The sequence below is a fragment of the Euwallacea similis genome, chromosome 28 (genome assembly GCF_039881205.1).
Source record: "Euwallacea similis isolate ESF13 chromosome 28, ESF131.1, whole genome shotgun sequence".
Classification (NCBI taxonomy): Eukaryota; Metazoa; Arthropoda; class Insecta; order Coleoptera; family Curculionidae; genus Euwallacea; species Euwallacea similis.
The window spans coordinates 18,124-1,056,020 of record NC_089636.1 but is presented as its reverse complement, the minus strand read 5'-3'; the positions used below and the strand labels follow the sequence as shown (position 1 = coordinate 1,056,020).

The 1,037,897-nt window shown below is 35.3% G+C and overlaps 76 protein-coding genes and 7 long non-coding RNA genes across 148 annotated transcripts; 42 read left to right on the top strand and 41 right to left on the bottom strand.

Moving 5' to 3' along the window:
- Nucleotides 1-1,743: 1,743 nt before the first annotated feature.
- On the top strand, nucleotides 1,744-5,125 carry AIF (Apoptosis inducing factor). Its single transcript, XM_066403191.1, has 13 exons — nucleotides 1,744-2,099; nucleotides 2,154-2,221; nucleotides 2,439-2,591; nucleotides 2,650-2,719; nucleotides 2,770-2,894; nucleotides 2,955-3,085; nucleotides 3,205-3,380; nucleotides 3,589-3,780; nucleotides 3,849-3,967; nucleotides 4,100-4,297; nucleotides 4,416-4,527; nucleotides 4,584-4,789; nucleotides 4,847-5,125. The coding sequence occupies exons 1-13, from the start codon at nucleotides 2,006-2,008 to the stop codon at nucleotides 5,108-5,110; spliced, it is 1,908 nt and encodes a 635-aa protein (XP_066259288.1). The 5' UTR covers nucleotides 1,744-2,005; the 3' UTR covers nucleotides 5,111-5,125.
- Nucleotides 5,126-6,282: 1,157 nt separating this feature from the next.
- On the bottom strand, nucleotides 6,283-13,725 carry norpA (no receptor potential A). Of its 2 annotated transcripts, none has more exons than XM_066403178.1 (17): nucleotides 13,494-13,725; nucleotides 13,049-13,246; nucleotides 12,819-12,898; nucleotides 10,191-10,427; nucleotides 9,944-10,138; nucleotides 9,679-9,887; nucleotides 9,381-9,623; nucleotides 9,109-9,296; nucleotides 8,740-8,884; nucleotides 8,527-8,684; nucleotides 8,228-8,467; nucleotides 7,559-7,786; nucleotides 7,314-7,508; nucleotides 7,207-7,261; nucleotides 6,975-7,152; nucleotides 6,631-6,892; nucleotides 6,283-6,576 (listed from the first exon to the last, which is right to left on the bottom strand). In XM_066403178.1, the coding sequence occupies exons 1-17, from the start codon at nucleotides 13,662-13,664 to the stop codon at nucleotides 6,319-6,321; spliced, it is 3,240 nt and encodes a 1,079-aa protein (XP_066259275.1). In that variant the 5' UTR covers nucleotides 13,665-13,725; the 3' UTR covers nucleotides 6,283-6,318. The 2 variants fall into 2 exon arrangements, with proteins under 2 accessions (XP_066259275.1, XP_066259276.1); XM_066403179.1 differs by lacking the exon at nucleotides 12,819-12,898 and adding an exon at nucleotides 10,948-11,027.
- LOC136417506 (proteasome assembly chaperone 4-like) lies at nucleotides 12,659-14,924 on the top strand. Of its 2 annotated transcripts, XM_066403221.1 has the most exons (3): nucleotides 12,659-12,674; nucleotides 13,850-13,963; nucleotides 14,355-14,924. In XM_066403221.1, coding segments are annotated over exons 1-3 (510 nt in total). In that variant the 5' UTR covers nucleotides 12,659-12,673; the 3' UTR covers nucleotides 14,750-14,924. The 2 variants fall into 2 exon arrangements, 1 of the variants encoding a protein (XP_066259318.1); XR_010752817.1 differs by lacking the exons at nucleotides 12,659-12,674; nucleotides 13,850-13,963 and adding an exon at nucleotides 14,148-14,280.
- Nucleotides 14,925-15,926: 1,002 nt separating this feature from the next.
- Nucleotides 15,927-26,333, top strand: tho2 (THO complex subunit 2-like protein). 4 transcript variants are annotated; one of them, XM_066403323.1, is made up of 29 exons: nucleotides 15,927-16,197; nucleotides 17,072-17,222; nucleotides 17,290-17,421; nucleotides 17,478-17,593; nucleotides 17,651-17,784; nucleotides 17,840-18,093; nucleotides 18,159-18,327; nucleotides 18,476-18,626; nucleotides 18,679-18,839; nucleotides 18,891-19,101; nucleotides 19,159-19,479; nucleotides 19,682-19,819; nucleotides 19,946-20,063; nucleotides 20,255-20,599; nucleotides 20,653-20,941; nucleotides 20,994-21,289; nucleotides 21,350-21,516; nucleotides 21,600-21,793; nucleotides 21,850-22,016; nucleotides 22,071-22,143; nucleotides 22,195-22,297; nucleotides 22,352-22,508; nucleotides 22,564-22,732; nucleotides 22,795-22,832; nucleotides 25,157-25,324; nucleotides 25,719-25,779; nucleotides 25,827-25,930; nucleotides 26,018-26,082; nucleotides 26,160-26,333. In XM_066403323.1, the coding sequence occupies exons 1-29, from the start codon at nucleotides 16,136-16,138 to the stop codon at nucleotides 26,188-26,190; spliced, it is 4,545 nt and encodes a 1,514-aa protein (XP_066259420.1). In that variant the 5' UTR covers nucleotides 15,927-16,135; the 3' UTR covers nucleotides 26,191-26,333. The 4 variants fall into 4 exon arrangements, 2 of the variants coding, with proteins under 2 accessions (XP_066259420.1, XP_066259419.1); XM_066403322.1 differs by having other exon boundaries at nucleotides 25,142-25,324; XR_010752826.1 differs by lacking the exons at nucleotides 25,719-25,779; nucleotides 25,827-25,930; nucleotides 26,018-26,082; nucleotides 26,160-26,333 and having other exon boundaries at nucleotides 22,795-23,985; nucleotides 25,157-25,294.
- A 502-nt stretch (nucleotides 26,334-26,835) lies between these two features.
- Nucleotides 26,836-32,248, top strand: LOC136417502 (uncharacterized). Of its 3 annotated transcripts, none has more exons than XM_066403214.1 (6): nucleotides 26,836-26,974; nucleotides 29,918-30,205; nucleotides 30,257-30,468; nucleotides 30,684-30,767; nucleotides 30,949-31,199; nucleotides 31,707-32,248. In XM_066403214.1, exons 2-6 carry the CDS (start codon nucleotides 29,929-29,931, stop codon nucleotides 31,837-31,839), a joined length of 957 nt encoding a protein of 318 aa, XP_066259311.1. In that variant the 5' UTR covers nucleotides 26,836-26,974; nucleotides 29,918-29,928; the 3' UTR covers nucleotides 31,840-32,248. The 3 variants fall into 3 exon arrangements, with proteins under 3 accessions (XP_066259311.1, XP_066259310.1, XP_066259312.1); XM_066403213.1 differs by having other exon boundaries at nucleotides 26,849-26,974; nucleotides 29,902-30,205; XM_066403215.1 differs by lacking the exon at nucleotides 30,684-30,767 and having other exon boundaries at nucleotides 26,849-26,974; nucleotides 29,902-30,205.
- Nucleotides 32,249-34,456: 2,208 nt separating this feature from the next.
- On the bottom strand, nucleotides 34,457-37,994 carry Kr-h2 (Krueppel homolog 2). Of its 2 annotated transcripts, none has more exons than XM_066403067.1 (6): nucleotides 37,757-37,994; nucleotides 37,519-37,692; nucleotides 36,786-36,967; nucleotides 36,378-36,445; nucleotides 35,848-35,981; nucleotides 34,457-35,791 (listed from the first exon to the last, which is right to left on the bottom strand). In XM_066403067.1, exons 2-6 carry the CDS (start codon nucleotides 37,677-37,679, stop codon nucleotides 35,551-35,553), a joined length of 786 nt encoding a protein of 261 aa, XP_066259164.1. In that variant the 5' UTR covers nucleotides 37,680-37,692; nucleotides 37,757-37,994; the 3' UTR covers nucleotides 34,457-35,550. The 2 variants fall into 2 exon arrangements, with proteins under 2 accessions (XP_066259164.1, XP_066259165.1); XM_066403068.1 differs by having other exon boundaries at nucleotides 37,753-37,889.
- A 283-nt stretch (nucleotides 37,995-38,277) lies between these two features.
- l(3)04053 (lethal (3) 04053) lies at nucleotides 38,278-40,494 on the bottom strand. 2 transcript variants are annotated; one of them, XM_066403066.1, is made up of 9 exons: nucleotides 40,263-40,494; nucleotides 40,070-40,202; nucleotides 39,896-40,011; nucleotides 39,749-39,842; nucleotides 39,545-39,692; nucleotides 39,289-39,489; nucleotides 39,170-39,232; nucleotides 38,961-39,119; nucleotides 38,278-38,886 (listed from the first exon to the last, which is right to left on the bottom strand). In XM_066403066.1, the coding sequence occupies exons 1-9, from the start codon at nucleotides 40,426-40,428 to the stop codon at nucleotides 38,863-38,865; spliced, it is 1,104 nt and encodes a 367-aa protein (XP_066259163.1). In that variant the 5' UTR covers nucleotides 40,429-40,494; the 3' UTR covers nucleotides 38,278-38,862. The 2 variants fall into 2 exon arrangements, with proteins under 2 accessions (XP_066259163.1, XP_066259162.1); XM_066403065.1 differs by having other exon boundaries at nucleotides 38,965-39,119.
- A 782-nt stretch (nucleotides 40,495-41,276) lies between these two features.
- LOC136417418 (alpha- and gamma-adaptin-binding protein p34-like) lies at nucleotides 41,277-45,281 on the top strand. Of its 3 annotated transcripts, XR_010752807.1 has the most exons (6): nucleotides 41,279-41,503; nucleotides 41,934-42,109; nucleotides 42,173-42,361; nucleotides 42,417-42,531; nucleotides 42,595-43,072; nucleotides 45,026-45,281. XR_010752807.1 is itself a non-coding variant. In XM_066403096.1 (5 exons), the coding sequence occupies exons 1-5, from the start codon at nucleotides 41,374-41,376 to the stop codon at nucleotides 42,762-42,764; spliced, it is 777 nt and encodes a 258-aa protein (XP_066259193.1). In that variant the 5' UTR covers nucleotides 41,277-41,373; the 3' UTR covers nucleotides 42,765-45,281. The 3 variants fall into 3 exon arrangements, 2 of the variants coding, with proteins under 2 accessions (XP_066259193.1, XP_066259192.1); XM_066403096.1 differs by having other exon boundaries at nucleotides 41,277-41,503; nucleotides 42,598-45,281; XM_066403095.1 differs by having other exon boundaries at nucleotides 42,595-45,281.
- Nucleotides 45,282-45,668: 387 nt separating this feature from the next.
- Nucleotides 45,669-50,503, top strand: lili (LMBR1-like protein). Its single transcript, XM_066403074.1, has 11 exons — nucleotides 45,669-45,754; nucleotides 45,813-46,049; nucleotides 46,481-46,550; nucleotides 46,656-46,850; nucleotides 46,911-47,144; nucleotides 47,200-47,265; nucleotides 47,332-47,484; nucleotides 47,543-47,704; nucleotides 47,761-47,915; nucleotides 47,979-48,210; nucleotides 48,266-50,503. Exons 2-11 carry the CDS (start codon nucleotides 45,957-45,959, stop codon nucleotides 48,472-48,474), a joined length of 1,569 nt encoding a protein of 522 aa, XP_066259171.1. The 5' UTR covers nucleotides 45,669-45,754; nucleotides 45,813-45,956; the 3' UTR covers nucleotides 48,475-50,503.
- LOC136417400 (uncharacterized) lies at nucleotides 50,399-51,626 on the bottom strand. The gene is made up of 3 exons (XM_066403075.1): nucleotides 51,379-51,626; nucleotides 50,805-51,030; nucleotides 50,399-50,728 (listed from the first exon to the last, which is right to left on the bottom strand). Exons 1-2 carry the CDS (start codon nucleotides 51,426-51,428, stop codon nucleotides 50,931-50,933), a joined length of 150 nt encoding a protein of 49 aa, XP_066259172.1. The 5' UTR covers nucleotides 51,429-51,626; the 3' UTR covers nucleotides 50,399-50,728; nucleotides 50,805-50,930.
- Nucleotides 51,627-53,012: 1,386 nt separating this feature from the next.
- LOC136417396 (uncharacterized) lies at nucleotides 53,013-54,381 on the bottom strand. Its single transcript, XM_066403070.1, has 5 exons — nucleotides 54,223-54,381; nucleotides 53,972-54,113; nucleotides 53,590-53,778; nucleotides 53,413-53,536; nucleotides 53,013-53,359 (listed from the first exon to the last, which is right to left on the bottom strand). Exons 1-5 carry the CDS (start codon nucleotides 54,272-54,274, stop codon nucleotides 53,165-53,167), a joined length of 702 nt encoding a protein of 233 aa, XP_066259167.1. The 5' UTR covers nucleotides 54,275-54,381; the 3' UTR covers nucleotides 53,013-53,164.
- A 10,891-nt stretch (nucleotides 54,382-65,272) lies between these two features.
- Nucleotides 65,273-110,553, top strand: LOC136417353 (synaptotagmin-9-like). Its single transcript, XM_066403024.1, has 11 exons — nucleotides 65,273-65,609; nucleotides 81,674-81,694; nucleotides 82,909-83,111; nucleotides 103,738-103,890; nucleotides 104,395-104,529; nucleotides 104,787-104,941; nucleotides 104,996-105,167; nucleotides 106,228-106,348; nucleotides 108,840-109,011; nucleotides 109,065-109,259; nucleotides 109,313-110,553. Exons 1-11 carry the CDS (start codon nucleotides 65,273-65,275, stop codon nucleotides 109,314-109,316), a joined length of 1,668 nt encoding a protein of 555 aa, XP_066259121.1. The 3' UTR covers nucleotides 109,317-110,553.
- On the bottom strand, nucleotides 85,364-93,854 carry LOC136417348 (hormonally up-regulated neu tumor-associated kinase-like). The gene is made up of 11 exons (XM_066403020.1): nucleotides 93,650-93,854; nucleotides 93,113-93,214; nucleotides 92,799-93,021; nucleotides 91,279-91,500; nucleotides 90,975-91,222; nucleotides 90,432-90,602; nucleotides 90,218-90,375; nucleotides 89,949-90,152; nucleotides 89,078-89,366; nucleotides 85,616-85,790; nucleotides 85,364-85,564 (listed from the first exon to the last, which is right to left on the bottom strand). The coding sequence occupies exons 1-11, from the start codon at nucleotides 93,742-93,744 to the stop codon at nucleotides 85,364-85,366; spliced, it is 2,088 nt and encodes a 695-aa protein (XP_066259117.1). The 5' UTR covers nucleotides 93,745-93,854.
- Nucleotides 110,554-112,419: 1,866 nt separating the features above from the next.
- Nucleotides 112,420-134,470, top strand: SPoCk (secretory pathway calcium atpase). The gene is made up of 18 exons (XM_066403180.1): nucleotides 112,420-112,642; nucleotides 125,475-125,614; nucleotides 128,475-128,720; nucleotides 128,770-128,934; nucleotides 128,991-129,087; nucleotides 129,148-129,385; nucleotides 129,439-129,537; nucleotides 130,037-130,230; nucleotides 130,383-130,507; nucleotides 130,581-130,726; nucleotides 130,779-130,877; nucleotides 130,932-131,084; nucleotides 131,145-131,304; nucleotides 131,513-131,668; nucleotides 131,721-131,862; nucleotides 132,094-132,285; nucleotides 132,635-132,872; nucleotides 132,939-134,470. Exons 1-18 carry the CDS (start codon nucleotides 112,553-112,555, stop codon nucleotides 133,058-133,060), a joined length of 2,802 nt encoding a protein of 933 aa, XP_066259277.1. The 5' UTR covers nucleotides 112,420-112,552; the 3' UTR covers nucleotides 133,061-134,470.
- Nucleotides 134,471-135,627: 1,157 nt separating this feature from the next.
- Nucleotides 135,628-148,055, top strand: Agpat2 (1-Acylglycerol-3-phosphate O-acyltransferase 2). 2 transcript variants are annotated; one of them, XM_066403217.1, is made up of 6 exons: nucleotides 135,628-135,878; nucleotides 146,818-147,007; nucleotides 147,069-147,202; nucleotides 147,258-147,436; nucleotides 147,489-147,651; nucleotides 147,708-148,055. In XM_066403217.1, the coding sequence occupies exons 2-6, from the start codon at nucleotides 146,832-146,834 to the stop codon at nucleotides 147,905-147,907; spliced, it is 852 nt and encodes a 283-aa protein (XP_066259314.1). In that variant the 5' UTR covers nucleotides 135,628-135,878; nucleotides 146,818-146,831; the 3' UTR covers nucleotides 147,908-148,055. The 2 variants fall into 2 exon arrangements, with proteins under 2 accessions (XP_066259314.1, XP_066259313.1); XM_066403216.1 differs by having other exon boundaries at nucleotides 135,630-135,878; nucleotides 146,830-147,007; nucleotides 147,708-148,053.
- A 6,785-nt stretch (nucleotides 148,056-154,840) lies between these two features.
- On the bottom strand, nucleotides 154,841-162,001 carry LOC136417375 (dynamin-like). The gene is made up of 15 exons (XM_066403044.1): nucleotides 161,612-162,001; nucleotides 159,012-159,085; nucleotides 158,806-158,955; nucleotides 158,437-158,640; nucleotides 158,194-158,386; nucleotides 157,916-158,125; nucleotides 157,551-157,758; nucleotides 156,971-157,108; nucleotides 156,756-156,913; nucleotides 156,415-156,709; nucleotides 156,247-156,363; nucleotides 155,992-156,195; nucleotides 155,762-155,942; nucleotides 155,450-155,509; nucleotides 154,841-155,236 (listed from the first exon to the last, which is right to left on the bottom strand). The coding sequence occupies exons 1-15, from the start codon at nucleotides 161,773-161,775 to the stop codon at nucleotides 155,172-155,174; spliced, it is 2,421 nt and encodes an 806-aa protein (XP_066259141.1). The 5' UTR covers nucleotides 161,776-162,001; the 3' UTR covers nucleotides 154,841-155,171.
- A 1,068-nt stretch (nucleotides 162,002-163,069) lies between these two features.
- Nucleotides 163,070-248,269, bottom strand: Cad87A (cadherin-87A). Of its 3 annotated transcripts, none has more exons than XM_066403254.1 (23): nucleotides 248,102-248,269; nucleotides 203,111-203,166; nucleotides 175,478-175,686; nucleotides 175,291-175,422; nucleotides 174,977-175,237; nucleotides 172,818-173,010; nucleotides 172,460-172,770; nucleotides 172,185-172,404; nucleotides 171,833-172,119; nucleotides 171,367-171,687; nucleotides 171,190-171,313; nucleotides 170,195-170,782; nucleotides 169,542-170,132; nucleotides 169,254-169,487; nucleotides 167,880-168,100; nucleotides 167,626-167,823; nucleotides 167,397-167,568; nucleotides 166,546-167,338; nucleotides 166,344-166,494; nucleotides 166,079-166,290; nucleotides 165,670-165,769; nucleotides 165,300-165,461; nucleotides 163,070-165,241 (listed from the first exon to the last, which is right to left on the bottom strand). In XM_066403254.1, the coding sequence occupies exons 2-23, from the start codon at nucleotides 203,160-203,162 to the stop codon at nucleotides 165,101-165,103; spliced, it is 5,673 nt and encodes a 1,890-aa protein (XP_066259351.1). In that variant the 5' UTR covers nucleotides 203,163-203,166; nucleotides 248,102-248,269; the 3' UTR covers nucleotides 163,070-165,100. The 3 variants fall into 3 exon arrangements, 2 of the variants coding, with proteins under 2 accessions (XP_066259351.1, XP_066259350.1); XM_066403253.1 differs by lacking the exon at nucleotides 248,102-248,269 and adding an exon at nucleotides 219,908-220,256; XR_010752823.1 differs by lacking the exon at nucleotides 248,102-248,269 and adding an exon at nucleotides 219,908-220,256 and having other exon boundaries at nucleotides 165,100-165,241; nucleotides 165,300-165,481.
- A 41,776-nt stretch (nucleotides 248,270-290,045) lies between these two features.
- Nucleotides 290,046-290,439, bottom strand: LOC136417561 (uncharacterized). The gene is made up of 3 exons (XR_010752824.1): nucleotides 290,312-290,439; nucleotides 290,106-290,258; nucleotides 290,046-290,056 (listed from the first exon to the last, which is right to left on the bottom strand). It is a non-coding gene; the product is annotated as an uncharacterized lncRNA (long non-coding RNA).
- A 3,225-nt stretch (nucleotides 290,440-293,664) lies between these two features.
- LOC136417387 (venom serine protease 34-like) lies at nucleotides 293,665-295,199 on the top strand. Its single transcript, XM_066403057.1, has 7 exons — nucleotides 293,665-293,848; nucleotides 293,920-294,062; nucleotides 294,116-294,317; nucleotides 294,381-294,581; nucleotides 294,638-294,778; nucleotides 294,830-295,000; nucleotides 295,056-295,199. Exons 1-7 carry the CDS (start codon nucleotides 293,845-293,847, stop codon nucleotides 295,076-295,078), a joined length of 885 nt encoding a protein of 294 aa, XP_066259154.1. The 5' UTR covers nucleotides 293,665-293,844; the 3' UTR covers nucleotides 295,079-295,199.
- A 15,459-nt stretch (nucleotides 295,200-310,658) lies between these two features.
- On the bottom strand, nucleotides 310,659-315,931 carry Sclp (leucine rich repeat containing protein 20 sclp). 2 transcript variants are annotated; one of them, XM_066403298.1, is made up of 5 exons: nucleotides 315,741-315,931; nucleotides 315,310-315,478; nucleotides 311,661-311,804; nucleotides 311,441-311,608; nucleotides 310,659-311,384 (listed from the first exon to the last, which is right to left on the bottom strand). In XM_066403298.1, exons 2-5 carry the CDS (start codon nucleotides 315,476-315,478, stop codon nucleotides 311,221-311,223), a joined length of 645 nt encoding a protein of 214 aa, XP_066259395.1. In that variant the 5' UTR covers nucleotides 315,741-315,931; the 3' UTR covers nucleotides 310,659-311,220. The 2 variants fall into 2 exon arrangements, with proteins under 2 accessions (XP_066259395.1, XP_066259396.1); XM_066403299.1 differs by lacking the exons at nucleotides 315,310-315,478; nucleotides 315,741-315,931 and adding an exon at nucleotides 313,831-313,975.
- Nucleotides 315,932-321,111: 5,180 nt separating this feature from the next.
- On the bottom strand, nucleotides 321,112-353,378 carry LOC136417551 (uncharacterized). Of its 2 annotated transcripts, none has more exons than XM_066403302.1 (4): nucleotides 353,375-353,378; nucleotides 322,725-322,781; nucleotides 321,545-321,688; nucleotides 321,112-321,486 (listed from the first exon to the last, which is right to left on the bottom strand). In XM_066403302.1, the coding sequence occupies exons 2-4, from the start codon at nucleotides 322,771-322,773 to the stop codon at nucleotides 321,224-321,226; spliced, it is 456 nt and encodes a 151-aa protein (XP_066259399.1). In that variant the 5' UTR covers nucleotides 322,774-322,781; nucleotides 353,375-353,378; the 3' UTR covers nucleotides 321,112-321,223. The 2 variants fall into 2 exon arrangements, with proteins under 2 accessions (XP_066259399.1, XP_066259400.1); XM_066403303.1 differs by having other exon boundaries at nucleotides 321,112-321,477.
- Nucleotides 324,869-328,979, bottom strand: LOC136417539 (lipid storage droplets surface-binding protein 1-like). Of its 2 annotated transcripts, none has more exons than XM_066403287.1 (9): nucleotides 328,832-328,979; nucleotides 328,599-328,764; nucleotides 328,165-328,286; nucleotides 326,791-326,976; nucleotides 326,519-326,738; nucleotides 326,292-326,467; nucleotides 325,981-326,238; nucleotides 325,287-325,397; nucleotides 324,869-325,232 (listed from the first exon to the last, which is right to left on the bottom strand). In XM_066403287.1, the coding sequence occupies exons 2-9, from the start codon at nucleotides 328,747-328,749 to the stop codon at nucleotides 325,041-325,043; spliced, it is 1,416 nt and encodes a 471-aa protein (XP_066259384.1). In that variant the 5' UTR covers nucleotides 328,750-328,764; nucleotides 328,832-328,979; the 3' UTR covers nucleotides 324,869-325,040. The 2 variants fall into 2 exon arrangements, with proteins under 2 accessions (XP_066259384.1, XP_066259385.1); XM_066403288.1 differs by having other exon boundaries at nucleotides 326,292-326,464.
- LOC136417544 (15-hydroxyprostaglandin dehydrogenase [NAD(+)]-like) lies at nucleotides 345,132-354,910 on the top strand. The gene is made up of 5 exons (XM_066403295.1): nucleotides 345,132-345,345; nucleotides 351,740-351,863; nucleotides 351,963-352,069; nucleotides 353,421-353,755; nucleotides 354,681-354,910. Exons 1-5 carry the CDS (start codon nucleotides 345,244-345,246, stop codon nucleotides 354,811-354,813), a joined length of 801 nt encoding a protein of 266 aa, XP_066259392.1. The 5' UTR covers nucleotides 345,132-345,243; the 3' UTR covers nucleotides 354,814-354,910.
- Nucleotides 354,911-360,292: 5,382 nt separating this feature from the next.
- ec (echinus) lies at nucleotides 360,293-387,995 on the top strand. 4 transcript variants are annotated; one of them, XM_066403255.1, is made up of 7 exons: nucleotides 360,293-360,569; nucleotides 362,702-362,884; nucleotides 374,186-374,278; nucleotides 381,787-381,910; nucleotides 381,973-382,148; nucleotides 383,130-383,261; nucleotides 383,318-387,995. In XM_066403255.1, exons 2-7 carry the CDS (start codon nucleotides 362,732-362,734, stop codon nucleotides 387,530-387,532), a joined length of 4,893 nt encoding a protein of 1,630 aa, XP_066259352.1. In that variant the 5' UTR covers nucleotides 360,293-360,569; nucleotides 362,702-362,731; the 3' UTR covers nucleotides 387,533-387,995. The 4 variants fall into 4 exon arrangements, with proteins under 4 accessions (XP_066259352.1, XP_066259355.1, XP_066259354.1 ...); XM_066403258.1 differs by lacking the exons at nucleotides 360,293-360,569; nucleotides 362,702-362,884 and adding exons at nucleotides 372,440-372,474; nucleotides 372,540-372,650; XM_066403257.1 differs by lacking the exons at nucleotides 360,293-360,569; nucleotides 362,702-362,884 and adding an exon at nucleotides 372,489-372,650.
- Nucleotides 387,996-390,091: 2,096 nt separating this feature from the next.
- On the top strand, nucleotides 390,092-396,262 carry LOC136417534 (nose resistant to fluoxetine protein 6-like). Of its 3 annotated transcripts, none has more exons than XM_066403273.1 (13): nucleotides 390,092-390,249; nucleotides 390,305-390,502; nucleotides 390,878-391,080; nucleotides 391,130-391,335; nucleotides 392,434-392,755; nucleotides 392,816-392,979; nucleotides 393,033-393,198; nucleotides 393,256-393,449; nucleotides 393,501-393,626; nucleotides 394,752-394,957; nucleotides 395,404-395,546; nucleotides 395,605-395,716; nucleotides 396,134-396,262. In XM_066403273.1, the coding sequence occupies exons 1-13, from the start codon at nucleotides 390,114-390,116 to the stop codon at nucleotides 396,205-396,207; spliced, it is 2,250 nt and encodes a 749-aa protein (XP_066259370.1). In that variant the 5' UTR covers nucleotides 390,092-390,113; the 3' UTR covers nucleotides 396,208-396,262. The 3 variants fall into 3 exon arrangements, with proteins under 3 accessions (XP_066259370.1, XP_066259371.1, XP_066259369.1); XM_066403274.1 differs by having other exon boundaries at nucleotides 393,033-393,201; nucleotides 393,268-393,449; XM_066403272.1 differs by having other exon boundaries at nucleotides 393,033-393,201.
- Nucleotides 396,110-399,351, bottom strand: LOC136417545 ((3R)-3-hydroxyacyl-CoA dehydrogenase). Its single transcript, XM_066403296.1, has 5 exons — nucleotides 399,220-399,351; nucleotides 397,212-397,525; nucleotides 396,990-397,128; nucleotides 396,526-396,696; nucleotides 396,110-396,414 (listed from the first exon to the last, which is right to left on the bottom strand). The coding sequence occupies exons 1-5, from the start codon at nucleotides 399,251-399,253 to the stop codon at nucleotides 396,329-396,331; spliced, it is 744 nt and encodes a 247-aa protein (XP_066259393.1). The 5' UTR covers nucleotides 399,254-399,351; the 3' UTR covers nucleotides 396,110-396,328.
- A 1,274-nt stretch (nucleotides 399,352-400,625) lies between these two features.
- On the top strand, nucleotides 400,626-406,443 carry LOC136417530 (YLP motif-containing protein 1-like). Of its 2 annotated transcripts, XM_066403259.1 has the most exons (10): nucleotides 400,626-400,861; nucleotides 400,930-401,189; nucleotides 401,297-402,098; nucleotides 402,199-403,185; nucleotides 403,398-404,104; nucleotides 404,153-404,434; nucleotides 404,486-404,710; nucleotides 405,058-405,109; nucleotides 405,662-405,777; nucleotides 405,867-406,443. In XM_066403259.1, exons 2-10 carry the CDS (start codon nucleotides 400,932-400,934, stop codon nucleotides 406,020-406,022), a joined length of 3,585 nt encoding a protein of 1,194 aa, XP_066259356.1. In that variant the 5' UTR covers nucleotides 400,626-400,861; nucleotides 400,930-400,931; the 3' UTR covers nucleotides 406,023-406,443. The 2 variants fall into 2 exon arrangements, with proteins under 2 accessions (XP_066259356.1, XP_066259357.1); XM_066403260.1 differs by lacking the exon at nucleotides 405,058-405,109.
- Nucleotides 406,444-408,957: 2,514 nt separating this feature from the next.
- Nucleotides 408,958-417,774, top strand: LOC136417553 (uncharacterized). Its single transcript, XM_066403307.1, has 2 exons — nucleotides 408,958-409,167; nucleotides 409,270-417,774. Exons 1-2 carry the CDS (start codon nucleotides 408,996-408,998, stop codon nucleotides 416,739-416,741), a joined length of 7,644 nt encoding a protein of 2,547 aa, XP_066259404.1. The 5' UTR covers nucleotides 408,958-408,995; the 3' UTR covers nucleotides 416,742-417,774.
- Nucleotides 417,775-417,776: 2 nt separating this feature from the next.
- LOC136417546 (glutathione S-transferase 1-like) lies at nucleotides 417,777-428,125 on the bottom strand. Its single transcript, XM_066403297.1, has 5 exons — nucleotides 427,968-428,125; nucleotides 424,178-424,325; nucleotides 420,552-420,752; nucleotides 418,968-419,173; nucleotides 417,777-418,051 (listed from the first exon to the last, which is right to left on the bottom strand). The coding sequence occupies exons 2-5, from the start codon at nucleotides 424,316-424,318 to the stop codon at nucleotides 417,949-417,951; spliced, it is 651 nt and encodes a 216-aa protein (XP_066259394.1). The 5' UTR covers nucleotides 424,319-424,325; nucleotides 427,968-428,125; the 3' UTR covers nucleotides 417,777-417,948.
- A 998-nt stretch (nucleotides 428,126-429,123) lies between these two features.
- Prp18 (pre-mRNA processing factor 18) lies at nucleotides 429,124-435,065 on the top strand. The gene is made up of 6 exons (XM_066403225.1): nucleotides 429,124-429,283; nucleotides 429,344-429,458; nucleotides 430,327-430,490; nucleotides 430,564-430,779; nucleotides 434,498-434,710; nucleotides 434,769-435,065. Exons 1-6 carry the CDS (start codon nucleotides 429,221-429,223, stop codon nucleotides 435,030-435,032), a joined length of 1,035 nt encoding a protein of 344 aa, XP_066259322.1. The 5' UTR covers nucleotides 429,124-429,220; the 3' UTR covers nucleotides 435,033-435,065.
- On the bottom strand, nucleotides 432,364-433,010 carry LOC136417523 (uncharacterized). The gene is made up of 3 exons (XR_010752821.1): nucleotides 432,843-433,010; nucleotides 432,526-432,603; nucleotides 432,364-432,475 (listed from the first exon to the last, which is right to left on the bottom strand). It is a non-coding gene; the product is annotated as an uncharacterized lncRNA (long non-coding RNA).
- LOC136417511 (uncharacterized) lies at nucleotides 433,400-434,347 on the bottom strand. The gene is made up of 3 exons (XR_010752818.1): nucleotides 434,179-434,347; nucleotides 434,031-434,108; nucleotides 433,400-433,504 (listed from the first exon to the last, which is right to left on the bottom strand). It is a non-coding gene; the product is annotated as an uncharacterized lncRNA (long non-coding RNA).
- A 3,050-nt stretch (nucleotides 435,066-438,115) lies between the features above and the next one.
- On the bottom strand, nucleotides 438,116-451,834 carry LOC136417543 (uncharacterized). Of its 2 annotated transcripts, none has more exons than XM_066403293.1 (6): nucleotides 451,553-451,834; nucleotides 440,108-440,229; nucleotides 438,941-439,197; nucleotides 438,670-438,888; nucleotides 438,405-438,616; nucleotides 438,116-438,240 (listed from the first exon to the last, which is right to left on the bottom strand). In XM_066403293.1, the coding sequence occupies exons 1-6, from the start codon at nucleotides 451,594-451,596 to the stop codon at nucleotides 438,168-438,170; spliced, it is 927 nt and encodes a 308-aa protein (XP_066259390.1). In that variant the 5' UTR covers nucleotides 451,597-451,834; the 3' UTR covers nucleotides 438,116-438,167. The 2 variants fall into 2 exon arrangements, with proteins under 2 accessions (XP_066259390.1, XP_066259391.1); XM_066403294.1 differs by having other exon boundaries at nucleotides 451,650-451,834.
- Nucleotides 448,748-450,943, bottom strand: Nrk (Neurospecific receptor kinase). Its single transcript, XM_066403286.1, has one exon. It carries the CDS (start codon nucleotides 450,851-450,853, stop codon nucleotides 448,952-448,954), a length of 1,902 nt encoding a protein of 633 aa, XP_066259383.1. The 5' UTR covers nucleotides 450,854-450,943; the 3' UTR covers nucleotides 448,748-448,951.
- Nucleotides 451,835-452,155: 321 nt separating the features above from the next.
- P5cr (Pyrroline 5-carboyxlate reductase) lies at nucleotides 452,156-453,864 on the bottom strand. The gene is made up of 5 exons (XM_066403053.1): nucleotides 453,666-453,864; nucleotides 452,892-453,145; nucleotides 452,615-452,836; nucleotides 452,354-452,565; nucleotides 452,156-452,294 (listed from the first exon to the last, which is right to left on the bottom strand). Exons 1-5 carry the CDS (start codon nucleotides 453,766-453,768, stop codon nucleotides 452,225-452,227), a joined length of 861 nt encoding a protein of 286 aa, XP_066259150.1. The 5' UTR covers nucleotides 453,769-453,864; the 3' UTR covers nucleotides 452,156-452,224.
- Nucleotides 453,865-454,357: 493 nt separating this feature from the next.
- LOC136417413 (LYR motif-containing protein 2) lies at nucleotides 454,358-454,843 on the top strand. Its single transcript, XM_066403088.1, has 2 exons — nucleotides 454,358-454,493; nucleotides 454,581-454,843. The coding sequence occupies exons 1-2, from the start codon at nucleotides 454,449-454,451 to the stop codon at nucleotides 454,797-454,799; spliced, it is 264 nt and encodes an 87-aa protein (XP_066259185.1). The 5' UTR covers nucleotides 454,358-454,448; the 3' UTR covers nucleotides 454,800-454,843.
- S2P (membrane-bound transcription factor site-2 protease) lies at nucleotides 454,557-456,656 on the bottom strand. The gene is made up of 2 exons (XM_066403087.1): nucleotides 456,415-456,656; nucleotides 454,557-456,360 (listed from the first exon to the last, which is right to left on the bottom strand). Exons 1-2 carry the CDS (start codon nucleotides 456,487-456,489, stop codon nucleotides 454,975-454,977), a joined length of 1,461 nt encoding a protein of 486 aa, XP_066259184.1. The 5' UTR covers nucleotides 456,490-456,656; the 3' UTR covers nucleotides 454,557-454,974.
- Nucleotides 456,657-457,203: 547 nt separating this feature from the next.
- On the top strand, nucleotides 457,204-465,046 carry LOC136417563 (DNA fragmentation factor subunit alpha-like). Its single transcript, XM_066403319.1, has 2 exons — nucleotides 457,204-458,062; nucleotides 463,257-465,046. The coding sequence occupies exon 1, from the start codon at nucleotides 457,429-457,431 to the stop codon at nucleotides 457,996-457,998; it is 570 nt and encodes a 189-aa protein (XP_066259416.1). The 5' UTR covers nucleotides 457,204-457,428; the 3' UTR covers nucleotides 457,999-458,062; nucleotides 463,257-465,046.
- A 1,130-nt stretch (nucleotides 465,047-466,176) lies between these two features.
- LOC136417562 (D-beta-hydroxybutyrate dehydrogenase, mitochondrial) lies at nucleotides 466,177-483,146 on the bottom strand. Its single transcript, XM_066403318.1, has 5 exons — nucleotides 482,715-483,146; nucleotides 473,809-474,135; nucleotides 470,000-470,202; nucleotides 469,755-469,947; nucleotides 466,177-466,581 (listed from the first exon to the last, which is right to left on the bottom strand). The coding sequence occupies exons 1-5, from the start codon at nucleotides 483,027-483,029 to the stop codon at nucleotides 466,426-466,428; spliced, it is 1,194 nt and encodes a 397-aa protein (XP_066259415.1). The 5' UTR covers nucleotides 483,030-483,146; the 3' UTR covers nucleotides 466,177-466,425.
- On the top strand, nucleotides 466,770-467,981 carry LOC136417565 (uncharacterized). The gene is made up of 2 exons (XR_010752825.1): nucleotides 466,770-466,998; nucleotides 467,905-467,981. It is a non-coding gene; the product is annotated as an uncharacterized lncRNA (long non-coding RNA).
- A 24,439-nt stretch (nucleotides 483,147-507,585) lies between the features above and the next one.
- Nucleotides 507,586-561,199, top strand: jeb (jelly belly). Its single transcript, XM_066403301.1, has 3 exons — nucleotides 507,586-508,004; nucleotides 553,409-553,569; nucleotides 559,441-561,199. The coding sequence occupies exons 1-3, from the start codon at nucleotides 507,764-507,766 to the stop codon at nucleotides 559,498-559,500; spliced, it is 462 nt and encodes a 153-aa protein (XP_066259398.1). The 5' UTR covers nucleotides 507,586-507,763; the 3' UTR covers nucleotides 559,501-561,199.
- An 8,353-nt stretch (nucleotides 561,200-569,552) lies between these two features.
- On the bottom strand, nucleotides 569,553-578,464 carry Sobp (Sine oculis-binding protein). The gene is made up of 4 exons (XM_066403045.1): nucleotides 578,164-578,464; nucleotides 573,620-573,770; nucleotides 570,582-570,757; nucleotides 569,553-570,521 (listed from the first exon to the last, which is right to left on the bottom strand). The coding sequence occupies exons 1-4, from the start codon at nucleotides 578,233-578,235 to the stop codon at nucleotides 569,649-569,651; spliced, it is 1,272 nt and encodes a 423-aa protein (XP_066259142.1). The 5' UTR covers nucleotides 578,236-578,464; the 3' UTR covers nucleotides 569,553-569,648.
- Nucleotides 578,465-580,632: 2,168 nt separating this feature from the next.
- On the top strand, nucleotides 580,633-585,456 carry LOC136417533 (endoplasmic reticulum metallopeptidase 1-like). Its single transcript, XM_066403271.1, has 13 exons — nucleotides 580,633-580,764; nucleotides 580,867-581,141; nucleotides 581,604-581,943; nucleotides 581,993-582,161; nucleotides 582,495-582,703; nucleotides 583,009-583,308; nucleotides 583,358-583,575; nucleotides 583,625-583,802; nucleotides 583,853-584,037; nucleotides 584,096-584,248; nucleotides 584,312-584,517; nucleotides 584,578-584,693; nucleotides 584,921-585,456. Exons 2-13 carry the CDS (start codon nucleotides 580,971-580,973, stop codon nucleotides 585,262-585,264), a joined length of 2,589 nt encoding a protein of 862 aa, XP_066259368.1. The 5' UTR covers nucleotides 580,633-580,764; nucleotides 580,867-580,970; the 3' UTR covers nucleotides 585,265-585,456.
- A 112-nt stretch (nucleotides 585,457-585,568) lies between these two features.
- On the bottom strand, nucleotides 585,569-748,121 carry dlg1 (discs large 1). 9 transcript variants are annotated; one of them, XM_066403265.1, is made up of 23 exons: nucleotides 747,823-748,121; nucleotides 741,380-741,511; nucleotides 674,305-674,441; nucleotides 644,755-644,826; nucleotides 634,667-634,861; nucleotides 623,864-623,899; nucleotides 616,010-616,048; nucleotides 608,162-608,437; nucleotides 607,872-608,093; nucleotides 606,662-606,809; nucleotides 606,490-606,604; nucleotides 593,766-593,979; nucleotides 592,964-593,118; nucleotides 591,055-591,301; nucleotides 590,565-590,667; nucleotides 589,588-589,638; nucleotides 589,398-589,439; nucleotides 589,174-589,260; nucleotides 587,356-587,505; nucleotides 586,670-586,842; nucleotides 586,511-586,620; nucleotides 586,227-586,318; nucleotides 585,569-586,169 (listed from the first exon to the last, which is right to left on the bottom strand). In XM_066403265.1, exons 1-23 carry the CDS (start codon nucleotides 747,839-747,841, stop codon nucleotides 586,063-586,065), a joined length of 2,922 nt encoding a protein of 973 aa, XP_066259362.1. In that variant the 5' UTR covers nucleotides 747,842-748,121; the 3' UTR covers nucleotides 585,569-586,062. The 9 variants fall into 9 exon arrangements, with proteins under 9 accessions (XP_066259362.1, XP_066259358.1, XP_066259360.1 ...); XM_066403261.1 differs by lacking the exons at nucleotides 741,380-741,511; nucleotides 747,823-748,121 and adding an exon at nucleotides 686,896-687,160; XM_066403263.1 differs by lacking the exons at nucleotides 589,174-589,260; nucleotides 741,380-741,511; nucleotides 747,823-748,121 and adding an exon at nucleotides 686,896-687,160.
- Nucleotides 661,485-662,502, top strand: LOC136417548 (larval cuticle protein A2B-like). Its single transcript, XM_066403300.1, has 2 exons — nucleotides 661,485-661,538; nucleotides 661,866-662,502. Exons 1-2 carry the CDS (start codon nucleotides 661,527-661,529, stop codon nucleotides 662,394-662,396), a joined length of 543 nt encoding a protein of 180 aa, XP_066259397.1. The 5' UTR covers nucleotides 661,485-661,526; the 3' UTR covers nucleotides 662,397-662,502.
- PCID2 (PCI domain-containing protein 2) lies at nucleotides 730,997-732,371 on the bottom strand. Its single transcript, XM_066403289.1, has one exon. It carries the CDS (start codon nucleotides 732,254-732,256, stop codon nucleotides 731,066-731,068), a length of 1,191 nt encoding a protein of 396 aa, XP_066259386.1. The 5' UTR covers nucleotides 732,257-732,371; the 3' UTR covers nucleotides 730,997-731,065.
- Nucleotides 734,364-737,451, top strand: LOC136417347 (uncharacterized). Its single transcript, XM_066403019.1, has 5 exons — nucleotides 734,364-734,492; nucleotides 735,035-735,245; nucleotides 735,381-735,626; nucleotides 736,759-736,832; nucleotides 736,882-737,451. Exons 1-5 carry the CDS (start codon nucleotides 734,478-734,480, stop codon nucleotides 737,449-737,451), a joined length of 1,116 nt encoding a protein of 371 aa, XP_066259116.1. The 5' UTR covers nucleotides 734,364-734,477.
- On the top strand, nucleotides 739,244-740,351 carry LOC136417346 (tetra-peptide repeat homeobox protein 1-like). Its single transcript, XM_066403018.1, has 2 exons — nucleotides 739,244-739,264; nucleotides 739,321-740,351. Exons 1-2 carry the CDS (start codon nucleotides 739,256-739,258, stop codon nucleotides 740,269-740,271), a joined length of 960 nt encoding a protein of 319 aa, XP_066259115.1. The 5' UTR covers nucleotides 739,244-739,255; the 3' UTR covers nucleotides 740,272-740,351.
- On the top strand, nucleotides 742,890-746,446 carry LOC136417522 (uncharacterized). Its single transcript, XM_066403240.1, has 12 exons — nucleotides 742,890-742,942; nucleotides 743,936-744,039; nucleotides 744,096-744,357; nucleotides 744,412-744,604; nucleotides 744,655-744,798; nucleotides 744,853-744,975; nucleotides 745,023-745,259; nucleotides 745,312-745,510; nucleotides 745,569-745,712; nucleotides 745,771-745,997; nucleotides 746,054-746,155; nucleotides 746,210-746,446. The coding sequence occupies exons 1-12, from the start codon at nucleotides 742,890-742,892 to the stop codon at nucleotides 746,444-746,446; spliced, it is 2,025 nt and encodes a 674-aa protein (XP_066259337.1).
- A 1,405-nt stretch (nucleotides 748,122-749,526) lies between the features above and the next one.
- LOC136417527 (uncharacterized) lies at nucleotides 749,527-768,092 on the top strand. Its single transcript, XR_010752822.1, has 3 exons — nucleotides 749,527-749,969; nucleotides 766,392-766,464; nucleotides 767,989-768,092. It is a non-coding gene; the product is annotated as an uncharacterized lncRNA (long non-coding RNA).
- LOC136417526 (unconventional myosin-IXb-like) lies at nucleotides 751,013-767,982 on the bottom strand. 6 transcript variants are annotated; one of them, XM_066403249.1, is made up of 26 exons: nucleotides 767,416-767,982; nucleotides 765,305-765,401; nucleotides 765,039-765,176; nucleotides 763,619-763,821; nucleotides 763,087-763,560; nucleotides 762,758-763,021; nucleotides 761,886-762,152; nucleotides 761,716-761,832; nucleotides 761,397-761,666; nucleotides 761,206-761,341; nucleotides 760,886-761,154; nucleotides 759,179-759,412; nucleotides 758,710-758,994; nucleotides 758,380-758,558; nucleotides 758,183-758,322; nucleotides 757,907-758,128; nucleotides 757,198-757,325; nucleotides 757,007-757,147; nucleotides 756,513-756,953; nucleotides 756,210-756,408; nucleotides 755,850-756,072; nucleotides 755,101-755,788; nucleotides 754,265-754,781; nucleotides 753,825-754,153; nucleotides 753,421-753,744; nucleotides 751,013-753,325 (listed from the first exon to the last, which is right to left on the bottom strand). In XM_066403249.1, the coding sequence occupies exons 2-26, from the start codon at nucleotides 765,329-765,331 to the stop codon at nucleotides 753,310-753,312; spliced, it is 6,231 nt and encodes a 2,076-aa protein (XP_066259346.1). In that variant the 5' UTR covers nucleotides 765,332-765,401; nucleotides 767,416-767,982; the 3' UTR covers nucleotides 751,013-753,309. The 6 variants fall into 6 exon arrangements, with proteins under 6 accessions (XP_066259346.1, XP_066259347.1, XP_066259343.1 ...); XM_066403250.1 differs by lacking the exon at nucleotides 759,179-759,412 and adding an exon at nucleotides 760,160-760,207 and having other exon boundaries at nucleotides 753,431-753,744; nucleotides 767,416-767,981; XM_066403246.1 differs by having other exon boundaries at nucleotides 753,431-753,744; nucleotides 767,416-767,981.
- A 733-nt stretch (nucleotides 768,093-768,825) lies between the features above and the next one.
- LOC136417409 (putative sodium-coupled neutral amino acid transporter 10) lies at nucleotides 768,826-771,635 on the top strand. The gene has a single exon (XM_066403086.1). It carries the CDS (start codon nucleotides 769,001-769,003, stop codon nucleotides 771,296-771,298), a length of 2,298 nt encoding a protein of 765 aa, XP_066259183.1. The 5' UTR covers nucleotides 768,826-769,000; the 3' UTR covers nucleotides 771,299-771,635.
- A 1,620-nt stretch (nucleotides 771,636-773,255) lies between these two features.
- On the bottom strand, nucleotides 773,256-797,207 carry LOC136417536 (protein groucho-like). Of its 9 annotated transcripts, none has more exons than XM_066403277.1 (16): nucleotides 796,636-797,207; nucleotides 790,716-790,813; nucleotides 790,592-790,655; nucleotides 787,268-787,312; nucleotides 785,810-785,914; nucleotides 783,343-783,375; nucleotides 781,802-782,065; nucleotides 781,060-781,164; nucleotides 776,832-776,897; nucleotides 776,617-776,778; nucleotides 775,008-775,273; nucleotides 774,705-774,954; nucleotides 774,108-774,365; nucleotides 773,833-774,039; nucleotides 773,621-773,779; nucleotides 773,256-773,570 (listed from the first exon to the last, which is right to left on the bottom strand). In XM_066403277.1, exons 1-16 carry the CDS (start codon nucleotides 796,645-796,647, stop codon nucleotides 773,463-773,465), a joined length of 2,202 nt encoding a protein of 733 aa, XP_066259374.1. In that variant the 5' UTR covers nucleotides 796,648-797,207; the 3' UTR covers nucleotides 773,256-773,462. The 9 variants fall into 9 exon arrangements, with proteins under 9 accessions (XP_066259374.1, XP_066259378.1, XP_066259373.1 ...); XM_066403281.1 differs by having other exon boundaries at nucleotides 781,802-782,062; XM_066403276.1 differs by having other exon boundaries at nucleotides 781,802-782,062; nucleotides 785,777-785,914; nucleotides 796,636-797,205.
- A 3,645-nt stretch (nucleotides 797,208-800,852) lies between these two features.
- Nucleotides 800,853-802,190, top strand: Yod1 (Yod1 deubiquitinase). Of its 2 annotated transcripts, XM_066403175.1 has the most exons (4): nucleotides 800,853-801,212; nucleotides 801,270-801,641; nucleotides 801,696-801,814; nucleotides 801,871-802,190. In XM_066403175.1, exons 1-4 carry the CDS (start codon nucleotides 801,014-801,016, stop codon nucleotides 802,081-802,083), a joined length of 903 nt encoding a protein of 300 aa, XP_066259272.1. In that variant the 5' UTR covers nucleotides 800,853-801,013; the 3' UTR covers nucleotides 802,084-802,190. The 2 variants fall into 2 exon arrangements, with proteins under 2 accessions (XP_066259272.1, XP_066259271.1); XM_066403174.1 differs by having other exon boundaries at nucleotides 800,857-801,212; nucleotides 801,270-801,814.
- A 1,247-nt stretch (nucleotides 802,191-803,437) lies between these two features.
- Hibch (3-hydroxyisobutyryl-CoA hydrolase) lies at nucleotides 803,438-804,978 on the top strand. Of its 2 annotated transcripts, XM_066403290.1 has the most exons (4): nucleotides 803,438-803,617; nucleotides 803,679-803,916; nucleotides 803,966-804,718; nucleotides 804,775-804,978. In XM_066403290.1, the coding sequence occupies exons 1-4, from the start codon at nucleotides 803,615-803,617 to the stop codon at nucleotides 804,903-804,905; spliced, it is 1,125 nt and encodes a 374-aa protein (XP_066259387.1). In that variant the 5' UTR covers nucleotides 803,438-803,614; the 3' UTR covers nucleotides 804,906-804,978. The 2 variants fall into 2 exon arrangements, with proteins under 2 accessions (XP_066259387.1, XP_066259388.1); XM_066403291.1 differs by lacking the exon at nucleotides 803,438-803,617 and having other exon boundaries at nucleotides 803,624-803,916.
- On the bottom strand, nucleotides 804,883-805,788 carry LOC136417552 (DNA-binding transcriptional regulator BolA). Of its 2 annotated transcripts, none has more exons than XM_066403305.1 (3): nucleotides 805,498-805,788; nucleotides 805,211-805,412; nucleotides 804,883-805,151 (listed from the first exon to the last, which is right to left on the bottom strand). In XM_066403305.1, exons 1-3 carry the CDS (start codon nucleotides 805,557-805,559, stop codon nucleotides 805,008-805,010), a joined length of 408 nt encoding a protein of 135 aa, XP_066259402.1. In that variant the 5' UTR covers nucleotides 805,560-805,788; the 3' UTR covers nucleotides 804,883-805,007. The 2 variants fall into 2 exon arrangements, with proteins under 2 accessions (XP_066259402.1, XP_066259403.1); XM_066403306.1 differs by having other exon boundaries at nucleotides 805,211-805,402; nucleotides 805,497-805,785.
- A 385-nt stretch (nucleotides 805,789-806,173) lies between these two features.
- l(3)72Ab (U5 small nuclear ribonucleoprotein l(3)72Ab) lies at nucleotides 806,174-816,366 on the top strand. The gene is made up of 18 exons (XM_066403241.1): nucleotides 806,174-806,274; nucleotides 806,341-806,408; nucleotides 806,672-806,835; nucleotides 807,490-807,764; nucleotides 808,169-808,935; nucleotides 809,114-809,657; nucleotides 809,790-810,412; nucleotides 810,747-810,885; nucleotides 810,947-812,246; nucleotides 812,536-813,099; nucleotides 813,331-813,727; nucleotides 813,788-813,977; nucleotides 814,031-814,194; nucleotides 814,251-814,563; nucleotides 814,617-814,845; nucleotides 815,167-815,395; nucleotides 815,660-815,902; nucleotides 816,064-816,366. Exons 2-18 carry the CDS (start codon nucleotides 806,364-806,366, stop codon nucleotides 816,301-816,303), a joined length of 6,426 nt encoding a protein of 2,141 aa, XP_066259338.1. The 5' UTR covers nucleotides 806,174-806,274; nucleotides 806,341-806,363; the 3' UTR covers nucleotides 816,304-816,366.
- On the bottom strand, nucleotides 816,360-821,578 carry ash2 (Set1/Ash2 histone methyltransferase complex subunit ash2). 3 transcript variants are annotated; one of them, XM_066403243.1, is made up of 10 exons: nucleotides 821,406-821,578; nucleotides 820,856-821,023; nucleotides 820,620-820,798; nucleotides 819,823-819,967; nucleotides 819,465-819,661; nucleotides 817,961-818,154; nucleotides 817,383-817,560; nucleotides 817,051-817,331; nucleotides 816,740-816,997; nucleotides 816,360-816,590 (listed from the first exon to the last, which is right to left on the bottom strand). In XM_066403243.1, the coding sequence occupies exons 1-10, from the start codon at nucleotides 821,426-821,428 to the stop codon at nucleotides 816,486-816,488; spliced, it is 1,728 nt and encodes a 575-aa protein (XP_066259340.1). In that variant the 5' UTR covers nucleotides 821,429-821,578; the 3' UTR covers nucleotides 816,360-816,485. The 3 variants fall into 3 exon arrangements, with proteins under 3 accessions (XP_066259340.1, XP_066259341.1, XP_066259342.1); XM_066403244.1 differs by lacking the exons at nucleotides 820,856-821,023; nucleotides 821,406-821,578 and having other exon boundaries at nucleotides 819,823-819,983; nucleotides 820,620-820,739; XM_066403245.1 differs by lacking the exons at nucleotides 819,465-819,661; nucleotides 819,823-819,967; nucleotides 820,620-820,798; nucleotides 820,856-821,023; nucleotides 821,406-821,578 and adding an exon at nucleotides 818,806-819,007.
- An 827-nt stretch (nucleotides 821,579-822,405) lies between these two features.
- LOC136417537 (kinesin-like protein Klp68D) lies at nucleotides 822,406-830,256 on the top strand. The gene is made up of 11 exons (XM_066403285.1): nucleotides 822,406-822,626; nucleotides 822,727-822,920; nucleotides 823,412-823,536; nucleotides 823,591-823,720; nucleotides 823,775-824,133; nucleotides 824,721-825,030; nucleotides 825,645-825,864; nucleotides 826,376-826,599; nucleotides 826,989-827,208; nucleotides 828,034-828,281; nucleotides 828,736-830,256. Exons 1-11 carry the CDS (start codon nucleotides 822,597-822,599, stop codon nucleotides 828,803-828,805), a joined length of 2,130 nt encoding a protein of 709 aa, XP_066259382.1. The 5' UTR covers nucleotides 822,406-822,596; the 3' UTR covers nucleotides 828,806-830,256.
- A 247-nt stretch (nucleotides 830,257-830,503) lies between these two features.
- On the top strand, nucleotides 830,504-838,217 carry LOC136417415 (IQ and AAA domain-containing protein 1-like). Its single transcript, XM_066403091.1, has 15 exons — nucleotides 830,504-830,749; nucleotides 831,755-832,088; nucleotides 832,142-832,276; nucleotides 832,325-832,472; nucleotides 832,526-832,656; nucleotides 832,875-833,049; nucleotides 833,417-833,579; nucleotides 833,634-833,797; nucleotides 833,851-833,959; nucleotides 834,438-834,576; nucleotides 834,974-835,195; nucleotides 835,272-835,398; nucleotides 837,546-837,646; nucleotides 837,784-837,908; nucleotides 838,039-838,217. The coding sequence occupies exons 1-15, from the start codon at nucleotides 830,504-830,506 to the stop codon at nucleotides 838,168-838,170; spliced, it is 2,451 nt and encodes an 816-aa protein (XP_066259188.1). The 3' UTR covers nucleotides 838,171-838,217.
- A 330-nt stretch (nucleotides 838,218-838,547) lies between these two features.
- On the bottom strand, nucleotides 838,548-840,329 carry p24-1 (p24-related-1). The gene is made up of 3 exons (XM_066403090.1): nucleotides 840,021-840,329; nucleotides 839,184-839,429; nucleotides 838,548-839,122 (listed from the first exon to the last, which is right to left on the bottom strand). The coding sequence occupies exons 1-3, from the start codon at nucleotides 840,168-840,170 to the stop codon at nucleotides 838,895-838,897; spliced, it is 624 nt and encodes a 207-aa protein (XP_066259187.1). The 5' UTR covers nucleotides 840,171-840,329; the 3' UTR covers nucleotides 838,548-838,894.
- Nucleotides 840,330-841,658: 1,329 nt separating this feature from the next.
- Nucleotides 841,659-847,541, bottom strand: stck (LIM zinc finger domain containing stck). Of its 3 annotated transcripts, XM_066403314.1 has the most exons (8): nucleotides 847,339-847,540; nucleotides 847,086-847,181; nucleotides 845,128-845,250; nucleotides 844,442-844,569; nucleotides 843,664-843,841; nucleotides 843,257-843,515; nucleotides 842,647-842,788; nucleotides 841,659-842,586 (listed from the first exon to the last, which is right to left on the bottom strand). In XM_066403314.1, the coding sequence occupies exons 2-8, from the start codon at nucleotides 847,112-847,114 to the stop codon at nucleotides 842,366-842,368; spliced, it is 1,080 nt and encodes a 359-aa protein (XP_066259411.1). In that variant the 5' UTR covers nucleotides 847,115-847,181; nucleotides 847,339-847,540; the 3' UTR covers nucleotides 841,659-842,365. The 3 variants fall into 3 exon arrangements, with proteins under 3 accessions (XP_066259411.1, XP_066259412.1, XP_066259410.1); XM_066403315.1 differs by lacking the exon at nucleotides 847,086-847,181 and having other exon boundaries at nucleotides 847,339-847,541; XM_066403313.1 differs by lacking the exons at nucleotides 847,086-847,181; nucleotides 847,339-847,540 and adding an exon at nucleotides 845,382-845,837.
- A 1,437-nt stretch (nucleotides 847,542-848,978) lies between these two features.
- Nucleotides 848,979-851,463, top strand: LOC136417560 (transmembrane protein 138). The gene is made up of 4 exons (XM_066403317.1): nucleotides 848,979-849,299; nucleotides 849,996-850,068; nucleotides 850,639-850,810; nucleotides 851,184-851,463. The coding sequence occupies exons 1-4, from the start codon at nucleotides 849,169-849,171 to the stop codon at nucleotides 851,300-851,302; spliced, it is 495 nt and encodes a 164-aa protein (XP_066259414.1). The 5' UTR covers nucleotides 848,979-849,168; the 3' UTR covers nucleotides 851,303-851,463.
- On the bottom strand, nucleotides 851,295-857,364 carry LOC136417557 (eukaryotic translation initiation factor 4B-like). The gene is made up of 10 exons (XM_066403312.1): nucleotides 857,250-857,364; nucleotides 856,899-857,030; nucleotides 854,413-854,588; nucleotides 854,229-854,351; nucleotides 853,478-853,871; nucleotides 853,243-853,422; nucleotides 852,938-853,188; nucleotides 852,525-852,642; nucleotides 851,957-852,065; nucleotides 851,295-851,630 (listed from the first exon to the last, which is right to left on the bottom strand). Exons 1-10 carry the CDS (start codon nucleotides 857,257-857,259, stop codon nucleotides 851,531-851,533), a joined length of 1,593 nt encoding a protein of 530 aa, XP_066259409.1. The 5' UTR covers nucleotides 857,260-857,364; the 3' UTR covers nucleotides 851,295-851,530.
- A 2,015-nt stretch (nucleotides 857,365-859,379) lies between these two features.
- On the top strand, nucleotides 859,380-873,943 carry LOC136417517 (bridge-like lipid transfer protein family member 3B). 3 transcript variants are annotated; one of them, XM_066403232.1, is made up of 25 exons: nucleotides 859,381-859,595; nucleotides 860,386-860,587; nucleotides 862,359-862,547; nucleotides 862,603-862,828; nucleotides 862,893-863,059; nucleotides 863,123-863,288; nucleotides 864,003-864,101; nucleotides 864,555-864,703; nucleotides 864,757-864,940; nucleotides 865,148-865,180; nucleotides 867,069-867,161; nucleotides 867,215-867,396; nucleotides 867,449-867,575; nucleotides 867,636-867,805; nucleotides 868,387-868,600; nucleotides 868,658-868,797; nucleotides 869,233-869,386; nucleotides 870,062-870,277; nucleotides 871,168-871,335; nucleotides 871,391-871,530; nucleotides 871,583-871,717; nucleotides 872,320-872,598; nucleotides 872,650-872,830; nucleotides 873,323-873,507; nucleotides 873,568-873,943. In XM_066403232.1, the coding sequence occupies exons 1-25, from the start codon at nucleotides 859,552-859,554 to the stop codon at nucleotides 873,670-873,672; spliced, it is 3,948 nt and encodes a 1,315-aa protein (XP_066259329.1). In that variant the 5' UTR covers nucleotides 859,381-859,551; the 3' UTR covers nucleotides 873,673-873,943. The 3 variants fall into 3 exon arrangements, with proteins under 3 accessions (XP_066259331.1, XP_066259329.1, XP_066259330.1); XM_066403234.1 differs by lacking the exons at nucleotides 873,323-873,507; nucleotides 873,568-873,943 and adding an exon at nucleotides 872,948-872,986 and having other exon boundaries at nucleotides 859,380-859,595; nucleotides 872,650-872,874; XM_066403233.1 differs by lacking the exon at nucleotides 865,148-865,180 and having other exon boundaries at nucleotides 859,382-859,595.
- Nucleotides 873,944-876,439: 2,496 nt separating this feature from the next.
- LOC136417518 (uncharacterized) lies at nucleotides 876,440-891,300 on the top strand. Its single transcript, XM_066403236.1, has 5 exons — nucleotides 876,440-876,904; nucleotides 886,499-886,890; nucleotides 888,664-889,312; nucleotides 889,995-890,205; nucleotides 890,864-891,300. Exons 1-5 carry the CDS (start codon nucleotides 876,780-876,782, stop codon nucleotides 891,050-891,052), a joined length of 1,566 nt encoding a protein of 521 aa, XP_066259333.1. The 5' UTR covers nucleotides 876,440-876,779; the 3' UTR covers nucleotides 891,053-891,300.
- A 132-nt stretch (nucleotides 891,301-891,432) lies between these two features.
- Nucleotides 891,433-912,555, bottom strand: Epg5 (ectopic P-granules autophagy protein 5). Its single transcript, XM_066403231.1, has 35 exons — nucleotides 912,367-912,555; nucleotides 911,175-911,889; nucleotides 910,532-910,791; nucleotides 910,192-910,475; nucleotides 909,578-909,737; nucleotides 908,796-908,975; nucleotides 907,630-907,827; nucleotides 907,170-907,574; nucleotides 906,449-906,666; nucleotides 906,025-906,178; nucleotides 905,527-905,632; nucleotides 904,998-905,368; nucleotides 904,762-904,911; nucleotides 903,035-903,268; nucleotides 902,819-902,979; nucleotides 902,084-902,263; nucleotides 901,655-901,781; nucleotides 899,998-900,167; nucleotides 899,800-899,940; nucleotides 899,181-899,352; nucleotides 898,499-898,635; nucleotides 898,259-898,444; nucleotides 897,651-897,810; nucleotides 897,444-897,600; nucleotides 896,629-896,791; nucleotides 896,074-896,300; nucleotides 894,923-895,150; nucleotides 894,675-894,835; nucleotides 893,578-893,921; nucleotides 893,355-893,521; nucleotides 893,038-893,292; nucleotides 892,775-892,988; nucleotides 892,359-892,571; nucleotides 891,881-892,094; nucleotides 891,433-891,675 (listed from the first exon to the last, which is right to left on the bottom strand). The coding sequence occupies exons 1-35, from the start codon at nucleotides 912,394-912,396 to the stop codon at nucleotides 891,574-891,576; spliced, it is 7,344 nt and encodes a 2,447-aa protein (XP_066259328.1). The 5' UTR covers nucleotides 912,397-912,555; the 3' UTR covers nucleotides 891,433-891,573.
- Nucleotides 912,556-914,208: 1,653 nt separating this feature from the next.
- Nucleotides 914,209-923,921, top strand: Cp190 (centrosome-associated zinc finger protein CP190). Of its 4 annotated transcripts, none has more exons than XM_066403334.1 (18): nucleotides 914,209-914,348; nucleotides 916,496-916,799; nucleotides 916,857-917,027; nucleotides 917,090-917,286; nucleotides 917,356-917,494; nucleotides 917,870-918,062; nucleotides 918,115-918,337; nucleotides 918,436-918,628; nucleotides 919,099-919,314; nucleotides 919,365-919,505; nucleotides 921,252-921,517; nucleotides 921,574-921,733; nucleotides 922,177-922,290; nucleotides 922,362-922,540; nucleotides 922,598-922,790; nucleotides 922,838-923,113; nucleotides 923,170-923,679; nucleotides 923,735-923,921. In XM_066403334.1, the coding sequence occupies exons 2-18, from the start codon at nucleotides 916,523-916,525 to the stop codon at nucleotides 923,800-923,802; spliced, it is 3,516 nt and encodes a 1,171-aa protein (XP_066259431.1). In that variant the 5' UTR covers nucleotides 914,209-914,348; nucleotides 916,496-916,522; the 3' UTR covers nucleotides 923,803-923,921. The 4 variants fall into 4 exon arrangements, with proteins under 4 accessions (XP_066259431.1, XP_066259430.1, XP_066259428.1 ...); XM_066403333.1 differs by having other exon boundaries at nucleotides 922,177-922,296; nucleotides 923,173-923,679; XM_066403331.1 differs by having other exon boundaries at nucleotides 922,177-922,296.
- Nucleotides 923,922-925,395: 1,474 nt separating this feature from the next.
- Nucleotides 925,396-926,164, bottom strand: LOC136417575 (uncharacterized). The gene is made up of 2 exons (XR_010752829.1): nucleotides 926,121-926,164; nucleotides 925,396-925,574 (listed from the first exon to the last, which is right to left on the bottom strand). It is a non-coding gene; the product is annotated as an uncharacterized lncRNA (long non-coding RNA).
- A 2,956-nt stretch (nucleotides 926,165-929,120) lies between these two features.
- LOC136417422 (uncharacterized) lies at nucleotides 929,121-930,177 on the bottom strand. The gene is made up of 2 exons (XR_010752809.1): nucleotides 929,748-930,177; nucleotides 929,121-929,297 (listed from the first exon to the last, which is right to left on the bottom strand). It is a non-coding gene; the product is annotated as an uncharacterized lncRNA (long non-coding RNA).
- Nucleotides 930,178-932,859: 2,682 nt separating this feature from the next.
- Nucleotides 932,860-935,752, top strand: LOC136417514 (uncharacterized). Its single transcript, XM_066403228.1, has 4 exons — nucleotides 932,860-933,010; nucleotides 935,033-935,282; nucleotides 935,337-935,436; nucleotides 935,491-935,752. Exons 2-4 carry the CDS (start codon nucleotides 935,085-935,087, stop codon nucleotides 935,547-935,549), a joined length of 357 nt encoding a protein of 118 aa, XP_066259325.1. The 5' UTR covers nucleotides 932,860-933,010; nucleotides 935,033-935,084; the 3' UTR covers nucleotides 935,550-935,752.
- LOC136417515 (uncharacterized) lies at nucleotides 935,598-939,037 on the bottom strand. Of its 2 annotated transcripts, XM_066403229.1 has the most exons (4): nucleotides 938,832-939,037; nucleotides 938,692-938,781; nucleotides 937,480-937,618; nucleotides 935,598-935,875 (listed from the first exon to the last, which is right to left on the bottom strand). In XM_066403229.1, the coding sequence occupies exons 1-3, from the start codon at nucleotides 938,950-938,952 to the stop codon at nucleotides 937,500-937,502; spliced, it is 330 nt and encodes a 109-aa protein (XP_066259326.1). In that variant the 5' UTR covers nucleotides 938,953-939,037; the 3' UTR covers nucleotides 935,598-935,875; nucleotides 937,480-937,499. The 2 variants fall into 2 exon arrangements, with proteins under 2 accessions (XP_066259326.1, XP_066259327.1); XM_066403230.1 differs by lacking the exon at nucleotides 937,480-937,618 and having other exon boundaries at nucleotides 938,832-939,021.
- A 2-nt stretch (nucleotides 939,038-939,039) lies between these two features.
- LOC136417513 (uncharacterized) lies at nucleotides 939,040-939,873 on the bottom strand. The gene is made up of 3 exons (XM_066403227.1): nucleotides 939,554-939,873; nucleotides 939,368-939,504; nucleotides 939,040-939,319 (listed from the first exon to the last, which is right to left on the bottom strand). The coding sequence occupies exons 1-3, from the start codon at nucleotides 939,664-939,666 to the stop codon at nucleotides 939,126-939,128; spliced, it is 444 nt and encodes a 147-aa protein (XP_066259324.1). The 5' UTR covers nucleotides 939,667-939,873; the 3' UTR covers nucleotides 939,040-939,125.
- A 1,734-nt stretch (nucleotides 939,874-941,607) lies between these two features.
- On the top strand, nucleotides 941,608-942,176 carry LOC136417417 (uncharacterized). Its single transcript, XM_066403094.1, has 2 exons — nucleotides 941,608-941,829; nucleotides 941,876-942,176. Exons 1-2 carry the CDS (start codon nucleotides 941,736-941,738, stop codon nucleotides 942,010-942,012), a joined length of 231 nt encoding a protein of 76 aa, XP_066259191.1. The 5' UTR covers nucleotides 941,608-941,735; the 3' UTR covers nucleotides 942,013-942,176.
- A 1,875-nt stretch (nucleotides 942,177-944,051) lies between these two features.
- On the top strand, nucleotides 944,052-957,850 carry LOC136417382 (uncharacterized). Of its 3 annotated transcripts, none has more exons than XM_066403050.1 (2): nucleotides 944,052-944,399; nucleotides 957,170-957,850. In XM_066403050.1, the coding sequence occupies exons 1-2, from the start codon at nucleotides 944,171-944,173 to the stop codon at nucleotides 957,265-957,267; spliced, it is 327 nt and encodes a 108-aa protein (XP_066259147.1). In that variant the 5' UTR covers nucleotides 944,052-944,170; the 3' UTR covers nucleotides 957,268-957,850. The 3 variants fall into 3 exon arrangements, 2 of the variants coding, with proteins under 2 accessions (XP_066259147.1, XP_066259148.1); XM_066403051.1 differs by lacking the exon at nucleotides 944,052-944,399 and adding an exon at nucleotides 947,655-948,211; XR_010752805.1 differs by lacking the exon at nucleotides 944,052-944,399 and adding an exon at nucleotides 954,204-955,183.
- On the bottom strand, nucleotides 957,710-964,888 carry Vps39 (vacuolar protein sorting 39). The gene is made up of 15 exons (XM_066403048.1): nucleotides 964,668-964,888; nucleotides 961,342-961,512; nucleotides 960,843-960,943; nucleotides 960,582-960,785; nucleotides 960,282-960,527; nucleotides 960,032-960,229; nucleotides 959,832-959,980; nucleotides 959,622-959,775; nucleotides 959,350-959,563; nucleotides 959,123-959,289; nucleotides 958,777-959,016; nucleotides 958,528-958,725; nucleotides 958,233-958,478; nucleotides 958,021-958,157; nucleotides 957,710-957,972 (listed from the first exon to the last, which is right to left on the bottom strand). The coding sequence occupies exons 1-15, from the start codon at nucleotides 964,744-964,746 to the stop codon at nucleotides 957,912-957,914; spliced, it is 2,565 nt and encodes an 854-aa protein (XP_066259145.1). The 5' UTR covers nucleotides 964,747-964,888; the 3' UTR covers nucleotides 957,710-957,911.
- On the bottom strand, nucleotides 961,943-963,020 carry LOC136417381 (jerky protein homolog-like). The gene is made up of 3 exons (XM_066403049.1): nucleotides 962,829-963,020; nucleotides 962,291-962,768; nucleotides 961,943-962,227 (listed from the first exon to the last, which is right to left on the bottom strand). The coding sequence occupies exons 1-2, from the start codon at nucleotides 962,882-962,884 to the stop codon at nucleotides 962,291-962,293; spliced, it is 534 nt and encodes a 177-aa protein (XP_066259146.1). The 5' UTR covers nucleotides 962,885-963,020; the 3' UTR covers nucleotides 961,943-962,227.
- Nucleotides 964,889-965,227: 339 nt separating the features above from the next.
- On the top strand, nucleotides 965,228-966,975 carry LOC136417572 (coiled-coil domain-containing protein 97). The gene is made up of 5 exons (XM_066403330.1): nucleotides 965,228-965,834; nucleotides 965,919-966,110; nucleotides 966,190-966,358; nucleotides 966,413-966,561; nucleotides 966,613-966,975. Exons 1-5 carry the CDS (start codon nucleotides 965,476-965,478, stop codon nucleotides 966,812-966,814), a joined length of 1,071 nt encoding a protein of 356 aa, XP_066259427.1. The 5' UTR covers nucleotides 965,228-965,475; the 3' UTR covers nucleotides 966,815-966,975.
- On the bottom strand, nucleotides 966,934-971,891 carry Iswi (Imitation SWI). Its single transcript, XM_066403329.1, has 6 exons — nucleotides 971,663-971,891; nucleotides 970,618-970,990; nucleotides 970,354-970,562; nucleotides 969,531-970,297; nucleotides 967,748-969,291; nucleotides 966,934-967,185 (listed from the first exon to the last, which is right to left on the bottom strand). Exons 1-6 carry the CDS (start codon nucleotides 971,711-971,713, stop codon nucleotides 967,091-967,093), a joined length of 3,039 nt encoding a protein of 1,012 aa, XP_066259426.1. The 5' UTR covers nucleotides 971,714-971,891; the 3' UTR covers nucleotides 966,934-967,090.
- Nucleotides 971,892-972,444: 553 nt separating this feature from the next.
- sws (patatin like phospholipase domain containing sws) lies at nucleotides 972,445-986,085 on the top strand. Of its 6 annotated transcripts, none has more exons than XM_066403325.1 (24): nucleotides 972,445-972,536; nucleotides 972,607-972,784; nucleotides 973,393-973,474; nucleotides 974,186-974,394; nucleotides 977,204-977,390; nucleotides 977,451-977,593; nucleotides 977,644-977,853; nucleotides 978,026-978,161; nucleotides 978,216-978,370; nucleotides 978,425-978,613; nucleotides 978,772-978,977; nucleotides 979,030-979,145; nucleotides 979,200-979,339; nucleotides 979,393-979,549; nucleotides 979,602-979,763; nucleotides 979,823-980,050; nucleotides 980,099-980,283; nucleotides 980,339-980,614; nucleotides 980,813-980,999; nucleotides 982,813-982,929; nucleotides 983,774-983,985; nucleotides 984,270-984,523; nucleotides 984,575-984,674; nucleotides 985,604-986,085. In XM_066403325.1, the coding sequence occupies exons 2-24, from the start codon at nucleotides 972,677-972,679 to the stop codon at nucleotides 985,718-985,720; spliced, it is 3,876 nt and encodes a 1,291-aa protein (XP_066259422.1). In that variant the 5' UTR covers nucleotides 972,445-972,536; nucleotides 972,607-972,676; the 3' UTR covers nucleotides 985,721-986,085. The 6 variants fall into 6 exon arrangements, 5 of the variants coding, with proteins under 5 accessions (XP_066259422.1, XP_066259425.1, XP_066259423.1 ...); XR_010752828.1 differs by lacking the exon at nucleotides 972,445-972,536 and adding an exon at nucleotides 985,273-985,388 and having other exon boundaries at nucleotides 972,589-972,784; XM_066403326.1 differs by lacking the exons at nucleotides 972,445-972,536; nucleotides 982,813-982,929 and adding an exon at nucleotides 983,578-983,694 and having other exon boundaries at nucleotides 972,589-972,784.
- Nucleotides 986,086-986,324: 239 nt separating this feature from the next.
- Nucleotides 986,325-992,042, top strand: CenB1A (Centaurin beta 1A). Its single transcript, XM_066403073.1, has 14 exons — nucleotides 986,325-986,671; nucleotides 988,571-988,687; nucleotides 988,743-988,916; nucleotides 988,969-989,197; nucleotides 989,253-989,348; nucleotides 989,399-989,604; nucleotides 989,659-989,775; nucleotides 989,834-990,034; nucleotides 990,252-990,358; nucleotides 990,472-990,652; nucleotides 990,710-991,095; nucleotides 991,146-991,309; nucleotides 991,386-991,606; nucleotides 991,683-992,042. Exons 1-14 carry the CDS (start codon nucleotides 986,619-986,621, stop codon nucleotides 991,825-991,827), a joined length of 2,397 nt encoding a protein of 798 aa, XP_066259170.1. The 5' UTR covers nucleotides 986,325-986,618; the 3' UTR covers nucleotides 991,828-992,042.
- An 865-nt stretch (nucleotides 992,043-992,907) lies between these two features.
- eca (eclair) lies at nucleotides 992,908-994,933 on the bottom strand. The gene is made up of 3 exons (XM_066403103.1): nucleotides 994,737-994,933; nucleotides 993,165-993,532; nucleotides 992,908-993,110 (listed from the first exon to the last, which is right to left on the bottom strand). The coding sequence occupies exons 1-3, from the start codon at nucleotides 994,867-994,869 to the stop codon at nucleotides 992,961-992,963; spliced, it is 651 nt and encodes a 216-aa protein (XP_066259200.1). The 5' UTR covers nucleotides 994,870-994,933; the 3' UTR covers nucleotides 992,908-992,960.
- Nucleotides 994,934-998,070: 3,137 nt separating this feature from the next.
- LOC136417425 (protein THEM6-like) lies at nucleotides 998,071-1,002,366 on the bottom strand. The gene is made up of 3 exons (XM_066403102.1): nucleotides 1,002,043-1,002,366; nucleotides 998,485-998,699; nucleotides 998,071-998,435 (listed from the first exon to the last, which is right to left on the bottom strand). Exons 1-3 carry the CDS (start codon nucleotides 1,002,200-1,002,202, stop codon nucleotides 998,142-998,144), a joined length of 669 nt encoding a protein of 222 aa, XP_066259199.1. The 5' UTR covers nucleotides 1,002,203-1,002,366; the 3' UTR covers nucleotides 998,071-998,141.
- Nucleotides 1,002,367-1,037,897: the final 35,531 nt, after the last annotated feature.

Sequence of the window (1,037,897 nt, the reverse complement as noted above, 5' to 3'; positions counted from 1 at the left end):
TTATTTCATTTTTGAATTCTATGCGAAATTCTAAGTATAGGTGTACAAATAAGTTTCCGCTGTTTGACAAAACATAGCCCCACCAGAAGATTATCTGTAAATTGTCAGATGTAAAACGTACTATCGCAAGTTTGGTCATCTAGTAACAACATAACTTGAAATATTAGTGACTCTTTATTAGCATAATAATTTGTTTCATTCAATAATGTCAAGTTTTACGTCAAATAAGCGTCATTTGCGGGAAATTTTAATTCATATCTTTAATTTGAAGAAATCTTATATATATATTTTTTTTTCTTGAACACCCTGTATAGCAGAAAAATGAAAATTGATACAGGTGGGTTTTAGGCCAATCTATTTGAGAACCTGTCTTCATTTTTATTGTAAAAAAGTCCCAATATTTAATCTTATAAAAATGCATACAGATGGCTATGATTATGGGTGAAGAGTTATCATACCCACTAGACAAACGCGTATTTTGAATATCTAATTAACAAAAAGAAAAACATCAAAATAGGCTAAGGAATAAAGATTTTGCAAGGGTGGTAAGTTCTTTACCCACACACACACAAATACAAATATACATACATACGGTATATGTATAAATAAATTATCAAAATAATACTGGCATAAACCTAGATTGTTGACATGTCAGAGAATCCATGAGACAACAAGAAAAGTTGCATTTCAGAATTAAAGTAATTCATATGCAAAACATTATAAGTTCTTTAGAGTTTATCCTCTAAGAATAATTTACTTTTTGTTTGAGAAAAATACAATGTGATTTTCATTCAAGTTTTGTATAATTTCGACAACTGTTCATCTCTATTTCTTACACATGCCCATGTTAGTGCCTCACATACTTTAAGTGTATCATCTTCCTCTAAATTCTTATCATGATCATCATCATCATTCCTTTTTAATACACTGTTTGTATTGTGGAGAAATCCTCATATAAAGTGTGACATCAGTTAGTGAGTCCAAAACAACCCTAATTTAAGCAACTTACCTCGATCTATGACATAGTATATGATGTTTAACTCTTTCGCCCTTCAAACAGCAGTTTTACAAATAAATAACGTTAATAGAACAGATTTAATCTCGTAAGTAAAGCGAGTTCTTCCTGAGCTGCAATATCAGTGCAGAGGGTGTAGTTTTTGGGTCTTGTTAAATTCAGCTTTGTCAATGAAAGTAGACCATTCAGGGTGAATTACAGTTGCTCAGAAAATAATGGAATATCACTTAGAAATAAAATGTATACGTAAAACCCTAAAATTTATTAAAATGAGTTAAAACTTGAACTATCACAATTATAATCACAAAATACAAGAAAATCACAAAATAGTCAAAATACAAGAAACAAGAACTGTCAAATTGGCAGGATTTTGAGTCTAGGTTGACAATTAGTTTGGCAACCATCAGTTCGCAGACTGATTGATAGAGCTGGCTGAGTCTAAATCACAAGCAAAATTCTATATTTTTACATTAGTTTATTACTATGGTTAATTAAATGATGATTGTTTATGAAAAGCCTCAAATAGGCGTTGAAGTACTAAAGAAGGCCAAGAAATTTTTTTTTGCTTAGAAACCCTTAACCTAAACTTTATTTACATTGTATACATGCTCGCTCTATTGTGAATTAATTACTATCAACCATCCTTAAAAATAGATGTCACCTACGTCACTATAATTAAACCTAACCCCATTTGGAACAGTGTTTGAAATTTGAAATTTATAATTTTCGAACAATTATACCATTTTTTATTATTAAATACCAAAATAACATCCCAAACACTGAGCGGATTCAAAAGAATAATCCATTGGAGCATATTTCACAGTTTTTCTTTAAGTATTAAATTCACTGCGGATGGTTTCTATGGCACTGGCACTGTCACGGCCATGAAACTTCTGTCTTGTATGATTTCCAGGAGTATTTCCTTTAGAAACTAACTTTCGAACCGACTTCCTAACTAGCCAGCATACATTTCTTACATTACCAGCAGTTATGATTCGTGCCAGGCAAATCTTGAACATAACAAAAGTTATACAAATAGGAAAGGCCCCATTTGTCACTTGCCGAAATGATTATTCTTTTAAAAGTAAGAGCTTTTCATTCACAGCCATTTTAGTAGCTAATTTTTGATAATTTATAGGACCTTTACTGGCCTCAACTTCACTTTTGTCTTCAAGAAGCTGTTTGAGTAGTGATGGAGGCAAAAAGGTAGACAGTGACCCCTGTCAAAATCCCTTCAAACCCCACCCTTGTTCCTCACAATCTAATCAGTCCCAGCAGCCTGTAGATAGTATTAAATTGAGAGCATGCCGTTCTGTCCATCTCAAATTATCTCTCCACTCAATTCCTCCGGTAGTTAAAATCCTTCATATCTCCTTATTGTTTAATAATAAAAAGCTGCAAAAATAATAATTTTTATTGATAGAAACCTTCTTCAAAATCTTGTGGTGAGTCTAATGAATTAGGCAAATTACCCCAATGTGAAGGGTCATGGCAAGAAAACGGAAGAAAACAGAAGCAAAAAATGAGAAGAATGCTATTATTTGGAGTTTTATTTGCAGCAGCCTCAATAGGAGCTGTAGGTATTTAATGCTTGTAGTACATATTGAGCCTAATGAAGCTATGATGATTTGAAGGTATATTATATTGGAATGGAAGATACCCCTGACAAGAAAAAGCAGACTGGCAAAAAGAAAGGGAAAGTTGGTAAGTAATCACATTTTTGTATCATTATATTGTTAACTTTTTGGTTGCAGAAGCATTTAAAGATCCCCAGTCATCTCAAGACATTCCAAAAGATGTGCCCTATCTGCTTATTGGTGGAGGCACAGCCTCCTTCACTGCTTTCAGAGCCATCAAATCCTTAGATCCGACAGCAAAGGTAGAATATAATAAATTAACCAATGTTAAAATTCCATTAAGTGTATTTTGTGTATTTTAGGTATTGATAGTAACCAATGAAGCATATTTCCCTTATATGAGGCCACCACTTTCAAAGGAAATTTGGTTTAGTGATAATAAAACTGTAACTCAAAATTTGACTTTTAAACAGTGGAATGGATCTGAAAGGAGGTACTAATTTTTGGGTAGTACAGTGTATTCTAATTGTATGAGTTGCCTAATTTTTTTTAAATATTTCTTTTTGTTTTCTGATAAAATACATTGTATTGTCTTTTTCTTTTTTTTTTCAGTTTGTTTTATGAGCCAGAAGATTTTTATATTTCATGTAAAGACTTAATGGATAGTGAGCATGGAGGTGTGGCAGTGGCCAGAGGCTGGACAATTAAGCATTTAGATGTTATGGAAAAGTTGGCCTATTTAGAAGATGGAGTTGCAATTAAATACAACAAATGTTTAATAGCAACAGGTAAGTAATCATAAATAGAATTATGTATATAGGCTTTCAAATTTGGGCCAGTTACAGAGACAAAATGCCTCAAAATGTTCAAATATGCATCTACAAAACTAACACCTCTATAACTTTTCAGGTGTGATCCATTATAATTAAGTACACATTGACATTAAAAAAAAATTAACTCCCCATTGAAAATTACATCTTACAACAATTTGTTTAGGTGCCACTCCCAGACTCACCCCAGTATTCCAAGTAGCGACGGCAGATGATAACCTGAAAAATCATATCAAACTTTTTAGAAATATTGACGATTTTAAAGAAATATTTGAAGCCTTTGAGGATGCGAAGTCGATAGCAATAGTGGGTGGGGGATTTTTAGGAAGCGAATTAGCTTGTGCATTTGGTAGAAAAGGTAAGTCACTGTTGAAAATAAATGCTTTAAGTTTAAACCATTTTTAATTATCAAAGTTTTGTTTTCAGATGATAAGAAAACTAAGGAGATATTTCAAATATTTAGAGAAACAGGGAACATGGGCAAAGTCTTGCCAGAATATTTAAGTTTTTGGACATCAGATAAAGTGAGGGCAGAGGGAGTAAAGGTAAGATTGCAACTCTATTGTTCCCCGCACATTCCGGGGACATTGAAATATCATTTTCTAACCTTTAGGATTAAAAAACAAACGTTAAAAACATCGGCATAAAAATTGAGAAATACTTTCTTGTTTATGTAGGTGGTGCCGAAAACAGAAGTGGTAGGAGTAAAATTGAAAGACGGCAAAGTAGAATTAACGTTAAACAGCGGGAAGACCCTTCTAGTCGATTTCGTAGTCGTGACTACCGGAGTCGAACCAAATACGCAGTTGGCAGAAAAATCTGATTTGGAAGTGGATCCAGAACTCGGTGGATATTTAGTAAATACAGAACTACAGGTAATTACTCGATTATCAGAGCTTTAAACAAATACTACATTTTATCCCGGTTAGTTTAAAAATAAAATATCATTTTAAATTCAGGATTATATTATATTTTATCAACAATTCTTAATAGGCTCGAACTGATTTATACGTCGCTGGTGACAGCGCCTGTTTTTATGATTCTCGTCTAGGCAGACGACGAATTGAGCATCATGATCATGCTGTTGTGTCCGGGCGATTAGCTGGTGAATAACTGAGAAATTTTAGCTGTAACGGTGGTATTATAGGTGAGTTTTTCTAGGCGAAAACATGGCAGGGGCACGTAACGCCTATTGGCACCAAAGCATGTTCTGGAGCGATTTAGGACCAGAAGTTGGCTATGAGGCCATCGGCATAGTGGACTCGTCCCTACCCACTGTGGCCGTGTTTGCTAAACAAACCGAGAAAGACACGCCTTTAGCGGTTGTAGAAGAGACTGGAGAAGGCGACAGATCAAAGACTGAAGAAGTTAGTATGGAGACGTTTTAAATACATATTTTACATTTTTACTATTGTTTAATCCAGCTTCCACAAGAATGCGAAAAATATCTCTCAGACGAAGAAAAACAAAAACTTAAAGAATCAAAAAGGCTGCTACCAAATGCCAACAATGGGGAGGATTACGGAAAAGGAGTCATTTTTTACTTGCGCGATGATGTAGTGGTAGGAATTGTCCTCTGGAACGTTTTCAATCGTATGTCGATTGCGCGGCAAGTGCTCAAAGATCAAAAGAAATACGACGACCTTAACGAAGTGGCTAAATTGTTTAACATACACGGAGAGGAATAAATTTTATTAATTGGTTATGGAGTAAAATTATTGTTGTCCAGCAACTTTACAAGAGGTGCGAGATAATTAAGACGGGTTTACATTGATAGCGTTTTGTTTTCTGTTCATACCTGTCAGTGTGCCAAGCTCAAGCAAAAAACTAAATGATTGTATTGAGTGAGTGAAATCCCGCTTCTGCAGACATTACATTAACGCTACTTTTTGCGTATGCTTATTAGCTAGGAAATATGAGTATGTAGGTTAAATCATCTATATTTAATTTGTGATAATGGAGTTGTCGAAAAGGATGTTTATTATAGTGTCAATAAAATTTACGTATAAACATGTGCTTTCTCTATTTGCAGATTTATTTCAGAACAAAATATAATTTCAACTACAGCTAGAGATAAAGGTTCCATGGTCCGACTACTGTTGCCATTGTTAGTTTCCAATGTTATTAATTGATATACTACAAAACTGACCACTACTCATACAATAATCAAAATTACACTTCGATTTTGGTTTTACCATATCATGAGCTGTCATATTATCAGATCATTAAACAAATATTTCAATCTTCTGGATGCTTATTGGATAAAGTCTTAACAATAGTGACAATAGTTAGACTGTTAATCAGATCAACTTTTTATAAAACAAAACAACAAACATTGAATTGACTAGCAAGCGGTATTTCAAAGAAAATTGTCAAGATGATAGTTATCGATATAGCCGATAATGCCAATTCAGTGTTCATTGACAGTGGCATTCTCTCAGCTATCACATTAACTTATCATTTTAACTACTTTAAAATACCCTTTTAATTATATTTTAATAACACTCTATAAAGTTTTTAGACAATCCCAACGGCATAAAAATATTGGTGCAATTACAGGATTAATTACTGGCCAACTCATTTGAATTGAATTAGATCAGCTATGGCTTGGTCTGAATGTAATAAATGCAGTTTAAACCTATTATGTAAAGGGCAAGAATTCAGACCACTAACATAGAGTTTAAGAAAAAAGTGCAGCTTGACAAATCTCGCTTCAATGGGCGTTTGAGCTATTCACATTTAATTACACTTTTTTCAGAAACAGCATTGATATTTCTTTGATAACAGCATCTTAATTCAATTTGAGTGCGGCAAGAAATGTGGAAAACCTGGTATTTGTAAAATGTCTTTTATTATCGGCAAGTGCATTATATACTGTTAAGCATATTGAAGAAATTTAAGCGAAAAATTCGATTTTTGACGACAAATTGTACTCTTTCTCTTCATTTTTATACATATCGATCATTTTCTGTATGTCTTGCGACAACGAACCTAACTGCTTCTCATGAGTTATTTGCAACCTCTCCTTTTCCCTTGATTGCTTAATAATAGCAGTTTTCCGCTCCTCAGTAAACTTCTTGGTGTTGTTCTGCTGCTTTTCCTTCAGCCTGCGTTCTTTGTCTTTTTTTGTTTTAAGCGTTTTGTCATTCGCAATCTAAAAATTCAAGTATATAACTATAATTGGTATTTTATGAAGGAAAACGCGAACCTCTTTGCCCGTTTCCACGGCAATTTTTGCCTGTTGACTATTCATTTCCTTAATTTCCTTCTCGTGTTTCGCTTCCAGCTGTCGCAATTGCTGAGTCTGCAGGAGTTCCATATGTTTGCGTAACAGTTCGCGTTGGTCATTTAATTGGGTGCGTAAAAATTCCCACTCTTGTTTACGGTGTTTCTCCATAAGCAAGCTCCATTCAACAGTCTGTTCGGTGATCAATTTTCTGACTGCTGGGTCGTTTATTACATCCGTCTTGCTAAAATTGTTTTAAAAATGACCGCTTGAAGACACTATTTTGAAATTTGCGGAGCAAAATGAAAATGTTTGTTCTGTTTTACCTTTTTCCCTTGATGATTTTTTCTATTCCAACACACTGAGATTTCTGAACGGCTCCTTTTTCTTTCTGTTGCTTTTTTTTCAAGGTATCGTAATCCTTTAACTGTTTCTTAGTGGTTTTTTGGAAAGCTTTGTCTTGCTTGATGGATTCAATGGTTATGGGCTCGAAAACTAATGGTTCTGGAACAAATTTCCAAACTGCCAGATGGTCTCATGAGTCAAATTTTCACTTACCTATTTTCCGTTCTTCCCTTTTCACTTGCTTCTCAGCTGCTTTTTGATCCGTAACCTACAAAAGGCAAACATTCCTAAAACTCTTGTAGCAACAATTCAAAGCATACCTCAATGCCCATTGACGACATTTGCTCATTCTGTTTCTCCCGGGCATCTCTAAAGGCCCGTGGATCGCTTAGTGCGGCCATAAAGTCTTCAAATCCGTCAGGTACGTATATTTTCAGTTCTATATTGCAGAACAACATTGGAAGAGACATTGGAAAGTTGGCATCGGTTCGCAATGAGATATGACGATATCCCGCCTGTGGAGATAAATAAATATTACCCAGCCTTGTCAAAGACAGGTACGTACTTGTAAGCCATCTAATGGTAAAATCCGCTGTCCAAGTAAGCGTCCGTTTTCGTCGTAGACTCCGAAACGCAGGACTGCTAAATCTGGTAGCACGACTTTGCGAAACAAAAAGGGTTCTTCGTTGTATACTGGGTTAAGACCGTTAGCAGGCACCAAGCGAGTTCTGAATTCTTTCCGTATGGTGTCTGTTGGCAGCCCGTACATGTCAACTTCGACGTATGTGCCAATCTAAGAATATATAAGCAATATTTTTTATTATATACATGATAATTTGACTAAAAGGATGCTCGAGTAAAGGACCAACGCATCCCGACATTAACCAATAATTGTCAAAGGATATATACAAATGCCTTTATTTATTCAATTACCAATATACCAAAACCTTGTTTCAATGACCCTTAAGACACTTTTTGCTTTTCTTCCTGATGCAAACTTTTCTCCTTAAACTCAGTTTTGGCGATTAAATTTATAAATAAACGTGATCATACATGAGGAAAATCAGAATAAATACCCATAAAATTAATAAATTAGCTATTGTTAATCAGTTTGAAATAACTAACCACTAAGACGACCTATACCTCTAACTTTATTACTATTTTGTAACACAAACTTTCCTCTATAAATATGAGATGAATGGTTTCCTTTGACAAAAATTTAAAATTCACTGACCTTCTTATCAGACAAAAACTGCCCGGCAATAACTTGCACCGAACATTGGGCGGCAATGACCCCGTCTACTGGACATTCGGCAAAAGGGTCAAAAGTTCGATCCGGTCGCCGCATAAAGTCCGGCTTCAAAAGATACCCGCAGTTCGCGTTATATTCGAATTTGCCTTGATTCAACTGCATTGGTAAATCTGATGTTTGGAAGTTAAGCGAAACCATTTGGCAGCCGGCATTCCAAAACACCTGAAATTATTACAAAACTAGTGAGTTCTTTGCAAGTTGCTCAGCATTAAAGCTTTTACCTGCGGCATGTAATTAGAGGAATTAGCTCGAGCTCCGCTGGGGTAGATGCGGGACATTTGCCTTTTGTTGTAATTAACGAATTCTATGGCTTGTTGCTTCAGCAAGTTTAGTCCCACCGGCTCAGAGAAACTGGACATGTTATGATGGATTTTCTTTTCTTTAAAGTGAAAATTCTCGATAAGTTATGAATTACAACAGAAGCTTTCACTTACCTTCAGACATATCAAAACTCTGAAACTTGATCGGTTGGGCGTAGTTCACCATAGAACTAAGAAGAGGATGCACGCTTGTTGTAGATCCGGTATAAGTAGTGGCAACTTCTGGTCCCTCTCCAGGAGGGGCATCAGCGGCGGGGGTCTAACATTAGATTGATTGAAATACAGAGAAAGCACCTTTTCATGTGTCTATTTTACGTAATAAAACCTGAAGATCGGCGCACAAGATTTACAAACAAATATTTCAACTTTTATTTAAAATTATCGCAATGGACTTATCGGTATTCTGCAATTTTTCAATAATAATTGTACTGCTTAGATGGATCGTTTAACTTTAGACAGAAATTTCCATTCTAATAATCTTACCTCTACTGAAATGTCTGTCGGTATTAGCCTCTCAGTACTGGCATTCGCGTCCTCCTTTTCTTCATCTTCAATTACCAATTCTCCCCTACGAAACAACTCCAGCTCCTTCCTCTCAACATCCGGCTTGAGCCTCTTATTTTTAATTAAAATTTTTCTTTTCAGACATGATGGTGGTGGTAATGGCGCACCTGATAAAAATTACCATTACTAAAGTCCATTCACGAAATGTCTCCTACAAAAATATACAACGGTTTTTATCACCAGACTCGTACCTTTCACCAGAGGATAATCCTCTAAAGGTTCTTTTAAAAGCAAATCCCCGAAAATTTCCTCGCAATATCTGGCCAGCTTCAACTGTTGGGTTTTACAGCAATGATTTTCGAACGATAAAATTACCGGAAAGTCGGACGTGACAAATGCGGTGTCCCTGATTGCGTAAATAACATCTTTGAATAAAATATCCGTGCACATTGCGCGGCCGTGAGTTATAATCGGCTCCTCATCCTCTCCTCTACCTGTAGGCAAAGCCACAGTTAACTATTTTTCTGGATATAAAAGTTTTGGACGTACCATTCCAACAATCTAATTCTACACACCGACATCCAGCCAATAACACTTGACGGTACATTTCTACGGAGGACCTTCCACCAAACTGCCTACCACTGAGATAAGTGTTATGACTTGAATTGATGTAATAAGCGCATAAAGGTTGATCCATGTCCATGTAGGTGTCTAGACGGTCGAGAAACACTGGAGCGTTTTCGTCCGACATAAGATATCTAGAAAGAGCCATTTATTATAGTGCTCCAGCCTATGAGCTTTTGTTAATATATACCTAATAAGCCCATCTTTGCTAAGTTTGTTAGTTTTCAACAGTTCTTCGTCGGTTTCGTATGTCTGAATAATCTCAATGGCGCGCTTTTCGTCGTACAAGGGATACAAAATCTCATTAAGCCTTGGATCTCTCTGTTTCTCATTTAAAAAATTAATCAGCTGATCCACAGTCATGCAATCACCCTTTCCCTGAGTTCTGTAATGAAACAAGATATAAATATACCGAGTTAGATGAAAAGAAAACTTACATCATCCTAAACAATTCCTCAATATCATTTCTTGGGCAAATTTTATGGTACAGCCCGTAAAACTTTTCGAACGTGAACTGTTCTGGCTCGATGCTGTCGTTTTTCTCACTGGGCAGGCCCAGCTCAGCCAAGAAAGAATAGACAAGTTTCTCGGTTCGACCAGAAGCAAATGTTCTGGCTATTACTTTGACTGGTATTTTGCCTTTTTGATCTACTAGGAAGCCTAATCGCATCCAACTGAAAATTTGAGTTTGCTATAAATTTAATGGTACAGGTTTAATTTTAAGGTAAAGATGTTTCGTACTAACGGAACCAAACCGAACGTACAGAGTCTTTCTATATTTAATGATCAATTATAAATTTTATACATGAACACAGTTCTCAATAAAAGTTTTTTTATACATTCATAAAGAGTGAAAATAATTATCCTGTACATTCAATTTGTGTTTTACAAGTAGGTACCATTGGACTGAATTTTACTCTGTACAAAACAAAGTATGCCAGATGACACAACCACATCACACAGAGACTACCCCAAGCATCAAAATGAATACCTAATTCTTGAATAATAATTGTATCTAGCTTTCGTACTACTTCATTTAAACTGAGATTTAGTTTCTAGTTTTTGCAACTAAATTACTTTTGTATAGATTAAATGATCGATAAATCTAGATAAAATGGCGAATGGCTAATGAACTTTAACGTGATTTGTATTAAAGAGTGCAAATTAAGCCTACTAGTTATTAAATGCACTTACTGTTTCATCAGGGCAGTTCTAGGACAAATATTTGCCATTTTGTTATTGTGAGTGATTTCTCGTAGACTTGCTTGCCAGCTCTATATATTTACACATATGTATATACAATATATTTAACGACACTAGCGATATGAAAGAGTGTATGCTTCCGGGCATTTCCATTTATAGTATACCAAACACGAAGTAAACATAGTAGAAATCAGCTGTCCTACTGCATGCGCTTTGCAATGTTGCTGGTTTGCTTTATTTAAAAAAATTTAACACATATCATTGTCTATATCGTATTTGCAATTTTTTTTAACTTATAGAATTATATTTTATTCAGGACAATCCTTAGAAGGGGTTGTCACTTGTTTTCTAAGAAATTTTGGTAATCAACCCGTTCTTAGTGTTGTATAGTGAGTCATGTCATTTGACGATTGAACGTATTTCGCCCCTGCATCACAAACACCCTCCACGAGACAACAATGAAATTGAAGAGCAGGAAATTATGATTTGTGCAAATGTTGAGGAAAATTCTAACCAGCCCCTCAAGAAAATAGCGGACCAATTAGATGTGTCACGTGCAATCGCTCACAGAGTTTTGAGAAAAAACGGGTATAATTCATACGAGGTGCAAAAAATTAACGAAATTTTTCCTGAAGACCTAGAAAGACGGCTAATTTTTTTGTGAGATAATAATGGAAAGGGCAAATAATGATGAAAATTTCATCAAAAACATCTTTTTTGCGGATGAATCGATGTTTCCATTATTGGGTCACGCTAATCCAGTCGTTACTCGTTACTTAGGGAAAATTTACACAGAATGTATAATGCATGAATACAATATCCTAAAAACTTAATATCTGGGCAGATATTTTAGATGACCATGTAATTAGTCCGTTTTTTATTGAACGTACTTTGAACTACTCCAGACGCAAATTATTCCGGCAATCCAATAATTAGAGTCCAATTAGGAAATGTGTTGTTTCAACAAGATGGTTGTCCTGCCCATAATGTTGCTCTTGTTAAAAAATGTCTTGAGACACATTTTCAAAACAAAGTGATAAGTGGATAGGGCAACATTCTGAGACCAACAAGATTCCCTAATTTAACTCCTGCAGATTTTTTCTTATAGACTTATGTTAAATCTACAATTTACAAATTTGACAATAATAGGATTAATAATTTTAACGAGTTACGAAATGAAATTTGAAATTGCATGCAAACTATTAGCTCCGAAACACATCCAAACGTGCAGCGGAATTTTTACGACCGACTCGGTTACTGTTGTGTACAAGAAGAGGGCCGATTTGAACATTTAATTAAGTTTTGGTTTTTATTTTTAATTTCCATTGATTTTTTGTTTATTTCTAGAATTTTATTTTATTTCATGTTAAGAGTTCTATTTACTTTCTTATTTAATTTGGAAAAGAAAAATTATTTGAAATAATTTTGATAGTAAACTTTAAATAAGAATCAAGCAAAATTGCAGAACTCATGCAGTACGACGGCTGACCTCTACTATGTTTACTTAGTTTTATGTATATTATAAATGGAGATGCGCGGAAGCGTACACTCCTTCATATTGCTAGTGTCGCGAAATAACTGTATGTATATGATCATGCATAAATTCAAATGTGTTACAAAGACAGTAATAACATTAAAATGTTGGATAATTTAACTTTGGAAGTAAAAACAAATAAAAAGTTGAAGAAAACGTTTAACACAATAGTGATAACATTAAAGTGAGTACTCAAAAGATACATTATTTATCCAAAATGAGACATTAGAAACATGAGTATCACAGGTTTTGTCTCATGATAAATTCTACACGCAAACATTGAACATTTTAACAAAAATAGCATGCAGTAGAGGTAATTTTGACTTACTGTTTTTTCAGACAAGTCATTGGGCAAATATTGTTAGCTTTAACGTTGTGAGTAATTTTTCTAAGTCCATCCAACCAATCCTTGAAAAACAACTTTATTCTCAATGTGTTAACAGTCACTGTTAAAAAAATCATTTTCTGTTAACAATAACTAGGTATCCATGCAAATTATTTACTCAATAGTAGGGAGAAGGCCTCAGTGATCTTTTAAAGCTTTGGTAAAATACATACCTTTGCAACTTCTGGGGATGGGCAAATAATATGTTGGTAATTGATGTTAATGTAATCAGTTCCACTGCAAATCGTCAATGATTTCTCTTCTAGATCATTGCCATGCCTTTTTATGAGACTGTTAAGGAGTCGAGCATCTTTGGGCACTCCCCCTGCTCTTATATCACTTACTTGACATAATTCTATAACATCTCCCTCCTAACAATGTAAATATAGTAAGTTTTGCACAAATATTTTACAATACAAGGTATCAAGTTTCATTGAGCCAGTCAAATTCAAGGATACAACATATAAAAATTGGAAATGAATAGCAATTGAACTGATTAATTTTTCAGTATTTTTTACTTTAAAAGTTACATTCAAAAGAGTAGATTTTGAGTTTGAACTTATTTATATTCTCACATAGATATAAAATTTAAGCCAAAAAGCAAAATAACATACTTACACGTCCGTCACTCTTCCAATAAATAAAAAAGCCATAGTCATCCACTTTGAAGGTGGCCCTTTGCTCCAATTCATAATTGTCTCGTTCTTCGGTCCACCTATCTACAACACATCCTGTAAGCAGAGCTTCAGGCACTGCTATCCGCCAGTTGAACTCGAACTTCTTTGTCATGTCTAGGGGACCTTTCCAAGATGCTCAAAATTATAAATAGTCGAAAGTGGATGAGAAGTTTATGTATTTTTACATCTTGTTTATTTTCCTATCATTACTCTTTTAGTTTTTTGTTATGATTGTGACGTTTTAGAATTTTAAGTGTTAAATATAAGGTTATGTTTCACTTTAGATATCCTTCACAGTGGGCGCGTTCTTTACCATTGTGACATACAACAGAAAACTGTCAACCGGAACCAGAACCAGATGCGAAAAGGAGAATGTCAATATTGATGACGAATTAACGCAGGATAGAAAATGTAAGTTTACGTCAAAGAAATTTCGTTTACAGTGATGTCTGGCTCTAACAACTCAACTGTCTCGCCAAACATACAGAAGAATACGTCTCTGACGTCACCGTTTTCCATAAATATCAATTGATGTTGGTTCTGATCGGTTCAGTTAACTCGCATATTTAATGAAACGAAAATGCTTAATTTTACCGGACTCGTTTGGTTAAATATGTTTATATAGTTTGCTGAATCTTATATTTTTTGTTCCATTATTTGGTTTTTGTAATTCCATCTGATCCTCAACAAATATAACAAATTATTTGGAAAAACGCTGCCTACGTCGGGTAAATATAGTTTTATAACAGATAACACATGAATTAACTAATCTCTTTTAACACTATCTCTTGTTATTTAACAGGTAATACATCTAGAATGCCCGATGAAGAGGCCATCGAATTCATCGCTCCCAAATCTAAGGTTCATCAGTTCACAGATATAATTTCTGACAAGACTGTTCTGTTCCAAATAATAAAACTAAAAGAAACCATTATCATCTACATAAACAATATTCAACAACCCTCCTGCAACAACATATCCATGGCAATGAACACTAGGTTTTCAAGCAACCCCAACACAGCACAGCTCCTAGGAAGTGATGAGCACAGTGCTAGCAACATGGCAAGCAGAATTGCGAAGAAAATTAACAAGACAGTGTTTCTTAGTTTGAATTTAGAAGATACAAGGTTTATTATTCCATTAGTGGAAAAAAGACTTAATGAGGAAGTGAGTAAAATATTAGGGCTGTTTGATTGAATTTTTGTATGTGGCACTTAGCAAAACTTTGAGATCTGAGATATCAGCAATGGAAAATTTATAAATCAAATCTCATACTTACTAAAGATACTTCATAAACTCTTCAAAAAAATGGACACAGTCAAAAAAGCTAAATGTGAAATGTGCAAATAAAAACCTTGATTTTTGTCATTTATTCTAAACATAACTAATTAAATTATCCTAATCTAATTTGTATACTAATAAGATTTAAACCTAAAAAGCGGCTTACAGAAAGAACGTAGTTGGGTAAATTAACACCTCATATTTTGAACTCTTTATTTCAATTTATCAGAAATTAACTCAAAAGCATATACTTTTCCCTATGACAAAATTCCATGTGTAAATTCAGAAAAAATGAAATTTAAAACCCATCACTTGTTGCTTTCATTTCCAGTCATTTCCTGCGCTCTATCATTACCCCCTGATTCATGCACAGCCTTATTTTTCAATAAATAGTCGGCCAGGGCGTTAATAGGATCGGCGGGCCGCTCTTTGGCTAGATACGATAATCCACTCATTAGTATTGGCACTACAGTTTGGTCTAGATACTGCCTTGTCGGTAAGCTGCTCAAGTCTGCTCGGCTTTTCTTCACAGAGTTTTCTTGACCCTCCATTCCTGCCAAATTATAACCTTATTTATAATTACAATAAATTATAAATAAGACTGTAATGGTAATCTATATGTATAGTATAACAAGGCCTGAAGCCTTTGATGCTGTAAAAGTAGGTGGTTTAATTTAATTATTTACCTTTTATTCAGTTTCCTTTTCGCTATTAATTGAATAATTGATATTCAATATTTATTTACGTTCTGCTCTTCAGCTGGTCCTCACCTGGTAGTTTGAAAGATTGGGCGCATTCAGACACTCAAAGCTCATCGTACTCCACAGTCGCTGATTTGAACTAACAGAAAATTTAAAACACTGCTCAGTATACACTGGAGCATATGTCTAGACTTGAAACTTCAATAATAAATACAGCGTTTCACGTGGTAGTTCAACAGTACCGTTGACTCATTACTCTATTGTTAACTCTGAACACACTTTGATTTAACAAGACCAGGGCGAGCAAGAGTTATAGCCAGTGTCATGATGTCAAAATTCACTTTTTTTTGTAAGTTGTCACTTGTGTTGTCACTTGTGTTGTCATTTGTCTTCAAGAAGGAAGCTGTAGCTGCGAATTGCAACTGAATTGAAATAGTTTTTGGAATTGTATTTCTATTTTCTTTCTATTATTAAGTTTAAATTTAAAGCTAGTTCCATGAAGTTACACAATATACCAAGAAAACGTATTAATGTACATTTTCTTCACTAAGTCTTTAATTTTTGGGAGAGCAAGAATTTAGACTAAGAAGCACACAGTACAATGGCTGCAGCTTTTTCCAGCGATGTTTGGAAGAATTGGGAGAAGTCTGGCCGCCAGGAATTGTAAGTTTTCTATTGCGAATTCACCTTTTGATTGTCTTATTGTTGCGTATGTTTGTTATCCACATTAAAATCTCCTTAGAGTATAAGTCCTGTTTCTAACCCTAAACCTCGAGCTATCTCCAGAACGTAGAAATCCCTCAACTCTGCATCATGCTTTTCTTACTTATAGGAAACAGTCTGCGTCAGAATTCCAATACATAGTGTTTTTTGAGAAGTTACTAGGATTAGAGTCTTATTCCACTAATATCGAATCCTATTTGGACTTGACATTAACTTCAACTTATTTAAATGGCTGTTGTTAACTTCAAATTACTTAGTTCTATAGGTTTTAAAACATCACATAGGAATACCAGCTTGCATCATTTATGGCATACAAATTCTGCAAGGATGTCATCTAGTATCCAAAGTTGGCACAGATTTTGGCAGAATCTTTATCAGCATCCTATTAGCTACATAAGTTATGTTTTGGCAGTGGTCAGCACGATGACTTTTGTCTTTTGGACATTGAATATGCTAAATTATGATTATTTGGTCTGCTACTTAAGCAAGGGATTTTTCTGCAATTTGCTGATATTTTAATGATTATCAGAACAGTTTGAGGTTTGTTTGCAAACTGGGTAATGCAGACATGCGTTTTGAACATTTTTAAACTGATTGATATCTCAAGCTGCTTGGGCTTTTGCCTGATTTCCGTAGTCTTTAATTATTTTCTATATGCCAGTAATTTGTTTTCTATCTGTTATTAATTTATCAAATATTCATCCCCCCAGTCAGACCTGGATCTTGAAAAATAATGAAGTTCTATTTCCTGAAAATCAGTGAAAACCTCCCAATATTCCCAATTTTCATATAATATTTTTTCAATTTATTGCAGTATACGTTCCTGTACAGCATTACTTAAAACCACTTCACCTACACTGGACATTAACGGGAAACTAGCTAGTAGTATAAACCTATTGATTGATAAAGGAGTTAAGGGCTTGCTAAAAAAAGATGCAGTACTGAGTACCTTACAAGAATTAGTGGTAAATATTAGTTTCTCTTCACTGAGTCATCAACAGGTTTCCCTATTGTTAATTTTTATGTTTTCAGTCTATTCATAGTGATGTTGCCTCAGTGATTTGTGACGTATTAAATGTAGCAGATGGCATTACGTCTCAAGTAGATGCAGAGGACTCTAAGGATAGAGCAAATTTCTGCCTGATAGTTAAGGATTGTGAAAAGGTATATTATATATCAATGTCTTGACAAAATGGTTTTCAATTAAAATATATTTTTAGTTCTTATCAGATAAGTTGCTGAAGGAAAGACTAGAAATTGAAACATTACAAGAGGTCGGAATACTAAAAAACAGAACATTTTACTCAAAGTTTATCAAAATTAAAACGAAATTATAGTAAGCTGTGCGTTTTAAACAAAAATCTGAATTGTACTTAACAACATTGCATTTCAGCTATAAGCAAAGGAAGTTCAATCTGTTTAGGGAAGAATGTGAAGGCTTTGCCAAGTTGCAAACTGAACTAAACAAACAATTTAACGAAAAAACTAATGCAGACAGTCTTATTGACATTGTTCATTCACTTATAGGTGCATCTCAAACCGTTTTAATTAATACTGGCATTGGCATTGAACTCATTTTCAGGCTGTTTCAACTTGGATCCAAACAGAGTGTTGGATATCATTCTTGAAAGTTTCGAGAGCAAAACCCAAGACGCACATATTTTTGTACCTCTAATTAAATCTTACATTAAAGACCCTTACATCATCAGTGAGGTATTATCTACAAAAATAGCGTTCCTTAAGAATGCGGAAGAAGAGATTCCTTCCTCATTTTATGTTTTATTGGCATATTTGTTACAACACAATTTGATATCACTGGATAATATTTATGCGAAAGTAAGTAAATAGGTCTAATATGAAGTTCCTAATCTTTATAAAGTGAAATTATGGCTTTATTTTAGCTTACGCCAGATGATAAAGTTATTCAAAAGGATCATGAAAAGGCTTTAAAGGATGCCTCAGAATATGTACGTAAATTGCAAATAATATCATTGAGTAGCAAAGAGAAGGAGGATGAAAAGGATGACGCAGATGTTGCAGAGGATTTATTCACCAGCAACCAAAAATTACGTAAGTGATTTAAAGTTTTGTTATAAATTGGGCTTTTGAAGCCACAAAAATGCGAATTTATTGTTTGTTTATGGAATTGGTTCATGCATGTGAGAGGCAGAGTTTATGTATGCATTTCGATACATAAGTATTTTTTAATTTATTTCAGGCTTATGTGAGGCTTTACTACTGATCGGGGACTGGACAAATGCAAAAGTCATCATAGACCTTCTACCTGAACACTGTGTAATTGGATTTGAACCAATAGCACTGGCTGTGTGCGATCTCTTACATTCGCTCATTGAACCTTTATATGCAAAGTTAGTTTTCCTTTATTTTTAAACCACTTCAAACTAAAAATGGATATTTTAGACACTGCTTAGCAACTTCTAACCTCAATCGCACCCCTGTACCTGCACACCCCAACCCGTTGGCTCCTCCAGTTGTTCGAACTTTAGAAGGCCTCGAACAACACGTGATTCCTATGTTGAAATATTTGGGATCATCACTTCATTATGACCCAGTTTTAATGAGTATGATTTTTATCTTTGAGCTACATGAAGTTCCATGACACTCGTTTTCAGGCAAATTACTACGATTATTTAAAGCGATCCTGCAGGATATGAATATGGAAACCGGTAAGAACTTCGAACCTATCGATAAAGGTTCATTATATTACAATATAATTTCCGTCCTCGACGCCACCATGTTGCCGTCCCTGTCTTATTTGGAGTGCAATTGCTGTATTGCCGAAGAGATTTGGAACTGCGTAAAACTGTATCCGTATCAGATTAGGTGGGCAACTTCTTCAAAGTGTGAAATTCTTACTTATCTCATTTCGTTCAATTTCAGATATTGCCTATATGCGAGATGGAAAAACGACACTTACTCGGTGTATCCAGAACTAATGAAAAAGAGAGCCGACTCTGAGAAACAGATAAAGAACATCATGAAGCGCGTTAGTAAGGAAAACGTGAAGCCAGTTGGTCGATTAATAGGAAAGCTTACCCATTGCTCTCCGGGGTTTTTGTTCGATTACGTGTTGCTACAAATCCAAGTCTACAACAACCTGATTAATCCTGTGGTGGATTCATTGAAATATTTGACTAACCTTTCCTATGATGTTTTGGGGTATTGTGTTATCGAAAATCTGGCCAATGCTGATAAGAAGAGGTGAGCATCTATTTTCAGAAGACATTGTAAGGCTTTTGATACCTCCACCTTCAGTTTGTGTAGAGTAACACTAATAAACTGAACATTAGTTGAAATGATACACACAATTTTGTGTGATAAGTCATCTCAAAGATTGTCCAAAAATGGGTGTATCGCTTCAATTGATACTCAGGTTATGACACTTTCGTTTCGATGGTTTCAGAGTTAAGCATGACAGTACTTCTATATCTATGTGGCTGCAGAGTTTGTCGATTTTTTCCGGTGCTGTGTACAAAAAATATTCCATTGAGCTCACTGGGCTGTTGCAATTTGTCGCAAATCAATTAAAGGCACAAAAAAGGTAAATAAATACATATACAATTCAAAAAAATAATTGGTAATACCTCACTTGCGGATTTTTGGTTCTGAAAAATGAGGTTTTTTAGGACAAAAAATACTAAATATTAAAAACATAATTAATATATAGCTTAGATTTGCTGATTTTGAAAGAAGTGGTGCAGAAAATGGCGGGCGTTGAACCCAATGAAGATTCTACTGTCGATCAACTGTACGCAATGTCAGGAGGAGAATTGCTCAAGGGCGAGGTAGAAATTTTACTATTATTAATTAAGCCATTAATTCCTCTGTCGCTTCTTAAAAATTTAAGTTACAGAATATCTGTTGAAACCAATAAATTCTATCTGCTAGATTTAAGGGCGCGTTGTCATAAAACTTTGATAAGGGGATGGGAGTGGCCATAATATTTAGCTTTGTAAACACGAAGTTAATTTTTCAGGCCGGCTATTTCAGTCAAATTAGGAACACCAAAAAGTCCTCGTTACGACTCAAAGAAGCCATGAATGACAACGATTTAGCTGTCGCTCTGTGCCTTCTGATGGCCCAACAAAACTACTGCGTTGTCTATAAAGAAACTCAAAAGAGTCACCTGAAATTGGTGGGAAAATTATCCGATCAATGCCAAGACACTCTAGTTCAATTTGGTACTTTTTTGGGCTCCACTCTGACCATCGAGGAATACGTTACTAAATTACCGACCATTCAATTCATGCTTTTGAATTTCCACATTCCCACTGAAGTCGCCTTTTTCCTTGCAAGGCCTATGTTCAATCACTCGATTAATGTAAGTTATTTCATTTAATAAATAAGAATTGTTTTGATTATTTTTCTATTTAGCAACGTTATGACCAAATACGCAAAGCGGACTCTAACTATAAAAAAATGACTACTTCATTGAAACATCAGAAGTATTTTGAGGCTGTTCAGGAAGTAATGCAACCAGTCCATAACTCCCTTTTACCTCTACATTCCCCTAAAACATGGGAAGATGTTACTCCTCAATTTTTAGCGACTTTTTGGTCGTTAACTATGTATGATTTGTGCGTGCCTGAGGACATTTATCAACAGGTTATCAGCAAAGCCAAGCAACAAAGTGCGGCAGCTACCGAAAATGTTGGTACAAAAGGTATGAAATTTATGTCGTTGCTAGACTAGTTTGCATTGTGGAATTTTTTTAGGCAAAAAAGAACAGGAGCGTTGCAACTCTCTAGTAGAAAAACTTTTGGATGAGAAAAAGAAACAGACAGAACATGTGGAGAAGGTTTTGTACAGACTTAAACAGGAGAAAGATAACTGGTTCTTATCAAGGTCTGGGAAGTCGGCGAAAACCGAGTCGATAACTAGATTTCTACAGCTTTGCCTATTTCCTAGATGCACGTTTACCCAGATCGATGCGATTTATTGCGCTAAATTCGTTCACACCATTCATATATTAAAAACGCCAAATTTTTCCACATTGCTTTGCTACGATCGTGTAAGGTTTTTCGGCTCTTTACAGTTTTCAGCTTATTTTAATTTCCCCGTGTCATTTCAGCTGTTCTGCGATATTACTTATTCGATAATATCCTGTACTGAAAACGAGGCTTTACGTTATGGACGATTTTTGTACGCAATGTTGGAAACTGTGATGAAGTGGCATAAATCACAGGAGGTGTTTGAGAAAGAATGTTCGAACTATCCGGGTTTTATGACTAAATACAGGTAAGAGACAAAAACCTTGTGATGATTTGTAATTACAGTTACAGTAAAAGTTACAAGAGTGCACTATTTTTCTTTTACTTTAGGGTGAGCAATCATACAGCAGATAGCCTCGATAACGTAGGTTTCGAAAATTATCGCCACGTGTGTCACAAGTGGCATTACAAACTAGCCAAAGCAGTAGTAACTTGCCTAGAGTCCAAGGATTACGTACAAATCAGAAACGCCCTTATAATTCTAATCAAAATCATACCATTTTTCCCCGTCTTGATTAAATTGGGTAAACTACTTTTTATATTAAAAACCCGCATGTTTCACAGAAGAAACTTTTTATAGCTCAATTCTTAGAAAAAAGGATCGAAAAAGTGCGGGATGAAGAGAAAAACAATCGACAGGATTTATTTACTTTATCAAGCAGTTATTTAGGGCAATTGAAACAGAGGTTAAATGGGGGACATATGATGAAGGAGAGTGATTTCCATATTCCCGTGGAAAAAGATAAGGTTGTAGTTATAGTTAAAAATCTGCGTTTCCTTGTTAATATTATGTGCATTTAGGCAGGGAAAAGTTTTCAAGAACCTGTTGCAGCTAATGGCAAGGACGCTGGCAGGCTCAATGGAGATTCCAAAGGTTAAAAGCAAAAACCATAGGAAATTTCAAAGAATAATCTATTTATTTTAGAGAGAGCAGTCAAAGAACAGCCGGAGAAAAAGCCTACGCCGATACGAGTTGTACATGAGGAAACCAAACTGGCAAAGGCTAATTCTTCAGTCTTAGATTATTCGTAAGTCTGTGTTTACAGTAAAAGTGTAGTATTACATGGCAGAATAATTTACAGGAGTTCCGACAAAAATGAAGAAAAATCTTCTCGTGAAGATAAATACATAAAGAAAGATGAAAAGCGGTTGTCAAATGAACTGGACAGAGAGACCAGAAAGGAACGCAGAGAAGAGAGGCTACTGGATGAAAAATCCAAGAAATCGATTGAGCAAAAAGTGAGCTTATTGCTACTTTGTAGTTATTTTTGTTTATTTTTAATATTTATGTTAGGATGAGAGACACATAGACATCGTTAGCCCTAATGAAGATCGGTACTCCAGTGAACGGCAAGACCGATTCTATGAGGAACGAAGCGCGCATTGTCTCAAAGAAGAACGAGACAGTGGAGGGCCTTCCGGGAACGTCGGAAAACATGGGCAAGATCCAGAACTCCACAGACGTAAGAAATCATCTTCAACTATTATTGTTTTTAGGATTTAATGCAAATTTTCCTTGTTTCAGATTTAAAAAGAAGAAAGCTGGATAGTGCCTCCGCCAAGGTTAGTATCGGAATAAGGTAGCAACGCTACAAGTTTTAGGGTGTCCGCAATCCTCTTTTACAATCCACTACAACAACGGGAGATTGGGCTGAACAGTGTTTTACATAGACTTTATACGAGTACGAACTTTACGTAAATAAAATGCGGGTTTAATGGCGGAAGTCGCTGCGTTTGCATGTTTTGTTTGGGCCGTTACGAGGATAGTTTAATATTCCGAATTCGCTTAAAAGAGGAATTTGTGAAGTACCACTTGAACAAGAATGATTTAACCACAATTAATTAAAAACCAAACCATCACTAGAAGCGGAATAATTTTGGACTAAACAGGAATAGAAGGCGAATTAAAAATTAAAAAATACAAGTGTCAGATCAAACACACAAGTAGCAGAATCAAAAGAACAGTATAATAAACGTCGCGACTTTAAGCTTGAAAAAACTAAATGAGAAAGCAATTCGATACCAGAAGTTATGGAGAGTATTCACTACAACTGAGAAGAGCTAATCCTGTGATCAGAAACAATAGTTGACTAATATTAGTACATCTACATCGAGAGGTGAATCTAATCTCAATAGATATATGAAGATTGTGCAAGCAGAATGGTTTTGAAAATTCGGACAAAAAACAATAATGAATTTTCAAGAAAACGTGGACGCCAAGTCGGATAAAAACAGAGCTTTAAAATTTGATATGAAAGTAAACCTTTTCAATTTGATCCAAATGCAACCCCAAAGCAGCTCGGTCTCCTCTATATCAAGAAATATTAATAGTGATTGTCGTCTCACAAGCTCTAATTTCATTCGCTAAGGATCAGCGTCAGTCTCAGATACACAGAGAGATTGAAGGTCCGAGATGTTGCCAGATGCGTTTCATGGTTTCTTCATTGTGATTATCAGCTGCAAGAAGTAATGGAGAAAATGCGAATTCCTAAGAAGAAATTGAGAGATTTTAACACAAGAAATCCATGACGAAGGACGCAAAATGCAGGTTTTGCGGAAGATGAAGCCGGGACTGTGATGACCCCCCACCCCGTACCTCCTTTTTCCTTTTCGATCGACGATATTTTGCTGGACTTTGTGCGTTTTCTGTATCTGTTCATTCACGAGACAGCCCAATCTTCCTTGACCCGAGATTCGAAATTTGGGATTAGGTAAGGTAAGTACTACGTCAGGTTAGTAAAGTTTAATTAAGAATTTGTTTACGTATAATTTAGTGTGACTAAGCGATTAAACATGGTGGTATCTAAAGTCCTGGGAATATATATCTCAAGTTTAAAGTAATGTTCGAAGCACGTGCCTAGCGCTACGAAAAGAGTGTTCTTAGACAGTCGCCAAGGAAAATTACTGAATCGTTCCAGTTCTCATATAAATAAAATATGTCTGGACTACTGTTTTTGGGGTGACGGAGCCTATGACTGATTGCTTTAATTTTTCCTTCCTAATCAAACATTGTAGCGCTAGATTCATCTTCAAACTATGTTGTGTGAAAATATTACTGCATGAAATCAAAGAGTATTGAAAGATCAGGAAAAAATAAGAAGTTGGTAAGCAGGGTTAGTATACCAGGCAACAACAGAAAGTGGGTAAAAAATACAGGGTGTCCCATTTAAAAATTTAAAGTTACCGTGACGTCTGGTCACTATCAAAATGATCTAGCAAAAATCTTAATGTTTTCTTACAGAAGTGGTCCAAAGCTGAAAAATATTGTTAATTTTTGGATTCTCGTTCTGTACATATTATCAGTATGTTCGAAAATGGCCGCTAGAAAATATCATATTTAAATTTGTACTAGCTGGCTATGGCCAGTCTAAATACCATTTCAGGAAATTCTCATTTTTCTCATAAAGGGGTTTCTTGAAACACCCTGCTACTCAATAACTATAGAGCAATTCTATATCATGAACTATTTTGTGAGAAAATATCGCTGCAAATACTGCAGAGTGATGGACATCTACGACCGTTTTTGCTATTGAACTTTGGCTGCTACCGAAAACTGTTCGGTAATTATTTATTTTTCAGTTGCGAACATGGTGGTTCTCTTTTGTTAGGTGGGCCAATAATTGGAAAAGGGCCACCCTGTATATTTTATTAGTTTACTTAAAATATCTTAAGATTCCCAAATAATTTTGAATACTGTGTGTTTTACTTATTCCCGTCCCTATTAAGGTATAAGAGGATCGGGAACCTTTTGGTCATATCATTCCCCAGTTAATATTTCCCAAAATCAATTTAAGATCACCATATTTAGTAAGCGCCTGATACTGAGAATAAACACACTTTCCATCTAATGGAAATCTTCAAAAATTAGGTAGGTCCGTTATTTTCAGGGTTCCAAATACGATGAGCGCAAACGGGGCATTTCTCAGCCGACGGAAACTTATACAGTCCAAGAAGAGAAAAAGGAGCGATCTTCGAAGTCGAAAGACCGCAGGGACAAATCAGTCGAAAATGTCAACAAAGATTTGAAGAAGGACCGGAGAGTCGGTCGAAAAAGGGTACGTGGTATATATGTGTATGTACATAGTATGTAGAATGTATAGATACATAGTATAATTGTTGTTGGTTTGTAGTTTTGTCTTATTAATGAATTAGCAGATTTTGTAGTTAATCACTACTGATTATGGTAAAAAGTATATTGACTTAAGATATTGGCTTTAAATAAACTTTAAAAAAACTAATTAAGATTAATTGGATACGGTGTAAATGTAGTTCAACGAATATATCGAAGAATTTGCTCAAAGGCAAATTATCTAATACATTAGAAATATCACTAATGCGCACTAGAAATGGAGAAGAAGCAAATCGTTAGATATGAAATGGAATAATAATAAATGTAGCTCCCAATACTTAATTATCCGTGAAATAAGCATTGTTAACATCTCTTTCAAGGATCGCTTAGAAGAGGCAGCACAGCAAGATCTTACGAAGCGCAGGAGAGATGAAGAAAAAGGTGAGTGCGCTTTGGAGGTGACTAAATATCTGAAAATGCATTTTCAGGTAAAATATCGCATCAAAACGGGGACAAAGTAGATCAACCCGTTGTGGTAACGAGAGAGAAACACCACAGGAAAGGGGAGTCTAGAGAAGTCCGGGATTCAAAGGTAATAGGGACTTTTTTACTCGTTTGATACTTTAACTCATTATTCGGAATCAGAGATCTTTTCTCACACAGACCTTTTGTTTTTCAGGAGATATCGCCGCAGTACTCGAGTAGAGACAAATCTCACGAGAGGAGCCAATCCAGGGAGAAACAATATCCTTTTTAAGCATTTTCAAGCTGCTTTACGTCTAATTTCATTGCCGTTGAAGCCTTCCTTAACTTTTGCTTACCAGGTCGAGTTCAGAGAACAAGAGAAGATAGCTGTTGCAGTCAGCCGTTCTGGCGGAAGCCCTAAGAATGATTGCGATACCAGTGAAAAGCCAACCGAGAAAATGATTTTCCAGATATTGATGTAATGATTATTATATGGGATGTGACTAATAATAAAGCATTAGTTTTGATTACGTGTGACTGCTGATGCGCCACCCTAAGCCGTATTGCAGTCGAGTTGATCACTGCTTGGTGAGAAATTTCCCATAATTTGCTTAAGTGATAAGTGGCATAGTGATGGTGCTGTGGTGCCTACGCCTATGTGTGATTAGTTATGCGCGTATAGCTGTATATCAAAACAGCCTTCGTAATAATAATTGTAGTCTCATGAGAATATGTGAATGATGCTACAGAGGTTGATGCAGGCTCAATAGTGTCCATAATTAAGCATCCCTTATGCCGAGGTACTCAACTTGCCCAAATTGCTGAAGACCGAAAGTGCCTTACTTTCGCATCAATTTCATAAAAAATTTTAATTCGTAAATTTTTCCATGTTACTTATCATCCATTAAACGATTATCTAAAAGTTTCCCCGTGGAAAAGCGTAAAATCGTGTGAGCTTTCGGGCAATTTCGCGACGCCAATGATTGCGGTCTAAATAGCTGCGGCAGTTTAAAAACGTCTTCTACCGATTCTGTTAGCCGTCGAAGGTAAGTGGGTCATCATATATAAAGTGAAGTTCAAGGTACTTGAGGAATCATTTGCGCTTGTACGTCTTCGCGTCCATGTCCGCTGGTTCCGCGTGTTAAATCGTGACCGATCGGAATTAAATCAGGTAAGTAGGTAGAGAAGAGCACGAACGGCAGTAAATCTGGATCCTGTTAGTTTTCGTTTAAAAATAAGGTTGATCTGGGAGTTTTGGACGCTCCTGTTAGAGTTCATATCATAAGGTTCTTTATCAACTCAGATAGATACACTTTAATGGGCTTTTTTGGTATGTGATGGTAGTCAATGAAGAGCGAAAATTGGTGGACTGGTGGTTCTGAGAGCGTCTCTGTAAGAAGAAGATGCTATGCCATTTGCTTGAAGCCATGAGGTCTGCATGTTTCAGTTCAAACATCCATTTTAATTTTTTTGGACTGGGAATGCCCAACAAAATATTCGGGCACTAAATCGGCCAGCTCCGGCTTGTGACTAACACGTTACTTTCCATTGGGTACTATCTAAACTTTCTTCCTGGTCGTGAGAAATATGTGCTTACTAGAGCGTAGGGGTGCCTCAGCCCTTACTAGCGGAGGCTATTTTAGCTCCTGAAACAATCCTATATGAAAAATAAAAATAAAATCACTAATAAATACATCTGTAGCATCGACTCGTGCCATATACATATAACAGTATAAGTGAAAACACCCAGTTAGCCGTGATGCCTCTACGTTGATGAGTTATTATAACGGGTTTAAATTTCACTGTGTTTATAGAGAGTTAAATACGTTCTTGCACTTGTGGTTTACTCTTAACACGCAATTTTCGTTACTTGATTGAGTGACGAGTAATGGACCAGAAAGTAAACTGTATTGGTCAGTTTTTGAGATATTAATCTCCAAAAACCATTGAAAATTCTCTAAATGTTGCAAAGTTCCTGAAAACGCCGGTAAATGATAAATTTCCTTAGCTCTCATGGATTTGTCTCGATAATTTCTATGCTTTGAAAGGGTTTTTGATTCCTATAAAGATTTTTGAAAACTTTGGACGTTTCTGAAAACTGATTCCATTACAGTCACTGCCGACTTTTCTTAATGAAAACGTATTCGAAAAACGGAACGTAAAGTCTGAAAATTAATTATTATACAGGGTGTGTCATTTAAAGTAAGAAAATTGGTAGTGGTCGTGTTTTTTTCAACGACTGAGTATGTTCGAATGTGCCCATTTTATAGCTGTTAAGAACTCTTATTACGAAACTTCTACTTTTACATACAAGGTGACTTAGAAATTTTTTTAAAAATCAGCTGCATCAGTGGCGCTTGTACCAGAAATATTTTCTAGAGGCTTTGTCTGGTCCACCACTGATTTTTAAGCAAATTGTAGATACCCGAACTCTGTGTTTAGTTCTGAAGAAAAACTCTTTAGTTTTTTTCCGTATGAGGTACCGTTTTCGACAAGAAAAACGTTTTAATGCACGTAGCTGATTTGACCCAAATAAACGATTTTAATTCAATGTCGTAAATTGACGATTTTACTCAGATTGCACTGGAATTATCGCTATTTTTCAATTAAATTATTTCTTTTTTCTAGGAACAAGGCAAGAAATGGGCATTTTTTGGTTATTAAACGGGATGTTAATGGGCAAAAAATGGGCCTTTTCTTTAGTTTTGCTTATTAGAATTGGTATATTGGAGCTTATTGTCCCACCTCAGGGTAGAAATATTTGTTTTGGTTCACAAAATCGGCAGTTCAAAGACACAGATTGGCAAAAGAAGCATCGCAAATTTTCACTGCGACGCTTTTTCTTCCAGAACGAGGTTTTTCCCGGGGTTCACAGGAAGCAGTAGCTCAATAATAAAAAAATTTACGTTCGGACTTTTTGAATGAAACGTTTAATTTTCTATAAATTGGAGATTAATTAAAAATAAGAACATGCAGCATTTTTTTCACAATTAATCCCAACTCATGCAGGGCAATTGATAGCAGGATAGACCGGATTTCATCAGTTTAGGTTTTGCTCAAGGTTTTATCCAGATTTATTCAACTTTCAAATACAGGTAAATGCAGTCAAAATAAATCTGTTCAAGTCAGTCCAAAGAGTGATTTGACCTAAATCTCACTGTCCTATCGAAATAACCTAGACCGGTTTTATATATAAATTTATAAAATGATCTGGAATGGTCCAAGAAAATGATCTGGAATGGTCCAACAAAATGATCTGGAATGGTCCAAGAAAATGATCTGGAATGGTCCAACAAAATGATCTGGAATGGTCCAACAAAATGATCTGGAATGGTCCAACAAAATGATCTGGAATGGTCCAACAAAATGATCTGGAATGGTCCAACAAAATGACCTAGACCAGTTCAACAAAGTAATTTGGACCGATCTGGAGTTACTACCTCAAGGACCACAATTGCAATGTTGGTCCATGTATTTAATTAGACCAAATGGGCCATTCCCTTATTCGATTTATCACGATAATCAATTAAAGTCGCGCCGTTATTTTCTGAAATTATCAGCAGTCTTCGTATTTTACCTACTTCGCGAAGAATAAATTTAACTCACTTAACAAGAAAAATGGAACAGTGCCTCGGATGTGTAACCGTATTGAGAATGCGATTTTTGAGATAATTAACGTTAATAGGACTAACGGTTTATAAATATTCAGATGGCTGGTGCCGTATTTGCTTTTCAAATCGACATTGTGTTTACACATCTAACATCTGTTTTGATGCTACATTTACCTTATTTTCTCCAATACAAATTCGGCCCAATTTAGTCATGTAGGTACGAATCTGCATGGATTTATTGGGGCCCTGGCTGTTTAGCAAAAAATTAACAAACTTACAATGCTTTCCAAATATTGCTGGCCTCAGTTGCGATTTCAGACTCATTTCCCCGTTGGGTAAATCTCCATGCTTTCTGATTTCAAAAAACAATACCACATGGGGGCGCCCATTACCATTGTTCGAAACACGCGCCCATTGTTCAAATTTAATTATCTTAATTCTATTATTATGACAAATTTTTGAGCAACTGACACGCACTTAACCGCAGGTATTCCTCCATAAAGGTAATACCAAGATGACGAAACAGATCGCAGGATACCACCTTCTCTTCTTGCTGGTGAGCAGTTCGCTCATAAGCACCTTGGCATACCCCAACAGCCAACCACCCCCCGAATATAAGAACGTTCATACAAGCCCGGCGCACCAAACCCCCTCAAGGTCCGAAAGGAAATTTGCTGAGAAGCCTAATGCCATCAAGAAAGTTGCCCTGGACGACTTAGACGATGTCCAGAGTAATGATATATCGCAGGGAAGCGCGGTCGGAGGAGGATTTTCCTGGTCAAACTTGCTAGGTAGGTAGCCCCGGAGATAGAAACGATCATTCTTAAGTCGATTAATCATAGGTGCGATTATGCAAATGATCTTCAACCCTGGGGGAACCAACACTGGACCGAACAAATCGGAGAGTCTCGATGATGGCCCGGTGATACCCGCGTCCCCATGGGCCAACCTCCTTTCTGTTGGATTGAAAATTCTTACGGCAATATTAGGAGGCGGGGCCGCGGCCCAGGGCGATGGTATCGATAAGGTTGATAACGGTGGATCTCCTTTACAGGTCAGTCTTTAGCATGCACGTGTTTATAATACGGTATATGTTGAAAGTCACTTTTGCTACGACGACATTAAGCGCTAATTAGCAATCAATTGTGTATATAAAAAGAAACTTGTTCCTTCTATCTCTTTCTCGAGTAGGCATAGAAATTCTGTTGGCACTATAGTGATCTAAGATAGTATTCCTATGTAGTTAGTTGCTTATTGTAAATTACGCAGGGAGTTCTGGCAGCTGTAGTGTCGACTCTTGTGGGAGGCAGAGATCCGCAACAAGTGAATATGATGGCAAAACAGGCGGGAGAGGTATGTAAATATGGGACGGTGCTGGTGGGGGAATGGGGTAAAATGTTGATTTTTGGCGACCTTTTCACGTCACACATGGAAAGTACGTCATTACGATGGAAAAACATGCAGGGTGTCCGTTTCCGTAGCTTTGCCTTGTTCGCCCGACAAAAATACTAACGAACCAACTTCTTATCTGCAGTTCATCAACATTGTGGTCAACCTCCTTGACGCTTTGAAAACCTCCTTTTCGCACCGTTCTATGGCAGCCAGGAACATAGGCAGGAAAGACTCGATCAGCGACGCAGCTGTAGCTGGTTTAACTATGGCCAAAGGGTATGTCAGGTCGCTGGGCACTGAGGAGGACTCTTGCATGGCTAAGTACATCTGCCAGGCTAACAACGAATGCTCCAGAGATGTCGGACAAAGCTCATTATTCTGTAACATTGGAAGGTAATAAGCTTGTTTAGTATTTGGGTAGTGCAGTGGAAATTATCGATAATTTTTACTGGACAAATTAACGTATTGCGCTGCAATTTACCTGTAAATAATTCTTAACGCACGAGGTATATGTTGCAGCATAGGGATAAACATAAGTGCATTGAAAATTATCGATAATTTTTGTGCAGTACCCATAAATGTAGCGTGGGGCGAAGAACATGAATGCGTTTTTATAATCCAGATTTCATCATTGTACACTGTTCTAAATATTCCTGATAATTCTTGATGTACAAGTTATATTTGGAGGAGAATTTCAGGTACTAAATGATGCGTATTTTTGGCGTCTTTGGAGAATTTTTAGTTCTTAACCACTGGACAAAAATCTCATTGCAACATTGTCAGCAATTTCTGTCAATACGTGTTGCTACGATTACGACTATTACTCAATAATGAAAAAATTAACTTTTAGTGCAGAACATGTGGGGAATAAAATTATCATATTTAAAATTGCCATTTCAGTTACGCTGCCAGCTTTATGCTTGATAAATCGGGTGGCAAAACCGTCTTCGACTTGTTGTATGAGGCCGGAAGACGAGGGAGGTCCGGGGACAACTGCAAAATGGGATATTTAGAGTGTAATGAAGTATATTAGGGAGTTTAGAATTAGTTAGTATTTCTAGGTAGGTTGCTCTAGTAGCAATATCCGGTGAATTAGCCTGAAAAAATTGACTCGAAGTGCGTTTATTAAGCTGAAAGTAACGGGTTTTCAAATTGGAGCACTTCGTCTAAAACTCCGCTACGACTGGAAAATATTGTTTAGAGACCGACGTTACTAATTATGCTTAATAATGTTATTTATTTTCGAATACTAAGGAAGGTCTTAAGGAAGCATGAATGAATGCTTATACATTAGTAAGTTATAACGAGTGAATGCAGAAGATTGATTATTTTAATTAGCACTAAGATTAATTTATTGTTTTTAATTATTTCTTGGGATTCACCTCCAACGTAAGCCTATAATAAATACGTTTTGTTGTTAAAATATAGAATTTTATCTGCAGCGATTTTTTTCTTTTTTTGCCTTTTTCTGACCTTCCAGTGCTGTTTTTTTTAAAGACGTTCCTGCAGCTTTCTCGTTATACGAACCTAATAAATCAGATTTTGTAAAATGGAAGCGCCGGTGCTGTGTGACGTAGAAAACTAAACAAACACCATTAATAGTTTTTTTTAATAATTGTTGGAATGCACGCAAAATTAGTACAAATGGGTCGGCCCTCCCTACCTGGTTTGCACCCCTAAACAAACCATTTTGCTACGTCTCAAACAGTTCGCAAGTTACAATAGTCAGAAAGTGAACCAACGTGTAATATTTCAACAGTCAATATCTCGAAAATTGTTTAAATTCGGAGTAGCATATTCTTAAAGTATTGAAGCCTTAAATCCTCTCAGCCTTTCTCAATCTCGCTAAGTTGGTGAATATTAGCTTGCCTTCGATCTACAGGCATATGAAATAAAACGAGAAGTCACCCGAAGGACACTGCGTTTCCGTCCTATTTTTATTACCATATTTACACAATAAAAACACCCAAAAAACCGGATAACACAAAAACGAATGTAGAAATGTCTCACACACACAACCACCACATATAATAGGGCAATGACAATCCTCATGGCGAATTGATCAGATCACATCAGAATCAATTTGTTATTAACATATAGGATGGTATTGTTAGTGGCTTTTTAATTGGTCAGTTTCTGCTTCGCCTCGGTTAAATGAAAACATCTACCTAAATTTTTGCAGTGTGCTTCGTGAGCTAATAAAAAATGCAAACATTTCCATGGAGATACGGAATAGAATGTGATTCCAACGTGGTGGTGCACCTGCACATTTTGTCCACTATGGGCACCTAAACCTCAAATTTCCTTGACGACGGTTCAGAAAAGAAGAACCTATGAATTGGCCAGCGCTAAGTCCTGATTTAACCCCGTTGGATTTTTATACATTTCATATACCCCTATAACCACCTGCGAGCAACTGTTAGGGAGAATGATGGCAGCCTGTCTTTTCGTGCAGCAAAATCCGCACATGCTACAGAGTGCACGATTCCATGATTCGACGGACAAATTTAAAAAACGAGGTTAACCATTATTATAAATTTATTATTTTTACGACGCTTTTAATAAAAATTACTTAAATATCGATGTCTTTTGGTGTCAACGAGAAAAAATTACACTTTTGGACAATAACTACTTCAGAGTTAAAACGGTTCATTTTCGACTATATGAAGTTTTTTATCGCAATGGCTTCTATAACTTCCTCAAGTTTGGCACCACCTTTTGAAGCATTCTGTATAGAGGGAATGGTATTCAGTGTACCTTACTAGTTATCCATGGTCAAGTAACGGATATTATGAGCTAGTCTCATGACTCAGTTAGTGATCTAACATCCGCGGAGGATTCTCTGATCTCGGATAATAGAAGCAAGACTATCGCTTTTTTACTCCTCATCTCATTCAATCGAGTGAATCATAGAGGACCTTCGGCACTTTTCTGTCCTCTTAAAACCTCTTTGTTCGTCAGCTGTCTCTCTTGTGGGTTGTCGGTTAGGAATAATGAAATTAAAACACCAAAAAGGCAGTCTGGCCTTTTTTTGACTATTCCAGGAAAAGGATACTTTGTAGGGGTTGATGGTAGAAGTGATTAGAACCAGGGCTAGTTCGCTGCGGATAGGTTATGCTCAGATTTTTATGAATAAATTTCATTGACCCGAGGGATTTGTTATTCATCACATACTTCTTCTTCCTGATTGGTCCTGGCTGGATCCATCTCCTGGCCTCTTATGCGGGACGGCATGCTCCGAGTTGTATTCTGCTGCCCTGGTCAGCTTATTTGGAAGTTCTGCCTGCATGGTCCATTGTTGATCTGTAATTGAGATATCTTGTTATTGTGTCGTTGTTGAGATACCAAGAAGCATCCAAAGCCGCTTTTAATAGTATCTTCCACTGTCTGGAACTTCCCTAGAAGCGACTTGGCTGCATAATCCCATGCTATTGATCCATGTCAGCTGCGGTTGGATGATGATTTTCATGAGCATTTGTGGCTGTTGCTGGTTCCTCCCTATCTTGGGGGAACAGTTTCATCCTCGCTGCCTGGTCTTCTCTATGTAGTTCTGCCATGTTAGTGTCTCGTTTATCTTTAAACGAAATTTAAGACAACCTTAGGACGAAGTAGGTTTGCTTAGGAGGTACTTGAATGAATTATTCACGCTATCGATTTTAGTTGATTTATTCATAACTAATAAACTTATTCAAATAATAAATAGTTACCATATAAACTTGTGGAATAAAAAACTAAAGATTAAATAAACAACCACCCCCACTAATCCACAATAAATGGACGTGCTACTTATATAACGAAAAATCAGCTTTCCTAACAAGTGTATCATGTCCCAGATTCGGGCCCTACGTAGAATTTGGAATGGAAACTGTGAGAATCAAGGACGATTTATAAATTTCAAATATTGATAAGAATTATCCTTTCAATTTCTTGAATTTTTTTGCATTAGTCGAAATACTAAATTCTGTGCTTTAAGTCAGTACACATATGGACAGGGCGTTCCAAGAGCAACTGAACACCTTAACCTTATACTTATTTCAAAATAGCTATTTTGTGCACTGATACCTTGCAGATTTTGAAATGAACACGATACACGCATCTAATAAAACAGTAAAAATAAGAATGTTCTGTGGATGTCACTACTCAATTTGGCTCCGTTAAATGTGAAAAAATACAAGGTGACTCAGAAGAAAGGGATATTTAGTCCTTCTCAAAACATCCTGTACATTACTTTGCTCACGTTAAATGGATAATTAAGGCAATCTCTGGGGTTGTGTGTCGATTTTTAACGACTTTTCAGTTTTCTTTTAGTCAAGAACGAACATATTTACAATTTACAAATTTGACGAGTCAATGGAAATGCGTAACTCTGCAGATTTGATATCAGAAATCCAGACTTTCGAATGAGTTTGCGGTATAATTCTGCATTAGAATGCCATAGAACACCAATGGATATAACTAAACATGAATCAACATGAACACCGATAATATAGCAAAGTACTATTCCTAGTGAATAAATTGATACGCTTAGAACTTGAACGCATATTCCTCAAAGGTTCAACTGGCCTCTCAACAATTGCGCTCTCAAATCGGAAAAAATCAAATAAGAGTGCAGTCATATATGTAATTCAAAAATATATCCCAACAATCATCCTTAAAAGTTATTTTATTCTTGTGGTGTAAAATTAATACCTACCGAATCTGTACCTATTACGTAATAATACGTATAAATTTTAAGCTAAAGACTTTATTGTTGAGCTGTTTGGGGCGTTTGGACCACCACCGGGGGTGATAGCTTACAAACGAACTGTATGGTATTGTTAATTAAAGTTTTAATTATCTGAGGTACGCTCGGTTTGTTTGCCAAGCTTTCGAAGAACAACCTTAGTTCGCGGAACATGTTCCTCGTGTAGGGATTTCTCCGGGAGGCGTACCGCTGGGCCAGGAAGTTGTAGTAGATGAAGGGGGTCAAGAGGCCGGCTCTGCCACTAAGTTGGTAATTATCAGACATATATTTGTCGATTTTTAGTTGTAGGATACTTACGTTAAGGCCAATAACACAGTATAGGGCATGAGGAGAATTTCAGTAAGCGAGACGAACCTGAGGATGTTCAAAGATTGAAACTCCACAAAAGATATAAGGAGCCTACATCCCCACCATGAATTTTGGCCCAGAGTCTGTAAACAGTAAAAATATTAAATAAAGTGAAATTTGGGATAAATCCTTTTCTTCTCTCGCTATATAAAATTAGAATTTCTGCATTTAATCCCTTGCCCTATAGAATAAAAATACAGGAGCAAGGGCGAGGACTTCAGACTTTCAAGCTTGTTGAATGGTAAATGCAAATCATTAAATTAGGAGCAGTTCAACAAGCACGTCAAGGCAATTATTTTATTCACCTTTTGGTCTTTCAATAAACCATTTAACAAGCATAAAGAAACCGCTATGTGCAGCTGACCAAACCGTTTAAAATAAAAAATATGTCCACGGTCAAAGATTCTATTAATATACCAATCCTAGATTCTTCCTGACAGATTAACTACCGATATGCTGGATGTCTTGGAAATACTTACGTCTAATAATGTTAGTGAGTAACTGGATGCATGGAGAATGGCGAAGAGAAGTACTGGCAAAACAACCACTAATATCTCATGTTAAGGAATTAATAGAGATTATCTGTGAAATTAAATCTACGAATTCATAACAGAAAAATTTGCTAGTAATTACTGTTTTAATGTTACTCATTATACTCAATATCCGATTTAATACTGCTATATACGACTTAAACCAATAAAATTAAGATGGGCATAAAATTCCATTTTAAAATAAAATGTATCTATTCAAAAATAGCAATTAATTTTTGGACTTGAATATAAATAAACTCACTTTTTAGCTACCTTGAGGCTATTGCTAAAGGTCAAAGTGTGCTAATTATCAAAATAGGCATATTAATTAACACGAAGCAGCTTGAAAAAGGATACAAGTCGCTGGAGCCACAAAAATAAATATCAAGGAATAAAACAGATAGTGTCCGCTGTCCTCCGTTACTAATTGTGACACAAACTGCCTGGAAAACTGCACCCTTCCCAGCCTTTGATGTAACCTTAAGGCGCTGATGGCTGCATTTGCTATAAGGGCTTTGTAGTATGCACTTTGAGATTCTCTGAAAATAAAAAAGATGGCAAAGATATATTAGAATGTTTCTTGAGAAGTTTTAGTGTACTTGCACAAAAAGGCTGAAAAAAAGTTTTGTTGAGAAAATGGTTAAAATATTATGTGTGATCAAAAAGTTAAAAAAAGAAATTTCCAACACATACAAAAATGAAGTATTGAGATCAAGAGAAAAATGTTTATTTATTCACGACATTTCCGTTTTTGTGTCCTCCATCTATGGTTTTTATGCAAAAAGTTGACTAAAATTTATACAGTGCTCAACATAAGGCTTAACATTGAAAATTGCCTTCAAGGTAATATCTATTACTGTTTACCCAGCATATAGACTCCAAAAGTGCAACTTTGCCCCAATTTAACTAACCTCTTATTTTTTAATGTTACCAAGGCCCCCATAATGAAGCTCATGAAATAGACTCCATGTATACATAATATACCAGAGAAAGGTCATATATATCATTAAGTTCCTGTGTAATTCTTTCTCACACATTATGTTATGAACCATATAAACCTAGCTTAACTCAGTCGGGTACATAATCTTACCCAAACAGAGGTATAAAATATCCAAAAGAAAACAAGATAACCAATACCCTCATGAGCCACAAACCACAGTCAATTTTGTGTTCAATAATGTGAGCCTTGAGGGCCTCGAAATTAAGTCCTCGAGCAGGAGGTGGTAGGGTGGCATCTGTTGAATCACTCATAGTTCCTAAATGCCTGTAAAAAGAAGACATTTTACTATACCTATGTGAATAATTACTAATATCCCGCTTTCACCTACGTTGGTTGAAATTTCCTCTGAAAACTACTAATTTATCACTCACAGACTTGTAAGACTGGTGAAAAATAATAAGGGGTCCTGAATACAGGCACAAGTTAAGCTGTGAGTTAGGATCTGAAATGCGTTTAACGGGGGTGCAAAATTATCTGAAAACTGAGATGCAAATTTAGTGCAAACTAGGCACAGACGAATCACGAAACGTGACTAAATTGAGTAGAATAGTGAAATTAAATATGCAAATTTTTTTGAAAGCTGGTTCCTGAATGATGTGGGGTTCCTGACTGACAGTGAGTGAGCGAAATCGGTCAATGACATTAACACTTCCTGAAATTGATAGGTTAATGCTTTATGTACCGTGCCTTGCAGTTAGATGGAACTGGCACCGTCGCATTCGTAACTACGTCACCCGTTGAAGATCTTCATTTCGAGTTTGATCGGTTATACCTACTTGTAAATCGTTTTTCGACTTTTGATGAAGGAGGAGGAGACAAAAAAAACCATAAAGGAAGAAATAGAATTAATTTTGTTTTCATTAATAAATATTTATTTTCCACCGGTTAATTACACTGTGATGTAATTCGTTACATGCAGAGGACTTTTTCATTAGACTTACCACCAGCAAACACTACAATTCACTAACTGGTTTTAGTTACTTACTAACTCACTAATGAAAACAATAGAAACTACAAAACTGACTGATGTCTAGACCTAGAAATGTTATAAATAAGCAGGGCAAAATACACTGATTGGCTTCTCCACAGCAAACAATATAAAAAATTGCAATTTTTGTGAATCTTTAGAATATACAATCTAAACCCTGATTCAAGTAATTGCTGCTTACCAGTGACAAAGTAACAAGTAGTTAAAGCGTATTTTAACGAACGGATTTCACCAGCAAAATAATTGATTTTAAGTTAATCAAAAATACGCCTGTAAATACGTATTTGCGACAACCAGACAACCTAAAAGTGGTTAATACAAAAATGAGTTAGGACAATGGCTACAGGGCAGGTCCGACGCTATCATCATCAAACCGCGAAAACCTATCCGTCGATTTTTCTTCTATTCGATGAAGATTTTCCAAGGTTGACGCCATGATGCGAAGATTATCTACTCCTGTCAGTAAAGATCTGTAAATTCACAAAAAATTGTCAAGTTTAATATTGAATAGAGTGATCCTGTTTGGGTCCCCACGCAACCATACTTGCCTTAAAGAATGTTCAGCCGTGCTGGCTGCAGCTCTAAGTTCTTGTCCAAGTCTTTGTGCTTGCAATTCCAGAGGTGGCTCGCCTGCGCCACCGACTGCGGCACCATATCCTTCTTGCAGGACCTCATTTTCAGCTTGAATCTGTCTCAGCTGGCTCTAAAACATACATCTAAATAAAGCATATACTTTAAAAATAAAAGACTTACTTTTAAACTTTTTAATTCCTGCTTAAGCCTCCCTATTGTGTTTTCAGCTACAGATGCCCTTCGCTACATTAATAAAAAACTATTTAGAAAAATATGACAAAGAAATAAAAATTTCATACATAATTCCTATCCACTTCATCATCAGTCTGACTAAGCCTTTGCCTTAAACTTATTAACTCAGCATTCAATTTTGCACAATGCTGGCATCTAGAATTATCATGAACAGGTTCAGTTGTAGTTGGCGAAGGAACAGTAGCTTCTGTAGTATTTCGCACTGGTCCGTCAGTAAGAAAATCTGGAAGGCTCTTTGAGTTTCCTACCTGGATTTCATTATTTTTGAGTATGTATTGTTTGTACAATTTTGTGTGATTTTACCTCTGCTAAAGGGGCAGTGATGTGAGATTCACTACTTGAAATATTTGCAGATAAGGGCAAATCTAAGGGAAATGCATTCCCTATAGACAAACCTGGGAGATCCAAAGGAATTGGTCCACCAGGAGATTGATCATCTATTGAATTTGATCTAATAAAATTTAAAAGTTACAAAACTGCTAATGCAATGCAATATTTTATAGCCACCTTGAAACATGTTGCTTATTACCACTCTGCTGGTCCCACTGGTTATAGTCTGGTAGATCTAAATTGAAATCTGGTGGCACATCAAATTTATTACCTAAATAAAGGATATTGGAAAAATTGTTGATATTATGGCTATTAGACAATAACCTAGAAAAGACTGTTCAATAACTAGATGATCTTGTACAAAATCAGGTAGTGCTGATGAGAACTCCCCTACAGTCCTGTTATTTGGCCTGCGAGGGCTATCAGGAGGCATATCATGTCTGGAAACATAAAAGATGAAGTTCTATAAGCTTATGTTAGTTATATGATACAAACTACCTATACACTTTAGGCCTAGCCCCCAAAGACCGATAATGCTGATTTGAATTAGTGTTGTCCCTTAAGAAATGTTTAAACGAGAATGGATTGTCTTCCCTTTTTGAGCTTGAATTGGAGACCGATTCTTGAATTTCTGTGGTAGATAGAATAAATAAATTACTATATCTAAATAATAATAAGCAGCTTTATGTACCTGGGGCTGCTGCTGTTGGATGCCCTAATCCTAACCTATTTGCCTCCATATTATAAGCATTATCGTCTCCTAAATCTAGTGCAAGGCTTCTGGCAGGAGGTCGAGAGTTTCTATCATTGTCCGGTTCGGCACTTTTCTCTTTAGGGGGTGAGTTTTCGCCCGACATTTACCCCTTTTTCGATTCTTGAAAAAATTGTTTATTTTTAAATTTTTATTGTATAACTGTCAATAAGACGAGAGAAATTTAGAACTCGGACGGGATATATCCTTCATTACAAGCCATGAAGCAAAAAAGGCAACAGCGCTCCGCTCTACAATCGCCATTTTTTCAGAATTAATATTTAATATAAATTCTCATACTTACATATTTTCGAGTTCCAATTAAAATTTCCAGTTTCAAACTAATATAATCTTGTGTCCTATCGTAAAAGATGGAATGTTGTAGTGATTACAAAACCCTTCCCTCTTACCCCTCTGAAAACGCAATGCCTAGTGAATCTAAGGGACAGGGGGATTACGAATGTGTCATGTAAAAATCACGATTAGAATTTTCAAAAAAACGAAGAAATGCCAAGGACCTTAACGCGATTTGATCTGAAATTTTAAGTTTAAAGAAAGCAGCTCTATTATTTCCGCTCTAAACAACCCACGACACAGCACTTTTATGACATATAACATCTATAAATCATTACTTTCTATGTTATGTGTTAAGTGCTGTATAAATATCGGAAACTTAAAAAGTTCTAATGAAGTTATTCAATATTTGCAAATATCATGGCTAAAATAATTCGCCATTACGTCAAGAAAACATTTTTTTTCTTTTTTTAGGACCATGGAAATTGTAAATTTGTATTAATGCTTAACTAAAGTTGAATTATGACCCAAATTTTGATCTAAAAATGTCAACGGTGCTACTGAAAGACGAAAAATTTCACCTTTTTCCATAAACGCAAAATGCAGTTGATAGCGCAGTGCCCGGACTCTAAACTTACCATATCATCGGCACCATCAGCTGAGGTGTCAACAATTCAAATAACCTCAAAATACAAATTATTGTTTTGGTTAAAATTTGTAATCATACCCAAAAACTACACCTAAATAGTTCATCAAAATGAACGATTTACCAAGTATAGTCGTCGTCAGTTCAAGCAGCACGAAACCCAGATCTATTATAAAGCTAATCACCAAAGAAAATCCTGTGGAACACACTTGTGGACTCATTAAACAACCATGGAAAATCGGTACGTTTTTTATTTAAGAATTACTAAACAACTTCTATAGACTTGTTCCACCAGAGAGAAAAACCTATTCCAGATTGTCAGATATCTGTGCTATACAATGGACAGGATTCCTTGCAGATATATTGAACTGTTTCACAAGGTTCAGATTTGTTTTCCCACCTGTTAGATCATAACTACTCTTTTAATTAGTGATTGTCTTAAAATGTGGAATATTTTTTAAAATTGGTCTTTCATATGATACATGGAACCCCAGCTTACTTTGATGATTTTTTCTTAACGACTTAAGAGAAATGAAGTTTGTATCAAAAGTTTGATTAACCCTGTATATATAAGTAAATTTTTATTGAAAGCAGTTTTACGAAAAATTCAATGTCATATAGGAAAGATTTCACCTTGATTATCAATCCATTGACCATATTTTTGTTTCTAGATACGAAGTACTACTCAGCTTTTGTGACTTTCCTTGGCATGCCTGGAACATATGAGCGAAGTGATGAGTTTAATAGCCAAGTTGAAGCTTTAGTAATACACATGGACTCAAATAAAGAATCAGGATTAGATGACCTAAAGCAGTGGGAGAAATTAGAAACTGAATGTGATCCAGAGGTATTTGTTTGTGCAGATTATTTTATGGCAAACTTACTTTTTTTGTATTCTACTTATACTTAGATTAAATTGCTGATTTCAAATTACTGCAATGACAATACAAAAATTACCAAAAGTGCAGCAACAGATTGGTGCTTAAGCCGAGGTTTTGAACTTATTGAACTGTATCCTTCAGAGATTCCAGCAGCAAATTCTGAAGAAGACATAATTCCTGAAAAATTCGGTGTTAATAGGCTGATTGAAGCTTTGCAGGTAGCTCAGTATTGATACTAACCAGTCTGAATTAACAATTAATAATTCTCTATAGGCACATACTTGGTCAAACCTAGTAATGAAAAAGAGCAAAGCTATGAGTAAACTAAATTCTGAAGCCTTGAAGCCTAGTAGTGATGGTGCTAGTGAAGGAACTCCAGGCCTACCAGGTTAACAATTTCCCACTTCATACCAGCAATGATTTCTAATTGTATTGTTTTCCTATATCATAGAAGATCTTCTTGGAGAGGATGACTTCACAGAGTTGTTTTCCCACCTGCACATGATGAAGGATAGTTTACAGTCATTGCCAGTGGCCCAACGAAAACAATGTGCAGAGCAAATGGTCACAGCTTTTTGGAGAGCTATTGGAGGAGATGAGGAAGAATTGTTAGACCTCTAAATAAGTTATTATAGGGCTAGTCGAGTAAGAGATGAAGTCTCAGGCATCCGAAATCCGCCCTCTGAGAAATTTCATTCATAATTATCTTAAGAACATCGATTTTTAAATTAAAGCAGTTCGTTTGCGTCTAAAACGAGTAAAGGAGAGAAATAATATAAATTTAAGCATAGACGACAATAATAGTGAATGAAAGGCACTGAAAGACTTCAAGTTTATGACTTTTTCCACGGCTTGATAAATGTGATAATGTTCGAAGTCTACCAGGAATGTAATGTTTCAAACACCATAGTCATTTCATTTAAAGTATTGTGCTCACATACAGTGTGACCCACTTAAGAGCGGGACACCCCTGTAAAATTTTTATTTGTGGTTCGATTTTGATCATTTTTTTATATGTTGTAGGGCATCAAAAACTCTATTTTGTGACAAGTTCTTGTTACGCTCGCTTAAAATCTAAGGTCTACTTTGCCCCTTTCTTATGACGAAATTTTAAGAAAAGACATTAGGGAATTTTTTATTTTAAATTTAGCTTCAGTAATAACTTTAGAATTATTCAAAATGGCTGTATTTCAAATTTCGTTAAAAAATGTTTATCCATAAAAAAGTTGTAGAACAATTAAATTTTATTTAATTTAAATTAATTAATGATTCAATGTGAAAAAAAAATTGTAACGAAAAGAGATTTAATTCATTTTAAAAAACACTTGCTTCGATTAAGCTACCGTTCAACTGGATACATTTCTCGTATCTTCTTCTAGTATTACTCATTACTTTTCTGAGAGATAAGGGAGTAATTTCTTCACAGGCGCGTCTCAACCTTATGCATAGTTCTTCTCTATTTCTGGGGCGGTTTTTATATACTTTTTGCCCAAGAGTACCCCACAAAAAGAAATCTAAAGGGGTCAGGTCCGGTGATCTGGGTGGCCATTGTATTAATGGACTATTCCGTCCGATCCATTGATTGGGAAAGTTTGTATTTAGCCACTGCCGAACAATTTTCGCGTTATGTATAGGACTTCCATCAAGTTGAAAGTACATGTTACTTGTGTATAATAGTGGAAGATTGTCAATCGCATTGGATAATTCATTTCTCAATAGTTCTAAAAAACTTGCAGAATTCATATTGCCCTCAAGAAAAAATGGACCGATAAGTTTGTCATAGATTATTCCACACCAAACATTTACTTTTTGGGAATATTGACTTTTGCAGTTGATAATCCAGCGTGGATTTTCATGAGACCAAAATCTACAATTCTGTGAAGAAACTATCCCGTTAGTAGTAAATGTAGCTTCGTCACTAAATAGAATACATTTTAGAAAATTGTTGTTATCTTGATACTCCCCTTGCGCCCACAAACAAAATTCCAATCTTCTGTTCTTGTCTCCTTCCTCCAAAGTATGCAGAAATTTTGGTTTAAATGGCTTAATTTTATTCTTTTTCAGGCATCGACGAATCTTTTCCCTCGGTACATTTAAATCTAAACTTGCTATTCTTAATGTAGCATGTGGGTTATTAGTAAAATAATTTAAAATTGCGATTTCTGTATCAACTTCATTTCTATTTCCAGGACGGTTGTTTTTTAACAAATATCTATCAACGGCTCCAGTTTCATTAAATGTACGATTTATTCGATTCACTGTACTTTTAGTAATCGGACGTCGATTAGGATATCTTGTGTTAAATATTCTAGTCACTTCCCTTACACTTCTGTCATTGTCACCAGAAAGACGCACTATTTCAATTTTTTCCCTTAAAGTTAATTGATTATTCATATCTGAACTTTTTCTTCAATCAAAAACAGTTAAATTTTCTTCTAAACCACCAAGAACTGGTTTATTTATTTACAAAAAGACAATTGCATTGTATTTAATGACAAGGATAAAACAAGTGACTTAACTATGTTTATTGGATCCGTACTCAGCCAACTTGACCAAAAATTATTACATCCAGATGGTTCAATAAATTTAAAATTGGATTGCTCTACAACTTTTTTATGGATAAACATTTTTTAACGAAATTTGAAATACAGCCATTTTGAATAATTCTAAAGTTATTACTGAAGCTAAATTTAAAATAAAAAATTCCCTAATGTCTTTTCTTAAAATTTCGTCATAAGAAAGGGGCAAAGTAGACCTTAGATTTTAAGCGAGCGTAACAAGAACTTGTCACAAAATAGAGTTTTTGATGCCCTACAACATATAAAAAAATGATCAAAATCGAACCACAAATAAAAATTTTACAGGGGTGTCCCGCTCTTAAGTGGGTCACACTGTATAATGAGCATTATTCCCTTAAGAATTCTTCATGGAGCGGATTATCAAGGTAACATTTATCTGTTATGAATTTCACTTCGCTCGAATAGTCCTTACGTTTATTTCCATATTTTTGTTGTGTCCAAAATTGTGAATATTAGATAGATGGGTAGATACATGATTTTGGACTAGATATCACTGGATAAAGTTTATTCATTAGATTAGATGCCAAATGTAAATACAGTATTATATAAATTTGTGAACCAAATGAGTTTTTGTTTATATATGTGCGTTGTTAGTTGTTGAAGTTATATCATAGCATTGGTTTAATTTATAGCTAAATCTTCATATCTGTTTAAAAAGCTTAATCTTTCTACTATGTTTAAAACGAGGTATTGAGATTTTGGGGACAAAAATAAAAAGGATTCATTTTATTAAAAGTATTGTACTCGAATATAGTAGGCAGCATTTATCCAAAAATTCTCCATTAAATATATTGACTATTATTAAATTGTCGATTTCTCAGTGATCATATGGAAGACAAAACAAGTAGGGTGGTTCGACCGTTTAAGAAAATGCGGCATTGCCATTCTGCTTGACAGTTGAGATAAACATTCAATTTGACAGGTGTCACGTTACGTCCATGTCGTAATCAGTGTTTTGTTTTGAGTGCCTACAGTTCCTGCTACAATAATTATTGTAATTTTGCCCTGTTTCATAAACGAGATTTAACCAAGGTAACATATATTTATGAAATATGCTTCAATACATGTTAAATTTAAAACTTTTGCCCAGTTGTTTCAGTCATCAAGGAGTTGCATATTGCATATTTGGTATCCATTCAGCAAAACGTGGCTGTGTCCCGAACTGTGTTCTAAAAATCCAACCAGAAGCAAAATGTCCAGCAGGATTCCTTTTGGAGCTCTTATGTGATATGTGATGCATATAATGGAAGATGAGTTTGGGGGTGAATCCAAATATGAATCCGACTCAAATGAGCAAATCTTTCACAACAATGTTCGAGAGCAAATTGTGAGTTTTTGAAAATCCAGCTATCATAGCCAATGATAGTGCCTTTAGACAAAGTTGAAGGCAATATCCAAAAAATGCATTTCCTAGTAGTTTCTATTTGGTTATGGACTCCTTTGTATTGACTATCTAGTGCAGCTGTTCTTCCACAAGCATACAGCTACATCCTTATTAAAAAAAGAGGGCAAACAAAAGATTATCCACTGCCAAAAATGTGTTGAAGTGAGCTTGATAATAAATAGAATCTTAAAATACTTCTTTCACAACTACAAATTTATAGAAAAATTTATGAATTTGGGAAGGGGTGTAGATTAACCCCAGGCCTTTTGTGCAGTACATTAAAGATCAGAAAAATAGTTTTAATATACTCAACATAGTGCTGTTTGATCATATTGAAATTAAAGCTGTTACTGTAATAGTACTATTTTTTTCAGATATTTCTATTGCTGTTCCTAGGTCTCTATTTGGCAAGTGCAGCCATATTAGGTCGATTTAAAAGAAAAGGTAAATGAAGCGTTAACAAACTGTTACGGCTCCCTTGCAATGAAAATTTTATGTAACACTGTGAAAAATTGAAATAATAAATTTTTTGGTTAAACCTCTTTGCAGGTAAGGATGATTACTATAGTGGTGATGAAGATGAAGTGGCCGTGTACAGAATAAGCACCTGGTTATGCACCTTCTCTTTAGCTGTATCAATAGGTTCATTGCTATTGCTCCCAATTTCAATCATATCCAATGAAGTTCTAGTTAATTATCCAGACTGTTATTATATTAAATGGCTTAACTCTTCCTTAATTCAAGGTTTGTAGTTAAAGACAACTTTCTCGCTTCCTTAAATTTTCATTTGCACTTAAATTGTAGGTTTTTGGAATTGTGTTTTCCTGTTGTCAAATTTATCAATGTTTGTCTTACTACCATTTGCCTATCTCTTTACTGAGTCCGAAGGGTTCTTTGGTCACCGCAAGGGGCTGTGGGCACGAACTTATGAAACATTTGTAGTTCTAGCATTGTTTGCAACTGTAGTGTTAGGAATTACATATGTTTTATCAGCGCTATTCAGTGAGGATCATACGACAAGGATGATTCCTTTTTTGAGTAAGTTTTGTTCTGATAATGTAAAAATTTAGTGGTAGTTTTCTTTTTTGTTTAGATTTGTGGATATACCTGCCTTTTTTGTACTCTTGTATATCGTTTCTTGGAGCACTTGTCCTGCTAGGTACTCATAATCAAAATGATTTATATCAATTACTAAATAATTGCATTTTTTTCTCAACACTTTCAGTGTGTACTCCTTTAGGGTTTGTGCGTCTTTTCGATGTAGTAGGCAAATTCTTAATAAAACCACAAATACTTCTTGATTTAAATGAAGAATACAGCGCTTGCGCGATTGAAGAGGAATGTTTGGTTCGAAGGCTTAAACAGGTGGAATATTATGGTGAGACGGCGGAACTTTGTCAAAAAAATCTGCGGTTTAATGTGCTAATTTTCTAAAGGAAATTGGTATTCATATCCTGCTGCTTTATCTAATGGGAATGCACCAATTCTGTATGATGAACCTAAATTATTTGAAACTGGAATACGAATGCGCAACGGGGAGCTACAGGGCACCCTGAGTGAAAAGTTGAGAGAGGTCGAAAAAAAGAGGAAGATTTTAGGTGAGTTCAAATCTAATGATTTTGATAACAAAATGATTATTTTCACTAATCTACAGACAAACAGAGAAAGGCATCATCTTTTATTAGAAATATCGTTTACCCGCTTGCAATTCTGATATTAATCGGGTTAACAGGGATTGCTGTTTTGTTGGTTATTCAAAACACTTTATCGCTGTTGATAGGCATCAAAGCATTGCCAAGTAGTTCTAAGGTACGTTGCGTCAAGAATTGGTCAATTCAAGAACTTGTAATATTTTTTCTTACGTCTTTCCAGCAATTTACGTTGGGTGTGAGTTCATTGTCCAAATTAGGACCATTCGGAGCGGCCTTGGAAATCGTGATAATAGTGTACTTCATCGCTACATCCTCTATCGGCCTGTACACAACGCCGTTCATGCAAAGAATTAGGCCGACGCCAAAAAAAACCTCGTTTACCATTGTGATAGCAAACTGCGCATTATTGCTGATGATCAGCTCGGCTTTACCGCTGTTATCAAAGACTTTAGGTAGATAATTAATCTTTCATGTATTGGGATATGTTCATATCGATTTATTTTTCAGGAATAACAAATTTTGATCTCTTGGGAGATTTTGGAAGCGTAGAGTGGTTAGGCAACTTCAAAATAGTACTTTTATACAATGTCTTATTTGCCATAGCAGCCTCTCTCTGCATCGTCAATAAGTTTACTGCCAAAGTGAGACGGGAATTATATGCCCGTTTACTAGAGAATTATGTGTATATTAATAACTGTGCGTCTTTTCTCAATTAGGTTTAGGTATTTTTTTCAATTTGGGTCAGTATTTGTGTATACAGGGCGGCCATTATCTCTATCTCGTTGTGTGGGTAACTTTTTTTATTCAAATTCAATTAAATGGTCAAAGTTGAGCAGAATTTTATGCACAGTTCATTACAAATTTCAAACTAGGACGAATCATTATTAAGAACTTGATCCCTTTGGGATGTTCTGTAATTGACAATGGCAGAAGCTGCTATATACTGCACATCCAAGCTGATTTGCAATATTTTTCTGCAAACGGAATGTATAATTTGTATTGTTTTTTACTAATACGCGTATCTACAAAAACAAAACTAATTTACTCATGAGTCTGTTCTTGGTATTCTCGCGGTCGAGCATTTCTGCAAGACAATATGCAAGTAGAAGGGTTTATAATTTAATTACTGAGATTTAATGAAGGATCTATGGTTTCTATCAATCAAAAGTCAATGACATCGTTTTTAGAGTAATTCTAGCCGTACTTATTATTGTCATTGGACACTTTAGAATCATTTTCACCATCGGCACTTAACGTAAACTTTTGTCTTACATGTATTTATGGGACAGTTTTATGTGTAACATTTACACTTATAAACTTTATTCCTTTTGAAAACACAATATTTCAAAATAATCCTTGTTATTCTCATTTTCTACACCAATACTACTATTGGAGCCCTACGGAACTTATTCAACTCTTTTAAAGCTTTTCAACATAACAGTGAACTAAAAGTAGGGACATAACAGCCGAAAAGAGAAGCATACGAGCGGGGTTGAGGTTCGGCTGGTTCTTATGGAAATTTATGCAGATATCTATCAACAACATTTTTAAAGTTTTTTTTGCAATACATATAGTTTGAAAGATATTATTTAACGTTTAATTAATTGTCGATTTTCACTTCCTTCCGGATATTTCAGAGATGACCCATTGAGATGACATTTAGACTTAATTTTTAAATTAAAAATAATGAAACCATACAACGAGGCAGCAGATAAGTAGTCTTTTTGTATACTTGCAGGGTATACACTACATCAAATGTAAGGTGGGTTAGTATCGGGATCTCTTAAAAGGTAATTATTACCCTATTTAATTCCAATTTTACCCTTAACTCAAGTTATAGTTTTTTTTAGCTTAACTGGTTGGTAGAGTTCTTGATAAGTTGGCGAGTGACTTTTTTTTTATTGTCTATTGATGCCAAATTTATGACATCGTGGCCCCAAAGTTTCAAAACTACTAAGTCCCAGTACAAAATTTTAAATCAGTCAAGTTAGAAACAAGACAATTCATTTTGATAATTTTCTACTATTCTGAATATCACTCTACATATGTAATATTTCCATTTATGTGTGGGAACTTTAATGTGCTGCTATCTCTGGCCTGTTCACTTAAATTCAAATGTGTATTTATTACTATTTACAAGATTTCCATACTAGCCCTCCTGCATATATTGGACGCGGTGTATAAACATACAAGGAGTATGGAGAGATTCTGAACTGTTGTCCTATTTATTTTTAGCGTTTATTTAACTGTACCAATGATATTATATGTAGTAAGTTTGTTCTTTATTGCTGAACGAAATTTACAATTTTCTGCTTTTGTCCATAGAATAAAATTCGTTTTTCTCTTTTAATAATCAATACCTTATTGAGATAAAGAACTTTTCAACAGTGCTCAATTATTTTTTTGGATCATATTCTGGTCTGGTCTTACAATACTACACGTTAATTTTTAAGTCTATGTGAATTTTTCAAGTTGTAATTTAGATGAAATTATAGTTCAAAGATCAAAATAGGCAATGAATCAGTTTTTGTGCACACTGCTGCTAATGCTAACACGTCCTGAACTAGCAGTCCTACCTCAAAACTTATGGCAATAAGTGCAAGATAGTACAAAAAGTTCAGCAAAATAAAGAACAAACAATGTTAAGAAGGTAAATATATATTTCATATACCTATTACAGTGTGATTAATACATAGTTTGAAGTATGTTGAGTGTGGCCAATAAAGGAATATTTTATTATTTAAATTTTTCATTTTCCTGACTCTGGATTAATTTTTGTTTTCCAGACTTAAAATAAGTGAATATAATAGATAAATTATTGTTTAGCATGTATGCAGGTCAACAAAATTTTTGTTGTTTTTGAACTTAGCCCCCCATGCACCATATTGAGAACTTATTGTCTTAGGAGAAGATTCGTTTTTGGGCTTATTCTGATATTTCAAGCCCGTTTCTACTATTGTAGCTTTTGTTCTAAAAAAAACAAGATCAGGTATTAAAAATAGTGAGGGATTGTTGTCATCCCTCTGCATGTAACTATTTTGCTTACTTTGCATTGTTTGTCGCAGAAGCTGCTGATCGTATCGAGTCAAACCTGGCTCCAACGTCTTGTACCATTTTGATGTTTGGTTTTTGTGAGTATTTCAGAATTCTAAGCTCGATCAAAGTGAGTTTTTTAGGGAACGTGGTGAATTTGAGTGAGCACTTGCAACTCTTTTCTGTTACCGGAGTTTCCTCGCCTGCTGCCTTTCTTTGTGCGGAGGTTTTTCTCTAAACTGGAATTAAAGATTAAATTTTGCACAGTTGTTCATGGCAAATCAATATTTGTGTGTAGCAAAACAGTCAAGTTGTGGTCACCATATTGTCCACAGTTAGTTTCATTTTTAATTATGTGCATATATAATTATACATATTTTGCATATTTTCTAGCCTACTAATGAAGTGTTTAATATAAAAACTTGTAGATCTCAGAATCTTCCTCCTCAGAGATATACATTTAAAACCATGAATAAGTCTGTATTTCTTTTATATCTCTATTTATATACAACAGAGAAGTAGGTGCAGGTACACGGAACATAAACTGTGAACTTTTATAAGCTAGAATTAAAACTGGGGGTATTTACCTTAAAGTTTGTTGAAACCTTGAAGTAACCAAAAAATCTAACACATTCATGGACACAAAAGTTGTTTTTTATTTGTTAAGAATCATTCCCAGAAGCTAAAAAAGAGTGAATGTTAACTCACTGAAATCGCATGGAACAATGAAAGCAAGTAACTGGTAGTACCGGTATTAATATAGCCAACCTTGTAATTTAAATATTAATTTATGGAAATTGTAAAAATTACTTCGATATCTGGTTTCAATACGTAGACACCCAGTTAAAATTCATATGAAAAGCAACAGAAAAACATTTGTTTAATGAAAATTCTACTTTTGCTTATTTTATATTCAAATAATCTGGAAATTTCCAGATCAACTCTTAGATACTTAGAAATCTTTGGTAAACATGTTTATAAATTACAAAATCCGTGCTTTTTCGCACGTTATTGTTGCCTTATTTGAGAACGGCATTTAGAGAGATGAGATAATAGTATTTTTTTATTTCACGCATTTTAATTTTTTTATTAATATTATAAGATGCAAAATTAGTCTGTTTCATAATGGGAAATTTCAGCCCTCCTTATAAAAGATGAGAAAATGGAAGGACGTTCCACTTATTCTGTTTTATTTGACCACCCACATTTGCTTGCGCCTGTGGTTCAATTGAAAATTAAATTAAAATACAATTTTAAATTAAAAAAATTCAATTTAAATCATTTTTTAAATAGACAGTTAACTTGAGGTTCTAGATTGGTTTACGTGCGGGTTAAACTTAACTTGTGACAGCGATTTAGGTTCGATTTCTAGACTTTTTTTGCATGTGGTCCGTGACCAGGAGAAAATTATGTCCGTAACTCATAAAACACACTTTCGTTTGTTATGTAAATAACTGTTTCCGCACTGAGCGCAGTAACGTTTCTTTTCTGCACTGGTGAAGTAAGTTCGGTTGTAGCAAATGCTTTCGACGCTTTTTTAAATCTGGCATAGTGAAGGCTTTCATAAAATTTGTCCCGACGTTTCAGGGCCATTCGACGAAATTGAGTTTAAGTTTGGAATTTTTAACGCTTACGCAGAAGTTGGTACAATGAATATGAAGTGAGTGATAAAATTACAAAGTGGAAATTTGCAAGGAAATCTGTTTTGCGGCAATTCTATTGGTTGCAATTGATTATTACAGCAATTGTGCAGGCAAATTTCCGTTTTTTAGTTTTATTATTCATTTCATATTCATAGCAACTACTTTTGCATGAATACTAAAAATTCCGAACTATTTCTCGCTGAAAATAAAGTTTCTATTCAGTCGAAATTGAGGCTTAAGTTGAGATGCAATTTGGAATTGAAAAAAGTTTGAGTTGTGCTTAACATAAGATGGTTTAAATTGACGATGAATTGGAGGTTTCAGATAAGTTTAATTTAAATAAGGGACAAATTGATATTTGACTTGCAGTTTAAATAAAGCTGAAGTTGTAGTTTAAATTGAGGTTCTCGTTGAAACTCATGAGCAGATTAAGACGGTGACTTACACATCTAGCGCAAAGTCTAGTAAAAGCGCAATTGTTCATAGCAATAAATTCAAGTGGTTTGATATTAAGGTTCAAGTGGATTTATAAATGCACTTTATGACTCAAATCACTTTAATTTGAAATTGAGAAATAGTTATACATAACAAATCACATAATAAGGGAGATAATTGAAGCAATTAAATAAAAGATAACTTTAAAGTTTCAAGTGATGGTTTAAAATATGGTTCCAGGGTCAAATTTCATTTTTTTTTAAATTCAAAAAGGTGTTTAAGCTCATCTTCCTCTTTACGATGAAGGTCGAGGATTATTGGCACACCAGTCGGTCACCTCATGTATACGTTCAGGATGACCGATCCAAAACTCGTTAAACCTCTGGGTCTTTATAAAATCTCCCACCCCGCTTGGTACGTGATTCATCAGGAAGTAGAAGGCAATCTCGATGAGGTCGTTCGTGAAGATATCGGCTTCTGGAATTGAAGCCTGAAAGCAGATCAGTTGTTTCAAATTGTAGGACCACAAAACACGAAACCTACTTCAACGTCCGTCACACTAACCCCAAGGGTAAAATTCGTCACTTCTGGCTTGATCCCCTGGTCTTCTTGCCCCCCCTTTGTAAGGTTGAAGATCCCAAAGAAGTTTGTATGGTCCAAAACAATGCTAAAATGATTTTTTTTATTATCACCATCACCAGAGGTGATTAGAATGTCTACTTATAGCTACCGCTTCCGTGAATAGACTCAAGCGAATAATTGTAGTTCCCAGTGAAATTGAGCACTGGCCAGTAAATGTCATAGTCGATATTGAGGCCATTGGGGTCCGTGTATGAAGTCACATCCACCTTCTTCAACTCCAAATCCATGAGGTTATAGAGGTAGTTGTTGGTTATTCCCAAGTAAATGCTGGAAATTTACGGTATTTATCAAATTAGACTGAATGTTTCTGCGCTTTATGTCTCATGCGGAAAACAACTTAAAAACTTTAAATGTGTGTTCTGATAAAGTTCCACGTGAAGCTATCAAAGCAAACACTTCACTGGTGCTTAGTGTTACTCAACGGTTCGTGTGTGTTTTCTATATACAATATTTTACATACTCGAATCCTAAAAAAGACGTATTGACTACAATATCTCTGATATGCAGGGGATTATGCACCGGAATCAATCCCTCTATACCATTTTCCGCTGCCCAAAGGGCACAATCCACGTATTCATACACGAGGTCCGTGTCGTTAGTGCCTGAAAGGTCGATAGGGTTAGAGGTATTGCTGTTTTATAAGAATTAAAGCATATATTTTACTGAGCAAATGCGACTGAGAATTGAGTACAATGGGAAGGTTTAACTCACCCTGCGCGATGCTGAAGACAGCTAAAAATACTATAGCAGCCACTGCTTTCATTTTTAATTTAAGTTGATCTAATTTAATTTAATTTGATGTAATTTAATTGAAATTTATGTAAATGTAATGAAACTTAATTGGTTGAAGACGCAGGTATGAGCATTTAACTTTCTTCCGAATAGTTTTTATACACTCATTTTAACCGAAATTATATTTTGGAGATATGGATTAATAACTAGATAAACAAACTATGACCAATCAGAAGAGCTCACTTATTTATGCAAAATTCTCAAGCATCTATATCTCATAAATGTATATTAAATATAATCAAGGAAGTGCCACTCATGATATAGGACACTTTATTTATGATGAGCTGAGATTATGAGTAGAATACTTGTGAGAGTCTGTTTCTTTGTTAAAATTTTCATCCAATCTAAAGGTTCTATGAGCCGCTCTGGTGTTAGAGCTATACACTCTATATTCCCCTTTGTAGATTAGGAATGGAGATTGTTAAGGATGTCTTTTCGGCTTTGTATTGTAATTACCATCTCCCAATAAAAAACCCTCCTTTCAAAGAGATATAATATTCTAATAATAAGCCAGCAAGATTCCACGTCTCGTCTCGAAAACAGAAACCAATTTAGCCCGAAAAAATACCTTCATTATGCAAGGGGCTTTGTGCACCTGTTGGCTGCTATAAACGTGAAAAGCTTTTACTGGGAGTTTCTTAAGGGAGGAGCAATTATTATATTATGTTGAACGCGAGGGTTCGCTAACTGGAAATTAGTTCTTCTATTAAGAGGTTTATTTTCCTGTTAAAAAACATGGAAGGTTCTACCGAGGTCTTCTGAGATCGTTTTCCAATGCCACTAACCTTAAAAGCCTGGATACAAATTCGGAAATCACGTTTCCTCAGGGGAAAGCTTCTCCCAGTGTTGTATTGGAATTTGAAGAATCCCAATATACTTAATAAATTGAATTGCAGGAGAAACCTTCTCAGTCCCCGGATTTAGGTCTTCTGAAGTTAATTTCCAGTGCCACTTTTTTCCTTTATGAACAAAACCTTCTCTTTGAAGTCTGGATAAAAATTATTAAGTCTTCTCTTTATTCTCAGCTTTACTTTGGACAATCCAGGTACTAATTTAATTGAAATAACAAGAGAGTATTCGACGTGCTTGTATTGAGGTTTTTTAAAGTTCATTTGCAGAATTTTCTTATTTCTAGGATCATAGTCGCTCTGAGAAGAAGACCAAAAAATCAGAAACATTCTGTGTTCTTGTAGCTTTTTCCTGGAGAATTCTCTTCTGGAGAAAAAAAAATTAATTAGGGAAGAAATTACGAGGTGCTTGCATTGAAGTTTTTATTAGCTTGAAGAGCATTTTCAGTGCAGTCTTGTGTATACTATGCCGACGTAGAACCTTCGGGCAGAACTCTGGGTAAAAATTCGAAGACTATCTCTCCTACCAGCTTCTCTGTGGAGAACCCAGATATACACTGATGATATGTAAATAAAAGAAAAATCTTTGTAGTGCTTTGTACTGAGGAATTCTGAAGCGAATTTCCAGAATATTCTAGTTTTTAGAGATAAAATTTTCTGTCAGAAGATGGTAGGTGAAAAAATCTCTAATCGTAGTAGGAAAAATACTCTCTGCTCTCCCAACTTGCTGGTGGAGAATCCAGATATTGAGGAAATTGAAATAGGAGGTGAATTTGTGGACTACTTGTATTGATCTATTCTGGGAATCTTCTCTCTTCTCTAACCTTCTGTCTGAAGAATACATGCAGGGTGTGCTACTAAGGTGTTCGCGGAGTATAACTCAATAACTATTAGTCTTAGAGAAAATGTGTAAAGATAATGTGTATTTTTCGAACACCATTAACTAAAAATATTTTTGCTTATACAGGGTACACAATAAAACTTGTACAATGTGAAACTTCGTTATTTTAAATGGAACCCCCTAGTTTTCTTGCCATTTTCGAATTTCTCGTTAAATGTTAAGGTCAGTTTATGTAAGGTGTCTTATGTTTAAAATTTACCACTTTCAAATTATGTCGGAAAATGAGAAAATTTTGATAGCTGCACGCTTCTATGGAAATCGGTGTTATGTCCTAAATGCTGCGAATTTCAGAATTGATTTTCTGGGGCTTCAAGAGGACCTAATAAGCTACGTTTCGATGTCTGAATTTTAGGAAAACTCTACCATAACTCTCGAAATATGCCTTCGAAATTGCATGACTTTAAACCCTCATAACTTCCTTACTTCAAATGAAACCCTCCCAATTTTATTGCTCAGTGTGTTTCCTTTAATGATAACGCGTAAGTTTTATTAAGCATGTTTTAGATATATGTATCTCTAATAGTTTTCGAGATATTTTGACTTTATTGAGATTGCGAGTAAATTCAATTTACTTATGAATGGCAATTTTAAGTTAGCCCTAAAATAAATTACATTTCTTATTAGTAGCAAATGACTATCTCAATTTACCCAAACAAATAGTGAGTCATTTCTGTAATTTTGAATGAATCAGTTGATGTTTTGGCTTAATAAGTTGATTAGAGATTATTTATTGATTAAAAATATGATTTTTCCTAAAAATTAGTTAATTCAAGTGGTCTATGCACGTGGAGCTAGTGACGGAAATAGCGTATTGGCAAGTAGGATATACGTACAAAAATATCCAAATATCAAACAATCACTACCTCAAGTTTAAACTTTTAAGAAGCTCAAAGAATGATTTGAGAGAACCGGAAATGTGGATTATATGGAGGAAAATAAAAGAAAGAAAAACGTTTCAAATGAAAAGAACGAACTTTTAGTCCTTCAAAGTTTAGTTGAGAACCCTCATAATTCATGCCGACGCCTGGAGTTGGAAACTGGTATTTCCAAGTCTACCACAAATGGAATAACAAAAAATATTAAATTTCATCCATACCATATTCAGTTATTTCAAGAACTTAATAATAATAATTTTGTTAGTCGATTAAATGTTTGCAATTGGGCCATAGAAGAGAATCAGCGAAATCCAAACTTTTTTAATGCGGTTTTGTTTACCGACGAAGCAACTTTTCACAGCAACGGATTTGTAAATAAGCATAATTTTCATTATTATAATAATGAAAATCCCCATTTTTTTACCCGTAGATCATTAACCCGTTGACATTGAACGTATGGGCGGGTGTTCTTGGAATTAAAATAATAGGTCCCTGTCTCTTCGAAAATTCTATCAGCGGAAATACATTTTTATCATTTTCGCAAAATGATTTTAAGGACTCTTTAGAAGAACTACCAGTAGAAACTATTAGACTCATGTGACTGCAATTAGATGGTGCTCCGCCACACTTTAGTCGTTCAGTAAGGGAATATTTAAATGGCATTTTTGAATTAAGTGGGTAGGAAGGGGCGGGGCTATTAATTGGCCAGCTAGATCGCCTGACATAACCAAATTGGATTTTTAATGTAATTTATTTCAGGGCTAACTTAAAATTGCCATTCATAGGTAAATTGAATTTACTCGCAATCTCAATAAAGTCAAAATATCTCGAAAACTATTAGAGATACATATATCTAAAACATGCTTAATAAAACTTACGCGTTATCATTAAAGGAAACACACTGAGCAATAAAATTGGGAGGGTTTCATTTGAAGTAAGGAAGTTATGAGGGTTTAAAGTCATGCAATTTCGAAGGCATATTTCGAAGGTTGTGAAAGAGTTTTTCTAAAATTGAGATACGCCAAAACGTAGCTTGTTAGGTTCTCTTGAAGTCCCAGAAAATCAATTCTGAAATTCGCAGCAGTTAGGACACAATACCGATTTCCATAGGAGCGTGCAGCTATCAAAATTTTCTCATTTTCCGACATAACTCGAAAGTGGTAAATTTTAAACATAAGACACCTTATATAAACTGACCTTAACATTTAACGAGAAATTCGAAAATGGCAAGAAAACTAGGGGGTTCCATTTAAAATAACGAAGTTTCACGTTGTACAAGCTTTATGGTGTACCCTGTATAAGTGAAAAAATTTTTAGTTAATAGTGTTCGAAAAATACACATTATCTTTACACATTTTCTCTAAGACTAATAGTTACTGAGTTAGCCTCCGTGAACACCTTAGTGGGACACCCTGTTTATACTGATGGTATTAAAAAAAAAAATCGAAATTCCTCTTTTGTAACAGCGTTCTCTGAAATGAATTTCCAGAAATTCCAGTGTTCCATTAAAAACAGTAGGCCCTACAGAGGGAGAATAAAAAAACTCTAAATTCCAGGCTTGTACAAACAATGTTTTTGATTCTTTTTTGGACAGCAGACCAAATTCAAGTGTTTTACGACCAGTTTAAAGAGTCAACGTAAGTGTCTCAACCTTTTAACTTGTCCAGTTTGTGAAAAATCTTTGCTATCGTTTACATACAGATTAAATGTTAGCAAGTGGAATTCAATGAAACCTTGTTAGGATAAGTCGGGTTCCCACGTACCTATTGGAAAGTGCACGTCGAGATCACGGGGCCTATATGTATAGGGTGCCATATTAATTGTGTGTTTAATCTCAATATCGTTCACCTACTTTCAATTTACTCTGACATCAGCGATGCACGTGTATGGGAACGTGGCCTTTCAGTGGGAAATTCTCTATTTCCAGCCCCAATAACATTTTTTGTGATATTAATAAATTTAATAACATGAACATTCTGAGAAGACATCAATATATAACTGAAGAAAGTTTTGGCAAAGGGAAAGTTTCAATTACTTCAATGTGTATTAAAATAAAGCTGCTTGTATGCAGTCAAATTTTCGTTGTAGGTTCCTGTAAATAGAACATGGGGAAATCGATTGTGCTGATATAAAAAGGCTATTATCTCTTTTTTCGTTTTAACAAGGTCGTCGTTTTTAAACCTATTATAGCCTAAATTGGCCGTCGATAATAATAGAGACATGGAGTTTGGAGAGCCACACGAGCGGCGCAAAAACATCCCAATAATAACAGCCGATAACTTACAAAGAGACGCAACAGTGTCCCCTTCCTTCGTCCCTTTGCCCTTCCCGAAATCCCTTTTTACCGGTGTTGCCAGACCGCAAATTGAATCAACAATTATTTTTATAAAAATCAAGGGAGCTGATATGGAATATAAGTAAGTACGTGGGAACCCTGCCTATATTGATAAGAGAGGAGCGATCTTCAGTTTGAATTTCATTAGCGGCATGCGCGGGAGGGGGGGAAGTAATATTGAAATGTCCTGACTTAGTTGCTCTATTTACAGTAACAAGTTTATCACACTAATAAGTATTCAGTTCAAACGCACTTTGATGGAGAACACTTTCACTATTATTAAATTTGTGATAAAGAACTGTCCGAAACGGTAAGGGTGTTGAATGTAAAAGGAGATAGAGCAAAAGGGAATAGTTAAGCAACAGACTCAGTGATTACATCAAAGAATCTTTGGGAACATGCAGGCACTGACAAGTGTTGCTCCTGGTTGATTCTGTGTGGACACCTTTTTTTTGCAAGATTGCTATATTTCAGCTTCCGAATACCTTACATAGAATCCGCGGTATTGAAGTAAACTTTTGAAAAGGTACGTGGGCACCCGACTTATTTCAACCAGTAGTGAAATTTCAGAGCCTACTTTCAAATTGAAATTTATTTTTTTATTTTCTACGTGTAATATACAGGGTATCTCAACAGTGTCTCATTGCTGGTGACCCAAGACTCCTAATGATCGAATCGGACGCAATAAGAAAAGTTTCGCAACAAGTGGTGAAAGATACTTTCCACATGAGACCCACTGGATATTTTGATGGAATTTTAAAGCATACACAGCACTTTGATCTACACCTTATGTATTTAACTTTATGCTCTAGCTTTAATGCTAAAGGGGATAACTATGCACTGCTGGGACAAGTTGTGTAAGTGACGCTTTCGGGTAGATTTTATTTTAAATGTAATTATAGCTCCATTTATACAGAACATCCCAGCAGTGTACAGCTATCTCCTTTAGCAATAGAGTTAGGGCATAAAAGTAAATACGTGAAGTGTATTCTGTAGTATCTGCACACATTGGATTATTTTGGCATTTTTGCCGAGGGTGGCTCTGAAACGCCATGATTGAAAACAATTGAGCGTTTTTACGGCTTCAAAGCAGTGTGACGTCTCAAACATCTCTCGGCAATGCTGAAAATGATAATCGAGCAAGCAATTCCGAATTGAACGGAAAAATTCCAGTTGCTCGAATCCAGGTCAGGGGCGCAGGTACCGAATTCAATTTTATGACGACGTTGTAAAACGCGCTCATTTCTTTGTGTACAGAAAATAATATTAAAATTCTTCCATTACATAAAGGGAACGGTGCAGTAATAATGGACTGTGTCACCTATTCAGACAGGTAAGTTAAGATGTTGATCCATATTCGGCGTTAGCTGAGTTCGGTCTGCGGTGATACCAAAGATTAGTACAGATTAGTACAGATTGATTAGTACAGAGCATGAAAAATAGTTTATTTTTCTAGTTTTCGTGAATGGTTCCGTTACATGATGACGAACTTCAATTAACCTGAACTAACCTTGGGTTCCTAATGCGTCCACGAATTACTCCTGGAATGAAATTCGCAATTAAGTGCTTCAAGGGTGAGTTATCTGTTACTTTATTGTGCATGTTCGTTTGTTTCACTTTCCTGTTTCCCTTCATTTTAATATTCTTCTCAACGGCGTTGAGTGGTGCATCGACACCATTTCTAAATATCTTAAATCCATTAGTATGAAACACAGACTTTTCTATTAAAGATTTGAGCCATTTTTTAGAACAATTGAGGTTTTGTGTATCGTCTCTAAACGTTGAATTATCTTCGCATTTTTGCCGAATATGGCTGTGGAACGCCATGATGATTGACAACGATTAAAATTCGCGCTTGCGTACCCGTTTCCAAAACGGTATGACGTATTAAACAAATTTGAGCCATGCTAAAAATAATGATCCAGCTGGAATCTCCCAGTCCAACGTGGAAATTCCAGTGGCTCAAATCACTTCAGTGATGTAAAATAATATTAAAATCCTCCCAGTAGATGAAGCTCATGCCACAGTCGTAATGGACTGCGTTACCCATTCAAACACTTAAATTAAGATGTTGATCCATTTTCAGGGTCGTTTGAGCCTGGTTTGCTACGATATCAAAGGACTTTGACTGTTGAAAAATACGAAAAATTCTTAATTTTTTTGGTTTACTTTACAAGTTCCGTTACATGGTCTTGAAGAGTGATTACGTTAAATTTGAATGTCTGAACTAACTTTGAATTCTTGATGCTTACATGAACAACTTCTGGAACTGCCTTTCTAATTAAATACTTTAGGGGCAAGTTATTTGTTTTTTTTTTAGCATTCCCGTTTGTTCCCGGTTTGTTTTCACTTTAATATTCGCCTCAACGGCGTTGAGTGGCCCACCGAGATGCCTCTTTCCAGCAAATTTGCACCGCACTTATGAAATTGTTTTAACTAATTTTGTTATTTCTGTGATGGTGAAATTTCTATGGAGAAACGGAAAATAATTTTAAGTCGGTTGTCGTCTTTCTAGACGCCACTCATTCCGAAGTAAAGCGTAATAAGAAAAAATGAAGTCGACGGTTACCGAAAATCAAAATGGCGGATTGCAATTACACAGGACATCGCTACGTTGTAGAACAGAAAAAGTTTTTGCAAAATATCGTTTTTTTTTCGAATACCTCCGAAAATCATCTGGATTTTGCAAATTTTACAACGGCATATTCTCGAACTTCAAATTGCGCGACTCTGTCTCAATTCAACCGACCTCGTATCTTTTATAGTTGCCGGTATAAACATGGTTGGGAAACAGAAAAGAGCACCCTGTATATATATATACACAGCACCCTGTATAAATAGATAACATATACTTAAAAGCGCCGACAACAGCGCCTCACCTGTTTGCAGGGATCACAACAGGCTGCCGCCGGGGAAACTCCGCGTAAAGTTTGCCCGTGCGAGAGAAAGCCTTTTCCACCAAGGTTGAGGGTCAAGTTCAATCGATGCAGGAGCGCGGAATTTTGCAGGGAACCCTCCTCTAAATAGGTCGAGGCTACGGTTAATTCGCCGTTTGGGAATCGGGAATATTTCGGAATAGATAAACAGTGGATATTGCTGAAAATTTATGAGCTAAATACCCCCATTTAAATTGATATAAACTGAACAAACGGATTGAGGAAATTGGATTCCAATTTGAATATTGCTGTGGGGGAATTTTAAATATCCGTTTTCGTGACGTATTTGTCAACAGCGGCTACATATAGTGTGATATGCCCCGTTAAGTTTATCTTGATATTTTCGTCAAAATAAACATTTTAATTGAAAAAAATCTCTACATTTTCGACCTATTTGAATCTCAAGTCCCAACTGGTCCAAAAGCGAAGTCCCACAGAATCTTAAAAACCGATACCTACATAAGTGTGACGCCATGAAGTAGGTCGACCGTTTCCGGGATCTGGCTCTACGGGATCTGGAATTAGTTCAAGGTTGAGTGGTGGGGGAGTTCCAACTGTTCACGTTTTATCTCGCTCCAGACAATGTGCTCAAATCGACTTGGATCTAGGTTCCAGGAATAATGCCGATGACAACCGAGAACTTGGGGAAAAATTATCGCTTCACGAAACCAATCGTGGCCTAATTATTGCCGCATTCCTTTGTGGCATTATTTCGCCGGAAGTTTGATAACTAGGAAGGACGTAGTTGCAGGAGGAGAATTTGTTAAATTTGCAAAGTTGCTACGTGTATCGTTTAGAGGCCCCGATCCTGGATCAATAATAGTATGAAATTAGCTCAGAAGACAAATGACTGAGTTGTGTTCTCTTAGAAATCGGAATTCAATGAAATTGGACTTTGGGTAGTGCTGCGTAGAACCGAGAGCCAAAGAGCTTAAGCTCAATGGGCGTTAATTAATATCAATAAACGTTAAGTAATGTTGATCGAATTGAAGCTTGCCGGGCTTCCTCGCGTCATCATTAATATTCTTTATATGACGAGATATTTAAATTGATGAAAAATTTCGAATATCAAAGTGTCAACTGATGCAGAAGCTCCATTTTTCACAATTCTCAGATAAATTGCGAAGAGCTTTCGACAAAGAAATGGGTCATACTTTAAAGGCTGCAACACAAAGTACCCACTTAAATCACTTTAAAATTACTACAATTTTTGCAACGATGAGAAGGAACAGCAGAAAACCAGTTCGGGGCTGCGTGCGGAAGCGCACTTACTCCTGAATCCCTTCCTGGCTAATGAATCCTATCTGTAATTTGAAAAGAATGGGAAACGTGCGTTTGAATACCGGGAGGGTAAGTATAGGTCACAATTTCCTTCTAGAAAGAACGAGCCATCAGGCAAATGGAAGGGAAAATTGTTGGGAGTTGGCACGCCAAATATTTTTAGTGCCCTGAAAATCTTGTACTTAAGTGAATATAATAAACATAGAGTCGAACTGAAGGTACTTTAAGCGCTAATCCTAAAATCCTTTTGATTCCGATAATATACGAATAATTGACACACAAATGATAAAAAAAAATGCCCTGAGGATGAATTGAAATATAGGTAGAAACGTCGACAGCAGTAATAAAAGAATTTCTTGTTTTTATTCATTACTGTGTCACGGCAACCGACTAATAAATCAAGAAGGAAATAATTTCGGAAAATTGCTGGGTCTGAAAATACTATGATATGTTCATGATTTATTGTATATTAAACGCCGTAAGGGTTGTATGTGATTTGAAAAATGTGCATTGGAAACTAATTAACACAGGGACGTGCAGAACACAATTTAAAAGTAAAGACCAATAAATGTAGGATCGTATCGACAGGGGTTAAAACAGTGAAAACGCCTAGAAAAAAGCCGTCGTACTTAAAATTGTGGAAATCCATAGAAGCTCTGAGAAGCGACACATCTACGCCACTGATTCTTATGGATAATATTAAAATGTCATATCTAGTTTTCAAAGATTTTCAAAACTTTGAAAACTTAGTTAAAAGTTTTTCAAATTTGTAGAAAATCATAGAAGCCAAGTTATTTATATTCATAAAAATTCAATTAATAATTTTAGATAAAAAAAATTAAGGGGTCAATCAAATTAGGGCCAACAAATTAATAAAATCGAAGGTTACATATATTAAAAGTTGGAGTAAACGATCCTTCATCCTCTGAACAGGTCAAAAGGGAGTGAAAGAAGGGGCAACCTCTTGACTTATATAGGAACTTGTGAACCTTTTCGTAATTCCTCTCTTTAATGTTTTTCTTTTCGACTTCAATACACTTTAATGATTCATCTTTGTTGCTTTCACTTGCCTTTTTATTTGTTGAGGTTTTCTTTATTTCCAATAAATATATCAACACCCCACTTTGTGGTGCCCTTGGAATTTTTCTTGTTAATTAATTAATAATTTTGTTTTTTTATGGTTTTACAATCATCTCCATCATCAATTTACTTCATAGACAGTGAAATAAAGAAGTCTTACCGGGAAATTGCATTACAATTGCATCTAGATAAAAACCGAGCTTCTGGGGCGGATGAAGCCTTTAAAGCTGTTGTTAATGCTGAGGCAGTATTAACAGACATTGAAAAACGAAATTGTGTAACGCTCAAAGCTCTGGAAAAATGATCCATTGAGGATTGAGCTTATTTTAAATTTGTCGTGCAGTTTAGTTCCTGTTAGTTAACAATTCTGTATGTTTCTCACTCATATCATATTCGAAGATGTTCAGTAACTTGAATTTAATTGATTTATTTAATAGAAGACTTTATAAGTTCTTCTAAGATATTTTTGACGTGTTAGTTGTGTACACTCAACAAAAAAAAATGCAGTTCTTATTAAGAGATGTATTGTAGAGACCACAGTGCCTTTTGTGCAACATTTTTTTGTTTGTTAGAATAATCATTCGAATTTCAACGAGTTTTCCCCACATATCTGATGCAAGTTCACTGCAAATTGATTGATTGGACTAAAAAATCTCAAATTAGAGGCTCAATAGCTCGCCAAATCTCGCCAAACAAAACCCATCCTGGAAACAATGCCTCTTCAACAGATTGCAAGGAGGGTATCACGTGCAGGAAACGACCCGGTGCACGTTCCGACGCCAGGCGTTCTAGGGACGCCGCCGACGACCGTGAATCTGGCCAATAGGGAGCCGGCGTCGCGCCTACGTCACTCACGGGCCGACAAGTTCAACTGGCCCTCCGCTGATCCGAACTTGGCACAGTCCGCGATGATCCGTCCAGAAAACGGTGTCGTCGCGACGCCCCAGGAGACGGCGATACGTCGCTCTCACGAGAAGATGCTACATCAGGCCACTTCCTCCAAGGGCAGCTCGGGGGATGAGGGGGACGAGACTAATCCTGAACAGAATAGTAAGTTGAAGCGCTCAGTTTACGTTCAATTTCGTAAAAGATAAATTTTGCTATAATTTAGACAAATTTTATGTTGGGGAAAGTTTTGTAGTATTCAATTTTAGGTCACAAGAAAAGCAGTAAAAGAACTTATTAAAGGTAAAAAAGAGAGTGGAAATTGAAAATTAATGGTATCGTTCGATCCTTAAAAAAAATTGTGTGATTTTCAAAATAAATAAATAGTTTTCAAAACCAGACAAAAACGCCAAAGAGTCAACCATCCAAAAGATCAATCATTTATGACCTAATTCTCAATATTCTCATTTCTCAAAAAAATTCCTGTTAGCTTTCAGTGAAGATCATTTGATAATGTTCCACCCCTGCTTAATGTGTTGCTTTTTTCTTTCCCTTCCGAAAGACATAAATTCCATACATAAACAGAGACCAGCGATAAAAGATTCATAAATTGCGAATCGAAGGCTAAGATCAAGCTATAAAAGCTCGTTAAAAACACAATGTGAGATGTGCCAACAGAAGTTAAGGTATAATTAAATAGAGACGAAAAAATTAGGATTTTTTATTCAATTTTGGTGTATTTTCAGTCAATTATTCAACGCGTGTCAACATTTCAAATAACGTTGTATTCACTGCTGATAAAAAAATTTATTCAGGGATACCACTGGTAGTATATAATAAAACTCATTACATTTTCCAGAATCGAACGTTATAGAAATTTATCACAACATATTCAAAATTGAATAAAATTGTGAATAAAACTCGCGTCTTAAATGTGCTCATTCATTAGTTTTTAAAATTAAAAAATGATATAATTGACATGAAACTTAAATAGAAGAAGTGAGTACGTATGGAATCAGTCACAATAATTATTTAGCATTTTTGAAGGTTTGAATTACGCAATATCATCAGAATTTTGCATAGAGTTTGAAAATATATTCAGGATCTTTCATAACCCAACAGACATAGACTAAGGGTAAATTCCTTATATAGTCAGTTTCAGGTCGAAAATATCTTATACGTATACGTCCACAATTCAATATTAAAGGAATTATCGGCAATTAAAGATTCAAATAAGAAACTAATTTTTAATATTTTTGGAATTAACCTTGTGCTAAAATGAACTAATATTTCAGTTTGTTCACTAAGGCGAAATAAGGATCATATTATATAGCGTTAGCGGGCAGAATGAGAAACTTGCGGGATATAAAGTCTTTATTCCCGTTGGCCATTTAAGTTACCCATGTTTCCGTGGCAACCTGTTCGTTCACTACAGCATACAATATTGTGATTTCTCCCGAGTTTGCGTTCAATATTAGGTTTTTAAGTTTTGGATATATGTATGATATTTTCGACATAAAGTTGACTAAGAAACTCACTACTAGTCGATGTTTGTCTAGTCATGGGATACCCTGTATAAGAAAAAGTAGGTAAGTTATAGTAATTTGTTTTTGAATCACCCTGTGTATGTGACAATTAGTTTTAAAAATGCGCGATTGAAATAAATGTTACGAATTTGAGGGTTTTTAAAAAGACGATGCGTGAGTTTTAAATGAATTTCGATGTGGCCTTTCATATAACAAAAAGTAGGTGTTTTCATTGAAGAAATGAATTTATCATAATGTGTTTTTGTTTCATCCTGAATACGTGAAAATTACTTTCAAAAATGCACGATTAAAATAACAAACATACGAATCTGACCATCTTTTAAGAAGATGATACACACATTTTAAATGAATTTGTTCCTGCCTGATTAAGCTAACTATAAAGTGTGTGTTATGTCCTACAAAATTATGATCTCACTCAAAACTAACCTCAAAAAAATTAAAATTTGATGAGACATCGGAGTTTTGTCTCTAGGGGCATTATCAGATGCAAAATCTAAAATACGAGTACAGTAAACAGTAAAAACACAACCAGATAAAGCAAGTTAAATACAGACTCAGGTTTAGGTTAGTTCAGGTTAGGCACTCACTCTAAACTTCACATGATAAATGGTTCGGTCATTATCTGATGTTGGACAGCTCTTAAAATGTTTATGTTTATTTTTGTTTCGATCTCAGGCAAGGAAAGGGAAAAGGCATGCATGAGCCCAGGTCAAGCCAATTCTCGGCTGATATACACTATTTTGCATTAAATTGAAAGTGGTTTTAGCTTAAAACTGATGGGAGAAGGGAAGCAATTAAGTTAACAAATATTGGTGGGCGAAGGGGGAGGGGGGGTCTGCTTTTCAACAACAATCTCTTCAGGTCAACGCCTCCATCCAGAGAAATATCTAGGGAAAATAGAAAACTTTCAGTTGAAGTTTTTATCCGCCTAAGGTCCTTTGCAAGCAGAATGGATTTTTTTACCCGCTTTCAATCAGAGGTTGGACGCGATTGCGTCTTTTAATGGTTTCTATGGACAAGCGAATTCATGATGCATTTGTGAATAAGTACAAATTACTTTAAAACATGATTTACAACAAACGCTAGACCAACATCCAGAATTTTAGATTTTTGTTTGACTTTTACTTTTCACTCCGTTCTTTAAAAGCTCTAAGGTTGCCGCAGCCTCCAAACAGTTTGAAATACCCTTAAACGGTATATTATTAAGACTAAAGGCGAGACAGGAGGATTATCAAAATCCGGGGTTTATCGTTTGAGTTGCGGTAACTGTTTAACCACATATTATGTGAGGCAGTTTGGATGTAGCATTTCGGTCAGTTAAATTGTTTCAAAAACGACAGTGATTTGGACATGTCTTGTCTATTGGGCTTGACTTCTCAGGTGGTCACAAGGAGAATGCCCTTTGGGAGAAGGACCCTTTGAGAAAATTGGAAAATTCCAGCATCGCACGTGTCAATGAAACCAATTAATTGGGCAGCACAATTACTGATTTGGAACTTGGGCGATTAGAGCGTCTTTGAATGAGTTCGAACCGAAAATAAACATGGGCACTCTCAGTGCTGATCAGCAACTGATAATGATTATGCTAATAACCGAATCAGCCTGTAGTTCAATATATTCCAAACAATATAACCAAAAGCCCAATTGAAAATAATTATTTAGGTAACTTAAGCTTAACTTTAATTTTTACAATCATCGATTAGATTTTGTCCTATTTTGAGCTTAAATTAGTTAAGAAATGTTCCGCCTAATGAATGAGATTCTGAGGAGTGAGGGAAGAAACGTCTCGCCGTATGGCGTTAGTTGCACTAACTAGCATTTCCTAATGCACTTACGGTATGAGTAACTCATTAGGAAATGCTTGTATTTAATTTAGCTGTAATTAAATTAAATTTTAATTGCAGTTAAAACTTGTTAATTTCTTAAAATATTTAACAAACTTTAAATTAAAATATTAACTTAAATTTAAAAGTAAAAAGATTTAATCTGAAAATGAAAACTGTTGATATTAGTTAACTAGTTTTGAAGGGAAATCGATACGGATAGCGAAAACTGTCGCTGTATTTGTTAAAATTAAAAAAATGTTTATTTCCCGCTGAAAAATTGTCCGCATTAATAAACAATTGGAAAATTACCAAATACATACGTAAACAAAAATTTATATTGATGCATTGGGACGTTTTAGGAACAAAAACAAAAAGACTTCACATGCATATAACAAATACATCAAATAATCTCGTTATTTGCTGCCGCATTTCACCATAGGAGTATTAACAAAGATGTCTTTTTCACTTCATTTTAGAGGTAACATAAAATAGAACGAACAATGGGCAATTGTGCAGGCAGATTCTATTGTCCCACTAAAACGGGAGTATTTACTGCTAAACAAGAACCATTGTGTCATTTCATCTATTATTATATTGTATGTTGATATGTAGTACTGATAAAACTGATAACGATGCCATTTTAATATCCTGCAGCCGGTATGATATTTCTATAGTTATGAGCACGCGGGAAATCAATTCCGGATCTGCTCATCTGAAAAATATTAATCGTAGTTGTTTAAGGATTAAGGGAATGTCAAATAAATTATGGTTTGGTTCGACCGAGAATGTCCAATTTAAATTCCTAGAGGTTCATCTTTCACAGCAGTTTCTTGGAAAATTACCAACCTTCATCATCGAATAAAACAAACCAGCTTTGACCAGTGGATTCCTAATCCCCTCTGCAATGGTTAACGATCGATGCCACCTTATAGCCACTAAATAATTAGTAAAGCTCATTCCTTGAAGCCATCTTTTGTCCTGAATCGTCCCTGACACGCCATAGAATCTCTTTATGAATTATTGATGTAACTGTGCTAAATATGTCAAACGTGTCAAACTGTCTTGCCTCTAACACGCTAACCGGAAATATATTTGACAAAATGCACTAACGAGGCCTTAGAAATGAACCGGAGGACGGATGTTTTATGCATGGTTCAGCCATCACTTGTTCCATCTTGGATGGCGATGTGTTCACATGCTCTTGATAAATGTCCTTTGAGAGGTTAAAAATTTCAGACCTTCATCAAAAAATATCTTAAATTTAGGTTTCTATACAATTTAAGATGATTTTCAGGTCGTGCAGGTTTTTCTTGGATCTTGATATCCTGGATATTGCCTTACAATAAAGATGCGAAGCTCCGGAGTTTCCGACCCTTAGGGTGTACTTGAACGTCTGACGTGCGAACAAACAGGAAGCTTCGAGCGTCCCTAAAAGATCGATTGAGTCTAATTCATTCAGCCATCACTTGTTCCGCTATGAATGGCAATGTGTTCACATGCCGTTAATAAATGCCCTCTAAGAGGTGTCAAATTCCAGAGCGCCATCAGAAAATGCTTTAAATTTGGGTTAATATGTAATTTAAGATAATTGTGAGATCATGCAGATTTTTCCTGAATTTTTGCTTGATATTCAGAGAATATTCAGAGATTCAGAAAAAGTTTCCTCATAAGTTAGATTGAGCTTCATTCATTCGGCCATCGCCTGCTCCGCGATGGAGGGCAATGTGTTCACATGCCCTTGATAAATGCTTCTTGAGAGGTTAAAAAATTCACAATCTCATTATCAAATACTTTCAAATTTACCTTATTGCGTAATTTGAGATCATTTTGACATCATGCAGATTTTTCCTGCCTCTTCGTTTAATATTTCCGCACAACAACAATACGAAGCTCCATAGTTTAATGTGTTACTTCAATGCCTGACTTCTGAACACAGAGAAAGCTTCGAGTGCCCTTATAAGCTCGATTGAGTCTCATTTTACGCTGAATGGCATGGCGTTATGAGTCTGGAAATGCCTGAAGGCTCTATCGAAGGCTCTATCGAAGTCAACCTCGACGGTGAACGCACTCTTTGAAAATCGCAAATTGAGCGAAATGCTTGTAAATTATATGACCTGCATTTGATGAGTAAAATATGTCTGTTTCAGACTTTATTGCAAAGCTTTATGCATAGAATTTTCGGTCTAATATACGATTTAATAATCTGTGAAATGAGTGCTTTATTTGCCTTTGGCAATGATTTCAATCGAGCTTTGTTTAATGGTGATATGATATGAAATACATAATCTTGGTATGCCCCCAAAACGATAAATAAAGGTACTTGCTTTCATTACGTAACTAGTTATGAAATGAAATCCGTTTAATCACCGATTTTGATTGAGAAAGTTGTCACTTTTCGACAGTTCTCTTAATCTCATATTATGTTAGTTATTACGTAAAATATTACGCAAGATATTACGTTAGCTATTGTGTATGTTGTACAAGCTATTATGCACCTTTCTGAACTAATCTGAACCAACATATTTTTTTTTGTGAAATTTTTTACGAAAGTGTGTCCACCATGGAACTTGAGAATTTTGGAGCGGTTTTGGAATATGAGTTATATAGCAATATAGCCTTATTTTCACATGTAAAATTCTTGGTTAAAATTTCTCGTAATTATTAGGAATCATTCTGTATAATTTAACCAGTCCGTATCGAAGTTATATCATAACATTGTCACCTCTCAATGGCTCCATTAATGACCTAAAATGAACGAAAACAGCTTTTGGGACCATGCACTGTAAATTTGTAATTTCGAGCGAATTGAAAGAAAATATTATGAACCTGTGGACTGTGGAGAGATTCTTGAAAGTGTTCGATATGATGCGGTTCAATGGAATATGAGATATAAGTAAGAATTTTAAAAACAAATTTTTGGATTGTGGAAACGGAAGATCCTGGTTGGTTTTACAACGTAACGAAGAGTTTATTGTTTTCTGATATTCGTCAAAAATCCGTTTATCCAGCACCGGAGTGACATGATCGAATGATTTAGGGATTTTTGAGAACAAAAGGGTAAAATGCTTTTGCCTACGTTAGTTGGTGGGTTCATATTGTTCCACACTATTAAAAATCTTGAATTGCCACAGTATGAAAACTTTCCCCTGTATAAATTAAGAACAATGAGAGTGGTCGAATTTGACAACTGAGTGAGGTTAGAGTTGGCAAATAACTGACGATATAAACATAGCAAATGTCAAATTTTATTAGGCATGTGTTAAATTTTTGAGTATATGACTGGATGATTAAGGATAGAAACTTAGCACATTCTTAATAAAATTTGACAATAGCTGAATGTCTAACCTCATTCAGTTGTCAAACTGTGCAACTGTCACTGTTCTTAAAATATGCAGGGGGAATAACTTTTAAGTTACAACACACAAAGTTATAAAAGTGATAACAAATTAATAAAGACATTACAGAGGGAAATGTCAAGATTAGAAATAAACTGGAAAAAAGAATGGACGCTACTAACTTTAATACGGTTTAATTTCGTTTGTACAGGGGCATCACTTCCAACTTTCCTATTGTCATTGGAATTAGCTGAAAGAAAGCTATCGAATGAATTCACCCAGCCCTAGAATTTTTCCGTCCCCCCTATATTGAATTAAACATCGATTCGCGAAAATACAGTTTTCAATGAATAGAATACAGCTTTTTTCAACTGGAGATAAAATCAATCCCGTGTTAATAGGCTGAAAGAGAGCCTTAACTTAATACACAAACAAAAAACGAATACAATTCCATCACTTTCTCCAGAAAAAGTAGCGATTTAATTTTTGTACATTTTTACAGGCCTTTTTTGAGTCACCTTGAAGAGAATATTCCATCGATTTTCATCAACTTTTTACGGCCATCCATAGGACAAGCTTTGAGGCTCTGCAAGACATATGAAAATTGTACCTTTGGCGAAAAATTTATGACAGTTTGAATTGGGACTCTAATTTTCAATATCTCTATTTTTTTGGGTGTATTAGGGTTTAAGTGTATTTAGTTGCGGTCTTCATTTCACCGATTTGCTATGTATCATCATCGATATCATATTGAAAATATTTCATATATCGGTAAGCAGCAGACCCTATTACCCAAATTGGTGGAATATTTAGTTGATTTAAAAAGACAAATATGTAACTGGAAAACGGTTGGAGTTACTACGACAAAGTGAGTAGCTAATTACTTCTCTCAACTAAAAGAGGAATGGAAATCTTGAGTAATGAATTATCATTGGCGTACCAGAAAAAGGTTGAGAGTGGTAAAAAGGGGACTCGGGGAAAATATCACCCTGTAGGTTTTTATAATGACTTGACAAGTACAGCCTAGGTAGTGTAACCGCGATGAGGAAACAAAATTTTTTTTTCTTCATAGAGCTCATTTTCCACATCACTTATTCGACATTTAACTTATAAAATTTAACGCTCTGCACCTTGGACAAGACCCTTTTGGACTTATGTTTTTCTCTCATTTTTTGTAAATTGTATATTAAGTTATTGTTCCCTAATACCGGAACACTCTGTATACCTTTGAAAATCTCAATTCCTCCACAAAATCAAAATTTTCGGTTTCTCCTAAGTAGTTATGATCTTTTCGTAATCGTTTTTTTTATCTTAATGGAATATCCACTAAGGTCAATTAGAGGAATATTCACTAAGGTCAATTAATGGAATATCTACTAAGGCCAATTAGTGGAATATCTACTAAGGTCAATTAGTGGAATTTCCACTAAGGTTAATTATAGTGTAATCTGTGGTGTATGGAATTTGAGTAGATCAGAAGTGTGTTAAAGGGGAAAGTGAATACGAGAAAATGAACTGGCCTAATTTTGGTTTAAGGATCGTTCTATTACGCTTGTAATTTCGTTATTGATTAATAATCTGCGATTTCAGGAGGGTTTGACTCTTTGAATTTCAGATATTAGACCTCGCTTAAAACCCAATATGTGTAATAAGATTCAGGACGAAACCGCAAACTTACCAGCAAGTTAAAGAGACATTGCAGCTTAATAAAACAAACCATCCGAAGTCCCCTAATTTTATCCGGCAGCACGTTTTATACTCTTTTTATGGAGTTTACTTTGAGAAAGTTTACTTAGATAAATATTTGGATGGATTATATCCATTTAGAGGAAGAGCGAATAGAAAATTTTATTCAAAAACCTGCCCCTTTTTTCGATTTATATTAGATTAATATTAATGATGTTTGATCACATTCGATTCGAGTTGCTGCAATATGCTTACGACTCAAAATTGGCCTTTGAGAGGTTCTTAGACTTATCCGGGGTTATTCCCTCCATTATCAGCTCGTGTTATGTTGAAAATTCCTCGTGGGCCTTTTCATTGCTTCGCACATTTAATAGAAAGACCGCTAACTAACAAAAATGAAACGCATTAATCACCGTGACATATTCTCCACAGAAAAGGTCCGTCTGAGGGGGCTTTCCCCACAGTAACGATGTTTTTTTCCTTTATTTCCCAGTCTGCATGAAAAGTTGTTTAGTTGGTCAGTGTAAAAAAATCAGAAACAAGTATATTATGTCTGTCGCAAAAATGAACACGCGAAAATTTCACACCCCTAAGGACAATTCTCTAGGGCTCATCCTCATAGTGTCGAGGGCAATCAATCAGAATTCGCACTTTATGGGTGGGAATCCGGCGTTAATTATTTACCAACCACCCTCTCGTCAAACCTCTCTCGCTAATGCCCCGGGGGTTGACAACCTGTTGTGTTTACCCTTAGGCTGATTGCTTTTTGTACGTCGGAGAAATCTTTCAAGAAAAGTTTATGTGGAATACGAAAACTTCTTCCATTTATCCTGTCTTCTCAGTCTCTACTTAATTTCCAGCGTCGTAACTATGAATTTTGGGACGCCCGCAACTTTAAAATTAGGGTCTGTTTACACGAGACGCTTTTTCTGCTACGCTCGAAAAAGCTTTTCTCCGGCTGGCAGAAAAAGCGGCCTTTTAAATTTATGCCAAACTGGTTGTAGAGAGTCACTTTCAATGCCTGGGCTTTTAACCTGAACTAACATTTTAATTCTCAGGCAGTAAAAGTAAAAAAAAAAACCAAAGGTATATAAGAAATATACAAAATCGAAGGAAAAAGGACTTTAATTGGCACAAATTGGAGAAAAAAGTATGTGTTGCCTTGGCTTTCTTGAGAGCTCGTATATTCTCGTCCAAGAAGGCCACTAAGGCAATAAATTTTGTCAAAAACATTGATGGAATAAGGGAAAGCGGTTCCCAGTGATGGCTACCATTCAAAATTTATTCGAACATTTGATCTAACTCTATCTTTTTTCGTGTAAACTTGAATGTGCATTTTATAGATATCAAATATGTAATGGGGTCTACATATGAAAAAAAAGTGGTTCTTTAAAATTCCAAAAATGAATTTCACGAATATGAAACGTCGACTTTGTAAGCGAATACAAAGAAAGATACGAATGGAAGAGTCGTTTAAATATCTTTAAAAACTTCTTTGACCATTGCTCTTTCGAATGATGTATGAAAGACGCATACTTAATGTTGCATAAGGTATTTGATTAAAAAAGAAAAAAATTGCAACAAAAATGCATACAACAACTTAACAAATTGAATAAAAATTAAAAAAATAATTATTATTTATGCATTAATTATACTATTTACTTATGATTAATTATTATACTGGAAATGAGAACCACTGTTTATGATACGACGTCGACATCTTTGTCGCAGCTCTGTGGTGGTCGCATTTCAACCTTCATTACTTCTGCTCCTCCATTAATTCTTTACTTACGGGATCTCCAAATGAAAATGAGGATGGATGTAATCACGAGAGTTTCGATTACTTACTGCTTATTCAAAGTGTTGGTATAGAAAATGTACTTTTGCCATTACACCCCCGTGCAAACACTTGAGGAAAGAGATCCAATTCGAAGAAACGCATTTTTGTGTCGATATTGAAGTTGTATCAGAAACGGTTGTTCTCTTTTCGAGCATGATGATTGATCGTAAGTAAATAGCATAATTAATGCATAAATAATAATCATTTTTTAAATTTTTATTCAATTTGTTAAATTGTTATATGCATTTTTGTTGCAATTTTTTTCTTTTTTAATCAAATATCTTATGCAACGTTAAGTATGCGTCGTTCAATACATCATTCGAACGAGCAATGGTCAAAGAAGAAATTTTCCTTTTTATTCGCTTACAAAATCGACGTTCCATATTTATGAAATGCATTTGTAGAATTTTAAAGGGTCACATTTTTTTCATACGTAGATCCCATTACATGTTTGATATCGATAAGATACATATTCAAATTTATATGAAAAAAGATAGAGTCAGGTCAAACGTTCGATTAAATTTTGATCGTCACTTATATGGAAGTAAACAATGAATTTGGTAAAACCCGGAAAAATGATAATATATCTCGAAATGCGCGACACTTTGTATAACAGCATATATGGTTAAATACGTTGAAAATCATCTTATCTACCACCCTCTTTCGGGAGCGTATCGATAAACCAAACATCCTATACAAGGTGTCTCTGAAAGGTTTGTACGACACTCTATCAGGTAGAGTACAGCTCAAAATAAGTCGATTTAACTAAACTTTCCTAAATCTAAAAGTTAATAATAACCGAGATACAGTGTGTTAAAGGTGAGAAAATAAATCACATTTTCTTTAATATACCTCCACTACTTCGATATATTATTTCCGTTAACTCTAACCCTGTACCCAAGAGGGTCGCTCTCGCACCTTTGGATGCAACCTAGAGCTAAAGTGCCCCTACCCAATCGACCTTTCGGAAACAAAGTATTTAGGAATATGCAAATTCAGGTCGGAAATTCGTCCAATAAGCCAAGCCTAGGACAGTCTCAAAATATTAAACCCCCGTCCGTCAGAAAATCCCGAAACGGAGCTAAGTTGGAACATATTATAATCTACTGAAATCTACCTAAACTCTTGAACAATACGGTTTGCTCTGATACCCAAGTATTTAATACAAAAGTTAGTCTAAAACTCTTACTTAAATTTCTCGTTGTGCTTTTATAAGCTTTACCCAAGAGACCTATCTACAACGTTTTAATTGTTTAATTCGGCACGTGGAAAACTTTTCACGTGCCCCCCAACTTTCCTCCAATCCGTCCTGAAATATGTCGGACGAACTAAACAGTAATAATTGTCTGATAATTTGGAAAGCTCTAAAAACCGCTACAAGCCTTTTGCTGAGTTACGTTGTTAGTTTAGAATGATTGTTTTTGGGCTTTCCGAAAGGCCAAGACTTTAACCGGAAGGTATCGAAACAATTGCCATTTAGGTGACCTTTTTCGTAGAAAAAAAAGGGAAATTCCCCTCGTTAGGGCTCGCCAAGAGCTCCCAAGAGGACACATTTCAGAGTAAACTAACAAGACGGAGTAGGTATTTATGGGTTATAGCACAGCTTTAAGGGCTCCAGTTATTGCTTTTTTGGGATAATTGATTACTTTAAAGCTTTTATCTGTTCCATGTTCTTCAGCGAATTAGGGTCTAGATGTTGATATACTGCAACAAAATCCCGTGAGGAACTCCTCTGGCATGTTTTCGCTCGCTCTGTAAACGTTCTCGGGTTAAACTAAAACGTTTCCCAAAGATTCAAAATGAAGCGTAAATTCTGGATATCGATCAGGGTCTAAGGGTTCAATCAGAAATTTATATGGAAAACTTAATGGCGCTATAAATCACGCGACCTGCAAGAGTCGTCCGTGTTCAATTAGGTGCGGCTCATAGACGAGGAATTCAAATGCATAAAACTTTCACTATTGATACATTAAATCGGCAAAGCGTGTCTCCAATTTCCAGTTATGGAGTTTTTAAGCAATTTCATAAAAATGCAGATTTGCTCGAGGATTTCTTCCCAAGGATAATACACCTAATCCGAAAAACCCCAGCCTGGCTCCTATCCTTTAATGCACCTGCCGCTCCTGACCCGACGTCGTGTTTATGCTGAAATATGATAAAGTTGCATATTCACATCAAAATGTTTGTTCTACCCAAAATAATAAAGCGAAAAATCCGCAAAAACACAATGCGGATCTACGGTTTTATTGTATGGGAGAGCTTAATACTTCGGGGAATTGGAGGCCGCTTTATTGGTAAATCCTTCATTGAAAAGTTTTAGTGCAATTTTAGGAGGATTTATCAAAATTTAGCTAATTAAAGTAAGTTTGCAAGCCCTCAGTTGTTCGAATTGTTGTGTCCTAAGAAAGATATGTAGGACTTGACTAGGGCGATCTTGTGCAATCCCACAAAAATCCCTTACTCCCCCGCCGCCACAAAGAAGCATGTCTCCCACTTGGCGTTTTCGACATTTCCTCGATTTACCTTCAGTTCAAGCATTGTTTGCGTGTTTTCATTCCTGATCTTCGTTCTCTTTGCATCCATTTCCTTCATGATCTCTCTGACCATCCTCATGGCAGTCATCCTCATTCTTCAAATGCAGCTGCTTCGCATTGAGTCTGTCCTATGCAGGTAACTGCGAAATACTTCATGTCCGGTGAGTACTCGTATCGAATAATATTCAACTTCGCCTCACTTTCACTTAATGAATTGTTTCATTGCGACTATATGGTGCATATCTTGGTCCAGTCATTATAAGCTTGCCATCGGTTCCCCATTCAGCATATACAGGATGGGTATTTTTTCATGCATAGTAAAGGGATCTTAAAAACTAAGAGATAGAGAGTCGGTTAAATAGGGAAAAGTTTGCAGTTTTGTGAGCTGAGTTTAAAACCACATTAAAAGTTTCAAAAAAAGTTATGGCTTACGAGATATTTATGAAAATTCAAAATAGCGCAAAAAGCTAAATCGCCTGTAGTCCATTTATCTTCGACGGTATCAAAAGTGTGTAAATACAAAAGTTGTAGATAATTATTCTGCAAATATCATAAAATACATAACTTTTTTTTAAAAATGGTTTTTCCGAGATATGATATAAACTGACATTTTTTAAATGGAAACCATATTAAAAAGTGAGCCTATAAAATAACATTTTTTTTAATGATATAAGAGTTGATATACTTATTTTCAAAAATGCCAAAATTATAGTACTTTTAACCATTTTATTTAAAATAAATGTATCTTAGTTATCAGTAATAAACAACTGAAAACATCTTAAACACCCAAATATTATTTAATGTTCAAGTTAAAAATGTTAATTCAATTACAAAACTAAAGACAACAAAAAATTAGATACAACTAAAATTTCTCTATTTACATAATATGCTAAATCATTTAATAAACAAGAATCTAAGCAAATAATCAATGATCATCATAAATAATGTTCAAAAAGTCCACCATTTTTATTAATACACATTTGACACCTTGTTAAAATAGAGTTTGTGGCTTTCCTAAGAGGTATTTATTAATGTTACGAAATGCCTCATTCACAGCGATTTTCAAGTCATCCGTAGTTTCATAGGCTCTTTTGTATACTTTATTTTTAACAGTTCCCCATATATAAAAGTCAAAAACTGATAAGTCAGGTGAACTCGCAGGCCACGGGATTGGCCCATTTCTCCCAATCCAAGAATTAGGAAAAGTTTGATCCAAAAGGTTTCTTATCATTAAAAGATTGTGAGGAGGTGCCCCATCGTGTTGAAACCAACTTAGCATTCTAAAAACATTTAAATTTAACTCTTCCAACATAGTATTTAAATCATTTTGTAAAAAGTTAAAATATTTTATGCCTGTTAAATTATCATCATAAATATGAGGATCGACTATTGTCGAGCCCATAACACCACACTAAACATTAAAGTCAAGTTTAATTTGTGGTTTTCTTGGTTCAACAATGTAAGGCTTTTCTTTCGATCATACATGTTTGTTATGTCGATCGAACATACCGGCGTTCGTAAATTTTGTTTTATCTGTCCAAAAGATTTTAAATGAAAATTGTGGATCATTCCGACACTTGGTTCTAAACCAGGAGCTAAACTCCATTCGCTTTCTCCAGGATCACCAGGATGAAGTGTTTGGAAAACAGTTAATTTATAAGGGTGAAATTTATGTTTTCTTAACACATTAATAACAGTTCTTTGTGATGCACTTGCAAGTTCGGCAATCTCCCTCGTCGAAGTAGATCGGTTTTGATTTACGCAGGCCAAGACGTTTATTTGGGAAACTTCATCAATTTTATTACGTTCTCGTACTTTAGATTTCACAAAAGAACCGTATTCTCCTAAGCTACCATACAACCTTTTAAATGTAGACAAATTGAACTGCAGACGATGAAAATATCTCTGGAAATACTGTTTTGCAGTCGTAACTGTATTCTTATAACGTTGAATGTAACACTCTACAATATCGCGTTCTTCTAAATTAGAAAAATTCATTTTAAATTAAAGAAACATATAAATTAGACACAATAAATGAGATAAAAACTGCAAGATGTTAAAATGCATGTGCGCTTGTCAAATTATCACTACACTTAATTGCTAATTTTATTGTTCCAAAGTCAATTAGGAAAAAAATTAAAGAAAACAGTTAAAAGAGCTATAATTTTGGCACGTTTGAAAATAGGTATATCAACTCTTATATCATAAAAAAGGAGAAAAAGTATGCTATTTTATAAGCCTACTTTTTAATGTGGTTTCTATTTAAAAAAATGCAAGTTTGTGTCAAATCTCAGAAACGATCACTTTTTAAAAAAAGTTGCCTATTTTATCACATTTGCAGAATAATTATCTACAACTTCTGTATTTATATATTTTTGATACTGCCGATAATAAAGAGACTATAGAAGTTTTAGTTTTTTTTACTTTTTTCGTAAGTAATTAGTAAGTCATGACTTTTGAAACTTCAAATGTGACTTTGAACTCAGTTCACAAAAATGTAAACTCCATTTAAGCGACTCTCTATCTCTTTTAGTTTCGAAGATCCTTCCACTATGCATAAAAAAATTCTTACCCTGGATGTGCGGCAGACTGCTGTATAATACTTTCCAACAATCACCAACAGTAAAATTGATTGGAACAACCCCCGTCACCGTCATCACAGCCTCTGACTAGAAATTTAAAATAACTCGAACTAACCTGAATTAACCCGAACTAACGCGAACTAACTCGAACTAACCCGAACTTGAAAGAAAACAATCATTTCAAGGAATTATCTTAGATTAATAATCTTTCTTAAAAATCTTTGTTAAAGATCCTTTCCATTAGTTCATAGTCCGCAATAATCAATATTAGTTGCTGTCAAGCTTCGTTCCGACCCGTTGTGCTAAAATTTCTTCTTAATCAGCCATCCATTTCATGTTACTACGACGATGATAGATGTATGCCCGTATTACGAAACCCCTTACATAATTAGATGTGATGATTGAGCTTTTGTCCCCGATAAATCTCTATTAGGAAATGAAAAATATCTTCGTAATATTGGTTGATAATTGAGTTTCGAGTGGTTTTTGCTCGAATGATGTGATGTGACGTGTCTGTGAAGAAAACCAGCTCAATATCCATTCTATGTAATATTTTAAAGCGGCTAAATGTAAACCTTCGAAAGGTTTTTAAAATGTTTTTATACATTTTTTGTATTGTGAAAATTTTCAAAATTTTCGTTAAATTTTTTGATTTTTTAAAAATACCGTGAAAACTCTTCTAAAGGTGGTAAAACTATATTTTGTATAATAAAGTAGCAATCACCAGAACAGATCGGTATGAAGGTATGAAGCAGGGGAGCTAAAGAGTGCTCCTTATAAATTGAGAGCATTTTTAAACCTTCGATAGGGATCAGTCGTGCTAAGAACAACTGTTTTACATCTTAATGTTAGAAGTAACTGTTATTTCTTTTTTTGCAGGTGATTCAGTTTGGCTTTCTGGTAAGTAAGTTATAATAAAATATACTCTAAGGAATATGTTTTTTTTTCATTATTATATCGAAAAATCCTGTTGAAGGACTCCTTTTCTCTAACAATAACTTAGCCCTCCTTACCTAAAAATACGAATGAATTCCCTGAAAATTGTCGAAAATGTAGGTGAAATCCGAGATGATTTGAGTCTAATTCTCGGAAATGTTGGGAAGGCCCGAACAGGAATATTTCAAAAACATTCACAAAACACCGCTGATACACTCAGAAATTGTTGATCAAACTTGAGTCGACCTGAGGATAGCCCGACCTGACCTCACTTGGTTTCTTGGAAATTTTAGGAAGATCCACGAACAGGAACTTTTGAAAACGTTCGAAAGATATAAATCCACACTTAAAAAAATTGTCGAAAAATTTGATGAAATCAACTGAAATGAGATTCTTAGTTGTTGAAAAGACCTGAGGGAGGATCTGAGCATAATTTTTCGAACATGCTCAAAAATACCAAAATTATACGCAAAAAATGTTACTGAAACCCAAAATGATCCGAGTGGGGTTGTCGGAATATTGACGAGACCCAATTACGACATGCACAGCAAATATCGAAAATGTTGATGAAGTCCGAACTGACCTGAAATGATTTTTGGGACTCGGAATAATACTGAGTATAATGAGAATTTCTGAGACGTGGATTATCCGAAAAATTGAGCTAACTTGGAGGCACTGTGCCTATTCATGTATGTATGTAGGTTCGTTACAGATTGGCAAAAGATCCCGGTAATGTTAAGGCTGAATTTACCTGAGCGGTTTTTTGGGAATGTTAAAAAACTGACACTGTCCGGAAAATAGACCTGAATTTTGCGAATTATAGGAAATATTAGGGATAATCATTCCGCCAGTCAATTTTAGAAAATATTGAAAAACTTTAGTAATTTTTGAGAGACCACCAGGGGTTTTCCGAAATGTTGAAGTAACCCCGAAAGCGGATGCCTATTATTTCATGGTCGTTACGGGTCAGCGGAACATTCATTAGATATTCAGATTGAATCCCTTATCGATCCTAGTCAGACCTTAACACCACATTCATTGAACTCAGGAACGTAACTCGGTACTTTTCGGGGTATTTTGCTTCCATTTATATTAAATTTGCTTCTCAGTCCTTAATGCACTTCCCTTTAAGAGCACTTTCCTCCTCCCCCCTCCATTTTAATTCTCAGTTCTTTTAGCGACCCTGAGCCAGCACGCAGTCTTCACATGGAAGTGGTTGCGAGAGAGGGCTTGTAGCAGGCCAACCGCCCCAACCAAACCCAGTGAGGAGGAGGTGACCCCTCTGCAAGGCCCCATACAAATCAGCTCATCGATGCCGGATTTAGCTGAGGAAACGAAGCTGAGCTACGTCCAGGAGATCAAGGAAATTGTTACTAAAAAAGTGAGTAAAATGGAAATTCTGCTACGGCATCTCATTAGGACTTCTACTCTTGAGACGAGTACGGCGATTTCAGATCCTCGACGCAATCTTAATGAGGTGGACAAAGTTTGTCCCGGGATTGTTTCGTGTGAGTAACGAACGAATATCGGCTGGAAATCACATTTAATTGGCCTTAATGGTTTAATTAAACTTTTCCTCGAGTCTCGGCAATTACACTGAACATATTTAAATCGACTGCCCTCGGGAACCGAATGCTGAATAGCTCGTCCGCGTTTTAATGGCGAGAGGGTTTCTCCATGTGGAATTCCCTGTTCTATTTCGTACCTGTCAAGACGTGTAGCCGCAAGCGTGACTGCATGGTTCGCATTAAGCTTATGAATGTTGAACAATTTCATTTCCAGACGGATGAGAATCCCGTTTTAGAGGGAGCGAGTGAGGTCGTTTAAAAGGCGTTTAATGAAAGTTTGTTGTTCTGAGTGACTGGGATGCTGATACGAAAAAATAAGTAGTTTCCATGAGACGTTCATTTCCATCAGAAACCTAAAGGAACGTTATTTGTTTTCACCGTTTTTAAGCAACTATAGAGACACTCTAGTATGCTCTAATTGAAAAGCCTTTGCGGGAGAGTCAGCTCCAGATGCACAACAGTAGTTTTGCGTCCTTTTTGTGTGTGTCCGGTTTTGTGCGCGTATTTCAATGAAATTGCCTCCGCGCTTTTTCTTGTGTGTTTGTGCACTATTTTTGTCCTTGTACAGGCGAGGAAAACGGATGCAGTGCGATGACAAACGAATTAATTGTCTTATTTACTGGACGAGAGTTGTTAGCATGTTATTCATTGAGGTAATTCAGATTCACGCTACAAAGCTGGAGGATACTTGGGGGCTTTAAGCGTATTTCGTGGACACTTCAGCCCGCACCAAGAAGGAGTTGGCTAAGAGTTCTTAAGAAAGCTATCGAGGGAAAGCTCTGTCGCTGCTTGCTCAACCCTTCACAACACCCCTACAAGAAAGCACATGAACATGTCCGCATAGGCTCCTCATGATGGCTGGGGCTGGTATGCTTTTCCCATCTCAAACTTATAGACTTAAAGATACTACGCTCTAGTTGTACTATTGAATATACTACGTGCGGGGCGTGGGTATTGACCGTAATCAGGAGAAGCGCATGTTCCTCAGATTTTATCCAGTTTTACAGAGTTTTTCCGTTTCTGGAACACGTTTTTTTTAATAGGCAAATAAAATATATTGCTCATTTCATAATAATGGGAATACACGAAACTCTGAGATTCGATTGCCGGATTTTCTGTACAAATACGCCACAAACGCTTCGGAATTTCAGCAGTAAACACACGTAACGACCCATTTTTTCGTCCATTTAAGAATTCTGCTGGTTCTAAAACGAGAATTCCACACCAGAAACTTCCGAGGAAAGTTTGCAACGCATACAAGATCTGGAAACATTACCCACTACAGTAAAGCCAGTTTCATACCAGGAGTCAAGCGACGTTTCCGCTCACACTCAAATGAGCGCAGAGCCCATTTGAATGCATAAGAGCGTGGCGCTCACATTGGTGTGAACACACTGATTACTTTCCAATGTGTTTAATTTTGAGGTTTGCTTGAAGTAGAACGTGAGTCTCTAATGCCTTAATTGCTGCGAAAACAATGGAATTCCCACCTTCCTCTCGCTACGAAACTCGAATTTTAAGAGCAATTTCCGAGATAATTTGGGAAAAATATGCAGCTTGGAGATTTAATTCATTTAAGAGGATTTCATGTCACTTTATAAAGAAATAAAATTATGGAGAAAATTCGAGATTTCCTGATGGCACTGGGACCATTGCACCAAATTACATGAAAATCGAGTTGGCGCTTGGGGAGGACGCATGAAAGGAATTTTCATTTTTACCGTTAGCCTTAAGAGAGAGACTAATGGTAAGGAAGGAAGGCGGCACATTTCGCTCTAGCTTGAGCCAAACTGCGGCCAAAAGTGCAGAATGGCCTAGTGCTTGTTCGGCCACAAGCCGCAAGTTTAAACTGCGGCCACCGACTGCTGGGCGGCTCTAAGGACTCCCCGATTAGTAACTTCAGTGGTATCATAATGTCCAAATTGGAATCAGATGTAACTCACGAAACTGTCTTTGAAAAACTCAGAAACGTCTTTATTAAACCATGCAATGGTTGAGGATGCAGCACCCACGTCATACATTTTATTTTTCCATCACAGTTGGGGAGACGTGGGTAGGGCACGATTTACTTCTTAACATTGGTCAAGTTGTCTAGCACATTGTTGCAGACGTATGCAACGATGGACCGAGCAATTAAGTCATAAATGACCGGTTTCTTCAGCTTCCTGTGCTTCTTCTGGGTTACATCTTCACGGGACATTGCGCGCCTCTCCACTACTTGACCTGGGGCTGCAGGACGGGTCAGTTTCAGTGATCTTGTGAGCGGCTTACGTAGGAATTATCAAAGCTAATAATAACACTAATTCTTTTCCCTCACCCTACATTGGTCAGTGCCTTTCGGCTTTTCAGAACCGGGCTTAGGATCACTTTGCGACATCGTCAAGAGCCTCCTAGCGAAGGTGGTGACCGGTCTGGGGTTGGACATCTTTTCTGATTTACTGTGTTGGTTATCTTCTGGCGCAGTTCGAGCTCTAGGGGTGGTTTTTTTATTGCTGCGGAAATTAAAAAAATCATTATGGATTTAGTGCATTTTAGCAATTTATTTCATGCTGTGCCGGAGTCAATTCATTACATGATTGATTCCCAGTGAGGCCTGTAAAAACTTTCGACTGATATAATCCTCGTTTAAATATGAATATGCCTGTGCTGATTTATAAATATTTAATGTTTGTAGTTGGAATTGCAAACGAAAATGCCAAGCACGAAATAATCAATTATCTTGGAATGGGGGCAATCAACAATTTCACTCTTCTCTATCTTTTTATTGGTTGTATCAAGGGACACATTAAAGGAGGAAATATAAATTTGTTTTCTCTCCTAATTCCAACTCCTCCAGATCCGACGTTTCTGATGTAAGATTGATGTTCCCGACAAAATGAGAATATTAAAAAATCAGCTTTTTGTCGCTGACACGCACTGATTTGTATTCGAACCAAATCTGCTTTCGAAAGCTCTGGAAAATTAAATTACGGAACGAATATTTTATGAAGTTGCTGCGGTATACGAGTATGAAACTTAAGATTAAGCTGGCTTACGTCATTTATAAAACATGTAATCGGGGGAATTTTGAGCGAGAAAACACCTTGAGACGTATCATGCATGATACTTTATTTGTACACGTGTATCTATGCGTGATATATACCCTTAGCAGCGGAAATCACTGTAGCTTCTATATGCTAACAACCCCAGCGACTCTCTAAGCTCATCGCTGGCTTAATAAATTTGGATAATTTAGGACCAAAAATTGAACTCTCAATGTAAGCATACTTTGTGCACAGGGTTGGTTCGTACATTTAGACAGCGCCTACTTTTTTTTTTTAATAAAAAGAAGAAAAACTTTAAATGCAAAAGTTGCAGGGTTTATCCTTAATCCCCAGAAAATGTTACGTAAGACTACAGATGAATATTGCAAAGTTAAAAAAGGACGCAAAGCCGGTTAATTTATAATGGAACATCCTGTGTATTTTATAAAAATCGAATAAAGCTTTATTTTCTGATTTTGAAAAAATATAACGTGTTGATATTTGGTTTAGCCGTTTTCGTGGTATTTGCAATTAAAACTCGGGATTATATTGTTTTTCTAAATCATACTTGCTTTGAATTAAAAATTCTTCTTTATACAGACGAATAATTTATACATTTTGTTCTTCTGTATAACCCATTTTACAGAAGAAATGAAGAAAATTTGACAGTCGAATCGATAATTTTGTTGTTTATTATTTTTCTATTCCTTTATTTATTGTACCTGTAATTTGGAAAAACAATATAATTCCGATTTTTAAAGGCAAATAGCGCGAAGATGGCCATACCAAATGTCAACCCGTTATACAGGCTGTCTCATAAAAAACGCGCCAATCTATAACTAATTTATTTATGAATGGATTTTGACGAACTAAAAACCAAATAAAATGACATTGTTCTAACTACTAAAAAACGTCAAAGTTTTTGTTTAAACTTAACTTCTTCTGCTTTAGGTGTCACCTTCAGAATTTTAAATAGAACTCCGTATTTTTGTTACATTTTTCCGAATTTTGAGATGCATGACTAGTTAATGTTAAAACAATTTTTAACTGAAAAAATTAAAAAAATTTGAACAATATGAGTTATATGTACCGTCATGGGGCCATTTGCATTATCCCGTGGCCATCTGCAGTTCATCCCTTCTTATCCCGCTGTATTATCCCGTGCAAAGATGCCTGGCGCCATGGAAAAGTGGAACCTATTAAGCCCCAGCGAGAAGGGAGAAGATAAAATTGCCCGCTTGTTCACCGGACTTTTCTAAGCTGGATTTTTGGCCATGGAGTTAACTTCAAGATAAAGTTTTTGCTACCCAGCCAGACAATGTCGATATTTTAAAACAAAGAATTGTAAACGCTTGCCAGGAAATTGCACCAAATGCTATTATGAATGCTACGCATGGTGTAATCAGAACATGTCAATTATGTGTACAACATGGTAGTAGTAAATTCGAGCAATATCTATGGAAATCATATTTTGTGAAAATTACGGAGAAATACGTTGTTCGGTGTAGAAGAAAAGCCCTATTTGCAATACTCAAGAGAATGTATTAGTAATTAAAGAAATAAAATGTTTCAAATTTTATCAATTAAAATTTGTTTTAACATAAATTTGTCATAGATTATCAAATTCAGAAAAATACTTTCTATCAAAAAATATATGAAAGAATACAGTGTTCTGTTCGATATTCTGAACTTGATACCTGAAACTGAAGTTGAGTTCATGAAAATTCCCCTTGACGTTATTAAGTAGGCTGAACAATATCATTTTATTTGGTTTTTAGTTCATCAAAAATCCGTTCATAAATAGTTATTTATGAACTCAGTTGAGTTATAGCTTCGCCAATTTTTTATAAGTCAGCCTGTATATTTCTGAAATCAGAAAATAAAGGTCTGTTCGATTTTTATAAAATATACAGGGTATTCCACTATAAATTTACCAGCTTTGTGTCCTTTTTTAGCTTTCATCCGTTGGGTTACATGACATTTTATGGCGATTTAGGATAAACCCTTCAACTTTTATATTTAAATTTTTTCTTTTTTTTATATAATAAAATAAGTAGGCACTCTCCAAATATAAGACCAACCCTGTATATCGCGCAGCGCTCTCATTTTATGAGTCCTCATATAGTCAGTAACTAAAATTACTAAAGCCCATACACGTTGACAACCCTAACCGGTTTCTGACCTCATCTCTGACTCACCATTTTTCTGCTCTCCCTTAAACTCGTCTATTTGAAGAAACTTCTGAAACTCTGCGAAAACTCGTAAATTTCACCTTTTTGAATAAATTGTATTAGCTTAGGACCCTCGCATATCCACATCCCTCTTCCATTGGATAAAGTATATTTCATCTGAATATATTTGAGCTTGAACCTGTTGCGTGCACACAAAATTATCTTTCGAGACATGCAAACTTATCGGAAATGAAGGGCTTAAAGGGCAAAGTTCATGTTTTGCCTCGTTTTTTGTCCCTAACCTGGGACAACTCGTACACGTTCTTGTCAAGGACAAAGCCTCCACATTGTTTGGTGCCTTTAGAACTGCAAATGTGTTTATCCGCAAAAAACGAATATTTTCAAATCAGTTACTCCGGATCAGTTGTATTTTATGCGTTCAATAGTAGCGAGTGCCAGAAAGGGCGGAAGAATGAATTTCTCGATTTTCGAGTTAGATGTAAAACAGCAGAACTTGAGTGTCGGTTTAGAACCGAAAGCCACGAATTTCGGTATTCACCACATAAAACACCGAAGAGTACTTACCCCTTCTCAATTTTCCTATTAATTCTCGAACCGTTTGCCAGTGAAGTCGGAGGCTTTGTATTTGAATTTGAATACCTCTTTTTCTCTCCATCTTTTTTGTGCAAACCGACCTGGGTGCAGAGTCTTTTAACCCCCTCTTTGCTCATTTTTGTGTGGCTGATTCCAGGCTGTATAACTATGGGAGAGGCTATAGATGAAGGCCTAACGGTTTTTGGTGTAATGCCAGCTACGACAAAAAATAAGTTAAAGGCTTGAGTTCTCATACAACCCAAGTCCAACATATGTAACTCTAAAATGGGTAATAAAGGAATTAAACTAGTTAATGTATCGGATTATAACAGAAATTTAAATTTATGTCGTTTGTTGAAAATGAACGATGTGAAACATGAAATATTAACAAGCTTTAATTGTTTTTTAGATCCCCATATTTAGACATGAATTTGTATGCGAAAAATTGCTGCTTTTGGAGTGCCGTTGGAAATAAATGCGGAAAAAAAGGGGAATACAAAAAGGTGAAGAAAATAAATTGTAGGGAAAAAGTAAAGAAAATAAATTGTACGGAAAAAAGTGAAGGAAAAGAAAGTGAAGGGGAAAAGTGAATGAAAAAAAGCGAAGGGAAAAAAGTGAAGGAAAAAGATTGGAGGAAAGAAAATACGTAGGAACGCAAAGTGAAACAATAAAAATTAAAAAGTAAATGTGGAAAAAAAAGCGAAAAAATGGAGTTGACTGTGCCAAGTAAAAAAAGGGAAACAAAGAACTTAAAAGAATTATGACAGGAAGTTATTTTCATCCGTGTGTTACCGTTGGTTTCATTTAATTTTAATGTTTTATTGTTTTTCATTTTTTCAACTTAAATAGCATTTTCAGTCACCGGAATAAGTTTTTCGAGCAGTAAGAGGTGTCATAACGCCCCCATAATTTATCTTCTTTTCTGAAAATTTGCCCTCCACTTTCCTGGGCCGCGCGTTTGCTGTGGGGCTGCATGATTTCCTGGATTCATTTTTATCCCCGACTGCTATTTGTCGACTCGAAAGTGACCTATTCTCCGGTTGCCCGAGACGTTTCTTATCCTGCACTAAAGAAAATAGAAGAATTCATAGAGCCAAACAAATTTAACTTCAGACATGAACTTATTCGTACCTTTAACAGTAGGAATATCTCCCTGTCTAACTGGAATTTTCTCAGGTAAATCCCTCCGATCATAAGTCCGCTTGGACAAGGTTTCCTGGGTGATGCTGTTCATCTTCGCATTAATTTCCTGCACTCCTTGGACTCCTGTAATCCCATCCCCGCTTAATCTGCAAACATATGCCACTGCGAAATCCCACTATTTATATGAAAGTGCTCATGCTACCTGCTCAAGGCTATCTTGTGCGCTAAAATATTGTACATGCCACCTATTCTGCTCAACGGCTCCTGCTTTAAAATCTGGATTACATCCTGGAAGGACTGACTGGAGAGTTTGCAAAGTTCCGCAATTATCCCGGCTTGATGACGCATATCCAGCTTTTTCATGGGATTCATCCTAAGTAATTATTGCGAAGTAGATTTCACAAGACGGAGAAATATTGCTGAGGGCTTAAATGCATCAAGAGTCGGTCGGGAACATTTAGGGGTCAGTGTACTGAACAGTCGTGGACCCTGGGGCCAAAAGCGTATTTTTTAAAGTTAAATTGCTCCCTTGAAGCACGGAATATTGAAACACAAAAATCACAGGGTGTTACTTGAAAAAATTGATTTTTCGGGTTCTGAATATCAGGGAACCTAGGGCTCCTATGGCATCGGAAGCCCATGGCAATAAATACTCAAATTTCTGGTAAAACGAAGAAAACAGATACAGGACAATACACCGAGAATTATTTCCTTGGGTAGTAGAATATGAAAATTTAGTATTAACCTGATAAGTTTGGTGCCATTTTCGCTAATAAAAGGATGTATCAGCATCTCCCTTATGGTGATTCGCATGCCCATCTCCGGCACTAACATTCGTCCAATCATGTTCCTAAAATCTGCAGTAAAAGCATTTAAAGCCTTCCTATGTGCACTGTTCAGGCCCTTATTAATTTGAGACACCAATTTTCTGCGTCGCTCCAAGGGAGTGAGCTGCTCGTTACGGTTGGTCACAAAGGGTAGCTGTCCAACTACCTAAATTGATCTCATTTTCAACGTTAAGCATGCAAAAACCTCAAAAATTCAAAGACCATTCCATAAAGGATAATCCCTAGGCTCCATAAGTCCACTTCAGGACCATACTTCATGCCGGTGATGAAGAGTTCGGGGGCCGCATATTCGGGGGAGCCGCAATGGGTTTTTAAAGGCTCGTTGGGGCTATATATGTTGCTCAGGCCGAAGTCAATAATCTTTATTTGAGTTTGAGCGGAATTCAGCATTACATTCTCCATTTTTAAATCTCGATGGACTACCTGTACGATGAGGTTTTTATAGAAAGGAAAAGGAGATATGAAGAAGCGATATCCCAGGCCTTTCACTGATTTATTGGATAACAGAGGTAATTCGCAATTGTGGGAGAGAGCTCTACTATATTATGTTGGGAGGGCGTCTCTTGAGGTAGCCTTTTTATGAAAGGTGGGGCACATACCTATAAGATGTGTTAGATAAATTGAAAGCTGTTTATGATGCGTCGATATGATTGATAAAGGCGAGTAGATTTATTCGAGATATTTTGATAAATATGCCCTTCGAAATGGCCCTGCAGGAAGTGCCGTCATCGTTGTTGACCTTAATAAGAGAACCTTGGGCTGTGGTTTAGAAGTGGAAAAAATGGATCTATAATTTAATCTCTCTTCTCGGCTGTTTTAGTGTTTGCATATAAAGCACAATATAATGGAAAATTTAAAAATATTGCTTTGAGCAAAACTTCGGCTTAAATGGAAAAAAACTTTTATGGATAAAATGTTACGTTTGTTGGATAAACCAACCAAAGTTAAAAAAGATAAATTCAAATTATGGAGAAAGTAATAAGTTCCAGTGTTATTGACAAATTACTGAAAATACACAGGGTGTGCGTTTTTGAAGCTGAACTATGGGAATTTCGGTAACCATAAAAGATACGAGGGCTGTTAAATTGGAACAAAGTTGCGTAATTTTCATTTGACATTTACCAAATATTAATGAGTTAGATCCTTATAAATAATAATGCAATGGGGATAGATCTGGTGAAAGTGTCGGTCAACGCATGTCTCCCTTGTTTGAAATTACTATACAGGGAAATATTTCATATGAATTTTAAACCGGCGATATTTATGTATTTCAAGGCTCCATACTCCCTGATGAGATGTGTTAATTTGTTTTGGCATAACCCTTTTCGAAGTAGCAGGATTATATTGAATTTATTGGAAAACTCAATTCATTGCCGTTTATTATTTTGAAGGAGATTTTAACATGTTATTCACTGAACATGATTTTTAAACTTAAAAAATACTTTCAATTGGGCTAAATTTCTGTGAAGGAACAGAAAATAACTTTTACCTGGTCTTCCTGGACATCTCTGAGATATAGGTAACTTGTACATTTGAGAATTCGAGAAGGCGCTTATAAGAAAAACCAAAATTGATTATGATTGCCGAAAGTCAAAAAGTCGGATTTCAAACAGGGCACAGCCACATTATAGAAGAGGAAACGTTACAATGATAATTTCGTACGTTTTATGTTTGTCGAAATCCTTATGTTCCAGAAACGAACGCCCTGTATATAGCCTCACCCCAATATGGTGCATATGCGCCAATGCCGAGACAAATTGCCGGGCGTACATACGGGCAGCTTTTTCATCTAATCTGCCCTCACGTTGTTCCTTGACGAATGTGCACAAATCCCCTCCAGATGCCAATTCCGTAACCAAATAATACACATTTTCTGATACCTGCATCGTCTGATACAGGGCACTTACACAGGGGTGGTTCAGCTTTGCCATTAGCTTCGCTTCCCTGTATATTTGGAAATGCAGAAGTACATGGAGCGAAATGTGGGCGATGCCCTCAGCTTTATTTCAAATTAGGCTTCGTAATGCGCGTTTACCTGCATAAATTCTTGATGATATAGTCCTCCTTAATTTGGGCGACGTCCATGATTTTAACCGCGACCTTAACGTTAAGTATGGTGTGGACCGCTTCCTCGACTCTGAAAATTGCTACATAAATTCGGGGATAAAGCCAATCGACAGCATTTCGTGTAGTTGCTCACGAAGGAGCTATTTACAAATGATTTTAACTTTGTATAAACTAATGAAGCAGGTTGAAATTCATGAGGGTCGGGAGTTTGGACGTAGCCCCCGGGTAAACGACCCTTCTCCTCTCAAAATAGGCTTATGGTTTTCGCGGAATTATGCATTACCTAGGATCTGTTGAATTTTCCTCAAACGTGAGATTCATTCGAATTTGACGTTAATTAGTAGATAATTGAGCAAATATTGAGCGAGTGTCGTGTTTGAATAATAAAAGGGAAGCCGAAGGAAAGCAGAAGCCGACTGGTGCCTTTCGGTGCAGCGCGTCGATCAAATTTCGAAACCTTCATAGTACCTAACTCTAAAGGGACATAAAAGCGAGACGTTATTACCGTGCAAAGTTTCCTTTTCCCAACAGTTTTCCGTTGAAACGATAATTCCCAATAACGTACAACTTCTTGCTCTGCTTAACCTCTTGCGGACTCATTTCGAAAAATGCTTGCTTTGTTCGCCCTTCTCTTCCTTTTCTACAAATTCCCTCGGTGAGGATTCATTCTCCGCTTTCTGCCCTATCGATCGTTTGATTTATCTCCCCAGACTTGAATGGAGAAAGTGTAAAATAACAACGAATATAAATGGTTTAGAATTCGAGAATTTTTCGCTCATTCGTGCGGAATGTGACACTGGATGCTGGCAGTGAATGTTACACCTTGTGACGTCTTTGTCAAGTTTCTGGAAATTACTCAGCTGCTAAGAATTACCAGCTACCTTTGAGCGAACCAGCTTTGTCGGCATTCTTGTGAAGGCATCGATGAGAGACGTTCGATAAAGTTTTATAGAACAAATCACGTAACTTTTTATTCACGTCATAAAATGTAACGATTGAGCGTCGCCTCATGTAAAATTACATGTCATATAAATTTAATATGCTAAAAAAGAATAAAGATATATTTGAATGTCTAAGCGCGACGCTATTTTGTTGCATGATTGACGTCTAATTTGCTGACGTTTCCGGGTCGATCTGACAGCTAATATTCTGAAAGCACAAGTTTTCACTAATTTTTGTGGTTTTTGGTGTTTTAAACCCCGATTTTCTTTGTTCATCAACTTTTGCGGTAAAAATGTGTTCTTTTGAGAACTGAAATAACGCTCCTGGTTATTTGCTATCGGTGTTGTTATCGTTGTTGTTAGTGAAACGCGCAAGTTCTTAAACAGTCGGTGTAAGGAGCTTGTAGCGTCCCTTATTAACTATTTCGAAAGAGAGTTGGAAATACAATGGGAAAATAATGGACCCTTATTACCAATGAACTCAGAAAGGTAAATTGAAATTTAGTATTTTAGAATTGAGTATTATAAACTTTTCTTTTATTTATCGTGTGATGAATGCAGTGAACTTGAGTTTGCCTACTACAAGATATCAGCGGCAACGAAAGGCAATGTGAGCTACATCAAATAAAAATTACCATTACTGCTTTTTTGTTCTTTGGTATGATTGATCTGAATCTAACAATACTGTTAAACACTATTAAACACTGATAGCGTTGCACCAATGCCTGAAAAATTCCTGCAACATGTTAATTTTAAAAAGATGTGGCATCAGCGCTGATATGAAGCCCGTGATGTGAATAAAAAGTTACCCAATTTGACCTATGGTATATGTGTTAACTTTTTAATAATTTCCTCCTTCAGTCTCATTTGAACCTTTTGAAATCATCAATTAGTCCCTTTGATTTTCAGTTAAATATCACGAGCAACTTGCGTATTTAACTGAAAAGTTCCTCACACTTAGACTAGGCGCGCATGAACGATTTTTGCTCGGCTGATTTAAGAGTCGGTCAGCAACGGCAATATATTTATACCTAACCGCGCGCATGACCGATTGAGAAATTAGCCGATTAGGAAATCTGAGTCCAGGGACAGATTTCCGATTGGCCGGTGTACCTGCCTCTATAGTTCTTAATAGAGTCAAGCGCAAGAGCACGATTTTACTCGATTTATAGACTTCTATCGTGAAGTAGGAAAAAAGAAATACTGATATAATGTTTTCTTTTTGTATTGCTTCGTTTCATGTTTATTGTTTTGTAATGTACCCTTAGACTACGCCTATGTATATTACCATTTTTAGCAATATGCCCAATACTTTCTTTGCTTGGATCGTTTTGTCATATTTGATTTTAGTATTGTTTGTTACGAAGGACGAAATCGTTTCGTGCAGGATACCGAAACTTTCGACAGGCGTTCTTGTATAGTCCAAAAATGTTTCCGGATGTTCCATTATGTTGTCAAAAAATTGGTAGAACTAACCCTTTTCTGCCCTTGGGTTGACTATAGGGTGAGTCCAGTATCTCTTTTTCTTTTTTTTACGAAATTTAAGGAGTAGAGCAATAACACGCAGTTTCTGTAAAGTCCATTTCGTTTTCCTCGTTGCTGATGATAAAATCGGACTACTCCGCGGACATCTTGAGCTAACCGATAAAAAACCGGTCGATATTTTAATCGTTCATGCACTCCGAGCATGCATATAATAGCGAGATGGCATGTTGCAGTTATGCCAATTTAGCAAAACAGAGTTGTACTTAAAGTCTACTTCTTAGAAAGAAAAGAGGTAAAAGTTTTATTATACAGAGCCACACGTTTTTGAGAATAATGGATACTAAAATCTTGCTATACCGGGTAAATGACTAAAAAATTATTATGTACATAGTCGTAACATAAAGGTACATTACAGTAAAGCTAGAAAAAGTTGCCCGTGCACGGCGACAAGTTTAAATAAGTGTGTTGTATGTTTCTCGGCCACTGTAGATAACTATTATATTTACTCACTCGTGAAATGAAATATGTTTAAATTTTTTATTTGCTTCAATTAAAAAATCAACCATGTGCGGGACTCTTTTTAAACCCGCATGTGCTATTTCGACAACAAAATAGTTGCCAACAAAATTTCGTTAGCAACAATTTTGTTGCCCTAGTTGCAACTAGTTTGTAAGGGCAACTGCTCTTGCGCGATGGGTCTTGACCTCCGCAGTCATTAATCATCGGTCGGTCATGTGGTTATTAATAATAATAATTAATCCCGTGGCGCCTTACAGATACATGTAGTAAATTATTGTTTTTATTGGAAATATTTATTCAAAGAATCAATAAATTGGGTTTGTTTATATGTTTTTATTAAAATAAATTCACCACATTTATTAACTAAATTAATTCAAAACCTGAAATACAAGATAAAGATAAAAAAATTAATCAGGAATAACGTCATTTTCCATTTTCAGATTCAAGCAGTTGTAGCATATTGTATTTAGCTGCAACTTGAAATATAAATGCACTCTTTGCAATTCTTTTCATTTAAATAGCACGGTTGACATCTTTTTCTTTTTTTCCTTAAGTCTATTGAAGTGCTAGCCTCGAATAAAGCTTCTCTTGCTACCAGAGATGTTTTGGACTGCTTACCACTAATTTTTGATGTTCCTTAGTTGTTGGTGTAACAGTGTTCAACCCAATTTTTGTAGATACTCTCGCCGTGAACAAAATTTGTTTTGATTTCCTAAAAATGTTACTCTAGAATTGATAACTCCAACATTGACCAAAACAGCGTTGTATGTGGCACTTGTCTGCAACATCAAGCCCCAGTTTGTGGAATTGTAAAATTTTATTATTTTAGGTTTATTGTCCGTGTCGTTTGCAACTTCATTGGAACCAACGTGCATACTGGAAAGAAGAACAACAGTTTTTCTTCTCTTTAAAGCAACGAATCTAAAGTTTCGTTTTTCCTGAAGCCAAAAATGCTTTCAAATTGTTAACATCTCCACATACTAAAGCTTTTTCTTTCCTAAGTTCCTTACTAATTGTAAACTTGTGAACCAATTGTTATATTGCAACCGGATACAAAAATTGGCTCAGCCAGCCTCATAACCACATCAGCCGAAGAATTGCTATGTCTAAAAGGCCTCTCTGGTTGTTAACCACAATAAATCTCCATATTTGCAGTATAAAATAGCTTTGCATCGCTTAGACAAAATGTCTTTGTGCAATATTTATTAGGTTTTGAAGTATGTTTGAAAGCCGCATCTTCCACGAAATCCAGGTAGCATTTCGTTTATCATGAGATTCTGTTCGAGATGATAATGAATTTTAGTTTTTAATAAAATTAATAAAGAGATTTCTGATCGCTGCTAATTTATCATTTGCATATCGTTTTTTTAGCTGCTTATTGTCAAGTCTTAGACATCTCAACAAGAAATTGAATCATCTTTCAGACATTGCCATTCTAAAAATATAAATTCCTAGTCCATTAGAAGCCCCAAAATGCGCTAAACGTCGATGTCCTCAAAAGAAACTTCTGCCAGGTATTGTAGCCCCAAAAATGCTTGAATTTCTATAATATCGGTTGGCAAAAAATTTCGAATTCTTTGGTATTTTGTTTTTATATAGGGCGTCCCAACTCAAATTTACACTCCATAAAATCTCCAATTTCGTCCAATTCCACTTTTATGACATCGGGAATTGCATTGTACGTTTCCTTTAAAGCACATGCATCTGTTGGTTCTACACTGCCTTTTAGATGGCTGTCACGAGCATTTTATAAACCCTTGTCCTAGAAATAACGACCCTAAAAACAACTTCTCTAATAGAAAGGAACTTGGTTTTGTTTATTTGGTTGCTTGAAATAAATTTACTATCAGCCATTTTAATATCTAGACTGCTGAGCCAAAGCTTAATGATGCTATTAGCAGTCCCAACCTGATAAATTCCATTTTGTACATCAGTAACAACTGTGAGAAGATTGGGTGGGTCTTCTAGACTTCGATCTACTTGATCTATATTAACCAAAACACCCAGATTTATATCAGGCAACCGTTTTTTGGAAATTGAAATCATTTTTTCTGCTCGACATTTCTGACCCTCATAACTTTTTTCTTGTTCCCATTTTATTATAATTTCCGTCGTGCACAAATTGCACAATCTGTCTTTATTTCCACATGATAGATTGAATAACATTTTTTCTTTTGCATTTTTGCATTTTTCACAGATTTGATATGGACGTGAAACTGTGTTCTCACACATTATACAAATCAGTAACTCGTTTTGTAGTTGAATCTTAGCGATTTCACATTCTACGTTATTTTATTCATCTGATTCGATACGAATATCTGAGGTTGCATCAAGGGCATACTCATTTTCGTCTGGTTCTATACAGGACTCCTTCGCAGCTTCCGCAAATGTTTCTTCATTTTCACCTTCATGTGTATTGATATCTTCACTTTCTTCTATTAGAGCTTCAGTTTCTGTATCAAGTTTGTCTAACTCTTCTTCTGTTGTTACAATTAATGTGAGGCGGTAGAATTCAGATCAACTTTCGGATCCTGACTAAAAACCGCTTTATAGGGAGCCCGACCTATGATTCTGTGCAATAATTTTTTTTCCTGTCATAATAACAGTGACCAGCCTAGTGACCAATTGGTAGATGTGTTGTCTGCTTCTCGAGATGTTCTCTACATCTTGATTAGAACGATCTACGCTTTCCCGACTTTGAGGAAGGCGAGGTCTGCCCTGAACAATGAAAAGTCGTAGCCATAAGATTTTCAACTCTTCAATTATTTTATTGGCGAATTCGCGACCTTCATCGCTTTGCAAAACAGACGGAGCATCAAATTGTAAAAATATTTTGAGAACTTCTTCGGCAACAATAACAGCATGCTTTGAGCGTAAAGGTCTCAGACATACGTATTTAGTGGCACGATCTTGATAGTTTAAAAGCCATTTGAACTCACTGTCGGGTATGGACTGGAAGTCAATTAAATCAAATTGTCCTCTTGTTATAAAATTTCTAGTTGTAATGGGGTTCACCGCGATTTTCGACAGTTTTTTTTTTTTTTGTTTGACACGTTCTACATACCTTTAAGAACGTTTCTCTGCAGGGTCGTGGAATGGCAAATTTCTACTGAATTATACTGATTATTTTATCTTTGGGCCCGTGACCGCAACTAATATGAATGTTTCCTAATCCTTCAAATATTTCTTCTTCTTGGATAATATAAACTATAGGATTATCGTTTTTCTACTTTTCTTATAACTTGTTTCACGTCGTTTACTGTCGCAACATCTTATTTTGTAATAAATAATACTCTCTTATATTTTTCTTATTGTTGTTTTGTTTAGCCCGGATAATTTCCAGTGCAATCTAAAAATACCGGATTTTAACCTAAAAAAAGTGTGAATTTTCGAGTATTTTTTCCAATTGAGCGACGGTGTACGATCGTTTGTTAGGCTTCTCTTTATAATAGTGATTGTAATGCCCTTTGAACAGTTCTTTAAAAAAGTTATCAGTAATGTTTTCCATGATAAGTAAAAATGAGACTGAGACTGTCCAGGCAAAGTAATAGCGGCGCGTTTTAAAAATGTTCAGTCAAGTATTATTTGACATTTATTGACATTGAAAAGAAATTATTTGACATTGATCACGTATGTCTTTGATATGTTCTTTTACGTAATCTCGAACATAAACAAATAAACATAACCTCACTTAAAAATAATTCTATTTACCTTTATCATTATTTGGATTTTATGAAAAATAGTTTTTTTCAAGACTCCACGGACTCGTGCCTGCCATCTAAAGCAGCGTAGAACCAATAGATGCATATGATTTAAAGTACGCGGAATTCCCGATGCCATAAAAGTGGGCCACGGCCATAAGTAACTCAGTTTTATTGCTTTCCTTATTTAAAGTTTATTTTAGTTTGCCGTGCAGCTTTGTATTTTTATAAAAGTAACAAATTCAAGACTTGGTAATAAAGAAAAATTTTATTTGACTCTCAATTAATCAAACGGAAGTCACCATTGTGATGTGCCTGTAAGCGCAAGGCGCTTCATCAAAGTTCAATATCTGTATTGAAGTAAGTGTATGAAGTTTTACTTAAAGATATGCCATCGAAGAGAAGTCGTTCCACGAAAAGCCTGGTCATAACACGTAATCATCAACATTTACACGAAATGTCGAAGTTTCATGAACTGCATAGAATTTTCATGAAATGGCGTATTACGATACGTGACCGCGACATACTAACTCTTAGTTCCGAAATTAGTGAAAATCGATAAAAAGCGACCTGTCGTGGCAAAACGAAGCAATATTTGATATAGGCAAGTTTACCTGCAAAGTCTCATTTTTGGTTAAGGAATTTTTGGTTAAAAGTTGCACAATCATTTCAGGGACACCCTGTATAATGGAGGTTTCAAAGCACAAATTAGGCAAAGCAAAAATTTATATCATAAGTGTGGGATCCCTTAGTCAGATCGCTTTAACCCTTCTGTATGCAGGGTGTCCCAGAAACATTGGTACAAATTGGTAGAGGGTGAAACAGCGTTGAAAAATAATGCGGTTAAGCTGAACATGCCTCATACAAAACTTGCTCCTTTTCGATCTACAGGATGTTAAAACAAATATTTTTTTTTGTAATTTGTCGATAAATCTTCCATTTTGCAAGTTTTTGCGATTAAATCTTGCACAGGAGGGTTTTAGGGTACGATAAATCTAAGATGTCTATTTTTAACTAATGTATAGGTGGCGCCACCTACGTCGTACATGTATTTGGAAAACTAACATAACTTTTTAAGTAAACCTCGTAGATTAATTTTTTGTATAAATTTGGAAAGGTTAGTCTCTTTTCCAAAGGAAAGGCATACTTAAGGAAAGTGCGTATCTGTAACGGTTCTCGAGATACATATTTGCAAGTTTACATTTTAGCGCAAGATTTAATCGCAAAAACTTGCAAAATGGAAGATTTATCGACAAATTACAAAAAAAATATTCGTTTTAACATCCTGTAGATCGAAAAGGAGCAAGTTTTGTATAAGGCATGTTCAGCTTAACCACATTATTTTTCAACGCTGTTTCACCCTCTACCAATTTGTACCAATGTTTATGGGACACCCTGTATATGTAAATAATTTCCCTTTTCACAAGAAAGTCGAGGCACGATCAAGAAGTCGCTAACTTGCACATAATGATAGCATTAATATTATAAGTTAAGTTAACTCCGTTAGATCTAAGGTGGAAAGAGATGTGAGGGGGTTGCTGTACCCCTATAGGACGCCATGTGTGTCGCAACCTGGTTAGAAGTATACTCGTCGATTAAGAGGGTTTGGGATCTTTATGTAATATTGATATTTGATGATTGATGTCTAATCATTCTTTGGCGGCACTCATGAAGAAGTACCGACCAAGTGCCATCAGTACTGCTGTAATGTCGCAGGTGGTGTCATAAATCGATAATTGCTCTCTAGCCAGGGTACCAACTTACTACCCTTAGATTTAGTATTTAAGAGCGCCCCGAACCTGAAAGGTCCTCTTTCTTTCGAGTGGCTCATTTGTACCTATTATCTGTGGAATCAAAATAGAGTATCCATCATTATATCAAACCGTAAACAACAAGATAGAAAAACCTACATAAGTATGAGGCTCACTTGCGGAATCTACCAAAGAAATATTGAGGACGAAAGGTCACAGGTGACCCACAGATGGCTCGGCGGTAGAAGGAGCCGTGGTCATCAGAACATCTAATCGCCATAATCAGCAAGAGAAATTTTAATTTCGACCCTTGTTCTATTTTTTTCTTCTCTCTCGGGAAGGGTACCAGCCACATTAAATTAACTTACCACTGGAAGGCAAAGTATGGGTATGGTGTGCTAAATTTTTTCTAGCTATGCTCGGTCACCTCAATTTCATATTCAGTCTGTCTGCAAGAGAAAGTTGCGACAAATGGATTGGTCTCAAAGCAGAAGTTGCTCGCAAAGGTTTTTTATTTTGTTAGCTCATACTCATTGTATTTACTTCTACGTAAAAGTTAAAAATTATAAATTAAAACTATTTTCGCAGAAAATAAATCTTCTATTCAACTAGCAGTGGTAAGCACATAAAAACTTTAAATATAAATTATAAACAGTTAGAACAGCTTCATATTTTACTGTTATGAGCTACGTTATTGTTATGAGTGAAAACAATGTTGATTCTCTGGAAAAAGCTGACTACCACTTAATGACTAATTTACGTATTTCATAACAAAATTCTTATGATTATCATGTCTAATGTAAAAAGTGCATTTAAAATTATCGACTAGTTTTCGGACAGCGCTCATCAATGCGAATTGAGATGAAAAAAGCATTGGTACGTGTAGTGAACGATTGCTTTTTTTCTAATTCAGACTGCATCCCTGCATACTGGTCTAAAATTATCTAGATTTTTCGATGCATGAGTTAAACTCAGCAAAGAATTTCATAAGCCAAATTCTGCGTGTTCGCGATTCCCAAAATTTTTTATTTGTTTAAACTCGAAATTGTATCGCAGTAAAATTTTCATCATTAACGATTACTCTGGCTGGAATTTTTGCTAAATAATGAGGTGCTTGATTGAATGGAAGATTTATTTTCTCGTAGAAGTAAATCTGAATTTTTTTCGATCCAGACACAGTGGCAGCAGGTCATATTGAGAATTCCGTAGAGAATAAGCGAATAATTGGATCCAAGATTTTTGTAGAGGTTTCGGTGGAAAATACATAAATAAATACAAATGAAAGAATATCTTTGTCAGCTGGAGTGAATATCAGTAATTGTTCAAATATACATAAAAATATTACTTTTATTCCAAGTTTTTAATATTTTTTCCAATATTTTTTTATTTGTAGTCAGTAACCTGGTTATTTTTATATTACTTTTCACTAGAAGTGATGTTATTGAATGTACGCTATTAAAATTAGAGTTGACCATTCCTTCGATCATAAACGTGTGGGTAAAAACATTTTCATCCTCAGTTGCGGAAAATTGTAGTTTTCCCAACAGTATAAAAGGTAGATCGTTTGGGAGCTTCAAAGAGTATTGAAAAGTATCAGTAGCTATTTCCTTAAAGTGATCACAACTAGGATTTTTCTCATTTTTATTGTTCAAAATCATTAATTTAGCTTTTTTCATAACTTTTAGATACTCAAACAGACTACCTTTTCTTCGTTGAAATCAAATTTTGATAACATTAAAAGGACACGCGAACAGCTGCGAGCTCCTAACTTTTTAAGCGTGTGCTACAAGTGGGGGTGCTAGAAGCTCTTCTTAAGGGTGTGCTAGAATAACACACCCCTAAAAAGAACTATTAGTTGTTCTTATAAACTAAGAGCCTTAGGTGTTTCATAGCAGTAATTAGCCCCGCTGTATTGTTTGGAAAATTGGTGTACGAAGTGGTGGGGTGGCGCAATTTAACCAACCGACAGAGTGTAAATGATTAAATTTGCGGTCTTTTTAGACACCATAATTTACAACAAGATCAGGAAAAAACCTTGATATTAACTTTGCGCATTAATTAGTAATTTTCGACTTCAGAGCGATCGAGGCTAGCAGTTTTCTAATTTTATTTCCAAGATAATTTGCTTTATGGGAAGGTTTTAGTGCTTAATTTGGTTATTTGGAAGATAACCAAACCTTTTCTTTAACATTTTAGGTGCTCAGACAGACGACTTTGCCGATTGTATCGGAGCGTCACCAGACCTTCCAAAGGCAGTACTCCCACGTTTTGGACATGCGAAGAGAAATCAAATTCAGCATTTGCAGCTTAGACAGAAATCACAGCAATTCAAAAATAGGAATCATTCAGGTACAAGTCCACGATATTAAATTAAAAAATAAAATCCTGTAATCTTGCCCGTGCCTCGTATCTCATAGTGTATTCGGGCACCTGCACCGCCGCAACAATATGGCTGATTTTGTTTTCACTGTTGTTACTTTATTATAACATATAGGAAAATCTTGGACATGCGCAGATAATATTGAGTGGCCATAATAGCGTATCAATATGCTCTTTTCGGATACGCTCGAATCCGCAATTAAAAGTTTAGTTACCCTAAACTGCAAACGCTCCTGCCCAACTCTTGATTGGTTTACTTCACTACTTTGGTTACTCCTTCTTGGTTTTACTCCAGTCGTTTACGTTCAACTGACATAAAATTTCGTTTAAGTATTCGTTTAAGTATTGTTCGAACAACACTAACGTCGAATCCTTATCGATTTCACCAAAGAAGAAATTTAATATCGAATTCATTTATACGCAAACCAAGCCAAGGTTTAATTGGATTTCCAGTAATAATGTGTTTTTCTCTAGCCCGAGTTGTATCAGAAAGAAATGCTGCAGAGACAACCCTCCATAAAAAGCGAGAGTGAGGTGAAAATGGTTACCAACGGATTCCTACATTTTGCGCTGAAATATGACAAGGAACTAGAGGGTCTTGTGGTCAAGGTTTGTCTATCCAGAAACCCATTATAACCTACTTAACGCAGCTTCTCCTCTAAATTTTAATAAAGTGCGATATTATCTCCGGGGCAAACATCTTTATATTCTTGTCAGCTCGAACCACATTATTAAGACGCTCTGCCCGACAATTTTTACTTAATATTCTTTCTTTGAAAATATTGTTTACATAAATTAGGGCATAAGACGACTGTGATATCATATCTGCTTAAGCAATACGATATTGCATCTCACATTCACTTTAGATGTTCGAGGCCCGGGACCTTCCAGTCAAGGATACGTTTGGAACATGCGATCCTTACGTGAAGTTGCATTTGCTACCCGATCGCAAAAAGAAGTACCAGACCAAAGTCCACAGAAAAAGCTTGAATCCTGTTTTCAATGAGACGTTCATTTTCAGGTGAATACGTTTAGCTGTGACTCAGATCAACACTAACTATTGTTTTGTCGCTAGTGTGACAAGTCAAGAGCTGGAATCCAGGTACTTGCAGCTGTCAGTATTCGACTTTGACAGATTTGCCAGGCACGATCTGATTGGTCACGTCACAGTGGACAATTTAGTCGAGGTGGTCGAGCATGGCCAGCAAGATTTCGAGTACACTATGCCCATACTTTGTCCTCCAGTGGTGAGTTAACCCAAATTCGTTGGCACGTTTCGCGAGAAAGAAGGCAAGAAAATAGTGAAAGTCGAAATTAAAGCCTATTTAGCTGCTGGCAAGGGTTAGATATTGTGATGAGCACATTCCGTTCTATCTCTGCGCCATCTGTGCGTCGTCAGTGAACTCTCGTGCTCCGCATGCGCTGCATCGCTAATGGTCTTAATACTTCTTTGACAGATGTCCATAGAACCCTCAAAAAAATGGTCGATATTTGGGGCTTCTGAGGAGCAAGTTAGCAGGGGGCGCGGCCTATGTTGCATTTAAATCATTTTGGAGATATTTTCGATGGCGTCTAAAAAGATGAAAGTTCCCTGTTTTCGGTTTAAAATTCAAAGGACGTGGCGTGCAAATATACGTATTTTCCTCCTCTTTCCATTGGTGCAGCGTCTGAATTTATAGCCGCTGCCGTTCTCGAAGTGTAAGAAATTCTAGAAAAAAAAGAGAGAAGGTATTTATTCTAGCGGCAGGGTCTTTAAGGTTTTAGGGTCGCGAGATATCGATAATATTTGCTCCCGCCAATAAAACGAAAACAAACCGGTCCCGCTTTGCGTTCGGCAAATGGAATTAACTTTGCGACTTTCCACCTTGATGAATTATCGATCAATCCTCGTGTGCAGGGTAAAAACGAATTGAATTCGGTGTGTTAAATTTACACGGTCGGACGCTTTTGGGGCTTTGATCCGGCGATAATCGGTACTTCAGCCCCCTAAAATGCAATCAGCCGTTATACCATTTTACGACGTATACATGACCATATTGCTATTTCTTTTGTTATTTGAAATGGAATTCTGATACCAAATGAAAATTGAAAGAAAATAAATCACGTTCTCTAATGAAAAATGTAAAAAAGCGAGAATGAGCTCCCTATTGTTGCCATGAGAAGACATGAAGGTTTTTTTCGATACGATGGACTAAAACAATGGCGCTCTTGCGCCAGGAAAGGAGCCATTTCCAACGTTGAATTTTCGGGATTTGCGGAATATGAAATTTTTTTTATATTCACAAATATTTTTTGTTTATTCCACAGGACGAAGTCAATTTAGGGGAGCTTATGGTGTGTCTGTGCTTCCTGCCTAAAGCCGGCAGACTAACCATCACTATTATAAAGGGGCGCAACTTCAAGGCCATGGATATCACCGGGAAATCGGGTATGTACTGGATAGGATTCGTTCCAGAAAAAAGCATAGGCAGCTTGAACAAAATCATCGATTTAACGTCAACTTGTGTCAATATGGAGCTTCATATTCTCAGTAAAAGCTTTGTCTTATAAGTGCATTAACTTCTATGCAAGGCATTGGCTCCATAAATCGCGAATCTATAAATATAAAATTATCATTTACACACGTGTGGGCAGCAGCGGTAAAAAACGGCAGGTATGAAAATTAATTCGCGAGGATTCTGTAAAGTGCATAGAAATATATGAAATTTGCCGAAAATACTGAATTAATTGTATAAAATCACAGGAGCTAATTTCTCATTAAAACGCTCATGTGTTTCCAATTTAAATTATAGGTTTTTATGTAAATTGCATTGGAAGTCTACGCGATGGCCCAAACTCTGGATACCAAACTGTTTTCATTTATTTTCCAATTTTGAGTTTTTGGGTCACCCTCCATTTTACATAAAACCATCGAGCGGCTTTGCGACAAATTAGACCGTGCAATCTTGTCAGATTTATCTGAAACGCAAAGGAAAAATCCTGGAAAAAGTCCTTCTGCCTTCCACACAGTTTCATTCAATACGTATTTTGCTTCGGTATGGAAACGGAAACATGTGTAATGGTTGGTGTTAAAGTTCCTCCAGGTCGAAGATTCGACTTGACAAAAAATTAAACGACAATGATTTACAATACGGACATTGCACTTATTAAGAATCCGATTTCATCTCCATGATTTTCAACCCCTCTTTTGGGGGTTCCTTTGATTACGCCCCTCTTCGGAAGTTTTTACAAAAATTCCGACATTTTTTATATGCCGTTTTGGCACTTTGCTCCATGTATTTCCGAGATCTCAACGTTTAAACCTTGAAAACTAGCAAAAAGTAGGGATTTCTCTCTATAATTTTCAGAAGACTTTAGACTTTTTCAAAGTATTGTTTTTTTGGTTTAACGCAGTGATAAAAATTATAGAGGAGTCCTTGTTACATCACCAAAAATAAATGCAAATGTGACCCTGTGCTCGGAACCCAAAAGGAATTTTTCAAATCCGTTCGCGTAGAGGCGAAGAGCGTATCGCAGCGACTTCTTTGAACTGGTTTTTTAACGCAATTGTTCCACATGTTCTCGAGAATCGGCGTTTAAAAGTTGGTTGGTTTAAAAATTGTTAAAAAGTGAAATTGAAAGTATCGATGCTGCACACCTTAATCGAGGTTTTAGAGCTTCGCAAGAGCTTTTTAAAAGGTTTTCACGTTACAGCGCCCTTAAAATTGCAAAAATTAGCTAAACTACTAATGTGACTCCGTATCTCAGAAGCCAAAAGAGGTTTTACAAATCCGTTTGTGCAGGGTTACAGTCCGCAGGAAGAAATAACGTGGAAATAAAAATACCTGTTTTGTAGGGGATTATGCTGTTTATTGTTTTTGCATTACATAGACGCACTGAAATCTAAAAGGGAGAATAGAAAATTTTCCCCACCTCTAATTGAAGTTGAATTCTCTACCGGAAAGGGCAATATCCAAAATTTACTTCCCACCAGTTGTTTGTCATACAACGATTATAAGGGCGTTTATTTCCCAATATATAGAGGAGTTTTATACAGTTTTATGTACTCTGAAAGAGCACAATTTAAAGCGTGGACATGCCTGCAATTTAGGTAAAAACAATGTCGGCGAGTCAACAACGATTTTTTAAATTATTATCCAATGTAACATGAGAGAGCTTGGAGTTGGAGAGGATGAGTTAATAGGTTTTCTATAACAAATATTTCGTAATTATTAAAACACCGCCAAAACTCGACGTTTCGATTTTCGACAACCATCATCAACTTTATTTTGTCTAATTTGCGCCATCTTGAATTTTAGCCTGTCCCTGCAAAAATGCAGGGTGCTCCAATAAGAATTTACCCCACCCTTCATCTAATTTTTTTATTTTCAATATTAGAAAAATGATTCAAACGGGAGTCCTCCTTCATTTTAGGAGTAGAACGTAAAATTGCCCTTCTCCGTATGATTCGTCCTCGTGCATAAACTTCCTTATTTTAAATAGACCCTGCTCCCCATGTTTTGGCATTTTTTGATTTCTCGTTAGATTGTAAAGTCAATTTATGTTACCTTTTTTTAATTTTCGAGTTATTCAGGAAAATTTCAGAATTTTAACAGCTGCAAGGTTCCACGAAGATCGATATTGTTAAAAATTAGATGGGGGTAAATTGTTAATGGAACACCTTGTATATGAGGACGAATCAAGCCAAGAAATTGCTCCATAGCCGCCGCCTCGCGTCCTGTCAAATTGGGAATTTCAAGAATATTCCTCCTTGGACGGAAGTTATATATAGGGCACATACAGAGCGTGTCTTTCTGAAGCTCAATCGAGATCTCCATATTTGCGCATCAGATACGGACACCCTGTATAGTTCCGTTGATTGTCAAATTGTCCATTAAATTTCAAAAGAAGTGCCATTCAACTATCATGATCACTTCCAGATCCTTATGTGAAAGTGTACCTCATATGGCGAGGCAGAAAAATCAAGAAAAAGAAGACCACAGTACGTCACAACACATTATTCCCTGTCTTCAATGAAGCCCTGGTCTTCGATGTTCCTGAAGAAAACATCGGAGAGGTCTGTCTTTTAGTAAAAATCATTGATTACGACAGGTAAAAACCATGCCCACCCATAATATTTGAGCCCTCTTAAAACCCCATTGCAGAATCGGTCAAAATGAGATTATGGGCTGCTTCACCATCGGTCCTGGCGACCCGGGCAAAGGGCGCGACCATTGGCTGGAAATGCTGGAAAACCCTCGCAAACCCATCGCACAATGGTACCCCCTGCTGGAGACTGTGCCCATAGATCTGCACGACCAAAAAGAGGCTCCCATGTTGCTGAAGTGTTTACAGAGCAGGTAAGTACTGCCTAGAATTATCTATCGACTTCACTTGACTTTATTCTCGACAGGTGAGATACAATTACATAACAGAACCAGGAACATGGATGGTTAAATTGTTGGTGCTGAAATTAGCTATTGGTCATTTGCCATTGAGCACGTTGAGGTTGACGTTAAAGATTGACTGAAAGAGAGTAAGAAAACCTCTGATGTATATTCTAAAAGAAAAGATTCTTAAACCGAAAGATTCTATTATTGACCTGTTACATGTAGATGAAGAGATATTTTCTTATAATTCCGATTACTAACGAGTGATGCATATGTTAAATCTGATAATGTCCTATGTAACGAGATGTTTAGATTCGTGCAGAATTAACAAAATCAGTCAAGCCCTCGGTGTAATGGGTTCATACTGAATTGCCGTATTCCATTCACACTAATTCTGATCTAATTACTCGGTAATTGGCGTACAAGAGAAACGATGGTCATTTTCATTAGGATTATCTCACTGTTAACTGCTTAATATGGCTCAGGAAAGATTGCATTTTCGATATAATAAAAAGTCAGTTGCGATTGTTGTGAAGTAGTTCAAAATCTAAAACTGATGCAAGTAGGTATAACTCTAAATGTTGTAATTTTATACTTAAGTGGAAAACAATTATAAAAACGGTGGTTCCTTGTCTAATTACTTTATAAAGTAGCAACAAACTAGTCGTTAATTTTGGGATTTGTGTAATCGAAAGCTCTACTTAATTTATCCACGATTTGAGTGATATTCAATCAGGATAAACAAACATAGGTACTATAAGAGTTTTACTATTTTTGTAATAAATGTAGTCAATCTCCACGTATCCTCTTGTTAACCATAATGATAATTATGTATTATATAGTAATATAAAAACATATAATAATTGCAAAAAAATGCGGAATTATATAGATTTACTTTTTTAATGAATATAAATGAAATAATGAAGATAACCTATCAAGTGGGGGCATATACATGGTGTCCGCTTCTGGAGCTCAACCATCTCGGTAAGCATACAAGGCCTGCTAAATTGGGGCAAATTTGTGCAGTTTGGAGTTCAAGAGTATGTGGTTTTAAAACTTGAAAAGTTCAGTTGACTTTTTGAGATATACGAAAAAAATTTAAATAAAAAAAAAACGTTTTGTTGTGTCAGCTCAGTTGGAAAGACAATTCAAAATGATTAACACTTCATCAGTGCAATTTTCCTTTTCTACAGCTTGGCGGTGCCACATTTCAAATCCAACGTTTCAATTTTCGGGAACCATCATCAACTTTGTTTTTCTTATAGGTGCCATATTAGATTTCCATATTTTAGAATTCAGCTTTTTTCTGACGGTGTATCATATGTGAAGGTTCATCGTTGTGCCTTAATGGGAATATCAGAAAACCTGTTTTGCACTCTATAAAAACAGGATTTTTGACATTTCCACTTGGTTGTAAGATTGAACCTTAATAAATGATACATCATCGTAATCAGAAAAAAAAACGAATTTAAGATGGCGCCTATAAGAAAAACAAAGTTGATGATGGTTATCCAAAATGAAAATGGCGAATTTCAAATATGTGATAACCGCATTGTGCAAAAGGAAAAATTGCACTAATGAAGTGTTGTCAATTTTTGTTTACGTCGTCAAATGAGCCGAGGAAAAAATTTTAATGTTATTTGGAAATTTCGGAGTTTTTCGGATACATCCGAAAATAATCGGAGATTTCCAAATTTTAAAATGGTTTATTCCTGAACTTCAAATTTCGCAACTTTGCCCCAATTTAACCAACCTCGTATCTTTTATGTTACTGATATCCCCATGGTTTAGATCCAGAACGGACGCAACTTCTCAACATTTTATTACAGTCATAATAACGATTTTTATTATGGCTAAATTGTGTTATTGCCATATCCACCAGAAATCCAAAACAATACACATTTACATATCAATAAAATGTAACGAATATATCGCACAAAAGTTGTAAAAAAATATGTTTTCTTTCTCTATTTACGACAATAAACGTCCTTCTGCAAAAGGTTATATCCATTATTTCAGTTATTTCTCTCGATTTAGTATCCTTAACAATAATATACATTTTTAAAGATTTGACTGCATCTAGTGCTTAAGTAGGTACAGGGTGATTCATTATACTTGATCCAATGAATATTTCCGTTATTATCAGTTGCGCATAATTTTATTTTTCTACGAATTGTCAGAATCTACTGTTAAATTGGACAGATAAGCATGGCAAATCTATAAAAATGACATCACTTTGGTTTTTCCAACGGACCACCATGTATTTATTTTCAGAAAAATCTATTTTTCCTGATTTCAAAAATGTAGTTACTCATATATTTATCTACAGACTATAAATTTTTCAATCACTACATTTACATATACACGACTAAAGTTAAATATATTTAAAAAAATCAGGACACGGACATTTCTCATTTCTGCACGTGTGATTTACTAAAAAAAATCCAAAATGGCGTCATTTTGACAGATTTCCGATACTCATCTCACTCATCAATTTGAGAGTAAATTCTGACGGTTTATCAACATTCAATGTCAACATTGGATAAATAGCATAATAACGAAAACCTTCATTGGATCACCCGGTATTTACTTATTTTATTATATTAATCGAAAAGGAAACTGTACATGTGGGATAATATTTAATTCAACATTAAATATTCAAATTCGTGTAGTTTTTGATTTTATTTTTTGTCAGATAAAATAAAATATTTTCTAAGCTGATATTGGAATGTAGTTTTATTTGGAAGTTCTTATGTTTCTGTGGTATCCATTCTAGCTGTTAGGTGAGGTCAATCAAATTTGTCTACTCAAGTATATTCTAGCTTCTCTCTCTCCTTCACCCCCACTCTCTCCCTCTATATATTTTTCTCTTTTATAAGTTTCCTCCTTATACTAGTTTTTTTCAGTCGTTTATTTCTGATTTTTATAAATTTTCGTTATGACCTGGCAACAGCGCAATTTGCCTGTGGGTGCGACGTGCAACACTTTTCGTTTTCTACGGATCATGGACACAGCACTGAAACGAATCGTGCGGTTTTACGTCTACGCTCAGAACGAATTTGCGAACACGTCTCGTATGTCATATCCTCGAACTATCTGTCACTGTGATCGCCGTTCAGCCGTCAGAACCAGCTGTTTCTGAGTAGCGTTATCGTCTACGTTTAACAAAAAAGCCTGTTTGTGTATATTCTCAATTTTATTGGAAAATATGTGAAGTATCCGTAATAAAACGTTTCGACGCGGTTAATAAGCCATCGGCAACAATGAAAAAGCATTACCCCAATGCAAAATACCATAAATTGTCCTCGTATCCATACAAAGATGTGCCCCATTTAACCATTCATCGGAATTCGGTATGTGTACCTTTCTATCTTTTACTTTAGTAGCTTAAGGTATATTTAGCTAATTTAGCATTTTGAAAACCGTTTATTATGAGGGTTTTAGTGTTTATAACCATAAATTTTCAGTCAATGCCTTTTACAGGATTTGGCCTTCTTAGTTCAGTACTTACAGCTAAAGCAAAGGGATACATACAGTAATCAATAACCTTTAAATTGATCTGTGTCTACATTTCAAATGTGAAAACCAATTACCTTGATTGGTAGAAATTAATTTCATTCCTAGATGAATAATTCAGTAGTTGATCAATAGTTTTAAGTTACTCTTAAAGATTATAATGACCCGAATTTTACATTTTGTGAGCTAAATCGTAAAGCAAATCATGTCAAAATTCTTAACCTTGTTCTGTGTGTTTCTACACCATTAAGGTAAAAAAAACTGTTCATAAAAGCACCCTCATGTAATTGCTTAAACACCCTCATGTTACTATCATCCAAGCTTTAAATTTTGTGACCTGAATCCTAAGACAAATCATAGCCAAAACTCTCAACCACATTCTGTGTATTTCTACATCATTAATGTCAAAAACGAGTTTACAGAAGCACCATCATGTTAATACTTAGCCTGTAAACAGTCAACAAACATCCCAAACAAAATCAGATTTTGGTATCTAAATATTGCTCTGACGCATATATATATATATATATGCGTATGTATGTATACAATCTATCTTAGCTAAGAATGAACAGCATGGGGATCTCATAAACAATAATAGAGAGAACATCGCTTAAATTAGGAAAAAGTTGTGCAATTTAAAGCAAATTCATAATCTTTTTGTTTTTTGCAAATAACTCTTATATAGTTATATTTAGGGAATGAAACTTTTGCATTATTAAGACACTTTTTTGAGAAGTTCTTAACAGTATTACCAGTTTTTCATTAAGTCCTTCCTTTCAGATATAAATTGTTAAACTTTTGATATTCATATAGGCATAATATTAAATATTTACATTTGCAAAATAATCATATAATTTCCTCTTCAGCCATGTATGTATTACATTTGGTAATTCTCAGAAATTATGAACTATAGCCATTAAAACATTTTTTGATAAGTTGACTATGATTTTGACTTATAAGAATGATACACAATAAATAAATAAATGCTTAAATGAAGCATATTTCTTAAAATTAAACACCAGTCCTTTAAATATGGATTTTCCAAGTTACTTTCTTTCTGGGAACTGATTTAAATTTATACATATGTTCAGCGTTTATACAATCTCTGTGACTTATAATAATATGTAGCACGACAATATATCAAATTTCTCTTTATTGGAGAACCAATTTTAAACCATAATTAAACAAAAAAAATTAGTTTTTACAACTTTAAAATGTTCTTAATGTTTCCATAACATTTATTTATTTGATGTGTACCATCACCATAAGTCAAAATTATAACTGACTTAGCAAAAAATGTTTTAGTGGCTGTGACTCATAGAGTTTCTGAGAAAAATACCAAATGTAATACATGGATGAAAAGGAAATTTTATGATGATTTTAAAAATGTAAATATTTAAAATTTACATTATTTGAAAATCAAAAATTTTACAATTTATCTCCAAAAATAAGGACTTAATAAGAAAACTGGTAACACTGCTAAGAAGTTCTCAAAAAAGTGTTTTTGTATAATGTAAAACTTTCATTCTTCTAACTGTAACCGTATAAGTTATTTATAAAAAATGAAAACCCCAAATTCGTTTTTTTCTGGATATTTTCGTAACCACTCAAAATTTAACCGGTATAAAAACAGACTATTAATTTGCTTTAAATTACGCAATTTTTTCCTAATTTAAGCGATTTACTATGTATTTCCGTTTCCGAGATCTCCATACTGTTCATACTGATCTGGGACAGACTGTATATACAGGATGTTCGAAAAAGCAGGTACAAACTTTAAGGAGGTAAAAGTAGAGCCCAAAAAAGTAGTAAAAAAAGTTCTTATAAACATTAGTCATTTGGAGCACCATTACTAAGATATGATCTTCCAAAGGGGTCATATCATTTGGATATTTTTAAAAATAACTTTCTTTCTGATTAAGATAATGCAATGGAAATTTTAGGTAATAATCATACCATAAAGTCTTTAACTACCATAAGTTTCTTATCAAAATTAATTATTATAAGTGAGAGTAGTTTTCTAACTAAGATCATAACTAAAACGTTAAAGAAACGTAAAAGTTTAAATGATAGCAGGCAAAAGTTACAATCTCTACAATGAAATTGTCATCATGAAAGATGATGTGTGAACTATGTGAAAACGTTAAAAAATGTTATTTTTCTGAGACATACAGTATGTAAAAAATTATTGTTTCTGACTAAACTACACAGAGTTCCAAAAAATAAGTAAAGAAATGTTTTTTCTTTAAAAAAGCCTAATTCGTTAAAAAATGTTTGCTTGATAATTCAAACCAATAAAAAAATTGAAAAATTTCTGTTAAAGGTAATTAGAAAACTACTCTTACTTATAATAAAATTTTGATGAAGCTTATGATAGCTAAATACCCTAATGGTATGACTATTACCTACAACTTTCATTCCATTGTATTAGTCGGAAAGAGTTATTTTAAAAATATTCAAATGACAGTATCCCTGTGGACGTTTATAGACTAATGTTGATAGGATTTTTTAAAATATTTTTGGTTCTACTTTCACATTTTTAAGTTTAGTACCAATTTTCCTAACACCTTGCAGGTACCTATACATATAATATTAATCGTAAACTTTTACAAATTAAAATTATGTGGCAAATCACTGATAAACTCGTGGATCAACACATCACCAGTCAATTTAATACAGAAACCAAGTGAATTTACAATTTTTTTTTTGTATTTTGTAGTTGACACCTTGATTATCAGAAAATAAAATATATAAGCTGAGATCTTAAAAAAGATTTGATATTTCTCATAATAAAGGACCTCAACTCGCTCCAAAAGCTTTGAAGTCGCCATGAAGTCAAGTTGTGCTCTTATCTAACGAATTAATTGAATTAAAATTATGATAAGTGGAAATTACGATGTCACAATAACATTCCTGGAAGTCTAGAGCACATGTGGTTCCAAAGTGTTTAATCTCATACATTTCTATACTTTTTCGTGCCAGGTTGAGGAATATCCTAATCATACATGAAACTAATCAAATTTGGAATTTTAATATCAGTTGCCTCGTCAATAATGTGTTTTTTATATGTGGAATTTTCTTCCTTTAGCAAATAAAGTTACAAGAAGTAATTTCTTCCCCTTGAAATTTTTCCAAAATACCAAAACTAATAAAAAAAATTTGTGCAGCTCCCACAGTATATGAAATATATTTCAATGATACGATTATATATTTGAAATAAAGCTGGTTGTTTAGGGCCTACTTAATTAGATGTGCCAACTGATTATGTGAATCTAGTGGGTCTTACTTTTTCAAGGGTTATGCCTCCTTGTTCTCATGCGATTTTTTTTGTGGCAAGCCATTGCTGCTTATTCCTAAAAATATGAATTTCTTGTGTAACTTAGGTATCTTTCTCTTATGTTATCTCCCTCTCTCATCTGTCCCTACAGACTTCGAAAATAATATAGTATACAGTATGCTCCATTATAAAAATCAAAATTTTGTATCATAGTCTTTTTGTTTTGCAACGAAACATCTTTTTGGCACCATTTTTAAATTCTACAGGTAAAAACACACAAAATGTTTTTGTTTTTTTTTTTACTTTTTATAGAAATACGGAGTGGCCCAAATGAAAAGGGTGTTTAGTCGCAGTTCGAACGCTCTGCGTAGATATTTATTGGAAATGTGATTAATTTTGTCAGATTCACCACTAATTCAATATTCAAATGAATCTTTGATGATAAAACGTGATATTTGGTAATAAATAAGTAATTCTCAGATTATAATTGATGTTGCAAGACTTCAATTATATTTCCATAAAAACTAGTTATATTACCATGATGTCATTAATAAATTACAAGAATCATGATTTTGCGAGATATTAATGATTTGATATCTTTAGACAAAATTTATCTGATAAATCATGAGGTTATATTATTTATATCATAAAAAAAACGTACTTTTGTCGGTACCAGCATCGCTTTAATTGATAGTAAATTGAATTAATGATTGCCTGAAATTTCTAGCATGGGTATGTTTGTGAACATCAGTAAAAAAATATCCTTCAAGTGCAGCAGTAGCGCGCGTACCAGCAGACCATTGAGTACTTTTAAAGAAAGAGGGTACGTTACTGGTCTATCCAAAAAAACCAAATTAATTCTCTCTTATTCTGTGCCTTTTAAGTTTTTTGCGCGGCGCAAAATTGTTGTTTCTCTGCATAAATAATTTGCAGTGTCAGTGGAGGAATTTGACAAATGTGTGGTGTCAGAAATTCAACAAATGTCAAATATTAATGGGCACGCGCTAACATTCTAACATCAATCGACAATCTTTACCACTCAGTAACTTGGCATACGTCTAAAAAAGTTAGAAATTTTCTGATCGATCTCTTTTATCTATTTCTAATCATTTGTCAAAATCTGTCAATGTCACTGTCTAATATTAATACAGGGAACAATATCTGCATTCCATTCATGGACAATTCTTCATACTTTTTTCAAATGTTTCATGATTTGGGAACTTAGCTTGAGTTGAGAACGGTAACTCTCCTAATTGTCTTCAGGATATTGACTGACAATTATTTTCGAGATTCACGAAGGAACTCTTATGGCTTTCATTCGTTATTGGTGATAACTTGGGCGATTACCTTTAATTTGAGAATTGATATTTCCTTAGATGTCCCATATACGTTTGCTGATAATTTTTCCTAATTTTAGCACATACGAATATATTCATGGATAAATCCCGATAATTGGTCCGTATACTATATTGCTGATAATTCTTTAGATTATCATGTGTACTGACTGATAATTTTACAAGATATTGATACGTAATAGTTAACTGTTCATATGTTGAAATGAGTTTAAGGGCAAATCCTCGTTCCTTCTCCATGTGCTACATGCTAAATTGGTTAATTAGTGTGGAACATTCGAGAACTGATAATTCTCAATATCTGGCACATTACATTGAATGAAAATTTTTCCAGATATTGACAGAGAACAGAGAATGGTGCGAGGTACCACTGTTGGCTTTATAACTTCATCTGTTAGTTTGATACACTCGAGGACCGATAATTCCCCTAACGCTCTTCTTTGTATTTATTAGGTTGATGCAAAAGAAATTGCGGTTTTTATGTTGTACATTTAATTTGTCGAAATTCTTAGTAAAATCTTAAATAAATATTTACATATTGCATACCATTTTAAAGGTTTGGTTCTATTCTTTACTTTGGTTAAAATAATTTTGTGCTTGTGTTTAATTGAAACTGTATTTTCTTTAATTTCAACATGTTAGAAAAAAAGCAATTTGGAGCTATTTTTTTGTATGAGTTTAAGCTTGGTCGAAAAGCGACTGAAGCGGCTCGCAATATTAACACAGCATTTGGACAGAATACTACTAGTGAACGTACGGTACAATGGTGGTTTGCTCGATTCCGTAGTGGCAATGAAAGCCTCCAAGATGAAGAGCACGGCAGTCGACCATCAGAACTTGATGACGACCAATTAAAGACTTTAATTGAAGCTGACTCGAGCAAAACCACACGAGAAGTTGCAGAAGAACTCCATGTAGACCAGTCAACTGTCGTTCGCCATCTAAAACAAATTGGAAAGGTAAAGAAGCTCGATAAATGGATACCACACAAACTGAATGAAACTCAAGAAAATCGTCGTTTCGACGTATCGTCGGGGCTTCTTCTACGCAACAAGAACGAACCATTTCTCAATCGTATTGTGACGTGTGATGAAAAATGGATCCTATACGACAACCGGAGACGTTCGGCTCAGTGGTTGGATCAAGACGAGGCTCCAAAGCACTTTCCTAAGCGAAACATGCATGTGAAGAAGGTCATGGTTACTGTTTGGTGGTCTATGGAGGGTTTGATCCACCATAGCTTCTTGGATCCGGGAGAAACTATTACAGCTCAGAAATATTGCCAACAAATCGACGAGATGCACCAGAAACTTCGACAAAAACAACCGGCATTGGTCAATCGAAAAGGTCCAATTTTGCTACACGACAATGCTCGACCACATGTATCTTTGATCACGCGACAAAAGCTTCATGAATTGGGTTACGAGACTCTTGACCACCCACCTTATTCTCCCGACCTTTCTCCTACAGATTACCACTTTTTTAAACATCTGGACAATTTCTTGCGGGAGAGATGCTTTAGAAATCAAGGGGATGCAGAAACGGCCTTCAATGAGTTTGTCGATTCCAGAACCACAGACTTCTATGCTAGAGGCATAAATAAACTTTCATCTCGTTGGCAGAGTTGTATTGATGCTAATGGTGCTTATTTTGATTAATAAAATATTTCATAAGAAAAATTATGATCATTTAAAATTAACGGTCAGAAACCGCAATTTCTTTTGCATCAACCTAATACTAATAAGTTCTGGCAAGATCTTGAAAAAATTGTTTTCGAAGTCCTCCATTCTACATTGCGCCCAAGAGTACAAATTTAACATTATGATTATAATTATTTCCAGCATTTATTTTAATTATTTCCTGTTTGTTTTAATTTGTATTCCTTCGTTTTCTGATTCATTTTCTCCGATGATTTCATCAATGAATTTTTTTTCGAGCGGTTAAGGTTTTTTTAGGTGAACCGTAAAACATTTAATTAAATTGATTACCATAATGCATGCACATGATCTCGGGCGTTCTGAGGTCGGGCCGAGCTTAAGATTTAAAAAGTCGGAAAATTCACGTTTTAATTGACCAATTATCTAAAGGCAAATGCAGTTAGGTTGCTTCCAGTTTTTGCGAAGTGTCAATTTTTCACACGGGTTCCTAGGGCAAACAAACCCGTGTGTAAAAAGTAGTTTGTGCAAAAATCCCACAACCTCCAGCGATTTTTGACTGATTGCCCTATTGTTTCTGGCTTAATTAGTTCCTTGCGATCTGCACGTAATTCATTCAGCATTGAGGGATTAGATCTGACGAAAAACAGGTTTTATGGGTTTACTTATCGTTGCCGCTCGTTTTAAGGCCTCCCTGTATAGTGTTTTCAGGCCTTTTCGTCATTTCTTTGATGGGCCTATTATAACTCACTTAGCTTAGCCAAATGGACCAATCGCGGCTGTTTCTTACTGCTGCGGAGCCCCAAGGCTCCCACGGCGGAAGGCCGCTTCATTATCCCATTGAGAAAATTGGATCACAATTAATTGATGACGGTCGTCAATTTTGTCTTACTTAACCTGAACTGTACAGAGTGGTCTCGAAATGATTTTTTCTCGCACTAGTGCTATTGTGCCCCTCCATGGCTGCAGTAAGGAAACCGTTATTCTGATTTTCCCGGCATTAGGATGGTGTTTGCTTACCTAAATCCGTCACAGTCGCAATAGTTCAAAGTCAACAGTGGTAGCGAGATAAAAAAAAGTTGCCGTTGATACTTAAGTACCGGATGGTTTCGCGATTGTAGTCTTAACATTTACCTGATTCGCCAGGTGAAGTTGGCAGGTACCACCAGTACCAGTGAACAATAGCGCGGTCAGTACATATCGCGGGTTGCACAAGCTGCGATTTTGCAGTACTGCTGACGATAGTTTAGCGTTGAGTGGTCGTTGTGAGTTTCGGTTTATAGTTTTTCATATATAACGATGTGCGGTAAAATGTGTTGGCCTTTCAAGAAAAAAGAGAAACAGGTACTTATGTGATGGCGGAGGGCTGTCTATGGGATAATCAATAATTAGTTGTTATTGCTAGTTTGGAAGTCAGCTGCCCTCAGCAGTACTTGCATGTATAGATACCATTCAAAAGTAGTTCAGGTTAATATCTTAACTAAAAAATATAAAAAAAAATTCAAATTTCAGAAGTCCCAATTTGATGCGAATTAGTTTCGACGCGCTAACTTGACTCATAACGTTTTCAGGTTAGTTCAGGTTAGTATTTATTGCTTTAGATTCGTTTTGTTGATAATTCGGGTTAATTTAAAGTTAAACAAGAGGATTTCCAATTTTTGTGTTTAAGATCGAGCTGGAATGGAAGCGAAGATTTAAGAAATACATTTTCTGCGGATGAATTGAGATCGTTTTGGTTTTGGATATTCAATTAAATTACAGAATTGAATTAAAATTAAAAGCGGCTAGTAATCAGTCTGTAAACACAAATAAATAGGTTTTCTTTTTTATATTTTTTTCTGGGTTTTCTGCTTATTTAAATAATTGTAAAATTAATTTGTTGCGATTACGGTTGAGACAGTTAGTAATTTGCTTCTTTTGACCTTTTTTCATTACCTTGCTCAATTATTCACGCAGGGAGAGTGATAATTTACAAAAAGGGCTGTGCGATCTTTGATAAAATGTAAATACATTTTTATAGACTTTAATTAGTAAGCAGATAATCTCATTTTAATATCAAATTTTTCCAGTTTTTCAATGCAGGATCACTTTTTTCCACAGCATTTTCAAGCAGTGGATGGTTTAAATTACCCTAAACTGCATTTCTTATAGTTTGCGAGATCCTCGTGGTGAAGAACGGGACGTTAAAGAACACTCTGCACAACGTAATAAAAGATATGGGAAAAATGTAGATTTTTCTGTTTACGGAGAGCAAACGAAATGACTCAGTGCTCATTAGTCAGAGACAAATTTTGTGGATTTTATTTTTTAAGCTGTGTCTCAAAATAAAGCTTTCGCTTTACGACTTTTTAACGCTACTTATCTCGTTTGGTGTCACAGTTGATTCACATAAATGGACAACTCTGTACAGGGTGCTCAAAAAATCTTGAAGCGCTCAATTATCTGAGACATAATTAGATAATCAGCTTGTAAAAGGGATTTTATGATACTGTTTTACACTTATAAACTGGTTCATTACGGTCTTAGTACAATAATTAAGCGAAATTATAGCCTCTTTAGAGTAACGCGTGGTGTATATATAGATTGACGTAATGTATTGTTAAGAAGGTAAGTTGCATTAACTTTTTGAGCCCAATTTATGGATTTTTCGTATTGCCCATATCGTAAAAAGAAATGGCATTTCACCTCCATCCTCTAATTCTTTCATTGCGTTGCGGAGTTTTCAACTTGTAGAACTTTCTAAGCTTTGCACGTTGTGAGAACTTGCTTTCTCAATTTTCATTGAGAGCTCTACGTAATAAACTTATGTGTGCTCACGCCCAAAAATTAAGCAGTTTTCTCAACGTTACCTTTAACGATGCGTTAGCGATATGTAACGTATGTAAAGCGATAAACGAGACTTAAAACAGACTGCACATCTGTTTACCTGTCGTTACCTGTTGTGTCTGTAGAATTGACTCTATGATGGAATACAAATGTTACAAAAATAGGTTCAAAAGGGGGACCCCGGCCGCCTGGGTCCGAAAGGTGGACCTCGGTCAATGATGTCCAACTTTAACGTTAACTTTAACGATACGTCTTCTAAACTGAAAAAGTCATGTAAATATGTGCGACTGCTTAACGATGCGTTAATGATATGGCATGTGAACCTATAAAGCAGGTGGCATCTATGTTTATTGTGGAACTGATTATCGCTCGTATGATGAGGCACAAATGCTACCCAAACAGATCTGTTTCGGGTTAGTTCTGGTTAGTTAAGTTAGTTGTTCATTTACCATGAGTGTTCACCACAGGGGTGAATGCCGAGCCTTAAAATATCTAAGATATTTTCACTTCAATGTAGTGTAGGAATTTTGCTTATTTTTCGGACTGCAATGTCATTTTCCATTGCGTCTTATTTACTATGTTAATAATCGCACGAAAGCTTCTGAAATAAGCTTATTAGACTTATTAAAATAATTTATATTGCGATTTATTTTCTCAAAATAGGCCTACAGATTGCTATCTGTCGCATTCAGTACAGCAATAAATTTCATAAGTTTTAACATTACATAATAATTGCTGTTATTAGCGATAGAAACGCGTCATCTTGTTTTATAGTGTAAACAACTTGTGAACTGCATGCTCCTGGTGTCCTGGTCATGGTCCACCCTACCAGATACTCAGGCGGCAGGAGGTCTAGATGTTACTTATCAGGTGATCACGTCTAATTTCATCCTGATGATAGAGAAAGAAGTCTATCTATGCGAACCAGATGTCTGATTCTTTTCTCTAAAACTGCGGACTTCTAATGCTCCCTATGAGCACGAGTTTCGTAGCTTTTCCTTTTGGTATTGCCTTCTTTAGGCACATCGCTGGGGTTGGCTTACTTTACGGCTGAGCTTCCTGAATATGGCTCAGCTTCCTTGTAAGCCAAGTAATTGCTCCTGTTGACCAATTTTTAGCTCTTATGTGCAGTTTCGTAGGGATAGTTACCAATGAAAGTAGAATAAACTTGACTGAATATATTGATCTAAATATTTATAATTAAAAAAAAAAAAATCTAAAATAGTAACATGGTTTGAGGCATCGCTAAATTCGATCATATTGAATATTCTCAAAAACAAAATTACATAAATCCCAAATGAGCTCGTTTCCTGCTAATACAAACTACCACTATTATTACCTCTAATAACTATATTGCTATTTTCTTGCCGGAATTATTTATTGTGTAGCTCGTTTAGCTTGTGCTGTACTTCACGTTTTTTCAGTAATTACAAATTAAAGTTTGGAATTTTTAGCGTTTACACAAAAGTAGGTGCAATGAATATGAAGTGAGTAAGAGAATGACGCTGCGGCCATTCCACTGGCCAGTTGAAATCGGTTATTATAGATTGATTGAGAATTAAATTCAGAAATGTTCACGAAATGGAGCAAATAAGTTAGGAAATTATGCTCGATTTTATTATTTTATATCATCTTCCGACAATCAATTGCAACCAGTGGAATGGTGGCAAAGCATATTAAATTGCAAATTTGTCCTTTTTTTCTTCGGGTTCATTGCACCTACCTTCTACTGGCTTAAATTACAACTTCATACATAAATGCTTCAAAAATGGTCATTAGATAAATTAAATATCTTTAAGATAACTTGAGTTCGTCATCTTATCTCGTACGTTATCTCGCCCCACCTTATCCTATTAAAAACTCCACGTTTCAATCATTTCTCGCAAAAAATAAATCTTCCATTAATTACAAAGTGATGTCGCAACTGAGCATAAAACTCACACTGGTGCTAATTTTTTATTCTTTTCTAAGTTGCTTTAGCTAATAGGTAGCAGGTACCAACCAAATTTTTTTTGTGTGAATGATATCGCGGTGAATTGGTGAATATCGTCATGCAGCAGTGATAAAAAGGCTGTGACTAAGATGAATTCGTTGTCATGATTTTGCCTTTTTCGGTTCTTTTAGTAACATTTATACGGATATTTCTAGTCACGTCTATGAACTAATGATGAGTTTGTGTAGCTCTTTTATCCACTTCTCATCTAAACCCACAAAACTATTGTTAAAGGCTGTGTAATGTACCCTTAGGCTACGCCTATGAATTTTTCACTACTTTAGTGGTATGTCCGGGATGGCCATATGTTGGGAACCCATTACCTTCCAATAAGGGTTACCCTTCATAAAAAACTTTCACTCCTTTTCCTCGTCAAGACAAAAGTCTAAAATATCCACATTTTGCAAAAATCTCACTACAGCTGCAACACCCCCGTAAATCATATTTTCTTACCATTATCTTGACGTTACGGGTTAAGGATTTAGAAAGTTACCATCTGTGGATTGTCTCGTTAATTGCCTAAAACCGAAGTACGCCTATGGGTACTGACCCCCAGATTCGGTACTTAAGATATCCCGAAGCTTGTAAAAGGACTATATATATATATATATATATATGTAAAAGCATTATAATAATATAACTCGACGCTCCCGGAATTTTGTCACCTCCCTCATTAACTCTTGGCTCTCTCTATTGAAATGTCAGTTTAATCCCGAGATCTTTAGTTTTGTAAATGATTAAGGGTTGTGTGTATCATAACTAGCGGAATAAAAAATCTACCAAAGTGTTCCCGAGTTTTGTTTCGCGAGTTCCATTACAGCTGTGGAGATTGTTTCTGTGCGTCCGCGGCATCTCGACAGTCTAGCTCCGAGAAGAGGACCCCGGGCCCCCAGTTCGACGAGGGAGACCCCGAACGTCCAGGAACGAAAAAGAGATATCGGCCTTCTAGGTCCGAGAGGTGGACCCGGTCGCTCTGGTCGGAAATGTGGACCACGATCGTTCATGTCTGACTCGGACACCTCCGCCGTCCAGGCTCTGAAGTCGACCGTGCAGGTCTCAAGGTGCGACCCCAGCTGACCCCAATCCGGACTAACTTGCAGCAAAGAACCTTACATCGACATGTTAATGGTCTAATTATCAAAAGCCGGGCAATGAAAATGTTCTGTTGTGTTTAGCGCTTGTATGTATTATGAACCAATTTGCATAGAGATTAAAAATGGTGTCGTGGTATGAATGCTAATTTATTTAAAAAAAATATCGATGTGCTCCCCTGTGCGTAAACGACGCACAACAGACACAAAGGCGAATAATATTACATCTAAATTGTGGGAATCCTCGGCAAAATACGTTTTCACAATTGAAGTCTATTAGTAAATTAGCGGGGCTTCCGGATTGTATTAATCAAGCGGATACCAGGTGATTCGATTCGCCTCGCGATAGCTGAAATCTAACCGCAGTCATATTTTGTTAATAATAACTTAACAGTAAACTGGATTTGATTAATTATGAGGAAAAAACGGTCTTGACCCGTATATTTTTAATAATTCGATTTATTTTTAATCGCAGGACGATACGACTGTGGTAAATTGGGTGGCAGCCAGCGAAGCGAGCAGTTTGTGTTGTGAAGAACTTGCCCAAAGGTTGGAGGTTGATGTTACCAAGGGGTTAACGCCACAGGAGGTGGAGAAGAGACGACCCATCGCAGGGTAAGACAAGAACTAATGAGTAATATTTTTAATGCAATGAAGCGCAAAATAGTGACTTTACGAGGAACGTTACTTACTAGCGTACGGACATGAGCTTTATCGCTGCTTAGTGCTAGCGACGAATGCAACAGCTGCACGTATAGTAATGTTTATTCAACACTATTTAACGTTATCATGTATTTGTGCCATATTTTGGGGTCAGCAAACGTGCCTACTTAAGTTAATCGTGATTCTTGGGGAAAGAATGGGGATATTTCCAGTTACCAAAGTAAAGCGAAAAAGGCAGTGAGATTGAGTTTGTGGCTGTTCCACTAGATAGAAATAGATGTATGGACTGTTCACTGAATCGTCAACGTTCATACGGACTTTCTCGGGTTTGATCGTCCCTCCACACGAAGGTTCCTCAAATTGCATTTTTTAGGTTCCAGAACCTCAATAGATGTATCCATGGTCAATATCTGTCGATTATGGTAGTAAACGTGACCTCAAAAGATTATACGTTTTCCTGGAATATTCCAAAGTGGCGGGTAGTACCAAATTTGAACTTTTACTGTTTTGCAAACCCGCAAAGCAATTTCGTTAAAAACATGCATAAATTAAATTAATCGTCCTGACGCCCTCTTATTAATCTGCGTTAGGCGGGTTATTCTTCTTCCAGTTGCCGAGATATGGGCTCTAATTTTTTTTAATTCTGGTTTTCTCAATTTTGGAAGGGCATCGAAATGAAGAGTCCTCAAATGGGATATTTGGCGATACCAATGAAGCATTCCTGCCGGTTTTGATTAGAAACGTTTTCGCAAAAATTTTCTTTTTTTAAACCGTTTTTCCTTATATGAATTACTCTCAAAGAATAAAGCGAAGCTATCGAGTCGACGGGCGTAATAATAAAAAAATAAAAAATAATAAATAAAAAAATAATGGAAAGTAAAGGGAGTAAACCAAAAAATAGAACTACAAAACAGTTTTTACTCCTAAAAAAAACGAAATTCTAATATTCCGTTTTAACTAATTCTAATGCATAAATTAATTCATTAACCGTGTTTTTTACCTTGTTCTCTAGACCGTAATACCTAAATTTCGTGTATGACTAGGATCGATTTAATTGATTACAACGACTACTACCATAGTTCCCCGATTTGGATTTTTTCGCATATATTTAAGTAGCATTTTAATGCACGTCAGTTCTAGCTCATTAAAATGTGCTACAGCTGGATTGGATTATTTACATATGTAATGTTTAGTTGGGCGACTTTTCTTATTACCTCCATACCTCCTGTGCCTGTTTTACACCTCCAAACACGTTTTTAGATATTTTACATTTTATACATGTAGGTACCTAGTAGGAACCTAGGGCAAGAACATATTGATTATACGAGTTCAAGTATGTATTTGAATATAAAATATGTATATCTAACTCCTTCTCAGATCCATGTTAGATATCTTGTCTTCATTTAAAAGTGTGTGTTAGAAAAGGATGTGCTACGTAGCAGTTAGAGCCACAACTTGATAGGAATAGTACTGGCGTATAATTCTTTAAACAGGCAAAACTAGAGATTTGACTTAATTTTCACACTTCGATATTCAATGAATAACTGTTAAATTGAGAAATACAATTATCAAAAATTGCAGCACTAATTACTCGGCAGCTACCGACAATTGCCTGGCAGGTATCATTGAAATGTATCAAAACCCAAATGAGAACTAAAGTAGTTTTTAAATATTCATAATTTTTAACGTTTCCCTGCTCAATCCAACAGTTTTGCGAATCTATGCAGTGTTTAAAAAACAGGTTTTCATGGCAAAAATTATTGGTAATATTGATACATTACTTTCACGCTATTACTTCCGGAAACTTTTACATTTTTGGAAATGCAATGATTGCAATTTTTTTGCTTCTTAAGCTATAAACTTTCACCTTAAAAATGAACCACACTCTGACAGAATAAAGTTTCGGAGACCTATTGTTGCTGATCCAGCTACTGATACGTTTGTCATGCTTTCGAGCTGATGGAGCATTGCTTTTTATGTTTACCGCAGCTTTCCTTTTACAAATAGGTCTAAATACAAAAATGTCTATAATTATTAAACAAAATTTAATTGATGGTTTTGGAGGTCTTATAACATATTATGACCCAATACTGATACATCTATGGCGCCTTTTTTAATTGGAAAAACATACTTTTTTATACATTTCCTGCGAATTTCATTACTGCAGCGTTCGTGCTTGATTAAGTAGAAATTTTCAATTTCAAAATGACCATAGCGAAAAAGAAATCTGGGATAGGAGGTTTTCAGAGAACTATAAGTTCTAGCTCGATTCTGTTATCTTTACAGCACCTTTTTTAGTCGATAGAGCGTACTTTTTTACACGATTCCTGGAAATGTTATTACTGCAGGTTTCCTATTTTCTAAGTCACAAGTTTTCAATTTCTTTCCTTTTTAAATTCAATCTCCGGCATTCACCTGATCAGTTTGGTAATTCTTTGCTATCCAGGCGCAACTTAAATATCATATTTGTTTCCTACTTTTTGAGGGTCTATTTACTTTTACGCACTGTTAAAAGAACTGTTGAAATATTCTTTTTGGTAGCTTTTTGTAAGAGAGATTTTGTGAGCAAAAAAACGGAGGGATTATGTTTATTTGCTTTTTTGTAGCTCTTTTTTGAGTTACGTTACAGGGAGCATTCTATTGATCTTTTTTCTGCTGAATTCTTCTTCAGTCATCTGTTTTTTACGTCTACCTATTGAAAAAAAAAACATTAAAAGTAACCAAAGCATAAAAAAGATGTGTATTCAGGTGTTCATACACCTGAGTGTATTTGGACATCGCTTTTGTTAACTATACAATTTTCTTTGTTTAGATACAACGAATTTTCCGTGTCAGTGGAAGACCCACCATGGAAGAAATACCTAGAACAATTCAAAAACCCCCTGATCCTGCTCCTGTTGGCCTCGGCTGTAGTTTCAGGAGCGATGCAGCAGTTGGATGACGCCATCAGCATCACCTGCGCCATTATCATCGTGGTGACGGTGGCCTTCGTGCAGGAGTACCGGTCAGAAAAGAGCCTGCAGGAGTTAACGAAGCTTGTTCCCCCATCTTGCCATTGGTGAGCTAGCTTCATTTAATTCAAAACTATGCCTAACCAAAACATTCAGTATGCGTGCAGGGACACCAGAAACTTTTCTTGCCAGAGAACTAGTCCCTGGGGATATAGTCTTACTGAATGTAGGAGATCGAGTTCCTGCAGATTTGAGGCTTTTTGAGGCCACCGATCTGCTTATCGATGAAAGCAGCTTTACTGGGGAGACTGAACCATCAAGGTTTGTTCTGGTAATCCATTTTAAATGCATTCGAAAATTTTTTTTTTTCGTATTAGGAAAAATACAGATTCAGTATTAAGGCCCAATGGAGCCCACTCATCCAACACCAACATTGCATTCATGGGCACCCTTGTGCGAGCCGGCAACGGCAAAGTAAATTTCTCGTCATTCTTATTGTAGATATATTTATACTCGCAGTATACTTAATTCTAGGGTATAGTAGTAAGTACAGGCACAAATAGCGAGTTTGGGTCGGTCTTCAAAATGATGCAAGAAGAAAAAGCTCCAAAAACGCCGCTGCAAAAGTCAATGGATTCGCTGGGGGCGCAGTTGTCTCTATACTCTTTTGCCATCATCGCGGTCATCCTTTTGATCGGTTGGTGGCAAGGCAAGTTGCTGCTAGAAATGTTCCAGATTGGGGTTAGTTTGGCTGTCGCTGCCATTCCAGAAGGTGCGAAGTCTGATACTTTCTAAAGAAAATTGCAAGATTGTTGTTATTTATAGGATTGCCCATTGTGGTAACTGTGACTTTGGCGTTGGGGGTGATGAGAATGGCTAAAAGGAAAGCGATCGTCAAGAAGCTGCCGACTGTGGAAACTCTGGGTGAGTATGCATACTATAACTGATGATTATTAAAAATAAAACCTGGTAGTGAATCATGAACCGGAAACGTATGGCGTTGATTAAGCCATTTGTTATTCATCATCGAACATGTGAGAAATAGATAATATAATAACTGAAAAATTTATCTGACACATGCCTTTGATATTTTGACGCCTCCAACGAAAAAATCTAACGGTGTAAAATCAGGATTTCTTGCCGGCCATTTAATCTCAATTTATTTTTCTGGATATCACTCGGATATTTTAAGGCCTACTTGAATAGTTGAGATGGTTTCGATACGTATTAGTCATAAATAATTCGCACGTCGTAACCACCATCAAAAATAATCATGATATTAAATTTGACGTTTATGTTCGGTGGTTTCTCCTCGGTTTATTTAAGTTTCGTAATAATTTAAATAGTGGTGAAATTTCCTACTTCCTATAGCATTTCCGGAAATTAAAGTCCTGCAAAAGGTAAAATGAAAAATACATTTCAGGATGTGTTAACGTGATATGCAGTGATAAGACTGGTACGATTACAAGAAACGAAATGACAGCTACTGTTCTAGTCACATCTGACGGTTATATTGCGGAATTAAGTGGAGCGGGCTACAACGACCACGGTCAGGTGTTGTTGCACAAGTGCGAAAATCCCGACAAGGCCAGAGATAGCGTTGCCAATTTATTAGAGGTGAGTCATTTTATCACAAGTCACGAGCATGTAATTAGGGCAGTTCGTGCGAATAATTGCGAAATTTACGCATTTTCTCGTAATTAATGAAATGGTGTAAGTGGCTCTTAAGGAAGTCATCATAAAGGGAATTATTAAATAAAACGTTGTAGGTAGGTTCAGTGGCAAATAACGCCTTAATTACTGATGAGACACTAATGGGGCAACCCACAGAGGGTGCTTTATTAGCCGCCGCGATGAAGCATGGAATGTACAACGTTGCCGATAGATACGTGAGGTAATTGAATTCAATCTTTGTTATTGTTATAATTAATTAAAATAAAATAAATTGAGGGTGGTTTATGATGCAGGTTGAAGGAGTATCCGTTTTCCTCCGAACAAAAAATGATGGCGGTCAAGGTAGTCTCAAAATACGACTCTAACAAGGGGGAAATATATTTCGCCAAAGGCGCCTTGGAGAAGATCCTGCCCAAGTGCACAACGTATAGAGTGAACGGTAGATTAAAACACACTCGTAGAAAATCATGATAAACCATTTATTCTTTTAGGGATTGATCAGCCTCTGACGTTGGAAAAGCGCACCGATTTCAATGCCGAATGTACAGAAATAGGGAAGAAAGGTCTACGGGTGATCGCCTTAGCTAGAGGTCCGTAGTTTCAGTCATAATATCTTAAAATAATCTGTTAATTTTCTTTTTCAGGTGAGAATATGAACGAACTAACATACTTAGGCATAGTGGGCATTTGCGATCCTCCTCGGCCGATGGTGCGGGAAGCCATCAATATTTTAACGGAGTCCGGAGTGCAAGTTAAAATGGTTACCGGAGATGCCATGGAAACAGCAGTAGCGATTGGTTAGTAATAAGCAAATGAGTTAGGGTGACAAATTAAGCATGTGCACATTTACAATTTAGCCCAATCGATTGGTCTACAGACTCAAGCCTCAAACGTCCTTTCGGGTGAGCAGCTGGACGCGTTTTCGGAACCGGAACTGGATGGCGCAGTGCCGCACGCAACTGTTTTCTACAGGGTGTCGCCAAAAAACAAATTATCTATTGTTAAATCGCTTCAAAGGTTAGTTTTTGATTAAGGTCGTGTGAGCACTCACTAATTGCAGTATAGCTCATTTGAATAAAATATTCATTTAGTAAAATAGACTATAAAAACGTCGAATTAGTTTATAATCAAGGGATGTTATATATTTGAAATTTCCTGGGCCTTCTTTATGGATATTACTTGGAAATGGTCTTGAATCCATTTTAATATCAATTTTTTTTCTTAGATGTGGCTATATTGTCGGTATGACCGGAGATGGGGTAAATGACGGAGTGGCTTTAAAGAAAGCTGACATAGGTATTGCCATGGGTAAGAACGGGACAGATGTATGCAAAGAAGCGGCTGATATGATCCTCGTGGACGACGATTTTTACACTATTATGTAAGTCAAGTTTCGGATTGTTTCTATTTTATATTTAAATTTGTTGTTACAGTGCTGCCATTGAAGAAGGCAAAAGCATATTCCACAATATCAGGAATTTCGTGGGTTTTCAGTTGTCCACTTCGATAGCAGCGTTAGCTCTTGTAGCCCTGGCTACCATCATGGATATTCCTAATCCGTTAAACGCAATGCAGGTAATTTATATCTAGTTTTATCTTGGAAAGTAAATCAAATATTGCATTTAGAAAAAAGGTCAATAACTGTTACAACTCTGCCATCACATTGCTGGTTTTAGAGAATGGTAATGCTTGTGGATTGAGGTCATTTATATAAGGTGTTAAAACTGAAACGCACATCAGAAGATTTACTTAGCATATTTTGATAATACTTTGTTCAATAAATAATATACGATTTTGGACTTATAGATCCTATGGATCAACATATTGATGGACGGTCCGCCGGCCCAAAGTTTAGGCGTCGAGCCCGTGAGTGACGACGTGGTCAAGCAGAAATCCCGGAATACTAAGGAACCGATGATTACGAAAACATTAATAGTCAACGTATTATTGTCGGCCACCTTTATTGTAGCTGGTACTCTTTGGGTCTTCAACAAAGAGGTATGAAACAAAATTGAATGGAACTGTTGCTCATTGTGATTAGGCCGATGTGCAACTTTTCATTTCAACTTGGTTAATTTAAAGCAACTTGTGAATAGACACAACGTATTTAATGCTTTTTATGCAATTCGAAATTGTTATTGTTCCTTCAAATCTTTTAGAAAAATCTCTAACTTTGTATAATTAATTTGTCTTAGTATGAAAAGTAGACTTCACCAAATTATCCAGGTGCTCATGATAGATGTTGTTTTAACTTATTTAAAGCTTAATTTGATCAACTTCTGTACATTTCGCATAAGTCATATGAAAGACTCCGTAGTAAACTGAAATTATTTGGATTTTTTTTTAGATGACCGCAGACGGTGTAACATCCCGAGACACCACGATGACCTTTACATGTTTCGTGTTTTTCGACATGTGGAACGCTCTTTCGTACCGTTCTCAGACCAAGAGTGTTTTCCAATTAGGGTTTTTCTCGAATACGTTCTTTTTGGTGGCAGTCGGCGCCTGTGTAATCGGCCAGCTTTTAGTGGTTTACGTGCCGCCCCTACAAGGAGTTTTCCAAACTGAAGCTCTGTCAGCACTAGGTAAGAAACTGCTACATTCTATACCAAATTATAGTACCCTTTTAACGATATTTTTTTTACTCGCAGATATAGCTTTTCTGGTAGGTCTGACTTCCTCAGTATGGGTATTCTCTGAATTCAAAAAGCTGTTTGAGAGGCTATTAGAGAAGAAATGCAAAGGAAAGAAGACTCCGCTCGAATACGTATGACAGCAACGACGGAAGCCGCCTAAAGGCTCCAGAACTAGGTACTACTGTTGAGAAAACCGCGAGTAGACCCGGTGTGCACGATTGCATTTCAAAGTAGACGAAACGAAAATTACACAACATTGTTTCTAGTTGTGTAATTTTCTTGAAACACAACAGGTCGGCATGGGAATTTTTAGCGGTTTTCCTGTAGATTTTGGAGGAATATTGTTAAAAAAATCTTTATATTGTCCCCAAATTAATGAACAACCTTATAGATCCAAAAATAATTTTCAATCCATAAATTATAAGTTTATTTTCAAGCAGCTAGAGAAGAACATTTTTTGGCGAAGACGCGGCAGCTAGTAACGTCAGAGTGACATAAACAAGAAACATAATTTTATCTTGTTTCAGTAGCACGTCAGAAATTTTGACTTTATTGGTTTAAATAAATTGCAATAAGCGCAATTTTATCTACGTTGTGTTGACTTGTGGTGCGTATAAATTCTCGTGACCAGATATCCTGCTCATTCGTTTACTCCTCGACTGACAGCCATTATTGCACCTTTTCCTGTGTTATATATAAGTTTAGAGTGAAATAACCCCTCAAAGATATTTTCTCCCTTTTTGCACACTCGCTATTATGGTAGTACCACTTTTGATTTTTGTACATGTTGTCTATATACTCATCTAGGTATTTTAATTAGTTTCAACCAGTTGAAATTATTGTATTTGTACGTATTGTGTCGTAAGTCGAATCGTAGAAGATAGTACTTATTTAAGACATCACTCGGCAATTCCTTGTGTAAGTTATAATATGTATTTATGTATTAAAAATGAACGTTGTGTCAGGAAGAATGAATGTTTTCAGGGGCATATCGTAGATTTTTAAAGTTTATCTTGAGCACTTCTTGCGTATAAAACCGCACAGTCTGTAATAAAGCGTTAGAAAAATACTTGATGTCTCAAATTAGCATTTAATTTACGGATTGTACATGTAATTTTTATCCTCGTCTAACAGGGTTATCTTTCCTTAGTATTCATATTTAGCCATTTAAGTTTGAGAATGCATTTATTCGACTTCATAATCACCGCGTCCACACTCTCCCTTGTACATGTTTGTTTTAAGTTCAATTATGCTCATTTAAATTATTTTAAAAATGTAGATTTTAAGATACGTCATCTAATCATAAAGCACTCATGGCTGTAATATTATTGTAAGGATTTATTGTATATTTCTTTTCTTGCATTTGCCATCGCCATTTTAGCTGTCGAACTGGGTCGAGTCTTGTTTTCGCTTGTTTTTACTTTTACATTTTTATGCGATGTTTTTGATGACTCGGCGGCAGGGAGGCAGGACTTTTTCATTCTTTTAGTCACTAATTTAGTTGAATTTCAATAAATCTATATCAAATAAATGAGTTTTTAATCAAAGAGATATTTATTTACCGAAATTGATAGGAACGTTCCGAGGGAATAATTACAGGGACCGAATGGCGGGTCAGATTTTTTAAACCTGAAATTACCGCAGTACTATGCTTTTCTAATTCTTCCTTAAAGCCATTAAACATTCTTAAAAAATAGATCGTGTGGGATGCAGGAGTCATTTCAGTATCGCTGATGTCAAAAATATTTAAATTGAAGAAAATGTCATTTTTACTACGAATTTTAAATAACTGTTACCTTTGCTGAATGGGGCAGCCTCCTAAACCGTTAGAACCAGAAAGTTCTCATAGTCAATTAAGAATTAATATTAGTGTTTAATCCGAAAATGCTCTCAGGTACGTTAGTTTAACAAAAGTATCATAATAAGTCAATTCTCCTTGATTTTCCTATCAACGCCCGTGCACTTCGCATGTTCGTAGCCGATTAACTAAAGTATAATTAGTTACTTAAAAATATATAATTTTATCTGGACATTTACCGTTTACTCTATGTCTGAATGTATTACAGACTTAACCCAATACCAAGTATATATTCGTATTCTTGCAATTTGCAATTGAACTGATGTTTATCTCCCAGATAGCTGTACCGAATTATTTTTGTTTATTTCGGAGGAATCTCCGCGATCAAAGCGATCTCGACACCGGTACCGATTTAAGCTTAATGTTCGAAAAGTAAGAGTACTCATATTATCGGTTATATCAAATGTTGTTTATTCACTTTCGCGCACACATGAAAGTCGATATCAAAATTTATCGGTCGAGTCCCGTTTAGATCAACGGGCAATATTGACCTGATCGTGACCTCAGGTAATATGAATCGTTTTTAACTTTGAATGTTTGCTGAGAGTAATGTTTGAAAGCAAGAATTTATAACGACGTTTTTCTTATCATCTAGAATGTTTGAATTATTTTTAATGACTAAAGTTAACGTGTGGTGGTAATAACTAGGTGCGTATTTTCGCGTCTTAACTAAATTTTATTGTTATTGTAAACAGCTCGTTAAATGTAAACCATTTCTAATCCTGAGCGACTAAACTTAGATAGTTGACTTAGTAGATAAATGTTTAATTTCGGAATGCATCGCCCTAGCAGCAGTCCTGTGAAGGCAAAAAAACTTATGGTGGGCGCAAAACTGCGAATCGTTAACGGACAATACTTAATAGTAATTTGTCTCCGAAACCAATTAGTAAGTTCGTCCCAGATCGGCTCGTATCTCCTAATACATTTGCGGTACTGTGAATTGCGTGTGGCAGTACTAGTACAGCTTTAGTTGGCACAGCATAGTTTTTATCTCAGATTCGGCGGGATTTTTGGTGGTACTTAACGAGCCTAGTGATATTACGTTCCTAGAGACGAAACATTGAAAAATACTTTTTTAAGAAAATAATCCTTAAAAAGTGAGTAAATGTTGGGAAAACAAGGGAATTTTGTTGGTTTTTAAAGTTTTAAATGCCCGGTTTATTTCAAGTTTGTTTAAATATTGATCTTCTGGCTTCAGATTTTTGAAGTCAATAAGTATTTTGTGGTAACCTTTTTTTTGTAAATATTCAGTACCTTATTCTGTTCTTTATTACTTCTTTATTTAAGCATAGATATTTGTTAAATTGATCACTCTGTATATTTTTATATAAATGAAACGATCTGTTTCGCCTGACACCTTCGTTTCGACGTCATTCCCATAAAACTGTCAAAGTGACACCGCTTTAGTTTTTTATGGATCGCTCTGTGTATATTTTTATAGAAATGAAACAATCTACTTTCCCTGGTTTCAAAATCATTTATAGTTACCTCTCGCCATTTTTCATATATTTAAGGCTTAGCAAACAGTAAATACAGTAATTGGTACTAAAGATCACACTTTTTATTTGTTTCTAGGTTTTTACGTTTAGGTTTAAATATTTAAGAAATTACAAAATTGTATGTTTTTAATCAAGCAAAAGAGGTCGTTTTATTTCTGTAATAATTTATGGGAACCATTAATTTAAAAAAAAAAAACAAACAAAATGGTGTGCGTTAGACAAATCTGCTCAATTTAACAATAGGTTCTAACAATTTGGAAGGAAAATGTGAAACTCTGCCAATTTAAAAATTTCCGAAAGATGATTAATAAAAGAAATATCTCTTGGATCAAATAATATAGTAAATCATCTCGTGTACACAGCGGTCCAATTACCACTGGACCCTCCTTTCATTTGAGCCACCTGGCATATATTTAAAAAATGAAAAATATCATTTACAACAAAGTTCTGATCGATATTGTGTGACACTTTATTATCGGAAAAAGCGCCATTAAAATAAAGTAATTTGATGTGTTCCAGCGATATTCTATTAAATATCCGCAATTCTCGTTTAAAAGGTAGAAGGTGATCCGTTAGTTACATTTATGACAACCGTATATTAACATGGAATAATATCAGCACGAAATGGTTATTTATTTGCCTTTTGGACTGTAATTTCCGTGCGTTTAGAAGCAGTTACAACAACAATAAATGAGAGACATATAACCATCCATTATATTAAGATTGCAGGCGACTTTGTTGGGCGCTATTATAACCTAGGGCGAATACGTACATAGTTATTATTTAAGAATTTTTTGAAACTACCCAGATTACCTAGGTAGTTTTAGGGAAGTCGTAAATCAACCGCAGTAAAATGCCATAATAATTGTTAGTTTTGACAAACTATATACAGGATGTCCGTTTTTGGAACTCAACTGTGGGAATTTCGGTAATCATACACGATAGTAGGTGACTGCAAAAATTGTAAAAAGCAAAAAAAAATTTGATATTGTTGCGTTGTTTGAATTTTTCTAGCATTTCCTATTGTGTTTTACCGTTCAAACGTTACTCCTCTCAGTAGACTGCAGGTGAATTTTTGATCCTGAGGAAGATTGAAATGTAAGTCGAAATATTGGAGTTTTACCAAATTCAAGGATGTTTAGTGCAGGTTAGAGATTTAGTTAAGGTAGATGAGCACCCGAAACGTGGAAGATTGCTGCTGGAGTTGTGTTTAAAAATAAAAACCGCCACACCGAAATATTTCTAAAAAAACACAATGCGCGACTTTTTAATCCAAATATCAATGTATCTATCGACATGTATCCCTGCAAGCATAATTCATTCAAAAATTTGCAAATTATACGCAGTTCACTACAGTTCAAGAATTAAAAAATACTAACATTTATAACAAATCATACATATGGAACATGTGTGTGTGTGTGTGTGTGTGTGTGTGTGTGTGTGTGTGTATATATATACACATATATACAGGGTGACATTTTAAAAACTTGCAATGATTATATCTTAGGGATGAAAAAAGATTCGAAAAATTCCTCGAAACCGTTTCTATAATTAGTAGGGGTAACCATAATTTTGCACTTACTAACTTACCTCCGTCTATCCTCTAACCTCCAGCCACTCCAACTTTGAAATTTTAAATGGGAACCCGCTACTTATAATGGCTCATTTTAAAGCTCTTTAAAAATGCTTTACGATCGTATCAACTAACATCACTTTTGTACAAGCAGTTATCGAATTATTAAATAGGAAAAGGAATAGATTATAATAGTAATATAAACACTAAATGGCACAAAGAACAATTTTTTAGCGTTTTCTGTAAAAATGCGAAGACTCAGCTATGAACACTCTAATATCATTTGATAGGTAACTAAAAATCGCATTTCCTAGTAAGTTAAAAAATATGACGGTGTATTCAAATTAATCAAGTTATAATCAGTTAAAGTTCTTATTTGATTAGCTTCAATGTTTGGACACCCTGTACAAGTAGGCAAGTTTTTTATGATTGGAATATAAAATATGTTCTATTGTTATACTTCACTGTAAATTATGCTTACACAACTTAAATAGTTCTGAAGTATTTAAAACATGAAAATTAGATTAAATTTTGATCAAATTTAAATTATTTAAAATACCTTAAGTTTTATGCATTACAAACCTTATTGAAACGGATACTTATTTTGATCGGAGAATCTAAAAATGTAATAACACACAGGGGGTTCCATTAAAAAAACATAACTTTAATACTTTGAGGGATTTTGGAACACTCTGTATAATATGAAAATAATTTTAAAAAGTAACCATAATAGACCCCCATATAGCTCAAAAATAAAACTTTTTGAAACCCTCGTATTTTGGCCACAATAGTCCGTGCCGTATCGCATGAATAACCCTGTATACATATATAATATCTTTGAACTATAGTGAACTGCGTACCTATTGAAGTTTGAGTCCAATTTTTTGAATATCAACCTTGACGACACCACTTGAATCATCCATTTAAAATTTTAATCTTAAGGATTAAAAGATATGACGACCGATGTGTTATTTGAGGTCAAAATCCACTTTTGTTACATTTTTATGTCTACATGAATTATATTATTGTCTTTCAAGCCGTGTTATTAGATACCTTGATCAGAAATACTCATTTGATATACTGGGTGTTTGGTTAACCGATACGCGCCCAAAAGAGGGTGGTATGTAAGATGATTTGGACGTATTTGGCCATATGTATTATTATAAAAAGTGTCAAGTATTTCGAGATATTATCATTTTTCCCGATTTTTTCCAAATTCGTTGTTTACTTCCATATAAGTTACAATCGAAATTTAGTTGAACATTTGATCCCACTGTATCTTTTTTTGTATAAATTTGAATAGGTATTTTATCGATACCAAACATGTATCGGTATCAATGGGATCTACGTATAGAAGAAAATTCTGGCTCTTTTAAAGTCCAAAAGTGAATTTCTTGAATATAAAACATCGACCTTGTAAGCGAATATAAAGAAAGATGCGAATGCAAGAGTCGTTCAAATATCTTTAAAAACTTCTTTGACCATTGCTTGTTCAAATGATGTATTGCAAGACTCAGGCTTAATGTTGCATAAGATATTTAATTATGTATACAGGGTGTCTGGTTCTCGATAACCATAAAAACTGCACAGTCAGTTGATCATGTTTCAATTTCCGTATTTAAATGGGTTACACAGTCCACTATGACTCTAGTGTTTCACTGGAAGAATTTTAATATTCTTTACTCAAACAATTGAGCGCACTTTACAACCTGGTCATAAAACTTAATTTGTTTCTAGCGCTACTGACCTGGATGGTGGAAACACTGCATTTTCGGTAAAACTGCCAAAATAATCTTCAACGTATAAAGACGATGCACAAAACAGCATTTATTAAATTCGATGGTTTCTTTTCGGACCTCGCAGTGACCTTTAACATTGACTTACAACTGACTCAAGCAGGAGCCTCTATGAATCCTATCTCTAATAAAGTGAATTTCAAGAACACCGGCACAGGCAAAGTAAGAGACCACGTACAGAACTACATACTCTCACAGACACAGCTTATATCGATCGAAAATCGGTAACAACAAATTTCATCGTCCATAGAGGCACTTTCGCCACTACTAAGCAAAACTTTTCACCAGCACTTGCTATTTAAATTTATATTGAGGCTAATCAAACAAAAAAGAGACGTATATAGACTTTGTACACACAAGAGACAACATACTTAGAAGGATATTTAACAACCTCAACAGGAACATATGACAAGGATGCGCTGTATCGACAAGAGAAGTGGTTGGAGGCATGCCAGGAAATTGAAAAGGATAAAAGGGAAAATTCTCACAGAAAATTAAAAAATTATCACGGTACAAAGAAACGTACACAATGGGTACTATTAACGAAGTAGGGACAGAGTTGTAATCAGACAAAGAAAAGCTGATGTCTTCGCTAGACACTTTCAGAGAATTTTTGTAACCGCGACAAACACCAACTTTGACAACTCAAATTGGGATCTGGTGAACTACTGGCATGACAACCACTTTAATAACTCAAGGGACTATGCTCACGAATTAATAACAGATATTGAATGCCATGAAGCATTAGCACACCTCAAAAACTCAGCTTCCGGAAAAGACAAAATAAAGAGTAAAGTACTCGAAAATTTGGTATCTCAAACGCATGGTCTTATTCCGAAGCAACGTAACGACTGTATTACAACCAACATAGTGCCAAAATCATGGAAGGAAGGAATAATAATACTTATTCCAAAAAATAGAACGGACAACTCAAACAAAAAATTAAAGGCCGATCACACTGCTTCCTATACTAAGCAGGTTATTTGAACACACTAAAAAACAGATTACAAAAACTAATTGGCCAACAGATCCCAAAATATCTATTTGGTTTCAAGCCAAAGCATTCTACTATTCACCCATTATTTAATCTGATTAACAGTATACAAACCACACACCTTAAAGGTGGAAGAACAGCTAGTCTATTCTTGGATATTAATAAGGCTTTTGACAGTGTTTAGCACAAGGGACTACTGTACAAACTTCAGATCCCAAAATATCTACTTTACACTATTAAATCCTGACTTAGGACAGACAACTAGAAATGCGAATCGATGATACCTTTTCCTTCCCATTTTCCCGGGAGCAAGACCTTCCGTAGTGTTCACCACTGTCACCTCGCCCAGCCTCGCAACCAGCCCAAGAAAATCCAACTCCTTGCAATTTAAACTAGGGTTCTATCTCTATTAATAACAAAGTTAAAAAAGGTGTGCACTTAATTTAGTACACCCTATATACTGCTACAACATATACAATCACAGCCGGTTAGGCAAAGGACAAATAGACAAAAATGCATACATGTATACTACAGTACGCTGATAACATTGTTATTATTGCACGTGACAAAACTACCAGTAGAGCGATGGGGAGACTTCAAAATCTCACAGGCAGTTCAATTTCATGGTTCTACAAACGGAGACTGACTCCGAACACCACAAAAAACTCACTGCTACTTTTAAATCACCAGATTGAACCAGACTATTCATCCATAACTGTAGACAATCACATAAACAGACCTACAGTAAACGTGAAATTCTTGGGAATAACAATCGATCCAAGGCTGAAATTTACTAAACACTTACAAAACATTAAAATTGAAATTATTAAAAGAAAAAAGCATTTTCGATCACTAACGTATAAGAGCAAGGTAACCGGCATATTAACAACAACAAAAATATGGAAAACTATCTGTCGACCACTATTAGACTATGGGTTCAATACAAAAAAGTATTAGATGCTAGAGAGTAAAAAAATAGGGCGACTTAGCTAAACCTATACAAAAGTTGCTTATGTTTATTCAACAAGGTGTCGGAGTCATTTTTTAATACAAAGTAAATATCTTTGCACAACAAGAATTCTTTTTTTACATTCATGCTTATCAGTCAAGTACTTTTCAGTTTATTTTGATTAAATTTGATAAAATTTTTGTTTAGTTGAATTAAAAAATTGTGGTATGCTATTATTTGGGGCGTTTTATCAAGTGAAACGTTTGTGAGTAGATAAATTAAAAACATTTAAACTCATCAGTATGTGATTTGGGTGTAAATCTGTATTAATTTTTTTTGTTGTTTCTCTATTAGTTGCTTAAGCTGCTTTCATTATTTCTTGTAACAGATTTGTGTCTATTAAAAAGGGATAGGGTACGACGCTTTATATGTCTACTGGAAGTTTGAGTCTAGTATAATTTAGATTCATAGAAATAATCCATATTTCTTAAAGGAATGATAAAAGATTACAATGGGTTAAATATGAATACAATAAAATTCTTGTTTAGTTGTCCTAGGAGGAATCAGACTTCACTGCTCTTCAAGCCATTGCTACCAGAAAAGCAAATTTTTAGATATACTCATACCATAAATACATCTCAAAAAACTTGATCGGTTGCAAAGAACCATGTCAGTCTGTTTCATAGTCAAGAACGACACTGTCTTAGTGCCCTATGAAAGTCATATTAGGAATAACTTCCACAAATCTCTCTCACATGGGGAAACATAGAGTGTAATATTCTACGAATTTGAAGTTTATTAACATTATGGAGAAGGATCTTCGTGGAAAATTCAGGCTTGAATTTTTATTTCAAATGATTGGACCTAAGCGTTGTTTGGCTATTCTCCAAAAATCGGACGTAACACACAAGACCTGAAAGCACTCAGCCTTATCACTTCTGCTGATGCGTTTGGAAAAAATGCTGTATGAGTAAATGAAGGAGGGTGCTTTCAAAGTGCTTCTTTTTAAGGCTAAAGAATATGCTTACCAAACTAGCAACTCTGTAAAACTAGCACGCAACAACCTGGCAAGATCGGTCAATCAGTGGATTCTAAGAGTTTGGGGAATTTTATTTTGATATTCCGGTTCTGGTTCTCGGGGGCTTGCTCGAAAAGAGATGAACGCACTTTAATACTTTAAACACATAGTTATTATCCCCAATCATAATTTACAACTATTTTAACTATATTTCAGTTATAAATAGAACAAAAGCAACGATTTTCTAAGTAAAATCAAAACAATTATTTTTGAGGTTATGATGAAACAAAAGAAAAAGACGTCTGGGAAAATCTGGTATATTATCATCCCGTCTTTCTCTAATCCGTACTACGTGATATCCGAGACAAGGATGACAGGAACGAAGGAATTTCATATTACATATATTGCGTCCTTATCCAGCTTTCGTCTCGATGTTTTCGTTCCCTGTCTTATCTGCGGTGTCCGACTGACCCATATACTTTTGGGGTTTATTAGGTAAATAGCCCCTTAATTGGCGCTAAAATACTTGACAGTGGAATGTTTAGAATATAGGTCAGTGCAGGTATATAGGTCAACACAGGTATATAGGTCAGTACAGATGTACTGGATATATCTGGTTTTTGGGGGCCTGTTTGTTTTCTTTGAGCTGGCGCTGGTAGTAGAATATCTGCGGCACTTTTTTATTACTTTTAGGAGGTTTAGGAAGGGTAGTTAGAGAAGGTTAGGAGTTAGAGAGGGTTAGGAAGGGAGTTTAGAAATAGTTCTGAATTAATTTTTTTTTAAACTAAAAGAGTTAAATACGTAAAACTTTATATCATTGGAATCAGCTTAAAGAGGGGCAGTTGATCAGCATGCACATAAAATACAAGTATTCTATTACATAAACGTAAATTTGGATTTCTGTATTAAAATTGGGGAGTTGTAGGAAAAATTGTAATTATGCATTGAATTTCTCTCAGAAATTTAAATAACTTTCATCGTGATAAGAGTTCAGATCGGAAAACTATATGCTGGCTCAGGTTGACATTTTTCCAGTGAGAAGAGTCATTATTCAATCGGTGATCGATTAATCATTATTATATACACGGTGGTTCATGGAAAACGAAACAGACGAGTTTGTGCCCTGGAAACTTTTTCCTGTAAACGTTGAACCACGTTAATTTTATCTTTAAGGGGACCAACTTTTGCGATATAATTCACTTCCTAATTGTTTCACCCCTTTGTCCTGTGATTACACCTAAAATGTTAATGGAAACGATAAAGCAAGTGATACCTCATTTGAAAGGTTTTGCTTCCCTGCATTTAGTGCGATTTTTTTAAAAGTTTTATCACGTCGTTTGAAAATGATTCATATTTGAAATTGCAAAAACGCATTTCACTAATTTTGATAAGAACTAGTTTCGATTCTCATTTTTTCATAAAACAACTCTTGTTTTTGTTATTTTAAGAAAACAAAGAATAGGTACTATTGGTTCTAAATTGAGAGATAAGGTTTATTTAATTAACTAGATGCTCTAAGTGTTCACTACCAATTTTGATACAGTAGTACTAATCTTGTTCAAAATGAGTCCTAATATTTTGGAACATTTGTGGAGTTATCAGATCGCATTCTTAAACATACGAAGTAGCAGTTCTTCCACAAGCTTCGATTCGGTTGCATAGAATTTGCTTTTCAAATGCCTCATAGAAATAAGTCTAATGGACTTAAATCTGGAGATCTAATCGGTTACTCTCCAGCATCTCTTCGTTCAATCCATTGCTCTTAAAAATATCTGTCAAAAAATTCCATAACACTCTATGTATAATGAGGTGGAGCTGTATGTGGTTGGAACACCTATTTGTTTTCTTGATAGCGGTCTTAATGTTCAATAATATTAACAAGTAAAGGGTAAACAATATCCTTCAATAACTCCAAATACGTCTTCCCCGTCAAATTGCCATCAAGAAAAGATGGTTTAATTAAATGATCCCTAAAAATGCCTGTCCATACATTCAATTTTTGAGAAGCTTGAGCGTGGGCTTCCTGTAAAATTCGTGGATGATTATCTGCCCAATACTGACAACTATGATACTTGACAGAGGAATTACGAAAAGAAAATTTCAATCTTGGTAGCCTTATTCCTGACTTAAAATTTACGTTTAGGATTCTGTTTCTTGTTGCCTATTGACCCAATTTATCGGAATTTTGCAACCAGCTCTAATAGATTGTTATTATTATTATATTATTTTTATCCAGTGTTTGTCTGATTCTGTAATAGAGCTAGAAAAAATGGTTAAATGGGGAAAGTTGAAGGCAATTAAATGACCAGTTCAGTGCCATTTTTAAAAGTACTTTAGGTGTTTCGTTTTTGAGTTATTTTCAAAAGACTAAAAGTGTTTCCCAAAAAAACAAAAAACAATTCCAAAAAAAATTTGAAAAGCGTTTAAATTTTGAAAGAATTTAATTGTTTTTTAATTTTAATGTTTTAATTGATTTTAGTGAATAAAGCATTTTTTAGCTAATTCTTTATTTACTTTTTCATATATTTTCTTCTTTCCTTTCTTTGTACCTCCGTTTCTTTCAGATTTTTTGCGGTAAATAATTTTAAATTTGACGGCTTAACAGAGATCATGGGATTAATCAGCTTGTTGATAGTATTTAAAAAAGCTTCTATTTCCAAAGAATTGATATCTGACAGTTACCGAAATTAAACATTTTTCTCTTTTTTTTTAATAATTCTTAAAAAAAGAAGATAATGTAATTTCCCATCTCAGCGATCCAGCGAAGATTTACCACACCTCTCTCATTTCTTACATTGTTGCTTGTGCCTTTGAATTGACTTTGTTTTATTATATAATAGTTTTAGATTTTTTTATTAGAGTAAAGTTTACTATGTTCGTCTACGCATATAATTCCACAATTTTTTAAATCTAATTATTGACCTATAAACACTCAAATGAATATTATGAAGTTGATATTTTAATTATAGATCGAATAATATTATGCACTTTATAATTTCAGGTCAATGTCTGTGTTTATTTTATTTTTAGCCTTTCAATAATTACTGCATACATACGTGCCTCTGGAAGTAGTTTTTCATTATTAAAACTAATTTACATGTTTTCTATGAAAATTATTAATTAGGTAGTACAGGTAGTGCGTGTTTTGAATGGTCAGGTAAACAGTTTTTCTTTATCTTTATTTTCGAACTTTAATCTTCAGAGGTACAGGTGACATGAGCAAGGTCAATGAGAGAAATCTTAAAGTCGTACCTGAAGTATTTACATCAAGTATCTATTTAGATATAATGTGATATTTTTTGTATGTTTATTAAATGAGTATTAAACAATAAGTATCAAGTAGGTAATTGATTAAGTATTTAGAAACTAATTATTAAAATGCTAATCATTTTCATTAGCTTTATAAACGTTAGAAAATGTATTTATCCGTTAAAATTCAAGATTTTGGGCGTTATACAGTGTGGCCAAATTGAGATTACTTGTCTAGGCATCTTCAAAACTTTAAGCTAAGAGCTGCAAAATTGGTACAACAGGAAAATTGGTCAGAATTTAACGGCCAGCTCGACGCTGTTTTGAAAACGATTTGGAATTATTTAAAACAAAAACAAAAAATTTGCTTTTTCGGAAAACTTTTCGAATCTGGTAAAATACTGTCAGGGCAACTTTTTGAGGCTCATCCACCTCTCCTTTTAGTTTCGACATTTCGGTTCTGAGATCATCCTCAAGTTGATCGTAACTGGAAATTGAATGACGTGTAGACAGCTCGCAACAAGTTTGCAAAAAATATTTTAAATTTGGAAAATTATTACACACAAAGTACAAAATTATATTTTTATAAACGCGAAAATACCCAAAAAACCAAAAAAAAATTAAATCGTTTTCAAATCAGCTTTTCCCAGTTAACCATTTTCCTATTTCTTGCAGTTTTCGGGATACCCATACATGTAGCTCATTGGACCACAGACTTTACATAATGCAAATGCATAAAGTCTCATTTATTGCTCAAAACATGCGACAATTTCTGATTATCATTGAACTTACTGATCCTTTTTAATTGAAATGAGTTTTGTGGTGCTCGTACATGTTGAAAATGTGTGCAATTAACTGACCTCAAGTATGACCTAACACGTGAACCAAATAAGCTTTATCATAATACAAAATATTTACTTTAATAATGATATAATATATTAACAATTATTTGATTTAGCTTATTGCATAGAAATGGGACTTCTGCTGTGGTGCGTTGCAATACTACCTCTCCTAGCCCTTATATGGCACTTCAGTGCTGCAGGAAAATACTTTATAAAATGGGGCCTTTTTGGCATAATATCCGTTCTCATGGCCACACTTCCCATACCTTTAATGCTGCTGAACCCTAGAAGTCCTAAAAACGCTTTGTAAGTACCCCAATTCTTCCTAATTAACACTTTATCATTAAATCTTAACCATCTTTTGAAGAATTCCTGCTGCAGGTCTCAGAGCTTGCTGCAGATTTTTAGGATTGACATTGAAAGTTGAAGGTCAAGAGAATATTGTCAAAAATTCTGGATGTGTAGTTCTCATTAATCATCAAAGCATGTTAGATCTAGTTGGTAAGTACCAATAGACCCAATTTTTTTAAAATTTCTTTTGATTATTGGCATTCAGTACTGGCGTGCCTGTGGCCTGTAATGGATAACTGTACAGTAATATCCAAAAAGGAGATTTTTTACATCCAGCCCTTTGGCTTGGCTTCATGGCTCTGGGGTACCATCTTCATCAATAGAGGCTCTAAAAACGCTCAGGACGCTGTTAACGAGACTGGGGCTATAATTAGGCAGAGGAAGGTTTGTGGATTTACAGGCAAAATCCTAAAGGTGACTTTAACGATGGTTTTAGGCCAGAGTATTAATGTTCCCCGAAGGAACTAGGAATCTAGGGAAGAAAGAACTTTTGCCCTTTAAAAAGGGGGCCTTCCATTTGGCTCTTTCCTCACAAGTTCCCATTCAACCCGTAGCAGTGTGCCGCTACACATTTTTGAAGAACTTCAGTTTTGGGATTGGTATAAGTTCAGTTCATTATTCGACAGCTTACGATGAATAAGTTTTTTGTTCACAGGGCAAATACGAATCAAAATTTTGCCATCCATCCCTACTGAAGGATGTACCAAGGAGGATCTCCCAAAATTGATGGACAAAACGTATGAGGTTTTGTCTAAAAACGTGAACTATCTTTCCGGTGATGAAAAAAACGAAACCAGTAACGGACATAGTAAAAGTAACAATGAAATTCGTAGCAATCGTTACTCAAACCAGTAGCCGAGCAGTCAAAAATCGTATTTGTACTGCCTACTTGTACTTCTCTGTTTCACCTAAGATTAGTGGACTGTTGACTGACTTAAATTTAATTATTTTTTTGTTAGATTATTATTAAAATAGTTGTTATTGAAAATGTAAATTATAAATAGGCGTTACTTTTTTATCCGTTTTTTCCTTTATTTGGTTCAATGGCAAAACGAAAGTCGCAATAAATTAAATATTATTAGATAATATTTAATTTATTATGGATATCATCAGGAAAGAAGGGGCTAAAACTAAGGATGAGTATCGCGTGTATTTTTTTCTGAGAACTACAAAATTTCGCAAATCAATGATATATGTGGGCAAACCAGATTCGACGTTGCCACATTTTCAGATTCGTGGCTTGTCTCGTAACGTGGTTGGTTTAAAGATATAGGTTAAAATGTTAAATGTAAAGAATATACAGGTACGTTCATATTTATAACTTAAAAGAAAGAGTACAGACCTGGGCGTAGCACTTTTTAGGTTCGTTGTTGTTTGAATTCGTTGGTTCGTTCTCTCTTTGTGTACAAACAAGACACTAATCCATAGCGGCGAACTCCGTTAAAGTGATGTTACCATCACTTCTTATGTTTTATAATTAACAACGCAGGCGCATATAAGTATCATTACCGGGTAGTCCATAATAAATATGGACGCTAACCTATGGAGGCTTTACAACAAAAAATGGGGCCATATAGAGAGTGTAATTGTTAAATTGCCAGCAAGCGTTGTTACTCCCGGGTCTTATAAAGGAAGATTATAAAAAAATCTGTAGTAGCCAGATGTTTGGTGGTAAATATAAAAATTTTCGCGCTAGATCTATACATATACAGGGTGCTTCATAATAGCATGTCAGATCAAACATCAGGGGGTCAATCTCTGGATGATTTTAAGTAAAAAAGTTCAATTGAACATAGGTCCGTTTTCATGTTTTATCTGAAATACGTGGTGATAAAAAAAATGTAAAAAAAAAAAATTATAATAAGTTCGTTATGGCTATAAATATGTTTATGGAAATTCGGAAACGTAAAATAAGTGTCGAGACTCACCTTCTAAAGGGAAAATAATGTTTAAAATTTTTCCAGTAGCGTCCCCATTATGCGACCCTGAACATCTTAAACAAAAAATATGTTACGCCACTGGTTTTTTAAAAATAAAAATAATTTCCTGAATGCTCCATATTTCTGTGAAAACAATGTCTCTTGAACATTTTTTATAACATTAACTGTTTTCATGAAAAAAAAACATTATTTTCTTACTACCATAGAACAATTAACTAGTAATGAAATTAAAAACATTGTTTTCCCCTTAAAAAATGTTGCCATACCTATTTTACGCTCTGCAATTTTGATAAAAATATTTAATGCCGAAACAAAGTTCTTAGGAAAAAATTATAAAGATACTTTTTATCATTCTGCATTGCACACAGAAAGCGAAAACGCACCCGTGTTCATATGGACTTTTTTTCTTAAAATCACCCATAAAACCGTCCTCTAAATTTTTAACATACTATTGTGAAACATCCGGTATAGATATACGTATGAACTATACTGATTTTTAACAATATGATACTTGAATTGATTTTTAATGCTATTATGATACTTACGCTTCGCATATTCATGGATGATCGGGTAATTAAGGTATAACTGGTTGCATAACAGATGTTAAATTTCTCGTAAGATTTTGTTCATAATGGGGGTAATACATTAAACTAAGGACGAAAAGTCCATTGCTTAATGTTATTCGCAGAAAAGTGCCGATGCTTGGAGAAGAATTGAAAACGGGCACTTTCAGTCTACAAAGTGAGGTATGTAAATTTAACTTTTGATAATAACGGTTCAAAAATTGAAAAGTGAGGGTAAATTTTTAACCCAAAACGTGAATCTGCATTTAAAGAAAACAAAATTAACAGTAAGTTTGAAAAGTGTGTCAGTTCACAAGTATAAGATAGATGTGTTTTGACCTGAAACAATTTGGAGGTGATAGTGAGGAAGCCAGTACTGGATGTTTAAAAACTATGGGATCAAACTTCTAGAAATTGTTCAGTGCAACAACATAAAACATCTAAACATAAGAACGCGTCTTCACAAATGTTTCCCTAAAGCGCTACGGCCTTATGATGGTTTAAGATAGTTATGCGCAAAAATATTTTTATCGAGTTTTAATACGTTTCATTTTAATTTATTTGTAGAAAATAACACTACAGTAATTGTTTAAAATGTCGTTCTTGAACTTCAATGCACCTATTTCAACGACATACATGCTATCTGCAGATTTGGTTAAAAAGTTAATAATTATTTTGAACGATTTTAAATGCTAGAGTTGTTTGTGCAATCAAGTTTTGTTCTGTTTTCACTGGCGTTTCATAAACCAGAAACTTTATATGTCTCCACAGAAAGAAATCTAAAGGTGTTAGATCGGCTGACCTAGGAGGCCATGGAATTGGACCACTTCTGTCGATCCAATATAATTCGAACCGACGAAGTTCAAAGACGACATTTTAAATAATTACTTTAATGTTATTTTGCACAAACAAATTAAAATAACACGTACTAAAAGTTGGTAAAACATATTAGGTCGTGTAGTGTGAAATGAGTAGATTCTCGAAATGCCACATTCAACTGCGAATAACTTCACTCTAAATCTATATTTGGACTTGACTTTTTTATGTGGAAAAGGCACATTCTTCCTCTTTCGATCAGAGTTTAAAGTGTTAAAAATTATTGAAAACTTTTATTTTTATAAAAATTTTTGTGCAGCCATGCAAAATAGTGAAATTCGTGTGTTAATGAAATATGAGTTTCACCGTGGAACCACAACAGCTCAGACGGCTCGCAATATTAATGATGTGTTTGGTACTGAAGTCACTTCACAGCAAACAGTATCTCGTTGGTTCATGAAATTTCATTCTGGCAATTTTGACCTAACAAATGAACCACGTGGACGACCTGAAACTCAAGTGGATAACGATTATCTGAAAGCCGTGGTGGAAGCGAATCCACGTCAAAGTGCAAGCGAATTATCGTTAATATTCAGTGTAACCAAAAAACAATATTGACTCATTTGGCTGAAATTGGTAAGGTGAAAAAGCTGGACAAGTGGGTACCGCATGAGTTGAGCGACATACAGAAAGAACGACGTTTCGAAGCTTGTGTTTCTTTGTTGTGTCGGTATAACAACCATAAATCCATTTTTGAATCGGATTGTTACTTGTGATGAGAAATGGATCCTACAACAATGGACAATACCAGACGTTCATCGCAGTGGTTGGATCAAGATGAACCACCAAAACATTGTGCGAAAAAAAATCTTCATCAAAAGAAGCTTATGGTGTCCGTTTGGTGGTCCAAAGCAGGTGTCATCCATCACAGCTTCATGAAACCTGGTGAATCGATTACGGCTGATGTCTACTGCCGACAACTGACCGAAATGATGAGGCAACTGACGGTTAAGGAGCCAAGATTAGTCAATCGAAGCGCACCGCTATTGTTGCACGACAACGCTCGGCCACACACCGCACAAGTCACCTTGGCCAAGCTACAGGAGTTGGAATTGGAAACTCTTCGTCATCCACCGTATTCACCCGACTTAGCACCCACTGATTACCACTTCTTTCAAAATTTGGATAACTTCTTGGTAGGGAAAACATTCAACTCCGACGAGGCTGTCAAAGCTGCCTTCCAAGAATTTATCGACTCCCGGTCTGCAGGCTTTTACAGCATGGGAATCAATGAACTTCCCGTTAAATGGCAGAAGTGTATTGATAATGGTGGTGCATATTTTGATTGACAATAAAAACATTTTATATTAAAAAAAATGACTAAAGTTTCAATTCAATTTTACTCATTTCATACTCATACATACACGACCTAATAATTGTGATTACTCTATAAAAATTTTACTTTAGATATAATGTACGAACAGGTTTTTATAAAAAAGAACTTTCTGATAAGTTTTTTTTTATTATAAAATTATAAATGATACATTTTTAATTGTTTGTTCCTTATGCTTCCACTTCACTTCCGTTACTGCAAAAAAACAGTAACAGTTAGTGTTTGGATATGATAATGTAATAAGTGCAAATGCGATCAAACAATTGTGACCTTTTTTTTCACTGTTTTTAAGGCGACAGCAATTTTTCAGTTAAAGTTTTAAAATTCTGCTACAAAACACAAAGCAAATAATTAAAACCATTTCAATTTTTTATACTTCTCATTTGAGCCAGAGTACCTGTGAAAAAAGGGGTTGATAATGCTTTTTACTTTATGGCATTGATGTCCGCACGGAATGTATTCATCTCTTCTGGAGTACGAAAAAGAAATTCCACGGTGCCTGCTCCTCCATTCAGTAATACAGGGTGATTCACGTAACTGTTTCATTAGAAACTTTTGTACTTGTAACTAATCTAAATTTTTGATATTTGGGAGTTAAACTAATATAGATAGACTCTACTTTTTTAAAATATTTTGAAGGTCATATCACTTCCGGTTATACCGGAAGTCAAGGTCAACTTCCTTATTTCAAATGGGACACCCAGTATGTTTTTGCATTTTTGGAATCTAGGGATTAAGCTGATTAAATTCTTATTAGATACTCCTATACCTAAACCTAACCGTTTCAAAGATATTTTGGTTTAAAAGAAAAATCTGTCTAAAACACCATTTCTATAAAATTTAAAATTCTCAGCTATTATTGAAGCTGGCTTTACGAAAATTTTCTGACATGTTAACTAGATATGGTAGATTAGGTTAATGTGAAAAGTTTTTATAAATATCATACAGGGTGTCCAAAAAAATATGTCATATTTAAAGAACTTTGATAGCCAAAAAGTCGCTTATTTCAAATGGAACACCCCATATATTTTTATATGTTTGGAATCTAAATTTAATTCTGAATCGATTACTATTAAGCATCCCTATACCTAAAATGAACGTTTTTGCTATAATTTGCGATTTTTTAATATTGTACACTAATAATTCTAAGTATCATAGTTGGCTTTGAAAAGAACATGGCTGCTTCCGGTAAAATGCGTTAATGTAATTGTCAATTTAATAAGTTCTAAAAAAAAAAAAAAACTTTTTAGTTTCGACTTTTCCATGTCTTAAAAAATTTGATTCCAATATCCTAAATTTGTTCTTTGTGATTTTCGGAAGATGCGGATATCTTTCGTTGAATGTACGGCAAGTTCTCTCCAAAACTTTGTTACACTCTCCATGAATAAAGAATAAATTTAAAATATCACTATTTGAATAAATGTTATTAAAGTTCATGATTCTAAACTGCTGAGCGAACTTATTAAATTGACAATTACATTAACGCATTTTACCGGAAGCAGCCATGTTCTTTTCAAAGCCAACTATGATACTTAGAATTATTAGTGTACAATATTAAAAAATCGCAAATTATAGCAAAAGCGTTCATTTTAGGTATAGGGATGCTTAATAGTAATCGATTCAGAATTAAATTTAGATTCCAAACATATAAAAATATATGGGGTGTTCCATTTGAAATAAGCGACTTTTTGGCTATCAAAGTTCTTTAAATATGACATATTTTTTTGGACACCCTGTATGATATTTATAAAAACTTTTCACATTAACCTAATCTACCATATCTAGTTAACATGTCAGAAAATTTTCGTAAAGCCAGCTTCAATAATAGCTGAGAATTTTAAATTTTATAGAAATGGTGTTTTAGACAGATTTTTCTTTTAAACCAAAATATCTTTGAAACGGTTAGGTTTAGGTATAGGAGTATCTAATAAGAATTTAATCAGCTTAATCCCTAGATTCCAAAAATGCAAAAACATACTGGGTGTCCCATTTGAAATAAGGAAGTTGACCTTGACTTCCGGTATAACCGGAAGTGATATGACCTTCAAAATATTTTAAAAAAGTAGAGTCTATCTATATTAGTTTAACTCCCAAATATCAAAAATTTAGATTAGTTACAAGTACAAAAGTTTCTAATGAAACAGTTACGTGAATCACCCTGTATAGTTAGTCTTGTGTTCGAATGTTCATATGAATCAATTTGTCGAAACGGAATTGCTTTTCCTCTGCTTCCATTATTAAATAGAATAATTATTACTGTATTGTTGTAAACTGCTACTTCGGCTTCCAGCGATCCGCGATTCTTATAATTTACCACTACGTGTCGATATGTGGTTGACATTTTTGTTTTTACTATTCGAGGCTTTCTACAATTAAGTTTAATGCACAAAATTAACAAATCAAATAAAATAAAGGGATAATTAATATTCTCACCTGAAATCAGCTTTGATCGCTTTATTTAACGTGTTCATACTGATTTTGTTAAGCCAGACTACAAGAGAGAAGATAATAAACAACATTTTTTCACAGCTGTTCCCGAGCTCGTTGTTGCACATGCGCTATGCGCATTTCTTATTTCGAAAGAAACCTTGACTATTACAGGTCGCAACGCAAAACACAACATACGTGGTATAGATGGCGCAGGAAATAGGAGTTTTATTAAATTAATTTTTTTAGGAATAAAATTTGTTTGTTGTAAAATTAAAAATTAACTATGAATACAACATTTAAAATTCTTAGTTCGTCCTCTTCTTGTGCATATTTGATGTTTAGTTACGTACAAACACATTTGTGGTTTGGATTTTAAATTTTTAACTGCTTCCTCAACTTGTTTTTTGGTTAAATTTCCATTTTGAGATTTATCATTTAAATTGTATATAAATTTGTCAATTGCCTACATTAGAGTAATAATTTCCTAACAAAAGATGCACCTAAACGTTTTCCTCCAACTCGTCATATGATGTGCAAAGTAACTTTTTTGGGGAAATAAAAAAAAATTCGGAATAAATTTCTTTAATTTTCCCCAGGTAGGTACCTGGGGATTTAGAAAATTTGAGTTGGTAATAGGTGCCAAATATGGTATTTTGGGGCGTGGGGTAAAACAGCCCACCTAGTACTAATATGATTTTTAACAATTTTTATAGAATGTAATTTAACACAAGCACTACATATAAAGTACAGTCGCGAAATTCTGAATATGATGACGAAAATCTATACAAATGAAGCAAAATAAACTTCAACCCAAAAAGGTCGGAAAAAAGCACAATAAAGGAAAATAACACGACAAATAAAATGCGAATTAATCCATATCATAGACAATGGAATGGATGAAGCAGCAGAAGTTTGAATACTCACGAAAACACACCCGCACATATTGTGTGCAAAAAGTGTTCTTGTTTTTGATGTTTCTAAGGTACAGAGAATATGTAAAATTCCGGAATCAAATTCTTCACGCTTTGGTATTTTTGCAGTCCTAAAATAAAAAAGTTTTGTTGTCAAATTGGGTAACTTTAATTTTTTTCTGCAGCTAAATCGTCCAGCCTTCTCTTCATTATCGTAATTTGTTAAATGGAAATATCTAATTAATAGAATATCATTTGTTCCTATCGATTTGAGTATTTTTACTCTTTATTTACATGTAAATGTTTAGGAAATCTCACAATAAATGTTAAAAATTAATAAGTACCTAGAGGGGGAGGAGGGGCAGGTCGAGTTGCAGTTTGAACCGGGGTTGACATCCTGTATCCTAAAAATTGATAATTTTCATTAATGAAATAATCTGCACAGTTTGGCATCGGCGCGTTGCGCTTTTTGTCAAAAAAATACAGGTCAGCTTCACCTTATTGTGAAGAAAATTTACAAATATTTCCCCATTTTTTCATTGAAAATTGTGCAATTTCAAAGATTTCAAAATAATATAAATTAAAATCATTTTTTCTTCGGCATGTCACTTCACTCAATATCGGTCAAGTCTTTGAGTTCATTGACCCCCGCTTACCTCTCTTGGTTTCAGCAGATGGTATCATAGCTCCAAAAACCTCTGTATTATTCATTATTTGTGTAGGAAACGAAACCGAGCACTCTCCGATAATATGAAGGGCCTCCTTGCAGGCATGATACATCTGCATCCTCTCGTTGCGTCTTCGCACTTCCTCCGGGGATTCTTCCATCAAATCGTCCTATGCAGATTTGGTCAATTAAGGTCTAAAAAAAAGGAACCCCCCTTACTTGATTCTCTGTGGAATACACGTGCAGAAGTAGCTCTTCGCTGATAAATTTCTTGGTGGAGTTCAGCACGAAGTGGGTGATGATTTTGGGTACCAAGTCCTTGGTGGACTTTTTGATAATGTTCATGTAGCTATCTACTAAGTTCCTGATAACCTCTACTTGACGCTTCAGCTGAGGGTCTTCGTCCTCTTTAAAGGAATTCAACTAAAAAGGAGTTGCAGCATTTATTGGTTCAGTGATGGTATAAGTCATTACATCGGTGCTATTGTCTTCTTTTAGTCTTTCTGGATAAACTCCAGCTCTGAGCAATGAGGCCTTCCAGGAGTCTTCTTCATCCAGGGAGTTGCAGCTCAGCTCCAGCTGCTTGTTATCCTAAAATCTGATTTCATATAATATGAAGGGATAAACTTGAGGAATTGGCACCTTATAAACGTTTCTTCCGTTAGGGTAAAACAGGCCAAAGGTGTGTCTCTTTGATATGAATTTGTTCTCTAAGTCACGCAGCTTAATCCCATTTAATGGCAAAATGTACTGAATTTCCTTCTCCGTCTCATCTTTGAACCAGGCCAAGTTCTCAGATGTTAAAACGAACCAAAAATCTTTGGCTCCTCTGATTACGCTTTGATTGTGAATGCACATAACTCCTTTTCTAATTACTTGATTGCCTGGGGCGGTACTGGTTCCCGACCTCATACTCTTTTCTGCCTGGTTTTCTGCGCTAAAATTCATATTGCGGTCTCAAAAATTGGGAAATGCCAACTTACTTAGCAAAACCGATGAAGTCTTCATGATTGGTATTCATGTAACTCAGCTGACAATTGATGTAAAGTTGCAACTGATCCTTACATTCCTGCTCAGTTTTACTGATTTGTACAGAAATGATCCGCTTCACGGTTTCACGTAAAACTGGGTACTGTGACATCTAAATTCCAACCTGAGTAATTTAAAGATTTGCTACTTGGACAATATCAAAACTTACTCTTTCGGTGCAAAAATGGGTGATGTTTAATAGTTCTGAGACTACCAAATCTACGCAAATCATGCATGGGTTTTTCAGTCTGGCTATTTGCTTCTTCACTATGGCATCGAAGGCCAAATCGGGGGTGAATAATCCGATCTGCAACAATAAAATTTCAATAATTTTTTTTTGGGTGAGGAGGGGGAGGGGGGTGCATTGGTTCAACATCAGAATTCGGGTTACCTCACCAAATTTCAAATATTCTGTTCATATTGTGAGCGCTTTGGTTTAACGCCGAGATTCAAATTGACTTGGTTTAACGCTGAGATTCAAATTGACTTGGTTTAACGCTGAGATTCAAATTGGCTTGGTTTAACGCCAGAATTCAGGTTGCCTCGTTCAATCTCGAATATTCGGATTATATTGGGAGTGTATTGGTTTAATCTAAAAATTTGGGTTATGTTGGTTTAACGCCGAAATTCTGGTTGCCCCATTTAACTTGGATTTTGTACTAATGAATTCTATGATCGTTTTTGAAAAATTGGTAAATAATTGAAGTTTTTTTGGCAGCTAGTAACCACTGGGGGTATATTGACCTTACCCGAATTCCATGAATATTGCATATGGCTATAGCAATCTCTTTGCGTAGCTCATTTTCGTCAAATTCCATTTTGACGATCTCGAATGGAAATCGTTCGTGGAAGAGGGAGTTTATTTTGGCCCCTCCACACAGCTCGCTTGTGTTGATTTCACTGGATCTAGAACCTTCCAGGGCTTTTTCGAATTCCAAGGAGAAGTTTTGAATCATCCTGAAAATGCAGGCGAGTTTCAGCTACAGGAACGAGCTTGCTGTAGGCCGTTCCTTACTACAGATTTTATAATTTCGGTCTCATTTGATATCTTGCATGAATTTTTTTTTAATTTTGATAATGAACGTGACATATCTAGTGAGAAATTATTACTTACTGCAATAACGCCTTGGTCTTGACAGTCTTATCATCAGGCCTAAAATTCCTGAATTCGCCTAAACTTTTCTCCAAGCCCACCAGCTGTTTCTGTAGCTTTTCTCTGAGAGCGGGCAGAGTGTTCCTAATGTGATTCGTTAACTGAGCATTTAGAGTTTTCTGCAGATATGGGGTGCCCATTTTGTCCACCATGTGCCTGTAGGCTGGATGTCTGAAATTTACCACATTATCAAAGCATCTTTCACAGATTCTAGATTTTGAGGCAGTACTGGTACTAACCTCAAAAAGAACTCTCTTTCAGCTTTAATCTGCAGCTTAATATCCTTCCCACCCTCTAGATCCTTTTGAGATCGGTTGATAACCCCCACGTATCCTCTCCTGAGAGACAGCAATTTATTTTCTAAAACGTCCCTTGCATCAGTACCCTGATCCATGAGATCTAGTTTAGTTATCACCCCTATAGTCCGGAAGCCTGAAAAGCTGATGCTTTAGCACTAGTTCCTGCTAAGCCAGATCTTCTACCTTTAGGATCTACTTCCTTGGAGATCTGCAGAGCGTCCGAGTTAGCCAGGTCAGTATTAGCAGGAGTCACTGCTAGTATAAGACAAGAGTCGCGTTTAATATATTCTAAGATCATTTTTCTGATCTGAAGCTCAATGTCTGGGGGCTGGTCCCCTATGGGGATTTTAGTCATGCCTGGGAGGTCTATCAAGGTCAGGTTGAGTACTAAAAGAATTTTTTTTTAACTCATGATTTAGCAATGCGGCAATAAGGGAAATTTCCTCTGTATGCCTTCAAGAAAGAGAATGTCAGGCAATGAATTTTCTATGACTAAGAAATTTAGTGATGCTTGACTCATGAGTGAGTAATTTGTATGAACGTGCATTTTACCGTTTGGAGAGTAAACTTTCAGGTTTATGGGCATGTTTGATATGCCCTTATTTTTCCCTGTGATTCTATCAGTGTCTGCTTCAATCTCCCGTCTAACTTCATTGAAATCTGAGTACTTCTGGCCTGGCTTATGCAGGAATTCTGCATATTCTGTAAAAGTAAATAATTTTCAAGATGGCATTGGCGATATTATGTGAAATCTCTACCAAATTTTGCATGTATGAGTTGCAGGACCAGTGGTCTTCTAGTCACGATGCCAGATCCTCTAGGGAGAAAATCCCTGGAAACATTTATATTTAATTATTGTAAGATGTGTAGGTGTAATTAGATGTATAAATATAGCTTGTAATTTTGTTATCAGAAATGTGTAATACTAGATATCGGAGATAGGTAAAAATTTTTAATAAGTATGGCGATTCTTAGTATTTACACATTTTGTATCTAAAATTGAAGTTCATTCCTATGATGAAATATTCACTGTATTGCGAAAACGACATTCTGCCACCGCTTTTCAATTCTTGCAGCGACTTTATTTAATGACGATACAAGAAAATCAAATATAATAAACAAAGACAAAATTTTAAAAATCGATAAAATAACAAAAATAAAAAAGGCACTTGAGGCATATTAATATACAGTTTGTTCAATATAAGGATGTCCAGCATGAGAATCTCGAACGGCCTTGGCTTGATTTTATCAATTTTTTTTGTCCAGAATGATCTTAAACTTTTTTTTTAAACAGGGCCTTAGCAGGTTTTTGTCGATTTTAAGATATTTTTTTAATTCTTCCACATGTCTGTCTAATTCATCGATGCGTAGTTAACGTTACTAAAACGTAAGAGCTTATTTTTTTTCAATTATCGTACATTACCTAAATTACCAAATTATTCAAACAAGTGTCCATTATTTGCTAAGCATATAATAACATCTCCTTGTTCTTGTAGCTAAAACTTTAATAACATTTGGTCGATCAAAAGCTTTAAGAACGCTCTTTCGTGGTTATCTGTTGACAAACATGATTTTTGATATAGCCCTAAAGAAAGAAATCTAAACGAGTCATGTCTGGAGAATGGGCTGGCCAAGGATGTTTCGAGTCGGTGCTCATTCATGTTCCAGAAAATTTATGCGATAGAATGCTTAGATCATCCTGTTAGAATTAACAGTTATGTGTTAAAGCGAACAGGATACTATCTAAGGCAATTTTGCAGTGCCAGTGCAAAATACAACTTTTTTGAATAAAGTAAAGACGTAAAAATAGCATAAAATTAACTCTTGAGTTATAGAATATTCTCCTTGCGAATTTCAGGAAATTTTCTTTCAAACCATATATTTTTATTGGTCATAAAGGTCAGGACGATGCGTATTGTGACCTTCATTAACGTGTAAACTACATAGTGTGCGATCATAAACCCAGTGATAATGAATAGTTCTCACAAATTAGCAAATCGAAAAAAAATCGCTAAAACACGCGTTCAATAGTTTTTTTGCTTTTCGGGTACGAGTTTTTCTGATTGTAGCAGTACACAGGGTCGTAATATGCTTAAATTTTCCAAATTAACATCTAACAATATTTTTACATTTTCAGATTATCTGCCTAATTCTGAATATTTTTTAATGCAACAGATTCCATGTTCATCTTCATTTATTCTCGAATTTATACGGATATTCGGTAAAAATGAGACGATTCACCAAGATTCCGTCCCCCAAAGCTCCAAACCAGGGTTACTCGGTCCACTATACAGTTAAATATTGAGAGAATCCTGAATTTGAATGAAAATTGAAAAAAATGAAAATTTGATTTGAACTAAATACAACCAGGGTTCCAGATGTAATATACCCTTATGCTACGCCTATGTGCGTTACAGTTTTTTTGTAATACATTTAACGTAACTAAATTTGGGTGTCCATTATCCTCAGATAAGGGTTAAATTTTGTTAAATTAGCATAACTGCAACATCCCGCTAGCAAATCAATCTGGTCATTTATCTAAGTGTTACGCTTTAGCAAGGTGAATAGTAACTTACCCGATAACATCATTTTAGTTGTATTACGCCTATGAACATTAAGCTTTATTTTATTAGTTAAGAACTCAGCAACTTGTAATCACTGTCTCAGATCTCTTTCAGATTCTTCCACACATTCTTGGTTGAATTGTTGCATCGACTTCGTCAACCTAGTTCCTTTCTTTCGTAAACCTGATTAAGACGGCACTATTTAACAGTACAAGAAACTGCTTCGTGAGTTGTTCCTGAGTTTGCTATTCTGAGATTCGTTGCAAAGACATGAGTTTTTCTGATTAGAGCAATGCACAGGGCATGTCACAAAACAGGGTCGTGATAAGATTTTTAGTACGATATTTTCAGATTCTCTAATCGCTTCTAAACATTTTTGCTCATTGTATGTCCATCCTCGTTTATTTTTACGGCTATAACGATGAAATATCTACTTTTTGCCTCGGCAGGATTCAAAAGACATTTAATTCTTTTGCCGTTTGCTTTGCTGCGACTGAATTCTGCCTTGGCATCAGTTAACGAATCAATAATAATTATTTCCACCAGTGGTTTTTGGATGTTGGTTTAAGTAAAGGAACAAAATGCAGTTTGAGCAGTTGAATTTCACTCAATGGCATTTGCGCAAATGACCCTTAAGATAATTTTGTTGTTATCTAAGTGAAGCGATGTCCGTAAAATTTCAATTACACGTTTCAGAGTCTACATTAACGACTTCACGTGCGATAAAATACATAATAGAAGCCATTTGCTGATTATCGGATGTCTCATATTTTTCTTTAAAAATAGATACGCACCTGCCCACGAAATTCTCCAAGACGGAACTTTTTCCGGCACTTTGACCTCCCACTACCGCGATTTGAGGCAAATCCACAGTCAAATTCACACCTAGTCTTACGAAGGCATCTTGCAACTTATTCACTACGTTTATTAGCTGTTCCATCCCTAAATTCCCAGACATTTTCTACGAATATGACGATGCAGCTCACCTCACGAATCCGGCACCAATACAACACTAAACGACAAATAAACCTTGTTGATGTTTATTCATCACCAGCATGCCTTTAAACTAAAACGAAACTAATCAGAGTTTGCTGTTAGTGAGTCACTGATGCGTTTTTACTTAATTATTGCTAATGGCTGAACTAAGGCGTGCACACTGTATAGAACTGCTACAACAAATAGTGACGAACTGATATCATATGGAATTTAATTTTCCTGTTATCATAAGACGAAATCAGCAGGGTCCTCCCTCTCTGCTTTAGAATGATAAGGATCTGGCTATGTAGGCCATTATGCTTTCTGATCGCATATTCGGAATTTATTTTTCATTCTATTGAAGTCCTTGATGGGTTCAATTACATGCTCGATGCCTATTTGTTTGACTATAAATAATAGTTAATTAATGCCAAACGAGAAACAGACTGAGGCGCATGTATTACTTTTTTGAATCAGGCACTTACTGAGCAATGTTGGTTGCAGAATCACGCGTCAGATTAAAGTCCACGGTATCGATAGCTTACTTTGCGCAAGACTGCACAAATCTTCAAAAGATTGTTAGAATAAAGTGTAATCAGAGATTTTAATTACGTGGTCCCTCGTATGTTTTTCTCCATTATTTCCAGTGTAGCATGCTGCAATTATAAATCATCTGTTGTTCCTCCTCTGACTACTTTGAAACTGCGAAAATCAGAAACAAAACCACTTTTTCAAAAACAAGAATAATGTTCCCAAAAGAGGTCCATGCCCTGGCCCACGATCTAAACTTATGACCGAGGATTCATGCCAAAATGGCGGTCGCCCAAAGGGAAAATTTCTATCTTATACTCAAATTAGGGTCCTACCTACTAATTTTTTTGCAAGCTTTGTGCCTTTTCTGATTTGAGGCATTTTTAACGTATAACTTATTTCTGAAACAATTCAGGCAATTTGGTGAATAATCTAAATAACATTTCTAACGTTGGAGCTGAGTTAAGGGCATATCCATCTGGAAATTACTTTGCACACGAAGAGTAAACTCAGTTTTGGTTGAGACCTGTCTATACAAATGTTAATAATTTTTAATCTATTCATGTTTTAACGGAAAATTTCAATTTCAAATACAAATGAGGGCCGTACCCAGTAACTTTTCCTTGCAGGATGTGACTTATTACTGAAGAAACCTTGACAATATGGTGACAAAACGAAACGAAATTCCTGACGTAGGAACTAAGACAGGACTGCACTCGGCGACAAATGACTCTTTAAAATAGTTATTTTGTTCAATAATTTATTTAAAATTTTCTCTATTATTAAATTATACCTATATATTTATATTTTATTCATTATAGGGTAAACCGAACTGTTTCTTCGCCAATTAAAGACACTGAACAATTATGAAATTACTAATAAAAGAAAAACACACAAATTTGAAAATAGCTTTGAGGCGCCATATTATCAATGCACTGCTCTCTTCATCAGAAGCACATGTGTTCGTGGCTATTGTTCTTGGTAAAATTAGCAGCACATTCATAATTTGGCCCTAAACAAAGCCATTTTTCAGTAAGCCAAAGCCGAAGGTGCTTCAGCATCTTTTAGCTAACGACAAACAGTTTGTTTATGAAACTAAAAGTAAAACTAACGATGACAAATAAATATAGAAAACATTATGGCAAAAAATTACAATAAATCTAATACCTTCGGGAAAATATCATTATACAGTACAAAAATCAAAATTAACGCTATAGTTGCCTCCATTTTATTTTTACTCTTGTAGGTGAAAGTTATCTACAGGGCGTCCAAAAATGCCTTAAGGACGACATCATATGTTACATTTAAATTAATCGAATTTGATTTTTTTTTGGACACTCTGTGTACATTTCATTTTTCACCCGAACTAAAATTTGTACACTAGAATTTTACTCAAACACCCTTTTATTTACTACTGGTTTAGACATTCACTCTGAAATCACTCACAAGGAGGTACTTTTCGTCAAGTGAAAGAACCTACATAGAAATGAAATCACACTGCTCTTTCAACCCGAATATTGTCAGTTTCGAAATTTACAATATGTACTTACTACCTACATATATACAAGGTGAGTGAGTTTGTTTTAGACTCTGGCAATTGATGGAGAACTTTACTTTGAGTCAATTATGACATAAACGTATGTCGGAAAATCCTGTTTTTGAGACCCTGGGTATATATGAAATTTTTATTGTAGGTTACATCCGTTAAGCCCCCTTTTGTCATCACCACTGACTTCTTATTTTGAAACAATTTGGTGCGTTGTTCAAATGAGAAACTTTTTCGGTTTTGGATTTTCTTACTATCTGAAGCCATTTTCTAGGTATTTAAGAGAAAAACTCTCAGTTCATGGAGGTTTTCATATCCACTTCCAAATTTTAGCGAATTAAGAACGAATCATAATATCGATCAGGTCAAATATTTTGAAGTCATTTGGGATTGTCTATTCACATTAGCGAGCAACGTAAAATAATAGAAAATTAATGTTTCACGTAACAATACATGATCTGACCTGATTAGACGTGACCTGATCGAGAATGCAAATCGTCCTTTAAAATAAAGACGGAGTGTTTTTATCTTTTATTCCCAAACATTTCGAAAACTGTTACAGGTTCGAAAAAATGGAGCGTAAAACATTTTTAAATTGAATAGAGAATTCACCATTTTGAAAAGAAATACTCAGTGGATACTAGAAACAGTTCCTGATGGCGAAAGACAACTCAACGCCATCAAAAAATCATCCGGTGTTAAAATCCTTTTGACATGACGGATCATTGAGAACAAGTAAAAATTTGAGTAAATTATCTCCAAAACTGTATGAGGAGAATACTTTAAAAAATCTCAAAATTTGGCACCCTGCATTTAAGAAATCAAGTGTTTTTTGACATGTATATTACATGCGTACATTTATGTAAAATAATGCTCTCCATCCCATGCCAGAGTCCTGCTAGTATAAACTGGTTCACCCCGTATAGCATTTCCTAGTGATACTTTACATATCAAAATGAGTAATTCAATTGAAAAAATTCTACATTTTTGATGAAATTCGAGCAACTCAGTATTCGGACGGTGTCAGATAATTCGAACTAATAAAATGTTCTGTACATGCTCATGACGATTTGCTCTACCAGAGTATTCATGTGCAATGAAACCCACGGAGAAAAATAAACCTTTACGTATCAAACTCTCTTGAACAGCAGTTAAGTCTTCTTGTAAATTATATTCCAATTTTCATATAAATCATTGTCTATTATTCTTCTTTTATCCACGTTTATCACACTTAAATGAGCTCTGTGACATAGTCAGCTTGAGCAACCCTATTCGGATGGCCCCTCAGCGACCCGTACTCGCTCCCAGCGTCACTGAGCTGATCAGGAACCTGGAACGTCGACCCCTGGAAACCCATTGCGGATTCGTAGTACTAAAAAAGGAAAAACTTTTTTAAAATTTTATTTATTTTTTAGATTAGCTCTACTGACATTGGGGGCATTTCGCAGGGAACTATTGTTGCTCCCAGGCTGCTGCTGAGCTATTCTAGATAACGTGGCGTACTCGCCCAGATCATCCCCTGGTCCTGGGGAAGCTAAGTTCGATAACTGTCGCTTATGAGGATGCTGTATGGTCGCATATGTGTTGTCCTCCTGAGAAATATTTGAGAGCTCTTTTGGTGAAAAGAAGACAAGTGTTAGGTGTTAGTTTGAGTTAGTCAAACCCCAGGAATATCCATCTTTAGTTGGTTAATTGCTCCATTCGTGGATATACCCGGGGCGATAAAACATTGAATTGCTAATAAAGCTGGAAAAGTAATTTTAGGAAAATGTGAGGATTTTAAGCAAGGATGAAGCTCACCGGCATGTTGTCCGCACTACTTCGCCTGTTGGTCGGCCCTAATTCAGGTTCGTTGAACACCTGCATCGTGAGCTCTTGTTCCTCGTACAGCTTCAGTTTCCTGTAACAAATTTAACTCTTACCGCTATTAAAATTCATGAAAATGGGCAAACAAGAGCAAGATGAACAAGTGGGGAAGTTTTTGTAGTTCTTTTTTGAGCCACCCTGTAGGGAATATTCCATCGACATTAATAAATTTTCCTCGTTGCCCCTAGGTACGAAGATTGTTCTGGCTATGAAAGGCACATGCAGATTATGTCTTTGTAAAGAGTTTATGACTTTAAATTGAGATCTATCCTCATCCAGGCTTGGCCACATCCCAACCCAACCTCAGCTTGTTATCTTGAAAGTAACCTAAACCAAGACTTACTGCTCGATCCATAGTGGATTCTCCGTTGTAGTTAAATCATCAATGATCGCTTTCTTGATCAACGCATCCTTCTTCTTCAAATCATCGGAGGGCGATATCACCCAATGTCTTAGGCAGCAACAGACTATGATGAACGAAGTCACCCCCACGAAGAGAACGATCATGAGGGCGATGAGGGCTGCCAGGGCTGGATCGAAAGAGTCCTCCTTTTCCTACAATAATAAGGTTTTGTAAAAAATATCCAGATTTTGGGAGTTGCGCTTACTTGAGCAAAAGCTGGTACAACATTTTCAATGGCAAAACCTGCGTAATAATCTTTGAGAAAGTCGTACTCTGAGTCGACGATTTTTAGCACTTCTGGTACTGAGACTATGGAGCTCGTGGCAGGGTCCACTGCCAGGATATACATGTCAGTCCTAATAACACAATTTTATAGCTTCAAAAAATTTTAACCCATTCATACGCACCAATCCTCGTTTTTCCTCCCTCCGTTTCCAACATGAAACCGAATTTCATCGATGATGATTAGGAACTGTGTGGCATTGCTCAACTCCGTAATGATCTCATCCTTCTCTTTCAACACCTCATCTTTAGGCCTAGATAGAATCACCCGGATTAGCTGTTCGGGCTCGAATACCCATACATGGACCTCGGTGTAGGCTTCCCTTTCAGGGGACCCGTTCTCCCTAGCTACGATATCAACCACGAACCGATGTTGATTATTCTCCGCCAGATACGTAGCAGTATAAACCTCCCCTCGTTGACTGATGTTGAATGGAGATGGAATTATCGAGCCAGAGCTTTTGTGGGAACGATATTTGTAGAGATTTGAAGCTTTGATGTAATAAGTGAGAGAGCCATTGATGCCATTATCTGGATCAAAAGCTGTGACGTTGACCACGAATTGGTTAACGTTGGCCATGGCGTTGACTGCCGCATGATAAACTGGACTCCTAAAGTAGGGCTCGTTGTCGTTTAAGTCCAGGATGGTCACCACGGCGTGTGCGATACTTTTGTCTTGCAGCAGCCCCATTTTCTCCATCTCCACCACTTTCTCTTCGGTAGCATAGAAATTCGGGTCATTGTTAGCCACAATCACCAAATCGTACTCATCCCTGCTTTCTCTATCGAACGACTTTAGAGCGTACAAATTTCCAGTGGCTTTATTCATCTTGAAGGCACCATTCTCGTTTCCTGTTAGTATGTAGTAGTAAACTGCTGCATGCTTGCCTTCGTCCCGGTCTAAGGCTTGGACATGTCCTAAATTAATTCCCCATTGGCACAGTGTTTAACTTAATTGGATTAATTTAAAAAAAACCTATTAAAGTCTCCGGTTCGTTGTTTTCAGTCACATAAAAATGATAAGGATTGGCTGCTACAGACCCAGGGAACTCTGGCCGATTATCGTTTTCATCCACCAGCAGAACCGTCAAGTGGCGCTCCTCTTGGTACCATTTAGGACTCCCATGATCGCGGGCCACCAAAGTCAGCTATTTCCACAAAAATCTGATAAACTGAAATTCAAATTGAACTCGAAACGCACTTACCTCATACCTGGATTTCTCCTCTCTGTCCAAATCCCTCTTGAGTTTCAACTCTCCGTTCTTCTCGTCGATGATGAAATTGTCGGTTTCCTGCAGCATCTGATCATCAATCTTCAAATGGTAAGTCACTCGGCCATTTTCACCCTGATCTTTGTCTGTAGCTTTAACGATGAGCACAATCAGCCCCTTTGAAGCTGCGTTCTGAAGTTTGAGCTCAGATTTAAACATATAAAATGCATGAAAACAGGAGATCTAACCTCAAGAACGTCTACTGTAGAGTTTGGCAGGAATGGCATCACAAAAACTGGTTTGTGATCATTAATGTTTATCACGTGCACGGTGACAGAAGTTGTATCACTGAGATCACCATTTCCAGCCCCATCTCTAGCTTCCACTGTGAGATGGAAGGTTTTGGTTTGTCCTAGAAGGGACTTGTGGGCGTATAGAATTCCGGTGTCCAAGCCAATGAGGAAAACGTCTAGAAAAGTTGTTTTTTAATATAATTAATTCATTTTTGTTTTTAAATTATCTTGGAGGTTTGCTGTGCTCATGAAATCATTGATGTATCGTAATATATTATGCATATACAGGATGTCCGTTTTTGGAGTTCAACCATGAAGATCTCGGAAACCATAAAATATAGGGGTTTATTAAATTGAAGTAAATTTGTGAAATTTCAAATTCGAGAGATGCCATTTTAACATTTTAAAAACTCAAATTTCCTTTGAAGATATTCGAAAATAATTGAAATTTTTGAAAAATGATTTTATTTTTTCCTCATTTCGAAAAGTTATTTAAAATTATTGGCACTTCATCAGTGTAACTTTTCCTCTTCTACAACGTGGCGATCTCGTATTTGGGGTCCAACGTTTCGGTTTTCGGCAACCATCATCAACTTCGTTTTTTCTCATGGACGCTATCTCGAATTTTCACATTTTTGAATTCAGCTATTTTTTCTGTTTATAATGATGTACCATATATTACTGTTCATTCTTGAAGATTGATGGAAATATCGAAAACCGTCTGTTACGCGTTGCCTGGAAAACAGGATTTGTACTATTTCCACCGAATTTCAAGACTGAATCCTAATATATGGCACATCAGTGAATCAGAGAAAATAGCTGAATTCAAAAACTTCAAAACTGAAGATGGCGCCCATAAGAAAAAACAAAGTTGATGATGATTGCCAAAAACCGAAACGTCAGATTTAAAATATGAGGTCGCCACGTCATAGAAGAGGTAAAGTTGTACTGATGAAGTGTCAATAATTTTAAATTATCTCTCCAAATAAGCCGAAGAAGAAATAAAAACGTTTTTCCAAAATTTACGTTTTTAATACCTTCGAAAGTTATCGATTTTTTTAAAATTTTGACACAGCATATTCTTGAAGTCCAAATCGCGCATTAATGCCTTAATTTAAACGACCTCATATCTTTTATAGTTGCCGAGATTCCCCATGGTTGAGCTTCAGAAAGGGACACCCTGTATATGCGTGATATAGTGCGATACATTAATGACTTAGTCATTAATGTAAGCCTCCCTAAGCGGACTTTTAATGATCAAAGGGACAAAAGTTATTTTTACAAATTGGTCCCTTGTACTTTGAATATTACAAAGATGGAAACCAGTACCATTGTCATTTCCAGATATAATATCATAATGGACGTTGCCATTGATTCCAGAATCCATATCCGTGGCATTCAATTGAATGAGAGGCACTGGGGGGTTAAGTCTAACATCTTCCATGACGTCGGCTTCGTATGATTGGCTGCTAAATTTAGGGGGATTGTCATTTAAGTCATTGATGGTAATGTATACTGGAACCGACATTGATCTTCTGATATTAGCAGGAGCTTTATCGCGAGCTGAAACGTCAATCCCTGTAGTTACTGTGAGATATCGTGAATTTCAGTACTGACCTACAACCTGCAAGACGCACTCGGTGATTTTCTCATGATCCAAAAAATTAGAATTTGCCACGGTAATCTCTCCACTTTTCGAGTCAATATCGAAATTTTCATTGTGCTCCCCAGTAAGCTCATAAACAACTTCCCCATACTCCCCTGCATCTTTATCCACGGCTCTAACACGTAGCAAAATGGTGCCGTTTGGAGAATTCTCATTAATGGAGACGTTGTAGGTTTTTTCCGTGAATATTGGATCATGGTCGTTGAGGTTGATGACTTTGACTCGAACCAAGGCTGAGACGTTGAGTTGGGGCAAGCCACTGTCGTTGGCCCAAACGGTAAAGTTGAGGCTCTTAGTTTGCTCATAGTCGATCCTCTTCTTGATCTGCACGATCCCAGTCCCCTGATTGATCCTGAAGTACTCACTCTCAGGATCAATGGCGTATCCTGCAATATCAGAATCCTCATCGAAGGCCTTGTAAGTGGCCACTATAGTGTCCACTGGTAATTCCTCTTTAATTTCCAAGTAATACTCTGGGTGATCCAGAGTCCAAGGAGGTACAAAGTTCGGAGGGGAGTCATTGATGTCTTGAATAGTTATAACTAGAATAATAGCGATTATATCAAAAATGTTTTGAAATTGGAAATTAGTTAAATTGACACACCTAAAAGTCCCTGTCCTTGCTGCACCGTAGGTGCAGTGATGTCAGTCACCAAAACTGGAATTCTGACCAAAGCAGCCAAATCGCGCTGCAAATTATTGGCCACAAACACTCTTCCTGAATCCTTATCAACTGAGAAGAATTCTTTGTAAAGATCATTTCCGAAAACTTCATTCCCGTGCTTGTCCAGGGCGGTAATGGGTTCGGTTGCAGCGAAGTTTAAAGCCTCCGAAGTATTTACATCGGGATCCAATGCCAACAATGTATGGATTACAGACCCCACAGCTGCATCTTCCATCACTTCAGCTTTCTGGGTTGTAGGCACAAAATAGGGCAGTTTATCGTTGGTGTTGATAACTTTGATGGTCAAGGATGCAGTGCCTGTCAAGGCAGGCTCTCCATGGTCTATGGCTAAGATTTCAATATTGTACGTGTTTCTTCTATCGAAGTCTAATTTGGAGGCCACGTAAATCACTCCAGTGGTGTTGTCGATTTTAAAATCCCCACTGGCCCCTTTGGAGAGGGAGTATTCAATGTCTGCGTTTTCTCCTGTGTCTGCGTCAGTGGCTTGGACTTCTAGTAAACTAGAACCTATTTTTGGATAAATTAAAATTTAAAATTAATTCTATTTCATGAAAAAAAAGTTTTTTTTGGTATTGTACAGGGTGTCCGCGACGAGTGTATGTCATATAGGATGTCCCAGAAAGAGCCCGTTACATTCAAATCACACATAAGTTAAATTAAATTCGACTTAAGACGGGCGCTAACATAACTTTAACTCCGTTTTTAGATTAATTTTCCAAAAGTCTCAACGGGTCAGTTCAGGTTAGCTCACAGGCCGATTTGAATTAAAATTTAGTATAATTAGTGAAAAGATAAATTACTAACACTCAAAAGTAGAGGAATTACATATGGTATAAAATGTCTAAGTTAGATTTGTTTGTAAGGATTATTTAGCACTGGTTATAACAAGTAAAAGATTATTAGTTAATACTTACCTATCGGAACATCCTCTAAAACAGCTTCTAAGTAGCTTTCCTTTAAAAATGTGGGAGAGTTGTTGTTCACATCCAACACAGTAATGTTAACTAACGCTGTAGCTGTGTACTTTCCGTCAGTTGCCTTAAAACTATCATAATGAACACTTTGCTTGCCCTCAGACAAAAGCAACTTACCAACACAGTCAGAGTAACAACATTATCAGTCTCATTGCTGACATCCAGCCCTTTATTGGCGGTAATCCTCAACTTACCAGTCTCAGAATCGATTTTGAACAGATCGTCATCATTGCCCGCCACAATTGCGTAGGTCACGTGAGACGTCTTATCATCATCCCTCGCTTCGATGATCTGTGCAGGCTCAAACCTGGTGGCACCCTCATTCACGTATATGCGATAAGTAGATTGACCGAAAACCGGAGGATTATCGTTGTTGTCTGTTAGACTTATCTTGAGGGGAACTGAAGAGGTTTGGCCTTTTCCATCATCATCAGTGGCCTTTGGAGAAAAAAGATGAATAGTCTCTAATGACCCAATAAGAGCAGCTGTGTGGGTCAAATCTTGACGAAAGTGATCATTCTTCACTATGTGATCATGAATTTTGGAGAAATTTGTTTTTAAGGTTTCACAATGTCTCACTTACCACAAACTGCAAGTTGTACTCAGACTTGGTTTCATAGTCTAAGCAAGGTGCAACCCCCACAGTATCACAAAAAGCAACAGTCACAGCCCCCGTTCTATTGTTAACTGTAAAAAGGTCTACCCCACTGCCTGACAGTTTATAAATCAGCCCGTTTTCTCCGAATCTGCCAGTATCTCTATCCTTCGCCACTATAGTAGTGACCAAAGTGCCTGATGAAGCTATTTCTGAGACCACTGCTGAGTAGCTGTGCTGATCAAATGATGGCGCATTGTCGTTGACATCCGAGACTAGAAATTGAGAGGAAAATAAAACCCCTATAGTGATAGTGATAGTGATGGTGATAGTGACTCACCAGTTACAGTAATAGTAGAAGTTGAGGAAAGCTTTTTCTCAGTATAAAGTTCCCTAGCGACTGCAAGGATGATGAATTTTCGTTGATTGGGGTCTTCGTAATCCAAGTTATTATTTGTCACCTTTATGCTCACTGGGGTGCTCCCAACAGCTGTTTCGGGTTCTATTGAAAAAGCCCCGGATATATCGTTGAGCTCCAATGAGAAAACTGAGTTATTGCCCTAGAACAAATTTTTAGCAAGTTATACATCTCATCCCTCATCAACAAACAACCACCTCGTCAGGATCAGTCACGCTCATGTCAAGACCAGGCAGAGCTGAACCTTCAGGAATATTCTCAGGGATTTGCACAAAATACTCTCGTTTATTGAAACGAGGAGGTTCATCATTAACATCCAACACCTTCACGGTGGCTTCAATGCTACTGATAGTAGACGGATCATCGCTTTTTAGTCCGTTCACCAACTCACGAGCCCTCACTTGAAACCTCAATACTCCATCGGGATCCTTGATTGCTTCCTTATTCAGAGGCGTAGCAGTATATAAATCTCCGCTCATCGGATCTATTTGGAAATACTCCATGGGGTCTGAAATATGGAGATGTAGAACGTTCTCTTTCAGGATAGATACGTACTGTTAACTAGTTCATATATGATGGGTCTTGGGTTTCCCCGGTCTCCATCTTCAGCCTTAACAGTAAAGACCAGGTAGTTGATTGGTACATCTTCAGGGATTTCTGCAGTGAGATTGTTTAAGAATTGTGGAGGTGTGTCTTGCACATCTCTCACGTTCACAATAACGTCTGCCGTGTTTGTCAGTGATCCATCCTGTTGAGGTAAAAAAATGTGTCTAAGAAGACGAGTCTGGATTTTTTTCGCGGGCAATTCGAGGGTTGGGAAAATTCCGCATTATTTTGAGTTATTTTCCGTCTCGTCAAGTCCTCGTTACTCGAATTATTTCAAATGTAATTCCCTGCAATTTATTTGAAGGGTGTAGGGTGAGAACGGCCAGTGGTAAAAGATTCAAATTCAGTAGGTCAAAAACAAAAAATAAATCACATTCCTGCGTATTAGCGCGTGCCCTTCAATTGATATTGTGCATAAATTTGTTATGGTTATTCATTAATTTTAAATTAGAAAAGCCAAGGCACGCCAATGTACTTTACACACAGACCAAGAATTGCTTTGCAAATCGACAATTTGGAAAATTTGAATTTCAACTAATAGAAAGAACTAGTGGGATTTTCGAGAGCCTTAAAGGTGCTCACGGGGGCATAATCGAGTCACCCCTAAATGTATAAATTTAAAAGTTTTTAACTCGCAAACTCAAGGGCGGCACGAATGGGATTTTACAGATCTAAAAGATATTCACTGCGGGGTTTCAATTTTGACAATTTCTAGGATTTGGCGGTGATCATAAAACATCAGGATACGCCAATGTATTTTGGACATAGTCCGTGAAAAATCAAAACAAATAAATTTTCCATTACGAACTCAGGGGCTGAACAACCGGGTCTCTCGCGTGGCTAAAAGAAATTAGAGGCCTCTCTGAAGGGATCTTTTGAGATGTTATAATGACCATAAAATATCCAGATACACCAATGTACACTTAATTCTCTTTTTACACGAATTTGATTTAACACGAGTTAAAGAGAAAAAATTCTATTTTTACATGAATTGTTTTGCTTTAACTTGATTTTTAATATTCTATGAATTTTTCTTATGAATTTTTACATTCTCACTCCTCAAATATATACATTGTAACTTCATCATTTTGATGGTAATCATTTTAAACAACATGATTCTGATGAGGAACAAACTGCAAAATTTCAACGTGAACTGAAATCATCAATGGTATCTTACAGGGAACTTTATAATGGTTTATCACGAAATCAAATACAATATTTAACGACTAGTGTCCTTCTAAAAACTACTGAATTATCAACACAAGAGACTAGAGGTGATAGCACAGAAATAATTTCACAAGATGATGAATAAGATAATTCTAATGATAACAGTGATATTGTAGTCTTACGCAAACGTATGCGTTTATTGCAAGAAACGCATACGTTTGCGCATGCGTTTATTGCAAGAAACGCATACGTTTGCGTGTGCATAACATTTTGTTATATTTATATTATTTTTTCCCTTTTTATGAACTTTTATGAATTTCAGATTTTTTTAAGTATAATTCATTTTTTTATAATATATTTAATGAATTAAAATGTGTAAGCACGAAATAAATTCTTAAGCGAACTCTAACAAGAATTTTTTAATATTGTTTATTGTACTTTTCAGTTGCTTTTTTAGATCTGGAACCAATCTACTATTTTTCCATTTAGCCAATATCTTTTTTTACGAATTTTTTGGGAACGTGCCCATCGTTTAAAAAGAGAATTAGGCGTATTTTGCGATTAGTTCTAGTGCTAGTGTAAACATTTCAATTTAAGAATAATTTTTTACTTCAAGCTCATGGGCGGAACAGTCGGGGCTTTCAAGAGAGTCGAGGTACCTAAGGTACGATAATTTCCAAATTCCTAGGAATTTTATAATCATTATAAAACACACGATACGTAGATGTATTGTGAAGTACTTAACAGTTGAGGAGTTTTTCTAAAAGTCGCAATTAAATTATTCTTCTGTCAACTCACGGGCGGCACTATTGGGATTCTCGAAGGACGTAAAGAAATTCAAGTTTGCTTTGAAAATAACAATAATACAAAAATTAAGATTTCAATAACGACTCTGCAAACTCAAGAGCGAAATTACTGGATTTTATAAGAACTCTACTTACTGTAGCTTTCAACGTGAACTCGTACTTGTCTTGAATGGTATAATTCAGCTTTCTCTCAAGTACTATCGCCCCTTTATAAGAGTACCCGCTGGAATTAATCGCTTGAATTTTGAATATGTCGCAGGCGTCAACCGAGTTGATGCTGTTAATGCAAGAAACCTCGATATTTTCCCCCACAGTGTCGCTATCCACAACTGATATTGGGGCTAGGATGGAGGTTCCCGGAGCAGTGTCTTCATTCACGTTTATCTCGTAAGGGCTCTAAATGTTGACATGTGTTTATTAATTAATCCAGGTAAATTTGGGTGTCTTACATCGAGGAACTCGGGGGGATTATCATTTTCGTCTAAAATTATAACAGTCACTGTCTGCGTGACTATATTATTCCTCCCTCCTCCCTTCACCTGATCTTCAACGCTCAGCTCCAACTTCAGGGTGGTGTTTGCCTGAAATTAAAAGTTGAATTGACTTTTAAGGGACCCGAGGGAGGAAACGGCTCACCTCATAATCTAAAGGTTTCACTATAGTTACAACCCCGGTCTCATGGTCCACATTAAGCACATCAGTTCCGGTCAGGTCGTACCTCAGGGCGCTCCCCTCCGGATCAGTGCCTTCTAGCTTATAGATTTCCGTCCCCACTGGGGTACTCTCGAGGACCACCAAGTTGTTCATGTCTTTGGTGAAGCTCGGGGGTAAATTCGCTAGACAGTCTGAAACAAAACAGGATCATTAAGCAAAGATACCGACCACACCCACTAGCTGTCGTCAAGCATTATTAATTTCCCATAAGCGAGAAAGTGTTTTGCTCCATTAGCCATTCGTTACAGCGGCTTAGGCGTAACAATGTACACCATAATGTGTCTCGCATTATTAGAGTTTTAATATGAGAGCACTTTGCTAATACATCTTCCCTGTGTCAGCCTTCCTCGTGCCGGGAATTTCCTATCTACTCAAATATTGTGTCAAGTTTGCAGCCTCGCTTGCGATGCTAATGGGTCTACTCCCATAAAATATAAGTGTGCAGGGTTTTCTTTTGTAGTTGCGTTATATGGGCAAAAAAGTTCCAGCACCAGAGACTTCTTAACGCTTAAGACCCAGAGCCATTAAAGCAAAGGGGGAATTTCATTCCAAATTTACCCTCAAAGGCCCTTCTAGTGTAACGACTTGAAGGTGAGGAGATAATTAAGGTAATTAGCCTAATTTTCGAACTTAGCGCAATGCTCATTATCGTCTACTTTTATGTTTCTTTGTCGCAGTTAAATATTAAATTTCAATGGGTTTTTAAGGCCTAATTAGCAGAGGAATCTTGGGAAATCATCAAATATTCAGATTGGCTTTTTCAAAGCCGATTTGAAAAATACTCAAACAAAATGCATATCAAACGGGCATTAAAAAGAAATAAATGAAACTTTAATGTGAACGCTCTTTGAGTCTTTGATAACTGAAAGTTCAATTAATATCCTTTAAGAGTCTCTTCCATATCCTCTAGCAAAAACAGATTAAAATCTTCTGGAGAGCACTTTTTCAAATATTTTCTAACCGAGTTGAAGTAGTTTCTGGAAGTTTAGGAACTTCTCGGGAGCAAAAAGGTTTTTATCCGCTAAAACTATTACGTGTGAAAAGGAGACGTGACAAACACTTATATCAGCTACTCAGGAGGAAAATCGTTATTCCTTCTCTGTTTGAAAGAGTGAAAATTAATTATCATTAGTGGATGTCCTTATTAAGTGGTTTCTTTCATTGGCGATATTCTTCACACCATGGAATCTTGAATTTCCGATCTTGGGAAGTGGGGAAAAAGTTGTAAGCCCGCTCTCGACAATTTTCATTATTTGATTGATATTGTTGAATTGGGCCATGAAAGAGAAAAAAGTCCCTCCTTGGTAGATTGTCTAGTCTATGCTCTTGTCTTTTTCAGATTCTTTAAAGTACGTTCTCCTGTCCCTCAGATTCTCTAATTTATGTTTTAGTCTCTCTCAGATTATCTAATTTATGCTGTCGCCTCTCTCAAATTCTCTAGACTATGTTCTAGTCTCTCTGAGATTCTCCAGATTATGCTTTTGTCTCTTTCAGCTTCGCTAGATCCTGCTCTAGTCTCCTTCAGATTCTCTAATTTATGTTTTAGTCTCTCTCAGATTTTTTAGGGTCTGTTCTAATCTAACTAGTCGGTCAAGAGTATTATCCTGTTGACATCCTTTAGAGAACTACGAAATTACCTGGTTTTAAATTGTTGTACGACCCTAGTGCTGCTAACTTCCGAGTTAAAACTCAGGATGACTTAGTTTGAATTGAAGAAGTTGCTTTCAATTGAAACTAAATCGAAATTATTTTCCTAAATAAAATTCAACAAAGTCTTGAACTATTTCAGTTTCCGTTGGTTTTCATAGCTGCTTAATTTTTTGAGATATTAACTGAAATCAAATATGAAAATTTAATTTTTTCCCCAGATCAACCTTTCGGCGCCCTTAATATTATTTTTTAGGGACTCAGATGTCTGTACAAGGTGTTCTAATTAAAACTGAACACCTGTCTTTGTAGTTACTTTAAAATAATTTAAAAAGTTGAAAATAACTAATTTGTGTATTTTAAAAAAGGGATTCTACCTGCAGTAGAAATTTCGATTTTTCTAACGCAGCACCCTGTAAATTATTTACCGGGTGGTTATTCAAATTAATCATTATAATCAATTAATCATCTCTACGACTCTGCACAAACGGATTTGCAGAAATGTCTTTTATTTTCCCACATTAGAAGATATTTTTTGAGATTTTCAAGGTGTTATAAAAGGGAGTTCCCTATAATGGTTTTCGAAGTTTTCAGAACTTCAATTAGGTATCCAGGATCAATATAGGATCCATATCGCTCTATTAAACTAAAAATGGCACATCATAAATTCCAAAATTTGTTTGAAAATTTCCAAAGGGCCTATTTTTTTGCCCGTTTTCAAATTTCGCACGCTGATATCTCGGGAACACATGGAGCAATCGCCTTAAAAAATAGCTCAAAGGAATCGCTTTGATGCATTCTACTACCCCACATAAACGAAATTGTAAAAGCTCTTTTATATTCCTAGATAAGGGTTACATTAATAACTAGTTCTTTCGTACTGTAAAATGAAGCCTTCTATTAGGTTGTTCGGAAAGTAATTTCGTTTTTTCCCGACAGAGGATTTAATGGTATTTTTTTGCACTTAACCTCACACTTAAGCCATATAATTTTTATATGCTTTGAGAGCTCATATAACAAGGCTTGTGTGTGAAACATTTCAATTAATTCTACGCAGTAGTTTTTGGTTGGTGCCCTTTTAAATATGGAGAGCGATAAGCAGCATTTTCGACATATCCTACTGTTTTACTACAGAAAGGGTAAAAATGCTGTTCAAGCCAGAAAGAAATTGACCGATGTGTATGGAGAAGGTGTGTTGACAGTACGCCAGTGTCAGAACTGGTTCTCTAAATTTCGATCTGGCAATTTTGATGTCGAAGATGCACCACGTTCGGGAAAGCCGGTTGAAGCTGATAAAGACGCCATAAAGGCATTAGTTGATGCGAACCGTCGAATAACAACACGTGAGATCGGATTGAAGTTAAATTTATCGAATTCAACAGTTTATGACCACTTGAAAGGCCTGGGATTATCCTCGAAGCTCGATATATGGGTTCCCCATGTTCTCACAGAGAGAAATCTGTGTCGCCGCATTGACGTCTGCGATTCGCTTCTCAAACGTGACAAAAATGATCCGTTTTTGAAGCGCATCATTACTGGGGACGAAAAATGGGTTGTATACAACAACGTCAAACGCAAGAGGTCATGGAGCAAAAAAGATGAATCGACTCAAACCATTTCCAAAGCCGATATTCACCAAAAAAAGGTGATGCTGTCTGTTTGGTGGGATTTTAAAGGAATCGTTTTTTTTGAGCTTTTACCGGATAACACAACGATTAATTCGGAAGTCTACTGCCAGCAGCTGGACAAACTGAAGGATGCACTTCAACAGAAAAGACCCGAACTAATCAACAGAAAAGGTGTAGTGTTTCACCAAGACAACGCGAGACCTCACACAAGTTTGGTCACTCGCCAAAAGCTTTTACAGCTTGAATGGGACACAATGCCACACCCACCATATTCTCCAGACCTGGCACCATCGGATTATTATTTGTTCCGGTCACTCCAAAATTTTTTAGACGGTAAAACTTTCATCTCAAATGATGAGGTCAAAAACCACCTCGATCAGTTTTTTGCCAGCAAAGACAAAAAATTTTATGAGCGTGGAATTATGCTACTACCAGAAAGATGGCAAAAGGTGTTGGACCAGAACGGCCAATATATAATTTAATAAAGCATTTGTTTATTATACGAAAACTGTCATTCATTTTCACATAAAAAAACGAAATTACTTTCCGAACAACCTGATAGTTGTCTACAGACGTTGTCTTGTTTCATAATTCAGGCCCACTCGTAAATTCGCTTCAGAAGGTACGTGAGGCTGTAAATCTAGGTCTATTAGAGAGAACTCAATTACATGACCCCATTACCGTAAAGTCCGATTGACGCGAAAGCCGATAAGCTATCAGATAATTTAATCCGAAAGTCGACTTTTCAAAGACCTCCGCATTCCCTTTGCTTCACTAAAAGGCGTCTTGTCGAACTAACGAAGGGAATCCTGGCCAAATTCCTCCAGGATTATCAGGGAAATTTCTGGAGAAGTGAGTCATAAGACAGATACAAATTAAACCTAATGGGGAAATCATAAAAAGGAAACCGTCGGGGTATTCGAAAGGAAAGTGACGAATAGCTCGTCTCCCGAAGAGAGCGGAATCTTCGGGGAGGTTTGGTAACTTGAAAAATTGCTTGATTTTATTTTAAAAGAGCGGTATTTTCATTCCGGGATTAAGGACAATCCCTGATGACCTGGATTTTTAAGTCAAGTTCTCGTTGGCAAAGGCTCTCGGGAGAGATGGTTTCCCCAGAATCTCAATTTATGATTTGGTTAAGTACGGAGGCAAATAATTTCTGTTTAAGGGGGAATTTATTTAACTAGAGATCTGCTATAATTCAACTTCAAGCCTCTGCGATTTCAATTAAACAGGAAATCTTTACAGGGCCACTTATCACGAAGAGGTGATCATCAAAGAATTCTGATGCGTTGCGGCAATAAAAATATGCACTACATTTGCATGACTATTAAAATTTTAATTCGTATGCATATTCCATTTAAATAGCACAGAACGCGGTCGCATGAACTAAAACATCTCCATATTTTCCCTCTAGGCCGATTCGAAGGTTCTGGATAAATCTGCTGAAGATCTCTCGAGGAACACTTCTTATTTTGCGTCGCTTTTCCAGGTTTGGGGATATCGGAGGAGGCGACTTTGTACAATTATTTTATTTTTAAATGCATGCAGCGTGGGCCCTGTTTATTCGCCCACCACCTATCGTTTTTGAAGCAGCTCAATCGAACGTTTATTCGCATACTAAGCCCCATTTAATTCAGTTGTGGGTGGAGCAATGGGGCTTAGTTTCTCGGTACATTTTTAACTGGATGATTTTCTCAAAAATTTTAGGAGCCCTATTGAGAATACGTGAAAAACACGTAAGCTTTGGCACTCTATATTTCAAAAACTAGGGGTTGTCCGACGTATTTCACTCAGAGCGAGGCTCTTAGTTAGAGCTCTGCTGGCATAAACTGAACCACCCTGTGTAATCGACCCCGTCACATAAAACAATCACCCGTCTCTAAGCTTAACAATAGTGCACATTAATGCTACCCCTGGTGCCTGTGTAATCTCCTCTTCATTAGCATCCATGTACGCATAATTAATAATTACTATTAGATCCCTAACAATACACATTAAAATATTCTTACAACAGGCAGCAGGTATTCGATATCGGCATAAATGTACCAACATGAAATCCGCAAAATTCACCGTTTTGATGCAATTGTGCAAATTTAAATGTATAATTTAAAGCCCTCGGTTAATTACAATATTCCATTTATAAATCGCATTAGCAAATATAAATTGAAGGCTCAGTGTATGCAAAATAGGGCTATCACCTGGTTATTATTGTCTACGTATTAATGGTTTTCTCATTGAAATATCCACTTTTTGTTTAAATCCATTTGAGAGATTCCCATTCAACAATTTTTCCATAGAATTAGAAGATCTAGCGCACATCTTGGGGCGTGCAGGGGTCAGAGGGGCACAGATTTGCATAGATATTTATCTATTAGTCAAAAGTATCAAAAATTCTCGTCCTCGGAGATGGAGCTCGCAGAGAGAATAAAATGGGTAGGAATCGATTTGAGGGTGACCCGAATATTGAATCTAAGAAAGCTTCTTTTTTCGAGTTAGCACGGGTTAGTTCAGGTTGTCTCGGGGGTCGCTCGAGATTAATGAGAGACGTTATCAGTCCTAATAGTTAAAAAAGAAACTTATCACTTCAGCCGTTAACTTCATTCCGACATATGCAGCACCTATTTAGTTTGAAGTACTATAATGCGAATTCTACAGAAAAAAGCTCGAAAAAATTACTAGATTAATAACAATAAGAATTACTTCAGCTTATAGGACTGTTCCTCCAGAGAGTGTTTCATCAATAACAAATATTACTCCAATAAAATTGAGAATTGAAGAGTGAATAAATTTACATTTATTCGATAGAAATAATACAACAATTAAAGACGTAAAGACGTGGATCTGCAGAAAATGAAGCAACATCGATTACTATACTACGCAAGTGTTAACGGGACATGGCATTTTTACTAAATATTTATACAGAATTGGTAAACAAGATAGCCTAAAATGTTGACTCAGCGGCGAAGAAAAGGATACACCAGAACATGCTATTTTTATCTACAAAAAATGGACCAACAAGGGAACCCTTGCAGAACGCCAAATTACTAAGTAAAGAAAATATTTCCAATTTGTTATTGGTATCGAAAAATCACTGATTAATCCAGATGTTTCGTTTAATTTTAAGAACTAAAGAAACCTATGAATCAATCCTATGAATGTTTAAACATACAGTAAATACAAATCTGAAGTAATGCCCTCGTGTTGACGGTTCCGGATGTTTCTCTGGGAAAAAGGGGTCTATTCAGTCGATTATTTTTGGATTGGAAAATTAACCCGACACAAAGTGAACAATTTAAAGCACTATATGCCAAGTTCACGAAGTCTGGAAAAACAGATTCCCCTAATCCTCGTTAAAAAAAAGGGTCTCTCCTGGCACCAATCCTGTGGAACTCATTCTACAAACGACTACCGCACTTTTTGAATGTCGTTAGTCCAGTGGCGTACGCAGATGAGCCGACCCTGATAATTTGCGTCGAGGTCAAGGGAATCCTGGAACTGGGAACAACGGATGCGATGGTGGATGTTTAAGGAAAAGAGACTCGGCATGGCTACAAAGAAAACGGAGATGGTGATGCTGGTAAGCAGAAAGAGAATTAGAAGCCTAAGAACTTCCTCGGAATATGGTTTGGTAGGGGCATGAGTTTTGCTGAACATATGCGCAAACTACGTAGACAAGTAGCTGGGGCTCTATCTGGAATCATGCCGGAGATGAGTTATAGTAAGATGAGTTTTAGTCTGGCGATTTCCTTTGCCATGCTGCATGCTACACCAATATAGCAGGAAATTCTGGAGAATAAAAAGTGAGACTGGAACGACCAAATCGTCCATTGGCGATAGGGATAATAAGTTGTTATAGGACGATGGAAAAGGACCGTGGGCTGGTGCTAGGCAAGATTCCGCCAATTAGGCTGGAAGTGAATGCGAGAAGATAGTTTGGGAAAAAGGGAACGAGAGTGAGTTGTATGTCAAGAAGAGAATGCTGAAAGAATAGAGAAACTACGGGGCGATGCGAAGGATGGACAAGTGTCGTAGAGCCAAGCATGAATAGATGGTACAAGGTACAAGACAGAATGGGTGCGATTCAATTTTGCACCGACACAAATATTTACTGGACATGAAGTCTTCAGTAAATATCTGTGCGAAATAGGGATGGAAAATGAGAGTCACTGTTGGTTCTGCCAAGAGAGAGTTGGAGACACTCCAGAGCAAACTCTGTTGGTGTGTGCGTGAGAGAGCCTGAATGAAAGAGTAAAATAAGACGCAGAGAACTCATGGAGTGTAAGGTAAAGTGGGTGGCGTTCAAAAACATAATAGAGGAAATCATATATATATCATGTCTCTGACAAAAATATAATCTCTCAACAAATTCCTGCCCTACATTAACGAAGGTTTGTAGATTAATAGATTCGCAAACTTCTGTAATTTGACCTTTTTATTGCACTAAAAAACAATTTTTATTGCACTAAAGAACTAATTTACAATGATCAGACTTGCAACTGCTCACAGAAAATTATGAAGAAGAACGATGTGGTTTCAATAGTTGAGGCCGGTTTTATCTTGTAGTCCTAATGGTCTCCACTGGCTCAACGCAGCAGGCGACTTTACACTGGATAATACAATGGGATAAGATGGGATGAAATGCAGATGACCACAGGATAACGTAGATAGTCCTATGACGATACAAATAGCTCCTTCGACGTTTTACAAAAGTAACCGAAGACTCGGTTGTATTGTACGATATTTATTTTTTCCTATATATGTATAGGTGTTTTTTTTTTAATAGTAATTGATTGATTTTAAATCGCATTACACCGTTAAATGTGGTTTTCAAATACCTTCAATTTGAGGTGTCACTTGACTCACGTTGCAATTTTGAAAAATCGCCCATTTTGCCCTACCGGGGACGTAAACAACATTTAGAAAAATAAACAGACGCCGAAAGATAGCATTTTTTGTCCTACGTAAATGCTGCTTTTGACTGATTTAAAAGTTAAAATGAATTAAAAATTAAGGGGCGGGGGGGTAAAATTTATTTGAGATATGTTTAGATTTGCTTCCAAACTCCATATGCGGCATAAATGCTATTTAAAATAATTAAAACAGTTTGAATATCCAGTTTTTGTGTCGCCCTGTATATCTTTCTCGATCCACTGTATGTTTACTCAATGGCGTCACCTGCCAGATTCAAATGTTCCAGGCCGATTTTAGAGTGAGCGCTCCCCTCCAAATTGCCCAACGGGGGGGAATACGATGCAGTTTCTCATTTCTTCCAGATACATAAAAGCCAGCGATTGTTCTTTGATTACTGGCATTCTCCGTTCCCCAACCGCATAAACTCTCCCTTTCTTGCTAACCAATATCCTTCCGCAAACCATCGAAAACACCAGCACGTAAGTGAAAAATGATTACGAGGTCAATGGTCCATGAGGGCATATTGGACGCCATTGAGCGGGGATTGGAGAATATAATCCGCTAAATTTGGGACGACTAGATGGCAAAAAACAGAGAGCTCGTCTCCGACTCTCTTAAAACCATCCGCTCGGTTCACTGGATAAATTAATATGGCTTTCGTCGATCCAGAACCGAAACACGTCGTTGTCGGACGGAGATTAATGCGGAAACAAGCACCGTTTTCCATATTATTCAACTGGAATTATAATTCGATCCATTTTTCAGCTCAGTCTGAGGATATGCCCGAGTACTTGAGCCGATAATTAATCGTACATTTACGCGCTGAAACTGGAGGTTATCCAGAAAGTGCTCCGACTCACCCTACAACCAGTAAATTAATGAAACGGCACGATGTGTATAAAATGGAGGTAATTTTCTTTTTATTTAGAGGTGCGGAGAATTGTACTGTCGAGAAGCGTTCTCGCGCATTTATTATCCTCGCAAAATAATGTCTGTGCATAGACGGAAGTTTACCAACAATTCCTCAACTTAACGATCACGTCTGAGCGATCCCGAAGGTGGAAGAGGAAAAAAGTCTGGCACCGCCACTAATTTTCTGCGTTTGCAAAAACGAACAACCCCAAAAACGAACAGGGCAATTTGCATTATTACAGGGATGCGGGATGTTCGAGCACAGGCAAATTGCAATGCTTAGACCGTATAATTCGATATACAAATAGGTCGAGTCAACAGGGCCAAATCAAACTCAAACTGTGCGGATTACAACCGAACACAAGCCACACAGGACTGATTGTTAAGACCAGGACTGAAAACTTGAATCGTATTTTCATTGATTAAAACGAACAAGAAACATCCGATTGACCTAACGGTTGGACGAGGAAACTACCTCAATTAATGCTTTTTAAGGGCCAATATTGAAGTGCTGATTTTACCGAGAGTGAAAACGGACCAATGACAAATCTCAGTTTTCGAGTTAGCTAGACCTTTTCTGTGTTTGCGTTAAACTCAGCGACTAATGATCAACGATTTGGCCTGTGGCATCGACAAATCAGTGCACTGACTCCTTCACCAGGAGGACAATATCCATGAAGACCCAGAAATAACTGCAGAGCATTTCCGTTTCTGCGAAAATTAGCGTGTTGTTAAAGTGCACAGCACATTAATAATTTGGCTTTCGGGAGTGTTATGTTCATTTCAAGTAGAATTTAGTAGAATTTAAGTAGAATTTAGAAAGAGAAAGAGAGGGAGGGAGAGAGGGGGGGGAGAGAGGAAGGGAGAGAGGGAGAGAGAGAGGGAAGAAGAGAAAGGGAGAGGGAGAGAGAGAAAGAGAGAAAGGGAGAGAGATGGAGAGAGAGAGAGAGAGAGAAATAGAAAGAAATGGGCCATTATTTTGGGAAATAGTAACATTAGTATATGATGGAATAGAAAAAAAAGAATGGGAATGCGACTAAAAGAAGATATTAGCAAAATTAAAAAAAGAAATTAAAAAAGTGTAAAAAACACAAGTAAAACAAATAAGTAGAAAATAAGGTATAAAGGATGATGTTGGACAGGCAGAGATCAGATTTTAAAATATGTTTGATTAGAAAGACTAAGGCGGAAAAAATGAAAATTATTGCCTTGCAAAGAGAGTCAAAAACGAAGAAGTCAAAATGTAAGAAACCGCGAATGATGCAAAACCAAAGACGGGTAATCAAGTTATTGATCAAAGACTAGAATTGAAGACTGAAATCCTTGAGGATTATTACAAATCAAGGGGGAAAAACGAATGGAATGCAAAAATTCGTAAATTCATGTTGTTTTTTTTAATTCTGATAGCACCGAATCCACATTTTTCCCAGTGTCGCGTACAAACCTCGTGCTGAGCTAGTTTTTCAATAATACAAACGGCTATTTTTACTACAAATTCATTCGAGTTGTGAGATAATACTGGTAATCCTAAAGTATTTTTATCCATGAACGCTCCGAAACAAAATCCTAAAGTGACCCTTTCTCCTTCGATTACTCTGGGTGTCAATACCCAAACTGGACATTGCCCCATTCCCTTGAAGCTCTTTCTACTGGCAATAAATTAGAAGCTCGAGAACGAAACTACACGGAGCTGCGGTCAAGCTCTTATCCTGAACACGTTTTATAAGACATAAATAACCCAAAAGGGAAAATGCTCGTTGCAATTATTCATGCAACCCACAGTGTAAATAATTACGAACTCCATGCTGTGTGGCCCTAGGTGTAACACAGACCGGTTGCCTTGGTTGCTTGCTCATTCCAATGCTTTTTTGCTCTTAAAACTTCGTTTTACGTTCATTTCCGTCCCGCCTAGTTATGGGCCAAAGGTAAATTAAGTACCTTTGACGTTGAATATTTCCTATCAGCAGAATCGTGTTAGGAACTAAATTAAGTACTATGAAATTGCGTTACCCATCTGAGCGATTCGGATTTCGATTAACTGCCAAATGAATAGTTCCTGCTATTATCGAGTGCCGCTAATAGTTTCTAGTTTAGGGCTCTTGCAAGTTTACCCCGTGCGTTTGATCTACAATACTTCAACTGAATTACTTATGAAAAGCATGCGCGCACGCTCCTGCCGAAGGTTGCTGAGCTCTTTAATTCTAGAACGAAGGTCTAATTGAATCAGACATGTGACCAATACTGATAAGGGCGAATGCAGATTGAGCCATTGTGTATTCTACCCTTGCTTTCTGCCACCGATCCCTTTATCAGGTTCTAACGTTTAGGTTAAATCAACCTGAAAGTATGCGACATTATGGAATAGCCCCGCTGTTTTCATCTGATAGCCGAAGGCGAGCGTAGGGCCCAAATGGGGTCTAACGTGGGGCAAATTAGAAGTTTTCAAGTTGAAACGAATTAAAATGGTAGGCCAAAGTGTCCCAGTTTTGTTTTGTCAGATGTGTGGAATTTTAAAGATCGCACGTCAACACGTTGATATGTACAGGGTGTTTCAATTCGGAGTGTTTTGACGGGAAAAATCTACTTCCTGAAGAGACAAAAGAGAACTGATTTGGGCATCGCAGGCTAGATTTTTGAGAAATATTTAATGTCAAAAACTGTTTCCCGACATCGTCACAGCCCACTAAGATATAGAGGATTTTTCGATTTTGAAAATCGCCAACTTTCTTACTTATTGAAATATTGGAACTGCGTGAAAACATCATTATGGCACTTTTTTGAGAGGAATCTAATGGAGAGCTCAAATTTTCCCTGCTATTCACCGTTTTCCTACATGTTAAGGACTTTATGTTGTTGTTTTCGGTGTAATTTGCTTAATTCATTTATTCGTACTTTCATCCCTCAGATTCCGCCCATGTACATCGATACTTATTTAGAGGATTCCATCTGGGTGCCAGACAACCGTACTCATCAGGCCATATCGAAGGGCTCTTTATGGCTGGGAAATACGCTACTTGTCAAAAAAAGCTTTCTAAATTGGATTACTGCCGCGATTTGCAATTCGCCGGGTCTTCAATACTCCAATAAAAACGACTTGTATAGGATTTCACCTGATGGCTGCGATTTATGATATCAGGCACGGCCAGAGCCCGTAAGGGCTCCTGGTGGAGGTGCGCCCCTGATGGGAGCTCTTCAGGTTCAATATTTAAGGGATGATATGGCTCTTTTTGACTAGCGCTCCTTCTAGATGTGTGATCGTAAAGATAGTTCGTAATCTGCCCAACTAAGCAAACTCCCGCTTCACACTCAGACCAACATTTTTGTCATTATTAAAATAAGTGAAAATTAATACGGTCCAGTTTAACTGAATCGCAATGTTGGTTTCGTGGTTTCGTTTATCGAAAGAGCCTTAACACTACGAATTGCTACAAGTTCATTTTTCAAATATAAATAATACGTGGTCATGGCTTAACAAAATGGATCATTTTAAACCTTTTGCAACAATATATATGACTTTAATATTTATTACCGAAAATGGCGGAAATACAACGTATTAATTGTTTTGACATAACTTAGCTTTGAAAATTGCTGTCAAAAGCCATATATAACAATACATATACTAAATATATATAACATTTTAACATGTCATATTTTTCAAAATTCTCAGACATTCCAACTAAGTACCAAATACTAAGAATCAAAATATCGAGAGAAAATTCAACGTAAGCTTTAGAAAAACAGTAGTGATTGTAAACACAAAGATTTGAATAGCTGATTCATTGTTTTGACAGCAATTTTCTTAGGCGACTTATGTCAAAAAAATTAATACATTGTATTTCCGTCATTTTCAATAATGAATATTAAAGTTATATATAGTTGAAATTGTCTATTTCGTTAAGCCACGGCTACGTATGATCTATATTTGAAAAAATGAACTTGTAGCAATTTGTAGGAAAACGGCGAACAACAGAAAACATTTGAGCATTCCATTAGATCCCTCTTGGAAAAGTGCTATAATAATGTTCTTACGTAATTCCAATATTTTAATAAATAAAAAAGTTATTGGCAATTTTCAAAATTATCAAAAGTCGCAAAACCTTCTATATCTTAGCGGACTGTGACGATATTTGACGGTTTTTGACATTTCTCAAAAATCGAACCCGTGACACCCAAATCAGTTTTCTTTCATCTAGTTAGGAAATAGGTTTCTTTTCTATCAAAACAATCCAAATTGAAACGATGCAGGCAACGGACAGCTCACGCGCCAATGATCCAGGAGGGCTGAATGTAGCAAACAATTCCAGCGAAATTAGTTCTTTTAGAGAGCTACCACCCTGTATTAGTACTTTAATTCTTAATGCGTCTCGCTGCGGCGAATGTGCTTATACATGTCTTAAGATGTTATTGTAGCGTCACCTCCACCGTTTTCGCCGCCATGGATTATTGCCGAATTTGCCGGGAAGGGCCGACAAAAACGATGCTACATCCTCGTTTTCTAGATCGGCGACACTCTCAATGAAAATGAATATTTCTTAAGCGTGGAGCCATCTGCGCAAGGAAATTTTGCTTGTTTTCCTGAAGTTCGGCCTCGTTTGATATGCAGATCATTGGTCAGCAATTAACATTTTACCCCGTGCCATTCTGGTCTGAAAAAATAAACAACTGGCAGGACAATAATTATATTTCGAAATGATTTTTGCAACCGGGAACATGCCCTAGTATTCGAATTGCAAACAATGATTTTTTGCCACTGGTCATGATGATATCCGCCAACAATAACGTAGGGGGTTCGTTAGCATTGTTTGTACTGGGCTCAAATCCAACTGTGTTTATTCAATTTCCGCATAAATCTCGGATTCTAGACATATATGGGAAATTAATCCGGTATTAGTTTGTTGGGATAGTATTTGGAATATCTGGATCGTGCAGCACGAAAGTCTTGAACCGTGCTGAATGCATGGAACTCGCCAAAGCTTTGTTTCGCTGCTGATTACTCTAAGCTTATTCTCGCGATTAAATTTAGTTGGCTGATTATCCTTTAGGAGTACGAGAGGACATTCATCTAGCTTTAGAAATATCCTTTAGCGATAATTGAAATTTTGGAAAAAATGCTTGTAATTTGTCTTCAGTTTATTTGGAAAGATAATTCAAATTCATTGATGCTTTATCACTACCACTTTTTCTCTTTTACAATGTGTCGATGTGATATTTGTAATCCGATGTTTCGATTTTCGACAAGAATCATCAACTTTGTTTCATCTACGTGTGATATCTGGGACTTTCTCATTTTTAAATTTAGTTTTTCTTCTGGCTACGGTGATGTATCATATGTTAATCTTAATCTTGCATTTTGGCGCACATATAAAAAATCCTTTTTTGTTTAACAAGATATTTTTCACAGTTAAATTGCTTTCCGCTCATCATCACCTACATTTACAAAGACACAATGAATTTATTAACAAAACACCTTTTTTAATTGAAAAAAAATGAAAAACACAAAAATTAGACATACATTGGCCTGCAAATTCACCAGATCTGTGTCCATTAGATTATCATTCTTGAGAATTTTTAAATTTTCACCAAACTGCAAACTGAACCTTGACATGTGATACGTCATCGAAATAAGAAGGAAAAGCTAAATTCAAGATGGCGTCTATAAGAAAAAACCAAGTTGATGATGATTGCTGTAAATCGAAACGCCGGATTTCAAATATGAGATAGCCATGTTGTTGAAAAGGAAAAATTTCCTTGAAGAAGTGTCAATAATTTTGAATTGCTTTGCGAACTAAGCTGAGGAAAAAATACAAACGTTTTTCAAAATTTCATTTTTTTTTTCAAGTACTTCCGAATAATCGGAATTTTTCAAATTTTAAAACGACACATTCTCGAACTTCAAATCGCACAACTTCGCTCCAACTTAACAGACCTCGTATCTTGTATAGTTTCCGAGATCTCCAAGTTGGGGCTCCAGAAACGGACACCCTGTATGAGACTTATTGGCAACCATTAAAAACTTTTCGCTGATGGCACCAACAATCGAAAAACCTAAAGGAAACGCTAGTCGTAAAATGCGCCGTAAACGTAAAATATATTCGTTACAAAGTGGGTTTTAGAAGCGGACAAAATTTGTATACCCGAGGTCCCGGATAAAAATATGACGTTTTAGGGAGCGATATAACATCAGCATAAGGGAAATGTGGGCAGATTAAAGCCTTTTTCTGCAACGTAAACATAAAGACCAGATTTATGGTTTGCACAATGTGCACAGGACGCCACAAACCGAGCCAGTAATGCCATTATCGGACAGTTGAGAATTAACGACATCTTAAAAGTACACGGATTACTGCACTTAAGTTCCATGCGAGAGCATATATGTTTAAATGAGATTTTGGCTGTTAAATTGCAAGAAAAAAGAACTATACAAATTACCAAACCCTAACAAGGTAACTTAACAGTCTTCAGGACTTCAAAATAAAGAACAGTTCTTGCTAAACCAGAGTTTCCAATGGAGGCATCCAATTTAAATCTCCCACCTAATTCCTCAGTGGTGGGATATAAATCGCCGCGAAGGTTGGAGCCAGCGGTAATTCGAAATCTTTATTCATCACTCGGCGTTAAAAAAATTGCCCTCGAAAGGGTGATCTGCTTAATAAACTGCAATGGAAATACAAGGCGGATCTCCATGCAATTTCCTTTTTGCTTAAAATTCGACCGAATAAAGTTTGGGACCTCCCCAGGGTCAGCCCGTTTTAAAGTGGAGCAGTTACACTGTTTAGAAAGTGGACCGTTTCGAATAAAAAGAGCGAGATTTCTTTTTAGTGTTGTGGTACTTCGGAGGGATTGTTTGCGGTGTCATCGGTTAAAGTCAATAAAAAATAATTCAGGAAAGACCCCAAAAATCATCCAGTAGCGATAAGGTGGCGCAAAAAAATTAACACAATTTTCAGAGATTGTCAGACTTTTTTTTAAAGGGGGCACAAATTCGTCAAAGATAATGGAAAATTCTTAACGCGAACCCTCATTGCGACATTCAGGGAATTGTGCCGGGCTAATTAGCTTCTCTTCAATACTGATAACACTATCACAATAAAGTACGAATTCAAAATGGGTGAAATAATGTCGATACATTTAAGGCTTGACGGGAACGCAAAATTGGACCCGGAGCGATGCACAAGATTTCTTGGTCCGTGACTAGATAGTGACTTGACCTGGATTGAACAGATTGACACTGTATGCTAAAACATATTTTGCATCATCTACAATGAAAGGAATTGTTATATACAATATATCTAACATTTTCTGATACAAAAATTTTAGAATTTTCTAATATACTGAAAATGTTAGATACAAAATATTTTCTAACATCTTCTAATCCACAGAAACTTCGAAAGTTTATAGCACACTGAAAATATTAGATACAAAATATCTAACATTTTTAACATTCAAAACTTCAGCAGGAACCCATCCGTGATATTTTCACTTGTCCTTCCATTGAGTTTTCTTTAATTTAATATAAAATTTATTTTCTGAGAAAATCAGCTTAAGTTTGGGTTTTTAGCGTTTACGCAGAAGTAGGTGCAATGAATATAAAATAAGTAATAAAGCCACAAAATGAAAATTTTCAAACAAATCGGTTTTGCGGTCATTCTACTCGTCGCAATTGATTATTACAGATTGATAGAGAATGAAATTGTGTATAGAAAGCCACAAAATAAAGCATATAATGGAAGTAAATGACCAAAACATTGTTTTTTGTATTTGTGTGTTTAGGTAGTGTCAATATGTGAAAAAAGTGATAAAAAAATATATACATTTTTGGACAGAGGACCTGTAAAATCAATTCTTGCAGGTGCGCATAGCAGGTGAACCTAATATACATATGTCGTGCCGAAGGAATTTTTACCTCTTTTGGAGCATATGAAAAAAAAAATTCTTTCCTCTTATGTTATAAAAAAAACATACCATACTCTATGAAAAAAATCAAGAAAATTGAAATTGAAACGATGAAAATTAAAGTTGTTTTCGCGAACACTCTGTATGTATTTTTGGCTAAATGAGTATTCGTGCCTGCTAAGAGGATCTTACATGAGAATCCATCCTAAAATCATTAAAATCTAACTTAAGCTAAACACTATATTAATTTTTTATGAGGTATCGTAAATGTCTAAAATTTCCTTTAAAACTACACAGCTTTGGGGTAATCTAGGGTAAAAAAAAACTAGGAACTAACACAGGATCAAAAGAAGATTCTATCACGTGACAAAAATGCAAATGGTCCCATTCAGAAAAATGACACTTCATGACACTCTGTACTTTTGGGACACCCTGTAGGGTCGTCAGTAATTTTAAAATTTGCCCTCATTATCCTCATATATATCTCCATACTTGAATTTTTAATGAAATTATAAATAAGCTCATAGGAGTCTGAGGATCTGTTAAATGGACACCCTGTATAGTGTTAGCTTGAGGAAAATCAGTATCGTACTTAATTTCTCAAAGAACCTACATGTTTTCACAATTTAGAGTAGTATGACTCTTATGTTTTCTTGCTGACTCTTACATGAAATTGTGCATTTGGGGTCTGCGAATTTGAAAAATCATTGAGACTTGTAAAAAAAAAACAGAAAGTTTCACAATCGAAAACGGATTTATTTGAGGGATCTGAATCAGACTGGTTCGACTGTCAGAAAGAGATTGCTAAGGAGAGGTTATCAGAGAGGATCAGAAGAACAAGAGAACACAGTTTAGAGCATCAACTGATTTAAGCTCAAATCTTACAAATAACTAAAGAAGCGCAGCAGTTGAACTCAGGTCAGGTCACACCAATCTATGATCTCACAACTGACGATGAGGTCGCATAAATAATAGGGGAAATTTAATAAACCCTAGTTAAGATTCCACCACTCACTGAACAATTCAATAGACTTCAACTAAGATATAATTTTTGAATGAGAAAACGTTCCAAATAGCTGACCTAAACTAAAGAGATGCGGTAGACCCAAAGCTCTAGTACTGACTGAAAAAGCGCGGTTGTTCATGACTCAGATGCCACAAGTGACTCTCTATGGACCAAATGAATCTACCAGACTTCAGCTGAGATCTGGGGGTATCTACTGAGGATGTTTTCTCTACTTGTTCTTTGACTTTCTCGTTCTTTTTTCCTCGTCTTTTTTTTCCTTGTTTTGGGGAAAAATAATCTCCTTTTTACTGCCTCCAAAAACTGTGTTTAAGCTGTGAATGAATTCCTCCAGTTTGAACAAACTTCCTCAGCTTAGCGATCAAACAAGGATGCGATTAATTTAAAATCGGCTTCGATGATCCGAGAACAGTTAAACCATTTCAAAAATAAACCCATTCATTAACCCAGCAGACAATCAGCAACGGTTAGGTGAATAATTTATTCACTCGCGAAGAAGCAATAAAGGAGGGCGCGATAATCAGAGGCGGGATTATGTCTCTTTTCGGGAAAGAGCGATTTAGCTCTAAGCCGCTATAGAACATTTTTTGGTTTCGTCTTCTTGCTACCAACAACGCGCTCTGAAGGTTTATGCTTCGTTAACCCTTATTGAATTCGTGGTTCGGCTTTGCAATACAGGATTTATTTCTCACTGCGACGATTACGGATTTATTTATTAAGTTTATTATTATTAATATTATCGATCATCAATATCGAAATCCTCTTGGTTTAGCCTTTGCCTTCAGGAGGAAAACAAAGCGTTTACTCGAGCGAAAATTAAACCGTCTCGCGATTAGCCGAACGGACCAGATTCGTGCCAGTGGTGGATTTTATCGCTTCGTTCCAACATTTTTGTTTTGACGATCGCGGCTTTTTACGGCCAGCGACAGGTACCATTAAGCCCTGAGATATTCCCTGGGTTTTATCATTTCCCAACTAAAGTGAGGGTAATTATCGCATTTATTTCGAGAAATTATCCTGCAATTAAACAGAACTTGGGTTTTTTTCTAGCTTTTTTCGCGGCTTTGTCTTAGATCTGCGAATGTCATTAAACAAGGGCTTTATTTCACCGAAAAGAAGTAATGCGGTTGAGATGACATCTTAATGGATTTTCTCGAAGTTCCAGATTTAGGGCCAAATTTTTAATGCGCTGTTAGCCTTGACACTGAGCTGGCTTCCAATATCCAGGCTGCGTTTCAACTCCGGAACTCGCAGTTAAAGTTGAAAGGACATTAATAATTGGGCCTCTAAAGCTAGCAAGGTAGCCCTGAAAAGTCATCCGTCAAAGGGCTGAATTTTTTCGCATTAGAAATTCCTGCCTTAAAACAGCCAACTTAATAACGATTACAATAGCTGGAAAACCCAAAAAGCCATCCCGAGATCGTCGAAGCATTAAATCCAGATAATTTTGCCGTAAAGTTGTAAAATCTTACCCAATTATGAAACCGCTCCGGAGCCATATTTCTGCTGCTGCATTATTATATTTCGCCGCAGTAAAGCTCTTCCACTTACTTGGAACTTTCTTGAATACATTTTGAGCCGGAAAAGATTTGCGATTGGACGAGAGTGCATTTTAAAGGGTGCTTGCAACTGGATCATCTTCAGAAATAATCCCTCTAAGTACTTATTCTAAATGTTATTTCGTAATTCTCTGACTGGAGAAGTTTGCAATTAAGACGGGAATGGATAAGGCCAGGGGCGAAACTGTTGGTGTTGATTTTCTTGCTTAAAAACATAACAAAGTTTTTGATGTAGCCCTAAAGAAAAAATCTAATAGGGTCCAATCCAGAGAGTGGGCAGGCCAACAACGTATGGTGTGATATCCTAGTGGGTATCTAGTCATGTTACAAAAAGTCTCTGTAATATGTGGCTATCCCTGCACAACACTTATGTGTGTTACGTTCATTATGTACCTTATGTCCATTGAGTCCATTATGTGCGAGTGCGTCATCCTGTTGGAACCAACAGTTATCTGTTAAAGCAACCTTCGAGATTCAGCAATAATTTTCAAGAAAGATGGTTATAAAAAATAGAATCAGTTATTAGAGTGCCAAATAATCAGATCCACACGTTGAACCGTAGCTATGCTTATGATACTTATGATGCGAATCCTGTGGAAGCGAGGGTTCTCTTTGAATCAGCAATATTTTTGCTGAAAAATCCATTTTGTGCCACTTGGTACACATCTGACCAAATAAATGCAAATTGCTGTTCTAATTCCTAACGGTGCTCATTCAATGAAGGAGTTTTTGTTGCCAAATGTTGCCGTTTGTTTCAAAATTAAGAAACGTGAGGCAGAGGAAGTTTGTGTCTCTACCTCAAAGTACGAAGGCCGTTTGATAAGTCAGTGACTTTTTGAATGAAAGATATTTTTTTCGGCCAAAAAATGTTTTATTTCTCAACAGAGTTTCCTTTTAGCTCGATACATTTAGTCCAGCGTTTTTCCAATTTTTTTATCTTCTTCAAATAATAGGTTTTATCAAGGTCCTCAAAATAGGCATTTGTTTCAATGATGTCCTCTTCATTCGACTCAAATCTCTTACAGCCCAGTCATTTCTTTAGGTTTGGAAACAGGACAGATAGTCGCAGGGGGCTAAATCTGGAGAATATGCTGGGTAGGGTAGCAGTTCGTAGCCTAATTTATGGATTTTTGCCATGGCGACTACACACGTGTGCACCGTGCATTATCTTGATGGAACGGCACTCTTTTTTCGCCAAATGCGGTCGTTTTTGTTTCGATTCAATATCGAATCTGTCCAAAAGCTCTGAATAATATTCACAAGTGATCCTTTTATCCTTTTCAAGGTGATCGATGCGAATGGCACTACGTGCATCCCAAAAAACTGTGGCCATCACCTTGTTATTCGACAGACCCATCTTGGACTTCTTTAGTGCACGTTCACCTGGAGAAACCCATTGTTTCGATTAATCCTTGATCTCTGGTGTGTTGTGATGGATCCACGTTTCGTCAACGGTTACGAAACGGCGCAAAAACTCGTTCGAATTGCGACTGAACATCGTTAAACACTCTTTTGAAATGGTCACACGGGAGCGCGATTGGTCGAGTGTAAGCAATTGCGGCACCCATTGTTCGGATATCTTTTTCATATCCAAATATTCATGTAAAATGTGATGTACACGCTCATTTGAGATGCCTACAGCCTCAGCCACCTTACGCACTTTCATTCTCCGATCATTCAATACCGTTCCATGGATTTTATCGACAATTTTTGGCTTGAGAACCTCTTTAGGACGACCTTAACGTTCTGCGTCACTTGTGCTAGTACAACCACAACGAAACTCAGTAAGCCATTTCTTAACCATTGAAATTGATGGTGCAGAGTCCCCATAGTATTTATCATGCCTTTCCTTGGTTTGGGTGATGGTTTTTTTACGTAAAAAATAATGCTCGATCTGCACACGATTTTTTCCATTTTCGTCGACATTCGCGAGGTCGTCTGCTTTCAATGGCTGTTAAGCACAAACTAAATGACGTAGCTTGCTGAAAATTTGACAGTAATCTACTAACAGATGACAGTTGACAGGAGTAGTATTACATTTAAAATTATTAAGCAGGAAATTCAAAAAGTCACTGACTTATCAAACGGCCCTCGTAACCAAAATTAGTAACATTTGAGCTGAGTTTTAGAAACTCTGCATCCACTGAAAAAACTTAACCAAGGACGATTTACGAAACGTAAAGACGGAACAGCAGTGCCAGGGGGAATAAGCGTCTCCATCACGGCAACAATAAGTCGTAACTTTTATTTATTTCTTTAAGTTCCAGTTTGTTCTTTGATGTTTGCCGCTTCGAATGGAGACACGCAACACAATTGCACATTTGCTTCTTGTTGCAGAAACAAGAAGAAACATTTTGGAACCTGCAGGCACATTTCAATAAATATGGTACAAACATAAAAGTTTGCTTTAAGATGATTTTTAAAGAATAATTTTTTGGGGTTGGTGGGCTACCATAACAAATTGTTACAATACTACACTTACAGGAAAATTCGATGTGTCGTTGTAAATTTCCAATAAAATCGTTTATACGTATTTATTTTGCGTAATAATTTTTGGAAGCAGTCTTGCTGTCCAAAATTTGTTCTAAAAAATGTAAATACTCAGTGGTGTATCGTCAGGAACGCGGAGACGGGCCCAACATCAGTGGCGCAGACCTAAAAAACAGCATTTAACTAGGCATATTTTTATAGATTATTTTCCTATCGATATAGGTCACAGATTTCCTTATTAATGTATCTTGCTTTCTCATGTAAAGACGAAATTACATAATTTTGAATATTCTTAGTGTATAGTTAATAACGGCACAGAATTCAAATGCCCTCTTTCTTAGGTCTTCTACATTTTGAACTGCTGTTTTATAAACTAGTCACTTCAAGTGGCCTCACAAAAAAATAAATCTAAAGGACTCAAATCGGATGATCTGGGAGGTAAATCGAATGGAAATGTGGAGAACGTTGCTCTTCAGAGTTTAGAATAATTCTATAGTATTGGCAATACTTTTAATTTGTTCTTGTAGAATATTGTTTGCAGGACAATTTTAAGAATTCACTCAGGGTGCTAATAATTTATCCACTTGTGAGATGTTTCCGACATAACAGTTAAAAGGGTCGATTTCATGGCTTTAGTGTCCGTCCTTTATGTCTACGATCGCCTTAGTCCTAAGGGCACGTAGAGGCATTTATTTACAGACCAATAGACGTTAGTTTTTTCACTTTTTGGTCCCAAGGGCACTATCATTCCACCTCGCTCTGTTTCTTGGGGCGTAATAAGACGATTAAGATGGCTATTCCGTCAATTGTGAATAATTCATTTTGTACTTAATCTTTAGGGACAGTTTTAATTAAGATCCCAACAGTAGTGTGCAGTGCGTCAATTACAATTTCCCCAAGAAATGCAATGCACTATACGTACATAATTTTGATTGAAATCAAAGTACAAGTCTATTATCAACTGGAGTACCACGTAGCTTCGTTTCGAGTCTTTAATCTCTATTAGTGATAATTCGTCATGTGTTGATAGGAAAATTGTTCACTTGTCTCGAGGGCTTTCGAGTATCTTGTTGGGGTCCACAGTACATAACGGACAGTTTTAGTTTTAGAGATTTTTGAAAAATTCAAAAACAGTAGCAAATGCAGATGAAAATGAATTTTATGTACTTGATGTTGTCATCGAAAAATCCTTATGTTAGCCAAACTGAGATTTCTTAACCGAGATTCAAAATACCAACATAGGTCAGTCGAGTGTATCAAGAAAACTTTGAAAATATAAGTAACATCCATATAAAATACAACTATGCCAAGAACTTTATGGAACTGATTTTCAAAAAAGAATTAGGTTTTGTATGTGGATGATGGATCAAGCAGCGGAAAATGAACATTTTTTTGATTCAGTGCTATTTAGAGATGAATGCACATTTCATAATACTGCTTTAGCGAATAGACATGATTGTTATTATCGTTCGAACAACAATCCTGACCAAATTAGAGTGATAAATAAGCAACAGAGATGGTCCGCAATTTTTCGGGGTGGAATTATGGGAAGAAATGTTATTAGTCCCTACATTTTTGAACATCGCTCAAATGGAAGATCATTTGATCAGGTTTTAAACCAACAATTTAGCAATTTTGTTGGAAGCCGTTCCATTAAATATAAGGAGATCTATGTGATTTCAAATGGACGGTGCTCCTCCACATTTCCATCGTGAGCTTCGAGAATTTCTCAATACGAATTTCCGTAATAGATGGATTGGAAGAGGCGGTCCTTAAAACTGGTTAGCAAGATCACCGGACTTAATTTCGTCAGATTTCTTCTTATGGGGCTACATGAAAGGAATCGTTTAGGATATTCCACTAACAACACCAGAGGAAATTGAAAAATAGAACTAGGGAAGCATTTTAAAGTATATATGTAAATTTCTTTAAGTCGTTCTTTTGATACGCCCTTTCTTTCTTTAGTATTAATCGATAAATAATTAAATTTGACATCTGCAGGAAATATTAAATACAGGATTTCATTTACATTAAACAAGAAATAATCAGAAAATGAACTTTAATTTACTGGCAATAGATGGATAATCGGTATGCAAACAGTAGGAAAATTCATAACTTTTTGTATCAATTGCCAAGATTACCTCTACAATATTAACATACTGATCATTTTTTACTTGTTCTTAGACTTGATTAAATATGAAATTTGTCTTGTAAGTTACGCAAATGGTATTGAAAATATCAAAAATAAAAAATTATTCGAAACAATAAATGACTTTTTATGTTGGCATTTTAGATGTAACCACGGCAACTGATACAAAAAGTAATAAGATTTTCTGCTTTTTTTAATGTTAAATTTCGAAGAAAACTTGTACTTTTAGGTATAGGAAAGTAGGATCATTTTCGATTGGTAATATCTCTGTCTGTTACTCCAAATAATCAAATATAAGGCGTTCCATTTAAATTAAGCAAGTGAATACTGTTCAAAGTAAATACATTTTTTAACTTAGTTTTTAGACACCCTGTATAAGGCATCTAAATTTTCGTGGCTGTAGCATGAAATATGCCTCATATCTGAGGTTTGGTGTGAATTTCAGCTTACCCCAGTTCAAACCTTTTTTAAAACAGAGCTTTTAAATTTGCATTACATTTTTACAAAATCTCAATCATTTGAGAATCTTTAAAGTTTAATGTAGGTAAACCTTAATCAAACTTACGTTTATTTCCCTCAAGGAATCCAAAACGGTACTAATATGTTGGGCGTTTCAATTAAAACACATAACTTTGATATTCTTCACTTATTTACAGTCCCCCGTATAAAAGGAAAATAATTTTTGAATGTACATTTATACAACGCAAAAAAATAAAAATATTAAATACTTTAGTTGCAATATTTCCTGTGGCATGACCTGAATGTCTGTGCATATAGTATAACATGCAGTTGGAAAAAAATGTATATGCAACAAAACCGAATATGCAGCATGCCATAAGGGCGGTGCAGGCCCCTTCATTACTGCAATTTCCTTGGTTACGTAGGTACCCACAGGCCACAGAAGTAACCATACCCGGATTAATTTGAATTCATGGCTACACTGCAATGACCATGATAGGTTTGGACAGCCAAACATGACAGGTATCGTGAAATTTAAACCCGTTTGGAGAGTGCGGTTTTGCCATTATAAGTTCGCAAAACAACCGTTTACCATTAGGCGGCATAGCAGCTGAGCTATAAATTTTCCTAGTGTACGGAACTAGACCCGAATTTGTAATTATCAAAAACTAAATAGAGCCCTAGCTTCTGCGGAAACTCTATTAAAATCCCTATGGCAAATACATTAAAATAGGTAATGAATGTTTGGTTATAGGAGCAATGAAATTAGCATAAAATAATGTCACAGACATTTTGCATTAGCAATCGATTAACAAGTGGTTATTGCACTGATTTGACCGAGTTTATTGGAATTTACGAGCAGCCATGGCAATGTATTATATTAAAACGCACTGAATGGGAGATATGAATTACAAAGGGACCCTACAGAGTCGGCACATAGTGCACAGCTTAATAGTTTTTGGTAGTCTAAAGGAGATTGGATACTGAATTATTGCACTTTTTCATTGTTAATCCGGCGCGAACCTAAAACCCTTGATTGGGTTGCACGGCCACAGTTTCTCGTTTCAACTCGAAATCGCTATTTAGCTTTGACTCCCCATCTTTACCCAATTTAAACCTCGAGATCTTTCACGGACTAATCTCCAGGATCGCGCCGAAGCCAAAGTATCCAGATCTGATATAGACAAAATCTCATTACCGATTTCGCCATTTGCGATCCAAAATAAAACACACGACCAATGAAATGGAATATTCCATTACATGTCGTATTTACGAAGCTGCTGTCACTTCGAATACCTTACCCCATCCAGGCAGATCTCGTTAAATTATACCGAAACCCGTCCTGGAACATGTCAGGAGCGTCGAATTAAAGCGTAAATAGTGTCCCATGGGTCAAATATTCGTAAACAAGTAAACAAGTAAACAAATCGCAAGTCAGTCGCGAAGAAGGGCCGAAACCTTTGAGGGACGCCAAAGGGAGACAGACAGCAATTTATATAGCCCGATTACTGTGAGGAGCGTCGCCATGGGGGTTTAAACCGAGTTGTTCGCTGATTTAATTCTAAATAGATGTTTGAGCGAGTTTCCTTTCCACTTGAGGCCATTTTGACGGACCACAATTGGAGGATTGCACTAATAGTTTGATTCTGTTTGATTTCTATTCCAGCACTACTCGACAATTTATATTCCATTACATGGATATCGCGCTATAAACAGGAAATTGAGATTATCTTAGGCGGTGTGTTGCTCTATTATTCATAAACAACGCCTGAAGTTTACAATTTTAATCTCCTCGTAACCTAAACAAAGAGAGAATAACTGTTTTTGGAAATTTGTTTTGCGGGTAAAGGCTGGAAAACGTTCAAGCGCCGTGGAAATGTGATATGGGGCGCTCCAGTTTCATGGAAAAGTGCAGGAAGTCGATGTCGGGGAGTTAATTAGAAAACAGTGAGTGCTATGTAAGTTCTTTACAACAAAAATGTTTTGCCTTTAAGTAGAGTAAAAACAGGGGCGCGCCTCCTTTCAGCTCAAGCACAAAGAAGAGCATCGACAAACCTCCCTGAATAAGGAACAACTATGAAAGAACACCGCTGGCATGCTGAATTATCAAAAGAACAAAATTTCATATTTCTTAAATCGCTTTAAACAAATCAGCGGACCATACGGAATTCAAAGCCATTCCTGCACGCAAAAAACTATAATTTGTCACTAAAAATTTCGAAAATTTGAGAAAGCTGTGTGAGATCTGATACGACACCGATTCGAACGGAATCCAAGCGGAACATTTGGAAAATTCCCGCATTGAAAAAGCTGTGATTCGCCACTGGTTTAATATGTGCTGAGTGCTGTGAAAGTTTTCTTTGACTCGACAACAAAACCTACGAAGCCAGGGACGTACTGGCGCAGCAGGTTGAAAAGGCCGAAATGTAAGAAGTAGTTTCCAAAAATTTTTTTATAAAACGCTGGAATGCGTCGTCCTTAATGCATTATTAAGAATATTGATTATTATTGATCCGGTAAAAGCAGAGGTGTGCAGACCATAAACTTTCAAGTAAGAACTAGCAAGTAAAAGAAAATGCCACCAAAACCGCTATTAATATTTATCAATTAGAACTTGCTTCCAACGACCATATGAAGGCCTCAAAGAAATACAATCACTGCCAGCTCGACTGAATTAATTCGTGTCGCCCTCGAACGGTCTCCTCCTCAAATTCGAGGAAAGTAAAATGATATATTAGCATTCGTTAATACCAGAAGCAATCAGCGGGTTTCACTTAAAAGCCCTTTAACGAATTCAGCAGGGGTGCAAAATGAAGAAACTTGAGCCCTTTTTGCTTGCATATTACAACCAAATTTGTAGTATAATAAAAGAGTACATACCTGATATATTTAGCAAAGTGATAAGGACGATTTTTAGCAGCAACTGATCCATTTTCCTGAAAAAAAAAACAGAGCTTTAAAATGTCACCATTATCGTTTGTATTTTCGGAAATTCTGTTTTGATTTATTCAAACGAACGTTAAAACAGCCGCATAAACAAACAATAGATAAACAAAATATTCCTTTAATTGCAATCAATCCCTCTGTGTCCTTTCTTTGCCAGGTACCTCCAATAAGTTTATTCTAATTAAAAACGTCGCTAATGAATCATCTTTCTCGTTAAATAGAGGACAATTACGTAAATTCACTCTTGTTCAGTCCCCTTGTTTTTGTCTTAATTAGAATCGTTATACAATGATTTTTGTTGTTATTGCAGGATGAACAACATAAATTGTAGCAGAAAGCACGTTTAGAGTCTTCATTGAGATAGAGCACGATGGATGAATGTTTCTCTTTTAGAGCTTGCTCGTGGGGGTAGTTTCGCTTAGGGGGAACTTCAGAAGTCTTACTAATTAAGACGGAGGAATACACACTATTCAGGCTTTGAAGTGGGAAAGTTATATTCATCTCACAATAGAATTTAATATTTGAGAGTTATTTGATTCCTGAATAGAATTCGGCATATTGCTTTGCCTATAAAAAATGAGAGCTACTTTCCTAAAAAGTGCGGAAAAGTGACACGTTTCGCATTGGCTTAACTACAAAATCTAAATCTTTTTAATCTATATTCCGAAAATCAAGATCGCACCCTTAGTACATCTAAACGCACATCGTGATTTAAAAGTCGGTTCATCTAAAGCAGTGGAGGCAATGGCTAGGAAGTTATTTAACCAAAGCTAATACCACATGTGTACGTTTTGCTATAAGACAACAAACTCCAGACCTCCAAATAACCAAACCTGCAAATAAACATGAACATAAAAGTAACCGCTGTAAAAATACATGCTGTGTGCTAGCGCAGGCGACGTCACATGACGGCTGTTAACCGAGATTCCAGCTAATAGCTGCAATTGAAAAGCATTTGCCGTCTTGCGAAAACTCGCAGCGCTCGTTTAAAAGACGTGAGGTCAATGCGGGCGGCTAGCCGATACCGTGCTACGTGCTTAATCCAACCGTTTAATGGGCTTTAAGACAAGAATTTTAACGTGAATTAAGAAATATGGGTAAATTAATTCTCATTTAGTTTATCTATGAAGTAAAAGATGTAAAACACGTGCAACATTTTACTGCTTAATTTCTGAAGTATTTTTGACCCGACCGGTGCCTGACCCGCCGCAAGAAGCACTGCTATCAATTTAATTTAACTTTTGGCGGCAACACTATTATTCTTGTAAGTTAGTTCAAGCACCAGTAGGATTTAGGTGAACCGGCATTTGAACCATAATTGTATGACTATACTTTAATACTTAAAATATTGCTTAAACCAGTGGCATAGCTTGGAATTAAAATTTATTCTTCAGAAGCAGAGGTTCGTTGGGTAAGTTTTTACCAATAAACATGTTTCTAATTCAACTTGGTACGACCGTAACGGAATAAAAAATTTCGGCTTTTGTAGTTTTATCTTTACAGTTATAAGTCAGTGGAGTAATTATTTAAATTAAGGGCTTAGCCAGCCACTGGCAATTGCAACTTAACAATGCTTTTCATAAGTAGACGTTGACTGTTTTTTTCTTTTCTTTCCTGTTTGGTACAACCCGGACTTTCGCAATATAGAGTAAAAAAATCTCAGATTTTGCACTTGAGAATTATTTTAGATTCAATTCCAATCTAATAAAGAGATATCGTTTTATTAACGCTTCCTTTCATTATATAAATAAATGATTACGTCGGAAGGAGCAACTTTTTTCCTCTTTTGGGAATTAATGATCACTTCAGCCTTTCTACAGAGGGAGTAAAGTAGCGACTTTACTGTTCGAAATGCAAAAAGCCTCTCCACCATTTCTTAACGATAAAGATATTGAGATTTATGGTATTACGAGATTTATTACCGTGCTAGTAAAATAATGCGCTTTACCTCATTGTAGCGCGAATTTATCGATGGCTACCATGGTACAGCTTTCTTTTTGAATAAATAAAAGGTAAATTTCGCACGTTATTAGGAAGTAAACATTAACAAATTAGTAGGACAACATCTGCTAACTGCGAACTGAACAGATTTAAATATGATTCAGATCGGACCTGGTTGATTTTGAACGGCCTACTATCAAGAGCTTCAATTTGTCACTTAAAGGAAATAAATTGCTGGATGCAGCTTTCCAGTCCGGTTTTCGAGTTTTATTGGTAAGGAGGGTCCCGATTTTTCCAGGTGGATGCAGGTGCTCGTTAATTGTATTTAACCCAGTGGTCTAAGTTTTCGTGCATTTGGATTTTTGTACTGGAAATCCGAGAGGAAATCGGAGTACTTATGGAAATTTGCTGGTTTCTTATGAAAATGCAATAGCAGATTTGTAAAAAATCCAACCTTAACCTTCGCAGTTTCAATATCGAAATATTCGAGTCAAACTCAATAATTCAAAGTTTACAGTTTTCCATGCAATCGAACTCGAATTCCACTCAATTTGTCCATATAAACCGGTTGACACTTCGCTTTAAAATTTCGGAAATTGCCGTTTCCAATTTATTTTACATTTATATAACAAATTCAATAAAACGTTGTGTAGGAAAATATATATGATCGGAAAGTTTGCAAAATCCACGTAAACCCGGTGCATACAGATTGGTTGAAATAATTAATAGCCCATACGCTCCAGCCGAACATAGACGCAATGGACCAAATAACAATTTAGTTTTATACATTTTATTGTTGCCGCATTATTAAACAGTTAAATTTGTTTGAAATGTTATTTATTGGCGTATGCAAATTCAATACGGTTTAAACCATCGTGCATGATGCATTAATAAATTTTAGGCGGCCTTTGTCGGCTTCGTTTGACGCCATTTCGCAGTTGACCAGTCGTGATTCGCCATTTTGACGGTTTTTGTTGCAGCCGTGAGTTAAAGAACAATTTTAATTCACTCAACAATTTCGATTACACCGAAAGTGCTCCGTTTGGTTTTTTAGCGAATATTCCAACTTTAGTTAATAAAAGATGTGAAACTCAAAAAGTTCTTGCAAGTAAATTCGGCAAGACTAAGATACACGAGATAAACTATTGCCTGACGAATTTCCAGGAACTTTCCCAAGCCCTGGCATTAATCTGGACCCGGCGTTTGTCTTAAACTTTGATGCTGACAAACTAGAATCGCTTACTGTACAATGTAAACATGTTCTCTTTTCGGTTAAGCAATGGGGTGTTTTAAGGTTCGTCTGGATTTTACCCTTAATTGGTCAAGAAATTAGAGACTAAATCACGTTCATACAGCCAGGTATCAATAGAAACTGTTAGGTTCGATCCGAGTAGTAAATATTGAAGAAGCATATTATAGAGGTGAGTTCATGCATCTATTTCATTAACTATGTACAATTAAGTGGGAGCTAGAACTTTCGGGGATAAATACATGTTCAGTGACTTAAAAATTTTAATGACTCCCAACTCCCAAAAAATTCTTTAGCAATCCATTTTTGTGTGTCCCACCGGTGGGTCACGAACAACGCCCTGAATGCACCGTAGCAAATTGAGCATGTTTTGGCGTTATCTTTTTAAAGTTTATCCACTACTTTATATTTTACATGTTCATTAGTTAATGTCACATGGTACCTGACGAAAAAAACCGTAAAAAAAGGCAGTTTACTGTAATCAGAGTTTACTGGAAGTTTATGCAAAAAATGCATAGCTATACAGCCTGTTATGATTCAAGAAAATCGGCTCTTCATAAAACATGTTGATGGTAAATGCACCAGAAACATTAAGCCGGATTTGTAGATTGACATAACATAACATAATACAAATACAGCAGAGGCTTTTTGTAAAATGCAATTTGTTTGGTCAAAATTGTCTGCCAGTCTTGTTTGGTTACAGAATTTTCGGTGTTTACATATTAAATATTCTTTGTTTAGTGTTTCAGAGTTGCATTATTTAATTTTTTTTCATATAGGGCCATTCACATATGTATTTTCTATAAATTATAATGACCGACTGGTTATGGAAATATGCGGAAAAATATTAAGTAATGTAAACTAGTCGGTCTCGAAAATATCCAGTAAAATTAGAAATTTGCCAATTAGTTTTTGTGTGCATTTCGGATTCTCGGAAATTCGTTTTTTGCTCCATAAAAATTATCTTTTTAAAATTTTAAAAATTAAAAAAACATTTTTTGAAATCTCTTGATCTTCTAAAAAAACGCTGTATGAGGCTGTGCGGTTCTTATCAGAAAACAAAAAAATCATCATAAAAATACTTGACAAAAGAGGAAAATGTTAAGTAGGGGTTACCACATGACTTTGAATAAACTTTTTAATATTTTTTTAATAAAATAAGTTCAAATAGTTCAGGTCAGTAGTTCAATAATTTAAGCATGTAAATTTACCAACTGCGGAACATTCAACAGAATCTAAAAAAAGACACTTCCAAATATTTGGTTGAGTTAACCTAAACTGCTTCTGAAAAAATATGTTCTTAATGTACAGTATTGTATGTATGTACAAGTATACATATGATACTGGATTTTAGCCAGGAGATGAAGAGCTTCCAAAAAATGCAATAAAAATAAGTCCGTATAAAAAAAAATGAAATTGATGATGGTTCCATAAATCCTAAATATAGTATTCAAAATCCCATAACTCTGATCTGTATAGGATAAAGGTGCCAATAAAACGGTGGTAATTACTTTTAATAATCCCTTTAACTAAGTTCAGAACAAAATAAAAGCAAATTGAGCAACATCGGTTTTATTAATTATTTCTGAAAACGGATAGAATTTTGTAATTTTTTTTCTAAAAACTATTCCAAAACGTTCTAAAATAAATTAGGGGCACAACGTCGAACGTCCCAGACCCTTCATTTTTAATGCTCTGAAATGCGGTTAATTGATCTTGCTAACTGTCTACAAATGTTCAATTATATGGCATACAAAAAAGATCATAAATACTAAGGGACAAGAGGTATTTTTATCGAATATTTGAAAGATTTTAGTGAACTTTGTTAATGCACAAATATTGATGTTTTGGGCCTTTTAATGAAGTTTTAGCCGTAAAATTACTAAATTTCACGGGGTAAAAGTTAATATTTTCTCGATGAAGTTGGGTTATTTGCTGACCTCTATGTGGAATAATTTGAATGTTTCAAGATCTTCTATAGTACGAATAATCCGTAGATATACAGGAAACTTAGCGATGATCATTTATGAAACTCGTTCGGAAATAGTACTTTGTGTATCTTGTTTCATATTCCTATAGATTTCCACTCGTTACACAAAACCATGCAGTTTCCAGCTATGTAGTCACATTGCTATACATGCATTAATCATACACGTTCATCTAGAAAAAATATTCTTTCTACATTTTTATTCATCAGATGTTTATACAGGGTGTCCATTAAATATACCGCAAAAATTCAAGAGGTTATTCCCTGGACTGTTCTAAGAGTATTTTATCCTTTGATGATTTTTGAAGTCTCTTTGTTCCGAAGATACAGGGCGAGAGAAATGTTCGACAATAACAACATTATATTACTAAATATTACATGTAAAGTGTCTTAATCTATAAGAACTGTTGAAAATGGCTACCTCTAGCTAAGATACAAGAATCTAATCTTCTCCTCACTGACTGCCGAACTCTTTCAAAAACACCATGGTCGTTTCTTATTGAATTACACCCAGCAATGGTCCGAGTTCTCAAAACTCGCAGATTTTCCACTGGAGTATTATAAACTAATAACTTTAAATGCCCCCATAGGAGATAATCCAGGGGGTTTAAGTCTGGGGATCGAGCTTATGGCCATAAGTGATGTCCACCTCGACGACGATCCTTTTTATCGATGAAGCGAGTTTCTCAAGAAATGGATTGATTGAGGTGGACCTTGCAATGACCACTTCATTCGAGATAGTCATTTTAAACAGTCCTTGTAGATTAACATGTAATATAATATTTAGTTATAAAATGTTGCTATTGTCGAAAATTTCTCTCGTCCTGTATCTTCGGAACAAAGAGGCTTTTCAAAAATCATCAAATGACAAAATATTCTTAGAATAGTATCGGGAATAACCCCCTGAATTTTTGTCGTATGTTTAATGAACACCCTGTATACTAGATTTATGTTTATGAGCTATGATTGATTTGAAATTGAACGTCTTTCATGAATATCTTCGTTCAGCTCTATGCTCCTCTCATTCTCTATCCGTAAGTTGCTGGCTCCTGCCTTTCCTGTAAGTCGTTTTCGGAAATCTAGAACATGATTTCTCTCGTCCCTATCATAAAGTAAGGAGACAAATTCTTAATTAAAGCGTACAACTACATCCTCATTTGGTTTTTGTCATCTACGGTGTTTCATACATTAATATGCCACGTTTTTGCCCAACTGCACACCGAACTTGCAGTGAAGTAGGGCTTTTTGTCTTGTCAACAGATGAACCTCCCATCTTTTTTGCCAGGCACATTCCTCATTGAGATCTACTCGATTATATTTCATTATATTGCTGTTTTAAAGCAAATGTCTGTGTTTGAAGCGAAAGCAATTCTCGTTTTTGTCGGTCCAGAAAGTAATTTTCCAAGAATGGGGCAAAAGTGAGATGAAATTAACTTTGCGTGTTCCAGTTTTTGCCAACGGACAATGGACGCGCCACGAGGAAAATTAAACCCATAAATCCCGGGGCTAATGAAAAAACAGAAACAAATTGAGGGATAGGGACTTTCTTTCCTTAAGAGCTGTTAAGAATGATGGTTTTATTGGATGGTTGGCCTTCAGCTCGATCCAATATCAATCAATTTTGAGGGTATAAAATTGCATTTTGTACCGGGGAATGTGTGATTTAAAGTCAAGTGCTTATAGGCTTTATCGGGTTTCCCATTAATTTTTGAATTGCTAAACAGCGAAACGCCAACTGAAACGCGTTCTTTTTCCGTAATAATCCGAATCCGATTTTCATTCCCTTTGCCTCTGTCCCTAACAATCAACCAACAAAAGCTCTTTAAAACTGATACACAAAACTGCATCATATTTAGTAGAGCGTAGCAGAGGGCAGCGAATATATTACTTTGGTATTCCGGAATTTTCCATCAATATTCAGAGCCCTTATTTATTCAAAATATGAAAATCTTGATCCATATTCATTGAAACCTATCCATATCTATGAGTGACCCATTCCAGGTAATCAATTTCCCATGGTACAACAAGCGATTCATGTTCCGGACAGTGAAGGGTTTAGCTATAGCAGCAGATGGTTCATTAATAGTTAAAGTTACTATTAACGGATACTGTTTTGACCTAATTTATTCCAAAAACATGCATGCGTCGGACATCTGGATCAGGGTTCGATGGATATACAAGGTTAGTCAACGAAGCGGCAGCTTTCGCTCCGGGACATAAATAAGTATATCCTGAGAAAAAAGTTTGATCTGAATGTTTTGTGGTTCGGAAAAGACCGCTTTTTGGTAGAAATTTGAATTCTACAGGGTGGATCAAAATACCCCATCAATCAAGATACCTGCACCAAGTACCTTTGGTATATAGGTTTGGACTAAGAGCAAAGCTTGAACGTGGGAACGCAACAAAATTAATAAAGTCGATTATTAAACTTGGTTGGACAAGTATCGTTGAATACTTCTAAATGTACAGAGTCGCTAATAGAATTCATAAAAAATATTTTTGTATAGACGCACAAAATATATTTAAAACGTTGTGCTGTGCTGCAACGTAGTGCTATGCCTTCGGTAAATCGAACATTACAGTATCTAATATGGATTAGGGACATTAATTAGGGATATCTCGTTTGCAGAATTACAATCGTCAGTTTAATTAATTAATCAATTAATCTAATTAATTCGATTATTAATAATTAAATATTAACCAAATTTTCAATTCAAAAATATGAAATAAAATTAATGATGTCCGTAAGCTTATAGTGTGCCTCTTCATTGCATTCAAATCTTTAAATTTTAAATTAAATCCCCACGAGACTGTCCAGTTCTCGTCAAGGAAATCACGATGGCATGTCTGCGATCATTTTCGATGAAACTAGAATAAAAACACTCTCAGATTAAAACTTATAATCATGCGCCCATGTTTACCAAGAAAGATATCTCTAAATCAGCAAAATAATTTTAAGGAAATTCCATTTGCACGAAATTTATGTAAATACTTCATAAAAATGTAAATTTCCACTGTCGATACCTTTGCCCTCTTCGTCAACAGCATTATTAGTCCCCTTCCATGTTCTGATCTATTTCTGAATTTCATTTTGCCTGAGGTACTGCATGTAAATGGAAAGTGCATTAGTTCTGAAGTCGGTAAGTAACTAATCCAGTGATTTGTTGCTATATTTGCTTTTGCGGTTCCTCACCACTGAAATCTGGATTCAATGGCTTAAATTAATGCACCAAATGGACAGAACCATGTGAGACGTTGGCTCCTCTATGGTTTCTTCAGTTTTCTTGGAGGAGGAATATGGGTATCTATATAGAGAACCTGAAATGTTAGTGGTTTCTCCAGGAATAGCTTCTTCTTTTTTGATACTGATGATATAGTTAGATTTGACTAACCTGAAGTAACCCGTATTTTGTTGAAGGCCCTTAGGCCAGGTTAGCCCAGGAGAAAAGCTTGTTAGTGCCTCAACTATCTATTCTAAATCCATATTTTCTGTGTGTCTGAAGCGTACGTATTAAAGGAAAATAATGTCAAGAAACGTAGGACAAGCTCAACTTTGTACGCAAGAACCGTTGACTAAATCTTTAATTCCAATTCCAGGACACAATTTCGATCCTTTCAAGCAGAAATCCGTCATAAAATATTAACGAAACTTTTCGACATCCCATGGATGGAGGAAGAATATCTGGAACTTCCCGAGACGTGTACACATATCATTCGACGCGTTATTTTCTTGAAAGGAGCTTAGTCAGATGATGGCGCTTCCCTAAGAAATCGCACAAAGTGGATCCGAAAGAAAGCGGGTTTATAGAATTCCTGTTCTTTCATTTCGGGCTAGACATCCTTTTGTTATCCGAGCTTTGACGCTCTCTACTAAAAGCCGAAGATTGCTGGAGTTTTTCTCCTCCAGCCCCCAAAAAAAAAGGATCTAATTGAATGGGATTTATTTCGCTCGAGAACAATAATTAATTTAGAATATGTAATTTACTGCAAATGAACTGCTTTATGCTCATATAACAGTGGCCGATAAAACTAAATTGGTTGGAAAATATCAGGAACGTATTCCAATTTCGAGGGCCGTTGAAATGCGAATCATTGAATGAACCGGAATGGGCTCAATTAGGAAAATTGCAAGGACATAGAATCGTAGCGGATGCAGTAGCCTTGTCCATCAGATCCTCGTTTAATTAAATCCAGCTTTCGAATTCTTTGAAATTCGGGTTTCTAGGTGTGTGGAGAAAATTGATTAATCCGCAAACTTTGACGGCCGAACTAATGATCAAGCGAAGGAGGAACCCTAAATTTCCACCTCTTGTAGAAGGAGATATGTCTTTAAAATCCCTGAAACAACCTTATCTCCCTTTCTTCTTTAAAAATGATTAAGGGCGTCCCAGGAATAATTCATATCTCCTCGCTTAATGGACTCTTTTTCTGAAGGACAAAATTTTAATGGGATATATTTTGTTTCTCGTAAACGCTAATCTGGAAAAATAATTCGCCGGATTCTGGCAAGCGCCCCAGTTTGTGTTCTCTTAATTTCCTGAACTAATAAATCACCCCTCCGGAGCAGAGGGCGTTTTAATTTCACTCTATTTCTAGTCTTATAAATTTTACGCCCTTCTGTCGATCAACGTGAGAGCGAGAGTAGTTCCTGTGCTGAAGCGATTTGAAGGGGAAGGCACCAATAAATCGTAAAACGAAAAAATACGTACTCTGTTGTGAATTTTCTTTTAAAAACCCATTCTCATAAAGCTCCTAGGGAACTATCGTGCGGAACAACAAATATTGTGAAACCTCCAGAGAATCCATTTTTCAAATACACAATCCCTTACCAGGTCGGCATCCGGCAAGAGCAAATGCAGCCCAGAGCCTTTAAATAATAATTGAAGTTGCTTTGGAAAGAATATTCGAAAATCGGACAAACGGGAAGTACGGATGTTCCTCCGTAAGGAGGAACATCAAAGGGAAATAAATCAGAATGTATTGGCCATCTCTTCGTGGACGTGTAGGGAATATAATGCTGTCTTTTATATCGAATATAGAGATACTTATTTGCTGCCGGTCATTCTTTTTATGTATTGTCCGGGATGTGGTTTCGATTGGGCTATTTGTTTTACTTTCCTGGATTTACGAGAGACAATAAAGATCGCATTGTGGAAAGTTTGCTTGTCGTGGTTCTGGGGAAGTCTTTTTATTAGTTTATTCAGGATTTTTTGAAAGCAATGAAAGTAGCAGTCAAGGACCTCAGGCCATAAGCGAATAAACGTGCAAAAATGTTTTTGGGCCTCAGGCAAATTTTAGGGTTGAGGTGATTCTGTAAGAGCGATCATTGGATTATACACCGCATAGCAAGAAGGCTCAGTATCTCGGAAACCAACAGATATAAATTTAAGTAGGCCCGATAGAGCTCCATGGGGCAATTGATTCAATTATTTTTTTAGCTCAATTCGCATATTCTTGAGGCCTCGACAACTGGATTGACTCCTTTGAACATTTCAGTGCTGTTTTTATAAAAAGTGTTTCTGAACATAATGCTATAAATTCAATCACGAATTCTACATCTCAAAATATAACGAAAATTTCATATAAACACATATCGAAAAACGCTTCGTTTCTGATGTACAGGTGTGAAAGTTTGGCTTCTAAAGATGTTTTTTGTTAATATTTTCGAAACGTTTCGAGATAAATTAATCAAAACTTGTACTTTATTACAACTTTTTGTGCTCTTTCTGAATCCCTGTAAAGAATTTTTTACATTATTCCAGGGGCGAGGAATACAGAGGGGTAGTACTTAAAAAGAACCTAAACTTTTTTGTACTTATCTTTATTGAAGATTTTGCAGGAAGAATTTAATAGTACCGGGAAAAGACAAAATAAAAAGCAAAGTTGTCGAAGGTCTAACTTCAGAAACTCAAAAGCTCATTCTATAAAAAAATCAATGAACAATTGTATTATAACCAAAAGAATCCCAGAATTCTGGAATACTGACATAATAACGCCTATTTTGGAAAATGGACTAGACAGTACAGACCAATTACATTACTCCTGGTGCCAAGAAAAATTTTTGAACAATTTTTATAAAATGTTCTTTTTTATAAAAAGATATTTCAACAACTGATCGGGGAGCACATGTAGAGCTATCAATTTGGTTTTAAACCAAAAATCTCAACTATACATTCACTCTTTGTCTTGACGAACAACATACAAACAACACAACTAAACGGTGGGCGAACTGCAAGCTTATTTATAGACTTTACAAAAACAGTGTCTGGCACAGAGGTCTGGTATAAAACTACACAAACTCCAAACACCCAAATACTTACTCTACTTAATTAAAAATCTATTTGAAAACCGACAACTTGAAGCCTGAATTGATACCACTCTCTCTTTTCCTTTCTCTCCTGAATAGGGACTCCCACAGGGTTCATCACCCTCACCCCTCCTTTTTAATATATACTGCCACGACTTATGCAATTATGATCTACAGGATAAAAAACATACGTACAAAACATCATTCATATTACAATAAATTGACGACATTGCACTTATTGTGCATGACAAAAGTATGGAGAAAGTAGTGGAGAAACTTCGGACGTTAACGGATAAAACAATAATATGGCTCGATAAATAGAGACTAACACCAAATACTGTCAAAAACCAACTCCTACTCTTAAACTATTAAATTAAACCTGATTCACCAACAATAATTACAGACGGAACCAAAGAATGACGCGAAGTACCTAGAAAAAACCATCGGCAAAAAATTTAAATTTACTAAACATGTACGAAACATCAGTTTGGAAATCAGCAAATGGACAAAACATTTTCAAATATTAACGTACAAGGAGAAAGGGGTCAGCACTAAAACTGCAACAAAAATATACAAATTCATTTGAACGCCACTGTTAGACTATGAACACATATTAACAACAAATATAATAGAATAATCTAAGGAATATATTCAAACAACAGAACAGATTGTACTAAAACTAATTACAAAAATAAGACACTCCGAAAATCTGTTACACAATCCACCCACTCAATTACTATACAAACGCACACTCATGACAAAAACCACCGAATGATAACTACAACTGAAGGGGAAGTAGAAGAAGAATCCTCACAACTCAACTATACTGAAACCACTTTGCGTAACAAGACAGACAACACAATCTCGCTTCCTCTTTCCATCGACCACCCTGTTGGAACACTTCCAGATGTAATTATACGTTTGGTTGTAATAATATTTAGTCATCTAAAGTTAAGAATTTGCACCATGCGTAGAAGACCAGTTTGGTCGGTATCATTTTTCTAAAGAATTAAAAATTGTTTATATACAGCGTGCCCCATGAAGTATGTGCCATAGATTTAGGGTATACTACCAAAAGAATTTCAAGTGAAAAAAATCTGGTGAACATATGTCGTAAACTCAATCATCACCAACCTACAAGAATTTCAAATCTCGAGGTTTATGAGGATTTATTGTTTGCTCTAACAGTCACCTGCGCTTTTAAATCTAACTAAACATTAGTAAACTCCTAATTAACAATCATGTTAACTGTGATGTGGAATGTGTTATTATGTGTGAATTCCCATGACAGTAAATGTCACTTAAGTTAATGCAGTGTCTTTCCTTTGGCGAAGACTGAAAAGTTTGGTTTATGTCGAGACGCCTGAAAACAGACAACAACTTATAGCTAAGATTATGGATGAAGCTGGAAATATCCGTGCTGATCCAAAAATCATTAGAAGGAGTACATTTTCCGTTTTGAGAAGAGCTAAAACTTGTCTGCAGGAATTGGGTGGACATTTTGAGCAATTACTGCATTAAAAACACAATCTTTTTTGATAATTAGACTTTACTTATTTATACAAGGTAATTTAAATTCGCTGTCCACTATTGGGATCTCAAAAACCATAAGAGATACGAGATTGCTTAAATTAGGGCAAAGTTGCGCATTTTCGAGCTTTGTTAAATGCTGTTTTAAAATTAGGAAAATTCCGATTACTTTCAAAAATAATCGAAAAAAAAATTTGTCCAAATGGCTTTATTGAGTTGTTTGAAAATGTTTTTAAAAATAAATTTCACTTTGTCATGGGCATTTTTGCTCCTTTACAACGTGGAATCATTAGATTTTAAATACAATGTTTCGGAATTTGGGAACCATCATTAACTTCATTTTTTTTAATGCAGACCTGATTTTTTTATTGCGTTTTTGAAAGCCTTTAATTTTCTGAATTAAATGATGTGTCATACTTGTAGTAAAAACAAATGTAATAGTGCAAAATATATATTTTACTAATTGCTCGACCCTGGAAAAATGTGACAATTGCTTCATAGGCATTCAGAAACAGCACAAAAAATTATAATAAAGTACAAAATTGTACGAATTTACCTCGAAACATTTCTAAAATATTAATAAGAAATCATTTTCATGAACCAATCTTTAACACTCTGTATATCGAAAATGAAGCGCCTTTCGATATATGTTTATATGAAGGTTTCGTCATATTTTTGGAACTAGGAAACCTGACTGAATTTATGGTACTATGTTCAGAGACACCTTGTATATTTAAATAGACCTTTTAGAGCTTGATATAACAGCTGATTTGAAGTATCTTTTGAACTCAATTACTGATTTACATATTCTTCAGGCATCTATACGAACAAAGTTTGAACATTTTCCCAAGTTCCCTCGTTGCTCCCACTGTGATGTTTTTTTTATTTAAATCTTAACTATTTGGCGGGGTTAATTTTGACCCGAAAGCAGTATATTCCAGATTTCCGGAAAAACCAGAAAAACTAGAAACACCAGACTTCAGCTATTCTTTTTTACTCGCAATAACACATTTTATTCGCTATTGGGTTTACATTGAAATTACGACCCAAACATACGTTGAGCGTTTTGTGTTTATGTACGTTTATTTTTTTATCGCAAATTTTCGTGTTTTTTCTTTTACTTTATTACTTCTAACGTTTTGAACATGAAACAGTGTTTTATTTTGAGTTTTTACCATTCCTTCATTTTCGGATTATTATTGAATTTCATGTCCAATTCTCCTTTGTATATTTTCTACTGAAATTCTTTCATAATGCCTTTTTTGACATTAAGACATTCATAAAAACGTTCTTTTTCTTAAGTTGCACATTTTTGCAGAAATATATTTGGAATAATAAAATCAAAGGGCCAAATTTGATCTCACCATCCACGTATTTATTTTTCACCATACTAGTTAAGGATTAAAATACAAATTACTTGGATTCTATACCGTGCGGCTCTAAATTGTTCCCTCCTTGTCAACTTTTTTTTTTAATTTAAAAGCAGCACTCAATGGGACAAAAAGTACTATTTTTTCTCGTTTGGTCATTTTTTTAAAACGTTGTTGACGTCACCGATAGTTTAAAACGGCTAATTTTTTTAAAATTGAAACATGTTAATTAAAACTTAAAATTAAAAGTCAATCAAAACTACACTCAATGGTGTATTGTGATTCAAAGTAGTTTTAGAGAAAAACAGGCATAAATTTGATTAAAAAATTGCAATACAAACTCAATTAAATAGCACGTAAACAATGAAAAAACATGTTTGTTGATACGAAATGGGTTTGTTTTCCATTTTGTGCTTACAAACAAGTCTTTGTTAAAAATAAAAATAATCAAAGACTGTTAAGAGGCATGGGGGAAAATTTAGAGTATCGGCTTTGTAAATATGTAAATCGGTTTGGGCAGGGTCACAGAATGTATTGAGAGGATTATTTTGAGCTATTTTTCAAGGCAATTGCTCCACGTGTTCTCGAGATATCAGCGTTCAATATTTGAAAAGTAGAAATAAGCATGTATCTCTAAAAGTTTTTATTTTTTAATTGTTTGGATAGGCGTCTTAACAGGGCTTCAAGTCTCGATTTTCGAAAATAGTAGACGTGAGGAACTAATTTCAAAACATTTCAAAGACGAAAAGCCTAATTTTCAAAAATAGGAAGCGTACATGTAGGGATTTAAATCAACTTCAAAGTGAGGCATCATTCGTCCACTTTTCCCATTGGAGATTTTGCCAGGGGACCGGAGAAAATCAGGGGTAAGTAAAGGCGACATAATTATGGCACTAAAACTTTTCCGCCTTTAGGTAATATTTCTGCCGTTTTTCAACGATTTCTAAAAAAACCGAGGGATAAATCCGCGTAAATCCTACCTATGTAATATGATTTACCTTCGACCCTCAGCAGAAGAAGTATTAACCAGGATTAACAGGTGGAGATTCTTTAGCTGCTATGAATCTAAAGGATTAGTTTTAAAGCTAATCAATTCGTGTTAATTTAATTAAACAAGTTGCAGAAAAAAAACGTTTGGTATCTTTTAGCTTTAGTGTTCCACTCTCTAGGAGCCAACTTAGGACCTCTAAAATAAATCAGTTTAGACTGATATAGCTAATAAAAGTATATTTTATTTCAAGCACACGAGGAAATGGTATTTTCCAATTCGTATTTGAAAAATTTTCCAAGTTAGAAGTTATCTGAGTGCGGGAAAATGTATTTCGAACGTGTAATAAACATAATACGTGCAATACATCGAAAAATCTTGCTGTTTTAATTTATGCTAGTGTTCATATTTATAACAGTCTTTGGCTCTATACAGCAGAAGGATTCATTGAATTAGTTTTGTATCTTTTTGTCACTCAAATCGTTAGTGGTGCTTCTCTTAGTTTACATATTTCCTTCGAACGTTAAGGTAACGGTCCCTGCCCTAAAGCATATCTTTAGGTATTAATTTGCTTAAATTGGAGGCTTTGTTTCGAGACGTGTATTAAACGGCATTATTGGACCCGTAGTGCGATTAAGTGCCCGGAAAACGGAAAGCGCTCAGAAAAATGCCATGTTTCCGTGCGCTGACAGGAAAGATGTATTTTCCCGTGATTCTCTATCACATAACATATATTTTTAGATTTGGAACAAAATACCTATTTGTACAATCATCAACACTTATAGGATATTATCGTACTGTTATGTTAAAAGAGAAATTGCACTTACATAACAAATCTGACTGAACTGTATGGGCTTAAGCTTAGGCTCAAGCAAACCACATAAAAGGCGTGGTCACTTTTTATTATTTAAAAACAAAACAACTGGGTTATTAGATAAGCCTTGCTTCACTTAATTTATCTGCAGCGCTGATTTCTATTACGTCCTCGATTAGGTACGTTAAGACCCGCACCTCCGATTAAAAGCTCGAAATTGACCCTCGAATTGACCTGACCTCGCGTTTGACCCTTAATTGCATTTATTAATATTATTGCAATGCGGTATTTACTAGAAAATGCTTTAATAGTCGACAAATTGATTGACCATGGAACGACCTCGTTCACTATTGCTGAGACCAGGCGGAAAGTAATTCATAAACCTCAGATTTTGCAAGGCGTTATTTATTAGCTTGATAAATATGCATCCTATGAAAACCAGCATCAACACTAAAATGTCATTAAGGCCGCCTCTCCATTGTAGCCCTCAAACAGACTATTCAGTTCAATGGCGGACCTCATTCTCTTTGGAATGAAACACTTACACAAGACTGCGTGCCATTGTTTCCTAAGTTAATCCTCGAGATAATCCGTTGGGAAAGAGTAGCACACATGCCAAACAAAGCACTTTACACACCGCAAGAACCCGACACGTTATAATAATAATAAACAATGCCGATAATGTAACCGTTTTGCGAAACGCTTCTTAGGTATGCAAGGGGATTGTCGCAGGTTAGGTTGACATAACGGTACCGCCTCGCCAAGCCGAAATCAAAGAACTTTCAGACTTGGTACTGCTGCACCTTCATGTCGCTTGCCGGCACCGAACCTTCGGCCTTCGCACTCGGTACCACTCTGCGGATGGCGGTCGATGGTTCCCGATTCACGTTTGAATTCCAAGTACTTACTACTTCAAAGAGAGACAGGAACAGAGTAACAGAGTACGTGGGAGCCTTTCGTACTGCCTTAAGGGTTCCACATCTGAATTATTCTTCATAATGCGAGTTGTTTCTAACGAAAAGCCATTTTCAGTTTGAAAACAGATATGAATTTTGAGATGCGGCAAATTTCACAAGTCTGCCATGTTGAACTATAATGAGAACGTTGATGACGATAATGAGCCATGTGAGAAGTGAAGAACTGGATGTTTTTACGTGTGCAGCACATGAAGTTTGAATATTGAAATTCTCACAGTGTTTGGATGGTTGTGCGCATTCTTTCCCCCTTAAACAGATTTTTTAAACATATGGAATGCACGTTAAAACAGCTAATATTCCTTCAGAACGGTTTCCGAGATATCACAATTTAAAGTTGGCAGTAATGGCAAAAAGTGAATGCCTCTTTGTAAAACAATAAGTGCAACAAAAATGATCGATAATTTCTGAGAAGTTTGCAGGGGTGCAAATTAAGTTGAAAAAGAGCACAAGTGCATATACAACAGCATTTTTTAAAGTGTTAAGATATTTTTAAGGCGACCAGGCAAATTATCGCGATAATTGCACCAGTGCAAACTAATTACACCCGTGCAAATTATCCTGCAACTCGCCCGTGTTTTGTTTATTGTGAGAATGAGCTCCCAGTATTGCTCTGTTGAATATCAAATTTGACAAATGTATAAAACTCTATAGGAGATTTAATAATTTGCACTGCAAATGTTGTTTTTCAGTCAGTTCATCAATCACAATGGATTGAAATTCATGCCATATTTATCGTGGATATCTAGCTGAGGTATTTTCCAAATTGCGATTAAATAAAAATTGGAAACTATAATCCTGAGCCTTGAAAATGAGTTCACCCAACACATCTTCACAGTGTAAACCTAGAATTCGAAGTTTATGTATGTGATCCCAATGGAGATTTTATGTATACAAAATCTCTAGCCTAGGCTGCAGATTTGTTCCGAAAATTCATAACATTTTTTCATTGATAAGGAAACCATAGGCAGTTTTAAAAAAAATTCTACCGTATAAAAGTCCACTCTAAGGTATCTTCCACGTTGCTTTTATTGCGGGTACTACCTCGAGTATTGGTACTCTTAATAGCCGTAGATGAACGAAAGTGGAATTTACGTGAATCCTGCTGGGGCCTTTTGACATTCAGCTTGCAAGGAAAACTGTAAGTAAGACGTTGCTTAACATATTGTTGGGTGCTTCTCCGAGAAAGGTGCATATAAATTATGTCGCCTCCTTTGAATTTTCCTTGAAGAAAGAAAAACAGGCAAGAAAGTCTGTTTAGTCACGTCCTTACTACTCTTCGCAATATGTACATTTCTTTGAAGAATTTGAAGTGTACTTATTTCTTTTTTGGGAATAACCCCAGAACATTAACAGTATTAAATAATGTGGGACACTTAGTTCCGTTCTTTTTTTGGTGAAATTGACTTAACAGTTATACGCCAATTAAGCAATAGAACTAGTAGGTAATATTAACGGTGCTAATGCATAATAGCTCCTTGTGGGAACAGTTTTTCCATAAGATTCCTTATATGTATTACTGTTGATCCATAAATCTAATGTGCAAAAATTGCGTGGTAAACTCTTATTTTTTACTCTCATTTTCGAGATCAGGTTGCGGCTGGGTTGCTGCATCAAATGTAATTCAAGAAAAATGTGTAAAACCACGACGCATAATGAATGATTACTCTTATGTAATGATTTATTAAATGGTTTTATGTTTATTTTACTAATTAATGCTTTCGCGCAAGATAATTCCATTTTCGTTTTTGTTATTGCTGATGTGGGAACTTCTTGAGGAGGTGTGAGAATTTTGTTGCCTGTACAGTCGGGACGAAATTGACTTTTGTGTACAGGGTGTGCATTTCTGTATTGAGTCAAAATTGCGCTATATCGAGTTCAAGAATATGCAGTTTTAAATTTTTTTAAATTCTGATGATTTTCGGACTATTTGACGAAAATGAAAATTTTGGAAAACAGTTTTTACTTTTTTGTCGGCTTATTTGGCGAGGAAATTTAAAATTACCGACACTTTATCAATGCAACTTTCCTCGCCCTCTCACATGCGGGTATAATATTTGAAGCTCGACGTTTCAATTTTCGACCACTACACATCAACTTAATTTTTTATTTTTTTTCTTATGGGCGCCATATTGGATTTTCACACTTTTGAGTTCAATTTCCGCTCCCCATTTCCACTGAGCTCATCCTGTAATTTCAAGCACAGCTTTATGCGTCTTCTTATCCGGTATCCAAAGAAACAACAACCGGGTCAAAATGATTTTCTATTCCTTCATAGGAATGTACCTATCATAGAAACGGCGCAAACTTAATTAACACAATGTCAAGTCCGGTGAAAAGTTGTTGGGAACGGGGGTGTGAGCGGACCGCTCAACACCATTGAGATGAATATTAAAGTGAAACCAAACGGGGAAGTGAAACAAACAGAACTGCATAAAAAAGTGACAAATAACTCATTCTCAGAGTCCTTCATTAGGAGGTGCGTTCCAGAATTTTTCGTTTAGAGTCAAGTAAGGTTAGTTCAGGTTGGTTGGAGGTTAACGCAATCCTCATTCGTGCCCATGTGACAATACTTTTCAGGAAAACCAACAAAATCAAGTGTTTTTCGTGCTTTCCAACGGTCAAATGCCCCTAGTATCATAGCAAACCAGGTTGAATATGGATCAACTTCTCAATTTACGTTTTTGAATAGGTAACATAGTCCATTATGACTGTGGGGATCCCTTTACCTACTGGAAGGATATTAATATTATTTTCTGTCGGCAAAGAATTAAGAGAATTTTACATGGTCATAAAACTTAGTTTTTACCTACGCCAATGACCTGGATTCGAGCCACTGAGACTTTCACACTTGATTCCGAGATCGGAACCCGATAATTTTTAGCGTGGTCCAGATATGGAATGTGATACGTCACACTAATTTGAACCCGCATCATAAACGTGCAATTGTTTTGAACCAACATAGCGTACCATGGCCACCTTCAGCAAAAATGCAAAAATACTCTAATGTGTAGAACCCACACGCAAAACAGCATTCATTAGTGAAATGTTGCGGTTTAGACATAGCCACGAGATGCGTCTCGTTAAACGAATTTTAATGTCTTTTAGCGCATTTGGTAATACACAGAGTGTTCTATTAAAAAAACCGCGAACTTTAGGCAGGTTTAGCAACTACAAGGAATTTTCACTGAAAGTTTTTACCCGCAGATCCGCAACACTGAATATCTGAAATTACATGTGTGTATTAAGGGTTGCCTAACGCGCTGCTAAAGGACCAGTCCAGGATTTTTGCCATGCGGAATGTCATATCTCGAAGACGAGGCGGGGAAATTCCAGTGAAAGTTTTCAGCCACAGATTCCCAACCTGTTGATGCTTCAACATTTAATGTATGATTTAGTAGAATTATATCTATTGTTTCTTTGCACTGAAGGTTTCAATAAATTGTCCTCTTATTTTCCGCTTTTTTAACCTGAAAAAAGGTGGAGTGAGTAGGTACAGGCACATATCTCGGCAAAGGTTAGTGAGGCAATTCGCCAAAATTAGGGCAAATGTGCGCAGTTTCATGTCAAAGCAGACATTCCGAGAGAAGTCAATATTCCATGTTTGACCTTTCTTAAAATACTATTCGGGGAAATTTGTACTTCTTTCCCTTGGACACTGATGCAAATTTAGTGGACTGCTTCCGCGGCTGGTTCTGGATTTGTGATATCGAAGGACCACTCTCGTTTTAGTCAGACTGAGAGAAACTGAATTGAAACTCGCTGTGGTTCCACTTCTTTCAGTATGTATTTTACAAATATGCTTAATCTAAGTTCCTTTCTACGAGAGTATCTACTGATGATTTCAAGAGTAAGCTGACTTGACGACCGAGTGGAAGCCTCAATTGTCAGCTCCCAATCCCCCTTCTCCTGTCCTTCTAGCGACCATAGAGCCACAATTAGTGAGATTGGAGGACCTCTACAGTCTGGGAACCTTTTGTCGGCCTCTAGCTTTTTACCTTTTGAAACCACCAGATGTTGTCTTTAAACTCTGGCCCTTTGAGGCCAGCATTGCACAGATGTATGATTTTTTGGGAAATTCCGGCGGTATGATTTTTATTTTCCTTTACTACTGCTAAAAACTGTTACATATCACTTTGTGATGGTACCTCGGGTTTGGGATAAACCTTTCGGCATGTTTTAACGTCAACCTTCGAAATTCCCAATAAGTCTGTACTGTGTTCAGGCAAATACAGGGCTGGGAGAAAGTCCGAAATAAAATTAATATCTGTTCAACAAGTAACTTAAAAAAATGATTAAACATGTGAACTGATTTTGAATTGTAGATATTTTTTGGCAACAAAGTGAAATAATTTCTTTCAATCCTTTGGCTGCTGCCCTGCCCAACTTTTTTTTATGGAAACATATGTCGTGTGTGGACTCACTGAAAAGCTCCTGAAAAATGGCATTTTACCAAACCATTTTTTTCCTTTTAGTTATGTGATTATTAGGAAATAAAAACTCTTTTTAAAAACGCAAAAATGACAAATTCCTTCTAAGTTCTATTTACAGGTTATTTAACGTAGCTTATGCATGCTGAAAATGTTTTTCGCCCTTTACTTAGCATACTCCCAAGTTCGTTGCCAAGTTACTCGATCTCAAAGTAAGAAGCTAAAAAAAGTATTTTTGCTGTAACTTTCAAACAATTATTATGGTAACAACGAAAGTTAGGCGATTTAAATAACCCACAGTCGTACTTTCACATGTAAACAGACGTTTCATATGTCTTTCTTATACAAGGGAAGTCAAAATTTCTCATTTAAATTCATTTATTTTTTCAGTGAATTAACGAAATCGGTTTTTTTCATAGCATGATGTTTCATGATTTTTCAACAAAAAAGATATATCTTGCTTTAATCGATATCTTGTATCGTTTTTGAGAAATTCACATTTTATTATCAACACGCCAACAATTTGAAATGATATAAAATAGCAGTTTATTTTAAAAAATGGTGTGTATCGCAAGTAAAGTTATCAAGAATATTTAATATGAGCCCTTGGATTGCCACACATTTTCTGAAGTTTTTTAAACATCTTTTTGTTACGCAAAATAATAGATACTGATCATCTTTAATGGAGTCGGCAGCCATAGAATACGATTTAGCAACTCACCTTACTTCCTACTTTGAGAGTTCATAACTTGGTAATGAAGGACGTTAGATTTTTATTTTTATTTTTTATTTTTTATTTTAAATACTTTAAATATTTTAAATGTATAAAAATTAATTTTTTTAAAATTTATTATTATTTTTGTTAAGCACTAGCATTATTTTAGCCTTCTTTATGACCTCTAGAATTTATGACATAACCTTTCCGGACACGCTGTATATTATCTCGCCCTTTTATAGGAAATCTGAATATGTAGATATGAAGGTTTTTCACAATCAGCAAGATGCGAACTTTGGAGACAACGGTTCATTCTGTATTCTGTGAATAGGCCTCATTCCCAAGTGGAATAAAAGAAAAAACAGCAGATTGTTGCATAACAGTATCGGATAACACAGTTGTTTTATAACATCGTCGTAAAACTTAATTTGTTACTACGCCACTGACCTGAATTCGAGCCACTGCACTTGTCATGTTGAATTTGGAAATTTCAGTGCGCTGATCATTTTTAGCTTCACCGAGAGACCTTCGACGCGCAAACGATTCGCAATTGTTTGTTTACAGTCGTTATTGCGTTTCAAAAGCCACCTTTGACAAAAATGCCCAAATAATCGCATATTTAGAAACATACACAAAATGGCATTTATTAATTAAATATGACGGTTTCGGTGTGTGAACATGATATATCCCTTTAAAGGAAATTTAATCACCTTTTAGCACATTTGTTAATATACAGGGCAAATGAGGGAAGTGTACAAGTCAGATCAGTCACAACATGATGAATAGTGTTCAATTGTTTTCATAGCGTTCCACGGCCACTTTCAGCAAAAATGTAGAGACCCTGTACAATGTTTCAATTTTCACGTGGATATTTAGCAAAAATCTAAACGGAGGATGTGTTCAAGACGGAATATTCTTGAGCTAGGAACTTGTACTTGAAAAGGACTTTTAAAAAATGGTAGAAAGTTTTTAGTAGCTACCGCCATTGTTGGAAATGGCATATCGCGTTTCCAGTACCTTTACAGTAATACCATTCAATGCATCTAAATTAGCTATCTATTTTGTCTACTTTTTGCTTCTCCTTAAAAATCTGATTTTTCAATTTTGAAAGCAAATTTCTGCAGTATTTTTATTAGATTCTCACTCTAACTCCAGGTAACCAGTTTAGCCTGCTATTCTTCCTGAAATTTCCCTTATAACTTACTTTGAAGTTGATTTGTTCACTTTCAGCTTAATTGGCTTTCTCCGAGCAACTTTGATTATTCGGCTGTTTGAATGTTAGAGCTGCTGCTTCCCCCTAGTTTACCGGACATTTACGGAAGAATAATTTCTTGAATTTCGCCTTCGCTTTGTTTGAAACAATCATTTTTTTTGCCTTCAAATAATGTGCAAAAAGATCTTTTTTGGTCATAATGTATAACGACTTATTGCCACCACGATGCCCCGTTGTACCTGCGTAATCAAACTCCCTGGCAACTACCTCCAAATTTCACGCGACAAATTCAGATCATCGTTCTAGTTTTTCCAGAAAAAGACCGATAAAAACCGACCCTCCACTGACACCATCTTCCAGATATGTAATTGATTATCCTGTTTTGGGACATTTTTTTGCCGAAACACAGTCTGGAAAATGAAAATTAATTACTGCGGCTCCTTATAGCAGGCGCTGCTGCTGTTTTATTACCCCAAGAGATAATAGTTGAACCAGTCTGGTTTATACTATTATGGGAACTCGTTTCGTGGCTCCCCTCTTCCTTCTTATTAGATGATTAAGGGGAAAACAGATTTTGTTGTGCTTGATTAATGGCTTTCGGGGATCGCCCTTTAATTACCTTCGCATCTCAAAGATGTTTTTCGTTATAGCTGTTTAAAGCCTTATTGAATTTTCTAAAGAGTTATTGCCTTTTTCACGCACACGTTTAGGCTCAAATAGCTAAAGTAAACTAAAATAACGTAAGCCCCATTAATTCAGCTGCGGAATTATAAATTACCCCTAAACCAAACCAGCCTCAAATAATGGGAGGAAACCCAATACAGAATTTGCATTTGTTTGAGAAGGATCACAGACGTGAATGTGGCAAATTTCGTATAGAAATTTAAATTTAATATTCAGCTCTCATGCCTGAAAATATAATACATCCTAAAGTACCGTATTGTTATGGAAATTCCTTCCTAAAAGCTTGAGTTATCCGAGCTGAGAATTTAATTTTCGTTGTTTATTTAAAAAAAAATGCAAAATTTCAAATTAGCTGGAATAATAGTTTCTTGTGAATGTCGCGTTTGTCTACAAAAAGAATCAGGAAATTGCAGAGTGGCCTGGATTCACGAGAATATGCCAGCGATTCCGTTATCACGTTGCATTTTTCCTCCTTTTTAGCTTTGCTTTAAGTTTTTAAAGAGCTTTTAGCGAAGCGAGATTACTCTATCTATATCGAAACTTTATGCTCAGTTTCGTCAAAGTTCCACCTATCTATCAGCAGTAGCAGAGGATTTTTTCCATTATTTTCTATAAGTGGTTTTCCAGCAGGAACAAACAACAATAAAATATCGGCTCTAATATATTCCGTAGAAAAAGTTGAGCTAAAAAAGTGGAGAATTTGATAGGGGTTTTCGGCTCCCCCTCAGGAACAAAAAACATCCTGTTAGTGTGTTTGGCAGGATATAATAAATACCGCAATTTATTTAGGTTTTCGGTCTTAGAAAAGGCGCTAGCTTAGATGATATATCTCTCCAAAATAAAAATATATTGTTTGCTGTTCTGGTTATAAAGGCAGCAGGATTTTTTCCTGTCGTGTTTATGACATGGAGAGCCGGAGAAATTGAATTATGAGTAGACCGTTCACTTTAACGTTTCCACCAAAATTAAACCGTGAAGAAGCCTTCGTGAGTTTCAATTAAAATATTGACTAAAAGCGACAATTAAAAGAAAAATTTAAAAAAAATTCGATTTTCTTTTCTGACACGAGTTAGACAACATGAGGCACGAGTTATGCAAATATGACACGAGTTACACAAAATTGTATTTTCTAGTAAGTTTGATAAATACAAGATTATTTTTAATTTTGCTGCACGATCAAGAAATAGGCAAATGGCATAATTTTTGACAAAGTTTTGCTTGCTGGCTGATGCGTCTTATATCTGTAGGGTACCTTCATGAGTTTCAACTTAAATATTGACTCTACTCGAAAATGCCTTTTAAAAGAAAAAAGAAAAAATAGCTGTTTACGTAATTAGTTAAGAGATTCACAATTTTATGTTACGAGTGTGACTCTGACACGAGTTACACAAAATGTGACACGAGTTGGACAAAACAGCATTTTCTAGTGAACTTGACAGGTACAAAATTATTGCTAATTTTAGTGTACGATGAAGAAATAAACAAATAGAATTATTTTGGATAAATTCGATCTGCGTCCTGTATGGTTTATGTTTGTGACATGGGGAAATTGAATTATGAGTGTTCAGTTAAATTGTGTGCAAAAACCAATAAGGTTACACAGTGGATTAACAGCTTTGTTAAACTGTGAAAAAGGGAATAAATAATGAATGCTTATGCCACTTATGCTCGTCGTCACCGATGTATCTTTCCGCTAAGTTTTCCTTTAATCCCAAGTAGAGTTCACGCTGAATCTCAATAAATTGCGACTTTTCTTTCAATAGCAGCTGACATCTCATATATGCAAAATTGAAGATAAAGCGACTAATTATCACAAAGTATTTCCACCTCGAGAGCTTCTCCGAGGTTTCATTGTGCTGGAAATTGGACTTCCCTCTTATCTTCGCAGGCAAAAAGGTAAAAGAACTAGTGTCAGATACGCTTAAGTGAAATAATATAAGCAAACAAAGAGAATGAATCCTTTCATTGTAAAAAAAGAGTCCTTTCAGTAACAATACTACGTTTGATGAAAGAACAACAATAATTAAGGAACTTGGGCTGTTCCCATCTCTTTTAGGTCTCCAATTATCACTTCGTTTGAATATTGCATCCGGGTTGACATCGTATCTGCACAAAGGGGTTATAAATATTAGGAAGGAAGCACAAAGCAGCCTGATTTGCTTTTAAGCTGATGCGGTAAATTATACAGTCTAGCGCCCTCTTGCCGAAGACAAAGGCCCTTCGTTATATTTATTCGCCCTTTCTCGAAAGAACAACAGAGTCAATTACTCTATCGCCGGGAATGATAACTGAATCATAAATAATTCCACTCTAAAGTAACAACCAAAAATGTAAATTTACCGAGAAACGAGGTCTCCTATTTTTCATCCGGATGAAGTAAACCGGTTGCCTTACGTGCATGTGTCTGGAAATGATCGTTTGCTTAGGCAGATTACTTCGCATTTGTAGGAACTATTTGTTTAGGAGAAGGGAAGTATTTTTTAATACGTCTTTTCCTTTTTCTTAGATCTTATGCATTTTGAGAAAAATAATCTAAAGGATTCATATCGGGTGATCTAGGAGGCCGTGCGTGAGGTTCTGCTCTTGGGGAATATTCGTCGACGAGAAATTAACCCACAATTGAACTAAAGTGTGGTGGTGTGTGGACCATTTCTTTTACTTTGCCAAAGTATTGTCATTTATCTAGTGTCCTGGATACAAGAGGCCAATCCGGATTAGACCTGCTGAACTTCTGTCAGCTCGTGTATACACATACTCTACAAAAGCTGTTGAACTTGTTTTTCCTTACGTCAAAAACTAGTAATGTGTACGGTATGAAAAAACAGTTTTTACGCTAATGCTTATGTGAATCACTTCCTGCACAACTCATACTCTTGCTAGGTGGTGATTACCCTAGCGCTGCACTTTGTATAGTTTAGACCTTGTTCTTTTCTAGTGATCAGCATGTAATGCGAGTTTTTGAGTAATAAATTGTGGGTTGTGTTTAAAATCGTCCAATTTACCAACGCAGAAATGGGGGAATGCATTTTGTATGCGGAATGGCGTACCGTAATGCTCAAGCTACAAGACGAAAGTATTAAGCGCGATTTCCCTACTGAGTGTCTCCACGGGTCCAAATTTTTATTAATATTTACACAAGACTTTGTTAAACTGTCAACTACAACAATTAACTATTCCAGAGAGACAACAGGGCCGCATGCATGGCCATACAGATCGCCCGATATGAGTTCTTTAGATTATTTTGATGGAGTCACTTAATACACGTTCAACAGAATCATCGCTTCGAATTATGATCCTCAGTTAAAATTATTTTTAATCTTCTTTCCTTTTCTCTTCGCTTGTTAGCTGCGCTTACTGGGAACCGCCTACGCAATAATAGATTTTGCTTTCGAATTAAAGAATGAAAGGAGGGACTTCAATTAAAAATCGTTGCTATCTCGAGCGTTAAATTCATTTCTGTTCGTTATTTTTAGTTTAATTATATTTGAGCAATAATTAGGCCAAAATTCTTCGGATAATTGCTACCTAAGTGTACTGAAATTACGAATTTTTGATCAGCTCAATTATAAGAAAAGAGAAATACCTGCTCCATCGTTGTAGCACTATTACCCCTGGCTTAATTTCAAACTGCCAGTTTCTCACTGAAATTCCTCAAATAGGGTAAACTAGAAGAGTCCTCTCCTAAAAACTAATAAACGTTAAAATCGCTGATAGGCTACGCCAACACAATAATATTAAAAGAAAAACATCGGAGAAAAACAAAAATCGGTATCCTCGAAATTAAATGCAGATGTAATAATTCAGACTTTTTTTAGTTTTTTTTGGCGTTTACGTAGAAGTAGGTCCAATGAATACGAAGTGAGTAATGAAGTTCTTGCTTCCACTCAATTGGCTGCACTTCATTATTACAGATAGGTACAGAATGAATTTTAGCATAAATAGTCACAAAATAAAAGAATAATAAAAAAATATGAAAAGATGATTTAAAAGAGTCCGGCGATGCATAAATGCGCCTGCTTCATCAGTGGCCTTTCTCTGACCAATGTTGATTTAAATCCCAATTTTGCCGTTTTTAATTTTCAAATTTAGTGAGAGAAAGGGCATTGGTAAAGCATGCGCGCATGCAGAAAATGATTTTAAAACAGCTCTGTCCAAAAATGGGCAAGTTTCGTTTTTTATCAATAAAAAAACATTATTATTTATCTTTATTTCGTGATTATTCATCTCTGTCCTCAGTCTCTCCCAATTTCACTCCCCGTCCATCCGTAAGAATCAGATCATTAAGGTTCCACCTTAATGAGGAAATGATTTATGCAGATATCTACAGAGCTTATTGGTCTTTTAGAGCGAACCCCGGCTGCTGGTTCAATGCCTAATTATATAACACCGAAATGAAGAACAATGGACAATATTTGCATGTATATTCGCATAGTGTACCTAAAGCGCAATTATGAAGATGAAACATGCTGAAACCTTTACTAATTAAACTTCAGCCAATTACGTGGAGCTTCCATTCACTCCTCAGTTTGTTGCACGCATAGTTTACACTCTCTGTGAACCGTCACATGTCTTAATTAAATCAACGAGATATATCGTAGATTAATTGCCCTCGTCTAATGTTTACGAGCCCTTAGAGCCGAACATACTTATTTACATTGATCCAGCTTTTAGCTGATAAAAGCAAATAAAAGTGAATTTTAGGTCTTTAACATGGAAAATACTCGACGGCAGCGTTAAAATAATCAAGACTATTAGGGAAAATTAACAGGAAGCAATTGCGCGAGAGAATTTAATCATGTTTAGATGGGAAGCCATTAAATCCTTGTCGATAGGGCTTCACATATGAAGCTTTGGATTTTCAGAAATTACGTTCTTCACGCCTTCCAAGTTCTTTATCCACAAGTGATTTTTATGTAGCGTAGGCACAACTAAACGGGTCATTTAAAAACAGTACGAAGTTCTCGTTTTCGCTCGGAACAGCTAGGCATTTCTATTTTCCAATAGCTAAGGAAAGATGTCGGGAAATTGTATCTTTATACAACAAAAGGAAGATTTCTACCCGAAGAATTGTACGGACATCGACCCGCACAACGAGAAAATACACCGAAACCTGCAAGTAAATAATGACTTTCCAGCGAGCGAGTAAGAAAATTGAGAAAAACGTGTCTGTTGTGTATGGCGTTGAGGTTTCTGTTAAAAGAGATGTTTATTCAAAAGAGATCTGCGTTTTGCAGGACGGGTCTATGCAGGCATTATTTTCATGAGAATGAAAAATTATCAGGTCAGAGCTTCTAGAAATTTAAATTCGTTAGAAGCCAGAGTTGTGAAGAGAGAAAAAGGGAAAACTCTGGATGTGACAAAAAAGACCCTCTTTAGTTCGTTAATCTTTAAGTACTATCGTCTATTTTCACCCATGTAGGTGGGATCACATGAAACCCCAATTATTTTGTTGCTAATTTTTTAGAAAAAATGTAAATCGGTTGGAAAACGACGAGGCCGGTTAAACTGAAACAATTTGGAGTTCAAGAATATGCCGTTTTCAAATTTGAAAAATTCCGATCACTTTCGAAGGTACTCGAACAAACTGATATTTTTGAAAAAGGTTTTTATTTTTTTCTCAGCTTATTTGACAAGTTAATTCAAAATGATTAAAATTTTATTGAGACAACGTTTTTCCTTCAACAACGTGGCGATGACATATTTAAAATCCGACGTTTCGAGTTTCGACAACCATCATCACTTTAATTTTTGCTTATAAACATCATCTTGAATTTTCCTATTATTGAATTCAGCTTCTTTTATGATTATTATGTATGTATTACACGTTAAGGTTCCCTGTTGCAATATGGTGCACAAGTCCTGTTTTGTTTAATAAAGATATTTTTTACAGCTCGACTGAATTTTCCTTAACGTTACCTGCAGATACAAAATTAGTATAAAATTATTAATAAAAAGCCTTTTCAAGTGAAGAAAAAAAACATATTAGAAATTTCGCTGGCCGGTATGCTCACCAGATTTATTCCTATCAGATTATTATTTATGAGCATTTTTGATACTTTCACCGAACTGTCAGGTTGATACATCGCTGTAATCAGAAAAAAAGCTGAATTTAAAAATGTCAAAATATAATATAACGCCCACAAGAACAAACGAAGTTAATGACGATTAAAGGAAATCGAATCGTTGAATTTGAAGTATGACACCGCCACGTTGTAAAAGAAGACAAGTTGTACTAATGAAGTGGCAATCATTTTGATTTACCTCGTTCAATAAGTCAAGGAAAAAATAAAGACCTTATCGTTGAATTATCTCTGCCGCTGAGCATAATACGTCAGAAAGACTTTTAAAATAATATTTATCAAATGGTGTGCTAAATTTCGTTAATCGACTATTTTCATTATACAATTGTATCATCTAACATCTACCACTACAATCCAATATGTTCGAATATTTAGACCCTAACAACTTCTATACAATTTCATCCAATGTTGGAATGTAAAAATGCTCCCACTTAACCGCTAAATTGAGTTGTTTTAGGTCAATGTAAATTTTAATGCCATCATTAGTTTTTTTCACGATAACGAGAGCATTTGCTCAGTCTGTTGGCCGGTTGGTTTTCAGAAAAAATTATGTGTTTTATTTGTACATTTACTGCTTTTAAGTTCGTTCATCCCTCGTATTCAACCCCACAGTCACAGCTGCAGGAGTAAATATAATTTTTCGCCTTGATAAGTAAACAACTATCATAGTTTCTTATTTTGAAAGTAAGATAACGGTTTGCTTACCCTGGTGACTAGATTCTTGTTATTTCGTAACTAGTTATGGAATGCAAACAGGTACTGTCATGTCGTGACTCCGTTAACAAATGGTTTTCGTGTCGACAATAGCTGTAGTTACACAGGACCTGTCTGTCGCAAATTGACTTGGGCCAGCTTCACCAGGACCAGGTAGACTGCTTATAAGCGACACGAATAATTTAAAGTTAAGAAAATAACAAATTCTTTATAAAGAAAGTTAATATTCTTGAAGTCAATCTCCCTTGCGACCTTATAAAGTTGAAGAAAGGTGCTGCCGTTAAGTTTAATAAGTTCGGAAGTTTTTAGAATGTTGCGTGTTAGTTTCAGAGCCAGCCACTTGTATTTCTCACCATTTGGGTACATTTTTTAGCAGCTTTTTCATAATTCAGAACCCAGAGAATTAAAGTTTTCAAGGTTCGTCCAACAGCGTCATTGGTGAGAAAGCCGGAACAATTCTCATCTTAATCCGACTGATTTGCCACTTCTCAGTCGAAACCAACGATCTTCTATTGCAATCTTTAATGCCTCTCCCACGCCATTCCATTAGTATTTGCAACGGCTTATAATGGCAAACATTCATATTTCATGTATTCTTGACAAAATTATCATTTCACAAGCAACAGCGGCGGAAAAAGAACATGGGATAACACCCTTTTTATCGTTAAACTCTTCTCCAATATCAGTGCCTCAATATTCGCGACCCGCCATCGCACTGCTGAGCCATTAAAGCGAAAGCCATTTAGGTCGCAAAGGAACGTTGAAAAGATAAACCCTAATGTTGCAGAATTATATGAGGAAAAATCGAATATTCCATTAATGATTATGCTAAACAGCCAGTCGATTCATTTTTTATTTTGTGTTTGATTGCAGGTTTAGGAAAGGCAGTCCTGCTCTCACACATGCTCCCGCGAGGTTAATTAAAGAGGCAGTAATCAAAAATTGGAAGCAGTTAATGAGTCGCGTTTGAAAATTGGGAGTAATTAAAAATTAGGAGTAATTGGAATTAGTAGCAATTAAAAAGAGAAGTAAGTAATTTATTGGAAAATCAACTCCGCATATCTATTTCTGGCGTAGTTAGACCCCGAAATCAAAGAGCAACAATCTCTTAAATACTTTTGGCCCCCCATTAATCTCTGTCACTTGGAAAATATTATTTCATATAACCTAGCTATGGGCCTTGGCACGAACGTTGTAATTTTTTAGAACGCCAGTTCGCGACTTCCGAAAGATATCATTATCTGTAATTTATTTCTTTTTTATTTATCAAATAACGTTATTTAATATTTTACGAAAACCAAGAGATATTCCGTGCAAATTTATTATCAGCCACTAGTCCTGTAGGAATCCTCTTTGTTTATTATTCATAGGTTCCGTATTTGCATTCATATTAATTTCAGCAGGAGTCGCAGGACATGTTCCAGTTCAAAGAAATTCAATATTAAATTATGAATAATTTCCAACATCATGCAACGAAGCAAATTTGATTTTTAAAGCCAAAAACGTGGTTTTTGATATCTATAAATATGTCACAATGTTGAAAACATGAACTAGTGCAAAGGAGCTTCATCTATTTACGAAATTACAAATTTAATTGCCATTACAAATTAATATCACTCTTCTTAAAAATTGAGTCGACACATCGCAATGGTGAAAGGCTAATTGAATATTTAATTGAGGCATGGAAACTTCACTTATTTGAGAAATTACAATTTTAATTACATTACAAATTAAGATCGATTTTCCTAAAATTTGTCCGACTATGTGTAGCGCTTTTTGGGTCCCTAAGGGCAACTTTAATATTTAACTAGGGTATAGAAATTTTATCTACTTATGAAATTATAATTTTAATTACACTTACAAATTAATGCCGATATTCTTAAGAATTGACCCCACTGTATGAAGACCTTTGGTCCGCTGAAGGTTCATTTAATATTTAAAATGGTTTTGTGTGTTACAGAGCGTAGCTCCATTATGAAACCTTTTAATACCGCTGAGGTTTCACGTGTTCTACTTTAACGTCAAATTAAATATCTAATTATTGTCCCTCATTTAAATATTTTCACGTTCTCTTCGAAATTCCTGTAAGAGAATCAATTATAGGATAGAAATAATAGAAATCTTCAGAAATTCGCTTTCAAACAGCATTTTTATTGCAGGAATGAGAATTACTGGGGATTCCAATTTATTTCGCAAAAATCCATGAAAATTGGGGAGATTCAAGTCAAATTGCTAATTAACAATTAGGCAACTTACAATTCCTTTTCCAGTCATTGTCTGCATTTTTTTTAACTTCCAATTGGTAAATTTGAATTGGTAACAATTTGGGAACTATATAGGTTCAAGAACTACAGTTATTCGGTAACGATAAAGCTGTAGAAAATCCTTCTTGAAAAATCGGTGGAACGTTTGAGTGGAAAGAGGCACCTGCTATGGCAAGTGACGAATGGAGGTTCAGGGCTCATTTTCCATTATCTGTTGAACTTGATGAATGACTTCTGGTATACGTTTTAGTGGTCTCCGCTGCCATGTTTTCTTGCTAAAGATCCAGTTTGTCTAAATAGAGCAACAGTTCTGGACAAACACCCGATTCTAATTAAAAAATACACTAAAAACTAGATATGAAACTCCTCCATTGTTGAGGTGATTATGACTCTATTCCTCTGCTTTTCTGGCCATTGTAAACATAAATCCGTAACAAATATCTTTTTTTCAGTGGAAGATGCATTTTTTAGTATGGAAAAACAGTTTTTAAAATAACCCCACGAGTGGGAACTAAGAAAATTAAAACCGTCCAGATATAAAAAATTTATAAAGACAAAGGCGAATTCGGCATGGATACAGTAAATAAATTCGCCTCAAAACACTCTTTATCAGAGATTTTTTGATAGACCCGTCGCTTTGTGATTATTTAATTAAAATTGACGTAAAACCCGTTCAGAAAAAAGAGCAAAAATTGGTAAATTCGACTCACTTCATGCACTTTCAATACGTTCGTTTGATGGATGATTCATAACGGGTGATTGTCACAAAGGTTTAGGATAAATGTCCAACATACCGAATCGTGTGTTTGCGACATGTGAACAAAAGAATAGGGCTTGAAATTGGTGAATGAAGAGACAAATTGCTTTCAATTAAACTATACAATTTTGCTACAGAAAAGTGGAAGTTTGGTCAGGGAAGTCGATCCCCCCTGATATGCCTCGAGATTCATCTTAGTTTTTTAGCATATTTGTTTCAGATATTTAAACAGAGCATTTACTTTACCTTTATATGATTTTTGAGACTACTTAGCTCTAAAATGGTTAAATTGATTTGGGGTCATTTGAACTAAGCCTGTCTACTCTTCCTTAGGAGGACAGGCTAGTTCGAGTTAGTACCAAAATATGCGGGTGAGTGGACCAAACATATATGGCGCAGATTCAGTAATTCAAAGATAAAAACATTATGTATTTTTATTGAAATTTTCTGTGCTAATATTGAATTTCTATGAATAAGATCTCACATCATTAACCTGAACTACTTCTGTCTCTGTGCTATACTGACTTCTTTTGAGGTGAACTAACCTGAACTAACCTGTACTTTAAATAGTGAGGTCGATCATCAGTTTGGTGGAAAACATAAACAAGATGATCGTATCATCAGCTGTACCATTTTTTCTGTTTGTTGTCCCTTTCTTGGTGAATGTAGTATCGTGAGTTCTTCTCATCTCTGCTATGACCAGTAGGCTCTTCGTGATGGCCGTCCTGTATGCTAATATTAGTCTCATAGCTGCTGGTCTGTTTGATCTTTCCAGCAATTTGCTATAGCTATTGCTATAGTATACGATTGCTTCGATCCAGATTGGCTCGGCATACTTCATTACTCGATGAATTTTCGCTTCTTGTTCCTTAGGACGCTGGACTTTTGAAGAAAATTCACTTCTTGAATAATAACGGTAATTTTGTGGAAAACATGAACAAGATCATCTCGTGTCATCAACTGCGCCATTTCTTTTGCTTTACTTCTTCATTTTTCCGATATAGATTGTCGAGTCTCTATATTCTCGGTTATCGCGGTGACCTGAAAATCTGAAGCTCCTGAAAACCGGTTGCATTCTGACTTGATTAGAAATACGAAATAATCGTGAAATGTCGTCTGTTCTGGTAAATCTTGCTCGTGCAAATATAGGGTAATACCGATCCCTTTTGAGGTGAAACTGGAAAATTATGGGATTACACAGATACCATAATTTATTTACAACCTTGTGGATGAGTCTCTCCCTTCGCAGAATTTGTAAGCTCCAAGGAATTCACGTGTTATCCGGTAATATCGTTGGCTTCAATTCGAGTGTTATTTGAATCGAGTTTCCGAAGTTTCAGCGTAAATTAAGGGGTATTCCTACTCAATTATTTAAAATCGGGAGACGGGAACTCTCCAAAAGCGGCACAACTTTTTAAATAAATCTAGCTCTTTAGCGCAAAATCGTATTAAAAGTTTTCCCTTTCAGTCAATACCTTCTTCGATATTGAATATCTGTTAGAGGTAATACAAAATTCAAAACTGCCTAATAACGCAGAAAGTTGTTCTTTTCGCATGTGACCGTGCTCATCTGGATTACCCGGAATTGAGCATGTCTAGTGCTTCGAACAATATTTAATCTGTTAATTTGGACCTTATACTCAGACGAAAATCCAATTCCGTGGACCGCTTTAGTAAATATTTTTATTTCCCTTTTTGAGTCCGACGCAGCCAAAGCGGAGCAACTTTCGTGTCTCATTTATTTTTGTCCAGACGTTCCCATAGTGAAACTTTCGCAAATGACTTTTACGTGGAAACTCCGGCAGGAAACTCTTTATTGAAAAGAAAAATAATATACTTTAATTATAAAGTTTCTGCGCCTGGAGAATCCGACTCCGCATTATTTCAGGGAAAGCCGAAATTTAAACTTCAAGTTTTGAATGGCAACACCGATACGTCTTTGAATGATGTGTTGTTTTGTCCTGATGGGAGCGTTCGATCCACATCGGTTAATACGTTTTAGCTGCATTACTGACAAGTTCAATATCATGTAATGTTGATCTGCGAGTAAATTTGTATTTACTAAATAGTGGGCAATACAATGCAATTGCTGCCAACTTGTTTGCTCAATCCATCGCGTCGGTTCTGGGCGGTGAAGGTCGTTCGATTCATCATTTTGTGGAAGTGTGAGTCCGCATGGTTGTTGCTGTTGCGTTTTGCGATATTTCCGCGTTCAAATCTGCAACAATACTGAGAAAATACCTAACCGAACCCTCAAAACTGCTCGACCTCCTGTATTTTGCTAAGTGAAAGGGATGAAACTTAAATGTTCATTCAGCGTACGATATGCTCCCCTCAACGTTACCGCAACAAGGTACGTTTCGACCGGTAAAAGCTGCTCTGAAACTTTATCTTAATAAACAGATTCCCTTTTAGTGGCAACTTCACTTTGCCTTACTTCTGCTTTAATAATATTAGATTACAGAGGAAAAGCCCTAATTCTAGACCGTCCGTTGCAAAATTTTTATCGTGAATAATGCCAAAAAGGGGTGCAACGCTGGAGCCATCGCCTGAATAAATACATACAGGGTGTCCCGAGTCCCGGGCGCCGAAGGTGAACGACAAAATCTTCAGAAGTTTGCGTATCCGAGAAGTGTTTCGTTAGCAAAACGCCTGAGTTCAAGTTTTATTTTTGAGGGGTCAAGAGTTTTTGCAGCCCCCAAATTTTTTACCCCGCGCTACTGGCTTTCTGTTTTCCGAGGCCTGAAGTCGCTGTTCAATTCCGAAAGGTTTTAGCCCTCTCATTGTTTCCGTATCTGTTTCCGCTTCCGGTTAGGTGGAAAGGTATCTGGGAATGCGCATGATTTTCTTGTAATAAGTGTGCTTCATGTGGCCTCCAGATATGTGCGAAACAATGATAAACGTACGGCAGTTTCGCCAAGTCCATTAGATTATTGACCACATTTTTACCCTAATTTGATTATATACATATATGCGGAAACTCAAATCTGAACCGACGAAAAACTTCCATCTCTTAAGCTTTTAGGAAAAAATCATGTGCTTTTCCTGATAGATTTGCACACAGCTGGAAAAGGTGGCGGAAAACTGCTCAAGCTTGGGAGACCAGGCGGCTAGTGCGACAAAAATTCTGATAATGCCGACCCTCGAACAAGCTCTGCCCAATAGATTTTGACCAGGAATTGTGAATTCTAATCGCGTAGCCTCTAAGGAGTGTTTCGTATGAAAAATAGTTCAATTTGATGTCCGGAAAACTGGAGGAGCGAAACCAGAAACAGAGATCAAGTGAGCCGTGTGTCCCTTCCTGCGGCTCGTGCGGGAATAATGGCTATCATGTAATCTTCGTACAATAATATACTATTACTCCCTCATTTGGTTGCCATCGCAATCGCACAATAGCTACTTATTTATGCATATTAATATCAGAATTAATGCTTCAGCCCATGCGGTAAAAGCGTAGCTAAGCCTCAACAACATAACTGAGTTTTATTTCAAATCAAGGTGGATATCAAAGCAACAAACAGAAACTATAATGTGAAATTTTCTAGTCCATTTTTCCGTTCTCGAATTCTGGCATATTTAGTTGACTATTATCTAAAATCAGAAAGGTATCAGGAGCTTTTCATAGCTCATAGAGAAACCAGCACCCATTTTCAGTAATTTTAGTCCCAACATTTCGTTGCTAAATATCAAATATTCAGTTTTTAAAGCTGTAAAAACAGGGCAGAAATATTGTTGAAACAGTAGGAAAATAAAGTTTATTTCATCCATGAATTTCCAGTTATATCACAAATACCGAATATGCAGCCAACACACCATTTTTCAGGTCCAAATTAATCAATGTGATTGCAATAACGTTCTGACTAAATGTCTAAGGAATTTACGCGTGTTTTTTAAGGATGGTTTAGTATTTTTACAGCGTCGCAGATAATTTTGAGCGATACAGGGTTGCTTCCAATGATTGAACTCTCAATTCAATTAAATTTGCTTAGACATAAATCCCTCATTATTCTATAAAATACTTCAAAGCAAAGCACCTGTACGAAATGCGAAAATGGAGCAGTAAACGTCTCTTAACTCAATTTCCCCAGTTTATTCAAAAATTACCCCAAAGCGTAGTTCTCTGTCCGTTCTTAATTGAATATTCTATATTTAGAATGTCATTTGCTTTAAGCAAAATTAAATTTTCAATCCATTTCGTTTTTTGAACGATTTTATCTTCTCCGAATTGGTTTTGTACCCGTTTTGTGTACGTTTCTACTGCCAATTTCGCCCAAATTCCAATCAAAGAAATGTTTCTTCAACGAAATTTGTTTCAAAAAAGCTTAATTTTCTCATTTCTAGTTCTAATTAGGGCGGATTTATTAAAAATGCATAATCCCTGGTTTAACTTATCGCAAACATTTTCAGAGCTCTGCAAACAATATCCTGAAAATTTAATTCGCCAACAGCAAAGTCTTAATTTTTCAGACAGGCTGGCAATTGAGTTAACAAAAGGGTGGAGGGTAAACATTAGGTTGATTATAAATTAGCTCCGAGAGTTTTAGATGGTGCGAATTTGCTTCTCGACCGGGCGGAAAAGGAGCCTGATAAAGGTGAACCAGTCATATAAATACCAAATTTTTTGTCGGCCAAATTCCACTCTTTCTTCACGGAACTGAATACGTAACGAGCCATGATGGATACGTTTCCGTTTTTAAGTCGTTTTCCATGTCCCGCAACTTTCCATTGAATTCATTCTTTTATTATTCATTCTTTCTAGGCGTAACTTTTGACACCCTGAAAAAAATTCAATAACATACTGCTGGGCGGCCTCGAAGCTTTCGGCTTAAAGGTTCTCTTAGCGTTGAAAACTGACAATCACCAGTGAAGGAAGAGAGAGTAATCTTCACATTATCTACAAGATGCAACTCAATTAAACCCGGCAGCATATTTCATAATTACGGAGCTTAATCAAACCGAATCCCTTTGGATTTATACCGGGAAGTGACCTGAAGCCTGATCCCTTTAAGCCGGAAATAAAACTTCAGCAAAAATATTCGGGTCCGGGTGCGATCGACTTTATCATTTAAAGATCTCTATCATAGCCATAATGAGGGTCTCTAATTGGAACTCAAATGAAGGTAAAGCGAGGGAGAGAGAGAAGAAAGCAGATTTCACATTTCTTTTAATTTTTTTCTATTCATTTTAGTTTCGAAATTAGTTGAAAATCAATCAACGTTCTTTCGTGACAGTGGCGGTGCAAAGCACATTAGTGTGGGGCTGCTTACGAGACCCAATATGCACTAAATACTAATGCAGATCAATGGTGTATCACAATGTCATAGAACACGGCAATCTATCATAATTATGTCTCTTTCGGCATGCCATTGCTTTTGGTCTTTTTTTAAGTTACAGAGAATCTTTTCATGAAAGAGAATTTTTATGAAACCAGTGGCGTAGATTTTTGGTTCCTAGGAGTATCCAAAAATTTTCAAAATTTAGTCACAAATAACAACAAATCTCGATGAATAAAGCTCAAAATTACAATTTTTCAAATAATTCATAAACATTTCAGAATTGAACAAAGTTTTATGCCAAAAAAATCCGAATTTATTAAATTGCCATTCCCTTCTTCGTACAGAACTCATAACAGATATATATTTACAATGACTTTTTTCTTGAAAATTTTCTCATATTAAATGAATAATTATAAAGTTTCAATATTCATGAATTTCTGTCGCATACTCACGCTTCTCGGAGCATCTACGAAGTTGCAAAATAGTTAATGATAGGCGACGACCTCTGATCATTTGAATTTTTCCCTCTTTGGGTGTAACACCGGTTTGTTACATAAATCGGAATAATAAATGTTCAATAACCATGAAAATCAGCGGCGTACTCCATTTTTCAAGGCCTCTAGCGATCTGCTATTATTCAAACTTGCACGAGTACGTTTGACTTTTTTGACCTCTTGAAGTACGACTCTGTTTTTCGGTGTTCCTTACGTGAAAGTTGTGCTTCATACGGCCCTGCGTTTATGGGCTTCAAACGCATAATTTTAAAATTATTTAATGCAGAATAAGTCATTAGCGTATCATAATGGTAGTTGCACTTTTGGTCGTTGTTTTTAAAACGCATCCAGCACCAGCAAAAACGGCGCCTAAATATAAAATTTTCATATTGCAGAGCAGAGCAATCAGCAGCCATACAAGCTTATATTTTTGATATTATTATTATACAATATCTAATAAGCAGTGGCGGATCTAGGGGGTGTGTCCCAAGACACTATCTTGTCACATCGCTTGGTTTTCCTCGGAGAAAATCTAGAGACATATCGCAGGCAAAGTAATTTTGTTGGCAATTTGAGGCACCTGGGAGGAAAAGTCTGGAAAAACTAGGTCGCACAGATGACTGGGGAACTGACGCCTTGTCTCCCTGATATATTATCTATAAGTTACAGGTGTAAGTACCTACACATGATGGAGAATTTATAGCTCTTTGTATCGCTCGTTGTGGACAACTAAACCGAACTTCTGGTAACAATCCGAGGCTGTGTAATTTCAGAGATTAGAAACTCAAAACAATCCCATCTGTAAAATATAACTTTTCTAGCTTGGCCTAGTGCCAGCAATTTGTTATTCTCTGGAAACAAGGGCGCTTTAACAAGACTTTCATTTGCATTATTTAATAATTTCCGGACCGGAGCATTGAAACAACATCCAAATGCTTTAATTAAAAATCGGACACACCTAAAGAAGAAGAACTTGCTGCAGAAAAATTTCTGTTTCTAAATAATAAAAATGCCTGCATTTCATTCACCATTATTTATATAGAGCATTTCAAATTCGACCCTCACCATGGGGATCTAGGAAACTAGAAGAGATACGAAGAAGTTTAAATGGGGCAAAATTGCGTAATTGAGCGCTTGACCAAATGCCGCTTTTAAAATTTGAATTTTCCGAGTACTTCCGGAAATATCCAAAAAAAAAACTAAAAATTTGAGATTTTGTTTTTATTTTTTTAGCGTTATTTGGCAAGGAAGCCCAAAACCACAAGCACATTTTCATTGCCACTTTTTCTCAGTTACCCGATGACGTTTTCAGATTTGTCATTTTACTATTTTTTTGTCGAAAAATCCAATGTGGTGCCCATAAAAAAAATAAAATTAATGATGGAAGTCGAAAGACGAAACGTCGGATGGCAAATCTGAAAACTGTAGCTGAGAAAAAGTTGCAATGAAAATGTGGTGTGGTTTTGGGCTTCCTTATCAAATAACGCTAAAAAAAAATAAAGACGAAATCTGCAATTTTTAGTTTTTTTGGACAATCTTTGGAAGCACCCAGAAAATTCAAATTTTAAAAAGGGCATTTGGTCAAGCTCTAAATAACACAATTTTGCCTACATTTAAACTTCTTCGTACCTCCTCTAGTTTCCAAAATCCCAATGGTGAGGGTCGAATTTGAAATGTTCTGTATATTTTAGGATAACTTCTAGTATTCAGGTTAGTACTCGTCCATGGACACTTACACGGACGTTCCAAAACCTTAAAAGTGAAATTTGAAGAATCTTCAATCCGACGCACTTTCAAAATCGACTAAAGTTAGTGCATATCTCGGGAACTAAAAGAGACAGAGCAAGAAAGAAATCAGATTTATCGCTTCGTTGATTTTTGCATTGGTGGCATTGGCACTGACATTGGCACTGGAATTGGACACTGATACTGGCAAGGTTTATCTTCAAGGTTTCAGAATTTCATTGGTGGCATCCATGGGTAACCGAGGATTATATTTGAAGAGTTTGTCAAGTAAGTTAATTACGAGTCCTAGATCCCACATATTCTTGATTCCTTCTAAAGACAAAATATGATGAATAACAAGGAACATGACTTATAAATTATTGCCTGCAGGGTAAGAGGGATATTCAGCGCACACCAGGAGAGGGTAAGTGCGGAACTTTGGACAAATCGTATTTGAGTTTGTGATTATCAAACAATATTGACTTTAATGATATGTTTCAGGGAGTTTTAGATGCCAAACTTTCACAGGTAATATAGAAAATTCGGATGTATTATATGGCCGGAAAGTTTGCCGCCACGAGGACCTGTAAGTGGCAAAATATACATACGGCGCCGGAAGCTACAAACTTTCAGATCATAAATCGAAATAAGGTGGCATGTAGCTATATTTGGGGCTTTCTCGTTTCGTAAACACCCTTAAACCGTAACATAACTTTAGTAACTAATTTATTAATAAAAGTTATGAAATTGTTGATTTGAATTGAATATTAAAAACACTATTGGTGTGGAACTTGGGAATTTGGATCGCACCATTCAAGACCAAAGAAGAGCTTCGTAAAAGTACCAGAATGGAATTTCTCCTGTTCTGATCCTGAATAATGCAGCTCAACCTTTAACATATTTAGACAATGCGCTCATTCACGACTCATTAATTCTTTCTTAATGCAGCACAACCAAGTAGGAAGGCCTGATTTTATCTACAAAATGTAAGAATTTGTGCTACGGATTAGTAAAGCCAAAGTGATGAGAAAGCAAAAGATTTTGAAGATGATAATGCTTTTCACTGAATCTATTGATATTTTAGGGAAGCTAAATAAGACAAGAAAAGACCACAGAGGTGGTAGAGAGGAGAAGGGAAGTTGAAAAATATTAGGCAGATTGTCTGTAATTTTGGAAGATTTTTTATTAAAATATTCCCGATTTAGAAATTTAGCAATTTTAACAATCAACGAAAGTTTATTAATATTAGTTCAGGCCATAGTGCGGTTTCTCAACGGCGCTACTCTAGTGATGCACGTAAAATTACGCAAAATCTAGGCCTATACCAAGGACCCCCTAGGATTGAGATCAATGCAGACAATAGAGACGGAAAGTGGTGCTGGTGGGTAGAGGAGAATTAGGAGCCTCAAAGTAAAGATGGACGAACACGAACTTGTTACGCAGGAAAAGCTGAAATACCTCGGAGCATGGTTTGGTAGGGGAATTAGTTGTTCTGAACATATAAGCAAAATCACAGAAAAAGGGGGCAAAGTAGTTGAAGTGCTATTTAGAATCATGCCGATAGAAGGTGGATCCGGTTATGATAAGAGAAGAGTGTTAGTGCTGGCAGTTTCCTCTGCCGTACTGCATGCGGCATCAATGTGGCAGAAAATACTAGAGTATAAGAAGAATGAGGCACCATTAAAAAGAGCGAATCGCACACTGACGATAAGAGTAACAAGTGCTTGTAGGATAGTGAGAGAAGACCCTGTAAGTGGATGCGACAAGGTTGATTAGGAAAATGAGAACGAGAGTAGGGTGTGTACCAAAAAGAGTATGCTGAAAGAATGGAGAAACTATGGGAGAAATGCGAAGGATGAACAAGTGCTTTAGAGCCAAGCACACAGGTACAAGGCAGAATGGATGCGATGCAATTACGAAATGATACAGATGTTCACAGGACATAAAGTTTTGGGTGAATTCTCTACGGAATAGGGGTGGAAAGTGAGAGCCATTGCTGGTTCTGCCAGAAGATAGTTGAAAACACTCAAGAGCATACCCTGTTGGTGTGCTCTGAATGGGGAATGATGTGGGAAAGGAGGAGGGTGAGTGGATTAAAGCTGGAGCGTGAGACAATAGAGAGAGAACTCACTGAGTGTGAGATGAAGCGGATGGCGTTTAAAAAGATGGCACAGGAAATTATAGGAAGAAAAACCGTGGAGGAAAGAAGGAAGAAGGAAAGTAGAAGAAGAAGATAAGTGAGTGTGAAGTAATACGGAAAAGAGAGAGTGGGCGATTTTAGTAGCTAGATGTGATTATCCCAAATCCTACACTATCCAGTTGTTATCACTGCTCACCTGCGGAAAACATCAACCAGCCGGGTGTTTTTTGAAGACTTCCGCCTCCTCATGCAAAAGAGGTTAATTCAAGTTAGTATCTTTATTGATCCCAGACAACCATTAAAGTGGCGGAAAACATTCTCTCCCATCCTGAGAAAATGATCAATCATTTCGGATCCATTTTCTTACTTCTTTAACATAAATTTAGCTGCAAATCATCTGCAAACAGGTTGGGATAAAGTTCGATGGTTCCAGCTACTACATTTAAGTTCGGTAACTGCATTTTAAATGTTACGAGCATCAGACCATCACACGCCAATTCGTAAGTATTAAGTGACTATTGAGTTTCTTGCCAGTTAAAGAATATTAAGTATAAGTGAATGTTTAAGGGTGATGTTGAAATATTACGTAAATGTTTAAGTATCTGTTAATCCATGGCTTTATGTACCTTTTATGTGCTTTCCTGTGTTGATATGAGTTTTATGTGAAGAAGGCTTATGGCACCCTAGAAGCTTCATGGAGTTCTCACCTATAGCTAGAGCTTACATCCCCAAAAGCTGGGAAAATGTATTTTTTCTTTTCTTCTCTAGACGCAATTATATTGCAATGTGAAAAAAAGTGTAACAATAAAATTGTTGATTAATTCAAAAATTGTCGTGACTTATCTGAGAGGAAAATCCCAACATTCGTGTAGGCATTACACGTAAGTTGAGCAATTTATCACTCGTTGTCGGAGCATTAAGGGCTTTAAAACCGATAAGAATCTGTTTAGAAACCTCTAAAAAAACCATATTTTAGCAGTTTTGTGCGATATTCGCAATAACGTTTCTTAACATGTTCAGACCTGATTAAGCATTTCAGGTCAGGTCAAGCAAAGTTTTTGATCGGAGAGCTTCTTGAATATCTCAATTTTAAAAACAGTTTTCTGGTGATATTTCTCAACTGTGATGGTTCAAATTTCTTAAGTTTTTGTGGAAAAAAATCTCATATATTGTCGGGCCAAGTGCTTTTTTGTCGATTTATAATAGTAATGTTGCTCATCCAGCTAAGCTCCATCAATTAAAGACGAAATTTTTTGTAAGAAAATTTACTCACCGGAAAATCTAAATTTTTCCTCCGTAAATGGCGACAAGCACCAAAACAGTCGCGACCATAAAACCGTCGAACCCCGAAACTGTCAGAACAAGTTGCAACTTCCGCACGTAACTTCCGAAAATTGTTCGAAACTATTTTTGGACTGGACGGGAGTTGAGTTTGGGCTGAAGTTCGCCGATAACTGATGACGGTGGACGAGTCTCTCAATTCGAAACTCCGGTAACGGAGTCGGGAGTTGGAAGTTGGGCACGGCGACGCGACGGTGCGAAAGTGCCCGGCTCGAATTCGGGATTTCAATAATTGGGCAGGACACTTGTCGAATCGCATCGTTTAATTATAACGTTGATGAATGAACCCTACTTTTTTCAAATTACCCTACAAATTTAGATTCAATTTTAACAGCAGAGAAAAAAATCACCGACTATACAAAAATTGACCCCTAAATTGTGGTTTAATGGAGAGGTATCTATTGTTTATTGATCCCTAATATCTCCACTGAGGTCCTGGGCTTTGAAAAGGGTTTTTTCAGGATTTTCACTTTTCAGTATCTCCAAAATCGCAAAAAATAGGCACAATGTGACCCGGTATCTCAATAACCAAAAGAGATTTTTTGTGCAAGATCACATAACGTATCGAGAAGATTTATTTGATCTATTTCTTACAGCAATTGATCCACAAGTTCCTGAGATGTCAGCGTTCAAATTATGAAAACTGGCAAAAAGTACGTACTTCCCCCCTCCGAAAATTTTTAGAAAAATTTCCAAATTTCTATTGTGCTGTTTTTTGGTTTAATGGAGTGATTAAAAATTAAAAGATACAGACAAAACCGTTTAGCGCAGGCTGACAGAGGCCCTTTAGAGAATTCATTTGAATTTTAATACAATTGTTTTTTGAGTTCCCAAAAGATCGGTGTTAAAAATTTGAAAAATGGTTAAAATTGGGCACATCAAGCATCTTTAGAAATTTTTAGGAAAGCCTAAAATATTTTCAAGTGATTTTTGCTGCTCTAATCGACAGATATAGGGTCCATATGTTGACGCAGGATACTTCCATCGAGACTTTGAAATGGAAACATCTACTTTTCTTTAGGAAATCGAATATCATAGTAAAATTCATCTAACTTTACCTGTTCCCTAGATATTTTACAAACCTGTTACTTGACAACTTCTCCATTTTCCAGATCGACTCACCAAGTTTGCATTCATTTTCAGTTACTTTCTTGTCAAGAAATCTGATTCGAGAAGAATCGAGGCAAAATCCACTTATTGTTTTAACTGTTCTCTGGATATTTTACAAATCTTTTCTCGTTGCTACAGCTTTCTCATTTTTCAAGATAGATTGGCTAGTCAATTAATTTTGATATACAGGGTGTATCAATTTTCTTGCTTCCTTCATAGTTCCTATAGTTTTCTAAATATTAAGTTGAAATTTGGAAAACTTGCAATTCTTCGTCTACATTCGTCTACATATTATACATAGAAAAATTCTCATTTGTTCGCCTAAATCTAGACAAATCAATAGTTGAATTCTCTGTTAAATTTTAAAACTTTTATCCCTTGAGTCTGATCCGTGCCTGTCGTCGTTTTTCAGTCATTCGCAAAAGTATTTGGAAATGCGGATGATTTTCCCCTAAGAAATACTTAATAAATTATGGTAAAAATGGGGCGATTTCGGTAATTTCATTAGATTATGAGGGAATTCGATGAATGCTTCAGGTAATGTCGGACGGGAGAATGAAGTAATTGGATGTAAAATTTAAATTGATCTATTGAAAACTCCGATAAACTCATATTTTGGCACTTCGAGCGAGCAACTTACGGTTGGAACTCAAAATGCTTCATTTGCGGGGCAACATAAACAGCTAAAGGGAAGAAGCACCAGAGTTAACAAATTGGTGATTTAGTGATTTTGCGAATTAGTGATTTTTAGTTGTTTGTTAGTTTTATTCTTGAATGTCTAGTTCGATGTTTGCGTTTTGACTGTGTGTGTTTTTTTAAAATTATTTTGGCGATATTGTAGAGTTTATTCCTCTTAGAACCCTTTTTGAATAATCGTACCACTAAGGGATTGCGGTGGATTCCTTGTTGTTCTTTGCTGGGTCTTAAGGGTAATGTCATCATTATGTATGTAGTTCATAAATCTCTATTATTCTCTTAGGTCAGTCATTGGGGGTCCTATCGAATGCTTTCTTACGATCGTCATAAGAGAAGCGAATGCTTCGCTTCTTTAGATGAGTATACATTAGGGATGCTCGGTTTCTCAGGATATCGTTTAGAACTAGAACAGAACATTTCCGATGGTGAGCAAATCATCCCCTGCAGAGCTCTTCGAGCCACAGCCACATGAATTTTTAAAGGATTCTATTTGATATTAATGTCCAGGGGCTAAAGCTCTCCTTCACCGAGAGTCTTCAAACTACCGTAATTATTATTAACCCAATTCTCGATGCAGTCTCGAACCTTCTCTCGACGAGCTAGTACAGGGATTACCCCCAACAACTCTGACCAAAAACAATTATTGTAGGATTAATGGCAAGCAGAGCCAGTAAAATTGCACTGCTCCGCTAGAAACTAGTTCGCTTTAAATGTTAACAACTTCCGTTAAGGCCATTTTTATCGGCCAGCTATCTGGAAGCTTCTCGCCTGCCGTGGTTGAAAGTGGGCCAGTGAAATTTGTAGTCTCCAATAACAGTATTTCAAGATGACATCCAATCGCCAGGTACGTCGATGAAATTGCACTCCAGCCTTATCTGCAACTCTTCTCCAAGGGAAACGGGCAGAGTTACGAGATATTGAATTATACTCCCTTGGGGAGGAATATGAAACATCTCAAAAGTGCATGACCGGAGGAGAATCGGTGTTTGGTGAAACTGAGTAAACCCGGAAATTGAAGGAATTCAAATTTATTTCATATTTTTTGATATTTTTCGGCTGCTCGTGCTCTCAAAACACATTAATTAATATTGAATATTCCCTTGGTCGTCTCGAAGTCTGGAAATATTAAATCCGTAATTTATATTTCCCAGACAGCGGGGAAAAACCTCTCTCAAAGGCTTTTTCTAGTCCTTTTAAAAGGAGGCAAAGATAATGTTCCTTTACACATTCATCGAGTTCGACCTCAACGTTAAAAATTCAAAACAGCATAAAATAGATTTGTCACTATCTGGGGCCGTTATCAAAACCCGGAACCGGACACATCGGGTCCCGCATATGTTATATTTTATGGCCGGTTTTTTGGGGGCGGCAGCATAATACTTAAACGGCCCTGCCACACGGAACTAGTGGAAATTTCAGCTAATTAGATCCCGTATCCGTAGGAACTTGAGTGTAGCTGATTTTAATTTGACAAATTTGAAATTGGTTCGGCAATAAATGCCTCGACTGGAGAAGGGGGAGTCCCGCATTAACTCAAGAACCCCGCAAGACAGATCGTTTTAATGAGAAAGACTAAACGACTTCTTAATGCCAATTATTTAACTTTAACAAGGCTGTTAAACTTGATAAGATTTATATTTTATATCCTACTGGGGAAATTCGAAACTTGCACAGCAGCGCGCTAAACCTTCAAAATCCTTTAATAGACTTGATAAATATGCGGCCAATCTAAAACGTTTTACGGCAAAGTCATTTAGTAATTTTAATTATTAAAATGTTAGAAACTTCATTAGAGGGTGTCGTAATAACGTGTAATATTGTAACGAAATGGGCGCTCATTAAGAGGCACAAAAGGGAAAAGATTAAATGTGACTTCAAGGGTGTGTAATCATAATAAAGTTATCATACATTATGTTTTGAGCCAATATACTCGATATTACAGGAAAAAGGGAATGAAGGCGAGGAGTTGTGTTAAAAGGCAACATGCTTGCATAGGTGTATTGTCACTTTCCTGGAAAATATGTTTGATATGGTGAGGAATCTGGAAATTTATTTCCCCTCGGTGATGTGTCTCTCTTTTGACATTAGGCTGTAATATATCACATACTCCTTTGTGTTGCCTTATTTGTGTTTCAACAAGAACTCATCTCAGAGAGTTTAAAAAGGAGCATCGATTGGACCAGTAATCACATCTCTCTTTGCCTCGTGTTACTTAGGAATTTGAAGACCTGTCCTTTCCAGCTGTTGCTCTCCCGACGTCAAAATGGTGCTTCAAGTGGACTGGGTTTATCATTGTAGCGCATGTGTAGCGTAGCTAGACTAGAATAACCTTCTAGAATAATTTCAACCATGCTAGTCTATATTCTGACCTCCAGATAAATAGGTGCCCCATATCTCAGAAACCGGAAGAGGCAGCAAAATGGTTTATGTAGGGTCATACAGCACATCCAAACGATTAATTTGAGCAGTTTCTTAAGGCAGTTGCTCCACATGTTTCCGAGATATCGGCGTTCGACTTTTGGAAAGTGGCAAAACATATGCACTTCCCCCTTTTGGATATTTTTTGAAAAGTTTCCGAATTTTCCAAGTGGCGATTTTGGTTTTATGAAGTGATGTGGATCCTGTATTGAGCAGGGATACCTCAATTGAGGTCCTATAAAAGTATTTTTAGGTTAGTTAGCAGCTTCTTCAATATTACAAAAAATAGGTACTTATGTGATCCTCAAAAATCAAAAGAGCTTTTACAAGTTCGTTTGTACGGGAGAATAAAGCGCATCAAAGCAATTACTTTTAAGTATTTTTGAAGCAACTGTTCCACGTATTCACGAGATATCGACCTATAAAATAGTTGGAAATCTGGAAAAAACTATTTATTCATATCCAAAACAATTAAATTAAAAAATGTCAAATTTCAAACATCGCGCTGTATAATGAAAACCAAAAAGGCCGTGGAAAATTTAATTCTACCATTATTGATTTCCCAAATGTCTCTAATACCAAGTGGGCGGGAAAATAGCACTTGATCCTCAAGTGTTACTTGAGTTCCTTTTTCTGCACCCAAATGCGTGCTGTAAACTGCGATTTAAATGAATCGGTAATCAAAAATAGCAATAGTTCGCGAAAACCGCACACATTAATAAGAGAGATATATGTATGGGCAAAACCATCGAAAATGAGACACTGTGTATTTCCAATCTTGAATCCACAAGTAGGTCATTAACTGCTTCAGGCTGATTAATTTCCGAAGTTTCATCAGCATGAGTATTACATTCAATATGGATCAATTGAGGTCCAAGCACTTTACAAATTGCAGCAGTTTGGGACACTTATTTTCGAGGCACTTTCGTAGGCCAAAAAATAGATATTCAAGGAACTCCATATCTCGAAAACAGAAAATTATTGCAAGCCGATCTATGTAGGTTTATACAGGGTAGTCCAATTGCCATGGTTTTCGCATGTGTATTTTCGCAATGCATTTTCCCATTGAGGGCTATTTTCGGGCATAGCGGCTCGCTCCTGAATATTTTTAAATACGGACCTGATGTATTTGTCGTTGCATTTTCGATGCGCTTACTTGAGATGCTTTTTTTACGGTCAAGTCCAGATTTTGGGGTAAATTTTTCGTAAAAATGTGTGTTTAACTTCAGAGAAACCTTATCTGTAGGATCGATGGACTGCAGAAATAAACGTTTCTCCTTGCACTTCAGGATGATATAATTGTATACACCTTTTAACAATAAATATTGGTGATTAAGGGATAGTCGCCGTGTGGTCGAATCGTAGAGAGAGAGGATAAAAAACTGCCCTTTGGAACCTTAAATACTACATTCAGGGATCGGCACCCATAGGCGTACTCCAGGAGAACCCTTGTAGACAAAGAGGGTGCTCTTAATTGCAGCCGTTAGAAACGCGGTGCTATGGCAAAACAAAGCTACTTGAGAGAAGGTTGTCCCTTTCGAGGAACCATCATTATTAGGACAAAGGATTCCCCACATCTGGGCATTCTGAAATGGTGCCAATTTCTTAACGTTCATAGGCGTCGCCTCTGGGTGCGTGATAAAATAGGATAAACTAAATTAAAGCTGCTATGTTGCGATGCAACCAGCAGTACTAATTCGACTTATGCTAAAGTGCTTATCTAATCACTATGTACAAGCTTAAGATCAGTCCTGAACAGTGTGATAAAAAATACTTGCCTGTTCAAATTTTCCCGCAGTCAGGGCTGGAAAACGCTAGTTTCCACGCGCAAAGGCGTGCAGGAAAGTGCCAGTTAAGAAAGGTAGTGGGAAAAGATCATTCGAAATGGTTTTTAGTTATTTTCTTCTGTCAGTTCAGCGTTTCTATTATCTCTCTAAGTTCAGCGACGTTCCCGCAGTGGATTATAGAAGTTCTTACCTCAAAAATGCAATTTCTTTTTAATAGAATTATTTACGTCTAAGTCCAATGTCGTGAAAATTAAATATCCAGTCGCAAAGCCTTGAAGCGGTGTCTTATTTTCATTTGATGCCCCCACACTGCAGCTGATTTCCTCCCAATTGCCGTCATAATATGCGGTCTATCAAGCCGTAAGGATTGCGATATTTTCCAAACGAGCAAGCTCGAAATTTAGAAGCGAACTTTTCTGGCTTATTAAAACGTTCGCAAATACATTTTTCTCGAGAATACAAATAGCAAAAGTTTCTTGGCCGGGCAATGGCACATATAGTTTAAACCGTAAAAAACCGGCAATGTAAACCTACAGAATAAATGAAAATTTGTGAACGCTCGGTTTCATTTTAAAACTTGAAATAAGTTCACGAAGCAGTAAAATTTATCGTCCGACCTCCATTTCGCACCCAGCGGGGGTAATAACATTACATAGACAATTTCATCTTTCACGTAAATCAAATTAGGTCCCAGATAAATGAGCCAGAAATAAAAGATTCTTTTTTGCTATGGAAATTAAGTGTTCTTTCGTTTGAGATGAATTTTTCTTTAAAGCGAAATTCCCGCTGAGTTTCGCTTGAAATCCTCGACGTGATGGAAACCCAAACAATTGTATGTGGAAAAATTCCCGCTACTCTCCATTTATTTTTGTTTTATGTCTGTGGGTTATTGTGCCAAATAGATTCCTGCATCCGCTAAAACTTTGTCGCCTGCAATTTGCACGAACAATTTCCGCACTTTTACTGCAGGAAATAAAGGCATTTTGCTTTGGCCAACATCATCGAGTAAGATCTAGGAAATGGTGGTATATGAGGCGGAACTGTGCTTGATTGAACACAGCTTTAAAAATCCCCCAGTTCGATGAAATAACGCGAGAGCTCCGAGGATCGAAAAGCCTTTTTGTCTCAGCGAAACTTAAGTCTCACGAGTGCATGCTCCTTCTAAATCTATCTTCCTCAGAACTTGTGTTTCGTTTTCTGTATAAAGTAAACTGCATCCCCGAGAAAGCAACAAAATAAAGATGCTTGTTTCGCAGAAATCTTTAATATTTCAGCCTTCTCTAGGACTGATATCCTATTATTTTGCTGCATTTATTGAAAGCACGATAATAAAGGATTTTCCAAACTCTAGATGTTACAGCTGGAAAGTAATGCGTTTCTGGACAATCCCTTAAGACTGAAATCCATATAAAAATAAAATGGGAAGCCGAAGTCTTTTGTTCGATTTACCTGATTGCAAGGAGATTCATTGACGAAACCTCTGCTGCTTCTGCTTACCCATCCGTTGCTTTTAGAGAACATTTTCAATTTGCCGCTGGCATTCTCGTGGCACAGTTTAAGGTCTTAAGGTTATTTCAAACAAGTTAAATAGAGTTTCTTTTATACTTTTAGAGCTTTCAGATTAAATATCTCGTATGACCTGGAAGCAATATGACCGGAACTCAAATGCGAAACTCGAGCGCATATATCCGATGGGCTCGTCTCGATGCGTCGCTGTAATATCTCTCTTAATTCCTAAGATATTGAGCAGTTTTGGTGCCTATTTTTGAGTCTGTCCCAAAAAAGTGCATTTCCAGGACTTCGTGCTCGCAATAGAAATATCAGAGTTCAACGTAGTGTTCATATTAGTTGACCAGAGCGGAAACCAAACTACAAAAGGGGACCAGTAGTGTCCGGCCCCGGATTCCCCCTCCTCCTCGCTGGCCTGGGTAAAAATGACTTTTTAATGAAATTATCGCTGAACGCGGTAGGCGTCATCTGTGCAGCGTGCCCGAACTTTATACCGCATATGGGACTTTGTGTGCTTAATTAATTAATTTGAAAATTCTGTCTTTTGATCGGCTGTTCGACCGCTCCATATTCCTTTAGGGAAATTGGGATAATGAGTCCCTAAACTTCAATCTTCATCGGGTCGTTTCATTGTATTACGTCAACGGTATAACCATACGTCAGTAATATCCGACGTAAATACTTACAGAGTCGACGCATTAGGGTCATTTTCGGGACACGTCATTGTGTCAAAGCGGCAACACTGAATACTTGAAATTACGTGCACGTATTAAGGGTTGCCTAACGCGCTGCCAAAGGACCAGTCCAGGATTTTGCCATGCAGAATGTAATATCTCGAAGATACCTGCAGGAAAATTCCAATAAGAATTTTTATCCACAGATCCGCAGCCTGTTCATGCCTCAACATTTAATGTAACATTTACTAGAATTATATTATTGTTTTTGAATTAAAGGTTTTGATAAATTGTCCTCTAATTTTCTTATTGTTTCACTTAAAAGGATGTGCAGTGAATAGGTACAGGCACATATCTCGACAACGGTTAGTGAAGCAATTCAGGAAAATTAGGGCAAGTGCGCGTGTTTTAATGTGAAAGTAGATATTCCGAGCAAAGTAAATATTCCGTATGCAGCTTTTCTTAAAACCACAAAAGGTGGAGTAAGTAGGTACTGATAGTGTTAGAAGAAGAAAAAAATCCACATGTTCGCATGTGGTCGTGCATAATCTTGTGGAGATCCTGAATTGTGGAGTGGTCTCAGATATCCTATGAAATCTCTTGGATGTACCCCTACAGCTTGATGTACGTGCCTTTTTTGGACTGAAAATTGAATATCCCGTTTTTTTATCTCGTCGCCTTCTCACTCATCCCCAACTATTATGCATACCCAGATAAAAGCTAGATTTCTCGTTGAAAATTGCAGTACCGTCGTTTTTTGCACCAATTCAATCGATTTTACCGATGAAGAACGGCAAGGGGTAGCACAAGATGAGATCGATAAGAAGTCAAGCCAAAACTTCTTATTCAGAGGTAAATGGTTCGTATCTCAATAGGCCATCCATGCTACCGACGAGACGAATCTGTCCCTTAATGCTAAAAGCCTAAGGCGGGGATCTTAGGGTTCTTAGGTCCTTAGACGCCTTCCTGAGCCTCTCTTTCTCTGTGACTGGCTCTTCTCGAACTATAGCCGACAACAACGTACCACGGTATTTAAATTTCGGTTTAACCTAGTGGAGATTTCTTTAAATGATACACCAACCTCTCGTAAGCCCACCATTCGACTTCTTTCAAACTCGCTAAGTTGATAGGAATTTCGTTGCTTTCTTTTACTAGGCATCTTGGCCAAATCAAAGCATCAAGCATGGAAAATTGAACAAATCTTCTTGGAGCTGTGCGCAAATAAATGATACTCTGACCCCATAAGGTTGATTTGTTCTTCCTCTTACAGTAAAAAAAAAAAAAAATCAAAAATTCCTGACAACGCAAAAACGAATGCGAAATTACTTGTGCAATTGAACCACTGATCGCTTTTAGTATTCATGTGAACAAACACATATACCAAAAGTTATTTAAATCAAACCATTTTACGGGGTGTTCTCTTTTCTATGTCACGGAATATATTTAGGAGTGACAGAGTAATTTAAGCATTTAGAAAGAACGAGAGTTTCAGTCTCAAAGAGGTTTTGGTTGGACAGATTTATTACTGTCTTCACAGCTGCATTGTTATTATTATTATTCATTGTTCGTCCGAGTCCTTAATACAGAATAAATCTTATTCTCAGTTAGTTTTAACTGAAAATAGTGCGCTATTCCATTCCTTTTTGTGTGTGATGCCTTATTCCCATGTAATATGCCTTTACTTTGCCCATGGCCATGTACATTACCATTTTTTTAGTAACATACCCGCTATGGCTAGATTTTAGTATCAATTATCTTCAAAAAAGAGTTGCCCTGTATATTAAACTTTTCACCTTTCTTGCAAAAACTAGAGTTTAAATACATTCACGTTTCATTGAATCGGTATAACTGCAACACCCCAATAAAAGATCAATCTTGCTATTCATCTAAGTGTTACGCTTTAAAGAAATATCGACAAGAAGTTAGACGATAATTGCCTCTTAGCCGTAGTACGCCTATGTATATTAGTCTTCGTTTTAGTATTTTAAAACTTTGCTAAACTTGTAAACTCTCTCTTGACCGAACTGTCGCCTTAACGTGTACTTCGTTAACCAAGTTCTTCATTTCTGTAAACTTGATTGAGGCGCATTATTTAACACTCAAATAAATTATTTTGTAAATTGTTCCTGAGTTACTGTTCCAAGATCCGCTACAGCTAAATAGAATAAAAGAAAGAAAGCAGTTTGTTACATTACAATGCTAGATAGCACATTTGTTTTGCAACATTGTCGCAAAACCTAATTTGTTATCTGCGCCACTGGCCTCATTCGAGCCACTGTATTTCCTACTTTCAAATTGGAGATCGCATGGTGTTCTATTGAAAAAAAACACTTTAGGCAGGTTTATTCACTAAGTGTAAAATCATTAATTTTGAAATATAACAGCCTATACAAAGAAGGTCCAATTTTTTCTCATGGGACAAATTTATGGATTTCTCTGAAACCTTCTCGAAAATTTCTGCTTTTTGTGAATTTAAATCGAGTTGGAACAATTGTTTTCCCAGGGTCCTAGTTTGAACAAAAAGAAAGAATATTAATAAATATTTCGAAAACCGCTAAAGATAAATACAGGGGTAATTAAGCAAAAGTGATCAAAAGGAAATAGACAACTAAAAAATAAAATAATATACAGGGCGTTTCGTTTAACATATCGGAATGTATTTTTTTATAAACTTTCATTTCCTGTTGTGTGCTTTCTGTCCTAAAAACTATTCTAACATTAAATTAATTTCCTATTAATTTGATTTGTTCTGATATACCTGCTGTGTATAGTATGAATAACTTTATAATAATCCTGTTTTTAGAAAAAAATTTTAAAAAAACATTAAAAAGTAATTATAAATTTCAAGTTAGTTGAATAGCCGTGAGGAAAAAATATTGACGTTTATGGACGCTATTTTCTTCAATTTGCCATTTAAACTGCACACAGAACACAGAAAAAAATATTGCTGAGTGGTTATTAATATTATTTCCACCAAAAGTGTCAAAGACACCTTTTAAAAGTTTAACTTGACATTATTTTTTAAGTTTAATATTTTTTCTTAATTAATGGTTTGATTTTTCGTATAATAATTATTAATTTATTTAACGGTATCATTTTCTTCCAGTTCTTCCTGAATATATTGACATACTTCTACCATGAGGTGTCTTTTGACACCCTAACAATTTTACAACATTGTTCAATTTTAAATCCTTTCACACTTAATACCAAAATTATTTCAATTCTAATTTAAATTAGATCATCTTCATTTCAGTTTTAAGAGAAAATAGGGAAATCCTCAGTATAATTTTTATATTCGGTCACTGTATGCAATGTTGCATTTTACTGCAGATTATTTAAGCCATTAGTTCTAAGAATAATTGTACAACAAAGTTCAGGAATTTAACAGGAGTTCTGGTAGTTACTTCGCAGTGAATTTAATTCAAATATGCAGCAGTGTAAAAGTTGTGGATATTGCCATTGCAGGTATGTACCTATATGAATAGTAAAAGTGTTTATAATATCGGTACTTATTTTTCTTTTTTAGTTTATTTATTTTAATAAATCTGTAAAAAACAATGATCGACGGCGTGCATCTAAAATCCGCCAATACTGCTAAATACTTCGAAATGAACCTTGATGTAAAGCTTCGCTAGAGTGAACTCCTGAAAAAGAAAGTCGAAGAACTGAACATCAACTACAGAAAAATATACTGGCTTATTGGAAAACATTCCGAGCTCTTAACGTACAATAAGGTACTCCTATATAAACAGGTAGTACTACCAATACGGACCTACGGTGTCCAGGTATGGGGCTGTGCCAAGAAAAACCATATCAATAAAGTTCAAGTTTTCCAGAACAAAGTACTGCGTAATAGAGTCAATGCGCCTAAGTACGTTCGAGAAACCGATCTTCACCGTGACCTCAGTGTCCAAGTGGTTGCTGACATTATTAAAAATCACGCAGCCTCACACGAAAATCGATTCAAACAACACACCAATGAGGAGGCATCAAAACTTATGATGTTCCCCTATAGACGACTGAAACGGACCAAACCGTTTGAGCTTGCAACACCCACAAAGAACTAAGTCCGCTGGAAAACACATAGTCCAACACGTAGATAGTAACTTAAGAGATAGACTAGAATAGATCGTTATCGCCAGATAGTTTATATTAAATTTAATTTTAAAAAAAGTTTATTTATTTTAACACGTATCTAATTTTAAGGAGGCCCAAAATTTCAGGAACTAAGGAAGTATTGCACGAAATAAAAAAGTGAAAAATGCTCATAGACTGACGAAGGCTCACAATTTTATAATGGAAATCAAATTTTTTTGTATGAAGACTAAAAGTTTATTAAGTTACAGCAATATTACAGTTTAAATTATTTAGCTATTTTGTAAATGGAATATAAAAAAATAAAAAAAGAGTGTTTTTTAATAATTATTTCTACAGTTATTTTCACTCAAACGCCAAAGGGTCAAAACACACATTTTGGTCGAAATAGGTTTATACAAAACCGTGATAGAAATAATGTTTATATAGCTGATAGTTAAACTCCTGCACTGCGCTTACGTAGCTATAACTGTAACTGAGAAAAAGCCAAAAATTATTTTCTAATTCGAGATTGAAATCTTCAAAACTCGTTCACGACTCACGCATGTGTGTGTTAACTATCACAACAACCAAACGTGACGTTACTTCGATCGTTCAGTCGTTTTAGTTCATTGTTTAGCAGTGATTAAAATTTAGTAATTTTTTCCTAAAAAGACATTTTTTCCAGCTAAATCCTCGAAACGCGTCATTTTATGTGCATTACGGGCACGACCATTCGTACACATTTTTAATGATCGTGTAGCGAAATTTTTCCCATCCAGGTTTAATGAGCTTAAATTTTTTGAATTTCTTTACATTTTTGCATCTGATATTTTTTTATTCGATATTTGATCGTCAATATCTCGGGCCTTCATGGCGCAATTCTCGACTCTGTAAGATTTTGTAAGCTGCTCAGTACGGACCCGAATAATTTACCCTTTGTAAGGCAATAAAATGATCATATTAAATTACTAGGTCACTTACTAAGTGTTTATTTCCTAAATCGTGGCTGATATTTTATTCCTCAATTTCAAGCCTGTGATTCTCCCACTAGAAACAATGTCCCAAGTGACTTAAGATTATCTCACATGAATGTTACCTGAAGCAGAACGAAATAAGATTTCCTACTCAGGGAAATGAAAGTAGGAGCTCGCCTGGCAACAACACTTGATCTTGGATCTCTGGAAATTATGCTCGAAATAGCATTACATTGCACTTACCCGAAAATGTAACAACTTGAGATATAGCGAAACCAGGAAACATCCCAGGAAGATGAACTGCGCCTTGCGGACGTAATACCTGTGTTTGTAGTTTGTTAATTTGATCATTCGTCATGATATTAAACTGGTTCTGTTAGAACATTTTTGAATTTGGGGATATAATTTGTTATGTTCCGCTGAGGCTGTTTCAGCAGGGAGCATCTTAAGGTACCAGTTTCATAAGGCTTATTGCCGACAGTTTTTCCATTGGCGATATTCACAGCATAACCCTTATACTTCCTTTCCATCTCCATATTTACGAATTTTGAGAATAGTTGATCATAGACCTTCTTTTGATTTCTATACTCTCCTTTTTCCTTTTTTTTTTGAATATCAGGGATTTTCTTCATATCTGTCTTTATTTCTTTGTGTATAACTTGGAGGAGGGTTAAAATTTACTTGGAATGCGATTTCCTGCTCTGTATACTTAATTTCCAAAATGTGTGACTGAACATAATCAACATACGTAAAATATTTTATAGAGCTGTTTTTTGGTTGAATTCAGCGTCATATTGCAATTTTATCACATTGCTCAATTAATTACTCAACAAAGTGTCGTTTTTCCAAGCATCCGAGTAGTCCCAAGGTATACGGTGAGTAGCAACTAAGTGGAACAAATTCCATTACAAATTAGGGGTTTCTCTTTTGGAAAAACGCTTGGACCCGTCGATTTTTATTTTTTCTTGTCGTTTTTTTGATGGTAAATTTTTTATGCATACAGGGTGACCCAAAAAATGTTTACAACAATAAACTCAATTTCTTCAAATGACACTAAATTAAACGCGACTTTACAAGTGATACAAGACCTCCACAGGTCTTTTAAAGAGGTCGCAACACAAAACTTTGTTAGTCAACGATTAGTGTTACGTTCATTAAAAAGTGAAAAGTTTTATCCGTTCAAAATTAAATTGGTGCATGAACTTAATGAAAATGATGCTGACGCTAGAGCACAATTTCGTGAGGTGATGATCGACCTTTGTAACGTAAACCCCCAATTTCATCGCAGTATATTGTTTACCGATGCGGTGACTTTTTGTTTGAATGGTTCAGTGAATCGACAAAACTGCAGGTATTGGAGCGCAACTAATCCACACTGGATGATGAAAACTCACAAACAATCCCCTCAATAACTTAACGTTTGAGCAGGAATACTTGACAACAAAGTATTAGACACTTATTTTTTGATAAAATTCTTACTAGGGAAAGATATTTCGATTTCTTCCAATATGAGTTGGTTCCTGCATTGGCTGCCATGTTTCCTAATGAAAACGAGCCTGATTTAGCTGATAATAGCTTGTGGTTCCGACAAGACGACGCACCGTCTCACTTTGCTCGCCCAGTTAGAAATTACCTAAGCGAGGTTTTTTTTTGATCGATGGATAAGTAAAAAGGGACCATTGGAGTGGCCAGCGAGATCTCCAGATCTCACGCCATTAGACTTTTTTCTTTGGGGACATTTAAAATAAAAAATGTATATTAATAGACCACAAAATGTAGAAGACTTAAAAGCTAGAATTACACAGGAAATGAGACAAATTAGTCAAAGTGTAATTGTAAATGTTTTAGATGCATTTAAAGGCAGGCTAGCCTACTGCCAGGAAGTTAATGGGTTGGAATTTGAGCATTTACTAAAGTAATTCAATAATTATTTATATTAAGTTAGCTTTAACTGTATTTTGCTTATTATATTTTATTACAGTTTAGGTATAGGATAGAATAGAATAGAATTTGAAGGAGAATTAACATAGAATTAAATAAGATGAAGGGCAGGCTGACAGGGCCATCTGAAGACAAAGCACTGTCGAACGAGGTCACTATTGCCACGGCGCGCTTAAGTGGCCATGTGTGCTAATTATTTGGGTGACACTAAACTATTGGTTCCTCCTAGCAGGTACTTTTCCCACGGTTCTGAAGGACTCACCAGAACTGGGAAAGTTAAGACAGCAGGGACAAAGAACTGGCAGTTAATAGATTGATGAGAAGAAGAGCGGTCGTGGAGTAGTGAATTGGTTTGTCTGTCTCTTCTATCTTTCTTTTCTCTGTTAATAAAAAAAGCGATATACCAAATACAAAAAAAATGGAGAATACTTCACAAGTTACTCCGACATATATATGTGGTGCACGTAATTTAGGTCAGGTGCTGTCAGGTGCCGTCAACATCTTTTAACCAAAAGGACATATATATATATATACACACATATATATATAAATGTTGTTTTATGTATCACCTCTAGACGTTGGATTATTATGACATTTTTGCCGAAGTTGGCCGTGGTGGTTGATAATAATCGAATATTCGTGTGCGCATGTACCTCGTATCGAAAGCCCCACCCAAAATGCTATTTGAGCTGTAATCTCCGACTTAAGCATAGGAAGTACAGTGGTTCGAATCCAGGCAGTAGCGCAGATAAAAACTAAATTTTATGACGATGCTATAAAACAAATGCGCTTTCCGACATTGTTATTCCATAATCTGTGTTTTCTTTTATTTTATTTGGGAATAAGGCCTCACATACAAATAGGGTAGTCTTGCACACTTTTCTTAGTTAAAACTAGGTGTCCGAAAAAAAATTCTCTGAGGCTTTCGTTCTTTCTAAAAGCTTAAATTACTTCCAAAAACCCTACATAATATTTCATTTTTAAGTTTGCTGTTTCTTTTTGGTCATTGAGATGATTTGAACGCCAATATATGTTTTTTACAGTCGATATCAATTTTGATTACCCTGTACATCATAACCTTTAATTAATTTCACTTTAATATATTGCAGAAAAAAACAGAGTTAATTCGGTACAAAAATCAAATGCCAACGACTCACAAAAAATTAATTTAAATCAACTTTTTGGCGTGATAACATGACTGATGACATGAAGAAGAGGAATTTCGGAGTGTCCCACACAGTTGAAATGTTCATCTCTCACCGATTTTAATTTTTCGTTTGATTTCGTTTTTTTACGCTTTTTACAAATTTTGGAGATGGGCTGGTGATTTGCCATCGAAACGTTATCAGGGGTCTTTTTCGGAATTTATCTTAGTAGGTCTTTAATAGGTCTTCAGTAAAGGGTTAATGTTATCCTATGTGAATGGGAGATGAAATTCTTAAGAAATCGTACAATATGATTTTTCTCGTTTTACCAAGATCTAGAAATTTCTCTAAAGAGCATGACAGAATTCATCACAAAAGGTCCCAAAATAATAGCTATTTTGATGCTTAAAAGCGCCTCTACAAGGTTCATTAAGATAAATCTAATTTTCAACATTTAAGTGAGAAAGGAAAGTCACTTTATGAGGTAATTTTAGTTGTGTCTTAATTTACAGCACTTTTAACTAGGAACAGAGAATAATACGCAAGTCCACCGTCAAGACAATTATTATGTATTAATATTATTATACCGCCCCTATTACAATGTGAGACGTCATACCCATCGCCCTAAAAAGAAGAACAAAATCAAAAACCAAAAAAGAACATCTCGTTGGCCTTGACTTCTCTAGTCATCTGTTCATCTGTCTTGCGCAGATCGTCAGAAGATCTTTCATCAGTGTCAAAATATGGCTGTTCGGTAGTGACTGTTTTGTAGTGATGAGCAACCTAAAGATCGACATGCGTCTTCGTAATTGATACATTTTTTATTTGCTTATTAATACAATTTTTTATCTAGAGCAGTTCCTTGCTTTCTTTGTACGCTTCTAATGGATATTTAACAACTCCATCGAGCGTCAAAGAGGAAATTACTGGAAGAAATCGCTACAATTCACTGGATAGTAATAGATTAATTCAAATACAATAGTTTTCACGTTGTCTCCGGGTGTCTGTCGGAGATAAAATAAAGGAGCAAACAAGAGGCTCCCGTATTAGAAGTGCATTGTCTGAACTGGATAGCGCATCTGCTATTGACAGTTAAAGTGCCCTCGGTGAAGGATGAGACAACTCCTGCACGAAATTGGAACAGTTTGCGAGAATGGAAACGATTACCGATGTTTTGACGTCAATATCTCGTAACCGATATCATTCATGTGGATTGACTCTAGACGCTAAGTTTAAGGTCGACAATAAGATAAACAACAACTCAGTCATTTCTCATTAACAGTTGCTCACAGGCAGAAACCTCTCTGTGTCGAATAAGTAATGATTACCAACAATAATTTAAATTCTCTATAAGCGATCATTAGAGTGCGAAATATGTTGTCAGTGTTCCTTTTTTTTATTTAGCCACGAAACTGCGATGCACATTTACTCTTTAAATAACCATGAATGTTTAACGATTTGAAATTCGCAATGCAACATCACAAAATTCAATAATAACCGTTGGGAGGAAGATTTTACGAGTGGCTGTAAGCTTGCCGCGCTCCCTCGATATTCCCCGACATAAAAGTCCAATAATTCAACCCTTAAATCATCAAAAGCAGCAGGAAGGAAATCTCAAATCTTTTATAGGTCAATGTCTCAATACAATGCATGTGCAATTTTTGAAACTGCATTGTTCGCATTCGGAAACGTTTTAGTGTTTCTTTTATGTCACGCTGGATGGGATAGTTGTCCGCACGATTTCACCCGAATAGTGCACAATCTTGAAATGGTTATTACATATTTTGCTGTATCTGTGTTTTTGCAAGCGACATCACTGAAAAGAGCAAATGTTATAACATCAATTCATCTGTACTAATGTAAATTGGTTTATGTCCTGCGAGTGGTGTGGAAAGCCTGCAGTGATCATTCGATCAAAGTTCCACCTGCCATGAACGATTGATAAGTTTTTCGATGGTTTTCTGCTCTGAACCTATAAAGAGCTGTCTAAGGACCATTGGTGGTGAAATGTCGGTGGACGTTTGAGGTTGAGGATATGCGATCTTGGGCGTAGTCGCCATGTTCTTTTCCACCAGTGGTTTCTTGCAGTCAAATTCATTTTGATTCAGACTACAAGATTCCTTTGATTAGTGAACATTATCATGTATTGCCAACATTCATACAGCATAATTATTATGCCGCTGACATAATTCTCCGTTAGAATGCGAAAAGAAGACGTTTACCAAGCCTTTTCTCTTTGCTGCATATAAAGTGTAGTTGCATTTCTGCGATTTCCTCGAAAACTATTAAAATGACAACAAAATTGATATACTAGCGATTAAGAATGACATAAGGAATCCATATCTCAAATAAAATACCTGGTGGTTCGTTGAAAAAAAAATCAAGGTTCTGTCAAAGAGAATACTTTCAACCCACCATGTTTGCATAAGCAAATTCTTTCTGAAGACAGTTTTTTAACCATCGACTATTAACACCAATCTTGTTTTTTGAGCATCTACAGGAGCGGTGCCATATAGCATTTGAAAATAATTCGGACACCCTGTATTTGCAACTACAAACGTATATTTTTTGCATAGGGCGGAAGTAATTTCAACTTTCATGCCCGCAGCTGAGAGTTATTGCAGTTTGAGGGCAACAATTTGATCAGGGCGTAAACTGGATTTACTCCAAACAAAGGAGTGAATAATAGTTATTTGCGTAAGAAGAGAGGAAAGTGCTACTTTTGCTCCCGCAAGTAATTTGAGGGAAACACATTCAAGACAGTAAAAGCCACTTTCCCTCAAAGACGTGCATTGATCTGTTTTTCCTATGACCACTGTTTTGTTTTATAAAAAAGAAGTTTTTCAACAGTTATTCACACAAGGAAGGAAAGCTTTGGTCTTTGACATTCCTACATGCCTCCATTTGTTTAAATAACATCTACTTTTTTTTTATATAGCAAAATGTTGATTGTAGAAAATACTAGATGCGCACCTCTGGTGGAAAGTGTCTTTTACTTCCTTGAAAGTTGATGCCTTCCGCTTCGCGTGGCGGCTGAAATTATTCGTGAGAGTAAAAATAGCACTTACTTTCCTTATAGTACAAACAACAATTTAGACGGATTAGCCGGTTTTAATCGGGTCAAAAGCAGTAGGGAACTATGAACCTAAATTAACCTGAACGTTGGAGGTAGACAAAAATGAAATGCACACCTCTGGTGGAAAATCCCTTTTACTTCCTTGAATGATAAAGCCTTCCGCTTCGCATAGGGGTGACATCATTCGCAGGAATAAAAATAGCACTTTCCTCCTTTATTTTACAAATAGCTATTGAGCTAAACTGGGCGGTTTAAGTCAGGTTAAAACCAGTGGTTAAAACCTTATTAGTAAAAAATATATCGCTTCCGTAGGGAACAGAACTTGTTCCCAATGATCCGCATTGGAGTCCTCAGCTTCTGGCAAATGTATGGAGATGAAATTCGAGCCTGAAACTCAGGATTGCCAGTATTCTATGCAAATTTGCGTCGACTTGAAAGGAAAACGGACACAGTTCTTGTTTAGACTGGTAGACAAAGTGAAGCCCCCTTTATATACATGAAAAGCATCGGTTAATTTAGGATAGCTATACGCCGTGTCTGCTCCTCTACTATTGATTGACTACCTATTGAATAATTCCTGTTTTAACCAAAAAACAAGTCAGTCAAAAAACTTTAGCTTTTGAGACTTGAAGATAAATAGTTTGCCAGGCCTCCAGCTCTTGCTGCAGTAATTATCTCTCTCTCGACTAAGCAGGAGACAGTTTGTTAAGCCGAAACGTTGTACGGCTCAAATAAACGAGGGAATGACAAATTCTTGAGGCTTAATTTCAGGGACAAGTTCTAGCAAATATTGTAATCTCAAGGATATTATACGCATACTTAAGTGAAACGAGAACTTCCTGTGTATCACGACGCGCAAAGTTTTAATTAAGGATGCGGTTGACACCAGAGACACACAGCTTTTATAAGCGCCCTTAAACAAAAAAAAAAAAGGTGGATCGTAACAAAGACTTAATGCTAAGCCTTCGCTATAAAAAGCATGAACCAGAACGTGCCAACCTTTATAAAATAAAAGTGAAAGCATTTACCTATAAAACAAAGAAAAGGGATGGCGAATTGGCCTCTGGTCGGCAGTAAAATGGCTATTTTATGTGAATATTGCCCGGCTTTAGGTCTCGACTTCCTGCAATTTATTATTCCACTCGTAATCATTTTCAAAGGGCTCACTTACCTTTATGAATTGGAGGATCTTTATATTCATAAAAAATCGATATATATTCGTGAAGAGCGGAAATGTCAATGGTCTAATGAGCCCTTTAAAATTGATTCAAAGGTTCAAGGTGTCTTCTCAACACGGGCCAGAGAGTTTTCGGTAAAACCTCGTGCTGTTGTGTGTCTCCCAAATGGGGCTTATGCAAAAACCGAGTTACGTAATTATTTTTATTTTACGCTTAGGCACTTTTAGTGGTATCTGGAATAGCGATTTTGCCGAATTGTTGAATATGCCACTCCCAAGTTGCGGCTACCAGATATTCGACAAATATTCCGCAAAGCTGGATAGTAATGGCGTGTGCTTGCGTATCACTCCAAGCTCGTGTGGATTTTATGCACTTGCTGATAATATTCTAATTCCATTCTGGAATATTCTCTCGAGCATCTGGAGCATTACGGAGCATTCTGGACGCTTCCAGACCTACTTATTATATTAATGCAGCAACGTTAATTAATAGCTGTTTACCTAGCAAGTAAGGAAAGTGATATTTTACCACATGCTAAGTGCGGTAAAAGTACTTTCGCACGTGTTAAGTGCAATATTTTTCCTACGAGGGCCTGAAAAAGGGTTGGTTTGGATATTAAAGAAAACGAATAATGTGGTCTTTAGTAACTTTTTCTCCCTTGAAAAACGTCTGGACGTGCTCATAAAATGCACAAGAAATGGTTGTAGTTTAGGTATTTCATCGTTTTTTTAGATGACGCCCTAAAATGCGAGCACGTTTAATTATACAGAATTTATTCCAAGCTGAATATTCTCTTTTTTCTTAAAAAAAAGTTGTTTTTCTTTTCTATGTTGGTACGACCTGAATCATCTTTCTCGAGAACGAATTTTCTTTTTTTTTTTGTTTAAAATAAGAAAAAAAGATTTTTTCTTGAATTTTCCATTCTACAAAATATTCATATAACTAAGAAACATAGTTTTAGTACGTAACTGTCTTCTAAGCGATCATAAATTGTTCCAAGCAATTTTAAAATGTGCCACTAGGAATCAGCCGCAATCCTAAAAAGCGATAAAAGTCCATGTCATAAAGGCTGATTTTAAAATTATGATATCTAGAAATTCATTTATATTAAAATAACCCAATATGAGTTTTTAAAATTCTAAGAATCTTTCTAAATTTTTGTCACAATTTCAGATTTCAAATATTTCAGAAATACTTCTAAAATTTAAGACCAAATTTTGGTTTGGACAATTCCTATATTCTACCAAAATCTAGGAACTTACAGATTTATATTCCAGTCATTCAAAAATTCCTTCTAAGCTTTGTGCAGCAATTTAGACCCCATAACTAAAATTTCCTTCAATTTGAAAATTTTGACATTGAAGAATAATTCTCAAATTCTCAAAATACCCTAGAAATTTACATTTCTGTACGTGGGAGAATTTCTTCTGATTTTGACTGCAGAGGTTATAGCTATTCAAAAAAAATCATATATATCTAGATTTTCATAAAAAACACACCACCTTATTTAAAAAAATGAAGAAAATTGATTGAAAAGGTAAAAAATTAAAGTTGTTAATGTGAACACCCTGTGTGTATTTTTGGTAAAATGAGTATTTCTGTCTACTAAGGTGATCTTAGATGAGAATCCATCTCAAAAATATCAAAATCTATCTTAAGCTAACTTCGACATTAACTTTTTTACGAGATACTGCAAATACCTAAAATTTCTTTTAACAAGTCATAGCTTCGAGTCACTGTACCTCATGGTAAAAAAAATCTAAGAACTAACAGAGGGTCAAGAGAAGGACATTTTATTACGTGAAAAAAATGCAGGTGATTCCATTAAAAAAAATTACTCTTTATGACGCCTCGCTTTTTCGGGACACCCTGTAGGGTTGTTACTAATTTTAAAATTTGCATTCATTAACCTTATATACATGCTCATAATTGATTTTATATTGAAATGGCAAATAAACTCATAGAAGTTCGAGGGGCTATTAAATGGACGACCTGTATACTAAAGGATTCATCCATTCCGAAATAGAATTGGAAAAATTAATTTTTTAACCACTTAATTTTGACCGATTTTGACCAATTTTGGCTATACTCCAGGTCAAAATTAATTTTTCTTCGAGTAGTTTTTGATTACTTAGATATAGTTCATGATCCTAAGAAGCAAAGCTATTTTTAATGATAGAAAAGTATTTTCAGCCCTTTTGTTGGCCTCCTACGCCTCTTGGGAAATCGACACATTCAGCCCAAGCGCCATTGTTAAGAAGTTTCATTTTTACGAGTTTCTCCAATCATATAATCGGGGACCCATAGTGTTACCGATTTCCCATTCTATACAGGTCCGTGTTTCCTTTACGACCTCTTAAACGACCGATACATTTTACGATTTATATATGGAATAATCTCGGAAAGAATTGGCCGAAGAATTACAGCCTACAATATACCACTTAAAGGCGAGACATGAACAGTTTTGTGGAAACCAATTTAAGCATTTAAATTGGCGCTAACGCTGAGTTTTCCCATACACTGGGGAAAACCGCTGGGGAAATTGAGCAAGTAATGCGACGTACTATCGAATGAATACGAATCAAATAACCTGTGTGTGTTGTAAAGTACCTGGAAAACCACTTACAAAGGGACCATTTTAGCATTCGCTTTATGTAATTAGCCATTTGGTCCAATGGGAATTTAATTTAAACGAGTAAGTATTCGGAAGGGCAGCATTTTTGGATTAACATTCTGCATACACTGTCCCATATTAGCTGATCTAATTAGCAGAGCAAAGCTTTGAAGGCGGCTTATTCCGCGGTTTACGACATTCTCATATTTCAAATGCGAGTTTTGCATTGTTTCGGGTAATTTATTTATGAAGCAAGCTCGAAAATGTTAGTTTATAAATCCTATTTCAAATGCATGTTAAAGTTGATGAACTCTTGTCCCTAATCTCTCTATGTTTAGATCCTGCGAACTATGCGAAGCACTTCGCACCGAACATGGGTTTCTAACAGTGATGTTTTTTCTAATCTTGAAAAAAAATTCACGAGAAAATGGCACAATACCCCTTTTGTTCGCTGCCCCATTGTTAAATGAGTTATGAAATTAAAGCACTAGCTTTCATTACGTAACTTGTCGCGAAACCAAAACCGCTTTCTAGCCGGCTCAGCCTACAAAAAGTGTCACTTTACTTGTTAAAATTAGAAAAGTTATTTCATATTTAAAGATTAAAATTGCCTTAAGTGATTTTTCCGTCTTGCTATAACGCTCTTTTTAATAAAAAGACCTTTTCTGGAAGTTTGCTCTTTCATGTTGCCATTAAATACAGAATTTCATAAGAATGCCGCATTATTGCCCAAAAATATAATCCAACAACGAAAGTAAAACTTTAATTTGAACACCCTGTACTACTAGTTGCTGCGGTTCATGAAATTTTCATATCAAAATTCTTCGGAAATTCCCCCTTTCAAGTTTGTTTACATATTTAATTAACACCCTGTGTATTACACACCAAAGTAGAAAATGTTTCATTACTGACGAGAGATTTGATGGCTCACCAAGTTGCAGAGCGGCGAGGTTGTTCGGATTAGTTCAGGTTATTAATCTCGAAGCAGCAAGGAAACTTTCTAAGATAGTTTCCTCACTATTTTATTTAAACACCTAATAGGTATTTATGTATAAATAAATGCCATGTAGGTATCAAAACATTAGTTCCCAAAAATGAAGAATTTGAACTCCAAAAATGGCGTATTAGCGTATTTTAGAGAATAAACCGAAGAGAATAAACCATAAAATCAAAGTCGTAATTAGACATTCCGGCGACGTCAATCCCAGGTCGGCCATTGAATTGACTAACGCTAGTCGGGACGAACATCAATTTAACGTCAGTGGAGGAATTGCGTAACATTAGCTAGGATGAACGTCAATCTGTCGGTGCTCTTTAGTTGTCTTGACGTGCGCTTTGGATTTTTCATTTGAAAAAACTGACGTAATAGCGACATTGCCTGTCAACCATAGCTACCCGACTTTAAATTGCTGAGCAGTCGGCATCACAGATTCTTAGCCATTTTACATGTATGTCTAAAAATGTTTTATAGCCCTATCATCTTTTACAAGTGGATATTTTACAGTTTCGTAGGTACGGAGAAGATACGTTCCATCTGGGTTAAAGCAAGAAGCCCAGAATTCCACCGTTTTAGCATCTGCTTCGTTTTCGGAGCAGCCTCTAAACGGCACCAAGATCAGAATGTGATAAATTCAATTTTTCGTAGTGCCAGCCTTAGAAATAATAACGTAGAGGAATGTAATTGCCTCGTGCTCTGTTCCTGAAAAAACGCCCTTATCAGTACAAGCACGTGTGTGAAATTTGAATTTCTTATAACCGCTTTAATTTTACAAAACACGTCGAAGTCCCCCGCCGAACGAAAGAGAAGGAAACCGATAAATTAAAATACCAGGAGCGTTGCTCGGTTACCAAGTCCGTAACTGTGCCATAAACCCATTGTTCGGAAAATTCCTTATTCCACCTGCTCCAAGTCGCTCTAAATGTGTTTCGGCTTTCAAAAGGGAACTTGCTAATTTAGTTTGCACTGTTCGCAGTCGCTCGACTGAAATTGAGTGCCCGGATTTCAGTCGTAAGTTTTTAGAAAAAGGGCTTCTCGGAAAATTGAGCGATTCTTCTTATGGTAAAACGACTCGATGCCTGAAATTAAACTGGAAGTTTTATTCCTTCAAATTTCTCCTACAAAAACCGCAGACCTAATAAAACGTATATGCCGTTATCTTTGTTTCGGCGCTACTTCTGGCTTCCTGCAGTAAATAAAATCCTAATGAACTCGGAATCTGGCAAAGCGCATCTCGGTGCTATTCCTGGGCAATTTGAAACATTCGTACCAAATGCATCTTGATTCCTCACGTCCGTGGAATTAATAACGATACTACAGCAAAGTAAATTACCAACAGCTCATTTTGCGGAATAACTGCTGTAATTTGGACGCAGTTCTCAAAATTGCTTTTTACTTAATAAACTGCGAGCTTATTAAATTTCCCCGTTCCCCCTCTGGATTCTTTCGCAAAGAATTTTTAACCATCCCCGAGCGGTTAATCTTTCAATTCTTTACCAACCAATTAGTGGGAATATTTTGGGAATTTATCTACCGAGATTCCTCGCTCTGGGAGACGAATTGCTAAGATTTTTTAATACAAAATCTTTATTAAGGTACAATCAAACTTACGTAATTATTTTTCAAAAATTTTCCAACGCTTTACTTGCCTCATCACCTAAGTGGTATCTACTTAAGAAGGAATGATGGGCGCCAGGCTGAGGCCCAGGAATGTGGTAATATGAGGTGATAAAAATGGACATCAAATCTTCAGTTGGAATGGTGTAAAAGCAGAAGTCATTGCCTTCCATCGAATGTGAAAGATCCTGAAAACGTTCATTTGAACCTATTTTGTACAAATCAGGGACCTGTGAAGGGCGATTTGAAAAAGGAATTAAAAAGTATAGAAAAATGTTTGTTACTATGTTCTCTCATTTTAGAAAATTAGTAACAGCATGGATCTATAGGGATTAACGAGAATCGAGATGCTTTGTCCAGGTATTTTGATCGAAGTTTTACGCAAATAAAAATATTTAAGGTTACATTGCAAAAATCAGGTTCTAAGCATGAGGGGAGGGATTGGGGAAAAACCAAACTCCGGAATCCTCTCTAAGTTTGAAAACAACTCTGGGAGGAAAGGAACGCCACTGTCTGCATTCAAATCGAATAATCAAAATTAGGAAAAACATCAGTTGCTAATTTTTCTCACCATAGAGCAAATGCTAATAGCTCGATCGACCGAGGAACGTCATGGCCATTCATAAACTATGAAAACTCATAAATATTTGTAAAACCTCTGTCCATTTTAAGACAATATAGCAATAATCGTGGGCGTACCAAAGGGGGGGGGGGGCGGACTGATAACAAAGCAAAGACAAGAAAGACGGTTTTTTCCTCAAGAGTGAGAATTCCTGAAGACCATGGCACCCCACTATTTTTCATAGACTGTTAAAAGCTCATCCAGATTTCTGGTCTGCGTCATTTCCCGCACTTGTCAGATAAATAACTATTACCGTCTTTAATGTGGTAAACGAACTTTTTCTAATTTTAACAAAAATAAAGTGATAATTTTCATTATCGAGACTTGTGATTTTGCGACGACGGCAGGAAAGTTCAGATACGCTGAGATGCACACTGAATGTTCACATAATGCTCCAGAAGACTCAATTAAAGATTTATGAGTTTGAGGATTTATAAGATGATGAGCAGCTCTAGTTGTAAATTGAAGGATATATCCAGACACAACTTAATGTACCAGATAACCAGATGTTGCCCTTGAATTTAGTTTGGAAGCGTCTGGAAATGAGTATTCAACAAATTGGCTTGGGGGGGTTATTTTGAACAGCCGCGAAACTGAACTTCCAACCGAAAAGCCTTGGAGAGCTTTAAGAGCTGTATCAGAAAACATAACACTCCATTATGGATTTTACTGACTCTTCCGTATTATATGAAATAATGTTGCACTTGTAGTCAAGAGCTCTGGATATTATTTCCGAATGACACCTTAAATGTGATGTTTTCAGCACAGCAAAAATAGAGATGATGTAAAGCGATACTCTTGGTGACGATTTATGTATTGCTTTATTGAAAGCCAGTGAGAAATGCTAAATTGAGTTAATATTTCTTCTCAGCTCGAAGATGGATTGGCTGTGTTCCGTCCTGGAAAGAAAATATAAGAAGCAATACCGCAAAAAGAACCGCAGGGAAGATAAATGGCCGTCTCAGTGGCATCGACAAGTATGGATGAGCATAATAACATCACATCCCCCTGGTCGTTTATTGCCATGTTTATTGTGACTTAATATTCTTTTGACTTAATTAGTGAGCTTTATTCAACTAGGGCTGCTTTGGCAGAGCAGCATGCGAACGACATTACGGTTTGCCCCGCATTCGAGACTCAATTATACTGCATTTTGTACGTTAACCGAGACCCATTTTGTTATTATATTGTTGTTTCGAGTGGGATAAACTAATTCAAATTCGATAGACGGCCCCCGTCTTTGAATCAAACTCAACGGAAATGTTAACGTCCCATATCTAATTCGACTTGGTCCGGGGCTTAAGAACCTTTTGCGTAATGAAGGATGGATTGAGCCAAGTGTCCGCTAATTGTTTTCGCTTTAGAGCTATCAGCAAGACAAAGCAGAGACGAAAGAAAACTCTCGAAAAGCTTTTAAAACCCACACGCAGGCCTAATAAAACCCGGGAGAGTGATAAATTAAAATGCGAAAGCAGTTGAGTGGAAACCGAATTACGGTCTGATTCGACGGAATGGCTTACCTGCCCGGCTTCACTTTTCGCATTTTCTTTCTTTTCTTTCCGATTTAAATAACTCCACTCTATCGAACCTCGGCCCCAATATATTTCTGCACGAGTATAATAAGGAGTAAATACAAAGAGCGGAATAATTCTATTTCGGAATTTGCTACAGCGAAACTGTGCCTGCCAAAAGGAAACCAATGACGATACATTAAGGCCCCGCTAAGAGCTTCGGTCCTTTCACGATGGAGCTCACATCAGCGCAGACCACGCACACGCAACGCGCCGACGCACGAGATCGAAACTGAGCGCGAGGTCATTCGTTCTAGGGCGGTCCAGATTGTTTTCAAGGCGACCGCAATTGGGGAAGCGGTGGTACCATCAGTATCAGAGTACCGACGAGTTCTTACTCCCGATGTTAATGTAAACTCTCAGGGGCACTCTGTTGGACGTCAGTCTTCATTTTCTGTAACTCGAGACTGATTTATAAATTCCCCTTAGCGTGTCTCCGCGTTGATAATCATCCAGTTTTCGACCAGTACCTTCACGCGTTGGAGTTTATTTTCTCTGGATCGTCCGTTGAAACAACTCACTACTTCTGAACTTTCACCCTGCTTACTATACTGTGAGGAGGGAATGTGCGGGGAGAGAATACCTGTCAGGGTGCAAACTAAGGCACCCTGGCCAGGGTATTTGCTTCTCGAAATAATCCCTTCCATGGGTGGATCGATGGAACTTCCAGACGCTTGGAACTCGCTCCACTTGGGAGTCGATTGGGCACTGAGCTCTCTCCAGCAGCGCTTCTTGGCTCATCGATGCTATTCCATACATTGCTCCAAAAAATTGTATAATTCCCATGGGGTTACACATTTCAGCAGCAGTTCGTCACCTCATGGCAGAAGTCCTCCGACGGTTCCTGCCACGGTGCTTCAAGGTGCCGCTCCAAGGTACACAAGCCAACAATATTCTTAAAATGATTAGCTCTTCATACAGTTCAGTCTTTTAACAGGAGGCACTTGGAAAAATTTCAGCTACGCCAGTGAAATGCTCGGATAATACCGCAAATTTTCTTCATGAGTGTCAAATACACGATAACTCGCTTAATACGAAGACTCGAGGGATAGGCAAATTTGCTCGGTATAAATGATCGCTCGTTGTATCGGGTCGATTGTATTTATAAGAAAATATACTTTATGCATGTAGGCATATACGAGTAAGTATGTGTATACGAGTATATTGAATAGAGAGCACATTTTGAATGATATTTTCTTGGTTTATGCAATAAAATGATAGACCAAATTTAACCTTTAATAAAATACTGACGAAGAAAATTAAACACGGCAAGTAAACGTTAATGTGTAAAAAAATCAGAAATTTCTGTTAGTTTCTATTTTCTATTTTCTAAAACATAACATTGAATTTCTGCTTGGACAATGTTTAAAGCTTGAACACGTTCAGTGCCAACGTCATTAAATCAATTCACTTTATCCACTAAATCCAATGCGATCCAAGCTGTGCGAACTGTAGTAAGATCTTCTCCTTGATCATCAATTTCATCACCTTCGGCGCTGCATGCTGAAGAAACGATTTCTAAATCCGAAGGAAAATCAGCAATCACTAAGCCATCATCTACCGACACAAACTTATTTAAATCATCATTTACAAACAAACAGCGTTACTGAGTTCTGCGTTCTCCATCTCTCCATGTCTGTGTTATTTCTTGATTCTCGTAGTTTTTATAACTATCCATTCAACAAGTGGCGATTCGTTTTCATCAAACTCATCGCATAATAAACCTGAATGTCGAAAACAAATTAAAATTGTTATGCTGTCTGCTTGCCCACAGACATTCACCAACATCATCATTGCATCTAACTCTTAGCAGGACACTGTCATCTGCAGCACTAACTAATTTTACAAGAAGTTGTTGTCCGTAATAAACTTAAATACTGTATAACTCCTTGATACATTGGTTGAAATATGGCTGTTACATTCGATGGTAGAACCACCAACTCATTATTCTGCATCCTCAAAGAGCGAGCGGGACAATTATCTATTAAAAGCAACATTTTCCTGGTAGCCTCATGTAGTGTTTTGCCCCAATCTTCCAGGATGTTTTTTTTTTGAAATTTCTGCGGTCATCCACGCTCCACTGTTTGCAAAATAAGCCACAGGAGGATTATTAACATTAGTATTCTTGAAACATCTGGAAGAAGCGGATTTGCCAATAACAATAAGTTTTTTTTCTCACTGACGTCGACGACTTTCCTTAACTTTGATCTTTTATACTGACGGCTCGTTTGATATTTGACTACCAGCTTGCTCGTTATATCCGAATATTTATTTTTTGATATTAGGACTTAAAAATGTGCTGGTTCTAAACGGTACCTCGTTATATGCAAGCTCGTTTTAAATAAGCACAAATACAAGTATTTATATTGAACTTTTGATTAGTCTCATAAATTGGACGTTATGGCTGTCTTGTATTAAGCGTGTTCCTATTAAACGAGTTCTACTGCAGATGATTTTATTTTTTGAATTAAATTATAGGTATTGTATGGGATGTCCCTGAAATGGCTGTACAAAGCTTGACCAAAAATTCCTTAACCGAAAGTAAGATGATTTAAACAAACTTACCTATATCGAAGGAAGCTTCGTTTTGCCGCTACAAGGCGCCAAAGTTCTCAACTTAATATCGCTTTTTCGAAACGATTGCTAAACGCTTTTATCGATTTTTACTAATTTTAAAACTAAAAGTTACTTCATAAATTGGTATGTTTTGACGTTTGCGGGATCTCTTTGCGTGGAAATATTAAACATTACGCGAAGTTTGTAAATGAAAGTTCGTATTTTTGTTACCCACTGTACGAGTAACTTACATTTTTTCTCTGCTATTTACTGACTTTATTTTGAAACTTTTATGTCTCTTGTAAAATTTTCGCCAGGCATACAGTTTCTCTAAAAAAAATTATTTAGAACACCTTGCAATTCATCATTGTTGTTTACGCGGGACGAATAGCTGAAAAAAGTTTTAATTTTAAATAGCTACCAACTTAGTTTAATTCCTATAACAAATGTTTAAAATGTGGCCTGGTTTCCTGATTACATAAATAAATTCGTTTAAAAAAATGAATCTGTACTTTGAGCATCGCGCCGGGCTCTTTCCCTAAAATTGCTTTCACGACAATGATGAATTGCAAAGTATCGTAAATAATTTTTTTGTAGAGAAATTGTATGTCTGGAGAGAATTTCACAAGAGACATAAAAGTTTCAAAATAAAGTTAGTTAGTGGCAGAGAAAAAACTAAAGTCATTCATACAGGGGATAACAAAAATATAAACTTTTATTTACAAATCACTCGCAATATTTAATATTTCCTCTCATTAAAAAGAGATCTCGCTCACGTCAAAAGATATCAATTTATAAACGAATTCTTAATCCAAAATTAAGGAAAATCGATAACAGCGTTTATCAATTATTTCGAAAAAAACGGTATTAATCTGAGAACTTTAGTGCCCTGTAGCGACGAAACGAAGCAACATTAAATGTAGGCAAATTTGCCAAAATTACCTTATTTTTGATTTAGGAATTTTTGGTTCAACGTTGTACAGTCGTTTCAAGGACACCCTGTATACAGGGTGAAACAAATTCGAGTCTATGTGTGCGGATCTCGGAGACGGTGAAAGATACAAAGTCGGTTAAATAGAGATAAAGGTGCGTATTTTGGTGCTCGACAATAATTCATTTGCGAATTTTCAAAAATCCGAATACCTTCGCAAATATCCGATAAAAACCGAAGTTTGGATTTTTGTTTTTCTCAAAAAACGCGAAAATCATTATTGGGAGAAAGTTAACGATGAAACATTACTAGAGCACTTTTTGGCTGGTTCTTAATTCGACGATTGATTTTTGACCTTTTATGAACTACTTTAGCGCCATCTTGGATTTTTACAAAATTAGAATTTACGTGAATTTTCCTATCTAGCGATTTATTATGTTCCAGTATTTTAGTGGATTTTTTATAAACAAAAGAAATAAAACGTTTTTGATCTAAGAAATCTTGAATTGCGTTGTGACATCAAGTCAAAAAACATCAAATTGTACTTTGATAACTTCAATGTTTCATAAAATTAGTAGCTAAATAACAAACAAATTAACAAAACATGATTTTTTGACTTGACATGGCAAAGCGATTCAAGGTTCCTTAGGTGAAAAAGGCTTTTTTGCTTTTATTCATATAAAATCCACCAAAATATTTGAACGTAATACATCACTGGAATGAAGTTTTCGTGTAGATTCCAATTTTGTAAATGCCCAAGATGGCGCTCATAAGGAAATACAAATCAGTTTATGATATATATTTAAAAACCAATTGTCGAGTAAAAATACCGATGACACAATTAGAAAACCAGGAAAAAGTGCTCTAGTCATGTTTCATCGTTAGCTTTCTTCTAATAATGGTGTTCGCGTTTTTTGAGAAAAGCGAAAATCTGAACTTCGGTTTTTATCGGATGTTTCCGAAGGTATTCGAATTTTAAAAAATTCGCAAGTGAATTATTGTTGAGCGCCAAACCACGCATCGTTGCCTCTATTTAACCGACTTTGCATCTTTCACCGTTTCCGAGATCCCCGTGCATAGATTCGAATCTGTTATACCCTGCATAGGAAATCACCTTTCCGTCCATGGATTAGCCCATGCTGTCGGTGTATTTGGAAAACTCCTTCTGAGAGAGGTTAAGCCGGAATTGGCGGACAATTCCGCAATACTAACACAGAAATACCGCATCTACAGCCCGGTTCCCACCGCTCATCTCGACACGAGACAGGCTTAGCTACATCAGACTAACACGCAATGAGAAATAGTCGGTTAGTCCTAATGCACGTTCCACCCGACTGGAGTATTTCAACCACTAGGACCGAGCTCCCTACCAGATTTGTAAATATTCGGAAATAAAGCACTTAAATCTATTCCGGTTGTAGCACGTTGACAATAGGATTAATTATTCACTCCCACCTAAAGACATCCCTCACTGTCAGCGGTTGAAAACCATTCAACGAAAAGGCAAAACTTCAGCCTTGACAAGCAGGAGTCAATCCGACACTGAAACATCATTAACTCGCCCCCAAACTCCACGGCAAAGTTCAGTGACAGAGGGCAAATTGACCCCCGGTCATTTACTGAATTCTTTCGTTTAAAGATCCGAATTGCTGACTGGGTCATTTTGACTGACCGCGGACGGGGATGCAGAGGTGAAAATTAAGGGAAACTCGGCCAATACGCTCTGTCACCGGCCTGAAATATCGATGCCCATAAAGACTTTATGTTTTGGAAATTATTCTTATGCCCCAGTTTCGTATAAAAACGGTCCGATCCTTGGGGTTTGCATGAAGTATTTAACTCTGCAATCCCAACAAAAAGATTATCAACGGTTCTGCTTGCGGAAAAAAATGAACGAATTCTTGAGTGGCATCCGATTAATACTAAACTTCTGCTAAAGCCTCAGGTATTTACCGTCCAAGGAGTTCGAGGAAATTGCTAATCCTGGTTTTAATCACTAAAGTTCATAAACTTTTAATGGGAATGCCAGAACTATATTAAGTGGCGTGTATGCAATATTTTATGGCATTTGTTTGCAGTTTAATTAGTTATCAAGGAAGGACAGTTTCCAATCGCAAATTATCACACTCCGGTTGATAAATTTAAAAAAATCAACAAATTAGATTGGTCTGGAGAACTTTTTAATTGATCCAGGTGTGTACGGCTCGGAAAGTAATCAAGGGAGGGGGGGAAATTTTATCTACGCACCGGTGTTCCCAACGCAATTATTCCTCGGTGAAAAATTTAATTATTTCCATTGAGGTACGTGGATATGAGCCCTATTTACAACAATCATAGTGGCGTGTTATTAGTTTTTTGATGACGCTTCTGAACTCATACATATCGGCCCAAATATCACCAATTGATGGGGAATGCTTTTTTGAGCTCCAATCGAATCCGATGCATATTAAGCCCTGTAAGGGTTTGATTTGTAAACTAACTAAAAAAAAAAAAAAAAACGAGTAGATTTTGTATCGGAGCGATTTGTTCCATTTGATACATGGATGTATTGGGGAAGAAGCGGTAAATTAAGGTCAAATTAATTGAATTCAGTACGGTTCAGGTTTGTTGCGGATTCACCAAATTGGTTTTGCTTAAAATGTCCGATAAAGATGAGAAAAAAAATCTCAGGGATGCCTCACAGATACCGTGAGAAAGCTTCAGAATACACGCTCTTTAGAAGCATAGACTGAACGAGGAACTAGTTTTTAAAAGATCTATAATATCTCTTGGATTGCCAGAAAATATTACTCAATTGACCAACTACAAACGAATACTAAAAAGAAAAGTTAAAGAATATTTCATGAAAGACTCCATACGTTCTTTTTACAATTTTCATTCACAAATTTCTAAAAATATATTGAATATCTTGCATACATCAAAGTGCATGTATTTTAATAATAGAGTTTGCTAAAAAACAAAGGATGCGTATTTTCCTTATTTGCCTGAAAGGCCTTTGTTTCTGCTCTAGTTCTGTTGCAAATTAGGATAAAATCTGACAAACCCTCATCATCAGAACTCAATAAAAAGTAATAGAGGAAATGCAGGTCTTTCATAATAAAGATATAACGACCAGCCTAAGGGGTTAAAAGCGGGCTATTTTTTAACTAATAAATAATTAAAACATTTAATTAAGCAGCTTGACTGCTCATTTTTACTTGATTGCTTAAGGCTTTAAACTTCAGAGCATCTCACTAGACTGTTAGCCTCACCTTACTTAATTGTTTAAGGCATTTAGCTGTAGAGCTTACACGAAGAACTTTTTTCCCAAAAAGGAAAATACCTGTCTGTTAATTTTCTAACTAGAATCTATGGTTACAACGTTTGCATTTTGACCTTAGTTTTTACGGCCCGTAAGTGTAAAACACAAAAGAAATAAATTTTCTTTAGGGTTTTCTGTACCGCATTAGCGGCAAATAATAATTTCTAATCTCCGTATCTCTTAGTATTTCTCCAGAAAAAGAGAAAACCCTCCATAATTCTTCATATTCTCTGGAGGCTCGCACCGAATAACCAGGAGCCATCATAGATTACGGCAATAGTGGCAAGGCTCATGTATTTTCAGTAGATTCTTATAACCTCAGATGGTTTTCTATTACCAAAAATACAGTGCAATTTTCCAAAAAAATCCATTTTGCGTTCACATATTAATATCCAGGCATTTTTGGGCTTTTAGAGAATTTTTCTGGAAGCTATAGAGGTCAAAGAACCAATTTGCAACCCTTTTAGTTTCTTAATCGAATTAGGAGAGAGTTAACTGCATTTCTTGGACATTTTCTGAGATGAGGAATCTCAGCTGACTTTAGATAACCACCGTCATGTATACCGAGAAAGACTGTTGTGCTCTAGAAGCTTCTTCGATATTTTCGAATATTTTCAAGTGATGTTTATTGCTCTATTTCATGGATTTGAATTCTATATTGATCTTTGATAACTCCACTGAAGCTCCAAAATCCTAAAAATCCAACCTTCGTTTCGAGGATCTTTCACAGTCGGGAAAATCCGTATTAATGTTAGTTCATATCTCGGGAACTGAAAGAGACAGAGCAACCCGTCCAGTGCAGGTTGATGGAGTTGGGCCGATGGAGCTCATGTTTTGTTATTTCGTTAAAAATGTCGACTTCCTTGGAAATATTTTTAACAGTAGCGAATGTATAATTCTACGTAAATTTACGTTTTTCACCTATAGGGCGTCCCGGTTTGTTTCGGACAAATTGATTTGGGAAATAAACCTCATTATTTTTAGCAAAAAAGTTCATATGAGCATGGGTCCGATCTCGATCGGTAGCGGAGTTACAGGGTGTTAAGAAAAAAATAGGTTTTTATTTTATTGTCCTGGTCCTACTACAGATAGATTCTTCAAATTTTATGTGCATATTATGTAATAGGCGCTGGTTAAAACGAGAATAAATTTCCTCCAATTACTATACAAGGTGCACTTTCTGAGGTCTTGGTTCATAAAATCCTTTAAACAAATTTTCTCGTACGCCACTGGTGAATTTATATATATTTTTTAACTTCTCCCATCTATTAACTAAATTTTGACTCTCTCAGTTTTTGGTGGAATTCTGTCCCATTTCCTCATAAAATAATTAATTTATAAATTCAGTCAAATCTACAGACGTCGAGAAGCTCATACTATTTGGACATTTCATGTTAGTAGTATTCATAACCCTGTAACTCCGCTTCCGAAGCAAACCGGGACACCCTGTATAGCCGAGAATAACAGGACCGTATCAGGACTTCACGCCTTAATACCATAAAATTGATATCTTGACTTGACACAATATTTCATTCCAAAACACGCAAATCCAAAATCCCAATTTGCGAACATTAATTAAAATTTTCATTCCTCCAAGTACTTCCACATTTCAAGAAGCAATTGCCCCAGAACTCCTCACACATGTGTAATTTTCTGTTTCAGCTCTTGATGCTATTTCAAGATTTAATCATTTTTGCAATAATTACTTCCCCCGCGAATCTCTCAAACGCATGAACATGTTAATACCAGAGCTGATGTTCAGTTATTGAATTTCATTGGAGATTATGCAAATGATTTGAATTTATGTTGCAAATGCGAGTTGAAAATGTGAGCGTGCATGATAGCCGACATTTGCATACTTAACGAAAACTTGAATTATTGGCCCTAGTGAGGAACATCAGGAATGTCAGTTGGTTTAGGATGAGAATATACAGGGTGCCGCAAATTCTTCCGCTACCAGTTTAGTCAATGCAGCCAAATGTGGAGTGCTACATATAATGGGCGATCTGTAAAAGAAACTTCGCAGCAGGCAGTAATCCGTAAACGTAGGTCGTTGATTAAGTTATTAAACATCTAATCGACAAGGGATTAACACAAATTTATCCAAGACTTGCCTCTGGCATTTCAATGCCTACCTAAGATTTTTTAGAATGATCTCCCTTGATTTTTCCATTTCCGAGTTTAATTATGAGCTACATTACTGTACTGCTTCAGTTATTTTTGTTCCTTGCTGTTGGCTACGATTGATGCACGCAATTAAAGTGGCAAATTTAACAAAATGGCGTACAGAAATGTAAACTATTTTTCCGCAGTGCTGGCAATCTAACAATCCTAAAATTACTACATGTTCCAATTTTTTTATTATTTTTAAATTTTTACTGTAACTGTCGAACCATTGGCGCATCATCCGTTGCCAACTCATCGATCTGTTCCTTGTTTCGCAAACTTGGTTTTACGCGCTAATGCGCTGTCTTATGTAACTTGTACCTTAATGCACTATTATTGATGTTGCCTATATACAGGGTGTTTTTTTTTAAGTGTAAATATCTTGAAAATTATGCCAGCAACACAAACATTCAAAAATATGGCTACCATAGTGTGATGGGGGAAGATGATTGAGGTATAATGAACTCATTACATACTACTATATTCATAAATACCGATAAAAAATACCTCATTTTTTACATTTAACATTATTATTAATTATTTAATAACAATGCGAGTCAAGAATGTAAATATCGTTTTTAGGCTCGTGGGAAATGTACCAGACATTTCGAACACTTGTTAAAAAATTATTAACATTTAGTGGCAAATCTTACGGAAATAAAACTTTGAATTAATTATCAGTTCTATTACTTATTCCTGATTGAAAATTATATAGTTCTACTCTTAGATGTTTCACTCGTGTATTTAGAATTTTAGGCATTATCGGATACATTTGAACCGGAATTCCCGAAATTCCGGTACCATTAAAAAGCTTATTGAAAGTGTTTGCCGACGATGCTATTTTAAAAAATGACTTGGGCTATGACTGGGGCGTATTTGATAGAAAATAGTGACTTCATCATACCCTCAATCATCTTCCCTCGTCATATTATAGTACGACATCTTTATTGATTTTTCCATTTCCGGCATCATTTTTAGGATATTGGCATCTAAACTTTTAAAAAACCTACTCTTTATGAATCAAATGTAACTTACGACGTACTGTAAATTAATGCTTTAGACTCAGGAAAAGATTTAGCACTGTAGAAGCATCTAATGGGAATAGAACTATGAGGGCCCCTGGGTCTTACACCAACATGTCTTTGTCTTTACTATGTAATACAATGTAGGAGTATTGTTCTCATTTTCATTTCACGCAGGGACGTGTGAGGGTCCCTGAACGAACTCCCAATTTGCTGTTCCTGAATCTGGCCCCGACCCTTGTCGGTACAGGGTGTCCGCTTATAAACGCTCCCGCTTGGACTTTTTGTAATGTAAATTAATAAAAAAATATGCTGTTAAAAGTACGAGGCTTTATCCGAAAGTGTGAAAGTAGAAAAGGGTGGCAAATCAAATTTGTACTTTTTTAAACGGGACATCCTGTATATTGGAGTTTTGTCGGATTAAGCTCTTCCTTCTGATTTCAAAAATATGGGGTTTGATGATATTGAGTGTCCCGTAAATGGCGATCATTCGTTCGCATGATTAATTAGACAAAGAGCAGGTCCAACATCGGAAATAAAGAGGGTTTGCCTAACTCATTCTGCTTTGGAACAAATATTCATCGTTTGCGAGAAGTTATCGGCACTGATAAGAAAATTGATGCTTTCGTGGTTAGACCCTAAACCTGCCCGAAGTGGGTTTGTTTAAACAGGACACCCGGTATATTAGCAAATATGCCCAAAAACAATTCAGTTTCCCGTAAAACGAGGTATTATGTTCCTCTACCTAAAGCATCATAATTCACGAACAAATATTGTTTGTCGTATAGTCCCTAAACATTTCATTATATTGGCTTTTTTGCCGAAGGTGGCTCTGGAATGGAATGACAATTGCAAATAAACAATTGTGAATCATTTGCACGTCATGCCGAAGGTCGTTCGGCCAATCTAAAAGTGATGAGAGAGCTGATATTTCCGTATCGAAGTGGAAAGTACAGTGGCTCGTCAAGTCAGTGGCGCAGGTAGCAAATTGAATTTTATAAAGACGTAAAACAAATGCGTCAACCAGCATTATTATTCAATAATCTGTTGATATGATCTAGCACACAAATAGAGGTGGAATTGGGCACTATTCTTAGTAAAAACTAAGTGAATATCACTTTTACTAGGAGTTCGGACAAACAACAAATAATAACAACAATCTAGCCGTGAAGACAGCAATAAATCTATCCAGTGAAAACCTCTTTGCGACTGAAATTGTTGTTCTTTCTCAAGAAATTTTTAAGACTAATTTAAGACTAGTCTTAAATTACTCTCCTACTCCCAAATACGTCCCTAAGCTTCGTTTTAGCTACAGAGGCAAGAACTCCAACGTTACCACAAGAACACCAACAACAGCACCTAACCCGTAATAGTTCACTAATAAATGCTGTTTGCGTACCTAAACAGTCGATTATTTGGGCATTTTTGCCAAAGGTGGCTTTGGAATGGTGCGACTGCAAACAAACAATTGTGAAGCACATGCGCGTTAGATCGAAGGTCTTTCGGTGAAGCTAAAAATGATCTTTGAACTGCAATCTCCGAAATCAATATAAAAAATATAGTGGCTCGAATTCAGGGCAGTGGCGTAGTAGCAAAGTAGGTTTTATGATGATATTATAAAGCAAATGAGTTATCCAACACTGTTGTGCAACAATTTACTGTTTTTTTATTCTACTTGGGAATGATGCCTACTTACAAGGGTATAGAATGAATCGCTGTCCTCAACGTTCGCATCTTACAGGTTATGAAAAACCTTCCTACCTACCTAGTTAGATTTCTCACAAAAGGGTGTGATAATATATATTTTAAGAAAAACCACATACCGAATATTCCGAAACAATTTGTCAAAACTTTCAATGCATATATATAGTTACATACCACTTATCATAAAAATCGCAACACAAATAATGCGCGTATTTTAATGACACTTTGTAAATATATTGATAACATTCTGCAAAATAAATGATGTAACTTGCGAGTGATACGAAGTTCAGTAAGTCTTTAAAATGCGAATAATGTGTATAACCATCTTGTGAATTTACTCCCTCAGACACTCATCTGGGCATACTTCTAATCAAATAGTCAATTTCCTCTTGAGGTAGTGTATTTCAGGCAACTTAAATTACATTTCGTAACTCTGTTAAAGTACGTTATGGATTCTCCAGTATAGTAACGATTCTTCCTGCCACGTCTCACACGCGTTCTATAAGGGAAAGATCAGGAGAGCGTGGAGGCTAAGCAAGCACATTAACATTGCGATGTTATAAATAAGCCATAGTTATACAAGCAATATGTGGCCGTGCATTGTCTTGCTGGAAAAGCACGTTTTCTATACGTTAAATATATGTTATAGCTATTGGTTCTAACATTTTCTGTATGTAACGCACAGCGTTATATGTAAAATCTGATCTATTGTACTACTGCTCCAACTACATACGAATACCAATTTTGGCTGCGTTTGATGCACTAATTCTAGGTGTTGCAATTTTCATGATAAGTAGGGTGTAATTCTAAGAAAACTCACATTAAATGTTGATGCATCAACATGCTGAGAAACTATGGCTAGAAATTTTGACTAAAATTCCTCTGTAGGTATTTCCAAGATATTATATTCTAGATTAGTTGACAATAACTTAAATTTGCGTTTGCACGCACAGCTTCAAAGCAACATGATATATCAAACGGATAAGCAAAAAATAATGATCACCGTGCAATTTCAGAATTCAACGTAGAAATTCTAGTGGCTCGAGTCGGATCAGTGGCGCAGATAACAAATGTAACCTTAAGAATAGAAATAATGATGTTCAAGAAGAAAAATTAACACATCGGTAATTAAATATCCACATCAGCGCCATATGCAAGAGGATAATCGAGGGCATTACTCATCTTTCCAAAGTGAGTAATTGGATTCATTGAGTTTCCACGTTCCAATCTATCGTAACGAGCCAGCTTAATTACTAAAGGCAGTTGAATTATTATGTGTTCATTATCCATTGCGCGCACGCAGCCTAGACCGACCATGATTATAAACGGCGTCTTCTATTTGCTGCTGCACTTACAGAGAAGGAGCTGACTAAACAGGTTTAACCATCAGCAATTTTCCTTATCCTCTCCCAAAAAACTTTCCTAAATATTCATTAAAGCAATCGGCAAATAGGCAATATATTTACGTCGCCTCAATAAAGGATTCCACTGAGCCTCAATCGAGCGAACAAGGGAGAAAAACGATCCGGCAGTAAATAGGGCCATTGGGAAGGGTTATTTGTCGGTCTGCCAGATTAGGAATTGACTCTTTTAAGATTGCCATTACGGAAAGGAAATTAGAATATCCATTATGGGTATCTATTGATCCGGCTCGTTTTCCAATCTGGCCACTTTTGTACCGGCTAGAAGAATGTGTTTGGTGACGTGGCTAAAAAATAATTCTACGTAGGGCAGGAACGGCACAAACAACAAGAAAAAGCAAGGAAATTGATTAATCCCGTTTACTTAATTCCTCGTACTGGATAAAGGGATATGCCCTCACAACCTACTTTTGGCCCTCAGCTTTGAAGCATGCGTACAACTTGTTGGACTTCATCCCGTAAGATTTCATCAGTATTTTGAAAAAATAGCCATTTCTAAAATTCATGCGCTCCACGTCTTTGATCTTGCATTCTATGCTGTTTAGCATCCGGTAGATTCCCTAAAAAAGTTTTCCCTTCGGCACTTTTCTGGGCAAAAGATAGTTCTGAATAAACCTTTTTCGTGGGACACGTGTAGGGAGGACTCATATTGTTCAGGTAAGAGAACCAGGGCCCCGGGAGCTTCATCATTTTGCAGAAATTCGGGAAAACAAATTTGTGGAATTCCTCGCAAGTGTCTAGAGCTGCTTTGTCCAGGCATCTCGTTACTGACATTTCCAGCTGAAACTCTCCTCATCGCAGCCTCATACTTAGCAGTCCCAAGACTCACCTTTATGTCCTCGAACGCATCTTCAGTTACGTTAACATCGAACTTGATCAAATATGTGTCGTTCCTCAACTTAAATGATACGTTTGTTACCATCACAGGTAAGCTCTCCTCTAGGCAATCATTGGCCAGCACGTAGATCCGAAATCCCTGTTTCTGCAAGTATCAGGGAGTAAATAACGAACTGCATGGACTATCTGATCCATTACCGAAGTTGACGGTGAAACATGTACTCCATTAAGAGCTGTCAATATCAGCAAAAATAAATATCCCATTTCCATTTTACACAATGTGCGACTGAAATGCTGATTTGAAATCACGCACTACATTTAACGGGATTTGAACAGGTCTAAATTAAATGTGGGGACGTTCAAAGTTAATGGTTTTCGATTCGCTGATGGTGTAGAGCTGATAAAATAAAACTACAGCGAGAAAAATGTTCAGACAAATTGTTGCTTGATTGAATTGCAAATAGTCATATACAGTACGTTCGCGACGGGAGGTAGCAAGGGGAAAAATTTCATTATTTGCCGATTTAACAGTGAAAATTGTTATGCGCAAAAACGGCTGCTAAGGCTGCGATTTGAGACGCCGCACTTGCAATTATTATACAGGGAGCACCAAAAATTGCATTAACAACCAATTTAAGTTTAAATTAGTAACAATCAAAAATGAACTTTTTGATGCTCCCTGTATAAAAATCGCAAACGCGATAGTTCCGCTCCCAATTAACCGTCTCCATGCACACCCTGTATATTTAGTAGATCAAAAGATCATGTTGCATAATTATTAGTGTTTCCAACATCATTGCGAAAACATTTAAAAAATGCTTGAGGAGTCGTCTAGTTCCTCCAACGCATTCAGATCTTATCAGAACGTCAGGTTGGGTTTACAAACGAACTACCGGTACTATTTCCAGACTTTCTCGGCTGACCTGGACTATGACAATAAGTCTCTTTTTGGATCTCGCAAAGGCATTCGACAAGGCACTTTACAAGGCTCTTCTTAGAATATCACCCTCGCATAGAGTAAGGGGTGTTACAGTGGACATCTTTCAGAGCTACTTGAGTGAAAGGTGGCAAATTGTTAACCTTGATGTTGGCAGGGATCCTCTTCTGGGCAGAATAGGTATATTGCAAGGAACTATTCTGGGCCCTGGGCTCTTTAAGTTGCTTTTTGGCGGATTTCTTGGCTGGATGTGAAAGACAGTATGGCTGATGTGATTAAGGACTACTTAGGTACCTGCATCCTAAATGTGATACTTCTTCGATCACAGAAGCTAATGGTTCTCTCGGTTCAAGCGTAATCGTTTTCAATTTAAGTGAAGACGATAACTAAGTGTCCTTGTTAGGTTTATTGATGACTCCTTCCTCTGCAATACTCCAAGTATTTTTTCAATTTCTGTTACATCATTTGTGACCAGAAATGGTGCAACTTATTGCTTATAAATATCTGGTTGAACAGCCTATAAAAAAGTATTTTTTTTAGAATTGGGTACCTTTCAATCCCGCATTCGCAGATGGCCTTTGCTGTGAATTAATGATTTTTAACACATAATTTTTTGAGCCATTGTGTTGATTTTGTCCAAGTTCATTTACCTCGCCTTGCGAAGCCAGGCTTCAGCTTTAATTAATTCCATTTATTGTTGATTCAAAAAATAAAAATAGGCGATTTCATGGGGCTGACGAGGGGGAATTGTGATCTATTTTTCATTTTTGCTTCCATGTAGGAATATGTAGGGCAGTTAGCCCAAGGCCCTCTGACTGACCACTGTCTCATTCAATGGCTTCTCATTTTAATATCCCAATTTCTGCTTGTCAATGTCTTTTTTCACGATAAATCGATAATTAAAGACTTGCGAGTTCCAGAAGGCCGAGAATGGAGAATAAGGAATATTGTTCCGGATTCGATTTAAGGTCCCCTCATTTAGCGTTAATTAAAAAATTAAAAGTGGGCGAGTTTTGGAGGGCTAAAGCGAGGGAGCTTTAGCTTTTTTGAGCTTTCTTGGTCTCCGCGTAGATGCATATCACCTGTACATGCAGTGAAATAATTCCATTAAACAAACGTTTGGTTTAATTTCAGTGTAGCTTCATCAGAAAATCCGAACAGCAAACAAAATAGCATAAAATGCGTTTATAATTGAACACAGAAAAATATTAACTCGCTGATGTGCAATATTAATTATACATTGTTCCCATTTGCATGTGCATCGACTGAAAGCATTAACCGAAACAATTCGCAAATTCATTAGTTTTTTTTCTATTTGTTGTTTGCCCTTTTATTAGGGGAAGATGTTACTGAATTTCCAATCCTGAAGCACGCAAACACACATAAAATATAATTAATATACCGAGCATTAATATTCCAAAACCTGAAAACTTTTCACCCGCGCTTTTATCAAGAAATATTAAGCCTGCGTTATTGTAAAAGTTTTTTAATTTCTTAAAATTAAAATACAGGGATTACGCGGAGTGGCTCGCAATAAGAAAATAGAGAACCGGCATGGAAATAAAACATCTTCAATACAAGGAAAACTTTCCGACTGAGCTCGTTTAATTAAATAAAAAAGTTGAAGGAGTTGTTCATTTAAAAGTTCAAGTCTTTCTATAACAAATAAAATTGCAAACTTCATAGAAAAGTCAGCTGTGCTTCCTTTAGCAATATCCCACAAGGGAGGATTTTGATTCGAATCTCTGCGAATTTCTGAGAACCCCGGAGTGGGGTCAATTTGTTGATGTTCTGAACAACTCTGAATAACCAGGAAGTAAAATATTTTGATGATTTTGAGTAGCTAGGAATAGCCTCGTTTCAGTAACTAAGCTCCTGAGTGAGTATACGACAAGGAGCGGTCAAAATCCAGATCGAAGTTATTTCTGGAGAACATCTCCGAAACATTTCAAGTTAATTTCCGTCAGAAATTTCCCTCATAATTTTTAATAAATTTTATCTACAAGCAAGTCATATTGGCCACAGTGATTTGAGTGCAATACATTGCCGCACAGCGTGTGATAATTTTAATGTAACGCACGCTATGTTGATTTTAAAATAAATATGGTGGCAGCATCAATTCCAATGATTCAATTATTTTAATTTTATTTATGTGGTGGTAAGCTGAGCAACCTAAAAACTCAAACTCGTAAAGGGAATCGCGTCCTTATTCCGTGTTACTTGCCGAGATGGAATCGCTTCCTTTCAGGGATCCACAGCCTCATAAAACTTAACGATCAGAATCAGAATCTTTTATACGTTTGAGACGGATTGCTCATTTTCTTATTTATTTTGTGTATTTTTATTAGGCACTGTCATTCCCCATCGATTGAAAAAAGGAATTTTGGGAATGTTTTATTTAATTTTTTTTTGGCACTTTAATTCTGTATTTTTTTCATTTTATTCGTATTTTTTTTCACATTCGCAGCCATTTACTCATTTAGTGTATTTTTTATCTTTCATATCAGCATATTAACGCACGATTTTCGCGGTAAGGCTATTCACCTTTACTTATCTATTAGACAAATTAAAGTAATATTTCTCATTAGCTGCAGGTAAGCCTAACAACTACTCGCCCATTCTTAGACACCCTTGTGAAACACTTAAAGATATTTTGTTTCGCGCTAATTTCATCAATTTTCCAACTGTGATAAACACATAAGTGAAACGTTTAACCGAAAGATAACCGATCATTATCGCTTGCTACTTCAAGCTAATAAGTACTCAGCACCTTCGCAGCTAACTTATTCACAATATGGGTAAGATAAGCAATATTCATAGATGCATTATGATTTAAAAAAAAACTAAAGTTGCAAAAAACACATTTCAGAAGTCTCCTTACGTGTCTCTGCAGTATTTGTTCTTGTTGGGGTTGGGGCACTTTCAACTCAGAGTGATGATGAAGCCAAATTAGTGAGTGGTGTAGTTCAGTATGCCAATTTAACAGGTTGCGATTGCGGATGGAGAAATTCTGTAAGTAGAAAAATGTGGTTCAGTAACAGATTCAGATCAATGATATTCCGTAGGATCTTCGAATTGTCGGAGGGATGGAAACTGGAATTAACGAGTTCCCAGCAATGGCTGCTTTAATCAATTTAGAGTCTGGTTTGCTCTATTGCGGAGCTCATATCATTTCTGACAGATTCCTCTTAACAGCTGCTCATTGCGTCTATGGAAAGGACCCAGGGACTTTAGGTGTTTTAGTTGGAGATCACAATATAACTGCAGGTAGGGTGTTTCTTGAAACAAGAATGAAGTTTGAAAAAGATACTGAGCACCTGCTTCATTTAGGTGAAGACACCCCATATTCAGCCCTCTACTACGTATATGATTACCTAATACATCCATCATATAGCACCAGCACATACGTCAATGACATAGCTATTATAAAAACAGATTCTCAAATTATTTTCAGTAATTATGTGGGCCCTATATGTCTGCCCTTCAGATATTACCTAGCAGATTTCGCTGCTCAGACCAGTATCATATTGGGTAAGGAAAATAGCAGTTTTGTTAATTTTACTTAAAAGTTGCTTTTAATGGTACAGGGTGGGGCCAAATTGAGTTTTCTGGACCAACATCGGACGTTTTGCTGGGAGCAAACTTACAGATAATTTCAAACGTTCAATGCCAATCAGAAGGGAACGGTGAGGTTATAGTGGACGAGGAGGTGTGCACTTATGCGGATGGTACACGTGATAATTTAATTTTTTAGTTTTAATTTAATGTTTGATAAATAGGAAAAGACTCCTGCCAGTCGGATTCAGGTGGGCCAGTTCTGTGGACTGACGCAACTCGTAATAGGATGCATTTAATTGGGATAATTTCACATGGGACGGGGTGCGCCACGAATTTCCCAGGGATTAATACCAGGGTTACCTCGTTCTTGGATTGGATTGTTAGCAGCACAGGTATAATAAAACGTTTTCCTTAAAAATTGAAAATTTGCTCATTTTTTTTCAACAGATGCTTCTTACTGCTATATGTGAGGTTTGGCTGACTTCTCCGGCGGGAATACATGAATTCATATTGTATTTTTTATTAATTTAGACTCAAACCCCAGAAACCCCAGTTACCCAGAAATAAATTCGGAATTTTTTAGCAATCTGGCAGCATTGTCAAGAAGATGATCGCCTCTTCGGTTCAGCGCCTGACGTCAGCTTGCAGGAACAAATTCTAAGCGCGGCGTTGCCATTTTCATGGTTAAATGGAAATAATATTTTTATGCATGGGGCTGATCTGATGTAGACAAATATGGCCTTTCTGGAAAAGAAGTAGCGTAATTTGTGAGAGAAAGTTTTATATAATCATCGTATCAGAAGTAACGGGGTTAGCCAGTGATGGCCTGTGGCTAGGCTAGCAGTTTAACGTGACACAAAACACTGAAAACACGATTTTACTCATGATTTTCTTTTAATTCTTTGATATTGTGATAATCTGAGAAGATGCTGATATCCTTTCCAAAATGTCGTATGCTTAAAGGAACGCGTAATATGCCGCCTCCCCATTTTCATTTTTCAGGCAAACTCTAAACAATTTAACGAATAATTAGGCAGCTAATAGAAACCCAATGTAAACTGGTAAAAGCCAAAATTCTACCGTAATATCCAATTTATTGCATGTCGCGCTGCCTGGTTAAAGTCTGGCATGGCGCTTTGTGACGTCACACCGCTACGAGAGCGTTCCGCGTGTTCAGGAGATTTTAGATTTTTCTTTCGGTTTTTCCCATGGAACGATCCATTTGATTTGCAGTTACAAAAACTAGTGATGCAAAAGTGGTTTAATTAAATTACGGTCGCAACGCCCTTTTCGTTGGAGCGCGCTTATGTTATCTTCTGCTACGTTACATTTCAGTAAATTAAAGTGTTCGTTGCAGGCAATTTTAGCCTGCTAGGTCGAAATATTACTTTAATGTCAGTGGGAAAATTCTGAAAATTATACATTTTAATCTGCTCTCCGCTGCATTCATTCAAAGAATTAAAGCAAAAGTGCTGGCCCATTAAGCAAATTGAAGATTTGGCGCATCATTGATGCAAATAAACTTTTAGCTCCATCATACGTAGATTTGCTATTCAGTGTTCCGCTCCTAAATCTCGGGCTGGATGTCTTAATAAACAGGCCCTACCATTAATCTCACGTTACTCTTTGCAATTAAACGAAACTTCCAGATTTAATTTCGGTTAACAAATAACGAAACTTAATGCCGTTCGTCTGTTCTCGTGTCAGTTGAGTTTAACTGTTGTGGTTTGGGGGGTTGGTGGAGTAATAAAAGCCCCAGAAACAATTTTCACGACGTGAAAGCCAAAGGGTCGACAACTTAACAACGCTGGGGCAGGTTTGGTTGCTTGTTAGGCGCTGAGTAAATACAATTAGTCAGAATAACGAGGTTTCCGGCAATTAAATGTCGGATTTTAAAACTCAGTGTTGCTGGGCTTGCTAATGGGACTTTCTCATGCTTTCCTGCATAAAGTACCTGCTAGATAATCTTTTGCAGTGAAAAGGAGCGATTAGCATTGAAAATCTGGACTGTAAACGTTGTGGTCAATATTTGCTATGACAGGCATTGTCCTGCTAAAAGCGGGATTTGTAGGAATTAAATCTATCCCCCCTTTCAATTACGTCGATTATAAAAACTGCAAAAGTTTCAACATAAAAGCAGTTGTTTATCAACTTTTGTTTGGTTTAAGATAAACGATATTTATTACTTTTAAGTAGTTGGAATTTTAAAAATTGGGGCCCCAATCCAAAGAGAGGCAGAGAGAGAGATAGAGAGAGAAAGAGAGAGAGAGAACGAGAGCGAGGAAGAGTGAGAAAAGAGACATGTGAAAACGATTTAGAGAGAAAGAGAAGGAGCCTAAACGGTTGAAAACGATGATTTTAAATGTAAGAGGTGTTATTAAGTTGCGTTTAGTTTAATTTAGAGGGTATTTGAATCCTTTAAAAAGGTTTAGTTTAAGAAATTGGGACGAGAACCTAAAGAAAGGGCGACAGAGAGAGACAGAGAGGAAAGGGAAGAAATAAAAATCTTCGATACGGGTCCTCCTCATTAAAAAATATCGCTAATATCACTTTAGCAGAAACCTTTTTTTGGAGCGATCCTGTATTATAAGAAACGGTTATTTCGAAATGTGTCGATAAAAGAGTCTCACTGCTCCTCCGAAAATAGGTGAAAAATTAAAATGGGTTTCCAATTATTCCAGTATCGCATAGGTTGGTTCATCCTGTACATATATTTAGAGCGTATACAAAATGACTCTACAGCACTTTTTTGAGTCTAGTACATACGGTATACTCCATAAAAACATTGCAGAGAAAATTCTATTTTTCGCTTTCCTGCCTCATATTGCTAGAAAGAAAAAGTGGAGTAAAGGTAGAGGAAAAATTGTTAAATTGATCGAGATTTTTAGCGGCTCTTTAAAGTTTCATTTCGAAATTATGTTAAAGCTTTTTACACTTTTTTTGCTGTACTTTGCACAATGGTTCGTAAGTTTCCTTTTCCCCCTTTCCAAGTTATATCGATCCATGCACCGTACCTCCTTCACCATACCTGCCATCGATTAATTGTGATTTGTATGTGATATGTGCAATTGCATTATTTCCCTAAAACGCCTCATGATCACATAGCCGATTTTCTTCATTTCTTCCAAATCTTTATTTCCATAGGTATTGTGACAGAGACAAGATTATTCTGAGAACATCGTGACTGAGATAGTACATTTAACTTACAGGAATAACGATCATGGTGTTCGTTATTCCTGAGAGCAGGTTTACTACCCTGCTAACTCGTTCGCAATTCGAAGGCTTAAGTTTGAAATTTGAATTTCATTTGAGTTGCCTGACGACTGCGATATCAGGCACCATATGCGAGGGATGTAATAAATTCCATGAAACTCCCGAAAAGTTTCAGCTCAGTTTCGTTCGAAAAGCCTGGAATATGCGAGAGCGCACTTTTATCATCGATATGCATAAAAATGTGTTAGTTAGGGTATCGATTTATCACAATCGAATTTCCGAACGCGTATTCTAGTTAGAATAAATGACGTCTATGAATCTGAAATTTTCATTTTCCCCGCTATATATCCTGCCGTATAGAAGCGCGATTACCTTGTCGGATGTTGTGTACTTATTTATATAAGGTGTGAGAAATTCTTCTAAAAGTGTGTCCAAATACGCATCTTCGTGCTTTCCCACTGCCTCAAATCAGTGATTGATGACACGTATCGCACAATGCCTCTTAGGTGATCATCGGCATTATTACCATTTATCACGCACGAATCGATTGAGAAGAAATCAATCTCTGAGTGGTAAATTATCAGAGACAAAAAGGCTTTATGGACTTGAATGAAAGACAGGCCATAAAGTGATTCTTCTCAATTCGGGCAAGGAAAAGCCGACTTTAGGAGCGAGAACCGCAAGCGAACACAACAGCTCTGAGTATAGGAATTATTCCGTAGACCGACGAGGGTTAAGAATTCTTATATTTTAACAGCATTAACGAACTGATCAGGGACAAACTAGAAATAATGGATATTGAAGCCAGTAAAAAACCGCATTGAATTCATCAGAACTGCGTTGATTTTTAAAGTAACGCAGAGCAGGAGTTTTGGAATCTTAGTGTTGAGAAAGTATCTGGCTCTGAGATGCCTATAAGAAAATTAAGGCGGAAGGCATATTTCTAGACAGAACACCTTTTCAAGAACTCGGTAGCATTTAAAATACGACGTTTCGATTTATAAAATCCGTCTCCAACTTTAAACTTTAAGCATAAACCTCTAACCAAAAACACCATTTTGGATATTATTTAGTACCCAAAAGCGCTCTCCTCAAATTGAATGTTGTTTAGATTATTTCATAAGTAGGAAAGCTAATTTTACATAAATTATTAAAAAAATTAAATTTTCCAATAAAATCCGTTTGATTTTTGAATATTTCTAATTCATATACAGGGTTGCTGTAAAAGGTCTTTACAACGCCCTACCACAGATTCTTCAGATTAAAACAAGACGATTTAGCCATATTTACTCTAGTCCAAACGTTGATAATAACAGCTGTAGAGAGCGTCAAAGTTGAAAATGTTCTATCATACATTTACTGCATAGGCATTTAAAAACTCCTACTGTCTACTTATCTATCTACTTTACTTAATTTAGAGCTTATACACTAAAAGCAACAATTTTCAGCCTGTTTTGTTCCATTACAAAGTCACTTTCTTGTTAAATCAGAAAAAAGTGACTACAAAAAAAAAGAATAAACTTTTAAGCATAACCTGGTTAAAGCAGCTACCTGAGACACTGTGGGCAAATTTTCCGCACGAAGTGAATAGAATGCACGCCTCGGGACAAAAAGACGTTTCTAGAAGTTTAAAGTCTAATTTATGTAGCTAATTACCAAACGCCGGAAATTACTCAGAGACTTAACTTTATTGGAAAACTTTTCATATTAACATTTTAAACAATAAGTTCGGAAGCTTGAGGTGCAAAATTGGGGCGGATGTGCTTTTATGTGTGTGCTGGGGCTTTACTGAATTGAATTTTACTGCTCGTTTAATGGAAAATGGAACTATCGTATTATAGGCTCCCCACCCTAATTTACAGGACCGGACATGATTTATTCTCTTTATCTACGACTGCCTTGAAAGTAAACAAAAACACACTAATGACATAGTGGCAAACTCACAAATTGGACTGATTATGTGCGCATGCTCATGATTTGCGCACTCACATGAGTACGAAAAGTTCCCTTTTCGAATGCTACTAAAAAATAATAATATTGCCTATTTCCAGATTTAAATATCCAAAGGAGGAGGTTACAATGCTCTTGCAATCTTCACTCAGGAACTTAGGCAACTTTTAACATAAATATTATCGTAGTTTTAACACAACTTGCTTTAACAATAGTGACTATAAATTGTGCTTTCTCATTTCCTGGTGAAGTTAAAAAAGCTCCGACTTTCCTCGATGAATGGGGTGGCCTTTGATAGTATGGATCACTTTTCTTTGATACAACCGTAAAAATGTCAGGGCCAATTCCCGACGTTTTGAAATTTCGTCGGCATTTTGTTACCTATATTTCCCGCCGACTGGAAAATATATATTTTATGCATAAAGGAACCTATTAGTATTCCCGACCGTTCCCATTTTCCCGACTATATCTATAGCAGAAGAATTTACATTTTACACGAATTTATTTCAACACTTGAAAAATCCGAACACATGACGTGCAATTTTATGAAATTTTTCTTGCAAATTCGTGTTCTAAATTTTTCTTTGTCTTTAGATAAAATTGCTCATTAAGATGTTCAAAGATCCTGCCAAATTCCAATCAAACAGCAAAGTTAATTCACTTCAGCTTGAGACTAGTTTTTGGCAATAAGGAAATTGACAAACGCGGTCCCTTAACGGCAGGATGATTTGCTTTAGCACTTCGATTTCCTAATGGAATTTCTCAGCTAGAGGAGGTGGGTACACAATTTATCTCCATTAGTTCAGACTTTGATGGGAACACTTTGCACCGCACTATAAACTATAGACTCATTGAATTGCATCTTCTGCAACTTTACAATATCGCAAAGCTGTGTGCGACAAACAATAAAGACAAACGTTCGGCTGCACATCTCGTTCTGGCTATGCATTTTCCGTAAAAGGATCGAGAACTAGTGTGACAATGGACTTTTAGCCAGGAATCCGCAGATAATGCTCTAGAATATCTTTTAGGTTAATGGCGTGTTCGGGGAGAAAGTTTTTGGGGTGTGAATATTACGAATAAAGTGCTTGGATGTTCGAAAGTTCAAAGTTTTTAACTTTACCTGGAAGAGGAAGTTTGTATACTCAATACGGCCCACGAAAATATTGAGTCAGTCCGCGTTGACAAAAAAGTTTTGGCAATGAGATTGCAGACTCAAAATTGTCCATTTTGGGCTCAAGAAGATAAAAGTCGTCTGAAGGAATAAGGAGAGCCTAAAAGAGACAAGAAGGATAAAAGTATCGATATCATAGATAGAGATGATCGTATGCCAGTTGAACATACATTTGTATACATTGGTGAAATGAAACTTGGTTGAAAACAATATGAGCTGAAATGCATTATTTTACACAGTGACCTGGAACAAAAGTTTTCAAACTTTAGAATTTAAAATCAAACTTTACGGGAGCCTTGAATATAATTATCACTTAGAGGCCATGAAAATCTATGAAAGCTGCTTTCCTCAATACACTAAGAGCAAACGCCTTCAATTTTCACAGGTATGAACACAGTTATCCGCGAACACCTAAAACAATGGTTTTTAGAAATAATAAAAATCAGCTTCAATTAGTCAAACTAACTTGTATAAAAAAAATTCCAAGGATTTTCAAATTTAAAACAAGAGCAAGTTCAAAAGTAGTCTGAAAATCGTTCTTATTTGAAACCCACGGAAACATGTGAAACTTCTGAGAACTACATTACTCCATACACCCATAAGGGACCAAGACTTGTAAAACTGAATTATTCAGTAGACTGACAAGGGAAAAGCGTTCTTAGATTTTCGGAGATAAAGCAAATTTTGAAGTCATACTTTTATTTGAAACATGTGAAAAATTATCAAACTTACAGCAATTGAATAATTCCATAGACTGACAAAGGACGGGAGTTCTATAAAACTGAATTATTCAATAGACTAACGAGGGACAGGGTTATAGGATTTTAGGAGATAAAACCAAATTTTAAGCGAGATAATGTTTTGTTTGAAATACGTGAAATATTATGAAACTTATGATATATGAATTCTCATATAAACTAATAGGCGGAAAGAATTTTCAGATTTTACAACTAAAACCGGATGTAGACAAGCACACTATAGCTATGCGTCTTCAATGTAGCCATTTGAAGCTAATTGCATAAGTGCTAACTTTGAACCGTGAGACACGTTAAAATCGTGAGAAAACTTTAAATCATGAGACGTGTTTAAATTACGAGAACAACCCTATTTTATATTTGATTAAAGAAATTAGAGTTTTTAAATTTATAAGTGAGAAATCAACTTTGTTATGCAACCTGATTGAATTATTAATTAATTCCAGTCAAGCCACTCCCAGCTACAGCTCTATTCTCTAACACGATGACAATACTCGAACATATAGCTCTTCATATTTAATACCTAAACCTCCAACCAATTAGGACTAAGTTAGCACCACTCAATGAAGCAGTGATAAGCTCCCTTTAGCTTTATCCGCCTTGAATATGGCCATTTCTCAAAAAGGAGGGTTTCCTTTGAAGTGCCCTCGAAAACCATCCTTCACCCTTACAATCGTCAAGTCCCGTTAGCTTAGCCAAATATAAGAAAACATATATATAAAATTTTTATAACTGAGGTATGTGTGGTCAACTGGTCCCCATACATGATGCATTAAGAATAAGCGACCCGGATAACTCCGGACGTTGCTAAAGTTAACGGTATCCGGGGGTCGTTAACTCAGAATCCCATCTCCGGATACGCACCTTTTACGAAACACGTGTTCATGCGCTGTAGAGCGGAAAAATACATTCGGAAGAACTTCTGTCCGTTTTCATATTTTGCCATAAATTACCGTTGCTTTGGAAAATGTTTAAATCCGACTTTGAAGGGTTTATTTTCGGTTAAATCTCCAGCTTGAATAAATTGGCCAAAAACTCTCAACTAAATAAGCGGGTATGCTCGTGCGAACTCAGATTACAAGCAGCAAAAATGAAAATTCAACAATACACGCCTCAAAATTGTATTGTTCATCATATCGTCATTCTTTTGTATCACCGCCAGATTTCCAGGCTGCCAGCTTTAATTTGAGAATGGCTTTGAATTGCTCTTTGTTTTCTGAACGAACATTTACTCAGCTTAACCAAAAATAACATCTTTCACACACTTATCGCTTCATTTCCAACATGACTGTTTGTCCGATGACTTTCAAGTTGTAGTTGCAAAAATAAGCCTCCAAGTGGAAGTCAGTAAATTAGATCAAATTCTGGATTCGACCGAGAGGTATAAGCCATTAGGAATAAAAATGGGTGGATAAAGTTCTTCATTTTTGAAATCGGAATTTATGGCGTCATAAATTGGAGGAATATGCTCCTCTCCTATAACCAAACAATGGCGTCCATTTCGTAAATTATCTGTCTTGTGTTTTCGAGCAAAACTGGCTGTCCCAGGTCATTTTGTTCTTTTGCCTTGCTTTTCGTGTAAGCGACCGGGGTCTAATTTCATAATGGACGAAAATTGCGATGCTCTGCGGCTTTTGTCTTATCGGTAAATGTTTGTATTTCTGTCGCAAGCACAAATACGTCTTCCTGCAGACCTCCGGAACCGATAAGTTTAAAACAGTTTATCTCTTTAGTATTGCGAATTCCCAGCTTTAAATTCAAATTGATTTTACCACCTATCCAGGAAACCTATAATAGGCCCCAAAGGGAAAGAGCGGTATCCGGTTATTGGGTAATATATGAGCATAGGGAAAATCCATAATTCATTGAATTATCGGTATGTGCCGATGACAAAGTATTTCTTTTCACACAAATCAGATTTGCAGCTTTTCGAGTCTCATTGCTCCCTCTGAAAAATCTAATAAATATCAGAAACGTCTATGCCAGTTCAAATTTACTATGAAATTAAGCATTTGTTGCAAATTTCTCATGCCATTCAGAATACTTACCGTAAGAAGGCCTGAAATTTATCATAAAAAGGTAAAATATACCATAACGCACCTGAATGTTACTCAAATTTAAGTATTTTTTATACGTATTTCCTGTCTGGTCCGACGGTCGCCACGTCTTGAGAACTGAACTGGGATGCGCCTAAGAGGCGCACTAAACATACCATCCATGTGATGTTTGGCAATCAAGGAAGTTTTCAAATTATCAAAAAATATTTAGTTTTTTCTTTCTGATACCTCGAGCAATTTGTTCAGACTTTAACCTTTAAGCTTACAACAAAATTTGTTTTCTCCAATTTCCCAAGAGCTCTTAAAAACTCGTAATTTGTTAAAGAAATCCTGATTTTAAAAATTTAAATTGCACAAGATTCAAACATTTATCATCGACTTTGAAAGACCTTTAATATCAACAATACCTGTACTTTTACTAGGTACGAGTAGGTGCAATTTCATGAAAGCAAAATAAATAATAAAAAATTGGTATAGTTTAGTAAAAACAATAACTTTTAAAAAACTGACAAGAATTGAAGATTAATTCAGTGTTTTGATAATTTTTTCGTTTCAGTAGTACAAATAAATATGTACTTTAAAGTGATTTTTCAAGACATGCGGCGAACTTTAAGCTTCAAATATGTCTAGAAAGAATGCTCGTAGAGACTTGTACCAGCATACCTTTCTTTCATAAAACATGTAGGAAAACACAAATTTAGTCATAAATAAGTTTTACACCGGGTGATAAAAAAGTTATGCCCCTTTAAAAAGAGTTCACCCTGCACCGTCTACGCCCTCTACAATTTGCATCGAAAATGTAAACGAATTCTGATTTCTTGCCCCTAAAAATCCCCCGATGCGATATTTTGTTCAAATAGTAACATTAAAAACAAAGTAATTTCTTTCTTTTGTTTTTTAATTTTCACTTTCGGACTAAGTTAAATTAGGTTAAATCGTCATATTTTCACCTCAGAAATCTGTGGTAGAATTTTGTCCAGACCTTTTCGAAAACACCCTGTACGAGCTCAGACATTTCGAAGTTGGATCAAGCATAAAATACAATGTTATGTTTTTTTTTCTTACATTTTAATATTAAACAACCTATAACGATTAGAGAATCAAAACCAAGCATAATTTATTTTGTTATTACCCATTAATACGTTAAGGCTAACTTTTAAAAAATATAAAATTATTTTAAAGTGTAAAAAATGTTTATTCTCCCATTTAAAAAATAGACTTCTGCAATTTCAAAAATATGAATATTAGGAGCTGAATTTTGGACACCCTGTATAATACCAAGCCATATAAATAGCAAAAATGTAAATTTAAGACTATGTACTGATATTCTGTAAAATATGAATGTCATGTTTTTAATAACTGTGGAGATAAGCAATTTTAAAATTGGTGATTACGGAAGCGCGTTTACAATTGAAGATCAAGCATCTCAAAAACGGTAAAAGCTAAGTATAGGATATCATATAGAAAATATTGCGTAGAATCTAAAAATAAAAAATATATACTAATAATGTACTAAGGGTCTCATTTAAAATAAGCAAGTTGACAGCTATTTCCGGTTAAACCGGAAGTGACAGGAAGTTGAAAATATTTTTAAAAAATAGTACACGTCGAAGTTAACTTAACCCTAAATTTTCAAATTTTATATCACCTTTAGTTCCTAGTAAACTTCTAATGAACGAGTTGGATGAATAACCCTGTATACTGTCAAGGCCGAGTGTCTGCCCAACGACCAGTACATTTTTCTATACTTAAATTTTAGTTCTTCATATTCTTTCTTGATGTGTGGCTTCCACCTGAGTTTGGCGTCAAGGATCATGCCAAGATATTTGGCTGTATTCTCGAAAGGAACTACTTGTTGATTCATGTATACTGGTTTGTGCTCGCTTTGTTTGTTCGTGAAGCCAATGTGCGCTAATTTGTTCTCATTCAATTTAATACGCCATTTTACTGTCTAGCGTTGTATTTTAGCAACAACTATTTGTAATTTTTCAGTTTAGATAATATGGCTGTCTCTGGTGGCTGAGATTGCAGTGTCATCTGCAAATGTAGCAGCTACAGCATTTTCGTTGAATGTACACAAATCGCTAGTGTAGAGTAGATAAAGGATTAGTCCCAATACACTTCCCTGCTTCAATTTTCCTCAGATCAGAGTATGTATCTTCTTGCTTAATTCTGAAGTGACATTCTGATATAATTCCAAAATTTTTGAATGTTGAGGAGAGAGTAACATTTTGAGTTTATGGATCAAGCCTTCATGCCAAACTTTATCAAAGGCCTGTACAACATCCAGGAAAATTGCTGAATATACCTTCTTTTCTTCTAACGATTTTTCGATAACGTTAATGATCCTGCGGACTTGATCGATTGTAGAATATTGGTTCCAAAGCTAAATTGGTGATCTGGGATAAATTGTTTTTCTTCCATGATTGGCTTTAGTCTTCTCAGTAAAAGTTTCTCAAGCAATTTAGACATAACCAGCAGTAGTGATATTAACCGTTATGATGTGGTTTCGTGAGGTGGCTTTTCTGGTTCAGGAATCATTATCACTTCAGCCACTTTCCACAGTTGAGGCACATAGTTCAGTCAGAATGAGGCATTGATTAGATAGGTTTTTTTCGAAAACGGATTGAGATGTCGAAATGAACCAAGAACACATAATGAATGGAAAAATAATTGCTCCTTTACATTTTAAATCAAATTTCATATTAGACATACATGATAAAAAGTTAGTAACTGTGAATTCTGAAAAATTGACCATAAGTGGTAGCCCGAGTTAGCAACGCGGAAATTGCAAAACGTATCTTATTTATCACCTAAAAAAACATAACTTTGCACATTTTCAAGAATCTTTCCAAGATATTTTCAGAATAATGAGAAAAAAATGAATAAAAATTTTAACTTTCAACACCCCGTGTATCCGAAACTGTTAACTTTAGGGTAAGGCATATTTTCGCGAATCGTTATCATTTAAGGTGTAGTATCTCAGTAATCCCATTGTTAATTAATCATCCGGTATGTGAAAAATTATTCCCACATCACTTAGTAATCTAACCACTATTCCGTAATCCTCAGAGTTAATGCAGTTCACTTTTGCTGCTACTGAATTTGATTTGGCAATTTTCTTCCTTAACTCTAGGTCAGTATGCCATATAATTCTTCATCTAATTTTACTTCATGTATCATAATAGGCGGAGGGATTCCTCCTTTTTTGGTTATTTTTTTTGAATTTTTAGAGGGTTTTTTTATCAAGCATGGTATTCATCTTACGTTCCTTGTTCTCATGTTTTACCTTAATCCATTCCGTTTCTTTGGAAGCTCTTCTTCATTGGTGCAATATTCCCTTTGAGGAAGTTATTCTTGATGACCTTGATGCAGCTGTCTTTGTTTTTACGCTAGTATGTATTGGCAATTGCATCTGTTATACTAATATTTTATTTATTTTATTATTATATTAATTATTAATATATTCTTTTTAAGTTCATCAATCTGATTTTCTTGGTCTGCAACTATTCTTTCAGGCCGATTGTTTTTACCATTAGCTTCTTGCAGCAGGGGACCCACAGAATTCCATCTACTAACGGCGTACTGCCATTTTGCATGCAGCTGTTGCCCTCTTTGACTTCGTGAATAATTCTCTTAAAAGAATGCTTCATTTTGTTATTTGAGTAAATACTCATCCAGTGTACGTAATATTTTCCGAATTCATGTCGGTTTATATTATATCAGCACATTTTTCTTTTTAATACTTAATTATGATGTTTATCTATGATGTTTACCACAATAGTTCAGTGTTCTCCTCTCCAAAGGTCACCAGACATTACTCTTGTTATGGTATCACTACACACTCGACTCCTTCAAGCCTCATTAGTACGGAGAGCGGCAGTACACGTCTCTGCACTTTAATAGCCAAATGAATACTAATTTTTCACTCGAAAATATTTTTATATAGAACGAGTTTTTAAACAAACAGTAATTGTAAACTTTTAACTCAGATATGTATAACATTATTTCCATGCAAAAATGGTTCGTGGTAAGTCCATTTCACAAAATTTGCGGCAAGCTATCGTTTCGGTCCATAAAAGTGGAATTTCGGGACACCAAATTGCTCAAAATTTAAATGTACCTCAAAGTTCAGTGCGACATATTATTAAATTGTACAAAAAGGAGGACAACTCAAGAGAAGCTGAGAAAAAAACGAATTATAAAAATTACTGAAAGAGACCATCGCAGTCTATAATGTATTATTAAAAAAAAGAGGTGTGCTTCGTCAAAGAAGTTAGCTTCAAAATGGTCCGAAACTATCACAAAAACCATATCTAAAGATACTTGCTTACGCCATGTAAAGAAATTGGGATACGCTTTTTATAAGATAAATGTTATTTTAACACAACGTTACTTGTTAATTAAATCAGTGCTTATGTTTTTAAAGGCTAAATAAAAACCATTATTAACTCAAACACAAATTAAAAGAAGATTGTTTTGGGAGAAAAATCGAATAAACTGAATTGAAGACCAGTGGAATCCGATCATATGAAGTGATCAATTAAAGCTAAATGTGGGTGATCCAGGAAGTAGAATTATTTGGAAATCTGAAGAGGAAAAGCTCAACGATTGTCCCAGAAAAAAGTTAAATTTGCCGCTTCACTGATAGTCTAGGATAGTCAAGGATAGTCTATGTCTATGTCGTCTCGAGGTGTTGGGCGTCTTCGCTTCATTGATGGCATAGTAAATGCTAGTTGGTACCAAAGCATTTTGGAGCAGGAATTGTTGCCATCAATTGAATAGCTATAAACGTCAGGAGAGTTTATATTACATTCAAAATTATTATAACTTGATTTCAAAACCATAATATACCTTTGCTAGAATGGCCTTCTAGTAGCCCAGACCTGTCTCCAATTGAAATACTCTGGCACAGCACGAGAAAAACTTTACGAATTGCTCCCGTCACGTCTTTGTCAGATTAAAAACAAAATTAAGGAAAATATGGAACAGTTTTACACCAGAGTATTGCCAAAATCTTGTACAAACTGTGCCACGTCGCATTAATATAATTTTAAAATAAAAAGAAAGTTACACTCAATAGTAGACAATGCTTTAGTTTTAATTAAAATATGGTCCGAGTTACGTGCGCCAGAATCATTTTTATGTTTTTTTTTTTATTAAAAATAATTGTATATTTTGTCAAAATTAACCTTAACGTTTCAATAAATAATAACAAAAAAAATTATGCTTGGTTTTGTTTCTCTATTTATTACAGTTTGTTTAATATTTAAATCTAAAAAAAACATAATTTTTTAAAATATTTTATGCTTGGTCCAATTTCAATGCCTCTGGGCTCATATATTGAAACAGAGCAGAATGGAGTTGAAAGCTTGTCCTCAAGCCTTCTAAGACTCCTAGCATGCCATCAATATCTTGAAAAATTGGGGATAAATTCAATAACAAATGAAAACATTTCTCAATAATACCTCTGAAGACCTCTTCACATTTCAGTATCTCTGTAAGATCTTTGAATAGGGCTGACCTTTCAGCCGTATCTCTCATAAAAAAGAATCCCAATAAAACGATTTATTTGATGTCTTCCTATCAAGAAATATTTCTCAAATTATCATCAAAAATAAATTGGGCCGATGCGATATTTTGGGAAATAACCTGTAACTTGCTTAAGGAACAAATGTAGTGAAAACGCGATATACAGGGCGACACACGGAACGCTCTGTTAACATCTTTTATGCTCTCAGCAGAGCGTTCGACTGTATCAAGCATAGAGCTCTCTAGGGGAAATCGTAACATGGCGCCAGAGGCGTAATTTTGGAATGGTTAATCTCATTTCCCGCGAACTGGAAAAGTGGTGAGTATTTTACCTTAATAAAATTAGCCTACTTAGGTAATCGCGGAGTTGGGGCTTTGAAGGCGTGGTAATCGCCCTATTGTGGCCTTTTGTGATCTCCGCAGAGCCTTCGACGGTATCTAGCATGGTGCTCTCTTTGAGGAATTTTTGACATGGTAATATAGGCGTGGTTTTAAAATGCGTAATCCCATTGCTCAAGATGCGTAGGCAGTATGTTGAGACAACTTGAAAAGTGCTAGGTGTCTTGCTTAGTTAAATTGGATGACCTTGGTAGTCGAAGAGTGGAAACTAGACCTAATCACCACTGTACTTTTCCGGTTCACTACGACGGTCTTTCAAAGAATGCCAAAATTTCCGTAAGTCACCTTATTTTAATCACTGGTACTTAAAAACTGTTACCACAGGGGAAGAATCGTTTCAGCACTAAATAAACAAGTTTCTGACATGGCCCCATCCATTTAATCCTGCAGTCTACCTTTAACTGTCGGGTTACATAATTCAGGAAACGAATGTTGTCCTAGAACGGGAAACAGAGCACAATTCTCGTGAAACCGAAAGACATGGCACAGACAGATTGTTCAGACGTGCCAGGACGAAAATTAGGATGTTTCGGAATAGCGTGAGATTTAGTTTAATGGACTACAGCAGCTTTGTATCACGGACATAGATCATAATGCAAAGGAAACCTCTTTAGGTTTTGGCTAAGTAGGTCTTTTAATTTCTGCATATGTCGCCATTTCCAGGCGAAAAATTCATTTTTTAAATGAAAATTTAAAACTTGACAAGGAAAAAGGCATAAAAAATGTCCTTGCACTCAGACCTAATTCCCTCTTGGAACTGACTGAAAGGACTACGATTTCCATCATCTTGGATGTTCATAAGTTCCTGATAAGGAGCCAATAATGCGCCTTAAATTCGTGTTTTTCCTGATCTAAATCACTTGATAACCGAGCTAAATAAAAGTCCTGGCCACGAGTTTTTACAGAATCATCCCTTAATAGATTAATCCCGCTCCGCCCTAATGAAAGGTAATAAATGATCGAGTCTCCCTTGTGCTGTCATAAAATTGAATTTATTTTCATCAGCTTTTCAGACATTAATCTAAAAAATTCAAGGGCTAATATAAGGAAAATGGATGTATCCTAAATTACATATTATCACAAGTCTGACTAGATGAAAAAGTCATTGTTTTCAGTGAAAGAACACACGTAGGACCCTTATAGAGCACAATTAGTAAAAACGGTTCTCTTGGAACATTATTCTTTGTAATTAGAGCGGATTTATCATCCTACAACCTCTTCTTAGAAGAGCTTACAATGACGATCTTTCCCTCAGCGCTGCAGGCGACAATATTACAATAGAAGATTTCTTCAAAATCTACAGAATTAGTACCAGTTAATCTTAAATAAAAAAAGTCACAACTCATTGTACCATAAATACAGAGTCTGGTTACAAAAATACTTACAAATACTTTTTACAAACGGCATTTACATCTAATCGACAGTACTCGTAGAAAATTATGTAACAGTATTAAGTACTACCTGTGTCTCATTAAAATGAGACCGTAAACACAAGTCACAGACCTGCAACTTTAGGACCTAAATATCACAATTTAGATAGTGAGATCTTCCCAGTCTTCAGTTTGCCTTGGCGACAAGTTAATGATGATCTTGGTGATCCTGGACAACTGATCGTGGATTCTTGGGGCTAAAGGATTCCGCTCCAAGTCCACTTTCTCCAGCGATGGAGCCTCATTGAGGCACTCTATTTCTACATCTATTTAGGAAATGACCTGATTAATAAATCTCGCAAACCAAGGGGATTCACTTCACCTATAATATGGTTGTCATTTGCCTTAAGGGACCTTAACTTGGGCATTTTGTAGGAACACTGTGGCACCGCAATAAAACTGTTGTGAGAGATGTCCAGCCTTTCCAGATTGCCCATTTCGGCACACTCCTCTGGAAGCTTTGACATTTGGTTGTGTGATAGGTTCAAATCTGGAAAAATCACATTGTAGCAGATGGCAGCGATTTCGATGAGGAGACTTACCAGTAATGAGGTTAAACTTAACGGCGAATTTGGGTGGAATTTTGGTAATATCATTTTCGCTAAGATCACATGTTTTCAGTTCTGTATGACGCATCAGATGGTATACTGCATCGGGTACCTGCATTAACTGGCAGTTTGAGAGATCTGCAAAAGACGAATCTGGCTTTAGTGTGGTTATTTATCACTTTTTTCGTATTTTTGCATGTACAATCTGCCCTAAAATTCTCTGGACAACAGTTTGCAACACCCTGTGTAAAATTAAAGATACTCGTAGAAATTAGTAACACCTGGCTCTATGTAGGCACCAAAGTGCCAAAGTGGTAAAAGAGAGAGAGTCGGCCATAGAAACTTGAGCGCATGCGCAATTTTTATTAGTGAATTAAGGAGTAGATTCAAGGGTCTGCAGCAATTACAGGGTTATAAATATAACAGTTTTTCTCCTACTAGTCTTAATGCATCATCGTTGTGTATGTTGAATGACTGCAAACTCCGCTTTCTCGCCTTTTTTAACGCAGTTAAATAACAGGATAATAATAAAACGTTTTTCATTATTGACTTAGCAAGGTAATGAGGAAGTTCGTCACAATGTCGTCATCATCTTCATGGCTCTTGGTTGCCATGGAAACGAATGTCAAATGAAACGATACCGTTCGTGTCATTATTCAAAACGTACAAAACAAACATTTTGTCTACTTCGGATTTAATTTAAACTGAATATTGATAAATTTATTGCGATTTTATCAAACTTAGCAGTGAAAAAACAACGTTCTACTATTTGCCACTGCTAGCTTTAAAGCGCCAGTCTTGGGTGTGTTAAATCGTTGTGAAGTACGTTTTCTCTCTTGTCTCTAAAACAGGTTAATAATGACATGTATATGGTTTATTATTTTAATAGGGAGTTAATGAAGATAGATGCCATAGAAAGTAAACATAACGTCATGGTTAATGTTATGAAGCAGGATGTGTTGTATTTTTATGTTGCAAGCGCAAACGTAGCTCTAGATTAGGAAACGTTCCATGTGGGAGAAATTTTCCGCGAACGAAACATTGATCTAAAAGAGCAAACGTTCCCCAACAGAGAAACTTTTCTCTTAAACAAGAAAACGACTGGATTTAGATACAGCAATCCAAGAGTCCCACAAAAATTTGAGTGTTGTATTTAATATAAGAAAATTGAATGCGATTTTGAATGGTTTTGGATTTTGGACAGCCTATATATTGAAAATATTTGCGATATTTGGGACGCCCGGTATATAGAATTTTTTTTTAAGTAAATTAAATAATGAATGTGGGTTCGAGTAATTTGAATATTTATTCAAGCTTCAGTAAGAAACTGAGCAATTTGCACTTCTACCCTGAAGTCTCCTTTTTCCAACGCAGCACCCCGTAAATTACGCTTTTCCCCGAATATCTTCTGCTAGTTGAGAATCGACTTCAAAATAAACGAATCAAGTATGGATCTTCTCTGGGATATTTGCAAACATTTCCTTATAAGACTCTTTCCCTGAAACAAAAATCCTGGATTTTGCCTTTTATCCAGCTCCCTGACTGCTTCCAGTAGGTCCAATTACTCACCCCTCATCCCCCGTCCCTAATCCAGCTCTGACCCTACTCATTTTGATTGAGTAGTGATACACCACGACATACTTTAAGGTGAAATGTGCGTGCGAAGTGTAATATTGAAAAATTAATATACGGAGTCTTCATGCTTTCAAGTGGCAAGCAATTTCGCTAATTAAACCACGTTACGTATTAATTCAAATGCAAATGGCGAACTTTGTAATGCAATTAAATTGGTTTTTTTCACTTTGAAATTGTTATATAATTGAATTTTGATGAAAATGCCCATCAGTGGTTTTCTAGGGTAACGTAATGTGTGCTTGCCTAATAAGGATAAATATGAAGAAGTAGGTGTTGTAAAACGAAACGCGAAATAAAAGCGAATAAAGTTTAGCTGGCCAGCACTGCTAGCAGTTACAGAATTTTTTGCATGTGTTAGTCCCAAAACATCACCCGAGGAAAGGAGCATGAAGCTGAAGTTGAGGTCGGCAAAGAAGAGACGATCCACACAGCGGGTGGCGAATGATTGGCATTGCTACGCCATTGTTAACTATAGCAAAGCACGACCAACACTTCCTCTTTTATCATAAGCGAAAGCATTGAAAACTACCTAAATTTTCAGATTCCTGCGCATCGTCGCATCTATGAATCACTCGGGTAACCGCGTGCGCCATTTTATTCAACTAAACTCAGTAGCGGATTTTGACGATTTTAGCCCGCAAACGAATACGCTTAAGTCGGGTTTGTCAACTTACTAAGCACTGCTAGTCCGGGATCGTAGGTGCGAGGACTCGTGCGCCGATCTCGAGAACGCACGAATTTAATTTTAGAACTAGGCCCTGTGTTGATATGCATTAACTGCTGGTATTTGTTGTAAATTGGAATTAACATAAAAAATGAGAAGCTGATTATTTCAGATTTATTGGAAGTGAATGCAATTGATTTTGAGCCATTTCTTTATTGGATTTTAACGGCCGCGTCCCGATGTTCCGAGATTATTGTCTCGGTCTGGCATGTTCTTTCCACTTTCATCAGGCTACTTTCTCCTTTTTTTTATCGTTAATTTTTAATTTTGTTTGCCCTGGCTTCGGCGGACTCTTTCAAGTTTTTTGATTGGAAAACTGTAAATTCCGAACATTTTAAATCTCAGGCAAAGCCGTCCATTTCATCGAGTTTCCCTTGAACCGTAATTCCTTCTCAGTCTCAACACCTGTAACCTCATTCCTCAGATTTAGCCGCAAAATAAAATCCGCAACTTTCCCAATAATCCACTGGCCGACTTTTTTAGACCTCTTTAAATTACTGAACCTTTTCAGCTTCTTCACGTGCTTCATTCACGGTAGATGCACACCAGAAACACAGAAAATTTCCAATTTCGCTTTAAAAAGATTTCCGTTAAGGCAGGCAAATAGATACTACTTGCACTTGTAGCATGAATAGTTGTTATGGTTCCACGGCAAAAACATCCGAAGCGCAATTAAGTAGCGCGGAAATGAAATAGAAAGCAACTGGGTTAATTACGGAATAAAATATTGTGTTATAGGTAAACCGGCTCGATTTAATTTTAATGCTGCTTAGGCACAAATTGTGTGTTATGACTCAAGCTGCTCAAGGTAGGAAAGCGGCAAAAGAACCATATTTCCATTCTCATTGTGAATTTCTGCCTTAAATGGTTCTGAAAGGTCAGTTAATGAGCCCGTGTAGAAACGCGCATATTTTTAAATAAAAACCAGGAAGTGGGAATATACATCTTTCGATAGATGTAATTGCTTCCTAATTCATGTGCGGATTTTTGCCTTAATGGGTGAAATTTGCGTCAGTGCTGCGCACCACTTGGAACCAACGAGAGTTAATCCGCATAAAAATATCGATCTGCTCTGACCCCGGTAAAATCAGCTCAGATACGGGAATGCAATGGAGGAAGAGGAAGAGACTGCGCTGGGACCCACGAAGCAAACAGAAATCAACCGGAAGCCACATTTCCTATGAAGACTCAAAGACACCTCCAAAGCAGCCTTGCCAGCTCGAGGACTGATGTCACATGAAACTTAGAGGCGAAATTTCAGTTTAATCCCTCGAAGATACATACCTAATTCCTGGTTTTCTTGAGCTTCCTCGCATCTTCCCACCACCCTAATGACCGCCCTTCCGGCCAGCCTGGTGCTGATCATCATGGCGACCATCCTAGGGTCCGGTTGCTCAGCTTCAGCTTCGTTAGCTGTAGCCACTTGACCATCGAATTGCGCTGGTGGACGCATCTAAACGAGTACAGTTATCAGTGAAATTTGCAAGGAAACCGTGCGATGTCAGATACTGACTTGCAGAACAAAGGGCAATCAACTTTCATCTCGGAAATAATTTATAGATTTTAATTACATGGATTCTAATGCGACATTAAGTGCTCGTGTTTCGAGATAAGAGCGCGAAACGCATGAAGCTTTGTTTTGATTTTTGTTTGTTTATATTTTACGCACCTAAAATTCACCAAAGATTTCAAAAAAACAAAAAACAAAAACGCACCTTGACTGGTTCTCCAAAGGGCAAATTAATCCTCAACTCCGAACGAAACACACTTCCGATCACCTCTCGAACGAGAAAACAAGTAACTTCGTGTTCTATTGTCCGTCTTAAGTCGTGACAAAACTAAGTAAAGTCACCGCTGATTTGACTTTCGGGTGCGCGACGCTCGAATGTTTGGCCGCAGGCACCGCGACGCCGTTTTATAAGCGACGGCTTTTGTTTTGGGGTGCTGACCGAGACGAGCAGATGCTGCGTAGATCGTTTCTGCGCTCGGCTTTTGTTTATTGTTTAGTACACAGTCGGTTGTTTATGTGCGCTGACTGCTGCTTTGTGTGCATCAGTACTACCATCAACTATCTTGCTGGGAAAAGTAATTATCTACCTGTGAAAGTCGGTTTGAGCAATTTATTATTTTATATGGAAAGAACACAGAATCTTGAGGATGTTATCATGCTCTTCTGGATCTGCCACAACAACAGTATTTTTAGTACATTACTCGGAAATGCGATTATCCTCTGCCATCGCAAGTGAAAGTAGAAAAGTCATCCTTGAGGATATTATCCTCATAGCTGCAGGCAAAAAATCCCATCAGATTGCTTCATTAATCTGCTTGAATTTCCCTCCTCGAATCACCAAAGAGGGTGACCTGACATGGAGGCTGATCCTATAAGATTTCCATCGCCACATTGCAGATGCATGCTAATCCTTCTTGATTCTTGAATTTGAAGCTTTATCAATAGAAATTTAGCACACATGCAAAGGTGTCCAGAATCCAGGAGTGGTGAATAGGATGCGAGATAATAATAAAAATTCAACATCCTTATATCTTTAAATTTTCATCTTGAAAACTTTTTAATTTAGGACATTTCTACTTGTTTCCCTTTAAAAATCGTTAGAATTAACATGCTCCAATATTCATAAAAAAAACTGTCGAGGTTTCGATATATCTAGCTATTAGGCAGTAAGTGAAAAGCCTCAAAGAGAGCTTCTCGATCTTAATGACATTGATCTAATCACTTATTAGATAAAACAAAAAATTTGATGTTTCGACAGTACAATGCCGGAATCACATTTTCCAGTGATTCAATTACTAATTTACACTAGTGAAAATCATTTGCTCTAGTGCAATTTTGTTTTCGTGAAATTATCGTGAAAATTTCTCTGTTCGTCTTAGGAATGTGATAACAACCTCACATATTTCAATGTTGAACTATTTTTCGAGGGTGAGATTCATCAATATCAATATGTTTAGAATTCCGCCATAAATTTTAGAAACAAAAATAAAATGAAATTAATGTCCCTATCCATTTTTGGTGGAAATTGGGAAAGAAAGTAAAAGAGAGAGAAGGTCGATAGTAGGAAGTGGAGTAAGCGGCATCCACTCAGAGATGAGGAATTGTAAATGGAAACCATTTCAGGTAGTTTAAATAAATTTGCTCCTTATCATCCATAGTCAAAAAATATTTTCTTGTGAGGCTACAAATTTTCTATTTACTCTCAACATAGTGTGGTAGATAATGAGAACATTGATATATCCAAGAAAATAAAAATCGCCTGACACTTCCGGTATAGAGCTTGCAGAACTGCCTTCAACCTGCGAGAAATATGTGAGAAGAATTATCGCTTAAAAGAGTAACGAATTTTTTTCAAGGAATATTGCTCATGTGAAGTCAATTAATAAAGTGGCTTGGCACACTGTTGATTGACAAAACCAATGGAAAAAGATATTTTTTTATGGTTTTTTCAACAAATGCGCTTGAAAGCCATTCATCTTCACGACGACACAGGTTGATGAAAGAGGTGCCTGAATTTTCGCCATATTTTGAAAAGGTGCCATATTTTCGTCAAGAATATGATATAGTGATAGGTAAAAAGTGTATGAAATAATATGTTTTGGTTTATACAACAATTTCTAAGTTCGATACTCAGCCCAGGATTTAGGAGCTTGGTACCAAGAAGACCTTCAAAATCTTAACCACAATCACCATTATCATCATCAGAATCATAATTATCATCATCATTTTCATCATCATCATCATCATGATTATCATCATCATTATCAGCATAATCATCATCATCATGATCATCATCGTCATCATCATCTTCTTCATCAAACATGAACATCATTATTAGGATAAGCATCATTATCATCATCATGGTAAAATAATTCACTTTTATTTCAAACGGTTCTTATATAGTTCCTTGGTCATTTTAAGTTCATATTGGGAAGGATGGAGAAAAATGTACATAAGTAAGATCCTTCACAATACCTGAGGTGCAATCAATAAAGTCCTCGGTTTTGCGTATTTTTTTACAGTTCAGGATTTGTCATTTAATATTTTTGATGTTACTAATCAATCTTCCAAAGACACCGACTTAAATATTTACGCGTAATTTCCTAATATCCACTATTAGGAGCTTTTTGCGCACGAAATGGAAAGCAGCTGTAATATTTCTCTCTAAAATTAAATCTTATTACTTTAACGTCGTATATTCGCCATTCTCCTTTTTCTACGTAAATGCCATAAAGCAATTTTTCAAAATTTTGGCATCCTTTCACCGCTCAGCGAACAAAGATTTTACCTGCTTTGTCATACACAGACTGGTCTCTTTAATGAGCTTAATTTAATGATTATTGATCACTGTTTCCATAGAGCATCTCTAGGTAGCGGCCAACTTCCCATGAAAATAACAATTAATTGGGAAACTGCAGAGTCAAATAACCTGAACAATAAATGGTTACAGATGAGAGCGCATTTCACTCAAAGGAAAATTTCCATTGGCAAAAACATTGCGCATTTGGTATAAGGCATTTACCTGACCTGAATCAAAAGATTTTCGCAGAATATCTTGGAGTCGGTCCAAGTCCACTCTAAAAATATTCTTTTACGTCTGATATTGGTGTTAGCGGGTGCCAGGTTCATGTCGGAACTTCTCATTGATTTGTCTTTGATTTACGCAAATGTGGCTTTATTTTGAGGACAAAGCAGGAATTGAAAAAAAGAGAGAGTTCAAATGATAGAGGTCAGTATCGTTGAGATGCCACAGCAATAGAAGTGCAGCCACCTTATTTATAACCATTACAGCTGAGCTGCACTCCGAGAGTGGGATTGTGTATATGCACATCCTGCCCACTTTTACAACAACGGAAAAACAGAAATAGAAATCAAAATATCTTTTTTGACCTCGTAGGAACTACGTTATACTCGTGGCATTAAGTCTGCATCCTCAGTTTATTTTTGGAAACCGAGTTCGTAATAAATCAAGACGTTGCTTGTGTGGATTATACTCAGCGAGGCAGCAATATTAAATAAACAAATGTTGTTAAGTTTGGGAAGACTCTGGATGTAAACATCAGAAAAATCCACATATAAACGCTGAGAAACGCACGTCCTATGAAATGAATGAATTCGCTTGGAGTTCTCAATAAGTCCAGGGATATTTTCTGGACACTCGGTAAAGCACATTAATTCAAAAATAAGCGTGGAAACGTATGAATTTGACTGCCTGTAAAGAATATTCTGGGAAGGAACATTCGCATAGGAAATACACCAAATTTCTTTGTGTGAAGCAAATTTTCCTGGATCTAAAATTAACCAGTTTTCTGGCCAAATTCTCGCGACACGAAAGATCTAATGAGGTGTTTAACTACGGCTGGTCACTTATTTCTACATGCTGACTTCAATTTTATTTTTACCCTGTATCTCATTATTATTGTTCACATGCAGCTCATAGGGTCAATCTGAAATTAGTGCTGCATCAGCTGACATATTTTTACAATTTTTATATTTAAAACCAAATTCGCATAAAGCATGAGGTTCTGCCTCTGGCTGCAGAAGAGAAATAACAGAAAACTTACTTTGACCGGTTCCTTACGAGGGCTCAAAAGCGAACTTGAAGCCAGGTTTCATCAGGACACGAAGCAAAATTGCACCTTCTCGATCTTTTAGTTAATTGCGCAGAAGTTGGACTGGACCAATATGTTTCATAGACGTGATGTAGGGTTCAGAAGGGCCACTTAGGGTCAATAACCCAATAATGGCCACTTAATCCAGAAGCCATTATGCAATTAAACCAAGGCAGGGTTTTGAATAATGTGGTTATAACGTGCGCTTTAACAAGCGCTTTAAGTTGGTTAAAACCATCTAGGTCAAAATGATTTTTCTGAAAACATTGAAAAAGGTTGCAAAAATGTAGCAAAAATTGTTATTATTTTAACAGAAATAACACACCATTTTGCTATTTAACTCTTAATTTAACTATTATTAACATTAGTAGTGATTTAATATATTTTGCTTTGCTTGATTCCTGAAAATTTATTCAAATCTCGAACGAAAACGTCTTGAATAAAGTGATTAAAATTGTCTACAATTTTTTCCAAAAAATTCATGAATATTCCTAAATTTCAATGCCAAATTTGGACTTGAAGGATGCGTTTTCCATAGACTCGAGGTAGCTGATTCGCACAACTCGCAATTATTTAATTTTTTATTAATACGATAAAGCTGAAGACGTTTAATTCATGGTTTACATAAAAATTGTCTTGAAATTATTGATTTTCCAGCAAAACTCTGTAGGGTTTATTTTGTTTTATGTCGGTGTTTAGTGCCAAAGTATCGTAATTCAGAAATGTATTATTATTTCCTACAGAAATCCAGAAACATAAATACTGCGGACCTCTATTTTTTTAGCCCTAAAGCGAGTAAATATTTCTTTCCAAGCCCTCATAAGCCCTTTTCCGTATTTCCATACTTCCATCGAGATCCTCGTTCTTATACCCTTTACCTTATCCAGATTCGTTTAGATAAGAAAACATAATTAAATGTCTCAAAGACTCAAATTTTGATATCGTTTCCCGGGTCTAAAGGAATAACAATCCTTATGATATCAAGCTAATGGACAAGAACAATATTATTAAGACGAGGCAGCTGCTTGATGCTTTCAAATTGACGGAAACCGTTCTTTTCCATTTGTTATCGGTGTGCAAGAGTTCTTTATGGCTAAATTATTGTTATTCCTTTGAAGAGATTTCATTTAAAATTTGAATTATTTTTTAAAATAATGTTTATGTGGCAACTAGCATGTCTTTCACAAATGGGGGAGACATGTTCGCGCACCTTTGAAACCTGAAAAAATTTATCGAAGTGAAATCTTACGCTAGTCAAGTGATTTTGGCCATGGAATATTTGCCCAACATTGGAGTAATGCACATGTACTGGAAAATTTCCTTCTTAAAATAAAATTAAATCTTAATTTGACCATAAATCTAAAGCTGGAAAATATCCCACTGGATCTTCAGGGACACCTCCGGGCGACCTGGGGTTCCCCAAGAAAATTAATAACACCACATGCGGTAGATTTCTCCATTAAATCGCTTGCCTTTTAATAACGCTCTATACAAAGCACCTTTTGCTTATGGTCTATAACCATAAGCATCCCCTGATGTTTGCCAGCATCTAAAGACGTCGATTTGTTAGTACAAATTACCAGTCTAATACATAAAGAATGGACAAATAAAATAAATAAATCCAAGCCAAGGAGTGGAGCGGACGATAAGCACTGTTGCAGTTGGTGGTATCGCACACACTGCATTGAAATGCATCCAGGGTCTGGTTGAGCTTGTCCAAAGCTTCCTTTTGCATCGTTTTTACAAAATCGCATATGTCCATGTTTAGGATAACTGAGGGTTGAAAACACTCCCGGTATGTGGTGAGCTCTTCAGTTATTATTTCCTCATCTGAAAGGCCTAAATTTTTGTAAGTATTACTCGGATAGGGATATGATTTCTTGAAAAATCTACCTACCTAAACTCTTTGATGAACGAGCATATTTAAGACAAACGCTATCCTCCAAGCAATCCCTAGGCTGCACATCCCTATAATTTATGGGATCGCCGCATTGGGGTGTCCCGGAACAGTAATAGCAGGAATCAGAAGAAGCCAGAGACTCTAAAAATATTTTTAAAAATTGTTTAATTATCTCAAGGGGTTTGGCAATAATGAATAAATTTTAATTTTTTAAATAAAGCTTTGGCACTGTATCCCCGTTGATGTTGATATTTCGAAAAAGCGCCAAAGGAAAATAATCCTATTATATAATCGAAACGAATGAGAAAAGAAATGTAATGGTTTATTCAAAAGGTAATGAAGGAGTAAAAAGGTTTTCCTAAATATCTCGACAACGGATCGATCAACTAAAAGAAAAAAACACCGACGTTAAGAGATTAGGAAGACCTTTAAAAATCTTAAATGGGAAAGGGTATCGAGTAATACCTCATTTTAAAGGTGACCTGCTCATTCCCCAGATTTGTCTTCACTGGACTTTTTTTATGGGGCCATTTCAAGTTAAAAATTTATGCGATACAATTTGAATCACTTGAAGACTTGCAAAAACGTTTGCGTACGTAATCTTACAACTCCAGAAACGCTCAATGACATCAGAGAGCACTATGAACACTATCTCTACTACTGTATGGAAGTCGGTGGTGGTCATTTTCGACATCTAATAAATTGAAATAATTGATGAGTGAAATCGATAATATCGCTTTTAAACCTTAATTTCTCAAGAACTGATCATCCAAAAATAAAAATAGGGTAGCATACAAAAGGCCGTCTAAAATGAAGTATAACGTGATACCCCTTTCCACTTAAGATTTTTAGGATGAAAGTCACCCCCACCTAGAGGTTAAACCTAGTAAAATGATTATACCAAAGAAATATGACCCCCTTGAAATTAAAGTTGAGGTGTCCGAGAGATTTTATGTTTAAGTGTTAAGACAGAGGACTTCTGTGGAAAGTTTTCGGTGGACCACTCTATATAGCTCAAATAACCCAAGATGAGCGCTATAATAAAGCATTATCATGCAGGTGGCAGATAAAAATTATTACTGTGCTCGTGCAACAAAGCGCTACTTCCAGCTCGCGAATGCGTGCAATAAAACTACTTTACCACACGCTCGAATGAAAAATACAGGTTTCTCCTTACCTAAAAAGTAACTTTGTATTAGCACAGCCACAGTAACTAGTCGATACATTTTTAAGCCTTTCCATGTTACTACTAAAAAAGATCGAAACAAACTGCTGAGATATTAGATAAGTCACTGGTTTTGAATTACACAAAGTCTACTCGTTAAGCCACTTGATTCAAGCAACTTTCCAACTGATGTCATAGAAAAGATGAAAACAATCATTGATCAACACTTGTGTGTGTGTGTGTGTGTGTTATTATAGTATGAGCTGTGGTATTGGTTTGATAATCTTTACAGAGATGACAATGCCCAAAAAGGCTGATATCTAAAAATAAAATATTTAAACAATGATAGAATTTCGACATAAGTATATGATCAGTGCTAAGGAAGACACCACTTCAAAATCTATTTATTTATTGGTGTTACTGATGATTAGCTACTTCCAACTAAAAATAAACGAAATTACAGGCTCGAGTGTTCCCCTCATTATATGATATCATAATCATCAACTATAATTCCCTCCTCTATTTTGTCAAGAACTGCATGAATATTCTTAAGTTTTCGGCGTAACTATTTTTCTAAGTAATATTTTATACAAATGATTTATAGATACGTGGTACGTAGATAGGTACTTTTTTTTGGGGGGTCATAGTCGTTTTTTTTTACTTTTTTTATTTTAACGACCGTACGTTTTCTACAGCTTAAAGTCCTTACCCGATCGATTTGGAATTTTGCCGAATTATCTAAGAAAGGACATGATTTTTCATGTAAAGAAAGGAAATTATAACTGCTTCATGTGTCCAAGTTCGCATTAATAAAAAGTGATTAGTGAAAATTAATATATAAAAAAAATTAATAAAGAAAAACAAATGTTAGATTAATTGTAATTGGGTTAATAATCTAATGAAATTAACGCGACTACCTGTTTTTTTTGCATATTTTATTCCGTATCTCAAAATTAAAAAAAAAAATAACTTGAGATGTTGGGAGAGATTCTGACACTCGAAAATGTATACCCTGTAGATTATACCTGCCAATTATAAATCGCAGTAATGGAAATTATGGTGACATACAAGTACGGTATGCTATGTGCATGTGTGCAAAACTTCAAATTTATATCTCAGAAACTAATAGAGCTCTGCTATAAACTTTTTTAAAAAACTTCAAAATCTAGCATCGTGTATTTCAGTAATGACGTGCCTTTATTTCTAAAATATTGCTGTACAGTGGGCAGATATGGTGATTTATTCTCAACCGTGAGACATTGAACCTGGAGCACATTTCTCCCATGAAGTTTGAGAAAATCAGTAACACGCGAATGGGAAACTTGGGAGTTGGGAACAAACTCCTGTTCCGATAAAATACACCCAGAAAATATTTATTTTTGGAGTGAATGTGAAGATTTAATGAATAAATCATTCAAGATAAAATATTGTGATTATAAATTTATGAGTTGTGAATACCATGAACACTTCGAAGAATTTAGATTAAACCATGAAATCTGCGTGAGACATTTGTAGCATACAAATTGGAATCATGACGCTGGATACATTATTCCAAAAGATGTTAAAGTAACATCTGTCCTAAAAAATGAGACTCAGAAAACATTTAATTTTTTAGATTTAAACTCAGAAAATCATGTTAGACCGCTACTCCGCGACTCAATCATAATAGAACCAGAGAGGTTCATGTGTGAGAACCTATAGACACGCTCTCACGAGGGAATTGTGGCCATCATGATTCATGCTGGATTTTATTTTATATTTTTTATTATATATTTATTATATATTTTTTGTTTGACCCTGAGCACATCGCGCTCATGCATGATCGCTCAGAAAACTAAAAACTAGTGACGAATTTACCAACTTTCTTAACATGATGTCTTGAAAACCTATACAGGGTGAGTTTTCTAAGTCGATCGACCATGGGAAAAGCCAAAATAGGAAAATCCGGATAGTGGGCTCATGGTCTATTTATCCTTTTTCTATAATCGACTGATACAGCTCCTGAAGGAACACCCCGAATTTTCCATTGAAAATTTCACTTTTTAACATTGGTCTAATTTTGGAACACCATGTAGAAATAATTTTGCAAATGTTTTTTAAAGGAGGGAGAGCAGGAGGCTTTTGGGCATTTTTGGGCTTCAACATCAAAAATTACATTAAATTAGCAACATATATTTAATGAATATTTCAGTGCCAAAAACGACTATCGTAATATTATAAATCAATGAAAATAATAAGAAATTATTAGTAAACAACATCTAAACAACTCCACTGTTCAATCTATTTTTAAATTTTAGTTCCTGACTATACATGAACCGGTCAGTTCAATCAGTGATCATTGTTCGAATTCTCATTCGCATTATACTCAACCCCATTCTTACTCTTTATGGCGTTCACGTGGTACGACTTTAATTTCTGAAAATTGATTTGAGGTACCGGTAGTACTGTTTGCGGTGGCTGCAGCGGCTCAATTTTGCCCGCTCCCGAAGGAGCGGTGGAAAGCTGTTTCGCCCAATTATCCTGTAGAAAGTAGTAATTAGTATCATTAAGACTTGTGATTAATTTTGTCTATACCAAAACGCTGGTCAGTTGCTCATTGAGCTGTTTTAAGAGCAGCGTGATAGAGTAGGCCTGAGTCCTGAGAACTGAAGTGGTTGTTTGCTGGACTTGTTCCAAATGAACGGTCTAGATAGCAAATTACGATCAAAGACTGTGTGTCTCAGCTACGTTATCTCTGATTGACAGGTTGAATTTCGTAAACACGCTTAATCACTTAAGCATTAGAAACAGATTACAGGAAATTCCACCTTCATGATGACTATGTAGTACATTCCCATATCTTAACATTCATACTCCTATAATATACCGGGTGTCCCTGAAATGACTGTACAACGCTTGACCAAAAATTCCTTAATCAAAAATAAGGTGGTGTAGACAAACTTACCTACATCTAATGTTGCTACATTTTGCCGCTACAGGGCATCAAAGTTCTCAAATTAACATTGTTTTTTCAAAATAATTACTAAACGCTTTTATGGATTTTTCCTAATTTTGGAACTAAGAGTTGCTATATAAATTGGTGTGTTTTGACGTCATTATCTCGAAAAAACGATATTAATTTGAGAACTTTGATGCCCTGTAGCGGCAAAACGAAGCAATACTGTATATAGGTAAGTTTGTCTAAACTACCTTACTTTTGGCTAAGGAATTTTTCATCAAGCGTTGTACAGTCACTTCACGGACATCCGGTATATCGGTCAGTACGTACCTTGAGAACCGACTCAGCTACTCCAACGAACTTATTGACCAAAACCGCTACCGAGTGGGTGACATTTTGATTTACCTTCTTTGCCACGGACGCAGTAAAGTTGACCAAATGTACTACTCTTCTGGCAGACTCCCGTGTCAGCAACACAATTAATTGTTCCAGATTTTCAGGCCTGGCCTGATTCTCCGGCTCATCCTTGCTCAAAATGACCCAGAGCTCTTTACCCTTCTGGAAGGCCAGAGCTGGGTCTGTGGCTACCTAAAGTTCCCATCAAGACCCTCCCTCGTTTGACTACTATAGAAATATTATACCAACTCGGCGACATAAATCAAGACGTGGACAGCCTCAGCACTATGCTCCTTCAAGGCTTTTACCTCAGCAATAGTCCTCCTGGTCAACCGTCGCTTAAGTTTCCTGCCCAATCTATCTGCGTGCTGGATAGTGTGTATAGCTTTATCAGCAGGTCGTCCTGCAGGGGCATCCACTTCTGGCCAAAAACATGTTCATACACATCGTTTTATCTGCTGTCAGCACTTACCGTCAACGCTTTTGTCTTGTTCATCTGCTGGCAGATATCTATCCACATACTTATCAGCAACATCCAAGGCCCCATCTAAAGTATCAGCAGCGAAAACAGTGTATTTGCTGGCCAAGACGCTAGTGCCTATTTGCTTAACTGAGTCTGCTCTCTTGAGAACTGGAGTCACTATTTTAGTATTCACAGTATTTTTAGCATACTGCTTTGTGTTCCAGTAGATCTAAGGTAGAAGATGATTAGTAGAATGGTTCATTTTTGAGTCGGCTTCCTACCATTTCAGGAGGCAAATGAATTGATGGAATTTTCTCTTCGACTATGTCCAAAGTTTTACAAACAAGTTTGTCCACCTGGGAGAGAGGTCCTTGGAAGAGGACTATCACGGGTACCGCCTGATCTATCGCTGAATATAACGTGTTTTCTGCTTGGTCCAAGGTCCAGTTAAACAAACTATTTGACCTCTGAAACTCAGAATTTCTGCATCAGAAATCTTTCTAAAAAATCTATATGAAAAATTTTAAGGAATAAGATAAGACGCGTGCAACCTAAGGAAACACTTTAAGCTGCAATTAATGATATTTTATCGTAAAAATAGTAAAAATAGTGGTCCGGAAGCAGAAAAATACATTGTTTGAAATCTAAAAATAGGAGGTCATTATGGGATCAAGATTATTCTGTCTATTCTGTTTTCTCTTTTATACTTTCCGCACGAATTTGCGTGCGAAAAGTAAATTTAAGTTGAAATAATATATTATTTTCCATAATCTTCCTTTGATTCGAGCTGCTATCGCCTGCTTGCCCCAGATGATAGACAACTAATACAACATACCTACACACTTTTATTGATATAGGAATAGCCCCTAAGAACAATAAAAACTTTCGTCAAAATATTGTAGATTTTGTTGTTAACTATTTAGTAATTTGAAATCTAATTGATGAGAAATCCTACTCCAAATAGCAGTAAACTGGGAGATTAGAAACCCCTTAGAAAACTAAGAAAAGTTAATTTCATTAAAGCAATTTTGAATTAAAAATATTGAAATAAACCCAAGGTATTGCTCAGACTCTTGACTTCTTTGAAAACTGGCTTGATGTTAAAGTTAAGAAAAAAATTAATAATTTGGCTTCTACGCACTGGAATTTGCATTAAAATAATTTCCGAAAAGTACGCATTTTTAGTCAGTAGAGCCTCCATCGGGGATGATTGCCTTCATTATATGCTCCTGCAATAATATACTATTAAAAAGCACTCATGCAATGGTGCAATACAAAAGAAGTCCAAACCTTAAAAAAAAAGCGTTCCTGGCGTATTTCCTCAATCTAAGTAGGAGTCTTACCGAGGTCTAAAACTCCCCAAATTTCGCGAAAATGCTTTTAAAAAAATTCCAAACCTCTATTTGCAATACTTTTTTTTTAATTTGCACTAATTCTTAACCTGTCACCTCAGAAAAAAATAACTAAGATCTGTGTAAATATGTTCCGGCAAAGGTCAGAATGGCCGAATTAATGACGTCAGGAAAAGCTAATTCAGAGCGTCGTCATCTCAAGGTCAGAAGTGACCAGACTCGTTGGAATAATTATTGGTAAATACCACCTTGTTTTGGTATTCATCAGTCATGACGAGTTATCCGTTCCCAAAGGTCTTTTACCTTAATCTTTTGGTAAATGTTGTCTGCATAACTGAGGCCCGTTTCAACAATAGGCAGGTTGTAAATCCTGGTCACAGACTCCAGTTCAGGCATGTTCAGCGACTTCCTCTTGTTTTGAACCACTGAAACACAACAGCAATTATTTCAGAAGTTCAATTTTCAAGAACGTTCGCACCAAAAATGTACTCCGGAAGTAGTTCGGGATAATCATGAGGAGGAAAACTGTTATTATTAAGAAGTATCATGGTGGTTTTATTAGTAAATACCTGCTTGCACACTTGGCCGTGGGCTGCAGTACTCAAGTTTACACATGTTCAAAGTACAATACCGTAACTAATTAAAGCGTGTTTTACACGTCCATATGATACAGGATGAAGGCAAAAAGTAAGACACAAGCAAACCGAGTTATGGGTAAATACAGGGGAATAACGTACATTTCATCTGATCGTCAGTTTGAACTGACGTGGACACATAACGCACGATAATCTTGGCTGGAGCCACCTCCAGACTGGACTTTTCTTGCACTAGAACGGTTCTCACTGGGGCCCTCCGGTATGTCTTTCTGCGTTTGGTGCGGTGCGACATAATAATGCTCTTTAACTACAAAAATCGTCGGTATGTAAGAGATAAAGGAAATTGGAATCGTGGAATGTTGGTCATTAGGTACCTGTTTTAAATGCAAAACAACACAGTTGAAGAAGAGCACTCGCGTAAACGGTTAATATCAGAACGGATGCACGAAATACTCAATCCACTTCTTTAGTTTGAACGCAGAATTATCATCAGTCAACAGCTTTATATCAGTTGGAAATGAATACAATTTAAATTAAGAAATTGCATCACTCTTGATGATGAATTTATTATTATTTTCATTTATTTAGGGGTGATTACAGAGCTGGTAAAAGATATTATCACCGCTCCGGATGGGGACTTTTAGGGCACGATTGGTCTGTGAATTGTCGCAATGTGCTGAAAATTGAAAAAATTGATAATTGGTGTATTGATGGTCATCGCTAAATTCAGAGCAACGTGCATGAATACAATTAGGGGTGGAAAAAGCGCGAGTGCACTACGAAGCTTACGGAATTCCCCTGTTGCGGAAAAAAATTTAAACTCTACATCAGAAATTGAGTCTTTTCTCACGGCAGAGTCAGTTAGCTCAAGTTACCTTCAGGTATCTCCACTTTGACGGCTTGTTAAAAGCGATAGCTCCAAATTTTTAAGATATCGGCGACTAAAGCTCGAAAGCGACATTACGAAAAAGAGGGACATTTTTATAAATTTTCTGTGTCTGCGGAAACAAAAACGGTTTCAATTAAAACGTTGACCTGAAAGTCGATTTTTACAAATTTTGCAGAAACTTGAACTGACCTGGAGTGACCTGGACTGACCTGAACGTGAGCATCGGTGAATTTTTGAGAGAATGCCAAGAAATTGGGAGTAAGAGCGTTTTCACACGACACCATTACCATACCACGCGACCATTTATAGCGTGTGATAAATGGTCGCAGTATCGCAAACACCAAAACTATGTGTTATTAAGTCGGCTGTTTTCACACATAGGCAACACCATAAAATTATGGTACCGCCGACACGATATGGCGCGTATACGAGATTTGTTATAAAATCGAACCGTTTTTGCCAGTACCATTTCTCTACACAATGCAAACTTATGCATGTTTTCACACGAATCACCATAGACAGTCGCGATTTGTTTAGTATTATTGAAGGGGCATTATAATGAAGCCAAAATGTCAAACATATCTCGAAAGTTTTTGTACGAGTCTTCAACTCTTATAAAGTTAATTAAGCAAAGACCCTGCATCTGGAACTGGAAGTATTATATCCAATTTTTATTTTCTAATATAAGATTTAAGTTTTCACGTTGTTTAGACATTCATGTACAGGGTGTAAATGAAATAAGGGGAAATATTTTAAGTACTGATTTTACATTCGAAAATGTAAGAAATATTGGTATAAACATGAGTTCGCAAAAGCCTCCTAATGGAGCTTCGACCCTTCGAAGGTGGCCTCCAAGAAATGCGGAATGGCATACGGAAACGGGGGAGAGCTACATTTACTTAACATATTCCTATATCCTTATCTTTTATGATAATTTAACATCGGAATGTGATTCTCTCTGGAAAATCATCATAGTGGCCATTTTGAACACCTGCTTTAAGACTATTAATTTAAGTAGTTTTGCAATTTTGTTTTTATTTTGAACTTGATTTTTTAAGCTTTTCGTCCCTTCTATCAAAAAAAAGTTTTGTTTTACTAGACAATTTCACACCTAATTTCAGCTTCTCATCTTGCAATGTTTCCTTGAAAGCGGCATATCTCTTAAACGGTTCGTCCTACGACAATTTATCAACAGTATGTAACGTATAATGTGTGTAAATGTTCTATGTAATTTTAGACAAGAAATCATATTCCGATGTCACATTGTCATAAAAGTTAAAGCACACGGGAATATGTTAAGCAAATGTAGCTTTCCCTTTGTTCCGTACGCCATTCCGCATTTCTTGGGGACCGCCTTCGAAGGGTCGTGGCTCCCTTAGGAGGCTTTTGCGGACCCATGTTTATACCAACTTTTCTTCATATTTTAGAATGTAAAATCAGTTCTTAAAGTATGTCCTCCTATTTCATTTACACCCTGTATACAATGGACACTCCATTATGTGAACCAATGCAAACCAGCGGTGTTCATAAGATCACATTGTTCAAATAATCAAAGTTATTTATTCGCGATGATTTATCATTTTATTCGCATTTTACACTTAAGTAAAATATTGTGCAATATGTTTTTGTACTTTCTTCGTGGCTAAACTCTTTTGCAATGCCCGATCTCTGCACTTTCGTAGAACTAACAAGTCGTCAACATTGAATATGTTTCTTTTCCGCCAACGAATGACCTTATTAAATGCCTCTACAGCTTCTGATGAGGTTACTCCGATTCTTTCTATATGATTTTCAACTTCATCCCCATAGCATTTCACATCGTCATCATCATTGTTGCTTTGTTGCTCATCTACCTGATCATCGTTCCACTTGTGAATTCCACTCTTGAATAATCAGCCTGTAATCATTTTTTGCGTAATTTTGTAAAAAAATTATGTAGATACACGTGTACATACATATGTATGTGTAAATTTATTCTTACGTCTCTATCCACTTCATTTAATAAGTTTACGATTTCTTGGATTAGCTCTTCAGTTTGGCTTTTATACAGTGTGTAACACTTAACCTGCAATATCGAAATATCTCAAATGCTAGGCATCTCATAAAGAAATGTTTAGTACCAAGCTTTAATCACTCTGAAGGGGAAATATATTGGTGCTAAAATTGATTTCCCTCCATCCTCCGTGTGGGCGGAACGGGGATGAACTTTTTAATTTCAAACGGCAATCCCCATTTTTCTTTACAGATTCAGATAATACGGCTAAAAATAAGAAAAATCTGTCGGAAATATTGTTTTCGATTTATGCTAGAAAAAACTGTAATTAACGAAATTCAATTTCTCTTTCACCTATGACTTACCGAAAGGTTTGATGATATCTGCTTTAAAATGAAAACGTATTATAATTGAAAATGTGAATTTTTGTGTAGCTTTTATGTAAAGGAAAAGTTCAAAATAGTATCCTCGAACTTGAATGCACTTATTTATCTGAGTTTTAAACAACTTTTCACATCTACGAAGTGTGTTTTCTGAAATATTGGCACAAGCGTTTATAGTTCACAGAATCATATTTTTACGTGTCGCAGGTATTTCTTTATAAACCTAATCTTTGAGATATCCTCACAAAAAGAAATCCGGTGAATTAAGATCTGGAGATCTAGCAGGCCAATTCACTGAACCAGATCTGCCACTCCATCGACCGTTAAAATTATGATTAAGAATTTCAATATTCCAGGTTAAATGTTACATACTGTATTTTTCTCTAAAAATGCTAAGGGGAATATCCTCCTATGGATCTTCATCAGTATCATTTTCACTCAAATTTAGAATATTTTCAAGGCACTTCCTAATTGTGTCAGCTTGAAGCTTGTTCCGTGCCAGAAAAAGATTTATTATAGTATCCTTAATTATCAGTTCCTTCAAAAGTTTGGACAAGTTTTCGGATTTCGAAGATACAATCGAAGACAACAAACTAGATATGTAGTAAAGTTTTATGATGCGGATGACATTTCGGCCCATAGGTTGTATGAGTGATGTAACATTTGGTGGCATATAAAAAGCAAAGATATTTCCATCATCTGAGCGTAAGTTTTCAGCTGGTGGATGAATGGGCGCGATGTCCAATAAGAGAATTGCCTTTTCAGGCAGCCCGACTTGTTTCAAATGTTTCCTAACTTAACAAATGACAAATGTTCTTTCAAGAACTGGATATATACGGTATGACCCAAAATAAACAGTACGGAAACAGAGGGTGCTGCGGAGTTGCTTATGTAATATGCATTTGTGATATTTGAATTGTCATTAGTTGACATATTAATAGTAAGCTGCAGTTAAATTTGATTTAAAAATAGTTCTAACAACGGAAGAAAAAGTGTTTTTGGTAGAGCATTACTTCCGCTCGTACGGAAATGGTCGCAATGATGGTCCAAGGTTACAACAGGTGTCCATAAAATATCGACAAAAGCTTAATAAAGTAGCCCCCAGCGAAAGTGTGATATTAGCTGTTTGTTGAAAAATTTCGTCGCCCCGGCAGTGTAGTGTGTTAACGTAAAAGTTCTTCCGGTTCTTGAAAAACAGTGAAAACGAAGGACGTGTTTTTTGACCAAGTTGTGCAATCACCTCAAAGAAGCCCTGTAAGAACTGCATGTAAACTCAACATCAGTGAAGTGTCTACACGTCGAACATTAAAATCAATTGGTGATGATCCATACCGTATTCAAGTTAGACGATTAAACGCTGCGGACAAACCTGAAAGAGAAATTTACTGTGGTCGCCTGTTGAATTTAATTTACGAGGATCCGGACTTCTTGGAAAACATATGGCTTTCAGACGAGAGTCACGTTCACCTTAGCGGCTATATTAATCGACAAACAACCATATTCCCTGGATTTAAACGTCCTGTTGTTACTGTACAGAAACCACTCCGCAGTCTTCGAAGTACCGTTTGGTGCGCGGTATCTGGTCATGGAATGATTGGTCCTTATTTCGTGGAAGACGATAATCAAAATCGACTTACTGTCAATCAAGACCGTCACAGAGAAAAAATTATTGTACCTTTCGTGAGAGATATAGAGAACTTTTGCCGTGCGCGAAATCTACAGGTGCGCACAAAATGGTTTCAACAAGATGGTGCAACGAGCCATACAGCTGCGCGCACCTTAGACTTACTCGATCAATATTTTCATAATAAAATCATTTCCCGGGGAACAAACTTCGAATATCCTCCTTACTCACCTGATTTGGCGCCGCTTGATGCATACATTTGGGGCTTAAAAAAAGACAAAATATTTCACTCAGAAAATCCGCCGGCGAATATTGCAAAACTACGAGAAAAAATTTCAACAGTTACATTAACTACTTTTTATAAATATGTTTAGTCTTAAAAAATTGATGTGAAGCTTGTTACATCGAAACGGTGAAGATTTTTAATATTTTAATTACAGAGATAAAAAATAAATCTAATTTTTATTTTCGGTACTGTTTATTTTGGCGGATGTCTATGTACGTACGTTACATATAATGTATGTAATCTATGTACTTTTATCTAGGGAACAAATGTCCTGTGGAACCAATTTTCAAAAATTGTTGACGTCATCTAAGCTTTTGTGAAATAGTCGTACGTAATCAATTGGTAAGACAAAGTTCGTAAAACGTTTGAGATTTTTTGCTTTTCCTATTACAAGCGATCGAATTTTATGTTCTCCAGTGGCATTGGTGCAAACAAAAAAGTAAGTCTTGCTTTTTCAGCCTTTCTTCCCGGAACAGATTTTTCGTCACTTCTAACTAAAGTTTTATCAGGCAGTAATCGCCAAAAGAGGCCGATTTCGTCAGCATTATAGATCCGCTCGTTTACTAAATTTAGCCTTGCAATAGCCGAACGCAGGTTTTGTTTGAATGGATTAACCAGTTCAGGATTGACGAATTGTGGATTTCTCACCAAATATTTTTAGAAATCTAATGCCAAATCTGTATTTAAAATTCTGCAGCCAACCGTCACTTGTAAAAAAATTCTATTTTTCCATCATTTTCACGTGCAGCGACTTGGGTTCAGCTTTTAAGAGTTCGCTTGTCAGAAAAAAGTTTTTTAGCCTCTATGTGCAAAATCGGTCAGGTTTTTTCTCCATTCTAAGCATTTCGCCTTGCCTTAAAGTTTTTCTTTTAGGTTTTCCTAAACATTTTAACTTTACCTTCAAAGTGTTTATTTTACCCTTGTTTATAGCGCAAATTGTAGATTTGGTGGCGCCGTACTTTTTAGATAAATTTGTGACGCTCACCCCGTTTTCAAAGATTTTTGTAATGTCACATGTTTCTAATAACGTTAACGCCTTTCGCTTCATATTGATGCACTGTACCCAAACCAAAAATGTGTACCTGTTACGCCAAATACAACTGAAACCTGTGTAGTGATTTATACACCTTCTCGGGATACAGGGGGAAGTCCCGGATATTTCAGGGAAGTTCCATCTTACAGTTTACCAACATGCAAGTGCCTTTATTGCATTTAGCTCTATATTCACTTAATCGAAATCTAAGCTGTTTACTCTATAGAATCTAATATGTTTCGATTTAAGTGTTCACAGTTTCAGATAGTTCAGATAATCCAAGGTTCATATAATCGAGCACATACTGTATTTCTAATATAATATTTTTAAAAAAACTTACCTCAAGGCAATTACTAGGATTTCCTTAAGAGGAATACTTAATCTCGTAGTTGTGTCTTTTTTCTGGATAGAGGCTGGAATGCGCTCTATCAGCATACTGAAGGTGTTGTAGCTCATACGCAAGTAGTTGAAAAATTTCTCTCCATTTTGAACTAATTTACCAAATAGTGTACAAAAAGAATCTTCCAAATATCAATTTGGAGCAAAGGTTAAACCCAGAAACACCGATTTTTCCATCTCTTTGCTTCTCTGCTTTTTTCCGATTAAGAAGCAGCGCCGACAATACAACTCTACATCTTCTATCCATGACACTTTACAATACCAAAGTTGACTACACCGAATATTTACTTTAGTTTTCAAAATTTTATGGTAACTAATTATCGTTGTGTGCGAAGATGAAGTACCATATTGCTACCATTTATTGCGCGATATAGATGGTATGGTAATGGTGTCGTGTGAAAACGCCCCAACTCAAATTGCCTGACTTGAGATTTTTAGCAACGCATACTCGTCAGTTACAGTCAGTGCAGACCACAAAAAAGGACAAGTACACTAGATGCATTCATAGCACTATGTACACACATTCCTGATGAAGCCAATAAGTAGAAACACGTGTCGCCAAGTGCCTAACATCCGCTTTCCTTCTTACTAGAGCTCTCGGTTCCATTTGCGAACATGCCACCCTACATTTTCCTTTATCCGAAACTCCCCAAATAACTAAAACATCTTATCTTTAGCATTTTATATCTCAGACACTAACAGTATGTCGATAGAAAAGTCAGTTTATACTTGCAGGGCCCTGCTGCCTCGCCCTATAGAACTCGACGATTTGACAGTTTTTTAAAATCAATTGCTCTACGAATTTTTAAGATATCGATGACTAAAGCTTGAAATGTAAATATTCAAAAAAATTCAGGTTTTTATAACTTTTCAGCAAAGTTAGAGTCGCTTTTTGCTTAACTAAAACTGGTTGCTAAAACAAAAACAGTTTCAATGAAAATTTTATCCTGAAATGAGTGAAATCCATGAAGAAATTTTTGGTAAATTTCCGGAAAACTGAGAGTAACTCTAATTGCCTGAATTCAGATTTTTGCCAACGTGCACTCGTTAGTGTGCAGTCAGGGCAGGTCAGAAAAAAGCAGGAGTGCACCACGTGCCCACATTCCTGATGAAGCCAATAAGTCAAAACACGTGTGGTCAGGCGCCGCTTTCGTTCTTCGTCTTACGCGTGGTTCCTCTTGTGAGTAACTGAACTTTTCAGGATTGAAATTATTGGCAATACTGAAACCCAACAATACACACTGAAGGAAAATGATTTTCAGCGTTCTTTATATCCAATAGTGAAATATCCGGTCTTTCAAAATTAAGCATAATCAACTAAAAATTAACAAAATTAATAGTAAAACACCTTGAGCCTCTATATCTTTTTTGCCTTTTAACAATTCCTCCATTAGTTAAGATCAACATAAAACTTCCTGCATACCGCAGATTATATTATTAAGAATGAGCGGTTTCATTTAAGACATTCAAAACACTTAATTAGCAACTAGCGGCCTTATCGTTCGCTATTTAATAATATTGTCTTATAGACTTAAACTAAAAAAATACTAATTACCCAAACATCGTTTAATAGAGTTCAACTATGTGGACCTCGAAGTGATTATGTAATGTGCAAACTCATGGAAATGAAGTGAGTGGGGGTGAAGCAAAGTTATCTCTTTCTAATGTTTTCAAAGTATGTCACGTTGTTCTCATTATTGAATTTTTCCCCTACTTTTAATGGGCGTTTCTACGGAGGTTAATGGAAAACATACATCTGGAGTATTACGTTTGGACTATCACCATACTGTACCATGGAATTAACATTCGGACATAAGACTGCAAATTCACTTTTCTGTAATGTAAACTGGAATAATGGGTGCATTCAGTGGACAGCGGCGCTTTGGCGCTTTATTGAAGCAACAGCGGTAGCATTTCGCTACAGCGATGACTTAAAGCGACGAAGCGCATTGCGCTGGAATTTTTAATCTGTCATTTTCACCAAATTAACGTTTGCTTATCAAACAGATTATCAAATAAAAACTGTAAGTTTCGAGTGTGGCAGCGATGCAGTCCCCTAAATGCGCCCTATGCTTCGCTAATAATTACCACACTATAATAAGTCCGATACGCAGCAAGATTTAACCGGCAAATTTGGCAATTTTTAAGAAGTTCGCAAGCGATATGCCAATGGAATGAGAAATGCAATAAATAATTTAATTTTGCTATAACAAATTTTCCGCGCGAATTCTTCAAGTGAAGTTCAAGAAATTCCGCTACTATAAGGGCCAATTCTACATTGTAAAAATGTTTTATCTAGGAGATATGCGACTGGTACTTTAACCACGATGCCGACTTTAGAGAAACTTTATTTTATTTGAAATATCACATTGATTTTCCCAAAATAATAATTCACTTACTTTTTAGGATGATGACACCTATCGTCCCAAAACACAACACTAGAAACTTGCGAGTGTAATCACTGAATGTGGATGCTTATTAAGAGCCCTCTGACACCAGATTAGACTTGACCCTGGCTTAACCTTCCCCTGATAAGGTGTTTAGCTTCTGTTTTGATTCGACTTTACATGCATTCGGATATGATTGACTAAACCGGACTTAAGGACATAATAATTACTTCGGATTTTTTTGCTTTTAAGGTTTAGCAGATAAATAGGTTTTTGAAATGTTGTTGTAAGATAGTACAATCGCAATGTGAATTTTTGAAAAACTCGTATTTTTGCTGATCTAATAGCAAAAGTTCATTATTTACATACGTCCATCTATCAAAGTACGTCTAAGCATACAAAAAGCATCCATTGCGGGTAAAACAGAAAACGTGTTTAAAGTCGAACTTAAACACTCCCAGTTTTTGCTACAAGACACTAGAGCTCACTGTCAATGACTCCACGTATTGAGGAAGCGATGGAGGAGGCATCGAGGATGCTCAATAGTGAGGCGCAAGCTCCGAAAATCATTTTGTTCCATTTCGAGATAAAAATGACAACTTTTCCGCGCTGCTGTGTCGTTAAAACAATATCGAAAATAACCTTCTTTCTATACCGCTTCTTGCGTTTTCCTCCCTGATGTTGTCGATACGTTCTGCCAAAGTCAACATTATACATTTCCACCTTAAAAGTATTAAAAATGCCCTTTTTCCACAAGAAGCTTTAAAAGGCCCTATTGGATGTGATGGATCGCTATGAAATACGTTTTCTCGCCTTGTTGCTAAAATGGCTGAGCAACAGGTTAATAATGACACGTATAGAGCTCATTATTTATTATTTGTTTTTCTCTCTCGCCCTCATTATTTATCACCCAAGACGTGTTGTTTTTATGTGTTTCGGATTTAATTTATCGATAATTTAGATAAGTTTATTGTCAATTTAAAAAGTCTAGTTAGAGCCAGTACTGAAAAAAATCGTATCTACACCGTTGATTTAAAATTCTTTATGACTCATATGTCTCTCAGAGTTGCGCGCTTTGGATTCAAACTAGACGTCCGCGTCATGATTTCCTTCATACCCTTGGTACATAATACACTATTAAATTCCTCTATGTTCACCAGAGCAGCGGCAACTTCTAGCATTTTCTTCTAGTTTTCAATTAATTCACTGTTTACTTTAACGTTCACAGTATTCAGCTCCATCACTTACAGTTACTAATACCAAGAGCCTAATCCAATATTGGCAGCAATACCTCATTAGAAGGCAGCGTAATTGTTTTGTGCATCTTCAATTTTATTGATCATATTTGAATTGTACAATCAATTGGAATGTAAATTAAATAGCAATCAATAAGTGGAATTGTTTACTAAATAAATCCTGAATGTTCGCTTATTGATCGTTAAACTTTTCAACGGATAATTTTCCGTCATCTTTGTGTCAAGAAAGTGACACAACGTGATATATTTCTACAAATTCCATTTAAGAAAATATATTGGAGATTGTGTATGATGGATATGTAGTCTGTTTCCGAATATATTCCACTAGATATGTGTAAAGTGGTACAAGAGGCTTATGAGAATTTGTTGCCTGTTAATACTGCTCACACTCAGTTTCTTCTTTCGCTTTCTTCCTCAGATAAACGTATGAAATAACATCGTTATATTCATATTTGTAGTTAATAGTAGTTTCCATATTGAGGTGGAAAGTGTTTCTTTTTTGTCCAGAGCAAAATATCGCCACAATATAGGTAGATTACGGTCTAGTCACGAACAGATCCAATATTGTAGCATTAACTCTGTATTTCATATTCACAATATAGCACACACGGGTAAATCGCGGTCAAACAATCCAAAATGCATATTACAATATTTGACCTTACCTTCGCTTGACCAATAATATAAGTTGTCCATAATGTGATTAAGTTTTTATTCAAATTCCTGAATAAATCTTGAATGTGTACTTATTAATTGATAAACTATCCAATGGATTAGTTTTCGTCACCTTTATGTCAAGAAATTGAAAGAATATGATGGTCTAGTATACATGTTAGTTAAGAAAGCCTTGTCGAAGATTATTTGATGTGAAGCCCTTTTTTTGATACATCCACAAAATATCTACATAAGAATTAATTTTTTCTGCTATGAATGATTTTGTGGTGCATACCGTCCGAATATTTTTGTGACGCGTTTAATGGTTCTCTAAATTGTTTTCTTGAAATTGGAATATAAATTATTATGATTTTTTGTTCTTTTTTTATGCAGACCCCTAAATAAATGATTGATAAAGACATTTCTGATATAAAAAAATAAAATAATAACTAATATGTTTAATTAGGACTTGTGAAATCTTTAAAAAATGCGCGTCCGAAAATTTTTGGGATTCACTGTATATGTAAAGCGGTATAAGAATCCTATAATAATTTGTTGTCTATTGATTTATTAACAATTGAATCCTTCTTTCGCTTTCCTCCTCAGAAAAAAAATGTGAAATAACATTATTATATGCATGATTGTACATAATAGTAAATTAGATATCCAGGTAGAGAGTGTTTCTTTTTTTTGCCTAGAGCAAAAGAACGCCACGGTATAATCAGATCACGGTCTAGTCACAGACAGGTCCAATATTGTAGAATTCACTCGGTATTACATATTCAGAATAGCATACACGATCAAGTCGTGGTCAAACAATCCAATATGAATATTGCAATATTTGACCTCACCGTGGCCTGACCATTAATATGAATAGTTCATAATTTATGTTAAATTTTATTACTATTAGTAAATAAATCCTGAATGATCCTGAAAATACAGTTATTGATTATTAAACTTTTCAGTGGGTAATTTTGTTACCTTTTTGTCAAAAAAGTGACACAACATTATGCCTTGTTGCATATTCCATTTAAGAAAACATATAGAAGACTGTATTTTTTGCGCAGCTCTTTTTTAGTGAATTCCAAAAGATATGGATAAAGTGGTACAAGAGTCCTATGAAAATTTGTTGCCTATTAGTGCTGTGGGCTGTTGTTTCCCTCTTTCGGTTTCTTCCGGAAAACCAACAAAAGGACCTGGATAGAGACCCCCCTCCCCTCAACTCCTCCTGAGCTGGGTGAAATTACAGCTGATGTTATGGAAAAGCAGAAAGGCCTCTACTAGAAGAGAAAACAAGGAACATCCAGAGATTGTGTTACAGGAAGGAAATCTATACACGAGTTCGAAAATTTGTTCCCGGATGGTTCTGCTGTCAGTAGTAAGGGAATGTTTTGAAACCTTCATGAGGATGCCAGAGGATTATAAACGGAGACTGTAAAAATCTCTACTATGGCCCTGTCGAACAATAACGAACCGACATTAATAAGAACCTAGCAAGATTTTCCCCATATCACTACACCTCTATCTATCATCGATTTTATATGGACATCCTCATATTGGACATATTACATACTGAATGTTCTTCACCGAGGAATATGAACAATTTCTGTCACAATTTTTAGTTGATTGTTAGACTCAAGTTAATACAACTCTTGTTTTCCAGTTACTCGGCCTAACCATAAATTATAATAAACCGTATCTCGATGAAAACACCAGAATGATACTCGTAACTAATAACCTTAACGCTAATCAGTATGATCCTCGTCGAAGCTAATTTTTAAATATAATCACATCGTCCATGTATCAGCGTTTTTGTTAAGTATGAACTCAAAAAGATAAATAGCGCATGATGCCAAATGATAGTTGCTTTTCAAAATAAAATTAGCGCCAGTTACTGCACGTGTATAAATTTAATGCTATATTTTCGGAAAAAGAAACAGAATTTCCCAATAATTCCAATATGTAGCTATTCCATAAAGGCAATCATTGATTGATAAGGCCGGAAATTATCTTTAGTTATTATTAGAGAATTTGTTACGTTGCTGGACAACTTACAAAGTGTTAAGCTTTATTTGACAACATAGACAAGATACGGCACTAGATGGCCGGGAAAGTCAAGACAAATTAGCAGGCGTCCGGTCAAGTGCACAACTTCTTAAAATCAATCTGCTATATATTTTTCACAATGAAAATTTAATAATAAAATTGATCTACGGCGAAAAATCTCAAAGAGAAACCCGGAAATACATCCAGGGCATTTCGAAAATCAGCCTGTCCCCTCCGAAATTAAGCTTTTAACCAAAAATGCGGTAACGAGACAATTTTGCTTCATTTCCGTTAACACCTAGTAAAATGTTGTTTATTGTATAACACAATTGTGTTGGATTTTTTTCTTTCCGGACTGTAGTTACGATAAAGACTATGCATGTTAGAAGTGTTTGGCAAACATTTGCGGAACACGTACTCAATGAAGTATAATATTTTTTTTAGTAATGATTTGATGGATTTTGGTGATAACGCATCTGCCGAATTTTTTCCTTTGCTACCCATAATTGGATCTAAAAATACAAGAAGCTGTGCTGACCTCAGATCCATGGTGAAATTAAAAAAAAAACACTTTAATAACAACAACAAGTTCAGAATCTTAAATTATCCCTATCGACTAACCTACCTATAATCTCATACGTCAGTACGCTTCCACGCATTTGCCAGATATATCAAGAAAAATATAAATACGCTTTATTTTGTTATATAAGTTTTATAATGGACATATCTGAACTACTATAATTACAGCACAGTTGCCATGTTTAGTACACTTCAAGCCATCCTGTTCGCAAATAATGTAACGCTGAGCATTACTCGATGGAACTCAAAAAAATAAAAAGAAAAATTCATCAAATTATTTTTTTAAGTTCATTTTTATGGGGTCAGGCCCCCTTTCATCGCTCCACTTTTTGCGCGCTACAGCACTGACCGATCGTTTCCTAAAATTTTGTATCTTCGGTCCATTTGGAAACTTCTTTGGCCTTTGCTCTTCTTCCGAATCCCCAACAGGGTTAGAACTTTGAAAAAATAATAGAAAATAAATGATAGTTATTTTAGTAATTTTGCTTAGGGCCAAATTATCAATGTACTGGTAGCATTGACTGCCAGCTAATTTTCGTAGAAGCGTTGAAATTGAGCCCTGGTGTCGGCCAGATTATTTACTTCTATAAAAACTAGCTTTTTATTAACATTATCTATATTTTAATATCATAATAAGGCCCTAAGTCGATACCAGTTTTACATCCGCATTCCAAATACTGCTGAATTAAAAAAAAACTGTGTTCTTAGTCTTATTTTCCTATTTAATCCACAAAGCGACAAAAAGTCTCTAAATGAAAAAAATTCAAATTCCGGTGATGAACTGTAATTCGATCAGTGAGGTACCACAAAAACGTTTGGAATGCCAAAATGGTGAGTGACCATAATACCGTCATGCCTAAGGACAGTTCAGGTTAGTCGTGAATAATTCAAGTTAGTTCAGGTTAGTGAGACTTGTCCCTCACAGGGCACTTGAAGTTCATAAAAAATATTTATAATAATTTTGATAAATTTTTTACTGAAGACAAAGCTGAGGTGAGCCAAAAAGTACGCTAATTCTTCTATTCCTTTAAACGTCGTCAAGATTAGATAAAACCACCAAGATGTGACCGTCAAACTCAATTGTTGCCATTATCCGCATGGCTAAAACTTAGTCCATCTAACCCAACCCTTATAAGTTTTATTACCCATAAGAACTGCTTGCTGGAGATGTGTGATATTCTTCAATGTTGTGGTTTTGGGGTTCGGTTCGGGTAATATCAGAATGTCAATCTAAAAAGCTAAAACTTGGACATTTGGTGCTCTTCATTTTATCACTCAGGTTTTTGCGTAAAATTGGTTTGCTTTTATTCAACACTCTCAGAACTCAAAGACTCCACAATCAACCTCTATAAACGATGCGTGCAGGTTGTGACAAGACTACCATCTTTTCAATAGTTCTTCATTAAAATTTCGACTTGAAAATCTGGAAGAAACTAGATACCCTAAGATAATGAACAAACCAGCATCATAGTAAAATTTAAAAATTGCTTATCTTTTTGTAATATACGAGGGTCGAGTTACTTTTCTTTTGAAAAACTCGGTGTACCTAATCATTTTGACAATTATCTTCTCTATTCTAAGGCAATTTCTCATCAGTTTACCTCAGATTTCTGAGAAATGCCCCCTGAAATTAGGATTCATAAGTAAAAAGAGAAATTCATGACGAGTTTTCAGGCAGTTCACGTTAACATTGCCGTTATTTTCTAGATCAGGGGCCCTATTCTCGAGTTTGGAGAGCAGAACAATCCTTGGGAATGACGTGGGAATGGATTAATCGACACAGTGTAGTCATGTAGAATGTCGATGATCAAGAATGTCAAATACACGTCATTTTGACGTTACTACTTGGGAACCTTCTACCCCCTGAATTCGAGAATCTGGTCCCTAAAGTTGGTTTTTGTTGGTTATCATGTTCCGTTACAGTTACGGTTTGATCATAACAGTTTGATCATCTGATGTCAACAAGATAATCGAAATAGTTGATTATTTAATCGTTGGACATCTGGAAAATGATCTCATTCATACATGACATATGACTTATTCTCATTTTTAAAGTTTATTTGACATTAAAAGTATTTTTTTAATTAACGATTGTTTTTATTATTTATGAATAAAGTATATATATATATATATATATATTTATGAATTTGGTTTTATTGTAACGAAGTTATTTCTCATTTCTCCAAATTGTCTATTTTGCTGTCCCCAAAGTTTGCAATTTTGACCCATCTGTAACGTCTCGTCATTTGACGAGTTGCAAACGTCATTGTATTCAGCACATAAAGTAGAATTTACTAAACTATTTAAAACACAAGGTTGATGATGGCGGAGAAATGCGGAAACGTCGGAAAATTCAAGTATAACATCTTGTCAAGGGGAAAATGTCGCACATCACTTTATTCCTTTAAGTAGAATAAGAAAACTGCAACGAAATCATGAAAATCCGATTTTCCCCAATATCTTCCCAAACTAATGGGATTTTCCTTAATTTGAAACATGATTTCCAATAAGACATCCCTCTCTTCTGATTAATAATCACTTCTTCTTTTCTTATATAATGATATTTTACGAGATGCCTGCAAAGTTCCTTCTTATTTGAGCCACCTTGTATAACTGGCCTGTTATTGGTCCTGTACTGTAGTTTCTGGTGTAGAGCATGATTTCCTAAATGCCTAAATGCCTGTTTTACTGATAGTCCTTATCTCACATTAATGACTTCTAATTTTGACATGAAAGTCTATGACATATGTGAAGAGATATCTTCCGTTTCAAAATCTCTAAAAATTCCTTTGCCCTCGTTATCGCCACGCTATTAGCAGGGCCGGGGCAGTTTACCGCCCGTGTTCAAAAGTTTGTCGTCTTGGATGAATTAAAGTTTTGCCGCCTCTTTTTCTACTTTTTTCCTTCCACTATTTACTGTACCTTCGAATCTCCCGCCCTGTACACGCGCACAGTTTGCACATTGGGTGGCGCCGGCCCTGGCTGTTAGAAAACTCGCCCTTATCCTATCTACACCAACCCCCAATAAGTGTCATTTCATCGTACCCAAATACCAGAAAAATATAAAGACTCGGCACCACTGCCAAAGCAATAACGATATCCTTGGTTTGATCAATATTTACCGTATCCACGTGTATCTATCTGTCTTGGCACGTTTATAAATTCAGTACGAACAGACCTACAGTTTACTCCGCTGGTAGTACTCGACTCGGCATAGTTTTGAAAGTAAAGTCCACTTTCTGACATCAACCAAAGAAGAAATGGCAGCTTTTGATATCAAAGGGAAAATCGCCCTAGTTACCGGGGGAGCCAACGGCATTGGCTTGGCCTATGTGAACGAACTGCTGAAGCATGGATTGAAGGTGAGATTTTCCTTTTTTTCTTATTCTTCTTAGATATTTCCATGTGTTTTAACACTTTTTAAATTTTATATGTATGTATATATATATTTTTTTAACTGCATTTTATAATGTCCGCAATAGTTGTCATTTGAAAACTATTTGTTCGAAAATAGGAATTAAAACATTGCATGCATTTAAAGTGCATATTTATTATTTATTATGTAAATAGGCATGCTGACTATCAAACTGGTAGGATTTAACACTAATATTTAAGCAAATATTAGCATAATTATTCGGGTTTTCATTTACATAAACAATTTTCTCATGCTATGTCATTGGTTGCGATGAATCTCAATAAACCGAAGTATATTTTAGTTAGCGACATTCAAGTAATCCGAGCAATAATTAGGAAAAGTTGCATTTTATGCTCATCAACAACAACATTATTGCGATAGAAAACTTAAGCGCAAAATTTTGTATGTATTAATTGCGGTTTTTAACGCACAAAATATTCAAGTATTGTCCTGAGTGAATTATGAGGCACATGTTAGAAAATTTCAATTATTTCTAGATTTAAAAACTTTTAAAAAAATTACGTCTAACACCTTTCAAAAAATTATACAAAAATAGCAATTTTTCAGAGCCCATAATTTTTTTTTCTCTTTTCAAATCATCGTGGAAATGCCATACAGTCATCTTGATTGCATGATATTTGCCCAACTTTTCGTAGCGATCTTCCTCTTCAAAAAAAAAAAAAGATTAACTGTTAATAATAATTAGCAATTAAAAAAAATCATAATTCAAAAAGGAATGGAAATCGTGCCATAATAAAAGTTTATACAGGAAACACGTAAGTTTCTATAATGTTCTCTGGCAAAGTGCTCAAATTTTGATATAAAAATATCATGACTTTTTCTGTACATCTTGAGATACATCTTCCATTAACAATATTTTTCAATGCACAAAATGGTCGAAAATTTAATATTGTGAAATGCACGAAAAACGTTGAATTGAGCTTCAATTTTATGCGACTTAAAAAATCATGAGTTTTTTCATATGAACTGATTTCTGGACAAAAATGTCTTTTGAATTTCATTAAAAATCAAAGGGAACTGAAACTTGTATGTATTTTTTCTTGTTTCGATTCAGCATTTTCTTCTCTTTTTTCTTCGCTCAGGCATAAGTTAATTTCAACTTTACCCCTCACCAATTTTGATGTTTTCAAATTAGGTCATTTATTTTCACGATTTACCTTTAAATATTCAATTATTTATCATAAAAATGGTCATACATAATTAGCGATAAGTGGTGTTTGATTTAAATATTGTATAATATTGTATTGGTTATTTATAGTAATTCACATAAAGTAAGGTTTTACGAAAGAAGCCAGTTTACAGCCGAGTAAGCTTGTGAGTGAAACCTGAAAATGGACTGTCCTTATTACATACGTATTATTTCACAATATTTTATCTCCGCTTTCTTTTAACTTACTGAGCCTGAACTAACTTTCAAGTCAAAAATAAAATACTTCCGAAATACCTCAATGACGCGTTAACACATGAATGTTAAGTTCAAGGTAATATGTGGGCTCAAATGCGTATGTATTTTCTGTGATCATATATTTTTTTAATTTAATATAATCGATTCTCCATGTATTGGCCAATTTGTATATTTCAGTATTTTCTATTATGTGAATTATCCATAGCCATAAGCAATATCTGGAACGGTGCATAGAATATCTCGTAGACGTCGCCCGTGCATCCTCATGAAGGCGAGAATAGAGAGATGATACAATTTCTCCTTGGAAATAGAAATATCTCGCTAAATATCGTAGCATAGCTCACAGAGTCCAAGTCCAAGGTATAACTATGGTAGTTGTCCGAGAAAATTGTGGGTTAAACGTTATTCGATCTCCCAGTCTATTAAGGAAATTTCACTCTATCTCCTAGTCTATTAAAAAGGAAAGTTTGCATGCTTTGCCCTTCTTAAGTTATACCGGGTGTCTGGAAAGGTCACATCATAAATTCTAGGGTTTATAGAAAAGGCTGAAACAATGCTAGTAGTTCACATGAAAAAAATTCCTAGCGGCCTTCGTTACCACGTTATTCGCTCTCAAAGTAAGAATTCAAAAAAGGTATTTTTGCCGTAACTTTAAAAAAATTATTAGGGTAACAATAAAAATTAGGTGGTTTAAATAGTCGTACTTAGTTTCTTATATACATCGATGTTTCATGTCTTTTTTTAAACAAGAGAAGTCAAAATCTCTCATTTAAACTCATTAATTTTTGTTTTGAGAGTTGAGAAAAATCAGTATTTCCTTTAATAACTTAACTTTTTTATAACTTTCCTACAAAAAACGCATACCTTGCTGTGATCGATATCTTGTACCGTTTTTGAGAAAATCGCATTTTACTATCAACGTGCACCATACATGCCAATAATCTGAAATCAAATAAAATAGCAGTTAATAATGTAAAAATGGTATATATTACAGCTAAAGTCATTAAGAATGTTCAATGTGAGCATCTCGGACTTAAACACAGCAGCTTCAATAGCTTTACCTTCTGCAAATCCGAATATTAGATGCATTATTTGCATACTCCTCGTTGTTAAACTCTATGATATTATTAAAATAACTAATGTTGATAATATTGAATATTGTTGATATCGAATGTTGGCATAAACATTTTTGATAACTTTAGCTGTAATGTACCATTTTTTACAATAAATTGTTATTTTATTTGACATCAAATTGTTGCCATGTATGGTGCATGTTGATAATAGAAAAAGATTTTCTTAAAAAACGGTACAAGATATGAATTAAACAAGGTATTCCTTTTCTGAGGGAAAACTATGAAAAAAAACTGATTTCGTCAACTCACTAAAAAAATTTACGTTTAAATGAGAAATTTTGGTTTCCTCTGTATAAGGAAGACATATGAAACATCTGTTTGCGTATGAAAAAAAGTATGAATTATTTAAACCGCCCAACTTTCATTGTTACCATGAAAATTGTTTGAAAGTTACAGCAAAAAATCCCTTTTTTGAGTTCTTACTTTGAAAGCAAATAACTTTGTAACGAAAGCCACTAGGATTTTTTTAATATAAATTACTAGCATTGTTTCAGCCTTCTCTATAAACCCTAGAATTTATGACGTGACCTTCCCGGACACCCTGTATATTACGCAATGTGCAGAGTAAGGAAGACTAAAAAATAGTTTGCTTATTCAATTCTTAATTTAATTTAATATGCTAATTAAATCTTGCCATTCGTTTATTAGTTCACACATCGAGCTCTTGTAAAAAATGAAGTGATTTTTGGATTAAAAAAATACATTTTTATGATGTATAATACTATGATGACTTGATTGGATATGTTAATGTCGCTCGTGCGTTAACTTTTCCTCTACCGATGAAAAAACCCCTGGATGCCTTAAAGTAGCTCTATTCGTAGAGCCTGCAAAAATGTTTCCATGGCTTTTATAACTGTAGAGAATAGATGATCTCTGAGTCTTGATTGAGATCTCTGAATATTGAGCCCTGCTAAAATACTTATCTCGCTTGGTGTTAATATAGTTTTAGCAGCTACATGTTTTCGTGTTTTTTCTAATAAATCGTCGTTATCAAAATGCCGATAGGCCTTTTTGTCGTTTTGTGTGTTCAAGTCTCAGCATAGGATAGTACAGTTACTAAATTGGTACTCTTGCAGTAATTTCCAAAAATATACCGGTGCGTTCAACTCTATAAGACTCCTCTTAAAATATCCTTCATCTTAAATTAGAATGCGCTTCAGAAGGTAAATTTGGTCAATATACATATTTAACAAAAAATTAGTTAAATCAATTTTATTGTAAATAAATTTAAATGTCAGATGTGGCTTAAAATGTCCCATGAGGGGGAAGCCCATAGTTTGGCGGACCAACTTCTATTGTATCTATCTTTCATTTCTTTTCTGGAAATATTTGCTATTTAGTCATTTGAAACTGGTTGAAAAGAACTACACGTAGAGAGTCCATTGTTCTTGTAAGCAAATCTCATGAGGGAGGTAAGTACTTAAGTACGCCCCTGTTTTAATTTTTCTTCTACAGTTAAAGGTTTACTCTAGAAAATCTCCGTTTTAATTTGAAATTTAATTTTTTTTTATAAAGTTTACGATATGGATTTACATAAAATTTAATTTCTATTCATGAAAATTACGGTTTTAAATTGTAACGGGAAAGTTGCTCTGTGCGGGGACGCCTATAGTTTGTAAACAATTTGCAAAAGTTGAGTCACTGATTGACACAAAATGACGATCTTAGGCCGACATTTATGAGAAACTTTAACAATTTCAGTCCGTAAAAAATAACCCGACTGCGTCAAAAAACATCCTGTACATTTTCAAGTTGACTTTATTGATGTGGTGAAACCTACTTTCCAAATTTGAACTAAATATTGCAAAACTTGGAGGAGAAAAGGAAGTATGAGAGCTTTAACACCTTTGTTTAAATAATATTTTCTTACCCAGTCGTCTTCTGTTGAGATTTCCTGCTACTCCTTGAAAGGACCCAAAGACTCAAACACCCTGTATATTGAGAAAAAACAATTTAATTTACCCGATTTCAGTGAACAATAGATATTGCTTTTGCAAACGCAATGTATTTTCCCATTAATACAACAAAAATCTACATCGGTATAGCTTGCTGTTGGCAATAATACGTAGTTTAGTAAATTACCGGCCTGTACATTTATGTAAACCGTAAATATTTGCATTTCATCTAACATTAGATTTATCGCTTGTTATAAGTAGGTGCACTTTATCGATAACAACATTTGCAAACTGCAATAATGTGGGCAGATCGACTGGTTACCACGCAGTCCCATAAAATATACAGCCAATATTTACATAACATAAATATTTTATTGTTAATAAAATGCATTATTTAGAGGGCGGAAATCTAGTTTTTGCACTTCCTGTCATTCTCGTTTATTTTTTCTGTCGTTTAATATTACCTTCTTTCAATATTTTTGCTCTCCCCCTTTTAGTACTGTGGCGCATTTTGCCTCCACTTCACTGTGCATCACCTCACTTTTCGTCGCGTATTTTTCACTTTTTACCGCACTTTTCAAGTCTTTCATAAAATTTTCAAATTAACATTCGGGACATGCATTTGAAAATGCACTGTTAATGGTTTTAGTGAAATAACAAGTATCTAGAATTGAGATCTATGCAAACTAGACACGTGGAGAATTCTCTTGGAAACACTGTAATTAATATAATACGCTCATTTAATGAATAAGTCATCTCCTGTCCCTAATATTCTTCAGTCCGCGCGTGTCAGGCTTTTACCCAAAAGGTTTAAAGTTGCAGCTTGAGGTTGATTAAGAGGGGAACCACCTAACAACCGCAGCATTAGTGGGACCATGAGCTCACCTATAATTATGAAAGTTTCCGTAAATTAACGAGAAATTAATGAAAATACGCATGTGAAACCTTATGGTGTCCACGATTGTTTTTGTCTAATTTCGACCCAAGTCAGGTTCATATGACCCAAAATTTGTGCTGACGGCACATAGTAAACGATCGAATTTAAATTGACGCAAGTGCTCCGACTGTTTGTGGGAAAGTAAATACATTATTGATTGTGTACGCACTTCAATCTGGCAAATGGATGTAAATAAACTTTAATGTATTCCAATTAAAATCAGCACAATTATTTTTTAAAATGTGCCAGCTTCAAAGGATTTATTCGCTCACCGATGGCGTTCTGCAAAATCAAAAAGGGCCGATCTTCGCTCTCGGGTGTTGTTTATGGTCCTGACTTTTAATAGGATTTTATAACGCAGGGGTGTAAGAAGAGCTTTAAAGCACACGCAAGGGAGTGCTTTTCAAGGCGCAAGAGCTTTAAAGACTCTTACGCACGAATGTCATATAATAGTTTTATTATTACAAATGTACAACGGCACCGCTAATTGATGCTTTTAGGCGCCAAGAATTTTCCAATTCACAACAGTTCAGTTTGGCAATGTGTTTTGATATGCCGGAATTGAAATTTATCATATTTTCAGCTCGGAATTTTTCGTGTTTACGTAGAAGTAGATACAATGAGTCATAAAATTAGTGATAAAATTACAAAGTGGAAATTTTCAGACAAACTTACTACTATTTATATTATATTTACTTTAATTTTATTACTACCTTCCCGTTCGTTGCACCTATCTCCGCGTAAACGCTAAAAATTTCAACTTATATAAATCATAAACTTCACTCTTTCTCCTAGAAAACTTTTTTCAATTTCTAACGTGACCCCTAGTAAATCCACATCCATCGTAAAGACCGCTTTACGCACGCACGCCGTGCCGTGCTGTAATCACCACTTACGATACGTGCGTGATAAAAAGATCTTCTGCAAGACAATTTTTGGTATTTTTTTAGGGAATCTCTATTGTTGACATAAGCTCACACGGTGACGAAGTAGCTGCAGACATAAACAAGAAGCACGGAGACGGAACCGCCATTTTCATCAAAGCAAGTGTGATCAGCAAACAGGAGCTTTCAGGTAAATATAGCGAAGTGATAAAGAGTAATGGAATGTAATAACTGCTGTTCTGATTGCTGACATTTTGCCTCACTAAATATTTATGATATTTTCTCATAGATGCCTTCGATAAGACTGTCGCTCATTTCAAAGGTCTGGACATCGTAATTAACAACGCAGGAATCATGTTTGACGCTGATTGGGAGAAACAAATTGCCCTCAATTGTGTAAGTCCTTTTCCATGAATAACATGTTATTTTCACCCGCCGATGTTTTTATAGCAATTTCCTTTATTATATACAAACTAATGCTTTCTTTCCATTAGTTTTCTCATTAAATAACCGATTTAGAAAAGATAAAGAAGTAAAAAAATAATGTCAAGTTAACCATTATCGATCATTAAATTTGAAAAAAAAATGCTTCTTAAGAAGTACTCTGCATGTATGTTAAATCTCCATGAATGCAAAGCTCGATTCGCAACGGAGCAGCTACCTGCGGCCATCTTCAATTGTTGGTTTTCTTTTTTTATTCAGATTTAAAATGGCGGAATATGATCTAAAAAACAATTGAAGTTTAATATTTTGGAAAAACTATTTTTCAGCTATATTTAATCTGACTAGAGGCTTGTAAAGCGTCATTGACAGGGAAATTTCCCTTCACAGTAGTTTTACGGTGTTTTGCGCGTACAAAAAAAGATCTTTTAAGTAAAATATATTTCTCTTAATGTGAAAATTGAAAAAAAAATGGAATTTACAGAACTATTTCGGAACTCAAATCTTTTTCACGACATGCAACAAAGTTATATATAAATCTCACGAATTAAAAATCTTACTGAAAACGCCGCAAATATTATTAATGCCAAAAATATTCTACTTGACACGATAAAAGGCAAGTAAACATAAAACGGGAATTATATAAATATGCACAAACCATACAGGGAAAACAAGCAGATAAAGTTTCTATTTTTGGTATTTTGAGTGTGTTTTTTATTTTTTTTTATTTAAAGCATTAAAGCAACGAAGCAAAATAAAAATTCTAACACGCTGATATCAATATATTAATATGTAATAATTAGTGTCAAATATAGGATATCAGTGGCGATTAATTAAAAGCACAAATTTATTCTCCCGAAAGACAAATTTCCTGCAATTTTTTTTCTACTTTAAAACTGGATAAATAATTATTGTCTTATTTATTATTTTTTATTTCCTTTTTCTTAGTTTCATTACTTAGCCTCCGTTTTTTATAATTAAACTCATAGTTGATTCTCTATTTGTTTATATCTGAATATACTGGAACAATCAATTTTCCACGATATCCCTTTAAAGACTTTTTTACTTTCCAATGGAAGAATGTCCGTAGCATAGTCCTGATTGTTCCTTAAGACTCATTTTTAACTCGAAATTCCCAACTTACTATCAACCTGCCGAAAGTAAACAAAACGATTCTCCATTAGTGGAATTTTTCCTTCAATTTCTGGACAAAAAACATTGAGCTTCCATTATACCACTTCATCCAGAATGTCCTAAAACCCTTTCGATAACATACACGTACTGCAAAGTACTTTTTCACGTCCAGAACGCCGTAGTCGAAGGCAGTCTCCTGGCAATCAAGCACTTCGGCAAGAACCACGGTGGCAAGGGAGGAGTGGTGGCAAACATCGCTTCCATCTTAGGGCTCCAGAAGCTGTCCGGTTGCCCCATTTACGTGGGCACCAAGCACTTCGTGGTGGGCTTAACCAGGTCCTTTGGCTCCGAGTTCTTCTGGAACGAAACCGGGATCAAGTTCGTCACAATGTGTCCTGGAGTCACTGACACCCCTCTGATTTCCGAGGCTGGCCGTTTCGCCTTGCAAGGATACCCCAAATTGGGCGAGGTTTTGGCTAACGAGCTTGGATCTTTGCCCGCACAACCGTAAGTGTTGCTTTGACCGAAACGTTTTATATAAGTTTTAAAGTAGTTATGTAAGTTATATATGATAAGACGATTTATTTTAAGATGAAAAATGAGTCCACAGCCACAAAGTTGCAAAACAAAAAATAAGTTGGAATGCCGAGTACATCAGTCAAGGTTTCAGATTATGGATGGTGTTTGTGTAACGCGGTTTACAATGTCTACACGTGAAATCCGTATGTCCTGTACGCTCAATGTTGACACTCGCATTACAAAAATACCTGGCAGCGATTATTAACAAACTGATAACATTTACGCATATATTTAATTTACCTTCATGTTATTAACTCCGTTGTTTCTCTTTCTTTATCTTCATCAATTGGGCAAAATCGGTTAGTAACGTTTAATACTTTTTTTAATTAATACTACACATTGGATCTCGTGAAACAGCCTGATAAGAGTTTTTTGGCCTCCAGAGGCCTCTACCTACCTCTTGACTGGTTATAAAGCTTCATGAGCGTAAATGGGCCTAGGTCAGAGCTAAAGCACCCTACTTGCAGCCCAGTCAATGAACATCACTCCGCTAATCTGAAAATCTAGAAGGTCGAAAAATAAACATATTTTTACAGCCTGCTTTGGATTGGTGACTGCCGACATTCCCCAACGATGGATTTTTTATTAGTCTAGTTACTTTTAAGGGGATGAAACTGAATCCAATAAAACGGTCTATTAATGAGGCTGTAGATAATTTAGTTAAATAGTAACGGGAAACGAACCTGTTTATCTTCAACACTTTGAATGGTTTGTGACCAAGCAATAACTCAACAGCACTTTTACAAATTTCGAATTAAATCAAAATTCTTGGTTTTTCTGCCAGTTCGGTTGCATGGTTAAGTTAAAAATTAGGCCTACATTTGGTACTTCAACACTTGCTTGTATTTTCTAGGCCAACCAACGTAGCAGAAGGCATGATCACCCTAATTACCAAAGGAGAAAATGGAAGCGTCTGGGTGTCCGAAGGTGGACAGCCCGTCTACGAGGTGGCCATTCCAGACAGAACCACTTTGCGCAAGCAATAGGCGGAATGTGATAATAACATCTGTATTTTATATTAAAATGTACGTATGTAGAGTTAATCCGTTTACTTAACGATTTTTAAATAAAGCATTTCTTGTTGATGAGCCTTTTTGAAGTGTCCCTCCTATACGATCTAGCTTCTAGAGGGCCAATTCGATCCTAGAGTGCAGATCTAAACGTTCCTATTTAAATCTCAGCGGTCAAAATATCAATTAAGAAGTTCTTTTTTGTAGATTCCACCCTACAACTTCCCTGACTTCGTATTTCGACTACTTCTTAACATTCCTCAATAGAAACTTCGAAGTAGATTTCCTTAATACTTCAATTTTATTTTCATCCTCGTAATTACCTTGAATTCATAAAAAATCAATTCTCAACCCAATATCAGATTTTTCAAGCTATAAATATCACATTTGTTGAATTAAGCTTTATCGGTGTAACCACGGCCGATCCAATAATAAACGGCGTGTGAATGTAAAAAGTCATCATTACCCACCTAGAGCAATAACTAAGTAAATAAATACAGCACCGGGCATGTCACAAAATTCAAATTTTGCAGAAAAGCAAATAAACTATTTAAGTGAAACAGAAAAATACTTTAAAACTTGAAAAACCTTAAAGTCAATGATAATTATATTGACATAGGTAAATAGGTACTGCAAGTACTTACGAACAGTTTAGGTATGAGCTTTGTTATCTTTACAAGAATTGCAGGCTCTTATGTATTTGCGTTTAAAACGTAAACAAACTTGATTCTTGACATATCATATTTGCTAACAGCTCCAGGCTGATACAAAGAATTGAAAAACAGAAAAATTCAATTTTTGGTAAATTGGGTTACGAGGTACCGTACCTTAGCCTTCTTATTCCTACACTGGGACTTAAGAAAAAATCATATTTTTAACGATATAAAATCATGCTTTGAAAGGATTAGACGCTCAAGGGCAGGAACACACTGAGACAGTCATTTTTTTTTACCTTCAGTTTCAATTCTAGACACTTTTCATATAAGGTACACAGGGTCTACAATCAACGATTCACCAATTATAACAATGTTTCAACAAATTTCTGAATTAATTCATTCCTCTATTCTTCTATTAAATTCTCTTAAGCAAGAGGCCTTACCCATAGTTCCACCTAGATGATAATGCATCTGTTTACAATTCTAGGAGAGTAACAGAATTTTTAGAAACAGCGTATGGGAATAAGATACTAGCGACCACAGGACCCACTAAATGGCCAGCTCGCAGCTCAGATTTGATGCCACTTGATTTTTTTTGTGGGGCTATCGAAAGAATACTGTTTATTACATAACTTGAAAATTCAGAAGGTTTAAAGACAAGGATAAAAACGGCTTGTGCACACATTATCTCTGCTATATTTAAGGCCACTTGCTTAAGAGAATTTAATAGGAGAATGGAGAAATGTCTCATTTGTAACGGAGAACATTTTGAACCATATCTGTAAATAAGCACCTACTTAATTTTGTTTAATATTTTTTAAAATAAAGTTTTAAATAAATTCAGAATTTATTGAAGCATTGTAATAATTGATAAATCGTTGATTGTAGGCCATATGTACCTTATATGAAAAGTGTCTAGAATTGAAACGGAAATCGAAAAATTGACAAATATTCAGGGAGATCCATTTGAAAAATTAAAGATATATCCGTAACTTATTTTTGACGTACCCCGCATAAAAAATTATCATACTTCATACATATCCAATTGGACCCTACACCTTTTGTATGAATATTTTCGTTCTATCTACACGGGTTGTCAAAATAATGGCTGTAACTTTGAATCTAGGAAATCCTGTATAAGGGAAATTAGAACGCCACCAAATCCTAATTTATAATCTCTAAAAAAATGTTACTTACACTTTTGTTCTATACTTTAAAATAAACGACTTTAAATGAGGCATTTTTCAAAAACGCTTTATATGTCATAAACGAATCAAGTTAGCCATAAAACATTGTTATCATAATTTTTTTTTTTTTTTGGAGATGGGACGCGCGAATTACCATTTTACCAATAGCTCATAAATCAATCGACAAGGAACCACTTTATACATTTAAGGTGAGAAAATACTTAAAATCAATGGATACTACTTCAATAGATCTTGTATTTTAAAGTGATGTTCAATTGCTTTCGGCTCATCTCATATCCTTAATTTAAACGCATTTACTTGATATCAATTAAAGAAAATACTTGCATGTTTAGATATTTAAAATAAACATTCTGTGGTCAGCTGATTAGTGTCATGGTCCGAGACATCATGAAAATCTCCCTAAGAAAATAAGTGAATAAATAAATAAACGCCCCTAAAATAGGGGCTTAGATTTTGTAACGCATAACTGTATCAATCACGTCTACCATCAAAATCAAGAAAATCTTCCAGGATAAACCTTCAATAGTTATTATGACGTAAAATTACTTACCTTGACGAAGTATGATGGGTTGTCTACAATCACGTGCTGTTTACTATAAGATTGACTACGTTTATACCATTACTAATTAATACAATCAAGCGGGTATTTTCAGCGTGAAAAATCTGGCTACTTACATATTTGATTTTTTGGCCGAATCATTCTGGACAGGAAACGTAAATCTGCACTGGAAATTTAACGAGAAATGTCAAATTTGCACTGCAGATAAATTTAACGTTTCCCTACACTGCGTTAAATACGCATTACAGATTTAACGTTTTTTTTTTTAGTTTTAACAATTTATTTACTTTGACACTAATTTAGTGATACCCTGGGGTCTTATTTCTGAACTGAACCATGAATCAAACTGAACAAAAAAAAACAAAGAGATTTGATTTAATTCAAATTTTATAACAGCGATATTGAGTTCATAGATCGTTCTACATGAGTGAGGTAAACAGATTCAATATAGGCCACTATTCAACCAAGTTATCAATATTTAAAATTTACTGATAATTTTTTTGAGACATCTTAATAAAATTAATTGGTGAAAAACATGTGATTTGAGTTTTTGTTTGTACTCATCATAGTTTTACAATCATTCAAGAGATATTTTTATTTAGCATGAGATATTATTAGTCAACAAATATATTAAACATGACTAACCAATTTTGCCAAAATTGATAAACAAAAAAATAAAAGAAACGACAGTGTTGATAATAATGAATGTGGATTAAAAATGTGCGAAAATTTCATCAGAATACTAATAACTGCTGACAGCTATTTTTCAGAAGTAATTTAACATTGAGCACAAGGACCACGTGGTTTACATGAGGAAATACCGCAAACCGCGTCACATAAATGCCATATAAAATATGGAACTTTGATTCATGTGCTCAACATTTCAGTTTTTTTTTGTTGGGGCAGTGGTTTTAGGACATTTTTGCTAAATTATGGTTGAAAACAATTTAAAAAAATCGTCTTAAAAGTCATTTAAAATTCAACAGGAAAACTTCCATTTTAAAAAATTTTGTGTGTCCCATATAGTATACCAGTAGTCAGGACCATATAGAGCGGTCGCATTTTCGTACATAAAATAATGGACAAAAACTACTTATTCATATAGGTTTTTTAAAGCGCAATTCATGCCCGTAGCACTGTGCCAAAATTGATAAATTCTGAGCCCATGTCCAGTTTAAAAGACAGTTCTTTCTTTTAATATCTCACAAAAACAGATTGAGTGGGCCTCTAAAGTGAGCCGAGTTAAACCAAACCTACCACAAATTGTGCCACTGATACGTTACATACACTGTTAAATTCTCAACTTACTGTGTCCAGTTTGAAGGACACTTCCTTCTTGCAATATTTCACATAAACCAATTTTGAGGGAGGTTTAGGGTGTCCCAAATTCAATTAAACCTGCCACAAATGATGCTTCTGACAATCTACGTGAAATGATAAATTCTGCACTTCCCATGTTCAGCCTAAAGGACACTTTTCTCTTGCAACATTTCAGAAAAACCGATTAACTGGATATCTACAGTAACCCGAATTTAATCAAACCTATTATGACTGATGTGATTGACGTGATGCATACACTGATAAATTCTGGACTTTCCATGTCCAGTCCCAAAGACACTTCCCACTTGTATCATTTCAGAAAAGTCAATTCTCCAGATATCTACAGTAAACTGAACTCAACAAAATCTAGTATGACTGGTACCCTTAATACGACACATACACTGATAAATTCTGAACTTTCCATGTTCAGCCTCAAAAACACTTCTCTCTTGCAACATTTCAAAAAAACCGATTGACCGCGTATCTAGAGGAACCTGAATGTAACAAAATCTGTGATAAATGGTACCACTGGTGCAATGCATATAGTGATAAGTTCTAGGCTTCTCATGTCCGATCTAAATAACACTTCCCTCTCGTAATATTTTCGAAAAGCCGATTGATCGGAATTTGAAATCAATCAAAAACCGTTGTTTAACGGAACTTCCTGTGTTAAAATAACCCGATTAATTGCCTCCAAAAGTTTGTCAAAGTATCAGGAAACACCCTGTTTATGGAAAAGCAAATGACCTATGTTTGATCCCCAGCGGAAGATCTTGAAAGCAAACATTAAGAATCATATATTTATATGAAACATATGTACCTATTTATTATGCTTAGCATAGCTTCCGCTTAAATATCCACTTTCTAAGATTTTGAATTTAAAATTTTTATGTCAAAGATTTGGTGCATTTTTGCATATATTACCGACATGTGGAAAAAGTAACACGAGAGATAAGCCACTGAAATTTATGATTTTGAATCAATATTTTTTAGTTTGCAGATTCATGCCCCCCTTCTGCAAAATTCATAAGTTTTCAATTATCAAGTTATTCTTTGTTTTATTGGTGTATTAAAGTGATAAAATTATGATTAATATGTTTTCTCTATGCAACATCATTGAGGTGTCATCGTCGTAACATAATATGTTGTTGAAATTCGCTGTTTCATTTCCTGCAGGGATTCTACTACAGTAGTGTGTGTATGCTATCATAGTGGTACATGCTCACTCCTATACGATACAGCCGTTCTCTTTATATGCGGTATACGCCAATTCCAAGACCTCGGTGCCATTTGTGCGTTCAAGCACAAACCTCTTTAAAAAAAGCTGACCCGACGTGAACGTAAATCCAAGGAGTTTACCGTCGTCGTACAGTCGTACCATGATCATGCGTGGCGTAGGTGAGGTCACTAGTAAAGGTAGTAAGTACTATTCGGTAGTGATGCAACGTTGCCGTATTCTTATTATTTTCAAGAAAAAAATATCAAATTAAGCTAAGAATCCTGAAATAACTACCTATAGAGCAATTTTTTTCAATCACTGATAGTATTCGTTAATCACTTTCATCTTCCAATTTCATGCCGGAGAGATAATCTTAGTCTATGCTCCCATCATCATCGACGCTTCCCAATATTTCTTCGGCTACTGGCGGTACCATCTTTTCACCTATGGACGTATTTCTCCAATAGACCGTGTAGCGTTTAGTCGTTCGTACTGGTAACCCGGCACTGGCAATCGCGCTTTGCCAGTATACGCACGGTACTACCTCGTAGGTAGGTAGAGCTTTCGTCTGTTTTCTCGGAGCTAAAAGTGGTTGTGCTTTTGGCGGGCATCGTTTTTTGTCCGGTTTCCGGGTGATTTTCAGTGTCACCGGGTTTATGGTAAAGTCTTCAGGGCTTTGTGAAGAGACAATGGTTCAGAAAGACACGGGTGTTTATGTTTTGTAGGTGATACTCGCGAGGCCCTAAGGGAGGGGCATAAAAACTCCAAAGGTAAGCTTCTAGGTGTAGCACAATTCAATGATCAATGATCACTTATCGGGGAATTAAATCGTTTGTGAAGAGATTTTATTTTTTCTAATTTTATATTTGATCGTTTTTTAGAAACATGTCTTTATTACTAAAACAAATATGAAGTTGTAGTTAAAGTTTTGTTTGAAGGTTTGAGGTGAGAACCTTAAGCAGTAAATAGTCTCTGCATCATGCCCCCTGCTCTTCCATTTTCCAGGAAAGGAAATTTCCTCGTTGAAAAGTTTTGGTATACATAGGAAGTTGTACTTTAAGCCAATTTGTATGCATATCTATCAATATCATATCTGTACAGAGTGTCCCATTTTCTTTGTCTTCGCCGGGTATCTCGCTCACGTTAATAATGATAGAAGAAAGGACAATAAACAGATTTTTCGTGATTCCTATGGTTTTCTCTGTACTGGACAATTTTGAAATTTGACTTGTGTGGAACTCGGCCGTTTTTTTAATTTCAAAAAATTAAAAAGCACAACCCAAAAGACTTCGCAGCGTACTTCAGTAGCGTCACTCCTTTTCTTCGGTGTTTCATCGCTTAACCGCAATGAATAAAATAAATCATAAAAAAAATAAAAAAGTAATGAAGAATATTATTCGCTTTCTTTGAGGATTTCCTTAAAGCTATTGGATTCAAAATATCTAAAATACGTAAGATGTCTCATTAAAAATCATAATTTGCGCTCCTTACCCCTCTTCAGTATAATCGGAGGGCCACCCCCCAGGTCTGCAACAAATCCTCCCGCTTAAAAATATCTCAATGTCTAATTTCACGTCTTAAAAAACAATTCAAAGCTTCTTAGAACTACATAAATTTAAAAAAAAGTCAAGTTAGCCCATAGATATCATGCCCTCTGCTCTGGTTACCGAAACATAAGTCTGGAACCCGTATATTTCGGTGCCTTCCAGGGTCGATTTTCCTCAGCTACAGGTTGATCACGTACATGCATATTTTAAACTGCAGAACGATGAAAGGTACAGAAATAATATATAAATGTGGAAAACTTTCTAAATTAGGCAACGACTTCAAGCTTCAAAAAGAAACAGGTCAATAATATACGACGAAAGAGTTCGGGAAGTAAAAGAGGTTGTGCCCTTAGAAAAAGTGCCGTACTTTTGATTTTATGATAATACAATCTGAATTGTAGTCATAGTTCAGGTTGTGAGTCGTAGTCGGGTTGATGCCAAAGAGAAGTGTAGGCGCACAAAATTTCAGCTTAATGTCTCAAAAACTGAAAGAGCTATTTTTTTTAATTAACAAAAATAAAAATTATATAGTTTGTTTATAAGTATAACAAATTAGTGTGATTCTTCATTGGTCAATCAAGTACTCTGTACAGACAATAATTGGTAGGACCTCATCGAAGATTATTTATGAGCATTTATTGCATGAAAATTAATTAAAGCTTTAAATGGTCTCAATTAATAATTTCTTAGGTTCATTAAACCATAAACACAGGATTTCCTCCTTTTTCCCAAATCTCAAGTCATTAGATGATTCACTAATTGATATTTTGTTGCTTTACACAGTTATTAGGCGGTCTAAAGTGACGTGTGGGAATCGGAATCACTAATGATGTCGTGACTATCCTCAATGTTTACAAACGATTTTACATGCAGAAGTTTGTTTTAATATCTTCTTGCTGCGGCTTGTGTGGGTTACCACTATTAACTCTTCATAGGTAGCTCCATGTAGGTTTTTACTGTTTTTCTCACCTTATCTCTTCTTCATTATCTCTTCATTACCAATTCGTTTTTCTAACTTTTCTTGCCCGTTCCGGCAGCACGGAATTGCATTTATTTTCAAGTGCATGGTCGGCTTTAAACGAGACTTTAAGGTAAAAAGGAACACCTGCGCGCACCTGTTTCACTTCTAGACCCTCTTCATTACGTCGCCGAGTAGCATATAAAATTCAAGCTCACGTTTTAAATTGGTGAACCCGATGTGCCTCAGTTTACCTTATTTCGAACATGATATGGATAACTGTTATTTATCAACTTCTTGAAACTGCTACCAGTTAAAGTTTTTGCTACTTGTATAGATAAGACGAATGACCCATGTTTTATGATATTATTAGTTTGTTTTCATTTCCAACTTTCAGATATGATTTGTGAATCATGAACTTCCAAACATGACCGTCGAATTTAAAACTGACGTGATGCGAACTCCTTCAACCATGATGTCCATTGCCACGCCCCTGAGAGAGACTCAGGCCTATGTTACGGCCAAAGGACTTACAAATCATCCAGGGCAGAATAACTGCTTCCTGAACAGCTCAATTCAAGTAAGTTTATTAACCTTCACCGTCTTAAGTTCAGGCTTAACTTCTTCTATTCGAGTTTTAAGTGCTAGATACAGGGTGGCCCAAGAAGTGCGTGGGAGGAGGATAGAGGAAAAACTTTTATGGCCAAGAAACAAGTTTAAGAGGAAAATGGCTTAAGGCAACAGTTTATTATGCCAGAAAACAGCTCCAATTATACAGAGTGTTTCTAAACCACGCGATCGCATTCGATTTTGCTATACGAAGTACAAAAAGTAAGGTTAAAGTGAAATTACATTTACATGACAGAATTGACATGGCATTGACGTGACCTCGAAATAACAGTGTGTCATAGGTGTTTCAACAATATTTAAGATAACTAAGTTTTATGTGGTTTTAAGACGCCCTGTATAATCAAAGACACTTTTTGGTTATAGCACCTAAAAACCACTAGGGCTCTAAATTTTTTTTCTATATTCTTTTTCCTATATCCTCCGCCAAGAGACTGTTGTGCCACCCTGTACAGTGGCCACAAGTTGAAGTAATAAATTTAATACAGCCCCGAAACATAAACTCTGAGAAGCGAATGTGTGCTTGCTACAGTAAAATTCGGTGGTGACGTGCAGCATATGAAATTAAAATTTTGTTTGTTTTGTATAATAAATTCGAGTATTTTTCGATAAAAATGTTCATGGTTATTGGAAATTGCTTAGCCAGAGGCGCAGAGCATATTTTAAGACTAATTTGTTCAGAATGTATATGTAGGTTTGTACTTATGTCAGTATTGTTACGCTGTTCACTACAATCTCTACAAGACACCCAAATGCAACTACTTATACATACAGGGTGTTTCACTCACATCATGCGGTAAGACATCGATCGATTGCGTAGAAACTATAGTAGTGTCTAGTAGAGCGGCACAATTAAAATATTTTCAAGATGGCGGCACTTCCAATTCGATTGGAAGTAAACTACCTATCAAAATTTTCGACTTCTGTCAAATTAAATGCTGCACACATTATGTATCATGAAATGTTTTTAAAAATTCGAGAAAAATTAAAAAATGCGAAAATATACAGGGCATATCATTTAAAAGAAAAAGATCATCATTATTTTATGTGTAACCGTAACTAATACCATTTTGAAAATGTTTTTCATAGCTGCATCAGTAAGTTTTCTGTACATTTTGTGGTCCTTAATTATTGTTAAATGTTGACCTTTTTCAATGCCGTTGCTTTTGTCAAAATCTGACGGTCACTTTAAGAAACAACAAAAGCTACGCGCAGTGTTGCCACTTTTACTGATTATACAAAATGGCCGAATTTGGGTAATTCAACTCCCAGACTTCGATGGTCAAAGAAATCGGATTATCTGGGAAAGAACGCCATTTATCTGTGGGTTAATAATTTGAATTCACTTGCGAACGTGGCTTTAAAGAATGGCGATTCTAATATTTTCTTATAGAATGTAAACCGCTGACTTCCCACAGGTCAAAAGTGAACAATGAGAGGAAATGCTGTTTTTATTTTCGGTACACAGAAGACATTACACACATCTTGGGAAAACGGAAACCGTGACTCATGTCATTAAGTTTATTGATAAGGCAAATTAATCGAAAATTATTTTAATTATCTAGTCAAAGGGTCAGTTTGATGGAACTTGCTGGATTAGTACCATTGCGAACTTCCCTTAGCAAAGACATTCTGAAACACTTCGAACCCAATTTCCACACACTGTTTCGCTGCACGTCTCCGGATTTAATGGTTTTTCAAAGAAAATTCCCCTTTGCATTTTTTATTTTTAGTCTCGTGTGCCAGTGCATAATTTTCGAGTTAAAAATCTAACAAGTGTGTGATATCGAATCCTCTATCTGGCATAGAAAAAAAGAGCTTGATAAGTTCCCACTGCAAATTGATTTAATTAAAGAGATTATTCAATGAAATTGTGCTGGTGTGTGATTTAAAGCGTCCGTGGGAAACCTCTTGTTTTCTCAGTCATTAAATTATTCAGGCTAGACTATTAATGAGTGTAGTAAAATACAATACCTACAGTGCCGATAATTACCAGTTTTGCGCTAGAGTTCGACGTATGACTCCTAAAAGGGCGAAAATACGATCTCTAGATGCCAGTTGGAGCGACCAAGCGCTAAGAAATCTAAACAAAAACTAAATTCAGCATAACATTTACCAATTTTCTCCTCTCTAGCGGCATCCAGCAATTATTATTCTAGTACGCATAATAGTCGTAATGGAACACGTCCTTTTTTCTCAAAAGCTGAGGTGATAGCACTTATCCGCATTCTCGAAGGGCAATTACGGTCATTAGAAGTCGGATAAAGAAAACAATTTTCATCTTTTCCGTTCAGGATGGCTCTTCGGTTGTTATTAGGTAGCCCCACTCAGGCACACGCGCATATTATGTGCGCGTAATAATATCTTGTTACTACAACTTGGGAGGCCCTCGAAGTGGTACACAACGAAGGAACCACGTTTATGTAGAATTTTTCGAAATGGTACTCAGCGAAGGAACTGCGTTTTGTATCATCCCAGATTAGAACACAATTAGAATTAAATTTGCTGAACAAGAGAAAAACCGGTTTAAACCATGACTGTGGCAAGATCTAGATAGGGCGAGATGATAAAATTTCTCACATGCATCTCCCTCCCTTTTTGTGACACAGATTGCTCGATTTCTGGTCTCCTATCCAGCAAACCTCGAATGGCAATTTCTACACTGGGTATATAGTGTCCCACACTCGCTGACACATTCTCCATTAGGCATTTACCATAAACAGGTTTCATCATACATGCAGTAACGTTCTCTTTAAACGAACGCACTTATTCCGAACTTCCGGTTACCCATAAGACAAAAATATTTAAAAACCAACGAACTCAACAGTTGATCAGGGACTTAAATGGAATGGATCGCGCAGCGAAGGTTTAAAAGTGTGTGCCATATTGCAATCGAAGGTTGAAGAGCTTGGAAAGAAGTTGCTAAAAGATGAAGCAGCTAAATTTAGTAGAAGCTGGCTGGAGAGATTTAAAAGCAGGCTGATGATAATGTTGTAACTGTCAAATACCTAGATGATAATGTCATTGACGCTACTGCTTTTTCTTCAATTCATGTTGATGAGTTGGAGGAAGCTCAAGATCAAGATGATCCAGTGATCGAGGAGCCAATTGCAGCCACACCAGAGGCACTTAAGCATATTCCTAATTTCCTTAAGTCTCGGAATACTTCACAAAATGTTCTGGATTCTGTAGCAAAAGTATTAGTAAGATTAATTTAACAAAAATTAAACAAAGTACGATGAAAATTTGATTAAAGAAAAAAGTGGCACTACTAAAAAAACTCTGACAGTTTCCTATATAATCATCAAGTATTCGTGCAAAAGAAAATAGAATAAACTAAATAAAAATATAATAAAATTAATAAAAATGAACAGGGTATCCTTCAAAAGACCGAAGAGTTGCTGTAAGTAGATATACACTAATTGGGCATGATTTTTTGCTTTTTTATTCTCATATTTTTCTGCACCTCGACATAGCGTTAAGTACGCTTCCTCATACATTCCATAAATAGTTGCGACTACTCCCTCAGTCAAAAAAACTTGCTTCAGCACTACGTCTTTCACATAAGTAACACACTGAAGACGCAAATAAAAAAAATATATGAATATAAAGATATGTATGAGTACGTACTTAGAAACAAAATACAAAGAAAAGTTATAAAATAAATTTGTCCTAAATACTACTCCAAAGAAAAAAATCACTGGAGGGGTCAAATCTGGCGAATCTGCTGGCCGCTCTATGAGATCTCATTTCGACACTAGAGATAATGAAATTCCTTACAGCAGAAAAAATACTTTTTATCTGCATAGAATTGATAAACTGACCTAAATAAATTATTTTGTACTTCAGTGTGTCAAAAACGATGTATGGCAAAGTAATGTATTTGCTTAATTTTCTCGGGAAATATTCTCCAAAATTACACTCGGGTATTAAAATAACTATAATTCCTCACAATATGACAGTAAAATCGTACTGTTTTCATGCTAAATTTTCCATAATTTTTGTATTTCTGCAATTTTTTAAATAGTCCTGAGGAAATGTATGTAAAAAGAAGTGATTTCCTTGTAAACCAGAAATTTCTAGTGTAATGCTGAACATCCATTATATACCAAAAAAAAAACTACTCATAGACAAGGTCGTAGACTCCATAATAACCCGTGAGGCTGATTACAAGAAAAAGACGCTCCTAATCACTTACATCACATTCCTGGCTTACATGTCGTACCTAGATAAGCGTCGAATTATTGACCATTAAGCGTTTTTTTAAGGAAAAGGAATTATGTAATATTTACACCGATTATCTAGATCATCATTCCGTTCGCGTGCTATCATTACTTAGCGATCGCCTAATAATAATCCCTGCTTCCTATAGAATGTCGAACTGGTTTTCTTAATGTTTTTCTCAATAGAGGATGAGACCATTTAGTCGCTTTAATCTCAAAAAATATTGAGGAACAAGGTATCGAATACGAATTCTCCTCTTCAATGGGAACCAGGCACATTCTCATAATATCCGACGGATATTGATTTCAGCCAATACCAGAAATATCGAGGTTTAGGTAATTTAATATGCATGAATTTTCATATTGCGGCTGTTAAAGTACCCGTTTCCCATGTAGTTATTATGTTATTATTCCCATGTTAATATTTTCCTTCTCTATTCATTGTAGTTTGTGATTTCAATGGGCTAAATGAAGTCTTCATATCTGCTCTCTGTGTGCCAAACGCCGAGCATTAAAAGTCCTTTGTTTGTACTTCCTCTTAAAGGTGATAAGGCACTCATTTTCTTTATCATACATAATAGGTGTTGTAGTACGTGCATACGTGTTCGTGTACTTATCACACATTCGTTTATACTTCAAGACATTATTGTCCACTTCCTACTAATTATTATTATTGCAAACATTTATGAATGAAAATCAGCCGCTATTTCACAATTACATTGTTAATAATTACATATGTACGCCTTACATACAGCTACATCGAGCGTGTGAATGTATATTAAGTGGATGTCTATATTGAGCTAGAAGGGGAGCTCATTCCAACTCGGACAAATTGGCATTAAGTGACTTTAAAGATTATCTTATTGTCTCATTTCCTCAAAAAGAACACTTTGTATATGGTCTCTGCTCGTTGGATTATTTCGGCGCTTTTGCCGAAGGCGGCCGTGATGGTTGAAAACAATTGAAAGTTCGTTTGCGCGCTCACGCCGTACTGAAGATCTCTGGCCCGCGCTGAAACTGTAGTCGGCTGCAACCTCCGAATTGGGCTTGAAAAGTACAGTAGCTCGAATTCAGGTCAGTGGCGTTAATAATAAATTAAGTTTTATACAGATGTTGTGAAATGCGCTCAATTTGCTTAAAGAAAATAATATTAAAATCCTTCCAGTAGATAAAGGTAACGTTACAGTCATAATGGACTGTATTACGTATTCAATTCAAACACGTAAATTAAGATGTTGATCCGTATTGGGGGCTGTTTGAGCTTGATTGGCTGTGGTACCAGGGGCACTTGGTTGATTCATTGACTTCATTTCTCAGGTTTTTGTGAAAAGTGCCATTACATGATCACCAACGTTAGTTGTGTTAACCTGAACTAACCTTGCGTTCGTGATGCCTTGGCGAACTAATTCTGGAACGCACTTTTCAATGAGGTGCTCCAACAGTAAGTTTGTTTCATTTTCCCATTTACGGTCACTTTAATATTTATCTTAAGTGCGTTAAGTGGTCCACTCACGCCATGACTAAATATCCCAAATCCATTAGCAGGAATTCTTCTACTTAAAATTCGAGTCTTTTTCAGAAAAATTGAAATTTGGTGCATTGTCTGGACATATTAGATATTTTGCCATTTTTGCCGAAGATGACTGTGACGTATCATAATGATTGATAACGATAAGTTGCGTTTGCGCAAACGGCCGCAAACCAGTAAGACATGTCAACCATGTGGGGGGCAACCTAGAAATGATGACCGAGCCGCAAGTTAAGATTTGAACGGAAAAATTACAAGTAAATTTCCATTTCTGCCCAAGTTCTGCGTTCTGCTGTTCCGTTGTCAGTCTCTACCTTCCTATTCATCCAGGTCCAATTGACTTAAACGCTCACTGGTAATTCCACAGTGTCTTCCATGTTTTCCATCCCCGATTGTCTTTTTTAATCATTTCGATCTTGCCAAGCCAATGTGCTTCTTTTCGCTCTTCGTGTAATTGATAGAGTCTTCTTGACGGCTTTATGCCTCCCGATGTTGGATTTGCGTCCTTTCAAGTTACGTAGCAGCGCCGCAACACTTCTTCCAGTTACCTTTTCAAGACCCTTTCTTTCGGCACTTAAAGGAAAACACTGAGACCAGTCTGGTCCCTTGCAGTCTTTTGCAGCGACATTACCAATCCTGATGTGTGAATCGGAGAAAAGTTTTTTACTTTTTTCTTCGACAATGGAAATTGTTTTTACAGGTGTGTCATTTGCGTTTTTCCTGAGATAATCTGGCATGTAGTTTTTTCCTTTTAAACCCCCCGCTTTCTGAATCACCACCTCCAGTACCTCTTCATTTTCGTCGTCGCTTTCATACGTTTTATGTGTAGGACCGTTCTTGGGTGTTTGTTCCCATAATTTTTTTTACCTTCATACTCTCTTCTATGGCCGTTCTAATTCCTCTGGTATTTTCCAGTTTTATCCTGTCTCACTTGGGGATGGTTTCCGATGTAATAGGTTCATAAAGTTTCAACCGACCTGGCAGGCTCCGGTTTACCCTCATCCATCGGCCTTGTGCGTCTGATACCTCCCCTTCCCTCCCTTGGGGTTGGTTACCTGAACTCGGGAGGAGGCATCACATGGAGGTGCTGACAGGTTTTTGGTTTCCACCTTCAATTAACCTGATTGATAATTGCATGCGTTTGTAATGTCTACACGAATTTTTTTGGAACGCACTTTCTAACGAAGTACTTCAAGGGTGAGTTATTTGACACTTCTTTGTGCATCCCCGTTTGTGGTCATTTAAATATTCATCTAAGTGGTGTTGAATGGTTCACTCACATACCCATTTTCAGGAAATTTGCAAAATTGTGTTAACTAAACTTGCTGTGTTTCTATTGTGGCTAAATATCTATGAAAGAATAAAAAATGCTTTTCAGTTGGTTGCTGTTAATGGCAAAAAGCTGTATCATGTGTGTTCTTTTTTCTCGCTCAAATGGGAGCTGTTAAGCCAATTAACAAACAACTACGCGCTTTCTCTCTTCAGTAACAATTACCTGAAATTCATTTTTCATTCCTTGTTAGTGGAATGCCATCAAACGAACGTGGAATTTTGCTTTATTTCTGCCGTGATCAGTACTAACGATAAAACTTCCGATTGTTTAAAGCATATAAATTGAGAAGATAGGCCTTCTAACCGGTTCTAAAACACCTGCCAATAAAGCGCATCTTAAAGAGATCAGGAATCGATGTAATGAGCAGACAAAAGAAGTTGTTAAGTGATGGCACTATTTCAACAAGAGTGGAAGCTACGGCCGCTCCTGAAGACTCACTTAGAACCTGATATTTTTTGCCTCCATGTGCTAATTTAGTATATAAATAAATAAATAAATGCAGTAGCTAGTTGCCTCGTCAGGCGAAAATAGTCAATTAATTGCACCAGCGATATTATTAAGTATGGCAGCAAATTTGTGTTTTAGCCAGTTATTTCTCCTACGACTGACAAAAAAGTGGCCTGTTAATGACTCAAAACAGGTTGTAAAATGTCACTTTTAATGCCTAGGTTGTAAAGGAATGCTTTTACTGTTCAGACAATAAAATTAACATTTTACAGATGTTTTATATTGTTATTTAATTTTTCGCTCAATCGCTTTCTTGAGTTCGGAGATCAACGGATCAAACAGTGCCCTTCGGCAAAAATAGACAGGTGGCAAAAAAAAGTGAGTCATATTTTTTACTCCCTAGGCATCAAAATTTCCAAAAATTGAAAAATTTTATAAATAATTATTAAGATATCTGCCACTGCCGATTATAATTATGTACATATTGACCTCATCATTGACAACTTAACAATAAAACAAATTTACAGTTATTGGTGGTTTTTTACGTGCCCGAGCTGAGATTTCAAGTTTAGCGTCATTTAGAGGCATCATTTTTTTTTCTTACCGGTTCTACTACCTAAAGGCACTTAATCCCAGAAGTGGTTCTTCATCGAGCAACTAGGCAAAGGCGAAAGAGTAACCCAAAGTGGTAAAACTGGTTCTTCTTGGCGCGTGTCTCGTGCTAAGACGTAGAATCGTAGTATCTTTGCGAGGCCTTTTCCCGCCTAAAGAAACTAAAATTAAAATAAAAATAAATATGATCACTTAAGTAATGTTGAGATGTTCGTTTACAATTATTGCAATCCAGATCAGTTCAGGCTAGTAGTGCCAGCCAGTCTTCTAAATCTCTCTACTGAAGAGTGTCTACAATGCGTTTTAAATTAGCACGAAAAAGATAAAATACAACTACCTTAAAGACATAAAATTACCACGAAATACCGTTTAAAACAAAGCAATAATTATGCTTCACATGCTTTCCTAAATAGAAGACAACTTGAAGTGAAGCAAACTGAAAATTAACAAAATCATAGCTGTAGTTCTATTACCGTGTAACTGGTAGGTTGATGTGGGTATATTATAACAAGAAGTAATTATCAACAATTTGAAACATTTGTAGCAAGTAAAAAAAATGGACGTAAATTCTCTTAGGAACCTTGTAACTGGCCATTAAGTCATTAGTCTCACAGTCTCTTCTTCTTAAACGTTCCTATAGGATTTGAGAAAATTGCAAAAAATAAAAAGAAAAAAATATTTTAAAAATATTTAAAAAATTAAATGTATGTATAAAATGTAAACACTGAATTTTAAACCTCATTTATTCAATGTTTCGTGTATTCCATCGAATGTTTTAATCTTTTTCAATATTTTGCTCCTCGAATCAATGTTTTTAATCTTCTAAATCCTGATGTAGCACACCTCCAACTTTAGGTGCAGAAAAATCTTCAACAAAATACTCTTAAAGTAAGTTCAGGGCAGCTTTTGAACGTACCTACGAAATTTCTACTCTGAGCTCCAAAAGTCAGCTTCAGAGAGTTCATAGGAAATTGGTTCGAGGCGATCAAAACCGAATATCAGCAACTGATGCTTTTACTTTAATTTTGCTCAGGAGAATGTTTCTGAGGCTTTGCACATGAGAGTTCATTTTGGAATGTGCATAAATTCACACAAAACGATTAATATTCATTGAAGAAAATCGTCGGTTCTGTAGTAACCAAATAATCATATGATTAATTACCAACAGACTGTCCCATAAATAGCGTCATAACAACGTACGATGTGTGCCTTGTAAACAACACGAGCCCAAACATAACAAAACTGCACAAACCACTCGGGTTCTTCTTCGAAGAGTGGTACCTTCGTCGTTCCACCTCGCTTCCCCGTTCAACAACCAAAATGGCCGCCTGGGTCCCCCCAGGCCCCCTCCAAAGCCACGCACACCTGTGTTGTAGAGACCGAGAGTTGGCGATCTTCAGGTAAAATAAGGCTATAATAGGTAAACCATACGTTGTTGGTGCGCTGGTACCACCGTATTTTGCAGTTTTCCCAAGGGAAAATGCGTCGATTTTGAGTGATTTCGCGTCGGTGGTGTTAGTTCGATATGACCAAAAGCAGGATTCACAGACCCAGGGCTTTGTTCCAAATTTCCAATGTAAGTTCTTGCGGCTTTGTGGTGCTGGGTACTAGAATCGCGCTTATTAGAGATAGGTGGCGCCACATGATTATGTCTTAGCAAAGCTTTTAAAGAGCTTAACTGGATATTTATTGGGTTTAGCTTTAAATAGTACTTTAAAGGGTTGGCTTGAATTTCAGGAATTGTTAAAAATTCTGAAATTCCCTTGCACGGAATTTAAGGCTCCGGACACTCATTGCGTCAATTTTGAAGAATTGGTGTAACTTTAAAATGTCCAAATTTGTCACATTTGAGGTCATTCAGATCTAGGAACTTCGCCATTCAAGCTTTGCAAAGACAAAAGGGGTCATTTTTGAAAGTTTTAAAATGTGGCAATATTAAAGATATCAAGAGACCCTTGTTTTTACTAATTTGAAAGTTTTTGAGCCATAAAAGTTCTATGCGTGGATTTTGGTCATCATGCATGCTGCATTCAACAAGTTTATTTTCTGATGTACTGAGGATTTAGGTACTTTATTTCAATAATCGTACCATGTAAACAACGTAAATAAGTAGAGCATTTCGTCAATTGAACTAGAACATTTCCTTCTTAGAGCCATATTATCATTGGATAGTTCCAGATCTTGTTCTTTCTCGTGTAAGTGCACGAAGAGAACCCTCGAGTACCAAAATAATCGTTTCTATGCATTCTATAACCTTATAACGAACAAAAAATCTCGAATTAATACCAGTTTTTTGCGATTTTTGAAGACGATGTAAAATGAACGTCCCTAAAAATGCCTTTCCAAGACTCCATGACTCCAGATGAGATATCCACGATCAATAAACGATGCACATCACTCTATTAAACTAAAAAACGGCACATCAAAAATTTGTCGGAAATAATTTCTGCATGAGTTAGACAGGTTCTTGGGGTTGCACAGATGTCAGGTGTTAGGGCAGGTGCCACTGTTTCTTTTCGGCTATAGGTACCTAAGATTCGCACTCTGGCACATGGTGTTTAGTATTCACCAATTAGCAAAAATATCGTGCGGTTTTTTGTGAATAATATATTTACACATTAATGACTGACTCACCTTCATATCAGCCCAATGAAATCATTGTTCAGTCAGATAGGGATGACCTCTGCCCGACCGACGTAAAAGAAGTGATGCGGTAGGTATGGTGTGCTCTGGGTCCAGTACAATAATCAACATCATGCCTCTGGACTGATGGGGGCACTTGATGATGATGATGATGATGATTTCCCTAGTACTAATACATCTCAGAAAATCAAATTACTAAAATAATCGGAGTGATAAGGGCAAATCTAATTTGACAATAATTTCCTTGGTTATCACATTATACGATATGATCACATTATCTGTCAAATTTCCGTTACCGACTGAGCAACCACTGTTAAATGGCATATTTGACAGTGTTTTACTGGCAGTAATTTGATAGATTTTGCATTTTTGTTACAAATTAAAATAAAAAGGCGATTTTCATAAACTTTTCATATGCCGTGACATTTCTGAAGATCAAACTAACTCCATGCATCAATGTTGTTCCAGGTCTTATGGCACCTAGACGCCTTCAGACGAAGTTTTCGCGATCTCACCGGGCATGCGTGTTTGGCTGAATCCTGCATTTTTTGTGCCCTAAAGGTAAGTTCTTCTACAAGTTCATCTTACCGGGTCAGAAATCGAGGTACAGGTAAAAAGATCAAAGCACCTCAGGCTCCAAATCCAATTAACTGTATATATATTAACGTGACGTAATGTTTAATACCCTGTAGTAAATAAATAACAAATTATTAACATTCTTGCTTTTGCATTACATCGATGTATAATTTATACTTGGTTCGCATAGTGGAATGTCGGTGTAAACCGCTGAAATAAGTAAGCAATGCTTAAGAGTGACGCTCGCCTTGAATTAACTAGATGTTATCAGTTGTCGTTAGTTTTAATTTGTTGTTGCAAATAAGAGGTGAATAATTGAGTAATATATATCTAATGATAGTCAAAATTGAGGATAAATAGAGAGGAAATTCAGAACTCTTTCCACAATCGCAATTAGCAAATTAAACGTTTGAGTTCAAAATAATGAGCTGTTGAGCTAACGTGTTTCCTGAGGAACTAATCGGAAATTTCAATATGTTAATCGCTCTAGGCTCATACAGAATTGAAAAAACTACCGGACAGAACTCTTAATAATTGATGTTTTTTTTTCTAATTCTCTTACCGGCTCTACTGCAAACTTTCCACTGCAGCGAGGATATGCAAGACGGTTCCATTTAATTTCCCTCATCTGGTAATCCAACGTCTGCCTAAAGTTTTGTTTGCTAAATCATTGAAAAGCATACTTAGATTTCAATGGAAGTGGCATAAAAGGTTTTTACAGGAAAACAAACAAACCTCTCGTGGCTTCAAGGCATTGTCTACCTAGTTATGATCAGCAAAGATCCGTTAAGCATCTACTGTCAGTCAGACCAAAAACTGATTTCTTTGTCTTTGATTTAGACAATAGCAGCAACGCCTGAACCCGAACAATCGACACAAAATTGCCAAATATCAAACCCAGTTAAAAAAAATGGCTCTTACGTGGGGTCCATATCATACAATAGGTACCATGGCACGTGGCGCCCTCGTCGCTGGTTCTCCGAACTCGAAGGTGAGATCACCAGGGAGTTCTTTTTCTTCGCCCCAGGCGCAACACGGCCGGTTGACCTCGTTTGGTATTGGTCGAGAGTGTTACTCAAGATTGGTTGTGCCGTTGGTCTCCTTCTTTCCTGTAGTTCTTGGGTTCGTTAGGTTTAAGAGATGATGACGGTGTTGTCGGGTTTCCCAAAAATACCTATATTTTTAGTTTAAACTTTGATTTATTTAATTGTCTAACAAAAAGCGTATTTCACCCCTAGAAGTAAATATTACAGTTCGCATTAACATGAGGTCTCAGGCAGTTTCGGGGGCCAATTTGGAAAAATTTCGCGATAGCTGTGATAAAACGGGCTCAGTTTATTAATCCCACTTTTTTGCGGTACATCGTGCGCTACTCACTTTTCGAACATTTATAATTTAAAAACTTTCCCCCTCATTCCATCTATCACCGCCTTTAAAACATGTCTACAGATGTTACAGAGCATTAAAATTTTCAAAATGTTGTTTTTTAAATTCTCCTTTAATCAAATTTTTGAGATATCTCTTCTAACCTGCGACTAGTCATAAAATTGATCCCTGGTACCAAAGTGTATGCTAAATTTGACAACAGCGGTTCGAAATTAGTGTCGACCAAATATTTACTGAACGCAAACAATGCACGTCGCGAGCGATACTCATTAGTTCCATTCTTTTAAAGGTCTCGTACCTAACTGAAATGTTAATAACCACTAAATACGAATAGAAATTTACTATGTTGTTATGTTAATGTCGATGATAAATTAAGCACTTTTAAATGTGATTTTGTTCATTATACCTCTACAAAAATGTGTAATAGTTGTTTGAGGTAGTACTTTTAATTTCCTTTTTTTGCGATCATTTATCCTAATTAGTCTGGTGCGCATTATGCGGTTACCCAAAAACCGCTTTCATAATTTAACCTAAATGGATTTTGGCATTGGTGTAGGATAGGATAGCCGACACTAAATTGGCGCCTGTTTCGATTTGGTAACTGAAATCCTACACTTTTTCGAAAAGGCTAATTAATTATGCTCACAGCTAAACTCTTTAAATTTAAAGCATCTTATAGCTTAACCTACGCTCAAAGCTACAATCAACAGAAACAGCAATTAGTGAATGAAGTTTAAATTTTTAAGATAATTTTAAGATAAATCCGTAGATGTGCCCTACTTTTCTTTTACATGTCAGCTAAATAAAGATAAAACTAAATAACTAACAATGACATCATGCTGACACAATTCACGTTAATCCGAAATGGTTGACGCGATTCGCATCATTACAAAAGGGTTGGCGCGATCCACGTCAATGCAAAAGGGTTTATGGGATCTGCATCCATGGTCAAGGATTGACGTGATCCACGTCAATACCAAAATAGTTGACGCCATTCACACCAATGCGAAAAGGTTCAGGCGATTCTCTTCAATAAAAAATGGTTAACGCGACCGTCCAATACTTTTTTTTTAATTACAGAGGACCGTGCCACTCGACTTGTTTAACTGAAACTTTGTCATTGTTTCGCTGCAACAATTTACTTAAATCCTGAAGTTTTCTTGGAACTTTACGCATACATTAAATTAAATCTGACGCCTCTACCTTTGCGGTTTTTTCATTACCGTCTCGTCACTAAAAGACCATTTTTTCGACGCCCCTTAAGTATTGTGAACAATGCAACCGGACCCTTTCTGTTAATTCCAAGCGATTTGTGAAGGTTTGTAAAAACGCATTGTCGCAACCTCTTCGTGAATCCCCCCTGATCGAGATTTTCTCGTTTCAAAACAGGTAGCTGTTCACGGTGTCATTTTGGAATATCATACAGTCGAGGTCGGATGAAATAACGGAAACATTTTTATCAATTTTGCTCGTTTTGCAGTCAATGCGGCTGAAAACTAGAGCAAAAATTGTCGAACACCCCAAAACATCATTAACCAGAAGTAATTCAAATATCAAAATACAGGGTCGCGTATAAAAGGGTTGACATATCAGAAGATCCACTGAAAAGCTGAATTTTAATATGGAAACTGATTACTCAAATCAAAAATAGATTTCAACATTTTAGTTGGGAAATGGGCCGCACACACTTTCAATTCTTTGTCAATGGTAATTTTCCCCAGTCCAGTAGCGCAGAGTGCTGACTCGAATTTTTACAATTTTAATTTCTCTTCTGGAATATAATCTGGATAATTACTGCGGGCTTTGTTGCCTTCTGCCGCACAAAATCGTCCCTTTGATCACTTTGAGATCGAATCTCCATAAACCCTACAGAAGGTTTCCGCACTTATATAATTACCGGCCACGTGAAAACCAAATAATTTTTAAAAAATCAAAACTACGCCCCCGCCAAAAACTAGAACAAGGTCAATGTTCACTGAATGAATCCATATGCGCGCATAATCGCCAAAATGAATAAGGATGCATCCCACATAATCGTCAAAATGAGTGGTTTTTATTGCATATGCATGCTTTCTCATTCAATGGGCTGATCAAAATAAAATTGTCAATAAAGTGGGTGAAGCATTACATGTTAATTTTACTGAGCTATTTTGCTGAGCAGTTACTTAATGATTTGCATGTCAATGAGGATGAATTTGGGGAAAATAAAAAAGGTACGGCTGAAGGGCATATACATATGTATTTAAGATAGGCTGAAGGTCATATCGAGACACTACAATATATAGGCAGGGCCACTAAAGAACAAATTACAAGGCGTATATATTATGTAAATTTGCTTTTGGTGACAATACCTAAGGTAAGTTTCACCAAAAGGTGTTCGTAAAGCAAGAAATATACGACAAAGGGAAGTTACCTGCTTCTCATTGTTTGCACAGGTTAAGCCAATTTACGGACTACGCTATGTTGCCAAACTGTGGATCATAGTCCACGAAAAAGGGATAAAAATTGGCGAAACAAGGCGACCATGGAGATCTCGATACCTATAAAAATAAGAACAAATTTGGAGTTCAGCAATATGCAGTTTTAAAATTTCAAAATTTTGATGACTGCCCGAGGTATTCGAAAAAGGAACAAAAATGTTTGAAAAACTTAAAAATTTTTTCTCACTTTATTTGGGAGATTGAAAATGATTGACACTTCATCATCGAAACTTTTCTTTTTATACAACCCGACGATTTCACCTGAAGAATCACAAGAGATACTAGAAATTTATTAGATGCTAGAAATTAGATATATCTTAGCTGACACGTACATCAGACCTATCCCTATTAGATTATTATTTATGAGGATGTTTTATATTTTTACTAAGCTGGAACACCAAATCTTAATATGTGATACATTATCGTAACAAGAAAAAAAAGGCTGAATTCAAAAATGTAAAATCCAGGACAGCACCCATAAAAAAACAAAGTTGATGATGGTTACCGAAAGCCGAAATGACAGATTACAAATATGACATAGCTGCATTCTAGAAAAGAAGAAGTTGGACTAATAAAATGTCGAATCATTTTGAATTACTTCGTTAAATAATCTGAGGAAAAAATAAAAAGTTTTTCCCAAAATATCAGTTTTTTCCAAGTACCTCCAGAAATGATCGAAATCTTTCAAATTTTAAAACAGCAAATTTTTTAATTTTGCACAAATTAATGAAGAATTGGCTATTTCCTTTGTCTCCAAATCTTAAATCGGCAACGCCGCAATGGTCCTTTAAGGAGCCTATTATTCAAACTACCTGTATACCTTGATGCCGATACAACCAAGCGGGTTTACCTACAATCTTTTTGCTCACCACTCACCTACTACAATCTACGCTATACTCAGTTGTCTTTCTCTGTTTCTACAGGTTCTTTATCTTCTTTCTTCTTGCCAGCTCAGTCTTCGTGGCGTAGCGGATGGAATGTGTTGTTAACCCGCCTGTTATGAAACGGCGCTCGTTTTTTGATTTCCCGCTTCTTTGTTTCGGACTTGTGCAATATGATAAATAAGTTTCGGTACCGAAAGCCTCCCCAGGTCCAAACCAAGCTAGAACACTGTGTTGGTGATGGTGGTAGTAGAGCCGGTGGCGTGAAAGAAAAAAATGGTGAAGGTTCGCTAGATGAGATTAAGGATACGGTACTCTCTAGTGCTCTGGGCGCAGAAACTCGAACAAAGATAAAGGTATTTCATTAATTTTAATAATAGTCAGTAATGAGTACAGTTTTATGGTTCTAATGAGGAGCTTGGCATTGAAGCAATCTGCTAGTTAGCTCTTTAAACGATTATGCAATATCATAAACACATATCTCAAGAGTCGGGAGTGTTATAGCCTTCACATTCTGCTACTTATCTACAATGCAAATTTCGCACATAAGTGTAATAAAAAAGCCATATGCCGAATGCACGCGCCACAGCTTATTTCCAGCTGTTTCTACCAATTTCCAAAATAATGCCCTCTGGGCAAACAACTGTGTTTCCTTACCTATTATAGTATTTATCTTTAGAAAAGCACATTTAACACTTCTTGCAAAGGTCTATTTAACCGTGGATTATCTGTGTACATTCCGGTTTTGATTACTTTTATCAATATTGTTTCAGTTAGATAACAGCACCAAACATGGTTCTATGAAGTGTTTAACGAGTCTGTTCATTGTGTGTTCAATGCCTTGATAATGAAGATAATTCTAAAAGCAGTACTATCTGTACATGTAAATTCCATAAATCTAACACATTTTTTCTCGGTTATAGGATCGCACATCATCATTTTGGATTGTTGCTACTTCACAGAGTCGCGTTGTGATGTGCTTCACGGAGTTGTGAAGACACCTTCAATTTACCGTGTCCAAGAGATGCGCAGACAGAAATTTATCAATTTAATTTTTTTTGCCACCTTTAAATTTTAATACTTACAGAAAGAAATCTGCGTGGTCACTGTAAGCTAATTTAATTTGTTGCAAAGAGCTTTCTGTCCCAGTGCGGGAAAATAGTATTTTCTGCGCGGCAACAACAATGCTCATATTACACACATGATTTTTTCACAATCGATCAAATAAGTAAATATTGAGTTAGAAAGGGAGGTTTTGGTTAATTTAAGTAATTATTCAGATATTCAGAGGCAAAATTCATATCTGCACATAAAGGGAATGAGCAAAATTCTTCGTAAAATCCCTATTTTGTGCTCGCTTTTGAAAGCATAAAAACATATTTTGCGCTTATATTTTAAAATCAATTTTTCCATGCAGTAATTCTGATAAAAACTCTTACATGCACTGCTGTCGAGACATTTGCGGCCACGAACGTTTTCTTCCGCCGAAGAAGAATTAGATTAGTTTATGACAAATTCCCAGCAATGCAACAAAATACACTTAACGCTAGCAACATTACATTAGTAGCTAGCAAAATTCTTCGTAAAATCTCTGAGTTGCCCTCGCTTTTGGAAGCATAAAAGCGTATTTTGCCCTTAATTTTTAAATTGATTTTTCCACGCAGTAATCCTAATAAAAGCTCTTAGATGCATCGAGACATTTGAAGTTACAAGCAGTTTCTTCCCCCGAAAAAGATGGATAACTTACGTATTTCAGAATAACATGCAATTGAATGAATTGACCTGTTTCGTGGCAAATCCATTTCTGTTTCCTAGCAATGCACCCAAATTCTTCTAGCGCTAGCAACGTTCCATTCATTGCTCTTTTGCGCCCTTAATGTACTGTTGCATTGCTAAGGCTAGAGAAGCAGGACATCAATGGCAAAATTCATGTCCGCTCTCAAAGCGAACAAATAAAATTCTCCGTAAAATTCCTATTTTGCACTCACTTTTGGCAGCATGAATGCATGTTTTGCGCTTAGAATTTAAATTGAATTTTTCATGTATTGACACATTTGTCACCACAGGAAACGCTCAAAACTGATTGCAATTGATGCCTCAGCACTCAATGCACTTATCCGTTTCTTTGCGTTACAGTTTAATTAAATCATCAGCAATAAATTGTACAGATTCCACATTAGTTCTAGTGTCAGTAGTTAACGGTGCAAGGTAGCAATATTCTCTATTATTTGCAGTAATTTTTTCTAGTCTTTAAGAGTAATATGAGAACTCACGTATGAGCTAATAATTATCTCAACACATCCTGCATCTAACGGGATACGTGATTGTCAGTTTCAATCAACTTTTGTTCTCTTATTGCGATAAATTTGCATCACATCAGCAAATTGACGGTGTTGTTTATTTTCTGTTGGCGTTTTGTAAGAATTGCAGATACCGACAGTTTCAATATTTGCTTACTTTTTTCTCGTTAAATTATTGTGTAAGTTATCGCCTTTAAACGGCCGTATTCAACAAAATGGTCAGCGATAAAATCAAGGTGATGCGGAATTACCTGTGATGCATTCCTTCTCAATGGGTTTAGGCCGATGAGTAATCCACGGACATTCTTGAGATGCTTTCCCCGAATTTATCTTCGATGCCATACGCCCCATCTGCCTCTTTGGTAACATTTCGTTGAAAATCCGATCACTCATTTCAGACCTATTCCTTCAGTTAAATATTTCCTCCATGCAAATTTTCTTTGCAGGAGCTTTTCTCCGAGCTTCAACACAGTCGGGCCAAAGCGCTCCCTCCAGACTCTTTGCGGAAGGCTTTAGCAGACTCCTTCTTGGACCAGCAACGTTTCCAGATTGGGTTTATGGATGATGCAGGTAGAAACACATTTTGAAGTCCTGAAAAGAAATCAAATAATTGATTTTTTTTATTGTTACAGCGGAATGTTTCGAAAATATGCTGCTCCGCATCCACGAGCATATCGCTCACAGGGAGCCGGAAGACGCCTGCTCGGCACCACACTGTATATCCCATCAAAAGTTTGCCATGACCTTAGTGGAGCAGTCCATTTGCAGAAATTGCGGAGCCACCACCGAACCCATGAGCTTTACACAGGTGACAACTTTAATTCATATAGATCTTCTATTTTCATTCGTATACGTTTTAAACTAAATAATGAAATTAATTAACTAATGAAACAGCTCGAAGAAAATAAGGCCGGAAAGTGTCTTTCTCTCATTATGGAACACCCTATATATGGGGTGATTGATTAACAATAGGAATAACAGATGGAAACCATTGGTCAAACATGCCTCATCCAAAAGTTGATAGTTTCTAAAATATACAGGGTATTTTGAATCAAGTTCCATGTTAGATAAAGAATAAAAACTTGAACTAACCTGAACTAACTGTAAATATCAGTGAAATTAATCCTCGCCCTGTAAGAGCAACGCGGAAATTACAACACATATCATTAAGGTAAATTATAGGTTAACCTGAGTCAAGATCGTTGGTGCAAATGCCTTTAAGTGATATGAAGCTGCCGGCGTTTTTCAGGTGCATCCACCTTTCACAACTGGGTCTAAAAAACTAAATTCATTAATATTTTTAATTGGATGAATAATGACTTTTTGTCGCACGCGTCCAAATACGAAACTTGTCGCATCGCTCCTCGTTGCTTAGAGTGTTGTGACCTCTTGCAAACCTGGACGGACTGATGTCACAATGGGGTGAATTATGAAATTCGTAATCGAAGGAAAAATGATCAACTATTTTGTGTCTTTAGGGGCAAAAAGCTCTCCAGCAGGGAGCAACCTCCCATATTAATTTTTGTATTAAAAAAAAACAAATTTACAAAAACATGAGGTAAAACTAGAAAGGAACAGAAAAAGTTGAATTGGGCCCTGGAATATTATTACATATTACTATTTAAAGCGCGTTCTGCAATCAATAAGCATTCGCCGAAGAATGTATGTTTATGGTAATATCCAAGGAGAGGCTAATTATTATTTCACATGTGTTAGCCGGGTAGTGTTTGTGTTACGACGGCTTACGCCACAAACAGTCATTACTAAAACAGTAAACATTTTATTTCAGATGGTTCAGTATGTCTCCACCTCCTCCCTGGTGCATCAGCTTCACTTAGCTATAGATCAAACAGGGCGCCCAGACTCCTTTGGACGACTTCTACAAAAGGCGAGCAATATGGGAGACACACGTCCATGCCCAGTATGCATGCATTAAAACTTACCATTCATTATACTCACTAATTAAAAAAATTCCAGGCCTCATGCGGCTCAGTAACCCAAATGCGTCGCATCCTGATGAACCGGCCGGAAATCGTCTCCATTGGCCTTGTCTGGAACTCAGAGAAGCCCAATATAGAACACATTATGGAAGTGTTTTCTTGCATCGACACTACATTAAACCTGAGTCATGTTTTTAATACTGTAACTGACTCAAGATGGGCGGAAACCACCACGCATAACTTGGTGGGCATGGTCACTTATTATGGAAAGCACTATTCCACGTTCTTCTTCCACACCAAATTAATGGAGTGGATTTTCTTGGATGATGCCACTGTCCGAGACGTGGGTCCTCGATGGGAGCAAGTAGTCGATAAATGCAAAAAAGGGAAGTTCCAGCCGCTTTTGTTGCTCTATGCTACTCCCAATGGGACTCCAGTCAATTTGGAATATGCCCCGAAATTGAATACGCCTTTCCAGACCAAAAGCGGGCAGCAATTGCTAAGGCGCTCGGTGACGCCTAGCCCTGAAAAACCGAATATCGGAGGAAACACTCGAAGAGCCATTACTCCGAACCCAGAGAACTCCCCTCTCAACCAAAAACCTCCTCTCCCTAAGCCATACAATGACTACCAGAACTTATCAGTTATTCAAAAAAATATTAATGGATTAAGAGAGGTTTCTGGAGACCAGATTGATGGCCACTTCAAGTTCATGCCGCATGATGCATATAACGCCAAAAGAAAGTCTCTGGATAACGCCAAACCTCAAGTTAACATTCACAGAACATTGAGCAATGGCTCATCTTCAGGAGTGGAGTCAGGCGCAAGTATTCCCGATCATATGAACGTCCCCAGAAGAAGAGATAGTGGGAATTGGAGCGGGGACAGGAACAGTGCCTCATCGGCTTCATCAACAACCATGGAGAACCCTTATTTATACTTGGTAGGAAAAATGCCACCTGGAAGCCCCACGAAAGTCCCATACGACGCTGGCTACGATTCTTACTCGCTCTCATCCAACGATAGCTCCAACAACATGACGACTCTGCAACATATGATGAAGAGCGGCCATCTGGCACAGATCCCTGAAGACTACACTAACATGCACTCGGCGCTAGGCCAGCAAAGTTCTCAAAGCTGTGACGTGCTTTGCACTGAAGCGGATGAACTGCTGATCAAATCCCGTCAATTGGAAGATGCCCATGACTTGGTTTTGGCCCTGGCTTTATGCAATGCAGCAGCTACGAAGGCTAGAGCTGCCATGAACGCCCCTTACAACAACCCCCAAACTCTAACTTTGGCCAGGATGAAGCACAATACCTGTATTATGAGGGCGAGGAGTTTGCATCGTCGGATGACCCAGCAGAACCAACCACAGAACAAGGAAGGTCCCCTGGAGATACGGCATACCCGGGAGGGCAGCAGTGGAAGCGGGAGGCATTCTCGGCAGAACTCCCGAGAGAAAGGACACCATTCCAGGCAGAGCAGCAGAGAGTTGCTAGTGCAACAGGAAAAAGAGAAAGCTAAGCCCATTAAAAGTATCGAGATTTATGCAACTTTGCCTAAGAAGAAGGATGCACTAAAGGCGAAACTCAACGCTATTAGTATCGATGATGATGCAGAATATATGCTCTATGCAAAACCGCCTGAACGGGAATCACGATCTATCTTCTCGAGATCGAAAAACAAAGATAAAGATTTGAAAGTTAAAGAAAAGAGGTCTAGGAGTGAAGACCGCAATAAAATATCAAGAAACGACTTTTCGGTTGCTCCGGAAATTTGCGTGGCAAAAGAAATCGCAAAGAAAGGGAAGCATAAAGACAAGGAAGAAAAAGAGGACAAAAAGGATAAGGAAGGAAAGAATAAGAAACAGCACAAGATCAGGAGAAAACTGCTGATGGGAGGTTTAATAAGGCGCAAAAACAGAAGCATGCCGGATTTAACGGATTCCAATGTTGAGGACCATAGGCAGTCTCCGCAATGCATCGATGATTCACAGCTCTGTTCCCCAGATACAAGTCAAGGGATGACAGGCTACCTCTCAGAAGGTCATTTGGAATTTGCTGGAAGCTCAGCTAATCCTAAACTTGAAAGGAGCAAATTGATGAGGAAAAGTTTCCATGGAAGCGCTGGCAAAATTCTCACCGCAGCTAAAGTACCTCCACCACCTCCTCTAAGAACGACTTCCCAACTTAGTCGATCTAAGTCCAATGTGTCGGAAGCCTCGGGCAGCGAGCAGTACAACATCTATGGAGATGTCAATATTTACCACAACCTGTCAGCCTTTAACCAACCCAACGAAGAGCAATCCTCAATGTCCCTGCCATACTACGGAAACTGTAATAGTTCCTACGATGATGATTCCTTTGACAAGCCATCCTCCCATACTGTGGTTACCCAAGCACAAGTCCATCAAGAGGTGAGCACTAGTAACACCGAGGAAGCAGTGGATGAAGTGGATTGTTTCCCTTCACGTCTAATGCCAATGTTAGACTTGCCTCCGTACCCCAGTCCAGCAGGCTCAGCTATCCACTCAAGACAAGCGAGTGAAGAATTTCCTCCTCCACCTCCTCCCCTAGATTTATCCGCGTTGGATGAATATTTACCCAAAATGGAGTCTGAGCGCAACAGCTTGTTAGCCCAATTACAAGACAAGAGAAAGCAAATTCTGACTCAAGTACCTGAACTGAAACAACAATCAAACAACATTCGTTCTAGTGGAGATACCTGGCTTAAAGAATTGCAAGCCAAACAAGCTGCACTAAAGGGCAAAAAAGGCGAAGCCAGTAGAGACATCGGAGTGGATGAAGTGAATACTCAACGTTATTTACCCGGTGATTCTGTAGCAGTTAAATCTGTGAAGGATTTGGCCTCCAAATTTGAAAATAGCCGCCCTACTATGGGCTTAAATAAAGCTAAAACTGAAATTTCCACGATCGCCCCAGAGCAGATCGCCGAAGAAATCCGTGAAGTTGAAATGATCACTTCGGCTGTAAATAAGGTTTTTGCAAATCATTCTGAGAAAGTTGAAGAGAAGACGCGTCCTCAAAAGAAAAAGAGCGTGTCTTTTTGCGATCAAGTTATCTTGGTGGCCACAGCAGATGAGCAAGAGGAGGAGACTTATATCCCCAATCCTATACTTGAAAGAGTGCTTCGTTCTGCAGTTAACAATCCTGAGGCTAATACTGTGAAGCAGGAATTGATGGCTTTGAGGCAAAATATGGCTCAACAGCCACCTCCTGCAGAGCTCAAACCTGCCCCAGACGCACCTCAACTACGTTCGAATGATGTAGAGCAACCTCTGTACGTTAGGAGAAATTCCATTGAGCATTTGCTGAATCCTGAGCCTCCAAGGCCAATACCACACACTCCGTACATGGCAACAAATTATCCTTCTTCTCCACTTCCTCAGCAGCAGTATTTGGCGCATCCCCAAAATTATGGAGTCAGAGCAGACGAACAGTATTACACCTATCAAAAAGCGCAACAGCCATACTACTCGAGAGGACCTACTGAGCAACAGTTTAGTTACGAAGATGCTCAATACAAGTATCAGCAGCCTCAAAAGTACAGTCCGAACGTTTCTACCTCCCACAACATTCCTCCAAGACAATCCCCATATCAACCTGTGCCGTACAACTCTACCAGTCACTATGGACACTCAAGCCCGCAAAATCCTCCTCACAATAATTATGGATACCCCCCACCATCACCTAGCTACAACCAGCCCAATATGAGACTCTCAGCGTCCTCTCCAGGTTACCTCACAACTACCCTTACACCCTCTCCAGTGCCATCCGTAAGTTCTTGCAGCAACTACTACCCTGAGGGATACAGAAATGGGAACCAATCTCCTTTTCAACGAGTGCCTGAACATCAAAATTTCAATCATCAGGAATACCAGAGGCAAATGGCGTATCAAATGAGCCCGGAGATCTACCAAAGGGTGCCACCTCCACATGGAGACGAACCGATTTACCCTCCACAACCTAATAAAATCAGTCCTTATCAGCAAGTGCCTTCCCCGAAGAACTTTCCCAAGAAGAGCGTGAGTTTCCAGCCAGGAACCAAAGGGTGTGAATCACCCATCCCTAAGGCAGTTATTACCCCTATTGTGGTGAACAATGCCAACAATAGTATACCGACAGACAAGACAAAATGCAACTTGTGCAGGAAGAAGAACGTCGTGGCTCTTAATGTGTATTGCAAGGACTGCGAATTTTACATGTCGAGGTTTAAGCCCATGAGTTGACCTTGAGGGAGGCATTTCTCAAATTGGGATGAAATAGAATAATGAGGTCCCAGTGAGGGAAATGGAGGGTGATACAAAGAAGTACAAGTGCAAATTGTTTTGGTTATTTTGAAAATGTGATATTTTATTTTAGGTTTGGTAGAAAAGGCCCAGAAGTTTTATTTTGTTGGTTTTATAAATTTTATAAGAAGAATTTGAAGGAATTTGTTGTGCAGGTACAAATATTTCCTGGGGCATACTCATAAGAGTTACAAACAAAATGAGAGATCTCATATATCATAGAATAAGTTTGTACAGATCGAATGTTCAGGCTTTATCGTTGTCATCGAATATCTCAGTTAAACAATTGCCGTTTTCAGGACACCGATTTTCATGAGAAACTGAAAAATCCCTTTTCAAAATTCTCATGAGTCGCTTTGTTTTTCAGTTACTGGGTGACCCTGAAAATAGCCTAAATAGGTAACTAGCCTCACCTCCTCTGTCGTGGTAGAACAAATTTTGTTTCTTTTCAATGGAATGTTCCCAGTACATCGTTAACTATTTTTAATCGTGCCATTAAAATGTTTCGAAACAGTAAAAAATACTTTTCCAACATTTTTATTTACCCTTTTATACTTTTCCGGAAAGTAGTTGTCTTTCCAGTTTTCAAAAAATAAAAGTGTCCTTGAATAAAATTTGGAGAAGTAGAATACAGAGACGCTCCTCATTATCTTTTATAATATTGTTCGTCCACGCTGAAATAATTAAAAACAAAAATCAAAAATGTGCAAATTTTTCGAAATTCTTAATTAGACTTTCAAAATGTCTAATTATACAGAGTATCTCATTTTAAAAATCTAAGTTTGTGTTATTATAACTCGATAACTAAGAATGGCAGACTGAAAAGTTCGTACTACAAAATGGTACGTAACAATCTTTATAAAATACGATTTTTACTTTTTTTAACACCCACACCAGGACATGGAAGGTACGCTTATTAGAAAATTTCTCAGGTTTGCCCCATAGCTTGGAATTTCATGAAAATCAGCCACCGGTTTAGGAAAATGGCAATTGTCCATCATTTCGACTACCTGAAATATCCCTTGGTGACACCTGGACATTTTGTACAGGCTCATCTAATGAGGACTAGATAAGACAGATTTCCTCACGACGGTTTTATTGATATGAAAGAGCAAAAGAAATATTGTTTATATTTCTTCTCCTGGAATCTGAAAATATGTATTGAAAAGCATTGAATAAACATTAAATGAAAACGCCTCAGCTCATTTCGATATTTTTTTCAAATGTCGTACCGCATTTTTGTACGACTTTTCGATTGCTGAAGTTTTTTCACCTGCAGTGATGCACTTTTATTCTTTTCAACATCCATTTTCGGCACTTTACAATAGAGAAAAGTCCTTGTATCGTATATTATTTCCTGTTGTCATCTAAAAAGGCATCTGTATCGGTTCTTTGGTTCAATACCAAAGGATATACTTGATCACCACTTGTTATGCAGCTGGTTGTGTCATTTTGACTGAAAAGAAGCTTTTTATTTTCGATGAATTAGCAATAAGTGAAATAAAGAAACATTTCCCCGGATTCCTCAGGAAGAAAAGTTATAAACGACTATTTTGGTTTTTCATATCCACCTATGCCTCTTTTTTTATCTAGTCCTCATTGGACAACCCTGTATCTATTGATATTATTAGACAATAAGGAAATTATTGTATATTTTTATACACACTCATAATTATACAAATGTCTTTCGAATATGTAATAATATGTTTAATTTCGAATAAAGAATTTTAAAATTCAACAGTCTAGTTCTTCCATACTGGGTCCATACTAGTTCCCCCTATACTGGGTCGGGTGTATACACCAAATCGGTCCAATTATACAAATTACTTTTTAAAATGGATGCAATTTTATCACGTGTTTTGAATACTCCATTATTTTTAAAGGAAAGTGTCAAAAGATAAGGTATGATGTGATGATAATCTTTTTTTTCTATCAAATTCGCTGGATAATCCTTTAAAAAAGTCAAAAGACAAGACTTCCAAGTAGTGAATATGACTTACGACGTTCAAACCCGTTTTGATGTAACATTTAAACGCAATATTGAACGAAAACTGACTTTGATAATAATATTTACATCAAATTTTAATGAGGACAAATTTAGAACGTCTAACACATACCTGATGTGAGCTGAAAACAAAATATTTACCAAATAAACGGGTCATTTATTAACTTTTTAAATGTCGAACCGAAAAAATAATACAATTTAATCAAAATTTCATAAAATCATTAAAAAAAAAACATAAAAATGTAACGCAAAATATGAAACTCCCCCTCACATTTATGTCACAGTTAATTCCACCTCTAAAAATGACTGTTTACTATTAGGAAATCTTCGAATTAAGAAATATAATTAGACAAATATTATAATGCTGATTCCCCACTTTTCGTAATGGCCAATACGCCCAACGTTTTTTCGCGTCTCGAATGCATATGTATACCAAGCAAGTTCTGCTGATTAGATACTTTTTGAGTGTCTACCTCTCTAGGTAGAGGCCCACATAAGAGCACAACAGCTAAGAACATGATGTTCTGTGCTCGAAATTACTGCTTAGTCGCGTTTTTATTCATTTGTATTTATAGGGATTTACGCGTGAAGTGTGATAATAGTGATAGGAACGTGAGAGTTCAGACTCATGAGAAATCTACCAGAAACAATGGTTCTAACTAAATTAAGTATTCAAAGTGTGATTATCCCTGTTTGGATTTTTGCAGGCTTCGCTGCGGCGTTGTTAAGCAAGCTTATCGTTAAATCCGAGAAGAGTGAAAAGAAGCCTTTCAGAAAAGAGATAAATTACCAGAATCAGAAGGAAATTTTAAGAATTTTGGAAGATATTGAGAATGAAAAATGCAGAGAGGATTCCATCAGTGTAATGCAGGGATTAATGAATTTCGAAGAGTGGGCCTTAGACAGTAAGATAATGCTTTTTTCCATTAGTAGCTTCAAAAAGTACCATTACTGGGCAAGTTGAAGTTTCTCGCCTTAAATGTAAAACTAGTTAATAATAACACGTCTACCATTCATTATCTACATAGCGAGTTAGTGGTAATGACTGCCATGGAAACGCGTTGTATTTTTGGGTTTCTGATTTACATCAATGTGAATTTTAGACAAGTTTTATCAAATATTGAAAAAATCACGTATTTCTCGCGTTTCTGAAAAACTTATAACCCCCACTAATCCTTGATCCTATGATCATTTCTTCACGAAATTTTAGTTAATATTCTTAACTTAATTCTTCTTCCGTGGAAATTCTAAAAATATTCTCTCAAATCCCGGAATTTCAGTATTCGATGCAACTCCGAAATGCCCCACAGGACAACTTTACTCAAACATGTACCAGTTAGGAAATTTCGATGAATGCATCAGAGTCCTACAACCCTTAGAGGACAAACGAGTCATAAAGGGCCAATACTGCCTGGCAAGTATGAGCTTCAAACTCAACAAAAATGAAAGCTTATTAGATGAAGCATTTCTTACTAATAAATCGGTAATCACTGCATAATCAAGATTTCAAACAAATAAAAATGCTTTAACAGCGATTTAGAGGTGATTATAACTCAACTCTGATCCATTGGGCTGTATGCCTACCATCGACTTGTCTCCCTGAAGATGGTGAACGGGTTATGAGGAAAATGGTCGCTTTATTTATCGAATTCAATGAACTTAAAGTGAATATTAATGAACTCGATTGTTACTCTGAGAACAGCCCCCCAACCACTTCTTGGGGGCAAATCATTTACGGGTAAATACCTTTGATTTGTAAAGGAAAACTATATACCCATTGCTCTCATTTCGAAAGTAGCCCCCTCCATTACTCTTTTCGTGAAAAAAATTAGATCTAGACCCAAAGCACTTTAATTGAGATATCGAACAATGACATTGAGGGGATGTTTAAAGTTGGTGTCCTCTGTATGGTGGATCCCATCCCCCACCCCCAGTTAACTCAATTTAAAAAAGAAGATTGACAATTATTTTTTAAATTTTTTGCCTCTAATTCTAACACCCTTAAAGTTATACTGGGTGGTTCTCCGGGAACTGCATGGACCGATTTTTGAGGACTTTAATTAGGAAAAACTTAAAAATTTGGCACGATATGACGGTCGACAGAAGCAATACTTCCGGAGGTTCACACTGTATACGATAAAATGGGGTGTGCCATTGCACATTTTAAATTTAGATTTTGGGGAATATGATGTGAAATTCATACGCATTTTAAACGCTCCCTCGATATCTAAATTACCGAATTTTCGGCCTAGACAGAATTTTCTTTTTAAGTAAAACGTAAATAACATTAGAGTAAGCCATAGTGACAAACTAGCAACTACAGGCAAGTGAATCTTCATGTTGTTATGTAATATTATTACGCACAGCTGATTCGCGCATAGCATTTCCATGACAACCATATGTTTTGAGGAATTTGAAATACAAACAAAATAAACATCATATTTGTAGATTAAAGCAGTAGGTCGTAGAAAAAGCATCACTAGAAAGTAAGGCATGTTACTTTGCTGGGAGAAATTCCAGACTTCGGCTATAGGTGGATTGTAAATTTTCCTCTCGCTTGTAATACACTTCTTACTATATGTGTTATGTAATGTTCAGTAAGTTTATGATGAAATGACAGTATGTCATAGAACAAACAGTGTTTGCAAATCTAAAATAAGGCATGTTATTTTGTTTGGCGAAATTCCTGAGCTCGGCTGCGACTCGGTGGTAACTTTTCGTCACTCTTGTAATATACTTCTTACTACCCACCTTATGTAATAGTCTATTACGAAAAGAAACACCCAGTGGAGTGGGCTACTTTTGAAATGAAAGGACTCACATAAAAACATTTTAGAGTGTTGATAGTACTAGTCCTAGCAACAATCATCCTGTCTACAACGCTACACGTACTACATATTAGAAGTACAAGAAAGCTGCTCTCATACAATATCTACAGCGTAGATCGCATTAGGCAAAGAAATTCAACCCTGAAAGAGCTAATTCTCTCCGTTTCTCTCATCCAAAATGTGTCTGCCTTGCTGCAAACCAAACCCAATGAGTTCAATTTGGAGTGTATCTGCGGTATTAAATTTATTTCCATGGTATTCATCCTTGCCGGACATTCTCTGATATTCATTTTCGGTAGCCCCCTGGCAAATACAAGTTTTGCTAATGAGGTTCGTATATAATGAAATGTATTTTTAGTGATTGCTAAAATCAATTACATTGAATTTTAGATGATAAAAAAGCTAGAAAACTGCATATTTTTAAACAGTCCTCTGTTGGTAGATAGTTTCCTATTGGTCAGTGGGTTTTTGATGGCCCGGCTATTGTTGGTCGAACTAGACAAGAAAAGTGGGAAAATTAATGTCGCAATGCTTTATCTTGTTCGCTACATCAGGTGACATAACATGAAGAGGCAAAATTACTTAAATTAATAATGCCAATTCATAGACTGACTCCAGCCTATTTGGTAGTGATAGGGCTAAACATGACCTGGCTACCGCTCTTAGGCAAAGGGCCCTTATGGAGGAGAATTACCGAAACTGAGAGAATGAGATGCTCAAAGTCTTGGTGGGCAAACTTGTTGTATATTAACAATTACGTGAACACTGACAGTGTGGTGTGTAAGCTAAGAATGAGCTGGAACTTCTCTTATTTCCCCTGACGGTTGTAGTGTATGTTCCAGGCATGGTACTTGGCAGCCGATTTCCACCTTTTCATCATTGCTCCAATATTTATTTATCTAGTGTGGAAATGGCCCAAACTGGGAATATGTGTTCTTAGCATTGCGACATTTGTGAGCGCAATTGTGCCAGGTTACCTCACTTTCGTAAACAGCTACGACCCCACGTTATTAGGGTTTCCACCGTGAGTTTCAAGTCTCTAGAATTTAATGGACCTTCACTATTCAAATTTCAGTGAAATTGAAGACTTGACAACAAACTACTATTTTGTCAATGCATACATTAAAACCCACATGAGGGCCAACTCGTATTTTGTCGGATTACTAAGCGGGTATTTGGTCTATTGGATGTATAAAGAATGGTACGGCCCTCAGTGATTACACAGTATTTGCCGGTCTTTTTAGACCAAAAGTAGCCGCATCTATCTTTTCCATATATTATAATATCAAAAAAAAATTCTGATACTAGTCAGTAATATTTTCAAGAGGGATAAACATTATGCTTTAAACTGAACTTTTTGGAGAAAGCTCCAGAGCTGCGTGTTTATAAATCAATTAAATATTGATTAAAACTAAAAATTTGGAACAGGATGTTTTAAGCAAAATTTGCTAATAATTATTATTTAAGTTCGAAGATTAGTTCGGTCCTAACACTTACATAAAATTTTCAAGGTAATCATATAACTTTTTTAACCAAAAACCTGTTCTTGTTTTTATAAAAAGTAAAAATTCAAATTTTACATAAAATATGTAACCGCAGTATTATTTCAGTCCTATGTGCATAGATAAAAGTGAAGCTTCTTCACACATATTCATCATCACAGTGTGTCTCCAATACAGAAAAGTGACACCATCTTGGTTTCGTTACTAGATATAATAGGTTTTTTAAAGATTGCCTCATTTTGTAGTCCCTCGGTGCTTCATTTATTCTAGATATCAAGAATTTGTTGTCATAGATTCCATGGCGTCATTCATGTTCTCTCTGCACCTTATACTTTAACTGCATTTAAGTATAAATATAATATTTTAATTGATCACCCCATACATTACATCATTGGATTCTACGGCAAAACCTCGGTCAAAATCCGTTACTATTTTCTCCATGTATTTTTGGATAAATGAAATACAGAGGATGGTTCCAAAAGTCAAAGAAGTTCCCAACATGAGTTTCTAAAAACACCCTTCATCAACAAAACCAAGGAGGCAATAACTTTTCTATCAATGTCAAATTTGGTTTGTTACTAACTTCAATAACAACTGAGATACCCCTTAAAATTTGAGACAGCCTGTACATTTCAAATATAAAAGGTCCCAAGAAGGCCAAAAGCAAATTTTAATCATCAGCATCAACATGTCTCTAAGGCTTAGGGCTTTGTCCCCGTATGAGTCATTTTAATAGTTCCCGTTGAAAATATCGATGTGCAAGGAAAAGATAGGGGAGACTACTTTTAAACCGAAAACCCTGTATAACGATCAGATATTTTCAGCGCAAAAATTCCAGATTGGCTTCTTTGGCTAGGCTGGACTTTGGCAGCTATGTTTGGTTTGGGCAGCATGGGTTCCATTACGTGGTTCCTGACTCCTGGATATGTCCAGGACAATCTGAAGTCGGCAATGTATGCACCGCTGCATAGAGTTTTTTGGGCTTTGGCGCTGGGATGGGTTATTACAGTATGCGTGACAGAGAATGCCAGTAAGTGCTCTTAGTAAATTACTTTTCAAAAGTTAAGTTATAAGTAAATCAAAATCCCGAAAATTAAAGCACTAAACTGCCAGAAGCGAAGGTTTTAGATGGAAATTAAAAGTTCGGTATCAACAGGTGCTTCATACAAGCAGGTCTAACCTTTTTTCCACTTTTTACACCTTGTTTTGTGGTAATTACACCTGCTATTATTCTATAAGTGAATTGTTCAAGAAAATATTGAATTAAATCTCCAAGGGTTGGCTTCCAATTCACTTACATTTTCATCTACTTTCTGGGAGCATAATCGTTCAAAATTGCTTGCAGGATAAAAATTCTGTACAGGATGCTCCAAATAACCTGATGAGTCGATTTTAAATCATAACTTTGCGAAAAAATTATGCTTTAAACAACTTATAATATAATCAATGATAATTGAAATCAAAAATGAATTTCAGGTGCAGTAAACAAATTTCTATCGTGGAAATTCTTCATACCTCTTAGCCGACTTACCTACAGTGCTTACCTTGTAAATGGAGTGGTTCTGATTTGCCACAAGGGAGTTACCAGAGAAGCTACTTCCTGGACCAAATTTGACCTGGTACTTGACATAAAATTTCCATCAAACTCTATTTTCCACGTATTTTCCTTCTTTTAAGGCGAGCGTGCTTCTGGGCCACTTTGTGATCACCTTTTCCTTTGCGTTCGTGTTGTGTGTGTGCTTCGAATCGCCCATTCTCTCATTGAAGAGGATTCTAATGGGGATAAAAGGTAATTACAAACAAGAAAGTTTACGTAAAACTTTCAATTTACTCCCGAATCTGAAAGTTTTGCAGTCGTTTTGTTTATGCAAAATTCAAGCTATTTTGAAAAACATTAAGAGACCAGCAAGTAATTTAAAAAATCTAAAAGAGTGACAGAAAAAAATAAAAAATAAAAACAACAAGCACTCCGTTTAAAAAAAGCCAGTTTTCTTTTACACCCTATATACATATTTCGATAGGAAATACGTCGCTAACGACATATTCGAATATTACAAAAAATTTAAAGAAATTAAGGGAGATTCAATTTTATAGGGAACACCTTGTATCTACCAAGTTAGAGCATCTTCACAAACTATCACCTATGAAAAGGAATCATCACCTCTTAAAATTAAAATTGTCATTTATATAACACACTGTATTTCAGAAACTTCAGAGAAGCCTTTTGTACAGCCTGCGATTTTAAGGGTAATCGAATCGGGAAATCAGGAAACCAAATAAATTTAGGTATAGGATAAGTTTGTTGTGTATGAACCAATAAAAAATATTATCTCAATCGAAAGAGTTTTTATTTCACTTAAATGCATATAAAATATAAGTTGAAATTTCGTTTGGGAAAAACTTAAAATCCGCCAGTCACTTCGATAGTGGCCCCATTAATGTATGAACTTTTCCTTGATGCAAGAAAAGCAATCACCTCTGCCATCTCTGAAACATAAATTGTATAGTATGGCCCAAAAATTGAGATAATCTCCATTTTCATGCAAACAAACTAGCGAACACTGTTAATCGGAGGAATTTTCACAAGAATAAATTTACCTTCAGGCTGACCGAAGCGACCCAAAGGAATTAAAGGGAGAAACTTATCTCTGACCTTTTCTGGTATGGCAGAAGTCATTGGCGTGGCTATGAAACCTGGTAAGATATTATTCACTCGAATCCCGAATTTTCCGTATTCCTTGGACGCAACTTTTGTTAGAAGATCAACTCCTACCAAAACCCAGTACATTAGGAAACCCGAACGTATTTTTAAATGATGAATTTGGAAAACATTTTTAAAATGGAAATGGCAAGTAGAAGAAATTAAAAAAATGCATAAAAATGATTTTTATGAAAGCGTGAAAAGGCGTAGAAAGGCTTCTTCAACTTAATATTTTTTTTCAAATTAAATTCCAAAATTTCAAAATTTCGGCCTAAAATTAAGTATTTTGGGCAAAAAGCAAAGTTTCTATGATGTGCGAATAATGATAATTCCCCACATAAAAATTAAATTCACATCAAACCTGCTTTACTGGCACAATAGTTTGCCTGTCCAATATTCCCAAACTTAGCAACGACACTGCCAATGTTGATTATGGAGGCCTCATTAACTTTATGACTAACTAAAGCATTTGCAAATGTTTTTATGACTAGAAATGTGCCCTAAAAACATGTGCGTATAAGGCAAATTTCATCGCCATTGAAAGTTTTGAAAACAGGCAGGGAATACAGGGCTTTACATCTACCTTCAAATTAACATCCAATACTTCTATGAAGTCCTCTTCAGATAATTTGCTAATAAAATTGTCCCTTATTATACCAGCTGCATTGACAACAATGGTGGGAGGTGCTGAATATGCTGTTAGGACTTTCTTGAGTGAGCTCTCAATGCTTTCTTTATTCTCTACTGACGTTGCAATTTGCATGTGAGGCTGTGCTACACTCGGTAATGATTCAATGGTCTGCAATAAGCTTGATATGTTCTTATCCACAGCCACTATGGTGGCACCTTCCCTGGCTAAACATTGGCAAGCTGCTCTTCCAATGCCCGAGGCAGCACCTTTTGAATTATTTCAAAATTAACCATAAGGTGGAGAAATTGGTAGCAAGGTATTTAAATAAAAATATATTGATGTTTTTGAGAAATTTATAGCAGAATTTATTCTAATTTTTTACACACTAATAACACAGCCGTCGCCTGTTTTGGTAGGGAATTCAGTGATCTTGGAGAAAGCAGAGGACTTAAATTGGACAAAAACTGACCATGTGGTTTTTAGCTCAAGATATCTCAATAACAGTTTATTGGTGAGATTTGAAGGAAGAAGTTGAAAAGATAATCTGTAGTGAAGGAGTCTTATTGATGCCTCACGCAGTCAAATTGACGTGGCTTTAATGAGATTATCTAGCTCACAATTCGTTATGTGGCAGTGGGACTCAAGGATGGATAGGCCTTTTGAGGCTGTAATATTTCTCTTATGTTAATGTTACTTTGTTAAGCATAATCCTCAACAAAAATTAAAATCTACCCTCAGTAAAAACACTGATAATATATTTATGTAACAAGAATATGTGCTTTCGATGTGGTCATTGAATTTTAATAATTAAAATAATAATTTGTATACCGAACGAACGAAACTATTTTTTATCATCCCCTTTAGAAGATATAAAATTAGATACCCTCATACTATAAATATACCTGAAAGAATTTGATAAGTTTCAGCTGCCTTGTTAGTCAGCTGCTAATGTTAGTCTCGCTCACAGTCAAGAAGAGGGCTTTTTATACACCTTATGAGGGCCATAACAGAAATAACTTCTAAAGGAGATCAATCTACCTGTCACATGGGAAGACATAAAATGTAATATCACATGAATCTGATGATCATCATAACTCAGAAAGCTCCTCAAAGCAAACATAGGCTTAATTCAAATAATTGGATTGGAGTGCAGATTGTCTACCTTACGAAAATCGGACGTAACACACAGGATCCAAAAACGTTCTGACTTATGTCACTTCTGCTGGAGAGTTGGGAAAATCTGCTTGACGGATAACACATGAAGGGTGCTCGCAGGGTCTTCCTTCTTAGGGCTGGACAGTACATAGAGCAAACCAGTAAATTGGTATAATTGATTCTTAATAACCTGGCTGCAAAAATCGGTTAATCTCTCAATTCCAAGAGCTTGAGGAAATTTTTTTGGACATTCTGGTTCTGGTCTTGAAGGAGCTTATTCGAAGAGAGATGAAGGCACTCTAGTACCTTAGAGAACTAGTCATTACTCTCAAACATAATTTCCAACTATTTAAATTAAATTCCCGTTATAAATAACGCAAAAGCAACGATCTTCTGGCTAAAATAAAAACAATTGCTTTTGCGGTTATGATGAAACAAACAAAAGACATCTGGTAAAAAATGTCTTATATTATTATCCTGTCTCTTTCTGAATTGTAGGACCTGAGCGACCAAGAAAAGGATAGAATGTCTGCAACGTAAACACGACCTGTCTCATTGGCGACACTTTTGTAAATTTAAAGTCTTAAATCGATACAGCTGTCCTTCAGATTCCCTACCTCAACATGTGGACTGTGATAAGTACTGTGGAGTTTACACATCTTAATAGTACATACATTCGACTTACACAAGCCTTGAGATATAAGGACACGTCTTGTATATATTCATCTATTACATGTTTGATGGTGAATAATAATGGCTTAATCAATACCCTACCTTTCTCAACGGTCACCCGTTATATCCTTACCAGTAACATAAGCAAGTCTTCCCACCAAACTCATATTTGAGTATCTTGTAATTTGTAGAACGTACGGAAAACGATGTTTGGTACCACTGTTCCCGGTCGTTCTGCGCTTGCTCCTGGCTTTTCTGTCTCCTTCACATTCGTCGCGTTTAATACACTATTATACACGTAATTAGCCTTATTGCGTTGCTGTTAGCTTGCGACTGCGTAGATGTCTTTACTCGACCTCACTGGAAAAATACTTTCATACCGTGGTACCAGCTGTACCAAATCATTCAACAATTTGTCGGCCTTTTCTTCATATAGCCTGATTTTTCCCTAGTTGTAAGTCCCAAAATTCTCTCGAAGGGTTTTTTACAAAATAACGAGCGATCGTTTAAAAAATAAAAGTATGCAGTAGTTGATTAACTATAAATACAGGGTGTTAATTAACTCATCTGCTTTTACCAGAAAACATTTTAACATAACTATCAAAAACATCTAAGACATGACTCCAGTTTGAATTCACCAAAGTGGCCGAAAGATTTTTAAATTGAATTTAACGCGTAGTTGACTTCGCCAAAATGGCCAGAAAAATCTTTAGACTTAGATTGACAAAAAGGATTAATAAATGAATGTAAGATTCTGCACTTGCAGCCAGGTCATGTGCGAGTAAATTCATGATTAAATCAATAATTCGCTGAAACGGGGCAAAGTTTAGGGTTAAACAAAATACAATATCCAAAGCATGCAAGCGATATTACAACTATTTCAACCTATAAAGGTTTCCCATGAGCAATCGTGGAGGAAAATTCAGTTTTGAAACGACTGTTGCAAAGCTTCTCAAGGAAAAAACAGAAACGTAAAAATTCACTAAGAGACCGAGAACAAGAAATTTGTAGGCACGTGGCAAATTAATTAGCCCTTTAAAATTAAAAGAAAAAATTAGTAGTCTCTGAAGAAATTGATAGTAGGTCTTAGTTTTTAGACGTTTTGGTTTTCAAAAAGCCCAAAGCACTATGCTTGCTACGTCTTTTATTTCTCCAGTACTACATATTTCGTGAATGGGTCGTAGGGATTGATGTTCCCCTAATCAAGGGGAAGAAGTCTATAAACTTAAGGTTTTATTATCGCATTTGAACGCGTTTTATGGAAAAATAATTTTTTTACCAAAAGCGAATAAGAAATTTATCAAGAGAATTGACTTTTCGGAAAGAAAATCAAATCTTTTTTAGGATGAAGCTCGCAGGATAACATTTAAACAGCCGTAGAAGATTTTGAAGAAATACATTTCAGGAGTGACCATTCTATTAAGATCGCCCTTCCGTTAAGTGTTGCCACTTCATAGTTTGTAGTGCAAAGGTAATTTTCCGGACTAACTTCAGGGTTTTGTGCGCGATTGGGCTCTCAATCTGTCAAATTAGTTGACAGGTGACAGTCTACAATTGTTAATTTTTCTATTTTTGTTTTAAGTAGTTTTAACTAAAAACTTGTCAGAATCCATAAACCGAAGTAGAGGGTTTTTCAATTCAATGGCTTAATGTCTCTTGAAATAAACCAAATAATCTCGGTTGCTATGTGAAGCGTTACTTATTTTCTATTTACAAAACTTCCCTCCGACATCTTGAGACCTTCTTGTAAAGAGTTGAAACTGTGAACTTCACCGGTAAAGACTCACATTCTCCATCATTTATTAGTGATTTGATTATCAAGTCCTCCTCTTCGTTTCTCCAGAGATGTCTTGGCCAGCCTGGCACACATCAACTGCGCCCTCCATGGGGGTGGTTCCAGCACCAATTCAGTCCACAATAATGCCTGCAACAGTCAACCCAACTCCAGTAGTTGCCCCTCATCCACAAGCAGCTGCCTCTCTTGCTGCTACTGCTATTCAGTACAGTCCTGAACAGTGGGCTCAAATGCAGCAACAAAACTGGCAGCAGTGGGCTCAATGGCAGCAGCAATATCAACAGTGGCATCAGCAGTATGGGGCAGAAGTAAGATGCTTAAGATAATTTACATTTAGGGTTCTTGCAAATCAGTGATTTTGATTATTTTTTATGAAATGGAATCTCAGAATTTCAGTACTTTTTTTAACTTTCAGTATCAAAAATCTCTTAATGCACTCTCAGCCAGCACTCCAAATACAACTGTTCCTCCTCCACCACCTAATGAAAACAAACCACCACCACCTCCTCCGCCTGATGAAAATAAACCATACCCTGTTGGGCAGACCCGAATTTCTACAGGGTACACTACTGTCCCCCTTCCAACACAACAATACACTGGTAGTGGTCCTCAACTAAGTACTCAGCATTCAACTCAGGCCTCACTTGACTGGCAAGCCCATGGTGTAAAGAGGTCTTTGCCTCAAAGTAATGAAAATAATAAGAGGCAAATGAGTGATAATCCAATCCAATGGACCAACAGACAAAATCAAAATCTTAGGAGTACTAATACCAATGCCAGCAACTGGCAAAGCACCCCTTTAAGCTCTCAGACGCAAGCCCAAAAAGTACTAAATCTGGAAGAATTGACTGAAGCTGAGAAGAAGTTTGATAAAGAGTTTGCAGCCTGGGAAGCACAGTTTAATAAATGGAAAGACCAGAATGCAAATCATCCTGATAAGACTCAGTACATGGAATATGAAAAGAAATGGGAATCATGGAGGAATTCTTTGCTAGATCGGAGGGAGCAGATGAGGAAAAAACGGACTGCCTTGCAGGCTTCTATGGTGGTTACGTCAAAAGTTGCAGCTCCACCGGCTCAACAGAATTTCAGTCAACCACCACCGCAACTCCCACAAGGTTTTCAAAGTCAGACCAGTCCAGTAGCTGACAATTTATTTAGCAAGCCTCCACCCACACAGAACAATGAGCATTTGGCTTTTAAGCAACCTCCTCCAGGTAAATTTCCAAAGTTAACAAGCATATGTGATTTTTATCAATAACTTTAGGCATTGTATGTTACAAATTATGCATACATTGTTTCCTTCCAATATTCCAGATCTCTCAATCAACATTTCAACTCAAAATGATGGAACTCCTGAAGCTGGTGACAGTTTCCTCAAATCATCCTCCCCAACTCCTGGAGGAATCCCTGGTCTTGATTTAGTCAAAGCCGGAGGGCTGGGTCAAGACAATGGGGATGATTTTCCACCTGACGCTACAAAACCTGAATCCGATACCACTAAAGGGCCGGATTATGACGCCATTTCCAAGGGTATTAACAGTATATTAGGGGACTCAAAACTGATGAACATATTGTCCATGGTATCCCAAAATCAAAATATTGCCTCTGGAGCTTCTGTTGATTCTCTGCCAATGAATATTAACTTTTCCCAACCTCCACCAAGTTCAAATGTACCAATACCTAGCTTGTTAAACATGCCCATGCAAAGGCCAAACTTTGAGAGGTCTAGTCAAAGCTTCGAAGACTACCCCGATTCATATAGTAATCCTAGTCAAGTGGTTGAAAGTGTAAATAACTTTGATGATCAAACTAGGATGAGTTTTTCGAACGGACCAAATGATCAGGAAGTGAATTTTTCTCCTAACATCCCTCCACCTGCAAGAGCAGATTTCAATAATTTCCGGCGAGGGAGTAACAGGCACATGCGGGGATTAAAACAGCATAATGGGTCTTCTGTGGAGCATAATGTGTTTGCGGGGAAAGACGGGTTTGATGGGCCTTTTCGTAACTCCAATGGGCCTTCATCGTTTAACCGGAACTCGCAGTTTGGAAATGCGTATGCGCTTTACAACAAAAGAGAACAAAACCAACATTTTGAACAATATGAAGAAGAGGACAATGAAAAGGAGTGGAATGAGGAAGAGGAGTATGACAAATATCATGATATGTTCAATGATGGGGAGCAGTTTGAAATTCGAGAAGAAGCTGTTGTGGCTGAGACTGTTCAGCCGCAGGTGCAGGAAGGACCGCTGTTTGTGCCTGAAGTTGTCGTAGATTACGAGCACAAGTCTCTGAAAGAACGTAAGTATATTTCAATGCTGATTTCAGTGTGAAATATTTTGAAACCTAGTAATAGAAAGATTATTGATTTTTAGAATTTTTCAAGAAACTAACTCAAAAACTAAAAGCTTTACGCCAGTAACATTATGGGGCGCTTTGTTTTATTCATATACGCACACTTCGAAAAAAAATCTCAAACCAGATTCATATCTAACAAAACACATTTTTTACAGCTGAACCTGAAATCGCCCTTCAAATGCTCCGCATGTTCGATTACAGGCATAAGCCTGTTAACCGAATTCCATATCCACAAAGGCCAATATGGCTTTCCAGCAGCTTAAGAAACATCAAGCAATTCGATCCCCTGGGTTCCGGGAGGTTTAATGCTGCAGATGTGGCATCTGCATACGAAAGAGGTCACCCCAGATATCCCCCCGATAGAAATGACAAGTATATAAGACGAAACAACAGTTTTCTTGATAACTCTAGTGAGGACAGATCTCTCTCATCGCGTGATAAAGATTATGGTAGAGACAGACCAAGGAGCGACTACAGCTCTGTTAACAGATCTAGAGACTATCGGAGAGAAAGCAGTGATCGAGGAGGTTTAAGAAGTGAACCCTCCGTAGAAAGTAATGTTAGATCAAAATTGGAGTTAGAAGACCTTTCGGATGATGAGTGGGGTGAAGAGGACAATCAGTTGGCTAATAATAAGAGGACGTTGAAGTTTTCACCCCCGAGGAACGTTAATAATCAAGTGTCGTTTCCGCATAACGCAGTGAATCATTCCACACCCGTCGCGATTAATCAAAATCTAACGCTGGAGGATTTGATTAATCCTCCCGGCCGGTTTAGCAGACCATCCAAGATAGTTCTGATCTTGCGAGGACCACCTGGTAGCGGGAAAACTTACCTTGCAAAGCTGCTCAAAGATAGAGAGGTAAGTCAATTATTAGTATTTTTTAAAATAGTATTCCATATTATGTAGGTAGAAAATGGTGGATCTGCCCCAAGGATTCTCTCTCTGGATGACTACTTCATGGTAGAATATGAAAAAGAAGTGGTGGAAGAAGGGAAAGTCATTAAAGTAAAGGAAATGACCTACGAATACGAGGCTGAAATGGAAGGGGCCTACCAGCAGTCTTTGATAAAATCATTCAAGAAAACTGTAACTGACGGCTACTTTCACTTTATCGTCGTCGACAACATTAACCAGAAAGTCCGTAATTTCGGTGAAATGTGGAGTTTCGCGAAGCAAAACGGTTTCCAGGTATTCATTATTTTACCGAATTGTTAATTTACTAATATCTCCTAATAATAGGTCTACATCTGCCAACTGGACCTGGACCCTGAACTCTGTACGAGAAGAAACATCCACCATCGCACAGAATCGTACGTTGAGGACTGTATAGCCGGATGGGAGCCGACGCCTTCGCACCACCCTCAGGTCGATCCCACCACGTTCATGCAAAGCTCTGGCCCCATATCGGAAGTTGAAATGGAGGAAGTCGAGCAATCCTTTGAACCTGATGATGACATGGGAGAGGTAAAGGGGATTTCTTGAGCACAAATTGTCTCAGTTTCTGTCAGTTAAGATTATTCGCCTGGTAATGGAAAAGATCCTTCTATTAAAGTAACCAAAATGTTAATAGTCTGCCCTTAATCAGCAACCACTGAAATTAGCGGAGTGACTAATTTCTACATTATAATTTAGTTTATTGTGTATTTTTTGGAATTATGCTCGTTTTATTATTTCGCTTGAGAACGTGACTACAAATTTCCGGCGTTTTTGTTTAACTAATCGTTCTTTCCACAGCGACTTTACTGTATTTTAAAGCATAGCAATAGAAAGAAAGCCGCTTTGATCTGGTAATAACAATAAAGTTTCCACAGGAACAGGTTCGAAGCAAATGGGATTCATTTGACTGTTCTTTGAACAACCTCGGTAAGTTTCGATTTAGGGTACGGGTTTTATTTATTTTTTGAAGTGATACTTGATTCTTGTTATTGTTCTGTATAGAAGGTAGATATTTACAGGACGGATGCTCAATCGAATGAAATTTTTTGTTATGTTGTTGATTGTATACACGATGTATCCTTCATTTTATATAGGATCGAACCAACCATATTTAGTATATATGAAGTAATCTGAACACTCAGCGGATGAGTGTACCGACTTAGTGATATAATATTGTATCAGATTTTTAACATATAAGATTTTCTGAGCATTTCTTTTTTTCATCAACGTACATTATAGGTAACTCAGATCAATAAACTTCCGGTACCAAAACTTGCTTATTCTTGTTACATTACAAAGTTTCCCTCTCTATTAAACCGGGAAATAACGAGTAAGAATTACAACCAACTCCTCTAGTTCATGGAAAAATCTGCTATATTGGGGATTTTCTTCAATGTTCAGTTTTCTGGGAGTGACAATACGAAGTCATGAAACCATACCAAATATCATACAAGTTAACTCTCTGGTTTTATCTTCTAGCTCGACTGGATGGCGTCAGTAGACCTCTCCGACCATCCAGAACAATGGAAGAGTATCTCCAAATGGACAACGAATGGGAGGAACGCAATCAACCAACTAAACCCGGCCAGAAAAGGGTAAGAATTTTGTTTTAAAAAATTAATAGTAATGAGCATCAAACAGCATTAGTTTTTTTAATGCAACCCTTCAAAATCGATTTAATTAGGTTCGATGGGCTGATTTGGAGGAACAAAAACAACAGCAGAAAATGAAGGCTCTGGGATTTGTTGTAGGGCACACGGATTGGAACAGAATGATGGACCCGACTAATGGTGAAAGTGCTCTGAGGCAGACTAAATTTATCGAAAGCCGGTACAAGTAAGAAGGCGGTTGATTTACAGTGAAATGTGTGGGCTATTGTAAGTTTTTGTGGGATAACAGATATTATTATTCTAAATTAGAAAAGGATACTTTAATATGTAAGTTTAATTACTCTCGTTCTATGGCATTGTATAAACTTAAGCAGGCTTTCTAAATGTATAAACCACTGTGCGCAGCAGCGGCATATTTGCTACTCAGGCACATTCGTTTTTAACATGAATGGTAAGAACAATTTATTTGTTATTTCGAATGATCAGATTTCTTATTCGTTAAATTATTTGTTTTATATTATTTAAACGTCCTAGAAAAATAAATGGTTCAAGGAGCACTTGCGCAAAGAAATTTGGCAAGACCTTCGACCCTTCAAACACAGTTTACTCAACATATTTAAATTTTTACAATAAACTGAATTTAGAGTTAAATTTCCCTATTTTCCACCTAATGACTAAAAATTCCCTCTAAATAATTCCGTCGTACATTTTTTTGTATACCTTTTTTGCCAATTCCCACAATTAAATAAACTTTTCCTGATTTTTCGAAGGTTTTCCTGCCGCCTGATTTATCTCAGTAACATTCGTTACGGGGGTTTGAGCTAATTCATATTCATGAATACGCTCTTTTTATTCCTAATGGCTCATTTAAAAAAAAACTAATTGTATTGAAATTTTATTTCGTCTTATGTATTTTACTTTTTTCGTAAGTTTTCTTCGATTTACGTAATACACCCTTACATGTAAATAGAACTCATGACAATTCAAAAGAGTAACTGTAATTTTATTTTCTCCTGTCGTATTTTTAAAATCTCCCGCATATATAAACATTCAGTACTTAAAGAACGTTTGGGGTAAATTGTTCCCCATATATTGTCAATTTGAAGCTTAACCGTAGACAGTTCGATCTTTTCAGAAATGAGATAACTGATAAATTTATCTTTTTTAAACTTCAATACACAGGACGTCCCATAATATAGTGTGTCATAAAATGATTTTTTCCTACATAAGACAACTTGCCTTTTCGTCACGTATGTGGAGACTCCCTTGGACACATGGATGTATTATATGCATTTGTTGCATTGGGATGCACCAATAAGCTATGATGTTTTAAATGATTTTTTAAAATAATGAATGACTCATAAAAATGAGTAGTATGGTCCATGTACTGGATTTCTCTGTACAAAAGTAATTGTATTATCTATTAGTGATAACGGATTTACCACACTATAAACGCCCGAACCGAGTAATGCAAATAGCAGCACCAAATTCAACCTTGAATCGATAAAATTAAAAATTTAATGCGTTTTTTGGCCTCAATAATTTCATCATTGTCTTTGCAAGCCGGGTACGTTAAGTATATGCTTACGATTTATTTTTTAAATTATTTATTTAAATTTAATAATGTTTTTTTTTAGAATGTATGAACCAATAAAGACGTTGTTTCCCGAAGATGGATGCTAAAAGTAAGTAAGAAATATCGAATGTTAACGTACTCGTATGGTTAAGCCAAATTGCAGTAACTAACAAATATGCGGGAAAGACCTCAGTTTCCGCACGTATTCATCATCAAATATTGTAATGGTTTGGATAATAACAGCTTTCGTTAATGTAATTTGGTAAAGTATCACTTTTCTGAAGAAGTAGTGTATGTCGCTAAATATTGCAACAAAGTACAACAAAAGCTAAGTTTTGTTTAGTCTGGTCTCTTCTTTTAGTCCAGCTCATTGAATTGGAATTTCCCTGATTGGCTCTTAATAGTCGGAGTCTAAAAATAGATGAAAAAAACTCGCTTCTCTCCATATTTATCTAATCGACAAAAATACATGTTTTGACTAGTAGTGTGCTCTAAGAAATTGTTGCTGCCTCGTTTCAACAGTTGTTAAAGCTCTGTCTTGTCGGACAGAGTATGTCCATAATTTTAAATAACATCTGGTGAGTTATTATTAGAGATGGGAAAAGATTTTGTATGAAAAAATTGTAAGGCTTCTTTTAAATCGCGAGAAAACATTACTACAAACCAGAGAATACCGCAGATTTAGGAAAAAATACAACATTTTAACGAATCACTGTATATTGTTTTTCTACAGTTTGATATATTTTTTTTCCAATCATTTTTGCGTAAATTCTTCTGTAGAAAAACGAACCAACGATTGAGGTGAATTTCATGTACAGGGTGTTGATTAAGTACGTAAACAAACTTTAAGAGGTGAATTGATAGGGGGTTTTAAAAATCTGACTGTAGTTGCCAAAATCGAAATTTACGTTTTTTTTTTTTTAAATGCAAGTTTTTGGGTAAACAGGGTAAGTCGTGTTTAAGATGCTTATTCAACCAATAAATACTCACCACCATTTTTGTCATCTAGGTAATAGAGAGATTTTTACCCATCGAGCTCTGCTGTACCTTTGTTTTTTTTTCCACGCTGTTTTTAGCATGATAGATTCTATAAATGTGTTACACAGAAGATCATTGTTGTACTTACTTTAGTTTAGATTTTTCCGCTCCTCCTTTTCCGATGTTTTATAAGCCGGTCTGGACACTTCCACCGACTATTCTATGCCTCTGTATTTCCTTGTTTTGCATTTTTTTATTTTTCTGTCTAAAAACTTAGAATCGTTTTAATTGATTATCTGATGTAATCCTAATAATGTTATCGGCCTTGGTAGATAAATATTGGAGTTATTATTTATACGGCTTGAAGTACGTGCAATCTTAGAATAAAAATTATATTAACGAAAGAGCTAAGAGAGCTAAAAAAAAGCTAAGAGAATCAAAATTGCTTTAAGTTTCAAATAATCTTGGTTAATCTCAATATTACACGCCGTTCGCTAAATTCTCAGGAAATTACTTATCGCTCCAACAAATAGTTAAGTTCGTCTGATACAATTAAGTAACAAAATTAAATAATACGCGATTTATCTATTGTTTATTTAGTCATATTTAGAATATCAAGAATAACCGTTTAATAGAAGCCTTCACCAAGATGTCTGAGGAAGTTATTTTGGACATCGACTTCAAGGACGTTCTTGGATTTGAAAAGTTCCTACTTTCTGATATAACAAGAATTCTGGTTGTAGAGAGCGTTGACTCAAAATTGGAACTAGCACGGATACTGAATATTTTTCGTCGATATCAAAGTGATAAAAACGATTATGGTAAGTTGTTGCTTTTATCATGTATTAATGGCCAGCACTAGTAATAAACTTCCCTGAATCATTTCATGTGGGATTTGAGTGTAGGGTACAACTCAATTTCAGGAGAGTCCAAGTGGAAAAACGTATCCATACTCAATTGGTCACTTCTCAAGACACTATTAAATAATGGTGAATATGATAAAGAGGCAGCGAACCTACACATCGTAGACGCTTCTGGATTTAGATCTTCCGATCCAAACTACAAGACCAACATGCGCACCTTATTCAAACACGTGTATAATTCTGATGCCTTGAAAGTTGTAATAATATGCGATAAGGAGCTTATATGCTTTAATTGCATGGTTGCTTACAATTATTATCAAAATTTCGTGCGGAACATTGTAGTGTCTGACCTGGGGTTTGATCAGCTTTGTGAAGAGAGTAAAGCTAAGCTCATGGGTCTTCAGGTGATAAGCTGCAGAGGCACCACCATGTCACTTAGAGATTTTTTACAAAATGACTCAATACAAATTAACAGCATAATTGATTTCGTTGCATTAAGAGAATTGCTGCAAGGAGACAAGATGAAAGGGCAGTTGTTCAAAATGACAATAAACGGGAATTATTTTTGGAAGGAGACTGTGAAGACATCCTTAAGCCAGAAATTATGTAATCTGTTAAGTTCTTCTTCCTCTGGCACGTATGACAGTGATTTTATTAAAAGGCCTTTAGGGAACAGGCGCTTCTATGACACATATTTTTTATCAAGTAAATTAAGGAATTTACTTAGTAGTAGCACCGACATACCCGATTATTTCATTTTTTATGGAGTTGAGAATAAGGATGCTTTAATGAAGCATATGTATGGGCCCAGAAAGAAGATCGGAATAAAGAACTTTAACAATATCCAGGTGGTAAGTTGTGAAAACAAGGCCCTAGATCTGTTCTCAAAACTCGGCTCTGATTTGAGGCCCGTGCACCTAATAAAAGTTATTCCAAACGAGAAAAACTTCTTCTGGGTGAAGTCTAAAGGGACTATCAGAAGAATCCATAAATATAGAATAATCGGCCGCGAAACATCCTCCGAAGCAGATATTCTTGACAAGAAGCATATGATTCTTTGTGAGTGTCCTGGGCAAGACATCTTTACCACTGTAACAGAACTTGCTAGACATTTAGCCGATACATGGGTCATCACAATCGATTTTTCAAATTTTACCTCTCTGTCAACTAACACTGAAGAGATGCCGCAGCAGCTTGTGGTAGACTTCCTGTCGTATTTTTTGGACTCGCACTTTCTACTACATGGCATGCTGAACACTTACCTCTTCACTCCATCTAAGCTACCTGTATGCCTAATATTCCATGGGTTTGACAAAGTATGCCAAAATAACACATCTTCTTACTATAGTTTCATTCTTAAGTTATTGAAACATCTTGTTGAGAGATCTGTTGCCCGGATTTGGGTAACTTGCTCAGCAGAAAACGTTGCGGCTTTGGAGGAGGGTTTATCAATTTTTTGCACTGTTCTGCAAAATTCTTCTTCATCAGAAAATTATCAAAGTTTACGGAAGAAACTGCGGAATTTTCGTCGTTTCCCTACTTCTGTAAGGGAAACGGTAGCCAACATGTTGTCCCAACTTCCGGAGGGCGAAGAGAACACATACTCAAACCTGTATCTCCTCATAAATGCCTTTGTGGGCTTTCGATTTGCTGCTTTTGTCGAAAAACAATTTGCCTCAAATCCTAATAAGGAGCTAATTACCAATTATCTATACTCGATACACGATGCCACAGCTATACAGCAGCTTTGTCCGATTCTGAAGGAGTTAGTGAATTCAGCACTAAAATTTCACGTTAACATTTCACAAGTGGGCTTAATTTCACAGGATCTAAAATTCTACGATCGAATTATAGCTGAATACTTTGCATCCCTGTTCTTTTACAAATGGATGTTGGTCTCGGAGTCTTGTCCAATGGAACAGATATTGATGTTTGATATTCTTCTTAAGCCTCACTATATTAATGTTAGAAAATTTCTGGAGTACCGGGTGGAGGATAGTCAACCTCCGGATATGCCCCCAATGGTTGGGCAAAGAATAAAGCAGCTTTGGCAAGACGAGAAGCTTAGGTTTTTCAGTAACGGGGAAACATTCATCCACACTTTAGCTCGGGAAAACCTCGCAAATCTCTTGCGATGGTTTCTGGTCGGGGAGTTTGTGAGTCATATTCTTCCAAGCTTCTTTACCAATTGCAATATTTGGTCTCTTCACCTGCACGCGAATGTTAAAGATCTGCTTGGGAACTTCCTTCCTACTGCAATACCTGCAGACATTTCTGTTAAGAAGGGAAGTTTCACCACCTTCAGCTCTGTTGAAAAGCTCATCTCTCTAGTCACAACCCCAGTCGCTAGGACTTACTTACTTTCCACACCAAGTACTACCGTACTACACCTGGTAGCAGCTCAGAAACGACCCAATCTAGATTTGATGATGCTGCTACTGAAAGCAGGTATTCCAGTGGATATCTTAGACTGCAATAATGCCACCCCATTGCACTATGCATGTGGACATGGAAACCTGGAAATTGTTGAAATTTTGCTCACCCACGGCGCAGATCCAAATTGCAGAGATAAAAAATTAAGAACACCTCTGACTCGGTGTGTCCAAAAAGGACATTTCGCAGTTGCTACTTTCCTGATCAGTCGTTCAAGCGTGTTGGACAGAAACCCCATTGATGTTGATAAAATGTCTTTATTGCATCACGCTACGAAATCTGGCGATTTCCGCATGGTGCAGATGTTTGCTGATCAAAATGTCGACCATAGGGACAAATTTGGAATGAGCGCGTTGTCATGGGCCACGGTTGTTGGTAACGTTCAGATAGTTGACCTTCTGATGGGCTCAGGAGCTGCAATGGATGTTCGTGATCAACATGGAAGAAACCTTCTGATGTTAGCTACAAAGTTCAGACGTTGGCAGCTTGTGCAATATTTGACCTTTTCTCTGGTTGATGTGAATGTCCCAGATAATGATAATGTTAGTGCAGTTGATTGCGCAGCCTCATCTGGACACTGGGACATAGTGCAGCTATTGCTAAAAGAAGGTGCTACTCCTGCAAACAGTGAACTTATCAACTTAGCTTTAGAGGCAAATCAACTATCAGTCGCTTTTCTCCTCATAAAGTCCGGTGTGAGCCTAGAGACAGTAACAACAAAAAATAAACAGCTTTTGGTTAACCATCTGATGACTCAGTCAAATTCCACATCAGAAGCGTTTCATGCGGCCATTGAGCTCGGGAATGTCGACCTCCTTCAGTTGTTGATGGCTGAGCATGAAGCCGAAAATTTAGGAAGTTTCATTGCAAAGCCCTACGAAGAACTGTTATCTTGTAAAATCTCTATTAAGCAAACAATGAGGGATTACGTGGAGCAACAATTAGTACTCCTACGCAGTAGATCTGGCCAGTGCTTCCGTCTTTCTGAAGCTGAAAGTAAACAGCGAATTCTTTTTTTACATGAACAGATTCAAATTCTAGGCAATTCTTATTCTACCAACAGTAGGGAAATCGATGAAGAATTCACTTCCAGAGCCAAACATATCGCTCAGAACATTGAGCTTCTGAAAAGAGTTAACTATCTGAGAAAGTCGAATATTCCTTGGGAACAAATGGAGTTCTGCTTAGTGATGTTCACCGGTTTTTTCTTGAAACCACACAAAGAAGACTTGGTTTATCGTTTAATATTATCCAGGGATCGTATATTAAATCACCTGCAAAGATTTCAACAGACACTTTGCTTGTATTTGGATGGCACAAACCAAGAATGTGACGTAACGGAGTTGAACGATGATTTCAGAATCATCAAGGACATATATTCTCTAAGCAGAATTTGCTTCTATATAAAGCTCGCTCTGTCAGTTAGCAACCAGGAAAAGGATGAAACAAGCCCCTATGTGCTGATGAGGTGCTTGCAAGTTATTGGGGAAAGCTTCAAAAATACTCAAGATTCTCTCAATTTATCTGAACAAATTCAAGAATACCTCATCTCATCGGCACCAACTGATGTTAAGGAAATCGTCACATCTCTCAGAGACTCTTTGACTCACACGCATTCATACAGCATGAAGCTGAAGATTGAGTCCAATCTGACGAAAGACCCAAGCTACTTCCGAATTATTCAAAACGATCTGAGAAAAGTAGGATTACAAATCGACTTTTCGATGTATAAGAAAAAGATTCAGACGTTCAACATATTCATTCAAAAATGCCTGGAAAACCCTGATGACGTTGGAAATCTGAGTCGTTATATTAATTGGTCAGCCCATTCTCACCGCAAAGACGTGAACTGTGAAGATTTTGAAATTGGTGAAACTTTCGTAATCAAGCAGCTGGTTCAGAAGCTGAGACTTGCAATTCCAAATCCAACTGAACTTGAGGAAGAGCTTTTGGAGGCCCTTTCCAAAGAAATTCCCTCCATATCTAGAGCTATCTATAAAAACCTGAAAGAGACACAATCGCAGTACTTCACAGAAAGGTCTTATTTCATGTCTTTCAATGATATTAAGGAGCTTAGATGCGCTGACTTTTTCGACGTAAACTTGTGCCAGGAGAGGAAGGCAGGAATTTATTATAAAGCGCTGCTGATTCTACAAAGTTTGTTAGATGAATTGCAGAATGTAACTTTTGCCGAGCAAAAGCACGAGGCCATACTGATATGTCATAAATTATTCCAGACCATGAAATGGGACACACAGTCGATCAACAGCATAAAGAGTATTGATACAACCCTTTCTGGCAAATCGGATAACGTAGATGAACACATATTTAGTATAGTCTGCAAGATCAAAGAAGCACTCGATGACCAGAAGGATGTTGGAAAATTGGAGGAGTATTACGAAGAAAAGCTCCAACTTCACGAACAGCTGATGGGTATAAAAGAAAACCTTCCCAACAGTTCGGCAGAAGTGGATAAGCTAGTGAACGTGGAAAAAAAGCACAAAATTGCATTAAAAAAAAATATCGGAAACGAGAAATTAGCCAAGAATTTGATAGCGAATTTGGATCAATACGGCCAGCTGGTAAAAGCTTTCAGTAAAGGCAAATTCTCGGCCCAATTGAAGAAGTTTTTCTCAGCCATCGAGAACTCTAAAGTTGATGAGGCAACGATGGCATATCTTACAGCCGAGGACGAATTACTGGAGCATATGTTAAGTAGCAAGCTGAAGCTTCTGGAACAAATCTTAGAAATACCTGACTGCAATTTAAATCATCGGTCAGCAATGGAAATCTTGCTACTGGATGTCCTGGAGGTGTACTCGCAAAAGGGCACGTGCATAGATTATACTCTGTCCTTTGACGAATACGCTCCCGTGCTCGTTGGGGCCTCTCTAAGAAACTATTTAGCTCATGGAACGCCATTAATCGACCTTTTACCCTTTAACCCTCAAAACTCCATCAAATCTACAGCAAAAATGTTAATTGAAAGAGGGGACAAATTTTTTGCACTCGTACCGCAACCAATGCAGGGTGGCCCAAACAAGAATTATTGGGAAGATCATCTTACGTTTCGCATTGAGGCACCATGTGAACACTCTCAATCCTATGAAAACTTCGTGAACTCGGTTGGTGCAGGTGATTTGAGTGGTGCAATCGATTTCCTCAAACGCACCGGTTTATCGGCTCCTGGTAGTGTTAATTCTGCAGTTATTTGGCCAGCAATATTAGTGGCATCCAAAAAGGGACACCCATCTGTGGTGACCACCTTGGTCGGTCTTATGAAAAAAAAAGAACCGAAGGTAAATCATCGGATGGATGCGCCCACATTTAAGAAGTTTAAGGCAATTTTACTTAAATACGAAATTAATATATGGTCGATGACTGACAAGGCCACGGGTTTGAGGATTTTTAACGGGACTGCTGAGAGTTTTTTGGCCATGGGCCTTTGGCTAGCCACAGAAAGTAACCATGCAGAAATAGTGGATATTTTCTTAGGAATGGGTGCCGCTCCAGCAAGCTCCACTTCAGATGGAAAGTCTGTCCTTCATGTGGCAGCAGAAAATGGCTATAAAACAATCATAGAAGCATTGTTAAAACATTACGCTTCCGTTGCCGATGGTTCGATGTTAGACATGACTACACCCCTTCACTTAGCTGCATTAAGGGGCCACCATGAAATAATCGCAGAGCTTCTGAAACACGATGTAAACATCGATGCTCAAGAAAGTTCACTTTATACTCCCCTTCATTTGGCTTCCAAGAACGGTTACCTGCAGGCCGTAGAAGTGCTGGTAAATCATCAGGCAAATATTAGAGCTTTAGGACCTAAAGGCTCTACGCCTCTTCATTTAGCTGCTCAGTACAACCACGAAGACGTTGTCAGATTTTTACTAAAACAGGAAGGCATAAACATTCAGGCACTGAATGACACGGGTAACAGTCCAATTGACTTGGCCATCATCGATGGACACTCTGACGTTGTGAAAGTATTACTTGATCATGGAGTCCAACTTACCACAGAAAATAAATTGGGTCCTCTTGCCTTGCCTGCCATATGCGGACATGCAAATGTTGTTAAAACTTTACTAGATCATGGAGTAGATGTTGATGGTCTTAATGCAGAAAAGAAAAGCGCATTGCACTTTGCTTGCATAGGCAGAAAGGACAGCGTTTTTGAAATTCTGACCGAACATGGAGCCAAAATCGACGTTGCTGATGAAGAAGGCTTCACACCCTTACATAGGGCTGCACATTTCGGATCGCTCCATATAGCTGCCAAGTTAGTAAAGAAAGGAGCAGCAGTAAACGCTAAAACATTGGAATCTACTACACCTCTTTTCCTCGCCGCTTTTCATGGTTACCAGGGCATCGTCGAACTTCTGTTGGAAAGCAACGCAGATCCAGATATTCCAGATATCAAGAACGAGACACCTCTGCATGCATCCGCACATAAAGGTTATGGAAAAATTGTAGATACATTGTTGAATTATTCCAAAAAACCTGATATGGCAGGGCCCTCTGGTGCTACTCCTCTTCATTTGGCTGCCGAAGGAGGGTTTACAGAAGTAGTGACATTACTGCTTACCAAAGGCAACGCCAGGGTTAACGCTCAAGATGAGGATTTGAGAACACCTCTTCACAGCGCATCACTTCCCAATCACTTGGAAACGGTAAAAATTCTGATTAAGTTTGGTGCTAACGTGAATTCGACGTCGTTCAAGGGTATAATGCCACTTCATATGTGCGCACAACAGGGATGTGTGAACATTGCTGAAACTCTGCTAAGAAATGGGGCAATAGTAGATCCAGTTATGCAGACGGGGTTGACACCACTCCATATCGGTGCCATTTATGGTCAATCCGCGGTTTTGCGAATATTATTAAACCATGGTGCCAGCATAAACGAGAAGACCACAACTTCATGGACCCCACTCCATTTTGCGGCCAAAAATGGACATTCGGAGGCTGTAAAAGTATTGCTCGATCGTGGGGCCGATCCCGAGATAAAAACTAGCGATGGAGGTCACACAGCGCGGGATTTGGCTGTTGAAAATGAACATAAGGAGCTGGTAGGCTTGTTGTCCAATAAGAGCTCTTGAGTATGTGAATTATACTCTTCAGTGCTTTCTAAATTTCTTTGCAATTTCTTTTGCCTTTTTCCACGATCTCCCTGTTTTCTTCAGATTTGTGATAGCAGGAAAACCCTCGGAAAAGTAAGGAAAAATTAGCTTGTACAGGGCATCGCAGCTATATGCCAAAGCTCAATTTCTCAGTTGCTACAAGACATGGATAAGAAGTTGAAATTAAAAAATTGTCTTGATTAAAAGGCAGTTCATATTTATGGATAGTTACATTTATACAGGGTGTTGTATAAGCTTGTAGCGAATCAAAGTTAATCTTTTTTAAATATTATGTATAATTTTCTTTAGTTGATTAGGTATCTAAAAGCACTTGTGCGGGAAAAGCAATGTGCTCACTGTTTTGTAACATTCTAGTTGTATCGAAAAAAAATTAACAATACTAGTTCTTTTGTACAAAATATATCAAAACTTGAGTCTTAATTGTTCTCAAAATTTTCAAACGCAATACCCTATATATTTTTACATTTTTTGAATTCCTAGGTATATTAAATGCGATCGTTCTAGATTTATTTGACGATTCACTCAATGCTATGTTTCATAAAAACTTTACAACACGTATTTTGATTAATAAAAGAATTTTTGTACTCCTATGTCAATAAATTGTATAGAACGCAAGAATAGCCTGTAACCAGCAATGACAGATAACTATGTGTAATGAAGCTTCCACCCGTGCGTAATAATATTACGAAACAGTGTTCAGCCTGGGCATGTTAACGCATCAGCATAGCCATGAGAATTACGTGTGAGCGTGTACTTTTTCATGTAAATTGATGTAACTTGATAAAGCATTTCTTGATGAGTCGCAACCTGTTTGTAAGGTGTACCAAGGGATAATTCCTCAGTACGCCCACAGGACTTTGGCGCAGTATCTCCTGCGTAAATTACCCGAGAATCGCAACCCATATATTTTTTGTGTCAGTTCGGAACTGAAGAGGTAAAACGTTACAAAACCTGAGCGTGTGAATGATCCTTGAAGAAGCAAAACTACATCTATTTGAAAAATAAAATGTTTTATTACATAAGCACAGAAAATGATAATATAATGTATTCCTAATCTTAAGCGCAGCAAAGTTGTAAAGGTTATTTATTACTCTAGACTAAGCAAACTTAGTTATTTTAAAGAATAATAACATGATAATAGGTAATAAAATCTTTAATTGGTGATTCACTTCTTCGTCAGAGAATCCACCAACCCCTTAAAGGCAATACACCCTTCTTCATTAGCTTCCTTGTACCCTGGGGCTGTAGATTTCATATTTTCGAACCATCTGCAAAATTTCAGTCATAAATTAGAATTATTAGGTCGTGTAGTATGAAATGAGTAGATTCTCGAAATGCCACATTCAACTGCGAATAACTTCACTCTAAATCTATATTTGGACTTGACTTTTTTATGTGGAAAAGGCATATTCTTCCTCTTTCGATCAGAGTTTAAAGTATTAAAAATTATTGAAAACTTTTATTTTTATAAAAATTTTGTGCAGCCATGCAAAATAGTGAAATTCGTGTGTTAATGAAATATGAGTTCCATCGTGGAACCACAACAGCTCAGACGGCTCGCAATATTAATGATGTGTTTGGTACTGAAGTCACTTCACAGCAAACAGTATCTCGTTGGTTCATGAAATTTCGTTCTGGCAATTTTGACCTAACAAATGAACCACATGGACGACCTGAAACTCAAGTGGATAACGATCCACTGATTACCACTTCTTTCAAAATTTGGATAACTTCTTGGTAGGGAAAACATTCAACTCCGACGAGGCTGTCAAAGCTTCCCAAGAGTTTATCGACTCCCGGCCTGCAGGCTTTTACAGCAGGGGAATCAATGAACTTTCCGTTAAATGGCAAAAGTGTATTGATAATGGTGGTGCATATTTCGATTGACAATAAAAACATTTCATATGAAAAAAAAACGACTAAAGTTTCAATTCAATTCTACTCATTTCATACTACACGACCTAATATAATCAGTACAGTGCACAATGATGTAAAGAAGTGAAATACAGCTTGACCACCCATCAAAAGGTTCTCGCTAACTTGGAAAATGTTACTTTAACATTGTTAGATTTTTACAAGTTTTCTTGAAATCATGTGCTAAAGCGAGATAGATGAAAGAAAAATTCCATGGTTACCGAGATCTAATTAATTTGCGGAGACCCAAAGGACATCAGTCATGCCTACCTGGTAATGTTTTTGTACGGAGACAAATCATATCCTATTACATCGTAAGTAGAAATGGTTGCGACAATGGTTAGGTCTGCAACAGTTAAAGTGTCCCCGGACACGTATTTGCTGTTCTCCAAAAAGATGTCCAGGAATTTCATTGCGTCGTTGATCTTTTCCAATTTAGCAGGGTCATAAGAGCCTCCGGCGAAAAGTACGGGATACTACATTATTAAAATTGAAAAAATGAGAGATATGTTATTAACTTTGTATATCAATTGAGATACCGGTACCAGTGTATAGAATACAGTACTTATAACATTCTCTTTGTATTCCCGCACCCAATACTCCTGTACCATGAACACTTATATTCTGTACAGTTGTATGTGAAACAAGATCGATCGGGATACCTGTAGAGGTATACAGGGTATAGTATTTAAAGTACCCTATCAGTACTTCCGTATCCTGTGCACCTGTACCATGTATCGGATGTGCCGTTAACAAAGGACGCCGGCTGTATCTCTAAAACTACTAGAGATGAAGTTTTGAAATAAAATATGGTAAAACAAAAGTGACCAAGAGAAAATGCTGGAAATATTTTTTAAATTCCTAACTCTACCACCAGGTGGCGTACCTCATATAATGAACGAAAATATGTCAAATAATTGAAGAAAATGCAATGAAAACATGGACTGAAAATGTCACAATTTTATTTGTGGAGAGTTTTTGCATAAGTTTTTGTATATGATTTTTTTTATATATTTACAAGTTTTCTGTAGAGGGCGCTGCGAATATTGTCAGATAAAAACTTAAATATCTCGGGAATGGATCATAGGATTTAAAGAAACGGTGGCACGTTAGAAAGAGCTTTTCGCTCTATCCAAGGATGTGTCAGACAATTCAGTTTAATTAATGAAAGTACATTTAGAGGGGGACTTTATTATAAAATCCGTATTTTTTGTAAATTTCTTGCAAATGTTAAATGGAATGATATGTGTTCGGTATTTTAGTTAGCAAGAACATACAATTTTATTTATATCCTGAAAATTTTAACTCGATGTCTCTATTTGTTTAGAAAATATGCCTATTTTTATGCGACATCTATAATATTTAGCTTCCGCGACGCTCACGATCTGCTGATGACTTTTGGCACTCAAATACTCTTTGAAGTTAACGAAAAAATGAATTTAGCGCTTTTGCCCAAGTTTCAAGTTGATTGTAGATGATGCTGAATTCGTTTAAATCAATTTCGTTTATAGTTTTTTGTCAATTCTTTTTGTTCTTTATCTCGCTAATTCTCGAAATGCGTATTTCAAATGAAGACTCTGTCGACATGTTGCAAGTATATTTCGAATGTACGGAAAATACGACTGTATCTTCAAGGAAACCATCATGTCGAACTTTTTCGTTTTTTTCTTTTTAAATAATTCAAAGTCAAAAATATTTTTTTTATAGGTGTGTTCGCACCACGAAACGCTCCTTTAAACGCGTGTCTTTACCCCCTTTTAACTAACTCCGTTTTGATTGCTTTTTCGGAGATATCTCTGCTGTTAAATTTAATATATTGATAGCAAATACCCAAAATTCCCCATATATACTTACATAGTAATCAGCAAATCTGGCGTATAAAGTTCCAATGTCGAAGTACAATCTCTGGTCCACTAGAGCTCGCTTTTTGGGGTCTTTGGGGTACAATGAGTCATCTTTACCATATTGGTCCACAAGGTAAGTTATAATAGCGCGACTCTCCCATAAAGCGAAACCATTGTCATCAATGGTTGGAATGGTATGTTGTGGATTCAGCTGTTGGCGACAATAACAATAGTAATTTCTTGCAGTAATTACTGAGAAATCTTATATAAACTATTCTTAGAAAAAAATCTGTAGGTAAATCCCCCTGGTAAGTAGGTGCTAGACTCGGTATAGCCGAATTCACATCGCTCAAAAAAAATCGATTCCGAGATATACCCCCTCAATTGGCCAGCACTTTATTTATAATTATAAAATAATTTCCAATCGCCAATGGCTCTTGTCAAAATGACAGCTAACTATGTGAAGTGTGGTAATTATTAGAAGATCTAGAAGTAGATCTAGATTCGAGTAGCCCTTTTTTATGTTGTCGAAATTAAGCAGCGACAAAATTTTGGAAAACATAATTAGAGAAGTAATTAATGAAAGAGATTCGCATTTTTTTCATGATCGCTGTAAAATCTTAGACTTTGGTATATCTTCATATTGGACACACTGTATATTATTTCGTTTCACGTACGTTTACAAAAAAGACTATACAATTTTTTAAATGTTTTCCAGCCGTTGTATCATGACTAGTCCTTTGCAAAAGGCAGAGTGTTTTTTTGTATGTTTTCGTACCGATATCGTTTAGATGATTTAGTCAAGTGGTAGCACAAGAAATAAGATATTCGTAATGCGAAATAAACTAACAGTCGGAAGTTCTTTTATTTGAAAAATTCGTTAGATACGTCGCTAATGTAATTAATTAATCGAGAGTGGGTTCAAAACATGAGCGGTGTAAATGAGTCGCCATAAAATTAGTTCTGTTTTTCTTCTACAAATTGACACGTGATTTTGCAAAAGTTCATAGTTTCGTTGTCCCATGGAAGCGCAATTTTTGTCAACGAGGCTTTGGAAACAAAACAGTAACGCTTGGGTTGTTAATGTCGTTGACGTCTTCTCCTGTTTCCCTCGTGAAAATGATCAAATTTAGAGTGAGGATCCGGAAAAAATTTGGAAAAGTTTGTGCGGAGTTGAATGTTCATCAAATAGAAACGTGACGAGTGTTCCTAGGGGATTGTGACCGGTTAAATAAGGTAAAAATCGCACTATTAACATTCGATTTTATTTGACAACATCGGGAATATCGTGTCATTATCGTTCGGGTCTCCGATGTCGCACGATCATCGGGTAACACACCTTGACGAAGGTCAAATTGAATCGAAATCAAAGTTTCGACTATTCAGAAGCAAAGTTCGAAGGCGCATGTAAGCTCGCGCACCGCAGTGCGTGCTGTGTCGGATGTAAACAATAATTGAAATTCCTCTTCTCAATGGTTGATGGATCATTATTCCAAAAGGTTAATTTGCGGTTAATGATTTGTGTTTGCTCATTGTAACTAATTTAACCTTTTTCTTCTCCTAATTTTATTTTCTGCATTGATTATTAACCTGAACAATAAGCGGTTTCGGTTGGTATCTATAAAAGACGACATTCCTCGGAGTTTTCGTCAGCTGAATCTGTCGAAGGCATTTTGGCAAAGTTCACACACTAATGCGACAATTCGATCAAAAGAGAATTTGCAAGCACAGTAACGTCTGGATAATCCGGCCCCCTTATAATCCGAACGATATCTATAATCTGAATTTCTTGTCTTTCATTTTGCGAGTATAAATGGCCACTTCATTTTGACACGTGGTGTTGTTAGTGTTTGTGTGCAAAGCTTATCATGTCTTTGAAAAGAAAACACAATACTTTAAAATTAGAACACAAGGCTAAAATTTTACGTGCATTGCAAGCGGGACGCTCATTATCAAGTCTTGCAGTTCGGTATAATGTAGGAAAATCCACTATATGCGAAATAAAAAAATAAATAAATAAAGATCCCATTAGTAATTATTTTTTGCGATTTTGAAAATGCTGAGAATGGTGATCTCTAGAAATGTTATTCCAAGGTTCCAGGCCGCAGTATTTTCAATTTGCACTTTGCTTGGAAAATGAATTCAAAAAGGAGAGTAAATGGCAGTCTTAACCGAGGTCTTGATAGTTAACATTGTTCTTCTTGCTATAAGTGTTACTTTCCTCATTCAGGTAGTTCTGGTTTAATAACTGAAACTTCTTCATTATAAACGCGACAAAAATATACACATAATTAGATACTACCTACACCTATACCACGTCCAATTGAAGGTCTCCACGAATGGGTATTACTTTCGGTATAAGCAGTTGACCCTTGACGACCTACTTTTTGATTGATTATTCTGAAAGCCAACAGAATATCTATACCTACCATCAAAAAAGTTGTATTATTCATATTTAGACTTGACCCATATTCCCAACAACTAAACGAATTATTTTGGTATTTTGTTTGTATCGTCCTCTTGGCTTACACACTTCACTTTTCATTGCATCAATGAGTATCTTCCATAAATTAAAATGGCCAATCGTGGTTATATAGGTTTCGAGGATATATTAGTTGAATAATTTATTTACATTTTAGAAAAGAAGAGAATTTTAAAATAATTGCCTCAACCTCAACTCGTAATTAGTGTATGACCGAAAAAGTGACTAAAATGGCGACCCTCCATATGGTCTATACCACATGAAGCCCACAATCTATTATCACATGTAACGGATAAATCGATACATTCTTGAAAACAAAAACAATTTAAAGAAAAATTAAAATATCTTTCTCTCCCTCTCTCTCTTTCCGACTCTCATGCACACTGGTTTTTAGATATATTCTATTTCTAGTCAATTCGGATAACGTTAATTTAATTTCATGATGATGCAAGTTTTCAGTTTATTACGTACATTTTATTAAACCACTTTTCCCAATTTTCTTCGTAATATAGATCGATGACTAAGCAGATTTCAATTCAAGACTAATTATAGAATTAAATCAGGTAGCTTCATTTCGTAACTCAGTTAACAAATGGAACCCAGGTTTCTTCTCCTCCTACAGAAGAATTAAAAACACTCATGTACTAAAACTCAGTAGAAAATGCTGTTTTGTGCAACTCGTGACACAATGCGGAATCTCACTTCACTCGTCCTGCAGAATTTCAGTAGCCAGCATTTCTAGATCTTTCAGAGGAACGTTTTTCAGAACTGTAGGATGTAGAATCTGCCTTTTTCTAAATAACATTTTTGAACACTCTGGATACAGCTAGCTACCATTAGTACGCCTCCCGGTAAATTAAATTTTTGATAATTTTTTTTATACCGAGTGACACACGAATAGTCACGCGATTACGTGGGTTTACGAAAAAGTTAGGAACTAATTAAAACTTAAAAATAAAGAATTATTTAACTATTGAAAAAATATTAAAATAGTTAAAAAAATTGTGATGAAAACAATCATCTGAGAGCCACAAATTGTGCATAACATGGTTCAATTTAAAGATTTGTACAGTCCATCTCTCTTGATTGCTGGGACACGGCATCCACCACACCACAAACATAACTTCAAGAATGGATGTAATATATGTATGTACCTTAATGAATTCTGGAGTGAGATGTTCTCCAGCCATCAAATCGGTTAATTTTAGATTAAGATCCAATCCAAGGGCTTTTGCTGTAAGCTGGACAGCTCTGCATGGTGCGGATCCAGGCAAGTAGTAAAGGTCGATGGTCATTTTGAATCTAAAAAATCAAATTAATTATTAAAATACATCTAAAGACAGAAGCAATTACTTTCAGCAATGGCTGGGGAAAAAAAGGAGCAACTTCATGTCAGGAATAACCTGAACTAAAAAATAAATACTTTTTCTAAGCACTCCTCTTAAATATCCAAAGTTAGCTGGGAATAATGAATTTCGCTTGACATTTTTATCTCCGTTTAATTGTGTGAGGCGTTAACCGAAATCCCCATTCATCAGATGATAAAATAAAATTTTTATAGGTATGCAAAGTGGACACTTACAGATCCCACTACGTATTTACAATATGACGTAGTGAAAGGAATTTACTAATAACAAGAGTGGCAGTACTAGATCGAAGTACCTATGTATGTATGTAAGTGAAAACGAAAGTAGTCGCCGATTTGCTTTACATATTTCTTCTTTACTTGAATGTGGGTATCACACGGCTTTGATGTAGGCTGATTTTCCTTTCAACCCACCTTTGTATCTATATCCATGCATAACTAATATGTCACGAAAGGAGTTATGTATATGTGCAATTTAATTAGTAGTTGAAGCACGTTTTATTCAAGTTTAAAAGACGTCATTATACACCTGCTTAAAATTTTTTCATAATCATTGTTTATTAACAAAACGGTAATATGAAATTGAATAATTTATTTTTTTTACTCAAAACACATCAACTCTTTCTTCTTTAATTTTAGAAATAATGTCTCACACACCAAAAGGAGTTGTTGCGGTGGAACTGCACTCTATATATATTTTTTAATATATTAATTTATTGATTGTCTATTAATATTATTAAATTAACTATTAAATGTACAGAACACCCACATTGAATTAGAAATGAGAAATCATCCTATTTTTAAGGGATAAGACGTGTAGGAAGTAAATTGAAGAACATGTCCATGTACATTTACAATAAGTTACTGCATTTAATTCATTTTTCTTAAAAATGGAACATTACGACAACTCTTCAAATAAAATACTTCTCTAGTGCATTCCAAGAATTCTTCATTGAAGCTCAACAAAAATGTACAAGAATGCATTTTTGCATTAATTTTTCTAATAGAAAATACCATTACTATCCGATACTACGCCTGCACATCAAATAACAAACTCATCATTGCATAACAAATTGCAACATTTTGAAATGACTAATATTTGATGTATGGCGAGTAAATAATGCCAGTCATTCCTAGTTTACTGTACATGGGGTCTGGCCTTGGTAAGTTCATAATATGGGAACCCAGCTAAATAGATTTAACCTCGGTTTAACTGTAATGGCTGAGATAGGTATTCTAATGCAAATGCTATATGTACGCCTGCTCTTGTTTTTTGTACTTATCTCGTAATTATCTCTTCTTGTTTGTTATCATATTAAGTACCTATGAAGGTATTTCATAGATATACAGGATATTAACTATGTATGTATTCTGTTTCTCAGATCTTAATTTTAGACTGCCAATTTATAAATTAACGACTAATAGTCGACAACGAGTGACCCCAGAAAGATAATCAAAAGGATTCAGGTCGGGTGATTTGGGGGGCCATATATGTATGTATGTGGTCCTACACTTCCGATTCAACGGCTAAAGTGTTGTGATGCATCAGTCTACATGAATCTTATCTTTTGGCTGGTCATTAAATCAATATCAACATTTGCACTTGTACTTAAGTCAGTTTAGCTTGAAATTATTTTCTGAGTGTCCCCTTGGGTTATATTTTTTTGCTTAAAGATGCTCTCCCCCTAATTTGTAATTATTCAAACAATGACACACAAATATACAAGATAAGCAGAAAATTCAAAGTTCAAGAAATAGATAAACAATTACTTGTGACGAAAGTTTTCAGTGGTAAAAGAGGGTTTGGCACCAGAAAAAAATGTTACTTTGTAAATTCTCATAATTATTAATTTAACGAATCGTACCAACGAAATTTAAGTGGTGCAAAACCTATAGATAAAGAAAAAATCCTGTATAAAAGGGAAATACTTATTAATTCAAGTTTTAAGAACTTTTAGGAGCACGTATAGTGGTACAAAATGGTCTCGGTACGTATGTGGAATTTTCTGCGATAAATATCATAAACAACAACAATTTTTTAAAATTTGTTTTCAAATCGTTATCTATTGTACATTTTCTCAATTTCAACATTAGTATCTTTTAATACGTTAAGATGAATTCCAAAAATTGTGAATTATCAATAGATCTGCAAAAATTGATTGTGAAATTATATGCTGAAGGAAATTCAACGAGTAAGGTGGCTAAAATTGTTGGAAAATCTAAGTCAACGGTTCAATACGTTATTAAACGTTATGGAAAATACGATGACGTTAAAACCAGGAAACGAATGGGTCGTCCGAAGATCCTTAAAGAGAGACATGAACGCCATATTCTGCAAGAAATAAGAAAGAATCCAAAAACATCTGGAGTAAAAATCGCTGAAAGTCTTAAGGCAAATTTGAATTTAGAATGTAGTGGTTAAGCGGTCTGAACAGTCTTAAGAAAAAATAATTATAATGCTAGAACAATTCGTAAGAAGCTATATCTTTCAAAAATTAATAAAGGAAAAAGATTAAAATATGCTAAAGAACAAGAGTTTTGGGATCAAGTATTTTTTAGCGACGAAAGCAAATTCGATCTTTTTGGATAGGAGGGAAGGCAGAAAGTATGGCGAAAACCAAATACCGAATTTAAAAATGAAAATGTTTGTGGTATTGTTAAGCACGGAGGTACAAGTGTTATGGTTTGGGTCTGCATATCTAACGCTCGATTGGAAAATTAGATTTTTGTCGACACCATCATGGATACTAAAGTATATTTAGATATTCTAAAAACAATTAATTGGTTAATGCAGATAAGTTGAGTTTTAGACGATCATTTATATTCATGAATGATAACGACCCAAAACATTTAGCCTATTTTACCAAGAAAACTTACTTTATAACGCAAAAAGTGTATTAAATCGACCTCCTCAGTCGCCCGATCTAAATCTGATCGAACATTTATGGGAAGAATTGAGTCGAAAATATAGAAACATTAAAAAAAAATCAACAAGAACTGAAATGTATCTTACAAAAAGAATGGAATAAAATAACGTCATCAGATACCAAAAATCTTGTAAATTCAATGAATCGGAGGCTAAAAGCAGTTATTAAATCAAAGGGAAACGCCACGAAATATTAGTTTTTAATTCTTTGTTAAATTAATTTTGTTTTTTTTGCCTTGTTATTTAAGAGTCCGGAGACTTTTTTGAGATAAAATTGTATTATTTTCATAAAAATAGGGATTAAATTTTTTGTTAACTTATTTTTAAGTTTTCTAACGGTAAAATGTAATTATAATTAAATAAGTACATTATTTATGTGAACATAAAATTTGAAAAATGTTGTTTATCGTATATTTTTTCTTGGTTTCTTTCAAAAAATGTATTCTTATGAAGACTTTTTTGTACCACTGTTTATACATGAAAGTAAAATATTTGGCTTACAATCATTCACAGATTACCGTCTGAATTAATGACTGACTACTACGAAACATATAGTATATCTAATTTTTCTAAGTTAACTAGCCCCAACAGCCAACAGAACATTAAAAATAAATATATAAATTAAAATTAATATTTAAAAGTACTACTATACCTAAGAACTTTTAAGAGAAGCCGGCCGGCGAACTAACAAACAACGATCAACCGGTTCAACTTGGAAACTATATCAGAAATCAGATCCCCTATAATGCCTCCAATACTAATAATAGACAGAATTGAGGGGGAATAAAAAATTTATTATTTCCTTCTAGTCTTCGCAATTACACAGTTTCTCTCACTCTTACTTATTCTATCACAGGTCCCAAAAATGAATGTATAGTGCGTACATGTTCTCCCACCACCACCTTCACATAGGGTTAGCTGTGCTCCGACCGGAACATCTGTCCCCTGTCCCCCCTTCACTCCATCCCAAGGCTACTGCTACTGTTAGGCAGGACGATACAGTGTTGCCATTTATTACCAAGTTGTACTTCCTAATGAAATGGGAAGTGTTGTAAAAAGCGTAGTATCAATAAAAGGTATTAAAAAGAAGCATCGCAATGTTAATTATCAATCAAGGCTCGAGTAAAGAGGAGGGTTCGGCTAAACGAAAGCGCAAAAAAAATCCTTAAATAATATATAGTGACCGACAGAAAGTATGCACTATATGGGATTTTTTTAATTTGAATTTATCAAAAAATTTTATTCTTGATAAAAGTTTGTGAATTCCTGCAAATTCAAAACGCAGTTTACAAAATCTGTGTATCTCGTTTCATATGGGGGAGATTCGAAAATTATGAAAATGACTCATGAGTAAAGTACCTTTGTTTTTAATTTTAGAGGAAACATGTATTATGAAAAGTTGTTTAGCATTGAAAGATAAGCCCAACAATGAAGTTTTCTACAAAATTTTACCAAGAATAAAATTTTCTGAAAAATTCAAATTAAAAAAATCCCATATGGTGCGTACTTTGTGCCGCTCACTGTATATGTATAATCCATATTATTTTCTTTTTTTTTATATAGTTGATATATCTTTTTTATTTTTTTTAATAAGTATTTTATAGAAAGAAAAGACATCGAACAAAGTAGCACTACAAACTAACGAAAATGCATAGTTGCCACTTTTAAGTGGATGACTCGCTTGCAAAACTTCCGTTATCTGTTGCTATTAACAACCTAACCAACAACTTGTCACTTATGTTCTATGACTATGTTTATGTTTTGTTTCTGATTAATTTTTCTCTTAGTAGTTTTGGTGTAATTTAGTAATATACCTGTGATATTAACTCGTTTGGACGTCTTTCCTGTTCCTTTAGATGAATATAAGTACATATTTGGAACAGGGCTTCTAACCTTATCAAAACAATGGATATATTAAAGGCTGAAATGGAAAGAAAACGTAAAGAACTGGAGGAAAAAGACCTCTTGGTAAACTTCAAAGTCTCTCTCAAACAATAAATTCATAAGCTTTCCTAATAACATTTTCAGAATTCAAAGCGAAAATACTTCAGGCGTGGAGAGCTCACAGAAAAAACCCTAGAACAGTACAAAAATAAATATAATCAGCCCGAAGATTCAAGCAGTTCAAAATCTCTTCCAGAAGGTTTGTTTTTTCTCAATAATTCTTTTTGCCCCCTTAAGAGTCACATTAACATGTGAGAACCTCAGTCACTGGTTTTTGCCTTCTAAAAAATAGGGATGAGGTATTAAATTAATGAGTGATCGATTAACTATGTTTGCTGATTAGTTTTATTATTATGTAGCTGTTATGAAATTATTGTGGCATGAGTAGAGCTTGAGAAATGATAGGATCAGGTTTCTCAAACTGGAGAAGCCAGTGCCTTTATATATTTTTTAAATAAATATATGAGCAGTTGGGAATATCAGTGAAGTGAAGGATTATGAGAGACATCATGAGTATTTGCATAATCTGCCAGGTAATACAGGACTGGACAATCAAGATAATTAATTAGGTGGCTTTGACCCATAAGCTCATGTTTCACCATACAAGAGCAATGCCTTGTATAATTGTTTATCTTTTACAGCTTTATTAACACATCTTTAAGGCAAAATCTTTTAAAATGTATATATGGTACACAACTGAACCCCACAGGGTGAAATAAATATTATAAGTAATAGTTTAAATTTATTAGTGGAGTTAAACCACTACATATCATTTGTAAGGAATTGTCAAACTACATATAGAGATACTAAAGAGAGAAAATATGCTTTTAATCCAAGAATATAAGAGTATATAGATAAATTATGTACTTTCTGAAAGAAATGGTGTAGATTCATTATTCCATAGCAGCATAAGAAGTAACAGTAGGCATTATGAAAACAAAATTTAACACTACTATCCATATACTTTGAAGCACTAAGGCTTATCTCATAAATCTTGCTATGACCATTGCTGATATAGAACTATGAACTTGCCTTGTATTTAATATGTATTAATATGTTTGTTTCAGGAAATAAAACAGAAACAGACATTAAACACAACATACTCCCAAGGCAGGAAGTTATTAATAAACTGAGGGATAGAGCTGAACCAATTATTCTGTTTGGAGAATCAGAGGCAGATGCTTGCAAGCGCCTGAGGAAGTGTGAATTATTAGAACATGAAGTCAATAAGGTAAGTTTTCAGTTAATTTGTGTTTATAATGTGTATAAACTACATAAATAAAAACTCTTTTGTTGTGTTTTAGGGCTTTAGGAATGATTTGCAAGAAGCGATGGACCAAGTTGATCAAGAATATTTAAATGAGCTTTTAAAATCAAAAGCAACAGATGATAGTGATACTAAAGCAGGTACAGCAGCTAATCAACCTAATGTCAGTTATGAAGAAATATGTGAAATGGCAAAGAAGATGGGGAGAGGCAATAGGGAACATGATATGCAGACCATAGTACACTTCATTCAGGTAAATTTATTGCAGGTTCTATGATCACTGAGAAAGGGGGATAGGAGGGCATAAAACCTTTGTTTTTTATTATTGAATTTTTCTGAAATCTTCTACATCAATAACAACTATATTATATATATTAACTATTAATATTTTAAGAATAAACTATTACAATTTACTTGAAACTCATTTAAGAGATTACTAATGATCTGTTATTAAGAGTCCTCAAATCTGTCTGGAACCTATGAATTAAGGTGTATATGCTGGTGGTTCTATTTTTGCTTGTGGGTGGAACGTTGTTGTATCTGAAAAAATGTATATTTATAAGTATTTACTAATTTTTTTATTATTTCTCAATGTGAAATATTTTCTAATTTTACTCACATTGTGGTGGAGCCCCGGGAACTCTTGAATGTGGTTGAGATGTACCAGATATGGCGGTAATATTGGTTACTGCCAGCACTGGTATTATTGAAATTAGCCGTCCTGAAATACGTCTTATGAAATTTGCACTACTTTGAGTAAAATTATTTTCATACCTTGGGCAATAATATCATTTCTTAACTTCTTGTAAGCAGATTGTGCGTGGAACACGAACCCAAATTGTCCGATAACATAAAATACCATCAAAATAATACCTATTGTTAATAGGGGTTCCATTTTCTCACAAACTTAAACTTTCCCAATTATAGGTTCTCTTGAGCTTTAACTGGCCTTATTTATCAATATTATGTTTTTCATAAAATATTACGAAAACCTTGTTGCGATTAAATATCTCTCTTTGATAAGCTTATCAAAAAATATTCTGGGAATCGATATAGATTTGAAAATTCAACGTCATTATTGAGGATACTCAGAAGTGATTAATGATGTTAGCAACCACTCCACAAGTCTCTAACAGATATCCCAGGAATAGATATTTACGTTACTAGAGAAGCAACAGCAGTAAAGTATATTTTCAAATTTCTGTAGAGCTTTAAAAAACGGTTCTCGGAATTTACGCCTTCAGCTCGATGATTCTCTGTTTTTCAAATTGTTAGTACTTTCAGAAGGTATTTTATAAATCATGGGTTTGAAATGACTAGAAAGAAAAAATCGAGGGGTATCATATCCTATGATATAGTTGGTCATTAATTTATAATTCACCAATTTGTCAGAAAATCAATGATTGAGCTACTCTTTAATTGATAAAATGTAATGAGCGGGAGCTTTATCTTGTTAAAAATGCCCGTTATTCCCATTGAGATCTTAGAGCTGCATTTTCATCAACTTGGTTTTCTAAAGATGGAAAGATAAATGGGTTCATGATGTTTTTTGAAAGTTGCAAATACAAATGTCTAGTTAAATTCGTTGCTAACAACTCAACTAGTAGATTAGAAATAACCCACCTCCTCTTTAAATTGTTCCTGGAGAGACTTCATTGCAGCATAAGTGTTACTAGTTGGATATGCATGTTATTGAAACCCTATATTGTTTCCAGTCGAATAATATCTGTGATTAAAAGATGGTTTACTGGATTACCGATTAAAGTGAAAACAAGATACGTTGATGGATTGGTTTTTTTTTATCTTAAAAATAAAAATAAAAATACCATCAGTATATGAACGTTTTAATTAACATAGCTGCAAAATTTTCTGAATGTGTTATTTCACTAAGAATAATAGCCGTTATCTGACAATAAGGGCAGGATTAATTACTCTTGCTGATGCTGCACCTGAAACTAGTAATTTTATAGTTAGTTATTTTAATTTTGATTGACCTTACTAGAGTCAACGTTAGACGGATGGACTGCGATCAGCTGTTTACGCCTCCAACGGATATTGACCTCGACAAAGAAGTACCCTGACAAAAAAAATTAATGAGAAATAGCTGGAGTCCCATTTATTTGATTTTCGGCATCCGATTTTGAAAAATGCTCCTTTCTAGTTGACTTTAAAAGATTAGTTTAAATAAGACATCAAAATAAAGTTCCTCTCGGGACAAGGCAAATGTTTAACGGTCAAGGGAACTAGAAACAGAATTTTTCGGGTATCGAAAGATGGAAGACAGATGTATGGGGTCCTGTTTTGCTTTTTACCCACCTTCATCCAACTTTCTGTAGAATTTCCGTATCTTCAAAGCATTCACTACAAACTGTAGCAACACTAAAAGATTACTTATAGAGAATACAACGATAAATATTGTGCATCTGAACGTGAAGTCTTCCATTTTGATGTCATCTGCCAAAAGACTAAAGTACGATAATGATAAATGCGGTCTACTGTCTTTTGCTTATATCTCAGATAATTTTTATCACGTCAGATATTTGTGATAAAAATATTGACTTATTTGTGAATTTTTGGTGATAAAACCAAACGGAAGTACTTAACGAACAAGTGTATTAATCACCCGTTAATGTATGTATTAATTTCAACGTTTTTCAACATTACGACAATCCGAAAAGTAATAAAATTGTAAATTTCCCTATTAATCCGGACTAATCTTCAAAAGTGAATAGGTACCGATTATATGTCAAACAAAGGTGCTGAATGTGTCAGACCTAAACAGGTATGGCTGCGTAAACCAACCACAACGCGATGAAAAATAATACGTTAGGTAATGGGGGTCATTGATGAATGTTTTTATATACATTAAATTACTGTGTCTCTTTAATAGTACTAGTCACAAATATATCGTAAAATAATATGGTGTTCTTGTTAATCCAAAAGCAAAACGGGATTAATTATTCTCGGAACTTCTCCACCTAAAAATAAAAACAAATACGATTTAAATTTTTGCTACAAACTTTACTATTCGTATACCGAAAGGAACAGCTAAAAGTTCCACCCACATCATTTGTTTTAGATTTGTAATTATCACTGATAACTGTACCAAGAAGATAGTTTCCATCTTAATAGAAATGTTGACCAATGTTGGGCTGTGATCTCATTACATTTCTATGAAAATTATCTTGTTAGTAGAATAAATTTACCAAGAGTTTGCCTTGCTACCATTAGGGCCAAGATGCCAAAGTTCTGGCTACTTTATGACAAAGGTAATGTTCATGGAAATGTTGAAATGAAGACAGGGTGGTGGTCAGCTTCGCGGTTTCCGTGGAAATCATCTTTCAGGTAACGTTGCCAGTATATTGTCACGAGTAGTCCTTATGTACTTAAATTGATTGTAACTTTTATCTACTCCGTTTCATATCAATATTATTTGAAAATTCAAAATTTGCAAGTTTATGAAGATTAACTAGTGTTTATTATTAATCTTAATTAGGTAATTACTTAAGTCAATGTTGCTAGGTGGAATGGCTCTCAAATAACTTCTTTCCGTTGTATAAACATCCTCAGTGAAGTAATATCCTGAAAATTGCGATTTTTAAGTGAAATTCATGTATTTTAAAACTAAAACTGTGAATGTATCCTCTCTTACCTTCATTCAATAATTTTCGAGACCTCCAAATGGTTTTTGCAAGGCAATGAAGTTGTATAAACAAGAAAAGATTAAAAATCAATGCACTAATGAAAATGATCAATCCGGCGATATTTTCCATTGTTTCTTACCGTAACTTGAACTAAATAAATAAAATATATCTGGTTCTTATCAAAGTGACGCATTCATGTGTGTTTTATGCTATATACAGCAGTTTTTCGTCAATTTTCTGTTTATCTGTATCAATAAATTTATATCATTATTCTCATTTCCTACCGTTAATTAGTTGAAATGTTTAGGTTTATTTACTGAATTTCAGTTGCTGTTATCAAAATGGGAAGCGCAGCTGCAAACGAGGTCTCAGGAGGGAAAAAGATCGACCAAAGGGAAACTACTGGGGGCTACATACACTCAGACGCAAGTCTACCTAAAACCCTTGTTAAGGAAACTAAAGACTTTTACCCTTCCCGAAGACATATCGGACAGTCTGACTGAGATCATTGTCCATCTTTTAAATAGAAATTATTTGAAGGTAAAACGACTCACATCCATCCATATTCTCATTCAAATACATTTTTGTGGTTACCCAGGCCAGTGATGCGTATCTTCAAATGGCAATCGGCAATGCGCCATGGCCGATTGGGGTGACTATGGTGGGTATCCACGCCAGAACCGGGCGAGAAAAAATCTTTTCGAAAAATGTGGCGCACGTGATGAACGACGAAACCCAGAGAAAATATATTCAGGCCCTAAAAAGACTTATGACAAAATGTCAGGAGTATTATCCAACGGATCCGTCGCGGTGTGTGGAGTATCAACCGATCCACGAAGGACCCGTGCCCTCTTCAGGTTAAGTATTTTTAGTGGACGAAGGAATACGCTTTGTTTTAAGTTATAAAATAGAAAATAAATCAGATGTATTGTTATGTTGACCCACAGTGGATGGAATATTTTATAAGTTATTATTTAAGAGTAAATTCGTGCATAATTTAGTGAAAATATGACTCAAATTTATTTAACGTATAACTAATTAATTAGAAACAAATACTGTTTTAAATAGATAATTATTATATGTATAAGCTACTGAAGTTTTTGGTATAAAATTAAACTAGTTTTGATTTCGTTTATAAACAACACAGTGTTCCATTTAAGAAAAGGTGTTTTTTTTTAATTATCTTTACAACGGGATGTTCATTTGTCTTTCTGGTACCATCATCGCCACGCGTCCAAGAAAATACAACTCTTTGCATTTTAAACTAGAGCTCTATCTCTACTAATAACAAAGTTAACAATGATGCACACTTAATTCGGTACACTTTGTATATGGTGTTTTTGGGAAATTTTCGGGTGTACGAATTCAGTTCGACTGTATAAAAAGACTCGATTAAACCTAGTTATTTTTACTGTTTTTTGTTTTTTTTTACTGTGTTAAAAAATTACATGTATTTAGGGATCAGAAAAGATAATAAAAAGATGTCGATTATGAACCTTTATTTTCTATGTTTTTACATATATTGGCACTACCAGCGTATTCAGCCAAGTGACCAGTGCACTCTATTTTAATTCTTGTGCATTAATAATGCCAGGTCGTAAAATTGCTGCGTTTAATCGAGCAAGAATTACTGCTCTACACGATGCAAGACATTCTAACCATCAGATATCGGAAATCTTGGACATTCCTAGATCTATGATACAAATACTACACACACATCAAGAATTTGATACAGTAAAAAACAGGCTATATAGTGGATCTCCTCGAGGGCCTAGCGAAAGGGAGGATCGTTATTTGATGCAATATGCCCGCAGACATCGCACAGCTTCAGCTTTTAGGGCCCAATTTTAAGGTACATTTCCCCGTGCTATATCGATACCTACATTTCGAACACGACTTCATAATGTAAATTTAAGTGCCACAAGACCATTACGGGTCCCCATTCTATTTGCAAGAGGTGTTGCTCGTCTCCAGTGGGCGCTAGAGTTAGGGGTTGGCTTTTGCACCAGTGGTGGTCGGTATTATTTACGGATAAAACCAGAATGTGGCTGGTCAGTGGTGATAATCGACGGAGTCTGGAGAGAACTAGGTCGAACGCGAATACTCGTACGAATACTTTTTGCAAATCTGTGTTTGCTCATTTCTTTATTCATGTTGTTACTCTCTTATCGAGTAAAAGTTTTTTTTTCTTTTTCGGTAAAAGTATGTTTTAAAAGTTCAAAGAGTATTTATGATCAATGTGGTGTAAAAAATGTGTAATCGAGACGCTATGTTTTATATAATATTATCTGCTGTACGAACGCTTTCTGCACTGACTCTACGTGTTGAGCTATAACTCAATTCTAATTAATTCACTTAAATTATAGCAGCCTGTTAAGACTTGAAGCGAACTAAAGCCAAATAAATCAAAATAAACAAAATATTCCATATTTTCTTCTAGGTAAAAAAAAAATTAATACTAATAGCTACTACATCAAACAGTATGTATTTGACACATACAGGTGTCACCAGTTTAAGTCGGAATGTAGGAATTGTGCAAGTGGGAGAAGGACCGCATAAGTTTTAATATGCTTCCGACAAAGACCAACAACGAAGTGGGCGGAGTTAGTCCAGCCGGCAATTCCACTTCCATGGTTAAATTAGTATCGATTTCGCTGTCTTTGCGACGAAGGAAATTTTTAAAAATAGCAGGGCAAAAAGCACCAATGTAAATAAATGGGAAAAAAACACAATAACTGTGCGCGTTAAAATCGAATTTTCTTACATGCTTTATTTGCACTGGTCAATTTACATGGTTTACGATATTTCGATTCTCTTCAATTTCGTCGTGAAACTACAGCCACTGTTAACTGCTCAGTTTTGGACCCACCAAAAGATCATAAGCAAAAATCAGCGAATTCAGACCATTATATTTATTAATGACGTAATTCAGTTATGCTATAATAGGGAAATTTACAATGATTTATAAAGAAGTAAATATTCTGAAACAGAGATCGGGCAAATAGATCTGGACTTACTCTGACCATTTTAGTCGTTGGCCTCTTAATCCACTTTCTTGTCATCTCATCTTTGTCTTGTTTATTTTTCATCTTTGTCTTGTTTATTTTTCATCTTTGTTTTATTTATTTTTCATCTTTGTGTTGTTGTTTATTTTTCATCTTTGTGTTGTTGTTTATTTTTCATCTTTGTCTTGTTGTTTATTTTTCATTGTCTTGTTGTTTATTTTTCACCTTAGTCTTGTTGTTTATTTTTCATCTTTGTCGGAATATTAAACCTTATGCAGTTCTTTAATCTATACAATTTCTATATTTTCATTTGAACTGGTGACACATAACAACTGAAAGTGTTGCTTTAAGGGACTATGAGCCGAATACCTGTTAGCGGCCTTCACCAGAAGGGTGATTGTAAGGGTAGTTTCGTCAATCTAGGCACTAGCTATGATCAAAGCTTCTTAAATTGGAATTAGAAGAATATTTGAGCCCTTATTTAAGCTCATATTTAATCGTTATCAGCTTGATTTATTTTTTGTTATTCTTCGCTGGTTCTGCTTAGAACTAATTTCTTGGGGCAGCAATTGTCAGAATCAGCATCGCTGATTGCTTTTCTTAATCGCAAGATATATTAGTTTAGTTTAGTCTATTTTAGCCGGTCTTTATAGTCAGAAGTTCAATACAATAAACTCTTTTTCGTATCTACTGCTGTTTAATTAACAAAGCTCTTTAATAAGTCCAACAAATGTGTCACGGTTTTCTCTCCACACTCGGTAGAAGATCGCCTTGTAAATATAACAGTTCAATGTTTCTTAGGCACTGCAACGGATTTTTTTTCAGAATTTTGAGGGATCGACAGTTTTCAAGATGATAGACCTGCTCATTTATTCGAAGATTCGTCCATGGATAACATTACGAGGAATATATTAGACACCACTTTTTCTCTATAAGAAATGTTTGTCAAATTTTATTATTATTATTATTATTATTATTATTAGTATGTATTTTTATTGTTTGCTTTGTTTTCCTAGTTCTGCCGCCCTGAGCGCAGCTGCCTCTACTGCATCCATAACGGCACCTCTAGAAAATTACAAAATAAATCATATTTTAAAACGAACAAAGTTGAAACCACTTGTACAGGGTGGCCCAAATTGAAAAGTCGTCAATTAAAGTGAGCGGATTGCGGCAGAATTATTTCGCCGTGCTTTAATTTCTAGTGAGATCTCTAGTTGGAAGGAACTTACCTCACTCCTCCCCTTTCCAAAGCATGTATCCCAGCAATGGTCTGCCCGCCCGCCGAACATACATCATCTTTCAATGGACCCATATGCTTTTTGGTCTCCAGCACCATTTTAGCGGCTCCCATTACTGTTTGAGCAGCGAATCTGGTTGCCATGTCCCTGTGCAAGCCCATTCTTACTCCTCCGTCCGACAGGGCTTCAATAAATAAATATACCTGCGGTACATCGTGGAAAAAAACCGAATACACTAAATGATGTTCTAGTTTACAAAAGCTGGACCACTGGAAGATACAGCTCCAACCGCGTTAATCATGTGTTCCGGTAAACACTGGCACATGCCCGTGACTTCTAGAATGCTGTGGACCAATTTTAGGTCCTTTTCGGTGGTGGTTGATCCAGGACAATATACCGTACACCCTTCGCCTATCAACATAGGCGTATTGGGCATGACCCTTACCACTCTGCTTCCTTCAAATTTCGATAGCATCTATAAGATCCTTACGTGAGTTAACTGTGGACAGAAGCTCCAGGATACTTGCGTCCTCCAAGTCTTTTGTGGTTATTCCAGCCAAAATTGACACAAATAGTTTGTTTTTAATTTGGGAAGCCGAAGAACTTGTCGATATAGTGCGTAGAGCTTCCTTTAGTATGTGAGGTTTAACCGCCAAGAATACAATATCTGCCTCTTTAGCTACTACAGAGTTGTCTGTGGATACATTCGCTCCTAAGGCCTTCCAGGCGTCAAGATTCTTTGCAAATGGGCTTGCCACGTGAACCTGGGAATATTCTATTAAACCTGAAAAATACATGTCGCAAAGACGCGAAAGTCTTGACTTCGAGGCAATAAGAAGACGTGAATATACAGGGTGATTCCTAAGTTGATACTTTTTTTTAACTGTGTATAGAAGTCATTAAAACAAACATTTCCGAATTACTTTTTTCAAAAAACTTAAAAACAAGAAATTTACATCAATTCATCGCAAAACGAGTCCACGATTCTATCTAACTTAGAGAATGTGTTCAAAATTGTCACCATTAACTTCAACACAACGCTCTGTTTGACGCAATCATTGTTCCTTAACGGTCCGTAATATGGAAATCGGTTTTCCTTTGATTGTTGCTGAAACCTGCTCTACGCGAACAATTAATCTTCCCATGTGTTTACAGGTGTAAGCTAAATTTTTCATAAAACCCCACAGGAAGAAATCGCAAGGGTTTAGGCCTGGTGACCTTGGTGACCAAGCAAAACAGAAAAGAGATAAAAACGTGCAGAAGATAAGAAATTCGTGTGGCAGCCAGCATTTCAAAATTTTGCTCTACAATATCGTTGGATCAATTGAATAATGCATTTTGCGATAAATTGATTTAACTTTCTTATTTTTAAGTTTTTTGAAAATGTTGTTTATTTTAATGACTTCTATACAAAGTTTTAAAAAGTATCAATTTAGGAATCACCCTGTATATTTCCTGAAGGAAATAGGACGTCTGTTATAGGTGTTTATTCAAAAGAGAATTTCCGAAAGAAGATTGTTAGTTCAAAAAAGTAACATCGAGTAAAGACGTTAAAAAAATGTCAGCAGTAACGTGCAATTAACGTCATATTCAAGTCAGCTATTGTCGAAATTTTAGAACGACCTGTTAGTGATGGCGATGTTCCATTACACCCACCTACCTACTGAGATTATGTATATGTCTATCCGTTTTACCTTTACTATGTATACTTTTACATATTGCTTTAGCCATTGCCCCATCTCCTATAAATCCAACTTTATATGGCAGTTTTCCTGATGTTCCATACAGGCATCTTTGAGGTCTAAATGTTAACTGACTGAAAAATAACGCCACAAAAAAATAATAGAAAAGTCATAAGTTACAAAATTCGAAATAAAACGACACCGACGTAAAAATCAAATCTGTTAGGTTTTTGGCAAATTTGACCGACTACTTTGTATCACTTCGCAGGTCACCATGCGATAATGCGGTGCGTTTATTTCTGATCTAAAGGATTAATAGCGCTAGCTGCGATAATTTTGACCATTAATGGAGGTCCGAGTGAAGGTCGAAATGAAGCTACATGAATTTGTTTCTAAGAGAATCAGTGTATATATTTGGACATTTATATAAACATATAAAAACGTGATACATTTAATAATTAAATATTCAATATTTACTCATATCCTGAAATTATACGTTTAGGTATTACTAATATTTCCATCGTTCGTAACTTACCTACTTATGCTATTTTTTTGGTATAAAAAATCAAATTCACAAGGTACTTAACTGTAAGAAAAAAAAGGAACCTGAACAGCTAGAGGGATCAGTAGGGGAAATTTATTACACCGAGTTTGAGCCCTTAAAAGCATTCTGTTTGTATAAGTGGAAGCTTTTATTGTCGCCATTTCTTTAGCTTTCTTCCCCGGCCCAATGTTTACATAATGTAAAATATAAGAAGCGCTCTATACAAGATTAACCTGAACTACTATAAGATTTTTCAATGTTTGTTTTTCCTACGTCTTATTTGAATTTATAAAAAATAAACTCTCATTCAGGTTGGTACCTACCTATATACATTTAGCTATACAGAGTGACAAAAAGAAATTAAAGGAAACCGCTCATTGATTCTTTGCATCGGTCCTCAGATTCTTTAGACAGTGTTTGCTAAAGAAATTAAACAACAATGACTCCTAATTGAAGCGATATAGGGGAGATTTTCGAGCACACAAAAAGTTATGGTATCTACTTCTAGTAAAGCCAAAATTCTGTCCACACCTCACATCTTAAGATATTCACCAAAAAAGCCAGCAAGAGCGACAAGAACGAGCGAGCAAACATTTTTTTCTTCGCGTTCAAAAAAGGTCGAGAGGAAAGCGGTACATCAAAGAAAATACTTGTTCTTGCTCGTTCGATGTATACGAGATTCTATTGGCACATAACAATTTCTCCTGATCAGCCACATTCAATACACTCGTTGAATATAGCGTATTAACTGCGAGCCTGAACATAATCGTTCTGGTGTGGACGAAATATCATCATGTCGAACGAACACGAGCAAGCATTCGCGAACATTTGCTCATGTTCGCTCTCGCTCGCTTTTTTGGTGAATTTGGGGTGATCTTTAAGGTGCATTTAGATTTAACCAAGCATCCACTGATTCCACTGCCAATGCTCAAGTGTGGACGATTAAGGCGGCTCCAGACCGATCGCACTGCGTTGGATTTGAACGGTAATCTGCGCTGAAGCGCATCAAACTGCGTAATCCTGCAACAAGAGCGAACGTCACCTGGCAAGTGTCGGTTCGCGAACGAATGCCGTCAACGTATGCTTAGAACATACGTGCTCAAATCTCAATGCACCTTTATAATAATGAAAATCCTTCCCTAACAAATATCGGCTGCAATTAAGCTAGTTTTCATCGCGGAAGAGAAGGTAGCATAGATTGGCCGCTAGGATCGCCAGACTTGATCCCTTCAGGTTTTTTCTTTGGGAGGACCGAGTGTGTTAAAAGAAATCCGTGTCTATGGCAGCTCTCAAAGACTTAATAGTAAGTATGTACTAAAATAAGAATTATTCAGTCAGAAGTTTTGTCTAGTACGCAAAAAGAGTTTTTTGCCTGCCTAAGATATGTAAAGTGGAAACAAATTCTTTCTCAACAATTGTAAAAATAAGCTTTGATAGAAGCGGATTTAATTTTTTACACTATCCTTAGTATAACACCAAGGAAAAATATATAAACGGTTCAAGTCTGGTAATTTTGCTGGCCACTTTACAGCGCCACACCTCTCCTAATTAAAACTATATAGTTTAAAAAAGATTTATAGTAAGTTGGAATAACATGTGTAGTAGTGGCCATACGTAACTATCGAAGTTTTTCAAATATCGCTTTTTTCGTTAGTTAACGGTCATAATTTGAAATATCAAATATAAAATAGAACCACTTTTAACGTCAATATTCCTTGGTATATTGGTATTTACTGAAAATTGATTTAAAATACAAATTAGAACAAAACTTAACTGCAGACAGAAGTATGGAAACTTTTTGAATTTCTTGATAAAAAAACAAATAGCAATTAAATGTATGGAATATTCATAGTACCCAATGAAGTTCAATAGCAGTAACAATGTCAAAGCGTTTCTAGAGCTAAAACATCGCATTGTTGAGTTATCTAAAAATTAATACAACCAGTGCGACATTTCTAATGCTTTAAATGCCTCCAAAGGTACAATATCGAAAATACTAAAACATTTTCCTAAACGTGGTACGGTCGACAATTTTTGCAAGGCTAGATAGGCCTAAGAAGTGTCTAAAGATTACTGAGAAATTAATAATAAAAATGTGAGAAAAATTTCACTATTGAGTTCTGTGGATATTTTAAGATGTCTTGCTGAAGAACACGCCATTGTGGTGTCTAATCGAGCAGTCCGAAGAATCCTGCTAGTTGTAGATTTATATGATAGGGTTGTTGTCAAGAAGTCACTCATTTCCAAAAAATTCGGAAGGCGCCACTTGCATTTGCAATTGCATTTGCAGCATATTAATTGGTAACAAAAAAAATAAAATACTGTCTTGTAGAGCGACGAGGGTAAATTTCAGTTATTCGGTAATAACAGTATTCGATACGTAGACGTCCTAAGAATGCAAAGATCAACCCCCAAGTATCAGTTGCCTCCTGTAAAACATGGCAATAAAAGTATCATGGTTTAGGAGTGTTTTTCTTGTGGGGTTGTGTGGGTGAGGTTGGGCCATTAATTAACATATAAGAAACTATGCACCGATTCATGTACAAGGATATCTTATAAAACTATATGCTTTTGGTTCTTGAGTGGGAAATGCCTCTGTTTTGAAGTTTTCAATAAGATAATAACCTAAAGCATGCATTAAGGATCGTTAAAAATTGATTTGAAGAAAATTGTACTTCTAAAATGGAATGGCTGTCGCAAAGTCCTGATTTGAACTCAATTGAACATCTTTGGGAACACATCGGATGAAAAATTCGCAAAGAAAAAAAAATACACATCGTAGTTTTAGACATTGATTTGCAGTTTTAGAAAAATAATAAAAATTAATTCCTGTAGAGGTTTGAAGGAAACTTGTTTATTCTAACAGGTGTTGTGCAATTATTAAGGAAGGCGGATGCGGTACCAAACGTTAAATAACACTTGAAATAAATGTTATGTTTCACTCGTTATTTAAATAAATTTTATAGGTTTCCATGCTTTTGTTTGCATTGAAATTTTCTTTTTTTGTTATCACTATACGTGAATCACTTAGATCGTACTTTCGTGTATATTTTAAAAATATACAACCTTAAGTAGGCCCTGTACAAGTAACTTTAAAAGCATAAAGCAGAAGGAAGATCTACTGAAATAGTTATATACTTGTGGCCACTACTGTACGTGCAAACTGAAATACATATACCTTACATAGTGTGATGTCAAAACTTATGTATATAGTGATGATGCACAGGTTCAAATTTTACTTCTACTACATACATTATTTAGGAGATTCTAATATTACCACGAACTGCGGCGTTTGCTTCCACCAGCGATTAAAAATCTTTTAGCAATTTCAATAATAATAAAAAGGCATTTTAAACGGTCGTCCAATGGGAACCATAACAATCGTATTTCGTATTTCATTGAAATTTCATAAGCTACAAAATTTGGCACCAAAACATTCGACACTACATCCTTCATTGGTCAATACCTGAGATGATCATTCGGTGAAGAATCCCGGAACAAAGAAAAAAACTGGACACAAAAATCTTATTTAATTGATTCCAACTTTTTAAGTTTTGCATTGACTTTCATGGTTCTTTTTAGAAAATTAATTTGTTTTTATGACATAGAACCAAAAGTTGTGCCTTGTCTTATAAAAGCACGCTCAGTGGATTAAGTAATCTTCACGTGAAAAGTTCGTTCGCTTCAGTTTTAAAATGATGAGTGACTTGAGATTACCAATGGGTGCTCGGGTACGAACTAAGTGACCTAAGTAGCCGACCGACCGTAAAATGTGTATTTCGATAACACTATGTATAAAATGCGTTCAACTCGGCTGCATGGAGAAAATGTAGAAGCAGTGATGATAAATAAAATCAGTCCTTACTTAATCCTGCTTCGCCGGTCGGAAGATAGTAACAGACGACGGGACAGAAATTCGGGTGATGTCCGGAGCTCCGCAGGATTCGGTCCTAGAATCGACTCTCTGGGACATTTCTTACAATAAAATTTTACCAATCGAAACTTGAAACGGCGTCGATTTAATAGAATACGCCGATGATCTGGCGATAGTCGTGCAGGACAGAAGCTTTAAGACGAATATTGAAGGAACCATTTACATAAAGTAGGTGTACAGATTGCACCAAACGAGACAAACATGATAATTCTACAGGGAGGAAGGAAATTAAAATCTGGATCGAAATAACGGAGTACGAGTTTTATAGAAAAATGCTCGAAAGGATGAATAAATTGGCGGCAATTAGCGTTACGTTATTAAACAGGGCTGCCCTCGCGGAGACCCTTTTGGTCTTGGCGGAAATTACGTCGATTAAGCTAAGATTGGAAGAACTCACCAAATTACTGTTGACAAACGAAGGCAAAGGGAAACCAACGGAAATGAGACCGACGAGCCAAAACATTCATTATGTAAAGATGTCAGGGCATGGATTTGTAGAGAATAAGGTAACATGGTATCACGTAACACAGGTAATGCCGGGAAAAGGGACATTTGAGAAGTAACTAAATGGGATAGGCAAACAGCAAAGCCTAAAATGTTAGTATTGTGAGGAGGAAGATACACGCTTATTCATATGCAAACAATGGACAAATTAAGGAATCCATGATGAAACCCAAAGGGACCGCAAAGCAACCAAGGAAAGCATCGCGACTCTACTTCTACATATGGTCCAAAGAATACTCGAATTACGTAACAAATGATTAGGCCGATTTTGAAGTTCAAACTATGAAACGGCTCGATGAAGTCCAGAACTGTTCAGATCCGAAGTAATGCCTCGCGGTGGTTCTGGATGTTTGTGGAAAAGAAGTTTAGTCGGTTGGCGACTCCTGGATGGGAAAGCCAGCCCGACAGAAAGTGGATAAACAAGATTGCTTTGCGCCACGCCTTCGATATCTGGATAACGTAACAGCCTCGTAAAAAAAAGAAAAAAAAAGTAACCGACTGAAAACCTTCTTCCGAAACTTCTAGGCAAATCCAACATCAGATGCCAACCAACATGATCAACGGCTTGGGAGAGAACATCAAAATCTATGTAAAACTTATAGTAACAGATATTTAAAATAGAACTTTAGAATAAAATTTCTGTTTGACCGTTTTCTTTGTCAAGGAGAATTTATAAGAATTTACCTACCTTGGAATTTTACAACTTCTTCAAGCTTATTGGCATTTAAGGATCACAATTCTGTCATTTTCTAAGTACTTAAACTGTAACTTAGACTAAAAATTAAACTTCGACAATAGTACCTACCCACCTATACCGAATGCACAAATAAGAAGGGTTGCCCGCTGTGTATCAGAAGTCATCCATTGTAAAGTTTCAGGAAATAAAATTTTAAACGCACCAAATTAAACATGATGAAAAATGATTTTTCAAATGTCTACCTTAATAAATATCAGGCTGTCCCTTAAAAACAAATTGTTTTGCCCTTGTATAAATAACGGATAGTAACGGCATCTGATTTTGACACGTATAAGAGGTTAGTTGTCTAACAAATGCCAAATTGTATAGACATGCGCTGAATTCTTGGGTCAATGCTTGACATAGTGAGACAAGAAATTATGCACCTGCGCACTAAAATTTAACATCTGTTACATTTCTAGCGTCATCCGTATGTCAAATTCGGCTGCTGTCACTGCTGCTATTTATGCAGTATATAAATGACAAATTTGTAAAATTTCGAGAATATTTTCAGTTTTCTGAAAATTTCAATTTCTCAATTTTTTACTTCTTCTAGCGGTCAGTTTAGAAGTTGGATATTATGTGTAATTCGTTTTTCCAAAGTTTTACCTCGGACTAAGAATTTATGAAATAGTCACCGCTCGCAGGGCAGCCCCTGTGATTTGCACACTCATTAAATAATTTGGTGATTTGCGCATAAAGGAATGTTACCACAATATATTCTAATAAATTACTTACAATAAGCAGATATTTATTAGGTACAAGGTGGCCCGGTTTAGAGAGCCTAACCCCTTATCTCAGGAATTATGCCAGATAGGTAAAAAATCTATTCTTACTTATATAAGAGCGTTTTAGTGTTTTCCAAGTGAACAGTGTATCAAAAAAAATTGTGATTAAGAGTCAAGTTTGGCCTAAAATTCAACTTTGACGCTAGGACCAAGATTTTTTTTTATACACCTTTTATACTTCTGGATATGTTTTCATACAGGGTGTGACAGTCAATCCAAAAAATGTTTGTACACTTCACTAATGAATAAGTAAATATTTTATCGGGTTATCTGGAAAGTTTGTGCCGATTTTTGGTAAGTGGCGTAAGGACCAGCCTGAATATATCAGAACGATTGAAAACAAATGACACGGGTTCATATCGCAATAGATGGTACTTTAGGCATATTTGGGGAAAAAATTGATTATGATACGTTAATTTTTGGCAGTTTTATACACCTTTGAATATGGAAGAAATCAAAGCGCATCTTAGATTTAACGCTTTTCTTTTGCCGGAAAGGCACAAGCGGCAAACAAGATTTGTTCTGTTCATGGCAAAGGTGCTGCAGCTTAACATGAGTTGTGAACCCTAACCGCCCTATTTAATACCTAGACCAACACGGACTATGGACTTCCTCATAAACGCCCAATTACCACATCAAGGAGACCGTCATTAAAGCTCAAATGCCATATTAGCAGGACTATGCAACCAAAGACCGTGGGAACCCTCCGCAAGACATCATTAAAAATTTGGCGATAACACTAGATATAAAAATAGTCTTCAACCGAACCAGAGGCCATTCTGCTACATAATTTTCTGTTGAGTAGTTATGCGACGAATTGTTTATTATATTCTCAAAATTTGTTAATAAAGTAGTTTTTAAAAACCAAGTTTAAAAGTGACTAAACATAACTCGTGTTTTTTTGAAACACACAAAGCTTTTAAATTGTAAATATAATACATTATTATATTTTAAATTATTGGAAATCTGTTATATTTATGTAATAATATAGTATTTGTTCAATAAATATTTAATTTATTATTGCAAAAAATATTTTTTTTACTTATGCATATGTCGCAAAAGCAAAAACAAAATTCTTAGGCTCATTGGGCATTTTGGTCCACAGTCGAACAAGGTTACCACTACCGCCCCTGCTAGAAGTGTCAAGAAATTCCCTTTTGAATTTAGGTACCACCCCAGAACAGAGCAAAGGAAAGGCAAGGGGAAAGGATGAGCAGTCGAGATACAGTAGTAGGGATATTAACTATTCGTCCACTTGGAAGAAATTGAAAAGAAATAGGATAAAATCTAAATCACTTAGTAAATTTAGTCAATTTTGATTGTAGAAAGGTTCAATGCAAGTACTACCTATCGGTATACCGACTTCTGTTAACCCGACTCCATCATCCATTATGGTAACTGAAGCAAAAGAGCTTTAAACAGCAATTCCTGAAGTGGAGAAGAAAGAGGGTCCTAAGAGAACACTATTCAAGAAACCTGAGTTAAAAGACAGCCCAAGAAAGAGTCGATACTCGATGAATCGTATGAAGGGCGCTGCTCAGCTTAAATTTAAGGACGATCCTTGCAAAGTCGAGATTTTAGTTCTGATAGAGAACCACCAGCTGCAACAACTTCTGAGGCACTCCTGCCATGAACAGTGTACAGGGAGATGGTATTGTGTGATAAAACATTCGGCGAGCACAGATCTCAATCAATCTTTGAATAGTACAAAGTGATGAAGTGCCATTTTAGAATATCATTCCTAGCTATACCTCAAGACATTTCAGATGAGGAGAAAGAATTTAGAGGCAATGAAAACCAAATCACTAATAATACTAGTCCCAATTAGAACATTCCTGGGAGGAACGGGCAATATCAAAAACCCCCACCAAGTAGTAATCAGATTCATTGAACCTGGCAAATCAAATAAGGCAGTAATCTTTGGGCAAGTAGATGTGGATAACCACATCAGAATATAGAACTAACTCAAAATGACCATTTATTACTCATATTCCTTACTGCACCCTGCAGCTTGTGTGTAAATGTCATATTCACCGAGTAGCATTTGTGGTTGTTGTATTGCCCCCTACCTTTTCCAAGGTCCCTATACATCATCACCCTTACTTTAACACTTACATATATATATATAATATAAACCTTGGTGAAATCGTATAAATCTTTTTTACCTACCCAGCATACCGAGCTTCTAAGATAATGTAGTGTTAAGGGTGAGACATACTCATAAATGGGTCACTCTGTACTTTCAATTCAACGCAGTTAAATATCAGTCTTTTCAACAAGCTTTCCTCGAGGCTTTCCTCAAACAAAAACTAACCTAACACACATTTACTTACCAAACACCAAATGAAAATTATGAAATACTCTCATGTATTTCGAGTAGTCTATCAAAAAGAGCTCTAAAAGAGGGTCTATCAGCAGGACGTTGCGCCCAACACATCCTCATTACTTCATATGCATCAGCTGGTGTGTTTTCTGGAGGAGGCATGATGTTTCCTTCCTTGAGAAACTTTATGACCTCCTCATGAGTGCTGCCATAATAAGGTTGCAAAGCAAATGAAAATATTTCCCACAGGCACACTCCAAAGGCCCACACGTCTGTCTCAGAAGTATATTTGTTGTATAATATGCTTTCCAAAGGCATCCACCGTACAGGAATGGCATCCCGATCAGTGCCTTTATAATAGTCTTGTAAATAGATTTTTTGAGATAGTCCAAAGTCTGCTATTTTGACTATCATGTCCTCATTAATTAGACAATTTCTGGTTGCCAAATCTCTGTGAACAAACTTCCGGTCTGACAAATAAACCATCCCTGATGCTATTTGAATTGCAATGCTGATTTGATCACGATAACCCAATTGGAAGTCTCTGTAAATGTCTTTGTTGGTAAACTCTCCACTAATTGCACTTCTCACTACATAGTTTGTTGGGGAACATTGTCGCAAAAACTCGTTTAAGTCACCTTTCCCCATGTATTCAAAAAGGAGACACATGGGGTGGCCCACTGCACACACTCCAAGTAGTTTCACTATATTTGGGTGGTCAAACTCAGACAGCAAGCAAGCCTCTTTTTCAAAATCATCTTGCATATCTTCAGAGGCGTCATCTTTCAGCATTTTAACTGCCACTATAGTGAAGTCTTCACCCATTACCAATCCAGGGGCTTTCGCTTGAAAAACACTGCCAAAAGCTCCTTGGCCTAAGTCCTTTAAATAAATAATGTCATTTCGAGGATATTCTAACTTTTCTAATTTAGGGTTCAAAGGAACGCCATGTCGATGGTACTGCATATTGCTGGGCAATTTATCCAAGTCAATGTTGGCTTCTGTATTAGCTGGGGCATTATAACCTAACAATCTGCGCTTATACAAGCGATGGCATAGCAGTATAAGTAAAAGGCATATGACTATTATAAAGAGGCCCATGCAGGACATCACTATGAGAAACGTAGGTGAAAAAAATTCTTCCATTTTGATGCCAGGAGCGTTGCCCTCATCTTCAGTGAAATTTAAGCATTTTGGTATGCTGCAATGCTGCCACCGAATGGCTGGATTGGTGGTGAAACACCAAGGCTTTTTTTCCTCACCACCAGCATTTCTACAATAATTTTCAGCATTTTTTAGCTCCATAAAAACATCTGGAGGAGAGTTATGAGCTTGAGGAGTCTGGGAATCCCATCTCTGGCAGGGAATTCCTTCTTGAGTGACGTTTACTTTTCCCTGGTAATACCTTCCAGTCCCTTTGATGCAATCGTAAGTGATGGCAGACTGATTCATTTCTGTCAACCCCACATATGAGCAAACGGCAGACTTGCTTGAGGCCTCTCTAAACTTTGGCAAAACATTGCAATCAGGCAGGCGAAAATATCCTCTTGATTTAATAAACACTCCACTAGCCTTTTTATCTTCGATAACAGCCCATTCTTTATAGCAAAACAGCTCTTTTACTGCGATACAATCCTCATAGCACAGAGGTAAAGGAGAAGAGACATTGCAGTCGGGAAAAGCATACACACAGAGCATTTTTTCTGCTGCACTACGACAGGGCTCATCAAAAGTGGATATCATCTCATCCCATAGGGCTGTTGTAATTTGCTCGTTTTCGTACCCTCCGGAATTGTTATACCAAACGACTTTAGTGTGCTCCACATAGTTTTTACAGATCTTGCCATGATAGGGGTTGCAGTAACCCTCGGAATCTGCTCCCTTGAGTTGCCATATCAGGGTCAAGAAGAGTAGCAGGATGGTCTTCATGACACAAACTGAGTTGAATTTAGTTCATTCCACCGAGTTTGAAGAGCATTTTTTAGGACTTATGTTGCTTTTTTGAAGAAAACTAGAAAACTAAAAGAATTTAGATTTTATTTGACAAAACAAGAATTCGATTTTTGGAATTTGACATTACGTCTACATCGTCAACGTCACTTCTGTCAGCTGATTTGCAGGGTTTTATTTATCAAGCCACGAAAGCGACTGTATAAAGTTGACAATGCCGCATTATATTAAGGAAATCCGATTTGTCTTAACCCTACTATGAATCTTTTTTAAATTATATAAAGGCGTAAGTTTTTAGAAAATGATAGAAACACAATTCATACTATAACTACACGATTTATTACGAAATTTTGTTTATATATTCCACAGTAAAACTAACGCATTTCAAAATCAGTTTTCTCGCGTGCTATTAACGTACTTTATAGTCATTCACCATATCCAATAATGGTGCCTTTAATAGGCAGTATTGGAAAAAAGCTATTTATATGTTGGTCAATATTTAATTGCCTATTTTATTGTACTAGGACTATAATCAGTCAATTTATGATTGTAAATCTGTATCTTAAAAATACCTTTATATTCCGATCAGTTATAAATGTTTTCATAACTTGAAATTTACTCACAGGTAAATTTGTATATTTTAACTTTAGTTGGCAATGATATTAAGAATAAACTTACCGCAATGCATTGTAATTAGCATATAATTGCCGATATATTGCCATTGCACTATGTACTAACCGGATAACGAATATAAATACGTGGGTTATATACTGACCTTTGAAAACCTTCAACTGGTACACTGCTCTAAATTTAAAATCGATAATATCTCTTTTTAGTCCGTGTGGCAAGTAGAGTTCAACAACGTTGCACAGACCTTGCCAAAACACCTGCCTAATTCATTAATCGAATTATCTTATTGTAAGAGATGTAGATAGTTGATTTTTGAAACCGGCTGCTTGAAACGAAGTTATAGTATTAAGTAATTAGATCTCCCAAGGCCATTCCAATCAAAACGTTATACAGGGTGAAAACGAGGCACATGACCTTTCTTACAATTTGTAAATATAGGCATTTCCATTGACCTTCGATGTCTGTCGTCTTCACACACAAATATGGGCGGAATTAAACACTATTCTCACTTAAAATTGAGAATAAAATCCGGGGGACCATGAATCACCCTGTATATTGTCCCACCTGTATTTAAATACTAAAGTCAAACTCAAATATATTATCCACAAAAAACTCATAAAATGTAGTATAAATCAAATAAGTTATTGCATAATCTTCGGACTTAATACTGTTTACACTACACTTTTTTACAGTGAAGTACTATTTCAAAAATAATGGTCACTAACTCTTCTTGTGTCCTAATTCGGCCGCCCTTTTGGAGGCTGCTTCAATCGCATTAAACAATGCTGCCCTACAATACCCCTCCTTACATTATACATACACTTCCATCAGGCACAGATATTAACTTGCCTCACTCCTCCATTTTCTAGGGCCTGTATGCCCGCTATTGTAGTTCCTCCAGGGGAACACACTTCGTCCCGTAAAATGGCAGTATGCTTTCCAGTCTCTAAAACCATTTTAGCTGCTCCTAAGGTGGTTTGGGCAGCCATTTCAATAGCCATTGCTCTGGGAATGCCCTGTTTTACCGTGGCATCAGCGAGAGCCTCTATTATTAAATAAATCTAAAAGGGACTAAAGTAGAATCAGACAGAAATTATCATGAGATTTTACAAAAGCGGGACCGCTGCCTGACAAAGCCCCAATGGCGTTAATCATTGATTCTGGCACTTGTTTGCAAACACCAGATACATCTAGAATTGCTTTTACTAACTGGATATCACGGGGAGTAGCTTTGCTTCCTGGACAAAACGCCGTGCATCCTTCTCCTACCATCATGGGAGTGTTGGGCATCACCCTTATTATACGTGCGCAATCTTCTATTGGGCTTAAAACCTATTTAGTACACAATTAGGACCGAATATTCTGATTTGCAGGAAATAAAACTTACATTTGTTAATTGTTCCAATTGAATACCTGCAAGAATTGAAACAAACAGTTTGGAATGCACTGGGAGATTGAGAGTTTCATGCACATTTACTATTGCAGAGGGTAAAATGTGAGGTTTCATGGCGAGAAATATGACATCAGCATGCTCCACTATGCGGCCATTTTCAGTGTAAATGTGAGCGCCCCTTTTTGCCCACCAGTCAAGATTATCAATATTGGGCCCAGATACATGTATTTGTTGATAATTGGATAGTCCTAAAACATAAGTGAGTACTATTAGAAGTGGAAATGGATATTAGATTGAAATGCAAGGAGTAGGAGAAGAGGAGCTAGGGAAGTAAGACCTTGTTAACCAAAAGACTGGAGGCAGCAGTCTGAGTATCAAAAATTATAGCATATAAAAACTAAGTAATATTCAAATTTTAGACATTGAGGATTAAGAGTTATGGTGGACGTTTATATGGATAAAACCTTGGTAAATACATGCTAACTGATTTCCTAACAACCCTCACATAAGTATTGGCATATTTGATACCTAAGGCAGATCAACTAATGCTTTATTACCAGTGCATGGTTTATTTATCATACTTCAGTTTTCTAATAATATTGTGATTAAAGCCTTTATTCAACTGCCAATATCAAGGCACAACTGAAAAACATGGTTTTGAAGGAACTTCTTCGTGACACTATTTTGAGGTCATAACAGTGTGGTAAATCAGTCATTTTGATTGCAAAAAAAATAATAATAATAAAAAAATGTTGAAAATAAAAGTACCTTTCTTAATTATGCCTTCACAAATCGCTTTTGCCATATTTCCACCACCTATAAAGCCAATTTTTTCTTTTATTACCAAAATGGGGCCTTGGGTCTCAGACATTGTGAAATAAGGTGGAACTAAATATTCCTTAATAACAAATTACAATTTAAATATCCGGGTTTATGAAGACGGTTGCTTTTTTAATGATTTTTAAGAAATACAAAATATACATTTACACAATTAAATGAGGTTATGTTATAGCATTGTACTTCGCTGGGCGCATACTCGTCATTGGCCCTATTCAATAGAGTTGACAGTTATATAATGTAGATTGACATTTGGTGCGAAAATTATATCATCTTCAATGGGTCTTTTTCCAAATGACTCATAGAGGGGAAATTCTTTATGCATGCAATAAAGAGATACTTTCTTTTCGCAAAAGCTTGCGATGAAGCCACTTTATCGCAAGCCCGTAGGAAAAGTTATGAACATTCTATTAAGTCACATATTTTGTACTGTGAGCTCCAAAATGATTTCATTGTTAAGTTAAGCGATGACATATTTATTACATAACTTACAAAGAAAACAGATAACCATAATTGATTGACAAGAAAAGCTGTAAAGAACTGCGCTGTTGCCCTTTTGTTTGGTGGCTTATAAATAGGGGGTTACAACGGCTAATCATCTTAATTTGACACTTCAATTTAAAAAAAAAACAAAAACAATATTTGAATGATTATAATGAAAATATCACAAAATCAATAGAATAAATATAAAAAAGAAATAAAAGGTTATTTAACATGAAAATACCCGCAAAGAGCAAACCTACTCTATCTTTACAGCAGGTAATAAGTTCCCCCGAAGCAATTCTCCTCAAATAAATATATCTTTATTTATATGATGGCAAGTAATTCAACAAAACATTATTGTAGTTTATTCTCAAACAAGAAGTAAAGAATTTATACCGCCAAATGTTCCGTGCTATCAGGGAAGTGCCCGATAAAACTCACCAAAAAGAGCTAAAAGATTGGGTCCGAACTGAGTTTAGACAGAATTCTAATAACACAGATGAAACTGTTATAAAGATGTACATTCAATATGGAAAAAGGTGTTTACGTCAATTAGAGAGCAGTGTTGGTTTAGCAAAGTAATATTGAATATAGTTTACTTGTCAATAAAAATAATCTTACCTATAGCTAAGGAAAAGAGAAAAACTGTAGAACATAAAAACACCTTATATTAGCTTATTAATATCTAATTACTGACAATAAATAAGAATTTTTGGTCAGGCTATTTTGCAGCATTAACATTATTAGAAAACACAACTCACAACAATAATCTTATTGTATAAATCAAGTAAATGACAAAGAGTACTGTACTCAACCAAGTGATTACATTGACTACTTGTATAGTCCGTCTTTTTTCAATCTTTTTCCCCAGAAGCATTAAACAAACTATCTGTAATACATATCCACCATCCATAAAAATAAATGGCAAGATGTTAACAAAGGCAAGCCCCAAAGAAATGATCACAACATATTTCAGGAATTTAGTAGTTTTGCTGGGAAAACTGATTGGAAAATAATTATTTTTTTGCATATAGGGCGATATTTCAATTGTGCGAGTTAAGTCACTGGGATGGCCTAAAAATATAACATCTTTGGAGTTACATGATATTTTAAATAGAAAAGTGTTGTTTGGTAAAATTGGCCTAAAACAATATGATTCAAATGGGCATGAATGAGGGCTTGAAGTGCAAAAGTTCGTGGATTTCTCCATTACTGTACGCCCAGGCAAACATACATGACCAGGTAGTTCTAATTCATTATTTCCTATATCTATTAATTCAAAACAAATGTTTTTACTATTCTTAGAATCGCAACATTCAACAAAACCACCACCTAAATGCTTCAGGGGAACACTCTCATCTTTTGTGTGAACTAACTCTGAACTTATACATACTGCTGGCTTAAAATTTTCCCTATTTGAAAGGTAATCAAACCATTCATCTTCACTGCTGATTTTACAGTGGTTTATACTTGTAATAAGATCTTTCACTGCTAGGCCTTTCACTGGGTCATTCAGTGGAGATTGTTTAAAAACTCTGGAAACAACTATGCCTTTATTATAGATATAAAATGGGGAAAAGATTGTAGGTAATGAGCAGTAAAGCAGGTACCCTATAAAGCATAGGACTATGTTGTGCCATACACCTGCAGTAAGAATTCTTAATTGCTTTCTAAGACTAATTGTGGACAATTTGTCTGTGGGGAGGCTAACATAAGCCACAGGCAATATAAAATAGAGATTACAGCCAAATTCTAATATCCCAACATCTTCTAAAACTGCAGCTAATGCATGCCCTAGTTCATGAATTACACTGCAAATTAACAATGTAATGCAGTAGTACCATAATTCTGTTATAGGAAGTGTTATTCCTGGCATGACTGGTGTAATCAAAGGCTCAGTAGCCTCTGACGTAGTGGACAAAATCTGAACAGTATTTGTTAACAACAGGTAAAGGGCAATAAAAAAAAATGTTAAGCTGCAAAAGGCACCAATATCGAACCATATTGTCAACAACTGGGGCCTAAGGTTTCCCCATTTAATAAGCAGTCGATTCAGGGCTCGAGTTTTCCATTTGATGGTGAATAGGCTTAGGGTCATTCCAAGCCCATCCAGAAATTGGAAGTATGGATAATGGGCACATGACTAAAAGTTTTTATATATGGAAATATGGAGGATATTAATGCTATGCGTATTTACCTTGAAAAACAAGTCGAAAAATATCAAGATGCAGTAGCAGCCAATGACAATGGCTATGAATAGGAGTAGATCCATTTATAGTTTACATAATATTGTAGAGAAGCTTCCTTATTATATTTTAAATGGGGGAGTATGTGCGTATTCACATCAGTATTCGTACTCGGTCTTCACAAACAACAATTTATTGGGTCTATTATTTAATACATATCTTAATAAAAACAAAATAAAATATCAATGAATTAATCAATGTTTATTTACGTTGTAAAACGTCATGGAACAGCTGACAGTGACAGATGACAAAAACAGGTCGTTATCGCATAAACAAACTTAAGTGACTAATTATTTCATATATGTGGCAACAATGTGTGCATTTGAAGTGTCATAAACCTTTAGAATATGTACAGAACTTTCCCATTGCGTGGCTTATGGCTGTTTGTTATTTTACTTTTGCTTGCGAACTCGAACGGTTTTATAAAAGAACGTTCATTCTTTAATCAATAATAGATGATCAAGGGCATCCTTTTCAAAATATTGAAATTCCAAAAAGGTGGAAAATAGTGTGGTATCTCAGAACAAGAATTCATAGTCACGTTAGGAGTTATAGAAAGTATTCTATTCCGTTTTCTTCTACAACCAATAATAAAACCGCTACGAGTGAACCCTCTGGAATATTGAACTTTACCTACAGCTCAATTGTGACTTATGCAGCTCCATTTTACACTTTTTTTGCCTACCATTACCATTTAAAACCTACACTAATCTACAGAGTGAGACAAAAATGCCTCTACCCGGTGCCGGTAGCTGCGTCATAGCCCAGCGCGCAGCTTACCATACGAGGGCGGTAACCTTTCGACCGTCTCGTCTATGACGCCAAATATCGTGCGGCATTAAGAATGTGACGTCGGAGTTCGGTGAATGTTTTCTGCTTTGTCGTTGTCGTTACTGGGCGAGGGCGATTGTTGTGCAGTTACAATTTATTCGGCGCGAAAAGTGCGTAAACAAACGATCTAAGACATGGAATCTGAGAGCCCCCAGAAAACGCAAAAACCGTTCAAAATCTGCAACAGCACTCGAGAAGTCCGTAAAGGAGTCGTGGCCACTTCTTTGGAAGACCTAACCTTAAAAGTGCAAGAGAAACTTGAAGACGTAACTGACAACAAGTTCACAGTGGTACTGGAAGCCGACGGTACTGAAATCGACGATGACGAGTACTTCGCCACTCTAGACCCAAACACCAGTCTAATGGTACTAACCGCCAACCAGAAATGGAGCCCTCCATATCCAACGTGTAACCTTAGCAAAGACCAGGTCGACGATCCCAAGGGCGATGAATTGGCAGGGTTGGTAGGTCGTTTAAAAACGAATTTGTGCCATTTGTCGCTGTTGGGCGGGCCTGAATTAGAACTGCTGAGTGACATGGATCCAGATTCTTTAGCGGACTTGACGTATCCAGACAAAATATTTCTGGATCAGTTGAAGGAGGCTTCGGGAAGATTCTTGTGCGAAAAACGACAGGCTCAAGACGCCATGGATCTGTTGAGGTTGTACCAGGAGAAGGAGGCGGCGGAGTCGGAGGCGAATTGAGTGATCGCCGATTTTGTATTCTTGCACTTGGTGTTTTACTTTTTTAAAATGACCCTATTGTAATGTAAGTTGATGATTGTTGTGATGTGATAATAGTTGTTTTAGTTGAGCACTGTACAATAAGCTATTTATTATTTTTAGTTATAGGTAATTTATTTTTTTAGTTATGGGGTAACAGTGATGATACTTATAGTGGGTTTCTGCCCATCTATGATTTCTGCCTTAACATGGGACACTTAAAATTTATAATGTTAAAAGTGTGGCTGATTGACTACTTGTCTAGTACATATTATAAGTCTATAATCATTTTTGTTTAATGCTCTTTTATATCTGTTTCGTAATGTTTCCAAGATTTTAATAAATTTGATTTTTTTAAAATATGTTTTATGTTTAAGGGGTTATTGTTAGTTCTTTTCTTAATTTTTGGGAATAATGCATCACTCACCAGCAGGGGTTGTTGTGGTATGCTATTTTCAATTAAAACTAGCTGAGAATAACATTCACTTTTCCCTAAGGGATTGGACAAATACTATTTTAGTGACAAATGTGTCACCATTTTCAGAACCTAGGAAAAAATACTAGAAAAACGAAAATAAATAGTAAATTAAAATGTATGAAAGGTGAATATTTAAATTATATGAAATTCTCTGAAATTTCTCTTCTTGAACCCCTGCGGAATAGCAGTTTTTTTTTTGTTGTAGGAAGCTAAAATTGTAGTGTAGGTACATTTTTAATTGCATGCTGTTGATTTCTATTCAGTATCATACTACAGTAGATTTGTTGTTTCTTGCCTAGTTGTTCAACCTAATTTTTGTATTTCTTCTAACAGAATTGTATATATGAAAACGGCACTATATGACCTCTCATACATATATTAATTGGAAGTTTGAATCTAACAAAATTTAGGTTTATAGAAATAGATTGTGTTTCTCAATCAGGCTGATACAAGATTACAGTGGGTAAAATGTGAATACAATAAAATTTTTTTTTAGTTGTCTTGAGAGGAATCCCAGGCTTTATTGCCCTCCAAGCCATTGTGATTAGAAAAATAAATCTTTAGATATACTCATAAAATATACTTTAAGGAACTTAATGAGTCCCAAATGCACAATGTCAGTTCTTCCTCATAGCCAGGAAGAAGGATACTTTCGTAAACTTCCTATGAGGGTTATATTAGGAATAACTTCGAGAGAGGATCAATCTATCTCATACATGGGAAAATATACAAGGGTAATATTTCACAAACCTGAGATTCATCATCATCATTCAAAAGACTCCTCACGGTAAAGTTGGGCTTGGAATGTTTTCCAAATGACTAAACTTAAAAGTAATCGGACCTACTATGTCAATTCTGTTGAAGAGCTCAGAAAAATTGCTGGGCGGATAACTAAAGAATGGTGCTCTCAAAGTCTTACACTTAGACACATCGTTATTATCAACAAATTTAACTACATTTCAGTTATAATTAATACAATAACAAGGATTTTATAATCAAATCAAAACAATTATTTTTGAGGTTATGATGAAACAAACGAAAAAAACATCTGGGAAAGTCAATGATACAAGAGTATCATTCGTCTCTCTCTAAGTTATATGATCTGGGAACGTGACACAAGGATAGATACATGGCGGACCAGACTTTCATTACACATATTGCCGTCCTTATATTCGGCTTTTGCCTCTACGTTTTCCTTGTCGCTCTTACCTATGGTGGCCAACTGACCCACATACGTTCAGAGTTGTTTATTAAGTAATACATCTCTAACCGGCGCTAACGCACGTCACGTAGAATGTTTGGAATGCGGATATAACCTTGGTGACCTACTTTTTTTCCTTCCTACTGGCGCTTGTAGAGGCATTTTCGCAAAGTGGATAAAACCGGTTTTTATAAGGAGCACTTTTTTAAAACTTTTTATTAAAGGGACTGTGGAAACAGTTTTCAATTAGTTTTTCTGAGATATAAAAGAGTTAAATGAATGCAGAATATTTGAAAGAGAGGATGGGGGGTTCTATGGCGTCTTTACCGCTAGATGAGATCCGTAGAAGTTATGATTGAAGACTAGCGTTGTGCGTTTAAGAAGTTGGTGAATGGATCGGGTGAAATTTTTATTTGTAGTCTCCTCTTCTATGTTGAATTATTGTATTAAAAGCTTAATAAATAAAAGTCCTGATTGCGGTTACTGCGAAAACGAGAATACATTTTTAAGACTAAGAAAAAATCTGAAATAAATGGAGATGTTTTTCTTTGTAACGAAAAGGAAAATTGAAACGATGAGAACTGATTCAACCGTTTTGGAACAAGTAAAAATTTTCACGAATAATGCATTTTTCTCGTAAAATGAAAAATAATACACTTTCTCCTCTTGGCAACCCCATCCGGGGACATACAATTTTTACAATTTTTAAAAATTTAAAAAATTTACAAAGTTTTACAATTTACTTTGTTTTCAATATTGCAAAATCATCGATGCATGACATTCGCCGAGGCATATGAATACTTTTTTTAACTTAACTTACTTCATTATCATTGGTATCACCGTGAAGAGAGCCATCTGAGAAGCACATAAGATACACGTGTCCTATTACACCAACACAAACTTGAATTTCTATATAATAATTAAATAGTTGAAGGAAATATCGTAATATCCAGTAAATTTCCCTGAAAAATAATTTTATCATGATTAAATTTTACATCGGAAAAACGTTTGCCTGATCAGATGTAAAAATTGCTCTGTAGAGCAATTAATATCAACATTAACACGAACAACTCTATTTTGTGTGCAGGTACTAGAAAGTAAACCGTTAGCGTTAATAATCAAATTTAACAGCGGTGGAAAATAGTTGTTAATTGCGAAAAGCGCATATATGATAAAATAAATGATCTTGAATCGTTATCATTATGGTGGTAGCTCATCAATAATTATCAAAGCAATGATAAAACATCAAATTTAATTTATACAATTCAATTCAATTTATACAGTGGAAGTTTTAGATGAAACAGTCTATATAACTAAGATGTCGAACATATGCGGCCAAAATCCTCGGACACGTCGATTTTTATTTTTTCTTGCGGTTTTTTTTACGGTAAATTCATATATACAGGGTGGTCTAAAAACCAGGTACGACCATAAACTTTGTTTTTTCAAATGGAAACACGTATTTTTTATTTAATTTTTGAATTATAAACAAAATTCTAAGTGTGTTTCATGTACTACTATACCCGAACGCAACAGGTCTCATCATCTCATCAAAAACTAAAACTTTTGATTTCTTTTAAAATTTCTTTGGTCCTGGAAAGGACCGATTTAATACAAAATAAAACCACAAGCAACAATTAAATTGAATGTTCAAATTGGATCCCGCCTACTTCTTGACTGTAAACAAGACGATGAATCCTTCTATTTGACATTTTGAAGCATTGCTAGGGTAATTGTTCTTATTTCATTACGGATTCTTTCTTTTAAGGCTTAGATAGTTGCTGGTTGGTTAAAGTATATTTTACTCTTAAAATAACCCCATAGAAAATAATCTAAAGGCGGTCAGGTGATTGTACCGGCCTTTCAATTACCCCTCGTCTCCCAATCCAGCGTTTAGGAAAAATGTAATTTAAATAAGCCCTAACATCAACATGATAATGAGGGGGTGCTCCATCGTGTTGAAACCATAAAGTATCACTGAGAACATCAGGGTGATTCTCATTTGGATATAGCTTAACACGAGCAGCAACGAGATCTATGAGCAATTCTAAATACTTTTCACCCGTTAATGTTCCGTCAATGAAATAGGGTCCTAAAATTCTGTTGCTAACTATTCCGGCTCAAACACTTACCTTTTTTGGAAATTGAGTGTGGGCCTCCATCATCTAATGAGGATTCTGGGGTGCTTAATAGCAACAGTTTTGTCTATTGACAGTACCGTAAGGTACCTTCATCAGAGAAGATAATACGGTTGACAAAAGCAGCATCAGTATTGCACCTCTCCATCATGTTAGCCCAGGACTCAACTCTACGATCAGGATCATCTGCATTTAATTCGTGGACCAACCAACTCGTGGTAATTTGTAGGGACCCCATTTATAAGTTTTCAAATACTTCAGAACAGAAGTGTGGCCGATGTCATTCTTAACAGCCATTACTGGCGAGGTATTATGTGGATTTTCTTGTAGCTGCAATAAAACGTTTAATTGCACTTCTTCGGGTACTTTAGACCGGTGCTGTAAATTGTCTCTGACATGTCCCAGTTCAGAAAACTTATTTAAAGTTTTAGAAACTGTGGAGTGCACTGAAGGACCATCATCTGGATATTTATTGTTAGATAAAACACGTACTTCTTGATGTGGACGTTGTCTATCTCCACATTCTTTCATAATTAGAATTTCGATTCTCTGTTTTTCTGTCAAATGACGAACCATTTTGCAATAAATCAAAAGCAACGAAGAACACTACTTGGCATAAACAAAAGCGAAACAAAAATAAGCAATAAAAAAAAAGACGTGCGGGGTCGCGCTCAAATAATTTCATAGCCCACTTGATGAGAATTTTTTTGGACGGACCCTGGACGCGACCAGGACTCGAGACCTGCTGCGTTTAGGTATAGAACATGGTACATGAAACATACTTAGAATTTTGCGTAGAATTAAAAAATGAAATAAAAATAGGTGTTTCCATTTGAAAAAACATAGTTGGTGGTCGTACGTGATTTTTGGACTACCCTGTATACACGAATTTACCATAAAAAGAACCGCAAGTAAAAATAAAAATCGACGTGTCCGAGGATTTTGGCCACATACGTTTGGCATCTTAGTTATATGGACTGTTCTATCCAAAACTCCCACACTGTATGTATATATGCAACCTAAACTATGTATAAGAAGAGCTATCAACTTTCTTGCCTCTTCCTTCATTTCTCATGTTCATATTATTTTTATTAAATTCTCGTCATTCTTAGCGTTTCTTTTTGTTTTAATTGAAAATTCCTGATAAATTTTGTTCCTTGAAGCCGGCCTCCAGTCTTCTCTTACCTCGGCCTGAAAGTTTCGATTGTGAAGTGTCGAATACTGAAAGATTCCGCGTCCCCAACATTCCCGTGTGGCGTAAATCAAATGTTGTCTCTTGTAAAAGAGGTGTGTCCAAATATCTGCGGCTTTTGAAGTCCTGTATTTTAGCCATTGATACGTATATTAAATATCACCGTAATGGGTGCTAAATTAATTGAGACACGCTTTTCCATTTCTAAATCGATTTTTTCTCTTGTTTCAGGAGGTCTCCCGATAGCAGAAAAGTTTAACAATAAGACTGAAGATTTGCCAATAAGTAACCGACTATGTCACGGCGTCAAACATTTGCTCAATCGCATCAAATCTACACTATATAGTCACAAAGTAAACGAAGAGCTGAGTATACTTTGGACATCACTATTGTATACATCATTATTCACTGATATTTAATGGAATTGTCGGGGTATTTCCAACCAATAATCCCATTATACTCGGCACACCTTTAATATGGAAAAAGTATGGGCCTGTATAATGCAAAGGCGATAAGGCCAAAAGGGCTTTTAATAACATCGGATCTGGGTTAGCTGTCACAGAGCATAGTAATGCATTTTAGTTTATCCCAACCATTGGGGTGGCAGCGTCAGGAATGCAGGGCAAAACATGTATATATATACAGGGTGAATGATTTTAATATGAAATTAGACATTGATGTGAAATCAGTTCATAGTGGGTTGATTTGAAACACTTAAATGTCTGAGACGAGGGGGGCACATTTTATGTTCATTAAATCTCATCAACTTTGTATGAATTAGTTTTAAGTAACAGTGTCATTTAACTTTAAAAAAATCACCCAGTATAACTCTTCATGTCAGTACCTATACCTTTCTACCTATGCATTCGAATCATGATTACCAGTGACTTGACCATTAATTGGTATGTTTGGTTGGAATGTATTTAAAAAAATAGTCCGTTTTTGATAAATCCTAACTACCCTTGGGGTGACAATCTATAGGTCATTCTTTTATCTTTAAACATTCGTTTTCAGACTAATTCTTTAAGTTTTGAGGAACGTGAGACTGAAATCTGGAAAAAGCAGAATGTATTTAAAAAATAATTCTAATTTGAAAAAAATGTATCTCCTCTTTGAATAACAGTATACCAATGACTTCTACATTGATTTATAGTACATTTTTTGGTCTTTAAATATTAAAAATTTCAGACTAATCCTAGAATAAATTGAGGAATGCGAGACTGAAATATGAGGAAAGTAGAACATATTTAAAAAAATAGTTATTATTTTTAAAAATTCGTAGCTGTAGTCGAAATAAAAGTATGCCAATGATTTTTAAGTTGACCTGTAGTGCATACCTTTTGATTTAAACGTTTAAAATTTCAAGTTAATTTTGGAATAAAATAAGGAACACGAGACTAAATTCAGTGGAAAGTAGAACGTATTTAAAAAAGTAACCAACTTTTGATAAAATCGTAGTCGCCCTTGAAAGAACAATACGTCTACGATTCTTTAAATAAAATATTTCATAAAGTCAATTTGAACAACGAACATTTTGATAATGAGGAATGGATACAGTCTATGACAGTGACAAAATCATGAAAAGAAGCAGAATGACAGGTAACATCTTTCAAAGTCAAATTGTTCAAAAACTGAATGTCTTATATCAGATGACAGATGACATCTTTCAAAGTCAAATTGTTCAAAAATTGAATGTCTTAAATCTGTGTCTGTTCAAAACGCGTCAAGCAGAACGAGAAAAGAATTTTGCTTATGTGATTGTTTAGCAATGGATTTGAATGTTACGAGATACTTGGCTGCCTATAATAAAAATGCGTATTAAAAAAATTGTTCATTATTGGGAGTCATTAATGATTGGTTATGCACACACTATACAAACAACAGTTAGTTGACGAAAAAAATTTTAAACTCTCGCCCATGGTATTGAGTATTCTCATTTAAGCGCACGGGATTATCGGTTGCAGTACTGCCCATCCATGTAGGTTTTAAGCACATTGTATCACATGTCACCCTAACCCTTTCCTAGTATACTTGTATAAGAAACCTCATATTATTGCCCTGTACCCATATGGAAGTTATTTTATTATTGTCGACTTTGTAATAAAAATAGAGCGTTGATGCCACATATTTTCATCCGTGAATCTCATAGGAATTATTTGTTAAATGCCCAGGTAACACCTATGGTTAAGCTACAGTTACCAGGTTGGTTAACTTATGGGAAATTAACAAACACTTCAAAATACAGCAAATCAAAAGTAAGAATTATGATAATAAATAAATTTTTACTTGCATTGATAATGGGATAAGATTATTAGTGATTAATTTAGGAATTGGGTTGTCTATTGCTGTGATAAATACGTCATTCATCTAAGTGTTAGGTAAACGCATACAGGAATTTTGACCGAAAGTTCACTAATAAAAGTTGTCCCGAAGCATATTTCAATGTAATCACCGTTTTTATATTGATTGTATTTCATTGCCTTATCGATATTATTGGACACATACCACGTTATATGCACGTCACATTTTGATGTATTTACAGGGAAATCAACATGTTACTTAATGCGGCATTCCTTTTATTGTTGTTCAGAAATTTCTCTGTTGTTCAATAGTGCCAGCACTTATAAGGGCTAAATTATGAAATGTGCGAGACATAATGAATAATACAAAATAATAGTAATAATTGAAAAAAATAATTAAAAGGCTAATAAAAATATTAAAATAATAAGGAAAAATAAGAAACACACAATAAAAAAATAAATGCCGTCGTGGATGCATTCAAAACTCGATTGGGTTTGCTGCCCTCCATGATAATTGCATTTATGATAAAGTCAGCCGCACTTTGATAATTTAGCAGTGAATAATGTTGAATCCTCTGTAGCATTTTTTACATTTCTTAGTGCCAAATATGTCACAAACAGGCTTTGAATTGGGGTCGCCCAACGTGAAATTGAGGGGTTTGAAGTCTGTTCGTCGTAGGACTGTAGAATTGGAAGTTGTATTATTCATAATAATGATTATCATATTATCAAGGATATTCTTATTAATTTATTCATACTAAAAATCCAACTACAAGTTATTGTCTTATAATATGTAATTCAAATTGGGTTAATTGAGTAATAAATAGTTGTTGTAGAAACAAAACAATGGATTTATTTATTCGGTATTTTATTGAAAATTAACAATCATTGATATTGACGAGTGAACAAAAAGCGGAGGAAGCCACAACATAACAAGTCGTTCACTGACTAATAATTATCGTGGCGACAGAGAACAAGGGAAAAGAGGAATAAAATTCCTTTTTGGACATATTCATAAACGACAAACCGATGAATTGATTTAAACTTTAAGCTCATTAAACTTACTAAAAATCTAAATACATAATTCGTCTTTGATAGGTTCAGGCATAAATTAAATCGTACATGGCTCTAGGGCAATAGTCAGCAATGAGGGCTTTTATCTTTTCTTGCCTGGAGATTGGGGTGTACTTGATCATAGGGAAAGTACGTGTAACTGCATCATTCAGGGCCTTTAGAACTGGAGTCAAGTCAGTTTCCTACAACAAAAATGATTCTTAAATGTTCATGATTTCATATCATCAGGCGTAGATGGGCGATGATCCTCGTCAGTTCAGAATTTGATATTTTTAAATATTTATAGTTTCTCATATGTTTCTCAAGTGGACGCAGTGAAATGTTGCAGGACACATTTCTTCATTTACAGTTAAATTGCTGGCTATATCTCGGGATAAAATTGACGAAATAAGATCTTATTTTAGATAAATGAGGGCACGTATTAGTTAAATCTACTTGTTATTTGCTTTCTAAGGAAAATTCTTGGCATTGGCTCAAAATTTCCGACTTATAAATCTACTGAAAACATCGGTGTACGTTAGTAAAGGACGCAATCCCGACCAAACTGTGATATTTCGAATTTTAATAAACAAAACGAAAATTGTTAGTTATCCGTTATTGTAAGTACCTGCCGCCTCTAAGCATATATTCTATGCCTATTTTAAGCTAATATTCTGGATTCCAATCTAAGCATTCCGAAATTGTAAATCACGCAACTAATTAACATAAAATCATTATACAGGGTGATATCGCATGAAGATCTCTGAAACCGCAAGAGCTACATAGCTATACCATGGGGGTTAAACTAAAAAAAACGTGTTACGATTGGAAGATCATATGCAGTGCAAAGATCAATTTATCATCATTCGTTATTTAGATATTTAAAAAAAGCGATTTTTGGGAATTTAGTACGAGTTTATTCTCGAAATCATTACAGGATGGCTCAAAAAGCATAGACATTCTTAGATCATATTTAAAAAAAAATGGTATTCATAATATTGTTGACTCTTTTCGCTACCTTCATTAGCTCGTCAGGTAAATAATGAGTCATTTACGAGTCATTATTGTCCTGCAGGCGAGAAACAACTCTTTTTTGAAACGATCCAAATTCCCATATTACCTATTTTTTGTTGAATTATCATGAATAAATTAGCATTATTTTATTGATACCCATTTAGTAATTACCTTAACATGGAAACATGTCAGCCTTATTTAACTATTTACCGCCAGTTTAGTGTGACCTCCATAAACCCAAATTACCTCGGACAGTGTATGGACAATGCAAGCACTATGTAAAACTAAATTACCTGACCCGACTGGCTTTTGTAAAATGCAAATGCTCTAAATTGAGACACGCTTTTCATATTATCTTTGCAAAATGGAAACAATATGCAGAATAATGAGAACAGAAATAGAAACTTGAATAATTTCTTCTTCGCATGACGAGACCTTCAGGTTAAATCTGAACTGCGATCCTGATTGGTCTATAAATACACAACTTAACAGGACACAGTCTAAATCCGTAGGTCAGTGTCCAGTGCTTGTGAATCTGGGTATTAAAGCGTTGGCTATTCCGGAGATAGACTTTGGATTCTTGGTCATAGTTGCTTTAAGGTACGTTCCAAATGACCTTAAAGTGTAATGAGTAATTTGAATTGACCTCTCCCCTTGTTCATTCTACCCAGGCCTTGGGAACACTCATCGGAATATATCTTTAAGGTACGTTTCAAATTAACATCTTCCCTTGCTCATTCTTTACTGACCTTTGGAATACTTCTCGGAATATATCTTTAAGGTGCGTTTTAAATTAACCCCTCCCCTTGCTCATAGTTTCGTGGACTTGGGAACACTCTTGGGAATATATAATGTTTTACTGTAAGATAAACCTGGTTTCTCTCACGAACTTCCAGAATTTTATACGACCAAAACTTTTTACGACTTCGACTAATTTTGTCTGCAGGAAACATGGTGCTTCAAATTCATCATGACCGTTATGGCCATAAATACTACACGTATCCGGAGCATAGTAAAATGTATTACGATTACGCCATTAGAGGACCTCAACTCTTTTACGAGCCGAACAGGACTAGGTGGATTTATCATTGCTATTGGCCGCAGGAAGCTTTGAATTTTGCAACTGCTGAGGACAAACGAAGAAGAATGCTGGTGAGTAACAGAATTTCGAATTCAATGCAATATTCAATTTATAACGGAGTCCCTGATTCGTGGAGGCGAATATAATAATTAATTCGTTTTTCTATGGTTTCATACAGAGTGAGACAATTAATTCCTTGCTCTTCATTTCAGCTTCGCAGTCGCCTAAGAAACGCTGCATTCATAGTGAACAATCTGTACTAGACGTTGCTTAACTTGTATTTCTGTAATGTTACGTATCTGTTAAGATGCCAAATAATAAATTTTATTAAACTATTTACAGAAAATTATTGCTTTTCTCCCTTTACACTTGCCCAGAGGAGCAGCCCTCAAATCATCTATGAAAGGTTTTTTTTTATTTGGCTTAAATTGCGAAAAAGGTTGGGACAAAGCGAATGAGTTTTTATTTTCTTGTTGAGTGATTTTCAACAAAGGGCTTATCTATCTCCATCCATCATCTCCACTTGATCTTCCTTCATAGTTCATTAACTTCGATGGATACACATTTATAGTGAGGACTTTAATAGTTTCCCATAAATAATAATCAAATGGAAACAGATCTGGTGTACGTACCGGTCGACACAGCGTCTCCATTGTTTAAAATGGAATGGAATGTGCGATATTTATGTTTTTTCGAGACCCTTCATACTGCCTGATATATTAAGTCTGACTTATTTTAGCGAATGTTTCAGAAAGAAAAGTTAGAAAATTTTAGAAAAGTTCTCGAAGTTGGCTTTAAATTTCACTTGTAACCTTCCAACTGTCGTTTAATTTAACTCATTTCTACGTCTAACTTCATTCACTTTAAAAGGTCATCATGAATTTATACAATCGTTTTGTGTTCGCCGCCTGTAGGGATTGAGGTCAGGCCAAAGCTAGGGCAGTATTAAACATTTAAACAATGCAGTTCACAGTGTAAAGTTTTCCAGGAAGAATTTGTTGCTCTAATATACAAAAATCTAAGGTTCTTAAAAGCTATGTTTTATGAAAATGAGGCTGCGAAATGTTAAGTTTACATACTAAAGTGCCTAAAAGTGCTTTCCTCCTCTGGAGTAAGAAAGGAGAGTTTCTTGAACAAGTCATAGATTATTACTTCTGATCACTAGAGTGCCCAAGGCTGCTATTGGATAGGCAAGTGGATACTGCGTCTTCTTGGATAAGTTGCAACATAGGGCCACCGAATCTCAATGAGTTATCCGCGTGTACTGAAAAAAATACTTACAGGAGACTTCGAGTACTTTTCTAGGCTTCTAATGGCAGTTTCGAAATACTTCTCCCCATATTCCAGCTTCTGTTCTTGGCATAGCTGCTTCCACATGTCTTTGGCTTGATTAAGTATGATTTGATCGGATACCCAAGTATTGCCAGATGTCAGCTCCCCAGGTGCGACTACGACCACATCCACTCCACGAGACCTATACAATGATATTTTAAACATCCCCGTTTTGTTATTGTGTAAATGCGAACCTCAGCTCTTTTCGTAGACATTCTGCTTGAGCTTCAATGGCTGCTAATAAACCACAATGTATCCCTCTGACCGGATCAGCCACCCTACAAAGTCCTGACGTCATGTAAACGATCCTTCCATGGGCTCTGCGAACCAGTGGGAGCATAATTTGGGTGACTCTTGTTGGGCCCAGGAAGTTGATTTCTGTTGCTTTTCTTATTACCTAAAAATTAATACTTAATTGATTGTCAAAGCGAGTTTGCTTGTGAAAATCGCAAAAAGTGGTACTGAAGCGATACAGTGCATTCCCGGTTTTGAAGTTTTCTAATGGTCGCGTTCAGCAGAATTAACAGTTGCGCGAGTTCTAGAATCTCCGTCACCCTTCAACGGTATTTAAATAGGCAGCGACGCCACTTTTGTCGCAAATTCAAGCCGTTGCCCAACTGCTGATTCCGTTGTACCTGCTTCTATGCTCTGCAGATTCTTCTGGGGATTTTGTGAGAGACTTTCTCAAAACCTAATAAATTTATCCTAAACTATGATTCTCAGTAGAGCGAAGTTAATGGGAGGTACGCTGAACTTGCATAGTGCTTGGGCTTGTTTATCCAGAGAAACAACTTACTTTTAAAAGTGTTTTGATGATTTATAGCTCTCTTTAACTAGGTCTGGCAGGCTTAATAGCTCCTCTTACTTGAAAAGAGAGGTGAGTTATGGCTTTGCAAGTTATAGTTATGTTTGTGATTGGTAGATAAACGCTGTATATGAATTAATACACGTTTTGATTTAATAAATTTCGGGGGTTTGCTACTTATTAAAGGAAAACATGCAGCGTGGCTGTTTTTTTTCCATATTGACTTGTGTGTGTGCGCAAAATGGAGAAACAATATTTTTTATGAAAGGACTAAAATTCATTTTAGACCGAGAATTGTTTTTTCAAACTGGAATGGACTTAAGCTTCTGGGAGATGCACCAGTTTTACAGCTGTAATATCTTTAATACAATAAGAAAATTCTTGGAACTTTCGGAAATTTCTTTATTCTCCGCTGAATCTTTTGTTTTTGGAAGGAAATTATCTCACTGGCGAAGCTACCAGAAGTCTACTGGCTGAGCCTCAGGGACTCAAGAACGACAGGAGGGACAGATAATTAAAAGATTGTGCAACTAGTGCCGAAAACAGCTTTTTTACACGTTTTTGGATTGGTGCTACGTCAGAGACTTTTTGACGCAACATGTTCTTGTTGAATCTTGAAATTTTCAAATTGATTTAGAAACAAGCAGTGGGGCGCCATACAGAAATCTGCGGAAGTGAGATATGTGGAAGGAACTAACATAAAGTGGAACCATTCACTAACGATTTCGATATATTTCTAAAGGAGAAAATTAGTGTCTCTATAATAGATGTTGACTCTCTTGTTCGCTCATTCTTAAATGATTCTGCCAATTTCATTTAGAAATGGGGTGCAAACGAATATCTATTCCGCCTTTACCAACCTCCCCTAAGTAATTCCCTTTTTTAATGACCATTCTTTGCCTTTGCGCGAATTTGATTTCTTGTGTCGCTGTGACCACAGAACTAGGCCCAAAACGTCGTACAGACCTGAACATTTCCACCATAAATCAACGGCGAACCAAACTCCAATTTAGAAAGGGCGAGATAGAACAAACGTGTGCAAAACCTGAATGAGTTTTTGTCCCGTCCAAATTAGTGGATAATTTTTGGCGTAGGTCAGACATTTTTTTGCTGGTAGCTGCAGGGCCGGATTCCCCGACCGAACCGCACATTTGGGGGAGATTTGTCATTTAAATTTTCGAGTAGGTAATTTGAATAAGTTTTCCAGCCACGGTTGTGGTCCATATTACAATTTTTCAGTGTCCGGCTCAGTGTACAGTGCGGATGTTAGTTATTACGACGAAGCAAAAACTCCTAAATTTTATGAACTAAAGTCCTTTTGCACCTGAATTCGCTCTAGCAAGAAGTATTTCAGGCCTCGTCAAAACTCTGAAGTACGGAAAATTTTATAAGGAATGACTTCAAAGCGTATTATTCAAATAAAGAACCCTTCTGTCCCCAGTCACTCACGTTTTGATATTTCCTCTTGAATCTGATGGAAATTCTTGCGAATTTCAAAGTAGCTTTCAGTTCCAAAATAGATGCTTTATTTTGGGACTTTGTCTGTTCCTTTGGGAATTTTTGATGTATTTAACAAGCGACCATTATAAATTCTCCATTTATAAATTATTCTAAGGCATATTGTTTAGCGTTAAAGCGTCCTTCTAGAAACGACTCAAATAACACTGAAATCAAGAGTTACCGCAGCAATGAAGTGACCGGTAAGGGAGCAGAGAGTGCCAAAGGTCAAGCTTCCACTAAAACACTGGGAATAGATGGCGCTAGTTAGTATATTAAATACCAAGGGCGTAAAGTGCATTTTATTATTATGGCCCGAGGGCAAGGTTAAGTCTAGAAGCGCGTAACGCTTAGGGACCTAAGATGTGGGGGTTATAAGTAATTTACTACACAGTGTGTTTACAATTTTTCACATACAAGATTTAATTAGGTTTTATAAAATCAGAATAAAATTACCCCAAATGAAAATAATTTAAAAATGGTTTAAAAATAAAATCAAAAACATAACGGTAACGTTTTATTCAATATTCATTTCCGTGACAACCATAAATAAATCAGCGATGTGATGAGAACACTACGACCGATTAGCTCGCTAGGTAAGTAATGAACCGCATGCTTGTTTCTCATATTATTTATTTATTTATTTATTTATTATTTTATTATTGACCTATCTAAACTCATTAACAAAACATATTTTACATTTATTCAACTGGTTCGAATAATTGTGACTCATAGAGCTATTAGTGGAAAAACACTATTTCCGTTAAATAATTTTGAAAGACATCCAGAAAATCATTTTTAAAAAGAAAATATGTATAAAAAAAGAATTTTGGTATTTAATGACGTTTTGGCAGTTAAGAAGCTGCGTTCAAAAGTGATCTAACTTGGGTCCTATAAGTTAACTTACTGCTTCTATTTAATACGGGCTTTCCACGTCAACCGAAATCATTGTTAAGTAGTAAACGCAGGCTGATTAATGGTTTTGGTATTATGGTTCTTGGTGTTGAAAACATGATTTATAGTCCGCAATACCCATGTTACAACAAAAGTCTTGTCCAAACAAAAGATTTTTCTTAGTATTTGTAATCATATTTCATCCTGTGCTTTAAGGTAAATTGTTTCTATTATCGAACTGTTGTTAAATTCCTTGGAGTTCAATTACGGCAGATTTATATCGAATTTCTACATAATTTTGCATTATGGATGTATAAATCATTTGAATTGAAAAAATCCCTATAAATATGTTCGTTTCGCCAGGCAGTTCCGGACTGTCAGTAACTCATAAATAATATTTTCTAGTTCGGAATGATTATGCCTGCATAATGGTCCTGCTAGGAATGTGATAATGAGTTCTATAACCGTACAGCTATGGTTACTTTTCTTATGTTGTGTTGGCTATAAGTCGTATTCATTTAAGTAGCAAATGAAAAAAATGACGCCGAGAAACGTCAAATATTTTTGGGCAGTGCTGCCAACCAAACTTTGGGTGAACTTAAAGTTAGTAGGTACTCAGATTTGTGCGCCAATGCACTGTCTTAGAAGATTTTTATCTTAATGTACTATGCATTAATAAACAAAATAAATAATCTTCTGGGACATATATCTGACGCTTTGTAATTGGTTCGCTTGTTGTCTCATTGAAACGAATCTTCAGATGCAAGAGGGCTGTTATGTTGCCCCAGGACCAGGATTTTTATTTACCTGCTGTGGAATCCACTCTATTTCTCCCAAGGCAACCCAAGAGGCAGCATTGACAACAGCCCACAAGCCATGGGCCCCATCTGGCAGATTTTCCACCACGCTCAGAGAAGCTGCCAATATCTGAGTCTCATTAGTGACATCTAGTTGCAGTACATGTAATCTTGCCGAACACACTTCCTTCAATTCGTCCACTAGCGCGTTCTGTCCTGCGGAGTCCTGAAATCCTGCGAATACTGTAAAGCCTTGTTCATCCAAATGCCGGGCGAGGGCGCTGCCGATTTTGGAGTCGCATCCTGTTATCAGGACTGCCTTGCCTGCCGCCGTTATCTGAAACAAAAGCCTCTTGAAATACTGTCTGTTGTGAATTATATTGCATCGTCGTGTCAACGAGATGTCAATCCTGTTTAAAATTAAATGCAGTTGTCAGTTTTGACATCTGCCAATGAATATTGCCAAGTGCACATAAGGCACCTTTTCCGTATGGTTGTGTCGCAGCAACCAAATAGAAAAACAGACGAAGAACAAAAAAAGTCAAACCACAATGAACAACACAAAAAAGACACACCACAACAAAGGAAAAATCGACTATTGAAAGTTTCGGTTTTAAGATCGGCGCAGGGCCCACATTTCAACCAATTTATTGGCATTTGAGCTCGCCAACTATGAATGAGTAGGGCGCTAATATCGTCGAATTTGAACCTTTAAGTTGAAAAATCATAATGGCGCCAGCCTGAATACACTTTTAAGGGACGCGAGGCGCCCTCAGCTCCTCGGGACAAAAAGGGCGCGCTCTTGTTGTTTGAGTTTCACTCGCTTGAAAAAGGCTTCGACTTATTAGCGATTTCCAATCGATTCAATTTGTTGTCTGACAAAGTTTGGATTATTCGCACTTTTGTTCGTCAACTGAAAAGTTCAGCAACCATGAATCGGGGATCTCGCGGGTATTTTCATTGGACTTTTGTAGATCAACGCAATCGATTCATTAAAATCGGTTCGTGGGAATACGCCTGAATGAGAAAAATTTATAAATTAACATGTAAAATTACTAGAATTAGCTCTTCTCACGATAGATTCGATTAATTTTCATTATGCCGGCAAAGAATGGAGCATCTTGTTTACAAAAAGAGTAATATGCTTTGTTGAACAAACGAAATTGTTTTGCCTGAAATTGCCATAAAATCAATAATAAAGAAAAAAATAGGCAGCAAGTGTGGGACTGGTACGGGGAACACCCTGGGCGAGCCCCATAATTAAAAAAACGCATTTTCACATAAGCATTTTCAAACATAAAAATATTGAGCTAATTAAGTAGGCATTAGCATGCTCTAACAACGTTTTTTTATTAACAAGGTTTAAACTCGTTCCAGGCGCCTTTTTATTTTTGTTTTTCTCTATGCTGGCTTAAGCTGCTTCAGCAGTGGAATTGCCCTATTACCACCAGTAATCACATCTTCACCCTTATCCAAAAATTAAACGAGGCAAGTCCTAATCTAAGTGCTACTGCCTACGCTACTTCATAAAGAAATCTCAGACTCCCTCGTAATATTCTCCATCAGTGGTAATCTGTGGTAATCAGAGACATGATGGGCAACAATAAAGCAGCCCACAATAATAATTAGGACGTTTTACGAGACTATTGATGCATTTAAACAAATGTTGATGTTAACGCTCAAACGTGGTATTTTCGGTTCTTAAAATTCCGCAGGTGTAAGCATCGTAAAGGCAATATTGCCATAAACACCTAGATAGTTCTTTTTAGATTGAACTCCAAGTAGACGTTAAATTTATATGTGGGTTTGGAAGTTATAAAATGGCCGCAATAGGGCCATTTCCACATCATTGATTAGCTTTATAACTTGTTAAGTTAGACATAGAATTTTCGGGCTGCTCCAGAAGTATATCCCAAAAATTCATTTTTTTAATCATTTTTTTTTGCCTAAATACCGATTTGCAACAGAAGTATTTCTAAAGCGTAATTCACGTTCCATGTCTTATACGCTATAGCGCAGCTCCTGAAGCCCCCATTTATTAATATACAATATAATGTAATATTGTTAGGTCAGCATGAGGTAGCTATAACGGATAATTGAACAAGCTTATGTTGGTGTCTTGACAAAATGAAAACAAGCTATTTTGAGGCTCAGGTCAGGGCAAAGATACACTGCCTACAGTGTGCACTAATCCCGGGGAAATTCGCTAATGTCATCGTATGCGAGCAAATTTACTGTTAAAATACTTGTGTACAGGGTTGGACCTGACTTAAACCAATTTAGATATTAATTAACTTTAAAAAAAAATGTTAAACCTAATGAATTTGTCGATTTTTTTTTCAAAAGTGGCTCACACTTTTGAAAAACCGAACGAAACGACCGAGCCTGTCTGTTTTTTTGCGAGAAGAGCGAGTGCAGTCGTGACGTGTGTGGCCTTTTAGTTAACTAAAACTGCTAAAAACCGCCTCTGGTTCTCTCTAGCGAGACTTGTTAAAATATTTTTTTGAGGTCAGGACCTCCACCCTTAATTAATATCTTTTAAGGGTGGGGTTTCTGACCTCCACAATAATTACAGGTGCACCTCTCTCTTCGCCAGTACATATGTCTACTAGAGAAGTGTCCAGCTATACACATAGTTGAGCACTTTGAAGCACACAATCACCTTCCTAAGTATCAGTAGGGTTTCACGAGAAATAGGAGACTATAACATTATAGATTTTATTTAGGGAATATTCGATTTATCTAACAAATTCAACAAGGTCCTACTCTGCGACCTGAGGACTGTAGCAAAAATTGCAAAATTACAAATTCTCAGAGGAAATGTCCAAGTTCTCCGGTTTTACCGGACTTTCATTTGCTAGGTGCAGGTGGTTAATGGGGCGGGCTATCACTAGTGAGGAGGAATATTAATATGTGAGGGCTGAGGAACCCATTTTCCCATAGTTTTCTTCTTATATACATAAATGATTTACTAACAAACACACTCTCTTTGCTGATTATCCAACAGTGACGTTTGGTACTGACTCCTATGAAGTATCAATAAGGAAAAAGAGAAAGAGCGGGAGAGGGAACTTTTCCATCTGTTTGGTCCAAATTTGGCGCGTGTACGTGGTTGGGTCGATTCACCCCTTTCGATACGATAACTGTGAACTACGTAGATCGTGGACTGGATTGATTGATTATGAAGGACCACCCTGAGTTCGCAGTCTCAGAGACACTGTTTTCGCGTATAAGAGAAACTAAACCTTCTTAACTTAACAAAGGTTTATTGGTAACATTAACAACTATACAATATCGAGAGATACGTTATTTAAAGAATGTTGACGAGAAGAATCTAGCGCGCACGAGTCCGTGATGAAGTAGCGAGAAAAGAGAGCCTCTTCAGTTTCGCACCCTCCTTAAATACTGATACGGAGGTGTAACACCCATAGACGTACTCTCGATAAGGCCCCATTAGCGGCTTCTAGGCTACCTTGTCGCGTTAAAGAGTAGCACTTAGAGGCATGGTCGCTGGGCTTTTATTGGAGCCCAGCCATTGTATTCGTTTGGCGGTACCTTTAATTTAGATTCGCAATTTTGGTCCGACAAAGAATAGTGCTGGAAATCCCAATCATAAAATAACTTCCCTCAGCCGAAGATGGGTGTTAAGCGCTGGGAATTCCAACAGTACTACCCAATGGCTGGGGTTGTCCATGGGCGTAACATCAGTTTTTTAAACTCACTTTGAACATTTAAACTAATAAATAACATAACTATAATCCATGATATAACAATACGTCGCAAGTCCTAACACCATCTTTGGACTGCCCGTTGTATGTAAGAAGAAACGTTGCAAAGTACGAAGGTATCATGAGAAAACTTATGGTTATAATTCAGAACACAGGGGAGACTTGGTCTGGACTTGCTGTGATGTGGAGCGACGTCAAGTGGATCTGGTTCTGATGCCTGGCATTAACACTGTCCAGCTCTAACACCTGACGTAAAAACGATCCATTCCTAATACCTGGCATTATGATGGTCCGACCTTGACGCCTGGCATAAGGACCTAATACCTGGCATTAGCACATTGCTATTAACTTTATCTAAAATCAGATTGAAGGTGCACCTTCAAAATGCTCTCTGCTGTGTTGATGAATGCTTCTATTTAAATTTTAATGTGTTGTAGTGGCAGTACAATGTATAGCTGTATGGCTTGCATGCTCATATGGATATGTAATATGTGAACTATAGTTTGGTATGATAGTCCCGTTTCTTCTGCGAATTTTGTAAATTTTTTTAATTTGTGTGACACTTTGGATCACACAAGTCGTTTTTTTGTATAATGCGTCAAATATCTACGTCGTATGTGTAGAAAATAGCTACGAAGCATTCATTTCAACATTTGTTTCATCACTTGTTTCATTATTTGCTTCATCATTTTCTTCGCAAGTTGCTTTATCATTTGTTTCATCACTTACTCTATCACTTATTTCATCATCGTCTCCAGTATTTACTTCAGTACTTGATTCAACATTTACTAAGATTTATTGACCCTAACTGGGTTAAAACATTATTTCAGCGAAATGTATGAGACTCGCTACATAATACGTTGTTCTCTACTTGCTTACAAATTATTTCTGGAACAATATTTAAATTCCTGAAAGCTCAAGTCAAACACACTCGAGACGCGTTGCCAACTCAAAACGTTTCCCTCATAACGTGCTAAACTTGAAAATAAGTCCGTAGTCAATATTTTAGTTAGTAATCCAGAGTAATACGAGCATGTGGAGCTGTTATTTTTGCTTCCTAATTGGCCTTTGGTACCATTACTCAAGACGCCATAAGTAGGTGGGTATTATTAATCTATGTTTAATAGCTGGTAATAGTCGGCTATTAATAGACTCTTGTCTTAAGAAAAATTGCTCATTGGCACTGGCTCGGTTACAACTGAAAAATGTGGCTTTCAACTGTTCTAATAACGTTCAAAAACATGGAGAAATAATTGTCCTAAAAGATGTAGTTATTTGAACTCCAATGCATTCTTGTTTTATTGGGACGTAGATTTTGCTGTACCGAGCCATAGGTATGCAGGGCTAGTTAGCGTTTCGTCACAGCAACTTAAATTGGTCTCATCCCTGAACTTCTGTTCTCGATTTGATTCATTTACTTAAAATTTCAATTCAAGGACGATAAATTGCTTTCGACAAAAACCAAAGTAACTTTAGCTTATTTAATATATTTAAAAATAGATTCTTGCTTACGTCATATTACAACGATTCAAGTTCATAAAATTTAACCTTTTTAACATGGCAGTATGCATTAGTGCATTTCATGCCAATAACTCTTTTAAATCAAAATAATCCTGCCCACAAAATGTCAGGTTGTTTTAAGGATTACAACGGTCAGCTAAAGCCTTCTTAGAATATGCACGCATGAAAAGACTGTAACTTACAGTTCCTGGATCTCTGGTAATCCTGGATATTTCTTTATTAAGCCGAAATCCAGAATCAAAATCTATTTTGGGTTGGCAGAGCGTAGTTCATCTGACTTCGGATTAATCCAGGTTTGTGTTAAAAAATTAGTTGGTAATGGTGGAAGCTATACAGGATGTCCCAAGCTTCCGGGTGACCACTGGGGTCTCGGAACTTGTAAGCGAGATAGAGAATCGGTTAAATATCCTGAGCGTCTACCTTCTAGATCTAACGCAATTTTGGTGTTAAAAACGTTCCTAGTGGTCACTAAGGTGCGCGAAAAAATACATTTTTGTCTAATTTTGGCCTTATTTGTATAGATGGTTAAGAAATAATAACATTTTGTCATTAACACTCTCAATCGTCTGTGAAATGGTATATTTAGACTTTCTATCTGGCAGTTACGCTTTCACCATCAACTGTATTTATTTTTTTTAATGTGATCATGTGGTTTTTATTTCTGTTGGTCCTCGTGAAGCCAAGGATCTGCCACACAAATTAATATTCTTCTCTCTTGTGCGGGATGCGTAGAGTCTTTACCAAAGTTGATGAGCAACTTGTTAATTATCGGTCCCAGGTAGAACTCGAAGGAAGTAATATTGGTTAGATTTCCCTACCTTTACAACTGTAAAGGAACAATCGAACCTGTCTGTCTCTTTGAGAAGAAGAGTAGTCTTGCCATGTATGGCCTCAGCACCAAGTTAATTAAAACCGTTAGACACTGCCTCTGGTTCCTCTTAACCAGATTTGTAAAATATTTTTTTGGGGTCAGGACCTTCACCCTTAATGACATGTTTTAAGGGTGTGGATCCTAACCTCTTCAATAATTATTGACGAATCTCTCCCTTGCCCAGTATATCTCAGATACTGGCGAAATGCCTAGCTATGCAAATAGTTGAGCACTTTGAACCTCACAAACGATAGACCCTACGGTTCCATCATCAACTTTATCATTCTGTTCTTCAATATGATAATGGTTTTTGTGTTTCTGTTTGTCCTGCTGAAGCCAATGACCTGCCATATAATTTTTTTTCTCTTGTGCAGTACAGAGCTTTCATCAAAGCTGATGAGTAGTTTGCTGAGAATCAGTTCTAGGTGGAACTCAAGGGAAATAGCATTGGGGATCTTACTTTTCTAACTGTAAACGAATAAGAAGTACTCACAAGCAGTTCTAACTTTACTTAACATGACTCGTATTCAAACTAAAAGCCCCTAAGACATCCTCGGCGCGTAACGAACTATAATGCATGGTGTCTCTGAACATAGTTCCATAAATTCTATTATGTATTCTAAGTCCCAAAATATGACGAAAACTGCATATAAACATATATCGAAAGGCGCTTCGTTTTCGATATATGTTTATATGCAGTTTTCGTCATATTTTGGGACCTAGAAAATCTGATTGAGTTTATGGAACTATGTTTAGAGACATCTTGAATAAAACTCTTCCATGGAGAGATGTGCACTATTTCGCGACCGAAAACCTCCTTTTTTCTGTCCAAAAAGGAGAATAATGCTTAAGGTTGCGAGGGCTCCAATTCAAGGGCCAGACTTAATTTACAACTGTCTCCAGACACAGTTAATGAGGTTCCATATTGTCAAGACGGACTTCGCCGTAAGTAGTTACGTAGAAATGAAATGGACACACCTTCAACAGTAATAGTTCAGTGAGATCGGGGCCCATGCTGCAGTTGGACAGGTCAGAACATCTCAAACCTCAAGGTTATAAGTTGCGCATTAATGGGCCACGGTCAATGTGACCTCTAAAGTGCTCAACTAAATAGTAGAGCGCGTTCACCGATTGAGAACCAGAAGCATTGAGGCCTAAGGGCCAAATTGTTAATGTCCTGTTAACTTTAATATCGAAACTAATTTTCATGGAAATAAAGAAGACGATCAATAATGCGGCGCCATTTTAATGTTTCTATAGACTTTGTAGATAACGGAGGATCATCAAAATGAAAAATTGGAAGTTTAATAGTCACTCAAGAGCTTTATGATATTTTGAGGGGAAACTTGATGGGCCACCTTTGTCCTCTGTCTTAATTGCTATTAGATATCGATTAGAATTTAGAGGTAAATTGCGAATTACGGGAGGGAGTTACGGTAAAAGTGATGTTAATTACACTTGCCATTTGAACCAATTGAGCAGGATAGAATAAGGAGGATTCCGGGGATTGTAAGTATGTCCCGATTATGATATGTGTTTTCTTGTAGTTTTTAACCAGTTTGAGAACTATTTCTACTTCTAGGCAGTCATGACACGCCCCAACATCTTAATGCAGGCGTTTCTAAGTCAAATCTAACCCTTTATGAGCATGATATGGGGCTATGTTGCAATAACTGTCCTGCTTGGCACTTCTGGAAATGAGCCTTACTCGGTAGGTTCTTCTAGTGCTGCATGAAAATGTATTAAGTTTCAGAGTATTCTAGAAATATCAGGTCATGGAAACCTCTTTGTTATGCTGCATATAATTAACCTGCAGCTCCCCCGCTTTATTACTGCAGGATTGCCGGATATGTGATTATGTCATAATGTTTCTGTCGACGAATTTCTCCAAAGTTCATTTTAAGAAAACTAGAGTCCATTTTTTGCAAATCAAATTTTTATTGTTATTATTTTTTACTATTTTTTAATAAATCTTTTTTAACATATTTTTTTCCTACTAATTTTCATGTAACTTTGTATCACTGAACCAAGCAAAACATAGTAGATGATTTTTGTTAAATTCAAGTGCCTTAAGAAATCGTCAACAAAACATTCAAATTTCCTGAAATAACAGAAATTTCGGGAATTTGCAACATCATAAAAAAACTTTCTGTTTCTCAGTAACCGTTGCAAAGACAAGGCGGTTGCTGCCAAATCCAAGTTCCTCGAAAATTTAGTTCAAAACACCTAATCGGCTTGCTCCCTTTCTATTTTGAAAACAAACATATTTCTTCACTTGTGCGAAAATGGCGTGAACTTTTAAATGAAAACACATGAATTTATTTTTGTTATGTATTTGTTACATTTTTGCGTACACAAAAATAATTTTGATTTCTTCGCTCTTGGCCACTCTACAACTTTTACATAAAAGTTCTTTTTAATGCCAAAAGCCCTAAAATCTCTCCCCGCTTAAAAGTCACCTTGTAGGTTCGCGTTGGAAAAACATTCCTGATGAGGGAAGCGCAAAGTCGAAACGACGGGTAAGATTTTTGTCAGTCAGTGTAGATTTGTTTCCCAATAATTGTGCAAATGCGTTAATTTTAATTAATTTATTTTTCACCTTATCGACTTACGTGCCTTGAATATATCTGGAAGTTAACAGATTTAGAGGTCGAAACGAGGTTTGCGAAGAAACTGTGCATGAGTTTAGTGTGACTCTCATACAGAAGTCTTGACTTCTAAAGCAGTTAAGTTGAAACCACTTCATCAGCTGGCCGTTGTTAATGCAAACATTGAATGAAGCGACATTGACCTTACCTTCAAATTATGATAAAAGAACACTAATCCCAGCACCACAATAGTAAAGAATGTGAACAGCGTAAATGTAGTAACTTGAGAGATTTGCAGAGCATGGAAAACATTGCTCAAAGTAAACGCGGCACCGTGGCAACAAATCACCGGAAGAATACAGCGATCCAGGACATCCCATGGTACTTCTTGGACGGTACCTGGCGAGGTTCTGCTGGGCAAACAAACTGAGGACTGTCTTCGGATCGACGATTTTCTGACATAATCGATGGGAATCGGGGGCAGAGCTTTCAGGGAGGACCTCCGTTTGAAAGGACCGCTCATATTGTTGAATGGCAGGCAAATCGGAAGTAACTGAGTTCAGAATGCCTGGATCTCGACCTGGATACGGGAGTGTCAAGTGCCTTTGGCTACGTGAGATTTACAGCGGTTCAAAATCTATTTTGATCCTTTACTTTTTACACAAGTATACATTTCTTTAGATCTGTATAAACAGCTGTCGTGATAGCCAACTTGTCGGTTTTCTTGGTAATGTAACGATATGAGGATAGTGCGTGATGTATGCTCTGCAGTTTTCGAATCACTAATTTTGGCCTTTGCAGGTGTACTGCTACACCACTGGGAGATCTCAGCACTGGATTCTAAAAATATAACAGAAAGTTCTTTTTTAAATTCATGTCTCCAACTTCTCGATTTAAAATTAAACTTTGCGGGCCTCGCGAGGTACAATAATTCATAAACGATGTCCTACTGTGCCAGATTGAAATCGCAAACCTACATCAACAGAAATAATGTAGGCATTTCTTGGGTGAAATTTTGATCGGCACAAAGCTACAATATAAATATAAATATAAATATAAGCGGAAAATAAAAAGTCGAAATCTCTCCCATAAATAATAAAACGGTTATGAACTAAATTCTCTATGGGATAATCTTTCTACTTCCAAAAGCAAAATAAACTAATGCTTTTCATCAGAAAGTATAGAGACTTTTAAAAAATACAACTGTTGCCCGTTTCATTCCATTTCAAACAATGGAGACATTACGTTGGCCAGCACGTCCATCAGATCCGTATCCATTTGATTAATATTTATGGGGAAGTATGACAGATCTCATTTATAAATCTAGACCTACTGATATTAATGAGCTGCAAAGGAAGAACATTACATTTTAAAGGACCGAAATAAGAGGAAGGAACGTTTTAAATCAATGCAGAATTTAGGAGACCCATGGAGTTGTGCTTGGAAGTGAAAGATGCAACCTTCGAGCTCTCCTTAAAATTTTCACTATCTACTTGTTTTTTATTTTGTTATTTCCAAGGCATTTTTTGCAACAACAGGATTCTTGATATTTCCACCAAACTGCAATATTAACACTGATTTAAGATCAGCAAGTTTATTTACGGACATTAAAAAGGCATTTGACAGCATCAAGCAGTGTGGTTTACTGTTATATAAATTATATAGATTTCAAACTTGATATGTACATATGTCAAACAAAAGACGTAGCGCGCGTCAATGTCAAAAAAGTGCTTGAGCAATCAGGGAATTAACATTGGCATGCGCGCAGTAACAAAACGATTCAGCGTGCGGAAAATTTTTACTGCACGCTAATATTCAATTGAACTCACGGAAGCCGACAAAGTTGACGTAAAAACGCTCTTAGGAAAAATGTTGTACTCAGTACGTGTAAAAGCGCCTTTACCGCATTCGATTGTTGATCGAACTCTATTAGTGTTGCCCGATTAGCTTCAAGCGATATGTGGTAAATATCACTTTCTGCAATCGTTAGGTAAATAACTACTTCCGGAAGCTAACGATATTTTCGTTGAAAAATTATATTTTGTTTAAGTGCAATGAAATGTTGCATTTAATTTAGCAATTGAAATGAGCGATGAACCTACTAGGTGTGCAATGTAACCACCTAAGTATACTTTGACGAAAATAAGTTTGTTTTCATCTGATGCCTCAAAGCTAAATTTAATAGCAGCCGCTTAATATTTATATGACCCGAATCTGTCTCGACTATGTGTCTTTGCTCTAGAGTTGGATCGGTAGTTTAAAAATATCGCAAAACACATTTCGGCAGCTGTTTTTCATTTTACAATTTCAAAAAACCGTGAACGCTGTCCACAGTAATTTGCCGTCGGATTTCATCTATTATTATTCTTTCAGCGCGCTTTCATGAGAATTTAATTAAAATATACTGAATAATAAACATTTACTCCAAATTGTCGAATGAATTTCATCTGTGATTATTCCTTCATCGCGCTTTCATGCGAATTTAATTAGAATACATTGAATGACAAAAATTCACTGTAATCTACCGTATGGATTTCATTTGTGATTATTCGTTTCGCGTGCTTTCATGCAAATTTAACTAGAATATATTGGATGATAAAAATTCACTGTAAATTGCTGTATGCATTTTAATTTGTGATTATTCCCTCAGCGCCTTTTCATGCGAATTTAATTAGAATATATCAAATGATAAAAATTCACTGTAATCTGTGGTATGCATTTTAATCTGTGATTATTCCTTCAGAGCTTCTTCACGCGAATTTAATTAGAATTAAAATTTACTATACGAATGCAGACACATGACAAAAATAATAGACTACGAACAACAAAAATAAAAGACTGCATAAAAAATGGGAGAACAATCCCCGCAACTCGACAATACTGAAGCCATTCTGCTTAACAAGACAGACAAGGCAATCTCGCTTCCCTAATCCCTTGACCACCCTGTTGGAATACTTCCACATGTGGTTTATATGTTTGGATGTAATAATGTTTAGTTACCTAAAGTTTAGAATTTGTGTCATGGGCAGAAAGACCAGCTTGATCGATAGCCTTTTTGCGGGGAAATAAAGATTGCTGGTATATACAGTGTGTCCGGGTTGAGCATTTACCACTCTCGTAAAATCTTTATTCCTTGGCTAATTTTGACGTTTCTTTTTTGTTAATTAACATTTGACATGCGCATTTGCCTAGTAGGTACGATGACTCTTCACCCATAATCATGGCGTGTATTTTTATGGGATCAAACTTCAAAAAGTATTATTAGGGCTTTTTTAGGATAAATGCAAAGACGGAGTCTGAATTAGAGTGACCTAAAACCCCCCTGTACTGATTTTCATTTGTCTGCTGTACAGGGTGTTCGAGAAAATAAATAAAACATGTTTTTTATGTAAACAAATTTTAAAATTGGCAAAAAAATTATTTTAACAATAAAACTGATTTGAAAGATTTTCGTTGTTCCAGAATACAAGTTGTTGGATAACACTGCAATTTTGTTCTTTAAATTATGACAAAACGTTTTAAATATGAAACGGATAATTTGAATTCATTGTTTTCCTTTCCCTTTCTTTGCAATCCGTAATATGTACTAATGCCGTATTCACAAATTAAGTGTGCTGTGAAAACAAAAAATATTTTGCTATGGCTGTCAGCTGTCAGGCGCTAATTGTTGACTTACATGACATCATCAATTTGACAGGAGTAAAACGTTGGAAAAATGGCGTATTTGCTGCAAGAAAAAATTGAAATAATGAGATTACTTGGTGATAGGACGCGTACTTTTCGTGAAGCAGCAAAAGAATTCAATCGATGACACCCAGAGCGCAATATTAGTCATGTAACGGTTGCAAATATGAACAGCGATTTTGATCATTGCTCGACAATTGTAAAATTACCGAACCAGCAGCGGAATCGCGAGCCTCGAGCAAACCAAGTGATTTTAGATTACTTTAATGCTAATCCGCATTCAAGTCTGAGGGATGCTAGCAGGAATTTAAATAATTCTAAAATCCATATGAGGTAATGTTTAAATAAAAGTGGTAAGAAACCTTTTAAACCAAAATTTCTTCACACACTTGAAGCTGGTGATCAAAATTTTAAAATGGAGCTCTGTTTATGGCTGCAAAGTATGCACCAAGGAGATTCTAACTTTTTAAAAAACATTTTACACACCGATCAAGCTACGTTTATGACAAACAGTGTAATATCGGCACAAAATAGTAGAATGTGGAGTGATCATAATCCGAATTGGATAATCGAATGTAAACGACAATACTTCTCAAGAGGAAACGTTTTCTGTGGTATTATAAATCACAAGATTATCGAGCCGTATTTTCTCAACGAAAGTTTGAGTGTTGCTCGTTTTCTGAGATTTCTGTAAAATAAGTTTTGTGACGCACTTTAAAAGCTACTTCTTGATTATCGCTACAGTTTACATGTCCAACTTAGTGGAGCGCCCATTCATAATGCGGTTAATGGGAGAAATTGGTTAAATGATAACTTTCCCAAACACTGGATAGGATGAAATAGTCTTCTTATTCGTTGGCCGCCGCGATCTCCGGATATTACGCCCATGAACTTTTTCCTTTAGGGAGTAATAAAAAATAAAGTTTAAGCCACAAGATCCCGGACCCGCAAAGAGCTTTGTGCACGCATAAGAGAAGCTTGTCGGAGCATAACTCGCCATCAACTAAACGAGGTATTGAGAAATAATCGTCGATGTATTAAAAAATATATAAGATTTGTTGATTGGGTCTAACCATTAGTTCATCTAATCTTTAGTAAATGTGCATGGCGCTTTTTCGAAAATTCGTATACAGGGTGATTTTTTTGGTCTGGAAAAAACCTACTAAATTTTTTGAACTCTGAATACATTATCTTGCCCATACACAACAGTGTACTTTTTCGCCAGAAAATGAAAAAACTGCAATCCGGCATTATAAAGTTATAGCCAAACCCATTTTTCGCTAAAATGTGCCAAACTCCCTGTATAATAACAATAAAAAATGCGAGCAAATTTTTAATACTCATTCGATATTCCTCTTAGTAGTCTTGTTCCATGGTAGAAGTACTATAGTTCCTCATAACTCACCCTCTATATAAATTAACTGTAAATTGCTGTATACATTTTAATCTGATTATTCCTTTAATGCTTTTTCATGCGAATTTAATTAGAATATGTTAAATGATAAAAATTCGCTGTAATCTGTCGTATGGATTTCATTTGTGATTATTTCTTTGGCGCGTTTTCATGTGAATTTAATTAGAATACAGGGTGAGTTATAACGTAACCGACCCACAACAGGTGCGTGTAGGGGATCTAAAATATGGCGATTAAAATTTTTTTTTTCTTTGATTAATAGGTAAGGGAATATTGACCTCCGAAGGTGGCTTGTGAATAAAAATAAATTTAAAAAATCGCGCTGATATAATGGGACATTTAGGATATTTGCCACTTGCACGATTTTAACAAATTGCAATCAGCAAAAACTTCATCGTTTTTGACTGGTAATAACTTTAAATCCCTTTAAATTTGGACTCGTTTTATTGCGCAAAATTGCGATTTTATCAAAAATGATAAGGTTGTCGACAAATTTAGGAGATAAAAGTTCTATAATTAAGTTTGCTATTAAATGGTATCGTCCGTTTGTTAATTACTTTACCGAAAAACCATCCCTACTCCTTTAGACCTTACCTTCCTCCCAGTCCCGCCTTTATTGGGCATCTATCGATTTCACACTTCTACCAATTCCAGATATAGATATGGATTTAGATAAGAATAAAACATTATCCAAATTTGGTTGCGTTGCGATGGCGCAGTACTCAAATATGCAGTTTTTTAGAAATTTACAAGCCAACTTCGGAGGTCAATACCTCCTCAACTATTAACCGAGGAAAAGGATATATTCGACAAATGGTCGTATTTTGAGGTCCCCTACACGCACCTGTTCTGTGTCGGTTCCGCCACGACTCGCCCTGTATATTGACTAATAAACGTTCACTCTGTTGCCGAACGAATTTAATTTTCGATGATTCTTTTAGCGCGCTTTCATGTGAACTTAATTAGAACATACCGCACGGTAAAAGCCATCTTTGCCTCAAAAGTGACGTAATTATCGGTCATTATTTTCTCACACCTCAGGCGGGAAGCTCTCGGCTTTATGCGTGCCAAAACTAATTTCCTTCGCTTTCTCCAAGGAACAACAACTTTTCTAGAATTGCGTTTTGTATACTCGGTCTGTTATTTAGCAGCTACCTGTTATCCTTGAGGGGAATAATTGTTAATGCATGTCACACCTTCGAAAAGCATGAATAACATAATAAAGCCCGTGCGCTATGAAATACCCAGATCGAGCATCCGTCGATCTAAATATTTATAAGGCCTTATAGATGAAATATGGGGCGGCATAAGCTTATTTAAGATGTTTTGTAAGTTGGTGACGTCAACTAGGTTATTATATCGGCTAACATATCTAAGACGACGTGGGGCTGCGACTTGGAAGAGTTTCACGTCTAAGGACGAGCATCGGTTTATGTTAATTCTCCAACGTGGGTTGAAGACTTTTGCATTGTTGTGGCAATCTCGGAAATGAAGCTGGCAAACTTCGGGGTAAAACTAGAGAAAATATATCTGTATAGTTTAGGGAGACGGCACAAAAATAGAAAACACCGCGCAACAAGTTTAGCCGTTGGAGGGAAGTTGGAGGAAAGTTTAGCGATTAATTTTACACGAGCATTGTCTATTTAGAACATCCAAAATTTCCCGAGGGAGGCGTCATTACAACTTTTTCCAAACTAACGTCAACCCGGAGTTCCCAGCTTCATATTGTTTCGTTTTTAACTTTCTCCATGCTTTAGATGCGGCGAACTAGGTCCGCACACCCTATATGTACAGAGTCGCGAAAAACGTCACATTTTTAGTTTTTTCCCCTACGTCCTTTGGCTGGTAGATTTAACAGCAGCTTCTTGGATAATTGGTAATTTGTAAGATGTTCTCCACATAACCGTTAATAGGGTCGATTTTACGGCTCTCGTGTTCGTCCTTTATGTCGGAGACCGCTTTGGCTCTAAGGGCACGTAGAAGCATCCATTTACAGTTACCAATAGACGTTACTTTTCTCACTTTTGGCCACAAGGGCGCTCCCATTCCACCTCGGGGCACAATAATACGATTAAGACGGCCATTCCATCAATTTAAAATAATTCATTATTTACTTAGTCTCTAAAGGAAGTTTTAATTAAATTCCTAACACCTATTCATCGACTACAATACTACTATGAAGTACAACAGCTGCAAAGTACTATGAAAATCGAGTATTGTTTAATTTAATTTTAAATATTTATAATGTTTGGAAGTTTATTTCTGCTACGAGTAACATGTAGACCAAGCATGTACGGGCTACAATAGCTTCAGTAAAAAGCATCCTCCAGCGATTATTCATAATTAATTGGCATATGGTCTTATGACTTCTGTTAGGCCAAATAGCTGCAAGCAAAAAAGATAACAAAAAAAAATAAGAATACAAAAAAGACAGTAAAATAAGAACAAAAAAAGAGAAGATGAGAAAATAAAAAAGTTTTTTCTCTCTGCACTAACAGCATGAGAGTATTATATATTAAGTTCTTTTTTACGATTTTGCAGCATCCATTTTTCTTTTTTTAATAAATTTCACATCATCAATCATACTTGTTATTTTACTTTTAGTTTTCTCTGTTGGTTGTTGCTGCGCTCTTAATTTATACTGTTGAAGACGTCAATCAGTTTCGAAACGATTAAATACATTGTAATCATTTTCAAATAAATAATTTGAGTTTGGTTCTCATTACGGAAATGGTTAATTATTTAATGTTTGAAAGCAAAGTTTAGAATTTACACTAAAAATCTACTAAAATCAGTGAAGTCATAGAAGGAAATCGGAAGCCGAGAAATTCCTTAGGAAATTAAGAAAAATTGAGATAATTGTGGCTTGTTTACGAACTGGGATTTGGCGTTAAGGTCAGTAAGGTTGGCTTTTTACAACGGAAATTGAAAAATCAAATTGCCATTCTTATTGCAGTCATTAGTAATTTGGAAATACTGGGTGTAGCGAACTTGTCGGCACTGTCCGTCGCTACTGTTGGTCGGCACTGTTCGTCGGCACTGTTCGTTGGCACATCTATTTCTTGCCACTCGTTGACTGTTATATACAGTCAGGGTGTATCTGAAATAACTGTACAATGCTTGATCAAAAATTCTTTAACCAAAAATGAGGTGTTTTAGGCAAACTTATCTAAATCTAATGTTGCTTCGTTTTGCCACTACAAAGCGCCAATGCTCTCAAATTAATATCGTTTTTTCGAAATAATTGCTAAACGTTTTTATCGATTTGCACTAATTTTGGAACTAAGAGTTACTATGTAAATTGGTGTGTTCGAACGTATGCGGGGTCTTTTTAACATTGTTGTAAAAACAATGTTAAAAAAAGTCCGACACAGTGCCCAAAGTGCAGATTAATTCTTTGAAATGAATTTATTTATGTATTCAGGAAAATCGTCAATATTTTGGTCATAATAATTAAGCAAAAAAAAAAAATAAATAATTTGGAAATTATTTAAAATTACAATTTGTTTGTGTTATTATTTCGATTAAACAACAATGATGAATTGTAAGCTTTGTAAATAATCTTTTTGTGAAGAAACTGTATTTTTGGCAAAAGTTTTGCAAGAGACAAAAAAGTTTCAAAATACAGTCAACTAGAAGCAAAGAAAAAATTTAACTCGTTCGTGCAGGGGGTGACAAAAGTAAAACCTTTTATTTACAAACTTATATTTTCACGCATACAAAAAGATCCCATTCACATCAAAATTTGCCGATTGATACAGTAATTCTTAGTTCCAAAATGAGTGAAAATCGATAAAAGCGTTTAGTAATTATTTAAAAAAAAAATATTAATTTTAGAATGTTTCCACCCTGTAGCGGCAAAATGAAGCAACATTGAATAAATTTACTTAGAACGCCTTATTTTTGGTTAAGGAATTTTTGATTCACTGTTGGACAGTTATTCCGAGGATACCCTCTATGTCGAAGCTTAATTTGGTCGGCTACATCATTTAATTCTCTTTTCGTTGATTCGCTTCGGGGGTCACAGATCCCGACAACTCTCAATAATTAAAAAGCTTTAAAGTGTGAATTTCGTTTTTCAACTCGAAAACATTGAACTCTTTCGTCTTTTTTTCGCCTTTTCAGATTTTTCGGTTAATTTAAGGCGTTTCCTTGAAAGTTCACAAGTCTTGGCTTAAAAAAACTTCCGCTCGTTTTAAGTTCATCCGCGTGTTTAGCGCCAAAGGCCGCTCTTCCTAATTTCCTGAATTTATGTGTAATGTAGGAGCTGGTTGAATTTAATTTCTGAGCAAAAAGCGGAAAATTACCCTTTTGATGTTTTCAAGTAGGTATCTAATTTCGCACGACTCAATTTGATATATAGCATTTTAGTTGAGGGTCAAAAACCGTTTTGTTTCAGATTTCAATTAGTGCTAAAGCAATCTTTAGGGCCATTGTCTATTGAGAACGCCTGTAAAACCAAAGCGAACAATTTCCATTTTAGGACAAATAATCCGCATAGTACTTAGGATTCGGAGCGAAAATTATGACTACATCGAGGGCAGCATAGTTATAGGGAAAACGTAATTTCCATAAATCTTAATTCTGTTGTTGCATTAAGGAGCAGCGGTTAGATAGTTCAAAATTACCGGAGGCAATTTTCCAAGGAATATTAATGCCCCGCTCTAGACCGAGCTTAATAACGTGGGTTCCGGACAGAGAAGATTTGCTCTTTAAACATTTTGATCCAGAGGAGGGCGTAACTGATCCAATTATAGCGCACTTTGGCTTCGGCCTTGCTTTCAATTATGCCAAAAGGGTGCAACATGACTAACAACTTTTAAAGAACAAGAAATTTTGACATTTTTATTTCTGCCTTTATATCGAAGGTTATCCAATGTGTACTGACATCACCAATATGTTTAAAATTTATTCTACGAGCGATAAAGTTGTTTTACAGCAGGCATTTACGAGCTGAAAGCACCACTCTACCCTATGTATAGTGGAAAAAATTATAATTCGGAACGGTTATGGCTACTTTACCATTCTGCAAGCAGTTTGCTTATGAGCTCTATTACCGTACTGCTACAGTTATTTTTTTTGTGTTGTGTTGGCTACGATTGACGTATATAATTTGGACAGAAAATTGCGGCCAGAAGTAAATGGCGTCCAAAAACGTCAACCATTTTTCAGCAGTGTTGTCAATATAACTTTTGAAAATCCTAAAATTACTAGATGCTTCAAATTTATAATTATTTTTGAGGTTTTATTTGTTAAATTCTTTTCTTGAGCACCAAATAAAATCACATAGGTTCATTTGAGAGATAAGGAACAAAAGAAAACAAAAAAAGAACACAAGAGAACTGCTTTTTATTACACACCGAATTAAGGGCTTAAAACAAAACGTGTTCTAGCTAAAAACATCCTAACCCCAATTTTTTTAACTCACATTACCGCTTTTTATTTATTTTATTTAGGTATTATTTATTCACGTAGGCGCTTTAGAGTACATGTGAAGTGGAGGCAGTGTCGCCAATGTTGCCAAAACTTCTAAACTTAAAATTTACCGTTTCACATTCCAATATCACCATGATCGTTCCAGTACAAAATATGGATTTTAACTCGCCATTAGCGCACTTATTACATAAAATCACGTAAAATGTTGTATATTGGGATTTCCTTTTTAAGTAGGTCGCTCACAGCCAAGGGTGCACAAAAAAGTGGTAAATGACATCTTTAAACCACTTCATTAAAAACCCGAAAAATTCAGTGTTTTCCATGCTCTCAATTAATCAAATGCCTCTGGTATCGCAGCAAACCGAGCTCAGATGACCCTAAATATGGACCAACATCTTAAGTTACGTATGTGAATAGGTAACACTCCATTACGACTGTAGCGTTATTTGTACCTACTGAAAGGACTTTAATATTAATTTTTTTAACACAAAAAATTGAGCACTCGTACAATGTCGTAATAAACCTTAATTTGTTACCTACGCCACTGACCTGGATTCGGGCTGTTGTACTTTAAGCTTAATTGAGAAAAGTCATCCCGGCAGCAACTTTAATTTTTATTTGCTATTATATTTGTATACAGGGCGTTACTAAAAGAATGATACTAATGAGTAGTGGGCGCTAGAGGATAAAAAAACAAAACGATTCGGCTAGTCTTGTCTTAGGCGAAAGTTGCTTGTTTTTATTTTTCACGGTTTAAATTAGGTTTATTTTAATAAAGTGTTTGTTTAATTGAAGTAAAAAATTCTGACATGCTATTATTTTGCGTGTTTTATCAACTGGAATATTTGCCAGCAAACTAGAAACGTTCCAACTCACCTAAATATAATTTGAGTCTGAACGTAAATCTTTACATTTTTCTAAAAACTTAATAGAACTTTTAATACAAGAATCCCCGTTTTCCACTAATGTATACAGGGTGTCCCACCGGGAACCACCATTAGACGTTTTGGAGAAACTATGAATAGTAAAGTTACGAAAATTTAGTGACTTGGTAAGAGCCATGGGGCGACCTCATCTAAAAAATCTAAAAATGCAATAATTTATAGGGTTGTTCCATTTCAAATAAATAAGCAACTATCGACTTCCCATACAACCGGAAGTGTGACGTCATTGAAAATATTTTAGCTGAGGTTGCCCTATGGCTTTTACCAAACCACTAAACTTTCGTAACTTTGCTATTTATAGTTTTCCCAAAATACCTAATGGCAGTTCCCGGTGGGATACCCTGTATAGGATATTTAGCAAAAATCTAGGTCGTCGTATGGAACTCCGATTCGCGAAACTTTTCTCCAATTAACCGACCTCGTAGTTTTTACGGTTACCGAGATCCCCATGGGTGAGCTCCAAAAGCGAACACCTCCATATCTCAGGTACCCCCGCCTGGTTCCTCAAAGCGTGTCAAAGTCCTGAAGTTTGCGCCGTTAGATTTAATTTGATTTTAAAAACACCTATACGAAAAACACCTAAAAAATAACATCTATTATAATAAAGGATTTATTCCCTGAGAAAAAATTGCCTGAAAGTCTGGAATTTTTAGCGTTTACGCAGATCCAGGCACAGTGGATGCAAAAAAGCGACTAATATGAATTGATCACACTTCTATGTAACCGCTGAAAATTCCGAACTTAAAATATCACACATCGAGGCGCCTCCTGTGAGAAATCGCGACTGTAATCCCGAAGAACGGCCTCGCCTGCATCTCGCCCAAAAACCCGAACCCATCAATATCCAGAACTTTTGATGACGTCACAGCAATTTTCTTAAACCCCAATTTAGCAAAACATTTCCCCGTCTTCAGCCACTTGAACGGGGGCCAGTTGATTGATTAAAATCACAGTACATACATCAAAACCTCCATAACATCATAAATTATGATACACAGGGCGAGATCTAAACGATGACGTATTTGTGAGTCGTCCTATCTCAGATTACGTTTGTTTTGGGACCGCTGTCACTTCGTCTGTTATAAATTCGGTAGAAAATGAATCCGAGCCGCATTGTGTGGGTGTTTAGTAACGCTGTATCCGCATCGATCGGCCGCTCCCTGTTTTTAGACCTACCTGTGGCTCATAGAGGACAAAACTCCTCAAAGTAGAATCAACGTAACATGTAACATTCGTCAGGTAGAAGTAGAATGAAGCTGACCCAGTTCTTAAACGCCCAACCTTGCGCGAGCCTCAAGCACTTTTACCTGAAAAACGAATTATTCTCCCCACTCAGTAATTTATCGGGCCTCTTAGGCTCAAACAAAACAATTTAATAGAAGTCGGCATTTGTTTAAGGTTCATTAAAAGCTCAGCTTTCGAGTATTGAAGCCAGAAAGCCGACACATGAGTTTCGGGCATGCGTGCGCTTTGCTAGGCCAACTTTCCGAGTCAGGGCTACAGGTTTGCGCCCTTGATTTTGTTTATGTAGCCGAACAGTTTCCTTAAAATGGAGAGAAAATTTCGAAATGTTTATTAAATATGACGCGTCAATGCTGGATATAAATCCCGGCTGAAAGCTTCGGCAATTACGGCGTTTGTTTTACTGTTTGTGCAGATTAAGGAAGACTCCTTGTAAATTGCAAACTGAGATAGAGATCAGGTGCAAGCAGGGAAAGTGGGAAAGGTGCAGGAAAAAACAGCTAAATATCGCTGAAATTAATCATTTTCTGATGGTCCGCAAGTAGAGGTGCGATCCGCAAGGACGCGGATCTTCCACGTACTCACCTAGGAACTGTACCGGGTGTCCTCTGATGGGGTTGCTTATACCATAAATGGGTGAAAGTTTGCGTTTTTCGACAAAAAGTCACCCTTCATAAAAGTTTCTGCTTGTTCCGAAAACACCTTTCATCCTGAGAAAAAATTATTTTTTTTTATACGGGGAGCTCAAGCTTTTCGAAATATGGTTTTGGCTTAAAAGTAAATGAACTCTTTCTTATTTTTAGGCAAAATGTTCGTTGAAGAAGTTACTCATAATTGCTTTAGTAGTCAAAATCCAAAATTTAAATTCTCTTTATTGTGAAATTGATAAATAACTCTCAAGCCAACTAAAGAAATAAGATACTGCTCCTATTGCACTTGGAAGCCACCGATTTCACCACATTTTTCCAAAAATGTTTTGAATTTTTCGCACACAGAATCAATAAAGTCTTGATTTATTTGGGCCGCAGCTCATTTACAGCGAAGTGGCTTAGTATAATACTTCAATCTGGTATGCTTCGTCTACAATTCTTGTTTCTGTGGTTTTTTTTCTTACAAACAGACTCAGTTTCTTGAAATTTACGGGCCAACTCCATCACGTACTTATGTCCTACGGTTTTATCTTGATGTCTCTCATTGAATATTCTTGCGGTTCTACGAGCACATTTACTTTCAGCCCTATAAAGGAAAATTATTTCTGTTCTTTCAACTAGGACATATCCCATTTTAAAATAACGATTTCGATGTAAAACTATAACTAAAAAAAAGTGACGATTCAATAACAAAATTCAAATGTTCGTAAAAGTATCATAAATATTGGTTTTTGCAATATTTTGCTTTGTTTTATTGTAGCAAAGGTATTTTAGACCTGCACCAGTACACATTTCTCCTTCTAACTTCCGACTCCATTAACCGATTTCGGTTTTCTTGGTACATGTACATAGCAAATTGAATTCCGCTTGCAATAATGTGCCACTCGATGGGGGTGCCATTTGAAATATTAAAGTGATGGTAGCTGGGGGTGAGGGGGTGAGTGATACAATTCTTTCTAATGTCAAATTAAACCTCCCTCTAGACATCTAAATAGACCTTTTTTTATTATTTTATATTTTCCTCCTATTTAAGAGATATTACGGGTGGTTCGTTTTCAAATAAGCACACTGTATATATAAATGTATATCCTGTTCACTATTTAAATATATCTCATTAGCCTTGAGTGACGTAATATGACAGAAATGTCAAGATCAAATTTCCAAGAGTTGGATTTAAATATTGAACGTGACATATGTACGTTTTCAGTTACTTCTCTTCACGCACTTTCTTCACTTTGGATTTACAAGAACATTTTACGTCATCGTGGTTTATTTATTAAAACTGTTACCTTGCAGTAATAGTACTTTGTGTATTATTTATGTGTGAAGCCCTATTGTGAAATAGAAAAAATGAAAAGATTGTTGCATAACAATGTTAAGTAACACACTTCTTTTGCAACAGAGTCATAAAATTGAATTTGTTATCTACGCCACTGACTTGGCAAGCTACTGTGCACTTCGACTGTTATTTTTATCAATGCCGAGAGGTCTTCGATACGACAGTAAACGAACATTCACGACTATTTGACGCGATTGTATTTTTTTCTACCATCATGGCATTTCACGGCCACCTTTGGCAAAAACACTAAAATATCCCTTTGTGTAGGCGATACACAAAACTGCATATATTTGCAAAATATTACGGTTTAGGTATGGGAACATGATACATCGCTTTGAAAGAAATTTAATTTCCTTTCAGCGCATTTGAAATCTACAGGGCGTTCTATTTAAACAAACACACTTCAGGTAGGTTCAGTGTCATAGAAAGTAGATCCACTTTGTCTATATGGCGCAAATTCGTGGAGCTCTCTGAAACAACACCTAAAATGTCTGCCTTTTGATCAATGAAATCGCTTTGGACCAAAGGTTTCCTTATTTTCTCAAGGCCTTATTGTGAACACAGAAAATAAGAGCATTAATTAGTATTTCGGAAACTGCTAGAGATATGTAGACGTAGGAATGATTAAACGGAAATGATCAGAGGGAAATAGCGAACTTAAAAATGAAATAATATACAGGATGTCTCATTTAATATATCGGAGTTCCTATCGGCGGTGCCAATATCATACACTGAACGACACACCCACATTATATAGGATGTAACATATTATCGAGGAGATACTTCAGGGGGCAATAGTCTTCTGCAAAATAATTAAAAAATGCTAATAGACCAATGGTCAAAGACGTACCATTTTCGATCACAAAGTGGCAAAATTTCACATTTTTTCTCGTATTTTGCGTTTTTCTCAAATATCCCTTGAGTTAAATTGTTTTAATTTCGTACACCTATTTTCTTTAAAACCCTCTATAGCAAAATGTCAAAATCGTCGATAGCCATACACAGAGTGCTATGTTTCTTTGGGTCATCCGCTATTTTATGCTTCATTTTTTTTGGACCACCCTGTAGCCTATTCAATTTAAATTCCTTCTCGATTTCGTAGAATTTGCAAAAGTATTTATCGATACAAATTAAAAATGTAAAGCAAGTAAAGAAAAAAATAACCATCCTGTTTAGTTATCAACTATCTGAAGTAACTCGTAATATTTAGTCAAATTTCTCTAAACGAAAATAAAATTATAAAAACTGTTGAAAATGTGCCATCCTGTATATCGAAAATGATGCGTTTTTGCCCATAGGCCTATTAGCATTTTTTAATTATTTCGCAGAATACCATGGCTCTCTGAAATATCTCAATGATGATATTTTACACCGTGTATAAACTTTACTTCTCACTCACGTTCACGAAACTTATGAATCATAATTAAAAACAACATGAAGTAATGCGTTATTCTCTCTATTACTCAACAGGTTGTAATCAACTTATAATCCTCCCTCCAGATTGATAATCTAATTTCAGTTATCGTCTCTGTTTACTTACAAAGCATCATTACCGCATCTTCTGTTTTAGCGTGCATTAAACGTAGGAGTTATAATAAATAAACCATGATGACGTAAGATGTTATTGCGGATGCCCTGGGGTGGATTACGGCCTTGGACTCGCTAGTTAACATGCTTTGGATCATCTTTCCTTGATGCAAAATTATATCACGATCTGAGTATGATAAAGGTGAAAGGGCTTACTGAGGAAATGTGTGGTCGGTAAATTTCAATTCAGGTACGGATAAAGACTATTGCCTTACAAGGGTTTTTCAGCTCAATATCCATGATAGACGAAAACTCATGTACTATTAAATAACGTATCGGGGCTTCAGCTTTAGGAAGCTCTCTCCTACACTCTTTTGTAAGATACCAAATAAGGTCATCAGATAACAAACCCACCACTGATGCATTTTTATCGGCTTGCGTGGGCTGCCATAATGGTTCTAAGGAAAAGTTCGTAAATTTCAGCATGTTTTTCTCACAGAGATTTCTCTGGATTGATATTTAGGATTTGTTTCTGGCATCCAACAAGGGTTTTTTGCAGTTACTGGGGACTTCACACCAACCCCCTCCCTCCCTGTGTACACCACGCAAATATCTAAGACTGATCCGGATATTAACCATCAAACACTTCGGCTTATAGTGTTCAAATCAATTGCTTCGTGGACTCTTACCTTAACACATAGAGCACGTTTGTGAGGAAATACGCCTGCCGTAATAAGTCCATCGAGGCGTGCAGGTACATACATACTTACGTGTGCTCTATAAATAGGAAAAATAACTTTTTTTTTATCAGACATGATATTTGCCTCGACATGAGAGAAAATAGAGCAACATATCAAAGGCGACAGTTACCGAATTTAAATAGGGAAACGTTTAATCATTGTCTTTCACAACTCCAAGAGGATGTATTTAAATATGTAACTTTGTTGATGTGTAGCTACGGCTGCGGTACGAAAAGGGATGTGGTTGGTACGAAAGACGATGATTACCATGTTTAATCTCAAACGAGTTAGTTCCTTAAACTTCAGAGAGTTGTGCGAAGTTGCTCGGTTTGGACTAAATTACCTGAGATTTCACCTGGACTTATCGATCCATAGAGTAAATGCCCAAGGCTTAAAGGGCTCTTTACGATATCGGAGTTTTTTACTGGAGCATTATCTATTCCGGTAAACCTAAAAAATTCGAAAATTGTGCAGTTGTGCTATTCTCGTCCTCCGCTTATGTGCAATAGCGTTGATTGTCTCGTAGAGATAGAGAACCACAAAAATAAATAATTTTTTTAATTCCCTTTAATTTGCCTTTCCCTATGTTTGAGACTTTGGACCACTTCGACATCACTTTGAAATAGATAAAACGTCCTTAATTATTTTTTTAATTTTTGCACTATTTTTTTACAACAACCAAGTGATAACTTCTCGCAAGATTCAATAAAGTTGATCTAATTGAAAAGACACAATCTCGTTTTTAGCGACTTTGCACAAAGTGCGTTTCATCAGTTCACCAAAAGCGATTTCACCCCGCCATGACCAATCACGTTTCGTGGTTTATGCAAAACTCGTTCAAAAACCAATCAGCAGTGGGATTCTTGAATTCGCTTCTAACTAGTTCCATGGTCTACTTGGCTCTCTTGTTATTTGATATTCACGCAAGCTCTTGTTTATTTACATTATTATGTAAAATGTATTTTTATTAAAAAGAAAGTAACTTTTAACGCACGCACGAGTATGAAATGTTGCACACGAGCCGCAGGCGAGGGTGGCAATTACGCGAGGGTGCTAAAAAGCTTTTTCTTGGTTTTCTACTTTAAATCGTTTAAGTTTCGAACTGATGAAATTTGCTACATTATCTTAATAGGTAGTAATTATTTACTGAAGTAGTTGCACCACCTGCTGAAAATAGTCACTTTTCAGTTCGTCATGACAACGTTTTTCCAGGAAAGGGGTAAAAATTTCATTTTTATAGTGTTCTCCGTTAGTGCTCTTGATTTTTTTAAGCACACAAAACTCACGCACATTAGCACACAAGAGAAACAATCAGTTATAATTTTCGTTATAATTTCAATTCGAAATGAAAAACAAGACTGGAGTCAGTAAATAAAAATTGCTATTTTCTTCCAGGAATTGTTTCAATCCAGGAATACAAAATTTTAATACGGAAAGAAATTTTAATATAAAAATACAAAATACATGAAAACCTAATTTATTTTAGTCCTCTTCATAAATGAATATTCCCTAGAACTTTCCGTTTCAAACCGAATTAAAAAACTTCGTTTGCTTATTGCTGCCTAAACTTCAACTTTCTCTGGATGTAGGGGCTTCTGGATAATTGCATGAGGATTTTCCGCTGTCCAAATTCCATATCCTCAGAATTTTCATAACAGGAAATATGAAATCAGGCTTCGTCAGAGAAAAAACTTTTACAACATATTCCAGATGAAATCTGAATTTGTTAAGATTGATTGAACTTAATAGACGTCATGGGATTTTCATCAATTATCCCTTGCGCAGCTTGAGCGAGCTCTTCCGCAAGGATAGTTGCCCGTTCACTTCCCTTGTTACGTAAAATGTTTCCTGCATTACGCTCCTTTTGAGAGTATTTCTACAGACTTCATGCAACCAATTACTATACGAGCGCAGACAGATGACAAGAATAACTGAAAGACTGCAAAAAATTGAGGCAAGATGGCAAAACAATCGTCACAATTGGACCATTCTGAACCTTCTCTGATTTACAAAAAAAAAAAAAAACAGTCCCACGTCCTTGACTCGTCAACTACCCCATTAGAACATTTCCAAATGAATTTGTTTTGTTTTTTCGTCTTCGCATTTTAGGTAGGTGTTCTTGTTCCAGGGGCAGAAAGATCAAATGGTCGACAACCTCTTCCTCTGGAAATAAAGTTTTTTATATAAGAGTATTTTTAAACTTTTCTTAATTGACGCCCACTCTGGGAAAAGGTTCTTGGAGCTGTTCAGGACAAGGCTGGAGATGACGTTGACAAAGAAATTCACTAAAAAGTGATCAAAAAATTCTTTTTCAAAATTTAATTGATTTTTGTAAGCGTTTGGTAATTGCAGCGAAAACTGGATGAAATTGAGAGCCTTTTGTTACTCCCTCTGTTCCTGAGAACTTTCTCTGTTTTTCCCTGAGCAGCTTCTCTTCTTCCTGTAGATCCAAAGTTCCAATGATTCCAGTATGCTCACTTTCAATGTATACTCGACAAATAAACTTACCTTTACTATCGCTTACTACAATCACTATATTACGGTAGCTCTACTAGTCTTAGACCAACTCACTCCGAACAATGGTATCCTTATACCGCGCGGCTCTAAACTGCCCCCTTTTGTTAAATTTTTACTAAATTATTTTTTTAAATTCAAATGCAGCATTAAAGGGACAAAAATACTTTCTTTTGACGTTTGTTTATTTTTTAAATGTTGCTTACGCCACTGATAGCGCAAAATAGCCGATTTTTTAAATTGAAACACGGATCAGACATCTTAAATTAAAGGTCTTTCAAAGCTACATTCAATAGTATATTGCAATTCAAAATATATCGATTAGATTTTGAGAAAAACAGCTAAAAATTTGGTAAAAAATGCAATACACACTCAGTTAAATAGTACGTAAACAATGAAAAACTTGTCTGCTGATAAGAAATTGGTTTGTTTTCGATTTGGTGCTCAAAAACAGTCTTTGGTTATTTTTATTTATTTTTTTTAACCAAAGACTGTTTGTGAACACAAAATCGAAAACAAACCAATTTCCTATCAGCAGACAAGTTTTTTTATTCTTTACGTGCTATTTAACTGAGTGGGTATTGCATTTTTTACCAAATTTATACCTATTTTTCTCAAAAACTAACCGATAGATTTTGAATCGCAATACACTGTTGAATGCGGTTTTGAAAGGGCTTTAATTTAAGATATCACTTGACCCATGTTTCAATTTAAAAAATCGACTATTTTGTGCTACTGGTGACATAGGCAATAATTAAAACAACAACCAAATATAAAGATAGTATTTTTTGTTTTATTTAATACTGTTTTTGAGTGTTTAAAAAATAATAATTTGTTAAAAAGTTAGCAGGGGGAGGGGGGATCAGTTTTAGAGGCGCACAGTATAGCGAAATATTCGATGACTCGAAGATTCTAAACTTTTTTTACATTAAGATGCAAACATTAACATAAACAAACATACCAGAATATTCGAAATATATAAAAAGAAGTAATAAATCGCTTGGTCGAGCGGGCTACGCTTTTTTTGGTTCTCTCTTTTATCTACGGCGACCGCGCACCAGTCGTAACAGCTTAATGTGTATCATACATTTGCAAGTTATAATGCAGTTAAAAGTAAAAAAGCGTATACTAAATATACTTTTAAAAGCCGAAACACCAACAAAATTGCCACGGCTGACTACAAGGATGAGCTAGACAATATATAAATTTATGGCTAAAGGTGTTTGTCAAACTCGCAATTATTTCCTCATGCGTTGTGAAATATTTTCTCCTGTTTTACCATTTTAAGATTTTGCTTTTATTGAAGTAAGTTTTACTTTCTTGGATGGTAGGGAAAAGAGCTCTAAAACTACCCTCTCCAGTAGCCGGACTTTTGAGGTAATTTCAAATTAGCGGTCAAGAGACGCTCATACTCAAATGAGCGCGGCTCCTATTTAAATACACACGAGCGTGACGGTCACACACTCATTATTTTTCAAGGTATTAAATAAGTGATGTACAGATGCTGACATCCCTATATTCAATGATTTATCTTCAGAATATTAACGTTAAAAAAATTTAATGAAGGTAAAAAAAATACTGCTCATAAGCTCAATCTGATTTTGATCCCTCGGTTAAAATTTACAAAAAACCCGCCTGTCCTGTTAAATGGGAAAACAACTCATCCGTTACCAAAACATATACAGTGCCCACAACAATTAATAAATACTTCGGTAAAAAAACAAAATCCGGATAAACGCATGTCGAATTGTATAATAAAACACCCATTTTTTTCTTCATGAAAAAATAAAAATCCTTTTGGTCTCAAGATATTTAATATCGACTTCGAAAACAGAAAATGCTCTATTAGAAAAAAAATGTAAACTATTTTTTATGAACATTGCCTTTTTTACGGTAAAATTGTATGTTTTTAAGCATTTTTTTAAAATATCAGGTTTATAAAAGTTATAAACGTGTTGCAGTACTTTTTACAAGCATTGCATAGACTTCAAACACCCAAATACCTATCTCATATTAGAAAAAATCTATTGGAAAAAAGAAAACTAGAAGTGCGAATTAAGGACACTCTTCCCTTCCCTTTTTCTCTTGAGCAGCGGCTCTTTTTTTCAAATGTATACTGCCATGATATTGCACAACCATTACTTAGAAGGCAAGAGAAGCATAGACATAACACAGCATACGTACTTAATACGCTGAAGACACTACATTTATTGGACACGAAAAACCACTAAGAGAGCGGTAAGAAATTAGCTCAGCCATAAAAATAAAAACAAAAACCTATTCTGATCTTAACTAGTGTGAATTTTCTGTGATCAAAAACGCAAACGCTAACAGAGAACTGTACCGTATTCTTAGCGTAAATGACCCAATTTCGCTCAAGAACAATTCTAGAAATGCCAGCGTCTGCAAAATTCTGACCTACATTTTTATATATCTCGGTCGTAAGACACTTGTCGTATAAATGTTGATTTATTCCCTCTGATGCCGCTGATTCGTTGCACATACCTGCTATAACTGAAAAAAAAAACATTCAAGCAGTTTAAATGATCGTCCTCGTTAGGGTCAATGCAATGTCAGTATATTCGCGCCTTCAGTTTAAAAACTTAGGTCAAAAATAATGAAAACAATATCACTAATATTTGAAACTGTTAAGTACCGGGACAATAAAATAAATAAAAAATTTTTAAAACTCTCTAACTCTACAACCTCGTCGAGTGAACCAGGGGCAGTGATTTGTAGTTCTAACTGAGTTCACTTCAATCGGGGCGTGGTTTCCATCGTTCCCAACTTGGAGAATTCTCCACAATTAATAATTTTAAAAAATTGTCTGAAAAAAATTAATATACCTACTGAAATACACTATAACGGGGGTACTAGAGCCGTGGGCGCCCCATGCATGGTACCTTTTTAGCAATTTCGCACTGTAAATTAAAATGAAATTTTTTGTTTGGGCAAGGGTTTAAGTTTGGGTAGAAAAATAAACAAAACGTTTACTTGGATGTAGACTCTATAACGGTTGAGCACGTTCCAGGGCGGAATTTGGGGCGGTTGGAATGGATTTCTGTCCATTGAGATTTATGGTTGGAAGATTTTAAGATTCTCCTAACTTTGCTTTTATTCTAAAATAACTCGTAGAACGCACCTCTGAAGTAACATCCCTCACTTTTACAATACCCTGTATATCCACACATAACACACGCACACTTTGGGTTCTACGTTATAGGCTGAAGTAGTTTACTACCACGAATATTTGTGCATATTTTATGGAATTAAAATAGGGGTAATTTTAAAGCAATTTTCTCGTTATTTTTAGCGCGCAACCGACCCCAAATTATCTTAAATCTATAAACAGTTCCTGTTGCGTGCCTTAAAACTAATTTCAGGGCGGACTAATTAAGAATATAGGTACGATTACCTCAATTTATCATGTTTTTCTGTTAAATGAGATAAGAGCTCAACAAATAAGGTTGGCACTCATTGAGTGGAAAATGGTGAATTAAATAAACATGAAAATAAAAATTCGTATTTGTCCTTTAAAGAAGGAAAAAAGAGGAAATAAGAAAGACGGCGCGTTGTCCATGTAAGTCGATTGAAAGGTTAACAAAGTCTTAACATGTAGAGAATTTATAACCTCTGAACAATGCTTTCCAAGTATTAGAAAATAGAGCTGTAAGCTCTAATTCCCACATTATTTACTGGTACCACAATATAGTAATTGATTTTATCCCTTTCTTTGACCTTTAGGGATTTTCCCTGGAAAAATACCATATTTTTCAGTTGATTTCCTGGAATTCTTGCTTTTGTCTTAAATTTTTTAATTCGCTAATAGATCTGTTAGCAGATTAAATGCACTTTTATGATCTTTATGATTCCAATAACCTTAAGCCGATAACACTCCTCTGTTTGGGCGGACTTAGGTATGCATCAATAAGGATATTTGATGCAAATTGCTTTTCAGATTCATTAAATTTTAAGTGACGAATATTGTTTTACAACGGATTATGTCCCAGAAGAGTACACATGCTTTGCAAACTCTAGATAAAATATATACAATCCTCCTGCTGTCTGGCTCCTGGGACGTCGGATAATACAGAAACTCCTACAGGCCAGACCGTGACGGGTTTTATTGCAAATACTGTGCAAAAAAGTTTTATAATTTTTTTTAATAAATGCGAAATTATAAAGTTATATCGGTGCTTGGATACTCCTAATAAAGAAACTTACGAAGAGTTCTCTAACTGCGCTGCTACAACGTATAAAAATAATAAAGCAAATCGAGCACTAGAGACAGTTCTATTGATATATTTGAATACATATTTGCATTTAATCTGTCACGGACAAATTTTCGATAAATCAACGTATTTGTGTTGTAGAAGAGTTTATAAAAAATGAGTAAGTTGTCCCGGCACAAAAAACTACATTACATGGCCGCCTAATTCTCTCGATTTAGTAGTTTGTGATTTTTTCTTCGGAGAATATTTAGAAGAAATGATTATGGTTGGTCACTCGATAAAATCAAAGTACTTGAAAGGTTTTTAAATAAAGATGCAATGTTATCAGGGATTTCGGGGTTGCCCGGTCGGACATGATCAGCTCCCTGGAGGGTGTCTCTCTTGAACTTCTCTCTATAGAACTTGGACTTTTCTACGGTAAAATGGCACCAGCTTTAAATGAATCACCCCCCGTATTACTAACTTTTTCGCGTTTCTAAATATTTATGTTTGAAATATGGCTCTTTCTGTAATGCTTAAGGTCGTAAAATGAGAACGGGTAAGTTGGAAAACTATTTCCTGTTTTTACATTCCTATATTAACTTTACAGAATCTATTCGATGGCATATTTATGCAGTCTGACATTTAGCAATATATTTAATATTTTTGACATGAGCCAAACCTTTAAAATACATTTTTCGATTTGAATTCAATTGTCTAAAAAGGAAAATTCTTCCAGATATATGAGTAATTTGAGTAATTGACGAAACATATTAAACGAGATTGTAAAGACAATTTCGAAAAAAAGAGCTTTCAGTATCTATATTGTTTGGACAAAATCCTTCTAAGCGTTTCCGCAATACGTGCTTTCAAAAATGTCTGAAAAATGTGCCATTTTGACTATTTTCTGCGCAGTTTACGCGACTCCCCGCGATGTCCCTTTCGTCACACATTATCGATCTGATCTGGGATAAGACTTCTCGAATACGATAAAGTACTCCGACAGTCACAAAATTGAGATAAAACAATAAACAGTCAGCCCTGTTCACGTCTGTATCTCAATGAATTGTTGATTTTAAAATGCAACGAGCAGTTCGTTCAGTTAGAGAAGCAAATTCGCGAGACATTTCCGCGACAACTCCATTATTTCCATCGAATATAATAAAGTGCTCAAGATGAATCATTCGAACAACAGACTCACGAAGATTTTTCATAAATTCGGGAGCGCGACATAAATTTGCATGATGAATCGGCGGCTGTGTGAATGGGTGGCGGAGGTGGCGGCGCGGCGGCGTGGTGGGGCCGGGCAGCGTGGGCGGCAGGGTTGAGATTTCAACGACGACGTTCGTCCGAGTCCGCGCTAGTCGTTATAGTCACCCCGCCGCTAACGGACCCACCCTCCGGATCCCATAGTACAGAAAGAACACTCCAGTCGTCGGGGGCTGAAAGGAGTCAAACAAGAACAAGCAACAAGTGACTATCGCGCGCTCATGGGTCGGCAGGATGATCACCTGAGTCTCTTCTTCGCTTAGGGTGCGGGTGTGTGTGTATGCGGCATGAAGACCGTGCTAGCCGCCGCAGCTGCACTGTGCGTGGTGTGCGTGGTAGCCACGCCGCAGCCCCTTAGAGATAACATTCGGAATTGGAGGAAACGCATGGACCAGAAACAACAACAACCATCCTCGACGGACGAATTCCCCGAATTGCAACAGCACATTCCACAGATGTCTTTAGCCAACTCGCAGCTCATGTTGCGCTCCACCAGAGGACAACGTCAGTATGATGTTCCTCAGATAGGTAAGTACCTAATACACATTTTGTTGTGTGTGATGGCATGGTAACTGTTATACAGGGTGTCCGGAAATAGTGTGCATACAGAGTGTGTCCAAGATAAGGAGCGCACGATAAAAATACATCTAGAAAATAATTTTAGATTTTCCAGTTACTTAAAATCACTTTTCCATTAAATTTTTTTAGGAACTTCAACCTGATAGTCTTGGTTTGATTCCATGATATTTCGTTCGTCAAGAATTATCATCACTTTTTTTCTAAATGCTTTTTTTTGTCGGTTTTAGCTTTGTATTACAAATTCACTGATGTTTCACCTTTAGTAATTTAAGCACTGTTATGTTTTTTAATTACTTTTCCAAATTTTCTGCATTCAATTATTTTGTCAGATGAGAATCAAGTGACAAACAATGAAATCTTTAATGGAAAAAATGAGTATTACTGATCTAGAGAGAATTCCGTGTCTACTGAATTGCATATCATCAACATCGCTTTCAGTGTACTATGTGGGTTGGAATCTTTCAACCTTGAATAATTAGTCCTTTCACTTGAAAGGGATTAATAAATAACATATAACTGTTGGTTTCAACAAAATGGCGCTCCCGCACGTAATGAAAGATTGGATAATATTTTTGGCCAGCCCGCTATCCAGACACGGTCCACTTGGTTTTTTTTTTTTTTGAGATATTATTTGTACTTCCCAAATAATGTTTTTGTTCAACTTATGATTTATTACGTATTGTCTCATTTATAACCAAGTACCTAAAAATAGATTAAGAAAAAATGTATCTCTTATAAAAAAAGTTTTTAAATTATTCAAGAAATTCAAGTTTAATGAAACAGCTTGCTCTTTATGTTTTAATTTTTTTGGGATCTATAGCTATTAAATTGTCCTGATTAAAACCTGAATCTCCCCGTACATGTTCACTATTTCTGGATATCTTCTATATTGTATAACATCTAAACAATACGGAGGCAGCGATTTCTGTATTAAGTTTTTGATGAAATTACTGAACAATGAGTTGATTTTGGTTAAATAGAAAAATTATTAAATATTTTTGATATTGATGAAAATTGGTTAAAAATTACTCATTAAATTTAATTGAAGATACGAATTCATAGACAAATTAGGTTAGTTTAGATTACGACCGCAGGAGTCACTATTCACAGACTTTTAACCAATATTAACCTATTGTTAAACGTTGAAATCACTGCAGCTATGATTAACAAAATTATTTATTCTTGGAAGGGACGTCTTTGTTACTGCTGCTTTCGCAGAACAAGAAATTGCAGCTGGTTAGAAAGAATGTTTAAACAAGTTGCAGATATTATAAAACTCATTTACCTGAATGAGTTTTATAGCTCAAGTAACTGACATTGATCAATTAATCAAGGAAGTTAGAGGATTTTTCGCAATGCAAGGTTGGATTCGTACAGCAATCCTGTGTAATTTCTGTGTAAAGTCGAGTTCCCATAACAGCGAATATGCGAGTGGCGAAAAGAGCGACGTTAAGAAACAATTTTTTAAATAAAAATTGTAGATTTTTATTAAAACATTTAGTTATTAGAGCTGGCATACTCATGACCTCCAAGGCATACATTCAGAAAGGCTATGAGGGTTCCTCATAATTTGATTCTGATTTATTTGCGCTTGCTCCGAAGTTTAAGATATATGGAATAGCGCATTTAAGCAACTTACTTGTGTTATTATTGGATGTAGGAAAATTAGGTAAAATTAGAAGAAAAAAGATAAAAGAAGGAGGAGCAAAAGAAGGAAAGAAGATATTAGAAGAAATTGGAAGAGAATTTGGATTTTAACACCGCATACCAACTAGATCGATTATGTCTTGAGTTATGCGGCATATACCAATAGTTCTAATGAAATGCGCAGTAAATTATTTCTTATAGAGTAAGCAATTTTTTGAGTTTTCCGGTTAAAATTAAACATGGAGGTCATGCAATCCTTTATATTAATTAACTATCGTATCACCGAGGCTCTATATCGTTTAAAATCGAGCACAGAACAAAAAACTGAGAAATTTCAAGTTTTTAAAAAGCTACTTTGCAGCTCCGATATTTTCCGAGATCCCTTGTCCAACAACATAAAAACTAATTCTGTATAAGGAGACTTAAATAGTTTCTAAAGCGATTTATGTGCGTCCTTCTCTCAAATCTTTAGGGGATCCGAGCTCGGGAGGACGACGTCATCCCTAATGTAGAAAAGAGTGTCCTCGATATTGGAGATTTCTCGGCTGTTTAAGTTAAATCTGCCTCTATTTGTCACGGGAACATTATTGAATCAATTATTAATGGATGGACAGGAAGGAATTCGAAGAGGGTAGTGAAAAGTGAACTTACTGCTCTAACAAAAGAACATTTTTCACATGGTAAATGAGCCCTGAGCAATGACCCTCAGACACACAGATAAAGTTGATTTTATCTTTAATGGAAGTCAATGAGGGTAAGTCCATTCCATGAATTTTATGAACTACTGTTTTCTCGACAGTGAATTGTTGAAAGCTCTAAGTGGCCTGGGAGTTAAATATTTGTCGTTTCCCTCCCGTTGCCACCTCGTTTGGCTGTGAGCTTCTTATAACTTGCATAATATTGAAGCTACAGATTACTTGAACGGTCTGCCTGAAACCGCATGTTCTTCGTTATTTATAGTCCCACACATTAAATCCGGGCCTTTTCATTATTAGTAATTAACATTACACGCCCTAAGTCCTCGGAAACACAATTAAAGTTACTGTAGTGCCGCCCTTTCCATGAACCTTACATGGATTTGGCGGGTTATACATCCGGATGAGTCGTGGATATTGTGTACGCCATAAAATTACGTTCGAAGGGCATTAAGCTAAATATAACAAAATAAAAGGGAAATGCTCGTGTCATGTATATTAGGGAGAACGCGGTCAAAGGAGATCGGGAGGATAATTAAAGGATCCGAAACCCAAAAGTGCTTCGGCCACGCACGGTATTTATGTAATAAAATTTATCTTTTCCATTTTTTTTAATGATAAATAAGAAAATCAGGGAGGCTTTAGAATTAATTTTGCTCAAAGCAATCGTGGCACAACCATTCGTTCACGTCAGTCTTTCATTTATTACAACTAAGTTATAAAGGGGGGAGGGGGGCGTTAAGGGTGGAGGTTTTCCTCCCCTCTAAACATTTTGGAGGATACGTCATCCAACATCGGAGCCAACCACGAAATTTATACTTTTAGTGGGCACGTTGTAGGTTTTAGATGACGTTTCTATTTGTAATGCTTCCAAGTTGTCAGTGTCTTCCGTTTGCCCTGCGATGTGCAGAATACGAAAGTATCCACCGCCGGAGAAGTCACGTTTAAAGTCGAGGAAATTATCGAGAAACTGGGATTTACGTGAATTAAAGCGGATTTGGGATGCTGCCCAAATCTTAAAATAAGTTCACACTTTAAAAGAAGTTTCTGTCCATTGATGACTCTCCACAATGCTAATCTAAATATATATGGTGTTCATCAGCATATTGTTGTTTAGCTTAAGTTGGAAGCCTCTGAAGGCTCCGCGTTCTCGTCCGTGAAGTATTAATTCGTCTCTGTCCAATCATAACCGGAACCACATGCGAAGGTAAAATGATTTTTAAAATAAAAGATATATAAAATGCACGTTGTCATGGAAATATTGACACATCAGCGCATGTCAGCTGAACACTGTTGTGTAATATATTACGCAACAATATGAAAGTTAATTATTTCTCACCTGTGTTTATACTTTATACATTTGTCTCACCTCAATTACACCTGACAGATTTTAATTACCTTTCATTATTCTGAATCACATTTGACGTTCTCTGAATTACATCCGATATTAAATTAATTACATGTTTCGAATGATAGTCACTTCAACTGAATTACTTTTGACAGATTTTTGATTATCTTTTATTATTGTGAATTAATCTTGACGTTTTCTGAATTACGTTTGGCTTTTTATTAATTATAAATGCGATTTTTCGCATGACAGTTGGTTCAGGTGAATTACACTTGACGCCTTCAAATTACGGTTGGAAGTGGTGCGGTTCTGTAGTCTCATAGAACTGCACCATTTCTTAATTATATGAGTTTAGGCGTTACTTTTTCGCATTTATTTTACTGCGTAGTTTCTTCGCTTCTCGACTACTTCGACTTTTCTTTCGATTTTTTCAACTTCCGAAACTGTTCCTACATCTCCCTTTTCAAACAGCTCCGTATCTACAGAGTTTTAAGGCACAAACAGTTCAACGGACTTCGAATGACAAAACATTTTATTAAAAGCAATATTGGCATGCTCTCATGTATATATTTCCCGCCCACTCTTGTTACAGCTCAGATACAAGTAGGGCAACGAATTTATCTCAACGTATTTTAGGGATTAAAGCGGCAAACAGAAAGGACGGTTAATCAAAGAAATGCTCAAATGTGGAAACTTTAAGAACAGTTTAATAGGGATATTTTGCCTTTTCCAGCTAAAATGGAAGCGCCACTAATGTAGTTTAATTTCCGAAAGTTTTCTTAATCCTTAATTTAATGTGTCTCTTTATCTTTAGTCGAGCATATATTCCATTAGCGAGGAATAGTGCTTTTGTGTGAATTTGTCGAAAATGGGTCAGGTCTACCTACATAGGAATATTTTTCCCGAAGAGCTCTCAATATCAACAGAAGCTCAACACCTCTCACATTGACGAGAGCCAGTAATGAAAACAAAATGGAGGTAATTCTGAATATTGGCATCCAATGTGTAATCGAGATTCCCCCGTATATGTATCACCTGTCAAGATCAAAGGACTTACAGATATGATCAAAGGGCTCAAGGGTCGGTGTCATAGGGGGTTGTTGATTTAACCAATATGGAGTGGCTGTGGTCTGAAATTACCCAGATTTTAGGGCTTTCAAACGTTAGCATTATTTATTCATTTTGCTATCACACATCAGTTCCTTTGAGTAGCCATTAAATAGTGTGGGCATTCAGTGTTTACCAACCCAACTTTTATTAATATGGTCGATGGAAATAAGAAAGTAAACTCACTAAACCTATGGAAATGAAACGTCCTATTTTTAGAGGGCTAAATATGTTTCGACTCATATTTCATTTATTGGATATTGATTTTTAAGTAAGTCAACAATGAATACTGTCAGAACTACGGGTATGTTCCCAACATGCTTTTGCTGTCGCGCGTCATTCACAGGGGGTAATCTCGGTTCATTTTATTGCGGGGATGTGTATTTGATGTTCAATGAATTCGTAATATATTGGAGACAAAAGGGATTGCTTTTCGACCATTACGCAATTTCGAGTGGTCAAATTAGGGAAATAAAAAAATATTAAACCGCATTTTATTATCAAACTCCCGTCCCTTATCACTTTGAACTTCAAGCGATACATTAACTTATGGATCAGCCGCTTCAAATTGATGTCCCGTTTCTTGTTCCAAAAAGTAAATTAAGAAACAATTATTCAAAAGTTCAAAAATAAATTTTAATTTCCGGCATGCCGTGAGAACCCCTCAAAATGGTATCAAATTGCTTAGTTTCGTTTAAAATCGTCATGGAATTATGGATCTTGATTATTTTCCGTTTTAATCCTAGTTTGGGGTAGTGCAAGTTAGTGTCAAAACGTGTCAAAAAGCTAGTTTAAAACTGCCTTTTTAAAAAACACTGTGTTTTCATAAGACATTATTCTGTGAACTCAAGGACAGACTTCACTCTGACATAAGAAGGACATGTCATATTGAATTTGTCCGGAGATTTTGGAATTTGACCGTCAACTTCAATAATGACAGAATGAGTGACATGACGTAAATGACAGTGGTAGTTCACCGGTAATTCACGGTACGAATACGCAGACACTTAAAACATTTTTTCGCTGTTTGAAATTTATTAAAATTATCCGGTAATTTACCAGTCTACTTTTATCATCATGAAGTGAATCCATTTTGATGATCCCGAAAAAGCTCGAATATTTTTCTTTAGAAGGAGCCCTAGCGGCATCTCGCTCCTACTAAACTAGTGTGGCAAAACCTCAACCGAAAATTAAGTTAGAAAGACAATCTTGATTGTTCTATATCTTGGGAGGGTCAGCTTTTCAACCTTTTACTGCCTTTGATGTCCTCAATAACACCTTTTTTGTTTAGAGCCCTCGCTTGTCGTCCATTGAAGAAGTTCTCAACACAGGCTTTTTCAATAGAAATAGACCCAGTTCAGCATTTATTTTATTTATTTTATTTATGAGGACATAAAAATTATCATATATAAAGGTTGTAGGTTTATCTCATTTTTCGGGGGAGTCCTTGACAAAGTTCAGAGACATGTTATTTGGAATTATTATTCCATCGCTTGTTTTCTTCAAAAGGTGTATTGTGTTACCTCTCACTTATGGAAGTGGTGGTATTTTCTTATTTTCGTATTGGCACGTGGATTTGTATGGTAAGTAAAACTGACCCGGTCCGATTCCAAAATAAACACTCAAACCGTTCTGGCCCGAAATTAGTAGATGAAGAAATAAGCACATCCATATCTGATAGCAGTTTTAGTCCCTTCTGAGTGTTTCTTTTGAAAAGTGGTTTGTGCTTATTTACTTCTTATCAAATTTTCTTGAAAACGGTGTAACACGTTCCGATATCTAGACGGTAACATTTCACTGATAAATGCTTTTTGGCGTATCCCCTCTTAATGCGGGATTATTTTGGTATTTTTGCTAAAGATGGCTCTGGAACGCCATTATGGCTGCAAACAAACAATTGTGAATCAATTGCACGTCACATCGAAGGTTGCTGGGCCAAGCTGAAGGTGATCACCGAGCTTTTTCCATTTTTGCCGAAGATGGCCGTGGAACGCCATTTTGATTGAGAACAATTGCACGCTTATATGGCCTCAAAACCCTGTGACGTATCACACTGTATTTCTGGGCAGCGTTAAAACTGATGGCTGCAAGTTCCGAATTGAATGTCCAAATACGCGAGTGGAATTTTGCAAGGTATCTCCGAAAATCCTTTGATCTACCTTTCCCTTAATCTGATCTGCAACTTTCGCTTTGTGTAAGTTGATATTAATTTCGCAATAGCAATAAACATTAAACTTCCTTTGAGCCGTTTTCCAAAGGATACACAATGAGTTAATTGACCTTTTCAGGCTGATGGGATCTTCTAGGAAAACAGGAACCATATAAAAAGGAAACAATTTCATTTTGTTTCGTTATACTGACAGTTTTCCCTTTTCGCGTAGGCGATTTAAGTGTTCATCGACTAATCCCATTTTCTCATCGCAATGAATACTGTTTTTCTTCAAACACGTCGCTGGGGTAAGTTAATTCTATTATGGTCTACAATGCTAAAACAGAACGAATGAAATTTTATAGGAGATTCATTTCTTGCAGGAAACGATCTAAATTTGGATTTTTTTAAGTTTAAGCAGAAGTAGCCAACATTACAAAAATTTTCGTTGAAAGTTCCCAACTACTTCTCCAAAGGTTAATCCAGTTAGCTACGAAGTAATGTGGAAATTTAAGGAAAATTTAATTAATTAATAATTAAAAAGCAAATTTAATTAACAAATTTCAGTTTGAGAGTGGGACGTAGAGAGGTCATACTTGAAATCCCACGTTTCGATTTTTAGCAACCATCTTTTTTTGTTGTTCATCATTGGTTTGTTTTTGGGGCCATCTTGAATTTTCACATTTCGAACATTTTTGATCTGGATTGATTTTAAAATGTTCTTTCTCCTTATTTTGGTCCTCAAAGTTGTTATCATTGAAAAACTTTTTGTTCGTCGTACTGCCACTGAGCTGAATCCTCTAAAAAACGATATCGGCAAGAAAACATACAAAAAAGTTTGCGACCTGTCTTTTTTGCAAGAGTACCAGTCATAGATAGAACGATAACGATGATGCAATGGCTTCCAAACATTCAAAAAGCTTTACAGCTTTGTTGCGACTATATAACTCACTAGTCGAATCACGGTAATCATGTGCGACAGAAAATAATATCTATATTTGAATTTAAACATTCCTACCTATTGGAGATACGGAAAGTTAATTCGGTAAATAATAATTTCATTTCATCTCTATGCTGGATATTCTTAATTTGAACCCACTATACAGTGCTACTCGAAATTCTACCCTCCTCCCCCTTTCACTTTTTCGCAAATTATTATTTTTTTCAAATTCAAAAAGCATCATTAAATAGGACAAAAAATACCATTTTTTGACGTTCCTTTATTTCTCTAAATGCTATTTACATTAACGATAGGGCAAAAAAGTCAATTTTTTAAAATTGAAGCATGGATCAAGTGACACTTCAAATTAAAGGTGTTTCAAAACTAGATTTAATGGTGTAATGCGATTTAAAATCGATCGATTCGTTTTTGGTAAAAAGATATAAATAGAAAAAAATAAATGTAAAATAATGAAATACAAATTCAGTTACATAGAACATAAGCAATAGAAAAACTTGTTAGTTAATGGGAAATAAAAAAATAATAAGATAATATAATTCATAATAATAATAATAAAATAAAAAAAACAAGAAAAAAACTTTAATAGCATAACCTTTCGATCGGCGTCAGTAAAAATAAAGACACTAAATTTTTTTCTTCTAATGCACGTATAACTAATAAATTGTTAACACTTTTGAACACTACCTAATAATTTATAAAAATATAAAACCAAAGACCGTATGGTAGCACAAAATTGAAAATAAATCTTATTATTTTTATTACAGACACTTTTCTTGGCCACTTGCTATATATAAAAGTATTTTCCTAAAATTGGTTCTTTCATGCTGTAACTCCTCAAAATTAACATTTCTTTAGCAATTGAAAGCTATCCACGATTGCAAGACTCTGTATAAGAAATTTAAACGAGCTTAAACATACGGAAAAGTTTTATAAATCAACGTAATGAGCAAGCGGTTGATAAGAAAGCTGCACAGCATGCATCTTTTTTATGTTGCATTATGTTCTCTTTCCACTACAACAGCTCATTAATATCGGTGGGTGCAGACTTATAAATGAGGTCTGTCATAGTTTCACACAAATAATAATCAAGTGGGGAGAGATCTGGTGAACGTGTCGGCCAACGTAATGTCTTCATTGCTTGAAAGCGGATAAAACGGGCGATATTTATGTTTTTTCCAAACTCTCCACACTGCGTGACATGATACTCTAATTTCTTTTGATATATGAATGGAATTTTCATTGAAATTTCCCAAATATTCATCTTCTGGAAAGGTTCATTCGCAAATTCACTTAGGCACGAAGGAATGTGGAAATTTAAGGTTGTCTGTTTTCCGTCATCAACTTCTCAACTGCCCTTTCGTCGGATGTCCAAGACCATTGCCAGAGCATTCGATATTGAATCCTACACGAGATGGACGTAATCGAATTTTCTGTCCCTTATTCAACGTCCAATAAAATGAATTTTATGCGTGGGTATTTTTAAACTCTAGTCGCTACTAAACTTGACTTCCTTTATTTGAAATCTGAAATTGAATTTTTCCGCAATAAAACTGATGAAGGTCCTCTATAAAAATAAAGACAAAAATTTATGTGATGATTCCCCAAGGGCTGCCATGAATCTCGAATGCAGAACTTTGTGAGTATCTAAACAAGTTTCTCTATCCCCACTTCTGCAAGGTAAATGTAAATATATCTAACACAAAGCTTAAGAAAACAGACATATTTTACAATATAATGTTCCCTTGGGTATCTACATACTGCATAAAGTAAGAAGTTGTCGCCGAGACAGCCTTAATAAAAAATAATGGATAAACTTTTAAAGTTAATGCGACGTGTCTGCCATTGAAAAGTGTGCTTTGCAAAGGAAATGCGTTTTGGGTTTCGTGGATTCAGCTTTAGACGAACAAAGCATAAATTCCTTATGCAGTTTGCTCTCCAGTTCTATTTACAGCATTGATGTTCATCTCCGTAAACAAAACAACCTTCTAACAGGGAAAATTGTGCTCTGTCCAGTAGAGAGGCGAACTTTACTGCAGTTTCTCTAAGCAATCGTCTTAGACTCTCAAGAACACTATCGGAGACGGGTCAAATATAGAGCGATAATGGGCTTTATTTTCTGGCTAATTTGGGAGACGATTTAGTCCAAGGTTGACCAGAGATGCGCACTACCAGGACCCCTATCAGGACATCAATCGATAATGGACGATGCGTTACTAAGAAACATCTGTGGGACTCATATGGGGCATTGGGACAGGTACCTTCTCCATGTTTCTACTACAGCTCTGCAACTATCAGTGCTGTATTCTATGATATTACTAAAACTTTTGATTGCGTTAGCCATGAGATACCTCTGTAAAAGTTTGAGATCCATATTTTTAGTGAGTCTCATTAAAACGGTTTTGTTCATATCTTGATGAGCGCAGGCAGACTGTGACTGTGAATGAAACCTCATAGACAGAATTTGAGGGCAGCTGCTGGAGTGTCCCAAGGCACTGCTCTTGAGCATAAGTGCGTGTTGACCAGGTTTGTCGATCGTCCCACAATATCTGCCCTCGGGCCTAGGAGTGTGTTTGACGGTGACACCATAATCTTGTGATTGATGCTGACCATTTGGAGTTTGTGGTGGAAAGCAGTTTTAACCCTGTTAAACCATGAGGTGACTGCAAACTACTGCCATTCACGCGTTAGGACCTCTTCAAGTTGTTGTGTGACCGTCTGATCCTTAATGATCTTGCGGTTAAACTAAAGTTGAATAAGAAATATTCTGATTCCTGCAGGATTTTTTTTAGTATTCACATCAGCTTACAGGGCCTTAATAATTTCAAAATTCAATTTTAAACGATTTAAAATCAATATTTATTCATTCAATTTGTATTTCAATTTATTACCTCGCATTCATAGCATGGAATTGCGGCCACTCGCAAAATATGCCAATTGCCCATCATAAACATTTCCATAAAAATGTCTGTTGGTTTTTCCGTGAAATAACGGACTGCCAGCTATTAACTCTGTGCCAAATTACATTTAATGAATATTAGATACAACATTAAATTAAATTAACACTGAAATAAGGTAACAGTGGTAATTTGATTTTCAATTAAATCCTTCACGAAACGTGATGTTAATTTTCGCAACCAAAACGTAGATGTACCCACAAATAAACGTTTAATGTGGCCCACGCCCAAACACAGCAATTATTGTACGAATATAACGCATATTTGCATTCAGCGACAAATTGCGGGAACATCACCTACAAAATTCACATTCAAATATATGCGTAATTGAGGGTAGACTGGGATTTTGCGTTTGTTAAGGAAATGTGTCGATTGCCAGAAAGAACTTGATTACAACTATTCAGTTTCTAAAACAGTCCTGAAACATATATCTCTCTTCAATGCAGGTAGAATGTAGATTTTGGTTAGTTTCCTCAAGAGCAGACCTGGAAGGGGACTCCCAAATGCCTCCTCCCTAGGAAACCAGTCCGTTAAGGCCGAACAACCAGAAGTTACTCGTTAACGCATTCCGAGTTCACCAATACATTACTCTAAAGAGCATTACTGGTAACATTTTCCCATAATATTCCATATACCAAAATGAACTCACTACCCTCTACCAAATGCACCCCAGCCACCTTGAGTCATTTTTTTTAATAATACGGGCACGGTTGCGATATATTATTGACAAGCATTTTCAATAAGCTTTTCAATAATACCAAAGTTTGTGAAATTCCACGCTCAAATGTATTCGATAATGCCTAAACTTCAAAATCCATGAGTAAAGTGAGGAATTAAATGGTTCTCAGCCAGGAATAAGTAATAGAACTGATAATGAATTCAAAGTTTTATTGGAATTAAATCAAAGAGTACGGTTTGCCACTCAATATTAATAAGTTTTTATAATAGGTATTGGAAATGTTGTCCTTGGAAGCGTACAAACGATATTCACATTCTTGACGCACACAGATAAAAGTTTTTCTAAAAATTATACAACACTCAGTGATAATTCACTACTTTAACTCTACAATTGTTTCTGGTTGGGTTTTAAACACTATAGATTTCAGATGCCCCCACAAAAAGAAATCCATGGGCTTCAGATCTGGAGACCTAGGGGGCCATTCTATCGGTCCTCTCCTTCCAATCCATCTTGCGGGATAATGTTATCCAACCACTGCTATCCTGTTGAAATCTTAGTAAATTTTCATCCAACTGTAATTCGCTATATTGATCCTGCCGATTTTCTATAATAGCTCAAGAATTATCAATGGTTTAATAGCATTTTCTAAAAAGTCGCAGTAGATTTCATTATTCAAATTGTCATGAATAAACAAAGGTCCTATGCTAGGATCTCCAAGTATGCCAGCTCAAACATTCAGTTTTTGTGGATACTGAGTGCTTCTTTCTCTCTTAACATGAGGATTTGACTAACTCCAGATTCTACAATTGGGCCTATTTAAAATTTCATTCAAGTAAAATGTTCACTCATCATTAAAGCAAAGGTTTAGTGGTAGTCGGGGTTGGTTGGTAATCAAAGCTTGCATCACCTTGCAATATTCAATTCGTCGGTCTGAATCATTTTCATTCAATTCCTGATGAGGTTGAATTTTGCAGGAATGAAATTTGTGCAATTTTAGAATTTTTCGGACCGATGCTTTTGGTATTCCAGTTAAAGTAAATGCTTGAAAAATTGATGGATTTTGGGCAAATTGTCTGATAACTTCGATTTAAGCCAGCTCATCTAATATCCTAGGTTAACTCCTTCTTTGATGGGCCACAGAACCAGTTTCTTCAAATTTTTGTAGTAATTTCCTAAAATAGGAAAGATTAATGGTCGTTCCAGGATATTGCTGGCGAGATATTTTTATGGTTCCTAAAAGAAGTTTCTCAGCGCTATAGATAGAAACAATTTCAACTAAATACACTACGTTCGAAAATAATGGGCAACATTTCCAACACCTGTTATAAAAATTTATTAATATTGAGCGGCAAATTTTACGCCTTGATTTAATTACAACAAAATTTTGAATTAATTATCAGTTCCAGTACTTATTCGCCGGGGTGTCTGACTCATGGATTTAGCATTTTAAACATTATCGGATTCCATTGGTACCATTGAAAAGCTATATATATATATATAATAATATATATATAAAGCTTTATATATATAAAACTATCAATTAACGTTACCACATTCAAACAATCGAAACTCGAGATTCGGGATTGGCGTTTTGGTTATGTTGGATCAGTTTCACTTACAAATAACACTACCTCTATCAATCCAGGCATTCCCTATTCATGGAACTATAATTTGCTCTAATGGCAACATCGGACTAAGCTAACATCAGCATTTCCATTTGGATTTACGTATTATAAATATTTGACTTGAATACAAACGCAAAAATCTGCTTTCACATATAAATGCAAATAATAAAAGTTGTCATGGAGATGTGGGAGATTCGGGGCATTATCGTCAGTCCAGATATCTGAAAAGTTTCGTCATTTTTCATGCTTTCTGCTTTTTCATTGTAAACGTCGCCGTCTTAAATTTAGCCGATGAAAAACGTCAATTTAGTAAACTATGTTGCTTAGACTGATGCAAGTAAAACGTGGTAAACAAGTCAATCAAAGGTGGTAAATCGAGGGAACTGTTGGTCAACATGGAGCAATAAGAACTGATTAATTCGCATTGAAGCACCCGGAAGGATATTGCAATTAACTACATGCCACATTTGAACAAAATGTTAAGTGTTTTTAGTTTTTTATTTTTTTTTGAAAATAGCTCCAAAAACAGTTGTTGAAGATATGAAGGTTTTTTTGAATTGTACAAAGAATGTACATTTCAGGAAATGAGCGCTCAGTAGCGTATCATAAAGGAGTTAAAGATTTAAAATTATTTATACTCAGTGTCTCAGCTAAGTTGTGAAGAAAATCTTATTACAATTGGCTCCTTAAGGCCCCTAAATTGGGGCGCCAGTGGCTTGTCTATCATACCACTGAAAAATTGGCGAAAATGTTGAAAAAGTGAGTAAAAAACACCACTGTGGTCAGTTCAGGACGTATTGTGCTAAAGAAACTCAAAAGAACTCTTCTTACAAACTAATTCAGAAATAATTTATGTAATATTTTGATCAACTTTTTTAGTGCTAGTAGGTACGCCACTGTTGAGACCAAAAAATATTATTTTTGCAGCATATGCACTTCCACTCACTGTAAATGTCTACAAGATTTCACCATTTTTTCTTAAAAGATTGTATAGTGCATAAAGAAAATCAATTTGAGTCCGTGCTGGGGGCTACATCCCCTTAAGGAGGACTTTCGGAAAAACTTCTAATAAGGTTTGCGTCATAAAAGTTAAGAATATGTCGAGCACGCGAATGTCTATATGATCTATTTATTTTCATGATCTGTTTTTACAGACTCTGCCATTTTCAGATTATGTTATTGATATGTTTTTTAGCGACAGTAGTAGGAAAAAATTGCGCAATCTAGCGGTGGTATTGGGAACTTCAAATATATTTTTCACTTATTTTGTGCCTTTACAAGAGACGGGACGATCTTGTGGCAATTTCACCGACACTGCTTGATAAGCTTCATGCGAAAAATTCCTCTGCAGGTAGTTTTCCACAATAGCCCATTTTACGTCACATGATTTTCATAAATTGCCGATGGGGTTGTTTTGTTAGAAAAGCATAACATATCATGTAACCCATCAATTTGCTTAATAACTCTGGTTGAATTATTGAGTGGAAAAATGAGGCTCGCTTCAATAGATAGTTATTTTTAAAACCTCTTGAATTAATAAGACTGTCAATGGAACAGGGTAATAAATTACTTCTGGTCTTTGATTACCAACTAGAAGAATCGTAATGAAAACGTTCACGGTCACAATCAGCCCTCAGCGACAAACAATGGCCCTCGTTTCTTCTAGGTAAACGTTAATACGTCAATCTTCGAGTAATCAATGGGGAATTGGCTTTATTAAGTTGTAGTTTATTTAAACATGTCGTGTAGCAGCCGTAATGAATTCTCCAAACAACCATTCAAACATTTCCTAGAAGCATGGAATCCTCATGGGTGCCCATCCTTGCCGCTTTCGCTATCGATCATGGCAACACATTAAATGAATTCTGCTTTTATGGGACACGTAACAGGTAGCTTTCCGTGGCACACGATTCAAAAATAGTGTTTTGTTAAAAAAAATTACTGCTTGGGCTGCGAACATTTATTGTCCGTTTCTGGAGCACAAGTATGAGAATCTCGGTAACCATCAAAGGTACGAAGCCACTTGAATTGAAGCAAAGTTGCGCCATTTGGAGTTCAAGAATGTGCCGATTTCAAGCTTGACAAATTTCGATGACTTTCGGATGTGTGTGGAAAAGCTGAAATTTTAAATACATTTTTTTTCTCAGCTTCTTGTTATTTTAGTCCTGAAATAGTAGCGATGTTCCTTCGCTGCTTAATATGTCATAGTTCCCTATAAATAATAATCAAATGGGGACAAACCTGGTGTTTGTTCCGGTCAAGGTAATGTCTCCATTATTTGAAATGGAATGAACTGGGCGATATTTTTTATGTTTTTCGAGACTCTCCACACTCTCTGATTAAATGTTAGTTTCCTTTTCTATCGCCCTTCTGGAAGCGGAAGGATTATCTGGAATCTAATGGAGAATTCAATTCGTTTCCTTCTGTAAAATTCCAAGCACTTTTCATTTTTCCTTACTTAAAGAGACATTTTTTAAATAAATTTATACTAATTTTGTAACCTAGGTGGCTTTAAAGGAAATTCAGTTAAACTGCATTTTTTTGTTTCGAAGAATTAGAAGTAGTTCATAATGTTCTTTTGTGAGTTCTGTTCGGGCGCTAAATCTTGGATATTGATAGGTGTTTTGAAGTTGTGGGTGAAGCCCGTACTCTGAAGGGTTGCGAGGCAGAAGATGGATTCAGATAAAAGATGGAAAGTATAATTGAAAAAGCCGAATGGGTTTATAATGCAAATGGAGCACGTCCCACGCTCAAATAGTTATAACATAAAGTAACTAATAAATGAACTATTTGCTTCAGGAGGGCAGATTACCTTACGAAGCAATTGCGACACTTTTTGCAATGCAGTTACCTAATTTCGCGAAAACGGCTAGACAGAAATACAACAGCATTACAAGCTATAAATATGTGAATGGATAATGGATATGAAAACTATAAAGAAGTATCCCTACAACTGGCTTATAAAAATAGAACATAACAATACACTGTATTTTTCATTTGTTTTTTTTTTAATTAGCGGCCGGCGTCCCTTAAAAACTGGTTATCGTGTGTATTTTGACGTATACTAAAAGCAGCTAATAGTATGGTGTGACGAAAAAATCACAACGGAGTTGAGAAATTTCACGGCTTATTGTGATAGGATTGAAATCACTCATCTAGAAGGCAATTCCTCCCATTATGCAAATAGGGGGCCGTGGGGAATTTTATACAGTGGAGAGTAAAACGTTCGCTGTGAAAAGATGTTAAAATGACGCGAGTTAGTTAGGATTATAGAGGTCGACACTGTTTTGACAGGCTATTATGACGTCATTTCTCGGGTGACGTTCTCCTCCCCGCGTCAAAATGACGTAAGTCTGTAACACTTGTGGACGTGGACGTTGTTTGGACAAGTTGCGGAGAAGTCATTCCCCGGAAATGTTCCACTCCCTAGAGTAGAAGGTCGGTCCCATGAAGCTCCCATTCAGAGTTCGGAGTACCGATATTTGAATCTTTGGAAACATCACAATACCATTGTTCGATGGCGTAGCTGCCTTGCTACTAATTAAAAAGGGAGAAAGAAAAAGAAAGAAGTTGTATTTGCCTTGAGAATCAAGCGTCTTTCATGATAAAAGGAAACTGTGTCGTCTTGAGGCGACAACATCCTTGGAGGGGCGATTAATCATTTCTTACCTCAACTAGTGCTAGCGACCGCTGTTCTAAAAATAACCCCCGAATTTCGGCGGCAGGATACGACGGGGAGCCGACGACGACGTCGACGTCGACGTCGACGTTGCCTGCAGGTGCATCCCGGGGCAACACCAATCGATAAGTGGGGGCGGGAACTCCCGACCGACTGGCGACACACAGTTGCCCAAACTCGCAAAAATCTCATCAACATCTTTCCAAAAATAAACACATTTACTATTTATCGTGCATACCACCACAACTCCATTACTCAATCCCTAATTAACCCTAGACCCGATTCTGCCCGCCCACTCTGTGCTCCTAATTCTAGTATCCATGACCAAAAAAGTAAATTAAAAGCGTTTCCACACTCGACAAATACGCTCATAATAAACCTCAATACTTACATTGTATCTCTCGTTATTTAGAGCACCGCTCCAGCTCTATAGGCGATAGATGGAGCAGACTAGGCAGGGAGAATGGATGACGTCATAACAGGCGCTCCAGGCATGAAAGGTATTATAATAGAGAAAGTCGGAGCTGTTTGCGGACTCTCTTAACCTCAACGCAGACATACAGATCTGGGGTTTGAATGGGTTTATTTTGAGCCCTGTACAAAAAGTAAGATTATTTAATCAATAAAGATACAGAGCTGTAATATTAGAGCGAGCGTTTTCCTACATGGGAACGATTGCGAGATAAAGATGGGATGAGAACAGCTGGATGAAGCTGGATTCTAACTGGAAAGTACCGGATAATAAACGACTCGCTCCAGATTCTCTATTTCTCTATGAGGCATTCACCTATCGTAAACAACATTATTTGGGGAAAGTTATATTTGATTTATCGAAGGATTTGTGGATTAATTGGCAAACCGTATTTTGGTAATTTAGTAATTTAAAAGGAAATTGTAAGAGGTGACCATGGTTCAAGTTTAAATATAGAGAGCTTGGTGATTTGTTGAGAGATCGGTTAAATTAGCCTTTTCAGTTCAGAAAACTACTGAATCTATACAGGATATCTATTTCTGAAACTCGATGATGAGGATTCCGGTAACCATAAAAGATAAGAGGGTGGTCAAATTGGGGCAAAGTTGCACGATTTGGAGTTCAAAAATGTGCAGTTTTCAAATTTGAAAAATTCCGATGGCTTTCGGAGGTATTCGAAGAGAACCGAAATTTTGGAAAAAATGGTTTTTATTTCTTTCACAGCTTATTTTTTGAGGTAATTCCAATTGGTTGACAGTTCATCATTGCAATTTTCCCTCTTCTACAGCGTGGCGATGTCACATTTGAAATTCGACGTTTCAATTTTCGATAATTATCATCAACTTTGTTTCTTCTTATGGGTGTCATCTTCGATTTTTACTTTTTTGAATTTAGCTTTTTCTTTCACAAGTTAAGGTTCAGTCTTGCACAACTTACATTACGTTGGCCGGTATGTACACCAAATCTGACCCTATTTGAATATTATTCATGGCGAACTATGAAAAGCTTCACTTATGTATAACTCCCCACTGATATTAATAAGCAGAAAAGGAAAATCATCACTATTGTAAGGACCAAAATAAGGCGAAGGGACGTTTTAAAATCAACACAGTTCAAATGTGTTCAAAATTTGAAAATTTAAAATGTCGCCTATTGGAAAAAATAAAGTTGATGGCTGCGGAAAATCGAAACGTCGGATTTCAAATATAACATTGCCACGTTGTACGAGAAGGAAAGTTGTGATGATATAATGATGGTATCATTTTAAGTTACCTAGTCAAGTCACCGGAATTTTTCAAATTTCGAAATTGCATATGTTTGAACTGCGCCAAATGCGCGACTTTGAGCCAATTCAATCGACCTCGTATCTTTCGTGGTTGCCGCGATCCCCATGGTTGAGGTCCAGAAACGGACCCTCCCTTTTCAAATAATTATTCGAACTGTTCTTAACGATTTTTCACGAAAATGTAATTCCTGGAGAGCAATAAAATCCGTTTTTACTACCGTAATTTAATTACATTTAATCCCTTGGCTTGGAATCAAATTTTGTTGCCTTCTAGAAAGTCCCTGTCTAGTTCATTTTGGCGTATTAATTGTAATTGGCAATTAAACTTAAGAAACCGTGGCAAATGCGAAGGATCTTCCACGAAGGATGAACTTAAAACAATTCCAGTTCTTAAATTCAAGGTTTTAGTAGTAAGCCTTTCTAGTCATTCAAAAGAGGAGGCTCTCAAGGCTTACGAACGTGTATTGTGCATTTTGAGAGATTACATTATACGGCGTGTCGCATTTAAGATGAAGACACGCTCATATTTTTGCTATTTGAAGGAATACAGATGTGAATTTTTCCACAGTCATACAGGGTAATAAGTTAAATTTTTTAATATACTCAACTGATATCTGAACTATAAACTCAGCCTATTACAAATTCACAAACAGGGTTAATTCTCGATATTTTCGCATTAGAGATATCGAAAAAAATTATTAGAAAAAGTTGTTCAGAATATTATTTTAACTCCGTATACCGAGTTTCATGACAAAATTCACTTTTTAAATTTTTTTATCGTTTTGGTCTTACACAATTTTCTTATTACAAGTTTATTTTCTAATTTAACAATAAGAATATCATGAAATATAATAATTTGACACAAGTGTTATATATCAATTAGATTAAACATTGACTTTATTGCACTAAGTTTTAGATGGTGACCACAAAATTAAAATTCCATTGACTGTAAGAGAAAAAATCGAAATAATCCGGTTATTTGGTCATCATGCTCGTAGGGGCAGAGAAGTTACTACGGATTTTAATTTGAAACATCCCCAACGTGCTCCCATTACTCATGGAAAAGCAGCCACTGTAAATACCCTTTTCAATGAAACTGACAGTGTTATTAAATCCATAGGAATGGTCAACCTCATCAAATACACCCACATCCTGAGGATAACGATATATTGGCGGCAAATGGAGCAAATCCATGCATGAGCCTTCGCGATTTATCATCTTAACTGAATATTAGCGAGGATAAAATCAGAAGATGTTTCGTTCGTCATAAGATCAAGCCCTATAAACCGAAGTTCTTACATATGTTGAAAGAAGGTGATAATAATAAAAGATTAGACTTTTATTGAGCTTGAGGTACTTTTTTAAATGAGGGATATTTTCTGAAAAAGATCATGTTTATTGATGAGGTTACATTCACCACTAATGGAGTAGTATCGTTTCAAAACTGTAGATAATGGGCTACAAGTAATCCTCACTGAGTTATAAATTGTAAATATCAATATTCCCAGAAAGTCAATGTGTGGTGTGGGATTTTAGGAGACCAAATAATAGGTGTTTTTTTCTTTAATCAATCATTGACTGCCAATCGTTTAGTTAATTTCTTTGATGCGAAATTTCGGGATGCAATTGAAAATCTTCCTCTTGATATGCGACAGGATTTATATTTGCAGCTTGATGGTGCATCCATCCACAATTCCAGGATTGTTTGTCACTGGTTAAACCAAAAATTTTCCATCCGCTGAATAGGAAGAAACGGTCCTTTTAAACTGAGGCCTCCGAGGTCTCCCGATATTACACCCCTCGATTTTTATTTGTAGGAATGGTAAAAAATAAAGTTCGCAAAACAAGGCCCAGAAATCAAGATGAACTTTGTGCCAGAATAAGATAAGCCTGGCAAGATCCCGGAAATTGGATAAGTCACTAAACAAAATCGTAAAAGAATCGAAAAATATATTCGGATAGATGGAGGATTAGTTGAGAGATATCACATTTGAAAGTTAACTCTACATTATCAAAATTATTGTTGTAACTTTTCCTAAATTTAATTAATTACCAAAAATTATTTTTTCATAAGAATAAAATAATTATTCTTTTGTAAGTGTTATTTATTTTAATGAAAAATTTGAATACATAAAGGAATTATCAAATTATTACTTTCCATGGCACTTTTATTATTAAATTAAAAAGTAAATTTGGAATAATTTTGTATAAGACCAAAACGATGAACAATTTTAAAAAGTAAATTTTGTTATGAAATTCGTTAGGTATATGGAGTTAAAATAATATTCTAAATAACTTTTTCTAATAATTTTTTCCGATGTCTCTAACGTGAAACAACCCTGTTTGTGAAATTAACCCTGTTTGTGAATTTGTAATAGACTGATTTTACAGTTCAAATTTCAAATGAGTATCTTAAAAAAATGTAACTCATCACCCTGTATGACTGTGGAAAAATTCACACCTGTATTCCTTCAAATAAAAAAATAAGGGGGTGTCTTCATCTTAAATGCGACACACTGTATAATATTGTGACATCTTAATTAAAAATCTTTATAGGTTGAGCGCTCATATAGGCGTAAAATAATACAGAAACTCTAATAATACAGGCATGTACATAAAGTTGACGTTGATGGTTTAAAAATAACCGTTGAACTTCGAAGTTAACTATACTCATATAATCACTCGGTTATTATTTAATGGTACGGCAATTTTCCTAATTATAAACACGCCTTTATACCCAGAAATTACCCACAATACATCCGCTATATTTAGGGGCTATAAATGAAGAAATCATTATCTGAAAAAACGTTCCATTTCCAGGCTTCAAGTTTTTCTCCTCTCTATGTTGCTTTGTGAAAATTTAGGTACGCTTACGTAAATTTACGTAAATTATGCTACATACGTACGTAGTCAGAAGCACTCTGAACTGACAGGTCCGTCAATTTTGAAGCACTAATTTTATGAATATGTTATAAAATATGTTTCTTGGACTAATAAAGACCAAAATCAGGTTTCAAAAGTTGACCTTTTACAAAATTACACTACTTACACGAGTGTCTCACAATATAATCCAGTAAATAGAATTTACCGATTCTTTTCATATTCAATTTGATTATAAAGGTCTCTTTGCGATACGTTATGGCCGACATAAATTGACTCATTATAGTCCTAATAAAACAAATTAGGTGAATTTATAATATTAATAAAATAAGCAGGTAGCCTATAAATACAGAGCGGTCTAAATTGTTACCCCTCGTTGACGTTTTAATAAATTATTATTTTTAAAAATTCGGAAATAGCATTAAATGGGACAAAAAATTCTATCTCTTAACGTTTGTTTATTTTTCTAAATGTTGCTGACGTCACTGGCAGGGCAAAATGATCAATTTTTAAAAATTGAAACGTGAATCAAGTGACAATCTTTCAAGATTACATTCAATGGTATAATGCGATTCAAAATTTATTCAGTTTTTAAGAAAAGCAACTATAAATTTCCTAAAAAATGCAACACAAATTCAGTTAAAAATTACGTAAACAATGAAAAACTTATTTATTAATAAGAAATTGATTTGTTTTCGATTTTGTGCTCACAAAGAGTCCTCGATTATTTTTATTTATTTATTTTTAGCCAAAGGCTATTTGTGACGACAAAATCGAAAACAATCCTATCAACAAACAAGTTTTTTCATTGTTTATGTACTCTTTTTTTGTTGCAATTTTAAAAAATTGCCCATTTTTTCTCTACCGGTGACGTAAGCAATATTTAAAAAATAAACAAACGTTATATGACAGTATTTTTTGTCCTATTTACTGCTGTTTTTGAATTTTTGAAAAATAATAATTTGCTAAAAATTTAACAGGAGGGAGGGGGCAATTTGTTAATTGAGTTGTTTGAGCTTAAAAACTTTAATTATGCTAATCTCCAGAGATAGCGGTTGTATTTTGAAGTCCCAAAACAATACACGTGTTTGCCATGGAAATGCTATGCATGAATTAGTTGTGTGTAATAATATTACATAACAACATGAATGTACATTACACAGTACGCGCTTGAAATTCTATTTTAGGCCCTTCTCACATTCTATGTATATAGAGGGTGTTTCATAATAGTATATATTATCTATATAACAATAGTAATAGTCAAAAATTCAGACGATGAGTCTGTAGATGATTTTAAGAAAAAAATTCATATGAACTTGGGTCTCTTTTCGCTTCCCACCTAAAATGCAGAGTAATACACAATTCTTTTTTATCGTTTTCCTTAATAAGTCCATCCCGGCATTAAATATTTTTATGAAAATTGGGGAGCGTAAAATAAGTAGAGAGACACATTTTTTAAGGTAAAAAAAATGTTTTTAATTTCACCAATGGCGCCCTCATTAATGTGAGACTGAATATTTTAAAGAATGACACACCACTGATTTTTTCAATGAAAAAAAAATTTCTGATTGCTCAATATTCCTATGGAAAAAAGTCTTTTGAATATTTATGATAACGGTAACCGTTTTTATGGGAAAAAATAAAACGCAACAATTTGCAATTGAGAAAGCGTATAATTCATTCGTTTAACACAATAAAAAATACACCAGGGATTTTTTAAATATTCTGAAAAGAGCCGAGGAACGCATTCTTGCAGGTGGAGGACATTTTCAACGTTTTATTTAATCGCCCTTTTATAAATAATGTTATGTACCTAATTTAGTTTTGTAGTTTTAACATTAGTTAGAAAATAATGTTTTTGTTAATATTTTTTCCAAGAATACGGTTAATGTTATGAAAAATATTCAATAGAACTCTTTTCATAAAAATATGGATTATTTATAAGATTATTTTTATTTGGAAAAAACCAGTGGCGTATTATATTTTTCATGTAAAATGTATAGAGTCATATCAATGGGGATGCCATTGGTGAAATTAAAAATAGTGTTTGTTCCCCCAAAAGATGTGTCTCTATATCTAATTCACGCTCTCCAATTTTCATAAACAATATTTAATGCCAAATTAAACTTATAAAAAAAAACTAAAACATTTTTTTATCTCCCCGTATTTCAGATAGGAAGCGAAAAAGGACTCATGTTCATATGTTTTTTTTTCTTAAAATGATCTACAGGTTCACTATCTGAATTTTTGAAATATTATTATAAAACACTCTGTACATACATAAGTATGTATATTAATAATTGCACGGACTAAGGTAATCAGGAAAGGGCCTTTTCTCTAAAGTGAATAAAAGCTCAAGATAATATCTATCACTATTATATAAAAGATGTTCAATTAGTGAAAAACAATAGTTTCCCCTTGAAGCTAATTATTATCGATTGAATAATTATCGGACATCGGAATAATGCCTGAAGGTCGTCAAGGAAGAAACTGTATAGACCCTTTAGGCCATTAAACAATAACGGTTTTTGGCGAAAATATCAAAGGTTAAAAAAACATACTTTTCAAACCCTGCGCTTATAAACGTGAAATTAGCATTAAACGATGTCGTTATCTTGTTTCTTCAAGGTGAAATTGGGTAATGAAATGTGTTTAGTACAGTGCTTTAAACGAAGATGGCAAGCATTATTTTAACTAAATCAAGCATAATGTATTTTTCGTCACTTTATTTTAATATCTACCTGTTTTAATCAAATAATTTATTTATAGAAAAAATATTAATTTCAACATATACTTATTTATGTAAGATGTACCAAATACGTCACTAAGTTAGAAGCTTGGCTAAATTTAAAAAAAGACTGTATATAGAATATAGAAAATTGACAGAAAAAATTTATTTATTTATAGGAAACTGTCTTTTGATCAAATTCACTCTTCAGTAAGTAGGATAATAATTGTCCGACTGGTAAACTACCGTACAAATATTTGGCCGAGACAGACAAGTCATACTGAATTGTCCGGATATTTTTTAATTGGACCGTGAACTTCAATAATGACAGAATGAGTGACATATGCGACATAATTGATAGTGACAGATAATACTTTTGACAGGTAAAATATCATTTCATTTACCAGAGCATTAAATTAGACCACGAAATTTAGAAGTAAATAAAGATTATCTTCGAAAATATCCAAACGTTGAACTTATATGTAGTTATTTACGTAGCAACATCCGAAAGTAATGTTTGTAGGGCAAACTAAGTAGATTTGGAAAAAGCTTAGAGAACTCTGTTGAACGCATTTAGATCGAGTGGCGTATACAATATTTTTTTACAACCCACTTTAGCCGATTCTTTATTCGTTTTTCATATTACATATATATTTGGTTTGCCATATCAATAACCGAAATATGTTGGCATAACAAGCATCGGAAAAACAAAGTAGCAGGAATTGAAAATTGGTTCTTTCAATCTCTTTGATCAACTTTTCAGGTTTGATTGGAAAAAGTTACTTTCAAGTAATTAAATTTTCTCAAATGGCTGGCCATATTAATGAATCGGCCACGACGGACACGTCATATCGAATTGTCCGGAGATTTTTTAGTTGAACCATTACATTTCAATATGACAGAATGAATGACATATGTGACGTAAGTGACAGCGATACTTTTAAGAGTTTAGTGGTTGCTCACGAAATATGGTTGCCGGCATGCGTTGGTAGATGCTCCATAAATGGTGCACCAATTTTGTATTTTCTTAAGTTAGCATCTAAATACTTATTAGAATTTAATTTTTTTTCACTGGTATACCAATAAATTAGCGGTGTCCAGCCGGGACACGCTGATAAATTAGCATATAACCATGACAACCGCGCCACGATGCGTGTGTTCTATGTGTTGCTTACATTATTTTACATTACCGATGTAAAATATGCTTACATTACAGATGCATGTTTCAAACGGTTTATGTTAAAAGCCCTTATACAATGTTTATAGCTGCTTATTTGAGATATGTTTTAAACACGTTTTAAAGAAAATAAACTCGTTGAAACGATTAAAAACAGGAGGCGAATTTAGTTACTGGCGTAAGTAACTAAATCATGTTGTTTGTGCAGCTTCTCCACTAAAACAATTTACTTTTCTGTCCACTGAAATGTCTGCTCATATAAAGAGAGTTTTGCTAAAGTTTGGGGATTCGCTTTAGTTACTCGCACCAATACTTGAGCAAGTTACGTGCCTAGCTCCGCCACCAAATTTGTTTAAAACAAAGGACAAGTTTGGTTACTGCTGAAAGTAACTAAAGCAACTTACCTAGCTTGTGTAATAAAGCAATTATTCTACGGTCTACTGATATACACTAATGGACAAAATTGAGGAAACTTCTGAAATTTTCAGAAATAAATTTAATTCGCTCCTATCTAACGTTAATGTACACACAATGCCTCATTTATAAACAAGTATTCATTCAATGTACATCGAACAATGTATTATTGTTCTTATCGATGCTTTTTTTTGTTAATTTGTGATCTGTACTAGGACGAAACTAAAGAAACTATAATTTGTATTGATTTTAGCGGTTTAAATCTATGTTTTGTGTTTCTACACAAACCTACCTATATGAATTTAGTGCTTAGCATTGCGAGATGCCTTCCGGAAGGTATGTGTCTGAAAGCTTGCAATTAAAAATTGTTAAATCGTTCCAGAAGGGGACGAGACAAAAAGACCTTGCTAAAAATTGTCCTTTGCACAAACCCGTGATACCCAAAGTATTAAAGAGATACAAGACACTAGGGAATCTAGTTATTAACAGAAGTTGTGGTGGCAGGCCGAGAAAAACGAACCAACATCTAGACAGACATATAATAATTATTGCTGGGGCAGAATCGAATTTGATAGGTAATTAGATAGGGTTTGTAAGCAGACGACCGGCAAAAAACCATTGATTTCTCCAAAAAAACGAAAAACACGGCTTGCTTTTGCCTAAAAATATTGACATTGTGTTCTAACATTTTGGAAAAAAGTCTTATTTAGTGACGAGGTCAAAATGACTGTTTTTAGATCTGATGGGATAGTGTGGGTAAGTTGGTAAACGGTACGACCCCAAGTATACTTTACAATAAAACATGGCGGAGGTTCTATTCTTCTACGGGAATTTGCATGATTTATTCATTATCCAACTGTGTTTTTGATTTGTGTTACCCCATCCAGCACCCCAATTCACTCCACGGTCCCGAAAGCTTGCAGATACTGCAGATAAGAAAAACGATGAAAAAAAAAAGGAAAAAATTTGGAATTTTTTGCAAAGAATCACGCATTACAATATCAAAGAAGTTATTTTTTCGAAAAAGAAATTATTAATTTTTGTTGGGCTAAAGTGATATGGACCCTTAAATTTTAATAAAAGAAATGCCTTTCACATCAATCGGCAATATTATCAATATGAACGTCTAATGTACAATATTTTCGTTCAAATACCTCCAGTCTTTCTCCAAATAATAACCGAGCATTTTCCTTCTTTTTAGACACACTGTAGGTAAATACACGTCCGAATCAAAGGAAAAACAACGATAAATTGCTTGGCATGGCTCTAATAAATTCTGGTCTAAAATAAAACCGATTGGGCGGCTTTAAATCGGAAGATATCACTACTTTAGCTAACGTTGTGCTCATTTCCATTTAAAACAAACTTAACGAGTCTACTGATGGACATATAATGGTCCAGTCGTTAGTGTGGGTGTTCGTATTTTTAGATATTATCATAGAGCTAGATTGATATAAGAATCGTTTTCTAGTTTAAGCCATCGTGGGAGTCCTAGAAATCTATAAATCAAAGCTCATACTGGAATGCAGAAACGTGGGCGCAATAATTTTATTCGTCATGTCCTGGGAGTTCGGTCGAGTAAACCCTTCTAGTATTTAAACCCCATTCATTTTTTCACTTATATTCTTCTTAGTGGTTTCAGTCATTAATCAAGGGCAAATAGGAAAAATTTAAATAAGTTCCCCGCGGTTAAACCGTTTTGGGGGCGATAAGAGTTTCTAAAAATAACAAAGTAAAGGCGTGACGTGATCCTTGTTTTGATTATTCTAATCGCGAGAGTTAGCCGAAATAGTGTTATAACTTTCACGCCATTACATGAAATATAACCGAGAAACTTGACCCTTGCAGTGGAAGTACTTTCATTAACTTATTGTGGAGCTTTGACGGACGTCCTTGAGACCAAAGGTCCCTGACCATTAGACCTATGGCAAATATTTATATATACAGGGTGATTCATAAATATACCGACAAACTTTCAGGGGTTGTAGAGCTCATAAAAACAAATATTTAGAACAAATAAAGTTAGATCCGAAATAGCTTCTTTTCCAAGATACAGGGTGTTTAATTCCTTTTTTTTAAATATTTTTTTAATGTTTCAAAAACAGTTTGAGATGCGAACATGAAATTCTATGAAAATCATGCTATGGTGGGATAAACGTGCATGTTCTGGCGTATGCAAACCATTTCCACCTACATTAGTGGCGTCCGTGCGGCCATTCAAAAGGATGTTTTTAATTTAAAAAATGGCACGACACTGATTTTTTTTATATGAATATTTTTTTCTTAATATTCCATCAATTCTTAACAAAAAAAGCCTCTTAGTATTTTGTTGCCCAAGTGGACGTTTTCGAGACAAAAATAATTTCTCATTCATGTGCCTAGCAAAAAACCGGTGAAGGTTTCCAAGTGTGATTTTTTTTAAGGAGAAATTAATATATAAATAAAAAGAAAAAAAAACAAACATTTGTGAATCATGCCTTCCGGTGTACTACCTCTATTAAAAGAAAATTAAAATCTTAAAAAATCACACTTGGAAACCTTCACCGGTTTTTTGCTAGGCACATGAATGAGAAATTATTTTTGTCTCGAAAACGTCCACTTGGGCAACAAAATACTAAGAGGCTTTTTTTGTTAAGAATTGATGGAATATTAAGAAAAAAATATTCATATTAAAAAAAGTCAGTGTGGTGCCATTTTTTAAAATTAAAAACACCCCTTTGAATGGCCGCACGGACGCCACTAGTGTAGGTGGAAATGGTCTGCATACTCCAGAACATGCACGTTTATCCCGCCATAGCATGTCCCGAATTTCATGTTCGCATCTCAAACTGTTTTTGAAATATTAAAAAAATATTTAAAAAAAAAGGAATTAAACACCCTGTATCTTGGAAACGAAGCTATTTCGGATCTAACTTTATTTGTTCTAAATATTTGTTTTTATGAGCTCTACAACCCCTGAAAGTTTATCGGTATATTTATGAAACACCCTGTATATATATATATATATATATATATATGTCCTGGATGGGTCGAAGTAATTTTCCTTGATTAAATATTGCTTTTAATCAGCGAGCCCTCTTTCGAATTAACTTGGACCAGTCACGAAACTTTGACGTCAGACATATTAACCGACACTAATTATGAGAAAAAAAATACACAGACGAACACAATGAACTGTGAAGGAAACGAGTCCTTTCTCTCGTGCCTTTAACTATATAATGATAGGAATTAATTATTTTTTTAAACAATGATTAGCTATTTATAAATAGATGTTGTTTCTCGAAGCGTGACAAAGTTCGGGTTTGTATCGATTTTAAGTTCCCTCTAAATTAGTCTATTAAAGGTAAGTTATTTATTGTCCAACTAAGGAAGAATGACGCATTTACCTGTTGCTGCCGGATAGAAACAATCCCTCCTTGTCAAGACGAGGGTTTATTACCATTAATAAAATTGCAGGCTCAGTCAAGCAACATGTGCATTCACGATTTCGTTTATCACAGCCTTTATGCTGAATAGAGGACTGTTATCTGCCTAACAAGCCGTGAAAGTTGGCTGGCGTCTCTTTTTTCTGTTTAAATTTGTGGTGAAGTGCCACACGCGAGGGTGCCCACAGTGTGAAGATCCGAGCGCAATGTGTGCTGCGAGTGAAAGTCTCTTTTTTTCTACTTAAATTTGTGATGAAATACGACGCGCGATGGTTCTATAATGTGTAGATCCGCGCGTAATGCATCCTGCTAGCGAAAGTCCCTTTCTCTATTTAAATTTGTGAGAAAATACTACGCGCGAGGATGCCCCCGGGGTGAAAATCCGAGGAGATTGAATACTATTAGCGAAAGCGTCTTTTTTTATTTACATTTGCGAGAAAATATTACGCGCGAGGATACCCCCATGGTGAAGATCTCAGCGCAACTTGTCCTATTAACGAAAATATCTTTTTTCTATTTGAATTTGTGATAAAATACCACGCGAAAGGGCTCTCATATTAAAAAAAAAGAATATTAGTTTTTCTCTCTCATTAATGCTCTTCCTGTCACATTTAACACTCCCCGACACGGGATTTTCATTTACTTGAAACATTACAAAAAAAGGCACGGAACTTGCCGATAAAGCCTGGAAAACCTTTGTAAAAGAGACCAGCGATCAAAATTGAATATTTACAAATGGACGTGAATAAATTCTCACAGTAAAAGTTCATCGAATATGACGTAGATGCGCGAATGAGCCGAGTGGGTCATTGTTAGAGGGATTACGCGCAGTTCGATGATTTCTTTATTGAGATTTCGAAAATATTTGCATTTTTGCCACGTATGAAATTAAAAATTAAAATAACTCGACCAGTATAAGATCTGCCAGAAATCCCCCAGTAATTTTTTTCCTTCTCCAAACTCCACGACCACAACAGAAGTGAGTTTTTTCGAGCCCTCCATGACAATTCCGATCCACACACCTCAGACAGGACCTTCAGGCAACTATAAAATACGACGAAGGCAGCCCGGACAATGCCCTTTTCGATGCCACCGACGGGTCTCCCTGCGTCACATTCAAAGGAACCCCTTACGCCCCCTCCCTCGTGTATTCTACACTTGAAAAATCGAAAGTTTGGGATTTCTTTTCATTTAGTTCTACCAAACCGTCATCACCCAAGAGGCTTCAGAAACTCACACCTCCGACATCTACCCCTGGGACACGTTTCAGCACTTTTAAGATGCCGCACAGTGTTTCGAATCGCAAAAAAATAAGGACAAGAATACGCAGCATTGAATATTAAATGATAACGTTAAAAATAGATTTGAAATATCAGGTCGAAAGAATTAGGCGACTAAACCATTTTTAGGAAAGCGCATTTCTATTACACGACAAATTTTGGATTTGACCCGCCATTGCTCCTGTCTCATTTATCCGAACGACCTTAGGGAGCGTTGAAAGTCCCAAACATTTTTTATCTTAAACGATTTACAAACAAACATCTGTTCTCCGCGAGCCTTCAAAGCTCGAAAGTAAACAAAATTCCACCACCATTAGATCTCAAAAAAAGCAGCGCTGAATAATGCGTGCGAAAAGTTATACTTTAACGCACGCTAACTGACTGCTATTAAATGAATGACGCAAAGCGGAGTTTCTTTACGTTGTAAATCTTCACACATATAAATGCGGCACTCATGCTCAACTGCCTGATTGCCCGCAAATATTTTTGACATTGACATATGCGAAGTTTTGCGTGCAGGAGAAAACGTTATCGCATATGTGCAGGAAAATACTGCTTTCAGCTTGCACATGTATGCCCTCAAGCAACATTACTGCCTTCTCGTACGAAAAAATCTAATTTTCCAAAACTTAGTTATTTAATACCATCAGTTTGTTGGTAAAGTGCACATTTATTTTGTTTAATGGAAGATTCTGTTCAGAAGAATACGGAGTCACAAAGGAATATGGCCAAGACTAGGCACAAAATGCATCGACATGCGAGTATCTACACCTACATATAATTTTTGTTTCCTCGTTCCCTCCCGTTTTCTGAATACTTCTAAAGCTATTCGTGATAGGCAAAAACTTTAAATTTGAAAGGTTTATAACTTTTTAACCTTTATAAACCGGCATATCCCGTGTTATACAGCTTTTAATAATAGCGGAGTTATCGTTCAACTTAATTTTTTTAATTCAGACCAGGAATTTTCATTTCGTTTTTGAAAAATGCTGAGAAAATTTTTGAAAAACTTAACATTAAAAACACATTTCCCCTTAAATGTAAAATCGCCAATATTTTCTATGTTTTTTTCGAAACTTTAGTATCTCTCGAAATAAAAAAATCCATTGGCATAATATCGGGAAAATAGGTGGCCACAGGCCACAATATTAAAATGTTTTTTGTAAATGATGTGAGTCGAGAATGAATTATAAAAGATTGAAATCATTTATTAAAGAGCTCTATTTGTCAATTTGACAAGTTGCAACAAACTTGATAGATAATCGGTCCTAGAGTAACTGAGTATGTAACGTAAGTTGTAAATATAGAAACACTCTGATAATGAATTTTTTCGTGATGAAATATTGATAAGCTTGATGCAATTGCCTAATGATTCCCTTCACTCAACAGAAATCACATTACAATACTATTATTGTTTATCAGGCGTAATAACAATAAGTAGGTCAGCTTAGTTGCATTATTACATTCTTTAAATTTTACTGACCAACATATCGCAACGTGGTCAGCACTAATTTTATCATAAAAACAATATCGTTGAATTCAGTCCTCAGAAAAAAGTCATTAAAACTCTGTGTTTTTAACAAAATTTGCCTTAATCAGAAGTTGCTTTATTGCTAATGTTATTTTCAATTAATTTTAATTGAAAATAGGGTGCAATTCCATTCCTATTTGTGTGGGAGGCCTCATTCCCAAACAGAGTAAAGGAAAAGAAGCAAATTGTTGCGTAACAATGCTGGATAACACATTTAATTTATAACGTCGCCATAAAACTTAATTTGTATCTGCGCCACTGGCCTGGAATCGAGCCACTGTTCTTTCAATGGATTTTTCGGCACGACATGAACGCTAAGACCAATATTCCATTGTTTTCAATCATGTGGCGTCTGATGACCATCTTCGGTAAAAGTGCCAAAATAGTCCAATGCTAAGAGATTATGCAGAAAACAGCGTTTATTACTGAGATCTCACGGCTTAGGAACATCATTCATAATTTCAAAGGAAATTTAATTGTTTTTTCAGGACATTTGCCAATGTCCAAAGCGTTCTATATAAAAAAAACGCACTTTCTGCTTTTTGGTAATTCAAATTGTGTTGGAACAGAGGCTTTTCCAGGGCTTTATTTCGTACACAAAAAAATGAGAGCATTAATTAATGTTTTGATAACAGCTAGAGATATGTACATAGATACGGGAAATATTTATCAAGAGATTATTGATAGAAGGGAAGCAAAAAGCCTAAAAATGAAACAATATAGAGGATGTTTCATTTAACGTTGCTACTACTTTTTTATACAAGTTGTTCTCGAAACAGAGGTACAGATGAGTGGTGCGTGCTCGAGGGTAAAAAGAATACAAGGATTCAGTTAAATTTTCCTTAAACAAAAATCTCTGGATGTTGATGTTATTTACAGTTAGTTCTAATTAGAAATGTTGTGCAATTCCATCCCTAATTGTATGTGAAGCGTTATTCCCAAATAAAACAAATGAAAAAGAGCTGATTGTTGCACAACAATGCTGGATAACACATTTATTTCATAATATCCTTAAAAAATTTAATTTCCTATCTGCGCCACTGACCTGGCGAGCCACTGTGTTTAATACAGAAATCTCAGCTCGGTCATTACTTTCAGCTGGACCTAGCGACTTCCGATATGACGCGCAAAGAATTCACAATTGTTTGTTTGCTATGGACATAGCGTTCCAGAGCCACCTTCGGCAAAAAAAGCTAAAATGATCCAATGTATATTGACCATAGAGAAAACTGCACTTGTTTTTTCAGCGTTTTCAAAAAACTTAATAATAATTAAATAATAACAAACCACTTTTCAAGAAAAACATTCACAATGTAACTATAAGTACTTTCATTCATGGCTGTGCTTCTTCATCTACTAATTTCGGGCTAGGTCGGTTTGACTGTTCAGGCTGGGATCGGGCCGGGCCAGTTTTACCATACAAATCCCCATACCAATAGAGAATAAGAAAATATCACCACCTCCATAAACTGGAGGGAACGCGACACACCTTCTGAAGAAAAAAGCTACGGAACCAGATAACACGTCTGTGGCCTTTGCTAAGGACTACCCCGAAAAATGAGATCCTGATAAACAAAATAAATAATATAAATGCTGAAATAGGCCTATTTCTACTGAAAATTTATGTTAAGGACTTCCCCAACAGACCGCAGGGGAGGGCTGCAGACAAAAGAGGCATTATTGGGGACATCAAGGGCAGTGGAAGGTTGAAGCTCATCCTTCCGGGATGCAAAACAGCCAAGGCTGTCTTCCTAACTTAATATTTTCGGTTGGGGTTTCACCATCCTATTTGAGTGGGGGTAATAGTCGAACCCACGTGTCCTCTCTTTTAGATTAGTTCAGCTTGGTCAGCTCTTTGCTACTGAAATCCCTTCGATATGAATATGTATCAAAACACCAATTGTACATGCGACTGGTGCTTTTATTAGATAAATCTGAATACTTAATAAGTCGGGACGCCCTCAAGCTCTGCTTCATTTCAATATTTCAACAATGTCACCGAAAGGCCGACAAGGTTTAACTTATGTAAATTGGAGTAAACAGCCCACACGTATTTGCCCAATATTGTTTAGCTTTAATAAGCATCGGTCTAATTGTGTTGAGAGGGGACGTTTTTATGCGCTGTTTAATCAGCTGTCGGTAATATCCAGATAACCAGGAAAACGGACCTGGATGAATTCATTAATGTACCAAGCCCTCAAGTAAGTTGCGGGTGGCATCAAGAGCTCCGAGTAGCGAGAGGAACGTTCGCGAAAAGAATTTTTAACACCCTGTGCGGGACCTTTTGAAAGAAGAGACCTTTTTTTTTTAATTAAAAAATATGCGTACAGCTTGTTGCTATTTGCTTCAACCGTGTTCGTATTAATGCGCTATAACGTACATTATGTCGAAATAAATCTCGATCCTGACAAGCTTGCTGTAAGTGTCCAATTTTTTGGATAAGTTTTAAATAGGGAATTTGACCAAGTCAGGTGGTAGTTATATAGAATTTCCGCATGATCCAAAATAGGTCCCATTAAAAGGGACGCAGGGGTACGCCGAATGCTTAGAATTTTGGCAGAGACCTATGGATTTTCATTTACACAAGAATAGAAAAACTATAAATCCGAATTTCTTTCAGGATATCCGCGAAAGTAGCCGGAAATGTAATACAAATTTCCAAGTATCTCTTGTTAAGTACCAAATTGCGCAACGGTTTTCCCGTTTAACGAAGCTCACATTTCCTACTTTTTACGAGATCCCCACGCTGGACGACCTTATCTTGAACGTTTACTATTCCGTTTAAATTCGCTAAAACCAAAAGCGAGAAATCCGTCTGCGTCTATTCCTCTATTAATTCCAAAATTTACATCATCATTTTTCTTCTTCCGGCTGAGAGCGATGCTGAGGGAATTGATGAGAAAACATGCTGATAAATATTAATGGTCAAAGTGTTTTGATTCTTAACACCTTGTTTACAGATTTAATAACAATCTCTCTTTATGCATGTCCGACAACACGATTTTTAACCGAGAACGATTCAATTTTCTAACAAGCACCATTTCCATTCTTTACCAGTACCCAATTATCGACAATTACTGACCGCTAAGGCCAAGGCTCCTATAGGAATATGGAAATACCACTGGTTACGAAAAATCCACTAAAATACTGGAACATAATGCAATGGAAAGGAAATTTCATGTAGATTCCAATTTTGTACAAATCTAAGATTGCGCCCTTAAGAAAATAAAAAGTAGTCCATGATATCTCAAGAACCAATCGCCGAGTAAAAATATCGATCACAGCAGTAGAAAACCAGATAAAAAGTGCTCTAATGATGTTTTATTTTCAGCTTTCCCCGAATAATGGTTTTCGAGTTTTTTTGACAAAAACTAAAATTCAAATTTTCGGTTTTTATCGGATATTTGCGAAAGTATTCGGATTTTTTAAAATTCGCAAATAAATTATTGTTGAACGTCAAAATACGCAACTTTCCCTCCATTTAACCGACTTTATATCTCTTACCGTTTCCGAGATCCCCATATATAGACTTGAATTTGTTACTCCCTGTATAAGACATATTAAAAAATATTAGAGTGCGGGAAACGATATTTTCGCACTAGTATTGGTACCACTTTCCACACTAGTGCCGAAAGGCGTAACTTTCCACACTTGCTTCTTCATTCACATGGCAACAATTGAACGGGAAAGATCAAGCACATGCGATGAAACGAAATTTCGATCCGTTTTCTAAACATTTGCTTGTTCTAGAACTTCTTCATAATAACAAACCAGATAAAGTGAATAAACTCAGTTCAGGGAAGGAAATTTCTCTGCTTAAAATTCCGAAGTGCAGGAAGAACTCGTTTTCAATTCACAGTGTTTCGCCGGTTTCTACGTTTCAGGAATATATTGCTCGTATTAATGCCCTACTAGTTTAAGGGGCTACGCAATTCTAGAGTTAAGAACATTGGGGATGTTATCAGTTTCTTGATACAAGAAGTGGGTCCGTACTCTCCTTTTGAAAAATAGCGCAGCTATCTGGAACCGCTTGATTATTAAATTAGCAATCAAGGAGACCACGGAAGACATGTACATTAGCAAATCTTATCTGAACACGAAGTAACGCCTCAGACCTCAGAATTAATTATTTACAACATTGCTCCATTAATCATTGTCTTCTTTGCACAAAGGGTGGAAATTGCTTTGCCAAGTAAGCGAATTAATTTTGAATCACGGGTTGTCGGAGGCCTTGAGTCGAAACAGCTTTATCCCAAGAAGAAGCTAAGAGTGGTACTTTGTTTAATGAGAGAATAATTTCACTGCAATTGGTGCAAGATTTTCAGTGTTATCAATTGGGTCGTGCTTCCGAGCATATCTCAGTTTAAAATTAAAGTCCTTCTGAGTACGTCCATACCATATATACTACAATAGTAGTTATAGTAAATTTCAAATTTGAAGATTTTTACTTAGAAAAAGATACTCTTGTTGAAAATCGAAATCTCCAAGAGTTTTCGAGAAAATTGAGATGTAACAAATCGGTGCATATTATGTTTTATTAAATAAACATCAAACAAGATTTAAAACCCAGTTGGTCTTGAAATGAAACAAATCAATATTTTTGATATTCCATATATGACAGCATTTATTAGTAAAATCTTGTGGTTTTTCGTTATTACCGAAACACCGTTTAATTACAATTATTGTTAACAGGAGCGAATAAAAAAGTTTTAAATTCGACGTTCATTTGATACAACATGGTATCCACCGATTTGTTAAATCTCAATTTTCTCGAAAACTCTTGGAGATTTCGATTTTCAACAAGAGTACTTTTTTATGTAAAAATCTTCAAATTAAATATTTTTCCTATAAAACCGTCAACGAAATTTAGGTACCCCCTGTATTACGACGGGGTATTTAATTGCGCTATGTCCACCATTCATTTGTTTTTCCTAACACACGAGTGTGCTAGATTTGTCTTAGCAACTATGATCTCCGTTAGGTTTACTTTCATAAAGGCTCGTGGGAAAAGATTATTATGCAGACGTGTGAAATTTCCTCATCTAACTGGTTCGGTTTGCAATCACTTGAGACGCAGAAAAACGCAAAAATCCCACGAATTATACAGAATACTTATCTACAGTACTTCTGCGCAGTAATGCACTGCGAATCAGTGCGGTAAATACTACTTTCCACACGGTTTTCGATAAAAGAATGTTTCATGCTAAACTGCGACCGTTGTCAACAAACAACGAAACCTATGTTAACAATCAGTTAACTATTGTCCAGTGATCCAAGCACTCCTATGCAGGCCGCAATGTTTTAACCTTCGAATAAAACCCTGTGACGCTTTCGATGCCTCTTTATTGACAGAATCGATTAATTTAATATAAAATATTTTTAATTTCCTTGATGTCTCTTTTGTGACGTCTTTTTATGGTTTTAAAATAGACACCTCGTGTGTGAAACACATTGTTGCCCTCACACAAAAGAGCGTCTGATCCAAAGTGGGAACTGGTAATAAAAAATAAAAATCACTGTATATTTTCAAGTAGGTACGTGGCATTGCACGGAATTGCTCAATGCCAGATAACATTTAATGCAATTGAGTTTGTGGCTTCCAAATAGAGCTCTATTTCTCTGATTAATCCAGCGACATAACTGAGCATTCTGATATTACGGTTAAGGGAATTAAATAAATTCGGGATTTTTCGGGAAAGTCATAAAAAAGGAGCTTTTGCTTTTGAAATAATATTTGCTCCATTAGAAATTAGTCTGGCAGTCTGAATAACGTTATGCTACAATGGCAAAATACTTTTACGACGCCGTAAAATGCCGGTATGGACCGTAAAAACAATTCAACCGCAAGATATTGCCTTCTTAAAGAAGTCAACGCTTCAAATTTTTATTTAAGTCGATGACTGTAATTTACATAAAGTCTTCATGAGGTTTGAATGCTTTAAAGGTTCTGCGATCATCAACGAAAACCTTTTTGGAGCCAGAACGCCACGTAAGCCAGGAGATAGGTCGGATGGTATAAAGCTTTGAAGGACTTCGACCTAAGCATAACAACCAAAAACAAACTGATGTTGATACCTCAAATTCCCCACTATTATACTAATTTACCCTACGGCCACATAAGCCGTATACAGTAGAGGTACCAGTTGTGCAACAGTTTCAAATTCGTAGCAAAAATTACATTCATTTCCACTCTTTTCTACCTGAAGGGAAACGTGTCATTTAGCAACAATCCCCACAGATGCCTAACTGTTGAGCTCGCTGAAGTCGGCCAAGATTTACGAAAAAGCTACACATGACAATCGATATTCATCGTGTGCTTCGTAAATTCCTTCAGGTTATTTAGCTTGAAAAATTGACTATATGGAACTTATCGCATAACCGCCATGACCTTCTACAGAGTGTCCGCGTTTTGTCTGAAAGGAAAATTGGCGAGCATGCACGGCATAACAAACATGACGCGACGCATAAAAGAAGAAGCGTTTTATGTTTGCACGCGTAAGCATCCACTTCTGTTATTGCTTTATTATAGAGCCCTGAAGGGCAGACTCGTGTCAGGCTTCTTCTATATTTTACAGGATGAAGGGGTAGAATATATTTTGGGACGAATTTCAATTCAGATATTACCTCTGTCTATCTGGGAATGAACCTAGTTATCAATTAATGACGTTGTTTGTCAGGGGTATATTTACAAGCAATTTTTAGATCTGTTTCAAATAATGGAACAAACATGTAGTTCTTCCCACAGATATTTACATTAATCGTCATTATTCTCAGCTACAGGTCGGCCCTGTACAGCGAGTTCTGCTGTTTATACTCGAAGATTTGTTGAAGATGCCGCAAAAAGCACACGTCAGATGGCGCTCCTAGAACATTTTCCCATAGGTCCAACACACCTGCCGGTGATATTGCCGACTTCTTGAAAGGAAAATCATTACAGCATGCGCAGACAGGTGTACTCGGGGATTTCTGTCTCAACCAATAGAAATAGCGGGCATGAAAGCATTTTTAAGCCATTTTGAATTCAATTCTGCAGTAATTATGTTTGCTCCCCATATTCATAACCACAAATGCACTCTTCCAGTATTAAATGTTGCATTTAATTAGTGATTTCCACAATCTATAAACAAATGTATGATGACGCAATCGTCTCCAGAGCAACATGGCAATCAATTTTTATGAATTCGCCTTGCGCTCTCAAAATTCCTCTAAAGTTTTCGCTACAAATAAAAAAGTCCAGTGCATAATTTGGTATTTTACAGGCTTTATATTGTCTCTTTTACATTACGAAAGTTTTAAAAGAGTCATAATTTGCTCGTGTTAAACGATACTGAATATTTAAATTACGTCTTTACCAGAGAACGCTTTCTTCGCTTTTCGTAAAAAAATATCATCTAAGATTTTCTCGTCGTGGTGAAGGGCGAGATAGTTCAGGCACGTGAAATGGGAACTTTGACCTTTCCAAAAAACACCACTTAAAGACGTTAAGTACGCTTAAAATGGGCTTAATCTACTGAAATTGACATGGTGAAAACTAGTTTGCTTTCCAATTCGGGATTTTAATAAGATGTTGGTTTTTATTTCTTTATGGCTTTGATCTCGGTCTCTGACAGCCTTGCGATGAAAACTTTGAACTTTTGCAATTTAAACTTTTTGCCAACTTTCAGAAAAACTTCTGGGGCCCTTATTGCTTGTCTATTGCAAAAATAAACCGCAATGTCAAGTGTGTAAAAAAGTGTTTTATACAGGGCGTTCCGGAAAAATCCGAAAATGCTTCGTCACTAAGATACAGGACGTTCAACTCTAAAATTTTTTTTCAAAAGTCAAATTAATTTTGTCATGCCCCGTGTTTAAGATGAGTTTTCAGATCTTTGTTCATACGGTGTGCTTCAAATTAAATTTGAGCTGTTTGAGAAAATTTGATAAAACTAAAATGGTGCGCAACAATAACCTCCTATTTTCTGACGAATACTACTCATGGTGGAGTTATTACTAAGTGTATATAGTTGAAAACAATTTTTTTAATCTCCTGCCCAAAGCCTCTGAGGAGAAGGACGTGCTTCAAACAGCCCTTCCTGACCAACCTGTCCAAGCGCACCTCCAAGCTGGAGCCCTCTGTATGTAACTTCCTATATCTGAAAAGGGGTTCTTCTGAATTCTTAGGGATGTTGGCGCCGAGTAGACGTAACATTATAAGCTACCCGTAATGTCGACTCGTTTTCCAATGATGCGCAAGGCCTAGTGGATCATTGGGACGTGAGGAGTAAACCTCTATACAAATTCAGTGGATGTCCAGCAAAGTGACTTTCTTCCTAGCAGTTCAACCTTTCTGAGGAAAAAATTCATCGAACCGAAAATTCCATGGTCGAAAATCTAGTTCTCCTCTCGGAGAAAAGGCCCTCACTTACTGAACGATCTTCAGTTGCTCTCCAATCGATTCTGCATGAAATCTAACAGCTGCAAAATAAATAAATGAGATAAAATTTCCTACCTGCAGTAATCTCTTTGGGGATGTCCAGGAGCTGGTTCCCTAGTGACTTGTCCAGCAGCAAGACTCTGTTAGGGTGCTGCCTAGTATACCCGTGAACCGGGCCAGTCCCCTCCAAGGGTCTCCTCGCACCACACCCTGGAAGAAAGAGTGCTCGAATACGATGCACTCCACCTCCACCACATAGCACCTTCCAATAATACAGTGTATGTTTCTGCGTCGTGGACAACTGTCCATGACGCTAGACAGACTGGGATGTCTTCCAGCACTCTTGCGAACCAGGCAGGTCCCTTCAAAGGGTTTAGCCACATCGCCCACCAGAAGAGAGAGGGTTGGAATACTACGCACTCCAACCCAACACAGTACCTTCCAATTCTTTTTCCTTCTAACGGTTCAGCCCATGTTTCACAGCCGGACCAAATACCATGCAGGCGATACTTCTTCTTCAACTCGACAGCAGTAACATGAGGATGGTGACCGACCCACTGATTGACCACAGGCGCTTCCTTCGGTATCGGCATTTTCTGAACACAGTCCGAAGCATCTGGACGCGTGCTGGCGGAATGCCCGGATTTCTGATCGATTTTGTGTACATTAAACAAATGTGTTAACAGTCGGTCGACAGCAAAGTTAATAAAGTGATTTTAATAACAGAATTTCCAAAATTCTAACTGCAAAACAATTCGATCAATAAAATTCATAAAGGACGAGACCACTTTTGCTCAGATAATGCATGCAAAATGCGTTTGTGGTCATCCATTTAAAAATTGAAAACACACGGATGATTACCCGTAATAGCAAATTCAGAATTCCTCTTTGAATATGCACTGCATATCATTAATGTGTCTAATTGCACAATCCTTGTGCACATAATTCTAATTTAGTTTGTAAATTAGCAACCTACGCAGGAGCAATAATCAGTGTAGTCGGCTGATTCTGATTGGTCAAATTATATTTTGTTAATATTAATGCAGTTGTATTATGGTCAAGGAGGGTGGACTCGCCACTTAAGGGCAAACTAACCCAATTAGGGTTGCAGTGTCCCGATAAAGCAATTACTCGGTATATTGTAGGCCTGGAAATGTTAAGTGTCAATTTGGAATGTAGCTCCTATGCGAGTTACTTAGCTGCGAGGAATAGAAGGTAGAATCTTTTCCTCTGTTTTTTTGCCATTCGCACGACCATAAACTGGTTATGGAAATTGGGATTTTTTACTTGCTTGTCATGCGCAATTGACTCAGTAGAGTTGCACGATTCTATATTAAAGACTTTCTGGTTTGTTTACTCCTCCCTTCTCATTGGCATCACTTATTTATTTAACTTACCTCCTACTGGTACTAGTTTCTTGGTACTTTTCTTGTCACGAGGAACATCTTCATAAGACACCTGACCTGGTGTTCTAGCGGTCGGGTAGTGTGGCACTGGCTCAGGAGCCTACCTATTAAAAATCTCGGGTTGTTTTCTTGTTGGCCTGTGACGTTACCCGAACTGTCCCCGAGGGATAAAAAGCGTCGGCGGCGGAAAGGTTTCATTCGGTTTGTTTTTTATCTCTGAGCTACAAATAGTCCAATTTTCTATTAATTTTCAGTAATTCGCTCGTTTCTCTCATTTTCTTTAACAATGTTGCAGATCGTTATGCTGCATCGGTCTCATTTTGTTTTGCTCTCCTCCTAACAGAAGTCCGTATTCTCACGCTAGTTTTCAACCTATCTCTTTGAGCTTGAAAATCGCGGAACTAGAAAATGCAGAGCTTTGTAAAATTTATGTTTACCGCAGCGTCTGTATTGCAGACTAGTTTTTTCTGCGTGAATTACCCGAGCTTCTTGGTACTGCCTTGATTTTTCTCTTACATAAAATGTGATAAATTTCCTGAACATCAGGGGCGTACTTCGCTTCGCGGAGAGTCCAAAAAGTTTCAAAATTTCGAGTAACAAGCAATTTTTTGTTTTGAGTTTGCCACCTCTTGGCAGAATGAACTGCCCCATTAGGTACAAGTTCACAGTTGCGTTCGAAGTTCAACTATTTTATTTCAGACTAATAAATCCAGTACTATTGGCTCATTTGGGCTAATGGCAATATAAAACGGCGAACGGTCTCCCTAATATCACACGCGAAGCTTCGAAATAATTTACACCAGAAGTTAAGGGCCAAACGAATTATCCTAAAATATACCAACCCCGCCATAAATAGAAATCACGAAACTGTCTGTAGCTCGCTCCATTTAGGCTTTTTCAGGTTTATGAAGGTTAAAAGAAACGCTACTTTAATAAATGCGATCTAATCGAGCTGCTTGAAATCAACAGGCTTATATCGATATTTTCGCTATATTTAGTGCTCGTTCTGTTTTTAGGATCTATCGATTCCAGCGACACGGCTAATTTCGTGGTTAGACTGTAAATAAAACAATAACGGAGTTTGTTTTAGAAAGTTCCTGTGGGGAACCAATTTAGAAAGTTAATTTCGTGAATATGGAAGTTCTTTGATTGAAACGTGCTTTTGTGCACCACCCGTTAGGGCGATGAAGCCACAAGCCTAAGCGAGCCTTATTCTGTTTTCTCGAAAGGGTTCTTCTAAACTGGTTCTCGGTCCAAACGGATGGTTGACGACGATTCATCAACAATGTGAACTTTACGTCCGCATAAACGTTACTTAACTACCGGTTTAATTGATCGTGTTTTACACTCCCGAACGTCTGCTGGAGTGGGATTCGAAATTGTTAATGTTCGGCTAAAGCGAGGCCAAGCAAGTTAAGATTTCCATAAATGATTTCAATAATTACCCTTCAAATGGATTCAAATGGGAGCTGACGTCACGTTTGCTCCGAATTTCAAACAGTCGCAAAGCTATTACAAAACTATTGCAAAACTGGTACAAAACCGTTACATAATTGTTGCAAAACTATTATAAAACTGTTACAAAACTGTTGTAAAACTGTTACAAAACTGTTGCAAAACTGTTATTTCTGCTGAATAGGGTCTATAGATCTGATTTTTACTTCTCATAGGTTGTTTTATGTTTCATCCTCAAAAATTGCATGATAAATTTGACCAAAGGTCTAGTTATCCATGTGCTGTTATTTTTGAAATCACACTAATTTTCGCAGAAACTACGATTCCCAGGCAATGCCATCATTTCTATGGAACATAGTTTACAATGAAATTTGATAGAATGTTAATAATTTGACCTTAAGGTTCATGGTATCAAAATCCTGATAATTTTATCATGAAGATAGATATTTGTTATAAAAACGGAGATTGAGGTCTTTGAGATTAAAATTAAAAAAATTTTTTAAAAAATTTCTCGTTGGTATAGTCAGCGGTAGTTAGAATATCGACCTTATTCCTGTCCAACAAAGATCATTTACTGGAAATCCTGATTATGTTATCCCTGTTGTTCCACATGGAAGAGAATCGTGGTACTCTCCGATCAACAAAAACAATTTCTTATAGATGAGATGAATAATAAATACAAAGTATTTCATCAGAATAATCACCCCACTCGTTTTTTTATTTTTTATTTTAAAGCAAAATGTAAAATTCGAAAATTATAATGGACTAGATTGGACATTCTTTGTATAGATGGTGTACCATAAAAAAACTTATTTCTGTCATATGTCAAAAACACGATGCTCAATTGTCTTTCTATTGAACTTCTGTAAAACTCTGCGCTACTTCTTACAGATTTTCTACTTTACGTTTTTCTCAAAATAAAAAATATCAGAAGAAAGTTACCATTTAGATGAGACGCCTTCTACATCCAGAAGTCATCAGTAGATTTTTGTAATAATTTTTCAAAAAAAATTCTCGAAATGAACGGGAAACAGGAGAAATGACTAATGTAGTCCTGATTAGAATTAAGATTGGTGTAGTTGCTATTTACGAGCAACCTTGATGAGTACCGTTCAATATTTGGCGAGGAATAAATCAGGTATGTGATTTTCTAAGAATCAAAATCTCTACTGAAAACGGAGAATTCCGCTACACAGGGTGTTGCGAAAGAATTTCAGTAGTGCACCAATAAAACTGGAACACTCTGTACTGCCTCAACTAAGAATGTTTGAATTATGATTTATAGTATAGCAATTTTTTTCACTACAAATTTCATCAATGTTTCTAGGACATTTCGTATAGGAGGCTTTAATCTATTGTCGACGAAATAATGGGGGATTAATAAGGGGAATTAGCTGAACCAAAATGGAGCAGGCAGGAGAGAGAGAAAGGCTAAACAGGCTTAGCACAATAGTTTGAGCCATTAATCTGGGAGAGCTGTACTCTCACGTGCCCCCCGACGCTCAACTTGCTCAGCTCCAAGTCTCTCTTAAGTACGCGTATACTCTCAGTTTGAGTTCGGTGCCACTTTTTCCTCCTCATAATATAGAACTTTCTGAAGTGTGATAAATCGCGAAAGCGGTTTCCACCTCTCCGATTTTTAGTGCTGTTATAAAAATAAAACCCACCCCAAATGCATAAATACAGAGTTGACGGTTCGTATTGTCCGTTTTAAAAGCAGTAAAACTAAAGGTCATTGTTCTTGAATGATTTATTGGTCGTTCGAATATCAGTTTGAAAACAGTTCGCTAACGCAGAGGACGACTCGTATATATTAAATTAGTTCAAAATCCTGATACACACTTACATTTAGTTCAGCACAAACATCCAATAAATCTTCCGATAGTTTTCTTTACACTTGTTTCCCGTTTGGGGCTTTCCTGTAATATTTTATCTTTCCGTTGGACACAAATTATTACAGTTAACATAGACTTTTTGCTAAACCAAATTGAAAATATTTGCATTTCACATATCTCGGCGATTCTAAATACGTGTTTGCTTCAGAATGCCCCCCAGCAGAAGACAATATGGAGAGGTTCGCTTGTCCCACACCAGATCGACAGGGTCGGTATCACTGCATAGACGATCACGTCCTTTGCGACGGCTATATAGACTGCCCCTCTGCCGAAGATGAGGATCGACAAGCTTGTATGTTTTATAAAACGGTAAGTCAAGGTCTTATTTGCTTTTCGTGACTCTCTGGAGTTTCGATCTCTCGAAGTAAGAGCCCAAGCCCTCTTTGAGAAAGTCGAGGGCACCGAACATATACAGGGTGTTCTCAAAGTTGAGTCATTTATTTTAAGAGCTGATAGAATTCGTGAAGAGAAGTCGATTTACCAAAAATTGTTTATGTAAAAGTTGCAGAATAAAGCAATTATTAACAATTATGTAGAAAAATTGAAATTTAAAAGAGAAGTTCGCGAACACAGTAATGAGTTTCTCAATAGATGGATAGGACGGAATGGACCCATTTCTTGGCCTGCACGTTCTCCAGATCTAACGTCCTGCGACTTTTCTTTTGGACTATTTAAAACAGATAGTTTATCACGATGGAGAAGTAAATAATGTGGAAGAACTACAACACAGCACTGAAAATGTTTGTGATGTTATTCGTGGACATTGGGATTTTATTTTTGATGCATGTAGTCACTCATGGGTACGCCGAGCAAAACTGTGCATTAACCGAACAAATGGTGACAATTTTGAACAATTTTTGGTAAACCGACTTCTCTTTACGAGTTCTACCAGCTGTTAAAATAAATGACTCAACTTTGAAAACACCCTGTATAATCGTAGAGGGTTCGCTCAGCCGTGGTACTTTCGGGAAACAAATTAAAGCGCAATGCCAATAGAATCTACTGAACCAACGTATTCACAATTCCATCGCTTACGTGGCCAACTCTTATTATCCGATAGCACGCTAAAGTTGCTGCTTTTGCTACTTCCAGCGGCTGTGCGAGGCAACAGGTAGGAGCATTCCAGTTACCTCGAACGTATTCGGGCGTTTAGGCAAGTGAACTTTCTATGATTTAATATGTTCGCTGGTCGAGGCGCTTCGTAATTTATGTTCAACATATGTACGTAAGGTAAATATTTTGCAAATATAACAGATGATTTGTGGACACAATGCGATTGTGGTTAATTTATGTATACTGATTTTCCCACACTATTATCTGCACGTCTTTTAAGCTAAACTTTAATCGCCGGTCTTTTGGGAACCCAAAGAGTATCTGCATTGAAAATGGAAGTGAAGGTAGTGACTCCACCAGTCTGAACTGAGCAGGACGCTCTGTGTGTTTTAGTTCCCGAAACACAGACCAGCTTCATTCCCAAGTTTTTCTATAGTGAAAGTGACTAGAAATGAAGATTCTTCAAATCGCACTTTTAAGATTAGGATTAAGAACATGGAAACGATATGGTCGACTAGAGCGGCAAAAATCACCTTGAAATATTTTAAGTTTTCCTGAAAACTTCCAAAGATGTGGGAAGTGCCCAATTTTTAATTTTTTTAAGTCTCTTGGGAACTCGAAGAGCGCCAGCATCAAAAACCCCAATTAAATTAATGACCTGGATAAGTTCTATCTGCCTAAATTAGGCGAGTTGCCCTGTGTCTTTTAGTTCCTGAGATATAGAGTAATAACCACATTAAATCATTAAAAGCAAACATTTTTATTAAAAATGCAGACTACAGTAATCAACTTGATTAATGCTATCAGACTGCGTTAGGGAGTCTCTTTCAGTTAACGAGATACGGAATCACATTCGTATGAATTTTCGTGGTTTTGAAAGTTTCTCGAAATTAAATTTTTGTAGTTGCATTTTTTAGTCTCCAGAGACTCAGTAGAGGGTCCAGGATCAAGGGAACAATCCACATCTACCGATTAGGGCAATAAAAGTCCCCTCAAAAGTTTGGAATCTTTCTTGAAAATTCCCTTAAGTGGCTACGTAGTGAAATACGGCACATTTAAAATTTCATGAATTTACCTCCACTTCTTATTACATGGCCTGCGGGACAAACTCTCCCGAAAACTGCACGATAAAAACAGTACTGCATAGTAAATTATAGCTCGGTATTACCACTACTCCATTATAAAAGTGGGCTAGTTTGGGGGCCCACGCGTTTTCAAGCTTGACCCTGAAAATCCGAACAAGAGGAGACGCTGAGTCTGCAAATGTGGGTGTCTCCATTCATTTTATTGGAGATATATTCTTTTTAAACTATAAGAAAGAGGGTTAGTTTAATAACGGAGATAATATAGACGTACTTTTGTTTGCTTATTGTTCGCATTACAAAATTGGAATTAGGACACAGCAGCCTTAGGTGGAGAGCGGAAATATTCCTTAAGCAAAACTTCGGACATTCCAGCTCCTTTTCAATAATTGATGATGTTTAGTCGGCAATCGAATTCTTCAAGTTCTGCCCAAAAAAGGTTATTAGCATGGCGGCGATACAAACAGCTTACTATTACTCATTACCGCGATTCAATTAAGTACTTTCCTTCTTTCTCTGTTCTACGCTGTTAGGCTTACATCACGATCGTTAAACTAAAAATAATAAAACTACCTGTAGGAATGAGCTATTGTTATTGACGATAGAAATGAGAAATCGCGATCAATAAGGTTAAGAGTTTTCGCGAGGTGTCGTAACGCCCATTCTGCGCATCAGAACTTCTTTCAGTTCATGGCAAGTATATGCCCATTTGATCGAGTTCTTCGGAAATTTTTAACTGCAGTAATTACATCAATTATTGAGGCATATCGAGTCTTTTCGATGTACTAGTTTCCAACGTTTAATTTTACGCCATAAATTTTCCAAAATCTGACATTGTCCCTTTTCCCAGCAACGCCCTCAATTGGGGTCTTCTGAGGCTCCTCCAACCATCTCACTCAATCACCGAAGATCTTATTGTGCGAATTCACGACTGCGGTCAATTTTTGGTTGCTGATGACTTGAAGACGTCTTAGTTTACGCCCTTTACTTATGTACATAGCACTCTAAACCGTTAGGTGAAATAAAACCCGAGTTTCCGCTATTTTCAAATCTGGTCAGGTTTCGTAAGCATATAAAACCTCGCGAACAAGATTAAAGAACAAACTTTATCCTATTTACCCTTAGATCATATGACATCATCAAAACGCTTTAACGCACGTGCCAGAATTTGATGAGAAAATTTGTGTAAAATACCTTGAAATAACAAAAAAGTTTCTATAATTTTTGATCTACGGGGTCCCTCTTAGGGAGGTGTCGGCCTCCAAAGAGCAAAGTCTGGAATCGGGTTTTTCTGAAAAACTTTTACATTGTCGGATTTGAATTAATATTGTTTAATGCCTTGGATTGCAGTTAGAACTCCCCAAAATGGCGCCTAAAATGTTAGACTTTAATAACACTCAATATTTTAGTAACCGTTTTTGTCATAGTTTTAGATACAGGATGTGCTGTTAATGTCGGAACGCTCTGTATAAACACAGATAACTGACTTTTATTGCATATTTTCCTTATGTGTTTCGTCAAGACTCTCGTAATAATCACAGTTCTAGGTTTCAAATTGAAGTTCCCTTATTTTGTAACACTAAGGTTTCGTCGAGGATATTCCTTCTTCACACAGTAAGAGTTTTAGGCAGCTTGCAAGAGAAAACTCCTCAAAATAAACACCTTTCCAACAAAAAAAACGCTTCAAAGGTTGAAAGCTACCTGTAAAATTTGCCATTATGCTGCCTTATTATAATTCCAAATTATGTAAAAATATTCCATATAGATCAATAAGAGACACGTACCAACTTGTTCATATCCATAGAAAGTAATTCTACGAATTACTAAGTTTTATCTTCAATTTTATTATTTCAAACACATAGAACCCCAAAAAGGGTCGAGGAGTAACAGGGTCTGCCTATGCAAAATGTGTGTGAAGCCCGGCTTGAGGGAGGGATTAAGGTGCGGTTTACATAAACGGGAAGTTAGACTAACCGTTAGTATAGCTTTTTTCTGAGACAAACTGTAAACGCGTGTCAGGTGATGGCATTAGCAGTGAGGGCTTTAAATATTTAATCGGAAACGTCAATTTCCTTTATGAAATTACTGTGTCTTGTTCAAAATGTATGTACACCATCAATTATGGGTAAAAAGCAATAAATGTAAATGGCGTAGTATTTTGGAACGAGCTCCTTTTATTTCTTAATGCTCCGAGGAAATTAATGAATGAAGAAAACCGATCGATAACAAACCAGAATGTGTAAGTGGTCGCTCGTTGTTCGAAAATTCAGGATAAACATCTCCATTTTGGTCAGCTTTGAGCCATCAACGAGAAAACTTTTAAGCTTTTGTATAATCAAATGTAGGTGCCGATTTCGTTTCTTTCACACTTTTTGCTATTTTATACACAAACGAGGTCTTGTCTTGCATCAACGACTTTTCTCCTACTTTTTGTTGGAACGAGACCTTCTTTTTACATCAAGGCGAAATGAAAGCTTCTCAGGTTTCTAATGAGAAAGCCATGTAACGACTTCAGGTATTATGTATAATAATTCACTTTATATTAGTTTCATTTTACGAGACAGTAGGATATTCTTATTGGTCATCTTACGTAGGAGCCACATATCAATTTGTGGATTTTATACGGTAATTTAACGAAGCAAAATCACCGTGCGAAATATGTCACATAACTACCACGCATTATGTTTACGTCCATGTTTTCATGTGAATGCTAACTTTCGCAAGATGACGAAAGATTATGAATGATATTTATTTATAAATCAACGCTTCTGTTGTTGCCTGCGTAAGATTCTCGACCCCCACTCTTCTAAATCACTAATAAACCAGTTACTTCTAACGAGTAAAGTTCTGTTTCTTGACGACTATGAAAAATTTGAAATCTCACGTCCCTCATCGCTCTGAAATTTATCTTGTAATTTGAGTCTCGGCCACGACAAAACTTTTATTTTTAATTCAATTTAATTTAACTGAAACTTTCATTAAATTCTTTTAACGAGAAATAATTTTTATTACAACTTTTTTCTGAATCCGCTATTTTATCCCCCTTTCCTCTGTGCTCGCACCAGCAAGTCCTCGGCTCCGCGCAACATCCTCTTTCCCCCTCTCTTTTCCCACCATTTTCACTCTTTTGTACAAACGATTAATGGGTTAGAACATGATTTGGGAATCATTTTCACTTAATGTAACTTCCTCTATTTTGGCCTCAGTGTCCTTATCGCTCTGGCGCTTTCCTCCCTTCTCTGCTTCTAAGTAGGTCAGCAAATCAGTTCATTCCCTGACTCATTATACACCCATCACTATGAGATCGCGCAAACGGTGCAAGATCGCATATTGACTCATTTTAAGCATAAATTCAAAGAGAAAAAAGTAAGCGCGAAAGAGAAGAGACTTAGGAAAGTGGGCCTGAAAAGACGACAAAGACTAATTGGACGATTGCATAGATACATAATCACAAAATCAAACGAACTTACTTATGTAAAGTTTGATCTTGATTACTTATAGGCCTCGTTGAACTAAATAGAGTCTAAATAATTGCTCTTAGCCGTTACGTCATTGCTAGGTCGGCCGCATCGAAATTAATTCACTCGTGTCGGATATTAGTTTTTTCTTGCACTCGTGGGATGTCAGCTTGCCCATTATATCTCGTAAACTGGACTAATTTGAAATAAACTAAGTGAATTTCACAGGCCAAGCTACCACATGACAGACTGAGTAATTGGTTTTAATGCTGCACAGGAAAAAGTGCTATTTTCGGCGGTAGGTGCACAATGTACCATTAGCGCTTCCACGTTGATGGATACGACTTCAGGTCGGCAATAAGGATTTTTCACGCTTACCGGCTTATGTAACCGCACACGTGCGGTAAAATATTGGGTACAACTCGCGTTAGAAAAAATGATATAAGATGGCACGAGGCTACTGAAGAATCCAATCATTGCCAACTCGTGGCTTCGCGCCTCATTTTGTAAACTTGGATTCGTGCCAATATGTCACCTACCTAAGTTCGTATTGATTGAATTGATCTAATTATTGAACTATTTTCTAGACAAAGGCACATCTAGACGTACTGGCCGATGCACTCCTGCGATGGGCGCGGGGGCGCTAAATGACTTCCTCGCGGACTGTTCTGGGGAGCCCGCCAGTCAGGTCCGGACCACCCCAAAATGGCCCCCCTTCAGCCTAACTTCGTCGTCTAGTATACTTTCAGAGAGCAAAAAGACTTCGCTAGCTTCAGCTACGGAGAACCACCGATTAAGCATCCTTTAACATGTACATTCTTATGACCGTTGTGATGCGCTAGTTTCATTAGGATAAAGTAACATTAAGCCAATTTTATGTGATATTGTGGAGGTTCAATGGCTCCTTTTTGTTGTCCCCTGATGCATATAGCGAGATTGTACATAAACGGTTAACTAGGAAAGTATGTAGGTATTTTGCTGCTTGGGAAAGTGCAGTTCTCAGTTTGGCTGAAAGTTTTATCCTGCTGAGACTTGGAGCGCATCTAAGTTTATTTCGTCTCTTTTATTATTATTAAGAAGGGGTAGTTTATTATAGTCTCTCCGTAGTGCTGTCGCTAGTCACGTAGTTGATTTTCGAGATTTAGTATACTTACTTCATATTTCAACCGAAAAACAAACATGACCCCAAAAAGATTAAACTGAAGGCCTTACAAGAAGCGTTAAACGTTAATTTTACATAATATGCTGTTTTTCTCAGGGGTTCCTTTACAGAAGTGCTCTGTAGTGTGGAATATTTTCCTTGCATTGTCCTTAGTTTGGATTTTTTAGCGAGCATTGTTAACGCTGTATCTGTTACCTAGACATTTGTTACATATTTATTATTGTTACGATTGTTGTTAGTAGATCACAGTAGAATGCTATAATTTGCCTCGACTTTCTCTAAACGAATCGAACTGAATAGAATATATTTTTCTACTTGAAACGACTTGATAACTTCAACTTCATGCTAATGCACCTAAATGTTAGTCGGTGTCGATAATATTATTCTAGGATCTTGCGTGTTTCCATTTACCCAAAAATTAACGATACATTATGCTTTCGGTGTAAGTGAACCTTCATTATTAGAGCACTGAGTTCTACCAAAGTTGAAGTTATTGACGACTAATCGATTTTAGGTAAAAATCTCGAGGCTGGACCGCTGTTTTGTGAAGCCAAAACAGCGACTTACTATATTATTACCTAAAAGTATTCTAAATTACGGGTGCGCTCGGTGCGTCTGCAATAACTGCACTCTTGCAGTTTGTGCAGCTTACTGCAGGTGCTGCACCGAACAGACCCCTTAAGGTTATATCAATATGATGCGCTTATAAAGTCTAGGCAAATATCCCAAAATAGAGATATAGGGCTAATTTTTCTTCATCTGGTTACTTATTCTAGTCAGCGAATAAGTCTGATTTATGTTCCTTAAAGTTGGCACTGAAGCTAGGAAGTAAATTGAAACAACCACATTCCCTTGTTTACATGACGAAATTTGCTTCCCCGAGAAACTAGAAATTTTCTTAAAAATCTGTTTTTGTTTATTCGCGGATGTTACACTCCTGCGAAGCACACTGCCGCTTTAAAAATCAATTTCGGAGTCACTAACCTTTAGTTAGCGGTTTAACAGGTTGTATGGATTACCTGGACGGCTTTTACAACATTCATACTCGTTCATTGATGCTAGGAGAGCGAAATGTCCGATTATCAATGTCGGGGCTTTGATGGTTTTATCACAGTTTTAGTCCAGGCCGTGAGCCCGCTGATGGGACTGAGACCCTGATAAGACCGGCGGCTCTGATCCAGATTTCAAGACTAAGATTACACGGGCAAAGTTATTTTTTCCTTTTATGTAAAGCTTAACCTTAAAAAAGTTATATGTAAAACGGCACTGACAGCAGCCGAAATTGACGTGAAAGTGAGGTTGGAAATTTAACATATGTCAAGTTTTAGTATGCACGTGTTGAATTTCTAACCTCACTATGTCAAACAATGTCACAAGAATTTAGTATATGCCTCCGAAAAATTTGACAAATGTTAGACTTTTTAACTTCTGCATATATCAATTTTTAATATGTTGAAATAGCATATACATACTGTATATAGCATATATATATCGAATAGAAGATTTATTTTCTGCGAGAAATATTTAAGTTTTCCTGGTTTAACGAATTTTTAATTTCTCTGCAGATTTGATTGAATTATTGACGAAATGCTCTAAAGTTTTTTCTTTAGATTCCAGTTGATTTCTTTACAAATTTCATTAAGGTCTTAAATTAAAAACGTAAAATATCAATTATCTTTTATCGAATTAATTCAAACTTATTTCTTTCTATAATTTTTCTGCAAATTTCTTTAAAACTTCAAACGTAAATAAATTCTACTTTTTGTGTGATTTTCCTACATCGGCTTTACGAGGGAGATCTCTTTGGATACTTCAGAAGTCATGTGGGCATCCTATGTGCCTCCATAACGTTTTCCTTCAATGCGAATGTCTTGATCAGACCTTCCCCTTATTCTTCCCTCATATCATACTCCCACTGAGAAAGGTGAAAATTTACGTACAGTTCTTTTCTATCCTATTGCCGCTGATTGTTGGCAAGGTGCTTGATATAATTATGATTTAATGAACTTTAATTGAGTTCTGCTTGATATGATCAGCCACAGTAGCACCCTTGCTTATGAATGCTCCTAGGAATTTAACGGTCTCCAACGTTACTATGTTATCCTTCTGCATTGTATCCTAGATATTCTAAGTCTTCCTGATAGCATGCTTATTCCATTTTTTTGCATGCGACTTGCAGTTTCATATCACCACAATTCTGCCAACCACGTGAGATGCTTTCACCTCCAGTTCCACCCTGGTCTTAGCTTTGACAAAGATTGCAAGACCATCTGCACATGCGAATTCGTGATGTGACTTTCCGGTTCAGCTCCAAGGACAACATCATAGAACGTATTTCAGAGCGTTGGGCCAAAGATAAAGCCCTGAGAGTCCTCGCTCCCTAGAGAAATCACCTCCCCGGTTGACAGCACTGGGCCTTCGAGGCAAAGAAGACTTGGTCATCCCAACTCGCTGATTCCTCTTGCCTCAGTAGCCCTCACTAATCATGTTCCAGTATTCTTTAGAGTTAAATTTGCTCTGAATGTCTAAAAGGATCATCACCCGGAAGTTCCCATTTGCTACAATAGCCGCTTTTATTTCGTTGTGAACTCCCTTCAGCATTCCAATCCTCGAACTCCTTTTTCTGAACCTTTGTTGAAAGTCTTTAATTTGATTTAATTTCATGTATCAGTGTCTAGTATATATGGCAGAGCCGTCTTGTTAGCCCATAAAATTCTTCATCAGAATTAGAGCTATTTTTCTTCTAGATGATTAGGTTTGATGATATTCTCTCCCTCCCTTCACCTCTCTACCACTCCGGAAGCTCCGCCAAGCAAGAATCCAAACTAATATTTTTACGAGGTCCCATAGTCATTCCAAAGGGCTTGATGGCGGGCTTCTGGATAGTGTGTGACTCATATTCACGTCCTCTTCTTTCCATCGCAGCCACTCCAATGGTGAACACCACTAAAGACGCTCTTCGTTTTTTTCCTCTTACGTATCAGGTCCTCCTTAGTAATCACGACACTGCTGCATTTATTTATTAAATGATTAAATAAATTGTGAAACTAATAAATCTTATTAGTAGTTAAATTAAATTATTGAATAATTATGAAAATCGCAGCAATCCACTGGGCGTTACTACTTCTGTGACAAACTCCGGCAGATCAGGCTCATGGACCCTTGAAGGTCCCAAATGGGATTTTTTGCTAAAATCCAACATCCTTTATGCGAAACCTTTTCTGACTCAAGAAATGTTCCCTTGAATTTACGTCGTACGTTTAAGGGAAACCCTGTACACCTACGCTGTTTGAAGGTTGTTTAGGAAATTAGTTTATATCCCTCGAAGCCTTTTGATACATCTCAAAGACAAAATATTGTTTCCAACTAAGGTTGTAACAAGAAACAGTAATTTGTGAGTCGAGACTGATATCGAGAATTAATTAACAGCGATTTTCCTTTTGAGAAGACTCCCTTCTTTTCAATGCGGTCGTCGACAGAAGGTGTTTGTTAATGACGAGGGCTCTGGGGTTGGTGCCCTCTGGAGGCCCTCGGGGATCCGTTTTGGATCCTTTATTCTTCCTAATTTATATCGATGATATCGCTTTGCAGTCTACTGCCGAAACGTGTTTCAAACTACGTTCCTCGTTATTTCCCACATTTTTAACCGAGATCCTGATTTCAAATAGTATCTTCATCTTCTCAGATTGTTCCCTCTCGATTCCTGGAATTGCAGGTCATTTCACCACGAAGGAACATATACTTATAACGTTAAAAGGGATTTACAGCATGGAAAGGAGCAATTTCGATATTATCTTCCCTGTCCCCGCGCGTTCTCCATTGAAATGAAAACATTCATGGGGTCATCCAGACTGCTTAAAGGTCGATGAGACGTGAAATCTGGAATGAGACAACATTTATTTTCCTCTATCCCTAAAATATTTCCTAAAGGTTTGTCATGGCTTCCTTAGCGAAATATTTACTCCGACGTAGTCCTCAGACTCAATGTTGTACAGGGCGTTCAAGCAAGGATTGAGCACGCTCTTTCGGGAAAACACACCGAGCTTATGTTAAACGTTGAAAATGCAAGTCGTGGCGAGAAGAGTTTTCACAAAAGATCCCAACGAAGAAAGCCAGCATTAGTTTTTGGTTAGGGTTTGTGAGCTGCCCTGTAAAAAGGATCCTTAGAGGTTTGAAATCAGGATGAACGACCGCGTCTAATAAATAAAAAAAGTTTAGATTCAACCGGTTAGGAAATTGGCACAGAACGGTTTGGGGACGCTTCTGGACAACTTGCATTCCCGGTTCGAGCTTGGCCAGAACGGTTCTGGAACCGCTCCGAGACAGTCTCCTGATAAGACATGTCTTTTATATCGTGGACTTTCCTGCTTAATTTGTCTAGTAAATATTGTATGGCCCAAGAGTTCCTCGTCGCAACACCTTGTACTACTTGCATTGTATAGCAATTCTACCTCAAGTGGCAGAAATATTTTGTAGAACCTCGATTTTAGGCCTACAGCTGTATAAATAAGAAGGATGGGAGCAGTGTGGCTTTGCAGTGAGTACAAATCCATTGTTGGGCAAGACTCAAAGGAATGTCGACCTAAAATTTGAAAGCAAGTTGGCAGAGTAATCATTAAAGACATGTTCCTCAGATATAGTTTTAGAAATGAGTATTTAACTGCACTATAAAGCACTGTCTGATGCACTATAATAATAGTAATTGTCATAAGTTTTCAATATATTAGCTTTTGAAAATTTTGACAAAAATAGCGATTTTATTACGTTTACGGAATGCATTGTGTATAATTGATGTTAATCATGTGATACTATATATGTCTATTAAAGAATTTATTGATTTCTAGCTGTAAATTAAGGTAGGGACTTTCTTTCAGCATAATGGCTTCCTGAGACTCATTTTACTAGCACTGCACACTTCACGACTTTTGTTGGATTCCTGCTTGCATGAGTTCCACCGAAGTAGATCCATAAAACTTCGAAAGACTTTTAACCCATCTGTCCACATATTGTAAACTAAACTATATTGTGACTTGTAGGTTGTAAATTAAGCTTCAGAGATGTAACGATATTATATTTTTTAATGACAGGCACATGAATATTACACATATGTACTTGCAGTTATGCTGATGGGTGAGCCCCGAGAGGACCGGCGTCCCTCAGGGCTGACCGATCTAAGCTTAAAACGACTCAGAAGCACAATTTTCAGCTTTGGGAGAAAAAATTGAGGCTTTGTTGAGAGAGTTATTTTCCATCGTTCACAGTTGCTTTTATGCTCGAGAGCCGAACGAAAGTAATAAGAATATTATATCATTGAAACGATCGCAATAAAGTACATATTGTATATTGTCAAGTTGTACAAGTTTTGATAATTTTTTCAAGCTCAAAAAGGCCATTTTTAAGGAAAAATCGCTAAGGCTTTGATATTGATCATGTGTTACCTCAAGTCTTTCCTTCATTGTTCGAGAGAGGCACAATCACTTGCAAAATTTATATCGACTTTTGGTAAAACAGTATCCACCGCAATATTCGCTTATTTACAAAGACAAGGCTTCCTATTGTTGATACTAAGCTTAAGAAATCGAAGAAGCATCACAGCACTATTTTTCAAATCTAACTGATAATTATTATTTTTCGAGTAAATGATATCTACATCTACATTATAGGAAGTGCACTGACGTTTAAATTTTATAGCTGTTTTAATTCCCTACGCACTGCACCAAAGCACGTTAAACGCACAATTCCAGCAAAAACGTTCCAATTCAGAGAAGTTGGAACGTCTCTGCTGACCCTCCCCCTCCCCACGTCCATCTATAGCGAGCACCCTGTAGGTTAGTTAATTTCATACACTTGTACCTTTATCCTTTTGATTACGACCGAAACGGGACTTAATGACAGGGCTTACAACAGTAGTAATAGGCATAAATAGTGAAATTGACGGCCTAAATATTTTTGTAATAAATTTGTTGACTGATAAAAGCTTAATACGCTGTTAACAGTTTTCTCATAATATAACTGTGAAGGGCACGTCAACTTTTCCGTATTTAGTGTAAACCCTCTCGCTAAGTCAGAGCCGAACCTTGGGATAATGGCATGATTCTCGCTGAAGTACTGTCTTGTAGGAAATCCAGTGAGGATGGCCATTAAACTACTTTAAAAAGAGATACAGATAAACAGCGACAAGATGTACAATACGAAATTTATAGATAATCAGATATGTATTAAAGAAAGATGTGACACAACAGCATCTCAAGTGGTGTTTCAGTAACTAATATTATCTATCCTGATACCAACTATAAATGTGTAAAAATAAATAAGTATAAAGGTAATATAAGAGCCTCAGCCCTTAAGTTTGTCTAAATTTGTAGTTGAGTTCGGACTTATTCGTAGGTAGGTATGATCCCTTCCTCAATTACTTCCCATATTTATTCGTTCTTTAACGAGCCGAGACTGGCACTGCTCCCACAATAAATTGGGGAAACTGCTCTAGAATTAAATAATTCTGAGCACACCAATCCAGGTCTGTTCATCTTGTCTATACAGGGCGATTCTTACCCTATACTTTTTCGGGGGGAATTTGGGAAATTGCAGCTGAGGACAAATAACGATTAATGGTGAAGGAAAATGTAGTAAAACGTTTTTAGTTTCGGAAATAGCTATTTATTTCAAACAAAAATAAAAGAACTGAACTTCATAAATTTGAAAATGCATTTAATTCATCATGGTAACTGTTCGGAGTTACATAATTGATTTTCAATATACAGTTGAGTTGAGCAACACAAAATTTATTATGTGAACCCGAACAGTTACTGCGATAAATTAAATGCATTTTCAATTTTATGAAATTCAGGTTCTTTTATTTTTGTGATTGAAATAAATTGGCATCTCCAAAACAAAAATATTTTACAGTATTTTTGTTCACTATTGACCATTATTCGTAGTCAGCTATAATTTCCCAAGTTTATGCATATAAGTCAAGAATCGCCCTGTATGGAAACGAACAGCTCAGTCAGGAAAACGTCGCATTGCAGAGTGAGTTGCATACAGAGTGATTCATTAAAAATGGGACAACCGAGAGCTGAAGATACTACACGTCAAACGGTGACGATTGGAGAAAATATGCCTTATCCGAAAACGAACATATACAGGGTGTTGAAAGTCAAAATTTTAATCAATTTTTATAGCATTATTCTGAAATATCTGGGTTAGACACTTTAAATTTGTAAAGCTATGTTTTTTTAAGTGACGAATAAGACACGTTTTCCAATTTCTACGTTGCCACTAGAGAGCGCCGATTACGGTCAATTTAACAGAATGTACAGTTAATAATTTTTTACCATGTATATCTAACATGAAATTTGCTTCAAAATCTGAAAGAGCAATCATTTTTTCATTAATCATGTATTCTTGTTTCATTTCGATATACCAATCCGTTGTCGAAAAATATCTATTTAACTAATACGATGTTTAAATTTGATAATACGAGAAATTAAAGCGAAACAAATCAAGTGTATTTTCATTTTTTAGAACACATAAAAAACATAACTTTACAAATGTTCAAGTGTCTAACCTACATATTTTCAAAATAGCAAAAAAACGAAGTAAAATTTTAACTTTCAACACCCTGTATGTATCCGAAACTATCAACTTTCAGATAAGGCATGTTTTATCCAATCGTCACCATTTGACGTGTAGTATCTCCAGCTTATGGTTGTCCCGTTATTAATGAATCGCCCTGTATTTATGATTTCTTTACCAAACCGAGACTAGCACAGCTGCCTCAGTAAATTGGGAAAACTGTGCAGTTAAACCACATAACTGTTATTATTAACCGTATCAGCCAGACCATGTAAACCGAACAGCTCCAGTGAGGAAAATCTCGCATTGTTACAATGAAAGGGGATTCTTTTGCCTTTAGAGGGGATTTTAATTAAAATTTAACTAAGAACGTGAGGTGAAGTTACTTTACCGCACGCATTTGCGAGCCGAAAGGAGCACATTACCGCAGGCTAAACAAATGTCTGCGTTAAAATTTTGTGAGCAGTGATGCAAATTAACATTAGCATTTGAAGTGTAAAGTTACTTACCTCACTTGTGCCTGTAAATTTCTTCACCTCTATGTTCTACATATTCAACTGCGTGAACCTGCGGAAGGCAGTAAAGTAAATATAAGTAAGTACATTCGTAGGAAAAATATCGTACTTTAGACGCAAAAATTGCGTACTCGACTGCTGATCAAGCTGCAATCCGCATGCGGTAAAATATCTGACACATCGCAGTGCGACAAGGAATCTAGCTAGTTACAGCATAAACCTTCAAGTAAAACAATCGCAGAATATAACACATAGTGCACCCTAGAGGCTATACATACTTTATGATATTATCCTGTGCACAGATTGGAGCTATTATCATACACTGAAAATGATTTAATGACATTTCTGCATCAAATATTTCCTGAAATGAAGTACAAAAAGTTGATCTTCAGATACCTGGATGAATATTCATCCTTTGAAACAGGAGCACTTAAGGAGCATGAAAACTGCATTTCAGGTCCCGTTATCTGAGCACTAGGCAGCAGAAAAAACAAGTTTTTTTACTAACCTGAATTCCAAAGAAAGTAAAGGGATGGAACATACACCCTTTACTAATATTTCTTTTAGATGTCAGAGACTAAAGAACAAAACAATTGGTATATCTGCTATTTGTGGCATTCACAACTTTTTGTTTAAGTGTACATTGGTACTCTCAAGAAATCATGAAGCGCCTTAATTTGGTCAATAGAGATTTACTAAAAAGTTAAATTCCGATCAAACATCATCACCAAATAAAATAAATTGTTATGTAGGAAAAACCCCAAAAAAAATCTAAATCGTCAATAACGCACGAAACACGTTCAGTACAATGTGACGTCACAAAGCGGTATGGTTACATTTAACCAGGAGCACGACACGCAAATCAAGAAAACATAACTTTGTTTACCTCTGAATGACATATGTAAATTAAGCTTTATTCTGAAATGTGGATAATATTTCACTTATTTGGAATGATTTTCTTCTTATTTCCTGAAAAAAATCAAAATCAGGCACAAAATGATGCAGATACGTAAGATTGTATTTTAATAATTTTTTACGTTACCTTTTACGTTTTTTTGTAAATATATTTTTGCACATTTTCGACTAAAAATTTTACTAATTTTAACATATTTTTCTTAATATCTCGAAAATAAAAACAAATAGCAGCACCGTTTACGGTATATCAATCCTCAAAGATGCAGCTTTTTTCCTACTTAGTCGCCTACTTTGAAATTCCTGCCATTTCCAGGATGGTGATAGTAGAACGACTCAAATAAAATATGATGTAGAGCACGGGACCAGTACTGGCCAGTAAAATAAGATAAATTCAACTCTGGTATGAACTTAACTTAAACGGATCTTAACTACCTCTGGTTAGGAAACATAGTGTACGTGGAAAGCGAAAGATTTGCCTTTTCCTTTTTGGGTCAAGTACGACAAAAAGTGCCCAGTTTTAAAGAAAATAAAATTTAAAAAAGTGTCTATATTAAATTCCAGCTAACAAATTAAAAAATATATAAATAAATACATATTCATTAAACTAGCTAATACTACACAAAACCATTTACAAGTTAGAAACTGTCTTTTTCTGCTTGACCGCTCCCTTTGGCTTGACCGTCACCGGCTTCCTTTTCCTCAACAATCTCTTATTCAAATTTAACTCAATGTCCGGTCTAACCTCCCCATCGACGCCATCCTCTGCTAATAACAAACCATTGGCATTGATTGCCAAATCTGGGACATCACAAGTCTGTGAACCGCAATGTTTCAGCTCAACCATGTCTTTTCCGTCATTACTCTTGAACATCTTTGGTATGGGAATCGGTATTGGTATGGGTATGGGTAAGGGCAAAATTATGGGGTACGGCACAAAGGTAGTGGGAGGAGGCATTACGTTCCCCAATATCGTTCTAATACTTGTAGGAGAAAACCTCTCTTTGGCTGGCTTCTGAGATAATTCGAAAGTTTTGTCTTCAGAAGGTGGCGGAGTTTCATTTTTAGAACTTGATCTGAGATTAAACGGTTCCACTGGAACCTTTTCAACTGGCTGCTTTAAACTTAAATCCTGAGGAATGTCATTGAAATTAGCACTGAGAGACGTCACAGTGGAGGGGCAGCCCCTTTTCACCCTTCTACAATTTTTTCGATTCTTCTTAATTTCCACGGCGAGTAATTTACTACTTGACGCAATGGAAATTAAGGGCAGGGGCTCATCGGGGGTAAATATGTTCTCTTTCGGAGACTGAGATTTGGGTGAATTGGGCGAAGGACAATTCTTCATCCACAAATCTGGAGTTATCAGAGCACCAGCTGCACTATCTTCTCCGTGAAGGTGAGGGTGCAGTTCCAAATGAGCCTTCGTTTCCCTGCAGAAGATGTGCATTTTGTATTGATTGAGGCATTTGTCCGAACAGAACTGCAGCTGTGCTGCGTTATCCTGGAAGATACATAGATATAGTAGAAGTCGACCAAATTTAATAGGGTCTTTGACGGGTACCTGAAAGTCCACATAAGAAACGGCGTTGCGTGAGTGACGACACCAGTCGCAGGCCTTGTTTCTCTTAAAACTGGCTCTTCTGGATTGGGAGAAGCAAAGCTCCGAGCAGAAAATGGCTGTTGCTGAGATTACACTGGTGTTTTCGTCCACGGTTTTTCCACACCAACCGCAACCTTCTAAATTTAAGAAATATTAGACTTATGTTTAGGGAACCCCCTTCCTGGCTGATTTGCAGTATCTCTTTAAAAACTATTCACCATTGTCAAGAAACTTATGGACGTCGAACCTGAGCTTTTGACTCTACATAAGTAGCGCTCTCAGAAGCGCGTCTAGCTTCAAATTTAAGGCCTATAGATAGAGTTATTTGTACTTTAGGCTTAACGTTGTGCGTGTGCACATCAGAGACTTAGGTATATTTTCATATAATATAATATTTATACAAATAGTCAAACGGAGAACTTTTTTCCATTTTCTTCTATCACGACTTGTTGAGGTCCTCCTTAGCACCTGCTCAGATTCATTTCTTTCAAAGTTTCAGGCAGTTTATTATAAAGGAACAGATCCATATAATAAGGAGAACTCTCAAATTTTTCAAGTTTCGTGTTTCATAGTTACAATGCGACGTCCCCTTTGGGTCTCATAACTGTGATCTATATTGTTTAAGGGAAACTAGTTAATGTTTCGCTTTATATATTGCATGAGTTAAGATCCTATATATAGACGTAGGATAACGTGCTGAGTCCCTGACAATGGAATATATCCCTCCATGAATTTCGACTGTTTATTCGAAAAATAGCTCTCAAAATTATCTTTAAATGCCCATATGGAGTTGGAGCAGTCTTCCTATAAAAGTACATATAAAGGGTCCATAGAGGAGAGAGTAACATCCACATATATAAAGAAATAAACGTTATTTAACGACTGAGATAGAGATATATGCGTGTCCTATGTTAATAAACGTAATTTTATCTAATAACTTGAAAACTAACAACTTAACAAAAATTCTGAGTACGTCCCTGGATTATATTCTATATGGAACATATTTTATAAGAAAGCTTTTTCAAGTTCTCAAATGCCGATTCGATTTTTTTGAAAACGGCCAATTAAAAAAAACAAAAAAACGAAGGTAGCCCGCATTCTCTTTGTACCAATAAATAAAAATCAAGAATAGAAACACTTCTCTCGCTTTATTTCTATCTGTGACTGTTTGCCCTGCCCCCGTAAAACTAACAAGAAATGGACACGCTCTACAATAAATTGTGTATCTACGATATTTTGGATTTATTTATAACATATATGCACTGAAAATAAATCCCAGATTTTATTAATTGGAGGAGAGTGAAACCCAGTAGGATTTGTTCGTTTTATAATATCGATTGCCGTTTTTCAAATAATTAAAATGTTATTTTTAAATATTATTTGCAAATTTTGTTTTGTGATATTAAATTTCAATTAGAGAAAATCTGAATCTAAATGTAGTAGGTTATTTATTAAACTGGAAAAAGGTTTTTAATTACTCAATATAATCATCTAACGTCTGACCAACTGATCCTCAAACTCAAGCAAAGAAATGAGCGAGACGGATCCCGAGTATTTCCACATACGTATATTCGAGTAATTGTACAAAGAATTCAGGGGGCGAATCTGTGAATTATTAAAAGAAAATTCATATGAGCATGAGGCTGTTTTTGCTTCCCAAATACAGGGTGATAATTTTTTTTTTCAGTTACTTGCTAATAAGGCCGTTCCGACATTAAATATTTTTATGACAACTGGAGAGCATAAAGTAGGTGAACAGATATTACATCTTTTAAGGGAAAAACAATATTTTTGATCTCACCCGTTGTGTTCCCATTAATGTGACTTTGAACATTTTAAACGAAAAATATGATACGCCACTGATTTTTTTAGTGAAATTAATTTATTGAAAGCTCAATTTTTCTGTGAAAAAAAGGTATACTAAATATTTTTTATAACAACCATTTGTCAGTAAAAAAATCAAAATGAAATTATCTGCATTTTCCTTTGTTTTCTTCCATTTTCCTTAATTTTTTTTGTCACCCCGTTTTTTAGACAGGAAGTGAAAATGGACCACTGTCCGTATAAATTTTTCCCTTAAAATCGTTCGCAGATTTGCTTCCCGAATTTTTTACATCCTATGATGAAACACTCTGTATACTCGGCCTATCACGTAATCGACCGATTTAAAACACGGAAATTCCTTTTCTAAAATTCCTCCCGGCACCAAGGTTGCATCTGCAAAGAATTTTCGCTTATCAATAGAGTGGTTCCCTCCTCTTTTCCTTACATATTATTTTTACAAGAAACTCATTAAATCGTTTACATAAACTTTCCAATTGTTTCTATAAACTTTCCTAAAAAAACGAGTTTAAATATGTTTTTGCGTAAATTTTGGAAAAATATGCATGATATTTTAAACATTTCATTGCAATTAGAACATCAGTAGCAAATTAAGCGCTTTTCGATTTGCAGTTAAAATTAGCATTATGCTGTTGGTGTGGTCAGCAGTTTATTTACGAGGCTTTTTATTAAATCGTAAAGTCTGCTTTGGAGAAAAAACAACTGAGAGCGTACGTAGAGCATACGTCACGCAAAGCTCAACGATTTGAAATTTGAAAAAAATCTTTTTATAGCTCTGGGAAGTATTCGTCGGGGGGTATGTAACCAATTTAGGGGCTCCAGCACCACTCGCGGGCCCTCAAACAATGATGGAGGACCTGCCTCCTCACTGGCTCTTCAGTAGGGACAATGCATTTTTTTGCTCCCTAAGAGAGAGCTTTGAGGCAAAAAAATGATTTGTTTTTATTTTTGATATTTGGTGTTTGCTTTGTTTTTTTTTGAGGTTCTATTCGATGTTTAGGAATGTTAGCTTTGAAGATGTGAGCTGGTGCTCTGCATTCGAACCACGACGCAGTAAAAGCAATAGTGCCCCATTCTCGTTAATTTTATTTTAGTTGCTTTTATCATGGTGCTTGTGGTGAAATACATAAACAAATCTGCATTCTAAGAATTCTTACCAGTAAATTTAACCGGCTCTCCATCGGAATCATTACTTTTCTCAGTCATTTCGGAAAATGTCCTATTCCTTTTCATGGATTTCGTTTCATTTGAGTTGGAGTCATAGCCGTACCACCCCAGCAACTCGTTCATGGTCGATTCGGCAAAGGTCTGAAATAAGTTACATAAACAACAAATATCAAACACATTAGACCTACAGTCCATGCTTTTAGTACCACCAATAAAGGGTTTTTAGGCATTTTGGTATGGTGAAATTTACCCCGAAGTTATCCGATCAACCACATTTCCAATATTGACTTCCCCTCTTATCGCCTTATCAGGTGTCGAAATTATGAGGGTTCTGATAAAATTGTTATGTATTGTAATATAATAACATGAATGTATGGATAAATTGAACATGATACGAGGTATAGGTGGAACTGAGAAATCAGATACTTCGTTAATGTTAGAGGGCGTAAGAGAGGAAGGACGAAACAGCGTTGAAAACAGAGTCTTTATCCTTTATCGGGTGTTGGTTTACAAAATGTTTTTAGTAGTAATTAAGCACTGCGTGCTACACAACGCCTGATGCTGGTGCTGTTTAATCTACATGAAGATCATATTTTAGGAATCAATTTCTGACGCCGTTAGAAATAAAGTTCTAACGTAACAAAGAGTATCTAATTCAGATATTTACCGGATAGGCGCAGAAAAGCCTATCAAATCATAACTATCTAGAGAGCAGATTAACTCCACTTTCACTTCCATACTTCCATACTTGAGTTACCGCAATTTTGGCAATCATTTGATAATAAAAACCCTAAAGTCGAGGTCTTCAGTAGTCACCAGAGGCTTTGGATAAATTGGTTTTAAATACTACAACCTCGAAACAACTTTTTTCAAGTGTTCAATGTCTAAAGTTACTTTGTGACTTGTATTGTAACCACCTATTACCACCTATACACAGTATTAATGAAAGGGACATAGTAAGTAGAGAACGCAAATATTCGCCAGGATAGAAAGCATCAGGGGTTCTGGAATCTCAAGGGAAAGAGGGGAGAGAGGCGCCACTACTCCCGAGTTCTGGGGAGAAAACGGGAGATTTTTTTGCTTAACTCCCCTCCTCTCTTTGCTTAACATTTTGAAAGACACTAACTGGTCGTCGAAGGACAAGAAGGCCACTTCCGTCTTGCAATATTTTAGAAAAACCATTTGAGTGGATATCTTAAGTGACCCGAATTCAACTAAACTTGCTACAACTGATATCTTGCATGCACTTATAAACTTCGAATTTCCCACGTCCAGTCTAGAGTACAGTTCCCTTTTACAATATTTCAGAAAAATCGATTGATCACATATCTAGAGCGATCGAATTTTAACCAAACTTAACACTAACGATGCTTATAATACGCTGTCAATTTCTGGACTTCTCATGTCCAGTTTAGAGGACATGTCCCTTTTGCAATGTTGCAGAAAAAAATGATTGATCGGATATCCGGAGTGACCCGATTTGAACTCAATTTTCTTGGAAATTTGACTTTACATGTTTAGCATATTTTCTCAACGTGTATAAAAGGGAGATGGACAAAAGAAACATGGATATTTAATGCTAACGAGATATATTTGATTCGTGGACAGGATAAAGCTACTCATTGGAATGAATATTGATGATTTCAATAACGGAACATTTTATTTCTGCTTGTAACTCGATTTAACGTTCGACTTTTTCCATGACTAACGTACTTCAAACCTGTTCAAGCGATAAAACAGTTTAAATTTCAATATTACATAGATAATGGATCGTTAACTACCGCACATGATAGTAACGAAAAGAATGTAAAACAGCTTGATTGTTAGCAGGACATTTACTCATTCGGACATCATTAATTTGTAGTACGGTTACAACCATTAATAATCATTGTTTTTCTATTTCGTAATCGAAACAATGGACATACCGCACCATTGTGACGTCAAAAAACCATAACGAAATTATCAATTTTTCAACACCGTTTTTTTTGTGCGCCACTGCCAGGAAGAGTGGCAGAGGGTAAGAAAGATCAATAGGGGGTGAAGGGGGGACAACACATTATTACTCAAAAAATGTTTTTGTATTGCGCTCTTTTTCTTAGAAATTCCAACCGCTTGTTACTTCTGAGTGGCCAAAGGTGCCTGCCGAGTTTGATCAAAAAACGAGCATATTGGTGTTGCAATTTCAACTTCATTAAGCATAAAAACGTAGTTTACCAATGTCGCACGGAACACCTTGTATATTTGCCCATAATTCTCGTATTTCATTTTTTGCTGGTACGCTAATGCTGAAAGGGATATCGACCGATTACACATTACTTGGAGAGATTGAATAAGCCGTTCCATTTTCGATGTTTTTGCCAAATAAGTACATATCTCGCTTATGAAGATCGGTGGTGCGGTTTTTGCGAAGTGTTGCTGCTTTTACGTAAAACGAACGAAGACATAAACAGATTTATCACGATCCTCTTAACCTTTTTTTTATGCGTACATATAAACTATGTCCAAGATAGTGATGTCGCTTTGGTCACCTTCATCAACACTTTCATTAGATGCATTAGAACAATTTATTATTTATTACTAATTATCGATGGGCTAATTATCACTACTGCAAACGTCAGCAAAAATGTCAAAACTGACCCCCGTGTGACATTTCATTGTTTACATGGCCTACTTCGTAATTCTCGCAGCTAATAAAACGATGATATTCAAAAATCCTTGAACTTCGCTGGCAATATCGCGAAAACGGCTAGAGGTACGAGTTTTTTTTCAAAATATCTTATTGATATAGAAGAGTTCGGAATATTAGCAGTCGTAAAAATACTGAAGGTATCGGCATTGATAAAAAAATTGGGTCGATCTTATCTAAAGTACGGCACAGATGTCGTATTAACTAACTAGATTTCTCATAGAAATTCACTGGATAATCACGATTTGTCCTATAAATCTCCAATTTTGATACAGAAACCTCAAGTTTACGTTGGTGTAATGGGACACGTGTATTTAATATGCTCATCAGGTGGACTTCTTTTTGAGCTAATTTCAACGTATAAAGTTCACTCTTTTAGTAGTATTTAACTCTTTTAGTTTTCAGAAAAATCAATACAAAACTATACCCTGTTACGCTCGTCTCACAAAATTCCCCTCGTCACCTGAAATTATGGGTTTTACCCCCAACAATTTTATTTATTTTAATACGGTATTCATTTTTAGAAATTATTTGAAAATCTCACTTTTTTCTGCATTCCACCATGCATCCCGAGTTGTGATTGAATTGCGTTTTCGCTTATCCTCTAAAAAAGCAATTGATATGGATCTGCGCGTTTTTAAAGTACTTGAATTATTGAAATACTCTTCAAAATCTATAAATAAAAAATTAAAATTGAATAGCCAACCAAGTAATAAATGGACAAAAGAAATTCAAGGAAATTATATAAGAGGAAATATGAAGCCACTTGTTTTTATTAAATTTGAAAATGTGTTAGAAAGGGCTAAGTACAGGAGAACTGTTTACGAGACTCAATACGAGAAAGACAGATCTGGATATATTGATTTCTCTAATATTGGTAATAATAAGTTAAAAGCATAATTAAACCATTTACGATATACAGTAAGTTCAGAATGAAACGAACTTCTAAACTTATAAAAAGTTCAGGACTACATTAAAAGAATTTCGAGATGTTCCTCGCAGATGAAAAGGCTGATAAAAAATTGTGATTTTATATGATTTAAAAATGGTTTTTTACGTGTTTTCTACATTTCTCTACATTTACAATTTTCTACATCTTGAATATTAACGCCAGAAATAAAGCATTAATAATTCCATAAGTTAACTGTTTGTAACTCACAAACAAAAAAGGTATGCAATATCTTTTAGTGTTAGTTTCTTAGAGGTCTAGAGGCACAAAACTTCTTTCGAAATCCCTATACAGGTCTTGCTCATCCTGCACATGGGGTATTTGATCAAATCCTCCTAACTTGGTGAACGAAAAAATGTATCTTTTGTGCGATATTGAAGTTTTTTTTTTCGACGTGTGGTGTCTACTTATATGAAATTTTTTCGTAGGGGCGATATCGCTGACCAGAACAATACACCTCTCCTCTAATTTCACAATAAAACACTTATATTTTAACAGGAATAGTTAAACACTGAAAATAGCGAGATGAAGGGTATAAAATATCCCGTATTTACGAGGTCTGCTGATAGATATCGCTTGCACGCCATCTGCTACTCGATCCCCCGGATCAACTTACCTGATTATATTACACATCCAAGTTAGGATACCCAGCTCGCTTATGCTTTTTGCTATTTCGATGTCAGGTTTCCTACACTTCGCAATAAATAAACAAACCCTTATAATTAATTAAATTTCTACTTTTTATCTTGTTTTGTCAAATATATCCCGCCCAAACTTCGTTTTAAAGGCAGTTCAGGAACAAAAACTAAGTTCAAGAATAAATAATTCAACTGAGACGAACTAACAAAAGAAATAAAATGCGTGTAATAACAATGATTATCATTATAAAACCCTCCTACCTTGATATCATCAGATTTCTTGAGCGGTACTCTGGTGACGGACACCTGCTCCTTGCCCTTCCATTTCTCCATGAACCACCGCACTTTCGGACCGAAATTTAAGGAGACAGACGTAATCGCGGGTCATCAAATTTCAAAAAACTACGCACAAGTTTCAAATTTATAATGGAAATATCGGTGGCTGGTCGGACACTCGAGTTGAGTGTAGAAGCGCTGTGATTATTTTCGTCTAGCGAGCACAAAGTCGGCCTTTCTCGCTTCCCGCCAGCAGCGCTTGAAATATTATATTTGGCGCACGTTGTATGTTGTGTGTTAACTATAGCTCCTCTGAGTTGGGTTAACTCAGGGTTAAGGGCGGATATATCTGGAGGAAAAATGACCTGCGCCTAGAGATAGCTCAGGCTCAGGTTAGTACAAAGCAGTAGCACCAAAAGAAATAAGTTTTTTCATCTATGCTGGGTGATGTGTTTTAATAAAACCTGTAGCGTCACATTTTTTGCAGTCAAACCCCCTTTCAGCACCCCAAATTTTCTGCTGGTACGCCACTGACCGTTAATCCTTTAAATTTGCATTCCTTGTTCAGTTAGAAAAATAATGGGCCTTGCCTTCGTATCTCTATCAGTTTTCGAGTTATTTAACGAGTCACACAACTAGGAAACGTGTAGAGATAAGAAGACGAGGCTGGACGCCGAATGTTTTTCCAAAACAATCAAAGAATGCGAGAAACGTATGGGCAATAGCTAACAAGGAAAATGCCTGGGGTAGTAATAGGGGCCAGAAAAAATATGAACCCATAGGTGTTCACAATCATTTTACAAGTTTATCTGGGGATAGCACAACGTGTTACTAACTATATATATTTAAACTGAATATCTCAAAAATTGTAGGCGTCATGGGGTAAAAATGGAACTAAATTTTAAAATCTAACGCCCTTCGTAACGCAAGGTTTTCAGACTTATGTTCATATGAATCTTTTGTCATATACTTCGACATAAAATACACTGATAAATGATTGTGCACTAATTTCACAACAGTGTGTGTCCATATGTATGCAGCATATGCTCAACAGGGGGTCACAAGTGGACATTTCTTTTAACGTTAGGACTAGTTGTAGAAAAAAGTTCTGAGCACATTTTAACATTAAACAATACATGGCAATCTTTCGTTCAAAATGTGGGGCTATTTTATTGGAAATCATTAAATTTTAAAGAAAATGGAATAATAGGCATTTAGTTTTTACAGCTAAAATTCAAAAAACGCAAATTTTCCTGACATTGTGGTAAATGAAATTACCGTGATAAGCCGAAAGAATGATTGTATACTGAAATACAGGGTGTTCCATAAATATACCGACAAACTTTCAGGAGATGTAGGAACTCATAAAAATAAATATTTAAGTCGAGTAAAGATAGGTCCGAAATCGCTTCGTTTCCAAGGTACAGAGTGTTTAATAACTTTTTAAAAATATTTTGTAAGTATTTTAAAAACGATTTTCTATTTTCAACAGTTTTTGAAATAATGGTATATAAAATTTTCATTTTCATAGTTTGTTTTTGGTGGGGCACTATAATGCCTGCATAGAAGCACAATGCTGTTTTGGAATCAGTAATTCTATTTATTTTTACATTAAGTACTATTTCACGGCGACAAAAAGGAATCCTTGATGCTTTGGTGAAGAAGTTTACTGTGATAATAAGCTAGAAAATAGATTGTACACCAAATTATAGTAATTCTGCAGGCTATTTTATTTCCTATCTTCTACCATACTATTATTTGCAACAGCAATAATGATATTATGGATTTATGTTAATATTTTAACCGTTTATAACACTTATTTAAAGCATAATCCATGATCTTATCCTAATTGTGGAGCCTTTGTATGTTTAGAGCTCAAATTCTTATGTATTTTGTTACTTATTTGAACTGCGTATTTTGTTGAGAAGATGGTTATATGATTTTGAACTCAAACTTTCTCATAAACAGCTTCTGATAATTTTTTAAATCAAGAAAAATTAAAGGCATATAGTATATGTAACAATTCGAGTTTAATATACATAATTGTCCCGTTCCCTTATTTATTTATTAATCTAAGATTATTCATATACACTCAGCTTATCTTATTATTGTTTATTCATGGAAGCAATAATAGACACTATCAATATTATTATCCAAAAATCTACTGAATAAATCCTTCAAAAGACTTCTTAGAATCATAGATTCAGAGACACGCACGTTGTGATTTTCCGCTGTGAGTAGACCAATATAGATAAATGTGTCTTAGGCATCTTGTAATATTAAAATTAAGTGCTAAATTTGCGTTAAATAATTATTTCTCCAGTAATTAGTACAGGAATAATTAGTATGACGTATGTTTATTTGTCCTCCATGCAATCAGCTGATCGTGATTTGACAGAGGGTGCACTACAGCATTTTCTGTCCTCAATTCCTTTAATTAGGTTATTTTCAAGGTTATTGTAATATTATTAACTTGTTAAGAATTTACTATTGAGAATTAGTAATAAAGAATTGAGAAATTAGATAAACCTTATCCAACCTTAATAAACCTTCTTTATCACAAAGGTTTAAAGAACAACACTTTGGGTGAGTATTAACCATTAGGAAACGATTTTAAAACTACTAATTTTCAAAGAAAACCTAATAAAGAGGAGCAGATCTTTATTTCATATCATTTGTCACTTACAGGGGGTCTTTCGTGTCTACCTGAAACTAGCTATAGTCACTCATGTGTCCTCTGTGACAGAAACTTATTTCGATATCGATCCAGTGCACCAAAACATAGTAAGCCAATGCCTCGGCCTAAGAGCAAATATATATTTGGTAGCAGAGAATTGAAGATTAGTATTCACAGTATACCATACTACATTGGTATTGCCTTAGTGGTTTTATTTGCTTTCCTTTTTTGGATAGTGTATTTGGTAGATGGTATATTGCCTACACCTCTAACTATTAATGATGAGGTAAGTTGAGTATTCACTGAATTATCTAATTTGGTAAGATAAAGGTAGGTATGCTTATCTAATATCTATTTAAATTGGTTATCCATTGCAATATTATGTTTATTACCACTCTATTTTCTTCACTCAGAAAACAAGAAACATTTTTGAAAATATGGTTCATGCAATATATAATCTACTCAAATTTTTCACTCAGTGATATTCATAATAATAAATTTTAGATACTTCTTTAATTAAGACAAAAACAAACAATGTTTCTTGAAAATATGGCGAACGCAATTTCTTCTATGACTTCTTTCCTAAAATACAATACATTTCTTTTCTTGAAAAAAATATTGTTGAAGATGTTATAGAATAGATCTGAAGTTGTAAAAATTGTTTGCTTACCTGCAATCGACGTGGGTTAAAATATCACTTTCCACACTTATTAAGTAAATAACTACTACATATAAACCTCATTACTAGCTGAAGAACCCTCACGCCTTTATCACAGAACGAGCTACTTGGGATTTAAAAAACCTTACTAACATCGGGCCTCGTGTGGTTGGAAGCTATGAAAATGAGGTAGTCACGGTAGATTATCTCCAGAATAGAATAATAGCGATTATACAAGAAAAGCACCCTAACCAATTTCTTGAACAAGATCTCCAGCTTACCAGTGGTGCTTACTATTTGACTTCACAGAAGAGAGCAGTAATTAACACTTATGACAAAGTACAGAATATTGCAGTGAAGTTGAGTGGAAGGAATGGCACTTATAGTATTCTGATTAATTCACATTTTGACTCTGTTCCAACAAGCTCAGGTGATTGTTATTGGTGGATTGGCTGCAAATACTTAATTGCTTGTTTAAGGCGCCAGCGATGATGGTATAAATGTTGCAGCCATGTTGGAAATTCTCAGAATTTTCTCCAAGGAGGCCGAAAAGCCGTTGCATAATATAGTGTTCCTGTTCAATGGGGCAGAAGAGACTCCTTTGCAAGCATCTCATGGCTTTATCACTCAGCATAAGTGGGCGAAAGAGTAAGGAAAATCTGTATTGCCTTAGCAACTTCAATTATAACTCATTTTTCTATTAGTTGTTAAGCAATAGCACATAAAAATGCTATATTTTTCGGTTGTTGATCTGACATGTATTAAGAGGAAGATTAGTAGAAAGAAATTAAATGTTTTGTGGCCTACCGCTTTGCTCATAAAAAATAAATTAGATATGCAGGGTATTTAAGATAAAGAAACGGTAGTACCTGCTAAATCTTTATAACTGCTTGTAAAGCTAATTAGAAAAAGAGAGCTTTGTACTTTTATTAGTAACCTGAACTGTGCATTTAACGATTATACCTGCAAATATTTTTCCAGGTGTAAGGTGATCGTAAATCTTGACGCATGCGGTTCAGGTGGCAAAATCATTCTATTTCAAACCGGACCAGATGCACCCTGGCTGATAAAGTTTTACAATGGGGTTCCGCATCCTTTTGGCCAAGTAGCCGGCGAAGAGCTGTTTCAGACTGGCCTTTTGCCGTCCGACACGGACTTTAGGATTTTCAGAGATTATGGAAAGTTAGTTGGTAAGGAACCAGTACATAATCTTGTTTTTCCGTCGATTAAATATTAACACTTTATAATATTATATATATAAAGCATTCATTCTTGACCCCATTAATGCGCGGTTTGGCTTTCAATCTGGAATGGAAGCTCAAGTGCAATTTTTTAAAACATTTCAAGGGCAAACACGAGCTATTTATCCAATTTGCAGAAGCATGCATTCATGAGAGTCATTAATTAATGATTCTGTAGTTATATAATAAAGAAACGCATTATTACTCAGCCGAAGGAACATAATTATCTCAGGTCGTAATCATAATTATTTTAGGTTTGGACATGGCCTTTATTAAAAATGGTTATCGTTACCATACCAAACATGACCGCTTTTCCTACATCCCTTTTGGGTCTTATCAGCATGTCGGGGATAATGCTTTGTATTTGCTAAAATCGCTCTCAAATGCCCCGGAGGTGTCTCAGCCATTAAATATGAAGGGCAAAGCTGTGTATTTCGATGTTTTCGGGTGGTTTTTCGTCCATTACACGAACTTTATTGGCCAAATAATTAATGTTTCTACTGTGATGTTATCGCTGGTAGTTTTCATCTATAGCCTCTTGAGTTTCAAACTGGGTAAAGGTGTGAGACACCCTATATTCTGCATTAAATATGTTATTTTTAGCGTTCTCTAGACCTACGCTTAAATTTTTGCCCGTGGCAACTGGGGCTATATTGGGAAGTTGGATTTTATCCGTGTTATTTGTTGTCGTATTAGCAATATTGTTGGACTTATTGGGAAAAACTATGACTTGGTTTGGACAACCTTGGCTTATCTTTGGACTCTATGTTGTGCCCGTATTGGGACTATCTGGAATTTTATTGTTTTTAACCAATCATGAGGTAGGTGATAATCACGTAATAATACGTGATGCTGTTATGTTATTTCTAGAATATATCCTTAAGTATAAGGTGCCAAATACAAGCGCATTTAGTAAGACTGATATTCACTGTGATCCTGGCCTTCGGCACCGCTTTTAATGTTAGAACCGCATACGCTTTAATGATACCGATTTTGTTCTCCTCGATTGCTTTCATAGTAATCCACGCAACGAGCCTTCACCGCTCAGGTAAATTCATATGAGCTTCATCAATAACCAAAACAATGTTTTTTTTTTAGTTAAATATTGGCTAATTATTTACATCTTATTTCTTATATTGCCCTCGATGAATTTGATGTACCAGGCCTTAACAACATTTTCGCTCTTTATACCCATGACTGGTCTTATTGGCTCGGACAAAAACCCAGATATGATAATTGGAAGCATAGCTGCTGTGTTTTCAATTTTAATTTTTTCGCCTCTTGTAAGTTTTAAAGCAATATTAATATTTGCTCTTTACAAAAAAGTCATTTTATTCGTAGACTGCCCTGACAAATGCTCTCAGAAATGCCAGATATTTTTTCGCATTCGTAGGTCTTTTATTTGTCATTTCCATAATACTTTTATTTACTCCTTTGGGATTTCCCTATTCGGCGAAAGAGAGTAACCCCACACCGCAAAGGCAGTGGATTTTGGTATGTTGTTTGCAATATTCTTGTTAATTTTGTTTTTATTAATAAGCGACATTCCGATTTTAGCATACTTCCAGAAAATTTTTCAATGAGTCTGGTGATCTATCCAAATCAGATGCAGGTTTTTTCCTCTTAAATTTAGACAGAAATTCTCCCAACATACTGAAAGGTTACGTGAAAGATTTGGCTAGGGCAGTGCCCTTGTCCGACGACTGTGAAAGATATGCGGGTTGCGGGATGCCTCTATCACACCATCGAATGATTAAGATTGTGTAAATATCATGTTTAAGCCAAGGTTTATTTTAATTCACTTGGCATTTAATACTTCACAGGCCATATAGCACTTGGATCCCTGCAGAAGAACCTGTTCTGCCGGAGCCCCTTAATATGACTTACGTCACGGAAAATGTTTCTAGTACTGAAGTGAAATATAACATTAAAATAACAGGTAGGAATTCAACGGTTTTTGGCAAACTTCTTGTTTCTCCCTAGTGTAACTGCAACACTATAAATGATAGTAATTAAAATAAGTAGTGTCCTGTCAGTTACAATTTTTGTACATACAGTTACTTTTCTTAGAGTATTTGTGGGCTGCTTCAGGATTTCAAATTCTAAGCTTTTCATTTTTACCAATTTTATTATTTTTAAATTAATCAGGATTTATTGCTACTTTAGGTACTGATAGACTCACGATTTACATAATCCCAAAAGAAGACGTTAGTATGCAGAATATCAGCTTTGTAGCCGAACTTAACTCATCCCATATCACTTTCCAAGGCCGTCCAATGTATTTCATTTACCGTCAGCTGGGAACTGGAGAACTGAAGCACAGTTTTACATTTAACGTCCGTACGCAAACTAATTGGATTGGACCCACAGTTAACCTTACTGTTGTTGGAAGATATGTCCATCCAAGCAGAATGAAGAAAACGGCGCAATATTTGGAGTTGATCCAGCAAATGCCCCAATGGACGGACGTCACTGCTTGGTTGGGAACAAACTATGTTTATCAGATTTGAATTAGTCAATTTTTGATTAATGGTAATTATTTCACCGCGTTTGGTGCTTAATTACCTAATATGGTGCAGTATTTTTGGTGATATTAGTGATACAGGGGAGCTAGAATGTTTTGGAAATTATTGTTGATAATGGTAGAATGAAGAGGATTTTATACCGTTGTGAAATTGGGTCTTATTAAAAGGTGATTGGAGGATACATGTTTCATTTACTCCCATGGTTTACGAGTTCCAAATTAACCGGAAGTGATAGCAATTGAATATAGTTTTCTTGGGACAGTTACCCTATCGCAGCAAATGAAACGGATACCTCGCCAGTATCTTTAATATTTACGAATTTACATTACATTCTATTGAATCTAGGTAGTTTAAAAGTATTTTTCAATAATAATTATGAGAATTTTATCTACTATTCGACTGTAAAATAAACGTGTCCCTTAACTAAATATATTATAGACGTCTACCATATTACTCTTATGGACAAAAGGAAAAATACTTCGGTTGTAAACTAATGTTAAATAACTAATACATAACATCTCTCCTTCGCTCTCTCTCTTTCTCTCTGTAAGGTTTCAACAGTTTACATTACCTAAAAGCTATAAAGAAATAACGAGTCTTTCTTTAACGATAAATCTGAATTAATTACGCATCATCTTAAATGTGTGTGTTTATAACCTAATTTCTAATTAATTACGTGATGTTAGTTTGGATTTAATAATTGTCAAATTGTTGCAATTGGTTTAGAAACAAGCCCGATTAGTGACGAGCCCGAGAAGGGAATATCCAGATCGGGGCCTGCGGTCACAGTTTCTCTTTCGCCGGGATCCAAATCGTGGGTCCAGATTGCTCGTTAATTATTTCCTTAGATTGAGCGTAGATGTCTTCGGGAGTGTCACCCTGAACTACAGCTGTAATAATGCCAAGGTGAAAGTACGAAAACAATTTTTTTTTTCAGATAGTTATACCCGTGAAATATTCGCCGAATTCCTGTTCGGTCTTCAGTGCCCTTTCAAACGTTTTCTTTGCCTGCTCCTCGGTCATTCTCTTATTCATTTCCCTGCCAGCACAAAAATTAATATGTAGAATACATTCCGTAACTAGTACCGAAATAGCACTTTTAGGCGAGTGTCAAAGAAACAAAAAAAGTTATGTTCTTACGTGTTTCATAATATGAAAAAATGAGACCCAATGATCCAACACAGTAAGGACTTAATATAATTTTTACGCACACTCCCCCATCAATACTTACATTATAGACTCCACAGATTTGGGTTTAATAAATATAGCTATAGGATACAGCTGAGCCACTTGAAGCCTTTTTATCGCGTTACCGCTCACGTCCAGAATGCAATGTTTTCCCTAGAAAGTACACATAAAAAAACGTTCAACATAATAGAAAAATGCCAACCTTTTCAGCTACTTCTCGCACAGAGGACACAGAGGTGCCATAAAGGTTATCATTGTACTGTCCGGCCTCTATAAACAAATGATTTTGAATATCTTTTTCCATTTGTTCTCTAGACGCAACGAAGTGGTAATCGCGTCCATCAACTTCATACTCCCTTTTCGGCCTTGTTGTGTCTGAAAAATATCCGGGAAAGATATTGTAAGCACAAGGATAAGTTATCCATCATATCAATTCTATTAAGATCGTACGAAAAACCTGAGGGGTGACAGCAAATTCGATTCATGATTTTTTGTTGACTAGATTGAGCAGAGGAGCAGAGAGAATGATCTTTTTTCCTCAACTTACTTTTTCAAAATGGTAATGCTATTCCTATTTTTGCGTTCTAATGTCAAAATAAAACACTGAGTTCTATCAAATCGTTTAACAATAATTACCCTCATATTCTCGATAGGACAAAACCGAAAAATCTTAGCGCAGCTTAGATTGACAATTTTCCATATATAATAGTCAATTTAAGCCACACTTAGACCTTAAATTCACTTTGGTCTACAGAGAATATGAGGATTAAAGTCCTTTAAAGTCATTTAAATTTAATTCCATGTTACTCCATGTAATAATCATAGAATTTAACCACATTATATTGAAGTTGTAAGCCATTCCTTACGCCTTCAATAAGAAATACTTACGAGGAACACAACTCCCGAATTTCTCGGGAAACTCCGAAATCAGGTCGTCGTTAATTCTGTCTTTCAGAGGCCCTAGAATTATAACCGGTCTCGTGTACTTAATTTGCATTTGCTGGACCGGTTCATAGGACAGGACGTTTTCTTCATTGCCTGCAAATGCCGTTATTTACTGATCGAGTCGGCTTTTCATTACTGCCGTTGAGTAATTTTGCAATGTTTAAACTTCTACGATATTGCAAATTTCAGAGATTCATCTAGGACCAAGTAACTCATACATGAAAATTGTAAAAATCCTCTATAAAAGAAGCACTAAGGTTTCAGTACCAATGTCGGAATAATACAGACTGAGAACGCGCAATTATGTGACAACGCGGAAATAAAACAATGCAAATTTGCAAATAAAAATTAACGTGAGTTGAAAGTAATTACAACCAAAACCAGTCCTTCAGTCGAGTTTTTTTATACTCATAGAACTATATAACTTTGGTCAGTACGAGGACTGATATTGGTTCAAGTCGAGTACATCTACGATCTAACCTAATAAATGCACCAAAATTTCATTATCTAGAACGGCACGGGAGCCCTCTAAGAATGCAATTTTTCTAAGTAACATTCTACGACTGTAATCAATAAAACATGTATTGAATGTGTTGTGTTTATGAGAATTATGAAACGACGTCTATACAGAAAATAATTTCAAATCAATCGTTTGGGACAAAAACTATGTATGCTTTCCTATAGCCGATAAATAAAAATTCTCCTCTAATTTAACCAATTGTATACGAGTGACCAAATTAATGACCTGCTCCCTGAGAACATTGTAAAATTGATCACTCTGCATACTATCAAACCCAAAATACACGTATCCCCAAAGCAAGATACAACCGTTATCTTTTTAAGGCGTATTGTATGATTTGGGCATAAAAATAAAGGGTACAAATCCAACCCTCGCAAAAGCAATGACACAAAGCGTCCGTGGGTTTAATCAATATGCAGTATTTTGAATTTTAAGAAGTTGTAGAGGGGCTTCATGAGGAAGTAATGTTTAATGTACTCTATTTAAATATTTTTATACACAAATGAATGGAAACTGCATTTTTATATCTCAGAGTTGATGGCGGAAACGATGAGTTTACGACTAGCGGACGCTCTTATATTTTTACGGTCCGTCGCTCATGGCAAACCGTAGTAACGTTACATTAACACCCGCCGGTCAAAAATAACTCCTCTTAATCTTTTATCCGCCTTTATTAATTATATAACTAGCTGCGGCAAGACGTTGAAAATAAATGAAAAATAAAAAAAGGAGGTTGCCTTTTGATGGGGCGCCCCCCCGTACCATATCGAGGGGTGTACTTTTAAAACTATTTAGGTAACCGGAATATCATATACCTCAACAAGCCTCCATCACTCCTTCAATAATACTGCATATTAAATTCGTCTCACGGAGTTATATGTCGCAATTCACTCTTGGACATTAAACCCCATTTTCAATTCGGTTCTACTGAATTGATATTTTTCGGGTTAACAATATTATTGACATTTTAATAACAAATTAACCATAAAAAGTAAATAGAAAGAACACTAACGACACACAACAATAATAACTTACAAGACATTTAATATTGTTAATGGTCTTTCTGTAGTTCATAATTTTGACACTTAGAAAGATGTGTTAATAAAATGTTAGTGTCATGAATGTTAAGCTAGGCGAGGATGATCTTGAAATAAAAAAACGCAGAGGAGAACTAGTGCAAAATTTCGAAGGGGTAAATCGCGTCAAATTTGCCTGTCATGCATCACAACACTAAAACTTACTAAAGTCGTCAATATTGTCACTATTCTCCAGATATATGAGAGTTATCTCTTCCATGTAAGGGAGCTCAACCCGATATAATATTTCACCTGTACTAGGAAACACAGAAAGAAGCCAAAAAAGAAAAGAAATATATATAGTAAATGAAAACACGTCAATCGGTTGCTTTGGCTTTATAAGATACTATAAGATTTACTTGACTAGGTAACGGAAATTAATACTTTACCTTCGTTATTTGAGTCCTCTTGTGTGTAGCACAACATAAATGCTGCAAAAGGAAACATTTGTCAATGAAAAATAAGGAACGATTTTAATCCAGTCAACAAGAATCTTAAAATTAACTTTGAGGAATTTCTGTAAGCCACTCTAACCAATATTTGGGTAACATTAGTAAAAAGTGTCTACAAAATACTTACTGGAGGCAGATTTTTCATTACCATTAGAATGGAGCTCAGATAAAGGTGCTTCTAAAGGTAAAAACAAAAATAAAGGTCAAAATAAAAATACTACGTAAAGGAGGAGTAAAGTGAGTCGACAAAATAAAAACAAACATTTTTACTTTACAAGAAGTAAAAGACAACTAGAGAGTAAAAAATACTGTAAAAGGGGAGGCATGCAAAATGTGCTCTGAACAAAAGAACACACTGGTAATAATTAAAAATTATTTTAGGGAAGTATCAGAAAATATATAGTGCGCAGGGGAAAACATCTACTTTCCAAAGCGAGTCGGGATTTTAATAAGTTGGAATAACATATACATGTGGATAGTTTTGTTCCAACCTTCCGAAAGGCGCGATTTCAGTACATATCATTTTAGAACCATTGAGAACTAAATTTTTCCCTATGCTTACATAAAAATAAAAAATGATTATTTAATAATCGTCAATTTTCAAGCGGGCTAAAACATGTATTTGCGAAATAAACATTCTAACTTGAACAAATCAAAATCAGAAAAAAATAATTGTTATATTTTAACAAAAATACAGTTCACGCAGGTAATCAACCGATGCACGTCACGCCTCTATTTATCCAATTGAAAACTATAGCGTTAAATGGTACCTTGCATCAAAAATATTAATAAAAATTATTTAAAAAAAAAACATTTTCAAAGCTTGATTTTTTATGCAATTTTGGTTGGCGATGGGTAGCTGCCTGGCTCCTCAAATTGACATGAGTTTCCTTTTTCCATTTATGAAATTTTAAAGATAATATCGAAAATAAAATATAACAATTTGAAGTGCCAAAGACATATCACTCGTCAATCAAAATCGATTTTGATCTCTCACAGTCAGTACACTGTGTCCCAAATTAGTTCCACAACAATACGACTGCGTGACCGGCATCGTCTGTATTGTTGCCACTATTATAAGTGGAAATTATATGCATAACTTACGTTCTTGGTCAGATCCATCTTCCGATTTGTCATCTTTGCTTTTCATGAATGGGAATTTACGGCTAAACGAGTAGCTCTTCTTTTTTCTCTCTAAGGTAGATATCTGAAATAATAAGAAATCAAATGGTACCATCAATTCAACTGAAATATTTTGGCTTAGAACATTTTCTTAATAAATATTCTGGCAAAAAATATATGCTATAAAAAGTCGCTAACTTAAACTTTATTTTACATATTCTGTATATTAAAAGATCTCGAGCTCTAGTAAAATATACAGGGTGGCGCACTTTCAATATAGGATTTCATAGCGTCCAAGCTCTTGCAAGTATTGATTTAAAACACCTGCGGGGCTGAAGTTCTTTGATCGGACCTGAAGAGTTGAGGTCCACTTTTTGCACATGGGCAGACATACCCCCCCTCCCCCCTCCCCCTCTAGCCCGAGTAAAAATTTCTCCAAATTTTTAACTACAGAATAGCAATATATAGTTACCTTCTCTGGATGAGTCCCTTGCCCCTGGAACTTGACAGATCTATCTCGGGCGCGTTGCTTACGCTCCCACCGCCTCTTGCTGGGCACTATGCCCATACCTTGCTCGTCACCTGATGCCAATACCCGCCTCGCCTGCCACCATTCGTCATCGCTCGCATTCGTCACGTGAAGAATATCGCCATACTGGAAAGCGAGTCCTCGGGATGGCAAACCATCATCTTTCATTGGATCATAATCGAACAGAGCCCTAAAAACCGCCAATTTACAAATCATTTCATGTCATGCAAAGAAATTTCTCATATATAATATATATAATGCATTAACATGAATTTACATCAAAATATGGGAGCATGGGATTAGCAGTTAATTTGTAGACCAAAGAGCATTGGCATGTTCAATTATCTTAAGTAGCTATACGGCCAGCTGAGTGGAAGTTAGTATGCAAAGGGGACAAAAGATTCCTCCATTGAACTCCGTTTGAGTTCCCGGTTCCTTCGTTTTTTTTTTGTTACATCATGAGAGTTGGTAGCAGTCCTAAATTGTTCGTGAACTTTTGCTTGCAACCACAGGAGTTGCTATAGCAGAGAGCTTAGTACCTTTTATATATTTTTTGAAGCGGTTCCTAGTTGTTCTGTGGACAAAACAACTATTGATATGTTGCTCTCCCGCCAGAAGAGTGTGAGCTTATTGCAAAAATTTAATGAGGACATTTTTGCCTATACTAGATCTTACAAAACCTTGTTATTGGTTTACGGGCAATAAAAAACAAATTATGATTATAAATATGTAGACCTTTACAAGAATGGGTTGCCAATTATGAATTTACATTTTATGAGTGTGCCAAAAATATCATGGCCATATACATTACAACTGCTATTAATTTGTGCGAACTTATAGGTTCACAACTTCTCTTATTTCATCATACGATTATGTTGCAGCTTACGACCTTACTTAAATCTCTTATTAAGTGTCAATGTAAATCCTAACGGAGAGCTGTAATAATCACATAGATACCGCTTTTTAATCTACCATTCCTACATATGGAAATTAAGCGATTACTATCACACTGACAAGAAACTTGAGCCGGAAGGCGTAAGTTACACGCTTTTATTCCAAGAAGACGCAAAGTAACATCTCAAATCCGCCTCAAGCTGTAGCAAATATGTGCCTCTGCTTCGATTAAATTACTAGAAAAAGTATAAAGTTTTGTTACTTTTGTTTGTTTACCAGACGACCGTTTAGCACTAAATTATATCGATATATGTTAATCTGGTGTAATCTATCGCGCATGAACACTTTAATTATGGGATTAGTTTAATTAGTCTGCTAATTAGAGGGCGGTCAAAAAATTAGAAATTTGCACTTATCGGCATTACTCACATCCACTAATTCGTTACAATTAATGAATCAAGAGGTTTTTTTAACAAACTTGCGAACGTTAATTAGAAGCTAAATATGGGAGTGCATTAGTAAATTGTAGGAGCAACAAATACAGGAAAAAAATTGAGCCGGATTCGAGAGAAGGTTAGATGGACATAAAAAAAGAAATTGTTGAAAACGGTTCCAATTTAAATCGTCTCTTAACTTAAAATGTTTTGTTAAGAGTTTGTGAAGCTCTCTCTAATTTTAAATCTAAATTCTCTATTAACTATTGAATCGATCGGGAAGTTAAGATTTTAAATTATGACGTTCTAAAACATGTCACAAAAAGTTATGCAGTATTACCTCATTTGCCAAAACCAAATTACGAGCTAACGAGAAAGTTATAGCACTGGCACTACCGTTTTGTGGTATCTTAGAATAATTCATAAACAAACAACCGCCATTTGCATGCTCTAATAAACATAATTATTCTAAACGCATCTTTATCCCTGAACAAATTATGTATGACTCATCCTCAAACACTCACCTAACATAGAGTGACCTCTTTTGCGATGTCCTGAGCAGGGTTCCCCCGCTCACAGGGTTCGCCATCTGCTGCTTGAGGTCGTTTATCTTCGCCTCGAACCGGTTGTACTCTTCAGGTCTATATTGTACCACCATCGTCACCGTTTGACTAGTACCCTAAAACGCCAATCTATACCGAAACTGTTTTAACAATTATTTTAGCATTAATTGGGCAAACAAAATGATTTATCAGAGATCAAAGTGTGAAACTTCATGGTGATGTAATCACGGGAGATCGCGAGGACCTACTACCGCACCATCACTCTCGCTAGTTTGTTCATCATGTTTGTTTGGGAAATTGGATTAAACGCTCGTTTACACAGAGCGAGGGGAAAATGGTGCGTCCACTCCCGCGAATAATTGCTTTCGAAAAACTTTTTTAAAGGCATTTTCCTTCAGAGATGTCTATCTATTTTTAGCGACCCATATTGTTATAAAACGATTTTATAAAAAAAAATCCGCGTTCATACCAATATGTAGGAAGAAAAATAGTACTTTCCTCCCTTGCATCGTAAATAGGTAGTAAAGTGCTATTTCCTATGTAGGTGGCATAAAAACAGATCCTGTTCCTATCAAAAATCTAATGGGCGATCATTTAAAAAAATTCAAAGCACGCGGTGAACCGTAAATGTAACGTGTCAATTAAGCTATTTGCTATTTAGCATCAAACATGTGACACACAACAGATAGCGGATAGATTTACCCAAGACGTGCCCCTAATATTTTAACGCCTAGTTGAGATTCCTTTTAAGACCGCCCTTTACCTTAAGAGCTTGAGCTGCCTCCTCATGAGTGGCGTTCCTCAAATTAACGCCATTCACGCTGATGATCTGATCTCCTCGCTTAAGCTCCCCACTGAGGTCTGCTGGACCTCCGGCCAGAATGAATGAGACGAAGATGCCTTCTCCATCTTCCCCTCCTACGATGTTGAAGCCTAGGCCCGTGCTGGTTTTGTGGAGAGTTACCGTTCTAACTTCTCTGTAATTAAAAATAAACAATTTTTAAGGATTAAATTAAATAACGTACAGGTCACATTGGCAGAAACGTCTAGAGACCGTACGGAATTTACAGTTTTATTATATGAAATTTTGGGAATTTCATTAACACTAATTGCTTTGGAAAACTGTTCAGCGTCAGATGTAAATTAAATAATTAAACAATGTAATATACAGAGGTTCTGGAATATCAAACGGGAAAGGAGTGATACGTATTGCACTGTTTTAAGGGTGAAAGAGAGAATGGAGGCGTCATCGGTAACTTGAAGTTATGGGGTTCTGGTTAATGTTATTTTGATGTATATAAGATATTGAAAAATATTGTAAGCCTTAGGATCATAGTATTCTTATTATTTGATACGTTAGTAGCTACACCTGTTCTCGTAATACCCAAAAGCAAAAACTCGAGGCTCCTGAGGGTGACACGCTTTACCTCTGGACGTTTATTCATTTTCCCATTTTTTTGTTTACCAAATTCCTTTTTTTTACACTAATCACATTATGGGACACTAGTCAGTGGTCAAAGAATGAAGGAAACTATTATACTATAAGGCGATTTCATGGTCTACAGTAAGAATTTATGAGCATTTTAACATACGATGATGAATGATTGGGTAGGGCTCACAACCCCTGGTGAGTAATTCGATCTGATCGCTATCTTAGTACAGAGCAGTAACTGTAATTATATTTATATGAGTGAACACTGCCTGATCCGTCTCTGTATACGCCAACAAATTATCACTTACTCGTGGTATTGTTATGACCTAAAGAAGTACCAAAGTGTAAGTTTAAAATGTTTTCGCTAGTAGTTTTACGAGATATTTCTTTTTGTTTATAATGTTAATTCATTGCATGTTTCCGGGTTGTAATTTCCAGAGAAGACTGGATCGTCCACTTATAAATAACTACATGGATGATTCTGCCGATTCTGCCCTGCTATTCGAGATAAATTTTTAAGCGACACAGAAAAAAATGAAGAACCACCTTCGGCTTATACAGGGTGAATCACAATAACATTTGAAGTATTTGAGAGTCAATTCCTCGACTCACAGCATTAAAAAAAGTTCCTATAAACTAATAAACGAAAAATGTCCCCTGTCACAATTACGGGTTTTATAGTACGTCCCTGGAATGCTGCAAAAACAACTTAAGCGTTTTGTTTTCTTAAAGTTACCTATTCGTAAAACTTAACTTAAATTTTAATTGTTTTTTACTCTAATATTTTCTCGAAAATAACTATTCAAATTCCTGAAAATTGGTAGGTATTACACAGCTTCCTCTATGATACTGTAAATAAATGATAGAAACAAAACCATCGTCCCATTAACGCGTTGTAATGTATTCCCATGCGACCTACTAACCTTGAAAACAATAAAAATTCTCATGCCTCATCTAAACATGGAACCACATTACGAAGTACCAACACGTAAGTACCATTTTTTCCCTGGCCATAAGTACAAAAAAAGCGGCAGTTATTAATTAAAAGAGCTTTCTAGTTGTAAAATGAGGCGTATGAACTTAACGGGGCGTATTTTGCCTTTGGACCATGGCAATACCATCAGCCTTGGGGGTACCAAAGTTAACAGTAATGAGCGTTTTTTTCTACACGCTTTGCTAGATTACTAAATTATTATCTTGTGGTGAATTATCAGATTGAAATGGATATAATACGTTACTTTTTTGTGTGTTATGATATTCTATATTCTCTACAGTTTCCCGGACCAAGTTTTATTTACCTTTATTTGTCTGACAAACCCTATGTAAAAAACATTACATTTTTGAAATTACAAATTAATCGCTTGATTTAGAACGACACAGTTTCGATTTTTTTATTACATCTTTTTAATAGGAACCTAAACATTTATTTATTTTTTGATAGTTACCATAAATGTCAAAATTTGACGTTTGTCAAATTAAATATGGAAGTTCATTGTGACAATTTTGGGCTTTACCGCTGAAATGGTCAAACATTTCAAAATAGAGCATCAGTTTGAAATCAGTTGAACGTCTGAACAGGGACATTGAATTCCCTTATCAATTTGGAAATATACAGGAAATTTCTTGAAAATTAGAAACTTGATACCGCTTCTGACACTCTCTATATGTCGTTATTTGTTTATTTTTACAGACTCTTTAAATTTACTTAGGTAATATCTTGAAACTCAAACATTTAACTACTATTACTACCTTTAATAGTCCATTAGTGGCGCCTGAAGGTGTTATTTTAAACATGGCCAAATCCGCCATGTAGTACAGTTTTTGTAGTCATTGATCCTAATTTTAAAACACAAAATTACCTTTTCAGTTTCTCTCTGTTTTTAAACTTCCTACTAATCGTAGCAAATCCGGCCCGTATGGGCGACTTTTCCCTGCTATTCTTCTTCGTCATGTCCTTTTCAATAACTTTTAGGGAAACTTTCTACTCACTGGAGAAGATGATAATATCACCAGCCGAATACACACTAGTTTTGCTTTTAACGGTCATCGCACTTGGGACTATTATAAGTTTATCACCATCGCGGCACATGTTTTGTATAAACTAAGAACGCGAGGTCGCTTATTAGCAAATGCTGCCACGAATTTCCTTCGTAATATTGTGGTGGTCTGTGGAGACTGGTGGAGTCAAGTGATTACAGATATGATTCATTAAATTCGTCATTGAGAGAGAAAACGCGATATTGTTTCAACACAGGTAGCCTTATTACAGTGTAAACTGTCTATAAGTCAATGATGTGATTATTACTTTGATGCAGGATGTCCAGGGCTTTTCCCATGTAATATTTCCGGTCATCTTGAAGCTAATTTCGTTTGCAGACAAAAGCTGCAATTATTGTTATGTAAACACAAGGTCTGAATTGAGAAACACTAATCACTAATGCAATCAGTCGAACCGATCACAATGAGTTTATTCTTGGCGTCTTCGTCTCACTATTATTAGGCAGTTTTAAATGAGTCAAAATGGGAGTAGAGGCCAGAAATATCTGGGTTTTATTTAAATGCTTTAACAAGGAAATTTTATGTGTAGCCTACCAGTCTCTCGCTGTGATGAGGAATTCGGTATTAGCCAGTGCAAGAATAAGAATGAGATTATGCCTGGATTTTAAACTGCGAAAATATTTTAAGCAATTCGTGTCATTTAATTGCTTTTAGATGAGTTTTTGGAACCTGCGTAACTCCAATCTCCCAATAACAAGTTTTGTGACGAGCGGAAGATAATTTAGAAGATGATTGTACAGCAGGAAAAGACCAGACAAGCGCCCATGTCAAACAAATTCATAAAAATAGTTAATTGTTTTATGAGGAGTGAAGATGATACTTTTCCGACGTGGCTGTGAAGTTTGCAGAACACTCGTAGAAACTCCGCCAATACAGACGAGCACAAGGTTAATTTTAGTTTTGACAGTTTTTGCTTCTTGTTAAAGAAGCAAAAGAAGTTAGTTGCAAGAGATTCGCGTTCATTAAAGATCGTCATCAATTCCATGGAGGAGACTGATGGCAATTTTATTTTATTAAGTGAGAAATTCAGTTGAAGACACACGTTTTCCTCTCACAAGTAGTGAAACAATAAGCATTAAGATTTCCATTACAGCATTCATGTTGGCAACAACGAAGATATGAACGATGAACGATCTTTAAAGATAAGACCCATTGCAAGACCAGTGCTCGACAAAGTTACTTTTTCCTTGAAACGGAGAAAAGCAGCTCTATTGGTGAAAGGAAAACGCTCATAGAGCAAATTATCTAAGAAGTATTCACTCAAATCGGACGTAGATGTGCCAAAAAGGCAATTGATCAAAAAGTTTATGTCTCCAAACGTGTGGTTGCAATCAAAAGTTTTTAATAATAAATCAGTTATATATATTTTGCAGTTCCTAAATCGGCTCAAGTTCAACCACAATTCAAAAACATTTAAAGGTTAAAGGCGTCAACAAACAACAAAAATTCTTCTTTGAGCATGGGGTCTATGTCGATTTTTCTTTGGAAATGCATAAATAGAATCTATGATTTAAATATTTGCACTTTGACTTCAGACACAGACTTATTTAGACAAACTTGGCCTCCTCGTGGCTTGCCATACACGTTCGTTATTTGAAGGCTTCATTAATCAAGAAGTAAGTCGATTATAATAATTAGGAAGCAGCATTATAAAGGCATTATTATAATATTTACTAACAATGCATTTGTCATTACTGTTGTTTGCAGCAAATTGAATAAAATGCTCCGTCATTACATTTTCAAAGAGCTCAGACGATTCGTAGATGCATTCTGCATAAATCTTAAACTTCACTCATTATTCATTTATTCATTTACAGGTGCAGATTGGCATTATATGAGCCACTCAAAGGTTAAGGTAATTAATGATTTTGGTAAACAACAGACAACTGAAAGGTAAAAGAAGGGGAATGAAATGTTAGTAACTTTGATGAAAGTATACACACGCACAACAATAAATTGAGCAAATAAGGCAAAATTGGGACAGTACTAACACAATACTTTCCTCGCTATTCCTTTTCGAAGTACACAAGGCTAAGTAGTGGTACTTTTACGTATTTGGATTAAATGTCTAGAATGAATCCACGTGTCGCGGGTGTGTGAACATAGAGGAAAGTGCATTTCGTTAGACTTATTCGATTGACAAACTTTCTATTATAAGTTAAATTAGGCACGAAGAACCTTCCAGGTCAAACAGGTTCACCATGCATGAAATCTGAGCTAAGCACTAGAAGGTGCGATTTATCGGCGTACAGTTATCTTCGTTGATAAAGGAACAAATTAGGGGTCAATTAAATGACAAATACATTACATAATCCTATTAGTTAGAACGATATTTAATTACCTCAATTATGTTTAAATGATCAATTGAATTGTACAATTGTGTGAATTAGGCAACGAACGAGCAAGCAAGCATTAGCAAAAATAGATTTCGAACGACCGCAATGCAATTGTTAGCAATCGAACGGCCATTTAAGTTTAATCAATTGTTGGGACATAGCCCTATTATTCAAGAGTCAGATATTTGGTTTTTTAAATCAACCGTTCCAATTGGCGTATAAAAAGTCTTGAAAACCTTCAAAGTTAATCAGAACCTTGAGAACTTTATGAAAAAAATAAGCAATTTAAAAACAGAATATAGCAAAAGAAAAAAAAGTTCGGAGATTTTCCCAGGTCTGGATTGTTTAACAACCTCAAGCCGCAGTATAATGAAGAAAGGCAAGAAATGAAGATATTTAAAAACAATTTCATGCCATTAGATCTTATTGATACCAAAGTCGTGTGAAATATAATATTAATAACATGTAGGTAGAACTCTAACGGTTATCTTGATGCTAATGGAAAGTTCCAAGAATATTTATTTGTGACGGAAAAAAGATGTATATCTCTAGCGTTGATTTATTGTTAAGGTGTGAAGTACTATTAAATACTTCCTGTCTTGAAAAGGTACATTATGGACATTAAAACAAATAATCTGAATTTTGCATCGTCTTGTACACCAGAGCTTTTAGTTTAATGTACGTCTCACAATTAAGCAAAATGATGGATGTTTGAAAACATACTGCTACATGAACATGATAATATAAAAAGAATAGCAATCTAGATAATTGTGAAAATGACGATGAGGGAAGTATTTCTTAAGCAGATTCACGATATCAAAATATAATATTATGATCATTAGTTTTGGATCATACCAAATGAGTGTTAGCCTTATGTGTGTGAAAGAATCTGAAATTTGACACATGTTAAAGGTGCTGCCGAATTGCTGCCAATATTAAATGATGTTTCAGATCATTTTTTAATTTTATTCAGATCGCTTTTGAAAAACATAAAGCGTGCTATGAGCAGCATTACAATAAATTTTAAATCACTGTTCCCGAATCACCCTTAACTTCGGAAATAATGAAAATGATTTCCATTAAATTTTAAGGAAACAATATCCTTCTCATCCATAATTTACAACTCCTGTATTGGAAATTAAACTCTGCTGATGCCCAATTTTTGCATACCGGTACGAAGCCATGGGAAATGAGTCTATTTGCTTACCGGTGGGCGCTTAACCTGTAGAAAATGGAAATATACGAAAATCGAGGGTCTTTCCAAACGTAGTCTGACATAGGTAAATATGGAACAACCTCCTATTAATTCTTATGCAAAAAACCTTTTTTTTAATTCAGATATTTTTATTGAAGGACCAAAAAGGAGAATATTAAAAAATCATTTATATTTGAGATTTTTCTTGCAGCTAGAATGGCATATGTTTCTTAGGTACTTTTCCTCGCTACTTCTTGTCACAATGAAATCATCTTCAGAACCATGTAGTAATAAATAATATTCATACTAAAATATCGCAAATGTAGAACAAAATTAGTGTTGGTTTGAATGAGAGACTACCGCGCGTACTCCTACGTATTTATATTGGGTTTTTACTACCTACTAGTATGTACTATTAATTTCTGAGCAACACAATTAATGAACGGTGTAGGTAAAACAATAAGGTGTTTGAAACCTTGAACAAGGAATTACCATATTTTTCTAATTTTCAATTATTTTACGAACGAAATTGGCAAAATTAATAAGTCCTTAAAACGATGAATAAAATGCAAAAAAAGTTATAAAAGAAATTTCAGCAATTATTTGGTAATTTACCGCTGGTATAACAGATTTTCGGAGGTTTCAAATAATTTTCAATAAGAAACTTATTCATTTTATTTTAATTAGTTTTCGATTTTTTTAAAATCAAACCTAAAAGACAGGAATGCTGATTACGCAAAATACACAAACAAAACCTAAATCTGCCTAAATGATTGTCTCAAAGAGAAAGAATTCCTTGCGAAACGCAAATTCGACAACCTTCAAGTAACATGCCTGAAAGCATTCAATGCAAATGACTCCTAAACGAATCTCCCCCCGTGAATGCTTTGCATTTGTTAATGTCAGATATTTCTGGAATTTTAGAACCTTGAATTCAATTAACCGACTTAAAACTTAAATCACACTACCTTCAGGTAGAAAACCAAAATATATTGACAAAAAGATGCGATTGGGCATCAAAATACCCCCTTAATGACCTTAGCAGTAGCATTATTAACTAGACAAATAAATTGTTTGAAACAAGAGTGATAAATCAGGGTTTTGAAATTGTTTCCACGATAGGAACATCTTTTGGTACATAACTAAGCAATTGGAGTATCTATTCGAAGTTTTCTTCGTGATAATCTGACTGAAAGTAGGCGAAGGTGCCCAATAAATATGTGTATTATACGAACAACATTCACTATTGTTTAGTATTTCTTTGTAGTCCACACCCTTAGACTACCGTAGAGTTGTGGAATAAATTAGGTGACATAACAGAAGGTGAAGCCCTACAGAAACGTTAGATTGTTTCTTTTTTCTATCCGATGTAATCTCTATTAGCTGATAAATTTATATAGATATTGATTATTTGAAGCATTATAGTTAAGCTCCCACCGAGAAATGCATCATTTATTGAAGGCTCTTCTTTTAGTATTATTGAAGGTGACCATATGATGTCACGGAATGGCTTTTTTGCTTGTTTAAATAAATACCAAGGGTTCGCCTCATTATTGATGTCGAAATAATGCATTTCTAAATAAATATAAGCTATCCACTACCAATACGTTTGTACGAAAATTTAATTTTTATTCTCTTACGAATTTAACGATCAAATCACTAGAAAGTTTCTCTCAAAAACCACCAAAACTATCGCTAAAAGGGGATAAAAATATCCAACCCCACCGGCACTACCGACTGATACACACATACTACACACCCTTCGGGAACGAGACGTTATGACTCAACGTACGACACGAGGGGAGTAAAACAGAACATTAAGGGTCCCTGTGCTTTACTAAAGAAATGTCGAGGGAATATATCGGTCAGCGCGGCATTGAAGAACATACTGTAGATATAGATATTACAGTGCCGTGTAAACGTAAATGACTCCAGCTTTTAGTGGAAGCGCGGCTGATCATTCATTACACACAAGTGTGGTATTGCGATAGGCGAAACAGGCCTGGTATGCACGACGATAACGTGGGCAACCTCGTTGTTAATTAGAGATGCAAGCAAATGTACTTGATAAGTTCACTCTTTAACATGAGTTCTTGGAAAGCAGTGCTGTAAAATGTTTGAAATAATGGTAAATTATGAATAGTTGGTAAAAATGTCAACTCCGCAATCGATTAATGGTGAAAGTCTGACAAGCGGAAAAAGGAAGAAAAAGTAATATTTAACGATAAAGTTTTTGAATAAAAAATAACTAAAAGGACTAAAACGAAAGTGTATATATTTTCATTATTTATCTCTCGTACACACACTAAAGCCTTCTTGACAATGTTCATGCATTTCAGTTTGGTGTTTATTTTCGTTTTATAATTCATTTTTCGTAGTTTCTGACGCCTAGACGGTGACGGTCACTCGATTGCCATTTAATTTTGCCGGTACGTAACAGAACCTTTAGGTTAAATTCAATTGGAGTTTCCCCGAGGTTCGTTGCTCGATTATCGTGCGACTTTGGAGACTCCAACGTAAACATGACAGGATACTCCCGCTGTTGTCAAACCAAATCGAATTTTAAAAGTGCGATTTTAGCTGTTTTCAGTCTCCGTACGACTCTCATTAGGTGTCTATAAAATTAATCTTTAACTCGGTACAAACTTTCCCAAATTTATTTCTACATTTTCACTCGAAATTTGATGTTTTTCGTGAGCGATGTGAGAGGAAACGCGGAAACGTTATTAATACTTACAACTGAAGCTTTGTTCGTTTGTTTCCAAAACCGTGGCAATTTCAGGTAATAATAAAAGCAACGTGTAATATATATAAATATATATAATATAATAAAAAAATATAACAAAAATAAAATATAATCAATGAAATATTATTTTAAAAAAGCGAAAAATAACGGAAATAAAGTACATAGTGTGAATATATAAACTTATTTTCCTTACCTCGTTGCTGCCTGAAAAGTAGGGTGCGATATATTCAGAACGTTTGTCGTTGGAACACCTTTGGATTTCGAGAAATATGACCACGTGTCAGTCAAAATTAATGAACTCAATTTACCATATCAGCAATGGCGTCACTAATTTTTCATTTTTACTTTCCTTTGTATATCTGCCTCACTGTTTATTAATTTTTTACTTATAGATAGGTGGCTAGAGGTATACTACATGCACTCGTTATGAGATAGAGAGAATAGAAATGTTGCAATTGCTCGATATTTTCGATAAAACATATTTCTGTAGAAGCGTTTATCATGTAGAAAATCACCCAAAAGTGTGCCGAGGAACGTACTGTTGTACAAAACAAATTGTGACGCATTAAAAAAATTTCACCGGAAGAAAAATCGGATTTTTCGTTGACCCTGTAATAGCTTCCTTGCAGTAAGATGTAAAAACCCTTCTATAGGTCGTCGTTCTATGTAAATCTTTTATAGGTCAAGGATGGATCTACTTGAATGTGATTAGTTTAAAAAAATGTTTCAATTGTTGCTTAGTTTGTATTCAGAATTAATCTCTACCAATATTAAGGGACCAGAAAAAGATTTTTCCAAGTCTATCTTAAAGATTTCACATTTCAAGCTTATACTCGACACGAACTAGTCCCACCATCATTGCTGACTCGGCCTTCTGAAGTAGTCCAAGTTCGTGCTCCGGCGAAAAGGCGTTCTTCGCCGGTCGACCCTGCAAATCGACCTAATAAGGACGAATCTCGTTTATCGCCCAGCCCCAGCATGGTCGACTTGATGTATTGGGTGTTCTGAATTACGGACTGTTTGCGGATTTGCCTTAGGGAACAACCATTTGCCTACAAGGTGTTTGTAATTACGTAGTCTCGGAGATATGGGCAATTCTGATTTACTCTCTTTTGGCTTGAATAGTTCTGGCCCCCCGGTGATGAGTTGGGAACAAATCTAATAGAGCCAAAAGTTCTCCTAACTGTAAAATCAATTTTTTCGGCTACTTAGAATCAGTTAAGAACACTCCCATGGGTAATAAATATGAATGTCAATTATGTGGAGGCAACAAGTTGTCTTTAAATGGTAAAGATAAGGCAGCAAAGTATTTAATGCCTCCCGAGTTATACTAAATCATTTCATTTTTAACCAGTAAGTCTTACAATTACCCACACAACTTTCTTCATTAAACAAGTGGAATAAATAAATTTGTGACAGGCTCTTAATGACCGCACATAACGGGTCAGATAGACTCAAACCTAGGTATAAACCTATGCAAAATCCAATTAAATATAAATCTATAAGATATTTTTATTGAAATAACCGCTCCATATTCAGAACCGAATGAACATATTGCCTGAATGTCGTTCTTTACAAAACATAATGGACTACTTTCTTCACGAAAATATCACTGCTGGCTCACCTTAAGGCCAACTGTATTAGGCTATTCAATAGGCAATCAAAATTGATTATATTTGAAGACTGAAAGTTAATTAATAGTTTATTGAATTGAATCAATTTGTGGACATTTCGAAGCGATTGTTTATGTATCAAAGTTGAAGGGAAAGTCTTTGTACCAAGATTATTTATAATCGTTTTCTAACGACTTAAGCTTTAGTTTTAATGTGTTTAAACACAATATATGGCCCCGTTCGACAGAACCATGCAACTGTTGATGGGATTTCTGCTGAAGAACACGATTCCAATATGTCTCAATGGGAAATGACATGATTTTTGTCTGAATTTCACTTGAATCACAGTCGCGCTACTGACCTCTACTGAACGTGAGCGTCTTAACAATCAATTAATACTTCCATTCAATGGATGTGGTTCCATCGAATTCCCCCTAAACCTAAAAATTCTTCTAGAGCTGCCAAACATATCGTGAATTCAAGGAAATTAATTCCCCGGAATTCGTCTTTCATTTAATACACCCATACAAAAATTGACAAGGCACGATTTTTCCTTGCAGTGAATTTTATTCAAGTCACAAACCTTAATACTGTTTGATGTTTTTCATGGAGGTATTAAATTAGTTTTCATGTAGGAATAAGTGGAATTTGAGAATCAAATTTAAATTCTACGAAATGAATTTTGTTCAAATTTAATGCATTGGAACTACTGTTTGTTGGGAAAAATAATTTTTCACATTGCGTAATAATTCCAGATGATTAGTAGTCATTGACCGTGAAATACATCATTATCCAATAAAATTGATCCATTTTAGGTCTACTACTGTTTTGATCTATGTAGGTGGATTGTTTCATGGGCTAATTGAAGGATTGATCTACTGCAGATAATGTGTCCGTTGCATTAATGGAAACCACCGAATAGGTTGTGTCTATCACCTGTTTGAATATATTGCAAATGATGCAAAATTGGTGTCAGAATACTAGCTTGAAACTAAACATAGAAATGACTGGGTTGCTAAATTTTTATAAAATCAAACAAAGCCAGTCCTTATATCCCTTCCCATGGTAGGTCAATCCCAATATTTTGGTAACTTGTATCTCCAGTTTAGTGTTGGGCCATTTTTTTTGACTCACCTATATCAGACTTGCATATCTAGACTGAGCAGCAGCTATGGTCTAAGTATTGGGTGAAGTTGTATTTCGTGCTGTTTAATCTAATAAAAATATCAATCCCAGAAAATCTAGTGACGTATTTTACGGTAAATATCTATTAAGAAGCCTTCAGCTACACCATAGAAATTACTATTTGAAATAAAATTATACTAAAAAGAAGTCCTTTGTTACGCCTACCAAGTACACCAAGTTTCAATAAAATCACCAATCAGAGTTTCATCAATTATTAAAACAAAACGATTTTTCATTAAAAGTTTGAAGCCCTATTTCTCAAAAATTAAGTAAGCTGTAATACGTTTACACGAGTACTTTTTTTGCAAAATAAATATGAAGAGGTGTTACCTCTTTATATGTATATAATTAATACTATATTCGGAGTGGCCAGGCTGCAATTTCCGAACTTATTGTAAACAAAACATAAATGGCTTTAATGAAAGCCCCAGGTTTATGGTTCACCGTATGCAAGGCTTTTTCAATAATCAATAATCAACGATCAATAGGTCAATTCGTAGGCGCCGCTCAAATGACAATTGATTGCATCGTATGAATATTAATGGTGGCATGTTGATGGCCCGCACGCAAAGATCCATTGATTTGACTAAAGTATGTAAAAAGAAGTATCCTCGAAGATTTAAGCCCATAAGGGTTCTTGCTTAGGTTGCCGGCCAGGTGACAAGACTCCGGAGTTAATTTGGGTTCTATATATACCTTAAAGAACTTGACCCGTTTCAAATGAACACCGTCAGTCTGCCCCAAGGTGAAAATGTAGAAGACATTTGTTTCATAAAATATTACAAGTTAATCACCAAGTTTACGAAATGCCCTGTGTGTTATCTTCTCTAATGCATTTAGAACAACATTAAATGGCAAAGATAAGCGAAAATTAACAATAATTACTGCACAAACATCTCGAAGATAAATCGATTAAACTCACCTAGTTATGTCTTCGGTACTAACAGCCCTTGGAGTGCCGATTGGTTGGTGTAAGGCAAGATTAGACGAGTGAGCAGAGTGGATTGATTCAGTGTAGAATCGCGATCCTTTGGTGGCTGAAAATTAAGGAATTTGCAATAACATGTATAATTACGATGAACACAAACACTTACAAAGTTGTGGGGAGTAAGATGTATCTGAAGCGGGCGGATTAAAGCCTGAATCCGGTTTGGCGACTACAAGAACCACTGAATCTTGGGTCGTTTTGAGGGTGGCCACGGCGTCTTCGTGGGTAACGTTTTCAAGGTTTACCTCTCCTTTCTGTAAAAAAATATTTAAATGATTATCTATGGTTTATTACTTCGCGAATCAAATTAAAAGCTAGTTCTAAATCCTGTCATATTTTGATAGCCATCAGTGGTCGACACTGGTACACAGAGCAATTTGAAATTCTATGCAACTTATTGGGATCTCGAGTACCGTAAAAAAAAGAATCTTAATGCAATATCATAGGCTATCATAGATTTCCATTGCAATGTGTCTCTGACTTTTCATTTAAATAGTTAATGGCAAAGGTTATCACAATTTTATAAAGTTTTTTACCTGATATTACTTGGAAAATAGATAATATTATGTACTTATTATACGAATTATCCCTACGATATGACAATCAATTTAAGGACTCTCTAAACTAGCCGACTTTTTGTCAGTTGCTTAATTGACGACCGATAAGTGCATGCACATGAATATGCACTCAAACTTCAACTAAACTATGGGCATATAAAAAGTCAGTTAGCCTGCGGAGCACCTAATATTGCACTACACCGATGCAAACGCACTGTAGTCTAAATGCTGATAAAAAGCGGAACTAAACCTTATTTGAAAAGAAGATTCATTTTTTGAAAGAAATAATTCTAATTTTTTTCATTGTTTGATTGCAATTCTTTTTTCTCGCTGCTTTAGATGCGGTCAATCATACAAATTCAAATGTGTACTTTTGTCTTCATTTTCCTATGTCCTAAGTCCTATCGCTTGTTACATTTTCCCTAAGAAAGTCTGAATCATCCTGTATAACACTGGGCAGATGCAATCATTAGACCTCACTTAAAGTCTTACAATTGAATCTCAAGACAAGTTTTACTGCTCAAACTAGAAGACATGAGAACTTAAGACTAAGCAATTTATCAAAATAATTTCAGATATAAAGCGATACAGCCTTTTTTAAACCTAATTGGATCATAAATCGCATCCTCTGTTACACGCTTCCGAACTTACTTTCCGGCTAAAACGCTACAAGATTGATTTACTTGGAAATTGGTATATATTTCAGTTTCAAGAGAAAATTTGAAGGGAAAAATGTAGTATGGATTAAGGGAAACTTACTACATCGTCCCTAACTGCCACCAGTTTGTCCCCGACCGCTAACCTGCTGTCAATTTGAGCTGCGCCGCCTTCCATAACTTTCGTAACATAAATGCCATTATCACCCGGTATATGCTGATTTCCTATTCCTCCCGCAATGCTGAACCCGAGTCCTTTGTTGCCTTTAATTAATGCTATTTCCATCACCTTCATATGACGAGGCTGGCGACGACGCCGTATACTCTGGAGAACAAAGGCCGTTATTTACAATACACATAATGCAATACTGAGTTTGAAAATCGAAGACTTACGAGTTTCACTGTGTTCCCAGCTCTCTTCAAAGCTTCCACTGCCATGGCATGAGGCACATCCACTACAGCTTGATCATTGACAGCCAGAATTGAGTCTCCCACGAAGAGTCGACCATCTGCCGCCGCGGCACCACCTCCAATTAACTTGGTAACGTAGATGGCGGTGTCGTCGCCCACGTGAGGGTTGTCAGTACCACCGGCGATGCTGAAGCCGAGACCCGCTCCGCCTCTTTCAAGGATGATTTCTTCATATTCCCACTCATCATTGCCATTAACCTGGAAAATTTCAGGATAAGGATGTTATATAACTTTATTTTCTATATGTTAATTTTTAAATGTAAATTAAAGCAAAGTTTGAAGTGTGACAGGGAAGCGCCGACCGATGGAAAAGCAGAAATGTTAGAGATTGTTTCGGAAAGCTCCACGAATCTGCTTATGCAAGTCAAAATGAATGCTTCTATAGACCTACCTAAAGTACTTTTATTTTAATAGGACATCTTGTATATGAGCACATGCGCTGAAAGACAATTCCATTTCGTTTAAAAAGATTTTCATGTTCCTATACCTAAACCGACATATTTGGCATTAGTCCAGTTTTGTGGATTGTTTACATAAAGGAATATTTTAGAGTTTTTCCGATGGTGGACGTGGAACACCATAAAGAAGAAAAAAAAATGTAATCGTTCAAGCATTCGTGAATGTTCGTCGTGTTGCCGTCGTGTCGAAGATCTCTCGGCCTTGCTAAAAGTGAAGGTTGAGGTGCATTTCCGATTTAAACATGATAAACACAGTGGCTCGCCAGGTCAGTGGCGCAAATTACAAATTCAGTTTTGACAGTGTTGTAAAACAAATGTGTCATCCAACATTATGCAACAATCTGGCTTATTCTTTTATTCCATGGTAATAAGGCTTCGCACACAACTAGTTGTAGAATTGTACTTTTCCCAGTTATCTCGTATATTACTAAAAGCGTTGAAAGACAATTACATTTTTTCCTTCGTCATGGAGATCTTGGAGATGTGCCTCCCGTTGACACTAACAAATCACAGTTTCTTATACTTTGTATAATGAAAGATGATATCCCTAAGGAAAATAATATAGGGTGGGGCCTCAAGGCATGCATTGCTGATTAATAGCCACTGGACAGGATATTACGATTGTCAAAGAATTTTAATTGTTTACAGTTCACGGTAAACAAAAGCAGCCAAGTACCTCTACTGATTTTATAACCGAACGATGTGAAATAATCAATTTATCGATTCGATGAATCACCATGGCGACGTAGCGCAGGTGTGCCTATTTAGCTATTTTCAAGGCAGACGAAAATAGTAAAATTAATATCAATCGCTGATTTGTTTGCGGGATTCATTTTAAAGATTGATCAATGTAAATATTGATTTTGCCTGCAGCTTTTCAATGATATTTTCAACTACTTTTTAAAGAATTTTATATATTTATTTTAAACTATTAAATCCTATGGATAAAAAATGGTTCTATTCATGTTTGTAGAGCCGGGTTTCGACGATCGAGGCTAGGAAGCCCGGTAATACCGGAGGAGTGCCCACGGCAAATCTAGACCTTTTTGAAAGGGTCATCAGTTTCGGCAGTTAGGCTTTGATATTTCGCCGGAAAATCTTTCGAAAACGAATTTTTGTAGTTTTGCATATAATTACTGTCACCGAGCATGTTCAATCCCGCCAAGATTATATGCAAAGTTGATTTTGCACGGCGGAGAAGAAACAGCAGAGAAAAAATCTCCCCCACTCGCGAGTCGAAATCTTTTACGCATCTAGTGCGGGAACATACTCATTGCCACATGCAAATGCGTGTGAAAAAAAACGTTAAACACGCCAGTGGAAAATATATTTCTCATCTTAACTATACGTACTCTCGAGAATTTCAAAACAACTTCGGACACGCAATTGCCTACGGCTGCTTACGCTGACATGCTGTACGGTTCTTTCCATTAAGATATATTTTGGAATTTTTAAGTGAATAAATTATTCGAACTCATGTCGATTTTAATAAACTTGTATATCTCGGATACCCTCGTCTTCCTTTGACTGTACATGGAAACGAGCGGCAGTTTCTTTCATCTGAACTAACCCTCTGAAATTATGAGCATTTGATAGCAAACAAAAGTTCTCTGTGGTGATGTAGTACAGACAGTTCGAAGGAAACTAACTAGTTTAATCACGCAAACGAAGTTACGACAATACCGCATTTTAATGAACAACAAACAAGACATTGTTTACTCCTGCATACACATACATCTGAAATGCTAACCTGGACGCTCTGTTTGTGGTATTCCTAGCTGCCATTAAGCAAAGTTGCATCGTTATCTCAATTTTTAATTAGGCTAATTGACCCAGACGTACCATTTTCATATTGGAAATTGATCCATTTTGACTCGGACGTACTCCGTAACCCATTGAGCCCACTACAAATCGCACTACTCACTGACCGATCTTCGATAACACCTGATTTGCAGTTCACTTTAACAATGCCAACGATAATTGTTGCTAACGACGGACCATTTACAAACGAAAATAAAACTTCACATTATCACAGAGCACGAACCGTCCGGTGTGAAAACCAATATTTTAATGGTATTCAAGCCTAATTCGATAGTTTATAATCACGAAAATAACCAACGACGACGTAACTGAAATGTTGTATAATTAAGCACTAATGTAATTGATTGGAATATGGCTATGGCAGATTAAGAAAAGGTGATTCCAAAGAGTAAACAAGGCTGGTATCATTTTTTCCAATCAGTAATGACAATTGTATTGGGTATAGCGAATTTAATTTCCATCAGAGAAAGTCTTTGGTTGAAAGAATTCGCAGCAACCTAAAAAAATCCTAGAAATACGCAAATACAGAGTGACCACTTTTCCCTTTCCTTCAAAATTTCCATAATTTCCTCCCTTTTTTTAATTTCTACAAACTTCGAAAGTACACAAAAAATATATTTTTATTGCGTTTTTACATTCTTACGAGAATTTATTTAATGAGATAATTAAAAATAAGGACCTAACAATTATCAACGGAAGTTTTCCTTCTACGAGATAGTCTTGTCAAGCTAAAAACTCTGAAATTTCATTTTTCCGTAACGACTTTATTTTAAAGACGGTCCTGGATTTTTTAAATCAGGTTCTTAACCTCCTTTTATTCATAATTTTGTGACATAACTGTTTAATGGATTTGATTAGTTTTTGAATTAGACTTTGGGTAGATTATTGAAAACAATAAGGATTTTGGGTAGCACGTCTACTTTTTTTTTCACCCAGTTTACACACCTCGGATGTGAATGACCTGCTTCTGGTTTTACCGCATGAAGGCGTAACGGAAATATTGCGTGACCTTTGCATGCATCTGAAGTTCACTTACGTTCAGGGCATTTCAGGGTAATTCAGGGTAATTCAAAGATCATCTTTCTGGAATATTAGTGCGGTGGGTTTAATGCTTCTCAAACTGAAGATTCCCACGTCAAAGAAGCTCTGCTCCAACGTCATAGATGGGTTTCTTGCAATGGATGTTGTGGCAGGACAAACAAAACAATATCTTGAAAACAAAAAGTGCCAACATACGAATAATTGCAGGGAACGTAACCGTGGAAAAGATGAATTAACTGCATTGGCTAACAATACCTTTCAACTGGCCATTTATCTGGTATTTCTGAAGCTGTTATCATAGAAAGGAAACACCACTATCGAACTTGAAAAGCACAACTGATCCACATCAAAATAAATAACTCCGTGAACTACAGAAGCGATACCCTCGCAAAATGTAGGATATCAGTACGAGCATCTTTTGAGACTGTCCAAAAATATGGCGTTATCACCTCTTGTTAATAACAATTAATTTTCATGCAGATCGGTCATTAGCATTGTCAGTAATGGACTACGAGGGACCTAAAGATGAATCACTCTAATAAAAATAATAATACATAAATAAATAAATAAATAATTAAAAAAACAATCGAGCGGTACAACGGTTTCATTTGTGGATTGTTGGGCGTCATGCAATGCAGAAGGAAAAATATTCTCAAAAAATTCTGAGCATTTTCATTAAACTGGCAGTTTGCTGTTAAATTTATTATTAAAACAGTTGAACTAAGACTTTGACACTTTTTAAATCAAAGACGCCAGTTTGACATTTATAAAAAAGAGAAACAAAAACACCTTTAGTCAAGATCTAAGGACGACCATTCTTTCTATACTCTTTAGATATTTCTAAGTCCTGCAATATGCAGGTAAGGCGGTGATATTATGTAGGTTGTAAACAGTGTAGTCACTTTATTGACAGTCAGCTTAAATTGCATTTGCTCTCTGTCAACCAAATTAACTTCAATTATTCAGTAATGATACAATTTCCAACTGAACAGAAGCGATGTATGCTTAAAATTTACTTCCCTTTACACAGAAACGTGGAACTATACTCGCACCTGAGCCACGTCATGTCTCTTAAGTGGATACGTGGAAACGAATATCTACAAATCATGCCCATACTTGTTAGCAGAAATCAATAATACGATCAAAATCTATGCTAAAACTAACAAAATGATTTTTCTCTGAAATATTAGCAAATTCAGAATAAAAAGGAGATTCAAAATCCAGGTCCGTATTTACAAAAAAAAAGCGTAGTTGATAATGGTTGCAGTAGAAGGCCAAAACGTACTTTGATAAATTGTCAATTATCTCATCAAATGAATCTATTAGGAAAAATCTAGGAAATAATATAAAAGTTTTTGGTTAAATTACATTTTTCCAGAATTATTTAGTACGAAGTTTGAAAATTTTAAAAGTGCTCTTAATTGAGCTACAAATTCCCGATACCCACACAAAAAATGATGATCATTTATAGCTTCGGTTAACATATTTTAGACCCATCAATATTAGACCCATACAAATTTAGCGCATCCGAATTTTATTCAAATGCTTACACAACCTGTGAAAAAATATATAAAAAAAAGTTTGTACTTGGAGGAAATTTCTAATTCCAGCCAGCTAATATCATGGAAAAACAGTGGTAATGGCTATTTTTAAACTAATCTCCTTGGCTCTGAGTGAGGGAAATTAAGTTTAAGATTATTAGCCATAGTTCTGGAACCAAAGCTAATTAGACATACATAGTACTGAAAAAATGCACTAAATCCCCTACACATCAACACAATACTTTTAATGGCATACGCAATGTCGAAATACTCTATTAATGCCGTCGAAAAAAGTAAACCGCGTCTCGAGGTCCTACGCCAACTGAATAACTCAAGGCATGGCAAATCCGATAAACCAAAACGATTTCTGTTTTGACTCCTTGCCAAGAGTTAATAAATGAAACAGCATATAAAAAACATTGGCTTGTTACAAAATTACGATTATATGACGCAAACTAGTGGCGTTCCAGTCCTAGACGATACGTTTTTCTTATTTAGGAAAAATCATCTCTGCAAGATTTAATGCTATAACAAGTGAGGAAAGTAATTCTTAACGCACGAGCGTGAAATTGTGCGCACGAACCCTGGACAAGAACGGCAATCACGTGAGTGTGCCGAGACGCTTTCTTGCGAGTTATGCACACTATTTTGACCCACGACCATGTAGCATACACAAAAAACTGACCCGGGTCATTGTCGCAAAAATTCAACACTACTTCATCGGCGCAGAATTACGTATGATCATTTTCATATGTCCGGCCAGGCCTTGCTTATAATATTGTGTGATATATTGTTGGATATCATTATCGAAATTAATATCTTTTAGCTATTTTGGATACACGTGGGATCTAGCTAAGTTATTAGTAAGGACATACGCATTTCGTTACATTGTGGGATAATTCATTGGCTTCTCCTAACACATGTGTTCCTTATTAGAAAGGAACAATATCCTGGTTGGTTATATTTACTTTCTTGGAAGGTCGTGGGAAAATATGTTGACCAACAAAAATGTAGATTTTAATACAAGCCATCTATCCGAAATTAATGGCTCATAACTACCAGCATTATTCACATTATCCACATCAAGGAAAAGTCTTAAAAACACAAAGTTGGAACAAAATATTACCTTGAGAACGCGACCTTCACTTAACCATGTTATAAAATATAATTTGGCTGAGCCACTGTAGTAACAGAACTGATTTATTATCGAACTACTGCCAAGTAATAAAATACTGAGCACCAATAATTTTTCAACACCAGCATGATCAAAGCAAATCGAATATTTTGAGTTTCGGTTTATATTGTTAGATTCATCTACCAAATTAGAATATAAATCGTCTAAGAAACTCCTAGTGTTCAAAAAATCTGAATCCTCACATTAACGGTATGGGGACAGATCGGAGACGGTTGACTTCAACTCTTGTTGCCTCGTATAATTATGGAATTCAACCAGACTTTTTAATCTGGATTCACATCTGGCCTATTGTGAACCTTCGTTGCCGGGTAACTTTTTTAATTTTTTTTATATATGGTCTATAGAACTGAGAAAATTAATCTGCATAACTCCCAAGATAGTGTCTTAGCACACTAGCCCGATTGCCGCCCTCATCTACGGCTCGTGCGCATCATTTCACACTCGTGCGTTTAAACTTACTTTCTTTGCTTGTTAAGTTACACCTGGTGTAGGAAGGTAAGGATTTAAAATGTTTCAAATTAACGCAATTCGACCAGAGAAATATGTTGGCACTCTCATTGGGGGTCAGATTAAATTGGTCAGGAGAGAGGAAAAATTCAAAGTATTGATCTGGGGGAAAAGGCAAATTCTTGATTGCTGCTAACCTAAACGCGCAAAACTCCATCCCTTGTGAAAATGGTATGTGCAATGACATTGAGGACGAGAACATTGAAGTGTCCTCTGGGGTGAGTAGTGTATATCACTGATGGCAATCAAAGGAAGTTACTTGGCACGCATTCAGACAATCCAAAATGTTGAACTAATTTGTGAAATCTAACTTTTCACGCAATATATTCACAGACTAAGCACCTCTGCGAAGAAAATTCGAAAGGATTTATGCTTTCTTGCCTACCTCACTCATGTCTATATCTTGTCACACAATTGCCCTGCTAATCCTTCATTTCTCAAAATCGGATCATATCATCATATCATTATTACAGAATAAATAAGAAAAGATATTACTCAATACTTATAATTTCAGTGGTAATATGCATACAGGGTGTCACAACTCTACACTCATAATATCATCGAATCCGAATTTTGAACAAAACAACACTTTTGAAGACCCTTTAAAGTATCGAACAGGTTTGCTCTTCGCAATCAATTACAAAAAGTATGAATTTTCACATGTGGTTACGAAAAGTTTTATTATTCGAAATTGGTTGTGAAAAGTAATATAACATATTTTTATACTGGATAGTTATATTATATGCGTGCCGAAGCCAAAATTAGGGAAAAAATTATACACGCTGGGAAATCACCATTTTGTATAAATTGCATCCTTTTGCAAAAATTTGCTCGTTACACAAAATAGCATCATTCCCAACTATTTACATAAGTCACTAATTAAAGGTCGGTTTCACAATCACACTTTCTATATAAAAGTTTTTACTGCAGTATGTAATACAGGGGCGATAATTAGGATCTAAATACAGTTGAGATGCACACCCACACGAAAAGATAGTATTTTGAAACCGTAAGATAAGGCAAATCCTTGTATATCCATATAGATCATAAAATTGAACTCACGATAGTGTCCCATTCAAGCTTTAAAGATTAAGGAATATGAAACATGTCGTATTTGATAGCACCAACAGCGTAAAAGTAGCAGCATTTCGAGCACCACTTTCATAGACTAACGCACAGAGGACCAAAAAGTAAAAATACTACTTACTTGTTTAAGATCTCCTTGCCCCAATAGTGGTGAATGGGCCTGAAATAAAGGAAAAATGTTGAACACCTCTTCAAAAATACCGAATCACTAGGCTAATAATTTCGAGACAAAAAAACTTTTACCAAGGTCTTTTTAACAATTGTTAAAACAATATCAATAACTTTTTTGTTATTTTTCAATTTTTTTAATAATTTATCAAAATATTTTCTCAAAAGTATTCGAAATCGAATAAACTTTCTGTAGCTTTATTAAAATTTTTAAATTAAGCATTAAAATTTGGTAGAAAAGACTGGAATTACAGAAAATTTATTCTTAAGAGGGGAGGAAATGTAATGGCAATATCATGAGTTATCTGACTCGTTCCAGTGGCGATTAAATTTGGGAATTTTTTTTCCTAACAAATCGTAAATGTTTAATTTTTCAACATCAAACAAGGAGATTCGGTTAATTCTGCAAGGTTTATATCAGCCGGCAGACAGTTCATTAAATTGGCGAATCTCACCGTAAAAGCGGCTTCTGTGCGAAGCTGTCGTTTTTACCTCAGGGACATTATAATGTTTATTGGGTTTGATATTGTGGATATAAATGTTACACCTTTTTTCAAGGAATGCATTTGGATAATTTGATTGCAGTTTATTTTCAATTTGATAAATTGACGTAAATCTGACGATTCAGTTTTAACTTCTTAAATTAAATTCTAATTTAAATTTAAATTTAATTAAATCATTACTGTACCCTAGACCTGTGTAGTACTTATTGTACCTCCATTGATTTAATACTGGTCAACCTGTAGAGGATGTTAAAAAAAATTGAAACCCCTTAGTATACTTAATTAGGCAACTAAGAATGATTACACTACAAGTGACCACAATTCAAACTTGTACGCAGTTAACTCAAGTACCTACTGTTGAATTTATACCTCGAATAGACCCTGTGCTTGTCGAATACGCCATGTAGCTCTATCCGGGAATAATCCGAGTATTTATCTAAATAAATGATTCCACGCGGATTAATTTTGGTATTATGTTTGTACTGGAATCCTTATTTATCTCTGTCGGCGTAGTTGTACGAACATATCTGAAGTGAACATATCCCATTAGCGTCGCGGATGCAAAACCAATATGTTTACATCAGTGATGCACGCCACACCGCGTCGCGACGCATAACATCCAGGGGATTTTCACTAGGATTTGCCATTCGGCACGAGAGGAAAGATAAATTACAAGAGAGATTAAGAGCGAGAGATATTAGTTTTTTCCCTGTCTTGTATACAGATGCATTTTGTACGACTATCATTAAAATTTGGAGATTCACCTGAAAATCCACCTGGAGTTAAAGAGCTTATCAGTAAAAGGAAAGTAAGCCTCGTTTTATTACACAGGGTGCTGGAAAAGGGGAATTTTTACATTTATGCTTTCTCGAGCACCCTTTATCAATCAGCACATATACAGGGTGTTTCCTTTAAATGATACCACACATAGTTGCTGTCTTGGCAACACGGCAAACATAAGAGATGCAGCATCTGTTAAAAGCAACAAAAACTGCTATTTTTGGTAATCACTTAAAGTGCAATCACAGCATTGTCGAATTATTACTGGTTTCATAACTTATCCACGTTCACTTTTTCCCCAAATATGGATCTGGATTTTTTTAATGTTGCTTCCAAAATCCCTTTTATTCCCTATCAAATGATGCATTACTATGATGCTATTTTTAGACATTTCGTCTCAGAAATGTATCATCAAGTTTTCAAAGTAGGAATCTACGTATTGTTCGTTATTTCAAGTAACTTTACAAAATCGTTTCGAATTTCTCTTCAGATATTGTAAAGCTAAGTGGTCAGTAACGGGGCAACTTTTGTCCCATTTAATCGATCTTGCAACCGCACCACGTTAATATAACCTTCGCTTAGCTAAGCCACGCTTAAAATGAGATAATACACATCGTAAACAACAACGGTGCCAAAGTGGCCAAGCGTCACTCCAGCTGTAGTCAAACTTTAATTGTTCTTCTTAACTTTAAGTAATATTTTTCTTTGGGTTTAGGATCGGGATATCAATTAAAATTCTTATTAAGGGCAACCAACGTTTCCTAATTTATTATTGCATCCTCAGGAACACAAAAAAATAATATGTAACAATGTGTTAATCATAATACAACAATTAAAAAGTGGTATACATCAAAGTAGCATAAAAAAGGAGTTTGAGAGTGAAATCGCAGACTCTGCATATTATTCATATATTATATTAGCTTATTTTATATTATGTCTTATTAAAATAAAATGAAAACTTCACATATAAACATGTTTCAAACAACTCTTCATTTTAAAGGTCAATTCCTGAACATTAAGTTCATTTTCCAAATAAATTAGCCAGGAAAATAAATTAACACCTAAACGCCTATTTTACACTCCCTAATTTTCATAAAAATATTTAATGACGGAACGGACTTATTAAGAAAAAACTTAAAAAATAACGATTTTTTATCACCCTGTACTTCAAACAAGAAGTGAAAGCGGACTCGTGTTCATATGATTTTTTTTAAAGCATCCACAGATTCGCGCTCTGAATTTTTGATATACTATTATGAAACACCTTGTATTATGCACTTGCTTATAGCCGCTTCAGCTACAGGAGCGTTTTTTAGGGTCGATCAACAGGTCACTGCAGAATTTTCATACTTCAAAAGCGTATAATAATAAATTAATATATATTATTAATATATTAATTACAAATGCCTACTAGACTCATGTAACATAAACTATAATCTCATAGATACAAAGTACTATCACTTCCTTGCACACTTTTCTTTTGTTCAGTTTTATTTGAAAAAAAAAACACGAAATTCTCACAGCATTTAACTATTATAGTTGATCATAGTACTCGACCTAATACTGATATTATTTTGGTTTATTCTAGTGCACTATTTCAGGAAAGTTCCCACTGTTTATGTGCAAACTTATACAATAATTTACCACATAATCCTGAGTCCATGAAACTATTTAAAAAGCACTTGAAGATCTACCTTTTAGATAAATTGTTTTACGATGATAGGGAACATTATTGTGAAAACTTGTAAGAGGTGTTGAGTTTCCATTATGATTATTTTCATTTTTCCATTTTGCTTAACATTGGCACGTTTTACGACTTTAGGACAATAAAGTATTTTATTTTATTCAAATCGGGGAGGACAAAAGGTACGTAAAAGTACCTAATAAGGATAATTATGTACGAAATTTTGGTAACTGTACAAGACAGAGAAAAATGACTTAAAACGCTTTCGTTGTCTTTTTTGGGCACAAGTCTAGACAAGTAATATTCAATCGTTTCTTGTCTTCCCCGAAACCCTTCATTATTTGGTTATAATAATAGTTACATAAATATAATTGTTGCATTAGCCATTTTTTGAACAGATAATGATTGTGTTAAGGAAAATTTTTACTATCAGTCAGTAAATGTACCATTTTATGCTTGTAAATGTTTTCTATATGCTTGAGGCGGCTTTATAAGATTAGTTCAGATTGGTGCAAAATCACATATTTTTGTTCCTCCACTTTACTTTAATCCTTACATTGACAGAAGTAAACTTTTTTTACACGGATTAATTTTAAAAATTAAGTAATATCTAGATTAAGATCCAGATAATTGTATTGATCAAATCTTGGGTCAATTACTCAATAAGTACTTACAAAAAAATTATACTTACAGTGTCTAGATTAAATAAAGATGAAACTTTTCTTATAAACCCATCCTTTTCCTGCTTGCTCTTTTTTCGTCTTGAGGTCATGGCCACGGATTAATTAAACTTCTTCTATGACAAACATTATAAGTCTTGTTATATGCAAAATTTGAAACTATATAATGAAAATAGCTTTGCTCATGTTTTGACATAATTAAGGCGCTATAGTTTTTTTTAAAGGTTATTCTGAAAAAAAATCCAGAAAATTAATTAAATTGAAATGATGAAAGTTAAAAGATCAATTAATGACACACAACAGCAAATACTCTTGCAAATGTTGCAGAAACATTATGTTTTAGACAGGTTTAAATTTGTGAGATCAACATATTAGACACCCTTACTGGACAACATTCGGGGAAATGTTGACATTTAGCTCAGAATTTAGTGAATTGAACACTGTCTAAATTACCAATATTCGGCAATGTGTCAACCAATATTATGTCAAAACCAATATTAGCAAAAATGATGATGTGATCTTGAGAAAAACATATTCAGTAGGCACTCTAATTTTTTCCTCGTAAGCTAGTTATAGGGAAGTGTGCAACTGATTTAAACTCTTTTTTTCTCTTGTGAAGATTAATAGTTTAACAAAGTACCTATTTTTGTCAACTGGACAATTCAATTAACTCCGTGGGTGGGCACCCATTTCATTCCAACAAGGTTTTAATATTTTGGTTTCTAGCAAATGACTTACAATACCTAAATGTGTATATCTAACTGAGCAGATATCCTTGAATGCACAAAAGAAAAGAAGAGAAGAAGAAATCCCAATTACTAAAAATCCATAAAATAAATAAGATTTTGTGACTATTCTCTACCCTTTTCTAGCAAATGAGGGCTATCTTTTCCATAAGAATAATTAGTGCGACGTTCCCCTCTTTATCTAAGGAATTATTTTCCTGGAGAAGATAATCCCCATTTCCCAGGAAACGATTAAAGATAATTATACAGGGTGATTCAAATTTTCATCCAGAAAATGTAACAGGCCATCTTAAGATTGAAATTCACAAATTTAAATAATTCCATATTTTAAAACAATCTGCTATCTATTTATAGTAATTATTTCCTAAATGTAATATACCGGTTTCTATGTTTCAATTATGAAAGGAAGGAAGAATAAATATGAAGATGGGGTTTCAGTTCTGATAAGAAGACTGAAGGATGAGCTAGTTTTACAGATTTGCATGTGGTAATGGTTACCTTAATGTAATAATTGTTTATGTTACAAGTTTAGTAGATGACTTGTTACAATACAAGATAGTTACAGACAAAGCGAGTACTGTATCAGTAGTATCATACTGTTTTAGGTCAAACTAAACAAGATTTCTTGACAATTTGGCGAATTGACGATCTCTATATTTGTTATTTTGACGCAATTAGATACAATTAGGTACATGTTTAAATACCTTTGCTGTTACCCTATGCCTACAGTAAGGGAAAAAATGTTTAGCTGAAGGATAATAGTTGTGGAAGAGACTTGGATTTTGCAAAACATAAATTTGCTTGAGACAGGTAAAGTTGCTTAGCAACAACTTTATGGTATTAAGCACTGTAATATTTGATTTAGTGACTATAAATCATCACAGTGCAGCACTAAGTACAGAGAACTAGGTGGACAATATGAAATAAATGTTAAACCAATTCAAACATATTGGGCAGTTTGTGGATTTATATAAGTGTAAGCATTATAAACAATGCTTAAAAAAGCTGCACATCATGCAGCTTTTAATATGATGTTAGAAAATTATATATTTTTTTAATTAGACCCCTTGGTTGTATATAGCTACAAATAGGAAGTAATGAGGGACAGTACCTATATCGACAAATAGAAACTGTCTCACTAGATGGTACCTATCTCAGTAATATGTATTATTCAAGATCACATCAAATAACGGTTCTCAATTGAAATTCATGGGTAATTATCACTAGATATACCTATGAGGATTAAGCTCAAAAAGATGGAGTTTGGTGACTCAACCAAGGGAATTTAATCCCAAGCATCAATGCATTAGGGAATTGAGGTTATGTTGCCCCCAAACTACTACCACAGTAAATATCCATTTTCCGGTCATTTATTACAGACTTTTTTGGGTAACTATCACAGCATCACTTTGAAGAGTCTAAACTAATCACTGATTTGTAAACTAGAAGGTAAATGGACCTATTCATGGTAAAAACTCAAAATAATGTTCACATTGTTCACTATGGCGAGATTTTAATTGTTTCTGGGTTGGTTTTTCTTGAACCGGAGGCAAATCAGCGGCCGCAGATTAACGCAAAATGGATATTTGAACACTTAAATAAAGAAAGGAACACTTTCTAGTACCGAACTTGCGGTTAATCACAAAAAATCACACAAAAATGTCAAAAATGAGTTTTGGGACACCTGTAACTTCATGGAACTGCAACGCTTATGATTTACCATGTTGTCACATTTCTTTGCAATGTTTATAAGTTGCTTCCTTGTAAACCTGCATTTGTGAATAATCCCGTTATCAATTAATGTTAATTATAATTATGTTAAGAGATATCTACGTGGAAATAATGAAAACCGCTTCCTTCACATTATCATTAAACGTTGAATAGGTTTTTTATAAGTTTTAGTTCTTAAAGGCTAATCCTCAATTGCTTTGCGTCAGATTTTATAGTAATACAAAAAAATAATGCTCACGTTTCGCATACCTGCGGAATAAATAATTATATTAACTTCTAAATAAATGTTTTCTAACTTTTATTCACCTTCATCCATTCAGAAATAGAAAAACTTTAAATAATATCAGAAACTAAAATGGTATAGAAAATAGGCCAACAATATAAATTATTAGTTATGTTTGGCAATGCCGCAATTAGAGGTGGCGACGTCACCAGATAGTGGAATTTTAGTACAGGGACGTATTTAAATATTATATCCTAAAAGAATTATTAGTAAATGAGATTTCATCTTTAATAGCACCCTTATTTGCGCATTTAACGTAAATCTGTTCATATTTTAAATAACGTAATTCTATCATTTCTCTGGTAAATGATGAATTGGTCCATTAGACTTTGCGAGAGGATGTTGGAATTGTTGTCAGCTCTAGGCGTGTTTAAAGCGTTGCCTGCTTCAGCCTTCATATTTCCACACTTTTATAACGCATTTTTATGCTTTCAAACCTGACAAGAATTAATGGGAAAACTCAATTCATTATTTAATATTTCTGCCAATAAATATCTTTATAAAATATCTAATGATATGAATTAAGTACGGGGCTAAAAGCTCCCCCAATTTAAACAACCAAGCCTTTACGATCATCAATTCATCGAAAATTGGTTCAAATTAGTTTAAGAAAGCTTAATTACGATCCTGTACTATGTAAATTTCTAGCTACATTCTAGATTCTAGACCGACATGGGCGTGCACAGGTCGCAGGTAGACATTTAAAATTTGACCCTCGACTATCAGAAGCCTCGCAAGCGAGCAGGAAATGCCTGTCATCTTTCACATAACAGAGTAAAAGAGAGTTTCTGGGGATGAATATACATATAACAATAAAATATTATAGGGCTTTAGTTTCATGCTATAAGCATGTGTCTAAGGCGTGTCACATATATACATAGGATGTATCAGGTTTCATATAATCTTTTTTGCTGGGACGTCTCAGGCCTCGTTGAGTTACTCAGATAAAACGTCCGATTTCGTAAGCAATAGCGTCAATCCTTAACGTTCCGTTAATTTCTGGTGATTATGAAAAATCTGCGCGAAGGGGATGAATCATAAACGTAGGACGTTGATTAAACCATTTGCTATTTACCGAATTACCATTTAAACATATGACTGACAGGTAACAGATGAATACATCAAAGATATGTCAGTCATACTTCAATGTTTACTTAAGTGCTTTTTTAATGATCGGTAGGTAAAAAATAAATGAGAAATAGAAATTTTCGTTTCTTGTTTTTTCTCGTCGCCATTGCCGTAAAATATATACCTGCTCTGTTTATAAGACAGCACTGTGTTGCCTCATTCATTTCGATTATCAAGTATCTTTGGTAGTTTAAAAGATTTTCACGTTAAGAGTTGAATTTGAGAGTCTCCACGTGACTCTATGTTTTACTAAAATGAGGTAATTCACCTACCTGATCGGTATCATTTCCTTGCCAACTGTCATTTCCCTGAAAAAAAGGATCATTTATTAATTATAATGCAAACAGTTTATACATATAATAACAGATGATCATTGAACAAAAACATCACAGCAGGCGGTGAACCGTAAACGTAAGGCACTGATTAAGCCATTTTCTATTTGCCATCAAACACCTGACGGATAACAGATTAACGGATGAATTAATCTAAGACATACCTCCGATATTTCGCCGGCTTGAGGTTTTTTGATGATCACTTTCTATTGATACTCTAAATTGTTGATCATTAAAAAAATGTGTAAAATAAACCGACCCATATGCATCCTTAATTTATGGCAAAGTAAAAACTAGCATTCTATATTTAGTTCATTCAAAACTAGTGCTACAATGAGCAATGAGTTCCTTTATTCTTTCGCACAATTGTGCTTCAACTTTATACAGGATGCTCTTGTGACAGAGTGGCGATAAGAATATGTTGGTGTTCCAGAAATGCTTGTTTGCTCATGCACCTTGAAACTATATTGTATCCATGAGTTTCTCACAAAATATGGCATGTAATTGAGAAAATGTTTAGTACTTAAATTAGCGTTTATTACATGAGGAGGAAATTTAAATTCTTAAATAAATTTCATCAATACCTTGGCGAACGGTTTTAACGATGCAAATTAGCTTAATTAAAAACTTAATTTGATGAGAACGAGAGGAAAATTTCAATTATTTAAGGCCAGTTTTTCAACGTCCTATCAAAGCTACATGTAAGAGATAACCGTTAGTCAAACTTTTTCTGTTAATTGCGGAGGTGTTTCGTACAGTTGTCCTTATTTCAACTGTTAGTTAAGTTCTTGTTCCACTTTGAAAAACACTTCATCTGTCAGTTAGTTGTTAACTGTAGGCTCCCTAACTGGACATTGATTAATTGGCCCTTTTAAGCGATTTAACATTACGGTTCAGTGATATGTACCATTATCGAAAAATTGCCCAAGTGTAGAAGACACAAGGTAGAAATCTAAATTAGCGCAAACAAAAATTAGGAATGTTTTTATTTAACCTGCTCATTGGCACCTCCTTTCAATGAAGTTACTAATTGTAAACTAAAATCGTACATGATAAATACACACACGTAATGTAATCTGCAAAATTAAGTTCAATTTCATGGGAAAAACGAGAACTGTCGCTTTGGAAAGATAAATGAACTGATGTCATGGATTCAGGAAACACACTGGTTCCCATTTGAGGGTTAATGAGGGTTAGCAGTAGATTTTGTCCGCATTTTATGGACTGAACTGCTGAATGTTCCTCCTTTATAGCTGCTTTCAAAGTTTACTAGAACTGGAGAGGAATTTTCCGAAGGAATCTTTAGGAATAGGTTTATTGGAGTTGTTTTGCTTTGTTTAAAATGGAAATTGAAAGATAACGAGATATTCTTTCAGTTCTATTTGCAATTTTACCTTCGTAGACTTGTTATGTATACATATATGTATAAAGGGTATTTCAAATTCGGACCTCACCATTGGTATCTCGGAAACTAGAAGAGATGCGAAGAAGTATATATGGGGGCAAAATTGCGTAGTTTAGCGCATTAGTAAATACCGTTTTCAAAATTAGAACTTTTCGAGTACTTCCGAAGATATCTGAAAAAAACTAAAAATTAGATATTTCGTTTTTATTTTTTTAGCGTTATTTGACAAGAAGGCCCGACACCACAAGTACATTTTCATTGCCACTTTTTCTCAACTACACGATGATGTTTTCAAAATTGCCATCCGAGTATTTTTCGGTGGAAGAATTCAATGTATCGCCTAAGAAGAAATAACGGTGATAATGATAATCGAAAGACAAAACGTCGGTATGGTAGATTTGAAAACGTCATCGTGTAGCTGAGGAAAAGTGGCAATGTAAAGGGGCTTGTGGTTTTAGCCTTCTTTGTCAAATAACATTAAAAAAATAAAAGCGAAATCTTCAATTTTTTGTTTTTTTTGCGGCTATCTACAGACATACTAAGAAAATTCAAATTTTGAAAACGGCATTTGGTAAAGTGCTAAATTACACAATTTTGCTCCCATTTAAACTTTTTCATATCTCATCTAGTTTCCAGGATCCCAATGATGAGGGTCCAATTTGAAGTGTCCTGTATACGACTATATGGGTGGCAGAGCAATATCTTTGCTTCGATTACATTGTGAATTTAAAATTTTCAAATATCAGTTAGGACCAAACGTAACGGTGCTTACCAGAAATTTGTCTGCAAAATAAACTTTGGCTCTTCCGAACAACTTAAATCTTCTGTACCTTGCTGATTTCTTGCCGAAGTATGGAGGTCTGATAAACATCTTTGCTTTGTTACATCAAAACCTGCCTCCCGCTAATATCCGGACATTATCACGTACATACTTTATACTACACCGAAGGAAAAATGATTATATATGAGATATTTTTTAATAATGTTAGTAATAGTTGGATTTGGGAGTGCATAAAGCGGTAAGCCGAGCTGCACTATAGTATTATGCCTTTGCTTCATTAAATTTTAGTCCAATAATTCCAGCCCAAGTACCTGGTACAAGACCCACGACACGCAACCTGTACATTTTACAGAGATGATGATATTATTTTATTGTCATTTTCCCTCATTGCAAAGATAGTCTAAATAAAATTATCAAGCGAAATATCAGATGACAAGAAAAATATCTCTTTTATTAGGTGCCTGCTTACTAATAAAGGACGCAATATGTACTAAATGCACCAAGGTTGTCAAGTACATCTTTATCGCCCAAACCTCAACTTTAAATCCCAAAGGCGCATCGCTGGGGGATGTAAAACGTGTTTGCCATAAATATTTCACATCCGCGATGTATAATATACGATTTTTTCCATTACTATATTTAGCTACATTTTATAAAATCACGATAAACTTTTCTAAATGAAATTTGAAACACAAAAAGATAACGCGTGTTAAATTGTATCAACGGTGCCGTTTGGCTTGACGTATATTTTCATGGCAACCACAATGATGATATAATGGGGATGATGATGACATTCTAGTTGATTAGCTCGCTAGCTAAATAATGAGCCATATGCGTGTTATTATTAATCAAATCTTTTGAAAGAAAGGCGATAAACATGTACAGTCAATCGGCACGCCCAGCAATACTGTCTCTTAAAGCTCGTAAGCGAAAAAAGAATGATGGGAACTTGCTTTCTAAGAAAGAGAAATGAAATAAACGAGATGAATGAGACCACTTGAAAAAGATAGTAAACAATGAATTTGAATTCTTCCAGAGAAATTGCAATATTAAAGAATATTTTATTCGGAAATTTTTAGTAAATATTTTTAAAGTTAAAATTTAAGATTCCAATTCAGAAAGAGCCTTTTGTGAACACACTCAAGACCGCTCAATTTCGACGGTTGCCCAAAATATATCGCATACCGAAACGTCAAATCGGCGGGGGTTTCCCGATCTCGCTTGAACAGCGGGGATCCCCCGGTCTGGTTTGAAAATGTTCTTCCTGAGTTTTTCTGAGTTATTAACTTCAAAATTGTTTTCTGGTTGCGTTCTCTGATGCACGTTTTATGTCTACTATCTAAATCAAGTGTATTCCAGTAAAAAATCACACAATTAAGGTTTGCTACTCCTTTTTAAAGCATCCTGCGTATGTAAAAACATCTTACTACAATGCCGAGATATTCAAGCGTACATATAGCAATATTTTGTTTTGAAATCACGATTTTTAGTCACGCTGAAACGCTTGAATTTTTAAACATTTATATTATATTAAAAGACATTCAAAAGTATTAATACGAAAATTGAATAATTTAAGACATAATAAGCAATAGATTTAATAACGGACTCGATTGAAAATATGGGCGATGCTGATGATCTGTTTTAAACTTTACACCCTCTAGATACCTTAGCAAAGGCAATAAATTTCAAGAAAGCTGGACAACATTAGAACAGTATCATTGCAGATATAGACTGTTCCGCAGGTATTGACCAAAAATGAAAAATTAAACTCCAGCATTGAGAGCTATTTCCTTCGAAATCATTTGTGTTCACAAGTAAATGCGTAAATTTACAGTTAGGAAAATCAATGAAAAAAATATTAATAAATAAAACACGTGTTGATTCAAAAACACGCCGGGCCTCGTATGCCCGTGAACATAGCGAACTCCACGAACTTCCCGATAGCACTGAAACTGAAACGGAGATTGTTGGATGCTGTAGCTAGGCTTTAGCTGTCTGCCAGACAGCGCACATTGTAACTGCGTTTAATTCCACCCTGCAATTATTTTGCAGGGTTTACGTTTCAAAAAGTTTCCTAATACAGTTTCCACTCTAACGGCGCAAAAGTTTTAGATTCTCAATGCATTCGGGTTTGTTTTTGTGTAGAGTACTGGGGCTATTTTTCATACATTTTTTCATAAACAACTAGTTTGCAGGGTAATTTTAAACTTACCTTATGAGCTGAAGCGTCTGATATGGAAAATGTGTCCACATACGAGTCGAAACGAACGGCTCTCTTTGAGGGCGGCTTTCTAATCGGACAGAACGAACACATATTTGACGACGAAGAAGATGTTGGCGGCATATTATGATAACGTTATTGCAAGCGCGATGTTATCATTGAAAACGAGTTTGGAAAGTCCATATTCTCGATAGCGAGAATCGATAAAACGATCCTTGAACTCAAGAAGTCGAGAAGTTGAAACTGTTGCCTTTCAAGTAACTACATGTGTGTCTTTGAAATTGCTTTAACGCCAGATAGGTTATTGCTAAATATAGTACAAGTTTCCCTGGGTTGATGCATGGATTTTGGAAGCCATCACTATTAGTTACAAACTCGCAATGTTTGGAGACCAATTTAAGGCATCTACGCCGATAGCTGCCGTAAATCTTTTCCATTTGACATTCTACTCTACCTTCACAATAATCGATCATTTTCATTCCTTATTAAATATCATTGTATTAAATATATTTTTTATAATTTTTGGTTCCTGGCGTCTTTGGAAAAATCAGCAAACAACGCTTTATTTCCTTCACGAGTTTTTCTTTTTTTGGGGCAGGATAGTGCCGAATGAGCAAGGCACGGTCTGCTGCCTGCAGATGAAAGGGCCTGCATCCTGCTTATTGAGGGATTAGGAACGCATGATTAGTTCCGGTTAGTTCAGGTCAGTTGAAGATTGACAAGGACGCAGGACGTAGGGCTAACAAGGACTTTCATTCCAAATATAAAATGGTGGCTGCAATTGAAAGGGGGCCTAGTTAACTATAGCATAGCGCAAGCCCTTACAGGCCACAGAGTTGTCCCGGCATAATTGAAAAGAATCAAGAAAACCCAGTAAGACCTCTGCTAGTTTGCATGCATGGAGTGCGAAACTGCAGCATGCAGTTATTTACGTGTGCAATATTTGCAAATGCAAGGCAGGAAACGGGCAGCATATTTATAGTGGACATTGATGAAAGAACAATGATAAGGAATTGAGGCAGGAAAGGCGCATGAAGACGCAGAGATAATCGAAATATTGAGAAGTATTATGGTGGAAAAAGTAGAGGAGGACACAGGAAGCGGGAGGGGCAGATAGGCCAAATGCTCGATTAAACCTCCCCGGAAGTAATGCTTAACGGCGGTTCCAAGGAAACCCGAGGTGTTTAGCGGGCAGGCGCATTGCATGATTCTCGCTTGTGACGCAGCTTTTCGCAGTAATGACTTCATGCGGTGGGGGAGAGAGTCCCCGGGGTGAATTCCGCCCTATCCAGCTGCCAGAAGACCGGGCTGAGTATTAAGGAAGATTCATCTAGTGAAAATAAACGGTCAGTTGAGGGTCAACGTAACCACCATTTGCTGTGATGAAACGGTACTTTTCACGAAAACTACAAAACTTAAGTACTTTCCATACTCTTCATCCATCAAGAGTTCTGGTATCACAGCAAACCGAGCTCAAGGGACCGTGAATATGGATCAACATTTTAATTTGCATACTTGAAGAGGTAATACAGTCCATTATGACTGTAGTGTTATCTTTATCTACTGGAAAGATTTTAATATTATTTTTTTCATGAAAAGAATTGAGCGCATTTTACAATATCGCCATAAAATTTAATTTATTACTTGTGACACTGATCATGATTTGAGCCACTGTACTTTTCACGTTAAATTCGGAAATCATCGTTTTTAGCTTGACCAAGGAAAGTTTATATTTCGCACTGCCTTGAAGCCGTATAAATGTCCAACTGTTGCATATCGTTGCGCCGTGACGATTGCGCATCCATCATGGCTTTCCACGGCCACCTTCGGTAAAAATGCCAAAATAATCCGACGTGTCGAGACGATACACAAAACTTCAATTTTTCTAAAAATGACTCGAATTTTTAGTATCGGTTTCAGTGTTATCTGCTAATTGATTTTGGATATTTAGCAAAAGTTTTAACAGTGGCTGCATGGGTGGGTTTATGCCGCTAACAAGAGGTCTTAAGGGTAAGTTATTTCCATAGATTTAAGAAACACCATTAACATAACCTATATTTTGATGTTTTTCAAGTGTTTTATAAATTTGTCTTTCCAATGTTTCTGTGGGGTCTCTATTCAATTTAGAGCAATTTCCAATCCTTTAAAGGGTGTCCAATTTTTTGCTCATAGGTAACACCTTCCTACTGTTACCTTTGTTTAATGGAAGGATTTTAATATTGCTTTCTTTACGTAGAGAATTGAACGCATTTTAATACATGGTCATAAAATTTACTTTGTTATATGCGTCACTGATCTAGCGAGCCACTCTACTTTTCATCTTCAACACGTAAATCTCGGCTCGGTCATCACTTTCAACTGGACCGGCGATCTTGCATACGACGCGCAAATAATTCACAATTGTTTATTTGCAATTATCATGGCATTCCCGGGCCACCTTTGGCGAAAATGCCAAAACAATCGAATGCGTAGAGACCATACACAAAAATTATTTTTTGCGGGAAATGTGAAGATAAGTCTTCTTTTAAGTCAAATCACTTAAGTGAAAAAAATCGTAATAATTTCAACATCGTGTTTCCCCTACAAATACTTCACATTACTTTTCTAGACACGATGCTTCGTCCAGACATCTAGGAAATAGCTCCAAAACCCTAATCCTAGAAAATGTAATCGAATTCTCAGTTGTAGAAAAGTTTAAATTAGAGGTGGCTAGATGTCGCTGCTCTATAATTTAATACACCTGTTAGAGCTCTTATTGATCTCTACCGCATAATAAAATATCACGTTTTACTATTTTATTCCTTAATGACTTGGAGACTAGACGAAATGCGCCAGAATCGAATAAACGAGTCCGTAGCATGAATGAAACATTCTTCACAAATGAGTACTTTTTGAGAACCCTTTTCTAGAGGTTTCACATGTAAAGGCGCAAACCGAATATGTCAGTGGAAAACCTGAAGTTTCAGTTAGGAACTGGACACCGTACAAATAGTTATGCAGCATTAAACTATAGCCGGATACGAAGTTATCACGTTCGCAATATAGAGCACTTTAAGTTCAAAATATTCTCTAATCTCTTTTGGGAAAAAAGTTATGCAGGTTTAAACATAGGCAAAGTTACTCAAAATAGTATATTATGCATCTAGTAGGAAAAATAACATTAGAGGTCGAGAATATTGTATTTACGGCGCGCATACCTTTTTTCTGTAACTGAAGATTTATGTCAAAATGTGTAAAATACGGGAACAGCTGCACGGGAATATTTTGCGGCCTATTATTTGCACTGGCTGCGGAATAACACACATTCCCGGTCGGAGATATGAGCAAAACCTGAACCTACATGGAAGAATGATTTTATTTTCATTTTTACGGGAATTGCAGATGAATGTCCCATTTCGACTTTTTTTTTTCGCGCACCAAAAGTGAGCGGTGATACGTATTTGCAGGGCCCAGGAAAGAAAATCATATCAACGCATGAACTAGAAAATTATCGGCAATTTTGCTGCACCTGTGCAATTACTCCCGATAATTTTATTTACGATCACCTATCAGGCAGCGACTAATTTTATTTACGTTACAAGTCCTCTATGTTCGATATTAACATGTACGTTGTAATAACCGTAGTGCTTTATCACGGAATTTATTCTCATTCTGGCAAAAAAGTTTGATGATAACGCTGATGATAAAATTCATCATAAAAATTTAATGACAAGTATGACATCATAAGTTTTGGTAAGTCACAAACTACTCATTCAATAAGGAAGAAAATGCAGGACCGCATTAGAAACCATAAAGCTGAAGTGAGTATCTGATAAATTGGAATATAAAATAATTTTTTATGAATGGATGAAAAAGTACCTTAAGTACTACAATTTTCTGAATAGTTAAATAAAAAACGTAATTTAATTTTTTTAGTTTCACCAGGATCTTGACGGAACTAATGTATGATGAGCAATTACGTATTGATCTCCTTGGTAAACATTCGTGGCTTGAACTCCTGTTAATAGAACAAGAGCTAATTATTCTTAATATGGATTTTGACAAGTTATTAAATCTCAATAGATTTCTAAGTGACTACTTTGCCAGCTACAAGAAGCCTTTAAGGTTTTAACAACTCAAGCAACAACTTCACCCTTTGGCAAATCTACACAACAATGATACCGTCATCGTCTATTATTCAATGCACCCTAACCCAGCTTTGAGTCGGAAATTTCACGTTGTTTACCAACGAATTAACAGCAATCCTTGTGGCATTTAAAGCCCAAAATCAGCTCATAAAGCGTCGATCATCCTGGAAATGTCCCCTCACATTTCCATAACAACGGCCCAAAGCTGTCTAACACAACAAAACACCATCGTCGACGTCACGTTTTCTGTCCCGTCCTGGAAAACCGAACTTTTGCCGCAACCGTCCCCGATGCGCGGACCGGACTGGCCGTTCAGCGTTCTGCAACTCGTGCCAACAGAGGGCGCCCGAACTCTGGTCGTGAATTCTTTGGTTAATATGCGTGCAATGCAGACCACAGACATTTAATTAATTAAATACTCGCCATAGATGGTCGCTTGCTCTCTCTATGTTTACAGAGCGATGACGGATAGGATTTTTTTTAATTTACTGTTTCGAGAGACAAATTCGTCTTGGTCCGCATATTGTATCAGCCCACTTGAGAAACTAGAAGGAGAGTATCTGCGATAGTCTGCTTATGTTTTCTATTGGTGCCTCTATTTTTTTTTAATCCAAAATTAGTTTATTTACAACAGTAGCACAAGAACGTTTTATAGTCAAATCGAACCAAAAATATTTTTCTTTATTTCTTTGGCGGTAAATTACGCGCACCATGAAATTGACTCAATGCATAAACTCGAGAATTACAGGCAAATACTGTGGAATGAACCTTCAATATGTTACGTAATATTATTATGCACAGTTGATTCGCGTCTGGTATTTCCATGGCAACCACGGGTGATATTTCAACATTTTGGAATACCAATAAAATAGATATCCTTTCTGGAAATTGGCAGACTTGAGATTTCAATAAGTTTTTAATAAAACTCGAAAGTGCGGCATGTTACTTCACTCGCCGAAATTACTGACTTGACCTGCGGCCCGGTCGCAAACTTTCGCTTTGCTTGTAACATGTTTCATGCTATTTTCGTAATGTAATTTATAACAAAATATAGGTTTTCTCTGTAAACTTTCAGAATATGCACTCAGAAAAATTAAAATAAAATTCTGAAATTATCGAAATTACAACAACTTGCATTTTTTTCGCAATCAAATCCGATGAAAGATAGTGAGGAATTTGCAAAATATACTGCAACAGAGACAATGATTGTTCTTTTTTGGCTGAATGATTTGATCCTTTTCCTCTTTTATCCCCCCCGGATTACTAACTGATATATAATATAATAATTTGTAAAATTGGATTTTTCAGACTATTCTTTCAGCTTTCCAATCTACAAAAAGGTTCTGTTGTATTTGGTTTTGTAGAATTTTTAGCAATTTTTCAAACATAAAAATAGAAATATCGACATTTCCTTCAGTTTAGCTTGTCTTTTATTCTGTTTCTCTATTCAACCGAATTTTATATTGGAAGCTCTTATAACGATAAATATAATCTCACACACTGACCAGGTCTAAAAAAAATCTCAATCGTGTTAGTTCGTCAGGGGGACTTCGACCACCCAGGCGCGGGGAACCTTACAGTGCCCGGTTCGTTCGGGGAACCACAGCGTACCCACTTTGTGATATGAAATTGGATAATCGCGACCCAGAATTGTTAGAGTAATTCCCAACCCCTAACAAATTTTCACATAAAGAGATACACATTCTTAGGTCCTCATTAACTTTATTCATCCGAGTGTTATCTCGGAAGGTCTTATAGCGATTACCCTTAATGTGATAACCACCACTTAAAACTGAAACAAGTGCACAACAGCACAGCTGAAATCGATCCTTTACATCATCAGTCACAACATCATTAGATCCAGGTCCTGACGATCTAAATGCCAGGAAACACGTGACTTTATTCGACGTATTTTAGTTATCTAGGTCACCTTCTAAGAGGCGCCAAGGTTAGACAATAAAACAGACTGAGGCATGCAAGTTCTCATGCCCAAGGGTGTAAAAAAGTTCTTTACATTAAGCTGATTCGGGGAAAATTCACACGTATGTGCTGAAGCTATTAAGGAGCTTGGTTTCATACAGGGAGGGCTTTTTGTTTATGCACCTAAATGTATGGGGACATGGGGAATGAGAATGCATACATAAGATGTGAGAGGAATGGCTCATATACTTTCCGCATTATTCAGTTTTCACATGAAACCGGAACTTACCATAAAGTTTGCAGCATCCCTCGGGTTTTCATTAATGGAACCCTTGTCCGAAAAGTTTTTCCTGCCACCTGAACCCGCAGTTTCAAGCGAACCTCGTCTCGAATGGTTCTCTGCGGCTATTACGGTAGAGATACCTTTGGGCTGCACGGGTGGTGAAGGTGGGGGAGGTATCTCCTTGGAAGGATAGCGAGATTGCTGAAATAAAAATTTCCTAATACATTCTGTAGTGTAAACATAAACAAAATTTTAAAATATACCGCTTTCACTGTCTCCCTTTGCCAACAACAAGAGCATTTGGCTCTATGATTGATAAGTTCTTCGCTAGGAGAGGGAGCCTGGGAGCGATTTGAAGTCGTTCTGGAATTTTTCTGGCGCCTTTTCCTAACTTTTCTGGGGACACTCGTCATATAATTTGAAAAACGACGTCTTGAGTGTCTGACTATCGAGACCCAGTCAATCATTATCACTTAACAACTTAATTTTGAAATTTTATGGATTTTTTTTTGCTATGCACTCGATTATTAAGTCATAAACCGCACTGGATGATCATAAAATTGAGTGATTATTTTAAGTCGGTGTAAACTGTTTATGAAATTTCTCAAGCTCTATTATGAATTTGAACATTTGACAGTAATTGATCTCAATCTCAAGTAAAACATTTGCGCTAATAAATCAGGATAAATATAAAACTATCTCAATAATCCTGCCTTTCATCTGTCGATATCTTATAAACACATCAGTTGAAAAATATTTGCTTGAACTATTTATAGATTAACTTTTGTTTCCTTTTTATCGACGTCACTTTTAACCGTGAAATTTAATTAACTTTACTTCAAACGGCGAACGTTTATGTCATTGGCAAGTAATTTTCTAGAGTTGATGAGAACATCATTATTCAAGACGGCTTATTCTCCATCATAGTCAGGACTCTGAAGAACACGAAAAAAATGTTTCCGTTATCATTAGGGTGCTTCCTGGACATAGAGCGTAACTTCAAGGGAACAATCTTTGAGTCAAACTGAGAAAAGAGGTTCCTTTACATGTATATCCGGAATATCTTGATTTCTGAAATGCAAGGTGGCAAAGTTAAAAAAAAAACCTTTTAATTATTATTCTTTAAAAAACGCTCAGGCTGATTTACTCACTAAAAATAGTAATTCCAGGTAGATTTTTGCAACTTTCCTAATTATTTCAAATAGAGCAATTGAATATGCAAATTTTCTGTCTCTTGATTTTTTTCGTATTTCGCTTCGTTTTCGAAATTAAAATGAACTTTTTGCACATCTTTGAATCAACTCAAAATATGAATTGCAAAATTCCAATAATCGAATTAAGTTTTAATTAAATTTCAGTTAAACTTATAATTATAGAATCAAAATCCACAAAACTTGTTCAAAGTAGATACTACCACCTAGGATGCATGAATTCAACCTTCTCCTACGTGTTTGCCAGACTCTTTCGAAAACATCAAAATTGTTTCTTATTAAATAATGTGCATGAAACTTTCGATTCCTCAAGACTTTCAATTTCTACCGAAGTCGCATAAACTAATGACTTTAGATATCCCCATGAGAAAATATCTAGTGGATTTAAGTCAAGGGATCTAGCAGACCATAGGTGAGGACCGCCTTGATAAATTCAGCGAATTTCAGGGGCTGCTGCACCACAAAGAGAGTCAACTAAAAAGCAACAGAAATTTGGACCTTTCCGTAGATCAATGTTAAAAAAAACAAAACGAGTCAGACCCTCAAAACATACGTCTTTTTGGCCCCTAGGGACAGTTTCGATAGCGGCGCAAAAGAAGAAAAAAAAATAACCCGAGATTGTTTTGTGGGTAGGTGCTAACAGCAAATCCCATACTGCTCGGTCACCAGAATACCAGGTCGGCTGTTTTTTGGGAATGTTTCTCCAGACAAAAAATACAGCTATTTTCATATGTTTTTATTAAATTTTGACGCACGAACAAACTAAAGTCCACTCGTGCTTCATCATGCATAAAACACGTATCATTTCCTGTCATTACACATGCTCTAAAAAGACAGGTAGGTTTTGTTCCAAAAAATTTCAATACATAGCAATTCCAATACAAATGTCTAATGACGACTAGTGTGGGAAACCATCTTCATGAACCTCATCCTGCATCCAATATAGAATTGTTAAGAAAATCGTCTATAGTAATTCTTGAAAAACTCGCTTTATTGATGGAAAGAATCACGGACGTGGAAGAAAATTAGGAGTAAGTTCCTGAACACGTTGAGTGTGATGTGCTTAAAACAACTGGGCCTTCAAAATTTTCGGGACAGGATCTCCAGTCTGTTTTAACGAACTTGTTTGTTGAAGACGTTGATTAACGCTTGGAAAAATGTTTCTATCAGGAATTTTATGGTTGAAATATCGTTCGATGTATAACCGTCTAGATAGCGTAAGCGTTTTTTTTTACTATTAAAAAATCGATTATGTTAAAAATTTACTTATTCCGTACATGTTTATAGGAACTTTTCTTCATAAATCGTTTATTAGTTAGTTCTACAAGAAACTTTCAATTAAAGTAGTTCGTTGTAAAAACAGTTGTTTTCGTCTTGATCCTCCTACAAATTGGCGCCAAATCTGTGACGTAGAGAACGAACCGAAAAAAGACAGAATTAAGTGAATTGTGCCCAGTTAAATAACACGATTTATCAACTTTCGCGAGTTTGTTCGCAAAAATGTTCTTATTTTAAATACGTTTTATGTACGTGAATCAACATTTCATAGAACATGTCTGGGTAATGTTGTGAAAATTCCTAAAAATTGATTCCAAATTAAATAGAACATTAAATAAGTGAAGTGTGAAATTATTGTTCTGTGCATTGATGCAAGTTGACAGCGTGGTAGGTATTGATTTTTTAAAATTTTATAACAAACTGGCGCCGGAAAAATCCACATATTGGAAGACAAAGCACTGAAGAAAAACTGTTTTCAACACATTTTAGGCTAGCGAAGCGGTTTCTTCCACCAGTTATTTTAAAACGTTATTCTCGGTTAGTTTTAATTGATGATAGTATGCAATTTCACCTTCCCAAGAAACCCCTACCTGTGTGTAAGGCATATCAACTAAAGTAGATCGCAAAAAAATATTGTGCGTCACGCGGCCGAGAAAGCGTTTAGCAGAATTTCCCATGCATCGAGAATCAGGACCCTGGCCTCGCTTATGACTCGTGTTAGAACTGTGTATGACTCGCCCTGCAAAACAGCATTTTTTGGTCTCGTGACATAAATAATAAACTATTTTTCAGCGCTCTAACAGAAATTTAAAAATGCCATGTGAAACGGACTTAAGTTCCCCATAAAAATATATATATCAAAACGTGAACGTATCTATAAATACCTGTAGTGAGACCAGCTAATTCTGCCTTAATTTTTGTGTGATAAATCACAAATTCCAAGAAAATTCCTGAAACAACACAAGATACGACTTTTTTTCTTTATGTTTTGATATAAATGTATTGATATACTGATAAACTTGATTTTGGATTTGAATCATTTGCGTTATGCATACGACATAGTTCACTGGTAAATTGCGCTCTAAAGATCAAAAATCCTGATTTTCGGTTTTTTTGCTAGTTACGACGTCTCGTATGTACAATAGTATGTATCCCAGAAGCTTCAAATTAGAGTTGCATCATGGAGATCTCAGTAAAAGATACAGGGTTGATTAATAGAAGGCAAAGTCACACATTTTTGACACCAAATATCTGAAAGAAGCCGAAATTATGGAAACACGTTTGTTTCTTCAAATTATGATCCAAAGGCCCCGGTTTTTTTCCGGCTTATGTTTTTAGAGTTGCAGAGCATGCGGTGGCAGACTTAGAAGATAAGCGCGCCCCTGGGCACATGTCCGATACTGCTTAAATGTTGAATATAAACTGTTAACAAATGTTCAAGTTGATTTGTTTCACAACTTTATGGGCGTTGTGTTCAAATACAGCTGCCAACCGCCGACTATAAAAACATATAAAAAATAATATAACATGTGTTTGACCTATTATTAGGATTAACAGAGATTGATGAGTCTAGTGGTGGTTATCAAGATTTGCTTCCAGGAAACAATTACTATGTGTCAAGTTTGACCGGCAGGGGACCAATTGCGAACTGCGTGGAAATGAGCATATTGTTAAGATTTCTGATAAATTGGAAAGGTTTCAATTGGAATAAAGATAAAGAGACATCTCTCTTTCTTTTTCCCTATCTTTCTCTCTCCCCTGCTCCCCTCCTCTCTTTCTCTCGCTTTTTCTCTCATTGCAAGTGGTTGCAAGAAATGACATAAAGTTTCAGAAAATTCTACCAGAAATTAATTTCACCGCAGGGAAAAGAAGAAAAATCGACATAAACCACGCACAAAAAACGAAAAAGAAAAATGTTCCTCGGTTTATATTTTTTGTAACTATCCACGTTTTCCTCACTCAAACAATTCGCCCGAGCTTCGCGTCTTTTAATAGTCACGTAAACGATGCCGTTTCAGGACTGAGCTGTGGCTGTGGCTTCGACCTTCTGTCAGATAATTCAGGTGAACTGTACGTAAACGGATTTTATGGCAAACTGGATAAATACCAGGTCATTCGAAAAGTTAATCCAGGAGTAGTAAAACCTGGCAAGTCGGTATGCATCAGCTATCCTTCCGCGAATTACCAGTACTTGGTATAATGATGAGAGTATAAAATGAGAGTAGACGTGGCTATGTTTATTATTAAAATTGGTATTTTGACAGAAATTAGTAAGTTATTGCAATGAGTTATTGGTAAATAAACTGTTTACTGGAAAAAATAATGTGAACATCGAAATGATATTGAGAACTGGCAGTATGACGTCAATTGCTAGTAAACTTCCCCATGATGTTAAATTTATAAAACATTAAAATGGAAATGTAGTAGAATATCACATGAAATTTCCTTTTAGAGAGCTGGGAAGAGACGAGATAGTCTAAACAATTTTAAAACTTTAAAGACAGAAATATGAAAATATGCATGAGAAGAGAATCGTACTATACGGAGAGCTCCAATCGAAAACTTGAAAACTACGATTACTTTCTTGGTATTGCAATATCCAGGTTTGTTTAAGTCGGATGGGGCTAACAACGTAAGCTACAATTAAATAAGAAATGTTCTTTGGAAAGGCCAGAATTTAAGTTTGATGACGGTTCTCGCTCCGGAATAGCTATCCGCTTATGTTGGATTCGGTGAATCCAGAATACTCACTATTTGGCGATTTACGCGCGTCTACTATGTCTAAGGATATTTCCATTTTTTCATCCATGTATATCCGTGTTGTACGAGCTACTTAGATTATATGAATACAGAATATACCTTTGAGAATTGACACAATCCGCATATGGAAAATTACAAGTTTAATGTATTTTTGTTTTGTGGGAAAAATCTCATATTGGAAAAATATTTTCAACTTGATATGACTTCTGGTTATACCGAAAACTGACCCTTACTTCATTTTTTTACATGGAACATGGCAGTTTTTTTTAGTGAAAATAGGTTTTTTGTTAAAAATAAACATAAATTTCATAGTACAACATAGTACCGATTCGCAACTGGTTTTGATTTATTTTGATTTTTATGACTTATAGAGTTTTACTAAAACTCACTTATTCACCAAATTATTTGATATAAATTAATTAAATAAATTTTAAATAACTGGAAAATACCATATTCTATTTGAAAAAGTTTTTGAAAAAAATTTTAATTTAGAATTTTTAAATTAAAAAAAATAATTTTTTCAAAGAACACCCTACAATTATTTTTGTATCATTCTATTGATAAGAAAAAAATAATAAAACACGATAAACATCATAAGGATAAAAAAATAATACTTTTTGAGTAAATCGAACAAAAACTCTAAACTTCTTTACGCTGCGTAAGTAATAGATACATAAGGGTAACTTTATACAATCAAGCTACTTAATGTTTATTTTTTTTTAGTTTTAGTCAAAAATTAGTCAAAAATGTAATTGAAAAAAAAGTTTATGTTACTCTAAAGATTTGAACATAATGATTGAAACACTAAGTTCACACACTAAGTTGAAGCTAAAGTTCGAAATTTCTTAAAAATGACATCTGCAAATAGGAGAGCTTTTTTCGTTATCCCAGTAATGCGAGTTTCGACAATTAAACATGGCATTTTTTGTAAATTTAGATTCGTCCGTCCATATGGTGTTACTCAAAAAATTAGAAATTTCTTGTATTTACAGCAAAGTAGTTTCACAAAAAGAATACGTCTCAAAAAATCGACTCCTATCAAATGTCGAACTAGCTGGAGATAGTACGGTCCAAATTTGTTTTTTAAGAATCCCCCTGTTAGTCGTTGGTGTCAAGCCAATATTGGTTTTCGCGTCGTGTATGGAATATGCACGGAAATGCGCTAAAGTGGTTACTTCATTTTCTTCGTTATCAACAGCAAGTTTCTTTCTGACTGCAGAATTGGTGAATGTGCCAAACCGTTCCAGATGTTGAACCAGGCGCCTTATTAATATAATTATTATAAAATTCAACCTTATTGTATCCACAGATGGTCGGGGACGCTCTGGATAGCGTTCGATAAATGTTCTTACTGTTCACGTTACGACTCTAAGACATGCTCCTTTAATTAGCATAAAATGGTGCAAAAATAATTGTAGGGTGTTATTTGAAAGAAATGACCTTTTTAATTTAAAAATTCTAAATTTTAATAATTTTTGTCAAAAACGTTTTCAAATATTTTTCTTAATTCTTTAATTATTTACAAAAATTTATCAATTTTTCAGTAATTTAAAATTTACTTTTCATTTTCATTACATTGCCATTACATTACATTGTCATTGCCATTACATTGTCCATTTTCATTACATTATTTTTTCATTATTTTACCTTTTGGTTTAAAAAATAATTTGTTCTTGATTAGAAGCCTGAACTAACGACATTTTCAATTAAAAACAGCCCTCCGAATCAATACTTGAAACATTTCCAATAACAAAGAAGACTTACACATCATCAAAGATGCCAATCAGGCACATTTCTTTACTTATTTTCCTTCTATACGTTATCCAAACATGTATTAGAATCAATAATCAGCAAAGAATACAAATTTTACAGGTATCACATCGTGCGCCACCTAACTACCATTCATGGAGATCATCATTAATACGCGCTATACGTTAGGGGAAATCGAAATTACATGCAGTTGCCATGAAATGGAGAGAGCTCTAATTCCAGTATTTTCAGGAAATCAATACGAGTTATGCGCCACCTCTGAAATTATTGCGAAACTACCTTCACTGCATTATTTTATAGATTTTCTATTAAAGTCACTTAATTGCTATATAATATATTAAACAAATGTTATATGACATGACATATTGCAATAGAAAGTCATGAGAGCTAATTTCTGAGACAATTACAGCAGCTCTTTCCAGAGCCGCATTCGCTCAGAACTTCATCAAGCTCCTCTCAAGACAATTATAGCCGATTGGCGGCTAGAAGAACTTGTCAGATATGGTCCTTTACAAAATAATAAATTGCTACATTATTCGGAAATCTGTGCTACCTTCTAGATAGCACAATCCCGAACATGCTGTTGGCTGATAAATCTCTTTCTCGCCTTAACAGAGAAATATCGCTTCAGCCCTCGATCTTAAAGGTGAGGGAAGGTTAACACGGCCCAAAGGGCACTCATTTATTATTAAGGTAAATTGAGGCCCGTCTCTCAAAGAAAGAACTTACATTTAAATCTGATTTGAATCATTGTTCGCCAGTATCATCACAATTTAACTGCTGAGGGTATTTATCTGATTTAATCAAATAGCTAAAGGCTGAGTCATCAGCCTTCCCATTATTTCTATAACGCAACTGCAATTTTTCCGATTACGTAAGCGGTAATGCACTAACCTGGATAAACTGGGATTACGTTGTACAAGTTAAACAAAACAAGAGGGGCAATTCGTTTTGCCGGAAGCTCGATAAATTTTGCCATTTAACCAAAGAAATGGAAATGGAATGGCACAGTCAGCAGATAGAGGTCTCTTCTAATACTATCGGCCCCTAGGGGATCAGTCAACTTAAGTGGTTTTCAGAAGTAGGTATTGCTCTAAAATGGCCTTCAATAGGCACTTTATAAAACATTGAACAAACCTTGAAGTTGAAGTGTAAATTTCCAGCACAAACAGCCCATTTTCTTTCGTTTAGGATTGTCCTCAGATTGGCAGAGAATCTGGAATAACATTTGTCTCTTCCCTTGCGAATTAACAACTTTCCAGGATAAATAAGAGTTGAGATTAGAAAGGCAAATTCAATATTTAAATACGCGCAGATTGAAATAGAACCAAATTACTTTTCAAGAGTTTCTAAATTTGCTTTGATACTGAATACATGCAGGTGCGCCGTTTGATGGAAATTCGAATTCTGTTGGGAATCCTGCGGGGAGTTTACATATTGGGGCTTAATTATAGCTGTAAATATCAGTTTAAAAAAAAGAAATTGCTTAGAAAGTTATTTCTCAGAGAAACTTCCTGAATTTGGGTTGGTTAAATTGCTCCCTTCTATCGGAATGACTTCATGAAACTAATGAATTTTGTAGTGGGATCAAGATGAGACCAACTCTTTTTCTCGCGAATTAAGTTTGAAGGTTCTTCTCAAATGAAAAGCTCTGTGTTACAAACTGTTAATGTGCCATAATCAGTGCTGTACAGGGTATCTCAAATTCGACGCCCTTATACCTATGTTATAAAAACGAAAAGGAATATGAAAAATTTAATCTACATATAGGCCTTTAACGAGGCTGGATGACCTCCGTTTCGACCTGAAGAAGTTAATTTCTAAAATGTGGGAGAAACAAGTTAATGACGTTATCAATGATATTTTTCCCAGAAACATACCAAAATTCTGAGAAAATTATATTGATCCTATTTTTCCACACAACTTTTGTTAAAGACATTTTTTCTTGTATGTTATAGTTAAAAATTATAAGTAAAAACGTCTTAGGAATTATCGCAAAAATATTTCATTTTACAACAAAAACTAAACAAACAACAATAAACCAGTTTTTATAAAACTAAATAATAAATAGAAACGAAACAGATATTACATTTAATTTAACATATTTTCAATACGACTCCTTCCTCCCTTCTGTAAAGCACATTTGAAGTGTTCGCATAACTTCCGTTTCAGTAGCTTTTCTTAATATTTCTTGCGTCAACTCATCGCAAGCAGTCCTTATTTTCTTCTTTAAGTGTTCCAAATTCCTTGAAGGGCTTTCATAAACTTTATTATAAAAAAATCCCCACAAGAAGAAGTCTGTGGGAGTTAAGTCGAGGGACTTTCTTGGCCACTGCATAGGCTCGTTAATGGCGATTCAGTTTTGTCCGAGTTATTTAGGTATTGCTACAAGTTTAACAGACTAGGTATAAGAATAAATCAAGGTTGGTCCGATATTTCTGGATATATTTTTTGCGAGAGTTTTTAATACGTTTCTGTTTATAACTTTTAAACGATAACACAGAAGAAAAAAATTCTTTAACAAAAGTTGTGTGGAAAAACAGAATTAATATAATTTTGTCAGATTTTGGGTATGTTTTTGGGAAAAATATTATTGATGGCGTCATAATTCATTACATTGCCATTTCGGAAAATAATTTCCTCAAGTTGGAGTGGAGATCATCCAACGTCACTGAAGACCCATAATTTAAATTTTTCATATTACTTTCCGTTTCCGTAAAATAAGCATAGGGGCATCGAGTTTGAGACACCCTGTACATTTTTCACTAAACTAGATATCCGATTAAAATAAGTATACGCGGAAGAATCACACATCCGCTGTTCCTTGAAAAACATGAACATTACCAGGCCCTCCGCTTTTCTGTTCTTTTGCCGACGCTACTTAGTAGCAACAAAATCGGCCTCCTACATGCCGTTTCGGCTGGATTATAGAATAGCTTCTTACAACTTGATTTTTCGGATCCCTCCCCTTAAACTCTATAATAATTCCATCATATGTGTATCCAGCATGTCGCAAATAACAGGAGCCTTTACCAAACTGAACCAAAGGAATTGCATTATATTACGTTTACTTACCGACTTGTCATAAGTAACATTTTCTACGCTAGGTGCATGACCTCCAAAGGCTGGAATTATGCCACTGCCCGTCTGTAATCAAATAGAAAGTTGTTTGTAATAACTGTGACTATAAATAGCTGTAATGCAGTAGGACTTTGTTTTAAATTCGGGCCGGGATGGGTCTTTTTGGGTCGTAATCGGGCCACGGCAGTCAGGCCGAGTCCAAATTATTTGAAAGAATCAATATTGAAAATTTTCAATAAAAAGACGGTAGAATGAAAAAACAGGTGAAAATAAACAGAAATGTGTTTTGTTTTCTTTTTGGTATTATACAGCGTGTCCCTGCAACATTTGTGCAAATTAGTACTGGATGCGACCAGGCGGTATTGGAAGCTGCCTGTTGATAGTTGATCGCTCTTCACCTATCGATAACTCGGGTTTATCGACTGTACCTCTTACCGTTTCCAAGATCCTCATGCTATGAATTATTAGGGGGACGTCCTCTACAAGGTTTTTATATAAAACACTAAATCCGAGTGGTATCTCGGAACTAATCCGCCCTTTAAATAAACTGACTTGAGGGATTTTACTGATATAACCAACTCTGAGACTTAGAACCTTAGAGCAATGTCAGTTAAAATAAAAATATAAAACGAATGCTATAAACGGTTGCCACTTGATAAACCGAGACACAAATTGCATTAAAGTGCTAGCACATAAAACCGCTTTCGGAGAACTGCTTTGTGGTTTCTCAGGACAGTGTTTTAGCTAGAACAAAGGCAAAATTTCGCAAGTTCTGGAGGGGCATTTCAAGCAATATAGTTGATATTTCTCAAAAATAAAAAAAAACAGTATTAGTGAGAGCTGGAATATAGTAACTTTCAGCCTGACGTGCTGAATTTTATAAAAATAGCCAATTTAAATACACATGCATATTTAGTGTTATGAAAAAAGTTCAAACGAAGTTTTTAGTTTTTCAGTGTTTAAATTCATAAATCGGGGCTTGTTTACACGTGTCTATTTAATTCGAATTAATCACGGATGGTTACTGTTGGCCACGGCTTTCCCGAGTATATACAGACAAACCCGATTATGGATCGTTTTCTTCGTGATCGCGGGTCTTCGAGCGTGAACACTACAAATTCCCCCCAACGTTTTTCTTAATGCCCAGCTTAAAATGGATAACATGACAAAATTTTATGATCTTTCTTCATTTTTCATGTTCAGTGTTAAAAATTTAATCATACTTTATAACTCGTAAATTGTACAGGGTGTCCCCAAAAAGCGACGAATCTGGTAGTCACAGATTCTTTGAGCGCAAAGAAACTTAAGGATGACAAAATGCATTCTCGTTTCTAGAAGGACTCAAAGTTCAATTTAAATTATCTTTTGTTTCGTGAAACAAAAAATTCGTGGAAAAATTCTAAATGAAAATTTTGCAATTTTTCATGCAAGTGTCAATCACTCACCAACCAGTCGTTAGGAGGTAATATGCTATACAAACTCCCGTTATCTTTTATTATCCCCGTCGACAGCTACAACAAAATCGTTTTTTCTTTGTTAACCGGCTACTAGAGAATTAAAATTGCTTCCGGAACTCGGCCGGAAACTCTTGATAGACAACATAAAAGTTTTAATTTAGTTTGCACGGGTTTGAGTAGCTCTCAAACGAAAAAAATAGCTGTGCATACAGTGCATTGTTCCTGCGAAAATACCCGCCATTGAAGCTGGATATATTATGAAAAATTGTACTATGCTTTCGGCTATTTTGCTGGAGAAATATGAAATGTTTCATTTCGCTGCACCAGGAAATAATAGTATAATGTATAATGATATTTGCGCTCCAGATTGAAACTAGTTCTCGAATTTTATGGTCTAGTGGTGAATTCGGGGCTTAAGAGCGATAGAAGTGAGCATGTCCTCTGAAAAATATTACCTCAACCTACTTCCATCCCTTAGGAAGCCCTATTTCTATCCCCTAGAAAGTGGATATCTGGATGTAATAAGCAGAGCAAGATATTAAAGGAACCTGTATTTTACCCATCATTTCTTTCGGGAAACACGATAGCGATAAGAAACCTATTTCAATCCCCGTTGCAATGGAGAATAGGAAAGTTTTTAATAGCTATGATATGAAAAAAGTTACTATATAAATCTCTCAATAGCATCCGACCGACTTTAGGAAAGCTACGAAGAAAGAGATAAGATATGCTTGGACTAGGAAAAGTGAATGACCAAATTCAGTTAGGGAATTATGACTTTTATATTGAAATCATTGGGTACTTGAGAAAAAATTCAATAAACAACTAACTTGTCACATTAAAATGCCAAAATATTCTAATAAATATTAAATAAATGTCCCTAATCAACAAAAAAAAATTAAGTTGTGGAAAGGGAGCAAGTCACAATATCTTTGTTCAGTCAAATCGACGTACATTTCTTTATTAATAAAAATAACTCTAATTCCCACCGCGCACTTTTCACAATGTACAGGGTGTCCTATTTTCGATGTAATTGGGGGATGTGTGGAATTTTAAAGAAATGGCATAAAACGAAAAACACCCAATATCTCCCAAACTAGTCAGTCGAACGTGAAAATGCTGTTTGGACCTTTGAAATTGGCTCAAAAATCGAGCCAAGAGTCGCAATCACGGTTTCTCTCCATCTACTTACAAAATACCTGAAACCCTCCAATTACATTGAAGATAGACCTCCCGTACCTACTTACCATGTGGACCATGTGTGGCACTTGCCCAGGAAATTGCGCTTTCAGTACACTTTTTTCCATTTTGTTCACGGTGGTGGTAGATAACACCTTTCTACCTAAATATTTAATTTTTCAACTCCTTTGTTATGTTAATTTTTCGTATACTTACCTGCTTGTAATAATATCGTACGCTATCGTAATACAGTGTGAGCGAGAGTCGCTGGCGATGTTAATAATAATTAAATTATTAAATTAACCGTTCGCATCAAATATGGTCATAAAAAATATGTATTCTATTAGTGGAAAATTATTTTTTGTAATTCGAGAACATTACCGGTTAATTAAACCTCTCCCTAAATGACAGGAAATGCAATTTTCGTCACTCGTTTAACAATTCATTATTACACCGGCGAAGTAAAATTTAAATTTACTGTTCTCATTGGACTAACATTTCGATCGACCGCTAGACGTTATTTAAGTAAATTTAGCCTTTGCGCAAAGGGCTTTGATCCTATCAAGAATTGAATTTCGTCTGCTATTTTGCAGAGCACTGATCAGACCTTTTAAACTTTGTTTTGCATTTTGCTCGGACTGAAGCGACGGTTTGAATGTATACATCATCATTGGGCGTGGTCGCACACGCATTGATTTCCTTTTACGAGGCTTCATTTGAATATTGATATTATTGCCTAACTGTCGATATACATACTTAAATAGTGTGCTCTAAATACACTCTAAATAATGGATTTGGTTTTGTATGTATGCGGGCGGAATTGTTGATATACTGGGTGTCTGCTGGATACTTTTTGATACGACGCTCTAAGGTGGCAAATTAAAAGCGATATCTGTATATTGCAGATATTAAGTGTACGAACGCTAAACATTGTTGACGAATGTGGCCCCTCGTCACTGTACTGAACTAGCCCCGGAATTTAACACAACAAACCCACATTAACATCAATATTACCAAGATAATTTCTAATAAAAATATACATTTATAGTATGAAGCTGATCATTTCAGTTTCGAATTGTTTATATTTGAATATAATTAAATCGATGATCGAGGCAAGTTGGAAATGTGGAAATTGTGTATATCGCATTGTTATTCAAATAGTTTACAAAGTTGATTTTGCTTTGCGGTATTGCTCTAGGAACGTTAAATACTACGTTGCATTACTAATACCAAAAATAATCAGGCATATACAAGGTGTTCTATAACGAGAGCAAGATGGGAAGTAGTTACACAGTTCATTTTCAAGAAAAAATGTCGTGTAAACATATGTCCGGAAATGATTCGTTATCGGACAACAAGTTGGATCAAACGTGAAAATTATGAAATTTTTTTCTTTACAGCTTCCAGGATTTATAAGATATCTTGTTCAAATTTGGAGTGAATAATGATAAATCTTAAGGATACTGATCCAAAAACCATTATTACCCTGTAGGCATCGTTGTGTATATCCGTAAGACTAGTGTTCGCCCAAAATTAGTTACTCAATTTCAGAAAATCCGTTAGCTACAATGCTCCTCGCATGAAAAATGTTTGGTTAACATGCTAATCAGAGTTGCCCTTTGGGATGGTTTCATGCACCAACCGCGCATGTAAAACTCGAGTCATGAAACATTCCGCTCTACCACCTGATTCGTAACTACCAAAAGAAACAATGACCTTTGTTTCTATCCTCTTGAATTTATCATCAAACTCCCCATGAAAATCTTGAAAAGTTGTATATCTCTAAATATAGCCTAGTCTACGGCCAATACTCTCTGGCATTTGAATGCTAAAACCCCTTTCGTTTTATTAGGCACACTTGCCTCTAGAAAGAGCTTAACTAACGTTCTTGTTGACTAACTAATGATGTTATTTATTAAACAACGTTATATAGCCAGTAGAATTGCGATGAAACATTAAACTACTATCCGCCAGTTCTCGCCACGGTAAAATGAAAGATTTATTCCCAACAGACACGGAACTCTTCGTATTCTTAAGAAAATCCTCTGAGGGATCTCAGGGACGTCCTCCCATACCACGATGTGGTTTACTACACCGGTGAGACTGCAAGCCCTTCTTCACTGCAACTCCTCACTAACAAAAACCCTTAGAGCGTTCTCAATACTACACGTAAAAATGAAATTTCAATAAATGCCCTTCTATTTCCCTTTAATCTCCACAATGCAGACTATTTCCTACACTAGCCTGTCAGACCGACCTTTTTGATAATCTCAGCTTTTTCAACGAATGCGGAACGATATCTCTGTGTTCAAAACCCTCAAAACAGAAGAGATTCTTTTAGCTATTATCATTCTCCATTCCCGAATAATCCCGGCGTCCCCTTAGACTTTATTCCCTCCCTCCTTTCCCTGCCAGTACGATCATTTCGCTTCATCTCAAACCGACTGAATATGGAGGCAGGAAAGCTGCACCAATATTTTAATTTTGGTAACTTCAATATCATGCATAAATAAAGTCGAGTTCTGCTCGTGAAAAATGATTTTTATTTGTTCGAGATCATCGTCAACCTCAGTTTAGCCTCGTATGGTAAACTGTTCTCTTAGAAAATTTTGTGACTCGTTGGATAATATGCTATTTTCTAATTGTGACAAATAAAATGGCAGTTTTGCTTATCGAAACCAGTGATTAAACGTTTTTCATTTCGTAACTAGTTACACTGGAAAACCAGGTTCCTTCCTTTCGTGACTGATATTAGGCCATTAAAAAGTTATTGTTGCACTATATAACCAAAAGCTTATAGCCAGAATTCCAAAAAGTGTTTTAGAGATAGGGCCGCATGTGAACACAGGGTTCACCTTTGAGAAGTGACACTACGTATATGGAAAGTTACAATTTTAATATAAATAATAAGAATAGATCAAAAAATTTTTTTAAAAATTATTGAAATTCTAAATTTTTAAATTCAAAAGTGTTTTTCAAGTAGAATCCTACAACTATCTTTGCACCAGTAATTATATTTATTATATTACTAATTAATACTTTTTGAGTAAATCGAATAAAACTATAAACTACTTTATACTGAGTAGGTAATAGACATGTCAGAGCACTTTTATACAGTCAAATTGCTTAATATTTATTTTGATTGTTTGTTTTGTTTTTTTGCAATATGAGGTTTTTCCACAAAACAAAAATAAATTCATCTTGTAATTTTCCATATACGGATTGATCAACTTTTAAAGGTGAACCCTGTATATAGAACTATGGAGAGACTGGATATAAAGTTTTATCCGTAAATAATATTAAAAAAATAACTTGTAGAGTTTTTTATTATATATAAAGATATATAAAATTATCGAACAAAAAATGCAAATAACACAAATATTTTATGTGTTTGATCTGTTTGTTTTGTAGATCTTCCAATTATTTTATTTATATTTAGCGCATATTTAGAAGCACCAATAACCAAAAATCTTTTAAATGGTTATCATTGAGTTTTGAACGGCTTTTCGATTTTATATATTTTAATCTGAAAAAATTTTGTTCACAGACAAAAGCTGTTTCAAAAACAGAAATTATTTTTTTAGCAAAATTTCTAATATTGCCCTAATTACTTCTTGGTGACAAAAAAAACGAATTAAATTTTCAATTATAAACAAAGGTTTATGTATATAAGATATATGTGGGATTCTTAGGTCAAATAGATCTAACTCTTTTGTATAATATAAAAACTTCTCTATTTTTACGACAAAGTCGAGGCACGATCAGGAAATCTTTGAGTTGTATATAGTAATAGTGCTAATATTGTTAATTAGGTTACGTCTGTTAGTTTAAGATGAAAGAGTTGTGAGGGGGCTGATGTGCCCCTATAGGACGTCTATGTATGTCGCAACCTGGTTAGAAGTATTTTCGTCAATTAAGAGGGTTTCGCAATCGTTATCTTCATGCGATTCTGATATTTTATGATTAACGTCTAACCACCCTTTGTCGGTACTTGTGGGAAACGATAGCCGCCCTTTGTCGGCGTTGATGAGAAGTGCGGCCGCGCTTTGTCGGTATCTATGAAATGTGCCGACCAAGTGTTATCAGTACCACGGTAACGTCGCAGGTGGTGTCATAAGTCGGTAATTGCTTTTTAACCAGGGTACAACACTGTTTAATTCCCCTAAGTTTTAGTATTTAAGGGCGCCCCGAACCTAGAGGGTTCTCTTTCTTTCGAGTGGCTCATCAGAACTATTATCCGCAAGCGGAATCTAAAGTGTATCCGTTAATATCAATAAATCCTATTATTAAAACTCTAGACAACGTTAGAAAAACCTACGTATATTATATATATAAGATATTGTTAGATTGCAAATCTCTCAATTTTAGTTGCACATCACATCAATTTCCATTTCAAATGGATTTTGGAAGAATTTGAACATTTTTTACGTTTACAAAAATCTTTAAACCGCATCTGTAGCTCTTTTTTTAACAATACAATTTTTTCAATGCAGCTTTGAACTGAAAATATAGTTTTCTTTTGCATAATTTTCTGCAAATTTTCGCAAGATTGAAAAGTGAAGAATTATTTTGTTGCACTTGTTGCTTGAAATTATCTAATATGAAAAAGGAGTTTTCTTTCTTCTTGTAGGTTACATTAAGGGAGTTAAAATGTTCATTTATGTCAGTCAAAAATGTTAGATCCCACAACCATATAGGATCTGAAAATCCTGGAACTGGCCTTAATTTTTCCTTCATAAATACATATATCAATTTCGTTTCGTAACTCAAAGAAGCGTTTTAGCACTTTTCCGCGGCTTAACCATCGCACTTCAATGAGATATAATAAATCAGATTCAATAGGTTCAAGAAAACTGTCTATGATCCAGTCCAGCTCTTTCTTATAAAATTTACTGAAGAAACTACGTCGAACATCATCACGTGCATTACATGAATTTTTCCACATAAAACCTGTCGATTAATAATTTTTGAAACTTTTACATGGCAGAAATACTGAACGTAGTGAATAGTCATTAATTTTTTTTTGCCTATGGACAAGTGTCAGGGTCGGACTGGGTCCGCGGGCCGCAGTTTGGTGACCCCTTCTTTACAGACACAAAGCACAACCAGCATGCTATTGTGATTTCTCCACTTTACAGCAAAATTAGGCAAACGTCATGTATAAAATTCATTAGGAAATGCTATTTTATGTGACTTGCGTCATATTGCCGGATCTCGCTTAACTCTTCTCGTAGGATTCTGCTCGTTTGGGTAGAACATAAATAGCTATATTATTTGAGTCATCGACTGCAACACATCTTGGGGTAATTCGGAGGCTCCTTGAGCTTCTTCCTTAAAACTTATGTCAGATTCCCAAGAGGAAATCCTGAAGTGTATTGTAGCTTTAGCGACATGTCGATAAATCTATGCGATGTAGTGTAAGCCTACCTGCTAGCATATAGATAAATGACCGTCATCTGTTAGGATAAACTTGGAGCGAACTATCGATTTAGTTGGTTTCTGAACAAACAACAAAAAAGTGGCCCTAAAGGATTATTCAGCCGGTTATTTAGTGACACGGAATTTTATCAAAAGTGCTTTACAAGCCACATAAACCTGGCACAAGAAATGATAATCGTCCCAACCATTTCGCGTTACATTGTTTACCTAGTCCATGGAAGCGAGGACGGTTAAATGTTTCCGCTTTTGAACGGGATAATTAAGACAAATCGGGGAATACTGAGTCTCACAAAATAAATTGCCACTATAACCTTATCTTGTTACTTTTAACAAGCAGTCTTGCCTCAGTTTCGCCCCGTTCTCGAGAAATTTAGCTTCTCTTAATTTAAGAACTTTATCCTTTTGTTTAGTTTAAGGTCTTAAGCTGAGTAATTTTCGAAGAATGTTTTAAATCTTTAGATTCAAGACCACCTATTTTAAAAATGGACAACATATAAATGCAGCAGTTTTAAAGCCGGATGTGAGTTTTTTACGTTTTCTTAAATATTGTCCATTCAACCGTCTCTGCGTCTCTTATAAAGGGTCCGCTGAAATAGGCGCAGAAGAGTAAAAGCAAATTAAAAATGCAAAGAATATCGATTCAATCCAATTTATTGTTTCATTTTATACATTGATCTATGTCATTTATGTACGAAAAATAATATCATTCAAATATTCACCACGACTTGTTTTACAGACCTCAATACGATGGTCAAAATTTTCGATGACATTTTCCAACGTGGTCGCTTCAATTGCATTTATCTGGAAAATAACGTTGTTTTTAAGATTTTGAATGGTAGCTGTATGACTGACTTACACTTGACTTTTCAAAAATCCCCAACAAAAAAAAGTCGAGAGGTGTCAAATTGCATGAACGAGCAGGCCAAGACACATTTTCAATTCGCAAAATTACGGATTTACAAAATTTCGACTGCAACAACTCAATATTTGCACGCGTTGTGTGGCATGTCGCACCGTCTTGTTGAAAGTAAAGGTCCTTTTTGTCGACACGATGAATTTTTACTTATCATGGCACGGTATCGATCAGAATTCACAGTAACCGCATTTCCATCATCACTTTCAAAGAAATAAGCAATAATGATTCCTTTCGACCACAATCCACACCAAACAGTTACTTTTGGAGGATACATTGGTTGTTCTCGATATTCTCTAGGATTCTTATTGGTCCAAATGCGACAATTTTATTTACCGTCCCATTTAACGCTAAATGCGCTTCATCGCTGAAGATAATTTTCGATGAAAAAGTGGCATCAATTGCACGATGTTCAGTGAGCCAATCCCAGAAAACACGACGGGCAAAATGATCTCCCGGCTTGATTTCTTGTGTTAATTGAATCTTGTATGCATGTAAATTCAAATCTTTATGCGTAAAACTTCGTAAACTGGTGGATGAAATGACCAATTCTTGCGATCGACGAGTTACACTTAATTTTGGATCCTCCTTAACACTTTTCTTCACAGCACCGATATTTTCTGGTGTACGAACACTTTTTCGTCTACCAGTCTTTGGTAGATCACTAACAGAACCAGTTGACTCAAAGTGCACTAAACGACCGATTGTGCTCTGATTTGGATGGTCATGCCGACCGGGAAAATCACGTATTGCGCGAATTAAACACTTAATCTGGAGAAGCTTGTTTTAAAAGTAAGCAAACTTTATTTATTATTGAAAAAACAAGATTCAAACTACTCTATGTTGAATTATAAAGATGAATAGCTATGAGCTTTGATACAATCTTAATGTTCCACGTACTACATGGTAGACAGTTTTTATAGTAAAGAAATGCTTGCTCAGCGTCTTCAGTCAGCAACTTGTCTGGTTGTAAGATATTATTCGCGAAACGTATTTTTTTTTACACCATTTTTATGGTATTCTTGAACAACTTTAATTCATTGTTTAATCGTATACGACTCCATAGCGATGAATGACAAACATTCAACTGCCAAAATGACATATAGTTGACAGAGGAACAAAAGAGCGCCTCTGTCAAATTGACGTTTACTTTCCTGCACCGTATTTGGCGCAGCCTTTAGTTTCCGATAGTCCATCGCCAATTTGGGCCACACTGCATAGCATTGCATAAGAGGAAAATACTAAAGTATCCATATTTTAAAGATATCTCCTTAATAATTAAGGTCAAACGATTTTAAAACGGGTTACGCAAGTTTTCCCTTTTTCTGGATGTCTCCAGAACCTTTCAGAATTGACATATAAATTTTGACGCAACTTAGCAAACCTTGCACGTGGTTTTCGAGATCGCCCTGTACACTACAAAGCTTAAGCGTCCGTTTCTTAGTCAATCCGTATGTTAACTTGCTGATGTTAATTCGTGTTTTCTATTGCTTCCACCTAGTCCTCTAAGTTAAATTGTCTATGTTCGCCCTAGTCGCTGAGTGTCGAAAAAAATTGAAACAATAAGTGGATCTAAATGCAAATGAAATTCGTTGAATTACAAATTACAAATTACATTTCAACACACTCATGACGGAGAAGCCTTGAATTTAAATTATAAAAATGTCGAACAGACGTCGAGCCAAAACTGCCACCCGAAAGAGTTGATGAGGGTACATAATATGAACCATCGGAATAATGAGTGTTAATAAAACGACATTCCCTTTTTTACACCGAATTTTTAACGTGACGGGAAAGAATATAATTACTGGAAATCTGCATCAATTTTAAATGAGCGTAAGCGCGATTCCACTTTTATGAAATGCTGAAGAATTACCGCATTGGTTTTTCTGATGCCGCAGGTGATAACATGCAAAACTTGAGGTTTGCAAGTGAAAACGAGCACAAAACCGCAGAAAATTCACATACTAGAACTGAAATATTCATGAATGTCTGGAACTAACACAGGTCAATTAATCCCGACATCCGGATGCAGTTCCCAACACCAAACCGAGTTAAATCAATGTGGACCAACTTTGAAGTTTCGTGTTGGAGCTAATACGGTTCATACGCATGCAAGTTTGGCTATTTAACAACTATGATGTGGTTTACTCTGAGACCAATATTTCAAGTTACAGATGTAATTCGGGGCTTTCACTTGCATTGCAATTTTCGAGCCATTTTAATTAAATCTTGAGTTCATAAGCGACTTTTCATTGCCTATGTAACCTTCTAGAGTAAAGCAACACAACCTTTCTAGTTAGGAATTGATGAGGTACGCAAACATAGCAAGAACGAATTACGTTCTTGCACGCGAGAGATTAGCGCACTCCCGAGGCATCTTCCAGTTTACCTTCAGCATTTCCCTCGGTTTCTTATATATTTATCAAGAAAACTAACGAGTAGCTGCTGAGAAAATGTTTAAATTTAATTACGTAACATTGCGAGTTCCTCCGTCGCAACAAATTCGATTTCAACTGAATTCCCTAACAACATTTAGATAATGGCGAAAAGTTTCAGCTTGCTAAATGCTAATTACATCGCGGCTGTAAGTAACAAAATTACCACCTTTGAGGATTCGTCAAGCAACGTTAATACTTGTGAGATCTCCAGAAATCTGACTCGAGCCTCCAGACATCTAGGCAAAGCTCCATAATTCTCTGTGATCATCCTTTGTCTTAAAGTCGGCAGGTTCCTCTCTATTATTCTATAAATTATGTAAAATATCCAGAGAAACCTCTATGGGAGAGAATACCGGGAGAATTTTAAATGCAAATGCAAATTACATATTTCACACGGCCAGCAGCCTGCAGGGTTATGAGACGTGAGTTATAACTCTTCTTTTCTCTCTCTGTATGATGTTACAGGTACCTGAGCCAAGAAAATGTCATGAAAATTGACTGGACTTATGCAGAAATTCAATTTTACATCCCAGGTGAAATGCAAAGAAATGCAATAAGCTCCTGCGGAATGAAGTTTTGGCTCGATTTGATGCGCATTCTTAAGGGTCAAATTATTAAAATGCTGCCAATTTTAACTGCAAGCTAAGCTTTTTTCCACTGCAACTTTAAAATATTTGGCATAAGCATAATTGCGATTTGTCTGAAAACTAGCCTCAAGCTAAATATCACTGCACATTAGCAACTTAGCGCTAACGCTAAGGGTTGAATTATTAACGTGCCGCTCACTTTAGCTACAGGCCGATTTCCGAGAAAGACAAGTTAGACTGTTATACAGTTGTACAGGGTGGCCCATTTTTTATGGTTTTCGCAGATATCGTGGAAATTACTGCAACTAGCGCAAAATAGTTTATGCAATAGTATGTTACTTTTTTGTCAAACATATGATGTCGCTGACAAAGCTTTCATAGCTACTAGTTTTTTTCTACTACAGGGTGATTTCGAAAAAATGCCATTTTCGGACCCTCCTCGGATTTTCTTTGCCTTCTGAATTATCAAAACGGAGGAAATGGATTCCTAGAAAGAATTTTCCGTAGAATTCAGGGACAATTTAATTTTTTTCCATATGGATACTGTAGTTTTTTGGTTATTGATTAAAGGTGGTTTTTTAATGGAACTCCCTGTATATTTTCCATAATAAAATTCTACTTGCAATTCTCTTTTAGAAAATATTCTATAGGATTTTTTCTATATTTTAGTTGACGAAGTTAATATTTATTAGGGCAAACCAAACGTTCGTGCGTAATATTACCGTATAAATTATTTTTAGTAAGTAGACAATGAAAAATGGGTTTTTCACTTTGACAGTTAAATTACACGTATTTTCTGGAAATTTAAGTTAATTTATACCAAGTTTCTTACCATTTCAAATGTCAGTTTTTAAAAGTTCTGAAAAACATGATGCATTAATTTGTTATATACATTGCAATGAAAATATTGAACAAACTCAAGAAATGTATTTCAACTTGTAACCGCACCTAAATCTACTTACTTTTATTTGTCATTGGTTGTTTAAATTTTGATGGGTAATTTTAAATTCCCTGAACGAAAACGGCAGAAAAAAGATTATTCGCGGTTTAAAAGAAATTTGATAAATTGTGGCTAGTTTTGCAAATCACATTCGAAAATTTATAGTAACGAAAATAGGGAAATTTGAAAAAATTAATGTCCTAGCTAGTTTAGCACTACCGCACCCGCATAGTACGCACCCACCTCAAGTAGAGAAATTGAATGTAATATAGGCGTTGCAATATCAAAAGTTTTATGAACATTATATAGCGTAAGCATAAATTCAAATCATACAAGTATAAAATTGTTCATCGTCTTTTTCTTGAAGGTACAGGACGCTGACTTTAATTTTGTTATGGGTGTCTGCAGAAGTTAAACCATGGTAGGATTTTTTTCCGAAAATAATAGCAACATTCGACGTTGGTCCCAAGACAATCCACATATTTTTCATCGACAACAACAACGATTTGGACTCAGCATTTCCTGCTTTATTATTACAAAAATGTAGCAGATATCGCATAAACCGTTCTGCAATATCTACAATAGTTTCCAAGATACCTGCGAAAACCATCAAAAATAGGCCAGATTTGCAGTGATTTTACATGAATTTCTGTTTTCAGAATAGCTAGAGGAGCATCTTGAAAAAAAAACTCAAGGGCACTACTTAAAGGTGCTAACAAAGAGCCTTAAGAGGATCACGACTCGTTTTCACCTGTTTTTTTAGAGGTCCTGATCTAATAGACATTACTATCATTTAAAAGCTATCAGTAAAGTTAGCTTAGGTTGGTCACGACAAAAGCACCATTTACATTAACAATGCCATAGCAACACCTCGTGCAAATGACTAACTAGCACCAGTTAACCAGTTTGTCGTTATTCAGCATTGACCAAGGAGATCGTTATTAAGATAAACATGTAGGTCGACTGCAGCATGGAATTTAAAAAAAAAAACCTACCAAAAAAAAACCATTGAAAAAAATTATTAGGTCTCAATTAGCATGCCGAACAGCGATGGTCACATAATCTTGTCGTCACGATGGCAGACAATGATACCCGTAGATTTTAAATTAGAAAGTGATAGTAATCGAACGACTGCTTTCTCACATTACTTAAATAAGCTCTCAGTAAAGTTCGGAAAAGTAAAGGAGAAACAAAAAATTATTGCATTATCTAGAGGAGTTGAATGGGAACAAACATTAATTGGGAATGAGCAAATTAATAAATCCAGGTTAAGATATCCAGGCTTTGTCAAATGGGTTTCTTCAAAATAGATGGATTGAGGAAATAACTATAAAGAAAACTAGAAGAAACGAGCTTAAAACTTGGAAAGAGAGGCGTCTTCAGAGAATGCTTTATAACGGATAAGCCGTGTTCCCACGTGTTCTCCCAGATCAGATCATTCAGCTCAATACCACGAAATCTAACTCCTCAAGTTAATATATTTACTAGTTGAAATGTCGAGTCTCTAATAGCAGCTCTTTCGAAAAAAAACTCAAGAATTTGCTTTATTATTGGAAGAAACAAGCCAGTATCTCACTTACACTTGATACACTTGACTCGCCATATTTACCTAATGAGGGTAAAAGATGGCCTGAATAACTCGATTGTCCACCACATGAAGCCTTCGAAACTTAACTGTTCCCATTATGAAATGTCGTCGGTTTAGTCGAGAGACACTTATATGACTCATTCTCCTTGGTATATAGGAGAAGGCAGTGTTAAAGACTAAAGGTTAGCGAATTCTTAATTTTTTCTTCGAAAGAAGCTCATCGATCTCTCCTTAGTAGAACTAAGCCTGGTTAACCCATGCCCGTTATTCAGCCCGTTCGTCTAGCTCTCAAAATCTAAAGATCATCAACAATGGAACCCATGAGTGAAATTCAGCCTTCAGGCATAAAAATTAGGGCACTAAAAATTAATATTAATCTGTTAATGGAGTTGTATGGAAGCTATTGATGTTTTTTGTTGCTTGTTCTTACTTGAAAATTGTGTTGTGTACGTTCCTGCTTTTATCAGCTTCACACCAATATTTTTTTATATTGCAGAAAACTTTTATGGGGCTTAATATACAGGGTTAGCCACGCAACCCGGTCATTAGAACATTTTTAACTTTCTACTATCGTCGACCAATGAAATTTAGTTTCAAGCTAGAATTGACCATTTCGAATTCAAATATGATATTTTCAAAATAAAGACACTTCCGGTTACACCGGAAGTAGCTAACAACTTCGTTATTTTTCATTTTTTAGTTTTTTTTTGAATTCAAAACATAGTTTATTAGGTTCCCTTTGAGCCCCAGAACATTGATTTCAAAATTCACAATGGTTAACGCACAATACTGATTTCCGTGGGATCTTGCAGCTGTCAAAATTTTCAAATTTTCCGCTATATCTTGGAAATGGCAATTTTAAGCCGGAAGTGTCGGCATTTTCAAAATATTTTACTTGGATATGTGACTAAAATCTGCAATTATTACCACAAAAAAAGTTTCCCGTTCCAACTTACTAAAGTATATCAAATTTCATAGTTTCAGCACAAACCGTTTCGAAAATATTGCGAAAAAACTATCTTAAAAGCTTCAACTTTAAGGCTTTCAAAAGCAATTTTTGACGTATGTTTAGAAGAACTTTCTTTATTATTTTAATTTCTAGTATCACTATCCAAAATATTGCGATGTTATTTCCATTCGCCCCGTATAACCATATTTATCCTTATGCAAAGTCTCATCGTTTTTAAAATATCCGTCTAAATAAAAGAATAAGGAGAGCAGGGTAGCGGAGGCCAGTAAATGCATCAGAAATAGAAGATCTCCTTTTGAAAATAGTATTAATTGATAGTAGTATTTTTTAAGTTACAACTAGCTTATATCAAAATATTTAATACTTAAAATATTTCAATTATAGTGTCGCTTATTTTCTTTATAGTGCTTTTAGTTTTGTGAGCGATAATTTTATCACAATGGCATATATCATTTAAAGGAATATATAACAGAGAAGTTTTTAAGGCTGTTTGAATTTTTGAGCTAGCGCTGCATTGGAGAAAATTTTATTTAAAATGAAAAAATAAATTGGAACCAAGGCGTTCTAGCACGTTAATTTGCCTACATAATTGATTGTAATAAATTTTAATTAATTTTTGTTTTGCTATACCAATATGTATATTAAGGATATTTTTTAAAATATTTCCGAAAGCGGGAAGTATTTAATACTAAAAAAAAATGATCTCAATTGTATCAACTTAATTATTTCGTATAAAAATCTAAGAAGGTCAACATTTTAAAAGCGATAAGACTTTTTATAAGGATAAATACGGTTACACAGATTCAAAGAGACCCCATCCATCTTCCATTAAAAACTTCGCTCTGCCAAAGACCGTGCATATCCGCCACTGGTCGTCCAATTCTTTAACAAGGTGCTAATTTAAAAAAATCATTAAAATTTACGCGTAAAAATCATGAATCTCTTATATACTTGAGGGTGGTTTTGCATATTTTTTGAATAAAGGTAAAGCAAGTTTCAGTAAGTTTCGCTATTGGCGGCCATTTACACAATATCTGGCACGCTGATCTATATTCATCAGCAATCATCCTTAAAATTACCATCAGTCGCTGTCCAAATTCACCTTGAAAAGAATTTCGTACTTGGACCATTATTATTCTGCCCACGCAGATCTTTGGAAAGTTATGCATGGTAATAGAACCTATAAAAACCTGACCCCAACACTTTTCGTTATCAGTCTATCAGCGTTTGAAAAATAATAAACAATTAAACAATGGCAGTTAAGGTACGTAAATGTGTTAGTGCAATCGAAAACCTGCATAGTGGATTGTGCTAAAGTGCATTTATATTGGTGGTGTATGTTTCTGTAACTGTATTCCCTGACCCTCTAAAAGCCCTTAATTAAAGTGCTTTACGCCATGCTGAACTCAATATTCGATAATGTATTACAACAAAAGAGTTGATTTGTCCTTTACAATGCCTGCAAATGAAGCTCTATCAATCCAAATTAATTATTTGAAATAAATTGAAACGTTGTCTCCCTTTTGGGTGATTACTGGATGATAATCAAGTTGTGCATAGAACCGAGCTCTTAAATGTTTTGAATTTCAAGGTATTCATCTTGGTCGCCTTCGTGGCCATCACCAGGGGTGGAGTGCACGCCGACTTACCAGTGGTAGCAGCCCCCCAGGTCCTTGCCAAAGTCTCTGACGCCACTTATGACCCCAACCCTCAATACTCCTTCGCCTACGACGTGCAAGACGCCCTCACTGGAGACAGTAAGAGCCAAATCGAGAGCAGGAACGGAGACATCGTCCAGGGACAGTACAGCGTTGCTGATCCTGATGGTACCAGAAGGATCGTGGACTACACCGCCGACCCGATCAACGGATTCAACGCTGTAGTCAGGAAAGCTCCTTTGGCAGTCGCCGCCCCTGTAGTCGCTAGGGCAGCCCCAGTTGTCGCTGCACCTGCTCCAGTTTTGGCCGCCAGAGCTGTAGCTGCTCCTTTAGTGGCCCAACCAGCCTTTGCCAGGGCAGCTCCTTTGGTGGCTGCCCCAGCTCCTTTGGCTTATCCAGGACTTCCCTCCCCAGTAGCTCCAGTTGCAAGGTTGGCTGCGCCTTACAACTACGCCTTTGTTTAGTGTTAGAACGGGATATGGCTGCCATTATATTGTATATATTGTTGCTTTTGTAGAAATGTGAAAATGTTTAGTTTTTACGTATTAAATCTGAGATGCTCAATGGTTATTGCGGTTTAAATCGTTCACCTTTTGTAAATATATCTCTGCTTAAAGATTACTTCGATTGGAACTGAAGCTGCTACAGCTATTTTAAAAATTGACTGCCAAAAAAAATTGTAGTACTTTTTTTTGTGCAGTAAATATGCTTTACTTGCTCTACATTACAAATTTGTTACTTTATGATGCAACAATTTCGAAAAATTGTTACTTCTTTATTTTTAACGGCAGGTCCCTTGATGCCTCACTCCTTTTTGGGCTAATTTTTCTCAGAAAAGCTATTGCAATTGTCAATTTTGACGAATCTGCCACTCAATTCGAGAAAACCTCTATATTTTTAAAAGTTTTAAAAATTCCTCGATATGGTACCTATTTTCAGCTAGTTTGTGCCAGAGAAGCGATTGCAACTGTCAATTTTGACGTAGCTGTCACTCAGTTCGAGAAAATTCCTAAATGATATCTCTTTCTTTATAACGACGGACCCCTTGATATAGTATTCACGTTTAGTTAATTTTCTCAGACGTCTTATATCATTTTAACCCTTTTTAATTAAGCTTCTTGAGAAAAATAAATCTTCAGCGGAGATGCTACGTCTCTGCACGATGACAAAATATCAACAAAGACCAACTTACAGGCGAAAACTTAGCAAACTTTGTTCACTTGACTGTGTTTAAGCCGTAGTGTCCTCAAATTAATCCTGATCTCTTGTAAGAAAATTAAACTTGCAGCACACGTCTAACAACGTGAAAATTTCAAATTGCATCTTCACTTCAAGACAGAACAGATTATAATTCTGAGCTTTTACGGCTCTCTCGAGGGAGGCTTCGAGGAGAAAAAAACGTTTCTGCAAAAAGGAAATTAGTTCCGCCAATTACCCCTGAGAAAATTCCTTCTCCGATGCACCGACTTAATCCCCTGGATGTCACAACCCAGAAGTAATCCGAAAATAAATAAATTCTTGGAAGTTTCCACGTAAAGCATCTAATTTGTTGAACTCCTAATCCGGTAATTTCTTTTGTTTCCAACTGGGAAAACATTATCTCTGTCCGATTTGTACTGGGGCAAGTTTCCAAGTTAGGCTCATAACTAAGGTTAAATAATAAGGGTTTACCAACTTCCGAGGGAATTTTAAGAAGTAGATAAAGCTCTCTCCACAACTAAAACTTTCCAAATTTATATTCAACGTCCCTCGAAAAAAACTCCTTTGGATTCCACACAAATAGACATTTAATTTAGGAGGATGGTCCTCTCTAAAGGTTATAAAACGTATTAAAGAGTGCAGCTGCTGTTGCGTGATTTATAACACAATTTCAAACCTTGAGCATCGCCCATTTTATCACGCTTATATGGAGATCATGTGATAGTGACATTCAATTTGGAGTCGGCGGAGCGGTATTATTATATATTATACCTCAAAAACAGTCGCAACATTAAAACAGCAATGGATAAATGTATTTTCCATTTATTTATTATGTGGTTCGATGATTTATGAGTTTATCTAAATTATAAATCCGATGTGGCAATGGAAGAATGCATTAGGTTAAGTGAGTAATAACACATAAAAGCCTCTTACAACAACTCTCAACAGTAGCATGTGCTGGAAAGGTGACTCGCATGTTATTATGACGGCTATATCGTCAGTTTCGGATTTCTTTAAATCCAGGGAAAAGTTGCGCAACTCGGCAACACCGCGCTGCGGGTGGACGGCCTATGCGATTCCATATGGAGCTGTCAGCTTATCATAACGTTCCTGGATGACTGACAAATTTGAAGCGACCAGAAATCGTTCTAGAAACGTCTCGCAATTAGACCCGATGGACATACAGATAACGCCAGTTCAAGTCGTAACGCAGGAATTGTGCAAGTGCGAGAAAGACCACATAAGTTTTAACATGCCTCCGACAAAGACTGACGAAGTGTGTCGAGAGGTTGAAGTGGATGGACTCGGTCCAGATCCAGTTGCCAGATCTCTCACCATTTCACAATTTTTAATGATATGAGTTCTAGCGATGGATTAAAGTAGTTTCGAATGTTATAAATATTTATAAATTATTCTACATTTCCTCATTACAATGTAGGATCGCGTTTCTTGTAAACAGGTGTTACTTCAGATTCTTGTAGATAAGTGTTACTTTTACGTTGGATACGTGTTAGATAGTAAGTATTATCTTAAAGGTTGTTATACCCCGGGGTACGACCCTGGTAGGCATTAGTTGGGGCATGGGAATTTCCCATGCTATGCCTTGTCGGTATTGAAAATCTCCGCAATAAACCTGGTCGGCATTGAAACTGCTCTTGTTAAATTCCGTTGGCCCTATAGTTGCAGTTCCAATTCCCAGCTAAGTCGTAACGGTTTAATACGGTGGGTGGTGCAGATGACACCCTAGCTAGGGTACGCTCATGGTTTATCACCACGGCTTTTAATATTTAAGATTTTGCAGGGCATGTACAAACCCTCTTTTCTTCTGGGTTCGGTTGTCGTTGGTAACTCAGAAGTCGCGTCCGCGCTCGCAAATTCCCAAGTTACTTTGTACTCTCTTTTGCTCACTTTACATTAATAAACGCATATCTATAACCCTTTTCCTATCTGTGATTTCATTATAAGATATAAACACCATCCTATATCTATAGTAGTATCGAACCCGATACTACAATAATGACATAACTTAGGTAGAATGAATGTGATGATCTGAATTCGCTAATTTTTGTTTATGATTTTTTGGTGGGTTCAAAAATGAGCCGACGACACTCGCTGTAAACTGGAAGTCAATTGATAAATAGAACGGAACAAATCATTTATCGTTTAAAACGATATCGGTTAATTAACACATTGGCGAACGCAGGTAAAGAATGTAAGGAATTTCGACTTTAAAGCGTAGAGTTATTGTTTTCGCCTTTTTCCATCTATTTAAATTGGTGCTTTTGCTGTGATATTTTTAAAAGTTTTCATCACCACGAAGGCAGTGAAATCGATACACGTGTAAACATCGAAGTGAAGACGTCCGAACTGGCTCCGCCCACTTTGTCGTTGGTCCTTGTCAGAGGCATATTAAAATTCACGCGGTCCTTCTCCCACTTGCACGATTCTTATGTTCCGACTTGAACGGTGATACCGGTATACATATTAGGAAAAACCCTCTTTTAGAAAATATTAACTATTTGGCCCATATGGACTCCCTCACACCCCGAACAAGAGATGTAATACGAAGCCCCTCGTCGTTCCAACAATTGATCTCTATCCCGCAGTCTAGTGGTCAGTTCACATACAGATTTCGTTTCATGGCTTCGTTCGTCAATCAACCACCCTGTATATTTTTATTTTCTGTGTGATTCCAGATCGTTCCCACTGACAAATGATGATCTATTAATGAACAAAATGCCACAGGTCTGTGCTTCGCTAAACGTAAATTAGCTTCTGGTCAAATATAATGGGATCCCGAATGGATGATGTGTGATTTATAGATAAGCAGGGGGGTAAATTGTTCACACAAATAAACCGACCGACAATATGGTTTAATACAGGCGCCATTAACAGCCACAACAATACAGGCTGAATTGTTTACTAAACCGATTATTCAAATTGGATTTTAACAATCTGTAAGTGTCAACTGCTACTGGGTGGTATTAAATTAATTGTCAAATAGGGAGGCATGAGCGGTGTCTGGATACCCTGAGCTAGGATATCATGGAAAATTTATATTAGATACGAGATCGATGACACTACGATGGTTGAGTGAAATAAATCAATTTTGCTCAGATTTCGAGCATTCGACGCGTTCTCGTACCCCAAGTAGTGGTTTTGCAATAATATGGTAATGGCAACTTAGCGTTTCTCATCAATCATCAATAGATAGATTTTTAGATCTTCCATTAGTGGAAACGTTTTAATACCAATTTATATCAATATTGCCGTGTCAGAGTTTATGTAGTGTCAATAAACAGTTTGCTCTTGCAAATTGTTATAAACGTAGAACAGCGCATTCCGGACTCTAGTTTACAGCAATTATCTCACCAAACCCTGATACATTCAAACAATTTTTATGGAAACGACAATGTTTCCATTTAAACGTCTTTTACGAGAATTGCTGTAGTTAAATCAGCACGCCCTGTATGACGATACCGGTGAAAAGTGGGCTGCTTTGTCTCCAAGTCACCTTTTCAAATAGCACGAAAATAGTTAATAATGCGGAAATCTGCAGGGATCAAAATGTTTCTAAATTGAACAGAAATTTCAAATATCTAGAAACTGGGATTTCGAATTATTTAAATTCAAAAATCGTGATTATAGCATTAATCACACGTAATCATGGCAACCGCGGCTCAATAATTTCGCGGATTAAATGATAAAATTAGGATTTATAAGCGCGATTAATTCGAAAACGGCTGAACCGGATGTCAACGTATTATACAGGGTGTCCCGACAGTAAACTAACAAATTATTTTTACGTCGAAAATAATACTGTTTACCTATATATGTAATACAATCTATTAATTCTCCAAAAATACCTCCGCACCGAAAAGCAGGGTGTAAAAGAGTTTACCTACAGCTCCGACAGTACGAAAACAGCTTATTTAAGACTCTTCGTTATGCTAGAACAGTACCACAATTCGATTCTTCTATATGCATACAGGGTGTTTCAGAATAAATCTGTCAACTCTTTATCGTAGGTTCCTGTGACTGAAATAAGAAAAAAAAGTTCATACGAACATGAGTGCGTTTTCGCTTCCTGTCTAAAATACAGAGTGATAAAAAAAAATTAAAAATTGTTCAGTTTTTTCTTAATAAGTTCAATTGAAAAAGTCATTAAATATTTTTATGAACATTGGGGCGCGTAAAATAGGTGTAAAGACCGATCTTTTAAGGGGAAAACAATGTTTTAAATTTCACCAGTTGCATCCTCATTGATGTTACCCCGAATAATTTAAATGAAAAATGTGACACGCCACTGCTTAAAGTAAATAAAAATAATTTTTTAAATGCTTTCATATTTCTGCCCGAGAAAAAGGTCTCTTAAATATTTTTGATAACGTTAACCGCTTCATGGGAAAAGCATTATTTGCTAACTAATATTAAAACATCAAGGCTAAGTTAGGCGTATTACGTTACTTCTAAAAGAAAACTTAAATAAAGTGTTAAAAATGCCCTCCGCCTGCAAGTATGCACACTTCGACCCTTTTTCACATATTACTGCGCACTGTGAAAAGTCCCAGGTGTATTTTTATTATGATAAACGAATGAATTATGCGACTTCTCAGTTGCAAATTGTCGCGTTTTAATTTTTTCCATAAAAACGGTTAACGTTATGAAAAATATTCGAGAGACCTTTTTTCACAGGAATATTAAGTATTCAAAAAATCATTTTTATTTTTTTAACCAGTGACGTATCATATTTTTCGTTCAAAATGTTCGGGGTGCCATCAATGGGGAGGCCATTAATAAAATTTGAAACATCGTTTTTCTCTTAACAATGTGTCTACACTTATTTTACGCTCCCCAATTTTCATAAAAACATTTAATGCCGGAACGGACTTATTAAGAAAAAACTTTAAAAAATTAAATTTGCTTATCACCCTGTATTTTAGACAGGAAGCGAAAACGTATGCAAGTTCGTATGAACTTTATTTCTTATTTCTCGCACAGGAATCTACAGTAAGCAGTTGGCAAATTTATTCTGAAACACCCTGTATAACATAAAGAATGTATAGTGTGGAACAGTAAAACTGAATAAATTCAATATTTGAATATTTCTACATATGTGAAAAAAATACATCCCTAAATTCAAGTCCCTTTCGATGATAGTTGTAGCTCCCACATATTTAAATAGAAAATATGAGTTTGTCATATCTCATTTGAAAGATTTTTTCACTCTGTATTTAAAATTACTATAGTTTTACACTTTATTGTAAGGAACAATAGGAGAAAATAAATTTCTGTATATAATTGACGAAATTCTCTGCAACAAATTAAAAACTTAATAATTAATATTATTTCGTCATCAAATGTAAAGATAACATAACAAATCAATCTCAATGCACTATTTTCCTGAACTTCCGATTATATCTCAAGGTACATTTAACAAAATTGAAAAGCAATTTAGTTATCATGGGCACGTGTGCGTGTAGCAGATAAAAAACGAATCTTCCAATGCAATAAACAACGATGCCAAATTATATGTAATGTTTGATTTTGTACAAAAGCCACATAATTCTAGTCGACAACCATCTTTAGAATTTAATGTTAGTTATGCTTCAGCTCTTTCCGTAATGAAAGAAAATAAAATAAATCCCTATAAAATGATACCAACGCAGGAGCTCTACGAAAACCATTTTGATACTTAGAACAACATATTTTTGCAGGCAAATGATGCAAAGATTAGATAACAACGTTCAGGGGATGAGAAAATTACACACATGCACAAAACCCCGCAAAGATTAATGTTTGCACAGGGATAATTGTAGACCATATCATAGGTCCTTTTTCCATTGATGAAATTTGAATAGAGATAATTATTTAGCACTAATCCAAAATAAAGTCGTACGAATTTTGACAAATTTATATCCTGATTGAGCGAACCCACAAATTCCCTCTAATATGCTATGGTTCTAATAAGATGAATTATCACCACATTATCATATTAACATACGATATATGTATAATAATGTAGTACTTCGACTTAACGTTTTCGAATCAGTGGATAGGGAGGAGAGAATCGCTAGAATGGCCAGCAAGATTACCTGATCTTACTCTGTTAGACTTCTTCTTGTGGGGATATGTGAAGAATATGGTGTATAAAATAAAACCACGCAATCTATGTATATAGATGAAATAAGAAGAATAACGCTTGCAATTAGATCGCTTACACCTCAGATGTTGATTAACGTTAGAAAACATTTTTATTTACTATTAAAATAATGTCGAGAGGTTCAAGACGTGTATTTTGAACATTAGAGACCCCCATTTGCGTCCTACAATAAAAAAAAAAGAAGAGACAAATTAGTTAGTTTAGTTATCTCAATAGATTAGTTTTGGTTTAATCCTAATCGGGGTGCACTTTCATGTGATTGAATTTATCGACCGACATAGAATCGATGAATGTACGCACTCACGTACGTCTTTATGGCAATTAAGCATCAACAAAACTGTCGGTCACCAAAGTCGGCTAGTGTGCCCGGGGACCCTGACTGAAGCTATTAGTAATGCGAGGCTTTACTGAATCGTGGTGCTAAAGTGAAATGGCTGACAGGTCATCGAAATGTAAGTCCAGTTTGATTAATAAACTGTCTCTCACTTTACTGCCTGATGCGAAATAATGAAGGAAGGGAAAAATTCTAAATTTTATGAAAATTTAGAACATTGATATACAGGCTGTCCCAAATAATGTAAGTTCCATGGGGATTATGGAAACGGCAAGATAAAAAATGGCTCAAATTAGAAAAATATGCATTTTTGTGCTTTTCAGAATATATTTTAAAATTAAAAATATGTACAGGGTTGTTAACATATGAGCAAAAAACTGAAAACTGCAATTTTCGAAAATCATATATTAATAATAATAATTAAATTTTAAAACATATTCTGAATAGGCGCAAAAACGTGCAACTTTTTTCTAATTTGAGACCTTGTAACTCTAACCGATTTCATAATCTCCATGGAACTCACTTTAATTGGGACACTCGATATACGGAGTGTCAAAAATGGAGTGTAAAATATTAAAAAAGGTAATACTATATACCAAAATAAACAAAAAAGTCTTATTAAACATGGATCTGTAAAGTGCAAGATCGCCTGATTTGAACCCTCCAGATTAATTTTTTTGGGGATATTTGAAAACATTAGTCTATGGCACTCCTGTAAATAGCCTCGAGGAGCTGCAGCTATGAATGAATCAAAAATGCCAATAAATCGGAGCCAATGAGGGGATTTTAGAAATAGTTCGAATATCTTTCAGACAAAGATGTCGCGCGTGCTTGGAAATGGAAGGAACTTTGAACGTCTTACGTAACTTTATTCGTTATTTTTGCTAAAAGTTTCTTTTGTTTTTTTGTACATAAAAATGATTAATAAATAATTGCAAATAAATGTTACAAAAAATATCCATATCCATATCTCCGAAACCGTTATTTTGCGGACCCATGTTTACTAAGTCTTTTTTGTTTATTTTACCTCCTTTTATGTAAAATATTCACTGAAATCCTCAGTCGAATGACTAGATGACTATTCCTTTCATAAGTATGTCATTTATTCACTCTGTTCTTTCTCATTTCTAACATAATAACGATTAGCGCGTACTAATTTCAGATTAAATTAGTCTGCATATTTTTTTGTCTGCATTTTTCTCCGCTTCCATTACCAAAAACGTAATATTATTCCTGGCACTCCATTGTAGTACCATAAGAATTACTTAGCCAAGCAATTACTCCGCTTATGTTAGCTAAAGTTAAGTAACTTGCTGCTCATACAATTTACATGAATGTCTAATTTCTATTTCCGATTTAATGGAAGTGAGATTAATTTGCTGATTTGCAATACCGCACTCAGAAATTTGGGAATGCACTACAGATTTTAAGTAATAAACATGTAACGTAGTTTGTGACGTAAAATTTCTGAGATTTTGAAAGTCAATGAATACTACGGAACTTGTGCAAACAGTATACAGGGTGTCCTTGAATTGTATGGCCAAAATGATAGCGTAGATGATTTGAGTAAAAATAAGCCGATTTACCTAAACTTGCCTCAGTCCAAACGTTGATAATTACGAAGCTGCAGAGTGTCAAAGTTGAAAAAATAAATCGCATTTTCTTTAATATCTTTCGATTTCTTTGAACTAATTTGACGAAATTTCGTATCTGAGGGCATTTTAGGATGCGAAATTCAAATTTATTGACGATTTAGTTGTTTCTTCTAGAAGGGGCCTCAAACGACATGTAATATAATTAATAAAGTCTTGATTTTTTTTATGCATCATAAGTTTATCATGGAAAGTTCACTCGGCTGCGGCATCTTCATTTGGTGAAATCATAGCACTCATGATGGAAGCCGAAAATGCTGAATGTGCATTCACGATTGTGTGGTTTATTTTGGCTCACTCTTATCATCCGATGGCACGCTAAAGTAAGCAAAGTCGCTGCTTTAGATGCCTCCGGCGAGGACACGAGGCAAGAGCAAGAGCATGTGTTCGGCAGCTTAGCTAAGTGAGTTCTCCATGATAGATAGATAGGTATTGGTTCGGTGGTTCGTTTCCATACGACGAAACAGCAATTATTTAGATGTGTAAGTAGCACATGTGTCAAGTATTAAAAGCTATAAGGGATATGGATGTGTATACAGGGTGACTCATAATTAAAATGATCAAAATACGAGTGTATGGTACGTTGTTAATAGTAATGTGAAAAGACGAGTTCAAAGGAGCGGAGGAGAAATCATGATAACAAAGCACGCCACTGACCTTATTAGGTGCTTGGAACCCTCAAGATTCTCATACAAACTTAAGTCTGTTTTGCAAATTTTTTTACAACTTTTTTTGCTAAAATCGTTTAAATTGCTAAAATCAATAAGGTTCCTAGGAAAGCTCAAAAACTGATAAAAATAAAAAAATTAAAAAAAAGCATTTAAAATTCTGAGACCCTGTAACTCGACAACTTTTTTATGTCTTTCTACAACTTTTTTACTACGCTTCTGCCGCTTTTTTAAATTTTCTTACCGCGTGTCTAACTTTTTTAGATTAATTAAAAGTTTTGGTAATTAGACTCAATTATCTGTCATTAGGCACTTTAAACATCAAATTTTAAGTAGACAAATCCCTCACTAATCGTCCGTCCAATAACTTCTCCCAACATATTATACCCCTTCAAGCATTATTAAACTTCACTTATACAAACTTTACCGATTACAAACTTCATTGGCCTAGGGACTGTAAGGAATCTCTTAAGCTAAGAGCCCAAACTTTTTCGTTTTTATTGCCTTAAATGTGATTAAATATTTCCTTGAGTAGTTTTCCTTGCTTACTTGTTTCGAATATACAAAATTTCCAACCAAATGCGACGCTTTCGAGAAAAGCCGCTATGATGATGTTTTGTGAGACTGAAATTTATTCATATTTACGTAAGCTGAAAGTTTTTGTAAAAAGATAACCACCAAATGAAGACCACTAGGAAACAAAACTTTCTTCCATCGTTTCCAAAATGAAAACAGCACTTTTACTTCCTAAGAACAAAAAATGGATTTAGGGTATTATAAGCGTATAATAAGACCTTTGCAGTCATATTGTGAGTGTTTTATAAAGCAAGAGCGCTTTAATGGTTTTCTACTCGAATATTTATACAGGGTGTTATTTATGTAAGTACGTGGCCAAATTTCAAGGGGTAATTTTTCGGGAGATTCTAAGACAAAAAATTTATATAAACATAGGTGCGGTAATGCTTCGTTTTCAAGACACAGGGTGGCAAACTTTTTTTAATCGTTACATATAATATTTTTAAAAAAATCCTAAATAACAAGAAAACACAAATTAATACGACGTTGAAACTTGATCACGTTTTTGACGTAATACAACGAAATATTTTTAGCTAGAAATTATTTGTCTTCTTTTGCTAATGGCGCGCACAGGGATAACGCCGGAGATAAAAAGGCTTTATTAAAACTACACTTAAACAAATGATACGCAATTTTTTTAGTAAAAAAACATTCAACAATAAGTAACACGAAACTTACAATAGTTGATGAAAATATCCTCTTTCAGCTTCAATGCAAACACTAACTTGTTTTAACATTGATTGCCGAACAGTTTGAAATATTCCCGGCATATATCTTATCTGATTACATGTATCCCGCATTCGTTGGATTAATTTTTCTTCAGTGTTTGCCGGAATTCTATAAACGAGAGACTGTACATGCCCCCAAAGGAAAAAATCTGACGGATTTAAATCCAGCGACCTGGGTGGCCATGACCGTGGATCCACGCGTCCCATCCAGTTTTCTACATAAGTTGCATCCAGAAATTGACGCGCTACTATGTGAAAATGAGGTGGGGCCGTATCGTGCACGGACCACATGGTGAAATGATTTTTTTTTTAAGTTTGACACCCTGTATCTTGAAAAAGAAACATTATCTGACCTATGTTTATATACACTTTTCGTCTTAGAATCACTTAAATAACACCATGTATATAATAGAATGGAAATGTCTTTATTGCTTTTCTAGTAACCATACATGTATCATAAGAATCGCTTTATGCACTGTACAGATGCATAAAATATTGACTATGATTCATGCATTCATCAAAATAAAAAGTTATTCATATTACTAGGGAGCAAAATGTCTTTTCCTCCCTTAGCTACTTAATGCCCTCCTTTTCGCGTTGGGTATTGAACAATCGGCGGGGGCAATAAATGGCAACCTCCTTTCTTGTAATATAAAGAACTATTATGTTTCGCCCTCTAGGGAGTAAAAGTCTTTTCCTTTCTGGGGAACAGAAGTGCTGTTTTCTTCCCGAAAATTAAAGTTCTAACATTTATCATCATAACCCAGGCTTGAACGTTACTACTTCCCTTAATTATGCAGATTCGACTAACCTTCGTGATTCGCATTAGATTTCTATGTACGTATGCAAACTAGAAAAGGATAATTTCAAATTAGGGTCCAATTTGAGCTTTGCTCATTTGCATTCGGGACACGATTGGCCGCTACATAAAAGCCTACGTATTCATCTATGTTCAAATAGCAACTTGCAGAATGTTATTTCAGTTGTCACTAAAAGCACCAACAATAACTGAATATACTACTCGTAATATGAATATTCACCAGGTACTTACGTCATTGGTGGAATACTTCGGGATAATCAATCCTTCGTTTGACTCCCATTTATTGGCTATCCGGAGGGTTTCTGCAGTCTTTTCTTGTACAGATTTGTTTTCGTCCAGTAACGTTAGTTCGTAAAATTCTTGGATATCTGAAATAATAGAAATAGATGTGATTTATTATGAGAGACAAAATATTTCTTGGATATTTCTATTGCCTCTAGGGAGGAAACGGACCATTTGCGCTCATTAAATTAGGCTAAGATGGGCCTTAAGATTTTACATGGATTTGCAGAAATATCGTTAAGACCGCCACCCTTCAAGATATGCTTGAAATTTATTTCTGGTTTTATTGAAATGTGCAGCTCTCTCACCTGAGCTTCGCGACGTAGGCAGGTTGAAAATGATGCATTATAAAGTAGGGTCGTATAAAGGTACTTACCGATTATCGAAAATCAGCCCCAAATCTACCCTAAAAGCTGTGAAATTATTCATAGTCACCTATCATTTAATTCAGAGGAAGACTTAAAAAATCTAGAGATCATTTAAAAAAATACGATTTGACTCGTGTGCACTAAAATTCTCTCGTCAAACGATATGTGGAAGTCATATAAATAACTCTCCAATAAAGACGATAGTCTCAGTTTTACATACAGGGTGTCTCTAAAAGCTTTCTGTAAAATTCTACCATAGATTTTTGAGGCTAAAATATGTCGATTTAATCCAATTTAGCTTAGTTCAAAAGTGGATGGTTTTTAAAATACAGGACGTCAAAGAGAAAATTTAAAAAAAAGCATTAATTACCCCGTTTGTAATGCTGCTATATATTCGTTTCAGCTGTACTAATAAATATGTACTTTAAAGTTATTTTTCAAGACATGCAGCGAACTTTAAACTTCGAATATCTCAAAAAGGAATGCCCGTAGAAACTTATACCGTTACCTTTTTTTTGATAAAACATGTAAGAAAACACGAATATAGTCATAAATAAATTTTATACCGACTGATAAAAAAGTTATGCCCCTTTAAAGAGAATTCACCTAGCGCTGACAGCGCCCTCTACAATGTGCATCGAAAATGTAAATAGATTCTGATTTCTTATCCCTAAAAATCCTCCGATGTAACATTTTGTCCAGATAACAGCATTTCAAATGAAGTAATTCTTTTTCCTTTTTTTAATCTTCACTTTGAAATCCGGTATTTTGAAAACTCTCCACTTTTGCTCCAAGGCAAATTGGATTAAATCGTCACGTTTTTGCTTTAGAAATCTGTGGTAGAATTTTTTACAGACCTTTTAGAGACGCCCTGTATATAAATCAACTGTTATTTTAAATTTGTTTTCGACTATCGCCACCTTTCTACCCATTTCAATTATGCGTTTTCGCTTATTCCCAAAATACACCAGACGTATCGCCTCGTGGAAACCGATTGCAAATTTATATGCATTGAACCTAACCTAAAGCCAGAAACCAATCTATCTATCGCCCAGCATAAAACGTATGAATTTTACATTATTTGGCTTTCCAATTCCAGGCACAATATCCAGAGAAGGAAACCTCGATCTTTATGTCCCAACAAACTGATAAGCGAAAACTTGAGCCTGCCTGCCATCGAGGAAAGATGGAAAGAAACAATGAAAATCCATATTAAAAAACCAACTAACCGAGGGAAAAGTGCGAGATTCAGTAACACCTACAGAGGTCTGGCAAAAAATGCTATATACCGAGTGTTCCTAAATGTCATGTACTTATGGAAGGAGGTAATCCTTTAGCTTATTTCATGACTTAAAATTGATACAAATAGACGTAGATCCGCAAACGCTTCATTACGTATCTGCAGGGTGTTCAAATTTAAAAACATTTCCAGTTTTTCTTTATAGCTTCTGCAATTTTTGAGATATTTAACTAAAATTTGGAGTAGTTTCCGCTCTAGGACTTACATCATTGCGTATGTCAAATTGTTTTGGTAATCTACAGGGTGATATTTTTCCAGTGGTTACACCCCCTTTTTTCTCCTTGAACTTTTTTGTAGTGTACCGCTGGTAGATTCTAAAATAAAAAATAACCGTTTTATTTCGTTGAAAAACTTTTTGGGTTCTTGTAGTTTTTTTTTGTATCTGCGTCGATTATCAAGAAAAAAATAAAAAACGATTTTCTGTAATTCTCCAGATGAAATTCAAATTTTTAAAATGAGTGTGAAGGCTCCAGCTTTATTTGGCCAACTCATCTTTCCGATTTAAAACTTTAAGCTGTAAAAATGTTTCAAGTTTTCTTTTCGATCTCATAATGCTAAATTTCACAAATTCTGAAATGGCTAATATGCATTTTATCTATGGCCTTGTAAATGGAAATGCAAGCAGAGGCTAGACATTCGTGCAATGAGCGCTATCCCAATAGAATTATACATAATACAATATTCTCGGATATTCATAGGCGTCTAACGGAAACCGCAACTTTTAATGAAAATACCAATGATGCAGATAAACCACGTACTGTTAGAATGCCACAGATAGACGAAGCTCTTCTAAATGAAATAAGAGAACATCCAGACACTAGTGCCAGCAAAATCGGTGAACAATTAAATATTAGTCATCAAGTTATTTGGCATATCCTGCGTGATTATTTGCCACATCCTTACCACATTCAAAGGATTCACGCGCTCCTTCCTTGAGATTACACTTTAACGATAAATTTCTGGAACAAGGGGGCATGACCCGTGAAAAAATATCACCCTGTGGATTATCGAAACAGTTTAACATGCCCAATGATGTAAATCCTACAGCGTAAAGTATATTCCAAATTTTAGTTAAATATCTCAAAAACTGCAGGAGCTATAAGGAAAAACTGGAAAATGTCTCAAATTTAAACACCCTGTGGATGGGTAATGAAGCGTTTGCAGACCTATGTTTATATGGAGTTTTAGTCAGGAAATAATCTAAAAATTACTGCCTTCCGTATGTATATGATATTTGGAAACACTCTGTATATGGGCGATAAGCAGAAATTTGTGGCCAATCCGAAGGTTGGTTGGACCTCTATGACTGACATCGAAAATCGACGCTTAAATCCTTCAAACTGCACTCAAAAACGTATACTGCAACGAAGGCACAATAAGGTGGCGTAATTCACAAACTCCTGCATTCTTATAGGATTGAGATAAATGATCTACGATTACTTTGAGCCTGATTTTGCCTTTAAACTGACGAGAGTTTCACTCACAAAAAAGGCCCTGAGGAAACTCCTGTTACAACGCGATTTAAATTCACAAAATTAGCAAAGGTCCGCGAATTTGTGCCATGTAGAAAAAGAGGATTTACCAGTAGCAGGTTTGCTCAAAATTAATGCTTTTACGGTTACACTCTAAACCTGCCTAAAGTGCATTTTTAAATAGAACATTCCGTACATTGGCAAATGCGCTGAAAGACAATTAAATTTCCTTTAAAATGATGTATCATGTTCCTGTACCTAAACCAACATAATATTTTTGTAATAAATGCTTTTTGGTGCAACATCTTTAAACACGAGATTATTTTGTTATTTTTACTGCAGGCAGTTCAGCGCACATGCACAATGCAAAAGGACAGTGGCTCGAGGACAGTGGCGTAGGACACAGATTAAGTTTCTTAACGATGTTATAAAGCAAGTTAGTTATCCAGCACTGCGCTGCAATAATCTGTGTTTTTTCTTTTATTCTATTTGGGAAAGTGCCAATTATGGAACATATATTCTAGAGGCGAAGGAAAAGATAAGTGTTCTCCTTATTATTCTTAAATTTTTGTATTCACCATTGTCAAGAATCACAAATTTTTCTAATTCTATTTGGAGATAAGGCTTCACACACAAGCAAGTGGGGAGTTTTTCTCAGTTAAAACTAACTGAGAATAACATGAATTCGTTACTAAGAGCTTGCAAGAACATTGAATAATAATAATCACAACGCAGCTGCAAAGATGGCAATAAATCTGCCCCACAAGAACTTCTCGGAGACAGACTCTTGTTCTTTCTAAAAGCTTAAATTATTCTGCTACACCCAAATATATATCCAAGCTTGACTTTGTTTTAGCTATAGGAAAATCCCCATTGAATAAAAGATGTTTACATAAAGATATTAATATTAAGATTGTTCCAGAGAACACTGAAGTCATAGTGATAGAGTATTATCTACGAGCAAAAAAAAGGTAAATCTCAATCGGACAAAGCGTCTACACCATCTAAGGAAATGGGCCCTAACAGGAAGGGGGACAAAAGCACAAAAAATTCCTCGGGTAAGAAGTGAAGGGCGAAATCAGACAAGAAGAGCAAATCCTCAAAATTCAATAAACGTAATGAGTTAATTGGAGTAGAAGAGCTAGACAGCTTGACGAGCAGAGGAAAAAGCAGAAGGAACTGGAGAAAGAATTTAAAATAGAAGAGGAGAAAAAAAGTTTATGCTTCTCTAAGCTGTTGACCATAAATTTTTCAGGAAGTTGCTCCCCGATTTTAAACCGATGGGACACGCAGCTGCTAAGAGCAGGAAATCTTCAAGCAGCGGCAAGTCTTCCAGAAGCTTGAAAGGCCCCAAGGGGGAAGCGAAAGCCAAGAAAAAATAATTTAAGCTAATACGTAAAAATTAATTAATTAAGTTTTATAATTATCTCGATCCATCATCATAAATCAACATCAGAGAAATAAAAACCCGCCCTCTTTTCAAATACAATACCTGCAAACGTTTTTTTTCAAATTATTTCTGTTTGAGGGATCACCCCGGTTCAATTGTGGAAAATGGAACAATTCTAAAGGTGCCCAGGGCTCTAATATTATAACTTGACGTCGACTCGAGTTGGCTTTGAATCCAGAAATGATTTATCATAAAGAGAATTCTTTTGGTGGCTTACGTATCGCATTGTTAAATTTAGGATGAATGATAAAAGTTTTTTTAAGGGCGAACCTGGGATAATATATGAGTGGGCGTAGCCTGTTTTCAGCAATGCAGAGACTGCCGTGTTATGGAATTCCTATTTTTCTGATCTCATTTTATCTGGATATCTACTTGAGCAGAGTTCAGTATTAAACGCCGAGAGGTCGGAATAAACTTTTCTCTTCCTTTTCGCCATTATTTTTGACAAGCTGGAGTGAGATGGGCTGGTGTCCGGAGCACTCGGCAAGCAATTACCGAACTCAGTGCTAGAATATGAGTGCCATCGCGTTTAATATCGATCAAAGTGGTAGTGTTGAAGAGTGCTGTTTTAAGCGTAATATTCGTGTTTATGTAGAATAATTCGCGAAAGTAAAGTAAGGAAACCATTATCGAAATTTCGCCCCGAGCCCTCCATACGTTTCTGAGAGCCCCGGAGGCAAGTGAAGGAATTTCATCAAGTGAAATTCATATGGAAATCCAGAATAATATCCTCATAAAATTGAAAAAACTGCTGACCGGCGCTTGTATATTGAGCGCCCGAAGTCTCTGCGATTTCTCACTTTCCTCAGCTACGGCTATTATTTTCTCTAAATTGGGCCAATGTTAAAGAATAACATTTATTCTTTGAAACTTTACTAAATTAATAATCCAACTCATTCAACTTCTGTGTACAGTCAGTCCTTTCAGAGGCTCTCAAAGTTCGTAAACTTACATTCTATTCTATATAATCTAGTGATTTATTCCCTAAGTGAGAGATCTCTTCGCTGAAAAAGCTTCAGCATATCTGCCATCAAATCCTACTTAATTATTCCTAATTCCCAAAGAGACGAGACACTGAAAGGGATTTCTATCTTAATGAAATGCTAATTAGCTACTCATTTTCCTTGGATTAAAAACAACCAGTTTGTCTCTCTTGTGGTCTGGCAAGTGATTAGACACTGAGGCGTTTAACTCTTAAAAATAATGTCGGCATGGAATGGTATAGAGGGTTAGACACGCGATCCGTTCATTAGAAAATTTTTGACTTTCTACTGTCATAGCACAATTAAATTTGGTTTCAAGCTAGAATTGCTCATTTTTAATCCAAGTAATATATTTTCGGAATGACGGCATTTCCGGTTATACCGGATTTTATTTTAAATTCTTTAGAAGAAATTAATTTAATTTTCTTTTAGCAGAGGTAGAGGGCATAAAGACAAACAGTTTTTGTCTAATAAAATACATCTGAAAATTTTTAAAAAATCACACTTAGAAACCTACACCAGTTTTTTGGTGGGTACATGAATGAGACACTATTTTTTATTTCGAAAACGACTGCTTGAGCAACAAACCACTAGGCTTTTTTTATTAGAAATTAATGGAATATTAAGAAAAAAATATTCGTATTAAAAAAGTCAGTGGCATACCATTTTTTTCATTAAAAATATTCCATTGAATGGTCGCACGGACGCCACTGATGTAGGTGGAAATATTCTGTCTACTGTAGGATGTACACATTTATCCCACCATAGCGTGTCCATAGCTTCATGTTCACATCTCAAACCGTTTTTGAAATATTAAAAAAAAAAGAAATAGAACACTCGGTATCTGGGAAACGAAGAGATTTCGGACTTAACTTTATTCATTCTAAATATTTGTTTTTATGAACTCCACATTCCCTGAAAGTTTGTCTGTATAATTATGAAGCACCCTGTATATATACACATAACATTTTATGTACCTAAACCCAAGAGATCTTACATGCTTATTTAAATAGAAAAAATATTGATTAATGATATTAATCAGCTAAGTATGTAAAACCTCTTGGATTTAGATATAAACATATACATCATTTGAAAAGGAATTGAAAGGAAAATTCAATTTAAAAAAATACAGAGTGTCACGTTTAAAAAAATCGAATTTGGGGTACTTGAAATGTGAAAAGTTTGGATATATTTTTTCATACCCTGTATAAAATTTTTGAAAAATAGAAAATGTAATCAGGTAGAAACACCCTGTATTTTTTAACTAGACAAGTTTTTAAATGATTTATTTAATACTTTGTGAATTTATTGAGAATTTTCAAAAGTTTATTTTTCCCTCGATCTTTATTTTAATTGGAATTGACTCAAAAACTCCTAAAAATGTTTCATATTTTGCAGTAACACAAATACTTATAATTATAAGCAGAATTAATATCCCTAACAAAATATAGGGTATTCCATTTAAAATAATGTATTTCTGTCGCGCCACGATTTTCTGCACGACTCTGCAATTTCAAAAACATTAAACAGTAAAAATTTATGGAAAACTGAATAACTTTTGTATTAAACTTTTTTCTAAACTTTACGGTTTTTGAGATAAGGTAGTGGATCATTTTATGTGAACCACTCTGTACCTTTTGAATACAAATTTCGATTTCCTTAGTGGAAATTCCTTATTTAATTAGTAATGTTAATCGTTCTCGAGGAACTCCCAAAAATTGATACTTATTATAGTTCATTGTGGTTACTAATAGTGACAGGGTTATGAAGGGGTTGGGTGGTAGCTTAAATGCATATATCATGAGGCATAAATGAAAGTTACATAAGGGGACCGAGTCACAGCGTCAACGTTTTTATTAGAAGAAGCGATATTACTCGTAAAAGCTGACAAGGCAAACAGGCACTAAAGAAAATTTAAAAAGAGGCGTATAAAAGATGATTCAAATTAGGGAAGAATTCATATAATGCAAATAACGTTTAAACTATTTCTTTTTAAATCTCTCTAGCATAAGACACGAACAGTGTCAGTCCATGAATGCCCCGGTCATCCCAGAATGAACCTCAAGCTGCTCAAACAAGAGATGACTACCACAATGCCATCATGGGGCATAGATTTATGGAAATATAGACCCGAATTACCTAATTAAGCAAACAAACAATGTTTTGATTATTCAATGCTATTAATGCTTATTTTTTTTCTATATTTTACAAAGTATTGGTAATTTGAATGGGTTTCATGTCGCAAATAGTTACATAATGGAATCAGATGTTTTGGGTTCGCAACTTTATTAACAAGCGAGACCATTTGCAACGATAGTTGCTGTAGTTAGGCCCGGGGAGCAACCTGAAAGTCATTAGGAAATGGTAATCAGCTCTAGTGGACACATGAAATTGAGGGTGCCCCAGAGCAACCAGAATAGCCTCTTGGGGGTTAATAATCCCAAGGAGAAAATAATCTCCGTTTAGGGGCCTCATGCCCCCTACCACAATGTGGGAAGGTCATTGAATAAAATTTATGGAACTAGGTACCTTATCTCCATCACAACCATGACAATGCTGTATTGCATTTATAATGGAAAGGAGAGTTAATTTCCACAATTGTTATTAAATTTAAAGCTTAAAGGATAGCGAATCCCTTTGGCTAATCCTTTGTGTCATTTTCTAAAACGTGTTTAGCTGATATGGTATACTGCAGGCCCTTCTTGTTCGCATTTCTTAGGACATAAAAATAGCTCTGTGCATTTGGGCACTTCAAAGAGAATATTATAAAGGAAGCGAAACACCCTTAAGTTCCAGGTTCAGGAAACAGGTCCAAGCATGTTATGCCGTAACCATTTCAGATTCTGTTGTACGAGCATGAGGATCAATTATATAGAAAGCGACTAGTTTTGTGAGTTTCCCACCGGAAAGGGCCTTGTCATCTGCTAAGTTTGCTTGTCTAATATCGCAAAGAGGTTTTTTGTTAAATTTTCATTTCTGAAAGTAGTTTTCATATCATCAGTTGTAAGCACTTTACAAAACTGACATGGACCCAACCTGACCGTTTTCGTTATTTTCAGGAAATCAATCGCGATAAGTTACTACATTTGGGGATGGATGTCTTGGCACACGTTTTTACGTAGGTGAACCGATACCCATCGTTTTCCCTGGAACCTCCTCTTCCATCAATTACAGGGAGATGCGAATATAATCCAGAGACTGGAAGACTCACGTAAAGTCAATTTAGGATTAGGAAGTGTTCAGGCCTCGACAGCTTATTTGACGAAGGTTAATGCCTTAAACTAAGACCTTTACTCCATTGTTGTTGCTCGCATTACATGCCTGACCTAAAATTGCGCTTAAATGCGCACACGACACGCAAAATTACGTCTCGCGTGCGCATCTCCAAACGCCCGGGAGATTGAAATTCCCCCGGTAATTGTAAAATTTCCGAAAACCGTAAATGTGCCTAATAGTTATTATGTGATTTAAAAGCCATTCCAGCCAAATCGGTGACGTTGGCGCAATTAATTTAGGATTGCGAGCCAATTTTATTGATTGGGGCCACTTATAAATGGAGATGTCGACCCAATTTCGCATCTCTGACAAATTGCCGTTCCGACAATTTAGCGGCTAAAAATATGAAAAGCGACCATTATAAAGCAAGTCTTCATTTAAATCCCATTTTAATGATGGATTTTAGGAAATTCAGGGGGCTTTATTAAGCAGCTCAAATATGGACAGTTAGCTTCATCTATCATCGAGCACTGTAGCTGTTTAAACTGGACCTTTTTTTATCGAAATGCGGGACAGTTTTAATTATCTTTTCCTACGAGCGTGCAATAGGAATTGGAGTGGTGAAAAAACGCTTCGTCTCACATATGCCTTAAGTCCTCTGTACAGGGCGGTCCACTACCTTATCTTAAAAACCGTAAGGTTTAGAAAAAAGTCTAATATAAAAGTTATTTTCGTGAAAATTAATTTTTAAAAATTTTTGAAGTAATAGGTGATTCACAAAATCGTAGCATGACAAAAATGCATTTTTTTAAATGGAATACCCCATATTTTGTTACGGATATTAATTCTGTTTGTAACTATAAGCATTTTTTATTATTACAAAATATGAAAATTTTTTTGCAGTTTTTGAGTTAATTAAATTTAAAATAAAGATGGAAGGAAGTATAAGCGTTTTAAAATTCTCAATAGATTTTCATAGTATTAATTGAATCGTAATATTCCATTTTTTTAAAAATGTATTTTTTCCTTGCCACGGTTTTCTGGATCACCCTGTATACAGATAGGGATGTGAAACCCAAGTCGACGTAGCATCAACGCCATCTACCGTAGAACACTAATTTTTCAGTATTTTTGTTTATGCCCAGGTTTAAGCAGTTAAAGTTTAACTATGAGAACCTTCTTGAAGCACTTAGTCCACTCGTACGAAAGTGGCCCGTTACTCCCTTTGTCTCATTATTGCTCACTTTTATCGATATTATTTAGCACGCAAATTATTGTTTTTTACCAATAAATTTGAGCTATAATTAGAAATGTTGTTGGTTATTCTTATACGAAACGGTGTCTCTAGGACTGTGAACTCAAATTGGTCTCAACGTGGATATCCATAATTACGAGGGCAATACCAAAACTGATCTGTAAAACGCTAGAACCACAAGAAGACATTTCGGTTAACTGTTAACCATTGTGCCGTATTCATTGCTTCTCCCACTCTTAAGAAAGCGATCGTTTACTTTGCCTTTTTATTTAGTACTGATTGGCAGTCGTTTGTAATGGATTTAAACAATCATAACAAACGGTGTCAAATCAATCCAAATTCATCATCATCTGACGGAAATGTATGGAGAATCGTGCATGGGTGTCAAAAATGTCCGCAAATGGTGTAGGACGTTTACAGCTCGTCGCATAGAATTTCACGCCAAAGAAAAGAGCGGAAGACCGTCAATTTCCAATGAGACAGTAGCGACGGTTAAACAAATAAATCATTCTTACAAATCGAAGGGTCACTCTCGATAAACTCTGCATTTTGGTTCCTGAGGTTTCTTGAAGCATCATTTACAGCACTTCGACTAAAAAATTGAAATATCGGAAGATGTGCGCAAGATAGGTTTTACGAATGCTTACAGAAAACCATAAATGTTAACGTGTTGACACGAGTTCTTCGACGCCATACAAACGAAAAAGACAACTTTTTGGATATGATTGTCGCGGTTATCGATCCCAGTTATCGACCTCCCACGGGTTGAGCAAAGGTGGGAACTTCAAGGAATTTCTAGACAAAACCAATCCTCATTTAGAACTGAATAAGAAGATAATCACTACAAGAGGTTTCAACGTTCGCTTACAAGCGAATACCTTGGAGGCTCACGTCCTGTCTTGCTTGTTGTCGTTCACAACAACGAAGAAGTGTTCAGTTAGCGGGAGATAATTTTGAATGTTTTAAAAAAGAACATAAATCAAATTTCTTTATTTAGCTCTATAAAAAATTATTTTATTTCATTAATACACAATGATCAAATTTGCAGCAAAACTGCTCGTAGAAAATTATGGCGAAAAATGATACATTCTACTGGTTAAGGGCGGTTTCATGTCGTCCCTTATGGCTGGCTCCTAGTCGGAGTGCCAGGCGTCCTTATATGAGATAAGATAAAATCGAGACGAAATGCATATGACCAGATGATGATGCAGATGACCCCATGACGATGCAGAGGACTACATAACTCATTACACACTTCGAGTTTTAATCAGATGATTCCTTCTTCAAATTCAATATCAAACATACCGTAATTTTAAACAGACGTGAGAATTAACTTTTTTTTTTTCCATATTTAAATTTTTCCCAATTAACTTTACCGTTTTCTGCACACGAAACACTAAATTTTCAAAGTCAAATGTTCTGCTTCGATTCGGCACTCCGGGCATTCATTATGCGAAATATCTCGTCAAAATGCGACACAAACACCCGGGCTGGCTGCGAGAACTCGCAAGACCTTAAATTTCATCATGTTTTTCCTCTGCTGTGTACCCTCGATGTCTCGAAATTTCTTCGGATTGAACAAACGGGAAAATTTACGACTTTTTTGACTTGAATTTAAAGTGATTTCTGGAAATTTTAGAGGAGACGTGACAAATGGATAATCGATCGAAAAATGTCCAGACATTTTTATGAAACTGGACGAATTACGGTATATCTAACGGGAGAGTAACAATGTGGCCTGAAAGTGAAATTTCCGGGATTCTCGCAACTTGCAGATTCTCGATTCTCCTGCTCGGCAGATGCGTCCTTTGCAAATAGAATTCGCTACAAGTTTCGCAAGCGATAAATAATAGAATTGGAAGTTTGATGCCTCCATAGTTCTACGCACCACTCACTGCCCACACCTATACCAGAATCCAACATTCCAATTTGATTAGTCGGTCAAGGCATTTCTCTCGTTGTCCTTTCAGACAAAAGTTTGGACACACCCTTAGAAAACGATGTGTATTGTTTGTTAAGCTATAATAGACCATTATCTATTGTGTGTAAGTTTCCATTTCGTTCTATGGAAGTGGTTTTCAGTGAGATAAGAGTTGTAAAAATACATTTTATTTATTTTCAACATAAATGGGCCTGGGGGAAGTAATAATGGGATTTGAACAAAACGTGACAAAACATGGCAAGTTGTAATAGCATATTGTATTCTCTGGATCATTATACCCCGCAGATAATTTTACTTCTAATTCACTAACCGGTAATGGAGAGGCACTATAAGCATTATGAACATTATGAATTCCACAGCAGATTTTTACTTATACACACTTTAGAGTGTTTTTTTCATTCCCAATTTCATCCCTGTGAAGACGCGATCACCTTCACGCTTGCACAAAGGCAAGTTTTTAATGTCAAATGGGTGAACTGTAATTCTGTAACTATCAAACGAAATTCAATAAAGTCACCAGAAATAAATTGTATTAAGTGGTCCTCAACACTTACCATCATCCACGGGCAAATATCCATGTACTTCACAAAACGTCGTTGGCTCTGCCACAGGAGTTCGCGTAGCTGACGCCTGATTAGACGTAATCGAACCGTCAATAGTGAAAAACGCCGTATTCCGAGACACCGGGCGCTGATTGGTCTGCGCCCTACTCCGCTGACACTTTGAGCAACGTTTCATTTCGGCGCGCACGCGCAGCAACCACACCATGCCGAACAAGGCCATGCCGTACGTACGCACCGTCATGGCGGGCATGCGCCTTTCATATCGCTTTTCCACGCTTAGATGTTTAAAAGTGTAACGAGAAAGAAATCATGACAAATCTAAATAGTTGTTATCTTTTTCGTAGGAATATTTGACGCTAAACACGAAAGTTTGGAATTTTTTGCGTTTGCGCAGAAGTGGGTACCATACATATGGAGTGAAGCATAAATAGTCGAAAAAATAAATTTAAGAACTGGTTAAGTTGTTTTAAAGCGCTTTTTTTCTTACCCTGTATAAGGCCTAAAAATTTAACTGTTTGAGATAGCTATCGCCTTGCCCGCCGTTTACCCGATTCTACTAGAAACAAGCTATCGATGGATTTGCCAGTTATTTAAAATAAATCGGATAGTGCAGACTGAAGGCGCAGCTACGCAAAGAGACCGAAAAAATGGCGTTGGGTTTAGTTTCACGCGTAGCTTAGTCGCTAGTTAACTGCTAGTTAACTGTGACGTGAAAAGAAAATAAACGTTTTTAAAATTTAAATCTCCTGTTTTTGAAAAGAAACAGCGATGTAATATTTGAAAGTTTAAATATTTTCTGAGCTTTTTGTTAGCCTTGTATATGGGTCAATTATTGGAGGGTTTCATCGGAAGCTGTAAAATTTGAATTTATATGAAAACTGGCACCCCATCATCGAAACCAATGAAGCCGTTTACCTTTTTTCATGAAAAGTCTATACTTTTCTCTATCTCTCGACCCCCTTCTACGACCTTCCTACACCCAAAATCTTCACTTTCCAGACGACTTCTTGACAAGCACATGCCTAGCGCCTCTTGCACAAAGCACTAATACATTATACGATATTATTATATGTATGTGTAAGTTTTATCTATCTTTTTTTCAGGCCAAACAGCTTCTATGTCTACTAAATCTGAAACGTCACTCAAGCGAAACCATGAAGTGTTGTTCCATCTGGATAGATTAATCTAAAGTCTCTGTGAAGTTGAAGCCGTTTTTGTTTATGTCGATGTCGGATTATCCTGGAAGAGGAACAGGCTCTTGGGCTTCGGGCATTGCGTAGATAAATAAATTGAGTAACAAAGAGGTTCGCCACAGGATTTCGATGGGGTGGTCATGATGGACAAGCGGAGATTTTGACCGCTTATGTGGCTTAGTTTTTTGTTCTTGTTGGCGGAACAGCGTAAGAAACGTTAGTCTAACAAAAATGCTTCCAGCGCTGAAATACCGCCTGATTAAATGTTTCCGGACTGTTGCTAATTTCAAAATATTGATTCGATAAACATTATTCTTATTCGAAAAAACGTAATCTTAAAACAAGCAATTCCCCGGAATAGGAGACAAAATGGCCATTCCTAACGCCTGGCTATCTCCGAAAAGAGTTTCCGCTTAAATGAAAGCCATAGTTTAAAGGCAACCACCCTAAAGTGCCGAATCGATTCCGCAACCCTAAAATTGCAAAAGAACGAAGTATTAAATTTTTACTCATACACCGGAAAGAGATAACAGAAAAATGGACCTATTTATTCGTCTTCAGACCGACCTCCGCCAATTGGGAACGCGAATATAATTTCGTAAGACAGTAAACTTGCGGAAAACCGAAGTAATAAAAGCGAAGAAGTAAAATGAATGAAATATTCTACGAATTCTCTTTCTCAGTCTCATAATTAAAAATTTGTGTAATTAAACTCAGTGTTTTACAACTAAGGAAATACAACGATTTCCGCCACAAATCGCTTGAGGAATAATTAATTTGAGCCCAGCTTGCAACACTAAAATTAGAACTTTTCGTGTACGTTAACTTCTGCCTTGCCTTGTGCCCAACTAATTAATTATTATTGAATTGAAATTTTCATCTAGCGATGTTTGTGCTACACGATTACAGGAGCTTATCTGGTAGTTGATCCCCTTAAGAAGCACAATAAAACCCAGACAAAGTAAAAGAACAGTAAATAAATCCTCTAGTCGTAACATAGAAGCGAGGGGTTGATTTATTATTGGTGATTAATGATGCAATTACTGAAGCGGAAATTTGGCGCTTATAGCGAGGCCAAGGAAGTAATTCTTCTATTGCTTTGGAGCATTTCTGTGTACACGGTACAATGCTTCTTGTATGGAAATCGCAATAAAGCTTTTGGACTGGTACCAAAATTATGAAAATGCCAAAACGTATCTCAAATTATATCTGCGCGTTTTTCTTAAAACTACATCGATTTAACTTTTTCCGGCGTTCCAGTCCTCCGTTAGTGCCATCCGATAGTGGTAAATGGCGAATATTCAGTAAATCTCGAAACCAATAACGCCGCCAATAATGCAATTATCTGGACCGTTAATTTTCCCAAAAATAAATATATTTTCATAAAATTTGAAGCAAACGAAACTAATGTTATTGACCGATTTCCGTTCCGTTTAGGTGTATAATGGGTCTAAAGCGAACCCTCCGAGCATCACATTTCAACACCTTATGACCTTATAACGAGGTAAAACGATGTCAGGTCTGTATAACAACCCTCCGTCGAACCTCTAATAATTATTCGTGTCTATTACTTAGCCCCGAAATATGAACCAGAATGCAAACAAGTCCCCCAAGTAGGACCGGCCCAACGGGTCCCAGGAACTTAAATAATTAAACTCCCGAACTTCCTCATGTACAGCCAAAATTAATTGGGGATATTTGAGCCGAAGTTGTAGACCGCAATTTTCGTTTATTAAAACACAGGCTTTGGACGAGCCATCGTCTTAAATTATTATGCAACCAAATTGCCAAAATACAGTCTTCAGTCAAAGTCAAATAGAATAGCTCATTATGCTCCTACGTATTGAACGGATCTCAATAGTCTTGTGATCCCAATTTTCCCTCCTATCCTGTAGCGACTATCCTCTCTATCTCCCTTGAGACATGTCGTCTAAAGGGAGACACATAGAAGTTTTCTTATATGGGTGTCTCCCTCGCCTATTGCTAAAAAAGTGAGCTTATAATGACGCAAAAGAGGCTATAAAGGAACAGTTTTACTGCCTAGGAATTAAAATTGACACTCAATTACATATTTTGTAAACCGAGGAAAAGCGGCTCAATGGAAGGAAAAATTATATATAGATTAAATTATGTATGAATTAAATTATATTTAGATTTAGAAATAGAAAAGAGAGCACCCTGTAAAAATGGCTTGATTTAAATAATTTTTGATGTGGATGATTCTTATACTAACATAAGTACAGTGTTAAAAACTTAAACAAATTCGATAGTTAAAACCTGAAAAAAAATTAATAATATGTCGGCCCTGCTCGTTGTCTTATGCTCTCATGCACATTTCTAGCCATTGACTCAATGAAATGATCAATGACCTTTTGAGGGATCTCAGTCCAGGCTGTCGTTATTGCATTACAGAGCGCCGCTAGGGTTTGTGGGAATGAGGTAAATTTTATAAGCTTCTACCCACAATATTCGAGCCATATTCAATTGGTGATAGATCTGTAGATCGGGGTGGCCAAAGTAACAAATTTATTTCATTTTGTTAGAAGAAATCCATAGTAACCCAAGCCACATGTGGATTGTGGAACGTTCAGAGATAGGGCAGAAGATGCTGTTTCAAGACTTCTTGAATGTATCGTTGAGCGGTTATATTCCTTTCGATGAAAGATGACATTACGAATTTCTTCAGATAGTTGATAACTGAGATGGACGATTATTTATTTCTTACTTCCTTTACATTCTTAATTTGCATTGATAGATATTTTTGAAAATTCTACGAAAACGGTTGAAAGGTATGAACAAATTCCAAGAGACTGAAAAGCTAAAGAATCGAAGGAGAAAATTAAATTTGGTATCAGAATTCATACAGAGTGTTGCAAAAAACACAAAACATAAAATAATACAATACATGAGTTAAAAACATAACATCCTGTATATGGTTAAGGACGATTTAAACATTTTATTATCTTAAAGAAAATAGGTGTGTAAAATGTGAGAAAAAAAATGTAAATGTGCTACTCTGTATATCGAAAATGGTGCGTTTTTAACCATGAGCCTATTAAAATTTATTTATTGTTTTACAGAGCGTTATCACCCCCTGAAATATCGCCATGATGATATGTTGTACCCTGTGTAGGCAGTAAATATTCTGCAAAATTTACTAGCTTAGATTGCTTCATGGCCTCGTCTTCAACTCGGCTAATATCGCTACGGCGGTAAATTTGCTACTCTTTTCCCTGTGAAGCAAACAACTATTGTTCGGTGTTAACGCAAATTTACTGCATTGGCCTCCTTTATAGACTCGCGCCTTCGAATCGGCCATTTGAATCAAGCTAAGGCAGTAAATACGGTAATTTTTCTTCACAAAATGGTCTGGGGAGTCACACCCAGGAATATTACCACCTCATTAAGGAACACCCTGTATTAGTAAACATTTCAACTCGAAGAAATTTTGTTAATCTTTAAGGATTTTGGGGGCTTTCAAGAATATGCCCCAAACTCCAGAGGAGCCTTTAAGGGTTTCACTACAATAATGAAAGTCTCTGGAAATATTAGGCCTCTCTCGGGATTTTGCAGTGTTCCTAAAAGTTAACGAGGATTTTATATTTCGCAAGAATGTTTCGGGTTTTGAAAGGTTTTCGACGTGCATCAGAGGTTTGTTTATACTCATGAGAGTTTGTCACCAAAATATTTAATTGTCATAGGAGAATTAATTGGGATCGTTAAGAATTTTTTTTTAATGTTTTAGGGACTTTCAGAGAGTTTTTACCAAGAATTGATGCATTTGAGCCATTTATTTATGCTCGCCAAATATATAGTAAAAACTTCGAATTTTCTTCCCACATTGAATGTTCTTATCGCATAAAGTTAAACCGATAAGCGAATCTTTCGTTTAAACCACTCTTTACCTAAATCCTTTCTATTATTTATAATACGCCGAAGCACGAAATTTATTTTCTCAATGGTTCGGTGAAGTTGCCGAAAAGCATCCTCTGAATTAGATTTATGCGAGATATTAAGAAGTCTTACACTTCCTGGGTAAGGGTAAAGTACCCTTTAAGCCTGATTAATGAGGAAAGTTTTTACGCTTTTTCAGGCTATTTTCCCGGATTATAGTAGTTAGTTGAACTAGTATACTGCCGGCTTTTATTTCGTAAACCCTAAAATGTCAAGACATCGCAAATATGGGTGCCGTAACTGAAACTGTGCAATATAAAACCGTTGAGAACCTCAGGTAAATCACAGACGAACTTTTCTTCCCGGCGATAGATCTAATGTTCGGTGGGAAATTTATAAAGCGAGAGAGGCGTTTACGTGTAAACCGAGTTTGTACTTATTGCGAGGTATTTTCTGCATCCGCACACGACAGAAAAACCCTCTAGAGGGTACAAAAAAAAATGGGGGAATGAGAACTGCGACAGCTAATTCAATTCAGTAGTCTTCAGATTTAATGGATGTCCCATGTTGGGTACTTGTCGAACTTAGTTTAGAGCATACTGGATTGTGGCTACGGTCCGTAATTTGTAGAAACACGCGGTACTCAGGAGAAGTGTTTCTCGCTATTTACACAATATTTCAGGTGATAGTAGTAGCTCTGGTAATAAGCTTAGTAATAGGTGCTAACCCCCTGACGCGGTTCAATCTCGCTTGGCAAACTCATCGATCCGTCCGTTTCCGGGGTCCGGAGACATCCCCGTGACCCCGGATTCAACCTAAGGTGACTGTCTTTACAGCTAAGAACGCATTGGAAACACGTCGAGAGACAACCTTTACTAATGTGAGTCAGATCTATAGTCGCCCAGTCAGATTTGTGCATCTATCACCGTTTATGAGATTCCTACGCCGAATCTTGGACACACTGTATATCGCGGATGAGGCTGATGGGCGATCGACGCTGTCTCGGCAATATTTTTCCTTCAGCGAAGGGACATTAAATTACACGACTTTGGCTACATACAGTGTCACCCATAAAGTTTGCATCACATGAGAATTTTCTTTACTTATAAATTTGGATGAATTTTGGTATTGCCTTCGGGTTGCGCTTTACAAATTAGGTGACATTGTAGATTGATCACGGCGATGACCACAACTTAAAGATCGGTCGAGGCTCAAGTTCTTAAGCAATTATGTATCTTGCATAATTGAAATATATGAGGAAGGTTAATCCTGCCAGAGCAGTTAATGTGGGGGAAATTGTACTGGTTAGCAGTGGCAAACAAAAGTGATTACAATGATCTATCAGCCATATAAAAGTCAGATAAAGTAGATTCTTAATAGAGATAGGCACCCACGTGTGGTATTTTTATCACCTCCAGGGGTAAGCTGCTAAAGCCCCTACAAAGAATCTATTGCTTAAATGTGATCAATATCGGAATCGCCGAAGGCTCAAGGAGGAAGAAATTCATAAGGTGAAAGGGAAAAGTGTCGAAGTAGTCTTCAATATAGAATTTCTGAAAAGTTCTATTGCAATCCTTCCAAGCTCCATAATCATGGCGTTAATCGCCATTCCCGAAGTCCCTCTTAGACCTGTCTCTGCAATTGTAGATGGTAAATAGTTTGTTATTTAACCATCAACCACAGACAGAGTCATCAGTCACAAACAGCAAAATTCTTTTTCTTTACCGTCTTTTTCCTCAAAACGTAGGAAAAATGCATATAGAAATATCCGACTAGTCTCGCTAAGATATAATGAAATTTACTTCAATCAGCCTATACGTAGAAAACGAGAAATTCAACCCTCTCTTTTCCATTTTGTCTCCTCGCCTTAGTCTTGAACCGTCGCCAAAATATTAGCAAACTTCGCCCATTATTTATTCGGAGTTCTTGGTCCGAGACATCTGAGATAAAAATGGTAATTTTCCGGATTTGTTCCAAAGAATATCGCAATTCAATTCGCTATAAAATTATAGTCCCTTACTACAAGGCAAATTAGATTTCCTTTCAAATTAAATTATCTTGGAAAACGTCTTTTTCCAGTGTGTATCACGTTTGTTCAGAATATGTGTCTTCCACGTTTTTGATTTTATGTACGTACGCGCCCCACAAAATTGCGTATACAGGGTGTAAATGAAATAGGGGGACATATTTTAAGGACTGATTTTACATTCGAAAATATGAAGAAAAGTTGGTATAAATATGAATTCGCAAAATCCTCCTAAGGGAGCTACATTCCTTCAAAGGTGGCACACAAGAAATATCGATTTTGAACATGATTTTTTAAGCTTTTTTATCGCTTCATACCTTCCATCAAAGCAATAAGTTTTGTTTTGCTGGACAATTTCAATACCCAATTTCAGCTTCTCACTTTGCAATATTTCCTTGAAAGTGGCATATTTCTTAAATAGTTTGTCCTACGCCAATTTATCATGAGTATGTAATGTATAATGTGTGTAAATGTTCTATGTAATTTTAGACAAGAAATCATATTCCGATGTCACATTGTCATAAAAGTTAAAGCACACGGGAATATGTTAAGCAAATGTAGCTTCCCCCTTGTTCTGCACGCCATTCCGCATTTCTTGGGGACTGCCTTCGAAGGGCCTTGGCTCCCTTAGGAGACTTTTGCAGACCCATGTTTATACCAATTTTTCTTCATATTTTTGCAGGTAAAATCAGTCCCTAAAATATGTCCCCCTATTTCATTTACACCCTGTGTCTTATTGTTCTGTCACATGATGTCGTGCAGAAGATTTATTTCCGATTAAAATTATTAATGGCATTGTGCTGATTTTGTAAGAAACGGTCGATTTGTTTTAATACAGATACTCGAATGTACAGGGTGTACCAAAAACCGCGGCAGCTACCAGATCTGTCTTTTCTATTCCACGCCGAATTCTAATAATATTTCATATACAGTGTGGGCATATTTTGATGCTGCTATAAGAAATCTCGCTAACTACAAGAGATAGAGAAAAGCTAATGTCTTTTTTGGAGGCAAATGTAAGAGAATGATTAAAAATGTTCGATCGTTTTCTAACTAAAACTGACAGTTCAACTTTAGCCATACTCGATAAACCTTCGTCATTCACCCATACACAATTTTGAAATAAGAACCAACATTAGCAGAGGAAAAGCTAAAAATGTTGTTTACGCCATTAACAACCAGGACCGAAGGAAAATAGTCAAGAACAATAATCTTGGACAATTGCAGAATCGTAAGACAGTGTGGTACGTCAATGAGGCACTACATATTGAACGCATCGATTCGTTCTGGAATAAGACCCATTATTTAACCCTGAATTCGCCACTGCTTTCAGAAAAATCTAGAACGCATTATTTCGTTAAAACTTCTTCCGAAAATCAATACAGGTGTGATTTTCCCTGGTATATGAATCGACATAAGAACCTGAAAGGTAATTTTATCCAGGTCCGGTTGAGCCTTCTTCTAACAGCCCTCAAATCTCTCTCCGGGGAATGAAGTGGTAAATATTTTCATATGGATTAGGAAATTGTTTGTTTTCACGTTCCGCACACAAATGGCTGTATTTTCCAGCCCTCAATAAAGAGAGCCGTTATTTTGAGTAACCTCCTCTATTTGCTGCAGAACTGGGAGTAATTTCCTCAGAATTTCATGCGAATAATAAAACTGTCAATTGAGAGTGCATAGAGGCAATACTGAAAACAACGATTTTCTCGAATGATATTTCAGTGCACATTGTAATTACGGGACTCCGGGAGCTTCATCACAGGAACAAAAATATGGCTTTGGTTGTTTTTAGCAATCGAAATATGATTGAACATTGACTTTGTTGTAGAGGCATTTGTGCATATGTTATCAAAGGATTTGATTTTCTAGTCGAATTGTGATTAAAACGAAAACGCAATATTCATTCAGCGCAAAATTCAACAGGAATGATGGTCAATTTGATCGATATGTAGAACCACAGACTGATTGAAATTTAATAACTAATATACATAGTCAAAACCAGATATTCCGTATGTGCATTTTTGTATTTTGGCCATGAATGCGCTTTTGATATATTTTTAAAATTTTTAAAACAAACATGGAAAACATTTAGCGGCAAAAATTAAAGAAGTCCATAATGAAGTTTAATGTAATAGATGTGATACGACAAAAAGTCCTTCCTTAATATACAGAATATTTCATAATAGGATGTCAAAAATTCAAAGGATGAATTTGAGGATGATATTAAGGGGAAAGTTATATTCGATTTCGCTTTCTCTCTGAAATACAGGGTGATAATTTTTTTTTTTTTAGTTTTCCTAAAAAATCTGTACCGACATTAAATATTTTCATGAAAATTGGGAAGCGTAAAATAGGTGTAGAGACACATCTTTTAAGGGGAAAAAATGTTTTTAATTTTGTCAATGGCGTTGCCTGTGATGTGGCCCTGAATATTTTAATCGGAAAATATGACATGCCACTAGTCCTTTTTAAGTAAAAAGAATTTTCTGAAAGCTCCATATTTCTGTGGAAAAAAATATCTCTTGAATATTTTTCATAACGTTAACTCTTTTCACGGAAAAAAATGAAACGCAACAATCTGCAACTGACAAGTCGTATAATGCATTCACTTAACACTAAAAAAAATATACCAGGATTTTTTTCAAAGAGTGCATAATAATATACGAAAAAGGGCCGAGGTATGCATTCTTGCAGGCGGAGGGCATTTTTAATACCTTATTTAATTGTTCTTTTATAAATAACGTAATGTACCTAATTTGGTCTTGTGGGTTTAATTATTTAAAAGACCTTTTTTTAGATAAATATGAAACATTCAGAAAAATATTTCTTTAAAAAAAAGCTAGTGGCGTTTCATATTTTTGGTTCAAATATTCAGGGTGACATCAATTGGGATGCCTCTGATGACATTAAAAATATCGTTTTCCCCTTAAAAGTTGTGCCTCTACACCTAGTTTGCGTTCCCCAATTTTCATAAAAATATTTAATGCCGGAATAGACTTATTAGAAAAAAAAACAAAAAAATGTACCACGCTGTATTTTAAACAGAGAGCGAAAGCGGACCCATGTTCATGACTTCTTTTTCTTAAATTCACTCACAGATCTACCTTCTGAATTTTTGACATACTATTATGAAACACCCTACACAGGGTGTTTGTAAAAAGTCTTTATAACCCTCAATCACAAATTCTTCAAATTTAAACAAAACGATTTAACCATATTTAGTCTAGTCTAAAAATTGATAATAATAGCGCTAGAAGGCGTCAAAGTTGAAAATTAAAAATCAATTTTTGATCATATTTTCTATACTGTACAACATAAATACGTGAAAGTCAGTGTGGGCGAATTATTCAAGACGTGGAATTCATATCTGCTGATAAAATGCATTTATTTGGTTGAGGGCGCCATTTACAGCTCACAGTACGTATGAAATTGATTGAAACTTTTTTACTTCCTGGTATAGATAATTTTTGACTACAGTAGTGTATTTGGTCATCGTTTCTAAGAAAAAAAAGGTATACCTTGATGTTGCTAGGAGGAACTGTTTGCGAGAGAAATGCATTTGAGTGACAGCGCATCACGAATAGTGTTCTAATAAATTGGTAATTAACTGACGAAGTTTAATAACAAAAGAAAACAATAACAATTTTAACATCAATCTAAACTTTGGTGTATTGGTACAGCTTTATGGAGAAAAAAATGCATGGTAAAATTATGATCAATATCAATCCATGTGCGTAGACCTTGGTTTTTTTTTAATTGTATGTCAGATACCTACGCCAATGGAAGAAAGGCGTTTAGATATAACATTTTAAATCAAAAAACTTATTTACTACAAAAAAGGTACTCTCGATGAGACTTTTTTAATAATTCGCAATAGTTTTGCAAAAAAATTAACACAATAAAGTATAACAAATATTCTCCAGATAAAAATACTATTTTCAGAAATGTATTTGTCAGGTATGTAATGTAAAGAACTTGCCTTTACATAAACAACTGTTATTGTTAGTTTCCACAGTTCCATCTAAATAAAAGTATCGTCAATCATTTTAATTAATGAATTTAATTAATTAGAAAATTAAATTTTCCAGATTTATCATGGCCGCACAATACAAGAATGAAAAATATACTAATATGGTATTGGCGTTTTGGTATTGCCAAGGAAATAGTCGTGAGTGTGTTTAGAGTATACATTGATAGGTTTCCAAATTGTCGTATACCAAGCCATCCAACTTTTGCTGCTGTTGAGAGACGTCTTCCGAGAATGGCCAATTTATTCACCCAACCATTGATTATGGAAGACATCATTTTGTAAGGGTTGTTAAAGCGGAAGAAGACTTTTAGAAAATGTTGAATTAGATCTAGAAGTATTCACCATACGAATGAGTAGGAAAATATGGGTATGCAAAGATGTCGTTCGTGGACTACTTAAAAAATATGTAATTGCCTTATCCGTACCACAAGACGCCAATTCAAGACCTTTTATATCTTGATCCTGAAATGCTCCTGATTTTTTATCGATTTGTTAATAGGCAAAGAGAAGGAGATTTAAATTTTGGCAACAACATTTTGTTTACCGACGAAGCGTGTTTTACAAGAAAAGGGGTAACGAATTTACTAATGAACACGTTTCGGCAGATGAAAATCCGCATGCAATCAAGGTAAAACATTTTCAACACGAATTTAAAATTTACGTGTGGGCTCGAATAATTAGTAATCATATTGTTGGTCTTGTCATTCTTCCACAAAGATTAACGGGAGAAATTTATTTGCAACATCTACAAAATACGTTGCCAAATTTGTTAGGGGATTTACCTTTACAATTTAGGAGTAATATGTGGTTCATGCATGATGGAGCTCCACCGCATTCTGCATTAAATGTTAGAAATCATTTGAATCAGCGGTACCCAAATAAATGTATAGGTAGAGGTAATGACGCCCCTGTAAACTGGCCACCATGTTTTCCGGACTTTTTAAATAGCCCTAACTTTTTTACAGTTCCCAGTATACCATTTTTTAATAAAAAAAAAGGTTTACTCTCCATTCACTTTTACCGATAAAAATTACTTAGTATGCTAACGGATCGCGGATGACTAATATTACAGTCATCGAGATTCAAGATATACAGGGCCGGCTCCAGGAGAAGCGAATTCTTTCCCTCGGGAGGCTATAAAGCGAACTTCCACGCCAAGGTTTTCGCTAATACTCAAGGTGTATGTGGGGCCATATATTATTGAAATTTTCCTCCCAGTTAAGTCTTTTTTACTCTGAGAAAACTGTAGAAATTCAGATTTTTAGTCACATAACCTCGAATAAAAATGCATTAGGCATTTCGAGTAACATCCAGAGCTAAGTCTCAATTTAGGTTTGCAAAAGCTCTTTATGTATGTTCGATTTTGGATCATAAATTCTAGGAAAGTCCACTTAAAGTCATTCAACCTAAAGTTATGGGTTTGTTGGAGAGAAACGGAAAATTCGATTTTTCTTTATTGGAAATTGGCATTACAAAGTCTTCGCCACTATCATCCTGCATTCATACGTTATTCAGACCTTTAAAATTCTAGAAAATCAGTGACAGCAGTTAAATAATATAATTTAGGGGTTCAGACACGTTCAATATATTTACTTTTGCACTGTTAAGCAAGACAAATTGGGTTATCTAATTCATATGCCTAAAGGTTTTTTCAAATATTATTCTTTTATTAAATTCGGGCTCGGGTGCGCAGATTGCCATAGAAATAAGTACTATCCAAACTTGGGTGGAAGCTTCAGATAACGCTTCGCTTACAGATATATTGACAAGCCACGATCCCCATTATGGAATTTTTGGGTGGAGCGTCTAGAAGGAATCAGGAATTTGCGGGACGTCGATTCGGAAAAAAATTGTAAACAAAATTTCATTATAAAAATGCTAATTTTTAAGCTCTAGGGAACAGCTTTGTTTTCTTACGTTGTAAGGAGATAATGTATTGGGAGCAAGGAAAATATTGAGATATGATGTAAAAAAGAATCTGAGATGGAGACGGCTAATAACCGATGCTTCTCCAAAAGGAAGAAAACCTTTAACAATGCACATTCACCTGCTGATTTCCTTTCATTAGATCCATTTTTACAAATGTCTCCATATGCTTCATATGAATCACAGGCTACACAAAGTTTTGTAGTACAAATTGAGATGAGAAAAACACTTTGGCTGAACGTTTGTTCAGAAAAGATGATTATAAATAGGTCAATAATTCGGTAATGAAAAAAAACCTCACAAATGTCGTTTTTATAAAACCAAGAAATTCTGCTGATTCGTACCCACTAGAACCACCCCCTCTCTTTTCCCCGGCCCCAAAACTCTCTTATCAGCATTAATTCGAGGCACAACACACTCGCACTCATTTATCTTCCTTTGCTACTTCCTTTCCTCCTTTCCTTCTCATAATCTTCTCCACTATTTTTTTGAACAACATCCACATCATCTCACTCTCCATGAGATCTCTCCCGATTACTTTCACTCTCAATCCACTTGCTCTCTTTCACTCCTCCTATACTTCCCATTCGGAATGCACCAGCAGGGTATGCTCTGGAGTATCTTCAACTCTCTCCTGGCAAAACTAGCAACGATTGTCGCTTTTCACTCTTTTTCTCCACAAAAACATTTCATTACCGAACATTCCATGTCTGCTAAATACATATCTGTGACAGTGCAAAAATTGCACTGCGTTCATTCTGCTTTGTACCTACTGTAGGCATGATCCCAGATAGTGTCCCAACTACTTTGCCCACTTTCCCCCTCGTCTATCGTTACAACATGAACTAACCTGACCTAAGCACTAAAAAATATCACTTAGAGCAATCGCCAATACAGAAAATGAAATTTTAAAAATCGCTTCCCTCAAATTAACCTTTTCTTGTTTCCGTAAACGAAGTAAATGTTTGAACATCCTCTTGTTGGATAATTTGATCATTTTCATTTCCATTTTCCAGCAAAATTTACCTCAAAACCGGATTCGAACGATCCTCTTATCGAACTCGAATTCCGTTTATGGAACAAATATTTAGATTAATTGACTCAACGGTCATTGCTGTTAATTCTGTATTAGTATTGTGTTTATCCTTGTGAAGTTGTTATTAAATTGAAAAGCTGCATTATGAGCAACGAACCAGAGAATGTTGTTAACGTATGCGAATATTTTAATATAAAATGTATGAAAAAATTGTAAAATAATTTCATTTTCTAACCATCATGGGAGTTATCAATACGTTCATAATTTCCAACTGAAAACCTTAACTTTACTAAAATGAAATTTTGCTTCAGTACCTAATTGATGAAATTATGAGCCAGCCATGCTTTACTACCTTTTGCTTTTATCTGTCCATACCGCTGACAGGTTTATTACTAACCTGAAAGCTTGGCTAAATTGCTGTGTGTTCTATGGAAAATAGAAAACCTTTCGAAAGTTAGAAGAAAATAAAAGCTAAACTTCGGTCTCTATTGAGCCCAGTGGAAAATGCAGCCATTTGTATTCGAAACGAGAAAACAAACACTTTTCTCAACCATCCGAAAATATTTGCCATTTTATTCCCACAAGAGGGATTTGAAGGATGTTAAAAGAAAAGCATTTGGATTCGGAAAATTACTTTTTCATATAGCTACATGTAGTTATGTAAGAAGTTACACCAAGGAAACTCGAAGGAACTTTCGGTAATATAATACCAGAGAAATGTAGATAATAGCCTTTTATTTGAGATAGAACAATAACCTACAGATTCCTACTAAGGCCCTACTAAGGTTAGTTCAGGTTGAACTTGGCTCATTGGGAGTCAAAGTCTTATCCGCACCTCTAGGTGGTGACTCTTGCATAGTTCCTCCTCTGAGTCCGAGTAACCAACCACGGAGAAGGGAGAGAGAAAGGTAACAGACACATAAGACAGAAGGACGGATGTGCAATGGATAAATCCAGAAGATGAACATCAAAAAACCAGACAGGGACAAGTAGGGCAAGAAAGACCACAGAAGGTAAAAAGTTAAATGAAGAAGTGGAAGGGAGCAAATATCCAAGGATGGTCGTCCATGAAAGCGATATGATGTGAAAACGCAACGTGAAGCATCTCGGGAGAAAACACAAACTCGCACGAAAAAAAAATTTCCATTGCCGAGGAAAAAAGCTTCAGTCGGATCCAAACATCAGGATTGGTAGGATCATAAAAGAAAGGGCATAGACAAAGCTATTGGAAGGAGGAAAAGTGGTGTTGCCCCGTAACTTGATAGGAAACACGTCGAGCATGAGATAGCCCTTAGGAAGGCCCTTACAATTGCATTGAGGGCGAAAAAAGTGCCATAAAACCAAAATGATCCAAAGAGGTATTAGAATTACTAAAATCACGTTATATAAGCAGTGTGCGAAATGACTAATAGAAGACTAATTGACTAGAAAATAGTAACTTCCAGTCCTTCGATCTGGACATTGTATCCCTCAGAGACAATTCTGAAATCAGAGAAGGTACTTTTTCAACCCCTAGATTTTCAGTAGGTAGGCACTTCGGCGAATACCATACTACCTGACTGTCAGAACACCAGGCCGGGTGTCTTCTGAAAATTTTCTATGTGACAAAAAAAACTGGCTCGTCACAAATCTGAAAGCATAAATCCATCATAGGCACAGTGCGTTCCGTTGAAGAAATGGCTGAGTGGCTCAACACGAAGGCTTACCGACATAAATAATTCTGCGCCCTGATTTCGCTGGACATTAAAAGTGTTTTTAACTCAGAATCATGGAATAGGAGAAAATAGACCGGAACATAATTAACATTATTAAGTTCTACCTCTTCAATAGAAAAGTCAGAAACCGGAATAGCAAAACGTACGAAACCACACCCTAGAGATCCGTACTGGGCTTGACGCTATGGAACCTCTGCTACGACAAAGTGCTACAGCTACAAATGTAACTGCCAAACTACACGAGCGTATTTTCAGCGGTGTTTTTAATGTGGAATATATCCGTCTTAATAGAAACTGTATCTATAATATACAATTTTCAAAATGTCATCTATATGCCAACTCAACTGTACCAGCAATGGTTTTTCATATCCAGACATGTTTCTTTTCGTATACTTTTCACGTAGCTTCAAAAGAGTGGGGAGAGAATAGGGTACTTCACCAAAAAGGTGGGGAGGGGGGAAGATACTTCTCCAAAAGGGCGAGGAGAGGGGTAGAGTACTTCTCCAACAGGGTACCGATAACATCTTTTACGGTGGCATTGCTGGCTACTCGGATACACTTTGCAGCTACTTTTTGCGTGGAGACTTACAAATACAATTGCATCACATCACATGAAATTCCTAATCCTTATTTGGTTCTGAGAACTCAAAAAGATCAAGACGATTAGCATTTCATTGGTTGATGACATTTCACACGGTTTCTTTCTCGACAGCCCTGCAATCATTCTACGTTCCACCGATCACCTAGAGACCTTGTTTTTTCCCACCAATGAAGTGAAGTTTTTGCTCTTAATCTATTTATTTACCAACAAATCTCACTTATAATGACTTAAAATGAGAAATTTCGGATTACTTATGACATTGTTTACATTCCACGCAATATTTCTGAAAGTTTAGTACACTTTATAAAAGTTTTTCCTATACTTTCGTGTGCTAAAGAATATTCTAACAATTCTAAACTAAATATGTTGGACAGATGAAAGCAAATTCCACAATATAGGCGTTATTAACAGGTATAATGCTCATTATTGGTCAGACAGCAATCCCCATTGGCATCAAGAAGCACAACAATGTTTGATGTGGTATATTTAACGGATACCTGATTGAACCTTATTTCTTTGAGGGAACATTAAATGGAGAACGGTATTTATCCTTCTTACAAAACACGCTACCCGAACTTTTGGAGAATATTTTTTTAGCAGAAAGACACAACATGCTTTGGCAACGGGATGGAGCTCCACCCTATAATTCCTGAATCTTAACCCAATATTTGAACAAAACACTTCTACGTGAGTGGATTGGGAATAAAGAATCTATTGGTTGACCAACTCGATCACCCGACTTAACCCCACTGGATTTCTTCCTTTGGGGTTATCTGAAAGGAATTGTTTATCTAACTCGCTGAATTCATTTAGAAAACATGAATTCTAGAGGTTTGCCGAACGGTTACGCTCGATATGCTACAAAAAATTTGTACTAGGGAATTTCTTTGACGATTTGAAACATGTTTAGAATCTTAAGGAAGACAATTTGAACATCTTCTTTAAATACCACTTTCCTAATGTGATGATAAATATCTATTTTCTAAATGGATCTTATTTTTTGTAAGTGTGAAAATGAATTTTTTAAATACTCAACTGAAATGCATTTCACAATCTCTTAACTTTAAGTATAGCATATGCTATGTCATATGTGCCTAGATTTTGACTCGTAACTCAAATATGCTAAAACATACAGATTGTACCATTTTAAAAATTGCAAGCTTCTTTCTTCATAGGTCTATGAGCCACCTTGTATATTTTATTATTACCGCAATTTGTAGCCCCAACACATCTCTGTATGTTCTATTAAAACCTTTTCTAAAATTCCTACAGAGTTGTGAAATATTTACTGTAAATTTTATCATGAGACACCCTGTATATACACATTAAACTTATAATTTTCCATATACGGATTGCCTCAGCTCCCAAAGGCGGACCCTGGAATATCGAAATATATCGAATGCTAGGCATCCTATAAAGAAATGCTTAGTATCAAACTTTAATCACTCCGAAGAGGAAATGTATTGGTGCTAAAGTTGATTCCCCTCCACCCCCATGTGGGCGAGGCGGGGATTAACTTTTTAATTGAAATGGCAACCCCCATTTATTTTACAGATTCGGATAATACGGCTAAAAATAAGAAAAACTTGTCTGAAACATTTTCGATTCCCGCTAGAAAACACTATAATTAACGAAATTCAATTTCCCTTTCGTTTATAATTTACCGAAAGATTTGATGATACCTGCTTTAGAATTAATGAAAACGTGAATTTTTCTATAGCTTTTATTTAAAGCAGACGTTCAAAATATTATGTCCGAACTTCAATGCACTTATTTATTCATGTTTTAAAGGACTATTCACATCTATGAAGTGTCTTCTCGAATATTGGCACAACGGTTTATAATTCATAAGATCACATCCTCATGTGTCGTTGGTATATACTTTCGTAAGACGAGCGAATATGGTATGATAAGGGAGCCTACGCTCGGGATGTAATTCTCCGGAAACGAATACTAGCAAAATTGATAGTATACTCATCGTAAGCTACATCACAGTATTTAGAATTTTGAAACAGCAGCAGTTACATTCATTTCATATTCAACGTGTGCAGGTGCTATTACCTCGAGATTTTTTACAACGTTTAGTTTTTTGTCAATGGATGCTTCAAATAACTACACAGATTTCCTGTTTTTTAACTGACTTGTTTACGGACGAGGAAAATTTCGAAAGAGAATCTATAAGGAATTTTCGCAACAATTATTTATGGGCTGACGACAATCCACACGGAATTTATGAAGTTAATTATCAACATCAATTTTCATTAAACGTGTGGCTTGGAGTAGTTGATGAATATTTAATTGGTCCATATTTCCTTCCGTTACGATTAACTAGGGATTTGTACCGTCATTTTCTTGAAGAAGATTTACCCGTCCTTCTTAAAGATGCTTCTCTCCAGTTGAGGCAACAGTTATAGTTCATGCATGATATTGCACCAGCCCATTTTATCATTAATATATGCCTCGCGTAGTTACAGTATTACCAAATTGTTGGATAAGGCAATGTTGAGCGCTTGCTCAATTTTAATACACGATAATGATCCCAAGCATTCTGCAAAATTAGTGAAAGAGTAGTTAGAACAAGAACAAGTGTGTACCATGAAGTGGCCTGCCCAAAACCCGGATTTAAATCCAATCGAGAATTTATAGGAACTTTTAGATCATATGATCCAAACAGGAAAGCCCATTAGAAATGAAAATGAATTGCTTGAAAGGTTCACATCAGCCTGGCATCAAGTTTATCGACGACTAATTGAAAAATTAATAGAATCAATGCCTAAGAGGATGGCGGAAGTGATCAAGGCTAAGGGATATTACATTAAATACTAAACTTTTTTAGTTCCTATTTTTAACAATAAGATTTTCTATTTTATTTTTATTATTTAATTAACTAGATTCCAACAATTCCGATAAGTTGACAATAATTTTGACTCATAGCAATGATACACAATACATAAGTAAATTTTATGTCAAAAATATTTTGAAGCTGTAAAACCTTAAATTCTTTTAATGTGTGCATAATAATATTTACTTAAGCGTATTGCTGAAGTCAGAAGAAAATAAGAAAAAAAATTGAATTAAATAATATTTTTAATAACAACAATACCGCTAAATTTGGATCGAATAGAAATTCAAAATTATAACAAATATTCGAATAAACCACCATGAACAATTTGAATGCTCCGGCTTGCGTTTCTATCGCCGCCACCGCCGCAACACGCTGGCAATGCGAAATATTGTTCAGTATACGACAAACTATGCAAGCGGGTGAGTACAGTCCTAGTGAAAAATATTCAACATTGAAAAATTTATTTATGAAATTGAAAAGCGTCATAAATTATGTGATATTAAAATTAAAGAATATCGCAATGGCGTCGTTAAAATCAAACTGTGGGAAGAAGCGGTCATGGTCGTACGAAAACTAGAAAGAGTGATCAGTTATTAGGCGTAATTCCTGATCACCCTGATTTGAAAAGCAACTGCCATTTGGCTACATACGAATGAACACTTTTGTAAGCTTGATTCTGTTACCTGTTATTAAAAATTATATTTCTGGAATATAAACATATTTATTGGTAGCAAAATTTGGATAAGTTTAAACAATTGTAACTGTATTACACATTCCTATTAATAAGTTATGTTACTAATGATTAATTAACGAAAATCTGCCATTTAAAGTAGACCATTAATGAGGTATAAATACTCCTGTAACTGATCTGTCTAAGAGAGATCTCACCGAAAACCATCATTCGACGTTTTAAGAAAACTATGAATAGCAAAATTATGAAAATGTAGTGGTTTGGTAAGAACCTTGAGGCGAACTCATCTAAAATATTCTCAATAACGTGACGCTTCTGATTATACTTGGAATCGATACTCGCTTGATTATTTTAAATAGAACATCCTGTATTACTGCATTTTCGGATTCTACGTTCAATTTCAATACAAGTTTATTAATACGTTGGCTTTCTTAGAATTAATAGTTTTCAAGATAGAGGGGCGGCCGAAAAATTAAGAACGATGTATTTGAACAAATAACAATATAAAAAAAAGAAACAAACAAAACTTAAAATAACTAATAACGGAGGGAGCCTGAATTCTTCTCTACTTCCAAACAACGACTTGGCATAAACTTGATTAGTGGCTAACAACGTTCCTTAGGAATAGAGTACCACATTTGCTTAATAACGACGAATAAATGTGGAATATTTTTGATGTTTTGTTTTCTCAAAGCCTTCTTTAAATCGTTCCACAAATTTTCAATCGGACTAAGATCCGGATTACAGGAAGGCCATTTCAGAAGAGACAACGAATTCTGGTCGAACCAAGCACGAACACAATCGTTGCTTTGCTGAAATTTCCAAATTACAGGCAAGTTCTTTTTGGCGTACGGTAGTATTACAGTCTCCATAATATTCTTATATTAAACCTGATTCATAATCCCCTCAATTTTATGAATAGGGTCTACTCCGGACCAGGAAACCTATATAGTTTTTTCGATATAACTGCTAAACGCTTTTATCGATTTTCACTAATTTTTGAACTAAGAGTTACTACATAAATTGGCGTGTTTTGACGTAGGCAGGATCTTTTTTAACATGTTAAATTATTAAAAACGAAGCGTGATTCGTAAACAAAATTCTGTATTTTTTTTACTTCCTATAGGAACAACTTAAATTTTTTCTCTGCCACTAGCTGACTTTATTTTGAAACTATTTTGTCTCATAAAATTTTCGCCAGACGCACAGTTTCCCTACAAAAAAAATATTTATGATACCTTGCAATTCATCATTGTTGTGAAAACAATATTAAAAAAGTCTGGCACGATGCCTAAAGTACAGATTAATTTTTTCAAACGAATTTATTTATGTATTCAGAAAAACGGTCAACATTTTGAACGTTTGTTATAAGAATTACACTAAGCTAGTAGTTAGTTAGAATTAAAACTTTTTTTATGTTTTCGTTCCGACTAAACAACAATGATGAATTACAAGTTATCGTAAATAATTTTTTAGTAGAAAAACTGTGTGACTGGTGAAAAGAGACAAAAAGATTTCAAAACAAAGTCAGCTATTGGCAAAGAAAAATTGAAGTCATTCGTACAGGAAGAACGAAAATAAACATTTATTCACGATCCACGTGCCATTTTTAATATTTCCCCGTATGAAAAAATGTCCCGCTTATGCTAAAACATGCCAATTTATGTAGTAACTCTTAGTTCCAAAATTAGTGACAATTTATAAGCGTTTAGAAATTATTTCGAAAAGACAATGTTAATTTGAGAATTTTTGTGTCTTGCAGAAGCAAAACAAAACAACATTGGATATAAGTAAATTTGCCTAGAACGCCTTATTTTTGGTTAAGGAATTTATGGTCAAGCGTCATACAACCATTTCGAGGACATCCTATATATTTCATTTAATGTTCTGTAAATTAAAAAAATTAAAGAAGATTAGTTCAAGTTAGACCTGGCGGCAGTAGTGGGAGCCAAAACTAGAAAAGGACTTGAGAAAAAGGCTACATACTTGATCAAAAGAGGCATATACGAATTGAGCCAAATTGGATTCACTGTGGCTAGGTGAAACCACTAAATTGGTTCTCTTGGTAAGACGAGGAAAAATAACAAAGGCAGGAATTAAATAGGGAATGACATAATTGTTAGCCAGGAAAATATTAGATATTTGGACATAGTCCTGGATCAAAATTTGAGAATGACCTCGCATATGGACAAAATCTGCCAAAGGGCAAATGGTACGATAAAAGCGCTGGCGAAGCTCATGCCAAATATCGGAAAATGTTGATCCAACAACCCATAGCTAAATGCTGTTATGTCAATAATTCTGTATTCATCACCAATATGGGAGCAGATTGCGATGCATCTCGAGAAACTATAAAGAATAAACTGAAGAACGGCAGTAGGAATAGCGTCAGCTAACAGAGTCGACTGACTGTTCAAAATTTTAACAGTTGTGCAACTGTTGCTTCCGCTGAATAACCCCTTAACGGAATTATTCTAATTTTGTCAAGTAAAAAAACAGTTTTCTTAAGCAGGTTTCATTTCGCAACTAGTTATAAAATGCAAGCAGATATTTTCATTTCCTAACTGGGTTAACATATTCAACCATTAATATTACTGGTTGCAGTAGTTTTACCGATACGAGACGTCACTTGAATAAGTTAAAATTTCTGCCTGAATTATCTATTTGCTTCGTGCCATTCGAGCAATTCCGTATTCCAGTGGCGTCAATCTGACGCATTTCATCGAATTATTAATACGTATCTAATGAATAAAATCAATTTTGACATTAATATAGATTTATCTCATTCGAATTTCTCGAATTCAGGTCAGTAATTTATTCAACTAGTTTTGGAATTTTGACAATAAAAAACGGTATAAGACATATATGTTTTGCCACTAGAAATCGTCATGTCAATACGTATTTTCTAGCCTGGATAGGGATAATAGACGATCCTTGGCAAATAAAGACTAAACTGGAGCACTTTTGATACCTATACTATGCGAAACTATCGAGATTACTGCACATGGCCTTTTCAGTGAGGCAGACAGATGTATTTCGCCGCGAAGGAAGAGTATTGTGAATGAAAGGAAGGCTATAACTTTCCTATCAATTTTAAAGAAAGTTTAACCTTGTCTCCCCTTTTACACATTTAATTCTTATCCTGATGCTTCGATAAATAAGCTCGATGCTTTTTCCAGCCCAGACACATTATCTAATTGTTCGACCTCTTCAAACCACTTATCATCCAGGCTTTAGGGTCTTCTCTGATAGCTCCCCAACCTCATTTTCAACGGTTTACGCTTTTTGGGGGCGATAAACATTAAGGTGCAGTTATATTGCGAAGGGGAGAATAAAATTACACGGCGAACTTTAGGAAATGAGATACAAAAAAAAATCACCGCTTTTTGTTTCTGTTTCGAAGCTCGCGAGGAACTCGCTGTGGTGTGTGGTTAATGTTTTGCGTTTTGGCCTAAATCGTTACTTAAAGAAGTTAATTAATTCCTCTAGCAAGTGCTGTATACACTGTGGCAACTTACTCTACGTAACATTTGACTTTTGCCAAAATTACTTAAACATGCTACCCTTAAATGTTTAAATGGAAAAGGGGTTCAAGTGATATATCGCTTTAAAGATCGTTTTAACCTGACTTTATCTTACATATTACTTTTCTTTATAGGATTAACTAATTCCAGAAAATAAATAAAATTATAAGCAGATAAATTATTGTTTCTTTTAACTTAGCAACTGCTCGAAATGTTCACTGTTAACTTCTTGACACAACCATAAAGCATGATAAAACTAATCTCTCACATTTTCTAAAGTATTTGTAGTGATTTACCTAATTTTCCTTCTTATGCGTTTTTTGAGTTTGTCGATATCATATGGTTTCGTATTGTAAACCTTAGATTTCAGGTACCCCCTTAAAAAGAAATCGAGAGGAGTGAGATCAGGAGATCTCGGCGGCCATTTTATTGAACCTCTTTTTTCTATTCAATGATTTGGAAAGGTTTCATCTAAGTAAAAGCGAACATTCCGAGAAAAATGTGGCGATGCTCTATCTTGTAACCAAATCCGTTCGTCCGGCATGCTTGGATTTACTCCACTAGGGAACAAATTAGGTAACGTTAAGACTAGTTCGTCTTGAAGAAATTATAAATAAGATTAGCCATTTAAATTTTGATGGAAAAATATTGGTCCTATTATTCAGTTCCCTATGATACCCCCCAAACGTTTGTTTTTAAAAGCTACTGCGCGTGACCTCTCATGCGATGAGGATTTACTGCAAACCAATATCGACAATTTTGTCTATTAATATTGACTATTGATATCTATTTAAGATTAAAATGGACTAATCAGTAAACAAAATCCATTCAATGAATATTTCTAATTGATGAACAATATTCATAATCCTTTCAAAAAATTCGATTCGTCGATTTCTACTATCCTCAAGCTATTCTTGATGTATTCGCATTTTATAAGGTCGACTATTTTGATTTTTTAGTATTTTTAAAAAGAATGTATTATTGATTAAATTTTCACGAGCTATCTTCCCCGCTGGTGTTATTAGGTTTTCTTCAAATGCCAAGAGTGCGTTAATTTTTGTATAGTCATTAATTTTTTAAGGTCTATTCCTAGGAATGTTTCTCACATGGCCATGATCTCTAATTTATATTTCTATTTTACTATTCGATTTCATGAAATTCAGTCAAATAACGCTTTATTCGCAAATTTTGTATGTTACTCGAAGTACTTCTTTTTTGAATTAAACAAAATGAAATAAATCTTGTATTGATGAAATACTTAAATTATTGCGATATTTCACACATTTCATAAAAAAAATTAAATAAACAAAATTTAAGTAAGGAAAACATTATTTTTAGTATAATTTTGCCTTATGAAGAAAAGTAATGTGTCAGATAAAGTCAGGTTGAAAAAATCTTTATAATGATGTATCACTTGAACCCCCTTTCCATTAAAATTTTTAAGGATAGCCACCATCCTAACAAAGGGGTTGACTTTTGTAGCATCGAAGCACTACGAAAAAGCGTATCGGTATAATAAAAATTGGCGTGTTTAAGCAATTAAAAAAAAATCAAATGCCATGAAGATGCCAAATTTATTTTAGTTAAAGTTACCACACTGTAGATATCTGATGAGGGACTTTTGATGCAGAAGTTCGTCAAATTTGTTTGCGAATCGGTCTTAGCTTGGCTACGGCTTTAAATTCAAGTTGAGCTTTCTGAAGTCTGCAGGCGATAGAGCTTTTGACTTCTGTGTATTTCGCAACCGACTCACAATAATTCAAGTCGAAACCGATCCATAATTTACTCGTCTTTTTAAGTATTCAACATCAGACAATCAACAACTGAGAAAATCCAATTAGAGCTGAAACCCAATTTCGCTCTTTTAAAACGCGCTTGAAGAACAAGATAAAAAAGCAAATAGGTATTTATAAACATTCAGGGTAAATAATGAGAATTCCAGCCACAGATCAGCACTATTGTTTGCCTAAATTTTATCTGAGTGTATCTAGCTATAATGCATTTGATCCATTACTGAGTCTATGTGAAGGTTGATTCAATTTGCACGCCATTTGGGCTTGCGGTTTATCCTGATTGAACACGTTGATTGGAACACGCCATATTTGGTAATTGTTGGAGGTCAAATACGCGTTTATCGGTGGAAATTGCCAAATGTGAATTTATATTACATCAGACAGAGTTTTCGCTACAGATTAATACATTTGACCATTGCAAATAATTCTAATGCGTAACATTGGGCGCATTCAGAGAACGGCAGCGCTCTTTTGCAATAGTTGCATTCCGCTGTAGCACTGAGCGATAGAGCGTATTACGCTGGATAAATAGAATTTTGAATGCTTTGCAGCCATTCCACTGGTCACAATTGACTATTACACATACGAAGATAGAGAAAAAAATTAGATTTGTCCGGGGCCAGAAGATTTCTTCCGGTTTAAATTACACATTTAGTTAGTAGAAATGTATTTATTCTGGTTTCAGTAAAAATTCTGCGGCAAGTTTTTCATAACGTAAAAAAAACATCGGCCGTCCCAGAGACCGTTGTGGTTCCACTGGTTTAACGCCTAGCCAGAGCGACCCATATTAAGGGTCCAGTAATTTGAGGTGGGTGGGACTGTCCAATCCGCCACTTACTTTATTGAGCGTTGCCCAACCTGCCACAGTTTATGTTTTTTAACGAAACAAGAATTTGATGTAATGTTATGGCGATAGATACCCCGCTGGTCCAGCTTTGATAACTGTTTATTTAGCTATATAAGGGTTGGTTTTCCAATATCATCTTAACATTTGTCGGAGGAGAAATCCAATTTAAGAGCCACTTCAGTCAACAGAATCACATTATCCTTGATGGCTTTGGGGAAGTAATATATTTCTGATTGCAGCAATTGATGGAAAAACTGGTTCTAATTAGGGGAACGATTTAAAATCAGTCTCAGCTGCACGATTGTGCACCAATTTTTATTTACTTTATGGATATTTAAACAGTGTTGTTTGACGTGCATGTTTATTTTGTTCCAGCTAGTTTGTTTAATTAATGCAGTAACAATAGAGACTGCATAATTTACATTTTATCTACCGGGTGACCCATTTAACCTGATAAATCGGAATGTTTCGAAAATTACGCATCGGATCGAAAAAATTTTGTCTGTCTCCGAGGGGCCCATTCAATGACACCAAACACGACTCGCCAACCCTATTACCTGGGGGTGGGATGGGAGTAGCTTTGAAATCGTAAACGACAACCCCTATTTTTTATTAGAGATTCGGATTAAACGACGAAAATTACGTGGGGTTTGTCTGAAACTTTCTTTTCGATTCGCGACAGTTGGTGCTGCAATCAGAAAAATATGCTTTATCCTTATTCCGGAAGAAAGTATCGGATCGTATGTTTTGTTTTTTAATTTTCACCATGAGTGCATTAGCTGACAATGTAATAATTGATATGGTTTTTGCATATGGGGCGTCTTTGGACTGTCAGACTGCTGTTGAAACTTATAGGAAACGCTTTCCTAATAGAGAAACGCCTTCCCTTTCCACATTTTACCACGTTGTAAAGGGTTTTGAAAAAAACTGATAGTGTTAAACCTCCAAAAAAACAGCGTTGAAAAAGAATTACTCATAAAAACAACGACATTGCTATTCTAGCAGCTGTGAATGTAAATCCGCATGTAGATACGAGAAGATTATCGTTATATTCAGGGATATCGCTAGCAAGTGTATTAAAAATTCTCCACAATTTTAAATATCATCCTTACCACATTTCGTTATACCTAGAACTGAATCAGAATGATTATGGCCCTCATATGCAATTTTGTGAATGGGAATTACAAAATGTGAACGAAAATCAATTTTTTTAAAATTTGTTCTCTTTACGGATGAAGCCAACTTCACAAAACATGGACAAGTAAATTTAAGAAATGTGTATTACTGCTCTACGGAAAATCTTCACTAGACACGACAAGTGGCTAATCAATGACCGTGGTCTGTAAACATTTGGTGTGGGATAATGATAATAAAATAATCGGTCCATATTTCATTGATGGCTAAATGAATGGAATAAAGTGGCAAAACTTCTCGAATGAAGATTTGCCCTTATTATTGGAAGACATTAATTTGGAAACTCATTGTTTGATGTGATTTCAGCATGATGGTTGCCCATCTCATTGAACCTTAGCTTCCCGAGAAACTTTACATCGTGAATCGATGGATTGGACGTGGTGGACCAATTCATTGGTCCGTACGATAGCCTGATTTTACCCCACTCGATTTTTTGTTATAAAGTCATCTCAACGAAAAAGAATATTCAACAATACCCACAACGCTCAAAAACATGACAGAAAAAATTAGAGATGCTTGTGTTTCTATTCCCGAAGTTTTAGTCTCCACTCAACGAACATTGCAGATATGTACATGTACATATGTATGTTTAAGAAAATGTATTGATGAAGGTGGTGGACATTTTCAATATTTGCTTCATTATTAATTCAATGTTTGATTTGTTGTATTTGTTGGAATAAAAAAACTGAATTTAAAAGTTTATTTATAAATTTAATAATCAGTGAAATTAAATTTATTTTCCACAGACGGTTTTGTATTTTTAAACTCTTTCGAATGCACCAAAAAAAAAACAGGTTTCCATTAAAAAAAACAAAAGATACGATACTTTCTTCCAGAATCAGTATGAAGCAAATTTTTCTAATTACCGCCAACTGTCGCGAATGGAAAAAAAAGTTTCAAACAAACCCCACGTAATTTTCGTCGCGGAATCCGAATTTGCAATAAAAATAGGGGTTGCCATTTAAGATTTAAAAGTTATCCTCTCCTCATCCCCAGATATTAAAGTTGGGGAGTAGTATTTACTGTCATTGAATGGACCCCTTCGAGACAAACAAATCTCATTTGGAAGTTTTTTTTTTTGATCCAACGCGTAATTTTCGAGATATTCCAATTTGTCAGATTAAATGGACCACCCGTTAAACAGTATTCATTTAAAAACTTACCATTCTAATAAGTTGACAATGAAAAGAGACACTGAAATAAGGTTTGTGAGAATCTCAAAGGATGTAAGGGAGAATATTTTTGGCAACAGCAGTGTTAGTATTATTCACACCCCTTGACCCCCAGCCACCTCAACTTCATAATCTTAAATGACCGACCATACCTCAATATGTAATTCTAAATTTTTCTAATAGATGAATGACATAAACATGCGAAACATATTTGTCAGGATGTCTCATTGAATACCCCCACAGTTTGTCCAGGAAATTCATTATTCGCATGTCGAAATTATATTATAAATTAATACAATTTCGACTCTCTTTTCTGGAATAGATCATTTTTAATAAACTAAGATTTTAATAATAGTACTAAAATGTTTGTCGATCACTAAACAGTAATATTCAAATTTAATTGGGTTCCGGCAAGTTTATTTATTCTGTTAAAGAATTGTTTTTTTTGGAATTTGTCGAAAACGACTTTATTAATTTTAACATTATTTACACCAAAATAATGTATTTTAAACATTTTAACAAAATTACGCATCAAAACATTTTAATATGAGATACATATCGATAGGGTCGGCCATTTAAGATTATGAAGTTGAGATGGCTGAGGGTGAAGGGGTGTGCGTAATATTAATACAGCTGCTGCCAAAAATGTTCTCCCTTAAAACTTTTGAGATCCCCACAAGCCACATTTCAATGTCTCCTTTCGTTGTGAACTTATTTGGATGGCAAGTTTTTAAATAAGCATACTGTATATTCAACGTAATAACGATTTTCGGTATCATGAAAACGCCATTTGATTTTTTAGAAGTCGCGGCTTCGCTAAATTAAACACAGAATGCTCGACATATCACAAAATTCTGATCAATTTCGATCAACTCATGAAAGGGCCATTCGGAGAGGCATATTTGCGGGGGCTCGAGGTATTTATTACTAATGAAGTATATTCCAAGATGAAATTTCATGGAACGCGAACGATGAACTCATCATTCACGCTCCATATAAGATTCCTTGCATTAATAAAGGACTTGATGTAATTACAAACAGATGTAAAATTGCTACCTTCATATCATACTGACGCGAACCAACAGTACTATTTAACTTCTTCATGCACCCTTCAAGCGATTGAAACACAAATAGGAGCTGCATTTGTGGATATTTCATTTTCTCCAACAAAGCTTTCAACCCTTCGTCTTTATCTGGCATATCAACACAAACAACGAATTATTTCACATGTAATTTAAAGGAAAAATAAAACTCCCCCGCTCGTAAAGCACCGATAATTAATTTACGTGAAATTTGTCGGATGAATTCAATATGGTGATTGTCACGTCGTAAATTCGCTTCTCAGTGCGATGTAAACCCAAATAACAACGGAGAGAGCATGGTATAAAATCGACATCAATAAATAGTGGATTTGGCTTTTCCATTACAGCTAATATAAGGGGTTGGTAACGTGCGAGTATTAAAAAACACAATGAATGCTCTGTACGGGCTTACATTCAAATAAAAAAACTACTGCATTGTTTAAGTATCTACATGGCCTAAAGGCCCATCCGCACTGGTGTACCTCCATATAATGTAGAATGTTTTTAATTATGCCGTACAGGGTATTAATTTCCGCATTTGTAGGCACGTTCTGCATCACAACTGTAATGAAAAACACGTGAAATGTTTTTATGTATATGGGGTGGATCAGCCAAATGGAATAAATTCAATATCTGCATTGTTCGACATACATATGTGAAAAAAGTACCGAAACATGTCAATTTTAGATTCTAAAATTACGTCCTGTAACGTAAACATTTTATCCCTAAATTTAACTCCCTTTACGTGACAATTGCAATTCTCAAGTTTTTAAATTGAAAGTATGGGTTTGTGATACCTCAATTGAAAGGTCTTTTCATTCTCTATTCAAAACTGCTATAGTTTTAAACTTTATTGCAAGGAATAATTGAAAAAAATCATGCAATTGAGGACATTCTCTACAATAAACTTAATAACTAATACCATTTCGTCATTTATAATGTAATAAAATAATAAAGCAAATCAATCTTCTATGAAATGTTCAAAATACTCGCCTCGAACCTCTTAGCAGTTTCCTAAACATAAATAAAAATATCTTCCAACATTAATCAACATCTGAGACGTAACCGATCTAATTGCAAGTGTGGTTTAGTTTTGTATACCACCTTCTTCACGTATTCCCAAAAGAACTCTAATGGAGTAAGATCAGGTGATCGTGCTGGCCATTCTAACAATCCTCGCTTCCCTATTCACAGATTTAGAACAGTTAAGTCGAGGGACATTGAGATTGATTTGTTTAGTGATTTGATTACATGATACGAGTGAGATTACACAATAACGAAATGATATTAGTTAATAAGATTTTAGTTTGTTGTAGAAAATTTCGCCAATTACATGTACTTATTTTTTTCTATTTGTACTTTCAACTAAAGTTCAACACCATAGCAATTTTGAATAGAGAATAAAAACACACGCAAACCCATACTTCAAATTTAAAAATTTATGGGTTGCAATTGTCACGCAAAGGGAGTTGAATTTAAGGATGAAATTTTTATATTACAGAATCTAATTTCAGAATCTAAAATTGACGTGTTTCGGTATTTTCTTCAGATATGTCGAAATATGCTGATATTGAATTTATTCCACCCTGTTCCACCCTGTACAAGGTGAAACGATGGAGCGTTTAACTGCCTTTCGCAAATACCTTTTGACAATTTTATTGAAGTTGATTCGACGAGGACAGAGACAAAACGTGGTGTTATAGGGAAGGCAGTTGAACGCGAGAGGTTTGAAAACTAGACGAAAATTATTACCCGAAATGAGCCTGAAAACAGATTTTGCTATGAAAGCGCATTTAGAATTCACCAACGAAATATTCAAATTCTGTCAAACAATGAAATTCAATGTTGGCAAAGATTCACATTCAGTCCTTATTAGCCTTTCTCTATCTACCCCGGAAGTAGAAATGGCCCTTGAAAAATGTCTGATTTGACCGCACTGTACACTTTTCACTGTATACCACCCGTGCTTCCTTTCCAGCACGTTGCTTTTAGATATTTTGTGCAATAATCTTTTGAATGGGGTAATATTGAAAGATGTATACAAGCCTACTACACAACGTGCTTTCTGAATGCAGCAGACTCTCCAGACTGAAAACTGCACTCTGGAGGGAAACCCAAGTCGAACTGAAAAACTTCAGTCTGGAAAGTTTGGCAACTTCATACATATTATGTACTTAAATGATGCCTAGAGTGCTGCAAACAGTAGCAAGCGGCGTTTGCAACATTACATAAAGTCGTACAGAATGAGAAAAAGATATGCATAAAATGGGACTCAATTGACGAACTGATTCTTTGCTTCCATCTCACGAATAGCAATTTTATGAAGGTTTTTCACTGATATGTCGAAGGGACCGAAAGTTTCTTGTTCGACCAGACAAGCTTCGTCGCTGACAGTTTGATTTTATATTTGTATTTACTCGACGTCATCGTTCCCTGTAACGAAAAAGCAGCCCGGAAACGGAAAACTTGATGAATGCATAAAATTTCAATTTTCGGGAGTTGTCTGCTGCAAAACCGAATTTTTGTGTCGTACATCAACGACAAGTTTCGAGTACCAAAAGCACGGAGTGTTGAATCGAATTCCTGAAAACACCAAAAAAAAGCGACATTGGACTCTAGTTTTCTGTATGAAATCTCGAAACGGTATAATTGTCGGATGAACCGAAAAATGAAAAACTGAGGTGTTACCTACAGGGTGATTCATTAACAACAGGACAACCGAAACCCAGAGATACTACACGTCAAATGGTGATGATTGGATAAAACATGCCTTATCTGAAAGTTGATAGTTTCGGATACACACAGAGTGTTAAAAGTTAAGAAAAAATTAGGTTTTTATTTTCTTGCGTTTCATCTACAGGCGATAGAACTTTCAAATTTCATATACATGTTAGGTAACAGGTGCTGCTTAATACGAGTGTAGATTGTCTCTAACTACTATACAAAATAGTGTATTTTCTGAAGTACTAGTACATAAAATCTTTTAGAAAAATTTGCTCGTACGCCACTGGTATATGATAATATTTTTCTTAAGATCTTCAATTTGTGTTGATGAAAATTTTATTGTAAATTTGAATTTGTATTCAATTGTAAGTGACGTGTAGTATCTCCAGCTTTCGGTTGTCCCATTATTAATGAATCACCTTGTATCTTCTCTACCGCAGGGAAAGGAAAAGAACATTCAAAATAAAAGCTTCTGAGCTCGTAGTTGCCACGTTCTCTTCACATAAAAATTCTAATTTTAGGATAATTCTCATGAAACCGCCTAACAGAAGAATAGCAAGAAAATAAGGGGATTTGGAAATCTCACAAATAGTATACGTTTGAAAAACATGTCCACCATATTCCTCAAGTTGCTGCTCTTAAGGGAAGTAATGCATTGAAACATAACTTTCCATAGAATTTAATTATTACACGTTACAGTGCTTTGATTCAATTAGAGTTTCAGGAACAGCTGTTAAACTTTATGAGAATTAACTGCAATTTCATTGAAATTGCCGTCTCCCTACATATATTTAACAAAAAAAAAATGAAAACGATATAAATTTTAATGAGACAGCTGTGGAAATTACATCAACCTTAATTAAAATAATTAGATACAAATTTCATTATCATGCTGTTTTCACTCTGAAATAGGGTACAGCCAAAGTAAAACGAATTTATTTCATTAAAACTCCATAACATATTAAAAAGGGTTTTATGTCGAGAGGAATTTCCAAATTAACGTTTTAATTTAGAATTTTGTTTTCCTATTTACTTAGCGGGGACGAAACTTTCACATGGAAAGTTTTAACCGGATTGGATTCAAAGAAGCCGAAGCGATGATAGTTGTTTCGAAAAAAGTTTATAGTAATTTATTAACTGAGTTAAAGTTTGCCAAGTTGCAAACAACATTATTCAGTGCGGTGTGACGGAGTTTTAATTTCAGTTCTTCATGCTGCTTGAATTATCAAATCTCTCTGAAATATTGATAACATTTTGTGCAGTTGGTGAACTTGTTGCGTGGGAACCACAGGCAATCTATTACCATAATGGTGTTTTTGATTCCTCTGAACCGAAGCTGAACTGAATCCACGAACGAGAAAAAACAGACAGTCTTTTAAAAATGTGAGCAGCAAAAATATAAGTGCCAGAGGGAGTGAAATCTGACCTACATTGTGACGAGAAAATTTACGTAGATTTTGTCGAAAATGCCCATCATGACAACCACCATACCCAAGCCATAAGCTGCGCCATAAGTCGCGAAAATTTTTACCATGGGTAAGTTTGGCAGATAAATTATAACTAATGTGGGGTTACACAGGTAATAAAAAACACAACACGTAGACATATGACACGCACGTCTTTTCTTGTTCGCGCCACTCCTATAGCATAACTCATAATTACACGACACACACAGACACGTTTTCTCGAGCACGTCAACAGGTCGCAGAGATACGAAAAAGTTTGCCGCACGTACTCGGATAAGACGAGATCGCAAAATGAACTGAAGAGAATATTTCCCAGCGCCACGCAAGGGCCCCCGTGGATTCTGTCGGCCTCTTTGTCGGATGCTGCGTGCGTTTTCCGAATGACATGACAGCGACAGAGCGCTGAACGTAGATAGCGATAAAGTAAAAATCCAAGGGCCCTCTTATTTATTATATGAGATCTGTGGAATCAGAATCTATGTTTTATTCAAGGCCTGGTGCCATCGATATACATACATACGAGCCAGTTTCGATGCCGTCGCTGAGGAGGCAGGATGAGAGGCGCCCGTATTATTGAAATCATCAGGCTATTAAATTAGATGATAAGTTTTGTCAGAAATTCATTTATGAACATCAGAATAATGACTGTGATTTCTCGGATAATAGAATGGCAATTATCACAATCTTAGGACTCATCACTATTGGGTAATTTGCGTTACAGTAAGTATTTATTAGCGCTGCTTCGAGAGGACAGAAGACCAATTAAAGATTCTCAGAATAGTCAGAACTATGTCGGCCGGCGATATTACAGTTGCATTAGTTGATTAATATAGTGCAATAGATCTATCATTAGTAAGGGAACGGTGGGTAGTATGGACCGACGGGAAGTATCGGCCGGTTCATCTTTCAACTGGTAGGTACCAGCACCAAACACGGTCTAGCCTTTGCCGAAAGCATTATTCTGTCATGTGCAGAGAAACTGTCACAGATTCAATAAAGAGGCCAAAATGGATGGAAAAGATTTTTATGCCAGTTTTATAAAGCGGCGTCCAGAATTCAGCTACAGACAACCGCAATCAACTAGCTTAATGCGGTGTATAGAGTTTAATAAACTGCAGGTCGGAAGGTTCTTCAGCCAGCAAAACAGTGAAAGCAAAGCAGAGAAAAAAGCAAATAAACTATTCAGAACACGAAAAAAAGATGAACAACAAGAAAAAAATAAATAAAGTAAAATATTTGATTATGACAATCCTACACCAAGCACTTCTCAAGATAACGTAGCTGTTAAATGCACGTTGATCTAGTGTACAAACTGTGAACATTGACGACTTTCTTTTTTATTTTTGCGATCTCTATAAACTAAATAAATAATAGGGTAAATGAGCTATAATATAATATAGAATTATACAAGTATTAAAAAAGAGCAAAAAATTTTTTTTAATGTAAAAACCTAATCATTTTGGTGCGGCCCATACTACCCGTCAAATTTTTAAATATTCAAAATATATGGTCAACATCAATTGCATTTTATGTTACGTTTACTTAATTAATCGCTAAATATATTTTCAGTACTTAAAGAAATGTCGTTCAAAAGAAGATTATTATCCCTGTTAACTGGTTTTAATCGCAACTATATTTTTATTTAAGTTATTCCTTAAGTGGCCCAAACTGCCCACCGTTCCCCTAACCAGGACAGTAGGTATTTCTAGGTACTTCCACTCCCTTTCCTTAGGCTCGAAAACAGGCTTTGCGTAGATTGAACAGACATGGGCCTATTGGGACACCTTCCAGTCATACCGCGCGAGCAATTGAACAACAAAGGAAAAAGGAAAAAAATCGGGAACGAAAAAATAGCGGGGCGAATACGATTTAGGTACCGGAGAAATATGGGAAAACTTTACTAGAATTGCAGGAAATCAGAAAGGGGCTGGTTAGACGCAAATTGAAAGAGAAAAATAGAATCCTAAGATGCAAAACATCCTGGAACTAACCATGCAATTGACCAGTGTAATAGACCAGATTGCCGACACAAATGCTATCATTGCTCGGAAGAGACAGAAGCATAGTGTGTTACTTGCGAAGTTTAAGTATTCACATAAAAGTTACGAGAATACAAACGAGAAGAGACAAAAGTAGCACCATAACGGTAGGTAGACAAACAAAAGTCTGACACACAAACGGAGGTCAGAAAAAACTAGAACCGTTAGCACTCATGTCCCAACTAGTAAATTATTTTAGATTTTATGGGCAAACCTATTCAAATCACTACACATAAACGAAATGAAAATAAAAATAAAAACCAAATTCGTTCAAATTAATGCAGGCCACTCCAGAAAAACGCACCATATAGCGCACCTGGAAGTGAGGACATCGACATCATAATAGCGAGCGAACTTCATAAAAACTTGAAGGGAAAACAGTCCCAAATGGTTTGCCGATCGCCGCTACTTTATTTGCAAAAATCCGTTTCATTATTAAATTTTTTATCCCTTTTCAAATAACGCTAAGTTAAAAATGATCCCAAAAATACTTTGACCCGATTGGGATGGCGAGCAGTTTATTTAAGAAGATAATCGAGATCTGTAAAACCATTTCTGAAGCAATTTTCCAGTGGAATACGCAGGTAAAGGTAAAACTGCGAGAAAACATTCTCGTTTTCTGGAAACATAATTAAATTGTATAGAGTGTCAATTTGAAAACTTCTCACCCCTATCATCTCGAAAAGAGATAGATTTTTAAAAAATCGCCGAGATGCGTCGATTTTGTTATGGAGGAGAAACAATTTTTATGTAAAATTTAGTATGCCTCTTTCAATCTTTTAACCCCGCAGAGCCACCCTATCAAACATCTTAAATGGCAAAAGGGGTTAAGTAATGCATCATTTTAAAGGGGTTTTCATTCTCTACATTTTGATACTTCATTTATTACATTCGACTGTTGCATTATCAAGTTAGGCATCTTTTATCATTCTAAATTCATTTTTCCTATTAGTGTTTTGACAGCGTTGAAACGAAGATTTTTTATTCGAATATGTCTTATGATTAAGAATTTGTAATAAATCAATTTACTGACCTATTGACTTATTGTTTGTCGAGACGATCATCAAAAGAAAAGAACCATTAATCACTGAAAAATATAAATTTTGTTATTATTTATTTTTGATTGCAATGGAATGCCGTTTCAATAAATTTTGATATTATCTTGCATGGAAAATATTATTTATTTATCTGCGGTTCTGGCCGATGTTACTAGGTATTCAAATCGGTTAAAATTTATCGCGATAATTCCTGTGTTATTATGAATAATTTTTAAAATTGTATTCGCAATTCAGCAAAAAACTGAAATTGTTTTTATTCATAAGGAACAAGGAAGATGCGCAAGAAGACCAGCAGAAGTTTTTAGTGCTTTAAATCTTAATTCTAATGTGAGTCATAGATATGTTTTGGACTTAATAAAAACATTTATTGAAACGGGTTCAATTCCAAACAAAAAGGGCTGTTCAGCATGTTTTAATGTTTTAATGAAGTTGCTCAAATACAGATTTTGGGAATGTTCGTTACAGAACCCGTTAATCCGCAGAACATGAAACTGTACGAAAAGCACTGAAATTTAAAAAGTTTATCCCTACAAAATATAAATTGTACAGGAACTTTATGACGACGATATTGATAGAAAAATTGAGTTTTGTGAAACCATTTCCAATTTAATTAATAATAACCAAATTTTTTTAACAAACATTTGCTTTGATGATGGACTGTTTTCCTTAATGGTCGGGTCAATGAACAGAACTGCTGATATGGGAATGACAAAAATCTATGTTTTTAGAGAGAGTGCTACACACTGACCAAAAAAAAATTAATATTTAGGCTGGTCTTCTCGGAAATTCCTTTATAGAACCTTCGTTTACTGAGGAAAACTTAACTGGAGAGCTGTACTTAAACTTACTTGAAAACGTAATTAGTCCTTTAATAACAACTTATTTGGAAGATCAAGTAAGTGAAAACATCTTGCATCAAAAACCAATTAAATTTTCAGAAAGATGGATTTCTACCGCATTATTGTCGCCTAGTGCGAGAATGGTTGGATGATAGGTTTTCCGACAAACAAATTGATAGAAGGGGACCGATAGAATGGCCTGTATGATGGCCAGACTTAACGCCGTTAGATTATTTTTTATGGGGGTGTATAAAATCAGTGGTTTGCAAAACTTAGCCTGATAATATTAAAGATTTGAAAAGAAGACGCACAGAGGCAAATAGGATTATTCCAGAAGCGGCATATGCAAATCTCAAGGAAGGGCTTCAAAATAGGCTTTAGCATTCTTTGAAAAATAATGGAAAACATTTCGAACATCTAATAAACTAAAAGTGTTAAAAATGGTAACTCGAATTTTGAACGTTTTTTTTTAAAGACCGGTAATAAGAAAACTTATTTGTTTTATAATTTAAAATGATTGTGCAGAAATTTATTGCAACAATTTCTTAATCATAAGAGATGTTTGAATTTAAAACATCTTAGTTTCAACGTTATCAAAACACTAATAGGAAAAATGATTTTAGAATGATCAAAGACACCAAACTTGATAACGCAACAGTTAAACGTAACAAATGAAGTACCATCATATAGAGAATGAAAAGCCCTTTAAAAAATGTATTATTTAACCTCTTTACCATTTAAGATATTTGAAAGGGTAGCTCTGCGGAGAAGAGGGTTGAAAGAGGCGCAATAAATTCTACCTAAAAATTGTTCCCCCTCAATAACATAATCGACGTGTTCCCTTCCTCTATATTTTTTATGGCGCAGTGGCCACTTTGAATTGTTTAGTTTTTTAATGGGGAGTGAAATAGTTATTTTACCAATAAATGTATTTATGAAGGTAATTAATAATACATAGGGACAAAAAACTGAGAATACACTGCCTCTTAAAGTTTTATCGGCATTATAATTTGCTTTAAATAAATTAAAGCTCTAAGGCCGACTGGTCTTTCTAGAATAAACATATGTTCGGTGGCCTTTAATAACCGTGAAAGAAATCTAAATTTCAGTGAGCTAAATACTTATTAAAAGCTGTAACTAACTAATCTGCTAATCTCAGTGGTGGAAGGAATAGACCATGAACCTATTCAAAACACTCTGGTTGTTGACATAATCTAAAGCTTTAGCAGTGTCGCAAAATTCAGAAGCAACGCTCCGGCGCTCCTGTAAGTCCAGGGACAGGATCCCGGAGAAGGAAAAAATTGCATCGTCCCTGCTCATATTAAGACGGAATCCTAACTGAAAATGATGCAGGACATTATGCCTCTCAACAAAGGACATCATCCAGATCCTGAATAGATTCTACACCGTTTTGAAGGGAGACCGATTCAGATCAGAATGATGTCACCAACCAAGTCGGTCTGAAACTAATACCGTCAGGAGCATACCCCTTTGCGAAGATAACAAGTGGCCCTTTCAAGTAGATCAAGGAAGATTCCTAAAAGATACGTGAATTGCCTCAATCACCGCAAATCCGGGAAAGATATCCGGCAAACCTAAGTGAACGTGTATCGAAATATCGTTTCAACCAAATACTCGATGTTTTGCTCGGAGCAAAACGATATGCGAACACTCAATTCCGAAGGAGCCCGCCCTGCCCTATAAAACAGCGTTCATTGGAATATGCCACCAACTCAGTGCGACAACAGAGCGAGCAATCCCAGGATTAACAACTGCCCCTTCGAGCTGATTATGTGAAGATATACGTGAGATAACAGGGATGTAACTCAAAATCACACTGCCGAAATATATGACACCAGAATCTCTCCGAGCTCATCAACGTCAACGCAAATGGGGCTCACGAACAAATTCAGACTGCGCTCGGAATCCATAAAACTACGGTAATCTCTGGTGCCTCTGGTCCCATTTCATAACCGAGTCACAAAATTGCGGCATCTGGTTTCGTTTCGCAACTAGTTACGAAATGAGAGGAATTTTTCCACCCACTTCCGATATGCGAAAACTCTCATGCAAAATTCGAGAAATAATTTGTTCTAATTATTCTGCGAATTTAGCGACTGCATGAAGAGCGACGGATAAATGACGAAATTAGGCTTAAAGATATTCGCAAGCGAATGAACCGGGCTTTACGTCAAAATGATATTTCGCGAATTATTCTGTTTTATTCATACATCTAACTTCCAACCCTGACATTGAACAGGCAGTCTACTGAAAACGTAGGTGCTTTACATTATTTAAAATTGCATGAATTTGCCACTTCAAAAATGGATTTAAATCTCTACAATATATTTTTACCATCGGATTTATGCTAATTCAAAACGGAACCGAAACTGTCTTTTGTACATTACCGTAAGTATCTCAAAATGCATTAGCTTTGGAAGTTTGAAAGGTCCTTTGTAAAGAGTGCTCTAAAGAAGATTAATATTAGCTAGCCCAGCTTCCTTTCTCTAGATTTATATCACACTCGAGGGGAAAGGCGGCATCCAAACTTTTTAGATAAATAAAGGCTAGCTGAATGTCCCCTTTCGGACCCTTGTAATAGCAAAGAAAACGAACATTTGCGTTTACATGCCCGCATAAATTGTTTGTTCGGTGAAAATATGCCATTTTGCATATTCCTAATCCCAAGGATAGGTATGAATGGAAGAACCATCCCAAAAGCTCCCTTTACTTTCTCCATGTATGAAGCTTGTTTTATAAGCTTTCAAGAACAAATAAATCACCCTAATTTATGGGCCTTCTAAAAAATAAAGCATGCTTTTAATAATATCTGGAGAACGCAAGGAATTACAAATTGCCCCATAATTCTCTTCCCCGCGTTAAATTAAGAAAAAACATGAATCTCAACACTTTAAATATTATCCTGGATTAAGTAATTAACTCATAAGCAGGGTTTTTATACCTCAGTATGAGGCGTGAATCAATTTAAGTGGGAACAAATTGGGACTTAACACAAGAAACTGAGGGAGCAACTACCCCTCAGATAACGTGAATAGACCATCATTAAAATGTGGACTTCGTGGATATTATGAGACGTGCGCTTCTGGTTTTCACGGATGTTGAACGCTCATATTTTACCAGCTTACACGAAAATGACCAGTGTGTTATGGGTAAGAAATTTAATACGAAAATGGTCGACGTTTAACTGATGTTCATGAATATTAAAACATTAATCAGGGAATCGTCCTGAAAGCGACTGTAAAGTGGACAAATCGTCGTTAACTGCATAAAATTCTTAAGAGCTACGAAAACCTGATCAGTGGGTACGACGAACCATATATCCTGATTTAGCAGCACTACTATGGGATAATCAAGGTCGCACCAAGAAGGGAATGACAAATTAATACAAATCACAGTTTTTGCGACACGATGTACACACACCCGCAAATTTAAAAGGATAGCTTGTAAATGTAGTTATTTCTTAATTTCATTACTTTATAGACTATACCAGGTGATTCAAATAACTATTTCATTAGAAACTATCGGACTTGTAACTATTTTCTATTTTTCATATTTTGAGGTTAAACTAATATAGATATACTCTTTTTTTTAAATATTTTGAAGGTGACATTACTTCTGGTTATACGGGAAGTCAAGGTCAACTTCCTTATTTCAAACGGAATACCCGGTATATTTTCACATGTCTAGATTCTAAATTTAATTTTTAATCCGTTTCTATTAAGTGTTCTCATACTTAAAATTAACGGTTTTGCTGTAATTTGCGATTTTTTAACATTAGACAATAATAATAAGAAATATCTTAGTTGACTTTGAAAAGAGTATGGCTGCTGCACATCTTTGTGATCGAATTCGAAGAGCTTTTGAAGACTTTCACCTCGTTGCAATTAATAAAGTAACCCAATATGAAGTTAAAAAAAGAATTTTCAAGTATTTAGTAGAAGTTAATGGACGTCATGTTAAAAATTTATTTTAATTAAATTTTATTCCAATTGAAAATTTGACTCGAATTTCCTAAATTTATGGTGTGTTTGTTACACTCTCCATGAATAAAGAATGCATTTTAAATGTTACTATTTGAATAATTACTATTATAATTAATTCATAGAAATAGATTCAGGATTAAATTTAGAATCTACACATGTAAAAATGTACGGGGTGTTCTAATTAAAAGAAGCGACTTTTTTGCCTTCACAGTTCTTAAAATTTGACATTATCTTTTAGAGACCCTGTATAATATTTGTAAACATTTTTCTCGTTAACCTAATCTACCGATTCTGGTTAACATGTCAATAAATTTTCATAAAACCAGCTTCATTAATAGCTGAGAATTTTATATTTTCAAGAAATGGTGTTTTAAAAAGATTTTTTTTTAATCAAAATATCTTCAAAACGGCTAGGATTAGGTATAGGGATATCTAGTAAGAATTTAATTAGGTTAATTCCTAAATTCCAAAAATGCAAAAATATACCGGGTGGTCCGTTTGAAATAAGGAAGTTGCCCTTAACTTCCGGTATAACCGGGAGTAGTATGACCTTTAAAATATCTTAAAAAGATAGCGTGTATCAATATTAGTTTAACCTCAAAATATGAATAATTAAAAATAGTTATAAGTCCAAAAGTTTCTAATGAAACAGTTACGTGAATCGCCCTATATTTAGACAACTTTGAATGCTGTAGTCGAGAATTCCTGTTGTTCAACGCCGGGAAGGAGCAAGAGTGGCATTGATTGAGGAATGAGGTAGATTGTCTCAAGAACTTCTCAATAGCCTGATTAGAAGTATGGGAAGACCAATAACTGCAGTTGTAAGAGGCCGAGAGGGGAACACACGCTATTGAAGCAAAAGAACAACTGCATTGATTAATTTAGTTCAAAATTTGCAATAAAGTTATTCAGTTTAAGTTAACTAGTAGTTCGTTCGAGTGTAACATCTTCCAGTTTCTTTATTCTTCAACACGTTTCACAACTTATGTAAAGCACATATCAATTACTTCACTCAACTTCGTATCAAGAAATTATCGAAGAAATATTAACATTATGTATACTCTAGAGAAAATAATTAGATTTTATGCCTGTTCCTTTAAATTTGTCTGTGTATGTATACATATATAAAACTCGACTTACTAAATTAGAAAAATTTCTGAAACTTCTGAGGAAATAAGTAAGCCAATGGTCTTCAGAAATATTGACAAATCATAATTTTGAGTTTCATCAGTTTAGAAAAATACTTAGGGCGTACTTACATACCTAAAAATCCAGAAAAAATCTGAATTTCCGAAAAATCGATCTTTTTTGATTTGCACTGCACCCTATGCAGGGTGCCAACAAGGGGGTCCACAAATGATGCTAAAGAAATGACAATATCGATTTTAGAGGTTATCGAACCAACAAATTTTGATGTTATCAAAGAAGTGGTAGTTAGCCTGATATTTCATTCCGGTTTTCTGATAACTAGATGCTCTTGCCAAATGTTTATCAAGTTCCTTTATATTTATTCACTAAGTGTTTAGTTGAATAAATAATTTAAGTTAAATAATATGAGTCAAAATAATCTTAAACTACATATTAGTTCAGTCATAAATAAAAAATGCCTTAAAATGCATAAATTCCAAAACAAATACAGCATTCACCTCCTGTCAAGAAACATGTTTATAATTTCTTGACCTAATGGTGATAGAATTTTTAATTACTTTTTGTCTTAAACTTAAGGCACACAAATTCCAATTGAGACAACCATCATTCACATTCTGCCAAGAGAAATGTCTATACCTTCGCGACAAAATTAAAGTGTTTTGAAAACATCAATTGTAATTCGGGTTAGTCAACTGCAATTGAGAAAGCGATAACTGCAATTTAGAAACCGTCAATTATAATTCCGAAAACATCATTTGCAATTGAGAAAATGTCATATGTAATTCAGATTAGGTAATAACATATTATGTTGCACGAAGTAAGTCATATGAGTAGAAAATAGTTAGTTTGCTCAAGTTGTACATAGAATAGACAATTAGATCTATGGCACCATTTTCAAAGACACCTCGTATACAGATCGTGGCGTCGTAAACGGATCTTTTTGCTTGGAATACAATTTTAGTCCTACGCAAATAAAAATTCTAATATCAAATTTACGAAGCCGTAAAGTTCATGAAGCTTTATTTGTTCGTAAAAATATGGAAATAAAGGAATGAAGAATTTCTGGCGCCATCTAGATGAAATCGTGAAATTAAAACGAAAATCAATATCGCTTTCGCAGCATTCTGCAGCAGATGTTTCAATGCGCCTCCACCAACAATTTCTCTTTAACTCTAAACACCGAATTTTAAAATAAAATAAATTATGGAACTCTAATTTATTTACTTTTCAATACAGTGAAATAATAATGTTTACCAATTATAAAACTTAGTGATTGAACATGACACGCAGCAGTAAAATTCAAGGAAGAATTAAGTGGTGGTCAAGGGTGGAAAAGGGTTCTGTTTACTGACCACTACCTTTCTGTGTTGGTGGGAAATATACCCCTTGATTCTTCCTTCATTAATCAAATTAGCAACAATACACTGAGTCTCATCCAAATCTACATCCTGATCGAGAAATTGCAAAGCAGTCTGAAGAGATTCTACAGGAATTTGATGGGTATTTAATATCATATAGACTTTCTTGAAGAGATTTCTGTATGCTATAATTTTCAACTTGTCTATAATAAGATAAATTCCACTGTCAATGAAAAATGACTCATGCTTCTCCATGATTTCATCAAAACGTTTTAAATTGCCCTGGCACACAGCTTCGACCAGCTCTGAAAATTCTAGCACGTCATATTTCTCTAGAACTTTCCTATTCGGAAAGTACCCTAAAAGCATCTTAACAGGAACAAGATAAATCAATATAAGTCTCTTATTTTTTCTGCACTGTTTATGGCAATTTTCAAATGCATAGCTCAAATATTTATCGGCCGCTTTGTAGTCGCTATCAAACATCGCTTTACGTCCTACAAAATACCTGTAAGCAATCTGTTGACTTAGGCAAAAAGACTCTTTGAAAGGACTTGATTCAATTGCCCTTATTAAGGGCTTACATAAATGCAGTTTGTTAATTCTAAAGTAGACTTTAAACAGCTGATTGACTAGGCCCATCATTCCTCGTCGTTTAGTGTCTCGATCATCTGTTCGATTATCAGCAGCACAAATTCGGAAACAGGCCATCAAAGCTTCGGCTGCCTTTTCCAAATATTCACCAGGTTTCTGGGTTGTTCCCACTCGTTGTTTCTCTGCCTGCTGTGCTACTAACCTCAAATCAGAACACACAGTGTACATCAAAGGCAGACACCAATTCTCCTCTTTTTGAATTTGTAACAGCTTGGTGAAAACTTGCACTAAAGCATTCTGCAGCTGATAAGCAGTTAAAAAGTCTTCAATGCTGAGGTGGTATAAACATTTAAGGTGTAAAATCACAATTTCATCTAACGGGGCTTGTAGGAACTTCTCAACAATGTTCTCAGGACTCTCAATATAATAATTTTTAAACCGAGTATGATCATGACGAAGTGAGAGAAACTGGGACAATGTCTGGCCGTTGTGAGTCCGCCAGGATCTGTCCAGAATTTGAAGGTAGTTCGATAAGTTCATGAAAGTCATTTTGGCAATCGAATATATATAGTCCGGGTATTAGGAGGTAAAAACTCTCTGGACTTATATTAATTTTCACTATTCGTAAATTGGACAGTAAACTTTTTTAACGCATTGTTTTGTTTAAAATTCTAGACACTAAACTTTAGCAACACTAAGCACATATAACATAACCTTACTTCACGGGCAGATTCCTCTGGATTCCAAACGAATCTCGTTATCTCTTCACCTTGGTTTATGCATTCATTAAAGAAGGACAAAAAGATAGACAGAGAAGCAAGGAACAAGAAAATGTCAATGTCAGAACTACTCAGAGCAATAGAGATGAGAAGATACTAACTAAAGAGGTGCTTTGATTTATAATTTAGATTGTAGACTATGTAAATTACCTCTAAAATTGAATGAATGTTGAAATAACGTGGCAAGTAAAGAAATATATTCTCATAAAAACATAACTTCATCTCTTTATCTGTGGTTTTCCAGATCTCCATATGATGAATATCAACACCTCAGGCTTATATAGGAAAAAGTCTAGGTCATAGCAAAAAGAGTTAAAAAGGTGAAAACGACAAGACGTCGTCATTAATCAAAATTTGAGGAGCTATAAAATGCAGTATACGCTAATAATTATCATGGATATTGATAGGTCATAAACCCTAATTTAGCAGCACTTCTATGGAAAAATCAGCTTGTAATAAATTCACTAAAATATCTCTAATTTTATCTTTTTTATAAAGCATTACACGTTTCTATCCGATTTATTTATCTGAAAGTAACATTTCGCCAGTCAGGACCGTAAAACAGGCTTAAAAAGAGATCGCGAAAGCATTTTTCGATGTCTGTCGTTATTTTTTTCTGACTTCTGTTTTTTTACATACTACATACTATAAAAAATTGCTATACCTAGAATTAATGCATCAAATTCCTACTAGTCCTATAATTGATCAGATATTACATACGTATAACACAGGAAGTGTTAGAACCAATAGCTATACCATGCATTCAGCACATCGAAAACGTGCTTTTCCAGCAATACAATGCACGACCATCTATTGCTCGTATAACTACGGCTCATTACAACATGGCAATGTTAACGTGCTTGATTAGCCTTCATGCTTTCCCGAACTTTCCCCCATAGAACGCGTATGGAACAGGATAGGAAGAAGAGTTACCACCCATATGGATAACCCACCACATACTTTAGCAAAGTTACTAAATGCAATTCAAGTTGCCTGGGATACGCTACCTCAAAAGGACATCGACCATTTGCATAGAAGCATGCCCTGACGAGTTGCTGAATGTGTAAATTTTCATGGTTCACATTACTAGAATTTCTGGACTTCGATTGACTCGAAAGTTACACCATTTATTTTATATAGTGCTGTAAATATATTTACAAAGTTTCATTAAAATACGTGCATTATTTCTAGGCGTTGCAGTTTTTACGATAAGTAGTATATTTTCGATCCCTATTACTTAAAATATTAAAATAATGAATTGTCCAAATTACCTATAAAACATAAAAATAGATAAAGTATCAACTAAGGAGGGTAGTAAAAAAATGTATGGCACGCGACGGAAAATAGGAGCTTGAGCAGGGTATTCTAAGCCATCTATATAGGCTTTCCGGCTCGTGCCTACCCATCCTATAAATTGTAATTATTGCTTCTAACTGTCTTAAACAAACACTTTCGAGCTAATTAATGATTTCATTAGGATGACTACTGAAATATCTATTGGCATTTCCTAAGAATTCAATAAATTCTAAATAGGTACTATACGTATGTAAGCTTAATAGTCTTTTTCGTAACAGAATAGGTATAAACGTGTGAAAAGAAATCTTATATACTTATATACATAATATTAATGTCCTCCCAAGATTTGCTTTTATGGCTGAGTGGGATTTTTTATTTTAATATGAAAATCAGATTTTAAATTAATTTAATGTCATCTTTCAAAATATCGAATAACAAGCTCGATCAAAATATACCAAAATTTTGCAAACAAATTTTCTTTATTTTTTGGGATGCCTTCAACCAAGACTGTGTTAATCGTATATTTAGCATACAAATTTGCAATATTACATAACTTCACCTTTTTTTTAGTATACCTCAGAATAGAGTCTTCCTTCTGGACGTCCTTCGAACTTGAACTTATTAAAAACAAGAATTGTTAAATATTTAATTCAGTATTTGGTCTTTAGTGTTGTCGAAAACATCTGAACCATAATATGAAGTTTCTGTTGGTATGTATAATACATATAATTCAAGTTCATTATTTTGGTTATCATGCATTCAATGATACATCTACAGGGCGACATATTTCATGGAAGACGTTTGAGTGAACAATTTACCTCTTGGCACAAAAGGGGACATCCGTGATAAAAAATATCAAAATAAATGATTACTTCAAAACACTCGATCAGCTTAGATTTACAGGGTGTCAAAAATAGTTTGATTTAATTACAATATTTTTGGGTTCACTGTATAGAGTGAAACAATCTCTGAGACACCCTAAAATGGTTTCTACTCAAAAGTGAATTCATTTAATAGGAATTGTAATGAATGAAAAAAAAACTTTCTTACAAATCATTATGAAACAGTTCAATACGTCTGTAACGTAACTTAATGATCTAACAACTAAGAACCTAATTAACATGCGCGGCTTCTACTTTCGTAAGGAGGTTCTTTGTATCTATACTTATTTCTATACCTTTATTCTTATCTGTACCTTCCTCCTATAACTTGCCTCTAACGTTTGAATGAATATTGAAGACTCATGTTTTAGGTGTGCAGTGTATGTCTCGCGCTTTCGTCAGCAGACGTGCAAGAAATTTTACAACCGAATTCTACGGTGATTAACAATTCTGAAGCAGACAGTGCTGAAAAAAACACATTTAAAGTGTTTTCACTAAATTCCTACGACCATCAAAATCCCCTGATTATACAGTCCAATATACCCGAGGAACTGAAACCTTTGAAAGGGGACATTAAAAATGGTAATTTTTGTTCGTTCAATATGTAAATAGGTATCTGTTTAATTTACATAGCTGAGCTATAATAACAAGTGTCAGTGTCGAAACTTTGGGGACCTTGTTTGATTAAATCTCCACCTGATTTTTGGCGATTTTTAGGTGATAATAGTTCCCCGAAAAATATTGATCTGCCAGCTCCTCGTCTGGGCGAGTTGACACTGCCTCTGCCCTACTCCCACAAACCATTCTCACCAGTAGTGCCTTCCTACGCTTTTGAAAGCGGCTTACCTAATGTGGAGGTGGTACCCACCCTTAAAATAGACTCCTTGTCGGATTTATCGCCACTGCTCACTTCAGAACGTCCGTTTGCTGTGGGAGTGTCCTTTGATTCGGCAATTCCACAATGTAAGGATATTTACAGGGCGGCCCAACGAATACTTTGCACCTCGATTTTCAGTACTTAAACTGAAAATGTGTAAAAACGCTCGAATTCGTTGATTTTTTTATTCGAAGAGGATAATTTTTTTTGTATTTTCAACTCTTCAATTTCAACCCCTGAACAGGGGTGATAGTTATCTCCAAAATTTTAAATTAAAAATAGTATCGAGTAATGTCTCATTTTAAAGGTAGTAAATTATAACCTTTAAGTTTGAAATCACTGCCATTATTCCCGTTGATATGACAGGTTATCAAAAGCTATGGGGAAAAAAGCTTCTAGTTAATAATTCTTTTATCACAATAAGAGCGGTAGAATTCAAAATGATGGTAGGAAGACCATTAAAGGTGAGATATTATTGAACCTTTTTAACGCAGGCGATTTTTATCCCTCAAATTTAAAAGAGTATTTTTCTTTATTTGTAATATTTTTCTTAAAAAAGGTGGGTAAATGAAAAAAAGTGTCCGCATTACTTTTGTGATTAATTTATTAAATGCTGGAAATTACCGTCATTTACCTCCATACAATAAAATAAATTGTATTCAAAGCGTTGTGTTATTTTACGTAACATTTCGGGCATAATTTAGTGGCATTCATGAATAATACGATTAAAGATAAAACTCTGCTCCGTCAAAACGATTCAGTGACATCTCACTTTTAAAGGTCTTTCTACGCTTATTTTGAAGTCTGTCGCTCTTATTATAATAAATGAATCAATAATTAAAGGCTTTTTTACCTACAGGCTTTGACAAGCTGTCATTTCAACGGGGATAATGGTAGTGACTTAAAATTTTAGTTTTAAATTTAATTAAAAAATTTTAAAAAAATTATTATCGGGATACAACTACCTTTACAGTGGGGTATTACTCGATACCCCATCTCATTTGAAATTTTGGAGATAACTGTCACCCCTATTCAAGGGTTGACATCGAATGATTGAAAATAAAATAAAAAATTGCCCCTCTCGAATCAAAAATCGACGAGTCCAAGCATTTTTACACATTTTCATTTTAAATACTAAAAATCGAGGTGCAAAGTTTTCTTTGGGCCACCCTGTATGTGAGTCCTGGCATAAGCTATGTACATATCGTTAATTTTCAGACCCACCATTAACTGGTTACACCGGAGTGTCGTCTCAATCTTTCTATCCAGCTTCACCGCTGCCCTACAGCCATGTAAGGTTCCGACCTCGTGTGATGATCCCTAACGAATTGATCTTTCCAGGTATTTGAACTTTTACCAAACCTGCACAGCCACGCCCATGGGGAATCTCACAACTATTTCGATTACATCATTCAGAAGGTGCCTGAAGTTGTCAGCTTCAGTAAGCCAGGTATTTTTACCGAAGCTGACATCCCAACCATAACCGAATTCGAAGCAATTTTCAATAAAAGCGTTTCAAGTGACTTTCAGCCCACAGTCATCGACGCTCGGTTTGGAGGAAGAGAAAACAGCTTAGTGGCCTCGAGTGCCACACCAGTGGATGAGGTTGGAAACACTACTCCACTCCCGGTAACTCTCTCAACAAAGAGCGTCTCTAACGCCAATGGGTCTATTTGGGACTTCGTCAACGCTAATACGCCCCAGACGAGCGGTGTGGAGAGTGAAGACCTCACTACAGTTGTCGCAGAAACTGGTGATGCAGACTCAACTTTAGTTTCACAAAATGTTTTGGATGCGGTCTTTCATGGAGATACGGATTTGAAAGTACAGCCAGTTGATGGGAAACCATTGACTTTTGCTGATACTACTGCCATCACTGAAGAACCCGAAGCCACAACTTTAGCTTTGTGAGTAAGATGGTTCCCATACGAATAAATAAAGCTTTATTGAAAGTTCTTATCGTTGCTTCATTAAATCTTTCGACGAGCACGTTTGAAACTGGTAAGTAAGAACTGGTAAGCAATATGAGGTGTGTTATTGAGAAAAGGAAAAGGAAGTGAAGATAAATCGCAATTTTGCGAAATAGAACCAAACCAAATTTAAAGGGTTTTAGAGGGATTGCCATTCAAAAACGATGCGGCTTTTGACTGGTAAGCTATATAAAAAAACTCATCGTTTTTGACATTTAAGGTATCTATCACTTACATGACTTTGGCCAATTACAAATAGCTTACCAGTCAAAAACGATACGGTTACTTACCCCTAATCCAACCCTTATTGAGCATCTATCGGTTTCACATTTTTACCAATTAAGGATGTTGATAAGAATAAAAGATATTTGAAATTTAGTTGCGTTGTGATGACGCACTACCGAAATATGTCGTTTTTTAGAAATTTACAAGCCAACTTCGGAGGTCAATATCTCCTCAACTATTAATTATAGAAAAAAAATCAATAAATCGTCATATTTCGAGGTCCCCTACACACACCTCCTTTGTGTCGGTTCCGTAAGAACTCACCCTGTTTAATCTGATCATCGCCTCAGTAACGAATAATGCATTGTACCAAAGGTCATTGACGTAACCACTTTTACCGCTTTACTTTCCTTCTTTTAAATGCACTTAAAGCGGTTCCTGCAACTTTCAATGAATTATTACCATTGCAAGGAAAGCGAATAATTTGGTAACTTGAGTAGCCAGATGCATCTTCTCGCCTTATATAATACACAACATTGGGTTCATCAAAATCGGGCTTATAAGGCATGCAGAGCAAAAGGAAACTATTGGACGACATCCGAGTCCAGAATTAGAGGCGTAATTGCAGAGGTAAAATCTCATCAGAAATAGAATGTCGCCTTGGGAATTTGGGATTTGTATCTTCGGTTGTGAGATTTTAAGTTTAATTAACTTCGTATTTATTTAGCCCTCTGGTAGTCGCACAGCAGCTTTTCCATCAATCTTTTCCGATATCGGTATATCTACACACCTATTTTAGATGAAACGCGTATAATATTATGTATTTCAGTCATTAAAAATGTTGATATTGATGTTTTAATAATTTTCTGACTGGTATAGATTGGATTTCTCTCTTCAAGTTTTGCCCTTAAGATATAAATATAGATTGGCGTTTTTCACATAATCTGCTTTGTAAATAACCCCTCAGGCAGTAATCCAGAAGGTCCAAATCCGGACTGTATGCTGGCCAACTTACTACGCGCCGAACGGACAGCGGTCATTGGTTAAAAAGCAGTTGTTTTATTAGGGTGCTTACTTATAGAAACGTGGTGGTATGTTATTAGAAAAAGTGTTAAAGCAAACTTAAAATTGAGAACCATGTGCAACAATTGTAGTAATAATAATTTTGTTTGAGTATTAAATTTTTGATCAGAACGTCATAATTTGAAAACGTATTGCATGTGTCATATTTTAAAATACATATGCAGGTAATCCAAAATCCAGGCCCCTGTTAGAAAAAAATAAGTTCAGGGGTAAAATCACATTTTACTAATATTGCTTAGAACCCAGAGCATAAAAATCACCGAAAATTCAAATTAACAATGAGAAATTAACTCATATATTCAAAATTTTGTAACATCTTGAGAAAGTGAGATGAAATTTTAGCCCGAAGAGGTGTGGTTCCTTATAAAAATCTTCGGCCTCGTCTCATCTGTATCAGTTCATCTTCAGCTTTCGGTAACCCCAAAATAAATTTTGATATGTTGGGCGTAAGTCTTTTATAAATGGTCGTATTTCTCAGTGATAACAATGAGTTTTCTTGCAGATAATCTCCGCTGTATTAGCCCTTGCCAGTGTTGCAAACTGCGGAATATTACACGGAGATGCACACGCCGGACTCATTCCTCCATCTCCCGGATTAGATTTTAGTACAGGATATCAAGACAATATTCCAAATGTCCCACTAGATGCCAACTTTGCCCCAGCGGCCCATATTGAATCACCGGCTCCTATAGCATCCTACCCCCCAGCTTACGCCCCAGCACATGCTTCATTTATTCCATCAAGCCCTATCACTACAGGAACCATTAGTGGAGCGCCACATGCCTCATTTGCTCCATCAGGCCCAATTACTGTAGGCGGCCCAGGATTGTTTAGTGGACCAGAAGTTGGACCAGTCATCGGAGGGGGATTGGCTCATGGTGTAGGACATGGCATTTTTGCAGGAGGAATTGGGGGAGGTTTTATTGGAGGAGGTATTGCCGGAGGTTTTATTGGAGGAAGTATTCCCGGCGAAGGTGATATCAACCAGCAGGGTCCTTTGAACGACGTCGGAACCACTTACGACCATCGCTACGAAAGAGTACCAGTAGCCCAACCTGTCCCAGTTCCAGTGAACGTAGACAGGCCCTATCCAGTGCCAGTTCCAGTCCCAAGACAAGTGGAAGTTCCCAGGCCTGTGAGAGTTGAAGTACCCACCCCAGTCCAAGTAGAAGTTACCAGACAAGTCAAAATTCCAGTGCCCCGCCAAGTTCCAGTGCCAGTGAGAACCCCGGTTTACCACAAAGTCCCGACACCAGTGCACGTTAGAGTGCCTCAACCCTATCCGGTGGTTATCGCGAAACCCTTCCCGGTAAAGGTTCCTGTTAAAGTAGCAGTTAAGATCCCAGTTCCTGTGGAAGTGCACTCTGCTGGTCCTATTGGAGTCCATGCCCATGACGGCTACGCCATTTTAAGGCATCACGAGCACAGTTCGGGATGGCAGCCCGCCTGGTAGATTGACCGATCTCCAAAATTTTAAACCTTAACTTAATATCACTTTCTAGTCGGATTTTAATGTATGTTCTTGTTATCTTTGTTTTTGTTATGTCAAGTAGTTGTAGGAAGATTTTTATAATAAATCTCTTGAAAAAGTTTCTGTGTTTTCTCTTCAATATCCAGTCGATTTTTCGGACAATATGGTAGATAGCAATGAAGAGAAATAAGAAAAGAAAAAGAGGGCGAATAGGAAGGCCGAATATTATCTGATTCCCAGAAGGAGCTAGTGTAATTACTTACCACCAAAATACCACTAAAAATGTCTCTAAAATGCTACTAAAAATGTCACTAAAATGCCACTAAAAATGTCACTAAAATGCCACTAAAAATGTCACTAAAATGCCACTAAAAATGTCACTAAAATGTCATTAAAAATTCGTTTCACTTTTGTGATACATAAATCTGAATATAGAGGATGTAACATTTAACCTGGAATATCGAAATATCTCGAATACTAGGCAAATTTTTTTACATCTCAACTCAGCTGTGCATTGAAAATCACAGAAATAACTTCGAACAGTTTCGATGACAAATTACCATACATAAATCCATTTTAAATTTTATAAAATTCAGATTCTTTATTTTTACTTGAAATAAATTGGTATCTTCGAAACTAAAAATGTTTCACTACTTTTTTTTTCACTAATAATCATTATTTGTTCTCAGCTATAATTTCCCAAGTTTATGCGTATAAATTAAGAATCACCCTGTATACAAATGATGGGAATTAATATCAATATAAAGCTGAATGACGAAAATTTGCTTCACTTTTATAATTGGCCTGTTATGGGGCTTAAACAGATGAGCAGCTAAAAAAGGAAAGTTGTTTTCGTCTCATTTAAAAGTAATTCGAAATTCCGGGTGATAATTCAGGTTTGGATGGCCGGATTTAGATATATGCACGATGCAATAAAACGTGAAATACGTGTTTAACGCCGAATTTTGATTAGTTGCATTAGATTATTTTAACGTCCTTTGAATAATATGAAAATATTATTTATGATACGCATGCCCAGTACTTATATTTTGAGATCCACTTTGGAAAATATTAATTGAGTTGTACTTACCTAGTAATGCTTGAAAAAGCCGGGATTTGAAGATTTTGATAACTCTTTCAATGGCCTGGCGTAGGGTTTGGTCTTGAGGCCGAATGAGCTTTGAGTGGTAGTCTTCGAGAAGTTCCAATGCCCTGTGGGCTTCTGGAAAAACAACTGTAATTTAGGTGTAATTTAGGTGAAATATATCTATAGTCGATATAATACGGAGGATTGTATAATAAATGCAGTCTTTTAACCTACTTCCTAAGCTTATACAAGGTGGTCCAAATTCGAGGCGTATCATTAGAGTCTCAGAAACTATAATAAACGCCAAACAAAAAGTCTCCACGTCAGCAAAATTTTATGTCGCGTTGCCCTGCACTGTTGCCAGACTTCATGTACTCCTGTATTAATTATATTACAATTGTTAAATTCTATTTATAATTACCTCTCTCACAGCATTTAACGGTAACAAAGGTCCGTTATTATCTCGTTCCTGTTCGAAATAGTGGATTAAAGAAGCCACCATTTCTTTGCACCGACTGTTCAATTATTTTGGCATTTTCAAAATAATTCAAGAATCCCTACTTAAAAGCTGTACGACGTATTTGTTTTGAAAGAACAATTTTTAAATACAATTTAAAACACGAAAGCTTCTAAATAAAGGAAAATTTAAGAGCAAAAATCGACAAAATCACCGGTATTATAAAATAACCTCACAATTAATCAGAACATAAACAAACATGGATTTGCAATTAGCGGCAACCCTGTTGGTTTCAAATTTTTCCAGGGATTATGTTTACCTCATTAGAATTATCGCTTTTTTACCGAATGACGTCACACCAAAATTTCTGACCATATTTTATTATAATTATGTTTATATTTTATTATCTTATGTATCTATATGACCAAATTCACTGTATTTTTAATAATTAATACGTTTTACCTTCGTATGATAATGATAACTAAATAAATTTGATACACATATTGTATATTGTTTCCGAGATAAACACAACCAATGCGGCCATGTTATTTTGTCATAGATGGCATGCGAAACTTTTTGTTTGGCGTTTACTATTATATTATTATATAAGAAATACGAGATCACTTAAATTAAGGCAAAAGTGTACAATTTAATGCCCAAGAAAATACCATTTTGAATTCATTAATTTTACGAATTTGACGTCACTCACACGGAATATTTGGTCCAATTAGATCAATTTGTTAAATTGTTATTCTAAGCGACCCTGTATTGTTCAAATGACTCCGTCAAGAACACTTCAAAATTAAAATATCTCGTATCATCCAGACGTTCAAAATTTTCAGTGTCCCGTTATTCACTCTTTTTAATTCTGAATCTTTTTAAATCTAATATCATATTTATTTCCTCTGTGCAAACGAGCTCTATATGATAAAAGTGTCCAACTACAGCGCAATTTGAAATTACTTTTACAGGCTTTTATTATGCGAGAGGGTGGAAAAATGTATAATTCCGGAATCTGACGAATTTGATTTGTGCCTTGAATTAATACCTGAAGACATGGATGATACTACAAACGGTCCAGGAGTCACCGATGAGTATAATTCTAAAAGGTACCCCTTAATTTTTTTTTATTATTCATGACTTATTCACTTCATCATGTGTAAGGCAGAAAAGGAGCATGAGTACCTATGTGGTTGTATAATGATTTTATTCCCACCGCTCACGGCCGACAACCCAAGATTTCTCTAATCTTCAGTTTAACCAGGCGGTCAAGAATACGTTCCTCCTATTTTCATTGATTTTCTGCATTCTCAGAATTTTTCCAGGACAAGCAGCAATCCCCGTCAAACAAATTTTATTTGTGACACCCTGTATGCTGGTTTTCTTGATTAATCCTTGGGGGAAATGGTTGAAATCAAGCAAATTTCACTAACCCCAATGGTTGTCGCAAAAAATTACACCCTCATGTTGAGAAACGTTCCCCATTGCAGCGGGCACAGACTTTCGTACAATCCACTGCTGGTTTCGCATTATTTGGTAATCATTAGGCAGCTGTAGGCAAACAGGGAGACAAAGAAGAGATCAGGAAAACCAGTATAGTTCAATGCCAATTAGGGTATTAGTATTTGTGTTGGTCTTGTTCTGAACACATTTAGACCAGACTGTTTGTCTGCGGTCGCCTGATGACTCATCTAAGTCTATAATAAAAGTTGTGTGTGTGACATTCCATCGAGGATTTAATTTATGAAATTAAAATTGATGTTAAATGTGTATAAAAATAACATTTTAAAAATACAAGACTCTTGCAAGCAGCGAAAGGTATCTGCGTGTGTCTAACATGTTACCAATCGTCATAATATAACAAAGACAGTTGAGAAAGTCAACCATATGCCGCACAGGTGAGGATGCCCAAATTCGCCATATGGGACCGAAACTAAACTACATGCGAGAGGAAAACGCCCGTAGCCAGTCTTAGACTTTCATTTTCCGCAAGGAGGACTATTACATAAAATGTGCCTTTTATTAGAATAAACTATCCCTTTACACCATCCCTTCTCTATGACAATACATATCTAAATTTGTTCTATTTTTGGTTGTAACAGTGAGGGTAGTGAGAGCCCTACACTAGAACTCAACGTTCAATCCATATCAGATTGGGATGACATTTCTTATTTGACTCAAGAAAGCAAGGTCGAGCTTCACCAAGGTATGAAGCAAACGAATTCCCCTGGAATACCCTCTGCGTGATTATTTATATTACAGAGGCCGCCTCCTCATCGACACCAACCCAAAACCCGAATCCTGACTCTTTCTTCGATTCTGACTTGCTTAAATCTCCACCAGGAACCAGTCAAAGAGTACCCCACTCTTTTGAGCTAGAAAACCTTGAAGGCCTCGAAACTGATATGTTTGATAACACAGTCATTACTCCTGGTCTTGGTAGTAACAGCAACAAGCTGCATATTAAAAAGACCGGTACTAAGGAGAAGTTGTCGAGTGCCTTGGTGGTACTGCCTAAAGACAGGTGAAGTGAAATATTTACCTTTGATGGATTTTCCTAATAATTCAATTGGCTCAGGCCTCAACCTCCAGATCCGAACAGGATTAATGAATTCGACAGATTTCGTAAAGTAAACCTCACCAAAACTTTTAAGACTCTTATGAACAATCAGTTAAAGTTACAAAATGAATTCAAAAAAAGTCCCTTCAAGGAGCTTTCCCCAGTGGCTGGGACGTCTGGCAGCTGGAAAAAATACAGAAAACCCGATAGGGTAGGTTTGCATAATTATTACGGAATTTTCAATAGGGGAAATGGTTACAGGATAAAAAGACCCAAGAAAATCAGCAACCAAGCGACCCCTCGCCTTTAGATGACGTAAAAAGTCTGACCAACTGCATTATTCAGAATAGTTTGAATAAAATTGAGGTAAAAGGAGAAGGGCAGTCTGAAGTGATCGAGAATTTGGTAAATAAAAACTGATCTTGATACAAGAATGGAGCGATGATGAATTTCTTAAAGAGCCCTTTACAAGGGGCTGCAGATGCTGATGCAGGCATCATTGTACTCTCCTCAGAGCCTGGCCCTCAGCTTCAAGAATCTCTTCAGCAAACTGGAAAAAACAGCAATTTGGTTAATAATAACGTAGGATCTAGTCATTATAAAATAACAAACACCCTTCTGATTTTAAGAAAATACCCGCTTCGGGAATCAATATGCCTGAAAATGAGGCTGCAAATTTCGACATTGACGAGGGTATACATTTACTAAACGATAATTTGGAAGATTTAGTGCCCCTACTGGCAGATAATGTGAACATCATGGAAATCAGTAATGGTGCCGCAGACGAGGCGAGACATGAGCCGACTAAAAAAGAAGAAAATCTGAAGTCGTCGCAGGGCATTTTGGAAATTAATAATGAAATTGAAGTGAAAGGAGATGGCATAAATAAATATGTAGATTGAAAAATTGGTTTTACAGGGCAATTCGGTGGCTCAGGCTAGTAGAGAGGTTCTCTATGACGAAAATTCCGAACAAGATTTGCTGGAGAACTTTGAGTCCCCTTTTTCAACCAATCAGGACAATATTTTCAGCATCTTAGGGCTCGACGCGAACTGCATTTTAGTCGACAATCGCCCAGTCAACTCTGATAGTTCCGATTCAAGAGTTAATACTATTGGTATAGAAATTTACTAGCAAACATTTCTCACTCAATTTCTCCATGTTGGGGGTCTTAGTCTGTACATCACACGGCAACAGGAATAATTTCCCCCAATGGTTGCTGCAAATTCTAGAAACTCCAGAGATGTCTGAGGAAACCCACCTCCAACCTTCCACAGGGCACGACGAGACGTATTTTTATTGCCAAGGCGACGGTTTGGGTACTAAGCAAAAAAGACGCAAAAAACGCCATATGCTCTAAAAATGTAACTTCATTAGGAGTCCATTCCTCAATGAATGCAGCGGAAGTAGACGAAGCTGTGGACGTAGACAGGGACAGCAGCACTGAAGAGACGTCATCTAATAACACTGTTGACTATGCTGAAGAAGATCCGGGAGCGTTCGATATGAGCAGTCTTCATGAAGAATCGTCATTAGCTGCCTCGCTGATAGAAGAAAATATAGCAAGACCTGTTGAGCATCCCGAAAGGGTTCAAGCTGACCTCGTAAGCTCTTGTGGTAGTTTTGGATAAAACTGTTAAAAAAATGGATCAATTTGCAGGAAGAAATTACCACTAATGGGCTGATACTTATCGACGAAGTTATCAGAGCTGCGCAGCTACACAGGATATCCCAAATGGGTTTACAGGAGGAAAACTCTCATGTTTGTATATACAGTTTACCTCACAGCAAAGGGTAAGTTTAGACACATTTTTAGAGGAATAATTTTACTGCGGACAACGACACGTGCTCACTCGAAACTTCACCTTCCTGGGAATTTTCGTCCATGACATTCGCTTCAGCTCGAAGTTCTTTGATAAATGAACATTCGTTGGAATCTCGAAATCAAGGGAATTCTGCCACTTTAGAGAGCAGACTGAGCGTTGAAACCTTTGAGCACACCGATAGTTTCAATCATTTGGAAAAGTTAGATTCGAGAACTGAAGAATTTTAAGAATACTGAACTTCATATTTGCATTTATAAAAGTGGATGGTCCGCATTTGTAAAACAACAAAAAATAATAATAATAAGAAAGTTTGGGCGTTTCTCAAGGAGAATAATGAAAAATCTCTTCTTTGTGGTTGGTCCTGGGTAGGTCAGTACCCTGCTTATCCATTGCGCAACATCTGGTGTTTTGACCTCTTTTGTACTTCCATTTATCTTGCAGATTTAAAAAATTTGCAAAAAGTACATTTGTTGTATCTATTTGAACGCTAATTAAATTCAACAGGTTCATTTTGTTCCATTTTCTGGTTTGCTCTATTTGCTGCTTTTACATAACTTGATCCAGGCTTAAATTGGAGAAGCGGGGGTGCTTTGTGGTCTTTCTTTTGGAGCTCCTGATGTTTTATTTTTTTGGCTGTGATGCTATTCGGATTTTTTGCAACCCCTGCAATTGCCGGGATGAGGTGTGAGGTGTCTAACGCGAGGAAGTGCAATAGGATGTAAGGGTACAGGCCTTGCAGAGGGGGGCTATTCTGAATGAAGAGAGGCGACGTTGGATGGTCCCTGGCACGAGATGGGACGATAGGAGTGGAAGATCCAACTTAAAGGGGGTTTTGATTATTGTTTTTTCAAGTCAAGTCGAACTCCAAGTCGTCATTTTGCACCACTTTACTCGTACAATCTTTTTAATGGCGCGCCACTTATCCTTTTTCCCAAAAATGATTCCTTTCTTCAATTTGGAAAATTGTTCTCAACCAAACTTCCCCTTTTTCGCTTGATGTCCTCAATTATCTGCTTTATTTTGAGGCCATTTGTGCTCAGTTTCAATCTTCGATAGAGACTGCAAAAGAGATTTGCAGGCGAATTTCTTATTTGTAATTTTAACGTTAAAAATTCCAATCTTAAACTACTTCCCTCAGAATCCTATTCAATTAGACCCTGCGTGAAGGATGATGTGCATGGCAAGATTGAAATATACAAAATATTGGTCAGTTTCGTTGTTTCCATGGAAATTATCTTCTAGGTAAAGTAGGAACATTGATCTAGTGACCCTTTCACGTGTTTATTTGCATATTCTTATGTGTTAGACGATAATTGGAGCAGAAGCACCCCTACAGCTGGACTAAAAATAGCATAACGGAAACCCTCTTAAAATTGCAATCCCCCTTTTTAAACCCCCACCATAATTCTACCACGTGCTCTATGGCAAAACACGTTAGGTAGGTATATCGATGGGAAGAGAAGCGGTGCCGATTATTCTCCGAAGCGACATATGCGGTGCAAGATGAACGTCGATAATTCCGAATTCTGGCAAGCTTTCGCTTTGCCCTGCATTTCCTGATAGTTTCTAAAGAAGGAAAACAACCAGAATTTCCTAAAATTACCTTGCTTCCGCACGGGCATCTCGAGGTAATCCTCGATCCTTCGAAAACCGTAGGAATCCAGTTCAATGATGTTTATGATCACACTTTTTATAGAGGAAACACTAACGTTCAATGCACTTTGATTTCCAGTTCTCGGCTATTGTCCTAAATGTTCCACTTTGGCGCTGAAATATCGACGTAACATTAGGTCCAGACGAAGGCCCAACGATAAAATCCGATAACGATTTTTTTAATTCACGTTTAAATGGTAATGAGTGCCCTAATTAAGCAAACAGTGTTATTTCACGATAAGGAGACGTCAAACTGCAGTGGATTCGAGGTGGGTTGATACGGCAACACTGCGGAGCGTCGCGACGTCGACGAAAGCTTCTGGATAAAATTAGTTTCCAGAGAAAGTGGGTGGTGTTGCCATCTTCCGGTCTGGAGTCTAAACTTTACATAAACGCCATAGAATCGCCCATGCGATAAGCTTCGGCAGGCTCTTTTGAGTGTATAATTTTATGATGTATGAACGACTTTAAAGACAGCAATAAAACTGAATTAACACCTATTTTACGACTTAAAATATGTATTACATAAATTTGGAGAGTCAAGAATTTTGTTTATGAGTCAATTTATATTTTGTTGATTTTCTATTCCTACACCAGTAAACTGCAAATAATGTAAGGAACGAACGTAACGTAATAATTACACATGGATGTGTGTAATGATCGTGCGTAATGATATTGTCATGACAACCGTTCGTCGACGCTTAGTTCTGGTATTACGTCACAAAACTTCCTTAAAGCAATTTCGAGTTCGTAAATCAAACATCAATAAAAAATCAAAAATGATTCCCAATTTACAGAATAAAAAAAACTTTGACCACCTGTAAAACGAAAACGAGTAACTTTTGCATAAATTTAGCTGATCTATTTTTTTACCCTCTAACAACCAGTAGTTACTTGCATCAATGTTTTCGGTCTCTATCAAAAAGTAATAGTAACTCTGATATATTAAATGGGACTCCCTGTTTATTATTTCATTTTTAGGTTCACGATTTCCTTCTGATTTTTTTATGCTTAATAATTCATATATTTATGTTAAGCAGTATTCGAAGTAATAATTAATGTTCTTATTTTCTTGTTGAAACTAAGGTTCTGAGAATACCTTTGCTTGAAAAATCCTCAAATTTTCCCTAAGTAGGGAAAATGGCGGTTAGACACTAGACTTGCCTAAAGTATTTTTTTGGCCAGAATGCCCCATATATTGGGACATACGCTGGAAGCCGATTAAATTTACTTTAAAATGATGTATCATATTTTTTTTCCCTAAACCGACATATGTATTTCAGTAACAAGTGCTATTTAGTGTGACGTCTCCAAGCACGAGATTATTTTGGCATTTTTGCGGTAGGCGGCTCTGGAATGTCGTCATGATGGTTGAAAACAATTCGATTGTCAATTGTTCGGATAATTGCGAATCGTCTTATCGATTTTCTTTTGATTTTATACACACATAACAATTCTTATATTTACCTCTTGCGTTTTGTAAAATAATAATTAATATTCTAATTTTCTTTTTCAAGCTAAGACCTCGAGAAAATCTTTGTTTGAAAAGCCCATGAATTTGCCTCAATTAGAGAAAATGGATCTATGTTGTACAGATCAAAATTAATACTTTTACCGTTAGATCCTAAACTGCTTAAACTGAGTTTTTTTTTATACAGGGTGTCCCAGAAATAAGTACCATAATTTCAACAAGTAACAGAACTCATCAATAGTAACAACTTTTGCCAAAGAAGTTTTTTTAAGTCACATTTACTTCCGGTATTTTTACCTATTAAAGCCACTCTATGGCACCGCTTATGGATTTAAAAAAAAATCCAAATACACACTGGATATTTTGTTGATGTTTTCTTATCGTAAAGTTTTTTTACTAACCGTGAGTCAAGCTCGATGCACCGCAAGGTTTGTATTGCTTACGATTGATACGTGTCGTTTCTGTTATTGTGTTAGTGTTTGAAAGTATTAAGAAATTTTCCTGTGAAATGCCACGTTTTACAAATAATGAATGGTGACTGAATGGTGACTGATATGTTGTTCGCTTATGGGGAAGCCCGTGAAAATTCTAATCGAGCTCGTAGGATTTATCAGGGGATTTTGTAGGTAAGTCAAAAATTTAAATTATTTTAACAGTAAATAACGTAAAACCCCAATAACCAGTAACTCCTTCTACTTAGCTGTACTAATACTGTAATTATATATAATAATAAAATACTGTAATTGACTATTCGCAAAAAAAGACATGCACATCAGAAAGCAGGCAAAAAATTCATTAGGCACCAATGCGAAGGATCCGAAATAGGATAAACAATTTTATATGCCATAGGCGGGTAACGGAATTGTAATAAATCTTTTAATGAATTGAATTGGAAAACTATACCTCTTACGCAAAAAGTGTACTTGAAAAAATGTTGCTTTTTACGAGTTCTATTATTGATTCAAATTATGGCACTTATTTCTGGGACACTCTGTATAGGACATCCCGTACATTAGCAAATGCGCTGAAAGACAATTCAAATTATTTTAAAACGATGTATCATGTTCCCACAACTTCACCGCGATATTTTGGTCAGTGATGCTGATGTGCTAGTTTGTGGAAAAAATGCGGTGGCTTGAATCCACATAGATAACAAAATAAGTTTTATGATGATGTTGTAAAACAGATGTTACTGAACACTGTTAGACAACTTTCCGCTCTTTTTCTTTTATTTTATTTGGGGATGAAACCTTACACACAAATAGGGCTGAAATTGCACACCATCCTCAATTAAAACTAACTGAGCAAAGTTCATTCTTTACTAAGGACTTAGACAAAAACGAAATAACAAAATAGCTGCAAAAACAGTAATAAAACGGTCCAACAAAAACCTTTTTGAGACAGAAATTCTTGTTTTTTCTAAAGGCTTAAATTACTCTTCTATCTACGCAATCAACCAGCTAGTGCTTTTCTTACCTAAACTAAATATGAGCTTTGGTATTTTTTAAATTTTTTAGTATTTTTTTGCCGCATGTGGCTTCCACATTTCCTCTGTTTCTAATTATGCGACATCATTTTTCTTAAAACACAAACATTAACCTATTAAATTCATTATATTATACCAATAGGAATTTGAGGTAACAGTGATCCAGGCGATAAAAAAACAACATTTGAGTGCGATATCCTTTTACTGAGAATAAGAAATAACTTGAAGAAATCTAAAAATATAAATGATTTGTCCAACAAACGAAGACTCATATCTACAAATGTAATAATAATCATTAAACCTACAGAATTGTTGTTGCAGACTTTTGTTCATATTATGCGTATGTCAATCGAAAGTATCATAAAAATGAGGGTGTCCAAAAACAAATGCATTCGTTTTGTTCACTCAGCCTTAGGGAGTAAATGCATGGCACTATCTAGAAATAATAACCTAAAAAAATCCATGCAAAGCGTTATAAGGTATAATTAATTATAAAAAATCTAAAAAAATACATTTAATACTTTTAACTGTCATGGTTTATGCGACTCACGATAATATTATGAAGGCTTAATTATTACAACGGATTTAGCAAATAAGAGTAGTACTTGGCTAATTCAAATCTTAAGAAGCACAGGGTTAAAGATCGTAAACAAAGGAAGATATTATACAATAATGATTTAAAAATATATACGATTTTATATAATATACGCTAGAGAACAGTCATCAGATAATATATACACACCTACCCCGACGTTACTTACTTTATACAATCACAACAGTTGAGACTATATTATTAAAATCCAATCGCCTTGCAGCAATCATCACAATTATTCTAAGAATTACTGTAATATCCAACGACGGGACTTATAATATACAAAAATACATGTAAGTAGCTTCCTTCCTAATTAATTCACAAATTTAATTTAACCAATTTGTGACTTAATGGCAGAGCTTATTATTTTTGATGGGATAGCTTTGGGAACGAAATTGCAAAATTTTAAAATTCCTGAAACATTAGGAAAAATCTGTATTAAAAATGTAGACTTGTGAAGGAGTACGTAAATGTTGGCCGTGAATGTAACAAATGAATAACTCAATAAATGCTTACTTACAGGAACATCAAGACCACGAAAAAAGGGAAACAGGTATTCAAAGTATTAATAGGAAAAATGTCTAGTAAAATAAGGTAAACATGCCGACCTAGCAGTAAAAGGATCTCATTCGTGAACGACTTAAATAAAATTGCAATTTTTAATATCTTTAATATATTTCTCTTTTTTTAATATTGTTTTGCATGACCTACCGGGATTTCTTACAATTTAAACGCTATTTAATTTAATATGCTGCTTTATCCGTTTTTTTTAAATATCTTCAAATGCAATTGAGATTTTGTAAATTTTAAAACGTTTTATTAGGCTCTAAAATGCACCTTTAACTAATATAGCTGTCTTTGCATCTCTTACCGTTTCAAAGACCTCTAGGCTGTTTTTTCTTATACAGAACACATTGAATACCTATTTCTGAACATTAAACGTAAATGGTAGCTCCAGCACTACCCGACTGCACAGGTTCAAATCAGATCACCCCGTATGATATCTGTCTTCGATCCAAATAAACCCATAACTGTTTTGTGATATCTTGGCAGCGTAAAAGTTTCCGTGTATTTTGTCATTGCGTAGGAAACTGAACAGTCCTACATAGGGAGAATGTAATTTGATATATGAATTTAGACAAAACGTAAGTTCACTTTTGATTATTGCAACAAGTTATTGCGTTTTGTACACACTTTGAATCGTACCAACGACCATTTACAAAAATTATGTTTACATACATCATTTCCTCTTAAAACCAGAATTTATATACAGGGTGTGACAAAAAAGTAGGCTAATCCGTTCACAATCATAGGCAGCTGTCTATTTCTTCATTTTTGAGCTGTTTGTTAATACATAGGAGGTCAAAGTAGTACATTCCAAAGTACTTTTTTTAAATAGATTAACTATTTCTCAAACCATTAATTTAATAGTTAGTACCTAGTTTTTGGGAACACCCTGCGTAACTAAAGAGCGGATGTCTGCCCGAACAACATATCCCGGTAACTATTTACAAGTTTTCATATATTGTCGCGACAACTTTTACCAGTACCGATCAATTAAACTAAAAAGGTGATGTTAACAGGTACCGTTAAACTGGACACCCTTAACTACTATGTACACGAATAAAAATAACTTAATGGCAAAATTGATTTGTCTTTTGACATTTCGTTCTAATCTCGCAAGTCGAAACCAGATTCTCGCAGATTTCGAGTTTGGCCAACCAATAAAATAACCATTAATAAAGCAACTTATATTTAAACCATAATCGGATCATCACAATCCTCTACGAGTTTTCCGCTGCCGTCCGACGAGGATTGCCTTTTAAGTTTGGGTAAGAGACTTGACTTTGAATCTCCGGATGATATTGATCTAACTACTGGTTTCGCCTTACTTTTCTCTCCACCTGCAAATTAACGACAAGGTGTTTGAAAAAAGAGTCAAGAGAAAAATCGATTTCATGGCTTAAAAAGTAAATGGGATATAGACCGTTGTCTATACCTAAACACACCTAAACATGTGAGGTCATCCAAACTGCCGTCTCCATCGGTAGATAACATATCGTCGTCCGAAGTGGCGTGCGTTAACGTGGGCAATGTAGATGTCAAATGTTCCTTTTCCTTTTGAATTTCTTGGATATGGTCAACGAGCAAATGTTCCTCGTCGTCGGTCTGTTGCTGCGATTGCTGATTGCTCGGCAACAATTCGTCCGGGGTGAATACTTTGGAGCTCCGTATGTTAGAAAGGCGATTGGTGGCGGCTTGACAGGCGGTGTCGAGGGTGTCTATGTCGTCTAATGTTAGACGAAGTTTTTTGAGCTGTACTCTGTAAAAATGAGATATCTCGTTAGAACTTTGTGTTAATTGGCGTTCGTTAAAGACTTAAGTCGAAAATCAGTCACTTACTTGATGATGGTTTCAATGCATCTCGTTTGACTGGTAATATCGTGTAAACTCTCTTGCGCAGGCACTCTCTTGTTAGTCCTCAATATACAGGGAGCGAAAACGATTGCCAACGATGATGCACTCATCCGATTCGTCTCCTCATGCAGCGCCACTCGCGCCAAATGGAATATCAACCGCTCCATCATATCGTAATTGGGCGCGGGCAACTTCTTCAGTATGTCGTACAGAGTCATTATTCGATCGTTATCGTTATCCAAGTTGGCTGCGGTGATGAAATTTTCGTAGTACTCGAAGGTAAGAAGAGGCTCAGCCATTTCGCGAAAAAAACCCTTAAAGAAATAAAAAAAAAGGTCACACAAAAATAAATATTTTAATAAAAAGACAGAACTTCCTGTCCTAATAAACTTTTTAACATCAAATCTGTGAGACGTTCTTCTTACCTTTAGAACAGATGCTAGAACGTGAACCTGATACTTCTCGAACTCCACACTATCTGGATTCTCATCCATTTGATTCTTGAGCTCAGTGATCTTTGACTTTACTCCCGACTTCCTATAAATTCCTTCCGTATACAGGCCTTTAACTTCTATGGTGTAAATCAGCTTTTCAATGACTAACGGAATTTTGCGTTCTTCTGTAACGAGGGAAGCCAACGCAACACCGAATATCTTTTTGTTGTCTCCGGGCTGCGCTGGTTCCTTTTGGCACTTGAGCGAGTTGACGCAGCACTTTTTGTGGCAAGTGAGCTTGCAGCTTTGGCACACGAAACCGCGTTCGATCGGCCACATGAAAAACGAGTTGCACACTTCGCACACAGTTTGAATATTAATGATTGTCTGCAAGAAGTTGTGGCCGTTGTATTTGTAGCTTTCAATCTTTCGCTTCTTTTCCTTCTTCCGTTTTTGTTTGCTCGGTTTCTCCTCCGACTTGGTCGTCATGAATTCATTCATGAAACCTCTGAAATTCAAAATTTGACAGAAATCGTTGTAGACAAAATAAATATTTATTTATATCTTATTCCAATTTTTTAAAATCTTGAGTCGCCATGAAAAATGGACGTTTTCCCCTGTAAAAGATAATGAACCGTGACCGAAGAGAAATTTAGCAAATATTATATTTTACTAGACATAGAATATTTTATTTGCTAAATCTAGAGCCCCTTGATTTGATTTAATGGTTTTACAGAGTTTCTCAATCATACAAGGTATTTTAAAAAGCCCTGCATTTTGAGGCATCAAGATTTTACTCAACAAAACAAATATATCTTTTAATTTACCTGAACGCATTGACTCCCAATATAATTGGGAAATTTTTAGTCTCATTCTCCTTCAACTCCCTCTGGCAGACCGTCTCCATCACTTGATTGAAAATACTAATAAGATCCTTATACCTAATGTTGCATGCCTCGATTCCGTTGTTCTTTGTCGCTGCACTGTAAATCTGCACCAAATTGTTTTTCAGCTCTTTCAACGCTAATTTAAACACTTTATCTACGGCGCTGGTTTTCCCTCCATCGGTATCGATTTGCATGATTTTCTCCGCAATAAACTCCTGCATTAACGTCAACTCCTCGGTACCAGTGATGATTTGATCAGTGCGATCCGTGAACTCTGATGTTCCGGTAAGGTTGAACTTCGCCTCTTCAGATTTGTTCATGTCGTACGGCGTTCGCGAGTGCTTCCTCTGTTTCCTTCTGCCCTGCTTCAAGTCACCGCCAGAACGTTGCGACTCGCAAGGAATCTCGAAAACGCTCTTGTTCTGAATGCACTTCGTGTGGAACAACTTCTTGCACGTGGTACACTTGTATCCTTGCGTGATAAACATGTCTAACTTCTGCTTGCAGAACGTGCAAGTATCGTCCTTGGATATTCGTGAGATTTTCCGGAAAGAGTGGCCTGCCAGGAAGAGATTATTGAAGTCGCTCAATTTCTCACTGTTTTTCATCGCTGGACTAGTTTCTATACCTAAAAAGTTGCGCAAAATTGTGATAAAAATGTTATAGAGCTGAGATATTCATGTACAAACCTGGGTGTTCGTTAATAAGTACTTTGGTTGCGGGATCACTGTTTCTTCTTCTTAAATCTAATTGAGAAAGATTGTTCTGTCTTTGACGTTTTGGAGTTAGCGATTGCTTGTTTGATCCTTCTTGAGCAATAAAGTTACCACTTAATCTACTGACAATGGGATGCAATCTTTTCTCGTCGATTGTACCCAACACGCCCTTATCGATGCTACCCGAGTCCGTTACCTACAAACACATTACTAATAATTGGTTCAGTCTAATGGTTGGAACATGCGAGAAATACGAATTAGGCAGTAAAAAACTTGGAATACCAAGTTTCCCAATACTGTAACAGACCAAATTAGACAATGTCGTTGACTCACCTCCTCCCCAAGACTCTTCACGTGATTTCTCTTCGACTTCCGAGTACTGCGAACTGGAGCTTCGGGCCGACCCAAAATTTCCTCCAGCTTATTCGGGGTGTGGTCAAACGGATAAATCGGGTCGGGCCGATCATCATACGCTTTGCTCGGCCGCCTGACGGGAAAGTTCCTCGAACTCCTCATGGTGTCGTTTACATGCCTAAAAATGGCCATGACAAAATAATAACATACGCAGTGTCTCTAATAGGGACTTAGCTATCGTTTTTAGTTGTAACAGCTTCTCTGCCTTCAAACCCAACTTACCGACTATCACGCTTCATGGCAGGCGCAGCCCAATTCACAGCCTGCGATCTTGTCAGTTGAGGTTTCGACGATCCACTCTCACACTCATCTGACGATGGGAATTTACCGAACCTTTCCGATGTCACTGGGGGCGCGGATCTCGTTGCTCCCGATTCCGATATTGTTTCGCTTGTCGTACTGGCACTGGACCACTGTTTGGTGATAGTGTCGCTGGTGCTAGACCACTGCTTGTCAAGAGAGGAAGCATCCGGTTTGTGTGTGGGCTGGCTCGGATGCCCCATCATTTGGAAATCGGAACTCTGTTGAGATTCGTAACTCCTCTGCGAATCCAGAGATTCGCCACTTCCCTTGCGCTGGGGTGAATAGGTGCCCAGATCTGAGTAGTCGAAGGTTTGATGCGATTTCGTGATGCGTTTGCGTGGGTCGGAGTCTTGAAGTGACCTATTAGTCAATTTTTTATAGTAAGAATAATCAAAATTTTATTAAACAAATACCTGTTGACTATGGTGAAGGTATCTAAAAAGTCTGAACAGTAAGATGGGTCCGAAGGTGAGACCACTGGCAAAGATGCGGTGGACCTTAAGGGTGATTTACCGCGGTTCGTCAAATCCACATCATCTTGATTAACACTGCTTCTACAATGTTTTGTACAAAATTTCTTTAAAAAAAAATACAAAATACTCACTCATCTGAATCGAATTTCCTCTCAGAATTTTCACCGCTTGCTTCATCTAGATTTGACACTTGATTAACTGAATTTTCAATGGAAATGCTATTTTTGACGTCCAGATGAGACACAACCATTTTGACAACCTACAAAAGCATTTTGGTCTGATTAAAGTCACACAAATATGAAAACGAAATAACAACAGTGGCCACGATGTTGTATCGCAAATCGAAGCGAAATTCAACAGCAGGAAGTAACTTTATGTCTATTGATTCAATACCAGCAGTCATATATTGGTCATTTTTATATTTCCGATTCTATCTTTTTACAGTTGTCCGTAAATACCATGCTCCGTTAGTTTGTTTTTTTCAGTTTAGCTTTTCTTTAGCTCAATTACGCCTTTACTGTAAGCTTTTCAATTTGAAACTAATTTATAATCAAAAATGGAACCCGGTGCTGTTACTTTATAAAAGGTGATTCGAGTTTCAATAGATAAATTTTACACGTCGAAATCTTTCGACTGTGAAAATGATTTCTATCAGTTTTGGAAACTATAAAGTTTCCTAGGAAATATAAGGAGTCCTGATATTAATTTTGGTTTGGTTACCAATTTCATACAAAAAATCGCCATTTTGGTTGCAAATTATGAAATAACGCCGTGCTGCGGAACAGATGCATATCGAGTAATTTTATTTAACATGGGCCTTTCAACATAACACAACTATACCTGAGTTTTCCGAGCAAAATGACCCATGGCCATCATCTGCCTGACTTTAAATCCCCTGCAATGGGCTTGGAATATGACCAAACCGGCCCTCAACTTTCTTAGCCACTCCCTCGCTCTATATTTCCTCCAAGTCTTTTGAATTTTGATTGCTGCTAATAATTGCTTAACAGTTTTCTTAACCAAATACATGCGACAATACGATTGTAACAATATCACAGCCTCCTAAAATGTCAAAGTGCTTGCAAACATAAATTAACTAGTGAAGCAGAAAAATACCTTCATTCTCAAAAATCTTCTTCTCTCTAAACACACCCGGAACCAGCGCTGAAGCGTAATAATACTGGACATGATTTGTTGGTGCAGTTTGCAATCCAGTTTGTGCTTTTCTGATTCGCGCATGAAAACCTTAGAAGAACCTGAAAAAACCTCACCTTATATGGCCTTTGTCAATAAAAAGCTATAGTCGAACTTACCTAACTGATAGTTATCTCTATTCAAATTTAAAGTCGCTAAAAAATTCCTAACATCCACTTGGGAACTTAAAAGACCTTTAGGGAGCAATATTCGATACAACTGGATGAATTCGTCGTAAGTTAACCTCACGTTGAAGCCAGCCTGTCTGATTCGTACGGTTTCCAACATGCCAGTGTATCTACAACAAATATGCTGTTTTATTAAGTAAAAGAAGAACACGACGTAACGGCAAAAAATCCAACTACATAAGGGTCAATAGACCAAACTACTATTAATTTAATACTATATATTTTAACAGGATAGAACCGAAAATACGAATCACTACCTACCTTAACTGCCTCTGAACCGTATCTTCGTCAAACGTATTAGGAACCTTATTGCTATTTGACTTGATGCACCGTATGAAAAACGGATTGGCCTGATTCAAAGTATCCATCAGAGAATGCAGACTCTGCTGGAACTGGGCAGCGACTGTCATGGGCTGTTTTCTAGCTTTGCTGAGCTGGTTCTGATTCATCGCGGTAATGCCGGTCCGGCCAGCCAAAGTTTTCACTGATTGTAGATTTTTCAGCCCTTTTTTACCCCTCTCGCGCGGCCGAAACGACTTATTCTTCCTGTTGAGACATAAAAAATAGTAATTGTGGAATATTACTTTATGACTTTAAATAAAGACATGCACACATCAACATGCTCATGGAGAGATGAAATAATGAGAAACACACGCTTTGATTTATTCGGTTAATTACAAAGTTCCACCACCATCGCCGCCACCAATTCGGAATTATATAATGAACCTACATTACAATTTGATTGGCCCGTTGGATAGCCCTTGCTTCATCTGGACAAAGCATTTTTTCTAAAGCATAAGAGTTCTGTAAATTGGCGGTTTCCCTGCGCAACTTTTCTTCGTCGTTATTTTTCGTTGGAACAACTGATCTGTTTCGTTGATAAAACTGAGGCCACGAGAGTCTGTTTGGAGAGGCTTCGTCCACTGCCCGATGAAATGGAGACGTCGTGTGTCGATGCTGCTTGCTGCAGATTTAATATTACTCGGATTATACTACGAGGGCTAATTGACCGAAAAAAAAAATGGTTCCCAAAAGGCCACCCCAACAATGGCTGAAACGCTAATCAAAAGCAAACATGCACACTGATATTGCATGCAAAAATTGGATGATTGTCGCCGCTCAAACTAAACTCCTGGGCAATTAGTTCGCGACACTCGGTTTTTGGAACCAAGTTTGAGACATCACTATAAAACGGTTCACCGGATTTTTTTCGAGCAAGACGAATCAAACCTATACTTTCATGGGGTGTCTTACGTAAGTAGGTCATTGGATTTTTCTATATATTCTGCCATTTCAAAATTGGTTAAAAAATCGTAGGTTGCGGAGCAATTCGCCAGCAGTTTAGATAATTAAGTTTAGTAACGTCTGGTAATTTATCAATGATGAAACATTCCACAGCTGTAAACCTCGAATGATTCTGCATGCCTTGGAACACTACTAACACTAGGAATAACCTGATTTAAGTACCCATCATAGGTACACAAATCTTGTTCAAATCTTAAAACATATAAGTATATGGATACCAGTAGGATTGTAAAACTCGTTACTAGTAAAGGCTTTAGCGCAGGAAGTAATGTTACAATAACCAATGCACGCCAAGCATTTACTAGTGGTAAAAAGACGCAAACTTAAAAACGAGAAGAGATGGAAATATGAAATTAAGAAATAGGTGTAAAAAAGTCAATACGTGTATAACCGAATCTGAACTTACGCAATTCGATTAATCGTGAGATTCACCGCAGATACAGTCACCAGATGGCTGCAGAATTCATAGACAATGTTTAGCAATTATTTGAAAGCTTTTAGAGAAACGCGAAAAATATATTCTCAAGCCCATATTAAAAATTTGTTATTACTACAAAACCCAAATTGCTACATTACTTCAAGATGATATTTTGCTTTCCAAAAATCGATACCAACTCATTTTTTATGCAATGCAAATCTATAATTTTTATTTCCTATTTTAAAAACGCTTTTTATTCGTAAAAAAACGAAATACAATTTACCTACCTTTTTTCGATTCTTGGTTTACACCAAAAAATGTTTAAAAATAGTGTTAGTGAAGAAAAAATCATATGTATAAATTAAAGAATTTAATAATATGCCGCGTTACCCGGAACTGAAAGTCATACATCATCTACGTTTTAACAAACCTTATTTTTGGTAATGGACAAAATACAGTAAAGAGTTATCATTAAAAAAGACCTCATGTAGATGTTGCAACTTCAGAGGCATGTCTTGGACAAATTTATCTGTTATCAGTTATCACCCAGATATTCGATAGTAAATAGCAAATAGCTTAATGAAAGAGCTACGTTTACGGTTCATCGCCTACAATTTTTAAAACATTTCAATTGTTTTAGCTACATGCTAATTCCCTTTAAAACCACCGAAGATGTTGCCAAATCCTTACTTAATTAAGTAAGACCTGACTCACCTAATGAGGTTTTCATTTGGCACGTGAACTCCCCGGTAACGCTGCTGTATGTTATTCCGATTTCCATCGACCCGGCCCTGTCGATGGCGCTTTCCTGCATCCCTGAAGGCGTACTGTGCTCTGAAAAATGCCCGGACAATAGCCCAACGGAAAACTGCCACTGGATCAACACCAACGAGTTCCCTAACAAAGGCCATCGAGCTGTTCTTCAACACGCCCACTATGTCTTGACGCATCAGATCCAAATTCTTTTCCCTCATGTCGGTTACCTAAACCAATTTTCATTGCTATGCGAACCACAAGTCATGTGATATTCTTACTTGATATTTAACCTTTCCAGCATAGTGCTCTACGATAAACGCAGCTTCCTTTTTCTGAGGCTTTTTGTAAAATCTGTTCTCCTTGTGAACCGTATTGAATTTTTGTAGCAACGTTTCAACTGTGGCGCCAGGAAAACTGTAAAAACCAGTGTTTTTAATTTAATCGCCAGAACTAAAACTATGTGACTCACTTGCACTGATCGTCCAAAAGACACAATAAACCATTCGGCTTTGACTCGATCAACTGCAAGCAGCCGGTGTTATCCATAAAATCGATATTCGTCCATCTAATGTCCTCCTTCCTATATTCCTCTTGCTCATATTTGAACACGTGCTGATTGAAATAATATTGCAAATGCTCGTTAGCGTAGTTAATGCACATCTGCTCGAAACTATTGTTGATGCCAAAATCTTCGAATCCGAAAATGTCTAAAACCCCGATGGAATTTCCTTGGTGCTCCCTGAAAATGCTCTACTGGAAAACAAGTTCCAAAGGTTTTCGAAAGCTACCTCAAGGTGTCCTTTTTCGAAAGTAGGGCATGGTTGACTTGTAGAACAATCCAATCAAAAAGTGCCCCATACAAACATTTGGCCATAGCATCTCGACTGGCTACCGCTTCAGGTAATCTAGAGAATGCTTTGAAGACAAATCTGCAAGCTAGTAAGATCACACTACGAACCTATAATTAATAACCAAAGTTTCTCCTGAAGCTCTGGCCCTTTTCGCCGTTAATGCTTGCATTAGAGTCTCCTGTTTAACCCGGAGCAACTCTGATATAATGGCCACAATTTCAGGGTTCTTCACTCCCACCGATTCGTCATGGTGATACGCCGACTTTTTCGGTTGAAATTCTACGTTGCCGAGGAGCAATACCGCTGACAGTACTGAGAAGAGGCGACGTTGCTTCTCAGGAGTGAAACCGACCATTTCCATTGATTGCTTTAACCTGATGAGCACAGTATCATTTAAAACCGCATCAACTTCGTGTATTTGTTCAGGATTTAACTCGATTACCCATCAGATGCAAAGTGCCTAATCTGGTCGACACCCGTTATAACCCCCTTTTCTATGTGAAAAAATTTTATGTTTCCATACGCAATAGAAAAGTTATTTTTAGCACTAGTTGCAAACTATACTTTTAATGGTTGGAACCGAAATCCAATTCGCATACGCCGTTCAATTATAATCAACGTGCAATCGTTTTCCACATTTCCCTTTACATTCATTAAAAAAAAAATGAAAGCCCTTTATACTCAATTTATAAATGAGATTTCTGACGTCACTCTATTGTATTCCCCATTACAGCTGTAAAGGAGTATCAAAATAGAATAAACAAGCGTCATTTGGACATTGTATACAAAACAATGTTCCAAGAAAATCACCGAATATTTTCCCCGAATCATTGAAGTATTAGAAAATTATTACAATGCTTCAGTAGGGTACAGAACAAGAATGCAAAGGAATAATAACAGGTAACTTGGAAAATATAGCAGGGAAACGTTGGGATTAACACACAATAAAGTAAAATAATATACAATTTTTGGCAAATACCTAGAGAATTCATAACTCTCATCCACATTATCCAACGCAGCACTGCACTTGTTCAAATAACAATATTTCTCGGGTGGCATGAGGTGCAACTGTAACTTCTCTTGTTCGTTGGCTCCGGCTAGAAGGTAATAAAAAACGTGGTAGTTTCGCTCATACCGGCCCTGCGAACATATCCGCGACTTCTCCAATAAGTACTTCTGAACCACCGCTCCATGGACCATGCCGTTTTCTTTGTAGTTTACTTGGATGAATTTTCCAAATCGACTGTAAATTTGTAGGAAAAATCCCAAAGATCTTAAATAATCTTTAAAATTCGCAATGAAATTTACCTGGAATTATTATTGTGAGCGGTCTTAGCGTTCCCGAAAGCCTCCAACACTGGTCCGGCACTAAGTATAGTTTGCTCCACCCCGCTGCCATGCGACCCCTTCTGACTGAGAGCAGTCAAATGGTGCAACAAAAAATGAGTGCTCTCAGTCTTCCCGGACCCGCTCTCACCACTTATTACTATACACTGATTTTTCCGGTCTTTCAACATGCAGTGATAGGCGCAATCAGCCACCGCAAAAATATGAGGAGGCAGATTCGGTCCCAGCCGCCGGTTCTGATATAGTTTCACATATTTCGGATTGTAGATGGGATAAAATTTGAACGGATTTAAGGCGATTAGTATCGAACCGACATAGGTGTAAATATGACCCGCCACGAAGCGTTCGCGAAGGTTCGCTAAGAGAGTTTGTTCGTTTAGATCTGGCAGCTGACAGAGATCTGGATATTCTCTGTCTTTCGGCTGATATAAGAATCTGCAGGAAAATATGTGCAGTAAAACTGTGGTACTGTTGAAAAAATAGCTGCACAAACCTGTGAAAATAGTCCTTGATAAGTTGTGGGTCCATGACAAACTGATCTCTCCATGAAAAGTCCACGATCTTCTCCCTCAAATAAAACCGATAAGAAGTCTTGTCAGGTCTGTGTTTTGGCCAAAGCATCATCAACTGAACGGGACTTTCCTGATTGGAGAGACTTCTCTCCTTGCATTCCTCACCAAAATCATCTCCAATAACCTTTAAAAAAATATCTGAATTCAAACTTCAGTCACATTACCATTCATTGATTCAAGAGAGTTCAATAAATAACACCTGAAAGGGTATGTTCGACACCTGAAGCGATAATATAAATCGATCTTTTAAAGATGATATATTATAGGCTACGATGATACACATTATAGATCAGCTCACGATCAGATCAGAAACATTAACAGTCACATCTGACCACAGTTAGATCAAGTTAGGTGAAATAGTACAAAATGAATGTGATAATATTTGACTTGACGGCAACTAAATCGTGATTAGGGTGTAATCTGACTGGTAAAGAAATTTAAAGCCAGAGCACCCGAAGTATACATCGATGTACATAGATTTGTTGTCGCTCAAGTAAAAAAAAAATGGATGAATCTGACTGTGAGTTAACTATTTTGAAAAGAAGGCTCATCTTCATCTATAAATAATGGGGGAACAGTATGAAATTAATGGAATATTGTAACTTGGCACTGATACTGTTTGTAGTGTTTAATTAATCAATTCTAATTTGACAATACACATCTACAACCAAAATAAAACACTCTCTCTTATCCACGCATTTTGTATCAAACTAAATATGATCTGGCACCGCTACGACGATCATCAACAAAATGACTGTGCCGCTTTGTTACATGACGATCTCACTTTCCGTTACCCAAAAAGAACCCATCGACATAAAATACAGGGCAACTTTATATTGCATCATCGCTTTCCTAGAAAATCGTAACTAGAGCATCAGAATATTACTTTGGTATACAAACTTTCGCTCAAATTAAAAAAATAAATAAATAGGGAGTTTGACTGTGCGTGACCATTCTTTTAAAGAAAAAGGCTTGAGTTCATCTGTAGAAAATGAGACGAGCATTCTAATAACTTCAATAATTGAAAAAGTGAATGTTTACCACGTATTTCTAAGTCGCCATCTCGTCAGGAAACATTTTATTACGGCCACTCTACATATAGCGTATTTGAGATAAGGACGTCCAGCATGGAGATCTTCTAAACGATAATAAATACAAATTTGGATAAGAGGAAGAAAAGTTGCACATTCACAAAAAGATCTGTAAAATTATCGTTGGTTTTTTAATTTTGAAAAATTAATTTTTTATTATTATCGTTTACAAGATCCGCACGGTATGTACATATTAACAAATCCCTTAATAAATATTTTTATCTGGATTACTACAGCCACATTTTCTTACCTCTGCCAACTCATAGGATGTGTTTTCATTCAGAGAGAGCCTTTCTACTATACATGAAACAATTTCTTCTGAAGTGGTCTGCTTGCTGGCCTCCACAGAAAGCGCCTCATAAAGATTACTTAAGGCACCCACATAAACCTGTCGACACAAAGTAAAAAGTGTTGTTATATTATAATGTAGATAATTACTGTTGCGGATTATTTTCATTGTATTAATTGCAACCATATGACGATGTGTTGGGTCTTGGGAAATTTCGAAGGTCTTACCTGTAAAATATATCTATTGTTTTCCATGGTCCAAGTTTTAGATTGGCCTAACTACTGAAATATGAAGGTCTATCTGTCTTCCTGTCTGAATCATTTTCTGAAAAAAAAAAGAGATAAATTTACCAATAATTAAACATTTAATTTAAAATTTTTATTAATCCGGAGATCTAGCGCGTCAAAACTCCTACAACGTGGATACTACCCACTTTTTGTTACCCTGTAGGTTTAGGATGCTTTCTTTTATTTATCTACACGTTTCGATTAAATCGATCACTGATATTAGCTACTGCCGACGCGCCGTCGTCCAGCATATGATTCATTGGTGTTAAACCATCAATTGGTCAATTATCAAAATCTCTTGATAGATGTAGAATGCGTTATAAATTGAAACATCAATAATTAAAGAAATTCGTCGATGAATAAAAGAAAGTGCCCACAGTAATTTAGTAAACTGTGAGTACAACAAATATTTTTTCAACTATCACTTATACCGAACATTGCAAGAAATTATAAATTTCTTAGCATGAATAAAAACAACTCTGATTCCATTAGCTACAAAGAAAGTTCTTTAATTCATTTAATTTAAGTATGTATTAAAAATATAGAATATCAAAATATTGTTTTGGTTGAGAGCCAACTAAGATTCATTTCATTTTTAGGATTTAGGTCTACTGCCTCATTTCAACATATATATTTTTATTTTTTAATTTGTTTTCTTATTTTAATTTATTATTCCTTTGGTAGGTATTTTGGAATATTTGTTAAAAAGAAGTGTTCAATTGTAGTTTTCAATGGATTGCCTTGCAATACTTGTTAAGATATAGCATCATGTGGAGTAACTTTAATGATACTGTTCAAGACATGATGTAAGAGTGATATTTAAGTAATATAATTTGGAACAATGAAGATCTGACAATTAACAAATATTCTACCATTAATTAAACTTGAAATATACTCTAAATATATCAAACTTGAGAATATGATGTCAGAAATTGATAATGACTGAGATACCAAGTGATGCAGCTAGTAAAAAAAGGTTGAGCCTAGGCCTAGACAGGTTGCATTAAACTTTTTTAATTTTTTTTAGGTTCAACTGTCCCCACGAAACCCAGCTACCTAAGCCACCAGGGTAAATGACAACATCAGTTTGGCTGTAGGCTGTAAGTATTTAAGTTAGTAATGAAGGTAATCCTTGACCTTGAATTTTGGTTGAAATTGGTGATACAGTAATCAATGCCAACATCAAGTTCTGAATTATATACTTTACCCAAATATCATAATATTTATTGGTGACATGCAAGTGCAAAGCAAAATCTCCCATATCATAAAAAATTTTTAAAATAAGAGCATAAAAACACTTAATAAAGCTTGTCAGATTTAAAAAATCAAATATTAACTAAACCTCCCTACATTTACACACTTAGTACTTATTATTAATACAGCCCTAAGAAACATAGTTTATAAATCTAACTACCATTGTAAGGTATTCTTGCAATTTGAGGTTAAAAGCTTGAAAATTAGGAAATTTTAGTTAAAAACAGTTTTGAGATACACATTTTAGTAAGTGATTTTCTTCAAATCAACTAGTTAACACAAGGTATCCTAGGACCTCAGCAATGGTTAATGCTATTAACATCAATTATAGCTATATCACAGATATCATAAATCGTTAAAAGTTTGGAAATTAGAAAAATATAATTATTTTTTTGTAAATGTTATCTCCCCATAACTCAAAAATGAAAAGAACATGACCAATATTTATGAGAGAAACTTCTTAAAAACAACCTTTTTTAACGAGTCCCAAAGTCTTGTCAAAAGACCTAGAACACTTTGTATATAGTTATGTGGATTATGGATGAAACAATGTGTTGGTTTTGTCTTCTCTTAAGTACAATGACTAATGGCATGCAGAATTGCTCATGCCAATTTCCTGCTATTGATGCATTTATATAGCACAGACTTAAAGAACTAAAACTCAACAATAGATACCTACTTAATATCTGTAAAATTTCTTTGAAATTTTTTAAAAATTTTATTTACAAAACAGAATCAAACGAAATGCTTAAACACTACAAAGAAAATTAAATTATTATAATAAAATAATCACTTACCTATCATCTAATGATTCTATTATCCCTCCTATCAGAGCATTGGGATTAAAGGGAAAATCACAATAAATTTTTAGATATTAATTAGCTAGGGTACTGGCCAAAATTTGCAATTTCTAATCGCTGAGAACTGTTAAAGAGCCCTTTGAGGGTTGATTCATGCAGCTAGGGCTAAATGTCAATTGGGGTCACATGTTGCATGTTCAACGGGCAAAACAACAACGGAAAGGCCCTATTTATTTTTAATATGCGGTGCGAGGACACTTAATTGCCCTCAAATGAAATTGTTGAAGAAATCACTACAAACGGAATGAGGAAGTGCACATCAAAAAGTTCAAAAGAAGGAACGTCGGCTATAAACAACGAGAGAATATCGACATCTACCGTTTCCGAACCCGCCCATACGACAACGAACTGTTATTTTATCTAATTAAAAAGGGGCTTTCAACTAATTTTAAGTCATTATTAAACTGCGGAACTGAGTATTTAAGTTTAAAAAAATATTATTAGGGCCGATTTCGGCCCAAAATTTGGTAAATAGCTTCGTACGTGAACACTATTATTTTTTTATTTCAGTAAATGATAAAGGAAATCGGCGTACGCCGTTGCCAAGTTTTGGAGATACGGTGGCACGAATTCTACTTGTTCAAAGTATTATGAAAATTATCTACCAAACTGGAATCAAGGTCAACAATAGCGGACTTGGGTCTTGAAATGCAAATCTACAAAAATTGTAGAATTACAGCTTTGAAGACACCCATGAAAACTACAATGAAGACATGACATTTATGACATAGGAACCTTGATTTTGACAGTGTTGATAACCGTAAAGTTGACAGATCTTCAATATATAAAGGTTTTCAATTATCAATTTTATAATAATTTGAACCATACCAAACAAAACGATTCTGGTAAAAAGTACACTATATCGATGTCAATAATGTTAATTTAAAAAAAAATGTTCTTGTCAACAGCATTAACTCTAAAACGCAAATATACGTAAATTTGATGTATCATTTTTTTTATTGAAATATATCGTGACAAATATGAACGCTAATAATCTGATCGCCCGATCTTACCATGAGCAAATGTTATTCCTTGCTTCATTTAATTACTCTTAGTTTGTGAGTGAATCTCAAGTAAATCGATTTGTAGTAAAAAATTGATATATTGCAAGTTTTATTCAACCATTCTTCACCTGCAGAATATTTTGGTTAAGGACATATAGCATTTTTTTACTTCAATTGAACTAGTTATCGATACGTTAGTCAAACTTCTTTTGCTCAGTAATTTAATCGATAGTTAACAATAACGATGCAATAGTTCTAAGTGGAGCAGAGTAATGCAAATTGTCAATTTGTAATTCTATCCGTCAAATAGCTAACACAGATGTCAAAGTCAACTTTGTATTTATTTATTTTTGTTATGGTTATTTGATTTTAAAATTTTTGCGCTTTTACGAAAAATCCAAATTTTTAAAAATGCTTAAGTAAATCTTCCTCTAGAATAAAGATGTGATAGCATTGTTACGTCTATTTTATCAACAAGTGATGCTTACTACACTACATGTTAGTAAAAAGTTATTAACATGGAGCCCCACAGCGGTTACGTCTTAACCTTGGCAAACAGCATAATTGGAGTAAGCATTTTGGCAATGCCATATTGTTTTAAACAATGTGGAATCCTTCTGGCAATCGTACTGCTTCTACTAACGAGCATAATCTCCAGACTGTCATGCCACTTCCTGATAAAATCTGCCATAATGGCCCGCAGAAAGAATTTTGAGTATTTAGCATATTACATATTTGGAAGCCCTGGCAAATTCACCATCGAAATCGGTATTATTGGTTTTTTAATAGGAACATGTATTGCTTTTTTTGTTGTAATGGGAGATTTGGGACCAGAATTGGTCTCAGAGATCACCAGAGGAGGTACTTCAAAGACTATGAGAGTGTCCATTCTGATAGTGTTGACGTTATTTTGTGTCCTGCCTTTGGGGTTTTTGAGAAACATAGACAGTTTAGCTGGAGTAACAAAGGCAACAATAGGGTTTTATTTTTGCTTTGTAGTAAAAATAGTTATTGATGCAATTCCTCATGTGTTTCATGGGGATTGGGTTAAAAATGTGGAATTTTGGAGGCCTTCTGGTATCTTGCAATCCCTACCAATCTTTTCCACTGCACTGTCTTGTCAAACCCAACTGTTTGAAATTTACCACATAGTGCAGAATCCAAGTTTAGAAAAAATGAACCAAGTTATTAATAGTGCTGTAAATATTTGTACTGTTGTTTACCTTTTAGTGGGCCTGTTTGGTTACATTGCCTTTGTTAGTAATGACTTTAGCGGTAACATTTTATTGAGCTTCAGTCCTTCTCTTTTAACGAATATCATTAAAATGGGTTTTATACTATCTGTAGCATTCAGCTTCCCACTGGTAATATTTCCATGTAGAGCAAGCTTAAATTCTCTCATATACAAACAAGGCATCTTGGAAGGTACTACTGACTATATTCCAGAGGCTAGATTCAAAGGTCTTACTTTGATAATAGTTTTTGTGTCCTTAGTAATAGGGATTTTAATACCAAATATAGAATTTGTTTTAGCTTTAATAGGCTCTTCAATAGGAATTATGATCTGTGTTCTGTTCCCAGTTATATGTTTCATATCCATTTCACAAAGAAACACTAATGAAAGGCTACTTGCTAAATTTATTTTATTTGTTGGGTTCACACTTATGGTTTTAGCCACATATGAAAACTTACATCATTTGAGTAAGCCCCACATATCACCTGTTAGAATTTCCTCTCCGTCGCCTGAGAAAGATAATGAAAAAATAAATGAAAATGTTAAAGAACTAGAGGCATTTAACAACTCTATTGTGACCCCAGTGGCTGGCTCAGAAGTTAGACATGAGCCCCCGCAGCCAATAGAGCCGTTAGAATCTCAACTTGATTCACAAGACAAGCCCAAAATTGAAAATGGCAACAGTAATTTGTTGGTAAAATCGAATGTTGGTGATAAAAAAGAAAAAGAGGCAGCAAAGGAGGTAAAAAACAATGATAATGTGGATATTGAAGCAATCAAAAAAGAAGAAAAAGAGACTCTTCTGGAACAAAATTCTGAAGACAAAGATACCCACCTAGAAGAACATAAACTCCTGATAGACAAAATTCAAAAACAAAACGAGGTTCAGCAAGAAATCGTTAAACAACAGAAGAAGTTGATTGAGGTGATTGAAAAGCAGCAAGAGAAAAAAGAGCATGAAGAGAAACTGGAAGCTGAAATAAAGGCTGTAAAAGAGATTGAGAGCATTGCTTTGAAAGCCATAGAAAAGATCAGTGGTGATATGAAGCAAAACGAACAAATTGTGGCCAAGCTGGAGAAAGATGTTCTTAAGAAGCTTGATGCAAACGTAGATAATCAGAAAAACAGTTCTGAGATGAAACCGCCTGCTAAGATTCAAGAACTGAAACTTATGAACAATATGTTAAGTGCAAAGATAAAAGAGAATAACCTTACTAATGCAAATATTGACAAAATGACAAAAAGTAATCAAAACAAGGACAATGCCCCAAATTCACATGCTGTAGTTGAAAACCCAGGAAATAATAAACAAAAACCGAAAAACGTGGAACAATCAACAAACGACGCATTAAAAATCACTAATGATAGTGCCAAATTAAGTCGGGAGTATCTCAAAAACATGCTTCCGTTACCTTTAGCTGCTTCGGGTATTAATCAAGCCCAATATGTAAGGGGTGAAAACCAAAAGGCCGAATTAAAGGAAGGTAAAATTGAGGACACAAATATTTCCAACCCAAAAGAATCCTTTAACATGTTAAAGCGAGATATTTTGGCTTTTATTCCCTCTAAGTCTAGAAGGTAATTTAGCAGGCAGCTTTTCATTAATGAAGACTAATTTAGATTGGCCGTTGCTGAGATGTAATTATTCGTTTTGTGTTTGTTACCGAGTACGGTAAGGGTATGGTAGTAATTGCAGGATTGTACAGGGTATTCAATTAATTAAGACAATGCTAAACGTTTCATTTTTCATATTGTGTAGATCGAGCGCTGGAACTGTATTATTTTGTAGTGCTGAATTTTTATTTTATCAATTATTGTTAAGTACCAGTCTTAGATGTTACCTATTTGGCTTACTCCGCGAATATACTCGCATCATGAACTGACTGATGTTTCAGTATAAGAGGTTTCGTTGATTTATAATTAAACTAAAGTTAAATAGAGATGGATCATATTAACGAGTCAGTTAAATAGTGATGTCAAATGTTATTATTATTTGTTACATTAATGTATATTTTTATAAAATAAAATCTTAAAATGATTATTTTGTTTTTTTTTCCTCCATTGTGCAGGGTGTCTATTTTTCTCTCTGAAATAATGCAAGTTATGAAATCGGTTAATGTGCTAAAAAGTTTCATTTTTAACTTTGTGATTCTCAAGCTATTTTTACAAAATATTCCCTCCAGGCCATCAAAAGCGGGTCGGCAGGCGTCGGTACCCGCTCTGGTGCCTTGAATTAAAATTAGATTTTTAAATTCACTACGTCAAAGCGGGCATATTTCATACTTTTCCACGCTATAGCTGCCCTGCTACAAATGATTCAATAGTAGCAAAAAAGGATTTTTTGAGCGATAAATAAAAATTTATGCCAAAACAATCGCTTCAGGTGACCTTTATGCCGTTCGTTAAAAAAAAAAGTGAAAAAAATATACAGATAAGAGGCATTTATTAAATTGGGTTGATAATTATCCCTTGTATTGTATAGTGATTGAATGGTCAATTAGTTGGGAACTTTAAGTTTTCCGAGTAACAGCGGTATCTTAACTTCTGCTAACTTGGGGAATATTTGCATACATTAACGCAGATGGGGTTTGTAGCTAGTTGGGCACAGAATTGCTTTATGCATTGTCTGGCCAATTAAAGGAGCGATTATAAAATAAATGAATGAAAATTTTCCTTTTTTCAACAAAATTTAAATCGAGACATCATCAGAACGGAAACACTATACAAGTCTCACTTGGAACATAGGAATTGTGTAAATGGGAGAAGGATCGCTTAGGGTTTAATATATATCCAACAAAGATCAACGAAGTGGGTTGAGAGACTAGCAGTTGAAGTGGGCGGAGTCAGTCCACACCCAATTGCCAGATCTCTGACCGTTTCATGATATTTACTGATAAAAGTTCTAGTGATAGATTAAAACAATTTGGAATTTTTACCTATTTATAAATGATTGCACATTTTCACGTTATAGCATAACTTAGTTGCATCATTAATAAATAAGATGATCTGAATTCGCTGATTTTTGTTTATGATCTTTTGGTGGATCCAAGACTGAGCCGTCAACACTGGCTATAATCTCGAGACGAAATAGAATGATATAGGAAACTAAATAAATTGACTAATATATATTATATATAATTTATATATATAATAATAAAATGACTTTTAGCACGTAGTTATTGTGTTTTAAATGTGTGTGTCATATTTTAAAGATTTTCCATCATCGCAAAAGCAGCGAAATCGATACTAATCTAAACATCGAAGTGAAGGTGCCAATCGGACTGATTCTACTTACTTCGTTGTCGGTTTTTCTCGAGGGCAACCACTGGAGCCTCCGAGATGCTTTTATCCTTCAGAAACAGTTCAGGGTTGGCATAGGTTACACATGGAAACCCGAAGTTTTTAGTAGGTAGGCGCTTTGGCGAATCTCACATTATGCAGCCTCCAGAACAAGTTAGGTGTCTTTTGAAGATGTTTTTCATGGAAAAAAAGTTATCTTTATGGGAAATGGAAATTTATTATTCGTGAAAACCGCGAAACTGTCTCAATAAATTTATTTTCACTCTCTTATTACACGTCATGTACAAATTTAGACTTTACAATCTACTACGATGTACTGAGAAAATGCAAAAATTCGTTCTCTTCGATAAAAGTCTCAATGTTGCCCAATCAACACAAGAAATAAATTTTAATTCAAAGTAACATGTGTAACTTTGTAACTTTTGAGTCCCTCCGGAAATCTAAGTTTAAAATATCACTTCGTACACCGTTGCTTTTTTCTCGCCTGAGCCTGTTACTATGTATTTGTCATCTGCGGATATATCACAACTAAGCACACTCGAAGTTTCTTTATTCTGTAAAGAGACTCGTGAGAAATATGTCTGACATACACATTGAAACTTACCTGAAAAATGCTGACCCCGTACGGAGTTCTCCAAGCATTTATCAGATTGTCTTTCCCAGTAGATATGAACCATTGACCACCAGTAGCGAACCGCAAACTCAAAACGCAACTCTCATGCAGGTGAAGCTGATATTTTTCAGGTTTCGTGGCATGAAGAACCTAAAACAGAAGTTTGTGAGTAATCGCTTACACGTGTGTTGCGCAACTAGTACTTCAACGTGAGAATTTTCCATTCCAACAGCCAACCAATCACTAGTGGGGCAGTAACCTAAAGAAAAGATCTGAGACGTAAAGTCGTGCTGCTGCAACTGCTTCCCTTCCCTCAGATCCCAACTGCGCACAGTATTGTCGAGTCCACCTGTCCACAGCTTTGTCCCATCTGAACTTATATCTACGCAAGAGGCTCCATCGGTGTGTCCCTGTTGATTATTAAAGACAATAAAACCGCTGAACTCTATGGGAAAATGTTATCTCTGTGCCTACACACCTGGAATTGTCGGACTAAAATTTTATTCTGTATATCCCAAACGGCAATATTCCCATCCGAGCAACAACTGAAACAGATTTTTGAATCCGGACTGATGGCTAACGCGTAACACGCAGGGGCTGCGGAATTCAGTTCCGCTTTTACTCTCGGAGTCGGACTTGCCAGATCCCATATGCACAGGTTTGAGGCTTCGCCCCCTACTATGAGTGTTCTGCCGTCGGGTAAAAGTTTTACTGAGCGGATGTAGTTGTTTTTTTTCTGCAGAAAAATAACTATAAGTGTGAAGTCACTGGGTTAGGGGCGCAGATTAAGACAGTAAAGGCGGATCTGTTTTTCTCCTTCTCAATATGACGGGTTCAATTTAAAAAAGTCTTGATGAGCTGTTTTGAGCTGCCCAATTAATGTTTTGTTAAAAAACCTTAATAAGGATTTTCATTCACCTTCTTGATACCGAATTCAAAGAAAAACATCAGTTTCTGTTCAAAATTTTGAAAAAAATCTTGATAACTTGGTGGCTGAACAATGCGACATTAAAAATTGACGACAGAAGCTTGAAATAACCATTTTTGCAAACCGCACTCAAACGCGACCACTTACCAAACAATCCAGCTGGCTAATAGGACTCTTACTATTTGACTGGGCAATGTCCCATACTTTGACGCAACCTTTCCCCCCAGTGTAGACATATTTGGCCGGATTGGAAAAGGTAACTGCACATACCACCTCCCCGTGTATTAATGTATTAACTTGGCGGGCTTGACGTGGTATTCCTGAACCGAGTGGGGCCTCAGACGTGAAAGGCATCGGCTCTAACTGACCATCTCTGGTCTTGTGAAATGAGTACGGCCTGAGGAAAAGAAAGAGTAGAGAGAGCCAAAAATGAAACGTAAGGAAAACTACGATTTATTTCTAGCCAGAGTTCCCACTTCGGCGATCCGATTTAAATCGTCGTAATCAGGTACTGTGGAGGGCACTCGCCCGTGAGGTAATGGTTGTGCGTAAGGAAGAACTTGGTGCTCGGTTCTTGTTCCACCCAACCCTGGATATGACGAGTAAGCCGGAGAAATGGGCGGAACTGGAAGCTTTGCACTGCTTGCAGAAATCGAACCAGTCGGTATACTAGGAGTCGTTGGCCGAGGTTTTGACCCTGGAGTCGGCGGTTTTTCCTAAAATATTTAACATTTGCAATAGGAGATTGATTTAATGCGGTAACATTTTCAATCTCATTTCTTCCAAATATAATGATAGCCACATTAAACCATTTTCAGCAATCAAATATACATCGAGCGTCGGGCTTTCGTCTAATTCTAGCGATTCGATGAGTAATTTGGTTGGTTACTAGGCCATACGGCAGAAAGATGAAGATCAAATAATTTTAACCTTCCTCCGATGTTGTAAATTTTTTAATGTAGTTGTTATTCCCGACTGTTTTTCTTATGGCCGATTTTTAAAACTCCTGATAACTTTGTCCGCAAGATCATTTTTACTATCAGAGCAATGTCGCCTGCGAAGTTTACCTCAATTTAAAACAGCAGGAAATGTCGCTTCAACAGTGAATATGATAATACCTTTAAAAACCGGGCTTTAGCGTTTTAGTCTACCTTGCTTCTGACCGATTTATTATGTGTAAATTCTTTTTACTCGTGTTGTTTTAGTGTTAATAAGTAATTTTAGTTCTAGATCGTCCATTTCGTTTTAGTTGTAAGTTGTGGATGATTGTAACTTTGGGCTGTCCGCTTCGCTTTTCAGGTCTAGTTTCCTCATACTAGCAATATACAGGTATCGCTAGTTCAAGTCGGAACATAGAAATTGTGCAAGTGGGAGAAGGACTGCATAAATTTTAATATGCCTCTAACAAAGACCAACGATGGGAGTTTCGAGGCTAGCGGCTGACTTTGGCAGTCAATCTAGTGTTACCAGATCTCTTACCATTTCAAAATTTTTACGAATATAAGTTCTCATGATGAAATAATCGTTTTTTTATTTATTTATTTACATTGCTGCTTTTTCCCTGATATTAAAATCCATCATCGCGAAGGCAGCGAAGTCAATACTAATCGAAACATTGAATCCGGACTGACTCCGCCCACTTCAACCGCTAATCTCAAAACGCACTTCGTTGGTCTTTGTCTGACGCATATTAAAATTTATGCGGTCCTTCTCCCACGTGCGCATTTCCTATGTTCTGACATGAACTGGTGACGCCTCTATGTGATTCCAACTTTTGTTACTTCTGACCGTTTGATGACGCAATTGAGAGTAATAAATGATTGGGGTTAGAAATTTAGCGCACCCTTAACAAAATTTGGTATTAGCTAGACAAAAACTTTTGCAATTTCGAGGGTTAAATTGCAGGAGAATTTCTAAGACCTGACAGTAACCGCATCCGAAGCACAACTGAAGGGAAGTGCGATGCCTAGAATTTCACAGCAATTCTGAATAACGTGAACGTGATATTCGTGAGTTTCGATTTAAAGTAATTTTCATAGGAATTATGTGGACATCTTACATCTTTACTTTTGAGTGAGGGCGTGCTCCTTGATGATGATGATCCACTTCTACTAGGAGGACGATCTAATTTCATTTTGTCGTTACTCGAGCTGCTGTTGCCGTTTTCGCGATTATCGACGGGATTTACGTGGTTGCCGTTAGTGTGCGGCGAAGTCACCTCCTAAAGACACAGACATCATATTTACAACTAGTCTTTGAATAAACAAGTCCTACCTCATTCGTATGCTCATTTGCAATATCAACCACTAGATCTTGGTCGCTTTTTTCTCCATCGCTGTCCTGAAAATAACACCATTAATTCCTTTTTTCTGTTATAAATAGAAGTCAGGGGCGGTTCGGACGGAGAAGAGGCAAGATGCAGGCAGTTACTCCTTGTTTCTAGAGTTAATAGTTTCCAAGGATTTTGGAAATAGAGTATTAATTGAATTTATTACTGAACGAAACTGATTATAATTATAATCTCTGGAATTTTCAGAGCGGAGATTTAATCAGCCGCGTGAACGCAGGCCCACGGGAAGATTCACCGCTGACGACAGCTTTTGTAAAAAAACAATACTCAACTTGGAAACTGCATCGTAGAAAGATTATTATTTAATTTTTCAATAAGCTAAACAACCCACAAGAAGGTATTCACCATGGTGGGAAGCCCGCATTAAAACAAAAGAATTAACTTTCATCAAAAATAAGCAGCCTGGAAACTCAACGCGGACTGTTTATTTTTTTTTATCTGAACAAGGAGAGGTTTTTCTACTGAACTGCAAAAATCCTTTAGTTACACAATAGATCGATTTTTCCTAACATGGAAAAAACATACCACTAGTTTTTTTAAATTGGCAGGTTTAGTGTATAACTTGCCGCGTGTTATCTCTGACTCCGAAAAAAAAGAGTTTATTGTGTTATTATGGTTATACATTATTACATTGTTGGATTATGTACGTCATATTATACAGTACGTCCCCGCATGGGGTTGCCAAAAAGAGAAAGTTTATTATTTTTAATTTTACGCGAAAAACGTATTCGTCCTGAAAGTTTTTGCTTTTTCCAAAACGGCCGGATCAATTCTCACTCTTTCAATTTTCCTTTTCGTTTCCGGGAAATATCGACAAATAAGTTAGTTGAAAATTTTTCTATGTCCCAAAAATGACTTCTCGTTTTCATGGCGACTGTAATCAGGATTTTTGTTTTTATTGTGTTTTTATTCCAATAATTCGCCAAAGAAGATGAAACTACAAATAAAAATTTCACTCGATCCATTCGCCACCTTCTTGAGCGCACATTTCTAGTCATCTACGTAGTTCACTATAACTTCTTTGGATTTCATCGAACGGTAAAGACGTCACAGCATCTCTGGTCCTCTACTTCAACTGTTCTGCATTGGGAAGAAAATCATTCGCACAAACTGTTTGTTTTAAACGGCCCCAAAGGTAAAAATCTGCCATACTCAAATCAGGGCTCCTCGGTGGCCATAAAACAAAACCATTTTGGCTGATTCAGTTCTCTCCAAATTACTGATTAAACCATTCCAGAACTATTCGCCCACAATGGGCAAGATAACTATATTGTTGAAAGTAACCCTTCGCGCGATAATTAATCGGTAGATCGGCCAACCTTTCATTTAGAAAATGTTGTAACATATTTAAAAATGTATGCCGATTAACTGAATTTTCAAAAAAATATGGTGCAGTTGTACCATGGTAAAAAATTGCACCCCATACGTTTACTTTAACCGAATATTGTCGATTAAGAGCGGTTTGCAAATAGGGACTGTGATGGCTTCAGTACCCTAGATGCTGAAATGAGGGTCGGTCCTCCGCCCCTTGCTATAGAGCATTATGCACGACTCGATACTAGAAGTGGGTAAAGTCGACGAAATTACGGTCATCAGATATTCAGACGACATCGCCTTGATTGTTCGCGGGGACGATAGGGCGGAACTGATGGACGAAGCTAATGCAGCCATTTACAGATGCGAACGATGGCTAGCCGATCATTCGCTAAAACTGGTGCTGGACGCCGTTATCCTTAGTGGGAACAGGGGCAAAGAAAATATATCTTTTTCAGACTACGGATTGCGAATAGATCTGAAAAAGTCGGTGAGATATCTGGGAGTCCAATTTGGCTGTGAGGTGTACCACTTACAACACGAACGCACATATACCAGAAGAGCCTCCATAAAATAGGTCAACTGCAACAAATATTGCCTACTATTTAAAGCCCATCCAGGCAGAAAAAGCAACTGCCCTGCGGGGTGATACAATATATGACTCCTTTACACCACTCCAATCTAGAGCTGGATGGTAGACAACAAGACGTATGCTCAAATGATGTTAAACGTGCGAAGGAAAGCCCTCGTGCGAGTCATACACGTACCGCACTGTATCCTTCGAGGCAGTACAAGTGTTATCAGGTATTCCTCCAATCGACATTTTCCTGGAAGAGAGAATGTATCTTAGCAATTTTTCATGGTTGCCGGAGGTGGACAGGAGGACGATCAGACAACGAACAATGCAAATATGGCAGCAACATTGGACGGGTCTAGAAGACAGGGGACTGTGGAGTAAGAAATTAATCTCTGGCCTCACAATCTGGATTTCCTGCAAGCAAAGTCGTCTGAATGATTACCTAACTCAGGTTCTCAGCAGCCATGGCAGCTCCAGAAGGTTCACGCACAGAATAGGACAACCTGGCCCGGATTGTAGGGCTTACGAAGTCGATCAAATCGCAGAGCACTACGTCTTCCAGTGCCTGGAAAACCAGAAACAACGGAAAATGCTTGGATGCCCCAACACCTGAATAAATGGATGATATGGTGGAGAAAATGCTACAGAGGATAAAGTCAAGTGAGAATGCTACAGCAGTACCATTCCCGCACTTTCTGGTCAAGGAAAAAGAACGTTGACAATATTCTGATCAAAAGGCATAATAAATCCTGTTTTTCCAACACCGGAAAACAACAAATTAAGGAGAAAACAGAACAAAGGAATGATATCGAACTGGAATGAGGAAGGGAATAACCCGACTCCGATACTTTTATCCCCCAGGGACAATTTCGATTCATCGCAGGTTTGGACAAGAATTCCAAGGCTTTTATTGGGTAGGAACTCCCGGGACTCCCACACTACCGGGTTACCAGAACAACAGACCGGGTATTTTTTTGAAAATTTTCCTCTAGAAAAAAAGTACCCCAGACAATGCTAAAAACTGTTCTAACGTTTAACAATGTTGGTCGTATTGCTGCGTGCTTGAACAATGCCTTTCAGGGGGCTTAATGACGCATCGTTATTTCTATTTCAGGGAATTTAGGCGCATTCTTCATATAGAAAAAAGACATGTTATTTTGTTCACTGCACAAAGACTTACAAAGAAACGCCAACCTTGGTGGTACTTTTCAATTTTTCTCAGTTTTATAATAAAACTTTCGATATTCTTTATTGGTGGAAACGCAGAACTCCGATTTATAAAAATAACAGTTCACCTGACCATAACAATCCTTTGAGAGCTAAAAAAGTAGTAAAAGGCGATTTTGGTTGGCGAGCTTGCTGTTTGGTCCCTGAAATTGTTACGTTTTTTCCTTATTTAACCCCATGAATGGAATTAAGAAAAAAATATCAACTTGAGGTGTTATACCAATCCCATCTACCAATTGCCGGCCGAAATCGCTTATCACAATAAAAAAATATTTGAGAAAAATCCCGACCTTGATGGATTTTGAAGATTTCATGCCCCCATCTGTAGATGGGAGATTGTAACGGGCAACCGGCCTATCTAATCCTCGGTTCGAGACCTCAAAAGGGGGATGGTACTCCAATGGCATTTTGGCAAATTTTTTACTTTCAACTTCACGTTGAAACAACTCTTTGATATGATATATTTTATAGAATGTATACTTTTCTTTGTAGAAGGCTTTATGGACCAGTAAGTTGAAGGATTTTCAGACAAAGATCCATTGCAAGGTATTCATTTGCTTTAAAAGAATTTCTTTTCTGCTTTCAGTGAGAATTGGCTGCAGCCCATGGTCATGACTTGTGCATTTGAAACATCTTTGCTCTATTAAGTATTGGATGCTCTGCATATGTAGGTGGCTACGAAGTTGTAGGCAATTTCTTAAGGAGACATGAGGAGTTAGGAACCATCTCTATTCGTTCATTAATAGATCGATTTAAATCAACGAAATTTAATTTTTATTAAATGTCTAGTAAACCATGAACTTTTTCAAACAAAAATCAAATAACAACGGTTTGAAATTAGCCCCTTAACAGTGTGATTCTTTCTCATCCTAACCGACTTCGTAACTCTGCCAATTTAAAATTCCTTCATTGCTCATCAAAGAAAACTCTCACTCGGTATAATTCAATGTCAAGTTCAATAAAAATCTAACAGAACACCAAAGTTGAATCTTTTATATTTATGGTAAACTATTCAGTAACAAAACGCTACTTACTTGAACTAATTTATCTTCTTTACGTCGTTTTATACCCTGATCAGCATCAGGGGATGATCTGGATCGGGGACGATATTTATCCCTATCCCTTGGAGAGTAAGAACTCTAAAAAAGTTATTATTCATAATGCAGCAAGGAAAATACTCATTAATAATAATTGAAAAAACGTTAGAAATTGTAATTTATTTCAAAATACGTATTTGAAAAACGAAAATTATAATTTTTAAATGTTTTAAATGCTCAAAATATAGGGGATTTAAAGCAGAGACGTTCTTGGCCACCTTTAATAGCTTCCGACACCGCATACCAGAAGAGAGGGGTCATATATGTCGCATCCCTCCGTACCATTTCCCTTACTAATAATAAGGGTAACCGTAATGGTGATTACCGTCAGGTTTTGTACGCAGTTTTAAGTGTGTGTCCATTGTACTCCGTTTATATATTTGAGTGCTAACTAGATGCATTAAATCATCCTCGAGTTTAATTTAAAATTGCAACTCTTGCCCTGTATTCTTCACTGCTTAAAGACTCGTTGAGCGAAGGATCCGTTCGCCTCATGGAAAAACAAATTCAAAAGATGACGCGCAAGCAACTTAGAGCCCTTAGGTCTGTTTTGGCCTAAGGGCTAACTCAATCTCAAACAGGAAAAATTTGAGAAACAACTACTCTTGTATATGGAAAGTTAATTTATTAGATGACATAAAAATTTTAACTTAATAATTTTTTACAGCGTTTCTCTTACCAGTCTTTCTCGTTCCTCAGACGCGTTAGTACTACTGGGTCGTTTCAAGTCTTCTATACTTCGTGGATGTAAGTCTGGCTTTATGATAGAATGTGAGGAACTGGGCAAACCTGGAGCATGGGTGATCGGCCCAGAGGGCAATCCCGCGGTAAAGCCGAGAAGACTGGCCGGACCGGGGACTCCCATTCCGGGTAATACTGGGTGAGGACTCATGGGTAGGCCGCTGGGCACTGCCGTGTGAGGCTGTTGCGCGTGGATTTGCTGCTGCAACAAATAAGTGCTTAGGACAAATTCAAATTGAAACACGCAGTAGCGAAAACAAATTATATGAATACAGGGTGTCCCATTAACAATTATCTCCCTATCTGATTTCTTTATTTTTGACATTAGAAAGAAGGTTCAAACGGGAACCCCCTTCATTTTAGGAGTAAAAATTAAAAATGATCTTGTTACCCTCTTCTGCGTGATCCATCCTTCCGCACATGACATAAACTTTTTTATTTCAAATACAACCCTCCAATTTGTTTGGCATTTTTGGATTTCTCGTTAAATTTTAAGGTCAGTTTATGTAAGGTGTCTTACCCTTAAAATTTAGTGTTTTCGAATTATTCTCGAAAATTTAAAAAAATCGACAATTGCATGGTCTCATGGAAATCGGTGTTCTTCCCTAACTGCTGCGAATTTCGGAATCGATCTTTTAGAGAGTGCCTAATAAGCTACGTTTTCACGTATTTGAATTTGAGAAAACGTCTTCCACAACCCTCGAAAAATGCCTTCGAATTTGCATGATTTGAATATCAATAACTTGTTTATTTTAAATGAAATGTCCCAATTTTCTCGACGGCATCCTGTTCAAAATTCCAAAATCAAGGTGTAGAACGATCAGGAAATCTTTCACGATAAACGCTAGTACTTTTTTTAAGTTGTTTAACAAATTCAAAATAAATTTGAAACATATCCTGTTTCTCTTTTTGGGAGATATTTTGAGTCATTTTGACAAATATAAACCTTAAACTATACAAAAAATGTATTATAAAAGTTTTATAAAAAAGAGTGGTTCCATTTAAAAGAAGGAAGTTTATGATACATGCGGGGGGACGGATCATGTGGGGGAGGCTATTTTTAAGTTCTACTCCTAAAATGAACGAAAGGTCCCCGTTTGAACCGTTTTTCTAATGTCAAAAATAAAGAAATTATATAGAGATTAAATTATTAATGGGACACTCTGTATATGTATCTAATCTGATGTGTTTCCCCTGTTTAAATAAATAAACAATGGACAGGGAAGGACACATTTTATTAGACATGGGCTGAATTTCCACCATCAGTCATTCACTTAAATCCAGAGAATTTTAGCACATGCTTATAATGAAATTTTACATCTGATGCATTTTTCTCATTTGATATTTGGCTATTCCATGGACCATGGACCACCAACATCCATTTTTCATGGCGAACCGAGAACAAGTTGGAATAACTATCAGGTCTGATTGACACGTGGAACATGCACACAAACAATAACCTGCTAACGTATTACTTACAAGCAACTGCTGAAGACCTTGTTGTTGCTGTTGCTGGAACAACAAAATTAGTAATAACACAAGAACGATTTTCGGAAATCTAGTGATACAGACGTACAAGGTGGCCCGTTTAAGAGTGCATATACAGTGTAAAATAGGTGCAGAGACACGTCTTTTAAAGGGAAAACAATGTTTCAAATTTCATCAGTGGCATACCCATTGATGTGACCCTGAACATTTTAAACGGAAAATATGAGACACCAGTGGTTTGAAAAAGTAAAAATAATTTTTTGGATGCTTCATATTTGTGTGAAAACAAGTGTCTTGAATATTTTTCATAACGTTCACCATTTTCATGCAAAAAAACATGATTTGCTAATTAATATTAAAACTACAAATCTAAATCAGGTACATTACGTTACATTTAAAAGAACAATTAAATAAGGTGTTGAAAATGCCCTCCACCGGTAAGAATGCATGCCTGGCCCTTTTCCGCATATTATCATGCACTTTGAAAAATCCTTTGTGTATTTTTTATTGTGTTAAACAAATAAATTATGCGATTTATCAGATTGTTGCGATTTATTTTGTTCCATGAAAATGGTTAACTTTATGAAAATATTCAAGAGTCCTTTTCTTCCACAGAAATATAAAACATCTAGAAAATTGTTTTTACTTTTTTTAATCGGTGGTGTATCATATTTTTCGTTTAAATGTTTCGTTTAAATGTCGTTTAAAATGTTCAAGATCACGTCAATAGGGACGCTACTGGTGAAATCAAGCACATTTCCTTTCCTCTAAAAGATGTTTCTCTACGCCTATTTTACGCTTTCCAATTTTCATAAAAATATCTAATGCCGGAACGGACTTATTAGGAAAAACCCTAAAAAAGTGTTAATTTTTTATCACTCTCTATTTCAAACAGGAAGCGAAAACCGACTCATGTTCGTGTGAACATTATTTCTCATTTCGGCCCCAAGGAACTACAGTAAGCAGTTGGCAGACTTATTTTGAAGCACACTATATATGCTCTATTTCAAAAATTATTTGGTTACAAAAAGTTATAGAGGGTGTGAATTAACTACGTAGACAAGTTCTATGGAATCATTCTTCAACTTATTCTAAGGTAAAAAGGAATATAAATATGCTTATGCAAGAAAATTTTCAAGTGGAAAACGAAGCTGTGGGCCCAAAAAAGTCGATAATCAATGCTTAGCTAAATATCTCAAAAATTGAAAGAGATATTAAAAAAACATTCTTATTTTTTCCTTAAAGTTAGTCTATATACTTAATTAATTCAATTATACCTGTTTACACGGTGGCCATTACCTAACTCGTTATATGAGTAACGTTTTCGTAAATGAAGACCAAGGGTCTGTTAAATGAGCAAAGTTGAGCAGAATTTATTACCCCTTGCAGATTCAAGGAAAGAATTTCAGCAAAGAATTTTAGAGTTTCTGAAATATTCTCAGGAAAATAGTGAAAGTCGACAATTATCCATTTACAATTGGCTGGGTTGACTTGACTATCCTAATTTTGAGGCATGTTGCTTGTTTAAGTGGGAATTGTATCAATTAAAACAAGGTGAATTATCGATCAACTACCGACCTTTCGCATCTTTATTGCGGCATTATCAGGGCAATTATCATTCCAGCCTTTGCTCACATATCAATTAATATGCAGTGTACAAGACAGTTCTGAAACATTATTTAAAGGTACTTCAATTATACAGTTAATATCGATGTATCTTGGAATAACAATAATTAACTAATAATAAGAATTTATTTTGACTGTCTTCAAACAACTGGCGCAGTATAAGCGTAACATAAGAGATGAGACTTGGTCATGAGTTATACTAGGCCATGCTATGCTAAGCTAGTGTATCTATAAATTAGCCCCGTGTATTCTGCACGATTCAAGTTTTTGTTATGCTTCTGTTAATCTATAAATCCGTCTTTTATGGAAGGAAACGTTCGTGGCATGTCTAGTCCACAAAAGAAATCGAGCGTTCATGTAGAAATGAAAAGAGGAAAATCTTTATAATACATGCCACGAACTTTTCCTTGCATTTGTGTTTATTCGTAGGAAACTTTTCATAGTTTTAACATTCCCCGGTGGGTAAATCATGGTATGTATCCATCGCGAAGCTGCCGGGAATATCCTGAACTTGTTGATGACTGTTTGTGGATTCTGCTATTTAAAACTAACTCGAACGATTTTTAAGATATGGAGACACGCACTCTTAAAACGGGAACAACTGAAGAACTATGATTTTACACCTAGACAACCTCTACCTATCTAGGGAAACATCACCCATGCAGATATGTTAGCCCTTCTTGTTGGTGAGAAACTAATCTAGTCTTCCCTTTACTCTTTTTAACATGGATAATTATAATTGTGGATTCCAAAGACATCCCTCAAGGAATCGAAAAGATCACAACGACCAAACACTTACCCCGATTATAGCGTTTAGTTCCGCCATGCTCACCTGCTTCGCTCTTTCAACAGCGTTGGCTACTTGCTGTTGATGTTCTTGGGCTAAGAAAGGCATCAGTTGGGCGATCATGGCACTAAATCGTTTGGCTATTTCAGTCTAATAAAACAAATGTTAACTTAGGCGGGTATTTGCTGTCCACTAGTTAGGCAGACTTTTTTGCAGAATTCAGTGTCACTTTCAGAAGGACGAAACTGTTTTAAATTACTGAAAAACGGTGTGTCCAAGATTAGGACGTCCAACATGAAGATCGCGTAAACGGTAATAGGTACAGACCTGGTTGAATGAGAGAAAAGTTAAGCATTCAAGGGAGTCATCAACATTTTTTTTAATACGGCCCTGGTAAGAACACGATAACGAGATATGTTAAACCTTTAAAAATTACCGTTAATGTCCAGGGCACTCATTAACTATGATGAGACAATTATGAACGACATTGGAAAATATAAACCTTTATACCACCGTGGATCTAAAAGGGTGGAATTAATGATAGAATCAAAAATATCACAAACAAGCAGTAAAATTAAATATTAGTAATCTTGTTCATTGCTGTAAAATGTTGCATAATTTATAATATATATAATACTTTTATACAGACTGTTTCATAAAAAAACGGGCGAAGCTATAACTCAATTATTTATGAACGGATTTTGATTAATTAAAAACCAAATAAAATAATATTGTTTAGACTACTAAATAACGTCAAAGTTATCCTGTTGCATTGATAAAAAAAAATTAAATAAAAGAAAAATAAAATCATAAATAAGTAAATAAAAATAACCAAAGACTGTTTATGAGCATAAAATTGAAAACGAAACAACTTCCCATCAATAAACAAGTTTTTTCATTGTTTACGTAGTATTTAACTGAGCTTGTATTGCATTTTTTACTAAATTTATAGCTGTCTTTCTCAAAAACTAATCGATAGATTTTGAATCACATTATACTGTTGCATGTAGTTGTGAAATATCTTAGATTTGAGATGTCACACGACCCCTCATGCCATTTAACATTTTTCAGAGGGTTGTAACGTGCATAAGGGTGAAGTTTGGGGGTTTAATTTTATATAAAAATTCGTTCCTCTCAAAAACCGTTTCGATCTATTTTAGACATTTTCCGAAAAGTCCCTATTTTTCAAGATTAAAGGCGGTGAAGTTCTCATTAGATGTCCCTGCGTGGATTACATAAAGGGTAATCGCTAAATCGGTCTCGCAGACACAGGCCAAAGCGGACAGTTTTCAACCAAAAAAAGGTCTTGAAGATGTATTTCTGTAATATTTTTCGTTGTACCATATTTTAGAAATATATAGAAAAATTAAAAAAAGTTCTCAAAAAAATATGCAAAAATTCTGTGACTTCCCCCTAGAAGACTTACTTCCATTATTTACTTAACACTTCTTAAAATGACCATCATAAACTCGGATACAACGACTTCATTGCCACTTGCCATACCTGTTTGTGCATCTCCATGTTGAGACCGTAAGACATTTCGTAGTACTATAAAGAGAAAAAGATATCAGTAGGTAACATAAATACGAGTATAATAAATTAATAAGGCTTCAATAAGGTAAAGTTGCCATAACATAAACATTTCATAAAATTAACAGCACAATACTGCCGTTCGTTCGCGTGTTCTTTTGATCCGAAATTCAAACATGCATAATTTAAAAATTGATAGATAATCCAATATGCAAAGATCAAACGATAAATTTCAAGAATGTTATTGAGCCCCACAACATTCCTGTAGTCTTGAGCCTTAAGACAATGTTTTTGGTTCATATAGTGTGGAAGTTTTGGATAGAACAATCCATATAACTAAGATGCCAAACGTATGTGGCCAAAATCCTCGGACACGTCGATTTTTATTTTTACTTGCGGTTTTTTTGATGGTAAATTCGTGTATACAGGGTAGTCCAAAAATCAGGTACGACCACCAACTATGTTTTTTCAAATGGAAACACCTATTTTTATTTCATTTTTTAATTCTACGCAAAATTCTAAGTATGTTTCATGTACCATGTTCTATGCCTAAACGCAACAGGTCTCGAGAAATTTACAATTGAACGTTATTAACGTTGTTTATTTACCGTGTGTCCTAAAAAATTTCTGATCAAGTAGGACATGGAATTATTTGAGCGCGACCACGCACGTCTTTTTTTTATTGTTTATTATTGTTTATTATATATATACATATATATATGTATTATTTATTTATGTTTTGTTTTTGTTTATGCCAAGTAATGTTTTCATTGCTTTTGATTTATTACAAATGGTTCGTAATTTGACAGAAAAACAAAGTATCGAACTTATGATTACGAACGGATGTAGAGATAAACAACGTATACGTCAAGAAGTATGTGTTTTATTTAACAATAAATATCCAGATGAAGGTCCTTCAGTGCACTCCATTTTCCTCCAGTTTCTAAAATTTTAAATAAGTTTTCTAAACTGGGACATGTTAGAGACAATTTACAGCATCTGTCTAAAGTACCCGAAGAAGTGCAATTAAACGTTTTATTGCAGCTACAAGAACATTCGCATAATACCTCGCCAGCAGTAGCTGTTAATAATGACATCAGTCAGACTTCTGTTTTCAAATATTTGAAAACTTAGAAATCGCATGCATACAAATTACCACGAGTTGATTGGTTCACGAGTTAAATGCAGATGATCCTGATCGTAGAGTTGAGTCCTGGGCTAACATGATGGAGAGGTGCAATACTGATGCTACTTTTGTCAACCGTATTATCTTTTCTGATGAAGGTACCTTACGGTACTTAACGGTACAGCCAATAGACAAAACTGTCGCTATTGGGCGCCCCAGAATCCTCATTGGATGATGGAGGCCCACACTCAATTTCCAAAAAAGATAAGTGTTTGAGCCGGAATAGTTAGCAACAGAATTTTAGGACCCTATTTCATTGATGGAACATTCACGGGTGAAAAGTATTTAGAATTGCTCATAGATCTCGTTGCTGCTCTTGTTGAGCTATATCCAAATGAGAATCACCCTGATGTTCCCAGTGATATTTTATGGTTTCAACATGATGGAGTACCCTCTCATTACCACGTTGATGTTAGGGCTTATTTAAATGACATTGTTCTTGATTCAAACCGATCATTTATTTTCGGTAGCGTTCAATATTAATGATTTCGCCAGGTTTTAGCAGCTCTTAATAGTCACATCCTTCTGATTCCACCAAACACAAAGCATTGTCTTCAGACCATAGCGATTTCACCTTGTAGCCGAAGTCGATAGTTTATCCAAAGTTACCCATGATCTCTTACGTCTAGGATTCCCAATATATATCCACTTTTCATCGCCAGTCAACATTCGATAGAGAAATGACTTTCTTTTGTAACTGGCGAGCAACGTTTCACAAGTGGTATATCGGTTTTCCTGCTGTCTTTCATTCAGTTCGTGTGGAACCCATTTTCCCATCTTCGGAATCTCTCCAAAGGCTTTCAAATGCATGGAGACGACTTCTCGTGTCACATTTAATTGATCTGCGAGTTATTGTTGCGTTTGACCATCATCCTCATCCAACAATGTTTGCAATTCGCGGTCTTTGAACATTTTTGGTCTTCCACGTTTCTCACGTCAAAATTGCCACTTATGATTTTTTTTTCTCACAACTCAAAACAGTGCGATTTGTGATCTGTAGTGCCTGTGATCGTAAACTTCGAGAGCCATTCGATGCGATTCTGAGGCAGTTTCCTCAAATAGTAACAGAAAATCAATGCTGTCGGCAAATCGTGGTTTCCAGACACTAACTTTGACATGTTCAACGCTGTTACAAACTATGCCCTTGCATGAAACTTGTATTGATGTTAGCTGAAAATTTTTGTCAGAATGTCAACAAATGAAATGGCGCTAATAACGCGGCTTGCTACATTGACAGCTTCTCTTGGCAAATTCCGGTTTAATATTTACAGACCTGGCAGGTGAAGCCCGTTGTTTTTTTATCCTCTAGCACCCAATTTTCATCCACACCGCATTTGTCATAATTCCAACAATTCTTCCGTTGATATAAATCGCTCCATGCGGGCAAATTCCTCCCCGCACATAACATTAGGGGTACTATTAATTCTCTCGACAAAACATAATGACGACTGTATCTGCAAAATAACGCTCAACGGAAACAAGCTTAAACGATACACCCCTTCGAATAAAGGGAACTAGAGAGGGACGCGGAGGCCCCCCATCCCCCATATCCTCTATCGAAAGGTTGGCACATCCCCGACCGTTGCGCCCCTGCAGCCCCATTAACATTAACAGTCGTTTCACTTGCGTGTATCAGATGTGACGAGCACCTTGTCGTGTGCTTTGCACTGGTAATCGATAAAATCCACCCCGCGCCGTAATGTGGCCTCTGATAAATGTCACCCCCGAACGGAAAAACGTTGTTGTATGATCTTGTTCGGGGGTGGGTGGGCAGGGGGAAGATGCGGATTCGGGGTGCGCGTTTGTTGTTCGTCTAACGTGTGACGGATTTGGACTCGAGATACGTCTACGACAACGTGAACTTTCATGCAAATGAAACGTTAGAACATCACGACTATCGTTAGATCAACCAGGGAGACACTAACCGAAGTACTAACAGTATCTAAAAAAATGCTGCAAAGGAAACGGCTGTTCTTTGTTTGAATTGGATTTTTCCTGGCAATATTCATTAATTGAATGAATGAAATATGTCGAAAAGTCGAGAAGTTTCTAGAGTCTTCAAAGCGCTTTCATAAAGTCTTTAGGACTGACAAAAAACTGCAAAATCTTACCATTACGTAGTGCCGCTGCATTTCAGTCTTCTCGCTCATTAATTTTTCATACTCCACTTTTAACCTACAAATTCACATTTTTTAAAATTAAATTTTGCGACACGCTGAAAATTTGGGAACTTACGAATGATACTGGGATTGCAAAAAATTGAACTCTTCTTTTATCCTGTCTATGCTCTCTGGTGCGGTGAATTTTAATTGACCACCCGGTGGTGGGGGTCCCTGAAAAAAAGCAAAGAGATATTTGTATATCGTTAGATGCGCCGTCTAGTTCAAGATTATGTGATTTTACTTCACCTCCATTGGTGATCAAGAAGGAATTTGAGTGATTTTTGTATGAGACTAAATGCGACATACACAAATAAAATAAAACTCATATTGAAAGAGGGGAGAATATCATAAAAAAACACTGAAAAAAGGAAAAAAAGAAGGAATAACTAAAAAGGAGTTAATAAACAACAATGAATGGGAAGGTTCTGAGACTGCCAGTATTAATTTTAAATAATTAGTGTACATAGGGTGTGACAAGAGGAAGATCCTTTAGGGGATGATTATACTAAGTATGTGACTTTTCCATTCCACCTAGCAAAGAAAGGCACGTGCGCTCTGCCTTGTTATTGTTTGGCAACTAAAGTTGAATCACAAATAGCTGTTTTTCGTTGCTTGTTGCTCAAACAAAAACAGAAAAAACATCTGCACAATAAACGTTTTAGAGTAAAAAAAGTCAAATAATATTTTCTTTGCGGTTAAAAAAACTGTTACTTAATTTTATGCGTACGTGAGGTACAAGAAAGTGAATTGTCTTGTTTGTTCTTTGAAAAAAGTGTTTAACAATGTTTACCGACGAAGAGTATGCTAATGAGGTCTTTATTTATGGCTTTTTTCGGCTGCGCTTGAAGCTGTTGATATATATGTATATAGGCGGTTTTTCAGAACGGCACATTGCCGATAACATTGTCAGAGTTTTCCTCGTCGGTGTGGAGATCCTACTGAAAATGGAAATCTTGAGGGAAACATTTTCGTAACTTTTTAAGAAGGTCTTACAAATGGCACACGCAATTTGAAAAGCAGTTCATATGGATGGAATAACGAATAAATGACTATAGTTAATCTAAATATTAAAGAAGAAATTAGTCATAGCCATAGACCATATAAAAAAAACAGCAAAAAATGTCTAGACGTTTGACAAACCGCTCTGTGGTTCAATATATTGAAAATTTTAAAATATCTTATTAATAGTAAATTTCAATGTTCGCTTCCTATACAGTTTCCTTCAGTAGAGGGCCCTAATAAATGCTTATTTTTCATTGGTATTTAGTCAAGAATTTATTCAGGTACCTATATAATAAAATCTATCTTTGCATGCACCGGATAGTTTTCGATTATTTCTGAACGTAAGTTATGTAGGCATTTGTAACATCACGGGGCTATCTGCAACATCACAGAACCATCTGCATCCTCATATGGTCATCTGTATTTCTTCGCATTTTGTCTTGTCCATAAATTATCCCACATATGGACGCTTGGCGCCATGGACAACCGAAGCCCATTAGGGCTCAGAGATGTGGGAGTTAATGTGGTTTTGATTTTGACCATTCAGCAACATTTGGGGCCACTGTAATCGCAATGCACGTTAATCTCTGCCCCCATTTTTTGTGCGACCTATCTTGATGACTAATTTCTTCGATATTTCGACAGAGTATAACTTTGAAAACTAATAAAATTCGTTTGGGGTGCGGGGTGCCCGTTTCTGAAGTCCGTACAGACGAGGATGCACGAAAAGGCGGCAAATAACTCACCCTTAAATCGCTTAATTAAAAAGTGCATTCGAGAATGATTCGTGTAGGCGTAACGAATGCATGCAATGTTAGTTTAGGTTAGTCGAAGATTAATGCCACCACCGTTCATGATTATGTAACGGCACTTTTCACGAAAACCAAAAAATTAGGCGCTTTCCATGTTCTGCACCAGTTAAATGCCCATGGCATTACAGCAAACCGGGCTGAAGCGACCCTGAATGTGGACCAACATCTCAATTAAAGTGTTTTTTTTATTGTTTTTTTTAAATTTACATCGCTATAAAACTTAATTTGTTATCTAGGTCATTGACTTGGATTCAAGCCACTGTAATTTTCACGTAAATTCGGAAATTTCAATCACCATTTTTGGCTTATCCGAGACGTCTGTCAATATGACGTACACGTGCAAGACAAATATTCAGTTGTTTTCAACCATTATGGCGTTCCGCGGCCACCTTCGACAAAAATGCCAAAATAACCCTATGTGTAGTGACATGTTTTAATATAAGAATCCGTGTTTCCCACAAATGGATTTAAGATATTTAGCACAAATCTAGACGGTGGTACTGTGGGTGAGTTTATGCTGCTAACGGTCTTAAAGGTAAGTCAATTTTGTGTATCTAAGGGACACCACAAAAATTAGGTGTTTCCTTGTTGAAAGGTGTTGGGACTAGTGCGCACTTGCGATTTTTTTGTCGCGCCACAGTAGCAAAATGAAATTCGAAGAGATAGGTGCTCTAATTGCTTTTGCTCTTCATTACCGAAAAAAAGCAAAAGCGCTATTAGATTCATCCAAGTGTGAGCAGCAGATTGCTAAAAGGACAGTTTTACAAATTTCACCACGAGTTAATAGAATATCCTCGAAAATTTTTCCAGTCTAATTCTCAGGTACGAAAATACTAGATGGACGAAGGCAGAGGAACGTTTGCCCTTTTAATTTTTTATTATCAAGTGCAGGTCTGTTTTCTGCCACTAGTATTAATTGCCCACTATCGATAACATCAAAAATTAAATTCGGGCGTTCCGACATTTTTATTATGCTATAGGCGAAATTCAAATCTAAACTCACTTTGGCTGCCAAGGCACCAAAAAATGTTAAAGCTGAAATTAAAAAACAGCGAATGAGAGCAGGTCTATGGTGGTATTAATGTTTAATTTTAACTTGCAACAATCGTGTCGTAAAAAAATAGAGCGAGTTCCAACTTTTTAATTACTGTAATTTTTTAATCGCAAGTGTGCGCATCGATGCTTAAAAATGTGTGTTTCATTTTTGCGATTAAATGACCGCACAATAGAAAATCGTATGTGCGCGTCAAGCCTAAGTGTATCAAAAATTTGTCCTTCCAATATTTTTGTGGGCTCTTAATCGAATTTAGTATAAGTCATTTAAAAGGGCCTTCCACTTGTTTCTTATTTTATTTTCAAATGTCTACGAAACTCATCCGAATTTTTTACGGCATTTTTTTGAACTCCAAAATGCGCAACTTTGCCCCAATGCAACCGATCTCGTATTTTTTATGGTTATCAAGATCCCCATGGGTGAGCTGCGAAAACGCCCACTCTGTATACTTAAGATTATAATTTTCGACCTTTCCCGTCTACACTTTTCTTGTCAATTTCATCTGTTAATGAGGTAAGTTTTGTTCAAATAGATAAACGTTGTATTCCTCCTTTAGTAAGGTCTTTGCTCACGATATTGTTAATTGTAATTAAGCTACAATTTTTTATCAGACAGACCTGCCTGCAATCTATAAAAATTTTCTCCAGAAAAGCAATTATCACCTCATAGAATTGTTATGGATGGAAGGCAAGAAAATAACATAAAAGCCGGGATCGGTTAAGATTTTATTGATCTTCTCGGTATCGGGATACGCAGAGGTTAGTTTATTGCCTTTCTGGCTTTACAAGATGTTGTTTGTTCGGTGAAATCCGGGGGTCAAAGCATGATTAAGTTCAGTTTAAATGAGAGGAAGCTTCCTATCGATTTGATATAGTAAAGAGGGTGACTTATTTACCTAATTCCAGTTTCTTTAAAATTATCCCAATCCTAGAGTCATTCTTCGGAATATATAAAACACTACACGACTGTATTATGCTTTGTTATGCTATATAATCATAAATCTAGATATATATTTCCCTACATTCCTAATTCGATATAGCTAAAGATTAGTTCTTAAATAAGTTAGCTAGAATTTTAGTAGCATACTTATATGGGCAATAACCATAGAATTGCAGGCGTCCATCTCAATCCTTCAATATTAGCCAGATTCTTATTTTGTGATGTTTCTTTTGTATCTGACCTACTTTGAGCTTTTCTTTTGTATATGGTGTCCTTTGTGGCTTTTCTTTTGCACTTGCAAGTTTTTTGTTCTTTCTTCATCATACAACGACACAATTCTCAATATAACATACAACGCATATAATGCCACAACTTTTAATAGACACTTTGAATTTTCAGTAATTTTTATTCGAAATTTCAAATAGAGAACTCTCTTCTAAAGGTTAAGGGTTCCCAAACTAAAATGCAAAAACCTGGCTCTAATCTGCACTTTTTGACCGATTTTTTTTTATTCAGCCGATAAACTTTAAGTAAATTCCTTTAGATGTGAATGACCAACAAGCAGTTTCTATTTTTTTTTTTATTTAGGTAAGCTTATTATATCTCTATTAAATTTAATAGTAGAAACGTCGTATACAGGATTAATCACGCAACCCATTAATTAGACAATTTTTAATTTCTCACTATCGTAGCCCAATGAAATTCGATTTCAAGATAGAATGGACCATTTTAAATCCAAGTAAAATATTTGCAAAATGGCGGCATTTCTGGTTATACTGGAAGTAGCTACTAACTTCGTTATTTTAAATTTTTTGTCATTTTCTGATTTGTGGTTAAATTTTAAAGTCAGTTTATGTAAAGCATCTTATGTTTAAAGTTTACCGTTTCCGAGTTCTACCAAAAAGTGTGAAAATTTTGACAGCTACAAGATTTCACGGAAATCAATATTGTAAGCTGACTGCTGCGAATTTTGGAATCAGTTGTATGAGACTCAAAGAGGACTTAATAAGCCACGTTTTGACGTATTTCAATTTGACAAAAAATCTTCCACAACTCCTTCCCTGTCCAGAATAGGTCCAGGGAATTTTAATAATGTTTGATACAGAATTAAATTGTAGATTCGAAAATGCTTTAAGGCACAGGATGTCCCACTTGAAATTAACAAGTTATTAAGATTTGAAGCCATATAACTTCGACAGCATGCTGGATTCTAGCCTGAAGTCAAATTTCATTGGCTAGGACAGTGGGAAGTTAAAAATTTTCTAATCAACGGGTTGCGTGGATAACCCTGCATATGCTGCGGCTGTGAAATGCTTATGACCCTCACATATTAGATCCCTCAATTCTTATCGAGCTAAGTCGACAGAAGATTCATATCTAGATCAAAAAGATATCTAGAGTGTATTCGATCATTGTAGCCTGGGAAGACTGGTATCGCCCTAAATCAGGGGGGTCTACGACTAGATCAAAGGGCATCGAAAGTGTGCATTGGACTATTGTAGCCTGAAGTGACTCGTATCGAGCTAAATCGTGGGGGGATTCACGTCTAGATCAAAAGGTATCGAAGGTGTACATTCAATCACTGGCATAATTGGTGTCGATATAAATTGTGGAGTTTACGTCCAGATCAAAGGGCATCGAGAGTGGATAGCCATCAGTGTAGACCGAAACAACTCTTATCAAGCTAAATTCACATCTAGAGATCATAAAAAAAATGGCCAGGGCGTGAAAATATTAGTTTAAAGCTCGGGCATCGAAAGCGACACTTTACAGCCTGTTTTGCGCCATTACTAGATCACTTTTTTGCATTTATTGTGACGTTTCCGGAGATGTCATTGCATCCGAAAAATGCTCCTATGTCCCTTTTGAAAAGCGTGTTTAGGAGTTTACAGAGTCCGATGATAAGGGAACGTCCAGATCGTTAATTCGGCTGTTTGGTTGATGAAATTTTGAGGATCTCCCAAGAGTTTTAAAAAGCCTCACTTCTATCCTCCTTACTACCACGTGAAGAATTAACATGCAAAGTAATCCTACGATACCTGAATACCACACCAATGCCGACCGCCACTATTTCCTATCGAAACGAACCAAGTTTCTTAAATTAGTTGAACAAACACAATGAATGTTAAGGACATCAAATTGTTCCAGTCCGTCCAGATTAGATTATAGAATTAATACCTACCTACCGTTTTAAACATTTGGTTAGAATATCCGATAATGACCTAATACCGCTTCCAGAGTATCGAAATTGTCCGGCATCGGTCACGATTTTTTGAGGCCAAGTCCAACTGCTACATTTCGTTAAGCAAACATCGTGTAAAAATCGCACTATCTCAAACAAAGCAGCCCAACTCGAACCGGCGGTTAAAAAAAAACGAGACACTAATCATCGGGTTGATTATCGCTCAATTTCATAATAAAGCGCGAATGTATCTCATCGGTTTTTTTTCCTAACTTTTATGACACCATTAAAAACGCTTTCACTGAACGGTACTCCAATCTATTAAGTGTATCACAACCAAAACGAGAGATACGTTCGTTTAAGCGTCACTTTGTAGATTCGAAGCGTTTACGAACGTAAATCAGCCGGCTACCGAACCGAAACTAACGGCAAGCGCACAAAGCACAAACACAAATCCCAAATCATCGAAGGTCTGTTTACCTCTGTCCGCGTCCCTGTTGGCAAACGATTGTGAGAAAAGCCAATATGAGGACAGGGGCGACGCATTCGGGAAGGCTTGGAAGGATAATCGGCCCTTTGTCCTTGAAAGGTGTCTTGAAGGACGCCGCCTGGAAATTATATTACAAAAGTGCGTCGGGATTTTCCTAATCCTAAAATATTCAATACCGACATGACTGACATTCGCATTAGGTTAGTTAATTTCCATGGAAACGGCGATGTCAGGTCAGTTTAGCCATCTTTTAAAACTTACACATCTTTCGGTTCACCACCGTGGAAATTGTAAAACGCGTTAACGACGTTGGTAGTGGTTTGATAATTATTTCGAAAACAGAGAGCTGTATAGAGATTTTTCGTTGGCGGCGAAAGTTTATAGCTCATCGCTCCTGTGGATTCTCAAAAGTACCTTCAGGAAAATCTCATAAGCTGAATTTCAGACACGCAATTTCAAATCTGTAAATCAAAAACCACAAGATGTATTTCCCATTTATCACTATATATCACCCCATACACAGGGTGATTTATTAACGATGGCACAACCCAAAGCTGGAGATACTACACGTCAAATGGCGACAATTGGAGAAAATATGCCTGATCCGAAAAGTAGATAGTTTCGGATATATACAGGGTGAAAGATAACATTTTAATTTCTTTTTTTGCTATTCAGAAAACATCTAAGTTAGATACTTGAAAATTTGTAAAGTTATGTTTTTAGGTGACAAATTATGTTTTCTCAAAAATGAAAATACACTTGGTTTGTCCCTCTTTTAATTTCTCGTATAATCAATTTTAAACATGGCGTTTGTTAAATACATTTTTCTCGAAAACGGATCGAAATGAAACAAGAATACACGATTAATGAAAAAATGATTGCTCTTTCAGATTTTGAACCAAGGTAAAACGTTATTAACCGTAAATTCTGTAGAATTGACTGAAGTAATCAGCGCTCTCCTCCATAAGCAACGCGGAAATTGCAAAACGTATGTTATTCGTCACATAAAATAAATATAACTTTAAAAATTTTCAACTGTCTAACCTAAATATTTTCAAAATGGCAAAAACTAATTCAAATTTTCAATTTGAACACCCTGTCTATATGTATCCGAAACTATCAACTTCCGGATAAGGTATATTTTCTCCAATTGTCACCATTTGACATGTAGTATCTCCAGTTTTCGGTTGTCCCATCTTTCATGAATCGCCCTGTAGAGTAAAAAAATATTTAGACACTCTGCAAAATGAAAACAGACAACTTTCATATAAAGCAAATTTAACTGAATCGATCGATTTTTCCACCCTCTAGCACCCAATATTCATTTGTACCATTCTTGCTGAAACATCCTGTAGAAATGTCACATTTTCTAATTTATGCCTATTCGACGATCAACTAGATATCTATTTTTTTTTTTAACTTAATATTGGGCAAGCAAAATACGTTTTTTCTTCAACCGTCATAATTCCGGCGACAGCTGGTGACCAGTCCATACAAGGACAATCTCAAGAACTGCGAAAATAAGTCCTAATCTGCTATTGCTTTTGGTACGGTTATACGGTAAGGGGAGGGATTCTTAACGTTTGAGTGGAGGAACTTTTTGTTGCAGACGGTTGCCATGATAATTACGATAAATGCAGTAAATATGAACTCATTACCAAATTAACCTTTTTTACATCTAAACATATTAGAGGCGTATAAAACGCCAAAGTACCAATTTTTGAACATATATACATATACATATGCATACACAAACAGAAGCTGCTGATGTAAACAATATATTTGCGTGAACATTACTGTAACGAATAGCGGGCGAGACGAAAACTATTTCGTGACTTACCATTTAGCGTTTACGTTAATGTTTAAGTTAATTGCTAATTAGATAATGTAAATGAACTATGCCAAAAACTGTCTATTGGCATAGAACATGTAACACATAATAGGTTTAGAGCCACTTCCAAAATTCAAATATAAAATAAAAAGGTGTTAGACACCATTTAAAAACTTATAAATAGTTTTGAAACCCTACATATTTCCAATTGACACAAAAAATAAAAATATACGAATCCCAACGTATTTTCAAAAAAAAATTATTTATTTGAACTTATGTAGTACTTGTACTTATGTACCAATGCTACGCCACTGCGCAACAAAGAATACCCTCTGATAAAACACTTAATCGACCTGGGACCGTGGATAAGTGATTGGCCGTAAATCTAAATCTGCTCGATTTTGTAGGACAAGTTTTGTCTAGTCATTGGGTAGATACCTACTTACTTCTATTTATAATTTCATCAAATGTGATAACGCGTATTATGAGGTGTCATAAGTAGATAATAGTCATATGATCTTAAATATGAGTAAACCAGTATATCCACTTCAAATGTGAGTGGTTTGAATTGTTCCAAAAATTAATTTCCGTTATTGATGTTTTCCAATAAACAGTAATTTTTAGTAATGGAAATACATATAAATTGTCAAAATGAGTTTTTTAATCAATTTATTTCAGTTCTCGAGCACAATAGATAATTAGTATTTCATTAACTATTTGATATAATTTACATTAATTTAAAAGATTATTTGTTTCAAAACCAAAAAGAGCCATTTTAATCTACTCCTTTGCCAGTAAATTGCAAATAACGTTGAAATGAACTATGGCAAAAAATCAGCAATTAGACATAAATACTACGTAATGAACCTTGATACTGTTATACTTATCGTAGGTTCGATGATAAGTGAAACTACTTCTCAAGCTTTGTGATAATTAACAAACTTTATTCAAACACAAATACAATAACAATAATAAATAAGGCGTGAGCTATTTAAACACTTCTAATTAAATTAAATCTTTTCGCTATAACCATTACTACTCAATTAACTTTCCTTCTCCATGCTGTCAAGAATTTTTTTCAATATTCCTCTTAACACAATGGCGAAGAATATTTTTTACAGCATTTAGTTATTTTCTAAAATAAAACACCTAATACGATTTTTTTGAAAATTCATCATTTTTATTATCTTCAAATTTCCCAAACATCTAAGACGCTAAATAGCTCCCCCCAATTTAGCATTACATTAATAGCATGACTGTCTAGAACTTTACCGATTAAGAGTCAATAGATCAAAATCCTGACAATTTTACCTAGAAGAAAACATTCCTAGATAGATAAATATAGACAAAATGGTAGTTAGTATTACGGCTTCTTTGAAAATTATCTTCCAGGTAGTTACTGATGCACTGAGATAATGGCCATAAGGGCCGGTTTTTCAAACTTCTGGCAACTTTATTAGCAAGATAAGTTATATAATTTCTGTAGAAATTGAGAAATAGTTTAATACTCTGTTCTGATTTCGTCGTTTCGAAATGGAAATTATCTTACTAGCAAAGTTATTAGGAGTTTGAGAAACCAGCCGTAGGGCTTAATTATTAACGTGCAGTTAATTACTGTCTGCTACGTGTTAATACAGTAATAAATTGACCCTTAACCGTCTCAATTCCTCAATGTACCTCTTCTAGTTTCTTCGCGGACACGTTGTATATTTTATTGTAGTGTGTACTCGTTGTGTAGTTAACTGCATAACAGAAATACGTTATTGCCATTGCAGCTTCGTGGCTTCTAATATACGACTCAAGAGTCAATATTGACAAGAAATTCTTCTTGAATACGTCAATTAGACCTTGTCAGTGCCAAGGTTGTGTCAAATGACAAGACAAAAAAAGTTCTTGTGGAAAATAAACATAGTAATACTGAAAATTCACAATTTTATACACTAAAATACCAAAAAATCATTATTTGAAACTAAAATGCATATGATCTGGATTATCTATTCATGATATTGTGACAACATCGCTTATCGCGCGTTCTTCTTTTGGCCATTAACATAAATAACAATGGAAAACCCAAGTATCTTACTTAGAGTGAAAACCAATAATGGACAACACGTTATAAAAGATCTCGCTGCCAAAAATACCATCAAGGACTTGAAACAAGCCTTGTCCAAAATCTCCAGCCTCCCCATTGGTAATTTACAAGTTTTATGTGGTTTTCCTCCAAAACCCTTGGACGTTAGTCAGGATGATTTGCATTTAGGTAAATTTAAAATTGCTATCTAAATTCCAGGTACAAAGACCTAAATTTCTATTCTAGCACAGAGTGGTATAACTTCGGGCGACACTTTAATATTACAAGAACTATCCAAACCCCTTAAAGCAACTAATAGTGTACCTCGAGATGAAGAGAAACTTGAGTTAGAATCAAGTAATGATCTTTTAACGGTTGATTCAAACAAATTGCCTGGTATTTTATTGAAACACATTGTGCCTGCTGATAATTCTTGCTTGTTCACCAGCATTAATTTTGTATTAAATGGAAAAATTGATGGCAGTGGAGGAGCAGCTACTTACTTAAGACAATTAGTAGCTGAAACAATTCTTAATGAAAAACATATTTACGATGAAGCTATGTTGGGAAAACCTATTGAACAGTACTGTTCATGGATCCAAAATGATACTTCTTGGGGTGGAGCTATAGAGCTCTCAATTTTTAGCAATTATTATGGGGTTGAAATTGCAGTTGTTGATACAATAAATGCAATTATAAATAGATTTGGTGAGGATCAGAATTATCCTCTAAGAGTTTTGTTGATGTTTGATGGAATTCATTATGACCCACTATACATGGAACCATTTGATGTAAGTTTGACTATCAGAATCTAACGGCCAAGGCCAATGAGGTATAATGATTTTAGGGCAGTAAAATTCAAACTATATTTGAGACAGTAGATGAAAGAGTATTGCAAGAAGCAAAAGTTTTAGCAGATGAAGCAAAGTCAAGTAGACAATTCACCGATGTTAACAAGTTCACACTGAAATGCATGGTTTGTAATGTCATGTTAAAAGGACAAGTGGAGGCTCAATCTCATGCCAAATCTACAAACCATATGAACTTTGGGGAGGTCTGAGGTTACTATAATTTGAGATTTGATTGTTTCTAGTTTCTTGTAAATGGCACTTCTTGACTGTCATATAGGTACACTAAAATTAAAGTGAATATAATTCTTTATGGAAGATGATATGCCTTTTATGTTGTAGCTACTTATGATCAATTTCATTTTCTACCTTTCTAAATCAATCCATAGCAGTCAGTAGCATAATCACAAAGCAAATTTACTTCCAAGGTTCCTTTTTATAACTTAATGCTGACTGAGTACATATACCGATATACTGTGTTAAACAAAAAGTCGGAATTTTTTTCAAATTTGAAATATTTTGTTGATATTTAATAGGTGATTTAACATTACATTATTTTATAACATTATAATTAGTATTTTATTGGTAAAATACTCCAAATATAGTTATCTTTGAAATATACAAACATATAATTATATAAACAAATCTTTTGATAAAATGGTTGGATATATAATAGTATACTAATTATGTTATAAGCCACAGTTTACCTATTAGAAATTAATAAAATATTTCAAATTTGAAAAAAGTTACAATTTTTTTGTCCAATACTGTATTTCAGCATAACTTCTAAACATTTCAAATTCACGTAGTGTGTTAAACTATTTTTTCTCTTTCTACCTCGTGATTTGCGATCTAACACTAACACTTTATTGCACCAGGATGGTAATAACTCCGCATCATTCATTCAACTGTAATCAGCGTGCGGTAATGCATCACTTTACCACACTCATTTGTATGTAGAACGACTACTTTCCATCGATTACGATGGTTATATATTCTTTCCGCTACTATAAACTTCTACACGCATCGTAAACCATACGCGACAACAGTAGTAAACGGCGCTTATCACGTCTTTTTTCTCCAGTACCGCTTTTTTTTAAAGTGAGTAGCTGGGATTAGTATTGACCCAACCAATCAAAAGGATGCCAAAAAAATTAGGGTTTTATTACTGCCAGGTCGAATTCGAACACGTCCGGTTAGTAATTCACTTAAATAGATTTTTTTTCCAAAAATAAAGAAGAATGCCGTCAAGACAATTGACTTTTTGGAAAAAAATTAAATTTCAGCTGTATAAGAAAAAAGAAGAGTCTCTAATGATATATTCTGAATACTAGAAATTTTTGAAGACTAAAAATCAATGCAAATTTAAGAAGTTAAGTGGAGGTTCAATCAAAAATCCAGATTCAAACTTATGAGATAGATTACAGTAAAATCTTTTATATGATTATAGTCTTGAATTTGTTCGCATTTTACAGGTTCAAAGATCAGAAAAGACACGAATGCTTAGTTGAAATATGAATCAATTTTGGTTTCCTTTTAACTAACATTTAGAAAAGAACGTAAACATGCTCTAAGATTTATAGTGAATTATGATATGCGACATTATACTGCCTTTATCATTTCATTGTTTTGAAATGTTGTAACGTGATGTTTTGATTAACCTTTTAAAATTTAATTTTGTGACTAAACGCTTTTAATTCATATGTAGAAAGGGGATCGATTCTGTAGTTAACAAGAAACAATATGGTATCATTTTCCTGAAGAATTTCCAAACAAATGGTTTTTATTTATTTCACTGATATTTCAGATTGTAAGAAGTTGTCGTTTGGGGGACGTCACTAAAAAATTTTCCCCAAGATTCTTCCAAAGTTATAGAAAAATGTCCAACATGGATCCTAACGTAATAGTTCAGGATGCAGGTGATAAAGGCATTATAATCTTAAACCGACCCAAAGCCCTCAACTCCTTAAACATTTCGATGGTCAATAAAATCTATCCTGCCCTCAAAAAGTGGCACTCCAAGAAGAAACTTGTTATAATTAAAGGTAAGATAATCTAATTGCACTAAAATATCTTATAGTTGCAACCTTACAGGCAATGGTGGTAAAGCTTTTTGTGCTGGAGGCGATATAAAAGCCATAGCAGAAGGTGCCTTTAAAGGCGAAAATCTTGGCTATGATTTCTTCCGAAATGAATACAAAACTAATGGCCTTATAGGCTCATACAAGATTCCATATATTGCTTTCATAGATGGAATAGTTATGGGTGGTGGGGTTGGACTCTCTGTCCATGGTTCTTACAGAATAGCAACAGAGAGAACATTATTTGCCATGCCTGAAACTCAAATAGGGTTGTTCCCAGATGTTGGAGGTTCACATTTTTTACCAAAATTACGTGGAAAGCTTGGATGCTACCTTGCACTAACAGGAGTAAGATTAAAGGGCTCAGATGTGTTTAAAGCAGGGATTGCAACACATCTTACTGACAGCTCAAATCTGAAGAAAATCGAAGAAGAGCTTTTGGAAGCTTCTAATGAAAATGATATTAAAAAAGTACTGAATAAATACCAAAAACATGAGATAGGTGAATTTTCCTTGCTTCCTCATTTAGAAAAGATTGATACTTGCTTCTCTGCAACCACAGTAGAGGAAATTTATTTAAGGCTCGAAAAGGATGGATCTAAATGGGCTGAAGAGACCATTGGTCTTTTAAATAAGATGTCTCCCACTAGTCTAAAAATTACACTTAAAGAGCTAGAGCTTGGAAAAGAGATGAATCTGTTAGATTGTTTAAAGATGGAATATAGATTGGCAATAAAATGTGTTGATAATCATGACTTCAAAGAAGGTAGGTCTATTAAATTAAATGAAAACTTAAGTGGCTTTGTGCACTACTTACTTTAGGTGTAAGGGCATTGTTAATAGATAAGGACCAAAGTCCTAAATGGAAACCTGGGAGTTTAAAGGAAGTGACCAGTGATATAGTAGATTGGCATTTCCAAAAGCTAACTGAAGATTTGGAACTGAAACATTAGTCATAACTTGTTAAGATGTAATTTTGTTTTATAATAATGCTTTGTTCCTTTATTAAATAAAAATAAACAACAGGACTTACACTCTAAGTGTTAGTAACCACATTATTTGCCAAAACCACTTCTACAGTTTGGGCTAGGCTCAATTTCCTCATCTTTCCATTGATCAGGAATTTTAGCAATTATTGAGAGAGCATGAACTCCGCTTTGCAATTCTGCCTTTAAAATATCATTTATTTTCCGGTGCCTCTGCAAATACCCACAAGATATTAACAAATTTTAGATTACATGAAAAAATGTCCCTTTACCTTTATTAAAGGCAGATCCTTGAAAGCATCACATACTACAATAACTTTAAAATGAGTTTCTGCTCCTTTAGGAACATTATGCATATGGGACTCATTTATTACCTTTAAATATGAGGGATTTAGCTGTGAGAGTTTATTAATGATGATCCTTTCAACAGGTTTTTCTGTTGAGCCCATTTTGCAGCTTAAGGGGACTAGCAGTCTAAGAAAAAAAAATTAATTAAACATTTTTTGTGGTAGGATATATATTTTTTTAATTCAGAACTACTGAGTGCCCAAGTAAATACCTATTGATGCCCAATTTCAAATGATGTGAGATTAGGTGGGAGACTCTTTGTTGAAGAGGCATTTGAATAAGCCTGAATTGTACTTAGTTCCTTATTTAAGTACCAATGACGATTAGTTATTATTAATTACCTACATAAAGTCAAAAAAGGATGAATAATTGTATCTGTTATGCTGATATTTTCACAACCAGTATTTGCGCTTTTATGTTCAAAATTATATTCACTATACACAAAATTTATAAATCGAACGGAGAAAATATAGTAATAATTAAATATTGCAAATTGTCCAAAATGTAATAAAAGCAAAGTCCAAATAACAAACTAAAAGAAATTTGAAATAAATTTTTAGGTTATAATAATAATAGTGACAATAATATATGACATACGCCGGATCACATACGGTCTGTGTTACGATTGTTCAGTATTAAGAATCACCATATAAATATAAACTGCTAGTTTATATTTATATGAAAATCATCAACGTTTATAATTGTTCATCAAACGTATATTTTGACTTTGATTCGTAATAATATCTTGACGTCTGTGGAGCATTATCAATCTCACTCTGGTCAATAAAAAATAATAGTGAAAAATAAAATTTGGTTTACTCGGTGCATTCCGAACTTAATACTGATTCCTTCATCTTTTATACGACAATCAAACAACAAAATGGCGACTATTTGCAGGTTATGTTTGGCATAATTTCAATTTTGGACGTGTTTTTGAGTGTTTCTGCTTTAAAACCTATTTGTTTGGATTTAATATAGATTGTAAGCGGTAAGGCGTGTTCTAGATCTTTGTATTAATATTTGTTAAAAGGAAATAAAAGTTTTTAATTGCCAGAAGCGTATTAGAGCCGTTTCGCAATGGCGGATGCCGCAGCTAGGCAGCTCCAGTACGAATACAAAGCGGTAAGTTGAGTTTCTTGCCAGCATTTTATAGGAAAGGGACACTTTCTGGTGAGGGTGAATAAAGAAAACTCGATAATAAATGTTACTCATATTAGATAGTTGCTGAAATAATTTATGCTCCATTTGAATGCAAATGGTGGCTTTTTTAAACCAGATTTAAGGATTTGCACTGCATAGCACCAGCATTTTGTATTTTGTAAAATATATTGAACCATTCAGATTAATAATTTATCTCTAAATAAATCGCTGATTTCATTTTTCAGAACTCCAATCTTGTGTTACAAGCTGATGTTCGTCTTATTGATAGACGTAATCGTGATGAGGCCACTGGTGAAGTTATGTCCTTGGTGGGGAAACTCACCAATTCTAAAATGGGAGATCGAGCACAGAGGACGAAACCGGCAAAAGCTGAAGAAAGGAAAGCTAAGTAAGTTGCTCAAATATCTTAACTAGCTAGAACATGCAGGGTGCTACAAAATTGAGGTTATTTTTTGAGATATTGAACCTAACTCATGACTTATACCAATCCCACTCAAACAAATTAGTTAGAAGTTTTACTAAAAAAAAGATAAATATATGTAAGTGAGCAAAGCTCTAAAAGTAAACCAAGAGAGAAGGTTTTTAAAAAATCATGAAAAGTTGATTTACTTATGGCTTGTTTATGAACTTTTAGCTAATTTCCTGAACTTAGGGATGATTATCCATGAACAAAGTATGTGCAGTATTAAACTTAAATATAATCAACATTATCCTTTAGGGGACTTCTGAACTTAGCTAGTAGTAGTAGAGAAGCTGGTAGCTTTTATTATAAGCTTATTTAATAATATATTGTTTAGTGAAATATTCTATATTTCTTCTTATTCTTTTTGTCAATGGAACATATGTAAATCAGTATGTATTTCTTTAGGCAATTTGTTTCTGCCAATAGAAAACGCTTGGTAAAAGAGCTCATCTAACAATATATTAAACACTTATTTACCAAACATGTGCTGTTCAACTTTTTTCTAACTACATTTATTCAGCATGTGAAATATAGATCCTTCTCTAGATATGTATGTGTTGATAATGATCTTTATTTAAGACGTCAGAAGCGTGACGAAGCTCAGTACGACTTTGCTAGAATGAAGGGCGCCACATTACTCTCTGAAGGAGTTGATGAGATGGTGGGAATTATTTACAAACCTAAAACTCAAGAAACCAGGCAAACTTATGAAGTTCTTTTGAGTTTCTTGCAAGAAGCCCTTGGTGATCAACCCAGGGACATTATTTGTGGAGCTGCAGATGAAGTGCTGTCAGTATTGAAAAATGATAGATTAAAAGAGAGGGAAAAGAAGAAAGAGACAGAAATGCTTATAGGTAAGAATTAGTTGTTAAATATTTAAATGCTGTGTGGGTAGATCTGTTAGCTGGGCTTGAAATTTATTTACATTGTTTATTAATAGTACATAAATCACATGTTACAGTACCTGATGTTGTAATTTGTTGCTGGTCTCTTATTAGAGATGTATAAATCTTTGTTTTACATGTAAATAAAAGAGCAAAATTTAACTCCATCTTGCAGATATCATATGTAAATGTTCTTTTCAACATCATTATTAATATATATTAATTAGGTAAAAGTTTGAGATAAAGTAATATTTAATACATGTTCATTAACTATTGTTACAGTACTCAGGCTCCATTCCTGATGTACCTTTAGTGTAACAAGTCACCTACTTGGGAACTTGTGACTTAATTAATTATTATGCTATTTGTTTTAGGTGCTATACCTGAAGAACGCTTCGCTCTTTTGGTCAATTTAGGCAAGAAAATAACAGACTTTGGAACTGAGGAATTAAAGTCTAATACAGGGGAGGAAAATATTGATGAGACTTATGGCATAAACGTACAATTTGAAGAATCTGAAGAAGAAGATGATGAGGATATGTATGGAGAAGTGAGAGAGGAGTTTGATGAAGAGGAAGGAGAAGAAGCAAGGGAAGATGGAGCTATTCATGCGGAGAATTTAGGTGTCAGCGTAGAGGAACTAAAAAAGGAGAAATCTTTGCATCCAATGGACATAGACGCCTATTGGTTGCAAAGAAAATTATCAAAAATATACGACGACGCCATGATTTCTCAAGCAAAAGCAGCTGAGGTCTTAAATGTTTTAAGAGATGCCGGAGACGACAGGGAATTGGAAAACCAATTAGTTTTGCTACTGGGATATGATTGCTTTGATTTTATAAAGCAGCTAAAGAAAAATAGAAAACTGATCCTCTATTGCACCTTGTTGGCCAAATCTCAGAGCGAGACGGAGCGCCAAAAATTGAAGGAGAAAATGTCGGAGGACGCAGCGTTAAAGAAGATATTGAAATTGCTGGAAACAGGGAGGGGTGATGAGGAAAATGGAGACGATGAGTCAACGTCTAGATCCAGGAAGAGGAAACACAGCAGCGACGAGGAAGATTTGGACGAGGACACTGAGAAGACGCAAGTGGCAGGAACAAGGAAGATGATTGATTTTGAAGATTTAGTATTTTCGCAGGTAAATATTTTAAAGAAGAAACACTTCCTGAAAATTCTAATGCTGAATACAAAGCTGTAATCATTACCGAATGATGGTACGTGTAGAACCAACAAATTTACAAAACGTCAAAAAAAATATATTTGGTAGTTTTTAATTAGTATGTAATCAATTTAAATTGTTGTGTCTTGTGTTACAGGGATCTCATTTCATGGCAAGCAAAAAATGTCAGTTGCCCGACGGTTCCTTCAGAAAACAAAATAAAGGTTACGAAGAAGTCCACGTTCCCGCCCTAAAACCCAAACCATTTGGTGATAACGAGAAGCTACAACCAATTGATCAACTGCCCAAGTACGTGCAACCCGTGTTCGATGGTTTCAAAAGCCTCAATAGAATCCAAAGCCGGTTATGCAAAGCAGCTTTAGAAGGGGATGAAAACATTTTGTTGTGCGCTCCTACTGGTGCGGGTAAAACCAACGTGGCTCTTTTAACGATGATGAGGGAAATTGGCAAGCACATCAACTCGGACGGTACCATAAACGCGGACGAATTCAAGATTATTTACATAGCCCCCATGCGGTCTCTGGTACAGGAAATGGTGGGAAATTTTGGCAAACGGTTAGCTAGTTACAATATGACTGTGCATGAGCTAACTGGAGATCATCAGTTGACAAGAGAACAGATTGCCGAGGCTCAAGTGATCGTTTGTACGCCCGAGAAGTGGGATATTATAACAAGGAAAGGTGAGCTAAAATTTCGACTAATTCTGTATGGAAAAACATTTTTTTTAATGTACGGACAGGCATTTACATTATATTTTAATTATCACTTAAACATTTATATATATATATATAGGGAAAATTTTGTATTGGTAGGTGGTGAGAAAACATTCACTTCACTGGTACGTCTCATTATCATCGACGAGATCCATTTACTTCACGACGAAAGAGGCCCGGTACTTGAAGCCTTAGTGGCCCGCACTATACGAATGATCGAATCCACCCAAGAAGAAGTGAGGCTGGTCGGTCTATCAGCCACCCTACCCAATTACCAAGACGTAGCTGCATTCCTACGTGTACGTCCAGAATCCGGGTTGTTCTACTTCGACAATAGTTTCAGACCGGTGGCTTTAGAACAGCAATACATCGGTGTCACGGAAAAGAAAGCCACCAAACGTTGCCAAATAATGAACGAAATCGTGTATGAGAAAACGATGGAGCACGCGGGAAAGAACCAAGTACTAATTTTCGTACATTCGAGGAACGAGACTGGGAAAACTGCGCGGGCTATAAGGGATATGTGCTTGGAGAAAGATACTTTAGGGCAGTTTTTGAGGGAGGGTTCTGCGTCGATGGAGGTGTTGAGAACAGAAGCAGATCAAGTGAAGAATAACGAATTGAAGGACTTATTGCCCTATGGGTTCGCCATCCATCACGCGGGTATGACACGGGTGGACAGGACTTTGGTTGAGGATTTGTTTGCTGACAGGCACATTCAGGTTAGTTTAGATTAACTTGATGTACTTTACGAATTTTCAAGCAAGATGTCATTTGAAAATCTATAATACCTCTAACAACAATTTCAACCAAATCCAATATCGGTTTTTACGTCAGAATGCGTACCTGCGCAAATTTACCAGTACTCATTCAATCGGAGGCGTAAAACTCTTCTACTAAATTGTTATTTTATTTCTTGATTAGTTGATAACTTTTCCTTCAATCTGACAATTCTTAGAAAAATTAAATTAAAAATTCAAACATTTTATATTCATTTATTTGCGAGTTTAAATTAAAATAGAATTAAATAAGAGTCTTATGTCGATATCTCTATAGGTGTTAGTTTCCACGGCCACTTTAGCCTGGGGTGTCAACTTACCCGCTCATACGGTAATCATTAAAGGGACCCAAATTTATGATCCTACTAAAGGAAGGTGGGTCGAGCTGGGAGCCTTGGATGTCCTACAAATGTTAGGTAACGTAGCAATTAACCTTCAATCCTTATTTACTTCAACACTGAATCTTTTCTGTCCTAGGTCGTGCCGGCCGTCCACAGTACGACACTAAAGGCGAAGGTATTCTCATAACGAATCACAGCGAACTCCAATACTATCTTTCTCTTCTTAACCAGCAACTCCCAATTGAATCCCAACTAGTGTCCAAATTGCCTGATATGTTGAATGCAGAAATCGTATTGGGAACTATTCAAAACATGAAAGACGCAGTAACTTGGCTTGGTTATACATATTTGTATATTCGACTAATGCGAGCACACTCTTTATACGGCATTTCTCACGATCAAATGAAGCACGATCCTCTATTGGAGCAGCATCGAGCCGATTTGGTGCATACGGCTGCGATGCATTTGGACCGCAGCGGATTAGTGAAGTACGACAGGAAAACTGGGCAGTTTCAGGGAACTGAATTAGGACGCATTGCGTCTCAGTATTATTGCACTCATGAAACTATGTCCACCTATAATCAATTGTTAAAGCCCTACTTGAGTGATATCGATTTATTCCGCGTATTTTCATTATCTGGGGAGTTTAAGAACATTGCAGTCCGAGAGGGTGAGCCAGGAGAGTTGCAGAAACTTATGGAGAGAGTTCCTATACCTATAAAAGAGAGCATTGAAGAGCCAAGTGCTAAAGTTAATGTGTTACTGCAAGCCTACATTTCGCAACTGAAACTAGAGAGCTTCGCTCTTATGTCCGATATGGTCTACGTTACTCAATCCGCCTCCAGACTCATTAGGGCCATATTTGAAATAGTGCTACATAGAGGATGGGCCCAGTTGGCTGATAAAGTACTGACATTGTGTAAAATGGTTGACAAGAGGATGTGGCAGTCTATGTCTCCTTTGAGACAATTCAAGAAGATGCCTGAAGAGATTGTTAAGAAAATTGAAAAGAAATATTTCCCCTGGGAGCGACTTTACGATCTAGGACCCAATGAAATCGGCGAACTGATTCGTGTTCCGAAATTGGGTAAAACGATCCACAAATACGTGCACCAATTCCCCAAATTGGAACTTTCCACTCACATTCAACCGGTTACGCGGTCGATGCTGAAAGTAGAGCTTACAATTACACCCGATTTCCAGTGGGAGGAGAAGCTGCACGGACACGCTGAGGCCTTTTGGATATTCGTCGAAGACGTGGACTCGGAAGTAATTTTGCATCACGAGTACTTTTTGCTAAAGCAGAAGTATTGCCAGGATGAGCATTTAGTAAAGTTTTTCGTGCCGATTTACGAACCGCTGGCGCCGCACTACTTTCTGCGGATTGTCTCGGATAGGTGGATCGGGGCCCAGACTCAGCTGCCAGTATCGTTCAAGTAAGTACACGATTTGCTTGCGTTTGTGTGTATAATAAATGGGATTTTTTTGCGAATGCAGTATTGAGATCTAGGCAATTGTAATAAATGATAAAAAAAATTACTAGGTAACGTCGGGTCCGTTCATTCATCAGTCTCACCGATTTGGTCACTTTTAGCTTGCTTTGAAAAAACACATTCATTTATTATGTTCACTATAATGTCTAAACTTCAGTGTATCTGTGCTTACTATATCCTATCGAATTCGGACTACCTTATAGATTTACTAAATCAATATTTTTCATTATAGGCACTTGATTCTGCCGGAAAAGAACTTCCCACCTACAGAGCTGCTCGACCTCCAACCATTGCCGATCACAGCTCTCCGAAACGAGTTGTATGAATCACTCTACAGCGAAAAGTTCCCTCAATTCAACCCAATTCAAACGCAAGTGTTCAACTCAGTTTATAACGGAGACGACAATATTTTTATCGGTGCGCCCACCGGCTCCGGGAAAACCACCATTGCTGAATTTGCAATTCTGCGTCTGTTGGACAGAAACCCCGATGGGAGGTGCGTGTACCTGGTTCCAAAAGATGCACTCGCTGAGTTGATTTTTGCCGATTGGCATATCAAATTCGGGCAGACTCTTGGCAAGAAAGTGGTACTTCTCACTGGCGAAACTGGCACTGATCTGAAGCTGTTGGCCAAAGGGCAGATCGTTATTACAAGCGCTGAGAAGTGGGATGTGCTGTCACGGAGGTGGAAGCAGAGGAAGAATGTGCAGAATATCAATTTGTTTATCGTAGATGAGTTGCATTTGATAGGAGGCGAGGATGGGCCCGTCATTGAAATCATATGTTCCAGGATGAGGTATGGAAAATATGTACTACTATGTTTTTTTAACTCAAATCAAAGAGGGAATAATAGGAGATCTGGGGAATATAAAGGCTTTATTCCTACTGATCATTTAAGTGACACATGTTAAGGCAATCCACTTGTATATAAATGGCGCAAAATAATTATATGAGCATGAAATCTGCTGTTGTCATTCTACTTTGCATAAAGTTCATCTCTAATTTTTTTAAATTGTAACCTTTTCAGGTACATTTCCTCCCAAATCGAGAAACCGATCCGTATGGTTGCATTAAGCGGCTCTCTAGCCGATTACAAAGACGTGGCTCAATGGTTGGGCTGCAATGCAAACGCCACCTTCAATTTCCACCCAAGTGTGCGCCCAGTGCCCCTGGAACTGCACGTGCAGGGTTTTAATTTGACGCATAATGCTTCCCGTCTCATCGCCATGGGGAAGCCCGTGTACAACGCCATTGTAAGGCACAGCCCTCACAAGCCAGTCATCGTGTTCGTACCTACCAGGAAACAGGCTAGGATGACCGCTATCGACTTGCTAACGTATGCAGCTGCCGAGGGACAACCCAATAAGTTCTTCCATGCCGATGAAGAGGATATCAAGCCGTTTTTGGATAGAATGAGTGATAAGGCGAGTAGATTGCGACGGTTTTAGAAAACATACTTAATGTTTCTTAATATCCTTTTTAAGACTTTAAAAGAAACCCTGTCACAAGGTGTAGCCTACATGCACGAAGGGTTAACAGCCGCAGATTTGAGGTTGGTAGAACAATTGTTTGATTCGGGGGCAGTTCAAATTGCTGTAGTTACCAGAGATCTCTGTTGGGCGCTGAATATATTTGCCCATTTAGTCATCATCATGGATACGCAGTTTTTCAATGGTGCGTTTGTAAAGGGAAATATGGGTAAAACGCATTAATAATGATATTTATAGGAAAGATTCATGCCTATGAAAACTATCCCATTACGGATGTTTTACAAATGGTGGGAAGGGCTAACAGGCCCCTCGAGGACGTTGACGCTAAATGTTTCCTGATGTGTCAGTCTTCGAAAAAGGATTTCTTTAAAAAATTCTTGAGTGACCCGCTTCCAGTCGAGGTAATTGACATCTCATTTATTATATCTAATTTAAGCTAAATGTGAAGTTATTTTAGAGTCATTTGGACCACAGACTACATGATCATTTCAATGCAGAAATTGTCACCAAAACCATTGAAAACAAACAGGATGCAGTTGATTATCTCACATGGACTTTCTTATACAGACGTTTAACCCAAAACCCGAACTATTATAACTTGCAGGGCGTAAGCCATAGGCATTTGTCCGACCATCTTTCCGAGCTAGTAGAAAACACTTTATCCGATTTGGAACAGTCCAAATGCATCAGTGTAGAGGAAGACATGGATTGTGTGCCTTTAAATCTGGGCATGATCGCCGCTTATTACTATATTAACTATACCACAATTGGTAGGTAAGCTTTTGTGTCACTATTTAATGCTTTACATGTTGTTTTTCTTTAGAATTGTTCAGTTTATCGCTGAACAGCAAAACTAAGATAAGAGGGCTATTGGAAATTATTTCATCGGCAGCCGAATACGAAGATATTCCCGTGCGACATCGTGAAGATAACGTTTTAAAACAATTAGCTCAGAAGTTGCCCAACAAACTCACATCTCCGACCGGAGGACAGCCAAAATGCAATGATCCACATGTTAAGACCAATTTATTGTTACAGGCCCATCTTTGCCGGTAAGCTTGGTCCAATATGCTATTGCAGAGCGACAAACTTTGAAATCTTCATTTTCTTTTTCTACGCATCTCTTTTTTGAACATGTCAGGAAGAATAAGGCAATGGTTTGCTGATTTACAAATAGATTGTTTTTAGATATTTATTAGCCGTTCAGCTAATCTTTAGGGAAAATATAGATGTGGTCGCTATTCAATATTCTTATAAATTTATAAACATTAATTACTCTCGAATAGTAATTGTTAAATGAGTGATGGTTAGCGTAAAATTTAAAGACTTTAAACTTTAATACACTAAACTTTAGAATTGAATTGTTCTTCCAGATTGCAACTAAGCGCTGAGCTTCAGGGAGACACGGAAAATGTACTCGCCAAAGCAATTCGCCTTATCCAGGCTTGCGTGGACGTGCTCAGTTCCAACGGTTGGCTTTCACCTGCGGTCGCTGCTATGGAGTTGGCCCAGATGGTGACGCAGGCAATGTGGAGTAAAGATTCTTACTTGAAGCAATTACCGCATTTTAATGCCGATATTATTAAACGATGCACTGAAAAGGTATCATTAAGGGACTTTAACAAGTGTGCAGGGAATCGCATTTCCTATGGTTTCGTCGGGTATTTCACGTATTGACGAAGATAGAAAGATTCAGTTTTCGAGAACTGTTTTAGCGAATTGAAGGCTGCGCAAATACCGTATTCTCCTATCTTCTTTAACAAATGAGATAATCAGCAAAGACTACTGAAATAGAACATCCGATTCTCCCCAATAATACTCATTTAACACTAACGACATTATGTGTATAATCATCTCTTTCTTTAGGGTGTCGAAACTGTTTTCGATATAATGGAATTGGAAGACGAGGTCCGGAGCAAACTGCTAAGTTTGAACGATGTGCAAATGGCGGATGTCGCTCGCTTCTGCAACCGTTACCCGAATATCGAGCTTACCTATGAAGTATTGGATAAAGACAAGATACATTCCGGATCGTCAGTGCACGTAGCAGTACAGTTAGAGAGGGAAGACGAAGTCAATGGGCCGGTTATCGCTCCCTTCTTCCCACAGGTAAAACCTAAACATAGAAAATCATTTTTTTACATAAGTGAAAAACTAAAAATCGCCTCTCAAGTTCGTAGGATTTAACCAAATCTGCATCTCATACAATTTCTGAGATCCTCAACTGGTTCTATATTAGACACAATGTAATTTTAATCATTTTTTTCTAGAAACGTGAAGAAGGTTGGTGGGTGGTGATCGGTGACCCCAAAGGCAACTCTCTGCTCTCCATTAAAAGGTTAACGTTACAACAAAAAGCCCGAGTAAAATTGGACTTTGTAGCTCCTAGTCCGGGGCACCACAGTTATACTTTGTACTTTATGAGCGATGCTTATCTAGGATGCGATCAGGAGTACAAATTTTCGATCGACGTTGGAGATTTCGAATCCAGTGCCAGTGATTCCGATTAAAACCTGACCATTGAAGTTTCAAATCTTTCAAACGCAAAAAACTATTAAAACTACACTTTTATTTTATAAATGTATATTTTACTTACAGATACGCTTACTTAAGCAAGACAGGTTTCAATATAGGAATTTATAAAAATTATTCCAAACCACATTTAAATGTTTAAAACTAAAAATGTTTAGTGTCAAAGCACGAAGCTATCTAATCTTAGCCTTCCCTCATTTTCAGTTAAAAACATGATGTCTGCCATCGTTTGTTCACAAATGGCTTCCTCTCCTTTTTCCGACATCTGAAATAAAACAAATCAGGGTCAAACATACACGTCAAATCTGCTCAACAATGAAAATGTCACAAGTTTCTTTTATTGTATCTTCAAAACGAGAGTATATTCATCTCTTAAATTTATACAGAAGTTACTTTAAATTAAAAAAAACTTACAGGCTTCCAGTTGTATTCGCTCGTTTGAGGTGAATACTTGAAATCAGGCCCAAAATTAACAGAGACCGTTACATTGCGATGCAGCGACAATGCCGGATAGTACGAGCCCTGGTAGATATCTTCAAAAGCCACTCCTTGGCATTCGCCATTCTTGAAGTTCAATATTTTGCTTCCCGGCAGTACGATTAGCGCTTTCTGTCTTTCCTGCGGTTGGTCTTTTTCCTCGTAGTATAGGTGACTCTTGAATTTCACCAACGGCTGCAACAAGAAATACATTAAACACTCGACAAAGCTCGAAAACGTAAACTTACTCTGTCTTTGTAAGTATTGGGTACAATTTTAGTGGTGTTATTTTGCGGAAGCACAATCATGAATCCCACAGTGTCCCCTTCGGCGTACCCTTTGCTGTAGTGCTTTCCATGAGCTTCGTGGAACTTGGTGCCTTTCTTAGATCTCCAAGAGTACCCGAATTTATCGTAACCTAAAGGAGCCTGTAAATTGGCGTAGTCCTGACCCCATCCCAGACGAACCGCTGTTCCCTCCGGCATTTCTTCGATAGTCGCTTCCCAATACCAACAGCCTTTAGTTACAACTATAAGATGATTTTTATAATAATAACTTCGACTGATTTCTTGTCTCTTACAATGACTGGCGCGCACAGTCGAATAACCTTTATCCCCTGTCACAGCGAGACGATCTTCCGATATCTTCAATTGTGGACCCCTATCATGTAGGGCAAGAAGTACAGTGCTAGGAATGGAGGTTCTATACAACCAACCAGGAATTGGCTTTCCTGCCCAATCGGAACTTTCATCAAATTCCTAAATGTTTTTCATATAGTGAGTGCGAAAATTATGGAAACCATCGATATAAAACCCGATAATGATTAGATAAAATCGTTTTGACAATTACTAAGTATCTCTTAAAGGTAATTCACCTAAATAATATTATTGAATTAGTAAATTTGCGGTATGTATAATTAAAAGCGCAGCTAGTTGCGCTTTTAATTATACTTTAATTATACTTTAAAAGATCTTAAAGAAATCTAAAGGAAGACTACAAAAATTCAAGAATTAAAATAAGCGCACAAAACGGCACTTTTAAAGGAAATTTTAATGTCAGTATTTCTATTACTATTGAGGTTTTAATTCATCAATGCATTTGCCTTGATTTAAACGTATATTGCACAATATTAAAAATCGAAAGGTGCGTGAAACAAACCTGCCGAAATGGCGCATGTGGGTCCGGCTCAGCAAGCATGTATCTGTAGCCGTCTTTGTTAAAAGGATGATCCAAAGGATATCCGTGAGGGGGCAGCTTCGGTGTGGTTAAGTCCATTCCTCTGCTTTTCTTGCCAGGGCCTCCCATATCGCCCAGAAACTTACGCTTCATGTTACGCGATTTTAAGCTGACGGCTATAAATACAGGAAAGACAAATAAAGAAGTTATTTTCTGCGAGAAATAGTTGATAGTTCGAATGTTTAGCATTTGACTATGGTATAATGAAAAATGATATTCAACCAATTTTTAGTGTCCCAGATTTTATGTGATAGTAAATATAAAGGTTGTTGCGAAAAATGTGGAAAATTTGCAAAATATAGATAGACAATTTACTTTGTATTCTGAAATGAGACACCTCGTTACAATTCTCGTTGCTATCATGTCTAAATACTCAGGACAAAACGTCGGATCAAAAGTTTTACTATAATAAAGCTTTTTCAGATTTTCTTTATCCTGAGAATTGACGCCAGAAAAAAAATAAAATCAAAAATATTGCTTCGTTCATGCAAACTAAAAATTTTAAAACATTTCCTGGCGGTTACTTTATTGGGCTACAAATTACACGATCTTGATCTCATTTTACCAAATCTGTATGCGATTCTATATCATGATTTTTAATTGATTATTTTCAAATTCCATGCAGATTTTTGTTAAAAATTCAGTGTGCGGCTATTGACAAAGCTACTTCTGACAAATAAACGGGAAATACAAGATTTATATCGCTCAAAATAACTGCGATACGTTAAGTACAAACGAAGTGGACGTTTAAATCATTGATAACTTACGTGGTGGCCTGTTAACAACTTTTATTTTAGCCATGATAAATGATATAATACGTAGAGGAGCGTTTATCGCTAATCTTGGAAATGATAACGGTTATGTGACTCACGTCATCGATATGTCAAACAATAGCTTGCTTAACAAACAAGCAAATACTTAATTATTCTGATTAAATTATTATAGCGACTTTTAGGTTCAAATAATTCCTGAATACTCACTTGCAACTATTTATTAACTCAATAAATTAACTGCTACGATTCGTCAACTAATAGTCCACTAATAAATGATCATTTCACTACTAAACACCTTAATATCGCTTATAATAATTGTTTCGTTCTTATAGCTATAGAACTCTTGGACTAACTCACTCTTAAATTATTGATAAAGTGATTCCAATGTCGTTTTTAACAACCTGTATTTCGTAAATGGAACAATTTTAAACATTTTTTCTTATTTTCACTCAAACAATATCATTTTAAATTAGCGACATGTGTTTAGGGAACACCTTGTGCAATAGCGTTTTCTATTGGCAAATTTAGTGCAAAATTAATGTAATATAATACTACTTTATTAATACTCAGTAGACAGGAATAAAAATACTTTATTGTTGCACTAATTTCCCCATTAATAGCCCATAATAGCATAGGTATTCTGTAATACATACTGTGCTGGATGCCCATTTCAGTGACTTTCAATGTTCCACTCTTTATCATGGCCTCATAATTGGGCTTTATGTTATTCAGATCTGTGTTAATTAATCCATATAACTGACCCTCTCCTTTATCCTCGAAAACAAACAGGATGTGAATATCTTTGATCAATGCTTTTGTTACTGTAGAATGCCATGACTGAGTGACACGTCTATAGATGAAAAGGAGAAAAAGAACTATGCAAGTAAAAAATACCTTATGTTAAAGTTTATTGATTATACTATATGCACAGGCACACATTGAATGTTATATGCACATCACTACCTAATATACTCACTCTTCTACAAATTCTTTTTTCCTTATTTTTCTTACCTGGATGTAGTGGTTATTGCCTCCCAATGATACTCAATATATGGAATTATTTCCTTCTCTTTATTAAACAGCAACTTATTACTTCCTTCTTTGGCACTGAGCTGCTGAAGATTAGCAATGGCTGTCACACACATCTGACTAATTTCTGTACAAAGACAATCCTATAAAATTTACAGTCAAGCCAATTAGAAGTCAAATTTAACATCTACCAACTCACTAATGAAAATCTAACAATATTAAAGCCAAATTTACAGATTGCTACTACTTTGCTACATAGCAGTTTGTGAAATATGTTTTATAGATGCCGATAACCTTTCCGGTGATTATAAATTAAAGATTGTATATTATTTAAGTTTTAATTTTCAGTTTAGACCTATTATATATTTGTACTGTATTTACCTTTTCTATGTTTTAATTGAAACTAACAAATGTTGATTGGCTTGACACAAAGTGCACATATAAGAGATGAGATTTGATCATGCTTGTGCTATTAAAATGTTTATATTTTATTTGAATATATATCCTAAAATTTACATTGTCCTAAACCCAAATTGTTGCTCTCCAATGCGCTTTTTCTCTTTGTATTGATTGTTTTGATAATATTTAACTCCATAATTTGACATTTAATTAAAACCCTGCTATAAAGTTGCTAAATCAGATCAATCTACTTTACAATGCATGTTAAGAAAGCATACCATCTCTATTGGGAAAGCATATTCTTTAAATATCTCACTCCATAAATTTAGCTTAAGAAGACAAATTGAAATGTTATGGAATCTTAATGTAAAAACCCTTACGTGCTTGGCTTTTTCTAAAAGTTTCTAATCCTGTTTGGGAGCAGTTTTTACAAATAAACACATAGTTGGACAAAAATGGAACCAATTTTCCCAGTTGATATCCAATACATGATTCATGATACCATCTGGAACAATTTGCACAAAGCAACTCGACAATATTTAAATTTCGGTCCTTGCCACTAAAAAGATAATCAAATGTCTCTTGCATATATTGCAAGGTTTTAATTGTTGAATACCAATAGCAACTTCCTGATTCCACTTGCTTCCGGTCTTTTTTTTCATAGTCACCAGCTCTGGTTGCAGTGGTATTTGTTGAGGATATAGATTCATTGTCAGTTTCACTGCTCTGAGTTTTGTCATCAATGTCTTGGGCGGAAGACTCAGTTTCTGGACATTCATTTTTTCTAAAATTTCAAGTAATATAACGATAATCATACATTATTAAAATGAAAATTCATGGTTTTCTGTTATCATTATTGCGTTTTTCACTCAATGTTTCAAGCAGTATCAGCTACATTTGGCTCATTATCAAATACAATTAAAACATCTTTATGAAACTAATTTTAAAACTATACAGTGTGGCATAAATTGTGCCTACATGTATAGGTATCTAGAGGACTATAAGAGTCAGAATAAATGGTTAAATGGGAAACATTGATCGGAATTTCATGATGATGGAAGTCTAAGAATTATTGTTTAATACAAGAAAAATATAATGTATATGTTATGTTGTGGGCATGGATGTATAGTCGTTCTGTTTTAGCCAAAAATTAATCTTCAACGTACCCTTGATCTTTTTCCTCGATCATTTTCGATATTAACAAGAAATTAGTTTGCAAAACGGATAAAAATAATATAGGATATAATTAAATGAATCCTTTAATATTAAAATTGAAGGGAAGATAATTTATATGTAATAATAAATCGTAAAGCCGTAAACAATAAACAAACATTTGAGGTTCTGATGAGAAAGATCCGTAACATGTCAATGTTTATGTCAGAATTAAATTTAACGTTCTAACAAGAACCATACATACATTTGTCAAAAAGATGGTGATGGATGACGCATTGAGAATGCTTCCATGAAGAAGAAATCGTTAAACTTGTTTCATTTTAGAAAAAGTTTGTAATGTCGATTAAATAAGTAAAGTTTTACATGCGAAGATATAGTTTTAATTCATTTAAAAATAAAATAGCAGCGCAAATCTAGTCTTAAATGATTAAAATTCCTATTGTGATGTTGTGTTTTTTTTCATTGCAGCTAAATTTAAATATAGTAAATAGACTTGCATTTAAAATAAAAATTGGTTTAACACTTTTCTAGATATAAACTATAGTGCACTCTATCTATTTTGATCTAATTTGACTTAAACCGGACAGAGGACAGAATCTTACGTTGTTACATACTCTTAAGTGAGACGTTTTGTAATAATTGCTTTTTGTTATATATTGAAATTATGGAAACAAGGAAAGGTTGGGCATCACGAATCATAATACATTATTTAAACTATGGGATTTATTGTAAAACGGTCTCAACCATATAGTTTGAAAGATGGCTGCAAATGGCATTTAAACTCTAAGCATCCTTCCCACAATATAAATAATAGTTTTAGTAGAGGTTTTACACATTTTAGATAATATTAGCTTGTGCTTATTTTGCGAATGCTCTTGAATTGGAAGTCATGAAACAGACTATTTACTTTTCCATGAAATTAATTACAGTTCGCATACTGCATGACGTCAGTATTAATATTAACTATGTTTAGCCCTCCTCTCATTAGATGTCCCCACCACGCTTTAAATAAAAAAAAGGGCAAGAGCAAGAAGAAAACAACAATCGCAGGATAATTTAAATACAAAAGGCGCTCTGAAAATCAATAGCCCCAATAAACAAACATTTATCGATGTTTCGCCGTAAAGATAGGTAAACTAATAGCAAATAGAATAATTATATAAGTGCAGACAACACAAATAAAAATGACATCAGTGGAAAGTGACCCTACAGATGTAAGTAAATAGCCAAAAATTCAAGTCCTGCATCATTATACAGCTTCCAGAATTTTTTCCATAAGCAGCAAATAGCTGAAAATAATCTTAATCATTACAGAAAATGTCTGGAAACGAGTCAGTGCAAGTAATTGTAAAATGTAGACCTTTGAGCTTCAAGGAAATTGAGCAGGACTGCAAGAATGTTGTTAAGATATGTTCAAATAGGGGAGTAGTTGAGGTGGAGAATCTTAAAGCCAAAAGTGACAATGAAAGAAGCAAAATATTTACTTATGATGTCGTATATGACGAGGGGTAAGTATTAAAATTGAAACTGAAATTGTCTTGAAAACTCCCTCATTGATTAATCATGTACAATATCTACACATACAGCAAAGTTGCGATACAGTTGTTGGATTAATTCATTTTGCTTTAACATTCACCCAAGAGTCATTCTAATTATTACAGTTAATATAATTAACAATTAAGTGTACATAGTTGATTACAAAGTGTTTATTTTCTCCTCTGCAAAACTTTCATTTACATAGATTAACTATATTCATTTTTGCATTTTTGCAATCTGATTGCTTGAAGACATTGCTCACCAATCACTTGGAGTGATGTGCCATTAGTTTCTCATTCTTCTACTCCTTCATAACAATTTGTGTTGATCAGAATTTGAAAAGTAAAAAGACCAAGCATGTGGAAAAAAGATGAAATAGCCAAAAATTAAAGTTTCAAATGAAGGTTCACTAAAAATAAAGTTTTCATTGCCTATAATGTTATTTCTAAATATGGTATTTCAGATCTGCTCAACAAACGGTTTACGATGAGACTATACGACCTTTAGTTTCGTCTGTTTTAGAAGGTTACAATGGTTGCGTTTTTGCTTATGGGCAAACTGGAACTGGCAAGACTTACACTATGGAAGGTAGTTGCAATATTGCTAAATTTTCTTGTTATACTACCCATTTAATTTAATTAGGTGGGGATGGTGAAGAGGTGGGTATTATTCCCAGGGCATTTGAGCAAATTTGGGCTCATATCGCCCGTAAAACCGGGGTCGAATTTCTAGTTTCTGTACGTTATATGGAAATATACATGGAGGAAATCAGGTAGAATTGCTATTAGAATGACAATTTGGTGATCATAATGTTGTATTTACTCAGAGATTTACTGAGAATTAAAAGTAAAAAAGTCCATGAACTGAGAGAGCAGGTTGGTCAAGGGGTGGTCGTCACCAACTTACATTCCCACACATGTCAAAGTGCCAAAGACATGTTTAAAGCCATGAAGACGGGCAACTTTAACCGAACGACTGGAGCTACTAATATGAACGAACACAGCTCCAGATCACACGCAATTTTCCAAATTATAATCGAAATGGTTGAGGGCGATTCCAAGTCAATGAAAGTGGGCAAGTTGAATTTGGTTGATTTGGCCGGAAGCGAAAGACAGTCCAAGACAGGAGCCACTGGGGATCGACTGAAAGAAGCTACGAAGATTAATAAAGCGTTGTCTTCTTTAGGTGAGTGATTTTGATTGATATTACCAGTTTCGTCCTAAAAAAATAAGAACTATTTTATGATTGTACATAAAATAGTTCTTATATTATATTATGATGTACTTTAGATAGTTCTTAAGTAGTTATGATTGTATATAAATAAAACAATAAATTAAAATTAAGATCAATAATCTACAAGCTTCGAACGTATTCATTTACAATTACGTTATCTGTATTACGTTCGATATACATGTATATCTTGTAGAATGGATGTCTTTACCTTATAGGTAATTAAGCGCATTTTTGTATGCGTTACGAGTCGTGCAGTTTTCCATTTTTCTCTGCTTGAACAATCGCGATAATTTAGCTTGCGTAAGCTTGCTTCCTGCCTGCCTTGTTTGAATTTTACTATGCGCCAATGTATTTTGATTTAATTCAACCTTGGCAGTCCAGAAAAAGAGAGATGTATAAAATATCCCATGTTTCGCATTCATCATAAACATGTACACGTGGATTCTTAACGACAAGATTGTCGAAAACAATTCCCATTATAATTTTTAAGATCCTAACATATGAATCACTAAATATCTTTGCATTACGTTGGTTTCTAGGTAACGTTATCTATGCCTTGGCAGAGAATTCGGCTCACATTCCGTACAGAGACTCAAAATTGACAAGGCTGTTACAGGACTCCTTAGGGGGTAATAGTAAAACGATAATGATTGCGAATATAGGTCCCGCCAGCATGAACTATGACGAAACAATAATCACACTTAGATATGCGAACCGAGCCAAATCGATCAAGAATAAACCGATCAAGAATGAAGATATTAAAGAAGGAAAACTGTTGATGTTACAAGAGGAAGTTGAACGGCTGAAAGCTTTAATATTAGAAAGAAGCAATGGGGGTTTAGTTGATGGGTAGGATCTTCTCTTTTAGCGTTCAATGGGCCTATTCAACTTAAAGCAATAATTAATTAATTAATAATTAAGGGTAGAATTTCCCCCAAATAAATTCTCGAGAATTCCTATAATTTTAATTCATAATCGTAAAACGTAGTATTTGCCAAACTATAAATTTGATTATTTAGTAGTTCCTGCACTCGAATACATAAAAAACCGCCACCGTATGCCCGTTTCTTCAAAATTAGGTCACGAGGAATAACTAACCCTGCCAATAAAATGAACATAGATTCAAGTAGTTGAAATGCTAAGTTGGTTTTAAGGGACGTTTGTCATTAAGTATTCCTTAATACATTTGTTTGGTTCTTACCACACTATTAACTTTCTTTAAAACCCATTTGACCAAAGAAACCAAAATTCATTACTTGTAAGGATTTTTTTGCATTTGATTTGTTTTAGATCGAATTATTTGCAAGACATAAACGCATTAACACTTTTTAAGACGTTAGTTCAGTTTCTTTTTTTAGATTTTCATATAATTAACAGACTTGTGGATAGGCCCATTATTCTCGTTTTAAACAGTTGAATCTTGCAACTCTCATTGAATGAGGAATTTTTGGTGTCATTTGTAGATTAGCCGGAGAGGACGAAGACTTGAGTTCAGATAGTGATAGCGAAAGTGTAGAGAAAGAACGGAAATTGGAGGAAGGCAAATTGGAAGTTGACGAGCTAGCTAAGAAATTGAAAGCATTGGAAAAGCGAATGGTTCATGGGGGAAAAGATATTGTAGACAGCGTTAATGAAAATGAGTTAAAATTGGAGCAACAAAGGACCGAAATTGTCGATAGAAAGGTGAGCTAAATTATTTTATGAAATAATTCAGGCAACGTATCAGTAGTTACGGTTATAAGTGAAAAATAATAACAATTTGGCAATGCTGTCGGAGATTTTCAACATAATTTACCTACCAATAGTGATAAGTACCGTCTAAAGGAAACACTAGATTTTTTTTCACTATCACATTATGATAAGGAAGTTAATATAAACCAAATACCATTCCGTGACTTTCTGCATTTTTTGAATCCTATATCTGTGCGGCTATTTAGTACATGGTAAACTTAAATTTGCCTAGTTTTATTTACGAATTTTCAATCAATATGTCTCATAAAAATCAAGAAATTATTCGCGAGTTGGATGTAGATCAAACCCATATAAACCGCCTAACCGAAATGCAATGCAAAATCAACTTTCTAATTGCACAAAACGTCGCCTTAAGTTGCGAACTAATCCTGATTAAACTTCTAGCTGTAAGTGTCTATGAACTTTCTGCAATTCATTCCAATACGATATCGTTAAATTCCAGAAAAGAGAGATTGAAATGCAGCACCGGATTGAACTTGAAGAGGAAACATGCACGGAACTGAAACAGGTTTTTGCCAGTCTGCAGCAACAGGTGGATTTCAAGCGTGACAAACTAAAAAGGCTCAACAATAAGCTGCAATCGATCCGACAGGAAGTTAAAGACAATCACGAGGTGTACTTGAAAGACAGACAGGAAATTGAAAACGCCAACGATGAGGCAGCTATGTAAGTGGTTTTACTGCGTGTGTATCACTTCCAACACCCTGTTACTTACAGGTTGGTAAATTCCTAACTTAAACTCTATACGAGATTATTTTTAAGTTGGGAACTTCCTTCTGCCATTTTTTTTTATTACATCACCTTCATTTGCTTAATTAACGCCCGTACGCTTGTTCTACGACTAGATTTTTTCCACAATCAATTTTTTATACTTGATAATTAACGCCATATTATGTATATTGAAAGTAATGACAATCTAAAGAAACTGGAGATACCAGACACTTATTACAGATAAATTAGATCTATGTGCAATCTCTATGTCTCCATTGCTTACTGTTGAAATTTTTTAATTTTAAAGTTTCAGAGATATTATTTCTTTCCTAAAATTCTTTCAGGCATTTACGGCAGTCGTTCCTAATAATAGACAACTTTGTACCTTCCGAGGAGAGAAGTAGGATTATAAGTTTAGCCCAATTTGATGAGGATTCGGATAACTGGGTCATAAAAAAAGACAACACCAGGATATTGCCTTCGAAAAGGCCTGTGGCTCATAACTACAAACGTCCGATCTCTGATTTCGCAGTGCATCAATCGCAAACACAACCAAAGTACCGAGTTAGTACCCTCTTTGGTATTTGTCACCTTAATTTCCATCCTTTAGGGCCAGTGTACGCTTATTTCATAGATTCTATGGAAATTATCTTGTTAATGAAGTTACCTAGATTTTTATTTTTCGGCATGTAAAAATGTATTTGTTCACGGTATAATAATTTAAAGTCAAGACTTTTTTTAACAAAGATAAAATACGAAGTTTCTAAAAACAATCGCAACCTTTGTGTAAAAGATTCCCGTGTTGTCGAATTTACGGCTATCTAGAAACCATACCTATTCTGAGACCTCTATATTTGTTGACTGTGGCCTTGAAAAACGAATTCTCCAGCATTTTGAATTACCCTATAACATTGTGAAAGGTGTCTCAAATTGATTGTCTGCATACAGTACTGCTAATATAGATAATTAGTACATAAATAATATGATAAAGAAAAAATTACCTTGCAACTCTGCCCTCCTTTTTTGAGATCATTTCAATTGCCTATTCAGGTTTTATCGATTACCATTATTTGTTTCGACATCGTTGTCAATTTTTTACCCAAATTGAAAACAGTCTGTGGTATGTGTAAAAATACAGTTGAAAGCAAGTCTTTGATTTTTTCTCGGTGACTAGACAAAATACTTTGTGGAATCGTAAAAGCCCCTTCAAACCAGGCAGAATTTTTCTTGGCAAATGTATTTACTTTATTAGCAAGCACAAAATTAATAATAATTGAGATAATTTGAATGTGCCATTAAAATTATTTAAAAAAAAACAAGTTTCCCAACGCGGACAATCAATTTAGGACACTCTGTACAGTAACAACAAAACATTATGTGGCTATGTAGGGCGAGAATGTTTTGGATTTAAAACTGGACATGCCCCTGCGCACCACTCAAGACTACGCAGCCCCGACCATTTGTCCTCAGATTAAAGCGTTAGTGACTGACGTCATTAAAAGGGAAATGGAGAACTCTCACGTAATTATAAGGGTTCCGCCACATTCTGTGATGGGTAGGAGCAGTACATCGAAGTTGGAGCAGGAAGGAAAATACAAGCAGGCCCTGCGCAGTCTGGTTGACGTCCACAGTTTTAAGTGAGTTCAACATTTTTGATTAATATGGTCCGTGAGCGGAATATTAGTTTTTTTTATCTAAAAAAATTTTGCTTCTGCTAATGGCAATTCTACGCGTTGCTATACTTACTTTCTAGTATTGTAGGAAAAAACGAGCTATTCAATTTCTTTGATTTTGGAAATGTCATTACTATCAAATAGGTATTTCCACAGTATTACTATGATGAGCATAGACAATTTTATTGTCTTACACACGTTATTTAAAGTTAGAAAAAACATTAAAATAAACCGTTCTATTTGCGATAAAAAAAACTCGGCATCTACTTTAGATTTAGCCAGAACGGCTTTCGTCCTAGGGCCCTTATCTTTTAACACTATATTTTCAGATTTCTTATAGTTTAACTTTTCTATAATTTATTCTCTCAGTTACTGATAGTACATATTTTTATTATATTTCATTAAATAACTACTTTAGGAATTCTCCACCATCAAAACCAGTACCTCCGCGATCAGCCAGATCCTCGTACCAGTTGAAACAAGCCTAAGTATTTCGTTTGACAACAAAAGTATTCGCTTATTGTGATATTTTCTTTTTAGTTGTTTTTAAGTAGATGTTGTGTATTATACTTACTTAACAATTATAGTGTTATTATTAATAAAAATATTAAGTAAGCCTTAATAATAATACTATAATTAAGGGCCAAATTATCAGTGTGCTGTTAACTTTAATATCAACCTAGTTTTCATAGAAACGAAGTGTTTATGCTTTGTGTTTAAAATTTTGTTTTTATGGAAATCTATTTCAACGTTTTTACGGAAACTTGCTTGCAGTTAGTGTTAACAACACATTAATAATGTGTTCTTAAATTATTCAGTTGGGCGTAAGAGGTATTAAAAAACGACATATTTATTTTTGAGGCATCGTGAAGTTGGTAGAAAAAATTGGAATTTACTTTTGAAGCGAGCTGCCTGTGTATAAAAGTTTTTTAGTGCTCCATGGTTTATTTTAACAACAGAAAAGGGCAATGTTATCTTGTTAATCTACTTTCTGAAATACCGGAAATGAAGATCCCACTGTGAGGGTGCTTTTTTGCCAAAATATTTGTTTTTGTTGCTTCAAGCGAAGAATTTTGAAGTTATCAAGAAAAGTAAGTTTATGCTTTTTTTGTTTAATTTTTTTGTGATTTACTGTCGAATATCTACAGTTCAGTTCTTCAAAAATAATCACAAAAAGTCTATTAAATAATTTGTCGTGCAGTTTGAGTTTATTTTTTTATTATTTGTTTTCGATACTTAAAAATTATCAATGTTTTTTTTATTTTAAAAAAATGTTATTTTTTTCATTATTACTAATAATTACTAATTATTATTTCGTAAGCCGCTGCAGCGGTAGGAGGTATACTGGCATCGAACTTACACATTTGGGCAAATGCGTGAACTTTTAATAATTATTACTGTAAAAAACTGTGTTTTGTACCTCTGGAAATAGTACTATAACTTTAATAGAATTTTGACGTTTAAGCAATTTAGGGATATATTTTTTTTAAACTGAATCATTATATTCCACTTATTAAGTTTATCGCTACAGTTCCTTACACTTGCACAAAGTTCAACTTTATCTTAGTTACCATATTTAGTTTGTTACTGTTTATGTTTTATATTAATTTATTCTATTTATACCAAGAGAGATTTAAGTTTCTTTTAGCACTTGAGCATATTTCGAAACATACTCACTTTATAAATTGTACCAGATAAATTCTGCATAAAAAATGATCTCTGTTCCATCACTATTTGTTGTAGAATTATGCACAACTATTTTTGTTTAGTTTTATATTCAGTATACATAAAATTCTTTAGTATTAGAATTAGGTCATCAAGGCTGTTTTATGTGTTGTTGCAATATTTTCTAGTCAAAATGTATTAAGGAGATTATCTTTTATTTTCAGCCAATAGCTTGTATTATTTAGGTATTCAATAAAGAATAAAGTTTTTAAAAATCATTTATTTGATGATTATGCATATTCCCTTTACGTAACCAAACACCAAATTATTAGAAGATTGGAAACTTTAAAACACTCAGTCTAATAGTTCCTGCACACAAGTAAAACATTCATTTCGTTTTTTATATACGGAGGTATCAAAGGTACTCGCTAGTTACAGCTTATTCGATAATCATCTAAGTGAATTTATTGATCAAACTATGAGGGTGGTAATATTCTTTCTCTTGTGAATCGCGTACAAATATGTCTCATAAATATTACGATAAACAATTCGCTCACATCCAGGACTATTTGTCCTCGACTCTCAACACTGAACCATCCCAAGCTGATAGAAGGGAACACAGGCAGTTACTGGCTACTTTATACTTGCGCTACATTGTAATATCCAATAAACTGTCTGTTTGCGTAGACCAAATGGTACAGCCTCAGAAGAGGTTATTACTCAGAAAGCTGCTTGAAGCTACCCTCGGTAGGATTCTTGAATTAAAGGTAGATATGTCTTCATATACAAGATGTTTCAAAAAGTTTTTGCCAAACATAATACATTAAGGTGAACAATTTTTTCACAGAAACACCTAGTCGAAAATGAGCTGTTTTGGCTCTAGAGTCATTTTTGTTTAAAGACATAATGCTACCTCGTTCACATCAAAAGACCTCAATATTTAAATCATTTTTATTAAAGATGACGCGAAAAAAGTTGTAATAAAAGTTTAAAATGACGATCCCCAACCTCGTTAAACAAATTTATTCCTTGAATCATTAAATCGCACACTCATTGTAGCATGTGTGGATCTTGCTGTACGAAAAGAGAGGCTGTCATTACTTTTCTCAACAGTTCCTGTTCGGTGGCTATAGGAGTTTCACATATCAACGACTTAATGTAACCCCAAAAGAAAAAATTCAACGGACTTAAATCGGGACTTCTCGTTGGCCACCTGGTAGGTTCGTATCGTAAATTGGCTGATTTTTCTCACTTCAAACATAAAAACTTGTTGCTAAAGAGACTAATGCGAAGAACTTAATTTGCTGCGATTATGATTAAAATCAATTTTTAACAACATTGAATTTAAGAATGCAAAATTTGTATCAGGAGCCAAAAAATTTTTATTTTGTTTATTTTTATTCTATTCAATTAATTTCAATATCGAAGTCTTTTTAACAAAAATGACTATTCAAAACGGCTCATTTTTAACTAGAGGTTTCTATGTAAAAATTGTTCACCGCAATGTTCTTTATAACCTCCTCAAGTTTAGCATAATTTTTTTGGAACACCCTGAACAGGTAATTGTTAAGTTAGAAAGTTTTCCTTCTACAGGGAAATAAAAGATAAAATGCACCCCGGATTATTTCAACCGAGTTACGAAGTTGAAATACCTGCTTTCATTTCTGTTTTCATTTTTCGTAACTAGTTACTAAATGACACCCGCTTAATCACAGGTTTCGATTGCAAAAGCGACTACTTTATTTATCAAAGTCAGAAAAATGTATTTATAGAGTGACCTAGTGGAAGCGGATTTCGCTGAATGGACTCATTGCGGAGACTTACTGGAAAAACTAAGTTTGACTCCCCTTGAAACAGAGTTGGAAATACCTAGTTGTTTTCGTAACGAGAGGGAAGAGGACATCGCCTATAAAAAGCGAGTTATAGAGCTAGTTTTAAATAAGCTCGGTTTTGCTGAGATTGTCGAAGACAAGTCACCAATGGCAGAACAACAGGCCATTCTTATTGTTCAAACCCACGAGCGGGCCAGACAAGGAAGACTGAGAGCTCAGTTTATGAAGGAAATTAGGAGCATGAAGGAGAAGAACAAACCAAGTGCTATTGCTGGTACTCGTTGGTTCCTCTGAAGTAATTACTAGTGAGCGCGTTTTGCCCTGCAGGTGAAGGAGAAGACGTGGAGACGAAAGCTCGGGGAATAAACATGGGAGCTGCATTAAAAATTCAAAAAATATGGCGGGGGTACGTGGCTAGAAGGGCTACTCGTAGGAGAAAATTGCAAGAAATGCTGCTTATTGGTATTAAATTATTAAAATAAATAACTTTTTTGTATACTCCTGCTTTAGGGATGATTCCATCACCAAAAAAGAAAAGCGAAGAAATTGAAAAGGATCTCCAAAATAAAGAAAGGAGGAGGCAATTACAGAAAGAACGACAAAAAGTCTATGATCTCGAAATCAAGAATATTAGAAAGAACCTGGAAAAGACACAAAGGTACGAGTTTACATTTCTGACCACTTTCGGTACTTAATTCTTGTTGTGTTCAGAGGTCCAGTATTAGAGCAACTCAGCGACCAAGTCAGAGGATGGTTGCATGAGTATAAAGCACAAACAGGAAAAATTCCCGAGTATACAGGTTCGGAAAGAAGTGCTTCCCGGCTTATGCTCAGTAGACAAGGTGAGACACTGAAACACGCATGTATACATGATGAGGAATCTTATGTAATTAGAACGAGATTTTAGTCGCTTATGGAGAATTACGAAGAGTATATTTTAAGTTGTTAAAAAAATAAGCAAATCAAATTTTCTTGACCTTATGCAAACTTGTCGTATAAAACCATCCAACAAGAATCTCGTATAAAATACCCCATTCGAATCTTTACTTTCGTGAAATAGGTACTGAAAGTGAAACTAGTAAATCAACTCCCGGGTCTTCAAAGGACTCAAAATCGAAGCAGAAAGAAAAGAGTGCTAAAGGGGCGAAAGAAGGAAAGTTGCAAGTTGAAGCCGAAGAAGAAGATATTCGATCAAAGGCTTTGGTTTCAACGTTCTTACCAGAATTAAATGTGCGGTGAGTATTGAAGCCACCAAAATAGGATGTGGCGGTTTTATACTCTTAATGCCGAGTAAAAAAATCAATTATAAGAGATTAGTGAATATTTTAGAATAGACTCCCACGAATAGATTATGAGTAACTGAAATATCATACAGGGTCATTTTTTACAAACAGCCTTTTTATGAGTTTAAGCGGGGGGGGGGGGGGGGGGGGGGATTTAATTAAAAAGATACAAAGTAATTATATAAAAAAAATATTTCGCGCATGAATGCCAAAAATTGTTCAAAATACTTTCATATTCACATAAATACAGTTTAATATCATTATACAAAAGGTTGCTTATGAATCACCCTGTGTAAGAATTAGCTAATCTTGTTTGTAGAAAAGAGGAATACGACGAAATCTGGCGCTACAAAGACGAATCAGTCAATCCTAGACAAAATCACTATAACGACATAATAGAACACGAGCAAATGACCGAAATGGAAAACGATCTAAGGAAGATTGTGGATGAAATGATGAAGGCCGAATTAATGTTGCTTCAAGTAAAATTCTAACTGCAATTTAGATACTTTCATTGATATTATTGCCCTTCATAGGAGGCTTACGACAAAGATAGAGGGTATAAAGGGAAGAAGAAATCGAGTAAGAAAACTAGGAAAGCTGGCAAAAAAGGGAAGAAAAAGAAGGAAAAGGACTTGACGCCCGATCGTACCACTGAATCGCTGTTTGAAGAGCTGGTTGCAAACGGAATAATCAAACAGTCAGGGTACGCGTGTAAATGTCAAATTTGAAGTTTAGTGGTGAATTTGACAGGTATCCGGAGATATGGATGAAGGATTTTATAGGAGAGAAGTCGTTCAATGCTCCAGCTCCATATAACAAGGGACGAGAGCCTTCTTATGGGCTTGGTGACATGCGACAGGTAGGCTTAAATGTTTTGTATGGGATTATGGTGAATAGTAAAAGAGCGTGTTACTTTCTGATTGTCCAAAATTATGACAGTTTTTGATTAATTAGGTCTTAACTAATTGAAATTTGCTTTAAAATGTCAAAATAAGTAAAAAAACAATTGCTAAATTAATGTCAACTTCGTAAATTAAAATTGACACGTTTTGTACCATTTTTTGTCAACTGCATCACTTAAGCTATGACATTTAAATCGCACGTAACATTCAATAAACATTTATTGTTACTTAAAAGCGGCATATCTGTGTAAAACATTAACTTATGCGAGTACCCTTTTGAAACCTTCATATTAATTTAATTTCAGTATGTTCTTTTTCCAAAATAAATATTGTGCCATTGAGGCAAGTTAGTTTTTTCCAATGCGGACTGCATCACTTAAGCTTTGAGCCATTGAATATTATATTATCACTGCAATTCAATCATGATCTTTACAGATTTTAACTGAATACTGCGTAATACCTCTACTAACTGACAAGCTGCATCAATCCACACCCCACATCAAATCTGTCCTTTTAGCGGGTCCGAGAGGCTCTGGCAAAGACATGTTAGTTCAAGCTATATGCAACGAAACAGGTAAAATTTGCGTGAGAGTACTACTTCTCAGGAATTTTCTTTGCTGCTATAATAAATCTTCAAATTAGTTAATTCTCTATAATATGAATCTATCGGATCACTCCCCGGAAGTGATAACAAAATTACATGAATTGTTAATTGAATAAACTAACATTAACAAAATGCTCCATGTTACGATATCTGGATGGAACTCCGTATCCTGTCCACTAATTAAATGTGTCCTGTTAACTATGTATGAAATCTTAGTTTCTCTCCTGACTCTCTTCCTTTATTAGCACACATGAAAAATGTGTTCTAAAAAAGTAAAAAGTCTCATTTCCGAGGGAGAATTTAATAAGCTGAGAACAAATCCACGTAAACTGTTGACCACTGAACAACTTGATAAAATACGTTTTAGGCGCAGTCTTATTCGACTTAACCCCAGCTAATATAGTAGGGAAATACCCGGGGAAGTCGGGTCTAATAATGCTAATCCATCTAATAGTCAAAGTCAGTAAACTTCTCCAACCCTCGATAATTTACATGGGAAACGCCGAGCGACCCTTCGTTAAGAAAATACCCAAGACCGATAGGACCGACCCTAAGAGGTTCAAGAAAGATTTGCCTAAAATTGTCAAGAGTAAGTGGTTCATTTTACTTTAAAAGTAATCCGTTTTAATAGATAATTCAGACTATAAAAATTCGTTTATTTGAAGACTTTAGTCTGGAGGACAGAGTAATTCTTATTGGGGTTTCGGACAATCCTTGGGAGAGTGACCAGAAGATGCTGCAGCAGGTTTATCAAAAATTTCTTATGATACCTCGTCCCAATTATAGCTCAAGGTATCAATTTAAAATTACATGCAATATGGATTTCAAGGCAAATTATTTTGCTGCATTTTTGGTGATTTTTCCTTTGATAAAAATTCTCTTGAAACCATGTATTTTTGGTTAAAGCATGCAGCATTATTATTAAATGTCAGCTAACGATCACCTAAACCACTTTTCATAAGCAATGACTATATCTGTTAGTAGTTAATTTAAAAAAATAATGTTACTAATTTTATTAGGCTTACCTGAAAGTTCTGTCCGATTATGAAGACGAAGAAAATAATGCAATTTGACAATATTTCCTGTATGATATAATTTCCATCATTACTTTTTTTTATATACAAGGCGTTAGCGGAATAATTTTCGTAATTTTAACCCACGATTAAGAACATCATTTTGACCAAAAAACTTCCTTACAAGAGGGACCGAAAACCTAATAGTTTTTTCAAAAAAAATGTCAAAGTTGGTAATTGAAAAGCTATGATAAGTTTTAAAATTTAAATAAAATGTGAAAAAATATACTTAACACACGTTGATTGTTTGACACGTAACAAAAAAACTTAAAATTATTCAATAATAACATTGCTAAAAGCAATTGAAAACTTAATCACTTAAACGATAAACATAAACGGCAACGCCGCACTGAACGTGACCGAGGAAGAGAGAAGTTTGTTTTTGTTTTGATTGTTTTTTATGGCCCTTATGAAGGTCGCTCGCCCACTTCGCGAGTGAAGCGATAAGGCATTGGAATGCGCATTAAACAGGTAGGCCCAGTACTCAATAGTATATGAGTTATGTAGCCATTTGCGTTATAATGTGGTCATCTTTCATCCCATCTTATTTGACATACATATGTATGATCTCAGTGCAAAGACGCCTGGCGCCATGGACAAGTGGAGCCCATTAAGGATCACCGAGATGGAATCACCCTTATTTTTCAACTTTGTCATGAGCCGTATGTCCTTCCATACTTTTAATATTTTAGTGTGATTTCGTTCGCGCTGAATGCATTTTCTGTCAGTACACGCAACAGATCACCCGCAAAGTTAATTTGGGCGAGCTTTAAGTGATTTTATTCAGACTTATTAACAGTACCTACGTGACAATGTATGCTTTACGCAAGTATCATGACGCGCTTTTAATTTATGGAGAAGCGTCACAAAATTCTGAAGAAGCTAGGCGCATTTATGGTAATCGTTATCCAGAAAGAAAATTTCCAGCTCGACATACATTTGTGTAAGTTTCCCAAAGATTTTTGGATACAGATTAGCATTATTCCTACGTATAAAGGACGAGGTCCACAGCGAGAAGTTGGTTCTGAAGCCGAAGAACAAATTTTAAACCTTATTCAAAAGAGTTCAATAAGGAGTACCCGGAGTAGAACATGCATGGACTCAAATTATATTAATTTGAATATTTCGAACATTTAATGTAGCAAAAACAATAATAAATGTGTGTTTTTGATTGTGATGTGAGTGGTGTAAAATGTGTAACGTGACATGTTATGATAATTAAAAATGATACCAATAGTTTAAAGGGAAGTGGCTTTTCAAAATAATAAAATAAGAATCACATAATTTTTAAATATCATGAATTTAGTGCATTTTGTTAATTATTTATTGTAAAACCTACCAGATCCAAAAAAAACGTGTAAAAAAGCAAACCCACTTCACGCGGCTACTTAGGTAGATACGGAAATGAAATAAATACGACGCGACGTTGCCAATTCTCACAAAATGCTTTTTTTTAAATTTTCCAGGGAAATGGTTGTATTTACGACCCCTGTTGTAATGAGTTTTTTTTGTTCAAAATAATGTTCTTAATCATTCACGAACGTTATTTCACTAACACCCTGTATAACTTGTTTACTATAGATAATATGAAAGAACACATAAGAATAAATGCAGTTATAAAGGGACAGCCATATATGGCCCAAAAGAACATACATATGTATATTTGTTCAACTTGAAACAAAATTATCAAAGAGAACTTTTCGGAAGAACTAATATTTTGGTAAAAAAAAGCGAAATACAATGCATTGAAATCCAGGCGCGCATATTAAAAAACACCCTATATATTTATGCTATATAGTACCTAGACTAGGTGCCTATCTACTTTTAACATCAATTTAATTTGCTGTATTAAAGTCTATGTTTTAGATACTTCATTTGGACGCACCTTTTAAGCCAATACATGTCTGTTAGCTGCATTAAATTTGATACCAGCGTGATGAGTAAAATATCTGACGGTTACTCTGTTGGTAAGTTCCTATGATAATCTGCGATGAGGTATTCAAGGGTGCAAATAGAAATAAAATAAGGAATAAAAAATTTTAATGGAATTAGTCTAACATCGTTTTGAGCGAATATTTTAAACACTGCATAGATTTGTTTTTAGGGTCGATTGTCGCAACTGTTGCAGAGGTGATTACAGTTAAAAGAATGCTGCAACTCAGAATTCACCCTTTGAGTCCTTTAGAACTGGTTAACGTGTTATGTAAAAAGACGCCCATTTACAAAGAGGTATGATCATGGGAGCGTGAATCCTATGTAGTGGTATTTGCAATTGAGTTAACAATACTCACGTAATCCGCAATAATTGCTATGTCTTTGTCATCTTTTTCATTGAAATAATACGTAATTTACATCGCAGGAAGAGGAAGCATTTGACTCATGGTGGTCGAAAGTACCAATGGTACGGAGACGAACGAGAGCTGTAGAGCTTCTTTTAGAGGAAGAGGCAGACATGCAGGCAAAACAAGCAAGTGCGAAGAATAAGAAATAATTATGTAATAACAAGAAATAATATATAATTTTTCGATTCATTTTTTACCAAGTCCGACAGCATTCAAGCTTCCAGTCACCTGCGTCCACAAATCTTTAAACTCAATTCAAGAATTTCACGGCCGTGAAGCATAAATACTCCAATAACCTTCAAATGTTTAAGCTAAAACTTTATAATAGTTGAATTACTCTATTTTAAAATATTTGTTAAACAAACAGCACTAAATTTACACAGTGCTAACAAGTTTTATGAACTTTTTCATAAATCCAACCGAACACAATGCAGAGTGATCATTCAGGACCACATCACATACCGAATGAAAATGACAAGAAAAATTGTGATCTAGTTAAAACGCAAAGTGAGTAGTAAAAAGTCTATTTTTTGGAATATATTTTTATTTTATTGTTTTGTACACCGCCATTCAATGACGAGCATCAAAATATATTCCCATGATGAAGAATTTAGAAAATTTACTGGAACTTTTAAAAAGAGACTGAAATTGTCACTCTCTTAAGTTACTAAACAGCAATCAATTGGCTTTTTTACATCAATTAAACAATAATAATTACTTACATCCTCAAAAGCTAATTGAAATGAAAATTTGAGAAAAACTATTTCGCCTTACTTCGATAGTAGCTATTATTAAATTATTACGCCCTGAATATATACAAAACGTCATTTCACCAATTCACGCATTTAAATAAAGACCGACTGATTTAATGAACTAATGCGCGGTCAACGACCTTTTTTCCGAAAAGAAACTCTTTAACATAAATGTCTGACCAGCCATAATAATTAAAATTGAAATTGTCTCTAACACTGACCACGTAAGCACTCTTTCGTTCAAATCTTCGGCTCGTTTGCGGCCTTGCGCTTCGCGTAATCTGTGATGCGTTTGAAGGTCTATAATTAGGCTGAGGTACTTATGTGTATCCACCGACGAAGTTTCCATCTGAAACAATTTTCTTAATTTATCAAAATGATATTTGATACAATAAGTACGAATATTTTACCTGCGTTAAGGCGGTGACGTGATCAGAAACTCCAGGCAATGGGTCTTCATCTCCTACTTGGAAATCCATGTAAACAAGTTTGTGCGAAAACGTGGAAAATTCGTTGCTAAAACAGGCAGCGTAAATTCCAGTAGTTAAGGCTGTAAATGTGTGAGAATCAAATTGCAATTTAACTTGCTGATAAAGGATGTTCTGTTTGGGATCAAACAGTGTTACATCCACATCATATTGGCCTCCCGTCACAACCTGTAACAAGTGGTTTTGATAATGTGATAAAGTCTTCCCTTAGGTGATGAGGTTGAGAAGTCTTAGTTTAAAATGCTTTTTTGAGTTATCTTATACAGAGTGCCACAACTTCATAACTAAGTATAAGGATCCTGACAACAGTAAGAGCTAAAATTTCAATCAAATTATTTACTACTAGTATGAACTGATTCATCCTGTATAGTATGATTGAAAAAATTCACCCTCAACCAATGTTGTTTACCCAGTTTGATTATAAAACAACAACATATAAGCAGTCAGATAATGGATAATAACAAAAACTTTCCTGGTTTTTACAAAATATTAAATGATAAATGTGACATCACTTGATAAATTGGCCATGCCCTTGCCTCCTTAAAGCTGTATTATAAACATTGTTGTTCCCATTTGTCATATGCCCATGTCGATGCAGTTTCTTTATTTGACACTATTATTTTATATGTTCATATCTTGTTTGATTATCTCAATATCAACAATACCAAATCAGTGATAGGAACAGCAGAGTATATAAATGCAGTCGTAAAGTCTTTGCTGCATTATCGTTTTATTAACTGTAAATAGGAATTGACCTACCTGAAATTCTAACATTACAGTCGTATTTGCTTTGATTTCTTCATAAAAACACTCTTTCCCATTATCTGGTAGTTCAAAAGTAAGTTCTGAGCCGATTACCGCAAGGATTAATAAGCTTAAGGTGATTGCTGACCCGACCAAGTAAAACATTTTAGATTGACTTAAATCTACTTTTAATGAATAAAAAGTCTCATCACAAGAATATTCGCCGGAATATTAAAATTTGGAGTTTTTTGGTAATGTTGTATTTTCCAACATAACTGACGTACTCATTTTCTGTGTTGGCTAACCTAACCTCAAAGCAACGTTGCCGAATTGACCAAAGAGATACGGCAATGTAAAAAAGCGTTATGTAACAGATAAAATAATAATAAAAAACACAGTTAATGTCAAGAAGATGATTATTCTGAAACTATTTTAGATATGAATTGGGTGTCAAAATTTGCATACAAAAAATTTTACATTTTCAACATTTCAACAATATCGGTTTTCGTTTTTTAATGAAACAAAAAGGAATTCTAAGTAACATCGGCAACGTGGTGATATTATTTGTCTACGTCCGAAATATACGTCTTTCAATTGAAATTTATAACTTGTCGATAGATGGCGGGACAGCTTAGATTATTTCTTAAATATACATAATCCACATGTAAACTGTTCAAATATCAGAAGTATTTAAAAAGCTGCAGGACAATAGAAGCGAGAACACTTTTAAGAGCAGTGTTGTCGCCGTTCTTATATAATATTTATATCAGACTTAATTAAAACAAGGTAAATGCAATTGGCGCTTTATGCAGATGACAGGGCGATATTGGCAAGATCATGGAACGGGAAAATACCAGTTAAGATGCGCCTACAAGAGGAAATCGCAGCACCGAAAACATTTTTTGTGAAGTGGAAAATAGAGGTCAATGCGGAAAAGACCCAGACCATCGTCTTTAGATCTCGAAAATGATTTTTTTTTGCAGTAAGTTGCAGATTGCAGTAAAAACAATTTCTAAAAACGCGTAAATTCTTATTTTTTGGGAACCACTTTTTGACACAAAAATGAAAGTGTTCAATTTTTTTAATTCCATTTACTCAAATCAAATTAAATAATTTGGTAAGACACAGCAGTTTTAAAAGATGATTTAAAAAACAGCCTATTCAAAAAGCAGAAATACATACAGCATTGTTTTCAGGAACATTTGAGCTATCCGTTGATATCTCATAACAGGGATGTTCCCATTTCATTTTTTTAAGTTAGGGTGCGCGAAGACAAGTAGCAACACATTTATTTATGAGTTAAAAGGTGGGCGCACAAGAATAAAAACGTACATGGCTTTTGTAAATTTTTCATAGTACAATCATTTTAGAGGTTTTTTAGGTGGACAGTTTTTAAAATATCACCCTGTATAAATATTAAAATCAGAATAAAAATAATTCGCGTTCTGTGACACAAAAGCATGATACCGACAAACCTTAAAATACATTTGGCAACTGAAACACCCGAATAAAAAGAAATTTAAACTTAGTTAAGGTTAACATGGCTCACCCATGCGAACACGTTTTGTCTTAAGCCAAATGATTAAAACTGATTTAAATGGGTGTTGCACAGTGTTATCCAAGAGGTATCAGTTTGGTAGAAGTGAAAAAAAATCTAGTTAAGGCACATGTAAATATTTTATTTTTAATTTAAATCGTTAACATAAACGTAAATATTATTAAGGCACGACCAATAACATTTATTATTTATTATTATGAAACATCAATGTATTCTTGGCTTTTAGCAATACCAATTATCATAAATTAAAACCACTCATGAAATACTAGTTGCCGAACTGTATGAACAGGCAGCATTCATTCAACTCAACCTACAGAATTTCCACAGTGCTAACTCATTTATTAGGTTTATTGCCATAAAATAAGTCACGGGAAACAGATTCTAGATTACTTAAGAAATAACAATTGACCATGACGCAACAACAGGGCGTCTCCCGTAGCGTCCATTTAATAAGTGCCATCACCGCCAACGCTTATTTCCTGTACTATAAATTATTATCTGTCAAAATTGGCATAAACATCAGTTGATGCCAAGGGAATTAATGACAAATTAGAGAAGAACGGTGCAGGTCTTAAATGTAGTACATTTAGCAGGTAATTAAGGTTCTTAATACAAAGTGAAACTTTCAATGTTAGAAGGTATACAAAATGGCAATTAAAAGGTTAGATTTAACGTAAACAAGGCACACGTGTTAATGTTTACCTCCAGGTCCACTTAAGAGAGTTTAAACTCAATTTAACACGTATGACATGCAAATAGAGCTTAAGTTATAAGACCGGGCCTGAAACTTGTTAACAACCTGTCATAGCATATTCTTTTCCACTGGAGTGGGTGCCCTGCGTGGAGTAGCTTCGTGTTGCCTTCTCAATCGGTTCCTCAACTCCTTCGGGAACCGTTCATAACACTTTTTGCACACGGGCTTCAAGTCGCACTCATAAAATTTCGTCTTTTGGTTCATCTTCTGATCGCACACAGAACAAGCAAAGTGGTTCACACACCACGCCTTGTTCAATGCCGTGAACACTGAAACGTGTCATAATGAAATTTGATAGAGTTGGCAATGAAAGGGAATTAAATACATACCATCTCCGGCGATCACCTGATTGCAGTGGTGGCAAAGGTTGCCGAAAAGCTGGTGATAATGAGTTTCACAATAGGCCAAACCCTTTTTCTCGTAGTGGCGATGGCCAAAGAATGGTTTCTCGCATTTAGCACAAACGAAATGCTGAAAGGTGAAGACTTTTGAACCCAGTGATTAAATGTGTATAATCAATGGTTAACAGTGATTTGCATTGTATTTTAATTCTATTAGCGTCGATTCCTCAATGTCCTGCTGAAACTGCATGAGAAGTATGTTGGAAATCAAGCCATCAGTCAAAGTACTTTTGTCAATTACGAAGTTATTTCATATAACTATATTTATTTAAACTGTTGGTTAAACTTTAACTTTAGTTTGAAAAACATTTTATCTGTCAGTTAGTTACTAACAGACAACTGGCGCTCTCTAACTGGACATCGAAGAACCGGGAAGTACGAATTCTTAGAGCCAATTTCTGGACTGTCAGCTTTACCTACAAACTAACCTCCACGGAAAGGTTGAAATGAGTTTTTTTATAATAATAATAGGTTTTATTCCAACTTAGCCATTGTTTCCAATGGATGTACGGGATGTTCACGCGAGAATAAAACTTACTTCAACATGCCAGTGCTTGCCCAAAGCAGTGACGACGCGTTCCTCAATGGGACGTCTACAAGCGCCACATATTGGGACCCCCATTTTGTCATGACAACGCAGACAATAAAGCTCGTTAGTGTCATTTTTGGCCAATCCAGGACGATTACGAACTTCCCTGGCATTGGCGTCTAACTCGATGCCACAGGCTGCGCAGTTGAAATGATATGGGTGATACATTTCACCTCGGAATTTCAACGGTTGATCGTCAATTATGGCACTAGAAATTATCGTTTAATTCATAAAGGATGATCATTAAAAAGACTTAAGTAGACGTTGAAATATCAGAGGTATGTCTTAGATAAATTCACCAGTTATCTATGAATGCAACTGATTTTAGATCAAAGAAGCGTCAAGTGTAAACTTACTGGCACTTATGGCAAACATATTTGCCAAGTCCCTGAGCTTTAACTTTTGCATTGCACTCGTGGCATAAAGCTCTTCCAGTATTTTTTATGAATCCGGTATCCGCCAATTCAGACTGGCACATTTCACAGCGGAAGCATTCCGCATGCCAAGAAGAATTCATTGCCTTGATCACTCGACCTAAAGGTTAATTAGCTTTAATTTATATGGGGTTTAGGGAAAATTATTCATATGTATCTAAGAAGGGTAACTTTAGCTGGAAAATTGCTTCCAGGGAGATAAAAAATTCCGAGAATACACTACCTACGTCTTAAACACAATGTTCTACAAAAACGTCCTTCATTTTTAACAACTCTGCTTAACTTAACTTAACTTCTTTTAACAACTCAAAATTTATCTAAGAGTGAAGGCAGCAAAATAAAGGCCAACTGCGGATCCATTATAGAATGTGCAGCAAAATATTTTTTTATTTTATGACTAAAGTAATAGTCTGAAATGCAAAAAAGAATTCAAAAATCCTCGTATATCGAAAACCAATGAACTACATCCATCTTAGTTTTTTTTATCTATTACCGTTTGCCCTGTACCTCGTAAAAGCAACAAAAAAGGACCATTTAGTATATTCGAGAATGTTCCATTTTTACAACTAGCTAAAGAGTTTGTTAGTTAATTTTTGTAACTAACAAACTTAAGTTTGTAACTTTTTCTTAGAGCTTTTACTAATAGACCCTGCGTTCAGGCATAACTACATATCTAGATTCTAGAAGCCAACTTGCATACCTATTATAAAGGAGTTGCAGCGTTGGCAACATGGGGCAAACAAAACATGAAAATCATGTTCGCAGTACTGGCGTCCATCGTATTCGTAGAACACGCCATCACCGAATTCCCGGAAACACTGCGAACATCTGAAACGTTAAGAATTTATTGCAGTATTCTCAAACCACTTTAAAATGGTCGATATGGAATAAGAACAACTAGGAACATGAATGTTCTACGGCATCACGTCCTCATATTTTTAGCGAAAGTCTATTATAGGCAAAAAAAAATCATAACAAGCATTGCAAACCGCTGATGCTTATTGCGTCATACACTGTCAAAATAGCATCTTAATATCAAGGATTTAGCTGTGTGTCAATTCTCATGTGCCCAGAAGTAACACTACAACTGTCATTTAAGGTCGTTCCATTGGTTTGAACACGCTACAATTGTCAAACGTATATTTCCCATTAGTCAAATTCGGTTATGTCTGTTATTTTTACTTCTATGATGATTCACCTTGAAAACATTTTCTACGTTATTGACAAGCTGTGCTTATTACTCAGGTTAGCTCTGGTTATGTATGAGTAAAACATCGACCAAAAATATTTTTTCCAATTTAAGACTATTTATACGAAATACCTAATGACAATACAAGCATTAATCGCAACGTTTAATTTGTTTACCGCGTATGTAAATATACTCACACAAAACACTGTTGATGCCAAAGCTGACCCGTAGAATTGACGATCTTCTCTTGGGCGCCGAAACCTTCCCCGCATTTGGCACACACCATGGTGTCTCTCGACATGTTGGCAATATGGGTAACCCTGTGTATGAAGAAAAACAGAGTCTATTAAAGAAATACATGAGCGCGTATGGTTATTAAGCAAAGCAACGTTATATATGCGTACAAAATGGCAGTAAAAGCGTTAATAATCCGCCAAAACCTGTGTCTTACCATGATATTTTGGTGGATTGGTTATTTTTTATTGCAGGTTGTGGAGTCAACGGCACGTTATCATAAACTTCGTACTTATAATAACTATCCCATAACTCTTGATTGCCCTTATATTCTTTAGAGGCCCTCCTCTGAGCGAGAATGCTATGTTCAATAGACCCCAATTTCGGGATTATTGGAGAAACGTCTTTTAAATTCATGCTCGTTTGCAATTTACCGAGGTAACTGATGACGAAACCCTTGCACGAAATCCACTTAAAAGTGAGTTTAGTAGGTTCCAGGCAATGGTGTTTGCTCTGTTTATCATTGTCAATAAAATTTGTTATCTCTCGTTCCACATCGGATTATATCGATATTTATGGCAACAAAACAGAATTTAATTCAAATGAAAGTTAGCTGTAGTACCTCGGTACTTTAGTGCTACTACGGAATTGTGCGGTGATAATTCAATCTCTGTAGCTCTTAGGTATGTGGTATTTTTATGTTGCGTTTTGTTATGTGTTTGTTTAAATTATACAGATATTCTTGTAATGTGCGGAGAGCGCAATTAAATTTTCCTGGAAAAAAAGATCTTAAGCATGGTAATGGCAGTAACTGTATTAAATGCAGAAATAATTAAATACACAATTTTATAAATGAAGGATTCCATTGGAACACTAGTATTTGATCAATGATATCCCCATGCAATCAGTGTAGGGTTGCCAATTAAATTTTGACAATATCCTTGCTATGGATTTATCAGTAGATTTTAATAATAGTGTCATAAACCCAAATGATCTCACCAGCTCATGCCAGTTTGTTATATCTCTATAGCTCATGCTAGCTTGTCACCAACGGTATAACGATATTTATGTTAGTTATAAGCAAAATTGGAAAAAATTATTGAAATTTTGACACTCCATTTATTAAACTACTAAAAAAATGTTAGGTGGGGACCACTCTGGTTAAGTACATTACATTATACTGGAGAAAACATCTTCTCCTCCCTTAGATTTTTAATTGATTTAATTAAAGGCTGCATTCTTCATTTCAAATAGTTTGCAGGTGCAAAAACAACACTTTCCTCCTTTGCAAACTAAATATATAAAATGCAAATTATTAATGCACTATCAACTTTAAAATCAAGCTGGTTTTCATCAAACTCAAGAATCTGACCAACACACACTGTTGATTCCTTGCTTCTATGGAAATTACACTGTAGTTAAAGTAGACAGCATATGTAGTAACATTAGGTAACACACACATGCAGCAAATGGAGGGAGCAATCTTTCAGAAACATATGGTGTATTTAGATATTTCTTCAAACATTTTATTTAAAAAAACTGTACTACATGAATAAGTAAATGAACGAGTATAAAGAATTAGTTATAATTGATGGATATGGCTCATTGGATATGGAGCAAAAATATTTTAAAAACTACATATGTATGTGTATATGTATATAATTTTTGGTTTTATTTCCAAGTTTCAAATCATAATCACTGAAAATGATATCCAGTAATGTTACCAGCAGATAACTAATGGTTTTACTGAATTTTTGGTTAAGAATTATGGTGCTCAGTTAAGAGCCACATAAGTAGTACTGCACATCACAATTTTAATTTCCTTAACATTATTATATATAACTTAGCATCAATAAATTGGAAGCATCACTGCATCAATTAGTGTTAGGAGCATGCTTTTACAAACAAATTTCATGCTTACCCAGGCATAGGCAATGGTGTCGGCGACATAATAAAGAGAAGGTATTCTTCAAATCAAAAAATAGAAGAAAAACTGGAAAAAGCTGTTCAAAGGGAACTGAAAAATAAACGAGACGTGTTTGTATGCTTGGAAACAAGGCAGAATTACAGTAACTAGTCTTTCAAAGATCTATATACAGAATGTAGGCCAAACACCAGTTTTTCATGTTTATCTAGGTGCTACTTCGATACTTAAGAAATACGACTGGACGTACCAAAGGGAAGGTCACGGGACAATATTAAATATACCACTTATAGATGAGAAGACAATTTAAAATTTTAAATATAATAATAATTTTAAAAAATTACACACACCCAACATAATACAGAGCCTTGGATATCCTTGGCTATAGTTAAAAATGATGTGTTCAATACTTTCGACATTCTAATATCATGTCTTCTTTCTTTTATCAACCTTCCAATTGCACATTGCACATGTAAAAGAAAGACAACATGAGCAATGGACTTCCTTCCTAACTAATGTTGACCAATCACAATCGAGCTTCAAGAGACATACCATTTTAATCCAAAGAGACAGACTCGGACTGATTTATTTTGCATGTTACAAAAGATGTCAATTGACGCACTTAATTCCAGTAAATTTTCCATAATGATTTCTTTTACATATAGATACATCATGCTATAAACTCTAGGCAAAAGCATTGTTATCTTTGTAAATTTACCAGATAGACAGTTGAGTCAATGGAAAAAACTGCATATTTTAAACAATTTTATTATCAAAAGTTAATAAAACTTTCTTAAGATATTTTTTATCCTTTTCTAGAAAAAAATCAAATGTCACATTGGAAGATAAAAAAAGGTATAATACAGAAACAATAAACGAATGTATTTCCATTACTTTTCATAAAAGTCATTTTATTTTTTTGCATTTTTATAGCCTTTCTGTGAGACAAGTTGTGGGAAATATCCTATCGGGGTCCAACTTCCTATGGTTACTTGCCGAAAACCATATATAATATGATCTTATAGATCTCCTCCCATACGTACTTAAAACATATATAATATAATGCTCTGTTACATTTAATATCACAAATAAATGTTTTAATATTGACCATCGCTCATAATATTGACTAAGTTCTTTCTTGTCCTATGGCTATTTAGCTATAAGACACCCTGTATGTGGGTGTAAAATGATAAATATCTATGATTCGTGAAATAGTAGTTAACAATATTTTGTGACATTTGGAAACATCTTAAATCCTGCCCTGTATTGTATTATGGTTGTGGGTAAGACGGCTTTGCAGGGAAGTGGGAAGGGTAGTTTCAAAATGAGACGATAAATGTCACTGTTAGCAATGTCAATGTCAGATGGAGATGAGTTCAGCAGTGAATTTTATGTTGCTGTTATTCTGATAATTTAAAGGCTAAGCCATACGATGACTCGCGACCTTCACCAGCGACTGAAGTTAGTTAGGCATTGTTTATAAATTATACAATATAGAAAAAAAACAAGATGTACTGAGATGTAGTAAGTAAAAGAGATAAAAATCGTCTTCCCAGCCATGCGTCGTTAGTAATGGAAAAAAGAAACGGTTTAAGCATTTAATTATTGTGTTGTATGTACTTATATAGAGTCGTTGGTTTATTAAGGAGTAAAATATCACTTAAATTAAAATGCCTAATCTTTAATGAATATTCTTCAAATGAGCAACATTTAACAATTAATATAAATAAAACATTCCCGCTAACCGGGACCCAGTTTGCTGCGCAGTTTGATAAAGAATTAGGTCGCTGGTTATACTGGCGACCATCTAAGTCACTGGTATAAAAATATCGCTCATCTCTAGTGTCAGAACCCTTTTAAACAAATCAAAACAATTCTAGAACCAACACTGAAAATTTTTTTGAAGAAGTTGACGGAAATTTAGAGAAATTTGAGAAACTAACAATACCCTTAACTCAACTTACATTACAATGAGAATCTTGATTGAAATCGTCGAGATTAATGGAATAAAATAATATATTTGTCAAATATATTAAAGGCCTGCCTGCCCCGTTTGTGCTGTTGCAGTTTGTGGTGAGGCATGAAGATTACAACCAGCCGATATGCAGGAATTCTGGCAATGCAAACTTTATTGCTGATAACTGACTGGATAATTAACATTATTTCATGTTTAGCAAGGCAAAGTAATGCTGTTATGCTAATCCTCTTCATGTAAGAAGGCAATTGTATGTTGTGTTGGTAATGTGTCCCTTAGGGCTAAACTTATTGCTTTGGTAGTAATATTCTATGTGTTGTGTGATTCAGATCGTGGACTTTTATATCAACGTTAAGAAATCAGGCATAATTTCATAATACTTAAAAAACTTCAATAGAAAGTGGTAATTATTTGGTTTAGGTGCTGTCTTAATTGAGCTGCAGAGGAGGTATGAGTTTTCAAGCCTCTGCATGATTTTATTTAGATGTCCTTCAAAAAAAAATTGTGAAAAAAAATAGCAAACTTAAAAATGAAATGATATACTGGGTGTCTCATTTAATATATCAAAGTTGCTATTACTTTTTTATATGGGGTGTTTCTGAAACATTTCTATAAATGAGTATAGTAGTGTTCCTCACCTAGGCAGTTTTTCTTTCGAAGTATTGTAACTAAAGGCACATTTGCCTAATTTCCTAGGGAGATTAAAACTATAAACATAAGATGATGCAAATTTTCAATCATTTACTAAACATCTGACCTCTTTCCCTAATTTCCATCTGCCTAGTATAAGGGGTTCTAGCCCCTTTGAAAAGCAATTTTTGGAGTGTGTTTATAAGAATTTGTTTTATTATTTTAATCTCTAGAATCATTTCCTAAAATATTTTGACGTTATTTTCAGACACCCTGTATAATACATTATGTTTTGATTCCAGAGTTCAAGATGCCTGTCTCATCATAGCTTTATCTGTGCTTCTGTTGACATTCTTTTCAACATATGTATTTCAAGTAAGTATGAGAATTTTATGGGTCCTTAATTTTTGACTTGTTAATAAATGTGGATGTGATTATATGCATTTGAAATAGATCTTGGAAGAGCAAATTCAGAAACAACTTATGAAGTAATTTATTTCACTGTTAAGCAATGCACCTCAATCAAGTTTAGAAAAATGGAAATACTCGATTAATGAAATGCACATCAACGTGACAATTTGGTCAAAAGATCTTTTACAATGTTCTTAAGTACTAAAATTATGAATTAACACTTATTGGTGTACTAAGGGTAAGGGGCGATTATTGGCTAATTTACTATGGATATCTTTAAAGCATAATACTTAGATGAATAGAAAAATTGGACTTTCATTGGATTGTTATAGTTATACCAATTTAATGAAACACAATGTGTCTCGCCCTTACAATATGTTTTATACTACACTTGTCTATATAGGAGTGTAGTATAAAGCACTTTATCCTGAAATTTAAAAAGTGAAAAAGACCGTTTCGAACAGGTGCCTGTATATCGTTTTGGTGGCTCTAAAAGGGTAAACATACTTAATTTTCGTTTTATTTTCTTTGCAGACTGGGTTGGTATATCTTCTGTACGAACGGTTTAGAACTACACTGGTTATTTGCATGTTCTACTTCATTCTGACAAGTATATTGCATATTTGGTCGCTGGTCACCCGCTGGAACCACTCCAAGTATAATTGGAGCACGGCATTTTTCATTTTATTCATTTTGCAACGTCTTGGTAAGATTTCCTTTATTATCCTTTTAAAATTGTAATCTACTACTATTGTGTTGTTCTTTTATTGACTTAATTTGAACTGTTTATGATTTCTGTTTTTGAAGATATCGAAATAATACAGAACGGCAAATTAACGTTTAACTTCAAGTTTTCTGCTCTACTACTAGCTGTCTTAAATAAAACTTGCTTTTTTTCTCATTATACTGCGCATATTTTTATTTGTCATTTTAAAATCTTTATTCAAATATAATTTAGATAAAAACACTAAAATCCAATAAAATAAGTTTGTGACGTCATAGCGATTTAAATGTTAAAAAAAATGTATGTTTAGATTATTTACTACTTACCAGTCACTCTAATGTTTGAAATATTTTAGTCGCCACGATTTACTACTACTGTTACAAAAGAGCCTCCTTAAGGATAAGCGACCAAAGATTCTATGAAGACATTGACGCTGCAAACGGCGACAAGCAAAACATCCACCAAATAGAGTAATAAACAACCAGTGTATTACCGAAAAAAATTGTCTTGTAATTTATCGACACAATACAAATCTTAAAATATTAACAAAAACTATACACGTACAAAGTGTTTCGTATTTAAACAAGTAATATAGCTACACTATATTTAAAATAATAAATATGTAAAAGGAGTAATTAATTGGTTTTACTTAAATTATTAGATTAACTCGCGCCGAACTCTGGCGTATATGAAAATCATACGTTAATCGTCGTCGTCATCTAGTAACGCGAACTTATTGCTTGCCTGAAAGTTTGGAACTTCTGGTTCCTGGAATTTCGGCATCTCTTTTTCTGGACGCTCTCTATACACATAAAATATCTGTTAAAACCTTGAAAGACGATACACATAATAATTCAACTGAGCTTAGATTGAAAATTGGCGTATTCGGAAACTACAGATTATTCCCGTTCAAAATATACACTTTTAAGCGAGTGCAAATGTAACTGATATTTAGAACTCTAAAACAGTGCTTGCAAGGAATCTACACACATATAAAGTAATCAACATGACAAAATGTTGGAAGAAAATTCGCTCTGTAAAACTACCAATTTCTGAATACGTCATGACATTTACTTCAAGACGACCGCTACATTTTTGAACCGTATCTAATGGTAGCACGTCCCTTACCTTTTCTCTTCACGTTTGGACTTTTCTTGCTTGTCAACTTTTTTCCTGTTCTCGGGCGACTTGTGATCATTCCTGATGGCCCCTGACCTGCGGGAATCTTCATCGGAAGCTATGGAATTATGTATATGTTGAATAACCTATTACTAAACTAAGCAATAATTTAGTGGTGAAAATTGTGATGCCCGCCATTAGCATTTTAGAAAGAGTGATAGTTACGAGGCTCGTTAAATTAGGAAAAAGTTATTGCTTTTAATGCTTATTAAGAATTCAACTTGGAATTCGTCATGTTTTCTGAAATATGTCAAAAAATTCAAAACATATTCAACAAAAAATATGAAAACAACTTGGGCTATTGACACTTTTTGTAATGGTGCTTCGAACAAGAAGCTGATGATGGAAGAGTAAAATCGAAACGTCGCATCACATCCAATTTATACCTTTTAATAGACAATTGAAAGTGCCAATGACAACGTTTTAGCCTTATTACTGTTCAAATAAGACCAAAGTATAATAAAACTATTCAAAACAGCTTTGTTCGTCATCGTTTACTCTTGAAAAAGTTACTCACCGTTCCTTCTCTCTCTTGAAGGTGGCCCTCGATCTCTGTTGTTCGTCTCTCCCTTATCTCGGCTATTGGTTCCCCGTTCTCTCTCGTCTCTTCTGACTGCTGGTCGACCTCTGTCGATCTGATACGAGACGCTTTCGTTAATATAACATTGGCAAGTACAAACGCGTATTATTGTCAAAGTGCTTTATCAGATTGACTAATCACCAAAGTGTTTTTCTGAAGAGGTGTCAGAAATTGTTGGAAAGTTTAGGGGTCATCACAAAAATCGAGGGGTTAAATAATACGTAAAGGGAAATACGCGTTATAAGTTAAGTTGGAAATGCATAGAGTTGTTCCATATATTTTGACTATTCTATAGTTACATTATTAAGGAGTAAAAAAAAACAATTTTCAACAGATGTTAGGCTACTCACATTTCCCCTATCTACGCTGTGGTCCCGGCTACCTGCTCGTTCCTTCTCCCTGTCTTTACTCGATTCCCTCAACCGCTCTTCCTGCTCTTTGAGCAGTTTCTCTTCGATTTGCCTCTCGCGTTCGGCAGTGTCCACGGGTTTTGCATTGCCGAATATTGAGGCTGAAGGCACAGCAGGTTCCGGCTTGACGATCTGCTCTAACGGCTTGGTACGAGGAGCCAGATTCAATTTAGGACGTTGCCGCGGCTCTGCTGTAAAACGAATTTCATATTACACCGTCAAGAATATTATTAAATACGTACCACTAGCAGTAGCTTCAGAGTCACCCTCCTCTCTTCTGGAGAAGTCCCCTCTTCTGCCAAAACTGCCGTCATTCCTTTCGTTATCATCGTAGCGCCTATACCCGCCCCTTCGATCATCCCTGTCCTCCCTTTCAAACCTGCTACTGTTTCTGTCGGAATCCCTATAGTTACCCCGTGCATACCCTTTAAATTAAATAACATTGCATAAAAAGTTTAGACTTTGGAGATAGTTTTTTACCTCTATCTTTATTATAACTACTAGAGCGATCGCCGTCCCTCCAAGCACCCGGCCGATCTTGATCTCTATTTCTATTAAACCCCTCTCTGTCTCTGCCAAAATCCCGGTCCCTATTAAACCCTCCTTCTCTGTCTCTACTGAATCCTCCGTACTCTCTATCTCTGGTTGGCTCTCTCATGCCTTCTCTGGTAAAGGCGCCACCACCACTTCCGCCGGCGTCTCTATCTCTGTTGAATCCGCCGCCGCGACGCTCTTCCACCAGTTCCGGCCGATTAGTTGACCGCCAATCGCCGCCGGTATCAGTCCTACTGATTTGATCACCCATTCGGCCTCTACGTCTATCGTTATCAGAATTTGACGCTACTTCTATTCGTATCCTACGGTTTTTTAGGTTCTAGAAGAGAACATTGTTTTGCTACGTGCAGCTAACGGTTATTGCGGCGGCCGTTACGAGGAAAACTTCCCTCACACAAAATGATGAGTATGCGCTGGGAAAAGCTTTTAGATCTAAAAAATCGGCTCGAATACAGTAAATGCAATGATTCCAAATGTGTGAACCAAGTTAAATATGCTAAAATCATTTGTGGTTTAATAGCAAAATTTATGAAGTTAGAACATTCCCTGAGTTCAAATAGAAATGAGTCAGTTTAAAGGATGTAACACAAATTACTTAAAACGACGTTTATTACTGAATTGTCCCTCGTAATCGGCGCAATGAGCTTGGCAAAGCAGTAGGTATAAAAAAACTTACGGTGTCAGGTAGAATTAGCGCGCTCATTAAGCTTTCGCGGTCTTCAAACTCAATGTAACCAAAACCCTTGAGTTTAGGGACTTCGCCGGGTCTATCGTCCTTTGGTATCCGCATATTTGATATCTAACATAGTAAAACTCAAAGTAATATAAACACTTCCCAACTTTCAAGTACCAAATATTACCTTCATATTCCTAAAAAAATCTGCGATCTCCTCTTCATCTACGTCGTACGGTAAGTTAGATAAATAAGCCATAAACGGGGGTTCTTTAGGGACTTTGTTCTCGATATCTTCATAATCCCTAGAAGCTTTGGGTGCCGTGGGGAGCACCACATTGACAGTCTTAGGATCCAGCGAATCTTACATACGAAAAAATAACACCAAATTATCACTAAAACCTTTTGAGGTGCCATAGATTTAAATCCGGATATAAAAATCAGATTGATCGCCGCATTTGGTGTCAATGTGGGCAAAGGTCCGCGGCAGATTAGTCTGAATTGAGTTTTGACGGTTCGAAAATCGTCAACCCGCAGATTGAACTAAAATTGCCGGCAACGAGAGTTTCCAACCTACCCGGATGCAGCACCTATGTCATTAGAAATTAAGACAATCCCAGGCTTACGCATCCGGACTGGCATCTTTCTGGTTCCCTCGCCTTGCGATTATGCAAGTACCCTGCTAGAGGATAATAGCCTTTCTCAGACCTTCCCGTTGCGTGATGTGTAATGAGTACACTGTATGTAAGCCCCAGGTGCGAGATTGCCGCGAACCGTAAGTTCCACTTTGACGAATGCGAATTAATCACAATCTCATCATGAAGAAAACTGCATTTCTTAAATTTTAACTCATCAAATACCTACTTTTAAAATGAGATATTCATTGACATAAATAAATATTGTAAACACTTTAATGGAAATCCATTGGGAGTCGCCAACAAAGATCAACTACAAATAGGATATGTAATTTTGCAGATTTAAGACTGACAAGACCTAATTTGTATATCTACTGCAATGAATAAATACCCTCTCTCTATCTCGCTTAGAAAGGAATAAAAATGTGCTTTTGTTAATTAATTGTTAAAAATAATGGTATATTTCCTGCATTCTAATGATTCTTTAATGAGTACTGAATTCCAAATTTTGACTTTGTTTCCAATACCTCCGGAGCTATTGTTTGCCAAAACTTCCAAGGCGTGAAGTAATATCCCAATGAATTTTGCCCATATTTGGATTAGGAATTTTGAATTATTAAATAATGTTAAAGGTTAAATCTGTAAATTTTCCTCCTTTTTTTAAATTGAGAACAATTATTCAGTCTTACTTGAAGGTGTTTACTTTACATATACGACATTATTTATTTATTTTAATTGGAATGATACCCTTACAACTTTATAAAAAAATAATTGATAAAAATGTAAAATCTGCATTTATCACCCATATTCAAAATTCAAAAATGTAGCAAACTAATTTAGAGTGCTCTATGACTATTTTATATTAAAAAATAATTATCGTTTTATTTCATTCAAATGACAAATATGATTTATTATTTATACTTTTTTATATTTAATAAAATAATATTCAGTACAAAAGAGGAACCTAAATAGGTCAGTGGGAAGGTTTTCTACTTTTTGAATGATAAGTGCTTTGAATACTTTTCCAACATTTTTAGCAATCATAAGTGGTTGCCTAATTGGTTAATAGCTGACTGTTTTGGATGAGTTACTAATAGATTTGGTGATTGCGATAAATAGGTCTTTTTTCCATTTTTGAGATAAGAATGGTTTGTTGAAGCAAAATTTATTTATTTCAGCTATACTGGGTGACAATTAACTACTTTAAGTTTGGAATTTTTAGTGTTTATGCAGAAGTAAGCATTAGAAATGAGATTTCATTTTGAAATGTGCCTCACGAAGCCAAAATCACTCATTTTTGAACAGAGTGACTATAAAATCACAATCTGCAGATGCATAATTGGGCCTACCACATCAGTGCCTTTTCTCTAACTAAATATCAACACCAAAATTTTAATTTATGTTTGACTTTTATTCCTTTCAGAAGTAATAAAGTTGTTCATAGCAAAAAGCTAGAAAATTAGACACAAATGAATATTAAGTAAAGGTTACAAAATAAAAATTTGCAAACAAATTTGCTTTGCTCTTATTAGTTTTAATAAGAGATAGTATAAAAAATATTTTGATAAATAACTTCTTCAAGAATTAATAACCCCACTGACAATAAACTGCCCTGGTTACCTTAATGAGTTAAGAATCCATGAAAGTTACCTATCTGATATCAGCAATTACTTTATCTATGCCAAGTTTAACTGAATAAAACATTTTAAAATACATATTTAAAACCACTTATTAAATTTAATTTTTGTTAAACAGGGATTACTTGGCAATTACTCCAATTTAATGTTAGGATTTTGAAATTGTAGATAAAAAAAACAGTAATAGGTTCTACAAATTGTACATATAACTGCCTAATTTCCATTTCCAGTTTCAAAAGAAATGAGATCAATTATTCATTTCAAATATGACATTATATTGCTCATTTTTGTTATATAAAGAATAAATATATCATGGATATATCTATTTAAGATTGAAAGCAACCTAACAATAAATATGAAAAATCGTGCAATAAAGCACTGGAAAATGGCAATATTCTTACCATACTCATCGACTTCATCTGCCCAGCTTGTAGTGGACTTCCGAATAGGCTGTGAGGGCAAAGTTCCCGAAGATTCTTGCAAAAAGTCAGTCAATGCAAGGGTTTTCCCTTTGGTTTTCTTGCTTTTCTTTCCTGAAAATGGAATTATGTGTTAGCACGAGGTTGGGAATTGAGCGTTTCTAAGGGTGAAGCGAGGTTAAATTCGACTAAAAAATCCGGCACTTAATACGAAAAAGGGGCCGCATTGGATATTAAGGTAAAGTGGCTGCAAAAGGAGATTGGAATGTTTTTTAAGAGTACGTGCAATGGGGAACAGTTTTACAGTTACTAACATAAAAGTAGCCTACTAACCTGAAGCCATATTTTGCAGCAAAGAACACGAAAAATGAAAGGAAATTGGTTTTCGGTTTGGTTTGACACCGTGCGATTGACATCGACAGAGGCACCGCGACGTCAACACTTCCGGTCAGGAGCACCAATAACAGCGCAAAAAAGTCGAGCAATTAGAGTGGTGGTTAATTGTGAGGAGCTGAATCTATAGGAACGCTAACTAAAGACGTGATTCAGAATAAAATCGTTGGCGATGTTGATTAGGCAAAATATTTCGTTCGCCAATTTCACTGGACAAAATTTTCAGTCCCACTCCCGCATGTTATTAGAATCAGGACCTAAATATGGAATGTCGGTAATATTTATTTCCAGAAGAGGGCTATTAACTATTTAGTTTACCTACTGACGTTTCATTTAAAGAAAGGAAATTAATTTTTATAAACGTTAGAAAACTATGTGCAACTTTAAATATGCAACATATGTATATATCTTGTTAAATGCGCGCACCAACAAGAAGCAGACAGCGACATGTTCAAAAACTGTCATTCTTTAGCGATTGAGAAAAAGAATTTTATAGTGCTTCACACATTTTAAATATTCGTACACATCCCATGTATTTTAGTTAATCGTTTATTTTCGTTTTTCTACTCTTTTTTCCTAGATTCTGGAGACGATGACAGATATGTCATCGAAGCGTTGGCAACGATGTTTGTCCAATACCTAAGGGAAAAGTAATAATTGTTCTCAATTAGTTTTAATTCAGAAAAGCTTACATTTCCACCTTCCTGGTGCGTTAAGTCTAAATAATAAAAAAACATAAACAATCCGCCTCGTACATATAAAACGTGTGTATTTACCAGTTACCAAGACATGGATCTATTGGCCTTGTTGTTGCTATGCACTGGTAAATGTTCTTATTATATATACTTTATATTTCAATAAGAAGCATGTCTAAGCTATTATTTACTTTCTGAGACGCTCAGTCATTGTCTTCGTTGACTTCTGAATCGATTTTGACACACGCTCAAAAGTGTCTAATTAACCTCTAATGAATTCACCAAATCTGTATCTCTCCTCCATTTTCCATAGAAACCAGAAGAAAAAAACTATTTATTCTTCTTTTTTTTCTTTATTTTTAAAATTTATCCTTGATATAATAACAGTAAGGATCAACAGTCGATTTCAAACGTATGGAATATTTATATTTATAACAAAAATTTGCTTGTCCCTGAGCTGATGTAATCAGTTTATTTATAAATCCGCAGAAATGTCTTCAGAATGCACTTCGTCTACCACATGAACAGAGTTATTTAGTAATTTTACCCAATAACTTAATAAAACTGATATTGTCATCCGTTATTTTCTGAACGTTGATTAAAAGGTGAGAAATTTTAATTCAAAATTGAGAATATTTAAATTTGAAAAATAAGTAACACGTTTTTTTGTAAGGCGAAAATGAATTGAACATAAATTTTATGGTTAAAGGGAGTTCAAGGTATAATTCATACAAAATTATTTGTGAAAGTGCCGGTAATTTTAATACTGTGTAAAATGCATGATTAGACATGAAGACAAGTGACTACAAGAATTTAGCAACGCTATATGAAAAAAGTGTGGAAAATTTTTTAAAGAAACTGTAATAGAATGCCAATTAAGCTTTTATTTTTTAAGAAATGAAATAAATTCCGAATATTTTGATAAAGGAAAAATTACCAAGATGATTAACCAAAAGATAAGATGAAAACACTGCAACTCGTTAGTTCTAGTTTGTGTGTCGGCTTAAAATAACATATAGCAATTTTTAAGTAACTGAATTTTCTAAGGCAAGTTCAAGTTAAATTCAATAAATGATGAAAGAAGGTTATTAAAAAATAAAATAAAACAGAATCCGTGGTTTGTTTACATTATTGACAATGTTGACGTGCCCTTCTTCAAAATCTAAGGCTGCCAGTTCGTTACATCACTATACTAAATTCAAACATTAATATGGACCATGACAAAACGGCAAAACCCCGAAACCCCAAGATTGGAGTTTTGGATTGCACAAAAGTATAACCTGTTCTTCCCGTCAGTGTTAAAAACATCTGATTATGTTTTCCAAAGTTGGAATGTGTCATAGTCATTCCCACATTACAATGGTGATGTCAATATGTCACTGTCAGCTGAGGTTGAAAATATTTTTTTCCAAAAATTTAGTTTAAAGAAAAAGATATTTTAATGTTTGAAATAATTTTAAATTGTTTTGTTTTGAAGCAGATCTGATGTTTACACACAACAATTAGAAAAATAATAAGTAATATATAAACGTTTTCAAAGCCTTAGTATGGTTTCCATTATTAAAAATCAGTTACTGAAACATTTATCTAGGTAAGATACCTTTTGTCTATTGGCTATTGATTGTAATTTTGTCGTTTACGCTGTCTACAATTATCTTTATCACAAAATTCTTGATATTCTTGGGAAGGACATTGCAAAAACAGTTGTTTTAAAACTTGTTTCCCCATTAAAAATGTGTACTAAATTACAAACAGCATTTTGCAGTACTTTTTTAACTTAACATGTTTCCTGCCATGAACACCACTGGTGGTGCCCAAAAATAATATACTCCTGTACCATGAGCATTACTGGGTGGTGTCATTAAGTACCTACTATAGCCCATGGGCTGTAAACAGTGACCATTAAAAAACACTCAATGTTTACAATTCAGCACCTACTGCAAAGTTTTTTTTAGTAATCACTTATTATAGCTGCTACTTTGTAGGAATTTATTGAAACTTTAAAATAGCCTACCAGAAATAATCATTCAAATAATACTAAATGGCAAAACTGTCTGCAATATGTATTCTGCCCTCTCCAATGAATAGTTTGTATCTGGATTGTCATATTTTAAATGAAAAGGCTTTAGTGGCAGTTAAATTTATATCATTTTGCATTAGCACTAATAAGTTGCAACTCCCAGTTGCATGGCTACAAAATGTTAAGTCACAAAGACATATCTATAAATTTTAAAATAAATTAAATTATCTCAAAAGTAGATGTACACTCTCATATACACCTTCTGTTATAGTGCTCATAAATAGTTTATTATTTACCTTCCAAGACCTGAGTTATTAGGTACCCAGGTATGTATCTATTATTAGAAACTTTTTATTCACAGGTTCACAAAAAACCTCTCAGCAGATAAAATAAATCTCAGTACCTTCAAGGGTGAAGGTGAATTAACCAATTTGGAATTGAATGAAGATGTGATAACTGACTTATTGGAATTACCCTGTTGGTTGAGGTTGACCAAGGCCTGGTGCAATAAAGTGACATTCAGGATAACATGGACAAAGCTGAAAAATGTGCCAATATGTCTGGTAAGAATTATTTTAGCAAACAACTGTATTGTGTATACAGTCAGTCACAAGAGTGTTTCTGAATCATTTAAACTGTTAGTATATCAAGGATTTAGGAATTATAATTGAAAATTGATGTATGTGACATGTGAGATGGTTCAAATTATCTCTTTTAGAGATTTTTAACCATTAAATATAATATCAACATTCATGTATAAGAATAAAATATAATTTCTGATAAGTCACAAAAATATTGGTCCAACTGACTGCTGGTCTGATATCTTTCTAATTAAAATTAACACAAAGATATTTTCTATATATACATATTGTTGTTTACAAGCGTTTTTAGATGCATGGACAACATGTTTCAATAATATTTTTCACTAGTAACAAAAATAAGTTGTCAAAGGCAAGAGTATTTTTAAGAAATTTGAAATTTAATAGTAAAATTAGAGAGAGAAAAAAGTCTTACTCTTACTTAAATTAGTAAAGTTATCAACAAAAATCATACTAGTGTGCACTACGTTATTAAGTTACAAAAAAACCGGAACTGTCTCCAAAAAATCAAGAAAATGGCGGAAAAACGTTAACTCTCCAAGAAAAACGCACACTTATTTGGAAAATGAAAGGAAATGCGATACAGAGTGCCGCTATTTTGGCAATGCTAATGTCGGAAGCAATAGAGAAGAAATTAAAAAGAAATTAGAAAATGTAAGAAGCGTTTTGCGATCTCCCAGATACCATGGGAAGGTCTTCTGAAAGAAACTGTTTATTTCAAATATTAATTAGAAGAAATGAAGAAGTATTTGAACAAGGACGAACATTTTTGGAAAAATATTTTGTTTACTCCTGCGAGTAAGTTTAACTTATATTGATCAGGCGGCAATAGCGCCGGATCAATATAAAGGTTTAACGTATTGAACACCGCATTGAATCCAAAAATTCTTTGTCCTACAGTTGAACATAAAGTGGTGATGTTACGGTTTGGGGATGACTGTCCGCGGCTCGGGTAGGAACTTTAACATTTATCGATGATAATATGACTTAATATCTATGTATGTATCGACATTTTGCGTGCTAATACACCATTATGTGTCGAAAAATTTGAATTGCTAAATTGGATTTTACAATAAAACAACGAACCTAAACATAGCGCCTATAATGTTAAAAAGTGGATTGTTCATAACATAATGTGCTAAAACTTCTTGATCACCCACCCTAGTCGCCAAACCTGAATCCAATAGAACATCTGTGAGATAAATTGGGTAGAAAAATCCGCTTTCCTAACATTGAAAAGAAAATTGCAAATCGGGAATCTTTTTAAATCGTTTTATAGGAATAATAGCAACAAATATTATCTCAAACTACTACAAATTCGGTTTATTTAATGCCGAGATGACTTAAAGAAGTTATTTTAGCAAAAAGGGGCCCTACAAAGTTTTTTTTATTAATTACAACATAATAAATATTGATATGTTGTAGTGTAAGAGTGTTTTTGTGACTTGCCAGAAATGACTCTTATATGTACATGAATTCTGATTTTACATTTAATGATTAAATTATAATAAAGAAGATAATTTGGGCCTTCTTACATGTTGCATATGTTAATTTTCAATTACAGTTCCCAAATGCTTGTTATACTAGCAATTTAAATGGCGTTCAAATACTTCTATGGCTGACTATATATTAAAACCAAAAAATATTATTACAAGACTGACCTTGCGTCTAATAGGATAATAGTGAGTTGTCGGCTGTTTCTTGAAAATTAATCAGCATAATCTTTTTTTTACAGAGTCTTGATGAAGTAGACATAAATGTCGAAACATGTGAGGAATTGAGGAATATGTCTAATGATATTTCATCCGCTTATGGTCCACCTGGAAAATACAGCTTTATCCATAAAGTGATTGATGGAATTACAGTTACAGTAAACACTGTAAACATCTCATTCAACAGCCCTGCATTTGTGGCTACTCTTCAGGTACAATAGTTAAAACAGCTTTTATGGTGGGTATTTTTATCATGTTTTTGGACAGATCCAGCGAATAGTCGTTGAATCTGTGAGTCCGAAATTTGTCCGCATGGATTTACCCCTAACTCGCTTAAAAAACCCAGAAAAAGGCCAATTATTGATATTTAAAGAGCTTCAGTGGCAGACCCTAAGAGTCGAGGCCAAGTCGACCAAAGATAGTACGTTAACTCCGCTGAGGTTGCTGACTAATCAAGCGAGATGTCGCATTACTATAAAAAAAAGACTTTCTGGTAATAATGAGATGATTTCATATTAGCAAAACAATAATTGAGACTGTTTGATAATTATTTTTAGACTGTTTTATACTCGGTTCTCGGTTAGTGATTATCTTAGACGATTTACTGTGGGTGTTAACTGATTCGCAACTGAAGGCTGCTCTGCATTTTCTAAATTCTTTATCAGGTTTAATAGAAAGAGCAACTCAGTTAACTCGGAAATTAAAAGCAGCTAGGAAACTAGAGGTAAATTAAATAGTTAAAATTTCTCAATTACCATAGTTAAACTTTGTTTTTTCTCATCGTTAGGAATTGCCTGAATATCAAGCTCAGCTAGCCCAGGAAGCGCTACAAAGCTTTGCACCTAAATCTGCCAAAGCTTCAAGTCGTATGTTCGCTCAGTATGATGTCATAGAGACATCCTATCATTTTATGTCCAATCAAATTGTCTTGCATTTATGTGATGATCCAGGAGGTAAGATTTTTTTACAGTCTTTGAGTTTGCTTTGATTTTTCGGCTGCATTTAAATATAATTTCGATGTGGAGAATAATATGCGAATCAATCTTCATAGATACTGGTTTAATTAGATGCGAAGGAGTTGTACATAGTGGTTCAAATTTTATGCATTTAATGAATATATCAATAACCGTAATAGATACTTTAGAATTAATGTGGGAATCTGGGGTTAGTTCTTAATAAAATAAAATGTGGGGAAAACAGAATCCACACAACATTCTGAGAGGGAGCATTTAAAACAGTAAAAAAGAAATTCATCATTGGCAAGTTAATATTGATAAGTTATGAAACCGATAAGAATTAGGTAACACATCGTTAAGTGGTCATCAATTTGCGTTTCATTTAACTAATCTTGGATCTTTTATGATTATCAAGATAGCACAATAATGGTACTGTTTAAAAGAGCCACCCTATGTATTTTTAATTAACAGCTTTGGATATGTTTTTAATGATATCATATGTAATCTAAAGGGTGACTATTAAAAAAACTTGTCACATTTGTTGATAATAGTAAATAGCTTAACCAATGCTCTATATGTACGATTCACCCCTTACTGCAAGGTTTTTTTAATGATGACTTACTCTATGAAGTGCTATGTTGAGAGTGAGTCATCTTATAAATCAAACTCTACTTAGTTGCAAAAACCAGTATTTTTATTCTTATTTCACAGATGGAAGATCCTCATATCCAAATCTTCAAGACGGAGGCGCCCTTCAAATCTCCATTAAACGGTTTCAAGTGGACTTCTATCCCTACCATTTGGCTAAAGGTAAATTCATACATTCCAATCAAGAAAACACTTTATTATAATGGACAGTTTTATTATTATGAGAATAAAGAAAAATAAGAAAGTTCAATAGTAAAGTTGCAATGTTTCTTAATGGCCGTACAATCATAACACATCCTTTGTCATCTACTGATCAATTCAATAGAATATTGGGAATTTTCACGCGAAAACAGTAAAAAAAATTTGTAATAGGCACCTAAAATTTTTGAATTGATCTTCTAGAGAATCAAATTTGAGTTTTTGAGGTTCAAATCAATTTGAACAATCGATATTTTCAATCAAAATTATTAAATCGTACTGTGCTCAGAATGAAAATTGTCATTATATGACTATGCCCTATATTTGGGAGTTTTTTTTTATGGAGTATTTATTTTGCAATTTTTGCATGAAATTCTTTAGATGAAGTACTTTAGTGTTAGTATATTCCTCTTTTAGGAGATAGAAAGCACTGGCCAACTTACAATTCCTCATCTACGCCGCACACTATTTGGCAAGAACAGGCTTTAACATCGTTTAAAAATAGGTTTATGGATCTCGTAAATTATAATAAAGTGCAGCATACTCCCTTAAGTAGAATGCCTAAAGTAAGGACCTAATGATTGATGCGTAAAAAGAGATTTTGCTAATTCAGTTTTAGGGTGACTCTCTTAACTCTGACAGTCAAAAGCCAAATAGTCCAAATTCAAGTGAATTGAAGAAGAAATTGCAGCTGAAGTTGAATAAATTAATGACAACGTCGATTGTATTACGGGTGGATGATTTTACTGTTTACAGGGTAACCACTTCTGGGAAAAAGCAGATTTTGAAGGAATTCCTTTGTGGTAAGTTATCAGTATCTTTTAAGGATATATATATTTTTGTCAATTTAGATTCATATTTTTACCAAAACTACACTTTAATATCCACAGTTTGGTTAGGAATTTTTTTTTTTTTTGGCAACGATGAGCGGATTTCACTTGATATTAGTTTTTAAATTAAAAATCAAAGTTAAAAAGTATTTCTTGAAATGTCCATTTTTTGTTTATTAGCAAGCCATAAGAGGAGAGATAATAAGGCCACAGGTACCATTAGAATCTTTTGTTTGCGTTGTTGGATTTCTGTTAGAGGGAGCTTCTTACAGCACTAGAAAGTAGCAACTTAGAATATTATTAGAAAGTGTTCATTTAGATTTCGTTTAGAACAATGCCCTTTGTGTTCTTCCTCAAATTTAAGGATTGCGCTTTGTTAGAAATGAACAGGCTCACACATCCTCATCATGTAGGTATCTTGAGAATTTAAAATTTATCGCCGATATATTAAATTATGGTGTTTTCTTCAATATTGTCTATTTACACGACTTTTAAGGAAGAGATTTATGACATTTGACTTGGAAGTATGCACCGAACGTTTCATTAAAATGATTACATTTTATTTTTTCTACCATTTTAAAACAAAATGTTAAATATAAAAGTTGTAAAAAGGTTAGAAAACATAAGACAGAATTTGATATAAAAGAAAAAAATTACAAACTGGAAATTTGCAAGCAATTTTCATTTTATAACATGTTTTTCCTTATCCGTATTTTTCCTGACTTTTTCTACGACAACTTTAATAGTTGTGAAAGATCAATCAAAGTCAAACAGAATTGAAAATTTTATTATTCAAATTTAATTAGAGAAAGAACATTAATGAAGTAGGCGAACTGACGCACCTGCTGAAAGTGATTACATTCACTCTATCGAAAAATGGGCATGTTTTCATTTTATGTTCACGCTAAAGTTTTGTGGCCTTTGTAGTAAGAGTTCAAATTTAATGATTTGCCCGATAGGCTGCAGATAGTGAGAGTGAATGGTAGGCACTGCGTCCATAGTCTATATGATGTCTATAGGATATTAAAGTTATTATGAATTGGCTAAAAAAATAATTAACAACATTTGTATAATTTTCGTTATATCGCTTATATTTTCCTGCCAGCATATTTAAAAAAATAAAATTTTAAACTTTGCTATTTAAAGTTTTTCCTTTGAATAACTAAAGTCTTGTCATAATGTAAGGAATTACCGTGTACAGTCGTGGCCAATTTTTGGGTCTCTTAAACCCGATCTTTTTCTATGTCAGAAATACTTGTTTTCTTTTGACTGTCGATGCCATATGTGGGCCATGTTTAAATGAACCAATCTTACGACCTAACTATTGTAATCATTGTTAACTAACAATGTTGTCATGACGTCAAAGTTAAACTGAGTTGGTACAAATTAAATGAGTTAACGCATACCAAAATCAGTTTTATGATGACTATTATTACCGTTTATACGGAAACTGGAATATACATATGCTATCATACGAAGCCTTATCATTTTAAATTGTATACAATTAGTATTCATTAAGTTATGCATTATGTGCTATATAAACCCAGCTTAAAATTAAATCAAGACTAATGAAAGAGAAATATTTGAGCGATTTGTTAAATTAAAGGCGGAACATAATTTTAGTAAGTGCATGCAAAGTGCTTTATCTATAGCTACTTTTGGAGGTTTATTTATTAACTGCTTATCATTTTAATGGTAAAGCAACGGACACGATTTAATGAAAGATTTCTTGTTATTATTGTTAAGAGGTCGTACTTTTTAACCAAGAAGTGAAATATGGACAATGTTTCTGTCAATTGAAACATATTTGGTGGTTGTAATAGTAATATATCTTATTAAAAACGAAATAAAAACCAATCTGACAGAGGTCATCGGATTTTAGGGATACATTTGGAAGATTCTGAACACTAAGTGGAGCAAAGCGATTGAAAATATAGAGATATAACAATGGTCATAATAGTCAGGCCATTAATTTATGATTAAATTACTCGCCCTAAGAGTCTGTAGTACTTGTAGGTTTCTTTAACTGTTGCACATTAGTGTTGAATCATTTTCTGGTGTATTTAGCCAAGAACCTTTATGTTAATAATTTATCTTTTAGGGGACAGAGGAAGGATGACTTTACCGAAAGACGCTAGTATAATCCACGCAGAGTATATTTACTATTATTATCCTAGTGATGTTCCCTTTCCAGGTAGGTACGAATTAACACTTTATTATTTTCTTGCCATCATTATCTCATTACAGTACCACCTCCAAAGTTTTACGTCCAACTGAATCCAATTCTAGTCATTTTTGATCGAGACACCTGTCTATGGTTGAACTGCTTCCTTTTAAATCTATTTAGATCATTTATGGACCCCAATAATAAGGATCCATATAATAATTTTACATATATTGATATAAAAATTGAGGCCATATTGCCTAGGGTACGTCTTGTTCGAATCAAGCAGTTGCTGTAATTAAGTGTTCTAGTTTTAGTTGAATTTTGAAAGTACCGATGAATACCACAATCAAAGGGATAGGCCAAAATGTCTTAGCATCCAAGTTACTAGAGCTACAATTACCAATGTTAGGAGTTTGGAGCATTCTTCAAGAGCAGATTTAGGTGCGTTACTCCTGGGGCCACCGATTGTTTAGAAACTGATGCATTTTTTTTAACATTTAGCAAAATGTATAGATTCGTTCTATATGGGTTCCCTATTTTTTGGAAGCGATTTTCCAAGTCAAACAGACGATTTCTATTTAGTCACCCAAAAGTTTCTCAACCACATTTCCGCAGCTGATGATGTGCGACAAGTTCCCAAACAGTTGGATATGTCGTCTTTGGAGAACCCGGTTTGTTATCTACTAAGGCCAAACTCCATTTTTTTATTTTTTGCAGCAGGGTATGCCCGGAGAATTCCCTGTATACCCCCGGAGAATCCCCTGTATACAATTGGCAATCATTTTGATTGTTATATTTGGGAGGAAATAGGGTTGTTAGACTTATTTAGTATAAATAATTAAGTCTAATATCGCTGATAACACTATAACCTCCTTCTAAGCACTTACAATTTAATTTTCAAAGTGTTTTATTCTAACCAAAACTAGATATACAGTGCTTACATAAAGTACTGTATGAATTAAAAGATTTCCATTTTTTTCAAAGATTCTTTTTTTGTCTATATCATATCTCACTTCAAAAATCATCTAAAAACATGTTTGCCTCACTCTTTTTATCCACCAGTTTATATTATATGGGGATCCATGACAAGATGTGCTGCAAAGGATAAGTAAATGCCAACCAAAGTACTGAGCAATTTTATATGAAAAGTAATTTTCGAATCCTCGAAATTAACCAATGGATACGTCCTTGTTTCTTAGTTTCTGTGGAAATTATATTCTTCCCGACGATTGACACGCGTAGATATTTTCAGGGTAGCCAGTTAAAGCGGGAACTTTTCTGGGCAGACGCTAGGGATGTATGGTGCATTTTTTTGGACCCTGTATATGGAGATTTCCTTGGTGCTCAGTCAGATTTTAACAAACCTATACCCTTTCTGGAGGCGGTTCCTATTACCATCTGGCTGCACGCGAGTTTTGATCCCAATAGCACTCTTGAAGGTCAACGTGATAAAGCCAAAAACGCGGGTATTACGTATTACACGAGATTTCAGAAATAAAAGACAAAACGACTTTTTGTTTCAGATATACACGCCTTAGCCTACATATCAAATCTAGTCAGTGTTCAGTTGAACCATTATCAATATTTATTTTTAATGAGATTAGCCGATCAAGTGTCCGAATTGGTTACATTTCTCAATATTGATTCCGACAGAATAATGAAGGTAAGTACGATTTATGCACTTTCTAATGGTAATATCAACTTCAGTAATAATTATAAATGCATGAAAAAGTGTGGATAAACATATACGTGGAAAAGCTAGTGGCGGGTCCGCAGTTAGAATGGAACATTGAAGCACAAATGGAAGAGGACGTTAGGCAACTCGGCCACCACTGTTTTTTTTTTCAGTTTATTTTCATCAGCGATTTTGTTTAAAGTTTAAGTTACTATCCGTCGTCTGGCTGATGTTCAAAACAGTTAAATATTGTAAGACCTCTTCAGATGATCAAGAAGTTTACCATCGTCTTTATTAAATATAAAACATTTATTGAAAAAAACAAACATTCCATTTCAAATAAATAGAACGTATTTATTTAATTATAATTAATGTCTTGCGGAAATATTTGCCATGTAGCGTTATTACCCCAACTCATTTCAGACAGATAGTGATTCTTCTCTAGTTGTTGGAGCTATTATTCCTCAAGTAGAAGTTACTTTTGTAATGCCACCACAAAGTCCTGGAAAAGAATCTTCTGGTGGCGATGGAGAGTCGTTTGTGCCCGACTTTTCTAGTATCGATGATATTACTGTGGGTAAGTTCATATCCAGATTTTAAGGAATTAACAATTGAAACGTAACATGCGAAATTTTCTACTTTAAAACCAGACTTTTTCTCCAAAACGGCTTAACTGATTTTTTTAAAATCATATCAAGGTGCCATAGCCATTCGGTATAATGTATAAACACTTACCCTAAATTAAACGGGTAAATTTCTTTAAACCTATTGAAAATAGACAAATTTAATCACACGATTAAACGAGCTGCCGTTTTTTAGTATTAATACTCGGAATAGATGTCTTTCTTTTGTTTTCTCTTCTTTCTTCCACAAAATAGAGACATATTGTTACGAAACGCCTTGTAGAACTAGTATGATATCAAAAATGGGGTGAAATAATCCCGAGCTGTTAATTTTTTTGTATACCGCTCTGTAAATGAATAATTCCGAATTTTTTTCCTTAAATTAGCACACTAATCATCAAAAAAACCAATTACCGGCAGTGTAAAAAATTCCTTGTGCAATAAATGGAACGTTTTTGAATTTGTTTAGCATTAAATAATCAGGTGGATCATTCTGGGAAAATTGAACTTGAAATTTAAATTTCGTTTGTAACATTTCAATTGTTGCTTAGTAAATATATTTACAGCGTGTTTTGTATCTCAGTATAATGTCTCTTCGTTAATAAATTACCATAAGTTGTTGATTTCAGGTATTTTACGAAATAGTACACGCTCAATTCATCAAATTGAAAACAGCGGTCGCTATGTAACGTATTCGGAAAATACTACTGTCTTGTCGCAGTCGCTCCCAGAGCAGAGCGATACATATGTTGCAAATACTAAAAATCTATCTAACTCATCGTATTCTCCTTCCTTATTACCTAGAATGCAGTCTAAGACCCATATTCCTAACAATATTAACGTTGGTAAGTTTTACAATATCTATCAAATGTGATATACAGGTATTATCAGTCCCAAAAGAAATATAAAGATTGTGTAAGTTGAACGAGGACTACATAAGGTTTAATGTGCCTCCCACAAAGATCAACGGAGTGGATTGCGAGGGTAGCAATTGACGTTGGCAGAATTAGTCCGGTCGACGTCTCCACTTCGATGTTTACATTAGCATTGATTTCGCTGCCATCGCAGTGATGAATTTTTTTTTTAAATATCAGATCAGAGCAAAAATTAGCAATGTAAATAGATTTAAAAAATGATTAATCCGTCAGTAGAACTTACATCAGTAAAAATTCTGAAACGGGAAGAGATCTGGTAACACTGGACTGACTCCGCCTACGTTAGCCGCTAGCCTCACAACCTACTTCGTTGGTCTTTGTCTTAGGCATATTAAACCTTATGCGGTCCTTCTTCCACTCGCAAAATCTCTGTTTCCACTTCAATTGGTGATACCTGTGATTGGCGTTCCAACTTAAATTAACTAAAATATCTCGCCTCGCCGTAGGAAAAAGTTCGTTTCCCCTGTATTTACATTTTTAATTACAGACGGTGCCATTTGCCGAATTTGACAAATGAGTAGGGTGGAAAGGTGTAAATTAAGCAAATGTCAAGTGTCATTCTGCACTATTCATTTTTTGGCTGTGTGAGTTTCTGGTTATTATAATTGTTGTCCCAAAATTGAATTTTTTTATGCTCAATCTCTTTTAATTGCTGGGCAACGTAATTAATAACACCGAAATTAAAATTTATTAAGACTATTCTTAATTTCAATAGGGGAGAGACGTCTGAATTTCTTGGCGAGCCGAGATTTTTAATAAGTTGGCATAACATGTATCAATTAAGCTTAAAAATTTAATAGTTCCAGGACTTTCTTCCGTGAAAAAGGGTTTTAGTACTTTAATGTCTTCAATTGATAGTGCGTTAAAGCAAAGCCCTGACGATATATCAGACACCATTTCTGTTAGAAGCGATGCATCAAGCGATTCCGAACAAATCGTTATGATTAACTTTGAGGAGGATGTTAGGGGTAGGTCCTAATCCATTTATTTCTAAAACCGTTCTAATAAATTACGTATTAATAGGAATGGACTATATGTTTCACGTGAATGGGATGCAAGAGTTTGAACGTGTAGAAGAGGCGTCCGAAGTACTTGAGGAAGCCAGCACAGTAACATCTACAAGTGACCATAGCTTGACCAGTAGTTGCCGAAGAAAAGATTTGGTGATTTTTTTTTTTTGTGCTCTTGTGCTTGACTAAAATGACATTTTCTTAGGTCTGTTTGTCGACATTTAAACTGACGAACGTTGAGTTTTTGCAACAGTCCAAAGGTTATTCGTCCTCGATTAAAGTTCAGGTTGGCAATATTTTAACTGAAGAGTGTTCAAGTATTCCATGGGACGAATTTCAGGTACGTGAGAGGGCATGCATATATTATAGTAAAGTGGCTTTACCGTATATTATATATATATATATATATATATATATATATATATATATGTATTTACGAGCTGAAAGTAGCACTTTGAAGCACCTATTCGGTAAAAAGTTTTACGGTACGCAAATCAATATATCATGTTTTAGTTTTAAAACATTTTGTAGGCATTTAACATTTTGATATACGTGCGGTCAATTTTTTTAATGTACATACACCTGTAAAGGTTTTACTACACGCTAATATATATTTGAACGTACACTAGACAATAAAGTTAACATACATAGGTAGGAGAAATTATATACCTAATATACGCGAAAGTATCTTTGCCACACTCGATTACTGACCGTGTGCGGCAAGTATCATTAACCGTACTTGTTAGATTAATAGCAATATTGATCTAATATTTATTAATATTTTACTTTAATGTGATATAAAGGGATTACTATTATAGTAGGATTAAAAACGTTTAACAGTACAATTTTGAAACATTCTTATTTTACAAACCACTCCCCGAGAACCAACCGCCATAACTTATATAATGCGTTTCATATCCAAATTTACATTGTGCATTTTAGGGTAAATTTAGTATGCGCTCGAGAGGTTGGAGCGAAAATTCCACGAACAGCACTTCCACACCGAAAGTTCGTCTCAGGCTCGATCACACATTAGCATTATCTGCCTCGTCCTCTCTATTACAGATTGACTTAACAGATAGAGACAACCTGAAGCGAGCATTTAAGGACCACGTAATAATGGAAGTGAAAGATTTGTCTTTAAATTTGAACATGAGCACTGTGGTCGGCTTAATGGATTTTGTTGAAGACGAAATAATTCCAATTCCGTTGCCGTTAATTGTGAGTAATCACGTAAGGTTTGAAATGGTGTTAAGGAGTTTTGCGTTTCAGATTTCCGCAGAAAACATTAAAATTCATCTCATCGAAGATCGACCACCTGTAAATATTACTTCCCCTGGGCCAATTCCAATAGACTTAAATGTAGTCCAGGTTTATGTCACTCGAAACGAAGGTGGAATTTTCAGCATAACAAATCAGAAACCGGAAGCTACGTCATTTTCAAAAACTCATAGTAAGAATGTTTTCGTTGGCACTTTAAGTGACTGTATGTGTAAGGTGGGCCCTAAAAAACTCGTGATCTTGTATCTACTATATACAGGGTGTAAAATTAAACCTGGAATTTTTTCAGCCAACCCAAGAATCGAAGTTTTAACAGTTCATCTTTTCAATGCAAAGGCCCAGTCAAAAATGGGCCTTAATATTTCCCACCATACTACCTCCAAAAATAGGCACACTGTATAGGATTTGTCCGTTGAGTCGTTTGCCTATATATCATGTTGAAAACTGATTTGATGACTATGGGTTGTGTAGAACCACTTGTTATAGCCAATATATGCATAATTATCTGGAAAATGTTTCAGCATGTATTTCGATTGGCTGTATTACAACTTTCAATACAGCGAATACTTTTGTATCAAGTTTTCACTTCTTACTCTCAAAGTTTTCCATTAAAACTTAAAAATATTTATTTGAAAGTTCCCATAAAACTTTTGTAACGTTTCAGTTCCTGACGAATCACCCAGCTCTATTAAACTGGCAAACTTATTATCTGATAACGACGAATTAAGAAGAAAATTGCTCGCATTTGAACGCATTTCTGAAGAAAACAGATCTTTGCGAAAATCCAAAGAGGAAAGTACTGAAGAGAGCAACGTGCTAAGAAATCATTTAAAAAGCGCACAGGATGATGTAAGAGTTTCGTCGTTTTGCTCCTTTTTACACTAATTCCGACGATTCTATAATTTTCAGATAAGTAAGTTGCTAGAAGAAAAAAAACGTCTTCTAGACGAGTTAGTTTCTATGCGCGAGCAACTGACGCCGACAGGCAATTGGAAATGGAACTCTAAAAGCTAGCAGTGTTGTTTCGACTGTACTAATTGCTGTAGAAACGACAAAAGCTCTCAGTAGTTAGGCAGTCAATTTTAATGGCGGTACCTGTAGGTTTTTATGTGAAAAAAAAAAAGAATTAACAATTTATTCTTGTCATGGTTTGTGACCTCTTGTTGTGCAATTCGTCTTTAAGACGCGCTATATATGTTAATTTGATTATTTTATATTTTAAGATGTTAAACGTTATCGCATATACGGAGAGTATAATCAAGCAAAAGTAATATTGAAGTGGAAAGTAATTTAGTTTTATTTTTTGTCCCTGAAAAACTTTCACAGCTGAAGAATCTATTACATGATTTAACGGCACGTATCAAGCGGTCAGGAGGAGAGACGATGATAATAGTCCTTCGTCTTAAATATTTAACTCGCCATAAAATACAGAATTTTAATTTTTTTTTAACCTTTCAGTGTTTGGGATAGTTTTTATTCCGTGATATTCCATGGCGTTCGGTCACTTCCTCCGTTGTCTTTCAGGGGTCCTAATTGTCGAGAATAATGTATATGTACAGAGTGTCCACGAAAAAGATTTTACTGCATAGAGATTGTAAATGGTGAAAGATATGAAAATATTGTAAAAGGTCAAAAAGCCGAAAATAATTCAAGAAGGGATTTAAGTTTGGTATCAGAATTTATACAGGGTATTTCAAAAGTGGCACAAAGCATAAAATAGTCCATAACCCAAAAACATAATATCCTGTATGTATATGTCTATCCACGATTTTGACAGTTTGTTGTAGAGGGTCTTAAAGAAAATAGGTGTACGAAGTGCAAAAATTTAACTCAAGGCATACGTGAGAAAAACGCAAAATGTGAAAGTTTGCCACCCTGTATATTGAAAATGGTGATTTTTGACCATGAGTTTATTAACATTTTTTTATTATTTTATAGAGTACTCTCGCGCCCTTAAAATATCTCTATAATGATATGTTACAACCTGTATATTGCAAAACAGTTTTACCGTGTTGGAATATATGGGATATTAACATAAAGCAGTAGCTTTCGGACTCGCTTGACTGTATTACTCACACTATGTTACTAACGGTATCGCTTCGACTTCGAAGTGATTAGATTTTATAGGTTTATATGCAAAGAGTAACATTGTCGTTTGGTATTTTTGCCTTTTGGGAAAATAGAGATTCCAACATAGATTTTCGCAAATTTGTCCCAATTTAATCGACTTCGTATTTCTTACAGTTTTCAAGATGCTGATAGTAAGCAGTGAATCTGAATAACCCCTGTACACCGACCAACCGCGTATTTACATGGGTCTGATAAGGGTACTGAATTAGAAAACGGAAATCGAATACTTTCTACAAGATTATTTAATTTTATGGATTCTATTTATACAAAAATAAAACTTTTATATTTATGATTTGTAACCATAGCAGCTGACAAAGTGAAAAAGCGTACTTTCAGTTTTGAGGTTTCGATGAATATCATACAAGCTGATACAACAGCGCGAGCTTAGTGACTCATCTGAAGAATATTAGGCCTTTTATGAATTTACGAATGAGTCACCAAGCCGTGTTCTAGACAAAAGATGTGGTGATAGGTAGCAGCAATCAGTAATTCACTTCTGCCATATAAAAATTTCTTTTCAAATATAAGACATTGGCGCTCAAACATGTATGTAAATATGTATTTTATTAATTAAAGTTTTTAAATCGACAAAAGAATTCGTTTAGTCGTTTAATAAATTTATGCATTTCATACAGTTTTATACTTTAATTCTTAAAATAAAAAAATAAAATGTCCAATCAGCTGGGCTCCAGTGGCGTACTTACTATACTTTCGACCTTCAGAGAAAGATTTGCTTATTTTCGCTTAAAAAAATAATTTGTAGGGAAATAAATTTTTATTTAATGCCTTTGCAAATTAAATACAAATTGGATTTATTCAAATAAGTCTGAGCCAAAGTGGTTTTTCGTCATTTACAACCACAAATTATAATTACAATTTATAATAAACGCTGAAAGTGCTGGACATTCCACTGGAGACACATCCTGAGATGTTTTCTCATGTTTTGAAAGACTGCAATCAGCATGGCAGGGGTATTAAATGCTTCAGTAATGGCTTCTCGCAATTGCTCCAAAGTATGTAAACGATGTTTGTACACAGTATTCTTTAAGTAACCAAATAAAAAATAGTCCAAATGCGTCAAGTCCGAAGATCTTGTGGGCCATACGTTTTTGCTAATAACTCTATCTTCATAAACTTGCTCTAAAAACGTTTTAGAAGTCCAATCACATATCAGCAAAAAACGATTTATACGCATCTAATAATCATTCAACGATAGGCCTTACTATTACTACTACCTATTTCGATAAAGCGGACGCTTCAGTCATTGTTATCCGCACTGTTTCATGTTTTGTAAACGTTTAGCAAGCGCCCGAATACTTTTGCCCTGGACTGCGTAGAAGAAAATTAATAATTGATAATTTAAATAAGCGTCTGACAAGAAGGTGGAAAGCTTCGAAAAACGTGCTTTAACAAGTGCAGGTCATGCAAATGATCGATTTTTAGTTTCTCTTGCGAAAGTACACCTACTCCGCGTTGAAGAAAAAATTTGAATCACGTTATAACAGACCCTGCAAAGCAAATAATATGGCATGCAAGTCAGCCAGCAAGAAAGCTTTTCGAACACGTGCTCTCATAACGGTACTAACCCAGTGATCTGGCATTCAAAACAATATCACCAAGGCATTTTCTGTTTCTTCAGTTTTAAAGCACCTGTATGATCCAACCAAAGTCGCGACCTTCCTTTCTTTTTACCTACAAATACCTTTATTACTTCAATCGCTCGTTTAGTTTGACTTTGGACGTGGTTCGTGTGTGACTGATATAATGCGGTTGTTTGTGGCTTGTTGGAAACTTGTTTCGACGTAATCACTGTGTAGATCAAAGTGAATCATTCTATATCTGACTGGTCGAATAAACATTTCGAGTGGTTATTTGAATTGGTTGCGGGATCAGAGGTTAAATGGTTATTTCAAATGCACGGCGAAACTCTAACTAGGTACCCAGAGCAGTGAAAGCTTAAAGTGCGGTGTTGTATTTGAAATATAGACACAATGACTCCCGATAATGAGAATATGGTAGTCAAATCTACTAAGCCGCCTCCCCCTGTGCCTCCGAGACCCTCAAAAACTCTGGTAAAAGAGGCGTTGGCGAAGACGAGGGGTTTACATAACAGCAGGTATGTCAACGTGAATCAGTGATTCAGAAAGTTTTTATTATATCATATTTTTGTTATACTATACCCATTTCGTGATATGCTGCCTAACACAACGCGGCTTAGCATGCATCAACGAAGTTAAGTAATGCACAAACCTTTAGAAGCAGTAACCTCGTCAATAACCCAGATACAAGGATGTTTTTATTACCTATCGGGTACTACCGAGTTTATAGAAGAGTATGTAGAGTCAGAAGAGTTCACTTTCCAAGTAAAATAAAATGTTCCGTAAATAGGCTAGGTGACTCTTTACTCTGGTGTAGCGAATAGTAGAACCGAGAGGAGACCTATCTATTTGGGTATATACCTCGACATATCGTACCTACTTGTAAAGGCATTTTGGGTGGCCAATCCATAACTAATTGATTCCCGAAACGTTATTTCGATTATCGTAAATTACACTTTTTTCTTTTCTGCCTGCCCACCTATTCGCAGTCATAAATGGCTAATAGTTTTTTTCCACTACAAACTCCACAATACAGCATCATTAGGTGTATTTTATCTTTGATTATGAAAAAGGTTTTATCGCCTTTTTTCGAAAAATCTTCAGTAATAACACGTATGTGGCCCATTATTGACCTAGTCAGTTAATGGAGAAATCGGTTACAATATTGTCGTTATTACTTTGCATACGGTTACCATAGCAATGAATATCAAATTAAGCGTCACCATGCATGCTGATTCACAACTTGTTGTCATTTTGTATTTCGGTTTTGCTTTAAGCTTCTTTTAGATAAATTTACTTAAACAAGTATAAAAAGTTGTATAGGAATTAGTTTTAAGAGTCAAGTATAAAATTATTCATTTATTTCAAATAACCTTATCATCTGTACGCGATATAAGGTGATACTTAATAACGATATCAATCAATATTTGGCTTGTGGATTGAAGCTAAACAGGAGCCATACAGTGAGGAACGATGAACGACCGGGGGAAGATAAAGGATTTACTCCCGTTGACCCTTTGAGTTACATACGTTGCCATGGCAATCCACTAGCCCATTATGATAACGCACCATATCGCGATCGCAATCGTCATTGGCCGATGACCACCATTAGGCAAAATAGAATTTGACATTTTAACTATTTTTGAGGTCCAATGATATTTACGTTTTAATGGACCTTATCGTTGGTAGCAGATAGTGACACAGTAGAGTATTATACAGGGCGGGCCTTTAGTAATGGGACACAGAACAATGACAGATTTTTGAGATAAAAATAATGCAATTTAGCTAAATTTATTTTATTCCAAAAGTTAATAATAACTAAGATACATGGTGTCAAAGTTGAAAAATGAAATCATATTTTCTTTAATATCTCTCGAACACTTCAAGCTAATTTTACGAAATTTCTTATCTAGGGGTTTTTTGAGATGAAAAATTCAAATCTATAAACGATTCCGACGTATCTTCTAGAGGGCCCTTTAATCGACAATTAGGACCCATTTAAACCATTTAAAAATGAAATTTTTTTTATGCCATGACGCATGTCATTTTGAACTCATGCATTTTTTCTCTACTTTTTCTGCTTAAAATAGTTATACCTTGTTGGTATCGCTGGAAGCAACGGATTCCGGAAAATTAAATTAAATTACTTAAATTCCTATTTCTTTTACTTGCTGACATGTAGTAACATATTTTTTTGTATTGTTAAAAAAGCACAAAGATAATACTAGAACGATTTAATACCACAGTTGATCTTCTATTAACATATCTAGTAAAGTTTCAAACAAATATTTTGACAATAATTAAAACAATTACGACGTTACTTCATCTTAGTAGTCTACGATATAACAAATGAAAGATATGACTTATGAAAACATAGATATGTCAAATTAAAATTCAGTTTAAATGCCTTGTGTTTGTAAAGTCTGGTTTTTGCAAATAAATTTACAATTTTATTAAAATACCGACACGTAATACTAATATTTATTCTAATGTAAAAATGAGAGACGTGGTGTGTATATGCTTAGAAAAATTATAACGGGCGTTAACCTTCTCAATGTTGTTTCGAAATGTACCCAAATCGACAACCAAATTTTAAAATTTAAAAAAAATCACGATCGATTGGGTAAGACCGGCTCGTTTCAACATAAAAAAATAACTTTGAACGCCCAAGAATTATTACACCACAGCAAGAAAAAGGAATTCTAATAGGCGTTGTCGATACTCCAGAAGTAAGTACAAGGTGTATGCTAGTTGCAGGAATAAGATAAAAATCACTAGTACGAATTTTTCATAAAGAAAAACTGTACCAGTACCATTTTACACCGATACAAAACTTATATGAAGTCGATCTTCAAGCGAGATTGCAATTTTATAACTTCTTTCGTATGCGCTGAAGATCTACTGTTTTAAAATAAGGTTCTTTTTACGGATGAGGCAGCTTTTACCCATTGAGGAATAATTAATTTTCGAAACAAACATGTGTGGGACACAGAAAACCGTCACATAAGAACTGAACGCCACGTTCAACACGAGTTTAAAATAAATACTTGGTGCGAAGTTATTGACAACTATTTCTTAGCACCCTACGTATTACCACCCAAATTGAATGGTTTTTTTGTACTTGGAATTATTCTAAAATGAACTAGGGAACCTTCTTGACGATGTGCCTCTAGATTTAAGGCAAGTAACGTTTTTTATGCAAAATGGCGCACCTGCACATTTTTCCCGTCCAATAAGAGATTTCTTAAATACACGATTTGCCAATCGTTGTATAGACGTGAATTACAAATACTCTGGCCTCCACGGAGCCCGGACTTCAATTCTATGAACTTTTGTGCATGGGGTTACATAAAATTTTCAATTTACAAAAATACAATATACCTGGAGAATTATTGAAACATTTTTGCTAAATGTTGTGGATTTACTAGTTTGGAAATTTTAATTTTCGAATGTAACCGACGACAAATTTACATTGTCGGCATAGGACCCATGTCAATTGTTTGAGACGATTGTGTTTCAAATTGCACTTTTGATATCACACTCATAAAATCAAATTTTATGATTTATAAGTTTTTTTATACCATACATAGCAAGTATACCATACCAAATCGATCGAATTCGACGATAGCACGACCCTTAGGATAGAAAGCACACTATGTTCAAAAATTACACAAAAGAAAGCCACGAAACGAACATACAAAATACGTCACATATAGGATGTCATACAAACATTGGTGCAAATGAGCATGCTGTACTAGCGGATAAAAGAACGAGCGTTTCAGCTAAATGTACCTTACAAAAAATTGTTTATTTTAATTCTACGGGATGTTTAAGTTTTTTTTTAATTCTGCAAATTTAAAATAAACCTACCACTTTTTGATTTACCCCCCTGAAATTGCTAGTAAGAGTTTTTTGGATGCGATTCATTGATTTAAAATCTCGGTTCCTTTGCCTCGATTGGAGTCGGAACGTTGCAGTCTTGTTGTTTGTAGGTCTCTGATGCTGTTGGAAAATAATTTTATATGCACCGCAATTATTCACGCTTCCACGGAGTTCAATCTAACGCGATAAATTACATGCATTTTTCAATTCAATACCCGGTTGTCGCATTCTCATGACTTCATTTTTTTCACTAATCTGCGGTTCTTAACAAGGTATAAATATTTAATGGAAAATAGATCTTTGACGTAGAAAGTTTAGCTTCAGTCACCCGAATTAATTGTAATTTCTCGCAAGTCTTTCATTTAAGAAAGCATTATTACGGTAGGTAATTATTGTTGTCCTAACTGCTGAGGTGTTTTCACTTAATCTTAACTGCGCCAACCAGAACATTAGCATGAACAATAGATGTCCCGTTAAAAGTTTGGCTTGGAACGTATTACTAGACTAGTGCATATTGAACATATGCCGCCGGAAATTGGTTATAATATAATCATATATGTACGTACCTACTTACTTACGTGCATAAACAGGATGAACATTTTTCATTATGCCTCTGTTAGGATCTTAGAAACTTATATTGATTTAATTTGATGATTATAATTAATTACGTTACCTCTTCGTTCATAATATCTTCAAGATGACGTCACTTTCTTATTTTAAATGAGACATCCTTTCTATGGTGTCCTATTCGAGGAATAAAACGAATACGCACGCTCTGGTAAGAAAAATATTGTATCATACAAGTGGGAAAATATCTTTATTACACTAGATTGCTGACACTACTACAACCAGTGTGCGGTAAAGCAACACTTTTCGTACACGACAGCTAAATAACTGTCCCCAAATCATAGAGTTTTATTTTCTGTTGTAGTTGAATCCTGCTGCTTTTAAAAGCTTTTTTCCGTGATACTTTTATATCATTTTGGTTGTAAAAATTGATAGAACAAAACATCTTTAAAAAAGTATTCTTTCCTTGTGGTTTACCACTGCCGGGTATTTTAAATACTGCATAAAACCATAATGAATTCGTTTTTCGCGAGAACGGTCTATTCTATCGTCAATCGACAAGAATAGATTTAGATGAAAGTTCAGTATATCCATCAAAGTGTAATAATAATACCTAAAAACGGGACACCAGAATGTGCCTTTATCATACAGGATAAAAAAGTAAACATTATTCTGCTAAAGCTAGTCCGTATCTAATGACCTAATGTAACATTTCTATTTGAAACGCATCGTTTAAAGCACCATACATATATTCTTTAACATTTTATTCACTATATTTTCCATATTTATTGTTACCATTATTTTTTTCCTGGAATTTCTTCCTATATATTTGCCATCTTGCATACTGGAATATTGTGTGCTCAACTGTTTCTACCACCGCTCCACAGTACCAGCACTCTGGCCACTGTTCTTTGCCCATTCCGTATAAGTATTGACCATAACATCCATGTCCGATCAACAATTGCACCTGGAAGAAATCAATCTCGTCATGGTTCCTACTGAACTATACTTCTACTTGTGGGATGAACGTTTTTCCTTTCACGATCCGTATTCTCTGCCGTTCATTCATGGTTTCCTTCTTCGGGACATTTCTCGGTCCTTCCCCTTTCATGGATTTCGGCCCTCTCTACTATCAGAATGTAAATCAATATACTTTCTGTAATAACCTCAGTTGACACGGTTCTATATGCTGAACGTGCTCGCATAGACTCCCTTGTATCTTCCTTAATTCATTATACCATGCGACTCTAAATTGTCCCCCCTTAATTTAACAAATTATTATTGTTTTTTTAAATATTGTTTACGTTACCGATAGCATAAAATGGTCGTTTTTCTTAAATTGAAACGTGGGTCAAGTGACACCTCAAATTGAAGGTCTTTCAAAACTACATTCAATGGTGTAATGTAAGTCAAAATCTATCAATTAATTTTTCAGAAAAATAGCCATAAATTTCTTAAAAAATGCAATACAAACTCAGTTAAGTAGTACGCAAACAATGAAAATAGTTGTTTGTTGATAGGAAATTGTTTATTTTCGATTTTGTGCTCACAAGCAGTTTTGTTGAAATTTATAACTGTTTTTCTAAAAAACTGATCGATAGATTTTAAAGCACATTAAATCACTGAATTTAGTTATAAAAAATTTTCAATTTGAGGTGCCCATGTTTCCCCATGGTTCAATTTTAAATAATCGGCTGTTTTGCCCTGCGAGTGATTTAAGTAATATTAAAAAAAATAAACAAATGTCAAAGATAGTATTTTTGTCCTATCTAATAGTACTTTTGAATTAAAAAAAAAATTCATCAGAGATTGAAATTAGAGCTGCGCGATATTTATGTATAATGAACTCTTTCCACACCGGCATGGCATCCAGTATCGCCGACTGAAGTACTTCAACTAATATTTTCCTTTTCGTTGATTTTAACGCTGATCAATTAGGAATCATTGTGCATATCGCTGTTGTTGGTTTTGCCGTTCTCTCCCCGATGTCTTTGATGCGATTCGTAAACCTCACGATGTTACATTGCAAATATTAATTCTAAATTACTTGAAGGTCTGCGGCTCAGACATATGGTGAGAAACGGAGGGGATATCTACTTGTGAGGATAGCAAAATCTTTGAAAACTTGTAAATTAACCTGCTAAATACCAAACGAACTTAAAAGATAATAATTACCAAGGCCAGATGTGTGCAATAGTTCGCACTTGCGGCTCTAAAGCTGGGTGAAAAAATGTAACACTTTCTGTGTTTAAAATGTATATTTGGTGCAGTCATGATCGGTTAAATGAACCCAAAAAGGTGCACTATTGAATCGCACCTTGTTATCGTTAATGTTATTTAACGACTGATGTGTACACACCTCGGTTACCAACAGCTTTTAGTCCCCTCAAGCTAAATGGTGTTCGGCATTTGGTATTAGCTGAACTAAATTTATTTAGGTCTAGGCGAACACCTTTATATTCGAGATAAATGCACAACTGGGCTATTCTAAATGTAACAAAATACGTGCTGTTTGTCGTTTCCATATATTCCAGAGAACATATATTCATATACCTTTTATGCTCTATCGCCGTACCTTTAGGAACATTTTTGATATCATATCATAAGATAAAAACAGTTGGTTGGTCACACGAATGTGTAACTTGTCTAACATAAATTCTGTGAAATCCGTTCAGTTTTTAAAAAATGGTGTAAAAAGGATCAAAGACTCATGGAATTTCGAAAAAAATCCTAAAATCCTGGGGTCCGTAGATTTGATTAAATATATGTATAAATTAATTAATTTATGAGGAAACTGAACAGAATTCGACCAAAAATCAAGAGAGATAAAATTTAGGCAATGCATTGAAGAACTTAAACAAATATTAAAAATCACCAGTGGCGCACGGGCAAATTTTTCTAAAGGATTTTATAGACCAAGACCTCAGAAAACACTGGTGTAGTAGTTGGAGATAATCTTCCCTTGTATTAAGCATCACCTATTACCTAATACGCTACTAAATTTGAAAGCTCTATCTGCAGTGTTGGATTTCTGGTAAAAATCAATCATGTCCAAAATTCAACAGTCTTTATGTCTTTTTCTAATTTACTAACTGGAAGAGTTACGTTTATTAAATTTATGACTCTCTCTCTGTTGTACAGAATGAAGTGTAAAATGATCTTTTCTATTACTTTTGACCACTCGAAAGTACATCTTTTCGTTATATGAAAAGCAGATGGCCGAAGTGATAAATCAAAGGGCGCCTGCAATATTGGTCCCTAATTACAGAGTGGTGGCAAACTTACTAATCTTTTGTATAGGTAGTTCTAAAAGAGCTTTTAGATCGAGTACACGGACATGCCTTCTAACTGCAATTAATAAAAGCAGAATTGAAGTATCTTGTGTGAGATTATTTTTAAACCCTATACCCAATATGCAGTAAATCAAACACAATAAAATAAAAACCTAATTTTTCCTTAACTTTTAACACCCTGTCACTCTGTTACCGATCGAGATCGGACATATACTTATATAAACTTTTTTCTTTATTTTATACTAGAGAATACATATCTTAAATAGTGACATACAATTCTGAAACACCCTGTGTACTAAAGCGATATGTACAAGTATAGATCATCCAGAACAAAAAACAACCATGCCATAATACTGAAATTCAGTGGTGTTGCCGGTTGCGTCATTAATTCAGTATTTCTTATTCAATATACAGGGTGTAACATAAGTGATGACTTTAATTTTAAGGAGTGATTCCTTGTCATATTTTAAGCAAAAATGTTCATATAAACATATGTCCTAACGTGCATCACTTTCGAGATACAGGGTGTTAAAGTTGAAAAAATAAATTGCGTTTTCTTTAATAGTTTTCGACTGCTTCGAAATAATTTCATGAAATTTCGTATACAGGGGTTTATTGGGATAAAAAATTCAAATTTATAGTCGATTTAGCTGTATTTTCTAGATGGCGCCACCAGCAACGATTTCGACCCCCTGAAATCGTTGCAACTTTTTTGTGCTACCCTGTGTGCCATTTTGGAATAGAAAAATCGATTCTCTCATCTTTTCTGCTTAAAAAAGGTACACTTTATTGAAGTCGCTACGAGCAACGATTTATGAGAAAAATGCATTTAAAGTTGATGATGCATGCACATTTTCAGAGGGTCAAAATAGCTTTATTTAAATCAAATGCTCAAAATGAGAACCGCGACTGTTAATACAAGCATCTAGTCTTCTTCTCATCGACTCATCAGTCGAAAACTATTAAAGAAAACGAAATTTATTTTTTCAACTTTAACACCCTGTATCTCGAAAGTGATGCACGTTAGGACATATGTTTATATGAACATTTTTGCTTAAAATATGACAAGGAATCACTCCTTAAAATTAAAGTCATCACTTATGTTACACCCTGTATAAATATACAATATGTAATTTATAAAATTTAAGAAAAATTACGAACGTATTTCGCTGGTGGCATTCAATGGCAACAAAGGGCCGTTGTTGTCCCTTTCCCGTTCAAAAGAAATTAAGTCCCGTCTATTAAGGAAGTGATAAACTCCTCACACTGGCTATTTACTGCTTTGGCATATCGAAAAAGACTAATAATAAACGTGGAGTATTTTCACACTAGCCTGTGTTCAAGAACACAAGTTTGCGGTAAAGAAATCACCAGTAAAACGGGAATTTTGATAGAATACGGCGAAAAATTGGATGATGTTTAAATAAACACAACCATCACAATAAAATAAAATGGCGGAATGGGGAAGGTATAATGTCATAACGGATAAATGTACAACAAATTTGGCAACACCGCGCCCTGTTGCCAACATTGTGGTTAACATTTACATTGTTTACATTTATGTTAAGTCGAAATATTTTAACAAACGTTAATGAATAGGTTATCCCTAGGTCCAAGTACTAGTTACAATTCATCCATACAATTATTGTTTAGTTAGAGAAGAATTCCTCGTTGAAAAGTTTTCGTATTTTGAACGTGATGGTTGGCAATGTAATTACACGGTTTATGACGCATATCGGTTTTTGTACTGGACGACCTATAGAATATTATACTTAAGTTCATTAGGAATGTTACGTTGTGAATCCGGGTGGAAAGACTAAAAAATGTTGCCATTCGAAAAAAAGATGGTCATCAAATTAATTATGGATTAGATATTCACGTTCGGATCACCTTGGAAGCGCAGTCTCAGAGACGCTGTTTTTTGGAAAAAATAACCAACAATCTCTGTAACTATCCCTAAGGTTTATTGAGATGGAACGATGATATGCGTGTTAAAACAATATCGAGTAGTAACGAAGCAAAGCAAGCAACAAGCCATTTTCGAGACGAGTGGTGTTCCTTCATACATGAACAAAAATATAATAAAAATAACGTTTTACCGGCGATGGCGATGTTGCCACATTGATTTGGATTTCATAAGACACAGGTCCTAACAAGTTTTGAAAAAACGTCAAATTAATTTGTAAGGTGTAAGTTAGCAAAACATGAATTGAAATGTCCTTTTTGCATTAGCATCGGCCCGTTTTCCAGTGTCAGAAGTAATAAATTAAAGAGTGCTGCTGCCTTTTTTTGCTAATATTTTAAACACATCCACATATTTCGAAAAAGTCCTGGTGGCAAGTCCTAATCTTGTTCTAATTTGATTTTCAGCCCTACTGGTTCCATAAACAACGACGATAAAGTAAAAACAAGCAAACCATCACCGCAACGACGATTAAACCAGAACAGTAATGTTACACTCAGCCACTGTCAGTCATTACCGTTATGTCTTCGTTCAGACAAAGTGGAAAACCACAGCACAAGACCAGTGATTTATCAATCAGATAACTGTAAAACGCGATCTCACAATATCTCATCCCAAGACTTGCGAAAAAATGGTAGGAAAAATGAGGATATTATTGGGAAATCTATGCAAGTGATTAGTGTAAGTAAGCCACAGTCCAAAGATGACCTTAGTCTTAAGACCGTCGAAGATGCCAGTTGGAGGAGGACTGCGTTCGGCTCTCAGGACGATGGAGAAAGACGGCAGCTTTCTCAAAGAGGTAAGTGCATAATTTTTGCTCATATAGATGATGGATCACTGCATTGCGATTTGACGAAATTAGAAATGAAAAAGAAATCAGAATTCCCGATTGATTGTCATTCAAGTCTAACGTCTCCATGACCCCAACCGCGTTGTTAAGAATTTCCAATTTAATTCTTATGTTTTTGTTGTAAAGTTTTGTTTTCATATGAACAACAGACTTTCACCGAGTTCTAATCGGGCAGCTTTAAATTATAACTATGTGTAATAGATATTGGAACAGTAAACTCAGGAACAACTTAGGAAGTAATTTATTTCACTGTTAAGTAATAATGCGTCTTAATTAATTAAGTTACAATACGAAGAAACTCCGTTAATGAAGTGGACTTCAATGCGGAATTCGGCCAAGAGATCTTTTATACGCTTTGCGAAGTTGTTGAATACTGAAACCGAAGCTTAACACATATAGACGAACTACGGTGAAGAGGCAATTATCGACTATGTTACCTCTAAAGTGGTGATGTGCATAGGAGTAACATAAGGGTACATTACGTGTACATAGCTGTCATGGAACGCGCGTGTAGGATTTAATCTATTTTTGGAAAGTTCTGATACTCCTTTCTTTGCCAGAATCGAGATTTTACAATTAATAACTGGGATTTAGCCTAAGATAACCCAGCCTTGACGTCAGATTATAATAATGACTCGCCGCTTTTTCTGGTGAAATCACAAATGCCCAAAGCAATATCTTTAAGTCTATATTAGTGCTGGATTAATTTTTTTTTCAATTTCTTTTCCTTTTTGAAGTAACCTTTGTCAATGATCGATTAAAGTAAATTATCATATGAATTTTTCATTTCAATCTAAATGTTATCTACATTTAAACAAATCATAAACTGCAAATCACAATCATGTGTATACTACTTGTATATGTGGGTATTATTATTAGTGACAACTCGGTGTTTAAATAAGGCGGAGTTCGTGTTTTTTTTAAATAGAGATTCTAGTGCGTTTTAAGGCGATATGTTTCGAAAAAATGGTAAATAAAAATGGGTTAGATTTCACTTCAAAAGTTTATGAGTAAAGTTAGTTTTTCATTATCAAGAATTCGACACGATCCAGCCGAATGCTGTTATGATGTTTATTTGAATTTTTATCAAATAGGGTGTCCCAACTTTTAGGGGTTAAGGTTTAATCACGATTTTTACATATAAAAATAATTGGGTGCCTTTGTCTTCCTAGAAAATTACAAATTTATTAATTTCTCATAAACCGCTTAATATATTTTATTGAAATTTTGTAGGCTTTCATTACTCATATCAAACAATTATTTTGTTGAAGTAAAATAAAGTATTTGATTTCAACTGTAATAGGCACACGGGTACTATCCTGAATATATTTAAAAGAAAAAAACGTATGGCACTGGTTTTTCTTGAAATGAAATTGTATAATTTGTAATTTGTAATTTTCTACGAAAGTTTTAACTCACTGAATTATGAAATATTTTTCGAAGATACCTTATATACATAGCAAGCTACAATTATTTTTCTATGTAGAAATCGTGGTTAAAGCTTTACCCCTAAAAGTGGGGACACCCTGTATAAACGACATGACTATAATCCGTTGTTTCGACCACGTTTAAATATCTTATTAATTGTAAAAGAGGAAAAAAAACTGGTATTTATTGATTTTTGTATTGTTGATCTACATAATATAACTAAATAATATTGTTAAAAGCGTGTAGATGTGCCCAGCTCATTTTGACTCACTAAAATAATATATTTTTTTCTAGAACCCTGCACAGACTCTACTGACAATCATGATGAAGCAGTTTCATCCTCCCCGCTTTCTCAGTCACCTACCAACACCATTTCCTCAAAATCTGACGTTTCAGAAAAAAATTGGGAAGAAATCCTCAATGACAAGAACCACGTAAACACGTTAATAGACGAGATGTTCGCCTCAGTTCTGGAGGTAAATTTGGCTCCTCCAGTTAGCCCCACTTCATCCCTAGAGAGCATTAAAGAAGATGACGATCACGTGGTGAAAATAGCGAATCATTTTGATTCAGATTACAACGGCACATCTAAACCCTCAGAAGATGGAAATCTAACGGTTATCGTAGTTAACGAGTCTGTGACGAAGAAACAGTCGTCGAAGCGTGATGAAGTAAAAAAAGCATCGGGTGATAGAAAAGTTAAATTTAATGACCGAGAGAATCACGAGTTCTTAATCGAGGAACTGCAAAATATGAAAAACTGTCACGACGATGATTTAAAAAGGCAGTGTGTGTTGCCGTTAGACTCTAATGATATGCAAGTCGGGGATAACATACAAATAAACGACTGGTATGGAGTTAACGACGGGAAAAAAGTTAAATTGTCGAGCTGTTATATTAAAGTTGAAAATACGGAGAGCGAAAATGGCGACAGGAATGATAAGTAAGTAGTTAAAATAATGGTTCTGGGTTGATAAAACATGTAATTTGAGAACGTTGCCTTCCTATATCATGTAGTGAACCTGAACCAACCTACTTGTTCATAGATGGTTAAAAGCCAGAAATGCCGCTTAGTAAAAACTTTACAGTAGTTATTTGAAACTTTTTTACTTTTGATTGTCTTGTCGGTTAGTGACTGTAGGTGACATCCATAAAAGAAGGACAATTAGGAATTTGATTTTTGTGGTCTCTCTCTGCACAAGTTTATGTCTCTCTGTGTAATTGTTTTATTTTCATTTCGTTAGATTAATCTACAAGTATGCGTCTGAAGTGTCCGTCATGGGATGCGATGACGAAGTTAAGAAATAATAAATGGCATTTTCTAATGCCACTTTAATATTCTTTCATTATAAATTATTTTGTTCCTGTTTGCGTAGAAAATTGCTCGTTTCTAATAATGCTAAAAATGTAACGAAAAGCACTGCTCCTTAATTGTGTTTTAATTGTAGTAAAATTTTTAAATACATGCGTTTCTCATTTAAGAAGAAAGCATTGTTTAGAGATTGTCACTGATCTGATTATTTTTTGTTTCTAGCAACTATCTAAAAGTAGATATGACGTTGTTTTTTCATAGTTTTGTCCTCTTGTTGAAGTACTTGATACTATTCATCTGTACCATTTTTAAGAATCAAAGAACTATCCCAAGCATACCGGCTGCCACCTCTTCCAAAAGCATTGTCAGGATTTAAATTGTACGAACCTACCGAATCTGCAGAAAATGCGTTTATGTTAGACAACGAATCTTCACAGCCACCCGACATGGGTTTCAAAGAGAAAATTAATGGCAGACAGGAAACTAAGTTGGATAGGCAGTTAGCAGTTTTACGCCGGGAAATGGTAGGTAATAAATAAATCACTTCCAGGCCTTCAGTGTCCTGCTAAAACTACATGTGCAGTAACTGCAGTCAAGAGCAACCGCCAGACACTAAAAAATCGATGCCAAAGGGGTTCATATTTTTTGTTCTCTCAGTTTTGGAGACAATCAAAAATGCATTAAGACTAGCTTTTGGGTATTACCCGCGCAACGATCGTAGCGATAAAAAATGAAAAACTATACAGGGTACATATTCAAATGTATTTCAGCCCTCCAGATATTTGCGAACTTGTTGCCTTTGCGCATTCGCACTTTTTTTTCTTCAACCGTAATAATAAACTTAATTTAAAAAAGGCTATCAGAGTATTCAAAAATAAGATGTTTTAAGAAAAGAGGAGTGAAATTTTAAGAATAATTAATTCTTCTAAATCCCCTTTACTTTAAAAAAAAAACAGTGATTTTTCGATATTATTTTACCTTCTATTTTGTTTTTGATTTTCTACTGTTATTGTGGCTCAGATTCCTATCGAAATTTTGAAATGAATTTAAATCCTCCCTGTACTTCATAAAGGGTAGCCCCAGTTTTTATTAATACGGAAAAACATGCACAAACAGTTTTTGTACCTATCGTGAATAACGATAGAAATAGCATTTGGATTAATAATTGTTACGAATTTCTAGGAAAGTTTGAGACAACAAGACCTGTTTTTGCTATCAAAATTGTGGTTCCTTAGTGAATCAATTCACGATTTCCGACAAATGCTGCAAAACCAAGAAGAGGAGAAATTGAATTACGAATCAGCTCCTTCCCCGACGCCTTCAAGCATCGAGGATGACGATTATTGTTTGATTTCTACGTCGAATTGTTAGCGAAAAATTCGAATATTGTATAGCATGTAGGTAGCTATTGAATGAATGGAATGAATATTCATTATATGACGTCCAATTGGTAAAATTTGTAAACCCAAAAAGCTTCACCAAAAATCGATTTTTATGGTGTAAATACTTACAACTAATATGAAATTTGATTCCTAAATTTCTATGTGATTAATAATGTGTAATTAGCTTTAGTTATTTGATGTAAATTTACAATTTTATTAATATAGTGTCTATTGTAACTTCCTGTTTGTGTGTAAATTTGTATTGGGAACTGATTTCGATGCGGAAGCAATTATGTAGGACAAGACTTTCATGTGTCGTGACTTGAACAGAGACAATAATGAAGGTGAAGGTCGCTCGATTAAAAAAACTGTATTTTATAAATATATAATAAGTTATGGTATTTTCCCGTAGTTACTAAACCATCACAGTAATTCTTAGGTTTATTTAAAATATGGCCTGTTAAAAACATAATAAAACATAATTAATAATAAGATAATATGATCATACTATCAGCGATCGACGCTTTTTATGTAGGGACTGCTATAAAATTGCTTCAGCAATGTCATCAGGAATTCTCTGGCGTTGTGGAGAGAGTTATGGGGATCTTGAATCTACAAAAGTTGCAATCGAGTAAATAGCGTGTGAATTGTATGCATGATAACAACGGTTAAATACAGATTCAGAGTAATTATTGTTGAAAGCTTAAACACAAAAATTGGTTGGTTACGGTAGAAATGAAGCGAGAATTTTTGCGTCACTGTAACTTAGTACTGAACAATCTGTACTATGAGTTTTAAATATGTATGATTAAGTTACCTTGGTCAGTGCATACTGAGCGCAATCTTTGATTTTCCCAGTAGACTGGCCAAAGTCTAATTCAAGCAGGATCCTCGCACATTCCGGGTTTCCACCAGGAGTTCCGATCGGACTGGGAGCATTGGCTGATGTTCGTACTTTTCTCGGTAATGCCTTCATGTCGGGGAGCTGTGCGAGAACATAACCCGCCATTGCACGGCAAATAAATCTAAAACTGAAGAAAGAGTTAAAATAAAGGAGTGTTTCAATAAACCGATTCTTAGTTATGAAATTATTTGATTCAGTGTAAATTCTGTTCTCATTGTAATAGAAACGTAGAAGCCGATAACGAAGGTTGCTGATGGTACGATTCCTGCAACCTAAGGTTTGCGATTCATTCGACTAAGAATTCTGTCGCGCACTATTATCGTGCTTAACAAAATAGACAATGTTGTAGTATGTAAAAAAAAACAGCAACTGAGTTGTCGTGCATACTTACTTGAGAGTCACCTCCTCAGATTTGCTAAAGCCAATTACATTAAGAAATCCACGTGTCCATCTATTAGATCCAGAATCTTCCGATAATTGCAAAAGAATCTGAGAAAATTTATGCAGTTGCACGGCCATAATCGATTCATCTTTCTCACAATATTGAATAGATAAACTTAAGATCGTTAACCAGAGTAAAGGAAATTTCGACTCTAATGGCTCTCTAAAATAAAATATGAAATTAAAATGTAAGAGCTCTTTACGTAACCAGTTAATAAATGCACAAATTTACGTAACGAGTTTTGCGGAACCAGCAACGCAAAGTCTCACAACGTTACATAAAATGGCATTTCCTAATGAATTTCATACATAATTTTTCTTGTAACTTTAATTTTGCTGAATTACTATCTCTTAATAGACACTTACCTTAACTTGATTTTTTCATGCCAACTGAGACAAATATTAAATAAATTCTCGGTATTAATATTTCTGCGTATCTTTTGAAGCAAAATGGCGTTTAGTGTTAGGATCGCGGCCTCTTCTATTAAAGCCTGCTCGAAGTCGTTTGGCTTTGAAACACAAACATGTAAAAGTTCGCTCGCTTCTTGCCATGTTGGTTCTTCCATATTATTCTCAAGGACTAGGAAAAATTACGTTAAAATTTCAAAAATATTTTCTTAGAGACTCACTGTTCGTATTGAAATAGCTTACTAGAGCGGCTTCACATAACTTTCCTAAATGTTTACTATTATTTATTGTTGGTCCAAGAATCTTCAGCAGCGATTTTACAGCTAAGCCGTAAGTTTTAGATTCTATCCATTTGAGTGTAACTTTTAAACTGCATTCCGATATATCAGGTATGTTTATGACCGATAAAATTTCCCATACCAACATCTCAAATTCGCTGTTTGTAGTAACCACCAGATCTAAGTCGTCTAGTTGCCCTAAAATTAAGGATAAATATGTAAATTAATGACATATTTTTAATGTAATTTATAACACTTGCCATTGATAAGGGCGGAAATACCACTAGAATTTATCATGTTCCTGTTTCTGCTCACATAAACAGAAAGCAGTTTTTTGTGAGCTTTTACAAACGTGTGCCTTTTAGCGATCAAGTCTTGACTTTCTTGAGGTAAAACTTTATTGTAGCCAGAAACAAGCTTCAATAAACTGCAACATCAAGCTGTAAAAATGTTTTCACATATGTAATAAAAGGGAGAACTTACCATAAAAGTCTATAGTCCAAATCTAAGATATCATGCTTGAAAATCACCGAACTATCGCAGGACATCACGACCCAGTCCATAATATGTTGGAACCCTAAAGGTTCTAAATTACCCCAGTCAAAATTTTCTGCCTGTATTATTATCGATCTGTCTTTTTCCAGATTGTTCTTTCTTCCTTTTGGTTCTATCGACAACTTTACCAAGATATTTAAAAAGCAATAATAGACGCGGTTTTTAATCTGTTGAGGTGCATCATTGAAAGTGCTTATCCACATTGCCCAAGGAATTTCCACGAATATGTGGCCTAGGAAGGAGTGGCATTCTGGTAAGTATTGGTCAACTACCTGAAAATCATAAGTCTTCCAACCCAAAGGAACAACATACTTTTGCATTATTTTGAGAGGTTGATTATTCCCCAAATCATTGAATCAAGCATTACTTAATTCAAACGATATGATAAAACTTAAAAAAAAATATTACACTGAATTCGGGGAAGCAAGGTCTTTCAAATGAGATATCACTTGTCCTATCATTCAAATTAAAATGTTAGGGGTTGCAATTACAGCGCAAAGGGATGAAACAATTTCGAAATGACTTTTATCGCAAAAGTTATCCCATTAAAATAAAATTTACGTATCTTAGCGTTTAAAGGAAAAAACATTCCTTGGCACAAACTCGTCTGTTTCGTTTTCAATGGACCGCCCGGTATAATGAGAATGTTCTTGATCAGAAAAGGTTTGAAGTTGCACCTTATTTGATAAAGGCACACAAATTTTAAGTATTCTAATTCTTGAACAGACGTCAAGCGAACAAACGGAGGTAACAACTTTATCGTTTATTGTTGGCTCAGTCAGGGCTCCAAATATTTATTTTAAGATCAGTCTGTCGTGGATATTTTTTATTAGTTTCTTAGACAGTTTCAGAACTAAGAATAGACTGACCCAGAAAGTAAACAGGTTCAGTTAAAAAACAAACTGAACATAACATAACATTTCCTAAATTCAACTAAGGATTTTTCAAAATCATCATTTTGTTACACATGTTATGACCTTTCGCAGCTGGATAGTATACTTATATGTATGAACAGCTTTTCTTACCTTCAACATAAAATCCACGTCCATTAAAGAGGGCCAAAACTTAGTCCACGGAAACACTGCGAATGCCTTGTGAACCCGACTTAAAACATGAGTTTTGACTGCTGGATGGCCAAACGATGTGACATACCATTGAAAAAAATAACTCAGAATATTAAATGAAGCTAAAATCAAAATTACGTGTTAGACTCTAAGTAATTAAGATGTCAAAATAGAAACAATTTTCAAGAGAAAAGAAGAATTTTCTTTACCAGGTAGAGTGTCTAACAGGAAAGTCACGCATTGGCAAAAGCTTGTCAACATTATATCTGCAAGCTCGCTATCTGTCGGAATCCACGGAAGCAATATGGACCTGTCATCCGTTAACTGTTGAATCCAATTTGCCATGTCATCTTTCAAGTTGTTTGTCGAGTATGGAATTAGCCAAGGAGCGTACATATCCCTGATGTAGGGCCAAATTTTTTCACACAATTTGTCACCTAGAAAATAGCATGATGTAATGTGTGGTGTGTAGCTTGGGTAGTGTCAGGGTATCTGATAAACAGAATTATTGATTACTTCATAAATCGTAATATCATACTAGAAGACAACAATATATGATTCTGTCTTAAAAAGTGAGACTTGTGAAAACGTCATGATCATCGGATACGCAGGATTATCACAGATACCGCACTGGTTATAAACGCTACAGATGGATATACTCTATATGATATATATATATATATATATATATATATATATATATACTCAGATAGATATACTCTAATGGCAGAATAAAACGAGAAGGTAATAGAAAGGGTCAACCGGTGGCTTAGTACAAAATCATCTAAGTTCGTCCCAAAAAAAAACAGAAGGGGTAATTCTGGGAGCAAGGAGAGATCGTAAAACAGTAGTATTTACATCAGGTAACACTGATACAACTTTTAAAAAATCTATTAAATACCTTGTAGTGTTTTTCGGAGAGAACACGTTTTGCAGAGCACGCGAAACATGTAGCAGAGAAGAGCTATGTCAAAATAGGTGCATTACAAAGGCTTATGCTAAATATAGATGGACCTAGTAGTTAAAACAGAATTCTCTTGTTGCCGTACTTTAATCAGTTATGTTATATGTCGCACCTGTGTGGAACAACATAATTCTCGTGAAAAAGTACAGGTCAATGTTGTAATCTGCGACTGTGACATTGACTATGCGACGAAACCATGCGTAACTGGCCAAATTGATGGGACCAGGAAAGGAAAAAAGAATAATGGCCGAAGAAGTTGATCCCGAATCTCGACAAATTAGTGAACGGCAAATATCAAAGGACAAATTATTTTCTAACTCGGGCGTTGAGTGGACATAGTCATTTTAACTTTTTCACACAGGGGGCCTAGCCTGACAACAGAAGTGGTCAACTTACCCAAAAGTCCTTGATGAGTATTCAGCATACTAACGATTAAACCATGCCCGGCCATTTCCAAAAGAAGGGCAAAAATGTTGATGTAATTCCGGCATTTCGGGTACAACCCATAAAGTCCATAAACTAATCTGTCTTGTGTGAAAAACTGCGCTAACATGTTACATGTACCTAGCAGTTCATCATGAGAGAGCATCTTTTGATGTTGTGCGTATTCTCTTAGTTGATCCCTGTTAAGAACAAATTATTTAGGGCCTAATGTACTGTTAACTTTCAGATCGAGTTCCAGAGAAACCAAGAATCGGACCAATAGTTAGGGCCTCTTAACGTTTCTCTGCAAAATTAGCTAGCAGTTTAAATTATCAATATATAAATAATTAGGCCCGTAAGAAAGGTTTTATAAATTTGCTAATAATTGAGTTCACAATTTTTGAAAAGCATCAAAGTTCAGTTTTGACGGTGCCATTTAATAACTATGCCTAAGAGTACCAGGATTCTTTAAATTCTTTTTCATGAGTGAGAAGTTGAAAATTATGGCCTAATCACTGGAAGTTTTACCTTAGCGGTGCTTTTAAATTGACTTTTAAGGGTTTAGCCAGAGAAGTGATAATATCAATCCAAACGGTTGATGATATTTGGTTGTTTTCCGACGATTCTATACTCGTTTTCAGAAGTTTCGTGAGGATTTCACCGTAGTGTTCGGGAAACTGATGCTCAAATACTACAACAAAAATAAAGAGATTATTGTCTAGTGATATCATACAATATTATCAAGACATCACACATACAATATGAATAGGGTCACTACAAAATCGCTATGTAGGAGTAGGTGAAAAATTAGTCTCATTTTACCTAGCTGTAATTTTGACATTTATTATAAATGTTGGATTTTTCGTTAAACTTTAGAGTTCGTGGTAGGCAGCGTGAAAAAACACCATTTTTAAAAATTAAAAATTATTTTTTAATAACCATAAAAACTCCAAACTGGATAAAACAGCAGCTTTTATTTCCACGCCATTTTTCATGTAAAAATTAATATTCTAAATAATTTACCCACTTATACTCGTACAAGGAAGTTATGAAGAATATCACGTGAAGAAATTTTATATTTCGTCTCAATTGACGTTTTTTTGATTTAATAGATTAATCAATAGATCTTTTCTAGACTTTAACAGAGCCTGATAACTGTAAGAAATTTAAAAAAATGTCAAGACTTACACACGGCTACAATAAATACAGCACCGGTGCATAAAAAGACTAGTTTCCATACACATATGAGTGCAAGAATGTCAATTAAGTATTAGAATAATAGAAACAAAAATGTTTGCTATGATAGCATATATGCATATGATAACCATATGTTCGAACCTTACCTATTACTAAATGTTTTTTATACAAGGAGTGCAAGGCGAGGGCTTCAACAGGTGGATCGAAACCCAATTCCGACAGAGCATGGACAATATTTTCAATGAGCTTGGACCTTTGATTCAGATTCGGATTTTTGATGCTTAACCAGTTTTCGATATCGAACTGAAATAAAATACGTTTACACCTATATTAGTAATCTATAAAATACGTACTTTAGATATAAGGGCAAATAAAACGTCGTATTTCGAAGGTACATTCTTAATAATCGTGGTATACATGAACAACATATTCGAATTCCCACAATCTCTAGGCAGAAAATATGGTGCCAGATAAGCTCCCAGTTTTGGTTCCTTCAGGATTAACTCAAGCAGTCTAAAATTATAAAAAATCAGAAATAAACTATTTAAGACAGATCGCCGTATAGTTATCTAAATACAATTCTCAAAGTACAGGGTCATTCAGTAAGATCTGAACACTCTATTTTTTATGCTTTCTAGTACTTACTGATATAAAAGAAAATAGCCGCGTTAAGAAATTTCAAATTTTATTATGGAACACTTTGTATATTATTTTTACATTATCACGTCATAACCATTCTTGCTCTTCCAAAGGGTGTAAGAGGAAAATGCTTGTGATTGATTTGAAGATGATTCTGATCTTCGCATTTGAAAAATGCACATCAAAAATGTTATTTGAGGTCTAATACTGACTTTGTGACCGCCCTTAAAACTTTTCTGACTATTTTTAGAAATATTTATGAGTTTTCTATTCTAATTAGAAATCTTTTCCAAAATATTGATATAATAATTCATGCGCTCACCTAGGCATCTCATTTTCGACCCCGCATATGTGGGATTGTCCCAACTTTTCTATACAACTTGTAAACAAGGTTTTTGCTGGTAAATACATAAGGACTTCGTCCTGGAAATAAGATAATATGTGATAAAATAATTCAATGCCCAGTTCTGTGGTCTCTGGGTTAGTCCTTAGGCGGTCTTGCAGAATTCTAAAATCAGTATTTAATAAAAACACTAAACCTTACATATAAAAATAATCATACCGAACGCATTGTTGGATAGAAACAGAGGCTGTATATAAAGATTCAGCAGGTGTTTGTAATGATCGTTCAACTAAAGATTCGTAAGATTGTCTGTTAACTTGAATTGCGTGATCGATCCTTTCATTCCTTTTAGCTTCCTGCAAAAGCATTTAATCGTATTTTTGCAGTATTCGTTTCTTAAATGCGGGGGATTAATATTTTTATGTTGCCTCTTCCTAACAGCTTTACGTAGAAAGAACTTTAAATACTAAAGTTGTGTAATTTGATTTCTATTATCTCCTGAGCCCTTACTTTTTTAACTGAATATCTTATACATTTCTTTCTAAAATAAAAGATTTCTAATTTCAAAAATATACATTGCATCCAAGATCCGTTTATTTTCTCTATTGGGGTTTCAGAAACTATAATTGCCCGGAAGAAGGTTAAATTGCTATGCTTTTAGACAATCTTGTATTCTTTAAGTTCGGATAGGTGAAGAACAACACCATTTTTCTTTTATTACGCATGCATCGAAGATTATAGCAGACTGCAGGGTGCGTAAAACAGTTACCAGGAAAATAATATTAAAAATTTCATTTCAATTTATAACAATTTTTGACGCGTAAAATTTTCCGGTAAAGTTGCTAGAGGCCAGGAGGGTGTCAAAATAAAAATAGAAAGTTTTGAGAAACTTAATAGGTACCTGAAACTCTAAAGTTATAATTGCCGGACCACAGCAAAGCACTGTCTGATTTTTTCCTTTACAGGGAATGTGCTTCTTTACTCTTTTCATAACAGAAGTGAATAATTGGGGAATTAATTCTTTGTAGGTGGAGTCTAGCCCTTTATTATTCGACACGTTCTGATTGTGAGCACTGCAGGAAATAATAAGTTAAAACAAAACTAAGAAATACATTGCTAAAATCTTAACCACATATTGCTTTTATGCTTATTTTGATCTGCTTTTCAGTGATGTCCTGTTAACAGTCAGTAAACCGATAGTTGGCAAAAGACGGAAATTCAAGAGCTGTAGTCAATAGAAGTAGTTAATAAGATCATTAACACCTTGGAAACCGAGTTGAGATCAAAAGCTGCGGCACCCAAAACCAAATTCTTAGTGGCAACAGGAGACAGAAAAATAAAGAACATTTAGAGATGCATACAAGGTATAAAAATATGTTCCAATTCCGCATAAAATACCTGGTAGTGCACCTCGATAAGAATTTGAATATAACTAGACAGCATCTCTGAAAGCAGATCAAAATATAAAAAAAACATGTGATATAATGAGCAAACAGTTGCTCATTGAAATGCCAACTTACTGAGCGAACTCAATCAATGTATCAAAACTCGGCTTTAAACTTTTGAACATCTCGTCTTTTCCTGACAAATTGGCTTGAGGGATTTCCACTCGTAATTGCTCAATAACGGGCGGAGTCTGAATGGCATCATATGATGCCAATCTAGAAAATAGCAAATAGTAAAAAATAAATACAGACACGTTAGAATATACAAACAACCTTCTGAGAATCCTCTCGACAGGATCAGAGCTTTCAACTCTGTTTCCTGGATTTGGTAAAGGTTGGTTGATGTTTGATTTCTCTCGAAAGTTTGCCACTCTCCAATGCCTTATTGATATTGCCTGATCTCTCATTATTTGGTCGCGATTTACATAGTTATACCAAGGAGTCTACAATATCTAACTTTTATAACATACTGCTGAATAACGACAGATTTTCAATTATAATTTTAATCAATAAGTATGCTTTTCAGAGCGGTTCATATTATACAGGGGACTTCACTGTTTTAACTTATTTAAAGCTTATTTTGATCAATTTGGACGATTTATGTACAATATTTCGCATTGATCTTATGGTTTGAGAGCTAAATCATTGTTTTCCACCGTTTTATCTCATTTAAATACAATTTTCCGTTTTTATTATTATATGAACCCCACTTTGATAGAATTGGTCAAATTAGACGAATTTCGCATTCTTTTTACGATTTCTGAAAAATCACCGACCTTTGTTATTTTTTTATACTAAAATTAGACATACTGTATATTGTTTTGTTTCGCGTATTGTTTTTGTAGTAATACCGATGAACTGTGCGCTCGCAAAAAAGGCTGAAAAGTTTTTTGAATGTTTATACGCCATTGCATCGCCGTTATCGTTAAACCTATGCAACTTTAACCTACAGCAGCTTTGTAAAAAGCAGAATGTAGAGTTTTTTTGTCCCAATATCCCTCAACGTGTTGTACCGATATTCAGCTATTGACTAAAGCATCTAAGATCGGTTAAAAATTAATTCTTCTACTTTCCAAAATGTTATAGCTGACTTCATAGGTAAGTTTTTTCCATGAATACCATTTTTTCTAAATATTTTAAAAGCTCTACTCTTTTTGGTTACCTTCCGTTAAAAAAGTTTTTTATCTAGTACTGTATCCTATCGGTCTTAGTGGATTTTAAGTAAAACAGTTATTCATTATGAGTTACTATGAGACAGTTCAGTTACTATGAACAGTTATTATGAGAGTAGTTTTGCTTTCAGGCAAAAACGAGAGATATAAAAATATTTATCAGAGACTCAAGGTATTGTTGTACAACTGACGATGCCGTTCAAAGGTCTGCAAATAGATTATCTCCAAAATATATACATTTGATAAGTTTAATATGTTGGGGTACCTAATTATATCTAATTCACTACTAACACGAGTATAAGTGATTTTGGCAACTTTACATTTTTTCTTTTATGTTATTAAATCTTTTTATAGATATTTTAAATAAGATATTTACACTAGAGTTACTTTTTTGGACTCTGCTGTCAATTCTAAGTGTATTTTATGATGAACATCCTATATATCCCATGCAACAATAAAAAAGCATATTCGTATGCAGTTCACATTCGTAAGATATTCAGAAAGGTGTATCCGGGTAAGCATGTTCTATATATGTTAATACACGTTGCTCAGCAATGCTTGAGAAATGAAAATAACAATAAGGAAATCGAAGACTTCTTAAGTCAATGACAATATATTTTGACAGTCGTTGAAAATAGTAGATATTTATTATTTTTATGACACTCTGAAAATCTATCGTTATCTTCTAGGGTTTTCGTATTTCTAAAAATGTTGTGTAGGTATCACTTACTGACAAATAAGATAAAAGGGAATATTACCTGGTTGTTCTCATGAATTATTAGTGACAATAGCTGGGGCTCATACTGAGAGGGTAGACTTTGAAGCAGAAGATTACCACTTTGCAATCTCGGCTCCTCTAACCACAATAGGAACGCTCGAAACACACTAAAAGTACATAATTATACACTACCTTGCCTAGAGTTAGAACGGTTAATACTCTGGTTGGTCAAATTTGGAATGTTTTGACAAGAAATTCCTATACATGGCTGCCGTTGGTTGAGATCAGTATGTCGATTATTTGAAGAGTTACAAAAAAAATTTGGGATCTTTTGTCCTTTTCAAAAAACATATTTCATTTATTTCCCTATCTTGATGATTGAATTATAAAACCGCAGGTCATTGAGTATTACAATTTTCTCTATCTTATTTTACCACATTTCGCAAAGATAAAAATAAGACTTAATTACCTATAAAGCAACTTCTCATGTTCTATATGTCTAGCCTCATTATCTGCTTCACCAGAAGTCTCGACTTCACTTCGGTAATGGTCAATAGATTCTTGGAGCCTTCTTTTCAATTTCTTCAAAAATGAGAAGTTAACAATGCCCTCGAAGAATTTTTCACCTACACAGATTTGACCTGTCGAACTACAATAATCGATTCATACAACTTATTTTCAAGTTCCTAATTTTAATTAAACCGAGGGTTAACTACGAATGGGTAGTCATAACAAATTATTCACTTTTGAGAAATAATATTTTTACTATATCTTGCGTTGAATGTGAGAATTGGTATACTTATTCCTCAATATCACATCTCTTTAACCTGCCAAATGAAAAAATACCCAAAATATAGTTAGATTAAACATATAGAAAATAAACTTAAACAACGATAACACTGTGTTTAAAACAATGTTTTCTTTACATAAAGGACTGTTATAAAAACGAGCAAAAATAGAAGCTTCCTAAAATAGTTTCGGCTACATAACCATCCTGATTCTTTAAAAATTACTTCACCCACGTAGTAAGTGCTACTTTCCGTTCACAAATACATGCGATAAGGCTACTTTACCATACCTTCGTAGAAAAACAATATTTTATTCAATTATAAACCATTACATACAGAATACAAAGAAGAATTTTGATAAATTACAATTGACAACCCATTATGTTTTACCCTCACCATCTATCTTTAAATCATACCTTAACTGTGGCAATCTGAACAAATAGAGAATAAAAAACCGTTGCCAAAACAAAGGCAGCAACGGGTGTTCCATGTCCGTGTCCATAGCTTGTTGAGCATATCTGTAGATACACAAATAGCTTGAGGTGAAGATTGGTAATTTTAAATTCGATGCAACGTTCTATAAAACATGTTGGTATAGGTGATGTAAGAAGGAGACTTTATGTTAAACAAACCTTTATCGCATTATCGACGCTAATTTTGCCTTTTTGCTCAGAAAGACTTTTCAAAACCTCAGTCCAAAGGCCGGTTTTGACTTCTTTTTCTTGATGCTCGATTTCAAAAAATACATAGGCCAGCCAAGGATATTGTGCCAATGAACCGGACAGTAACCCATAGCTAGATTTGGTACTTGCAGAAGACCACTTCAACTTGCTAATGATAGAGCTGGACTCTTGTGGTGTGCTGTTCTAAAAATTTTGATTGGTGAAAGATCAGCTCAGACGTAATATCCAAATTCACACTTCAACACCATAGATGGAGACAGCCATATTTCAAATATAAAGGATGTCCCTGAAATGTACCTGAAAAACCTTTGACCAAAAATAAGACGTTCAGGGCAAACTTACCTATATCTAATGTTGAGTCGTTTTGTCGCTACAGGACATCAAAGTTTATTAATATTATTTTTTAGAAATAACTGCTAAACGCTTTTATTTCTTTTCACTAATTTTGAAACTAAAAGTTAGTACATAAATTGACGTGTTTTCACCTAATCGGGATTTTTTTTTAGTACAGTGAAATATTAAAAATGGCACATAGTTCGTAAATAAAAGTTTGTATTTTTGTTACCTCCTGTATGAGTGACTTTAATTTTTTCTCTGCCATTAGCTGACTTTATTTTAAAACTTTTTATTATTTTTTTATTTATTTATTTTCTTGTATATTTTTTTACAGATATACAGTTTCTATATAAAAAAATTACGATACTTTGTAATTCATCAATGTTGTGAAGGCAATGTTAAAAAAAAACCTATGTGATATCCAAAGTACAGATTAATTTTTTGAAGCGACTTTATTTATATATTCCCGAAAACGGGCAACAATTTGAAAAATTGTTATTCGCATTAAACTAAGTTGGTAGATATTTAGAATTGAAACTTATTTCATGTCTTCATCCCGACTAAACAATGATGAATGGCAAGGTATCGTATATAATTTTTTTGTAGAGAAACTGTATATTTGACGAAAATTTTATAAAAGATAAAAAAGTTTTAAAAGAAATTCAGCTTATGACAAAGAAAAAAATTAAAGTTATTCATACAGAAGGTAACAAAAATATAAACTTTTTTTACGAACTATATGCTACTTTCAATATTTCCATGCATTATAAAAAGATTCCGCTTACGTCAAAACATGTCAATTGATGTAATAATTCTTAGTTCTAAAATTAGTGATAATCAATAAAAGCGTTTAGCAATTATTTCGAAATAAACGATATTAATGAGAACGTTGACACCTTGTAGCAGTAAAACGAAGAAACATTAAATATAAATAAGTTTGCTTAAAACGCTTTATTTTTGGATCAGAAGTTTTTGGTTAAACGTTGTACAGTCATTTCCGAGACACCCTGTGTACTAAAAATATTGGTAAAGAACGGTAGAATTCAACCATGAAATAAAATACTGTATCACAATTTTTAAAATAGTAAGCTACGGAGCCTCAAACTTAAGCAAAGTTTTCTACAACGCGAATTTAAAACAACTAATTGTAGATCGCTGGAAAATTGATACGAGAAATTGTTAGGAAACATTTTCAATTGCTTCAATTCTTTTCCTCTTCAATGTCAGAATATCTTTTTATTTCTTCGATTCTTAAAGTTCATTTTCCTATCAATTCTTATTTATAGTAATCAAATTTGGCAACCCCAAAGGGTCTATAAGATAAGATAACATTTAATTACCAGACAAATATCTCTGAAATTTTCATGAACAACTTGCAAGGCATCTGGATACGGAAAAGCCGTACGAATTATAACATCCAACAGATATAAAATGGCTTTATCATTATTCCAGTTTGGAATGGAAATTAAGGAATTCATCCATAACCTAACCTAAAACAGAAAAAAATGTTTTACATTCACCTAAATAATAAGAACATTTTTTTCTAAAATTAACAATGAAGTCAATTTGAACTTACCAAAAGTCTAGGACTGTGAAAATCATAAAAAGAATAATTAACAATCTGCGTCTCAATCATATTTCCAAATTGCTGCAGAACTGTATTTTGGGTTACTATAAAACTCTTGGCATACGAAATATATCCTCTGTCAGCATTTATCAAATTCATTAATATTTCTTGGAATTTGCTGCTATTGATTAGGCATTCTTGGCAGGAAATAAATACAGGGACAATCTGATACAGAGCGAACAACACCACTTCATGTTTTTGGTGAGACTGTATAGCGCAAAGTTGATTTAATCCATGGCTACATATCAGAGGAACCAAGTGACCCCACGTGGTCATCAAAACTGCCACGAAAGAAGACAGAGGGTGATTCTCACGAATACCTATAAACATTCATAATTACATCCGAAGTGCATTCGTACAGAACTTTTATGTTTATGTTCTACAATGTTGAGATGTGACATCAGAATATAATAACAATATATGCAACTTTTGTATAATTTTTTTTCATATTACCGGTAAAGTTGTAAGGGGAATTTACCTTTCATTAATATTTCACATCTTTCCGGCTCCTGGATGCGCCCTAATTCTTGGAAGTGACGGTCACTTATGTGGAGCTTTAGACGTAAGATAGTCTGCCATCCCCACTGTAATAAATATCTTATTAACCCTTCCTTACTGTCTCGCACTACACTTTATATCGTATAATATAAGTCTAACTTAAAACACCTATTCATATTGCACCTAACCTCAAAAAATATTTAAAATTCAGCTTTAAATTTATGTATTAACTTGAAGCCAGAGCTGCTTTTTGTGATTCCAGGTTCTAAATAAATTTTGAAGTTCTTCTTCCATCAATACCTTTCTAAATTTAACAATACGTAAGGTTCATACACGTACATTCTTTGCTTTGTAATGGAGTGCGAAGAAATGTTTGTTTTTAGCGGTCTGCAAGAACATTACCATTCCAACACAAGTGAAATTAATTTCTGACTCTTTAACATATAAAGCGGACAAATAGATGCTTTTATTTATTTACCTGCAAATAAGAAGGCTCCTGATCAACAGCGTTTAAAACCAGTACAGCAGTTTCGCAATGCTTCTCGTATAGAATATTATCCCAGTTAAGTCTTGACAAAATCATCCTAGATAACTTGGATTGGTCACTGTTTACAGAATGATTCATCAACAACCTAAATATCGATATATATGTTTAGTGGTCCTCTGGATATTTAGTTCAATACAAAGGCAATTTTTAAATTGAGAAAGGAACAAATAGAATGAAGAATGAAGTTTAAGCTCTATATTTTTAAGTTGTACTACTGATAAAATTTTAACTTAAAATATACAACTGGGTCTTCAAACAAATAACTGATTGAACTACTGTTTTTTTTTCTAGCAAATGGGAGAATTTATCCACCATACACCAAAATATTAAATTAAAATAAAGTTAGAATACTTACCTCCCAATTAAATGAAAATCTTCGTCTAACACTTTCCAAATTGTCAACGGAATCTCCTCGTATAGATACAAAGCCCGATGGCCTATTTTATCCATGTTATCATAAACTGTTTTTAAGATGGTCGACAGGAGATATGGATATTTTGAAGTCAAATGTGCCAGCAAAATTCTAGCAGATTTTGAGCAAGTTTCTTGCGTCGTTTGTGAAATAAATCCGATCTGAAAAGTATAGATAGAAATAAATTTGAACAAAAAAAAAAGAAAATAGTTCTTTGTAAAACACTGTTTTTGAATGTATTGAAAAAAAAACGTTTTTTGACAGATCTTGAGTTTTTTAGTATTACATAAATAAGGCAATTTAGCAATTTTTAACCTACCCTTGTAACTCTAACAATTTTGGAGATAACAATACTAAACTATGGCAATTGATATGGAACGGTTCTTTAAAAAATAACTATTTTTTTACTTTTCACTGACGTTGCGATTTTCTTTTTTGTTTTATTCAATAAAATTTTCAGGCTTCTTTTGTATTTAAATTTTCCCAATTCCTAGAACGTAAACTCGCAAGAAACTGTTGAAATATAGAGTATCACCCGGACATGTATCGGAAACGCTTAATCGTAAAATTGTGGTAAAAATTATATACTGAACTTTAATGAGAGTACATAATAAGTGCAATGTTAAATGCGACGTGTGCCTTATAATTTATTTTTACTACCTACCTGTAAAATATCCAATGTGCAAAAGTAAATAAAATCCAAGTCAGACTCATCTCTTGCTAAAGCCATATTGGCAAAAGTATTCAGTAAATAGTAAATTTCAGCATCGCCTAAGTCCAGCAATTTCTCTTCAAATTGCTCGATTAACTCTCTTTCAGACACTAATTCTTTGAAATTCTGATTCAACGTAAAATTAACTATGTCTTCAGCTTTGTTATCTGGCATATGCAAAAAGTAGTGTATTTTCCATAATGTGGAGAGAGTCACCATATTGTAAGGCACAACAGCTAAAAATTGCCACGCCCACTGTTTCTGGGAAGTATATAAATAATATATTGCTCGCAAAAAGAACGCGTCATATTCCGTTTGAAGCCTTTGAACCATTGCCCTATCTTGTACATTTCCATTCTGAAATTGAACTCATAGGACACTCGAAAATAAAAATGACATGTCAAACATATACCATAATGAAAATTTCCCATTGATCAGTGGCATATTGGACGACATGTCGTATAAGGCGACTTAATCTCTTTGAGAGTTGATTATACTTGGGAAGGCAATATGTTTCGAGTCCTTGTCTTAATAGTCTCAGTAATACAGAAGAGAAGGCAAAATATCGCAAAATATGCTGCTCCGTTATAACATTTGCGTCTAAATAATCCTAAAAAAATAGGTGGTATGAAATCGTGTAAGAACAACAGTGTTAATTTCTTTTTGTAGGAAAAATTCAAATCTTCGTTTTTATGACCATGTAGAAAGTTTGACTTTCTGTTCAATTTTTCTATCTGATAGGAAACGTTTTACCAGTCAAGTCCGAAAAGTTGACCTATGGAATCAGCAAAACCATTTTCCAATCAATCTGTCTGCACAATAATATTGCAATACTTACAACTATGTCAATGTTTTCATCATGTTTTTCTACGACATTATTAGAGACTAAAAATTAAACGCAATATCTCAAATTGAGTTACTTGCTCCCAATAACTTGTTTTTTTCACTGTAAACCATTTTAAAAGAAAATTCTGCTATTTGGAAAAAGTTGGTAATATTTGTAACCAAAATTTACTCTCTAAGGTAGAAAGTATCATTTAATTTCCTTCAAAAATGAATACACAAGAATATTGTTCATGCACCTAGCTCCTTTTCTTTTTGTGATATAAACTGTTAATACTCGTTTCCTTGATTTACATATGTATCTTTCAAACGTTGAATTAAGCTCTCGAACGAGAGGATTAAACTTATACACTTCATTTTTTACATAGTCAATGGCCAATAAATTGCGATTATGCTCGTTAAACATTACGCAGTTATTGAAATGCGTTTGATCTGCCCAAATAGCACTCCTGCTGAAATTATATATTTTTTGACATTGGTTTCAAACTATTTCTCTTAATCTCTGAACAATAGGTAGCTTACATGAACAATATTTATTTTCTTTGAGAGCTATTTTAAATGTAGTTCGTGATATAGCTAATTCGATTGTGATAAATCTGGTCAATGTTCTTAGATTGGCATTAAAATATTATCTAATTCTATTATTACGAATCCGATTGTCCTGAATAACGTTTGGGGCATGGTTTTTCAAACCATCCGTAATTTCTACTTATATTATAAAATGGTCTTACTCACCTTACCATCGGATCTTTCTACATATAAAATAGCTCTAAACATGTCCCGCAATGGCAATTGATTTATTATGGCCACTAAATCATTTTCTCGCAGCGAGGTGCTCGGTTCTTCATCCTCCTCTCCATCCGAATCTATCACAACCCAACTGGTTTCAGACGAAACGTTCTGAGTGTGGGCGATCTATCAAAATTACGTCTAATTATACATTGCAAAGAGATTACAACTTTTTTAAACTGAATATAAAATTGATCTGCTGTTACCAGACATAAAATATGCATTAGACACAAAATATTCTATCATTTTTCAGAAAACGGAGGGGTTTTATTTGTTCTCTTCTTGTAGATCTTTTTTGAGTCACCTTTAAGTTTGTAATTTTTAGCAGTAAATGCATGAATAGGTACAATGAATATTTTGCGGGGAATCAAAATATTCAACAATAAAAAAGTCGTACCGTTCAAAACGTTGAAGTTGATATCCAGCTATCATTTGTAATTGTTTTACTCTGTCGTTTATGTCAAAATGTGACATTTCTACATTAGTGATACTATTCCAAAGGTCACCCTATATTAAATTTCAATTTTCTATGTTATGAGGTTCAAAAAATAAACAGGGAGTGATTTTATTTACAAGCGTATTGTATATTTCCTTTTCAAATTATTCATTATCAAATTTGAGGTAAAAATTAGCACTACCTGTTAATTTGGTCATCAGTTTATTTCACAACTGGTGTAATGACAATATGTAAACTTACATCCACATAGGTAAGAAAATTCAGTACTTACATCTTTTAAAAATTCGGATCTTCCTTTTACAGGACTTAAAATCACACACAACGTAGTTAAGAGATGATTTATTTCGTAGTTTGCGAATGGCTGGGTTACTGGCAAACATAATGGCACTTGAACGAATTGGGACGCCCAAGAACTTACTCGGGCTGGGCATCTTTAAGATAAGATATCAATATTTGTAAAAGTCTATCATTGTACCGGGTAACGACAAATAGAAAATGAATTAAAAAAGCGCTCTTTTGTGCTAATTCATTTAATATTGAAACTTATAATTTGTAGACGATTTATACAGGGTATTATTGACAACTAACTTTGAGGGCATAATTCTTTCAACATACATATAGTGAAAAATATCTAATTAACAGAAGACTCCCAAATGTCTGATTTTTATAATACAAAGTGTCAAAATTTATTTATTTTAATTTTTTTATTCTTATTTTAGTTACTAAAAAACTTAAAACAAATTGATTTCTGTTATTGCAATATTCTATAACTGCACAAAATTCCCCAACCAAATATGAATCTATTACACTATTCTAAATTATTTCAGGAAAACACAATATAAGGTGAGCTTTCTTCTTTCCTCAGTACTAACACTCAGTACTTACCTCAGAATATGATGCAAAAGGAACAGATGATCTTGAAAATTTGCAAGTCTAATTAAAACAGCCACTAACTGACTTAACCAATCCCTAGTGTCTTTGAGAAAGATCGGCTCCTTTATCAGTTTCCTTTGAAACGCAAATAAAATGGACACGGAAAGCCTCAATTCATTTAAATACATCTGAATGTGGCTCAATTCGTGCCCTGTTAGTAAGGAAACTGGAGATTTAACATTCAATTTAGTGGCATTCAGTATGTTTTCTATTAATTGCACTATATATGAACGAATCTACAATATTTGAACACGATAGATGTGTAATATAAAATATTCATAAAAAAACCCACCTGCAACCTCAAATCTTCGGCACGGAAAGAATAGAGAACATGCTTCTCGTAAATTAATTTTTGCATTTTGCTTAACACCATGACTAGACTTTGAAACCCCGACCTGTCAAATACACTTCTGTGGTATTCTTGGCTGGCTTGAACAACTTTACCATCTTGACAAGTCGCCCTTCCCATCACACATGCCACATCAGTAGTCCATAGCATAGTTTGTAAATTACGGTATTCATCTCTAAGTTGTGCTAGTTCTATGTTGTTTCCTGAGAAATAAAATTTTAAGTTTAGCTTTTATATTCCTATATATAGAAGCAAAGTTTCATTTACATTAATGGTATCAGTGCCAATGTATAAATTAAATTTAGAACTTTACTATAAAATGAAAGAGTAATTTGAATCTTATTTAGCATGCTGTTGTCTAAGGATAATGTTATCAAATATTTTAATACATAAGACTTCAATGTGGAATATTGCAATATAGGATTTGGACTCCCTTGTAAGACAATATAAGCATGTACTGCACTGAATGTGTTTTGCTTTTAAAAAAATCAATTTAGTCTTTTTAGAGAAATTTTGTTATAATATAGACATGAAATTTTACTTGTAATATTTCAATTGTTCTTTAATTTATATTGATAACACTTACCTGTTATTTTCTCCCTTACACTCAAATAATTGACTAACAGCTCATATAAGTAAGCCTTCTTCAGCTGTTGACTTTTCAACTCTGTATGAATAAAAGTGTTTGTAAATTCTTCTAAAATGCTAAATTCAGTGTTGAAGTACAGAGCATTAAGCTGGTCTTCAGTATATGGTCGTATTTCAGAACAATCACTGAGTTTATCATTATTTTCAGCCATAGATTTCACTGTCTGGCCTTTGGCTACATGTGCTGGTTTGGTAGGTATACTTTCCAAAGTATCAAGGAGCTGCTTGTTTAACTCAAGATATTTTTCAAATTCATTATGTTCATGTACTTTAATAGGAATGGATCGAGGAAGGCTAGTTGGTGTTTCTTTGGTATTTATCAAGATATTACCCTTTATATTTGGATTTGAAATTGTCTGGGCTAAGTCATCAGGTGCACAGACAGAAAGATTTGTTTGTTCCTTCATTTCCTCTGCTATGCTTGCAATTTGTGAAGTGCAATGCTGTTTCTGGGATTCTTCTGATTGGTTAGTCTTAGCAGAGCTATGAGAGTCAGCAGATGGGTTATATTGAGGCAAATCACTTTTCACCTTTGAAGAACTGCTCTGTTCTTTACTTGTGTCTATGTTATATACTTCAACATCTTCTGATTCTGTGGAATGGTCAACAGGTTCTCTCGCTTCATTGGCCTTTGCAGCTCTCTTCTTATGCTTCTGCAAGCAAATTTTGTCGTAACATTGTTAAACATAAATTTGTAATGTTGATTTAATTGAAAACATCATTGGTCTAATAACATCTCAAGTTAAAAATAACTGAAAGAAAAACATTTGTAATATGGAACTTAGCATTTTGTAAATGGCATATTGATGTCATCTTTACTGCTAGATTCAGAAGATGGTGACTGATTTATCACTGAAATGTTATCACAGGTGTTTGTTGAGGCCCTTAATAAAGAGTAATAATTGCTCTGAAATCGTTTTAATTCAGAATATTGTGCAATTCCACCCCTAATGGTGTGTCAGGTCCAAAAAATAAAAGAAAGGGTGAACAATCTATCTCAAACATATAAAACATATTTACTAGTTATCAAGATAAGGGTATATTGGCCTTATGCCATTACTGTGTTAGTAAATATTGTTATTATTTATACTTTACACCACAATAAAAAGTATGTCTAAACTATTACTTACTTTCTGAGGCTTCTCAACTGTTGTCTCCATTGGGTCCTGTATTGATCCTGACACCTTATCTTATTTACATTTTATATTTTATTTCTTTGTTTATTACCTGATATTGCTATGGTTCGACTCACTTTGAGACTTCAGAAGTAACTAACTAACCTTTACTGAATCCACGGAATCTCTATGTCCCTCTATTTTGGATGGAAGCCAGAAGCAAAAAATCTATTTACTTTCTTATCTCTTTCTTTATTTTTTGCGTTTATTTTTAACAATGGTTATCACCACTTTTACCATGTCACAAACCACAAAAAAATTAAAATTTGCAAAAATTGAAGTTGTCAAAAATTGACAACTAATGGTGTGTTGTGAGTCATTAAATAGTTTATAGATGGCGCCACAAATAACTGTCAATAATACAACAAAAACAATTTTATTGCCTAAAAAACATCATATAAGGTATTGATATTCATAGTAAAAAATTTATCAAACAAAAGCAAACATAAAATGTCTGTTTAACCAAAAATACTCATAAATTTTCTATTATGCCATCTAGGTGTGAATAAATAAAACTAAAAAATTAGCCAATGAAAAAATCTGCCTGCGTTTACAACACTATTTTATAACATATCGTATAATTCATAGATGGCGAAACAGTAATATAACAGATTCATTAAATAGAAGTTCCTATTGCGTCGCTGAATGAAAAAATATGCAGGTATCACCAGTTCCAGTGGAAACATAGGGATTTTGCAAGTGGGAGAAGGATCGCACAAGGTTTAATAGGAGTCCGACAAAGATAATCGAAGTGGGTGGAGTCAGTCCTGCCAGCGTCTTCATTTTCGTGTTTAGATTAGTATGGATTTCGCTGTCTTTGTGGTATATTGCTATTCTTTGTCGGAAGCATGTTTAACCTTGTGCAATCCTTCCACTTGCACAATATTTGTTTCCTCTTAAACTTGTGATACCTATATAAGCAGTTCATGTGATTACTAGATCTATGCTTGTGCAAACCCCTTTAGCATTATAGAGTTCAAAAAATAAAGTGTGGCCTTTATTTACGATTGCACTGTATAAACTATCACGTATACAAGGCAGTTAAGATTGAATTTTATTAAACTTTTACCAATTAGAGATACGTATAGCGATAAAATAATTGCAAAATTATTTTCTTGATATTATGGTGAATAAAAAATTTTGTCATTACATCATCATACTTCTTTAATTTACAATTTTTCTGAAATGGTATTAATTCTTGACACTGAATCATATTAGTTTTGCATACTTTATAAATTTTAATGTATTGACATACAAATTTTATAAGGCTATAAGAGATGTAGTGCACAAGGGCAATTTAACGCAATATAATTGACTTTTGTGTAATTATTTTTATATTCGTATAATTTCTGTATGATGGATTGTAATAATGAAAAGAAATATTAATCAATTTCTCAAGGGTTCTACTTTAGCGGCCAGAATTAAGGTGGGACGGTGGGATCACCATATCAGTGCACCATAGCGTTAAAGTAGAACTCTTCGCCAAGTCGAAAATGGCCGTTCTTGACATCCTCGACCCCACCAACTCGCCCTCTGGCGGGACGCCTGTGTGCTATTATCGATCAGTTTTGGTAGGATCACGCGCCACTACTACCGATCTTCCTCTTCCGACCTATTTCAGAAAACTTGCGACATCTATATTGTGGGTAATGCGCAAGTCATGAAAACCCCATCTAATCGCGCAATTAATAACAATTCTATACATTATTATATACAATAAGTGCTAATAACTCAAGAAAATGTTGAAAAAATAATTATTTTTATAAGTTTTAGATAATTTTATTGTCTCGTAGAGATTTTGTGAGGAGAGAATTTAAAATTGGCGCCGACGACTGAAGCGGTCCCTCTAGGCGTCACGATGCAACGTCAAAGTTGTGTTCGATATGTTTGGAGCAGCCATTATAAGATGGAGCTAACATTTTAATAATAGAGAGAAGGTCAGTAAATTTAAATTAAAAACTCCGGGAAATCTCCGGAAATATTTACAGGTTTTATTTCCATTGTTGTTTATAAAAATAAAGTACATGTAAAGGTTTCCTTGAGGTTCAAAGGAGTCCAGATTTGATCCATGCCGCCTGTGACGTATACATTCTTGATTCTTGAAAATTCAGAGAGGCTTTTGTTTTTTCTCTTTAAATTGTTGGTTATTGTGTTTGTTTTGTTATTTCATTTTATAATTGCTCTATAGTTTTTCAGTTTTAATCTCATTATTTGACAATCTACATAGTACCTGGCAATATATTTTACTTAACCCATAGATATGAAATAAATGCTGAGGTTTTCCAATTTTCTTTTTATTGGTAAACACAGGAGAAAATTGGCAGGCCATGGAAACAATTTTTTTCAACCCATGTCCCTTTTACTGTCCAAGTTAAATTTTCATAATTGACTATTTTACACTAAATATCTAAATAGAGAATTACTCGAGGAGGCCCCATGAGGATCTTTCAACTTGGGTCACTTACCTAAATAACTGTCAGTAACCTCAGATTACTCAGCTCATTTATTTTAAATCTGAAGTACACCCAAGTAACTTTCTGAAAAGATTTCAAGTCTGCAAAGCATGAAACTACAATATTATTAAGCACTGTATATTTACTGATTTAGAATCTTCACAAGGTTTAGGGATGATTCTAAACCAAACTGAATTAAACATATGTTAATAGGTTTTGCCTTTTGGCATATTGGATTCTGCTGTAATAGGTGTCACAGAATTGAGATATATAATGTGCCCTCAAGTAGGTAAAACAATTCTTGTAGAAGGTAAAAAAGTTCTTTATTTCAGATTTTATTTTTCTAGGGATCAGTGCTATTTGGTTAAACACTAATTTCCAACTTAATTTAAATTCTGAAGAATAAAGTACATATGTGTCAGAAATTTTCAAACAATTTTACAAGAGTGGTTTCACCTATCAGGAATGCTAAATAACTAATTACTGTTTAAAAATAATTGACCATGATAATTCATCCTAACAAATTTGTCATATCTATTAGTATAGTAATAATTTTCAACCATTTTACAATACCTAGTACAATTCTTACTTAGGCTACTGTTTGTGAATCTAATAACCACATTATCAACCATTAAATTCTACTTTTGGTGAAGCATATTTTCAAATGTTCTTTGAAAAAAACTTACTTAAATACTTTAAGAAAATACAGGTCGCAATAGAGAATGAAATATGTTTCAAAGTGCTGCTCCACCTCTCTTCTTGACCATCAATTATATTAGGAGAAAGTTAGCAAATTTCCAACCTAATCAAATTTGTTTATTGCCTCCCAAATTGTCCAGAAAAAGATCAACATTTTATTTCAACAATTTTTCCCTGAATCTATTTCAAGAGACAGTTAACAGTAATTGAGATCTTTCAACTCATCTAGTATTTTTTATTTAAATTTGTTTTAGGTTTGGTATATGTCAAAAATTTGACTACCTTAACTAATGTATGTGTGAATCCATTCTGCATATTTATTCATGGCAGGATTGAATATAATATTCACACGTCAAAAAATGCAAGAATACGGTATTACATTTACAAATTAAAATGCTGAGGACAAAAGTAATATCGCAACTTTGTACACCAGAACAGAGAGTATTTGAATGTTAAACAGAAATATCATTAATAGCCCTGCAATGTGCAGAACAAAATCGTACTGTAGGTATAAAAAGCATTTTCAACTAATATGATCCTGACTTTCGTCTTAAACGCCTTCAGATATAGACCTTTTATACACATATATGTAGCTGCAACAGATTAAAGAACAACCCCCTTAACGGTCAGGTCCTATCTGTCACCTCTTCAGACACCAGTAGCTTGGTCTAATATTATCTCTTTGACATGTGCCATACTATGAATTTCCCTGTAAAAACCTAATTATATTTTAGTATTTTTTCTTTTCTTTTCATCTGAATTTTTAGCTATGTGAATAAAAATTTGTTAAAGATATTTGCCCTTTAAAAAAAATTAAATGCAATATGAAAAACAAATTACTGGTTGATACTATACTGCTTAAGTATAATGAGTTAGACCTATCGTTATCTGGTGTCTATATAGATTTTATTTTAGCCAACTACACATTTCAGAACATTGATCCCTCCCAAACTCACACCATGGTTGAAACCAGCAAACAGGTTCGAGTAGACAACTGGGGAATATACTTCCTACAGAGATTGCAACTGTTTTTCTCCAAAACCGACTACTGCGATTTAACTTTGCAGTTTGAAGGAAATGTTCAACTTAAAGTCCATCGTTTAGTGATGAATGCATGTACCGAATATTTTGCGTTTCTCGAGCAGACTTGCCCGGCGTTGGAAGAAAACACCATTATGATGCCTTCAGATTTGCAAGCTGATGTTATTGTGCCAATAGTAAATTTCATGTATACAGGTAAAAATTTAGATTTTTGAAAGTATTAATTTATTGAAATACTGGTGACATTTAAAGGAATGTTGGAGTTCCATCCTAGCATATATGATAAGTTATATAGAGCTGCCGAAACAATGAACATAGCAGTACTATCAAAGCTCCTTGAGGCTCAATTGGCCCCTATGAGTAAAGCAGCAGGATCAAGCCGTATGAAAAGAGATAAAGATACTATAAGTTCTTGGAAAGATTGTAAGTATTGAGATATAGGCCTACATTTGAAAAATATCTTAATTTTGCATAATATATTAAAGCAGCTAAAAGGACTCCAAAAGCCAGCCCGGTGGCCCCCGCAATTCCTGCGTCAAATGATTTGCCATCATCATTTCCTGGACGTAGAGGCGCGTGGAGAAAAAAAACGTCTTTGCCGGCTGCTGTTCAGTCCCACCCTGCGTCGGCTACTTTCAATACTAAATGGAATTCTGGGCCAGTTGAACGAGATCCATTGTCTGTAAGATTTTTATAATGCCTTTTATCAATACTTATTTCTATAAATCACAAAATAACTTTTCTTTATCAGTTTCCAGATAATACCCCCAAACCAACGAGATTTGAATGGCCTGACGAAGAGGTGGCTCCAATTTCGATGTATCCTAGTTTTGATGATGTGTCATTAACAAGTAAGCCGTTATGGACTAAAGAAGACGATCCAAAAGTTGGTAAGTCAACAGTTTTTTAATAATGAAAAATGCACACTTGATAGTGAGGCTCAAAACTCGAAGTTAACTGTACAATTTGTGTTTTCATAATAAAACCTTTTAAATTTTAAAAGTTGGGTCAAGGCAAAATGGATAGTAGAAAGAAAACGATTAAAATTTATAGCGATATTTATACTTAGAATATAGAAATCATTAATGTTTATTGAAAATTTCAAAATTCACTATTTAAACCTGGCGTAACACTCTTAAATAAGACACCATTGTATAGTGTGGTAGAAGAAGTTATCCCTCTGATTACAACTGTTATCCCGTTAGAATACTTATGTTTGAAAGAGTTGAGAAGTTTTTCTTAGTTGGATTCAAATGTACTTCTAGCGCCGACGACTGTGGTTGAAAACAAAGCCTCAGCATCAGCACGCCATAAATCCAACAGCACCAGTCAAGAATATGAAGACGATTTTGCAGAAAAAGACCAGAAAGGTTGCGTCTCCCAATTACCAGAGACCGTTCCCAACGACAGCACAAACAAGAGAAAAGCTGAGAATAAACTCACAACTTCACCAAAACGGTAAGAGATTCCTCTCTTTTATGTTAATTTAAAATATTTTTATTTAAAATAGAGTAAAAGTAATGAATCAAGAAGAAGAAACCGTCATAAGTATAACAACTAGCAATCCGAGTGAAGTGGACCATACGAAAATTGTTTCGGAAGTGCTGAAAAAGTACCCGGAGTTAGTAAAAAAGAAAAGAAACATAAAGTTGAAGATTACTCAATCTAAAACAGAGCAGCCTCAAATTAAAATTCAAACAATTAAGGAAAAGGCGCCTCTAAAAGAACCACAGGTAAGTGAATAACTGATAAAAGATTTAAAATGCTTGTATTTTTTATAGTATAATACTCCCAAAAGTGTTTGTATAATAATAATAATAATTTTTTGCAGCCTCTTCCCTCTTCAGTTGAAACAGCACCTTTTCCTCATGTCAAAGAAATAAAGAAAGACACGGTAGCTATGAAAGAAGCATCTGTTACCAAGAAAGAATCATCGTATACGAAAAAGAAGATCAACAATACGAATAATGTGAAGTGTGGTGCTGTTTCTGAAGACGGTCCTTGGATATGTATGGAATGTGTGGGTAAGTGATAGGAATTTTGTTTTGCATTATGAATAACCTGAAACACTTTACGCGTGCTGGTTTTACTGGGTTTTTACACGCTCACTCATTGCGGAAAAGGGATGTCATCTAAAAGTTTTAAAATTGGACTATATCTGTATGTTGGCATTTTTAATAAATTGTGTATGTATGGAAAAATATAATGCAATGTCGCGAATACTCTCAAGGATGAGCGATGTAGAGAGAGGGTGGTGCAGGTGCCCCTTCAATAAAATTCGTACTGAAGACATACATTTCCAAGAAGTGGAAAAAATTCATTGGATTGTCGCGACGTTTTAATAACAACACGACGTTGTGCTACCAATTTTAGTGATTATACAGATACCAGTGTATTGGTTTGGTATAGTGGAAGTAAAAAATCACACTATATTACCCCGTTTTTTAGATATTCTAGAAATCTTGAATATATATATTTTTTCATTTTTTTAAAGGACAAGATCGGGAAAGTGCTGAATTCGTGCTCTATTACCTGTTCCGCAAACACATGACCGACCAACACCAAATAGCATTCGATTCTTCTCTTTGCAAATATTGCGGCAAACGATGTGGGACCGACCACTTGATGATTTATCATTTGTATACCAAACACGGCCTGAAACCACCGAGAAATACTGCCTTTCCTAGTTGTAATAAATGCCCGTTTATTGGTAATAATAATCTTTTTTGTTTGTGTTTGTCCTTCATGTGAATTTTTTAGCTCCGACCACGGAACGTTTACAGGAGCACGTGCAAACTCACGGTAATCAGGAAGTGCAATGTCCCAATTGTTATTTAGGGTTTTTCTCAAAGAAAGATCTTCAAGGACATCTACAAATTGCCGGACATAGTAGTCGCAAAAGTAAGGTTTTTGCAGGAATCATATCTTAGGTGTAATAATAAATATTTTTTCCACTGTTAATGTTAGAAGACGCCATTATTGGGTGTGTTGAATGACTGGAAAGTATGTTTTCTGACTTTTTCCATTCATGGCGCGTTTTTTTGTGTTTCGGATTTAATTTATTCTCAATTTAGATAAGTTTATTGTAATTTGTACTATAACAATCTAGTTAAATCAAAAAGTGGAAAAAATGGTATACAGGGTGTTAGTGAAATAACTTTCGTAAATTTAATCAGTGATAAAAAACACCATTTTGAATTAAAAAAAATTCTTTACAAGAGGGGTCGTAAGTACAACAATTTCCCCGGAAAATCAAAAAAACATTTTATGAGAATTGGCAACGTTGCGTCATATTTATTTAATTTCCATATTTAGCTACTTTTACTTTCATTTCCATATCTACCTAAGTAGCCGTATGAAGTCGGTCTGCTTTTTTACACGTTTTTTTTGGTCTGATAGGTTTTACAGTACATAATTAACAAAATGCATTAAATTAATGAAATTTAAAAATTATGTGATCTTATTTATTTTTTTTTAAGCCATTTACCTTGAAATTATTGTTATCATCTTTAATTAACTTAACATGTCACGTTACACATTTTACAACACTAACATTACACCCAACAACACCAATTTATAATTGTTTTTGCTACATTAAATGTTCGAAATATCACAATTTGAGACCATGCATGTTCTACTCCAGGTACTCCTTGTTGAACTCTTTTGAACAAAGTTTAACATTTGTTCTTCGGCTTCAGAACCAACTTCTCGCTGTGGACCTCATCCTTTATACGTAGGAATAACGCTATCTGTATCCAGAAGTCTTTGGGAAACTTACACAAATGTTTATCGAGCTGGAAATTTTCTTTCTGAAAAACGATTACCATAAATGCGCCTAACTTCAGAATTTTGTAACGCCTCTTCATAAATCAAAAGCATGTCATGATACTCAAATACAGAATATATTGTTACATAGGTACTGTTAATAAGTTGAAATAAAATCACTTAAAACTCGCCCAAATTTACTTTGTGAATGTTTTGTTGCGTGTACCAGTAGAAGATGCATTCAGCGAGACCAAAATCACACTAAAATATTAAAAGTATGGAAGGACATACAGTCCATGACAAATTTGAAAAATAAGGGTGGTTTTTGTCTTGTCCTTTCTCAATGGGTCCTAATGGGCTCCACACGTCCATGGCGCCAGGCGTCTTTGCCCATTTTTTGTCATAAAAAACAACCATAATAAAAACAAACTTCTCTTCCTCGGTCGCGTTCAGTGCGGCGTTGCCACTTGCGTTTTTTTTTACCGCTTAAGTTATTCATTAAGTTTTCAATTGCTTTTAGCAATGTTATTGTTGAATAATTTTAAGTTTTTTTGTTACATGTCAAACAACCAACATGTGTCAAGTACATTTTTTCACATTTTATTCAAATTTTAAACCTTATCACAACTTTTCGGTTTCCAACTTTGACATTTTTGTTGACAACTGTTAGGTTTTCGACCCCTATTGTAAGGAACTTTTTTGTTCAAAATGATGTTCTTAATCATTGGTTACGTTTACAAAAGTTATTTCACTAACACCCTGTATACATGCAGTTGTGAAGTACTTGTGGCACTCACGTGTTAGATCCCTCAGTGCTTCAAAATTTAAATTAGATGTGTACTTCACAAATTTAACGAATAATATATTAATTACATTGTTTAGCATCAATATTGGATTGTGCGTACTGCTTGAAAAAACTCCAAAACCCCGTAACATTATTTACGCATGTACGGTCTCAGCATATGAAGGAAGCCCGAAGGGATGGTGTTACAAGCTTGGATGCAGTTATGGATATTCAGAACGAAGTCTTAGAGGAGGAAAATCTTGCTGAAGAGGAAAGAGAGGAGGAAATTCCTCAGGAAATTGAGCAAATTGCTCCAGACGCAATTGTAAACTCGAAACAACAAGAGAGAGTAAAGAAAGATCGAGTCAGTAACTTGTCTAAAGCTTTTTTCGTTGAATTTCAAGATGTTTATCTTTTAAGGTTAAAATTATTTCTAATGTGAAAGTTGCCCGTACGGATGAAAACGTTTCAGAGGAAAATATAAATGCAAATGAAGGTGCGCAATTTCAACAAGAACCTGAAGCCGTGACTGCTGCTGCGACTCTGAGTAACATCGGAGGAAGCATTGCTACGAATTTAGGTGAGGTTATCATAATATGGAGTTAGACAGGATGTCACACTTTTATGCTTTTTAGTGGCCTTAATAAACAAAATTTCAAGATATTTATTATAGGTAATTCAAATCCCGGTTTCTATTTCTAAATTAACTTTTAAAATAGTCTTTAAAAAAATTGTAGTGCATAATTCCACTTGGAAAGAAGTACCTTCAGGCCCACTTTAATACAGTGATAACCGTAATCCATTGTGTCAAGAAGGATTCAAACGAACACTTCTTATTACAAAACCAGAACAAACAAGAAAAGAACTCTTCATTATAAAAGTCTCAAGGCACATTGAACATGTTCATTCGGTATACATATTCAAAATGTTGTTGTGTGTATAACATATTTTGAATAATGGCTATAAAAAGCCAATGTCAATAACAATGAATGAAATAAAATATGTTGTCACTTTTAATATTAGGTTTGGTGGACATCGTAGTACTAGATGACAATCAACAATACATCTTACAGCAACCTCAAGGACAAACTGGAAATGCGGAATTTATTTTACCATCAGAACTAACCGGAAGCGAAGGTAAAAGTAGGTTTTAGGAAGAACTTTTTCCTTTAACATTGACTGTTTCAATAAGTCAATAATCTTTTTAGGAATTTTACAAGCGGCTGCCGCCAGCGGAGAGTTAAATTCGACTGACGAGTTAGTGATGGTTTTAACTGATCATGACTACCCCGATGAACAAAATCAGGGGCAGTCGGATAATTCTAATATTGTCGTTCTCTATAGTCATCCCGTGGAAGGACAACAAGGGCAATTTATCACTTCTCAGGTATGGAATAATAAACCTCATTGATTATAATAATTACATGTGCAATTGTGTTTTTAGGGGAATTTATTGGTAAATTCAGAAGGGGTCTTGGAAATCCGAAACGGGGCAGCCATAACTACCACTGCAGGGCAACTATTGGTTAACCCGGAAAACACTACCACTACGCAAGCCATTGATTCTCCAGTTGAATCCATAGACCTCATCAGGAGAGAAATAGAAGGGACCGAAGAGCCGGAAACTGACACAGATGGTAGGAAAACTTTGTTTCGAACTTTCGAATATTAATTTTTTTTGTAGGGAAGGAATTGGTTAGATTAGAGACTGACACAACTCCTATAACTGAAGAAACTAATATTGAAGAAGAAAGTGGTGGTGCGGCAAACACTTATGATGAAAATGCCGCTAATGTTAATGCTACTGTGGATACCACTGACTCTTCATTGCAGGAAGAATCCATGGAAGTGGACGAAATTGAGCCGAGCACTGGTCAGGACGTTGAAGCTGTGCATGAAGCAATTGAAAAATATTCAGAAAATGTAGAAGAAGAAAATGCTAGCAGTCAAGAAGCAGTAGGTAACATAAATAACCAATAAACTCCTCGTTTTCAGTTTTTAAAATATCATTATTAGCAGGTCAAGATGTTCCTCCCATTGTCAATGTATCCCCTATTTCTCAATCTCCCGAACAAATAGCTCAGTCGGAGGAGAATCTCTCTGAAAAATACTCTACAGACGACCCTCCGCAGCAATCACCTGAAGCCGAACCAATGGAAGTGGATGGAAGCTTAAATACATCTGAAGGAAATGCCGATGAAGTCGATCATGATGAATTGCAATCGGAATCCGTGCAAAATGACCAAGAAGAACCTCACTCTAGTGTCGCCAATAGAAGCAGTAATACTATAGATCAAGAATTGAACGAGAACGTGGAAGCTGCGCAAAGAATTGAGGACGGAAATGGGGAAACCGGTTATGAAGATTTCGCAACGGAAGAATCTCAAGACAGTTCTTCGGCGCAGGAAGCCAGGAAGAATTTCAATAAGGAACTTTTAGATGATTGGGAGGATACGGATAGTCAACAGAGCCACGGGCAAGAGCAAGAGACACAAGAGAATGAACCGGGAACTGCAGCACTGAAAGGTACTTATCAGGATTAATAATTGAATTATAAACGTTTGATTTTCTTGAATTGTAGCCACTGAAAACGTGAATAAACTGATGGATGATTGGGATGATGAAGAGGAGGATCAAAGTAAGGAATAGATTGGATGTAGGTACGCGACGTTTGACACTGTAGTACACGCATTTGTATGTATAATGTCTTTCTATGTATAATAATTTTTATTTAAATAAACAATGAAGTTTAAGTAAAAAATGAAAAATGATGAGATGATTTGCGGTGTTTGAACACAGTGGAGATACAGGGTCGGTTAAGTAATGGCGAAGTTGAGACTAATGAAAATATAAAAAATATGATATTTCGGGTTTGCAATGCGATCGGCAATTTATTTTCCTAGTAAGAACCTGATAAAATGAACAAAGTTTAGAGGTAATAGTTATTTATATCATAAATATGTAATCTGAGGTTTTATGAAGTATAAATTAACTTTTTAGTTAAAATTTAAATACTTCCGAAATATTATAATCTCCTGCTAAAAGAAATTTATGTAACTCAATGTTCAGTCGTTCACCCCTAGAATGGAATACTGTTTCCCAAACAAGCCTGTTTCTGGTAAGCCATTTCTGAATTTGTTGAGTGGAGCGAATATATTAAATTTAATCCATAGCTATCAAACAAGTTATTTGCGGTTCGAAAAAGTGACGTCTAGATAGTGATTTATGTAACCAGTTAGGAAATGCATAGTTTGATGTAACAATTGGCGTTTTGCGGGATGAGCGAAACCCGCAATATGGTACAAATTTTTATAATTTCTTTCTAATTTTGCGCTATAAAGAAATCACCAAATTATAGCATAAATTTGAATATATTCAATCTGCGCCCTGTATCTCTAGACAATTGTTACTGGATCTATTTGTAAACTGTATTAACATGAACGTTATACAGTTAGATCAAAATTAAACGGAGTCAAAAAACAATCTTTCATAGTTTGCGTAATCGTAGAAAAAGTAACGGGTGCTCATTAAAAAAAACTTAAGACAGACGGTGAGTTGTTTATTTAAGTAATTTACTATTTATCATTAAATGGCTGACTAATAAGTAAATCTCGAATTTATTCAATACGGCCTCTGTGATTTTAACGCTTATTTGAAGTTTATTTTAAAAATCATCACTTTTTTTAATGATATTTTCAGTTTGAAACACATTTAGGGAAAAATCACTTTTGTGATAAGTGCTATTTTCGGCACTAGTTGCATAATATTCCATTTCATGTGCGACTTCTTCAACGACTCCTTTTTACAACGATCGCTGTTAAACTCACCACGAAACTTGTTTAATCATTATAGGAGTTGCACTCCCGCCTATACTAATATTTTTAATGCGTTAATATTACTTCTAATAGGAAATATGAATGATGTGTCGTTGGAAAAATGTCCCATTCATGCCGCTTCTTCCTTGTTATTCGATTTAGTTCTTAAGTTACTATTGGTTTATTTGTGAGTCACATAATGTTCCGGAGAACAATTTAGTTTTTGTAAGTTGACAATAAGCCAATTAATTGATAAGTGGCAATTGAATTGATTATATCGTATATTGAAACAACTAGTCTACCTTACAGATTAATTAAGTACATATTTATTTAAAATGACGTTCCCATTACGTGTATTTTATAACTAAACGAATACTAGAAATTTCAAAAGTAAGTAACTTTTGGGAATCAAAAATAAACCCAAATATTTACCCTTATTCTAGATTATTTTATTGCCAAAATATAAATTAGCTACCTATCTAAGATATAACAAGTAACAAAAAATGTACTTATAGGTATGTATAATAAGTAGATCACGTAGATATGCATATTTCGAGATAAACTTTTTATTTGTGAACAAAAAAGAATCGTTTATTGGGACTTGATCTGAAAAAGATATTTTTATAATTAGTTACCTAATGAATACATAGTAGTATAACCAGTTCAATTGGAAACAGGGATTTTGTGAGTGGAAGAAGGACCGCATAAGGTTTAATATGCCTGAGACAAAGACCAACGAAGTGTATTGCAAGGCTAGCGACTAACGTGGGCGGAGTCAGTCCAATGTTATTAGATCTCTTCCCGTTTCAGAACTTTTACTACTGTAAGTTCTAGTGACGGATTCATCGTTTTTAAATCTACTTGCATTGCTGATTTTTGCTCTGATATTAAAAAAAAATTCCATCATTGCGATGGCAACGAAATCGATACTAATCTAAATATCGAAGTGGAGACGTCGGCCGGACTATCTCCGCTCATTTCGTTGTTCTTTGACGGAGGCACATTAAAACTTGTGCGCTTTTTCTTCCACTTGCACAATCCTTATGTTTCTACTTGAATTGGTGATACCTGTATATTATAGGAAGAACTTTGCGTATGTTAAACAGCACTTACATTACTTACATTACTTACTTACATTACACTACTACTTACCAATAATAATTGGAAGTCAAGGGACTAACTGACCGTTTTCTGCTACAATATAAATAGATTTAACACGAACCTTTACCATGTAGGACAACATCTTTCTATCCTTCAACAACGTCTTTATTGAGAACGCGGAGAAAATTTTCACATTATCAACATGAAATTTGAATCGAACAAAAAAAATTAGAAATATGAAGGCTCCAGAAAGGTCTTGCAGCTCACAATAATAAAGATTACGCAATTATTTGTTTCAATTTTAAGGTTATCTGGTGTTACAGATTTTTTTCTCCTATTCAAGAGCATTTACTAGATTTAGCACTTACAAAAACGAATCAATCGGTAACAATTGGCGAAAAAATTACGTGCTTTACTTGGCGAACTCACAAATTTATTGCCTTCTACATCAGCTTACTTCATCGAGATCGCTAAAATAGTACATTTGATACGTTTTCGCTTTGTGAAACAAATAATTATTTATTACTTTCACGTTTTGTAATTTGCTTACCTGTGCTTACTACACGCCATAAATTTTAAGGCATTTCCCATTAACAGACACGTAACCACTTTTGCAAGGCACAATGATCATATTACGCGAGCTAATTGTCGAATCCTCGTTTATAGACCGAGATATTGGAGGTTTCTCGGCTCTATCGAGGAGACCATGGGCCGGCAGGGAATTACTGAGTTGTAGAACACCCATGAAGACAACAACGAAAAACAGAGGAGCAGCTCTCATTTTTGTTTTTCAGACGATTATTTGAAACTGAATTTCGAGAATATTTGAACAAAGCGTTGTTTTTAAGATTTATCCTGACAATCAAAATATACGACAAAGTGTTTATTTATTACTTCTGGCATTTATTAGTCTCGAGATGATAAAAGATGTATTCAAGTTAGTGTGATAACAGAGTGGAACAAAGATGTTTACTGCTATTTTTTTTATCAACTGTACTTACCTCTATTATTTTGCATCAAATGACTTAAAGCATTTCCTGGAATACGGGATATTGAATTTGTATTATTTTATTATTTATATATTATTATTAATCGATATTGAAGCAAAAACAATATTGGGCATAATAAAAAATTATGATAGCGCTTAACATTCCATTGATTCTGTGCTCAGTTGTAATTTTCACGTGCGTCATGTGCTAAGAGGGTACCGAAAAAGGAGCCTATTATGCAGAAGCACTGTGATGCGGGCCACAATGTACAGTATAGTTAGTTATTGGCCATTTAATCATGCCCATTCTTCAATATGAAATTTAAAAAATCAACGTCAATAGTGTACAGCTTTATGTTCCATATGATTTCAGAAATTGCTCATTTACAGTAAAAACTAAAAAATATATGAAAACTAAGTCCAAGTATGACTCTATGATTCTGCTTATCAATTAAAGCAGAAAAAAATTTGTTTAGTTTTTTAGAACATCTGGGACTTGATTTTTTTTATATCTAAAAAGACGGGATATTCCGTGCATAAAGTTAAAAGTTTGTCTACATTTAAAAAACAGTACAGTTTTAATAGTTTTAAATTTTGAAAATCGAATTTAGGACATCATACAAAAATTTACGTAAAACGTTTTATTATTTTTTATCATAATTAAGCATTTGTTAATCATACAATTATAAAATATCGTCATTTCGTCGGTTCTCTAAAATCGTTCAAAATTAACTGAACAGGTTAACAATTTTTGGCCGACGATTTATGAGTCACATAGCAGATGATATTGCTGGGAAACAATTTAGATTTTAAAAACAATTAATAATTGATAAGAGATAAATGAATCGATTGTATTGTGCTATGCTGAAATAACTAATTTAAATTTAATTTCACAGTTTGTTTAAGGATTCAATTAAAATTACGTGGCCAGAACGTAGTTTATGATCAACTACATATTTTTTTAACGTTATTCTAACGTTTAAAGTATCCCGCTAACTTTTTGTCTGTCTATAGTTTAGTCGCTTGGTTAATTAGCATAAAGATATACATAAGTGCGTAAGTTAACTGATTTTAACTTAGTCAGTAAATGAAGTAAAAACTACAACCCGCGAGCTAATTTGACACAAAAAAATTCGCGATTATTCAATATATTAAATATTAATGCTATATAAAAGCGTATCAAAAATTTTCAATCAACAGCCTCTATGTGGAAAAATGCATGTGATGTCCATCGTCGTTTCTTCAGCAAATTTAGAAAAAAAGCTGGATTTAACCATAGACAGTTTTTTTGAACACGTTGAATCTGATTTATTGCACCGCACTAAAGTGCGATAGTTGACCCACTGAACAGTGGTAAAACACTACTTTGAGTTATGAAACGAAATTGGTATACACTCACTTTCACATGAAATGCACCACCCAGTAATAATAATAATTAAGTTTTGTAATTTTGGCAAAATAATGCTTCATAATAGAGTATCAAATGATCAGACTTTCAGTTAAAAGATACAACATTTGATAATGAAAAAATTAATAAGTGACATCGCCTCGTACGATCGATTCGAAATATTTTACTAGAAAAATGATTTCTATTTTTGGAACTTTCCCTATGTGAACCAAATTTTTCCATATTGAAATAGATAAAATCAAAAAGCAATTCAAAACTAACTGATAGTCATTTGAAAGACTTTTTCAATATTGGAGCTTTTAAATTGGCACTAAATATAAATAGAATAATGGAAAGATTTACAAAACAAGCACATCAATAACATAAAATAATTTTGTTTATTTGTATCATTTTTTATTTTTTTGTTGGATAATTATATACATATATACATATATATCTTCATAAATAATAAAAAAGTTATTTTATTAATACTATTTTCGTATTAAGCTTTATATTCGGTGTGCCCATAGTTCTATACATTCACACGGGACCCTATCTCTAAAAACTTTGGGCCCCCTGCATTAACACATCCCCTCTACGGCTGAATGAATTATCGGTCGATAAAAAGTAGGACATCCTTAGGGATAGGTAGCTTTAAGACAAGCAAACTCAGGTATACTGTTTTATATCCTGTAGATACATATTTTATTAGCAAAGCAAAAATTACCTAATAATCATAAATAGTAATACAAAATATTTCATATAAAATAGGTAACGAGTATATACATATGCACGAATTTCAAGATAAACTTTTCATATGGAATCGGAGATGAGCGAATTTCTGGCTACTAATCTGGAAAAAAAAAGTTATTTTTCTTTGGTAGAATTCAAAGGGGCGAATGTTATTTCAACAAATAGAGGGTCATCTCCTTATTTTCTACTATTCATAAAGATTTTTCCTGCAACACAGTTTTTGAACAACTTTGCTAGCACCGCTCGACCCAAAAATCGCCTTTTGCTCACGTTGTTTTGTTATTCAAGTAAATTTTGAAAAAAAAGTAATTTACGTGAATGACGAGAAAAAAAAGATTAAAAATCAACTTTCGAAGCGAGTGGCAAGTTTTTCAAAATATCAAAAAAGATTTTGACCCAATTGATCAGAGAAAATCGAAAATATACAGAGACTACAAAAACAATACGAATAAAAGCTTCGGAATTAATTGTTTGAATTTTGAGGGTATCTTCAATTATATCAAAAAGAGATCTTTGTGCTACATTACTGTCACACCCAGAGTTAACTTACCTGTGCTTATTATAGGGCAGATATTTTGACGCACTTCCCATTGACCAATATGTAACCATCTTTGCAGGGGACATGGATTATATTTCCCAAAATAATATTATTTAAAGCATTTTTAATAATTTCCTTATTCCCCTCGTTTATAGACCCAAATACTGGAGGCTTCTCAACTTTATCGAGGAGACCATGGGCCGGCAGGGAATTACTGAATTGTAGAACGCCCAAGAGGGCAATAATGAAAAACAAAAGGATACCTCGCATTTTGGTTTTTCAGACGATCTTTTAGCACTGAATTTAGGGGATATTTTAACAAGGTGTTGTCTTTAAGTATTTAATCGAACTGAGAATCTAGATATACGACAATGCTCTTATTTAGCGATCCAGGAGCAATTATTAATCTCGAAATGATAAAAAGTACGTTGTTCACATTGATTAGTGAGATAGCTGAGTTGAGAAATAACATTGTTTATAGCATTGTTTGTTTCATCTTTACTTACCCCTTTCAAATCGCATTAAATGTTTTAACACATTTTCCCCGAAACGAGATGTGACCATCTTTACATGGAACTATAATGATATTGCTTAATTTTATATGTGGTTTTCCAATTAAGGTATCTGCATTATTCTGATTTTGTTGCACTGGATAAGAGTTGGAGCGAAAAAATAGATTTATCAAAAGTATAACGAAGAAAAGTATTTTCACTCGCATGTCGGTTGAATAGGATGAGCCGGAGCACTGATACATTCAGGCAACTTGAAAGTGATATGCATGGAAATTTAGTTAATCAAAATGAAACAAATGTATATAGGGTGACATTTTAAAAACTTACAGTGGCCGTATCTCAGGAATGAAAAACGATTTGAAAAACCCCTCGAAGCTGTTTTTATAATAAGTATGGGAAACCAAGATTGTGCACTAACTAACCTAATAAAAAGTACCTATCCACGTCTCTCCTTTAATCCTTAGCCATTCCAACTTTGTGATTTTAAATGGTAATCTCTCACTTGCAATAGCTCATTTTAAAGCTCTTTAAAAATGCTTTAAGATCATATTAACTAAGATTACGTTTGCTCAGGCAGTTAACGAATTGTTAAGTAAAAAAGGAATAGAATGTTTGACTTTACTTTTTAATGAACTAAGTGTTAAAAATGGTTTCCGTTATTTTCCAGATAATAATAGAGCCTGTTTTCAAGTTCCTAACGAACGTTAGCTAAAGTTTCCTTTGATGTAGCCCGGCACGCTCGAATAATTTTTTTTCATAGTTCCTTAATTGGGTCAAGTTGAGTTTTAAAGATGATAGATTTTATGTATCCCCACAAAAAAAAAATGGAAAAAAATCAACGTAAACAGCATTAACCCTTCGAATAAACGATAAAAGTATTATTTGAAATATTAGTCCGCGCTGTAATACAATTTTGAAAATTTACATTTTCATCATTTTTTATTTAACATTTACGATAACTGATAGAGCAACTGTGATGTTAGTTAATACGATCGTAAAGCATTTTTAAAGAGCTTTAAAATGAGCTATTACAAGTAGGGGATTGCCGTTTAAAATAATAAAGTTAGGATGGCTGGGGGTTAGAGGGAAAACGTGGGTAGGTTAATTAGTATATAATTTTGGTTCCCCCTACTCGTTATAGAAATAGCTTCGAGATATTTTTAAAAATGTTTTTCATTCCTGAAATCTAGCCATTGCAAGTTATTAAGATCTCATCCTGTATGTTTTGTTCACGGCATTTGGCAATTCCTATTTACAGAAGAGATAAACTGTCCCTATTTTTAGTAGTGTTCAAGTACAAACAACAAATGTGCGAACATAGTAGTTATGGAAACAATTTAATCATGATAAAGCGAGAAGTCCCATAATAGCAAATAAGGAATGTACGGACTTTGATATTAATATTACAGATTAAAAAACAAAATGAATGAAAAAATATTAATCTTAACTAAAATATGTTGCAAGCGCAGTACGTGATTTTAATTTTCAAGGAGGAAAAATCAGGAACAACTGCTCAAAGAGTTCATATCTTTACCGGCAATTGATTATACTGTTCTTTCAGGGGAATTCGTGGAAGAATTACTTGAAATCAAATAAATTCCACTAAATTCCATAGTGGAATGCTCTTGATTTCATTAATTTCGACTTTTTTGGGCATATGATGCATTTTTTATTATTCAATAGTAGCTGTTTATCGCATTTTATGCCGAAATGCTTAATTCGGTATTGAGAAAAATGCCAAAAAATTGAGTTTTTTGCATTTTTTAATATGGTGCAACCCAAAAAGTAACACATTTTATATACACTTAAATTTGCCATAAAAGTGCCATTATTAGAAGAAAAAACTCGACCTGCAGTCCATCTTGAACAAAGTTATTCCATTTTGAAATTTTGAAAACAGTTTTTAGACTGGAATTAGTAGAAAAAAAAACGAAAAAAATGTGGCGTATGCACGAGGGTTTCTATATATGTGTGATTTTTATTTAGATTTTTCGAAAAACCAGTTTTTAAGTTAAAAATTATAATTGAGAAGATGGCGGTTTAAGGTTTTTTTTTGGTCTAGAGGATGGGGGTAAAGGTATTTTGCACAAATAATTGGCATTAGAGGGTTAAAACTTATGTACTTATATGCCCATTCAGTTAGGTTTTCAATTTAAATCAAAGGGCATTTTGACTATCTTAATGAAGGGTACCTTTTAATTAAAATGATATTAATCGTGCCCTTTCCTTGTCCTAATAATAGAGCAATTCATTTGTTAAAATTCGATCTACTGGTGATTGTTTTACAAAAATGCGCTCGTGCATTAAGGGTTGGTAAAATTAGCAACACTGTATATTCTCGATTACGGTCGTTTTCTTAATAATCAATCCCCCCAAAGCAACTCATATCATGGATCATCTTAAGTCAGTCTGCCCGATAAGCTATCGGAAGCCAAACATTAAACACAGTAGACATATTCTACCAGTTTCAACGAAATTTCAGCAAAACTGGAATTGCTCAATGTCCCACCACATTCCCATTTCAATTCCAATCAGAGGTCTGCTGTTAATTAGTATTTTGGTTTGGATTTGTGCAATTGAATATGCGGACAGTGGTTTTGTAGTGAAGCATTTTACAGCTTATAGAATCCATGATGTAACGAAGAATTCAAGCAGTTTAATTAATGGCAGGAACCTTTTCCGGGCTAAGGAGAACTGTCCAAACGGGAAGCTATATAATTCGTTTTTAAGGACGTGTCTCAAATTATTTCCTTAGAGGAGTATGTAAGTATTACGTTATTGCATAATTTCTACGGTATTTTCGAAAAAAATTAAAATTACTATTATTTTGAAGAAAAAAGAAATTCATTAAATGTCAACATTTTGTCAATTACTATCAATAACTTGTCTCCACTAAATGAACAGCTTATTGGCCGCCAAAAAAAATTAATTTTTTTGCTGCGGAATTCGAATTTGCAATAAAAAGTAGAGTATACCATTTAAGAAGTCAAACTTACTCCCCATCCCCCCATAAGTAAGGGAAGAGGGGCACTAATTTTAGCATTAATGTATTTCCCCCGCGGAATAATTAGACTCTCATAATAGACATGTTTTCGTAGAGCGCTTATTATTCTAGATATTACGATGTCTCCAGTTAAACGTCACACCTTGTATAACCAAATTAGTAGCGCGGTCCTAAAGGTAATTTAACAAAATTTACTGCACATCGAAAGTTACCGACAGAAAATATGTAACAACCTTATGCAGGATGTTTCAGAATAAGTCTGCCAACTGCTTACTATAGGTTCCTGCGATCGAAATAAGAAAGAGTTCATACATGGGTCCGTTTTCGCTTTCTGTCTGAAATATAGGGTGATAAAAAATTTCTTTTTTTTTTTTTCATTTTTTCCTAATACGTTTGTTCCGGCACATTTTTTTTTAATTGGGGCACCTAAAATGAGTGTAATCACAAATCTTTCAAGAGGAAAATAATGTTTCAAATTTCGCAAGTGGCCTCCCCATTGATGTGACTCGGAACGTTTTGAACGAAAAATATGACACGCCACAGATTTAAAAAATAGAAATAATTTTCTGAATGCTTCATATTTCTGTAAAAAAGGCCCTTTGAATATTTTTCATAATGTTAACTGTTTTCATAGGAAAGAACATTATTTGTTAATTCATGTTAAAACTTCAACACTAAATTAGGTTAGTAGGTAGGTGCATTATGTTATTTAGAAAAGAACAACTAAATAAGTCGTTGAAAATGCCCTCCACTTGCAAAAATGCACGCCTTGACCCTTTTTTGTATATTATCGTGCACTCTTTGAAAAATCCCTGATGTATTTTTTATTGTTGAACGAATGAATTGTGCGATTTCTCAGTAGCAAATTGTTGCATTTTTTCTTCCACGAAAGCGGTTAATGTTATGAAAAATATTCAAGAGATATATTTTTTCGCAGAAATATGAAACATTGAGAAAATAATTTTTATTATTTAAAACCACTGGCATGTCATATTTTTCGTTTAAAATGTTCAAGGTTATGTTAATGAGGATGCTAATGGTGAAATCAGAAATAGTGTTTTTTTTCTTAAAAAATGTATCTTTACACCTATTTCACGCTCCCTAATTTTCATAGAAATATTTAATGCCGGAACAGACATGTTAGGAAAAACTAAAAAATAATAATTTTTTATCACCCTGTATTTCAAATAGGAAGCAAAAACGGGCCCATCTTCGTATGCATTTTATTTCTTACTTCGGTCACAGGAACCTACAGTAAGCAGTTGGCAGACTTATTTTGGATTATCCTGTATATCACTACAAAGCAATAAGTAAGAATTTCTGCAGCCTTGTACAAATACTTCTTATTGTCTGAAAGCTGGTAGACCCTGTATGAGTATTATTCAACCATCGGCATGACTTTTTTTAACCTTGTCATTCAGTGAATTATCACTTTAGCATGCAAATTGAGTCATTTAAACTTCTTAGTACTGCAAACAATAAATGTCGCAAAACCAGATCATATACAGGGTGTCGAGAGAAAATCCACTGCTAGGTACTCAGATGACGAACAACCTCAATTATCATTGCAGAGTCTCCCCAAACTAATGAAATTCACTAAGGAGCAAAACGATTAGATATACATTTGACCATAGAAGGGTTTATCCAACTTACCTTCAGGCTGACCTCTAAAACGACAAAACTCGCGTATTCCACCCATAAAAGTAGCATTACTTACAATAATTTAAGCAAAGGATAAACAAACTAGTTTATTTAATAAACATTTCATTTACTACTTGCAGAGTGTGTGCGAACCATTGCAGACAGGTGATCATTTTTAAAAATAGTTTCATCATGGGTCGTCGTGTCCAATTCTTCGGTATTGTGGCCCTTGTGTGTCTTTGCGCCAAGGATGGTCAAAGTATGCCTCAGTTGGACAACCACGGGACAATAACTACTACCACTGAGCCATCAACATGGGATAAAATCAAAAAAGGGGTTGAACAAGGGTGGCAAGTTGTTTATGACGAAAGTCACTGCGCGTTTCATAAGGTTTGTGATTTGGTAGAATAGTTTGAAAATACTTAATGTTTGATGGTTGTAAAGGTAAAGGAATTGGTGAAACACCATGATCATCATGAAGGCGATGATCCATGTTTGAACAAGCCTTACCAGCAAAGTACCAGCACGACGCCTAAATCGATTGGTGAGTGTTTTGCAGTTTTCAATGAAAATGGATCAGTGGATGATTCTTTTTTAGTTTTGTTTGCGGAAGAACACGTTCCTGCTACCTCATCACAAACGCCGTTTCTGGTCTAATGAAACAGTCTTGCTTTAACATAACTCAGTAGTTTTATAAGTGTTCTCAATAGGGGCACGTTATTTTTATTTGCTTATTTATTTATCTCCTTTGCTACTTCTATAAGTTTTTAGACAATACCAAAACTTAATGAAATTGTTATTTTTTTAATACAATCAGACATAGCTTTAGAAGGCAATAATATAATGTATATGTAGACACACTGACTATCGTCCTAGTTTTCTTCCTTAAAAATTTATGACTTTTAAACATGTTTTAGCAATCCTAATATATCCTGCGGAACATCGCACATTTAGCAGAAATCTATTAGTCAGCTTTTCAGGACCTGAAATAAAACATAAAATCGGTAAAAAGATGTAAAAATCAATTTTAGTTTCAGCGGCTTATTTCGATATTTAGTAATTTCACGGAGTTTTCGGAATTTCCAAAGAGCCGCAATTGAGTCTGAAACATCAAAAAACTCAAATTCCAAAAACAAAATTTGGGGGTACGTTGAACGTCTCACAGATTGAGTTCCAGTACCAGCCTACATGCTCTAACAGCTCATTTCGTTGAAACATTTCTTATTATATCAGCAAAGAAATTGTGGCTTTATAATAGAGCTAGGGGACCACTTTATCTCCAACAATAACAGAGCTGACCCCCAAAGTTAAACTAGAATAAACTTTCTTTGTTTAGTAATTCTTTCATAGCTCCACATTTCCTCAAATTATACCTATACTTACAAAATAGGTTCCAAAAGAATATTGAAGGTTCGAAAGGATTTCAGAATTCACCAGGACATTCCTCATTTTTTTCCCTTTTCGAATCGTCCGAAAAAGTTAAAATTTGAAGTATATTTAAGAACAAGAAGTTATACCTATTTTTGTCAGTTTTTGAAGGTTGTTTCAATACCAAGAAATTTTTAAATGTAGAAATGTTTTCCCGTTCTTGAAGGTTTCAATATTCGTTAAGTATTTTAAACACACTATCTTAGGTACCTCTATTCTTTCGACTTTTGAGGATTCTTTTTAGTTTCATAACTTTAAAAAACGCTCGTGAGTCTAAATTAAAGTAAACTGGTCCGAGCGTTTTTGTTTTCTACATCATAAAACAAACAACTTCGGTGGAAATTTTTCAATGGGTTACCTTGTATATCCCATGAACTAAGAACAGATTATAGATTTCGAGAGTTTTTTCTCCAGGAAATTTTGTGGAACATTTTAAAATAAGAAAATAGATAATTTAATCTAATTACTTCTACTAAAAATACTTATGTTAGGTCAGGTTAGCACAAGAAGTTCACTAAATTTTCCAAAGACAACAGAATTTGATGAAATTAAAAATTTGGTTTTTGAAAAATGCAAAATTTAAAACTTGTCCACATTTCATTGATATTTTTTTGGTACCTTAAAAACTAGTTCAAAATGAGCTCAAGGAAGAAATGTGCAGTCTAAAGCAGCAAACCTTTCTTAATTAACTATGGTATGTATACAGTATGTCCAGTTTAATATGATGGACATAGGGCTTTTAGGGGGGAATTCCAAACTATTGGAGATATGAGGTTAGTTAAATTAATAAATTTGCATGTTTTGCAGAATTGCGTTTTTGTGTACTCAACAAGAACCTAGGATCACATTATTTTATATCTTTTTGGGTACATAGACACCAGGTGAAATTGAAAAATGATAATTCTTGAAAAACCTGTTTTTTTACGAAATTCATGTTGCTTAAAAGGATATTTTTCATTTTCACCCTGTATCCTCATTTCCGAAAAAGAAAAAATTAGATTCTAGATTATTATTGTGTATACAAAACAGCAACTTTTCCCCCACATTTTAGAATGTTTCTATAAGGGTCACATGTAGACAGAATATTATATTGCACTCACTGTATTTTAGGATCGTAATAAATGTTATATCATATTATTGGACATATTAGAAGTATTACCTAAGTTAATGTTTATTTAACTACTCGGGCTTCAACAAATATTGCATACACTGGCCTCCTATTCGCTTAAAGCCTGATTTACATTTCGCATAAAACAAGTAGTTCTCATAAACTGGACGCAGTAGGGATGAATTACCCACTAAAAAATTGTACAGAAAAAATGTTTCAGTCTTTACATTACCATAATAATGTTAAATGATGATATTTATTAATGAAGCTTACAGTCCTCAAGATTGTTAAAGAATATTCACCTTTTACGGAAATATAGAGAATTTCGAGATGCTTTTATAGAAATTTTAATGATTCATTTCTTGCTTAAATCGTAATGACCATTTATATCATTTTTAGAGCTTTCAAAATCAAAATCATCTATAAATTTCTCTTGGTCTTCAAGTGCAGTTTATAGATACAAAGTGACAGTTTAAAAACTTACAATGGCTATATCTGAGAAACAAAAAAATACCCGGACGAATTTACCATAAGAAAAACCGCAAGAAAAAATAAAAATCGACGTTTCTGAGGATTTTGGTCGCATACGTTCGGCATCTTAGTTATATGAACTGTTCCATCCAAAACTTCCACACTATATAATATACAGTCACAAGAATATATCGAGTTTGATTAAAAAATTCAGAATAAATGAGACAGTCTAATTGAGCACAAAATGTTAGAACTTTAACATCACGCCAAACGTTACAAAAAATCTAACTGCGCGACCTGGCATGAGATTAAAGTTATACACGCGACTAATGGAGGATTAAGAGTTTTAAGGTTGCTACCAGGACACTAATATGAATAATTTTCAGCGTTTATAAAAGTAATAATGAGTAAATTAAATGGTAATACATTACAATTAAATCCTCCTTATTTATCCGAAAACTACTTGATTGAATGTAGCTTTGTAGGATATCATAGAAAAGCATTTTTTTGAGAGCTCTGAGATAAGGTATCCCAGGTAAGGGGTTGCAATTTAACATTAATTAATTAGGGTGGTTGGGGATGGAAGGGTAAATGAGAACAGATTGGATAATATATCCTTTGGTTCCTCCTCGATATTCTACAAATTATTTCGATAAAATTTTGATATCTTTTTTTGTTCCCTAGATACAGCCATTGTAAATTTTCTAATTGTGACCCTTTATAACCAAAATCTTGGTGTGAACTAACTCAAATTATTTCTCAATTTAGAACCTAAAGCCAGATCACCCTCACCTAACTCAAATTCCGATTCCGCGTTGTCCAAAACCACCTTTTCATGTAGAATACGTTCATTTTTATCACCTCCAATGTCATTGCGTACCCCTAAAATCATCATATCATTGTAGTTGTAACTTACTTCCCTCTCCCCTTACTTAATGCATCAAACTCGTCAGGGGTATACACTCGATCATACACTGCACGAGGTACCACCTCTTTTACCACTATTACTACCATTATTGCAAGGAAAATACGTTTAACTTCCACAGATGCCATTGTTAATATCTTCTTTCATCCATTTTTCGAAACTATTTACACTAAGCGATTAGTGGCTTCTTCGTAAGATCAAGAGGTTATCCGTAATTTCTCAAAATAGCTAGTAAACACAAATGCCACAGCCACGATTGATACACCATAAAGTTTTCCCTATTTATTTTTAAAACTCATATTTAAATTTCTTCCATACATCCATCCTTAGTTTGCACTCCATCATTGCAGTTCACTTTGACCAAATTTTTGCTACTTCCTACAGGAACCTGCTGGTACTTGTTTTTATACATTTCGATAACAAAAGAGGACTTAGGTTTGTTAGCCGTGTTTTCTTGTCCTAATCGAATATCAATATCCCAGGTCTCAGATGTCACTAAAAGTTATAAATCTGTACAAAAATTTAATTAATCAACCTCAGTACCTTCTACAGGCTGCAAATTGATGTCCTCCTTGGTAGTTGATGATAAACGTTCATAATCAATTTCACTAGTTTGACACGGGTCTCCGTGATAATGGTCATGCTGTATTATTTTTGATCCAAATTTGTGCAGTTTGCATCTAAGTTCACGCATCTATACTTTCGTACGAATTGCTGTTTTTTGCTTACCTGCCATCCAGAAGCCCTTTTTTTAAGTTTTGGAGCAAAATCGATGTGGAGTAAACTCTGCATATGATGCTGCATAAAACTACAGAGATTATAAATATATGTTTATTCTTCATTTTGGATTTTACAGTTCAGTGAATAAAGTAACACTGCGCTCTCTAAACGCAGTTAGTTTTAGTTTATAGTAAATTATCATAAAATGAGCAGATAACATTGCCTGGAATTGTAATTCTTTTAAGAAATTTTCGGTGTTTATCTTGAAAAATGAGCACTTTCATAAAATTCCCAAAATACGTAAAAACAGTTTTTGAGGGGGACGAATTTTTATATTAAGTTCAGCTCCCCTTATACGCGACACAGCAATCCTCTCAAAAATCCTAAATGGTACGAGGCGTCACATTCAATGGTCTAGTGCGATTTATCGATTAGTTTTTGAGAAAAATGGGTATAAATTTGGTAAAAAATGCAATACAAACTCTGTTAAAAAGTACGTAAACAATAAAAAAAAGCCGTTTGTTGATTTGAATTTATACATTGATTTTAATTGATAGGAAATTGATTTGTTTTTTATTTAGTGCTCAAAAACAGTTTTTGGTTATTTTTATTAATTTGTTCTTTTTTATTCTTTCTATTTTCTATTTCTATTTTTATTCCTCCTTTATTCATATGTTTTTTATTTTTATTAAAAAAAAACTTAACCATAGACCGTTTGTTAACACAAAATCGAAAACAAATCAATTTCCTCTCAACACCAAGTTTTTGCGTTGTTTACGTACTATTTAACTGAGCTTGCATTGCATTTTTTTACACAATTTATAGATGTTTTTCCAAAAATTAATTAATAGATTTTGAACCGCATCATAGCATTGAATGTAGTTTTGAAAAATCCTTAATTTGAGGTGTCACATGACTCGTTGTGCCATTTAAAATTATTGAGAAGATTGCTGTGTTACGCATAAGGGTGAAATTTGAGGCTCGAATTTGATATAAAAATTCGTCTCTCTCAAAAACCCTTTTGACGTATTTTGGGAATTTTCTCCAAAAGTTTTTATTTTTCAAGATTAAGGGAGATTTAAGTTTTTGTTGAGCTACCCTGTATAATTGAAATAATGTTTTTTATACAGGGTTGTAAATAAATAATTACCTTAGAATGAGGTTTAAGTACAATGACTCTTGTGGGTTTGACCTAAAAGGTCAATTTATCTAATCTATGGAAAGTCAGAAAAATTAAACTGGGGCATACATGTATCTACTTAAAGCTCTTTCCGGGAAATATGCGCAACATTAATTCTCTCGTTACAGACAAGAAATACCGAAATTATGAAATCAGCTCAGATACTGAGTTTCATTGCAGTGTTTCTATTTAATTCTCGATATGGAAAAACTCAAAAAACCTTTCCATCTTTTACAGCTTCATCACTGCCTCTACAGGTAATAATTCAGCAATTAAATCTCTATTGGCAACAATATATTTTGTAGAACTCCACATTTCTCCCATTTCCCTATCAAACAGTTCTAGACCAAAATCCATTCCCTATAGGACAGCAACAAAATTCCCTAGCGTTCCCCTCTCAAGCAGACTCTTATTCTTCCATTTTTAACTATGGAGCTTTCCTCAATTCAAGACCAACGAACTGGAATCCGTACTATCCTCCATTAGGATTACCCTATCAGTACCCAGGAATGGGAATGCCTTATGGTGGAGGTCTACCTCAACAGTTCTTTGAAGGAGGTTATCCGAGAATGGTGTTTCAGCCAGCGTATCCTATTTCAGGTAGTTCTGGACAGATGGGTAAGATCTTGATGTTTGATTTGGTTTGCAACTTTAAGTAATTTTAACTGCGTTATAGAAGTCAATTTTCAGCAACTTAAACCGAATAATGTACAACAGCCTGACGCCGAAGCTAATACTAATAACAATAGGGGAAACGAACCAACTGAAATATTAGATGTTCCTCCAGAGTACCAGAGACAATTACTAGGTTGGAAGCCGCAAAGCCAAAGCACTTCTGAGGGCGACCAGGTATTGCTTACGAAATACTGAAATTCGCATTTTTAAAGTTCATTTACTTGGCTAATCATTATTACAACTCGGGCTTAAAATAGAAATATTATTAGGAATTAATTCTAGGGTCACTCTCGCAGATATAAAGTACATTTTAACTCAAAAACCTCAAACGTGACTATGATACCTAACAACTTAACTAAACCCATAGTCTCTGAAAAGCATTTTACGACTTCTATTAAAAGGACATTTGTTTTTGATTCTTCTAAGCCAGGTAAATAAACCCTAATCCCTTTCGTGATTTTATATGATCTTTCCAGGCAAAATTGAACCAATTAACCTCCACATCATTAACGGACAAACAATAACGCAACCACCAGTGCCAGAAACAACGGTTAATGAAGATGTTGAAGGTATCAATTCGTGGTACGAGGATGGAGGTGATAATAACATTTAGGTTTATTGCATTGGATGCAAAAGTTTCACCAATCGAGACAGTTAGTATGTATTTTAGAAATAACATAACACATAGTATTTTCTTATGATGGTTTCACGTGAGTATTCGTCAACCAAAACCCTTGAAAATATAGGGATTTCCATGATTCTGCAAGCAATTACGGAAGTTTCAAAGTCATTTTTATCGCGTAATTAACAAGAAATCTTAGAAAATTTCACTTTGGTGTGTCGAATAGCTCAGGGTCTGAATATGTTCGTAGTATGTAGTCGGTCGATACTTGTCAAATATTCTTTTTAAAACCACTTAAGTAAAGTCCATATTATTATAATTAATTAACGAAAAAAATAAAAATATTGTATATACCGAGCACTTTTTCTAATTGAACTTTGAAAAAAGAAAGTTTCAGTGCTACACCCTGTAGAAGAAATTAGACTTTACTTTCCTTCAAATTATCAAAAGCAGCTCAAAAGCAGATCCCCTATGGCAATCCTGATGTATTCTTTCAGAATCTATTTACGAGAAATGATAGATTACGTCTAATACTCTAAATGAAAGCTAACCAATATGATATCCGTCGTAATTGCGTTATCAGACGAGTACCTAGATGCTATATATGTGTACATTTCATACACGCGTTTTTCGTACATCAAGTATGTAACCTCCACATTTAGTGAATGAGATAACCCTAATGTTGCTTTACTTACACCGTATGTACAGTGGTTGACAAAAGTATTGGTACAGAATTTTTTAAATTACAGCCTTATATTTCATAAATAAATATACCATTTATCGTAAGGATAACGTTAGATTATACATTCAACCTTCCAAACAAACCATCCAACCAAACGGTTAATGCATAAAGAAGACTAATTTTTGAGTAAATTCCTCACTTATAAAATTCTATTCTTGGAGAAGAATATCTTTAAGTTAGTTCTTACTTGAATAATGTTTCTTAATGTGTTTTTTAAATCGTTCGATATATTCTCGATCGGATTCATGTCTGGTGAATGAGGAGGCATTGCTAATTGACGGGGAACTCTGTTAACTATCCATTGCTTAACGACATAAGCCATAGGCTTTGGTTCATTATCCGCTTGGAAGCAGTAATCATTAACCAGATTCAGCTTTTAAGCAGTTAATTGTTCTGCAAAATGTTTAAATAAACCATTTTATCCATGATTTCGTCGGTAAACATTAAACTTCCAACATCTCCTGCAGCAATACAACTCAAAACCAAAACACTGCCTGTCTCATGCTTAACGGTTTGCCAAACCATTGACTTTTCAAAACTACACTCAACAGCGTATTGTGAATAAAAATTTATCGATTAGTTTTTGAGAAAAACAGCAAACAAATCAATTTGGTAAACCATGCAATACAAACTCAGTTAAATAGTACGTAAACTATAAAAAAATTTGTTTGCTGATAGTTTGTGGTCACAAAATCGAAAACAATCCTATCTTTGGTTATTTTTATTTATTTATTTTAACCAAAAACTATTTGTGAACGCAAAATAAAAAATAATCCTATCAACAAACAAGTTTTTTTCTATTGCCTATGTATTATTTAACCCAGTTCATATTGCATTTTTTACCAAATGTATAGCTGTTTTTCTCAAAAACTAATCGATAGATTTTTAATCGCAGTACACCATTGAATGTAGTTCTGAAAGATTTTTAATTTGAGATGTCGCTCGCCTCATGTTTCAATTTTTAAAAACGGTCATTTTGTGCTACTGGTGACATAAGCAACATGTAAAAAAATAAACAAATGTTCAAAAATAGTATTTTTTGACCTATTTAATGCTGCTTTAAATTTTTTTTAAATAATAATTTATTGTTAGACCTGCACGGTAAGGTATAATGTAACATTACATTTACGATGCACATAATTTTTATTTGAGATATAAGGCTCTCTTTCAAAAAAATGTACGCCGTGTCAATACTTTTGTCTACCACTGTATATAAATGACAATCTATAACATGATCTGCAACGCAGATAAATCAATATACATATATGGAAGCGTGCAACTTTGATTAGGAAAATAATCAATGTTCGATGACTTTAATCGTTTGAACAGGAGCTATTACACTTGTTTATCTATTAATTTAGAAACTATCGGATATACAGGTGAACACACATTTTCCTAAAATATAGTATGTGTTGGAAAAAGTCAACGTGCGGTGTAGTATTGGTGGTAGTGCTTGTAGCCTTGATACGCAAATCCAGTGAGAGTTTTGTGACATATAAACGGTTCCTTTCGAACGATAGAAGGCCTGTTAAGGGAGAAATACATACTTTCAAAGCCAATATTCTCAGAACGAGATACAACTGTGCAAGGGGCCAGGTGCCGTTGATGGGAGATTGCAGAGATTCCTTTGGAGCCAGTAAGGGGAAGGAAATTTGATCGGGTCATCAAATGATTAATGGATTTAATTAATTTTGAATGAAATGATAACTGAGTAGAAAGTCGATGATAATTATCCATTAATCATAAACCAAAATTTTTGGGATCCAGATTATTGAGGGAAGAAGCCCAGGTAAGGCGAACTCTCCCCTATACATGAATAATGCTCACATATGTCCAATTCTGTGAAATTCTGTTCTCCGAACGTGGTTAATTGGTTAATCCACATTCACTTAAATTTAGATCATCACGGGTTATCCACGGTCGCTACCAACAATTTCACCTTCTGACTTTGGTTTATTTGGTTAACCTGACAGATATCGAATTCCGAGAATCTAAGAGAGCTAATTCGCCTATCTTGTCCATACTTTTATTGGGACACCCTACACCTTGTATATGAACGTATTCCGGCTCAAGTCATCGATTATACAGGGTGATTATTAAATTCCTGAACCTGTTTAAAGTATTCTTTATTGGACTAGTTACAATGAGGTACAGAGTTTTTGATTTTAATTCCAAGAGCGTTTTATTGTTTCTACCATCTAGATTATATTCTGTTCCACTGTTTAGTACTAATACGCCCTTTGTGATGATTAAATTGCTGAAAAATCAACTTTCTGTTTTGCTTCAAGCCTCATCATTGTATGAGGTTGTGCTTGTGACAATTTTACAACAATCGTTAAATGAGGAATAAAGATAATTAAATAATGTAGTTATCTCTCAGAATCAAAAATAATGACCCAAACCGGCTATTATCAGTTGTAAGTAACATTGACCTCTCAGGCTCAGTATTTTATATCCATAAGAAATTTTATATTTCAACGTTGCCACCGTTTGATTCTAAAAACTTGTGATTCATGGCTGTAGAGGGTGAGTCGTAATGGGCCGTCATAGAGCAGGTGCGTGTAGGAGGCCTCAAAATGTGACGATTTGTTGAATATATCCATTTCTACGGTTAATAGTTGAAGAGGTATTGATCTCCGAATTTGGTTTGTAAATTTCTAAAACCTGCATATTTCGGTAAATTTGGAACATGTTTTATTCATATTAACATCTTTACTTGGTAGCAATGTGAAATCGATAGACGCTCAATAAGGATTGGATTAGAGGTAAGATAAGGTCTAAATGTGTTAGGACTTTTTTACCTGTAAAGTAACTAACAAACGGTCAATATCATTCGATACCAAATTTAATTCTTAAACTGCGATTGCCCTTCAAAAGTTGTAGAAAACCTTATCATTTTTGACAAAATCACAGTTTTATGAAATAAAATTAAGCCAAATTTAAAAGGATTTAAAAGGATTATCAATCGAAAACGATACGGTTTTTGACTGATAATCTGTGTAAGAAAAACCTTATCATTTTTGACTGGTAAGCTATTTGTAATTTGCCAAAGTCATTCGAGTCATATATATATATATATATATATTCTAAATGTGGCATTACATCAGCGCGATTCGGATCAGAAATAGCTGGAAAATTTTCATTTAATCAGCAAGTTGATATGTTGTTAGTATTGAGGTTTTGCGAGGATAATTGTAGGAGGGTTGAGAAATACCGAAGAAGATTTCCTAATCGTTTAATATCACACCAGGAGACATATTCCAATGTTAAAAAGAGGGCTCGAAAGACTGGCTCATTTTACATAAGCGATTTTGAAAGGCACGTCGATCAGCAAGTAAACCTCCGAAATGAAGAACACATTTTACGAGGTATTGAAAATGGTTCTCGCACTAGTAGGGTAAGGGAGGCAAGATGACGTACGGGGTAAGATGACAAACTCAAGTTATCTAAAAATCTGAAAGATGTTTAATTTGTCGAGTAACAGTTTTTGAAATATTTATGTTTGAAGTTATAATTTAAGCCAGTAAATAGCGATTGAATCTGTTGTTTTAGTTTAACCGTAAAATTAAAAAAAAAAAACGCTGTTCGATGTAATATAATAAATGTCAGCTTGAAAATAAGGGATCTTTCAACAAAAAGGGAAGTTTTGATCAAAAATATCTTTATGTTTCCAAGAAATTTCTTAATAGTTAAAATATTCTGCAGGTGTCTTTCAAATGTTGAGTTTTTTAAAATCTTGTTGTAGATATGCCTGCCACAGAATCTACAAGTCTTAACTAATCCTTTACTTTTATCAAAAGCTGAAGAAAAATACTCGCTACAGGGTACTACCTAGAGTTACCCACGATGTAGTGAATTTCCCTGTTGAGTAATATATGGAAGTTTATTATCGATGCATATTTATTTCCATTAAGATCAAGTCATTCTTTTTACATCACATTGTCCCTTAGCATCGTCAACTTGCCGCACCTGACCCCACTTGATGTAATGTCACATTTAGGATATGTGCCACGTTACATGACTTTGCCCAATTACAAACAGCTTACTGATAAGCTTACTTGCTTGGTAAGTAAACCGCATCGTTTTTGACTGATAATCCTTTTAAATCCCTTTAAATTTGTTTAGGTTTTATTCCATAAAACTGCGATTTTATAAAAAATTATAAAATTTTCGAAAAATTTTGAAGGGGAATGAAAGTTTTAGAATTAAATCTGGTATTAAATGGTATTGTCCGTTTGTAAGTTACTTTATAGATTAAAAAATCCCAACTTTTTTTAACCTTACCTTACCCCTAATACATACCTTATTGAGCATTTATCGATTTTATATTTCTATCAATTAAAGATGTTAATAAGAATAAAATATGTTCCAAATTTGGTTGCGTGGTGATGACGCATTACTGAAATGTGCCGTTTTTCAGAAATTTACAAGCCCACTTCGGAGGTCAATATCTCCTCGACTATTAATTGTAGAAAAAAAATTCAAGAAATCGTCATATTTTGACGTCTGTTAAACTCACCTGCTGTGTGTCGCTATATAAAATACTAGCTCAATCACAGTTTTCACCATGCCTTCATAGAGTGAGCTACGGCAACAATGCATTTTACAAAATTAAAAATTAATTTTTAAAGCAAAACTGCGTATCGTCGGTTCTTCAGTTTGTTACAGGCACAACCACAATGGGGACTAACGCTTGCTTACTGGTGCTATTCATTGTGATATTTGCTTTCAATAAACGGCTTTGCCATGCACGTTACACCAGCTACTCAACTTTTATTACCCCCGTAGCTGAAACTGATAAGCTGTTTGGAGGGAACATCATCCAAATTAGAAATAACGATTGCGGAACTGGGGAAGTGTTCGTCATGAACGCGTGCAGGAAACGTTTCGGAGCTATGCGAAGGTAATCTACAGTGGTCAGCGATAATCACCAGTAGTGACCCCTCATTTATCATTTTTTTCTCCATCAATGCTGCCACATCGTGACCAAAGAACCACATTGTATTACAACTCATTCCATCATGAGCCTTCATAATGTCTTAGTTCGCTGTTGTTTAAATGAAACGTGCAGACAAAACGATAGATATTAATTATTGTTTATGTGTAGTAACAAATAGGCAATTCGATAAACAAAGCGGTGGCAACATTGTTTATAAATAACGAATTAAACATTGTTAATTTATATTCCTGTTATCACTCTGATGAGTTCTTAAACAGTGATCGGGCGTAAAATACAACCATGCGACCAAAATTAATTAAAGCAGTCATTTTTTTGTTGGTTTTAATGGTAGAGTTCCAGGGGGTTGTGAGGAGTAAACTTGTGCCCTACAATGATTTTCTGGTTCCTGTGAGAAATAAAGTGCAAGAAGGTCACATAATTGCGGTGGGAAGGTGTTCTAGGGGGTATGTCTTAGTGAAGAATGGTTGCCGAAAAACCTTTGGGCCAAGGTCAGTAAGAACTTTCAATTAAGAAATCACTTCGGTTTTTAAGAATTCAGCTCGAGTTAAGAGGGGTAGTTTAATGTTAAGTCTACATATAAAAGATCCTCAAGACAGGTCCTACGGGCATCGTCAATATTCGATATTTACAGTGCTCAAAAAGGTTATTACATAATTAAAGTCAAACGGATGTTACGTTCTTTGATGAAAAAACATGCAAAATTGGTTTTATGCGTGCTTTTATTATTCCATAAATAGATTTGGTTGTTTGTTGGATTGTAAGTTGGTTCATTCAATTCTGATAACGTTTCAATCGGCCTTAATAAGTCTGGTACATTCGTGTCTCTATTTTGTTATTCGACTAGTCATCTTGAATATTTGTAGCATTAGAACAATAATTATTATTATCATATTATGGTTAAGTTTCGAGACTCTACAACTAGCTTTAAAGGCAAATTTGGATTTGTAAAACTCGGCGAACACCTCTAAATGTTTTAAGCGCACTTTTGCATTTGTCCAGCAGGACAACAAATATCTTTAATATTTAGAGACAGTCTTGAATTTTAATATCTCTAAGTGTAAACGTCTAATCTGGATTTCTGATAATCTACGTATTCATTTTAAAATTTGAATATAATTTTCGATTTCAACAATCTCAACAGCCCCCTAGAATTATCCTCAAAATTTCCAGTTTACTAGTTTAAGGGTCATCAAACTACGGCCCTCGGACCCAATCCGGCCCTTGACACTTGTCCATACGGCCCGTGCCTAAATTGACTGTGAAAAAAATTCACGATTATTCACTATATTAAATATTAATGCTATATAAAAGCGTGTCAAACATTTTCAATCAACAGCCTCTATGTGAAAAAATGCATGTGATGTCCATCGTCGTTTGTTCACATTTAATGAACTATAGTAAAGTTGCATAGTTTTTGGGTAAATTGTACCTCGCCCTATACATATAAATTAGTCGGCTAACGTGGGGCTTTAGAAACAGAATTTCTACTCTTTACTAACGTGAATTAACAGCGAATGAGAGGCAAAACTAAAGGCAAAAATGTATGGATTTCGGGTGTTGTGTAAATTTAAATTTCACTTAAATTCGTCATGTTGAAAGATAAAAATCTTAGTTCCTTGGCATATTTGACCGTCAAGTCTTTTTATTCGATGACTGAATTCGCACCAACAAATCTAATTTTATTTTTGCTTTTATCTTAATAACTATAAACGAATCTATTTACATTGCGAGTATACTTGTTTTTTCAAAGAGATCACCCTGTAACCTCAAATCAACATATCTTATCGATTTTGACATTATCGTTGAGTATTCACACGTAAAATCAGCAAATAGAGGTTCTTATCTGACCGAGCTCCGTTAAGTCATCTAATGATAAATTTCTTAGTACAAACCAAACTCCCAGAAACCATCACAATTTATAGATATTTTAATCAATCAAAAATTAATTAGTGAAGTAGTTGTAGAATGCTTAAGACAGCTCTTGCAATAATAGTGATACTAATTCTAGAGATGTGTTTGATAGAATTGGGTGGTGGAACGTTTACGGTATATGAGGATTTTTTGACGATTATTAATGAGACTCAGGAAGGGAACCTTTTCTATAGTAGTAGATGTGCCAGAGGGTTCATTTTCAAGAAAAGGAAATGCATGCCGATATTTGGATACAAGAAAGGATCATAGAAGTACAGGTTCGTTTAGCTGATTGATTTAATATCTATTAGGAGCTACTGAAAATTTAATCAAGGCCAGTGGCAGGTAGCTTGTATCAAACAACATAAAACACAAATAGTGCGTACGTAAAGTACGGAACATATTAATTAAAATCTATGTGCATGAAATAAAAAAACAATTGCTGAGGCTCGTCAACCTTAATTCATAAATGCGCAAATATTGACATAAAAGATTTCTGATGACGTCATTAATATCGTAAATATGACGTCACACTGTTTTTTTTAATTGCAACTACGATTTTTGATATCGCCATTTGAATGATCTATTAATTCTGCATACAGGACGATTAAATTTTAAACAGGTTACATAACAATTTTTTTTAGAAAAAAAAATCTGAGGATTGCATTTTGTTAATGGATTTTGCACATATTGGTGCAAATCCCGCAACTACTATCATTGATTCCTTTTACCAATGAAGTAAATTTCTCGAGAAATGCAATAATAAATTTTCATAACAATCATGCACGGACCTAAGCAAATCCATACGAAGTATAATACTAGAAGTTAATTTTCAACACCAATTTTCGTTAAACATTTGGGTTGGAATTGTGGGTGATTGGCTAATTGGACCAATATTTCTACCAGAAAGACTTACAGGTGCAGTTTATCGTAACTTGTAACAATCGCTTTCTGAATTCCTTGAACATGTACCATTGGCAACCATAAATGCAATGTGGTTTATGTACGATAGAGCATCAGCATCAGAGCATTTTAGTAGGATTGCTCGTAAATTTGCAATGGAAACATGAAGATCGCTGGATTAGTCGTGGTGGACCTCACATATGATCAGCTAGATTTCCAGACTTGAACCCTCGAACTATTTCCTATGAAGTCATTTAAAATCATTAGTTTACACTAATCCAGTGGGAAACCTGGAAATTTTGAGAAATGGATGAAATTCAATAAAAACCAATCCTGGTATTTTTGAAAGAGTTCGATTGTCAATGAGAAGAAGATTAGAAACATGCATCCAAGCTAGCGGCAGTCATTTTGAAGAATTATTGTAACTTTTAATAAATTTCATGAAAAACATTTATCGCCTTGTATCTAGGAAACAAAGTTTTTTCCAAAAATCATCGAAGGACAAAAAATTCTTAAAATTACTTAGAGAATAGCCCCCTAAATTTTTGCCTAACATTTAGGAAACACCTGGTATAGGGTCGAAATATATACGACACGGTACTTTTTAAAAATATATATATAGCTCAAGCTGTCCCATCACCATCAGTATTTTTACACCTATAACACCTGTGTGATAACCATATTTGATTTTGATTAAAACACCAAAGTATGCCAATAAAACTGTAGCACTAATTTACAAGTTGCATCAGATTTAAACCGCCATACATAAATCATATATAGGCAATTTGATTTTAAGCAAGAAAGTTTTAATAAAAATGTATCCGTAAATGCTTGCTAAAAGTACTACAGCCCTTCAAAGATGATTGTCGGAAATTGATTTTTGCATTGTGTTTTTAAAATCATTTAAGATAAATATATGAATTTGTGTGCAAAAATGAAACTGAATCAAATAGTTGATTTAAAGTTAAAATTTTTCAAAATTATTAACCAGAGGCGTACGTTCGGGTGTTCTGTGGAGTTTAAAAACACTTTTATTTTAATTTTCAAAATATTCTCTTCGGTCTTTTACGCTTCGCGAAAGAAAAAGAGTTCTTTCAGTTAAAGATAATCGGGCGCAATTTCGATTAAAAGCTATTTTGAGGAAATACATCAGTAATAAAAAAAAACTCCAACAACTTTTTTTGAAAAAAAATTAAAAGAAAAAGAGAAGAAAATGCGTCGTCAAACATCTAATTTTAAATTTAAAATAACCACTTGATTCAGTTTAATTTTTGCACACAAATTCATACATTTATCTTAAAAGGTTTTAGAAATACCAAGTCAACATCAATTTTTGACGACTACCTTGAAGGACTGTAGCGTTCTTAGTAAATATTTGCAGATACATTTTTATTAGAGAACTTTATTGCTTAAAATTAAATTCTCTCGGCATGATTTATTTATGGCAGTTTAATTCTGACTCACTCTGTATATTTTAAGTGAAATTTCGTCGGTTAAGGCTCAATAAAATAAACCATTTCCAACAATACCTAATCGTCATTTTATATGGAATATTACATTCTTCCATGTACCGAGATATTTGCTTTATTAAACACACACAATAAAAGAAAATCTCGTATAAAAACATAAAATCCTCAGATGAAATTACGATTTGACATGTTTCGAACGACTCAATTCGAATAAGATTAAGTTTGGAAAATGAATGGGTTTTGGAAAATAAGTTCAGTTTTGATGGTGACTGTGGTACTGCAAACTTTAATGTGTCCAGTGGTTGAAGGCAAATTTATTACTTATTTTGAGTTTCTAAGGGACACCGCCATTAAGCAAGGAACTCTAATCAAAGTGTCTAGGTGTGTAGGTGCTCAGATTTCCAAGAACAACATTTGCAAGCCCATATTCCAAGCCAAGGTGCGTTTAAAAACATGTCTCTCTCAGTTTCTCATAAATTCGGTTAATGGAATAGTCGAGATATTTTAAGAATCGATTACTTTAGATTCAAATTTGTATACATATATTTAGTTTTGATAATCAAATGCTGATCGAATTCAGAGTTAGCGGGTATTAAGAGGGTGCTTCAAAACCTGGAACTATATTTTTTCGTTCACCTTTATTTATTAACTTTAATTGTCAATTTATATTTATAGGAAGTAAAAAAATTTTAGAGCAAAATGCATTTCAAATTAGAGTTTCCAAAAAAGGGAAATAGAAGATTTTACCGTACGCAAAACGAAGTGACAAATGTCAGGGTCAATTATCTCAGTGGACTAACCGGGGCCATTGATAGGTGCGGTAATATCTTACCGCACGCTAATATTTAGTTGAATTTACAAAAGACAACGAAATTAATACGCGTTAACTTGTTATCTTCTTGTCAGTTTTCTTAACATACATTTTAACACGCCATACACGTGACACTTTAACATATTATAACTTGAAAATTACATTCTGTGGTTCTAGTTCCGGGTTTAAAACATAAAGTATTTCCCAAATTCTTAATAAAAATTCAAATTATAGGATTTCAAGCAATGACGCAAAATGCCAAAATTCGCTAAAATATTAGTGAAAATCAAAATTCAGGAGTTCCAATTCACGATGTAAAAAGTCAACAATTTATAAAAATTTAAGCAAAAACCTAAATTCTAAAATTTCACTTCGGAATTTAAAAAACAAAAAGTTTAACAAAAAAAGGGAAATCCGTGATCCAAGGAAAAAATATACACAAATCTGGGAAATATCTTTTTTTTGATCTATAGAATTTACTAGGAAGTAAATTTGAACAAATTCCAAGTTCACAATGTAAGGTTAGTCTCAAATTTCCAAAATGTTATAAAATGATCCATTTTTTTGTATATCATATTTCTTGGAATTGAAAGAATATATACTAAATCTTTTAAAAAAAAAGGTGGTTATAATAAAGTAAAATTTTAAAATATCTCTCTAGATCAAAAAATATTAAAACAGTTTTCCAAAAATTTCCGAAATATACTGAGTTATACTGATTCGGATGCTTAGAGATAAAAATCACAGAATTTGTAGTCTCTTGTCGACCCACAGAGATAGTAAATATTACTTCTAACAGTCCTGCATTTACATATACTAAGTTACTGTAAATTTATTTTTTAAATTATACTCTCATAATTTTATTTTTTTTCAGATCGTAACGGATAGCTAGAGTACCAATGGTGGAATTTACAACCTCCACCAATTCATCAATTAAAAACCAAATTTACCAAGAAAATAATTATTTATTTAAGCAAATATATGTAACCAATGTAATGGTGTTTTAAATGTTCTTATTTCAATCCAGGTTAAAAAGATAGACGCACACTCCTTTCTCATTTTTGTTAATAAATTATTGTGCTATTTGTATATTTCTAATGTATTAATAATTTAAGGATCTTAATAGGTTATAAGAACGTCATTAAATCTTTTAAATAAATGTTTGAAATTTATACAAATATTGGTAAAAATAAGCTCTTAGTTACCACGTGATAGATTTACTTAAAGACGTTATACACAGCAATTCTTATAGGCATCTACATATATAGAGGGTGTACTATTGAAAACTTTGTATCTGGTTTATTTTGAGTTACAATCAAAATATTAGAAATTTCCACACGTCGATTTCGTTTATGAAGGGTACACATTTTAGCATTAAATGCAGATTCACCAAAATCACCCCCTTTGCGGGAGTGCATTCAGCTTCAAAATCTCATCATTATATATAATCCCAAGCTACTTTTTTCATGCCATTTTCAATAACTACTTATTTAGGACAAGAACTAAACTATTGCTATTTTTACTCTCGGTGTTAATTTTGTGTAGGTATGACAACACTAATTCCGCAAATATTTGACTGTAATTACTCAGCATTTAAAAATCATTTATCATACATTAAGGGGGAGATTCCAAACTACGCAAATTGCTCTGAAACATCTACATCCACGTCGGGTCATAAAATACAGAAAGCAAATAATCGCCTTTTAAAATCGTGGTATAGAAATGACAAAAGGAAAATAAATATCCTTTAGAGTTTATGGTTCAGATTGTTTCTGTGGGTATTGTACTGGATCATACAGGGTGTTTAACAGCAAATCACGAAGAAAAAAGATATTATCTTATTACAAACTATAGCATGAACTTAAAAATGTTTATGTTGTCTTTTGCTAAATATGCAGCTAAATATATAGCAAAATGTGCAAATAAAAGTAAATTTTCGACTTTCAAAGAAGAGATCATTTCTAATTAACATGTAAAACTGACCTCTCGGTGTATGTAATATTTACTTTACTAAACAAACATAATAAAAGAAGCTACAGCATCACTATGGGTGTGCGTATAAATATACATGAAATTCACAAAGTAAAAATAATATTCGACATGTACTGAACGAATGAATTCAAGCGAGATTTGGTTTGTGAGCGAAACTGGAAAATTGCAGGAACATGGATAGACTTCAAAAAAGTGGATCAGTATTGCTCCTGGTTGTTGTTTTGCAGTGTTTAATGTGTTCAGTGGTGGAAGGCCGGTTTATGACTTATTTCGAGTTTATACGAAGCAAGGTGAAAAGTGGAGATATAGGGGGTGTCCAGTCCTGTATTACGGGTTATTTTTACAGGGGCGGAACATGTAAAAAGACGTACAATGTGAGTTTAATTTGAGTTTTTTAACCAACGGTTATTTTCTGCTATATTAATCACATAAGTCAAAATGTTCCAGAAATATAAATTTTTTCTCTCGTTGTAGTCGAAGTTATCCCGAAGAATTTGATCCGATAACCTCCAATTAATCTACAGTTCCAAATTAATGTATGATCTCAAGCAAGAATTCATATTCTGTAAGATACAACTTATTAAGTTCATCACTAAATTAATCTACAGCAAAACTATATGCAGAGTCTTTTATTAAAAAAAAAGACCTCCCAACGACATATTGGCAAGAAACAAATTTTTGCAAGTGAATTAATTCTTATTTTCATATACTCAGGATTATCTTGAAAATCGACAAAGATAGCTGTAATAGGATAATGTATTAGTAAATCATGCCTCTATAGTACTACAATCTAAGGATAAAATTATATAATATATGCATTGGGATCTTGGAAACTGTAAGAGACCGTGGCGGTTAAATGGGTAACATTTTAGAAAACTTAAATAGAGACACCTATCAGATTAAAAAAATGATTTATCTTTTACAGTATTCCAGAAAAAATTAAAAATTTTTCGAAGAACGAGAACACTCCATTTCAAACTTTACTTAATCAAGTTCTTAAATCAAGCTAAAAATAATTTTGAAAATAAAAGATTATTGGAGCACTTTTTTTATAAAACCCGATAATGTATCAAGAAATGATCTATTGTCACTAGTTTCCGAGTTATGTGTATTAACCTCGTAGATTTTCATGAACGTTATTACATTTCCTCGCTCTTTTGAAATAAAGTTGAAAAATCTCTCAAATTTAACTACCACATTATTTTAATTGAAAGTAAAATAGACTTTTTTCAATGATATAGATTTTTTAAGTCCTTTCCAACAAAAAATAATAAGATGGGCCATATAAGAATTTACGAATTTACCATATATAACTCGAAAACCAGTGATAATAGACTATATCTTGATATATAGTACTCTATGCAAAAAATGACCTAATAATCTAAATCACTTTTGACAGTGTTTAAGCAAATTTAAAATTTATTAGTGTCATTTTTTGGTCAATTTTTTCATTTTTCATGGGCATGAAGATATAAGTTACCTGTTGCTGTTTTCAAGCTTCAACGTGCATGCATCACCAATTTGGGTAACGCTGTATTAAAGTTTTTATTTGTAAAACAGACTTACCAACGTCAACATGTGAAAAAATTCATTTATAAAGTATTATTACCGTATATCATAAGATATCACGAAAATATTCAGAGACAGCTGTAGGACTATTTAGTAGTATAATATTCTTCTAAAGCTTGAGAGAGGACCAACTCTGTCTCCTCAATAGAACTAAAAAAAAAATAGAAACGCTTTTTGAAATATTGCAATCAAGATTCCTTCACTTAGCCTAAATTGTCCCTCTAATAATTGATCGAACTAATCTAAAAATAGTCCATATGTAGGTCACATTGCCTACTCCCTACTTGATTAAGTAATAGGTACACTAGATATGTTATAACATTTCTTCCGGGTTATCAAAATATTTTACCAAAAAAAAAATGAACATCAATTTTTGTAAAATTTTCGAAAAAATGGAAAGTTTTAAAAAGTTAATCGCTATGAAACAATGCATATGAACTTCAATCCTCATAGTCATATATGTGCATGTGTCCTGAAATCCGTATGCTAGGTTTCATCCTACGCACTTACTTTGAAGTCAATGTATTGGCAGCTTAGGGAGACCAAATTAGATGTGTGCCCGATATTTTTTTTCATATGTAGTCGTAAAACCGTTTTTGTTCCAAGTAACAAAGAAAATGTATATATTATATTTATACCTACAAATATTTACAGCTTAAACCTAATGAAATACATTTTTTATCGATATGTTCTCTCTGCGTATCCATCTTATCTGAGATGGAAAAAGTTTAATATCGACAAAAATAAAAAATAATTAAAAATTATTTTAAATAATTTTTTGTTCGTTGCAGTTCAAGGCAGATGGAGGTTAGAAGGATTAGAAACCAGGCAGTATCAAGTCCATTCATCAGCATATTTTAAAATTTCAAATTCGGTCTTTAAGTTATAGTCAATATTATCATAAAGACAATGTATATATAAGTAAGTGAATCATAATTATTATAATTAGTATTATAAAGAACGAATATCAATAGACAATAATATGATACAAGACACAATATCGATTATTTCATGTTGTTGAATTCAATCATTTATTTTTGATGGAACACTAATGTTCATATACTTCATGAACTTTTCTCGAATATAGACAAATTATCCATGCAATGAGTCCTCAAACTTGTGTCACGCAACGAAACTTTGATTAACTAACGACAAATACCTCTCTAACCTTTTTTGTTAACAATTTTATTTTATTTATATTATTATATGTTAAAGCTGTACAAATACATTACATACCTTGTAATGGTATAAATCAACTATTGTTTGCAAAAAAATGTTAATATGTAATGAAAACACTCCTGATATTCTTATTTAGTGTTATTACTGGAGTCATATTTAGCGATGTTTTTGTGGGTTTAAAGAAGTCCTTTTTATTAAAGTCTTAGTTAAATTGTAGCTAGTATTCACTCTAATTAATTACAGTTCATTAAATATGATATACGTATAATTAATTATAATAATTGAATCAAATCTGTAGCAACATAATAAAGTATATTTTAATATTTTTCTGTTTCAAATAAAAAGTAATACTCCTTACACGTCTTTATGACAGGCGTAATGCACAACATCTCCATTAGGATACCAAATAAGGGCGCTGAAAAACTCAAATTCTCATTAAACTCACAATGTAAAAAGAACTTACGCTTGATTTGAAAACCTCTTCTTGCAAACTGGACAAACATTCATTTCTGTGATAAGAACGTGTTTGCTCTGCAATTTCAATTTCGTTTCTTGGAGTTGAAGGTGCTCGGCGTAGAGAAGACCCTTGAGGAGTTGTTCCTATTAAGGATTTTAGGTTAAGACGTCTCAGTTTTCAAATGCGACTCTTAATAAACTGCTACAACTAATTCTAACCTTTCTGCGTTCTTGCAATCCCTTCTGCAGTGCAACTGATAAAAATTGATGTATCCTAGATACGGGAATGTCATTAGGGAAAGTCGTTAAAATCTCCAAAGGATTAACTTTAGACGCGTTTTCTTCCAGGAGTTGCAAAGCCAGTTCTAAATCTGGTTGAGCAGTTTTCGGGGATAAAGTTACCCCCGGTAAGGCTAATAGAAAACTATCAGGCTTCAGGATTAAGGTTATCAAATAGGCGTAGACCTAATATAAGAATATTTATTTTATGTTAATTTGTTAAGGGAAGACTAACATTTTGACTGCCAGGCCCTCCTTTCTCGTAAATCCTGGCACAGTATTCTTTGGCTTTATTAATATCACTTAAAGCTCTCACATACAGGGCTATTGCTTGATCGTGTTTCCCTAAACGACCTAAAATCAAGGCTTTTTCTTCCAATAACGAATTCGTTTGAAAGTCTTTAATGACATTTTCTGCGGAATATTGCGTACTCTAAAAAAAGCAATTTATTAAACCCCCTGGACAATTATTTCACAAACAAACTTTCTCTAAGAAGGATTTCAACTTTTTCCTAGTATGCTCAGAATTATCGGGTCCGTCTTTCGTAATTTTTTCGCGATATTGATGAATGAGAGCATTGTGAAATAAAGGATTGTCATCCTTCCAGTTATGTATAATGTGTTCCAGATAGGGGATAGCGAGGTCTGGATGCTCTTTAAGTAAAGTGTCGAGAATGCGAGGTCGGGGAAGGTTTTCCACTTCAGGCAAGTCTTCAGTAAAAATCTGCAATAAGTTGGTCTCCATATCTTTTTGTGAAATTCACTATGATTAAGTTCAATTTGAATTTCCCATTCGCAACAGAGAGAAGACAAGAAGCAAGAATATTTACCTTCAAACCTTTCTCAGGCTCCTTTTTCAAAACCCACTCAGAAAATTGTAAAATCAAGGCCATATTTTCGGATCCAAGTTTCTGCAAATACTTTACGGTTTTCTCCACACTCTCCTCCTCGATACTCTTTTCAGTTTGGAGTAGTTCCAACGCTTTACGATGTTGTCCTTATTAAGCAATAAATGAATATTCAATGAGAGAAGCTTTATTAATCCGATTACCAATACCTTTGGTTTGGTACAAAATAATCAAATCATTATATTTTTTCATTTTCTTTAAAATCTTCTCAGTTTCTGCTAGGTGGCAGAAATTCTGTCGGAGTATTGGGGCCACCATGGCATCCTTGGTTTGCAAATAACACTTTACCAAAACTGTGTCGATTATTTGTAAAAGTTGATAAGAGGATTTGTTGCTTTTCTTGGTCAAATCACCTGACGACGACTGAAAAGAAAATCTATCATACCAAAAAGTTCTAATTTCCTATATTGAATTTAGGCACCTTAGATTCGCTCACTTGTGTGAAAGTGCGCATGGCAGTTAAATAGTCACTAAGCGCGGCGATACTTTCCTGAATTTCCTTATCAGTCCAATCTTTATTGGTGGAAGCAAAATCTTCTTGTTGCGTATGAGGCAACATATTAGGATAATATAACCTAGTGAATAGTTATTTTTTCTTTGTAATTTTAGTTTATTATTAGACATTAAAAACCTTATAACATCTTGGGGATCAGTTCCTAATTTCAAAAATTCCTTCATGCTTTCAGCAAACTGCTTCCGGGAAAACAAGTCGTACGCCAGTAAAGTTTGAATTTCGTGTATTTTTGCTCGCTTGTCCTCGTCGGATTCATCGGAAATTTGCTGAATTTAGCCAATTACAATATAGCTACTCTAGAAATTCACAAAACTCACGATTAATTTTAGTGCCAACTGAAACTCCTTTGCTTTGAGCAAACACTCAATTTGCTTCCCAATATCCACCATCTGTATGCACCATATTTGCGACAGAGATGCAGCGAATAAAATGCCTTGTTTAGCTCTAACTAAACATCGCACTTTGGGCATTTCAGACAAAGTTTGAACTGTCATACACGGGTCTAATGAACAAACCTTGAATAAATAATCTCATAAATCCTTACTGCATTAAGCTATCAAATCTTACTTCAATTGAATCTGTTAAAACCCCAAGAGTATATGGATCATCATATGCAAGATAAACGGGCGTTTCCGACCATTTTAATGATTTGTTTTTCTCAGTTTCACCCTCAATATTCACGAGAACAGTTTGATTTTCCCTACATAATGCAAAATTAGAATCTGATATAAGCAGAATGCACGGATCTGCAGCTTTGGCGCTAGAGGTTGGAAAAAGATCTGCATGTTCATTGTTATCACCGCGATTTCCGAGCTAAAACTCCGTAAATTAACTTTATTAATGTAAAAACACAAAATAACAACTCACTTTTAAAAGAGCATATTCGTCCCTGTATCCCAAACAAATAACATTTTGGCACCAGACCATAGACTTTGGAATGTCTGTTAAAGAAACATCCTCACAGAGCGGGTGAAATTGGTTGTTTTTCAAAAAATATAATTGAATTTTCCTTTTTACCACTATGGCTAATCTGACTAGATAATGAGTGACCCCTGTAGTTGAAATTACTTTCTGGAAACATATACCTTGGAATATACACATAAAATATAAGCACGAAAGTGACTTTACCTCAGAATTTATTGCAAAAAACGTAGCGCCTTTGCTTTTTTGAATCACATCTAAAGTATTAAGGCTTAAGGCATTTATATCATGAAGCTGAACGATAGAGTCTACAACATTAATAAGGAGCAACATTTTTTTTGGTAACACAGACAGTAATTATACAACTTAAAGAAAAAGTCCACGACCTTATATTGCTATTCGAGTCAGAAGCACTGTCTGTGCTTCATTCTAGTACAGTGCACCCACTGTAGCTCAGTTGGTACAACTATAGACTGGAAAGTGTAGTGGTAGCTGATTTGAACTCACCTAAATGTGGTGGATTTTTCCTTCAATTTTAATTACTGTCCACAATGTAAAAAAATTACTTGTTTCATTTTTATGTCACTAATTTTTTTGAAAGTGACTCTAACTTCAGTTCTTGCATAAGTATAAAATTTGCCTTAGCTACCATGGCAAACCTAGTCATATTTAACCTATACTTTATATCTAATAGTTATATATGTACCAGATAAACTTAGCAATAGGTGTTGCTCTGGAATGACTTCTAATTGTACAATTGGCTTTCTGGAAAATGATTTGCTCTGTCTCATCAAAGTTAGTTCACATTTTGGTTCCTTTTTCTCAAGGGTATACATAAAGAGGTGCCCTTGACGGGTACCAACCAAAAGAATATCTCCTGCAACAATATGAATACCATAAAAATCTGTTGTCTACATTTCCCTTACTGCACCCAAAAGTATATTGAGGACTAAAATATGCTATCTCATAACCATTTAATTAAATGAAAGTGAGTTTTATTAGTTCTCAATTTTTTGTATTTGTTTAAACCTGTTAGCAAACATAATAAGCCAAAAAATAAGTTTGTTAACATTTTAAAAGTAAATAAATATAATCCTGCAATTTCACACCAAACCTTATTGCCTACAGTAAAACAAGATTAATCTGTGAGTTCCTTAGTGCTTACTTAGGGTAAGGTAATTATCATTGGAGTACAGTAGACACTCGATACCGTGAACGAAATAAAACAACGCACGTTCACGTTAGCGATTTATTTATGTAATCGGGGGTTAATCTAAATAGAGTGGAAAACAGATTATTGGGTGACAAAATAGTCTGAAATTTTAGTTTGCTTCTTAGGATTTGTAATTTTTTGCACAAGGGTTGTTTCTCTTAGTCTTTTTAAAACTATGAGGTCTGTGAAGTCCACACCACTATATTCTGCCACTGGATTGCAGTATTTAATGCAGTTATAGCGCTGTCCAGTGACACTTTACTTGACATTTCTTGAAAATTCTTGACTACATGAACTTCACATTCTTCTTGGTCGTTTTCACATTCTTTTCTTTGTCAGCATCATTCCATTCCAATACATCAGTTTCCTTGAATGTGGCCTACAAATATACATAAATTACATATGTAATAACAGATTTAAATTGTAAAGATAAATCCCTTACTTATGGTGCTAGTGTATTTAGAAGATCACAGGATTTGGAGATTAAGCCTGCCTTATCATCGTCCCATCGACGTTTTAAAACAGAAAGAGGTAATTCATCATCGTCATCCTCGGACATTTCAGTGTTCTCTAAAATATTTCTCCAACATTTTGCAATAATTTGTGAATCGAGTCGATTCCATGCAGCCGTTAAGTTGACAACAGCTTCCTTAATAGTCAAGTTTTTCAATGTATCAGTTATGTTTGAATTACTTGCTATAACATCGGCCAGAAGGCTATTCCTGTAATATAATTTTGTAAGCCTAATAACATTTTGATCCATAGGTTGGATACGCAGCGTAACGTTAGGTGGAAGAAACATTGTTACTATCTGTCCATCTTCGCTCTTTAATTCTTCTTCGTTTGAATGAGATGGTGCGTTATCTAGCAGAAGTAAGGCTTCTATCGGGAGCCCTTTATTTGACAAAAAAACGTGTAACCTGTAAAGGAATACGTAAATTTATGCTACGATTTCAAGAAAAATACACAACAAAATTTACCTGAGGTACAAAGGAATGATGGAACCATTTTTAAAAAATCCACACACAGCAGTCATCCACGCTGTCTTGGAGTGTTCATAATCAAGATGACCTTGGATTGGCAGCTTTACCGATAACTAATGGTTTTACTTTATGTCTTCCAGTAGCATTTGTGCAAACTATTGTTATTCGTTGTTTTTCAGTCTTTCGTCCCGGCGCTGTTTTTTCTGCAGATGAAAGAAATGTTTTGTCCGGTAGAAGTTTCCAGTATAAGCCCGTTTCGTCAGCATTATAAAGTTGATCTAATGTAGTTCCAAGTTTCTGCATTTTATTTTTTAACTGCTTTTTGAAAGGGTCAATAAGTTCCGGTTGGGAAGAAAGTTTTTCCCCGGAAATTTTTAAAAACCTAATTCCAAATCTTTTTTTAAACCTCTGTAGCCATCCCTCACTAGCCGTAAATTCCTTATCAGTTTCCTTTATTTCAGAATGTATGGATTTGGCTTTTTGCTTTATCATTTCTCCGCTTATGACAAAATTTTTATTTCGTTGATTTAGAAACCATTTGTATAGCTGTTTTTCCATTTGTGGTAATCCAGACCCTTTAAGTGTTTTTCTTTTACTTGATCCAACATATATATCTGTTATTACTCTTAAAATGGTTTCTTTTCTTTGCTTTATTTTGCAAATCGTAGATTTAGCTATATTGTATTTTCTGGATAAATTTGAAACACTTGCACCTTTACTTAGCTCCTGAATTACAAGAGATTTTTCATGGAGAGTTAAACACTTTGGTTTTTTCAGCGACATTACATATAACAACACGTATTCACTAAACCTTTCGACAACCGTTCAAAAGCAACAGGCAAATGTTGCAATGCAAAAAATGAAACTATAAAGTAAAACTGGGGAAATACCGGGCACGACGGTCGGGCAATCCCGTATTGAGCACGACTGCCAGGGAATCCCCAGAAGTAGTTCCTCCGGTAATGGAAATCATTTGTTCACGTTATACGGTGGTTAATGTGATAGAAAGATGATTCACGTTATCCGGAGGTTTACGTTATCCGATGTTCACAGTATCGAGTGTTTACTATATTTTCCTACTTCACTTAAAGTAATGTAATTACTTTTCTATAAAAGATTTATTTTGCGACTTAGCACTATACTTTAGTCTTCAATATGTATTTCCTTTGGATTGAAGAACAGTTTATAGAAAGTAAAATAATTTGGTTAAATAGTCTCAATTGAAGATAACATATGCTTGCCTAACTGAATATCTATTACTTTGAGATATTGAGACATTTTTACATAGGGCTCTTACATATAAACAATTTCATCGCACCATCAAGCGTTGCCACCCGGTCGCTATAACACATTTCCCTCTAAGTCTATTAATTTTGAAATAACCTCCTGGATGAGATACTTAAAGCTGTTGTCCTGGAACTACAAAGAGTAGAAAGCCCCTGCTTCAAGTAATGTCCAATAAAAGTACTTATCCATCCACACAATAGATTTTTTTTTTCGACATTAGCCTTACTCACTGGTACAAATAAATAGAATAATATTTATGTTTAGAATTGCCCTGATATCAATCTGCTCGTTATCAATGGGATGTAACTTAATGTCTCCATTGCAGGAACTTGCATTGTAAAATGGCAAAAACCTAAATTTGTTCATTAGAATCCAATTGCTTTTGTATATGCATTCTTTATTTTCTATTTGTTTCCTACATAAACTTTTCTGCGGCTCAATTAAATAAAATGACAAAATCACTAATGCAAGCGACCTAGTAGCGCAACTCAACGATAAAGGGGTGCGTCTATGAGAATCCTTAATGAATGTAAATGCAAATATTCTTACCATAAGCAGCAATAGATTCCACCTGATAAGTTAATTTCATAAGCGAATGTAGCTGATAAGCTTGATGGGCACTAGGCATTGCTGTAATGTGAAGAGAGTATTGTTAATTCTGTTTTAATTAAACGTAATCTTTTCGGGTATTAAATAGCTTGAAAAGCTAGGTGATAATTAGAAAATACTATTATATTAACAGATCGTTATTACTATTTGTAATTTATGTATTGGCTTATTTCTAGGTTATAAACACGTTAGTGTCAGTGTCACAATTTGACATTAACGCGGATTGAGATGCTGATTGATTAACTGAGAAGCTAAGTTGCTATGTAATATTTATTGTCTTAAATTTGGGGAGAAAAAGTCACAACGAAATCTTAAATACAATGAACAAGCATTGTTCGTTAATTGGCGCTTACCTAATAACCTGATATCTATATCATCGATAAGAAATAATAGTAATACATCTGAATATGCAATGAAAAAAGAAAGAACCAATAAGATATAAAGTACTTGAAAAGGTGAAAACAGTGATGAATTTGGCAACATTGAATTTCTGGACTTGATCTTGACGTGATATACCTCAACAACTGCAAAATTCGAACTTCTACGTTTTATCAAAGAATAAAGTTAGTAAAAAATTAAAGTATTATGTTTATGATTCAATCATGGTAGAGAATATATTAAAATTAAGTAAGTTTTCCAAGGGGACTACAACTTAATACCTAATATATTGGACATACATAATAAGGTCTATAATTCCAAGATATGCTAAGAGACTTTGAGGCCTTAAGGAATTTGAGTATGAATTAATATGGATATTGACTCAACCACCTCCAACAATTCCGATAGAACTGTCACCAGTGAAATTGACAACATTATCCGAGCTCTTGTACTAAACAATGAAGTGATATTTATGAGCCAGCAACGAGGGGAATCAGAACCAAATGATGGTTTAAAAACTGCTATTGCAACAAATAGTTTTAATAAAAATAAGACAAACTTCTTATTGAAATTTGGGAAATATTTAAATGAAAAACAACTGCAATTCTTTGATCAGTTTGCTTTGCCAGAAATGGAACCAGCAGATTACCAAGAGATTAGGCTTGTTTTGGATGGGTTGAAGAGCGATCATCAGAAGAATGAAAAAAATTTGCAAATAAAAAACAGAAGGTGTGAGAACAGCAATAATTATGTGTTTTAAAATACATCATTTCTGTAGTTTTCTAATTTACTGTAGGATCACTATTTCCTTAGGTATAAGGCATTACAAAAAATGGTTAAAGAAGACTGTTATTTCTCTGAACTAGAAATGATGAAGAGAAATCCTTTACTTTATGAACAGCTTGTGGGACAATATTTAACTAAAGAAGAAAAGAGAGAAAGAGATAAATATGAAATGAATGCTGATGTCAGTTTGGTGAATATTTTAATGGAAGGAATTGACAGGTAATTTTGATTTTTCTTGATTAAAAAGTGGTTAGTAGCAACTAGTAGCAACATTTCTGGAAAAAAATATTTTGCATAGAGATAATGCTGAGCGGTCAAGAAGATTGGAGCAACAGAAAGAAGATAGCCAAATGGAAGAGAGTGATTCCTCTGATGAGGAAAGACCTGTAGAAGAAATATCAGTGTCTTTAAAGAGCGCTCGGCCATCTACCTCAAGGTGGGGAGAGTTTGAAGAACACTCATTGCATGTAAGTAGTATCTTCAGTTTTACAAATACAAAGTATTAAATTGTTTACTTAAAGACAACTAAAAGCAAAAAATCTACCCCAATGGTCACAGGTTCGGAGAGACTTCTGCTCAAAGAGGAATTTGTTGCCACAATGTATGAGAATTTTTTAATTGGAAAAGACAAGGAATTTTTTGATTATACCACTATAGATGATAATCCTAAGTATGCAACAAATCATAAGACAATACAGGTTTAAAAAACATTTTTTTCTAGTTATGATAATGTAATGGAAATGGAACATGATGCAGAAGATAAATATTTTGATAGTGAAGATCCTGAAGACCAAACCACAACAAATAATGGAAGACCTGAAACTGCTGAAAGCAGTGAAGATGAATTGGATATCTATATGAATGCCTTAAATCAACATCCAGCCATTTGTGAACTGGCTAAAAATATTAGTGACAGATTGTAGTGATTAAAGACATTTTAAAAACTTTTATATATGAACAAACTTAAATGTCTGGAATTTAAATAATTTAGTTGGTTGTTTATTTTTTAAATTAAAGAAGGTTTTTAAAATCAAACAACAAATCTAAAAAATAAGTTTATTATTAAACCTGATGATGTCATTTAGCTAAAACCTGTCTCAAACAAACCAACTAAACACTTAAATAACTTACTTATATCGATTCAGAAGCCACCGTTTTCGGTTAAAAAAACTCTTAAAACATTTTGAGTAGCCATGGATTTATTTCTTTTTCTTCTTTTTCTCCATCACTGAAGTGCCTGGAGTGTCATTTTTCCTTTTTTGCCCAGATTTTTGGGAAACCTGAGTGGGGGTACCTGAAACAAAAAAATACATTGTTAAGCTCTTTAGTTCCAACAGACTCAAGAGTCCACTTATAGGAAACTAAAAATCAGTTATTAAAAGAAGAATACTTCCATTATAATACTGTTGTAAATCAAAATTCTAAATATATCTCTGTATGTTCGAGACGAATTGGTCATTCTTTCTATCAGATTTTTTTGAGGGAAATAACGCTTCATATACCAGCAAAAACTATTCGAACGACGGAATTGCACACTATTCTCAGTTAAAACTAATTATAGCAAATGGTATAGAAGAGAAATGCTTTGACAATGAAACCCAATTCATAACCGATAATTGGAAAACAAATAAGAAGAATCTTTTTTTCGCATGAAATCAAACATCGACTGCCATTAGATATTTAGAACATTATCACAAGCAAAGAGTGGAATGTTAAATTCGCCCAGACTTAACATGCTCTTATTTAGACCAGCATTCAGGGCAGCAAAGTAGATATGTGTACTAGTAAATCGAGGTAGATAAAAGGTAAATATAAATATGTAAAATGGTTGTCTATATTTATTGAGAATAATTTACCTTGCGCCTGTCCAGCTTTAGGGGCCTTTTTCTTTTTATCGTTCTTTTCTTTTTCCTCTAACTCCGAGTTTTCTCTTTCGATTAGAGTAATTAAAGTATTGCAGCGCCTCTGCAATTCCATAGCAGTCCTCGATTTCAGAAACCAGTCAAATCGGAACTGCGGCGACGCCCTCACTGCTGCTCGAAGCTCCTCGTAGACATTTTCTCTGTCGAATCCCAACTTATGTAGCATGCAGACTAGGAATCTGTCTTCTTCTTCGGTGTAGTTTTTTCCCTTGTTGTTACCGTAAGCAAGACGAAGCTGATGGAAAGGAGCACGGTAACGGGCCATCTTGGCATCCAGTGCCTGTTTAATGCTGGCCCGACGTTGAATTTTGGCTTCCCCTCTTTCGATCTGCGCCATAATTCTTTCGATGTCTTGAAGCTCATGACATCTCTCCCAGAACACAGCAGAATATTCCATAACTTCTTCGGGAGTCTTGGCTTCGACATCTTTAGCGATGTTTTCAATGTCATCTCGCCCATATTTTTCGTTCGCCTTGATAAACTGGTTGAAATCCCGTTTGCTCCAGTTGGTGAAACCTTGGGTGAGTAAATGCTCCTTTTCTTGTTGTTCTTCTTCAGAAAGTGACTCTGCGTCGTCAATTTTTCTCTGCTCCTCGCGTTGTTGTTTAGCAGCATCTGGACCTAGTTCTAGGTTTTTGGGGACTTTATAACCCAATGTCTTGCGGTAGTAGTATATTTCTTGATCCAAAAGTTCAAATAAACGAGGAGGAAAGAACTGGAAGTCTTGTACTATGGGTTGTTTGGGGGGACGAGGCGCCTTCGGCGCTTTAGGTTCGGAAACTCGCAAGGCTTCCCGGAAGTAGGCGTCCACAGCATAGTTGGCCTTCCTTTCCCTTTTTGGTGGCTCAATCCAATTACTAATTCCAATGCTCTTCTGTTTTTCCCTATAATCCTCCCCTTCAAACTTGTACACCGACTCAGTAGGCGTATCCACGGTGAAATTTCTTAAGGAAGATTCTCCCATAGTCTCCATTTTTTGTGCCAATTCTTGAGTCTTAACTTCCCCCCTCTCCAAAATAGTATCAATATCTTCTTCGGTAATTTCTGAATCCTTGGAAGCGAAAACATGATTGGCCCCATGTCTGATCATATTAAGCATCTCATCTTTGTTCAGTGTCTGTGCTTTCGAATCTGCCAATCGACCTTGTTGAATGACCAACTTGTCTAATCTTAGCTTAATCTCTGCTCGTTCCACGATTTTTTCTTCAACAGTATTGTCCGTAATAAATCTAAATACTCGTACTTGTTTTTTTTGACCAATTCTGTGAGCTCGGTCCATGGCTTGCAAGTCCATCTGAGGGTTCCAATCAGAATCATATATAATTACGACGTCGGCTGTTGCTAAATTTATACCGAGGCCTCCGGCTCGAGTGGAAAGCATGAAAACGAATTTTTTGCTACCTTCCTCATTGTATTCATTGATCTGTCTCTGTCGGTCTTCGTGAGGGGTTTGACCATCCAAACGGCAGTATTGGTAGCTGTAATTAAATTAAGTTTCTATTAGAATATTATAAGTAATTACACTCAAAAAGAACATAAAGACGATTTTTTTTAAAGACTCATAATTAAAATATTAGAAATGGCAACACAATTTTACGCATGTCTATTACACAATTTTCTTTGCCTCAATGACAAATTTTCCTTAACTGGACAAATCTATTAAGTACATGGGTGTACAGTTTAAATACACCACTCATCAAACAAATCATACACTTACCCTCTCCAATGACAATAATCTTCCAAAATATCCAACATCCGGGTCATCTGTGAGAAAATCAATACCCTACTTCCTTGCTCTTGCAACTTTGGGAGCAACTTGTCCAAAATGACCATTTTCCCGCAATTGAACACCAAATGTTCGTCTGTGGTGTAGGGCGGCCCAGGCTCCGCCCCATCAAACAAATAAGGATGATTAGTGCACTTTCTCAGTTGCATAAGAATGTTTTGCAAACGCATCTTTTCCACTTTTCCCGCACCATTGACAATGTCAATGTCCTTTAATAGGACTTTAGTGTACCATTCACGTTGCATTTTACTGAGTCCTACATAAACTTTGACTTCTTTTTTGGGCTTTAAGCGTTTTTCCACTTCAGCTTTAAGCCTCCGAAGCAAAAACGGCTTTAGAACCGCGTGTAATCGTTCAACTAGCGCGTTATCACCCAGACACATGTTTGTGTTAAACCATGCGTCAAAATCGTCGGAGGAATTAAAAACGTCAGGTAATAGGAAATTCAACAAAGCCCATAGTTCATGTAAATTGTTCTGCAGGGGAGTACCAGTTAATAGCAGTCTATTGGTAGTCTTAAATTCCCTGAGAATTTCTGATAGCTTGGACTTTTCATTTTTAATACGATGAGCTTCGTCTATGACCATATATCTCCAATTAAACTTTTTAAATACAGATTTTTCTTTTATGCACATCTCATATGAGGTTACACAGACATCCCATTCTCCTGGCATGAGAACATCTCTAATTAATGCATTCTGCCATAAAGATAATAGGTCAGTAAATGAAAATATTTAAGAAACATAATACTTACCCTTGCTTCTTGATCTCCAATGAGGCATACTGCCCTTAAAGTAGGGCACCACTTTTTAAACTCATTCATCCAGTTAGATAGAGTAGATTTTGGAACAATTACAATGTGAGGACCTGCTGTGTTTTTATAATGCTTCATAAAACCCAAAAGTGATATTGTTTGTAAGGTTTTTCCAAGGCCCATTTCATCAGCAAGGATACCATTAATACCTAATATTGATAAAAAATACAACTCCACCCCAAAAAGACATGACCAAATTATTACCATTCTCATATAAAGATATCATCCAATTCAATCCTCTTATTTGATAATCTCGCATTTCACCACTTTTAATAAATGGTGGGGAAGCCTCAAATCGAATCATAGCCTTTGTTTTGGTGTTAGTTTCAGCCAAAAGCTCTTCATCTTCTTCCTGTTCAGTTTTCCTATGACGGTGGTCAGCAATATCATCCTTGATTTTCTTTGGTCGTCCAGAGGGTTTGCCTTTGGTGGGAGTTTTGGATTGATTCATAAAATGAGAGAAAATCTCTGTTTGTTTAAGAAGAAAGTCAAAGCGTTTGCCACGATCTGTTTCCAATTTTGTGTCAAAATCCTCATTTTTGGAATTTGCATCAGAAGAAGATTCATTGTCATTGGTCTGAAATTTTAGGAATACTGCATTGTTTCTCTTCATAGACTTTGTTGGGATTTTAATTAATAATATTGTTTTGTTACTTAAAGTAAAGGTTTAGATTGTTATTTTTTAGGGTTTACAGGTAAGTTTTAGCAGGTCAATGAGAAAAATGTAATTTTAAATCTGGCAAAAAGCTGGAGTTGATTATAATTTAACTTGTAAACCTTAAGAACTCAATGTACTGAATATGTATTGTATCTTGTTAAAAGTGTAAAAATCATGTGTTTATGGCAATAAGTCGTTAGAATAATCAAAATTTTATGAATAAGGATGCCAGCAAAAATAGGTTTAACATAATTGTTCAAAATATGAGCAATGAATGAGTTAAAAGCATAAAAAAACCATTGGTTTTGTCTTAAATCATAGGTGGAAAAATAAGTGGATTCAACATTCAGAAGTTAACAAAATATATATGAAATCATAAAACATAGATGAACATAAACCCATCATTAAACGTCTAGTATCACACATCCCATCTCACTAGTTAAGGGTTAAGGAACCACATTCTTATAAAAGTTTAATAAACTGTTTATTAGAAATATGTGTTTTATCACAATTCACGGCTAATTTTCGAATTCAAATGAGTGTATACGTCCATAAGACATGTATTTCTAAAAAAACAATGAAAATACTAACCGCGCTCTCCCCCATTTCTGCAACCTCTGTGGTATCTCCACTTTGAGACATTACAATGTAATTGCTTTACAACTAACACTACTCCTAAAATGTACTTTTTCTAGATCGATTTAAGGTAATTGTAATTATTCAAATTCAAAGAAGCCGGAATTATTTTCATAAACCGCTTTTCACTTCAAAAAAATAAAATGCTTAAATTTTCTTATTCCTTGTTGATTTTAAATGTCAATTGCTGTCAATGTTAAAGTCATATCACAGACAGATCATATAGGAATCTGGTTTTCGTGGTGTTGATCACGGCTAAGTAAGAACTGAAAGCCGGAGGGTGACTGCTTACATCACTCATGAAATTTCTCATTATTTGAAAACTTTTTAAGAGAATCAATCTTTCATTCAATTTTTGGAATTACTCATTTTGTAAATAACTTGTAAAGTACACAAAAATTACCTGGGAAGTTTTCAAAATAAAAGAGCGACATTATCCCTAAGTTCTAAAGGGGACAAAAAGAGTGTACCCTGTCGATACTCTCCAACTTAACCCTTGATGTAAAACAAATGATGAACATGTCTTGACCATGGCAGCCCTCTCGAATAATGTCGATAGTAAAGAGTTTCGCGCTAGCGCCTTTGTATAAATATTTTCGAAAACGATTGTAGGGATCAGATTGATACCTCGGAGTTGTTTTTTTGAAGCAATTGGATGTACCCCCGATGAGAACCAGATAATTTGATTGGTCGACAATCAGCTGATAGTAGACAATCCGATCCCATACCATCGTTTCCGAAAAGGTCTTATGTGTATTGTTATTGACAGTAACCTTCAGATGTGTGAAAAATAATTGTTTTGCATTTTTCTACTTTTCTGTAATAAAAGGTAATGAGTTTAATATCAATTGAAGCAATTATTATAATATCTGCACGATTAATCAATTTATTGATTTTAGTTGATCGAATGTTTCAAGGTCAAACTCTTAGTATGTTGATTAAATTTATTACTATTGTACACAGAGGATAATGGATATATGGAATCTACTTCAAAATATTGGGGATTGGGAACTAAGTTCCTTGATTAAATACTCTACTGTTGGAAGTTTATTTGCACACTTTCAAGAAGGGTATAAGGTAAGTAATGCCATGTACTATTCATTTGGTGTTAATCATATGGGTGCTGTAAACATGGACTTTAACCTGTACCGACTGTTTCAATTCAGTAGTTAATAAATCCCATGTATTGGTTTCACGCAACTAAGAACATCAGAAGAATCACTAGAATATCCTATCTAAGCAATCTCTTCATATTTTTACTTTAAATTATCTAAAGTGTGAAACAAAGGAAAAATTGGTGTTCTCTTGAGTTTTTAGTTGTTTTCTTGGTTGTCTTATGAGTTATGTTTGATCAAAATGTTTAATATTTTGATTTTAATTAAATTTGTCTATTGTGAATTTGTGTTTGCCTTCCAGGCTCTTTTTTTACCAATTTATAGTAATTAGCACTGTCTTTCAGTAGGTAACATATATCATAAAAATTATTATTTAAGAACCTTGTATCATATTGCCCAGGTTCAACATTTGTCCAACTGTTGGGATTTCTGCTTAATATTTTCCTTGAAATAAATTTAAATGAAAGCTGAGTTCATATTCTCTCTGAATTTTAGTCACTTGCACAACTGTTGCTTCTGGTGAATCCAGCCATTAAATCATCATGCTTATGTATCTACTTTTTGTTCCAGGTCCTCTTTTTGGTGTTAGTCTCAGTTATCATATTAACTATTATAGTAACAATAATTTGCATTAAAAGATTGAATCAACATGGTGAGTGAACTTCCTGATATATTTACACCACAAATATATATTTGTCAATTTTATTTTTTTACCTAATGTAAAGTGTAGGTAAATTTTGTTGTTTATATAAGTTGATAATTTCAAAATGACATTAAGAGTGTTCTATTTGTTTTCCTCTGTCTATACTATACACAATATTTCAACACTAGCGATATAAAGGAGTGTATGCTTCCTTGCATGTCCATTTATAGTATACAAATAATGAAGTAAACATACATACACACAATGAAGTACACATACAACAACACGAGAAAATAAATACAACTCTTAAATATGAATCAATAATATGTATTAAACATTTTTTCGATATAGCCAGCCAGCAACATTGCAGAGCTCATGCAGTATGACAGCTGATCTCCACTATGTTTACTTTATTTTTTGTATACTATAAATGAAGATGTGTGGGAGCATACACTCCTTTGTATTGCTAGTGTTATGAAATGTACTATATATACATATATATATTCTATACTTACTAAGACTTTCTAGACATTGAAATTTCTTTATCCTATATAGGGTGTCTCAAATTTCACTGTTTTATAGGGTATCCCAGTTATTATTAAAGTTAGAGACCTATGATTTTAGTAATTCTCTGCTCAATGAAATTAAAGCTCATAATAACAATGATACTTTGTAAAATCATTAAATTTGAGGCAATAAGTGGATTTTTTATATTTTTAGCTCTATCCTCCAGAATACCAGTCAATGCAGAAGGAGCTAGGTTTCGGAAACGGGACAAAGCTCTTTTTTATGGCAGAAAAATGATAAGGAAAGTCAAAAATATATCTGGCCAAGTGAGAAATTCAGGCCAGGGCAGAAAAAGAAAGATGGTTATGAAGTTTGCCAGGCAATTACTAGCAATGAAAAAAGAGGAACAGGAGCAGTTGAAGGTATGTTTTAATTAATATTTCAAATAGGAGTGCTTAAATTTGTAACACGATTTTTTTTCTTCTCATTACCATCATTAAAAAAGGTCTTTCTAATTACACAATTTTTTATTTGGGTTACAAAATTAGTTGTCCATTAATAGAGATTATCAGCTATACCTCAGAAACAATAAAAGGAAAAAGTTCAAAACAATACTTTTGTTACAAAATAAATATATATATACAGTATGTCCACAGATAGAGGGCCCAAGAGGACAAATGGACAAAAAATGTCGTTTTTCGACAAAAGATCGTTCTTGATAAAAGTCTCTGCTTCTCGAAAAAATACGATTTAGGAAGATAACTTTGAACTTTTTTATACAGGGTGTCCAAAAAGTACGAACACATGAAATACTATCAAGAATAAACTAGCTTTATTTCTCATTTTGGAGCAAAATGGTAATTAAAAAACAGATTTCCAATCCTATCCAAAGTTTACAGACAAAATTTTAATTGAGTTAATTAAATTTTAATTAAACGACATTTTTTGTCCATTTGTCCTCTTGGGCCCTCTATCTGTGGACATACTGTATATAACAAAAATATACAGGGTGTCCCAGATAAGGATGAACAGCATGGGGATCTCGGAAACGGTAATAGATACAAAATGGTTTAAATTGGGAAAAAGTTAGGCAATTTAAAGCAAATTAATAATCTGTTTTTATATCGACGAAATTCCGAATGGTTACGAAGATATCCGGAAAAAAACGAATTTGGCGGTTTTCGTTTTTTGCAAATAACTCTTATACGGTTATAGTTAGAGGAATAAAAGTTTTACATTATTAAAGCACTTTTTTGAGAACTGTTTAGCAGTGTTGCCAGTTTTCTTGTTACATCCTTACTTTCGGAGAAAAATGAGTAAACTTTTGATTTTCATATGGGCGTGATATCAATTATTTATATTTTCAAAATCGTCATAAAATTCCCTTTTCAGCCATGCATTACATTTAATATTTTTCTCAGAAACTCTATGAGTTATAGCCATTAAAGCATTTTTTGATAAGTAGGCCATGATTTTGACTTATAGTAATGGTGCACATTAAATAAATGAATGCTGTGGAAACGTCAACATTTGATTCGATCCAAGTTTAGCCGCATTGTTGTTATTAAATACATAATTTGAAACAATTATTTTTTTAATTTTAGGGTGATACCAGTAATATATTTATACTTTTAAATAATGTTGACGTTTCCACAGCATTCATTTATTTAATGTGCACCATTACTATAAGTCAAAATCATGGCCTACTTATCAAAAAATGCTTTAATGGCTATAACTCATAGAGTTTCTGAGAAAAATATTAAATGTAATGCATGGCTGAAAAGGGAATTTTATGACGATTTTGAAAATATAAATAATTGATATCACGCCCATATGAAAATCAAAAGTTTACTCATTTTTCTCCGAAAGTAAGGATGTAACAAGAAAACTGGCAACACTGCTAAACAGTTCTCAAAAAAGTGCTTTAATAATGTAAAACTTTTATTCCTCTAACTATAACCGTATAAGAGTTATTTGCAAAAAACGAAAACCGCCAAATTCGTTTTTTTCCGGATATCTTCGTAACCATTCGGAATTTCGTCGATATAAAAACAGATTATTAATTTGCTTTAAATTGCCCAACTTTTTCCCAATTTAAACCATTTTGTATCTATTACCGTTTCCAAGATCCCCATGCTGTTCATCCTTATCTGGGACACCCTGTATATCTAACAAATATGAAAAATACTTTTATACAAATGTTTAAATAATCATGATTATGGTGTCACTTTGCTGGATAACCCTGTATACACAATGTCCCATTTGTATCAAATAATGCAATTATGTCTAATAGATTAGGGACACAGGATTAATAAAAAAAGGCATGGAATATTTAAAGTATCCAGGGTGTCCCATAAGCTCATAAATATGTTAGCTACTACAACTTTGTTTTGTTTTGTAATAGCACCTTCAAATTTTCTTAAATAAATGTCTCCCTAAACAAATAGTCATAAAAATAACTTAATCCACTATTCTTCAATTTTCAATACTACTTTAATATGTAAATATTTATTTAGAATTGACGCTTCGCCACTGCATACATTCCTTTATATAAACCACCTTTATCACAATTCATTAAATTAAGAGATATCACGGTACCCTACTTTAATTCATTCAGATCGTGTCTCTGAGCAAACACTACATGCGCCATGCGTGAATATCGTGTCGAACGAGTACTGGGCATAACAAATAATGGCCAATTTATATCAATTTTCGTTTTATTTAATAAAACATTAATGTGCTTTGTCTGGCTTAATACCCAGTATGTAGAAATTGCCTGGTACCTACTGAATATTTTGTGTCCTCAGAAATGAAATTCATGAAACTTTAACAATGGAATTGTCAAGGTGGACTTCATCGGGGGTTCGAGCAAATAAATTCGCAGCTGTTAAGTAATTTTGTATGAGTGTGTGTTTAAATGGAGATGTTTGTGATATGAGACGTTTTTTGTGGCTAGAGGTAATAGCATACTTAAAGAATTATTGAGAAGGAATAGTTTAAGTGTATAAGATAATAAAATAATCGATTGCCGTGATCGCTTCGTCTCATTTGGCATTGTTGGATGAAGTTGTTAATAGAAGTACAACTCATCAATATGTAATTAGAGTCATTAACATTTAAATATTCACAATGAATTCATATCACCTTAGGATTTACATATATGAGTATAAAGTTCTCTAATTAGTACATTCACCTTTTTATGAATATATATTTTTTACTGTTGGGTTTTAGGTTTTGGAGCCTCCAGTTGAATATCTACAGGAAGACACCCTTAGCGATGACCGCATGCCAACTGACGTCCTTTATATGTTGCAAAGCATAAGGGTGTTTGGACATTTTGAAAAACCGGTTTTTTTAAAACTCTGTAAACATACGGAGATCATTAATGTCTCCGCGGGAACCTATTTATTCAAAATCGGTATGTCTTCATGTTACTCTGAGACAATATAGTTTGCACTTGGTGGAATTATTCCAACAGGCGATCCCGATGAGAATTTTTATATCTTACAAAGCGGAAGGCTGAATGTACTATTGACTACAGGCGACGGAACGACTTCTTTAAAAATCGTTAAACCGGGAGAAAATGTGACATCTCTACTCAGCTTTACCGATGTCCTTACTGTAATATCACATGTTACATGACTAACTTAATAAAAATATGATTTAAACAGGGCCATCCTAATCCATACAAAACAATATCAGCAAAAGCCCTAGAAGATTCTACCATTGTCAAACTACCCATGACCGCATTTCAAGACATCTTTGGCGAGTATCCGGATATTTTCATCAGGGTGATGCAGGTTATTATGGTACGTCTACAAAGAGTCACGTTCACAGCTCTACATCAGTACTTGGGATTGAGCGCTGAATTGGTTAAACAGGTGAGTCCCTAAGTTTTTCGCTTATCTATGTATTCTCTAATCCAGTATTTATAACGTTTATATAAATTTTATAGATAATCATGGCTAAGGTAAGTTCCATATTTTGTCATATGTTTTTCGATTTATTACTATTATATTGTTGAATTTTATAATTTGCTTAATTTTTGTTTAGACGAACAAGCAAAAAGGAGCTTTATTTTGCTCCCCTTTAAAGCGCAAGCGGGATGAGCCTTACAAGGATCCTTCATATGCCCAATATCTTCCTAGAGAATCAGCCTTACCATATATTCCTAAGGAGTCTTCATTAGGTATTATAAACATTAACTCTCTTATTGCAAATATTTTTCTAAACACTACTTTAGTGCCTGTCGAAACAACCAGCACAACCCATCCTGGATCCTTTTCAAATTCTCAGGGCCACCGAAGAACTAGATCTAGTTTTGATGGAAAATCAACTCCTCAAGGGTTCAGCAATGCCCCTGATATGGTAGCTGATATTGAAGGCAATAAAACTGATGTAAGATTTTAAATATATACGAAATGAAAGGAAATAAAAGGCAAGATCATGTAGGCGCAAGAAAGTGGCAGGAAGCGACATTCATTACCAGAAGACGCCACTGAAGATGATTTTAGACGTATTGCTAATGAGGTTTTTATAAGTGAGTTGGGATTGACAGGAGACAATGAGGGCATTGATTTGAGCCTGGAAATTCGAGAAGTGACCGCAGGCACGTATTTGATGAAGGAGGATTCGCATAAGGTAATAAAATAAATTGCGAGATGGGAATTTATAAATATATATTTTGTTTTGTAGGGTTTAGTAGGTCATAAATTAAAAACGCAAACAATTCCTAATTTATACGTGTATTTAGATTTAATACTTTAAAATTATAAAAACGATATTTTTTGCCTTTTTAGGACATTGCCTTGGTATATGTGCTCTCAGGAGCCCTTGTGGTCTCTCAAAAAGTTCCAGATAGCCAAGAAGAGAAACACATGTATACCTCTTATCCAGGAGATATAGTAGGGGGTCTTGCCGTGTTAACTGGAGAACCCAGTTTTTTCACCGTCAGAGCCAAACACCTCACTCGAATTGCTTTGATGTCTAAAAACACATTTTACAGGTTACTTGATAAATTTTGCAATTAGTTCTTATAATTTTTCTTTATCCTTTAGTATAATGAAAGAAAGGCCTAAAGTGGTCCTTTTCGTTGCGAATATGGTGGTTAAGAGGTTATCTCCTTTTGTAAGACAAGTAGATTTCGCTTTGGACTGGTTGTTTTTAGAATCTGGTAGGTGTAAGGGATGAACTTTTTTTATGCAACATTTGTCAATATTTTCTTTAGGCCGAGCTGTATATCGCCAAGACGACGAAAGTGATTCGACTTATATAGTCCTTTCCGGACGTTTACGTTCAGTAATAACAGATAAAAATGGTAAAAAGGAATTGGTCGGTGAATACGGCAAAGGCGATCTTGTCGGAGTTGTAAGTTAAAATCAAATTTCAACTAAAAATTCAAGTTAAAAATTAATATATAGGTGGAAATGGTTACGCAGACCAAAAGAAGCACCACAGTTATAGCTGTTAGAGATTCAGAGTTAGCCAAATTACCTGAAGGGTTATTTAATGTAATTAAGCTTCAGTTTCCAATAGTAGTTACAAGACTGATTAATTTATTAGGCCACAGGATATTAGGTAATATTGTAATAAAATTGTATATTCGGCAGTTTGTAAGCAATAATTGTAGGTGCGTGGAAAAAGCCCGCAATAAATGTCCACAATCGAAGCTCAACTTTAGATAGTAGACCGTCACAAATTAACTTCTCAACTGTAGCAATTGTAGCGGCCTCAGATGATGTTCCTTTAACTGCGTTCACGTATGAGTTGTATCATTGTCTGACTGCCATTGGTATATGTTTTTTCAAATTGGCTTATGGCTTAATACTAATAATTAAAAACCAAAATTAGGGCCCACATTAAGACTGACTTCAGATGTGATTAAAAAGACACTAGGAGCGACTATAATGGACCCCAACAACGAGTTTAGGCTTTCCTCTTGGCTGGCTCAACAAGAAGATCAGCACAAAATATCCTTATACCAGTGTGACTTAACTGTATCTGCCTGGACACAAAGATGTATTAGACAAGCGGATTGTATATTAATTGTAGGTTTAGGAGATAATCATCCCTCTTTAGGTAATGTTTTATTAAGACTTAACTTCCTCTAGCAATTTTATTTTACAGGCAAAGTAGAAAAGGAGTTGGAGAGGTTAGCAATAAGGACACAAAAAGAACTTGTTTTATTACATAGAGAAGGGGGAAAACCGAATAACACGATTGGTTGGCTCAACATTAGATCTTGGGTGTCGTCACACCATCATATTGTGTGCCCCAACAGATTATTTGCGCGAAAAAGTCAATACAGAATTGCAAGTATTTTAGGAGAAACTGTCAGTTCTTTGGATTGACATATTTTATGTTTAGAATGAACTGTATTCGAAAGTTTGCGCATCGGATCCAAATATCCATTCTGATTTTTCAAGATTAGCCAGATGGTTGACGGGGAAGTCTGTGGGTTTGGTTTTGGGAGGAGGCGGAGCGCGAGGATCGTCCCACATAGGGATGATTAAAGCTATTCAAGAAGCGGGCATACCCATCGACATGGTAGGCGGAGTATCTATAGGTGCTTTTATGGGCGCCTTGTGGTGTCAGGAGAGAAATATAACTACTGTTACTCAAAAAGCCAGAGAGTGGTCAATGGTGAGTATTGTTTGTCGTAAAAAAATCCCCGATCTACCACTTTGTAAAAAAAACATGAAATGTTTAACTATAATAAATTGGTTTATCAGATTATAAAAATATGTTTTATATAAATTCCCTTTTCCTTGCTACAATTTCATGAATGTTTTACATATTTCTGTACCTGTAGAATCGGTTAGATCGTAGATTTATTTGTAGAAAATGACACAATGGTGGCGGCAAATCCTCGACCTAACTTACCCAATGACCTCGATGTTTAGTGGTAGGGATTTTAATCAGACGATTAATGGCACTTTAGGGGATACTTACATCGAAGACTTGTGGTTGCCGTATTTTACTGTAACAACTGATATTACGTCTTCTTGCATGAGAATACACACACATGGTAAGATTCCTTATTATTTTTCCCTTAAGGTTTTGTAGTTGGGGGTAAAAATTGCTAAAAAGGGTTTTATTTGTGATATCGAGCTTATCAATTAAAGCTTTTGAACAATAAAGACGCCTATATAACGTAATTGTCTTGTCTCACGTAAAGCAATATTTGTATGTTTGCTAATAATTTTTTGGTAATTTTGCATGTTTATTGCTGCAATGTACGAATTAATCATCCTACTTTAATTACCTTCAATAAGTCCATGAGATAATTGTATCAATTGTTAAAAATAAATAATACCTTTCATTGTGATGTCTTATAGTCAAAATCTTGTTTTTGTGTGTTAACTGTCGGTCATACAACATAATTTTCCATAATTTCTTGTGATTGGTTTACCATATTTCTGTTACTACAACTGCATCTTCAACTTGTTCTTTCTCTGTTTAGTCTGTTTGTTTTTTTTAAAATTTTTGGTTCAGTTAAAAAGTGGTTTTAATCATTGGTAAATTCTTGCCACAGCCATTTTTTAATTATTAAATTTGTGCATTTTGCAAGTAACTAAAACGCATGCTGTATATAATACAATACAAAATATATACTTAGGTATAAGTTGTTATCGGTGTAATATTTGCTTTTATCATGTTGAATTAAACATGATAAATTTCCAGCAGAAATTTTAGCTTAACGCTATTTACTGTTCGCTTATAATGTTTCTTTAAGAATTGTTCCTTTTTCGTTACTAGAAACTGATTTAGTAGAACCATTACATTGTAGAATCATTTGTGTTTTATAAGTTACAAATTTTTTTAAAATTTAACAATACTACATAAACAATTAATCATTGCAGATATTATGTATAGTTGTGTGAGGAAATTCTGTAACAAGCATTATTCTAGCTTTCAGAATATTAAAAAATCTTTTCTGTGTAAGTCTTTGTGTCTACTCTCACCTTCTCAAATTTTATTATATAGTGTGAAGAGTAGTGAAGAGCAATTTGCTTACTAAATTCATACCTTTATTTATCAATTCAGTCCATATTCATCAGTTTGTAGTAGAAAATAAATAAGCGAATTCTTTGCTTACTACGTGATTGAAATATTTTTTAATAATAAAATATGCCAAATGTCCAAAAAATATTTTATTGTCTTATTCCTAACATCTAAATTCCTCAATTTACTTCTTCGACTGTAGAATCTCTCATAAGCGTTCGTATAAAATTTAGAAGTTAATTTTTTAGTGCTAGGAAATAGATAATTATTCCTTCATCTTCAATCAATCAGAAGAGATTTTTCTTCGCTAGAATCATAGTATTCTTTCTAGGATTCTAGAATGTTTTCTAGGACTTTTTGCCATGGAGTTAAAAAATGCATATGGCCATTGTCAAGTGAAAATTTGCTATGTAAAAACTTTCGTGTTTAAGAAAGCGGTTGTAACTAACAGTTTACAAAATCAAGGGCCGTCTACTAAGCTAATAATGCGTGAAATATATAAATAAATAGTCATTCAATTTAACATTTTTTTAATAAACTTCTTCATCTCAGTTGTGCTGGTTTTTTGGTCTTGAAAAAAAAAGATAAAATCATATAGTAGATTTTAACTGGACAACGAAGATATACTAATAATTTGATCTTTAAGCTAAATAGTGCCAAATCAAAGACTCGAAATATGGCAACTTAAAAGTTACCTAACACCCAGATGTTCTTTTAATTCTCTGGTAAGCAAGAAAATATTTTATTGTCCCAGAATTTTCTCGGCACAACTGAACTTAACAATATTCAATTATGTTAAACTCGACAGCGTTAGTAGTAAGCTTAACTTCTCTTAGGCTCGTTGTGGCGTTACGTTCGCGCCTCAATGTCGCTGTCCGGCTATTTACCTCCCTTGTGTGACCCCCAGGACGGGCATCTACTGTTAGATGGTGGATACACAAATAACTTGCCAGGTAAAGTACAAATGGTTGTTTGTTTACTAATGTCATTACTTGTTTCTACATGGCTTGAATATCCAGTTTTATTTAGCACCAGTTCATGTAGCTGGTAATAAAACTCTCTAAATAAATTTAGGGTAAAAAAATTGATTTCGTAGACAAACAATCGGTTCGCACCTGCATGGTTTGTATTCGATGAGCGACCAAGAATGACACATTTGACCGTTCCAGAGAGCCACAAAGGGATCAGTGTATGGAAGATTCCCCTCTTTACTTATTTTATTCTTCCTAATTTATTTTTGAAATAGCTCTAAAATTTCATACTTGACTTAGGTTGAAGGGCTTAATTTATTTCTTTTTACTTAACAAAAACTATTGTTTCTCCAACAAACTAACACTATTTTTCATTCGTTCAGACCATGGGAAGACTGTCTATTAGTTGAAAGGTAAGAGAAACTTTTCTAAAAATAGATAGACTTTTAGAGAGCTTGTTTTGCTTAGATTGTTAACCAGGATTGTCTTATATAGATGAGAATTAAATTATTTGGTGAACCAATCACACAAGATGTGGAAAAATTACTTTATCACAGCAATTTTTCAAACCAAAAAGTCTAATTTTGGCGAATTGAATTATTGAGTTAAGTACCTAAATTCTATCTTCAGGGTCGCTTTGGCGGTACGTGAGAGCTTCCATGTCAATAGTAGGAATATTTCCCCCCCTTTGTGACCCTACGGACGGTCATATGTTAGTTGACGGGTGTTATATTAATAACGTGCCAGGTAATGTGTATAAAGGAGCTAAGGTTTTGCCTTAACGTGAGGATCAGGTAAAATCTTAATTATATTTATATGATTAAAGCTGACGTCATGAGAAGCATGGGTGCAGACCACATCTTAGCAATAGACGTGGGTTCCGTAGACGATCAAGATTTAACCAATTACGGTGATGTTTTATCCGGCTGGTGGCTACTTTGGAAGAGATGGAATCCATTTGCCACACCGGTTAAAGTCCCCAATATACCGGACATTCAGTCAAGATTGGCTTATGTCAGCTGTGTCCGCCAGTTAGAAGTAATTATTGATATATTTAAAAGAATAGCTCAGAAAACTACAATGGGAAATATTTTCGGGTATTTAAGTTGTTATTCAAAGCAATTTCTTCCTAACGTTTCGTCCGCATGTACGATGGACATTTGCACAACGAAACGACATTAATATCTTGCAGAGATAGAATCAGTGATTGCAGCTTTTCTATCAAGTGTGTAGAGTTTTTAGATACCCGGAAAATATTTCAAATTTTATTTTGATTGTCTTTGAAAGTTGAATTAAAGAAACTATATATTTGGTTTAATTAGGAGGTGAAAAGTAGCGACTACTGCGAATACATACGCCCACCTATAGATGAATACAAAACTTTGCAATTCAGTAGCTTCGATGAAATTAAGGATGTGGGCTATTTACATGGCAAGGCGTTTTTCGAGGGTCAAAGCAGGGACGGAAATCTGCCCACATTTCGAGCCTCTGAAAGTTATAAGTCGCAGCTATCTGACGACCATCAATCACAATATACCTTCACGGATTTGGCTCAGATGGTGTGCAAAGTATCCAGGTAATATTTTTAAATTAACTTTCGCTGTAATTTTTCTTTTTAATTTATTAGACCGTTCGAAGAAGAATCATCTGCGTCCAGCTCGTCGGAATCTGATGATGAAGATGAAGGGAGAGGAGGATATGCCTCTGAACCAACGGGAGGCTTTTCAGTAAGTAAAAATAGATTACAAATATTTCCATGTAAATGTTCATTTCGTAAATTTAAGCCGGATTTATAGACTTGACATTGAATTCAAATTTGGTATGCATACTTGCCCCTTTTCTATTCGCCATTGGATGCGAGTCGAACGGGATTGTCACTGGGCTGCCGTCAAAGATAAACCAATTTTATCCTTTTAACGTTGGCGCTTATAGCAAACATCATAGCATTACATTTTTCTTCCTAAGTTCAGTTATTCATTTAGGTGAGTTGAGAGTCACTGGGACTTAGTTCCAACAGGGAAAGTGAGAAAAAGATATCGAAATTTCTCGATAAACGAAAAGACAAAAATATCCTCCTTGAGCTAATCCCAAGAACTTCTCAAGACCTCATAGATGAATGACTTAGCTTGCAATGTAGTGTCAAATTCCTTGAAAAATATAAAATGGCCTATTCTGCTACGAATACAGTGCCGAAATTCGGAGCCGACGTTAAAGCCAAATCCAATGTCGCTGTTATAATTTCGGCTTTAAAGCTCCCTAACATTATAACTATTAATTTCCAATTTTTTTAAAAATTAATTTGCTTATATTTAACAAATTCCGCAGTTCCACGAACGCCAAATGAGTTGGCATGGCGACACGATAGGCGACTTTGTAGAAACTCACTAGTGCTCTTTGTCTCACTCTCTAATACCACCTTTTAGTTGTAGATGTTTTATTCGGTAAATAGATCATCAACGTTTTATACCTTTGGGCTCCATGGAAGGCTTCAAGAAATCGTATATGCTTGATGTAACTTAATAAGGCTGTTTGCATATGTATCTTCTGACTTGGGGGTTCTGCTTGGTGGTTTTGAAAAAATGCTAATTTAAAGGTTCACATTTGTTGTAATTTATTTTAAAGTTTTTAAAGTGTCTCATTATTATTATTATACTAGGTACCAAAAGAAGATCTCAGAGGTTTGCGTAGAGCTGGAGGTTCTCTTTCACTGTCCGAGAATGGATTGGAGTCTGACGTTGACTTTGATATTAAGTCTGCAGATGATTTCTGTTAGTTTATTAATAGATACAATTAAATCGCGGTTTAATTGTTAGTATTGTACTCTAATTTTTTTCTCATATGTAAAAAGAAAAGTTTTGTTGCAGTACACATTAAAAATGTGGCAGTTAAGAATTATTTTGTTTTGAGTTAATTCTGTGTCTTTGATGTTATTATCTGAAAAAAAAGATATAAAGCCAGTGTTCTATTAATGCTGTTAATTACCAAATAATTATTTATGAATTTAAAATATGTTTTTTAGGTAAATTTTGATTTTTATCTAGGTAAGAAATATAAAATATGAAATCTAAATGGGTGAGACAAGAAAAAGATAGGAAATCTAAGTAGGGATAACCAAAATAAAAATGATTATTATATAAAGTTTTTCATGTTTCTTCATTTAATTTAATTTTCTTTATTTGTTATTAGGGATTTCAAGACATTTATAACAGTCTTGTGAAACATATTAATAATCCAATCTTGCCTTACAAAACTAATATCGTATATAGCATCGTATTGATTAATATCTTTGACATAACTATGATTTAACGCTGCAGTCTGACACAAATTGTGAAAAACTCTCATTTCTTGAAAAATCAAATAGATTATTTATGTTTTATTTTGGCTTCTTAATTATTACTGCTCAAAAAGTATTAAATTTTCACTTTCACAAATTTATCTATTTTTACTTAGTTTTATATTCTGAGCGTTACTGATTCCTGTCTTATACAGTAGATACATGCCCCACCGACCCCCTGGTTTACAAATGTTGTAAAGTGCAGATTGCAGTTTTGAATGACTAATTTGTTGTGGGTTGTGATTCCTTAATTAAAAGGAATTATTAACGTTATTCATGACCCATATCCGAAAATATTGATTTCCGCGTTACTTTTTACATTCCTTTTTAAAGAAGAATGGGTCCAAAAATTGAGTTATATGAGTGTCTTCGAGATTCACCAAAGTTTAGGTAAGACATATTTTGATGAACCATTTCAATAGATTTATTGATGTTCTATACACAAAAAAGCTTTATAACTGATTAGGCTAAGCAAGCAACTGTGTTCAAAAACCTAATGTAATATTTTAACTATGAAGTTTTTAAGCACCTCACATCTGAAAAACGTCAATAATATATTTATTCTCACATCCCCAAAAAGTCATATATAGTGATTACAAAGGTGTCCCAGCAAATTATCTTCCGGTTTTCTGTTTAATAAGAATTTTTGTGTCATAAGAAAGATGTCATAAAGTTCCTTTATTTTTCTTTTGATTTGTTAAGAATTATTTCTGAGGTTGTTTATATCATCAAAAATATTTGAAGGTTCATAACATCTAATTAACTTTCTACATCTACACATATCCTCTAACATCTAACACATATTCCTTAAAATGTCCTGTAAATTATAGTATTAATGAAGTAAACCTATTGGAATGTTCTCATGTTGAAGTAAATAGGGCTTGGATGTCAGGTCGATCATAAGAATTTGCTCTAGTTAAATCACAGTTAGTTACTTGTCAAGCTTCATGCATTATAGATCCACAATATACTCCCTGTCTAGATTGTTATTTACCTTACACAGAGGGTTCAGATTGTTGTGACAAATTCTTCTTTGCATATCTCCATTTCTGGATTTAACTTGGAGAGCATGTTTGGATTATTTCTAATCAAAAAAGAATTAGCTCTCACACAGCTTTAGTATTGAATAAGTGTAAACAAAATTTATGAAATATGTTGGATTTAGAGCGGAATTACCCTTAATAAATTTAATTTCTCTAGTGCAGAAGAGGTTTTATCTGAATACTGAAACCTTGTTCAAAATAATAAAAAAAACAAAATAGATAAATTGTCTGATTGAGTCAAGGAGACAAGCCCATTCTTTGGTATATTCTTCAAGTTACATAAATTATTTCCTCAAAACTTATTATTCTTTCAAAACGACATCAAAAGAAATTGATGTAATTGTTGGAAAAACACCCAATACTGTTTATAGGAGATATAAACCTGCCTGTTCAAAGAAAATAAACCCAACACCATTTACAGTATAGATAACCAATGACACTAATTTATTGCGTAGATAAAATAAATTAGTCATGTATCTTTTCATGTTAGATGACACAGTGGGAAGAAAAAAGGGCTTAAGCCTCTTTAAAAATACACAAAACAGATCTCTCTCACACTTGCTTGTTCTTGGTTAATAGCTCTTGCAATAGCATAGTACCATTTTAGAAATTTAGTTTAACTGTGCAGTGTATGTTTTTGTTTGTTTAATAAACTTACAGTGTAACCTAGCACCAAATGTCTTTCTTGTGTTGTTAAGCGCAGTATAAACAGTGGAAGTTAGACAAATCTTTTAAAATATAAAGAAATATAAATGAACCTTGGTACCTCATTTAACTGTGCCCCCCTTGTGTTTAGAGTGAGACATGAGTTAGTTCAGGTTAGATAGATCTCATCCCAATCAGTAATTATGGCATAAACAAAAGACAATACCAGATCAGAGTACTGGGTAACATGTGTATGTCACAATGGATGCGCAAGTAATAAAAAAACGATTTACATGGTCTCTTATAAATACAAGCTATTCTATTTGTGATTCAATCTAAGAGCTATATAATGTTGAAATTTTATAGTAATGCTAGTAGTACTTGTCAGTATTCTGTCAAGTGCATTAGATATGCTAGCATGACAGCTATTTGCCTGTATATTGCCTTATCTATCTATCTCATATGATTATTAAGATGGAATGCTAATGCGTGGAATTTGTAACAATCTGTATATAATAGATCAATATGTAATGTCTAACTTGATTCCCAGAAAGTCATACACTTAAATTAATATATGTAACAAATGTAACTTTTCAAACAGGCTTCTACTTGATCAAGAGGAGCAAAGAATAGACCACTTAGAACAAAGGATGGAGAAGATTTTAAAAGTGTGCACTAGCATGATAGAAACCGGAAAAACTTATGTTGGACAACAAAGGTATTTATGTGTTTTAAATGTCATTAACTCCATTAGATATTTCTCTTTTTTCCAGCTTGTTTGCCAATAGTCTTTGGGATCTTAGTGCCTCATTTAGAGACGATCCAGACGTATTGAGCGCATTGAATAAGTTAATTCATAGCTTACAAGAAATGAACAAATTTCACACCACCCTGTTAGATCAAGTTTCCAGAATTTTTTTGAAGAATATTTCGTCTTTTGTTAAAAAGTCTTTAACATGTTTGTTTTTTTATATGATATGACATTTATTTCCTTTACAGAGATATTAAAGCAGTTAGAGATTACAAAAGTCATTTTGAAGACATATCCAAAGAGTATGATAATGTCCTAGTTCGAAATTCGCAAGTTCCGCGAAACAAACCTCAGGAAGTTGAAGAAGTACAAAATATTTTATTTGCTATTAAGTCTTGTTTTGGGCATCAGACTCTAAATTATGTGAACAGCATATATGTATTACAAAGCAAGAAAAGACATGAAATTTTAAGTACTGTGAGTTTTATTAAATTCTCTTCTTCACATTTTCTTCATACATAATGGATTTCAGCTTTTATCGTACATGCATGCTCGTACTGCATACTACCATCAGGGCGAAGATTTATGTCATGATCTTCAACCATTTTTCAGATCTTTAGCCAATGAGGTTTGTCGCAATAAATTTCCTTGCCCTTTTTATTTTTTTGTTCCCATTAGATTGGTAACATGAGAGACGAGACGCGAAAAATTGAAAAAGAAGTTGAAGATTCTCATAAATTAGTCTCAAATTCTGAAGATACTGTGGTGCAGAACGGTAATAAGTCTTTGAAATTGGAAGGGTATCTGTTTAAACGCACCTCTAATGCTTTCAAAACGTGGAATCGGAGGTGGTTCTATTTGTTTGACAACAAGTTAGTTTACAGGTATTTTTTAGTAGTGAACACAAGAAAACTTTATAATTTTTGCTTAATTGTTAGGCGTAGGACTGGAGATGAATCTGAAACAATAATGGAAGATGACTTGAGAATTTGTACTATTAAACCAGTGACGGAGGGCGATCGGCGGTTTTGCTTTGAAATTGTTTCGCCTTCAAAGTACGCATTCAAGTTACATATGTATATCGATTAACTAATTTTTAACTTCTTGTCATAGAAGCCACATCTTGCAAGCAGACTCGGAAGAAATGTACAATATATGGACCGATGCTTTACAGAAGGCAATTGGAAATGCAATTCAAATGGTGCTAAATAAATCCCAAGGCGAGAGTAGCAATGACCAAAATAGCTGCTTCCGAACGAATGACAGTTCGCATTTATCAAGGGTGGATAATAATAATAAATCTCAGAAAATGAGGTAAGTGAAGGGTCGAAAAATGTGGAAAACGAAAGGTTGTTGAAAAGTGTTTGTTTCATTTTTTTTATTGTATGTTCTCGTTCACTGATTACTTTATTCATTTATGTGGCAATTTGTTAGTTCTCTTTACCTTGATTTAAGTTTAGAATCTTTAACATTTTTGCACAGAAATAGTTATGTAATTAAATATCTATCATGATATTTTAATTTTTTTCAGGATGCTGGAAAAAATTTTAAGACATCCCGGAAATAATTTGTGTGCAGATTGTAAGAGCCCGAATCCATATTGGGCCAGTATTAACTTGGGAATTTTAATGTGTATTGGTAAGTTTCCTTACTAATTTTTCAAAACATACTGTCAGGTATTCATGGAATTTCACACTGAAACTTGGTCATTAAAATATTAGTATTTTTAGTTAGTTTATTTCAATTTTTAGAATGTTCGGGCGTTCATCGAAGTCTAGGAGTGCATTATAGTAAAGTTCGTTCCCTGAAGTTGGATGATTGGGAGCCCGAAGTTATCAAAGTTATTGCGGAATTAGGCAACAGTGTCGTTAATAAAATTTACGAATATAACGTTCCTAAAGAAGTTCAGCGAGCTTCGGAATATTGCTCAGGGTACAATACTTTGTGTTTGTATAAAAAAATTATATTATTGAAATCAAAATGCTTTAGAACACAGAGAGAGGAATGGATCAAGTCAAAATACGTAGACAAAAAATTCATTAAAAAAATTGAAGATATTCAAAGTGAGCTCCTAAATGGAGCATCAGACGAGTCTAACGTACCGACACGCATTAGAAAATGGGTTGTTGAGAAAATAAGACGCACACCTACACATTCCAGAGAATCCTCCGATAAAGATAGTGATGCGGGTTTTAGTGATTTAGGAGAAGACAAGAAGAGCGATTCAATGTCACTGTCGAGTTTTAATGAAGATGCAACTAGAAATGATACTAGACCTGTATGGTTGTTTGGAAGCGATTTGAGTATCAAACCCATGATCCGTGGCCAAAGTGAAAAAGAGGGCGATACTGAAGAGGAGAAAGACTCTGCAGTTGGTAAGTTTTTTTTGTTACAGTATTTGACTTTTATGTTTACGTTTCTATAGGTGACGATGATGTATCAAGTTTAGATTCCAATATTTTGCTTTACAAAGCATCAGCAGCTGATAATCTTCCAGTGATGTGTCAGGCATTGGCTTTAGGGGCTGACAAAAATTGGCCTAATCGCAAAGAACGGGATAGATATCCCCTGCATGGTGCAGTGCTGAGTGTAAGATTTTTTTACTAAAAGATTCTTATATAATTTCTAAAAAACTTGTGATATTTAATTCAAAATTGTCTTTTAGGGATCGGTGATAGCATGTGCGTATCTTTTACTAAACGGTGCTAAAATTAATGTTCAAGACCAAAATGGACGAACTCCATTGCATTTAGCAACAAGAGAAGGACACACAGCTCAAGTTTGTTTATTTTTGAAATATAAAGCGGATCAACATATCGAGGACGAAGAAGGAAAAGTGCCCTTGTCGATGGCTGAGCAAAAGGAACATGCGGATATTGTTACCTTGTGAGTAATATAATTTCAATTTTTCGTTATTTTACATAATCATTTCGATTAATGGTAAAAGAAAATTCTTTCTTAGGCTTCGATTAGAGCGGCTCAATGAAGAAATGAGAGACTCGGAATCGGGAGTTTCCGGAAGCGATATGTTTATTGATGTAGTGCGGGATTTTTCAAGACTTTCTTACTTGAACAGCGAACAAAGGCCAAGCAATACTGATCATTGAGTAAATAATTTTTGCAACGAATTATGGTTTACAAAGTTTGTTCTCATACTCCTCTATATTGTACCCAACATTATAAGTATTACGTGATTAATTCTATTGGTTTATAAATAATTATTGTTAATGTTTGTACATGTAAGGTCTTATTTTTAGATTTAAAAAATTATATATTTTGAATTATTAAAATATTACCATCTTATTAAAATAGTGAGAGGTAATTTTGCTCGCTCTCATGCAAAGACCAATTTCGTTTTTAGATTATGTCAAAATAAGATTACTCAAAGCCTCTGATCATGTGATCGAACAGTATGTGGGTGACTTTATTCAATTTAAAATTGAAAATTGAAATATCTCCATATTAGTTTGGAGAATTAAGACCGTTTGCTATTGATCATAAGTTTAAACCTCTTTGGTGATCGGAATATTGATTCTTTCAACCAATAGTAATAAAAAAGTTGAATGCAAAAAGTCGCGTGTTTAACTTCAACATTTCGGTTTTTAAGAAAAACGTCAACTTGAAATAATGGCCATTTTAATGAAGTAGAAGACTATCTTAACAATATGTGCGGTGTTTTTTTCTGTTACGAGCAAGGAGTTAATTACTATAAAATGTTGATTCATAGGTAATTGATTTTTTGAAAGGTCAATTTTAAACAATCGTTCAACTGAAAATTCTTGATAATGGCGAAGATTTTTTTATTATTATTCCTGCTGTAGTAAGCATTATTTCATAGCTGTTTATAGCAAAATTAGGTGTTGTGCAAGCATATTTCCTTAGCTCCCAAAGGTGTGTGCGCTAAGTGTGCTAGTTCTACTTCAGTGACATACTTATACTAGAGATTCGCTCGCTTGGTACCATTCGCACAATCGTAATTCGTCCTACCTTAAAACTTTAATTTAATTTTTTTTAATTAAAATCTAAACCTACTCCTGATTGGTTGGTTACTTGCTGAATTGTTAAAGTGTCACTAGCGCATCTTCCTTCACGAAAATTTAACGGTGATTAAAATTCCAAGTGGTTTTGAAACTGGACATATGCATTAGAGGATTGAAATCAAGTTGAAAATATACAATTAGATTTAATTAAAAACTTATAATTTCTTAGCCACCATAAACAAAAAAAAATCATAAATAATCTACACCAACTTCTTGGCCTCAAAGAACTTTCTCAAATGTCGCATCTGCCATGACCCCATTCCTATCAACACAATTGTTTGAAGGACTGCCCACCATAGTACCCTTGAGTTGGTACTTTCACTGGTCTGCCTGAACCTGTCTTCCCGGTACTATATAAACAAAAATATGGAATTAAAATGCCTTTCATAATCAATTTCACTCACCCTTTGGTAATTCTGCTCTTTGGTGATTTGTTCAACCTGATCAAGCAACTGTCTAACTCTCAGTTGCAACTCAGATAATTTTTCCTTTTGAACAACCTCCCCATAGTTAATGGCATGCTCACCCACTTGAATGTCAAGGTGGACTCTCAACTGAGAACCACCAAACCAAGCAGAACTATTTGAATACATGCAAATTACGTGTTCACCAGGTATATGGGAGGTAAATGAGATTTTTCCTTCTGAGGAGTAAATTCGTGACAGAATGGTTTTATCATCAGGGTCACGAATGTCAACATGCATTCCAATGCCTGGAGACGAAGGCATGAAGCCTCCGGTTCTTGGGTCATAAAGCTGGACTTTGTAATTTACTACAAAGAAGAGATTTTGGTTTAAAAACATGGGATCTTTGAAACAGTATATTACTAGTATATGCGAATCTTAAAAAAAAATTTGAATTTAAATCTCATTACATTATGTTTAAACAGGGTGTTCTGTGATGGGAGGAAAATATTTCAAGGAATGATTATGTAGCTCATTTCCAATAAAAAATGTCATATAACCAATGATCCGATTTCCAACTGTTTTAGATATTCAGATTTTATGTTTTTCTTGACTTATAAAGACATTGTTGCATATGTACTAAAAAAATAAAGTCAACATGTATTACCTGTAATTCATTAAATTAAAACAGTAACGTTGGTAAAGTAAGTCTGTTTCTATTTACAATAATGTTTACTAAGAAAGAATGTGTAGACATGATTTTTATGTACGGTCTTGCTAATGGTTATACATTTGAAGTAGATCAGTACCAAGTCGCATCAATGTCGATTTTCAGAATGACAAATTCCCAATCTTAAAACATTTAAAAGAGTTTACTAAAATTTGGGAAAAACTGGTCACTTTCCTCATGTCCTTCTGGCTTCACAAAGTCCAGTCCTCACACTTCTGAGTTTTTGTGTTTGGTGTCACCTAAAATCTCAGATGTATTTGCAACTCATCAACTCCAGAGAAGAATTGATAAGGTGACTACAAGAAGCATGTGAATCCATGTGCGAAAATTGACAGGAAATTGGTTGCACTCTTAATTTGGCTTCTTGACAAAGGAGATTATGTATTCAAAAGGAAGGAGGACATTTTGAACTGCTTTTATGTTAAACATATCAATTAGTTAAACTCCATTTATGTTATTTAGGTTTATTATGTAGTTCAGTAAATTTTTGGAAATCAATAAATTGTTTGCACACCAAAAATATTTAGTATAATTTTTGAACATCTTTAAAACAGTTGAAAATTGGACTACTAGTTCTATGAGCTTTTTATTGGAAATTAACTATATAATCATCCCTTAAAAATATTTTCCTCTCGCCATAGAACACCATGTACACTGTTGAAGTCCTCTAAATTTCGAGAAGTTATTGAATAACCAAAACCCAAATATAGCAAATTGAAGCATATATCAGGACTTTAAGAGGAAGGAAATGTTCATATTCATATAATTCTTACGGCTATGGTCGTAATTAAAGTTCTGTGTGATAAATACCTATTGTAGGGTAGTTCAAATTCAATTCTTACCGACAACATTAGTTTCATCGGGAATTTCTTCAATGAAGCACTTTCTCTCGGTTTCTGCGATGTGGAAGTACAACCCTGACGAAATGTCTATAAAGAGGAATAGACCCAGCAATGTGCAATATATTGTGTTCATTTTCACAGAAAGAATAACAATTTAATTATGGAAACAGCGTAATAAAAAAATTGTTAAATTTGAGGAAAACTACACGTCGCCAAAGGGAAAAGTTCTAAATAAAAATCGCAACCTCAAATAATTTGGTTGACGTTAATGGTACTGTCATTATTGTCATTCAGCGGAAAGTGAGGTAGGGCTGTTCAAAACAGAGAAATACCTGTTCTGAAGTGTTCAAATATAGGAATGTTGTACTCTTCTTTCTCTTCGGTAAATTCTTATTATATAGGATGTTTAGTTGACGGTTTAACAAAATTTTCTGGGTGAAAGAGAAATTAATTTGGAACCGATTAAATCTAATTTACTTCTATACAAAACTTTACGGTTTTCGAGATATGATTTTTTTGTGATTTTTCACAAATTTAAAAAAATTTGAAATTTAGGCATTAATAATTTTATTTGGCAGAAAGATCAACCGGTCGATAGCCGACTTCTTTCTTTCTTGTGAAATAAAGATGAAATATATATGTATGTATAACTTTATTTTTAATAGTGTTATTGGCTTGGACTACATTTATTCTTTAATGTGAATGTATGACTCTTCTAAATGACCAATAAAAATTAGAATCTGGGCATAGTAGGAACAAAAGAAGTAGGAAGTTAAAAAAAATGAAGGAATGGAAGAGTTTAAATTATTAAAAATAAAATTTTGTTTTGTAGAATGTTCATGTTATATAATAAATTTAGTCCAAGTCAACAGCACTATAAAAGATTAAGTTATTAAAGTCTGAATTTCGGAACTTGTGAAATTTTACAGAAATCACAAAAAAATTATATTTCGAAAGCCGTGAGATTTTGTATAAAGGTAAATAAGGAAAAATCTGTTCCAAATGACTTCCTCTGTCACCCAAGAAATGTTATCAAACCGTTTATTAAACACTCTGTATAGGAAAGTCATCTTACACTAGCAGGGCGCTGGAATTCAATCAAAAACATGATAAGAAAATTAGAAACAACTATTACAAGGGCTAATATCCTTACGCGTTTTAATTACATTGTTTCTTCATGTGTTCTGGAGGGATATACATGAAATTATATCAGAAATTCCTTTTACATTACATTCTCATGTTTTCAACACCGATGTGTAGCAGAGAACTTTCATATCGTATCAGTGGGCGCAAAATCTCAGACTAGGTGGTTCCCTGTGCTTTTCACACTCTACAATTAAAACGATTATATCCGCCTCACCGCAAGTGACAATCTCCTAATGACTTAATATAAAAACATATTATTTCATTGGAAAAACCAAGAAATTTTGCTAAAACTGAAGCAGTAAATCTAAGGCCAAGCGATTCTTTCATTACACGAATGTCGCAAAGAAGTAACGAGATGCTTAATATTATCTTGTGAAATTCGAGAGAACTGTTTGCATCCCAAATTAGGCAAATAATTACCTTTGGCGCAACCCAATACGATAACGTATTTGGGACTAATTATTTTTATATGTTTTCGGAATAAATTATGGCCCAAGTTAAAATTTAAAAGTAGGTTAAAACGGCCATTCTTGGACAATTGAGAAACATATATATTTTAGAATTTAATATGCCTATGGCATGGTATTCAAATAAGATAGAACTACCGTACCTACAAATTTATGTATTCTTAAAGAGTCGTTAAAGCATTTCCGACAAAAACACAGTAAGTAAATAAATAATGCACCAAACCACGGAACTAGAAGAACCTTGAGTATATAGCGCATATATCTCACAAATTAATGTCTTTCGCGTTTACAAGAGAACTGCGTAAGCAGTTTATTGTAGGAATATACCATTAGGCACTGACGTCCCATTGTACAGGGTCCGGCAACAGAATTTAACGGTTTTGAAAAGCTTGCCATGGAAAAACAAATCAAGTCATATTTTGTCAAAGTGTGACTTCTTGGTTCTGTCAATTTGGCAATTAAGTGTGTTGTGACTAATTGGGAAATAAACTAACGTGTTTTTGCCGTAAAGTGTTTTGTTATTACGCGGTCTGTAGTACAGACACAAAGGTGCTTCCGCAATCAAGTTTCACGTGCCACGCTGCAGACGCTTTTCAACAAGAAATGCAATTTTAAGATGGGTAAGATGTTTTGAAGAAACAGGTAGCGTCGTATCAAAGTTTTTTGGTGGTACTCGTACAATTCGAACTACAAAAAGTATTGAAAGCACCAGGCAATCAGTTCAGCGAAGTCCATCGCGTTCTTCAGCCAAACACGTGATGGCCCAGAATATTTCGGGTCGAAGTTTAAGACTCATTTTGCATGACTACTTATACTATCGCCCAATTAAAATATAGATTATTCATAAATTGAATAACCTTGATAAGGACATCCGTTTACGTTTCTGCAGACAAATGGTAGAAACGTTAAATAACGATCGAAATGCTTTCAATGGGCTTACCATATCGGACGAAGCTCATTTTCATCTAACTGGATTAATTACCAAACAGAATTTTCGTTATCGGACATATGACAATCCAAGGAAGCTACACGAACAACTTCTTCACGACCAAAAAGTGACAACATGGTGTGGAATATTCGCTTTTGGCATAATTGAATCATACTTTTTAGAGGAAAACAATCACACTGTTACTGTCAATTCTGGCCAAGATATTATATATATATATATATATAAAGTATTATGATTTTGGACACATGTGAATTTAGAACTTAAAAGAAGGGGTAAAATATTGTATGGTTTCAAAAAGATGGTGCCACCGCTCATACCAATAGGCGAAGTTTAACTGTTTTATCGCAAATGTTCCCATGTCGTCTCATTTCACGTTTTGGTGCCATTCCATGGCCTTCAATATCTCCGGATCTGACAGCACCAGATTATTTTCTTTGAGGTTAATTAAAGGCAAAAGTGTACACTACTCGTTCTTAGACAATACAAGACTTAAAAGATCCGATTAGAAAAGCGGTAAACGCAATTGATCAAGATTTTCTTCAGAACATGTTGGAAAATTTTAGGAAAAGACTGTAAACGTGCCTCAATGAGCATAGCAGATATCATGAACATAATTTACAAACATTAAGAAGTTGCCAACAATAAAGTCCATGGTTGTTTGAATCGCTAATTATATCGCTATTTATTTTTTCACAGCAAACTTTTTAAAATAAAATAGTTCAATTCTGTTGCCGGACCCCGTATTAGGTATTTGTTTATTTATAAATCAGTCACATTTATATATATAATTACAGAACGGGGCACCTGACATGAATTTACTCTATCAACAATAATACAATAATATTACACTTTGCTTGTTTCCTGGCAATTCTCAAAGTTACTACTCTCCCTTAGCCTCTCACTAGAAATCTGATTGCTCTCGATCCATTTTTCCAGTTCCAGAGGCATCGGAGGTTTCTCTCTCCTCGCTGCTTCAGCATTGACCCCTTTAGGCAGCTTCTGTATAAGCTCTTTCATCAATTCCTCCACGTCTATATTCACTAGTCTGATTCTGCATAGAGCTATAGTGTTCACGAATTCTCCTTTGGTGATAAATTGGTGCTCTAAGTAAATGTTTTGATTGTCCCAATAAATAATCTACAAAATAATGATTAAATAGGAAAAAGCGTTTTGTCTTAGTAGATACCTTAGTGCGTATATGGTATCTTGTGAAGATTTTGATAAATCTCCTATATCTGATGGTGGTGGCGCCTACAAACATAGAACCGCCTTTGGCGATTGTGGTATTGTAAAGATTGGTGCGCTGGTTGAAGTCGATTTTGGCGAAATCCAACTCTCTAATGTATCTTGCATTGTTCATGTGGTCCATTAAGTAATCTATGTCGTTTGATATGCACATACCTACAACAAAGGTGCTGTGTGATGATTACAGAAAAAGTTGTTGTCAAATAAGGCGATAACAATACAATTATACACAAATAGAAACACGATACAAATACAAATTATGCAAAGACAAGTGCTGCATTCTTAATTTAGTCTTTTATGTCTGAGCAATTTTCTTTAGGTATTTTATTTGTGGTACTTTGTGTGTGTATGATATTGTTCAGAGCATAGTCGATTAATTGAAAGTGTAAATATATATTTTCTGAATAATTATACGATATTTATTATGTAAAATAATGTAATGATCTCAATGTAAAAATTTACTTTTTAGTGATCTCTTGTTTAAATAAATCTTTCAACCGTCACCGTTTTTTTTTTCCTTTCAATTGCATATCCCGTAAGACTAAATGTAGCAGTAGTAACTGCCTTTAAAAACAAATAAAAAGTAGAGCACTCGGTTGAATCATAAAGCATTCAAAATGAGCATTCGTAACCTCAAAAATTAGAAGTATTGGATGTAATAATCGCTTTGAATATTACTTTACAGAGTTCTATAAAGTCATCACAAAGTCCCGGCTAAAAATATGTAAAAATATGTAAATGGCATAATTATAGAAATGTTTACAAAATTTAACTAATTATCTAATTAAATTTGATTAAATATAAATAATTGCTCCATTTAAATATCACGATTGTCAGGCATGTAAATCAATTCTGTCGTTGGTAATTATAAAAGGTGTTAAAAAATACTGTAAAATATTTAAAGAGGTAATAGTATGACCAAAATACTCAAAAACGTCTTATTGTTATTGAATATAAATCTGCAAGGTAACGGTTTCGAAAATATGGAAGGTTATTCTTTTTTGAAACATTTGTTTGCAATTATTTATTACTAATATATTATGTACAAACAAACAAAAGATTTTAATAGCAAAAACAAAAAATAAAATTACATAACATGTTCAAAATGCCTTTCTTCCATTTCCAAGCATGTGCGACTTTTTTATTTGAAGAATATTCGAACTCTTTCTAAAACCCTTTTATCGGCTCGGATTTGCTGGCATTTTTTATTAATTTGTAGCCGAAGCTCCTCGAGGCTATTTACAAGTATACCATAGACTAATGTTCTCAAATATCTTCAAAAAAAGAAATCTAGAGGGTTTAAATCAGGCGATCTTGCAGGCTATAATGCAGGTCCGCCTTTTTCTACGTATCTACGTGAAAAAGTTTGGTGTATATATTCTTTAACGGCAATCGAAAAATGAAACAGAGCACCATCGTGCTGGAATCAGATTTGTTGTCTTTGATCTAAAGGAATGTCATCTACAAGATTACTTATTGTGTTCTCCAGAAAGTTTGGGTAGGCAGCGCCTGTTAATCGGTTGGATGAAACAACAGGATCTAGAAACCTGTCACTTACAATATCCATCCAAATGTTTAATGAAAAACATGTCTGATGTTCAAATTTCATTAGAGCATGGGGATTTTTGTCGGCTCAAACATGTATATTATGAAAATTAACATCTCCGTTTCGTGTAAATTCGGGCTTATAATTAAAAAGAATATTGGCAAGAAAACGGGGGTTTTCGGCATCATTGCGTAGAAACTAGTGGTAAAAAAACCAAACGTGCTTGATAATTAAGTGGATTTAAAGCTTATAGTCATTATACATAGTACGGATAAGGCAGCTGCTCGTTTAGGATTTTGCAAACAAAAAGAGCACTAATTCTTACCGCGGCTGATATTCTCCGTAGATATATCTCCGGATTATGCTCTATCCATCCTACAATTTCATCTTCTGGTTTTGTAGTAAGTACTAACCTTGATCTTCCGCATAAATAAAATTTTTCGCTCAATGCACCAGTATAACGCGAATTTTGGTGAATTCTTCTAAACATACGATGTGAAGGAATCTGGCGAATTGAATGAGCTTCTTAGATCAAATGCATGTTGGTTAATTGTTGCGTTAGAGGAAACAGCCATAGCAAATCAAAACTTGTGCATATACTGTCATGAAAAAAATGCAAGATTTTGGAAAATAAAAAAGGAGGTAAAAAAAGAACAACTTTTGTTTGTTTGTGCAAAATAAATTGCAAATAAATGTTTGAAAAAGAATAACCTTTCATATCTCCGAAACCGTTATAAGTTTATTAAGGTTTTTTTTGTTTATTTTGGTCCATATTACTATTTCTTTAAATATTTTACACTCTTCTTTTTAACACTCTGTATTTGAATCGCTTTGTTGTTAACTTGAGAAAAACAAAATGGTTATTATAATTTCTCTAATTAACAATTAGCATCTGTAATGAGCTAGTTGGAAACAAAAAACCGCAAAATATTCAGTAGTTAAAAATTTTAATGGATTTGTTGAAATTAATGATGTCAAAGTAGTGATTCCTGACCAATTTTGGCTAAAAAATTCTTAAATTGTCTTAAAAATTTCCGTTTAGTGCATTTTGACCCATTTGTAACAGTTTCTGTTTCCGATTCTAACTTAATTATAATATCATTACATTTAACTGATTTGGGATATTTAATTAAATTTCGCATTGATATTATGATTTTCGTTCAAATCCTTCGCTTCTGACAGTTTTTTACACTTAAACACAATGTATATATTTAAATTACGCAATTATTATGAAAACATTAAGAGATGAAAAGTTATCATATTTTCAATCAACAAGAAATACATGTGCATTATTGAAACAAACAATTCTAAAATTTTTTTGACAACAATTTATATATTTAAGAAAGCCGGTATACGATTCCAAAAATTTGATGTCCTATTATTTCATTTTAAGTTTAAGACTATGCAGATCTTTTTATGAAGAATAACTTTTTTTCGTAAAATTAATTTTAACAAAAATCCCGTATGATTCCAACTTAAGTAGATAAATTGTATATATAAAACAAGTCACATTTCATTTTTTTATGTCTCATCTGTCTTTTATTGTCTCAAATCTCTGCATATCTAGTGACAAATGAGTCTTCGCAATGTTGCAGTGTTTTATTGTTATTAACGCCATCAATTGAGGCATTGATTAAATATAGATGTAACTTCATTTTCAGATACTGTTATTCAATGAGCCACATTGTTAAACTGTGAAAATGTTCTTCAGATATTCGAAGTTATAATAAATCTATATATGGTTCCATTAGAAGCGAAATCAGGAAAAGCAGGAAATTTCTTTGAGTAACACACAAAGAATTATGACGACTTTTGAGTGAATCTGATCTGTGGTAGCTCACTCCTTATTAAGAAGTATGTTCTAATTTAATCTCTACATTTAAGAGTTTTTTTCTTGAGGATCAGGAATGAAGTGATACCATTCCGCCCCTTCCCATCACAACAAATTCTTACCAGTGATGCAAGTTTCATCCAAAATGTGTACCCTTTTCTTGAACAACCGGCTGAAAGTTACACAGAGCAAACTCCTGAAGAAGTAATGCAGTTCAAATAAGAAATACAAGAGTAAACCCACTCCCGTAATTCCGAGAATAAAAAAGCAAATGTCCAACATATTCACAAAGACACACGTTGTTCCTGGGACATGATGCTTAACCGATTTCAAATGATCATATTATCGAATCGGTTTATTCATTTCATCGACTAAAAGCAGGAAAATCTGTGAACAGCATTTTTATACCGCTTTTGCGAATTGCTCAATGAAACACCCAGCGAGTGGTTTCATGGTTATCGACAAAATTCTCTGATGGAGGCCTCGCAGATTGACGCCGACGCTGACGTTTTCCGCACAACGGTTGGGGCTTTTCCTATGGATTTTTTTGTTGAAATAATTATTATAGTTTATATTGATTTCCAGCTTACTTTGACTGCAAAATAGCAAACACATTTTTTATACATGAAATTGATTGCAGTTTAAAGTTCACCTGTATATAAGGGTCTGCGTATTATCTATAGCGTAATCGCCTGTATAATATTTGCAGGTATAATACTTTCACAGAAAAGTAAAGCTTACAAACGACAGAATCGAGGTTAAACGGTGAGACTGTTGCTTATGTATCTTTCGTTATTGTTAAAAGTCGCCTTTGAGAAGTAAAAAAATATAAAAAATGTGAGTGGTTCCTGAACCAAATGCATTTTTGGATTGTGTGATGAATTAAATGAATCCGCATTCATTTTTCTGTCATTCAGCTGTAAGTCTAGATTCGAAATCGGTTTCGGGTATACTGCTATCAAAAATAATACATCTGGCGCCCATTGTACGGAAACCCTTCTTACTGACTAATATTGCAATAACAATAATATATTCTGTCGACATTCATGGCGTATTTCCTTGTTGTCACCTTCTTTGAATTAATATTGTGTAGAAGAAAACGTCATGAGATTTATCTTATAGGTTCATGGGCAGTCGAGGTTTCCGTTGGCCTGACCGTCTCTTTCATCTGCGTCTTTCACCGACTTTTCTGTTTTATGCCCTTCCTTTTCCTGTTCCTATCTAGAGGTTTCATAGTACCGTATCAGTCAGTTATGCTTCTATCAGAACAGTTGTTTCTGTTTTGTTGATTTAATTTTTTCTATCCTATCTTCTATTATGATGAGACACATTTGCTTGCACATTTACATTTTTGAATTTTTATTTCTTTCGTATTCATTCCTGTCTTATCATTTATTTGTTTCGTTCTGGGATTGTTTCTTGATTAACTGGAATTGGAAACCTATTGTCAATGTTCTCGTCTTCCCTTTTGTACTCTAAGGTCATCAATGTGAACAAAACCATTAGTAATGAGCCATACACAAGGTGTTTTTGAAATAATTTTACAATGCTTGATCAAATATTCCTTACCGAAGGTAGCATCCGAGAACCCGTGTATTTTAACTTTATGTATTTATTAGATAAAATTTCAAATAGTGCCGAATTACTTATTTCATAGAAACAAACAAAAATATTTTGTTTTTTTGCAACGTCATTAACATTTTAATGTTATGTGATCATTCGAAGACTTGTACCATTACGTTTTATCATTTATTGAAACAACGAAAATTTTCGTCGAGTTACTGATTTCTTTTTACGTATGGCGGTATCTGGGCACTAGGGTGGCAAGCAATTGCAAATTCCTTTTTTTATAACAAATTTTTATGCATTGTGCACGACAATAATGACATTCTTCAGTAATTGGACAGTGAGAGTTTTTCATTAGATTATTTATATTAATTGAAATGTGGAAATTAACTTAAAAGCGTGCATTTGAAATGAAAATGTGGAATTATAAATTGAAAAGCAAAAAAAGTGCTGTTATCTTAATCGATCGATAGAATATCTGTTAAATTAGGAACTAGAAGGTAAGAAAGAAAAGAAACCCATTGCTGAAGAAGTTTTCAATAATTCTCTATTTCCAATACCTATTCTAATACTTACAGACCATACAAATTAGTAATAAATTTCTGTTTTTTCTAATGTAATCAAAACTTATTCTTGGTATCGTCGTAAAGCAGCTTTTTCATAAAGATCATATTGTTTCGACTCAACTTGTACTTGTAATTCGAGGTTATTTAGTGTGAGTTGCAAGATTGGTAAGATTCTAATATTCTTGTGTAATTAATGATATTGAATATTACATTTTTCGTGAAAACGTATGTACTATAGCTGACTGTCTCTTTTTTTAGCACAAAAACTAGATACATTTCTGTACGTATTGATGTTTAAGTTTTTAGATGATTTTAATATGAATACAAGATAAGACCACATAGTGCAAGGGTACTACTGATTTTTGTGACGATACAGGAGTTATGTGTATAAAATAGAATTGTAAATTTGGAATTGTTGATGTATATGTTATGTGAAATAATTGTGTTAAGACATTGGGTATTCATAGCAGGATCAATTTGGATTAAATGGTGGATGCGAAAGAATTTTTTAGGCGTGGCGCCATCTGGGAGCGTGGGTTATAAATTTTTTCTTTGTGTATACTTGTAGATTTCTTTTTTGTGTGCTTTTACAGATTTCTGTTTCGTGTGCATTTGTAGATTTCTTGTTTATAGGAATTTTCTGTTCATCATGCATAACAATAACGACATTTTTCAGTAATTGTGCTGTGAGAGTTTTTCGTTTGTTCATATTAATTGAAATGTGAAAATTAACTTAAAAGTGTGCGTTTGAACGGAAAATGTGGAATTTAAACTTGAAAAGCAAAAAACAAAAGTGGTGTCATCTTAGTCGATCGATAGAATTTCTGTGGAATTAGGAACTAGGAGGTAAGAAAGAAAAGAAACCCATTGCCGAAGGAGTTTTCAATAATTCTCCATTTCCAATGCCTATTCTAATACTTACAGACCATACAAACTATTAATAAATATCCCTTTTTTCTAATGCAATCAAAACTTAATTTTGGTACCGTCCTAAAGAAGTTTTTTCATAAAGATCATTGTTTTGCCTCAAGTTGTACTTGTCATTGGAGGTTATCTCCTGTGAGTTGCAAGATTAGTGGGATTCCAATACTTTTGTGTTTAATTAATGATATTTTGAATATTACATTCTTCGTAGAAAGATACGTACTATAGCTGCCTGTCTCTTCTTTTCAGGACGAGGACTGCAGCCAAAGATATGAAATTGTGGTTCTACAATGAATGCAGCGAAAAAGATTGTACCATATCTAGGAAAGTGCAAGTTGCCTGCTAGTGGAAGTATTCTTGACAGCGACAGAAAAAGGTAGGAATTTAAAATTTTTATAGTGTTAGATGTGAATGAGAGTCACCATGCAATTGATGAAAATAATTGTTATCAAAGAAACAATTTATATTCAAAATTAATCCAATGAATATTACAGCAGTGAGTTAATTTGAAAACGCCCCACTTTTGATATTTCTGGGATTATAGAAAATGTGTTAACATTCAAAAATAAGTGGATTTTATTTTCAAGAGGGATGTTTTTCTTTGGGATTTTTTTATTAAATTGGAAGTACTTTTTAGTAGGGGTGAAAAAAACCACTAAGATTTAAAATGGGTAGCAAAGTTGAGTGATACCTAATTTGAAAGGTTTTTTTAGGAAAAATAATGTTTAAAGCGTAAAGAAGCTTCATTATTAATGGTATCGAAGAAAAATTAGTTATTAAGATGTTAATTATTCTAAAGGGCGTTTATTATTTGTCAAATAAGAATAAAGTGAATTGTTTTTACACTTTGATATTTCTAGAAGCTTACACTTGAATTTGCTTGCATGCAGTGGTAAGTTTACTTAAGCTTTGTTGTGAATTATCATATGGACGTCACTTTAAATTTGTTTTTTTCCTTTTTTATAGTAAGACCTTAAAAGTGAATAGAATAATTACTTTTAAGAACGTTTCATACCAATATAGGTTCATAAACGTTTTGTTTTAAAGATATCGGGTGTGGAAAATTTTAGGAGAAATTTTAATTATTTTTCATAACTTTTTTAAAATAAATTTACCTAAGAACTATTAACGTTTTGTCGTAATTATTATTTAAGTGTTATGGGTCAGGAATATGTAGTAATTTAAGATAGAAAATGAACTATATATTATTTTTAAGGATATTCGGTAGGTATTAATATTTAATTTTTTAGATGATTTTAATATGTATATAAGATAAGAACACATAGTGCTAAGGTAATAATGATTTTTATCACGATACAGGAGTTATGTGTATAAAATAGAATTGTAAATTTGGAATTGTTTGATGCGTACGTTATGTGAAATAATCGTGTCAAGACAATGGGTATTCATAGCAGGACCAATTAGGATTAAATGGTGGATGCGAAAGAAGAGATTTTTTATGTGTAGCGTCATCTGGGAACCTGGGTTGCAAGTTTCGTCTTTGTGCGATTTTACAGAATTCTTTTTGGTGTCTCTTTGCAGATTTCTTCTTCGTGTGTGCTTGTAGATTTCTTGTTTGTGGTAATTTTCTGTACATCGTGCATGACAATAATGACATTTTTCAGTAATTGTATCCTGAGAGTTTTTTTATTTATATTAAGTGAAATGTAGAAATTAACTTAAAAGCGTGCGTTAAATGAAAATGTGGAATTTAAAATTGAAAAGCAAAATACAAAAGTGGTGTCATCTCAGTCGATCGACAGAACATCTGTAGAATTAGGAACTAGGAGGTAAAAAAGAAAAGAAACCCATTGTCGAAGGAGTGTACAGTAATTGTTCACTTTTAATAACTATTCTAGTACTCACAGATTAAATAAATTTGTCTTTTTTCTAACGCAATGAAAACTTATTTATGGTAGCGTCTTAAAGCAGCTTTTTGATAACGATCATATTGTTTTGACTCACCTTGTACTTGTAATTGAAAGTTATCTAGTGTGAGTTGCAAGATTGGTGAGATTCCAATACTTTTGTGTTAAATTAATGATATTGAATATTAGATTCATTGTGGAAACGTAGGTACTATAGCTGTCTGTCTCTTCCTTTCAGCACAAGAATTGCAGCTAAAAGATGTGAAATTGTAGTTCTACTTTGAATGCAGCGAAAAAGATTGTACCATATCTAGGAAAGTGCAAGTTGCCTGGTGGTGGAAGTATTCCTGACAGCGACAGAAAAAGGTAGGAATTTAAAATTTTTATAGTGTTAGATGTGAATGAGAGTCACCATGCAATTGATGAAAATAATCCTTATCAAAGAAATAATTTATATTCAAAATTAATTGAATAAATATTACAACAGTGAGTTAATTTGAAAAAAACCACTTTTGATATTTCTGGGATGATAGAAAATGTGTTAATATACAAAAATAAATGGATTTTATTTTCAAGAGGGATGTTTTTTTGGATTTTTTAAATTAAATTGGAAGTACTTTTTAGTAGGGGTGGAAAAAACCACTAAGATTTAAATTGGGAATTTGAAATGGGTAGCAAGGTTGAGTGATATCTAATTTGAAAGGTTTTTTGGGAAAAATGATAATTGTTAAATAAGAATAAAGTGAATTATTTTTAAAGTTTGATATTTATAGAAGCTTTTACTTGAATTCTTTGCATTTAGTTATAATTTTTCCAGGTAAGTTCACTTAAGGCTTGTTGTGAATTATTATATAGATGTCACATTTAATTTATTTTTTTACTTTTTTGTAGTAAGACTTTAAAAGTGAGTAGAATAATTACTTTTAAGAACCTTTCATGCCAATATAGGTTCATAAACGTTTTGTTTTAAAGATATTGGGTGTGGAAAATGTTAGAAGAAATTTTAATTATTTTTCTTAACTTTCTTAAAATAAATTTACCTATGAAATATTAACGTTTTATCGTAATTATTATTTGAGTGTTATGGATCAGGAATATGTAGTAATTTAAGATAGAAAATAGACTACATATTATTTTTAAGGAGATTCCGTAGGTATTAATATTTAATTTTTTAGATGATTTTAATATGTATATAAGATAAGAACACATAGTGCAAAGGTACTAATGATTTTTATCACGATACAGGAGTTATGTGTATAAAATAGAATTGTAAATTTAGAATTGCTTAATGCACACGTTATGTGAAATAATCGTGTTTAAACAATGGGTATTCATAGCAGGACCAATTAGGATTAAATGGTGGATGCGAAAGAAGAGAGATTTTTCTGTGTGGCGCCATCTGGGAGTCTGCGTTGCAAGTTTCTTCTTTGTGTGGTTTTGCAGATTTCTTTTTCGTGTGTTTTTGCAGATTTCTTCTTCGTGTAAACTTGTAGATTTCTTGTTTGTGGTAATTTTCTGCACATCGTGCATGACAATAATGACATTTTTTTATAATTGTACTGTAAGAGTTTTTCGTTTGTTTATTTATATCGAAATGTGGAAATTAACAAATTAACTTAAAAGCGTGCGTTTGAAAAGAAAATGTGGAATTTAAAATTGAAAAGCACAACAATAAAAGTGGTGTCATCTTAGTCGATCCATAGAATATCCGTGGAATTAGAAATTAAGAGGTAAGAAAGAGAAGAAACTAATTGTCAAAGGAGTTTTTAGTAATTGTCAACTTTCAATAACTATTGTAGTATTCGCAGATTAGATAAATTTGACTTTTTTCTAACGCAAGGAAAACTTATTTTGGGTACCGCCTTAAAGCAGCTTTTTGATAAAGATCATACTGTTATGATTCAACTTGTACTTGTAATTTGAGGTTGTCTAGTGTTGAGTTGCAAGATTGGTGAGATCCCAATATTCTTGTGTTTAACTAATGCTATTGAATATTATATTCTTCGTGTAAAACGTATGTACTATAGTTGCCTCTCTTTTCTTTTCAGGACAAGAACCGCAGCAAAAGGATGTGAAATTGTGTGTGTGTGTGTGTGTCCACTCGGAATGCAGTGAAATGATTGTGTCATCTCAGAAAGTGGAAACTGTTTGCTGGTGGAAGTATTGCTGATGGCGACAGAAAAAGGTAGGAATTTAAAATTTTTATGGTGTTAGATTTGAAGGAGAGTTACTATGCAACGAAAGAAAATAATTGTTATCAAAGAAGTAATTTATATCGAAAAGAATTGAATGAGTATTACAACAGTGTATTAATTTGGAAACGAACCACTTGATATTTCTGGGATTATAGAAAAGGTGTTAATATACAAAAATAAGAGGATTTTATTTCCAAGGGGGACTTTCTTTTGGGGTTTGGTATTAAATTGCAAATACTTTCTTGTAGGGATGGGAACAATCACTAAGATTTTAAATAGGTTGAGTGATATCTAATTTTTTAATTTTTTTTTTTTCGTTTTATTGAAAGGTTTTGGGAAAAAATTATGTTCAAGCCGTAAGGAAGTTTCATTATTAAATGTTTTGGGAAAAATGATGTTTAAACTGTAAAGAAACTTCATTACTAAATGTTTTGGGAAAATATGATGTTTTGTCATTAATGGTATGGAAGAAAAATTGTTTATTAAGATATCAATTATTCTAAAGGGCCTTTATTATTTGTTGAATAAGAATAAAGTGAATTGTTTTTAAACTTTGGTATTTATCGAAGCTTTTACTTGAATTTGCTTGCAAGTAGTTATAATTTTTGCAGGTAAGTTTGCTTAAGGTTTTTGTGATTTATCATACAGCTTTTACCTCGATTTGTTCTTTTGCTTTTTTGTAGCAGGACTTTAAGAGTGCATAAAATAATTACTTGGAAGAACATTTCATACCAACATAGGCTCGTAAACGTTTTGTTTTGAAGATTTCGGGTGTGGAAAATTTTAGAACAATGAGGTTATTTTCATAACGTTCTTAAATTAAAATTACCTATGTACTATTAAAGTTTTGTTACAAAAAGGTGGGCCACCGTATTTAGTATTTCATGGTGTGTTTTATTATTGCAAGTTCTAAAATTGAAGGAATTCTAACCTAGATGAGGATTCGCGGTTTTTTTTTGCGACGTTGCCAGTTCCTCCCTTTTCTCCCAAAAGGAAAATGAATGATTTAATTTTCATTTCATCTTTGAATTTCACGGTTAAATAGCACATTTAACAAATTCATTGCTCAGGGAAATTATTTATTATCATATTTTAAATAGGAAAAACCATCCCCGAGGTGTTTCAGTCAGTAAATGTGTTAAAAAACACCTAATAAACCGATGATGTATCAATTATTACTATTGGGTCATGAGTATTTGCATTTATTCGATTTAAATGGATTTTTTTAATAATTATGAAAATTTGGAAACAAAAACACGTGTAGTAAAGGATACCGATGAAGGAACGGTAATAATTGATACATGATGGATTTATTAGTGGTTTTTTAACACATTTACTGCCCGAAACACCTCTGGGGCGGTTTTGTCTAATTGAGATATGATCGAATGTGCTATTTCACCGTGAACTTGGGGAAGGTGTGAAAGTGATTTTGAGAGAAAAGGGGGAATTGGGAAATTTTTGCAGGGGAAACTGGGGATTTTGATCCGGGTTAGAATTTCTTAAAATTTTAGGATTTCTTGCACAAGCCGGCAACACTGTACGGCACCGGGCCCAAAGAGGGCCCGGACAAAGTGACGGACGCGACGCAAAGTTACGTGGAGGCGATTGGCCTCCAGGTAACTTGGCGAGGAGTCGGCCAGTTTGGCCGACCCCTCTTTGGGGGTCTTCAACCTCGTTTTTCGGATTCGGCAGAACGACAACGTCGACATATCGGAGTCATCCCCTTAGAGAGCGGGGGAACGCGGGAATTATTCATGGGGCCAGCATGAATAAGGCCTTTGTTCCCGGCGCTCTCCGAAAAGATGGCGGCGACATGCGCCGCTGCCGTTAACTGGTCTCGAATCCCGAGTAGATGAAGACGGTGGGAATCGTCAAAAGCGCGAATGTCTATACACTTAATTTTCTGGAAGCGGTAGGGTTTTCGCGTGGCTCCATCTTTTAGTTGTCGGAAAAGGAAGTTAAAATTGTAAAAGACGAGAATGAGATAACCTCTCGGATCGTCAAGTGTCTGGAAAAAGTAAATGAAGATGGAAAATTTTGGAAGTTAATTATTAAAAAATAAAAGAATTGATTATCTACGGGATTCAAGATTAGAAGATTGCGATCCACAAATTTACAAAGTAAGAAGAAAGTAAAGAAATACTGGATTTTTCCATAAAATTGACTCTAACAGTGGAATTTGAAATGGTACCGTGGATGGAGAAATATTACGACAAAGAGGTAAATTAAGGATCTAAAAGCATATATTTCCAGGAAGCAAACGGAGGGACGTATTAAAAAAGGGAACACAGAAAGAGTGGGTCTGGAACAAGTACCTTTTTGGTTAGGTTTACGAGCACGAGATTAGTAGTGAGGATTTTCAAGAGAAAACCTAAAAGGATGGACCGAACGTTTAACCTACACATTAGGAAGAAAGAAGGTCGGTTGCTCCTCAGATTTGATATAAATAAGATTAAACCATTAAGATTATAGAGGATTTCCTCGACAGATCAACAATGACCAAGGAGCCAGAGGTAGACACACTTAACTTTATCCAAAATTTGTAAGGAAAGTTGGATTATTGCTCGTATTCATCGATAGGAAAGACACATTTTTGAGTGGAGGACCGAAAAGAATCTAGGTTAAGAGCAAAAAGATACCAAGGTAGTACATTGTAGCTTTATCGAAGAATAGTGCTTTATTTATTTCTTCTTAACGAAAAGGATATGATTTATAAGGGAAGGAAAGAGGGTGGTTACTTGGATACATGGAATTTTGAAAGACAAAAATAGGAAATTACAAGAACAGCAAAAGTGAAAATGATCGAAGAAGCTGACTGGGGCCGAGCAAAGGGAAAAAGAAAGGCAGCCAAAGTATTTTTTCAACAGGAAGGAGATATCGAGATTTGGAGGATTGCAAGTAAGTGGATTATTAGGAGAATGCTTTTTGTCTTAAGAGGAATAGGAATTTCTTAGTTATTTTGATGCATCAGAAGGACATTTGATTAATTTAAAAGGAATTGTGTGAAAAATTGTACCATAACTTATGGATTATTTTGGAATTGAATATTTGAGAAAATAGAGTATTTAATTGGAGCACCGTACTACCGGAAAGGGTAATTTTATTTTGAATTTGTATGTGAGTATAGTAGGTAGGGTGTTTTATGGATATTTGGAAAATTCACCATTATAAGTATTATTTGTCTTATTGGAAATAATTTATTTAAAAGGTAAGAGACAACAGAAGGTATTACACATTGAAGATTAAAATTGATTTATGTAGAAATGGTGAAAATATATTGTTACATTAGTAGATATTGTAGGAAATTAAATTGTGATTATTATTTAAGTGTTATAGGTAAGGAGGATGTAGTAATTTAAGATAGAAAATTAACTGTGTATATTATTTTTTAAGGAGAAAAATTAGATAGATTTCTGTAAGTATTGATATTTAATTTTTTAGAAGATTTTAATATTTATATAAGGTAAGAAGAAATGGTGTAAAGGTACTAATGATTTTTGTCACAATATAGGAATTACGTGCATAAAATAGAATTGTAAATTTGAAATTGTAGATGTATATGCTATGTGAAGTAATTCTGTGAAAATATTAGGTATTCATAGTAAGTAAAGGTAGGGATATAGTACAAGATTTCTTAGGGTATTTTTCTTTTGAGGGAGTGGATAAAAGATACGGAGGGGAGGTAGATGGAAAAATGTACGAGAAACATGCATATAGAATGTAAAACTTTAAAGAAACTGGGTAGGATAGCAATTAGGAGTAAACGGTGGATGCGAAAGAAGAGGAGAGATTTAAATACTAAAATAGGACTTTATTTATTATATGGAGGGATAATATAGACATGTAAGAAGAATGGGAAGGAAAGCAGATAGTTGCATAAAAGAATAGAGAAATTTGTTAGTAGATTATTTGTTAACAGCAAAGATTATTCCTCCTGGATTTCGAGGATAAGACTAAGAAAGAACATTTATTTTAGAGAGAAGTAAGAAGAGCTTTCAGAAGGAACAAATGAGCATGCATATTAAAATTAACGATATTAATGAAGGTATTAGGTAACTTATGGAAAACTTGTTTGGAAGGATAGAATAAGGAAAGTTACATTATTATATTTTATTAGTGTTAGTATGTAGTCATTGCCAACTAGGAGCTTCCTAAAATTGTAGAGGAACTTTAGGGCTTAGAAAAGCTATTCGGGCGATTTTTCTCGGAAGATCTTTGGAAAAACACCGTTTTTTCAGGATAACTTGGGGATTCTTGTACAAAATGGTGAACGAGATTTATTCACTGGAACCGTGAAGTTAGGAAAAGTAATTACAGGAAAAAACCGAAATTGTGAGGTCTAAGTGGAATTAGGGACGACGAATTTGGAAGGTTTAGCGATTTGGTGTTTTTGGAAATTTCTAAGCAGCTCAGGAAGGGCTGAAAAAAGACTTGGAAGAAAAAGCATTGGACAAGTCAAGTGAGAAGTAGAGATTGCACGGGGGTACAGTATTCATTGGAGAAGATATAAGAGAGAAGGTGGAAAACAAGATTGGTTTATTTTGAGAAGGGTTTGAACAAGTGGAATCGTGTGTAAAATAAAGGGATGAATTTGGACGATATGGCAAATGAGGTTTTCTTAAGAAAATATTAAAAGGAAGATGGATTATAGAACGTCATAGATTTGAAAGATTTTTAAAGAAATTATTTTAATTGTTTCTAAATTAACATTATGTATGATAATTTTTTATAGTGTTGTTTACGTATAAGTAGGATATTTATTAGTTTTAACTTTTGTAATTGTAAACTAAGGTAAAAGAGATAATAGGATGCTCCACATAATTTGCACACAAGTGGGCCAAGTGTGCAAATTATTGGGATAACATTAAACTGGCACCAACAGGTACTATGACGGTTCTAAAGGATTTATTAGAACTGGGAATTTGCTAGTCTGCTTTTTCGTGTTTTTACTACATTTTATGATTGATTAATATTTTATACTTTGTTTCCTACAGTAGTAGATTCTTTATGTAGTCTACATACTGTGCTGGTGAGATATAATTTGTATTATTTCAGAATTTTATTAGTGCTTTAGTCTTGTGTGAAATAGACTGTTAGGACGTAGGTTCTATTTTAATTGTACAGGGTATAGGGAAATAACTTTGTCAAATTTAACCGACGATCGAGAACATTATTTGAAACGTAAAGTTTTTTTGAACAGGAAAGAGAAACGTTTGTAAATTGACGAATTATTATTTAGAATTAGAAAATTAGAATGGCTAACCCGAACTAACCAGGATTAGAATGGGAAGTACGAAGGTAGCAAAGTTATTTCCCTAACACTGTATATTATACTGTATATTTACGGCGGGTGCGTGTAATCCTCGGCGAGTTGTGGGATTGACGAAGCTAGAAACGTAACGTTGCTTTTGTATTTAATGAGAAAGTAAAGCAAATAGGGAAATTACCGTGATATTTGAGGAGATTTAATTTTTGGACGTCGTCGTAAAGAAGGGAACTATTAAACTGAGTCATTTAAAATGGCCATTCGAAGTTGAATCATTAGTAGAGTCAGCTGTGGAATTTTACACGAGAGAAATAGAAGATGAAAAGTAGGTCGCAGCGGGATCGTACGAATTTGAACGACAGGGCAGAGTGAGGTTATAATGCTTTATTTATTACTACTTTTAACTTTGAAGATTTCGATTAAACATTTAAGCTATTTTTTAAGAAAAGAGGTCGAATTGTTTAAAAAATGAACAATAATTGTCGAAAATGTCGTCCATTCACTTGAACGTACAAATTTACCAGAACTTTGATACTTTGGAAGACACGGTCGAGAATTCGTGGGGTGATAACTGCACACTGTCCAAATTCGTCGTTTGAAACTTTGATTACGTGTATTTACGGTGTAAAAGTATTATAAAACTGGCAACAAGAAGCAACGCAGAGGTGTGATGTGCGGGGGCCAAGGTGGGTAGATATGCTTAGTGCACGAACTTATTAAACGATCGATTGACTTCTCGAAGGTAAACTAAGGTTATAAGAGCTGTGGTTATATTAAGTTGAACATAACCGTGTCTTAATTTGTCTAAAATGTAAAGCAGCCTTTTGATAAGGATCTGATTGTTTTGAGTCAACCGGTACTTGTACTATGAGGTTATTTAATGTGAGTTGCAAAGATTCCAACGTTCTGGTGTTTAACTAAGGATATCGAATATTATATTCTTCGGGGAAACGTATGTACTATAGCTGCCTCTCTTTTTTTTCAGGACAAGAACTGCAGCCAAAGGATGTGAAATTGTGTGAGTGTGTGTCTGTGTTTATCCCAAATGCAGTGAAATGATTGTGCCATCTCCGAAAGTGGAAGCTGTTTGCTGGTGGAAGTATCGCTGACGGCGACAGAAAAAGGTAGGAATTTAAAATTTTTACGGTGCTAGATTTGAGGGTGTTACTATGCAAAGGAAGAATATAATTGTTATCAAAGAAACAATTTATATTCAAAACGAATCGAAAGAGTATTAAAACAGTGAGTTAATTTGAGAACGAATCACATTTGATATTTCTGGGATTATAGAAAAAGTGTAAATATACAAAAATAAGGGGATTTTATTTTGAAGGGGGACATTCTTTTGGAGTTTTTTTTATTAAATTGCAAGTACTTTCTAGTACGAAGGGAAAGAACCAGTAAGAATAAAATTGGAAATTGTAAATAGGTAGCAAGATTGAGTGATACCTTATTTGAAAGGTTTTTTTAAAATTTTTTTGGTTTTCTGGAAAGGTTTTGGGAAAATTGAAGTTTAAGCCGTAAAGAAGTTTCGTTACTAAATGTTTTGGGAAAAAGGATGTTTCCTTATTAAAGGTATCAAAGAAAAATTGTTTATTAAGAGGTTAATTATTCCAAAGGGTCTTTATTATTTGTCGAATAAGAATAAAGTGAATTGTTTTTAAACTTTGATATTTATCGAAGCTTTTACTTGAATTTGCTTGCATGCAGTTATAATTTTTGCAGGTAAGTTTGCTTAAGGTTTTTGTGATTTATGAAACAGCTTTTACCTCAATTTGTTCTTTTGCTTTTTTGTAGTAAGACTTTAAGAGTACATAGAATAATTACTTGGAAGAACATTTCAAACCAACATAGGCTCCTAAACGTTTTGTTTTGAAGATATCGGGTGTGGAAAATTTTAGAACAATGAGGTTATTTTCATAACGTTCATAAATTAAAATGACCTATGTACTATTAACGTTTTGTTACAAAAAAGTGGGCCACCGTATTTAGTATTTCATGGTGTGTTTTATTATTGCTAGTCCTAAAATTGAAGGAATTCTAACCTAGATAAAGATTCGCGGTTTTTTTTGCGACGTTGCCAGTTCCTCCCTTTTCTCCGAAAACGAAAATGGATTATTTAATTTTCATTTGATCTTTGAATTTCACGGTTAAATAACACATTTAACAAATTGATTACTCAGGGAAATTAATTATCATCCTATTTTAAATAGGAAAAACCATCCCCGAGGTGTTTCGGGCAGTAAACGTGTTAAAAAACACCTAAGAAACCGAAGATGTATCAATTATTACTATTAGGTCATGAGTATTTGCATTTATTCGATTTAAATGGTTGTTTTTATAATTATTATGAAAATTTGGAAACAAAAACACGTGTAGTAAAGGATACCGATGAAGGAACGGTAATAATTGATACATGATGGATTTATTAGTGGTTTTGGTTTTTTAACACATGACTGCCCGAAACAACTCGGGGGTGATTTTGTCTAATTGAGATATGATGATGAGTGAATTCCCGGTTTGGGGAAGGTGTGAAAATGATTTTGAGAGAAAAGGGGGAATTGGGAATTGTTGGCAGGGGAAACTGGGGATTTTGATCCGGGTTAGAATTTCTTAAAATTTTAGGATTTCTTGCACAAGCCGGCAACACTGTACGGCACCGGGCCCAAAGAGGGCCCGGACAAAGTGACGGACGCGACGCAAAGTTACGTGGAGGCGATTGGCCTCCAGGTAACTTGGCGAGGAGTCGGCCAGTTTGGCCGACCCCTCTTTGGGGGTCTTCAACCTCGTTTTTCGGATTCGGCAGAACGACAACGTCGACATATCGGAGTCATCCCCTTAGAGAACGGGGGAACGCGGGAATTATTCATGGGGCCAGCATGAATAAGGCCTTTGTTCCCGGCGCTCTCCGAAAAGATGGCGGCGACATGCGCCGCTGCCGTTAACTGGTCTCGAATCCCGAGTAGATGAAGACGGTGGGAATCGGCAAAAGCGCGAATGTCTATACACTTGTTTCTTTGGAAGCGGTGGGTTTTTCGCGTGGCTCCATCTTTTAAGGGTTCGGAAAGGTAGTTAAAACGGTAAAAGACGAGAATGGGATAACCTCTCAGATCGTCACGAGTATTCCGAAAAAGTAAATAAAGGTGTAAAATTTTGGACGTTAATTTATTAAAAAATAAAAGAATTGATAATTTACGGGATTCAAAATCAGAAGATTGGGATCCAGAAATTTCCAGAGTGAGAAAAAGTAAAGAAATACTGGATTTTTGGATAATATTTACTCCAACAACGGAATTGGAAATGGTACCGTGGATGGGAAAATATTACAACAAAAAGGTAAATTAAGGACTTAAAAGCATACATTTCCAGAAAGCAAACAGAGGGAGTTATTAAAAAACAGAACACAGAAAGAAATGGTCTGGAACAAGTAACTTTTTGGTTAGGTTTACGAGCAGGAGATTAGTAGTGAGGGTTCTCAAAGGAAAACCTAAGAGGATAGATGGAAAGTTTAACCTAGATATTAGAAAGAAAGAAGGTGGGTTGCTCCACAGATTTGATATAAATAAGATACACCATTAAGATTATAGTGGATTTCCTCGACAGATCAACAATGACCAAGGGTCCAGAGATAGACACACTTAACTTTATCCAAAATTTATACGGAAAGTTGGATTATTGCCCATATTCATGGACAGGAAAGAAACATTTTTGAGTGGAGGACCGAAAAGAATCTAGGTTAAGAGCAAAAAGATACCAAGGTAGTACTTTGTAGCTTTATCGAAGAATAGTGCTTTATTTATTTCTTCTTAGCGAAAAGGATATGATTTATAAGGGAAGGAAAGAGAGTCGTTACTTGGATACATGGAAATTTGAAAGACAAAAATTGGAAATTACAAAAAGAGCAAAAGTGAAAATGATCGAAAAAGCTGACTGGGGCCGAGTAAAGGGAAAAAGAAAGGCAGCCAAAGTATTTTTTCACAAGGAAGGAGAAATACGAGATTTGGAGGATTGCAAGTAAGTGGATTATTAGGAGATTGCTTTTTGTCTTAAGAGGAATAGGAATTTCCCAGTTATTTTGATGCATCAGAAGGAAATTTGATTAATTTAAAAGGAATTGTGTGAAAAATTGTCCCACAACTTATGGATTATTTTGGAATTGAATATTTGGAAAAATAGAGTGTTTAATTAGAGCACCGTACTACCGGAAAGGGTAATTTTATTTTGAATTTGTATGTCAGTACAGGAGGTAGGGTGCTTCATGGATATTTGGAAAATTCACCATTATAAGTATTATTTGACATAATTTGTTTAAAAGGTGAGATAACAGGTGTTATTATAAATTGAAAATTAGAATTTATTTGTATACACATAGTGAAAGTATATTATTTTTGAATTAGTAAATATTGTAGGAATTGTGAATTACATTATGATTATTATTTAAGTGTTAAGGATAGAAAGTAAACTGGATATATTATTTTTTATAGGAAAAAACTAGGTACATTTTTGTAAGTGTTGATATTTAATTTTTTAGATGATTTGAATATTTATAAAAGATAGGAAATGATAGTGGTAAGGTACTAATAATTTTTGTGAGGATATAGAAATTATGTGTATAAACTCGAATTGTAAATTTGAAATTGTAGATGTATATGCTAAGTGAAGTAATTGTATTAAAATATTAGGTATTCATAGTAAGTAAAGGTAGGGATATAGTACTGGATTTCTTAGGGTATTTTTCTTTTGAGGGAGTGGAAAAATGTACGAGAAACATGCATACAGAAAGTAAAACTTCAAAGAAACTGGATAGGATAGCAATTAGGTGTGTAGGGTGGATGCGAAAGAAGAGTAGGGGTTTAAACATAAGAATAGGACTTTATTTATTATATGGAAGGATAATACGAGCATTTGTAAGAAAAATGGGAATGAATGAGAAAGAATGTATATTAGAAAAGTAGAATTTGCCAGTAGGTCATTTATGTATTTATAGTTCATAAGAAAGTAAAGATTGTTACTTTTGAATTTTAACAGTAGAGGTGAGGAAGAACTTATGTATATTTGAGAGGTAAATAAGAGGAGCTTTAGAAGGAACAAATGAAAACGTACATTAAAATTAGTGATATTAATAAGGGTATTAGATAATTTACGGAAAACATATTTGAAATGATAGAATAAGGGAAGTTATTACTTTATTATATTTTATTAGTATTAGTAAGTAGTGATTGTGAACTGGGAGCTTCTTAAAATTCCAGGTAGAGCTTTTGCAGGACCTAGAAAAGCTATTTGGGCATTTTTTTCGGAAGATCTTTGGAAAAAGTCCGTTTTTTAAGGATAACTTGAGGATTCTTGGTCAAAATGGTGAACGGGATTTATTCACGGAAATTGTGGAGTCAGGAAAATTAACTATGGGAAAAAACCGAGATTGTGGGGTCCTAGAAGGGGTCTAACTGGAACTAGGGATGATTAATTTAGAGGATTTAGGGATTCGGATTCGGTGCTTTTAAAAATTTGTAAGAAGTTCAGGAAGGAAGGGAAATGGTCAGTGGAGATAAGATTTTTTCTGAAAGAAGAGAAGTGGAAAAGACTTGGAGGAAAAAGCATTAGGCAAGTGAAGCGAGAAGTAGAGATTGCAGTAGTCATTGTATAAGAGAAAAGACAATTAACAAGATTGGTTTATTTCGAGGAGAGTGGGGAAAGTGATAGGATGAATTTGAACGATATGTGGAGAAAGAGGTCTTCTTAAGAAGACATTAAAAGGAAGATGGATTATAGAACATTAGAGATTTTAAGGATTTTTAAAGAAATGGTCTTAATTATTTTTAAATTAGAATACTATTTAGGGATAAGTAGGATATTTATTAGTTTTTAACTTTTGTAATTGTAAACTAAGGTAAAAGAGATAATAGGATGCTCCACATAATTTGCACACAAGTGGGCCAAGTGTGCAAATTATTGGGGTAACATTAAACTGGCACTAGCAGGTATTTTCACGGTTCTAAAGGGTTTATTAGAACTGGGAAAGTTGCGACGGTAGAGACAAAAACAGGTGGCGAATTTGCTAGTTTGTGTTTCTATTCTTTTTTTATATATTTGCTTTTGAAGAAACACGGAAAAGTATTTTATATTTGTGCGTTTTACACATTATTTTTAAATTGAAGAATTTTTCACGAGTGCTGTAGTCTTTCGTTAGAGAGACTATCATTTTATTTTAATTATACATCGTGTCGGGGAAATAACTTCGGAATAGAAAAAAGGAAGAAGATTCGTAAACGTAACTATTTTGATTTCTTTGGAAAAAGAGAGACACATTTGAAGAATTGGCAATGTGTCTTTTAGTTTGTTTCATTTGGATACTTGTTTAGAAAAGGAGAAATCAAAGTAGGAAAGTTATTTCCCTAACACTCCGTACAATTAGGATAAGTGGGTGTCATCGTTAGTTACTTGTGAAGGACGACGAAATTAATATTAAATTGCAACATTGCTTTTATAAGCAAGGAGACGAGGAAGTAACGAAAAGAAAGAGGACGGGATGATTCCCGCGCATTTTCGGAAGTTATCGTACCGAGGGAACCATCAGAACCGACATCTGCACCGAAAATTGACGTTCGAAGTTTGCACGAGAGAAACGGAAGACGAAAAGTAGGTCGCGAGGAACGCATCGCGTAGCTCGACCATTTTCTGTCAAAAAGAACTTTTTGACAGAGCGGAGAGAGGTTACGTCGCCATATTTACTTTGTATTTCGAAGACGTTAAGGCGTATGACTAATTTTTAACAAAATTAGTCTAATCGTTCGACAAATGAACAATAATTGTAGAAAATGTCGTCCATTCACTTGAACGTACAAATTTACCAGAACTCCGATACTTTCGAAGACATCGCGGAGAACCGGTGGGGTGATAACTGCACACTGCTCAAATTCGTCCTTTGAGACTTTGATTAGGTGTGCTTACGGTGTAAAAGTGTTATTTTATAAAACTGGGAACAAGAAGCAACCCACCCAGGGGCGTCAGGCGTGGGGGCCGAGGTGGGTAAATATGCTCGGTACTGGAACTTATCAAAGGAATGACTACATTCTCGAAGACAAACTAAGGTTATTCGAGCTGTGGATGAAGGAATTTGTCTAACAAGTAAAGCAGCTTTTTGATAAAGATGTGATTGTTTTGAGTCAACCGGTACTCATATTCTGAGGTCATGTAGTGTGATTTGCCAGGATGAAATGTAAAGATTCCAAAGTTCTCGTGTTTAAGGATATTGAATATTAAATTCTTCGTGGAAACTTAAGTGCTACAGTAGCCTCTCTTTTCCTTCCAGGACAAGAACTGCAGCCAAAGGATGTGAAATTGTGTGTGTGTGTCTGTGTTCGTCCCAAATGCAGTGAAATGATGGTGCCATCTCCGAAAGTGGAAGCTGTTTGCTGGTGGAAGTATCGCTGACGGCGACAGAAAAAGGTAGGAATTTACAATTTTTATGCTGCTAGATTTGAGGGTGTTACTATGCAAAGGAAGAATATAATTGTTATCAAAGAAACAATTTATATTCAAAACGAATCGAAAGAGTATTAAAACAGTGAGTTAATTTGAGAACGAATCACATTTGATATTTCTGGGATTATAGAAAAAGTGTAAATATACAAAAATAAGGGGATTTTATTTTCAAGGGGGACATTCTTTTGGAGTTTTTTTTATTAAATTGCAAGTACTTTCTAGTACGAAGGGAAAGAACCAGTAAGAATAAAATTGAGAATTTTAAATAGGTAGCAAGATTGAGTGATACCTAATTTGAAAGGTTTTTGTTTTTAAATTTTTTTGGTTTTCTGGAAAGGTTTTGGGAAAATTGAAGTTTAAGCTGTAAAGAAGTTTCGTTAAGAAAGGTTTTTGGAAAAAATGATGTTTAAACCTTAAAGAATCTTCGTTACTAAATGTTTTGGGAAAAAGGATGTTTCCTTATTAAAGGTATCAAAGAAAAATTGTTTATTAAGAGGTTAATTATTCCAAAGGGTCTTTATTATTTGTCGAATAAGAATAAAGTGAATTGTTTTTAAAGTTTGATATTTATCGAAGCTTTTACTTGAATTTGCTTGCATGCAGTTATAATTTTTGCAGGTAAGTTTGCTTAAGGTTTTTGTGATTTATGAAACAGCTTTTACCTCGATTTGTTCTTTTGCTTTTTTGTAGTAAGACTTTAAGAGTACATAGAATAATTACTTGGAAGAACATTTCAAACCAACATAGGCTCCTAAACGTTTTGTTTTGAAGATATCGGGTGTGGAAAATTTTAGAACAATGAGGTTATTTTCATAACGTTCTTAAATTAAAATGACCTATGTACTATTAACGTTTTGTTACAAAAAGGTGGGCCAGTGTATTTAGTATTTCATGGTGTGTTTTATTATTGCAAGTTCTAAAATTGAAGGAATTCTAACCTAGATGAAGATTCGCGGTTTTTTTTGCAACGTTGCCAGTTCCTCCCTTTTCTCCGAAAACGAAAATGGATTATTTAATTTTCATTTTATCTTTGAATTTGACGGTTAAATAACACATTTAACAAATTGATTGCTCAGGGAAATTAATTATCATCCTATTTTAAATAGGAAAAACCATCCCCGAGGTGTTTCGGGCAGTAAACGTATTAAAAAACACCTAAGAAACCGAAGATGTATCAATTATTACTATTAGGTCATGAGTATTTGCATTTATTCGATTTAAATGGTTGTTTTGACAATTATTATGAAAATTTCGAAACAGAAACACGTGTAGTAAAGGATACCGATGAAGGAACGGTAATAATTGATACATGATCGATTTATTAGTGGTTTTTAAACACATTTACTGCCCGAAACACCTCTGGGGTGGTTTTGTCTAATTGAGATATGATCGAATGTGCTATTTCACCGTGAATTTGGGGAAGGTTTGAAAAATGATTTTTTATTTTGAGAGAAAAGGGGGAATTGGGAACTGTTGGCAGAGGAAACTGGGGATTTCGATCCTGGTTAGAATTTCTTAAAATTTTAGGATTTCTTGCACAAGCCGGCAACACTGTACGGCACCGGGCCCAAAGAGGGCCCGGCAAAGTGACAGACGCGACGCAAAGTTACGTGGAGGCGATTGGCCTCCAGGTAACCTGGCGAGGAGTCGGCCACTTTGGACCGACCCCTCTTTGGGGGTCTTCACCCTCGTTTTTCGGATTCGGCAGAACGACACCGTCGAGAACACATCGGAGCCATCCCCTAGAAAGCGGGGGAACGCGGGAATCTTTCATGGGGCCAGCATGAAAGATGCCTTAGTTCCCGGCACTTTCCGATAAGATGGCGGCGACATGCGTCGTTGCCGTTAACTGGTCTCGAATCCCGAGTAGATGAAGACGAAGGGAATCGTGAAAATCGCGAATGTCTATACGCTCGTTTCTTTGGAAGCGGTGGGTTTTTCGCGTGGCTCCATCTTTTAAGGGTTCGGAAAGGAAGTTAAAACGGTAAAAGACGAGAACGGGATAACCTCTCGGATCGTCACGAGTATTCCGAAAAAGTAAATAAAGATTGAAAATTTTGGACGTTAATTTATTAAAAAATAAAAGAATCGATGATCTACGGGATTCGAGATGAGAAGATTGGGATCCACAAATTTACAGCGTAAGAAAAAGTAAAGAAATACCGGAATTTTGGATAATATTTACTGGAACAGTGGAATTCGAAATGGAAACGTGGATGGGGAAATATTACAAAGAAAGAGGTAAATTAAAGACCTAAAAGCAAACATTTACAGGAAGCAAACGGAGGGGCTCACGGAAAAACAGAACACAGAAAGAAAGGGTCTGGAGCAAATACCTTTTAGGTTAGGTTTACGAGCACCAGATTAGTAGTGAGGTTCTTCAACAGAAAACCCAGCAGGAAGGATCGAACATTTAACCTACAAATTAGGAAGAAAGAAGGTGGGTTGCCCCACAGTTTTGACATAAAATGATGGAACCATTAAGATCATAGTGGATTTCCTCGACAGATCACCAATGACGGAGGGGCCAGAGATATAGACAAGGAACTTTACCAAAAACTTGTATCGAAAGTTGGATTATTGCCCAAATTCAAGGATAGGAAGGATAGATTTTTCACCGGAGTAGTCGGATTCAAAAGAACTTAAGTTAAGGGCAAAAAGATAGCAAGGTAGTACTTTGTAGTTTTATCGAAGGACAGTGGTTTATTTATTTCCTCTTAGCAAAAAGAATAAGATTTATAAGGGAAGGAAAGAGGAAGCTCACCAGATGGATACATGGAACTTTGGCAAGAGAGAAGTAGGAAATTACGAGAACAGCAAAAGTGAAAATGATCGAAGAAGCTGACTGGGGCCCAGGAAAGGGAAAAAGATAAGGGCCAAAGTATTTTTTCACAAGGAAGGAGATTTTGAGATTTGGAGGATTGCAAGTAAGTGGAACATTACGAGATTGCTTTCTTATGTTAAGAAGAATAGGAATTTGCTTGTAGTTAATAAGTAATTTGTGAGTTTAATTTTGAAAGTTAATTAAGAATTTTCTAGTGTCTAGTGATGTATCAGAAAGATATTTGATTAATTTAAAAGGAAATGTGTGAAAAATTGTACCATAACTAATGGATTGACTTGTGGAATTGTAATTTGAGAAAGTAGAGTATTTAATTGGGGCACCATATTACTGTAAAGGGTGATTTTATAAGTTAGTACAGTAGGTAGGGTGTTTGATTGGTATTTGGAAGTGTAAGGTGAAAGATTCACCATTATAAGTATTATTAGAAATAATTGAGGATTAGATTTTATTTATATAAACATAGGAAAAGTATATTATTTTTAAATTAGTAGATATTGTAGGAATTGTGAATTACATTGTGATTATTATTTAAGTGTTAGGGATAAAGATGTAGTACTTTAGAATAGAAAGTAAATTGGATGTATTATTTTTTATAGGAAAAACTAGGTACATGATTTGTAATTGTTTAGATGATTTGAATATTTATATCAGATAGGAAAGCTTAGTGTAAAGGTACTGATGATTTTTGTGAAGGTACAGGAATTATGTATTTGAAATTGTCGATGCATATGTTAGGTGAAGTAATTCGGTTAAGACATTAGGGGTATTCATAGTAAGTTTAAGTAGGTAGGGACATAGGAAAGGACTTTTTAGGCAATTTTTCTTTTGAGGGAGGAGATGTAGGTGGAAAAATGTAACAGAAACATGTACATAGAATGCAAAACTGGAGAGAAATTGGAAAAGATAGGAATTAGAAGTAAATGGTGGGTGCGAAAGAAGAGGAGGGATTTAAACATAAGAATAGGACATTATTTATTATATGGAAGGATAACTTGAGCATATGTAAGAAAAGTGGGAAGGAATGTATATTAGAAAAGTAGAATTTGCCAGTAGGTCATTTATGTATTTATAGTTAATAAGAAAGTAAAGATTATTTCTTGTGAATTTTAAGGATAAGAGTAAGAAAGTACATGTATTTCAGAGGGAAGTAATTAGAGCTTTTAGAAGGAACAAATGAATATGTAATATGTATATTAAAATTAGTGATATTTATAAGGGTATTAGGTAACTTGTGAGAAACACGTTTGGAGGGATAGAATAAGGGAAGTTGCATTATTATATTTCATTAGTGTTAGTATGTAGTCATTAGATATGTGTCAGCTAGGAGCTTCCTAAAATTGTAGAGGAACTTTAGGGCGTAGAAAAGCCATTTGAGGAATTTTTCCCGGAGGATATTTGGAAAAAAGTCTGTTTTTAAGCAATACTTGGGGATCCTTGGACAAAATGGTGAACGAAATTTATTCACCGAAATTGTGAGGTCTTAGAAAGGATGTAACTGGAACTAAGGACAAAGGGGAAGATTTGAAAGAGGCTTAGGAAGGGGCCGGAACTGGTGAATGGAGATAAGATTTATTCTGAAAGATGAGGAAAAAGACTTGGAAGGAAAAAGACTTGGAAGGAAAAAGACTTGGAAGAAAAAAGCATTTCCAGCAGTGGACAAGTCAAGTGAGAAGTAGAGATTGGAGCACTGTGGTGCAGTATTCATTGGAGAAGAGAAGAGATAAGAAAAAAGGTGTATAACAGGGTCGGTTTATTTTGAGGAGAGTTTGAATATGGTGGGCAAAGTGATAGGATGAATTTAAACGATATAGCGAATAAGGTCTTCTTAAGAAAGCATTGAAAGGAAGATGAATTTGAACGATTTTTAAATTAAGATATTGTGTATATACGATAATATTTTTATAGCGTTAATTATGTATAAGTAGGATATTTATGTAGACTGAAGGGGCCTTTTTAGGAAGCCTCACATAATTTGCACACAAGTGGGCCAAGTGTGCAAATTATTGGGGTATTATTAAACTGGCACTACTAGTAGGTACTTTTACGGTTCTAAAGGATTTATTAGAACTGGGAAAGTTAAGAAAAAGAGAGGTAGGGAATTGCTCGTTTGCTCGTTTGCTCGTTTGCTCGTTTACTTTTCCAAATTTGTACTACATTTTATGATTGATTAGTATTTTATACTGCGTTTCCTATAGTAGTAGATTCTTTGTGTAGTTCACGTACTGTGTGGGTGAGATATAACTTGTATTATTTTAGAAATTTATTAGTGCTTTAGTCTTGTGTGAAATAGACTATTAGGACGTAGGTTCTACTTGAATTGTACAGGGTATAGGGAAATAACTTTGTCAAATTTAACCGACGATCGAGAACATTATTTGGAACGAAGAGTTCTTTTGAACAGGAAAGAGAAACGTTTGTAAATTGAGGAATTATTATTTAGAATTAGAAAATTAGAACGGCTAACCGGAACTAACCACGATTAAAATAGGAAGTAGAAAAGTAGCAAAGTTATTTCCCCAACACTGTACATTTACTGTACGTGTATAATTCTTGGCGGGTTTCGATTGACGAATTTTAGGTTAGCATTAGCAGTCAGCCGTGGTAATTTACACGAGAGAAATAGAAGATGAGAAGTAAGTCGCAATTCGATCATGCGATTTGGAATGACAGAGTAGAGTGAGGTTATATTAATTTATTTATTACTATTTTTAAGTTTGAAGATTTCGATTGAAAATTTAGGCAATTTTTTAAGAAAAGAAGTGTAATTGTTTAAAACATTGATAATAATTGTGGAAAATGCGGTCCACTAATTTGAAAGTTGAAGTTTACCAGAACTTTGATACTTTTGAAGACATTGTCGAGAACTTGTGTGGGGTGATAATTGCACACTGTCCCAATTCGTTCCTTGGGGCTTTGATTACGTGTGTCGATTGTCTCGGAAGTAATTTTTGAAAACTGGGGACAAGAAGTAACCCACTGGTGTAAATTGGAATTGGTCGAAGGATTCCACATAACATTCTCGAAGATAAACTGAGGTTATAGGAGCCATGGCTCCATCACCTCGGACATAACCCCATCTTACTTTGTCAGGGTGTGGGGATGAAAGTATTTGTGGAACAAGTAATGGTGCTTTTCAAAGTATTTGAGGATTATTTGTATTTTAGATTTGCATAGTTTGAGAATTTGCACATTCCGAGCTATGAAAGTAGGTATTATGACTGAGGAGTGTTGGGAATGATGGATTCAGAAGATTATTATGTGTATTATGTGGTGTCTCATTGAACTAGGTGCAATGAATTGTCATTGTTTCAGATTCCGAAGGATGAAGTACTCGGAACACTTGCATTTTGTGATGGGTGCCACAAGATAAGTCGAGGGGACAATGTCTTCAAGAAAGCATTGAAGGTTTGAAGCTGCTTAATTAATTTTGTGAGAAAACAGATGAAATGCATAGAGCAACTGAGAAAGGAAAAGGGAGAAATGGAAGGAACCAATGGTAGGTAAGTGATAGAAATAAGAAGTAGTGATAGGTGGAGGGATTTGAGAAGAAGAGTATTTTGTGAGGAACGAAAAGTGAATTGTACTTTTTCCTCTAAATTTGAGAGTCGAGTAGATGTGTAATTGGTACTCGAGCAGTACAGTTTGTGATATTGTGTGGTTCTTTAGCATTGCTCATGACTCGTGTAACAAGAAATGGTGGATTCTTTTGAATTGTAAAAGGGGTTAAGGGATAAATAAATGGAAAGATTTGAAAGTACATTGAAGGGTATTAGTTTCTTAATGAATTTTTGAGAGAAACATATGAATTTAGTAAAAGTGCAACGAAACTTTTCGTTCCTAGATAGGAAATGAGTGTGTTTTCGATTTAATGATTATGAAAAGTGTTATTTTTGATAAAAGATGAAATTTAAAATTGAAACAATTAATTTTCTATGGTTTATGTATTATTTAACTGATTTTTGATAACATTTTTGTTTGTAATTTACTAACTGGATATTATATTTATTAAATTTGTGACTTTTTTTGTATTACTTTTGATGACTCGAAAGAGTATTTGTCGAGGTGATACATTAGAGTGGTGGTATATTTGGTAACTGTATATTTTTTATTATTATTATTATTATTATTTTTTAAGAAGCTTTTAGAACTAAAAGAAGGGTGTTTCTTCTGACTGCAAGTAATAAAAGCAGAATTGAAGGATTTTGTGTGAGATTATTTCTAAACCTGTTACCCGATGAATAGGAAAGTGGTCTTTTGGGATTCGTGAGAGGATTGGGTTTATGCATTTTTGTCTTATTTTGTGGAAATGTAGTAACTTTTTATAGGTATTGTCTATATTTTTGGAAACATTCCCCGCAGTATTATGACTGATTTAGAGCTTGTAGTTTGTAAATTTAGTATATTTAGTATTTATTGATGAATATTATTGGTGTTTCTATGAATGAAGAAGAGATACATGGTCTGCATTATATTGAGAGATGAGTAAAGTGTTTCTAAAGACATGTACTCTTATTTATTTATAATTAGAGGATAGTTTAGATATTTAAAAAAAAGTGACACATTAAAGGGTGGTATATATTGATTATTAAATTGTATTGTGAGGGTCAGGATGCACTGTGGAAGTTTGGGGATAGAGGGAAGATAGAGAAACTAAAGTAATTTGTATTTTTCTGATTTGACTGTTTATTGGGAAATTGAATAACTTTGAATTTTGATGTAAAGGGGAGATTATTGTTTGACTTAAAGTGTGTAGTAGATTTAGGGGGACATTTCCAGTGTGATTTTGAATTTTTTAGATTTTCACGGGTGTTAGTATTAATTTGTAATTATTTAGATAGAACTATTGAGATTTGTTTATTTCCTAGATGATGTATTACTTATTTGTCTGTCTGATACTGCGGGGAATTAGATTAGATGATTTGGAAAGTATTTTAAAAAAAGGGACATTCTTGGGGAAATTAAGGATTCTACTAATAAAAGGGGATAGAAGGAGATGGGAGGATTAAGGGACATTATGGAGGGGAATTGGGGGTTTTACTAATAAAGGGGGCTGAGGGATAAAGGACAGGAGTATTTGGATACTATAAAAAAAGGATGAGGGACAGGAGTAAGGGAACATTAAAGAAAAGGGATGAGGGAGAGGAGTATGGAAACATTATAAAAAGGAGATGAGGGATAGGAGTATTTGGATATTATAGAAGAGGGATAAGGGGCAGGAGTATGGGAACATTTTAGAAAAGGGATGAGGGATGGGAGGACACGGAATAAGGATGAAGGATAAGAGTGTACTAAAAGGGGATGGAAGAGATTAAGAGGAAGGATAAAGGGGGGCTAGAAAGGGATGAGAGATAAGGTGAGTATTATGAAGGAGAAGGAGGAAAGGAGCAGAGAGGATTGGCAGGATAGGAGAAGAAGATGACGACGATGCTGAAGCAGAAAAGGGGGACTAGGAAGGATATATATTTTTAGAAGGAGGGGGAATGGGGGCTTTTATGAGGGATGAAGGAAGGGGGGCATTAAAGGAAAGGGAAGGAAGGCTAGAAGGTGAGTATTTTAGAAGGAAAAGGGAGGATAAGAGAGAGAGGGGGATTGAAGGCTTTTGGAAGGAAGGTGGGATTATGAAGGGGATGGAAAAGGAACGAGGAAAGGATGGGGGAATGGGATAGGGATGAGAAGTGAGGGGACTAGGAAGGGAGCTAAGAAGGTGCGAGAGGGGAAAGGGGGACTATAGGGATGAGGGAAAGGAGTATTTGAATTGGGAAGGGAAAGGGATGAAGGATAGGAATTTGTGAACATTAGGGAAAGGAGTATTGATATTACAGTGAGGGAAGAAAGTATTGATACAATCGGGGACGAACGATGAGGGACAGGAGTACTAGAACATTGGGGGAAAGAAGTATTGCTATTAATGGTGTGGGAAGAGAGTATTGATACAATGGGGGAAGAATGATGAGGGTGCGGAGTATTCCAACGGGGGGAGCAGAGGACGAGGGATAGGAGTAAGCTAACTAGAGATTGAGAAAGGAAGGGATTAAGAAGTGAGCTGGGGGGACTAGGGATGAGGGACGGGAGTGTGTAGATATTATTAGAAGGGATGAAAGAAGGGACAGCAGAGGGATGATGAATAGGGGACTAGTGAGAAGGGGATTATAGTGCTATAGCGGGGATAAGAGATGAGCTGGAAAGGGTGAAGGGGAGAGATTGGAAAGAAGGGATGTGTCATTTAGGGAAGGAAGTATTGATATTACTAGAGAACTGGGATGTAGTAGGAGGATATAGGGAAGGATTCGGAGATATTTCCAAGGGAACTCGCAAGCGGGGGATTGTAGGGATTAGAGAGAACTGATATTTGGGGAGATGAGAGAGTGAAGAGAACTAGGAAAGGGATGGATTAAGAGATATTAGAAGATGTGAGTGGGAGAGAGATACTGAAGGAACTATTATTGTAGGGATAGGAGATGGAGATGATTGAAGGAAGTAACTGAACTTTGATAGAAGTAGAGAGCTATTTGTGAAGGATTTATAGGAGAGCTACTATGATTAACTGTGTGAGAAGACTATTTAGAAGGGACTAGATGATTTACTGAGTATTGAGAGGATAGCTGTGAGAGAGATATTTGGAAGAAGATAACTAGATTAGGGATTTATATGAACTGTAGAGAAGGAACTATTAGAAGAGACAATGACGGGATATTATCGTTAGATTATATTCCTGACGGATAGGGAACTACTGAGAGACGGATGATTTAGGCATTAGGGGAGATAGGAAGCGGATGGATTATTAAAAGAACTGTGAGATTTATAGAGGATGGTGGAGTATTAGGTAAATGAGAGAGAGATAAGAGTATGTTACTAGATTAGAAGGATATATTGATGATTATCGAGAAGGATTATAGGTCTGATGACTATATTATAAGAAGACTGTAGATATTACAGCGTGGGGAATGAGGAGAATAGAGAGATACTAGTATTGAATTTGAGAGAGATATTAGGCGATGGGGATAACTAATCTAACTTATGAGAACATAGGGAAAGCTGAACGAACTATGGGAACGATGGATATTAGAGGATTTCATTTGATTGTGAGAATAGTAAAGGATGATATAGATATTATAAGTAATGTAGGATATTTGTGGAACTATTTGGAAGTAGCTAGAGAGAAGTATTGATTAGAAAGGAAGGATGGATATCAGTGTATTTCTTTGGATTTGATGGAAAGGGGGGAAGTATCGAAACGTACAGAAGATATTATGAAGGGATTAGATTGATATAGGATAGTGTGAAATTACTGGAATATAAGGAAGATATGAGATGGTGGAAATAAGTACTAGTATTGATGATTGAATCGGACTTATTGAAATAGAAAGAAAACAAGGAGATTTGAACTAACTATCTAAAACAGTAACTTTTAGTGCTCTTAGGAATTAACAAGAAACTTGGGCAATTGTGTGACTTCTAGGATTATTGGAGAAATAGGAACTACATGATTAAATCACTACTTCGAAGGAATATACAGATACTTGAACATTTGTGTGATTTCTGGGACTTCTGAAGAAACTGCATTCAATTGGAACTACATAATTGAAATACCATTTCGAAGGAATTTACAAAAACTTGAGCTTTCTAGGATTCTGAAAAGAAACCCAATAAACCCTAACTAACCGATTATACAACTTTGGAAGATAACAGCTATTCTTGAAGAGTGTGAATCAACTGATTAAAACAAAGTAATTATAGGAACTTGCATAATTTAATGAAAACATAGAAAACTGAACTAATCCCAACTAAAACAGTAAACTTAAAAGAAGATAGATTTAGATTATTTCTAGCATTTTAGGAATTTATAGTGATTCAACATTATTTTAGGATATTTGAAGAAAACTGGATTAACGGACTAAAACAGCACTTTTTGAAACTTCTTAGGAATGTACGGAAACTACCTTTTAGACACTTTTCACGACTTCTACGATTCTCAAAGGAGATTGAATCAACTGACTAAATGAAGATAAATTGCGACTATTTCTTGCAATTTTAGGATTCATAGTAACTTTGCTATTTTTCAGTATCTCTTCGTGATGACTTGATTTGAAACGAGACATGATTAATCGACTAAAACAACACTTTTTGGGAATTTCATAGTATCTTGTAACTGAATATTTTCTAGGAATTAACAGATACGTACAGGATTTGATTATTTAATTTATTTCTTTGAAATTTTAAGGGATTTCTGGAATTTATGATATTTCTTAGAAAAGACAAAATTGACTCGAAGTAAACAATTTACAGAAACATACTTTTTGTACAATTTAAGGGATGGATGGATTAAAGGATATTTTCTCGGGTTAGCTAGGATTAGATTAATTCTTCGTAACTCGATGATTTTCTAGGATTCTCAAAGGAAATTGAATTAACTGACTGAAACGGTACGACTAGGAATTTACAGGAACACACTTTTTGTACAATTTGAAGGAATTCTCAGGTTAGCTAGGATTTGCTTATTTTATTTCCTCGTGATTTTATAAGAACATAGGAAACCTTAACTAATCGACTATTCTTGAGAAGAAGGGAGAAGAGACGAATTTGGAACTTTTAGAGGAAAAGAAGGGAAACATAACTAACAACACTTTTCGAGCAACTCGATGATTTTCTAGGATTCTTCACACTTCTTATAAATTTGGAAGTATAGGGATTTTACAGTATTTCGGCATTTCTTATGATTCTTCATAATTTTAGTAACTTTAACACTTTTCTAGGATTTTTATAGAGAACTGCACTTTTAGACATTTCTTAGGAATTCACAGTAACTTTGTCATTTCTTGTACTTTTCATAGATTGTAACATTTTTCACACTTTGTCGATTTAGCTAGGATAAGACACTATTTGCGTATTTTTAAAAGAAACGAAACTAACCGGACTTGTAACAAAAGAATACTTTTCTGTGATTTTAGGAATTTACTATGATTTGGACATTTTACAGAGATTTGAACTTTCTACAATTTATATGGATTTTGTAGGATTCATGGGAACTTTGTACTTTTTAAGGATTTCTAGAATTAGACTCTTTTTGCATTTTGTATGATTTTGATAGGAACTTGAACTTTTTGGACTTTTTTCTACTTTTCGTGTGATTTCTTAAAGAACAAAGGAGATCCGTACTAACCGATTATAAACGACTTTTCGGATAACTGTGCTTTTCACGGTACTTTTTAGATATATTCTATGATTTCCACTTTTTGTAATTTTGAAGAGACAAAGGAAACCCGAACTAACTAACTAAAACAACACTTTTCTAGGATTCTTCACACTTCTTATAGATTTAGGAATTTTATAGCACTTTAGACATTTCCTATGTTTCTTCGTACTTTTAATAACTTAGTAATTTTTGAGACTTTTAGGGATTTTACGGTACTTGTAGCATTTCTACGATTCTTCGTAAATTTAGATCCATTTCGACTATTTGTACATTTTCGTGATTCTTAGTAATCGAGATGATTTTCGGATTTGCTAGGATATTTAGACGCTTTCTTATATTTCTAGGAATTTACAGGAACTTGTATTTTGATATTTTTTAAGGATTTCTAGAATTAGACACTTTTCGACATTTCGTGTGATTTCTTATAGAACAAAAGAAACCCTAACTAACCGGAACTAAAATAAAAAAGAGAACTTTTTGAATTCCTTGGGGATTTCACAGCTTCCGACTACTTCTATACTTTTCTGTGTTTCTTAGTGAATTGGGATTCTTATTGTCTTTTCTTGTATTTTAGTAAATTATGACTCTTTCGAGCGTTTCTTATAACTTCAGAGTCGGATTATACAGGATTAGGATATTTAGATACTCGGACATTGTTTGTGTTTCTTAAATATGACAAAGGAGACCTAAACTAACCGATTATAAACAAAAGAAAGAACTCTTTTGTGTGATTTGAGATACTTTCGTGTTTTCTATTATTTTACAGAAACTTATACTTATTATTATCTTGTGGATTTTACACGATCACACATTATTTTCGACATTTCTCGTATTTTCTTAAAGGACGACACTAACCGATAACGAAGAAAAGAACTCTTTTTCTGTGTTTCTTAGTGACTTGGATACTTTATTCACTTTTTCCAGTAACTTGTCAGGATTGTACTGATACTTTTCGTGTTTCCTCATATAATTAGAGTAGTTTTCTAGGATTTCTAGTGTACTTTACGGAACTTTCGATCGGATTTGCTAGGATATTGAGATACTTTTCACTTTTCTAGTGTTTTTTAAAAAATGACAAAGGAGATCCGAACTAACCGAGTACAAACAACTACAACTACAACTTTTCTGTAACTTCGTAAATTTAGATGCTTTTGTGCGTTTCTGGTATTCTTCTAGAATTTTTACATTTTGAATGATTTTAGAAGGATTAGGATTCTCTCGGGTATGTACTGCTTTTGAGATGATTTCTTATGACTTGGGACTTTTCGCGTTAGCTAGGATATTTACATTTTTTCTTATAACTTTGACATTTCTCGGATTTGTTAGGATTATTTCGGGTTTCCTCATACATTCGTAGTTTTCTACTTTTCTAGCGTTTCTTAAATATGACAAAGGAGATCTGAACTAACCGAGTACAAACACTTTTTTGTAATTTGAGATATTTCTTTGAGTAACTGTACTTTTAGACATTTTTGTGCTTTTCTTGGATTTGTAACGATTCGTGGAGACTTTTACATTTCTTGTGTTTTCTTAAAGACTAAAGAGAGATCTGAACTAATCGAGTAAAAACAACTTTTCTGTAACTTCGTAGATTTAGACACTTTTGTATGTTTCTTGTATTCTTATAGGATTTTTTTTTTTTATGTTTCTTAAAGACTAAAGAGAAATCTGAACTAACCGAGTATAAACTAGAAAAAGGATTTAGGATACTTCGTACATTCTTTGTGCTTTTATATGACTTCGCGTTAGCTAGGATATTTAGAGATCATTTCGGATTGAGACAACAAAGGAGACCTAAACTAACCGAGTATAGACACTTGATTTTTTGTAGATTTCTTGTACTTTTCTATGCTTCTCGCTTCTCTCGGGTTTGTACTGATTTTGAGAGACTTGTCGAGTTTTCTAGTGATTTTTAACAACATGATTTATATTTCATAGAGGATTAGAATATTTTTGTAGGATTCTCTCGGGTTTGTTAGGATATTGAAAGAGACTTGTATTACATTTTCTAGTGATTTTTAACAACATAATTTAGTATTTCTTGAAGGATTAGGATACTTTTGTGTTTCCTCGTACTTTTCTAGGACTTGCTAGGATAATTAGATACTTGACTGTTTTTGACATTTTTTCTTAAAGAACAAAACTAACCGATTATAAACACTCTTTCTTTCTTCGTATGATTTTCCTGTGTTAGCTAGGATTCGTAGACTTTTTTTTTACTTTTTCTGGCGTCTCTCGGATTTGCTATGATTTTATATATTTTGAGTAGGATTTGGGTATTTCTAGTGTTTCTTAGAACTTCGGTGTCGGATTATTACGAATTAGGATATTTTTATGCGTCTTTGTACTTTTTTTTACGTCTTCTAGTATATTTCTCAAGTTAGCTAGGATTCTTATAACACTTTCTTGACGAATCGAGATACTTTACTGTGTTTCTTAGATTCTTACGATCCGTGGAGACTTTTTTCCCTTTTCTAGTAAGTCTCTCGGGTTTGCTTAGATTACGAGAGACTATTTCTTATTTTTTCTAGTGTTTTCACAACATATTTAGGTATTTCATAAAGGATTAGGATATTTTGTAGGATTTGCTTATATTTTCACGGTTTCCTATGAACTAAACTTCGTGAATTTAGATACTTTTCACTTTTTCTTAGTGTTTCTTATAGAACAAGGGAGATCTGAACTAACCGAGTATATACTTTTTTAGTAACTTTGTACTTTTCGGTGTTTCTTATATTCTTCTATGACTGATTTTGAGAGATAATTTCGAGTGGCTTAGGATGTTTACGTATGATTCGTAGGGCTTATTTCTTATAAGACAAAGGAGATCCGAACTAACCGAGTACAAACACTTTTTTGTAATTTGAGATATTTCTTTGAGTAACTGTACTTTTAGACATTTTTGTGCTTTTCTTGGATTTGTAACGATTCGTGGAGACTTTTACATTTCTTGTGTTTTCTTAAAGACTAAAGAGAGATCTGAACTAATCGAGTAAAAACAACTTTTCTGTAACTTCGTAGATTTAGACACTTTTGTATGTTTCTTGTATTCTGATAGGATTTTTTTTTATGTTTCTTAAAGACTAAAGAGAAATCTGAACTAACCGAGTATAAACTAGAAAAAGGATTTAGGATACTTCGTACATTCTTTGTGCTTTTATATGACTTCGCGTTAGCTAGGATATTTAGAGATCATTTCGGATTAAGACAACAAAGGAGACCTAAACTAACCGAGTATAGACACTTGATTTTTTGTAGATTTCTTGTACTTTTCTATGCTTCTCTCTCTCTCTCGGGTTTGTACTGATTTTGAGAGACTTGTCGAGTTTTCTAGTGATTTTTAACAACATAATTTAGTATTTCTTGAAGGATTAGGATACTTTTGTGTTTCCTCGTACTTTTCTAGGACTTGCTAGGATAATTAGATACTTGACTGTTTTTGACATTTTTTCTTAAAGAACAAAACTAACCGATTATAAACACTCTTTCTTTCTTCGTAAGATTTTCCTGTGTTAGCTAGGATTCGTAGACTTTTTTTTTACTTTTTCTGGCGTCCCTCGGATTTGCTATGATTCTTATGATACTTTTCGGATTTTATATATATTTTGAGTAGGATTTGGGTATTTCTAGTGTTTCTTAGAACTTCGGTGTCGGATTATTACGAATTAGGATATTTTTATGCGTCTTCTAGTATATTTCTCAAGTTAGCTAGGATTCTTATAACACTTTCTTGACGAATCGAGATACTTTACTGTGTTTCTTAGATTCTTACGATCCGTGGAGACTTTTTTTTTTTCCCTTTTCTAGTAAGTCTCTCGGGTTTGCTTAGATTACGAGAGACTATTTCTTATTTTTTTTTCTAGTGTTTTCACAACATATTTAGGTATTTCATAAAGGATTAGGATATTTTGTAGGATTTGCTTATATTTTCACGGTTTCCTACTTTTCTCGTTTCCGAAAAGGACAAAGGAGATCTGAACTAAACTTCGTGAATTTAGATACTTTTCACTCTTTCTTAGTGTTTCTTATAGAACAAGAGAGATCTGAACTAACCGAGTATATACTTTTTTAG

Excerpts from the sequence above, each read along its gene's own strand:
- AIF (XM_066403191.1), top strand. The coding sequence starts at position 2,006 with ATGATTCGTGCCAGGCAAATCTTGAACATAACAAAAGTTATACAAATA. Across the intron at positions 3,781-3,848 it reads TTGTGCATTTGGTAGAAAAG|ATGATAAGAAAACTAAGGAG; the intron begins GTAAGTCACTGT and ends TTTTGTTTTCAG. Across the intron at positions 3,968-4,099 it reads TGAGGGCAGAGGGAGTAAAG|GTGGTGCCGAAAACAGAAGT; the intron begins GTAAGATTGCAA and ends TTGTTTATGTAG.
- LOC136417506 (XM_066403221.1), top strand. Across the intron at positions 13,964-14,354 it reads ATTAACGCAGGATAGAAAAT|GTAATACATCTAGAATGCCC; the intron begins GTAAGTTTACGT and ends GTTATTTAACAG.
- norpA (XM_066403178.1), bottom strand. The coding sequence starts at position 13,664 with ATGACAAAGAAGTTCGAGTTCAACTGGCGGATAGCAGTGCCTGAAGCT. Across the intron at positions 9,888-9,943 it reads AGCAAAGATGGGCTTATTAG|ATATCTTATGTCGGACGAAA; the intron begins GTATATATTAAC and ends GGCTCTTTCTAG. Across the intron at positions 7,787-8,227 it reads AGTTTTTGTCTGATAAGAAG|ATTGGCACATACGTCGAAGT; the intron begins GTCAGTGAATTT and ends ATATATTCTTAG.
- tho2 (XM_066403322.1), top strand. The coding sequence starts at position 16,136 with ATGGCTGCAGCTTTTTCCAGCGATGTTTGGAAGAATTGGGAGAAGTCT. Across the intron at positions 18,328-18,475 it reads CACCAGCAACCAAAAATTAC|GCTTATGTGAGGCTTTACTA; the intron begins GTAAGTGATTTA and ends AATTTATTTCAG. Across the intron at positions 21,517-21,599 it reads GGTTTTATGACTAAATACAG|GGTGAGCAATCATACAGCAG; the intron begins GTAAGAGACAAA and ends CTTTTACTTTAG.
- LOC136417502 (XM_066403214.1), top strand. The coding sequence starts at position 29,929 with ATGACGAAACAGATCGCAGGATACCACCTTCTCTTCTTGCTGGTGAGC. Across the intron at positions 30,206-30,256 it reads TTCCTGGTCAAACTTGCTAG|GTGCGATTATGCAAATGATC; the intron begins GTAGGTAGCCCC and ends GATTAATCATAG. Across the intron at positions 31,200-31,706 it reads TTATTCTGTAACATTGGAAG|TTACGCTGCCAGCTTTATGC; the intron begins GTAATAAGCTTG and ends TTGCCATTTCAG.
- Kr-h2 (XM_066403067.1), bottom strand. The coding sequence starts at position 37,679 with ATGAGTGATTCAACAGATGCCACCCTACCACCTCCTGCTCGAGGACTT. Across the intron at positions 36,968-37,518 it reads TATTTTATACCTCTGTTTGG|AGAATCTCAAAGTGCATACT; the intron begins GTAAGATTATGT and ends TTTTATTTTCAG. Across the intron at positions 35,982-36,377 it reads ACTCACTAACATTATTAGAC|ACTCTGGGCCAAAATTCATG; the intron begins GTAAGTATTTCC and ends TACTGTTTACAG.
- LOC136417418 (XM_066403095.1), top strand. The coding sequence starts at position 41,374 with ATGAACGATTTACCAAGTATAGTCGTCGTCAGTTCAAGCAGCACGAAA. Across the intron at positions 41,504-41,933 it reads TAAACAACCATGGAAAATCG|ATACGAAGTACTACTCAGCT; the intron begins GTACGTTTTTTA and ends TTTTGTTTCTAG. Across the intron at positions 42,362-42,416 it reads GGCTGATTGAAGCTTTGCAG|GCACATACTTGGTCAAACCT; the intron begins GTAGCTCAGTAT and ends AATTCTCTATAG.
- lili (XM_066403074.1), top strand. The coding sequence starts at position 45,957 with ATGCATATAATGGAAGATGAGTTTGGGGGTGAATCCAAATATGAATCC. Across the intron at positions 46,050-46,480 it reads ACAATGTTCGAGAGCAAATT|ATATTTCTATTGCTGTTCCT; the intron begins GTGAGTTTTTGA and ends TATTTTTTTCAG. Across the intron at positions 48,211-48,265 it reads GCTGTTATCAAAGACTTTAG|GAATAACAAATTTTGATCTC; the intron begins GTAGATAATTAA and ends TTTATTTTTCAG.
- LOC136417400 (XM_066403075.1), bottom strand. The coding sequence starts at position 51,428 with ATGAATGTGTTAGATTTTTTGGTTACTTCAAGGTTTCAACAAACTTTA. Across the intron at positions 51,031-51,378 it reads AGGTTTCAACAAACTTTAAG|TTTAGAGAAAAACCTCCGCA; the intron begins GTAAATACCCCC and ends CTTTAATTCCAG.
- LOC136417396 (XM_066403070.1), bottom strand. The coding sequence starts at position 54,274 with ATGAAAGCAGTGGCTGCTATAGTATTTTTAGCTGTCTTCAGCATCGCG. Across the intron at positions 53,537-53,589 it reads CACGGAAGCGGTAGCTATAA|CATTGTTTTGGACCATACAA; the intron begins GTAGACATTCTA and ends AAATCATTTTAG. Across the intron at positions 53,360-53,412 it reads TTAGTGTGACGGACGTTGAA|GCTTCAATTCCAGAAGCCGA; the intron begins GTAGGTTTCGTG and ends ATCTGCTTTCAG.
- LOC136417353 (XM_066403024.1), top strand. The coding sequence starts at position 65,273 with ATGCCTCTTCAACAGATTGCAAGGAGGGTATCACGTGCAGGAAACGAC. Across the intron at positions 104,530-104,786 it reads TAGAGGGTCTTGTGGTCAAG|ATGTTCGAGGCCCGGGACCT; the intron begins GTTTGTCTATCC and ends CATTCACTTTAG. Across the intron at positions 109,012-109,064 it reads AAAATCATTGATTACGACAG|AATCGGTCAAAATGAGATTA; the intron begins GTAAAAACCATG and ends ACCCCATTGCAG.
- LOC136417348 (XM_066403020.1), bottom strand. The coding sequence starts at position 93,744 with ATGAGTCCGCAAGAGGTTAAGCAGAGCAAGAAGTTGTACGTTATTGGG. Across the intron at positions 93,022-93,112 it reads ATCATCAAGAATTTATGCAG|GGAAGCGAAGCTAATGGCAA; the intron begins GTAAACGCGCAT and ends CCAAATATACAG. Across the intron at positions 85,565-85,615 it reads AAGGCACTGACCAATGTAGG|CCGCTCACAAGATCACTGAA; the intron begins GTGAGGGAAAAG and ends TTCCTACGTAAG.
- SPoCk (XM_066403180.1), top strand. The coding sequence starts at position 112,553 with ATGAAAAAGCATTACCCCAATGCAAAATACCATAAATTGTCCTCGTAT. Across the intron at positions 131,305-131,512 it reads ATTGTTAAATCGCTTCAAAG|ATGTGGCTATATTGTCGGTA; the intron begins GTTAGTTTTTGA and ends TTTTTTTCTTAG. Across the intron at positions 131,863-132,093 it reads ATCCGTTAAACGCAATGCAG|ATCCTATGGATCAACATATT; the intron begins GTAATTTATATC and ends TTGGACTTATAG.
- Agpat2 (XM_066403217.1), top strand. The coding sequence starts at position 146,832 with ATGGGACTTCTGCTGTGGTGCGTTGCAATACTACCTCTCCTAGCCCTT. Across the intron at positions 147,008-147,068 it reads AGAAGTCCTAAAAACGCTTT|AATTCCTGCTGCAGGTCTCA; the intron begins GTAAGTACCCCA and ends CATCTTTTGAAG. Across the intron at positions 147,203-147,257 it reads AAGCATGTTAGATCTAGTTG|TACTGGCGTGCCTGTGGCCT; the intron begins GTAAGTACCAAT and ends ATTGGCATTCAG.
- LOC136417375 (XM_066403044.1), bottom strand. The coding sequence starts at position 161,775 with ATGTCTGGGAATTTAGGGATGGAACAGCTAATAAACGTAGTGAATAAG. Across the intron at positions 157,759-157,915 it reads AAGACCAAGGCGTTATTGCA|GATGATTCAAAACTTCTCCT; the intron begins GTAAGTAATAAT and ends CTGCATTTTCAG. Across the intron at positions 156,196-156,246 it reads AAGAAGACAATAGCACCGAT|TTGAATTCCTTTAAAGAGGA; the intron begins GTAATGACTTAT and ends ACTCCTTTTTAG.
- Cad87A (XM_066403253.1), bottom strand. Across the intron at positions 170,133-170,194 it reads GCAAGGACAGGGACTTTTAG|TTATAACTATTCAAGACATC; the intron begins GTGTGTCAATTT and ends CTATTATTCTAG. Across the intron at positions 166,291-166,343 it reads TTGTACCAGCTTTTGCTCAA|GAAAAGGAGGACTCTTTCGA; the intron begins GTAAGCGCAACT and ends TTATTATTGTAG.
- LOC136417387 (XM_066403057.1), top strand. Across the intron at positions 294,318-294,380 it reads AGATCACAATATAACTGCAG|GTGAAGACACCCCATATTCA; the intron begins GTAGGGTGTTTC and ends TGCTTCATTTAG. Across the intron at positions 295,001-295,055 it reads TTGGATTGTTAGCAGCACAG|ATGCTTCTTACTGCTATATG; the intron begins GTATAATAAAAC and ends TTTTTTCAACAG.
- Sclp (XM_066403298.1), bottom strand. The coding sequence starts at position 315,478 with ATGCGTCCACCAGCGCAATTCGATGGTCAAGTGGCTACAGCTAACGAA. Across the intron at positions 311,805-315,309 it reads TCAAGAAAACCAGGAATTAG|ATCTCTCAAACTGCCAGTTA; the intron begins GTATGTATCTTC and ends CGTCTTTTGCAG. Across the intron at positions 311,609-311,660 it reads TAAGTTTAACCTCATTACTG|ATTTGAACCTATCACACAAC; the intron begins GTAAGTCTCCTC and ends TGATTTTTCCAG.
- LOC136417551 (XM_066403302.1), bottom strand. The coding sequence starts at position 322,773 with ATGTATCGACTAGTTACTGTGGCTGTGCTAATACAAAGTTACTTTTTA. Across the intron at positions 321,689-322,724 it reads AATACAAAGTTACTTTTTAG|AGTCTCTGGCTTCTTCTGAT; the intron begins GTAAGGAGAAAC and ends AAATATTTTTAG. Across the intron at positions 321,487-321,544 it reads TCGTTCATCAAAGAGTTTAG|GCCTTTCAGATGAGGAAATA; the intron begins GTAGGTAGATTT and ends ACAAAAATTTAG.
- LOC136417539 (XM_066403287.1), bottom strand. The coding sequence starts at position 328,749 with ATGTCGCACCGCACCAAACGCAGAAAGACATACCGGAGGGCCCCAGTG. Across the intron at positions 328,287-328,598 it reads AACTGACGATCAGATGAAAT|TGGTTCAAAACAAGAGGAAG; the intron begins GTACGTTATTCC and ends GTTGTGTTTCAG. Across the intron at positions 326,468-326,518 it reads ACAAGACAAAAGCGTTGACG|AAGTGGATGCCCCTGCAGGA; the intron begins GTAAGTGCTGAC and ends GTTTTTGGCCAG.
- LOC136417544 (XM_066403295.1), top strand. The coding sequence starts at position 345,244 with ATGGCAGCTTTTGATATCAAAGGGAAAATCGCCCTAGTTACCGGGGGA. Across the intron at positions 345,346-351,739 it reads TGCTGAAGCATGGATTGAAG|GGAATCTCTATTGTTGACAT; the intron begins GTGAGATTTTCC and ends GTATTTTTTTAG. Across the intron at positions 351,864-351,962 it reads CAGCAAACAGGAGCTTTCAG|ATGCCTTCGATAAGACTGTC; the intron begins GTAAATATAGCG and ends ATTTTCTCATAG.
- ec (XM_066403255.1), top strand. The coding sequence starts at position 362,732 with ATGACCGTCGAATTTAAAACTGACGTGATGCGAACTCCTTCAACCATG. Across the intron at positions 374,279-381,786 it reads GCATTTTTTGTGCCCTAAAG|GAGCTTTTCTCCGAGCTTCA; the intron begins GTAAGTTCTTCT and ends TTTTCTTTGCAG. Across the intron at positions 382,149-383,129 it reads AACCCATGAGCTTTACACAG|ATGGTTCAGTATGTCTCCAC; the intron begins GTGACAACTTTA and ends ATTTTATTTCAG.
- LOC136417534 (XM_066403272.1), top strand. The coding sequence starts at position 390,114 with ATGATGTTCTGTGCTCGAAATTACTGCTTAGTCGCGTTTTTATTCATT. Across the intron at positions 390,250-390,304 it reads GAAATCTACCAGAAACAATG|GCTTCGCTGCGGCGTTGTTA; the intron begins GTTCTAACTAAA and ends GGATTTTTGCAG. Across the intron at positions 391,081-391,129 it reads CATTTCTTACTAATAAATCG|CGATTTAGAGGTGATTATAA; the intron begins GTAATCACTGCA and ends ATGCTTTAACAG.
- LOC136417545 (XM_066403296.1), bottom strand. The coding sequence starts at position 399,253 with ATGAGTTTGGTGGGAAGACTTGCTTATGTTACTG. Across the intron at positions 397,129-397,211 it reads TATTGGATGTTAATTTGAAG|GGCACATTTCTAGTCATAAA; the intron begins GTAGATGTAAAG and ends ACATGTTTTTAG. Across the intron at positions 396,697-396,989 it reads CTATTGTGCCAGTAAAGCAG|GAGTTGATCTTCTAACAAAA; the intron begins GTTTGATGTGAA and ends GGGTTTTGGTAG.
- LOC136417530 (XM_066403259.1), top strand. The coding sequence starts at position 400,932 with ATGTCTTGGCCAGCCTGGCACACATCAACTGCGCCCTCCATGGGGGTG. Across the intron at positions 404,105-404,152 it reads AGCTGCTCAAAGATAGAGAG|GTAGAAAATGGTGGATCTGC; the intron begins GTAAGTCAATTA and ends CATATTATGTAG. Across the intron at positions 405,778-405,866 it reads CTAAACCCGGCCAGAAAAGG|GTTCGATGGGCTGATTTGGA; the intron begins GTAAGAATTTTG and ends CGATTTAATTAG.
- LOC136417553 (XM_066403307.1), top strand. The coding sequence starts at position 408,996 with ATGTCTGAGGAAGTTATTTTGGACATCGACTTCAAGGACGTTCTTGGA. Across the intron at positions 409,168-409,269 it reads AAGTGATAAAAACGATTATG|GAGAGTCCAAGTGGAAAAAC; the intron begins GTAAGTTGTTGC and ends ACTCAATTTCAG.
- LOC136417546 (XM_066403297.1), bottom strand. The coding sequence starts at position 424,318 with ATGACCATCGACCTTTACTACTTGCCTGGATCCGCACCATGCAGAGCT. Across the intron at positions 420,753-424,177 it reads TCACTCCAGAATTCATTAAG|CTGAATCCACAACATACCAT; the intron begins GTACATACATAT and ends TGTCGCCAACAG. Across the intron at positions 419,174-420,551 it reads CCAGATTTGCTGATTACTAT|TATCCCGTACTTTTCGCCGG; the intron begins GTAAGTATATAT and ends TTAATAATGTAG.
- Prp18 (XM_066403225.1), top strand. The coding sequence starts at position 429,221 with ATGGATATATTAAAGGCTGAAATGGAAAGAAAACGTAAAGAACTGGAG. Across the intron at positions 429,284-429,343 it reads TGGAGGAAAAAGACCTCTTG|AATTCAAAGCGAAAATACTT; the intron begins GTAAACTTCAAA and ends TAACATTTTCAG. Across the intron at positions 430,780-434,497 it reads CCATAGTACACTTCATTCAG|TTGCTGTTATCAAAATGGGA; the intron begins GTAAATTTATTG and ends ACTGAATTTCAG.
- Nrk (XM_066403286.1), bottom strand. The coding sequence starts at position 450,853 with ATGAAGACCATCCTGCTACTCTTCTTGACCCTGATATGGCAACTCAAG.
- LOC136417543 (XM_066403293.1), bottom strand. The coding sequence starts at position 451,596 with ATGGCAATATATCGGCAATTATATGCTAATTACAATGCATTGCG. Across the intron at positions 440,230-451,552 it reads GCTAATTACAATGCATTGCG|TCAGTTAACATTTAGACCTC; the intron begins GTAAGTTTATTC and ends GTTATTTTTCAG. Across the intron at positions 438,617-438,669 it reads CTTCCAGTGGTCCAGCTTTT|GTATATTTATTTATTGAAGC; the intron begins GTAAACTAGAAC and ends GATGTACCGCAG.
- P5cr (XM_066403053.1), bottom strand. The coding sequence starts at position 453,768 with ATGTCTGAGACCCAAGGCCCCATTTTGGTAATAAAAGAAAAAATTGGC. Across the intron at positions 452,837-452,891 it reads AATTGGAACAATTAACAAAT|GTTTTAAGCCCAATAGAAGA; the intron begins GTAAGTTTTATT and ends TGTACTAAATAG. Across the intron at positions 452,295-452,353 it reads CTAGAAAATGGAGGAGTGAG|GGCAGCATTGTTTAATGCGA; the intron begins GCAAGTTAATAT and ends GGGGTATTGTAG.
- LOC136417413 (XM_066403088.1), top strand. The coding sequence starts at position 454,449 with ATGAAAATACCCGCAAAGAGCAAACCTACTCTATCTTTACAGCAG. Across the intron at positions 454,494-454,580 it reads CTACTCTATCTTTACAGCAG|TTTATTCTCAAACAAGAAGT; the intron begins GTAATAAGTTCC and ends ACATTATTGTAG.
- S2P (XM_066403087.1), bottom strand. The coding sequence starts at position 456,489 with ATGGATCTACTCCTATTCATAGCCATTGTCATTGGCTGCTACTGCATC. Across the intron at positions 456,361-456,414 it reads TTTTCGACTTGTTTTTCAAG|TCATGTGCCCATTATCCATA; the intron begins GTAAATACGCAT and ends AAAAACTTTTAG.
- LOC136417563 (XM_066403319.1), top strand. The coding sequence starts at position 457,429 with ATGGAATCTGAGAGCCCCCAGAAAACGCAAAAACCGTTCAAAATCTGC.
- LOC136417562 (XM_066403318.1), bottom strand. The coding sequence starts at position 483,029 with ATGAGCGGTCCTTTCAAACGGAGGTCCTCCCTGAAAGCTCTGCCCCCG. Across the intron at positions 470,203-473,808 it reads TAGAGTGGATTCCACAGCAG|GTAATAAGAAAAGCAACAGA; the intron begins GTAAATAAAAAT and ends ATTAATTTTTAG. Across the intron at positions 466,582-469,754 it reads AAAAGTACTCGAAGTCTCCT|GAAACTGACTTGACTCCAGT; the intron begins GTAAGTATTTTT and ends TTTTTGTTGTAG.
- jeb (XM_066403301.1), top strand. The coding sequence starts at position 507,764 with ATGAAGACCGTGCTAGCCGCCGCAGCTGCACTGTGCGTGGTGTGCGTG. Across the intron at positions 508,005-553,408 it reads GTATGATGTTCCTCAGATAG|AATGCCCCCCAGCAGAAGAC; the intron begins GTAAGTACCTAA and ends TGTTTGCTTCAG. Across the intron at positions 553,570-559,440 it reads CTTGTATGTTTTATAAAACG|ACAAAGGCACATCTAGACGT; the intron begins GTAAGTCAAGGT and ends ACTATTTTCTAG.
- Sobp (XM_066403045.1), bottom strand. The coding sequence starts at position 578,235 with ATGGAGAAATGGAAGGGCAAGGAGCAGGTGTCCGTCACCAGAGTACCG. Across the intron at positions 573,771-578,163 it reads AGAAATCTGATGATATCAAG|ACCTTTGCCGAATCGACCAT; the intron begins GTAGGAGGGTTT and ends AACTTATTTCAG. Across the intron at positions 570,522-570,581 it reads TTTCTTATGTGGACTTTCAG|GATAACGCAGCACAGCTGCA; the intron begins GTACCCGTCAAA and ends TGTATCTTCCAG.
- LOC136417533 (XM_066403271.1), top strand. The coding sequence starts at position 580,971 with ATGCCTCGGCCTAAGAGCAAATATATATTTGGTAGCAGAGAATTGAAG. Across the intron at positions 582,162-582,494 it reads CAGCATAAGTGGGCGAAAGA|GTGTAAGGTGATCGTAAATC; the intron begins GTAAGGAAAATC and ends ATATTTTTCCAG. Across the intron at positions 584,694-584,920 it reads ATATAACATTAAAATAACAG|GTACTGATAGACTCACGATT; the intron begins GTAGGAATTCAA and ends TTGCTACTTTAG.
- dlg1 (XM_066403261.1), bottom strand. The coding sequence starts at position 687,154 with ATGCCCGCCATGACGGTGCGTACGTACGGCATGGCCTTGTTCGGCATG. Across the intron at positions 593,119-593,765 it reads AGGCAGCTCAAGCTCTTAAG|GGTACTAGTCAAACGGTGAC; the intron begins GTAAAGGGCGGT and ends TTGGCGTTTTAG. Across the intron at positions 589,440-589,587 it reads TAATGAAAAATCTGCCTCCA|CATTTATGTTGTGCTACACA; the intron begins GTAAGTATTTTG and ends TTCCTTTTGCAG.
- PCID2 (XM_066403289.1), bottom strand. The coding sequence starts at position 732,256 with ATGACTTTCATGAACTTATCGAACTACCTTCAAATTCTGGACAGATCC.
- LOC136417347 (XM_066403019.1), top strand. Across the intron at positions 735,246-735,380 it reads GAAAGGGGACATTAAAAATG|GTGATAATAGTTCCCCGAAA; the intron begins GTAATTTTTGTT and ends GGCGATTTTTAG. Across the intron at positions 735,627-736,758 it reads TGATTCGGCAATTCCACAAT|ACCCACCATTAACTGGTTAC; the intron begins GTAAGGATATTT and ends GTTAATTTTCAG.
- LOC136417522 (XM_066403240.1), top strand. The coding sequence starts at position 742,890 with ATGGATGATACTACAAACGGTCCAGGAGTCACCGATGAGTATAATTCT. Across the intron at positions 742,943-743,935 it reads GATGAGTATAATTCTAAAAG|TGAGGGTAGTGAGAGCCCTA; the intron begins GTACCCCTTAAT and ends TGGTTGTAACAG. Across the intron at positions 745,511-745,568 it reads TTCAAGAGTTAATACTATTG|TCTGTACATCACACGGCAAC; the intron begins GTATAGAAATTT and ends TGGGGGTCTTAG.
- LOC136417526 (XM_066403246.1), bottom strand. The coding sequence starts at position 765,331 with ATGGAAAACAATAGATATATTTTACAG. Across the intron at positions 763,561-763,618 it reads ATCAAGGACTATTTTCACAG|ATTCTTATATCAGCCGAAAG; the intron begins GTTTGTGCAGCT and ends ATTTTCCTGCAG. Across the intron at positions 756,073-756,209 it reads TGAAGAGTCTTGGGGAGGAG|GTAACGGACTCGGGTAGCAT; the intron begins GTGAGTCAACGA and ends ATGTGTTTGTAG.
- LOC136417409 (XM_066403086.1), top strand. The coding sequence starts at position 769,001 with ATGGAGCCCCACAGCGGTTACGTCTTAACCTTGGCAAACAGCATAATT.
- LOC136417536 (XM_066403275.1), bottom strand. Across the intron at positions 776,898-781,059 it reads AAGAAGATAAATTAGTTCAA|GACAGCGATGGAGAAAAAAG; the intron begins GTAAGTAGCGTT and ends TGTTATTTTCAG. Across the intron at positions 775,274-776,616 it reads CCTCACTCAAAAGTAAAGAT|GAAAAACCGCCGACTCCAGG; the intron begins GTAAGATGTCCA and ends TAAATATTTTAG.
- Yod1 (XM_066403174.1), top strand. The coding sequence starts at position 801,014 with ATGGAAAACCCAAGTATCTTACTTAGAGTGAAAACCAATAATGGACAA. Across the intron at positions 801,213-801,269 it reads TCAGGATGATTTGCATTTAG|CACAGAGTGGTATAACTTCG; the intron begins GTAAATTTAAAA and ends TTTCTATTCTAG. Across the intron at positions 801,815-801,870 it reads TATACATGGAACCATTTGAT|GGCAGTAAAATTCAAACTAT; the intron begins GTAAGTTTGACT and ends TAATGATTTTAG.
- Hibch (XM_066403290.1), top strand. Across the intron at positions 803,917-803,965 it reads GAAACTTGTTATAATTAAAG|GCAATGGTGGTAAAGCTTTT; the intron begins GTAAGATAATCT and ends GCAACCTTACAG. Across the intron at positions 804,719-804,774 it reads TAATCATGACTTCAAAGAAG|GTGTAAGGGCATTGTTAATA; the intron begins GTAGGTCTATTA and ends TACTTACTTTAG.
- LOC136417552 (XM_066403305.1), bottom strand. The coding sequence starts at position 805,559 with ATGCCTCTTCAACAAAGAGTCTCCCACCTAATCTCACATCATTTGAAA. Across the intron at positions 805,413-805,497 it reads TTGAAATTGGGCATCAATAG|ACTGCTAGTCCCCTTAAGCT; the intron begins GTATTTACTTGG and ends TTTTTTTCTTAG. Across the intron at positions 805,152-805,210 it reads AGGATCTGCCTTTAATAAAG|AGGCACCGGAAAATAAATGA; the intron begins GTAAAGGGACAT and ends GGGTATTTGCAG.
- ash2 (XM_066403243.1), bottom strand. The coding sequence starts at position 821,428 with ATGATCGAGGAAAAAGATCAAGG. Across the intron at positions 820,799-820,855 it reads GAATCAGGAAGTTGCTATTG|TGGCAAGGACCGAAATTTAA; the intron begins GTATTCAACAAT and ends TTATCTTTTTAG. Across the intron at positions 816,998-817,050 it reads CCAATACTTACAAAGACAGA|CCGTTGGTGAAATTCAAGAG; the intron begins GTAAGTTTACGT and ends TTCTTGTTGCAG.
- LOC136417537 (XM_066403285.1), top strand. The coding sequence starts at position 822,597 with ATGACATCAGTGGAAAGTGACCCTACAGAT. Across the intron at positions 822,627-822,726 it reads TGGAAAGTGACCCTACAGAT|AAAATGTCTGGAAACGAGTC; the intron begins GTAAGTAAATAG and ends TAATCATTACAG. Across the intron at positions 825,031-825,644 it reads AATGGGGGTTTAGTTGATGG|ATTAGCCGGAGAGGACGAAG; the intron begins GTAGGATCTTCT and ends TGTCATTTGTAG.
- LOC136417415 (XM_066403091.1), top strand. The coding sequence starts at position 830,504 with ATGTCTCATAAATATTACGATAAACAATTCGCTCACATCCAGGACTAT. Across the intron at positions 833,580-833,633 it reads CCGAATTAATGTTGCTTCAA|GAGGCTTACGACAAAGATAG; the intron begins GTAAAATTCTAA and ends TGCCCTTCATAG. Across the intron at positions 834,577-834,973 it reads AGCTATATGCAACGAAACAG|GCGCAGTCTTATTCGACTTA; the intron begins GTAAAATTTGCG and ends AATACGTTTTAG.
- p24-1 (XM_066403090.1), bottom strand. The coding sequence starts at position 840,170 with ATGTTTTACTTGGTCGGGTCAGCAATCACCTTAAGCTTATTAATCCTT. Across the intron at positions 839,430-840,020 it reads CTGTAATGTTAGAATTTCAG|GTTGTGACGGGAGGCCAATA; the intron begins GTAGGTCAATTC and ends CACTTGTTACAG. Across the intron at positions 839,123-839,183 it reads ACGTCACCGCCTTAACGCAG|ATGGAAACTTCGTCGGTGGA; the intron begins GTAAAATATTCG and ends AAATTGTTTCAG.
- stck (XM_066403313.1), bottom strand. The coding sequence starts at position 845,581 with ATGAATTTAAAAGACGTTTCTCCAATAATCCCGAAATTGGGGTCTATT. Across the intron at positions 843,516-843,663 it reads TATGTTTGCCATAAGTGCCA|TGCCATAATTGACGATCAAC; the intron begins GTAAGTTTACAC and ends GATAATTTCTAG. Across the intron at positions 842,587-842,646 it reads TCAGGTGATCGCCGGAGATG|TGTTCACGGCATTGAACAAG; the intron begins GTATGTATTTAA and ends GACACGTTTCAG.
- LOC136417560 (XM_066403317.1), top strand. The coding sequence starts at position 849,169 with ATGAAGATTACAACCAGCCGATATGCAGGAATTCTGGCAATGCAAACT. Across the intron at positions 849,300-849,995 it reads GTTATGCTAATCCTCTTCAT|AGTTCAAGATGCCTGTCTCA; the intron begins GTAAGAAGGCAA and ends TTTTGATTCCAG. Across the intron at positions 850,069-850,638 it reads TTTCAACATATGTATTTCAA|ACTGGGTTGGTATATCTTCT; the intron begins GTAAGTATGAGA and ends TTTTCTTTGCAG.
- LOC136417557 (XM_066403312.1), bottom strand. Across the intron at positions 854,352-854,412 it reads ATTTTTTTAGGAATATGAAG|ATATCAAATATGCGGATACC; the intron begins GTAATATTTGGT and ends TTACTATGTTAG. Across the intron at positions 853,872-854,228 it reads CGCTAATTCTACCTGACACC|AACCTAAAAAACCGTAGGAT; the intron begins GTAAGTTTTTTT and ends GTTCTCTTCTAG.
- LOC136417517 (XM_066403232.1), top strand. The coding sequence starts at position 859,552 with ATGGTTTCCATTATTAAAAATCAGTTACTGAAACATTTATCTAG. Across the intron at positions 863,289-864,002 it reads TTTATGTGATGATCCAGGAG|ATGGAAGATCCTCATATCCA; the intron begins GTAAGATTTTTT and ends CTTATTTCACAG. Across the intron at positions 868,601-868,657 it reads TGATAAAGCCAAAAACGCGG|ATATACACGCCTTAGCCTAC; the intron begins GTATTACGTATT and ends TTTTTGTTTCAG.
- LOC136417518 (XM_066403236.1), top strand. The coding sequence starts at position 876,780 with ATGACTCCCGATAATGAGAATATGGTAGTCAAATCTACTAAGCCGCCT. Across the intron at positions 876,905-886,498 it reads AGGGGTTTACATAACAGCAG|CCCTACTGGTTCCATAAACA; the intron begins GTATGTCAACGT and ends TTTGATTTTCAG. Across the intron at positions 890,206-890,863 it reads CAGTTTTACGCCGGGAAATG|GAAAGTTTGAGACAACAAGA; the intron begins GTAGGTAATAAA and ends ACGAATTTCTAG.
- Epg5 (XM_066403231.1), bottom strand. The coding sequence starts at position 912,396 with ATGGAGACAACAGTTGAGAAGCCTCAGAAA. Across the intron at positions 909,738-910,191 it reads CTTTTGCATCATATTCTGAG|ATGCCCAGCCCGAGTAAGTT; the intron begins GTAAGTACTGAG and ends CTTATCTTAAAG. Across the intron at positions 894,836-894,922 it reads CCTGTTAGACACTCTACCTG|CTTCATTTAATATTCTGAGT; the intron begins GTAAAGAAAATT and ends TTTTGATTTTAG.
- Cp190 (XM_066403331.1), top strand. The coding sequence starts at position 916,523 with ATGGTTGAAACCAGCAAACAGGTTCGAGTAGACAACTGGGGAATATAC. Across the intron at positions 917,028-917,089 it reads TATAAGTTCTTGGAAAGATT|CAGCTAAAAGGACTCCAAAA; the intron begins GTAAGTATTGAG and ends AATATATTAAAG. Across the intron at positions 923,114-923,169 it reads TAGCAGTCAAGAAGCAGTAG|CAGGTCAAGATGTTCCTCCC; the intron begins GTAACATAAATA and ends TATCATTATTAG.
- LOC136417514 (XM_066403228.1), top strand. The coding sequence starts at position 935,085 with ATGGGTCGTCGTGTCCAATTCTTCGGTATTGTGGCCCTTGTGTGTCTT. Across the intron at positions 935,283-935,336 it reads GTCACTGCGCGTTTCATAAG|GTAAAGGAATTGGTGAAACA; the intron begins GTTTGTGATTTG and ends ATGGTTGTAAAG. Across the intron at positions 935,437-935,490 it reads CACGACGCCTAAATCGATTG|TTTTGTTTGCGGAAGAACAC; the intron begins GTGAGTGTTTTG and ends ATTCTTTTTTAG.
- LOC136417515 (XM_066403229.1), bottom strand. The coding sequence starts at position 938,952 with ATGGCATCTGTGGAAGTTAAACGTATTTTCCTTGCAATAATGGTAGTA. Across the intron at positions 938,782-938,831 it reads TGACGAGTTTGATGCATTAA|GGGTACGCAATGACATTGGA; the intron begins GTAAGGGGAGAG and ends TGATGATTTTAG. Across the intron at positions 937,619-938,691 it reads GGAATCGGAATTTGAGTTAG|TGGGTAATTCATCCCTACTG; the intron begins GTGAGGGTGATC and ends ACAATTTTTTAG.
- LOC136417513 (XM_066403227.1), bottom strand. The coding sequence starts at position 939,666 with ATGAAGAATAAACATATATTTATAATCTCTGTAGTTTTATGCAGCATC. Across the intron at positions 939,505-939,553 it reads AAAGGGCTTCTGGATGGCAG|ATGCAAACTGCACAAATTTG; the intron begins GTAAGCAAAAAA and ends GCGTGAACTTAG. Across the intron at positions 939,320-939,367 it reads CAATTTGCAGCCTGTAGAAG|TGACATCTGAGACCTGGGAT; the intron begins GTACTGAGGTTG and ends TATAACTTTTAG.
- LOC136417417 (XM_066403094.1), top strand. The coding sequence starts at position 941,736 with ATGATACCTAACAACTTAACTAAACCCATAGTCTCTGAAAAGCATTTT. Across the intron at positions 941,830-941,875 it reads TTTTGATTCTTCTAAGCCAG|GCAAAATTGAACCAATTAAC; the intron begins GTAAATAAACCC and ends TGATCTTTCCAG.
- LOC136417382 (XM_066403050.1), top strand. The coding sequence starts at position 944,171 with ATGTGTTGGAAAAAGTCAACGTGCGGTGTAGTATTGGTGGTAGTGCTT. Across the intron at positions 944,400-957,169 it reads CAGAGATTCCTTTGGAGCCA|TTCAAGGCAGATGGAGGTTA; the intron begins GTAAGGGGAAGG and ends TGTTCGTTGCAG.
- LOC136417381 (XM_066403049.1), bottom strand. The coding sequence starts at position 962,884 with ATGACTGCTGTGTGTGGATTTTTTAAAAATGGTTCCATCATTCCTTTG. Across the intron at positions 962,769-962,828 it reads ATCATTCCTTTGTACCTCAG|GTTACACGTTTTTTTGTCAA; the intron begins GTAAATTTTGTT and ends ATTCCTTTACAG.
- Vps39 (XM_066403048.1), bottom strand. The coding sequence starts at position 964,746 with ATGCCTAGTGCCCATCAAGCTTATCAGCTACATTCGCTTATGAAATTA. Across the intron at positions 959,776-959,831 it reads GATCCCCAAGATGTTATAAG|GTTATATTATCCTAATATGT; the intron begins GTTTTTAATGTC and ends ACTATTCACTAG. Across the intron at positions 959,017-959,122 it reads AGCCTGAGAAAGGTTTGAAG|ATTTTTACTGAAGACTTGCC; the intron begins GTAAATATTCTT and ends AACTTATTGCAG.
- LOC136417572 (XM_066403330.1), top strand. The coding sequence starts at position 965,476 with ATGGATATTGACTCAACCACCTCCAACAATTCCGATAGAACTGTCACC. Across the intron at positions 966,111-966,189 it reads TTAATGGAAGGAATTGACAG|AGATAATGCTGAGCGGTCAA; the intron begins GTAATTTTGATT and ends TATTTTGCATAG. Across the intron at positions 966,562-966,612 it reads ACTATAGATGATAATCCTAA|TTATGATAATGTAATGGAAA; the intron begins GTATGCAACAAA and ends ATTTTTTTCTAG.
- Iswi (XM_066403329.1), bottom strand. The coding sequence starts at position 971,713 with ATGTCTCAAAGTGGAGATACCACAGAGGTTGCAGAAATGGGGGAGAGC. Across the intron at positions 970,991-971,662 it reads CAGAAATGGGGGAGAGCGCG|ACCAATGACAATGAATCTTC; the intron begins GTTAGTATTTTC and ends CTAAAATTTCAG. Across the intron at positions 967,186-967,747 it reads TAAAGCTGGACAGGCGCAAG|GTACCCCCACTCAGGTTTCC; the intron begins GTAAATTATTCT and ends TTTTTGTTTCAG.
- sws (XM_066403325.1), top strand. The coding sequence starts at position 972,677 with ATGGATATATGGAATCTACTTCAAAATATTGGGGATTGGGAACTAAGT. Across the intron at positions 978,162-978,215 it reads TCCTAAGGAGTCTTCATTAG|TGCCTGTCGAAACAACCAGC; the intron begins GTATTATAAACA and ends ACACTACTTTAG. Across the intron at positions 978,371-978,424 it reads TTGAAGGCAATAAAACTGAT|GCGCAAGAAAGTGGCAGGAA; the intron begins GTAAGATTTTAA and ends AAGATCATGTAG.
- CenB1A (XM_066403073.1), top strand. The coding sequence starts at position 986,619 with ATGGGTCCAAAAATTGAGTTATATGAGTGTCTTCGAGATTCACCAAAG. Across the intron at positions 990,653-990,709 it reads GCTTCGGAATATTGCTCAGG|AACACAGAGAGAGGAATGGA; the intron begins GTACAATACTTT and ends AAAATGCTTTAG. Across the intron at positions 991,310-991,385 it reads TGCATGGTGCAGTGCTGAGT|GGATCGGTGATAGCATGTGC; the intron begins GTAAGATTTTTT and ends ATTGTCTTTTAG.
- eca (XM_066403103.1), bottom strand. The coding sequence starts at position 994,869 with ATGAACACAATATATTGCACATTGCTGGGTCTATTCCTCTTTATAGAC. Across the intron at positions 993,533-994,736 it reads CGATGAAACTAATGTTGTCG|TAAATTACAAAGTCCAGCTT; the intron begins GTAAGAATTGAA and ends TCTTCTTTGTAG. Across the intron at positions 993,111-993,164 it reads AAGAGCAGAATTACCAAAGG|TACCGGGAAGACAGGTTCAG; the intron begins GTGAGTGAAATT and ends TTGTTTATATAG.
- LOC136417425 (XM_066403102.1), bottom strand. The coding sequence starts at position 1,002,202 with ATGTTGGACATTTGCTTTTTTATTCTCGGAATTACGGGAGTGGGTTTA. Across the intron at positions 998,700-1,002,042 it reads GGATGAAACTTGCATCACTG|GTATGTGCATATCAAACGAC; the intron begins GTAAGAATTTGT and ends CCTTTGTTGTAG. Across the intron at positions 998,436-998,484 it reads GATACCATATACGCACTAAG|ATTATTTATTGGGACAATCA; the intron begins GTATCTACTAAG and ends ATTATTTTGTAG.